The sequence below is a fragment of the Pan troglodytes genome, chromosome 16 (genome assembly GCF_028858775.2).
Source record: "Pan troglodytes isolate AG18354 chromosome 16, NHGRI_mPanTro3-v2.0_pri, whole genome shotgun sequence".
In the NCBI taxonomy this organism is placed as follows: domain Eukaryota; kingdom Metazoa; phylum Chordata; class Mammalia; order Primates; family Hominidae; genus Pan; species Pan troglodytes.
This window is the reverse complement of record NC_072414.2, coordinates 55,900,460-57,024,751: the sequence shown is the minus strand read 5'-3', so window position 1 is coordinate 57,024,751 and position 1,124,292 is coordinate 55,900,460. Positions and strand designations below refer to the sequence as shown.

The 1,124,292-nt window shown below is 44.9% G+C and overlaps 19 protein-coding genes, 5 long non-coding RNA genes, 3 other non-coding genes and 2 pseudogenes across 152 annotated transcripts; 18 read left to right on the top strand and 11 right to left on the bottom strand.

Annotated features, from left to right (window-relative positions):
* Window positions 1–7,974: 7,974 nt before the first annotated feature.
* MTFMT (mitochondrial methionyl-tRNA formyltransferase) lies at window positions 7,975–34,919 on the top strand. 2 transcript variants are annotated; one of them, XM_510478.8, is made up of 9 exons: window positions 7,975–8,227; window positions 10,587–10,796; window positions 13,863–13,985; window positions 16,039–16,141; window positions 17,390–17,465; window positions 21,137–21,228; window positions 31,232–31,310; window positions 32,484–32,566; window positions 34,170–34,919. In XM_510478.8, the coding sequence occupies exons 1-9, from the start codon at window positions 8,019–8,021 to the stop codon at window positions 34,362–34,364; spliced, it is 1,170 nt and encodes a 389-aa protein (XP_510478.4). In that variant the 5' UTR covers window positions 7,975–8,018; the 3' UTR covers window positions 34,365–34,919. The 2 variants fall into 2 exon arrangements, with proteins under 2 accessions (XP_510478.4, XP_009427622.4); XM_009429347.5 differs by having other exon boundaries at window positions 7,985–8,380.
* LOC747986 (transmembrane protein 126A-like) lies at window positions 10,951–11,573 on the bottom strand. Its single transcript, XM_054667003.1, has one exon. It carries the CDS (start codon window positions 11,539–11,541, stop codon window positions 10,951–10,953), a length of 591 nt encoding a protein of 196 aa, XP_054522978.1. The 5' UTR covers window positions 11,542–11,573.
* A 12,398-nt stretch (window positions 34,920–47,317) lies between the features above and the next one.
* Window positions 47,318–84,721, top strand: SPG21 (SPG21 abhydrolase domain containing, maspardin). 13 transcript variants are annotated; one of them, XR_010151745.1, is made up of 14 exons: window positions 47,480–47,730; window positions 48,121–48,225; window positions 53,796–53,882; window positions 56,355–56,516; window positions 60,821–60,901; window positions 62,607–62,752; window positions 67,132–67,240; window positions 67,992–68,099; window positions 71,876–72,016; window positions 73,601–73,806; window positions 74,660–74,764; window positions 76,380–77,905; window positions 80,023–80,193; window positions 81,357–84,721. XR_010151745.1 is itself a non-coding variant. In XM_009429346.4 (10 exons), exons 3-10 carry the CDS (start codon window positions 53,820–53,822, stop codon window positions 73,715–73,717), a joined length of 927 nt encoding a protein of 308 aa, XP_009427621.1. In that variant the 5' UTR covers window positions 47,453–47,730; window positions 48,121–48,225; window positions 53,796–53,819; the 3' UTR covers window positions 73,718–74,317. The 13 variants fall into 13 exon arrangements, 3 of the variants coding, with proteins under 3 accessions (XP_510477.3, XP_009427621.1, XP_003314760.1); XR_008539611.2 differs by having other exon boundaries at window positions 76,273–77,905; XR_010151740.1 differs by lacking the exon at window positions 48,121–48,225 and having other exon boundaries at window positions 47,450–47,730.
* ANKDD1A (ankyrin repeat and death domain containing 1A) lies at window positions 78,613–142,216 on the bottom strand. 20 transcript variants are annotated; one of them, XM_063795136.1, is made up of 16 exons: window positions 142,089–142,209; window positions 120,985–121,088; window positions 119,372–119,500; window positions 114,859–114,957; window positions 110,728–110,832; window positions 109,899–109,997; window positions 105,976–106,074; window positions 105,311–105,409; window positions 102,644–102,742; window positions 94,401–94,499; window positions 93,378–93,476; window positions 92,212–92,307; window positions 89,345–89,534; window positions 86,965–87,096; window positions 85,706–85,985; window positions 78,613–79,750 (listed from the first exon to the last, which is right to left on the bottom strand). In XM_063795136.1, exons 2-15 carry the CDS (start codon window positions 121,030–121,032, stop codon window positions 85,924–85,926), a joined length of 1,455 nt encoding a protein of 484 aa, XP_063651206.1. In that variant the 5' UTR covers window positions 121,033–121,088; window positions 142,089–142,209; the 3' UTR covers window positions 78,613–79,750; window positions 85,706–85,923. The 20 variants fall into 20 exon arrangements, with proteins under 20 accessions (XP_063651206.1, XP_063651203.1, XP_063651205.1 ...); XM_063795133.1 differs by lacking the exon at window positions 142,089–142,209 and adding an exon at window positions 124,945–125,042; XM_063795135.1 differs by lacking the exon at window positions 142,089–142,209 and adding an exon at window positions 124,945–125,042 and having other exon boundaries at window positions 119,402–119,500.
* Window positions 142,217–169,001: 26,785 nt separating this feature from the next.
* Window positions 169,002–195,129, bottom strand: PLEKHO2 (pleckstrin homology domain containing O2). Its single transcript, XM_016928365.4, has 6 exons — window positions 194,976–195,129; window positions 188,257–188,406; window positions 181,963–182,079; window positions 177,002–177,106; window positions 175,410–175,508; window positions 169,002–172,116 (listed from the first exon to the last, which is right to left on the bottom strand). Exons 1-6 carry the CDS (start codon window positions 194,985–194,987, stop codon window positions 171,127–171,129), a joined length of 1,473 nt encoding a protein of 490 aa, XP_016783854.1. The 5' UTR covers window positions 194,988–195,129; the 3' UTR covers window positions 169,002–171,126.
* Window positions 194,986–198,824, top strand: LOC134808491 (uncharacterized). The gene is made up of 5 exons (XM_063794426.1): window positions 194,986–195,144; window positions 195,413–195,820; window positions 197,019–197,168; window positions 197,326–197,431; window positions 197,888–198,824. Exons 1-3 carry the CDS (start codon window positions 194,986–194,988, stop codon window positions 197,160–197,162), a joined length of 711 nt encoding a protein of 236 aa, XP_063650496.1. The 3' UTR covers window positions 197,163–197,168; window positions 197,326–197,431; window positions 197,888–198,824.
* A 9,046-nt stretch (window positions 198,825–207,870) lies between these two features.
* Window positions 207,871–210,716, bottom strand: LOC134808545 (uncharacterized). The gene is made up of 2 exons (XR_010151748.1): window positions 210,622–210,716; window positions 207,871–208,166 (listed from the first exon to the last, which is right to left on the bottom strand). It is a non-coding gene; the product is annotated as an uncharacterized LOC134808545 (long non-coding RNA).
* PIF1 (PIF1 5'-to-3' DNA helicase) lies at window positions 209,404–221,393 on the top strand. 10 transcript variants are annotated; one of them, XM_063795131.1, is made up of 15 exons: window positions 209,404–209,432; window positions 210,698–210,811; window positions 211,323–211,399; window positions 212,636–213,212; window positions 214,381–214,513; window positions 214,600–214,725; window positions 215,465–215,618; window positions 215,704–215,818; window positions 215,897–216,003; window positions 217,001–217,140; window positions 217,764–217,870; window positions 218,646–218,733; window positions 218,899–219,044; window positions 220,260–220,451; window positions 220,668–221,393. In XM_063795131.1, exons 4-15 carry the CDS (start codon window positions 212,655–212,657, stop codon window positions 220,725–220,727), a joined length of 1,926 nt encoding a protein of 641 aa, XP_063651201.1. In that variant the 5' UTR covers window positions 209,404–209,432; window positions 210,698–210,811; window positions 211,323–211,399; window positions 212,636–212,654; the 3' UTR covers window positions 220,728–221,393. The 10 variants fall into 10 exon arrangements, 7 of the variants coding, with proteins under 7 accessions (XP_063651201.1, XP_009427606.2, XP_063651200.1 ...); XM_063795130.1 differs by lacking the exon at window positions 209,404–209,432 and adding an exon at window positions 209,570–210,042; XM_009429331.5 differs by lacking the exons at window positions 210,698–210,811; window positions 211,323–211,399 and having other exon boundaries at window positions 209,422–210,042.
* Window positions 221,394–259,966: 38,573 nt separating this feature from the next.
* On the top strand, window positions 259,967–296,248 carry RBPMS2 (RNA binding protein, mRNA processing factor 2). 3 transcript variants are annotated; one of them, XR_001709681.4, is made up of 9 exons: window positions 259,996–260,370; window positions 284,463–284,540; window positions 285,733–285,771; window positions 286,631–286,693; window positions 286,974–287,124; window positions 287,557–287,705; window positions 294,529–294,750; window positions 294,891–294,960; window positions 295,133–296,248. XR_001709681.4 is itself a non-coding variant. In XM_001174270.7 (8 exons), the coding sequence occupies exons 1-7, from the start codon at window positions 260,284–260,286 to the stop codon at window positions 294,951–294,953; spliced, it is 630 nt and encodes a 209-aa protein (XP_001174270.1). In that variant the 5' UTR covers window positions 259,967–260,283; the 3' UTR covers window positions 294,954–294,960; window positions 295,133–296,248. The 3 variants fall into 3 exon arrangements, 2 of the variants coding, with proteins under 2 accessions (XP_001174270.1, XP_016783167.1); XM_001174270.7 differs by lacking the exon at window positions 294,529–294,750 and having other exon boundaries at window positions 259,967–260,370; XM_016927678.4 differs by lacking the exons at window positions 259,996–260,370; window positions 294,529–294,750 and adding an exon at window positions 260,627–260,955.
* MIR1272 (microRNA mir-1272) lies at window positions 273,698–273,825 on the top strand. The gene has a single exon (NR_035623.1). It is a non-coding gene; the product is annotated as a microRNA mir-1272 (primary transcript).
* A 3,521-nt stretch (window positions 296,249–299,769) lies between the features above and the next one.
* Window positions 299,770–331,948, top strand: LOC134808544 (uncharacterized). 2 transcript variants are annotated; one of them, XR_010151735.1, is made up of 4 exons: window positions 299,770–299,861; window positions 304,148–304,216; window positions 304,739–304,768; window positions 331,862–331,948. It is a non-coding gene; the product is annotated as an uncharacterized LOC134808544 (long non-coding RNA). The 2 variants fall into 2 exon arrangements; XR_010151734.1 differs by lacking the exons at window positions 304,739–304,768; window positions 331,862–331,948 and adding an exon at window positions 304,549–304,637.
* A 1,341-nt stretch (window positions 331,949–333,289) lies between these two features.
* On the top strand, window positions 333,290–348,955 carry OAZ2 (ornithine decarboxylase antizyme 2). The gene is given in 5 exon segments (NM_001289918.1): window positions 333,290–333,476; window positions 344,943–345,100; window positions 345,982–346,157; window positions 347,361–347,446; window positions 347,696–348,955. Coding segments are annotated over 5 exon segments (570 nt in total). The 5' UTR covers window positions 333,290–333,456; the 3' UTR covers window positions 347,827–348,955.
* Window positions 348,956–350,460: 1,505 nt separating this feature from the next.
* On the bottom strand, window positions 350,461–574,450 carry ZNF609 (zinc finger protein 609). Of its 3 annotated transcripts, XM_063795114.1 has the most exons (11): window positions 574,020–574,193; window positions 572,905–573,045; window positions 535,012–535,885; window positions 413,404–413,629; window positions 366,104–366,191; window positions 360,280–362,620; window positions 358,052–358,418; window positions 356,173–356,348; window positions 355,665–355,881; window positions 355,138–355,216; window positions 351,262–354,833 (listed from the first exon to the last, which is right to left on the bottom strand). In XM_063795114.1, the coding sequence occupies exons 3-10, from the start codon at window positions 535,756–535,758 to the stop codon at window positions 355,143–355,145; spliced, it is 4,236 nt and encodes a 1,411-aa protein (XP_063651184.1). In that variant the 5' UTR covers window positions 535,759–535,885; window positions 572,905–573,045; window positions 574,020–574,193; the 3' UTR covers window positions 351,262–354,833; window positions 355,138–355,142. The 3 variants fall into 3 exon arrangements, with proteins under 3 accessions (XP_510473.4, XP_063651184.1, XP_054523640.1); XM_510473.8 differs by lacking the exons at window positions 572,905–573,045; window positions 574,020–574,193 and adding an exon at window positions 574,349–574,450 and having other exon boundaries at window positions 350,461–354,833; XM_054667665.2 differs by lacking the exons at window positions 572,905–573,045; window positions 574,020–574,193 and adding an exon at window positions 561,458–561,576.
* Window positions 365,163–365,269, bottom strand: LOC112205808 (U6 spliceosomal RNA). Its single transcript, XR_002939890.1, has one exon. It is a non-coding gene; the product is annotated as a U6 spliceosomal RNA (small nuclear RNA).
* On the top strand, window positions 401,782–407,014 carry LOC107968501 (uncharacterized). The gene is made up of 3 exons (XR_010151731.1): window positions 401,782–401,864; window positions 405,859–405,988; window positions 406,828–407,014. It is a non-coding gene; the product is annotated as an uncharacterized LOC107968501 (long non-coding RNA).
* Window positions 402,342–405,465, top strand: LOC134808573 (large ribosomal subunit protein eL21-like; annotated as a pseudogene).
* Window positions 442,579–443,023, bottom strand: LOC129137196 (small ribosomal subunit protein eS26-like; the record flags this gene model as incomplete). The annotated part of the gene is made up of 1 exon (XM_054667336.1): window positions 442,579–443,023. A coding segment is annotated over one exon (381 nt), but the record flags the coding sequence as incomplete, so codon positions are not given.
* LOC100615473 (glyceraldehyde-3-phosphate dehydrogenase-like) lies at window positions 505,479–506,496 on the top strand (annotated as a pseudogene).
* LOC129137231 (uncharacterized) lies at window positions 529,051–590,351 on the top strand. Its single transcript, XR_010151736.1, has 3 exons — window positions 529,051–529,118; window positions 584,305–584,350; window positions 590,265–590,351. It is a non-coding gene; the product is annotated as an uncharacterized LOC129137231 (long non-coding RNA).
* On the bottom strand, window positions 579,881–647,733 carry TRIP4 (thyroid hormone receptor interactor 4). Of its 4 annotated transcripts, none has more exons than XM_016927677.4 (13): window positions 647,542–647,733; window positions 641,315–641,484; window positions 639,894–640,027; window positions 637,619–637,831; window positions 634,634–634,712; window positions 628,993–629,122; window positions 625,620–625,835; window positions 621,239–621,365; window positions 616,746–616,933; window positions 611,330–611,454; window positions 609,854–609,945; window positions 590,043–590,145; window positions 579,881–580,186 (listed from the first exon to the last, which is right to left on the bottom strand). In XM_016927677.4, the coding sequence occupies exons 1-13, from the start codon at window positions 647,640–647,642 to the stop codon at window positions 580,119–580,121; spliced, it is 1,746 nt and encodes a 581-aa protein (XP_016783166.3). In that variant the 5' UTR covers window positions 647,643–647,733; the 3' UTR covers window positions 579,881–580,118. The 4 variants fall into 4 exon arrangements, with proteins under 4 accessions (XP_016783166.3, XP_024204740.2, XP_024204741.2 ...); XM_024348972.3 differs by having other exon boundaries at window positions 647,458–647,670; XM_024348973.3 differs by lacking the exons at window positions 637,619–637,831; window positions 639,894–640,027; window positions 641,315–641,484; window positions 647,542–647,733 and adding an exon at window positions 636,581–636,717.
* A 4,935-nt stretch (window positions 647,734–652,668) lies between these two features.
* PCLAF (PCNA clamp associated factor) lies at window positions 652,669–669,905 on the top strand. 2 transcript variants are annotated; one of them, XM_003952670.6, is made up of 3 exons: window positions 652,669–654,155; window positions 654,443–654,523; window positions 669,413–669,905. In XM_003952670.6, exons 1-3 carry the CDS (start codon window positions 654,110–654,112, stop codon window positions 669,481–669,483), a joined length of 198 nt encoding a protein of 65 aa, XP_003952719.1. In that variant the 5' UTR covers window positions 652,669–654,109; the 3' UTR covers window positions 669,484–669,905. The 2 variants fall into 2 exon arrangements, with proteins under 2 accessions (XP_003952719.1, XP_063651199.1); XM_063795129.1 differs by lacking the exon at window positions 669,413–669,905 and adding an exon at window positions 658,571–658,737.
* Window positions 658,596–865,404, top strand: CSNK1G1 (casein kinase 1 gamma 1). 50 transcript variants are annotated; one of them, XR_010151315.1, is made up of 15 exons: window positions 678,952–679,226; window positions 728,139–728,543; window positions 747,547–747,639; window positions 769,352–769,392; window positions 777,010–777,079; window positions 814,501–814,652; window positions 817,081–817,315; window positions 823,685–823,770; window positions 826,300–826,384; window positions 826,660–826,808; window positions 828,055–828,162; window positions 841,713–841,852; window positions 842,705–842,815; window positions 850,701–850,807; window positions 859,159–859,998. XR_010151315.1 is itself a non-coding variant. In XM_054666760.2 (15 exons), exons 2-15 carry the CDS (start codon window positions 728,363–728,365, stop codon window positions 859,211–859,213), a joined length of 1,497 nt encoding a protein of 498 aa, XP_054522735.1. In that variant the 5' UTR covers window positions 678,952–679,226; window positions 728,139–728,362; the 3' UTR covers window positions 859,214–859,354.
* On the bottom strand, window positions 692,564–692,702 carry LOC112205765 (small nucleolar RNA SNORA48). The gene has a single exon (XR_002939852.1). It is a non-coding gene; the product is annotated as a small nucleolar RNA SNORA48 (small nucleolar RNA).
* A 2,480-nt stretch (window positions 865,405–867,884) lies between the features above and the next one.
* PPIB (peptidylprolyl isomerase B) lies at window positions 867,885–875,333 on the top strand. The gene is made up of 5 exons (XM_009429324.4): window positions 867,885–868,305; window positions 869,003–869,116; window positions 870,960–871,053; window positions 874,247–874,431; window positions 875,011–875,333. The coding sequence occupies exons 1-5, from the start codon at window positions 868,171–868,173 to the stop codon at window positions 875,131–875,133; spliced, it is 651 nt and encodes a 216-aa protein (XP_009427599.1). The 5' UTR covers window positions 867,885–868,170; the 3' UTR covers window positions 875,134–875,333.
* SNX22 (sorting nexin 22) lies at window positions 873,675–879,476 on the bottom strand. 3 transcript variants are annotated; one of them, XM_001174192.8, is made up of 7 exons: window positions 879,305–879,470; window positions 878,829–878,912; window positions 878,407–878,511; window positions 877,810–877,904; window positions 877,465–877,497; window positions 877,147–877,214; window positions 873,675–876,762 (listed from the first exon to the last, which is right to left on the bottom strand). In XM_001174192.8, exons 1-7 carry the CDS (start codon window positions 879,377–879,379, stop codon window positions 876,641–876,643), a joined length of 582 nt encoding a protein of 193 aa, XP_001174192.1. In that variant the 5' UTR covers window positions 879,380–879,470; the 3' UTR covers window positions 873,675–876,640. The 3 variants fall into 3 exon arrangements, with proteins under 3 accessions (XP_001174192.1, XP_063651196.1, XP_009427598.1); XM_063795126.1 differs by lacking the exon at window positions 878,829–878,912 and having other exon boundaries at window positions 876,387–876,762; window positions 879,305–879,467; XM_009429323.5 differs by lacking the exons at window positions 873,675–876,762; window positions 878,829–878,912 and having other exon boundaries at window positions 876,859–877,214; window positions 879,305–879,476.
* Window positions 879,477–884,577: 5,101 nt separating this feature from the next.
* SNX1 (sorting nexin 1) lies at window positions 884,578–935,525 on the bottom strand. 4 transcript variants are annotated; one of them, XM_063795115.1, is made up of 16 exons: window positions 935,233–935,467; window positions 918,450–918,561; window positions 912,887–913,014; window positions 912,277–912,343; window positions 907,583–907,626; window positions 904,890–905,031; window positions 903,857–903,935; window positions 903,302–903,377; window positions 901,078–901,191; window positions 900,786–900,879; window positions 899,215–899,420; window positions 896,300–896,443; window positions 894,695–894,775; window positions 894,174–894,245; window positions 893,038–893,093; window positions 888,597–891,743 (listed from the first exon to the last, which is right to left on the bottom strand). In XM_063795115.1, the coding sequence occupies exons 1-16, from the start codon at window positions 935,389–935,391 to the stop codon at window positions 891,563–891,565; spliced, it is 1,755 nt and encodes a 584-aa protein (XP_063651185.1). In that variant the 5' UTR covers window positions 935,392–935,467; the 3' UTR covers window positions 888,597–891,562. The 4 variants fall into 4 exon arrangements, with proteins under 4 accessions (XP_009427597.1, XP_063651185.1, XP_510470.2 ...); XM_009429322.5 differs by lacking the exons at window positions 888,597–891,743; window positions 893,038–893,093 and adding an exon at window positions 884,578–885,582; XM_510470.9 differs by having other exon boundaries at window positions 891,325–893,093.
* Window positions 935,526–937,418: 1,893 nt separating this feature from the next.
* On the top strand, window positions 937,419–958,843 carry CIAO2A (cytosolic iron-sulfur assembly component 2A). Of its 7 annotated transcripts, none has more exons than XR_008539604.2 (6): window positions 937,419–937,772; window positions 942,561–942,725; window positions 950,242–950,291; window positions 955,865–955,910; window positions 956,050–956,191; window positions 958,377–958,843. XR_008539604.2 is itself a non-coding variant. In XM_054667662.2 (6 exons), the coding sequence occupies exons 1-6, from the start codon at window positions 937,770–937,772 to the stop codon at window positions 958,472–958,474; spliced, it is 456 nt and encodes a 151-aa protein (XP_054523637.1). In that variant the 5' UTR covers window positions 937,419–937,769; the 3' UTR covers window positions 958,475–958,843. The 7 variants fall into 7 exon arrangements, 6 of the variants coding, with proteins under 6 accessions (XP_054523637.1, XP_510469.2, XP_003314753.1 ...); XM_054667662.2 differs by lacking the exon at window positions 956,050–956,191 and adding an exon at window positions 942,059–942,152; XM_510469.7 differs by lacking the exon at window positions 956,050–956,191.
* Window positions 958,844–958,937: 94 nt separating this feature from the next.
* Window positions 958,938–978,975, top strand: LOC134808543 (uncharacterized). 2 transcript variants are annotated; one of them, XR_010151733.1, is made up of 8 exons: window positions 958,938–959,110; window positions 959,372–959,476; window positions 960,975–961,036; window positions 967,035–967,176; window positions 968,094–968,252; window positions 969,232–969,493; window positions 972,656–972,747; window positions 976,812–978,975. It is a non-coding gene; the product is annotated as an uncharacterized LOC134808543 (long non-coding RNA). The 2 variants fall into 2 exon arrangements; XR_010151732.1 differs by lacking the exon at window positions 960,975–961,036.
* Window positions 978,976–984,852: 5,877 nt separating this feature from the next.
* On the top strand, window positions 984,853–1,122,996 carry DAPK2 (death associated protein kinase 2). 15 transcript variants are annotated; one of them, XR_010151728.1, is made up of 13 exons: window positions 984,872–985,049; window positions 991,078–991,175; window positions 1,047,499–1,047,720; window positions 1,059,700–1,059,838; window positions 1,091,906–1,092,035; window positions 1,100,458–1,100,506; window positions 1,101,335–1,101,361; window positions 1,104,844–1,104,996; window positions 1,106,066–1,106,111; window positions 1,118,728–1,118,817; window positions 1,118,934–1,119,017; window positions 1,119,702–1,120,009; window positions 1,122,319–1,122,996. XR_010151728.1 is itself a non-coding variant. In XM_009429317.4 (13 exons), the coding sequence occupies exons 2-12, from the start codon at window positions 991,084–991,086 to the stop codon at window positions 1,118,980–1,118,982; spliced, it is 1,305 nt and encodes a 434-aa protein (XP_009427592.1). In that variant the 5' UTR covers window positions 984,872–985,049; window positions 991,078–991,083; the 3' UTR covers window positions 1,118,983–1,119,017; window positions 1,122,319–1,122,996. The 15 variants fall into 15 exon arrangements, 12 of the variants coding, with proteins under 12 accessions (XP_001157721.2, XP_009427592.1, XP_063651191.1 ...); XM_009429317.4 differs by lacking the exon at window positions 1,119,702–1,120,009 and adding an exon at window positions 1,107,565–1,107,872; XM_063795121.1 differs by lacking the exons at window positions 1,119,702–1,120,009; window positions 1,122,319–1,122,996 and adding exons at window positions 1,107,565–1,107,872; window positions 1,122,096–1,122,167.
* Window positions 1,122,997–1,124,292: the final 1,296 nt, after the last annotated feature.

Here is a 1,124,292-nt window from a genome sequence, read left to right as displayed (position 1 = left end):
TCTGCAGCCACCACCTTAATCCCTTTCATCTTATCGATAGCATTTGAGACTATCTATGTTGCTGACCCTTATTCATAATCCTTAATTATTTCTATGTCTTTGACCTCTTGCTCCTGGTTATAGTATAACCAAAAATTTTCTTCAGTCCCCTGCTAAACCAGAGTCCAAGAGTAGAATAAAATCAAAGTCTATCAGCCTTTCTTTTAGCTATAGGAGGTGCTTAAAGTTTAATCATTCTCAGACACAGCACTATGAATAGTTTCATTTTGCAGACATATTGTTCAACAATGTGTTTGAGGAATGTCAAACAACTTGGTAAGTAAGAATTGTGTGTTAATTTGTCTCAGTTTTGTCCCTCCCATTCACAGGCAAGTAAGCACTCTTTTTTTTTTTTTTTAATTTTTTTTTTTAAGACAGGATCTGACTCTGTTGCCTAGGCTGGAGTGGCATAATCATGGCTCATGGCAGCCTCAATCTCCTGGGCTCAAGTGATTCTCCCACCTCAGCCTCCCGAGTAACTAGGACCATAGGCGTGCACCACTACACTTGGCTAATTTTTAAAATTTTGTAGAGATAGGGTCTTGCCCAGGCTGCTGTCAAACTCCTGGCGTCCAGTTATCTTCTGTCTTGACCTCCCAAAGTGTTGGGATTATAGGTGTGAGCCACCATGCCTGGCTTGATTATTTGCAGGCATACTATAGTTAGAATAAGAAAACAAAAATTTAAGGAAATTTTTGTTTTGCTAAGCATAACCCATTTTACAACAAATTGCACTTTTTGGAGGCATCATCCTTAAATTTACCTGTATATTAATTTATCCATTTGGATTAAATTTTCCATTTAAGGTTTTCTGGCCAGGTGCGGTGGCTTATGCCTATAATCCCAGCACTTTGAGAAGCCAAGGCAGGTGGATCACCTGAGGTCAGGAGTTTGAGACCAGCCTGGCCAACATGGAGAAACCCTGTCTCTACTAAAAATACAAAAATTAGCCGGGCATGGTGGTGGGTGCCTGTAATCCTAGCTACCCAGGAGGCTGAGGTGGGAGAATTGCTTGCTTGAACACGGGAGGCGGAGGTTGCGGTGAGGCAAGATCGTGCCACTGCACTCCAGCCTGGATGACAGAGTTAAGACACTCCGTCTCAGAAAAAGAAAGATTTTCTACAGTCTTGACCTCCTAGACAGAACATTTAATACATCTTGGATTCTAAGGGGGTTTGGCAATGTGGGTAGGTATTCTGAGGCATTTAGTCTCTCATTTCTGAAAACTGGATGATCTAAAGTATACAATATTATTCATTTCATGAATTTTGAGGGGTCCTCTGAAATAATATAGCAACCAAGGTAAGACTCACAAAGCTAATAATCAGGGAGATTTAGGGTAGTTCCTTTAACTATGTGTGTTGAAAGTGCCTTTCAGTTTGAACATTTAAAGCCTGCTAAATTGAGAGTTAGAGATGGAACATAAAGGACTAAAGAGATGTTTTTCATATGCCTAGCAGAACATAGAACATAAAAAAAAAATACCGACAACATTTCAAAACACAATCTGAGTTTCATCATTGGTTTCATTCAGTTCTACATAATGAATTCTCCATAGGTGGATCCTGGGTCAGCAGTCCACATTTGCAGAATTATCTGCTTCTAGACAAAGGCACCCCGGCAATCCTGAGATGTAAGCGCTCTGGTACAATGTGCCAGGTATCCATGTGCAGCGGCAAAATCAGTTCACACAAAGAGGCCTGAACTCCTGAGTTTACTCCCTGCAGTATCAGTAGTTATGTGATGGTACACTGTCACTCACTGCTGGTGGGAATGTAAAACGGTGTAGCCACTTTGGAAAACAGCTTGTCACTTCTAAGAATTAAAACATAGAGGCCGGGCGCAGTGGCTCACGCCTGTAATCCCAGCACTTTGGGAGGCCAAGGCAGGCAGATCACGAGGTCAGGAGATCGAGACCATCCTAGCTAACACGGTGAAACCCCGTCTCTACTAAAAATAGAAAAAAATTAGCCGGGTGTGGTGGCGGGCACCTGTAGTCCCAGCTACTCGGGAGGCTGAGGCAGGAGAATGGCGTGAACCCAGGAGGCGGAGCTTGCAGTGAGCCGAGATCGCGCCACTGCACTCCGGCCTGGGTGACAGAGCAAGACTCAGTCTCAAAAAAATAAAAAATAAATAAATAAAAAATAAAACATAGAGTGGGACTCAGCAATTCCACTTTTAGGTATATACCCAAGAGAATTGGAAACATATTTCTTTTTTTTTTTTTGAGACAGAGTCTTACTTGGTTGCCCAGGCTGAAGTGCAGTGGCTTGATCTTGGCTCACTGCAACCTCTGCCTCCCGGGTGCAAGCAATTCTCCTGCCTCAGCCTCCTGAGTAGCTGGTACTACAGGCATGCGCCACCACTCCCGATTAATTTTTGTGTTTTTAGTAGAGATGGGGTTTCACCATGTAGGCCAGGCTGGTCTTGAACTCCTGACCTCAAGTGATCCGCCCGCCTCGGCCTCCCAAAGTTTTGGGATTACAGGTGTGAGCCACCGTGCCCAGCGGGTGGAAACATATTTCCACACAAAAGCTTGCACATGAATGTTCACAGTAGCATTATTCATCATAGCCAACAAGTGGGAACAATTCAAATGTTCAACTTGAGGCAAGATAGGTAGTCAAGGAAGTGACCATGTCCTCGGGATGCGGCAACCGTGGTGACCGTACAGTCAACACAATAAGCCCCAGCATTCGCACTGTAGTTGAGCTCATTCAAGCAAAGCTATCTACAGTAGGGAATTTCCCCTGTAAAGAGGATGTGCATTTTGGCTGGGCGCAGTGGTGCAGCCTGTAATCCCAGCATTTTGGGAGGCCAAAGCAGGAGGATTGCTTGAGCCCAGGAGCTCGAGACCAGCCTCGGCAACATGGCAAAACCCTGTCTCTACAAAAAAAAATTAGCTGGGCATGGTGGCGCGTGCCTATAGTTGGAAGGCTGAGGCGGGCGTATCACCTGAGCCTGGGAGATCGAGGCTGCAGTGAACTGAGATCACGTCCCGGCACTTTACCCTGGGTGACAGAGCAAGACTCTGTCTCAAAAAAAAAAAAAAAAAGTGCCTGGTACAGCCCCTTCAGCCCCTACCCCCAAGGCTGTAAATTTTATTTTGATATTTCTTCCAGAAGCCAAGATCTCTGACTTATATACAAGGGCCTTTAGGCCAAGTGTGAGGAGCAAGCAGAAAGCACCTGTTAATGATAAGACTGGTAGCTCTGGTTTAATTTATTACAGAGTCAGCTACATCAGATTGGAGGCAAGTAGGATTCCCACAGGAGAGCAGGATATAAGCAAATGAGCCTTTCTATAACTGTTACATAAGGACTGAGATGATCATTATCCCCCACAAAGGGATGTATTATAGACCTGAAGGTTTTGGCAAATCTCCAGGGAATGATAATCTGTATTGTAAAATGTAAAGAGGATACCACAAGCATCTCCAACCAACCAAATTATTACACTTCTAGGAAAAATTTTCTTAGAAGTGTATTTATTGATAGCCCTTACATACAAACAGAAATATGCTACCACCCCACACAGGATACATGATATATATTCACAATAACAATCTATACAAAACTTCCTTGGGGTAGCTTCAGCCTCTCTTTCCCATATTCTGAACCTGGTAAATAAAGGAAGCATGCTAGTGAGCAGCTGATTAGAAACTATGGAGCCAATCAATTGCATGCAATCGCTCTTCTTTGAGTCCCACGTGAGGGTAAAGGGTGAGGAAGCAAGGCTGTGGTGCTATCTAGTGGCTGTCTAGGAAGTAGCAAAGGCGGTTTTGTTTATAAAAGGATTTCTGTTTTATCACTCCATATGTGGAGCCTGATTTCAGAGAACAGCATCAAAAAGTGTTTTCGGATATAAACATAGGTGTCCAAGAACAAGAACTGGCCACAGCTGTAGCTATTTTACTAACTAGTCTTTCCTCCTGTTAACAACATACAGCTTTGTTAACACTGTCTAGCATTTTTGCTGGGGGTAAAGGGCTGGGAACTAAAGTTTTTAATATTTAATCTCTTTAAGTGTACTTTGAAATATTCTCTTGGTTTTCTAGGATGCCCCTCAGCAGCAATGAGGAAACGTCCATATTGTTAGGCTGCTTCTCCTACCTGTGGTATATCTGGCTTCTCTTCCTGGGGTTCCTGATACCCCTTAGATGTCCCTTAACCTCTCCAGTCTCTCTCCTTATCAAGGAGAGTCCTGTGGACCCACACTGCTGTGTGTGGCCTTTCATCCCCGGCCCTGATTTACAGAGAGGCTGGACAGGTTAGGGAGTGACATCTACTGGACCACACAGGGCAGTAACAACACAGAGGGCAGATTCTGTCAGAGGTACTGGAGCAAATGGACTATCCGTCACGCTCAGTGACGGGACAGGCTGGTGGGCAGCACCTCCTTGCGGGCATCTGATACAACCACAGGCAGGTGATGGCAGTATGTGGAGTGGCTCGCTAGGAACTGCATCTCAAAAGGCTTCACTGGACTGTGCCCCTGAGGTCAGTTCCTGCCCCTGGCACTGGGCTGACACCTATGTGTGGCAGTCCTTCCCCTGGTCAAATGTGGCTTTGCCTCCTAGGCCACAAGCAGGGGTTCTTGTGGACTTAGGCGTTGGCCACCTTACTAACTGGAGTTCTGTTCTGTGGTAGTTATCCTCACCCTGCAGAAATACCCATATAGTCATGGAGTGGGGTGAGATGACGGGAACAGGAAGTGGAAATGCTTGTTGCCTCTTCCCATTCCCAGATCAGCTCTCCCAGCCCCTAGTCATGGAGGCCACTCCTGCATTCCAGTTTTCTACTAAATGTTTCCATTTGCTTGTCTCATCACTTCAGTTTCAAAGCATTCAAGGGTGAAGTGTCATGTTGACCACCAAGTGGGTTATTTCCCTACGTCAATGACACTGCTATTGTCTTGTCACCCAGACTCAGAACCTGGAGTAATTTCATTGATTCAGCATCCGCACACACTCTATTCATCAAGAAAGATAAATTTCTGAAAACAGGAGCACCAACTGAATTAGCATTATCTGGGTTCCAATCCCCTTGTATGTGCTCTCTGGGTGTCTTAATTTATTATGTAAAACTCCTTGCCATTCGGGGCTGGAGTCCTCATCTTCTCTGTGTGCTTTATGATAGTTCCAGTGGTGGATTTATCTGGTCTTGAAAGTAGACACCCCTCGTCCTCTACAACATACTCTTAACTCACTACTAAGAGTTTCAGAAATATTTTCATTTTTACATCCTGGGAAAACCTCAGCCATTACAGTAACACCATGTTCCTTTAAAAAAAAAAAAGAAGTTTGCTGCAAATCAATTTTAAAAAGAAGTTTGTGTTTGTTAACTAGAAATTTAGATGCCAGTGATAGGAGGCAGATCTGTGGAGGAAAGAAAACGATTGGAATTAGCCCCTCAACCTGAGCAGTCGCTCTGTAGTCATCAAAGGACTCTGGGAATGGTGTAAAACAACCCTAGGGGGCAGGGCTATCTGGGAGAACTCGGGCTGCTGAAAATTAAAGGTAGCATAAAGCAGGCTCTCTAACTCAAGAGCTTAAAACCCACTAGGGAAGAAATGGCATAAACACAGGTACCAAGGTTTACACTTTAGGCAGCAGCCAAATTCTAAGGTGAAAACCAGTTGACTATTTGCATTGTATTTCTAGGTCATGTTGTATGGGAAAAGACCAGTCTTCGAATACTAGAATCACATTCTGCTCACCCTAAGAGAGGATACTGGAACAGAACTTGATCAAGGGAATAGAGGGTTTGGGGTCCCATCTCACTCTCCTTCTCATATGTGATCAGATAAGCAAAATTACTGGAATATCTTCCTCTTTGCTTCTCTTTTCTGTTCAAAACACATGTGAATTTCTCAATGTCTATGCATACATTAGACAACCTTCCTCAATAATACCAAACTACATGAGAAATGGGGGTCCCTACAGAGTATTAAGGGGGCACAAGGGCTAAGCACGGTGGCTCATGCCTGTAATCCCAGCACTTTGGGAGGCCAAGGCAGGCGGATCACCTGAGGTCAGGAGTTCGAGACCAGCCTGCCCAACACGGCAAAACCCCGTCTCTACTAAAAATACAAAAAATTAGCCAGACGTGGTGGCAGACGCCTGTAATCACAGCTACTCAGGAGGCTGAGGCAGCAGAATCGCTTGCACAAGGGAGGTGGAGGGTGCAGTGAGCCAAGATCACACCACTGCACTCCAGCCTGGGCGACAGAGTGAGACTCTGTCTCAAAAACAAAAACAAAAACAACAGCAACAACAAAAAAAAACAGGGGCACATGGAGAAAGACAAGAAATCTAAGGAGGCAAGAGCTTGAAGCTTCAGGGTGAATGTCTGAACTTCGTGTTGAAGAATGGATACCATTTAGAGATGAAGAGATGTGGGAAGGCAGTCTAGGAAGGAGAGCATGAGCAAAGGCACAGGAGCAGGGATGTGCAGAGCTCATAATTTAGGAAAAAGGACTGGTCCAGGGTCACTGGGTTTAAGACTGTGTGATGGGAAAAGGTGGTGAGACGGCAGGGCGCAGTGGCTCATGCCTGTAATCCCAGCACTTTGGGGGGCCAAGGCAGGCAGATCACCTGAGGTCAGGAGTTCAAGACCAGCCTGGTCAACATAGTGAATCCCATCTCTACTAAAAATACAAAAATTAGCTAGGCATAGTGGCGTATGTCCCAGCTACTTGGGAGACTGAGGCAGGAGAATCGCCTGAACCTGGGAAGCAGCGGTTGCAGTGAGCCAAGATCACCCGCCACTGCCCTCCAGCCTGAAAAACAGAGCGAGACTCCATCTCAAAAAAAAAAAAAAAAAAATGGTGGTGAGAATAAGATTAGAACAAAATTCGGTTTCAGTCTCTGCTCAGATCCTGTTTCATGGATGTCTGACTCCACTCAAGGAGGCTTTGGGGATACAGAATCTAAGCACTAACGATCCTCGGAGGTCTTCTGGGGATAAGGTTCCCTGTCCATTTCCCTAGGAATCACCTCTATGGTATCCTTCTGTGTGCAAAGGAACCCACAGGGGAGGAGTAAAGATGGAGCCTTCGATTCAAGAAGGTAACTGCAGGCAAGTAACTAAGGCTCAGTTTCCCCAGGTGCAAAATGTGGGTAATTGACTTGCCTAATACATAGGATCGCTGAGAAGGCCCAACGGCTAGGATCACAAGCCTTGGAATTACAAGAGTCCCACCTCTGCTCTGTCATTTACTAGCTGTGTGGACCTTATACACTGGTAAGTCCTTAATTTCACGGAGCTTCAGTTTCTCTTCAGTAACATATTTGTAATAGTATCTACCTCCTAAGGTTGATCTGATGATTAACCAGAATAATGAATATAAAATGCTTAGCAAAAACGTGGCACGTAGTGAAGTACTCAGCAAATATTGGTTATAATGGTTGAGGAAATGACATGCACTACATACATGAGGTTTCATTGTCTGAAAACATGTACGATTTGTTACCAAAAGACTTATCCTGGGCCGGCGCAGTGGCTCACGCCTGTAACCCCAGCACTTGGGGAGGCCAAGGCAGGAGGATTGCTTGAGACCTGGGCAACATAGTGAGATACTCCCTCTACAAAAAATCAGCCGAGCATGGTGATGTGTGCCTGTACCCCAGCTACTCCGGAGGCTGAGGTGGGAGGAATCCCTTGAGCCCAGGAGCAGTGAGGTTGCAGTAAGCAGAGATCGCGCCACAGCACTCCAGCCTGCGCGACAGAGCAAGACCCTTTCTGAAATAAATAAATAAATAAATTGATTTTAAAAAGAAAAGAAAGACTTATTCTGGAGGATTGGCTACATAGTGCAAATAAACAGAACAAAAATCTAGGGCCGCTGTAGCGGGCAAATTCGTTCACCAACTCCAACCAGACCCCGCCTCCAAGCAGGCAAGCCCCGCCCTCCCCAGGCTGCACCCTTGTCCCCGCCCCGATGCGCCTGCGCAGGGCGGGCCGCCGGCGGCCGAGGCGATGAGGGTGTTGGTGCGGCGCTGTTGGGGTCCTCCTCTGGCTCATGGCGCCAGGCGTGGGAGGCCGAGTCCCCAGTGGCGAGCACTGGCCCGACTCGGCTGGGAGGACTGCCGGGACTCCAGAGTCCGCGAGAAGCCTCCCTGGCGGGTGCTCTTCTTCGGCACGGACCAGTTCGCCCGCGAGGCGCTGCGGGCGCTGCACGCCGCCAGGTACCCGGGCCAGGGATCCGGGGACCCGGCCGCTGAAGGCCTCCAGGCCGCGCCCGGGCGGCCGGCCCCGAGGGTTTTGGACTTCTGGTTGCGGAAAGCATGGGCGGCAGAGCGGTGTGGGCCCAGATCTCGGCGTCTTCTGGCTCCCAGAAGGTGCGCCATTCCCGCCGGTCAGCCTTTGGGCGCCTAGTACCTGCGGTCTGCGCCCCTCACTCCCCGCCGCCTCTGTGGGTTCTTCAGGCGCCCCGCGACCCACGCTGTGCCGAGCTGGGGCTGGGCGCTCTGCCTGCATCCCCCGGGCCAGTCCCACGGCCTCCCTGCCCGTTTTGAGTGTGGGGAATCCGTGGCTCAGAGAGGTTATGCGATTGCCCAAGGTCATCAGCCGAGGTGGTTCGGACTAAAACCAGGTCCCACTTCAAACTTCCCTGCTTTGCAGTTCCTCCTGCCCCCCATCCTTCGGCACACCCGTGTCTCGCTCTTTTGCTCCCCCTGTGCTCCTTGTATACAAGACATAGTCCAAAAACGACCTGTTTTCAAAAGAATAAATTTATAAATCAGAACTGTTAGGTATACATTTAGTATTCATAATATTTAACAAGTTTTGTTTACTGGGAAAGAAAATTATTTGAAATCCAACCAGTCCTGAGAGTCCATGGTATGTGGTGGCAATACCGTATATACTTCTCTGCCTCTTTTTCCCAATTAATGTTTTTTATTTCCCCATTCTGTTTTTTTCTGACGCAGTCCTCCTTCCACTTTTTTTGGTCATCTCCATCTCCTTTTCCCTACAAATACTTCACAGCAGCCCCTCATGTATTGAATCCTTCGTCAATCCCCTGTGTGGTTTTCCTTCCTCCACACACCCCTCTGTGCACACACCCGGAAGGAAACCCCATGTTCCCTTTGCACACCCTCCATGGGCTGCTGTTGTCACATGCGTCTCTCACTGCATTTATACGTTTATACCAACACTTTTTTTGTTTGTTTCTGAGGCGAGGTCTCGCGCTGTCCCCCAGGCTGGAGTGCAGTGGCCGGCTCATAGCTCACTGCAGCCTCGACCTCAAAGATCAAGCAATCATCCCATCTCAGCTTCCAGAGTAGCTAGGACTACGGGCGTGCACCACCACGCCTGATTTTTAAATTTTTTGTAGAGGCGGGTTTTCACCATGTTGCCCAGGCTTATCTCAAACTCCTGGGATCAAGTGATCCTCTCACCTTGGCCTCCCAAAGTGCTGAGATTACAGGCCTGAGCCATCATTCCTGGCCTATCCTGATACTTCTGATGATGCTTCACTTGGCAGTCCATTACTCCTGTGCTTTCTTTATAGTGCCCCAGGACATACTCCTCATAACTCCTCAACGTGTACATACAATACCTGTTTAATAAATGTACCCCCCTGGGTACTAGAATGCTATGCAGCAGGTAGAAAGGATGAGGTAGTGCTACATGTACTGCCATGGAATGATACCCATGTTATGTATTTTTGTTTGTTTTTTAAAAAGTAGTGTTTGAATGGCATCATGGTTATGGTAAAAAAGTTCCATGGATTCAAAGGATATACAGTGAAAAGTTACTTCCTTCCACCTCTGTTTAGCAGTTCCCAGTTCCTTTATCCAGAGACAGCCACTGTTTTCAGTTCCTTCTAGAAATGTTCAGTAAATATACAAATATACGTATATTTAACCCATTTTTCAAAAAGACACATAATAGCATATATAGCATTGTTAAAAGGAAAAAAATGCAAAGCAGTATGTAATATCCCAGTTGTGTAAAGTATCCATACTGTATATGTTTCTGTATGCACAGGAAATCCCTAGAATGATACTGTTCAAACAGTAGCCACTAGCCACGTGTCACTCTTTACATTTTAAATAATTAAAATTAAATAAAAAATGAAAACTGAGGCTGGGCACGGTGTTCACGCCTGTAATCCCAGCACTTTGGGAGGTGGAGGCGGACGGATCACTTGAGGTCAGGAGTTGGAGACCAGCCTGGCCAACATGGGGAAACCCTGCCTCCACTAAAAAACACAAAAATTAGCTGGGTGTGGTGGTGCACGCCTGTAATCCCAGCTATTCGGGAGACTGAGGCAGGATAATCGCTTGAACCTAGGGGGCAGAGGTTGCAGTGAGCTGAGATCGCTCCACTGCACTCCAGCCTGGGTGACAGAGTGAGACTCCAGCTCAAAAAGAAAAAGAAAAAGAAAAAATGAAAACTCAGTCTCTCACACTAGTTTTAATCATTTAGCCCTAAATGCTTCATGAGTTTAATCATAAACATACTTAGCGATATGTGAAGTAGTTTTAGCTTTGAGTCATTGCCTTAACACTGTCACATTTTTCTTCCAATCTAATTTAGGGAAAACAAAGAAGAAGAGTTAATCGACAAACTGGAGGTGGTCACAATGCCTTCCCCATCACCAAAAGGACTGCCAGTGAAGCAATATGCTGTGCAGTCTCAGCTTCCCGTATATGAGTGGCCAGACGTGGGATCTGGAGAATATGATGTTGGAGTAGTGGCTTCGTTTGGCCGACTTTTGAATGAGTCTCTTATTCTTAAATTTCCCTAGTAAGTTTTATTTGTACGGAAATACAGTATAGAAACCTTGGTCTTTATAAATGGACCTTGTATATAAAATGTGATAATTTGAACTCTATGCTTTCTGTAATATTTTCTTTTTTTATTTTTACCATTTTATTTTTCTGTACATGTTTGCTTAAAGTCAATGAATTTCTCTGCCAGGTTCAGGTAACTGAAGGGCCTTTAGAAGTAGTTTATATTGTTTAAACCCAAGGAATGCTGCAAACACAGTCTGGAACACAATAGGAAATAACATCTTTCTAAAGACAGGCTTATAAATTTGAATCCAGTAACTTAAGATGTTCCCTTTCTCTGGTAACAGAGTTGATTCATACCAGGCTGCTAGGCCTCCAGTCACAGGTATAGACAAGAAAAGGGGGTATAGACCACCAAAAGCAAGACCAACCAATCCACTCTGTGTTATGGTACACTTTTCACAATTCAAATCACCTGTATTCGGAGGAAAATTTACAAAACTTTTGTAAGCTGTGTTTGTTGTAAGAAAAGGGATCACTGCCATTGGTAAGCCAGCAGCTGTAAGAGCCTGTGTCATGTTCAAGACGCATTGAAAAAGACCATTTGCTATGAGGCCACAGAGAGCATTAAATCCAACATATGCTGATCCCTCTTCAGGTAGATTCCTTTCTGCTTGTGGAAGCTGGTTAATTTTTCTGGTTATGATATCAAAGATTGTTAAGTTTTCCTTGATAGTATTAGATTTATGATTTTCCATCTTGAGCCTTATGCTCTTCTCCCAGCAGCTGGTTGGTGCCTCCCCAGGTCGTCTTCAGCCATGCCCGGGCTCACTGAAGCCTTTGCTCAACTCGCCTGGGCACAGCCATATTTGGCTGACACATGACTCGGCCTGATATTTTCTTTTCAAGTACTAAAGAACATTTTATTTGTGGCATGAGTTGTCAAAATGTATTTAACTCCTTATCACCCTCTATAGGCTTTCATCCACCTTCATTTAAATTCCATATATATGCTGACAACGCCCAAATTGGTCCCTCTAGCTCAGCTCTGTCCCCAAACTCTAGTCCCCTAATACCTACTGCCTCCACAGCTCTTCCTGGATGTCTGATAGCCACTTTACATTCAAGATACCCAAAGCATCTCCTAAAATCTTTATCTCAATAAATGGCTACTCCATCCTTCTAGCTGCTTGCACCAAAATCCTGGAGTCATGCTTGATTTCTTACATCCCATATCCAATCCATCAGTAAATCCTATTGGCTCTGCCTTCAAAATCTGTGTAGAATCTGTCTGTATCTCATCACTTCCGCTGCTGCCACTCTCGCCTACATTACTACAGAAGCCTCCTAACTGGTCCCTACTTCTGTCCTTGGCCCTCTCAGTCTTTTACCAATCCAGCAGCCAAAATGTATTTATTTATTTATTTATTTATTTATTTATTTATTTATTTATTTCTATTTTATTGTTTAATTTAGAGACAGAGTCTTGCTGTCACCCAGGCTGGAGTACAGTGTTGCTATCATAACTCACTGCAGCCCCAGACTCAAGGGATCTTCCTGCCTCAGCCTTCTGAGTAGCTGAGACTATAGGAATGTGCCAACACACCCAGCTAACTCTTTTTTTTTTTTTTTTAAGAGACAGGGATCTCGCTATGTGGCCCAACCTGGTACCAAACTCCTGGCTGCATGTGATCTTCCTGCCTTGGCCTCCCAAAGTTTTGGGATTACAGGCATGAGCCACTGTACCCTGCCTCAAAGTGATCCTTTTAAAACAAGTCAGATCATGTCACTCTGCTCAAAATCCTCTGGTAATTTTCTGTCTTACTCAATAAAAGTTAGGCCAGGCCTAACTGGCCTCCCAGCTGTGCCTTGAATTTGCCGAGCATTTACCTTCTTCAAGATCTTTGTACTTAATGTTCCCTCTGCCTGGAATGCTTTTCTCCCATATATATGCGTAGTTATTTCCTTCTTCATGTTCTTGTTCAAGTGTTTTCTTGTTGGTAAAGCTTTCTCTGATCACTACTAAAATTGTAATATGTCCCCCTCGTAGTCCTCTCTGCTTTATTTTCTCCATAGCCCTCAGCATCATCTGGCAAACCTTGTACATATTTTGTTTCTTCTTGCTTATCTCCCACTTTTTGTACATAAACTCTCTGAGGGCAGGATTTTTTTTTTTCTGTCTGGTTCACTGCTGCTTGTATGCCTAACACTTAGAACAGTGTCTGCACATGGAGTGCGCTCAGTGAATGTTTGTTGGATTGGGCTGAGGATCTCCTGAGCTTGGGAGGTTGAGGCTGCAGTGAGCCATCCAGCCTGGGCAACAGAGCGAGACCCTGTCTCAAAAAAAAATTAAAAAAAAAAAGAAAAAGCTTATTTTAGGCAGTCTGTATGTAAACCAAGTGAAGTGAGGATAGTTATGTGACTAAACTATAAAATTAGAATTGTTCATGAGATGCATAATAGGGTTTGAGTGGTTCTCTTATAGTCATAAATGCATTTTAAAATTTTATTTAAAAACTCCCAGACATCATGGGCTGTTGTAGATTTTGCGACGGAGTTTCGCTCTTGTTGCCCAGGCTGGAGTGCAATGGCGTGATCTCGGCTCACTGCACCTCTGCCTCCCAGGTTCAAGCGATTCTCCTGTCTCAGCCTTCCCAGTAGCTGGGATTACAGGCATGCGCCACCACACCTGGCTAATTTTGTCTTTTTAGTAGAGATGGGGTTTCTCCATGTTGGTCCGGCTGGTCTCAAACTCCCGATCTCAGGTGATCCGCCCGCCTCGGCCTCCCAAAGTGCTAGGATTACAGGCGTGAGCCACCACACCCAGACAGAACATCTTTAGAACAGCAAATAGTTGTCCTAGCTCTGTTTTTAATTAAATGTCATTGGTTTCTTATGGTAAGAGAGTGAATTTACATGTAACTTTTTTCCTTTCAGGTGATACGAGACTTAGATTTAACTGTCAGTTTTTCCAAATTTCTGGGAAAGTTTCCTAATGAAAAGTAGCATAATAGCTTAGGTAGTGGTAACGAGGTGGTAAAGCCCACTGACATACTAATTTCTACATTTTCTAACTCAGTGGCATATTGAATGTTCATCCCAGTTGCCTCCCGAGATGGCGTGGCCCAGCCCCTGTAATCCATACAGTGCTTCATGGAGACACAGTTACTGGAGTAACAATTATGCAAATTAGACCTAAAAGGTAGCACATATTTTCCTTTCTTGAGATTTTTGTGATTTTTAAATGTTGATGTCAGCCTGTTTGGGGGGCAGTGGATGAATGGGTGGTGCTCACTAATTTCTGTGACTCCGGAGTGCTTCTTTTGCTTTTATATCCTTTCTGTTTTCTCCTGGTTTCTAACATAAACCATATGTCTTTTGGTATTTATGCAGGGTCTCTTTAAAGTCCATATGTGAATTTTAATTTGTTAATTGAAATAGGTTATATTATTAGTACTCGGATTTCTATAAAATACATTGTATAAATGAGAGATGGATTTTTGTATGTTAATTGTTTTGAATCTTGGTTTTGCTGGCCTTGGTTTCTAAACTATGGCCAAAAAATTTTTGGAACCTGAAATAAGAATATATTGTATATCAATATGCAATATAATTGTCCTAAAACATTCATTTTTTCCTGTCATACCTATAGTTTAGAACAATTTAGAAACAATTTAGAACAATTTTTTAGAAACAATTATTTAGAATTACTTGAGGAGTTTATTCAGTCTCTGCCTGTTACCACCTAATTTCCCCTTAGAAAAGAATAATTCACAAGTTCACAAGAACAACGTGGTATCTGGGATTTGCTTTAACTTACTTCAGAAAACAAGAGAGGGAGTAGATGAGACAAGAGTGGCAAAACTTTGGTAGTTCTAAAATCTGAGCCAGGCATGGTGGCTCACGCCTGTAATCCTAAACTTTGGGAGGCCGAGGTGGGAGGATCACTTGAGTCTGGGAGTTCAAGACCAGCCTGGGCAACATATAAAAAATAAAAAAATTAGCCAGGTGTGGTGATACACACCTGTAGTCCCAGCTACTCAGGAGGCTGAGGTGAGAGGATCTCTTCAGCCTAGGAGGTTGAGGCTGCAGTGAGGCAAGATCGCACCACTGCATTCCAGCCTGGGCGACGGAGCAAGAACCTGTCTCAAAAAAAAAAAAAAAAAAAAATCTGAATGATGTGTATATGATGATTCATTAGACTGTTCACTCCGTTTTTGTGAATGTTTGCAATTTTTCACAATAAACATTTTACTAAAGCTCCTAGGTTAGAAATAGAATTAACAAAAACAAAAAGCAAAAAAAAAATTAAATAAAGCATATTTCTCGTGAAAACCTATGACCAGTGTTTACAGAGCTTGATGTAAAATGTCAGACTTGTGGGAATGCAAATATACTTGCATTTACTTTTTTTTTTTTTCTTGAGACGGGGTCTCACTCTATCACCGCGGCTGGAATGTAGTGGGGTGATCTCAGCTCACTGCAACCTCCGCTTCCCAGGTTCAAGCGATTCTCCTGCTGCAGCCTCCCGAATAGCTAGGACTACAGGCACACGCTACCATGCCCGGCTAATTTTTTGTATTTTTAGTAGAGATAGGGTTTCACCATGTTGGCCAGGATCTCTTGACCTCGTGATCCACCCACCTTGGCCTCCCAAAGTGCTGTGATTACAGGCATGAGCCACTACGCCTGGCCCTACTTATAATCACCCATGGTGATAATCTAGGCAAAACTCTTATCCTTTGAGGAAGGGACTATAGAAATAAATAATTATGAACTTCCTAACTGTACTTCCATGGAAAATAAATTCTTTGCCTTATGCTTTTCATATACAAATAGAGATTTTTTCATGCTATTACTAATGATATAATTTTTCTGTAATTGTAATTAAATTCCTGATATGCAACTGTATCGTTTCTCTGCTTTAGGAAAAAATAAATTTAGACTCTAAACACAGGCCATATTTTGTTCTCCCGTCTTTCAAACTGACATATCTTCCTTGCTAATGTCTAACAGCCAAATTAATAGCCAGTGATAAACTATCTTTATTTTTTTTAAGAGATAGGGGCTAGCTGTGTTGCCCAGGCTGGTCTCAAACTCCAGGGATCAAGCAATCCTGCTGCCTCAGCCTCCTGAGCAACTAGGACTATAGGCATGCAGACCACTGTACCCAGCTTGTATCTTTTTGTGTGTAGACAAACATTGATTCAGGAAATAGTAATCATTGTCATTATTTGCTTTTGATTTTTTGCTAGGTTTGATGTAGGCCCAATTCTCAAACAAGAAACTGTTCCTGTGCCACCCAAGAGCACTGCAAAGGAATTGGAAGCAGTGTTGTCAAGACTGGGTGCCAACATGGTATAATTCCCCAATATCCTACTGCTTTTTACTCATTTAGTGGGTTTCCTAAGTGGTTATAAAAAGAAGAACAATTTTGTGACTTCTAATTTTCTTAAAAACAAAAAAGAGTAGTTTCTATCTTTGGCTTCCTAAAAATTAGCCTGGCATTTGTGATCTCATGTAAATCTTTGAGAATTTACAAAGAGTAAGTACTGAATAAAGGCTTTCAAGTGAAACAGGTGATCTTACATGACCTACTACATGCCATAGTGAGGTCTTAGACTATTCTTCTCAATTTCACTCTCCTCACTCTGGTATGTATACCTTGCATCCCTGTCAGAATGAACTAACAGCAATTTTCTAAGCGACTCTTAGCTTTCCTTCCATTTCTTTGCCTGGCTTCAGTCATTTGCGCTAGAATTCTGCTGACCATTCTACCTATATATGATCTTTCTTTTTTCTGTGGCTTTGTATATATAATTCATTGAAACTGCATGAGTAGAGTCTGGGTAAATGTTTAATGACTAAACTTATGTTTTCCATATGAACGGGTTAATTTTATACAGAGGAATATTTTTTTCCCACCTGTATAGATGGTATTTCTATTCTAGGCACTTACCTCACAAATGATCTTATAATAGTGACTGCCGTTTATTGAACATTGGCTTGTGTTCTACAACTGTTCTAGATACTGTATGGACTTTTTCTTTTTACCCTCTCAACTTTGAGGTAGTTGTTGCTGTTGATTGTTTCACAGATGATGACATTGAAGGCCAGAGACAAGCTAAATAACTTTTCCACAATGAGACAGCTGGTAGGTGGTAGAACTAGGACTTGAACCCAGAGCTGGGTGACTCCATAGTACATTGTCCTGTGAGGTTTCACTGCCTTGGCCCCCATGGGGTGAGAGTGTGTATAGCCAAGCCCGGGCTATCCTGATGCCAAAGCTTCCACAGCATTCTCTAGAAGTGAATCAATGACCTGTACTCTACAGAAAGCAGAATCTCTACTGAGGTTTCCCCAAGTAGACACCTATCCTCACAGCTTAAGCCAATGTACTACCTTACCCTGCCACATAGATCTTTTAAAGTTATAGGTTCAGCCTTGAAGAGCCAATAGTAAAGAATTTTTTTTTAATTCGAAAAAAGAAAAAGAAAAAAAGTTATAGGTTATTTCATGGTGCTGAATTGTAATGTGTTTCTGCTTTTGTTCTTCCCTTCATTTTGAATATATCACACTCTTTTTTTTTTTTTTTTTTTTTTGTAGCTCATTTCAGTTTTGAAAAATTTGCCTGAAAGTCTGAGCAATGGAAGGCAGCAGCCAATGGAGGGGGCGACTTACGGTGAGTGAAGGCTGCAGAGACTCTCATCTTTCTAAAGGTTCTGCTTGTCACGATAGCATCTGAACATTCTGACTTCTTAGCTGTACTTTTCCCTTAATTTTGATTGAGTGCCCACTTTTGTGTGCTTTTCCAAAGAATGGTAGAAAGCATTCTTTCTCCCTCTTAGCATATAGCCTCATGAAGGATTGAGCATTTTTTTCCAACTTTTTGATTTTGAAAATATTAAATAGAAAGACTGGTATAATAAACACAAGTTTACCCCACAGTCAACAATTATTAATGTTTGTCCATATTTTCTTTCTCTTTATGTATTTATTACGTGTATTTTAAATTTTGCTTATTCATTTGGAAGTATGAATCATGATCTTTCATCTCTAAGTAGTTTAGTATGCCTTTCCTAAGAAAAATGAACAATTTCCTAATAGCATCCAATATTCAGTTCATATTTAAGTGTTCCTAATTGTCTAAAAATTTATTTTATAGTTGTTTTATTTTTCAAACTAGGATTTAATTGTAATTAGTTGTTATGTCTCTTTAGTCTCTAAAAAAATTCCTCTTTTTTTCCTCTCTCTATGTCATTGACTTTTTGAAGAGACCAGGCCAGTTATTTGATTTGTTTTCTTCCAGTGTTGTTTAACTTGTTCCCTATCTCTTATATTTCCTATAATTAGTTCTAAAGGTTTGGCTGGATTCAGGCTTAAAGTTTTTGGAAAGAGTGTGTTTCAGTGACATTTGTTTTCTTCTTTTTTGTTTTTTTTTAGTAGAGTTAGGAGTATAAACATTTGTTTCAGTTTGTTTTTAATTTTAGGGATTACTTTTTATTTTTCTTTATGATTAAATGTTATTTTTTGAATATGTAAAACATATAGCTGATTCAAAAGTTAATATACCTAGAGAAGTCTCACTTTTGTCCCCTACAGTCTTAAGGTACCACTTGAGTAAGCCAAGATATCAGACTGTACTAAAGCAAGTGAAGCTAAGTTTGATCACTTGGTTGAGATGGTGACCACCAGATCTTTCCAGTGTTAAGATGTGTTTTCCCTTTTGCAATTAGCAGGTAATCTGTGGGGTAATTAATACTCTGGCACTGTGCAGATATCCTGTTCCCTAACAACCTTTCACATGATGGTTTTAGTACAGATTGATATTCCTTGCCCAAATGAATTATTTCACTATGGATTACAAAATGGCAATTTTCTAATTCCTTTTACATTTAATAGCTGGTATTGTTCTGGAAAGAAGAGTTTTTCCTCATTAATTGGAGATGAATTTTAGTTCATCCTAAAATGGGGACATGGGCTTAATTCTTTCTCTTTAATTAGAATAAGAAGTTGATGCCATTAATTGCCTTCAATTTTGGTGTCAGATGCGTTCTTTTTAGTATCATTTGACATGTAGATTTTCATTGATTGTGTTTTACAGTCATAATTCTTTATATTTGCCCAGTGGGAGCCCCTTAAATTTGGCTCCTACATTCTGTTAACACTCTTCACTTCCCACTAGTTTGGAGTGCTTCCTTGCTTCCACCACAGTATGTCCCAGGCTCGCCTATGTGTCCTCTGGCTCACACTGAAATCAACCAGTGTGATTTCCAGGGAGCTTTTGTTCATTTTAGTGGGGTTGATAATTAGAGATCATCTGGTACAACAATGTATGGCAAGATAAGGTATCAGTGGACGAAACTAGAAGTTATATTTTTAAAAAATATTCAAGCTCATATTGTTTATGATTCAAATTTATCATTAAAGGGTTTTCCTTATATTTTCTCACACTATCTTTTATTAAATATTAACCTATTTATTTGCTATTCATAACATCATTTCAGCATTACAATACCAATATTACTACTAAGAGTAAAAATACTAAGTAAGATTTAAGATTTCTTTACAGTTTTCCTTTTTGATCCTTAGAATATATCCTAAGGATATACAGTCAGATTACTGCCTTCAAAACTTCCTGGTAATGATTATTTTTTCCATGTGGTTTTGTTACCTAGTTTCATACATAGTTAAGTTTCAGTTGTTTTTTTTATTTTAGGGATTGCTTTATTTTCTTTTATGATTAAATTTTATTTTTTGAATGCATAAAATATTTACATGGTTCAAAAGTTAAAACAGCTTAAAAAGGTACACTCATAGAAGTCCTACTTCCATCTCTATCTTATTTAACCCGTATTCCTCCCTCTATAGGTAACATTTTTATTAGTTTCTGATTTAGTCTTCCAGTGTTTCCTTTTGCCAAAATAAGCAAACACCTACATAGTGTTATTTTTTATTTTTCCTTCACAAAAGGTGGCATAAAATACATATTTTTCTATGCCTTTGTTTTTTCACTTAATAGTGTATCTTGGAGACTACTTCCTATTAGTAAGAAGAGATTTTCCTCCTTCTTTCTTTTTTTTTTTAAGATAGGGTCTCTGTTACCCAGGCTGAAGTGCAATAGTGTGATCATGGCTTACTGCAGTCTCAACCTCCCAGGCTCAAGCAGTCCTCCCACCTCAGCCTCCCAAGTAGCTGGGACTACATGTACATTCCACCATGCCTGGCTAATTTTTTAACTTGTTGTAGAGACAAGTTCTAACTATGTTGCTCAGGTTGGTCTTGAACTCCTAGACTCAAGCCGTCCTCCTGCCTTGGCCTCCCAAAGGCATGCCTGGCCTTCTTTTTGTTTTTTATGGTGGCATAGTTCTCAGCTATGTGAATATATCATAATTAACCCAACAGATGTCTTATTGATGGGCATTTGGGTTGTTTCCAATCTTTTGCTATTTCAAATAATAGTAAGATTAGGAAGATAACAGGCACATGGTTATTCAGAATAGTATAGTAAAACTACTTGGAGTAGTTTTAATGTACCTTATTCCTGTCAGTAATGTTGAAGATCTTTTCATATATTTAAGAACTATTTGCATTTCTTTTTTCTGGGTGGTAGTATATCTTTTGCCCATGTTCCTATCAACATTTTGGTCTTTTTCTTCTCAGTTTTTTGAGTACTTATATTTCATAATAGAGAAATTAGTCCTCTCTGACATAACTTGCAAATTCAGTATGTCATTTGTCTTTTGATTTAACTTATGGGATTTCTTTTTGTCTTTTTTTTTTTTTTTTTTAATTTATTTTGCCTAGGCATGGTAGCTCATGCATCTAATCCTAGCACTTTGGGAGGATGAGGCGGGTGGATCACTTAAGGTTAGGAGTTCGAGACCAGCCTGGCAAACATGGCAAAACCCTGTCTCTACTAAAAATACAAAAAATTAGCCAGGCATGGTAGTGCACGCTTGTAGTCCCAGCTACTCGGGAGGCTGAGGCACAAGAATCTCTTGAGCCTGGGAGGTGGAGGTTGCAGTGAGCTGAGATCACGCCACTGCACTCCAGCCTGGGTGACAGAGCAAGACCCTATCTCAAAAGAAAAAAAAAAGTTTGAATAGTCTCATTTCATAGTTAGAAGGGCATTTTCTACTCCCAGGATGTAAAGAAGTTCACCCACGTTTTATTTTAGTATTTATATGATTATTTATTTATTTTTTTACTTGATATATGGAAAATTTTGAACATATAGAAAAGTTGAGAGGTTAGAATGAATTCTCTGGTATCTCTTATTCAGTATCAATAGCTGTCAATTCATGGACACTGACCCTGATGTTCATTTTTGCTCTTGGTTTTATCTTGTAGCCCCTAAGATTTCTGCTGGTACCAGTTGTATAAAATGGGAGGAACAAACTTCAGAACAAATATTCAGACTTTACCGTGCCATTGGAAATATAGTAAGTTGGGAAGTCAGGTTGCAGTTCTACCTAGTTGGTTTTCTATGTGTGTAATTTGCTTTCTAAATATTTTTATTTAGGAATAATCCCAAATAAAAACATCCCAAATAAAAGGTTGATCTTAGGAACAAAACCTAGAAAACCTGAAATTTATTCTTAAAAATTCTTTAAGCTGTTTAAAGTGTTTATAGAGACCTTAGAATTCACAAAGCACTTTTAAATATATGTATATTGCAGTTTCACATAACCAAGTTTTACTATCCTACTTCATAGGTGAGGGGAAAGAAATGAGATGACTAACAGGAATGTCCAGTCACTAAATAATGAACTTAAATCTTCTCACTCCTAATCCTGTGCTTTTTCCAGTATGTCTTTCTGCCTTTAGCCAATTTTTTACAATCAAATTGTTAAATCATTGATTTCTACATATGGTACACCAAGTGTAGTAATATAACAGTTTGTTAAAATGTCTGAGTTAAATTCTCAGTTCATTGATAAATTTGTGGGGTTTTTTCCTTTCATTTCAATAGCTACTTGTGTTATTTGAACACTGAGCTTACCGTGTGTGTGTTTGTGTGTGTGTGTTGTTTTATTTTTTGAGACGGGGTCTAGCTCTGTCACCCAGGCCTGGAGTACAGTGGAGAAACCTTGGCTCACTGCAACCTCTGCCTCCCAGGCTCAAGTGAGCCTCCTGTGACAGCCCCTGAGTAGCTGCAACCACAGGCACACACCACCACACCTGGCTAATTTTTGTATTTTTTTGTAGAGACGAGGTTTTGCCATGTTGCCCAGGCTGGTCTTGAACTGCTGAGCTCAAGTGATCTGCTCTTCTCAGCCTCCCAAAGTTCTGGGATTACAGGCATGAGCCACTGTGCCTGGCCAAGTGTGTGATTTTTAATGGACCATCTCTGTTATTAATGTTGGGTAAAATGGGGAACCACCATTGGATATCTATAGCATGCTAAATTCTTCAGTAAGGAGGATCACAGACTCATGTTATAGTTATTATCATCCCACTTTAAAGTTGAAGAAATTGAGGCTTAAAGTAGATAATGAATTGTTATTAAGTGTTACTCGATGTCGTGTTGCTAGTTAATGAAAGTCAGAGTCAGGTTTTGAACGAGATCTATCTTACTTCAAATCCTATTATTTTCCTGCTGCCACAGAATGGCATCAGGAAACAAGGACCATAGGGCCAGACAGTGCTGGGTTCCATCTTGACTCTGCTACTTCCTAACTTCGTAGACTCAGGAAAGTTATTTAACCTCCGAGCTTTAGTTTGTTCATTGGAATATCAGGGCTGGTATAATGTATTTACAGCATCTTGTACAGTATCTGGCACAGAATAGGTACTCATTACATGATAGCTGCTATTATTCATTCATTCATTAAACAAAATATTTATTGAAGGCCTATTATGTGTCAAGCAGTGTACTAGGTACTATAGATACCGGTGTTGTGGGAGGACAGACAACAAGTAAGCAAAAAAAAAAAAAAAAATCAGGCCAGGCATGGTGGCTCACGCCTGTAATCCCAGCACTTTGGGAGGCTGAGGCAGATGCATCACCTGAGGTCAGGAGTTTGAGACCAGCCTGGCCAACATGGTGAAACCCTGTCTCTACTAAAAACACACAAAAAAATTAGCTGGGCGTCGTGGCATGCGCCTGTAATCCCAGCTACTAGAAAGGCTGAGGCAAGAAAATTGCTTGAACCTAGGAGACAGAGGTTGCAGTGAGCCAAGATCACACCACTGCACTCCAGCCTGGGCGACAGAGCAAGACTCTGTCTCAAAAGAAAAAAAAAAAAAAAAAAGACCGGGCACGGTGGCTCATGCCTGTTATCTCAGCACTTTGGGAGGCCAAGGCGGGCGGATCACCTGAGGTCAGGAGTTCGAGACCAGCCTGACCAACATGGAGAAACCCCGTCTCTACTAAAAATACAAAAAAATTAGCCAGACCTAGTGGCACATGCCTGTAATCCCAGCTACTTGGGAGGCTGAGGCAGGAGAATTGCTTGAACCCAGGAGGTGGAGGTTATGGTGAGCCGAGATTGCACATTGCACACCAGCCTGGGCAACAAGAGCGAAACTCCATCTCAAAAAAAAAAAAAAAAAAAAAAAATCAAATAGTGTGATAAATTCCTTGATGAAAATAAAAATAGGATCATGTGATAGAATAACTGGAGGTTATTTTAGATTGGTGATGGGGAAAGCCTCTTTCTGACACTTAAGCTGAAATCTGAAAGACAATAAGGAGCCAGCCATGCCTAGAACAGAGAAGAGCATTCCAGGCAGAGGAACAGCTAGTACAAAACCCAAGGTGGGCTAACCCAAAGAATCACAAGAAAAGGAAACTCCAGACTGATATCCCTGAATATAGATGCACAAGTCCTCCACAGAGTTAGCAAACTGAATCCAGCAACATATAAAAAAGGATTATACATGATGACTAAGTGGGATTGTTTTTTGGGTTTTGTTTTTTGTTTTTTGTTTTTTTTTTGAGATGGTGTCTCGCCCTGTCGCCTAGGCTGGAGCGCAACTGTGCAGTTTCAGCTCACTGCAACCTCCGCCTTCCGGGCTCTAGCAATTCTACCTCAGCCTCCTGAGTAGCTGGGATTACAGGCATGCAGCACCATGCTCAGCTCATTTTTTTGTATTTTTAGTAGAGATGGGGTTTCACCATGTTGGCCACGCAGGTCTCAAACTCCTGAACTTGAGTGATCCGCCCACCTCAGCCTCCCAACATGCTGGCATTACAGGTGTGAGCCATCACACCGTGCCCCAAGTGGGATTTATCCCAGGAATGCAAGGTTGGTTCAACATATGAAAATCAGTCAATGTAACATATCATATTAGTAGAATAAAGGACAAAAGCTACATCACTGTCTCAATAGATGCAGAAAAAGCATTTGACAAAATCCAACACATGTAAAAAAACCTCAATAAACTAGAAATAGAAGAGCATTTCCTCAACTTGATAAAGGACATCTATGAAGACCCTGTAACTAACATCATACTTAATGAAAGAAGCCAAGCGCAGTGGTGGACACTTGTAGTCCCAGGTATTTTGGAGGCTGAGCGGGAGGATTGCTTGAGGCCAGGAGTTCGAGACCAGCCTGGACAATATAGCCAGACTTTGTCTCTTAAAAAAAAAAAAAGAAGAAGAAGAAGAAAGAAAGAAAATAAAAGAAAGACAAAGCCTTTCCCTTAAGATCACAAAGAAGATAAAGATGTCTGCGCTCTCAAAGTTAAATGTCTTCTATTCAACTTTGTTCCGTTGGGGCAGTTAGACAAGAAAAAAGAAACAAAAGGCAACCAAACAAAAGGTTGGAAAGGAAGAAGTAAAGCTGTCTCTATTTGTGGATGATATGATCTTGCATATAGAAAATCATGAAGAAGTTCCAAAAAAAACTATTAGAGCTAATAAACAGTAAAGAAGACCCAAGTAAATGGAAAGACCCCAGTATTCATTGATTGGATAAACTTAGTATTGTTAAGATGTCTCTACTCCCCAAGTTGATGTACAGATTCAACACAATTCCTAAAAAAAAAATCCCAATTGGCTTCTTTGTACAAATTGACAAGCTGCTCCTAAAATGTATACAGAATTGCAAGGGGCCCAGAATAGCCGAAACTAACAAAATTGGAAGACTCATAGTTTTCAGTTTCAAAACTTGCTGTAAAACTACAGTTAACCAAGATAGTGTGGTACTGGCTATAGCTCATTAGAATCGAATTAAGGGTCTAGAAATAAGCCAGGCATGATGGCTTATGCCTGTATTCCCAGCACTTTGGGAGGCTGAGGCAGGTGGATCACTTGAGGTCAGGAGTTTGAGACCAGCCTGGCCAACATGGTGAAACCTCATCTCTACTAAAAATATTTACAAAAATTAGCCAGATATGGTGGTGCACGCTTGTAGTCCCAGCTACTCAGGAGGCTAAGGCACGAGAATCGCTTGAACCTGGGAGGTGGAGGTTGCAGTGACCTGAGATCACACCACTGCACTCCAGCCTGGGTGACAGAGTGAGACTCTGTCTCAAATTATTTTAAAAGTCTAGAAATAAACCCATACATTTATGGTCAATTGATTTTTTTTTCTAAAGGTAGTTCCCAAAAGATAGTTCTTTTTATTATTATTATTATTATTATACTTTAAGTTCTAGGGTACATGTGCACAACGTGCAGGTTTGTTACATATGTATACATGTGCCATGTTGGTGTGCTGTACCCATTAACTCATCATTTACATGAGGTATATCTCCTAATGCTATCCCTCTCCCCTCCCACCCACCTTTTTTTTTTTTTTTTTGACAAGAGTGCCAAGACAATCCAATGGAGAAAGAATAGTATTCTCAATAAATGGAGCTGGGATAACTGGATGTCCACAATCAAAAGAATGAATTTGGACCCTATGTCACATCATATGTAAAAGTTAAAGAAGCTAAATGAGTAGCTAAAACTAGAAAACTCTTAGAAGAAAATATAGGTGTAAATATTCATGACATTGAATTAGGCAGTGGTTTCTTAGATATGATGCCATGAAGCATAAGCAATCAGACTAAAAATAGAGAAATTGGACTTCATCAAAATTAAAAATAGTTGTGCTTCAAAGGACACTATCAACAAAGTAAAAAAGACAGGTAGGCCAGGCATGGTGGCTCATGCCTATAATCCCAGCACTTTGGGAGGCTGAGACAGGAGGACTGCTTGAACCCAAGAATTTGAGACCAGACTGGGCAATGTAGTGAGTCCCCATCATTACAAAAAGTAAAAAATTAGCTGGGCATCATGGTGCACACCTGTGGTCCTAGCTACTTGGGAGGCTGGAATGGGAGGATGCACTTGAGCCAGGGAGGTCGAGGCTGCAGTGAGCTGTGATTGCACTACTGTGTTTCATCCTGGGTGACAAAGTGAGACCCTGTCTCAAAAAAAAAAAAAAAAAAAAAAAAAAGACAACTTACAGAATGGGAGGGAATATTTGCAAATCATATAACTGATAAGGGCCTAATATCCAGAGTAAAGAATTCTTACAATGACTCAGCAGTAAAACGACAAATAACCCAATTAAAAATGGCCAAAAATTCTGAGTAAACATTTCTTTTTTGTTTGTTTTTGAGATGGAGTCTTGCTCTTGTTGCCCAGGCTGGAGTGCAATGGTGCGACCTTGGCTCATTGCAACCTCTGCCTCCTGGATTCAAGCGATTCTCCTGCCTCAGCCTCCCTAGTAGCTGGGATTATAGGCAAGCGCCACCACGCCCGGCTAATTTTTGTACTTTTAGTAGAGACGGGGTTTCACCATGTTGACCTGGCTGGTCTCGAACTCCTATCCTCAGGTGATCCACCTGCCTCAGCCTCCCTAAGTGCTGGGATTACAGGCATGAGCCACTGCCCTGGCCCTGAGTAGACATTTGTTTCAAGCAGATACATAATATGAATGGCCAGTAAGCACATAAAAGATCAGCAACTTCATCTGTCTTTAGGGATATGCAAATCAGAACCACAATGAGATACCACTTCACACCCATTAGGATGGCTATAATTCAAAAAACAGACAAAAACTAGTGTTGGCAAGGATGTGGAGAAATTTGGAAACTTCATACATTCATGGTACCATGTTTACCTCTTAAAAATGGTGCAACCTGTGTGGAAAACAGTTTGGCCGTTCCTCAAAAAGTGAAACACAGAAGTATCTTATGACCCAGCATTTCCTTTCCTAGGTTTATACTCAAGAGAATTGGAAACATTGTGCTCACACAAAAATGTGTACCCGAATCTTCATAGCAGCATTATTCAGAATAGCCAAAAAGTGAAAACAACCCAAATATCCAACTGATGGATGCGTTAAAAAAATGTGGTATATAGCCATACGGTGGAATATTATTAATACTCAGCCATAACCATAATCACATGCTTATGACATGGATGAACCTGAAAAATATGCTAAGTGAAAAAACCCTGTCACAACAGACTACATATGTTATTACTCCATTTATATGAAATGTCCAAAATAGGCAAATCCATAGGCTGGAGGAGAGAGGATAATGGGAATTTTCTGATAATGGATGTGCGTTTTTTCTGGGAGAGAGAGGTAATGAAAATGTTCTAAAAATTAGGCAAGAAAAAAACGAGTGACATTGGTTGAATGACCCTGAGTCTGCTAAAAACCACTGATTTGGAAGCTTCAAAAGGGTGAATTTTCTGGTACGTGAATTACATCTCAATAAAGCTGTCAAAAAACAAAACAAAACAAAAAAACAACTCAAGATGGAAAAGAGTTGGACATGTTTGAGGGACAGAAATGAGGCTGGTGTGGCTGGAGCATAGCTGGCAAGATGGAGAGTAGCTAAGGTGAGGGGAGAAGCAAGATTGAGTAGGATTGACATCAGAGGGCCACGGCAGGGGAGTAATGGGATTAGGTATGTACATTCTTAAAAGGTTGCCCTGGCTGCTGCTAGAGAGTGGAGTGGAGGTCAGTTAGGGAATTGGTTGGGTGTGGTGGCTCACACCTGTAATACCAGCACTTTGGGAGGCCAAGAAGAGCGACTCGCTTGAGCCCTGGAGTTCCAGACCAGTCTGGGCAACATGGTGAAACCCTGTCTCTACAAAATATACAAAAATTAGCTAGGTATTGTGGGATGCACCTGTAGTCCCAGCTACTCGGGAGGCTGAGGTAGGAGGATCACTTGACCCTGGGAGGTTGAGGCTGCAGTGAGCTGTGATTCCACCACTGCACTCCAGCCTGGATGACAGAGCAAGATCCTGTCTTTTAAAAAAAAAATTAAAAAAATAAAAAGAAGCTGCTGCAACTGTAGCCAGATGACAGATGATGGCAGTTTGGAACAATGATAATGGTGGATAAAAAGAAGTGGACATCCAGACTATGCTTGGAGATAGATAGAGTCAGTGGAATTTGCTGATGGAATCTGGGAAATTAGGGAAAGATAAATTAGAATCATTCATAGATTTTTGGCTTGAGAAACTGGGTGGATAGTGGAACCATTTAATTGAGATGAGGATGTCTGGGGAGGAACATTTGGGAAGAGAAATCAATAGTTTTGGCCATGTTAAGTTTGACATATATTAAGTTAGAAGACATTCATATGGAGATATCAAGTAGACAACTTCCTGAGATGCAATTTAGGCCAGTAGCTTGAAATCTCTTGGCACCTATAACTTACTACATGATGATTCTTACCCTCTGCAGTTTTATCTTCCCTGTACATGGAGAAAAACTTTGTGCTATGAAAGACTGAGCCAGAAGGTGGGGTTTGGTTCCTAGGGTTGCCCTTTACTAACGAGAGGAAGGCCCTTGTCTTTGAGCTTCTGCTTTTTTTACCTCTAAAGTGGGATTAATGACCATGTACACAACTGTCAAGATCAAAGGAAATGAACTAGGTGAATGTAAATTCATGCAAACAGACTATTTTGGCAGTAATGATGGCAGACACCAAAATGATTATATTCTTACCATCCCTTTCCTTTCTACAATGCTCTGATGATAAGGTGAGCTTTACCTCCTCAAGAACAAGACTATATTCTGAGTATGTACCTAGCATGTTTATTACTCTCAGTAAATAGAAATCTTTTTTAGTCAGTAAGCATGTTTCAAAAATATTTTGAGTTATTTAAAAGAAAAAAATTGCACATATGAAAATCGTTTCAGAACTTTTATTGAAGCAGGCGAAAGAAAAGTGAGCTAGCAAGTTATAGAAGAGGCTATGACATAGATACGGTTATGAACTTGTTCTTCAAATTCATTTACTTATTTGATTTAATGTTCAAATTATTACAACAACCTAACTCTTCTGAAAGTTAAATACCCTCTTTAAGGGGTGTCATAAAAAGAGCACTGCACTGAGAATCAGAAAACAGAAGATAAGATAAGATGGATTATCTAGTAAATAGTATTGGGATAACTGGCCAACCATTGGTGGGGGAAGCCCTCAAATCCTATCTTTTAAAATCATAGTAACTGCTATATTATAACAATGCATATGTAGTTAACAATACTGTATGGTATACTTACAATTTGTTAATCGAGTACATTTTTCTTATGTGTTTTTTACCATAATAAGAAAATCAAAATATAGATGGATCAAGAATTTAAATATAAAAAGTAAAATCACAAGGACTAGAAAAAAGCACAACTGAATAATTTGACAATATTTAATAATCTTAAAGTGTGGGGTAGTCCTTTTTAAGTATGATATGAACCACCAAAGTCATGAGAGAAAAGACTTAGAAATATAATTATGAAAATAAAAAACTTATGCATGGAAAAAATGGCTGTCCCCAAGATTAAAAGTCAACAAACTGAGGAAAATATTCACAACACATGTAAGAGTTAAAAGGCTAATTTCCTAAATATAGAAAATATTTTTGCAAATTAATGAGATAACCATCCCAGTTTTAAAAAATATAACCAAAGGGCATAAATAGGCAGGTTACAGATAAATAAATTAAAAGTGCACATAAATATATGGACAGCTTCTCAGCTTCGCTAATAATAAACAGCAAGAGATTATCATATTTTTTTCTCACTTATCCAGGCAGTTTAGCAATAAAATGTTGATGCTGTTTAACCCACGCATTCCACTTTAAAAACAAAAAACCCCAAAACTATTATCCAGAAATGTGTAAGTCCTCAAAGATATATCTACAAGGTTATTACCCTAGTTTATAGTGTTATAAATAGCAATAAATTGAAAATAACAAATATATATCATAAAGGTAGTTGCATAAATTACATATTCATAAAATGGGTTACTGTGCAGCAGATAGAGTGAAATTGATAAGTATGTACTGATGAAACATCAATGCTTTATGGTCACATAACAAAAGTCCTTGTAAAACAGTATTGATGCAGGACTTTTTGCTCCTTAACTCAGCTAAAATCTGGGTTCTTGTCTCACAACCAGGAAAAATGAGGCACGTGGACACATTGAAAGGTGAGGAGAGTGGAATTTATTAAAAGAAAGCTCCCAGCAAAAAAAGAAGGGGTCCTGCCAACAGGCTCCCACCTCACAGATTGAATACCAGGCCACCACACAGGAGCTGAAGAGGCCAGGCTCTTCCCCTGCCTAAGGCAGAAATTCCTGGTGGCTCCACCCCCATTCTTCCAGTGCTCATGCGGGGCCCTTAGTCTGAGCCACGCCACCTTGATTTATTTCCTTTACTGTGCATGTGTTAAGGGACAGAATTTTTCACCATGGACATGTTTAGGCAAGCCCACTGTGCATAATGACCTGGGTGGCATTTGGCTGTCTCCTGTCTCTATCACTGTGTTCTAGATTTTTATAATAATATTTGTAGAAAAAAATACAGGGAAATGCACATCAAACTTAACAGTCGTTACCTATAGGGATGGGAATAAATACAGAATATCACTTTCTAAAATTTTTTAACATAATTGATGTAATGCTTGCATTTTTTATAAGGATAATAAATTTTTAATTGGAAATATTAGTATATTAGATATAAACATTGATTTTAAAGTAACATTTAAGATCTTATAAATCGGCCGGGCGCGGTGGCTTACGCCTGTAATCCCAGCACTTTGGGAGGCTAAGGCGGACGGATCATGAGGTCAGGAGATAGAGACCATCTTGGCTAACATGGTGAAACCCCGTCTCTACTTAAAATACAAAAAATTAGCCGGGCATGGTTGCAGGCGCCTGTAGTCCCAGCTACTCGGGAGGCTGAGGCAGGAGAATGGCGTGAACCCGGGAGGCGGAGCTTGCCGTGAGCCAAGATCGCGCCACTGCACTCCAGCCTGGTGACACAACGAGACTCCGTCTCAAAAAAAAAAAAAAAAAAAAATCTTATAAATCCTGGAAACACTGATGTAGAGAGTCGTGTTTATGGTCTGTTCCATCAAACTTAGTGACTGAGTTCCCAATTCCTCTAATTGAAAGAAAAGTCCAGATTAACACAAAATAGTAGTTGAAAAGGGTTTGGGAGTTGAGTGTATTCCTTTATCATACCTTCTTTAATTTTACTTGCAGATTCCGTTGCAGACGCTCTGGATGGCGAATACCATTAAACTTCTGGATTTGGTAGAAGTTAACAGTTCAGTCCTTGCTGGTACTAACTTTTGAATAGCTAACATGGAAGATGTTTTCACTGTAGTGTATCTGGAAATACGTCTGTTTTATCATATGTCACAGTTACTAAAAATAAGAACTATTTTAGTTTGTTTCAGTTCAGTAATGATAATACTTTACATTCACTTATTGTCTTATTCTTTTCAACACTCATTCTCATATATTTTCTCATTTAATCATTACAAGAACTGGCCGGGCGCGGGTGGCTCACCCCTGTAATTCCAGCACTTTGGGAGGCCAAGGTGGGTGGATCACCTGAGGTCAGGAGTTCGAGACTAGCCTGACTGACATGGTGAAGCCCCGTCTCTACTAAATACAAAAATTTAGCTGGGCATGGTGGCACATGCCTGTAATCCCAGCTACTTTGGAGGCTGAGGCAGGAGAGTCGCTTGAACCTGGGAGGCAGAGGTTTCAGTGAGCCAAGATTGCGCCGCTGCACTCCAGCCTGGGCAACGAGTGAAACTCCATTTCAAAAAAAAAAACATTACAGGACCCTGGGGAGTAGGCAAAGCAGTGTTCCTATCCCATTTTAAGCTCTGTGATTTCCTGCCTTAAGGTTTTCAGAGAGTGCAGAATGACTCAATTAGTTTCATTCTGGTGAAAATTATAATGAAAATATCTGGGCAACTCAGTGAAAATCTAGGCCAGAGTGTATTCATACTTCATGCCACAAGTCCATTCTGAGGCCCATCAGCATCCTCCCAATATGGTGGACAGAAGGAATGTGAGCCACAGAGGAAGCTGGTTTAATTTAGAGGTAGTTGGAGTTCCCCAGGAACCTAGGAATTAGGATTTGTTTGGGCAGGGATGAAAGGGCCAGCCTAAATCCTAAACATCCTATGTATTTCCCCCTGTTGGCTAGTTATTTCACCAAAGCGCTAACACAAAACTTGTAGATTGAGCATTTTAGGTGGTCACTGGGTAAAGGAATTATAGCTTTGTATGTGCATGGGAAGCTTTCCTTTGGGTTTCTGATGTACAGAGAGCACTGTGGTTTCCTTGTAAGTTTTGGTTTACAAAGTCAACATCAGCAAATGTGTTCTCTCCGGTATCAGTACTGCCTCCCAAGATGTTTTTTGATTTTTAAGAAGTACTATGAAGTTGCATAATTGCTTTTCTCTCTTGTATATCTTTTCTTTTTTCCATTCTTCAGATCCAAAATTAACGGGACAGGCTCTTATTCCAGGATCAGTAATATACCACAAACAGTCACAAATACTGTTGGTTTATTGCAAGGTATGTTTTCCACTAGTTTCAAGTTATCATAGTTGTTTTACTGTGTTATAGTCTGTATCATTTATTATTTTTAGTTGGAACTTCACTTAACTGCCTGTCCATAGATTGGGTCAGGAGATCATTTAATTTTCTTAAGAAATAGTGAAGTCTCTAGCATAATTTTTGAAAGTGATGAAGTTTTGCCAAGGCATTATTATTAGTCAATCAAAGAAAGAAGATTCAGTAACTTGAGTGCTTTCTTAAAAGAACACGTGTATTTTCAGTAGCCCAATTTAATTAACAGCTCTTGTGCTTGGTAACATAAAAGATAGTCATATCAAAACATCTGGCTGAACTACTACAGGACACGTATCCTACTTGCTTTTACTGCTTAACAGTAGTAAAGAGGAGATTTCTGAACTATTTAAAATAACTTTGGAATCATTATTGTTTTATAAGATCATGGTGTGTTCTGAGAAGTGTTCTACATTCCTTCCATTTCCTAGGTATTTTGCATCATATGGTGTTCATGTGAGATATTTCATACTTAAGAATAGTGTTTAGCCGGGCAAGGTGGCTCACACATGTAATCCCAGCACTTTGGGAGGCTGAGGTGGGTGGATCACCTGAGGTCGGGAATTCGAGACCAGACTGACCAACATAGAGAAACCCCGTCTTTACTAACAGTACAAAAATTAGTCGAGCGTGGTGGCAGACGCCTGTAATCCCAGCTACTTGGGAGGCTTAGGCAGGAGAATCGCTTGAGCCCGGGAAGCGGAGGTTGTGGTGAGCCGAGATCGTGCCATCACACTCCAGCCTGGGCAACAAGAGCGAAACTCCATCTCAAAAAAAAAAAGAAAATGTTTAAAATGTGTGATAGATTGATCTGACCTACAGACTGTGAATACAAAACTCCATCAACCTCTCTTTGTCTCTCGCCAGCTTATTCTGGAACAGTGTTGGATGCATATGTCTCGCTGTCCTTTTCTGGGTCTATATATATGTATTTCCCTTTTTTTTTTTTTTTTTTTTTTTGAGATGGAGTTGCCCAGGCTGGAGTGTAGTGGTGTGATCTCAGCTCACTGCAACCTCCACCTCCTGGGTTCAAGCGATTCTCCTGCCTCCGTCTTCCAAGTAGCTGGGATTACAGGCACCCGCCACCACGCCTGGCTAATTTTTGTATTTTTGTAGGGACGGGGTTTCGCCATGTTGGTCAGGCTGGTCACGAATTCCTGACCTCAGGTGATCCACCCGCCTCGGCCTCCCAAAGTGCTGGGATTACAGGCGTGAGCCACCACGCCTGGCCTATATGTGTATTTCATGTTACATACCTTTTATTCTGCTCCCTTTGTATTTAAATATTTATACAGATCTATACATTTGTTATCGCTCCTTGGTAATAAGCTTTTAATTTCAGTGGCAAAAACCGCAATGACTTTTGCACCAACCTAATAGAGTCAAGGAATTCTACATGTTACTTAGTATAGTGCTGTTTGCAGCTAGGCATTTAGTAAAGGTTTGTTGGTTTGTTTGTTTCCATGATAAAAATTTTATAAACTAATATTTACCTGGCTTTTTAGTTTTGCCACCCCTGCCTATTCACTATTTGTATTTTGCCCTTTAGGATGGTTGGATTGGGGTTCGATCAGTGATGCTCAAGAAATCACTAACAGCTACTGACTTCTACAATGGATATTTGCACCCCTGGTACCAAAAAAATTCCCAAGCTCAACCAAGCCAATGCAGATTTCAGACTCTCAGACTTCCAACAAAGAAGAAGCAGAAAAAAACTGTTGCTATGCAACAATGCATTGAGTAGTTAGGAAGAAGATGGATAAAAACCTATTACATATTTGTAATTTATTAAAAACCTTATTTACAAGGAATTATCTGGACTTTTTTTTTTTTTTTTTTTTTTTTTTTTTTGAGACAGAGTCTCACTCTGTCACCCAGGCTGGAATCTAGTGGCACTATCTCAGCTCACTGCAACCTCCGCCTCCCAGGTTCAAGCAATTCTCCTGCCTCAGCCTCCTGAGTAGCTGGGATTACAGGCACCTGCCACCACACCCAGCTAATTTTTGTATTTTTAGTAGAGATGGGGTTTCACCATGTTGGTCAGGCTGGTCTCGAACTCCTGACCTTGTGATCTGCCCACCTCAGCCTCCCAAAGTGCTATGATTACAGGCGTAAGCCACCGTGCCTGGCGTGGAATTATCTGGACTTTCAAAGAAGATGGCATTGTTATAAGAAGAGAAGATTATTGTCGAAAAGATGGATTGCCTCACTTTCCACTTTTTATGTAACAGTAGTTAAAAAACAGCTTTTTTTTTACTTGAATTACAAAAAAGTTTAAATAAAACTTGTATTTATGATACGAAACTCAAGGAGATTATCTTTCCTTAAGAACAAGGGCAACCCTAACTGGTGTATGTATGTACCTACATACACACTGAGAAGAGGTTTTTTGTTTTTATTTTTATTTTTTTGAGACGGAGTCTTGTTCTGTGGCCCAGGCTGGAGCGCAGTGGCGTGATGTCAGCTCACTGCAAGCTTCACCTCCCAGGTTCACACCATTCTCCTGCCTCAGCCTCCCAAGTAGCTGGGACTACAGGCGTCCGCCACCATGCCTGGCTAATTTTTGTTTTTGTATTTTTAGTAGAGATGGGGTTTCACTGGGTTAGCCAGGATGGTCTTGATCTCCTGACCTCGTGATCCGCCCGCCTTGGCCTCCCAAAGTGCTGGGATTACAGGTGTGAGCCACCATGCCTGGCCGAGAAGAGGTTTTTTTAAAAACAGTGCATCTGTTTAATTTTTTAAAAATCAAGTCACCACTGACATTTTAGGAGTATTGAATCTGCATTTTTTATTTCCTATAAGTAGTAAATCCAGCTCTACATTTCACTACCAGCTAGATTTAACCAAGTAGTAAACATAGGTAATATTTAATAATCTCTGCCACATTGATCTGTACTATAAATTAACATTTTACATCCATATTTTATTTTTTTTTATTAATTTTTTTAGAGATGGAGTCTTGCTCTCTCACACAGTCTGGAGTCCAGTGGCGTGAAACACTGCTTACTGCATCTTCAACCTCCTGGGCTTAAGTGATCCTCCAGCCTCAGCCTCCCAAAGTAGGGCCACCACGCCTGGCTAATTTTCTTTTTTAGTTTTTAAAAAAAATTTTGTAGAGACAGGGGTCTCACTATGTTGCTTAGGCTAGTCTTGAACTCCTGGGCCCAAGCACTCCTCCTGCCTTGGCCTCTCAAAGTGCTGGGATTACAAGCATGAACCACTGCACCCGGCCCAGGTTTTCTTGAAGTAGGAACATGCTAACATTTTTCAACTTACTTGTGCAATAAAGGTTATTGAGCATCTGGTGTGTGCAAACTCATCTTCTCTGTCTCCAGGAGAGTCAAGCACTTCTGGAGGAGAAGGAGGCACAGTAGCCGCAGAATCCTCACATTGGCTTTTCCTGCCTAGATTCTGACAGTGAAAGTCTTTCTCTATTCATTAAGTCATTTGTTAATTCAACATTTATGGATAGGGTGATTTGGTCATCTAAGTTAGGACTTTTATGAGTGAAAGAAGCACTTATAATTACTCCAGGGCAACAGACATAAACCAGGACTCTCCCAGGCAAACTGGGTTGTGTGGTCATCTGATTTATTGAACACTTACTGTGTAAATAGAACTTCAAACTGGCTACCAGAGATTCAGAGATCAAATATTTGACATCTTCAACCTACCAGGGAGACAAATGTGTAAGCAAATATAAGAGTTATAAATGCCATAGTAGAGGCATAAGGGAAGCATTGTGTCCCTCACGGGTGTCAACGGAGGCTTCCCAGAGGAAGTCAATGGAATTAGCTTCCAAAGGATGAGTTTACTATGCAGACTAAGGCCTGGAAGGACATTCTAGCATGTGCAGAGGCACAGAGACTTAAAAGAACACTATAGGGGGTTTGGTAATGTTTAGGTGGGAGCATGATTGTTCTTTTATTATTCTTTAAACCATAAATTTGTCATACATTCCCTTGTATGTATGAGCTAGTTATAGAGCTGGCTGGGAAAAAGCTAACAATGGATTATGGAAGAGAAACAAATGGCATGTTGAAAACCGGGGGAAAGCCCAGCGTTTTGATGAAAAGAATTGATGCGTGGAATCTGGTGATAGAAATGAGACTGCGAAAGCAAGCTGAGGCCTGATCATGGAGGGCTTTGAAAACCATGAGAGTTAGGGCCTTTGTCTCATATGCAGTAGACTGTGAGTAGAGTGGCGTGATCAGAGTTAGATTTTGGAAATTTAACTTTGGTGGTGGTGTGGAAGATAGGTTGGGGGTAAAACCTGGGCAGGAAGATCTGTTGGAAGGTTAGAAATGTGATCTTCAGGGACATGGATGGAGCTGGAAGCCATTATCTTCAGCAAACTAATCCAGGGACAGAAAATCAAACACTGCATGTTCTTACTTATAAGTGGGTGCTGAACAATGAGAACACATGGACACATGGCGGGGGAACAGCACACAGGAGCCTGTTGGGGGTGGGGATGGGGATGGGGGGAGGGAGAGCATCAGGAAGAATAAGGGATGCTGGGCTTAGTACCTAGGTAATGGGATGATCTGTGCGGCAAACCACCACGGCACACATTTACCTGTGTAACAAACCTGCACATCCTACACATGTACCCTGAATTTAAAAGTTGAGGATAAAAGAGAAAAGGAATGTGAAGATCTGAGTTACATCAGTGGTTAGGATAAAGGGGAGATGATTGAAAAGATTTTTGTGGGTGAGGGAATTTGAGTTATTGGGTATTATATCCTTATGGAGAGTTTTGGCTCCACCACTGATGAGCTCTTTGATCTCTGACAAGTCAGTATCACTGAACTTTATTTCCTCAAGTGTGAAATTAGGCTGATGATGAAAACAAAACACTACCAAAATAGTTTTGAGAATGAACAAGAGACTGTGAAAGTGCCTTGTTTTTCCAATTGTATGTATTGAACACTTAATCCCCTCCAGGCACTCTGCTCATGTTAGGGAATTGGGAGAGAATGGAAATCAGTGTCTTCTAGGAGCTCATAAGTACGATTTCTGCAGGGGATCTAAGGAAGTGCCCACTCAGACACTGCCACCAGGACTGGGGAAACCTTACTGAGGGCACAGCTTCCAGTCAGAGTTGTGACCCAGGAAAGGCTGGATTCCTCTTGCAACACCTAAGGAATATTCTGCCCCTTCCATCCCCTCAAACAGGGTAACAACCTCAACAAGGGGAATCTTGAATAGTTGAAGGAATCGCAAAGGAGATCCCTTAAACCTTCACAATTGATGAAATCAATAATCTGTGTGTGTGAAGTTAGGCTCTTGGTTGCAAATAATAGACTTGAAACACTTTAAAGAAATGGGGATTTTAGGCCAGGCATGGTAGCTCACGTCTGTAATCCCAGCACTTTAGGAGGCCAAGGCAGGCAGATCACCTGAGGTCGGGAGTTCAAGACCAGCCTGACCAACATGGAGAAACCCCGTCTCTACTAAAAATACAAAATTAGCCAGGTGTGGTGGCGCATGCCTGTAGTCCCAGCTACTTGACAGGCTGAGGCAGAAGAATCACTTGAATCGGGAGGTGGAGGTTGTGGTGAGCCGAGATCGCACCATTGCACTCCAGCCTGGGCAACAGGAGCAAAACTCTGTCTCAAAAAAAAAAAAAAAAAAAAAAAAAGAAAGAAATGGGGATTTTATTGTAGGAATATGAGTAGGAAGGACTAGAAAGCCATTCGGAGCAAGTCAACTCGGAGGTTTCCTTTGGTTACCGTCACTCCCTGACCCCCGTTCCCCATAGTTTCTCTGATGACATGTGTGCTCTCTACTTAGCAGTTTTGATCTCTTACTACCTACTAGTTAATGGCCTCAGGTCTGCCACCCCACATTCTGGGTGGAGCCTGTCTGACTGTCTAGCCAATTACCATTGCCCTTGCCAGATAGAACCTTTTGTGCCAGACCATGTCTAGTCCTTAGCCAGACTGTGAATCAAGGCCCACCCCAGTCCAGTGATTCCACTCTGCAGAAAAAGCAGCATAAGGGGCTGTGAAATTGGACTGGCACAGTTGGTATACCTAGGACTGTATGAAATACCTTTCATACATCTGAAATCTTGAGGTAAGAGTGCAAAGCCCATCCTACAGTGTGCAGTTCCCCATCCAGGGAGCCTCAAGCTCATCCTGGAACTGGAGGATAAACACCAGGTATGGAAATGCCATCTTCAAGTTGGCAGCCTATTTCTTCAAGAAAGTAAATGATGCACATCCCAGACAGGCCTCAGGAAACCATGTGACCCACTCTTTTTTCAGGCCCCTGTAGAAACCACAATCCAGTGTGACCGAGTAGCGTTTCTCATCTGAACCAGAATCACCCGGAATAGATTGCTGGACTCTACTGCTGACATTGAATCAGAATCTCTGGATATGGGACTCTGCATTTTACCACACTTATCAAATAATTTTTCTGCCAGACCGGTAATAGTTTTAACTAGCATAAGAGATGCATGTTAATCTGAGCTACGTGTTGGCCCAGAGTCCAGAGTCCTCTCTGGAACACAGTCTACTTTATGCTTTAGTATTTGCAAATACGTTGCCTCCTTATGCAAGATGCTTCTATTTTGGTTCTTGTCATTGCTGAAAAACATATGCTTTGCATCAGACTCAAAAACAAATTTTCTTGCTAGTTACTAGTTGAGTGACTCAGGACAAGTTGCTGAAAGTTTAAAAACTGATTTCTCAGTTTAAAAACATGTGTAATACCTGCCTTGCAGAATAGGAATACATCTGGGAAGTGCCTGGCATATAGTAGACCCTCAATAAATGGTAGCTATTGTTGTCATCTGTGGTTAATCTTATGTCAATGACTGGGCCATCAGGTGCCCAGACATTTGGTCAAACATTATTCTGGGTGTGTTTGTGAAGCTCCTTCTGGATGAGATTAACATTTGAATCAGGCCAGGCATGGTGGCTCATGTCTATAATCCCAGCACTTTGGGAGGCCGAGGGAGGCAACTCACTTGAGTCTAGGAGTTCAAGACCAGCTTGGGCAACATGGCAAAACCCTGTCTCTACAAAAAATACAAAAGTTAGCTAAGCGTGGTGATGCATGCCTGTGGTCCCAGCTACTTGGGAGGCTAAGGTAGGAGGATTGTTTGAGCCCAGGAGGTCGAGGCTGCAGTGCACTGAGATTGTGCCACTGCATTCCAGCCTGAATGACAGAGTGAGACCCTGTCTTAAAAACAAAACAAAACAAAAAACCCCACACATTTGAATCAATGGATTCAGTAAAGCAGATGGCCCCCCTAATGTGGATGAGCCTCATCCGGTCAGTTGAAGGCCTGAATAGAACAAAAAGGCTGAGTAAGAAGGAATTCTTCCAGCCTGACTGCCTTTGAGCTGGGATATTGGTTTTTACCCTGCCTTTAGATTTGAACTGAAAATCAGTTCATCATAGGTCTCGAGCCTGCTGGCTTTTTGGCTGGAACTATACCATCAGCTCTCCTGGGTCTCCAGCTTGCCAACTACAGATTTTGGGATTTAAACTCCATAATCACATGAGCCAATTCCATATAATAAATTTCTATATATATATGTATACACCCGATGGTTCTGTTTCCCTGGAGAACGCTGACTGATACATCACCACAGTCAAATGCTACTATAATCCCTTCTTTGGGCCTACAACATTTTCTCCTCTGAATGGTAGCAACAGCTTGTGGAAGAAGATACCTTTATTTATTTTTATTTCTTATTGACACATAATAATTGTATATATTTATGGAGTACATTGTGGTGCTTTGACACATATAATAATGTGAGGGGATCAGATCAATGTAATTAGATATCCATCATCTCAAACATTTATCATTTCTTGTGTTGGAAACATTCAATATTCTCTCTTGTAGCCATTTGAAAATATACATTATTGTTAACTATGGTCATCCTACAGTGCTATGAAACACTAGAACTTGTTCCTCTTATCTAGCTGTAATTTTGCATCCTTTAATAAATCTCTCTCTATCCCTTCCTTTCGTCTACCCTTTCAGGTCTCTAATAACCTCTTTTCTGCTTTCTACTTCTATGAGATCAGCTTCATTTAAGGTTCCATATACGAATGAGAACACGCAGTGTTTAACTTTCTGTTCCTGGTTTATTTCACTTATTTGTCAAGCTCGCCAACAGCATATTTGGGGATTTAGCCTCCATAATCACATGAGCCAATTCCTTATAATAAATCTTTCTCTCTACACATACATCCTGATGGTTCTGTTTCTCTGGAGGACCCTGAGAAATATAATGTCCCACAGTTCCATTCATGTTGCCTTGAATGGCAGGATTTCATTCTTTTTATGGTTGAATAGTATTCCATTGTGTATATATACCTCATTTTCTTTATCCATTCTTCAGTTGTTAGACATCTAGGTTGATTCTATATCCTGGCTATTGAGGCTACTGCTGCAATAAACATGAGCGTGCAGATGTCTCTTCGATATATTGATTTCTCTTTCTTTGGATGACTGCCTGGTAGTGGGATTGCTGAATCATATGGTAGCTCTATTTGTAGTTTTTAGAGGAACTTTTATACTATTGGAAATGTCTTTAGACCAATAGCAGCAAAAGAATTTCCAAGTAGGGAAGGATCTATATAACTCAAAATTTCTTTTTAGAGATGATGAAACAGGGGCCTAGCAACAGCTAGGTAGTGACAATACTAGGATTAGAACCCGAAGACTACAGGAGATTTTGTTTTAAAGAAGGATTTTATTCTTCATTTGGTTTGGGGGACAAAAGAAACATTTCTGAGCATAAAATTGAGTTCTCGAGAATAGCTACCAAAAGGATGTTTGTTGCTTTATACTTTGTATTTAAGTCAGTTCAACCTATTTTCACCATTTTTCTTTATATTTATCAAACAATTTCAAGGTGAAAATATATGACTTTGAGGGGCAGGGTCTTAGAGTCAACGAACCTTGCATTAGCCTAGCCCTGCCACTGACTGTAAGCCTAGGCTGGTTACTGAGCCTCTCCATGTATTGCCTTATCCATGAAATTAAAATTGTACCTGCTTTGCAAAGATTGTCATGAGGAATAGAAATAATATACTTGGTTAGGCGTGGTAGCTCACACCTATAATCCCAGCACTTCGGGAGGTCTACGCGGGATGATCACTTGAGGTCAGGAGTTTGAGACTAGTCTGGCCAACATGGCAAAACTCTATCTCTACTAAAAATACAAAAATTACCTGGGCATGGTGGTGCACGCCTGTAATCCCAGCTACTCGGGAGGCTGAGGCAGGAGAATCGCTTGAAGCCGGGAGGCAGAGGTTGCAGCGAGCCGAGATCAAGCCACTGCACTCCACCCTGGGTGACAGAGTGAGACTCCATCTCAAAAAAAAAAAAAAAAAAAAGAACTCACCTAGCACAGTGTCTGAAGAAACACAGTAGGTTCTCAATATCACTATTATTAGCTAACATTTTTTGAGGGCTAGCCATGTGTGTAAGGACTTGACCTGGACTGTCTCATTTTATCTTTACAATAACCAAGTGAAGCAGATACTGTTATTGATCCTCATTTTTCCAGAATTTTAAATAGCTACTCAGCGGTGGAGCTGGAATGTATGCCCTGGTAACCTAGATTCCAATCAGTGTGCCTAACCAATCTATTGCCATGAGTCTATTTGCAAATATTTTTATCCTTGATTAGGGAATTTAATGTGTTTGGCTTTGGTGCTCAGAAAAAAAGAAATGGGAACGCATGCCAATTGAATGCCCATTATATGCAGGTACTATGCTAGACAATTTCAAAAATATTTTATTTTAGTTACTATTTCATCAGTCTTTTTTTTTTTTTTTTTTTTTTTTTTTTTTTTTTAGAGACAGGATCTCACTACATTGCCCAGGCTGGAGTGCAGTAGCTATTCATAGGCACAATGATCACACACATAGCCTCAAATTCCTGGGCTCAAGTATCCTCCTGCCTCAACTTCCCAAATAGCTGGGACTACAAGTATGCACCACCATGTCCAGCTAATCACTGTCTTTTTTTACCTCTAAGATTTATAAAGTTTTCTAAGACACCACAGATAGAAGCTATCTTTTGTAGTAAAGAAGTGCAGCTCTTGCTTTCCACTAATTTTTATTGCTGCTCTTCTACCAGAAGGTAGATTATCCATTGTTATTTATATTAATTATTTACATTGTTTACATTGTTGAAACATTGAGATGCTAGGTTGACAGATGATACAAAATATGTGGTACCTTTGCTTAGAAACTTTTATTCTAAAAAGTTAATGGACAAACATTAACTTTTCTGAGAGATTAAAATACTGCTTCCATTAAATAAGCATTTTTGTGTGTAGGCTTTTTTTTTGTTTGTTTCGTTTTGTTTTTGAGACGGAGTCTTGCTGTTTCGCCCAGGCTGGAGTGCAGTGGCACTATCTCGGCTCACTGCAATCTCTGCCTCCCGGGTTCACACCATTCTCCCGCCTTAGCCTCCTGAGTAGCTGGGACCACAAGCGCCCGCCACTACACCCGGCTAATTTTTTGTATTTTTAGGAGAGACGGGGTGTCACCGTGTTAGCCAGGATGGTCTCAATCTCCTGACCTCGTGATCCACCCACCTCGGCCTCCCAAAGTGCTGGGATTACAGGCATGAGCCACCGTGACTGGCCTGTTTTTTTTTTTTTTTTTTTTTAAGTTTGATTGGAAGCAAGGAGGAGGAATATTATCAGAGAAGGGCAGCTTTGAGGAAAGACTGCTGTAAAGATGTAAAGATCCTTTTTTTGTTGTTGTTGAGATGGAGTTTTGCTCTTTTTGCCCAGGATGGAGTGCAATGGTGCGATCTCGGCTCACCGCAATCTCTGCCTCCCGGGTTCAAGCGATTCTCCTGCCTCAGCCCCCTGAGTAGCTGGGATTACAGGCACATGCCACCACCCTGGCTAATTTTGTATTTTTAGTAGAGACAGCGTTTCTCCATGTTGGTCAGGCTGGTCTTGAACTCCCAACTTCAGGTGATCCACCTGCCTCAACCTCCCAAAGTGCTGGGATTACAGGCGTGAGCCACCACGCCCAGCTGTAAAGATTCTTTGACATATCTCTTATAAATTTATAAAATCTAAAATCTTAGAATTGGAAAGAACTTACAGATAATTTAGTTTAACCTTGGCCTCATTTTACAGAGAAGGAAACCAGACCTAGCAGAGGATATGTTTTGCTCAAAGATAAAACTCAGATTTCTGAACTCCTAGATGACAACTAATACATTATTAATTAAAAATAACTATATATAACTTCTGTTTGATAATGCCTTTAGGTAGTAACCTCTAAAATAGCCACATCAGCATTTTTCTAAGCCAGTTCCTGAATAGCCACTTTGTGTCTGATTCCTCCAATCCAGTGCAGTATACATTTTACATAGACTTGGTCTGGCAATGAGGAAACAGCATTCATTTTCAATCTTGGGTCTCAGCATAATTTGGTATGTAACACTGCAGTCAACTGTACCCTATAAAGCTTTAAGGGGATGGTATTCCAAGAATTAGTATTAGTCTGAAAAAGCAAGTGTTTTGTTTCTCTTTCACTTTTTTACACATCCATGGTTCCTGGGGGTAAAATAAATGTTTTCACTCTAATGGGTGCACTGGAGGGAGGCATTCTCAATGGAAGGAAGGCATATACAAAAGCCTAGAGGCTTCCTGAGACATCAGGAGGTGTTTGGGGCCCTTCAAGCAGTTGGTATGACTACAGCACTTTGGCCCCACAGAGATCTGAGTCAAGAGCCAGACCTGCTCTACTCTGCATACCTTGAACTTTAGCTTGAAGGCAGTGGGGAGGTATTGAAGGATTTATAGCAGAGGAATTACAGAAATATAGTTGCTTTTAATTATTATTAATATTATTATTATTTGAGACAGAGTCTCACTCTGTCACCCAGTCTGGAGTGCAGTGACATGATCTCAGCTTACTGCAACTGCCGCCTCCCAGGTGGGTTCAAGTGATTATCCTGCCTCAGCCTCCCCAGTAGCTGGGATTACAGGTGTGCACCACCACACCCGGCTAATTTTTGTATTTTTAGTAGAGATGGGGGTTTTGCCATGTTGGCCAGGCTGGTCTCGAACTCCTGACCTCAGGTGATCCACCCGCCTGGGCTTCCCTCAGTGCTGGGATTACAGGTATGAGCCACTATGCCTGGCTGTTTTTAATCATTTTGATCACACAGATAATATATGAATACATTTTAATATAAACTCAACTATTAAATCCAAAGTCAAAGTTCTTCACCACTCCCTCCATCCCCAGTTCCTCCTCCGAGGTAATCACTTAGCTGCTTGGTACATACCTCTCCAAACATTTTAAAAAGTGCATTCACAGCTGGGCGCAGTGGCTCACGCCTGTAATCCCAGCACTTTGGGAGGCCGAGGCGGGAGGATCACGAAGTCAAGAGATCGAGACCATCCTGGCCAACATGGTGAAACCCCGTCTCTACTAAAAATACAAAAATTAGCTGGGTGTGGTGGCAGGCACCTGTAGACCCAGCTACTCGGGAGGCTGAGGCAGAAGAATCGCTTGAATCCGGGAGGCGGAGGTTGCAATGAGCTGAGATGTGCCACTGCAATCCAGCCTGGCAACAGAGCAAGACTCCGTCTCAAAAAATAAAAAGTGCATTCACTTATGTATACACATGCATAGGGATATTTCTGGATCTGGGATTATTTTGTGTGTTTTCAAACAAATATTATCCTGTGAAAAGATAAATTAAGAGGGACAGAGCTCGGGTTTGGGTAATTCTGAGAGCCAGCTGGCCATCTGTTTACTTTGCTTGGTGTTCACAGCATATTTTGTGAACATTCCAGTTTTTCTGTGAGATTCTCACAGATGAATTGGTGCTGTGGGAACCATCTGGCAGACCCCAGCCACAACAGCTGCAAATCCTTACAGCCATGTCTACCAGGTCAGCCTGCACTGGGACCTGCCTGAATCAAAAGTTTGCTGCCTGCATTTGTGCATTACAATTTAGCTGGAATTCACAGATATTAAATGTTCTTTGTTGGGATTAGGAAAGGGACAATGTGCTTGCCATGTGTTATGGAACAACTGAGGACACAAACATGACCATGGGTTCCCTTTCTGAAAGAAGTAAAACTTTATTATTTTTGGATTGGTCTACATTGTAATTAAAGTTGATATGTAACAAAACATATCTACATAGTGATTTTTTTTATTGTCAGTTGTCAAAGTTTACTACCACACTAACAGAACAATGACTTTTAACATACGGGTATATCCATAGACTAGGTCTCATTAAAGCTGTTACTAAATGGGGTCTAGGGATGGGGTCTAAGGAATACAGTTTTAGGAACAAATGTGGAAATGGGGATATATTTATTTATTCCACTCATTAATTCATTCAATATAGTTTTTTGGTGGGAGCAGACGAGGTCTCTCGCTTTGTCACCTAGGGTGTGGTGCAGTGGCTTCGACATCTGGGCTTAACAGATTCTCCCATCTCAGCCTCCTGAGTAGCGGGGACTACAGGCGTGCGCCACCACGCCCGGCTAATTTTTGTATTTTTTTGTACAGACAGGGTCTCCCAGGTTGCCCAGGCTAGTCTCGAACTCCTGGGCTCAAGCGATCCGTCCACCTTGGCCTCCTAAAGTGCTGGGATTACAATCAATATACATTTAGTACCTATTATTTATGGGCTAATCATGTGCTAATGGACTGGTTGAATCACTCTATTCCCTTTGCTCTAGATTGAAGCTTCGAGACCACCTGGGAAAATAGACAACTAATGTAATGAATATCCATAACCAGTTTCAGAGACAACCAGTAGTTTGCAAGTTATTCCACCCATTAAACGATTCCAAATATTGGAGAAAAGGCCCCCAACTTAAAATACTCCACGGAAACGTGCTCTATACATCTATGTGGTGCTTACAATAAAAGATGAATTCCTGCGACTGAGTTGCAACCCCGAAAGAAGTGATTTAGAGAAAGAAAGAAAGAAAGAAAAAGGTAAGTATGACACCGTGCTTTTGGAAAATGCTTTTGGGATTTGTCCAAGTTCCAGAGTGGAACCCAAGGCTCCTGGGCCAGGGGACAGAAGTGATAACTAAGTAGGATGCAATTTAGTTGGAATCTTCCCTGACCTTAATCCCATAAACAGTTGCCTAGGTAAGGGCAAAGTCTACAGGCCCTAAAACAGGGTACAAGCTTTCCCTAAAACATATTAGAGAGAGGCCCTTTCAACAGGACCTTGTTGCAGGATCCCTAAAAAAAAATTCAAAACAAGGAGATTTACATGTTATTCACCTTATCATAATTTCAGAAATATTTTACTAATAAAAAAGGAGTCGTGACGTCTGGAACACCTTAAGACGTGACGTCTGCAACACCTTAAGAACAATGATAACAAATGTATTAATAGTCTCTCTGATTTTAAGGGAAAAGTGATGAAGGAACAGGAAGATGGGTGGGCGTATGTTCCCAGAAATCCCCAGAACGTCAAAAAGGAAGTGGAGGCTTTGAGTGGAGGACTACGGAGAGCGTCTACGGTTGTGCCAAAGGAAAAAAAATGTTCCTAAGAAAAGAGTATACAAAGTTGTGTTCATCAAAGCCTGGAACCCAAAGGTGTCCCTCCAAAGCTGTACACGACAGAGAAAACGCGAACTGAAAGAAGCAGGTCCCAAGGGGCCAGGCGCCTCCTCCACCTCCTCCTCCTCCTAGGTACGTAGGGCAGAACTAAGGCTGACCCAGACGTAACTCAGCCCTCTCCTCTCGCCAGCCGCAGCCAAGGATCCCACGGAGCCTCCCCACGCGCCCGTCGCCGTGGCGACCGCCGGGGCCACGCAGCACCGCCCCTTCCTCGCGACGTGGCCCCGCCCTCTGAGAACCCGGAAGCGGGAGTCTCGCGCCAGCTGAGCGGCGGTCGGGCGGGGGGAGCGCGGCGGCCCAAGCTCGCTCGGCCACGCGCCCCGCCCCTCAGAGGCCGGCCTCCCGCACGCCCCGCGCAGCCTGCTGTGCCCGTGGGTCCCGAGTGCTCCGCCGCCCGCCCCGACCCGGGCCCAGCCGCCTCCACGGCCCGCGCTCGTACTGGAGCGAAGAGCGGCCTCCTGAAGGAGGGGAAGGAACGTGGGGGCGGCCACGGCAGGTGAGGGTGGGCGAAGCCCTGGGAAGCGGCTGGGTGTGCGGTATGCGGGGTTGCAGGTGTGTGTGTGGCGCGTGGCTGCCTTGGTTGGTGTGACTTTGTGAGTGTGTTCTGAGTGGGCCGGTCCATGTGACCACGCACGTGATCACGTGCCCTTGTGAGTGTGTGTCTGGGGCCGAATCTGGGCTGTGGGGTGGTCGGTGTGCTTGTGACCCTGCCTTTGTGTGGCTGTCACCGGTGGGACTGGCGGGGAGCTGTGTGTGAGTCTCCAGCGGGAGGTGGGGGCGGCAGAGGGCTTAACCGGGGCATCCTCCTGTAAACCCATCCTGGGGCTACACGACTGCAGCCCAGGAACATTTCTTTCTTTCTTTCTTTCTTTTTTTTTTTTCTCAGCAAACTTTTAAGAACTCTGAGCAGAGGCCAGTAATTTTGGAGACAGGACCTCGGCCCGAAAGTGATAGATGTCTTTGTTGTTGCTGAGTGTGGGCCAGGTGTAAGGTTTGTAAACGGGGGATGAGGAACAGAGCGGGACCGGAGTGTCTCATTTTTCCTCTTCTCGTTTTCCTGGGGAGTTATAAGTTAGACATTTATGCTGCTTCCTTTGTCTCCACCTACACTGGTTCAGCTCCTTTTGGCACAAAGATTCAACAAATTAAGGAGTAACTTTTTTTTTTTTTTTTTTTTTTTTTTGAGACGGAGTCTCGCTCCGTCGCCCAGGCTGGAGTGCAGTGGCGCCATCCCAGCTCACTGCAAGCTCTGTCTGCTGGGTTTACGCCATTCTCCTGCCTCAGCCTCCCGAGTAGCTGGCACTACAGGCGCCCGCCACCACGCCCGGCTAATTTTTTTGTATTTTTAGTAGAGACGGGGTTTCACCGTGTTAGCCAGGATGGCCTCGATCTCCTGACCTCGTGATCCGCCCGCCTCGGCCTCCCAAAGGGCTGAGATTACAGGCGTGAGCCATCGCGACTGGCCACTGAGGAGTAACTTAATAGCTGTGTCCAAATTCCAAAAGCTTTTTTACCAAGAGCATGAGGAGAGATGTCACAGATGTCAGTTAGGGAGCTTTTCCTCCTGTAAGGTTTAGAGATAATGCAATGAAGGAAAGAGGGATAGATCTCCCCTGAAGAGATCTAAGAAAAGGATAGCTGTGTACTTCTGTGGTGAGGGATGGAGACGTGCATTAAAAAGCCAGTTGCATCTCCCAGAGACTCTCAGCTTCTAATATTTTGTTATGGCTAGTATTTATAAGCACGGATTGTCCATAATGCACATCAACTATAGATTGAAATAAAGTAGCAGAAACCTCTAATTATGCTGGTTATGTGACTTAAACATTGATAAAGGTGATTTTGTTGACTTTAAATTGGCAGGTTCTGTTGAAGCCATGAGGGATAGGGGCATAGTCACAACTGGCAGGTTTTTTTGTTTGTTTGTTTTTTGAGACAGAGTCTCACTCTGTCGCCCAGGCTGGAGTGCAGTGGTGTGATCTCAGCTCACTGCAACCTCCGCCACCCAGGTTCAAGCAATTCTCCTGCCTCAGCCTCCTAAGTAGCTGGGATTACAGGCGCCCATCACCGCGCCCAGCTGATTTGTTTTTGTTGTTGTTGTTTTGTTTGTTTTTTTGAGATGGAGTTTCGCTCTCGTTGCCCAGGCTGGAGTGCAATGGCGCGATCTTGGCTCACCGCAACCTCTGCCTCCCGGGTTCAAGTGATTCTTCTGCCTCAGCTTCCTGCGTAGCTGGGATTACAGGCATGTGCCACCACGCCTAGCTAATTTTGTATTTTTAGTAGAGACGGGGCTGCACCATGTTGGCCAGGCTGGTCTCGAACTCCTGACCTCAGGTGATCCACCTGCCTCAGCCTCCCAAAGTGCTGGGATTATAGGCGTGAGCCACTGCACCCAGCCACAACTGGCAGTTTTTATTGTCCAGCAGCACAAGGGCCAGAGAAGACAGGGAGTCCACAGCACACCCTGAAGAGGGCTTTCCTTAGGCAAGATTAAGGCTAATATTGTGGCTCTTTTCCCACCAGCATGAACAGGTGCTTTTGTTTTTGTGAAGAACAAAATCATGAGAGATCAAATCAGTTTTGAGCTCATGGTCCACATTCTTTCTTATTCAGTACTGACCAGTTTGGTCACAATCTCAGTTAACCTTTGCCATATACAGAATATTCCTCTTATGATTTGGAAAAGTATACCCCTTTGGTGGATGAAAGAGAGCTAGGAGAACAAACTTTCCTATTCATACCACTCACAGCTGTTTTCCCTTTGCAGCAGTGATCTTTTTTTCACTTAGACGTCAGTTGGTCAGATGCAACATTTGGTATCCATTTTACCTTTCATGTACTGCCAAACTAGCACAAGTGTTAAACTTACTTGTCTCTACAAAAATTTAGTCACAGCGGAGTGGAATCTCTCCATCTTGTAAGATTACTTTTAACACGTTGGCATCCTGAGGTGGTTGTTAATTATTCTGAAGACTGTTGGTAAGGAACATCTTTCTATTTGCTGCTATGGGAAAGAAGAGGATGACCGCGTGAATATGTGTGCCTGTGTATGTGTGTATTTGTATGGTGGTTTGGTTTGTGCATTGCAACTGATTTCAAAGCTATGAATGATTTATCCCACTTGGTGACTCTAGAAGCACACTTTCTGGCTTTAGTTAGCTAAGGTGTTTTATAAATCTATTGAGTAGATGTTATTTGCTAAACATGTTTTTTATTTTCCCTCCTTTAGAATAGATTGTTTCTAATAATGCAATACTAGGAAATGTCTCCATTAAGAAGTATTTAGATGATATAGGAGTATTTCAAGTCTGTCCAGGTAGAAAATATTCCAGAATTAAGTATATGTGCTAGTTGCTTTCAATTAAAAGTTACAATCAGCTTAGAGAAAGCCTATAGTTAAAATGGCTTAGTTTTTTTTTTTTGTTTTTTGTTTTTTTTGTTTTTTGTTTTGTTTTGTTTTGTTTTTGAGACAGACTCTCACTCTGTCACCCAGGCTGGAGTGCAGTCTTGGCTCACTGCAACCTCCGCCTCCTGGGTTCAAGCGATTCTCCTGCCTCGCCTCCCAAGTAGTTGGGATTACAGGCGGCCACTGCCATGCCTGGCTAATTTTTTTTGTATTTTTAGTAGAGATGGGGTTTCGCCATGTTGGTCAGGCTGGTCTTGAACTCCTCACCTCAGGTGATCCACCTGCCTCAGCCTCCCAAACTGCTGGGATTACAGGTGTGAGCCGCCGCGCCTGGCAAAATTTTTTAACATATTAATTTTTTTGTTTGTTTTTTTGAGATGGAGTCTCACTCTGTCGCCCAGGCTGGAGTGCAGTGGCACAATCTTGGCTCACCGCAACCTCTGCCTCCCGGGTTCAAGTGATTCTCCTGCCTCAGCCTCCTGAGTAGCTGGGACTACGGGCGTGCGCCACCACGCCAGGCTAATTTTTGTATTTTTAGTAGAGACAGGGTTTCACTACCTTGGCTAGGCTGGTCTTGAACTCCTCACCTCAGGTGATCCACCTGCCTCAGCCTCCCAAAATGCTGGGATTACAGGCGTGAGCCACTGTGCCTGGCCTTAACATATTAATATTTAAGATAAAATGGATATGCAAAGAATTTTCTTTATTTCAGTATATATATCTGTGCACACTAATTTTCAGTATAAGACTGGCTGATGATTTTCTTGGTACTTTAAAGCAACTTATGATTTTAACACACTTCTCTAAAATTACCATCTTAGCTTTGAGAAGAGAGACCATTATCCCAATGTCAAGGTTGTAAATCAAGTTTAGTGTTAGAATGTCTACATCTGCTGTCTCCTCGGGGTTCAGCTTAGTACGTCTCCAAGGTCACAGTTGAGTCTACTGAGGGCTCTGTGTTCCTGAGGGAGCAGATCTCGAGGGCCACCAAGGAAGAGTTCCATTGAGTTTAGAATCCCCTGTTCCTTGCCAGTCCAGAGAACTCCCTCTAAAACGACAGTTCAGAGTCAGCCCGGGAGTTAGGTCCTGGAGTCTCACCTCGTGTTATCCGTGCTAGGATCAAGGCTTGCTCTTGAGGTAGAGGAAGTGGTACAAAGCAAATATTTGAATCCTTCCTGGTGGAATTTCCTCACTTGGCAATAAGAATCTGCAACAGGGAACTATAATTTCAGTTTCCTGTTATGACATAGCACAGATGCCTGAGCAAAGAGGGGCAGCCTTTTAGTTGAGGATGTTCAGCTATTGCCAAAGCTCACAGATGCCAGGGTTAGAAGGATGGCCCCCTTCATTCTCCTTAGAATGTAGTTATTCGTTTAATCAACAGATAATGCCTGCTGTGTGCCAAGCACTGATCTAAGCTTTGGGGACACAGTGGTAACACAGTCATAGATGAGAAAACAAACTCCAAAAGGATCAAGACTTATCTAAGATCACAGAGCTATGAAAACCAGAAGTCACTAAGCTCACAACAAAAGACTACACATTTTTTCCTAAGGGCAAATGTTTCATTTTGTTGCTAGTTATAGTGCCTTCAAGTTTACATTATAGATCTTTCTGAGGACATTATGTAACTTTTAGTCACGTCCATATGAGTGGCAAATTTGCCTGTATTTTGTATTAAGAACTACATGTAGGCGGGGCACGGTGGCTCATGCCTGTAATCCCAGCACTTTGGGAGGCTGAGGCGGGTGGATCACGAGGTCAGGAGCTCAAGGCCAGCCTGGCCAAGATGGTGAAACCCCGTCTCTACTAAAAATACAAAAAATTAGCCGGGTGCAGTGGCAGGCGCCTGTAATCCCAGCTACTCGGGAGGCTGAGGCAGGAGAATCGCTTGAACTTGGAGGGTGGAGGTTGCAGTGAGCTGAGATCACGCCACTGCACTCCAGCCTGGGCGACAGAGTGAGACTCTGTCTCAAAAAAAAAAAAAAAAAAAAGGAACTACATGTGAATTTCTGGTTGTGTGCTATTACAGTTAGATTTATGGTGTATTGCGAATTTATCAGGAAGCAGGCTTAACTTAAACTTCTTTCTCTAGGCTGGGTGTGGTAGCTCACACCCGTAATCCCAGCACTTTGGGAGGCAAGATGGGAGGATTGCTTGAGCCCAGGAATTCGAGACCAGTGCGGGCAACATAGGGAGGCCCCCATCTCTACAAAACCAAAAAATTCACCTGACGTGGTGGTGTGTGCCCATTGTCTCAGCTACTTAGGAGGCTGAGGTTGGGATAATCGCTTGAGCCTCAGAGGTCAAGGCTGTGGTGAGCTGTGATTGTGCCACTGAACTGCAGCCTGGACAACAGAGCAAGACTGTCTCAAAAATTAAAAAAGTAAAAAAACATCAACTCCTTTCCCTAGCGTGGACTATCCCTATAATCAGAAGGAGCATCTTTATTAAAGGGATTCTTAAGGTAATGTCAAAAGATAACTGATGGTACTGCAGTTGAGAACTAAGACAGGAAGTATGGTGTCAGAAAAGGCTGTCTCACATCTGGTCCTAGCATTGCCATGTGATCTTGGGTAAGTCATTTAAATTTTCTAGACCAGATTCCTTTTCTGGAAGAACTAAGGGCGTTGGAATAATTTCTGTAAGAGCTCTTCTGGTGGCCGGGCATGGTGGCTCACGCCTGTAATCCCAACACTTTAGGAGGCTGAGGTGGGTGGATCACCTGAGGTCAGGAGTTCGAGACCAGCCTGGCCAACATGGTGAACCCCCATCCCTACTAAAAATACAAAAATTAGTTGGGCGTGGTGGCGAGCACCTGTAATCCCAGATACTCGGGAGGCTGAGGCAGGAGAATCACTTGAACTGCAGGAGGTAGAGGATGCAGTGAGCTGAGATCACACCACTGCACTCCAGCCTGGGCAACAAGACTGAGACTGTCTCAAAAAAAAAAAAAAAAAAAAGAGTGCTTCTGATTCTGTGATTGTAGTATTTCACCAAATTGTTTTCTGTAGTTTGACTATATACTGACAAAATAGCCAGTTTCCTTGGTTTTCTTCTTTAAAATATTGTTGGTATAGCTAGATGAGACTCTACATTTAGTTCTGATGTAAACATGAATTCTTGACGTGAAATATCACATGCTTTTATTTCAGGATTAACCTCCATTTCAGCTAATCATGGGAGAGATTAAAGTCTCTCCTGATTATAACTGGTTTAGAGGTACAGTTCCCCTTAAAAAGGTATGTATGGTTTTACTATACCTCTTATTTGCAAAATCTTGTATTGTTTTTGTGTGTGATTTAGATGTCATGTCTTAGTAGTGTTTGAGAGTAAAGGTTACTGCCGAGTATCATGACTGTGGGTTGCAGAGGATGAAGTTCACTCCTTCCCTGTCATGTACAGTCAACTTTTGAGACTCATTTTAGAGTGAAAGCAGGTGTAACTGTACTCATTTTTATTTATTTATTTATTTATATTTATTTTTGAGATGGAGTCTCGCCCTGCCATCCAGGCTGGAGTGCAGTGCACTGTGTGATCTTGGCTCACTGCAACCTCTGCTTCCCAGGTTCAAGAGATTCTCCTGCCTCAATCTGCCAAGTAGCTAGGATTACAGGCATGCGCTACCACACTCAGCTAATTTTTGTATTTTTAGTAGAGGCAGAGTTTCACCATGTTGGCCAGGCTGGTCTCGAACTCCTGACCACAAGTGATCCGCCCACCTTGGCCTCCCAAAGTGCTGGGATTACAGGCGTGAGCCACCGCACCCAGCCTGTACTCATTTTTTACAATTGCTTTTACATATACAAGCAAGCAGGTATGTATGTACTCTTCTGTATAGTTTAGTGGAAAGTTTACAGCAACTGTATAGTGAGTACAGTCAGATTATATTCCTGTTCCTCAGATTTAAGAATGGGGTCACATTATAGAGCTTCTGTTTGCAATGACATACTCATTCTGCCACAGTCATCTTCTAGAAGCTTTATTTTCCTGGGATGTTTGAAAACCCAAAACACTTATATTGCAGTTGAGTATTGACTCTGCTTCCCAAATTAATCCCAGATGTTTGGGGATCACACTAGACAAAGGCAGTTCAAGTCACTGAGTAGAGTAAAACCTTTGCTGATTCCCTTGCAGAAGTGTTAGAATCCAGTGATCTTAAGATCTTTTGCAGCTGTTTGTGATGGCTCATGCCTGTAATCCTAGCACTTTAAAGACCTAGGAGGATCATTTGAGGCCAGGAGTTTGAGACCAGCCTGGGCAACATAGCGAAACTCTGTCTCTATAAAAAAATGAAAAAATTAGCCAGGCATGGTGCTGTGCACCTGTAATCCCAGCACTTTGGAAGGCCGAGGCAGGAAGATTGCTTGAGCCTAGGAATTTGAGATCAGCCTGGGCAATATGATGAGACCCTTTCTCTACAAAAACTAGAAAAAATTAACTGGGCGTGTTGGTGCACGCCTGTAGTCCCAGACACTCAGGAGGCTGAGATGGGAGGATTGCTTAAGCCCAGGAAGTCAAGCTTGCAATAAGCTGTGATCGTGCCACTGCACTCCAGCCTGGGTGACAGAGCCAGACCTTGTCTCAAAAAAAAAAAAAAAAAAAAGAAAAGAAAAATGTGAGTGGCAAGATACACAGGACAAAAACATGAGCGTGAGATACATTATCACCATCTGTGACCTGTGGAAGTCCAAAGGGGAACTGTTAGGCCTCTCTGGACTTTGCCTTGCTCCATTTATCTGCTCCTAGTGATGCCAGTGACCCTGGTTAGTGTGCTGCCACCCACAGAGTGACACTGTGGAGTCCATAGCCCTGCTAGTGAGGAGCTCTCAGAAAAAAGAGCCTGGAGGCCTTGAGTTTTTTAATATGAAAGTAGAATAAATACTGATTTGCATTGTCAAATGTTTAAGCAGTTAATGTACTTTTCTAAATACCACCAAAAGTGAAAACAAAAATTAAACTAGGATGCCGTGAATAATAATAATAGCTAATATTTCTAGGACACTTAACATCTGCCAGACTCTGCTGAGCACTTGTCTTACCTCAGCTTGCCTTTTTTTTTTTAAGAGACAGGATCTCTCCCTCTGTTGCTCAGGCTGGAGTGTTGTTGTATTTTTATTTATTTATTTATGTATTTTAAAGAGACAGGATCCAGGCCCGGCGCAGTGGCTCACGCCTGTAATCCCAGCACTTTGGGAGGCCAAGGCAGGTGGATCATGAGCTCAGGAGTTCGAGACCAGCCTGACCAATATGGTGAAACCCCGTCTCTACTAAAAATACAAAAAATTAGCTGGGCATGAGGGTGCGTGCCTGTAATCCCAGCTACTTGGGAGGCTGAGGCAGGAGAATCGCTTGAACCTGGGAGGCAGAGGTTGTAGTGAACCAAGATCGTGCCACTGCACTCCAGCCTGGGCTACAGAGCGAGACTCTGTCTCAAAAAAAAAAAAAAAAAAGGGGGGGGAAGAAACAGAGAAGCAGCAGCCCTTTGGAAGATTATAAAGTAGTTCTAAGTAGTTCTGTGGAATACGTTAGCCCTGAGGAAAGAAAAGGAGACCAGAGGAGTTTGTCATGCATGCTAATCTGGTGTGAGCTCCAGGTTACCTTGTAACAAACAAGGCAGTAGTATTAAAATTGTCAGTGAAATGACAGTGTAAAATAACATAAAAAGCAAATTTATAAGGTTTTCCACTTTTTTCTTTTAACCTTCCCTCCAGATTATTGTGGATGATGATGACAGTAAGATATGGTCGCTCTATGACGCGGGCCCCCGAAGTATCAGGTGTCCTCTCATATTCCTGCCCCCTGTCAGTGGAACTGCAGATGTCTTTTTCCGGCAGATTTTGGCTCTGACTGGATGGGGTTACCGGGTTATCGCTGTAAGTATTACTGATTAAGTATTAAAATTCAGACCCATGTTTTGTGTGTGTGTGTTTTTTTTTTATGCTTCTGTCTCTCATCAGCTATAGTAATGGGCACAGTTTGTTTGTTTGTTTGTTGAGACGGATTCTCACTCTGTCGCCCGGGCTGGAGTGCAGTGGCGTGATCACTGCTCAGTGCAACCTCCGTCTCCCGGGTTCAAGCGATTCTCCTGCCTCAGCCTCCTGAGTAGCTGGGATTACAGGCACCCGCCACTACGCCCAGCTAATTTTTTGTATTTTTAGTAGAGACGGGATTTCGCCTTGTTGGCCAGGCTGGTCTCGAACTCCTGACCTCATGATTCATCCACCTCAGCCTCGCAAAGTGCTGAGATTACAGCCATGAGCCACTGCGCCCAGCCGGGCAGTTTTTTTAATTGAGGAAAGATACTGTTTGCTTATTTTAATATGTGAGATGAAGCCTTTTGAAGGAGGCTGGTGTGAGTCCACGGTCACACAGAGATTCAGAGGGAACAAACCTCTTTGGCAGCCTCTCCATGCCCAGCATTTATGTGCATTCTTTCCTGACGCCCTTCTCTCAACTCAGAGCGGTAGGAAGCGTTGTCCTTCTTTACAGATGAAGAAACTGAGGTCCGGCTCACACAGCCAGTAGTGGTGGAGGGAGGAACTGAGCTCCGTCTCCTGGCTCTGTTTCTGCTCCTCATTTTATCACAGCACTGCTTCCAGGGTTGCTGAGCATGGAATATTAGACAACAAAGGGATTTGCTAACATACAAGTGACTGAAAAGCTGGCTTTTCATGTAAATCTTTGATATTTGAGGTGAGATTCATTAATTAGCTCATATGTTAGCATTTGGTTAGGAAGTTTTTTTGTTCCTGATTGTTACTTTATAGCTGAGTTTGGTCTAAATCCAGTTTCCCACTGATCATTCTTGAGTCTTCTCTGGGAGAAAGGTGTGTGGGAAAGGCACTCTTCCTGGTGACTGATTTTTTTTTTTTTTTTTTTTTTTTTTGCATGCTTCCACATTGGTCAGGACATTGGTCTCCTAATTTTCCAGGAAGGAGAGAGTCTCTTTAGCTGGCAGTCGCCTGCAGTATTCACTTGTAAGTGGTACTCCCAGTGGGAGTACTGCTGTTAGTGTACGTTTTATTTACTGTTTAAAGGGATGAAAAGGCAGGTCACGTCTCTCCTTTTGGAAGGTAACTGAAAATTCTACTGAGGTTACCACCAACTGAGGCCACACAAAAGAAATCAGTTCCTCTTCCTCCTGAGAGCCTGTCTCTTACTTGAGAAAACAGTTATCATCACCACCTGCTGCTTTTCTCCTGGGTCTTTTCTTCTCTGGCTTAATTTCTCCAGCTTCTTTAACCATTCCTCACGTGACATGTTTGAGCCTCTGCAACATAATCCTCCTTTGTTCAGATTTTCAGTCATTCCTCTTCACAAACAGCATTCTAGAACAGGGTGGGAACTGCCCTCATCCCAGCCCTCTGCAGCCTGAGGCATGACACTACCATTTTTGGTGGCCCCTGTTGATCAGCCAGGGAGGGGGAAACCGAGCAACCCATAGGCGCCCGTCACACTCGGGAGTGCTGTCCAACAGTGTGTTTCTCGCTCCACAGTGGCAGGTCATGAGAGCCTTGGCTTCTGGCTGGATGTTTCTTCTTCACTCTCAAGGTTCTTGTTGTGCGCTTTCCCTGTTTCATTAGGAGGAGAGTTAATCAAGAAAAGGTCAACAGTGTCTTCAAAATTACTTTGTCATCAAGATGTGATCAGAATGTTCAGCTCCATGAGGTTTTAGAACTTATTTGATATTTGTTAGTATCTAGCAGTTAAAATGCACAGATCTTTTTAATTTAAATTTTTTTGTTGTTGTAATTGTAGATTCACATGCAGTGTAAAAAATAGTAAAGAGAAATATACCTTTTACACATTTCCCCAGTTTCTGCCGAACCTTTGCAAAACTGTAGTACAAAATCACAACCAGGATATTGATATTACTACAATGTACCAATCTCATTCAGGCTTCCCCAGTTCTGCTTGAACTCATTTGTTTGTATGTATTAAGTTGCATATAATTTTGTCACCTGTGTGGGCATGGATATTTATAAATTAAAGACTCCATGAAAGTATCATCCCCTTTCTTTTAGGCTATCATCTGACTCAAATTCTCAAACTTTCTGCTAGGTAGAATCAGTTCCCCATTCTTTCTTGGAATGGTGGAAGTCTTATCCACAAATAGAATTTTAATAATGAAAGTCATACATCAAATCTAAAATGATTCCATAATTCAGATGGCAGTATCCATTCCAGTGATTCGTCAATAACAAAATGAACCTAAGTGCTTAAACAGTAAGCCTGTTAGACGAGGTTTTTGGGGGGGTTTTTCTGTTTTTGTTTTTGTTTTTGTTTTTTGGAGATGGAGTCTCACTCTGTCACTCAGGCTAGAGTGCAGTAGTATGCTCTCGGCTCATGCAACCTCCACCTCTCAGGCTCAAGCAATTCTCATGCCTCAGCTTCCCCAGTAGCTGGGATTACAGGTTCCTGTCACCGTGCCTGGCTAATTTTTGTATTTTTTAGTAGAGATGGGGTTTCACCATGTTGTCCAGGCTGGTCTCGAACTCCTGACCTCAAGTGATTCACCCGCCTCGGCCTCCCAACGCGCTGGGATTGCAAGCGTGAGCCATGGCGCCCAGCCAGTTGGTTTTATATGTATACAAAAAAGGAATTCTTGGCCAGGTGCGGTGGCTCACGCCTGTAATCCCAGCACTTTGGGAGGCCGAGGCAGGCGGATCACAAGATCAGGAGATCGAGACCATCCTGGCTAACATGGTGAAACCCCGTCTCTACTAAAAATACAACAACAAAAAATTAGTCAGGTGTGGTGGCACATGCCTGTAGTCCCAGCTACTCAGGAGACTGAGGCAGGAGAATCACTTGAACCTGGGAGGTGGAGGTTGCAGTGAGCTGAGATCGCGCCACTGCACTCCAGCCTGGGCGAGAGAGCGAGACCCCAGTTCAAACAAAAAAAAAAGGAATTCTTAGGGGACAAACCTGAGTCCCTTAGAAATGAGTTTGTGACTTGTACTTCTTTTTCCTCATTATTGCCAGCATTAATAGATAGGCTACGTATAGTCAAGTACCATACTTCTTTTGTCACAAACAGAAGTACAGTAGCCTGGCATGGTGGCTCACACCCATAATCCCAGCACTTTGGGAAGCTGAGGCAGTTATATTGCTTGAGGCAGGCAAATCGCTTGAGCCCAGGAGTTCAAGACCAGCCTGGGCAACATGGCAAAACCCCATTTCTACAAAAAAGTATACATATAAAAATTAGCCAGGCATGGTGGTGCATGCCTGTGATTCCAGCTACTGGGGGGCTGAGGTGGGAGAATCGCTTGCACCCAAGAGGTTGTGGCTGCAGTGAGCTACGATCGTGCCAATGCACTCCAGCCTGGGTGAGAGAGAGTGAGACCCTATCAAAAAAACAAACAAGCTGGGTGGGGTGACTCACGCCTAAAATTCCAACACTTTGGGAGGCCAAGGCAGGTAGATCACTTGAGGTCAGGAGTTCGAGACTAGCCTGGCCAACATGGCAAAACTGTGTCTGTACTAAAAATACAAAAATCAGCTGGGTGTGGTGGTGGACATCTGTAATCTCAGCTACTCAGGAGGCTGAGGTAGGAGAATCGTTCAAACCCGGGAGGCGGAGGTGGCATGAGTCGAGATCGCGCCGCTGCACTCCAGCCTGGGCAACAGAGGAGACTCTGTCTCAAGAAACAAACAGACACCCCAAAGTGCAATAAATGAAATAGAGTAACTAAGTCATTTAAAAGAAGAGGAACAATTTTACTGAATACCCTCTTAAAGAAATGCTACCAAAAAGAGAGGGAGCTCTCCTTAGAACAAATTTTGTTTCCATCTCTCCTGAGCCATAATTCTGAATGAAATTAGATTTAAGAGAAAACGGTATTTCTTTACTGGAATGGGTTCTGCCGTATTCATCCTTGAACCCCAGACTTTTTCAGCTATTTAGAAAGGAAATTGATGGGAATTGAAATTGTTACTCACATAATATCATTAGAGTGTGCTTACTTTTTATACTCTTTTAATTTGGTCTGTTAGAAAAATGTGAATTAAGAAGTTTAGTAAAAAGTGAGAGCTTATTTTTACATATTTTGAATAAGGAGCAGCGCTTGAGCAAATGAGAAATGTCACTGTTTGAGTCCTAAGTTTTTCAAATACGTGAGTTGCATTTTTACTTTTATGATTTTTAAAAATAAAATTATCGTTATTATTTCAGTTGCAGTATCCAGTGTATTGGGACCATCTCGAGTTCTGTGATGGATTCAGAAAACTTTTAGACCATTTACAATTGGATAAAGTGAGTACCCTGAAACTAATTACATACATACAATTTTTTTTTATTTTTTGAGATGAAGTCTCACTCTGTCACTCAGGCTGGAGTGCAGTGGCGCGATCTCGGCTCACTGCAACCTCCGTCTCCCGGGTTCAAGTGATTCTCCTGCCTCAGTCTCCAAAATAGCTGGGATTACAGGCGTGTGCCACCATGCCCGGCTAGTTTTTGTATTTTTAGTAAAGATGGGGTTTCGCCAGGTTGGCCAGGCTGCTCTCAAACTCCTGACCTCAAGTGATCCGCCCGCCTCAGCCTCCCTAAGTGCTGAGATTACAGGCGTGAGCCACCGCGCCCAGCCCTCTTATTTTTTAATAATAGCTTTATTGCAACATAATTCATATGCCATATAATTTACCCTTTTAAGTGTACAGTTCCATGTTTTTCAGTATACTCCCAGGTATGTGCAACCATCACTGCAGTCAATGTTTTATAATTTTTTTAATGCCAAAAACCTCATATTCATTAGCAGTCGGTCCTCATCTTCCCCCCTACTAGCCCTGCAACCTAATTTATTTTTATCTCTATGGATTTGCCTATTCTAGATATTTTACATAAGTGGAATCGTATCATATGTGGTCTTTTTGACTGGCTTTTTTTACTTAGCATTGTGAGTTTAAGGTTCATTCATGTTGAAGCCGGAATCAATACTTCGTTTCTCTTTACAGCTAAATCATATTTTTATAAATATGCCATATCTTGTTTCACGATTCATCAGCTGATGCACATTTGGGTTGTTTTTACCCTTTGGATATCATGAATAATGCTGCCATGAACATTCATGTACAAGTTTTTGTGTCGACATATGTTTTCAGTTCTCTTAGGTATGTGTTTAGGGGTGGAATTACTGAATTACAGTTTTCTTAGACATAAACCACTAAGTGGTTTTGAGTTTTTTCTTATTTTTTTTTTGAGACAGGCTTTCACTTTGTTGCCCAGGCTGGAGTGTGGTGGTGCAATCATGGCTCACTGCAGCCTCAACCTTTTGGGCTCAAGCGATCCTCCCACCTCAGCCTCCCAAGTAGCTAGGACTCTAGGCACGTACCACCATGCCTGGCTAATTTTTGTATTTTTAGTATACAGGCCTTTTCCATATTTCCCTAGCTTGGTTTTTTTTTTTTTTTTTTTTTTTTTAAAGACGGAGTCTCGCTCTGTTGCCCAGGCTGGAGTGCAGTGGTGCGATCTTGGCTCACTGCAACCTCCGCCTGCCAGGTTCAAGCGATTCTGCTGCCTCAGCCTCCCGAGTAGCTGGGACTACAGGCACGCACCACCATGCCTGGCTAATTTTTTTGTATTTTTAGTAGAGACGGTTTCACCATGCTGGCCAGGCTGGTCTCGAACTCCTGACCTCGTGATCTGCCTGCCTCGGCCTCCCAAAGTGCTGGGATTACAGGTGTGAGCCACCGTGCCTGGACTGGTTTTGTTTTCTAATGCAATCTGTGAATGATATTTTTTTAAATTATATAACTTGGATGCCGAGTTGTATTATCTTGATGGACTGTATAAATTGCATTTAAATACAATATTTTCTTAATTTCTAGCTGCTGTAAATATTTTAGTCTATTGGCTAGTGATAACATATTCTGTGGTTAGTGATAACTGAAGCAACTTTTTAATACTCAGGTTCAAGATTGATCAGTATTTCAGAATCTGCCTTATATTTGTTTATAATTAGGTTCATCTTTTTGGCGCTTCTTTGGGAGGCTTTTTGGCCCAGAAATTTGCTGAATACACTCACAAATCTCCTAGAGTCCATTCCCTAATCCTCTGCAATTCCTTCAGTGACACCTCTATCTTCAACCAAACTTGGACTGCAAACAGGTAAGAACAAAATTACTTTTTTTGTTCAGTGAAATTTTGAAAATGTTGGCTTTTGAGTGTTTGGTACATTAGGAAGGGAAGGCTTATATCTACTTCTATATTCTGCAACTTCCTTGGCTTTTTTTTTGAGACAGAGTCTTGCTCTGTCACCCAGGCTGAAGTGCAGTGGTGCAATCACAGCTTACTGCAGCCTTTATTTCCCAGGCTCAAGCGATCCTCCTACCTCAGCCTCCCAAGTAGCTGGAACTACAGGCAGGCATGCATGGCACCACACCTGGTTAATTTCTGTATATTTTTATACAGATGAGGTTTTGCCATGTTGTCCCATGCTGGTCTATAACTCCCGGGCTCAAGCCATCTGCCCACCTTGGCCTCCCAAAGTTCTGGGATTACAGGCATGAGCCACTGTGCCCAGCTCTTTCTTGGCTTTTAAAATTAGAAACAATTACCTTTGCAAAAGGAAAGAATTGAATGAACTCTAAATTCAGCTTTTTTTATTACCTTAAATTTTTTAATTTTGTTTAATATTCATTAATATTCTTTTGCTGTTTCTGTTCAGTATTTCTATATAACTAATACCATGTTCTGTTTATCCCACTTATTATTTTGTGTAAACAGTTCCGTGTATTGACTGACATAGTTTTATTAGGCATTTGGCTTTTCCCAATTCTTCATCACATTCTACAGTAAATCTTTGTACAAATTACTGGGTTTTTTCCCTTTCCAATTTATTTCCTTGAGATATGTTCTCCAAATGGAAAGAATAGAGCATTTGGTCTGTCAACAGATGTTCTGCACATCATGACCCTTGATATTAGTCTGTTCTTCCAAAAGATAGAAATGGTGGAAATGAGGCTGGGTGCAGTGGCTCACACCTGTAATCCCAGCACTTTGGGAGGCCGAGGCGGCCGGATCACCTGAGGTCGGGAGTTCGAGACCAGCCTGACCAACATGGAGAAACCCCGTCTACTAAAAATACAAAATTAGCTGGGCAAGGTGGCACATGCCTATAATCCCAGCTACTCAGGAGGCTGAGGCAGGAGAATCACTTGAACCCAGGATGCGGAGGTTGTGGTGAGCCGAGATCACGCCATTGCACTCCAGCCTAGGCAACAGGAGCGAAACTCCATCTCAAAAAAAAAAAAAAAAACCAAAAACAAAATGGTGGAAATGCTTCGGGCGCAGCCAGTGGGGTACTTGTTTCCTAGGAGCCATCCTTTCACTGATTTTATCATTTTAAGTAATTGGTAGGTATCTATGATGCCATACAGCTGGCTTACTGTGCACTTCTTTCATTGCTAGCAAGGCGAGGCTCTAGCCTTAAAATAAAGCCCAGTGGCCAGGTGTGATGGCTCATGCCGTACTCCCAACACTTTGGGAGGCCAAGACAGGAGGATCACTTCAGGCCAAGAGTTTGAAACCAGCCTGAGCAACATAGTGAGACCCCATCTCTACAAATAACAATAATAATAAATTAGCCAGGTATCATGGTATGCACCTGCAGTCCTAGCTACTCAGGAGGCTGAGGCAGGAGGATCGCTTGAGCCTGAGTTCAAGGCTGCAGTGAGCCACAACTGTGCCTCTGTACTCCAGGCTGGGTGACAGAGCAAGACCCTACTTCAAAAAAAAAGCCCAGTGAGTAAACACATCTGTATGATCAGTGTTTTCAAATAATGTATAGAGAAATATCGTTTTCACATCTACTTAAAATTGCACTCTGATATTTTTTAGTTTTTTGTTTGTTTGTTTGTTTGTTTGTTTGTTTTTGAGACGGAGTCTCGCTCTGTCGCCCAGGCTGGAGTGCAGTGGCACGATCTCGGTTCACTGCAAGCTCCGCCTCCCAGGTTCACGCCATTCTCCTGCCTCAGCCTCCCGAATAGCTGGGACTACAGGCGCCCGCCACCACGCCTGGCTAATTTTTTATGTTTTTAGTAGAGACGGGGTTTCACCGTGTTCACCAGGATGGTCTCGATCTCCTGACCTCATGATCCGCCCGCCTCAGCCTCCCAAAGTGCTGGGATTACAGGCGTGAGCCACTGTGCCCGGCTATTTTTTAGTTTTTCTGATGTTATCTGAGTAATTACTCAGCGTTCATGCAACAATTTCTTGTATACATTAGCTACTTTACAAATCCTTCCCATCCAGATAATGCACTAAATAATGCTCATTATTTTTGGTGATTTTTATTGCTGTTCTAATTGTTAGAATGCCAAGACAGCCCCCATTCAGTTTGTGCTCTGGTACATCAGCTGCTTATTGTCAAATATCTGAGTGCTTACTGTGTGCCACACACTGAGGATCCAGGAGTGAGCAAAGTCAACAGGGTCCACCCCTTACAGAGCGTACTTAGACCTCATCACCTTCAAAAGATAAGAAAGTGATGGGGCTGGGAGAGAACTTAGAAAGTTAACTGGAAGGTGACCTAGTGGTCCTTTTGAGGGAAGCTCAAATTCCAGCAAGGCTGTCCCAATGGTAATAAGCATCAGAAGGTAGTTTGCACCTCATCTAAGTAATTTTCATCATAGGTTTACAGAAATTAGTGTTTACCCTCCATGATGGCTCTTAACAGTTGAAATTAATGGAATAAATATAAACTAAAGATCATATATAGAAATCCGTAAAGATCTGACCAGTCACAGTGGCTCACACCTGTAATCCCAGCACTTTGGGAGGCAGAGGTAAGAGCATTGCTTGAGTCCAGGAGTTCTAGACCAGCCTGGGCAACAGAGCAAGATCCTGTCTCTACAGAAAAAAAATTTTCTTTTTTGAGACGGGAGTCTCGCTCTGTTGCCCAGACTGAAGTGCAGTGGCACGATCTCACTGCAGCCTCTGCCCCCCAGGTTCAAGTGATTCTCCTGCCTCAGCCTCCCAAGGAGCTGGGATTACAGGCGCTGGCCACCGCCCCTGGCTAATTTTTGTATTTTTAGTAGAGACGGGGTTTCACCATCTTGGCCAGGCTAGTCTTGAACTCCTGACCTTGTGATCACCCACCTTGGCCTCCCAAAGTTCTGGATTACAGGCATGAGCCATTGCGCCTGGCTCAGTAAATTTTTTTTTTTTTGGAGACGGAGTCTGGCTCTGTCGCCCAGGCTGGAGTGCGGTGGCACGATCTTGGCTTACTGCAAGCTCCGTCTCCTGGGTTCACGCCATTCTCATGCCTCAGCCTTTCGAGTAGCTGGGACTACAGGCGCCCGCCACCAAGCCCGGCTAATTTTTAGTATTTTTAGTGGAGATGGGGTTTCACCGTGTTAGCCAGGATGGTCTCAATCTCCTGACCTCGTGATCTGCCCGCCTTGGCCTCCCAAAGTGCTGGGATTACAGGCATGAGCCACCATGCCTGGCCCCGGCTCCCCCAGCTCAGTAAATTTTTTAAAAATTAGTCAGGCCTGGTGGTACGAGCCCGTAGTCCCAGCTACTCGGGAGGCCAAGGTAGAAGGATCACTTGATAGGAGTTTGAGGCTACAGTGAGCTATGATCACAATACTGCACTTCAGCCTGGGCAACAGAGTGAGACCCTGTCTCTAAAAGTTTTTTTTAAATTTTTTTAATTAAAAAATAAAAAGAGGCCAGGAATGGCTCACGCCTGTGATCCCAGCACTGTGGGAGGCTGAGGTGGGTGGATCACTTGAGGCCAGGAGTTCACCACCAGCCTGGCCAACATTGCAAAAGCTCATCTTTACTAAAAATACAGAAGTTAGCCGGGCGTGGTGGCATGCGCCTGTAGTCCCAGCTACTCGAAAGGCTGAGGCATGAGAATTGCTTGAGCCCGGGAGGCAGAGGTTGCACCCAGCCGAGATCATGCCACTGCACTTCCAGCATGGGCAACTGACTGAGACTCTGTCTCAAAAAATAATAACAATAATAAATTTAAAAAACAAATCTATAAATATCAATTTGCCTTGAATTAGCCAAGTTGAATCTAATAGTAGCAAATTTGGGGAGGTGCAATAGCTTTCATATTGGTATTTTGAAATCTGTTTTGAAATATCAATCGATAAAAAGATAATATCAACCAGAAGGAAAGAATTCTTCTCTTAATGCTCAGTTTTCCAAAAGAAATAGTTTAATCCTTGGAAATAGGGCCAATTAGAGAAAAAAAAAAAATCTTGGACTCATCAGAATGTCTATCTCAGTAAAGGTATTTTGAAATATCTCTTATAATTATCCTAAATCCTCAAATAAAAGTTTAATTATATGAAGCCATAACTCTTTGGAAGCTTGGGAAAGTGTGTGTAAAAACTAGATGCTGAGCTCTTTGGAGGAGGGGATTAGGACTTTTTATTTCTAGATCCCAAGCTAATACAAAGCTTTAATGTTGAATGAATATTTGCCATGTGTAGTCTTGGAAGTTTAAATTATAAGGTCTTTGTGTTTTACAGCTTTTGGCTGATGCCTGCATTTATGCTCAAAAAAATAGTTCTTGGAAATTTTTCATCTGGCCCGGTGGACCCTATGATGGCTGATGCCATTGATTTCATGGTAGACAGGGTAAGGATCATGACATTGGGCTGGGGACACATTGTATTGGGAATTTTCACATCTACTTGGTTCCAGAAGATAGATCTGTCTCACAAGTATGTGTTAGAGGTATTTGCTAAGCAGATTAATACATCTGAGCAGATATTATTGCTGGTAAGGGCTTGCCTACGTTAGTGCTTCCCACCAGCTGTTCATCAAAATCACTTAGGGGAGCTTTCAAAAATACAGATTGTAAGGCCTCACAGCAGATCATCCATCTGGAATCCCTGGGCATGGGATCTGGGAATCTATTTTTACTTCACACTTTTCCTCTACCCACCAGGTAAATCTGATGAACCAGGTCTGTTGGCTTGCATTTAGGAACTGCTGGGCTAGATGACTTCTCAAATCTCTTTTAAGATCCCTTAAAGGTTTATCTTAAAAAAAAAAACAAAACAAAAACATGTATCTGTCACCTTTGAGCAGTAGGAATTGGCTTGCTGCCCATGGGCACCTGGCTGGAGTAGGCAGTGTAGGCTGAGGGCTGTAGAAGGCCGGGTTTCATTGGTTTGTACCCAGGTTTCCAGAATAGAAAAATGCCACAACCTCCTGAGAAGCCCAGTTCATGGTCTCTCACCTAAGCTGTGGTTCCTCACTGATGACTTTTCTGGCCCCACCACAGATGATACCACCTTTATAAGCACAAATGTTGCCTGTGGATTTAATGTAAATGTGAAAAACAAAGTTATTTCAAAAACTTTACCTGTGTTTCTTCCTGCAGCTAGAAAGTTTGGGTCAGAGTGAACTGGCTTCAAGACTTACCTTGAATTGTCAAAATTCTTATGTGGAACCTCATAAAATTCGGGACATACCTGTAACCATTATGGATGTAAGCTTCCTTTTAAGTAAAATAGCTGCTTTACTTTTTAAAATGTGTATGTCAAGATCTCCTATAAAACTGTTTGATAACTTTCAGTGTGCCTCTTCAAATGCTGCCTTGGCTTTTGTTTTTACCCTCCAGCTTTCTCAATTCCAAAATAATCTGTTTATTGCTTATCTTGGATTTCTTTCTGGCAGGAATAACACCATTGAAATCAAAATAGGCCGAGCACAGTGGCTTATGCCTGTAATCCCAGCGCTTTGGGAGGCTGAGGCAGGAGGATTGCTTGAGTCCAAGAGTTCAGGACCAGCCTGGGCAACATAGTGAGACCCTGTCTGTATTTATTAAAAAAGATAAAAATGAATCAAAATAAATTTAAACAAGGGAGTCTACCCATTTGATGTATTTTTGCTGTTCTCATCAATAGATATTGCACCATATATTGCACATATATGGGCAGCAAAGAGAAGGTGCTTCACAAGGGTAGAGAATCAAGAATTCCATAGTTTAATTACCACAAAAGCTTGCTTATTTTTTTATTGTGGTAAAATATACATTTAAAATATGCCATTTTAACCATTTTTAAGTGCATAGTTCAGTGGCATTAAGTATATTCACAGTTCTGCAACCATCACCATTTTCACAACATTTTCATCATTCCAAGAAGAAATTGCATACCCATTAAACAATAACTCCCGTTCCCTTTTTTCCCCCGGCCTCTGATAATCAACGGTTTTATTTTCTGTCTATAAAAATGTACCTATTCTAGAACCTCATATAAGTGGAATCATACAACATTTATCCTTTTGTGGGGCCATTTCACTTAGCATAATGTTTCACAAGACTTATCTTGAAATGTTATACATGTGTCAGAATGTCATTTCTTTCTTTCTTTTTTTTTTTTTTTTTTTTTTTTTTTTTTTTTTTGGAAACAGGGTCTCACTCTGTTCCCCAGGCTGGAGTGCAGTGGTGCAATCTCAGCTCACTGCAACCTCTGCCTCCCGGGCCCAAACAATCCTCCCTCCTCAGCCTCCTTAGTAGCTTGGACCACAGGCTCACACCACTACGTTCGGCTAATTTTTTGTAGAGATGGGGTTTCACCATGTTGCCCATGCTGGACTCAAACTCTGGGACTCAAGCTGTCTGCCTGCCTGGGCCTCCCAAAGTGCTATGACAGGCATGAGCCACCACGCCCAGCCTATTTCTTTTTAAAGCTGAATAATATCTACCAATAAAACCAATGTTGGTTTATACCACATTTTGTTTATCCATTCATCCGTCAGTGGTCACTTGGGTTGTGTTCAGCTTTTGGCAATTGTGAATAGTGCTTCTATGAACATTGGTGTAAAAGTATATGTTTGGGCAGGGCACAGTGGCTCACGCCTGCAATCCCAGCACTTTGGGAGGCTGACTCAGGAGGATTGCTTGAGCCCAGGAATTCGAGACCAGTCTGGGCAATACAGGAGACCCTGTCTCTACTACTAATAAAGAAAATTAGGCTGGGCGCAGTGGCTCACCCCTGTAATCCCAGCACTTTGGGAGGCCAAGGCGGGTGGATCACGAGGTCAAGAGATCGAGACCATCCTGGCCAACATGGTGAAACCCGTCTCTACTGAAATTACAAAAATTAGCCGGGCATGATGGCATGCACCTGTAGTCCCAGCTATTTGGGAGGCTGAGGCAGGAGAATTGCTTGAATCTGGGAGGTGGAGGTTGCAGTGAGCTGAGATCGCGCCACTGCATTCCAGCCTGCCAATAGAGTGAGACTTCGTCTCAAAAAAAAGAAAAGAAAAAAAAAAGGAAAATTAGCTGGACATGGTGCCACATCCCTGTGATCCCAGCTACTTGGGAGGTTGAGGTGGGAGGATCACCTGAGCCTGGGGTGAGCCATGATCATGCCACTGCGTTCCAGCCTGGGCAACAGAGTGAGACCCTGTCAAAAAATATATGTATATTTGTTTGAGTTCCTGCTTTTAATTCTTTTTTATTTATTTTTAAATTATTTTTTAAAAATAATTATTTGTTTTTTATTTTTATGGGTACATAGTAGATGTATCCTACTTTTAATTCTTTTGGACATATCGTTTGAGGTAGAATCGCACTTTTTGAAGTACCACCATACTGTCTTCCACAGTGGCTATACCATTTCATGTTCCCACCAACAATGCACAAAGGTTCCAGTTTCTCTATATCCTGGACACTTATTTCTGGTTTTTTGGTTGATACTTATCCTAATGGATATGAATTGGTATCTCACTATGGTTTCAATTTACTTAAAAAAATCATGATTATTTTGCCTTATAAATGGATTTGTTCCTAAATTCAAATAATACGGTTTTTGAGACAAAGTCTCACTCATTTGCCTAGGCTGGAGTGCAGTGGCGCGATCTCGGCTCACTGCAAGCTCCGCCTCCTGGCTTGACGCCATTCTCCTGCCTCAGCCTCCCAAGTAGCTGGGACTACAGGCACCCACCACCACGCCCAGCTAATTTTTTGTATTTTTAGTAGAGGCAGGGTTTCACCATGTTAGCCAGGATGGTCTCGATCTCCTGACCTCATGATCTGCCCGCCTCAGCCTCCCAAAGTGCTGGGATTACAGGTGTGAGCCACCGCACCTGGCCATAATATGGTATTTTAAATAATTGGTTTTTGTTGGGAAATTATCCATTATAAGCGTGTAAACAACTTCTTATCCTCTGCCATAATCGCTGCATTCTGACATTTGCCATAACATAGAACAAGCTTTTCAATGGTCCCCACAGGACATTTGCTCTGCCTGCCCTTCTTTCAAAGCTGTGCTCACTGCCTGGGTTCATGGTCACTGAAAACAGCCTATAAGTTTTAGTTGGAGATGCACTTAAACATACAGATTTGGTACGGTATATTTAGTATACAATTTTTTTTGCTTATTTTACTTTTTGAAAAATTTTGTTGCATGTAAAAACGTAAATGTGTATGGGTATTGAAGGATGTCTAGAATCATATGCTGCAAACTGGCTTCCCCAAGAAAGAATAGCTTGTACTCTACATTTTTTTGGAATTTTTTTCACTGAGCCTAAATGACTTAGTTTATTGCTTTAAATTAATGATAAAAGTAAAAAGTTCTTTTGGGGCTTCGTGATCTTTTTGAAACTTATTGACATTTGCAATGATTGTTCTCTATTAATATTCTGTTAATCTACTTAGCTGTATTTGAGGAAAAAGGAAATTCATGGTAGAATTTCCCCCGACCCCAGCCGGGCTTGGTGGCTCACGCCTGTAATCCCAGCACTTTGGGAGGCCAAGGTGGGCAGATCACCTGAGGTCAGGAGTTTGAGACCAGCCTGGCCAACATGGTGAAACCCCATCTCTACTAAAAATACAAAAATTAGCCAGGCGTGATGGCGCATGCCTGTAGTCCCAGGTACTTAGGAGGCTGAGGCAGGAGAATCACTTGAGCCCAGGAGGTAGAGATTGCAGTGAGCCGAGATCACACCACTGCACTCTACCTCAAAAAAAAAAAAAAAAAAAAAGAATTTCCCCCCACCAAAAGAATGCAGGAGATGCTGTGCAGCAAAATCTGTAGCTAATGTCTTCGGTTGGAGTTATAAGTCACCAGGGATCAGCAGTGGAGGTAGTTCAGGCTGCTGGGGGTTCAGGATTGTCTCTTCATATGAAAGGAATACTTAGGGTAACATTTCCATAATGTGAAAAGAACATATTAAAACACTAGTTGATTACAGCTTTCTGTATGTGTGTGTGTGTTTTACCTTTCCTATGGTGCTGAAGCTTTGTGTTTTTTAAAGGTGTTTGATCAGAGTGCGCTTTCAACTGAAGCTAAAGAAGAAATGTACAAGCTGTATCCTAATGCCCGAAGAGCTCATCTGAAAACAGGAGGCAATTTCCCATACCTGTGCAGAAGTGCAGAGGTCAATCTTTATGTACAGGTAAGGCCTAGCTTGAAACCCAGAGCACTCTGAGCCCAACATGTGTTTGCAACATAAAGCCTTCTTATAATGGACTAGTAAGAGAATCAGTGAACTACAGAATTCCTTGTAGAAATGAGGCATTGACTTGATAAAAGTGGTTTACATTTATAACTTGTAGGAGAATTTGAACAGGTATATTAGAGATCCCCCAGTGACTCTCTGGCCACCATCCCTTTTCTAAGGACAGCAGGCCTGCATTCACACACTGAGGTTACTATTGGTATGATGTGACCTTGCCCTCTGGACACAGTGAATTCCATCAGAGCAAGACACCAGACCTAAATGGGGTCAATCTGAGTCCTGTGAAGTGACTTCTTGATCTAATTTTAATGCATTAAAAGAAAACCCTACCGGGCGTAGTGGCTCATGCCTGTAATCTCAGCACTTTGCGAGGCTGAGGCAGGCAGATCACAAGGTCAGGAGGTCAAGACCAGCCTGGCCAATATGGTGAAACCCTGTCTCTACTAAAAATACAAAAAAATTAGCTGGACGTGGTGGTGCACACCTGTAGTCCCAGCTACTCGGGAGGCTGAGGCAGAAGAATCACTTGAATCCTGGAGGCAGAGGTTGCAGTGAGCCGAGGTCACGCCATTGCACTCCAGCCTGGGCAACAGAGCAAGACTCTGTCTCAAAAGAAAAGAAAAGAAAAGAAAGCCCTAACAAACACCATCCCTTCATACTCTAACTAAATGGATAATAGAATAACAGTGAGGGGTGAGTGCCCTGGCAGTTTGGCAAGATGAATCAAGAGCCTTAAAAAACCAGTCATATCCTGGCCAGGCGCGGTGGCTCACACCTGTAATCCCAAAAACCAGTCATATCCCTTGATACTGTCATCCCCTTATAGAAGACAGGATCCTAAACAGGAATACTTGATGCCCAGAGATATTCATCATAGCAGCACTAGTCACAGTAGCAGAAGATCGGAAGGACCTAACTCACAGCAGCAGAAGGGAAGGGTAAACATCTCATGAGCATGCACCATCTAAGATGTCTCAGGAGACTCTGCAGGGACTCAGGGAGACTGCTCAGGGAGTGAGGAACAAAGATCCCAAATGTAGTTTCAAAAAATTGTTTGACTTTTCTCTATTTAGTATGTCTTAGTCTGTAAATTTTAGAAGTATAAAACATTTGTCCACTTTGGTGATGTTTTCCTACCAAACTTTTTATAGAAGACAGTATACATTTTACTCTGTAATGCAGCCATTTAAAACAATGATTCTGGCAGGGTGCAGTGGCTCACACCTGTAATCTGGCACTTTGGGAGGCCGAGGCAGATGGATCACTTGAGGTCAGGAGTTCAAAACCAGCCTGGCCAACATGGTGAAACCCTGTCTCTACTAAAAATACAAAAATTAGCTGGGCGTGGTGGCGGGCACCTGTAATCCCGGCTACTCGGGAGGCTGAGGCAGGAGAATTGGGTGAACCCGGGAGGCGGAGGTTGGAGTGAACCAAGATAGTGCCACTGCACTCCAGCCTGGGCAACAAGAGTGACACTCCAGCTCAAAAAATAAATAAAATAATGATTCTGCATTTCAACAGATACATTTGCTGCAATTCCATGGAACCAAATACGCGGCCATTGACCCATCAATGGTCAGTGCCGAGGAGCTTGAGGTGCAGAAAGGCAGCCTTGGCATCAGCCAGGAGGAGCAGTAGTGTGTCTCTCGCTGTCAATGATGAGTTGACCCGGTGTGTTCTTGTATAGTCAGTGGCATCAGCACCCGTCAGCCGGCCTTTTCCTTCAGGTTCGTCAGGCTCACCGGTTCTCACTGTGTCTGGGAAGTAGGACTGATGGTCATCTTCATGACAGGCGGCATCTCCACTAAGCCTGTGTAACTGTTCCCTCTTTGGTTTTCTTAGCTTTTGAATTTGAAGAAGTACTTTCGAAGACTCCCATTTTAAGAACCGTGCAAATTTTGCTACCAAAAGTCTTCACCACTGTGTTCTTAAGTGAATGTTAATTTCTGAGGTTTGGGACTTTGTGGTGTTTTTTTTCTTCTTTTCTTTTCCATTCTTCTTTCTTTCTTTTTATGTTGTTTGCTGTAAATGCTGCACATCCAGATTGCATATCAGGACATTGGTTATTTTATGCTTTCTTGGATATAACCATGATCAGAGTGCCATGGCCACTACCCCACTGTTTGCTCTCCTGCAAATCAACTGCTTTTAATTTACACTTAAACAAATTGTTTTGAGTGTTAGCTACTGCCTTTCTAGATATTACAGTCATTTGGAATAAAAATTCAATTTCACTGAGTCGCTTTTGTGATTATTGTTGCTGCCCAACTGGGCTACACAAGCCTAGGACTTTCTGAGAAGTAGGTCATGGTTGCCAATTCTGTGTGAATTTGGGTAAGTTACTTAATCTCCCTGAAGTACAGTTTGCACATCATAAAATAACCCTAAGCTATCATTTATTGATCTGCTACTGTGTGCCAGGTACTTTTCTCATCTTCTTTCCCCTAAGTGAAAATGCTTAAACCCACATGAAGTAGAGAAAATGGCATAATGAATGATGTTCCCATCATCCAGCTTCAAAAATTATCAACTCTTAGACAGTCTTGTTCATCTTTTCTTTTTTTTTTTTTTTTGAGACAGAGTTTCGCTCTTGTTGCCCTGACGTGATCTCGGCTCACCGCAACCTCCGCCTCCCGGGTTCAAGTGATTCTTCTGCCTCAGCCTCCCAAGTAGCTGAGATTACAGGTATGCACCACCACGCCTGGCTAATTTTGTATTTTTAGTAGAGATGGGGTTTCTCCATGTTGGTCAGGCTGGTCTCGAGCTCCTGACCTCAGGTGATCCGCCCACATCAGCCTCCCAAAGTGCTGGGATTACAGGCATGAGCCACCATGCCCGGACTTGTTCATCTTTTAACCTACCCACGTTTCTTCCACACATGCTCCTCACTAAATTATTTTAAAGCCATTTCTGGTGCTGTGTCATTTCATCTGTAAATATTTCTATGTGTACCTTTAAGATACAGCCTTAATACCATTATCACACTTAAAAATTTACCAATAATTCCTTCACTGGATTGTCTAATAATCCAGTGAATGTTGTCACTCACAATTATTCCATAAATTTTTTTTTTATAGGTGACTTGTTCTAATCATATAAAGCCCACACTTTGTCTCTTAGATCTCTTTTGAACTGGAAGCTCCTCCTCCCTCTATTTTTTCTTGCCATATATTCAGTGAAGAAGCAGGTTCATTTGCCCTGTAGTTGCCCCACAGTCCAGATTTAGCTGACTGCAGCCTCATGGTGTCCTTCCACTTGTTTCTCTGTCCCTGGTATTTCCTGTAAACTGGTAGTTACATCAAGAGGCTTGATCAGGTCAAGCTCGATCTTTTTGGCAGGAACACTGCATAGATGGGGCTGTGTGTTTCTCTTGCGTCATCTCAGGAGGCATCCGTCTGGTTGTGTCTAAGTTATTATGATTGCTGGGTGTGTTCAGGCATCACCAGCCTGATCCAGTCCTGAGAAAGTCCCCTGCTGGCTTAGCTGCCACTGCTGACCATTGCACAGGTGCATCATTCCATGAGGGGTTGCAGGTCAGTGATAATATTAATTTTTATCATTCCTTCTGCATTTATTAACTGGAAATTACCAATTTAAAAAAACAAAAACTTGCCCTCATCAACTGCTTGGTTTCGCTGAGATACAATTTAGACAGAAAAATAAGCATCAGTGCTTCTTTCCCTTTATGTGCCAGGTTTCAGAATATTGGGTTGGCCATACCTTCTTAGACTTCATCCCCAGTACAGCCCTGATTATCCTGACTTTACAGGTGAGGACCTGGAGACTGGGTCAGGCAGTAAGGGGTGGAGCTGGGATGCCACCTTGAATCTGACCATCCCTAAAGCCAGTGATCTTTCCACAAAGGGGCCACATTGTCTTCTCTATCTGTGGCTTGACAACAGTCGTGAGTTATGGAAACACTTGGTAAACCATAAGGGCGAAGCTTGACATTTTAACTAGTAGCGTCTGAGGCTACTAGAGCCGGCTAACAACTTTAACTACTCCCCAGCTCTGCCCCCTGATGACTGCAAGTTGTCATTGCCAGCCCTGATCAATTTTGAGTACTGGCCTTGAATGCGTACTCAGGCCTATCTATTAGGCCAGCCTTCAACAGGCATCTCAGCCTTCAACAGGCAACCAGTCAAAAGCTATGCCCATGGCCCCACTGCCCAAACCTGCCCTTCCTCTTCTAGCCCCATTTTCTTAGGTCCTGGCATCACTGTTTCTTGGAATCCCCAGTTAGAAACTCAGCCATCTTGGACCCTCCACCCCCACTCACTCCTCCACCCCCATGTCTCAGGCTGAAGCGGATGCAGAGATGAAAATTTGGGCGCAAGATGTTTATTAAGGATCAACATCTGTGGCCTGGTGTGGTGGCTCACACCTGTAATCCCAGTACTTTGGGAGGCCAAGGGGAGTGGATCACCTGAGGTCAGGAGTTCAAGACCAGCCAGGCCAACATGGAGAAACCCAGTCTCTACTAAAAATACAAAAAAATTAGCCAGACCTGGCGGCACGTGCCTGTAATCCCAGCTACTCAGGAGGCTGAAGCAGGACAATCACTTGAACCAGAGAGGCAGAGGTTACAGTGAGCTGAGATGGTGTCACTGCACTCCAGCCTGAGCAACAGAGTGAGACTCAATCTCCAAAACAAAACAAACAACATCTGTGAAGGGAAGATGGATTGGGCAGAGAGCGAAATTGAACTGTGATGCAGGCCCGATCAAGTACCCACCAACTCAGTAGGGCACGCAGGAGCTTGAAGCACCCACTGGAATATTTTCATGGAGGACTAAAATGGCTGGGTCTCTATGCTCCCACGTAGCTCAGTTCCCAGAGGCAGCTGCCCTGGGGAGGGCAGGGTGTTGGGTGGGGCAGCTCTCTGCAGCTGAGGCAGACCCTGAAGGGCTGACAGCTGGAGGCCATCTGCCCAGCTCACTCCCGCAGCTGGATGGAAAGGCCTTCCTGGAAGAAGGGGGTCCGGGCAATGCATTTCCACATCTGCTACACCTATATCCCCTGACTCTCAGAGATCTAGCACCTTGCCTGCAAACTTGAGCCTTCCTCACTACAAGTTAAGCCTTGGCATCTTTTGCCCAGACTACTGCAGTCCTCACTGGCTCCACCAGCCATCTCCTCCCACCCCCACCCATCCTCTGTGTGGTCCACACACAGGTCTGATCTCGTCACTTGCCAGTGCACGAACACTAAGGGACCTCTGTTGTGGAAATCAGACTAGTTTCAGAAACTCTGAAGTGGGGCTGTAACCATTTAGTGAAGCTCTGCACACAGGAAGAGATGCGGGGAGCAACCTCCACTAAGAGCCAGGGACTCCACCTCACTTCTTAACCTGGGAGTTTTATGGGTTCATTTTGATACATGATGTGATCCAGGGCCTGCACCCGCTTCTAGAAGAAGTTATCTTGGGATCCACAGGAGAAAGACTTCGCACTTTTTAAGTATATAAACCTGCAGACTATATGTGAATAGTTTTAAGTACAGTATATATCTTAAAAAGGGGCCAGGCACAGTGGCTCACGCCTGCAATCCCAGCACTTTGGAAGGCCAACCCAGGCAGATCACGAGGTCAGGAGATCAAGACCATCCTGGCCAACATGGTGAAACCCCATCGCTACTAAAAATACTACAAAAAAAAATTAGCTGGGCATGGTGGCATGTGCCTGTAATCCCATCTACTTGGGAGGCTGAAGAGGAGAATCGCTTGAACCAGGGAGTCGGAGGCTGCAGTAAGCCGAGATCGCACCACTGCACTCCAGCCTGGCAACAGAGCAAGGCTCCGTCTCAAAGAAAAGGGAGGGAGTAACTGTAAGTAAATATCCATTGGAAAAGTGATTTAAATATACACTTTAGAAACAAGGAGAGTCACAATTAGCAAGGTAAAGTAGACTCTGAAAGGACAAGCAGATGTGCATTTCCAAAGGTGGAGTCTATTCTGTTCAGTTTCTACTTTATGAGACATCTAATTTTTGGTGATGGAGTAGGGAACAATTTCCAATGCATCTGCACCCCTCCCCCTCCTGCCCCTCAGGTCACAGCTCCCCCTCCTTCCAGCATCCTGTGCTCCAGCCACGCTACTCCCCAAGTGGGGGGGTCCCTCTCCACACCTCTGGGCTATTGCTCAGGCTGTGCTCTTGGCTTGGACTGCCCTTTCCCCACTTCTGTCTCCTCTGTGAGCTGTTTCCTCCCCTTCCTTTCTTCCTTCCCCCAGGAAGAAGTCCCATAGTTGTTTGTACCCATCCATTACAGCGTGGACTGCACCTTATTACAGTTATTGGTGTGCAAGCCGTTCTCCCCTACTAGACCCTAAGCTTGGGGAAGGGGAGGGAACTGTGGGCTCTCATCTCTGTACCCACTCCTGGCAGGCCACCTGGCACGAAATCCACTCAGGAAGTATTCACTGGTCGTGAGTCGAGCCATTGTGCTTACATAGCACCAATCTGTGACAGCTTGTCTGACCTGGAATTTCACCCTGTATTTCCCAAAGAAAGGAAATGAGTACTGGATTTGAGAGATATATTTCAACATTTCAATTTTATTGTATTTAAGAACTTTTTTGTCTCAGAAAAAAATTACAAAATTCATTTTATAAAATTCATCCAGAGAAATGATTTCAGTCCCATATGGTACAAAATACCTTTCCCAAGGAATAGATGATTTAATTTAAAGCCTCTGTTTTCTTTTCCTTTTATAACTTTACTTTTGTTTTTTTCACAGACTTTCTATTTTAGAACAGTTTTAGGTTTAGAGAAAAATTGAGCAGATAGCACAGAGAGCTCCCACGTACTCTTCACCACACAGAGTTTCCCCGATTATTAACATCTGGCATCAGTGTGGTACATTTGATACAACTGATGAACCACGTTACTATTAACTAAAGTCCATAGCTCACATTAGAGCTCACGCTTTGTGCTGTACATGCTGTAGGTTTTGACCAATGCCCAATGTCATGTACCCACCATCACAGTGTCATACGGAACCTTTCACTGCCCTCACATCCCCTGCGCTCCACCTCCTCATCCCTCCCTCCCTCTCACTGCCCTTGCAGCTCCTGGAAATCACTGATCTTTTTACTGTCTTTGTAGTTTTGCCTGTTCCAGAATGTCATGTCCTTTCAGTTTTCAGTAAGTAACACTCTCACACATTTCAAAAGTTAAAACAGTATAGAAAGGAACCACTGAGAACTCTTTCTCCCACCCGGTCCCAGCCCCACTGTTCCCCATTATCCTACTACCCCAGGGAAACCACCTGATTAGTTTCTTAGCCTTTGTCTAGCTTTTATTTATGCAAATATGTTTTCTAATTTCCTTTCTTTCTTACACAACAGCATACTATTAGTAATATACTATATGCACTGATCTGTATCGTGTTTTTTTTAATTATAATTATTCTTTTAATAAAATGCTTCACTTGAGAGCAGGGAAGCCACCTTACTTTTCCAAAAGTTACACAATACATGGTAGTACCAAAGAAATATCTGCTGAGAGAAATACTATTTTGGGAAGTAGTTAATAATTTTACAATATGCAATAGAAGCAGACACATGAACAACTACAATGTGGATACAAGTTTTGTCAAATAATCAGGAGAAAAAAGAATAAAAATTACAATGGCAAATGGCTGTCCAAATTTTCCAAGTCCAACTTCATAGTGCTGTGAAGAAAAGCATGAATATGAGACTCTGAATAAACATTTGTGCATCCATGAAATTGAATTATTTAGGTTTAAAGATAGAATTTTGGAAAACTGAAAATAATTTTTGTAATTTCAAGGTAAAATAATCTTTACTTTCAGAAAACACATTGTAACTGTGATAAGCCATAGCATTTATTCATGTGTATAAGATAAAAACACAGAAATTATTCTACTCTTATTAAGGTGGAAAAAGGAATAATTGTGAAATTAATTATGTTTCAATTTTCCAGCCTGGCCATCATGGCCAAATCCCATCTCTACTAAAAATACAAAAATTAGCCAGCTGTGATGGCATGCGCCTGTAATCCCAGCTACTCGGGAAGCTGAGGCACGAGAATCATTTGAACCCGGGAGGCGGAGGTTGCCGTGAGCTGAGATCTCGCCATTGTACTCCAGCCTGGGTGAGCGAGAGACTGTCTCAAAAACCAAAACAAAACAATTTTCACCCTTAGAGTAAGAGCATACATTTAGCTCGCAACATATATGTTAGGAAACAAAAGAATGCTGATTAAATATAACTTAGTGGTAGGTAAAGTTGTCTATTTTTTCCCTATCATATCTCATAATGTAATAGATCACAAATATGTTTTAGAATTTTTCTTAAGTTTTAAGAATCCAAAGATGGCTGGGCTCCGTGGCTCATGCCTGTAGTCCCAGCACTTTGGGAGGCTGAGGTGGATGGGTCACCTTAGGTCAGGAGTTCAAGACCAGCCTCACCAACAGGGTGAAACCTGTCTACTAAAAATACAAAAATTAGCCGGGCGTGATGGTGTGTGCTTGCAATCCCAGCTACTCCGGAGACTGAGGCAGGAGAATTGCTTGAACCCAAGAGACGGAGGTTGCAGTGAGCCAAGATCACACCACTGCATTCCAGACAGGACAACAAGCGTGAAACTCTCTTTTTTTGTTTGTTTTGAGATAGAGTCTTGCTCTGTCGCCCAGGCTGGAGTGCAGTGGCACAATCTCGGCTCACTGCAAGCTCCGTCTCCCGGGTTCATGCCATTCTCCTACCTCAGCCTCCCAAGTAGCTGGGACTACAGGTGCCCGCCACCATGCCTGGCTAATTTTTTGTATTTTTAGTAGAGACGGGGTTTCACCGTGTTAGCCAGGATGGTCTCGATCTCCTGACCTCGTGATCTGCCCGCCTTGGCCTCCCAAAGTGCTGGGATTACAGGCATGAGCCACTGTGCCCGGCCAAGCTAAACTGTTTCAAAAAAAAAAAAAAAAAGGAATCCAAAGAAAAAAATACATCACCTGCAAAAGGTGAAGAGAGAAAGGAAGCTTTTTCTCTAAAAATAGTGCAGCTATCCTCTGAACCAATTTCCTTCGGTTTAATGTACCTGTATCTTGGGGTTTTTTTCCACTTAATTTATCCTGGAGCTCTTTCCATAAGAACACTTAGAAAGCACTCTCATCCTTTTTTCACTGCTGAACAGAATTCCATTGTGTGGATGGAACATACTCTATTTCACCAGTCCCCTGTAGCCAGTCACTTGGTTTGTTTCTAATCTTTTGCTTTTTCAAAGTAATAACCTTGTATGTCTGTCATTTTGTATGCATACAGGTTTATATGTAGGAAAAATTCCTAGAAGTAGAATTGCTGGACCAATGGATAAAAGTATATTGTGGACAGACAATGCCAAGTTTCCTTTCAGAGACTGTGGCCCTGTGCACGCCATCAGGCATGTGTGACTACCAAAGCTCCTGTCAGCTGTTTTATTTTATCTCCTTTCCAGTCTCAGGATCAATGCAGAACTTTGAGGTAAGCTTTTCTAAAATGTAGGCTCCTAAACGCCACAGCCAGCTCTGCCACATGAAAGAGAGCTCAAATGAGACAGAAACAGCCTCTGGGCAGGATTTCTATCCTGCACAGATATATTTGCTACATTCTGGGAAACCGTGAAGCTTCCAGAGCCACAATTCCCCAGAAACACATTCCTCTGCTGGTACAGCCAAGCCCCACAACAGGCTGTGCTTGCCTGGCACCTCAAAGCCAAGCACCATGGATGCCACTTGCCACGGGTGCCTGCAATTTCAAATAATGAGAAATAAGAAATTTCAGCTTCTCAGTCCCTCTAGCCAGCATTTCAGGTGCATGACAGCCTCAGGTGGCAAGCAGCTACTCTGCCGGACAGGGCAGAAGATGGAACGCCCCATCCCTGGGGAAGATCACGAGGTCAGGAGATCAAGACCATCCTGGCTAACACAGTGAAACCCTGTCTCTACTGAAAATACAAAACATTAGCTGGGTGTGGTGGCGGGCACCTGTAGTCCCAGCTACTCCAGGAGGCTGAGGCAGGAGAATGGTGTGAACCTGGGAGGTGGAGGTTGCAGTGAGCTGAGATTGCGCCACTGCACTCCAGCCTGGCGACAGAGTAAGACTCTATATCAAAAAAGAAAAGAAGAAGAAGGAAAGAGGAGGAGAAGGAGAAGAACAAGGAGAAGAGAGAAGAAGAAGAGACAAGAAGAAAGAAGAAAGAAGGAGAAGAAGGAAAGAGAAGAAGGAAGAAGGGGAAGAAGAAGGAGAAGAAGAAGAACTAAGAAGAAGAAGGAAGAAGGAGGAGGAGGAGAAGAACAAGCAGAAGAAGGAGAGAGAAGAAGAAGAGACAAGAAAAGGAAGAAAGAAAGGAAGAAGGAGAAGGAAGAGGAAGAAAGAAGGAGAATAAGGAAGAAGGAAAAGAAGGAGAAGGAAGAAGAAGGAGAAGAAAGAAAGGAGAAGAATGAGAAGAAGAAAAGAAAAAGGAGAGGAGGAAGAAGAAGGAGAAGGAAGAAGAAAGAAGAACTAAGAAGAAGAAGAAAAAGAGGAAGAAGAAGGAAGGAGAAGAGGGAAGAAGAAGAACGAAGGGGGAAGGAAGAAGAAAAGGAGAAGGAAGAAGAAGAAAGAAGGAGAAGAAGAGAGAAGAAGATGAAGGAAGAAGAACTAAGAAGAAGGAAGAAGAAAAGGAGAGGAAGAAGAAGAAGGAAGGGGAAGAAGGAGAAGAAGACGAACGAAGAAGGGGGAAGGAAGAAGAAAGAAAAGGAGAAGAAAGAAGAAGAAAAAGACGGAAGAAGAAAGAAAGGAGAAGAAGGAGAAGAAGAGAGAAGAAGAAGGAAGAAGAAAAAGGAGAAGAAGGAAGGAGAAGAGGGAAGAAGAAGAAGGAGAAGAAGATGAATGAAGAAGGGGAAGGAAGGAGGAGGAGAAGAAGGAGAAGGAAGAAGAAAAGAAGAAGGAAAAGAAGAAAAAGACGAAGGAAGAAGAAAATGAAGGAGAGGAAGAAGAAGGAGAAGGAAGAAGAGAAAGAAGGAGAAGAAAAAGAAAAGGAGAAGAAAGAACTAAGAAGATGAAGGAGAAGAAGAAAGGAAAAGAAGAGGAGAAGAAAGAAGAAGAGGAGGAAGAAATAAAGAGGAAAGAAGAAAGAATAAGGAAAAAGAAAGAGGAGGAAGAAGAAGAAAAGAAAAAAGGAAGAAGAAAGGAAGAAAAGAGAGAAGAAGAAGAAGAAACAAGAAAGAAGAAAGGAAGAAAAAGAAGAAAGAAAAAGGAAAGAAGAAGGAGAAGAGGAAGAAGAAAAGAAAGGAAGAAAGAGGAAAGAAAAAGAAGAAGGAAAGAAGAAAGAAATAGAGGAAGAAGAAGTAGAGGAAGAAAAGGAGGAAAGAAGATAGAAAAAGGAGAAGAAAGAAGAATAAGGAAGAAGAAAGGAAGAACTTAGAGGAAGAAAGTAGAGAAGAAGAAAGAATAAGGAACAAGAAGAAAGGAAGAAAGAAGAAAAGAAGAGCAGAAGAAAAGAGGGAAGAGGAAGAAGAAGGAAAGAAGAAAAAGATGGAAGAAAGTAGAAAGGAAGAAGAAAGGAAAGAAGAAGAGGAAGAAAGAGGAAAGAAGGAAAGAAGAAAAAGAAAAGTAGAGGAAAAAGAGAAGAAAAGAAAATAAGAAAAGGAAAGAAGAGGAAGAAGAAGAAAGAGGAAGAAAAAGAAAGAAGAGGAAAGAAGATGGAGGAAAAGAAAAGGAGAAAGGAAGAAGAAAGTAGAAAGAGGAAGAAGAAAGAAGAAGGAAGAAGAAGAAGAACAAGAAGAAAGAGGAAGAAGATAGAAGAAAAGACAAGAAAAGAGTAGGAAGAAGAAGAAAGAAAAGGAAGAAGAAGAAAGAAAAAGAAGAAAAACTAATAAGGAAGAAGAAAGAGGAATTAAGAGGAAAGAAGAAAGAAGAATAAGGAAGAAGAAAAAGAAGAGAAGAAAGAAGAGGAAAGAAGAGGGAAGAAGAAGAAAGGAAGAAAGAAGACAAGAAAAGAAAAGGAAGAAGAAAGAAAAAAAGAAGAAACGAAGAATAAGGAAGAAGAAGAACTAAAGAGGAAAGAAGAAGATAGAAGAAAAAGAAGAAAGAAGAATAAGGAACAAGAAGAGGAAGAAGAGAGAGGAAGAAGAAAAGACAAGAAAACAGTAGGAAGAAGAAGAAAGAAAAAGAAGAAACGAATAAGGAAGAAGAAGAAAGGAATTAAGAAGAGGAAAGAAGAAAGAAGAATAAGGAAGAAAAGAAAGCAGAAGAGAAGAGGGAAGAAGAAAGAGGAAGAAAAGGAGAAGAGGAAAGAGAAGAAGAGGGAGAAGAAAGGAAAGAAGAAAGGAAGAAAGAAGTAGAGGAAGAAGAAAGAAGACAAGAAAAGAAGAAGAAAGAAGAAACAAGAATAAGGAAGAAGAAGAGGAACTAAAGAGGAAAGAAGAAGAAGATAGAAGAAGAAGAAAGAAGAATAAGGAACAAGAAGAAGAAGAAAGGAAGAAGAAAAGGAAGAAGAAAGAAGAGAAGAAAGAAGAAGAAGAGGGAAGAGGAAGAAGAAAAGAACGAAGAAGAAAGAAAAAGAAGGAGAGAGAAGAAAGAAGATGAAGGAAGAAGAAGGAGAGAAGAAGAGAAGGAAGAAGGAGAAGAAAGAACAAAAAAAAGGAGAAGGAAGAAGAAGGAGAGGAGGAAGGAGAAGGAAGAAGAAAAGAAAGGAGAAGGAGGAAGAAGAAGAAAGAAGAACTAAGAAGACGGAGAGGAAGAAGAAAAGAAGACGAAGGAGAGGAGGAAGGAGAAGGAAGGAGATGAGGAAGAAGGAGAAGAAGAAAGAACTAACAAGAACTAAGAAGGAGGAGAAGAGGAAGAAGAGTAAAGAAGAAGTAGAAAGAGGAAGAAAGAAAGAAGAAAAAAGGAAAGAAGATGAAAGAAGAAGGAAAGAAGAAAGAGGAAGAAGAAAGGAAGAACTAAGAAGAAAGAAGAGGGAACAAGAAGGGAAGAAGAAAAGAGAAGAAGAAGGAACAAGAAGAAAGAAGAAAGAGGAAGAAGAAAGAGGAAGGAAGAAGAAAGGAAGAAGAAAGAGGGAAGAAACAAGAAGAAGAAGAAAGGAAGAACTAAGGAGGAAAGAAGAAAAAGAAAAGATAGAAAAAGAAGAAGAGAAGAAAGAAGAATAAGGAACAAGAAGAAAGAGGAAGAAGAAAGAAGAGGAAGAAGAAAAAAGAATAAGGAAGAAAGAAAAAGGAAGAAAGAAGAAGAGCAGAAGAAAAGAAGAGGAAGAAGAAAAGAGGATGAAGAAAGAAAAAGATAGAAGGAGGAAAGAAAAAAGAAAAAGAAGGAAAGAAGAAGCGGAAGAAGAAAGAAAAAAGAAGAAAGAGGAAGAAAGAAGAAAAGAAAGTAAAGAAAGAAAGAAGAACTAAGAAGACGAAAGAAGAGAAGAAGGAAAGAAGATAGAAGAAAAGAAGAGAAGAAAGAATAAGAAGGAAGAAGAAATAAAAATGAAGAAAGGAAGAAGAAAAGAAAAGAAGAAGGGAAGAGGAAGAAGAAATAAGAGGGAAGAAGAAAAGAAGAAAGGAGGAAGAAGAAAGAGGAAGAAGAAAGAAGAAAAGAAGAAAGAAAAAAGAAAGAAAAAGAAGAAGAAATAAAGAAAGTGTGCCAAGAGCTCAAAAGGACCATACCTGTTGGACGGGATTACAGGCCCTTGGACCCATCCTCATGAAAAAGATCAGTGTACAAACATTTGCCTCCTGGGCTCTGCATGACTGTGCATTTCAGTAGAATCACCTGGAGGTCTGTTAACAGTGATTTTTTAAAAAGCCCTTAAATGATGGTCATCTTCTGTTCAGGTGGCTCCACACGCTGAGGTCCCACGTGCCTGAAGGTCTGGCCCCTCCGGTTACATGGCTGTGCACCTCCTGGGGGCACTCGGGGCTGCGTTTGCTTTCTTCCTGATATTTTCTGTTAAAAACAAGAATCTTACTTCCTCTGTTGCCTAAGCTCTGCCTCACAGGACTGGTTTTATGTTTCAATTGCATGCCACAGTTTGTGTTAAAAGATGTAACAACTATATTTAAGAACATTTTGGGGAAAGAAAGGTAGCGTCCCTAATCTCTCTACCCTGAAATGAGTCTTAGCTTTTCCACCTTGCCTATAGCAGCTATCGGGGGTGGGGGTCCTTTCCTTTTTTTCCCTCAATAATATGCTAGAAACATTTCCCTCAGCAATATACTAGAAATATGTCAGGAGTGGTTTTCTTTGTTGCCTCATAACTAATGGAGACTTCACAACTATCAGTGACTGCCTAGTGCCCCATTCTGTGGTTGCCCCATTATGTACCACGTCAGTGGGTATCACAGCGTTTAAGGCTTTTTCATCATGAGCTGATTTTGTTTTTAATGAGGGATTAGTACTAGAACCTTCTATCCTGCTTGTCTGATGATTCCACAGAACACTCTGAATCCCAAATCAGGCTTTTGAGATTGGCATACTCAAAAAAGTTGTGATGACCTCAGAAGGTTTATTTGACCAGATTTGACTGGTTCAACTCATATTAAGTCAGTTTTGGCTCCTATGTCTTAATGTTTGTGAAAAAAGAAGTCTGGAGGTGGTTCCAGGCTTATTCCAAAGCGGAAAAAAAAATGTCAAGGTATAGAGGGCTGGTAAGGAAGAGATTATGGACAGCATCACTGGCTCCGGGACTGTGAAGGTCACAGGGTTCAGTTTGGGCCAACACCCTCATTGCACAGATGGGGAAACCAGGGCCAGGAGGCACTGTAGTTTGCCCAAGGGAAAAGAGGGCAGGGCTAGGGGTAGGAATCTGGAAGGCCTAGAGCCAGCATCACAGCATTCTTGTCTGAGCAGCCCTTGGAGGGCCCTGCTGCATTCCAGTGGGGGCCACCCAGCTCCTGAGAAGAAGCCCAGCAGAGTACACTCTTACCAGCCAGGTCCCTCCTGCCAATGGCCACGAGGCCCTCGAACAGCGCTTTGCTGGGGTTCTCACCAGCCGTGGCCACGCCATGCAGCCAAATGAGCAGCATTCGGTGGCCGTGCTCCTGATAGCTCCTGGTGCCTGAGAACAGTGAGGGAGAAGAGAGAGAGGGAGAAGGAGCCAATGGGGCCACTTGACCAGAGCGCCTGTCTATGCCACCCTGCACCGCCTCCTGAACATGCCCAGGTGGGAAAGAGGCCAAAAGCCTCCAAGGCCCTTCTCCATGCTCCAGCCAAGCTCAGCCTGGAGATAGGTAAGGGGAGTGGAGGAGCAGCCTCTCAGATGGGGTGGGAAGGGTTTGTGTCTTGGTCTCTAGAACCTCCCCAGCCCCAGGCCTTCTCCTGAACACCCACTATGCACTCTATTGGTGTCACTCTGAATGGAGAAAGAATTGACATTCATCGTTGTGGTACCATGATGCACAAATTGTATACTTCACCTCTCTGGCTGCTCAAAATAATCTGTGTCTTGCATGATAGTGGTCCTAATTTACAGAGGAGAATACAGCTTAGTCAGAGATGGAGCTGGCCATGCTCTTTCCCCTGCACCAGTGGTTCTCAGACTCAGCTGCTCCTTGGAAACACCTAGGGCCCATGTCACCCCCAGAGATTCTCATGTACCTGGGACTGGGTGCAGCCTAGGCATTTAACGGTTTCAAAGTTTCCCAGGTGGTTCCAACATACAACCATGTTTGGAAAATAATTGCCCACACGGCATGGGGTTAACATGTTATTCAGCTGGCTGTGATTCAGCTGGCTCTCCAGTGCTGTGGAAACAGACAGATGCTGGGCCACGTCCATCAGGTCCAGGTCACTCCATTCGCCCCTCTGACCTTCCGTGCCCCTCTTGGGGCCCTCAGCAGGCATGTCCTCACGGTACTGCCCTTGGTGTGGTGGCACTTCCGCTTGACCCAGCAGTCTAAACACCATTTATTAACTATCTCTGCCCCCGCCACTGTAATGTACAAGTGCTTCTTTATCAAAGTTCTTATCCGTAGCAGCGTTTACTTTTGAACTCTGCTCTATCCCAAATTGATATGCAAATGTCAATTTGCATATTTTTGTGCCAGGAATCTTTTTTTTTTCCTTTGGGAGACAGAGTCTCACTCTGTCCCCCAGGCTGGAGTGTAGTGGTGGGATCTCGGCTCACTGCAAACTCTGTGTCCCGGGTTCAAGCGATTCTTAAACCTCAGCCTGTCGAGCAGCTGGGATTACAGGAGCCGACCATCACGCCCGGCTAATTTTTGTATTTTTAGTAGAGACGGGGGCTTCACCATGTTGGCCAGGCTGGTCTCAAACTCCTAACCTCAGGTGATCTGCCCACCTTGGCCTCCCAAAGTGCTGAGATTACAGGTGGGAGCCACTTATGCCTGATCCAGGTATCTCTTTATGTTAAATTTTATTTTGGCTTTATAAAAGGCTAAGTCTGCTTGGGTTACATCCCCTTTATTGTTTTCCCCCAGAATGTTCACTTTTATATCCCTGTTTATTCTTCCAGACAAATTGTAGAATACTTCAGTCAAGTTTCAAAAACCTATTTTGATTAAAATTAGATCAAAGTTTTAATCTAATTGGAGAAAAACTGATATTTATTTGATACTTTTTCTTGCCACAAATACAGAATGTCATTCCGTTTACACAAGTCGTCTTTTATAGTTGAACCATTATTGTTTTATTCATATGTGTCATCTATACTTGTCTTTTAGGTTTTCCAGATGAAACACACACACCATTGTAAATGGAATCTCTTTTAAAAGATTCTCTCTATATATTTTTTGCCCATTTAGCCGTGGTTCATAGGAGTTCTGTGGTGTTAGTATATTTTCTATATTTAGCCATTTCCTTGAATTATTTGATTAATTCTAAGATTTTTTTTAGTTGATTCCTCTGGACGTCCTATGTATATTAAGTATTCCATCTGAAATCAATAAGTCTCTCTCTTCCTTTACAATATTTACACTCCTTATTTCTATTTCCTTTTCACACCTTAGTACCAGGGCCAAAATTTCCATATAGATGTTGAATAATAGTGACAACAGCAGGCCCTCTTCTTTTTACCAAGAATGGTTTTAGTTTAGGTGTAAACAGTGGGTATCAGTTTGGGCTGATTGGTGAAGAATGTGAAATTCACAATCAATGGGGAGAGGCAGAGTGTGCACCCTGTGCAGAGGCCTGGAGGAGGGACAGAGCACCAGGTGTGTTGCACAGTGTGGGACCAGGCTGTGGGTTGCACAGGCCCTTTCACCAGAAGCACAGAAAACTGAACACATTTCAGGTGTCCCACCCCTCTGCCCAATGGTTGCTTAGGGCGAGGAGAGGCAAGGTGGTACCTGTCCACTGTTGCTCGATGGCATCGACATGCGCCTCCGTGAACTCCCAGGAATATGCCAGCTTCTTCCACTCACGGGGCTGCAGATACCTGGAGGCCAGCCGCCACAGCACAGAACGGAGCTGCTGTGTTTCCTGCCGATGGTCCTGCTTAAAGGACAAGCTCTTCCCAGAGGGATCACTGGGGTGGTCCTGTGGGGCAGATCCCAAAAGTGCAGAAGCTCTCCCTCATGATCCCAGACGGGCAGTGCCGAGCCAAGGCCCCTATGACCCTCCTACCACCTCTGCTGGGGTGCCTGGGAGCTGGAGTCAGCAAGGGCCAGGGGCTTAATGTCCTCTCTTCTGGTTTCTCACTCCATGCCTTGCCTTGACCTCTGGAACCCAAGTTGCTCCCACTGTTCTTCCACCCGGAATTCCTCTGCTCACCTTCCTGCCCCTCAACCTCATTATCATAGTCAAAAGACCACCCATGTGCTACTTCCAGGGAGCCTTTCCAGATTCCTCCGGTCACCTGCCTCTCTTTCCTGTGTTCTTATAGCATGGGTGTCAGCAGAAGTACTCCGAAGCTTTGGCCAAAACCAGGCAGGGCAAGAATCGGATTTGCTGAATCACAAGGGGTAGTAAAGGGTGGGATTACAAAATCCTTTCTAGCAAAGCAGGCAATGAAATTAGAGGTTACTAAAGAATTCTGTCATAGCATAAATGATGCCCACAGAAGCCTAAGGCCCTCTAAAGGGAATGGATGCAGAGTTCTGGTTGTTAAGTTCAGGGTGAAAAAAATCATCCTGGTGTCTGCAATTCCAAAGCTTATGTCATGGTCAACAGTCTCTGGCAATCACTGTGAGGTGAAGCTTGGTTCTCACCTGGGGTATTAAAAACTGGTCCCCTGGGGCAGTGTTTTCAGCCCCATCTGCACATTGAGACAATCTGGGAACTTTAAGAACCACTGATGTCTGGCCCCTACCTCAGAGATTCTACCTGAATTGGCCTAGGGGTCCAGGGGGGATTTGTGATTCTGACATGCAGCCACTGCCTTAGTGGTGAGGACCTGTAAAGCCTGAAGTGGCTTAGTACTCAGCACAGAGATGAATCGGCTAGTCCAACCCTCAGTATTAACATTTTGGGATTATATTTAGGAATAATCTGTTGTATGTAAAGGGGTTGTCATGTTTAAGGGAGTCTAGCATATCAGTGGGAGAACATCTTATGATTCCTACTGAAATTTATCTACCAATTGATTCTGAAACAGTGATTTTTATTTGAAAGGGATAAGAAGTTTACTAAGTTTGTAAACCACATTGGAATGTTTAAGATATTTGAGATTATTTATAGGTTTAAGTTAATGGTCTTATTAGGATAATTTAAGAATTTAAGAAGCATTTGAAGTGCTTAAAAAGAAAATCTGTTATATTAAGTTTATTTATTCAGTTTCAATGTTTAAGTTAGTTTAACTAAGTTTAAACTTGGGACCCAACATTACTCAAAAGACTTCCTTGAAACTGACAGGAAAAATTTACTAGTTGTATAAATAGAATAATAAGATTTATAAAATGAATTTTAAAGTTTAAGAAAAACTAGGTTTTTAAATTTGTAACTTAGCAGATTCAACACAGATGCCCCTCAACTTATGATGGGGTTATGTCTTGATAAAAATATCATAATTCGGCCAGGCATGGTGGTTCACACCTGTAATCCCAGCACTTTGGGAGGCTGAGGTGGGCGGATCACAAGGTGAGAAGATTGAGACCATCCTGGCCAACATAGTGAAACCCCATCTCTATTAAAAATACAAAAAATTAGCTGGGCATGGTGGCACACACCTGTAGTCCCAGCTACTTGGGAGGCTAAGACAGGAGAATCGCTTGAACCCAGTAGGCAGAGGTTGTGGCAAGCTGAGATCGCACCACTGCACTCCAGCCTGGGTGACAGAGTGAGACTCCGTCTCAAAAAAAAAAAAAGGTTCATATATATATATATATATATATATATATATATATATATATATAAAAGTTGAAAATGCATTTAATCCCTCTAACCTACACACCATCAATAGTTTAGCTTAGCCTACCTTACATGTGCTTAGTACACTTACATTACTTTATAGTGGAGCAAATCATCAAACACAAAGCCAGTTTTATAATAAAGTGCTGAATATCTCATGTCATTTAGTGAATACTATATTGAAGTGAAAAACAGCATGGCTGTACAGGTACTCAAAGTATGGTTTCAACTTAATGTGTATCACTTTTGTGCCATCATAAAGTAGAAAAATCATAAGCTGAACCATTGTAATCGGGGACCATCTGTATTAACTTTGAAAACTGAAGTAAATGCAAAATTATCTTCTGTATATAAAAACAAGCCCCAAGGACACCAAAAAACTCCCTACCTCCATTTGCTAACTGGAATAGCAAATATTCTGCCACTCTTCTGTCCCAAGTCCACAGGAGACACTACTAATGAATCGCAACACACTTACTTCTGGCTCAGAAAGTTGCCTGAGCATAGCATCCCAAGCAGCAGTTCAATCACCTGGAGATGGCGTAAGATGGAACCACCTGCCCTCTCTTTTTCACACGTCTGTATGCATTCATGCATGCATGCATTCATCAGCTGGAAGCTACAGCAGTGTCCAGCAGTATCTCCACGCTGGCATGGACCTCAGTCTGCCTTGTTTCAGCCTGTTTGGACACTTGCCCTTCACCAGATCCTCACAAACAACTGTGGCAATATACAAGGTGGTGATCATCACCCGCTTGGAGACCGAGGGACCCAGAATTGGTCAGGCCTAGGGTTCAAAGCCAGCTCCATCTGGAGCCAAAATCACTCCCTTTCCAATGAGGAAAGATCAAGCGTGAGGCCTCCGTACCTTCTCCCATCTGTAGAAACGATCAGCTTTTATGATCATGTCCACCAGGCTGACATGGTTGCTGCGGGCGGCCACTGCCAGGGCGGTTTTTCCCTGCTGCAATTAAGAGGCAAGAAGAGAAGCCAGAGTTTCTACAGGAGGGGTACACAAGGGTTTCTAGCACTGAGGACAAACCCTCCTGCCCACAGGAAGTGCTTTCCAGCAGTCTACGCTGAGAGCAGAAAGGTTTTCTGGTTTTCTGGGCATGACGGGGATATGGAAAAGTCACAAATAGAATAAAGCAATAGCAATACGTAATTCCAACGACCACCTCTTGTGTTTCTTTAGAAATTAGGAAGCTCTAGAGCTTATGAAACTCAGCCCTCATTAACTCTTCAACATCTCCTGTGAAATAGGGGTTCCCACCCACTTTTCAGATGAAGAAATCAGAGCCCAGAGATGGGGGCTTGGGTTTATCATGTCACTTTTGCCTTTTGCCCACCTCCCGTCAGGCCTCCTTTTCTCCAGGCCTCCCAGACAGTTACCTCCACAGACCTGCAGTGAGATGGGAAGCTCCCCTTCACATCTGGCCAGCTGCCATGGGGCCTAGCTCAAAGCAGGGGGCCCCCTCCTAGGTCCAGCTTCAGGATCTGATCCTGCCCCCCAGCTCTACCCCACACCATCCTAGGCTGGCCTCGCTGAGTCACATGTGCAGGTGCCCCTCCCCTCATACGCCTGTGACCTCCCAGCCTCATACCAAGTCTTTGGCTCTTCTGAGACCACTAGCACCTGTGGACGTAGCTGTCCTAATGAGCTGGGAAGCTTCCCCAAACCCTGTCCCACATATGGGGGTTGTTGGGCAGTACTGTGGTATTCGTCTACTTCCGAACCCTACCAGGTGACTCAGGAGGTCACAGTCTGATGGGGGCCATAAAGAAGAAAGCAATCATTTCACAGGCCTATACCAGAGGGGGGTGGGCCAAGGCTGAAGGACCTTAGTAGAGAGAGGGGAAGGTGGTGGAAGGTCAGGAAGGCTTCCTGGAGGAGGCTGCATTTGAGCTGGTATAGAAAGGATGACAGTCCTTGAACACCCTGAGAGGGAGGAGGGAGGGGGCATTCGTAGCAGGGTCTCTGGCAAAGGGGGAGCCATGAAAGCCTGAAGCGAGGTGGGTTGTAAGCAGAGGTACCTTATCTCTCAGGTTTAAGTCAACCCCAGCAATGAGGAGCATCTCTGCTATGTCCTGCCAGGCGTGCTCTGCAGCCAGGTGAAGGGGCGTCTGCTGCCTCTAGGGGAGAAGCCAAGGGAACAGGTAAGTGAAAAGCATGTAGGGGTGGCCCACTACCCTAAGTCAGCCCCCACAATGATCCTAGTATATTTCTTCTAGTCTTTTCTTTAATGCAGAATGTTTTCAGTTTGTTGGTTTTACATACATGAGATCATCTTATATGTACATTTTACATCTTATTTTTTTTACCCCAACATGACACTTTTTGTGTACTATAAACTCTGATAAACGCCATTTTTGATAACTCCATACTAGCCTATTTTTGTCTGTGCCATAATTTACCTAACCACTTCCCTATTATTAAATATTTAGGCCATTTTCAAATTGAAGACTGATAAATAATACTGCAGTAAATATCTCTGTGCATGAGCTTTTAATATGTTTCTCAAGGCTGAGTTCCCAGCAGTGCTCATACATATCATTTAAAGGTATATGACATATTCTGCCAAATTGCTTTCGGCTCCCAGTGGCTCTGTGAGCCATGCCCTTGCTGGTACTGAGAATTATATGGTTGGTGGGTAGATTGTGGGGACAGGATTTAAAAGGGCTTTACTGATCACAGCCTCAGGACTCAGAGGCCTCTTGTTACACAAGACTGCCTCAGTCACCCCTGCCCTGGGAATGTTCCCTAAGGAAAAAAAGCAATGAAAGGAAAAGGTTGAATGTAAAAAGATGTTCACTGCAATGTTATAGACCGTGGCCAAAACTTGGGAGCACCCAAAATGTTCAAAAGAGGGGAATGATGAACAAAATGATATTCCCTTCAGCAACTATTTAGATTACTTTCTAAAAGCTAAAAAAAAAAAAAAAAAAAAAAGCGATTCCTCAACTCTGGGCCATGCTAGGAGACCACAGCCAAGCCTGCCAGCCTGGGAGGGTTTCCAGAAGCTCCCTGGGGCCCGGAAGGTCTCTGTAGCCACTTACATTGTCCATGGCATTCACGTCACTGTCGGAGTTGATGAGGAGCCAGACCAAGGCAGGGAAGTTGTGCCTCACAGCGAGGTGCAGAGGAGAGGCACCCTGCTGTGGAAGGAGATACACGGATCAATCGACCAGTCCCTCCCAGGACTGCCCAGCTGCAGGCTGGTGCTGGGGACAGGAGGAGGGAAGAGTATAGTGCTTCTGGGTTTGGCCCTTTTAGCTTCTTGGATGACATGGGTGGCCTTAGGCAATTATGGTCCCAAAGCTTGAATTCCTGGAGCCCCAAACTGATCCTCTAGATGGGTGAGGGTCTGAAGACCCAAGGGTGAGACCCTGCTATGTCAGGAACTCACTATGTGACCTCGGGCAAGTCATTTCCCTTCTCTGCTACTCTTCATCTGGCAAGTGATGTTTGCCATGGTCCCTCCTAGCAACAATACCTTAAGATTCTCTGACATCTCATTTAATCCACACATCAACCTAGGAAGTATATAGGGATGGTGTTCTTATTAGTATCTTCATCTTACAAACAGAAACACTGAAGTTCAGAAAACTTAAGTGACTTACCCAAGGATACTTAGCTAATAGGAACTATGTCTTATTGGACTTTCTACTCCCACCACGTCCCCACCCCCAGTACCTAGGTACCTAGTACCTGACAACTATTTGTGTAGAAAATGAATGAATGAGAGAGCCAGCTGGGACCAGAAAAGATATCTCACTCCAAGTCCAACTCTCCTTCAACAGTGGAAGACACCATCCCCAATAGTCTCCTGTGGCTCCCTGAGTAAATGACAAAGAGGGGATACTCCCCCCTCTCTAGGTGATATAGTGACACACATACTGTGGAATAGTACAAGACCAATAAAATTGATACTAGAAACTAATACTTATAGTAGAAAACATCCTCATGTATTGAGCTATAAAAGGGTTACAGAACAGAATACACACACGCATACAACAAAAATGCCCATTATTGCCATTACTAGTTTAGGCCAGTGGGTATGGAGTGTTATCAATATTAGAAAAGAAGATTTGAACAAAAAATTATTTGTAGACATGTAATTGTATAGTTACACAGAGCTAGCACAGTTGCTCTGTCTTACCGTGTGATGCCTCCCATCATGTCACAACACAGCAGGAAGGCCCTTACAAGATGCTGGTACCATGCTCTAGGACTTCCCAGCCTCCAGAACAATGAGCTAAATAAATCCCCATTCTTTATAAGTCACCCAGTCTATGGTATTCAGTTATAGCAACACAAAACGGACTAGGACACCTCTCCCCCGCAAAAATCCTAGTAGAATAAAGTCATATAGAAGACAAAAATACTATTCAGTAGCATTCTTGTATTGAATGCTTACAAGAAATGAGATATAATTTTAAAAAAGATATTCTAGTCACAATGACAGCCAAAAAATATAAACTAACTATGAAGGATATAATTAGAAATGAATAAGACAAAAGTAAACCAAAGCTATATAATATCACTGAGGGATATAAAAGAAGACATAAAGAAATGGCAAGGCCAGGTGTGGTAGCTCACACCGGTAATCCCAGTACTTTGGGAGGCTAAGGTGGGAGGACCACTTGAGCCCAGGAGTTCGAGATCAGCCTGGACAACATAGTGGGACCCTGTCTCTACAAAAAATTTAAAACAAAATTAGCTGAGCATAGTGGTGCACACCTGTAGTTCCAGCTACCTGGGAGGCTGAGGCAGGAGGATTGCTTGAACCCAAGAGGACGAGGCTGCAGTGAGCCATGATCCTACCACTGCACTCCAACCTGGGCAACAGAGTGAGACCTTGTCTCTAAAAAATCTATCTATCTAGGCCAGGTGCAGTGGCTCATGCCTGTAATCCCAGCACTTTGGGAGGCCGAGGTGGGCGGATCACGAGGTCAGGAGATCGAGACCATCCTGGCTAACACGGTGAAACCCCATCTCTACTAAAAAAAAAATACAAAAAATTAGCCGGGCTTGGTGGCGGGTGCCTGTAGTCCCAGCTACTCGGGAGGCTGAGGCAGGAGAATGGCGTGAACCCGGAAGGCGGAGCTTGCAGTGAGCCAAGATCACACCACTGCACTCCAGCCTGGGCGACAGAGCAAGACTCTGTCTCAAAAAAAAAAATCTATCTATCTATCTATCTATCAATCAATCAATCAATCATCCTATCCCCACCATGGATGGTGGAGAGGATCCTCTTACCTAAAGCTCTCTCTCCCATCTGTTAAATATTTTTGTCACAATTTGTGAATTTTAACCATTCTGAAAAGTAGTATATCATGGTGATGTTAACTTACACTTCCCTAATAGCTAATGATGTTAAACATCTTTTCATGTGCTTATTTGCCATCTGTATATCCTCTTCAGTGAAATGTCTATTCATGTCTTTTGCCCATTTTTTTTTTTTTTTACTGTTGAGTTTTGAGAGCTCTTTATATACTCTAGACACTAGCCTTTATAAGATATGTGATTTGCAAATCTTTTCTCTTGGTCCATAGCTTGTTTTTTCATCCTCTTAACAGATCCTTTGCAGAGCAAAATTTTTTAATTTTGATGAGGTCCAATTAATCAAATTTTTGCTTCAATGGATCATGTTTTTGGTGTCAAGTCTAAGAACTCTTTGGCCTAACCCTAGATCCAAAAATTTTCCTCCTTATATTTTTTCTAAAAGCTTTATAGTTTTACACTTAAGTCTGTGATCCATTTTGAGTTAATTTTGTATAAGGTGTGAGGTTTTAGTTGAGGCTCATTTTTTTGCCTGTGGATGTACAGTTGCTTCAGTACCATTTGTTGAAAAGGCTATCAAACCTTCCTCCACTGAATTGCTTTTGCATCTTCAATAAAAATCAGCTGGGCATATTTTCATGGTCTTCCCACCCTTCTTTGTGAAGCATATTACACTGTTCTGCAGCTTTATATTTTTTTGCTTTTTTTTTTTAGAGCCAAGGTCTTGATCTGTCATGCAGGTTGGAGCGCAGTGTGTGATCATAGTTGACTGCAGCTTCAAACCCTTGGGCTCATATGATCTTCCTGCCTCAGCCTCTGAAGGAACAGGGACTACAGGCACGTGCCTCCAGCTCAGCTAATCTTAAAGTTTTTTTGTAGAGACAGTCTCGCTTTGTTGCCCAGGCTGGTCTTGAACTCCTAACCTCAAGCGCATCTCGACTTCTCAAAGTGCCGGAATTACAAGTGTGAGCCACCATTTCTGGCCTATTCTGCAGTTTTTAATAAACTTTTTCTGTCTTTTTTGTTTTCAGACAGGATCTTGTTCTGTCACCCAGGATGGAGTGCAGTGGCAAGATCATGGCTCACTGCAGCCTTGACCTCCTGGGGCCAAGCAATCCTTCTACTTCAGCCTCCCAAAGTGCTGGGATTACAGGTGCAAGCTACCATGCCTAGCCTAAACTTTTATTTTAGAATATATTTAGTTTTACGTGAAAGTTGCAAAGATAACAGAGTTCCCACATACCCCACATCCAGTTTCCTCTACTGTTAACATCTTAATTAGTATGATGTTTTTGTCATAATTAATGAGACAATGTCAATTGATTATTAGAACTTAAAATCCATACTCTATTCAGAGTCTTCACTTTCTTTTTTTTTTTTTTTTTTGAGACGGAGTCTCTCTCTGTTGCCCAGGCTGGCGTGCAGTGGCGCGATCTCGGCTCACTGCAACCTCCGCCTCCTGAGTTGAAGTGATTCTCCTACCTCAGCCTCCCAAATAGCTGGGATTACAGGCGCCCACCACCACACCCGGCTAATTTTTGAGTAAAGATGGGGTTTCACCATGTTGGCCAGGCTGGTCTTGAACTTCTGACCTCAAGTGATCCACTCACCTCAGCCTCCCAAAGTGCTGGGATTACAGGCGTGAGCCACTGCGCCTGGCCCTTAGTTTCTACCTAATATCCTTTCTGTTCCAGGATCCCATCCAGGATACCACATTATATTTAGTTGTCATGTCTCCGTATGCTCCTCTTGGCTGTGCTGGTTTCTCAGACTTTCATTGTTTTTGATGACCTTGACATTTTGAGAATTACTTGTCAAGTATTTCGTAGAATGTCTCTTAACCAGGATTTGTCTGCTGTTGTTCTCAGAATTAGACTGGGGTTAGGAGTTTGGGGGAGGATTACAGAGATAAAGTATCATTTTCATCACACCATTATCAAGGGTAAATACTGCCAACATGACTCATCACTGTTGATGTTGGCCTTGACCACCTGGCTGAGGTAGTGTTTGTCAGATTTCCCCAGAGTAAGGTTACTCTTTTCCCCTTCCCGTACTGCACTTTCTGGCAGGAAGTCACTATGCACAGCCTGTACTTAAGGTGTTGGGAGGTTCTGCATCACCTCCTTGAGAGCATGATATCTACATAAATTATTTGAAATTCTTCCGCATGGGATATTTGTTTATTCTCCTCCATTTACTTATTCAATCATTTATTTATATCAGTATGGACGCACAGTTTTTTTATACTTTGGATTACAATCCAATACTACTTTATTTTATTGCTTAAGTAGTTTCAGAGTTGACCATTGGGAGCTCTCTCCGGTGGCCCGTGTCCTTTTGACACAGCCTAATCATCGTTTTTTAATGGAGTGCTCCTTTACTTTCTGGCACTACAAGATGCTCCAGACTCACCCTATATATTAGTATTTCCTGCCCTAGTCCTAGACTTAGCCATTTTCCCAAAGAATCTTGGTTCCTTGTAGTAGAGAATTTGCACCTGCTTTGTTCACATAACTATATCTTTAAGGTCTTTCCATATAAGTACATTTTTTGAAAACTGTCCTCATTCTTATTTATTTATTTTTATTTTTATTTATTTTTTTGAGACGGAGTCTCACTGTCATCCAGGCTGGAGTACAGTGGCACAATCTCGGCTCACTGCAACCTCTGCTTCCTGAGTTCAAGCGATTCTTCTGCCTCAGCCTCCTGAGTAGCTGGGACTACAGGCGTGTGCCACCACACCTGGCTAATTTTTTGTACTTTTAGTAGAGACGGGGTTTCACTATGTTGGCCAGGCTGGTCTCAAACTCCTGACCTCATGATCCACCTGCCTCAGCCTCCCAAAGTGCTGGGATTACAGGCGTGAGCCACTGCGCCCGGCCATCCTCATTCTTTTTTATAGTTACATAGTATTCCATTGCATGCATGGGCCACAGTTTATTACATTGTCTCCTAGTTAAGCATGGGTTTCAATATTTTGCTATTACAAATGATATTGCAGCAAAAACCTTGTACATATTATCATTCCATACATGTGGAAGTATATCTGTCAAATAAATTCCTAGATTTGTTGAGTCAAAGGCACATGTATTTGTATGTTTTATACATATTGGTAAATTACCCTCTGAACAGATTGTACCAACTTCTACTCCTTCCAGTAACATATGAAGGTGCCTATTTCCCTACAGCTTTGTCAATCCACTTGGCAAAACTTTTGGATTTTTGCCAACCTAATGAGTGAAGAATTATATCTCCATGTAGTATTAATTTGCATTTCTCTTAAGAATCCTCTGTGTTTCCTTTTCTACCAAATGTCTCTTCATAACCTTTGGCCATTTTTCTCTTGTGTTGTTTGTTTTTTAACTTTGTAATGATTTGTGGGAATTGTTTTAAAATTTTTTTTAGAGATAAGGTCTCACTCTGTTACCCAGGCTGGAATGCAGTGGTGTGATCACAGCTCACTGCAGCCTCAACCTCCTCGGCTCAAGTGATCCTTCAACTTCAGCCCCCAGAGGATCTGGGACTATAGGCAGGTACCCACCACCATACCTGGCTGATTTTTAAATTTTTTGTGGATACGGGGATCTCACTATGCTGCCCAGGCTGGTCTCGAACTCCTGGACTCAAGCGATCCTCCCACCTCAGCCTTCCAAAGTGTTGGGATTACAGGTGTGAGCCACTGCACCTGGCAACACCTTCACTTTTTATGAATGTGTCTTTTGACACTGTTACTACCAGCAAGTTACTTTTGGTATTAAAAACAAAGCAAATACAACAAATAAAAGTGACACAATTAATTAAATAAATAGGCAGCAAAAACAGCTAAAATGAAAAGGAAAACAACATACTAAATGAGGGTAACAGGAAAACTTCTTAGTTTGACCACTGGGCTGGCATCAGGATTCTCGTGTCTTGATGGGCAGAAACAAGTAAGCATTCAGCCTGAATTCTTTCTAGCTGGAGATGATACTATTTACATGGGGGAAAATGGGAGGGCATTAAAAAAAACTCCTTGCTTTTCTAGGGCTTTGGAATCAAGGATGCCTTTCTTCTCTATATTCCAATGAATTGTGTAATGTTGTTTTTATAATAAGTTTAAATATAGTACTTGTTTTAGCTGTAAGAAATGACCCCTTTCTGATTTAAACCATAGATGTTTCCTTGTTTATGTAATGGAAATAATAATAATAGTACTTATAGGTAAGGAAACGGGCCCAAATAGGTCAAAGCAGCTTGCCCAGGGTTATTCAGTTTGTAGTACCAGCATACAAAGCCAGGCCTAACACCAAAGCCTCTTGTTTTTAAATTTTAATTATTTAATTCAGCTTGATAGTTATTGTCAACTTGCCTTCTAGAAAGATAGTTACCATTTGAAACTCCCACTACTTTTTTTTTTTCTTTTTGAGACAGTCTCACTCTGTTGCCCAGGCTGGAGTGCAGTGGAGCGATCTTGGCTCACTGCAACTTCTGCCTCCTGGGTTCAAGTGATTCTCGTGCCTCAGCCTCCCAAGTAGCTGGGATTACAGGGATACACCACCATGCCTGACTAATTTTCTTTTTTTTTTTTTGAGGCAGAGTCTTGCTCTGTCGCCCAGGCTGGAGTGCAGTGGTGCAATCTCAGCTCACTGCAAGCTCTGCCTCCCGGGTTCATGGCATTCTCCTGCCTCAGCCTCCTGAGTAGCTGGGACTACAGGCGCCTGACACAAAGCCCGGCTAATTTTTTGTATTTTTAGTAGAGATGGGGTTTCACCATGTTATCCAGGATAGTCTCGATCTCCTGACCTCGTGATCCGCCCGCCTCGGCCTCCCAAAGTGCTGGGATTCCAGGTGTGAGCCACTGTACCCGGCCACACCTGGCTAATTTTCTATATTTTTATAGAGATGGGGTTTTGCCATGTTGCCCAGGCTGGTCTCGAACTCCTAGCCTCAAGCAATCTGCTCACCTTGGCCTCCCAAAGTGCTGGGATTACAGGCTCACGCCACCATGCCCAACTCAATTTTTTTTTTTTTTTGAGACAGAGTCTCGCTCTTGCCCAGGCTGGAGTGCAGTGGTGTGATCATGGCTCACTGTGGCCTCAACTTCCTGGGCTCAAGCAGTCCTTTAGCCTCAGCCTCCCAAGTAGCTAGGACTACATGTGTACACCACCATGACCAGCCAGTTTTTCAAAAAAAATGCTGTAGAGATGGATCTCCCTGGGTTACCCAGGCTGGTCTTGAAGTCCTGAGATCAAGCAATACTCCAGCCTCGGCCTCCCATAGTGCTGAGATTACAGGTGTGAACCACTGCACTCCCAAAGTCTGTGTTTTAACCAAAAGATTATACGGTTCCTGTGTGTGGACCAAATGTATAACAGGAAAAAGATTAACAATTAAGTGGACAGATAGGCAACATAAAAGATTAATAGTAAAACCCAATGCCTAGGCTTGGCACAGTGACTCATGCCTGTAATCCCAGCACTTTGGGAGCCTGAGGCTGGCGAATCACTTGAGTCAGGGGTTCAAGACCAGCCTGGCCAACATGGTGAAACCCCCGTATTTTTCTACCAAAAATACAAAAAAAAAAAAAAAAATTAGCCGGGCGTGGTGGTGTGTGCCTCTAGTTCCAGCTATTCAGGAGGCTGAGGCAGGAGAATTGCTTGAACCTGGGAGGCAGAGGCTGCAGTGAGCCAAGATTGCACCACTGCACTCTAGCCTGGGCAACAGAGCAAGACTCTGTCTCAAAAAAAAAAAAAGAAAAGAAAAGAAAAGAAAAAGAAAAAAAAAAAAGCCCCAATGCATAAACGAGCAGAGAACAGGAGCTGATAATTCAGTTCAGAGAAATTGCAAGCAAGCTTGGTTTCTAATCCTATTACAGCTACAACAGTATTTCACTCTCCTAAGTGCTGCCGGCTCCCCTACTCCTGGTCCGCACCCCAACCCCAAGGATCCGATGTGCCTGTTTCTCCCTGCGCTTCATCAGTGTGCTCATGGAAGGCTTTGCAATGGAGACCCCCTTCAACACTCGCACCATACTTACATGATCAACCACGTTGGCGCAGCCTCCTGCGTGGATGAGGACCCGAGACACATCCTCCGAGCCACTGAGGGCTGCATAGTGAAGGCAGCTTAGGTTTTTCTAGAAGGAAACAGGCATCAATGCAATATCACAAGGACCCCTCCTACTGAGGTTTGCAAAGCTCTTCGAGATTCATTTTTCCATCTGAGTGTCACAACACCCCTGGGAGTATTATCCCCATTTAACTGAGGCTGGAAAAATCAATGACTTTCCCAGGCCTCATGACCAGTAAAAGGAACTCACTATGGTCTCAGTCTTTTCCTCACCTCCTATCACAAACTCAAGAATTCAGACCAAAGCCTGCCCAATTCTATGGCTGGTAAAGACATGCAGATGATAAGACTCTAAGGAGGTCAGTTTTTTTTTCCCCGAGACAGAGTCTCACTCTGTCACCCAAGCTGGAGTACAGTGGCACAATCTCGGCTCACTGCAACCTCCACCTCCCAGGTTGAAGTAATTCTCCTGCCTCAGCCTCCCGAGTAGCTGGGATTACAGGTGCCTGCCACTACGCCCAGCTAATTTTTGTATTTTTAGTAGAGACGGGGTTTCACCATGTTGGCCAGGCTGGTCTTGAACTCCTGATCTTGTGATCCACCCGTCTCGGCCTCCCAAAGTGCTGAGATTACAGGCGTGAGCCACCGCACCTGGCCAGGAGGTGGTTTTTAAAGAGGAAGACAAATAAGATTTGCCAATACAGAGCAAACTCCACCCAGCATGCACTGCCCAGCACAAGCTGGTCTTGGTGCCTCCAAACAGGATCCTGGCTGGGCTAGAATGGAGGCTTGATCTTGGTGGGCCTCAAAGGGCTCTCTTTCAGTCAGTGCCCAACCTGGCCCAGTGATCACCTTGCACAAGGCACACACCAGGCAGGCCCCACTAGGGTGACCCACCACTGTCTCAGTTTGCCCAGGATTGAGGAGTTCTTGAGATGTGGGACTTTCCATTTTAAAATCAGGACAGTATGGGGCAAACCAGGACTAGCTAGCCACCCTGCTAAAGTCCCAGCTGAGCGAGTACCTGGGGTGTGTGGGACTCAGTCCATCTCCCAGTGGGAAATGCAGTCACCGTGGGCTTGGCACCTCCTCCGAGACCCTGTGGCATGACATTCTGAGAGGGGTGGGAGTGTTGAAATGGAACGTGGCCTCTGCCAGAAACCACAAGCTGAGGTTGGAGCAAAAGGCCTGGCGTGATGAGCAGCTCCAGCTCCCCACCCAATGGCCACCCAGCTGGGTGCAACCTTCCCAGTCTTTTTTTTTTTTTTTTCTTGAGACAGGGTCTCACTCTGTCACCCAGGCTGGAGTACAGTGGTGCAATCATAGCTCACTGCAGCCTCAAACTCCCGGGCTCGAGCAATATTCCAGCTTTGGCCTCCCAAAGTGCTGTGTTACAGGCATGAGCCACCTTGCCCAGCCTACTTTTCTTTTCAAAGCCAGTCAAATTAAGCAGTGGGGAAATAAATATTTTTTAGCATAACATTTTAATTCTCTGTTTTTGAACTGCCTGTGTGTTTTTGCTATTATTATTTATATTGTATTATTTATTATTAATATTTTTGCTATACTATTGACATTTAGAACAAAGCAAGAATTCCAGAACCTGAAGCCATTCAACCAGCCAGAAAGGTTATTTGTCACTGATTCAAAAATAAAAAGCAAAGCAAAAACACCAACTCACTACCTAAAGAAAGGCCACAACCCCACTTTCCAGGTCATAGAGGAGAATTTTTACTGGCAGAATTGATGAGTACAACGGGGAGAGAGAGAAGAGGTTCATCCAGGGTCACACCTCAAGCCCCAGCTCTGTCAGGGGAAAAGCTTCATCAGTGGGTGGGAGCTCTGGAGTCAGGGGAAAAGGCTTTTGAGACTCAGCTTTGCCTCGTACTAGCTTGTGACCCTGAGAAAGTGCCCTCAAAGCTCCAGTTTTCTCATCTGCAAAATGGGTGGAATTTTTCTGAGGTAACAGTTATGAAGCGGCTTTGTGAACGATCAAGAGCTCAACAAATAGAAGACACTAATAGGGCCAGGTGCAATGGCTCCCGCCTATAATCCCAACACTTTGGAAGGCTGAGGCAGGCGGATCACTTGAGGTCAGGAGTTCAAGACCAGCGTGGCCAACATGGTGAAACCCTGTCTCTACCCAAAAAATACAAAAATGAGCCGGGGGTAGTGGCACACGCCTGTAGTCCCAGCCTCTTGGGAGGCTGAGTCAGGAAAACTGCTTGAACCCAGGAGGCGGAGGTTACAGTGAGCCAAGATCGCACCATTGCACTTCAACCTGGGCGACAGAGTAAGACCCATCTCAAAAAAAATAAAACAAAAAAAACACTAACAGGTATTGAGGTGTTGGGCCCTATTATGTCCTGGGCACTGTGTTAGGTATTTAATCCTCACAACAATGTAAAAAAGTAAATGTCACTGCACTTTATAGTTGGGAAACAAGGCTCAGAGAGGTTAAGTAACTTGCTCCAGGTCACAGGGCTCAGCAGTGGAGAAGCCAAGATCAGAACCTTGCCTGCTGCCTCGAAGCCTCTATTCACTCAGGGTTCAGGAATCCCTGTGGCCGTTACTGCCGACATGGCTATGGCTCAGCAGCCAAGAGCCGACCGCAGTCTTGGGAGGGCCTGGCTACCTGGGTGAGGGCATTCACGGTGCTCCCAGCCCTGAGGAGGAGCTGCACACAGTCAGGGTGGGATCCTCCAGCAGCCGAATGCAGGGCAGTCAGACCTTCCTGCAACACACAAGGAGAGCAATGAGGATGGTGGGGAGGCCCACCCCCAAGTGACCCCTAATCCCACGGTGAGAGGATGCCCCTTGTGCCTTGGCCCCAGGGCCCCTTGAGCTCTCCACTGCCCTGCCCCTGGGAACAATGAGCTTTCTGGTTTGTGATTCCATGAGCCCCACCCCTGAAGTCCTCACTTTATGGAGCACACACATGGCATAGTCACTCCTGGCTCCACATCTCTGCTCATGTTCTGCCCCGGTCAGGCTGTCTCAGCCCCTCCCCTCTATTTCCTTCTCCTCCAGCAAGCCCTGCCTCACCATCCTGTCCACGGTGACGTCTCCCTTCTTTGAACACACACTCTCTGTCTCACTTATTTGGTGATGCATCATGCCAAGTACTACCATTAAGCCTGGAGTTCAGTGCTGCTGCTTGTCTTTCCCTGGTGGGCTCTCAGTTCGAGATCATGCCCTCAGCCTCCTGGCTTTAGACTTCACCATGGACTGGTGGGGGTTCCTCGAAGGCAGAGAGCAAGCAAGGGTCACGCATCTCGCCATCCCCAGGAGGTGACTCACCGCATTCTGCTCCTCCAGGTCCAGCCCGATGTCCACAAGTCGCTGCAGCACAGCCATATGGCCCCGACCAGCAGCCAGATGAAGGGCCGTGTTCCCCTCCTGCAGGAAAAAGGGCTCCTGAGGGGCCAGCAGACCAGAGAGTCCCAGAATCACAGACCTGTGATGAGCTGCAGCCATGCACACTGGGTCAGTGCCACCCTGCTCCTGACAACTGGGCCAAAAACTATAACCAGGGGCAGATTCAAGGGCCAAGCCCTGGTCTTTCTTTCCTTATACTTCAAGGCAGGCACATTGCTTAAAAATTAAACAAATCCAATTCTACTTTCCACGTGCCCATCTGAAGCCGGTCCCTCCTCATGTCCCCCAGATCCATCTCCTCTCACGGCTCAAGGCCCCAGCAACTCTCCCCTGCGCTCAGGCTGTTCCAGGCAGCTGCTTGGCTCAGTCACCTGCCTCCCTCAAGTCTTTGTGTGAGACGTTAGTTTCTCATTGAGTAGCATGGCCTGCCCGGGCCACACTGAAACTACAAACCCCACCTCTGTCCTCCTGAGACTATTTTTGGGTCCTGCTTTTCCTTTCCCCACTGCATAGATCACCTGCTAACACACTCTGTCACTGGCTGAGTGCTTAGTATTTATTGTCTGACTCTTTTTTTTTTTTTTTTTAATTTTACTTTAAGTTCTGGGATACGTGTGCAGAATGTGCAGGTTTGTTACATCGGTAAACGTGTGCATTGGTGGTTTGCTGCACCCATCAACCTGTCACCTAGGTATTAAGCACTGCATGCATTAGCTATTTGCCCTGATGCTCTCCCTAACTTTGCCCCCCTTCAACAGGCCCTGGTGTGTGTTGTCCCCCTCCCTGTGTCCATGTGGTTCTCATTGTTCAGCTGCCACTTATGAAGGAGACCATGCAGTGTTTGGTTTTCTGTTCCTGTGTTAGTCTGCTGAGGATGATGGTTCCCGGCTTCATCCATGTCCCTGCAAAGGACATGATCTCATTCCTTTTTATGGCTGCATAGTATTCCATGGTGTGTATGTGCCACATTTTCTTTATCCAGTCTATCATTGATGGGCATTTGGGTTGGTTCCATGTGTCTGACCCTTCTTGCTGGAACATAAGCACCATGGGGGCATCTATTTTGTTCTCTGAAGTTTCCTTAAGTGCCTAGAATAGGGCCGGGGGTACATGGCCAACACTCAGTAGATATTTGTTCAATGAGTCAATAATGTAGGAGGGTCTTCAGGTGATCATGTGGAGAGCTTGACATGTGTCCCTGGAACTTGAGGGCCAGAGGACTGGTAGTTGCTTTGCACTTGGAAAGTCTAAAGGTGACAGTGACATAGCCAAGAGAAGCAGCTGCATGGGGCAGGGCAGAGGGCACAACGTACTTTGTATCAGAAGTGGCCCCTGCTGAGGTCAGCCTGCGTGGGGTTGTCCTTTAAAGGGATCTCCCTGCTGGGCATGGTACCTCACACCTGTAATCCCAGCACTTTGGGAGGCTGAGGTGGGCAGATAGCTTGAGCCCAGGAATTCCAGCCTGGGCAATATAGTGAGACTCCGTCTCTACAAAAGATACAAAAATTAGCCAGATGTGGTGGTGCGTGCCTGTAGTTCCAGATACTGGAGAGACTGAGGCAGGAGGATTGCTTGAGCATGGGAAGTTGAGGCTGCAATGAGCTGTGATTGCGCCACTACACTCCAGCCTGGGCAACAGAGTAAGATCTTGTCTCAAAAAAAAATTGAATTCAGCTAAAAATAATAAAATTCTAAAATAATTTTAAAAAGCCCTCAACAGCTTTGTTTTTCTCTCCTTGCCAGCTTCTCTGCAGCCTGTAGCCTGCAGGCTGGCTGCTGCGAGCCAGGACAAGCGGTGGGAAATGCAATCACAGCATGAAATCTCTGTGTTCAGAGACACGCAGGAAGCAGGTGAACCATGAAGGGCCAACACATGCCCCCAATTAGTAGGGTGTAGAGACCATGGCAGGGCTTTCTTCTTCCTTCTGGGTTATAAATATCCATGTCCTGCCATTTGAAGCTGCAAGTGGCACACATGGATGCCTGACAGGCGCTCGCACTTTCCTGGGCAGGGCAGGGGGCTCAGAGGCAGGACAGCTGGGCAGAAGGCAGCCTTGGCGTGGGCCCGGGGCCCTCTCCCCTCCACCCTGGGGATGTCCAGCATCTCTACTTCTGTGAGGCCTTGACAGCAACTTTGCCCTTCCAAGTGGAGTTGATAGCTCTCTCTGGGCTCTCAAAGCCTCCCTAGCATTCTAGAGTACACGTGGAGTGACCTGTGTTGTCATTGACTCTAAGAGGTCTATCCCCCTTATCAGGCATTGAAAAACTTACTGTTCCCCCCTCCCAGATGAAATTGAAAATGAAAACACTCCCATTCTGAAAACACAAAACTTAACAGGGGTATGCAATTTTAAAAGCTTCTTTGCAGAATTTCTGATTGCAAGATTCTGGAGAAGTTCATCAAAGCTGTATTTTATCTTTCACTGTTCTTGGTGCTCATGCTCTCCTGGGGCCCTGAGGTGTGATCATTTTGCCTCTTGGGTTTGCCAGTCCTGGCAGGCACTGCCCTCCCCGCTCTTTGCATGCCCAGTTCCTGGCCCAGTGCCTTGCACAGGGTAGGACCTGCTCAGCCCAAAAGGATGAGTGTGGATGGACTCAGTGCAGAACCCAAGGGGGTCCAACCCAGGAGGCAGCCTGGTAAGGGGAGAAAGACAGCTTTATGCATTAGGATGCTGCTTCCAAATCCAGCTCTACCTGTGTCTCACTGTGTGGCCCTGGCTAAGGCTTGTCCCTCTCTGGGCATCAGTTTCCACAGCTGTAAAATGAGAAGGCTGAATTCAGATGCCTTCCAGTTCCAAGACCCTGCAGTGCATTTGTGTGTGAGCTCTCTATCACTTCATTTTACACAGAACTCCCTCTATCCTGGCCAAGCACATTAACCAGAAGATTAATAACGGAGTTAATCTCTGTTGGAGGCATCATTTAGAATTTGCTGTAACAGGCCGGGCGCGATGGCTTACGCGTGTAATCCCAGCACTTTGGGAGGCTGAGGCGGGTGGATCACGAGGTCAGGAGATCAAGACCATCCTGGCTAACACGTGAAACCCCATCTCTACTAAAAATACAAAAAAAATTAGCTGGGTGTGGTGGCGGGCACCTATAGTCCCAGCTATTCGGGAGGCTGAGGCAGGAGAATGGTGTGAACCCAGGAGGCGGAGCTTGCAGTGAGCCAAGACAGCGCCACTGCACTCCAGCCTGGGCGACAGAGTGAGACTCCGTCTCAAAAAAAAAAAAAAAAAAAAGGGAATTTGCTGTAACATATTTTGCCTAATGATTCACAAGGGTCCGATGATAAGAGTCATTTGCAGGGTAGACCCTCCGGTCCCCGTCCCTTACCCCTTCTCAGATTGGTGAAATCCTGCTCACAAGCCCTGAATGATATGCTACCTCCTCCATGCTCCCAACCTATTCCTGCCATAACCATAGCAGAGCAGATGTGTGGCTACCACCCCCTAACACTTCCCCACATCTGTCAACAACAGACAACCCCAGTAGATCACAGCCCTGCTCAACCCACACCAGGCAGCACTACCAACCACCCAGATCTGCCACCCTGGCCAGCCACGTCGGATCAGAAATCCTTACTATGCCTGTGGCACTGAGTTCCTCGAGTAAGAAACAGTGTCTTGGGCATCTTTATGCCACCAACCTGTAGCACAGGGCTGGCCCATAGCACACGCTGGTGAAGGGCCTGCTGGATGAACACTAAGTACGCTCTCATCTTTGGGCCACACGGGCCTCCAGCACAATGGGAGTCAGACGTGGACACAGGTGAGAAGCCAGAGCCTGGAAGGTGGCAAGTTTTGCACCCTGGTCAGGATCCCAGAGCCTCACGGACACGGTACCTTGTCTTTGACACTGTGGTCACAGCCAGAGCCCACGAGGAAGTCCAGAGCATCCAGCTGCCCGTGCTCAGCTGCCCTGTGAAACGCCGTCCTCCCCAGCTGGCCAGGAGGAGAAGCGGTGTGAGCCTTCCTCACTCTGTCAGTGGGCATACCTGCCTCTGCCCACCTGGCCCCTGTTCCCCAACCACTCTGGCTTTGTAGTGGCCTCTCCTGCCCCAGACACTGTCCTGTCCCCTTGCCTCCCCACACCCTGCCTGGAAAGCCCAGACCCAACTTCCCAACAAGAGCCACTTGCTGGGGTCCCTCCCTGGCTGAAGTCCTGAGGTGGCTCCTTGCTGCCTAGTGAATAAACAGATTCTTGAGGATGGGGGTTGAGATCACCAGAGGGACCCCCAACCACCCATCAGACCTTCCCTCCTAAGATTCCAGTCCCTCAGAACTCACACTAGAGCCCTTTCCTGTCCCTAAAGCTCCCACAAGCCTCGCTCTTCCATTTGGTGCCCCCTCCAACCCCTGATTTCCAATCTTACCCACAAATCCAGCTTATTTACCAAATGCCACCTCCTCCAGGAAGCAGAAGCAATGGCTTGCTTTTCTAACCCACCTAGTCCTTGATCAAGACCTCTCTGTGGCAACTGACTGTGTTCTGCTTGTATTCTGCTCATTTGCGCCTCAACACCTCTTCCCAACCAGCGGCTCCCCAGGCCAGGTGCAATATGCCCACAGATCAAAGGATGCACCCAAGGAATGTGGTAAGCCCAGTGTGCAAGAGTGGCCCCAGGAGCCCCCCGCCCAATCGGAATGATGAGTAGCCCTGAGGCACTCTCACCTTGTCTACGTGGTCCAGGGCCACATCCTCCAGGTCCTCCATTATGAACGCCAGCACAGGCACATGGCCTTTTTGGGCTGCGCAGTGCAGTAAGGTCAGGCCATCCTGGAAACAAGTGCAGGAGGGTCCCTGCAGTCTGTGAAGGGATGCCCTTTTCACACACTGCCAGTCTCCCAAACAGCGAGTGTTTGGGACCCAGAACACAGCCTCCCCATGGATACAACACTGTAAATGATGAATGGACCCGAGGGATAACCCACTCTGCTGCCCACTTAGCCTTAGGGGGGCTGGCAGGAGTCGGGATGCCAAAATTCAAATCCCAGCTCCAGCACCCCTCAGCTCCGGAGTCTCGGGCCAGTTACCTCCACCTCTCTGAGCCTCCACTTTCACACAGGACAAACTAGCATCATAATCCCTGACCACTTCAGTGGGGACCTACAGGAAAGGTATTTTATCAACTGAAAATTAATTCAAACATGTACGGTGAGGTCGTGTAGCACTAGTAGCCTCCAGAACAGTTAAGAAGGTTCTAGGTATCTGCCTTCCTTGATACAGCTGCTAATGAAGAAGCAGGTGACCAAGTGACCAGTGTATGTCACTAGGAAGTGACCTCCTCACCTTCTAGGGCAGATTAAGAGCAGATGTGGTCTGCAGGGAGTAGAGGGAAGTGGCCTGGGTTGGGGGTGGACAGGAAGAAGGTCTCTGGGGCCTAGAAGCAAAAGGAAGGAGACTTGCAAATACTATGTTTATGCCCCAGAGCTTCTACTCCTGCCTTGTATTAAAGTCAGATTATTTGAAGTCCTGTTTGCAACCCATCAGTGGGTCATAAAAATCAGTACAACAGTGTTTTACATCTTGACAGTGGTCAAATCTCAGTGAATATAAATTTTCAATATGTGTATTTCTTTTTTTTTTTTTTTTTTGAGTCGGAGTCTCGCTCTGTCTCCCAGGCTACAGTGCAGTGGTGCGATCTCGGCTCACTGCAACTTCCACCTCCTGGGTTCAAGCAATTCTCCTGCCTCAACCTCCCGAGTAGCTGGGATTACAGGCAGCCACCACCACACCCGGCTAATTTTTTGTATTTTTAGTAGAGATGGGGTTTCCCCATGTTGCCTAGGCTGGTTTCGAACTCCCGAACTCAGGCAATCTGCCTGCCTCGGCCTCCCAAAGTGCTGGGATTACAGGCATGAACCACCACGCCCGGCCCAGTGTGTGTATTTCATGTTGGTATCATGGACCCCTTGATATGAAAGGATGAGAAGGACACTTCCCTCTTGTGTTCTTCCCAAATTCCATAGCCCTGGACGGATGATTTTCATGAGGAAAACATGAGACAAACCCAAATTAAGGACATTCCACAAAATACTTGGCTACTACTCTCCAAAACGGTTAAGGTCATGGAAAACAAGGAAGAACAAAGAAATCATCACAAGATTGGAAGAGACTAAGGAGACAAAATGACTAAAGCATTATAGAATATTAATGGAAAAACTGCTGAAATCTTATTATAGTCTATAGTTTAGTAAAACTGTAAATATCACCAATGCCTGGCAAGGTAGAGCTACATAAACAGCAGCGAAAGGAGAAAGCTTCAGGGCAGAAGCAGGACTGGGCCTGTGGCATCTATAGGTAAGATGAATCCCTTTGGGGAAGACCTTGAATAAGAGATTGAAAGGAAGAGTGGGGTCTATCATTTGCAAAGCTGGCTGCATCTATTCCTCCTGCCCTTGGAAGCACACCCCAGGGTGGTGCTACTCTTCTCACTGAGAATCTACACTGGTCCTGTGATGGGCTTTTGAATGCAATGGAGGTGATACCATGTGGCTTTCCAGCCTTGGCCTCTAGAGCCCTTGCCAATTCTGCTCTGGCTCTTTTGCTGTCCTGAGGCAGACACATAAGGAAGTCTAGGCTGAACTCCCTAAAGATCAGTGACCACCTGGAGAAACCAGCTGCACCATCCCAGACATTCCAACCCTTCCTGCAGAGGCTCCAGACATGTGAGTGAGACCCTCCAGGGCCAGCCAGCCCCCAGCCCACCCACCTGCTGACTGCAGCCTTGTAGGTGAGCCCAGGCAAGGCCACAGGAACTGCCCGCCAACCACAGAATGGTGGAAAATAATATATCATTACTTTCAGATTCATTACGTTCAAATTTTAGAGTGATTTGTTGCCAAAAACAGAAAACAAATATAGAGGGGATCTGCTTAACTAGAAGAGTCCATGACTCAGAACCTCACCCTCCATATACACCCAAGACCCCGCCTCCCTCATTCTAGAACATGGAGGCTCATTCACAACTCTGTTTATAGTATACCCCATCAAGACAGCACTGGATTCCCCAGGGCCACTGAGCCCTTCCAAGGCCAAGCCAGGCCAGGCTGGCAGGACCAGACAGCAGAACCCTGAGCTTGAACCTGGGTGTATTCACAGGGCGCCCTCCTGCTGGCCCCTCCCTCCCACACTCCAGTTCAGATCTTGTGACCCACCACATAGGGGCATGGTTCTCTGGGATGGATTTTCCAACCCAAATGCTTTCAGGCACTCCCACCACTGCCAACAGGATCCTAACAATGGCATGGGACAGACCTCTTATGTGCCACGACCCTTTTACATCTGGTGAAGCCTATAGACCCCTTCTCAGAATATTTACTTAAATGCAAAAAAAAATTATACAGGAAAAAAAACTAATCAAATACACAGGCTTACAATGGCGTATTAGTTTCCTATTGCTGCTATAACAGATTACTATAAGCTTCATGGCATAAAACAGCACAAATTTATTATTTTACAATACTAGAGGTCAGAACTCTAAATTGGGTTGGCAATGCTGTGTTTCTTCTGGAAGCTCTTGGGGAAAATCCATTTCCTGGCCTTTTCCAGCTTCTAGAAGCTGCCCGAATTCCTTGGCTAGTGGCTCACATCACTCCAGCCCTGCCTCCTTCATCACACCTCACACACATCACATCACACCCAACAAATTCCTATTGGTGTGTTAGGTTCTGGGGGTTCAGAGGTTCTAGGGATTAGGATATGGACATCTTTGGGGTGCCATTATTCTGCCTACCATAAAAGGAAACCAATTATATTGAAATTAACTTATCAAAATATTACAAACCAAGTTTTCAATCTAGTAACATATGTGTTTCCTTACTGACCCGTTAAACAACAAGATCTAGTGAAGGGTCTAATCACTGCCATAATTTCAATGTAATGATAAGTGTAAGAAGTATTTTAAGATAACTGCAAAAATTTTCATGTGATATGAAAATAGCTAAATTTTCTATTAGTGACAAAGTCACAAGTACTAATATCACCTACATTCATGATTGGAAAAAGTGCTAATTAGCCGGGAGTGGTGGCACGCGCCTATAGTCCCAGCTACTCTGGGGGCTGAGGCAAGAGAATTGCTTGAACCCAGTAGGCGGAGGTTGCAGTGAGCTGAGATCATGCCACTGCACTCCAGCCTGGGTGACACAGCAAGACTCCATCTCAAAAGAAAGAAAGAAAAAAATGCTAAATTTTCAAGAAGTTAGCCAAAATAAATATGCACTTTTTTCCAATCCAAGTTCATAGGTCCTCTGAATTTTCTCCAAGAACCCATGTGAGAACTCCTGGCTGAGGGATTTGGCCCAGAAATGTTTGCATTTTCCTATGGGCCACTGACACCCTAAATGGTGAGACACCAGTGGAGGGATTCCGGGCACTCTCACTTGCTGGGGCCCTGCTCCCTCAAATCCCAGTGCAGGCTGATAGAGAAACTCGCCCACCATACCACACTTGGTAAATGATGCTTTGCTCCTTTCACCCCACCGCACTGAGCACAAGGGGTGCAGGGCCTGGCAGGAGGGTGGAGGAGACCTCACCTCCTTCTCATTTAATTTTCCTAACTACCCTCTGAGGGAGTTACTTTGATTTCTCTCTTGTAAATAAGGAAGCCAGCCAGAGGGCTGGGAACTCTCCCAACTCACCGAATAGTAAAGGGAGGTGGGGGAGATCAGATGAAAGAGGGACAGGCAGAGGCAGGTGGGGGGCTGGAGGGGCAAGCAGGGGTGGGGGACAGAGGTCGGGGGAGACCTGTGCATCCAGGCCGGGGGAGCCAAGGGGACAGGGGTCTACCAGCTGAGGCCTTACCTTGCTCTCACAGTGGATCTTGGCCCCTGAGTTTACCAAGATCTGGAGGATTCGTAAGTGGCCGAACCAGGCAGACAGGAGAAGCGCGTTCATCCCAAACTAGGGGAGAGGACATAGAGGAGGTGAGAAGAATGTGGGAAGGCGTGGCTGTGCCAGCCAGGCCCCGTGCTTTATGACTAAACCATACAACCAGAAGGAACTATAAGTGCCACTTAATCCAGGGAGCTCCAAGCTTTAGGAGTTTAAAGACCAAGATTTTTTTTTTAAATAGAGGCTGATGTACTATTGCAAACTTTTGAAATTTATTTTTGCTAAATGAAACTTAAAAATAAAACAGCTGCCAGCCAGGCTTGGTGGCTCACGCCTGTAATCCCAGCACTTTGGGAGGCTGAGGCAGGAGGATCGATCACATGAGGTCAGGAGTTCAAGACCAGCCTGGCCAATATGGTGAAACCCCGTCTCTACTAAAAATAGAAAAATTAGCCGAGCGTGGTGGTGGGCACCTGTAATCCCAGCTACTTGGGAGGTTGAGGCAGGAGAATCGCTTGAACCCAGGAGACGGAGGTTGCAGTGAGGTGAGATCACGCCACTGCACTCCAGCCTGAGCGACAGAGTGAGACTTCGTCTCAAAACAAACAAACAAAAAAACCAGCTGCCATTTACTCTCATCACCATTTCATAAAGAAAGACCATTTTAAAAGAAAAAATTTGTAAGGAACCAATCTTAGAATATATACTTGACAAATAAAGCTTCGTAACTGGGCGTGGTGGTTCACACCTGTAATCCCAACACTCTGAGATGAGGATCACTTGAGCCCCGGGGGTTTGAAACCAGACTGGGCAAAATAGGGGGACCCCCATCTCTACAGACATTTTCGTAAAAATAAGCCAGGTGTGGAGGCACACTCCTGTGGTCCCAGCTACTCAGGAGGCTGAGGTGGGAGGATCACTTGAGCCCAGGAGGTAGAGGCTGCAATGAGCTGTGATCGCACCACTGCACTCCAGCCTTGGTGACAGAGCGAAACCCTGTCTCAAAAACAAACAAACAAAGACAAAAAAACAAATGTAGCTTCATGAAAAATACGTTGTCCCTGTTTTCTGATTTGCTATGACTGGTGAAGACCTTATCCTGGACTGGTGTTTAAGAATGGACTGTTTAAATCTCCCATAGAGGCTGGGAATGGTGGCTCATGCCTGTAATCTCAACACTTTGGGAGGGACCAAGGTGGGAGGATCGCTTGAGCCCAGGAGTTCAAGACCAGCCTGGGCAATATAATGAGACCTGTCTCTATAAAAAAATTAATTAGCTGGGCATGGTGGTACGTGCCTGTAGTCCCAGCTACTTGAGAGACTGAGATGAGAGGATCATTTGAACCCAGGAGGCAAAGCTTATGGTGAGCCAAAATTGCACCACTGCACTCCAGCCTGGGCAATGGAGTGAGAGCCTCTCTCAAAAATAAATAAATAAATATCCCATAGAATATCTTCAAGGCAGATAGCTTAAGTCTGCAGCACCACACCACCTCACGAGACATCCCTGCGCAGTCAAACACTGGCTTCTGTTAGAAATGCCTCCTCGAGCTCTATTGAAATCTGTACTCCTGCAATTTCCATCCCACCAACTCTCTGGAGCAACTGAAAATATGTCTATGCCTCCACTCAGGGCAGCCCCACACCTGTTTGCAGGGTGCTCTTCCTCCACATCTGCACCGTGCTCCAGGGTCCCCAGAGTCCCTTCACTGACCTCCACTGCAGTAGGGCTCTGCACTTCCCCCACCTCCCCGGAGTCTTTTCTTCTCTGTGAAGAGCAACCCCAGGCCTCCAAACTCAGCTCCGGGGATACATCAAGAGCCAGCCAGATCCTGGGAATGGTTTTTTGCAGTGCCTCCTTGGGTGCGGTGGCTCCACCAGGAGCCTTTGTGAGGGGTACCAAGAAAAGGGGTCTTAGCGGTTGGCACCAGAATTCCTCTTAGGGAGGGAACTGTGTTTGGGTAAAAGCCTTGACAAAGGGTTGAGGCAAAAGGTGAAACTCAGAGGGAACTCACTGATCAGCAGGCTCCCGAGCATCCAAAGAGAGTTGCACTGCTTTGCTTTAGAAACAGGCGGGAATTTGGAGGCAGGAGGGGGGTGGTGCAGACAAGGACAGCACTGGAGAGAGGAGGGAAGCAGAGGCTGGGGCCAAGGCAAGGAGAGGACCAAGGGCCTTTAAAGAACAGAATGTCAAAGAGGGGTTTTTAGGATTTTTACATTGTTTTCATGTATAATGTAGGTCTCCTCTATTTCCCAGTTTGGAAAACCACACCACAAGCCTTCTGTGAATGGAGTCCCTGGAAACCGGGGAGAGGTACCATGTTTGGGATGACACCAGGGTGGAGTCAAAGGACTATTTGCAAAATTTCAAGAGAATGCCAAAAGCTGACCAGAAGCTGGAAGCAAGAGCCAGCAGGGACCACAAGCACTTAAGTTCTTCCTCATGAAATCCTAGGGAAGGTGTTGGATCTCGCATAGAGCCTCAAATGAGGGTCTATCATCCAAGATGGGGACATATTTTTTAAATTAAAAATTATAAAACAAAACAAAAGAAACAAATGAGGGTCTACAGCTGGCCTTAACTAGAGCCAAAGAGGCCAGGAGACCCGGCACTGGTTCAGAGCTCAGCATCTGGTAGAGTATCAGCAACTGTGGGCTGGCTGCAGGAGGAAGGAGAAAGAACAAGCACGGGCAGAGTCCAGAGGAAGGAGTCCACAGACGCTTGGGAGTAAAAAGGGTGAAGGCTCAGGACTGAGGGAGGGAGAGCCATGGGAGCCAGAGCCTCCTGACAGTGGGGACCCCCGGGATACATCACAGTCCTATACCAGCTTTCCCCACATACATAGTTCCTAGGAACTGTCCAGGCCAGAGTCCTGTGGCATATCACTACAGACTTTCCTCCAACCACAGGATTTCCCTTCTCCAGTATCTCCCGAACCCCATTACTACAGCAGGCAAGCCCAGCAGGCTGTCTTATTTTTCAAAAGGTTACTTATTACCATTTGCAAAAGAAACAGAGAGGATTCTTTTTTTTTTTTTTTTTTGAGACAGAGTCTCGCTCTGTCACCCAGGTTGGAGTGCAGTGCCACAATCTTGGCTCATGGCAACCTCCGTCTCCCAGGTTCCAGCGATTCTCCTGCCTCAGCCTCCCCAGCAGTTGGGATCACAGGTGTGTGCCACCATACCCAGCTAATTTTTGTATTTTTAGTAGAGACGGGGTTTCGAAATGTTGGCCAGGCTGGTCTCGAACTCCTGACCTCAGGTGATCCTCCTGCCTTGGCCTCCCAAAGTGCTGGGATTACTGGTGTGAGCCACCGCACCCGGCCAACAAGGAGGGTTTCTAAAAGGGCCCCCTCTTACTGTTCTCCCTCGTAGCTTCTTTTCTCACTAAACCCCTGAAGGAAGAAATAACAGCACAGTGGTGATAGTGGGGGTCTCTGTGGGTATAAAGACTTGATGCAAGAGGCTCTAGTGTTTCACCAGGGAGCTCAGGCTAAGGATCCTAGACATTCTGCTCCTAAAGGCATCCTTAAATGAGGCCTAAGCAGGTACAGGGAGGAGACAGGATTGGGGAATGGGGGAGGTAAGGGTTGCTGCCTCACCTCAACCCCAACTAGTAATCAAGCCCCCACATAGTGAGGCCTGGGAGCAGAGAGAAGCCGGAACAAAGAAAATTGTTTTCATGGACAACTAAGTCGCTGCAGGGAAGTTTATGGTTTTATTTTTTATTTTAAAATTTTTATCTATTTATGTATTTAGACACCAGGTTATGAGACTGACTAATTTTTGTATTTTTTGGTAGAGACGGAGTTTCGCCGTGTCGTCCAGGCTCGTCCCAAACTCCTGGGATCAAGTGATCCACCCACTTGGCCTCCCAAAGTGCTGAGATTACAGGCGTGAGCCATCGCGCCCAGGCGCTTTTTTTTAATTTAAATGTAGACAAAGCCATAAGTATATCCCTTTCAAATGTCATTATTAGATTCAGCCTTTTTCCCAAACCTGTAGAGATAATTTTACAGACCCCGTTACTCATCAGTGCTCTCTCTCAGCAACACACTGCCTGCCAATTGGTTAACTAAGACTATTATTAGTCTTTATCCAAGACTTTGATTGAAGTGTTAGCCAGGGCAGAGCCCTGTGGCATATCATGAGAGACTTTCCTCCTAGTGCTTTTGCTAATCAGGCCTCTATCAATCCACCCAATTATCTGTTCTACAGCCCTCTCTCTGTTCGCATGGTATCATGAGGGACTGAAAAGGCTCTCTGAGGACTGAAAGACCCTTGAAAGTGGAGAGCTCTTCATTGCTGTACAGGAGGAAAACAGAATCAGTTCAGTGTCCCTGCGCCTGAAGCCTCTGACTCCCCGCCACTCTGCACCTGAATGTCTGCATATTAGCAGCAATCTCGGCAACTGGCTCATAGACCCAGAGAGATCTCCAGTGCCCCCCACCACCCTGAGACAGACAGACAGACAGACACGTACACACAGACGTGCCTCTGTGAGGGCCCCTACCGCATCCTCCTCGTCCACAGCAGCCTCGTGCTCCAGAAGCAGACGCACAGCCTGCTCGTGCCCTGCACCTGCAGCCCAGTGCAGGGCCACCCTGCCCACCTGCCCGGAGGGAGATGACACTTGTCAGGTGCTGCTGCCACCTGGCTGCCTGGACCACCTCCCACACCCTCCCCCAGGACAGCTGGTCTGCAGGCTGGAAGGGTCTTTGCTGGCTCTGGTCCCCAGCTAGCTGGGGACCCAGCCCCATTCTGCCACATGCTCCTCTCCTACATGGCAGCCAGAGCCAACATAGTAAAATGACTGGACCCATCTGTCCCCATCTAAAACTCTTCACAGTTTCTCATGGCTCTCAGGATAAACTCCTAACCTTGGGGATGATGAGGCGCTGCATGGTCTGGCACTGCCCACCACTGCTTCTCAGAAATGCCAAGCAGCTTCCCACCTGTAGGCCTTTTCCTGCTGTTCCCCCTGCTGGAAAGCCCCATGTGGCCAAGGATTATCCTCCAAGTCCCTGAGAGGCACTGGAGTGCCTGGGTTCTGTCCCCTTCCTTCTCTCAGAATGGGGCTGAAGGGACTTGACCCACCACCTCATTCTCAGACCACCTTGGCAGTTCATAACGTTATCCAAATAGGCCTGAGGGAAGCTGGCCTGTGGCCCCTGTGCCCACTTCTCCCCTCTGTAGTTCTCAGCTTATGAGGGGACAATGAAAGGAAGCACTAGTTTTCTCTGTGGTCTCAGGCAAGCCACATCCCCTCTCTGGAGCCCAGCTGCTCCTTCCTACCTCAGGGCTTCTGCCCATACTATTCCCTCTGCCTGAAATATTGTCCTTCACCTGGCTCCTCAAAAATGCCACTTCTGGCAGGGTGAGGTGGCCCATGCCTGTAATCCCAGCACTTCGGGAGGCTGAGGTGGGAGGACAGCTTGAGTCCAGGAGTTTGAGACCAGCCTGGGCAACATAGCAAGACCCCTATCTCTAGAAGAAATACAAAAATTAGCCTGGCATGGTGGCGCACGCCTGTAGTCTCAGCTACTCAGGAGGTTGAGATGGGAGGATCAACTGAGCCCAGGAAGGTCAAGGCTACAGTGAGCTGTGATTGCTCCACTGCACTCCAGCCTGGGTGATATGAGGTCCTGTCTCAAAAAAAAAAAAAAGAAAAAAAGCCGACGCTCCTGCACACGCTCTTACGACAACTTATCACAGAGGGAATGAATTGTTTGTGAGATGCTTTGTGTGATGTCTGTCCTCCTCTTTTGCCCATCTGCCAGCTTCTGGCTGCTTACCTTTGACCCTGGCCCTCCTGGCTCTAACCTCTCAGATGGGTCCCCGAAGTTAAGAGTTTGACCTCTGGAATTGCCCAAGCCTGGCTTGACATCCTGGTCCTGACCTTGGGTGGGGGCCCAACCACTCTAAGCCTCAGATTCCTCGAGACAATGTAGGCCATGAGGACAGAGCCTGAGCCTCCCTCCAAGTTTACACATGCAAATGCGCCTGCCTCTAGCTCAGATAAACTGTTCCCCCTGTGTACTGGCATTATCGTGACACTATCCCAGGTGCCCGGATTCAGAGAAGCTCATTACGCACGTGGTTTCTGGCCCTGGTGTTAACCCTCCTCCCAATCAGCTCCTGCATCCTGCCGACATTGTTCTGGCGGGCGGCCTCGTGGAGCTGCCTCTCCAGAGGAAGCACTGTGGGGAGAAAATGGGGTGCAGGATGAGGGGGAGGATCCCCCACACTGCAGACAGGAGAGATAAACAACCCATTTCCACTCCTGAACATTTCTGGGGCCGGGGTCTTTCAGCTAGGAACGGGGGCAGAGCGGCACAGCCCTCCTCCCTCTCAAGGTCAGGGTCCTCCCCAGACAGGCTGCTCTTCCTCATTAACTCACCCCACAGCCACGCAACCAGGACGTGGTGAAACCCTGAAGATGGAAGAGCAGGGTGAAGCCATTTGCAGCAGCCTAAATGTGTGCCCCATTATCCAAGTTTCATGTACCCTCCCAAGAGCTGCTCTCGGGGAAGGAAATGAAATTAACTCCCTCTGGAGTCAGTAACCATCTTTTCCACGGCTCAGTCTACACAGCCAGGATTTACTGAGCCACCTACTGCGTGCCAGCGCCGGGTGAGGCCAGAGGCATGTTCACCCCACTCCTGTACATTCCGTCTCCTTGTTCCTCCACCCCTTCTTCCAACCCCTCTGTTGCCCAGGCTGGAGTGCAGTGGCATGATCTTGTCTCACTGCAACCTCTGCCTCCCAGGTTCAAGCGATTCTCCCACCTCAGCCTCCTCAGTAGCTGGGATTACAAGTGTGTGTCACCACACCTGGTTAATTTTTGTATATTTGGTAGAGACAGGGTTTCACCAGGTTGGCCAGGCTGGTCCCCAACTCCTGACCTGAAGTGATCTGCCTGCCTCGGCCTCCCAAAGTGCTGGGATTACGGGCATGAGCCACAGCGCCCAGCCTCTTCCAATCACTCTTGCCCAAATCCTAACCAGCTTCCACCTGCCCACGCTGAGGCTACCCTGATTTTCCTTCTCTGTGGTCTCTCTTCTCTGTGCTCCTCTCACCCCCATCGCTGCAGCTTTAGCACAGAGTCTCAGATTAAAGGGAACCTCAGAGCTCCCCCTGCCAACCCCTGTCACGCACACCTGTGGGCTCAGGGTCAGACTGCAGGTTAGTCTCTGAGCCAGGAGGACACAGGTCCAGATGATCCCCACCGGAGCCCCATGCTGCCATCATCCTGACGGCTCTTGATTGTGAGGATGTCTAGTCTCCATGGCTAGACTCCAAGTATTTTGGAGGCCCTGGCCACACTTGACCCTTCCTGATCCACCCACAGCTCACAGCAGGCCCAAAGGTGGGCACAGGAGGAACCCACAAAACTCTGCTTTTGAGCCAGGCATGGTGGCTCATGCGTGCAATCCCAGCACTTTGGGAGGCCAAGGCAGGAGGATGGCTTGAAGCCAGGAGTTTGAGACCAGCCTGGGCTAAAAAGCAAAACCTCCATCTCTACAAAAAAGTTTTTTTAAAAATTAGCCAGGTGTGGTGGCACATGCCTGTAGTCCCGGCTACTCAAGAAGCTAAGGCAAGAGGCTTGCTTGAGCCCAGGAGTTTGAGGCTGCCAATGAGCTATAATTGCACCTCTGCACTCCAGCCTGGGCAACAGAGTGAGACCCTGTCTCTAAAAAGAAAACAAAAACAGGCTGGGTGCAGTGGCTAACACCTGTAATCCCAGCTCTTTGGGAGGCCGAGGTGGACGGATCACGAGGTCAGGAGATCAAGACCATCCTCGCCAACATGGTGAAACCCCGTCTCTACTAAAGATACAAAAATTAATTGGGCATGGTGGCACACACCTGTAGTCCCAGCTACTCGGAAGGCTGAGGCAGGAGAATTGCTTCAACCTGGGAGCTGGAGGTTGCAGTGAGCCGAGATCATGCCACTGCACTCCAGCCTAGTGACAGAGCGAGACTCCATCTCAAAAAAAAAAAAGAAAAGAAAACAGAAACAAAAAAATCTCTGCTTGTATGAGTGACACCAACAATCCCCAGACGAATAGATGCCTGTCCCCTCTCCCAAAGTGCTCACACATACTAGCACAGAGACAAATATTTGCTGGCCCTTTCCATAGTCACTGCAGGGCAAGTGACCCCATAGCCTGCATGTTTGGTCCAGTATGAATGTCTGAACCCAGCCCCTTTGTGTATCCAGGGACAGGTGACGAGTGTCTTGGTAGGGAAGGCTAAGATGCACTGAGGTGAGAGACAGGCCTGCCATGCAGTTTGTTTTTCTAGATAAATCCCACACAGTCTTCTCCAGATGAGAAAGAGGATCTTGAGCTTTCTGGGGCCTCATGGATACAACCTGTGGATCTCAGAGTTGCTACCCTGGGGGGCAATCACACAGTCCTGGGTTCAACTCTGGCTTAACCACTTCCTAGCTGTGTTAGGCAGTTTCCTCATCTGCAAAACAGGAGTGTGAGCTTCCCTACAAGGTTAATATCATGATTAGAAATGAGATATGAAAACCCCCTGGCACAGTGTCTGGCACATAATGACCACACCGCCGCCACCACCACCACCACCACCACCACCATCATCACTATTATTCCTCCAAGGCAAAGGGTCAAATTCTGGTAGCCAAAGAGAGCTGCCACTTCAGATGTGAGCTTACAGAGGCCTGGGTTCTAGTACCTTCCCTGCCACTTTCCAGCAGCAGGATCCTGGGCTAGTCACATCCCCCTTGTAGGTCTGTTTCTTCCATTGTAAAACTGGGGGAGGGTGAAGAAAGAGATCTGTATAGGTCCCTTCCTGTCTGGCACCCTCTATCTTATGTGCAGCTTAGGGGGATTGGCCTGGTTTGTATTGGCAAACAGCCAGGAGTTCCAATGGGAAGCCAGCAGACACTGCATAGGGCCAGGCCAGAGAAGGTTAAGTTAGAATGAAATCAAGTCCAGTCTCATCTCTTCCATCCACCTCCCACCCGGCACCCTCTTTCTGGCCACATCCAATACCCACTGAGCTACCTGAGCCTTTGCCCATGCTGGGTCCTCGTCCAGAATTCTCTGCCACACACCCCAATGCTCCATTGGTACACATTCTTCGCAGGCCCACTCAAGTGATCCTCCGCCCCAGGCAGAACCATGTACCTACCTAATCTTGATTGAGCATTCCCACCCCCAACACATCCCTCAGCTGAGTAGATGCAGTGTGCCAGCATTCTGGACACTATAGGTCTCAAAGGAATCCAGTGAGCTGCACTATGCGCATTTGAGGGAGAGCCCCGGGATTCAGCTGTCAGGATTCAGCCAGGGCTGCAGGATCAAGGACTCACAGTGCAGACACCGACACAATCTTTCTCTCCCCTCTCCCAGACGGTGCAGCCAAAGCTGCCCCAGGCCAGCTGATGCCCACACAGACGCTGCTGCCCGGCCTAGAGGCCCTGGCACTGGGCGCACTCCTTGAGGGAGGTTCGGAGGTGCCCTCATTCCACCTGTGGCCAGTCAGGCTCCTCTCCTCTGAGTGCGTGCCCCATCTGATGCGGTCTCCACTCGCTATCCAGCCCCAGCATTCCGGGTGAGCTGGGCCCTTCAGCACTTCTACCACTCAATGGCTGTGTGACCTTGAACAACTCATTTGAACACCCTGTGCCTCAGTTTCTCATCTGCGAAATGAAGATAACATAATGTCCTACCCATATGGCCGCAGAGAGGATCAAATGACGTGCCTCTCCTGGGTCAAGGCCTGGCACACAAAGTACAGCACGCAGTCAAGGATCGCTATTACCTTTATTATTTGTAGCTAACCTCTCAGCCGCTGCTCCCCGCTCACCTGGCGGGTGTGGTCCCCGAGTCCCAGACGCACTGGCAAGGTCCCCTCGGCCCAGTGCGCGGACCGGTAACCATTCTGCTCGGAGCCACACAGACGCCCAACACGGAGGTGGCCGTTCGGAGGGCGCCAACCTCACCCCTGGCACTCCCCAAACGGATGCGGGGGTCCTCTCGGCCTCGGCCCACCCCGCCCTCCCTCCTCCAGGCAGACTCACGGCCGTCGGTCTCCCACGCCAGCTCCTCCTGCATCCTGCCGCTCCGCAGCCCCTGCGCGCGCTGGTGCCCGGGCGCGAGGCGCGCGTCCGCCGGGGCGGGGCCCGGGGAGCCGAGAGGAGGGGGCGGTCGCTCCTCCAGACTCCACGCCCCGCCTGCTAGGAGCGCAGCTGCCCCGGCCACCCCAGTCCCGGACCAGGACGCAGGTCCCTCCTCCTGCTCTCTTAACCTGCCCACCCCTCCGCGCCCGAGGCCGGCGGGTCGGGGCCACGCCGAGTTCCGCAGGTGTCCCTAACCCAGTCTCCTCCCCGGGAGTTCGCCCAGCCTCCCCGGCCCTGGAGATAGATGCGCACAAGGCATCTGGCAGGCTCATCCTCCTCGCGCCTCTCGGGACTCGGGGAGGAGGGCTGAGCCTTGGGCCCGCCGCCTCAGGCGCAGAAAGTCAAACCCCAAAGATGTGAGCTGGCGTTTAAGGGACCACAACCTCAGCAGGTCTGCAAGCATATGAAGAGATGGTCGGATTTATCAGTGTTCAGAAAGATAACAATGAGATATCACTTACACCCATTAAGACTGGCAAAAATTAGAAAGCTGAATAAGCCAAATGTCAGCGGAGAATATGGAGCTGTCGAGCTGGCGTGAGTAGCCTGTGGCTGTCAATCTGGAAAACATTCTGGCAGTATTGAGGGAAATTACGGGAGAACCCTAAAATCCAGCTCCTTGATATAGATCTCTGAAATTCTCTGCAGGCCCATAAAGGGACATGTAGGAGGATGTTGGTTGCTGTGTTGCTGTGGTTGCTGGGAGTTGGAGACAATCTAAGCGCCCTTTCTTGTAAGAGCAGATGGATAAACTGTGCAGCACTCAAAGCAAGGGACCCGCTGTATTCGTGGCAATATGGATTTAAACACCTAGTGCTAGGCAGAAAAAGTAAATAACCAAACCAAATAAGACCTAGGAAACAATATCAATAAAAATATTACAAATGCATTTACATCAAACAACACAGACTTGCAAAGACACGTAGAAACAAAAAGATACACATTAAATACACCAGAATGGGTTGCACTTCAGACCCTTGGGGATGTCCATGTCCTTTTTGCCTTAAAGGCATTTACAGCTTCTTTGAATTTAGGGATAATGGGGTCTCAGGCATCTCTATCCCAAGGCAAGAAGCCAGCAAAGCCATGATAGGTGTAGTTACTACTTTGGGGATCAAAGGAGGAAGAGCATCTTTCAGTCATTAGTCCTTAGAATATAGTTCAAGAAGGCTTCCTGAAGAAGGAGGTATTTGGAATGGCCTTTGAAAAATAACATAATGATAACAGCTAACAATTAATGAGCCCTGAGCCAACCCCTCAAAATGGTCTTAAAATAACAATTCCAACATAATAATCAAAGATATGATTTTTTTTTTTTCTGAGACAGAGTCTCACTCTTTCGCCAGGGCTGGAGTACAGTGGTATGATCTCGGCTCACTGCAACCTCTGCCTCCCGGGTTCAAGCAGTTCTCCTGCCTCAGCCTCCCATGTAGCTAGGATTACAGGCACTCGCCCCCACACCTGGATAATTTTGTATTTTTAGTAGAGATGGGGTTTCACTATGTTGGTCAGGCTGGTGTTGAACTCCTGACCTCAGGTGATCCACCTACCTCGGCCTCCCAAAGTGTTGGGATTACAGGTGTGAGCCACTGTGCCGCACCCCCCCTTTTTGTTTTTGTTTTTTTTTTAAGACAGAGTCTCACTGTGTTGCCCAAGCTGGAGTGCAGTAGCGTAATCTCAGCTCACTGCAACCTCTGCCTCCCAGGTTCAAGCGATTCTCATGCCTAAACCTCCCAAGTAGCTGGGACTACAGGTGTGTGCCACCACACGCGGCTGATTTTTGTATTTTTAGTAGAGACGGGGGTTTCACCATGTTGGCCAGGCTGGCCTCGAACTCCTGACCTCAGGTGATCTACCCACCTAGGTCTCCCAAAGTGCTTGGCCACCACGCCTAGCCAAAGATATTATTCCTGAAAACAGTTTAAAAGTTTTTTGTAAAGCTTTTGTCACATGTACATCCCACTAGGGGCATAGTGTCACGTTACTGTTTTTTATGCCACCAACTCAACATGCATGGTTTATTTATTTTGTTTTGCTTTTGTTTTTTGATATTTTTAAATGTTAATTTTGCTTTACAATTATGTATTTACATGTTTCAAAGTTAAGTCTCTGAAGGTTGTCATAGTCAGCTGTGGTGATGGATGAAGAGGGCACCACTGGCTTCCAGCCTGCTGTCACTCTCCTTCACTCCACATCCAGCTTTTCTTCCCAGCTGCTGAGCCTGCTGACCAACAGTGGCCCCAGGCCATCACAGACTTGGCTGCAGACCCAGGGCATTAGTACCACCCATAGACCTCCCCAGGAGCTTTCCCTTGTGGTTCCATTTTAGCAGCTGGACATACTTGGTTTCTCAGATGACTGACTAAGGACTCCTCTGATCCCCAACTCCCCTTCTGGTCCTTCCGCAACTGTGTAAGGCAAATTACTATCACAGATACCTAATCCCAGGGGTCCCCAACCCCCAGGCTTCAGACTAGTACTGGTCCATGGCCTGTTAGGAACTGGGCCACACAGCAGGAGGTGAGCAGCAGGAGAGCGAGCATTACCACCTGAGCTCTGCATCCTGAAAGATCAGTGGTGGCATTAGATTCTCATAGAAGGGTGAACCCTATTGTGAACTGTGCATGTGAGGAATCTAGGTTGCACACTTCTTTTTTTTTTTTTTTGAGATGGAGTTTTGCTCTTGTTGCCCAGGCTGGAGTGCAATGGCTCACTGCAATCTCTGCCTCCCGGGTTCAAGCAATTCTCCTGCCTCAGCCTCCCATGTAGCTGGGATTATAGGTTTGTGCCACCATGCCCGGCTAATTTTGTATTTTTTTAGTAGAGATGGGGTTTCACCATGTTGGTAAGGCTGGTCTCAAACTCCTGACCTCAAGTGATCCACCCGCCTCGGCCTCCCAAAGTACTGGGATTACAGGCGTGAGCCACCATGCCCAACCTAGGTTGCACACTTCTTATGAGAATCTAACTAATGCCTGATCATCCGAGGGGGAACAATTTTATCCCAAAACCATCCCCCCACCACCCAAGTCCTGTAAAAAATTGTCTGCCAGAAAACTGGACCCTAGTGCCAAAAGGTTGGGGACCAGTACCCTAACCCATAACCTCAACATGATTCTGCTTCCTTCACTGCATCCTGACTGACAAAATAACATTTGTGTTGTTGATGCTTACCCTTATATTGTTTAATTTAATCATATATTCTCCCTTTACTGCAGTAGCATACTATATATCATCTTCTTACTTTGCCCTGCCTCTTAAAATTCACCCATTTAAGTGTATAATTCAATGGTTTTTAGTACAGTATCGTTCAGAGTTGTATAACTATCACCACTAAATATTTTCATCACCCCAGAAAAGAAAGCCCATATGCTTTAGCTATCACCCCCCCTTGCAGTTTACTCTCCCCAACCCTCCACACACAGCCCTAGGCAACTACAAATCTACTTTCTTTCTCCATAGATTTGCCCGTTCTGAACATTCTTCTGGCTTTATTCTGGGAACAATCTACTACAGAGATCTCTCCGCAGTAGTCTGTTGAGATCTTCCTGCATCCTTTGTATAGCCTCAGAGTCCTCCATTGGGTGGCTTATTCAACCACTCCCTGTTGATGGACATTGGACCTGTTTCCAGACTTTTATTATTACAATAGAGTTACAATGACCAACCTTATGCATGCATCAGTTGGTATTTTTACCAGTGCATCTATGGGATCTATTCTTATAAATGGGATTGCTTGGTCAAAGGGTAAATGCACATATAACTTTGCTAGCTATTGCCAAATTCTCCTCCATAAGGTCCAGAAATATTTTGCATTTCCATTACCAATGTATGAGGGTGCCTGTTTCCAAGGAGAACATTCTGTAAAACTTGGATTTTTCCCAATCTGATAAGTTAGAAATAGTAATTCATTATAATCTTAGTTTGCATTTCTATCATTACAAGAAAAGTTGGTTATCTGTTTCTGTGTTTAAGAGCCGTTTTCTTTTCTTTTTTTTTTCCTGAGAACAATCTGTTCTTATCCCACTCATTTTTTAAATGATTGTTGGCCTTTTGCTTAAGAGAAATTTTAAAACAGCTTTTTATTTCTTGTCTTATTAATGTTTGTTCATTACTAAAGAAATTTTAAAATACAAAGAAGGGGCTGGGCGCGGTGGCTCACGTCTGTAATCCCAGCACTTTGGGAGGCCGAGGTGGGCGGATCACGAGGTCAGGAGATCAAGACCTCAAGACCATCCTGGCTAACATGGTGAAACCCCATCTCTACTAAAAAATATATATATATATATAAAATTAGCCGGGTGTGGTGACGGGTGCCTGTAGTCCCAGCTACTCAGGAGGCTGAGGCAGGAGAATGGTGTGAACCCGGAAGGTGGAGCTTGCAGTGAGCTGAGATCGGGCCACTGCATTCCAGCCTGGGTGACAGAGTGAGACTCCGTCTCAAAAAAAACAACAACAAAAAAAAAGAAGGAACAAAATACAATCAATCTACCAGAAGACGCCACCATGAATCACTTGTTATATATTGCGCTAGCCCTTTTCTAACAAAAGAAAAAAATATACACACACACACACACAAGAGTGGTAAATATTTGCTGGTCTTGTACCAGCATTTGGGAGCCAGAATGGCACTGGTTTCCTCTCTGCTTAGAGCAATCAGCTGCTTGAGAGGAGGGAGGGAGTGGCAGAAGGTCCCAGCCAAGTGGGGTCAGGGGTACCCAGTGGGCAGCTCCTGGACAGGTGCTCCAAATAAGTGAGCAGTTTGATTGTGGGTAGGAGTGGCAGCCCCCTGCAGAACTGCTCACCCAGTGGGGGAAGGAGCAGCAGGAGCACAGGACTAAGAGACCTGAGCTCCAATCCAGATCTGCACTGCCCAGCTGTGGAACTGGACAAGTCCCTTCCCTCTCTCCATAAGGAAATAGGCCTGGGTGGTCTTTTAGGTCCCTGGCCCCTCAAGCATTGGATTGAGAGGTGATGAATAATCCATTAGAGGAAGAAAGCATTAACCAAAGGGAGGCAGGGCCAGGTTATTTTTCAGGTCCCTAGGTACCCTCTAAACCAGTGGTTTCCAATCTTTTTAGCATCATGGACTGGTTTTCTGGAAGACAATTTTTCCATGCGTTGGGGTGGGGCCATTGGAATGGTTTCAGGATGAGACTTCCACCTCAGATCATCAGGCATTAGATTCTCATAAGGAGTGCAGCAACCTATCGCATGTGGGGACAATAGGGTTCACGTTCCTATGAGAATCTAATGCCTCTGCTGATCTGACAAGAGGCAGAGCTCAGACGGTAATGCCTGCTGCTCACCTCCTGCTGTGCAGCCCCATTGCTAACAGGCCACAAACCCATACTGGTCCTGCCCGGGGGCTGGGGACACCTGCTATAAACTCACAGACCTCAGACTCCACCCACATCTCCCAGCACTTGTGTATCCATGTCTTTCTGAGTCCAGTCCTAGCTCTGCTGTGTGACCCCATGCAATCACTAAATCTCTCTGACCTTCAATTTATCTGTGGATGATCCTTTTTTAATAGGGCTATTTCAAAATGCCTAGGCCCAGGCACACAATGAGTGCCCTAGTGTGGTGGCGGTGATTATCCTCCAGCTCTCCACCTGCAACCTATACTACCCCATGTAATCATATTGACAACTCTGTGAGGCAAATGCTAGAATATGGAAGCTCCACTGTACGGAGGAGGCACCTGAGATTCAGAGAGGTTAATACTTCACTCAGGGACATACAACAAGCTGTGGAGAGTTCAGAATGGCCTCCAGGTGTGACTCGCTCCAAAGGAGAAACAGGTGATTCCCATGGCGTTGAACCACGTGCTGGGTCCCCAGCCAGGCCACAGCTGAAGGTGAGGTTGGAGGACATCCTTCAATCCAACCACCCGGCCAGTCCACTGGGACACCCCAATTCTAGGGGGTGACTTTCTTGCCAGGAAAGAAAGCAATTTGGCGGAAAGCCTCAGAAAACAGCGCAAACAGGCTGGGCGTGGTGGCTCACACCTGTAGTCCCAGCACTTTGGGAGGCTAAGGCAGGTGGCTAAGGCTTGAGCCCAGGAGTTCGAGACCGGCCTGGGCAAAATGGTGAGACCTACCCTTCCACCCCCCCCCACACACGCTCACTGTCTCTACAAAAAAAAATTTAAAGAAACAAAAGTAAAAATAGCGCAAGCATGTAACCTGACGCAGAGGATCCAGGTGAGAGGGACTCGGAGCGTATGGGCGTTCGGTTTCCCTGAGCCTGGCTTCTCGCGCTTAGCGTCCTCCTGGAACTCCGAGGGGAGTGGGCAGAGGCCTCTGGGCCTCGCTGCAGTTTCGGTTGTCGACACGCGGGGGAGCAAGAGCCGGCGAAGAGCAGCTGTAAATACCGTAATTCCCTCCCATCTGTCCCCACGAACGGCACGACAGTGATGGAGGCCAGAGGGGCGCGAGGAGGGAGAGGCTAGCGGTTACAGACTGTAGTGTAACCTGAGATGGGCTGGATCTACCTATGACAGAGGAGGCTCTGCGCAGAGAAGCAGAGTGCCCACATGCTGAGTCTCCCAACTGGCTCCTCCACGCTGGGCTTTCTGCTGTACCATTTTCTGAGGCTTTCCCCAAGATTGCCAGTGAGGGTACGTGAATGCCAGGCTAAAGACTTGGGCCATGGGGGCGGGGTGAGAGAGGAATAGACGCGGTGGTAAAGATGTAAGTAAATGTGGGGTTGAGTGGCAGTTTAATTCCCAGACATACTCGGGCCTTTCTAATGAGGGAAAAGATGCAATAACTTTCGCAAAGAAAGTAGGGAATTACTATGGATTCCCGTTAGAGGAATGCGCATCTTAAAAAGCTGCAGGAAGGGGGCAATATTTAACCCAAATGAACTTCTAAAGGTCCTTTTTTTTTTTTTTAGACGGAGTCTCACTCTGTCGCCCAGGCTGGAGTGCAGTGGCGCGATCTCGGCTCACTGCAAGCTCCGCCTCCCGGATTCACGCCATTCCCCTGCCTCAAGCTCCCGAGTAGCTGGGACTACAGGCGCCCGCCACCACGCCCGGCTAATTTCTTTTTGTATTTTCAGTAGAGACGGAGTTTCACCATGTTAGCCAGGATGGTCTCGATCTCCTGACCTCGTGATCCGCCCGCCTCGGCCTCCAAAAGTGCTGGGATTACAGGCGTGAGCCACTGCGCCCGGCCTTCTTTTTTTTTTTTTTTTTTTTTTTTTTTTTTTTTTTTAACTTTTGTTTTAGGTTCAGGGCTATATGTGCAGGTTTGTTACATAGGTAAACTTGTGTCATGGGGGTTTGTTGTACAGATTATTTCATCACCCAGGTACTAAGCCAAGTACCTGGTAGTGGTATTTCCTGATTCTCTCCCTCCTCCCATCCTCCACCCTCTAGTAGGCCCCAGTGTCTGTTGTTCCCTTCTTTGTGTCCATAAGTTATCATCATTTAGCTTCCACTTATAAGTGAGAACACGCGGTATTTGGTTTTCTGTTTCCGTGATTTTTTTAGGTTAACAGGCAGACGGGAGAGAGGTGTTTGCCTGGAGAAAGGATAAGATGACCTGGTGTTGTTGGGTTGAGGGGTGAGGCAGCTTCTGTGATCTGGGTCCCAGAGCAGGGACAGGGTGCAGCCTGTTGTGAAAGCCCAATGCACCGGATGTGTGCCCTCTCTAAGAAGGTAGCACAGCCATGTGCAGTGTCGTTGAGCATGCCCTCTGCCCAGGGCTCTGCCAGCCCAGCCAGTGAGGCTCAAGTTGGGGGACAGGAGGTTGGGGGTCAGGGAGAGATGCTTGGGAAGCGAGGAAAAGAGAAAAGGAAAAGGCACCTAAGAGCTGGGAGGCTGGAGTCAGGCAAGACCTTCATCCTCCAGACTTGTTTTCTCATCTGGAAGGTGGAGATAATAACACTACCTAAATGCAAAGGGCTATTGTGAGAATTCAATCAGTTGTTGTTCTAGAAAGTGCTCTGTAACCACTACAAAGACTAGGCATGAAACCTCCTCTGTAGAGGGCTCCCAGATTGCTCCAAACTCAAAATGCCCCTTTCCTGAGGGTTCCCAGAACCCATGGTCAAGCCTTCCGTGGTATCCCTGGCCTAGATGCAAGTAACTGTTTTGCAGCTGTCACCTTCTGCTCCAGCTCCCACTAAAGCACCCTCCCAACCCCAATCCCTGCCATACTATGAACTTTTTTTAAATTTATTTATTTTTGAGACAAGGTCTCACTGTGTCACCCAGGCTGGAATGCAATACAGTGTCAAGATCATGGCTTATCACAGCCTTATCTCCAGGGCTCAAGCGATCCTCCCACCTCAGGCTCCCAGGTAGCTGGGACCACAGGCATGTGCCAACACACATAGCTAATTTTTTTTTTTTTTTTTTTTTTTTTTTTTTGCAGAAATGAGGTTTCCCTATGTTGCCCAGGCTGGTCTTGAACTCCTGGGCTCAAACAATCCTCTCACCTCAGCCTCCCAAAGTGTTGGGGTTACAGACGTGAGTCACAGCACCTGGCCAACTGAACTTGTCAAGGCAGATGTGGTAGCTAATTCATCCCTGTACTCATTCAAAACTACAGCCTGATAAGACTTGGCAAAATGATACTAAAGTTTATCTTAAAACAACAACAACAATAAAAACAGACAGCAATGTTATGAAAACAAAGAGCAGTGGAGGGAAAGATGGGACCAGATACTGAAACAATTTGACAATGGCTATCAGAATTTTTTAAATGTACATACCTTTCATGCCAACAACTCCATTTCTAAGAATCTACACCATAGAAATAATTGCAGTAATTACATAAAGATGCAAGGATGTCTACTGCGATCTGTTCCATAACTATAGCAAACAATTGGAAACAACCCAAGGGCCCATCAATAGGGGATGACAAAATAAATTGTGATGCATGATTATAAAATCATACAATGCAATGCTGAGCAGCTGTTAAAAAGAAATTAGTGGGTCTGTATTTGCTGAGGTAGGAAGAATCTCTAAGAGACAGCAAGAGTCAGAACAGGAAGTACAATATGAGTCCATTTCTTTAAAAACATTCTCCTGCCACTATCATCACTTTTTTTTTTTTTTTTTTTTTTTTTTTTTTTTGAGATGGAGTTTTGCTCTTGTTGCCCAGGCTGGAGTGAAATGGCATGATCTCTGCTCGCTGTAAACTCCACCTCCTGGGTTCAAGCGATTCTCCTGCCTCAGCCTCCCAAGTACCTGGGATTATAGACATATGCCACCACACCCAGCTAATTTTGTATTTTTAGTAGAGACGGGGTTTCTCCACTTTGGTCAGGCTAGTCTCAAACTCCCAACCTCAAGTGATCCGCCTGCCTCGGCCTCCCAAAGTGCTGGGATAACAGGCGTGAGCCACCACACATGGCCTATGTTCACATCTTCATCAGTCAAATTTCCCTTCCTGTCCCCAGATGACAATCTGGCAGATACTATACTTTGCAATCATTTTAGGATATTAAAAGTCTGGTCCAACTCAATTTAAAATTCCAAGCCCTTCAATCTACAAAATACGGCCAGACGTGGTGGCTCACACCTGTAATCCCAGCACTTTGGGAGGCCAAGGTGGGTGGATCACAAGGTCAGGGGTTCGAGACCAGCCTGGCCAACATGGTGAAACCCCATCTCTACTAAAAACACAAAAATTAGCTGGGCGTGTTGGTGTGTGCCTGTAATCTCAGCTACTGGGGAGGCTGAGGCAGGAGAATGGCTTGAACCCAGGAAGAGGAGGTTGCAGTGAGCAGAGATCACGCCACTGCACTCCAGCCTGGGTGACAGAGCAAGACTCCATCTCAAAAAAAAAAAAAATCTTCAAAATACATATAGCACAGATATATATCATACTGTCATATTAACTTGTTTATTTTTCACCACAGCCCTCTGAAGTAGGTACCATGATTATCCTCCACATCTTACAGATGAGGAAATTGTGGTATAGACAGGTGACTTCCCCAAATTCACACAGACAGTAAATGGCAAAGCCAGGTTCTCTGCCCTTAACCACTGTGTTATATCACCCTAGGCTCACAGGACCTCAAATGGGACTTTTCCTTGTCTCAGAATTTCAGCTGGCGTACTGTATATCATTAGCTAGATATACTAGAATTCATTTAGCCATCACCCTAATGATAGACATAGAGATTATTTCCAGTCTTGTGCTATTATAAACAGTGCTGCAATGAACTTTGTGTGTATGTTTTTGTGCACCTGTACAACTATTTCAGTAGCTTAGATTCATAAAAGTGCAATTGCTGGATCAATGGGTAAATTTAAATTTGAATAGATGTTCCAGATATCTATTGCTATATAACTAACTATCTCAAAATTTAGTGCTCAAAAACAACCATTTTGGCCAGGTGTGGTGGTTCACGCCTGTAATCCCAGCACTTTGGGAGGCCGAGGCGGGCAGAACACGAGGTCAGAAGATCGAGACCATCCTGGCCAACAGGGTGAAACCCTTTCTCTACTAAAAATACAAAAATTAGCTGGGCATGGTGGTGTGCACCTGTAATCTCAGCTACTCGGGAGGCTGAGGCAGGAGAATCGCTTGAACCAGGGAGCTGGAGGTTGCAGTGAGCATAGATCATGCCACTGCACTCTAGCCTGGGCAACAGAGTGAGACTCGGTCTCAAAAAAAAAAAAAAATTTTATATTGTTCATGATTTTGTGGGTCAGGGATTTTGGGAAGGGCTCAGTCGGATGGTTCATCTGTGATTCTCTTCCAAGGTGGCTTCATCGCTCACATGACTGGGGCCTCAGTGCTCCTTGACTGCTCTTTAAACATGTGGTGTCATATCCTGTAGGGATTCCCCACATGGTTTGGGCTTTTTACAGCATGTGAACATTAGATAATGCAGGTCAGGTAACCAGGTAGTTGGCTTCCAAGAGGGAGGATATGGAACCTGCTGGACAATCTAAGGGATACACTTGCAACTGAGACAGTATCACTTGCTGTATTTTATTGACCAGGGAATTCACGGTCCAACCCAAATTCAAGAAAAGGGGACATAGACCCCACCTCTCCATGGAAGGCACATCAGAGAACTTGTGACCACTTTTACTCTACCATAATAGTTATTTCCAAATTGCCCTCCAAAATATTGGTCAATTTACATTCCCAGCAATGATGCACTAGATTGTCCTTCCCCACACCCTCACCAACACCATACATTGTAAAACACTTCAATTCATGCTGATCTAGCAGCTGAAAATGGTACTGTATTTCATTGTCATTCTTTCATGTATTTCTTTAATTATGGGTGAAGGTAAGTATCTTTTCATGTATTTGCTGTTCATTAAATTTTATTTTTTCTTGTGAATTGTCTGTCTATATATTTTACTCATTTTAAAATTTGGTTGGACTTTTTAATATTGATTTATAAAATGTATATATTAAAAAGAGTAGCCTTTTTTTTTTTTTTTTTTTTTTGAGCTAGGGTCTTGCTCTATTGGCAGGCTGGAGTGCAGTAGCATGATCTCAGCTCACTGCAACCTCTGCCTCCTGGGTTCAAGCAATTCCCCTGCCTCAGCCTCCTGAGTAGCTTTTATCTGATATTATGTTACAAATAGTTTTCCACAGTGTGTGGACTTTTGACTTTGTTTTTTGACAATTTTCTCAATTTAGGTTTTAAATTTTTACAGGTTCAAATTATCAACCTTTTACTTTAAGATTTCTGGATTTTGGCCAGGCACAGTGGCTCACGCCTGTAATCGCAGCACTTTGGGAGGCCAAGGCAGGTGGATCACAAGGTAAGGAGATTGAGACCATCCTGCCCAACATGGTGAAACCCCATCTCTACTAAAAATACAAAATTTAGCTGGGTATGGTGGTGTGTGCCTGTAATCCCAGCTACTGGGGAGGCTGAGGCACGAGAATCACTTAAACCCAGGAGGTGGAGGTTGCAGTGAGTGGAGATCGCGCCACTGCACTCCAGGCTGGCGACAGAGCGAGAATCTGGATTTTCTTTTTTTTTTTTTGAGATGGAGTCTCACTCTGTCGCCCAGGCTGGAGTGCAGTGGCACGATCTCCGCTCACTGCAAGCTCCGCCTCCTGGGTTCACGCCATTCTCCTGCCTCAGCCTCCTGAGTAGCTGGGACTACAGGCACCCGCCACCATGCCTGGCTAATTTTTTGTATTTTTAGTAGAGATGGGGTTTCACTGTGTTAGCCAGGATGGTCTCGATCTGCTGACCTCGTGATCCACCCACCTCAGCCTCCCAAAGTGCTGGGATTACAGGCGTGAGCCACTGTGCCCAGCCGAGACTCTGGATTTTATGTAGTGTGTTCCTGTTGTTTTTCAGAATTTTCCTGCTAGTCTCAAATGTTTATTTTTCCAGATTAATATTATTTTCCAAGGCACCCTCCTCAAATCCTATTGTTTTGATTTAAATCACTTTCAGTTTATAGCTCCATTTAAGAAAATGCACAACCTTACAACTGGAGTACAAGGCTGGGCCTTGCGTTGTTTTGAGTCTTCACTCCCATAGGACATCAAGTCTTAGTGAGGGGATGATGGTGCCATCTCAGGAAGTCCCCAGCATTCCTGGGCACCTTTGAGGGAAGGAACCCAAGAATGAACCAAGGACAGCCCTGGGGTCAGACAAGCCCCACAATGCCCTGTACCTAGGAATCCAAGGCCTTGTCAGGGAGGCTCAGAACACAGCCCCCAAGCCTACAACTCCTGGACTTTCCATTGCAGGGTGAGTCCAGAACTCCTTGAAGAAAACATTCCTTAGAGGCCCAGGAAAGGCACCAGATGTGCCTTCAAAGAGCTAATTCATGAGGTAGGAGATTTCACATAGTGGTGCCTTGTTGGAGAGACCGAGCAGAGTGATGCATTTGCCAAGGAAAATCCTACCGGTCTCAAAGTCACAGCTTTGGAGAGCGGCAGGGATCTGCTGTGGGAGCCACAGGAATGGGCGGCTGCTGTGGGCAGAGCCCTGCAGGCTCTCCTTCCTTCCCAGCTGGGGCTCTGCTGGCTTCTCTCCAATCCTGGAACCCCAGTCTGCAGCATCAACCCACTCCTTCCCCAGGCAGGGGCCCAGTTGGGCACCAAAGGCTTTCCCCAAAATGCCCAGAGAGATTGAGTAGGCATTTGTTTATTCAACAATTATTGTCAACAATGTGCCAGTCAGTGTTCTAGATACTTGGGGTACAACAAAAAATAACAGAGACTGAAATTCTTACCCTCCTGGAGCTAACAGACAATAAAAATAATCATAATATGTAAATATGTTAGAAGAAAAGTGCCATGGGGAAAAAACAGGGCAAGGTAAGAGGACTTGGGAGTTGGGGGTGGGGAGCAGTCACATTTCCCAAGAAAGCAACCGTGCTAGGGAACTTCCATTTGCCCTCCAGATCCCCAGAAAAGGCTGACCTGAAGGACTGCATCCTGGCTCTGGCTGGATTCAGCCAATGAGCCTCGCAGGAGAGCTGAGACAGGCGGGGGAGGTTTTTATCCCCCTGGCTCCCTCCTTGCAGGTCACAGCTCTGGTCAGGTGGCCCTCTCCCACAATTCTGTCCTTCCTTCCACCAGTCATGTCTTTCCCTCCTCCTCGCCCTTCTGCCAGGCCTGGGAGTAGCAAAGATGCCCCATGCTACTGAACCTGGGCACTGCACTCTCCCTTAGGGTTTCCTTACAGCCTGTCCACACCTTTGAAAATAGTCCTGAAATAATGCTAATTTGAATGCTGAGAAATACAGTGATATTTGAGCAGGCCGGAAGGCAGTAAGGTGGTATGCCATGCCGATGTCTAAGAAAAGAGTGTTCAGGGCACAGGGAACTGCCAGTACAAAGGCCTGGGGTGGGAGGCTGTGCCTGGGCTATTTGAAAAAAAGCAAGAAAGCCAGAGTGGCTGTTGCAGAGTGAGGAATGGGGAGAGGAGTAGGAAATAGTATCTAAGAGGTATGTTTTGGGAGGTGGGGGCTTGGCATTTGCTCTTGGTGAAGTTGGGGTGGATGACGGCGCACTGGAATGAACCCAGAAGTGATGTGATCTTTAACACTATCACTCTGGCTGCAGTGTTGAGAACAGACTCTGGGTCAAGGGTAGAAGCAGGGAGGCTGGTAAAGGGGAGGCTCAAAAGACAGTGGGAAAGGAACCAGAAGAGGCTTGTACTGTGGAGCCAACAGGGTTGACTGAGGACTTGGGGTGTAGGGGAGAAGAGCAAGGGTGGCTTCAAGGCTTCCCTGCATCTGCCCAGCCTGGCCCTCACATCCTGTCCCTCTGGGTGCTGTGTGTACACGTGTCCAGTCCTTGGGGCTGTGCACTGCAGGCCCATCTCGTCTGGCTGGCCTAGAGGTCTGCCAGCCTCTGCCAAGAGGAGTCCTTGACCAAATCACAGCTTTCTCTACCTGGGGCCATCTGCCTGAGGTCACTGGTAGAGGTGGGGAAGTGGATTCACTCCCTGGGGTGCAGGAAAGGGAGGCTACGCCTAATCCCCAGAGGCAGTCCAGTAAATCTCCCATATCAGTGAGATATTTTCTGGGGCACTCCCAGACATATGTCCTTCAGCCCAGATCCCGTGAGTCAGCCAGAACTGAATGTGACCAGCTTCCTCCTCCACCGCTCACTTGGCTGGCTTCCTTTCAGGCTCCAGCCTTCTGCAGGGGCAGCTGAGGCCATGAGTGAAGGGCCTGCTCATGGGTAGCCCACACCCCCTCCTCAGGGCCCTCAGCAGCCCTTGCCCCTTCTATTGGATGTGTTCTTTCAGAATCCCAGTTTGAAGGGCCTCCTCCCACGGCATCCTGTGTGGGGCTGGACTCTCACTGCTCCACAACCTGAATTCAGGCTTCTAGCTCCTTCCAGGACAGCTGGGCCTGGCCTCCACTGAGAACAGAGGAGTCTCCCCCACCTGACTCCATGCTGAGCTCTCCACTGGCCTGTCCTCTCGGGTCTGCTGGGGCCATCCAATACAGAGGGCTCGTTATAAGAGTGGGCTCTGGGGTACAAGTTCTGCCACTCCTTCACCTGCATGTGACCTTGGCCAGTCACCTATCTTCTTCAAGCCTCTTCTTCTGACACTGTGGTGTTCCTTACACATTGGAGGCCCTCATAAATGCTTTCTGAATAAGTCTGCCTGCAATATGCTTAACGCAGTGCCTGACCCAGAGAACATGCTCAGTAAAAGTCAACTATTTAAATCATCCCCATTTACAGATGAAGAAACCGAGACTCAGAAATGTAACTTGTCCAAGGCCTCAGGGCTGGGAAATGGTGGAGCCAGGTTCCCCTGTGCCCTGATCCATCAGTCCACCTCCCCTGCATGCTCCCAATTCTTCTCTGCCTCTGTGAAGCCAGCACAGATATGTCAGCCTCAGAGGGATGAATGGAGAAGCCAGAAACTTACACTCTGAGAACCCCTGAGGAGACAGGAGGTTCCTATCATCATGGGAGATACAAAGATGAATTAAAGTTTCAGCCGCTCAAAGGGCTGCCAGTCTGGAACTGGGAGCCACGGCGCCCGGAACAGAGTCTATCCCTACACAGAGGACCCAGCAAGCCTCAAGGGAGGGGCACCATCTGGGTTCCCAGTACACAATTGGCTCGTTGAATCACAAAGTTCACAAGAAATAGTGGCCACACAATCTGAATTTTAAAAGACAAGTCCAAGTTGCAAACATTTTCTCCTATTGTTATAATCGAGTACGAAGTGCCCCAAAGAATCCATTATTGTGGCACCTAAATGACCTCTCACAGCCAGGTGGATCACAAAAATCTATGTTATACCACACGTCCTAAGCTTGACTTGAGGAAAGAGGATCCCCATTATGCTAGACACACAGATGCCGGCTGCCCCCATCCTCAGCCTCATGGGTGTATGCACGTCCACACAGACTAATACCAGACAAGACAAAGGGTCACCCACTCTTGGGCTATTAGATGACATGGTGACTTGAGTTAGTGCCCCCTCCCCTTTCCAGCAGTGATCCTAACACCAGTGCTGGGCACTGTAAGGTCTGGAGGGGCCTTTGGTATCCCCAGAGAAAACAGACTGCCTTTGCATGCTTCTTGTCAGCATGAGAGGCAAGCCCTGGTCTAAGTGACACCGAGGTTGCAGCCAGGGTGTCTCTGACAGGGCTGCTGTCCTCAGATGTGAAGGCTTTGCTCCTCAGCCTCTTGCTACAGACCTCCCTCTCACATTGACTCCTGCCAGGACTTTTGGTTTCGGTTTCTGACAGCAGAAATAAGTTCTACCCTTTCCCTCTGTTGTCCTCCACACTTCCCCTCCTCCTACCCTACTTCCTTCACCCTTCTTCCTCCCACCCTAGTAGGAAATCCCCCCCCTGCCCCCACCCCCAGTCCCAGTCTGAGAGGGACAAAGAAGAAGAGAGGAATAGAGAAGGGACTGAGAAAGGGAGTTGCCAGAGACCTCACTGCATCTTCGGGGCTGGGTGATCACTCACAAATCTGCAAATTGTGCCCTGTACAACTCAAGAGGACACCAGTCCCCTCAAGTCACCAAAATTTGCATATTTATTAGCACACTTTTCAGACAGATGGCAGTAAAGTGTCTTGAGAAGGAACAGTCTGAAGCTCTGGAGTGGGGTTAAAGGGCTGAATGCCTTTTGGCTTTCATCTCCTAGAAGCCCCAAGGCACCCCCAGTCCTTGAGCTGTAACCCACTTATCCCTCTTTGCTCAACTTCCCAGCTGGGCTAGAACCCCAGTGAGACTCTGGCTCAAAAGAGGCTCGCCAATCTAGGTCCATTTGTGGGGCCCCAAGCAAGTCTCTTCCTTACTAGGACTCAGTTTCCCCATCTGTAATATGTAAAGAGAACAAAAGGATCTCTAAGCGGCCATCTATATTTAACAGCTGAGTCTGTGCAGAGGGTGCCTGGAGGCAGATGATTACAGTTGGGTTGCAGCCTCAGGGTCCCTATTTCTCTGAAGGAAGGAGGTTGTTGGTTGTTCCCTTGACTGAGAGCAGGGGTCAGAGAGGATTCTTTTGTTGAAGAATATCAAGAGGGGCTGTGTGACCTGGGGCGGCTCCTCTAACCTCTCTAAACCTGTTACCTCCCCTATGAAATAGAGGTGGTAATATTCACCTTGCAGGTGGCTGTGACGACTGAAGGGAGTACTGCATGCAAAAGTGCTGGCGTGGAGAAGGCGGCAGAAGAGGGCGGCGGCGGGGCACGGCAGCCACTGCCTGAGCTCAGGCTCCAGGGCAGGAAACCCACCTGACAGGCCACTCCTTCAGCTCGCCTCCCCCAGTGGGCTCCCTCCCCTCTCTCTGCAGGGCCACACCTCTGGGAGGATGCTCAGGGCTTGCACAGCGCTGAAGGAACCCCAAGGAGCCTACACCCCTTAGCCTGTCATGCCAGGCCCTCCCCTACCTACGCCCCGCGGCCACTCCCCACCCAGCCCCCCCCGACCTGCTCGACACCCCCAAACAAGCCATGCACACCTCCCTGCCTTTGCCCAGGCTGCATCCTTTCCGGGTCACATGCCCTTCCCTCTCCCCCTCCTCAAGACAGCTAAATCCTGCTCATTGTTTAGGCCCCAGCTCAAATGTCACCTTCTGAGAGAAACCTTTCCCTGCCCTTCCAGTAAAGAAAATACTCATTCTTCCTGTTGCCTCCCTCAGCCCCGCACTCAGTCCCGTCAGGAGTGCAGCTGGGCTCCAGTCCGCCACATCCCCTCGCGGAGCCCCCAGTGCCTTATCTAGAAAATGGAGGTAAATCGTCCCTACTTGGGGGGCAGGACGAGTTCAATAAAATGGGACACGTCGGGCGTCTAAACATAGCGTGGGGCCCACAGTAGACCCCGGCGAGTCCAACCAGTCAGCCTCGCACTGAGAGGGAAGCGCGCGCCAGGCCCGGTTTCCAGCCTCCTGTAAGTCCTCCCGGAAGACCAGTTCACAGCTCATTGGAAGATCAACCAGGATTGACAGGTTCCCAGCCCAATGGCTGGCCGAGTCCGAGAATGGCTCGGGAGCAGGTGGTCGGCCCCTTCCCCTCTCTGGGGCCTCTACCTGCGGAAGGCAGGGCGGGAGGCCTGGTTTCCACAAGCTGCCTGTGTCAGCCTGTGGGGCCGGCCGCCCCACTGATGACTCAGGTCTCCTCCCCACCCTTCCCCTTCAGGAAGAGGCCCTGTCATAATCGCAGTTGTACTACATAAAAATAGCTTCGTTTCACAGTGACATGAGCACAGCCCTTTCCACTGAGGGAAGAGGAAAGCAGTTTCCCCCTACGCGTTCCCCGGGTCCCTCTTCAAAAGCAGATCCTCGGGTGGGGGCTTCACACTTCTCAGCAATAGCTTCATCAGCGGCTTCCTCCCCGGCTTCGGCGCTGAAGGCTTTTTTTACCGCTTTGCGACCAGCTTCTCACCTTTTCTCATTTGGCCCTCACGTCAGAGACGGCAGGCAGCTGAGGTTGCTGTTCCCATTGTGCAGGTGTGGAAACCCAGGCCAGAAGAGGGGAGGTGACTGGCCTGAGGTCACACAGCAAGCTCGCGAGAGCCGAGTTGGGGGCCCTGACTCCTTCACCGAGTTCCTTACGCGCCTGCATAGGCCTCCTCCTAGGAAAGTACTGTGGCCACAGCCAGGGCACCAAGAAAAAGGAGAGGCGAGGAAGGCTGGACGGAACACAGATGTGAGGGGCAAGACATTCATGCAACAAACATTTGTCTGGCCGGGTGAGGTGGCTAACGGCTGTAATGCCAGCACTTTGGGAGACCAAGGCGGGCAGATCACCTGAGGTCAGGAGTTTGAGACCAGCCTGGCGAATATGGTGAAACCCCATCTCTACTAAAACTACAAAACAAATTAGCCAGGCGTCATGGCGCACGCCTGTAATCCCAGCTACTCGGGATTGGAACCCAATGACAAATTGGTGGTTTCCCTGTCAGTCAGGCCTGTTAGACTGAGAGCAGCCCCTCCAGGCCCAAGACTGATAAGTCTCAGCCATGAGGCCCAGCCTGGGGTGTGGGGGCCTTTGCTGCCCATTGAATCCCTGCAGTGCAGCCACTGAGGAGACCCCTGCCTGGTCTTGTGGTCTCTGCTCTTCCCCCTCAAATCCACCCTCTACTATCAAAATGTAGGGCAGGTCAGAGGGCACAAGCTGGAAGCCTATATATGGGTATCTTGTGGCACTAGAAAGAAAGGCACACTGTGTTCCCAGCTGGGTGCCTGAATGCATAGGAGTATGGGCAAGTGACTGTGTGTGTGCACATGGTTGTGTACAAACTTGGGGTGTGTGTGTCTTAGTCTGTTTTCTGTTATTTGTAACAGAGTACCTGAAACTGGGTAATTTATAAAGAAAAGGAATTCTTTCTTGCAGTGCTGGAGACTGAGAAGTCCAAGGTTGAAGGGCTGCACCTCGTGAGGTCCTTCTTGGTGGTGGGGACTCTGTGGAGTCCTGAGGCCCTGAAGGGCATCACATGGTGAGGGGGTTGAGCATGTTAGCTCAGATCTCTCTTCCTCTTATTATAAAGCCAACAGTCCAATTCCCGTGATAACCCATTAATCCATGAACCCATTAATCCATTAATCCATGAATGAATTAATCTATTCATGAGGGCAGAGTCCTCATGGCCCAATCACCTCTTGAAGATCCCACTTTTCACTACTGCCACATTGGGGATTAAGTTTCAACATGAGTTTCAGAGGGGACAGGTATTTAAACCTTAATTGTATGTCTGTGTTTGTGTGTGTGTTTGTGTGTGTGTGTGTGTGTGTGTGTGTGTGTGGCTGCTGTGGTTGTCAACTCAAAGTGAAAAAGCCCTCACTTCCTGTTAAGAATCAATTACAGCATTTTTTATAGAAGCTCTAGCTCTCCCTGTGGGGATCACAGGAGCCTGGGAGGAGAGGTGGGAAGGCAGAGCAGGAAGAATGTCTTCCTTGAGCAGTGCTGGGAGCAAGATCAGGACTGCACATCCAAGACTCCAAGTTCATGTCCCACTGTGCTGTCAAGTCACTGCATGACATAAACAAGTCACTATACCTCTCTGGTTCCCTTTCTGTAAAAGCAGGAGGGAAGGTGAGACCAAATGATCCCTAACCCTTTCTCCTTTTTGGAGACTCAGATTAGTATCCAGAGTGCACTCTCCAGAGGGAGACACCAGGCATGTCGTCCACTCCACATTGGTCTAGCCCTTCCCAGACCACTGTGGAAACACCTAGACCCTTTCCTGAGGTTGTCTGGGGGAGGGGACAGGGAAGGAGTTTCCAGTAGGGAAGGGCTTAGTGGCAGCCAGCCTCCCACTCTCATCAGCAACTTCTTCTCTTCCACCATCCCACACTGCCCTGCTCCCTCCCAGTTCCCACATCCTTGACCAGAGGAGAAACACAAATTAGTTGCTCAGTAGGAAAAGGCAGGAGCCCCTGCCCCTTCTACCCATCCCATCTGCAATGGGAGAGGGGAAGTGGGGAAGAGGGCTGGGTTCACAGTCAAAACTGGCCTCCTCATTTTACAGATGAGCAAACCCACACCTAGAGAGAGGCATTGAGTACCCACTCAAGGGCATACAGCAAGACAGTGGCAATGCCAGGATTGAACCCAGCGTCCTATAAGCCTTTCCATATCATCAGGCTGCCCCTCTGAGGAGGGTCTCTAACTAATTCCCACATCCACTGAGAACAGAACACAAGAGCAGGAACTGACTTTGCAGCAAGGGGACTTAGGCTGGACACCAGGAGGCACTTCCCCCTGGGCTTGGTCAACTCCAGGACAGGTAGCAAAGGAGTGCTCACCTCCTCCCAGCATGCCTTTAGAGTAAGATACCCTGAAATGCAATTGCTCCCTGTGGTTAGGAAGAAAGCTAGGGAGACCAGGCTTCCAGGCCAAGTTACTCTGCTGGGATGGAGGGAGGATCCAGGAGAAGGAAGAAAGCTACTATGGCCAGGGCCATCCTCAGTACTCACTCCCATTTCCCACCACAGCTGTGAGAGGATCCCATTTTACAGAAAAGAAAACTGAAGCCCAGAGAGGTAAATTACTTTCCCAAGGTAACACGGCTAGAAAGTAGTGAGACCTGTATGGTATAACCCCCAAAATCTTTGTTCTCTCCACTGAGTGGTTTCCCAAAACGTGGACCACAAGATGAATTTAAAACCTAGAGCCAGACTATGGTGGCCCATGCCTATAGTCCCAGCTACTTGGGAGGCTAAAGAAGAATTGCTGGAGCCCAAGAGATCAAGGCCAGCCTGAGGAACATAGAGAGACCCCTCTAAAAATTTTAAAAATTAGGCTGGGCACAGTGGCTCATGCCTGTAATCCCAGCACTTTGGGAGGCCAAGGCGGGCAGATCACCTGATGTCAGGAGTTCAAGACCAGCCTGGCCATCATAGTGAAACCCCGTCTCTACTAAAAATACAAAAATTAGCCGGGCATGGTGGCACACGCCTGTGATCCTAGCTACTCGGGAGGCTGAGACAGGAGAATCACTTGAACCCAGGAGGTGGAAGTTTCAGTGAGCCGAGATCGCGCCACTGCACTCCAGCCTGGGCGACAGAGTGAGACTCCATCTCAAAAAGAATAAATACATAAAATAAATAAATAAATAAATAACCACAAATTTTTAATTAAAAAAATACAGTCCACAAGGTGGGTTTAGGTGATATGTGGTTGAATTGGTTTTAAGATTATTACAGCCGGACATGGTGACTTACACCTGTAATCCCAACACTTTGGGGAAGCCAAGGCAGAAGGTTGCTTGAGGTCAGGACCCTGTCTCTACAAGAGTATCTTAAAAATTATCCAGGTGTGTTGGGGCATGCCTGTAGTTCCAGCTACTTGGGAGGCTGAGGTGAGAGGATTGCTTGAGCTCAGGAGTTCAAGGCTACAGTGAGCTATGATTACGCCACTGCACACCAGCCCGGGCAACAGTGAGATCCTGCCTCTAACATAAATAAATATATAAAATTTAAAAAATAAAATTATCATTACTTCAACAATATATTGATCCAAATATAAGTCAGGACAAAATTAATAAACTCATCAAATTCATGATTTCACAGAAATTATGCCCTGTGACTAGGCTAAGTTTTTTGTTTTTTATTTATATTATTTTTATTTTTTGAGACAGAGACTTGCTCTGTCACCCAAGCTGAAGTGCAGTGGCATAATCTTGGCTCACTGCAACCTCTGGGTTCAAGCAATTCTCCGGCCTCAACCTCCTAAGTAGCTGGAATTACAGGCGCCTGCCACCATGCCTGTCTAATTTTTGTATTTTTAGTAGAGCCGGTGTTTTGCCATGTTGGCCAGGCTGGTCTCGAACTCCTGACCTCAAGTGATCCACCTGCCTTGGCCTCCCAAAGTACTGAGATTACAGGCATGAGCCACCACACCTGGCCTGTTTGTTTTTTAATTTTTTTTTTTTTTTTTTTGAGACAGGGTCTTTTTCTGTTACCTAAGCTGGGGTGTAATGGTGCAATCACAGCTCACTGCAGCCTCAACTTCCCAAGCTCCAGTGATCCTCCTACTTCAGCCTCCCAAGTAGCTAGGACCACAGGCATGCACCACCACACCCAGTTAATTTTTGTATTTTTGGTAGAGACTGGGTTTTGCCATGTTGCCCAGGTTGGTCTCAAACTCCTGAGCTCAAGCAATCCACCCACCTCAGCCTCCCAAAGTTCTGGGATTACAGATGTCAACTACCATGTCTGGATGCGACTAGGCTAAGTTTTAAACGGAATTGATTTAAAGGAAAATATTAAATGGATAATAGTTTAAATAGCAAAAATCTGGAAAGTGATACATGAATGGCTGAAACTTTAGAAACAGTACTGGAGGACCCTTGGTCAGTGGCAGTAAATAGTGGCCTCTGGCCATGCTGGTTTGCAAACACAGGGTGATTCCTGAGGTGGCCCCTCCTATCTGGTCCCTCTAGGGCAGGGGTTCCCAAACCCCAGGCCACCTGGCAGGAGGTGAGTGTCCAGCTAGCGATCATTATCGCCTGAGCTCCACCTCCTCTCAGATCAGCAGCCGCATTAGATTCTGATAGGAGCAAGAATCCTATTGTGAACCGCACTTGTGAGGGATCTAGGTTGTGCGCTCCTTATGAGAATCGAATGCCTGATGAAACTGCCCCCCACCCCCTGACCCCCAGGTCCATGGAAAAAGTGTTTTCCATGAAACTGGTCCCTCGTGCCAAAAAGGTTGGGGACCACTGCTCTAGGGGTCATGCAGCTCTCGGCCCTGGTGTGTGGTGTGTGTGTGTGTGTGAAGGAGGAAAGGCAGGCCTCAGAAGTGTGAGCTGTAGCCCCTGGAGTCAGCTCTGAGGAGGTCTTGAAGCTCCCCACTTGGCCTTTGTGGGTGCCCTTCCTCTCTCAGTTTTAGCTCCTTGTTTTAGGTCCTGGTTCCTATTCTCCTCTGTCCAGCTCAGTTTCAGCCTTGCTCATTGTCTGAGGAGCCATCTGACCGGAGGGAGACTCTGGGGCTCCCTGAGGAGGCAGCTATACTCTGGGGCCCTCCCTCCTGGGCCTCCAGGCCTGGCCAAGGGGGCCAGTTCCATGCAGCTGAGCATCGGGCCTGGCAGCCTGTGAGCTTCTTGGGCCCAAGGGACTGAAAGAGGTCACAGAGCCAGGGCCCTTGCCAGCTGACCCTGCGGTCTGGGGTCAGCTCCAGAAGAGGAGGCCATCATGGAGGTCGAGTACACACACTCTAAGGCCTGACACAAAAGGGCCTGTGGGGCAGTGTGTTCCCTCTCAGGAGGAAGCCCTGTGGTGGGGGAAGGGTTTGGAGGGACTTCCATCTACCTGCAGCCCCCTTACTACACTAGCACTTGGGGCAGCTCAGCCCACCTTAATTACTCATGGCCCATTCACTCACTCAGTAGGATTTGGATCCTGAATAATCATGATCATATATATAGATAAACTTTTTTTTATTTTGAGGCAGGGTCTTGCTCTGTCATCCAGGCTGGGGTGCAGTTGGCACAATCTCTGGTCACTGTGGCCTCAACTTCCTGGGCTCAAGCAATCCTCCTACTTCAACCTCCGGAGTAGCTGGGACTATAGGCATGCACCACCACACCTGGCTAATTTTTTTTACTTTTTGCAGAGATGGGGTTGCCCAGGCCAGTTTCAAACTCCTGGGCTCAAGCAATCCTCCTGCCTCAGCCTCTCAAAGTGTTGGGATTACAGGCGTGAACCACCACACCTGGCCTAATAAACATTTTTGAGGTGTTTCTTCCCATACCTCTGGGCTGAGTGCTCTTCACAGAGGATTTTATTTAATCTTCACAACAGCACTGGGGGGTGTGTTCTGTTATTATCCCCACTTAACAGATGATAAAGTGAGTCTCAAAGAAGTGAACCATCTTGCTTAAGGCCAGATGTAGGACATGGGGGAGCTAGGATTCAACCCCAGAAGTGTTTGATTCTGAAACTGTGCTATTTCTCCCATCCACGTGAAGGGGAGTTCACCATTGGAAAAGAAAGTCAGTCCTTCGACCTAGACTTGATCCCCAATTTACATAGAAATAGTTATTTCTGGCCAGGCATGGTGGCTCATGCCTGTAATCCCAGCACTTTTGGAGGCGAGGCGGGTGGATCATGAGGTCAGGAGATTGAGACCATCCTGGCCAACATGGTGAAGCCAGATGTGGTGGTGCGTGCCTGTAGTCCCAGCTACTGGGGAGGCTGAGGCAGGGGAATCACTTGAACCCAGGAGGTGGAGGTTGCAGTGAGCTGAGATCATGCCACTGCACTCTAGCCTGGTGACAGAGCAAGACGCCATCTCAAAAAAAAAAAAATAGTTATTTCTATTTACATGGCTTAGCCTACTGCGAAAAGCTATCCTTGAAGGATTATCAGTCACCTATACCTGAGTGTGAGGGAGTTTTTGATCCTTGTGACCTTGTACCACAAATATTTTCTCATTTACCATCTCATTTAGTGCCTGCCAACTAAGAGCAGATATCATTGTCCCCATTTTACAGCTGGGGAGACTGAAACTCAAGGAGGTGTGGCGATGGGTTCTCAACCACACCTGTGGGCAGTCCCCTGGCCAGCATCCCAACCAACTCCGCTTTGGGTCAGCCACTCTGTCCTCAACACCAGCTTCTTTCTCACGGCCTTTCTCCCAGAGCACATCTCCATAGAAGGGAGGGGAGCCAGCAGGAGGACCCAAGGCCCCGGGAGAAGTGGCTGAAAGAGAGAAGAGAAGCTATATGGACATTCGCCTGGAGTCCTGATTTCTTTTTTTTTTTTTTTTTGAGACGGAGTCTTGCTCTGTCACCCAGGCTGGAGTGCAGTGGTGCGATCTCGGCTCACTGCAAGCTCCGCCTCCTGGGTTCATGCCATTCTCCTGCCTCAGCCTCCCCAGTAGCGGGGACTACAGGTGCCCGCCACCACAGCCGGCTAATTTTTTGTATTTTTTAGTAGAGATGGGATTTCACTGTGTTAGCCAGGATGGTCTTGATCTCCTGACCTCGTGATCCGCCTGCCTCGGCCTCCCAAAGTACTGGGATTACAGGCGTGAGCCACCGCGCCTGGCCTGGAGTCCTGATTTCAAACCATGAGTCCTTGTCGGGCTACCAGATCTGCACACAGGAATGTAAGGGCCGCCCTTCATAAGAACAAGATAGCTGTCTTGTGTCCTCTCCCCCAGCCCTCTACCGCCAGCCTTTTTTCTGGCCAAAAGGCCCTTGGCCAGAATAGTCCTTTAACTATTCTTCTTACGACATTGTCTAATTATGATGATTAGACATAAGTATGAAGAAAAACATGCATTTTTTTTTTGAGACAAAGTCTCACTCTTGTCCCCCAGGCTAGAGTGCAATGGCACAATCTCAGCTCACTGCAACCTCCGCCTCCAGGGTTCAAGCGATTCTCCTGTCTCAGCCTCCCCAGTAGCTGGGATTACAGGCACCTGCCACCATGCCTAGCTAATTTTTGTATTTTTAGTAGAGGCGGGGTTTCACCATGTTGGCCAGGCTGGTCTCAAACTCCTGACCTCGCGATCCACCCGCCTCGCCCTCCCAAAGTGCTGGGATTACAGTTGTGAGGCACCACGCCCGGCCAACATGCAACTTTTAAGTTAAACAATGTATATGCCTTTTCTGGGGGAAGATTTTTCAACTGAGGAGCTGTGGGTTGCTCACTGTCCAGGGATGTCACAGAGTTGAATTTTATGCAATTAAGTGAAATAATCAGATCAGCACTCAACTTTCTGATGTGACTGGAAAATTGTCTTTAAAAAATCAAAATCTTTTTTTTTTTTTTTTTTTTTTGAGACAGAGCCTTGCTCTGTCACACCCAGGCTGGAGTCCAGTGGTGCAATCTTGGCTCACTGCAACCTCCACCTCCCCTGTTCAAGCAATTCTCCTGCCTCAGCCTCCCGAGTAGCTGGGACTACAGGCGCGTGCACCACAATGCTCGGCTAATTTTTGTATTTTTAGTAGAAATGGGGTTTCACAATGTTGGCCAGGCTGGTCTCGAACTCCCGACCTCAGGTGATCCACCCGCCTCAGCCTCCCAAAGTGCTGGGATTACAGGCATGAGCCACTGTGCCCGGCTTTTTGTTTTTGTTATTTTTTTTGTTTTTGAGGCAGGGTCTCATGTCACCCAGCAGACTGGAGTGCAGTGGCACAATCATGGCCCACTGCAGCCTCAACCTCCTGGGCTCAAGGCAATCCTCTAACCCCAGTCCCCTGAGTAGCTGGGACTACAAGTGCATGCCACTATGCCTGGCTAATTTTTTATAATTTTTGGAGAGATGAGGTTTTGCCATGTTGCCCAGGCTGGTCTGAAACTCCTGGGCTAAAGTGATCCACCTGCTTTGGCCTCCCAATGTGCTGGGATTATAGGAGTGAGACACCGCACCCGGCCAAAATCCACATTTTTAAAATGTGGATATATCCTAAAATACTGCAGGGAAGACCTAGATCAGGGGTTCTTAACCTCTTTTGTGTGTGCCATGGCCTCCTTTGTCATCTGGTAAAAACTTGCAGACCCCTTCTCAGAATAATGTTCTGAAATGCACAAAATAAACTAGCAAAGGCTTACAAAGAAAACCAGTTGTATTAAAATGTAGTCATCAAACAATTAAAAATTTTTTTTCGACATAGTACTAGATAGTGCTTCCTAATTAATGCCTGAAGATCAAGAGCTAATAATAGGTCCAATAACTGCTGTAATTTTGAAATAGTGATGAGTATAAACCATATTTTGAAATATCTTCAAAAACCGTTATATGATTTGAAAATATTTGTAATTGCTAGTGACATCATCACAAGTCCTGCTAATACTGCTGTGGTTTGTTGCCTACATTCATCATTGAAGAGAATGCTAAAATTCAGGTAGAAATTAGTGAAAATAAAGATATATATTTTTTCTCTTCCAAATTTTTAGACTCCTTGAACTCTATCCTTTGATCTTTCGGGTTCCCTTAGATGCCAGATTAAGAACTCTTGTTCTAGTTCTATCTTATATTTTATAGCATGTATATGTAGTTATATCCAACAATTACAACAAATACCACAATCCAAATGTATCCAGATTTTGTGGTTTTCAAAATCTGATTAAATTTACCAATAAATAAAGTGCCTGGCAGGTAGTAGGTCTCGATAAAGGGGTGTCTCTGTGCCCAGGGCCTGGGACTCCTGCTGTAGTTACGCTGCTCATTCTTCTAGGGACGCCCACAGCCTGCTTGGCACTGGGCCAGGCCTTTCCCCACTGTTAGCAGCTTTTATGCCCTGATGCCACACTGCTACCACTTGGCAGGTGAGAAATCACATTAGGTTTGAGGATATTTTGACTGCCCCTCAACCCTGGGAGGAGGGTAGCTTCATAGCCCAGCCTTGAAGAGCCCCAGGCTCTTTCCCCTAGGGCCCCAAGCTGCCTGCATCCCGGGAATCCCCTGGAAGCCCTTTGCGCCTGCTTCCCCTCTTGACTCATCTGAGGTCGGATGAGGAGCAGTCATGAGCCGCGTGACAAGGTCAGTGCTGACAGGCTCACAAGATGCCCTGAGCGCCTCCCAGGAGAGCTGGCAGGTCCTCAGAGCAAACAGGGCAGACAGATCCTAGAGGAGAAGTCCACTCCAGCCCCTCAGGCTTCAGAACAGGGCCGGAACAGAATTCAGGTTCTGGCTCCCAGAGCTCATCCTCCACCTCTCCCTGCTTCCAGGCTACCCTTTCCCCTGCCCAGATCCTCGATTCCCTGGGGAGTCCTGCTCCCCTCTAGCCAAGCTCTGCCATCCACCTCTTTCTTCAGAGCCTTTCCACCTCATCATCTGCCTTCTTATCAAAATCTGCCTGTTTTGTGTCCCATCAGCATCTGCTCCCAAGGCAACTCCCAGTTATCAGGGGTACATGCAATGTGGAGTAGAAAGACCTGTATTCAAGTGTGGGCTCTGATTGGCTATGGAATTCCTCTGCCTCTCAGGGCCTCACTCAGTGTCCTCATCTATTCCATGGACACATTTAAATTGCTGCCCTAACTTTCATAGTTGTTATGAGGAGCAAACCCATTTTTCGCTGTGAAATCACTTTATAAACTGTAAAGCACTTTCATAGCTGTGATTTGGGACTCATGGCTGGCAAGTTGTTTGGCGTTTCACAATTATCAAGATCCCTCTGGGGAAATGATACAAAGGAATGGTTTTAGTGGTGGAGTTTCCAGCAGATAGGGAGATCCGTATAGCCAGAGGGCCCTGCCACATATTCCTACCTCCTCCCCTAAACCATGTCCCAAGATGTGGCCTTATAGGCAGTCTCGTCTTGAACATGCTGAGAGTTTGAAATGACCCCTCTGAACCTAACACAGGAAATTGACTGGGGAAGTGTTGGGGTTCATGAAGACTTGCTTCTGCTTTAGATGTGATTCACCCAGTTTGTCTTAGCCACAATTGTGGAGCCAGTCAAGAGAATGGTAGGAGGATGAAACATCTGTTTCTGAGGAAGAAAGAAAGCTAGGACAGGTAGATAGCCCACTGCAGGGGCAGAGCCTGTGGCTCACAGAGGGGCATTTTCGTTTTTTTTTTTTTTTTTTTTTTTTTTTTGAGATAGGGTCTCACTCTGTCACCTAGGCTGGAGTGCAGTGGCATGATCTCGGCTCACTGCAACCTCTGCCTCCTGGGTTCAAGCAATTCTCATGCCTCAGCCTCCTGAGTAGCTGGGATCACAGTCACGTGCCACCACGCCCAGCTCATTTTTTTTGTACTTTTAGTAGAGACGGGGTTTCATCATGTTGGCCAGGCTGTTCTCCAACTCCTGACCTCAAGTGATCCACTCATCTCGGCCTCCCAAAGTGCTGGGATTACAGGCGTGAGCCACCGCGCCTGGACATGGGAAGGCATTTTCAAACACTTGCTTGGCTTGGGAGCCTGGAGTGTGACCTGCCAGAATCCTGCAGGGTTTAGCACCAGAAGGCTTGGATTCCATACCCCGCTCTGCCACACCCAAACTGTGTGCCCATGGGAGGTCACTGGCTGTCTGTGGGCCTAGGTTTTCTGTCTGTTACAGCTCTGCAGTAATTCCCAACTCAACAGGGTCTTATGAGGATTCATGGGCTCACAAGACACAGAAATGCCTACATTTATGTTGGGGAGTAAAGTGCCCAGCTGTGGCACTGCCACCCAGCCCAGCACATATCTAGGTCTCCGGAGTGTCTGTCTCCCCACTGGGCTGACTCTTGCAGAAGAGAGTCACATGCTGAGACCTGTGGGTGTTCACTCTGCACAGTGGCTAAACGAAGGGAGGGAGGGCAGTGTACCCGCAATCATCATTCCAGAGCTCATGCTGTGTCAGGGCCAGATGCCTGGTAAGTTCCCTTTCTGCCTGTGAGGCTGTGATAGTGTGTCTATGTTTGTGATGTTTTCAGATATTTCACTGTGGGGGTCACAGAATATTCCAGCCCTGGCCAGCCGTTGCCCCAGTGTCTGGGAGTGTTTCGTCAGTGTCCTTTGCCCTTCTTTGGTGCCAGTCAGTTTGGTTCAAATCCCAGCTCTGAAATGCACTACCTATAACCTTGGGCAAGTCACTCAACCACTCTAGTTAGATATACGTTCAGCTTGACATGAACATGTCAAATTGTTTTCTAAAGTAGTTGTGCCAATTTTTACTCCCAAAAACTGAGCAAAAGAGAGCTCATGGTCCATATCCTTTGTCCCCTTTGTACTGTCAAAGTGTTTAACTTTTTTTTTTTTTTGAGACAGATTTTTGCTCTTCTCACCCAGGCTGGAGTGCAATGGCACGATCTCAGCCTACTGCAACCTCTCCCTCCCGGGTTCAAGCTATTCTCCTGCCTCAGCCTCCTGAGTAGCTGGGATTACAGGTGCACACCACCATGCCCGGCTAATTTTTGTATTTTTAGTAAAGACAGGGTTTCACCATGTTGGCCAGGCTGGTCTCAAACTCCTGACCTCAGGTGACCCACCTGCCTCGGCCTCCCAAAGTGCTGGGATTACAGGCGTGAGCCACTGCACCCATCCCAAAGTGTTTAACTTTTGCCAACCAATGGATGTAAAATGATATTCACTATGGGGCTTATCTGCATTTCTCTGAATGTTAAGGAAGTTAAACATGTCTTCATGTTTATTAGCCAGACATGTTTTCTCTTCAGTGAAATGCCTATTCATATCTTTTGTTAATTTTCCTATTATAATTTTTAGCTTTTTGTTAATTGATTTGTAAAGAGTTTGCTCTGTCACGTAGGCAGGAGTACAGTGGTGAGATCATAGCTCACTGTAGCCTTGAACTCTCAGACTCAAGTGATCCTCCTGCCTTACCTTTTCGAGTAGCTAGGACTGCAGGCTCAAACCACCACGCCTGGGTTTGGGGGCTTTTTTTTTTTTTTTTTTGACACAGGGACTCGCTCTGTCACCCAGGCTGGAGTACGATGGCACAATCATGGCTGAGTGCAGCCTCGACTTCCCGGGCTCAAGTGATCCTCCCTCAGCCTCCCGAGTAGCTGGAACCACAAGCATGTGCCATCACGCCCAGCTAATTTTTGTATTTCTTGTAGAGATGACGTTTTGCTGTGTTACCCAGGCTGGTCTTGAATTCCTGGCTTCAAATGATCCTCCCACTTTGGCCTCCCAAAGTTCTGGGATTACAGGTATAGGCCACTGTGCCTGGCCTAAAGGTTTTAACTTTAACTTTTTGAGTTATTGATCCATCTAGAGTTGATTTTTTGTGTATAGTGTGAGGTAAAGATTTCTTTTTTCTTTTTCGCACGGGTAACCAAATTTCTAACTCTATTTATTGAATAGTCTAGGGCCACTTTTTAAAAATTTTCTGGAGCCAATCTTAACTGGGTCTTGAGGGGACAGGAGGAGGGTCTAGCTGAAATTTGACTGACACAGAATTCCCTATTAGCCTGACCAAGGACTACCTGGGTCACATTCAATGAGTCTAGAGACAAAAGTAGTTCCCGCCTGCCTCCGAGCTCAGCACTATTTTTATGTATTTATTTGTTTATTTATTTATTTTTTGAGACGGAGTCTCGCTCTGTTGCCCAGGCTGGAGTGCAGTGGCACGATCTCGGCTCACTGCAAGCTCCGCCTCCCGGGTTCACGCCATTCTCCTGCCTCAGCCTCCCAAGTAGCTGGGACTACAGGTACCCACCACCACGCCCGGCTAATTTTTTGTATTTTTAGTAGAGATGGGGTTTCACCATGTTAGCCAGGATGGTCTTGATCTTCTGACCTCATGATCTGCCTGCCTCGGCCTCCCAAAGTGTTGGGATTACAGGCGTGAGCCACCGCGCCCGGCCTATTTATTTGTTTATTTGAGACGGAATTTCGCTCTTGTTGCCTAGGCTGGAATGCAATGGTGCAATCTTGGCTCACTATAACCTCTGCCTCCTGGGTTCAAGTGATTCTCCTGCCTCAGCCTCCCAAGTAGCTGGATTACAGGCGTAAGCCACCGCGCCTGGCCTATTTTATTAATAGATGTAACTTATGTGTATGGCAAATAATAATAATTCAGATAGTACTGAAAAGTATCCAATTGTTGGTTGGGCAAAGTCACTCACACCTGTAATCTCTGCACTTTGGGAGGCCAAGGTGGGTAGATCGCTTGAGCTCAAGAGTTTAAGACCAGCCTGGGCAACTTTTGTAGAGACTCCATCTCTACAAAAAATACAATAAATTAGATGGATGTGGTGGCATTTGCCTATTGTCCCAGCTACTCAGGAGGCTAAGGTGGGAGGATCGATTGAGCCTGGGAAGTGGAGGCTGCAGTGAGCAGTGATGGTGCACTGCACTCCAGCCTGGGCAACAGATACCTTTTCTCAAAGAAAAAAGAAAAGAAGAAAGAAAAGTATCCAATTAAAAATTAAATTATCCTACCTCCAGAACCACTACCCAGAAGTAACTATGTTAATAGTGAATGATTTTTATATCCATGTAGTGTAGGAAACTAAAAAAAAAAAAAAAAAAAAAGTGAATAATTTTTCACTGCTGTGAATCCTCTCCCTGACTGCAAATAACACACTCATGCTCTATTTTTTTATTTAGCATTTCTAGAGTAACTCTAGTTATTCTCTGCTGGAAAAGTTTGTTTCCTTTCATCTACCCCATCTCTCCTCCCCCCTCACCTTATTCCCAATACTAGATCTTTTAAAAAATAATGTTAGGCCAGGCACAGTGGCTCACGCCTATAATCCCAGCACTTTGGGAGGCCGAGGGTGGGTGGATCACCTGAGGCCAGGTGGATTACAGGCGTGAGCCACCGCGCCTGGCCTGACTATTTTATTAATAGATTTAACTTATGTGTATGGCAAATAATAATAATTCAAATAGTACTGAAAAGTATCCAATTGTTGGTTGGGCGAAGTTACTCACACCTGTAATCTCTGCACTTTGGGAGGCCAAGGTGGGTAGATCGCTGGTTCAAGACCAGCCTGGTCAACATGGCGAAACCCAGTCTCTACTAAAAACACAAAAATTAGCCGGGCGTGGTGACACGCACCTGTAATCCCAGCTACTTGGGAGCCTGAGGCAGGAGACTCGCTTGAACCCAGGAGGCGGAGGTTGCAGTGAGCCGAGACTGCGCCACTGCACTCCAGCCTGGGCAACAGAGTGAGACTCTGTCTCAAAAATAATGATAATAATAATGTTAAATGTTCTGCCAAATCCTGAAGCTGCTGCCACAGCTGTATTTCAGGAAGCCCAGCCTGTGAGGATGCCGTCCCCCCTCCGCAGGAAGACGTCAGACAGGACACTTTCCATCACCCTGCTTCCTGATTCCAGGCATCGATGCTGAGCTGGACAGAAGGAAAACAGCCTTTTGGTGTCTGAGACAACAGCACAAATGACAGGACTGGCCTTGTTTCCTGAATGGGAAGAGGGTGGGGAGAAGAATGCTGCAGTGACCCAAGCTTGTTGATGCCCTGCCACAGGCACCCCAGGTGGCCTTGGGCAAGTCCCTTCTCTTGCCTCTCCACCTGTAAAGTGTAGGTTACTGGGGTCCCTTCACCTTAGACTTTCTTTGGTCAGAGCTACAGAAAGAGGTGGCTGTAGGGAGGACTTTCTGAAAAAGAGTAAAAAGGCTCTCCTTGCTCAGGAAGCTGAGGTAGGAGAATCGCTTGAACCTGGGAGGCCGAGGTTGCAGTGAGCCAAGATCGCAACATTGTGCTCCAGCCTGGGCAACAAGAGCAAAACTCCATCTCAAAAAAAAAAAAAGAAAGAAAGAAAGGAAAAGGCTCTTCTGAGAGACAGAGTGATGATACAATGATAGTAACAGCCACTGCTTCCTGAGGGCCTCCCGTGGGTACTGGGTGGGCATCGTCCAGGTGCCACGCATGCGTGATCCTATTTAATCCTCCAAGCTCTCAGGTGGGCACAATTCTCCTCATTTAACTGATGAGGTAACTGAAGAGCAGAGGTTAGGCGACTTGTCAAAGCTCACAGAGCTGAAAGGTCTGTGCCACATATCCGGTCCCATCTGCCACCTAGTCTTGTTGAATATCTTGTATATTTCAAAATGCTGAAAAACTCCAGGGTCCCTCTGGCCCTCCAGAAACAAATTGGAAGATACTTCCTGAGTTCATGGAACCCTGCCTCCCAGATCCACTGTAGAGACTGACCTTGGCCCAAGCCTGAGGGGTGATTTTGAGACAAATTCCTCTCAAGGGGAACCTTTTCACAGAGAAAAGAAGAGGGCTGTTTAGTCTGAGGAGACTTTTGCTCACCCATAGCAGGCACCCCAAATGTTCAGAATGACTTGGGATCTATTCTTCTCCCCTGGCCTTCCCCAGAGACAGAGCTGTTTGCACTCTCCTCATCCCACTGACCAGCACACTCTCACCCACACCACACCCTGGGCACTCTGGGGACCCACAGGCCTCAGCCTCAGCATGGCCTGGCGCTGGCCACAGCTGGGGCAGGGCTGCTTCCCTTCAGACCCAAGGCCACAGGCTGGAAGGAAATGGAGGTGGGAGGGGCCCAGAAAAGCTGACTAGGCTGGAAGGCTGGTTGGGAGGGAGGAAGCACAGAAAGGCCAGCCCAGCAATTTGGGCAAAGCTGGCAAGGCTGCCTTGGCATCTCTGCGGATTCAAGGCCACAAGGGCCTCACCTTGGCCACCCAGCCCCGGCTTGTGGCCAGGAGGCTGAGGAGAAGTCCTGATTGGGTCACACTGTGAGGGACTGAATCAGAACTTGGCCCTGGCTACCAAGACTATTGGACTCTTTCCCCTACCTGCAGCTCAGGGGTGTGGCTAGTGGGCAAAGAAATGCATATATATATGTTTGTTTGTTTTGAGACAGAGTCTCGCTTTGTTGCCCAGGCTGGAATGCGTTGGCATGATCATAGCCCACTGTAACCTGGGACTTATGGGCTCAAGGGATCCTCTCACTTCAGTGTCCTGAGAAGCTAGAACTACAGGTGCATGCCACGGCACCTGGCTAATTATTTTGTAATATTTTGTAGTGACAGGGTCTTGCTACATTGCCCAGGCTGGTCTCAAACTCCTGGCCTCAGGTGCTCCTCCTGCCTCGGCCTCCTGAAGTGCTGGGATTACAGGCATGAGCCACGGAGCTCAGCCCGCCTCTATCTTAAGCCTCTTCCTTGAGGCTCCAACCTGGGTCTCTGCTTCAGAATTCAACATCAAGAAATGAATAAAACAAGGGCCCAGCCTGAGCAAAATAGTGAGACCCTATTCCTACAAAAAATAAAAATGGTTTTTAAAACAGAAATGAATAAAACAAAAAGACACAAACAAAACAAAGCCTCTTTGAGGACAAGAGCCCCACCAAGCTGGGACAAATCTGATAAAACCCCAGAGCCTAGGTCTGGGCTGCTGCTGAACTCTCCTGACATTATGGTCTGCCAGGGACAGGTGTCTTTGCACATCTACGGTGACTAGTCCACTCACTCTACACCCCGTCCTGGTTGCGGCAAAGAGACTATACATTGTCCACCTAAGTCAGGGTTTCTCAACCTCAGCACTACTGATATTTTGGATGAGGAGCCCCCAAGATGGTGTCGGGGAGGCTGTCTTGTGCATTGTAGGGTGTTCAACAGCATCTCTGGCCTCCACCCACTAAATGCCAGTAGCAATGTCCCCATTTGTGACAAACAAAAATATCTCCAGACATTGACAAATGTCCTCTGAAGGCAACATCATCCCCATTTGAAAAACACTGCTCTAGCTCCATTCCCTCCCTTCTTTTTTAGTAATAAGACTTTTGATTTTCAGCTGGCACACAGTCAACAGGAAAAAAAACACCAGGCAGCTAGCTGCAAGACCACCCTCGCAATGAGGCAGCAGTACAACTTCCAGAAAGTGTCTCTAAAGGGAAAGTGTGCATCCTATACCCCTTCTTGCTTCCCAAGGGTGAGAACACTTATGCGGGGGCTGCAGCTGTATCACCTCATGGGTCCAGAAATCAAAGTCAAGGGGTAAGATGGCAGAGCAGTAAGAGGGAAGGAGGCTGGGTCCCAGATGACCATGGAGTGCCATGATAGAGATGGCCTCTACCACCAGACTTAATTCATGCAAGATAAATGAATTTGTGTCACTGCTGTCTTGGCCTAACTCCCCCGGAGCTGAGGTTTAGCCTCTGATGAACTCTTCTGACACCATGGCCTCTTGTCAGTCACAGTCAAATCTAATCTTAAGTAACATACAAGATATAACTCAGCAGTGCTTGTGGCTTTAATTATCCACTGTCTGGATGCCCGTGACTGTCAATTTTTTGCCTCAGCTCAATTCTAGTAGTTCACCAGACCCCTCCACATGGCCACCATCCTCTCCCCATCCCGCCCTCCCCGGGGGCTTCCTATCTCAAAAAGGTACTCCCACTTCCTTAGAACTCTGTGAGTCATCTCTGAATTCCCTCTCTCCCATTCCATCTCTCCCACATTCACAATGCCCCAAAGTCCCCAGTTCTCCTCCACTCTACCCCTAATGCCACTGTTGCAGTTCAGGCCCTCACCACTCCTCCCCTGGTTCACTGTCACTACCTCCTAACTACCCTCCCTGCCTCCAGTCTCCACCCCACACCCCCACCTGCCGCCCCCCACCTCCTGAAACGACCCCCTCCCCAGACTCCCTTGGTCTCTAGGGCAAAGTCCAACCTTTCTGGGTGACCAGCATCCCCACTCCCCTCTCCCACCTCATCTCCCAGTCCCCCACCTCTTACTTATAGCCAATAGGAGACTACACAAAGAGCTGACCATGGCTCCAGTAACCCGGTAACCCACTGTGACTCTGTTCCCTGTCTCCAATGTCCTTCCCTGCCACCTCTGTTCTGTAAACTCTAACTCCTCCTTTGAGGCCCAGGCAAAAAAACCTCCTCCTTAGGTTTCGACTGATTCCCTCAGCAAACACAGCCCATTGATGTCTGCTCTTTGCGGTCACAGAATTTGCCTGTGGGTCTAACACAGAGCTTGTCCCATTGCATTTATGAGTTGGAGTGCCTGTCTCCCTGACTGGCAGTGAGCAACCTGAGGAAAGATCCCATTTTATTGTACTTGGAATCCACGGCACCTAATGTAATGTTGGCATGGAGTAGGTGCCCAATACACAATATGATTATCCATTTACTAAGTCCTTGCTATGTGGTGGGCCCTGAGCAAATGCTTTATCTAAATTATCTTATTTCATCCTCAAAATCGCCTTGCCAGGAGTGATTGTCTCCCCTAAGAGATGAGACTACAATTCCAAGAGGCTGAGCAGCCACTCCAGGTGCCACAGCTTATGCACAGCAGTGTCAGAGACAGATTCTCCATCTGCCACACCCATCTCTCCCTTGGGATCTTGCCTCCCCTGCTGCCAACTCCAGACATGGTCTTCAGGGAAACACTGACCCCCAGAACTAACCAGATCTGGGTGTAGAAAAAGCTCTTTATCCTGTTATTCAGTTAACTTGGGATTTCTTAAAAAGGAAGTTTTAATGGGAAACCAAGAGAAAGCCGCACACACACACACACACACACACACACACACACATTTTAACAAAACAAATGGGCAATACCAGGTCCCCTCTGAGCTTTTGTTTTTTTTTTTTTTTTGAGATGGCAGTGGCACGATCTCAGCTGACTGCAACCTCCGCCTCCCAGGTTTAAGCGATCCTCCCACTTCAGCCTGCATCACCATGCCCTGCTAATTTTTTTTTGTAGAGACAGGATTTTGCCATGTTGCTCAGGCTGGTCTCAAGCCTTGAAGATTGGCCTCAAGACATCTGCCCACCTCAGCCTCCCAAAGTGCTGGAATTACACATATGAGCCACCACCTCCCCTGGCCGCTCTGAGCTGTTATTTCCTCCTCTCTAAAACCAGCAGGTGAGACTAGACGTCTCAAAGATCCTTATCAGCCCCAATATCCTGTGATTCCATGGATGGAATAGTTTCTCAGACTGGACGGTGGGCTGACGAATTGTGTTGGGGAGGGCAGTCCCCTAGGGACACAGGCTTCATGGGGAGGAAGGCCAAAAGCAGACCAGCCCCACACACCCTGCTCTTTAGGACTCCACTTTAGAGGTCCAAAGGGAGAAAGGGGCCAGGCACGGTGGCTCACGCCTATAATCCCAGCACTTTGGGAGGCCGAGGCAGGTGGATCACCTGAGGTCCGGAATTCGAAACCAACGTGGCCAACACGGTGAAACCCCGTCTCTACTAAAAATACAAAATTAGCTGGTCGTGGTGGTGGGTGCCTGTAGTCCCAGCTACTCGGGAGGCTGAGGCAGGAGAATTGCTTGAACCCAGGAGGAGGAGGTTGCAGTGAGCCAAGATCGTGCCACTGCACTCCAGCCTGGCTCCAGCCTGGGCCACAGAGCAAGACCGGGTCTCAAATAAATAAATAAATAAATAAAAAGGGAGGCCAGGCGTGGTGGCTCACACCTGTAATCCCAGCACTTTGGGAGACCAAGGCAGGCAGATCACGAGGTCAGGAGATCTAGACCATCCTGGGGCGGGCGCCCGTAGTCCCAGCTACTCGGGAGGCTGAGGCAGAAGAATGGCATGAACCCGGGAGGTGGAGCTTGCAGTGAGCCAAGATTGTGCCACTGCACTCCAGCCTCGGTGACAGAGCGAGACTCCATCTCAAAAAAAAAAAAAAAAAAAGAGAGAAAGGGATGGCTGGCCTAATAGCCTTCTGGACCCTCTGATAATCCTCCCCAGGGTGTGTGAGTTTGAAGCCAGATAGGCCTACGGCTTGGAGTCCAGATCTGCAAGCTGCCTGCTGGATGTTGAAGGGTCCTGTCTCCTCCCTAGGCCTCAGTGTAGGCATCTTCCCTTCTGTGGGCCACCCCCTCTGGTCCCAAGCCCTGCCTGGCCCCTCCTCCCTTAAAATTATGACAACAGAGAGTGGAGGCTTGTGGGCAAGTTCCTGAGGAGGCTCAAACTCAGCTGTAACCCTTGGAGCCACCGTCATTTCCCCTCTCCCGCCTCCCCAGCTAGGAGGCTGAGAAGTTTCATCACAGCTGAGCTGTTGTCCTTATAAGGGAAAGTCCTCCGGAGCCTCTCCTTTGGGCCATAGCCAGCTGGTGGAGAACCTGCCCAGGCCTTGGGGTATCCTCCCAGTGCCAGGAAAGGTGGGGGTGCCCCAAGGACTCTGGGGTGAGCCTCCATCTGAAATCACAGACCCTCCAGACAAATAGCAGAAAGCAGTCAGTTGTGGCCCCAGGCCAAAACCCCAGGAGGGTCAAATCCCAGGTCCTGACACTAACTTTGGTCCCCTACCTAAGTTGCTTAAGCCTCAGTTTCTTAACCTGTAAAATGGAGTGAAATTACATCTTCCTTGTGAGGCCACTGTGGTGACTGTGAGAGGTTAACAGGCCTGGCAAACAGTAGGTGCTCTGTGAGGCCAGGCTGCTGGAGTTTATTAAGCATTTTCTTTTCTTTTTTTTTTTTTTTTTTTTGAGACAGAGTCTCGCTCTGTTGCCTCCTGAGTAGCTGAAGACTACAGGCGCCTGCCACCACGCCTGGCTAATTTTGTATTTTTAGTAGAGACGGAGTTTTGCCGTGTTGGCCAGGCTGGTCTCGAACTCCTGACCTCAGGTGATCCACCCACCTCAGCCTCCCAAAGTGCTGGGATTATAGGTGTGAGCCACTGCACCTGGCTACCCCTGGGGTTTGAATCCAGGTGTGTCTGCCTCCAAACCTGAAGTCATGTTTTCTCTACTTACATCCTGCTGTTTCCTCTAAGAATTTTGTTAAATTATGTCAACAGGGAGGAATTTCCATCATCACCTCTCCACCATCCATGTTCCATCACAGAGCCTCCTTGGTCACAGAAACCTCTGTGGAGTGAGTTTGTCTTTTCTGACAGCCCTTTTGTCTGGGACATGAGGGTAGGGGTGGGGAGGCAGGAAGACAAGACATGGAGAAGGGAACAAAACACAGTGACTCCCGAGACAGGATGCCGCCAGGGCCTACGCAGGGGTAGAGGAAGGGGCAATCTGGTTGCCCCTCCCCCTGTCCTGGGTCCTGTCTGATGATAGCCACCTTGTGATTTGTGAAACCCTCTACTGGGCTGGACACGGTGGCTCACACATGTAATCCCAAGCACTTTGGTAGGCCAAGGCGGGCAGATCACTCATGGTCAGAAGTTCGAGACCAGCCTGGCCAACATGGTGAAACTCCATCTCTACTAAAAATACAAACATTAGCCAGGCGTGGTAGTGCACGCCTGTAGTCCCAGCTCTCAGGAGGCTGAGGCAGGAGAATTGCTTGAACCCAGGAGGCGGAGGTTGCCATGAGCTGAGATCACGCCACTGCACTCCAGCCTGGATGACAGACCGAGACTCCGTCTTAATTAAAAAATATGTACATATCCTAGCCGGGCTCCATGGCTCACGCCTATAATCCCAGCACTTTGGGATGCCAGTGTGGGTGGATCACCTGAGATCAGTAGTTTGAGACCAACCTGGCCAACATAGTGAAACCCCGTCTCTACAAAAAATACAAAAATCAGCCAGGTGTGATGGCAGGCAACTGTAATCCCAGCTACTCGGGAGGCTGAGGCGGAAGAATCGCTTGAACCCAGGAGGCGGAGGTTGCAGTGAGCCAAGATCACACCACTGCACTCCAGCCTGGGCGACAGAGACTCAGTCTCAAAAAAAAAAAAAGGCCAGGTGCGGTGGCTCACGCCTGTAATCCCAGCACTTTGGGAGGCTGAGGCGGGCGGATCATGAGGACAGGAAATCGAGACCATCCTGGCTAACATGGTGAAACTCCGTCTCTACTAAAAAAAAAAAATTATATATATTAGCTGGGTGTGGTGGCAAGCGCCTATAGTCCCAGCTACTTGGGAGGCTGAGGCAGGAGAATGGCATGAACCCAGGAGGCGGAGGTTGCAGTGAGCCAAGATAGCGCCACTGCACTCCAGCCTGGGCGACAGAGCCAGACTCCATCTCAAAAAAAAAAAAATCCTGCACTGTAACAACCCACAGGACTTCAAGTCACTGAGATATGGCAGCCTGTGTTCAAAAGGAGGGCTACCCTTCTCTGCACAGGCCTCCAGCCCCAAGACCAGAGGGAAACGCACTTCTTCTTTTTTTTTTCTTGAGATGGAGTCTTGCTCTGTCGCCAGGCTGGAGTGCAGTGGCGTAATCTCGGCTCACTGCAACCTCCGCCTTCTGATTTCAAGCAATTCTCCTACCTCAGCCTCCCCAGTAGCTGGGACTACAGGCACATGCCACCATGCCCAGCTAATTTTTGTATTTTTAGTAGAGATGGGGTTTCACCGTGTTGGCCAGGATGGTCTCGATCTCTTGACCTTGTGCTCTGCCCACCTTGACCTCCCAAAGTGCTGGGATTACAGGCGTGAGCCACCGCGCCTGGCCAGAAAGGTGCTTCTTACCACATCCTTCCCCATGGCTGGCCAACACCATCCCAGCAGCCACTCCCTTCAAAGTGGCCTTACAGAGGGGACTCTGCCATCAAAAAGACTCCTCTATGATGAAGGGGCCTGGGAAGATGGAGTGATCCACCTGAGGTCCCTCAGCTTCTGCGGGCCACTCACTCGGTATAGCTGTCACGCGCCAGGGCAGTGGCATGGGAATTCAGGAGCGACATGAGGGTCACTGCCACAATTGATAGGCCCCGGTTCAGGTGTTTCCTGTTGTGTTGGCCCCGGGGTCTGTCCATGGTTCTCACAGAGGAGGAGGAAGGGAGCTGGGCTTTGGTGAGCACAGTCGTGCTTTCCCACATGGGGGATGGCGGGTGGGGGGAGGGTGTGGCTGTAATCCCCTTTTGTGGGTGAGGAAACTGAGGTCTCCTGAAACTGAGACACACCCAAGGTCCTTGGGTGAGATTTGGACCTTGGCAGCCTGGTTTGGAGCTGTCCACTGGCCTAAGGGCTTCCCAACAGTGTTCAGGGAAGCCCTGGAATTCTGCTGCATTTTGTTTGTGTCAGGAGGTCAGGAGCCAAAGATAGGACCCAGGCTCACCCTTAACAAGGACCAGGCTCTGAGGGTAAAATAATGGCTGGAATCATCATTTTAGAACCATTGTAGGAAACACCTGTTCAGCAAGAATCATCAATGGATACTAAATCTGGGGAAATTTGTGGTGAGGTGCAACATATTTAGATGATCTTGTCTCCCAGATTATTAGTAAGAGGAAAAATGCAAAAACATTAACAGTAGAAAAATCAGACACCTGGCCCCAGTAATCAAAATGAACATCACCCATGAGGGCCAGATGCAGGTAGTCCATCTCCAGAGTAATATCCTGAGAAGGACCCAATTGCCTGTGCAGTTTCCAGCTGAGAATCCATAACCTCAATTAACTATCACAACTAAGCAGGTGGAAACCTCAGACAAACCCCAAAAGAGGAATCAGAAAGGGGAGGACTGTATTCTTCAAAAATGTCAATGTCATCAGAGACAAAGCAAGGCTGGGGAAATGTTTCAGATTGAAGGAGATGAAAGAGTGATGACAGTTGTATGCCTGACCTGACCCCAACCAGACGAAACATATAATAAAGGATATTATTGGGTCAAATGACAAATAGGAATATGAGCAATAAACTATTGTTATCAGTGTTCAATGTACTGATAACTGTACTACAGTTACATAAGAGAATATACTTATTTTTAGGAAATACACAGTGAAGTATTAAATATTTAAGGATAAGAAGCCATGATAACCAACTATCCAGTGATTCAGAAAAAAGTTATGGGCCAGGCGCGGTGGCTCATGCCTGTGATCCTAGCACTTTGGGAGGGCAAGGCGGGCGGATCACAAGGTCAGGAGTTCGAGACCAGCCTGGCCAACACAGTGAAACCCTGTCTCTACTAAAAATACAAAAATTATCAGGGCGTGGCGGTGTGTGCCTGCAGTCCCAGCTACTCGGGAGGCTGAGGTAGGAGAACTGCTTGAACCTGGGAGGCAGAGGTTGTGGTGAGCTGAGATTGTGCCACACTGCACTCCAGCCTGGGCAACAAGAGCAAGACTCCATCTCAAAGAAAAAAAATTATATGTATATGTGAAAAAGAGAAAGTGCTCAAAAGAGAAAACAGGTCAATCTTGCTAGAGTAAATGGGTGTTCTTTGTACTGTTCTTTTTTTGAGACAGATTCTTGCTCCGTTGCCCAGGCTAGAGTGCAGAAGCATGATCTCAGCTCACTGCAACCTTCACCTCCCAGGTTCAAGCGATTCTCATGCTTCAGCCTCCGGAGTAGCTGGGACTACAGGCACGCGCCACCACGCCCGGCTGATTTTTGTATTTTTAGTAGAGATGGGATTTCACCAAGTTGGCCAGGCTGGTCTCGAACTCCTGACCTCAGGTGATCTGCCCACCTTGGCCTCCCAAAGTGCTGGGATTACAGACATGAGCTACCATACCATGGCCTTTGTACTATTCTTATTCCTGCAATTTTTCTCTAAGTTTAAAAGTATTTCCAAATGAAGTTTGGTTTTTGAAAAGTATTGTTCCTTGCGACACTTAGGCCCAGCCGTAGAAACACTGGGGGTGGGGGTATATATCAGAAAGGCCTGAGTTTAGCAAGAACAGAATGCTGCACAAGGTGGCTCATGCCTGTAATCCCCTTTGGGAGGCTGAGGTGGGAAGATGGCTTGAGGCCAGCAGTTCGAGACCAGCCTGAGCAACATAATAGTAGGACCACATCTCTAATAATAATAATAATAATAATAATAATAATAATAGGGTCCGGGCGTGGTGGCTCATGCCTGTAATCCCAGCACTTTGGGAGGCCGAGGTGGGTGGATCATGAGGTCAGCAGTTCGAGACCAGCCTGACCAACATGGTGAAACCCCGTCTCTACTAAAAATACAAAAAAAACGGGCTCCTGTAATCCCAGCGACTTGGGAGGCCGAGGCAGGAGACTCGCTTGAAACTGGAAGGCAGAGGTTGCAGTGGGCTGAGATTGAGCCACTGCACTCTAGCCTGGGTATTAAGAGCAAAACTCCATCTCAAAAAATAATAATAATAATAATAAGAAGCAATAATGGAGCCCAGGAGCAGGCAGTGTCCCAGCCCAGCTTATGGAATGGGGGCCCTAGTACCGAGTTTGGAGGACTGGTGATACCAATCACCAACTGCTGTCTTGGAGAAGGGCAGCCCTGGAGCTGGCACCCACAACAACAAACAGGCTTGAGGCACTGAAGTTCCATAAAAATGGATTTATTGCCTAACTTTAAGAAAGGCGCTTCATAAGCAGAAGACACAGAATGCCACCCTCCTCAAGGAGGCAAGCACGGAATGCCACCTTCCTCAAGCACGCAAGCTAGGGAGGCCCTGCACGTTCTCACTCCTCTCCCAGAAGCCAGCTTCCTGCCTAGGGCCCAGCCTGCTAAAGGATGGAAATTAATAGCATTTGGTCACTTGAGGTGGCCCCAGAGCTACTTGCCTACCCACCAGGCCCCAGCGAGAGTGGCTGGACCTAAACCTGTGACCTACATGCAGGGTCTCTGCACCCACAGACTCTGCCCTCAGTCCAGCTGCTGCAGTTAGCTACTTGACACAGGAGGGAACTGAGGCTCCAATTCCTGGCAGTAGGTGGCTTGGCTAAAGCCCCAGCCAGCCATGGCTGCTGGTGGGGGAAGGCTGTTCCTAAGGGAAGATGGCAGGGGATCACATGACTGGGCAACTGATGTCCTTCTTGCTCTTGTCCTGGGGCAGATGGAGGGAAAGCCAGACTGTGGCATGGGGGCCCAGTTTGCACAAGGAGGCTGATGGGGGCTCCCGAACCAGTGCATTGCTGCTCACCTCTGCTCCTGCCCCACGCAGCCCAGAGAAGACATCTGCCCCTCCTGATCCTTGACTACTACCTCAAGAACAAAGTGACAGTACAATAACGATAACGAAGGCATTGACCTGTGCAGCAGGCCTCAGTGGGGTTGGGGAACAGGGCAGAAAGGCCAGGGCATGTTGCTGTGACCCCCCCTTTCTCTCTTTCAGTAAACAAAAGTGCACATGCAGAAATCTGGGCAGGTCCTATCGGAAGCTGCTCTCACCCCAGAGGCCCCAGGGAGAGTGGCTGGACCTCGGGAGCCAGGGCCTCTGCACCTACAGGCTCTGCCCTCAGTCCAGCTGCTGCAGCACGATGGAGACTGGATGTGCCCCTAGAGTCAGGGACAATGTTGGGGAGAGGCTGGGAGAGGACCAGGGTGCAGGGATGGACCAGGAAAGGGAAAGAAGAAAATGTCTCTTCTCCTAGAAAGTTACAGGAGAGCAGCCCATCTGGGGCTTGAAGGCGGGGAAGTGGCTTCGGATTCCAACATACCCCTATCAGCATTTGAAGAAATGACTGGGATACTGGACCTGTTTTGGCTGAGAAGGAACCACAGAGATCCAGATAAATCCCCATCTGAGGAGGCACAGAAGTTGGTGGGGATTCTCTTCTGAAGGCTGACATGATCATTACAAGTAAGTTTTTCTAATGTGGACATCAGGGCCACTCTGGGATCCACCTCTTCAGAAATATACAAGGCTGGACACTATCCAGGGGCAGAGACTAGACTAGGGGACCCCTTAAATTCCTCTTCCACTCTTGAATCCTCCAGACCTAAGCCCTCCAATCATAGCTCACTGAGAGGAAGGGGCTGCAGAAAATGTCCTTGTTTTGCAAAAAAGGAAACAGGGCCAAAGAGAGAGAGGCCACACAGCTAATGTCCTCCTCACAAAGAGGCCTCTCATCTCCCTCAAGAGGCTCCAGCTGGGTCCTACGTTCCCCCCAACTGAGGGATGAACCTAGAGCCTGGACCCAAGGCCTCTGCAGCTACTCAGAATAGGTGGGAGGAGGGGCTGGCTTTGAGGCTGCCTTAGCCATGAGGCTCTTTGCCTAGGAATAGCTGGAGATGGGAGCTGCAGGGGGCTCAGCTGTGCTGTATTCAGAAGTCAGGAATGTAAACTACTGGGGATGGGGAACAGAGATGATGTCATTCCCAGAAACCCCAAGTGCCGCCCCCAAAGCCCTGGGGCAGTTTGGAACGACCACACAAACACATAGGTCCCAGCATGTGTGCTCCCAGCCCCAGCCCCAGCCCCAGCCCCAGCCCAGAGGCCAGGCCAGATAGCCAGGCAGTAGCCCTGGGTGGCACCTGGCACCACTGGCCAGAGCAGAGTAGGAAGGACGCCAGGAGTCTCTTCGGGTCATGGCCAAACCCTGACATGCCCAATGGCCCTCCTGCAGCCATTGCTGTAGAAGCAGAAGCACATTTCTCAGCAGGGCTGGGCCTTGATGGACTTGATGGATGGCCAGAAGGGATGGTGCCTCTGGCCCAGAAGGCCCTAGGGTGCACTTCTCCTGTAGAGGGTCACCAGCTCCTTCCGCTTCTCCCTTAGCCCAGGTGCTTCCTGGCTCAGCTCTCCCAAATCTCTCATTTCCTGCAGGACCTGGGTGGCCTGCCTCAGCTGCTCCACAGCCTGGCTGAGCAATGTTTCAGCGCTAACAGGGGCCGGCTCACTGCCCAGCACCTTGTTCAACAGTTTCTCCGTCTGTTCCGAGGCCACCTTCACCTCCAGCTGGGCCCGATATAGCCGTTCCCTGGGCTGCAAGGGATGCCGCGGGCCTTCCCCAAGCAAGTCCCCAAGGGAGGAGCAGCGGGGATGGAACTGAGGTGGCAGGTCCCAGGGGGGCAGTGCTGTGGATGTTGTTGCATCCTTTGGAGGAGTTCCTGGGGTGCCCTCAGCCTGAGAGGGCTTGGCAGGCTCAGGACTGTCATCCATGCCATTCACTGAGACCTGCACTGTGCCTGGAGCAGGTGGCCCAGAAGCCTGCATCTCACCCATGGAGGCTTTCAGTTTCTCTGATAAGATCTTGGGTGGGGGTGTAGGGGGCTTCCCACCCTCCCTGGGGGCAGCCTCAGAAGTCTCAGAACAGGGTGCCTGGGACGGTTCTGCACTCTCTGCAGCAGGGGCCTCCTGGGGGCTGGGGTTCTCCCAGCTCACCTTCAGTTTGTCAGGCAGGACGCTGTTGGGAGGCTGCTCAGAGCCACTGTCCTCCTCTGCTGGGGTCTCTGAGTCCTCTTGGCTCTCAGGGGAGACCTCAGAGCTTGCTGAGACAGGGGTTGGGGCTCTCTCCCCCACAGGGGTCTCCACCCTGTCACCAGGGCTGGTGGTCTCAGGTGCTAGGAAAGGCTTGGTAGGAGGCATGAGGGGCCGGGGTGTCTCCCGAGGTTGGGCTTCACTGACATGATTGCTGGGGGCAAACACTGGTGGCCCACTGTCCGGAACATCAAGATCCAGGCGCAGAAGACCGTCAGAAGCTGCGCTGGCCACCTGGTGGGGGGGGATGGTATATGGGTGTCATCTTGGCTGACTAGCCATTGGGTCAGGTGTGCCCACTGACACGAGTTCTTACCCTCTCCCATCCAGGTTGTCCAGGCCCCCAGCTCCCCAGCCTCCCTCTGTCCTGGCTTCTGTGGCTACTTAATTAGAAGCTAAAGTGATTTCTTGATGAATCTTCCTCTCCTTTCCCTCACCACCAAAGAATTCCCTGTTTTGGAATCACAGGCCAGGAAAGTCACAGCCAGGGTCCTCTTGGAGCCCCAGGCTGGTTTCTGGGATACTGGACCTGGACTGGACTATACTAGCCTGGGTGGCAGGGGACAGAGTTCCAGCCCTGCATCTAACCCCTACCTAGCTGTATGGCCTTCAGAGGTTCCCTTCTCTGCAACCCACCTACCCATCACCATACCCAGGGTCCCCACAACCAGTTGGTCAGTCAGAGACAGGACCAGGACTCAAACATACTTCTTCCAGTTCATCTCAAGCTCACTGACTTCTGCTTGCCCTTCCTGGAGACCTCTGTTCCGTCTGCCAGCTTCTCTCCAGCCTTTGCCTGTCCAGCTGCTCGGCAGCCTGTGCCCACTCTCCTCATGTCATCAGATGTGGTCCCAGACCACAGCTGACTGCCAGAGAACAGCTGCACCAGAAGGCAGCTACCCACCCCCACCAGGCTCCAGGGACCAATAGGGATATCCAGCAGTTCCACAGTCATGAGACCCTCCCAGAGAGCCTCAGAGGCCCCAGCAGGGCTGGGCAGGAGGCCTTTCCCAAGGTCCCTCAGATGGTGGGGGTCCTGGCTGGGATCCTTACTCTCCCCTGCCACCTTATTTTTCTTAAGAGATGGGGCTGGTTGGGTGCAGTAGCTCACGCCTGTAATCCCAGCACTTTGGGAGGCCGAGGCAGGCTGATCACCTGAGGTCGGGAGTTTGAGACCAGCCTGAGCAACGTGGAGAAACCCCGTCTCTACTAAAAATACAAAATTAGCCAGGTGTGGTGGCACATGCCTGTAATCCCAGCTACTCAGGAGGCTGAGGCAGGAGAATTGCTTGAACCCGGGAAGCGGAGGTTGCAGTGAGCCGAGATCATGCCATTGCACTCCAGCCTGGGCAACAAGAGCGAAGCTCCGTCTCAAAAAAAAAAAGGGGGTCTCGCACTGTCACCCAAGCTGAGTGCAGTGGCATGGTCACAGCTCACTGCAGCCTCCAGAGTAGCTGGGACCACAGGCATGTGCCACGATGCCCATCTCCCTTTGTTGCTCTCACTCCCTTTTATACATACACAGGACCTGGCTGACATCAGGCACTGGGGACCACCAGAAAGTCACCCCTAACACACCACACACACACACACACACACAGCGCCTCCCTGAACTCTTCTGTGCAGAGGGCCCCTCCCTCCAAGGCTGGCCCTCCCTACATCCGTCCCCGGCCCCCATCAGGCATTCCTTTTCTCTGTGGCCACCTCAGTGCTCCCTCTGCAGGATCCTATCCCTCAGCTGACAGACAGGCACAGGCTGCTGCAACTCAAAAACAAACCTCCCATGACCTTGGGTCCCTCCCTCCGGCAAACCCAGCCCTGCACCCCGGGACAGCCCTAAATCGACTCCTTTTAGAAAATATGCTGCAAGGCCAGGCGCGGTGGCTCACGCCTGTAATCCCAGCACTTTGGGAGGCCAAAGTGGGCAGATCACGAGGTCTGGAGTTCAAGACCAGCCTGGCCAAGATGGTGAAACCTCGTCTCTACTAAAAATACAAAAATTAGCCGGGGGTGGTGGAGGGTGCCTGTAATCCCAGCTACTCGAGAGGCTGAGGCAGAGAACTTCTTGAACCCGGAAGGCGGAGGTTGCAGTGAGATGAGATTGCACCCTGCACTCCAGCCTGGGCGACAGAGTGAGAATCTCAAAAAAAAAAAAAAAAAAAAGAGGTGGGGGGAGAGGGGAGGGATAGCATTAGGAGATATAACTAATGCTAAATGACGAGTTAATGGGTGCAGCACACCAGCATGGCACATGTATACATATGTAACTAACCTGCACATTGTGCACATGTACCCTAAAACTTAAAGTATAATAATAATAAAAAGAAAAGAAAGAAAAGAAAAAGAAAATATGTTGTAAATGCCTTGTCCTTGGTCCTGCCCTTGTGACTTGCGGCTGCCAACCTGGCTGATGCCCACCAGGTCTTGTGCCCATCTCTCTCCAGATGTGGCACTTGCCTCTGGCTTCCTCTTTCTTGGTTCCCTGCTAGCTGACCTCCCTCCAGTCCCTAAATGTAGCACTTGCTGAGGTTCTTTCCTGGCCTCCAAAATCCTCCCCTGCAGCATTAGCTCCACTGGTCTAAAAGAGTCTCCTCCCTTCCCCCCTCCCCATTGCCCATACCCTCTCCAAATTCCCTGTGCCCAGGGCCTCCATGCTCCCAGTCTCCAGGCTTGGGGAACCTCAGACAACCTTCCCTTGGTCCAATCCCCTGACTCAATCACAAGCCCAGGTGGCTCTTGCTTCCTAATATCCTCCCATCAACCCCTCCCTCTTCATCCCCTCCAGGGGCCTGGAAAGCCGCCTCCCCCACCTCCTTCCTGGCCCCTGCCTTTCCCTCTCTCAACCCAACCCATCCTACCCAGAGCCTCAAACTGACCTCTGAAACGCACTCTCCCTTCCTTGTCTCCAGCTTCTTCACCAAGGCCTCCACAATTTCCTCCCCACAACCCCCTTCTCAGACCCATCTCCCAGGCAAATGGAGCTGCTCCGCATACCTCAAACCTTCCCGCTGTGCCTCAGCTCACAGCACTCCCTCCACAGAGAATCCCCTGACTCCAAGTCCACCAAGTGAACCCCTCCCATCCTTCAAGGGTCAGCTAAAATGCCAGTGGCTCCTTGTGGTCCTTCCTGCCCTGACCTCCTAGAGCCTTCCTTCCTCCGCACAAAAATCAGACACAGCTTTGCATGGAGCAGTCTGTGGGATAGGCCTATTTTTCAGCTGGAAGACGAGCTCTGAGGGGCAGGGACTGGCCTCATGGGCTTCAGTTTCCCTCTGGCACCAACTCTGGCTAAGGACAGATTCAACATTTGTGTGTGGATTGAACAAATGGAAAAGGCTACAGGCTCAAGGACGTCCATACCCTGAGCACGTGTAACACAGGTGCCCCATCACTTCCTGTCTACTCCTCAGGAAGCCCCAGCTCCAGGTGTCCTCAGGAAAAATGTGGCCCCAAGCCTGGCTGCCGCCCAGAGGAGCTGAGGTCCTAGGCTCAACTAACCCCAACATCCACACTGGGTAAGGCCCTACCTCCTTCAGGTGGACTCTCGTTGGTGGCCGGCGTCGCTGGCCCCCTCGCACCCGGTCCCGTGTCACATGCTCCAGGGCGCAGCTCTTGTCCACCTTTACCTGGAGGGAGGGGGAACCAGATCAGCCCCTGCCAAGCCTTGGGGAGTGTGGGAAGTAGCCAGGGCGGACCTGGCTCAGAGGCAGGGTCAGTGCCCCACCGCTGCCCTCTCTGGGAATCTCCCTGCCCTGGCCTCTGCTTCTCTGACTCTGCAATGCCCCTGGGGTCTCTTGCAAAGTCTGAGGCTCTCCCTCTCTGCAGCTGCCATTTGCCTCAGTCTTCCTGCCCAAATATGGGCCATCGGCCCTTGCCCCTGAGTATATCACAAATATATAAGCAGCCCTGAGGTGGCTTTGGGGCTTAGCTAGGAGAGAAGGTTGAAAGCAGCCTATGCTCCCCTGGTACCTGGTTTCTGGAAAAGGTCCGCCCTGGCCTCTGCCACCCTCCCAGGACCCCTGGAGAGAGCCCAGGGAGAGAGCAGGGCCTCTGCCCCTTGAGTCTGGGAGCCTGGAGGGCAGCGTCTTCTCTTTGAGGGTAACAGAAGGGGTCAGGACTGGCTGGGAAGTCTCAGAGTAAGAGTCACATGGGAGGTCCAGACTCAGAACCCTGGAGCAGCCTGGCCCTATGATGGGGAGTGGGGGCTCAGGCCCACATGTGACTCCAGCTGTCTCTGTCCCTCTGTCCCTCTGTCCCTCAGTGGAGGAGCGGACTGCGGGCTGAGGCCCAGCCCATGGCTCCTATGGCCTCCCCCAATATCTATGATATGTCCCATCATCCCTCTCCCGTGGAATGGGGACACTTTTCCCCTAGGTAGTGAAGGGCTGAGCGTGACATGTAACACAGGACACGACATAGGAGCTATGGGCTGGGAGTCGGGGAACCTGGGTATTAAGAGGGGACTTGCTTGGGAAGATTTGCTCCTTGACATAATCCAAGGCATCACTGTAGGTGGCCCCCAGGTCCATTTTAGCCCAAATAACCAAAGATCCATGATGTCAAAGACAAATCTTCCTAGGAGATCCTGGCCCCATGGGATGCTCTGCCTGCCCCAAGCCAGACTGTGGCTACTGTTGCCACAGTCCCCAGTACAGCACAGGGGGCTGAGGTCTGCAGGGCTGAATGGTCATTGCAGACAGAGAGGGAGGCCCAGAGCTGAGAGCCAGCCTGCCCTGGACTTCATGGTCAAACTGAAAAGGGAGCTGTTGGCTCACTCTGCAGCACTCTCTGGCCTGGGCCCACCTGCTGCTTCCAGCTGAGGCCAGGCTTAGAAAGGATGCATGCTGCCACCAGTCTAGTTCCAGCCCACCACTTATCTGCTTTCCAGTTTAAGACAAGTTACTTAATTTCCTTAGGCCTCCATTTCATCTGTAAAACAAGGACAGCACCACCTACTATGAGGGGCTGTAGTGAGGACTATAGAAGGTAACAACAATGCCCCATAGCAGTGACATAATCAAGGGGTAGTCTGGGGTAAGGAGGGGCAGGGTCCTCTCCTAGATCACACGCAGTGGGAAAGGAGACACAGAGCTGTCCATGTCCACAGACTGCATCGCACCTCATCGAAAGCCTTGTTTTTGCCTCGGTTAATCCCTTCATTGAGGGCTTTGATCCAGGATTCCTTCTCCTCCCCGGTGGGTGCCTGGAATTTGATGTCGCTGACCTGTGGGCAAGATGGATGGAGTAGATGGCAGATGTTTAACAAAGCTCACATTTGGCATCTTAAGGAGGCTTCCTTACCTAGATCCCAAAGTCAAACCAAAATGACCCCACAGTAAGTATGACACTGGGGCTTTGGGCCAGGAAAGGGAAAGATCTCACAGAGAAGCCCTCCCCACTGCCCACCAGTATGCAGCTGGGTCTAGATTCGAATCAGCCTGGCCTTGTGGAAAGAGCCCGGATCTGGTCCAGCTCCATGGGACTCCCCCAGGCCAGCTGCCTGGGCTCTGGGCTTCCGTTTACTCTGAAAAGTAGGAATAGCCCCAGTCTACATTCAAACCCACCCCACACCACCCATGAGTCCTTTCCCAATTCAGGTAGGAGCTCTGAGCTCCTGTTAGAATCAGAGGGTGGCTCAGAGAACCCTGACCCTGCCAGGCCCAATGGCCAGACAGGAAATGAGAGGAAGGAGTGAGGTCATGGAAACTGAGGGGCTGCCTCACGCAGTGGACAAGGCAGTAGGGCCTCTGAGCAGGACAGTCCACCACTTACAGGTGTCTGACCTCAGGCCTCAGTTTCTTCAACTGTAAAAGAGAATACCACCAGAACCTGCCTCATGGAGCCATGAAGATCATTTTTAAAATGATGTATCCAATTTGTACACCCATGCTCATAGCATTGTTCACAACAGCCAAAAGGTGGAAGCAACCTCAGTGTCCACTGACAGACGAATGGATAAGCAAAATGTGGTCCATACGTACAATGGATTATCAGCCAGCCTTAAAAAGGAAGAAAAATCTGACACATGCTACAACAGGGATGAACCTTGAAAACATTGTGCTAAGTGAAATAAGCTGGACACAAAAAGACAAAAACTGCACAATTCCACCTATATGAGGTACCTAGAGTTGTCAAAATCATAGAGACAGAGAGGAGAGTGGTGGTTGCCAGGGGCTGGGGAGAGGGGCAATGGGGCATTATTATTTAATGGGCATAGAGTTTTAGTTTTACACGATGGAGAGTTATGTGATGGATGGTGGTGATAGCTGTACAACACCATGAATGTATTTAATGCCGCTGAATTGTGCAATTTCAAACTGGAAAAGATGGTAAATTTTTTTTGACCACAGTTTTTTATTTTTTAATTGAGGGAAAAAAGATATATCTAAAGTACTAAATCTGGAGCTAGGCAGAGTGAATACTCAGTAATAGGAATTAGCACCATTGCCTTCCCTCTGGACAAAACAGTTTGTTTCCTCGCCTGTAAGATGGGATAACACTGCCTACTACCAAGCAATTATGAGGAAATTAAACATGATTAAAAGCAGGGACTGGCACATAGTAGGTGCTCAGTAAATAGTTCTTGAATGAATGAGCCAAAAAATTAATGAACTGGCTCAAGTTTCCTTCCCTCACCGTTTTTGGACCACTGCCTACTCTCTGACCTCAAGATGCCCTAGTTCTTTGTTGGCGGTCGCCAGCTTGCCCATCCTCCAACCTGGTGTTAGATAGTACCTCCCCTCCCTCCACTCTCCAGTTATGTAACACCGAGGTCGGCCTGGCCCCCTCAGCATCCTCATTATATAATTTCCTCCTGGCTGCCACTGCCTCCTCCTCATGCAGGGCCCTGGGTCCCACCCCCACCATGCCAGGCACAGCCAAATGCTCATTTGCATGACCAGGGTAAATTTGATCCTGGAAGCAGATCTTCAGTTAAGTCCAAAACCCCAGGGCACCTTGGCAACTGCCTCAGCTCAGCCATCAGGGCTGCTGGGGGCTCAGAGACAGACCACACTGCATCTGGGGTCGCTAAGGCCACCCAACTCTGTGACGGGACCTGCTAGAAAGGGAGTCTGGGGCCAGCCCTTCTACCCAGCTGCTCCTCCTATTCACAGGCTAAAGAGCTGGTGTGACCCCTGCATGGTACAGGATTTAGCATCCAGGGAGCTTGAAAAGTGTACAGCTGAACTCAAGAGCCAATGGAACAAGAGGAGGCCAGAGAAGAGCAGGCCTAGAAGTCAGATTACCAAGTTCTACTCACTTCATTACTCTGGACCTCAAAGGGACAAGAACAGAACCACTGGACCCAGCCCAAACTGCAGCTCCTTCCCCACTGGCCCAGCCCACCTGAAGCAGGCTGCCTCGGCTCTCTTCTGCTCCCTTGTGAGAAGCAGAAATGGCCTCAGAGAAGACCTATTGTGCAAGCCAAAAGGCTCCCACAGGAGAAGGAAGACAAGGTTAAACAGGACCCAGCTCCACCCTCCTAAGGAACCCTGTATCTGGCTGAACGAGCCAGGCATTCCACAAGGATGACCACAATAGAAACAATTAGAATACCAAGAAGTTACCAGCCTGGGCAACATAGCGAGACCCCATCTCTACAAAAAATATGAAAATTAGCCAGGCATGACGGTACGTGCCTGCAGTCCCTGCTACTCAGAAGCTGAGGTGGGAGGATCACCTGAGCCTAGGAGGCAGAAGTTGCAGCAAGCTGAGATAATGCCACTACACTCCAGCCTGGGTGACAGAGTGAGATCCTGTCTCAAAAAATAAGAATACCAAGAAGCTGTGCCTCTCCCCAAAAACCATCCTGAAGGGCCACAGGCTGTACAGGTCCCTGCCCTGAGAACTTCCAAGAAGCCCCAGGGACACAGGCACTGCTAGGAGCTTAGATGCTAACAGGACTGGCCACAGACTAGGCCCACAAGGCCTGGGAAAAGGTTAAGGACAAAATGGCAGAGAGGAAAAAAGTGGGAGGGGAAGAGAGGAGGCAGGAAAGAGGAAAGGGCCAAGCTGGCTGAGACCAGCAGGGCAGCAAGGCCCAGCAGTGGCCACCCTGCTTCCTGGCAGCGTCTGCCTGTGACCTCATGGGCAGGGGTGTGGGGCTGGAGAAGCAGGGGGAGAGGGGCATGTAAGACATTGGAGTCTTTGTTTATTTGATTAGAGGGGAAAAAAGGCGGCCTCAGGACCAGACAGCCAGGGTCATGTGACCTCCTGGCCGGCTGGAGGCCTCACTGAGGACGGGGAACACCCAGGCTGCTGAGAAAGGAGGGTGAGAGGATGTGGGAATGTGGTGCCCTGGGCCAGGTCCACCAACTGACCTCTGGAGAGCCCCAATCTGTGTGAGCTCCTGGGGTGGGGAGGGTCAGGGACCCTTGAGCTGGAACCAGGATGCACTGTTTCATCCGCAGCACCCACCACTTGCTCCACAGCCCCATCTCCTGTTCTCAGAGCCAGCCTAAATTCTTGTCCTGTTCTCAGAGCCAGCCTAAATTCTTGCAGGGTTGGGGGCTGGTAGGGAGGGTGTTGGCTGAAGCAGCTGAGAACACAGCTGCACAAACAGGCTTCTCTGAAGGTGATGTCCCACCCTGAGCTGAGCCAAGCCCACCTAGTCTATCACCAGCTGATTCTCAGAGCTGGGGAAGAGATGGCCCACAGAACAGCACAGGCAGAGGCCAGAGAGGCTAGGTCCCCCTCCATCCCACATCCACATAGCACACTAAGACACACACCCAGACAGACACACGGCCAGGTGAGCACTCACCTGCATTAAAAAAAGATACACACACAAGGGCCAGACACACAGGTGGCAGATCTTCACACAGAACATACTTTGCATCTCATCTCTCTCAAACACACATCCACATATACAGCGCCCACTCAGGAAGGAAGTGGGTCTCCAGGACAGGGTAGGGGCTCCAGGCCTTGAAAAGATTAAAATGTGACTCTTTTTGTCCTCAAAGAGCCCTAAGCAGCAGATGTCAAGTGAAACCTGGGCCCAGTCCCATGAGCCCTCATAACACTATAATTATACCAGCCCCTACCCTGGGATACACTTCCAGCTCCCCAGTATCACAGCTCCACAGCCCCCTCCACTGCTATCTTGGTTGCTTCTGTGCCCCCACCCCCTGCACAGTAGGACAAAGGGTCAATGAGTAAAGCATTGTGGTCTTCAGGGTCTGCAGAGGACTGGGATCCTATCCCCTAAAGCTGGGGGAGAAACAGAATGGCCTCCAGCAGGCCCAGACCAGACTTGCTCCCCAACCCCCAGCCTCTGTGACTCAGCCCTATTCTGCGAGGCTCCACATGACATGCAGAGGACAAGGCAAGGAATGGCCCAGCCGCAGATGGGTGCAAGCTGGCGAGAGGTGCTGTGCATGCCAGTCTCAAATCTGAACTCGCTCCTGACATCTGTGAAGCTACACCATGTGTCAACACCCACCAGACTCCCCGCCAGAGAAATGTGGTGCAAACAGCAAACTTCATCTGTATACACAGCATGTCCCAGGGAAAGACTCTCTCAAGCCAGGGACCTTCCCCAGCTACAGCCAAGAAAGGGAAGTGCAAGGGGAGGAAAGCTGGGGGGCTGCAGGCCTCCTAGTCCTGAGTCCAGGGTGGGCCCACCCACAAAGGCCTGGGATGAAGGGAGGCCACACACTCCCCCTCTGCCCCAGGCTGCATCACGGTGTTGAGGCCTGGCAGGGTGGAGGCCTCAATCACAGCTCTACTGCCTCAGCCCTGGGCCTCCCCCAGGGTCTGGGGTACAGCCAAGTGCCCCACCTCCCAAAGGCTACTTTCCAACTACAGCCTGGGATGGAGGCCCTGGGCCTGCAAGAGGAAAAGGGGAGCAGAGGTCTCTCAACAGAGCCCTAAGTGCATCTCTTATCAACTAGGGGCTTGGAAGATTCCAAGACAAAACGAGCAAAGGTCTGACCTATGGTGGCTGCTAGGGCTGAGCCTCAGCCACACGCAACGGAAAACAGGCTTTTTCAAGGGGCCAGGCCTGCCTTAAACCTGCTTAGGCCTCCCAAGCCGACTCTGGGCTAGAGGGAGATGGGGCAGCAGCAGGCATCGCCCTACCTTGTTCCCTGGGGATCGCAGCAGGATAAAGCGGTGTTTCCGCTTGAGGAGGGCACGAAGGTCCTGGCACTTCTCATAGCTGCCCAGCTCCACAGTCTCCACACACTTCTGATCATCCTGGGGAGGGAGACAGAAGGGACATGAGCTGGTGACAGTCAGACCCACCACTACCCTCAACTACTCATGTCCCAGACCCTGATCCCACTCAGCGAGGACATCACTTGGTTAGAGGGAGGACCTCAGGCTGCCAATCAGTCACCAAGATGTGGTGTCCAGACCCTGGCAAGTGCATGCTGGCTGGAGGGATGCCCACAAGGCTCCCCATCCAGATGGGAGACGGGCACATAGCCCAGAGGCGCGTATGTGCCTAAGGCCAGAGGAGGAAACAGAGGGGAAGCTAGAGAGGATAAGAAAAGGCTGTCTGGGGTCCAGCCATGCCCAGAGGCCAGGCAGAGATCTGTGGAAGAGAAAGCCAGAAGAAGAATGCAGGATGCCACAAAATGGCAGGCAGGGAGTGGGATGGGGACGGGGGACAACAACGACTTTCCAGGAAGAGCCAGAGGGAAGTGTGAACAAGGCAAATTTGGGGCTACATGCCCTGCCTTCAGCACAGCCATCCTGAATTGTGCTCCTCACTCAGCATCACCCCCTGCGGAGCCCTGGCTTGGGAAAGCAGCACCTCATCCAAGGCTGCAGGCTACATACAAGCAAGAGGCAAGGGCTCCTTGAAGCGCATCCCATCCCCACCCCACCACTCGGAGTCCTCATCATTAGGAGGGCCAGCGGCCAGAACAGTGCCCACCCTCTTCCCGGCCATCTCTGGACACCAGCCAGACTGTCTTCCTGCCCACCACTCCTGACATTTGAGTGTTTTCTCCACAGGCTCCACCCATCAGGTGCCTGTCCAGCAAGCTGCCTGGGAAAAGCTCCTCCCTCAGTGGTGGTCAACTGGTCCTCTTCCAGGGAAGACCCAACTGGAACAACTTCCTGGGTGTGGCACTCTGTCATCCAGGAGAGTCCAGGGAAGCAGAAGCAGATCCTTTGGTGGGGGAGGGTACACCACCCTGGGACGGGCCAAAAAGTTAAGGAAACCCTTGCTGATGTTTAACAGAAGAAATCTGACACTTAGTGAGCACTTCTGCATCCCTGAGTCTCTGAACCTCACAATAACCCTGAAAGCCTGCAGCCCCATATCTGCCTCATTTTAGAAGGAAAGAATGAGGCCTGGAGGTGAAGGGATTTGCCCTAGGCACACAGACTCAAATATAAGGGGCAGGGCCCCAACTCAAACCACAGCCTCTGACTCCCAGGCCAGGGCCCTTTCCAGCACAGCACACTCCTTCCAGTCACAGGCAGTAGGTTGCTCTGCATGAGGGGTCCTCCAAGGTTGGGACCTAGGCCAGCAGCATTAGCACCACCTGAGAGCTTGTTAGAAATGCAAACTCCCGGCTGGGTGCGGTGGCTCACACCTGTAATCCCAGCACTTTGGGAGGCCGAGGCGGACAGATCACGAGTTCAGGAGATCGAGACCATCCTGGCCAACACAGTGAAACCCCATCTCTACTAAAAAAAATACAAAAAAAAATTAGCCGGGCAGTTAGCCGGGCGTGGTGGCGGGCACCTGTAGTCCCAGCTACTTGGGAGGCTGAGGCAGAAGAATGGCGTGAACCCAGGAGGCGGAGCTTGCAGTGAGCCAAGATCACTCCACTGCACTCCAGCCTGGGCAACAGAGCGAGACTCTGTCTCAAAAAAAAAAAAAAAAGAAAAAGAAAAAGAAATGCAAACTCCCAGGCCTCATCCCCACTCAATCATTACACCTAAGAGGGTGGGCCTGGCAATCTGCGTTCTAACTAGCCCCCAGGGATTTTGATGGATGGGAATTTTTTTTGTTTTTTGTTTTTTTGAGACAGAGTCTCACTCTGTCGCTCAGGCTGGAGTGCAGTGGCATGATATCGGCTCACTGCAACCTCTGCCTCCTGGGTTCCTGCGATTCTCCGGCCTCAGCCCCCCGAGTAGCTGGGATTACAGGTGCCTACCACCATGCCCGGCTAATTTTTGTAGAGACATGGTTTCACCATGTTGGCCAGGCTGGTCTCGAACTCTTGACCTCAAGTGATCCACCTGCCTCAGCCTCCCAAAGAGTTGGGATTACAAGCATGAGCCACCAAGCCTGGCCTGGATGCAAACAGTTAAGAACCACTGCTACCAGCCTGGCCAACATAATGAAACCCCGTCTCTACTAAAAATACAAAAATTAGCTGGGCATGGTGGCATGAGCCTGTGGTCCCAGCTACTCAAGAGGCTGAGGCAGGAGAATCGCTTGAACCCACGAGGCGGAGGCTGCAGAGAGCCGAGATAGCACCACTGCACTCCAGCCTGGGTGACAGAGGGCGACTCCTTCTCAAAAAAAAAAGAACCACTGCTCTACACCAGAGGTTCTTAGCCTTGGTGGCACCTGGGAGCTTTTAAAAACCCCAATGCCCAGGCGACATCCCAGACCAATTATACCACAATCTCTTGGGGTGCAAGGCCCAGACCTCAGGATATTTTAAAGCAGATGACTGTATATCTAATGTGGATAACTACTAATCGACTCTCTCGTCAGCCCCTCAGAGAAAGGGGAAGAGATGGCCAAGGTGGCCTTATCTCTCCCAACCAGGTTAAATCAAGTATCTTTTCTCATTTTTGCTTCCATCCATACATCCCTTTCCAATCTCTAGCCTCCAGTACCTTCCAGATTCCTCAACTAAACAGATGGACCAGAAAAATCCTCTTGCTCTGAGAAACTCCCCTGCCCCCAACCATGAACCCCTGAACTTGAGTGCTCTCCATCCCATCATTTACTGCCAGGGGGATGCAAACATCTACAAAACACCTGCAAGATGCAGACACCCTATGAGGTGCTAGGAGCCGAGTCCTGCCATGGGAAAACACAGTCCTGACTCCCTGCTTGGCCATCTTTCTCTACCCCATTCTCTGTGTATCTATCTGCTTATCCTTCTGTTCCCCCAACTGCACCCTACAAGCAGCAGCCCTCAAGCAGAACATATGTAGGACCAGTTTTCTGAGTGCCTTGTCCAGATTGAGAACTCAGGAAGTCTCCTCCTCCCCGGGAATCTGGAGCAGGGAAACTGCCCGGGGAAGAATCATTGCTTGAGAGAGAGCAGCTTACTTGCCCCGTGTCCACAGGCCTCCACTAACTGGACCGCCACTGGCCCGAATACACCCTCCTCTGCCTGGGAACAAAAAGTCCATCCACCTCTACCATTAAGCTCCCAACAGCTGTCTGTCCTGGGTCTCCTCTCCACCCCACCCCAAGACGCTGAATCATCCCAGCTCTTCTGCAGCTCAGAAAAACGGATAAACCAGCAGGCAATGGGTGAGGGAAGCATCTTTGGAATGTCAGCCTCTCTGACAGCAAAGAAACAGCCAAGAGCCATTCGCATTCGCCTAGTTCCTTACATCAGAAAGAGGAATTGAGCTAATAAGCATTTCTCAATTCCTACTCCAGGGCCAAGCTCCCCCACCCCTAAGTGCTAAGTTCCTGAAATTGCATTTACATTTTTAATAGCAATCTTTTTCAAACAAGGGAAAAAAAGCATGATTTAGATTTTTCATGTTTGGGAGATGTGAAATCCTTCCTGCTTCCCAGCTGTGGCCAGATGCAGAGAGGCAGTTTAGGACAAGTCTGACAGTACCTGACAGGCTGACAGCTGAAGCCTGTCACTTAAATCTCATGGCAGCTGGCACTGGAAGAAGCTGTGACAACCCCCTTTATTGGAAAAAAGGTCCCCCTGCTGCCTCATTCTCAACTGTGGCACATCCTATTTTGGTGGGAGCAGCAGTAGAGAACATCTGGGGGTGCTGTCTACGCACCCTCATTCCCTTGCCCTCTTCCCACTGCTTCTCTGACACCCAAACAAACTCCACGAGCCAGCAACTCAGGTAGGTCAGACAAGGTGTTTCTCCGAGGCAGCTCCTTTAAACACTTTGGATCCAGGTTGCCTAATCTTTCTTGTCCTGGGACAACTGTGAATTTGCCAAGATAGCCTGAGGCAGGCTGGGAGAGGTGGATGAGGAAGAGGCAGGCTCCCCCTTCTGCCCCCAGGCCAATTCTTCCCCAGGTATTTCATTTGTCAAAGGCATATATTGCTACCCTGTTTTCAGTGGATGGGCCCTCTGATAGCCTCAACCACAGCACACAAATAGCATCTACAAGGAAAAACCACTTTTCTTCCTCAAGTCTTCACCTACATCTTAATTGACTCTTAGTTAACACGCAAGCTTAGCATCCTTGGTTGTCCAAATCCCAAGCCTGCTGAAATCAGAAGGGGAACAAGCATCTGAAGTGGGAAGAAGTGAGGGCTATTCGAGGCACAAGGACAGCAGAAGTTGCAACCAGCAGCTTGATGTTAAAGGAGAAAGAAAAGATGAGAAGTACAGCCTCCTGCCAGTTCAAAACAGAGAGGCAATCTGCCTCTTTACCCCTGTGCATCTAGAGAACCCACTCTGCAGGTGGGTCTGACAGGTGATGACACTGAGCTACCAGGGAAAGATTTTATTTAGGCCAGAATCTTCTGTTGAAGAAAGCAGAGAATATTTAACATATTTTAGAGATTTTCTAACAAAAATAAGTTTTGGAGTTTACTTGCTGGCGTCTCTTGGTAGAAAGCACGCTGGACTTGCTTCTAGACCTAACTCCTCCATTCACTGGGAGATGCTGAACAGTCATCTTGTCACCCTGAGCCTCAGTATCCTCTTCTGTAAAAATCTAACATGATGACCACTCTCATGGGACTATTGCGATTTGTCATAGGGAGATATGTAAGAGCATATCTCCAAACAAGTACGAGTGCTACTTATTATTTTTTTGTTTTTTTGAGATGGAGTTTCACTCTTGTTGTCCAGGCTGGAGTGCAATGGCGTGATCTCGGCTCACTGCAACCTCCACCTCCCAGGTTCAAGTGATTCTCCTGCCTCAGCCTCCTGAGTAGCTGGCATTACGGACATGCACCACTACACCCGGCTAATTTTGTATTTTTAGTAGAGATGGGGTTTCTCCACGTTGGTCAGGCTGGTCTCGAACTCCTGACCTCAGGTGATCCGCCTGCCTCGGCCTCCCAAAGTGCTGAGATTATAGGTGTAAGCCACTACACCCGGCCTGCTAATTATTATTTCTACTACCACTGCTGAATGGAGCAGGCTTCAGTTTTCCATAACATTCACTCATATGGAACCTTGCCCAGGGACAGGAAAAGACTTGCACACTAGATGCACATACAGTTCAAAGAACTCTCGGCTGGGCACGCAGGCTCACGCCTGTAATCCCAGCACTTTGGGAGGCGGAGGTGGGTGGATCACCTGAGGTCAGGAGTTCGAGACCAGCCTGGCCAACAGGGTGAAACCCTGTATCTACTAAAAATACAAAATTAGCCGGGTGTGGTAGCTGACGCATGTGATCCCAGCTACTTGGGAGGCTGAGGCAGGAGAATTGCTTGAACCTGGGAGGCGGCAGTTGCAGTGAGCTGAGATCGTGCCATTGCACTCCAGCCTGGGCAACAAGAGCGAAACTCCATCTCAAAAAAAAAAAAAGAGGGCCAGGCGTGGTGGCTCACACCTATAATCCCAGCACTTTGGGAGGCCAAGGTGGGTGGATCACGAGGTCAAGAGATTGAGACTCTCCTGGCCAACATGGTGAAACCCCGTCTCTACTAAAATACAAAAAATTAGTTGGGCATGGTGGTGCGTGCCTGTAATCCCAGCTACTCCGGAGGCTGAGGCAGGAGAATTGCTTGAACCAGGACCCAGGAGATGGAGGTTGCAGTAAGCTGAGATCGCACCACTGCACTCCAGCCTGGGCTACAGAGCGAGACTCTTTCTCAAAAACAAAAAATAGCTGGGCATGGTGGCATGCATGCCTATAGTCCCAGCTACTCAGGAGGCTGAGACAGAGGAATTGCTTGAACCAGGCGGCGGAGGTTGCAGTGATCCGAGATCTCGCCACTGCACTCCAGCCTGGTGACAGAGCAAGACTCCATCACCAAAAAAAAAAAGAATTAAGTTTAAAAAAATAAGAAAAGAACTCTCATCTAGAAACCCTAGATTTGTCCTCGGAGGTATTATCCCCATATACAGAGACCCAAGAGAGGATTAGGTACTCGCTCAAGGTTGCACAGCATGGCAAAAGTAGAGCAGGTCTTCTGGCCCCAGACCCAGGGTCCTCCTACTAACTTGAATGCCCTCACTTTGCCCCTGTCCCAGAACCCCCAATCTCAGGGCCAAGCAGGTCCTCACCTCATTCTCATAGACCAGCAGCTGGGCCTGGCAGAGGAGCAGATATCGGTCTTTCCAGAAACCCAGGAGGCCCCCACTGCTCTTCTTGATCCAGCCAGCCTTGTCCACCATCTGTGCTCCCCGAGGCTTCTCACCGGCTTCCTTCACACCCTGTAACACAGCACCAGTTCATACCATGAGGGTTGCTACCATGGGGTCACAGGTCACAGGTTCATAGGTCACACAAGGGATGTGTCCCTAGGCTAAGTACCTAATGACATCATCCTATGTGAGCTTCCCCACAACCCCCAAGGCAGATATTCCTAACCCAGGATCAGAGCTAATAACAACAATAATAGCAGCAGCCACTTTACTCTGAGCCACTGTATAACATTTGATACACATAGTGTCATTTCACTCTTACAACTCCCCTCCAAGATGGTAGCCTCATTATCCACATGTCATAGCAAACTAAAGCTCAGAATGGAGGATGACTCGACAGAGTGGCAAACCACTGCTAGAGGACAGAGCCAGAATTCAAAGCAGGTCTCTCTGACCCCACGTTTTTCCCACTCCACCATTCTGCTTCCATGTGTTCATTCAATCAGTCAACAAATGTACTGAGTGCTTACAACATCACAGGAGAATAAAAGTAAGGCAGTCTCTGTCCTCAGAGCTCACAGTGCGGGAAAATACGAGCTGAACAAATAAATACCCAGGCATACTCATCAACCTGTGTGAAATGCTATACAGGAAACACACAAAGGGCAGCGAGAGGACAGTGGGGGACCCAATTCAGGTTGGGGTGGCCCAGGAAGGCCACCCAGAACAAAGATTGGAAGGACAGGCAGGCTGAGTGGCAATCTGCCTCTCTACCGCTATGCTTCTAGAGAACCCACTCTGCAGCCCCTTCCGCTTCCCACCCAAAGCAGGAGGCTCCTCTCCCCTCCTCCCCACTCCAGGCAAGGACCTTAGGGTGGCCACCACATCTGGTGAGGGTTCCAAGGACTCTGTCTTTGACCACAGGCTGGCACAGGAGTTAAATTCAAGCCCTTCTCTTGGATTTGGGTAGACACCCTGGAGCCTTGGGGCCAGCTACTGACATCTTGTGCCTCATTGATTGCCTGCTTGGGTGGCTGGGTGCCAGATACATGCCTACCAAATAAGGTTGGGGTCAGATCCACTTCTGGGTCCCCAGCACCCAGCCCTGTTCTTTTACACATAATGGGTGCTCAAGAAGTACGTGTGAAATGAAAATAAAAATACACACCCTTTGCTAACCACTTTGCTTCACTGATAGGTACCCAGAGTCGTGAGTGTGAAGTGGGGGGTGAAGGGGAGGGGATCAAGAATGTGTCAGAATCTAGAGGCTGCTAGAAGGAAATTAGCATGGACTAATTTTGACTACGTTATAATTTACATAAAATTCAAAAAAGGGGCCCCAGTTAAAAGAGGTGTGCCTCTCCCCAGGGATATCCTGTGGCCACAGCTGCCTTTGGAAGAACAAGCCCAGACAGATGTAAGCGTGGTGCACTGTCAGGAGCTGGGAAGACCTGGCTTCCCTGGTCTCTGTCATGGCAGGGGAACCCCAGCCTGGTTCTCACTGTGGGCCCCCACCCCCTTTTGAACTGCACATTCTAGTGGTGGGGAATCTGGGCTTAGAAGCTGCAGTCATGCAGACTGAAGCAAACCACTTAACCTCTCTGAGCCTCAGTTTCTTCATCTGTGAAATGCAGCTACTAACAGCAGAAGTTGTAAGGAATCCAACTCCACGAGGGCAGGATTTTTGTTTTGTTCACTCCTGTACCCTCAGTTCCTAGACAGTGACTGGCACATAGTAAGTGTTCAATAAACATTTGTTGCTGAGTAAAGACAAAGCATATAGAGCAGTTCCCAGGATGCCCTAAACCTAGTAAACGGCAGCTGTCATTATTGTTACTATTGTCACTGCCATCCTCTCTGGCTCTCAGGGACCCTCTCCCTGGGCCCAGTTCCCAAGTCAGGACAAGCCCTTTCTGGTCTATAGCTGCTGGCCTCAGATCTCTAGGAGCTCCAGGAATGTGGGGTCCCACCTTGGGGTCTCTCCCTAACTTGTAGATGGCAAGAGAAATGGGGAAGTGGGGTGGTCCAAATGATCTTCCCAGGGTCTTCTTCTACAGGCATGGTGGGTCATGCCTGTAATCCCAGCACTTTGGGCCGAGACGGGCAGATCATTTGAGGTCAGGAGTTTGAGATCAGCCTGGCCAACATGGGGAAACCCCAACTCTACTAAAAATACAAAAAATAGCCGGGCGGTGGTGACGCACGCCTGTAATCCCAGCTACTCAGGAGGCTGAGGCAGGAGAATCGCTTGAGCCAGGAAGGCGGAGGTTGTGGTGAGCCGAGATTGCACCACTGGACTCTTGTATGGTTAACAGGATGAGGCCCTGTCTCCGAAAAAAAAAAAAAGGTCTTCCCGGATATAGGAACAAGGAAGTAGAAGGCTGGCCGATTATGAGCCACCCTGTCCAGGAGAAGAGGGATTTCAGCACCCTTTGACAAGAAGGGAAAGGCTCTCCCATTCCATCATGCACTCAACTCCCATTCCCCACATCACCACTGACACCCCCAGGGCCCTAACACTACTTCAGCGAGCCCTGCAGGCTGTCATAGGCCCAGGGCTAGAAGGGAAGAACAGGGAAATGGGAAACCCCACCCCCACATTTCACACTGACAACCCTCCTACTGCAACGGCAACAGCAAGGACAGCACCACCAGCCCCTGCCAGGCCTTCCACCTGATGGGCAGACTCTTGGTTTCTCTTAAACAAGGCAGTGAGGTCTGTGGAGTGTGAAGCTGTTGCCCAGCCACCCACCTCTGAGCTCCAAGCTCGCCTCTTGCTTTCAGGGGACCCACCCACCACCCCAAGGGATCTCACACCCCTTTCTAAACTCTCTCCACTCATGACCTCTCCTGAAAACTTTCTACCCTCTGGAAGCTCCCTAGGGCCACAGCTGGAACTTGTGCCTAGATCACTGTCACTTCTGGGCTGATGTAGCCTAGAGAATACTGTGACTGGATTACCTACAGAAACAAGTCCAGGTCCTTGAAGAATGAATGGGACCAGGGCAGGACTAGGCGAAACAGCACTTTGGTATGGAGAAGGGGACAACTGAAGGGCTACAGATGGTGTGAACCACAGCCCAGCCACAGAAACAGCCACCCAGGGGAGGACTGGCTGGAGGCCAGAGTCCTAGTTGCCTCCACCCAGCCCCCTTCCCTGCCCCTCAGACCCCCTCCCTCCAGGGGGGCCTGGCTATGCCCCAGTAAGTTTTAATAAGGGGCCCCTCCCCTTGGCAGGGTTCACAGGGGAGGTTTTGTCCTGCTCAGCCCAGTTTCTCGGCCTCCTCTCCTCACTGAGCAGCTGACCGCTGTTCTTCCTGTTTTGCCCTCTCCCCTCCCATCCCTCCTCACCCAGGCCCTTTCCTGCCCACTGTGAGCAGCTCCTGAGGCACCCCTAGGCACCAGCCTGCCTCCCTTGGATCACTCATTAAAAAAAAAAAAAAAAAAAAAAGAAGCCAGGTCACCTCAACTCTGTACACAGAAGGGGACAGATGGAACCACAACACAGGTTACGAGAGACAGAGACTAGAAGAAACTTGGTTGGCACCTCACATCCCAGGAAGCTTATGACAACCTTTGCTCTTTGACAAAACCCAGTGATGTTCTGACCCAACTCTACTAAGAATCCACCGTGTCAGAGTCCTGTGCCAGGGCATTGAGAGAGAGGAAGCACAGGCTCTGCCCCAGGGCAACTTCCAGTCTGAGGTGGGTAACAGAGACCCTGTATAAGATAAGTCCCCTGTCTGGTGGGGAGCGGGTAATCTCCTGCTTGAGAGGCTCCAGCCTATTGGCAGAGACATAGCACTTAACCAGAGGGACGCACCGGTCCTAGCTCTCTGATGAGGTAAGGGCTTGGGGTTCGTTTGGGAGACCCCTGCAGAAGGTAGGGTTTGGGGAGGGCTCTGAGCAGGGGAAGAGACACACGCCTTGGTCCAGAGAAGGCAAGGCACGAAAGGTTATCAAAGCCCCTGCCCCCTCAACCCCTTTACTATAGAAAGAGAAAGTACAGCCCAGAAAGGGCAAGAGATTACTCCATGGGACAGAAACAGTACTGGGACAGGACACTGCCCTGCTTGTCTCTAGATGGTGAGGGCAAGTGGAGAGCCTAGAAGCCAGGGAAAGGCATGACTGCTGGCAGAGGACAGAGCCCCAGAGTACAGAAGGGAAAGCCTAGGTCCAGGATTTCCACCCTTACTCCAATGGCAGCAATAATACCCCCACTGATATTCGCAGTTTTCTCAGCTTTTGAATATACATCATCACATTGCTCGATCACCCACCCTTTTCCTTTTACAAAGGAGGAACCGAGGCCAGGAGCACACAGGTGGGCAGATGCCCAGTGCCCAGACCAGCATCTCCTCCCCAAGCCTCAGCCTGACAAGAGCTACCAGCCCGCCCGTTGCATAGAGGAGGTCACTGAGGCTGAGGGACCTTGGCCCAGGGTGGCCGGGCACAGGGAAGAAGCTGAAAGCTAGCAGGAGGGCTGAAAGCAGCCATGTGAAAGAGATGATGAAGATGGCCTGGGATCATGGGGCAGAGCATGTGGCTATGACCTAAGAGGTGTTTTAGAGAAACAAAGATGGGCACTGAGGCCTAGTGCAACAAGCGGAAGCTACTGGGAGAAGTGGGAGGAAAGCAGAGTTAGGGATGCCAAAGGGGAGTAGGGAAAGGAAGCCCCTGCTGTGGGGGTGAGGCTTGCAGGGGCTTGGGTAAAGTGGACAAGAACTTAGATGGCCCAGGTATTTAGAGAGCTTTGGGCATCTAGGAGTCAGAAAGTGGCAATATAGGCTGGGTGCAATAGCTCATGCCTGTAACCCCAACACTTTCGGAGGCCGAGGCAGGCAGATCACCTGAGGTCAGGACTTCGAGACCAGCCTGACCAACATGGAGAAATCCCATGTCTACTAAAAATACAAAATTAGCCAGGCGTGGTGGTGCATGCCTGTAATCCCAGCTATTCAGGAGGCTGAGGCAGGAGAATTGCTTGAACCCAGGAGGTGGCGGTTGCGGTGAGCCAATATCTTGCCACTGCACTCCAGCCTGGGCAACAAGAGCGAAACTCCGTCTCAAAAAAAAAAAAAAAAAAAGAAAAGAAAGTGACAATGTGAGAGATTCAGGACCAAGGGTGTACAGAGCTGAGCCGGGCCCAGGAGGTGTCCGGAGAACTTCCCTTAATTAGGGGCCAGAGCAGATCAGGAGATGGAGTAATCCTGACCCACATCCTCTGGGAGCAGGGGAGGAGCCCTGGCCAGAGAGCCCAGCCCTTGCAGCAGGGGCCTGGGGCAGGCAGATGGCAGCCCCACCTAACAGCCAGAAAGAAACCGCAGCAAATCACAGAGGCCTGACTTTGCCCCCTACCTTCACCCACTGAGAGAACGGGCCACTGTCAGGCCAGGAGTATGAGGAGGACAGGCACTATATTTTGTAGAAGAGGAAATGAAGGCTGAGAGGGGAAGTGACTTATCTACCATCCCACAGAAAGGCAGGGCCTGGCCTAGAGGGAGCCCTGACGGACCACTAGCTGCTCCTATCCATGGCCCTGGGAAAGTGGGAGGTGGGCACTGAAGGGACACAGGCAGTCCGGTCCACTCAGGGCTTCCCAGCTGGCCAGGGTTCCCCCAAGGCAGAGAACTTCATCTTTCCTCCCCATCCAAGGAGGCAAAGACATGCCCCTTCCCTTGGGCTGAGAGGGGCTGAAGCTGGGACCCCCTCAGGGGATAAGAAACAAATTCACCTTCCTCTAGACCCAACAGGCCCCTCATTTTAACTTAATCATTCCACAGGCATATATTAAGTGCTTGCTGCGTGCTGGACCCTCGGATAAAGCGGCTGCTGGCAGAACTGAGTTTGCAAGTAAAGGGCAGGGGCAGGGGCAAGACCCAATCCCAGGCCAAGAGTGTTCTGAGTGGTTAGAAGGAGGCTCCAGGGACACAGTTGGTCCAGCCCTCGGGTGGGGAAGGCAGGGACTAAGATCAGACCCTAGGTGGGCCGGACTCCCGATTCCTTCCCTACAGCTAGCTGCTCAGATGGATGTGGAGCGGGGAGAGAGTGGGGGAAGATACAGAGACTTATACAAGGGAGAAAAAAGCAACTTCTCCAATCCTCCTGCCACCAAAGCATGGTCACATCCTTGAGACAGGAACCCCCCCAACACACACACACACACACACACACACACACACACACAGAGTCAGGATCCGATCCTTGAGACAGGAACCCCCCAACACACACACACACACACACACAGTCAGGATCCGACACACACACACACACACACACACACACACAGAGTCAGGATCCGACCACGGTAATCGGGGTTCGAGCCCAGTCACCCAGGCCACTTTCAGCAAGTCATCAAACTCGCTGGAGTCTCAGTCTCCTGGTCAATCCAATGGGAACAGTAACAACCACGACGCCCCACAACTGGTGAGAAAGTCAGCGAGAATGAAGGAGGACGCGGTCTGCGAAGTCCCCGATATGGATCCAGCCCCTCGCCCCTGCCCCATTTGCCCAGGCTCTTCCTGAGGTGAGACTGGCGGGAGTGGGGCGGGCAGGAACGAGGGCCTGAGCCCAGGACCGCAATCCCCGTGAGGGGCTCGAGGACCCCAGCCCAACGCCCCGCCGGGCCCCGCCCTCACCTCCTCCTCCATGGCGAGTCCGCCGAGGTCCCGCCGCTCCGCCACTCGCTTCCAGCGCCGCGCGGGCTCTGCCACCGCGTCTACGCCGGCCAGGCGGCGACTCTCCGCGTTCTGTCCCGCCGGCTGCCGGGGGCCCAAGAAACTTCGGGGGGGCGGGGCCGGGGGCGGGGTGAGGCTTCCGGGGGCCGGGGCGGGGCCGGGGAGGGGGCGGTGGGGCCGGGGGCCCGGCCCAGGGCGGGAAATGGGTGGGGAGGGGCGGGGCCTGGGTTGGAGACTGGACGGAGGAGCCGGGCGGAGATGCAACTGGAGGAAGAGGGCGGAGAAGGTTTCCTGCATCGGCGGAGGGAGAGGGACTAGGAGGGGGCTGCGGCGGGGGAGGGGAGGGGGCTTCCGGCCCAGAGACTGAGGCGAGGGTGGCGGGAGCGGCGCGCGGGCAGGGCTGGGGTGGGGCGCACAGAGTGAGCGCTGGGGGCGCTGGCGGTGGAGCCTTTGAAGTCTTCCGAACCAGTGGGCTGGGGTTGCGAGACCGAGCCGAGCTGCCCTGGGCGGCCAGAGATGTGGGCATACAGAGGCTCCTCCTCTTTCCTCCCCGACGCCGGGCAGTGGGCGGTGGCCTGGTCTTCTCCCTGGAACCTCTGGGCGGGGCCGGGCCTGGAGCTTGGGTCTCTGTCCGGAGGGTGGTGTCACAGGAAGAGCTGGAGCTGAGAGTCGGGACTCCGGGGTCCCTTCAGGGGGCGGCCCGCCCCTGGCTCTCAGGGGTCTCCAAGCGCAGTGTTCTCCTGCTCTCCTTGGGCATCGCTCAATCCCTCCCGTATCTGAGGGTCGACCATCCCCCCGATCCCGCGGTGAGCTTGCAGCCCTGACAGCCTTACTGGAGAGTGGGAGTGTGGGGACCAGCAGAGAGTAATGATTTTAGTTATACCATACGCCCTCATTTTACACTGGAGAAACTGAGGCCCAGAGAGAGAAAGTAACTGGCTGCATCGCAGCCTGCAGCACCGCTCCCCTCTCACACACACACGCATACTCCCCCTTAGCTCTCCTGGTCAACCCCGTCCCATGCCAAGGAAGGGAAAATTAAGTGCATGTGAGATCAATGGTAACCTTCTTCGGCTCTGGCTGCCATAGCAGCGGCTGTGCCAGCGACCAAGCTCCCCTTTCACGGCCTTCTGCCAGCCCTCAGGCTCCCAGGCTACTTCTAGCCCTGTATGGAAAAGGGCAGCCTGGGGCTCCCAGGCCAAGGGGAAAGGAGATGCAGGTACACTTCTCCCTCATGCCTAGGCCTGGGATCCTTTATCTAAAGGAATGAAGAAAATTGAGGCTGATATTATAACACTGGTCAAGAAAAAGAAAGAATAGAAAAGAAAAGAAAGAGGAAGGAAGGAAGGAGAGAGAGAGGAAGGAGGGAGGGAAGGAAGGAAAAAAGGAAAGAGAAAAAGAAAAGAAAGAGAAAGGAAGGAAGGAAAAAAGGAAAGAGAAAAAGAAAAGAAAGGAAGGAAGGAAAGAAAGAAAAGAAAAAAGGAAGGAGAGAGGAAGGAAGGAGGGAGGGAAGGAAGGAAAGAAAAGAGAGCCGGGAGCGGTGGCTCACACCTGTAATCCCAGCACTTTGGGAGGCTGAGGCAGGCTGATCACCTGAGGTCGGGAGTTCAGACTAACCTGACCAACGTGGAGAAACCCCGTCTCTACTAAAAATACAAAATTAGCCAGGCGAGGTGGTGCATCCCTGTAATCCCAGCTACTTGAGAGGCTGAGGCAGGAGAATCGCTTGAACCCGAAAGGCGGAGGTTGCAGTGAGCTGAGATCACGCCATTGCACTCCAGTCTGGGCAACAGGAGTGAAACTCTGTCAAAAAAAAAAAGGGAGAGAGAGAGAAGGGAGGGAGGGAGGGACGCAAGGAGGGAAAAGAGAAAGAAAGAAAGGAAAGAAAAAGAGAGAAAGAAAGGAAGGAAAGATGAAGGAAAATTGAGGCTGAGGATCTGAGATAGTCTGTATATGTAGCAACCTCTTTCAGCCACCACATGGTTTTATTCCCTCAATCTGCAGAGCTGTGCAGCATTCTACTCCAATGATCAAGGACTCAGAAGATCTTGTATCTGGAAACTCATGCTCCACCTGCAGCAGACCAGAGACCCTGGGGAAATTCATTTTGTTACGCAGAAGCAGCCCTTTGTAGGGAGAGAGCAGTGAGGACAGGTTGGTTTGACATCCAAATAGTTCTGTCATTTTGAGGAATGAGCCATTGAGAACTACTCTGGCCTCAGTTTTCCCATCTAGCTCAAAAAACCCTCTGGTTTTGCCTCTATACTGTGTGCTTTCATTCAACACATATTTTATTTTCTTTGTCTGTCAGTCCCTACAATAGTGGCTGGGAGATAACGGCAGAGCTCAGGATCCCTGTCCTCTACTGGGGAGAAAGGCATGTAAGAAGATGAGAATGCCGAGTGTTAAATGAGAAGGTAAATGCACAGAGAAGGGGCACCAGAACCAGGACAAAGGGGTAGGACAGGCATTCTAGGGAGAGGGGACAGCGTGTAATCAATGGCATGGAGGCATGAACAGCACAGCATGTGTATGTAGGGCGGCCAGTCTGGAAAAGCAGACAGCTTTGTGCAGAGAGGGCCTTGTAGGTTGTGTGGAGGAGACCACATTTTAACCTCAGGGCAATGGGAAGTCATTGAAGGTTTGGGAGGTGTGGGGGTCTGTTTTGTGTGTGTACCATTTAATCATTCTGCAAAGTGTACTGAGTGCCCCTTAAGTGGGGGTGCTTTCTAAGGCATCATCCTACAATTATTCACTGAAAAGAATGTAAGGCCCCCTGTTATCTACTCACTATTCTAAACTCTCCCTATATCTCATTTAATCCTCACGAAAGTATCCATGAAATAGATACAATTGTTATCCTCATTGAACAGATCAGGAACCTGAGGCTTGAAGAAGTTAGATGACCTGGTTAAGGCCACTTGACTGGATTCAAACCCTGCCTGACTCCACATGACTCCTTTGGGCAGCATCGTGTGACCACACCACGTAAGATCTAGGTCCTGCCTTGGAGAGCTGATGAACCAAACTAGCAGGAAGGTAGAAAAGTCCTGATAAGGACACTTAAAAAAATAATAATATGGGTCTTGCTCCGTCACTCAGGTTGGAGTGCAGTGGTGCAATCACAGCTCAGTGCAGTCTCAACCTCCCAGGCTCAAGTAATCCTCCCACCTTGGCCTCCCAAAGTGCTGGGATTATAGACCTCAGACATGGTACCCAGCCCTGAGAAGGACTCTGATGAAAAAGTACATGGTGTGTGGTGAGAGTGGCTCCCAGAGGAGGGGTTGAGTTGTATTCCAGCAGGGTTAGTTGGATAGGGGCGGAGGGAAAGTTCAGGACAAGAGAACATCTCACAAAAGTGAGAACTTGTAGAATATCCTGACTTGTTAGGTGAATTGTAGGCAGTCTTTATGTGGTCATATGTGTTGGGGGCAGGATGGGGAAGGCGAATTCGGTCAGATGCCGCCAACGAGGCAGCAGGAGCCAGAGCACTAAAGGCCTTGAGTGCTGACCTAAGGGATTGAAATTCCTCCTGCAAGTAGCAGGGGGCTACTGAAGCTTGAAGTGAGGTATGACACAATCTCATTTTCATCTTACAAGCTCATTTTCATGACTGCAATATGGGCAAGAAAGACAGGGTAGTCCATTGAGTAGATTATTCCAGAAATCCAAGTTGGATGTAATGCAACTTGCTGAACCACTGAACCAGAGCAGTGGTTACGAAGATGTGGAGGATAGATTCAAGAGCTAGAAAAGAGATAGAGGGATCAGGACTTGGAGTGGTTTCTTTATTCATTGATTCATCCATTCAAAAAATACCTGTTGTGGCTGGGTGTGGTGGCTCACACCTATAATCCCAGCAATTTGGGAGGCCGAGGCAGGTGGATCACCTGAGGTCAGGAGTTCAAGACCAGCCTGGCCAAGATGGTGAAACCCCGTCTCTACTAAAAATACAAAAATTAGCCAGGCGTGGTGGCAGGCACCTGTAATCCCAGCTACTTGGGAGGCTGAGGCAGAGAACTGCTTGAACCCGGGAGGTGGAGGTTGCAATGAGCGGAGATTGCACCACTGCACTCCAGCCTGGGCGACAGAGTGAGATTCCGTCTAAAAAAAAAAAAAAATAGAAACTGGGGGAGCCCATTTTTAGATATGGTATGTGTGGTGGGGGAAGCCTTTCTGAAGAGTGGATATTTCAGCTGAGACCTAAATGATGACAAAAAAGACAGCCACACAAAGAGGTGGGGAGGAAGGGGGAGGGCATTTCCTGCAAAGGAAAGAGCAAGTGCAAAGACTCTGGCACAAGAAAGGGCTTTGGGTATTATGAAACATCAAGGAGGCCAGTGTGACAGAAGCTTAGTGAGCAAGGGAGAGCAGTAGGCTTGAGGTCACAGTGCACAGAAGGGGAATTGACTTCAGGCTATGGTAAGGACTGTGGGTTTTATTCTAAGATGAATAGTCTTAGGGAGGCATTGAGGGCTTTTAACTACACCAGCTGCAAAATCTGATTTATACGTCTTAAAAGACCCTACCTTCCAACCTGGGCAACTTAGTGAGCCTCTATCTCTACAAAAAAATTTTTAAATAAATTAGCCAGGCATGGTGCTGCACACCTTTTAGTCCCAGCTATTTATGAGGCTGAGGCAGGAGGATCGCTTAAGGCCAGGAGTTGGAGACTGCAGTGAGCTACAATTGCCAGCCTGAGTGACAGAGCAAGACCTTGTTAAAAAAAAAAAAAAAAAAAAAGAGGTCCAGCACTGTGACTCACACCTGTAATCCCAGCACTTTGGGAGGCCAAGGTGGATGGATCACCTGAGGTCGGGAGTTCGAGGCCAGCCTGACCAACATGGAGAAACCCCATCTCTACTAAAAATACAAAATTAGCCAGGTGTGGTGGCGCATGCTTGTAATCCCAGCTACTCGGGAGGCTGAGGCAGGAGAATTGCTTGAACCCAGGAGGAGGAGGTTGTGGTAAGCCAAGATTGCACCATTGCACTCCAGCCTGGGCAACAAGAGCAAAACTCCGTCTCAAAAAAAAAAAAAAAGAAAGAAAGAAAGAAAGAAAATAAAAAAGACAAGAAACATCGGGTTTCAATGGTGGGTTGGATGTGGCAGTTGAAGAAACAAATCAGGGATATGGCATGGGTTTTTTAATTGAGCCCAAAATGGTGGTGCCATTTACTGAGATGATAAAGAAAGGAGGAAAACAGGCGTATATGGTACTGGGGAAGGAGATTAAAACCTCTGTTTTGGAGAAAGTGAATCTGACATGCCTATTGGCATCCATGTGGAAATCTCAGGAAGACAAATGGGGATATTGTTTGGTGTTCTGGGAAGAAGGGCAGGCTGGAGATAGAATATTGGGAATCATCATGTAGTTGATAATTGAGTCACCAAAGAAGGAAGGAAAGAGGGAGGGAGGGAGAGATGGAGGGAAGGAAGGAAGGAAGGAAGGAAAGAGGGAGGGAGGGAGGGAAGGAAGAGAGAGAGGATCAGTGAGAGGTCTAATGAGGAAGAGGTGTTAGCAAAGGAGATTAACATGGAGCAGCCAGTAGACAGGAAGAAACGAGGGGAGTGTGAAGTCGTGGAAGTTAAGAGAGGATCAGCTGTATGAGAGGTTCAACAAAATGAGTGTCCGCTGCCCGGTGATGACAGTGCAAGGTGCCGTCCTGCTCTGGAAACTGGAAGACAGTAAAATAAATACCGTTTCCCGTTCAGCTCCTCTACAGACTGTCCTTGTAAGCTTCGGGCTGCGAAAGCGGGAGGGCAAAAAGCTTGGAGAGAAAGGATCCTAAGGTGGAAGGGACGGGGCCTTTTGAGTAGTATCACATGAGATAATGCCAAAAATGCATTTTATAACCCCCTCTGTGCTAATGTCATTGTAGCTATTATTAATGAGCCAGGGACTGAACTGAGACCTCTCAATGACAGCGAGCAGATAAGACGTGTGGAAGGATATTCCGAGAAGGAAATTTCAAAATGAAGAAAACCCTTTCCTCTTGAGATCTTGCCTCCAAACCAGGCTTTGGGTTGGGCGAGATCCGAGAGCAGCGTTGCACCTCAATCCAGACTGACCTCACGGCGGCAGCAGGGAGCAGAGTGCCAGGCGGATGCCCAGAACCGCCCGAAGCCGAAGGGGAGGAAGTACAGCCCCAGGAGGTAGGGCTCCCTCTGGCCTCGCCTCCCTACGCCGCGGGCCAATCAGGATGCAGCTGGTAGGCCCACGGCGCGTGGAGCGGGGAGGAGCGAAGACCCGAGGACCTTTAATCCACCACCAGGCAGTGTCTAGTTACACGTTCGATACCTTTCCCTTCAGGGACTTTGTTGCTCAGACAAAATCCTGTGTGGGGAGTACAACCACTTTGAAGAAAGATCTCGCAGTTTCATATGAAACTAAATATACAACTACTCTATGACCCAGAATTTCTCACCTAGGTATTTATTCAAAATAAATTAAAACATAAATCCAGGCCGGGCGCGGTGGCTCACGCCCGTAATCCTAGCACTTGGGGAGGCCGAGGTGGGTGGATCACTTGTAACGAGCTCGAGACCAGCCTGGGCGACATGGCGAAACCCCGTTTCTACTAAAAATACAAAAAATTAGCCGGGCGTGGTGGCAAGCGCCTGTAGTCCCAGCTACTCCGGAGGCTGAGGCACGAGAATGGCGTGAACCCGGGAGGCGAAGGTTGCAGTGGGCCGAGATCGCGCCACTGCACTCCAGCCTGGGCGACAGAGCAAGACTCCGTCTCAAATTAAAACATACATCCAGCCGGGCGCGGTGGCTCACGCCTGTAATTCCAACACTTTGGGAAGCAGAGGCGGGCGGATCACCTGAGGTAGGGAGTTCGAGGCCAGTCTGACCAAAACGGTGAAACCCCGTCTCTACTAAAAATACAAAAAATTAGCCGGGCGTGGTGGCACGTGCCTGTAGTCCCAGCTACTCGGGAGGCTGAAGCAGGTGAATCACTTGAACCTGGAAGGCAGAGGTTGCAGTGGGCCGAGATCACGCCACTGCACTCCAGCCTGGGCGAGAGAGCGAGACTCCGTCTCAAAAAAAAAAAAAAAGATGCTAGAACAAGCTAAACTAATCCATGGTTAAAAATAAAATCAGAACAGAGGTTGTCTAAGGACTGAGAGTGGGGATTGACTGAGAAGGGGCACAAAGGAAGTTTCTAGGTGATGATAATGTTCTTACAATTTCATGCAGTGGAGACTGTCCCCTATCTGTGCTATCCAATGTAATAGCCACTAACCACATGTGGCAATTGAGCACTGGATTTGAGTTTCACTTAGTTTTAATTGATTTAAGTTTAAATTAAAATAGCCACATGTGGCTAGTGGCCACTGTATTGGACAGCACAGTTGTAAATCCTGATAGGGGTTTGGGCTACACAGGTATATTAATTTGCAAAGGTCCTCTAATGATACTCCTAAGACTTATGTGTTTCACTGTATGTGAAGTTTACATTAAACATGTAAACATGGTCCAGCATGGTGGCTCAAGCCTATAATCCTAGCACTTTGGGAGGCCAAGGTGGGCGGTTTGGTTGAGCTCAGGAGTTTGAGACCAGCCTGGGCAGCATAGTGAGACCTTGTCTCTACAAAAAATACAAAAGTTAGCTGGGCATGGTGGTGTGTGCCTGTAATCCCAGCTACTTGGGAGGCTGAGGTGGGAGGTTGGCTTGAGCCCAGGAGGCAGAGGTTGCAGTGAGTGAAGATCTTGCCACTGCACTCCAGCCTGTGCAACAGAGCCAGACCCTGTCTCAAAAAAAAAAAAAAAAAAAAAAAAAAAAAAAAAGCTAGGCACAGTGACTAATGCCTGTAATCCCAGCACTTTGGGAGGCCGATGCGGGTGGATCGCAAGGTCAGGAGTTCGAAACCAGCCTGGCCAACATGGTGAAACCCCGTCTCTACTAAAAATACAAAAATTAGCTGGGCGTGGTGGCAGGCATTTGTAATCCCAGCTACTTGGGAGGCCAAGGCAGTAGATTGGTTTGAACCCAGGAGATGGAGGTTGCAGTGAGCCGAGATCGCGCCATTGCACTCCAGTCTGGATGACAGGACAAGACTCTGTCTCAAAAAAAAAAAAAAAAAAAAGTAAACATAGCCAGGCATGCACCTGTTGCCCCAGTGACTAGACAGGCTGAGCCCAGAGGGTCACTTGAGCCCAAGTATTTGAGTCCAGCCTGGCAGCAGAGTGAGACTCTGTCTCTAAAAAGATTTTTAAATGTAATTCATTATTATTTTTCTATGAGACAGAGTCTTGCTCTGTTGTCCAGGCTGGAGTGCAATGGTGTGATCACAGCTCACTGCAGCATTGACCTCCTGGGTTCAAGTCATCCTCTAGCCTCAGCCTCCCAAGTAGCTGGGACCATAGGCATGTGCAACCACGTCCAGCTTTTTTTTTTTTTTTTAATTTTTGTAGAGATGGGGGTCTCACCTGGATTCCCAGGCTGGTCAGTAACTCCTGGGCTCAAGGGCCTTGACCTGCCTTGACCTCCCAAAGTGCTGGGATTACTGGCATGAGCACAACACCTGGCCTTTTTACTTTTAGAAAAAAAAAAAAAAAAAAAAAGCTGAGCTTGGTGGCTCATGCCTGTAATCTCAGCACTTTGGGAGGTCGAGGCGGCCAGATCACCTGAGGTCAAGAGTTCAAGACCAGCCTAGCCAACAGGATGAAACACGGTCTCTGCTAAAAATACAAGGGTCAGGTGCAGTGGCTCACGCCTGTAATCCCAGCACTTTGGGAGGCTGAGGCGGGTGGATCACGAGATCAGGAGATGGAGACCATCCTGGCTAACATGGTGAAACCCCGTCTCTACTAAAAATACAAAAAATTAGCTGGGCATGGTGGCGGGCGCTTATAGTCCCAGCTACTCGGGAGGCTGAGGCAGGAGAATGGCATGAACCCGGGAGGTGGAGCTTGCAGTGAACCCAGATTGTGCCACTGCACTCCAGCTTGGGTGACAGAGCAAGACTCCGTCTCAAAAAAAAAAACAAGAGCAAAACTCTGTCTCAAACAAAAACAACAAAAAAAATTTTTTTTTTGAGATAAAGCCTGGTTCTGTCACCCAAGCTGGAGTGCAGTGGCCAGATCTCAGCTCACTGCATCCTCCGCCTCTGGGATTCAAGCGATTCTTCTGCCTCAGCCTCCCGAGTACCTGGGATTACAGGTACACGCCACCACGCCTGGCTAATTTTTGTATTTTTAGTACAGACAGGATTTCACCATATTGGCCAGGCTGGTCTCGAACTCCTGACCTCGTGATCCGCCGGCCTTGGCCTCCCAAAGTGCTGGGATTACAGGTGTGAGCCGCCGTGCAGGACACGAACAAAAAAATTTTTTTTAAAAGATAAACATGGGTGGGCGCAGTGGCTCACGCCTGTAATCCCAGCACTTTGGGAGGCCGAAACGGGTGGATCACTTGTAAGGAGCTCAAGACCACGGTGAAACCCCGTGTCTGTTAAAAATACAAAAAAATTAGCTGGGCGTGGTGGCGGGCGCCTGCAGTCCCAGCTACTCCGGAGGCTGAGGCAGGAGAATGGTGTGAACCCGGGAGGCGGAGCTTGCAGTGAGCTGAGATCGCACCACTGCACTCCAGCCTGGGAGACAGAGCGAGACTCCGTCTCAAAAAAAAAAAAAAGATAAACATAAACTCTGGTTAATGCTATGCGTGCTAAAGTGTTAGAAGTGAAATATACTCATCTCTGTAGCTTTGAAGTACATAACAAAGAGATGGGTAGATGTATGGATGTGATAAAACAAATACTGCAAAATATTGTAGATTGGTGATGAATGTATCAATGTTCACTGTACAATTCGTTCGCTCTTTCTGTATATGCTTGGATTTTTGTTTGTTTGCTTGCTTTTTTTTTTTTTTTTTTTTTTTTGAGACAGAGTCTCGCTCTGTCACCAGGCTGGAGGGCAGTGGTGTGATCTCAACTTACTGCAACCTTCACTTCCGGGGTTCAAGCGATTTTCCTGCCTCAGCCTCCCAGGTAGCTGGGACTACAGGTGTGCACCACCACGACCAGCTAATTTTTGTATTTTTAGTAGAGACGGGGTTTCACCATGTTGGCCAGGATGGTCTCCATCTCTTGACCTCATGATCTGCCCACCTCGGCCTCCCAAAGTGCTAGGATTACAGGCGTGAGCCACCGTGCCTGGCCTGGATATTTTCATAATAAAATGAGAGAACTAAAGTGTGAGAGGAAGTAGGAATGATGAGTTATTGCCTAATGGATGAAGTTTCATTTTTTTCTTCTCTTTGAGATGGGGTCTCGCTCCATCACCTAGGCTGGAGTGCAGTGGCGTGATCTCGGCTCACTGCAACATCCACCTCCCGGGTTCACGCCATTCTCCTGTCTCAGCCTCCTGAGTAGTTGGGACTACAGGTGCCCACCACCACGCCCGGCAAATTTTTGTATTTTTAGTAGAGATGGGGTTTCACTTTGTTGGTCAGGCTGGCCTCAAACTCCTGACCTCAGGTAATCCACCCGCCTTGGCCTCCCCAAGTGCTGGGATTATAGGCGTGAGCTACCACGCCTGAACTGGATGAAGTTTCTATGTGAAATAATGAAAACATTCAAAAATAAATTGTGGGGGAAAGTGAAAAAATAAATAAATAAATTGTGGCCAGGTGCGGTGGCTCATGCCTGTAATCCCAGCACTTGGGGAGGCCGAGGCAGGTGGACCGCCTGAGGTCGGGAGATCGAGACCAGCCTGGCCAGCATAGTGAAACCCCGTCTCTACTAAAAATACAAAAATTAGCCGGGCGTGGTGGCAGGCAGGTGTAGTCCCAGCTACTCGGGAATCTGAGGCAGGAGAATCGCTTGAACCCGGGAAGTGGGGGTTGCAGTGAGCCGAGATCGTGCCATTGTACTCTAGCCTGAGCAGCAGAGTGAGACTTTGTCTCAAAATAAATAAATTAATTAATTAATTAAATAAATTGTGGTGATGGTTATACATTTGGAATGCACTTAATGCCATGAATTATACACTTAAAAATAATTAAAACGATAAATGTCGTGTATATTTTTCCACAATTGTTTTTAAAAAGTTTGAAAGCCAAGGCCGGGCGCGGTGGCTCTCGCCTGTAATCCCAGCACTTTGGGAGGCAGAGGCGGGCAGATCACGAGGTCAGGAGATCGAGACCATCGTGGCTAACATGGTGAAACCCCGTCTCTACTAAAAATACAAAAAATTAGCTGGGCGTAGTGGCGGGCGCCTGTAGTCCCAGCTACTCGGGAGGCTGAGGCAGGAGAATGGCGTGAACCCGGGAGGCGGAGCTTGCAGTGAGCCGTGATTGCACCACTGCACTCCAGCCTGGGCGACAGAGCGAGACTCCGTCTCAAAAAAAGAAAAAAAAAAGTTTGAAAGCCAAAACAAAAAAAAAACATATTAAGAGAAAATCCGTTGGAACATTCTGGTGCCTTCCCTTGAAGCAGTTTGGGGTATTGCACACAGAATCAGGGTAAGGCATTTGGCTTCCCCTGTGAGTAAGTGCGCTAGGCCCATTGTAAGCAGAGGGCAGTGGAAAGAGAGAACACAGGCTTTGGAAACAGACCTGGGTTCATAATCCCAGCTCTTTCATTTTCTCTCTATGTGACTGTATTTGTTTCTTATTTCTATGGCTGCTATAACAAATTATCATACATTTAGTGGCTTAAAACAACAAAAATTTATCATCTTGTCATTCTGGAAGCCAGGAGTCTGAAATGTGTCCTACTGTGCTAAAATCAAAAGCTGTTTTCCTTCTGGAGACTCCAGGAGATAATCCATTTCCCTGCCCTTTCCAGCTTCTAGAGAGCTCCTGCCTTCCTTGGTTTAGTCTATGGCCCTTGCCTCCAACCTCAAAGCCAACAGTAACATCTTCACGTCTCTCTTTCTCTCTCTCTCAACTCTACTTCCTTTGTCATATCTTCTCTGACTCCTGTTTCCTTCTTTCCCCTGTGATTACATTGGGCCACTCATATAATCCAGAATAACATCTTCATCTCAAAAAACTTAATCATGACCGGGTGTGGTGGCTCACGCCTGTAATCCCAGCACTTTGGGAGGCCGAGGTGGGCGGATCACTTGAGGTAGGAGTACAAGACCAGCCTGACCAACATGGAGAAACCCTGTCTCTACTAAAAATACAAAATTAGCCAGGTGTGGTGGCACATGCCTGTAATCCCAGCTACTAGGGAGGCTGAGGCAGGAGAATTGCTTGAACCCGGGAGGTGGAGATTGTAGTGAGCTGAGATCATGCCATTGCATTCTAGCCTGGGCAAAAAGAGTGAAACTCCGCCTCAAAAAAAAAAAAACAAACAACAAAAAAAACTTAATCATATCTGCAAAGTCCCTTTTGCCAATGTAAGATAATATTCACAAATTCTGGGGATTTGAACATGGACATTTTGGGGAAGGGGGTCATTATTCTGCCTACCATAATGACCTTGAAAACTTTTCTCTCTCTCTTTTTTTTTTTTTTTTTTTTTTTTTGAGACAGAGTCTCGCTCTGTCGCCCAGGCTGGAGTGCAGTGGTGCGATCCTGGCTCACTGCAACCTCTGTCTCCTGGGTTCAAGCGATTCTCCTGCCTCAGCCTCCCGAGTAGCTGGGATTACAGGTGCCTGCAACCACACCCAGCTAATTTTTGTATTTTTAGTAAAGATGGGGTTTCACCACCTTGGCCAGGCTGGTCTTGAACTCCTGACCTCATGATCCACCTGCCTCAGCTTCCCAAAGTGGTGGGATTACAGACGTGAGCCACCACACCCAGCTGAAAATTTTTCTTAACCTACTCATTTACTCATACACAATGACGCATGCCACTGATATTCAATATATGTCAAGACAACACTGGAGAAGAAAAATATCTCTCAAGATTTCTTTCAAGCCAGGCATGGTGGCACACTCCTGTAATCCCAGCACTCTGGCAGGCTGAGGCTGGCAGATCTCTTGAGACCAGGAGTTCGAGACCAGCCTGGGCAACATGGCGAGACCCTAGTCTCTATAAAATATACAAAAATTTGCTAGGCGTGGTGGTAGTCATCTGTAGTTCCAACTACTTGGGAGGCTGAGATGGGAGGATCACTTGAGCAGGAAGGTCAAGGCGGCAGTGAGTTATGATTGTGCCACTGTACTCCAGCCTGGGTGGCAGAGTGACAACCTGTCTCAAAAAAAAAAAAAAAAAAAAAAAAAAGATTTCTAACAGGTTTATGGAGATATAATTCACATACCATACAATTTAAGCATTCAAAGCATTCGATTCAATGGTTTTCAGTATAGTCACGGGGTTGTGCAACTATCACCAATCAATTTTAGACTATTTTTATCTTTCTCCCATTTTGAGAAAACAGAGGCTTGAGACATTATGGAAACCTGCTTAGGGTAGCATCCACTGGAAAGGCATTGCAGTGGCTGTTACTAGCTGAGATTCCAGTCCAGGTTATACCTTTCATGAAGCTAGGCCAGTCACCTTGAGGCAGAAGAACAGGGTCTGGAGGCAGGGAACCTAAGGCTGTTTCACGCCGACTTCCTAGAACTAAATTAAAAGGAAAACCCGGCTGGGCACAGTGGCTCACACCTGTAATCCCATCACTTTGGGAGGCCGAGGCGGGCAGATCACGAGGTCAAGAGATTGAGACCATCCAGGCCAACATGGTGAAACCCCGTCTCTACTAAATATACAAAAATTAGCTGGGCATGGTGGCATGCACCTGTAGTCCTAGCTACTTGGGAGGCTAAGGCAGGAGAATCGCTTGAATGGGGGAGGCAGAGGTTGCAGTGAGCCAAGATAGCGCCTCTGCACTCCAGCCTGGCAACAAATAGAGACTCCACCTCAAAAAAATAAGAAGAAGAAGAAGAAAAAAAAAGAAAACCCTGGCCGGGCATGTTGGCTCACGCCTGTAATCTCAGCACTTTGGGAGGCCGAGGTAGGCGGATCACGAAGTCAGGAGTTCGAGACCAGCCTGGCCAATATGGTGAAACCCCATCTCTACCAAATATACAAAAATTAAATGGGCATGGTGGCACGCACCTGTAGTCCCAGCTACTTGGGAAGCTGAGGCAGAAGAATCGCTTGAACCCAGGAGGCAGAAGTTGCAGTGAGCCGAGATCCTGCCACTGCACTCCGGCCTGGGCAACAGAGCACAGAGCCAGACTCTGTCTCCCAAAAAAAAAAAAAAAAAAAAAAGGAAAACTCTAACTTCCACTCCTAAGTAAGGACAAGGACAAAAGGACCAAAGGCTACTCCCTTTGACGTTTCCCGCATGGCAGATGGGAGATTGGCAGATGGGAGATTGGCTGTCTGCAACAAATCATACGAGTGTGGGTCCAGTCTTCGTTTGCAACTTTGTAACTTCACTCCGGCCTCTGAATGGTTGCTGTCTGCAACCAATCAGACTGATTATCCCTACCACTTCAGTTACATGAAGTAAGCGTAAAGTTCCCAATGGGAAACTTCTAGGGGGTATTTGAACCCAAGAAAATTCTGTATCTCGGGTCCCCTCCCACACTGTGGAGTGTACTTTCGTTTTTGTTTTTTGTTGTTGTTGTTGTTTGTTTTGAGACAAGTTCTCGCTCTGTCGCTCAGGCTGGAGTGCAGCGGCACGATCCAGGCTCACTGCATCTTCTGCCTCCTGGATTCAAGTGATTCTCATGCCTCAGCCTCCCAAGCAGCTGGGATTACAGATGTCCACCACGACACCCGGAAATTTTTGTATTTTTAGTAGAGACAGGGTTTCACCATGTTGGTCAGGGTGGTCTGGAACTGCTGACCTCAAGTGATCCCCCCACCTCGGCCTCCCAAAGTGCTGGGATTACAGACGTGAGCCACCGCGCCTAGCCGTACTTTCGTTTTCAAAAAATTCCTGCTTTTGTTCTTTTGTTGCTTCATTGTTTCTTTGCTTTGATGGGCATTTTGTCCAATTCTTTGTTCAAAACGCCAAGAACCTGGACAACTTTCAGTCACCACCCTCTACCGCTAACAGACTGGGAGCAGTGTGGTATAGTAGCTAAACCCCATGGAGTGATTAAGCGAGCAGGTAATCTGGGTTCAATGTTTGGTTTTGCTCTCCATATCAGCTATGTGACCTTCAGTAAAATCTCTGGAAGCCTTGCTTTTTTCTCATTTGAAAAATAAGGTCCGGGCTCATGCCTGTAATCCTAGGACTTCGGGAGGCCACGGTGGGTGGATCGTTTGACCTCTGGAGTTCGAGACAAGCCTGGGAAACATGGTGACATCCCGTCTATACGAAAAAAAAATTATATATATATATATGTGTGTATATATATATGTGTGTATATATATGTGTGTGTGTATATATATGTGTGTGTGTGTGTGTGTGTGTGTATATATATATATATATAAATTAGCTGGGTGTGCATCTGTAGTTCCAGCTACCTGGGGGGCTGAGGCGGGAGGATCACCAGAGCCCAGGAGGCGGAGGTTGCAGTGAGCCACGATCGCGCCACGGCAGAGGTTGCAGTGAGCAGAGATTGCGCCACTGCACTCCACTACAGCCTGGGCGACAGAGTGAGCCCTAAGAAGGAAAAAGGAAAGGAAAGGGCAATTTAATCCATGGTACTTATCATTATCTGTAAAATGAGGTAGCCAGACTCACCTGTAAGATCCTTTCCAGCTATGTAATTCCAAGCTTCAATGAGATAATAAAGATGATTAAAAGTAAATTCTTTCAGCATCCTGTGCAAGAAGAGGGATAAAATTTCCCTGAAGACAGAGACTCTACTCGCTTCCGCTGTACCCTCTGGCACGTGGCACAGGTCTCAGAGTTTCTCACTCATGGGCCTCAGGTGAGTGAGAGAGCCAAAGCGTAAAGTCCCTTACAAAGGCAGAGAAGGATGTAGAGTTGGGGGCGGGGGAGGGATTGGGCAGGCCTTGGGGTGGTCTGCCCAGAACTGGACAACGGTACTGTGAGTGTAAACAGGGGTGTCAGAGTCCAAAGGCAGATCTTCCCCAAGGCTAAGCCCAGCCTCTGCGTGCGGGCTAGAGGGGAGAGGGAGTGTGCTGGAAGGATGGTTCTGAAAATAAATCTTCGGAGTCGCGTAGGGTTTTCAGACCCGACACCACGCGCCGCCGGGTGGCTGCCGCAGCGGCGGCCTCCTCCCACCACGCCCAGCCGTCCACTGGATTTGGTATGCTCGGCCACAACCATAAACCTCCTTCCTCTAGCAGGCAATTGGTACAGCCCAAGCTCCTGGAGTAGAGGCGCAAAGAAAGACACGCCCATTGTTACGCCCCTACCTCTGAGTGGCTGGAGAATTTAAAGATCCAGTCGGTGATTGGGTGATTTTCTGCCTCTAGCATTTGAAAAATTTCTAGTTTCGGAGCTTAGCCACAGGCCGGCTACGATCTGCTTGTTCATCTGAGTGTCGGCACAAGTGAGTGTCTGCCCGAACCCAGAGGTGGGGAGCAAAGAGCCTGATTTATCTAGGGGTTTCCGGCGGGAGGGTGCAGACAAATGGGTCAGCCTGAGGGAGCACGGCTTCTAGGGTCCCAGGGTCCCCCGCGATTTCCCTAGCCGAATATTTTCCACCTCGTCCCCACCTTGGTGGTGGGAAGCGCGAGGGCATGGGAATCACACTGACTTTGACTACTAGCCGCTGTGGCTTATGAAGGGCAAGTGAGTTTCCCTCTCTTAGCCTGTTTCCACGTCTGTACACGGGGAAGAGTGAGACCTGCCCGCTGCATATAAGCCAGTGAATGTACCTACAAGGCAGAAGTCGCTTATTACACGGCAGCCCTCTTTGCATCTCCCCACCGGCGATTCTCCTGCTTCCTGGGGAGAGGACTCTGAGGATTCATGTGCTCGCCCTGGGTCTCGGGGAAGGAGGATTCTTTCTGCGCAGGGACCCCTGTTCTAGTGAGGTCCTTGCAGGACACCTGAGGCTCCCTAATCCTCGGTGCCCATCCGCCGCTCTGGAAATTGTTATGTAGCACGGTGTGTGTGTATATGTGTGTGTGTGTGTGTGTGTGTGTGTGTATAGAAATTGTATATATAGTGTGTGTATATATATATATAGAAATTGGATATATAGAAATGTAAATTGTGTAGCAGGGTGCGTGTGTGTATATATATGTGTATATATATATACACACACACATATATATAATGTATGCATATGTATGTATTTATATGTATGTATTTTTTTTTTAATTAGAGGGTGTCGCTTTGTTGCCCAGGATGGCCTCGAGTTCCTGGGCTCAAGCGATCTTCCTTCTTCAGCCTCCCAAAGTGCTGGAATTACAAGCGCCCGCCACCACGCCCGGCTAATTTTTGTATTTTTAGTAGAGACGAGGTTTCACCATGTTGGCCAAGCTGGTCTCAGAACTCCTAACTTCAGGTGATCCGCCCACTTTAGCCTCCCAAAGTGCTGGGATTAAAGCGTGAGCCACTGCGCCCGGCCCAGGGCACATTCTAAGGGTGGATTTTTGGTTAGCCCAAAGCCCTTTCTCCGTCTTTGTGACCTCTTTGTGTTACCAGTGACAGTCCTCGTGATCCTGTGTAGCCTTGACCCTGCTCCCTGTCACGTCCTTTATAGCACCCATTACGTCCCCTATAGCACCCATTACGTCTCATGAATCCTCATGACCCCTGTGCTCCGGTGTCTTCGCAGACCAGCAGAGGCGGTGACGATGCTCTCGGGCATAGAGGCGGCGGCAGGGGAATACGAGGACTCGGAGCTGCGGTGCCGCGTGGCTGTGGAGGAGCTGAGCCCGGGCGGGCAGCCGCGAAGGCGCCAGGCCCTGCGCACCGCGGAGCTGAGCCTGGGTCGCAACGAGCGCCGCGAGTTGATGCTGCGGCTGCAAGCGCCAGGACCCGCGGGGCGGCCGCGCTGCTTCCCTCTGCGCGCCGCGCGCCTCTTCACGCGTTTCGCCGAGGCCGGGCGCAGCACCCTGCGGCTCCCCGCCCACGACACCCCGGGGGCCGGCGCAGTGCAGCTGCTGCTCTCGGACTGCCCCCCAGACCGCCTGCGCCGCTTCCTGCGCACATTGCGCCTCAAGCTGGCTGCGGCCCCGGGTCCCGGGCCGGCCTCCGCCCGAGCGCAGCTGCTGGGCCCGCGGCCCCGCGACTTCGTCACCATCAGCCCTGTGCAGCCCGAGGAGCGGCGGCTCAGGGCGGCCACCCGGGTTCCGGACACTACGCTGGTGAAGCGGCCTGTGGAGCCCCAGGCTGGGGCCGAGCCTAGCACAGTGAGGACGGGAAAGAAGGGACACCTTTAGGAGTAGATGTGCCATTCTTTAAGATGGCAGAGACCTAGAGACCCAAGTTTGAGGGGAAGCCGGTGTGGGTATTTGATACCCATCTGACATCTCAGTATGACAGGGGTGTGGGAATTGTGCCTGTGGTTGTTATAGTGTAATCCCTGAAATGGAGTAAATCAAAACAGGAAATGGGACCTGGCTACATTAAAAGAGAAAGCAGAGGCCGGGCATGGTGGCTCACGCCTGTAATCCCAGCACTTTGGGAGGCTAAAGTGGATCACCTGAGGTTAGGAGATCTGAGGCCAGCCTGGCCAACATGGTGAAACCTCGTATCTACTAAAAATACAAAAATTAGCCAGGCGCGGTGGCGGGCGCCTGTAATCCCAGCTACTTGGGAGGCTGAGGCAGGAGAATAGCTTGAACCCGGGAGGCAGAGGTTTCAGTGAGCCTAGATCGCGCCACTGCACTCCAGCCTGGGTGACAGAGCGCGACTCTTCCTCAAAAAAAAAAAAAAAAAGAGCAAGAGAGAAAGAAGAGAAGGAGGCTTGCAAAGGACTACAGAAAGAATGCTGGGAGAGGGTAATAGGCCCAGAGTAGAGGAGCTTATGGAGAAAATGAAGTGGTCATTCGTGTCCTGGGCAGCCAACAGTTGAAGCAGATGAGGGGAAAAAAGTCTGGTGGGTTTGACAATTTTTGTGGGCTGGGGCAGGTGAATCATAGCCCACCAGGGTTTGACACTAAGCTGGCAAGAGGACAGAGACAGGATAAGAAGGGGCCCTGGCTAGACAGGGTTTTGCTTGGGTATTTTGAGGTGAGAAACAGGTTTGTGATAGGAAGAGAAACTTAGGTGACAGGAAGGAAACTTTAGTGACAGGATGAGAAGGGTTAGGGAACCCAGGGGAAGGAGCTAAGGGAGGGTGTAGACCACACTGGTGTGGTCTGCCCAGGACTGGACAATGGGGGTCTTCAGGGCACAAGGAGAGATCGGGACCCCAAGAGTTGCTGGCAAGCTCTCCAGGCAAACCCAAGAGCTCCATGGAATGAAGGCAGTAGAGGACAAAGGGTTACCAGGCCCAGCATTGCACATGGGCCAAGAAGGGTGGGGGTAATGCCTAGCGGGTGGGAGGATGCTCTGAGATAGCTCTGTTCCCCCCAGGAAGCCCCAAGGTGGCCCCTGCCTGTGAAGAGGCTGAGCTTGCCCTCCACCAAGCCACAGCTTTCTGAGGAACAGGCTGCTGTGCTGAGGGCCGTCCTGAAAGGCCAGAGCATCTTCTTCACTGGGAGTGCAGGTAGTGGGGGCAGAGAGGAGGTAGGGGGACAGTGGTGGGGTGGGATAGAGGAACAGGGAGACCTGTCTAACTTTGCCCCTGTCCAGGAACAGGGAAGTCATATCTGCTAAAGCGAATCCTGGGCTCACTGCCCCCCACAGGCACTGTGGCCACTGCCAGCACTGGGGTGGCAGCCTGCCACATCGGGGGCACCACCCTCCATGCCTTTGCAGGTAAGTAGGAACCCCTAGAGCTTGAGCTAAGAGCAAGCCCAGCTTCTGGGAAGGGAGAGAGGGGAGGTCTGCATAAAGAGGGAGTTTTGGGGGCTGGGCGCCGTGGCTCACTCTTGTAATCCCAAAATTTTAGGAGGCCAAGGTGGGAGGATCGCTTGAGCCCAGGAGTTTGAGACCAGCCTGGCCAACACAGTAAACCCTGTCTCCACAAAATTTAAAAATTAGCGGCCGGGCGCGGTGGCTCACGCCTGTAATCCCAGCACTTTGGGAGGCCGAGGCGGGCAGATCACAAGGTCAGGAGATCAAGACTATCCTGGCTAACATGGTAAAACCCCGTCTCTACTAAAAATACAAAAAAATTAGCCAGGCATGGTGGCAAGCGCCTGTAGTCCCAGCTACTCTGGAGGCTGAGGCAGGAGAATAGTGTGAACCCAGGAGGCAGAGCTTGCAGTGAGCCGAGATCACGCCACTGCACTTGAGCCTGGGCGACACAGCGAGACTCCATCTCAAAACAAAACAAAACAAAATTAGCTGAGCATGGTGGTGTGTGCCTGTAGTCCCAGCTACTATGGAGGTTGAGGTGGGAGGATCGCTTGAGCCCATGAGGCCCAGGTTACAGTGAGCCAAGATTGTGCCACTGCACTTCAGCCTGGGTGACAGAAAGAGACCTCTCAAAAAAAAAAAAAAAAAAAAAGAGAGGCTTTGGGTATTAGCCCAGGCTGAATAGTGTCACTCACAGGCATCGGCTCAGGCCAGGCTCCTCTAGCCCAGTGTGTGGCCCTGGCCCAAAGGCCAGGCGTGCGGCAGGGCTGGCTGAACTGCCAGCGGTTGGTCATTGACGAGATCTCAATGGTGGAGGCAGACCTGTTTGACAAACTGGAGGCCGTGGCCAGGTCAGTATGTTCAGAGGGCAGCAGGTGAGAACTGGGACCTGGTGGTCTTCTGTGTGCCCCTAAAGCACCCCACGCTCCTCTCCAGAGCTGTCCGGCAGCAGAACAAGCCATTCGGAGGGATCCAGCTCATCATCTGTGGGGACTTTCTGCAGCTGCCACCTGTGACCAAGGGCTCCCAGCCCCCACGGTTCTGCTTCCAGGTATTACTCACCTCCTAGCTCTGCTCTCCTTGGGGGTCTGCTCTGCTCCTTGACCCACCCCCACCCTGCCCCCACCAGTCCAAGAGCTGGAAGAGGTGTGTGCCAGTGACCCTGGAGCTGACCAAGGTGTGGAGGCAGGCAGACCAGACCTTCATCTCTCTACTGCAGGCCGTGAGGCTAGGCAGGTGAGCTCTGCTGGTTGGGGAAGGGGCTATGGGATGAGGATCCAGGCATGGGCCACAGTGGAACACAGAGAGGGACCCACAGAAGGGGTAGAATTGTTACCCTCAGGAGCAAGCACTCCATGCAGGAAGAGGAGCCTTGGGCAGGACACTGGACAACTCAGGATGGATTGTAGTCAAGACCATCATGGCACCATAGGAGATGGTTGCTCTGTGAGTGCTGGGACCTAGCCTCCCTCAGGGTTGGGTCTCCATCACCTAGCACAAGGCCTGGCATAAAGTAGGTGTCAGGGGCTGGGCACGGTGGCTCACGCCTGTAATCCCAGCACTTTGGGAGGCTGAGGCAGGCGGATCACAAGATCAGGAGTTTGAGACCAGCCTGGCCAACCTGGTGAAACCCAGTCTCTACTAAAAATACAAAAATTAGCTGGGCGTGGTGGCACGCACCTGTAGTCCCAGCTACTTGGGAGGCTGAGGCAGGAGAATCGCTTAAACCAGGGAGGCGGAGGTTGCAGTGAGCCAAGATCATGCCACTGCACTGCAGCCTGGTGACAGAGCGAGACTCCGTCTCAAAAAACAAAAACAAAACAGAAACATAAGCTAGATTTTTCACCCAAGGTAGGAGGCAAGTGGATAGAAGATTGTACCCTGGAGGCCAATCTGGGTCCTGCAAATCTCCAGCCTGTGCTCACTCATCATAGCCAACTTCCTCAGGAGCATTATGGAGTGCGAGGGTGGCCAGCTCTGACCTGGGGCAGCACAGGGAAGGGTGCCCACATGTGATCAAAGCTCAGTACCCTGCCCCTGCTTATTCCCCATGTTTGGGGTCCAAGTTTGGAAGGGACAGGTTGGCCAGCTTGAGGGGGCAGCAACTCTTCCCTGGTGCCCTCTTCCAGTCCCAAGGCCTGACCCTTGGCCTGCGGCTTGAGCCATCCTGCCCATGTTCCCCACCTCCCCTGCTGCACAGGTGGGCTCTGCCCTGACAGTCCAGCCCCAACAGGTGTTCAGATGAGGTGACCCGCCAGCTCCAGGCCACAGCTTCCCACAAGGTGGGGCGAGATGGGATTGTGGCCACGAGGCTCTGCACCCACCAGGATGATGTGGCCCTCACCAACGAGAGGCGGCTTCAGGAGCTGCCAGGTGAGCAGGGAGCCTGGGCTGGGCAAGACCAGCTGGGAAGAGTTATAAGCAGATGTAGCCCCCAGGCAACCTGGGCCTCTGGGTCCTAGGCCCCCAACCTCTGAAGCCATAAAGGCCCTCATATTTGCAAATGCAACTGTGACTTTGAGAGGTGTGATGAACTAAATTCCACAGCCCCCCAGGCCTGCGCTGCCTCTACTCCCTACCCCCGTGCTCTGGTCTAATAGTTTTTTTTGGAGGCTGGGAGTGGTGGGTCACACCTGTAATTCCAGCACTTTAGGAAGCCGAGACAGGCAGATCACCTGAAGCCAGCAGTTCGAGACCAGCCTGCCCAACATGGCAAAACCCCATCTCTACTAAAAATAGAAAAAAATTAGCCAGATGTGGTAGTGGGCACCTGTAATCCCAGCTATTCGGGAGGCTGAGGAGAATCGCTTGAACCCGGGAGGCAGAGGTTGCAGTGAGCCGAGATCATGCCTTTGCACTCCAGTCTGGGCAACAGAGCGAAACTCCTTCTCAAAAAATAAAATTAAATTAAATTTAAATTTTAAAAAAGTCTTTTTTGGGATGCTGAGTCACAAGTCAGTGATTTGTGATCTGTTTGCTCAACTCTTTTTCTCCAGGTAAGGTACACAGATTTGAGGCTATGGACAGCAACCCTGAGCTGGCCAGTACCCTGGATGCCCAGTGTCCTGTTAGCCAGCTCCTTCAACTAAAGCTGGGGGCCCAGGTGAGTGGGAAGCAGGGCCTAGCCCCTGGGAGCTTGGGCTGTCCCGCATGGGCCTTGCTGATCCCTACCCCTCTGCCCAGGCCACTCTGCAGCCAGTGGGCCCAGCTTTGACCACACTGAAAACCTCCCTGCCTCCTGTTCCCACCCACCTTCCCATCTTAAGCTTTCTACTGTTTTTCTCTTCCTACACCAGGAGGTCCTCCAAGCAGTGTTGTTTTGGGCAAATTTCTTTCCCTTGCTGAAGCTCTGTCCCCTCATCCCTAAAAATGGGGAATGAAATACCTACCCCACACAGCTATCTTCTGTAGTATACTTTATAAACAGGAGACAGTCCTGATTCCTCCCTCAATGTTGGGGGTGGGCAGAAGATTTTCCTTAGGGCACCCAAGGGGAAAATGCAGGCACAGTGTATCTGAGAGGGGTGGCAGGACCTAGAGGCCATCCCTCAAGATCTGTGGTCCACAGATGTACCTATAACCAAGCCAATCATTTTCAAAGCCCTGTGATAGAGGTTGCCTTATTGATCCCTTACCACCTCCTTCTGGGGCAAATTGAGCAAATATTATTCCTCTTTATGGACATAAAGAAAAATTGGGACCGAGGAAGATAAGGCAACTTGCCCCAGGGGTCACAGGCAGCCAGTGGCAGAGCTAAGGATTGGGATTCAGTGTCCCCATGACAGCTTCCTGCCCTCAGCCTCTGAGAACAGCGATGGCGAAGCTAAGACCAGGCATGGGTAGGGGGTCTGCTGTCCATTCCTCTCTCTCCCTTGCAGGTGATGCTGGTGAAAAACTTATCGGTGTCTCGGGGCCTGGTGAATGGTGCCCGAGGGGTGGTAGTTGGGTTCGAGGCAGAAGGGAGAGGTAAGTGTTGGGAGGAGGTGGCAGTCCTGCTATGGGGCTTTGCAGCATGGCCCCGGGAATGGTGGGGGGAGAAAAAGACTAGGAAGGAAAGCTCCAAAGGCCCCTGCTCCTCACCTCAGAGCCCTGAAGCAGAGCTAAAGTTGGACTGCTCCATGCTCTCCTTAGGGCTACCCCAGGTGCGGTTCCTGTGTGGAGTCACTGAGGTCATCCACGCTGACCGCTGGACGGTGCAGGCCACCGGGGGCCAGCTCCTCAGTCGGCAGCAGCTGCCCCTCCAGCTGGCCTGGGCGATGTCCATCCACAAGAGCCAAGTGAGCACCGGTGTGGGGGGCAGGGACAGGGAGGGCAGAGGGAGGTCAGGCATGTTGCAGTCTATGTGTCTTTTTTTTATTTTTGAGACAGAGTCTTGCTCTGTCGCCCACGCTGGAGTGCAGTGGCGCGATCTTGGCTCACTGCAACCTCCACCTCCCAGGTTCAAGAGATTCTCCTGCCTCAGCCTCCTGAGTAGCTGGGACTACAGGCGCATGCCACCACGCCTGGCTAATTTTTGTATTTTTAGTAAAGATGAGGTTTCACTTTGTTGGCCAGGATGGCCTCAATCTCCTGACCTCGTGATCCACTCACCTCAGCCTCCCAAAGTGCTGGGATTACAGGTGTGAGCCACCGTGCCTGGCCTATGTGTCTTTTTTTATTTTATTTTATTTTATTTTATTTTATTTTATTTTATTTTATTTTATTTTATTTTATTTTTTGAGACAGAGTCTTGCTCTGTCGCCCAGGCTGGAGTGCAGTGATCTTGGCTCACTGCAAGCTCCGCCTCCCAGGTTCACACCATTCTCCTGCCTCAGCCTCCTGAGTAGCTGGGCTACAGGCGGCCGCCACCACGCCTGGCTAATTTTTTGTATTTTTAGTAGAGATGGGGTTTTGCCATGTTGGCCAGGCTGGTCTCGAACTCAGGTGATCTGCCCGCCTCGGCCTCCCAAAGTGCCGGGATTATAGGCGTGAGCCACCACACCCAGCCCAGAATAAACTTTTCTTTAGTGAATTTCCAAGTCCACCTCCTCTCCCTTTCCTGGATACATTCACTTCCCCTCTGCCATCTCCTGCCCCACCGTTTTCTAAGCCACCACTAGATACGTTAAATTGTATAAATTGTATACAACCACTGTATCAAGTATAAAGTATAGATATAATGAATAATCCTATTTTGCACAGAAAGAAACCAGGGCTCATGTGTCCCATGTCACATAGTTAGTGAGTGGCAGCCTGGATTCAGCTCCACGCCTGTCTGACCCAGAGCCTGAGTGCTTTCCTTTCACTCCATCCCTCAACTCTTACCTGGATCTGTCTCCTGGTCCCCCTCCTACTCAGACAGCCACCTGCTGTCATGCTCTCCCTCTGTCTAGAGACTCTCTGGACTGGACGAGGAGATCCAGGGGCAGTAGCAGGGCTGGTAAAGGGTCAGGCCTTTCGGGGCAAGGGACTTAAGGCTGAGCTGACTCCATCTCTGTCCCTGCATCCCCCAGGGCATGACCCTGGATTGTGTGGAGATTTCTCTGGGCCGTGTGTTTGCCAGTGGCCAGGCCTATGTGGCCCTTTCTCGGGCCCGCAGCCTGCAGGGCCTACGTGTGCTGGACTTTGACCCCATGGCGGTTCGCTGTGACCCCCGTGTGCTGCACTTCTATGCCACCCTGCGGCGGGGCAGGAGCCTCAGTCTGGTAAGAGGGAGTCATCCAGTGGTGGGCTGTGGCCATGGGCAGGGTGGGAGCTAGGACAGAGGGAGGGCTGGCCCAGTGGGACCTGGGGTGGGGGCAGAAAAGCCCTCTGCTGGCTCCTTTGGGGGTGAGGGCAAGAGGAAAGAGATGCTGGCCCCCAGGTTATGGTCCTGGGGAACAGCACAAACCCATGACTGGGCTTCTCTGGCTCTGATCCAGGAGTCCCCAGATGATGATGAGGCAGCCTCAGACCAGGAGAACATGGACCCAAACCTCTGAGCCTCACCCACAAAGAGAAGACAAAGGGTGGCCTGTGGCCTCCCCGTCCTCCTGCTCCCTAGTGGCCCAGGGCCCCAGGGAATAACTGGAGTAGGCAGGCAGTGTCCCCTTCTGTATTTTTTAGGGACTCTCAGCCTCCTGGCAGGGTTAAAGGGAGAGTACTTTAAACCCATATACCAGCTGTGCTTCAGTTTCTCTCACTTTGCCCTGGGTCAGCTGCTGTAGGGTCAGAAGTAACCCTTTCTGTGCCAGTTGAGAATGAGCCTGTGTGGTAGCTGATGTCAGAGGACAAAGCTCTCTGCAAGGGCTGGACACAGAGCTGCAGAGTCCTGAACATCCCTCCTTTCAGGCTGCAGAAGGGAGCGGCAATGAAGACAGGTGCTCCGGAAGCAGCATCAGGGCTCTTGGAGGGGACTGGTGGGGACTCAGGCTGGGTACAGCCTCCAAACAGAGAACGGAAATTAGGTGTGTCTCTACAGCTAGGCCCAGCCTAGCCCAGCCCAGAACAAACACCCTTCAGAGCCTAACCAAAGAACATAAGCTGCAAAATGTGCACCCATATTTTAAGCTGCTTTTTCAGGGGATAAATAGTGTTTGGGGACATTGAAATGGATGTTCTCAAGTTGTATTTATTTTGGACAAATAAACTAGAGAATTGTGTAAAAACTGTGCCTCCTGCCTCCTCTCTCTCCCCCTCTCACTTGTGCACGTGCACACACGTGTTTGTTTAGGCCACAGTGGCTGAGATCACACCCTTCTGTGAGGTGGTCTTAGTATCACTGGTCGTTTGAAAAGCTGAGTTATCTGATGTTGGTGACTAGCAATAAAATGACATTGTCACCGGGCATGATGGCTCACGCCTGTAATCCCAGAACTTTGGGAGGCCGAGGTGGGTGGATCACCTGAGATCGGGAGTTTGAGACCAGCCTGACTAACATGGAGAAACCCCATCTCTACTAAAAATACAAAATTAGCCAGGCATGGTGGTGCATGCCTGTAATCCCAGCTACTCAGGAGGCTGAGGCAGGAGAATCACTTGAACCCGGGAGGTGGGGAAGTGGAGGTTGCAGTGAGCTGAGATTGCGTCATTGCACTGCAGCCTAGGCAACAAGAGTGAAACTCTGTCTCAAAAAAAAAAAAAACAGGGCCGGGCGCGGTGGCTCACGCCTGTAATCCCAGCACTTTGGGAGGCCGAGGCGGGCGGATCACGAGGTCAGGAGATCGAGACCATCCTGGCTAACACGGTGAAACCCCGTCTCTACTAAAAATACAAAAAATTAGCCGGGCGTGGTAGCGGGCGCCTGTAGTCCCAGCTACTCGGGAGGCTGAGGCAGGAGAATGGCGTGAATCCGGGAGGCGGAGCTTGCAGTGAGCCAAGATCGCGCCACTGCACTCCAGCCTGGGCGACAGAGCGAGACTCCGTCTCAAAAAAAAAAAAAAAAAAAACAGAAATGACGTTGTCATTTGGTGAAGGTGAGTTACCATCACCCAATAGTCAGACATACTAGAGAATTCACGTGGTGGGAAACAAACAGGCCTGCTATATGTTGCTGCATTTGCTAGGAGCCTGGGTTGAAATTTCTCAGTTTGAGCCTTGATGGTCTCCCCAGCTTGAACCTGATCATCAACAAACTAACTTCAGTTTTTCAAAAAGCCTGATGGAAATTGCCCAGGGGTCCTCATAGGCTAGCTAAAACTAAGATTCTCTGCTTGTGAGTGAAAAGGTATCGATTCTGGGTGGTAAATATGGGTTATGATGGAGGCATGCATTGGCAGCTACAGGTGTCAGATTAATAAAAAAGGTGGCTGGGGCCGGGCGCAGTGGTTCACGCCTGTAATCCCCAGCACTTTGGGAGGCCAAGGCGGGCGGATCATGAAGTCAGGAGATGGAGACCATCCTGGCTAACACAGTGAAACCCCGTCTCTACTAAAAATACAAAAAAATTAGCTGGGCGTGGTGGTGGGTGCCCGTAGTCCCAGCTACTCTGGAAGCTGAGAATGGAGTGAACCTGGGAGGCGGAGCTTGCAGTGAGCTGAGACTGCGCCACTGCACTCCAGCCTGGGCGACAGAGAGAGACTCTCTCTCAAAAAAAAAAAAAAAAAAAAAAAAAAAGATGGCCAGATAAGGTGGCTCACACTTGTAATCCCAGCATATTGGGAGGCCAAGGCGGGTGGATTGCTTGAGCCCAGGAGTTCGAGACCAGCCTGGGCAACATGATGAAGCCCTTGTCTCTACCAAAAAACAAAAATTTGCCGGGCACAGTGGTGTAGTTCCAGGAGGAACTCTGGAGGCTTGAGGTCAGGTGTTCAAGACCAGCCTGGCCAATATGGTGAAACCCCATGTCTACAAAAATTAGCTGGGCATGGTGGTGCCACCCTCCCTGACCTTGAGGAGTCAATTTTTTTTTTTTTTTTTTGAGACAGAGTCTCGCTCTGTTGCCAGGATGGAGTGCTGGAGTGCAGTGGCACGATCTCAGCTCACTGCAACCTCTGCCTCCCTGGTTCAAGCGATTCTCCTGCCTCAGCCTCCCAAAGAGCTGGGATTACAGGCACATGCCACCAAGTCTAGCTAATTTTTGTATTTTTAGTAGAGACAGGGTTTCACCATGTTGGCCAGGATGGTCTTGATCTCCTGACCTTGTGATCCGCCCACCTTGGCCTCCCAACTGTGCCCGGCTGAGTCCATTGTTTTTCTGTGACACAATTTCTTTTCTCTCTTCCAAACAGAAGACACTCTTAGGAGCAGAAAACAAGCCCACCAGAGTGACACCTCCTTCCCCTACCCCACAACAAGTGGGCAACCATGGGGGTCTTTAAATGTGGTGCCATTTATATGTCAGATGTTCCCAATTTCCCCATGCAACACATCCCTTCTCCCAGGTCCAGCTGTGAGCAGGTCACACTGAGGCCCTGCCCTCAGGGCAGTTACAATCTGGTTGCACTTTGCTGCTTTCACTCTTTCCTTCTACTGAACATACGGTCTGGGGACCACCCAGTTCAGCCCAGATAGCACTATCTCATATTCTCTAACAGCTCTGCAACCTTCGGAGGTCTTGGATGGAAAGAGGAGAAACTGACTCAGGATAATTGAAGCAGGGAAGGAAGATAACAACAGGCTATCTCAAAGAACTGATATGAAGCCCAGAAAACTAGGCTTGGAAACAAATAGAAATCAGAAAGGCTAGAGCCACTGGCAGGAGTAGAGCTGGGAGCAGTCAGGCCAGGAAGACCTTTGCAGCCGCCACCAGACACTGAGCACAGCTGCCAGGGGCAGGAGCTCTGCACTCTGCTACCTCCTCCCCCGATTCAGTTCAGACCTAAAGGCGGGTATGGGGCTGGTTGACCTTGGTCTCCCATGCAAGTCCTGTGGCTACTGGCAAGAGGCCAAATGTTTCATCAAGTTGCAAGAGGGCCTAGTGATTCTGTCCAGGATGACTCTCTAATCACCCCCGAAGGCCGGGTTGTTGGGGATGTCTGAGGGTCCGGTGATGCAGTTATCTTCTGCATCCTCACCTGGGACTCCTCTCTCTGACCCCATCCTCCACACATGGCTGAGGCATCCCACTCACCCAGCCCCTTCCCCTTCCGCAGGGGCTGATCACAGCTTTTCCCGGTCTCATATGCATCTGTCCTGCTATATAAAATGTCTTTCTCGTGAGACTACCTGGGCACCGGAAAGTCCTCTCCTTAGCAATCCCTTCTCATGGTGAAGATGCTCTCTGGAAGGCCCCCAGAGGAAGACAAGTGAGTTCCACATGGTGGGGGAGCTCCAGACATTCCTGACCCGCATGCCAGATCACAATAGTGGATTATTTTATGAGGTGTGCAAGAAACCTCACGGTTCTCTATTTTCTTGACATCTAATTTAACTTAACTTTGAGCCTGTATCCCGAGGGGTGTAGGGAAACCCTATCTCAGTCAGACAGGAGGCTCCTCAATCCCCAGGGTCAAATGAGAGTGGGGCTTATAGGAGCCGCCCTCATCTTCAGGGCCCGCCCTGATCACCATCCATAGGCAGTAACTCAGCCTGGGCCCTGGGATGGGGTGGGAGGCTTTCTGAGACTCTCCAGTACCTCATGCCAGGCCCTCTGGGCCCCTGCCACCTCCCTGTGGTGCTCCCAGAGGACCCTCTGACCACTTGCCCCTCCCCAGTCTATGGAACCCTCCTTCTCTCTGCCTCTCCTTCCCCCCAGCATCATCCTCTCAAGGAACTTTACCTGTGAAGCAAAGGCCAGGAAAGACTGTGTCCTCAGATAGCTTCTGGATTTGAGGCAAAGAAGCACAGGGCGAGCCATATACGGTGGCTCGCACCTGTAATCCCGGCACTTTGGGAGGCTGAGGTGGGTGAATCACTTGAAATCAGGAGTTTGAGACCAGCCTGGACAACAAGGTGAAACCCATCTCTACCAAAAATACAAAAAATTAACCAGGCATGGTGGTGCGTGTCTGTGGTCCCAGGAGGCTGAAGTGGAAGGATCACTTGAGCCCAGGGGGCAGAGGTTGCAGTGAGCCAAGATATCATGTCACTGAAACTCAGGCTGGGTAACAGAGTGAGACTCCAGCTCAAAACAAAACAAAGCAAAAATACACACACACACACACACACACACACACACACACACACACACACCTAGCACATGGAAAGGGGCAGGCAGACAGCAAAGGAATGAACAAAGAAATAAGGAAGGTAGAGAGCTTACCCTTAGGACTTGCTACCTGCCCAAGAAAGCTGCCCTCATATAGCAGGGTGTGGGTGGAAAAACTCCAACTGCTTTTTCCTGTTCTCTCAACAGCAACAACAATTAACACAGAGAGAAGACTTCTGTGACCAAATGCAGGGACTTCTTCCCATCAACAAACAAGCAATTTTGTAGCGGACACCAGCTGGGTGTCCTCTAATTTAATTCTGAAGCTATCTACCTGGAGGCAGCCTCAGATCCCACAGGTTGAGGACTCAGTCCCCAAAACTGACAGCCCCTTCAGACAGTCACAAGTCTGGGCCTCTGGAACTTCTGACCGACTGGCTTCAAGTTGGGGTTCCCAAGACCCCTCTCTTTTGGTTTGATTAATTTTCTAAAGTGAGTTACAGAACTCAGGGAAACACATTTATCACTTTATTAGAAAAGGATACGTGGGGGAAGGGGTGTAGAACTTCCCTCTCTGGGAAAGCCTTCCTCCACTAATATCCACTTGCTCAGCTACCCAGAAGCTCTTAGAACCTCTGCTTTGGGGCCTTTTATGGAGAATTCATTATGTAAGCATGATTGATTAACCATTGGTCATCAATTTAACTTTCAGCTCCCTCCCCTCCCCTGAGGTCATAGGGTGGGGCTGAAAGTCCCAACCCTCTAATCCCGCCCTGGTCTTTCCGGTGACCAGCCCCATCCTGAAGCTGCCTAGGGGCTGCCGGCCATCAGGCAATCATCAGCATACAAAAAGACACTTATCACTTTGGAGATTCCAAGGATTTTAGGAGTTGTATGCCAGGAAATGGGGATGAAGACCAAATGTATATTTCACATTCTTACAGGCTGTGCCACTGCTGATGGGGGCAGGGGGCACCCCTTCATTTCTGTTTCCTTCCTAGTTGCGGGGATTTCGCACTCTCCTCTCCACTCTCCCACAGGAAGGCTGGAGTTGACTTTGCCAGGTGGACGAGTTGGAGAAAAGGTGTTTGGAGAGAGGAGCTACACAGTGCAAATGCACAGAGATGTGAACTATCCTTGATGGACCTATGGTCCACTTTAAAGGCTTTAATGCAAGAGAAGGTGGTATGTGGGGAGGCTGGCCTGGCCCTGAGGGGGCTGAGCCCAGAGTAGGGGGCTCAGCCCAGGGCGATCCAGTCCCCAGCTGGGAGGCAGGCAGGGGGCCAGGCAAGAGGGGCAGGGCGATGGCCCTCAGAAAGATAATCTTATGACCTGACTTGTCACAGTTCCTGCCACTTCTCAAAGACATTCACCCTTGGAGGGGGAGTCCCACTTCCTGCTGTCCCTCCACTTGCCTCTTGTGCCTTATGCTCCCTCCTCAGTGTCCCCTGGGATCTGCATCTGAGGGTAGTGAGCAATTTACAGCTCAGTCTCCCTGCTAGGATGAAGCGGATCCCTTGATCCCGAGAGACACAGCTGAGATGTCTTTGTGTCCTCACAACCCTCAGCAGGATGACTTTTGAAAGCAGATGCTTCATTAAATGTTTCATAAGTGAACAAAGGCTTGGACAGTGACCTGAGAGGTAAGGAATGTTTACTCCCATTCTGCAAAGGAGGTAGCTGAGGCCTGGAGAGGTTCTTAGTGGCAGAACTGGAACTAGAATAGAACCCTGAGCCCTGTGCGCTCCTTCACCCTGTCTTCAGTGGGGTGCCAACTAGGCCTGACCCCATCCTTTCTGACGTCCTGGTATATTTTTCCCATCCGCACTGGGCTAATGATCTTACTTAACCCCCAATCCCGGAGCAGCCGGGCCCTCCCGCTCCCCACGCACTGCAGACCACTAGGTGGCGCCAATTGGTCATTCAGTCCTTTCCCAGGGACCCGCAGAGCCTTTGTCTCCCAGTCTCTGGGCTTAGGTGGGGGGTGCATGGACACTTTAGGAGGTGGGGGCTGAGTTAGTGTAGAGCAGGGAAGTTTTAAATAATCTTCCATCAGATTATCTGCTTTGTGCTCATTAACCCTCCTGTTGGTTTGTTTTTGTTTTTGAGATAGGGTCTAGCTCTGTCACCCAGGTTGGAGTGCAGTGACGCAGTCAGAGCTTGCTGCAGCCTCGAACTCCTGAGCTCAAGCAATACTCCTGCCTCAGCCTCCCAAAGCATTGGGATTACAGGGGCGAGCCACCATGCCCGGCCTCATTAACCCTCTAGTTTGTTTTTCACAATAACCCTGGGAGGTTGGGACAATTGTCCCCATTTTATAAAGAGAGAAACCTAATTTCTTTTTCTTTTCTCTTTTTAGTTTTTTTGTTTTTTTTGAGACAGTCTTGCTCTGTCACCCAGGTTGCAGTGCAGTGGTGCGATCTCAGCACACTGCAACCTCTGCCTCATGGGTTCAAGCAATTCTCCTGCCTCAGCCTCCCGAGTAGCTGGGATTACAGCTGGCTAATTTTGTATTTTTAGTAGAGACGGGGTTTCTCCACGTTGGTCAGGTTGGTCTGGAACTCCCGACCTCAAGTGATCTGCCTGCCTTGTTCTCCCAAAGTGCTGGGATTACAGGCATGAACCACTGCGCACGGCTGAGAAACCTAACTTCTGAGAGGTTAGGTGACTTGGCTATGGCCACACTGCAAGCTGTATCTGGAACCCAAGTCCCAAATAAAGGGTCCTGGGATTTTTGCAAAGTCAGCAGAGAGCCCTGAAGCCAGATTCCTGTGTTTAAACACTGGCTCCATCAGTTCCCGACTGTGTGACTGTGGTTATTCTGCTTAAATCTGAGCTCTGGTTTCATTGTTGGTGAAATGGGGATAAAGCCGATCAAACATGGATGGAGTTAGGAAGACAGAAGAGCTGGAGTCAGGCCAGGGATGCAGCAAACCCTCAAGGTTAGCTCTTATTTATTTGTCTTGATTATTGTCACCTGAAGGGGCCATCCCCCGCCCCATTAACCCCCTCTTGAGCAGCCTCTGGGGAATAACAAAGAGCATTCACAGCAGCCCAGAGTAAATGAATGCCATCTTTCACAAAGCCTTCCTTCCTGTCTGGCCTTCTGGAGGACCTGGGCTGCGCCCACCCACCATGGGGAAGGGGAGGATGAAATCTCCCCACTCTGCCTCCCGCAACACACGTGAGGTCCGGGTCCTGGTCAGTTAGTGCACTTGGGCATAATCCCCCCTTCTGTCTTCTGCCCATCTTCTTATGAAAGCGACTTCGACAACTCTAAAGTGGAATTTTTTTTTTTTTTTTGAGACGGAATTTTGCTCTTGTTGCCCAGGCTGGAGTGCAATGGCATGATCTCGGCTCTCTGCAACCTCCCCCTCCCGGGTTCAAGCAGTTCTCCTGCCTCAGCCTCCTGAGTAGCTGGGGTTACAGGCATGCACCACCACGTCCAGCTAATTTTGTATTTTTAGTAGAGACGGGGTTTCTCCATGTCAGTCAGGCTGGTCTCGAACTCCCAGCCTCAGGTGATCCGCCCACCTCAGCCTCCCAAAGTGCTGGGATTACAGGTGTGAGCCACCGCGCCCAGTCTACAGTGGAATCTTTAGACCTAGTTTACAGAGGAAGTCAAGGCTCACAGAAGGTGGGTGGCCCTAGGTCATATGGCTGTAAATGGCAGATCCAGGTTGGGCATCCAGGTATCTGAGGCCTCACCTTGGTGTTCAGGGCCTTTGAAAAAAGGACTGAACATGGGATGCTTCCTTTCCCCCTAGCTCTGTCCCCAAAACTCCACAGGCCAGACTCCATTTCCTTAAGATTCCAAGAGCATCACCTGCTGGGACAGAAATGGCAGGGGGGTGCCCCTGAGTCCTTGGCCCTGGCAGGCCAAGATGGGAGGGGTGGGGCTTGAAAGGCTTAGAAGGTGACCTTGAATAGGGAATTGGAACCCTAAATTCCTGAGGAGGCCTGGGGCGGGGGCTGTGAATGAGACAGCCAGCCCATCTCCACTCCTCCCCCGCAGCTCCAGCTCCCGCCTTCAGCCTCAGCCTCCAGGCAGATGCCCGCCCCAGGGGTGCCCCCTCAATCCCCGCCCCCAGCGGGTGTTGGGTTCAGTAAGCAGAGCCCCAGCTCACCTGGGAAGGTGCAGAGTGAGGATGGCGTCCAGTTACAAGCTAGGGCTGGGAGGACAGGCAGGGGCAGCCCGGGGGCAGGGGCCAAAGGTCTGGAAACTGATGGTGGGGGCAGGTGTCAGGGGGAGGTCTCAAGACAGCCCCCCACTCTGCAGGCCCTATCCCCTTGCCTCCCAGAAAACCTCCACACTCCTGGCATCTGAAGAGCGGGGCATCTCCCCGCAGACTAGGCCTGTGCTTGGTAAACTGTGAAGGGCTCTGCACACTCCTGGGAGGTTGTTCTCTCTTTCAGCTCCACTCCTTTCTCCCTTCCACCCAGATGGCCTCCTCTCCCGCCCCTCTACTGGGACCTGGCACAGCACTCCATGCCTATTTAAGGCAAATCTCCTGATCTCCTTTTAAATAACATTCGCTCCTTGTTGTGGAGAAAGCAAGCAGGGCCTGAGCTCGGGAAAGGGGAGGAAACTCAAATATCCCATGGAGTGGGTCATGGGGGAGCATGGGTGGGGGAAGCAGGTATGTACTCCCCCTCCCAAAATGAGCCTTGAGAAGGTCCTTTCCCCCATCCCCCGAGTCCTGCTGGTCCCTCATTGCATAGGCCCTGGATTGGCTCGACCCCCTTCAGAGGGGCTGGGGCACTCCCAGAAGGCTAGGACAGGGCAGCTCTTGCAGGCGTTGGGGGAGGGGCATGGGGGGATATATGCTTTGGCTAAAGGAGGGGCATACCCAGGAAGACCGGCAAGGGCCATGGAGGGTCTGAGGTTGGATGGACATCTGACCTCACAGCCCACCCAGTGTGAATGATGCACCAAAACTGCTCTTTGTTAGAACCTGAGGCTCAGAGAGAGCAAAAAACTTGCCCAGGGTCACACAGCCTGAGTGGAAGGGTCTGAAATCCAAGCTGGCAGGCTCCAGATTTAACGCTTTCTCCCCTTCTCTGCCAGGTCTCCTTGTACCAGGGACTATGTGACACAAGCCTTCTAGGCCCTTTTCAGGCATCATTCAAAGCCCTGAGCACGCACCCTTCCTCCGCCTGCCTCCCTCTCTTCTGCCTCCTCTCCAGACCCACCAGAGCTGCCTTTCCCAGGTCTTCGGTCCCTGACTCAGACCTGCCCCACTCCTACTTCCTTCTCTCCCACTTCCCCTCTTCCTAGTCTTTCCCCCAGGTGGCTGCCTCCCTGGCCTCCCTTCTAAGCATCGCTAATCCCCCTGTGGTCCTCACATGACTGAGATGCCCTCTCCAGGGTTCAAAAAGATGGTCAGGGATCTTTTACAGATCATGTTGCCTCCTCGGGACCAGGCGCTTACTCCTCAGGCATGTGAGCCCCAGCAGGCCGGCCCCACCCCTGTCAGGCTGGACTGGGGGCTGGGGGACCAGAGGGAGGAAGAAGCCCTAGCCTCGCCTTCCTCTGCTCACTGAGAACTGAAAAAACCATAGTGGTCAGTTGGTCCAGTGGCCTCACATCACAGATGAGCAAACTGTGGCCCAGGGAATGGGAAGGAAGGCCCCAGGGTCCCCACAGTGAAATAGAAGCTGAGCTGGGTCTGACTGGAGCCCCTAATAACCTAAGGTGGGGGCTTCATCCTGGGAAAAGAGGGTCTATTATAGGAGGAAATGCAGCCACTGTCACTGCCCCAGTGTTAGCGTGCTTGTTGGATGGGGCGGGGGCCATGGTGCCTGGAGGTGGGAGTATGTGAGGGTGAATTTTGTGTTTAATGGGGGTGTACTTGATCTTCTCTGGGTCTTTCTAGCCTGGCTCTACCGTTAACCTCTTGTGTGTCATTGGGCAAGCCCCTTTCCCTCTTTGGGCCTCAATTTCCTCCTGTAAAATGAGTTGGAGAGATCTTTGAGATCCCTTCCAGCTCAGACCTCATGCATCTCCCATCAGCCCAGCCTCATCTGCCCACCTGTTTCCAGGCTCCTGCCCTGGCTAAGGTTGTCTCACAGCCTGCTGAGGCTCCCATGGCCTCTCTCAGAATGGTCTCTCTCAGCTGGGCGCAGCAGCTTATGCCTGTAATCCCAACACTTTTGGGAGTTCAAGTCCAGCCTGGACAACATGGTGAGACCTTGTCTCTACAAAAAATCAAAAAAAATTAGCTGAGTGTGGTGATGCATACCTGTAGTCCCAGCTACTCAGGAGGCTGAGGCAGGAGGATTGTTTGAGCCCAGGAGGTCAAGGCTGCTGTGAGCTGATAGTGCCACTGCACTCCAGTCTGAAGGACAGAGCAAGATCCTGTCTCAAAAAAAGAAAAGAAAAGGCCAGGCATGGTGGCTCACGCCTGTAATCCCAACGCTTTGGGAGACCAAGGCGGGTGGATCACAAGGTCAGGAGTTCAAGACCAGCCTGGCCAAGATGGTGAAACCCCATCTCTACTAAAAAAAATACAAAAATTAGCCGGGCGTGGTGGTGGGTGCTTGTAATCCCAGCTACTCCGGAGGCTGAGGCAGAGAATAGCTTGAACCTGAGAGGCGGAGGTTGCAGTGAGCCGAGATTGCGCCACTGCACTCCAGCCTGGGCGACAGGGCAAGACTGTCTCAAAAAAAAAAGAAAAGAAAAGAAAGGACTGGGCACAGTGGCTCACACCTGTAATCCCAGCACTTTGGGAGGTCAAGGCAGATGGATCACTTGAGGTCAGGAGTTCAAGACCAGCCTGGCCAACATGGTGAAACCCTGTCTCTACTGAAAATGCAAAAATTAGCTGGGCGTGGTGATGCGAGCCTGTAGTCCCAGCTACTTGGGAGGCTGAGGCAGGAGAATCACTTGAACCCAGGAGGTAGAGGTTGCAGTGAGCCAAGATTACACCACTGCACTCCAGTCTGGGTGACAGCGAGACTCCATCTCGAAAAAAAAAAAAAAAGAAAGAAAGAAAAGAAAAGAAAAATTAGCCCAGTGTGGTAGCACACACCTGTGGTCCCAGCTACTTGGGAGGCTGAGGTGGGAGGATTGCTTGAGCCTGGGAGTCAAGGCTTCAGTGAGCCAAGATTGTGCCACTGCACTCCAACCTGGGTTACAGAGCAAGCCTTGTCTCTAAATAAATAAATAAATAAAAGAATGGTCCCCCTTTCCTCATCACATGCATTCAGCACATCCCTCCTGCAGTCTTGGACCCTGGCTGAGTTTCCTCATCTGACACACAGCAATGACAATCCTCCCTTGAAGGGTCTGTGGTGTGAACACCCAGTGGGACACACCCGTGGGGCTTGGGAAATGCTGATGGCTTAACCAGCAGTCCCAGCTTTTCTGCACTGAACAGAAAGCCTACTCATCCCACCTCACTCTCCTTCATCCAAGTTGACCAGGTCCTCCAAGTTTGGTTCAAGTCTTCTTTTCCTCCAAAAAGGCCAGTTCAGTTCCCCTCTGTGAACTGGAGCTCCTACAGGGCTGGACTTCCACTTGCCTGCCTCCATCAGCAGCAACTACCATCCTGTGGGAATGCAGAGCTAGGGGCTCCAGGAGACCCAGCTACTAGGACATTTGATGAGGAAGTGGCTGGGTCTGTGGGCTCATTCCCACAGAACATGACTCCTCCTGCCCCAGAGCTGTTTTTGACACGGGATTATCTTTGACCTTCAGAAACATCCTTGCTGCCAACTCTAAAAAAGCTCAGAGGTGGCCAGTCGCGGTGGCTCATGCTTGTAATCCCAGCACTTTGGGAGGTCGAGGCAGGTGGATCACGAGGTCAAGAGATCAAGACCATCCCTGGCCAACATGGTGAAATCCCATCTCTACTAAAAATACAAAAAAATTAGCTGGGCATGGTGGCATGCACCTGTAGTCCCAGCTACCCAGGAGACTGAGGCGGGAGAACCACTTGAACCGGGGAGGCAGAGGTTGCACTGAGCCGAGATCACGCCACTGCACTCCAGTCTGGCGACAGAGCAAGATTCTGTCTCAAGGAAAAAAAAAAACAAACAAACCCAGAGTTGGGCTTCAGGGCATACACTTAGCTGGAGGTTTTAGACCCCATCTTACCCTGTTTCAGTGATTGACCAAATGAATGTTCAGGGCCAAATGACCTTCCCCAAAGGCACAGGAAGGAATAGCTAGCAGGAAATACAATTTGTTAGAAGATACCACTAAGGGAAGAGAAGCCAGAACCTACCAGTTTGGCATCTTCCTACTCTGGGGTCTGAACTGCATCAGCCACTTACTTCAAGCCTCAGTTTTCTCATCAGTAAAATGGGAATAATGATACCGATTTCATCCTACATGAGAATTAAATGATATATGCAAAGTGCTTTGCTTTGCATTTATCAGATGGATCCCCTGTTTCAATAAGAACTATAGCTACTATTTTTTGTTCCTTTTTTTTTTTTTTTGAGATGGAGTTTCACTCTTGTCGTCCAGGCTGGAGTAGAATGGCGCAATCTCAGCTCACTGCAACCTCTGCCTCTCGGGTTCAAGAGATTATTCTGCCTCAGCCTCCCGAGTAGCTGGGATTACAGATGCCTGCCACCGCACCCGGCTAATTTTTTTATTTTTAGTAGAGACGGGGTTTCATCATATTGATCAGGCTAGTCTCAAACTCCTGACCTCAAGTGATCCGCCTGCCTCAGCCTCGCAAAGTGCTGGGATTACAGGCGTGAGCCACCGTGCCCAGCCTCAGCCTAATTTTTTGTATTTTTAGTAGAGTCAGGGGTTTCACCATGTTGGCCAGGCTCGTCTCAAACTCCTGACCTCAGGTGATCCACCCACCTCGGCCTCCCAAAATGCTGGTATTACAGATGTGAGCCACTGCACCCGGCCCATTTTTTGTTCATTTATGAAGTGCCAGGCCTTGAGCTAAACACTTTGCATATATTATTATGAAGTTGACATAAATGAACAAAAAATTCATTGACAAGGTGGGAGGGGAGTGTGCGGAAGTGGAGAGGCACAAACGCAGTTTGCTTAGCCAGAGGTGGGCAGGCGGTGAATAGCTAGAGTAAAATCACAACGTCCCAAGTGTGGTGCTAAGCAGTCTACATACATTATTTCATTTATTTGTTTATTTTTATTTTATTTATTTATTTTGAAACTGAGTCTTGCTCTCTTGCCCAGGCTGAAGTGCAGTGGCATGATCTCGGCTCACTGCAACCTCTGCCTCCCATGTTCAAGTGATTCTTCTGCCTCAGCCTCCCCAGTAGCTGGGACTACAGGCATGCGGCACCACACCCAGCTCATTTTTGTATTTTTAGTAGAGATGGGGTTTTGCCATGTTGCTCAGGCTAGTATTGAACTCATGAGCTCTCAAGTGATCTGCCCACCTGGGCCTCCCAAAGTGCTGGGATTACAGGCATGAGCCACTGCACCCAGCCCATTATTTCATTTAAATCTCAGCTTCTTCCTCGTCAAAAGTAGTGGTTTTGAACAGAAGCTTCCCAAGTCCTTTCTAGTTTAGTGAGTACTTACAGAATGTTTTAAATCTACAAAGTATTTTTCACTTTATAGAGCCGACCACTATTTAGTTCTGTGTTCTAATAGTTGTCAGTGGCTGCACAAGTAGATGTGGAACTAGAACTAGGGAGGATGGCTAGGTTTTTCCCCAGAGCCCAGTGGCAGGAGGCTCTGAGCCCGGTGGGCAAGAGCTGAAGGCCCACAGGGGCCAGGGAGGGCATGCCCCTTGAAGGCAACGACGTCATGGAAGCTTGGCTCTGGCTTCCAGCCAGCATCCGGTTCTATCTGGTTGTGCTGGGGCCCAGAGGACTGGGTCTGGAACTCATCAGCCCCACCTGTCAGCCCTCCCCTGGCCGGCAAGCGGAGGCCTTTGGTTATCACTAAGGAGAGTGAGGCTGAGGGTGAGCTGAACATGGGCACAATCCAGAGGCCCAATATCCCATCCCTGCTGGGCAACTCAGGGGAGGGAGCTGTGTTCCTCAGCCAGGCACCCGCAATTTGACTGAGCTCTATTATGTGACAGGCACCATGAAGTATGCAAAGACCTCATTTATTCATTCAGTAAATATTTATTGAACACTTAACAGTGTGCCTGGCCCTGAGCTGGTTCCAGAGAATCACAAAAATTCCTGCCTGGCCAGGCGCGGTGGCTCACGCCTGTAATCCCAGCACTTTGGGAGGCCTAGATGGGAGGATCCCTTGAGCCCAAGAGTTTGAGCCCAGCCTGGACAACATAGTGAGATCCTATCTCTAAATTTTTTTTTTTTGAGACACAGTCTCACTCTGTTGCCAGGCTGGAGTGCAGTGGTGCTTAGTAGAGACAGGGTTTCACCATGTTGGCCAGGATAGCCTCGATCTCTTGACCTCATGATCCACCTGCCTCAGCCTCCCAAAGTGCTGGGATTACAAGCATGAAAAAAAAAATTTTAAGGTTAAAAAAGTAAAAAAAGGTCGGGTACGGTGGCTCACACCTGTAATCCCAGTACTTTGGGAAGCTGAGGCAGGTGGATCACGAGGTCAGGAGATTGAGACCATCCTTGCTAGCACAGTGAAACCCCATCACTACTAAAAATACAAAAAATTAGCCGGGCGTGGTGGCGGGCGCCTGTAGTCCCAGCTACTCTGGAGGCTGAGGCAGGAGAATGGCATGAACCCGGTAGGCGGAGTTTGCAGTGAGCAGAGATCGCCACTGCACTCCAGCCTGGGCGACACAGCGAGACTCCGTCTCAAAAAAAAAAAAAAAAAAAAGTAAAAAAAAAAGTCTGGCTCTATTCTAGTAGAAGAAGCTGTAAAGTAAAGCAGAAATGTGATGGGAAATTAAAAAGAGAGTGATTCACTTTACATAGAGTAGTCAGAGAAGGCCCCTTTGAGCTGAGGGAGGAAAGTAGAGCTAGAAAGACCATTCTAGACAAAGGAAAAATTGTGCAAAGACCCCAAGGCAGGAAAATTTGGAGTGTTTGGAGAGTTGTAAGACCAATGGAAGGTGGGCACACACTAAGCTCTTCCTCAATAAATGCTAGCTAAAGAAATTAACAAATGATTGTAAGGATTTCTGCTTCTAGACAAGATGATTTACATTCCCACCTAAAAACAACTAAAATACTCCCCAAAGTATGTGAAACATGGTTCTTAAGACATTGAAACCCATAAGATGAAAAATAGTGATTCCGGAGAGTCAGCAAACAAATGAGGAAAACCCTACAAATGCCCCACCTTGCTGCCTAAAGAAAATTTCCAGGGCCGGGCACCGTGACTCACACTTGTAATCCCAGCACTTTCAGAGGCCAAGGTGGAAGGATCATTTGAGACCAGCCTGGGCAGCATAGTGAGACCCTGTCTCTGCAAAAACAAATGTAAAACAGGCAGGCATGTGCCTGTTTTACAATGTAAATGTAAACAAATGTAAAACAGGTGGCAAGTGCCTGAAGTCCCAGCTATTTAGGAGGCTGAGGCAGGAAGATCACTTGAGCCCAGGAGGTCAAGGCTACAGTGAGCTATGATAATGCCACTGCACTCCAGCCTGGTAACAGAGCAAGGCCCTGTCTCCAAAACATTATATTAATAATATAATTTGGCCGGGCATGGTGGCTCACACCTGTGATCCCAGCACTTTGGGAGGCCAAGGCAGGCAAATCACCTTAGTTTAGGAGTTTGAGACCAGCCTGGCCAACATGGAGAAACCCCGTCTTTACTAAAAATACAAAAATTAGCCAGGTTTGGTGGCAGGCCCCTATAATCCCATCTACTTAGGAGGCTGAGGCAGGAGAATCGCTTGAACCTGGGAGGCAGAAGTTGCAGTGAGCTGAGACCCACGCCATTGCACTCCATCCAGGGCAACAAGAGCGGAACTCCGTCTCAAAAAAAAAAAATGTATATATAAAAAAAGAATCAGCCGGGCGCGGTGGCTCATGCCTGTAATCCCAGCACTTTGGGAGACCAAGGCAAGCAGATCACAGGGTCAGGAGTTCGAGACCAGCCGGGCCAATATGGTGAAACCCCATCTCTACTAAAAATACAAAAATTAGCTGGGCGTGGTGGTGTGTGCCTGTAGTCTCAGCTACTCAGGAGGCTGAGGCAGAAGAATTGCTTGAACTTGGGAGGCAGAGGTTGCTGTGAGCTGAGATTGCGCCACTGCACTCCAGCCTGGGCAACAGAGTGAGACTTCATCTGAAAACAAACAAACAAACAAACAAACAAAAACTCCATTGGATAGGAGAGTATTACAAGAAATTAAAAAGAAAAAATTTTAAATAAATAAAGAAAAGAAAAAAAATCCAGTACCTAACAAAGTAAATTTGGCAGTGTCTGACATCCAACAGAAATTAGCATGTATACAAAGAGACAGGAAAACATGACCCCTAAGAAAAATAAAAACCAATCAATTTAAATCTACTCAAGGTGAAGCATGGTAGCCCATGCCTGTAATCCAGCACTTTGGGACATGAGGTCAGGAGTTCGAGACCAGCTTGGCCAACATTATGAAATCCTATCTCTACTAAAAATACAAAAAATTTAGCAGAACATGGTGACCCACCTGTAATCTCAGCTACTAGGGAGTCTGAGGCAGGAGAATCTCTTGTACCTGGGAGGTGGAGGTTACAGTGAACTAAGATTGTGCCATTGCACTCCAGCCTGGGCAACAGAGCTAGACTCCATCTCAAAGAAAACTATAGACTAATATCTCTTATCAATATGGATGCAAAAATCCTCAGCAAAATACCAGGAAAGTGGCCAGGTTGAGTGGCTCACACCTGTAATCCCAGTGCTTTGGGAGGCTGAGGCTGGAGGATTGCTTGAGCCCAGGGGTTCAAGACCAGCCTGGGCAACAGATCTTGTGTCTAGAAAAAAAAATTTTTTTTTTAATTAGCTGGGCATGGTGGCCACACTTGTAGTCCCAGCTACTTGGGAGGCTGAGGCAGGAAGGATCGCTTGAGCCCAGGAGTTCAAAGCTGCAGTCAGCTATGATTGCACCACTGCACTTCAGCCTGAACAACAGAGTGAGACCCTATCTCAAACAACAACAAAACACTAGCAAACCAATTCCAGCAACATATACAAAAAATTATACCATGACCAAGTGGAATTTATTCCAGAAATGCATGGTTGGTTTAACATCCAAATATCAATCAATGTAATATATTTTACTAATAGAATAAAAAAACATGATTATCTCAAAAGACATAAAGAAAGCATTTGACAAAATACAAAACCCATTCATGATTTTAAAAAAAACACAAAAAATACTTGGTTGGGCTCGGTGGCTCACACCCGTAATCTCAGCACTTTGTGAGGCTGAGGCGGGTGGATCGCTTGAGCCCAGAAGTTTGAGACCAACCTCGGCAACAGAAAGGGACCCCATCTCTATTAAAAAAGAAAAGAGGGCAGGGCCTGGTGGCTCACACCTGTAATCCCAGCACTTTGGGAGGCCGAGGCAGGCAAATCACAAGGTCAGGAGTTTGAGACTAGCCTAGCCAATACGGTGAAACCCGCTTGCTGCTAAAAATATTAAACAATTGGCTGGGTGTGGTGGCACGCACCTGTAGTCCCAGCTACTCGGGAGGCTGACGCAGGAGAATCGCTTGAACCCAAGAGGTGGAGGTTGCATGAACCAAGATTTTGCCACTGCACTCCAGCGTGGGTGACAGAGTGAGACTTCATCTCAAAAAAAAAAAAAAAGGCCCAGTGCAGTGGCTCACACCTGTAATCCCAGCATTTTGGGAAGCCGAGGTATGTGGATTACGAGGTCAGGTGTTCAAGACTGGCCTGACCAAGATGGTGAAACCCCATCTCTACTAAAACGACAAAAATTAGCCAGGCTCAATGGCAAGCACCTGTAATCACAGCTACTCGGGAGGCTGAGGCAGGAGAATCGCTTGAACCCAGGCGGCAGAGGTTGCAGTGAATTGAGATTGCACCACTGCACTCCAGCCTGGATGACAGAGTGAGACTCCGTCTCAAAAGAAAAGAAAATAAAAGAAAAGAAGGGCCAGGTGTGGTGGCTTATGCCTGTCATCCCAGCACTTTGGGAGTCCAAGGTGGGTGGATCACCTGAGGTTGGGAGTTCAATAGAGCCTGACCAACATGGAGAAACCCTGTCTCTACTAAAAATACAAAAAAATTAGCCAGGCGTGGTGGCAGGCAGGCACCTATAATCCAGCTACTCAGGAGGCTGAGGCAGAAGAATCCCTTGAACTCAGAAGGCGGAGCTTGCAGTGAACCGAGATAGCACCTGGGCTACAAAGCAAGACTCCAGCCAAAAAAGTTAAAAAGGCCAGGCGCGGTGGCTCACGCCTGTAATCCCAGCACTTTGGGAGGCCGATGCGGGCTGATCACAAGGTCAGGAGATCGAGACCATCCTGGCTAACATGGTGAAACCCCATCTCTACTAAAAAAATACAAAAAAATTGGCCGGGCATGGTGGTGGGCGCCTGTAGTCCCAGCTACTTGGGAGGCTGAGGCAGAAGAATGGTGTGAACCCGGGAGGTGGAGCTTGCAGTGAGCTGAGATTGCGCCACTGCACTCCAGCCTGGGCGACAGAGGGAGACTCTGTCTCAAAAACAAAACATAACAAACAAACAAAGGCTGGGTGTGGTGGCTCAAGCCTGTAATCCCAGCACTTTGGGAGGCCGAGGTGGGCGGATCACCTGAGGTTAGGAGTTTGAGACCAGCCTGACCAACATGGAGAAACCCTGTCTCTACTAAAAATACAAAACTAGCCAGGCATGGCGGCACATGCCTGTAATCCTAGCTACTCAGAAGGCTGAGGCGGGAGTATCGCTTGAACCTGGGAGGTGGAGGTTGAGGTGAGCTGAGATTGCGCCATTGCACTCCAGATTGGGCAACAAGAGCAAAACTCCGTCTCAGAAAAAAACACAATTCCATTTACAATAGCATCAAAAAGGATAAAATACTTAGGAATAAATTTAGCAAGAGAAGTATAAAACTTATACTCTGAAAACAACATTAAAATAAATTTTAAAAGACTTAAATAAATAGAAAAAAATGCCATGTTAATGGATTCAGAGACTTTTTTTTTTTTAATGGAGTCTTGCTCTGTTGCCCAGGCTGCAGTACAGTGGTACAACCTTGGCTCGTTGCAACCTCCACTTCCCAGGTTCAAACGATTCTCCTGTTTCAGCTTCCCAAGCGGCTGGGAACACAGGTGCATGCCACCATGCCCGGCTAATGTTTGTATTTTTAGTAGAGACAAGGTTTCACCATGTTTACCAGGTCAGGCTGGTCTCGAACTCCTGACCTCAGGTGATCCACCTACCTTAGCCTTCCAAAATGCTGGGGTTACAGGCATGAGCCACGGTGCCAGGCCAGGATTCAGAGACTATTTGTTAGGATAGTAATAGTCCCCAAATTGATCTACAGATTCAGTGCAATCTCTTACACAGTCCTAGCTGACTTCCGTATAGAAATGGACAAGCTGCCGGGCGTGGTGGCTCATGCGTGTAATCCCAGCACTTTGGGAGGCCGAGGCAGTCGGATCATGAGGTCAGGAGATTGAGACCATCCTGGCTAATGTGGTGAAACCCTGTCTCTACTAAAAATACAAAAAATTAGCCGGCGTGGTGGCATGTGCCTGTAGTCCCAGCTACATGGGAGACTGAGGCAGGAGAATCACTTGAACCCAGGAGGCGGAGGTTGCAGTGAGCTGAGATTGTGCCACTGCACTCCAGCCTGGGCAACAGAGTGAGACTCTATCTCAATAAAGAAAAAAAAAAAAAGAAATGGACAAGCTAATATTGAAATTTATATGGAATTGCAAATGACCCAGGATAGCCAAAACAATATTGAAAGGGAAGAAAAACTTGGGCAACCTGCACTTCTGATTTCAAAACTTATTACAAAACAACTAATAGTAATCTAGTAATCAAGATAGTTTAATACTGGCATAAGGATAGACATATAACTCAATGTAATAAAATGGAGAATCTAGAAAAAAACTCATGTCAATTGATTTTCTTTTTTTTAATTTTTAATATTATTTTAATATTTATAATTTAATTAAGATGGGGTCTCACTTATGTTGTCCAGGCTGGTCTCCAACTCCTGGTCTCAAGTGGTCCTCCTCCCTTGGCGTCCCAAAGTGCTGGGATTACAAGTGTCAGCCATGTGCCAGCCAACTCAATTGATTTTCAATAATGGTGCTGAGGCCAGACGCGGTGGCTCATGGCTATAATCCCAGCACTTTAGGAGGCAGAGGTGGGCAGATCACTTGAAGTCAGGTGTTTGAGACCAGCCTGGCCAACATGGCAAAACCTTATCTCTACTAAAAATACAAAATTTTTAGCTGGGCATGGTGGTGCATGCCTGTAATCCCAGCTACTCAGGAGGCTGAGGCAGGAGAATTGCTTGAACTGGGAGTCAGAGGTTGCAGGGAGGCAAGATCATGGCACTGCACTCCAGCCTGGGTGACAGAGTGAGACTTTAAATTTATTAAAAATTTATTAAAAATAAATTTTTAAATAAAAAAATAATTAATTAACGGTATAAGTGCCCTATATACGTGTACCATTTATTATCTTGTGTAAGTCCCCTATATAGGTTTACCATTTATTATCTTCTATGCTGTTTTTTTGTTTTGTTTTGTTTTGTTTTTTTTGAGATGGAATCTTGCTCTGTCGCCCAGGCTGGACTGCAGTGGTGTAATCTCGGTTCACTGCAACCTCCACCTCCTGGGTTTGAGCGATTGTCCTGCCTCAGCCTCCCGAGTAGCTGGGACTACAGGCATACAGGCATGTGCCACCATGCCTGGCTAATTTTTGTATTTTTACTAGAGACGGGGTTTCACCATGTTGTCCAGGCTGGTCTTGAACTCCTGACCTCAGCTAATCTGCCTGCCTCGGCCTCCTAAAATGCTGGGATTATAGGCATGAGCCACAGTGCTGGGCCTGTATGCTGTATTTTATTTTATTTTTTATTTTTTGAGATAGAGTCTCGCTCTGTAGCCCAGGCTGCAGTGCAGTGGCACAATCTCGGCTCACTGCAACCTCCACCTCCTGGGTTTGAGCGATTCTCCTGCCTCAGCCTCCTGAGTAGCTGGGACTACAGGCATGCACCACCATACGCGGCTGATTTTTTGTATTTTTAGTAGAGACGGGGTTTCACCATGTTGTCCAGGCTGGTCTTGAACTCCTGACCTCAGGTGATCCGCCTGCCTTGGCCTCCCAAAATGCTGGGATTATAGGCCTGAGCCATAGTGCCAGGGCCTGTATGCTGTATTTTATTTTATTTGTTTTTTTTTTTTTTTTTTTTTTTTTTGAGATGGAGTCTCGCTCTGTCGCCCAGGCTGGAGTGCAGTGGCGTGATCTCAGCTCACTGCAACCTCCACCTTCCAAGTTCAAGCCATTCTTCTGCCTCAGCCTCCTGAGTAGCTGGGAGGCATGCACCACCACACCCAGCTAATTTTTTGTATTTTTAGTAGAGACGGTGTTTCACCATATTGGCCAGGCTGGTGTCAAACTCCTGACCTTGTGATCTGCCTGCCTCGGCCTCCTAAAGTGCTGGGATTACAGGCATGAGCCACCATGCCTGGCCCTGTATGCTGTATTTTTATGGTATTTTTTTCTATGTTTAGATACACAAATACTTACTATTGTGTTACAATTGCCTACAGTATATAGTAACATTTTTTGTAGGCTACAGTTTGTAGCCTAGAAGCAACAGGCTATTTCGTATAGCCTAGATGAGTAGTAGTGAGCTACACCATGTAGCTTTGTGTAAATACTCTCTGTGATGTTTGCACAACAAAATCGCCTAATGATGCATTTCTCAGAACACATCCCCATCATTAAGCAACACATGACTAACTATACTGTGGTCAGGGAGTGGACCACACACTATGAACCTGGCTGGTCATGCATCCTACAGACGGACAAGTGCTAGGAAAGTACTGAGTGGACAGGCCACAAGATGACCACCACACAGCAGGATGTCAGGGGATACTACAAAGATGCTGGCTGGAATTCAGGTCACCTGTCCTGTGCGGTACTCAAACTTGTGCTGCTTTTTTTTTTTTCGAGACAGGGTCTCACTGTTTCCCAGGCTGGAGTGCAGTGGCACGATCATGGCTCACTGCAGCCTCAAAGTCCTGGGCTCAAGCGATCCTCCTGCCTCAGCCTCCTGAGGAGCTGGGACTACAGGTGTGTGCCACCACACCTAGCTTTTTTTTTTTTTTTTTTTTCATTTTTTTTTTGTAGAGACAGGGGTTTCACTATACTGTCCAGGTTGTATTGAACCCCTGGGCTCAAGTGATCCAGCCTCCCAAAGCGCTGGGATTACAGGCATGAGACACCACACCTAGCCTTCTTGTGCCTCTTGATTGGGGCAGCAGGTGTATATAAGGCTGAGGTGAGCAGCAGTGGGAGATCAGTGGGAGAAGAAATCATCTCTAGGGGGGTAGTCTGGGAAGCCTTCATGGAAAAGATGCTTTTTGTATCTGGCCTGTGAGGAAAGTTATGTCCTGTATTTACGTGGCCTGTAAAGTTTACTAAATGGTTTTCATCCTGTCAACTTCTCTGTAATTAGCATAATGATACCCTCCTTTGCACTCGTGGGGAAACTGCGGAGTAGAGACACTACGTGACTTGACCACATTGATGTAGCTTGGCAGGGCAAGATGTGAACTCCAGTGTTTTGACTCTGGAGCCCTGACTTGTTTCCTGTCCAAGTCTACACCAAGAGGGGAAGGTTCATTCATGAGTGTTGAGCAGGATTGGAAGGGAAGGGAAGGAGCTTAGGTGGCATCTCTGGGCCCCTCTGCATTCCATGTCCCCCAGAAGATGCCCACTCTCTAGCCTGATTCCAGATACCTAGAGACCACCTGTGAGCTGTGCCACGGACCTCTCTTCTGACCTCCAGTCCTGCAGATCCATCAGCTGCCAGGATCTCAGACTCCAACTGTAAACTTACCAGAGTCCTGCAGAATGTCGAAGAAACCTCAGGACCCACCTCAACAACCCAAAGATAACAACATTAACGATAAAAATCATGATCGTGTATATGGGCCGGCCGCGGTGGCTCACGCCTGTAATCCCAGCACTTTGGGAGGCCAAGGTGGGAGGATCACCTGAGGTCAGGAGTTCGAGACCAGCCTGGCCAACATGGTGAAACCCCGTCTCTACAAAAATACAAAAATTAGCCAGGCATGATGATGGCTGCCTGTAGTCTCAGCTATTCGGGAGGTGGAGGGAGGAGAATCGCTTGAACCCAGGAGGCGGAGGTTGCAGTGAGCTGAGATTGCACCATTGCACTCCAGCCTGGGTGACAGAGCGAGACTCTGTCTCAAAAAAAAAAAAATCACGTATATGGCTGTTATCATACACAGTACTGAGGCCTCGAGTTTTGTGGAATACGTAGCACTGCATTTCCTCTTCACACAGGCTGTAAGGTGTAGATACTATTACATCCCCACTTTACAATTTGGGGAAACTGAGGCTCAGATGTCTACTTATTGTCCAGGTCACTTAGCAGTTTTGTTTGTTTGTTTGTTTGTTTTAAAGAGACAGAGTAGGCCGGGCGTGGTGGCTCACGCCTGTAATCCCAGCACTTTGGGAGGCCGAGGCAGGTGGATCACGAGGTCAAGAGATCGAGACCATCCTGGCTAACATGGTGAAACCCCGTCTCTACTACAAAAAATTAACTGGGCATGGTGGCGGGCACCTGTAGTCCCAGCTACTCGGGAGGCTGAGGCAGGAGAATGGTGTGAACCCGGGAGGTGGAGCTTGCAGTGAGCCGAGATCACGCCACTGCACTCCAGCCTGGGTGACAGAGCGAGACTCCATCTCAAAAAAAAAAAAAAAAAAAAAAGAGACAAAGTAGTTCTCTGTTGCCCAGGCTGGAGTGCAATGGCATGATCAAAGGTCACTGCAACCTCGAACTCCTTGGCTAAAGTGGTCCACCCGCCTCAGCCTCCCAAGTAGCTGGAAATAAAAGGGCATGCCACTACACCCAGCTAATTTTTTATTTTATTCTTCTGTAGAGACAAAGTCTCACTATGTTGTCCAGGCTGGTCTTGAACTCCTAGCCTCAAGTGATTCTCCTGCCTCAGCCTCCCAAACCGCTGGGGTTACAGGCATGAGCCACCATTCCCAGCTTCATAGCTGATAAATGGTAGCTCTAAGTCTGTCTGTCTGGTAACAAATGAACTATAATCATCCTGCAAAATTATTTCCCTTTCTCAACCTGCCTGTTTCTACCAGTGGCACCACTAAGCCCCCAGGCCTGAGACCCTGCCGTTTCCTCTGATTTCAGTGTCTCAGGACAAAAGCAACCCTGAGAGAGCTGGAGGGTGGCTGGCAGCTCAGTGCACACTGAGGGGGCAGGAGGAAAAGGGTACTTTTCTTGCTTCTTTTGCCTACCCCATGGATTTAATGTTGCTAACTCATAAATCGTAATCCCGACTTTTTTTTTTTGAGATGGAGTCTCTCTCTGTCGCCCAGGCTGGAATGCAGTAGCGCAATCTCGGCTCACTGCAAGCTCTGCCTCCCGGGTTCACGCCATTCTCCTGCCTCAGCCTCCCGAGTAGCTGGGACTACAGGTGCCCACCACCACGCCCAGCTAATTTTTTGTATTTTTAGTAGAGACGGGGTTTCACCGTGTTAGCCAGGATGGTCTCGATCTCCTGACCTCAAAATCCATCCGCCTTGGCCTCCCAAAGTGCTGGGATTACAGGCGTGAGCCACTGCGCCCGGCCAGGATGTTACCATTTATATGAAAAATCACACACGAGCCAGGCATGGTAGCTCACGCCTGTAATCCCAGCACTTTGGGAGGCCTAGGCAGGAGAATCACTGGAGCCCAGGAGTTCAAGACTAGCCTGGGCAATATAGGGAGACCCCATCTCTACAAATAACAAAAACAATTAGCCAGGTATGGTGGCACACACCTGTAGTCCCAGCTACTTGGGAGGCTGCGGCAAGAGGATTGATTGAACCTGGGAGATCAAGACTGCAGTGACTGGGCCATGGCACTCTAGTCTGGGCAACAGAGCAAGACCCTTTCTCAAAAAAAAAAAAATTAAAAATAAATAAATATGTCCGGGCACGGTGGCTCATACCTGTAATCCCAGCACTTTGGGAGGCCGAGGCAGGTGGATCACGAGGTCAGGAGATTGAGACTAACCTGGCTAACATGGTGAAACCTCGTTTCTACTAAAAAATACAAAAAATTAGCCGGGTGTGGTGGCAGGTGCCTGTAGTCCCAGCTACTAGGGAGGCTGAGGCAGGAGAATGGCGTGAACCCAGGAGGCGGAGCTTGCAGTGAGCCGAGATTGCGCCACTGCACTCCAGCCTGGGCGACGGAGTGAGAGTCCGTCTCAAAAAAAATAAAATAAATAAAATATAAATAAATAAATAACAATGTAAAATAAAGCGTACTATAAATTCAAAGGATTATTGTTAGATAAGCAATTAATAAATGTTTGGGCCAGGCACAATGGCTCATGGTTATAATCCCAGCACTTTGGGAGGCTGAGGCATGAGGACTGTTTGAGCCAGGAGTTTGAGACCAGCCTGGGCAACATAGAGAGACCTCATCTCTACTAAAATAAGAAATTAGCAGGTGTAGTGGTGTGTGCCTGTGGTCTCAGCTACTCAGGAGGTCGAGGCTGAAGCAGAAGGATTGCTTGAGCCTGGGAGGTCAGAGCCGCAGTGAGTTGTGATCATGCCACTGCATTCCAGCCTGGGCAACAAAAGAGACCCTATCTCAAAAAGAAAAAAAGAAAGAAAGAAAAAAAAGGTCAGCCACAGTGGCTCATGCCTGTAATCCCAACACTTTGGGAGGCAGAGGTGAATAGATCACTTGAGCCCAGGAGTTCAAGACCAGCCTGGGCAACATGGTGAGACCCTGTCTCTACAAAAAATACAAAAATGAGCCAGGCGTGGTGTTACACACCTGTAGTCCCAGCAACTCAGGAGGCTGAGGTGGAAGGATTGCTCGAGCAGGGGAGATCAAGTCTGCAGTGAGCTGAGCTCATACTACTGCACTCCAGCCTGGGGAACAGAGTGAGACCTTGTCCCAATAAATAAATAAATAAATAAAATAAAAAATAAAAAAAAAGTTTATCTTGATGATTCTTGGAAGAAAGCTGCATTTTATTTTGTTTTTTGCTTTTCTTAAAAAATAACAAAAATAAGGTCAGGCGTGGTGGCTCATGCCTGTAATCCCAGTACTTTGGGAGGCCGAGGCGGGCGGATCACCTGAGGTCGGGAGTTCAAGACCAGCCTGACCAACATAGAGAAACTCTGTCTCTACTAAAAATACAAAATTAGCCGGGTATGGTGGCACATGCCTGTAATCCCAGCTATTCGGGAGGCTGAGGCAGGAGAATCACTTGAACCCAGGAGGTGGAGGTTGCAGTGAGCCGAGATCATGCCATTGCACTCCAGCCTGGGCAACAAGAGCAAAGAAAGAAATAAAAATAAAAAACAAAATAAAATGCATATATAAAATATATCATATATAACATATATCATATATTATATATATAAATAATATATATTAAAATTATATATATATATTTAGCCATGGGTGTCTCACTATGTTAGGCCAGGCTGGTCTTGAACTCCAGGTTTCGAGCAATCCTCCTGCCTCGGCCTCCCAAAGTGCTGGGACTAAAGGCATGAGCCACTATGCCTAGCCTAAAACTGCATTTTAGACTCTAGACCTCAATTCAGACTTAACTCCTTTGTTACATTCTACTACCAGAAGTTGGGAGAGTCTTGGGTTCCAATTCCAATCCTGTCAGTTATAGCTGTACATCACAGTCCAGGTTACTTAACCTCTCTGCACTGGAAATATAAAATAAGGAAAAATCATTTCATGGAGCAGCCAGAAAAGATAAATGAGCTCAGGGATGAGATACGCCTAACTTTGTGCCCAGCACACAGCTGGCCTCAGCGGCCTTACATCATCAGGGTGCAGGGGCCATCATCCTCTTCTCTCCTGGGATCACCAATCTCTACAGCCTTTCCACATAAGCTGCTGGTTTCCTACATCTTCAAGGTACTCCTAGAGGCCTGGCCTACTGGGCAGAATCCCCTTTCCAAAATATTTCACCACCCCCATTGCCATACAGTTAAGAAGAGGGCTCAACCAGGGTTTGAGGTGACAGGAATCAGAGTCAGGTGCTAGGAATGGGTTGGCTGTCTGCCAAGGCTGCTCTAGGACAGGGAACATGGGTTTGCTCTATGGGACTGTAGAACCCAGGGCCGTTATATATAGAGGAGTTGGGTGGAGGCACAGAGAGAGAGATTTGGGTTTAACTAATTTTTTTTTTTTGAGACAGAGTCTTGCTCTGTCACCCAGGCTGGATTGTCACTGCAACCTCTGCCTCTTGGGTTCAAGTGAGCACGCTTGACTAATTTTTGCATTTTTTTTTTTTTTTTGAGATGGAGTTTCACTCTTGTTGCCTGCGCTGGAGTGCAATGGCGCAATCTCGGCTCACTGCAACCTCCGCCTCCTGCGTTCAAGTGATTCTCCTGCCTCAGCCTCCCGAGTAGCTGGGATTACAGGCATGTGCCAACATGCCTGGCTAATTTTGTATTTTTAGTAGAGATGGGGTTTCTCCATGTTGGTCAGGCTGGTATCGAACTCCCGACCTCAGGTGATCCGCCCGCCTCAGCCTCCCACAGTGCTGGGATTACAGGCGTGAGCTACCGTGCCCAGCCTAATTTTTTTATTTTTAGTAGAGATAGGGTTTCACCATGTTGGCCAGGCTGGTCTCAAACTCCTGACCTTGAGTGATCCATCGCCTTGGCCTCCCAAAGTGCTAGGATTACAGGTGTGAGCCACCACATCTGGCTGGTTTAACTGAATTGTGTGTGTATGTATATATATATAAACATACACACACACATATACATATATATACATACATATATACATACATATATACATACATATATACATATACACACACATACATATATATATATATATATATATATTTTTTTTTTTTTTTTTTTTTTTTTTGAGACGGAGTCTGGTTCTGTGCCCAGGCTGGAGTGCAATGGTGCGATCTCAGCTCACCACAACCTCCGCCTCCTGGGTTCAAGCGATTCTCCTGCCTCAGCCTCCCAAGGAGCTGGGACTACAGGAGCATGCCACCACGCCCAGCTAATTTTTGTATTTTTAGTAGAGACGCGGTTTCACCATTTTGGCCAGGATGGTTTCAATCTCTTCACCTCGTGATCTGCCTGCCTCGGCCTCCCAAAGTGCTGGGATTACAGGCATGAATGACTGCACCTGGCCTTTTTTTTTTGAGACAGAGTCTCGCTCTGTCATGCAGGCTGGAGTGCAGTAGTGCAATCTCGGTTCCCTGCAACCTCTGCCTCCTGGGTTCAAGTGATTCTTCTGCCTCAGCCTCCCAAGTAGCTGGGATTACAGGCGTGCACCACCACGCCTGGCCTGAATTATATATCTGAGAGGACATTATGCCAGGCACTATGTCAAGGACTTCCTATACATCATCTCATTTGATTGCACACAAACCTTATGAGATAGGTACTATCCCCATTTTACAGATAAAGAAACCAAGGCTCAGAGTCCCTCATCACTTGTCCAAAGCCATAGAAACAAATATAAAATGTATCAAAGTTTGAATCCAGGCCTATCTTAGTGCAAAACGTGGAAGCTTAAACATTGTGTTAAGAAGTCAGGCCAGGCACAGTGGCTCATGCCTGTAATCCCAGCACTTTGGGAGGCAGAGGCTGGCGAATCACGAGGTCAGGAGTTCGAGACCAGCCTGGCAATATGGTGAAACTCTGTCTCTACTAAAAGTACAAAAATTAGCCAGGCGTGGTGGCGCACGCCTATAGTCCCAGCTGCTAGGGAGGCTGAGGCAGAAGAATCACTTAAACCTAGGAGGCAGAAATTGCAGTGAGCCAAGATCACGCCACGGCACTCCAGCTTGGGTGACAGAGTGAGACTCTGTCTCAAAAAAAAAAAAAAAAAAGAGGAAGTCAAAGGCTGGCCGGGCACAGTGGCTCACACCTGTAATCCCAGCACTTTGGAAGGCTGAGGCGGGTGGATCACCTGAGCTCAGGAGTTCGACACCAACCTGGGGAACATGGTGAAACCCTGTCTCTACTAAAAATACAAAAAATTAGCTGGGCATGGTGGCATGTGCCTGTAGTCCCAACTACCTGGGAGGCTGAGGCAGGAGAATCGCTTGAACCAGGAGGTGGAGGTTGCAGCGAGCCAAGATCACACCACTGCACTCCAGCCTAGGCGATGGAGTGAGATTCCGGCTCAAAAAAAAAAAAAAAAAAAAGTAACCGGGTGCCATGACTCACGCCTGTAATCCTAGCACTATGGAAGGCCGAGGCTGGGAGATCACCTGAGGTCAGGAGTTGAGTACCAGCCTGGCCAACATGGTGAAACCTCGTCTCTACTAAAATACAAAAATTAGCCGGGCATGATGGTGGGTGCCTGTAATCCCAGCTACTTGGGAGGTTGAGAAAGGAGAATCGCTTGAGAATTGCTTGAACCTAGGAGACAGTGGTTGTAATGAGCCGAGATCATGCCACTGCACTCCAGCCTGGGCAGCTGGGCGAGACTCCGTCTCAAAAAGAAAAGAAGTCAAAGGCCAAGTATTGAATAAATGTTAATTATCACTAAATTGTTATCATTATCTGACAACAATACTACTTTAATGAGAGCTAGAGGTTTGGCAGTGGAATGAGCAATTTGGGGTGGGGGATATGAGTTGCTTCTCCTCCAGTTCAGGCAAAGGTTGGATTAGCTTCTGGTAGAGATTCAAGTGTTTAGCACAGACAGTTGGATTCGGGACCTAAGGTTCTAGTTGTGGGGGTACAAGGAGATTTCCAAGGCCTGTTCCCAGAGATTTGGATGTAGCTGTTTTTAGATGGGACCCAGAAATCTTCTTTTTTCCAGGGGAAAGGTTTTACTCTGTCACCCAGGCTGGAGGGCGATAATGCCATCATAGCCCACTGCAGCCTGGAACTCCCAGGCTTAGGTGATCCTCCTACCTCAGCCTTCTGAGTAGCTAGGACTACAGGTGCAAGTTACCAAGCTTGGCTAATTTTTTTGTATATTTTGTAGAGATGGGGTTTCACCATGTTGCCCAGGCTGGTCTCAAACTCCTGAACTCATGCGATCTGCCTGCCTCAGCCTCCCAAAGTGCTAGGATTACAGGTGTGAACTACCATGCCTGGCCCTGAAATCTGTCTTTTTCAAAAGGCAATTCTGGACTGCAGCCAAGTGTGGGCTCCATTGGCTTGGCTGACCTCTAGAGACCTTTTCTGTTGCACAGGCTGAAGTGCAGTGGTACTATCACAGCTCTCTATAGCCTCCACTTCCAGGACTCAAGCAATTCTTCTACCTCAGCCTCCTGAGTAGCTGAGACCACAGGCACACACCACCATGCCCAGCTAGTTTTTTGTTTTTGTTTTTTTGAGACGTTGTCTTGCTCTGTCGCCAGGCTGGAGTGCAGTGGTGCGATCTCAGCTCACTGCAACCTCTGCCTCCTGGTTCAAGCGATTCTCATGCCTCAGCTTCCCGAGTAGCTGGGATTACAGGCGCGCACCACCACACCCAGCTAATTTTTGTATTTTTAGTAGAGACGGGATTTCACCATGTTGGACAGGATAGTCTCGATCTCCTGACCTCATGATCCGCCTGCCTCAGCCTCCCAAAGTACTGGGATTACAGGTGTGAGTCTCTGTGCCTGGCCTAGTTGTTTTTTTTTTCTTTATAGAGATAGGGTTTTGCTAAGTTGCCCAGGTTGGTCTGGATCTTTTAGCCTCGAGGGATCCTCCTGCCTTAGCCTCCCTAAGTGCTAGGATTACAGGTGTGAGCCACCGTGCCTGGTCCTAAGCAGCTTCTGCATAGATTCTATGACCTGTGGTGCCCTAACACACCACTGGGAAGTATTCCTTTGGGTTAGGCATTGCCCTCTCCCCCTACTTCCTCCTTAAATTTCTAAGGCCTTAGAGAGGATGAGTGCACCCTTCCCCTCATGGGCAACAGACTCTTCTGGATGGTAAAAAAGGCAGTATAGGAGGGCATAGGCTCACACTGCCACCTTCAGTGGTGAGGATAGAGATAGCTCATCTTCCCTTCTCACCCTATCCCACCTCATTCCATGTGGAGCCCCTGTCCCTGAGACTGTCAGTTGCCCCACTGGACTCTAGTCAAGTGTAACAATTCCTACTTTAAGTCCCTTAGAAAAGTAGCCCGGTAGAGCCAGCCTCCCGGGCATGCTGGGCAATTCCGCAGTTGGTCGGGCCCAGAAGGCCCTCTCCCAGGCTCTGGGAGGACAGAGACTCAGGCAGGGAAGCAGGCCACAGAAGCTTTCAGTGACCTTTGGTTCCCTGGGAAGGACTCAAAACCAGTAAAAGTTTAGCAAGTGTCATTAAATTGTTGCCAGAACTTAAAATTCATTTTAAAAAATGCACATGCATGCACACACACACACACACACACACAGACTTTCTAGAGGATAAAAGATCATTTGGAGAGGTGTATATGAAAATCTATTTGATTAGGTTTGATTTTTTTTTTTTTTCTTAGAAGTAAAGCTTCTAAGCTATCTGCTTTTGAAATTAAACAGAAAGTATTAAGTGAACTCAGTACTTTGCTGTGTAACTTCAAGCTAGTTGATTTTGGCCGCTGAACCTCAGTTTCCCCATCAGCAAAGGCTGTGGTTTCATAGGAACTGGCAGTGAAGCAGGGCGTGGGCCCTGTGGTTTCATAGGCCCTGGTGCTGAGAGGGAGGTGTGAGTAGGGAGCTCAGGGTTCAGACAGAAACCTTTGGCCTGCCAGACATCTCTTTGGGGTTTCTCTTTGTTTTTTAATCCTGGGTCCTCTCCCCATTCAGGTTCCTGGCATCTCACTCTCCCTCCCATCTTCAAAGAGAGGAAAAGCAGCCATTGACATGTTAATGTAAAAATACTGTAGGGCATGGTGGCTCATGCCTGTAATCCCAGCACTTTGGGAGGTCGAGGCGGGCGGATCACAAGGTTAGGAGTTTGAGACCAACCTGACCAGCATGGTGAAACCCCGTCTCTACTAAAAATACAAAAATTAGCCGGGCATGGTGGCGAGTGCCTGTAATACCAGCTACTCTGGAGGCTGAGACAAGAGAACTGCTTGAACCCAGGAGGAGGAGGTTGCGGTGGGCCGAGCTCGCACCACTGCACTCCAGCCTGGGCAACAAAGCAAGACTCCATCTCAAAACAAAACAAAACAAAGCAAAACAAAAAAAACGCCATCAGAGATATTTCCTTGGTAACCCTAGCCTTTCAATCATTCAATATTCATTACTGAAACCCCTCTGCCAGGACCTGAGCTGAGCTTCCAAGATTTGATTCAAAGGTGAAGAGACGCTATCCCTGTCCTCAGATGGTCCCCTGCTAATTTTCAGCTATGTGGTGGGGACAGGAGAAATAACATCTTTGGGAGATGGTGTGCAGGGAGGAGACACCACCTCTCAGGAAGGCTGGATCTGAAGTGAAGTTCTTGTATTGTTCCTTTGCTGACTTTACAATCGCCCCTCCTGTTGTCTTGGGGCTTTGAGGACGTCAAAGAAGTTTCAGCATCAGGATCTCATTTAATTCTTACAGAAGCCTAGGAAACACTCATGAAAGCCTGAAAGGTGTCGCTAGTTCTCTAGTTTTACCTTGAGAAAACAAAGCCTTAGAGAGATTAAACTATCTGCCTATGGTCACACGGGTTGCCGTGGTGACCTGGACGTAGATCCAGGTCTTCTGGCACAGCTACTTTGGAAATACTGTTTGTCTTAGATTGGAACCTGGGATCCAGGTTCACAATGTGGCCCAGAGGAAGGCAAGGAGAGAAAGGGAGAGCTCAGGGATTTGGGGCTGAAATTAACCAGTTGCCTGGGCTTGGTGGCTCATGCCTGTCATCCCAGTACTTTGGGAGGCCATGGTGGGCGGATCACCTGCGGTCAGGAGTTTGAGACCAGCCTGGCCAACATGGTGAAACCCTGTCTCTACAAAAATACAAAAATTAACCAGGCATGATGATGGGTGCCTGTAGTCCCAGCTACTGGGAAGGCTGAGGTGGGAGAATCACTTGAACCTGGGAGGCAGAGGTTGCAGTGAGCCAAGATCGCACCATTGCACTCTAGCCTGGGTGACAGAGCGAGACTCCTTCTCAAAAAAAAGAAATTACCCAGTCTGTGACCTTGACCTGCAAACTAGCAGTGGACCCAGGGCAATAATCACAACCTCCAAGAGCTTACCATGAGCTCTTATCTTACTTAACACATTCTTGCAATTGTGTACTAGTATTCCCATTTTACAGATGAACTGACTGATACTAGCTGGCAACTTGCCCAAGGTTACAGAATCAGAATTCTATCACAGGGCTATTTCATGCTTTTCCCACCATCCATGCCATCTGCCAGTGGCTAGTGAAGGTCCCTTAATCCTATAACTAGGGATAGCAGGAACAATAGAAAGATTAACTGCTTGGGGCAGCAGCCTGTCCCCTTTCCCTCCAGAGACTTCTTGCACTTAAGTGGAGCTTAAACCTATAAACAATGGGCGGGCGTGGTGGCTCACACCTATAATCTCAGCACTTTGAGAGGCTAAGGCAGGCGGATCACTTGAGCTCAGGAGTTCAAGACCAGCCTGGCCAACATGGTAAAACCCCATCTCTACTAAAAATACAAAAATTAGCTGGGCATGGTGGCACGCACCTGTAATCCCAGCTACTCAGGAGGCTAAGACAGGAGAATTGATTGAACCCAGGAGATGGAGGTTGTGGTGAGCTGAGATCACACCATTGCATTCCAGCCTAGACAACAGAGTGAGACTCTGTCTCAAAATAAATAAACAAAAACCTATGAGCACCAAGAAAATATACCTCAGATGGCTGGGTGTGGTGGCTCATGCCTATAATCTCAGCACTTTGGGAGGCCAAGGTGGGTGGATCACTTGAGGCCAGGAGTTTGAGACCAGCCTGGGCAATGTGGCAAAACCCATCTCTACTAAAATACAAAAAGTATGGCCAGGCACGGTGGCTAACGCCTGTAATCTTAGCACTTTGGGAGGCTGAGGCAGGTGGATCACTTGAGGTTAGGAGTTCGAAACCAGCCTGGCCAACATGGTGAAACCCTACTAGGGAAAGTTAGCTGGGCCTGGTGGGGGGATCCTGTATTCCCACCTACTTGGGAGGCTGAGGTGGGAGAATCGCTTGAACCCAGGAGGTGAAGGTTGCAGTGAGCCAAGACTGTGCTACTACATTCCAGCCTGGGTGACAGGGCAAGACCCTGACTTCCCCCCAAAAAAATAAAGAAAAAGAAAATATAACTCAGACACATCTCAGCCTTTAAGCTTCAAGGTCATCCTCTCTACCTGCCTTTCTTCTTTTTCTTTTAAATAAAGAGGGGATCTTGCTATGTTGCCCCATCTAGACTTGAGTCTGGGCTCAATTAATCCTCCCAGCTCAGCCTCCCAAGTGGCAGGGACTATAGGCGCACACCACCAAGCCCAGCTTCTATCTGCCTTCTTATTGCCTAGGCTTTCCTGGTGGTGGGAAAGTTGGGGTCAGAATGGGGGCCTGCCCTGAAGTAGCCAGGCACATTCTCAGGAGTTGAGTTCCAGGGCAGTGTTTCCCAGGAGTGAGGCCATCTCTTTTCCCTACCCTAAGGACGAAATATTGAAGGATGATGTATGTACAGTACATCAAAGAGAAAGGGCCATTGGCTTCAGATAGCCCAGAAGCTCCAGGAATAGCCCAGTATTGGTTCAGCAAAGGTTTATTAAACACCTACTACTGAAAATGCCCACCATCATCTGCTCCTTGCTGGAGGCCAGGGGGCTGCAGAGGTTAAGGAGTTCTACTCACTCAGCAGGGTTTACAGCCACTCCTTGGAGTCAGAAAGCTTCCCATGTGGTAGGTGAGACTTCAAAACAAGGTATTCCCAGGCTCAACACGACACAGAGAAGGCACTCTGAGAGCACAGGGGAGGGAGAATGGGTACTGGGAAAGGTCTGGAAGCTGGGGGTGGAGAGTGAGGATGGGAGGATTCCAGACAAAAGGAATAGACATTCGAGAAGCTCAGAGGTGATATGGAGCATGGCAGTGGGGGAGGCCTGGGGCACTGAAGAGATTACTAGAGGCTACACTACTAGGTCATAGCTGGGGAGACAGAGCTCCTACCCTTCAGATGTATAAGTTCCTACCCTTCAGATGTCTGAAAGAGTGTACACCCCAAACTCCTCTCTCTAGCCTCTTTCACATCAGCTTCTGGTCAGCACCAATGGGTACGCCTGACTACTCATGAAGGTGCGGGCTGGGTGAGAGCTTTGTGTTTATATGATCTCCAAATCCATGTGACATTGGAGATTCTGCCATTTCAGGGGCCATAGGGGTGCACAGAGAGGGAAAAGACAGTTGTTGCCTCCAAAGTGCTTAAGGGCTGGTCACACATACAGGAAACTTTCTGAGGCATTAAGAATGCTCATATAAGAGGGCGGGCTCATGCCTGTAATCTCAGCACTTTGAGAGGCCAAGGTGAGCAGATTACTTGAGGCCAGGAGTTCAAGACCAGCCTGGCCAACACGGTGAAACCTTGTCCCTACTAAAAATACAAAAATTAGCCAGGTGTGACAGCGAGTGTGGTGGCAGGCACCTGTAATCCCAGCTACTCAGGAGGCTGAGGCACGAGAACTGCTCGAACCTGGGAGATGGAGGATGCACTGCACTCAAGCCTGGTGACATAGTGAGACTCCGTCTCAAAGAAAAAGAAAAAAAAAAGAATCCTCATATAAAGTTTGCCTATGAAGGCAAAAGAGAAAAAAAACTGGAAATAATACAAATATCTAACAAGAGACAGGTTAAATAAGTAATGGCAGTCTAATAAGGGTTAAGCATTTACTACAAATTATGAAGAACTTAAGAAGAAATACAGGCTGGGTGTGGTGGCTCACGCCTATAATACCAGCACTTTGGGAGGCCAAGGTGGGAGGATCACTTGAGCCCAGGAGTTCAAGACCAGCTTGGGACAACATAATGAGAGGCCAGTCTCTTAAAAAAAAAAAAAAAAATTAGCTGGGCGTGGTGTTGCACCTGTAATCACAGCTACCTGGGAGGCTGAGGCAGAAGGATCACTTGAGCCCAGGAGTTCGAGGCTGGAGTGAGCTGTGATTGTGCCACTGCACTCCAGCTTGGGTGACAGAGCAAGATCTTTTTTCTAAAAAAAGAAAAGAAGGCCGGGCGCGGTGGCTTACGCCTGTAATCTCAGCACTTTGGGAGGCCGATGGGGGCAGATTACAAGGTCAAGAGATCAAGATCATCCTCACCAACATGGGGAAACCGTCTCTACTAAAAATACAAAAGTTAGCTGGGCGTGGTGCTGCGTTCCTGTAGTCCCAGCTACTCAGGAGGCTGAGGCAGAATAGCTTGAAACTGGGAGGTGGAGGTTGCAGTGAGCCGAGATCGCATCACTGCACTCCAGTCTGGCAACAGAGCAAGACTGCATCTCAAAAAAGCCCCCAAAACAACAACAAAAAAAAAAAAATGAAAAAAGAAAAGAAATGTAGTGATGGGGGTCAGTTGTGGCCCCTGTGTCATTTGTCACCTTTTTGGGCCTTAGCTCTCCTCCCATCTATGGAGAAAACAGAGACCAGAATGGAGAAGAAGGGTGACCAGAATTACAAGATGAGAGGCTCTTCTTTGAAAAATTCAAATTAACCATATAAGGGCTGAGTTCAGAAATCTGGCCAGGCTCCTTCTCCTGGAAAAAGCATGGGAAAGGCAGGATCTTGAGGGAAGGGAAGATTTGGATTGATTAGGGGGAGTGGGGGAGGAAGGGGAAGAGGAAGAGTATTCCTGGGCCAAAGTTAGAGACAAACCGGATAGGAAGATCTATTCTAGGGGAGGGGATGGTGATCAAGCCCACAGCCAGACTGGACTGAGGCCTGTGGAGGATGGTAGGGGTATCTGAGGATTCCCAAGGTTGGTTCTATCGAGATGCCTGAGGCTGGAGGCATCTTAAAAACTCTGGGTAAAGGTCTGGCTCCTACAGGCAGCAGCTCCCCCTTCATAGGGCCTGAGCCAAGTGTTGGCAACAGGGCTGATGGGAAACCAGGGTGCTCTTGGCCTTGCCACCAGCAGAAAATGGTCCCCAGCCCACAGTAGGTGCTCAATAATTATTTACTAAAGGAATGAGTATATCATTGGAAAGACATTGCCCATCTCTAGGCCTCAATTTATCTGTGAGATGGCAGGTCAGGATGGAGATTATAATTTACTGGGAAGACTAAACCACAGCACAGTGATCCTGTGGTGCTAGTCCTACCTAATTCAGGAGGTCGACACACAGAGGTTCTGGGGGCTCAGGCACTTGTCCACGGTCTGGGATCCTAACCAGTCCGTGACTGCAAATCCAGCTTTTCTTTTTTCTTTTCTTTTCTTTCCTTTTTTTGAGACGGAGTTCCGCTCTTGTTGCCCTGGCTGGAGTGCAATGGCAAGATCTCGGGTCACCGCAACCTCCGCCCCGTCCAGGAGAAGGGGCACTGAGGAGGGACCCAGTTCTCCCGCGGCTCTGCCGGATTCAGGCTGCAGCGCTTCCAGCGCTCCCCGAGGTGGGTGCGGGTTTCTACTGTGGCAGCAGGGCCGGCCCCCATCGGCTGGGTTTTCAAATAGAAGAGAAAACCGACCCAGAGGCCGCGCCCTACTGACCTGCGCGGGGGTGCGGGGGGAGTCACGACGACCTCCCCCACCTCCCCCAGCCTCTAGGCTATTACATCCGTCCCCAGCCTTCGGGCTCAGAATAGGAGGCAGGGAAAGGTGTAAGGGGCACTGAGGTCGGGGGAGGAGCGAGAAGACCCGAAAGCCAGGCGTGTTGAGGACAAGGTGGGCAACAGAACCTTCTTGGTCATTCGAGGCAGCCCTCGCTAATGACCATTAGGGTCCCAACACTCGAATCCCCACCTAAGTCCTATTCAGATAGTGACTGGGAGTGGGAAGGGAGTTTGAGATCCTAAGTCCCACCCTCTGGGCTGGGAGCCTGAGGCCAGAGAGGGGAAGTGATTTCCTCAAGGTCACTCAGCAAAACAGCGCCCAGCCCGGGCCAAAGCTCAGGTGTCTCCCAACCCCCTCCCCCCGGCCATCACCCCCAGAACTCGGTCCCCCGGCTGAGGTCTGCGCGACTGGATTTAGGGGCAGAATGAGTGCGTCGGGCACCCCAAAACCCTAGATCAAGATACAAGGGGAGTCGACGGTCCGGAAACCTCGCTGCGGGTGCCCTAAGCGCGAGGCCGCCCGGGCAGGGCCGCCCAGGGACCGGGGCGCTGGGTGCGGGGCACGGGGCTCCACCTCCCGCGGGCTGGGGCGCGCAGCGCGCGGCCCCTTTAAGAAAGTTCGCCGGGCGAGTTCATCAAAGTTTAAAAACTTGCCGTGGAGAAGGGAGCGGGGGAAGAGGAGAGAGGGAGAGCGCTGACCCAGGCGAGAGAGAGGGGAAAGGCCCGGCCGGAGGCCGGCGCCCCGCGGCCGGGGCCGGGGCGAGCCCACGGTGGGCGGTGGGGATTGGCTGCGCGTTCCCCCGGAGACCGCGCGGCGGGCGGGGGAGGGGGCTGGCCGGGCCCCAGCTGAGGCCGGTTCCGGCCCCCGCCCCCCGCCGCCGCCCGGCGCCCGCCCCCTCCCCCGGCGCCCGCCCCCCGCCGCCGCCGCCGCCGCCGCCGCCGCCGCCGCGGGCGCACTCGCCGGTCGCAGTGAAAAGGCGGAGGCGGCGGCCGCTCCGGCTCCCATTGCCTCCCCCGCCGCACCCCCTCCCCACCTTCCGCACCCGCCAAACTTGATGTGACCCTGGCCCGACGCGGAGGCTGCCCCTCTCACTGCCCCGTGGGTCCCCCGCCACCCGCTCCGCACCCGCGAGCGCACCGCTCCCCGCGCCCCTTCCCACTTCCCGCGGGGCCGGCGCCGCGCTCGCCCTCGCGTTCCTTCCCGCCGCCCCCTCCCCCGCACCATGAGCAACCTGAAGCCGGACGGCGAGCACGGCGGCAGCACCGGCACCGGCTCCGGCGCGGGCTCCGGCGGCGCCCTGGAGGAGGAGGTGGGTCTGTGGCCCCGGGACTTGCCGGGTGAAGCGCACGCCAGGCGGGCGCGGGAGAGGGCGAGCGGGGCCTGCCGCGCCTCGCGGGGCCGGGGTGGCCATCGCTCCCGGCGCCTTCCCGCCGCTGCCCTCTCGCCCGGGTAGGAGCGGCCCGTGTCCGCGGGCGGGAGCGTGCGGCCTGGACTGCCCCGCCGGACAGGCATTGTCTCCCCGCCCTCTCGGGCTCGAGGCGGGCCGCGCGCGCCGGCCGCCGTCCGGGCGTCCCGCGGTGGGCGAGATGCGCCGCGTCCGTTCCACGCCTGCCGCCCGCGCGCCCCTTGCTCCCCACCCCGTAGCCGCTCGCCGCCCTCCTCCGAGGCGCACCTCCTGCCTGGCCAGGACCGCGCCTCGGCGGCACGGAGCGGAGCGGGATTAGCACGGCCCGAGGGCGGCACCCTCACTCCACTGCCTTTTCCGCCCTGACCCCCTCCCCGTGACCTTGGAGGCCTGGGCCGGCCGGCCGGCCGGCTCCTCGGTTCATGCGAGCTGTTGTCATGGGGGTGGGCGGGCTTTCTTCACAGCCCCAGAACCTGGGCTTTGGCAGAGGTGAGCCCACAATTTAATTAGTTTGGAAGATGACTAAAGACACTCAGTTCGTCCTTCTCCTCTTTCTGGGTTTGTCCTGGCAACCAAGCCAGGACCCCAAAGCTGGCCTGGGTGGGATCCTGCCAGGAGGGGCGAAATCATCTCGTCCACCGGCCATGTGCGAAAGGGAGGGAGTGTAAGGCGGCTCCGTGGAACCACCAGCAGCTGGGTGGTTAATGGATGGTAGGGAGGATGTGTGTGCGGGGTGGGGTGCTGGATAAAAGCCTCAAAGATATCAGTGAATAGGGACGAGGAGCTAGGCTGGCGGAGACAAGAACTGGAGTAGAAGGGGACAGGCTTCGCAGGGCCTCTGGCCTCTGCTGCGTCATTCTAGGGGTGAGAGACCCTTCCTGCCCCTGCCCTGGCATGTTCTCGCCCAGGAAACCAAGGGCTGGTTATCCACCTTGGGCGCCCTTCCCCTTGGCCTGGGGGAGAAACCGCAGAGCCCCTGGTGTGGACTGGTGTTGCCTCCTCCCCTTGTGCTGGGGGTTGGTGCAGAATGGCGCCGGTGGCCCTCGGCTGGGCTGGGCTCAGCGCCGCCAGCTCCCACTCGGCTATTCAGAGACCTTCAGCCAGCCCCAGTCGATGACAATCTAGGTTTGGATCTCCACTTTTTGGCGGAAGGGGAAGGGAAGAATATACAACTGTGACATCTGTCCACTAATGACTTGAGTGTGGTGGATTTGTTTGGGCTCCAGAGGCCTTGCCCTCCTTGTACCTTGATGCCAAAAGGCCCTTGGCTTTGGGGATCTTGCCCCCATCCTGACTCTACCTGGCTGTTAGAATCTCCCTTGACAGTTGGGGAGGGTGACAGGGTTGCTAGCCTACTTGGAGTCTCTGCTTGGCCCCCTGCTGTGGGCTGAAACTGGGGGAGAGCATGTCTCCTATAAAGCTGGATGGGGACCCAGAACCCCACTTCTGCTAAAGGGTCTACTTCAGTGGGGACTTCACACTGCCCAAGAGGCTGGTACTGGGCAAACTCTCAGACCCACTGCTGTTGGGTGAGAAGGGTGACCCATGTGGCCATTCTAAGTCTTGAAAAAAGCATTTGAGGTTTTAGCCACTCCTTTCTAAGTACCTTGTCTGGGAAAGAGGGCAGGATTCTCAAAAAGTGGAATCCCTACTATTCCTCCTTGGGAGTTGAGATGGCCTGCGGCCCTATGGTGGTTCCAAATCAGCGCACTTGGAAAAGGGCATGGTGGGCTCGCGTTTAGCAGAGGTCCAGAACGAAGGGTTCTGAGGGTCTCCTGGAGCCCAGTGTCTGTCTGGTCTGGTAAGGGAAAGGGTTATTCCCCAAGCCCTGGCCTAGTCTTCTGAATAGTGGGCCATGAGCCCCTGTGCTGGTGACTCCATCTTGGATTGGTGCTGTAGGCTGGAACTGGAATCCTCCCTGTAGTTTAGATGCTTCCTAAGCAGTCAGTTCTGCAGCCCCTAAGAGCAACCATCTGGAGAATCAGCGTTAGCAGTGGTTTACTCCCATGGTTGACACAGGTGGCTTCTTCCCAGTCAACTCTTGGAGACTAGCGAGAGCAAGCCCAGAAAACCAAGGAATGCTGCTGCACACCATAAGACCTCAATTCCTAAAGGCGCTGGGTCACTGGCGAAGGGAGTGTATTTTTCATGGTTCTGGGAGTTATCAGTGAGGTTGCTTGTCCTGAACTGCTTTGGATAGCCTTGACTCTGCCTGCTTGACTACCTTACCTATAGGCTTTATCCATGTCATACGCATTAAGTTTTCTTTCTGGACCCAGGGGTTAAGGATACAAATGAAAATTCTCAGCCTAGGAGGTCGGAAGGACTTGCCAGGAAGTGGTGGTAGGTGAAATGCAATGATAGATAAAATAAAGGCATATCAGCACATGGTACCATGGTGCTCCTGAGAGATTAGAGGTCAGCCTTCCCTGAGATGTGGGTGAGTAGGAGGAGCAAGGTTAGACCTGTGGGGGTGGAAAAGGCATTCCAAGAGGAGGGAGTCGCATATATAAGTGAGGAGGTAGATTTGTGTAACCACATGGCTTGTTTGGGTAACTACCTGGAGTTTGCTATATTGCAGCAATATCAGGCAGTGCAGCCATAATGAGAGTTTGGAATTAGGGCAGTAATGACTGTGGTATTACGGGAAAATTGGCATTTTTCTGCCACTTGGGAAGATGTGTTCAAAGCTTTGATACCCTTTGAAAGCTAAGGAGGGCAGTAAGGAATTAAGGGGAGGAGCTGAATGTCCCTCCCAATCTAGAGGTTCTGCTGTCCTGCAGGTAAGTCTTGACTGGAGCTGGGGACAACATGAGGTAATACAGTACATGAACCTGCCCGGGGCAGGCTGTATCAGTGCTGCCAAACTTCAGACCTAAACGTCCTGTCTTAGTGATTCTCAAGGGATAACTGGGTAATTACCATGTCTCTGAAGAGGGGTAAATGTGATTTCTATTTTGAAAGTGGAGACCTTGCTTTCATAATACAGTTGCTGTTGGCCTTCCATTTCTATGGGTTCCCTATCCATGAATCCAGTTGTAGATAAAAAATACAATAATAAAAAATAATACAAATAAATATAACAACTATTTACATAGCATTCACATTGTATTAGGTATTGTGAATAATCTAGAGATGAGTTAAAGTATCCAGAAAATGTGCGTAGGTTATTTTTTTATTTGTTTGAAGGGGAGTTTCACTCTTGTCACCCAGGCTGGAGTGCAGTGGCACGATCTCAGCTCACTGCAACCTCTGCCTCCCAGGTTCAAGCAATTCTCCTGCCTCAGCCTCCTGAGTAGCTGGGATTACAGGCGCCTGCCACCATACCTGGCTAATTTTTGTTTTTTAGTAGAGACAGGATTTCACCATGTTGGCCAGGCTGGTCTTGAACTCCTGTCCTCAGGAGACGTGCCCACCTCAGTCTCCCAAAGTGCTGGGATTACAGGCCTGAGCCACGGCGCCCAGCCTTGTTTTGTTTTTGAGACAGTCTCTGTTGCCCAGATTGGGGTGCAGTGGCACAATCTCGGCTCACTGCAACCTCCTCCCAGGTTCAAGTGATTCTCCTGCCTCAGCCTCCAGGATTGCAGGTGCACGCCACCATGCCTGGCTAATTTTTGTATTTTTAGTAGAGACGGGGTTTCACCATGTTGGCCAGGCTGGTCTTGAACTCCTGACCTCAAGTGGTCCACCCAGCTCGGCCTCCCAAAGTGCTGAGATTGCAGACGTGAGCCACCGCGCCCAGCCTGTGCATAGGTTATATACAAATTTTATATAAGAGACTTGAACATCTGGAGATGTTGATATCCAAGGGGGAATCCTGGAACCAATCCGCCTCAGATATCGAGGGACAACTAACGGTACGAGGTGATACTAAGTTATAGTAATTTTTAAAAACCACTTTTTTGAGGTATGATTGGCATATATAAAGCTGTATATTTAGTGTATACAACTTGAAGAGTTTGGAGATTGTTAAAGTAATTTTTAACTGGGGGGCACCCCTGGAAGGGGGAGAGTGGTATTTATACTATTGGGTTGAGGGAGGTTATAAGTTTCTTAAGAGTTAAAAAAGTTTTTCCAGCTTAATGGTAAGCTATAGAAAGGCAGGGGTTAATGGCAGCTAAGGGGGCTACAGTTTGACCTGAGGGGCTTTGCCCTTCCCTGCCCTCCCACCTCATCCCAGTGTGGCTGGGACAGGGCTGCTGCTTGCAGGCCTGGTATCCTAGAGCCCATCATGTGTCCTCAGAGGGGTGTCAGGAAGCAGCCAGAGCCCTGGGACCACTGGGTGGCTTGAGGTCAGCCCTCCCTGAGATGTGGGTGAACAGGTGCTTAGACTTGTGTGGATGGAACGGGGAGGGGGGTGTGGGAGGTGGGGGATAAGGCACTCTAGATGAGTGCGAGGTAATTCCTGGATCCAGTGTGCTATTTGGGCACCTCCCTTTTCTTTAACATCAATAGCATTTGAAAGCATCTGGGACATCTTGGTCTGCAGGCTTTTTTTGAATATGAGGGAAGGGAGGCTTCTCTGTTTCTGGGCACTCACCTAGAAGCCCTGCCAGGCATATAGCAGTAGGAGGTCAGGTTCTCCTCCTGACTGGGAGTTATTGTGGATGTGTCCCCTCTGCCTAAGTAATCTAAGGGAGAGGCTGTGCTAATAATAATGAACCTGTATGTTGTATTTATGCCAGGCATTGTTATATGTACTGCACCATTTTAACTCTTAATCTTTGTAAGAGCATTATGAAGTACTTACATTATTATCACCATTTCATAAATGAGGAAAGTGAGGCACAGAGAGGTTAAATAACTTTCATGTAGCTATTAAGTGGGGAGGTTGGGATTTGAACCCAGAGTTTGCTCTTAACCACACAGTATACTGCTATTGTGTTTTATATTAGGGTTTTTAGTGAGACTGGAAGGCAGGGGGAGAAAGGTATCTGCAATTTTCTTTTTTTTTTCTTTTTTTTGAGACGGAGTCTCGCCATGTCACCCAGGCTGGAATGCAGTGGTATGATCTTGGCTCACTGCAACCTCTGCCTCCCAGGTTCAAGCGATTATCCTGCCTCAGCCTCCCAAGTAGCTGGGATTACAGGCGTGCACCACTACGCCCAGCTAATTTTTATATTTCTAGTAGAGACGGGGTTTCACTATGTTGGTCAGGCTGGTCTCGAACTCTTGACCTCCTGATCCTCCTGCCTCGGCCTCCCAAAGTGCTGGGATTACAGGCGTGAGCCACTGCGCCCAGCCGGGTATCTGCAATTAAAGTTTCTAATGGCTGAGTTTTGGGTGATGCCAACCAGAAGCCCAGAGACTGACTCCGGACTAGTTTCCTTTGGGCTGGTGGCATCCCAAGATGGGTGATGGGAGCTGTCAGCCCCTGCCAGGAGGGGCCTTTTATCACAGATATGATTTAGAGTTGCCATTGCACGAAGATAGTAAACCAAGCCAGTTTTATTTTATTTTTATTTATTTATTTATTTTTGAGATGGAGTCTCGCTCTGTCGCCCAGGCTGAAGTGCAGTGGCGCGATCTCGGCTCACTGCAAGCTCCACCTCCTGGGTTCACGCCATTCTCCTGCCTCAGCCTCCAGAGTAGCTGGGACTACAGGCGCCCGCTGCCACGCCCGGCGAATTTTTTGTATTTTTTAGTAGAGATGGGGTTTCACCGTGTTAGCCAGGATGGATTTTATTTTTTAAATTCTTTTTTTTTTTTTGAGATGGAGTTTCGCTCTTGTTGCCCAGGCTGGAGTGCAATGGCGCGATCTCGGCTCACCGCAACCTCCACCTCCTGGGTTCAAGCAGTTCTTCTGCCTCAGCCTCCCAAGTAGGGGGATTATAGGCATGTGCTACCACGCCCAGCTAATTCTGTATTTTTAGTAGAGATGGGTTTCTCCATGTTGGGAGGCCTCGGCCTCCCAAAGTGCTGGGATTGCAGATGTGAGCCACTGCACCTGACCTAAATTCTTTTTTAAAAAATCTATATCCTTACACATCTTGCATATTTTTAAAATTCTTTTTTTTTTTTTTTTTTTTTTTTTTGAGACGAAGTCTTGCTCTGTCGCCCAGGCTGGAGTGCAGTGGCACGATCTCTGCTCACTGCAAGCTCCGCCTCCCGGGTTCACGCCATTCTCCTGCCTCAGCCTCCCAAGTAGCTGGGACTACAGGTGCCTGCCACCACGCCCGGCTAATTTTTTTGTATTTTTAGTAGAGACGGGGTTTCATCGTGTTAGCCAGGATGTTCTCAATCTCCTGACCTGGTGATCCGCCCACCTTGGCCTCCCAAAGTGCTGGGATTACAGACATGAGCCACGGCGCCCAGCCTTAAATTCCTTTTTTTTTTTTTATAGACGGGGTCTCTGTTGTTGCCCAGGCTGGAGTGCAGTGGCATGATCATAGCTCACAGCAGCCTCGATCTCCTGGGCTCAAATGATCTTCCCACCTCAGCCTCCCTAGTAGGTAGGACTACCAGCACCATGCCCAGCTAATTTTTTTTTTTTTTTTTCCCCGAGACAGAGTCTTGCTTTGTTGCCCAGGCTAGAGTGCAGTGGCGCAATCTTGGCTCACTGCAATCTCTGCCTCTTGGGTTCAAGTGATTCTTCTGCCTCATCCTCCCGAGTAGCTGGGGTTACAGGCACCTGCTACCACACCTGGCTAAGTTTTGTATTTTTAGTAGAGATGAGGTTTCACCATGTTGGCAGGCTGGTCTCGAACTCCTGACCTTAGGTGATCCGTCTGTCTTGGCCTCCTAAAGTGCTGGGTTATAGGTGTGAGTCACTGCACCTGGCCTCGGCTAATTTTTTGTAGAGACAGTGTCTGCTTTGCTGCCCAGGCTGCTCTCGAACTTGTGGCCTCAAACGATTGTCCTGCCTTGCCTCCCAAACTGCTGGGGTTACAGATGTGAGTTGCCACGCCCAAGCAGTTTTATTTTAAATTCTCTACAAATGGCACACTTACTTATTTCCTGTACCTGGGCGTGACTACTTTCACACACTCCTCCACTACCCATTGCTTTGGGCATTTTAACTAAAGAAACGATTCTTGCTCTAAAGAGCCATTTGGCTGATATTCTGGGGGGCATTCTTTTGTGTCTCCTTATCCCTTCCTTTTCCACATATGGGCAGTCTGTTTAGTCTGCCCCAGAGAGAACCAGTTTCTAAATCCCACTCAAGGAGGCCAGCCAGGCATGTTGGCTCATGCCTGTAATCCCCTGCATTTTGGGAGGCCAAGGCAGGAGGATCACTTGAGCCTGGGAGTTCAAGACCAGCCTGGGCAACATGATTAAACCCCGTCCTTACAAAAACAAAAAGGTAGCTGGGTGTGGTGGTGCATGCCTGTAGTCCCAGCTACTCAGGAGGCTGAGGTGGGAGAATGACTTAAACCTGGGAGGCAGGGGTTGCAGTGAGATCATGCCACACTGCACTCCAGCCTGGGTGACAGAGCGAGACCTTGTCTCAAAAGAAAAAAAAATCCCACTCAAGGCTGGGACATGCTGGCCTCCTCCTCCCCATGTCCAGGGTGGGACTGACAAGCACCGTAAGTAGAGGAAGCCATGGCTGGTGGGTGCTGAGCCTTTGCTTGGCTCTCATGCTCTGAACCCTTTTATCCTACGGGGCCTCAGGACAATCCTGCGAGCTGGAGGCAGGGTGAGTCCTGCCTGCCCTGAGTACTGAGCTCCTGGTCCAAGATTACCCAGAACTGAACTACAGTGCTGGGTTCTGGATCTGCTCTGGCATTGGTTATGGGCAGCAGCGACATCTGGTGTCACGTCACTTCTTCTGTCTTCCACCCATGGCTGCCCCAGAAGGATCCACACGCCTCTGGCAAACCATGAGGCAGTGGGGCAGAACCTGTCCCCTACACTTCAGAAATGATGCTGCCTAGCTGGGCATGTTGGCACACGCCTGTAGTCTCAGCCTGTCAGGAGGCTGAGGTAGGAGGATCGCTTGAGCCCGGGAAGTCGAGGCTGCAGTGAGCCAGTATCCCACCACTGCACTTGAGCCTGGGCGATAGAGTGAGAGCCCCTGTCTCAAAAAAAAAGAGAGAGGAAAAAAAAGTAAAAAACCGAAAAACTCGGTGGCTTATGCCTGTAATTCCAGCACTTTAGGAGACTGAAGTGGGTGGATCACTTGAGCCCAGGAGTTCAAGACCACCCTGGGCAATGTGGTGAAACCCCGTCTCTACTAAAAATACAAAAATTAGCTGGGTGTGGCCGTGAGCACCTGTAATCCCAGCTACTCAGGAGGCCGAGGCAGGAGAATTGCTTAAACTTGGGAGGCGGAGGCCACTTAATGAGACTTGGTCTCAAAAAACAAAAACAGGCCAGGCACAGTGGCTCAGGCCTGTAATCCCAGCACTTTGGGAGGCTGAGGCAGGTGGATCACAAGGTTAGGAGATCGAGACCATCCTGGCTAACACGGTGAAACCCAGTCTCTACTAAAAATACAAAAAAAAAAATTAGCCAGGTGTGGTGACAGGCACCTGTAGTCCCAGCTACTAGGGAGGTTGAGGCAGAAGAATGGCGTGAACCCGGGAGGCAGAGCTTGCAGTGAGCTGAGATTGCGCCATGCAGTCCAGCCTGGGATACAGAGCGAGACTCCGTCTAAAAAAAAAAAAGCCACCATTAAGTGAGAACTGTGGGCAGCCTATGAGGCTTCATATGCCAGAACCCGTCCACTACCTGTCCAGGCACTGGCATAGCCTCCTTGTATTCTGCTTCTTCCCATATTCCACCCTTTGATGGAGAGAGTACGGTTACTTCTGATACGTGCCAACACTAGACAGGTGACAGGATTGTTGGGCCCTCCCTTCCTGAAGAGTGCACTGGTGGCTGTATCAGCGTTGGAGGCCTCTGGAGTGCAGCAGGGCCTGGGTGTGGTGGGAGGGTTTGCCTAGGCGCATCTGCCTTGGCTGTCAGTCAACTCACGGCCAACTGAGCAGAGGCTCTTGACTGTCACAAGCTATCAAGGCCACCTCCAACCTCCAGGGAGGACGGGCAGAGCCTGACTTGGACCAGGCCATGGCAGAAGTCTGGAGTACTTCGCCCTTCTTTGTGGTTAACCAACCTCCCCCTCCTCAACTATCTTATGCTTTTAGTGCAGGTAGGGGCGGGGAGTTAGGAGAGGATACTGGCATAGGAGCTGAGACCATTTTTTTTTGTTGTTGTTGAGACAGTCTCGCTCTGTTGCCAGGCTGGAGTGCAGTGGCTCAGTCTTAGCTCACTGCAACCTCCACCTCCCAGGTTCAAGCAATTCTCCTGCCTCAGCCTCCTGAGTAGCTGGGATTACAGGTGCCTTCCACCATGCCCAGCTAATTTTTTACACTTGTTCTTAGCCAAAAGGCAGAGAAGCGATCTGGCTAATTTTTTGTATTTTTAGTAGAGATAGGGTTTCGCCATGTTGGCCAGGCTGGTCTCGAACTCCTGACCTCGTAATCCGCCCACCTCGGCCTCCCAGAGCGCTGTGATTACAGGTGTGAGCCACCGTGCCTGGCCCATTTTTGAAGAACTATTGATGAAAAGGCTCTGCACCTTCCAGTTTTTGCCCAGACTGGTCCCCCCCCGCCCTTTTTTTTATTCTGACACAGGATCTCGTTTTGTTGCCCAGGCTGGAGTGTAGTGGCATGATTACGGCTCACTGTAGCTTCGAGCTCCTGGGCTCAAGCAATCCCCCAGCTTCAGCCTCCTGAGTAGCTGAGACCACTGGTGCATGCCACCATGCCTGGCTAATTTTTTTTTTTTTTTTTTTGAGACGGAGTCTTGCTCTGTCGCCAGGCTGGAGTGCAGTGGCGTGATCTCATCTCACTACAGCCTCCACCTCCTGGGTTCAAGGGATTCTCCTGCCTCAGCCTCCCGAGTAGCTGGGACTACAGATGCACACCAACACGCCGGGCTAATTTTTGTTTTTTTGTTTTTTTGTTTTTTTTTTTTGAGACAGAGTCTCGCTCTGTCGCCTAGGCTGGAGTGCAGTGGCGCAATCTCGGCTCACTGCAACTTCCGCCTCATGGGTTCATGTCATTCTTCTGCTTCAGCCTCCTGAGTAGCTGGGACTACAGGGGTCCGCCACCACGCCCAGCTAATTTTTTTGTATTGTAATTTTTAGTAGAGACGGGGTTTCACCGTGTTAGCCAGGATGGTCTCGATCTCCTGACCTCGTGATCCTCCTGCCTTGGCCTCCCAAAGTGCTGGGATTACAGGCGCACGCCACCATGCCCAGCTAATTTTTTTGTATTTTTAGTAGAGACGGGGTTTCACCATGTTGGCCAGGCTGGTCCCGAACTCCTGACCTCGTGATCCGCCCGCCTCTGCCTCCCAAAGTGCTGGGATTACAGGCGTGAGCCACCGTGCCTGGCCAGTTCTTGTTCTTTTTTTTTTTTTTTTTTTGAGACGGAGTCTCACTCTGTTGTCACCCAGGCTAGAGTGCAGTGGCGCGGTCTCGGCTCATTGCCAGCTCCACCTCCCGGGTTCACACCATTCTCCTGCCTTGGCCTCCTGAGTAGCTGGGACTACAGACGCCCACCACCATGCCCGGCTAATTTTTTTTTACTTTTTTAGTAGAGACAGGGTTTCACCGTGTTAGCCAGGATGGTCTCGATCTCCTGACTGCGTGATCCGCCCGCCTCAGCCTCTCAAAGTGCTGGGATAACAGGCGTGAGCCACCATGCCCAGCTAATTTTTTTGTATTTTTAGTAGAGACGGGGTTTCACCATGTTGGCCAGGCTGGTCCCGAACTCCTGACCTCGTGATCCGCCCGCCTCTGCCTCCCAAAGTGCTGGGATTACAGGCGTGAGCCACCGTGCCTGGCCAGTTCTTGTTCTTTTTTTTTTTTTTTTTTTGAGACGGAGTCTCACTCTGTTGTCACCCAGGCTAGAGTGCAGTGGCGCGGTCTCGGCTCATTGCCAGCTCCACCTCCCGGGTTCACACCATTCTCCTGCCTTGGCCTCCTGAGTAGCTGGGACTACAGACGCCCACCACCATGCCCGGCTAATTTTTTTTTACTTTTTTAGTAGAGACAGGGTTTCACCGTGTTAGCCAGGATGGTCTCGATCTCCTGACTGCGTGATCCGCCCGCCTCAGCCTCTCAAAGTGCTGGGATAACAGGCGTGAGCCACCGTGCCCCGCCTCTTGTTCTTGATGTACAGTCATGGCCATATACATCCGGGCACAGCTTGGGATGGAGGGTCCTACTATGTTTGTGGCAGGGAGCTGCAAATCAGAATGCAGGTTGCAGAAGCAGCTTCTACCTCTGAACAGAAACCCCCTCCTGACAGGAGCATCATGTTAGGAAACATCTCTCCTGTCAGGTTTCATTCGCCTCCGTCAAGTAATGGGCTAGGTGTGGTGGGCTCGGGGCTGTGTGTTCATGCCAGCATAGCATCATGTGGTTTAAGGGTTGGAGGTATTGATTTAGGAGCTGGCAGTGAGGGGTGTAGGGGTCCTCTAGCCCAATGCCTTGAATCTAGTCCCTTCTGTAGGGTATTGTATGGCAGTGGTGGCAACTGCAACCCTTGCCAGGCACACAGGCAGGCAGTAGATCTGTGTTAGCTGGCCACACAGCACCAAGAAGGCTGCAGGAGGTGGGTGGGCCTGGGAGGCTTCCATGCCGGGGTGCCCAGTGAACTTTGCCCCTGAAAGCCAAGTCCTGGCCCCTGGCTCTGTCTGGATCCTGATGGAAGGCACACTTCAGCCAGCCTGCCCTGACACAGAGTTTGCAAGCACAGCTCATTCTCTGTTTGGTCTAGTTCCCTAAATGAGGTGTAGGTCAAGTGCACACAACAGGCTTTGACCAGGTGTGTTCCCACGACATTAAGGCTTCCCTTCCTGGGGCTGGAAGTGGCTTGGAGAATGAAGTCTGAAGCCTTCTTATACCTGCCCAGCCCTGTCCCTCCTTTCAGATAACTTTTCACCCTGGCTTAGTTCCCCCCAGTCTCTATTCCCCCCACCCCTACACACACACACCATTGGAAGTCTAGGACACATTGCACATTATGAGGAAGAGCCCCAAACTTTTCAGGCAACTTGGACTTAAGCCTCAGCTCTGCCACTGGCCAGCCAGGCACTTGATCCCTGGACTGACTTCTGCATCTGTAAAATGGGGACCCCATACCTGTTCTACCTGTTGCTCAAAGGACTATGAGCTTTGCATGCTGATGGTTTGTGTAAAGGAATGAAACTACAAGGTGCAGCCCAGGATGGGGCCTTATAGCCAGGCCCTGATAACATGGGATTTGGGGCAAGAGGGATAGCAGGGGCAGGCAGAACACCAGATCCCACCTGAACCTGGGACTTGTCCTTACTAGGTGAGGCTGTGGTGACACTGGTAAACTCTGGGGCCAAGTGTCCTCTAGATGGGGGCTTCTTGCAAGGGGATCTGGGCATCGTCCTTGCCTGGGTAGCTGAGCCACCCCAGAGCTCCTTGCAGGAAGCATGGGAAACATGTTGTGGAGTGTGTGGATCTAGGTTCACATCCACTGTCTGGCTGTGTGCTGCTTGCTGTCTTCCCCTGTGTCCTTATTCAGAGCCTTATAAGTCCTGGGTCTGCAGGCCATGTCGCCACATTCCATCCACCTCACGTCAAGTGGCCATACTCAGAGGGCCTTCTTTCCTATGGGAGGCGTAAGAGCAACCTGCTGGTGCCAAGCCTAAGCGCGGGGCCCAGGCAGGACCCAATCCCCCAAAACACTCCCACCCCCACCCCCTACCCACTACGGCGACCAAGACCACACCAAGGGTATGACTGCCCTGACGTTTCTGTTCGGCAGCCCTAACGTTGGCTCTGCAGAGACCCCCCTCAAGTTCCCAGGCCCAGGTTGGTCTAGGGCCCAGAGCTGGCTGGCCCCTGACTTCCATCTTGTCCCCTTCTCTTCTCTGTTCACACCACTTCTTTGCCACCTTGTGTGCAGAAGGAGTCACTGAAGCTCTGAGCAGATGGAGGATGGTGGCTGAGTCTTATCTGAGACTCAGTCGCATTCTACTGCCCTTTAAAACGCCTGGTGTCATAGAGTGTCAGTGTGTGACGGGACCTGAGGCGAGTCTACTCTCCTGTAGCTGAGGCTGACAAGCGAAGGCCACAAAGCCACCTGCTATGGCTGGTGACAGGGCTGGGGCTTCACCCTGGGCTTCCTGACGTTGTTTTGAGGTTCTTTGTCTTTTGTTTGGAATCTCGTCAGTGGGTATCTTCTGAGCTGGACCCTGAGTGCAGTGTCCTGGTTCTCAGTGGGGTCTCTTTCCCTTGGGGAAGCCAGATCAGATCTGGGTGCGATGATGATGGCAGCAAATTCTGAAAACGTGCTCAGTGTCTTTATAACAGGAAAGTCGTAAACTTAGAAATGTAGGCTGCAGCTCGTGTGCTCTGTGGTCTGGGCTGGTAGGGATGGCTGGGCCCTGCTCCAGCCACCCATCCCCAACCTCCCCATAGCTAGTGGGGCACAAGGCCACTCACACTCAGCTGTGGGGAGTTGACAGTCTGTCAGTCAGTCTCGTCGTTGGCCTGTAACCATGTAGGATTCACTGTGGCATCATCCAGTGGGACCACCCCCTACCCCCCTGCCACCGCCACCATCATACCTACCCCAACCTCTTGCAAGATACTGTGTCTGTCCTCTTTGTTCATAAGCTGAAGACCAGGCCAGGCGTGAGTCACTTTGGGATTGCAGGAGGATGGCTTGAGTCCAGGAATTCGAGATGAGCTTGGGCAACATGGTGAGACCCCACCTCTACACAAAATTAAAAAATTAGCCGGGGGTTGGGCACAGTGGCTCATGCTTGTAATCCCAGCACTTTGGGAGGCTGAGGCGGATGGATCACTTGAGGTCAGGAGTTTTTGAGACCAGCCTGGCCAACATGGTGGAACCCCATCTCTACTAAAAATACAAAAATTGTCGGGCATGGTGGTGGGTGCCTATAATCCCAGCTATTTGGGAGGCTGAGGCAGGAGAATCACTTGAACCCAGGAGGCGGAGGTGGAGGTTGCAGTGAGCCAAGATCATGCCATTGCATTGCAGCCTGGGCAACAGAGTGAGACTCCGTCTCAAAAAAAAAAAAAAAAAAAAAAAAAAAGGCTGGGCTTTGTGGTGTGCACCTGTGGTCCCAGTTACTCAGGAGATGGAGGCAAGAGGATCGCTTGAGTCCAGGAGGCTGCAGTGAGCCATGTTTGCGCCACTGCACTCCAGCCTGAGCAACAGAGCAAGACCCTGTCTCAAAAAAGCCGAAGGCCAGTTGTTCCTGGGTACCTTGGGCTGGCCCCACTGGGTCTGAGTGGGTTGGTGTGAGATCAAGGTCTGCAAAAGAGCATTGACTCGTGAGCTGGGCACTTGGGAACAGGCTGTTTCTGACATGCTCGGTAACTGCGAGCAACTCGCTCGACCCCTGGGCCCTGGTTTCCTCCTCTAAAAATAAGGTTTCTTCCAGCTCAGATGTTCTGTATTTGGGTTGCTACTGAGGGCTGGGAGTTGGGGAAGGATGTGGGAGGGGCTTATAAGAGGCTCGTTTTTCCCTTTTTGGATTTCTCTCCTCTTCTCACCCCCTTCCCAAAGTAGTGTTTTCCATCGGGATGACACCAGGAGAGCTCGCTCGAAGCAGTGGGTAGGGGACTGCTGAAGCACGTGCATTCGTTACTTGAACATTGTGAGTGGACAGTTGAAACAATTCTTCCTTTCTAGATTGAATTCTAACTTTTAGAGATGCTAAAGGGTTGCTGCAAAAGTCTTTTTTTTTTTTTTTTTAGGATATTTCTATTGCCTGCAGTGAGATTTTCCTGGGGTGTCTTTTCTCCAAGTCCCAATCCTGTGAGACAGGAATTTACAGAAGGCCAGAGTTGGCCTCTAGGGGTGACTGTTCCTGGTGGGTTGGTGGGTTGTCTGTGGGCAGGGAAGAGTGGGGAGTGGTTCCAGTGGTTTCTTGCCTCAGTATCCTTGGTGGAGAAGGGTCTGTTTGCTTTCTTTCTTTTTTTTTTCTCGAGATGGAGTTTCACTCTTTTTGCCCAAGCTGGAGTGCAGTGACGTGATCTCGGCTCAGTGCAGCCTCCGTCTCCTGGGTTCAAGCGATTTCTCCTGCCTCAGCCTCCCGAGTAGCTGGGATTACAGGCGTGCGCTACCATGCCTGGCTGATTTTTGTATTTTTAGTGGAAAGGGGATTTCACCATGTTAGCCAGGCTGGTCTAGAACTCCTGACCTCAGGTGATCCGGAGAAGGATCTGTTTTCTAGGTGGTGGTTCCTGGAGTCTGGGGTCCTTTCGTGGCTATTCTAAGGCCGGGATTTGTCCTCCAAACTTAAAGCTTAAGAGACTTTAATATCCCTGAGCCTACCACTGTTTTTGAAAGCAGTGTTTACCTTTTTCATCACTAATAAAAGCCAGCACTTATGGAACTTGTCCTCATGGTCACAGTATCTGAGAAGTTTAGAGTTGGATCCCTCAGCATTGGGCTTGTCCTTCCCCTTGCAGAGGGAGACACGCTTCTGGTGAGCGGCCAGGCCGCAGCCACTTCTGACCAAGTGTGGGGTCCCCATGGTCGTGGCTCCTGGCCGACCCCATGTCCCAGTCCTGCTCTTCATGGAGGCTTTGCTCAGCTGCTTTGGCCCCTCCTTCTCCCCCACGAGCCCATTCCCTATTCCTGCAGGACCTCCATGTGAGCTGGGCCCTGTGTGTGCCCTGGAAGGAGGGACCCTAAGCATCTGCTGTCCAGGGCACTGGCCTTTTGTGGCAGCAGCTTGAATGCCAGGTCTGCCCATGGCAGTGTCCAGGGCCAAGAGAGACGTCTACCTGAGCTGATAGACACAGGCCGAGTAGGCCTGGCGCAGTGGCTCACGCCTGTAATCCCAGAACTTTGGGAGGCCAAGGTGGGCAGATCACTTGAGGTCAGGAGTTCAAGACCATCCTGGCCAACATGGCGGAACCCCATCTCTACTAAAAATACAAAAATTAGCTGGGCATGGTGGTGCGCTACTGTAGTCATAGCTACTCCGGAGGCTGAGGCAGGAGAATCGCTTGAACACGGGAAGTAGAGGTTGCAGTGAGCTGAGATAGTGCCACTGCACTCCAGCCTAGGTGACAGCAAGACTCCATCTCAAAAAAATTAAAAAATAATTAAAAAAAGAAAAACAGGCCGAGTCCCTTTCCACGCAAGCCTGGATTTGTGCTGGTGTCTTGGGTGCTCCTGATACTTTGCTCCTGAAGGGTTGTTTAATTTGGTCTTTTCTGAAGATCCTGAAACAAATGTCAGTTTGTCTGAAGGAAGAACATCACCGACACGTAGATGGGAATGGGTTTGTCAGAGCCCCTTCTTCCTGCTTCTCTAAAAAATGACCCCTTAACCTCTAGGCTGGAGAGGGCTGTGGAGGAAGAACATTGGGATGTCAGCTTGCAGCTCACACCTTCCTGAAAGAGAGGGCTGGGTGACCTGGGCAGCCTGGGCAGGCTCCTCCGTCATGGTGGGATTAGACAGCATGGTCCAAAAGCTCCTCCTAGATCTATTCGTACTAGGAGGGTATTCCCCATTCCAGGGGCCTCCAGAAACAAGGCTGAGGATGGGGGGTCTACTTCCTGTGCCACCCACGTGCTGTGCTCCCCTTCCCCAGGACCCCAGGGCTGAGTTACGATGCTGGAGCTGGGAGTGAGACTGAGGGGCCTCCCGGGGAGGTGGGGAGAGGTCAAGAGGTGGCTCAGGATGGGTGAGGTGGCTCACACCTATAATTCCAGTGCTTTGGGAGGCTGGGGCAGGAAGATCACTTGAGCCCAAGAGTTCGAGACCAGCCCAGGCCACAGAGTGACGCCCCATCTCAAAAAATAAAAATAAAAGTTTAATTTTTAATTAAAAATAAAAATAGGTAGCTCCCAAGCACTCTAGGTCTAGCACTGGCTGGAGGGAGAGAGCTCAAGAACACACAGGCCCTTCTCCCCAGAGGAGTCAGGCTTATAAACAATTGGCAACAAAGACCTAGAGGACTCCAGGAAGTGCCAGTAAGTGATAGCCTGTGGGGTCCATGGACCCCTCTCCCACCCTCCCACTCCCTGTGACTCTAGAGGCAAGACTTGCCTCAGAAAAGAGCAGCTCTGGGTGCCTCCAAAGCTTTGCTGGGCAGAGGCAGTTGTGCCAAAAGTTGGTCAGTTCCCCTAGGTAGGCCTGGCACTGGCTGGGACCTCCAGCAGGGCTGGGTCTGCTCCTGTGGGGTCATGAGAGCCACACAGCCATGTCTGTGGTATTCTGTATGGGTACACAACCCTGGCCACGTTCCTTGCCTATATTGGTGCTTGCAGCAGGTTCCACCAGAAGGGTTGTTCCTCAACAAGTATCTTTGACTGAGTTCTCAGAATCATCCTCCATCCGTTCCCCCGGTCTCCCCCATACCTGCTCCATGTGACTACAGGTGTACCTTCCAGCTGTGCTGAGGACCTGACTGTGCTCCCAGCATTTCTGCTCTTACTTGCCGTAAGGGTGACTTTTTTGGAAGGGCTGTGGTTGCTCTTCACATTTTGGGACAGAAACCCTTGGGTTGCTGGATGCTTCTGCAGAAGGGATGAGAGTATGGAAAAGGGCCCAAGTGAATGTGTTTGGTGCCTTCCAGCAGCCTGAGATTGTGAGAACCACCCCTGTGCACTCTTTAAATGCTTTAAAACGTTTTGTGTATGTGCTGAATTCTTGTAATAAACCCATGGAATAGGCAGGACATGAGTTATTTGGTTGAACTTCCCTTGTCATCAACTAGTTGTCGGTGCCTGAATCCTTGTCTGCATCTAACCTTTTATTTTTTATTTTTGTTTTTTAGAGGTAGGGTCTTGCTCTGTTGCCCAGGCTGGAATTCAAGTGGTGCAATCATGACTCACTGCAGCCTTGAATTCCTGGGCTCAAGCGATGCTCCCACCTCAGCCTCCCGAGTTGCTCAGACTTCAGGTGCCTTCCACCACGCCTGGCTGATTTTTTGTGGGGGGGGATAGGGCCTTGCTATATTGCCCAGGTTGGAGCATCCAGCCTCTTCCTGAATGTTTCCCCTGTTACCCTGACGTAGGTACCACAGTGGTCCCCTGTACTGGCCTGAGACACAAGACTAGTTGGCTGGACCTTGGAGAAGTAACTGCATGTCTCTGTTCCTGCCGTTGCTGAAAGATCCTGGCTGTGCCATCAGCTTGCCTTGTTACCCTGTTCTTGGCTTCAGTTTCCCCATCTATAAAACGAAGGGGTTGAACTAGCTGATCTCTGTGGTGTCTTCTATTTCGGGCATTACCTCCTCTGGGGAAGAGAAAAACTAAAGAATCTAGTGACCACCTTAGGACATCTCACCCACATTACCAGCTTCAGTAGACAACCTTAATAAGTGGCTCATGGCACCTGATGAGGGAGATCCTTGTGCAGGTAAATGCAGGAGCCCTAAATGAAGCCAGCATTTTATTGCTCTCACAAGTAATGGGGAGAGTAAGGTGAGCTCTCAGTCTTGGAGGTAGATGGTGTTTGTGTTGTGAAGATGAAACTGAGGTCAGGCATGGTGGCTCATACCTGTAATCCCACCACTTTGGGGAGGCCAGGGCAGAAGGATTCTCTGAGCCCAGGAGTTCAAAACCAGCCCAGGCAACATAGTGAGACCTCATCGCTACAAAAATGGAAAAGCTAGCCAGGCATTGTGGTGCACACCTATAGTCCCAGATACTCTGGAGGCTGAGGCAGGAAGATCTCTTGAGCCTAAGAGTTTGATGCTGCAGTGAGCTATGATAGCGCCACTGCACTCTAGCCTGGGAGACAGACCGAGACTCCATTTCCAAAAAAAAAAAAAAAATGAGGCCGGGCATGGTGGCTCGCACTTATAATGCCAGTACTTTGGGAGGCCAAGGCGGGCGGATTACTTGAGGTCAGGAATTCCTGACCTCAAGGAACTCCTTGAGGTAAGGAGACCAGCCTGGCCAACATGGTGAAACCCTGTCTCTACTAAAAAAAAAAACAGCTGGGCGTGGTGGCAGACGCCTGTAATTCCAGCTACTTGGGAGGCTGAGGCAGGAGAATCATATGAACCCAGAGGACAGGGTTGCAGTGAGCAGAGTTTGTGCCACTGCACTCCAGCCTGGGCAACAGAGCGAGACTCCATCCAAAAAAAAAAAAAAAGAAATGAAAAATAAATAAAAATAAGAAACTGAGATTCGGAAAGATGAAGTGGCTTCCTCAGGCCAAGCATGAAGCTAGGAAGCAAGCTCCAGTGTAACTAAGGCCTGTTCTCTTTGCCTTTTTTTTTTTTTTTTCTGAGACAGGGTCTTGCTCTCCTGCCCAGGCCGGAGTGCAATGGTATGATCTCGGCTCACTGCAACCTCCACCTCCGGGGTTCAGGGGATTCTCGTGCCTCAGCCTGCCAAGTAGCTGGGACTACAGGTGTGCACCACCACACCCAGCTAACTTTGTATCTTTAGTAGAGACGGGGTTTCATCATGTTGGCCAGGCTGGTCTCCAGCTCCTGACCGCAAGTGATCCACCCTCCTTGGCCTCCCAAAGTGCTGGGATTACAGGTGTGAGCCACCATGCCTGGCCCTCTCTGCCATTTATGGTACGTTCTGCCATGCTGGATCACATCTGGTCTCTGGCTGTGAGTTTCTTCTCTGCAGGGACTGAGGTGTGTAGAGATGGGGGAGGTCTCCAGTGCTTAGACCTGACTCTAGGGACATTGGGAGATGGAAATGTTTTGAGGCTTGGTTCCTGTCTCTAGGGCTTTCTGTAGTCAAGGTGAGGGGTACCTCAGACTGCTGGGAACTATAAGGCGAGGGGTCCTAACGGCCACTGTGGGGCTTCAGAGGAAGGAAAGGGTAGTTGAGGACTCCGGAAAGACCTGAAGGCTGGATACCTTTAGTTAAGGAGTGAGGAAGGGGTGAGCCGAGGGGGCAGTGCAGGCAGCCTTGTGGACGCTTGTCAGGGCCCTGGAGTGGGTGGGCTGGGCGGGCTTGATGGAAGCAGGTGTTGGGCGGCTTTGGAACCTCTTGTTCCTCCCTACATGTGGCTGGTCAGCCTGCGGAGCCCACGCTTCCCCTGCTCCTGGTTTGCCAGTTTCCCCTTTTTCTGCCCTCCTCACTCTGGTGTGGCTGTCATCCTAAACAAGTGTCATACTGAGTGGATGGATGGCAGCACTTACCCACCCATGACACTGATGAGGCTGCCCTGTGCCGCTCCCCCTGCCCTCACAAACAGCAGAGTCAGGGTGCCTGGTCTCAGGAGCCCTGCTCCTCCGTGAACTCAGCTGTGTGCCGTTGACAAATCACCAAGGCTTTCTGGGTCTCAGTCTCCCTGTCTGTACAAGGGGCTGGGCTTTAAGATGTCATCTGCTGGGGTGGCTGGAATCTAGTAGGAACCAAGGCGGGTGTTTGGGGATCACACTTGCTGTGATTTAGCCTCCCGGACTGCTCCCCACAGAGCATCTGTGCTCAGGCAGACGGGCCCACCAGCTCATCTGTGACTGCCTTGAGCACCTGAGAGGTGGCCAGGGACAGGATGGGAGCTGTGGGGTAGCCTTTTGGACTCTGTAGAACCTGAAAGATGGAACCCTGAGGAAAAGGGTCATCGGGCCCAGAGGGAATCCTGGCTGGAAACGAGTCTTGAGCCAGGATAAGGAAACAGCCCCTACACTCACCCCACCCCACCCCAAGCGGAAACTCTGTGCTGAGAACTTGCTATTTAAGAGGCCTCTGGGGAGGTCTGGCCAGAAAGGAGCCATTTGAGGGAGGGTTTAAAATTAGCCCGGGTGAAATGTGTGGCCCCTGGGGAGAACTGAAGCAGAGGTTTCCGTGGGTCTGCTCTGGTCTAGGTCTTTGACCCAAATCATGTCCTGCTTTCCTGTGGAGGAAGGGGAGAAGAGAAGGGAGTGGTACTGATCTAGGTCCCTCCATCAGGACACTGGTGGCTGCACTCTTGGCCCATCCTTGGGGGGTGAGGTGTTGGAGGCAGACCCTGAGCTACCCAGAGGGCTTGGTGCTCAGGTCCTGTCGTCCTTTCCCAGCACCCAAAGCACCCATCACCTCTGCCAGGCTGGGCATGTAGTAGGAAGACTTGGGTTTTGGTTTTTTTTTTTGAGACGGAGTTTTGCTCTTGTTGCCCAGGCTGGAGTGCAGTGGTGTGATCTCAGCTCACTGCAACCTCTGCCTCCCAATTCAAGTGATTCTCCTACCTCAGCCTCCCTTGTAGCTGGGATTATAGGCATGTGCCACCACACCCAGCTAATTTGGTATTTTTTAGTAGAGACGGGGTTTCTCCATGTTGCTCAGGCTGGTCTTGAACTCCCAACCTCAAGTGATCCACCCACCTCGGCCTCCCAAAGTGCTGGGATTACAGGTGTAAGCCACCACGCCCAGCCTTTTTTTTCTTTTTTTCTGAGATGGAGTCTCACTCTGTTGCCCATGCTGGAGTGCAGTGGTGCGATCTTGGCTCACCACAACCTCTGCCTCCTGGGTTCTAGTGATTCTCTTGCCTCAGCCTCTGAAGTAGCTGGGACTGCAGGGATGGGCCACCACACCTGGCTAATTTTTTGTATTTTTAGTAGAGATGGGGTTTCACCACGTCGGCCAGGCTGGTCTCAAACTCTTGACCTCAAGTGATCCACCCGCCTCAGCCTTCCAAAGTGCTGGGGTTACAGGCATGAGCCACTGCACCTGGCCGAGTCCTGGGTTTTGAGTTCCAGGTCTGCTGCCTTTAAAGAACAAGCCATGTGACCTTGGACAAGTCACTTCTGCTTGGGGATTCACACGCACAACTCAAGGCCCTTACATCAAGGGGCAGAGAGGCCTGCTGGGCTCAGGTCAGGAGCTCGGTTTCACCCATCCTGGATCCTTGGCTGTCCAGACCCCCAGGTGCTGCCAACAACAAAGCAGGATTCGAGTGGTGTCTCCGTGGGACATGAGCTGCCAGGGCTGTGAGGTGTGAGGTGCCATCACCCCAACCCCGGGCACAGAGGCTGGTATAGTGGTGCCTCTACTGAGGGGAAGACGTGTCCCAAGGGAGAAGATGCGTCCCAAGTTGCCCGAGATTCTGCTAAATGGGCTTGGCAAAAGCTCATGTGAGGTTTGTCTTCACCATGGCTGAGAGTCAAAGTTTAAGAGACAAAGTTTGTCTTCACCGTGGCTGAGAGTCATTCTTGCGTGGGTGGGAGTGGTGACACCAGTAACCAGCAGCTATCCTGGCTGGTTTCCTTTGACATTCTTGGCTCTGTTGAGTTCTCTGGGTGCATTGGGTGTAGTTTTACCTAACATTGCTCCAGCTTCCTGAGACAAGCCACTGATAAAAGCCATCGTCTCAGAAAGGCTGTGGTCTGGGGTCAGCGGGCCATCACTAGAGAGTGGAGCAAGTTCTTTGGTACCTCTCAAGAAGGGGATGTGGCCCACTGTAGGGCCACTTAATGCTTTCAAGAATGGCCGCGTGATGGGGTGAGGCATGTGAACTTCTAAAATCTGCAGCGGTGAGTTCAGAAGACCTGTGCTTGGCTTCGCAGGAGGAGATGTGGCCCAGAGCAGGAGTCAAGCGTGTAGGGACGCTCTGCTTGTTCACATTTTTCATTATTCAGGAAGCCACGGTTTCAAAAAATGTTTTGAATGGATCTAAGCTATGGAAAGTCTCCCCTCCCCCATCACAAGTTTTGGCTGATCAGGGCTTGCTAGTTTAGCATCCGGTGCCAGCAGCGTTTAAATAGCAGCAGTGGCTACAGTCACAGGATGGACACCTAGTGTTTAGACCTGGCTTGTAACCATGTTGGGGGCAATGCTCAAAATTCACAGCATCAGCCGGGCACGATGGCTCAATCCTGTCGTCTCAGCACTTTGGGAGGCCGAGGTGGGCGGATCACTTGCGGTCAGGAGTTCGAGACCAGCGTGGCCAATGTGGTGAAACCCCATCTCTACTAAAAATGCAAAGAATTAGCTGGGCATGGTGGTGCATGCATGTAATCCCAGCTACATGGGAGGCTGAGGCGGGAGAATCGCTTGAACCGGGGAGGCAGAGGTTGCAGTGAGCCGAGATGGCGCCACTGCACTCCAGCCCGGGTGACAGCAAAACTCCATCTCAAAAAAAAAAAACTCACAGCATCAAATGCTTCACCTGAAGCTGGCAAGATCTTAGCGTGTTCTTCAAAACTCAGCATAATGGTTTTGACTGTTTACCCATTACCCTGTTCAGTCAACATTTAGTACCATCACCATGCTAAGAGCAGGCAGAGAGGCAGGAGTATAAGGTGTTTCTTGACATTGAAGGTCCCACATCTCGTGTAGGAGCAGGAGATGGATGAGAAAGTGCCGGGCCCTCTGTTGAAATCACTGCAGGGGATAGTGGGCATGGGACTCTGTTTCCTTTACATCTTTGCTCCTCCCCTCGACCAGACTGGAGGCTCTCTACCAGGAGGCCATGGGTATCATCTAGAAAACAGATACTTTTTTGTCTGAGGGGCCAGTGGTGCAATGGATTAAAAAAATAGATACATTTTTACATGGACATTTTTGGGGGGTCAGGCACTGCAGCTTTCTTCAGATTTTTAGAGGAGGCTTTGGTTTGAAAAGGCATACCGATTAGCATGGCGTGGTGGTGTACCCCAGTAATCCCAGCTACTCAGGAGGCTGAGGCAGGAGAATCTCTTGAACCCAGGAGGTGGAGGTTGCAGTGAGCTGAGATCACGCCACTGCAGTTTAGCCTGGGCAACAGAGTAAGACTCTGTCTCAAAAAAAAAAAAGAAAAAAAAAAAGGCATGCTGGGCTGGGTTTGTACCCTTATCAAACAGGGCTTTCTTTTTGCCTCTGTTCACCAGCAGACTCAGTCTGTGTGCAGAGGCATCCGGCAGACGCAGCACGATGCCTCTGGGATGTACCCAGAGAAAGGAAAGGGCTTTGAGAAATTCAGTGCTGTGAAACAATGTTAATTTGCCTTGGGTATCCAAGGAGGCCCAGGAAAGGCTGAATTCCTCTAAGCTCTAGAAGGATTCCAGTTGCCTGCCTGAAGGAAGCGCTGTTGTCATCCCTGTCCGTCTTGGGCAGCCTGGCCCTGATCACTGGTCTCTGTCTCCAGGTCCGGACACTGTTTGTCAGCGGCCTCCCTGTGGACATTAAACCCAGAGAACTCTACTTGCTCTTCCGGCCATTCAAGGTGAGTCAGGACCCAGCCACCCCCTGGGTAGAGCCTGGGACCCTGGAGAAGCAGCGGGAGTGAATCTCGGGTCGGGCAGGGCAGCAGGATGATGCAGGAAGGCGTGGCAGAAGCTGTGGGGGCAGGTCCAGCCCGTGTCCTGGTTCTGCGAATTCACATGCTGCCTTCTGAGCCTCTGTTTCCTCGCCAGTTAAATGGAGACAGTAAGAATCTTTTTTTTTTTTTTTTCCTCGAGACGAGTCTTGCTCGGCCGCCCAGGCTAGAGTGCAGTGGCTTGATCTCGGCTCACTGCAACCGCTGCCTCCTGGGTTCAAGCAATTCTCCTGCCTCAGCCTCCCAAGTAGCTAGGATTACAGGCATGCGCCATTATGCCCGGCTAATATTTGTGTTTTCAGTAGAGATGGGGTTTCACCATGTTGGTCAGGCTGGTCTTGAACTCCTGACCTCGTGATCCGCTCGCCCCGGCCTCCCAAAGTGCTGGGATTACAGGTGTGAGCCACGGCGCTTGTCCTTTTTGTTTGTTTTGTTTTGAGACAGAGTCTCACTCATTTGCCCAGGCTGGAGTGCAGTGGTGTGTGGCTCACTGCAACCTCTGCCTCCCGGGTTCAAGCGATTCTCCTGCCTCTGCCTCCCGAGTAGCTGGGACTACAGGCACCCTCCACCATGCCTGGCTAGTTTTTGTATTTTTAGTAGAGATGGGGTTTCACCATATTGGCCATGATGGTCTGGATCTCTTGACCTTGTGATCTGCCCGCCTCGGCCTCCCAAAGTGCTGGGATTACAGACGTGAGTCATGATGCCCAGCTAACAGTAAGAATCTTTAAATATATGTGGTTATATAAAGAATCTTTGAGATTCAGTGTAGCCTTTTCAGTTTGCAGATGAGAAAACTTAAAAGGTAAGGTCTGTGCTCTCGGGTTACTAGTTAGTGGAGCAAATGGGAATTTCTGCCTGAAGTGATGAGTGCTGCCGCGTGATGCCCACCCCATGTGCTAGACCGCGTGATTCAGAACGCAGGGTGGTGGACGTTTGGCAGTGGCGGAGGTCAGGGTGGGTTGATGTTGACAGGGAGAAGGGTGTGAGAATGACTCAGGGGAGCCCTGGGGAACGCGGGCGCTGATGAGGTGGCAGCGCTGGGCTAGCACAACATACGCTTCTGACCTTCCACGGTAACAGCCACCTCTCTCCGCAGGGGTATGAAGGGTCCCTGATCAAGCTCACTGCGAGACAGGTAATTTCTCTCCTAGGGTTTTCTTCCTCCCAGCCCAGACTGACTGCTGAGCTTCAAACAAGGGCCCGTTAACCTTTCCCTAATCTAGAGGCATCTGGCGGTACAGACTTGCTCCCTGTTGTCCTGTTTCTGACAGAGCAGCCTCTGTAGGTCCCACTGTCTCTTCACTGGCCATCTGAGCCCAGCCAGCTCCTGGTCCTCCCTGTCTGTTTCTTAGGAATCTGGGAGCCCCGCTGGCTGAGGACAGTAAAGCAGTTAGCTGAGCTCTAGCTTTTTTTTTTTTTTTTTTTTTTTTTGAGATGGAGTTTTGCTCTTGTTGCCCAGGCTGGAGTGCAATGGCATGATTGAGCTCTAGCTTTTAATACAAGGAGGCCAGGGCCCGCTAGCCTTTGGGGGCTATTTGGGGTCTAGACTGATCCTTGGGAAAATGAAGTTGGAGCAGTTTTCAACCTATTGCTCCTTGATAGAACCGGAGTCTTCCCATGCCCTTGATACATTGGTGTCCCCTTTCTTGCTGGGGAAAACACTGGGACTTACTTTTAGTTATCTGCATGCATTAAAAACAATACTTTTACTAAAAGGGCGACGTTTAATTCAGTGGAATTAAGCTCTGTTGGCATCATTTCCCACAGGATATTCCTGGGGAGGGAGACTTGACTTTTGGTGCATGTTAAACTGCTGTTCCAGTGAACAGGGAGGATGTGGGCTGGAGTTTTGGGGGGCTTTTTTTCCTTTTGTATTCTCATCAGCAGGGCAAATACTGTTTCCACATAGATGATACTTTTTTGTTGTTGTTATTTTGGAGGGAGAGGTGGAATGCTAGGAGAGATATAAGGGTGTTCTCTCTTTTTCCTACTAGCCTGTTGGTTTTGTGATCTTTGACAGCCGTGCAGGAGCAGAAGCGGCCAAGAATGCGCTGAACGTGAGTAGGTGAAGAACAGGTCTTCTCTGACTCACAGCCCTCTTAGGCAGTGGGTGTGCAGATGTATCTTATTTCCCAGCCATCCCTGGGCAGAGTCCTTGGCGACACTGTCTGTGCCAAAGGCCATTACTCAAGGCCTGAGCTGCCTTTCCTCTGCCTCAGCCACCGTGTGGGCAGGTCTTCGAGGCGAGCTTGTTTATGGGGCCCTTCTCTACTCTCTGCCATTAACACTCTGGGTCCCCCAGAGTAAGCCTTTCTCTTCTTTTCTCTACCCATGTAGGGTATTCGCTTTGATCCCGAAAATCCACAGACTCTGAGGCTAGAGTTTGCCAAAGCCAACACCAAGATGGCCAAGAGCAAGCTAATGGCAACTCCAAATCCCAGCAACGTGCACCCCGCCCTAGGAGCACACTTCATCGCACGGGACCCCTGTGAGTGGCACTCTGAGCTGGCAGGCCCTCATGGAGTTGCATTCGGGGCAGACTTGCAGGCTCTTGCAGAGGGAACTCCCTTTTCCAGGAGGCTTTTTGTGTCCACGGCCACCCATTTTTGAAACACCTGGTTTTCCTCCCTCCCCTGCAGCCTTCCTAGAATTTCTGAGCTGCCAGGGCTTCCAGCTTCCCTGAAACCTTCTTTAATTTCTCATTTGAGACGAGCTGAGGCCTGTCTGAAAGCAGGCAGGATGCACACCATGACAGGCCAATTTAATGTGGCTTCCTTGCCTGGTCTCGGGGTCCTCTGTGGTTGGGGGTGGTCTGGCCTCAGTGTGGGGCATGTGGCTCAACCATAGTGCTGGGTCCCCTTCTCTGTTTGGAAGGGGAGGCGAGTGTTCTGATGATGGAGGCCATTGTCTCCTGTTGTAGATGACCTGATGGGGGCTGCTCTGATCCCTGCATCCCCAGAGGCCTGGGCCCCCTACCCTTTGTACACCACAGAGCTGACCCCAGCCATCTCCCATGCTGCGTTCACCTACCCAGCTGCCACTGCCGCTGCTGCCGCCCTCCACGCTCAGGTAAGCCCTTTAAGGTTGGGGAGGGCGAAGAACAAGGGCTCTTAGCTGGCCAGACTTTGCATGTGCCTGGCCACTTGGCCGCTGCTGTCCCAGAGCTGCAGCAGAACTCTTGTCTTCCTTGATGGTTTGAAAGCCCAGACCCCAGGGACCTATTTGTCCTCCCCTTGGGTTTAGGATTTGACAGGGAGTGAGAAGATAACCCACGAGTTCCCATGGAGGATGCCAGGCAGCCCAGCTGCGGTTCCCCAGCCCTGAGCACCCCTGCCCAGGGACCGACTGTGTTCTCCCATGGTGATGGGACTATGATTCCAGTCCTAACCTGGGTATGGTCTCTGGAGTCGGACCATCTGCCTCTGCCCCTTCCTGTCCCTTTCATCAAGCTCTTACAGATTGCTGTGCCTCGATTTTTTTTTTTAGTCATCTGAAAAATGGGAATGATCAGATAATCTGCCTTAGGGTTGTTGTGAAAGTTAGATGTCAAGACGAAGTGACTACTGAGTGCTAGGATGTAACCTAGAGCGCCCTGAGTGTTGGCTCTCGCTTCCATGAAGGCTGGACGCTGTCCACTGTGAACCTGTGCCGGGCAGGAAACAGGGAGTGAATGCTTCTGGGGAGAGTCGGGGCTGTTAGAGCAGGGCCAGGAAGGCTCTGTGTGGGGTGCTGGGCTGGGTGCCCAATGGGCAGGCAGGGAGTCAGGCTTTCCCCTGGCCATGCAGGCGCTTCCTCTGGTCTGACTTGGCCACAAGTGCAGGTCACTGGAGCACTCTGCAGGGGAGGCCTCGTCCCACTGTGCGTGTGTCGGGGAGCAGTGGGGTGCCTCACAGTGGCAGTGACAAGTTGCAGCCAGGCAGCCACAGGAAGGGGCTGGGGGGCACTTTTGAGCCCACCTCAACCTTTGACCAGCCAGGTGATGAGCACTAATCCCCAGGGAGAGCTGCCCGGCCAGGGTGTGCTGTGCTGCTGCGAAGGAGAGAATTGAGGTTGCTGGGACCTGGCTGGGGAGCAGGAGGGGATGAGGAAGGAAAGCAGGAGAAGCCAGAAAGGAGGGTTCACAGGAGCCAGAGCTGAGGCGGGAGGAGTCGGGTGCTCTGCCCGAGAGCTGTGTGTACGTCCATTTTCAGGCTCTTCCAGGGACTCAGTGACACCTGGGTTTGTCCAGTTCCAAAGCGGAAAGTTCAGATTCAGGGGCTGCTACCCTAGCAAACTGTTTTCCCCAGCAGGGGAATGCTCCCTGGCTCCGCAACGTTCAATTGTACTGAGGGCAGAATTGTGGTTAACCCTGGCGCTCTTCCCCAGTTGAGCACCACAAATAGCTTGAAAATTGATCAGAGGATAAGGAAGGTGGTAAAGACCTTCCCCTGGAGGGAATTATTGGGTATTTACTGCAAACTGGGTTCTGTGGCTGGAATAGAGCGGGGAGCAGGGAAGCTCATCCTGTCTACCCTGACCTGGGCAGTGACTTGATGCTTCAGGTCAAGCGGATGTTTAACTGCAAGGCCCTGGGAGGCACTGGAAGGAATCACAGGCTCCCACCTCACTGGGCTTCTCACCTCTGATCCCAGCTTTGGCACCAATTGGCTACATGATCCTCACCTCTGTGTCCCCATCTGTAAAATGAGAGGGATAGACCAGATAAGGTGGAGAGGTTCTGCCCTATCCTCTGAATTGCTAGGCTGTGACAGAGGTTGGGAGCCAGGGACAATGAGTTTGTCAAATGAATCAGAGAGGGCACCTCTGCCCAGCCAGGTGGGGGTGGCACTGCTCTCTGGCCCTGAGCTCCACGCCACAGGGCTTCCTTCCTCCTGTTGGCTTCCTTCCCAGTTTTCTCCCACCCCATCCACACTCTGCAGCTGTCCAACTCTGGCCCAAATCCTGGTTCTCAACAGCTGTGGGACATTGGGCACGTTACCCACCGTCTCTGTGTTTCTGTAAAATGGTGATGATGATGCCTACTTGATAGGTGTGTTGTTCGCATGATGGCATGGAGTCGCGTGATGGCATGGAGGGAGTGCTGTGAAAGTGCAGATGGTTGTGATGTTATTTAATATCATTATTGTCTGGGTCCCCTTGGGTCCTCTCTGAGGCTGGAGGCCTCTTTGTGCCTGAGTTCCTGCCTTCTGGCCTTCCTTGGACGGGGACTGGGATAGAGGCCACCCACCCCAAAGGATAGTGGCGTTTTTGGGGAGGCAGGCTAATGGGAAGAGATTAGACCAGGGAGTCATTAGTTCTGTCCTTGCTACTCAAACTCTCTGGGCAGCCATTTCCTCAATAGTAAAACAGGTTGTTTTACTGTTTCCCGACTAAGAACATTTTATTTTTTTCCTTCCAACAGCCCCACTGCTTGCCCCCTGACAGTGCTGCCCCAGAGATAGGGTATAAAAGTGTCTAAATGAAGTATGGACACTGTTGATCTTAAGTGAATTGTTCTGAACCCAAAAGACCAATAGAAGGACTGAGTTTTTCTGTGCCTGGGGGCAAGGAGGTGACTTCAGGAGAAGGTAGCAGCTGAAGGACAAGGTGATGAGAACAAGTACCTCTGTTCTCTACCCTAGCTGCATGCCCTTTGCCAGTAGCCCAGCCTGAGCCCAGGCCTCCACAGCTACGTGGCTGCAGAGACCAGACCTGCAGGAGGGGTCCTGGAGGTTGTTTGGTCCTGCTCTGTCTTGGCATGAGGCTACCTTGCCTGGCCTTCTAACCCTCTTGATAGAATCTTCCCCTTAAAGAGGGTGAGGCACAAAAGCAACTGTGGATGGCAGGCCCAGTGGGGTTCAGCATAGAAAGATGGTGGCCTAAAAGCAAGGGTTCTCAGCGTCCTATTGCATCCCACGGTCCTCCCAGACTGGATTTCATTTTACGTTCCAACCTGAGGATATGCGGGTCTTCCATGGCTTTTTTCTCCCCCTTAAACTGGTTCACCCATTTACCAGTGACCTTAAGGTTACATAAACTCCCGTGCCTCTATTTTCTTATCTGTATCATGGAGATGATAATAGCATCTACTTCATAGGGTTTTTGTGAGGATTAAATGAACTTAGTATATGAAATCTACCTAGAACAGCATTGGGCACAGGGGAGGTGCTTCATGAGCAGGAGCTATTATTGTATTAGCATATCTGCATTTATGGAAAAAAACAGGCAGTTTTTGTTCTCTTCCCTTTGGCTTATCATCCAATCCCCAGAAAACCTGTACTTTTAATTCTTCAGTTCGGTAGGTAGTTTGGAGCAGGTGTATAAGTAAATCTATAGGTATGAATCTTAGAAAAACTGCAATACATATTTAATCTTTTAAAAACTTAAATATTAGGGCCAGGCGCAGTTGCTCACGCCTGTAATCCCAGTACTTTGGGAGGCCGAGGTGGGCAGATTACCTGAGGTCAGGAGGTCAAGACCAGCCTGGCTAACACGGTGAAACCCCGTCTCTACAAAAATACAAAAATTAGCTGGGCGTGGTGGCGGGCACCTGTAACTCCAGCTACTCAGGAGGCTGAGGCAGGAGCATCGCTTGAACCCAGGAGGCAGAGGTTGCAGTGAGCCAGGATCGTGCCACTGCACTCTAGCCTGGGTGACAGAGCGAGACTCTGTCTCAAAAAACAAACAAACAAACAAAACAAAACAAACCAAAAAAACTTAAATATTAGGACTTAAAATAAATAATAGTAAGTGTAGCTCTACATTTTGGATACCTGGCTAGTACACCATTGTACGAATGTGTCCAGCTCCCTGTAGATGGTAAATTGGTTTGTTTATACAGTTTTGCTTACTGATAGCTATACAACAATGGATATCCTTGTGTGTACTTCTCTGGGCACCTCTTCTGTTTTGTTTTCTTTCTTTCTTTCTTTTTTTTTTTTTTTTGAGACAGAGTTTCACTCTTGTTGCCCAGGCTGGAGTGCAATGGTGTGATCTTGGCTCACCGCAACCTCCACCTCCCAGGTTCAAGTGATTCTCCTGCCTCAGCCTCCCTAGTAGCTGGGATTACAGGCATGTGCCACCACGCCCAGCTGATTTTGTATTTTTAGTAGAGATGGGGTTTCTCCGTGTTGGTCAGGCTGGTCTCGAACTCTCGACCTCAGGTGATCCGTCCGCCTCGGCCTCCCAAAGTGCTGGGATTACAGGCATGAGCCACCGCGCCCAGCCATTGTTTTGTTTTCTTTATGATAAATTCCTAGAACTATGACATGGTGAAAGTGTAGACTTACCAGTCTGGGTTAAATATTGTTTTAATTTCGGATGAGTGAGGCTTCCATATCTTTGGTTGTTTATATCTTTTTTTTTCTTTCTCTTTTTTTAGTTATTTTTATTTTTTTGAGACAGAGTCTCACTCTGTTGCCCAGGCTAGAGTGCAGTGGCATGACCTTTGCTCTTTGCAACCTCTGCCTCCTGGGCTCAAGCACGATCCTCCTGCCTCAGCCTCCCAAATTGCTGGGATTACAGGTGTGTGCTACCACACCCAGCTAATTTTTGTATTTTTTTGCAGAGACGGGGTTTCGTAATGGTGGCCATGCTGGTCTCAAACTTCCGGGCTCAAGAGATCCGCCCACCTCTGCCTCCTAGAGTGCTGGGATTACAGGCGTGAGCTGTCACGCCTGGCCTTATATTTATTCTTATGTAGGTTCATCCCGTTGCTTGCTTTCTGGTGTATCTTCTCAACTGGTCAGTCCCAGGATCTGAGAGACGGCTGAGTTTGCATCCTCCGCTCTTTGTTTTGAAGCAGCCCTCTCGGAGCCTGGTCACTATAGCCTGTGGGGGGTACTCTCAGGAGCCCCCCCTCCCCCTGGGCACAACTGGAGGCCCTGAAAGGACACTGTGGGTGCCCTGTCTTGCTGGCCTGGCCCCCTGGGGGTCTCCTATAGCTGGAGCAGAAAGAAGAGCTCTAGGAAGGGATTGTGTGGCTTCTAGAGGACCCAGGCCACTGGCCTATGCCAGGCAACCGAAGGAAGTGGAAAAGCAGCCCTTCTAAATGCATTCTGTCTGCTTCAGTGGCACAGCTGTCCCAAGCCCAAATATGGGAGCTTTCCTCTACTTTCTCCCCAAGGAGTCCCTCAGGCTGGAGGGAAAGTCGCTGCTTGGGAAGCAGGAATCCCAGCACCTTGTAGCGAGAGTGTAGGGCAGGATCCAGCAGATATGCTGAGGGCGGCCTTAGGCAGTCATTCAAGGCCTTAGCTTCCCAGTGGTGAAAGAGGTTGGGTTGCAGGCCTCCTGAGCTCCTTCCATTCTGTCGTCCATGTTCTCCCCTTGTCCGGCCCTGCGGGACACCCAGCCCGTCCGGGACTTCCTTGCTGTGGGGCTGCGCCAGCTGGAGGCTACATGAAGGGCAGTGGTCAGGGCCCACTAAGGGGCTCCCTGAGCTGGTGCCAGCCGCCGGCTTCTCTGATAGCAGCATTGCTCGTTTCCTCGTGTGTCCCTCTCTTGTGGAATAAGTGCTAGTGTCCAGCCAGGTTTCTAACTTCCCGCTGAGCTCCTGGGATGTGGTGGCTGGAATTCTGCAGTGTACAAAACAGCACCTAGAATTTGGCGGGGATAGGAACGGGTTCTTAGGAAGCTTCCATCAGCCCCCAGATGGCCTGGCATGGCTTACCCAGGAAGCAGGAGTTCCCAGCAGCCAAGTGGGTAACTGGGTCTGCCTGCTCCAACCTCAAGGGAGCTGTCTGCAGGCCCAGCTTCTACTCCTTTCCTGCCACACGCTCATGTGCTGCCCCTTCCCTTCCTGAGGGGACTCCGGCTCCCCTCCCTGGATGCTCATCCCCCAACCGCAACTCAAGGTCCTGTGTTGTCCCGCTCCCCCCGCCACACCCCTTTCCCTGTCCTGGGTCAGGCTGGGACAGACATGCTTCACCGTGCATAACTGGGGCAGGCGGCCTTCCCTGCGGTCTTGGCAGTCAGCATACTTGCCTTCCAGATGACTGGCCCACAGGGAGGAGGGAACGTGTCATTTTCTTGACCAGTCTCTGGGAACCCAGCTTTGGGGCTACTGCTCTGTGGGGCCTTCTGGCAAGTGCCAGGGTTTAGGCAACTTCCAGGCACTGGTGAGGATGATCTCAGATAGCTGCCGCCCACCTGACATTATAGACCTCTAGACTTAGAGGCTTGTGATGGAGGGCATGGCACAGCAGGGGTGGGAAGGTCAAAACGGGAGTCTCAGCTGGGTCTCATCCATGGCTTCTCAGAAGAATCAGGACTGATGTTGGAGAGTCCTACCCCTTGGGGTCTACACGGACTTTGGGTTTTGTTTTGTTTTTTGTTTTTTGTTTTTGTTTTTGTTGGAGACGGAGTTTTGTTCTTGTTGCCCAGGCGGGAGTGCAATGGCGCGATCTCGGCTCACTGCAACCTCCGCCTCCCGGGTTCGAGCGATTCTCCTGCCTCAGCCTCCCGAGTAGCTGGGATTACAGGCATGCACCACTACGCCCGGCTAATTTGTATTTTTAGTAGAGATGGGGTTTCTCCATATTGGTCAGGCTGGTCTCGAACTCTGAACCTCAGGTGGTCCGCCCGCCTCGGCCTCCGAAAGTGCTGGGATTACAGGCGTGAGCCGCTGCACCCGGCCTTGTTTGGTTTTAATAGAGACATTATCTCCCTATGTTGCCCAGGCTGGTCTTGAACTCTTGAGCCCATGTGATCCTCCCACCTCAGCTTCCCAAAGTGTTGGGATTACAGGTGTGTGCCACTGCACCCGGCCTTACTGTATCTTTACATCCTGTCTTACCTGATCCTCACAACCACATATGACTTCGTCATTTCTGTCCTATAGCTAGATGAGGACACTGAGACCCAAAGAAGTCAAACAAAAATGTATGAGGCTCATTCTTTTCCTCCTCCTCCACAGAATTAGGAATTCCGTGCTGTGTCAGTAAAGGGGAAGGGCGGGTTGCTGGCACCACTGCCCCCAGCTGCCAGGGCTCCCGCCAGTATAGTGGCCCATTTGGATTGGGCTGATTGGGGTATGAGACGCCTGCGTGACTTTCCTTCGCTGGAACCTGTGTCCTGCAGAGGAGGCACATCAGGCAGTGCACTCCCACTTTCCGGATAGAGAAACTGATGCTTAAAGGTGAGTAACTGGCCCAAAATGTGCCAGCCAATCAGTGACAGAACCAGGACTCCAGCGGGGACACCGATGGCCATGGTTACCTGGCTTCCTGTTGAGGGAAGGGATGCACAGCTGGCTCCTGACGTTGGCTTCTCTTGCAGGTGCGCTGGTACCCTTCCTCTGACACCACCCAGCAAGGATGGAAGTACCGTCAGTTCTGTTAGTTTTTCAGTAAGTGTTGGCCCCAGAGGCCCAGGACAAGTGTCCTAGACTCCGGCTCCCTGAAGGGCCGTAGTTCCTCCCTCTGCCCCGGGTCTCAAGAGCTTAGCCGAGCCCAGAGCAGGCCTGGCTTTAGCTCTAGTCCCACGCCTCTGCTCACGGCCGCCTCTCTCCCTCCCTCCAGGTCTGGTCACCGGGGAGGTGGTTCTGGGAATCTGTGGTGGTGCCGGGACAGGCGCCCCGAGTTCCCACTGCCCCCGGGCGGCCTGCACAGAGCTGCTGCCCTCCAGAGACTGTGAATCCCAAGCCTGACTCAGTGGACTGCTTCCTGTTCCCCTCCCTCCTCTTCCTCACCTTGTTCTGCACCCTCAAGCCTTTCTCCCTCAATGCCTCCCAGGAGGATTTGGGGACTTTCTCCCTGGGGCGCCCAGATCCAGCTCGGAGGCCTCACTGGGACCTGGCAAGGCCTGACCTCCTGCCCAAACTTGCTTCTGTAGCTCCCCCTCGAGGAAGTGAGGTGTTTAATTTTGCATGTTTTCTGGCATGAATTAAGACACTTACACTTGTGTATATATGAGTGTACAGTTTGTTCTCACACTGTCACCATAGCGACAGGTCCTGGCTCCCAGTGGTTCATCCTGCCTGGCCCCTCTCTCCTCGCCCCGCCCCTGCACCCACCCCGCTTCAGGGAGGCCCAAGTTCCGTGGCCCCACACGCTTCCAGGCTCAGCTCCCACCTCCACCCAACAGATAGATGGGGTTTGCTTTTTCATTTCACATGGGGCTCCTCCGCTCCTGTCTTCTCGGATGGGCCAACAGTCGTAAGAAAGCCCTCTCTGCCCGTTCTGTTCACCTCTCCACAGCGCACCCCGCCCGCCGCTGCTCCTCATTCTTTCCAAACCTCGAAACCAACCAAAACGTGAGAAGTATTTTTGTACCCTGTGTAACAAAATATTTATGCATCATAAAGGATTTTTCATGTGCGTACCATTAATTATTAAAGCGACCTCGTTCGCCCTGTCAGATAAGTTTAATGTTTAGTTTGAGGCATGAAGAAGAAAAGGGTTTCCATTCTTCAGCAGTACGCCTTTGTGTCTGGCATTTGTTTAAGAAAATGAAATGAAGGAAACACTGTGCAATGTTTTTTGTTTTGAGCATATCAGTGCTTTACTGTCAGCCGCAGCTGTGACCGTCTGGCCATTTCAGACTTGGGAGATGAGGCGGCTGTTGTCATTGCTGATCCTGTGAGAATGTGAAACTGGATAATATATGAAATGCAAAATAAAACAAAATCAAACTGACTGCTCTCGGCCTTTGCTTCCCCCTTCCGTGGACGCAGACTGCCATTGGGAAGGCAGAGCCAGAGAGATGTGGAGTCGGGGGAAGGAAGTGAAGTGGGCCTGGCCCGCTGGCAGCTGGCTTGTGACTGTAAAGGTGGTGGGGGAGGACCTTGGAGCTCAGTTAGCCTCTCCTGCCTCCCTCGTTTGTAAGCTGGGGAAACAAAGTCCAGGGTAAGTGACTTGCCTAAGGGCCTGGCAGTTGTGGCTTTACTTCCTCAGTTTCCAGGCTGTCAGGGTAGGGAGAGACTCCCTACACCAAGAGCAGGCCCCTAGGTGGGACCTTCCTGGGGGAAGGCGGTGATATACTCGGCTTAACCATTTACGGCCTGTGGTCTTTTTGAGTCTTGCTCTAGTAAAAGAGGACTGAGGTTTGGGCTGTTGGGCTCTGCCAGGTGGTGTCTGTCCTTGGCGTGCCTCTTGTGAGGCTGTGCTGGAGGGAAGGCTAGGACCTAGAATCTTGCCCAGAAGGGGTTAACCTCATCCACCCTGTAGTCTATGGGCTGCAACTCTGATTCCTGGAGCAGGAGCAAATGGGTGTGAGGCTCAGGGAAGCTGTGCAGTGCCAAGAGCCCAGGCTGGCCTGGGCCAGGTGTCAGGATGCCCGTCATGGCCCTCAGTCTTACCTTTTGTGACTTGGGGTCTCGGGTTCCTTGTCTGTGAAGAGGTTGCTTGAAATCCTTTCAGACTCTTACTGGAGGGCTGGTGTGCTGAACTCAGGGTTTAACTGTTTGTTTTTTCATCCACTCCTGGGAGAGCTGCTCTGCACCGCACCGCACCTCAGACCCAAAGCTGTGCCTGGAAAGGGAGGACAGCAGAGGCCCCGGAACCCCCCTCCCAATAGGTGTTGCTCCAGCCTTGCTCTAAGCAAAACTAAAGTGGCTGTGGCTGGCTCTGGTCACTTCCTCACTTGCACCTCAGGTCACCGCTCCCCGCCTTACCCCGTCTCCTGAATCCCAGTCCTGCACAGGTCGGCTTGGGTCTAAGATGTCAGTGCTGGTGAATGCGTCAGCTGGCGACCCAGGTGCTGTGAGGGAGGAGGAGGAGGAGCCTGGCCAGGACCAGGCCCTGCAGGTAACCCTGGGTGTCTGTGGGCGAGTTACCTGGACTTCAGAGGGTGGCTGTGTTCGTGCCCAGAGGAGTCCGGGGTTACTCGTCTCCCGCGCTGTGCCCCTTGCCTCGCTGCAGTATCGGACCAGCTGGCAAGGCCACCCAGCCTTCAGCCCCTTCCTGTGCTGGTGGGGAAGCTGCTCTGTGTCCTGTGGCCCCCACCCAGGGCCAAGCCGAGGGCTGACCTACTTCATCTGTGTCAAGAACCAGTGGGTCTTCCTGAGGTCGTGAATTATTTAGCGAAGGTGTCTGGGCCTTTCTGAGAGGGGCTAAGAAAGCTGCTCTATAATTTAAAGCCCCTGCGCCTGCGGCTTCCCTGGGGGGCCTCCTTCACGCTTTAGCGAGCAGGGCCCAGGCCTGGGTCTGAGCGGAGGAGGAGCCGGGGAAGGAGGAGCCCTGCAGCCATTCCAGAGGGCACTCTCAGCTGGACTGGGGGCTTTTCTCAGTGTAGGGCCTCTGCAGAAAGGCCTTAGTGAGCAGTCATGTTTAGACTGAACTTGGGTTAAGGAGCCTTCAGTAGATCGGGGCTTCCTGGCTGGGGTCAGAAGCACCTGTGTCCTGATTCCCTGTCCTGCTCTCTTTCCAGAAAGCAGCTCGTTATCCCCAGAGGTGTTGAGTCTTGATCACAGTTGAAAGTGTTCCTTCCCTTCTGAAAGGGAGTTAGGCATCTGGGAACCACCAGCATTTTTTCCCCCACTTCTCCCACCCACAGATGAGTCTCACTGTCGCCCAGGCTGGAGTGCAGTGGCCTGATCTCGGCTCACTGCAACCTCTGCCTCCTGGGTTCAAGCCATGCTCCTGCCTCAGCCTTCCAAGTAGCTGGGATTACAGGCATGCACCACCACACTGGGCTAATTTTTGTATTTTTAGTAGAGATGGGGTTTCACCATGTTGGCTAGGCTGGTCTTGAACTCCTGGCCTCATGATCCGCCTGCCTTGGCCTCCCAAAGTGCTGGGATTACAGGCGTGAGCCACCATGCCCAGCCTCCACCAGGGTTCTTTTGGTGTGAGGTCCCTTCCCAGCAGCGATGAAATCCCCCCGTTGGCAGGAGAGGCTGTCTTCCCATGTAATCCCCTCCCTGCAAGCACACAAGTGAGGCCAGTACTAAACAGATGCTTGTGAGCCACTGGGAAACCCCTGATGCCCCCCTGCCCTGGCCAGAGCCAGCTCTCCTCACAACAGAGATGGTGCTTGTCACCCTGACTGAACCATCGTTGGATGCTGCTGCCTAGCCAGCATTTTTCTTTTTCTTTTTTCTTTTTTTTTTTTTGGAGACAGGGTGTCTCTGTCACCCACGCTGGAGTGCGGTGGTGTGATCATGGTTCACTGCAACCTCTGCCTTCTGGGCTCAGTTAAACCTCCCACCTTAGCCTCCAGAGTAGTAGCTGGGACCACAGGCACACACCACCATGCCTGGTTAATTTTTGTATTTTTTGTAGAGACCCAGGGGTTTCATCATGTTGGCCAGGCTGGTCTCGAACTCCTGGGCTCAAGTGATCCTCTTGCCTCGGCCTCCCAAAGTGTTGGGATTACAGGCATGAGCCACCATGCCCAGCCTTGGCCGGCGTTTTTAAGGGATGTGATTTATCTTGGAGCTTTCCCAGGCAGGTTCCTAGGTTCCAGGCTGTGTGGCCTGACATGATGCGTCCCTGGGGATCAGTACAAGGTAAGAGTGCAGGCCACATGGGGTCCAGAGTTCTGGGACAGGGGTGGGAGCAGGGGTTGGGGGGTGATCCAGGCCTCCCTCGTGCCCACCGTTCCGCCCCACCCTGCCCTGCCCACACATGCCCCGCAGAGCTCCATTTCCTGAGGTCTGGAATAAAGCCTTTGGATCTTGAGTTCTTTGTCAGAGGGCAAATATCCCTGAGAAACCAGGCTAAGTCCGTCAGAGGAGGGAAGTAGGGCAAGTGCCGGAAGGGGACTGAGAAAGGGAAAGGTGGAAAATGGGAGGGTAAAGCCTCCTGCAAAGGTATCAGGAGGAGGGAGCAGAGCCGCCCCACTCAAGCTGCAGGCCTGCCCTGCCTCACATCCTCTGTGCCAGCCTCCACCCAGGTGGCCCTGCAGGAGTGCAGGCCCCACCCCAACACCTTCTCTCAGGCAGAAGAGGGGCTCCAGGAGCAAGGGGAGCAAGGCTGAATGGGATCACTGCCCTGGCAACTTTCCAGGGCAGCCAGGAGAGGGGCATGTGCTCCTGGTCCATTCCATACCCCGTCCCCCACCTCCTTGACCATCATCCCCTAGTTCCCTGGCCTCTGGTTGGGGTGAGGGAGCGGGAGCCTCTGCAAGAGTTTGGAGGGAGGTCAGGTGCCCTTGGCCATTATCTTCATGACCTTCCAGCCATCCCCTTAAATCTGTTCTTTTGAGAGGCCCTTCAAATGACCCCAGGAAACCAGGATCAGACATTGGCATTGAGGATTGAGTCCAGCCAGCTCTCCCATTCACAGATGGAGAAGGTGAAGCACAGAGGTGAGTAGTTTGCCCTAAAGCAAGCCCTTTTTTGTTAGGGAGACAGTGACCAGTGCATGCTCCACTGGTGTCTCTGTCTTCCAGTCAGTCCAGCACCCCACAGGGCAGGCAGGCAGCAGACACCTCACCCCACAGGCTTGGAAGCCTCTCCCTGCAGTGCTAGAGCCGTGGTTACAGCTCAGGGCTGCTGGCTGCAGACCTCTTCTTGGCATGCCATACTTTCTTGTCTTCTGTCTTGATCTAAAAATATGACCCCATCTTTCCCTGGGACACTGGGTCTTACTCCCTGATTAAAGGACAAAGAGAAGCCCTCAGTGACCCATCTAGCCTCAGCCTAGCATTGTATAGTCTCTGGCCTTTAACCCAGTGATTAGGGTTGTTGGACGTGCAGGATTCATCTGGCTATCAGCTTATGCAAGAACCAAGATGGTGTATCTCCATTTCTGCCTGTAGTAGAGAATATGCAGCAGCTTAGTAGGAGGAGCCTAAGAGACAGGAATGGCTGTCTCATCCCAGAAAAGCCCGTGCCTTCCCTCGGAGTGTGTGTTTCTGTTTTTTTTTTTGAGACGGAGTCTTGCTCTGTCGCCCAGGCTGGAGTGCGGTGGCGCGATGTCTGCTCACTGCAAGCTCCGCCTTCCAGGTTCACACCATTCTCCTGCCTCAGCCTCCCAAGTAGCTGGGACTACAGGTGCCTGCCACCACGCCCGGCTAATTTTTTGTGTTTTTTAGTAGAGATGGGGTTTCACTGTGTTAGCCAGGATGGTCTCGATCTCCTGACCTCATGATCCGCCCACCTTGGCCCCCCAAAGTGCTGGGATTACAGGTGTGAGCCACCACGCCCGGCCAAGGAGTGTGTGTTTGTGACTCTGTTTCCTTCCCTCACAAGGTTATGAGCTTTAATGATGACACAATAACGTGCCTAACACATAGTAGGTACTCCCTAAATGTTTTCTATGCTTTTTTTTTTTCCTTTTTTTTTTTTTTTTTGAGACGGAGTCTCGCTCTGTCGCCCAGGCTGGAGTACAGTGGTGCAATCTTGGCTCACTGCAACCTCCACCTCCCAGGTTCAAGCGATTCTCCCTGCCTCAGCTTCCCAAGTAGCTGGGATTACAGGCGCCCACCACCACACCTGGCTACTTTTTATATTTTTAGTAGAGATGGGGTTCGCCATGTTTGCCAGGCTGGTCTCGAACTCCTGGACTCAAGTGATCTGCCTGCCTCAGCCTCCCAAAGTGCTGGGATTACAAGCGTGAACCACCACGCTTGGCCTGCGGTTATGTTAAAAAGATAATATTTCCTTCATCCTTAAGAAGCAGTGAAATTGAGTCGATTCCAATTGACGTACTCCTTGACTGTTTTTTCAATGGATCAGTAGTCATTGAAAGATTTTTAACCCCATGTTCTACCTGGGAGGGAGGTGAAAGAAGGACAGGGTGGGGCCCAGGAATCTAGGAGAACACACACAAAACCCTGGAGCTAGTAGTTTTTGGCACTGGATCTAACTGTAGCTTTTTTTTTTTTTTTTTTTTTTGAGACAGTCTCACTCTGTTCCCCAGGCTGGAGTGCAGGGCATCATCTCAGCTCACTGCAACCTCCACCTCAGCTGGGTGTGGTGGCACGTCTGTAGTCCCAGCTACTTGGGAGGCGGAGGTAGGAGAATCGCTTGAAACTGGGAGGCAGAGGTTGCAGTGAGCTTGAGTAGCTAGGATTATAGGTGTGTGCCACCATGCCTGGCTGATTTTTGTATTTTCAGTAGAGACAGGGTTTCGCCATCTTGGCTGGGCTAGTCTTGAACTCCTGACCTCAAGTGATCCACCTGCCTCAGCCTCCCAAAGTGCTGGGATTATAGGTGGACTTCTAACCTTTTTATCAAGCCATTTAGGGCTTCAGAGTTCTGACAGTAGTTGTATTCATACACTGCTTCAGAGTTTACAATACATACATTTGCTATCGCCCATGATTGCCATAAAAAGCCGGCTGACATACATAAGAAAGGTGTTGGCCAGGCGTGTTGGCTCACGCCTGTAATACCAGCCCTTTGGGAGGCCAAGGCGGGCTGATTGCTGGAGGTCAGGAGTTCGAGACCAGCCTGGCCAACATGGTGAAACCCTGTCTATACTAAAAATACAAAAATTAGCCAGGTGTGGTAGCATGTACCTGTAATCCCAGATACTAAGGAGGCTGAGGCAGGAGAATCACTTGAACCTGGGAGGCGGAGGTTGCAGTGAGCTGAGACCATGCCACTGCACTCCAACCTGGGCAACAGAGCAAGACTCAGTCTCAAAGAAAAAAAAAAAAGGAAAGTTTTACTTATCTTTTTTTTTCAGACAGAATCTCACCCTGCTGCCCAGGCTGGAGTGCAGTGACCCGATCTCAGCCCACTGTAACCTCAGCCTCCCAAGTAGCTGGGACTACAGGCGTGCACCACCACACCTGGCTAATTTTTGTATATTTTGTGGAGCTGGGGTTTCTCCATATTGCCCAAACTGGTCTTGAACTCCTGAGCTCAAGCAATCTGTCCTCCTCAACCTACCAAAATGCTGGGATTATAGGTGTGAGCCACCATGCCCGTCAATCATCTACTTTTACAGCTATGGAAACCAGAGTTAAAAAGGCTTCACCATGGCTAGGTGTGGTGGCTCACCCCTGTAATCCCAGCACTTAGGGAGGCCGAGGTGGACGGATCACCTGAGGTCAGAGTTCAAGACCAGCCTGGCCAACATGGTGAAACCCCATCTCTACTAAAAATACAAAAATTAGCCAGGTGTGGTGGCACATGTCTGTAGTCCCAGCTACTTGGGAGGCGGAGGCAGGAGAATCGCTTGAAACTGGGAGGCAGAGGTTGCAGTGAGCCGAGATCATGCCACTGCACTCCATCCTGGGTGAGAGTGAGACTCCATCTCAAAAATAAATAGATAAATAATAAAAACCATCACATAGTAGCCTGGTTAAGAAATAGGCCGAAAACGCCCGGGCGTGGTGGCTCACGCCTGTAATCCTAGCACTTTGGGAGGCCGAGGTGGGTGGATCATGAGGTCAGAAGTTCGAGACCAGCCTGGCCAAGATGGTGAAACCCCATCTCTACTAAAAAATACAAAAATTAGCCAGGCGCGGTGGTGGGCACCTATAATTCCAGCTACTCGGGAGGCTGAGGCAGGAGAATAGCTTGAACCCAGGAGGTGGAGTTTGCAGTGAGCGGAGATCATGCCACTGCACTCTAGCCTGGGCAACAGAGCAAGACTCCATCTCACAAGAAAAAAAAATGAAAAAGAAATAGGCTGAAAACAAAAATAAAAACCATCAAACAGAAAAACCCTCTAACCACTTGAATATGTGAGGGCAAATTGAGGTGAATTGAGTTTGTTCTCAATCACTTAACATTACCAAGTGGAATAAGAGAGAAGGAAAGAGCTAAGTCCATAGGCTGCTACAAGGTAGTCCTGCCCTGATCCTCGAAGCTGTCCTGGGAAGGCTGTTTGCGAAGGATCATCTCCATCCCATGGACAGGAAGTTCAAGTTCAGAAAGGTGCCAAGGTCATGTTTGATCATGATGAGCTGAGCCAGAGCCCTGAGCTCTGGTCTGCTGCCCTCAAGGGGGAAGGAGCACGCTGACTGACCTTTGCATCCTCTCTTGTCCAGTCATTCTTTCCAGCAAACATTTTTTGTGCCCCTGCCCTTTGCTGAGCCTGTGTTTGGTGCTGAGATGGAGGATAAGGCACAGTTTCTGTTCTCAGGTGATGCACAGCCTGGAGTGTGGGAGTCTGGGCTGTGGAGCTACTCAAGCAGGGAAAGCTGGGGGTTATTGGTTCTAAACTTCCGCTCCTCTCTTTCCCCGGAGGCTGGGCTGCTGCCCACCTTGCCCCACAGGTCCAGAGTACTGCTCTGGGTCCCATGGTATCGTGGTTCTGTGCTTGGCCTCGCAGAACTGCATGGGTGGTGTAAGAGCTGTGCACAGAGGAACATGCCTCATCTCCCACCTCAGGGTGACTACAGCTTCCAGAGCAGGATACCCTCAGGCTCTGTCCCCTGCTGAAGGTGGTCTCTTAGATTAGAGGCTTCTCAGATGGGCCTGTGTCTCTTTCCAGACCCAGGTTCTCATTACTGAAAGCAGGAGTGTGCTTCCTAAAAACTAATTTGTGTCTCCAGAAAGACATGGAGGGAAAGGGGCTGGGGGGAGGGGCGGGGGTGGGAGGAGCAAAAGCCACCTCCTTTTGGAGCAGTGGCCTCCTCCAGGGTTCTCCCCCAAGGCCACACTCCCAAGTATCCATTCATATGCGCTTCCCCAGGGCCTACGCACTGAAATCTCTCCTGTCTACGGCCGCCAGGTGAATCGTGCCAAGACGCCGCTTTCACAGGTTAGAAGAACTTCATTCCATGGTTCTCTACTGCATAGGGGCTGATGGCCAGTGTCACGCATTCAGGCCACACCCCCACCTGGCTTCTGGCCCCTTCTTCCCTGTGATTGGAGACATTTGCTAACCACTGTCAGCTCCCTTGTACTACAGAGCAGCTTTTTCCTCTCTACTAGAATGGGCATTGCCTTCCTCTTCAAGGTAATGGGAAACTGACCCCACCTGGGTCTCGTTCCGTGTCCTGATGTACCTGTAGACATGCTCTGTGGCCCCAGCAAGTCCCTTTCTCTCTCTGGCCCCTCCTTCTCCTATGCTCACCTTTATTTACATCTCAGGCCCCTTGTCTTGGCCCAGTGGTGACCAAGAAGAAAGTTCTGCTCACCTAAGACTTAGCACTAGGCAGGTGCCTCTGGCACAGCCTCCTTCCTTTGGGAGCTGGCGGGACTGTGTGATCCTGGGGCGCCCTCTCGTGGTTGAAGATGCTCACAAACCTCGTCTGAAATCTTTCCTGTCTACGGCCGCCAGGTGAATCGTGCCAAGACGCCACTTTCACAGGTTAGAAGAACTTCATTCCATGGTTCTCTACCGCATAGGGGCTGATGGCCAGTGTCACGCATTCAGGACACGCCCCCACCTTTTTCCTTTTTCCCTTTTGCTCTTCCAGATTAACCTTTGCCTGGGGTCATTTATTGTGGACTCTATGGGCGCCTCTGTTCCCAGAGGCAGAGTCAGGCAGTTAAGTCACTAACAAACACAAACACTCATGGAGCACCTCCTGCATTTGTGCATACTTGCATGCTAGTAGTCACTCTGCTGGCACTGGGGATACAAAAGTGAATATTGGGCCCAGAGAGATTTGATCCAATCACCTCGGTTCACAGATGGAGAAGCTTCAGCCTTCAGAAGCAGAGAGATGTGTGGCGCTCATTTGGTTATGCGGGCTTGACACAAAACTCAGGTGTCCCGACTATCATAGGACATCAAGTCAGCTTCCATCTCACTGATTAAACCCCTGGATGTCGGCCGGGTGCAGTGGCTCACGCCTGTAATCCCAGCACTGGGAGGCTGAGGTGGGCGGATCACGAGGTCAGGAGATCGAGACCATCCTGGCTAACACGGTGAAACCCCGTCTCTACTAAAAAAAATACAAAAAATTATCCGGGCGTGGTGGCGGGCGCCTGTAGTCCCAGCTACTTGGGAGGCTGAGGCAGAAGAATGGCGTGAACCCAGGAGGCGGAGCTTGCAGTGAGCCGAGATCGTGCCACTGCACTCCAGCCCTCCAGCCTGGGCAACAGAGTGAGACTCTGTCTCAAAAAATAAGAAAAGAAACCCCTGGATGTCATAGTAACAAAGTTGAGAACGCACTATTTATATTTTCAGGAATTACATTCCTAATTTCACTCATGTCTGGGAGATTTTGCCCATTGGAATGGGTAAAATCCAGGGGATAGACCCCCCTGGAAACTCAAATTTGGGCTGTTCTCTCTCAGTGCGCTTTACTCAGGGGTCACTCCGTCGTCAGCACTGTCAGGCACTGTCTCGTCTGCAAACCTTGCTGGTGCCTGCACATACTGGACGTTCTTTCAGGGCATAGGTCATGCCGTTGTCACTCACCAGCACAGTCCAGGGCCTTTGGTGATACCTAACACATGACTGGGAATGGCTACTTCACTTTTTTTTTTGAGACAGGGTCTTGCTCTGTCACCCAGGCTGGAGTGCAGCAGTGCAGTCAGCTCACTGCAGCCTCCATCCTGGACTCAGGTGATCCTCCTGCCTCAGTCTCCCAAGTAGCTGGGACTACAGGTGTGCACCACCATGCCTGGCTAATTTTTTTTTTCTTTTTTCTTGAGATGGAGTTTTGCTTTTGTTGCTCAGGCTTGAGTTCAATGGTGCAATCTAGGCTCAGTGCAACCTCCGCCTCTCGGGTTCAAGTGATTCTCCTGCCTCAGCCTCCCGAGTAGCTGGGATCACAGGTGCCTGCCATCATACCCGGCTGATTTTTGTATTTTTAGTAGAGATGGGGTTTCTCCATGTTGGTCAGGCTGGTCTCAAACTCCTATCTCAGGTGATCTGCCCACCTTGGCCTCCCAAAGTGCTGGGATTACAGGCTTGAGCCACCACACCCGGCCATGCCTGGCTAATATTTTTAAACATTTTTTGTAGAGACAGGGTCTCACTATGGTGCCCAGGCTTGTCTCAAACTCCTGGGCTCAAGTGATCTGCCTGCCTCGTCCTTCCACAGTGCTGGGATTACAGGCAGGCAGTGACTTTCCTGTCCCTGCAGGTCTTCAAGTATACGCTGATGATGCTTAGTGGTGGTACTCGGGAAGCAATTCAAGCACTAGATGCTTGGTGGACCCCCGTCCTGATATATATATATATAAAATATTATCTATAATCTATATAATATACATATATAATACATACATAGCTGGGATTACAGATGCATGCCACCATGCCCGGCTGATTTTTGTATTTTCAGTAGAGACGGGATTTTGCCATGTTGGCCAGGCTGGTCCCGAAATCCTGATCTCAGGTGATCCGCCCAACTCGGCTTCCCAAAGTGCTGGGATTACAGGCATGAACCACTGCGTTGGGCCCTGTCCTGATATTTTTTGACCCTGTTCTCCATCATGAAGTGCTGGACTTAGTCAAGAGTTGGAAACTCGCACGCTGCAGGAAGTGAGGAGACTGAGGGAGGCAGGCTGGGTGACTGGGTGACAGGAGAAGGGGGCAGTGGTTGCCCCTCAACCCCGGCCAGCTGCTGCTCAGCAAGGTGGGGACTCCATGTGGCTTCATGTTTTGATTTTTCAACAGAAACTGGACATTCAGATTTTAATGTGAAAAGTCCTGATTTTGGATGCTGACAACAAACCATATAAAGCCATTTCGTGCACTATACTATGGCCCATGTGCTTATTACTTTGCAACTTCAGGTCAAAGATTCCTAGTTTTCACTCTGTGCAGTAACTATAGGGACAAAAACTGCCAAGTGCACAGTTACGCCCAACCCATAGGTATGACCCCTTCCTCTCCCTCCTTTGTTTTCTTCTTCTTCTTCTTTTTTTTTTTTTTTTTGGAGACGGAGTCTCACTCTGTCACCCAGGCTGGAGGGCTGGAGTGCAGTGGCAGTGCAGTGGCAGGATCTCGGCTCACTGCAAGCTCCGTCTCCCGGGTTCACGCCATTCTCCTGCCTCAGCCTCCCGAGTAGCTGGGACTACAGGCGCCCGCCACCACGCCCGGCTAATTTTTTTGTATTTTTACTAGAGATGGGGTTTCACTGTGTTTAGCCAGGATGGTCTCGATTTCCTGACCTTGTGATCCCTTGGCCTCCCAAAGTGCTGGGATTACAGGCCGGAGCCACCGCGCTTGGCCATTTCCTTCTTTTTCTTCAGCCATCAAAGAGCCAGGCCCAAAGGCTGGGCTATCTGAGCATGTTGCCCTTACCCACATCCATCCCATCTCCCCTGAGGAAGAACCAGCGCTGGGCTTCCTTAGAACGCTGTATCTGCAATGCTCCCAGAGGCCACCAGAGGGCAGGGTGGAATGCCGAAAACTATCGGTTTGGGCTAGTGGACGGGCAGGGGTTGTGATCTCAGTCTGGCATCCAGGTTTGGAGGTTCAGGAAGGCAGCTAGGGTTGCTCCCTGAGGGTGCAGTGTGGCTCACCATTCCCAGACACACCTCCCAGTGGATGCCCATCACTTCATTTGTGGATCATAGGAGCAACTTTCTTTCTTTAAAAAAGAAAAACACCCAGGCTGGAGTGCAATGGTACTAGCCACCACCACCAGCTAATTAAAATAAAATTTTTGTAGAGATGGGGGTCTCACTGTGTTGCCCAGGCTGGTCCCAAACTCCTGGGTTCAAGCAATCTTCCTGCCCTCAGCCTTTGAAAGTACTGGATTACAGGCAGGAGCCACTGTGCCTGGCCCATAGGAGCAACTTTCTATCCGTACTTTCTGTCCTTAGCTGTTTTCCCCCAACACACACTGTCTCTCATGCCCCCCAACCACCCAGCAGTCACTGATATCAGGTTGGTCTGTCCCAGACCCACTCGCTACAGACCTTGTCAAGAGCCTTCAATAGGTCCTTGTTACATAAAGCTGGACCATCCAGTTTCTCAGAAGTGGAGCACTGAGATGCTGATCCCAGTTAGGTGAGTGGGAGTGAGCTGAAGAGGCTCTTAGTTCCTTCATCTCAGTGTAATTGTAAGGGTAGGCCTTGCTGTTCCAACTTCATACATGAGGAGATGAAGCACGCGGAGAAAAGTGTCTGCCATCAAACTGAACTCAAATACTTTCTGAGTGTCCGTGTTTGATGGTGTAGGGGATACAAAAAACCTGAAGATAGGGTTCCCATCCTCAAAGAGACTATATAGCCTGTTAGGAAAACATGATACTCATCTAAAAAGATAACCAGCTCCCAGCAGCTTTCAAGTAGATAGTACAATAGCAACAGTGGGAACGTCAGAGAGAGGTCCCCGGATGTAGGGGTCAGGGAAGGCTTCAAAAAGGAAGTAGTGGTCTTCAAACTAAGGCATTTGCACCCCAAGAGGTACAAAAAGAATTTTCACTCTTTTTATTTTTGTTTGTTTAATTTTTAAATTTTTATTTATTTACTTACTTTTTGAGATGGAGTCTTGCTCTGTAGCCCAGGCTAGAGTGCAGTGGTGCAATCTCAGCTCACTGCAACCTCTGCCTCCCAGGTTTAAGAGATTCTCCTCAGCCTCTCAAGTAGCTGGGATTACAGGCACACACCACCATGCCTGGCTAATTTTTTTATTTTTATTTTTATTTTATTTATTTGTTTTTTGAGGTGGAGTTTTTGCTCTGTCACCTGGGCTGGAGTGCAGTGGCATGATCTCGGCTCACTGCAAGCTCTGCCTCCCGGGTTCAAGCAATTCTCCTGCCTCAGCCTCCTGAGAAGCTGGGATTACAGGTGTGTGCTACCATGCCCGGCTAATTTTTGTATTTTTAGTAGAGACGGGGTTTCACCATGTTGGCCAGGCTGGTCTCGAACTCCTGACCTCAGGTGATCCACCTGCCTCAGCCTCCCAAAGTGCTGGGATTACAGGTGTGAGCCACTAGGCCAAAGCCAAATTTTTTAATTTTATTATTATTTTTTAAATTTTTTATTGAGACAGAATCTTGCCAGGGTGGAGTGTAGTGGCGTGACTTCAGCTCAGTGCAACCTCTGCTTCCTGGGTTTAAATAGTTCTTGTGCCTCAGCCTTCCCAGTAGCTGGGATTACAGGTGCACACCACCATGCCCAGCTAATTTTTTTTTTTGAGACGGAGTTTCACTCTTGTTGGCCAGACTGGAGTGCAGTGGCACGATCTCGGCTCACTGCAACCTCCACCTCCCGGGTTCAAGCAATTCGCTGCCTCAGGCCTCCCAAGTAGCTGAGATTACAGACATGTGCCACCACGCCCGGCTATTTTTGTATTTTTAGTAGAGACGGGGTTTCACCATGTTGGTCAGGCTGGTCTCAAACTCCTGACCTCAGGTGATCCACCCCCGTCGGCCTCCCAAAGTGCTGGGATAACAGGCATGAGCCACCTTGCCCAGCCTTAATTTTCGTATTTTTAGTAGAGACGGGATTTCACCGTGTTGACCAGACTGGTCTTGAACTCCGGGTCTCAAGTGATGCTCCCTCCTTGGCCTCCCAAAGTGTTGGGATTACAGGTGTGAGCCACTGTGCCTGGCTACAAAAAGAATTTTCTAAGGGCAGGTGGGGTTATGTTTAAGGGAATCAATTTCCAAAAAGTCTTTTTTTTTCTTTTTTTTTTTCAACAGAGTCTCACTCTGTCACCCAGGCTGGAGTACAGTGGCTTGATTTTGGTTCACTGCAGCCTTGACTTTCCCGGCTCAGGCACTTCTCCCACCTCAGCCTCCCAAGTAGCTGGGACTATAGGCACGTGCCACCACACCTGGCTAATTTTGTTCATTTTTTGCAGAGGCAGGGTCTCACTATGTTGCCCAGGCTGGTCTCAAACCCCTGCTTCAGCCTCCCAAGGTGCTGGGATTACAGGTGTGAGCCACTGTGCCCAGTGTCATCTTTAATAAGAACTGTTTATGACTGAGATTGCCTGTCCTCCCTTTGTTTTTACAGTTTCTTTTCCCTTACTTTACAAAAGAAATATGTAGGAAGCATGAGTGCTTCTCCTCTCTTTTTTCTGTTCTCTTCCCTCCGAGTGTTTTCCCACCTTTTAGAAGTTAGGCGTGGCCATGTGACTTGCTTTGGACAGTGAACTATGAGCAAAAGTGTCTCTTCTGGGTAGAAGCATTTAAGAGCCAGTATATGATTCTCCTTCTTACCTTCTCTCTGCCATGGTGACTGATGACATTTTAGCTGGTAGAGTCTAGATCTCTGAGTGATGATGGTATGGATCAGAACCTCAACCAGCTTGTGATGGACATTAGAGTGTTGGTGGGGAAGATGGGGAGGAACCTTTGTTGGCTTAAGCAACATAGACTTTGATGTTGGTTGTTATTATAGCATAATTTAGTGGATATGCTACAAAGGACATATATGTCTCACCCATCCTATATCTTTTTTTTTCTGAGATGGAGTCTTGCTCTGTCACCTGGGCTGGAGTGCAATTGCACGATCTCAGCTCACTGCAACCTCCGCCTCCCGGGTTCAAGTGATTCTCCTGCCTCAGCCTCCTGAGTAGCTGTGATTACAGGCATGTGCCACCACACCTGGCTAATTTTTGTATTTTTAGTAGAGAGGAGTTTTGACATGTTGGCCAGGCTGGTCTCGAGCTCCTGACCTCAGGTGATCTGCCCACCTCGGCCTCCCAAAGTGCTGGGATTACAGGCTTTTTTTTGTTTTTTTTTTGAGACAAGTTCTCACCCTGTTGCCCAGACTGGAGTGCAGTGGTGAGATCATGGCTCACTGAAGCCTCGACCTCTCAGGCTCAAATGATCCTCCCACCTCAGCTGCCTGAATAGATGGGATTACAGGCATGTGCCATCACATCTGCCTAATTTTTGTATTTTTATTTTTATTTACTTGTTTATTTTTTTGAGAGAGAGTCACCCTCTGTCACCCAGGCTGAAGTGCAGTGGCACGATCTCGGCTCACTGCAACCTCTGCCTCCTGGGTTCCAGTGATTTTCCCTCACTCTCCCAAGTAGCTGGGATTACAGGTGCACGCCACCATACCTGGTTAATTTTTTTTTTTTTTTTTTTTTTTTTGGAGATGGAATCTTGCTCTGCTGCCCAGGCTGGAGTGCAGTGGTTGGGATTATAGGTGCGCACCACCACACCTGGCTATTTTTTTTTTTTTTTTTTGAGACATAGTCTCGCTCTGTCACCCAGGCTGGAGTGCAGTGGCTCGATCTCAGCTCACTGCAACCTCCGCCTCCCGGGTTCAAGTGATTCTCCTGCCTCGGCCTCCTGAGTAGCTGGGACTACAGGCGCATGCCACCGTGCCCAGATAATTTTTGTGTTTTTAGTAGAGACGGGGTTTCACCATGTTGGTCAGGCTGTTCTGGAACTCCTGACCTTGTGATCTGCCCGCCTCGACCTCTCAAAGTGCTGGGATTACAGGCATGAGCCACCGTGCCTGGCCTAATTTTTTGTGTTTTTAGTAGAGACGGTGTTTTGCTATGTTGGCCAGGCTGGTCTTAGACCTCTTGCCTGAAGTGATCCTCCCGCCTCAGCCTCCCAAAGTGTGGGATTATAGGTGTGAGCCATCATGCCTGGCTAATTTTTGTATTTTTAGTAGAGACGGGGTTTTGCCATGTTACCCCGGTTGGTCTCAAAGTCCTGGGCTTAAGTGATCCACCTACCTCAGCCTCCCAAAGTGCTAGGATTATAGGCATGAGCCATCATGCCTGGCCCTTCATCCTAGATCTTAGGAGATCTAGTATGTTGTTGATCTGGTATTTGGTATGTTGGAGATATGGTATTTGGTATGTTGGGAGATCTGGTATTTGGTATGTTGGGAGAGCTGGTATTTGGTATGTTAGGTGATCTGGTATTTGGTATGTTGGAGATCTGGTATTTGGTATGTTGGTGATCTGGTATTTGGTATGTTGGTGATCTGGTATTTGGTATGTTGGGAGATCTGGTATTTGGTTTGTTGGTGATCTGGTATTTGGTTTGTTGGTTGATCTGATATTTGGTATGTTGGGAGATCTGGTATTTGGTATGCTAGGTGATCTGGTATTTAGTATGTTGGAGATCTGGTATTTGGTATGTTGGAGATCTGGTATTTGGTATGTTGGAGATCTGGTATTTGGTATGTTGGTGATCTGGTATTTGGTATGTTGATGATCTGGTATTTGGTATGTTGGGAGATCTGGTATTTGGTTTGTTGGTGATCTGGTATTTGGTTTGTTGGTTGATCTGATGTTTGGTATGTTGGGAGATCTGGTATTTGGTATATTGTCTTGATGTGTAAAAATCTCTGGGAATTCAAACAAAGAAACAATTTGAAATAGTGATTTCAGTATTGAGAAAGTGAATGACTCAAATGACTGTATTATAGATCCTTTCTACAAACTAAAGCTTTCCCAATATTTTGCTTTCGAATGGAAGGAGCTGAAACAAATTTTGTTGTCATCTGCTTGATGATTAGGTGGTATTGAGTGACTCTGCTAGAACTTCTTCCTTTCCCAGGTACTTATGTGAATAAGATACCTCAGCATTACCATGTATAAGATTGAAACGTTGAAATAAAATTGAGCCTAGCCAGGTGTGGCGGTATGTACCTGTAGTCCCAGCTACTCAGGAGACTGAGGCAGGAGGATCACTTGAGCCTAGAAGTTTGAGGCTGCAGTGAACTACGATCATGCCTGTGAATAGCTACTGCACTCCAGCCTGGGCAACATAGTCAGACTGTCTCAAAAAAAAAAAAAAAAAAAAAAAAAAGACAACAATAACAACGAAAACACAGCCTAAGCATAATGGCTCATACCTGTAATCCCAGCACTTTGAGAGGCCAAGGCTTGAGCCCAGGAGACCAGCCTGGGCAACAAAGTGAGTCCCTGTCTGTACAAAAAATTAGCTGAGCATGGTCATGCACACCTGTATTCCCATGTACATGGGAGGCTGAGGCAGGAGACTGCCTGAGCCCAAGAGGTGGAGGCAGCAGTGAACCACATTTGCACCACTGCACTCCAGCCTAGGCAACAGAGCAAGACTCTGTCTCAGAAAAACAACCAACCAGCCAACAAAAACATTGATGCTTATCACTGTCTCAATCTAGCATGAGAACATCTATCTCAATATAAGTTGTATTTCCTATACAATTTTATGTCTTATATTTAAGAATTCTTGGCCGGGTGCAGTTGCTCACGCCTGTAATCCTAGCTAGCACTTTGGGAGGCTGAGGTGGGTGGATCACCTGAGGTCAGGAGTTTGAGACTAGCCTGACCAACATGGAGAAACCCTGTCTCTACTAAAAATACAAAAATTAGCTGGGCGTGGTGGTGCCTGCCTATAATCCCAGCTACTCGGGAGGCTGAGGCAGGAGAATCGCTGGAACCTGGGAGGCAGAGCTTGCGGTGAGCTGATATCGCGCCACTGCACTCCAGTCTGGGCAACAAGAGTGAAACTCCATCTTGGGGGAAAAATAAAAATGCTGGGCGCGGTGGCTCACGCCTATAATCCCAGCACTTTGGGAGGCTGAGGTGGGTGGATCACCTGAGGTCAGGTGTTCAAGATCTGCCCGGCCAACATGGTGAAACCCTGTCTCTGCTCAAAATTCAAAAATTAGCTGGGCGTGGTGGCAGGCACCTATAATCCCAGCTACTGGGGAGGCTGAGGCAGGAGAATCGCTTGAACCCGGGAGGCAGAGATTGCTATAAGCTGAGATTGTGCCATTGCACTCCAGCCTGGGCTGGGCAACACAGCAAGACTGCATCTCAAAAAAAAAAAAAAAAAAAAAAAAGGATAAAGTACATATTATATTAGGAAAGCATTATGTGAGAGAAGTAAAAAGAAAATACAAGTTCAAGGAGAAAAAGGAGTGATGTAAAATTTCCTGTGCTAAAGAACAGCTTACTTTTTCTTTTTTTCTTTCTTTCTTTTTTTTTTTTTTTTGAGAGGGAGTCTCACTCTGTCGCCCAGGCTAGAGTGCAGTGGCACGATCTTGGCTCACTGCAACCTCCGACACCTGGGTTCAAGCGATTCTCTTGCCTCGGCCTCCCAAGCAGCTGGGATTACATGCACACGCCACCACGCCTGGCTATTTTTTGTATTTTTAGTAGAGACAGGGTTTCACCATGTTGGCCAGGCTGGTCTCAAACTCCTGACCTCAAGTGATCTGCCCGCCTCTGCCTCTCAAAGCGCTGGGATTACAGGCGTGAGCCACTGCACCTGGCCTCTTTTTCTTTCTTTTTTGAGACAGAGTCTCACTCTGTCACCCAGGCTGGAGTGCACTGGGGTGATCTCAACTCACTGCAACCTCTGCCTCCCAGGTTCAAGCAATTCTAATGCCTCAGCCTCCTGAGTTGTTGGGATTACAGGTACACATCACCATGCCCGGCTAATTTTTGTACTTTTAGTAGAGATGGGGTTTTGCTTTGTTGGCCAGGCTGGACTCAAACTCCTGGCCTCAAGCAATCTGCCCACCGCCTTGGCCTCCCAAAGTGCTGGGATTACAGGCGTGAGTCACTGTGTCCAGCTTCAATATTTCTAATACAAAAAAAAATTGCAAAGAAATCACATCCTTCGAAACTGTTTTTATATTTTTTTGTAGAGACAGGGTCTCAGTCTATCACTCAGGCTGGAATGCAGTGGTATGATCATTATTCACTGTAACCTTGAGCACCTGGCCTCAAGCAATCCTCCCACCATAGCCTCCCAAAGTGCTTGGATTACAGATATGTCCCACTGTGCCCAGCCTTTTGCAACTATTTAAACACGGTTAAAATTTTTTTTTAATCAAATTTTAAAATTTCCCTTTTTTTTTTTTGAGACAGAGTTTTGCTCTTGTCTCCCAAGTTGGAGTGCAATGGTGTGATCCCTACTCACTGCAACCTCCACCTCCTGGGTTCAAGCGATTCTTCGGCCTCACCCTCCCGAGTAGCTGGGATTACAGGCATCTGCCACCACGCCCGGCTAATTTTTGTATTTTTAGTAGAGACGGGGTTTCACCATGTTGTCCAGGCTGGTCTTGAACTCCTGACCTCAGGTGATCCACCCACCTCGGCCTCTCAAAGTGCTGGGATTACAGGCGTGAACCACCATGCCCAGCCTAAAAACTTCACTTTTAAAACAAGCTTTATTGAAGGGTTACATAATTTTTAAAAATGTTTAGGGTATGCATGAGCTAAATTATTGAAAGACTACAGTCTTGAGAGATGAGCTAGAGGTTGCTTGACAAAGGAGGAGGAGAAAGACGTTCTTTGTAGGAGAAAGAGAGGGTTCTGTGAGTGGACTTGTTCATGGAAGGGAGTAATCTGAGATAAACTGGAAATGTATCCATCCTGGGCAACAGAGAGATACCCTATCTCTACAAAAAATACAAAAAATAGCTGGGCATGGTGGCATGTACCTGTAGTCCCAGCTACTCAGGAGGCTAAGGCAGGGGTATCGCCTGAGCCCAGGAGGTGGAGGTTGCAGTGAGCTGAGATCACGCTATTGCACTCCAGCCTGGGCACTGGAGTGAGACCATGTCTTAAAAAAAAAAAAAAAAGGCCAGGCGTGGTGGCTCACGCCTGTAATCCCAGCACTTTGGGAGGCCGAGGCAGGTGGATCACGAGGTCAGGAGATCGAGACCATCCTGCCTAACACAGTGAAACCCTGTCTCTACTAAAAATACAAAAAAAAAAAAAAAAAATTAGCTGGGCATGGTGGCAGGTGCCTGTAGTCCCAGCTACTCAGGAGGCTGAGGCAGGAGAATGGTGTGAACCCGGGAGGCGGAGCTTGCAGCCTGGGTGACAAGAGCGAGACTCCATCTCAAAAAAAAAAAAAAAAAAAAAAAAAAAGCTGGAAATGTAAGTTGGGGTCAGACTCACAGGAACTAGGCTGAGGCATTTCTGTTTATTATTAATTTTAATTACGCAAGTTTTGCATGATTACAATCTCCTTGTAAAAAACTGAAGCTTTATGAATAGGCCTGGGACTGTCACTTCCATTTCTGGTCTCCAGAGGTGACCTTGGTTTTCAGTTGATGTAAGTTCATCTGGCACATGCTGCAGGTCTCTCTGTGACAGAATGTCCGAGCTAAGGAGTTTTAGCTTCTTTACGGGTCATTGGCAACCAGGGGCTGGGGTGGAGCTGAGAATTTCTACAGGACTTATTACTCCTTTGTGTTTTGCAACTGGGATTGCTCACTTAGATAATAAGAGTTGTGATTTGGGAGTGAGGGAAGGAGTTGGGGGTAATTTTGGCGCAAGGCCTGTGACACTGTATTGTCAGCAGCTGTCATTAAGCACTGTGCCACTGGAAGGTAGAAGGGAGGGTGCAGAAAAGCTGATGGGAGGACATGAAATCCCATCTTTATTTGCTTATAGATAGGCCTGGCTGGGGTAGAAATGTGCTCTCTACAAACAGGTGGCCCTCTTAGTTTCTTTCGTGTCCCCACTTTTTTTTTTTTTTTTTTTTTTTTTTAGTAGAGATGGGGTTTCTCCATGTTGCCCAGTTTGGTCTTGAACTCCTGGGCTCAAGCGATCCACCTGCCTCGGCCTCCCGAAGTGCTGGGATTACAGGCGTGAGCCACCACACCTGGCCATATCCCCACTTTTGAATGAGACGAGGGTACAGAAAACAGTGTAATAACCATTCAAGTGTGATGAGCAACAGCAACTGATACTCGGCCTCACTGCTGGAGACAATACAGAGTGGTGTGGACAGTGGCCAAATGGACAGCCCAAGGTCTTTCTAAAGGGTGGTCATTATTCAGCCCCATCAGCTGTGGTCCTGGGGCCATATGCATCAATGTTAGCCATATTGTCTGATTTTTCAAGAGACTGTAGAAATTGGGATTTTTTTTTTTTTTTTTTTTGAGACGGAGTTTCGCTCTGTCGCCCAGGCTGGAGTGCAGTGGTGTGATCTCAGCTCACGGCAACCTCCGACCCCCAGGTTCAAGCGATTCTCCTACCTCAGCCTCCCAAGCAGCTGGGTAGCTGGGACTGCAGGCATGGACCACCACACCTGGCTAATTCTTGTATTTTTAGTAGAGACGGGGTTTTGTCATGTTGGCCAGGCTGGTCTTGAACTCCTGACCTCAGGTGATCCACCTGCCTCGGCCTCCCAAAGTGCTGGGATTACAGGCCTGAGCCACCTCACCCAGCCTCGGCTCAAACATTTCTTAAATGCTGTGTTGGCCAAATAAGCCATGTGCCTGCAGGCTGCATTTGGCCTATGGGCTGTTAGTTTGTGTTCTCTGTTTCAGAGTTTCTTGTCTTTGTATGTCATCCCTGGCATGCCACTGGCTCTACGATCTACGTGGCTGTGGAGGATCCTGGCCTTCTTAGGTAGATGCTGTGAGAATGGCTGACTTCACTCCCCATGTCTAGTTTGCACCCATATTCTGATATCCAGTTAGTAATAGAGCTCTGCCAAGAAGCTGAGGGCTTAGCAGAAGGTTCCAGAAGCATCCCAGGGAAGTCAGTCAATCTAGATTCATTAGACGCCAAGACCCCTCCAGGGATTTGGTCCTGAGGCCTTCAGAGTCTTTCTCTCAGGCGTCAGGGTGGGTTCTTATGCCTCTCCCAGGACAGAGCCCAGTGGGAACACAGGCTGGTGACTGTTTCTCAAAGGGCTTTGTCCTGTGACTGAAGCCAAGCAAGGGAGTCAGACACATGAAAACACACACACACACACACACACACACACACACACACACACACACACCATCCCCCATACTTCCCAGACCTTTTCCCACGCAGTCCCAGGGCGGCCAGAAGGGCAACTGGTCGTGGGAATGAACCGCAGCCTCCTCCCCCACTGGCAGCTCCACCCCGCTCCATCTACTCCTGGCCGTGCTGTCCCACCCCCAACCCCCTTATTACTTCCAGAGAAGGAAGTAGCAGAACAATGTGGCACATCAGAGAATGGGCACAGAGCCCAGAGCCCCGTGCCCAGGATGGGTCCCCAGCAGGCCGTGGGCTCTGACCCCTGGCTGTCCCGCTCCTGCTCAGGCAGCTTCCCCAAGGTGGCTTCCTAGACCTTCTCTCCATCTCTGGAAGCTCAGCTGGCGGCCACTCTTCTGCCTTTCCGCGGTTGGCCTCTTCCCCGTTGTGCGGTAGCCAGCGTGTGACCTACTTCCTTCCGTCCTTCCTCACCCACACTCCCACACTCCATTTGGATAGAGCTCCCAGTCTGAGGGGCTGAAGCCAGGCTTTGATGGGGATTTTGGCCAGCGGGAGCAGGTGGGAAGAAAGGGTGATATTTTCTGAAGTTTTTCTCCAGAGGTCAGGCAAGGCAAGTTGTGAGAACAGAGATGGGGTTGGCTCAAGGGTGCCAGGGCCCCGAGGTCTCATTTTCGCTTCTGGATGGGGCTGTCTCTGCCTTGACAGACGAGTGGAAATGCTCACAGGCTAGAGGAACAGAAAAAAAAAATCACAAGTCATGCCCAGCTTCCTGGAGCTGGGAAGTTGGTGGGAACCATTACTTTTGTTTTTCCTGTTGGTCTAAAATAATGTTTTGCTTGGGACCGGAACCCTACGCCCCAGGCAGGACTACCCCTCACTCACTTCCAGCTCTAGTGCTTTCAACTGCTTCACCTTCCGCCAGGCGCTTCCTGCCCTGTGAGCCAAGGGGCAGGGCTCCTCACAAGTCTTTTGCTGCCTCTAGAAGCCAGTTCCTCCCTCCGCCCCCAACCATGATCCTGACTCAAGGGTTGGTAGTGGGATCCAAGCTAGACCTTATGAGGTGGCTCAAGTGACCACTTGGAAAAGTCTTTATCGCGGAAAAGAACCCTAAGAGTCTACTCCCAACCTCAAATGTTAGCTGAGAAACAGAGGTACAAAGAGCACATGTGCCTTGCCAGGATCAGCAGCCAGGAAAAGGGGGAGAACCAGGACTCGCAGGTTTTCTGACTCTTTGGTGATGTCCTTAAGGAACACCGTGCAATGTTGAAAGGCAGCTTTGGGAGGGAGCAGAAGAAAAATGCCAGGCTCTTGACATCCTGATCTTGCTTGGGTCTCAGAGAACCTTTATTTTTAATTTCCTTTTTCAGGGCTTTGGGCTCTATTTTCACCTTGAAAAAGTGGCGTTGAATTGTCTTTGTTCTCAGCAGAGAGCTGACACCTGTTCTCAGCGCCTCCTGCACTCGCGGGCTGAGCGGCCCGCTTCTGCACTGATGCTGCTGTCTTCTTGTGCTTCCGCCTTGTTTCAGATATGTAAGTTACATCTCTCCAACTCTGCTGTAAGCTTTCATGCTTTAAATTTCTTCACTGAATTTTGCCATACACAAAAGTATTCACTGAGCACCTCATGTGGCCCAGGCTCTTCACTTCTTACCCACCTGGAGCTTTCAGTCCAACACGAGTGTCACACAATGAACATGGAAGCAGCAGATGAATGCATTACAGATATGCCATGAGGGAATACACAGGGAACAGGGATGCTGCCAAGGGCTCTCTGAGGATGGGGAGCCAGCCCCGCCTCAGGAGGATCTGGGGAAGGGTGGTCCAGGTCAGGGAATAGTAAGAGGCTGGTCCTGTTTGAGGCCCTGAGAAGAAGCCAGGGTTGCTCCACCAAAGAGAGGAGCACAGGATGAGGCTGGAGGGGCAGGAGGGCTTAGATCCTCTAGGGCTTTTTTGTTTTGTTTTGTTTTTAGAGAGAGGGTCTCCCTCTGCTGCCCAGAGGTCTCACTCTGCTACAGTACAGTGGTCCAGTCATACATAGCTCAGTTGCAGCCTCAAATTCCCGGGCTTATGTGATCCTCCCACCTCAGCCTCCTGAGAGTAGCTGGGACTACAGGAGTGTGCCACCATGCCTGGCTAATTATTAACTTTTTTTGTAGAGATAGGCTCTCCCTATGTTGTCCAGTCTGGTCTCAAACTCCTGGGCTCAAATGATTCTCCCACTTCAGCCTCCTGAATAGCTAGGACTACATGTATGCACCACAACAGTTGGCCAGCTTTTTTTTTTTTTTTCCTTTCTTGAGACTGAGCCTCAGTCCGTTGCCCAGGCTGGAGTGCAGTGGCGCGATCGCAGCTCACTGCAACCTTCACCTCCTGGGTTCAAGAGAGTCTCCTGCCTCAGTCTCCCGAGTAGCTGGGACCACAGGTGTGCACCACCACGCCTGGCTAATGTTTGTATTTTTAGGAGAGGTGGAGGTCTCAAACTTCTGGCTTCAAGTGATCCGCCCACCTCAGCCTCCCAAAGTGCTGGGATTATAGGTGTGAGCCACTGCGGCTGGGCTAATTTTGTTTTTTGTAGAGACAAGTTCTCACTATGTTGCCCAGGCTAGTCTTGAACTCCTGGGCTCAAGTGATCCTCCTGCCTTGGCCTCCCAAAGTGTTAGGATTACAGAAGTAAGCTTCTGGGCTCAGCTCACATTTTTAAATACATTTTATTACATTTATATGTATGGTTTTTACCTACATGCCAACTTAGCACATCATATATATATATGTCTTGCTCTGTCACCGAGGCTGGAGTGCAGTGGTGTTGATCTCAGCTCACTGCAACCTCCATCTTCCAGGGTCAAGTGATTTTCCCACCTCAGCCTCTCAAGTAGCTGGGAATACAGGTACATGCCACCACGCCTGGCTAATTTTTGGTGGACTCAGGATTTCACCATGTTGGCCAGGCTGGTCTCAAACTCCTGGCCTCAAGTGATCCGCCCGCCTTGGCCTCCCAAAGTGCTGAGATTACAGGCGTGAGCCACCACGTCCCGCCAATAAAATGTTTAGTTAAAAAAACTGGCTGGGCGCGGTGGCTCACGCCTGTAATCCCAGCACTTTGGGAGGCTGAGGCGGGTGGATCACGAGGTCAAGAGATCGAAACCATCTTGGCTAACATGGTGAAATCCCGTCTCTACTAAAAATACAAAAAATTAGCTGGGCATGGTGGCGGGCACCTGTAGTCCCAGCTACTCAGGAGGCTGAGGCAGGAGAATGGCGTGAACCTGGGAGGCGGAGCTTGCAGTGAGCCGAGATCGCGCCACTGCACTCCAGCCGGGACGACAGAGTGAGACTCCATCTCAAAAAAAAAAAAAAAAAAAAAAAACTACAGGCCGGGTGCGGTGGCTCACGCCTGTAATCCAAGCACTTTGGGATGCTGAGGCGGGCGGATCATGAGGTCAGAAGATTGAGACCATCCTGGCTAATACAAAAAAATACAATATAATAAAAAAAATACAAAAAATTAGCTGAACATGGTGGCAGGCGCCTGTAGTCCCAGCTACTCGGGAGGCTGAGGCAGGAGAATGGCGTGAACCCAGGAGGTGGAACTTGCAGTGAGCCGAGATTGAGCCACTGTACTCCAGTCTGGGCGACAGAGACTCTGTCTCAAAAAAGCAAAAACAAAAATAAAACCTATATAGACTGGTCATCATGGTGAAACCCCATCTCCACTAAAAATACAAAAATTGGCAGGGCGCAGTGGCTCACGCCTGTAATCCCAGCATTTTGGGAGGCCGAGGCGGGCAGATCACCTGAGATCCAGAGTTCGAGACCAGCCTGGCCAACGTAGTAAAACCCTGTCTCTACTAAAAATACAAAAATTAGCCAGGAGTGATGGTGCATGCCTGTAATCACAGCTACTTGGGAGGGTGAGGCAGGATAATTGCTTGAACCTGGAGGGTGGAGGTTGCAGTGAGCCGAGATCACGCCATTGCACTCTAGCCTGGGCAACGGGCAAAACTGTCTCAAAAAAAAAAAAAAAAAAGTCGTTGGGCGTAGTGGCGTACACCTGTAATCCCAGCTACCCAGGAGGCTGAGGCACAAGAATTGCTTGAACCCGGGAGGCAGAGGTTGCAGTGAGCCGAGATGGTGCCACTGCACTCCAGCATGGGCAGCACAGCAAGACTCTATCTCAAAAAGAGAAAAAAAGGCTGGGCACGGTGGCTCACGCCTGTAATCCCAGCACTTTGGGAGGCCAAGGCAGGCGGATCACGAGGTCAGGAGATCAAGACCATCTCCACTAAAAATACAAAAAAATTAGCCGGGCATGGTGGCGGGTGCCTGTAGTCCCAGCTGCTCGGGAGGCTGAGGCAGGAGAATGGCATGAACCCGGTAGGCGGAGCTTGCAGTGAGCGGAGATTGCACCACTGCACTCCAGCCTGGGTGACAGAGTAAGACTCCGTCTCAAAAAAAAAAAAAAAAAGAAAAACGCTTTATTGAGGTAATTGTAGACTTACATGCAATAAGAAGTAATAGTGAGAGATCCCTTACACACTTTTCCCAGTTACCCCAGTGGTAGCATTCTACAAAACTATCGCACAGTATCATAACCAGGATATCGACATTGATAAAATCCACCAAACTTACTCAGATGTCCCCAGTTTTATTTGTACTAGTGTGTGAGTGTGTGTGTGTGTATGGGTGTGTAGTTCAATACAATTTCATCACACATGTAGGTTCGTATATCCTCCACTGCTGAACAGTTCCAATACCACAAAGATCCCTCAGGGTTGCCCTTTGATATCCACACCTGTTTCCCTCCTGACTCCTCCCAGACCCCATTCCAAACTCCTGGCAACCTTCATTTTGAAAATTTTGTTATCTCTCTTTTTTTTGGGGGGGGGTGGGGATGGAATTTCGCTTTTGTTGTCCAGGCTGGAAGCAATGGAGCAATCTCGGCTCACTGCAACCTACGCCTTCCGGGTTCAAGAGATTCTCCTGCCTCAGCCTTCCGAGTAACTGAGATTATAGGTGCCCACCACCACAGTGACTAATTTTTTTAAATTTTTGGTAGAGATGGGGTTTTGCCATATTGACCAGGCTGGTCTCAAACTCCTGGCCTCAGGTGATCTGCCCATCTCGGCCTCCCACAGTGCTAGGATTATAGACGTGAGCTACCATGCCCGGCCGAAAATTTTGTCATTTCAAAAACCGTTATATAAGGCTGGGTGCGGTGGCTCACACATGTAATCCCAGCACTTTGGAAGCCCGAGGCAGGTGAATCACCTGAGGCCAGGAGTTCAAGACCAGCCTGGCCAACATGGTGAAACCCCGTCTCTCCTAAAAATAAAAAAATTAGCCAGGCATGGTGGTACACACCTGTAATCACAGCTACTCAGGAGGCTGAGGCAGGAGAATTGCTTGAACCCAGGAGGTGAAGGCTGCAGTGGACGAGATTGTGCCACTGCACTCCAACGTGGGTGACAGAACGAGACCCTGTCTCAAAAAACAAAAAAACCAGGCTGGGCGTGGTGACTCCCGCCTGTAATCCCAGCACTTTGGGAGGCTGAGGTGGGTGGATCACGAGGTCAGGAGATCGAGACCATCCTGGCTAACACAGTGAAACCCAGTCTCTATTAAAAATACAAAAAATTAGTCAGGCGTGGTAACGGGCACCTGTAGTCCCAGCTACTTGGGAGGGAGGCTGAGGCAGGAGAATGGCATGAACCCAGGAGGCAGAGCTTGCAGTGAGCTGAGATTGCGCCACTGCACTCCAGCATGGGCTACAGCGCGAGACTGTGTCTCAAAAAAAGAAAACGAAAAAACAAGCTGTTATATAAATAGAATCATACAGTATGTAACCTTTTTAAAATCAGGGCCAGGCTCGTTGGCTCATGTCTGTAATCCCAGCACTTTGGGAGGATGCGGCAGGAGGATTGCTTGATTCCAGGAGTTTCAGACCAGCCTGGGCAACATAGTGAGATACCATCTCTACAAAAAATAAAAAAATTAGCCTGATGTGGTGCACACTTACAGTCCCAGCTACTTGGGAGGCTGAGGTGGGAGGATCACTTGAGATTGGAAGTTAGAGGTGAGGCTGCAGTGAACTGTGATCATGCCACTGCATGCCAGTCTGGGCCACAGAGTGAGACCCTGTCTCAAAACAACAACAAATAACCAGCATAATTCCTTGGAGACTCATCCAAGTTGCTGTGTGTTGATAGTTCATTCCTGTTTGTTGCTGAGCAATATTCCATGGTGTGGATGCACCATGGTTTCTTTAACCATTCACCTACTGAAGGATACCTGAGCTAATTTTAAGTTTTTGCTATTATTATGGATAAAGCTGCTGTGAACATATGTGTACCGGTTTTTGTGTGAACATAAGTCTTCATTTCTCTGGGATAAATGCCCAGGCGTGCAATTTCTGGGTCATGTGGTAGCTGCATGTTTAGTTTTTTAAGAAAATGCCAAACTGTTTTCCAGAGTGACTGTGTTACTTTTTTTTTTTTTTTTTTTTGAGACAGAGTCTCTCTCTGTCGCCCAGGCTGGGATGCAGTGGAGCAATCTTGGCTCACTGCAACCTCCACCTCCTGGGTTCAAGTGAGTCTCTTGCCTCAGCCTCCTGAGTAGCTGGGACTACAGGTGTGTGCCACCATGCCTGGCTAATTATTGTATTTTTAGTAGAGGCGGGGTTTCACTATATTGGTCAGGCTGGTCTTGAACTCCTGATCTTGTGATCTGCCCGCCTCGGCCTCCCAAAGTGCTGGGATTACAGGTGTGAGCCACTGCACCCGGCCTGTGTTACTATTTTTTAAAGACTAGAGAGCATGTTTGTGTGCTGAAGGGGAAGATTTAGATTTTAGGAACTAGGTCCTTGAAGATGGGAGAGAGGAAGTTCCATAGGTTTTGCCATGGGATTGGCTAGTTTTTATTGGCTAGTTTTTTGTTTTTTTTTTTTTATAGACAGGGTCATCCAGGCTGGAGTGCAGTGGCATGATCACAGCTCACTGTAGCCTCGACCTCCTGGGCCCAAGCTATCCTCCTACCTCAGCCTCCCAAGTAGCTGGGACTACAGGGGTGTATCAGCACGCCTGGCTAATTTTTTACATTTTTTTGTAGAGATGGGGGTCTCTCTACATTGCCCAGGCTGGTCTCAAACTCCTGGGCTCAAGCAATCTGCCTGCCTTGGCCTCCCAAACTCCTGGGATTATAGGTGTGAGCCACCGTGCCTGGCCAGGATTGGCTGGTCTTTAGCAAAGGGACATCCACTTCTCAGAGACTAGGAGGAGACAGATGTAAGTAGGCGGAGATGCAGATGGGTTTGTAGGCTGTGGTAGGAATGACAGGGTATTTCCTATTGCTTCTATTTCCTTAGTAACATGGTGGCTAGGTCATCAGCTAAGATGAGAGGGGTAGAGGTTTTGCAGAGAGAGCCTAGGGAAAAAATTCTTCTTGAGAGTGGAAAAGCAAACTTAATGGGGAAATGTAGTAGGAATTACCCGGCAGTATTGACAGTCCGTTTGAGGTTAGGATCATGAACATGAGTGAAGATAACCTGCCTGGTATTGTGATTTTGCTGTAGCGAAAGCACTGGGAAAGCAAATGGTTGAATTTATGTGGAGTAGGGCTTTGCCAGGCAAGCACAATGGGAGGAGACAGAGGGAAGGAGTAGTTATAGTGATGGATGATAGACAAGCTAGAAAAGGCTGGGCGTGGTGGCTCATGCCTGTAATCTCAGCACTTTGGGAGGCCAAGGCGGGCAGATCATTTGAGCCCAGGAATTCAAGACCAGCCTGGGCAATATGGCGAAACCCCATCTCCACCAAAAATACAAAAATTAGCTGGGTATGGTGGCGTGTGCCTGTAGTCCCAGCTACTTGGGAGGCTGAGGCAGGAGAATCCAGGAGGCAGAGGTTGCAGTGAGCCGAGATGGCGCCACTGGACTCCAGACTAGGTGACAGAGCAAGACCCTGTCTTAAAAAAAAAAAAAAAAAAAGCCGGGCATGGTGACTCGCGCCTGTAATCCCAGCACTTTGGGAGGCCGAGGCGGGTGGATCACAAGGTCAGGAGTTCAAGACCAGCCTGGCCAAGATGGTGAAATCCTGTCTTTACTAAAAATACAAAAATTAGCCAGGTGTTGTGGTGAGTGCTTGTGATCCCAGCTACTCGGGAGGCTGAGTCAGAGAACTGCTTGAATCTGGGAGGCGGAGGTTGCAGTGAGCGGAGATCACACCACTGCACTCCAGCCTGGGCAACAGAGCAAGACTGTCTCAAAAAAAAAAAAAAAAGAAAAAAAAAAAGAAGCTGGAAAAGAAGGGATCTGGGAGCTGAGATTGCACAATTGTACTCCATCCTGGGCGACAGAGTGCAAAAAAAAAAAAAGACCGGGCACGGTGGCTCACGCCTGTAATCCCAGCACTTTGGGAGGCCGAGGTGGGTGGATCACAAAGTCAAGAGATCAAGACCATCCTGGCTAACACGGTGAAACCCTGTCTCTACTAAAAATACAAAAAATTAGCCGGGCATGGTGGCGGGCGCCTGTAGTCCTAGCTACACGGGAGGCTGAGGCAGGAGAATGGCATGAACCCAGGAGGCAGAGCTTGCAGTGAGCCGAGATCACGCCACTGCACTCCAGCCTGGGTGACAGAGTGAGACTCCGTCTCAAAAAAAAAAAAAAAAAAAAAAAGAAAAAGAAAAAGAAGAGATGTGAGTCAAAATTAGGACTACTGTTATATTATTAAAAAGATAAAAGATGGTCAGGCATGGTGGCTCACGCCTGTTATCTCAGCACTTTGGGAGGCTGAGGTGGGTGGATCACTTGAGGTCAGGAGTTCAAGACCAGCCTGGCCAACATGGAGAAACCCTGTCTCTACTAAAAATACAAAAACTAGATGGGTGTGGTGGTGGGTGCCTGTAATCCCAGCTACTTGGGATGCTGAGGCAGGAGAATCACTTGAGCCCAGGAGGTGGAGCTTGCAGTGAGCTGCAATCACGTCACTGCACTCCAGCCTGGACAACAGAGTGAAACTCCATCTCAAAGAAAAAACAAAAAGACAAAAGACAAGTGTTGGTCTGGATGCAGAGAAAAGGGAACGCTTGCACCCTGTTGGTGGGAATGTGAATTAGTATAGCCTTTATGGAAAACAGTATGGCGGTTCCTCAAAACATTAAGAATAGTCTGGGCATGGAGGCTCATGCCTGTAATCCCAGCACTTTGGGAGGCCAAGGCAGGCAAATCACGAGGTCAGGAGTTTGAGGCCAGCTTGGCCAACATGGTGAAACCCTGTCTCTACTAAAAATACAAAAAATTAGCTGGGCGTGGTGGCGTGTGCCTGTAATCTCAGCTACTCCGGAGGCTGAGATAGGAGAATCGCTTGAACCTGGGAGGCGGAGGTTGCAGTGAGCTGAGATCGCTCCGCTGCACTCCAGCCTGGGTGAGAGAGTGAGACTCCATCTCAAAAAATAAAAAACATTAAGAATAGAACTACTTTATGATCCAGGAATCCCACTACTGGGTATATATCCAAAGGACCTGAAATTAGCATGTCAAAGAGATTTGTATTCCCATGTTCATTGCAGCATTATTCACAACAGCCAACACATGGAAACAACCACAGTGCCCAACAACACACGAATGAATAAAGAAAAATGTACATATAGACAACGGGGTACTATTCAGCCTTAAAAAAAGAAGGAAACTGTATCATTTGCGACAACATGGATGAACCTGGGAGATGTTATGTTATGTGAAATAAACCAGGCACAAAACAAGAAATACTGCATGATTTCACTTACATGTAGAGTGTGAAAAAAATCAAGCTTAGACCAAGAATGGTGGCTCAGACCTGTAATCCCATTCATTGCTTTGGGAGGCTGAGACAGGAGGATCCCTTGAGACCAGGAGTTTGAGACCAGCCTGGGCAACACAGGGAAACCCTGTCTCTGGAGAAAAGAGTAAAAAACAATTAGCTAGGCATGGTGGCATGTGCCTGTGGTCCTAGCTACTCGGTAGGCTGAGGCAGGAGGATCCTTTCGGGCCAGGAATTTGAGGCTCCAGTGAGCTATGCTGGTTCCACTGCACTCCAGCCTAGGCAAAAGAATGAGACCCTGTGTCAAAAAAACAAAAGAAAAAGTCAAACTCATAGAAATAGAGAGTAAAATGATGGTCACCAGAGCCCGGGGGCTGGTAGAGGAATTGGAAAAGTGTTAGTCAAAGGACACAAATTTTCAGTTAGACAAGAGGAGTAAGTTCAAGAGATCTATGTTACATCATGATGGCTAGAGTTAACAACATAGTGTATATTTGCAAAAAAATGATAAGGATGTAAGATAATAAATATGTTAAAAAGCTTGATTTGGCCGGGTGCAGTGGCTCATGCCTGTAATCCCAGCACTTTGGGAGACTGAGGTGTGTGGATCACTTGAGGTCAGGAGTTCGAGACCAGCCTGGCCAACATGGCAAAACCCCGTCTCTACTAAAAATACAAAAATTAGCCAGGCTTGGTGGCGCAAGCCTGTAATCCCAGCTATTCAGGAGGCTGAGGTAGGAGAATCGCTTGAACCCAGGAGGTGGAAGTTGCAGTGAGCCAAGATCGTGCCACTGCACTCTACCCTGGGTGACAGAGCGAGACTCCGTCTCAAAAAAAAAAAAAAAAAATTTAATCATTGATTAACTCTTCTACAATGTATACATATATGAAAACATGATGTACACCATAAATGTATACAATCTTTGTTAAAATTTTAAAAATATGCATAAAGAAATAATGATTTTTGTGGGAACTATTTTAACATAATTTCACACTTATGGTTCTCGAGTACTTTTCTAATAAACTACTATCTCTCTTTGCCAAGAGAAACAGAAAAAAACAGTATCATTAGCTGGCAGTGGACTCAAATAGGAGAGTTTCAGTTATTCCAAATTTCTGTGGCTTACCATATAATTCAGTCCTATGTAAAAATCTGCAATTGGTAACAGTGACTACTGAGTTTGGACCCAAGTATTTGCACTAAAGCTTTGACACATTAGATAGGTTCCTTTCGTTTTCTTTTTTCTTTTTTTCTGAGACGGAGTCTCACTCTGTTGCCCAGGTTGGAGTGCAGTGGCGTGATCTCAGCTCACTGCAAGTTCCGCCTCCCAGGTTCACGCCATTCTCCTGCCTCAGCCTCCCGAGTAGCTGGGACTACAAGTGCCCTCCACCACGCCCGGCTAATTTTTTGTATTTTTAGTAGAGACGGGGTTTCACCATGTTAGCCAGGATGGCCTCGATCTCCTGACCTCATGATCCGCCCGCCTCGGCCTCCCAAAGTGCTGGGATTACAGGCGTGAGCCACAACACCTGGCCTCTTTTGTTTTTTAAGTTGAGGCAGGGTCTTAGTCTGTCACCCAGGCTGGAATGCAGTGGTGCAGTCACAGCTCACTGTAGCCTTGACCTCCCAGGCTGAAGCGATCCTCCTGCTGCAGCCTCCCGAGTAGTTGGAACCACAGGTGTGTGTCCCCACGCTGGCTTTTTAAAAAAATTTTTATAGGGTCTCCTCATTACCCATAGCTAATCTTAAACTCCTGGGCTCAAGTGATCCTCCCACTTCGGCCTCTCAAAGTGTTGAGATTATAGGAATGAGCTGCCATGCTCAGTCATAGACAGGTTACTTTCTCATCTCTCTTAACAAGTTTCTTCCTCTTAAAAAAAAACAAACAAATAAAAAACTTAGGGCTAATGAATAGTGAGGAATTAGTGAGGTCAAGCGTTAAGCTCCTGATACAGGTCAAAGACTTGTTGAAAGGTTTAAGGCAAAGGTTATGGTTGGAGAGTCAATATTTTGGACGTGAAATGATTTTTGGTGAAAACAAAGTTGAGGGTGTGTTAGCAGCTACAGTGGAGTGCTGAAAATCTTACCGGAGATGAGAAAGTCAAGGAAGTGAGAGGAGCGTGGCTGAGAGGCCATCACGTGGACCTTGAGCTCACCAAATATGACAAAATTTGGGGCGGAGAGGCAGCAAGCCATGAGCCAAATAAGGGGCATCAACCAGGAGGCTGGCTAATGACATTAACCAAGACAGTATATCTAGAGGGTGAAGCCCCAATGGAACAGGGATTTTGTGGGAGGGAGGGGAGGCTAAACACTGGTCTAGAAATGGCATTGGGGTGGAGAGGAATACACTTACCCACTTCTGACACTGAGGCACGTGAGAATGAGAAAAAGAATTCACCTAATAGAGCTGCGGAGAAGCAGCGGTTAGTGGATAGCCAAGTTTCAGATAAAGCAAGGATGCTGAGAAAAGGCTGAGGATGTGGAAGAGTTTGCTGATCACACGTTGCAGAAGGCACAGTGGGAGGGTATGGTTAGGAGCAGGAAGCAGAGTCTGATAGATTGCCAGTGTGAGGGCAATGGATGAGAAGGGACTTGAACCTGTGGTGGTGACTGGGGTAGACAGGGATAGAGGGGTGATGGGATATAGTGCTGTTGTAGAAGTTTCTGTGATGATAGACATGTTCCATATGTATACTGTGTAATACTGTGGCTGCTAGCCACATGTGGCTATTAAGCATATGAAATGTGGCTAGTGGGCCGGGCGCGGTGGCTCATGCCTGTAATCCCAGCACTTTGGGAGGCCGAGGCAGGTGGATCACCTGAGGTCAGGAGTTCGAGACTGGCCTGGCCAACATGGTGAAACCCCGTCTCTACTTAAACTATAAAAATTAGCCGGGTGTGGTGGTGGGCGCCTGTAATCCCAGCTACTCGGGAGGCTGAGACAGAAGAATTGCTTGAACCTGGGAGGCAGAGGTTGCAGTGAGCTGAGATCATCCCACTGCACTCCAGCTTAGGTGACAGAATGAGACTCGGTTTCAAAAAAAGAAAAAGAAATGTGGCTAGTGGGACTGAGGAATTGAACTTTTAACTTTATTTCATGTTAATTAATTTAGATTTGAAGACCTCAGTTTTTGTGAATTTTTCACTTGCTGACCAGGTGGCTATCAGGGTGGCCGCTCCTTTAAACAGAAAGCTGTCCAGAGAGCTTCTGACTCTTCCACCATGCAGATCCAGAGAAAGCACAGGATCAGGCAACTTGGGATCCAAATTCTAACTATACCACTTAATCGCTTTGAATTAAAGCTAGCATGTTAACATGTCTGGTATAGACAGACCCTCAATAAATATTGGATGACAGAATAAATCTCCCTGAGGTTTAATTCTCTTCATCCTTAAAACGAGGGTGGAGAGCTGTTCTAAAATTTAGTACTTTACCCATGATGCTCAATAAATGGTCGCTATTATTGACATAGTGAGTTCTCAATATTTGTTGATTCATGGGTCAAAAACTGTCCTTCAGGTCAAAGGGTTACTTGTCCAGGAATGGGCTGGCAGAAGTGAGACATTCCAGCTCCCTCTGAGGGTCCAGGAGGATTGCCCAGGTCTCTGGGACTATGCGATGGGGTAGATCAGGGCTGGGTTTAAATGTCCAATTTTGCTAAGTACTAATGTAAGAACATACCTGACTTGAACCTGGAGGAGTAGGTAGGGATAGCTGAGGGACAAAGTGGAGGATCTTAAAGTGAACCAGAGTATGAGACCAGCCTTGCCTGAATATCTAGTGATAATCCGGGCAGTTTCGGTATCATTCACCACTTTAATTTGTGTTGAAAAAGCCTTAGCTTGGCAGCTCCAGCCTTCCTTCTGTGCCTCCATCCCCATCATCCAAAACCCAAAAGCATGCTGTTTGTGAAGCAGAGTAACCATATCCTGAGATGACTCCAATGTGAGATGTTTGTGAACTGAAAGTCATAGTGACCGCCGATCTGGAGTGTCACCCTTTCTCTGAATTATCACTCTTTCTGCAAAGCTGTCCCTAATTCCCTAAATTACTTTCTCTGTGGCATTCCTCAGATTGAGCACTTACTTACCTGGTATTGTGATGACCTGTGTCTCTCCCCTTGACCGGATTGTGACATCCAAGGCAGGAACCTTGCCTGGTTGATTATGGCGTATTCTTGGACTCTAGCACATGCCTGGATCATACAGTAAGTAGCTATTCAATAATTATTTGTTGGCCGGGTGCGGTGGCTCATGTCTGTAATCCCAGTACTTTGGGAGGCCGAGGCAGGTGGATCACCTGAAGTCAGGAGTTCAAGACCAGCTTGGGCAACATGGTGAAACCTCGTCTCTACTAAAAATACAAAAATTAGCCGGGCATGGTGGTACATGTCTGTAATCCCAGCTACTCAGGAGGCTGAGGCAGGAGAATCGCTTGAACCCAGGAGGTGGAGGTTGCAGTGAGCTGAGATTGTGCCACTGCACTCCAGCCTGGGCCACAGAGAGAGACTCCATCTCAAAAATAAATAAATAAATAAAATAATTATTTGTTGAATAACTGAATGGATGTAATCTGAGGTGACAGAGTGACCCACTGTGATCTGAGATAATGTGAGCTCTCTTGATTGCAATCTGGGTTGACTGTGAACAGAGTCGGGGCTTTTGATGATTGTGTTGAAGTGTCTGTGATTGTAACCTACAAGGACTGTGATCTGAGGGGTCTGCGCACCGGTGACTGTGGCCTTCAGGCACTAATCTGTCATAAGGACCAGTAGGGATAATGAATGGAGGTGACTGAACTAGTAACCTTGCATGATCGATTGAAGTAACTTGCACTGATTGTGATCTGAAGTGACCGTGAACAAGTTAGTGACGACGCTTTCCACGACTGTCTTGTTGTAACTGCTCATGATCTACAGAGTTCTGGCTTCAGATGACCTAAGCCAGTGCTTGGAGCAGCCTTGACGATTGACATGAGATGTGCGCGAGATGCTGAGATTGTTGATCTACCCTGACAGCTGAGGTTATTGATCTGCATTATGAGCTGAGATAACAGATCTGTGGGCCTGGACTCAGACTAGGAATGGTGCTAATATGTGTGTAGTTCTCTTAGATTTCTGATTTTGTTTTAATATCCTCCCAAATGGCACAGCCCTGTTCGGCCCCACGCCAACAAGGAATAGGGATGAGGACCAGGTTGAGTCAATCCTCACAGAAAACTACCGGAAACACAACGCATCTTCTGGGCCGCGCTGCCGCAGCTGCGGGCAGACCCACCGCCTTGGCCATGGCCTCCCGCACAGCCTGCCCTTCGTTCGGACCCCCTAGCCCTACCCCCACGATCGGTCCGTGGTGCGCCTGCGCGGAGGCGGGGCGGTGCTTTGCCCTTTGTTGTGGGCCCCAGTTTCCCAGGACACCGCGCGGCGCTGGGGTGGGGCTATGCAGATGAGGCACTCGGGGGCGGGGCGGCGGCGGTGGCGGCGGTGGCGGCCGGGGAGGGTCAGTTGGAGGCAGGCGCTCGCTGAGGCAGAAGGAGGCGCTCGGCCCGCGGCCTGACAGGGACTTAGCCCGCAGAGATCGACCCCGCGCGCGTGACCCCACACCCACCCACTCATCCACCTATCCACTCCCTGCGCCGCCTCCTCCCACCCTGAGCAGAGCCGCCGAGGATGATAAACACCCAGGACAGGTAACGGCCCGGCCCAGGCTCCCCGCCCCCATCCTCCCTCATCTGCTCCAGAGGGCCTCTCACGTACCCCTAGCCGGCCCCCGCCCCCCGCAGCGGGGCCATCCGCCCCCAGCCAGGTCCGTTCACCACTTCAGCCACCCTAGTCCGGTCCTCAGCCCTGCAACTGGGCCGCCTTCTGTCCTTTAGCCCCCTCTTCAGCCGGGCCCATCCCCCTCATCCGGGCCTTCTCCTCCCCTAAAGCCCCCAAAAGCCGGAACCCAACCTTCCAAGCAAGTCCCCTTTTTTCCCTCAGCCCCACCGAATTGTGCCCCATTCCCCAAACTGGGCTTTCCCCGGCATCCAGATTCCCCAAATTGTTTCCTGTCTTCCTCAAATCTTTCTTACTCCCCTTATAAGTCACTTCACCCTTCCCTTTGAATTCCCTCCCTGATGAAAACTGCACCCCCCACCCAGACTCTTCTCATATCACTGCCCCCCTTAAAGTCAACCTCCATCCTTCAGTTCTCAGTTACCCCCCCTCATCACCCTCCCCCCATTCTCTTCAGGCCTAGCAGTCCTTACACGGATGTCCAGCCTCTTCCTCCTGGTCCCATACTTCAGCTTCATCTTTCCCCCACCTTCCCCCCTCCACACCCCTCTCCCAGTTAGGCCCCATTTTCCCAGTCTCCCAGCGCCATTCCTTTTATTTATCAAACACCAGGTTTGATTCTTGTGCTCCATCCTGTTGCCCCAATGGTATACCCCCAACACTCTTGGAAACATTCTTACCCTCTAAACATCTTTTCTCAGCTGGAACTCATCCTTCTCCTTCCCCTCTTAACTGAATCCCGTCTTTGGATCATTAGATCACAGGACCCAGCCATCTCGCTTCCAGTGAACCTTCCCCCTGTACCTCCAGTGCCTTCAAACCAAGCTCTATATTCTGGACACTAGATCTTTGCAATTTCCTCCCTCAAAACCCGACCCTAGTCTTCCCCCATTAATTAGAGAAAGGCTGCACATCTTTCTCAGACCGAGCACCCTGGTTTTCCAAACTTGCATGGTATATCCTTCCCCCTGCAGATAGTTGCTCAATTTTCCTTTCTCTACATGCCTCTCTTTCTCCAAGACAACCCTTCTCACCTATCTCTCCCTCAAATTTTAATATATCCCATATTTCTGCCTCTGTTCTCTGAAACTGTTCCACAATTTCCTAATTCCCCGGAATTTTTAATCCTAGTTGTTCCTTATACATCAGAATGGCTTTCGTTTACAATTTGGACCTAATTCTCTTCCTCATTTTTTCCCCAAACTTGTTGCTGTCCTGTCCAAACCATGTCTGAAGCTCATTAGTTCCCCACACCAGACCTTTTGTCCCCAGATTTGGCCTTATGGCCTCTGCCTCTCACTTGGGCCTCATTATTTTGCAAGCAGATCCATTCCCTGTAAATCTTCCTTAAATTGGGCCATGTTCTATTCAGAATTAGACTAGTTCCTCTCAAATGCATTGCCTTCTTTATTGCTTTTCTTTGCATAGAGCCCTCTAACTGCCACTCAGGATTCCTCTCAAACTTGGGCACTCTTCTTACTGAAATAGTCTCTCAACTTTCCTTTCCCACTTGTTAACAGCACCAGCCTTAAATATTCCAACTGGGTTTTCAGCTTTTCTTGTATTTCAATGTTTCTTACCCTGGCTTCACATTTGAGAAATCAGTCACTTGGGCCTTACCTTCAAAGATTGGTCTCATTGGCCTAGAGTGTCCTGATTATTAGCATATAGTTTTAAAGCTCCCCAGGTAATTCTTTATAATGCAAAGCTGGGGTTAAAAACCACAGCTTCCTTCCTGCAGCTTTTCCCATCCTATTCCTGTAGTGGGTGTCAGCCCTTTTCTACTGACAAAGGCCTAATTTTCTTTGAGGAATTTTTTTTTTTTTTTTTTTTTTTTGAGACAGGGTCTCACTCTGTGGCGCAGGCTGGAGTGCAGTGGTGCGATCTGGGCTCACTGCAACCTCTGCCTCCTGGGCTCAATTTCTTCAGGGATTTCTTAGTCTTTCTCTCTCAGGTGCTGTCCAGAAGTACCCAAGATACAATACCTGCAACAGCTTCTGAAGTTCCTGTCTGTACTCAGTTCTCAGCCATTGGCCATTTTCTTCCCCCAAGTCTCAGACTCTTAACTGGTGCCCTCCCCCTCATTTCTTCTTTGCATGCAGGAAGAAAATTCACTCGCCGTTTGATAATTTGTTATGGTCTTATTTGACCTGTTATCCCTGCCTCCCATGTTCTCTTTACCCTACAACCCATCAGCTGTTAGAGTTTCCTTTTCCAAGACTCTCCATGTCCATCCCCTCTGCATTCCCCCCTTTCACTCCATCTTCTGTAACCCAGCCCCTCGGGAGCCGAGGAGGTGGAGGCGGATATAGACACGGAGAGTGCTGGATGCAAAGGTGTTACTTGTGGCAAAGGCGCCGTGTGTGCCGAGGATAGATGGCAGGTATGAGAGAGGGCAGGATGAAGCACAGGGGTGGAGGGGAGCAGAGAGACCTACAACAAAACCCACTCAAGGGGTATGTGAGATAGACTTTTTTTTCTGTTCTTTTTGTGTGTCTGTAGTGGGGGTTGGAAAGTGGGGTGGTCTCAGCAGTCATTCTCTGGAGTCCTCTGGACTGAGCTGGTCGAAATGCCTAGTCTTTTGTAGGCTGAGCCCTGAGAGTTGAGCAACTTGGAACCAACATGTAAGTCTTCACCAACTGTGAGGTTGAAAGACCTGAGTTCTGGCTGAGCCAGTGTGCTTACATGTGAAAAGAAGAGGGGGTTGGGTTAACTTGACTCGAAAATTCTTTCCAGCTTCCTAAGTGGCAAAACAGGCTTGCTTGTCTCCAGGGCCCTTGCCTAGCGTGTTGGTAATTTGAGGGGCCTGGCTGTATGAGAGGCAGGTGGAGAGAGGAGCCAACTGGCCTGCCAGGGCCTGGGTAGGAGCTAGGCCTTGGATCAGGCTCCTCCACTTGGCCTGGGGGTGGGGTGTTGTGTGCAGGGTGTCTGGTTTCTTTGAGTGATGGCAATGCCATTTCCATAGCATGTTTCCTAGATTCCTTGGGCCTGCCCCTAACTTTCTAAAAGGAATCCTGGTAGAGTCCTAACTAGGGATTCTGATAAGAGCCGGATGTTCTTCCCAGTCAGTGTTCTCGAGTGTTTCATATCCATAGAGTGGGGAGCTGGCTGGGAATTTAGTTCCCATTGGGTGGGGGATGGGATTTTCAGCTTCCCTGGCTCCAGTGAAAAACTCAGGAGGTGGAGGCTTGGTTTCCTGGAAGAAATAGTTGCAGAGGAGCTGGCACTATGTTTTGAAAACAAGGCTCTTCCTTTCCAGTGTTATTCTGATTGGTACTTCCAAAATGTCAGAATTCCTGATGGTGGGGGAGGGAAGAAGATACAAGTACGAGCACCTTTATTATCCTTTTTGAACATGAGGTTTAAATCCAAGGAAATCAAGCTTCCTGGCCTTTTTCTCCCTGGATTTGCGGGGGCAGGGAGACAGTATCTGTCCAGGGCTTGCTTTGTACCTGTGACAGTACAGTATGTAGAGAAGCACTAGCCCTGGCTTGATAGTGATATTATTATCAATCTGTGCTGATGGGCTTTGAGGAGAAACATTTGGTTCTGCAGGTGGTTTTTTGGGGGAAGGGGGCAGGGCATAAGAACATATCAGAACTATCAGCATCTTCACTGAGTGGTTTCCTGGGTAATGGAATTTCTGTCTCTTCCTAAAGGGTCTGGTTTCAGTTATTCCTTATTTATTGACAATATGGCTTGTTGGGCATGGGGTGGTAGGGAGAGCCAGTTTTCCAGTGATGTGCCTTCAAGGTCACTCTATGGTAGGAGGGTTGGGGGAGAGGAGAGAGGGGAGAGAGAGAGGAGAGAGTCAAAGAGGAGAGAGAGAGAGAGACAGACAGACACAGACTCTCCTAGTATAGTCAGGAATCCCCCCAAATCAGAGCTATGCTTCAGAAAGCAGTGTGGGCTAATAATAGCAATTCCTCACTCTGCCAAGAAATCCAAATTTAGCCTCAGAGCTGCTCAAAAATATAAAAAAGGGGACTGAGGAGTGGGATAGAGGGATGTTACAAATGTGCATTTCTAGAAAAACAAAATGAGTAATTCATCCCTTTTTGAAAGAGTATGCAGTGTTGATTCAAGTTGGTGCCATGATTTAGAAGGTTATGAAGCCAAAGTTACAGACCAGGCCAGGCATGGTGGCTCACACCTGTAATCCCAGCACTTTGGGAGGCTGAGACGATTCCTTGAGCCCAGGAGTTCAAGACCAGCCTGGGCAACATAGTGAGATGCCCCATCTCTTAAAAAAAAAAAAAAAAAAAAAGTTATAGACAAGAAAGGGACAAGTAGGCAGGCAAGAATTTTGTCACTTAAAGTGAACAAAACAGGTAGTGTCCGGTTAGCAGCAGTAGTGTAAAATGCTTTGTATAAGATAAACCTTAAGAAAATTTCTTAGTCCTTTGATATTATATAAACAATGATGTAATTCTGTCCTGGGAAGAGGCTGGCACTGTGTGATGACCTTACTCTGCAAACTAGATTGAGGTACTTAATATGTAAAAGTAAAGTCTTATATTAAAGCTTGATTACCTAGCTATCCACTCACCTCTGGTAGCATATGTGATTGTGCGTTCCTTTGGCATATGTACCAATATCAGCTGTGTGATAAGCAAACCTCAAAGGCACAGATATTCTAGCTACCACTATAACTGTGTTTCTTGTGGAGAATCAACCAAAACCCAATTTTGCTTTCAGCCTGTGATTCAGAGTGGTGATGTCATTTTCTTTATAATTGTGCTTAGCAAGAAGATTCCCTGTGGAACACAGAATAGCCCTAGTGAAATGACTTTTGCCTGGCATCTGCCCAGGGGCCCTTTCTCAGATGGAAGGGGCATCGGCAGCTGGAAATCAGCCTCTACAGCCACACTAGACTGGAGGTGGTCATCACCCTCTCACCTTTCTTACTTTCTATTCTGCTAAGTGATGGCACATCTTTTTGTGTAGGGATTAGTCATCAAAGACATTCCTAGTCTCAGAGTAAAAGCTACCTGTATGAGGGAAGTGAGGGCACCTTTGGGTGTTCTATGAGGCAGGGCCTGAGACAAGAATGGGTCAGAAGAGGTTGAGAGGGGGAAATGAATGTAGAACTGTGTTGGGAATGTGGTTTTCATGTCTTCAATTGATACCAAAAGGTAGCTAATACCAAGGCCATCTGACTTTCTCTGACAGGTAATAGAAACCAGAGAGAAAGGGTGCAGAATTGAATGAGCGAAGGAGGCTACTGATTCAAGTGAAACATGATCAGAAGTATATTAAGGAGAATTTGAATTCAAGTTATTTTTTAGATGTAGCTAAGTGGAAGTTACTCACAGAATTACTTTTATATGGAATCTCTTCTCTGTGTACTCTGTACTCTTTTGGTAGCCATCTGTGGGGGATTGGTTTCAGGACCTTCCCCTTACCAAAATCCAAGGGTCCATTATATAAAATAGTGTAGTATTTACATATAACCTACATATATCTTCCCATATACTTTAAATTATCTCTAGATTACTTATAATACATAACACAATGTAAATGCTATGTAAATAGTTTTAGTGCTCTTTTTATTTGTACTTTTTTTTATTGTGCTCTTATTTATTTTTTTCCTGAGTATTTTTGATCCATGGTTGGTCAAATCCACGAATGTGGAACCTGTGGATATAGAGGACCAACTGTATGTAAATCAAAACTGACTAAAGACAGCTGGAAGTGATTTTTTTTTTTTTTTTTTTTGAGGCAGAGTCTCGCTCTTTTGCCAGGCTGGAGTGCAGTGGTGCAGTCTTGGCTCACTGCAACCTCTGCCTCCTGTGTTCAAGCGATTCTGCTGCCTCAGCCTCCCGAGTAGCTGGGACTACGGGCGTGCACCACCACGCCCAGCTAATTTTTGTATTTTTAGTAGAGACGGGGTTTCACCATGTTGGCCAGGATGGTCTTGATCTCCTGACTTTGTGATCTGCCTGCCTCTGCCTTCCAAAGTGCTGGGATTACAGGCGTGAGCCACTGCGCCCGGCTGGAAGTGATTCTTTAACAGAAGATCCTTTACTTTTATCAAGAGACTTAAGGTTAATTCTAAATAGTAAGTACGCTAGAGATTTAGAAATAGCATTTGAATTATAAAAATTTTATTTACCATCATCATTGCCCAGCTGTACATCTGCTGCATACGCTGCCTGTCTGTAGTCAATGTGTGAAATTGTAACCTGCTAAGGGCATTTCAGACAACAGTTTCACAGACACTTTAAATTAGAGGCAGCAGGATGTGATATGTTAGTCGCACTCATATGTATTCTGAGGAGTGTTTCCAAGGGCATGTCCTATCACTGAGAAAATAAAAGGCACTAACAGATTGGCTCTAATCTTCCATCTCTCTTCCGAATTGCCTTGTATGCTGGATACCTGACACCTTAGTTTCTGGCATGGGATATATGTATTTTTTTCTCTTCCAAAGCAGGACCAGCCCAGCTGGATGTTTGGGTTCAGTCTGATACATTTGATTTTCCTTAATCAGCCTGATCTTTTCAGCCTCTGAAAAGGACTGAGATTCTTTTTTTTTTTTTTTTTTTTTTTTTGAGACAGTCTCGCTCTGTCACCCAGGCTGGAGTGCAGTGCAGTGGCACGATCTCAGCTCACTGCAACCTCTGCCTCCCTGGTTCAAGCAATTCTCCTACCTCAGCCTCCCAAAGTGCTGGGATTACAGGGATGAGCCACCATGCCCAGCCTGTTTCTTAAATCATCCTTTAGGTGGTTGAGATTAAACAATGCCTGCCCTCAAGTGGTGTGACCAGGAGGTGAGGAAGGATTGGAAAAAGCTGGGGATAGGAGCCAGTTAGAAACAAGACTAAACTGAATATGAAACCCAACCTGGTTTGGATCTTATGATAGGAAGACTTGTGTTTAGAAGTCACTGTCTGTTGTGCTTAAATTCTTCCAGGATTCATTATTCCTAATGAGCTTGGTGGCGTAGCTTCAATACCATTTGAACACTAAAGCCATTATTAGAAGAGAAGGCCATTACTGGGTAATTTCATGCCCCTTAATGTCTTTAACCACCACATACGTACCCATCCCCCTTCCTTTCTCACTTCAGAAATGACAGGTTTTTTGGAAGAGAAGCAATTTGCCATTCACAGCAAGTAACTAATAACAGATGCTTTATGTGGACAATGAAGATAATTATTGTGATCTACTGTCTACTAAGCTTATTGCAAACCCCAGCTGTTTCTTTTAGGGAACTGGAACTAGTTCCCAGAGTGGGGGCTTGAAACACCCCTCCACCCCCACTCACACACACACTTGCTTATCTGCGCAGATTTATGGGGGAGGAGCAGAGCCTCCAGGATCCTTGTATGTGAGAATGGGGAAGTAAATGACATGTTACCATGGCGTAGATATCTTGCGTTTATTTGAAGAGGAGAGAGATCAGGAAACCAGAAATATCACAAGCCCCACTGCTAAATATGACTAGCTTAAAGAAAGAAATATCACAAGCTCATAGATTAGTGCTGGACACAGGGCAGGCAGGCTCCAGGGATTACTTCTAGGAAGACAAAGGGTATTATGGTCTAAAAAAAATATCCTCACTTTATTCTTGTCTTTTCAGTGAGTTGGCCCATTGCTTCTGCTGTTTGCAAGTAAAAATTAGCTAAGAATCAAGATGGTAGTTGGGATGCAGGGCAGAGGTTGAATGCAGCTCGCTCATCTAAAGACCATTTGAGGAATAATTCCTTTGGAAGTAGGAGCCTGGCACCAGAATTCTAGAATTGCAAGGGCCTTGGTGATTGATAGGGTTATTTTGTGAACCTAATTAATTCTCTGTATACAAGATGATAATCTGTCTATCCCAGAGGGGTTTGCCCCATCTTTGGGTAGCTCCACTGACCAATAGAAGTAAACCAGCTTTCTCCCGTGGTCCAGCCCTCCTTATGCCCCTGCAGGAACCTCAGCACAGAGAAGTGGTCATTGGGGAATGAGAATGGAATCATATGATTTGGTGCATGTGTGTGCATTTGCTTGGGGAAACTCCCCTCACCAAACTCTTGTCTTATTTTTTCTAGTCTGGACACTGTTATTCTGCCCCTTAACACATTGGAAGGGGGAATCACAATAGCTCATTGTCCCCAGCAGAAAATAACTCCTGTCCTTGAAAACAGTAGCATAGTCCTCTGTTAAGCCCTTTCTGTTTTTTTGTTTGTTTTTGTTTTTTTGAGACAGAGTTTTGCTCTTGTTGCTCCGGCTGGAGTGCAGTGGCGTGGTCTTGGCTCACTGCAACCTCCACCTCCCAGGTTCAAGCGATTCTCCTGCTTTGGCCTCCTTAGTAGTTGGGACTACAGGCACGCTCCACCACACCCGGCTAATTTTTGTGTTTTCAGTAGAGATGGGGTTTCACCATGTTGGCCAAGCTGGTCTCAAACTCCTGACCTCAGGTGATCCATCCACTTTGGCCTCCCAAACTGCTGGGATTACAGGCGTGAGCCACCACGCCTGGCCGTTTTTGTTTTGAGCTGAAGTTTCGCTCTGTCATCCAGGCTGGAGTGCAGTGGCACAATCTTGGCTCACTGCAGCCTCCACCTCCCAGGTTCAAGTGATTCTCCTGCATCAGCCTCCTGAGTAGGTGGGTCTACAGGTGCACACCACCACACCCGGCTAATTTTTTTGTATTTTTAGTAGAGATGGGGTTTCACCATATTGGCCAGGCTGCTCTCAAACTCCTGACCTCAAGTGATCCACCCGCCTCTGTCTCCAAAGTGTTGGGATTACAGGCATGAGCCACTGCGCCCAGTTCAGCCTTTTCTGTTAACAGCTGTTGATGAGGCCGAGAGTGGAGGAGGTGAGGATGACCTGAGGTTTTCCAGAGGAGGGAAGAGGTGGATATGTGGTTACACCCCTAGATTTTTTTTTTTTTTTTTTTTGGGTGGAGGAATCTGGCTCTGTCACCCAGGCTAGAGTGTAGTGGCACAATCTCGGCTAACTGCAGCCTCCACCTCCTGGGTTCAAGAAATTCTTCTGCCTCAGCCTTTTGAGTACCTGGCATTACAGGCACCTGCCACCACGCCCGGCTAATTTTTGTACTTTTAGTAGAGGTGGGGTTTCGCCATGTGGGCCAGGCTGGTCTTGAACTCCTGAGCTCAAGTGATCCTCCCTCCTCGGCCTCCCAAAGTGCACCCCTAGATACTGATGCTGCTCCTCACCCATGGACACTTCCCTGGGAAATCCATTTCTCAAAGAAATTTCCAAGTATACTTGTAGGCCCCCAGTTGAAATCTTTGAGAGAACAGACCCTAGGAGCTGAGCAGTGACGGGGTTGGACTTCCATTTTCAGCTGGAGTGCAGATACAGTTCTGCTAATAGGACTGCCCCTTTGGTTATTGTACCATTGCCATGTTAGGTGTGAGTTCAGTTTTGTTGCTCTTCATTTAGAAGAATCCAAAATTGGCATGCCATGCTATATAAAGCAAAGGACAGTGTGAAGAATAGTTACCTCACACCGTTTTACAATGGCTTTCAGGGAAAAAAAAGCCCTGACTTACAGCATTTGGGGACTTTCACAGTGTAAATACTCCTCCTTTGGCCAATTCAAGCTACCAACATGACATCATTAAACACATATTTGGCAAGAGATGTGCACGATTGTGTGAGCTGGCCCCAGCACACCACTGCAATACCCGCTAAATGTATCCAGTGCATTCCAGCTGCTCTGAGGCTGATGTGTGGTGGCTGGGGAACAGGCCTGTTGCTGAGTCGTGGTGTGTACACACACACACAATTTACCTCCTTCTCTGTTTCACTTGCCCTTGGCCTAGGGAATGAACTACATCTCAGTCTAAGGAACCACTAAATTGGATTCAAAGACAGTTGAGCAGATCTACAGCCCTGTTGGGTCCATCCGAAAATCAAGGTGGCCAGTAAGGTGACAGCTCTTTTAGGAGCCTTTTACCTGCTATAATCTGTCTGATTATTGGATTCTTTACTCAGGTCATAGCACGTATCCTCCTCTCCCAGCACATAGCCTGCACCCAGCACATCTGAGTGTGTGTTCTGACCACATCACTATTATGTGACCTCCCACGCTCAGGTCATGAAAGGATCAGCAAAGAAGAGCAAGAAGGCCCAGCATTTGGTGGCATACCAGGGGCAAATCAGACATCACAGTATTTTATGTACTATTGTGTACCTCTGCTCTGGGAGCCAAATCCCTGGATTTAGTTTTATTCTTAACCATTGAGGGATTTGGTTAAATGATTTCTCACTCCAGCTGGGTGTGGTGGCTCATGCCTGTAATCCCAGCACTTTGGGAGGCTGAGGCCAGCGGATCACTGGAGGTCAGGAGTTCCAGACCAGCCTGACCAACATGGTGAAACCCTGTCTCTACTAAAAAATACAAAATTAGCCAGGCGTGGTGGCGCATGCCTGTAATCCCAGCTACTTGGGAGGCTGAGGCAGGAGAATCACTTGAACCTGGGAGGCAGAGGTTGCAGTGAGCCAGGTGCGTGCCACTGCACTCCAGCCTGGGAAACGAGTGAAACTCTGTCTCAAAAAAAAAAAAAAAAAAAAGTTTCTCACCCCAGTTCCTTTGCTCAGAAGGGGGATGGGGCCATCACTGGGGAAGTAGCCTTGAGAGTTCCTCAGGAACAGGGTACTCAGACCACATGACTTCCCCTCTCTAGCCTGTAACTGTGGGCCTTTTTGATTCTGCCACATAGGTGGTTGAGGCACCATAGGGAAATGAAAAGAGACTGGTACAGGGCTTGAGGCTTGGCAGGTAAGCCAGGACCTGGTGATTTCCAAGGTCTGCCCAGTGCCACAGTGATTTGTTAGAAGATTGCTAGGTGCTCCTCCGGTCAGATAAACCCAGCTGGAGTCCCTTGGCCCTCCTGAGACTTCCTCCCCATGACTCTGCAACACGGTGGGTTCCCCTTAAGACAGCAGCGTAGTTCTGGAAGCTGAAGCCCACAGGACTGGGGCAGCTGGGAGCCTTCATAAGCCTTCCCTTGTTAGAGAGAGCCAGGATGGGGTGGGGGTGGGATTTGAGTTATATCTTTACATCTTGGCCGGGCGCGGTGGCTCACGCCTATAGTCCTAGCACTTCGGGAGGCTGAGGTGGGTGGATCACAAGGTCGGGAGTTCGAGACCAGCCTGGCCAACATGGTGAAACCCTATCTCTACTAAAAATAGAAAAATTAGCTGGGCATGGTGGCGTGCACCTGTAATCCCAGCTGCTCGGGAGGCTGAGACAGGAGAATCGCTTGAGCTTGGGAGGTGGAGGTTGCAGTGAGCCGAGATCGTGCCATTGCACTCCAGCCTGGGCGACAGAGCGAGACTCCGCCTCAAAAAAAAAAAAAAAAAAAATCGTCAAGTCTTGGTGTTTACTGTCTCACCCTCTCTGTCTCTTGCAGTAGTATTTTGCCTTTGAGTAACTGTCCCCAGCTCCAGTGCTGCAGGCACATTGTTCCAGGGCCTCTGTGGTGCTCCTGATGCCCCTCACCCACTGTCGAAGATCCCCGGTGGGCGAGGGGGCGGCAGGGATCCTTCTCTCTCAGCTCTGATATATAAGGTAAGGAGGACCCTGGGATGGAAGGCTGGGGTTGGAGCCTTCTCAGACTCCACTGTGCTGCTGCTCAAGGGGAATAATCACTTTCTTAGTCTTCTGGCTCTTAGCCTAGGCCAGTGGGGGACTGTGAAGGACTCTCAGCTGAGGCTGTTGCATGGCTTATTGGGAATACTAGAGGAGAGAGATCAGCACCATTTGTTGCCTTTTAATCTGCTGTAATTGAGGCCCAGAAGTTAGTTTAGCTTCTCACTAAGACTGGGATGGAAGGTTAGCAAGGCAGCTGAATTCTGGGCTTTTGAGATTGTGCCCAAGGGAGATAACACGGACCCTGCAGTCCACTTGGAATCAGACTTTGGCTGACTGGGGCTCCAGCCAAACCCTCACACATACCCTCATTTGTTTTTGATATTTCCCTTTCTGACAGGGAAGGAAAAGAACATGGTGTTGAGGGAAAGCGTGGGCTTTCGAGTCAGGGAGACCTGGGTTTGAATCTCATCTCTGCCATTCACTGTCCTTGGAGCCTTGGGTCAGTTGCTTCATTATTCTCAGACTTAAAGTGGAGTTGTTAATTACCATCTCAAGTGCTTGTCATGATGATAAAGGTAATATATGGGACAGCACTTTGTACTTGGCACCTAGTGGACAATTTAGGTAAATATTTCCCTTTCTGTTTTGCTAGCTTTTACCACCATCAACTGGTCTTAATGCCTGGTGAGTGACAGCTCCTTTTAGCCATCATGAAGCTCTGCGTTTTCAGCATGGCCTCTATCCCACGCTACCCTGACACTGGCCTAAGGGGACTCCCAGCATCGCCTAGATTAGGGAGTGGATGATATGGCCGGAAGCAGTAGTGACCTGGTCCTCTGCCCTGCTTTCCTTCCCAGGACGAGAAGCTCACTGTGACCCAGGACCTCCCTGTGAATGATGGAAAACCTCACATCGTCCACTTCCAGTATGAGGTCACCGAGGTGAAGGTCTCTTCTTGGGATGCAGTCCTGTCCAGCCAGAGCCTGTTTGTAGAAATCCCAGATGGATTATTAGCTGATGGGAGCAAAGAAGGGTAAAGAGCCAAATGCTGGGGAGGGAAAGGAGGTCCCATTCCAGAGAAGAGTATATGTTTACTGTGGGTAACAGAATTGTAGGGGAGTCTGTGCCTTCTCCCTTAGCTCTAGACTCCCCAAGCAGATACCGTTTTGTAACAGGTTATTTTTAGCCAGTAAGACAGGCCTGCTCTAGGTTATAATTAAAGCAGATTGTTATCACATTAACCAAATGCCTGCCGGTTAATCGCCCCATGGTTCACTCTGACACTAAATCCCCCTGTAGCTACACAGTACTGTAGTTTAAAAGGCCAGGAAGCAAAGAGAAGTACTTAGGCCCATCACCACCTTCCTAGACCTCCCTCCCATTCACACCCCACCCAGGAAGCTCAGAGGTAAGTGGGATTTCATTGGATTGGGCAAAGACCCTCCAAGCAGCCAAGATGGGTAAGAAATGTCCTGAGGACAGAGTTCCTGAGTGGTCCCAGCCTCTTGAGAAAATCCTTTTAGGCAGTGTTAGAGCCCAGAGTGTCCCTCTCAGTGGCAGGTGATCATGTCAAACTTGGCAATCTGTGGGACACCTGAAGAACTGGGTTTTCTTTCTAGGCCCCAGACTCTGTCTCGTGGACAGCATTAGTTAAGATGGGTAGTGTTACTTTCAGATCTCCTATTGCAGGAAGAGAAAAGTTAGTAACATTTTTCTCAGGTGCTGTGGCTTTTTTTTTTTTTTTTCCAGAATTCAAGGCTCTTGGGGTCTTGACATAGGAATCTTCCTCCTGGAACTTCTGAATTTTTTTTTTTTTTGAGATGGAGGCTCACTCTGTCGCCCAGGCTGGAGTGGAGTGGTGCGATCTCGGCTCACTGCAAGCTCCGTCTCCCAGGTTCATGCCATTCTCCTGCCTCAGCCTCCCGAGTAGCTGGGACTACAGGCGCCCACCACCACGCCCGGCTAGTTTTTTGTATTTTTAGTAGAGATGGGGTTTCACCGTGTTAGCCAGGATGGTCTTGATCTCCTGACCTCGTGATCCACCTGCCTCGGCCTCCCAAAGTGCTGGGATTACAGGTGTGAGCCACTGTGCCCAGCCCGGAGCTTCTGTATTTATATTGCTGGTTGTAGGCCTCAGAAAAGCCTTTGGGTTGGTAGGGGTGGGGGTGGGGTGTGAATGGGAGGGAGGTCTAGGAAGGTGGTGATGGGCCTAAGTACTTCTCTTTGCTTCCTGCAGATTGTTAGCACTGCTAGAGTTTGCTGAAGAGAAGATGAAAGTGAACTATGTCTTCATCTGCTTCAGGAAGGGTCGAGAAGACAGAGGTGAGGAGTCAGAGTGGCCTGAGCCTTACAGCCCAGACAGTGGGGCCTGGGGGAGAGAAGGGAGCACCTCCAGGATGAGGTGGGACTCTTGAATTTGCCTTTCAAACCCTGAGAAATCATGGCAGGAGGGCAAGTGCCTGAAGGGCTCGTAAAAGCCTAGTGCTTATTTGTTCCATCTTTGTTTGGGGTTTTGATTTCAGCCTACCATTGTGTTTCTCATCAGACTTTTTTACACTCTGTCTTCTGCAGCTCCACTCCTGAAGACCTTCAGCTTCTTGGGCTTTGAGATTGTACGTCCAGGCCATCCCTGTGTCCCCTCTCGGCCAGATGTGATGTTCATGGTTTATCCCCTGGACCAGAACTTGTCCGATGAGGACTAATAGTCATAGAGGATGCTTTACCCAAGAGCCACAGTGGGGGAAGAGGGGAAGTTAGGCAGCCCTGGGACAGACGAGAGGGCTCCTCGCTGTCTAGGGAAGGACACTGAGGGGCTCAGGGTGAGGGTTGCCTATTGTGTTCTCGGAGTTGACTCGTTGAAATTGTTTTCCATAAAGAACAGTATAAACATATTATTCACATGTAATCACCAATAGTAAATGAAGATGTTTATGAACTGGCATTAGAAGCTTTCTAAACTGCGCTGTGTGATGTGTTCTATCTAGCCTAGGGGAGGACATTGCCTAGAGGGGGAGGGACTGTCTGGGTTCAGGGGCATGGCCTGGAGGGCTGGTGGGCAGCACTGTCAGGCTCAGGTTTCTCTGCTGTTGGCTTTCTGTTTTGGTTATTAAGACTTGTGTATTTTCTTTCTTTGCTTCCTGTCACCCCAGGGGCTCCTGAGTATAGGCTTTTCAGTCCCTGGGCAGTGTCCTTGAGTTGTTTTTTGACACTCTTACCTGGGCTTCTCTGTGTGCATTTGCGTCTGGCCTGGAGTAAGCAGGTCCGACCCCTCCTTCTTTACAGCTTAGTGTTATTCTGGCATTTGGTTAAGCTGGCTTAATCTGTTTAATGTTATCAGTACATTTTAAATAGGGGCATTGAAATTTACTCCCACCACCAGGGCTTTTTTGGGGGATGCCTGGGCCTTTAAAACACTAGCCAAACTCTAATTAATTCTCAAATCACTGCCAGGAGTTCTTGCTCCTGGCTGCAGGCCCAGGCCCCAAGGTCTCCTTCTTGGGGTCACAAAGAGCAGTAAGGAAGAGGAATATACAGCAACTCAGGGCCTGGGAATTGTGGGGCAATCCGTTCTTAGGGACTGGATACTTCTGGCTGGCTGAGTATAGTACTAGCTGCCTCCCCACCAGGTTCCGAGTAGTGTCTGAGACTCTGCTCTGCAGGGCCTAGGGTAGCGCTGGGAGTGTAGAAGTGGCCTGCCCTTAACTGTTTTCACTAAACAGCATTTTCTAAGGGGCGAGCAAGGGGGAGAGAGCTAGATTGGGTGAGGGGGACGGGGATGTCAGGGAGGCAAGTGTGTTGTGTTACTGTGTCAATAAACTGATTTAAAGTTGTGGTTGGTCTATTCTTTATTTCTGAACTAGGACCAACTCCCTACCAAACTGTTTTGACTCCAGAGCCTAATAAATAGAGGTGTGGTGCGTGCTCCTTGGGAAAAAAGCTGCAGTGTAGGAGGGCAGATAAACTGGCCAAGGTCTCTGGGGCCATATTACACTGTGAAATGCGGGGTTGCTAGGAGTCTGAGACTCACTGCCAGAGCCCCCTGGAGAGAGATGTGTACATATCAGCTTCATCTAGGAGAGGCTATACCCAAGATCCAATCTGCTCTTAGCTCTTCCTTTTCTGTAAAAGGCTGGGGAGGTTGGGTCCTGATACTGGGTTTTGGCTTTTGCATGGAGCTCCTGACAGTCCCATTCCTGAGGTCTTTGAAGGATGCAGCACACACCTTCCCTGTTCTAGTTTTCCCCTTTTGGAGCTCAGTGTCCTAAGGTGTGGCTTCCAGTCCCCCACACCACAGCCTGATGAATAAGCTCTCAGTGGCACCAAGGGGCTGGAATCCTCTTCACCACAGTTTTTTTAATTTCTCAAGGATTTACTGGCACTTTTTTTCTTTTGCTTCTGTTTTGCCAATTGAAGGGCATGTTCTTCCACCTACATTTTTGCAGCTGTCTACTGTTGAGCTGTGGCTCTCACATTGCTCTTTATGGAGCCTGCTTGTGTTTTCACTGTGGGCCAAGTCATTAATCTTGGACTCTAACTTGTATTCATTAAAAGTAGTGAGCTCGAATCCCAAGTTTTTTTGTTTTTGTTTTTGTTTTTTTCATGGAATCTCGCTCTGTCGCCCAGGCTGGAGTGCAGTGGTGTAATCTCAGCTCACTGCAACCTCCGCCTCCTGGGTTCAGGTGATTATCCTGTCTCAGCCTCCTGAGTAGCTGGGATTACAGATGCCCACCATCACACCCAACTAATTTTTTGTATTTTTAGTAGAGACAGGGTTTTGCCATGTTGCCCGGGCTGGTCTCGAACTCCTGGCCTCAAGTGATTCCCACGCTTCGGCCTCGCAAAGTGCTGGGATTACAGGCGTGAGCCACCGTGCCTGGCAAATGTTATTAGAGCAAGTCTGGGACTAGAGACATTCCGTTGAAATCAGGTGTCCCCCACTGGGCAGGTAATTCCTAGAGGCAGCTGGCAGTTTAGGATGCAGATATTAAACAAACACAAGGAATCGACAAGACAGATGAAAAAGAACCAAGACAAAACTCAGTCCCTTACTTTTTCCCAAGAAACCTGCTTGAGATTCTGCTGCCACCTATTGGTGATTCCTCTTCAATACGGCTAGAGTCACAAAGGCTAAATTGGAAACCCAGTCAAGATTTCCCTCTTCAAAAAAAAATCACCCAGTCAAGATTTCCCTTTTCAAAAAAAACTTTTGCTATTGAAGACCACTGACAGGAAAGAAATATGGTACCCAAAAGGCTGCACTACAGTTTAAAAAGCAACTTAGAAGGTAGAATATTTTGGGGGTGGGGGTGGAGTGTGAAAGGCAAACTAAGTCTAAATTTAAGAACAGGGACATTAAAAACTTTATTCAATAAATACAACAAATAATTTAAAAATATACTTCAATTCCAAAGCCAATTAAGAAGAGGAAGTAGAGAGAAAGGGAAAAAAGTGGGGATGAGGAAGGTAGAGGAAAAGAGAAAGCGGCCAAACAATGGTTTGGTTGGGCTGTGTTTCAGAGTATACCACCCTTTAAAATTCTGATCAAATACTCTTGACCCATAAACCCTTAGCCCTTGTTCTGATGGGGTAGCCACAGGAGTCCACCAGCTGGGAATCATCCACTGAGCTCTGGATCAGAGCATTCTAGAGGCTGGAATGTGGGGGGAGTTTTAGGGGTAGTTTTCCGGTCATTCCTAAAACCATCCGTCCTAACTCCCAGGCAGGTTTAAATAGTGCAAACTCTTAGGCAGAGAGCTCCCAGCTGCATAGTTTCACAGGTGAGTGTCCCAAGCCAGGGCCTCCAGGAAACAGGTCCCAGAGTACCCAGGGGTCCAAAGCCACTTCGGTGAATGGAAATCTAAAGGTGAAGAGAGGGGAGGCCAGGGCACAGAGTAAAGCTCCTGGGCTAAGCCAGTGGCCAAGCCAGAAAACAATGCTGGGCAGAAAAGGGTTACAAGGCAGGTAGTCTGGACACTGGATTCAACAGCTTGCCATCAGCCAGGGAAAGTGAAGCTGAGGATGCATATGGAGCAGGGCCAGGAAGATCAGGAGAGCTGAGGGAGAACAGGAAAATTGGGAGGAAGGAAGAGGCAGCTCAGCAGCAAACTCCAGGAGAAATAACCAGCAGCCCTCACAGATTTGTGATTGTCTCTTAAAAAGATTTATTTTCTCTTCTTGCCCGAATGTACAAAGGCAAAAAGAGTACAGTTTGTATATATATATATTTATATATATATATAAAAAAACAAGGAACTTGGTAATGTACACTTTACAGAAGGGAAGAATCAGGAAGACTGAAATTAAATTCAACAGAGCAACGCCAATGGAACAAAATCTATGAACAGCAACACTGCCCCTCCAGCCCGGGCCTCCAGCTCGCCCCAACCTGCTCCCAATGGGAGGGCTGAGCACCAAGGCAAGCGGGTGGGCTGGGGCAGGAGGGGCTGGGGACAGGGCCTGGGAGGGGCTTGATCCCAGGAGGGGGGCCCATGGTAGGAGATCACTGGAAAGCTTCCTGGGATGCCCAAGTAATTAAACAACAAAGGCCCAGAATTATGGGGCCAACTAGCTGCCCAGTTGCATCTTGGGGGCATCAGAGTAGACAAGGGGATGGTGAGAGGGTATACGGGATAAGTGACATGGGTGGCCTCAAAGCCTGTATAAAATAATTCTCTAGCCCTCTGCAGTCTTAACTCGCAACTCTAAGTCCTGCCATGGCCCCTTAAACGTGGAAAAAAGAGACTCAAGAAATCACCATTTCATTTCATAGGGTGCCCTCTTACCCTTCTAAGCGTGTGGTTCTTTGACCTTGTGATGTGTGGAGAGAGTTGGGTAAGAGAAGGAAATTTCATACATGTACATGTACAAGGCAGGAAAAGGGGATGAAGGGAACTGCCATACCTTAAAATGAGGAAGTAGTTGATGTGGATCCTAAAGAGCAGCTCTCCAAGCCTTGCCTGATCTATCTGGGGATGAGGCCCCCTCCCTCTTTAGCTTCTCCTCTATGGGAAGCCCAGTGAGCAATGTCTGTGAGGGCCTGGGCAGGGGTGGCTCATAAACAGGCTTGGTCTGGTGGTCTTGGCCCTTGGTAGCAAATTTTTCCAGCCTTTGTTTGTAGGGTGGGATAGGATGGGGACCCCTGCTGAGCATCTCATCCCTCTGACTAGGTCATGGATGCCACAGGTAGCTCCCACCTGTGTTTCTCCTCCCCATGTAGAGGGGGGCAGCAAATCTTTCACTCAGCACTTGTCAAGAATCTCCACAGCTGCTGCTTCATGTTATTTCAGAGGGAAGACTAGGCCCGGCAGGCATCAGGATCTGCCATGGTGGCTTTCACCTGCTCTTCTGAGCAGCTCCTACTCTTCAGGGGAGACTTGGATATGAGGATCAAAGAGCCAAATGTTTAAGAAGAAAAATTAAAAAGGAAAAGAAAAACCTGTTCTCTTCTGGAGAACCCAAGGCTGCCCAGCTAATACAGAAGTTCATCCTCTGTGTTACAGAATGAGTGGAAAGGGCAGGAATGCAGGGCCATGCCTGCCCAATGCAAAAGAAAATTACTCCTAACGGTTTCTTTACAATATATACAGAGTATGCTGCAGGCCAGTGCCACAGATACAAAACACACAACAATATTTAAAAACAAACAGGAACAGAGAGGGAACCTTGGCTCCACCTCACAGGAGCCCCAGGAGGGCATAATCAGGCTGAAATTCAGTCACCCTCTTGGTTGGGGTGACTCAGGTAGGGTGGGATGACGGTGTCTGCACTAGCTACTTCCACGGAGGAAAGGGAGGTCACTGCTCAGAGCACTGCCCATGAGGGCAGCAGAAGGCAGAGGGAATGATGGGTATGAGGGAGGCTGTTTTGGGGCCCTGCCAAGAGGTCTAAAACAATGGTTTTTGGGGAGGACTCAGAACCCAACTTGAACAAAAACGAGGAGGCAGAAACCTAGGGGAAAGGCCTGTAGATCAGAGGGGATCCTCTTGAGCAGATGGTGACCCTAAGCCTCTCGTGTGTAGGGTTCCAGGGTCCTTGGAAATCAACTACTACTGGGCATTGTGCTTACTGTCCCCTATTTCCCATTTTCCAAACTGAGTCGGAGCCAAGTTCCTGCTCCTAGTCACTTTTGGCACTCTGGTCACACACTCCCTTTTCCAGCCTACACTGGTGTCTATCAGTCTTTATCTCTCTCTCTCAATCCAGAGGGTCATGGAAAGATAGGAGGGGAGAAAAGAGGGATGATACCTCAAAAGCCAAGTAAGCTAAAGCTCCCCACACCTTGGGGAAGACATGACCCCAATAAAGCTACCAAATCATCCTCACTTTCCCAGTACAAAGAGTATAAAGCTTCCATTGGGAGACTGCATTTCTAAGGAGAGCAGAGAAATGTTGGCTGCCTCAAAGCACAGCTCCACTGAGTACATTCTGAGACTCGAATAAGTAATGGCTTGGATGTGTTATTCCAGGGTCTAAGGAACAAATAACCTCCCATGGCCAGTGGCCCCTCAAACAAAATATGTGTTACCAAGAAACACAGCTTATATTGGCCCACATGGAGGTTATAGACTGAGCTATATAAAATCATGTACTTGTAGACAGAGGAATTGGGCTATATATATCTGTGGCCTCAAATGAGGAAGATATCAGATGGCTAGATGACAGGACATCTCCAAGAACTGCTGGGTGCTCCCAGGGGCTGCCTTCTGGGCCTTGCCCTAAGGTGACCTGGCAGACTCCAAGGTTCCCCAAGCTGGGGGGAATACTAGTTTATCTGCCTGAGGCTTAAGAGCCAAGCAGTGGAAAAGAAGAGGCAAGACCAGTGTGGGGATCCCCCTGGGAAAGGCACCAAGGGGTTAGGAGGGAAGGGAAAAGGGCAAGGAGTTGGGGAATAAGAAGCAGCAGGACTTAGTGGGGACGCAGGTTCTACTTCACAGACGTCATTCATGCTCCAGCACCAGCTTGCTCCCAGTGTCCCTGGGGAGCCCTGTGCTGGTGTTGGAACCCCTGCCCCCTGCCTCACAGGCAGCTCAAGGCCATGTTGGGGCAGATGCCTTGGTCTTCCTTTCCAGGCTAGGTTGTGAGCGTTTATATGTGCTCATGTAAATGGGGAGAAGTCTCCACATTTGAAGACCTTGTTTTCACAATTATGTAGAAAACAACCCCCAATTTCTTTCCTGAGATTCTAGTTCCTCCACATGCTGCCAATTCCCAGGGTGCAAAGCACTAGGGAGATGCAGAATCTGGTGATGGTGGTAATGATGGTGAGGGGTATGGCTGCTGTGCTGTCTTCAGACCTTACCCAGTGCTTGGGGGTGGGGGTCCCTCCCTGGTGGGCGGGGGGTCTGGTACTGCTCCAGCAGCAGACCAAGGGCTTGGGGAACAGAGCGGTGGCTTCTCTGGGCTGAGGCCATGTTCCCCTGGTTGCTTCCCGTGCCTTCATCTCCACAGAGGCCACAACAGTCATGACTGTGGCTGAGAGAATAAATATTTTTGCTAAGTACCAGCTCTCCAGCTCCTGAGGAAGAGGTAGGGTCAGGTAGTCCGGAGGTCTGGTGGAGGTGAGATAGCCAAGGGTCTGCCTTCAGTCATGGTGGAAACGGCAAACAGGATGATCAACACCATTTAACTGATGTCTAAACGGCACCTTCAGCACCTCCTTGGGTAAGCCAGTCCGGGCCCGTGAAGCTGACTTTATCCGGGCACTTGGTGTCTGCAAGGGAAACATGGACAGATAACCAGGCACTCAGCCTGTTGGTAAAACAACCACAAGGTGGCACTCCAAGAAAATGAATTGTAGGAGTGGCCAGTACTGGTCCCTAGGGGACACTGTGTTCCACAGGTCCTCTCAGATGCACATGGCTTCATGGGAGACTCTTGTACAAGAAGCTTGGCCAGGGTTCCATGGATTCCAGACTGCTGACCCCTCATAGCTATTCCTCACCTAGGGATTCTGTGATCCAGGTAGCAACTATCCCGGCTTTATGTGTTGCCCCAAATTAATAAAAGTGACTTACCATTCTCACCTCCTGGGGGGTGGGTAGAGTGAGGGAGTTGAGCCTTGTTGGCTGGCAACAATGGCTGTAGAAGAAAGCCCTGAATAAGCAGGAGAACATGTTAGTGTAGCACTCACAGAAACCTTCCATTAATCTTTTTCCCTGAGTTTTGGGGTGCTGACAGAAAAAAAAATCTGACACTCAGCCAGATATATTTGCTGGAGATAGATAATAAGGCTCTATTTCTCAGCTGATTGTTTCTCTTTGCCTTTGGGGAACACCTGTTCCATATTCTTCTGACTACCAAGGCCAGTATTCTGGAGGAATTTAAGAGTCCCCAAACTCCAAGGGAGGAATAAATATCATATGCTTTAATGACTGCAGGAGGTTAGGACTGTGCACAGATTAGAAGCTCAAAAAAAAAAAAAATTAAAAAAGGATTCTTATGAGGCAGGTAGGAGGGTCCTAGCTGTGGACATTACTACTGGGATGAAGATAAACAAAACAAAACAAGACAAAACAACAGGTGGTAGGGAAAACAGGCTTACCTGCTGCATAGGGTAAGTTGTACTGTGCTGGGAGCAACGAGTACCCCAAGTGGTGGTGGTGGTGGTGTGTGGACATCAGGCGCTGGGAAGGAGAGGTGCGGGGCCGGTCAACACTCCGTTCACCCCCACTTGCTCCCCCGACGCTGCTACAGCTGCCACCACCCCCAACCACCCCACAGCCTCCTCGATCTCTCTCCTGAGAAGTTTTATCACTTATCTGGAAAGGAAACCAGAGACACAAAAGCACTATAGTGAGACACATATGCATACAACCACACACACACACACACACACACACACACACACGAGTGAGATGCCCAGGGTGCCACCTTATGACCCCTAAAAGTGCAAGATACCTAAGAATAAAGAAGATGCCCTGGGGGCTGCCAGTGTCAAGTCAGCCAAGCTGCACTGTGGTCAGGACCTGAACTTGCCCACCTTCTCCCAGACCCTGGATCTGGCCTTACTAGTCTTTGGGTAACAGCCAGCATCACTGTACTTTTCTTACCGTGGGAGACTTGCTCTTGTAGTGACTGGCATGCTGCTGCAAGATGTCCAGGGCTTTGGACTCTGAGCTGGATTTACAAGTCACACTGGGGCTGGCTCGTGCCTTGTCAGCATCTTCACCACCTGAGACCTTGCTGCCATATGGGGAAAAAGAGTAGCTGGAAGGCAGGTAGGAACCTGTGGAAGGAGAAATCAAACAGTCAAAGAGATGGGAGAGGTAGAGGAAACTCTGCTTTAGTGAGCTTGATTGGGTGGGCATCAGCTTTCCTAGGCACAGGCTGAGGTATTTTCTAACATAGTGTCTTTGGCTGAGACTGTTGGCTTGACCTTTCTTTACTGAGCTCTACAGGAAAAATTAGTTAAGGGATATTAGGAACATGGCCCTGTTTCCTGCTTCCAACTTCCATAGATCTGATACTGTTCTTTGAACTGGTCTCAGATTCATCTTGGAGAAGTGATATGATAAAGTGGAAAGATCACACTTATCTGGAGTCAGAGCCTTGGGCTCAAAACCTTACTCTGAGACTTACTAGCTTGGTAACCTTGAGCAAATAAATAACTGTTTTGAGCTTCAGTTTCTTCATCATCAAAAACGAAGATATCAATACTTATTACTTAAGGTGATAGGGAGGATTAAAAAAGATAATGTCTATAAATCTCAGAGGACAGCGCCTGGCTCAGGGCGAGCACTCAACAAATGCAACTATGATTTTTATATTGACGGGTGTGAGTGACAGGGATAAAGGAACACCTCAAGGGTAAGAAATTTCCTATTTCTGTTTGAAAAGCTTATTTCTATTTAGAGTGTGCTTTATAATAATGTCACCAGAATGTTGAGACTATTTAGGCTGCTGTAGGAAGCTGGAGGCGCTAAGGAGTGAGGCTAAAGCAGTGCCCTTCCACCCCAGAAGCACCCCACATGGTTCTTTGGGCAACAAAACGAGTAGAGTTAAATAAGAGCATTTTCTTCTAACAAGTTAAAAAACATTTAAGGCCAGGAGCGCTGGCTCATGCCTGTATCTCAGCACTTTGGGAGGCCAAGGCGGCCGGATCACCTGAGGTCGGGAGTTCAAGACCAGCCTGACCAACACGGAAGAACACCGTCTCTACTAAAAATACAAAATTAGCCAGGAGTGGTGGCACATGCCTGTAATCCTAGCTACTTGGGAAGCTGAGGCAGGAGAATTGTTTGAACCCGGGAGGTGGAGGCTGTGGTGAGCCGAGATCACGCCACTGCACTCTAGCCTGCACAACAAGAGTGAAATTCCGTCTCAAAAAACAAACAAACAAAAAACATTTAAACACTATAAAGAGCTTGTCTTTTCCAAGCTGAATCTAGCAGGACCTCCCCCCAGTCTGACTTCAGATGGCTGTTCTTACTTGACAGGTGAAGATGATCTGGCAACTGAATCCATGCATTGTTATGGTTTGCATTTTATTTGTTCTTTGTGTCTCTCCACTATGATTAAGCTGTAAGCTCCGGGAGTGGAAGGAACTCAATGGCTCTACTTCTTTTGTACCTCCCACAGTGCCTAGCACACTGCAAAATGTGGAGTATATGGTTTACAAATTCCAGCTGAGGGGAGACAGCAGTGACAGAGAAGGAGTTTTACCTTTAGTTAGCAATGAAAACTGACTACAGAGACAATCCTTGAGCTGGAGCAAGGGAGAGAGAGGTAGTCACACAGACTATCATTATGGGTCATTCAAGGAACTATGGGTTATGGTGGCCACCTCACAGAATGACTCAGTGAAAAAAGGTCTGTCATCTAAGCGAGCCTCAATATGCCTTGGGGCTGAGCAAGAAAACTCTGGATGTGAAATCTGTGCTTCATTCCCCCTTCCAGTGAATGGAATAGCGCTGGCACTTGGTGCTGTACCTGGGTAGTTCTGCATCATCACAGCAGGCATGCTCCGGTAGCTGGGGTGGTTGGGGTCGTAGGACTGACTGTAGGAATAGCCGTGCATGTAGGGGATGTAGGACTGGTGCTGGGTAAGTGGGGAGGACACAGGCACATGGACACTTGGCCGGGGCTCCTTGCTCCCAAGGCGAGACTCCTCTGACGTGGGCAGCTTGCAGTCACTACTTGTGCTTTCCTTCCCATCTTCCTTGGGGACAGAGTCCTTACTCCGACTCCTTTCCTCCTTCAATTTGCGGTCCCGCTCCTCCTTCCACCGCTCATCCTCTGACTTGATGTCTGAGTACTTGGCAGGATAAACATATGTCCACATCCGGGGCTCTGCCTCCTACAACAATCACAGAACAACGACTGGGTGTTGTACAGATAAGACAGATATATTTCAAGCCCAAGGTCCCAGTAGAACCACCAGAGCAGATAATTAGTACTAGACACCTGGGGCAGAGTAGGATTTTGGCCTCTACTGATCTTGTTTATAATCCAACTCTGCTCCCTTTTGGTTAAAAAGCCCCCGCCCCCACCTCTGCACCCACCCACAGGGAACAAGATGGGGCAGGGGGAGAAAAGGAAAATCCATCCATGCATCAGTGGATGTTTTCTAGGTGAGAACAAGCATTCTGGGAAAACGACTGAAATAGGAGAGGCTGCCCCTTCCAAGATGTTTAGATTGTTTCACTTTTTCAGAGCACGCTCAGGGGCTGGAAAGCTTATAAGTGACACTCAGATCAGATGAGGGAGGGAAGCATAACTATTATACCAAGAGGGAAGGGAAGACATTCTAAGTCTCATGAGCAGAGCAAGATATGAGATTCCAAGTTCCTAGTTCTAACTCAACCTATAAAATCCTTGTTAAAGAAACTCAGTAACTGAGTATACTTTGGACCTACTCTAAAAAATAGAGAGACCATCAATAACTCATTTCATAGGAACCAAACAGTGGAGGAAACACGGACAAGGAATCGAGATACCTGGGTTCTAATCCTGGCTCTGCTAGTGAGGTCTCAAGTAACCCCAGACAAATTAAGCTAACTTGTCTGGGCCTTTCCTGTCAAATGGAAAAAACACCTGCTATGGATATAAAAGTGCTTTTTAAAAAACATTAATATGAATCCCTGTGCTTTGGGAGGCTGAGGCGCGAGGATTGCTTGAGGCCAGGAGTTCAAGACCAGCCTGGGCAACATAGTGAGACCCCTCTCTACAAAAAATTAAAACATCATCTGGGTGTGGTGGCATGCATCTGTAGTCCTGGTTAATTGGGAGGCTGAGGCAGGAGGACTGCTTGAGCCTAGGAGTTGGAAATTGCAGTGAGCTATGACTGCATCATTGCATTCCAGCCTGGGCAACACAGAGGGACTCTGGTCTCTATAAAAACATAAAAATAAAAAAAATTACGACTGGGCGCAGTGGCTCACGCCTTAATCCAGGTACTTTGGGAGGCCGAGGTGGGTGGATCACAAGGTCAGGAGATCAAGACCATCCTGGCTAACATGGTGAAACCCCGTCTCTACTAAAAATACAAAAAATTAGCCAGGTGTGGTGGCACGCACCTGTAATCCCAGCTACTAGGGAGGCTGAGGCAGGAGAATCGTGTGAACCTGGGAGGCAGAGGTTGCAGTGAGCTGAGATTGCGCCAGTGCATTCCAGCCTGGGTGACAGTGCCAGACTCCATCTCAAAAAAAAAATAAATAAATAAAATAAAATAAAATAAAAATTGGCTGGGTGCAGTGGCTCATGCCTGTAATCCCAGCACTTTGGGAGGCTGAGGCAGGTGGATTACTTGAGGTCAGGAGTTCCAGACCAGCCTGACCAAGATGGTGAAGCCCCATCTCTACTAAAAATACAAAAAAAATTAGCTGGGCATGGTGGCGTGTGCCTGTAATCTCAGCTACTCGGGAGGCTGAGGCAGGAGAATTGCTTGAACCTGGGAGGCGGAGGTTGTAGTGAGCCAAGATTGCACCACTGCACTCTAGCCTGGGCAACAGAGTGAGACTCCATCTCAAAAAAATAATAATACTAAAATAAAATAAAAAACATTAAAATAGTTTACAAAGGTAAAGAATCCTTAAAATTATACATCTCTCCTGCTAATCTCAATTCCGTTGAACCCCTATATAAGGACAGCCCTTATTTGTGAGGAAGATAGACGATTACCATACGGTATTTCCACTTCCTCCCAGGGCAACAGTTACCTGTCGGTACCAGAGTATTGGATCCATCTCTGCCTGTCGACCACACTCAGCGCCTGTCTTGGCCTCAGAGGCCTCCTTGCTTAGGTGGCTGGCATCACTCAGCTTCACTTTAAGGCCTTCAGGGGCCTGGCCCGGGAGTTTTGAAGAGTCATCTAACTTGGGAATGATGACTGATTTGGCTGGGTCAGCCCCTGGCTCCTTGGCCTTGCCAGGTCCTGATTTCACCAGGTCTGTCAGGCTGGGGGCCTTGGTGAGAGTTGGTGGAATTGACGGCTTTTGCTTCCACTCTTCCTTGAGTGCTGCCTCCCGCTCCTTCAGGCCCATCTCTGCCTTCTTGTCCACTCCCCGCTGCTGCTGCTCTAAGCTCTGGCGTTTCTGCTGTTCTTCGTACTGCTGCCGGTAAGCCGTGTTAGTGCTCAGAAGGTGGGTGTGGTAACTCTGGTCGCTGTAGCCATAGGGGGGTACATAGGCATACTGGTTGTAGTACAGGGACTGCATGTACATATTGGGACGCTGCTGGATGACCGAGGGCTGCTGACTGGAACTGCTCAGCTCGGGCTTCTTTTCTTCACAGATATCGTTCTTCACTTTCCCTTCTATGCTCTCAGGTTCCTCATCCCTTTTTGTCTTCAGGGCCTGGCTCTCCACTCCTGCCTGGCTGCTGGGGTTCAGAGCCCCAGGGCTGGACTGTGCATAACTTGGAGAATAGTAACTCTCAAAGCCTTGGTAATATGGTGAGTCTTTGCTCTGAGGCTGAGGGGGAAAAAGAGTTTTCTTAGCCCCTTCTTTAACCAACTGTTCAGCGTCCTTTGATTTGACACTGTCTACCTTGCCCTCCCCATCCTCCCCAGCATCAGAGATGTCAGAGTATGCAGGGCTGTTGGTTTTGACTGAGCTGGCTTCAGCTCCATTCTGGGTCACCACATGTAAGGGAGTCAGGGGCTGAGTAGGGGTAGTGTTTTCAAGGCGGCTACTGCCTCCAATGGAAGGGCTGGGGGCATTGTCCGTGAAACTGTAGATCTTGTCGGCTTCAGCCTTGATGCTAGCCAGTCGGCTTTGGTGGGGGTCTGATGAGCCATTTAGGAGCCCTTCCATTTTCATCCCATCTCCTGAAGATTCCCTAAATGGGCTTTTGCCTTCTTCTGCTCGACATACCTTCCCAGGGGTCAGAGGACTTTCAAGTTCCTTTGAAGATTCCTTCTTTTTTTTGTCTTTCTTTTTCTTGTCCTTGGCTGGAGTCAAGGCAGGGTTGACTGTGAAAGGTTCTCCCATAACAGTGGGCTTGGGCTGAATGGGCTTGAGTTGGGGACTGTTGGGCATGGCTTGTGCCACTGTGGCGGTCAAGCCTGAGGAAGAGCCTGGGCTCGCTGCTGTGAAGGTGGCTGTCTGGAAGGTGTAGATTTGCTGTGGGGGGATGGCAGGGGCAATGGGACGGGCTGACTTTAGGCTCTTGGAAGGAATCTTTTCAGGTTTTAAACTAGAGGGTTTTTTACATTTTTCTTTTTCCATACACTTCCTTTCTAAAGAATCAAAGGCATCATTGCTTGTTTCATCCATCACTGAGGGTCCATCATCAGAGCCATCATTGGATAAGGCCCCAAGGTCTGTGTCCCCTTCCCCACTCAACTTTTTCTTACAGAGGCCTTTTGTGCTGAATTTGCTTGAAGGAGAAGGGCTATGGGGCTCTACAAGTCGAACTTTGGGGGTAGCTGAGCGGGCAGGGGACAAGGAACCTTTTTGTGAGACAGATGCACCGTTGCAGCTCCCAAGATCTGCATGGAGAATAGGTTCCTCTCCGTACTCACTGTCCCCATCCGCTTCCGGCTTGCTGTCATCATCTGTATGGGCATGAGCTTGGTGGTACTTAAGTCCATTGATGTGCTTGTACTTCTTGTTGCAGTTTGGGTGGGGACAGTCAATCAGGACGGGGGAGGGACAGTTTCTGTCCAGAACAGTGGGTTCTACCTTTGTCCCAGGAAGGGGGCCAGTGGCTGAGCCCATGGAATTAGTACGGACACGCTTGCTCCCTTTGGAGTCCTCTGAGCTAGAATTCAGCTCCATGTCTGAAAGGGGTTTGTTTTTCCGCTTATTAGCTGAGGAAGGGCTGGCCTTGACATCCTCAGAAGTGCTGCTGGCAGGTGGGCGATGCTCTGAAGAATTCTGGCTGCCCCGACGGCCTTTGCTATTGGCTCCTGCCCGGGTTTTGCTGCTGCTACTGGTCCCTTTGCTGTCAGAGGCTGTGGCTGTCTCATTGACAGGTGTATTACTGTTGGGACGCATGCGTTTGCCTCTACCCCGGCCATTGCGCATTTCCAGGTCACTGGTCGGGGAGTCACAGAACCTTGGCAAAGGATAAACACAACAGAATATTATTAAGAAGAGAAAACATCTTCAAAGCAGTTTAGCTGTAGCCTCCAGAACTGTCCAGATGGTGACTATCATTTTCAATGAATATGATTTGTTAAAAGAAATTCTGATTGTGAATTGCACTAAATGGTGAACTCCTGGGATACACGTTAGCTGCAAATTATTCCCAAACATTTACCTCTAAAACCATGCAGAATCTGTTCCGTAAGATAGTCAAGTCAACATTTCCTATATACAGCCATAGTCATGGTTTCAGAAAAGATGTTAGAGATCATACAGGAAATTGAGGCCAGGCATGCTAAATGACTTGTCCAAGGTAACATCACTGATTAATGGCAACATACAAGACTCTAGCTCTACTTTTAGCCCAATGCCTTTTTCTTACATACCTCACTATGAAGATATAGAAAGGTAGAACAAAGCACCTATCCATTTAAGAGTTCCCTAAACATCAGATATAACCAAGAGTACATGAGTTCTTTGAATGTCTGGAGATCTGCACCTAGGGGTCACTCCTCATAGGCCCTAAAGTAGCTTTTCATGGAGCTTAAAACACTGCCTAGAATTAAACCTTTAGCTAAGATTGGTTCCCTTGTAAATCTAAAGATGGTTTTGACTCTCTTGTTCCAGGGGGCAGCTGGAGTAGGTTGTTTCTAAGACAGTGGGAACCATAGCTATTGCAGAAAAGAGGCAAATTTTGTCAAATATTTCCTTTGGGTTCCCAGAACAGTTCTACTGTAAAGCTACTTACTGCTTCCCTGTTATCAACCTACTCACTCAGCTCCTATCTCTCTGGATTCTTGCATGCCCAAAGCAGAAATAAGTCCTTCCAATAGGTTTCTCAGAAATGCAAAGGGAGGGCATAAAGAACTTTACTAACTTGTTTTAGCTCATATGCTTCTGATTCTTTTTTTTTTTTTTTTTTGAGGTGGAGTCTTGCTCTGTCACCAGGCTGGAGCGCAGTGGCACAATCTCGGCTCACTGTAACCTCCAACTCCCTAGTTCAAGTGGTTCTCCTGCCTCAGGCTCCCGAGTAGCTGGGGTTACAGGCATGAGCCACCACGCCCAGCTAATTTTTGTATTTTTAGTAGAGACGGGGTTTCACTGTGTTGGCCAGGATGGTCTCGATCTCCCGACCTTGTGATCCACCCGCCTCGGCCTCCCAAAGTGCTGGGATTACAGGTGTGAGCCACTGCGCCTGGCCTGCTTCTGATTCTTATCAGGGCAACTATTATGGTCTGAATATCGTCTTTTTTTTTTTTTTTTTGAGATGGAGTGTTGCTCTGTCGCCCAGGCTGGAGTGCAGCGGAGTGATCTCAGCTCACTGAAACCTCCAACTCCCTGGTTCAAGTGGTTCTCCTGCCTCAGGCTCCCGAGTAGCTGGGGTTACAGGCATGAGCCACCATGCCCAGCTAATTTTTGTATTTTTAGTAGAGACAGGGTTTCACCATGTTGACCAGGCTGGTCTCGAACTCCTGACCTCAGGTGATCCACCCGCCTCAGCCTCCCAAAGTGCTGGGATTACAGGCGTTAGCCACCGCACCCAGCCTGAATATAGTCTTATAAAAGTCTAAGCCTTGGGCTGGGTGCGGTGGCTCATGCCTGTAATCCCAGCTCTTTGGGAGGCCGAGGCGGGAGGATCACGAGGTCAGGAGATCGAGACCATCCTGGCTAAAATGGTGAAACCCTGTCTCTACTAAAAATACAAAAAATTAGCCGGGCGCGGTGGCGGGCGCCTGTAGTCCCAGCTACTCGGGAGGCTGAGGCAGGAGAATGGTGTGAACCCGGGAGGTGGAGCTTGCAGTGAGCCAAGACTGTGCCACTGCACTCCAGCCTGGGCGACAGAGCGAGACTCCATCTCAAAAAAAAAAAAAAAAAATTCTAAGCCTCTAGAAACCTGGCCCAGCATCTCTGAAAATTAAGAGGCATAAATAGCCCTCGGTAGACAATAATCACATCTGAGAATAAGAAAGTGGTATGGAATCAAGAACTTTAAAATACTTTTCCTTGGGACATTTCTGCCCATCTTTGTTTCATGGGAACAATGGGCAGATGAAGGTTTAAGATACTTTTCCTAAAAGAACTGTTCAGATAATAACTACCATTTTCAATGAATATGATCCAACAAAGAAACTTGTGACTGCATGGGAATTGCATTAATTGGTAAGCTCCTAGGATGCTACCTGTATGTTAGTTGCAAGTTACCCTCAACGCCTGGATTTCCCAAACCCTGACGAACTGAGTACTAATATTAGGAAAAAGCTATAAGGGGCCATTGATTGAAATATCCATCTAAAGGTCAAATTGCAACATGAAAAGGTCCTTGTGAAACCCGTATGTTCTAGTAGAGTTTATAAAACTAAAAGTGTTCTTGAGTTCAAATTTCTGAGAAATAGCTATCATCAATGAATGTTTGCTCACCCATGGTTAGATGTTATAGCTTTGGTCTCAAGGTGACTTTAATAATTCCAGTCAAAGTGCATCCCCTCAACACTTCACTTTTTTTTCCTAATTTTAAAAATATAAAACACTTAACGAATCTGCATGTCACCCTTGTGCAGGGGCCATGCTAATCTTCTCTGTATTGGTCCAATTTTAGTATATGTACCACTGAAGTGAGCACCCCCTGAACACTTTATTTTTTTTTAATTAATTTTTTTTTTTTTTTTTTTTTTGAGACGGAGTCTTGCTCTGTCCCCCAGGCTGGAGTGCAGTGGCGCGATCTCGGCTCCCTGCAAGCTCCGCCTCCCGGGTTCACGCCATTCTCCTGCCTCAGCCTCCCGAGTAGCTGGGACTACAAACGCTCGCCACCACGCCCGGCTAATTTTTTTGTATTTTTAGTAGAGATGGGGTTTCACTGTGTTAGCCAGGATGGTCTCGATCTCCTGACCTCATGATCCACCCGCCTTGGCCTCCCAAAGTGCTAGGATTACAGGCGTGAGCCACCGTACCCGGCCCCCCGAACACTTTAATACACAATTCATCTTCTTTTTTTTTTTTTTTTTTTTTTTGAGATGGAGTTTCACGTTTTGTTGCCCAGGCTGGAGTGCAATGGTGTGATCTTGGCTCACCACAACCTCTGCCTCCTGGGTTCAAGCGATTCTCCTGCCTCACCCTCTCGAGCAGCTGGGATTACAGGCATGCACCACCATGCCCGGCTAATTTTTTATTTTTAGTAGACACGGGGTTTCTCCATGTTGGTCAGGCTAGTCTGGAACTCCTGACCTCAGGTGATCCGCCTGCCTCAGCCTCCCAAAGTGCTGGGATTACAGGCGTGAGCCACCGCGCCTGGCCATTCAGTCTTCTTGAATGTCAGATAAATACAGTGCTTTCCCTGGTATCTACACCATCATGTCCTTTAAAAGCTGGATGTACAACTCTAGCAGGATAAAAGTATAAGGGATCACCAATTAGTGTGGTTCAGAATAATATAACCTAAATAGCTGTAAGTGCTTACCTTGGGGGTGCCCAATCATGTCGTGTGCAGTCAAGGAGTGTACCTACATATGTCTTGTTCCTCCACGTTACATTTACCACCAACATCCCTGGAAAATAAGAGCACATAGATATAGACAAGACACACCCCATTTGCCACTGAGAATAGTATTCTTTTGATCAGCACTCAGACTTCTATAAGAGGGTTTAGGAGGTACTCTGGGTACCAATGGGACAAATAGGATTGGGCCAGAATAGTTTCATAGGAATTGCCTACAATGCTACTGAGGTCCCTTAGGATGGGTAACAGTTGTAAAGACTTCATGGTTTTGTCAAGACACATTTTATTTTTATTTTTGGAGATGGGGTTTTGCTCTGTTGCCCAGGCTGGAGTACAGCCTCAAGCGATCGTCCCACCTCAGTCTCCCAAGTAGCTGGGATCACAAGAGCATGTCACCACACCTGGATAATTAAAAAAAATTTTTTTTGGCCGGGAGTGGTGGCTCACACCTGTAATCCCAGTACTTTGGGAGACTAAGGCAGGCAGATCACTTGCAGCCAGGAGCTCAAGATCAGCCTGACCAACATGGGGAAAACCTGTCTCTAATAAAATTACAAAAATTAGCTGGGCATAGTGGTGCATGCCTGTAATCCCAGCTACTCAAGAGAGTGAGGCAGGAGAATCACTTGAACCCAGGAGGTGGAGTTTGCAGTGAGCCAAGATTGCGCCACTGCACTCCAGCATGGGTGACAGAGTGAGACTCCGTCTCAAAAAAAAAATAAAAAATAAAAAAATAAAGCTTTTGACTAGGTAATGTAGCCTTACTCCAAAATTCAAAAGGTAATCCCCATGCCCCGACCAAAAAAAAAATCCCCAACAAACCCTAATATAAAATGAAGTGTCCCTTCCATAACTGTTCTTCAGTCTTCCAGTTCCCCTACGTGGAAACATCCAAAAGTCTTCCACAGATATTTTATATGTATATATGCAAATATCTTCATATATTCTTCCTTAAATGATAGCAATATACACACAGTGTTCTGCACACTGCTTTTTTCATGTACCCAAATATTTTGGATCATTCCGTATGTGTAGACAGAGAGCTACTTCATTCTTTTCAATGGCAGCATTTGAACGGACATTTAGGTTGTTTCAATCTTCTGCTATTACAAATAAACTGCAATGAATAATCTTGTACAAATGCTTCATTTTACCTACACAAATATGTCTGTAAGATGAATTCCTGTAAGTAAAACCATTAATCACAGTGCACTTGTATTTGGAGTTCTCACAAATACGGCCAAACCACCTCCAAACTGCCTCAAAGAGGACGTACTCATTCATATACCCATTTATAGTAGCCCATGAATACCTCTTGCCCTTTTCCTTTGGCAACATGATGTTCTCATTTTGTTCTTTGCCAATCTGATAAAAGAAAAATTATGTTTTATATAGGGTTTTTTTTGGGCACTTTAATTCCTTTTTTTTTTTTTTTTTTGAGACGGAGTTTCGCTCTTGTTGCCCAGGCTGGAGTACAATGGTGTGATCTCCACTCACTGCAACCTCCGCCTCCTGGGTTCAAGCAATTCTCCGCCTCAGCCTCCCAAGTAGCTAGGATTATAGGCATGCACCACCACCCCCAGCTAATTTTGTATTTTTAGTAGAGACAGAGTTTCTCCATGTTGGTCAGGCTGGTCTCAATCTCCCGACCTCATGTGATCCGCCTGCCTCAACCTCCCAAAGTGCTGGGATTACAGGCATGAGCCACCGCACCTGGCTGGCATTTTAATTCTTTTAGAGACAATGTCTTGTTATGTTGCCCAGATTGGGCTCAAACTCGGGCTCAAGCTATCCTCTTGTCAAGACCATTTTGCCCAGGCTGGTCTTGAACTCCTGAGTTCAAGCAATCCATCTGCCTTGGCTTTCCAAAGTGCTGGGATTATAGGTGTGAGCCACCACACTTGGCTCCATTCAGTCTTTTACCATTAAATATAATATTCAGTTTTAGCGCCATGTCTGGGATATTAGAGACAAAAAGAAAACCCAGGGAACTCATCACCATGTTGTTTCTAAGGTCTTGTGACCCATGGCTGGTCTGCCTTCTTTCTTCCATGTTTCAGTCTTGCTGTATTTGTTTTATAAATAATTTCCAGAGTTTTTAGTTGTATTTAGGGGAGGAATAGGGAAAAATCTGACTACTCCATCTTCTCTGAAGTGGAAGTCCTGGTTTTTATTGGTTATCTTTCTTAACATTAGATTTCTATCATTAACATTTTGGTTTGCAGCCTCATATTGAGTGGAATGTCTTTGTTATTACTTTTTCCCCTTTCTCTGTCTCATCACTTTGCAAATTTCTTTCTTCTGGTCCCCTAGGGACTCAGTACAACAGGTCTTCAAATGGCCTATGCCACAGTGAAATTTAGGATATCACACTTCTATTCTAATAATGAATCAGGAGGCAGCTTGACACAGTCCTTCCTAACTCCTTAAAGCTTCCCTCCTCCATTCAACAATTAACTTATTTTAAGCCTCCTTTCATAAGGCTGGTTGGGGGTTAGCATCTCACTCTCCTGGCCTCACATTCTTGTCTATGAGCATTTTTAGTATCTATTTACTCCTCTGAAATCACCTCTCACGACTACTCTTTGTTCCCAGATCTGGAAGTCAGCCAGTCCACAGATTCAGCCCCACTTAGTGACTTGCATCTCTGTTTCTTTTTCTTTTTTCTTTTTTTTTGAGACAGAGTTTCACTCTTGTTGCCCAGGCTGAAGTGCAATGGCCTGATCTCAGCTCACTGCAACCTCCACCTCCTGGGTTCAAGTGATTCTCCTGCCTCAGCCTCCTGAGTAGCTGGGATTACGGCAGGTGCCACCATGCCCAGGCTAATTTTGTATTTTTTTTAAGTAGAGACAGGGTTTCACCATGTTGGTCAGGCCGGTCTCGAACTCCCGATCTCAGGTGATCTGCCCACCTCAGACTCCCAAAGTGTTGGGATTACAGGTGTTAGCCACCACACCCAGCTCCAAGGCACATTTTCTATGGAATATATCAAGACAATAAATCTGGGGGATCTGGAATTAGCTTTTGTTTGTCTACGGCCACCCACTAATAAAATACTTTTTGATTTGGCACTTCTAGGACGTATCTCTAGTAACTCACTTATATTCATTTATTCTTTGACATACAATGTTGTCTAAAAATCACTGGACATGGAGTTAGAAAACCTCAGTGCAAATCCTGGCTTTGTTATAGTGTAACCTTGAACAAGTCACTTGGCTTCTACAAATCTCAGGGTTTTTTTGTTTGTTTTGTTTTTTTGAGACAGAGTCTCGCTCTGTCGCCCAGGCTGAAGTGCAGTGGCACGAATCTCGGCTCACTACAAGCTCCGTCTCCCAGGTTCACGCCATTTTCCTGCCTCAGCCCCCCCGAGTAGCTGGGACTAGAGGCGCACATCACCACACCCGGCTAATTTTTGTTGTATTTTTTAGTAGAGACGGGGTTTACCATGTTAGCCAGGATGGTCTCGATCTCCTGATCTCATGATCCGCCCGCCTCGGCCTCCCCAAAGTGCTGGGATTACAGGCATGAGCCACCGCGCCTGGCCCAAATCTTAGATTTTTAAAAATATAGGATTAAGCCGGGTGCGGTGGCTCATGCCTGTAATCCCAGCACTTTGGGATGCCAAGGCGAGTGATCACTTGAGGTCAAGGGTCCAAGACCAGCCAGCCTGGCCAAGATGGTGAAACCCCATCTCTACTAAAAATACAAAAATTAGCTGGGCGTGGTGGTGGGTGCCTGTAGTCCCAGCTACTCAGGAGGCTGTGGCAAGAGAACTGCTTGAACCCAGGAGGTGTTCAAGGAGGTGTTGCAGTGAGCTGAGATTGTGCTACTGCACTCCAGCCTCGGCGACAGAGCAAGGCTTCATCTCAAAAAATAAATAAATACAATAAAGTAAAAAAGAAAAATAAAACTATTATGTGCTAGATGTTTTCATATTATCTTATTGAATATTTACAGCCTTAAATCACTTTTATTTTTATTTAATTATTTTTATTTTAGACAGAGTCTCACTCTGTTGTCCAAGCTAGAGTGCAGTGGTGCAATCTTGGCTCACTGCAACCTCCGCCTCCCAGGTTCAAGCAATTCTTGTGCCTCAGCCTCCCAAGTAGCTGGGATTACAGGCGTGTGCAACCATGCATGGCTGATTTTTGTGTTTTTAGTAAAGACAGGGTTATACCATGTTGGCCAGGCTGGTTTTGAACTCCTGGCCCCAAGCGATCCACCCAACTTGGCCTCCCAAAGTGCTGAGATTACAGTAGTCACTAGGCCAATCACTTTTATTTTTATTTGTGTGTGTGTGTGTGTTTTTTTTTGAGACGAAGTCTTGCTCTGTTGCCCAGGGTGGAGTGCAGTGGCGCAATCTCTACTCACTGCAACCTCCGCCTCCTGGGTTCAAGCGATTCTCCTGCCTCAGCCTCCTGAGTAGCTGGCATTTGTTTATTTATTTTTTAATTTAATTTTTAATTTTTATTTTTATTTTTGAGATGGAGTTTTGCTCTTGTTGCCTAGACTGGAGTGCAATGGCGTGATCTTGGGTCATCGCAACCTCCGCCTCCCAGGTTCAAGCAATTCTCCTGCCTCAGCCTCCCGAGTAGCTGGGATTACAGGCATGTACCACCACGCCCAGCTAATTTTATATTTTTAGTAGATACGGGGTTTCTCCAAGTTGAGGCTGGTCTCAAACTCCTGACCTCAGGTGATCTGCCTGCCTCGGCCTTCCAAAGTGCTGGGATTACAGGCATGCGCCACTGGGCCCGGCCTATTTGTTTACTTTTTATAATTTTTTCTGTTTGTTTAAAAATAGAGACAGAGTCTCACTATGTTGCCCAGGCTGGTTTCAAACTCCTGGTCTCAAGTGATCCTCCTGCCTTGGTTTCCTAAAGAGCTGGGATTACAGGCATGAGCCACGGCACCTGGTCTTAAATCACTTTTTGAGGAAGGCAGGCCATAAGTGGGTGCCAAAAATCCTGTCATATAAGGATCGTTAAGGCTACTTTGCAAAGGAGGAAATGATACACCAGAAAGGATAAATCATTTACTCAAGGGTTCACTATTAGTGGTCAGATCTTTCAGACTCTAAGGCCTGACACAGCTATCTCTAATGGATTCTGATTGTTTTCACACAATTTTCTTAGAATATCCTGTTACCTTCACCTTAGATAAAAGACACATACACATACAGGATTGCAGGGGGTCATCCAGAGGGGAAAAGCATAGGAATCCTATCCCTTTGCAGTGCCCTGGCATCTTAAGGGAAATGGCATATCTCCTAAAGAAGTAATTAGGCTAAATTCTCTCTAGCTATTAGCAAAGTGATTTCAAGTGGATGTCTCCCCCAAAAGATGGCCTGCTCTGATTACTGCATAATCAATTTAATAGGAACAGAGTCCATTTATAGAGAAGGTAAGACTTAGAGATAGGCATCTCATTTATAAGGGCAGATGAGCACAGCTGTACACAGAGAGCAGGCACACAACTAGAAGATGAATGTCATTACTATTCTTGAAACAGCTGGGTGGGAACACATATTTATAAATCTGGCTTCTTCCTTTGGTATAATCTGCAAACTTTAGCAATAATGAATGAGCCGAAGAGAAGACAGGTCAAACAAGGTGCTGGAAATGGGAGAAGGGAAGAGAAAAAATTATGATATGGAAAGACAAAATGGAGGCTTGTTTAAATGTCAAAGGAAACACACATTGATGAGGTTTAATAGTCTTCCTGCAAGGTTCCGAGTTGAGACAGCTGGAGAACAGGACGACAGGAAAGAAAAGCAGCAAATAACACTTAACAGACCAAGTTTCTCTATTAGGGGCTAGCTTTAGGGAAGCAAGTAGGCTGAAGAGAAAGAAAAACTGGTCTTCATCTTGGAAAACTTACTATTTTTCCTAAGTGTTCACAAAATAAGGAAAGGCTCAGCATGTTTGAGGATAATACTGCTAAAAAACAGCAGTAATAAATAGTGCTCCGTGTTTCTCTAGAATCTTACTTTCAGATTTACCAAGTCTTATGGACATAATCTAATTACCCATTATTAAGTTTTAGAGTACTCACTATTCTCCCTTCTTCAAGGTGATAAATATTGGAGCAGAGTAAAGGGAAAATGATGACATGTATGAGGCACTAGTCAGGTTCCCCTGGTTATTATTATTATTATTTTTGAGACAGAGACTCACTGTGTCACCCAGGCTGGAGTGCAGTGGTGCAATCTCGGCTCACTCCAGCCTCTGCCTCCCAGGCTCAAGCAATACTCCTGCCTCAGCCTCCCAAGCAGCTGGGATTACAGGTGTGCACCACCACACCTCGTTAATTTTTGTATTATTAGTAGAGATACTGTTTCACCATGTTGGTCAGGCTGGTCTCGAAGTCCTGCCTCAGGTGATCCACCTGCCTCGGGCTCCCAAAGTGCTGGGATTACAGGCATGAGCCACCACCACTGGCCAGGTTCCCACAGTTCTTAGGAGTGAAATGCTGAGACAAACTCAATCCCAAAGCAGCACTGCTTTGTTTCAGATAATAATTCAAAACCTCAAAACATTTGTGTAGTCAAGGCTGATCCAAGTATAATAGTGGAAAGAGAGAGAGAGATTTTTTTTCTAGGCCCCTCATTTTTACTATTTCCATTAGTACATACTTTCTCTCAGGGATCTGGTACCTTCATGCTCAGCTCCTTCATGCTCAGACCAATTCCCTTCTTAAAACGCTTCCTTCACTTGGCTTCCAGACACCATACTCTCCTGGTTCTCCTCCTATCTCTCTGGTCATTCCTCAGCATCTTTTGCTGATACTTCATGTGTAGCTGATGACTCAAACTTCTATCCCTAGCCCCAACCTCTGCCCTAAACTCCAGATTCATGTATCTAATCACAAACTTGACATTTCCATTGGACGTCTAAATGGAGATCTCAAACTTAACGTGTTCCAAACTGAGCTCCTGATACCCATCCTCTCCTTAACAACCCTCTCCTCCAAGAACAACAAAAACAACTTGCTCTGAATTCTCCCTATCTGAGGTAATGGCATGTGTACATCCTTCTAGGTGTTCAGGTCAAAACCCTTAGAGTTTTACTTGGTTCCTCTCCTACTATGCATGTCCCCACACCTGACCATCAGCAAATCTTTTTGGCTCAACCTTCAAAATATATCCAGATTTTGATCATTTCTCATTACCTCCACTTCTACTGCTCCAAGCACTCCTTAAATTATTGCAATAGCTTCCTAACTTGCTTCCATCTTTATCACTTTCTGACCTGCTCTCAACACAGAGACCAGAGAGATCCTGTTAAATAAAACCTCTCATATCCTATCATTTCTCTGTATAAAACCTTTTAGCTTTTGAACTCGTACATACAGGTATAGGTAATACATACATCTGTATGTATCACCTATTCCCAAAAAAACACATAAAAATAGTTATTAGTTAGCCAGGCATGGTGGCTCATGCCTGTAATCTCAGCAATTTGGGAGGCCGAGGCAGGTGGATCATCTTAGGTCCGGAGTTCAAGACCAGCCTGGTCAACATGGTGAAACCCCATCTTTACTAAAAATACAAAAATTAGCCGGGCAGTAGTGGCGCGTGCCTGTAATCCCAGCTCCTGAGGAGGCTGAGGCAAGAGAATCGCGTGAGCCTGGGAGGCAGAAGTTGTGGTGAGCCGAGATCGCGCCACTGCACTCCCGTCTGGGCAACAGAAAGAGACCCTGTCTCAAGAAAAAAAAAATTATTACTTTTAGTAGAAATATCTCAATGTTTTAAAAATGCTTCATGGCCAAGCATGGTGGCTCATGCCTGTAATCTCAGCATTTTGGGAGGCCAAGGTGGGAGGATTGCTTGAGCACAGGAATTCGAAACTAGCCTGGGCAATGTAGTGAGACCCTGTCTCTAAAAAATTCTTTAAATTATCTGGGCTTGTTGGCATGTGCCTGTAGTGCCAACTACTATGCAGGCTGATGTGGGGGGATCACTTGAGCCCGGGAGATCTAGGCTGTAATGAGTTGAGATGTTGCCCCTGCACTCCAGCCTAATTCACAGAGGAAAAAAAAAAGATGGGGCCTAATTCTCATCCCCTGGAGTGTGAGCTGCCTTTAGCAACTTGCAGAAGTGATGGTGCATGACTTTTGAGACAAGGTGATAAAAGGTATTATTGGGGATTCCTCCTTGCTTTCTCTCTGGGATTTCTTCCCTTAGGGATGACAGCAGCCATTTTGTGAGAACACTTAAGCAGCCCTATGGAGAAGTCCACGAGGCCAGCAACTGAGGCCCTCTGCCAATAGTCATGTAGTGAAGCAACTTGGAAGAGGATCCTCCAGCCCCAGTCAACAACTGACTACAACCTCATGAGAGACCCTGAGTCAGACCACCCAGTTAAGCTACTCCTGAATTCCTGAGCCACAGAAACTCTGTGAGATAATATTTATTGTTTTAGACAACTATGTTTTAGGTTAATTTGTTACATAACAGATAACCTGGAATGTCTATTCTAGGTAGACAAATAATTCATTCCTACCTTGAACGAATATTTATTGAGCATCTATTATTTGCCAAGCATTCTGTGAAGTATTGAAGTTACAAAAACAGTGAAGAAATGCTGAGGTCCACTCCTGGGTTGGCAGCAAATGTTTATTAAGAGCCAACTTTATGGAATGTGCTGGACTAAGTACTAGAGAATAAGGATAAATAAGGCCAGATGCTTGCCCTCAGCATAAGAGACAACAAAAGAGAAAGGGGAAGAGATGAAGTGTACCTGAATATTCCAGTAGCATTGAGTTTCCAAATGGAAACATCAGCATTTGCCTATATGCTGCTTTTAAATCTTATTTTAATCCCAATTTTCAATCCTGATTGATGTTGACAACTATACCCTAACTGGATACAAATACACCCTAACTAACCAGGGTAAAGTACAGATTAGCACACATACCTGCTTTCATTCATTCTATTATTCCACAAATGAGCACCTACTCTGGGCCAGACACTGTTCTAAAGTACTGGGACATGGTAACACACAAAACTGACCAAGTCTCTGCTCTCACATTCAGATAAGAGGAGAAAGACAATAAATAAGGGAACATGTAAGCATATGTCAGATAGTGATACGCGGCCAGTCGTGGTGGCTCACACCTGTAATCCCAGCTTGGGAGGCCAAGGCGGGAGGACTGCTTGAGCCCAGGAGTTCGAGACCAGCCTGGCCAACATGGTGAAACCCTGTCTCTACAAAAAATACCAAAATTAGCCAGACATGGTGGCACACGCCTGTAGTCCCAGCTACTTGGGAGACTGAGGCAGGAGAATCACTTGAGCCCAGGAGGTGGATGTTGCAGCAGTGAGTCCACATCACGCCACTGCACTCCAGCCTGGGTGACGGGAGTGAAACCCGGTCTCAACAAACAAACAAACAAACAAACAAACAAACAACAAAAACCCAGAGAGTGATAAGCTATGGAGAAAAACAAAGCAGAAGACGATGTGAGGGATGGTGATGCTGCTATTTTATAAAGGGCAATTTTAAAAAGCCTGCTCAAGAAGATGACATTCAAGCAGAGAAACCTGTAAGAGGTGAGACAGCGAGCTCTGTGGAAATTAGAAGACATTTTAGGCAGCGGAAAAAGCAAGTACAAAGGCCCTGTGGTGGGAATGCACATGGCACGTTCGGAAGAGCAAAGATGATAGTGTGGCTGTAGTGGAATAAATGAGGGGAAGAGTGAGAACACATGAGGTCAGAGAGACAGCATATTAGTGACAACGGTGGACCAGATCACACAGACTGGGGATTGGCAGGCTTTTAAAGTAAGGGACAGATAGTAAATATTTAAAGCTTTGCAGGCCACACAGTCTCCGTCATAACTTCTCAACTCTTAGAGTAGAAAAAGAGCCCCAGACAATATGTAAACAAATAGGCATAGTTGTGTTTCAATAAAACTGTATTATAAAAACCAGAAGTGGGACTGGATTTGGTAACCGAACCCTTACTTGCTAATCCCTGTCATAGACCGTCTGCACCTTGAGGAACAGATTATGAGGCCAGAGGGGAACTGTATTTATGTTCAGGCTCTGGCCTCAGAATGAACTCTCACTGAAACAAAGATATAAATGAGAGCCAGATAAAAAAGAAATACTTTTACTAATATTAGGCATTCAAAGGTTGTTTATTGGACTGAAAAAAATGAAAAAAGCAGCTTGTCTAAGGCCCAAAATAATTATTTCATTATTTCTATAGAAAATGTTTTGAGGCCAGGTGTGGCAGCTCATGCCAGTAATCCCAGCATTTTGGGAGGCTGAGGTGGGCAGATCACCTGAGGTCAGGAGTTCAAGACCAGCCTGGCCAACATGGCGAAACCCCGTCTCTACTAAAAATACAAAAATTAGCTGGGCATGGTGGCGTGCACCTGTAATCCCAGCTACTCGGGAGGCTGAGGCAGGAGAATCGCTTGAGCCCAGGAGGCAGAGGTTGCAGTGAGCCGAGATCATGCCACTGCACTCCAGCCTGGGCAACAAAGCAAGACTCAGTCTCAAAAAAAAAAAAAAAAAAGAAAGAAAGAAAAATGTTTTGCGTTCCAAAAAAATGTTTTGAAAATTAACTTTGGACCACAAACCATTCATAAGTTGGGGACTTCCCATATACAGAGCGTATTTTAAAATTTTCTTGATGACTCAGGGTCATTATTCTAGACACAATTATTCTGTGGTGTGGTAAAGAGATGTCCCTTTAAAGGTTCCTGAGATATTAGGGGTTAATGGCCCTCTTTAATTGAGACCAAACTACTCTGCTGAGTTTCTGTGTTTTGCTTCTCGGTCTCCTCTTTGGCTGTCAGCAGTTGCTTTTTCTCGTCATTAATATGTCTGCCTTCTGCAGTAGTCTTTCCCTTATCACCAACCTCTCTATTACATCCAACTTCCTTCTTCCAATCTACTTTAGGCTAGGAAATCAGGGAGTAAATACTAACGTAGCTCTATCATCCACTAATTACATGATTCTCTTAAGGGTCTGTTATTTGGAACTCAAAGTCCATGGGGAAAAATTCTATAGCTACTAACCAAAGGAATCAGTCTGAGAAACTATTTTTGGTAACTCCCTACGACCATAGTTTGCCAGCGAGTTTTGAATGCAGTGTGTGAGTGTGTGTGGTAAATGTCCAATAAAAAACTTTTAAAAAACTAAAAACACGTTTTATACCTCTTTTGAACATGTTATTTCTAACAACAATGGGTAATGAGGATCTCAGTTCAGGTGCCAAGAATTCCCAGAAATGGCTACAAATGAAACATAGATCTTTAAGGCTCTCCTAGAGAGAGAAACGAAAAAGCACAACTTTGGGAGGCTGAGGTGAGCAGATCACTTGAGGCCAGTTGGACACTAGCCTGGCCAACATGGTGAAAGCCCGTCTCTACTAAAAATATGAAAATAGTTATTTTCCATTAAAAATACTATTTATATTACCATGTAACAGGTTCATTATTATGAATAATACACACTTTGAGTTTCTAAATTTTAATTCCTAAATGGTAGATATCAATAGATATAATCTATAAAAACAAAAGTTCTTTGAGGTCCTCAATACCTTTTTTTTTTTTGAGACAGGATCTTTGTCATCCAGGCTGGAGTGTAGTGGTATGATTACGGCTCACTGAAGCCTCAACCTCTAAAGCTCAAGTGATCCTCCTCTCTCAGTTTTCTAAGTAGCTAGGACCACAGGTGTGCACCACCACACCCAACATATACGCTATTGTCAGATTAATCTACCTCAACATATATTATACATAATATGTATATTATATATAATGTGTGTGTGTGTGTGTGTGTGTATCTTTCAAAGTGCTGGGATTATAAGTGTGAGCCATGGTATGTGGCCCTTCAATAATTTTTAAGTTAGGCTGGACGCGGTGGCTCACACCTGTAATCCCAGCACTTTGGGAGGCTGAGGAGGGTGGATCACCTGAGATCAGGAGTTCAAGACCAATCTGATCAACATGGGGAAACCCCATATCTATTAAAAATACAAAATTAGCTGGGCGTGGTGGTGCATGCCTGTAATCCCAGCTACTCGGGAGGCTGAGACAGGAGAATTGCTTGAACCTGGGAGGCGGAGGTTGCAGTGAGCCGAGATCGTGCCATTGCACTCCAGCCTGGGAAACAGAGCAAGACTCCGTCTCAAAAAAAAAAAAGTAATAATTTTTAAGGTAAATGAAAAGGGGTCCTGAGACCAAAAAGTATAAGAACTGCTACACATAAGGCATAAAAGCCAGGCATTGTTTTCCTTCTGCCTCTTTATAGAGAAGTTAACTAAGCTGCTGCTATCTTCATGCTGGGAGACAGAAAGCTGGGGATCAGCCAGTTCTACCAGTGCAGTCAGTTTTGCCTTTCAGGGATTTGCTTGCCCAGTTTGAATTCTTGAAAGTTGTGAGAATTCTGGATCCTGAGGAGAGGCAAGTGATGATCTGTAAAGGAAGCAGGAAACTTTGGGCATAGCCAGGAGGGATCAAGGGCTAAAAAAAAAGAAGTAAATAGAGTTGACTTTCTGGCATTGGGACAAGAGTCAGCCACCAAGACCTGCCCATTCTGCCTTTGAAATCTCTGAATAATGTCTTCCTCTCCACATCCCCACAACCACTAGAGTCTAAGTCCTCATTAACTTACCTGTAGACTATCCCAATAGTCTTTGAATTGTGCTCCCTAACTCCACCCTTTATCTCTGTCAATCCAGGTGGTAAACTATTGTCAGATTCATCTACCTCAAACGCTGCTGTTCTTTTTTTGAGACGGAGTCTCCCTCTGTCACCAGGCTGGGGTGCAGTAGCGCGATCTCAGCTCACTGCAACCTCCGCCTACGGGGTTCAAATGATTCTCCTGCCTCAGCCTCCCGAGTAGCTGGGACTACATGCACGCACCACCATGCCCAGCTAATTTTTGTATTTTCAGTAGAGACGGGGTTTCACCATGTTGGCTAGGATGGTCTCAATCTCTTGACCTCATGATCCATCTGCCCTGGCCTCCCAAAGTGCTGGGATTACAGGTGTGAGCCACCATGCACGGCCTCAAACACTGCTTTTATGCAACTAATCAGCAAATACATAATACCTATTATTTTTTATAATTTTTTTTTTTTTTTGAGACGCAGTCTTGCTCTGTCACTCAGGCTGCAGTGCAGTGGTGCGATCTTGGCTCACTGCAACCCTCCACCTCCTGGGTTCAAGTGATTCTCCTGGCTCAGCCTCCCAAGTAGCTGGGACTACAGGCATGCATCACCACGCCCGGCTAATTTTTTGTATTTTTAGTAGAGACGGGTTTCGCCGTGTTGGCCAGGCTGGTCTTGAGCTCCTGGCCTTAAGTGATCTGTCTGCCTCAGCCTCCCAAAGTGCTGGGATTACAGGCGTGAGCCACTGTGCCTGGCCCATACTACTTACCATACTCCGTCATTGTGCCAAGTGCTACTGAAGATTCAAAACAGAATAGAGATATGGCTACTGAATGGAAAGTTGTGTTCTAATCTTAGAGGTGGGGGGCAGGGTGGTGTTGGAGAATGGATATATTCAAAACCACTAGTTGGGATGCTGGATCTAAAGAAAGAGGAAGGGAGGAAGGGAGAGAGGGGAGGGGAGGAGAAAGAGGGAGAGAGGGAGGAGGGACGGAGGAAAAAAGAAAAGAAAAGAGGGAGGAAGGGAGGAAGAAAAGAAGGAAGGAGAAAGAAAGAAAAAAGGAGAAAACCCATTAGTTAAAAACCCAAAACCATATGCTGCACTACAAACTGTGGTAAAGCCATGGACTGTTAGGTCAGAGAAAGAATAGGGAGAATTTTATAATCCTAAATGGATTTGGGATAAGCATGACACACATGAAGAAGAGTGAGACCAAACCACAAGTGAAGAACTGAGGCATGTGTAAGAGAGTAGGAAGGAGATATGGAAAAAGCTGATCTAATACTTGATGCTAAATAAATATTTGTTAATTGTTACTGATTGGTGGGCTAATATATTAAAATAAGTTATAGAAAATAAGATAGCTAGGCATGGTGGCTCACGCCTGTAATCCCGCACTTTGGAAGGCTGAGGCAGGCTGATCACTTGAGGTCAGGAGTTCGAGACCAGCCTGGGCAACATGGTAAAACCCCATATCTACTAAAAATACAAAAATTGGCTGGGTGTGATGGTGGGTGCTTGCAATCCCAGCTACTTGGGAGACTGAGGCAAGAGAATTGCCTGAACACGGGAGGCGGAGGTTGCAGTGGGCCAAGATCGCGCCATTGCACTCCAGCCTGGGTGACAGAGTGAGACTCAGTCTCAAAAAAGGAAAAAAAGAAAATAAGGTAAAAACTTTTGACTGAGTGCTGAGTTGCTTAATTCATCCTTCGCCAAAAGCTGCTACTTATCCATGCTGTTTTCTAAATCTGGTAAAGTTGTTGTTTTCAGCTTCCCCTTGTTAGTTAATTACTTATTCCATTTTACACAATTTCCATGCCCCTGCCCCCTACAGACATTCTTTATGTTTAATGTACACATTTTTGTTTGTATATGTTCTTTTTATTTACTTTTCTTGAGACAGAGTTTCTCTCGTTGCCCAGGCTGGAGTGCAATGGCGTGATCTCAGCTCACTGCAACCCCGTCCCCTGGGTTCAAACAATTCTCCTGCCTTAGCCTCCCATGTAGCTGGGATTACAGGCACCTGCCACTATGCCCAGCTAATTTTTTTTGTATTTTTAGTAGAGATGAGGTTTCACCATGTTGGCCAGGCTGGTCTCCAACTCCTGACCTTAGGTGATCCACCCGCCTTGGCCTCCCAAAGTGCTGGGATTACAGGCGTGAGCCACCACGCCCAGCCTGTATATGTTCTTATAAATGTATATTATATATATTATTGTTTTGTTTTCATATATTTTATTTTGCTTATTTAGTATTATGTTATAGATATCATTCTGATTTTTTGCGGGGGATGGAGTTTTGCTCTTGTTGTCCTGGCTGGAGTGCAATGGCACGATCTTGGCTCACCACAACCTCCGCCTCCCAGGTTCAAGCGATTCTCCTGCCTCCCGAGTAGCTGGGATTACAGGCATGTGCCACCATGCCGGCTAATTTTGTATTTTTAGCAGACACGGGGTTTCCCCATGCTGGTCAGGCTGGTCTCGAACTCCCGACCTCAGTGATCCAACAGGCGTGAGCCACCATGCCTGGACTATTCTCTTTTTTTTCCCCTCAACTTGGTGCTATAATTTTTTTTTTTCTATTCTGTTTTTTTTCCCCTCAACTTGGTGCTATACTTTTTTTTTTTTGAGATGGAGTCTCGTTCTGTCACCCAGGCTGGACCACAGTGGCACAATCTCGGTTCACTGCAAGCTCTGCCTCCCGGGTTCATGGCATTCTCCTGCCTCAACCTCCCGAGTAGCTGGGATTACAGGCGCCCATCACCACGCTCAGCTAACCGTTTGTATTTTTAGTAGAGACAGGGTTTCACCGTGTTAGCCAGGATGGTCTCGATCTCCTGACCTCGTGATCCACCTGCCTCGGCCTCCCAAAGTGCTGGGATTATAGGCGTGAGCCACCGTGCCCGGCCCACTTGGCGCTATGCTTTTAAGAATCTTCCATATTGCTATATTGTATCTAGCCTATAAGGTTGTAATACCTATACCTATCACTTAATAATCAATCTTTAATGACTTCCTATCAGTAGTAAGGGGCTATGGAGATACATATTATAGAAATAGAAGACATGATCTCAATCTGTTCTCACACACTTTACAATCCAGTTGAGATAAACACACGCAGAAATAACATGCTATCAGGCAGTAGATGAGAACAGAGTACTTTGGGAGGAAGAGATGGAAGGATTGCTTGAGGCCAGGAGGTCAAGACCAGCCTGGTCAACATTACAAGAGTCCCATCTCTATAAAAAAGAAAATATATATATAAAATAAATAAAGAAGAGAGTAAAGTTTGGTTGAATGGCCAAGTGAACGATATCTTACCATATCATGACATGTATAATAAAAAAGGATAGGAAGAATGTGATATATAGATTTAATTGAACTGATGGCGGGGCATGATGGTTCGTGCCTGTAATCCCAGCACTTTGGGAGGCTGAGGCGGGTGAATCACCTGAAGTCAGGAGTTTGAGACTAGCCTGGTCAACATGGAGAAACCCCATCTCCACTAAAAATACAAAAATTAGCCGGGCATGGTGACGCACTGTAATCCCAGCTACTCAGGAGGCTGAAGCAGGAGAATCGCTTGAACCCAGGAGGCAGAGGTTGCAGTGAGCCCAGATCACACCACCGCACTCCAGCCTGGGCGGCAGAGTGAGACTCTGTCTCTAAATAAATAGATAAATAAACTGATATAGTGAACTTGTAAAATACCATTTTAAACCTTTCTAGACTTTCCTCTAGATGGTGCTGGAGTAACATATTGTCTTTTATAACTCAAATTTCCTTCAACCTTTAAGAGTAAGGGGTAATTTATGATTCCTAGCAAGTTGGTGACTTTGCTACCAATTTTTTATAGCTCTTTGGCTCCCAGTCTAGGAGAGTGTGATATCTTGGACACTACTAAGAAATTAAAATAACAGATAACGCAAACTCTAGTAGTTTCTCATTCAATCTGCAAGGAGCTACTATTCAAAGCTATATTCTTCTTGTGTGTTTGTTTAGGGGTTGGGGGAGTGGGGTTGAATAAACATGTCATTGCTTCCAGGAAGTTTATTTTTTATTTATTTATTTTTTTTGGAGACGGAGTCTAGCTCTGTCGTCCAGGGTGGAGTGCAGTGGCACGATCTCAGCTCACTGCAACCTCTGCCTCCCAGGTTCAAGCTTTTCTCCTGCCTCAGCCTCCCAAGTAGCTGGGACTACAGGCGCACGCCGTCACACCCAGCTAATTTTTTGTATTTTTAGTAGAGATGGGGTTTCACCGTGTTGCCCAGGCTGTTCTCAAACTCCTGAACTCAGGCAATCCGCCCACCTCGACCTCCCAAAGTGCTAGGATTACAGGCGTGAGCCACTGCGCCTGGCGCTTCCAGGAAGTTTATAATCTAGAACGAGGGGGACAAAACTCTAATGTAAAACAGAAGACATTATCACCAGCAAGGCTTACCTCTAACAATCCAAAAGATCACAAAGATGCATAGGGTACTGAATATCCTAATCTGTCTAAGGAAATAAAGGGTTCTTTAAAGACCAGTAAAAAGTCTCCAGAGATGGTTTTAAAATAAAATTACTGTTGAACATATTTTATAGTAGCTATCTTCAGCTCTGTCATATCAGGCATCTGGAGCCAGATGGAAGCCCTGGTTTCCAAATAGGGCACAGAGCTGGATGCCCTGTCTAGGAAGAGCCACAGTACACATTCTGTACAGACTTGGAGTATCTTTTTATTTATTTATTTTTTAAGGTTAGTTAAGTGAAGCAATGGGATTAGAGATGGAACAAAGAAATCTGTAATTGGTTGTGATCAACTAGTTGTAAACAGCACTGCACTCAGACCAGCCCCAGACTTGCAGTATCTTAGGTAATATGGCATAATGATAGAAAAATCTAAATTGAACTAGGTGCGGTAGCTCGCACTTGTAGTCCCAACTACTTAGGGAGGCTGAAGCAGGAGGACTGCTTGAGTCCAGGAGTTGAAGATCAGCCTGGAAAACGCAGTGAGACTCCATCTCTAAAATTTTTAAAAAATAAGCCAAGTGTTGGCCAGGCATAGCGATTCACACTTGTAGTCCCAGCACTGTGAGAGGCCAAGGTGGGAGGATTGTTTGAGCCTAGGAGTTTGAGATCAGCCTAGGTAACATGGCAAAACCCCCATACCTACAAAAAATATAAAAATTAGTCACGTGTGGTGGTATGTGCCTGTAGTCCCAGCTACTTGGAAGGCTGAGGTGGGGAGAATGGCTGAGCCTGGGAGGTCGAGGCTGCAGTGAGCTGTGATCATACCACTGCACTCCAGCCTGGGTGACAGAGTAAGACCCTGTCTCAAAAAAAAAAAAAAAAAAAAAAAAAAAAAAAATTAGCCAGGCATGGTGGTGTGTGCCTGTAGTCCCGGCTAAAAAAATATATATAAAATAAAAATAAGGCTGGGCATGGTGGCTCATGCCTGCAAGCTGAGCATTTTGGGAGGCCGAGGTGGGCAGATCACTTGAGGCCAGAAGTTGGAGACCAGCCTGGCCAACATAGTGAAATCCCATCTCCACCAAAAATACAAAAATTAGTCAGGTGTGTTGGCTCGCCTGTAATCCCAGCTACTCAGGAGGCTGAGGCATGAGAATAGGCAGAGGTTGCAGTGAGCTGCGATTGCACCACTGCACTCCAGCTTGGGTGACAGAGAGAGACTTGGTCTCTAAGTAAATAAATAAATAAAAGAAAAATGTAAACTGGGCTCTCAGGTTTCATGTCTTAAGTTTTTTTTTTTTTAATTTCTGAACAACAAATTTTAGTACACAGAGTTGGGTGTGGTGGTGACAACACTGGTTAATGAGATAGTGAGAGAGGTAATACATAACACGTGAATAGAAACAAAACAGCTCTACTTCCTTCCCAAGAGGGGAGCAATCTACATAAAACTACAGTGTTCGGGTCTGGAGAACACCTGTGAGAAATCTCTAACCAGGCCTGCTCCCTCAGCTGTAGCTGCCTGAGTGGCTTACAAACGTCTAGGTCACCTCATGTCTTTGCTGTGTCAATAATGCTTTCTCCTTGTATAGTCCTCCTGACAGCTCCTGTCACAGTGTTTGCCCTCTGATACCTGTGATGAACTGGCTGGGGAACCCCCACACTGAACAGGAGCTGAGCAATGGCTCACTGCTCCTATCTAATCCCTCATAATAGCAGGCATCTACTGCAGTTACCTGGTTTCCTAGTTTAAAATAATCAAACTGAACAAGAGTTGCTGTGGTCTGCTCAGCTACCTTTTACCTAGAGTCACCTTTTTAGGAAAAGGTGAAAATGAGCTGAGCTCTATAATTTAGCCAAAAGTGATCTCTTTCAGTTCACAATTATATGGCATCTGCTGACTGTATCATTAGTAGGGCTCTTATGCTGTTTTGTGGTATTATTTGCATATATTTATTTGAAGATATTTCGGTTATAAAACTTCCTAAAAATGAGCTCCCATATACAAAGCAAATATGAAGAAACCACCCCACAAATCTTAGGAAGCAAAGCTGCCTACTTGGGACATGATAAAAATGCAGTAAGGTATAATTTCTTTTCATTCCAGTCCATTTGAAAGTAAATAGGACCAGGCTTACATAAAGTTAAGATGTTCATGTGTATATATGTTTATAGATAGTTTGAGATGGGTCTGTAAATCAACTTATTCCCTCCTCACAAAGTTGCCTCAAAACTATTACTAAAAAAATCCTTCCTATTTCCATTAGTTTGCTTATAAATCCAGACTTTTTCTAGACTGCCAAATTGGCTCTGCCGGGCCAGTAACAAACATTTTTATAATTTTATATTACTTTTAAATAAATGACAAAGGATCCCCCCCCCACCCATCAACACAAATCTTACACACTAAATAAATATTCCATTTCACAATCGCATTAGCTATTCTAGTCTTAGGTGAAGATGTACACTCTGCAAGGTTTTTCTCAAAGTTCTACAGACTCTTTTGAATATTCTGTGCAAATGGATGGTCTGGTCTCTCCCTCTAGCTACCCCCAACTCCCCAGCTTCTTACTTTCAGGAGGTTGAGATGCTAAAGACACAGTTATTGGATCTAAGTAGAGGACCTCTTTCCCTTTAACATATTTCTGACTCACTGGCTGCCCTGCTAAAGTATAGGTACTGTTTTGTGTACAGATTTTCCATACCTTCTTCTAATGTTGATCTAACTTTTATCCTCTCTTAAGCCCCAAGACTTCCACATACAAATTTTTTGTTGTCTGTCATGACTGAACTTATTTGATTGAGAAATTAATGATTTACTTTACCTATTTTTTTTACACTTTTTTTTTTTTTTGGAGATGGAGCCTGACTCTGTTGCCCAGGCTGGAATGCAGTGGTGAGATCTTGGCTCACTGCAACCTCCACCTCCTGGGTTCAAGCAATTCTCCTGCCTCAGCCTCCCGAGTAGCTGGGACTACAGGTGCATGCTGCCATGCCTGGCTTATTTTTTTTTTTCTTTTGTATTTTAGTAGAGACAGGGGGTTTCACTGTGTTGCCCAGGCTGGTCCCGAACTACTGAGCTCAGGAAATCCACCGGCCTCGGCCTCCCAAAGTGCTAGGATTACAGGCATGGGCTACACTTTTTTTTTTTTTTTTGAGATGGGTTCTCACCATGTTGCCTAGGCTGGACTTGAACTTTTGGACTCAAGTGATCCTCCTGCCTCACCTTCCCAAGTAGTTGGGACTTACTGGCACATGCCACGATATACCTGGCTCTTTACCTAATTTCTTATGTGATGTGTCAAAGTGTGTCCCTATGACTGCTATATTATTCTATTCCTAGATAAATGTTCTGATTTTTAAAGTATTAAAGTATTTTAAAAATATTAAAAATTATACTTTGAAACTATAACTGTAGTTGCCTCAAGGTAGCAGAACTAGGTGGGCTAGGGACAGGGAAAGAAGACTTACTTTTTACTGCCTATCCTTTTCATCTCTTTTGAATGTTGTGCCACTTCATGTATTCATGTACAAAATAAAAAGCAACCCCTCCCCCGCAAAAATGATGCTTTATTAGAAGAGATAACATCTGTCTATACATTTTTCTTTTCTCTCCCTAAATACTTAGCAGGTACTCAGTAAGTACTGAACAGAATAAATAACCCTAATACTGGTTTAACCCATCAGGCAGGGTTTGGAGTGGCACCAGATCTCATCTCTGGCTGATGAGCTGACAGAAGAATAGGAACTCCTCAGCTACTTACTTACCTTTCCTTCCAAAGATAAGAATCTCAGTTACTTTCTGATTCTCAACTCAGTGTGATTCCCCAAATTTCCAGCAGCATGGGTGTGTGCATGTGTGTGTGAGAGAGAGTGTGAGTGTGTGTGTGTGTATGTGTGAGACAGAGTTCTGATTTAAATCAGATATATGATTTGTGTGTGTTGGGGGGTGGAGAAGGAGCGTTAGTAAGCCTAACTGACAACATCCTATACAGTGATAATGAGTTTATGGCATTAAAATACAATGTAAAGATTTAGAATTTTTTAAAAAACCACCAATATGACTAAATTGAGTCCTATCTTTCTGAAGCTTCATTTAATTTATAACAATTCTATTTTTTTTCTCAAAATTCATCTGGAGATAAGAGTCACTATAGATATTTGACTTCATTGGGCTTACATTTAAAAGTAATTGTCAGAATTTGCCCAACCAAAGCTGGAGTCATTTCAAATTCTTTCTCTTATGTATGTCTTGCTCCCAGACAAAATTTGCTGTATACTTTGCAGTAAGTATCCATCTTCCTTTTCCACCTATGAAATGAACAATTAGAAGCATCCTAGACCTTAATTGTTACTACACACTGAATCTGGCCACTAAAGTAAGATTCAGACTCCAATATAATCCCACTAAAATTGTGGAAGAAGTTTCCCAAGTCCTAATGATACAGAAAGGATGCTTAGTCCCAGATACAATGGGTTAGATATTTGGTTGCTTTCCCTAATTTTTTTTTTTTTTGGTATGTGGTGGTGGTCAGACAGTATTTCCAATAATGCATACAACGTACTGTGCTTTAACATCTTCTATATATTATCTCATATTTAATTCTCTCACCAACCTCCAACGTATAATCATTCCCATTTTACAGACGAGGAACTGGAAACTCAGAGCAATCTGTTCCAATGTTATATAGCTAAATAAGATGCAAAAGCTAGGATCTGAATCCCAATCAATATGACTCTCAACTAAAGCCTGTATGGTTTGTTTTGTTTGAGGTTAAGTCTCACTCTGTCGCCCAGGCTGGAGTGCGGTGGCATGATCATAACTCACTGCAACCTCAAACTTCTGGCCTCAAGAAGTCCTCCCACCTCAGCCTCCCAAATAGCTGGGACTACAGGTGTATGACACCATGCCTGGCTAATTTTTATTTTTAAGTTTTCAGTAGAGACAAGGTTTTGCTATGTTGCCCAGTCTGGTCTCAAACTTATGGGCTCAAGTGATCCTCCTGTCTGGCCTCCCAAAGTATTGAGATTACAGATGTAAACCATACTGCATGGCCTTATACGTATTTTTAACTACGCTGCCTCACAAGATAAGATTACACTTTCTTGGTTCTCAGGAGCTCGTATTTTCGGTGTAAAACACTAAATGGTTTATGCACTGCACTTGAGAATAAAACTGTGGACTAAAGCAAAAGACATCAACACCTGTAGGTTTATTTTGGGCTGAGAAGCAGGTTATTGATTTTACGTTTGACCTGTTTCTACCAGAAAAGAAACAGATGCAGCAATAAAGCTACATACTGGTGGCAAAGTGAAAGACACATAGAACAGGTGGAAGAAGCAAAAAGAAAATGTCCAAGTAGGCAAAATGCAGCAAGAGGATAAAAAGAGAAAAGGGAGTTGGGACAAAAACCGAAAAGTCCAAAGTTGCAAGGTTATTATTATGAAACACATAATGTGTCTCCTTGGTATGTGAGGTACTTTATTGATGATGTAAAAAATGAAGCTCAGCTCTTGAAGAGCTGGAAAATTTAAGAAGTATCTTTTTTTAAACCATATAAAAGATATAATGACTAAGTCCATTATGATACATCCTTAACATGGAATACTCTGTAGTTATTTAAAATGTTATAGAAGGTCATTTAATGTTATGGAAATATGTTACAGGAATATATTTCTCTAAACAAAGAAGATTACGAAATATATAGAGAAGGGTCTCAATTTGTTACAAATGTAAAATAAAAGAAGCAACAAAAATATATGTATAATATAAAAATTCAAACATTGGTTATCTCTGGGTAATTTATTCTTTTCCTCTTGGTGAATTTTGACTTTGTCTCCTAAATTTTCAACAATAAAAATTGTTACTTTTTCCTTTTGAACCATCACAATATCTAAAACTTTTTCATCACCTGAAATAGAAACTTTGTAGCCATTAAGCAATAATTCTCCATTCCCTATGCTCCCCACGGCCCTTAATATTCTTTCTGTCTATATAAATGTATCCATTCTAGATACCTAAGTGGAAAAAATACAATATTTGTCCTTTCGTGACTGGCTTATTTCACTTAACATGTATTTTCAAGGTTCATCCACATTGTAGAATCAGAACTTCATTTTTTTTTTTTTTGGAGACAGGGTCTCACTCTGTCCCCCAGGCTGGATGGCAGTGGTGTGATCACAGCTCAAGCAATCCACCTGCCTCAGCCTCCTGAGTAGCTGGGAGTACTAAGTAAGCCTAACTGACAACATCCTATACAGTGATAATGAGTTTATCACTGCACGTGTTACCATACCAGGTTGATTTTTTTTTTTTTTTTTTTTGAGACAGAGTCTCCCTCTGTCATCCAGGCTGAAATGCCATGGCATGATCTCGGCTCACTGCAACCTCTGCCGCCCAGGTTCAAGCGATTCTCCTGCCTCAGCCTCCCGAGTAGCTGGTACTACAGGCATGCGCCACCATGCCCAGCTAATTTTTTGTATTTTTAGTAGAGATGGGGTTTCACCATGTTGGCCAGGCTGGTCTCGAACTCCTGACCTCAAGTGATCTGCCTGTCTTGGCCTCCCAAAGTGCTAGGATTACAGGCGTGAGCCACCGTGCCCAGTTTTTTTTTTGGTTTTTTTTTTTTTTTTTGAGATGGAGTCTTGTTTCCATTGTGCAGGCTGGAGTGCAGTGGCACGATCTTGGCTCACTGCAACCTCTACCTCCCAGGTTCAAGCGATTCTCCTTCCTCAGCCTCCCATGTAGCTAGGGTTACAGGTGTGTGCCACCAAGCCTGGCTAATTTTTTTTGTATTTTTAGTAGAGATGGGGTTTTGCCATGTTGGCTAGGCTGGTCTCGAACTCCTGACCTCTGCTGATCCACCCACCTTGGCCTCCCAAAGTGCTAGGATTACAGGCATAAGCCACCATGCCTGGCCGCCATTTTGTATTTTTTTCTAGAGATGCAGTCTTGCTATGTTGCCCAGGCTGGTCTTGAATTCCTGGGCTCAAGTGATCCTCCCATCTCAGCCTTCCAAAGTGCTGGGATTAGAGGCATGAGTCACTGTACCAGCTTTCATTTCTTTTTGTTTGCTGAATAATATTCCATTGTACGGCTATACCACATTGTTTATCCATTCATCTGTTGATGGACACTTGGGTTATTTCTACCTTCTGAATATTGTGAATAATACTGTCATATATTCACATACAAGTTTTTGTGTGAACATCTGTTTTCCATTCTTTTAAGTATATACCTAGGAGTAGAATTGCTGGATCATATGTTAATTCTGTTTAGCTTTTTGAGGATCCACCAAACTGTTTTCCACAATGGCTTGTACCCATTTTATGTTCCAACCAACAATTCTCAAGGGTTCCAATTTCTCCACATCCTCTTGAACACTTTTTATTTTCCACATTTTTGATAACAACCATCCTAGTAGGTATGAAGTGGTAATTCATCATGGTTTTTATGTTCATTTCTCTTATAATTAATGATTCTGAGCATCTTTTCATGTGATTATTGGTCATTTAGATATCTTCTTTGGCAAAATGTCTATTCAAGTCTTATGCCCATTTTTGAATTAGGTTGTTTGGGTTTTTCATTGTTGATCTGTAGGAGTTCTTTATTCTAGATATTAATCACTTATCAGATACACGATTTGCAAATATTTTCTCTCATTCTACCTTTATTCTCTTGGTAGTATCCTTTGATAAACAAAAGTTATTAATTTTGATGAAATCCAATTTATCTAATTTTTCTTTTGCTGGCTTGTGCTTTTGGTGTCATAGCTAAAAAATCAGGCATTACTTTTGAAATCATAAAATAATTTCAAAAATTAAAAAAAAAAATCAGAGGAAAAAACAGTTGCTAGTTGTGGGGCAGGAAATGTAGGACGCTGAGTGCAATGGCTCATGCCTGTAATCCCAGCATTTTGGGAGGCTGTGGTAGGCAGATCACTTGAGCCCAGGAGTTCAACACCAGCCTAAGTAACATGGTGAGACCCCATCTCTACAAAAAATAGAAAAATTAGCTGAGCATGGTGGCACACGCCTGTAGTCTCAGCTACTTAGAGGGTTGAGGTAGGAGGATATCTCGAGCTCAGGAGATGGAGGTGGCCGTGAGCCAAGACTGCACCACTGTACTCCAGCCTGGGTAATAGAGCAAGACCCTGAAGAAAGAAAGACAGACAGACAGACAGACAGAAAGAAAGAAAGAAAGAAAGAAAGAAAGAAAGAAAGAAAGAAAGAAAGGAAAGAAAGGAAAGAAAGAAAAGAAAAGAAAGAAAGGAAGGAAGGAAGGAAGGAAGGAAGAAAGAAAAGAAAGAAAAAAGAAAAGAAAGAGAGAGAGAAAATTTAGGAGAAGATATAGCTCATTATCTCTGAAATTATGCTTTGAATTCAAAGCACAGTGAGGGTAGCTAACAAAGTCTGTTTTAAGCATTCATACTCCTCTTCTTATTATAATGTGACTTAGTAGATGATTGCCTGGTCCAAAGACATGTATAATAAAAACAAAGCTACCCATTGGATCAAGAGCTCATCCATCAATTTTGCCCACCATCTATGGATGGCATTGCAGGTCACTTGGATAGTATCCACTTTGGACTTACATGCAAGACTTAGCAACAGTCCTTGGGCACCATACCATTTTATAAGTTTTCTGCAATTTACAGTTGAACCCTCAGACTCACATATCAAGGCAGAAGCTCTGGTAAAGGTATACTTAGGTATGTAACACTGGATCCATCATCTGTTATATTTTAAAGACCTCTGATTCTTTTTATTATTTTTCTTTTTGTTTTTTATTGACACAGGGTCTCGCTCTTGTCGCCTAGACTGGAGTGCAGTGATGTGATCATAGCTCACTGTAACCTCACACTCCTTGGCTCAAGTGATCCTCCCTCCTCAGCTTCCTGAGTAGCAAGGACTAGAGGCACACACCACCATGCCCAGCTAATTTTTAAATTTTTTTTTGTAGAGATGAGGTCTTGCTATATGTTGCCCAGGCTGGTCTTGAATTTGGCTTAAAGCAGTCTTCCCACGTAGGCCTCCCAAAGTACTGGGATTATAGGTGTGAGCCATTGGCCTTGGCCTTCTTTTTCTTTATTCTTTTCCTCTTTTAAAAAAAATTTGTCTTGGACAAGATGTTGTTGTTTAAAATAAATAAATAATACAAATAAAAAGCTTGTCCCCACATATATTTTGAGACAGGGTCTTGCTCTGTTGCCCAGGTTAGAGTATACCGGCAAGATCATGGCTCACTGTAGCCATGACCTCCTGGGCTCAAGTGATCCTCCCACCTCAGTTTCCTGAGTAGCTGGGATTACAGGTACATACTACCATGTCCAGCTAATTAAAAAAAAAAAATTTTTTTTTTGATAGAGAAGGGGTCTTGCTATGTTGCCCAGGTTGGTCTAAAACTCCTGGGTTCAAGTGATCCTCTTGTCTCAGCCTCCCAAAGTGCAGGGATTACAGGCATGAGCCACCACACCTGGCCTACTTTGTTACCTTGTTCCCTTGACAGTTGTATTTCCTTAGCTTGGTCAGAAAAATAGTAAGTGTTAAGCCTAATGTCCAGTGCTAGTATGAATAGTTAACAATAAATATTAATAATTGTTGCTGACACACTTTACACTGGTGCCAAATTGTTGTTCAATTTGGTCCTATTCTCTAGAAGTTGAATATGCCTTCAGTTATGGTCTTCTCTTTGCTTTCCTAGTAAAGTCCTCTTTACTCTCTCTAGACCTCTTATAATGGCCAAAGGTCCTTTTAACCACTACTAAATGATCAAAAACCTGTTAATGGTGTCTATGTAGTTCCTATTTTTATTTCTAAAGGAGAATGACAGACATATTTGTTTACTGATGTTCGGAGTAAGGGCAAGGAGGAAGATGCAGCTACAACCAATACCTCAACTCCCAGTCAGTACTAGTAGTTTTCTAAAGTTTTCCCACTCCAGTTTTCTAGTTCTCTTTAGAGGTTGAGGTGGAGAAACAGATCGTATGAAAGTAAATAAATTATAGTTTCTGGCCAGGTGTGGTGGCTCACGCCTGCAGCAAGGAATGTTGCAGGAAATTGCTAGGACTGAGAGCTGAGGGAGAGTTGCAAGAGGATGCCTGTGAGGAAGGCTGGTATGGAACTCTACATGCTACTACCTCTGCAGAAGCCTCAGATGGGAGAATGTAGAAATTGTTTCCTTCCCACAGCTGATCTCTGGTATGTTACTGTCTAATAATTAACTTTGACATGTGATTAGAGAGTATGTGCATTTATGAGCACTATTTCCTCCAGGATGAAAGTTCAAACCAGAGATGTAGAGAAAGGGTGAATATATTCAGAAACTTCCAAGAGTGAGTTGCCTCCAGAAATGAAGAAACTAGAAAGAATTAGAACCATCTGTGGTTACGTACTAGCTAAGATTTTCTTCTTAAATTGGTGCATAGTTGTTATCTGAAAACCATTTAAAAAAATTTTAGATTTACAGAAAATGAAAACCATTATAATAATAATTATTTTTTGAGACAGGGTCTTGCTCTGTCATCCAGGCTAGAGTGCAGTGGCACAGTCAGGGCTCACTGCAGCCTCGATCTCCCGGATTCGAGAGATCCTCCTGCTTCAGCCTCCTAAGTAGCTGGGACTACGGGAGTGTGCCACTTGCCTGGCTAATTTTTTTGATTTTGGGTAGAGAAGAGGTCTCATAGTGTTGCAGAGGCTGGTCTCGAACTCCTGGGCTCAAGTAATCCTCCCACCTTGGCCTCCCAAATTGCTAGGATGACAAGTCTGAGTCACTGTGTCTGGTCAAACTTTTTTTTTTTTTTTTTTAAACTGTCATACTGGCTGGGCGTGGTGGCTCACACCTGTAATCTCAGCACTTTGGGAGACCAAGGCAGGAGGATCACTTGAGGACAGGAGCTTGAAACCAGTCTGGTCAACACAGCGAGACCTAGTCTCTACAAAAGAAAAAAAAAGTTAGCCAGACATGGTGGTACACACCTGTGGTTCCAGCTACTTGAGAAGTTGAGGTGAGAGGGTTGCTTGAGCCCAGGAGTTGGAGGCCGCAGTGAGCCATGATTGCACCACTGCACTCCAACCTGGGTGACAGAACGAGACTCTGTTTCAAAAAAATAAAAACAAAAACAAACCAAAAACCTGTATTTTAGCTCCAAATTTGTTGCTGCAATGCAAATTATTAGAGAGAATGCTTTTGCCATGCTATAAATACTCATGCCCTACCAAATTTCATGTAGGCAGAACCTCCAATCAGATTAACAGCAACATCTCTAGGTTTTTATCCTACTTATCCTGGCAAACCATTCATCCTCAATTCATGGATCTGACTGTAAGGAAGGGTCAAATTACGTACGAGTCTTCCAAAACCAGAAACCTAAAGGCAGAAATGTGGTTACTGTTCCTTTAGAGAGGATACTTCCAAAGAGAATCTATACACTATCCAGGAGTTCTTTATTAATATTCTAAGTATAAATATCTCAGATGATCCAATAAGCAATTTGGGATAGTCTGTAAAAATGTTCAAAGCCTCTGGAGACCCTTAAAAAAATACTGACACCTGGCTCCCACCCACAGTTATTCTGATCCAATTTAATTGGGTGAGATCTGGGGACTGGGATTTTAAAAACTCCCACTCCCAAACTCTAATGTACAGCAAAATGTGGAAACTACTGCTAAAGAAAATGATGTCTTCAAATTTGTCCACCTTCAAGTCTGGGTTGGAGAGAAAGCAAAAATCTTAAACCCTTAATTCTGAGATCTTCTGGGACTCGAGGAGCCAAAGAAAGCACAAGTGTAGGCCAGGCGCGGTGGCTCACTCCTGTAATCCCAGCACTTTGGGAGGCCGAGGTGGGCGGATCACCTGAGGTCAGGAGTTTGAGACCAGCCTCAACATGGAGAAACCCCATCTCTACTAAAAATACAAAATTAGCCGGGCGTGGTGGTGCATGCCTGTAATCCCAGCTACTCGGGAGACTGAAGCAGGAGAATTGCTTGAACCTGGGAGGCAGAGGTTGTGGTGAGCCGAGATCATGCCATTGCACTCCAGCCTGGGCAGCAAGAGCGAAACTCCGTCTCAAAAAAAAAAAAAAAAAAGAAAAAAGAAAGCACAAGTGTAACTAACACCCATCATCCTGGAACCATTTTCACATGACCATAGTATTTTCTCTCAACAGAATTTCAGGCAAAAGTATTATAGAGAGCCAGCTGAAACCATTATTAAGCAAGTGCCAATTTGAAGAGCATTCAGATCTGGTACTGCTAAAACTATAGGCAGGAAAAGGACTAGTACAGGATAGAGAAGGCCAAAGTGGAATAACCAGTAAATGTAAACCACTTCACACCCACACTGTGGGGATGGGGTGTGCAAATGGGAGAAATGGGAAAGATGGGAGAAATGCAAAAAATCTGACACAGTTCCTCCTCCCATCTATACATTCTTACACTAGGGAAACTTTGCATAAGTGCAACAAAGGCTGTTTCACCACACCCTTAAATCGTATATCCTTCCTTTCCTCTTGCTGAGGTAACCATATCCTGCAGCCATGGCTGGAGAAGGTGGCTCAGCAAAGGTCATCATGCCTTTGGCTATACAGCTGGAGTCCTCTGAAAACCACTAGGAATAAGAAAGATGGTATCATCTCAATGGAACAGCTTTGAAAAAATACTTGCCTGGGGTTGAGAAGGAATCCCACTGTCCACAGCTTTACTGCTTTATGACCTAGCAGAAGGAACTAGGATAAGAATATGACTAGGCTTGGCTTATGTGAGGCACTTTTCCTTTTGGCCTTCTTCAGCCAGGGGCTAGTATGCTGCCAACTGCTGAAACCTATTTTTCTTTCTGGTAACCTCTACTTGACTGTTTCAGAGTTTGTTAACAGAGTAGAGCTGAACCACCCTTTCACTCTCAGTAAAAAAAAAAAAGAAAGCACAAGTGTATTTACCCAAGTAAGGGTAAATAGTAATGCAGAGAAAGGAACTCAAGTCTTGACGCAGTGGCTCACGCCTATAATCCCAGCATGTTGGGAGGCCAAGATGGGAGGCTGCTTGAGCCCAGGAGTTCAAGACCAGCCAGGGCAACAAAGTGAGATTTCAGCTCTACAAAAAGTAAAATAAAATAAGTAGATTTAAAAAAAGAGAGAGGAGGCCAGGCACGGTGGCTCATGAGGTCAGGAGATCAACGCCATCCTGGCCAACATGGTGAAACACTGTCTCTACTAAAAAAAATACAACAATTAGCTGGGTGTGGTGGCGGGCACCTGTAGTCCCAGCTACTCAGGAGGCTGAGACAAGAGAATCGCTTGAACCCAGGAGGCGGAGGTTGCAGTGAGCTGAGATTGCGCCACTGCACTCCAGCCTGGGCGACAGAAAAAGACTCAAACAAAACAAAACAAAGCAAAAAAAGAGGAACTCAACCCAGTAACAGTTGGGGTCAGAGGGTGGATGATCTGCTCAGACTGACTTTGGGAAGCAATGTCTCTCATTATTATGCACATTTCTAGAAAATCTTCTCTCTCCAACTTGTGACAATAATTATTCTGAAATTTTCATTTGCCCCTTTTATGAATTGAACTGTGTCCCTGTCCCACCCTTCCCCTGCCAAAAAAAGGTATATTGAAGTTCTAACCCCTAGTACCTCAGCATATGACCTTATTTGGAAATAGGGTCTTTACAGAGGCAATCAAGTTATCAAGATAAGGTCATTAGGGTCTGCCCTAATCCAGTGACTGGTGTCCTTATAAAATGGAGCAATTTGGACACAGATATGCACAGAGGGAAGACAGCCATGTGACTGGGATGATGCAGCTACAAGCCAAGGAACACTGTGGATTGCCAGCAAAGAGCAGAAGAAAAGAAGGATTCTTCCCTAGAGCTGCAGGAGACAGATGGTCCTGCCAACACCTTGATCTCAGATGCCTGGCCTCAGGAACTGTGAAATAATAACTTTCTGTTGTTTTAAGCCACTCAGTTTCTGGTACATTGTCACAGCAGCCCAGGAAATTAATACAGCCCCAAAGGCAGACGTGGTGTTGATTAAATCAGTCAGATTTTACCTTAACTAGCCTCATTGAATTGCTGCTAGACTGCAGTCTAAGTCAGTGGTTCTCAAACAGGGTTGGTGGAGAACAGTGGTGATGGCAGCAAACCATAATTTCTTGGGGAGCATTTTTTACAATAGGCAAGTCCAAGCTCCATCTTATTTATTTTATTTTTTAAATAAAGACGGGTCTCACTATGTTGCCCAGGCTGGTTTCAAACTCCTGGGCTCAAATGATCCTTCCGCCTTGGCCTCCTAAAGTGCTGAGATTACAGGTGTGAGCCACTGCACCTGGTTCCAAGCTCCATCTTGAACCTGCTGATTCAGAATAGGAGCAGGAGATAGCTAACTTTTTAATTTAATTTAATTTAATTTATTTGAGACAGGGCCTCACTCTGTCACCTAGGCTGGAATGCAGTGGTGCAATCACAGCTCACTGCAGCCTCAGCCTTCCTGGACTCAGGTGATCCTCCCACCTCAGCCTTCCAAGTAGCTGAGACCACAGGCACTTGCAACCAAGCCTGGCTAATTTTCTACTTTTTGTAGAGATGGAGTTTCGCCATGTTGTCCAGGCTGGTCTTGAACTCCCGGGCTCAAGAAATCTGTCCACTTCAGCCTCCCAAAGTGCTGGGATTACAGGTGTGAGCCATGGTGCCTGGCCAGCTAACATATATTTTAAACAAGATCCCCAAATGATATCAGTGACTTGCTCTGATCCCCCCTCCCCCCAATTCTCCCTCAGTAACTGCTGAGTTTACTAGCTTAAGTAAAAGGATAAAACTTTGGGTCTTCTCCAAATTGATCTGTAGATCCTAATCAAAATTTCAGTACTTTTTTTTCTGTAAAAATTCACAAAGATGATCCTAAAATTTACATGGAAATGCAAAAGGCCAAGTAAAGCCAAGGCAATCTTGAAGAAGTACAACAAAACTGGAAGACTTATACTACTAGATAACAAGATTTACAAAGCTGTAGTTATCAAGACAATGTAGTATTGACACAAGAATAGGTAAATGTATAAATGGAACAGAAGAGAACCCATAAATAAACCCACACAGGTTAACTGGTTTACGACAAATGTGACACTGCTGTGCAATGGGGGAAAGGATGGTCTTTTTGATAAGGTGCTGGGCCAATTAGATATCCATATAAAAAAATAAGAATCTTGACTTCCAACTTACATCCTAAACAAAAATAAATTCCAGATAGATTGTGGATGTAAATACATATATATATGTATTTTTATATATATATTATATATATATATATATATAAAAAAAAGGTTCTCAGAAAAAACATAGAAGAATATATTATCTTGGGATGGGCAAAACTTTGTTAAACGGGCACAGAAAGCACTAACAATAAAAGAAAAACAAAAAATTTAAAAAAGATAAAATAGACTACATAAAAATGAAGACAAAGACACCATTAACAGAAAAGTTAAGACACAGAAGATATTTATATTACATAAATCTCACAAAGGACTAATAACCAGAATATGCGAAGAATTCATACAAATCAATAAGAAAAAGACATACAACCCAATCCAAAAATGGGCAAAAGACTTGAACAGACACTTCGTAAAAGAGATTTCCAAATGGCCAATGAACACATGAAAAAATGCTCAATTTCATTACTCCCCAGGGAAATGCAAATTAATACCACAATGAGATACCACTACACACCACCAGAATGGCTAAAATGAAAAAGACAAATAAGGTCAAGTGTTGGCTAGAACACAGAGCAATCAGGATTCTAATACATTGGAAGTAGGAATGTAAATTGGTTTACACATTTCGGGAAACTTGTGATGTCTATTCAAGTTGATCATACACATACCTTATGATTCAATAATTCCATTTCTAAGTATAGATAGATAGGAATATGTATATATAGTCCCAAATAGACATGTACAAGAATTTTCACAGCAGCACTTTTTATAACAGCCTCAAACTGCAAATAACCCAAATGCCATCAACAACTGAATAAGTAGCAGTATACTCACACAATGGAATACTATAATGAAAATAAACAAAGTTTAACAACATGTAACAATATGGATGAATCTCACTGGCACAATGTTGAACAGCTCAACATAAAAAAGCTCATACTGTAATGATTCTATTTACGTGAAGTTCAAAATGGGTAACACTAATCTATGATATTAACAATGAGATTGGTTACCTGGGGTGGGGAGAAGGGCTAGCTATTAGAAGGGAGGCATGAAAGACATTTTGGGGTTCTGGCAATACTGTGTTTCCTCATCTAGGTGCTGGTACCACATGGTGTGTTCACTTCGAAAATGCAGACTTGCACACGTAGAATTTGCGTACATGTTTATATTATTTTCAGTAAGACTTATTAATATAAAACAAAAACAAAACCTTTGGGTTTGTGACTCCTGTAGACAAGTGGCTGGGAAGATAACAAAGGGTAACAGATTAGGCTATGCCAGGATCAGCCAAGATGCAGGCCAGTTCTATACTTCAGGCAGCTTGCCCAATCTCTAGGGCAGAAGACTAGTCTAGTATCTAAGGCAACAGCACATGGCAGAAAAGGGGAGGGTTCCGCTTTCTTCATCTACTCTTTCTCCATACTTCATTCCAGGAGATTTTCTGTATAATTCTAAGGAGTAAGCTGAAAGCTAAAAAGCAAAAGCGAGCTTCATAAATGAGAATATGCACAATATTTCAAGTATATTGAATGATCTAGAAAATTTTCAAAAGGTAGGGATAATCAGAGTCAAATAAGGAGAATGCAGGTTGTTCACCAAATTAGTTCAGGGTTAAAAGTTTCATTTGATTATGAGTTCAATGGGGGTAGAAAATTATTTGACAGCAGTCTTTTGGGCTGCTTTTAGATACCCTAAGGAGAAAACAGAGTACAACTTCGGGGAGGGGTGACTGCTCAATTTCTCACCATAGCCTTTTTGTCATATAGCTTGTTGCTATGGAGAAGGCCGTGAAGGCAGCAACTAAAGGAAATAAAGGATCTGGCAGGAGTAAGCACAGGGATAGTAGATTAAACAAAAATTTCTTGAGCAATTAGTGAGTAGCAGGGCCTATAAATGACATACTTTTCTTGTTTTTCCTAACCCCTACCCCTTTGAAAGTACATGGGCTTGGTTTACCACTATAGTTTAATTGAAATACAGAGAAGCCTGAATGGGCCTAACAAAGCTTAAGCCTGGCAGACAAAACACAAGGCCACTTAGCAATGCTGCCTAATGCCAGGAGGAATCAGCTACCTACCCACCCTATCCTGGTGAAATTATCTCCAGCTGCCTAAATTATAAAGTTGATGCCCTGTGATTTCTTTGTTCTGTAAAGCCTGAGGGAGATGGAATAATGAGGTATCAGAAGAGGTGGAGAACGGCCCCTTGTTTCATAGAGTAGTCAGAGAGAGAGACAGCGAGTAAAAGAGAGAAATGGAGTTAGTTCTCACCGTTATCATTAAGAGGCAGCAGCAGCCTCAGTAGCAATAGCTTGGGAGCAAAGCTCTGCTTGAACTAGTCTGAAACTACTGCCGTGGGAGAAAATGCTAGTTGCCAACTTTGTTAATAGCTTCTGCCTATCATTGTTACAGCAGCTTTATCAAATAGGGCAGGGCCAGGACCTGTTTTTAGCAGTGTAAGCACTAAGACCAGAGGGCTCAACATCTTCCAGCAGATTTCATCACAACCAATGACTAACAAAGACAAGTCCCTCTTCTGTTCCACATAAATGATTACAGCGTTGTAAATATCAGAGCTAGAAGGACCATAGAGATCATGTAGTCCAACCTCCTCATTTTACAAATAAGGAAATTAAGGCCCAGATAGTCAAACGACCTTATTAACAGAGCAAGAAAACACCAAGGCTCTCAAATAGGACTTTTTCTCCTTTGAATCACACTTCAAAGCTAAGTTAGTTAGGGCTAGTGATTAATCCCAGGCAATACCAGTAAGATATTTATTGCCTAGGTATCACTCACCTGAATTCCTAAGTATCAGGATGATTTTGATAACAAAATAGGTCTGGGTTTTGTTACTGAAATATAAAAAGAATCTCATTTGCAAACAACCTCACCTATCTGGCAAGCTCACAGCCTAGTCACCTTATATATACTGCCTGACTGTGCTTTGCTTGGGGGAGGGAGGAGGTGGGTGAGCATGCACAAAGGGAGACTCTCTTTCTCCCCTGGAGATTAGTCTATTTTGCCATTTGCAAAATGAAACTCAAAAAAGCCGGTGACTGAAATTTTTCCCAAGGTCTTCAGGATTTAAATGTATGACAGTGGACATATAACACAATCCACAAAGGTATATAAACACGTCACTGCCCTAAAGTATCCTCTGGGAGTAAGCTGCTAGGTGGGAATGTGTTGGCTGTTGTTTTTGGTGGGGGAGGGGTGGGAGAAAGTAGGTACTGATTTCCCTAATGTTTCCTTTGTGTGGCTGCTGTTGCCATGTGGTGGTCTGTTGCTATGAAGATTTGTGGTGTCAGACAATGGCTGCTAGGCTCTTTATGACTGTGCTATTGGTAGAGCTATTTCTTCGGGATTCAAGCTAGTATGCAACTGGCTAAACAGTGGAGAAAGCTTGGTTGTTACTGTGCCCCATCTCTCCTCTAGGTGAGTACTGCCTGGGGCAAGACTGAAGGTGAAGGGGCATTAATTATAGCATATGAGAAAGAAAAACCAATAGCTGAATGCCACCTTACTTTTCTAGTGCAAATATCTAAAATTAGATATTTCACAGTTCACACACATACTTTTCTACATCAAAATCACACAGGAAAAACCAAGGGTAACTACCAAGGTTACCATTTCCATGAAAGAAGATTAATGGAGAGCCCCTTCCCTTTAGTGAAAAGGATAAAGGCCCACAGCTGGGACCTGCAATCAGATGAGGATGAAGAATAGCTGGGGCAGGTTCTCAGCGGAGCTACCACAGGCAGACTAACTTCCTGCTAAGCAAAACCATAGCCTATTACTCTGATAATGAGAAAACTGCAGCCCACAGACCAAAGCAAAGGGCTCAACCACAGAGTTTGAAGTAGGGCCGAATGTTCTCCTGGGTAACAGGGGCCAGAGTACACAGAAGTCACCATGGGTCTGTTTAGATGTCAGCTACTTACCCACCCTCTTCATACTCCCACACAATTACTCTTCTTTCCATCTCAGAGTATATACACACAGACACACACACACACATATATATATGCATGTCTGTGTATATATATTTTAAAGGTCTAGCCCCTGTGCTGTCAATACCATAAGCCACTAGTTAACATATGGCTATTTAAATTTAAATTAAATAAAATTAAACATTCAGACCCTTGGCCAGGCACGGTGGCTATATGAGGCATGAGATTGGTAAACTTTTTTTTTTTTAATAATTTTTTTTTTTCCTGAGATGGAGTCTCACTCTGTTGCCCAGGCTGGAGTGCAGTGGCACTATCTCGGCTCACTGCAACCTCTACCTCCCGGGTTCAAGCGATTCTCCTGCCTCAGACTCCCGAGTAGCTGGGATTACAGGCGCCCACCACCATGCCCGGCTAAACTTTTTCAACAAAAGACCAGATAACAAATATTTTGGGCCTTGCAGGCCACATGGTCTCTGTTACAGCTTCTCAACTCTGCCACTGTAGGGCAAATGTGAACAAAATACATTAAATGAGAATGACTGTCTTCCAATAAAACTTTATTTATGGGTCCAGGCCCAGTGCCTTACGCCTGTAATCCCAGCATCTTGGGAGGCCGAGGTAGGAGGATTGCTTGAGCCCAGGAGTTGAAGACGAGCCTGAGCAACACAGTGAGATCTCACTTCCGTAAGAAAATATTATAGGCCAGGTGTAGTGGTTCACGCCTATAGTCCTAGCACTTTGGCAGGCTGAAGTGGGTGGATCACTTGAGCCCAGGAGCTTGAGACCAGCCTGGGCAATATGGCAATACCTTGTCACCACAAAAAATACAAAATTAGCCAGATGGGGTGGCACATGCCTGTAGTCTCAGCTACTTGGGAGGTTGAGGTGGGAGGATTACTTGAGCCTGGGAGGTGGAGGCTGCAGGGAGCTGTGATCACGCCACTGCACTCCAGCCTGGGCAACAGAGTGAGACCCTGTGTCAAAAAACAAAACAAAACAAAACGTGTCACTTCTAATAGGTTACAGAAAAAAAAAAACAAAACAATACTTTATTTATGGACCAGGTGTGATGGCTCACACTTGTAATCGCAGAACTTTGTGAGGCTGAGGCAGGACGATTGCTAGAGCCTAGGAGTTTGAAACCAGCCTGTAAAACATAGTGAGACCCCATCTCTACAAAAAAAAAATTAAAACAAAAAAAATTAGTTGGGCATGGTGGTGTGTGCCTGTAGTCCCAGCTACTTGGGAGGCTGAACTGGGAGGATCACTTGAGCCTGCAGTGAGCCATGATCACACCACTGCACTCCAGCCTGGGAAACAAACCAAGACTCTATCTGAAAAAAACAAAACAAAAACAACAACAGCCAGGCATGGTGGCTCACGTCTGTAATCCCAGCACTTTGGGAGGCCAAGGCAGGCAGACCTGAGGTCAGGAGTTCCAGACTAGCCTGGCCAACATAGCGAAACCACAACTCTACTAAAAATACAAAAAAAATCAGCCAGGCGTGTGATTCCAGCTACTTGGGAGGCTGAGGCAGGAGAATCACTTGAACCCAGGAGGTGGAGGTTGCAGTGAGCCAAGATTGCACCACGGCACCCTAGCCTGGGTGACAGAGTAAGACTCTCTCTCAAAAAATAAAAATAAAAAATAAAATAAAAACAACAAACAAACAAAAAAACCCTTTATTTATAGACACTGAAATTTGAATTCCAAGTAATTTTCATGCCTCACAAATATTGTTGGATTTTGCATTTTTTCAGCTATTAAAAAATATAGGCTGGGTGTGGTTGCTCATGCCTGTAATACCAGCACTTTGGGAGGTGAGGCGGGAGGATTGCTTGAACCCAGGAATTCAAGATCAGCCTGTGCAATGTAGTAAGACACTGTCTCTACCAAAAAAAAATTTTAACTACCCAGGCATGGTGGCATGCTCTGGTGGTCCTACTTACTTGGGAGGCTGAGGTGGGAGGATCACTTGAGCCTGGTAGGCTGAGGCTGCAGTGAGCCATGATCGTGCCACTGTATGTGAGCCAGTGATCTTGCCACTGCACTCCCGTCTTGAAAGAGCAAGACCCTGTCTCAAAAAATATATATATATACACACACGCCATTCTTAGCTCATAAGCCATACAAAAGCAGGCAATGTGCTACTGTAAGACAACTACAACATAAATAATGGAGAGCCTTTCGGCCAGAACTGCCATCTTCCAGTAATTGGACAAATACAAAGGTTAAGAAGAGAGGCACCCAATATATGTTCTCTAGGCCTTTTAGAAAATATAGAGTTGTGGCCGGGTGTGGTGGCTCACGCCTGTAATCCCAGCACTTTGGGAGGCTAAGGCAGGGGGATCACCTGAAGTCGGGAATTTGAGACTAGCCTGACCAACATGGAGAAACCCCGTCTCTACTAAAAAAAAAAATACAAAATTAGCTGGGTATGGTGGCGCATGCCTGTAATCCCAGATACTCCGGAGGCTGAGGCAGGAGAATCGCTTGAACCCAGGAGGCGGAGGTTGTGGTGAGCCGAGATTGCGCCATTGCACTCCAGCCTGGGCAACAAGAGCGAAACTCCATCTAAAAAAAAAGAAAGAAAAGAAAATATGAAGTTGTTTCTTTGGCCATGTATATGCGAATCTATAAGAAAGGTGATATTGTAGACATCAGGGGAATGGGTACTGTTCAAAAAGGAATGCCCCACAAGTGTTACCACGGCTAAACTGGAAGAGTCTACAGTGTCCCCCAGCACGCTGTTGGCATTGTTGTAAACAAACAAGGGCAAGATTCTTGCCAAGAGAATTAATGTGTGTATTCAGCACATTAAGCACTCTAAAAGCCAAGATAGCTTCCTGAAACATGTGAAGGAAAAATGATCAGAAAAAGAAAGAAGCCAAAGAGAAAGGCATCTGGGTTCACCTGAAGCAGCAGCCTCTACCCAGAGAAGCACACTTTGTGAGAACCAATGGGAAGGAGCCTGAAATGCTGGAACCTCTTCCCTACAAATTCACAGCATAACGGGTGTTAAAAAAATAAATGACCTCAGGACTGTAAAAATGTTTCTCTTCATTGAGTAGAAGTGTGGTGTCCTCTCCCCTAAAAAAATATTTAAAGCAAATTTTAATTGTGTCCTAATTCATTATGTAATGTCTTTACTACTCAAATTTAATGTATTTCTTGCTGAAAGATGTGAAGTAGCTTATTGTGCAACAAGTTACTCAATTGGTTAGAAAACAGCCAAATATTATTTATCAAATATCTGTATTGGTTTGAAGACAGTGCCTCTAAATCATCATGGAAGAAATAAAATAATTTACAAAACAAACAAACAAAAAAGAAAACAAAAGAATGGAGAGTAAGGCCTGGTGCAGTGGCTCATGCCTGTAATCCTAGCACTTTGGGAGGCTGAGGCAGGCAGATCATTTGAGGCCAGGAGTCTGAGATAAGCCTGGCTAACATGGTGAAATTCCATTTCTTCTCGGAGGTTGCAGTGAGCCAAGATCACACCACTACGCTCCAGCCTGGGTGAGACAGTGAAACTCCATCTCAAAAAGAAAAAAGAATGGAGAGTCAAGGGACTTATATGGTAGTAAGATTTCTACATTCCACTTGAGGTACTAATTTTAAGTAAACTGTGAAAAGTTAAATATATATATTGTAATTCCTAGAGAAACCACTAAAAAATTATACAGAGATGAAGAGTGAAGAATCAAGAGATGACTAGGGAGGTTTGAGCCTAGAAAATTAGGAGGATGGTACTGGGCATGGTGGCTCATGCCTGTAGTCCCAGCATTTTGGGAGGCCGAGGCGGGTGGATCACCTGAGGTCAGGAGTTCGAGACCAGCCTGGCCAACATGGTGAAAACCCATCTCTACTAAAAATACAAAAATTAGCTGGGTGTGGTGGTGGGCGCCTGTAATCCCAGCTACTTAGGAGGCTGAGGCAGAAGAATCGCTTGAACCCCGTAGGTGGAGGCCATTGTACCCTGGGCAACAGAGCGAGACTTTGTCTCAAAAAAAAAAAAAAAGAAAAGAAAATTAGGAGGATGGTAATGTAGGTGTAATGAAGAGAAATAGAGAAGGAAAGAGAAGGAAATTTTTGGTAAAAAATGATGAATACTCCTTTTTAGACATTCGAATTTAATAAATCAGTTTCTGTTGATGTTCATCAGTGAAACTGTATTAGGCAAAAGGTCAAGTGTGGAGATAAAGTTCTCGGTATTGTTCACACAAGGTAGACAGCTAAAGATATGAATATATAGGAGAGTACTTACAATAGAAAGCTGCTAAAGTAATAGCTTTTGGAAGTTACGATGTATGAAGGCTACGCAAAGCAGAAGAGTGGCAGATTCTACTAATTTCTTCCCTTTTCCCTTAGTAAGAGCCCCTATTTTGTGCGGGGAAGTAATGTATCCAGCTAAAAGGCTAAATTTCTTTGCCTTCCTTGCACACAGGGTAGCCAACAAGATGTAAGCAGAAGTCTTATGGTGTGGCTTCTGGGAAACCTCTCCAAAGGTAACAGACTAAGATGGGAGGCAGGTGCTTTTTCTCTTCTACCTTCCTTTTCTTTCAAGACTGGAAAGTAAATATGATGGCTGGAGCTACAGAAGCAATTTTACAATAAAGAAGTAACTTTAAGGAGCCTGAAACAGTGATTCCATTGCGATGTCATCATACCAGCCCTAGACTACTTACCTACCTACCTCCAAATTCTCTTATATTAAATCATTATTATAGTTTCATTTCTTCTCCAAGCAGCTAAATGCCATTCCTAACTCAATGTTTCCTCAACTTTCCCCACTATGACACACACAATAAATGAAAAAATACATTGTGGGTAAGGCTGTTTGCCTATGGGAAAGGGAGCAGGGCACCAGCTGCTACAGACCCTATCTAGAGGCTGATAGGACTGAATTGACCGATATTTCAGCATCCTGAATCTCAACAGGAATTTCTGATTAAATGAATACAAGAAGGAAGAGAGACTGGCACAAAATAGAGAGAATAACCAGTTATAAAGAGAAATGAGATTTATGACCAAGGCAAGAGAGGAGAGTTTCAAGAATAAAGAAATAAGAGAGCTAATAGAAGTCTAGGAAGGACTGAGAGAAGACCTCTGGAAAACTGGTATGAGAAATATTTCAGTCAAATGGCGGTAGAAGAAATCTGATGACAGGATGTTATTACAATAGTGAGCAGGGGCCAGGCATGGTGGCTCACGCCTGTAATCCCAGCACTTTGGAAGGCCGAGGCGGGGGGATCACCTGAGGTCGGGAGTTCGAGACCAGCCTGACCGAAATGGAAAAACCCCATCTCTACTGAAAATACAAAATTAGCCAGGTGTGGTGGCACACGCCTATAATCCCAGCTACTTGGGAGGCTGAGGCAGGAGAATCGCTTGAACCCGGGAGGTGGAGGTTGCAGTGAGCTGAGATCACGCCATTGCACTCCAGCCTGGGCAAGAAGAGAGAAACTCTGTCTCAAAAAAGTCTCTGCTCCTCCTGTTCTACAGACAGCCGCATATTCTCTCACATCCTGGCTCATTGCAACCTCTGCCTCCTGGGTTCATGGGATTCTCCTGCCTCAGATGGGATTACAGGCATGTATCACCACACCTGGCTAATTTTTGTAGTAGAGACGGGGTTTCACCATGTTGGCCAGGCTGGTCTCAAACTCCTGGCCTCAAGTGATCCACCTGCTTCAGCTTCCCAAAGTGTTGGGATTACAGGTGTGAGCCACCGTGCCCGTCCACTTGTTCATTTTTAAGTTGCCATAGTCAACCAGTGTTGGATCCATGCTGATTACATGTTTCTTTTCTTTTTTTGAGATGGGGTCTCACTCCGTCACCCAGCCTGGAATGCAGTGGCACAATCATAGCTCACTGTTGCCTCGAACTCCTGGGTTCAAGTGATCCTCCTGCCTTAGCCTCCTGAGTAGCTGGGACTACAGGCACAAGCCACTGTGCCTGGCCCTGATTCCATGGTTTAAGGCATAGATTTAAAAAAATTGTTTTTTTTAGAGATAGGGTCTTGCTATGTTGCCCAGGCTAGTCTCAAACTCCTGGGCTCAAGTGATCCATCTGCATCAGCCTCCCAAAGTGCTGGGATTACAGGCATGAGCCACCACACCTGGCCTGCATAGATTTTTATAACTTAAGAGCTGATAGGCTGGGCATGGTGGTTCATGCCTGTAATCCCAGCACTTTGGGAGGCTGAGGTGGGATGGTCACTTGAGGCCTGGAGTTTGAGACCAGTCTGGGCAACATAGCAAGACTCTGTCTCTATAAAAAATTAGCTGAGTACGGCGGCACATGCCTGTAGTCTCAGCTACTCAGGAGGCCAAGGTAGGAGGATCACTTTAGCTCAAGAGTTTGAGGCTGCAGTGAGAGATGTTGTTGCTATACTCCAGGCTGGGTGACACAGCTTGACCCTGTCTCAAAAAAAAAAAAAAAAAGAAAGAAAGAAAGAAAAAAAGAACTAAAAAGAACTGACAGGTCCTAATTGGTCACCTAGTTCAACTTAAGAGATGAGGTAACTAAGGCCCAGAAAATTAAGGGATTTTTCCAAGGTCATAATGATAGTGGCAGAGATATAGAAGTCTCCAGAGTTTTACTCCAGTGCTCCTTCTACTATACCATAAATTCTTCCATAAAGCACATTTGCCAAAGTAAACTACATCACTGGTATTGGCCTTTGGGTTAGTGCTACTGTCCAAAAAGGAGAACCTATAGCATCTCCTAGAACTCTTACCTAATGTCAGCCTTGCCATTCTTTAAAATACCACACAAGCCAGTAAGCAATTTTGTGTCCCTAAAAGTACATAGTCTGCTTTAAGGCTTCTTATACATTTTTTCAGGATCCTAGATTAGAACCCAGAATAGACTTGGTAATTTTTTTTTTTTTTTTTTTTTTTTTTTTTGAGACGGAGTCTCACTCTCTGTCGCCCAGGCTGGAGTGTAGTGGCACACTCTTGGCTCACTGCAACCTCCACCTCCTGGGTTCAAGTGATTCCCCTGCCTCAGCCTCCCAAGTAGCTGGGATTACAGGCTAATTTTTGCATTTTTAGTAGAGACGGGGTTTTGCCATGTTGGCCAGGCTGGTCTCAAACTCCTGACCTCAAGTGTACCTCCCGCCTCGGACGTACTCAGTATTTTGATTTGAAGTGAGGTGAGATAAAGCAAAAGCCAGTGGAACTAGCCCTTACATAGTGCTGAGAATGTCTCAAAAACAAACAGACAAAAAAATTCTAGGTTACACTTGGGTCTTCTTAACAGTCCCATGGTTGAATCTAGTCAAGTAGGATCTTTGCAGTGCTTACTGAATTATCAACAGCCTAAAAAGAAATGGAATCTGCAGGAATTTTAAAATGCATCCAAGGTTTAAAGGGAGTGATAGGGAGAGAAGAGGAAAGAAAGAAGTAACACTGTAGGACAAGTAGGCAAAGAAACTAGGAATAATTGAGGCCATGACTCCTACACCTGTTCTCAGCAAGGTGGCTCAGTTCTACAGGGACCTCAGTGTCCTCCATTCCCCTCAGAGGCCAAGCATTCACAGCTTCTCTCTGAGCTGTAAGGACTTTTCTGTTTGAAGACAGTGTAGTTTGCTGGACAAAGAGACAGACAGAAGTACAAAATGTCGAGAGGCAGAAAAAAAAACCTAGAAGTCTGGAAGAATTTTTTAAAAAGTATCTGTATGTAGTTCTTATGATTAACTTGAGGACTGACTCGGTATCCTGGATCTTACAGATCTTCAGAGAATGATCTTTGCAGGAAATCTCTGTTACCTGAAGATGAAAAGGAATGTGAACCAACTCTGATCCCAATTCAGACCTTCGCCAACTGACAGTTCAGGTGAAGGCCCTCTGGGGTGACCAGAAAGCAAAGAAAAGATTAGTATATTATTGCTGAACAGTTCTCTTTCCCTTGGGATCAAAGAAAAAATAAAGAAGAGACCTAAGCCTTGAAATACAGTAAGTGGGAGAAAACCTGGTATTAAAAGTAGGATTAAAAATCTTACAGATTTAGACAACGAGACTGATCTCAAACCTGGTGAAAGCAGTATTTATTCTGAGTTTCAGAGAAGATTTAGAATTTTGGAAAGTACTTCGACACCATTCCTAAGTTCAAACAATATTTTAATATCCTCTCTCTCTCTCTCTCTCTATATATATATATATATATTTTTTTTTTTCTTGAGATGGAGTCTGGCTCTGTCACCCAGGCTGGAGTGCAGTGGTGCAATCTTGGCTCACTTCAAGGCCCGCCTCCTGGGTTCACGCCATTCTCCTGCCTCAGCCTCCCGAGTAGCTGGGACTACAGGCGCCCACCACTACGCCCGGCTAATTTTTGTATTTTTAGTAGAGACAGGGTTTCACCATGTTAGCCAGGATGGTCTCGATCTCCTGACCTTGTGATCCGCCCGCCTTGGCCTCCTAAAGTGCTGGGATTACAGGCTTGAGCCACCGCACCCGGCTCCTCTAGATATATATTAAGATCGATCCAGAAATGACAATGACATAGATGCAAGCATTCCTTCATTCAAACAAATATATTTTTCTTTTTTTTGAGACAGCCTTGCTCTGTTGCCTGGGCCAGAGTGCAATGGTGCGATCTCGGCTCACTGCAACCTCCACCTCCGGGGTTCAAGTGATTATCCTGCCTCAGCCTCCCAAGTAGCTGGGATTACAGGTACACGCCACCATACCCAGCTTTTTTTTTTATATTTTTAGTAGAGATAGGGTTTCACTATGTGGGCCAGGCTGGTCTTGAACTCCTGACCTCAGGTGATAAACCACGCCTGGCCTCAAACAAGTATTTTTGACAGTCTACTACTATAGGTGTCAGTTGCCACCTATGTTAAGTACCTTGGATACAATGATGAGCAAAACAGACTGCCTGATCTCAGAACTTCTAACACAGTAGAAGAGATACACATTAATAGAAAAATCATAAAAATGATAAACAAAGTTGCAAACTGTGATGTGTGCTATGAAATAAAGTATAGAGTACCTTAAGAGTACAAACTGGGCTGGGTGTGGTAGCTCACACCTGTAATCTCAGCACTTTGGGAGGTTGAGGCAGGTGGATCACAAGGTCAGGAGTTCAAGACCAGCCTGGCCAGCACGGTGAAACCCCGTCTCTACTAAAAATACAAAAATGGACCAGGCGTGGTGGTATGTGCCTGTAGTCCCCACTACTCAGGAGGCTGAGAGAGAAGAATCGCTTGAACCTGGGAGGCAGAGGTTGCAGTGAGCCAAGATCGCACCACTGTACTCCAGCCTGGGTGACAGGGTGAGACTCCATCTCAAAAAAAAAAAAAAAAAGTGTACGTAACAGGGGAACTTGGTAATAATAGGCTGCCTGTGACAACCTGACAGAGAGTCTTTCAGAGCAAATGATTTACAAAAAATAAAAAAAAATTATGTGTTAATTTTGCCCTGGCAGGAAGGGATCCTCAGATAAAAAGGTATTCATTGTCCTCAGGAGAGTGAAAGCATTAGCCTCACTCTCTCAAAGTTTTTGTTAGGTTCGCATAAAAAAAGCATCTTGTTCTTGGAAAAGAGTCACCATCATAAAGGCAAGCAGAACAAACAGGCAGGAAATCGATTTATTCTATCTTCAAAATACTGAGGCAAGAGGCCTTGAAGGTTGCTTGGTGGCACAGAGATATGGTCCGGATATGTCTGTCATTCCAACAGACTCTGTGACTGTTCAGACATTTGTCCATAAGCAGATGACATTTTAAAAATCAGATAGCCACTTTGTGATTTTCAGATTGTATATTGTATACACATATCCAGAGTCAACCTCTAGAGTTAAACTCTCTCTCTACCTTCTCTGCATCAGCTTCTACCACTCAGGCACACAATAAAACCTCATTAGCGACGTTATTCTGAAAGCTGAAGATGTATTACATTCCTAATGATGACACAGACAAGAATACAGAGTTCTTAACCTGTAACACATCAGCACCTATTGCACGGTAAACTTTAAATAAATACTGAATGACAACAAAATATTCAGGGGAACAGATTTTATTAGAATGACCAGAATAAAATGCCTGAATTTCTAGGGGCAGACTGACAAAATAGCTCTGTGATAATCAGAGATGATTAGCTGTGCTCCTCTGGGCCTCTAAACTCCTCAGAGTGAGGACAGTTTGAAAGTCTGTTTACTGATGCAGAGACATGATGGGACTGAGGCCCAGACTCTCTAACCACATATACTCTGACAAGGATTTGGATTCTTCATAAAAAGAATATGCAAAAATCAAATTGCCACCAGATGTTACCAAAAGATCTGAAATACCCCATTAAGTCTCTTTACACTTCCTTCCATTTTTTCAGGTTCATAAATTTTCAAAACAGAATAGATTCCGTTCTCAGGGGCAAGTGGAACATGCAAGAAGTCTGGATGCCTTGGGCAACAGCAACCTACAGTGAGCCAACTGCTTAGTGGATGCCTGAAAACAAGACCATCTAAACATTTCCTATAAAATCTGTACCAAGTGACAGATACACGAAGCGGTGTGGGTGGCTGGGCAATGAGGCAATCAGTGGGAAGAGTGAACTGGCTGTACCTATAGGTGTTAAAAAAGGCAAGAGCTGCATATGCAATGAGCCAACATTAAGTGAATTTAAGAGTGACTATTCTCCATCCTCTTGACTCCCTCAGCTGCCCTTTTATTAATTTTTCTCTTCAGGCCTGACCTCAAATTTAATTTATAATCTAACTCTCCCATATAAAATATGGAGAGTACAGATACAGTTTGAATTACCTGGCCAACACCTATCACATGACTGCATATCATAAGTACCAGGATCAACACTGTTGAATACTATGAAGGGAAAAATCTCTAGAAGCTGGGAAATTTTGCTAAGTCTGCTAAAATCCTCTGTGTGGGTATCTCCCGCAGACTGTGGACACTTGAGACTCTAATAACCACTTGGCAATATTTACAACAATAAGTCCCTGGTGGCTCCCCTGCAGAAGCAGGTTGAGAAATGAGGGGAAAGCCACATATCACACTTACCATCTTCTGTTTCCTGCCACACAATGCCTTCAAGGTTGACGCTAGTTCCCGGTTCACAGGGGCCCAAGCACTCAGGCTCTGTGGCTAGAGCCACATCACATGTGTTGACCCCAACTGATCGGGTACGAACCATGATCTGCTCACAAGGAGATGAGATGTCATTGTTGACCACTGGCACCAAAAGGTGTATTGGCAGCACTGCTGGTGTGGAAACAGGGGACTCCATCTGTGGAGGGAAGAAAAAGTAGTAGCTGAGTTGCCGGGAGAACATTTAGAGGAAATACCTTTTCTGTATTTAATCTAGTCCTATATCTATTCCTGCCAGAGTGCAGACGGCTATAAATAAGACTTTGGTTCTTCCTTTCAAGTTCTGGCTTATGATACCACTACAAATCTAGTGGTTTAGATGAGAACATCCTGTGCTAAGAGAAACTCTTATTAATGAGCGTATAATGATCTTCTTAATGATCTTCCTCATAAACTGCACTTGGCTAAAATGTTTTTTAAGAAGTTCTATTTTTTCCTCATCTCATTAAAAAGTCTCTAATGAAAGAGAATCAGGGCCAGATTTCAATAGTAACAGAGCACACAGACTGATGAGAAAGACAAGGCCCAGCATCTGAGGTATGTTTTGCTACCACCACTATGCTTCCTACCAATCTATCATTCAGCAAACAGTACATTAGTCTGGCATAAAATCCATGAATTTGGGTGGGGATAAAGAGACGAAGAAATAGCCAAATCCTAGGAATGCCATGATTCCTAATGATCCTAGGTGCTTTAATACATCTTTGGCTAGAAGGAATAAAGTTATAGCAGGGCTAGGATTAACCTGGTGGGAATTTCTAACCCTTAGAAACTGTAACCGTGGTTGTTTAATGAGAATGGCATCTTGGAATATAATTCTAACATCAAATTTATCTATAAGAAACAGGAGGTGCTGTTGCCACCCAGAAGCCAATCAACAGCAGTCTGAAGATGTTGTTGATTATGTACACATAGATAGAAATAGTCAAACATGGCTAGGCACGGTGGCTCACACTTGTAATCCCAGCACTTTGGGAGGCCGAGGTGGGCAGATCACCTGAGGTCAGGAGTTCGAGACCAGCCTGACTAACATGGTGAAACCCCATCTCTACTAAAAATACAAAAATTAGCCAGGCGTAGTGGTGGGCGCCTGTAATCCCAGCTATCCAGGAGGCTGAGGCAGCAGAATCGCTTGAACCTGGGAGGCAGAGGTTGCAGTGAGCCGAGATCGTCTCAAAAAAAAAAAAGAAAGAAAGAAGCAATTTGCTTCCAAAACCAGAAACTAGAACCTCTCACAAGAATGTAATTAGTTAGGTTCCAAGAAGAATGCAACACATCTAGAGACAACATAAAAGTTGTGATGGGTCAGGTGCAATGGCTCATGCCTGTAGTCCTAATGTTTTGGGAGGCCTATGGAGGAAGATCACGTGTAGCCAAGAGTTCAAGACTACCCTGGGTAACATAGCAAGACCCCACCTCTATAAAAAACAAAAATAAAAAAGGTATATGTGTGTGGTGGCATATGCCTGTATTCTCAGCTACTCCAGAAGCGGAGGTGGGAGGACCACTTGAGCCCAGGAGGTTGAGGCTACAATGAGCTATGATTGCACCACTGTACTCCAGTCTGGGTGACAGAGTGAAATGCTATCTCAAAAAAAAAAAAAAGAATGAAATGAAGTGGGCGGTGATCCTTTAACTCTTTAAATCCCAGAATTTATGAGGCTGACAAAGTCTATTATGCTCGAGTGATTGATGCCCCAATCCTGAATGAGCATAACGTCTTGCATATGCAAAGACACTCAATGCACACACTGGCTTATTTCCTCCGAAGATTAAGTATGATACTAATCAGCAGACCTAGAAAATGAGAGTCAAAGATTGGGACTTTCCCAATCCTTGGGACTCTTCCCTTTGTGAGGACTTCTTAGTCTAGGTCCTTTAATAGACTTCTTAGTCTAGTCCTTTAATAGAGACATTCAGAGAAGATCATACATGTATCCGTAAGCCAAGCTTCTAAATAGCTCTGCAACAAAACTCTGATTCTGGAATAATTTACTACATGACTATCACTCTATCTATAATCCATTTCCCTCCCACAACACACACAGAGACAAACACCTTCCTGGCCTTGAAAACTAGCCTATAGGCTGAGGTCTGGGTTCCGGATCCATTCTCCACAGTTGGCTCTGACTTCTTGGCTTAGAAAGTCATCACTATTTGTAGATCATCATTGTGAGTCCACAGAATGTTCATACACTGATTCTGATTAATTCTGGTCCCTGAAGAGCTGCCAAAACATCCTTATCTGCTTGTCTCACACACACACCCCTTGTACTTCCCCAACTCCACCTTTTTCATGAAATGAAATGGAAGTGGAAGCCTGTATAATGAATCATCTACATTTATGATAAATGCCAAAAGGCATATTTGCTCTCTTGAAAACTGGGCATTTATAATTTAATTTCCCAACCTTCTTGGGAAGTGGTAGATCCTGGAAAGATCTTTAAAATTTCCATGCACAGAAGTGAAGGTAAAAAACAACACAGAAAAAGTAAACTGGAGCCTCCCTACTCACTCCTCTGCAGTGCTGGAACAAACTCTTGAGAGTCACTAGAGAGGGAAAGTTAGAGACAGAATATACAGATCATCTTTACTCTTGGCCTCACCTCTGTTTATCTATTCTTTCTCTTGGGGAAGAACTGTGACAGAAGCAGTTTCACAGCCTATATGTGTACTTCTTTTGCTTAGGGTTTGTTCTCTTTTCTATACTTTCTTCTACTCACAAGAGAAATTCCTGCAAGGTCCTACTGGACACAGACATTGGCCTAAACCTTCCAGGTCACCCCTGTGAACTTTCTGATTGCCTTGCTTGCACATGTCCTATTGCCAACCTGTTCCACAGCTCAGGCAGCAACCCTAGGCACAGAAGGAAGTTTACCCCAGGGAGACACCTATACACTCTTTCTCTCAGCCACTGAGGACAGCTTTTTTCTGGAAGTAGTTTAATTTCCTGCTAGGTTATTCAGTGCTCCTGGCAGGCTAGGAGAAACATATGCTAATACATTCTAGATAAAGTGAAGTCCCCAATTTTGCACCAAGAAATCCAGAAAACAACACCTAAAATGTAGGTTGGAAACATCACTGTTGCATTCAAGCAGTCTGCCAAATTATACCCTGCTATACAATAAGTGAAGAGAAGAAACTTCAACTGAACTGATCACTAAGAATAACAGAACAGACTCATACACATGAGGAACTCATTAACAAGTATGCATCAAACTACCCTTACTGATTAGAGTTACTAGGCAGAGTTTGGCATCTCTGTTGTATGAAGATGACTTTATTTAATTACTTAGTTAATTAAAAGACATGTTCAGGGATGGGGAGAAGTGACGAAATCCACCTATGGGTTTGAACTATTCATTTTCTGTTTACTTTGCAACAGAAATCTAAGGAGAGATCACAGAGCAGCACAATAGTATTTAATTACAGCTCCAGCTCTGTTAATTACCATTTGGTCACATCTATAATCTAACATTAAGCCATAGTGCATAATAAGCTCTGTGATATTCATCTAATAACCTATGTGGCTTTACAGGATTTCATATTCTATTATTCACTGAAACAAAGATAGCTTCATTTATCACTTTCCAGGAGAAGATAACAATCAGAAAAAGGGGGCTGGGTGCAATGGCTCAAGCCTGTAGTCCCAGCACTTTGGGAGGCCAAGGCAGGAGGAGTGCTTGAGTCCAGGAGTTTGAGACCAGCCAGGGCAACATTGTGAGACCCTGTCTTTACAAAAAATTAAAAACAAAAACAAAAACAAAAACAACTAGCTGGGTGTGTTGGCACACACCTGCAGTCCTAGCTACTTGGGATGCTGAGGTAGGAGTGACACGGGTGTGCTGGGTAGAGAACGTGGTCCCTTTAAATGATACAGAAGGGGGTAAGGGAAGTGCTGGGTAGAGGAGGGCATGGTCCCTGGCTAGGGCTCCATCAGGGGCCTGTGTCCACGGACCTAGGTAGATAGGCATTTTTGTTTTCCCGCCCAAATGTTGGATTTCCCAAGACCACCCTGGCCTGCCACAGCCCCTCCCTGTGCCTACAAAAACTCCCCAGACCCTAGCAGGCAGACACACAAGCGGCTGGACTTCTAGAGGAACACATTGGCAGAAGAAGACACAGCGGCTGGACCTCGAGAGGGCGTTGAGAGGAGCATGCCGGCAGAAGAGCACACGTGGCGGAAGAGCACATGACAAATGCCAGCAGGCCGTAGAATGAAGCAGAGTTTGGCCGGGGCATTTGGAGAAGAGCCTGGGCTGCTGAGTAGCTGAACTCCAGGGGAAAACCATCTCCCTTCTGGCTCCCCAATCTGCTGAGCATTACTTCCACTCAATAAAACCTTACACTCATTCTCCAAGCCCACATGTGATCCAATTCTTCCAGTACACCAAGACAAGAACCTTGGGATACAGAAAGCCCTCTGTTCTTGTGATAAGGCAGGGGTCTAATTGAGCTAACACAAGCCGCCTAAGGACAGCTAAACTAAAAGAGCACCCTGGAACACACACCCACTGGGGCTTCAGATGTAAGCATTCACCCCTAGACACTGCCGGGGTTGGAGCCCCACAGCCTGCCCCTCTGTATGCTACCCTACAGGTCTGAGCAGCAGGGCAGTGAAGAAGTGAGCCACACTCCCATTGCACGCCCTGTGAGGGGGACAAGGGAACTTTTCCCATTTCAGGAGGAAAGTTTTGTCCCGGGGGTGAAGGCTGCAGTGAGCTGTGATCGTGCCACTGTACTCTAGCCTGTGCAACAGAGCAAGACCCTGTCTCAAAAAAGGAGAAAAAAAAATCAGAAAAGGACTCATTTTGCCATCTTTCTCATATACCTAAAATATAAGAGCAGGGACTGTCAGGAGATTGGGGCCAAGAGGGAAAATAAGGTATAGGAATATTAAAAAGTTAAGGTCATTAGATGCCTTAATAACTACACCAACAAAAGTTAAGCTAATTCTCAGTCTTTGAAATGCTAAGAAGTGCCATCATGGCTCCTAGGGCTTAGCTTACTAGGGAGGTAAACAACAAAACAAAAGCTTGAAAAGAGACTTATAGAGAATTTAAAGAGGAGATCTCTGGAGTTTCCCAACACTTTATGTCCTTTATCTTTTAATACTTTTTGTTTGTTTGTTTGTTTTTTGAGACGGAGTTTCACTCTTGTTGCCCAGGCTGGAGTGCAATGGCGTGATCTCAGCTCACTACAACCTCTGCCTCCCAGATTCAGGCGATTCTCCTACCTCAGCCTCCCAAGTAGCTGGGATTACAGGCTCCCACCACCATGCCTGGCTAATTTTTCTATTTTTAGTAGAGACTGGGTTTTGTCATGTTGGCCAGGCTGGTCTCAAACTCCTGACCTCAGGTGATCCAACCGCCACAGCATCCCAAAGTGCTGGGATTACAGACGTGCCTGGCGATAATTCTCTTTTCTTTGAGACAGGGTCTCGCTCTGTCGTCCAGGCTGGAGTGCAGGGGGTGATCATGGTTCACTGCAGCCTCAACCTCTCTGGCTCAAGCAATCCTCCCACCTCAGCCTCCCAAGCAGCTGGGACTACACGTGCACCACCATGCTAGGCTAATTTTTTTTTTTTTTTAAATTTTTTGGCCGGGAATGGTGGCTGATGCCTGTGATCCTAGCACTTTGGGAGGCTGAAACGGGAGGACTGTTTGAGTCCAGGAGTTTGAGACTAGCCTGGGCAATACAGTGAAATTTTGTCTCCAAAAAAAACAAAAACAAAAACTTTGTAGAGACAAAGTCTCCCTACGTTGCCCATCCTAAAATGATACTTCTCAATTTACCTTTATACAGCAGTTTAAGGCCGGACGCAGTGGCTCACGCCTGTAATCCCAGCACTTTGGGAGGCTGAGGCAGGTGGATCACCTGAGGCCAGGAGTTCAAGACCAGCCTGGCCAACATGGTGAAACCCCATCTCTACTAAAAATAAAAAATTAGCTGGGCATGGTGGTGTGCACCTGTAATCCCAGCTACTTGGGAGACTGAGGCATGAGAATCACCTGAACCCGGGAGGTGGAGGTTGCAGTGAGCTGAGATTGCACAATTGTACTCCATCCTGGGCAACAGAGTGCAAAAAAAAAAAAAACATGGTGGCTCACACCTGTAATCCCAGCACTTTGGGAGGCTGAGGCGGGTGGATCACAAGGTCAGGAGATCGAGACCATCCTGGCTAACACGGTGAAACCCCGTCTCTACTAGAAATACAAAAAATTAGCCGGGTGTGGTGGCGGGCGCCTGTAGTCCCAGCTACTCGGGAGGCTGAGGCGGGAGAATGGCGTGAACCTGGGAGGTGGAGCTTGCAGTGAGCCGAGATCACGCCACTGCACTCCAGCCTGGGCGACAGAGTGAGACTCCATCTCAAAAAAAAAAAAAAAAGATATCAGTTTAATAACATATATAAGGATCTGAATGTTGGTAGGCAGATGACACAGAAATGGGGACTTGAGAGAATAGAGAAAGACCAGAGTCATTCATCTCCCCACAAAGAGTAATTATAACTATATACCTACTTCAACTGCCTCTCACAGATGAGGGGCACTGATGGACAAAAATCTTCATGGCTGCAACATAACTTTACAGGTAGAAAATACACTGAAGGCCAAATGTGATGGTTTATACCTGTAATCCCAGCACTCTGGGAGGCCAAGGCGGGAGGATTGCTTGAGCTGAGGAGTTCTAGACCAGCCTGGGCAACATGGCAAAAGCCTATATTTACAAAAAATAAAAATGAGCTGGGCATGGTGGCACATCCCTATAGTCCCAGCTACTTGGGAGACTGAGGCAGGAGGATGAGGCAGCAGCTATGACTGCACCACTGCGCTTCAGCCTGAGCACCAAAATGAGAGACCCTATCTGAAAAAAAAAGAAATTCATTGAAGAGATATTTGAGATAGACCTTGCCTTTTCCCCTTCACAATGAGTCTTGTATCTTCACCTTCACAGACAAAAACGCAAGAAGGAAGTTAGTTCTACTGATAACAGCAGTAGTTCTAAGAAACTTTGTTTTATCCAAAAATAAAAAGGTAGTTGGGGATGTTGGTACATGAATGTTCAGATTTATTCAGAATTATCAGATAAGATTGTGTAGAAAGTAAGATGTCACTAGCTGGGCACAGTGGCTCATGCCTATAATCCCAGCACTTTAAGAGGCCGAGGCAGGTGGATCACCTGATGTCACGAGTTCAAGACCAGCCTGACCAACACGGCAAAACCCCGTCTCTACTATAAGTACAAAAATTAGCCAGGCATGGTGGTGCATGCCCATAATCCCAGCTACTCAGGAGGCTGAGGCAGGAGAATCGCTTGAACCCAGGAGGCAGAAGTTGTAGTGAGCCGAGATAGTGCTATTGCACTACAGCCTGGGCAACAAGAGTGAATCTCCATCTCAAAAAAAAAAAAAAGGATGTCATCAAATACACTAAACATTATGTTGATAAGACGTTATCAAGACAGAGGCAGTAGCTCACACCTGTAATCCCAGCACTTTGGGAGGCCAAGGACAGAGGTTCACTTGAGCTCAGGAGTTTCTGACCAGCCTGGGCAACATAGAGAGATCTTGTCTCTACAAAAAATTCAAAAACTAGCCAGGCATGGTGGTGTGTACCTGTAGTCCTAGCTGCTCAGGAGTCTGAGATGAAAGAACTGCTTGAGAGGATGGGAGGATTGCAACCAGAAGGTTGAGGCTGCAGTGAGCCAAGGTAGTACCACTGCACTCTAGCCTGGGCAATAGAATGAGATACTGTCTTAAAACAAAACAAAACAAAACAAAACAGGCCAGGCCAGGCCTGGTGGCTCACGCCTGTAATCCCAGCACTTTGGGAGGCCAAGGCAGGCAGATCACGAGGTCAGGAGTTTGAGACGAGCCTGGCCAACAGGGTGAAACCCCGTCACTACTGAAAATACAAAAATTAGCCGGGTGTGGTGGCGGGTGCCTGCAATCCCAGCTACTCAGGAGGCTGAGGCAGGAGAATCCCTTGAACCCGGGAGGCAGAGGTTGCAGTGAGTCGAGAATGTGCCCCTGCACTCCAACCTGGGTGACAGAACAAGACTCTGCCTTAAAAAAAAAAAAAAAAAAAAAAAGCGAGATGTTATCTTTACCAATAATCCAAAAAGTGCTTCAAGATTTTACAGTGACTCAACATCAGTAATGTTAATAGTAATATAGGTATACAGGGCAGAGGGATTAAAATGAATACTCACTGATTCATGGATAAACATATAAATAATCCACCAAGGTATTATATAAAACTTAATTTGCTCACCAAATTCTTATTGTGGGTTATTTAAAAGAATGGCAAATAAAACCCCATTTATCTATTTATTAAGTTATTTATTTTTGTCTCTTGAAATACAGAAAAGGCCAGGCGCGGTGGCTCACGCCTGTAATGCCAGCACTTTGGGAGGCCGAGGCAGGCCATCACGAGGTCAGGAGATCGAGACCATCCTGGCTAACACGGTGAAACCCCATCTCTACTAAAAAAAAAAAAAAAAAAAAAAAAAAATAGCCGGGCATTGTGGCAGTCGCCTGTATTCCCAGCTAGTCAGAGGCTGAGGCAGGGAAATGGCGTGAACCTGGGAGGCGGAGCTTGCAGTGAGCCAAGATCGCGCCACTGCACTCCAGCCTGGGCGACAGAGCAAGACTCCGTCTCAAAAAAAAAAAAAAGAAATACAGAAAAAAGGCTGGGCACATGGCTCACACCTGTAATCCCAGCACTTTGGGAGTCCGAGGTGGGCAGATCACTTGAGGCCAGGAGTTCGAGAGTAGCCCGGCCAACATGGTGAAACCCCGTCTCTACTAAAAATACAAAAAAAATTAGTCAGGCGTGGTGGTGGGTGCCTTTAATGCCAGCTACTTGGGAGGCACAAGAATCGCTTGAACCTGGGAGGCAGAGGTTGCAGTGAGCTGAGATTGCACCATTGCACTCCAGCCTGGGTGATAGAGCAAGACTGTCTCAAAACAAAAATCAGAAAAAAAAAATCTTCAATTATTTGAACCACTTTCTGTTGACTGGAATTTTAAGACAAAATTCCATTCAATAAACAAGTTTAGGCCAGGCGGAGTGGCTCACGCCTGTAATCCCAGCACTTTGGGAGGCCAAGGTGGGAGGATCACGAGGTCAGGAGTCAGACCAGCCTGGCCAACATGGTGAAACCTTGTCTCTACTAAAAATACAAAAAATTAGCCGGGCATGGTGGCACATCCCTGTAGTCCCAGCTACTCGGGAGGCTGAGGCAGGAGAATCCCTTGAACCCGGCAGGCGGCGGTTGCAGTGAGCTGAGATCACACCACTGCACTCCAGCCTGTGCGACAGTGCAAGACTCCATCTCAAAAAATAAATAAATAAGTTTAAACAAGGATGATTTTTGCTTATTCTGAAAAATCAGCAATTCCTTGTCATGAGAGGCTAGCAGGTAGACATCATGGGATAATTAAGGATGGAAGGAGAAATCTGAATGCCTCCTTTCCACAAAGCTCTTGTCAGAATGCAACAGAATACCCTGAGTAAATCCCAAAACAACACAACATTTAACTATAAGTGGAGGAAATTCGGGTCCTTTTCTTTCTTCTTCTTCTTCATTTTTTTTCTGAGACAGGGTCTCACTGTCTTCCAGGCTCATGTGATTATGGCTCACTGCAGCCTTGACCTCTCAGGCTCAAGCAATCCTCCCACCTCAGCCTCTCAAGTAGCTGGGACTACAGGTGCACGCCACCATGACTGGCTAACTGTTGTATTTTTTGTAGAGACAAGGTTTTGCCATGTTTCCCAGGCTGGTCTTGAAGTCGTGGGCTCAAGCAATCCACCACCTCAGCCTCCCAAAGTGCTGGGATTACAGGTGTGAGCCACCATGCCTGGCCTCAGGTCCTTTTCTTTTCTGTGTTTTAGACAGAGTCTCACTCTGTTGCCCAGGCTGGAGTGCAGTGGCGTGATCTCGGCTCACTGCAACCTCCACTTCCTGGGTTCAAGTGATTCTCCTGCCTCAGCCTCCTGGGTAGCTGGGATTACAGACGCATGCCACCACACCTGGCTAATTTTTGTATTTTTAGTAGAGACAGAGTTTCACCATGTTGGCCAGGCTGGTCTCAAACTCCTGACCTCAAGTGAACCACTAGCCTTGGCCTCCCAAAATACTGGGATTACAGGCATGAGCCACCACGCCCGGCAGGTCCTTTTCAAACAGTAACTACACTTGGGCCTTGCCTCTCCCCTGCCTTTGGAAAAGTAAATAAATAAATAAATACACAAAAATAAATTTTTTTAAAAAAAAGAGGCTCCTGGACTGCTGAGCTTCCAGATTTCACTTAGGCTGCCCTGAAAAAGAATTTGATTATAAATCTGGTTAATTTCCAAAATATCTTATAGCAGGAGGCAAGGAGGAAAAAGATAAAAAGACAGAGTAGCTGGCAACATAACCAGTCTTCAAACAGTTCTAAGAAGCTATATATAGGCCGGGCACAGTGGCTCACGCCTGTAATCCCAGCACTTTGGGAGGCTGAGGTGGGTGGATCACAAGGTCAGGAGATCAAGACCATCCTGGCTAACTCAGTGAAACCCCATCTCCACTAAAAATACAAAAAAAATTAACCGGGCGTGGTGGCGGGCACCTGTAGTCCCAGCTACTCGGGAGGCTGAGGCAGGAGAATGGCGTGAACCTGGGAGGCGGAGCTTGCAGTGAGCGGAGGTCGCGCCACTGCACTCCAGCCTGGGGGACAGAGGGGAATTCCGTCTCAAAAAAAAAAAAAAAAAAAGAAGCTATATATTCTATTATTCACAGAAGACTTAATGTAGTACTTAATTTTAACCAATCAGTACCTACTCAAGGTCAGCAGTGAAGGCTGTTCTATTGTGCACTAGAAAATGCAAGTACAGGCTGGGCACCGTGGCTCATGCCTGTAATCCCAGCACTTTGGGAGGCTGAGGTGGGCGGATCATGAGGTGAGGAGTTCAAGACCAGCCTGGCCAAAATAGTGAAACCCCATCTCTACAAAAAATACAAAAAAAAATTAGCCGGGCATGGTGGCGGGAGCCTGTAATCTCAGCTACTCGGGAGGCTGAGGCAGAGAATTGCTTGAACCCGGGAGGCAGAGGTTGCAGTGAGCCAAGATTGCGCCACTGCACTCCAGCCTGGGCAACAAAGCAAAAGACTCCACCTCAAAAAAAAAAAAAAGAAAATTCAAGTACAGTGAACATTAAATTTTGTTTCTCTTTCTCTTTTGATTTTTGTTTGTTTTTGCTTTTGAACATATAATTTGAAGACTACAGACTTGCAGTCTACAGTCTGTTCTCCTGCAGTGATCCCTATACATTCTTGGGCTCAGACCCTAAATCCTTTTCTGCTAAAGAGGAGACAGCAGATCAAACAATCCTGATATTCAAGACTGTCTAGAAATTCCCAGTGTGTGGGAAACAGATAAATTATGCTTGAAATTTAACAAAGGAAAAAATCTCATAAGCAAAATCAGTGTGCAACACAAATCACATGGCAGTGTCCATTACTGTGGTAAAGGTTTTTGCTGAATGAAGCATCTCCATTGCTCTTCCCTAAGTCTTCTCACTCTACAATCTCCTGCCTGCTTGAAATTCACATTTTCCTTCAGCAAAGCTTATTAACTTTGCAGCTGATGAGTGATGATAGAGACCCAAGTACTTCCTCTGAAGCTGACTGTATGTTTACCATAGAAGGCTGATAATCCCTCCTATTCCTGTATGGTTACAAGGTAAGCATTAGGATTTGCTTCCTAAGAATAAAGAACTTCTGTAACTACTTCCTTTCCTGAATACACTTCTTTTACCTCCTTTCACATATGCATTTCCTAAAAAGTCAAGACTTAAGTGTGTCATCTTTACTCCACTCTTTTACCTTTAAGAATATAAAAACAAGTAAGCAAACAAAATGCAAAATTAAAAAACCCCACAAATCAAATAAAGTAAACACAACAGAAAGCTAAAGCCTTTTTCTGAAATCTTAATAATCACAGATGTCAGAAGTCTTAAACAGCGATTCCTAGGCCGGCCCACAGAAGTCTATTTAACCTATAATGTGGCTGGACCAAACTGTACTAAAGAACTAATGAATCATTATTCATACTGTCAGTCCTGTGAGAAAACATGAGAATTCTAAATTGAGACATCACAAATCACATTTTGCTCTGCTGTGGCTTAGGAAGGAGGAATGGGATGATTCTCCCTGCTATAAGCCAGCTGTTCTAAAACTTTCTGGTCATGGAAATTCTTTAAAAAAATTATTATTTTAGAAACAGGGTCTTGCTCTTTCACCCAGGCTGGACTACAGTGGCGCAATCATTGCTCACTATGGCCTTGAACTCCTGGACTCAACGATCCCCCGGCCTCAGTCTCCTGAGTAGCTGGGACTACAGGCACACACCACTGCACTTGGCTATTTGTTGTTGTTGTTGTTAACTTTTAAGTTCAGGGGTACACATGCAGGTTTGTTATACAGGTAAACTGTCACTGGGGTTTGTTGTACAGATTATTTCATCACCCAGGTATTAAGCTTAGTAAATATTAGTTATTTTTCCTAATCCTCTCTTTCCTCCCACCCTCTACTCTTTTTTACTCCACTCTGTTTGAGTAGGCCCATGTCTGTTTGTTCCCCTCTAAGTGTCCATGTGTTCTCATCATTTAGCTCTCACTAATAAGTGAGAACAAGTGGTATTTGGTTTTCTGTTTCTGCGTTGGTTTGCTCAATTTTTAATTTTTAAATTTGTAAAGATGGGGGTCTCCCTATGTTGCCTAAGCTGCTCTCGAACTCCTGGGCTCAAGAGATCCTTGTGCCTTGGCCTCCCAAAGTGCTAGGATTACAGGTGTGCCACTTCACCTTGCAGGAAATTCTTAAAAACTGAGAACCTTATTATTATTATTATTTTTTGAGATAGCATCTCATGCTGTCACCCAGGCTGGAGTGCAGTGGCTTGATCTCTGACTCCTGGGTGCAAGCAATTCTCATGCCTCAGCCTCCCGAGCAGCTGGGACTACAGGTGCATGCCACCACACTGGACTAATTTTTGCATTTTTAGTAGAGACGAGGTTTTACCGTGTTAGCCAGGCTGGTCTTGAACTCCTAACCTCAAGTGATCCACCCGCCTTGGCCTCCCAAAGTGCTGGGATTACAGGTGTGAGCCACCACACCTGGCCTTATTTTTTTCATTTACTTAACATATTTTCCCCCTCTTATACCTAGTCCCATAAAAAAAAAAAAATGAGAACCTTAAAGAGCTTTGGTTTAGGTAGGCTATATCCCTTGATATTTAACATATTAGAAATTAAAATGAGGCCATGCACCGTGGCTCACACCTGTAATCCCAGCACTTTGGGAGCCCAAGGCGGGTGGATCACCTGAGGTCAGGAGTTCAAGACCAGCCTGGACAACATGATGAAACCCCGTCTCTATAAAAAAATACGGCCGGGCGCGGTGGCTCATGCCTGTAATCCCAGCACTTTGAGAGGCCGAGGAGGGTGGATCACGAGGTCAGGAGATCGAGACCATCCTGGCTAACACGGTGAAACCCCATCTCTACTAAAAAACAAACAAACAAACAAACAAACAAAAACAAAAATTAGCCTCTTAGATATTCGAGAGGCTGAGGCATGACAATTGCTTGAACCCGGGAAGCAGAGGTTGCAGTGAGCCAAGACTGCACCACTGCACTCCAGCCTGGGCGACAGAGTGATAAGAAAGAAAGTAAAAGAAAGGACAAGAAAGACAGACAGAAAGAAAGAAAGAAAGAAAGAGAGAGAGAGAAAAAAAAAGAAAGAAAGAAAGAGAAAGAAAGAAAAATTAAAACTAAAACATGCAAGTAACAGGGCTGGGTGTGGTAGCTCACGCCTATCATCTCAGCACTTTGGGAGCCTGAGGTGGGTAGAATGCTTTAGCCCAGGATTTCCAGATCTGCAGGGGCAACATAGGAAGACCCCATCTTTAAAAATAAAAAAAATTAGCTGGGCATGGTTGCACATGCCTGTTGTCCCAGCTACTTAGGAGGCTGAGGTGGGAGGATCGCTTGGGCCCAGGAGGTTGAGGCTGCAGTAAGCCATGATCATGCCACTGCATTCCAGCTTGGGGGACAAAGTGAGATGCTGTATCAAAAAAATACACACACACACACACACACACACACACACACACGCATGCATGCATACACACATATAACAATTTTGAAATAAAATTAGAGACAAAGAGAACAGATTGGCAGCTGCCAGGGATTAGGGGTGGGCAGGGGAAGGTGGAAGAAAGGTAAATGTAGTTGTAAATAGTCAACACAAGAGATCTTTTTGGTGATGTGGTGATGTAACTGTTCTGTATCTTGACTGGGTGGTGGATACATGAACTTATACATGGGACAAAACTGTATGGAACTACACACACCCAGAAAAACACACAAATGAGTACGAGTAAATGGGGGAAATCTGAACACAATAGGTGAATGCATCAATATTACCATCCCAGTTGCAATATTGTGCTAGAGTTCTGCAAGATATTATCATTGGGGAAACCTAGGAAAAGGGTACATGGTACATGAGAGTACTGTATTACAAATACAATTATATTAAAACAAAAAGATTTTTAAAAAGTTAAGAACCCCAAAGAACTTTTATTTATGTGGGATAAATTGACTGATGTTTACCAGACTAGAATTAAAATAAGAAATAATTTGGCTGGGCATGGTGGCTCAGGCTTGTAATCCTAGCACTTTGGGAGGCCAAGGCGGGCGGATTGCCTGAGGTCAGGAGTTCGAGACTAGCCTGACCAACATGGCGAACCCATCTCTTCTAAAAATACAAAAATTAGCCGGGCATGTTGGCGCATGCCTGTAATCCCAGCTACTCAGGAAGCTGAGGCAGGAGAATTGCTTGAATCCAGGAGGCGGGGGTTGCAGTGAACCGAGATCCCGCCACCCTACTCTAGCCCAGGCAACAGAGTGAGACTCTGTCTCAAAAAAAAAAAAAAAAAAAAAAAAAAAAGAAAGAAAGAAAGAAGAAAACATTTAAGGCCAGGTGCAGTAGATGACGCCTGTAATCCCAGCACTTTGGGGGGCCAAGGAGGGTGGATCACCTAAGTTCAGGAGTTCAAGACCAGCCTGGCCAACATGGTGAGACCCCGTCAGTACTAAAAATACAAAAATTAGCCAGGTGTGGTGGCAGATGCCTGTAATTCCAGCTACTCGGGAGGCTGAAGCAACAGAATCACTTGAACCTGGGAGGCGGAGGTTGCAGTGAGCCAAGATCGCGCCACTGCACCCCAGGCTGGGCAACACAGTGAGATTCTGTCTCCAAAAAAAAAAAAAAAAAAAGTATGCCTTAAGTTAGTTAAAATAACATAAAAAAACCTGTTAAATATTAACATATATTATTTTCAATGTCTGGTTTAATAGAAGACAGCTGGATTCTCCATTCAATCTGTTGGTGAAATGTTTTGGTTGAAGTATACAAAGAAAATCAGCCTTACATAGAATATATATGGTACAGATATATGTATATGTGTGTGTTGTTTTACAGATAATGTATATAATGTTTGTATTTAATAGCCTTTTCAGATAACTGTGGATATTATTCCTTGATATGACACCAATAAATTCAGTAAATGATAGTTCTATTATTTATTTTTTTTTTACTTTATTTATTTATTTTTTACTGTATTTATTTATTTTTTTTATGGAGTTTCACTCTTATTGCCCAGGCTGAAGTGCAGTGGCGTGATCTCAGCTTACTGCAACCTCCGCCTCCCGAGTTCAAGCGATTCTCCTGCCTCAGCCTCCCAAGTAGCTGGGATTACAGGCATGTGCCACCACGCCTGGCTAATTTTGTATTTCTAATAGAGACGGGGTTTCTCCATGTTGATCAGGCTGGTCTCAAACTCCCAACCTCAGGGTGATCCGCCAGCCTCGGCCTCCCAAAGTGCTGGGATTACAGGCATGAGCCACCACGCCCAGCCCATGCCTGGCTAATTTTTGTATTTGGAGACAGGGTTTCACCATGTTGGCCAGACTGATCTCGAACTCCTGACCTCAGGTGATCCTCCTGCCTCGGCCTCCCAAAGTGCTGGTATTACTGATGTAACCGTTTTGAACTATAAATGCTGATCTTGGCAGAAGTGGTAGCTCATGCCTATAATCCCAGCTCTTTGGTAGGCCAAGGTGGGAGGACTGCTTGAACTCAGGAATTTGAGGCTAGCCTGGGGAACACAGTGAGATCCTGTTTCTATAAAAAGTTTTTCTGTTTTTTTTTTTTTTTGAGATGGAGTCTTGCTCTGTTGCCCAGGCTGGAGTGCAGTGGCATGGTCTCGGCTCACTGCAACCTCTGCCTCCTGGTTCAAGCGATTCTTGTGCCTCAGCCTCCCAAGTAGCTGGGATTACAGCCGCCTGCTACTATGCCCAGCTAAATTTCTGTATTTTTAGTAGAGACGGGGTTTCACCATGTTGGCCAAAATGATCTTGAACTCCTGTGCTTGCCTCAGCCTCCCAAAGTGCTGAGATTACAGGCATGAGCCACCGCGCCCGGCCTACAGAAAGTTTTAACATTAGCCAGGCATGGTGGCGGGTCCTTGCAGACCCGTAAGGCTGAGGCAGGAGGACTGCTTGAGCCCAGGAGGTTGAGGCTGCAGTGAGCCATGACTGTGCCACTGCACTCCAGCCTGGGTGACAGAGTGAGACTCTATCCCCAAAATAAATATATAAATAAATACATTTAAAATGCTAATCCTGCTAAAAGACAGACTGGTTGAAATCTCAGCTCTAAGGCCAGGCGCGGTGGCTCACACCTGTAATCCCAGCACTTTGGGAGGCCGAGGCGGGTGGATCACGAGGTCAGGAGATCGAGACCATCCTGGCTAACACAGTGAAACCCTGTCTCTACTAAAAATACAAAAAAAAAAAAAAAAAAAAAAAATTAGCCGGGCGTGGTGGCAGGCGCCTGTAATCCCAGCTATCCAGGAGACTGAGGCAGGAGAATCGCTTGAACCTGGGAGGCGGAGGTTGCAGTGAGCTGAGATCGCGCCACTGCACTCAAGCCTGGGCGACAGAGCGAGACTCCATCTCAAAAAAAAAAAAAAAAAGAAAAAGAAAAAAAAAATCTCAGCTCTATTACTTAACAGCTGGTTGACCACTAATAACATTATGCAATCTTTCTGAGCCTCAGTTTCCTCTTCTGCAAAATAAAACCATCAAAGTTACCTATATTTCATAAGGTCATTGTAATGATTAACTGAATGTAAAGTGTTCAGTGTACAGTGCCTAGCTATATACAGTAAAAGTTCAAAAAATATTAGACAATAATAATGGTAATGGTAGTATCTTATTAACTTAACTCCACCTTTCTAGTGTCTTGCAACATTGTTAATCTCTATTCAGATTTCCAGGCTTGAGATAACCACCTGTAGTGGTTCATGGAGATACAGTTATGGCTTTTTATCATGCTTTCCCTCCCTTCCTCTAGCAGGGGAATCTCTATTACCTTTGGGAAATACATTCCTTCACCTCACTGCAGTATAGGAGTGGGCAGATCTACCAAAACTACATGAAATAGGTTATATACAGGTTATACTGTTTCTTTCTTCCTTTGGTACCTTAAGCTAGAAGGACTAATAAAATCTGAAGCTGCGAGAGGCCATTTTGCCAGACTCACAAAGAAAACTTCCCTAAGAATAAAGCCAAATTAGGCCGGGCACGGTGGCTTATGCCTGTAATCCCAGCACTTTGGTAGGCTGAGGTGGGCGGATCACGAGGTCAGGAGATCAAGACCATCCTGGCTAACACAGTGAAACCCTGTCTCTACTGAAAATACAAAAAATTAGCCGGGCGTGGTGGCGGGCACCTGGAATCCCAGCTACTCAGGAGGCTGAGGCAGGAGAATGGCGTGAAGGTGGGAGGTGGAGTTTGCAGTGAGCCAAGATCATGCCACTGCACTCCAGCCTGGGCGATAGAGCGAGACTCCATCTCAAAAAATAAATAAATAAATAAATAAATAAATAAATAAATAAATAAATAAATAAAATTAAATAAAGCCAAATTAGGGGAAAGCAGAATGGAGGTAAGCAAAGACAGAATCCTGATGGGATTACTTGAAACCCTGCCTAAACTAATAAACTCCATTCCTGGGAATCTATAAATTCTTTGTTTGCTTAAACTAGCTTGAGCCAGATTTCTATCATAACTGAAAAAGTCCTGACCACTACATTAGCCACAAATTTATACGCGTACATTTTATTTAGTCACTGATGTTATAATACAAATGCTGAACAAGAATGGACCAAAGGCAAGAGTCCTGTGGTATACCACCTCTATCCTAGCTGACAAACATCTAGTCATCTATAATCTTTAAATATAGCTCTTCAGTCAGCCATAAAATCACCCAACTGTATCACCATCCAGTCCACATTTCATCAACATGTCATCAAGAATATCATAAAAGGCTTTTTCAAATACCTTGAAGAAATCAAGGCACTCTAATCTACCCACCTAACAACTCTACTGGGGGGAAAAGGGGAGACAGAGGAAGTAGTTTAGCAAGCCTTGCTTTAGAACTTAATTTGGTTCCTAGTAAGCATTCTTTTTCTGGATTCCTTTCAGCGACATTAAATACTTACTATGGTGTAACCATTATACTATACTAAGTGAGAAATATAATATGATCCCTGTCCCAAGGTTGGGTGAGGTAAACAAATGTGAACAAGTAATTAAAGTAATGTCATAAAGAATGCAAAAGAGCTAAGTATAAAAGGAGCAGAATCATTTGTGTCTACCTGGGGGAGAGGCAGGTGACATTTCAGCCTAATCTTTTTTTTTTTTTTGAGATGGAGTCTCACTCTGTCTCCCAGGCTGGACTGTAGTGGTGTGATCTCGGCTTACTGCAACCTTTACCTCCCGGGTTCAAGCAATTCTCTGTCTCAGCCACCCGAGTAGCTGGGATTACAGGTGCCCGCCAGCATGCCTGGCTATTTTTTTTTATTTTTAGTAAAGATGGGTTTCACCATCTTGGCCAGGCTGGTCTCAAACTCCTGACCTCATGATCCACCTGCCTCGGCCTCCCAAAGTGCTGGGATTACAGGCGTGAGCCACCACGCTCCGCCTCAGCTAAATCTTAAGGGATAAATTCAACAGAGGAACAAGAAAAGAGTTGATTATTTTAGTCAGGTGCAATAGAGGCCACAATAGTTTGGCATAAAGGGGTTGGAGGGAGTGGTGGGAGATTACTTGTCATGATAAAGAAAGGCACTGTGGGCCAGGTGCAGTGGCTCACGCCTGTAATCCCAGTACTTTGGGAGGCCGAAGCAGGCAGATCACCTGAGGTCAGGAGTTTGAGACTAGCCTGGGCGACATGGAGAAACCCCATCTCTACTAAAAATATAAAAATTAGCCAGGTGTGGTGGTGGGAGCCTGTAATCCCAGCTACTTCTGGGGGCTGAGGCAGAAGAATTGCTTGAACCTGGGAGGCGGAGGTTGCAGTGAGCCAAGATCATGCCACTGCACTCCAGCCTGGGTGACAAGAGCAAGACTCTATCTCAAAAAAAAAAAAAAAAAAAAAAATAGGACTCAGTGACTGACTCAAGTCAAGGAGGTAAGAAAAATCTGGGCTGACTTCAAGATTTCTGACGCCATTATCTCAGGAGATGCAAGAACACAACAGTAGCAACAGCAACAATGGCAAATTATTGGTGGAATAAAAGCGAGAAAGCAAGTTCAACTTTAGGTATGAGTTTTAAATAGGCAGCTGGATGCAAAGGATGGGAACTCAGAAGAAAAGTCAGGGCAGTGCCAGGAACGGCAGCTCACGCCTGTAATCCCAGCACTTTGGGAGACCAAGGTGGGCAGATCACAAGGTCAGGAGATCGAGACCATCCTGGCTAACACAGTGAAACCCCGTCTCTACTAAAAATACAAAAAAAAAAAAAAAAAAAAATTAGCCCAGAGTGGTGGCAGGCACCTGTAGTCCCAGCTACTCGGGAGGCTGAGTCAGGAGAATGGCGTGAACCCAGGAGGCAGAGCTTGCAGTGAGCCGAGATCACGCCACTGCACTCCAGCCTGGGCAACAGAGCAAGACTCCGTCTCAAAAAAAAAAAAAAGAGAGAAAAAAGAAAAGTCAGGGCAGTAGTTAATAGAAGTCATGAGTCATGAGCTTGCTGGGTAAGACAGCCTGAAGAGACTGGAGAGAAAAAAGAAGGCAATCTGAGAGAACCCAAGGAACATCAACATTTAAATGAGTAAATCCAGGAAGAAAAGACCACAAAGAAGTCTGAAAATAATCATCATCATAACGATAAAAGCAAACTTTAATTTATTGCTTACTGTGTGTGTCCCAGCACTTTTCAAAGCATTTTATGTGCATTTCACTTATTCCTTAAAACTACCCTCTGGGGTAATTACTACTAGTAACCTGCTTTTAAAGATGAATTATCAAGGCTAGAGGGGCTAGATAACTAACCTAGCCAAGGTTACTACTAAGTGATGACACTGGGATTCAGGCTCAGACAATTTGGTGCCAGAACCCATACAGTACTAAAGAATTAAGAACCAAAACTGAACACTGTCATAAGAAGTCAAGGGGAAATGAAGTTTAAAGAAGAAAATGGGCTAGTGTTAAATAAACTTAGCAAGAAGTTCTAGTTGCAGAAAAAAGTAGGGCCCAAAAGCTAAACTGTACTGGGTAAAGGAAAGCATGATGAGGTGAAGGGAAGATAATTAGAATTTACTGTATGCCTACTGTGTGCCAGGAGTTCTACATGTTATCTTATTAAATCTCATAACACTCCTTTGAAGTAACTGATAGCTTTTTTGATAGAAAATAAACAGAGCTGCAGGAAGGTTAACTGACTTGCCTGCAATTACCAAGTTATTAAGTGACAGGGTCAGGATTTGAACCAATGTATGTCTGACTTTTAAGCTTATTCTCTTTTCCACTATACTATGCTACTGCAAAGAAGCTTAGAAGGCCAAGGAAGGAGAGAACAAGTAGTTCACAAGTGATATGTTTATATCCTGTTCTAGGATTTTGCTGAAGATCACTGTTAAGCACCATGTATGGTCTGCAATTTTGAAAATTTGAACGTTTGCCTATCTGTAGTCTTCTGGTATGCTCCCATTTAGCAGAATACTCTAGACAATAGGATCACTGTGTGAAAATTCTTCTCAAATATGATTAATTTGGACTTAAATGTTTGAGCTCAATAAAACTCAAGGTGCTATGTCAGACAGAAAAGAGGGTACTTATTATTTAGTAGTCCTCTGCTTAAGCACATTCATCTTTTGTAAAAAGGACAATGAAAGGTTGTTCAATAATTTTATTTATTTTTAGATCTTGATTTGCACATTAATTTTGGTAAATCCTTAGGTATGAGTCTTAGTTCTACCCTCATTAGCTCTATTACCTTCTTCAAGTGATTTAAACTTTCCACATGAGTGTGTCATCATCTGTAAGATGGGGATTTAACTATCTTACATGGCTGTTGGGAATAGAAGAGATGAGACCCGTAGACCACTTAGCACACTGTCCACTTCAGTTCATGCTCAGTAAATGCGGTAACAATTTATTTGTCTCCTTCCTCAGCCTCATCGTCCATCACTGCTCTCCTCCCACTTTATGCTCTAGGTTTCATGGGAAGAAAGGGCTTTATTGTAAAATAATACTATTTTACATAAAAAATTAATGGCAATGTTCAACTAGAGTGGTGGCATCAGGAACAAGAGGGCCAAATCACAGGACTTGGCAACCTGTTGGGTAAGGAAGAGGCATAACACAGAGGACTCAGAGATTTGCAGTGTGGGGAACAAATGGGAGAAGATGATGGCTGAACTGCATAAGTTGCATCATAAAATGGCTCTGATTTTTCAGTACAAATATACTCTGAAGCAGAACTGAAATCATAAAGCAGTCAAGCCTTGATAAACTAAATTTCGCTTTACAACAACTCCCTAGAGAAAACCTCTTCTAAAACAGACCAGCAAAACCCAAAATACCAAATAACAAAGACTATATAAATTTAGAATTTTGTAGAACATACTTAACATATAGAGCTTATAAAAATTAAGAGAGGCCATTAATTTTTCTTTTTTTTCTTTCTTTCTCTTCCTTTCTTCCTTCCTCCCTCCCTCCCTCCCTCTTCTCCCGCCCCCACCCCCGCCATCCCTGCTTTCTTTCTTTCTTTCAGAGATGGGATCTTGCTCTGTTACCCAAGCTGGGGTACAGTGGCACAATCTTGGCTCACTGCAAACTCTGCCTCCCGGGTTTAAGTGATTCTTGTGCCTCAGCCTTCGAGGAGCTGGGACTACAGGCGTGCTGCCACCACACCTGGCTAATTTTTCTGTTTTTTTTTTTTCTTTTTTTTTTGAGACACAGCCTCGCACTGTCGCCCAGGCTGGAGTGCAGTGGCGCATTCTCTGCTCACTGCAACCTCCGACTCCAGGGTTCATGCCATTCTCCTGCCTCAGCCTCCTGAGTAGCTGGGACTACAGGTGCCCGCCACCATGCTCAGCTAATTTTTTGTATTTTTAGTAGAGACAGGGTTTCACCGTGTTAGCCAGGATGGTCTCGATCTCCTGACCTCGTGATCCGCCAGCCTTGGCCTCCCAAAGTGCTGGGATTATAGGCGTGAGCCACCGCACCTGGCTAATTTTTCTATTTTTTAGAGATGGGGTTTCGCTGTGTTGGCCAGGCTCGTCTTGAACTCCTGGACTTATCTGCCCACCTTGGCCTCCCAAACTGTTGGGACCACAGGCATGAGCCACCGTGCCTGGCCACGAAGTTTCATTTTAGATTAGATTAATTGGCAAACAAATAATCATAACAGAAGTGAACAAAGGACTGCAAGTATCCTGCCCAGGGAATAACTGCCAGAGGGAATAGGGATGACTCAATGCTGGAGTGGACCTAAAGAATAAGTAGTAGTTTCCCAAGAAAAGAAGAAAGCATATTCCAGGTAGAAGGAACAGCCTCTTCAAAGGCACACAGGCATGAACAAACACAATGTATTTAAAGAACAACAAGCTGCTTGGTTTGGTTAAAGAGTACAGGGAGAGTTAAATTGGGACTTAACCTTGCAGGTATTAAGAAGCCACTGAGGAATGAAAGAAAGGGTATGATGTTATTGTATTTGTATATCCAAAGGTAAAATTAATAGAAGGAGGGGAGTAAACTAGAGAGATTGAAAAGGAGGGCTCCTAGGAATAAAAACATAAGTAAGAATGATCAGAAGTAGGGGGATAAAGGGAAGAACCCAAGAGACATTCAGGACCTTTAAGCAATTTGACTTTGCAAGGCATCAGACATGTAGGTAATCAGTAAAGGAATTAGGTATGATTAGAATTTCTGATTAAGATGGCTGAGAGATGATGTATTGCACAAATATTTACTGAGCAACTAATACAGGCACCAGTCTAGGCACTGAGAATACAGCTATGAACAAACAGACAAACATCTCAGTCTTTGGAGCTTAAATCTGAGTGAATGACAGTCCATCACTGAAAGAAAAAGAAAAAAAACAGGTTTGGTTTTGGTTTGGAGGGAGGGTGCAGAGATTAATGCAATTAGGTGTTTTTAAAATTTTTTACTTTTTTGTTTGATATCTTCTCAAAAACCAAAAAAAAAAAAAACAAAAAAAAACCACCACAAAATAACTTTTTTTTTTTACTTTGCTCAGTTGCCAGCACTACAGGAAAGAGAAGCCTGGAAGTACATTATGGGAAAAGAAGTAGATAGGTCTTCAGTGTAAAATCTGAAGGGGTCATGTGAGTATTTTTAAGGATTCAATAATATACATAAACACAAATAAAAACACAGTATATTTCCCATCTATTTGGCAAAGATGAGAGAGTTGAACATATCCCAGTTGGTAAGAGTATGTAAAAACAATAGGGACTTTTATGCAGTATTGGTTGGTGCCCTCTCTAGAGGGCAGTTTGGCAATATGTATCAAAATATAAAATGCACATGTTCTTTTGTCCCAAAATTCAATTTCTAGAATTTGTATCAAGAAGATAACAGGATATATATATATATACACAAAGATGTATGATGGACAGTTTTCTTCAATGTTGTTTTTAATAGCCAAACCAAAAAATAACCACAAAACCAGAAACAATCTACAGGTCCATCATAGCATAGATCCCTATCTACATCAATAACATATCTACAACATATTTTTTAGTGAATTAAAGGAAAAAGTATGATGCAGCATGTACTATATTGGCCCATTAATGTTAAATTTAACTCTATTTTTTGTTTGAGAAGTGTTAGAAAATTAAAAAATTAAAGATAAATAAAAATAAATTGATCTATACATAAGTATATACAACTCATAAAATGCGTAGATCAGCAGATAGAGGCTGGATGTGGTGTCTCATGCCTGTAGTCCCAGCACTTTTGGAGGTTGAAGCAGGTGGATCACTTGAGGCCAGGAGTCTGAGACCAGCATGGACAACATGGTGAAAACCCGTCTCTATCAAAAATACAAAAAATTAGCCAGGCGTGGTGGTGCATACCTGTAATCCCAGGTACTTGGGTGGCTGAGGCACAAGAATCGCTTGAACCCGGGAGGCAGAGTTTGCAGTGAGCTGAGACCGTGCCACTGCACTCCAGCCTGGGTGACAGAACGAGACTGTCTCAAAACAAAACAAAGCAGATAGAATTAGAGGTTTAGATCTGGAAGGATGTTCTAGCCATCATGTCTATAGTAATATTCTAGATGATTTTTACTTTCTCTTATGTTTTTTGGCATTTAATTTTTCATTACATTGATAATTTATTTTTCTAGTTTAAAATGCTCTTTTTATTTTGAAAGAAAAGGAAGGAATATTTATATACATAGTGAAGGCTTACTATAAGGGTAGGGTAGGTAAGGGAAGAGATTGAGAATAGTGTGACATATAAGTAGATGGGGGAGGCAGAAGGGTAGTAAGGACATTAAGTCAGAAGATCCACTGCACAGGTCACTGGGTGGTCCTGTGAGCTGGGGATGGGGCAGTATCTCTGTGACCTTCCTAGAGCAGATAGATATTCATAACCTAAAGATAGCCTGTATTCATTTGATTCTGGTTGTCTAGAACCAAGCAGCATCTTCCACATTTATACAAATATGCAAGATCTTTGTTGAGAAATAAACAACAATATCAAACCCCTCTCTGTGGCAACCAGAATCCTATCTGGAACAGGGCCAGAAAAAGCCATGTTTTCAGCACTTCAGAGAAAACTGCCGCTGCTGCTTATCAAATTAAAATGCAAAGCAGATCACTCCAGTGTCATTGGGAACTGTCAGAAAGGGATTATGGTTCCCACCCCAAGGATGCAGGTCAGCTAAACAATACCCATCTTCCTGTGCTGAGAAGGAGGGAGAAGGAGGAGAAAGATTAGGTCTGTTTCCAAATAGCAGTCCCTCCTGCTTGTTACCGTGGTAACCTCCTTTCCCTGAGCTGCTCTCATTTGTCTCTCTCTGCCTGACCTTCATGTTGCTTTGACAGTAACTGAGGAGGAAAAGGTGCCCGTCTGCCAGCTAAGCACTCAAGCTGAGGGCACTGAGCAAGAAAAAGAGGCACTCAAAGTCCCTCTCATTCTAGACTCTAAACTGTGACCTTAGAGTGATTAGAGTCCTGAAAGAGGTTTCTGGTGGCCCTTGTCATTCCATCCTTCCTCCCCTGTGCTCAGGGCCATCTCATTTCTTGGATATACCCTTTAAGTGTCAGGAATCTGGTCAGAGTCAAGTGGGTAGGTGAGAAGTCACAGAGAAGAGAAAAAACAAGGCACAACAAGCTGAAGAACAGAGATAATAAAATATTAATTCAAAACTGCCTAAGACAACTATCAGCATAGTAGTTAAGTACAGCTTTTAGTTTCCCTTTCTCTTCAGGATTTGTGCCATATTTTCAGTCAGTAGAGGTGTAAGGGCAATTAAGGTACTTGGGGCAGGGTTGGTGAAAGGGTACAAATAGTGCTTTTTAATGTTTTTCAAGCCTAGGATAACAGAACCCAACCATTTAACAAATAATTATTGAGTACTTCTTATGTATGGCTCCTATGCTATACACACTGAGTATAGGTGGTAAACGAAAGGGACTGGTAAGTAAATACAAATTAGATATAAATTAGAAACTGCTATTAGGAGACAAATAGGTCATGTGATAAGAGAACAATGAGAAGGGAGCTACCTTGGGTAATCAGAGATGGCATCTCTAAGGCTGGATTTAAACTGAGGCCCAAAAGATGAGAAGGAGCCATCCATGTGAAGAGCCAAGGGATAAGCACTATAGGCAGAGGGAACAGCATATGCAAACTCCTAAGGCAAGAAAGAGCTTGGCATAGAGCACGGTAGCTCACGCCTGTAATCTCAGCACTTTGGGAGGCTGAGTTGGCCAGATCACAAGGTCAGGAGTTTGAGACTAGCCTGGCCAATATGGTGAAACCCCATCTCTGCTAAAAATACAAAAAAATTAGCCGGGCATGGTGGTGCATGCCTGTAATCCCAGCTACTCCGGAGACTGAGTCAGGAGAAGTGCTTGAACCTGAGAGGCAGAGGGTGCAGTGAGCTGAGATCGCGCCGCTGCACTTTAGCCTGGGGCAACAGAGCGAGTCTCCATCTCCAAAAGAAAAAAAGAAAGAGCTTGGCATATATTTATATATTTGAGGTCCATATTTCATTTCATATTACTAGACACACCATGGAAAAACAAGTCTGCTGATTCTAGAAGCTCAAGAGGCTGAGGGAATGGGCAACATTAAAACAGCTAGCCAAATGTTATCCAGTGATTTCACAAATAATTTATTTATTAAGCTACCAATCATGAAGATACTATGATCTATGGACAGCCCACTTATCCAAAGTCTGAGAAAAATAAGAGCTATGATGGTGGGGTCAGTTTTCTGTCAATAGCAGTCGCTGTCATTCCAAATGACACTTACTATGAGAGCAGGGCTGATTTCCATTACTTAAATGGCATCCTCAAACCCATTTAAGACTTTACCCCAAACCTCCTTAAAGTGATTTACACATTGGAGTAATTATCTTACAAAGGAGGTGGGAAGGGGCCAGGTTTTAGTCCCAGTTTTTTACCATTTATCTGTATAACCTTAAGTAAGTCACTTCACTTCTCCAAACTTCAAGACATGAGGTAGTTGGATGTTATGACCCCTAAGGATATTGTATTAGGGCTCGTTCACCTAGAAATGATAGAAAAACCACTGCCAACCTGACTTAAAAAGAGAATTTAGTGGCTCTCGTGTAACTGAAAAAGTCTATATCACACATGGCTTGATGTACGGGCTCAAATGATGTCTTAGGGCCCAATTTCAAACCCTCCCTCTCTTGGTGTTTTCTCTGGCACAGCTGCATTGTCAGCCAGGATCTCCTCCTAGGTGGCAAGGTGGCTGTAGCACTTCAACTTTTTTTTTTTTTTTTGAGACGGAATCTTCCTCTGTCGCCCAGGCTGGAGTGCAGTGGCATGATCTCAGCTTACTGCAACCTCTGCCTCCTGGGTTCAAGTGATTCTCCTGCCTCAGCCTCCCAAGTAGCTGGCATTTCAGATGCCCACCACCACACCCGGCTAATTTTTGGTATTTTTAGTAGAGACGGGGTTTCACCATGTTGGCCAGGCTGGTCTCAAACTCCTGACCTCAGGTGATCCACCTGTCTTAGCCTCCCAAAGTACTGAGATTACAGGCACGAGCCACCGCGCCCGGCCCAAATTTTATAAACTCACAGCTCCAAACCCAGTAGAAAGAGACACATTCTTTTCTAATCACACTAACAAAAATCCTTATGTTCATTCTGATTGGACCAGCTTCTGGAGTTTAAAATCAATGGCCCTCAAAATCTTTACATTTTGTGACCAGGTGCAGTGGCTCATGCCTGTAATCCCAGCACTTTGGGAGGCTGAGGCAGGCAGACTGCTTGAGCTCAGGAGTTAGAGACCAGGCTGGGCAACATGGTGAAACCCGGTCTTTACCAACAATACAAAAAAAAAAAAATTAGCCAGATGTGGTGTCAAGAGCCTGTAGTCCCAGCTACTGAGGTGGCTGAGGTGAGAGGATCACCTGAGCTCAGGAGGTGGAGGTTGCAGTGAGCTGAGATCACACCACTGCACTCCAGCCTGGGTGACAGAGTGAGACCCCGTGTCCAAAAAAAAAAAAAAAATTTAAGCATTCTCCAAGTCTTCGCCTTTTCTGGTTTTAATTTAAAACAAACAAACAAACAAAAAAAACAAAACAAAACATAGTGCATATGTAGTTTTTGTCTGCCCAGAATCCCTCTTTTCTGCAGAAAACTGCCTTACTCCCACTCCATGTGTTCCTAGTAAGATAACAATCACAGTGCCCTTTCAGCTACCTGGCTCTGGGAGTGGGTTCAGTATCAACCTATTCTTTCAGTTCTTATAAAGTAAACTGCTGATGGAATATTTCTTTAGTCTTTCAAGAGGGCAGAGCCATGCTTCTTCCTTAATATGTGTGTTCATGATATAAAACCCTTCAAACCTCTCCTAATCTTAAAAGTATTAAATGTTTACATCTTCCTCAAACATAATACTTGATTGACAGTCAAGGAGTTCCAACACAAAACTATTAACATGGCGAGACAGCAAACACCAACCCTTCTTATCCACTCAATTATACTATGAAATGAGTTATGGTTGAATCATCAGAATGTTCTGGAATGGCTGGGTACAGTGGCTTACACCTGTAATCCCAGCACTGTAGGCGGGTGGATCACTTGAGTCTAGGAGTTTGAGACCAGCCTGGGCAACATGGTGAAACCCTGTACCTACAAAAAATATATAAAACATTAGCCAGGTATGGTGGCACGCACCAGTAGTCCCAGCTACTGGGGAAGCTGAGGTGGGAGGATTACGTGAGTCTGGGAGGCGGAGGTTGCAGTGAGCTGTGATTGCACCACTGCACTCCAGCCTGGGCGAGAGAACAAGACCCTGTCTCAAAAACAAACAAGAGAACATTCTGGATGACTTATTTCTCCTAGAACAACTAGATTTTTCAGACTATGAAAGGTTATCAGAATTTCACTGCATCGTGAACATTTTTGTGTCAATTAGCTATAACTTAAAACATTATTTTTATTTATTTATTTAAGTACAATTTCCATTTTATTTTTCTCCAGAGAATAGCCTGTCTTCAGTCTTTAAGAACTCAGCTCCTTACATGGGCTTTGGTGGGGGACGTGGGGCAGCACCCGCAGGTCTAAATCGGGGTGGGGGTGTTCGGTCCTTGCGGGCTTCACGAGATCGATTCCTGACTACTTTGCTGTGAATTGCACAACTCACACAGTAATGCAGCTTCACATACAGCTTGGGAAGCACATAGGCATCGAAGACACTCGCTTCAGAAATGTCCCTGACTGCTGCGGCCTCCACTATGTTTCGAATGACGAATTTCTTAATGGCCTTGTCCTTGGGCACGCATCGGGCACAGTTAGTGCAGCGAATAGGCTGCATGTGGCCGTGGCCCTTTTTGGCACGACCATTGTTCCTTCTTTTGTCATCTTGGAGGCACGGACCGGAGAGAGCAAAAACATTATTTTTATTTTATTTATTTATGTAATTTTTTGAGACAAGAGTCTTGCTCTGTTGCCCAGGCTGGGGTGCAGTGGCACGATCCCAGGTCACTGCAACTTTTGCCTCCTAGATTCAAGCAATTCTCCTGCCTCAGCCTCCCAAGCAGCTGGTATTTCAGATGCCGGGCTAATTTTTTTTTTTTTTTTTTTTTAAAGTAGAAATGGGGTTTCATCATGTTGGCCAGTCTGGTCTTGAACTCCTGACCACAGGTGATCTGCCTGCTTTGGCCTCCCAGAATGCTGGGATTGCGGGCCTCGTGAACCACCATGCCTGGCCAACTTAAAACATAATTTTAAATGCTTGAACAGAATTATTACCATTATTATTTTTTTGAGACAGAGTCTCACTCTGTCATGCAGGCTGGGGTGTAGTGGCGAGATCCCAGCTCACTGCAGCCTCCACCTTCTGGGTTGAAGCAATTCTTGTGCCTTAGCCTCTCAAGTAGCTGGGATTACAGGCACCTGCCACCAGAGCTGGCTAAATTTTCGTATTTTTAGTAGAGATGGGGTTTCACCAAGTTGGCCAGACTGGTCTCAAATTCCTGGCCCCAAGTGATCCAACTGCCTTGGCCTCCCAAAGTGCTGGGATTATAGGCGTGAGCCACCATGCCCAGCTGCATAGAATTATTTTGAACAAACCAACCACGATTCATTTAACCAATTAACTATAGATGGATATTTAGGTTGTCCTAATTTTCACTTATATAAACAAGGCTGAGAGAAATATCTTTTTTTTTTTTTTTTCTTTGAGGCAGGGTCTTCCCTCTGCTGACAGGCTGGAGTGCAGTGATGTGATCATGGCTCACTACAGCCTTGACCCCCAGAGCTCCAGTGATCCAGTGATCTATCTCAGTCTGCCAAGTAGCTGAGACCACAGGCACATTCCACCAGCTGATTAAAAAAAGGCCAGGTGTGGTGGCTGACACTCGCAATCCCAGCACTTTGGGAGGCCAAGGCGTGCGGATCACCTGAGGTCAGTTTGAGACCAGCCTGGCCAACATGGTGAAACCCCATCTCTACTGAAAATACAAAAATTAGCTGGGCGTGGTGGTGTGTGCTGGTCGTCCCAGCTACTTGGGAGGCCAAGGCAAGAGAATCACTTGAACCCGGTGCACGGTAGGTCGAGATCGTGCCACTGCACTCCAGCCTAGGGACAGACCAAGACTCTGTCTCAAAAAAAAAAAAAATTATTTTTAGTAGAGATAGGACCTCACCATGTTGCCTAGGCTGTTCTCAATCTCATGGGCTCAAGCCATCTACCCACCTCAGCCTCCCAAAGTGCTGGGATTATAGGCATGAGCCACCATGCCTGGCTGAGAGAAATATCTTTGCACCTGTTTCACTAGTTTCATAGGGTGAAGTCCTACATATAAGCAAGTAAAAAGGGTATGCACATTTTGAGGCTTTTTTAAAAACATTTTTTATAGAGACAGGGTCTCGCTTTGTTGAGGAGGCTGTTTTTGTTTGTTTGTTTGTTTTTTGAGATACAGTCTGTCTCTGTCGCCCAGGCTGGAGTGCAGTGGTGCGATCTTGGCTCACTGCAACCTCTGTCTCCTGGGTTCAAGCGATTCTCCTGCCTCAGCCTCCTGAGTAGCTGGGACTACAGGTGCGTGCCACCACACTCAGCTAATTTTTGTATTTTTAGTAGATACGGGGTTTCACCATGTTGGCCAGGATGGTCTCGATCTCTTGACCTCATGATCCGCCAGCCTTGGTCTCCCAAAATGCTGGGATTGCAGGCGTGAGCCACTGCACCTGGCCTCGGAGGCTGGTCTTGAACTCCTGGCCTCAAGCAATCCTCCCACCTCAGCCTCCCAAAGTGCTGGGATTACATGCATAAACGAGCATGCCCGGTCTTTAAGGCTTTTTGATACATACTACTCAACCAACTTCCAGGCTTTCTGGAACTTAAAGAAAACTCTATGGTATTGCCTACATTTCCAGGGTAGTTTATTTACTCTTCTCAGGACCTTTTTAAGGTATTATCAGAAATGTACAAAGTTTTCTACTTTTGAACCTATTTGTCTTTATCTTCAAGGGATAACATTTTGCGTTTGTTTTTAATGCCAACAAACACAAAATGGTTATGGTTAGTATAACCATTACCTTGTAAACTGACATTGAAAGCTACTGCTCTTATCTTAAGGAGGTCTATATTGATTTCTGGATTCCTTTCCTGGGTTACATGACTACTCTAAACCCAGATACATATATATATACACATATATATATATATGTGTGTATATATATACACATATATATATGTGTATATATATATATATGCATGTATATGTGTGTGTGTGTTATGTGTATGTAAAATAAATATATATTTTCTATAAATGAAGGCCAGGTGGCTCAGGTGGGCAATTCCAGCACTTTGGGAGGCCAAGGTGGATGGATCATCTGAGGCTGGGAGTTCAAGACCAGCCTGGCTAACATGGCAAAACCCCAACTCTACTAACACAAAAATTAGCTGGGTGTGGTGGCACACACCTTTAATCCCAGCTACTCAGGAAGCTGAGGCAGTAGAATCACTTGAAACCAGGAAGCAGAGGTTGCAGTGAGCTGATATCGTGCCACTGCACTCTAGCCTGGGTAACAGAGCAAGAACCCCTCTCTCAAAATAAACAAAGAGCAAAAGAGAGAGAGAGATCAATTTATCCCATATGCTCTCTCCCCTACTAATATGTATGACCTTATATTTATTCATAGATAATATTAAAATAGTTCCGACCCAAAAACTTCAATACTGAGCACAATTTAAATCCTTCTTAAACCAGGACAATAAAAGGCTAGATTTCCTAGTATACAGGTTGGGAGTTCAGATTTCTAATCAGCAAGTAGTTGGCAGCCAGGAAAGATTTAAGTTCATAAATGAGGACCATGTGCAGTGTGTTTTTTTCTTACCTTCTCCATCCAGCCCAAATTCAGCTCTTCAACTTTCTAGCAAACTTGAATAATGTTTTAGCTTTAATCACAACAAGTATGATCAACCATACCACATCTAATTTTTTACCAGTATCCATTAGTCTCAATTTTCACTATCGCTTATCTGTGAATACTATCAAGAGCTTTCCAAAAGCATCGAGTTTTTCCTGCCAAATCTCTATAATCTCTTTAACTGTCTGGGTCTGTTTACAGTATGTAAAAATTTTTAGCCATTTAATTTATAATTTTAATCTTACAGAAAGAAAAATCTCACAAAAAAGTATATTCCTGAGAAGCTCCATAGATGTGGACTACTTTAGGAAGAAGTAAAGGAGGGCCTTGGTTAAGAACAGATGAGATAAGGAAAGAAAGACTATTCAAATAGAAGTAAAGGGGATGAAGATAAATAGGAGATAATGATTACGACAAACGGACTTTGAAGATAGCTATCTTGGCTTTAAATAGAGCCTCCACTACTGGCTGTGCAACTTTAGGCAAGTTATTTAACTTCTTTAAGCCACAATTTTCTTGTTAGTAAAATAAAAATTATGCTAGTGTGTATTGCATAGAGCTACTGCAATAATTAAAGGAAATATATAAGAAGCATTTGGTGTTGCTGCCTGGAACATAGTCTGATAAAATGCTGCTGCTGCTGCTGCTGAAGTTTCTGTTGTTATTAAATGTGCCCTAGGGATCCTCCAAAAAGGGCTTCATCCACTGACCTTTATCTCAGAACTATGATTAGCCTGATATCAGTAGCTCTTTTCAGGCTAAGAACAGGTCAGAAGTTGGCTACTAAACCATCAATTAAAAAAATCAGTTGAGTTCTTCTCCTTTTTTAGCTTCTCAAGACCACCCTTATTTCAGGTTGGAACATGTCCACACAAGGCAGGGACATCCTCCACAATTCCTGTACCAGTCTACACTGGGCTCCATCAGAAGAGCTAAAATGGAACTAGCTAGTGTTCATTTGAGCAACCCAGGACCAAATTCAGGAGATAACGTCCCCAGATAACATTCTGATGTGTAAACCATCTCCCCTATTTGGGTAGCTGAGACATTTTCTTGGTTGCACTATTAAGACTGAGGGCCACAGACAGGCATGGTGGCTCATGCCTATAATCCCACCACTTTGGAAGGCTGAGGCAGGTGGATAACCCGAACCCGAGGTCAGGAGTTCGAGACCAGCCTGACCAATATGGTAAAACCTCATCTCTATTAAAAATACAAAATTAGCCAGACGTAGTGACACATGCCTGTAATCCCAGCTACTTGGGAAGCTGAGGCAGGAGAATTGCTTGAACCCTGGAGGCAGAGTTTGCCATTTGCCATTGCATTCCAGCCTGGGCAACAAGGGCGAAACTCCATCTCAAAAAAAAAAAAAAAAAAAAAAAAAGACTACAGGCCAGGCATGGTGGTTCATGCCTGTAATTCCAGCACTATGGGAGGCTGAGGTGGGAGGACCACCTGAGCCCAGGAGTTTGAGACCAGCGTGGGCAACAAAGTGAGATACCATCTCCACAAATAACAAACAAAAAACAAGAAAACAAGATTGAGAAAGAGGTTGCCATAATCTCTAGTAGTCTCTACAGTCTTCCTCTTCCCCTTCTTTTTTTTTTTTTTAGACAGAGTCTCGCTCTGTTACGCAGGCTGGAGTGCAGTAGGGCAATCTTGGCTCACTGCAAGCTCTGCCTCCTGGGTTCACGCCATTCTCCCGCCTCAGCCTCCAAGTAGCTGGGACTACAGGTGCCCGCCACCACGCCCGGCTAATTTTTTTTTTTTTTTTTTGTATTTTTAGTAGAGACGGGGGTTTCACCGTGGTCTCAATCTTCTGACCTCGTGATCCGCCCGCCTCGGCCTCCCAAAGTGCTGGGATTACAGGCGTGAGCCACCGCGCCCAGCCTTCCCCTTCTTTTTAAGGTCTCACTCCACTGCCCAGGCTGGAGTGTAGTGGTTTGATCGCAGCAGCTCACTGCAGTCTCAACTTCCCGGGCTTAAGAGATCCTCCTACTGGCTGGGCACAGTGGCTCATGCCTGTAATCCCAGCACTTTGGAAGGCTGTGCCTGTAATCCCAGCACTTTGGGAGGCTGAGGCGGGCAGATCACCTGAGGTCGGGAGTTCAAGACCAGCCTGACCAACATGGAAAAACCCCTGCTGGCCAGGCTCATTTCAAACTCCTGGCCTCAAGTGATTCACAGTGCCTGGCCTGATAACTTCTTTAGAGACTCTGCTATCCACATTCATTTTCAGAAAAATTAACCTGGAGACACCACATCCATAGACAATCAGGAGTAATTTTCCTTTGTAACACTTATCTCAGGCAAAAGAGCTATTTTTATAGTGTTTCCCTACCAGAATAAACTGGAAGTTTCATGAAGGAGGGTATTCCCTCTTTCACATCTCCTAAAGGTCTCCTTCAACACTCTATACCAGGGGTTAGTGCAGTGCCTGACCACAGGAAGTACTCCATAAATATTTTTTGAGTATAATCAATGAACACTTTTGAAAATCTAATTAGGTTAACTTTTACTAGTCTCGCCACAAATGCAAGAAAATACACAAATACACCACAATTTTCCAGAAACTTGATGTTTCATCCCTTTTTATTATGCCCTTTGAACCACTGTCCCAGAACTTAATAGTTACTTCAGGATTTAGGAAAAAAAATGTACTGAAGCCCTACTACTAATAGGTACTGTGCTGCTAGGTACTACAGATATGACACGGTCAGGTACAGTTTCATCTAAACAATAACCATTCCTTTTATAAAGGAAGATGGAAAGACAGGATTTTTTCCTCGACCTCTTTCGACACTGAGATGTACAAAGACAAGGCTGAGATTTCAACAACTGGTGGGTGGCAAGATCCACTTTAGAGAACAATGAGCTGCTATTTTCTTCAGATACTCTAAATAGATAAACTAATTATTTTAGTTTTCGCCATCCTTGTGAGTTAAATTATGTCATTTCCTGTTCTGTAGAGTAGCCTCTCCTAAAATATTGATTAAACAGCAAAGCATTTTCCTTCTGGATCCTCTTCTAGAAAGCAACAGGCAGAGATAACAACTTATAGGAAGAAAAGCTACAAAGAAAAGAAATTATTATCTTAAAGAAAAACATCACTATTCTGGAGATAAAAGACAAGAGCCACAGGTTGCCACATTACAGCTGTCTCTCTGTATGAAACATATGGGAAAGGTTAAAACTAGAGACAACTAATTAAAAAGCATATATGATGGGTCTAATAAATTTGAGAAGTATTTCGTTTCACTGAACTCAAGATTTTTGCTGTCTTTAACTCTGTTCCAATACTGTAATAATCATCATTCTACCGAGTATTCCTATAAAGCAGTGGTCCCCAACCTTTTTGGCACCAGGGCCCAGTTTCCTGGAAGACAATTTTTCCACAGACAGAGGGGGGTTGGTGGGAGGGGGGATGGTTCAGGGCTATAACTGTTCCACCTCAGATCATCAGGCATTCGTTAGATTCACATAAGGAACGCATGACTTAGGTCCCTCTCATGTGCAGTTCACAATAGGGTTCCCGCTCCTATGAGAATCTAATGCTGATCTGACAGGAGGCAGAGCTCAGGTGCTAATACTTTCTCAGCCACTGCTCACCTCCTGCTGTGCGACCAGGTTCCTAACAGGCCATGGACCAGTACCAGTCTGCAGCTATCAAGGCCACAGTAGAAAATGTTGCTGATACTCATTATCAGCTCAAGTTATTCTTTTTTTTTTTTTTTTTTTTTTTTGAGACAGAGTTTCACTCTTGTTGCCCAGGCTAGAGTGCAATGGCGCGATCTCGGCTCACCGCAACCTCTGCCTCCCGGGTTCAAGCAATTCTCCTGCCTCAGCCTCCCGAGTAGCTGGGACTACAGGCGCATGCCACCACGCCCAGCTAATTTTTTGTATTTTTAGTAGAGACAGGGTTTCTCCATGTTGGTTAGGCTGGTCTTGGAACTCCTGACCTCAGGTGATCCGCCCTCCTCAGCCTCCCAAAGTGCTGGGATTACAGGCGTGAGCCACCGCACCCGGCCGGCAAGATCCCATTTCTACAAAAATAACAATTAGCCAGGTATGGTGTCACATGTCTGTGGTCCCTGCTACTCGGGAGGCTGAGGTGGGAAGATCACCTAAGCTTGGAAAGTGGAGGTGGCAATGAGCCATGATCATGCCACCGCACTCCAGTCTGAACGACAGAGGAAGACTCTGTCTCAAAAAACAAAACCAAACAAAAAAAAAGTAAAAAATATATTTCAGAATCCTTTAGAATCAGTCTCCTTCTGTGAGTCACTGTTTATGGGACAAGAATTTTATTACGCAGAATGCTGAAGTAATAAAGTCATGCTTGAATCTGAGTTTGGATGGCATGAGGGCAAAAGTAAATGAGCATTAACTAAGGTTACTGAGTGCTCAATTAGGTGTCAACTAGCTAGCTACACTGAAAATTAGTCTAGAGATTAAGAGATGAAACTAATTTGTTACTATATTCAAAAGAAATACATAGGGACCTTTTCCAAAAAATGGATATCTTAACCCAGTAAAAACCATTAACAATTTACTATAGAATTTTAAAGAAACAAAGCAGAAATATACCTCAGATTCAAGTTATTAGCTAAAGACAACAGCAACAAATACATATGTCCAAGGCTACCCTCAGCATAAGACCATTGTGAATTAGAGAAGCTACCTTCCTCGGGGTTAAACAAGTTTAAGGCACAGTGAATCAAGCTCAGGTTGGATTTTTTTTTTCCCCAGAGTCTCGCTCTGTCACCCAGGCTGGAGTGCAGTGACACGATCTTGGCTCGCTGCAACCTCCACCTCCCAGGTTCAAGTGATTCTTGTGCCTCAGCCTCCCGAGTAGCTGGAATTACAGGCGTGCATCACCACGCCTGACTAATTTTTGTATTTTTAGTAGAGACAAGTTTTCGCCATGTTGGCCAGGATGGTCTCAAACTCCTGACCTCAAGTGATCCTCCCGCCTTGGCCTCCCAAAGTGCTGGGATTATAGGCATGAGCCACCACACCCGGCCCAGGATGGATTTTAACCCATCATTTCAAATACCTTAAGCAGGGCCCCCTCTTTTTTTTTTTTTTTTTCCTTAGAGAGTCTAGTTCCTTATTATTTTTTTTATTTTTAAAAATAGCAGGCAGGCGTGGTGGCTCATGCCTGTAATCCCAGCACTTTGGGAGGCTGAGACGGGTGGATCACGAGGTCAAGAGATCGAGACCATCCTGGCCAACATGGTGAAACCCCATCTCTACTAAAAATACAAAAATTAGCTGGGTGTGGTGGCATGCACCCATAGTCCCAGCTACTCGGGAGGCTGAGGCAGGAGAATCACTTGAACTTGGGAGGCAGAGGTTGCAGTGAGCCGAGCTTGCACCATTGCACTCCAGCCTGGACAAGAGTGAAACTCCGTCTCAAAAAAAGAAATAAAAATAAACATAAAGATGGGGCTGGGTGCAGTGGCTGACCAGGCGTGGTGGCTCATTCCTGTAATCCCAGCACTTTGAGAGGCTGGGTGGGTGGATTACTTGAGGTCACGAGTTCGAGACCAGCCTGGCTAACATGGCAAAACTCTGTCTCTACTAAAAATACAAAAATGAGCCAGGGATGGTGGCGCATAACTGTAATTCCAGCTTCTTGGGAGGCTGAGGTGGCAGTGAGTAGAGATCACGCCACTGGACTCCAGTCTGTCAGCCAGGTGACAGAGCAAGACTCTGTCTCAAAAAATAAATAAATAAATAAAAATAAGTAAATAAATAAATAAATTAAAATACAGACTGGGTTTCGCCATGTTGCCCAGGCTGGTGTCAAACTCCTAGACTCAAACAATCCACCTGCCTCGGTCTCCCAAAGTGCCGAGTCAGAGATCCTAGTTCTGATCAGCAGGGAACCCTCTTAAAAGGCACACCCTGTACAACTGAGGGTTAGTTGCTCTACTTATACATTCCCCTCCTTTCTTTTTTAAAACCTCAATAAAATGAAACCAAATAAAAATAGGCATAAATCCTTGAGGACAAAGAGCAAGAGAGAAGAGAATAGCAGACAAGAGATGTGAAAACCATTTTGGGAACTGGAAAGCAGATGGATAAACGTTAACCAAGAGACCAAAAAAAGATGAAACCTAAGCTTATAAAATTGGTAGAGGTGGAAGTGAAGAAACTGTTAGCAAACATTCAAAACCCAGGAAAAGATCAGCAATTTGTGGCATCAGGTACTCTGAAAAGAGCGTAGGGTTCAAAACAGGAAGATCGCTCAAAGTCCTAAAAGATACAATCAGAGCTCTAGATCATCTCCACTACCCAAGGCAGCCTCCTCCCACCTCCCCTACGTTCACGATTCTAGCAAAAGTCTGAACATTTACTCAGAGTATGTTGGACAGGCTGGGTACTCACCCGCACCATGCACAACTAAGAACAGAGATGAAATGAAACACTCACAGCAACAGTCAAACACAAACCCCTTTTTGCTCCTCTGGGCTATGAGAAAGCAGGCAAAAGATGGGTTGATTCCTCTAAGGGAAAAATGACTTGCCTAAGACAAAAGACCTACAGATGCTGGAAGGTGGATGATCCCTCATCAATGGTCAATCAACTCCTTCCTATAGTAAGGGCCACCAAATGACAAGCCCCACCAATGAAAACAGAGCTTCTAAAACAGGACTATCATATCTCACTTTTATTTTTATTTTTAAATTTAATTTAATTTTTATTTTTTTTTTTTTGAGATGGACTCTTGCTCTGTCACCCAGGCAGGAGTGCAGTGGCGCAATCTTGGCTCACTGCAAGCTCTGCCTCCTGGGTTCACGCCATTCTCCTGCCTCCTGGCCAAGATGATGAAACCCTGTCTCTACTAAAAATACAAAAATTAGCTGGGTGTGGTGGCGGGTGCCTGTAATCCCAGCTACTCTGGAGGCTGACACAGAGAATTACTTGAACCCGGGAGGCAGAGGTTGCAGTGAGTCGAGATCGCACCACTGCACTCAAGCCTGGGCAACAAAGCAAGACTCTTGTCTTGGCTGGGCGTGGTGGCTCATGCCTGTAATCCCAGCACTTTGGAAGGCCGAGGCAGGTGAGTCACAAGGTCAGGAGATCGAGACTATCCTGGCTAACACGGTGAAACCCCGTCTCTACTAAAAATACAAAAAATTAGCCGGGCGTGATGGCGGGCGCCTGTAGTCCCAGCTACTCGGGAGGCTGAGGCAGGAGAATGGCATGAACCTGGGAGGCGGAGGTTGCAGTGACCCGAGATTACGCCACTGCACTCCAGCCTGGGTGACAAAGCAAGACTCTGTCTCAAAAAAAAAAAAAAAAAGACTCTGTCTCAAAAAAAAAAAAAAGAAAAAAGAAAGAAAGAAAGAAAGAGTGAATGGATAGGGAAATGTAGGATTGCTTAAGGCTAATGATTGTGAACTTAATGTGAGAACAGGCAGAACAGTTTTTTCAGCCACATGTAGACACACAGATACAGGCATGAAGTAAGCAAAAAGTTGGACTGAGTTTTTGTCGGTGAGAAATTTAACAATGTAGCGAAGAAAGTAATTATAATGAATACAAGTTCAGTAGGGAAGTACTTGAAAAAGAGTGTAATGCTCAGTACAAACAGTGGTGATTCACAGTGTCAAAGGATTGACGGAGCAGAGATTCCAGAGGAAGGGTGTTGTGAAAGTAGAAATGAGTGATGGAAGAATAGCATGCTTGATACTGAAATAACAGAGGAGATGTAGCTCTAATTGACTAGATCTAGGGCAGGAGTCAGTAAACTCTGTAAAGGGTTAGACAATAAATACCTTAGGCTTTGAGAGTCAATGGTGTCTGTTGCAATTACTCAACTTGGCTGTTGTAGTATGAAAGAGGCTATAGACGATACATAAATGAAGGAGTAAGGCTATATTTAAACAAACTTTATTTACAAAAACAGCTTGGTCCTGGTGCACTGGTCTAGAGTACGACTATGGGAGTAGTAGCTGAGACAGGATAGAGGTCAAAAATCTTTGGGAGAGACATGGATAAGGAACTAAGAAATAAAGATGTTGGAAAGATAATTAATATGGACATAGAATTTACCAAGAATTAAGCCAGGAATAGTGTTGGAGAGGGTGACTCTGAGCCAGGAACTAAAAAAGCCTTTAAAGAATGAGGGAGGACACTGGCAAAATTGGCAGAGTAAAGGATCTTTGAAAATTATCTTCTCCATAAAACAAAAATTGTCAAAATCAAGTTTTTCAGAATTCTGGAAATTAACACCAAAGGCTTACAACAATCTAAGAGCATTTATTCAAGCAAAATGCCTGAATATCAGTAAGAAACATTGAGCTTTGTTAGCACCTTAACTTGCCCTACTCCCATCTCCTGCTCTGAAAAATCAAAAGCCTGCAATCACAGTGAAAAAGCAGCAGCTTGACAATCACTAGATGGGGCAGAACAGGGTTGGCGTGCCTGTGAAGCTTCATTCCCAGGGAATTATCATTATTTGACCTTTCTGGTGGTTCCCTGGAAGGCCCCACTTGCAAGGTTATCTATATCTGACCAGACTCAGAGCTTACCCAGCATAAAAAGCCTTTTCCCTGGGAGGTAGGAGTATTTGTGAAAAATATAGGGAAGTGCTTAACTTTGTGGCTGCCTGACCAAAAAAACTTAAAAGGAAAAGCTGGGGAAGGACATGTTCACAGGGCTTTCCTGGAAATCTAGAAAGCCGTATGTTTTCTAGATTGTCTGAGAGTAGAAGAAAATCTTTAAAAAAAGCAAGCCACATGTATGCACAAGGACGTATACATGCCCAGGGCTGAGGCCATGCTCAGTAAAGTACTGAGAAGGCCCTAAACTCTCACCTCCGGTTGACCTTGAAGCTCTGCACAAGCAGAATGTGAAGGCTAGGCCAGGATGGTGACATGCATATAGTCCCAGCTACTCAGGAGGAGGAAGCAGGAAGACAGCTTGAGGCTAGGAGTTCAAGGTCACAGTGTGCTATGAGTGTAACTGTGAATAGCCACTGAACCAGCCTGGGCAATATGGTGAGACCCCCATCTCTAAAAAAATTTAAAAATAAAATTGTCTGGGCAACAGAGCGAGACTGTCTCAAAAAAAAAAAAAAAAAAAAAAAAAAGAAGACATTGAAGACTAGAAAACAGAGTTGTCAACTCCTGAGTATTTAATTCTATATCCAGCAAAACTATCCATTAAAAAACAAGGAAAAATTAAGATATTCCCAGATAAAAAAGAACTGAGAGGCTGGGCGTGGTGGCTCATGCCTGTCATCCTAGCACTTTGGGAGGCCACGGTGGGAGGATCACTTCAGGTAACGAGTTCGAGACCAGCCTGGCCAACAAGGTGGAACCCCATCTCTACAAAAATCAGCTAGGCATGGTGGCGTATGCCTGTAGTCCCAGCTACTCGGGAGGCTGAGGCAGGAGAATCACTTCAACCCAGGAGGTAGAGGTTGCAGACTGCACCACTACACTCCAGCCTAGGCGACAGAATGCGACTCTGTCTCAAAAAAAAAAAAAAAAAAAAGAAAGGAAAAGAAAAGAAAAGAACTGAGAGAGTTCATTGCTAGTAGACCTGCCCTACAAGAAATACTAAAGGGAATCTTTAAGTGAAATGACAGGGCACTAGGCAATAACTTGAATCCACACAAAGAAAGAATGTTAGTAAAGCTAACTCCCCCATAGCTGTATTAAATTACAGCAGCAATAAGAAACTATTACTATAAACTGAGTGGCTTAAAACAATGCAAATTTATTATCATACAGTTCTGGAGTTCAAAAGTCTAAAATGGTTCTCTCTGAACTAAAATTAAGATGTCATCAGGGCTGCATTTCGTTGTGGAGGCTCTAGGAGATAATCCATTTTTCTTGCTTTTTCTAGGCTTTAGGAGGCTGTCTAAATTCCTTGGCTCATCCCCTCCCTCCATCTTCAAACTAAGTAGTATACCATCTTTAAATCTCTCTCTGACTCTGACTCTCTTGCCCTCTTCTTCCCTTACAAGAACCCTTGTGATTACATTGGAACCATTGGATAATCTAAGCTAATCCCCCCACCTCAAAATCCTTAATTTAATCACATCTATAAAATCTCTTTTGCCAGGTAAGGTAACATATTCACAGGTTCCAGGGAATAAGAAATAGATTTTTTTTGGAGGAGGCAGTATTCTGCCTACCTGCCATAGTAGGTAAATACAAAAGACTGTATAAATGTATTTTTTATTTATAACTTTTTTCTCATATCTGACTTAAAAGACAACTGCATAAAGCAATATTTATAATATGTGTTGATGGGTATACGTCATTTGTATGACAATAATAGCACAAAGGACAAAGAAGGGAACAGAGCTATACAAAAACACAAGTTTTTGTTTGTTTGTTTGTTTGTTTTCCTGTGTCGCCCAGGCTGGAGTGCAGTAGCAAGATCACAGCTCACTGCGACCTCTGCCTCCTGGGCTTAAGTGATTCTCCTGCCTCACCCTCCCAAGTAGCTGGGACTACAGGCACCTACCACCACACCTAATTTTTTTTGTACTTTTAGTAGAGACAGGGTTTCACCATGTTGGCCAGGCTAGTATCGAACCCCTGACTTCAAATGATCCACCTGCCTAGGCCTCCCGCACCTGGGATTTCAGGTGTGAGCCAGTAGGTCTGGCTACTTTTTTTTTTTTTTTTTTTGAGACAGGGTCTTGCTCTATCACCCAGACTGTAGAGCAGTGGAACAATCACAACTGACTGCAGCTTGACCTCCTGGGCTCAACTCATCCTCCCACCTCAGCCTCCCAAGTAGCTGAGACTATAGGCATGCATGTACCATCACTTCTTTGCATGTACCATCACTTCTTTTTGTTTTCTCTGTTCTAGCTAATACTTAAATTTTTTGTAGAGATGGGTCTCCCCACACTATACACAATAGAACATATCTATTTAACACAAAAGAGGGCTGTGATGGAGGGAAAGAGGAACAAAAAAGACATAAAAAAATAGCAAAATGTAGATGCAAATCTTTTTTCTTTTATAATTTTTAATGAAAAATTTTTAAATTTTTAAAAAATCCAGATCCTGCACAATTTTGTTGTTTTTTCTGAGACAAGTTCTCTCTCTGTCACCCAGGCTGGAATATAGTGGCCCTATCAAAGCTCACTGCAGCCTCAACCTCTTGGGCTCAAGCAATCCACCCACCAATCAGCCTCTAGAGTAGCCAGGACTACACACACATGCCACCATACCCATATAGTTTTTGTACTTTTTTGTACAGATGGGATTTCGCCATGTTGCTGAGGCTGGTCTTAAACTCCTGAGCTCACGCAATCCATGCGCCTTGGCCTCCCAAAGTGCTAGAATTACAGGCCTGAGCCACCATGTCTGGTCATAATTTTTTGTTTGTTTGTTTTTTGAGACAGAGTCTTGTTCGTCGCCCAGGCTAGAGTGCAATGGCACGATCTCAGCTACTGCAACCTCCACCTCCTGGGTTCAAGCTATTCTCCTGCCTCGGCCTCCTGAGTAGCTGGGACTACAGGTGCACGCCACCACACATGGCTAATTTTTGTATTTTTAGTAGAGACGGGGATTCACCATGTTGGTCAGGCTGATCTCGAACTCCTGGCCTTGTGATCCGCCCACCTCAGCCTCCCAAGGTGCTGGGATTACAGTCGTGAGCAACTGTGCCCGGCTCATAAACCTTATTAAATAATTAATTTTCCTGTAAATGAATCATTCCAAGTAAAGAATGAGAGGGAGCAACTCCAAAATCTATAAGATAACTAAAATAGACTAATGACAAGACTTAGGACTGCAGTGAAGCAAGATCATTCAGTAATGTTCACAACCGTTTTTGATATAAAAAAAAAAACCTTGGCTGGGCGCAGTGAGCTGAGATCATGCCATTGCACTCCAGGCTGGGCGACAGTGCGAGACTGTCTCAAAAAAAATAAAAAAATAAAATAAATAAATCTTAAACTTTTATTTAGTAAAAATCTATCAATCTTTTCCTTTATGTTTTTTTCCCTATGCAGTCACACTTACAAAGTCATTCATATCCTAACAAGCAGATAAAAAATATTTATCTATATTTTATTTTTTCTGTTTTCTTGCAGGTAAGGGGGGTGGGTTTCACTATGTTGCCCAGGCTAGTCTTGAACTCCTGGCCTCAAGCAATCCTCCCACCTTGACCTCCTAAAGTGTTGGGTTACAGGCATGAGCCACTGCACTAAGCCTGCTTTCTTTTTTTGAGACGGAGTTTCGCTCTTGTTGCCCAGGCTGGAGTGCAGTGGTGCGATCTCTGCTCACTGCAACCTCTGACTCCTGGGTTCAAGCGATTCTCCTGCCTCAGCCTCCCAAGTAGCGGGGATTACAGGCATGTGTCCCCATACCCGACCTTGTTTTCTTTATATATATACACATATATATGTATATATTTATATGTATATATACACACATATATGTATATATTTATATGTATATATATACACATATATATGTATATATTTATATGTATATATACACATATATATGTATATATTTATATGTATATATACACATATATATGTATATATTTATATGTATATATATACACATATATATGTATATATTTATATGTATATATACACATATATGTATATATTTATATGTATATATATACACATATGTATACATATATATGTGTATATATATACATATATATGTATATATTTATATGTGTATATATATATGATTCTTAAAATGGGCCTTCAGTTGATTCTTTTTTTTTTTTTTTTTTTTTTGAGATGGAGTCTCGCTCTGTCTCCCAGGCTGGAGTGCAGTAGCATGATCTCAGCTCACTGCAACCTCCACCTCCCAGGCTGGTCTCGAACTCCTGACCTCGAGTGATCCATCCGCTTCAGTCTCCCAAAGTGCTGGGATTACAGGCTTGAGCCACCACGCCTGGCTCCATCCACTATTTTGAGGATTCCTTTAACCTTTCTTGTTTATTGAATTTCATCTTTCCTCTATCACATCTTCCTTTTCGTAGAAACATCCAGTAGCTTTCTAGAATAGGGCATGGAAGTTAGATTTTTTAAAGATATTGCAAGTTTATTTTAGCCCCCATTCTGGGATATAATTTATAGCAGTGACGTGTGTTGACTTTTTTGTTTTTTTTTTCTAGAACAAAAATCTGATAAAAAATTCTGAATTGACATCATAACTAAGAAGCACATGACTAGAGAAATCTGTATCAGAATTTATAATATATTTAAGCTAGCCTAAAGTCAGTATTAATGTTTAAAGAAAGCCTCATGAAACTGGCAGCAAGTAGACACTGAATAAAAGATTATTATTAATAACAACAACCACATTTATACCTGTAAGTTATAATATAAACTAAGTAGATAAATTTGACCTAAAAGAAGGCAAACCAGGGGTTTTGGTTTCTCAAGGTGCCTAATCCTGATTAGCCCCCATTTTTATTAATTTTTCAAGTATATCAAGTAATTATTATTATTATTATTATTATTATTTGAGACTGAGTCTCGCTCTGTCGCCCAGGCTGGAGTGCAGCAGCGCGATCTCGGCTCACTGCAAGCTCCGCCTCCCAGGTTCGTGCCATTCTCCTGCCTCAGCCCCCCAAGTAGCTGGGACTACAGGTGCCCGCCACCGTGCCTGGCTAATTTTTTGTATTTTTAGTAGAGACGGGGTTTCACTGCGTTAGCCAGGATGGTCTTGATTTCCTGACCCCGTGATCCACCTGCCTCGGCCTCCCAAAGTGCTGGGATTACAGGCGTGAGCCACCTCGCCCGGCCAAGTATATCAAGTAATTATTTATATTTTCTCAGATAAAACCAGCTTGCTTGGTTAGAATGTAGATTAAGTTCCAAATTTTGGCAAAATTCAAGTGGCTATCTTTAAGTTTACCTTGCTTAAATTTCATAACCTTTTTGTAAATATACAAATACTACCTGGGATCCCATTAATTTATATAATTAATAGTACACAAAACCAAAACCATGAATAAGAAAAGAGAATTCGGTATTAAGAGAAAATAAATACGTTGACCTCCCTAAGAAAACAGAAGTTCCTCCATGGTTGTTATTCCCATCCTGTGTCCAAAAGATTATTATTGCCAGAAATTCTGTATGTGCAAAAAAATCCTACTGATTATAGATAACCTCTGGTTTTCCCCTCTTCTTCCTTTTTTTTTGAAATGGAGTTCTTGTTGCCCAGGCTGGAGTGCAATGGTGCGATCTAGGCTCACTGCAACCTCCGCCTCCCAGGTTCAAGTGATTTTCCTGCCTCAGCCTCCTGAGTAGCTGGGAATACAGGCATGTGCCACCACACCCAGATAATTTTGTATTTTTAGTAGAGACGGGGTTTCTCCATGTTGGTTAGGCTGGTCTTGAACTCCAGACGTCAGGTGATCCACCCGCCTCAGCCATATCCATATTCTTGTCTTCCACAGAAACCCCTGGATTTGGTTTTGACTCTTTCACACTTTGAGGCTGTTTCCTTCTTGTTCTTAGTTAAAAATAAAGCACTTTCCACATCACCAACAAAAGCAATTCAGCAGGATTCATTTCTATATACTGTGCTGCCACATACAAGCCCCATTAATGAACAGCATAAGGGACTAGGGCATGGCTTGGTAAAATGAATAGTGTGTCAGGAGGAGTCCAACTCTGCAAGCTGCTGCTTTTAGAAAAATGCATTTAACTACAGCCACAGGTCCCTCCCTCCTCTTGCTTCAAAATCAGATGTTCACCCATCCCTAGCAGTAAGATAAAGACCTTAGAAAGAGAGTTCTGACAGCAAACCACAGAGGCTGCAGACACATCTCGTTTTAATTCCATCAGCAACTGCTAAGCAATTAATGAAATAGAGAGGAGGGAGGGGGCATCAGGGCAAAGAGAAAAGGGACTTGAGCAATCATGTGGAAATACTTCATCCTCATCCCAATGAGAGCAGGTTATCTGGGGCAGCTGTACAAAGCTTCAAATCCTTGAATTTGAACTCCCAGGCCACTTCCCAAGCAGCAATAAAGATATATAGTCCAGATTTTATCTTGCTTACAGTTTTATATCTCTCATATACTTGCCTGTAGCCACCAACAAAGGGAAGAAAGAGTGAAAGACAACAGATCAAGTGAGTGATTCAGCTATTAAGTCCCTTGGGCAGATTCTATGCTTTGCATAATATGGACTATGAGGATCAGGAGATACTAAATACTAACAGCAGTGATTCATCAGAAGCATGTATGTACTAGGCCTAGGGCATGGTGGGACAGGAACTCCATCAATAAACCCCTGCAGGTTCCTTCTTTACCAAGCTGTATCCTTAACCTATCACAGAAAAGGCAATACAACAAAAAACTACTGACAAAAACTTCTCAGAGAGAAAGTAAATTCTCAAATGGGGTGTGGGTGCCAAAAAAAAAAAAAAATCCAGCATGAAAGAGAAATAAAAGCTCAAAAAAGGCTAATGTAGTGCCACAATTCCAGCTGTTAGCCCCTCAGTGAACAGGGGCCCCTAAATCATAACATGAGAGAAGGCTGGTAGTTTTTTAGCAGGAGCAAGAGGGGGGTGTGGTGAGAGCAGGAATTGATGAAAAATGTGATGGTCTCTACTAATTCATACAGCAAGTTCCTAAACAGAATCATGTTCAAGTGGCCTCATTTTCCGCTTCATTCACCACTCAATCACAAGGACCTGAGGTCCTGGGTTTTCTGCAATAACCCTGATTAAAAACTCCATCCTACTGTGTTTGGATTTGGGGTTGCAAGAAAAAAAATGAATATTTTACATATAGTTCATTCCAAACTCCCTTGCACAGAGTTTGAAAGAACATGGTAAACCCACATATGCAGGCAAAGTAAAATGCCAAATAGACAAGGGTGAAATAGGCAGGAGATGGATCCCTGAAGTCAAGGTCCAAAAGTATTGAAAGTTGGCCTGCTAGCCAGGCACAGCGGCTGACGCCTGTAATCCCAGCACTTTGGGAGGCCGAGGTGGGCGGATCACGAGGTCAGGAGATCAAGACCATCCTCAACAAGGTGAAACCCCATCTCTACTAAAAATACACACACAAAAAAAAATTAAATTAGCCAGACATGGTGGCGGGTGTCTGTAGTCCCAGCTACTCGGGAGGCTGAGGCAGGAGAATGGTGTGAACCCGGCAGGCGGAGCTTGCAGTGAGCCAAGATTGCGCCACTGCACTCCAGCCTGGGCTACAGAGCAAGACTCCGTCTCAAAAAAAAAGAAAGTTGGACCACTAACTCTACTGCAGAATTACTTGCACTGCTTTTTGAAAATACAGATTATGATTTAATGAAAAGTATTCCATGGGACTTGTCAGTTGACTGCTATTTAGAAAAAAAAAAAAAAAGATCAAACTCCTTAGAAGTCTTACTTGACCTGGTTTCTGCTTACTTTCTCATCTCATAATCACTCTTCTTCACTCTAAACTATTCCATCATTCTACAAATATTTATTCATGTCTGCTACACATTGGCACTGTTCTAGGTACTATGAATGCATCCTAGGACTGCCATGTAATGGTTGCTCAATTATGTCTCGTATAATTGGCTGAGGAGGCAAGAGGAGGCCAAAATCTAGGTCCAGCTTTTCTAGCCGAACTACATGTCCCGCGTGGAGCCACAACCTTTTGGAAAGGAGACTTTCTTTTCTTTTCTTTTTTTCCTCAAGACGGAGTTTTGCTCTTGTTGTCCAGGCTGGAGTGCAATGGCACCATCTTGGCTCACCACAACTTCCGCCTCCCGGTTTCAAGCAATTCTCCTGCCTCAGCTTCCTGAGTAGCTGGGATTACAGGTATGCAGGCATGTGCCACCATGCCCGGCTAATTTTGTATTTTTAGTGGAGATGGTGGTTTCTCCATGTTGGTCAGGCTGGTCTCAAACTCCCGACCTCAGGTGATCTGCCTGCCTTGGCCTCCCAAAGTGCTAGGGTTACAGGTGTGAGCCACCGTGCCTGGCATTCTTTTCTAATTTACTGGAAAAAGTCCCATGGGCTAAGGGAGGACCTGGCAATAACAATGAACAAATCAGACAAACATCCCTGTCCTCAGGAAGCTTATATCCCATTGTGGGAGAGACAACCAAAATAAATTATATACTATGTGGGACAATAATAAGTGTTATGGAGAAAATAAAACAGGGATCAATCTCCCTGGCTCAAGTGATCCTCCCATCTCAGCCTCCCAAGTACCTGGGACTACAGGCACATGCCACCATGCCCAGCGAATTTATTTTTTGTAAAGAATGAGGTCTCACAATGGGGCCCAGGCTGGTCTTGAACTTTCAGACTCAAACAATCTGCCTACTTCGGCTTCCCAAAGTGTTGGAATTAGTCATCAGCTACCACACCTGGCCAGTTTTAAATACAGTATTCAGGGAAGAACTCACTCAGAAGGTGACATTTTTGTTTACAGAACCATGTCAAACCCATTTCCCCTCAGGCCTTTGCACTTGCTGTACTTTGCCTAAAGTTCCTCTTTCTCTTTCTCAACTTTTGCATACCTAGCTTTTTATCTTTCAGTATCAGCCTAAATGTCACTTCCTTAAGGGCAACTTTCCAGCAACACTAAGTAGAATAGCTATCTATATCCCTAGGCAGTCCTAACCAAACAAAGACTCAAGGCCGGGCTCACACCTGTAATACCAGCACTTTGTGAGATCACTTGAGGTCAGGAGTTTGAGACCAGCCTGACCAACATGGCGAAACCTTGTCTCTACTAAAAAAATACAAAAATTATCCAGGCGTGGTGGTGGGCACCTGTAACCCCACCTACTTGGGAGGCTGAGGCAGGAGAACTGCTTGAACCCAGCAGGCAGACGCTGCAGTGAGTGAAGATCTCACCACTGCCCTCCAGCCTGGGCGATCCTGGGTGACAGAGTGAGACTGACTGAAAAAAAAGACTCAACTACATAAAACCAGAGAGTTTGAATCCTGTTCTACTATTTCCTGGCTTAACCTCTGGCATCCAGTTTACCCATATGTAAAATGGATAATAATAGTACTTAACTTATACGGTTGCTGTGAAGAATAATTACAATTACCACCCAAAAGGATAACAATAAAAATTAAAAAATAAAAATATATTATATAAAAATATAAAAGTACAATAAAAATAGCAGCTACTGTTTATATAACTTTTTACCATGCACCAGGCATTATTCTATGTATTCTACATTTATTAACCCATTTAATCTATTCATATAATACATTTAAAGTGTCAGCACTATATTTAGCAAACAGTAAATAAATGTTTGCTCTCTTTCTTATTATCACCATGATCAGTGGCAGTATTATTAGCTCTTCTTATGAGGTGCCTAAGCCCTCTGTGTTTCTGCTCTGCTGAGGGATCTATACCCAAAAGTTTCCTATTTTCCCCTCTAGAATTCCTATTTTCCCCTCTTGGATAAACACCCTACAGAAGGAATTTGTTATCAACCTTAGCACTTACTCTGTGCAAGTCATCTCTTACGTCTAGCATCAGCATGGACTTTTAAAAAGAAAAAGACATGACTGTCCATATAGATCATATGCTTTATTTATGTATTTAGAGACAGAGTCTCGCTCTGTTGCCCAGGCTGGAGTGCAGTGGCATGATCCCGGCTCACTGCAACTTCTGCCTCCCAGGTTCAAGTGATTCTCCTGCCTCAGCCTCCCGAGTAGCTGGAACTACAGGTGCGTGCCACCACACCTGGCTAATTTTTGTATTTTTAGTAGAGACGGGGTTTTGCTATGTTGGCCAGGCTCGTCTCGAACTCCTGACCTCAGGTGATCCACCTGCCTCGGCTTCCCAAAGTGCTGGGATAACAGGCGTGAGCCACTGCGCCTGGCCAAAACTAAGCTAATTTTACTAATCCCAAAAAACGTAACATGAAAATAATAGGAGTGAACTCATCGTGATAATATTAGTATCTCGAGTTTCTAGAATTAAACACAATGCTCCTTTTGAATCTCTCACTAAAGACAAACTAGAATCCATATACTTGACCATAATCATCAAAATATAATTAGAAGGCTTAAAGAAACAAAGAAGTCCAGAACCTTGGTTCCACTTTCCAGACTCATCTACTAATATACATGAACAATTGATGATGCTACTCTTCCTTAAGAATCTTGATTGATTAGAACATGGCTTCTAAGCAAGGCCACCAGGAACTGTTTTCCTGGTATCTATTGCTTTGAGAAACATATTTATGCTTAACCATCTCAAATGCCTTTTATAAAAGTATTTAAATGATAAAGATGAGAAGAGAAAAAGATATAATGAGAGGTAGTATGGTTATAACTGTGGAAGATATAAGTCAGATTACCTGGATTTTAATCCTGGCTCCACAAACCACCAACCAGGCCGTGTTTCTTAGCTTGCTAAAACTCACTATGCTCATGTATAAAGTGGGAATAAGAGAGCTCTCGGCCAGTCAGGCACAGTGGCTCACGCCTGTAATCTCAACACTTTGGGAAGTTAAGGCAGGGGGATCACTTGAGCACAGGAGTTTGAGACAAGCCTGGGCAATATAGCGAGACCCCTATCTCTATTTTAAAAAGTAAGAAAGAAAGAGTTCCTATCTCATAGAGATATTGTAAGATGCGAGCTAGGCAATTCCGTTCTTGGCACACAGTGCAAGAGCAATAAATTAAAGCTTAAAAAAATACACCAGAAAGAAAAAGAAAAGTCAAGAACATTCTGTGGGCATTTATTGCATTTGCTTTTTAACTCAGAAAAGACACTACAGAAAAAAACTTAACTAGCTGTCTAACACTGCTTCCATCTTGGCTCTCAATGATACACACAAAAGGATGGTTTATCAATGCATCTGTTTCTCCAGCATAAACCCAAAGGTTGAACAACAAATTTCTGTTCAGAAGGAGAAGTGCTAAGACAAGATGATAAAACTATTGATTCTTTTTCACAAGGAGACTCACTGTGAGAGCAAAAGGGAGCCCTCTAACCCCAGTCTGGGGAGGGGGCTACTGAATTGGCACACTTTTTACATATTCAGAAGTATCTTCTACCTGCTTGGATTTTCTAAGCACAACAAAGGCTTTGGCTTTTAGCATTTAAGAGAAAATATACTCCTTGGGGAAAGAGCATGAGGGAACTGATAGGAAATTGTCCCCAGGAGGTTTTCCTAAACTATCTCAAACATAATGTAGAATTACTGTTACCACTTTATTAATTCAACAAATATTTATTAGGCATCCTCTATGTGTCAGGCATTTTTCTACAGTTCCTGAGAATAAGGGAAACCAAACAGATGAGGTTCTAGCTCTCCTGGTACTCTTATATAATAGAGGAGAAAGTAAGCCCATAACAAACAAGAAACTATCTAAGAGGAATAAATGCCACAATGAAAATCAAACACCATGATATGATATGGACTATCCAGGAAGTTATTTTAGATTAGATGGTCAGAAGAAGCTTCAATGAGAAGATGATATTTTAACTGAAACCTGAATGACTAGCAAGGGCCCGTTTGTATCCCAGAGGGGTATCAGAGGGAGTGGAAAAAGAAGGTAGTAAAAAGCCACATATATAGATAGAGCAAGCTTCATATGTTTGAGAAAAAGAAAGAAGGCCAGTGTGGCTAGAGTACAGAGGTAGTAAGAGTGGTTAAGATAATATCTGCAAGGTAAACAAACCACATCATGCTAAAGCCCCAGAGAGGTTTAGGACTTAGTTAAAAATCACACAAATTGTTCTCAGCAAAGCTAGAATTTAACTCCATAGAAGTCTAACCCTAAGTCCATGGCCTTTCTAGAACACCACAGTTAACATATCTTATTCATCATTATGAATGGGAACCTAGCTCAGTGTTTTACACATTGTAGATGTTCAGTAAATGTTCAGTGAAAGAAAAGGAAAAAGCCTAAATACCTAAGCATACCACTTTTCATCTCTGTTCTGGTCAGAAAAATGTCAAGTACCTATCCAAACACTGAATACTCTTACTGAAGATTAATAGGACCTACAGTTGTGATTCTTAATCATGGATGCACACCAGAATCACCTGGGAAACTTTAAGAACTACTGACACATGGAAATCATCAGAATATCAGAAATTCTGATATATGTGGTCTGGGATGTAGGGGGATTGGGATTTTCAAGAGCTCCTCAAGTTATTCTAATGTCCAGCCCAAGTTGAGAACCACTGCTCTAGAGGTTCCCAAATATAAAACCATATGAAAAAGCCATCTCACCAATTGCTGCTGGGCATGAGGTACATGACAAAGTGACAAGGAACAATAAGGTTTTCGGGGGTGTAGGGTTACTGGAGTGAGGAGAAACAAATTTAAAAGTGGCTAAATAACTTGCTACACATGGATAAAAGATGACAGTAGGAAGTACTGTGTAGTATAATAATGGTATTACAGTTATATAAGCAAATGTCCTCATGTTTTTGGAGAGTCATGATAAAGTATTTGGGAGAGAAATGTCATAATGTTTAAAACCTCCAAATTGTTCAGCAAAACAAATACAATCACATATATAGATAAAGCAAATATGACAAAACTTTGACAATTATTGAATCTAGGTGGTGGGTGATCATTTTACTTAACTTTTCTGTATGTTTAAAATTATTCATAATAAAATGTTGGGAGGGAGAAAATATCTCAGCCGGGTACGGTGGCTAATGCCTGTAATCCCAGCACTTCGGGAGGCTGAGGTGGGCAGATCACGATGTCAGGAGATCGAGACCATCCTGGCTAATACGCTGAAATCCCGTCTCTACTAAAAATACAAAAAATTAGTCGGGTGTGGTGGCACGTGTCTGTAGTCCCAGCTACTCAGGAGGCTGAGGCAGGAGAATCGCTTGAACCCGGGAGGCAGAGGTCGCAGTGAGCCGAGATCGTGCCACTGCACTTCAGCCTGGGTGACCGAGCAAGATCCTGTCTCAAAATAAATAAATAAATAAAAAATAAATGTTGGGAGGGGGAAAATATCTTGCCACAATATACAGATAATTAATCCATCATATTTGGAAAGCTGTCTTGGTAATTTATTTCTTTTTCTTTAAACTTTATTTCTTCCACAAGAAAACATCTGCAAGTAAATGGTAATTTTTTTGATGGAATGTTTTTTGTTTTTTTTTTTTGAGACAGAGTCTTGCTCTGTCGCCAGGCTAGAGTGCAGTGGTGTGATCTCGGCTCAACTGTAACCTCCACCTCCCGGGTTCAAACGATTCTCCTGCCTCAGCCTCCAGAGTAGCTGAGACTACAGGTGCGCGCCACCACGTCCAGCTAATTTTTGTATTTTTAGTAGAGACGGGTTTCACCATGTTGGCCAGATGGTCTCGATCTCTTGACCTCATGATCCACACGCCTCAGCCTCCCAAAGTGCTGGGATTACAGAAGTGAGTCATGGCGCCCAGCTGGAATGCAAGGCTTTTTAAAGGAGGTGGCAGTTCACACTATCCCCACTGAAAGAATATAAAATAAAAGCCTGCTTTTAAAGTATTTAAAGTCTGTTTATAAATATTTTCTCTCAACTCTAATTAGCCAGTTCCTTTTTAGCTATTTCCTTATAACTGCCTAATAGGCGAAACTCATATACTCTACAGAGTTTCTGATGCTTCACTCTTTCCAGGAGTCAGATTTCCCAATGCTTATCACAAAGGTTTCTGTCCTGTCAGCAGCTTAAGGTTGCCTGCCATCAAATAGTCCTCACCTCTGAGTGACACTAAGAGGTACCACCCATGACCTGGAAGAGAATGGTGGCCTCCAGTAGAACTGAGTTACATTCTCCTAGGACGTAATATAATCTCTCTCCACTAGCTCTCAAAAGCAGCTCAGAAGTAGTGATCTGTAACAAGGGTCACCCAAGGTAAAACTGGGAAGTAGTTAACACTGTCTCTACCACGCCCTCCACAAGCAGCAGAAGACACTCCAACTCTAAACCTTTCCCTATCTCTTCTATATCTGTTTCCTTTACTACACTTAATTTTAAGCTGTGAATCAATTAAATAAATGAATCCTAACTAGTGTTTAGCTAACTGGCCTTTTAAGAAATGGCTAGAATGTCTAGCTCTTGGCAGTCTCATCAAATCACATCATGGCCACCTATTCTGATACAATTACACTTACACATATTTTGAAGTACCTACCTACACAGAGTCTCCTTTAAAGTTCATATAAAATGAAGTCAATTTTTCTTACAGTTTAAATGTCAGTCACTGACTGGTCATGCTTGCTTCTTTCTCCATGGCTTCTCAGGAGGCTCATGCATACATTCATTCATTCATTTTAGAGACAAGGTCTCGATCTGTGGCCCCAGCTGGAGTGTAGTCACATGATCATGGCTCACTACAGTCTTAAACTCGTGGGCTCAAGCAATCCTCCTGCCTCAGCCTCCCAAGACACTGGGATTTCAGGTGTGAGCCACCTTGCCTGGCTAGAAGATGCATCTAAAATAAAATACCTCAATTGGGCCAGGCATGGTGGCTCAAGCCTGTAATCCCAACACTTTGGGAGGTTGAGGCGGGAGAACTGCTTGAGCCCAGGAGTTTGAGACCAGCCTGGCCCACACAGTGAGACCTTGTTTCTACAAAAAATAAACAAAATTAGCCGGGCATGGTGGTGCACACCTTTAGTTCCAGCTACTCAAGAGGTTGATGTGGAAGGGTTGCTTGAGCCCAGGAGGTTGAGGCTCCAGTGAGCCATTACTGTATCACTGCACTCCAGCCTGGGTGACAGAACGAGACTCTATCTCAAAAAAATAAAATAAAATAAAATAAAATAAAGTACTTCAATTAAAGAATGCTTTTAAATGAATGTATAGGTCAGTGTAAAGTAAGTACTCACGGTCCTCCTTAGTTTAGTCAAAACTATGGTGAATTTTAAGGAACACAAAAATGAATCTTAGCTCAATATTAAAGATGCTTATTCTAGTAATCTTCCTAACTCCCTTATCTTAAAGAGATGATCAGAATCACCATAACAATCACTTTGAATGCTTTTGCCAAATCTGATTGTCAGTGTTCCATTCTGCTCTCAATATTTCTAAAACTAAAGGCAATAAATTCATTTACAAAAATGCTTACATAACTTGGTAGACATTCTAGCCAGTAGATGTAAACAGTAAAGATGGAGCACTTTTGTAAATTATCAATAGTACTTAGTTTATCCTAGTAAAGGGACAAGCACTTAAAGACAAGCAAAACAAAATTAAGAACTATTAATGGATAAAAGATGTTAGTGGCTGGGTGTGGTGGCTCATGCCTATAATCCCAGCACTTTGGGAGGTCAAGGTGGGTGGATCACCTGAGGTTAGGTGTTCAAGACCAGCCTGGCCAACATGGTGAAACTCCGTCTTTACTAAAAATAGTAATAATAATAATAATAATAATAATAATACAAAAATTAGCCAGGCATGGTGGCACCTGCCTGTAGTCCCAGCTACTCGAGAGGCTGAGGCAGGAGAATTGCTTGAACCCAGGAGGCAGAGGTTGCAGTGAACAGAGATCACGCCACTGCACTCCAGCCTGGGTGACAGACCGAGAATCAAGACTCCGTCTCAAAAAAAAAAAAAAAAAAAGAAAACCCCGTCTTTACTAAAAATACAAAAAAATTAGCCAGGCGTGGTGGCGGGCACCTGTAGTCCCAGCTACTAGGGAGGCTGAGACAGGAGAATGGCGTGAACCCGGGAGGCGGAGCTTGCAGTGAGCGGAGATCGCATCACTGCACTCCAGCCTGGGCGACAGAGCGAGACTCCGTCTCTAAAAAGAAAAAAAAAAAAAACAGTTAGTGAGCAATGTGTATAACAATGTATCAGTGACATTACTATCATTCACTGTAATCTAGTGGATGAAGGGAGGTGGTTAAATTTGACATGCTCTTATACGTATCTGGTTTAATAAAACCCAGACCATAGACTGAAGCCACACTGAAATAGGTTATACTTCTCTTCACCTAATTTTCCAGAGGAACATACAGATTCTGGTTTCCCTTGTGAATATGACAAAAAAAAAAACCCCACAAAAAACAAAAACAACACAACAAACACATGGATGGATATCTTTATGCCTGAAAACAAAACAAACTGCTTTTTACTTCAAGTGTTGTATAAAGTCAAAACAAACCTTACTCTTTGCTCTCAACTTCTAAATGTTACCCTAACACCCCTGCCACCTTAAATAAGACCCAGCAGTGATCTAACACCCACTATACTTACAGCTCATCTTATGATTATCTTGTACTAATGTGGATTACATAACAAGCAGCTTCTCTGGCCACAACAGCTCTCCCTTCTGAGCCATTCAGGCAATTACAGTAGTCCCCCCTACCCTTAACCTTGGAGGATACATTCCAAGACCCCCGGTGGGTACCTGAAACCACGAATAGTACCTAACCTTACATAAACTGTTTTTTTGATCTGATAACCAACACAGCTACAAAGTGCCTAACTTTGTAGCAGCCAGCGCATACAACATGCATATACTAGATAAAGGCTAACAGTTTACATCCTGGGTGGGACAGGGTGGGATGGTGCAAGATTTCATCATGCTACTCAGAATGAGGCACAATTTAAAATTTAGGCCGGGTGTGGTGGCTCCTATCTGCAGTCCCAGCTACTCGGGAGGCTAAGGCAGGAGAATCGCTTGAACCCAGGAGGTGGAGGCTGCAGTGAGCAGAGATCGTGTCGCTGCGCTCCAGCCTGGGTGACAGAGCGAGACTCCGTCTCAAAAAATAAATAAATAGGCCGGGCGCGGCGACTCACGCCTGTAATCCCACCACTTTGGGAGGGATTACATATACATTATATATATGGGTTTTTTTGTTTTGTTTTGTTTTGTTTTGTTTTGAGACAGAGTTTCGCTCTCGTTGCCCAGGCTGGAACAATGGCGCAATCTTGGCTCACCGCAACCTCTGCCTCCTAGGTTCAAGCTATTCTCCTGCCTCAGCCTCCTGAGTAGCTGGGATTACAGGCATGCGCCACCATGCCCGGCTAAATTTTGTTTTTCATAGAGACAGGGTTTCTCCATGTTGGTCAGGCTGGCCTCGAACTCCCGACCTTCAGGTAATCCACCCACCTTGGCCTCCCCAAGTGCCAGGATTACAGGCGTGAGCTACTGCGCCCTGCTAATCTTTTAAATTTTCAATTATTTTCAATTTTTTTTTTTTTTTTTTTTTGAGGCAGGGTTTTGTTCCGTCACCCAGGCTGGAGTGCAGTGATGCGATCATGGCTCACTGCAGCCTCGATTTGCTGGGTTCCATCAATCCTCCCACCTCAGCCTCCCGAGGAGCTGGGACTACAGGCATATGCCACCACACCTGGCTAATTTCTGTATATTTTGTAGAGATGGGATTTTACCATGTTCCCCAGGCTTGTCTTGAACTCTTAGGCTCACGTGATCCTCCTACCTTGGCCTCCCAAAGTGCTGGGATTACAGGTGTGAGCCACCATGCCCAGACTAAAATTTTTTAGTTTTTATTTTTTGAGACAGGGTCTTGCTCCATTGCCCAGGCTGGAGTGCAGTGGCATGATCATGGCTCACTGCAGCCTTGACCGCCAGGCTCAAGTGATCTTTCCACTTCAGCCTCCCAAGTAGCTGGAACTACAGGTGTGCACCACCAAGCCTGGAGGTTATCCTCCCTCCATACGTTAGACAATTGGACTTCAGAAGTAAACTCACCTCTTAGTTGACATAAGTGCCCTCCCCCTCTCCTAGACACACACACACACACACACTCACGCTTACCCTCTTTTCCTCTTAAGAAGCTGCTGCTAGAAAATAAAAAGAAGTTGCTGCTAATATTAAAATTTTTACTGAGATTTGATTGTTTAGGGATGAATGTATGAGTTATTTATTTATTTTTTTTTTTTGGCTGGCTTCTTCTTTAAACTCGGGCTATAGTTTAATTATGACAATCATGAAATTATTGCAAATAAACAAAGAATGTAAAACTCCCTTCCTATTTGTCTAGCACTACTAAACTTGAGAAGTGTAATATAATTATATAGACTGATCTCAGCCAGGAACTCTAAGCACTTGTGTGGCTGTGATATAGAAGGATTACTAATAAATTGAGCCCAGTGTGGGTGTCACATTAGTGCCTTCATCACATTAAATGATATAGGCAACCAGGCATAGTGGTAGGATGACCAGCTTTGAAGTCACATAGATTTAGGAGATAAATCAACTTCTGCTTCTTTCTAGTTGTGTGATCTTGGGGGCATAAATGTTTCTAGGCCAAAGTTTCTTCAAATGCCAAGGCTATTGTGAGATTATCAAGATAAATTGTTGCCTAGCATAGTCTACTTTGAAGGCACCCAAAATAAATGATAACTATTCTTACTAATTACAGTGAATTTAAGTGAACAGAACTTTGACAATCATTTTAGGGCCAACATTTATCAATGTTCTTGGCACTATGCCAAACTGAGAAATAGGCTTGTACTTAAGAGAACGAAAAGTGGACCCTGGAGAATGTAAAGATTGAACTGAAATTATTAGGTTTTATACTAGCATCTACTAGTTTTGAAGTTTGGAGATTTATAAAACTCAAAAAGATGATTTGGATGTCAGGCAGTACATTATGATGTCAGGTGGTACATTATAAAACATATCAAAATTTTCACAGGCATTAGGAGGTCTACCCTTATCTCACTGAAACTTAAACACAAACTCCAGTTCTCAAGGTAGCTTAACAAAACATCATGTACTAAGCCCTCTTTGAAAAATAATTGAATGACTTCCATACTCACAATACCCAAACACAACAATGTTCAGTTCCTGGTGTTCAGGAGTGGAAACATAGCATTAACACTTGCCAGGATAGGTTTTTGGCCATACTGTCTTGGTATGCACAAGTTTCTTTCTAGAGACTAGATCTGAAAAAAAGTCAGGAATGAAAATTATTATGAGACTGCCCAGGCATGGTGGCTCACACCTGTAATCCCAGCACTTTAGGAGGCTGAGGCAAGAGGATTGCCTGTGCCCAGGAGTTCGTGGCTAGCCTGGGCCAACACAGGCAGACCCCATCTAAATCATTAAAAAAAAAAAAAAAGAAAAAGAAAAATATTATGAGAGAATAATTCATTTTACATTATAAAAAGGGAGTTAGCATACAGAAACATTAGGTCTTAAGTAATCAAATCTTAAGTAGCATTACTATTTTTTAAAATTAAGATCCTATTTTGGTTTGCTATATTAAAACTGATACAACAAGAAGGCTGGGCAATGGAGACTCAAGTAATCAGTAGAGAGCCAAGAACCTGCCCTCACAAAGATTTCTCTAGAAGAGAAAAACTGACAAACAAGATGACAATATCAGAAAGTAGTAAGTGCTGCTATAAAAATAAAACAAAACAAAGTAATAGGTTAGATAACAAGTCACTGAGGGTACCACGTTAGATAAAGGAGTATGGAAGAGCTGATAACTGAATAAGCTGAGTACTGGGGAGGAACAACCAGGATGAGGGACCAGGAAGTATAAAAACTCTGAAGTAAGAGCAGATATAAAGCCTATGTGGGTGGTATATGAATGGGAATAATGGTAAGATCAGTTTAAGTAGGCAGTTGCAGTCAGATACGTAGAAATTTGGGGCCTTGGTAACAGAATTTAGATTTTATCCTAATTTGGCAAGTCATTTGAGGATTTTTAAGCAGAAGAATTAATGACATTGAGACTATGCTCAAAAATCTAAAGATGCTGTTTTTCTCACTGAAGTTCACAGGTTCGTATAAAGCCAACAAATTTTTCAAAGTTCATGAAAAATGTATGGAGGAAATTTAGCACTTAAATTAAAATATACATTCTATGGACTTCAGCCAACTTTGACCTGTTTCTCTACTCCTTGTTCCCATAATCTAGTCAGTTAAGAAATCCTGCCAATTTCTTCTTCATAATTATCATCTATTTACTCCTCTTGCCAAGCATCCCACTTCAAAATCTTTTCCATCTCTGTTCTTTTCCTCTTCTCCTCCACACACATGCTCATGTGCGTGAATGCACACAGATGGGCACAAAATTTGAGACAATCTTGTTGGGAAGAGCGGTCCCCAAGTTTTCTCTTAGCATCTAAATAATGAGTATGAAAGAATATTTCGATTTCAGGAATACAAAATAAGGAATTCCCTGGGTAAGAGATGACTATGAACAATAAATAAACACTATCTAGATGGAATAACATCTAGTAGAAAACCAAAGGATCTTCTGCGGGGGAAAAGAAAACAAATTTAAAAACCAGAGAGACGCTGGGTGTGGTGGCTCACACCTGTAGTCCCAGCACTTTGGGAGGCTGAGGCGGGCAGATCACGAGGTCAAGAGATCAAGACCATCCAGGCCAACATGGTGAAACCCCATCTCTACTAAAAATACAAAAAAATTAGCCAGGTGTGGTGGCATGCACCTGTAGTCCCAGCTACTCGGGAGGCTGAGGCAGGAGAATCACTTGAACCTGGGAGGTGGAGTTTTCAGTGAGCTGAGATTGTGCCACTGCACTCTAGCATGGTGACAGAGCGAGACTCAGCCTCAAAAAAAAAACCAGAGAGACAAGAGGAAGGGTGGTAAGTATGTAATTACTCTAGATACTGGACAGAGGTATAACAACTCATCTGATTAAGATGTAGCTACAAAAGCTCCTATTTTACTCTCTTCTCTGTTTATCATTTTAACTTCTATTTAACTCAGTTTATTGTCTTATACTATTATTGCTATGGATACTATTATTTATCTTGCTTACATCACAAAGTGGGTGAATAGAAAAGGAAGGTAGAATATTAAACGAGATATCTGTGAAGGCACATAGTAAACTAGAAAGGGCTAAACAAATTCATTTATTCAATAAATACTTATTGAGCGACCACTCAGTGCTAGACACAAAACAGACATGTTCTATGTTCTCATGGAGTTTATCGGTGGTAGGGGATCTTATTAAAGTTATTAATATAATTATTCATTATATGCCCATCTTTCCTGCTGGATACTGAGGTTCTCTAGAAGGCTATGTCATTATTTCATTCCTCTTGACAATGATCACAGAACCTGGTACACAGAAGGTGATAAATACATGTTAGAATTGGGAATACCTCACGCAAAGGCTTTTCTAGTGTTCAGCTACAGGGCCGCTTCTCAGATTCCAACTTGGCTACCAATGGTCTCCTTGCTACACACCCCAGGGGCTCAGCCAATCTTCCTTTCCCCTTGGTTGCTGCCATCAGGCACTTTTTATCTTTGAGGATTTCCATCACCTCCACACCTGCCTGATTAACCAAGAGGTGAGCTTTTGGCCCTTTCTGTTTTTATCTTCAGGACTTGAGTCTCACTACTATCACCTCTTGATTCTATCTTAAAGCCAAGAGATCCTTTCTTTCTAAATAGAAGTTGCAATTAAGGCAGAACAACAAGCACCTCCTTGGTCTAAAATTTTTAAAATTTACATTTATGAGGCCACACATTAAAATAGTTCACAAGGTTAGAGTTCAGCCTGGGAATTATGTATCCTCTCTGGAAATTTACTCACATTCCAGCCAAAGCCACAGAAGAGAATTTAACTGCAAATGCATGATATCTCTCAGACACTAAAAAGTGCAATGCTCTATTTCAGACTGGGAGATAGAGTGAAACAGTGAGAAAAATCATAACTTCTTGGGTCAAGGTCCAGATGAAAGGCCTGCTGACTCAAAGGAAATGGCAACTAAAAAAAAAAAAAAAGGAAATATTTTAGAGTTTCAAAGCTATACAAAAGAAGCTGCAAAATAAAATTCTTTGAAATAAAGCTCAATAGTTAAATTCCAATACCAAGATTTCCTCATACTTTAGTCTATTTTAGTTTTCTGTTTGAACTGTATGTGTGTGCTAGACAACAAATATTTATTGAGTAGTTACTATTTGCCAATCAAGAAGGATGTGATGATGTGATGGAAGCAGAAAAAGAACTTGTGGCAATGAAACAATTAGGCTATGACAATACAACATGGCAAGGGAGGCACAGGAATCTGTGGCAACACAAAGAGGAATATGTAACTCAGCTTTGGGCAGAAAAGACTTCCCAGAAGGAAGATATAAACTCTAAGCTAAGATCAGAAAAATAAATATGAGCCAGACAACAGTAACAATACTTATATAGTACTTATTAAGTGCCAAGCATTATTTTAAGAGTATTCCATATATTTACCTAATAACTCTCCCAACCACCCTATGAAGCTGAAACTATTATTCACATTGTATAGATGAGGAAATTGAGGCTTTGAGAGATAAAGTAAACTGCCACAGTTACATGGTAAGCAGAACCAGGATTGGAACCCAGGTAGGAGGTGGGGGTAGGGGTGGCAAGAGATGGCAAGGGAAGGGGAAATCAAAGGGTGACAGGTAGAGAAATGTATGTATTACAATTTGGAGAACAAAAAAGGTACAGCAATAATGGAGAGTTAAGTATGGTGAGCTTCTTGGGAGAGGTTAAGAATGAAAATTTATGAGAAACTATATTAAGCTGGGGCTACTTACACCTTGAATTACAGTAGTAAATAACAAACCAAAAAGCAATAGTCTATGTATGATATACACCAATAGACTATAAAGTGATTTCCTGGTATCTCCTCCTTTAAGAAAATCTTTCGGCTGGGCGCGGTGGCTCACGCCTGTAATCCCAGCACTTTGGGAGGCCAAGGCGGGCGGATCACGAGGTCAGGAGATGAGACCACAGTAAAACCCCGTCTCTACTGAAAATACAAAAAATTAGCCGGGTGCGGTGGTGGGCGCCTGTAGTCCCAGCTACTCGGGAGGCTGAGGCAGGAGAACGGCGTGAACCTGGGAGGCGCAGCTTGCACTGGGCCGAGATCGCGCCACTGCACTCCAGCCTGGGCGACAGAGCGAGACTCCGTCCCAAAAAAAACAAGAAAATCTTTCTATATACCACTAACAGTATTCAGCTTCCTAAAAAATTCCTAAAATTCAATTTCATGACACTACCCTGATCAAAAAGTCTTTAATAGCTCTTCACTGATTATAAGATTCACGCCAAATTTATGAGACTTCATAAAATGAGCTCCATCTCTCTTTCCACCAATCCCCACCACTAATTTCAGCCCTCAATAGAATTATTCATTGCCCTGGGAATTTTTATTCATTGCTGAATAAAAATTTGGACTAAATATTTCAGTTTCACACTCTGTATCATACTTCAGCCTACACACAATATATTTATTACACCTGCACAGTTTCACAATTTTTAGTGGGTGCAGAAGAAGGAGTAGAAGAGTAAATTTGTGCAAACTGAACCAGTTCCTGATTATTTTTCAATGTTCTTTGAAATCACTGCACGTACAAAAAATCTGACCATCTACTATTAGAAGGTATGTAAAGAATTACACATTTTTTTGGTATCAGAAGTTGTCAAAAAAAAAAAAAGAAGAATAAGAAAAAAGAATTACATTTCAGGTTTGCTCAGTGGCAGATATTTTAGCATTCTGAATAATATGTGACATACCAAATCCCATAATTTCAAACTAATAGTCTGTGCTATCTCCAAAACCAAGAATCTCATTCTTACCAAAAATGTCAGAAAGAAGAACTAAATTTAATATTAACTTGTTATTACTAAATGAGCTTACATTTTGGATATAATTATCCTGGTTCCTCTTTACGGTTTTTAATCTTTAATGTTGAAAAATTCATTGTATGACTTATTTATTATAAATGGCATTAAATCCTTTTAAAAAGCAGATAGGATATAAATAATATTTTGAAATTCCCTCAAATACTGATAACTAAGTATACACTAAATCTAGTAACTATAAAAAACTCATTAAACCTAGGTAATGCTGTAACTGTATTACAGAGGCTAAAAATCGGAAGGTAAACACTGTATATAACAACCAAGAACTGGTCAACATGGTGTTAACAGATTACAAACAGACTAAATACACTGGCATTATGTCAAAGACTAGTAAAGCAGTGCTAAGTATTTAGTGGCTAGGAGGGAAGGGCAATAATTTCTGTTAAATTTTTAATTAGGGTTGGGAAACTGATCACTTATTTAACCTTTCATTTGGTTTCTTCATCTACAAAATGCAAATAGATAATATCTGATTGTCATGAGGGTTAAATAAACTAATATATATATATGAAGCATTTAGAATAATGGCTGGCATTTAAAATAAGTGCTGACCAGGAGCAGTGGTTCATGCCTGTAATCCTAGCACTTGGGGAAGCTGAGGCGGGAAGATCACTTGAGACCAGGAGTTCGAGACCAGCCTGGGCAACATTGCCAGGCTCCAGTCTCTATAAAAAAATTTTAAAATTACCCAAGAGTGGTGGCTCACGCCTGTAATCCCAGCACTTTGGGAGACCAAGGCAAGAGGACTGTTTGAGCCCAGGAGTTTGAGACCAGCCTGAGCAACATAGCAAGACATTTTCTCTACAAATAATAATAAAAAAAAATTGGCCAGGTGTGGTGGTGTGTGCCTGTGGTCCCAGCTACTTGGGAGGCTAAGAAAGGAGGATTACTTGAGCCTGGGAAGCTGAAGCTGCAGTGAGCTGTGATCATGCCACTGTACTCAGCCTGGGCAACAGAGGGAGACCCTGTCTCCAACTAAAAAAAAAAAAAAAAAAAAGGTAGTTATTGCATTATTGCTACATGTAGGATTATGGGTGATTTCTGTTTTCTATACTTCACTGAATCTTCAGGGTTTTTTTTTTTTTTTTTTTTTTTTTGAGACAGAGTCTTGCTCTGTCACCCAGGCTGGAATGCAGTGGCCCAATCTCGGCTCACTGCAACTTCTGCCTCCTGGGTTCAAGCAATGCAATTCTCCTGCCTCAGCCACCCAAGTAGCTGGGATTACAGGCACACACCACCATGCCCGGCTAATTTTTGTATTCTTAGCAGAGACAGGGTTTCATCATGTTGGCCAGGCTGGTCTCGAACACTTGACCTTGTGATCTGCCCGCCTTGGCCTCCCAAAGTGCTGGGATTACAGGCGTAAAGCACTGCATCTGGCTTTTTTTTTTTTTTTTTTGAGACAGAATTTCGCTTAACAGCCTCCCAAGTAACTGGGATTACAACAGGTGTACAACACCATGCCCGGCTAATTTTTGTATTTTTAGTAGAGACAAGGTTTCACCACGCTGCCCAGGCTGGCCTCAAACTCCTGGCCTCAAGTGATCCACACGCCTTGGCCTCCAAAGTGCTGGGATTACAGGCATGCGCCACTGCACCCAGCCCAATTTATTCATTTTTGAGACAGGGTGTTGCTCTTTCACCAAGGCGGGAGTGCAGTGGCGTGATCTCGGCTCACTACAGCCTCAACCTCCTGGGCTCAAGCGATCCTCCCATCTCAGCCTCTGGAGTAGCTGGGACTACAGGCATGTGTCACCACAGCTGGCTAATTTTGTTTTATTTTTTGTAGAGATGAGGTATCACTAGGTTGCCTAGGCCGGTCTTGAACTCCTGGGCTCAAACGATCCTCCCACCTTGGTCTCCCAGGGTGGAAAATTCTTTTTTCTTTTTGAGATGGTGTCTTGTTCTGTTGCTCAGGTTGGAGTGCAATGGCGTGATCTTGGCTCACCGTAACCTCCGCCTCCCAGGTTCAAGTGATTCTCCTGCCTCAGCCTCCCAAGTAGCTGGAATTACAGGCGCACATCACTGTGTCAGCTAATTTTTGTATTTTTAGTGGAGATGGGGTTTCAGCATGTTGGCCAGGCTGGTCTTGAACTCCTGACCTCAGGTGATACACTCATCTCGGCCTCCCAAAGTGCTGGGATTACAGGTGTGAGCCACCACACCTGGCCGGAAAATTCTTTAAAGATTAGCAAATCAAATCCAAGAATATATAAAAAGGTTAATAAATCATGATCAAGTGAGGTTTATACCAGGAATGTAAATTTGTTTGAACACCTGAAATTTAATCAATGTAATTCACCATAGTAAGAGACTAGATTTTTTTTTGAGGCAAGGTCTTGATCTGTTGCCCAGTCTGGAATGCAGTGGCACTATCATGGTTCACTGTAGCCTGGACCTCCTGGGCTCAACTGATCTCCCCTCAGCCTCCAGAGTAGCTGGGACTACAGGTGCGTGCCTGTAGTCTAACTGCCCGGCTAATTTTTGTGGTTTTGTTTTGTTTTGTTTGTAGAGATGGGGTTTTGTCATGTTGTCCAGGCTGGTCTTGAACTCCTGGGCTCAAGCAATCTGCCTGCCTTGGCCTCCCAAGTACTGGGATTAGAGGTGTGAGCCACTGTGCTAGGCCAAGAGACTAAAATTTTTAAAAGTATATGTATTTATCTGGATAACCCAGAAAGAGCATTTGGCAAAATCTAACATCCATTCCTGATAAAACACTCAACACGCTGGGAATAGAAGAGGACTTTCTCAATCTGAAAAAGAAAATCTATGAAAAAACTACAGCTAACGTCATATTTAATGGTAAAAACGGAATGCTTTCCCCTTAAAATCAGGAACAAGGTAAGGATGTCTACTCTTAGCACTTCTATGGAGCATAGTAATAGAGGTTCTATTGAGTTCAATAAAGGCAAGAAAAATAAATAAAAGGCATCTAAATGGAAAGGAAGTTAAACTTTCCTAATCTGAAAATGACATGATTGTCTAGCTAGCAAATTCTATGGAATCTTAAAAGAAGCTACTAAGAACTGATATATCAGTTTAGCATGGTTGCAGCATATAAGATCACTTTATGAAAATAAATTTTATAGTCCAGGCGTGGTGGCTCATGCCTGTAATCTCAGCACTTTGGGAGGCTGAGGCTGGTGGATCACGAGGTCAGGAGATCGAGACCTTCCTGGCCAACATGATGAAACCCTGTCTCTACTAAAAATACAAAAAATTAGCCAGGCATGGTGTCGGGTGCCTGTAGTCCCAGCTACTCGGGAGGCTGAGGCAGGAGAATGGCGTGAACCCGGAAGGCGGAGCTTGCAGTGAGCCAAGATTGCGCCACTGCACTCCAGCCTGGGCAACAGAGCGAGACTCTGTCTCAAAAGATAAAATAAAATAAAATAAAAATAAAAATAAAAATAAAAAATAAAAATAAAAAATAAATTAAAATTAAAAAATTATTATGTAAACATTCAGAAACTGAATTTTAAAAATACCATTTACAATAGCCTCAAAACATAAAATAGTAACGTATGAAATACTTAAAAATGTGTAAAATATACACACTGAAAACAAAATATTGTGAAGAGAACTTAAAGACCTAAAATGAAAGAGAGATAACCTGTGTTCATAGATTGGAGGGCAATATTGTTAAGATGGCAATTCTCTCCATATTTATTGATAGATTCAATGCAATTCCAATTAAAGTCCCACCAGGCTTTTTTTTTTTTAAAGGCATGGACAAGCTGAATCTAAAATGTTTATGACAAATAATCTATAACAGCCAAATAACTTTGAAAGAACAAAGTTGAAAGATTTAAATCATATGACTTCAACATTTATTATAAAGTTATAGTAATCAAGACATGTAGTAATGCCAACTAAGATAGACAAATCAGAGAGTCCAGAAATAGAACCACACATCTATGATAAATGGTCAACTGATTTTTCATAAGGTGAAAATGCAGCTCAGGAGAAAAAGAATAGTTTTTTAAACAGTGCTGGACCACTGGATACCCATAAACAAAACCAAAAATTTTAAAAACTCATTTTGGCTGAGTGCAATGCCTTATGCCCTGTAATCCCAGCACTCTGGGGAGGCAGAGGTGGGAGGACTGCTTGAGGCCAGGAGTTTGAGACCTGCCTGGTCAACATAGTGAAACCCCATCTCTACAAAAGAAAAAAATTAGTCAGGCACGGTTGCATGTGCCTGTAGTCCCAGCTACTTGGGAGCCTGAGGCCAACAATCACTTAAGCCCAGGAGTTTGGGGCTGCAGTGAGCTATGATCCCATCACTGCACTCCAGCCTGAGCCACACAGCAAGACCTTGTTTCAAAAAAACAACAATGGCTGGGAGCAGTGGCTCAAGCATGTAATTCCAGCATTTTGGGAGGCCGAAGCAGGTGGATTGCTTGAGGTCAGGAGTTCCAGACCACTCTGACAACATAGCAAAATCCCGTCCCTACTAAAAACAGAAAAATTAGCCAGGCGTTGTGGTGCGTGCCTGTAGGAGGCTGAGGCAGCGGAACTGCTTGAACCTGAGAAGCGGAGGTTGCAGTGAGCCAAGATCGCGTCACTGCACTCCAGTCTGGGCAACAGAGCAAGACTCTGTCTCAAAAACAAAAAACCAAAACAACAACAAAACCATTTTAATCCATACCTTGCAACATATATAAAAATTAACTAAAGTTGGATGATAGATCTAAATATATAACCTGCAACTACAAAACTTCAGGAATAAAATAGAATACCTTTGTAACCTTAGGTTAGACAAAGATTTTAGATATGAAAAGCATGACCCATTAACGAAAGCAATGATAAACTAAACTTCAAAATTAAGAACTTATGTTCTCTTATCACTGATAATGAAAAGACAAGCCACAGACTGGAAGAAAATATTTGCTAATCACATCTGATAAAGGACTTACATGCACAACGTATCAAGAACTCTCAAAACACAATAATAAGAAAACAAACAACTCAATTTAAAATAAGAAAAAACTTTTTTTTTTTTTTTTTTTTTTGAGACAGAGTCTTACTCTGTCACCCAGGCTGGAGTGCAGTGGTGCGACCTCGGCTCACTGCAACCTCTGCCTCCTGGTTCAAGCGATTCTCCTGCCTCAGCCTCCTGAGTAGCTGGAAATACAAGTACCTGCCACCACGCCTGGCTAATTTTTGTATTTTTAGTAGAGACGTTTGGTAGTTGCCACAAAACGTGCGATATAAGAAGGTAAGCTTAATCAATAAATGTGTAAGTTCTCACTGTCCCATTGATCAGCTGTTCTCTTGTCTTTCTCTCTCTCCATGGTCATCCCTTCCCTGAGACATCTACTTTTCTCTCTTTTTTTTTTTTTTTGAGACAGAGTTTCACTCTTGTTGCCCAGGCTGGAGTGCAATGGCGCGATCTCGGCTCACCATAACCTCCGCTTCCCAGGTTCAAGCAATTCTCCTGCCTCAGCCTCCCGAGTAGCTGGGATTACAGGCATGCACTACCACGCCCAGCTAATTTTGTATTTTTAGTAGAGACGGGGTGTCTCCATGTTGAGGCTGGTCTCGAACTCCTGACCTCAGGTTATCCGCCTGCCTCGGCCTCCCAAAGTGCTGGGATTACAGGCGTGAGCCACCGCGCCAAGCAAGACATCTACTTTTCTAAATCCTTTATGCTAACTCTTTGAATTAAGGTATAAGTACCCTTGGAGGTAAAAACAATGGGTCAGAAATGAAAAGGAGTCATAAGATAAAAGCTGGACCCTTACCTTATACCATAACAAAAATTAATTCAAAATGAACCAGCTGGGCAGAGTACATGCCTATAGTCCCAGATATTCAGGAGTCTGAGGTGGGAGTACTGCTTGAGCCTAGGAGTTGTGAGTCCAGCCTGGGCAACATAGTGAGACTTCATCTCAAAACAAACAAAAAAAAGGGACCATCCTAAATGTAGAAGCTAAAATTATAAAACTCTTAGAGAAAAACATACAGGAAAAGCTTCCTGACATTGGATTGACAGTGATTTCTTGACTAAGACACCAAAAAGTACAGGTAACAAATGTTAAAATAGATAAACCGGACTTCATCAAAACTGAAAACTTATGCATGAGAAGAATAAAAAGACAACCTACAGAATGGGAGAAAATATTTGCAAATTATGTTTCTTTTTTTTTTTTTTCCCAAGACAGAGTCTCACTGTGTCACCCAGGCTGGAGTGCAGTGGCACGATCATCAGCTCACTGCAATTTCCACTGCCTGGGTTCAAGCGATTCTCCTGTCTCGGCCTCTCAAGTAGCTGGGATTACAGGCATGTGCCACCACACCCAGCTAATTTTTGTATTTTTAGTAGAGACAGGGTTTCGTCATGTTGGTCAGGCTGGTGACCTCAGGTGATCTGCCCACCTTGGCCTCCCAAAGTGCTGGGATTACAGGCCTGAGTCACTGTGGCTGGTCATCTATTCCTCTTTTTTTTTTTTTTAATTATTTATTTTTAAAAACAGGGTCTTGCTATGTTGCCCAGGCTGGTTTTAAACTCCTGGCATCAAGCAATCTTCCTGCCTTGGCTTCCCAGAGTGCTGGGATTAGAGGCATGAGCCACCATACCTGGCCTGCAAATCATACATCTAATAAGAGATTAATATCCAAAATATATAAAGAACTCCCACAATTTAACAACAACAACAACAACAACAACAACAACAACAACAAACCCCAATTCAAACCTGGGCAAAACACTTGAATAGATATTTCTACAAAGAAGATACACAGCTGGGCACAGTAGCTCATGCCTGTAATCCCAGCACTTTGGGAGGCTGAGGTGGGTGGATCACTTGAGCCAAGGATTTCAAGACCAACCTAGACAACACTGTGAGACCCCATTTCTACAAAAAAACAGAAAAAAATTAGCTGGGTGTGGTGGTGCATGCCTGTAGCCCTAGCTACTTGGGAGGCTGAGGTGAGAGGATCCATTGAGGGAAGTAGAGGCTGCAGTGAGCTGTGATGGCACTCCAGCCTGGGCAATATAGCAAGGCCCTTGTCTCTTAAAAAAAAATGAAGAAAAGAAAAAAATTAGTTGGCATGGTGACAGATACCTGTAGTTTCAACTACTTGGGCGACTAATGTAGGAGGATCACTTGGGTACAGGAGACTGAAGCTGCAATGAGCTGTGATTGCACCACTGCTCTCCAACCTGGATGACAGAGTGAGATCCCATCTCAAAAATAAATTAAATTAAGCCAAAAAATGAAAAATAAAAAACATGGACCAAAAATCAATGGTTAAGATGGTAAATTTTATGTTATTTGTGTTTTCTTTCTTTCTCCCTGTCTCCCTCTCTCTCTCACTCACACACACACACGAGTACAGACTCTGAAGCCAGATTACCTGGCTTTGAATTTTGGCTCTGCCAATGTAACCTTGGGAAAATAACCTAATTGCTCTATGTCTCAGTTTCCTCAGCTGTAGATGGGGATGATATTAATAGTACCTACATCATTAACTGTGAGGATTAAATTAGTAAATATACATACACTTCTTACAACAGTCTTGGCACGGTGGCTCATGCCTGTAATCCCAGCACTTTGGGAGGCCTTGGTGGGTGGATCAGCCTAGCTGATGAAACATGGTGAAACCCTGATTCTACTAAAAATACAAAAAAAGATTAGCCGGGCGAGGTGGTGTGCACCTGTAATCCCAGCTACTCTGGAGGCTGAGGCAGGAGAATTGCTTGAACCCGGGAGGCGGAGGTTGTGGTAAGCCAAGATTGCGCCATTGCACTCCAGCTTGGGCTACAAGAGCTAAACTCCGTCTCAAAAAAACCAAACCAAACCAAAACCAAAACAAACAAACAAAAACAGTCTTGAAACACAGTGGGTACTATTTTATTTTTAAGTACTTATTAATATTAGATTCACCATTTTGAAAATAAAATTTAATGTGGAATTTAGACCTACAGGCAAAACTGAATTTCTCCTATGCAAAACGGAATAAAAAAAATTCATGTGCCTAAATTTCAGGGTTTTCAGGTGAACTCTTGACATGAAGCCTTTATATCCATATACCCATCTTTGCACCAGCATTACCACTACATGAACAGAAGAAAGATTTCTGTATCATCTTTTTTAAAAGATTTCATTTATAATTTTGAATATTTCATCTCAAGTAGGTTGTTTTGACATATATGCAGAACAAATAACTCTCTAAGAATTTCTCTTCAAGGGCTGTAAGCAGTTTATTATTCTTTCTTTCTTTTTTTTTAAAGACAGGATCTTGTTCTGTTGCCCAGGCTAAAGTGCAGTGACAAGATCACAGCTCACTGCAGCCTCAACCTCCTGAGCTCAAGTCCTACTTTAGCCTCCCAAGTAGCTGGGAATATAGGCACATACTACTATGCCCAAGTAATTTTTGTTTTTGTTTGTCTTTTGTAGAGATGGGTTTTGCCATGTTGTCCAGGCTGGTCTTGAACTTCTAGGCTCCAGCAATCTGCCTACCAGAGGCTCCCAAAGTGTTAGGATTACAGACATGAGCCACCTAGCCCAGCCTAAGCAGTTCTATTAACTGAGCACATTCACTAGAGTCTACTGATTCATCGACTTGTAAAGAAAAGCATTTGATTTAATAGCCATCTGGTGTAGTGTTGTTTCTTTGGCATCTCACATTTTGTTAGAGTGTACACGAGTAAAAGTATTCAAAAGTGGCACCTTTTTTATTTCCTTTGCTTTACTGTTCTCAAACATAATATTGACCATTCCTAAGTGAGATGGTAAAATGAGAAATTATGCAACTTGGTAAGGCTAGGATCTTTGTTTCCTACTTTATGTTTGTAACTGTTGAAAAAATTCAAATATTTTTCTATGAAAATTAGATCTTTTGTGGTTGAGGGATCGCAGCGTAGCTTGCTTGGAACCATTTCTTCTAAAAAATTCCTTGCAAATTAGACAATTCGGTTGGAGAAAAGAATCACTGGGGAATACATATGTAAACTTGAGATAATCCTCATCAAAGGGTCATCATTGAATAATTAATTATGAATTAGTGCTTTTTCCTGCTATTTGGTTTATGATGACTTTTCAGTGTTAATCAAAAAGTAATCTACAAGGGTATTAAAATCAATATATTTCTCTACACCCCCGTCCTCCTGCTTTGCCTCATTTTTCTCCAGAGCCCTTCTCACCACTAATAAAAAATCAGTATTTTCATGCTTAATATTTATTATGTATTCCCCCCACTAGAATGTAATTTAAACAGGGAGTTTTTTTGTTTGTTTATTTGTTTTACTGTTTTGTTCACTGATGTATCCCAAGCACTAAAACAGTGCCTGGTACACTGGTGGGGACTCACTAACAAAATACCTGTCCAAAAAAAAAAAAAAGTGGTAAGTGGCTTTACAAATGGCTAGAGGTAATTCCATCATCCTCCTGAGTAACCTGGTTTTAGGAAGTACTTCTTATGAGCCAGAGCCAGATTTTATCATTCTTTAGAGCACAGGGCCTACTTTCCAATTTTTCAAAAGCCCAGAGGGCAAAGCAGCCTTGTTTCCCATCTGCCATGTCAATTCTACATAGAATTATTATTGCAACTGTATTCATCCACTTTATATTCATGGTTTACTTCAATTATGTCATCCTAACATGCATGCAGAGACCTACGAAGATAAGCCTCTCAAATACCCAGAAAACCAAAAAATCCAAACATCTAGATCATGTGGATCTTATTCTCACTGTCTAAATTTGAGTAAGTCCAATATTAACACCATGACTATCTCCAAAAAGCCTAGGAAATCTAAAATAAAACAACTGCTAGAAATAAGGGCTAATTGACATTGATATAAGGTCATACACAGAAATCAACTGCATTTCTATACACTAGCAGCAAACAAATGAAAAATGAAATTTTAAAAATTACCATTTGCATCAAGAAACATGAAAAACTGGGCCAGGTGCGGTGGCTCATGCCTGTAATCCTAGCACTTTGGGAGGCCGAGGTGGGTGGATCACGAGGTCAGGAGATCCAGACCATCCTGGCCAGCACAGTGAAACCCCATCTCTACTAAAAATACAAAAATTTAGCCAGGTGTGGTGGCGTGCGCCTGTGGTCCCAGCTACTCGGGAAGCTGAGGCAGGAGAATGATGTGAACCTGGGAGGCAGAGCTTGCAGTGAGCCGGGATCACGCCACTGCACTCCAGCCTGGGCGACAGGGCGAGACTCTGTCTCAAAAAAAAAAAAAAAAGAAAGAAAGAAACATGAAAAACTGGCTGGGTTGTGGTGGCTCATGCCTGTAATCCCAGCACTTTGAGAGACATAGGCAGGTGGATTGCTTGAGTCTAGGAGCTCAAGAACAGCTTAGGCAATGTAGGAAGACCCCCTCACTACAAAAAAATTAAAAAATTAGCTGGGCATAGTGGCATGCACCTGTTGTCCCAGCTACTCAGGAGGCTAAAGTAGGAAGATTGCTTGAGCCTGGGAGGTTGGGGCTGTGGTGAGCCCTGATCGCACCACCGCACTCCAACCTGTGCAATCAGGGCTCACCACTGGTCGCCACTGGTCACCACTGGTGACAGAACAAGGCACCATCTCCAAAAAAAAAAAAAGAAAGAAACATGGAACATTAAAATCTTAGCCAGGCATGGTGGTGCATGCCTGTAGTCCCAGCTACTTGGGAGGCTGAAGTGGGAGGCTCACTTGAGCCTGGGAGGTCAAGGCTGCAGTGAGCAGTGATCATGCCACTGCACTCCTATGTGGGCAACACAGTGAGGCCCTGTCTCAAAGCAAAAAAGAAAAATTAAAATCACAATGAGAGATGTACTCCTTCACAGTGACTAAGATGTATAGCCACTTGAAAAGAAAACAACAGACAGTATCAAGTATTGACAAGGATTTGCAGCAACTAGAACTCTCATACATAGCTGGTAAGAGTATAAAATGGTGTAACCACTTAGGAAAACATTTTGCCACTTTCTCATAAAGTTAAATATATACTTACCATGTGAACCAGTAATTTCATGTTTATGTATTTATCTAAGAAAAATAAAACCCTCTATCCACAAAAAACTTTGTGTACATGAATGTTCACACCTTTATTTATAATAGCCAGAAGTTGGAAATGATCCAACTGGTAAGCAGGTAAGCAAATGTGGTTTATCTATACAATGAAATAGTACTCAGCAATAAAAAGAAAAAAACTGCTGATAAATGCAACAACATAGACAACTTCCAAGGAGATTATATTTAGTGAAAGAAGCTGGACACAAAAAAGTACTCACTGTATGATTTCTCTTATACATATTCTAGAACAGGCAAAACTAATGCTGGAAGTAAGATTAGTGGTTGATTGCAATGGGGGCAGGGAGAGAAAACTGTAAAGGGACACAAAGGAACTTGGGGAAATTAAAACGTTCTACATCTTGGTTTTGGGGGTGGTTAAACAGATGCATCCATTTCACAAAAGTCATCAATCTGTACACTCATAATCAGTGATTTTTATTATACAGATATATGCTTTGATGAATGGATTATTAAAAATCCTGGCGAAGTGTGTTGGCTAATGCCCGTAATCCCAGCACTTTGAGTGGTTGAGGCAGGTGAATTCCTTGAGCTCAGGAGTTCAAGTCCAGCCTGGGCAACACGGTGAAACCCCATCTCTACAAAAAGCACAAACATTAGCCGGGCATGGTAGCGTGAGCCTATAGTTCCAGCTACTCGGGAGGGTGAGGTGGGAGATTGGCTTGAGCCCAGGAGACGAAGGTTGCAATGAGCCAAGATCACGCCACTGCACTCCAAGCTTGGGTTACAGAGCTAGACCCTGTCTCAAAGGAAAAAAAAAAATCCTGTATACCACATACTCTTCTCATCACGCCAACCCCATTCCCCACCTTTTAACAAGTAGATCTGGTTGCAAAAGAAAGGTCTAAATGTACAGACAGGAGAGACACAACGGCTTCAAGAAAGAAGTGGGGTACTAGTCTCATTTAATCTTGCTAAATAGCAAGTCTTAATCTCTTTTACCTGCTTAACAGAATGGCAGAAATGACAGGTACACAGTTTTCTCATAATAGGGAAACCATTGCTTTCTGGAATTGTCCAGCATCTATGGGCCATCTTGAAACATGCAGCACAACACCTACCTACAACTTGATGGTCTGACAGCAGAGGAGAAAGCACTGACTTGGAATCCAGAGACTGAAAACCAAATGCCCTTTAACAATCAATGTACCTGCCCTGTATTCCTGGCTCATGGCTTTCATGCTAGATTGGTAAAAAGGGGTTCGCTTGCTGACAGCTTAGAGGAGTTAAGAGAAGGGATTAGTCCTGGTTTTCCTGTTGAAAGAACTCTGGACAGTCTGACAGTCACTGCTGGCTTTGGAAAGGCATTTCAGATAAGGCTGTAGGAGAAACCAGGTCTTCATCATCAGCTAAAATGAATGCTGCCTGTTGTTTCAACATAAAGGAAGGAGAACCAGCCTAGCAACTAACCTCAACATCATTTGTCTGGTTGACACTGTGAGCCAAAAAATTATTTTAATCACATTCTGCATAAATCTGCTTAGCAAAAACTTTCAAACCTATAAAGCACATCAAATTATATTACAGCCCTGAAGTCCTTTCAAATTATTTTATTTTGCTGGGCTTTGGTTTTAATGATTATTACTTAAATGCGTCCAGTGCTCAAGTTGAGAACTTTTCTTAGGACAGAGTCTCACTCTGTCACCCAGGCTGAGGGCAGTGGCATGATCTCAGCTCACTGCAACCTCCGCCTCCCAAGTTCAAGCGTTTCTCCTGCCTCAGCCTCCTGAGTAGCAGGGATTACAGATGCATGCCACCACGCCCGGCTAATTTTTGTATTTTTTAATAGAGATGGGGTTTCACCATGTAGGCCAGGCTGGTCTCAAACTCCTGACCTCAGGTGATCCGCCGTCCTTGGCCTCCAAAGTGCTGGGATTATAGCTGTAAGCTATCATGCCTGGCCTCAAAGTTGAAAAATTTTCTGCTGTATGGATTTTTTTTCTTTTTAACATAAATGAGAGTCAGTCAAGGAGCACTTATGGAACAGCTACTACCAGGGGTTGCGCTAAGTAACGTGTAGCCTAAGGCAAAGACAACACAAGACTTGCCTTCAAAAAGATCTTCCAATCTAGGTGGAAAAGAATTCGATCATATTGTATGGTGTGATAAATACTATGACACAAACATATATGAGGTTCTGGGAAACAAAAACTCAGAGTAAAACTTTGATTGCTTCTTAAAATAGAGCTAGTTTTTGATTTAAAAAGGCAGAGAGGCTGAGCGTGGTGGCTTACGCCTGTAATCCTAGCACTTTGGGAGGCTGAGGTGGGTGGATCACTCAGGATCCTGATCCTGAGGTCAGGAGTTCAAGACCAGCCTGGCCAACACAGTGAAACCCCGTCTCTACTAACAATACAAAAACTAGCCGGGCATGGTGGCAGGCACCTGTAATCCCAGCTACTCAGGAGGCTGAAGCAGGAGAAACGTTTGAACCCAGAGGTGGAGGTTGCAGTGAGCCGAGATCACGCCACTGCACTTCAGCCTGGGCAACAGAGGGAGGCTCCGTTTAAAAAAAAAAAAAAAAGCAAAAAACAAACAAAAAGGCAGGGAAAGGTGTTCTAAGCAGAGAAAAAAGTATATATACACAAAGGTACAATTATATGAAACAACAGAAAGTATGAACCCCCATGGCATGTCTAGGGAACTGCCATACTTTGGTATGGCTGAAATAAAGAAGGAATGGTAGATGAAATTAGAAAAAACAACAACAACAACAACAACAAAAAACAGACTGGGATGGAATTCTGAAGAGCTGTGTGTCTTAAAATTAAGAGACTGGAATTTTTAAATTTATTTTTAAATTTTTTAAATTTTACTTTAAGTTCTGGGATACATGTGCAGAACGTGCAGGTTTGTTACATAGGTATACATGTCCCACGGTGGTTTGCTGCACCTATCAACCCGTCATCTAGGTTTTAAGCCTCAGATGGATTAGGTATTTGTCCTAATGCTCTCCCTCCCCTTGCCCCCCACCCGCCGACAGGCCCCAGTGTGTGATGTTCCCCTCCCTGTGTCCATGTGTTCTCACTGGAACTGGAATTTAATCTACAATGTTATATGAATTTAATCCAGAATGTTTAGAAAGATCACCTGGCAGCAATGTAGAGAATGGACTGGAGAGATGCTAGACCAGAAGCCAGGGGACCAACCTGGAATGATGCAGGTAAAAAGTGTTAAGGTCCAACTAAGGCAGAGAAAGTGGGGATGGAGAGAAGGAGGGTAGATACTGTTAAAAAGAAGAATCATCCACAGGACATGTGACTTCTGAATAAGTGAAAAGGAGAGTCTAAGATGATTCTCTGTTTCAGCCTCAGCATTTGAGTGGTTGGTGCATTAAGCATCAGCAAGATACGGAATATCACTAGACAATCAAGTTTAGATTGAACAATGAAAACTTTGGATGCACTGATTAAAATATAATGAATGTAAAATATAAAAATATAGTGTAGTGCACAGAAATTTGAAAGGTGACAATATTTAAATCCTATTTCAGTGTTACAGAGCTGAAGTTCCATTTGTTGATGAGAGAAAATAACACAGAGAAATCTTAAGTCAGGAAGGAAGTTCTAGAAAAAATTGGCCTTGGAAGAGATGACCATTTCTGCCTTTCTCCCTCACATTAACTACTTGAAAAATAATCCAAATAGATTCAGGCAAAATTACGTCTATAGTTTTGCCCAAGAGGCCCATAAATATTGTATGCAAAGTTCAAAGTTTGAGAAAAAGTGGTTTTAGGCCATTTTCTAAGCTTCCTTACTCTCACACAGCATAAAAAATATCTACTGGGGAGTAGGTTTTAGGTTCAACTTTCTCAGAAATACGTACTCTGTGTGTGTGTGTGTGTGTGTGTGTGTGTGTGTGTGTGTGTGTGTGTGAGATGGGGGTCTCCCTATGTTGCCCAGACTGGTCTCAAACTCCTGGCATCAAGTGATCCTCCTGCTTCAGCCTCCCTGAATAGCTGGAATTACAGGTCTATACTACCATGCCCAACTCAACCTAATTTTTAAAGGGAAGAAACAGATCCACTGAAGAGAAAGGGAAGGAAGAGAAAGGAAAAAATGGACTCGTTAAGTTTCAGTTAAGTAAATAGTAGAAGCCAAAAGGGAAGGGCAAAAGAAGAAATTCTACTTTTTTGTTTGTTTGTTTGTTTGTTTTTGAGTTGGAGTCTCGCTCTGTCGCCCAGGCTGGTGTGCAGTGGCACGATCTCGGCTCACTGCAAGCTCTGCCTCCCGGGTTCATGCCATTCTCCTGCCTCAGCCTCCTGAGTAGCTGGGACTACAGGCGCCCGCCACGAGGCCCGGCTAATTTTTTGTATTTTTAGTAGAGACGGGGTTTCACTGTGTTAGCCAGGATGGTCTCGATCTCCTGACCTCGTGATCTGCCCGCCCTGGCCTCCCAAAGTGTTGGGATTACAGGCATGAGCCACGGCACCCGGCGGAATTCTACTTGAATAACAATCTCTTTTCTCTAGAATCAGTTATAGTCCCACTGTAATTCACTAGCAAGTGTACCACTCTGCCAATTATTCTCTTTTCAGAAAAATGCAATTTTTTTTTTTTTTTTTTTTTTTTTGAGACGGAGTCTCGCTCTGTCGCCCAGGCTGGAGTGCAGTGGCGCGATCTCGGTTCACTGCAAGCTCCGCCTCCCGGGTTCACGCCATTCTCCTGCCTCAGCCTCCCGAGTAGCTGGGACTACAGGCGCCCGCCACCGCGCCCGGCTAATTTTTTGTATTTTTAGTAGAGACAGGGTTTCACCATGTTGGCCAGAATGGTCTCGATCTCTTGACCTCGTGATCCGCCCACCTCAGCCTTCCAAAGTGCTGGGATTACAGACGTGAGCCACCGCGCCCAGCCAGACACAAAAGTTTTTTTAATCTACATTTTAAAAACCTATCTGTGGCCGGACACGGTATCTCACACCTGTAATCCCAGCACTTTGGCAGGCCGAGGCGTGCGGATCACGAGGTAAAGGGTTCAAGACCACGCTGGCCAACATGGTGAAACCCCATCTCTACTAAAAAATACAAAAATTAGCTGGGCACAGTGGCACGCACCTGTAGTCCCAGCTACTTGGGAGGCTAAAGCAGGAGAATCACTTGAACCCAGGAGGCGGAGGTTGCAATGAGTCAAGATTGCACCACTGCAATCCAGCCGAGGTGACAGAGTGAGACTCCGTATCAAACAAAAACAAAAATAAAAAACAAAACACACAAAAAACCTATCTGTATCAAAAGATTCATGACCTAATCTGGATTACTAAACACAAAGCCATCAGCAACTTCGAAAAAGAAAAGTAGTTAGTGTTGGTGTTTCATTGCTTTAAACTTGAGTTTCCTCTTTTGACCAGCCTCCCCACATCTCTCTCCCTATTTGCCTTCAAATAGCAAACTCCTGCCTACTCCTTTCTCTCCAAGAATATGCTGTGGGGAAGAAAAGATGAAGATGCGGGAAGATGGGAGAAAAGAATCCTAACATAAGATATAGAAGATACACAACGGGCTAACATCATAATCCAGCTAGTAATAAAACTCTTGGCCAGGTAAGCTGGTTCACACCTGTAATCCCACCACTTTGGGAGGTGTGTGGCAAGAGGATCACGTGAGCCCAAGAGTGCGAGACCAGCCTGGGCAAGATGGTGGGACCCTATCTCTACAAAAATAAGGAAAAAAGGCTGGGCGCAGTGGCTCAGGCCCGTAATCCCAGCACTTTGGGAGGCCAGGGCGGGCTGATCATCTGGGGTCAGGAGTTTGAGACCAGCCTGTCCAACATGGCAAAACCCTGTCACTACTAAAAATATAAAAATTAGGCAGGCAGGCTGGGCGTAGTGGCTCAGGCCTGTAATCCCAGCACTTTGGGAGACTGAGGCACATGGTCAGGAGTTCGAGACCAGCCTGGACAACATAGTGAAACACTGTCTCTACTAAAAATACAAAAATTAGCTGGGAATGGTGGCAGGCGCCTGTAATCCCAGCTACTCCGAAGGCTGAGGCAGGAGAATCGCTTGAACCAGGGAGTCGGAGGTTGCAGTGAGCTGAGATTGTGCCACTGCACTCCAGCCTGGGTAACAGAGTGAGACTCTGTCTCAAAAATAAAAAAATTGGCCAGGCGCAGTGGCTCACGCCTGTAATCCCAGCACTTGGGGAGACCAAGGCAGGTGGATCACGCAGTCAGGAGATCGAGACCATCCTGGCTAACATGGTGAAACCCCGTCTCTACTAAAAATACAAAAAATTTGCCGGGCGTGGTGGCGGGTGCCTGTGGTCCCAGCTACTTGGGAGGCTGAGGCAGGAGAATGGGGTGAACCTGGGAGGTGGAGCTTGCAGTGAGCCGAGATCGCGCCACTGCACTCCAGCCTGGGCAACAGAGTGAGACTCCATCTCAAAACAAAATAAAAAATAAATAAATAAATAAATAAATAAATAAATAAGGCATGGTGGCGGGCGCCTGCAGTCTCAGCTACTTGGGAGGTTGAGGCAGGAGAATCACTTGAACCTGGGAGGCTGAGGTTGCAGTGAGCCAAGATCGCGCCACTGCACTCCAGCCTGGGTGACAGAACAAGACTCCATCTCAAAAGAAAAATGTACAAAAACCAGTCAGGCATGGTGGTGCATGCATGTAGCCCCAGCTACTCAGGAGGCTGAAGCGGGACGATTGCGTGAGCCCAGGAATTCCAGGCTGCAGTGAACTATGATCACACCACTGCACTCTAGCCTGGGTTTTGTTTTATCTCTATAAAAAATAAAACCAGTCCAGCACAGTGGCTCACGTCTGTAATCCCAGCACTTTGGGAGGTCGAGGCAGTGGATCACTTGAGGTCGGGAGTTTAAGACCAGCCTGACTAACATGGAGAAACCCCGTCTCTACTAAAAATACAAAATTAGCCAGGCGTGATTGTGCATGCCTGTAATCCCAGCTACTCAGGAGGCTGAGGCAAGAGAATCGCTTGAACCCAGGAGGCGGAGGTTGCGGTGAGCCAAGATCGCCCCATTGCACCCCAGCCTGTGCAACAAGAGCGAAACTCTCTCTCAAAAAAATAAAAATAAATAATAAATAAAACCAAACAAAAATCCACACTTTACAGATAAAACTTTTAAAAACTAAACTCTCTGGCTTCTGCCTATGGACAAATTTACTAATACATTCTATGATGAGCCAAATTTACAAATAAACTGTATAATAAACCAGTCTATAAACTAAAGCAAAAGCCTCAAACATTTTAGTGAAGAAGAATTATTTTACATTTCTCAAAAGCTTAAAATGCCAGGATGGTTAACAGTTTGTGACATCAAGTGTCTTAGTAACTGACTTTTTGATCTAGCATTAGACCTCAATATACTATTTGAACATCTTATCACTAGAAATATTTTTGAGGGAAATCTAACCCATCTAAAAAATTTTTTCACCTCCTAATGCAACAAAGGAAAGAGATTAACCTAACTAGAACATCCTAGGATATACATTTTCTTTCTTTCTTTTTTTTTTTTTTTTTTTGAGATGGAGTTTTGCTCTTGTTGCCCAGGCTGGAGTGCAATGGCGCGATCTCGGCTCACCGCAACCTCCGCCTCCCAGGTTCAAGCAATTCTCCCACCTCAGCCTCCTGAGTAGCTGGGATTACAGGCATGCGCCACCACGCCTGGCTAATTTTTTTTTGTATTTTTAGTAGAGACGGGGCTGGTCTCCAACTCCTGGCCTCAGGTGATCCGCCCACCTCAGCCTCCTTTGCAAAGTGCTGGGATTACAAGCGAGAGCCACCGCGCCCGGCCCTAGGATATACATTTTCAATGAAGAAGATAGTGCCCCTAAGGGGGCAAAACAATCATATTACAGTTTGTGTTCTGCCAAAGGGCCACAGTATATAAACACTTCTTCTTTCTATGTAAATTTTTGCATCCAGTTTTTCTATAAACCTGTTCCACATGCTCCAGCCATTAATTTCCCCTTTATTTATATCACTTGTCTGTGTTAGATAAGCTATCACATTTCTGTGTAATACAGTTCTAGTATTTCTTTTTTTCTTTTTTCTTTTTTTTGATGGAGTCTCACTCTGCTCTTTTTTTTTCTTTTTCTTTTTTTTTTTTTTGAGACAGAGTTTCACTCTTGTTGCCCAGGCTGGAGTGCAATGGCACGATCCCCGGCTCACCGCAAGCTCCGCCTCCTGGGTTCAAGCCATTCTCCTGGCTCAGCCTCCCGAGTAGCTGGGATTACAGGCATGTGCCACCACACCCGGCTAATTTTGTATGTATTTTTAGTAGAGATGGGGTTTCTCCATGTTGGTTAGGGTGGTCTCGAACTCCCAACCTCAGGTGATCCACCCGCTTCGGCCTCCCAAAGTGCTGGGATTACAGGTGTGAACCACCGCACCCGGCGAGTCTCACTCTGTTACCCAGGCTGGAGTGCAGTGGCACGATCTCGACTCACTGTAATCTCTGCCTCCCAGGTTCAAGTGATTCTCCTGCCTCAGCCTCCCGAGTAGCTGGGATTACAACTGCCCACCACCACACCTGGCTAATTTTTGTATTTTTAGTAGAGACGGGGTTTCGCCATGTTGGCCAGGCTGGTCTCAAACTCCTGACCTCAGGTGATCCGCCCACCATGGCCTCCCAAAGTGCTGGGATTACAGGCGGGAGCCACCGTGCCCGGCCTTTTTTTTTTTCTTTTTTGAGACAGGGTCTCTCTCTGTCGCCCAGGCTGGAGTGCAGTGGCACAATTCTGGCTCACTGCAGCCTCAACCTTCCAGGCTCAAGCAGTCCTTGCACCTCAGCCCCCAGAGTAGCTGGGACTGAGTAAATGGGACAGGCCTGCATGCCACCTTGCCTGCCAGCTAATTTTTTTTTTGGGGGGGTGGAATTTTAGTAGAGACGAGGTCTTGCTAGGTTGCCCAGGCTGATCTCGAACTCCTTAGCTCTAGTGATCCTCCTGCCTCGGCCTCCCAAAGTGCTGGGATTACAGACATGTGCCACTGAGCCCGGCCAGTTCTAGTATTTCATTAAGTCCCATCTCCCTGGTAAGATGGTGCACTTCTTTAATATGTATTGTGGTTTTTACTCTCAAAATTGAGAAACTATATAACTCAAGGTCCCTAGTTGCATACAGAAACGAACCCTAGTTGATTCAAGCAAAAGATGAAAGGTTAGTAGTGGGTGACTCACTGAATTCCCAGGAAGTCTGGAGAATCAGGCTCAGAAAACAAGCAAGAACAGGAAGAGGCTATACAGTCATAAACCACTTCTAAAATCATGCCATAGGCTGGGCACAGGGGCTCATGCCTGTAATCCCAACACTTTGGGAGGCTGAGATGAGAGGGTCACTGCAGGCCAGGAGTTCAACACCAGCCTCAGCAACATAGCAAGACCCTGTCTCCACAAACAAATAAAAAATTAGCCAGGTGTAGTGGCATGTGCCTGTAGTACTAGCTACTCATGAGGCTGAGGCGGGAGGACAGCTTGAGCCGAGGAGTTCAAAGCTGCAATGGCACTCTGTGCCACAGAGTGAGACCCTGTCTCTAAAAAATATATATTTAAAAAACATCACTCAGTTAGAAAATGGTGAGTCTTTATTCCAGTGGCCAAAGAAAAAAATTAATGAAAATAATAAAAATGAAAAAAAAGAAAGTGGGCAAAAGACATCCAGATGATTCACTGAAGAGAATACACAGGTGATAAACAAGCACATGAAAATAACTTGAACGCTGTTATCATTATAGAAATGCAAATTAAAACCACATTGAGGTACCATTACATACCTGCCAAGATAGCTAAAATAAAAAATAGAGATAACAGTAAATATTGGCAAGGATGCAAAGAAACTAGATTTCTCACACATTTGCTGGTGGTAATGTAAAATGGTATAGTCACTCTGAAAACCAGTTTCTTAAAAAACTAAACACAATTACCATATGACCCAGCAACTGCACTCTTGGGCATTTGTCCCAGAGAAATGAAAACTTACGTTCACACACACACAAAAAAACTGTATATAAATGTGCATAGCCATTTTTTTTCATAATAGTCCCAAACTAGAAACAGCCCAGCTCACCTCCAACACGTATATGGTAAAACAAACTGTGGTATATCTATACCATGGAATACTACTGTTCAGCAACAAAAAGGAATAAACTATTGATACACACAACAACCTGGATGAATCTCCAGAAAATTATGCTGATTGAAAAAGCCAATCCCAGAAGGTTACATATGGTACAATTCAATTTATATAACATTTTTGTCCAGGCTCATGACTGTAATCCCAGTGCTATGAGAGGTAGAGGCAGGATAATCATTTGAGGCCAGGAGTTCCAGACCAGCCCCGGCAACATAGCAAGACCTCATATCTACAAAAAATTTAAAAAATTAATCAGGGGTGGTGGCATGCGCCTAGCTACTTGGGAGGTTGAGGCAGGAGGATAGTTTGAGGCTAGGAGTTCAAGGTTACTGTAAACTATGATCACATCACTGCACTCAAGCCTGGGTGACAGAGACCCTGTTTCACTTTACATATTTATATAAATAACAGTTTTTGTTTTTGTTTTTTTTGGAGACGGAGTTTCACTCTGTCGCCCGAGCTGAAGTGCAGAGTACAATGGCATGATCTTGGCTCACTGCAACCTCTGCCTCCCAGGTTCAAGCAATTCTCCTGACTTAGCCTCCTGAGTAGCTGGGATTACAGGCGCATGCCACCATGCCCGCCTAATTTTTGTATTTTTAGTGGAGATAGGGTTTCACCACGTTGGGCAGGCTGGTCTCAATCTCATGACCTCAAGTGATCCACCCACCTTGGCCTCCCAAAGTGCTGGGATTACAGGTGTGAGCCACTGCACCAGGCCTAAATAACAGTTTTTATATAACAAAATTTTTGAAATGGAGAACAGGTTAGTGGTTACAAGAGATTAGGGATGGAGGTGGGAATATACTGTGTTCACATGTGCAGGGAAAGTGGGTATGGTATAAAAAAGTTAACACGGCCAGGCGCGGTGGCTCACGCCTATGATCCCAGCACTTTGGGAGGCCAAGGTGGGCGGATCACCTAAGGTCAGGAGTTCGAGGCCAGCCTGGCCAACACGGTGAAACCCCATCTTTACTAAAAATACAAAAAGTAGCCAGGCATGGTGGCGCGTGCCTACAATCCCAGCTACTTGGGAAGCTGAGGCAGGAGAATTGCTTGAACCCGGGAGGCGGAGGTTGCAGCAGTGGGCCCAGATCACACCATTGCACTCCAGCCTGGGCGACAGAGCGAGACTCTATCTTAAAAAAAAAAAAAAAATGCTGGGTGTGGTGGCTCACACCTGTAATACCACCACTTTGGGAGGCCGAGGTGGGTGGATCACCTGAGGTCGGGAGTTCAAGACCAGCCTGACCAACATGGAGAAACCCCGTCTCTACTAAAAATATAAAATTAGCCGGGTGTGGCAGTGCATGCCTGTAATCCCAGCTACTCCGGAGGCTGAGGGAGGATAATCGCTTCAACCTGGGAGGCGGAGGTTGCGGTGAGCTGAGGTTGTGCCATTGCACTCCAGCCTGGGCAACAAGAGTGAAACTCCATCTCAAAAAAAAAAAAAAGGTTAATAACAGTGATTGCTGTGTTGATGGAACTGTTCAAAATCTTGACAGTGATGTGGAAAGAGAAACCTACACGTGATATAAAATTGTATGGAAATAACCACACATACGCAGACATGAACAAGCAAAACAAGGCAAATCTGAGTAAGATTGATGGACTGTATCAATGCCCATTACCTGGCTGTTACACTAGTTTTGGAAAATGCTGCTATTGGAGGAAATTGGGTAAAATGTACAAGGGATCTCTCTGTATTATTTTATGAAACTACATGTGATTCTAGTTATCTCAATAAAACTGTCAATTGAAAGCAAACAAGAAAAACGGGAAACAAGAAAATAGTTGCAATAAATAGAGTAGACAAAAACCACACTGAAACAATAAAGAATTTTAAAAGACTTAAACCCACAAGGAGGGGGATGAACTAGAGAGGAGACAACAATATTTTGGAACGTGGAAAGCAAATGAAGGAATGATAACTGACTAAGCAAACCTAAGAACGCTATATTGAATAATAAGCATGCAATAGAAAAAACTTTGAACTATACCAATCAACACTACAGAATCTTCCCCTAAAAGCTCAGTAACTGGCAGTACCAGATGATGTGAAACCAATGATTTAGGATGAATAACACTGATTGAAAACTATATAAGAAGCAATTATGGCTGGGCACAGTGGCTCATGCCTGTAATCCCAGTACTTTGGGAGGGCTGAGACGGGCAGATGGCTTGAGCCCATGAGTTTGAGACCAGCCTGGACAACATGATGGAACCCCATCTCTACTAAAAATACAAACATTAGCCAGGCGTGGTGGCAAACACTTGTGGCCCCAGCTACTCAGGAGGCTGAGGCAGGAAGATCGCTTAAACGTGGGAGGTAGAGGTTGCAGTCAGCCAAGATTGCGCCACTGCACTCCAGCCTTGGTGACAGAGCAGACTCTGTCTCAAAAAAACAAAGCAGCAATTATTTATTTAATTCCTTGTCTCACTCACATACCACCCCCGACCCAAAAAAACTAGAGAGGCTAGTTTCTCAAATAGAGAAAGCTCAAATAGAGGATCTCTGGACCAGGGTGCTCCAGGAATAGTGGAGGACATGAGTACCGTACCTAAAATAAGGAGATTAAATGTGGATTTAAACATACTGAATGCTAAAAGGCTGAAGCCCCAGTCCTCTTTTTCACCTAGCTCAAAGAAATCTTTACTCTCCAGGAGGATTGGAAGGGGCTTGTTATTTTTCTAAGAAATCTGGTAAGCCTATAAGGAAACACCTAGCAATCTTGACATCTGGGGTTTCCCAACTTAACAGTCATCTCGCTGTGAAGCTCACCATAAAGATGTCCGGCAAATGCACTCACAGCTTCAAATATAACTTTCAGCGCTCCATCTTAGAGATGTTTAAAACGTGAGCAGACGACCAAGTACTACCAGATATCTGAGGAATGCCTCTAAGAAAAAAGACAGAGAACAAAACCAGCATTTCATAAATCAGTCAACTGAGGCTCACATCAGCTAAAAATGAGATTAGTATTTACCATACTGCACATTTCATTCATATGTTTAATAAATATTTATTGGGCCAGGTACTATTATAGGTGCTTGAGAAACAAAGATTCACAAAGCAAAACAAAAGAAAACAAAATCTCTGCCTTGGTAGAGTTTACATTCTAGCAGATAGATAATAAACAATAAGCAAAATAAAGTATACACATAGTAAATTAAAAAGATTAGTGCTTCGAGAAAAAATAATGGGATAGGATAAAAGGAGGGTACAGAGGTGGTTGCAAATTTCAAAGAGGTTGACATTTGAGTGAAGACTTGAGAGAGATGAGGGAGTTGGCCATGCTACGTACTTCTCTGTGATAAAAGAATTCTAGTAGCCAGAACCTTCGATGTAAGAGACCTAAGGCAAGAGGAGCTGCATTTCAAGGAACAGCAGAATCCAGTAGGGCTGGAGGGGCATGATAGTAGGGAGAAATAGGAGATAAGGCCATAGAGGTATGGCAGAGAGAAGCACAGATCATGTGGATCACTGACTTTTTCTCTGAATGAAATTAAGAGCCAATGGAGGGTTCTGAGCAAAGAAGTGATAATGAATGGACAAGTTCCAAAGAATCATTTTGGCTGCTGTGCTAAGAACAGACTATATGGAAGCAAGGGACATAAGTTAGAAAGAGAGAGAATGGAATTTCTCAGAATGTTAGAGTTGACAAGGGTGTTGGAAGTAATTTTTTTTCCCAAGTCTTTCATTTTAGAGATGAGGAAACTGAGGCCCACAACATTGCGTTTTCCAAGGTCATGTGTTAAAGTCTGAAATAAGGCTGGGCACAATGGCTCAAATTTCTAATCCCAGCACTTTGGGAGGCTGAGGTGGGAGGTTCTTGAGCTCAGGAGTTCAAGACCCGCCTGGGCAACATAGGGAGACCCCGTCTCTACAAAAAATAGAAAAAATTAGCTGGGCATGGTGGCTCACATTTGTAGTCCCAGCTACTTGGTAGGCTGAGGTGGAAGGATCACTTGAACCCAGAAGGCGGAAGTTGCAGTGAGCCATGATTGTCGCCACTGCACTGCAGCCTGGGTGACAGAGCGAGACTGTCCCAAATAATAATAATAATAATAATAATAATGTCTGGAATAATCCACTTTGCATTTGTGTAGCCTTTTCAGTGTTTTTAGGTTTATCATCTCATCTTGTATTCAGCAATCCTCTGGGCAGTTCATAGGGCAGCTGATAACTGACATTAATTTGGCCAAAATAGCTGGCCAAAATTAGGGACCAGGTCTAGAATATCCTCTCAGTACTCAATATAAAGCTATTAACTACATAGGGAGTGAATCTGCCATCATGCCCATAATATCACAAAGTGCTAAATAACCAAAGTAATTCAAGTAATGGAAATGACTCATTTCTGCTGATCTAATTCCATGGTCCCACAGGAGAGCTATAGGTATTAAATGCAGTACATGTATGTTAAGTGGAATGATATACATTACAAATTAGGAAAAAGAGTAATTCTGAGGCAAATACGAAAAAGTGATTTTGTTACACATGATATTGTGAGCTCAGGTCTCTTTCCCGTCTTCTTTCTTTCCTACCCAAGTCTCATCCTGCAAGGTCTTTCTCAGATTTGAAAGCAGCTGATAAACAACTAATTTCCTTAAGATGGCTGTTGATAATAGCTCAAAGTATTACTTCTCTCTAGGGGTATGTATACTTTAATAGAAAACTCAAAACCTTCAATTCCAAAGGAACTGCAGTCAAGTTAGCAGGGAATATTATACTGAAGACCTCTTGGCAGTTACTCAAATCCCATTAAATAAATTCAAACTCAACAACTGTTTATTGTTATCTACCATACTGTCAGTCACAAAGATAAGACATCGTTCTTGCCCTTAAGATGCTGAGAATGGAAGAAGACCACACAGAAAATACTAGCTTTTGTTTATTGAATCCCTACTAATATTAAGCATTGAGCTAACTACTTTCCATGGGCAATAAGTATCAAGTATTATACTTAGCACAGTGATTAGCAAATAATGTATGTTCAATATATTGTAGCCGTGATAGTATAATTATAACCTTTGTAATTGCATTTAATCTTCACTTCTGCTCTATAAAGTAGTTATCAGTGTTACTTTACAGATAAAAGGAAACTGAGGCCCAGAGGCTAGGTAATATGCTCAAAGTCACACAGCTATTAGGAGCTAGGATTCAGGCCCAGCATGGTGGCTCATGCCTGTAATCCCAGCACTTTGAGAGGCAAGCGGATCACTTGAGGTCAGGAGTTTGAGACCAGCCTGGCCAACATGATGAAACCCCATCTCTACCAAAAAATACAAAAATTAGCCAGGCGTGGTGGCATGGGCCTGTAGTCCCAGCTAGTCGGGAGGCTGAGATGGGAGAATCACTTGACCCTGGCAGGCAGAGGTTGCAGTGAGCCGAGATCACACCACTGCACTCCAGACAGGGTGACAGAGTGTAAAAAAAAACCAAGGCCAGGTGCAGTGGCTCACGCCTTGTAATCCCAGCACTTTGGGAGGCCGAGGTGGGTGGATCACCTGAGGTCAGCAGTTCAAGACCAGCCTGACCAACATGGAAAAACCCCGTCTCTACTAAAAATACAAAATTAGCCAGGCGTGGTGACGCATGCCTGTAATCCCAGCTACGCAGGAGGCTGAGGCAGGAGAATCACTCAAACCCAGGAGACAGAGGTTGTGGTGAGCCGAGGTTGCACCATTGCACTCCAGCCTGGGTAACAAGAGTGAAACTCCGTCTCAAAAAAGTCTCTGCTCCTCCTGTTCGACAGACAGCCACATATTCTCTCGCATTGGCAGCCGCATCCCTGAGACACCATGGGTAAGGTGAAGGTCAGAGTCAACAGATTTGGTCGTACTGGGTGCCTGGTGCACCATGACTGCTTTTAACTCTGGTAAAGTGGATATTGTTGCCATCAATGACCCCTTCATTGACCTCAACTACATGGTCTACATGTTCCTGTATGATTCTACACATGGCAAATTCCATGGCACCGTCAAGGCTGAGAACGGGACGCTTGTCATCAATGGAAATCCCATCACCCATTTTCCAGGACCAAAATCCCTCCAAAATCAAATGGGGTGATGCTGGCGCTGAGTACGTCGTAGAGTTCACTGGTGTCTTCACCACCATGGAGAAGGCTGGGGCTCACTTGCAGGGGGGAGCCAAAAGGGTCAACATCTCTGTCCCCTCTGTTGACGCCCCCATGTTTGTGATGGGCGTGAACCATGAGAAGTATGACAACAGCCTCAAGATCGTCAACAATGCCTCCTGCATCACCAACTGCTTAGCGCCCCAGCCAAGGTCATCCATGACAACTTTGGTATTATAGAAGGATTCATGACCACAGTTCACACCATCACTGCCACCCAGACTATAAATGGCCCCTCCGGGAAACTGTCGCGTGACGGCTGCAGGGCTCTCCAGGACATCATCCCTGTCTCTACTGGCGCTGCCAAGCCTGTGGGTAAGGTCATCCCTGAGCTGAACGGGAAGCTCACTGGCATGGCCTTCCATGTCCCCACTGCCAATGTGTCAGTGGCGGACCTGACCTGTCGTCTGGAAAAACCTGCCAATATGATGACATCAAGAAGGTGGTGAAGTAGGCATCGGAGGGCCCCCTCAAGAGCATCCTGGGCTACAATGAGCACCAGGTGGTCTCCTTCGACTTCAACAGCGACACCCACTCTTCTACCTTCGATGCTGGGGCAGCCATTGTCCTCAAGGACCACTCTGTCAAGCTAATTTCTGGTATGACAATGAATTTGGCTACAGCAACAGGGTGGTGCACCTCATGGCCCACAATGCCTCCAAGGAGTAAGACCCCTGGACCACCAGCCCAGCGACAGCATGAGAGGAAGAGAGAAGCCCTTACTGCTGGGGAGTCCCTGCCATAATCAGTCCCCCACCAAGCTGAATCTCCCCTCCTCACAGTTTCCATGCAGACCCCTTGGAGAGGGAGGGGCCTAGGGTGCCCCACCTTGTCATGTACCATCAATAAAGTGCCCTGTGCTCAGCCAAAAAAACAAAAAACAAACAAACAAACAAGAAATTAAACAATAAAAAAACCCACAAAAAATTAAAAAAATAATAATAATAATAAAATTTTTTAAAACCCCCACCAATAAAAAAGAGCCAGGATTCTGGATTAAGAGGTCAGGAGTTCGAGACCAGCCTGGCTAATATGGTGAAACCCCATCTCTACTAAAAAATTCAAAAATTAGCTGGGCGTGGTGGCACGCACCTGTAGTCCCACCTACTCAGGAGGCTGAGGCAGCAGAATCGCTTGAACCCAGGAGGCGGAGGTTGCAGTGAGCCGAGATCGCGTCACTGCACTCCAGCCTGGGCAACAGAGCGAGACTCCAACTCAAAAAAAAAAAAAAGGAGCCAGGATTCAAACTCAAGCCTGCATAATTCTATGATTTGTGCTATTAACCCCTATATAATATTCAATATTTCTATAAAATTAATAGGTGTTTAACTTCATTTGGAAGTCTGAGCAACTGGCTAACAAGTATATGCTGTAAAGAGAAAGTGATATTTAAGTTGGATCCTGAATGACAAGTGGGAAAGAAAGGGGGTAAGAGTAGAGTTTGGTCCAGGTTAAAAATGATGAGGGTCTGAACAAAGGAAGTGGCAACAAGTATAAAGAGGGGAAGTTACAAGAGATAAGCAGGAGATAGTCTCTTAAAGAACCTTTGTGATGTACCAGATGTGAGCAGTGAGGGAAAGGTATCAAAGATGACTCACAAGTTTCTAGTTTGGGTGACTGGGCAGAAGTATTCCCAGTACTAACACTGAGAAAGTACTGGAGAAAGGAATGGAGAGAGGTGGACTTTAGGGACAAATTATGATTTTTCTTTGAACTTTGTGAATTTGAAGTACATTTGGGACAACTAAGCAAGGAAATCTGTTAGGCAACTGGAAATCATGGTCAAATTTAGTAAAGATGTCAGGGCAGGGAATGGATATTTGGGAGTCACTGCTATAACTACAGTACTTTGAAATAATAATTGTGTAAGAGACTGACACATAGGTAGCACTCATGCCATCTTATGTGTAAGGCTGGTCTTAACACTGAGAATATACTGAACTCTGAAAATAAGCAGGGCCGTAACATGTCCCCACAAATCAAATATGCCCATCACCTCCATCTTTACAGAAGAAAAAAAAAAAAAGATGTTGGAAATGGAGTGTAGCTGATATCTGACGACAACGACTCAGCCGTTAGTCTTTTAACCCTGCATCCTCAAAATACCTGGCAAACTAGATGATCAATAAATATGTGATGAACAGAAAGCATGAATGAAGGAAGCCCAAAGAATTAAACAGAATTTCCAATGTTATTCAGCTTAAGTAGGGGAATGGACACTAGAAGCTAGGTGCTCTCAATCTTGTGTGCTTTACATTCCAGAGGTTTCTCCAGCCTCCTTCCTCACCTGTTCCTCAAGAATTATCTTGTTCTGAAAAATATCAACATAATTTAAAATCTCTAACTACAGTATAAATGTTCCCTTCAAAGTCTCATATTGGGCTGGGTACGGTGCTTTATGCCCGTAATCCCAGCACTTTGGGATTGCCGAGGTGGGAAGATCATTTGAGCCCAAGAGTTTGAGACTAGACTGGGCAGCCTGGGCAACATAGTGAAACTCTGTGTCTACAAAAAACAACAACAAAAATAGCCACATGTGGTGGCATGTGTCTGTAGTCCCAGCTACTTGCAAGGCTGAGGCAGGAGGATTGCTTGAGCCTGGGAGGTCAAGGATGCAGTGGGCTGTGATTATGTCATTGCAGTAAGCTGTGATTGTGCCACTGCACTCCAGCCTTGGTGACAGGGCAAGACCCCATCTCTAAGAAAAAAAAAATTCCATATTGATAAAAGTCATCTATAAAAAAGTCCACAGTTAATTAACATCATATTTAATAATTAAGACTGAAAGTTACTCCCTAAAATCAGTGAAGAAGTTAAGGATGTCTGTTCTTGCCACTTCTATTCAACATTGTACTGGAGGTTATAGCTAGAAAAATTAGACAAGAAATAAAGAAAAAAGACATCGAGATTGTAAGTAAGAAGTAAAAGGATCTCAATTTGCAGATAACATGATCTCATATATAGAAAATCCTAAGGAATGCACAAAAATCATATCAGAGCCAACAAACGAATTCCACAAGGTGGTGAGATACAAGATCAGTACATATAAAACAATAGTATTTCTGTACTCTAGCAATGAATAATCCAAATATGAAATCAAGAAAACAATTCCATTTAAAATAACATCTAAAAGAATAAAATCCTCAGGAATAAATTTAACAAAAGAAGTGCAAGATTTTGGTGTACAACCCCTAAATTTGACTGGCTTAAAAAAAAAAAAAAAAAAGGAAAGAAAAAACAGGGCTGAGCGTGGTAGCTCATGCTTGTAATCCCGGCACTTTGGAAGGCCTAGGCAGGCAGATCACTCGAGGCCAGGAGTTGGAAACCAGCCTGGCCAACATGGTAAAACCCGAGCTCTACTAAAAATACAAAAAATTAGCTGGGCTTAGTGGCGTGCACCTGTAGTCCCAGTTATTCGGGAGGCTGAAACAGGAGAATCGCTTGAAACTGGTGGGTGGAGGTTGCAGTGATCCAAGCCAAGACTGTGCCACTGTACCCCTGCCTGGTGGACAGAGTGAGACTCTGTCTCAAAAAAAAAAAAGAAAAAGGGCAAGATTTGTACACTGAAACCACAAAACATCATTGATGGAAATTAAAGAAGTTATAAATAAATGGAAAGACATCTCATGTTCATGGATTGGAAGATTTTTTATTGTTAAGATTGCAGAACTCTCCAAACTGACTGACAGATTCAATACAATCTCCATCAAAATCCTAGCCTGCTTCTTGCAGAAATTGACAAGCTGATCCTAAAATTTGTATGGAAATGCAAAGGACTCAGAATAGCCAAAACGATCTCAAAAAGAAGAATAAAGTTGAAAGACTCACAATTCTCAACACTTACTACAAAGATGAGTAATCAAGATTGTAATACTGCCATAAGGATAGATATGTTCATCAACGGAACATAACTGAGAGTCTAGATAAAAACCCATACATTTATGGTCAATTAATTTTCAACAAGGGTGTCAAGAAAATCCAATGTGGGGTAAGAATAGTCTTTTCAACAATTGGTGCTAGGAAAACCGCATATCTACATGTAAAAGAATAAAGCTGGATCCCTACTTCACACCATATAGAAAAATTAACTCAAAATGGATCAAATACCTAAATGTAAGAGCTATAACCATAAAAATCTTAGAAAACACTAGTATCCAGAATATATTCTTACAAAGAACCTAATTAAAATATTGACAAAGAATCAGATATCTTCAAAGAAGATATACAAGCACATAAGCACATGAAAAGATGCTCTGAATCATTAGTCATTAAAGAAATCCAAGTCAAAACCACAAGATACCACTTTACACCCACCAGGATGGCTATTATTAAACAAATGAACAATAACAAGTATTGTTGAAAGTGTGGGGAAATTGGAATCCTTGTACACTGCTAGCGGGAATGTAAAATGGCACAGCCATTTACATTCTGGCAAACAGTTTGCCAGCTCCAAACAAAGTTAAACAAAGAGTTACCACATAATCCAGCAATTCTATCCCTAGGTATATAATAAAAAAAACTGAAGACATATGTCCATACAAAAACTTGTATATGAATGTTCATAGCAGCATTATCCATTAACAGTCAAAATAAGGAAAAAACCCAAATATCCATCACCTGATGAAATGGATAAACAAATGTGGTATATCTATATAATGGAATATTATTCAACCATAAAAAGGAATGGAGTACTGATACATGCTACAATAGATTATGCTAAGTGAAAGGAGTCAGACACAAAAGGCCCCCCCCCCTTTTTTTTTTTTTTGAGATGGAGTCTTGCTCTGTCGCCCAGGCTGGAGTGCAATGATGCAATCTTGCCTCATTGCAACCTCCACCTCCCGGGTTCAAGCAATTCTCCTGCCTCAGCCTCCCAAGTAGCTGGGACTACAGGCATGTGCCACCACGCCCAGCTAATTTTTGTATTTTTAGTAGAGACAGGGTTTCACCATGTTGGTCAGGCTGGTATCGAACTCCTGACCTTGTGATCTGCCTGCCTTGGCCTCCCAAAGTGCTGGGATTACAGGCATGAGCCACTGCGCCCGGCCAAAGGCCACAGATTGTATGATTCCATTTACATGAAATTTCTAGAGAGACAGAAGTAGACTGCCTGGGGCTAAGTAAAATGAAGAATTAGGGTGACTGCTGATGGGTACAGGGTTTCTTTTTGAGGAGATGAAAATATTCTGGAATTAGTGATGTGATGGGTACACAGTTTGTGAATATAGTATAAACCACTGAATTGTATACTGAAAAAAAAAAAAACCATGAATTATTTCTCAATTTTTTAAAAAAACTGTATGAGGAAAAAAAAAAAAACCCGTATAACCTGTCTAGCTAACCTCTTCCAAAAAATTTTCCAGTTATCAGTTGTTAAATGGTTTCTGGAAACATTACTCTTTTTTAAATAATAACCAGGAAAAGGCAGGAACATTAAAGCCATTTGATAAACATGCAAAAAGCTGAAATTCTACCCAGAGCTTAGGCCATCAGCCATCATTTCTCAATCTTCCATTCACATGAAATTTAAGTTTATAACATAGAAGATTTTTTCTTTTTTTTTTTTTTTGAGATGGAGTCTTGCTCTGTTGCCCAGGCTGGAGTGCAGTGGCGTGATCTCTGCTCACTTCAATCTCTGCCTCCCAGGTTCAAGCGATCCTCCCACCTCAGCTTCCCAAGTAGCTGGGATTACAAGTGTGCATCACCACACCTGGCTAATTTTTGTATTTTTAGAGACAGGGTTTCACGATGTTGGCCAGGCTGGTGTCGAACTCCTGATCCTCCTGCCTCAGCCTCCCGAAGTGCTGGGATTACAGATTTGAGCCACTGTGCCCGGCCTATAATATAGCAGATTTTCAAAGATTTTCCTAGATTTCCTGAAATTCTTATGTCAGGCTCTTGGTAAAAGCCTACTATTAGGCAGTCAATCCTGGTCTGATTTCTTCAAACCAAAATGCTGACAACAGTTCCAAAGAGTAGTCTCAGAGCTGCTAGCATAATTACTTTAATTGGAAGCTGTTTCTCTCCAGTTATGCAAGGGAGTCCATATTACATGAAAATAAAATCTATAATAATTCATCATAGTATAGGATGTATACTTTTGGAGAATATAAATTAAAATATACCCTGCTAACATCTCTCCCCATTTCTGTCCTGTCAAAAGATCATTAAGGGTATGGTATGTTAAGGAAGATCTCTTTTGGAAATGCTTATACCTGATATTATAAATGTCAAAGAGTACTCTTAGACAATAGGCTGCAAGTACTGTATTCCTGCCTCATTTTAACATTTAAAAGGAACAATAAATAAATCCAAAATACTTTTCTCTATTGCACCAAAATTTCTTTTTTTTTTTTTAACCACAATGTATTAAAAGTTAAATCTAAACATGTATGTAAACATCGAATAGACAAAAGGTCTAGACTGGTCAACATAGAAATCCATATAGAAAATTACACAGAAAAAAGATGGGTTTCTTTTTGTGCAACTTCCTTAACTAAAATGCTACTCCAGCAAGGAAAAGAAAACATGAAAGACAGCCCTTTTCTTTTTATACAACTAGAAATCTCATAAGCTTATGTCTTGAGCAAGCTCATCAACGAAAGCAAATTATGTTAACTGACATCACAGACACCTCTTTCCAAAGAGAAGAAAGCAGGTCAACATTAAGTCTTTAAAAATTGCAAAACTACTCTCTCCCTACATACTCACCACCATCAGTTTAAAAAAAACAAACACCCAGACTTCTGAAGACAATCACAAATGAAGATAAAAAGTTGGTTTGAGATAAGTTATAAAAAGCTAAACAAAGAAGATGAGTTTCATACTCCAGGGTGAGATCACATCAATTGTAATAAAATCTAGCCAAGCAGGGCCAAACCAGTTCAGATCTCTAATGGGAAAATTAAAGATGCTTAAAGGGACAGGGTTGAGATTCATGAGGTATAGATCATGCCCAAGCCAGTTCTGAACCAATAATCTCAGCCAGTTCCACAACATTAAAGAAATTCTTCTCTTAAGAATCTGGTAGAATGAAGTACAATTTTTATGTTCTTCCTTTTACTTTTCTGAATTTTCCAAATTCTTTACAATAAAGCACTTATAGATTTCAATGCCAGAATGCTGAAACCTCGTTAGTAGAAAATAATCTCAAAGAAACATAAAACCGAGTGGACAGGTTGCTGTAAACTCACAAGGTCAAGGCATTCTCACTTGCCAAGTAGAGAGTTTGCCCTGGGGGCATTAGAGATAACAATGCTTGTGCTTTGCCCAATCTTCTCTCTGACATAATAGGCTTTTGTCTCGAGTCACCAGATGCCTCAGCATTAGTTAGCCAAGTGCTAGGGCCCCAGAGCCTAGATAACACAGCTGGAGCTTGGTACTCCTATACAGGGATTAAGAAACAATCTCCAGCCCACAACTCTATTAAGCAAACTTTGACAGCTGCCAGGGCCAGTAAAGAATAATGAAGGGACAGGGATCCAGTGGCACAGCTGCACCTCTTTCCCACACCAATATTCCTCTTCCCTTTTTCCTCAGAAGGCTCACTCTGCTGCCAACTCCAGGTCTTACTGGTCTCCTTAGCCACTATGGCTGTCCATTTTAAAAAACCACACTGGCAATGATGGGCTTTTAGTAAAACTCAAACACTTCAAAATAAATTGAAGGTTCCCTGCTTAGGGTATTTTCATAAAGGTTATGAGCCTTGATTCTACCTAAATTCCTCCTGACTGTCGTCTTGGCAGCAGAATATTAATAGGCCGTCCTAAGAGAGTTATAAAACAATCAGTATCCAATCATTTCCTGTACCTTGAAATGTTAACACTAAGGGAAGGACAGGGAGGAAAAAATAAAACAAGGAAAGGAAAAAAAATCCTCCTCTCAGGGAAATGCCTACACCCCAGAGACCAGGTCCAAGCTCCCTCCCTACTCCATATCCAGCCACACAAAAGCCAAAGCCAAGAACAATCCTCCACTTACAGAGGCTTCCACAAATTTCTCTCCTCAGCCAACTCTGGAGCCAGGATGAGAGACTTTGTTGGCACATGCCAGCTCTTGTTTATGAGCTGGTTACCACCTCAAAGGCTGCTTGGCCCAAGGTCTGCCTTCCCTTTACAGGATCTTTCAAACTTCAAAATGGGATCTTTTCTTGGACTCCTCTTAAGACATGGACGTGGGTTACTTAACCTATTGCTTCCAGCTTGAGTGCTATCCAAGGATTTCTCTGGGGACTACATTCTCAGGGAGTAGTCAACATTATCTAATATGGAAGGACTTTCTACCCACCTGTACAAAGTAAAGAAGAACGGCAAGATTTTATATTAAAAGTAAAAGCGAACACTTTCAGAAATAACTTCAGTGGCCATCAGGTAAAGGTAACAGCTGAAGTGACGAAAATCAGGTGAGCCTCTCCTTTGCTGTCAGTGTAGCAGAGAAGGTGGGAAGAAAGATAATAAAATAATCTCTTCGGTTGATAATTTAATTCTGTCCCGTACTCAGAGCTTATTTCTGAAATCTTGTAATAGAAATTTCCCTAGGTTGAATTCCATATCCTAACAGCTAGGAATTGAAGAGACATTTGGAAGTCAGTTTCTCGGTTACTTTTTGTTGTCTTCCCATTCTATTGTGAACCCTTTTCTCCCTTAATTTCACCTCACCTTTTAGAGATTTGGGGAGAATACCAGAACGTGTGGGAAAAAAAATATTAGCCAAAAATTTAAGAAAACGAGAATAAAAAAACAAAAAGAAAAATAGAGATTTGGGGATAATAAAAACTGAGACACAGGTTAGGGAGCCTGGCTCTCTAACTGCCTTTGGTTTTCTACTTTCTACGGAAACAACATTCACAACAGAAAACTACATATATCATATATGTACAACTCTGCATTTTCATAAACTGAACACACAGTTATGTAAATAGCATCCACAACAATATTTTAGCAAATACTGCTCAAATAAAAACTTTGCCCTCCAGGGGATATTTGGCAGTGTCTGGGGACATTTTTGGTTGTCTTACCTTGGAGCGAATATGGTAAAGGTATGGATGCTGTGAAACATCCTACAATAAACTGGACCACCCCAACAACAAAGAATTACCCTAGCCCCAAATACCAATAGTGTTGTTGTTGAAAAATCCTGGTTATAGCAACCCAGAAACCTTCCTGTACTGCTTCTCCAGAAAGGACTTTTACCACAAAAATGCAAGACTCCTTATGCTCTGGTAGAAAAGCTGCTGTAACATACTGCCATGAGGAGGTGGTACAGAGCATAAATGATCACAGATGAAACTACTCATCTGCCTGGAAAGACAAGAGAGGCTGCAAGGAGAAAGGAAAATAGAACAAACATTTGTTGCTCACCTGTAACTATTATACTATAACCTCCATATACTGTGCATTTACAGTGTACTTTTAGATCTTTTAAATTAAAACCATATAAAATCTAAGGAAAATGAGATACGGAGAGGTAATTTGCAGAAGATCCTATATATATTAAATGGCAGTCAGTGCTGGGATTCAAACATAGGCCTGATTACAATATCTATGCTTTCACTTTAATACTATTAGAAGTTGAGAGTTTAAATAACTGAAAATTAGGTCAAAAAAGGAAAACTAAAAAAGTTGAGAGTGATGATGCCAGGCAGGGAAAATATGGCAAACGGTTAAAATAAAAAGCAAAGATCACTCTTCCATTGTTCATAAGTGGCAGGAGAAACGAACTTTTCCTCAAAGTGTGCCTCAATCCAATAAAACCAATTCTAACTACAGAACCAAGCAAGTTCTATAACCTCTTTCAGTGGATTTTAAAATGTTTGTATAGACATATGTTCCCAGCTGTGGGTTTTGTATTCTCTCTAGGACACAAGGAAGCAGTTCCCAATATGCCATCTAAGGTAGCTACCTTCTTGGTGTTCCTCAGTGACCCATACTGAGCCCCTTTCATTCAATACAGACACATTCTTCCTGGGTAAGTGCACTCACTTCTATGGCATCAATTACCATTTATGTGTTCACATTAATAAACTCTTAAATCTTTGGATTTCCAGTTCTCTCTCACACATCCAGTCCTCAAGAGACATTTCTACTTGGTTGTTCATTCATTCAACTCCCTCTTCCAAATTAACTACCATTTATCCTTCAGATATTTACTCAAACTTCTTCACGGATATTTTCCCTGACCCGCCCCCGCCCCCCGCCCTGCACCCACCAAGAATGGTTCAGTTCCTAATTATAGGCTCTCAGCATCCTATAACTTTCACTTTTATAATTTTAATAGTGTAAAATGATAGATGTGCATATGATTGTTTGATTCCATTCTATCTCCCCTACTAAACCGTATGCCCTAGAAAGAGCAGGACCAAATCTATTTTGCTTACATTATCCCCAGCACAGGCAGTGCAAGCACCTCAAAACATGTCCCAAGTTAAACTCATTATCATTCCCTGCAAACTTGCCCCTTTTCAGTGTTCCCTCCTATGAGTAAGTGGTTCCATGAACAACTTGGTTCATGCCCAAAATCTGGACATGACTCTCGACTTCTTCTTCAATCTCTTCCCAACATGGTATCAATTACCAAGATGCTATCAATTGAACTTCTATTCTCTCAAATCTACCCACTTTGCTCCTTTCCTATTAATACTATTCTGGTCCAGCTGTCTTGCTAACTATGCTAACAGCTTCCTAAATGCCTCCAATCTTGCTCTCCAATCCACTCTGCAGATGACATCAAGAGTAATTCTTCAAAAACTCAAAAATCAATCACTGTAATCCACTAAAAAGTCTAACAATAGTTTTCTGCAGATGTTAGGATGAAATCCAAATCCTTTAACAAGGCTTTTAAGGCCTTCTACTATCTGACCCCATAGCACTCCAGCCTCATCTTACCATTCTATTCCTCCTCCTCCAGTCATAGTGAACTTCTTCCAGTTCTTCTCATGCCTCAAGATTAGTCTTACCACTTAGCCTTTGATTATGCTATTCTCTCACCTGGCACAAGCCTTTTGCCCTCTCTCCCATCACCTGTCTAATTCCTGCTTATCCCTTTGGGTCTCTGTTTAACTATCAGAGAGGTTAGAGATCTCCGTCACCTCTTTTGAGCAGAGATCTTCCTTGATCCTACACTATACTCTGGCCACCACTGTGCACCCACAATACCCTATGTTATCATTACTCATCAAAGTTTGTTATAATAAGCAATTTATCTGTCTCCCACATTAGAATATAAACTCCAGGAACCCAGCATGATGGCTCACGCTTGTAATCCCAGCACTTTGGGAGGCCATGGCGGGTGGATCACTTGAGCCCAGGGGTTCAACGTGGTGAGCCTGGGCAACATAGTGAAACCCTGTCTCGACAAAAAATCCAAAATTGGTCAGGTGTGGTGGCACGCACCTGTAGTCCTAGATACTTGGGAGGCTGAGTTGGGAGGATCACTTGAGCCCAGGAGGCAGAGGTTATAGTGGGCCAAGATTGTGCCACTGTACTCCAGCCTGGGTGACAGAGTGTCTAAAAATAATAATAATAATATATATGTATAATTTTTATTTATATATCATATATATACACACACTCCACAGAGCAGAGACCACATCCATTTAACTTTTATTTTTTTTAGATGGGATCTTGCTATGTTGTCCCAGCTGGACTTGAACTCCTGGGCTCACAGGAACTTCCCACCTCAGCCTTCCAAGTAGCTGGGACTACAGGTGTGAGCCACCATGCCTGGCTTCAACTCTTTATCCTAAGTGCCAGCACACTGTATAGCACATGGTAGTTATTTAATAATTATTTGTTGGATGAACTGAATGAGTATCCATAAATTTGAACTGCTTGACTAGGATAGCCCTCCAACCTGTAAGTCCAGAAAAACATTAATTTTGTTATAAAGCATCCCATATAGGATCTGTTGAATCACAGGGAATTTTGTTTTGTTTTGTTTGAGACAGAATCCCCCTCTGTCACCTAGGCTGGAATGCAGTGGCATGATCTCGGCTCACTGCAGCCTCCACTTCCCGGGTTCAAGTGATTCTCCTGCCTCAGCCTCCTGAGAAGCTGGGATTACAGGCATGCACCACTACACCCAGCTAATTTTTGTATTTTTTAGTAGACATGGAGTTTCACCATGTTGACCAGGCTGGTCTTGAACTCCTGACCTCAGGTGATCCACGTGCTTCGGCCTCCCAAAGTGCTGGGTTTACAGGAGTGAGCCAGCGTACCCAGTCCAGAGGTAATTTTAAAATCAGCTAATGCTATATTTTTAAAGCAAGAAGCTTAAAACTCGCAATTAAATAAGGAAGAGCCAGACAAACATTATCAAGTAAAAAGTTTCCAGAGTAGGGGTTAAGGAGAGAAGAAATTGATATAGTATAAGGGACTGCTGGAACCTGGTGAAAATTTTTAAAATCAGAATCATCCTGAGAGTTGATAAGCTAAGATTGGACTTATTGTTCGGTAGCCTGATTAATTCTGGAAATGGTTCTGAAAGATACAGAAACACATAAGAAGGATAAATGCAATTATAAGGAACCATCCCTAAGATAAGATCAATACAAGATTTAAAAATATATATATTCTTAATAAATGCCCAGTATATAGTGGCACCACAATAAAATCTAAGTTTTCTTTAAAAGTATTATTTGGGTGGGCATGGTGGCTCACACCTGTAATCCAACGCTTTGGAGGATTGAGGCAGGAGGATCATTTGAGCTTAAGAGTTTGAGACCAGCCTGGGCGACATGGTGAAACCCCATCTCTACCAAAAATACAAAAATTAGCCGGGTGTGGGTGGTGGCGCATGCCTGTCATCCCAACTACTTGGGAGGCTGTGGCAGGAGAATCTCTTGAACTCAGGAGGCGGAGAGCTTGCAGTGAAACGAGATCGTGCCATTGCACTCCAGCCTGGGCAACAGAGCAAGACTCTGTCTCAAAACAAAGCAAAAACAAACAAAAAAACCCCACCTCTATGAGGTTTCTGCTTAACTCAGCAAGACTGAATAAACGAAAAACAAATACAAATAAATTTTAAAAATTAAAAAATATACTCCAGGGGGGCAGGGGAATGGAAGAGATTGAAGTAGGATTGGCCCGGCCCTTTTCTGCTTCAGGTTATTAGATATAAAACAGGAAGGAGGGTGAAATATGACTAAGGAATAAGAACAATAAGAGATCTGAAAATTTTAGTCAAATATGAAAAAGTCATTGGGGTTTTATTTTCCAACTATCTTCCCTGACTTTTCTCTGACCTGAATGCCACTTCAGGTTGATAATTTACTACCAACTACAGACAGCCCTACCTAACTTGGTTTCTAAACAAGTCGATCTTTTCTTCTGTGACATGAGGACATTCACCTGCTTAGTTCTTTTTTTTTTTTTTTTTTTGAGACGGAGTTTCGCCCTTGCTGCCCAAGCTGGAGTGCAATGGCGCGATCTCAGCTCACTGCAACCCCCGCCTCCCAGGTTCGAGCAATTCTCCTACCTCGGCCTCCCGAGTAGCTGGGATTACAGGCGTATGCCACCACGACCGGCTAATGTTTTGTATTTTTAGTAGAAATGGGGTTTCACCATGTTACCTAGGCTGGTCTCGAACTCCTGACCTCAGGTTATTCGCCTGCCTCGGCCTCCCAAAGTGCTGGGATTACAGATGTGAGCCACCGCGCCCGGCCTTACCTGCTTAGTTCTAAGGAGGTGATTAGATGGTTCAGAGGGGACATTATTTTAAGCCTTTAAGTCTCCTCTATCCTACCCCTCCCCCCTTTAAAAAGAAGATCCATTTCACAAAGGCTGAGGGGCAAATACCAAGAGTTTCCCAAATCAATAAGCTTAAATTTCCATTTCTGGGAGCTTTGCCCTGGCCAAACTGCTTCCCAGGGAGAGGCATATTGTGCTTTTCTTTTTCCCGAGTGATACTATATTGGCCTACACCCAGAGTCATTTTTACTCAGCTTTTCAACATGAAAACTTGTTTGGCCAGTCCTCCAGGGCAATTGCAATGCCTTGTCCAAGAGATGCCACCAGTCCATGCCTAAAAGCACCAAGCCTTCGAATAAGGTATACTATTCACAGCAGTGTCATCTCTAGGCAGTAACAGCAATTTTGAACTATGGGTAAAACACCTCACTGTCAAAGGTAGTACAGTAGTTTTCAAGATACATACAATGCTGTACCCAGACTATAATGAATGTCCCAGGTAGAACATATGAAAACGACTGCTTTTTCCTGGTTATTTTTATTTGAGAAGGAAGGAAGAGCCCTTCCTAAATCTGCATAACTAAATATAATCCCATTTGCTTAAGACAAGACCAACAACAAATGTAAAATGTTATTTCAGAAATAACAACAACAACAAAAAATTAAAGCAGGATTAAAAAATTTTTAAAAAAAGGGTGGGCGCAGTGGCTCACACCTCTAATCCCAGCACTTTGGGAGGCTGAGGCGGAAGGATCACTTGAGACTAGGAGTTTGGGGCCAGCCTCAAGTGTGGGTGAAACCCATCTCTACAAAAAATACAAAAAGTAGCCAGGTGTGGTGGTGCACACTTGTAATTCCAGCTACTGGGGTGGCTAAGGCAGGAGAATTGCTTGAATCGGGGAGGCAGAGGTTGCAGTGAATCCAGATCACGCCACTGCACTCTAGCCTGGAATGACAGAGTGAGACTCCGTCTCAAAAAAAAAAAAAAAAAAAAAGCATAGTTTAGATAGAATCTAAAGGTGAAAGTGAGAAGAGGCTAGAAGGTGAAAGGTATACCTCAAAGGACCTACCAAAGGCACTGGGCCTAAGAAAGCGAAACTAGGCTCAGAAATATTTATGTTGGTAAGAGGAGAACAGCTCTGCTACATGATAGTTCTTGTTCAATTCAACGATAAGATCTGAGGTTACCATACAGAAATAAAGGGAAGGAATTTGTGGACACTGTGAAGAACATGAAGGTTGGAACTGAAATGTAAATATTACAATAATCATTACATTAAGCTGTATTCATTCCATGGACCCAAAGTTTCCACTACATAGAGAATCTGGATCCTAAGATTTGCTCTATTGTCATAAAATACCTTTGTATACTAAATGGATAATATTTAACATTATAAAATCAACTGTATGTAACTGGCAAAAAAAGAAAGAAAGGAACAAAAACCAATTTGAATGGTTTGGGCCTTACAGCTGTTCTGCTTATTGAGTATATGCTCTGGAGGAAGCCAGAGATAGGAGATTTGAACTGGTGGTTTTTTTTTTTTTTGAGGGTCTTGCTCTGCTGCCCAGGCTGGAGTGCAGTGGCATGATCATGGTTCACTGCAGCCTCGACCTCCCAGGCTCAAGTGATCCTTCCGCCTCAGCCTCCCAAGTAGCTGGGACCACAGGCATGTATCACCACACCCAGCTAATTTTTTAGTTTTTTGTACAGACAGGCCCTCCCTATGTTGCTCAGGCTGGTCTTGAACTTCTAAGCTCAAGCAGTCCTCCCACCTTGGCCTCCTGAAGTGCTGGGATTACAGGTGTAAGCCACCTTGCCCAGCCAGCTGGCTGTTCCTTAATCTGGTTTCCACTCCCATGTGCCTCTCATAATATAAGCATTTTACTAGGCTTAGGGTGATTCTAGTATTTACAAATACATATTTTTCATTAATATAGTCCAGCTCTCACACAAGTCAGCTCTTATGTGGGGACCTCAGCTGAAGAAATAATGGCTTGTCTCAATGCTAAAGAAAAAACTGATTGTGTTGAATTCATGGAGCCAGTATGTCAATCTTCAAGAAATCATCCTAAGAAATTCTGTAGGTAACTTCTGACTGAGTGCCTCACACTTTGACTTTAGAACCTAACCCTTTTAAGAGATGGGAAAGGACAGGAGAGATACTAGAAGCAAACAAAAATGAAAGAATTTCTCAGTCTCCTTCTGAAATTGTAATAAGCAATCAGCTTGTTTGATTTCAAATCCCTACATTCTCAATCCAAGCACATATGTACAAGCAAAATGAAAAATGCCTTATGGCATATTTTATCTAAAACAGACACTCTACCAGATGTTTAGGAATCTGCATAGTGATGAAATTAAGATCTAGTCTAATATGGTGTATATAAATGTGTAGTCACTTTGTATGATGAGTTTTTCCCCACATTTGCCAATTTTTTCTCCTCCTACTCACAGTGGTATATGAATTTGAGATACTCCAAAACCTAAAAAAAGATCCATCTAAAGTACAGATTAATATAACTTCTGAGAAGATAGACAGGTAATGCATGTACCAGTACTAAAAACCACACTTAAAATTTTAAATTTTTATATTAAATTATTTATTATTAAAATTTTATTATGAGAATTTAAGGTTACGTAATTATTATTTTGGCTAAAATTTGACATACCACAATGTTTTCTAGTATGAGTTTGCTTGCTTATTACCTGGATGAGGAAATAATCTGCACGCCAAACCCATGTGACACACAATTTACCCATCTAACAAACCTGCAACATGTATCCCTAAACCTAAAAGTTTTTTTTAAAAAAGTATGAGTTTGCTGCACAATTAGGTATGTGTTCATCTTTGATAACAATTAGCATTCTAATTACTCTTCTTCAGGCATAAGACTTAAAATCTCAGCAAGGAAATACTTTATACCCCAAAACATTAATGCTCTTTTTGATTTCAAATAAATTGTATTTATTTAAAAAAAAATCAACAACAAAGAACTATGATATAAGGGGCTTGTTCTATTTCTGTGACGCGATATTTCCTCTTCCTAAAACAGCATGTTTACTTTGAATGCATCCAGAAGCAGACTCAGGAATAAGGTCTTTTTTGTATTGCTACATTATTTTATTTTCGAATGTCATGAATTTCCAGAAAATTAGGAACACCTATTATCCAATATAAGCACAGAAATACATTCACAAACCAATGAGAAAAGAGACTGGTTTTGGATTAGCCATAAATTTTGATTATCCAAATCTGTCTTCTGCCCCTTTCTAATCTACATAGAAAAAAAAGCTCAAATAGCCTATATGTGGCAAATATATCTACTCATAAGAATTTTGCTTAAATTTGCCTTAAAAATTCTGGAACAATAATTTAAAACTGAATTAGTAACACAAATATGGATGCTCTACCTTAAAGGCTGTCAGAAATTCAATAATTAATTCTCCTAATTAAGGTGATAATGAGAAATCAGGTTCATTATAGTTGAATTCCGAAATGCCTGACCCCAACATAAGCATCCTGTACACTGAGCAATGAAAAAGGAGAGTCCTTTTCACATGATAGTGATTTTTAACCAAGAAGAACATTACAAGCACCTGTTGAACTTAAAAAAAAAAAAGTAGGCAGGGTGCGGTGGCTCATGCCTGTAATCCCAGCACTTTGGGAGGCTGAGGCGGTTGGATCACGAGGTCAGGAGATCAAGACCATCCTGGCCAACATGGTGAAATCCCGTCTCTACTAAAAATACAAAAATTAGCTGGGCGTGGTGGAGTGTACCTGTAATCCCAGCTACTCGGGAGGCTGAGGCAGGAGAATCACTTGAACCCAGGAGGCAGAGGTTGCAGTGAGCCTAGATCGCGCCACTGCACTCCAGCCTGGGCGACAGAGCGAGACTCAGTCTCAAAAAAAAAAAAAAAAAAAAAAAAAAAAAATTACATGCTTGGAGTCTCCAGCCACAAAGATTTTATCCAGTAGGACACTTATACTTTGTAAAACCTCCAGAAGTGACTCTGATACGTACCCTAAGCTGTCTCACGACCAAGAAACTCTGCAACCTGAATGTTAATTTCTATAACATTCAGATGTTATAGGATACATTCAGTATGCTGATTTGGTTGGTCTAAGTATGACGACTATGTATACCTCCTTTTTTTTTTTTTTTTTTTTTTGAGACAAAGTTTCACTCTTGTTGCCCAGGCTGGAGTGCAGTGGCGTGTTCTCAGCTCACTGCAACCTCCTCCTTCCAGGTTCAAGCAATTCTCCTGCCTCAACCTCCCAAGTAGCTGGGATTACAGGCACACTCCACCATGCCACCATGCCTGGCTAAGTTTTTGTATTTTTAGTAGTGATGGAGTTTCACCATGTTGGCCAGGCTGGTTTCAAACTCCTGACCTCAGATGATCCACCCGCCTCGGCCTTCCAAAGTGCTGGGATTACAGGTGTGAGCCACCGAGCCTGGCCTCTATACCTCCTTTCTACAACACTCTGTTGTCTTTCACTAAGGTTTGATTCAGTGCAGAACTAAGTACCTGACTTCTGAAGAAACAAAAAAGAAAAAAAAAGCAACACATAAGCCAGGAAATATCAACTCTGAGCTGGGTGAGTTAGGTACCAGTTTATAAAAACTTTTTACAATGAAGGAACCAAAAAAAAAAAAAAATCAATGCTATGTGGAAACTTGTAAAATAAAACAATAAAAGATAAATATAAAAATAAAAAAGAACTCATTACCAAATGAAAACAGAGCCCAAGAAAGGATTTAATGCCCAGGTCTGGCTCATCAAAACATAATCTAGTATTTGCCACTAGGGCTGTAACCCAGCAGTCTTAAATTTAAAAAGCAATTAAGAGTATTTCACAGGTGCACAGTCAAATTGTCACATCCCAATGGACAACAAACATTTTAGGGTAAAACCTGACCACCTCAAAACATCTAAAAACTGTCTTTTTTATTTCCTCACAAAAAAGTAGTAGCCTCCTTTTAAGCACAAGACATACATTCAAAAACCCCCAGTAGATGTCTGAAATGGCAGATATTATCAAACCCTACATATACTAGGTTTTTTCCTCTACGTACGTACCTATGATAAAGTTTAATTTACAAATTAGACACAGTAAGAGCAGGTGTGAGCAGTAAGACACAGGTTGTGAGCATGGTGACTCACACCTGTAATCCCAGCACTTTGGGAGGCTGAGGCAGGGGGAATCACTTGAGCCCAGGAGTTTCAGACCAGCCTGGACAACCAACAAGATCCCAACTGTATAAAAAAAATTAAAAATTAGCCCGATGTGGTGATATATGCCTGCAGTCCCTGCTACTCGGGAGGCTGAGGCAGGAAGACCACTTGAGGCCAGGAGTTTGAGGCTGCACTGAGCTGTGATCATACTACTGCACTGCAGCCTAGACAACAGAGGGAGACCCTGTCTGTTTAAAAAAAAAAAAAATTATAACAATGTGTTGTGATGAAAGTTATGTGAATATGGTGTCTTTTTCTTTCTCTCTATCAAAATATTGTACTGTACTCACCCTCTTTGTGATGATGTGAGATGATAAAATGCCTATGGGATGAGATGAAATGGGGTGAATAATGTAGTGTTTAAAACTTAGTGATTTATTTATCTCTGGAATTTTCCATTTAATATTTTCACATCTTGGTTGTCTGAGGGTAACTGAAATCACAGAGAGCAAAAACAAGGATAAGGTTGGGGGGACTACAGTACTTCAATCCTCATTCTTCTCTTGACTGTTCTGGCTACCTCTGCTAATCCCTTCAAAATACTAGTCTGTACCTTACAAGGATTAGCAGAGAGAGGAAAGAAACTTCCTGTATGAAAACAATCATGTTATCTTCATTTCAATTCTTAGGAAAATAATTCAGAAGAAGCTGGTTATATACCAAAGAAACTGACCTTAATGGAGAATAAACAAAAGCCATGGTTCTCAACCTGAGATCAGCCCTCTGCCAAAAGAAGTCCAACAAACACTTCCAAACTGACCAATCAAACAACAAAACCCCAAACTTCAATGCCTCCAAATGCTCTGAATCAATCTCTCCCTGAAGCCTTCTTGGAAATCAGTAGGAGCTGGAATATTAGCTATCATAAATTCATTGTTTTCCAAAGCCTTCAGGGGATTAATTCTTCAAAGTCTCTAAGGATATCCTTTCTCCTTAATTTCACAATGACCTTGCACCTCAAAGCTAAGAACAGTAACATCAGCAACAGCTAACATTTGTTGGTTACTTACTGTAATGCTAGGCACTGTGCTGAATGCTTAACATCTTTTCATCTCATTTAATCCTCACAATAACCCTATGAGGTCAGTACTATTATTTACTTCCTCCATTCAGATGAGAAAAGTGGGTCTTTTTTGAATATCTTTTCTGCTCTTCTGCTCTGAAAGTCCTAAGCCCTTAGATATTCATTTCAATTTTAGGTTCCTATCAGTTTGTTCACAGAGTTAAAGATATATAAGGATATTTTTAAAAGAAAAAAATCATACCTACTGCCCAGTGTTACATTTTAAAGTTTTTGGTAATTTCAATTTCACTATTAAGAGGGAAGGGTGCTCTACAATAGTAGATATCAAACTTTAGTGTGTATCACAATCAACAGGACAGCTAATGTTAAAACGCAAATTGTTGGGTCTCAGCTGGGCACAGGGGCTTACACCTGTAATCCCAATACTTTGGGAGGCCAAGGCAGGAGGATCGCTTGAAGTTAGGAGTTCAAGACTAGCCTGAACAACATAGTAAGACCCCGTCTCTAAAAAAATTTAAAAATTAGTTGGGTGTGATGGCACACACCTGTAGTCCTAGCTACAGGGGAGGTAGGAAGTGAGGTAGGAGAATCACTTGAGCATGGGAGGTTGAGGCTGCAGTGAGCCTTGATTGTGCCACTGTATTCCAGCCTGGACAACAAAGTGAGACCCTGTCTCAAAAAAAAAAAAAAAAAAAAAAAAAAAAAAAATTTGCTGGGTCTCAAGCCTAGAGTTTCTAACTTTAGGGCCTGGGAGGAGGTCTGAGATCCAAATTTTTATCAAATTCTCAGATGCTGCTGATACAGGGCCCACTAATTTATATGAAGGGAAAAGGAAGTAATCCCCTCTCACCTTAGCTATCACCTTATGTGAAGACACTTCTCTACAGAGTACTTTCAACAAGACAGACACTTAGGGTTTAAAACACCTCCAGGGTCTGACAGCTTCAAGATTTATTTTTTTTCTCCCCACTTCACAAAGGCTTCAATGGCACCACTAACATGAAGGCACATGAAATCCAGAAAAAGGAAAATAAAGGACAGAATATTTATAAACTTTGCTAAGAACTTCTTACTGCTCACGTTTTACTTCAGCCTGAAGTCCTTCCTTTGGGCCTCCTTGAGCAACAGATGCCAAAAGAAAAGTAGACTGCTTTGTAATACCAACCCCCAAAACAAGGATGGGCTCTTAAAATATAATAGAACTTTGCCCTGTGAACAGAAAATCTCAAAATGCTCCAAATTCCTCCTTAGTTCACCTTAGCTATCACAAAGGTCTCTCTTTTATCACACTATCCTTCATCTCAAAAGAGCTATTGCTCTTACCCAGGACTGACCCAAAGTCTACACTTTCTTAGGCAGCTTAAATATTGACTATGTCAATGTCATCTAGGATGAATGACTTTAGGGAATAGGATTTGTTAAAAATGTCTCCTCGGTCAGCCAGGAAAGGTTATTCTGTGGGTGCTCTGAACCATGACTAAACTGTACCGAGAGAAATATATTTTAAAATATTAATATGGTCTGGCACCTTCCTGATGCTAATGGTTCCAGGCCCACCCCAATGGCACAACTGGGAAATTAAGTGAAGAGAAAAGCCATCTTCCCTCTGCTCTCTATTTCAAATGGTCCTCCTCCACAGCTTTGCCACGCACAGACTCATTCTATACATATACACAGAGATAGAACATGCTCATACACACAAATAACTCTCCACAGGAACTGAAAATCAAAGCCTAACCCCATGGTTTTTAAGTGAGCAAGTCCAATTTCCTTCTTTGTAGCTCTTGACACATGCTGGCTGGGAGCCGTCTGGATTTTTTCTGCCTTGTTCCTGCACCAGAAGGCTCTGCACTGCAGGTCAGGGGATGATAAGGAAATGAACAGTGTAATTTCCAGGGCCTCTGAACACAGCCCTGTCAGCAGCTCTGGAGGCGGGTTACTCAAGCATGGCTTGAAGAGTGAAAACCACAGAGAGAGGGCTCAGACAGCCAGCAGTGGCAGGATCTCAGCTGTGTATGTTACTGCCACCTCCAGCCTGAAAGCCCAAGCCCTGCTGCCTCCCTGGATGAGCTCTGCTGGTAAAAGCTCTTATACCCAAATGGCAAAAATACAAGTTCACACTGGGGGAGGAAGATTAAGGGCTAAGACTTAGATTTTTTCCATGCAGTCTTGTGTAGAAACAAAAACACTTAGCACTACTCCAGTGTCCGTGAGATTGCATATTCCGGCAAAACCACAGTAACATCTATCCAACATACCCAACCCCATGCCAGGGATATGGCCAGAAAAGAAGCTCGATTCATATGAAGTCTGAAATTCAACCGGCCACTTCAATACGCCCTAAGCTAATTTTTGGTCTTCCCCCCACCTCCAACTATAATTATCAGGGGCTTTAGAACACATCACCACCATGAAAATTTCCCAGCCTAGATTTGGAACTTCTTCAGACCATAGTGCTAAAAGTCTTAGCTAACATGTATATCTATTCATACTGGGATTCCTGTAAAGTGGAATGTTGTTGTATTTCAGTGCATTATTGCCTAGGACAGACTAAGACCAATTTCCACTCAAACTGTATTTTTCTTTTTTCTAATATTTATTGAATGCTTCCTAAGTGCCAGGCACTAAGTGTTTTATATGAATTAGCTAACTTAATCTAAAGACAAACTTTTTTTTTTGTCTTGAGACAGAGTTTTGCTCTTGTTGCCCAGGCTGGAGTGCAACAGCGCAATCTCAGCTCACTGCAACCTCTGCCTCCCGGGTTCAAGTGATTCTCCTGCCTCAGCCTCCTGAGTAGCTGGGACTACAAGCATGCACCACCACGCCCGGCTAATTTTGTATTTTTAGTAGAGACAGGGTTTCTCCATGTTGGTCAGGCTGGTCTCGAACTCCCGACCTCAGGTGATCCACCTGCCTTGGCCTCCCAAAGTGCTGGGATTATAGGCGTGAGCCACCGCGCCCGGCCTAAAGACAAACTTAAAGGCTGGGTGTGACGGCTCATGCCTGTAATCCCAGCACTTTGGGATGCCAAGGCGGGTGGATCACTTGAGCCCAGGAGCTCGACACCAGCCTGGCCAACACAACGAAACCCTGTCTCTACTAAAAATACAAAAATTAGCCAGGCATGGTGGTGCATGCCTGTAATCCCAGCTACTCTGGAGGTTAAGGCAGAGGTTGCAATGAGCAGAGACTGCACCACTGCACTCCAGCCTGGGCGGCAGAGTGAGACTCCCTCTCATAAATAAATAAATAAATACGAACTTATATAGGTGCTATTTCTCTCATTTTGCAGATAAGAAAACTGAGGAAGAACAATTAAGAAACTTGGTCAAGATCACTCAGTAAATAAGTGCAAAGGTAGGAAACAAAGCCAGGTAGTCTGGCTCCAGAGTTCACACTTTTTAAAAAATTTATTATTATTATTTTTTTGAGACGGAGTCTCACTCTGTTGCCCAGGCTGGAGTGCACTAGTGCGATCACAGCTCACTACTGCAGCCTCAACCTCCCAGGCTCAAGCCAGGAGGCCTGGCTAGAGTTTACGCTTTTAGCCACTAAATTATACATAAGAGTTGATGTGAAATTCAAGTTTAGAAGGCTGGTGTTTTAAATGAGAAGTGGCCCCGAATACTTACCTTGAAAGGAAAATTCACAAAGGTTCTCAAACTTTGATGTATATAGCAATTATCTGGAGAGACTTCTGGAAGTACAGATTTCTGGGCCCTTACCCCAAAAACTTATTCGGCATATCTAGGGTAGGGTCCAAGAATGTGCATTTTTGATACTCTGGTGATGTACATGGTTTTATGGGACACACTTTTAGGAACTCTGCTGTAGATGGTAAACTGTAAGCTCCTCAAAAAGCAGAGACCATCTCTGTTTTATTTACCAGTGTATACCCAATACCAAGTAGAAAACCTAGTATCTAAAATGCATTCAATTAATGTACTGACTGAATGAAAAGTGATAACAATTAGCCAACAGTATATCTTCTCTACAAAATACTTAGTAATATCCACAATACATTTGAAGGTCTGCCTATTAGTGATGTGTCCAAGGAAGAAGCACTAGAACAGGGTTTTTTTCTTACCTGCAATTGCCAAGTAAAGAAAGAACTATTCCTCAATTATTACAATGAAAGTTTGGCTGGATGAAATATTCCAGAACACACACACATATATCATAAGTAGTCAAGCTCAAAGTAGCAGTTTTAAAGTAACTTTCCTTCTTTATAAATAACAGGATAGGTTCAGTGCCAGCTGTAATGGTTATTCTTTGCAAACATCATTCATTACCTTACCTAAAATCCTAAACCCAAAGATCCTTTGTTTATTGAGTGTCTACAAAGTTAAAGTCACTGTGAAAAACAAGTGAAAGCAGTTTTGGGGTAAAAGCAATTTTGGAGTATGTAAGCATTTCCATCTAATGTTTCAAGGTAGTCTTTACATTGAAAAAATGGCTCGGTGTGGTGGCACACACTTGTAGTCCCAGCTACTTGCGAGGCCAAGGCAGAAGTGCATAAGTGAGGCCAAGGCAGAAGTGCATAAGTGAGGCCAAGGCAGAAGTGCATAAGCCCAGGAGTTCAAGATCAGCATTGGCAACATAGCGAGACCCTGCCTTAAAAATAAGCAAATAGGCTGGGTGTGGTGGCTCATGCCTGTAATCTCAGCACTCTGGGAGGCCGAAGCAGGTGGATCACTTGAAGTCAGGAATTTGAGACCAGCCTGGCCAACATGGTGAACCCCTATCCTTACTAAAATTAAAAAAAAAACAAAAAACTAGCCAGGCATGGTGGTATGCACTTGTAATCCCAGCTACTCGGGGAGCTAAGGCAGGAGAATCGCTTGAATCAGAGGCAGAGGCTGCAATGAGCCGAGATCGTGCCACTGCACTCCAGCCTGGGTGACAGAGTGAGTCTCCATCTCGAAAATAATAATACTAAGAAAATAACAAATAAAGTGGGAAAATTGAGAATCCTTCCTGACAGTTAAAGATTTGTTAAGAATCCCAGAGTAACAACATGCCATAAGAATTTGGTGTCTACAAATCTGGCTTTGCCAGTGACTACCTGTGAGATGCTGAGCAAGTCACAGGACTTCACTGGTCTTAGTTTCTGCTATAAAATGAGGAAATTGGACAAGATAATCTTTCTCTGGGACTGCCTTGAATTACAACACCTAGAAGGAAAACAGAGTTTCTGAATGAAAAAATAAATTAAGCTTGTAGTTACAGAATGCAACTCTGTCCCACATAAATATCAACTTCTTTTTAATGTTTTCCATGAAGGAAAATCTTGAGGGCATTTGGTTTCAGGAAGCAAAGCTGACTGCTCTGCCATCAATAGCTGAGAAATAACAGCTAGTGGAAGAAGGCGTTAAGAAAGCCTTGGATCAGAAGGAATAAAAGAGACCTGACCTTGGTTAGGCAATGAGGGACTACAATACAAGAGAACTGAGCTAGAAGGCACAAATTAGGGCAGGAATACAAAACCAACGGCAAAGGAAGATGCTCTTAAGAACACAGGATATGATAGCATGCATGATCAGAAGTTGAAAGAGCAAAGAGCACACTTTATGGTTTTCTTTGTATCCTAAACTAATGGGGGAAGTGGTAAATATATGCAGCATTCTGAAAGCAGCAGAAGCTGACATTCAAACACGGGAAAAGCAAAGTGCAGTGTTCCTACCTTGCAAGATCAAAAGCAGCAGCTAAAGACATGTGAGGGGGAGCTTCTGGTTAGAAACTTCTAGATCCTTTCTTTAACTACTAGAGCCTACTTGGCTATTTTATATGATTTGGGGGAAAAGAAGGAGTCTCACCTTAAACTCCTGGTCATAAGCCCTGACAAAGTCAGCACAGATAGATCATTGCCATCTGTGGTTTGTAAATTCCTTTTTTCTTGCCTGTCAGAGTGGCGACGTAAGCACTAAGCTCAGGACACTCAGACAGGCGCCTGCCCTCCTCCCTACCTCCCCTTCCATCCCTAACTTAACAATCCATCAATCAAACTAAAGGCAAGGGAACAGGCAAGAGCCGGAAGGCTCTGTCTTGTTTATTCCTCAACATTCCCTCCCCCATCTCTTCAGCTGGCAGGAAGTATGAGGCAGAAGTGTTCAATAACAATTCAGAGCAGCAGCAGTTGCTAAGAGCCATCTCTGGTCTCTCCTAGAACTCTGGGAAACAGCACAGAGCTCACTCTGTCAGAGGAAGGTATGGTCGAGCAAAAGTGGGATCCCATGAAGGGAAATCCACATCCTTGTCTGACAGAAAATTTCCCAGGCCATAGCCTGAGATATCTACCTTCACAAAGAAGAACATGAGATAGATAATTTCTCTCTTTCTCTCTTTTTTTTTTTTTTGAGACAAGGTCTGGCTCTATTGCCTAGGCTGGAGTCCAGTGGTGCCGTCTCAGCTCAATGCAACCTCCACCTCGCAGGCTCAAGCTATCCTTCCACCTCAGCCTCCCCAGTAGCTGGGATTACGGGTGCACACCACCAATGCCCGGCTAATTTTTATAGTTTTTGTAGAGACAGGGTTTCACCATGTTGCCTAGGCTGGTCTCAAACTCCTGAGCTTAAGCAATCTGCCCACCTAGGCCTCCCAAAGTGCTGGGATTACAGGCATGAGTCACCAGGCCCAGCCAGTAATTTCAATATTCAAATCTTCCTCATTGGCTAGTAGTCAACACTGCTACTCTGCACCACAGACTTCAGTCAAGAAACTTCCCAAATTTTATGAGTTCTTCCTCTTCATGACAGTTCCCAGTTGAGAGGATGCAATTCTTAGATTATATCAAAACATCTGTTTTGCTATTTTGGTTCTGTTGGTTATCCCTACATAGAAACGTCCCAAACCACAGGCAAGCCCATTTCTCAGAGAGAAAATTTTAAAGAAGTTTTCAAAGACTTTGCTTATAAATTATAGTACTAATCATCAAATACTCACTGAGCACCTATTATGCCCCAAACCGGAGATTGTTGTTTCTCAAAAACCGCTCCTCTGCATGGTTCCTAACTTCCTTTCCTTTAACTTGCCTCTTCTGCTCCTCCCAGTCCAGAAATGTTCTCTCCCTGCACAGCATGTTTTAATCTCCTAGCAACTTCCAAACATTTATTTAAATAATTATTTATTTCAATAGCCAAAGGTAATATGGAAAGGCACCCCCAGGACCAGACTGTCCAAAAGGGTTGAGGGAACAGGAGAAGGAATTGAGAAAGCAGGTTCTTGCTTATGGTTACATGAAACTGTATAGCAAATTTTCTGCTTCTAAAAGTAATTGCCAGCAATTTTCTCTATCTTTCAAAAACTGAAGCACAGTCTCTTTCCCTTTTCTTTCTCATTCTGCTGCCCCATTCTCACAGTCTCCCTGGGAGGCAAAGCTTATATGGCAAAGCAACATTATTAAGGGACAAAACTCCCTGGCACCAAGATGTATTCTTAGCTGAACATACTGCATCTTTCAGCCCAATTATAATCTGAAGGGCAGCCACCCAATCAGTCCCTGCACCTCTATGTGAGAAAATGGGTTCCATTTGCTTCTCTGTTAGAGACAATCATGGACATTTACACTTAAATCCAACATAAAGCTAAGCAATATTAATCCTTTCATCCACAGACTACCACTGGGCTTAGAAGGTTGCAACATAAGTACTCTAAAATTTAGATAGGAGAATGAAGGTCATCCTCAGAAGTACTTTTTAGCACAGGAAGAATAATGATTATGAATATGGATATATGGCAAGAGTTTCTTGAAGCCAGATGTAGGGAACAGTCTAATGGGCCTGGAACAGAAGCAACAACTGCTAGTACTCCTAAGCCTCTTTAAAACAGTATTATCCATCTGTACCCGAGAGAAAATAGCAAATCACAGCCAGCACAGGATGAGCCAAGCTAGTAACCAGCTGGAACCTGACTCTGCTGAAGTGGACTATAGCATCTGCCACCTAAACACAGGCAGCCTCTCTGGCAGCTGCCACTGGTAAAAGGGAATGAGCCACTGTATTATTAGTGGAAGAAACTCACAGACCTGCTACTGGAGAAGCCCAGATGTTGCTAAGAGCTACAGATGTGCCAGAGGCAAAGACCAAAATACCGACAGCAAAGAAAGCATGGGCTACCACTGGAATACAGGCACTAAGAGGGCACCACCACCCAAACATACACATCCAGCCTTTATTTATTAACACTTACATATGGAAATAGGTATTCCCTGCTGCAGCTGATCTAATTACAGAGAAATCAATTTATACTGCATCTGCTGGGATCAGCTGAAAGCACAGAGCAGAAAATCAAGAGCCAATGAACAGCTCACCACAAGGCCACTGTTTTGCAGGAATAAGCTGCTGAAGTTTAATGCTGCCTGAGCTGACCCTAGACTCACACCCATTCTCCTCCAGCCCTGCAAGTTCCATTTCCTAAAGCATGAACTAAGATCATCTTCCCAGAGGAGGGACTCAGTTCTAACCCCTCCTGGGGCTGCAGGCACCTGTCCTTCCAAGTCAAGCAGAAGGCAAGGTATCATTACACTGTTGGCAGCTATTAAACCACGAGGAGACTTTGATTCCTAATAGTTGTGGGAGATACCTGGCATGAAGCTACACCTCTAATGGCCAATCTCTTCCTAGGCCAAACTGTCATAACCACAACAATAACTCATAAGATCTAAGTACCTCAAAGTACAATGAGTACCTCTTGCCCCCAAAATGTGCCCCTTTGCTCTTTGGTAGCTGGCAATAGAACACTTCGTAGATATGCCATGAAATTTAGCCCTTTGTTCTGCCAGAGACCCAACAGCACCATTTATCCCATCAAGAACATCAAGAACCGTACTCAATCTACATTATCACCAAAGGCGTATTGTTTATCAACTATTATGAGTCTGATGATGAAATGCCAGTCAAGCTGGGAAACAAATAAAGGTCTGATGCCAATCTCTACCAACAAGTGTCTGAGGTGGGCAAAGACAAGGTGGGAAGGTCTCAACTCAGACTACAGAAAGTTCATTCTACAAAGTAGCTGCCCCCAACAACAAATATCCTGTTCCAAAATGTCCAGGCCTGCTGTAAATGAGTCTGTAGGGGAATCCTCTAATTTGGAAGAAAACCACATTATCATTACCAGCTGCTCTGACCTTGTAATTGGTCATTACCCACACACTAATGAGCCTCCCACAGAGTACACATAGTATTTGGCAGTTAGTCCAGGGCAGTTCTGACTGGCAGTCAGTGGGCAGCCATATCTGGCCACCTCTTACCTTTTCAGACTTGACTTTCTTTAGCGGGCGACACTCATTCTCCCCTTCCTCTGGCTCCGGTTTAGTTCCCAAAGGATTGAGCGCTGCCCCAGGCTCAATAGCTATACTCCCAAGTGGCTCCACAGCTCCTGTATCCACCCCTGCACTTCCATCATACTGACCACCCCGTCCTCCCAAGGGAACTGGCTGGAGGACCCCAGGATCCTTTTCTGAACAAGTCCCCACTCCTTCGCTTCTCTCCTTCTTGCTCTTAGATGAGCTGTTCTCCTTCTCCTTTTTGGAACCGGCTACACTGCGGGATGCCTTAGCCGCCTTCTCTGAGCCCTTGGGAGCAATAGCAGCAACCAGGCCTCCAGCATTGGCACCATCTCCTGAGCGCCCCTGCACCTCTTTCTTGCTAGCTGCCCCCTCACTTGGAGTGAACAGGGAAGTCCCTGGAGTGGGTTTGCTAGTGTCTTTGCCACTCTTATTCCTTTTGGATTTTGATTTGCCTTCCTTCCCTTGAGGACCTGGCACTGGGGTCACAAACTTGATGTTGTCTGGTAGTGTGGCCACAGCATTGGGAGCCGGTATCCCCACCTCCTTTGAGCCTGACATTTCCAGTTTCTGCTGGTCCTTTTCCAGATCGGCGTCCAGGTCAATGATGAGATTCCCTACTCCAATGTCCCATTCATCCCCACTGTCGTATGTCTCAACCGGGTTTGCATCCACTCCTTTCCCTCCGGAGGCTCCACTGCTCAAGGACATCTTAGAGTCAACGTCCCACCTCAAGATTCAAGGCTCTTCCTTGCCCCCAGCTTTCCTATTTTCAGCTTCAGCTATGTTCTCAGACCTGCCACATTGGTCAGTACATGCCCAGTGGACAACATCATTGCTGGAAAAAGAAAATTTAAAAAGCTGTTAAAAGAAACAATACAGGCAAGAGACGCCTGAAATAAACTCCCACACAAAAACAGACCCTTCCTATGGGGCTATCATATCACAACAGACATGACAAACAGGTTCAACTGTATTTCTAACCAAGTTACATTGGACCTAAGGAAAAATCAATTCCCACTCCATCTCCCTAGGGGAAAGTACAGTATTTCCAATTGCCCAGAGATTCCATGGTAAGTCTTAACTAGGAGTCCTCTAGAGTTAATTTCCCACTCCTAAGAGACCTATTTCTACTACCACTGTCAGCTGGCAACCCTTCCTCAATCAATACAGGTCCTGGCATAACACAGATGCAAGCTCTAGCACAACTTTACTTATACCCCCATTTCTCCTTGCTTTTTCTTACATTATCAGAGACGCAGAACATGATCTAGCAAAAGCTTTAAAAACTCTCTAACAGGGTCTATCTCTAGTACAAATAGTATAGATTCCTCCTACTATTGGGAAGGAAAAGTCTTATGGTTAAGAATGAAAGAGAAAAACAAGCAGAACTGGGGAAAATGCAACTTCAGGACAGGGGGCTAAGACTTGAACTAGAGGAGACAATCTCAGAGGGGACTCAACCAATCAGCTTAAGTTCAGAGAAGCTGAAACAGCCTTCTAAAACTCCAGGTTTCAAATTATTATCTCAATAGCAGGATTCAAAGTGGCCTTTCCCACTTCCCACTAAAATAGGAAGACACACAAATAAAGAAAAATGTTTACTCTATGAAAAACTGGACACTACTAAAAATCCTAACACCAGGATGTAGAATAACTCTTCACTTTCTCATGTAATACTGATGGCACTGTATTGACAAACACCAGGCCTCACACCATAGGAAACAGAGATTGGCTACAAAAGGGGGTGGTGGTGATGGGGTATTAAAAGTGCAATTTATGGCCAGGTGCAGTGGCTCACATATGTAATCCCAGCACTTTGGGAGGCAGAGGCAGGCTAATCACCTGAGGTCAGGAGTTCAAGATCAGCCTGGCCAATGTGGTGAAACCCCGTCTCTACTAAAAATACAAAAATCAGCCGGATGTGGTGTCAGGCACCTGTAATCCCAGCTACTCGGGAGGCTGAGGCAGAAGAATCACTTGAACCTGGGAGGCAGAAGTTGTAGTGAGCTGAAATCACACCACTGCACTCCAGCCTGGGTGACAGAGTAAGACTCTGTCTCCACTATCTCCTGACTAACAAGACTTGAGGAGTGTGCCATCTAGAAAACCTGGCAGTCAACATATACCATCCAGTATTATTTTATGATAAAGCCAAAGAGTTCTGTTCTTGCTTAATTCCTCTGTCCACCATCTTTCTCTATCCATTAAAAAAAAAAATTTTTTTTTTTTAAGTCAGAGCCTTGTTCTGTTGCCCAGGCTCAAGTGCAGGGGCGTGATCTCGGCTCACTGCAACCTCTGCCTCCCGGGTTCAAGCAATTCTCCCACCTCAGCCTCCCGAGAGGCTGGGATTACAGGCGTGCACCACAATGACTGACTAACTTGTATTCTTAGTAGAGACGGGGTTTCACCATGTTGGCCAGGCTGGTCTCAACCTCCTGGACCTCATGTGATCTGCCTGCCTCGACCTCCCAAAGTGTTGGGATTACAGGTATGAGCCACCGTGTCCAGCCAAAAAGTAATTTTTATAAGATAATTGAGTAGAAAGAACAAGCCAGTAGTGTCACAGTGAATTCTGCAAAGTGGATCTCTAACTTTGTAGAGATCTGTAAATGCCACAGATAGGACACAGACAAGACAAATTGTGCTTTTTTACCTATTCCCTCAGAGCAATGTCAAAGAACTAGGGTGTAAGGGGCAAGAAAAGATGTCACAGTAGAAGAGCAAAGGAGGGGAGCCAGGTGAATGCCTGCTAGCAACAGGAATTTAAGAGGGAGAGGTGTGCACATTTATCTGCCATTTAGCTGTAGATGTGGGAAGAAAATATATCCATTACCCAAGTGGAGATCTTAGTGTTAACAGCAACCAACCACTATTTATTAGTAAATGCCAAGTCTACATAGATCCTACTTTATAAGAGATGAGCAAAAAGTGGGGGTGGATGATATGATGTACAAACTATGAAAAAAGTTACTCACAAGGTAAAGGAAACATAATCTCTTATGAAATGATAACTCTAGGCCAGGCATGGTGGCTCATGCCTGTAATCCCAGCACTTTGGGAGGCCAAGGCGGGAGAATCACTTGAGCCCAGGAGTTTGAGACCAGTCTGGGCAACATGGCAAAACCCTGTCTCTATAAAAAATACAAAAATTAGCCGGGTATGATGGTAATGCTTGTAGCCCCCGCTACTCAGGGAGCTGAAAGGTGGGAGGATGGCTTGAGCCTGGGAGGTCGAGACTGCAGTGACCTGAGATTGTGCCACTTCACTCCAGCCTGGGTGACAGAGCGAGACGCTGTCTCAAAAAAAAAAAAAGAAAGAAAAAAAGAAATGATACTCTGAAAATGATCTAGGATTCTGAAGAAATTAGTAAGCTGTTTGGAATTCTCAACACTACACAAGAAGACTTGGCCTCCATGAAATAGCATAGTAGATACCTATTCATTTGTTAGAAAATCTTTTATTTATTGCCTTCAACGTGCCAGGCACTAAACTAGGTGCTGAAAATACAGCAGCAAGTAAGACAGTGAGTAAGGCAATGGAACATGGTACTGAAAATAATTTTTCTATTATGAGGGGCAGAGGGCATCTCTAGGAAAGGAGATGCCAACTGAATTTCCATGATAGAGAATTATTAAAGCACAGTTCTTCCCCAAATCATAATTTTTTAGTTCTCTAATCTTTGCAATTGTGGCTAGGCTTAGAGTGTAACCTACATTAATCTAAGGGTTACTCACTATCCCCAGTATGTAATTTAACCATTAAAACAACCCCACCTTGTTTTATCCCTAGAAAAACAATAAAACGTTCCTTAGTTTCAAAAGACCTTCCTCTAGAAAATAGAATGGTAACGGAAGAGAGACTCTGGAGGAGTAAGGAAAGCGTATGAAACAGAAAAATGTTAGTGCTCACTGAGAGCTTCTGACAGTTCTCAGTCTACTGTACTGCCTGCCCTGCTGCAGGATGCATGATAAACAAAGTATGCCAGTAAGGAAGAGAGCATTAAAAAGATAACAGAGGCCAGGCACAGGCTCATGCCTGTAATCCCAGCACTTTGGGAGGCAGAGGCAGGAGGATCACTTGAGGTCAGGAGTTCAAGACCAGCCTGGCCAACATGGTGAAACCTCATCTCTACTAATAATACAAAAATTAGCTGGGTGTGGTGGCATGTGCCTGTAATCCCACTTACTTGGGAGGCTGAGGCATGAGAATCACTTGAATCTGGGAAGCAGAAGTTGCAGTGAGCCAAGATCACGCCACTGCACTCCAGTCTGGGTGACAGAATGAAATTGTGTCTCAAAAAAAAAAAAAAAAGATAACAGGTTAAAATGAAAATGTGTAACTTAGTTGAAAGGACAAAAGGATTTAACACTAAAAAAAAAAGATACAAGGAAACAAAAAATGCAGTATCAATTAAAATTCATAAAGAAAGCAGGGCACAGTGGCTCAGGCCTATAATCCCAGCACTTCTGGGCCTCCACCTGGAGGCCCAGGTGGGTGGATCGCTTGAGGGTCAGGAGTTTGAGATCAGCCTAGCCAGCATGACAAAACCCTTTCTCTACTAAAAATACAAAAATACAAAAATTAACCGGGTGTGACAGTACATCTTATAATCTCAGCTACTTGGGAGGCTGAGGCAGGAGAATTGCTTGAACCTGGGAGGCAGAGGTTGCAGTGAGCCAAGATTGTGCCACTATACTCTAGACTGGGCGACAGAGCGAGATGCCATCTGAAAAAAATCAACCAGCAAACAAAAAAAACTACCTGAAATACTAAAATCAGTTCAATGTAGCATAAATTTAAATAATTCCTATAAATACAAATATCAACTGCACTTTGCAAGCTGAAAACTCAATTCAGATATTAACAATTATCCCTGAATAATATGTGAGGGAAAACCAGTACTTTGATAATGTACCTCAAAAAGCCTTAACAATAAGGAAAGACGAACCGTAAGTTATAAAGCTGATATTTTTTCAAATTCCTCTTGTTCCAATTCCATATGCCATGGCAAATTGTTTTGTTTTTTGGGATTTTTTCTAGTAAGCAAGTGATACTGCCATTACACTTTTTAAAAATTGTACTTTTTCTGAAACGGTAGCTGGAGGCGAAAAGAACATCTGATGATCTATGCTCATTTCCAGATTCCACATCTTAAGTGTGATATTAATAAACTGAAAGGATGTACTACAGAGCACAGTATGGTACAAGACTGGGAAGCCATTTCTTAAGAGGAAAGACCTTAGAAACTGGGATTCTTTAGTCTGGAAAGGAGAACACTGAAGGAAGACAGGCTGTTAGCTTCAAATATATGATGGTGCCAGGCAAGGTGGCTCATGCCTGTTCTCCCAGCACTTTGGGAGGCCTAGACGGGTGGATTACCTGAGGTCAGAGTTTAAGACCAGCCTGGCCAACATGATGAAACCCCGTCTGTACTAAAAATACAAAAAATTAGCCAGGCATGGTAGCGGGAGCCTGTAATCCCAGCTACTTGGGAGGCTGAGGTAGGATAATGGCTGGGAGGCAGTGAGCTGAGATTGCACCATTGCACTCCAGCATAGGTGACAGAGTAAGACTCTGTCTCAAAAAGAAAAAACAAAAACATATATATATATATATGTATATGATGTGTGCAGTGTGGAAGAAAGTAACTCTGTGACTCTGAGGGTAGAAAGAGAGTCAGTGAGTAGAAGTTACAGAAAGACAGATATTTGACTCAGGAAAAAATTTAATATCCTGATTCCCAACAATGACCCACAATGTTTAATGTCTATTTTACTGAAAGTATTTAAGCAGAAAAAGCATAATCACTTGTGAAGCAAATACATAAAAGATTCTCCTGTGTGTGGTAGGGTTAGTCTAGACATGCCTAAGGCCTTTTTCAAATTTATAATTCTATTAATATACCCATCAAAAAGTGCTTTCCCTACTAGAAAGCTACTCCAAAATTTCTGAATGACCAGGATGCAAAGAAAACATATCCCAAGGACTGATCTTTGGTGGTCCTGATGTTCTTTTAGAAAGTCCCTATATTCCTATTTTTGAGAGTGAAAAGTTTTCGTAAGTACTACTTTTCAACCAGGTGACTTTTCAGAAATCTAGGTTTCCAAACCCAGCAAGCTTCATAGTAACTTTGGTGGTACATTTCCAAAGATACACTGTAAAATTGCCAAGGATTCTTCAATCAGCCTGGCTGCAGCAGCCAAACCACTTCCCATCTGCTCCCTACAGCATCCCTGGCTTTATGCAGCTAATAATCAACTCTTTGACAGGTCATTGCAGAGATGTTTAACCCCAAGAGTTGGGGTAACCAACATGCTAGTGGGAAACGAAAAGCACTGACCTCTTGCTTTCATGGCAGAGAAAGTGCGGAATCAGGAGAACCAATATCTTACAGAGACCACAAGGCATTTAACAACTTGCACAAGTTTCTGTGATTATTTTCCTTTCTTTTCTCTCCTTCTGCCTAAGTGTACTCCACTTCCTTCTTTAGGACTGCAACTCAACAGCCTCTGGAATCACTTGTCCACCATGAGTTGTCAGTACTATCTGTGTTTTGTTCCTACACCTGATCATTAAGAAATTCCTTGCTACATGGATATGTTTAAGGGACCAAGATAGGTCATGACAATCACTTTCCATACCCTGTATTTACCCAAAGCACTCCTGCTTAAAAAACATATCATAACAACATCCATCTCTTTGACTCCCAGCCCACAGGCTTGTACATTGTAAATCATACATTTCAGGTCATTAATTGCAATTTTAAGGACTTATGTCAGAGACCATACAACTCTTCTACCTCAGGAATGAACAAGGCCTCTCCTTCGACAAGGGTAAGAATGAAAAAGAGTTTTCATGTGAGGTTTCTGTCCCAGCTCAGAGGGCAAAAACAGCAACTGGACCCCACTCATATCCAAACATAACAAGAAACACTACATTTCTCTTTCACCCCAGAGAGATCTCTGTATCCATCCAAGAAGGCTTCAAAGAGCCAATTCCTTTAATTGGTAACTACCCACAGATAATCCAGTATAAGCAGTAAATTGTCTAATACTGTTCTACTGTAAATTTATCTGTCCTCTCTTTTTCTTATGGATTTTGGATCAATCCTCTTATAGGCTTTGGCCTGAGCATGTGACAGTTATATATGAATTATAATCTGCTTGAGACCACACGGGTCACACACAAAATATGGATATTAGGGCTGTCTAGCTAGGTATTCCCCTCCAAAAGCTGCATGCCAAAGAAAAAATGCTATACTCAATTCGAGGAGGGCAGCATGGTGTAGTAAAAAGAACAATGAACTCTGAGTCAGGAGATGTGATTTCTGGACTCAAATTTCCATTGACACTAGCTAAGCTGCTTCATTAAGTATTTTCTCATTATAAGATGGAGGAAGAGTCTATCACATTCTAAGCATATCAGGAGGATATAAATCTGAAAAATGTAAGACAAGTCAAAGCTGGGTACAGCACGTCACGACTGTAATCCCAGCACTTTGGGAGGCCGAGGTGAGAGGATCACTTGAGCCCAGGAGTTCTAGACCAGCCTGGGCAACACAGCGAGACTCCATCTCTATTTATTTAAAAAATAAAAATAAAAAGAAGACAACTCGAAAATATATGACCCAACTACTCTTATAAGGTTCTAGTGTCTGAACTTAGGGAGAACTGTTTCATGGTTCTACCTTTCACAAGGCATCTAAAGTATTAAGAAAAATAAAGGAAAATGTTAAAAAAAATTTTTTTTACAAATTAAATTACAGGTTGTACCAATACCCATTTGAGTTCTATGAAAGGAAATGGCAATCTTTTCTTCTTCCATGAACTCAGTGATTAGGGTTTTCCTTTTAGGCTATGCCTACCTTCACATGTGGCTTTTTTTTCCCTTCTTTTCTTTGAGACAGAGTCTCACTCTGTCACCCAGGCTGGAGTGCAGTGGCGTGATCTCGGCTCACTGCAACCTCCACCTCCTGGCTTCAAGCAATTCTCCTGCCTCAGCCTCCCAAGTAGCTGGGATTACAGGCATGTGCCACCACTCCTGGCTAATTTTTTGTACTTTTAGTAGAGATGGGGTTTCGCCATGTTGGCCATGCTGGTCTCGAACTCCTGATCTCAGGTGATCTGCCTGTGTTGGCCTTCTAAAGTGCTAGGATTACAGGCATGAGCCACCACGCCTGGCTAGATGTGGCCCCTAAAGCCATATACTGTAGCGACTGACAGACTCCATCTTGCTTCAGAAATCCCTCAGGGACAAGGTACCAATCTCAAGACTCATGGTTTTATTTATTTATTTTTGAGACGGAATCTTGCTCTGTCGCCCAGGCTAGAGTGCAACGGCACAATCTCAGCTCACTGCAACCTCCACCTCCTGGGTTCAAGCGATTCTTCTGCCTCAGCCTCCCGAGTAGCTGGGATTGGAGGGGCGCCACCATACTCGGCTAATTTTTTTATTTTTGAGAGGGACGGGGTTTCACCACGTTGGCCAAGCTGGCCTCAAACTCCTGACCTAGTGATCTGCCCACCTCAGCCTCCCAAAGTGCTGGGATTACAGGCGTGAGCCACCACACCCGGCAAAACTCATGGTTTTAACATCTGTACTACCTCTTTTGCCAGTTGTTCTAACCCACAAGGTTGTTGATCCCACTGACAATATAAACTGTCTTTGAATATAAACTGTGTGAGGTTTACAGGATTTGATGTCTCAGGGAACTGTCAATAAACTAATGGGATACAACAAAGTTGCTGAGAAGGTAACCGTATTATACCATCTTCCCTGAATTCTAGATGTTGCCCTGAAATCAATTCATACTTAGCCAGCTTCAGTATGGTTACTACAACATGTAAACCATCCTCAGTGACTCTCAGCTTACCCAACTATAAAAACAGGCATCTCCCTCTCCACCTGCCACACTTCATGGGAGCTTGCTAATCAAATGAATTTCCACCTAGGGCTCTAATGAGAAACAATCACCTTCCCTTTGGGCCTCTCCCTTAATTTATTACATTAATTACTGTAACAAAGGAACTGTGTCATTTCCTCAAGTACCATAGCTTTCAGCTTATATCTCCAATGGAGATTAGATAAAGAACAGATTAAAACAGCCAATTTGAGAAGACAGATCCAATTCAACAGGGCTTATCTGACCATGTGTCACCTAAGGACAGGAGAGCAAAACAGCAGCATCTCTTAGTCCCTGAGTCTTTATATGCTGCAACTCATCAATAGTTTTATAGTCCTCAAAGGCTGCTATTCTCCAACAAAGATTACAAGGCTTGACCTGTTTCATTTCACATAAGCAACTGACTCTTCCATCAGCACATAGCAATTCAACTGGGCTCAAGTTTAGATCCTTGTTGTTTGTCACTACTGCTCTGTGCCAGCATGTATCTCACAATAGGCTAAATGGTATCCTGAATATGTAAATAATTCAGTCCTGACCCTTTAGAGATTCATTTGGTGAAAGTGATCCACATAGAAAACCCTTACTAAATCCTGTGTATAGCTAGGCCAAAAAGCAGAGGCAGATTATCTGAGGTAAACAATTAAAAAAAACTACTAGCTGGGGGCCGGGCACGGTGGCTCATGCCTGTAATCCCAGCACTTTGGGAGGCCAAGGTGGATGGATCACCTGAGGTCGGGAGTTCGAGACCAGCCTGACCAACATGGAGAAACCCTGTCTCTACTAAAAATACAAAAACTAGCCAGGTGTGGTGACGCATGCCTGTAATCCCAGCTACTAGGGAGGCTGAGGCTGGAGAATCACTTGAACCCGGGAGGTGGAGGTTGCAGTGAGCCGAGACAGTGCCATTGCACTCCAGCCTGGGCAACGGGAGCAAAACTCCGTCTCGAAGAAAAAAAAAAAAAAAACTACTGGCCGGGTGCAGTGGCTTATGCCTTTGTACTCCCAGTACTTTGGGAGACTGAGGCGGGAGGATTACTCGAGCCCAGGAGTTTGAGACCAGCCTGGGCAACATAATGGGACCCTGTCTCTACAAAAATAAAAATAAAAAATTAGCCAGATATGGTGGCAAATGCCTGTAGTCTCAATTACTTGGTAGGCTGAGATGGGATTATCTGCTGAGCCCAAGAGGTTGAGGCTGCAGTGAGCTGTGATCATGCCACTGCACTCCCGCCTGGGTGACAGAGTGAGGTGCTGTCTCAAACAAGTAAATAAAAATTTAAAAATAAGCTCTGCCATGCCTCTTCCCCTCATAATTGGATGGCTATGTAGCTCTTTAGAAGTTCTTAGCCCCAGAGATAAACTTTTTGTGCTAAGGAGGTGGTGATGTCAAATTGTTAGAAAAAAAGTGGCTGGGCATGGTGACTCATGCCTGTAATCCCAGCACTTTGGGAGGCCGAGGCGGGCAGATCACCTGAGGTCAGGAGTTCAAGACCAGCCAAGCCAACATGGGGAAACTGTCTTTACTAAAAATACAAAAATTAGCCATGCATGGTGGCGGGTGCCTGTAATCCCAGCTACATGGGAGGCTGAGGCAGGAGAATCGCTTGAATCCAGGAGGCAGAAGTTGCAGTGAGCTGAGATCACGCCACTGCACTCCAGCCTGGGTGACAGAGCAAGACTCCGTCTAAAAAAAAAAAAAAAAAAAAGTGAATAATGGAGATGGTAGCATTCAAAACATCTAAAAAACTAGGCTTGTGCCAGGCACAGTGGCTCATGCCTGTAATTCCAGCACTTTGGGAGGCCGAGGCGGGTGGATCACGAGGTCAGGAGTTCAAGACCAGCCTGGCCAAGATGGTAAAACCCTGTCTCTACTAAAAAAAAATTAGCCGGGCGCGGTGGCAGGTGCCTGTAATCCCAGCTACTCAGGAGGCTGAGGCAGGAGAATTGCTTGAACTTGGAGGGCGGAGGTTGCAGTGAGCCGAGATCGCGCCACTGCACTCCATCCTGGGCGAGAGAGTGAGACTCCGTCTCAAAAGAAAAACAAAAAAACAAAAAAAAACAAATCTAGGCTTGCACACAGAACTGTTGTGTAAAATCATTAATTTTCCTTTTTTTTTATTTTGAGACAGGGTCTCACTCTGCCACCCAGGTGGGAATACAGTGGTGCAAACAAACACAAGCTCACTGCAGTCTTGACCTCCTGGGTTCAAGGGATCCTCCTCCTGCTTCAGTCTCCCATGTAGCTGGGACCACAGGCATGCACCACCACCATACCCGGCTAATTGTTTCTTTCTTTCTTTTTTTTTTTTTTTTTGTAGAAACAAAGTCTCTCTTTGTCACCCAGACTGGTCTCAAACTCGTGCGTTCAAGAGATCCTCTCACCTTGGCCTCCCAAAGTGCTGGAATTACATCACGCCTAGTTCTTCATCTCTAAACATGGACAAATTCATAGTCTCAGGGAAAGGAAAAAACATTTAGCATTTTTCAGAACAGACAAGGAATTGCCTTCATTTTTTATATTCTAGACCTTATCTCTCCCTTCCCAGATCTATTCTACAAGAAGCCCTAGAGTAAATCTGAGGGGACAAAGAAAACTTCTCTTATCAAAAAATATAAATAATGTTAGACTAGCCATAAAAAAGGGTGGGATTCACATAAATATCCTTAAAGATACCTAACACTACCTCTCCAGCCATGAGGTATGGCCACAACTGCCACCATTTTGCTTCAAGGATGTCACATTTGTTTCCTGCACTACACTGCAAGCACCCACCCTGAGGGCAGAGGCTGTCTCTCTTGTGCTCACCATTGAAGAACCAGTGTTTGGTTTACAGTCCACCTTCATTAAGCATTTTGGTCAACAAATGAGTGAATGAACACTGTTTTCCTCAATGAGCAGAATCATATCAATGCCCCGCTGGCATTTCTCCTCTCCATTCTTACTTCACCTTGATTTGTCACTAGTTATAAACTCTCTCAATTAGCAGTCAGCTGTCAAATCTACTAGATCAGAGTGTGGATTCCTTTCTCCAGAAAAAAGAATTCAGATTCATTAAGAATCTAAGGGAAAGGTTAGAAAACAAAGCAGCTTCCATATTTCTTAAAATTCCTAACCATTTCTGCGTATTAGCTTAGCCTTGCAACAGTCTCATTCATGCATAGTTGCTTCCCAAAAAAGGACTAGTCCACAAACTCCTGAGAGCCCCCAGGTATATATTTAAATGTATAATAAATGTAAAAGTTCTATCAGACTTAAACCATCCAAGTGTCACACTTAAAACACCTATGAATCGGCTGGGCGCGGTGGTTCACGCCTGTAATCCCAGCACTTTGGGAGGCCAAGGTGGGCGGATCACAAGGTCAGGAGTTCAAGACCAGCCTGGCCAATATGGTGAAACCCCATCTCTACTAAAAATACAAAAAAATTTAGCTGGGCGTGGTGGCGCTCGCTTGTAGTTCCAGCTACTCAGGAGGCTGAGGCAGAAGAATCACTTAAACCCAGGAGGCGGAGGTTGCAGTGAGCCGAGATTGTGCCACCGCACTCCAGCCGGGGCGACAGAGCAAGACTCCGTCTCAAAAAAAAAAAAAAAAAAAAAAAAAAAAAAAAATTAAAACAAAAAACAAACAACAACAAAAAAACACCTGTGAATCAAAGGTGAAAAAAGCAGTCATGAAAAGTGGTCATGCTTGGGGAGAGGGATACCAACTGGGAAGAAACACGAGGGAATCTTGCAGGGTGCTGGAAATAAATGTTCTATATCTTGAACTGGATAGTGGTTACATAGCTGTATACACATGGAAAAACTGAGTTGTGCACAAGATTCGTGCACTTACTGTACTTTACTACATACATATTATACTTTTTAAAAAAGTAAAATAAATACCTATGAACAAGAGAATTGTCTTGCTATAACATAGTCCTGATCCTAAAGTAGTATTATATGTAAAGGGAATCATGCCATTAATCACCACAGATTAGGCTATTTAGAGAGATAACAGGATGGGAGGGATGGAGGGAGACAGTAAGAAACTAACTTACAGATTACTTGATGTTTGACTATGAGATTTATAGATCTGTTGGAGAGTCTGAAAAAAATTAATCAGAAATAGGGATATAACAACAAATCAAAAAAAATTAAGTAATGATATTAAATCCTGGGGTGAAAAAGTTGCACCAAAAATGTAATAGTAGTATATCAAATGGCTCAATAATAAACATTATTTACTCAGCACAATAAATAAAGAATATCGACCTAACCAAAAATTGTGACATAACTATATTGGGATGATTCGATAAGAAGAGAAGGGCAGTAAGAGAACACATTATTATTTAGAAAAATGGGAGTAAAGGCCAGGCGTAGTGGCTCACACCTGTAATGCCAGCACTTGGGAGGCCAAGGCGGACAGATTACTTCAGGTCAGCTTGGCCAAATGGCAAAACCTGCCTCTACTAAAAATACAAAAAATTAGCATCGCATGGTGACACATGCCTATAGTCCCAGCTACTCAGGAGGCTGAGGCATGAGAATCACTTGAACCCGGGAAGTAGAGGCTACATTGACCTGAGATCATGCCACTGCACTCTGGCCTGGGTGACAGAGCAAGACTGTGTCTTGAAAAAAAAAGCTGCCCCACTATTTGACTTTTAATACAAAGTTCATAGGAAACCAAAAATAATTTATCTATTATTTGGATAGACAAAACAATTTTTTTTTTTTTTTTTTTTTGGAGACAGAGTCTCACTCTGTCACCTGGGCTGGAGTGCAGTGGCACGATCTCAGCTCACTGAAACCTCCACCTCCCGGGTTCAAGTGATTCTCCTACCTCAGTCTCCTGAATAGCCGGGACTACAGGCGCACGTCGCCACACTCGGCTAATTTTTGTATTTTTAGTAGAGACGAGGTTTCCCTATGTTGGGTAGGCTTGTCTCGAACTCCTGACCTCAGGTGATCCGCCTGCCTTGGCCTTCCAAAGTGCTGGGATTACAGGTGTGAGACAACGTGCCTGGCCGATAAAATAAACTTTAAATAATTTTAGGAAAAGTCAAGGATATACTTCCTCAAATACTCCTGTATTCCCTTAACAGGTTATTATATAATGTACCAATCCAATAATTTATCAAATCTTATTGTGGGAAATGGGAGAAGGGGACAGTAGAAAGGATGTGGGTGTGGCTATAAAAGGACAACATGAGGGACATTTGTGGTGATGGAGCTGTCTGTATCTTGACTGTGGTGGTGAAAATAGTATGACTCTACATGTGATTAAGTCTGCACAGAACTGAAAACACATATATACAAAAGTGATTATGAGTAAAATGGGGAGGTCTGAACAAGATAGATGGCTTATATCAATGTCAAAATTATGATATTGTACTTTAGCAAGATGTTACCACTGGAGGAAACTAGGTAAAGGGTACAAAGGATCCCTCTGCATTATTATTGCTATTTTTTGAGACAGGCTTGCTGTTTTGCCAGGCTAGAGTACAGTAGCGCTATCATGGCCCACTACAGTTTCCACCTCCTGGGCTCAAGCAATCCTCTCAGCTTCCAGAATAGCTGGGACTACAGAGGTGCATGACCATGCCCAGTGAATTAAAAAAAAAAAATTTTGTAGACAGGGTCTCACTATGTTGCCCAGGCTGGTCTTGAACTTTTGGGCTTAAGTGATCCTCCCACCTCAACCTCCCAAAGTGTCGGGGTTATAGGCATGAGCCACTGCACCCAACCCCACTGCATTATTCTTACAACTGCGTAAGACTCTATAAATATCTCAAAATAAAAAGTGTAATTTAAAAAACATGCAAACACTTTATCTTCCATTTTTAAATTTCTACCGCCGTTAAACACATTTTATTTATTTACTATTTATAAGAGTAGCCCAATCATTAAGCTAAAATCACTTCTAACCTGAGTGTTCCATATCTAATACAGGATCCTAAGAACTGGTGATCAAGTCTATATGTTCTTTTCATCACTTGACATTATATTCCCTTTGTCTTTAAAAGCTGAATTTTTTTTTCTTTGCATGTATTCATTAAAGCCTTCACCTTCTTTGGTCATCAGCTTTGATAAATACTTCTTCAGGGTCAACAGAATACACAGTATCACAAATATAAACAAACCTTGGTTTTACACAGATGGAAGTTTATTTTTATCTTTGTTTATTTGGTACTGATTCTCTTCCTAATGATGCCCAGCATTTCCGTGGCAGTACACTAAGTTAATTTTTCGAGGAATATCTTACCAAGATTCCTAGTTTCTTTCACTTTTTTTTTGAGACGGAGTCTCGCTGTCGCCCAGGCTGGAGTGCAGTGGCGCAATCTCGGCTCACTGCAACCTCCGCCTCCCGGGTTCAAGCGGTTCTCCTGCCTCAGCCTCCTGAATAGCTGGGACTACAGGCAAGCGCCACCATGCCCAGCTAATTTTTGTATTTTTAGTAGAGATGGGGTTTCACCATGTTGGCCAGGATGGTCTCGATCTCATGACCTCATGATCCGCCCGCCTCGGCCTCCCAAAGTGCTGGGATTACAGGCATAAGCCACCGCATCCAGCTTTTTTTTTTTTTTTTTTTGAGACAGAGTCTCACCCTGTTGCCCAGGCTGGAGTGCAATGGCGCAATCTTGGCTCACTGCAACCTCCACCTCCCAGGTTCAAACGATTCTCCTGCCTCAGCCTCCCGAACAGCTGAGATTACAGGCACGCGCCACCACGCCCAGCTAATTTTTGTATTTTTAGTAGAGACCGGGTTTCACCATGTTGGCCAGGCTGGCCCGGAACTCCTGACCTCGTGATCTGCCCACCTCTGCCTCCCAAAGTGCTGGGATTACAGGCGTGAGCCACTGTGCCCGGCCAAGATTCTTAATTTCTACTGGGGGCTGCAATTGTTAGCTAAAAATTACACATCCTAAGAAAGTAGTTTAGACTTTCTCCCTCTTTTTAAATGCAATTCTTATCCACACTGAAGCTCATTTACTTTTCACCTCAGTCAAGATATTCCTGAAGCATAATCTCAACAATTTGGGGACCTAACTACCTGGAAGAGTTTAATGTCATAGGAAAATCTCAATATTTCACTTATGTGAAACATTTATTAAAATGTCAAATAAGATGAATGTCACTAAACTCTTCCACATAGAACTTATCATCAAGATGGTCTTTGGAGGCAATGTCACCAGGACAAAAAAAAAAAAAAGGAAAGAAACTGAAACAGCACCCTCTGATCAAACTTGTTAATATTTGATTAACAAGGAAGCAGCACAGTGCAATGGGGGAAAAAAAACACAAAACCAAGTAAGCAGGCAGAAAAACTCAATTCTACTATTTACTCTCCCTAGATGTGTAATAACACTGGGAAGTCACTACAGCTATTTGGGCCTCAGTTATTTCATCTGTGAGAAGCTGAAATAGCCAGGTGTGATGATGTGTGCTTACAGTCCTGGCTATTCTGGAGGTTGAGGCAAGAGGATGATTTTTGAGCCCAGGAGTTCAAGGCCAGCTCAGATAATTAATACACCTTATATAGTAGAGTGTAATGCTGTCAGTAGACACTGAAACAGTGCTGGGCATGGTAGCTCACACCTGTAATCTCAGCACTTTGGGAGGCCAAGGTGGGAGGGTCATCTGAGCTCAGGAGTTCAAGACCAGCCTGGGCAACATAGCCAGACCTCATCTCTACTAAAATAAGAAATGTAGCAAGGCGTGGTGGTATGCATCTGTAGTCCCAGCTACTCAGAAGGTTGAGACAGGATGATAACTGGAGCCCAGGAGGTCGATGAAGCAGTGAGCCATGATTCTGCCACTACACTCCAGCCTGGCTGACAGGGTAAGAACTTGCCTCAAAAAAAAAGAGGCCAGGCGTGGTGGCTCACGCCTGTAATCCCAGCACTTTGGGAGGCTGAGGCGGGCAGATCACCTAAGGCTGGGAGTTCGAGACCAGCCTGACCAACATGGAGAACCCCGTCTCCACTAAAAATACAAAATTAGCTGAGCGTGGTGGCACATGCCTGTAATTCCAGCAACTCAGGAGGCTGAGGCAGGAGAATCGCTTGAACCCGGAAGGTGGAGGTTGCAGGGAGCTGAGATAGCACCATTGCACTCCAGCCTGGGTGATAAGAGTGAAACTCCATCTCAGGGGGAAAAAAAAAAAGAAAAAAAAAATTGAAACAGCACACTGTAATCAAATTCGTTAATATTCCTCCAGCAATATGAATATTTACTTTACATAAAAAGACTATAAATAGCCTTTTATTAGTTGAAGTCAGATTTGTGCATATCTTTTCAAAAATCTTTCAGTTTTCAGAGCTTTTGGAGGTTTTTAGAACCGAAGAAAAGGGACTGTAGACCTAGGGAAGTATTTACCATCAGAAAATCAGTTTGCTAATTCACAACAAAACAATTTTCTGCCACTCCATGACTAAAGTTTTCAAGCAGTCTTTGGTCTGACCTTCCTTAACATAAGTCTTTTCAAACTAAACAATGTCTACTGGTAACAACTGTGTTCACATAAAAGTATTAATGATTTGTCATATGTAATTTTTCCTTATGTAAACTAACCCATTGCCTTGACGCCAACAAATTATATGACTGGCACCAAATCATCTCAATCTTTAATCTACATTTTCCAGCTTTCTAATATGGTGTAGTTTTTAGTCCCTTCACTCTGAACCCTTCTTATGGACAGAACCACATCTGAAATCTACACCAGTTCCTTAGTATAGTAACCATGCCACTTACAATTTAAGGTACTATACTTTCACTAAGCATTCCACAGGCTAACTCTGAATTATTCCTAAATTCTTGGGTAGATAAATTTGAGCTCATCAAGTTTACTGATTTAATCAAGAAAAGCCTAGGCAGCCAGAAAAAAAAAAAAAACATATAGGAAATATTAAATAAATGTTAACATTTCTGGGATAATTCCTGGGACTTCTAGATATTTTTCTGTACTTTCTAGAGGATTTATTCACGTTCTAATCAGAAAAAAACTTTTAAAAAAAGTTAAGCATCTATCATCATTTGTACTAGAAACTTTAATCTGGTTGGAAAGAAATAGTGGAAATTCTCTAATGTTTTCATTCTTAAATGGATCTTTCACACCATGATTAAGTAGTCTTACCAATTCTCTAGCTGACCTTTTCATTATAACATATCTTTTTTAAAAACAAAAACAAGGCTGGGCACGGTGGCTGACACCTGTTATCCCAGCCTTGGGAGGCCAAGGCAGGCGGATCACAAAGTCAGGAGTTCGAGACCAGCCTGATCAACATGGTGAAACCCCATCTCTGCTAAAAATATAAAAATTAGCCAGGTGTGGTGGCGTGTGACTATAATCCCAGCTACTCAGGAGGCTGAGGCAGGAGAATCACTTGAACCCGGGAGGTGGAGGTTGAAGTGAGCCGAGATCGTGCCACTGTACTCCAGCCTAGGCGACAGAGCAAGACTTCATCTCAAAAACAAACAAATAAACAAAAAACACAAAATCTCTTACCTAATCATTTCTACAAAGAGGCTTATTGAATTCATCTTTTATTCACCTAATTTCTAGGTTGTTCCTAATCAGTCTGTGGGCTTCTCTGGCCTTGACTGAAAACGTTTCCAATATTTTAGAAATGCCTTCTTCTTAGAAAGATGCCTTTCTTCACGGTGGCTCATGCCTGTAATCCCAGCACTTTGGGAGGCCGAGGCAGGTGGATCACCTGAGGTCGGGAGTTCGAGACCAGCCTGACCAACATGGAGAAACCCCGTCTCTACTAAAAATACAGAATTAGCTAGGCGTGGTGTCACATGCCTGTAATCCTAGCTACTAGGGAGGCTGAGGCAGAAGAATTGCTTGAACCTGGGAGGCAGAGGTTGCGGTGAGCCAAGATCGCGCCATTGCACTCCAGCCCGGGCAACAAGAGTGAAACTCCGTCTCAAAAAAAAAAAAAAAAAAGAAAAAAGAAAGATGCCTTTCTTCTCTCCACAGCCTCTAAGCCTATGCCAAATAACCATCTGTTTTGTATGGTCGTTTTGATCTCTTGCATTCTTTTAACATGTATTTCAAATATGATGATTTTTAAGTCTTTAAATTTCCAGTAGGTTTCTCTTTAAAATCTTCCTTTCCACTCACCCTAATATATACATGATCACAGCTCAATTTCCTAAAAATGAATCCTCGCATGACAGATTTTGTTCTCCTTTCTGAAGAATGCTGAACTTAATCATGGTATAATTATTATGAAATAATGCCTGACCTACAGAAACCTGAATCAATTCTTATTTGTTCCTCCGGGTAAAATTCAGGTTATTTATTTGCTTTGTATGTTCTAAAACTGCCAATTGTCGGGAGTAGCCTATCTTAGTCAAAACCACATTTGCTCTCAATGAAGAATTTAATCAATCTATGTATAAATAAACCTTCTATTACTATCTGACCTAATTTTGCAGCTTCTCCAATTCCTTTAACATTTCAAGTTCAGTCACATTATTCTGATTAGGACTGACATTTTTATTTAAGCAAGGATTTAAACCTTTCAAACTTCCATGCTACTCCCCTGGTTATAGGGAAAAAATTAACATTACTATTGCTTGTTATTCCTTATAATAATCACTTGCTGCCTCTATCATTCCTATGAGGTATATAGCCCAGAGCAGTACTACACCTGAACAGTTAGTCTCCTTCCATCAAGCATATGAGATGAGAATTAAATTATTGGTAACACTTTTTTTTTTTTTTTTTTTTGAGATGGAGTCTCACTCTTGTTGTGCAGGCTTGAGTGCAGTGGTGCAATCTCGGCTCACTGCAACTTCCGCCTCCTGGGTTCAACCTATTCTCCCGCCTTAGCCTCCCAAGTAGCTGAGATTACAGGCACCCGCCACTACGCCCAGCTAATTTTTGTATTTTAGTAGAGACGGGGTTTCACCATGTTGGTCAGGCTGGTCTCGAACTCCTGACCTCAGGTGATCCACCCGCCTCAGCCTCCCAAAGTGCTGGGATTACAGGCGTGAGCCCCTGCGCCCAGCACACCTTTTTTTTGGAGATGGAGTCTTGCTCTGTTGCCCAGGCTGGAGTGCAGTGGCACGATATCGGCTCACTATAACCTCTGCCTCCCAGGTTCAAGCGATTCTCCTGCCTCAGACCCCCCGAGGAGCTGGGATTACAGGCGCCTGCCACCATGCCAGGCTAATTTTTTGTATTTTTAGTAGAGACGGGGTTTTGCCACGTTCGCCAGGCTGGTTTCGAGCTTCTGACTTCAGGGTGATCTGCCCGCCTCAGCCTCCCAAAGTGTTAGGATTAAAGGCGTGAGCCACTGCTCCTGGCCAATAACACTTTCATTTTTAATTTTTTTTAAATTTGAGACAGAGTCTCAGTCTGTCGCCCAGGCTGGAGTACAGTGGTGCAATCTTGGCTCACTACAACCTCTGCCTCCCGGGTTCAAGCCATTCTCCTGCCTCAGCCTCCTGAGTAGCTGGGATTACAGGTGTGCACCACCATGCCCAGCTAATGTTTGTATTTTTAGTAGAGACGGGGTTTCACCACATTGGCTAGGCTAGTCTCGAACTCCTGACCTCAAGTGATCCACCCACCTCGGCTTCTCAAAGCGCTGGGATTACAGGCGTGAACCACCACACCCAGCCCTGGTAACTTTTAAATAAATCAAATGCTTAAGATCACACAGGTACGGGCCAGGCACGGTGGCTCATGCCGGTAATCCCAGCACTTTGGGAGGTCGAGATGGGCGGATCACAAGGTCAGGAGATAGAGACCATCCTGGCTAACACAGTGAAACCCCATCTCCACTAAAAATACAAAAAATTAGCCAGGCGTGGTGGTGGGCACCTGTAGTCCCAGCTACTTGGCAGGCTGAGGCAGGAGAATGGTGTGAATCCGGGAGGCAGAGCTTGCAGTGAGCCGAGATTGCGCCACTGCACTCCAGCCTGGGCAACAGGGCGAGACTCTGTCTCCAAAAAAAAAAAAAAAAAAAAAAAATCACACAGGTACAATATATAGGTTTTGTTATTGGCAGAAAATGTCATTTCACCATTATGTCACCTACCCAAATGTGACCTTGTTATAACTGAATTTCTTTCTTATGGAAAGGCTCCATAAGAAAAATAATATTGCCAGATACTTCCTTGCACTTCCCACTGTGTCAGATAGTGTTATGAAACTCATCTGAAATCCACATTGCCTAGATTTCTAGCTCTGCAACTGGAAGGGCCTACTAACACAAACCACAGAAACATTATTAAGTAAACAGCAGCAAACAAGCTATGTTCAAGTTCTCTTACTAATAAAAGCAATACAGTTTGGTCAGTTAAACTGATATCCTTTCAACCACTAAAGAAAACAACAACATACACTTGGATTAACAGCTGCTGGCTTTAAAATTCACAATATCAGTAATATGTTAGGTACTACTTAAGCATAGGTAGGGAGAATGTATGACTTCAAGTCTGATATACAGCAAACCCTCCCAGAGAAAGGTAATATAAAATCTGCCCAGAAGACCACCCAATATTAGAACTCTGTCTGCTTAAGAGTAATAGATTTTTCCTTAGTATGGATCTGAGTTCACCACAAAATTCATTTATTCTGGCCATGTGGTGGCTCATACTTGTAATCCCAGTGTTTTGGGAGTCTGGGAAGTGGGGGATCACTTGAGGTCAGGAGTTTGAGTCCAGCCTGGCCAACATGGTGAAACCCTGTCTCTACTAAAAACTAAAAATACAAAAATTAGCCGGGCTTGGTGGCAGGCACCTGTAATCCCAGCTACTTGGAAGGCTGAGGCAGGAGACTCACTTGAACCCAGGAGGCAGGGGTTGCAGTGAGCCGAGATCGCAACAATGCACCACACCCTGGGCAACAGAGTGAGACACCGTCTCAAAAAAAAAAGTTCATTTATTCTGCCAGGTGCAGTGCCATGTGCCTGTAGTCCCAGCTACCTGGGAGGCTGAAGTAGGAAGACAGCTCAAGCCTGTGAGTTTGAGGCCATGGCACACTTATGATCACACCTGTGAATAGCCACTGTCCTCCAACCTGGGCAACACAGCAAGACCCCACCTCTTTAAACAGACACACACACACACACACACACACACACACACACACACACACCTTTATTCTAAAATTAAATATGAAAAAGACCACATTTTTACAAAATGGCAAATAGGTCTTCTTGTGTACTGAAACTACACAAGCTGGTGGTATAAATAACCAAAAACAGAGTAAATGGGTCCCAATATATCCTCAGCTACATCAAATGGCATATAGTGTAACAGGCTGAGAGCTTGATGTCCACAAGCTGAATCCAATATAACATGTGGACAGAAATAAGATATTCATCCAGGCACAGTGGCTCATGCCTATAATCCCAGCACTTTGGGAGGCTGAGGTGGGTGGATCACCTGATGTCAGGAGTTCCAAGACCAGCCTGGCCAACATGGTAAAACCCCGTTTCTACCAAAAACATAACAATTAGCTGGGCGCGGTGGCGCATGCCTGTAATCCCAGCTACTCGGGAGGCTGAGGTGGGAGACTTGCTTGAACCTGGGAGTTAGAGGTTGCAGTGAGCTGAGATCGCGCCACTGCACTCCAGCCTGGGTGACAGAGCGAGACTCTGTTTCAAAAAAAAGAAAAAAAAAAAAGGAAATAAGACATTCCATTCCATTGCTTGCATATTAGGTATAAATTTTAGCTTCTAGCCAATTACCTAAATAGCTGTCTGGCCTAAGGGACTTCTGTTTCCTATCAGCTTCATGAAAGGAGAAAAGGGAAAGGGTAACAAGAAAAATAATGAAGTAGAAGCGTTAGAAAAGGGTAAGTAAAGCAGGCCAGGCGTGGTGGCTCACGCCTGTAATCTCAGCACTTTGGGAGGCTGAGGCCGGCGGATCACGAGGTCAGGAGATCGAGACCATCCTGGCTAACACGGTGAAACCCCATCTCTACTAAAAATACAAAAAATTAGCTGGGTGTGGGGGCAGGCGCCTGTAGTCCCAGCTACTTGGAAGGCTGAGGCAGGAGAATGGCCTGAACCGGGGAGGCAGAGCTTGCAGTGAGCCAAGATCACGCCACTGCACTCCAGCCTAGGCAACAGAGCAAGACACCATCTCAAAAAAAAAAAGAAAGAAAGAGAAGAGTAAGCAAGGGAATAAATAAATAAATTTACAATGCACAATTCAAACAAGAGAGCATCTAGACATAAGAAAACTTCATCTTTAGGCTGCTGAAATTAGGTACTGAGACTTCCAAAACACAGCTAATGTGCTGAGAGGAAGTCAAAGCACCAAAAACCTGAAAATTCACGCTTTAGGCCAGGCGCATAGCACACACTCTTTGAAAGCTTATTTTTAAAGAGCTACCTGAAATAAAGCTGCTGAGGCCTCGCTAAGAAGAGAGAAGGTTATGATACTGGGCTTCTCCCTTTGAGGAAGGAAAAAAGTCAGAGGCCTACCTCACCCATCACTCCAGGCAACCAAGGCTCAGTCAGCAGAGGGGTAAATCCCACCCCTCAGGGAACTGGGTTAGAAGGCCTCTAGTTCCACTCCTGCTGTCTTCCAGACAAGACTGACTGCAATTTTCACCCCAGTTAACTTCCGGTGATGCCAGCAAGAGCAGCAGCCAGGAGAAAAGAACATAAGGAGTAGCTATTTCTCCTCAGTGTCAGCTGGACTCTGGAACAACTGTAGACATTGCCTTTCTCTCTGCTGGGCAGAAGAGAATCCACTAATCTCGGGGAAGTGCCTAACAACCCAGTAACACAACATTTCTCAAAGATCTCTACTTTAACCATCTTATTTAGGGTTGCAACCCCTCCCACCTCTCCTACCTAACCCTCTTTTCCACTCCCAATTCTCCTTATCCTGCTGTACTTTTCCCCATATCATATATTACCTTTCTAATTTTATATATTATTATGTTTATTTCTATCTCCTATTCAAAGATAATATCCATGAGGTTGATTTTTTTTTTTTGGTCTATTTTGTTCATTGATAGATCTTAAACAACTAGAACAGGGCATCCAATAAATATTTATGGAATGAAGTGAGAAAGAAAAACTAAAAAGACCTCCCAGAAGTCAACCACACCCAGATGGCCCAACAATGCCTATATTGCCCTAGCAGAACCAATTTGGTTCCTGTGACTAAATTTATCTCACCTCAACCTGCCATGCATCACCACTAGACCCTTGCTGCAAGTTTTCTATCAGCTCGGATGTATGGAACCACAGTACAGTTATATGCAGTAAAGGCAACAAATGCTTGTCCTTGAATCTGAACAATTTCTCAAGGCTTTCACCATCTGCCTTTTTCCTAGTTTATTCAATTTGGGATAAAATGTGTTGAATGGAAGTTACGTTACTTTTGCATAAAAAGAAGTCAAAAAAATCACAATTTCTTTTTTCAAGAATCAAGTTCTAATTCAATTCATCAAGCATTAATTAAGCATAAAGTTATATTCAAAGAAGCACTGGGCTAAGAGTTTACGGAACAGAGGAGACACAGGTATCTCACGAGCTTAAAATGAGGGATGAAGAAAATATATTCACAAATAATTACAGTTAAAGACAACATGCGGGCTGGGCGCGGTGGCTCATGCCTGTAATCCAAGCACTTTCGGAGGCCGAGGCAGGTGGATCACGAGGTCAGGAGTTCGAGACCAGCCTGGCCAAGATGGTGAAACTCAACCCCGTCTCTACTAAAATACAAAAATTAGCCAGGCGCGGTGGCGGGCAACTGTAATCCCAATTACTCGGGAGGCTGAGGCAGAAGAATCGCTTGAACCTGGGAGGTGGAGGTTGCAGTGAGCCAAGATCGCTGCACTCTAGCCTGGGTGACAGAGTAAGACTCCGTCTCAAAAAAAAAAAAAAAAAAAAAAAGACAACATGTGATAAAGTACTACAACAGAGATCCCAGCAAAAAGTTAGAGATAAAGAGGAAGATGAAATCAATTCTGGAGATAGGTGGATAGGAAGAAGTGGGATAAGAAAGGCTTCAGGAAGGAAATTTTTTTGCTAAGTTGAAGGAATGGTTAGATTTGGGAGTTAAGTGTCCTGGGAGCAAGGTAGTGCATTCCAACAGAACAGAAGAGAAAAAAAAACCCTAAGATATGGAGACTGAAAAATGCAGGGTAACTTAGAGGAATAGCTGTAAAAAAAAAAAAAAAAAAAGGATAAACTGGGTATGCTAGCGCAGGCCAGTAATCTCAGCTATTTGGGAGGCTGAGGTAGGAGGTCACTTGAGCCCAGGAGTTTGAGGCCAGCCAGGGAAACATAGCAAGAGCCCGTATCTTAAAAACAAACAACAAAAAAGATATGGATAAAATGAAAAATATGAAATAAGGTTGAGGAAGGCCAGGTTTGGTCAAATCATAAAGAACCTTGAATATTGACCTATGTAGGCAATGGGAACCATCAAAGATTTTATAGAAAGAAGCAAAATGATCAAAATTGTAATTTTAAAGGTCTATGCTGGCTTTATTTGCACACACTCTTCTAGAACAAAATTCTTATCTTTCAGAGCACTTTAGTTCATAATCATAAATTCATTAATTGTCTCTCCCACTAGACTACAAGTCCAAACAGGACAAGACCATGTGTGGCCTGGCATATAAGTGCCCAGTAAATATTACCTAAATGAGTAAATAAAAATTATAATACAGCAGTTGTATGTAGTATGCAATACAGAAAAAGGCAATAACCATGAGGTTATTGCAATAATATATAGAAGATGAAGACCTGAACTAGGTCAGATTAAAAAGTGAGGCCAGGCTCACACCTGTAATCCCAGCACTTTGGGAGGCTGAGGCAGGCGGATCACCTGAGGTCGGGAGTTCGAGACCAGCATGAACAACATGGAGAAACCCCGTCGCTACTAAAAATACAAAATTAGCCAGGCATGGTGGCGTACGCCTGTAATCCCAGCTACTCGGGAGGCTGAGGCAGGAGAATTGCTTGAACCTGGGAGGCAGAGGTTGCAGTGAGCCGAGATTGTGCCATTGCACTCCAGCCTGGGCAACAAGAGCAAAACTCAGTCTCAAAAAAAAAAAAAAAAAGTGAGGCTAGGCCAGGTGTGGTGGCTCACGCCTGTAATCCCAGCACTTTGGGAGGCCGAGGCGGGAGGATCACCTGAGGTCAGGAGTTCAAGACCAGCCTGGCCAAGATGGTGAAACCCCGTCTCTACTAAAAATATAAAAATTGGCCAGGCACGGTAGCTCACGCCTGTAATCTCCGCACTTTGGGAGGCCGAGGCGGGTGGATCACAAGGTCAGGAGTTCAAGACCAGCCTGGCCAAGATGGTGAAACCCCATCTCTACTAAAAATACAAAAATTAGCCGAGCGCAGTTGCAGGCGCCTGTAATCACAGCTACTCGGGAGGCTGAGGCAGGAGAATTGCTTGAACCTGGGCGGCAGAGGTTGCAGTGAGCCGAGATCACGCCACTGCACTGAGATGGGGTGTGGGCGACAGACTGAGACTCCATCTCAAAAAAATACAAAAATTAGCTGGGCGTAGTGAAACGCACCTGTAATCGCAGCTCCTTGGGAGGCTGAGACAGGAGAATCGCTTGAACCCACGAGGTGGAGGTTGCAGTGAGCCGATATCGCACCATTGCACTCCAGTCTGGGTGACAGAGCAAGACTCTGTCTCAAAAAAAAGAAAAAGGCTAATCAGTGAGGCTAAATGTCAGGCTATCCAATTAGTGAATGCTTAGATACGTAATTTGGTGAATGATTCAGATGAGGTGGTGAGGACGAAAAAAAGAACCAAATATGAGGCCAGGCGCGGTGGCTCATGCCTGTAATCCCAGCACTTTGGGAGGCCGAGGTAGGCAGATCACGAGGTCAGCAGTTCGAGACCAGCCTGGCCAACATGGTGAAATCCTGTCTCTACTAAAAATACAAAAATTAGCCGGGCATGGTGGTGGGCATCTGTAATCCCAGCTACTTGGGAGGCTGAGGCAGGAGAATTGCTTGAACCCAGGAGGCAGAGGTTGCAGTGAGCCGAGACCACACCACTGGACTCCAGCCTGGGCGACAGAGCAAGACTCTGTCTCCAAAAAAAAAAGAACCAAATATGAGTCAAAAGTTTTAAGCCAAAGCAACTGGAAGAACAGCAATGCTTCAAGGAGAAAAGCATAGGCGGGTTTCAAATTATGAACGGGAAGTACATCTGAAAGCATATGCCAAGTAGAAACAAATTTCTTCCCTTCCTTATATACCCTTCAGATATATATGTCATAAGCTTTACAATTCCATGTCTTTTCTTATAGTTTCATTTTTGATACCATTCTTTAGAACTCTGCTCTAGAAGCATCTGTTCCAAAACAGATAAATGCTGAGCTTTACACCAAATTTCAGAATTTGTAGCTGAAATTTACAAGGTATATTCTTGGTCTTTATTTTTTTTATTATTTTTGAGACAGGGTCTCACTGCTGCCCAGGCTGGAGTAAAGTGGCATGATCACAGTTCACGGCAGCCTCAACCTCCCAAGCTCAAGTGATCCACTTCCCATGTAGCTGGAACTACAGGAGTGTGCCACCATGGCAGGTTTTCAAATTTTTTGTAGAGATGGGGTCTATGTTGTCCAGGTTGGCCTTGAACTCCTGGGCTCACGTGATCCTCCAGCCTCGGCCTCCCAAAGCGTTGGGATTACAAGGAAGAGCCACTGCACCCGTCTTATATTCATGAACATTCACTTCTACTCATATGAATGAAAATTCATCTCAGCCAGACACAAAGTGCCCACCTAGGAATGTTGCTAGGTATGCTGCTGATAATATCCCAAGACCACACTAGCTGTACTTTGTACACAGGATAGAGCAGACACTGCTGTCTTTCTCCACAAATACTGAACTACAGTCTAAGAAACTATAGGTACCAGCATGAAATGTGGTACCAGCATGCAATGTGGACTAACTGCCTCATCTGGATTTCATGCTGTGGTATGATAGCCAAAGGTTTCGTGGTACCCACTTTGGCTACTTTGCAATCCAACCCCCATGCTGCACTTCACACTTTTTTCAAACCATCTATAAAAACTACTTATAGGCCGGGTGTGGTGGCTCACGGCTGTAATCCCAGCACTTTGGGGGGCCGAGGCGGGTGGATCACCTGAGGTTGGGAGTTTGAGACCAAGCCTGACCAACATGGGGAAACCCCATCTCTACTAAAAAATACAAAAATTAGCCGGGCGTGGTGGCAGACACCTATAATACCAGCTACTCGGGAGGCTGAGGCAGGAGAATCACTTGAACCCAGGAGGCTGAGGATGCAGTTAGCCGAGATTGTGCCATTGCACTCCTGCCTGGGTGACAGAGCAAGACTCCATCTCAAACAAACAAAACAAAAACAAAAACAAACAAAAAACTACTTATATTGGCCGGGTACGGTGGCTCATGCCTGTAAGCCCAGCACTTTGGGAGGCCGAGGTTGGCGGATCACCTAAGTTTGGGAGTTTGAGACCAGCCAGACCAACATGGAGAAACCCCATCTCCACTAAAAATAAAAAATTAGCCAGGCGTGGTGCCGCATGCCTGTAATGCCACCTATTCAGGAGGCTGAGGCAGGAGAATCGCCTGAAACCGGGAGGCAGAAGTTGCGGTGAGCCAAGACTGTGCCACTGCACTCCAGCCTGGGCAACAAAGAGAAACTCCATCTTGGGGGGACAAAAAAAACAAAAAACAAACAAACTACTTATATTTCTAATATAAATCATTCTAAAATCTCACATTCAAGTGGAACACTTCCCCAAATAACCTCTAGATGAACTAAAAATTAGTAATGTGCTATAGATGGCTGGGAATAAAGCAAGGCACTCTCAGGACTTTTTAATGATCCAAAACAACAAGTTTTGCCTACCAAACTTTTCTACTCCAGACGAATTTTTTTTTTTTTTTTTTTTTTTTAAAGACACAATTTTGCTCTGTCACCCAGGCTAGAGTACAGGGGGGCAATCTCAGCTCACTGCAACCTCTGCCTCCCAGGTTCAAATGATTCTAATGCCTCAGCCTCCTGAGTAGCTGGGATTACAGGCATATGCCACCACGCCTAGCTTATTTTTTTGTATTTTTAGTAGAGACGGGCTTTCACCATGTTCACCAGGCTGGTCTCTTCCTGGCCTCAACTGATCCGCCAGCCTTGGCCTCTCAAAGTGCTGGGATTACAGGTGTGAGCCACCGTGCCTGGACCAACAGATGTTCTAAGTACAAATCTGAAAACAGTGAACATTATTTCCAATGTTCAAAGGTAGATTAAACCTATGATTTTGCTATGTTAACAACAACAAAAGACTAAAAGACCAGCATCCTCTTACTATTCAATAAGTATTAATAGCTGCTACTCGAAGTCCCATATCAAATAATTAACTGAAAAATGCTGATAAAAATCCTAATATGGGGAATTAACAACTTCGTTGTGTAATTTTATTTCCTTAAAACTGCTTGAAAGAGGCCGGGTGCAGTGGCTCACGCCTGTAATCCCAACACTTTGGGAGGCCAAGGCGGGTGGATCATGAGGTCAGGAGTTCGAGACCAGCCTGAACAACATGGTGAAACCCCATCTCTACTAAAAATACAAAAATTAGCCAGGCGTGGTGGCACACGCCTGTAATCCCAGCTACTCAGGAGGCTGAGGCAGGAGAATCGCCTGAACTCTGGAGGCGGAGGTTGCAGTGAACCAAGATCGCGCCAACGCACTCCAGCCTGGGCAACAGAGCGACTTCATCTCAAAAAAAAAAAAAAAAAAAACTGCTTGAAAGCAAATACTTCCTAACATTACTCTCAATCTGAAAGTTCCTGAAACACTTACCAACCAGCTTTTCATTTCTCGTCTCTTTTAGGAGGTTATTTCAGAGATACCCCCTTGTTCGTCATACTTCAGCAAATGTCATCAACGTGCATTTTCAGCATTAAAAATAACGTAATTGGCTGGGTGCAGTGGCTCAAACCTGTAATCCCACCACTTTGGGAGGCTGAAGCAGGAGGATGGCTTGAGCCTAGGAGCTCAAGACTAGCCTGAGCAACATGGCAAACCATCATCTCTACAAAAAAAATTACAAAAATTAACCAAGCATGGTGGCACACTTTTGTAGTCCCAGCTATTTGGAAGGCTGAGGTGAACCCACTAGGTCAAGGCTGGGTAAGACCCTGTAAAAAATAAATAAATAACAACATAATTTTATTTTCCGAACAAAACACTGTGGGCAACTCAACTTGTACTCAGTCCCAAGAAGTTAATTCAAAGTGGAATTTCCTCTGACTAGTCAAAAGTGGAAAAATATCCAACTAACCTCCATAATCAGTCCAATTTAGCTCCCAGATTTCAGATATAATAGATTATTAGATCCTTGACTGAATTTACAAAGTTACTTCTTATTGATAGATGGCAAATCCTTCCAGGTACAACTTCCTTCTCACAAGCTAAGGTTCCTTTTCTGCAGCTTTCTCAACTCCTGACCTCAAGCTGATCCACCCGCCTCGGCCTCCCAAAGTGCTAGGATTACAGGCGTGAGCCACCACGCCAGGCCAGCCTTTTTTGCAGCTTTCTGATTTCCACTCCTATGTTTTAAGCACACTAGAAAAAGATATATGTGGCAAGTTGGTGAGCCTGCAGAATGAGGCTACAAAACCCTCCAAAAAAAGATGGCCTAATAAAAAGTACAGCTTTCCAAACAAATCAAAGAGTATGAGAGTCAAGCCCCAGGGAACTGAAATTGCACTCATTAGCCCTTCTGAATACCGGCTATATTTTTGACCAGCAATAAAAAAAAAAAGATGCTCACTTATGTCAAATATTTTTGTCCTGTTCTTCCACCATAATCTTTTTTTTTTTTTTTTTTTTTTGGAAATAGGGTCTTGCTCTGTGCGAGTGAAGGCTGAAGTGCAGTGGTGAGATCACAGCTCACTGCAGCCTCGACCTCCTGGGCTCAAGCGATCCTCCCATCTCTGCTTCCTGAAGAGCTGGGACCACAGTGCACACCACCTGGCTAATTATTTACGTATTTATTGAAATGGAATTTATCTCTTGTTGCCCAGGCTGGAGTGCAATGGCTTGATCTCGGCTCACTGCAACTTCTACCTCCCAAGTTTAAGCGATTCTCCTGCCTCAGCCTCCCAAGTAGCTGGGATTACAGGCATGTGCCACCACACCCGGCTAATTTTGTATTTTTAGTAGAGACAAGGTTTCACCATGTTGGCCAGGCTGAATTGTTTTTTTTTTTTTTTTTTTTTTAAGATATGAGGCCCCTCTGTTGCCCAGGCTGGTCTCCAACTCCTGGGCTCAAGTGATCCTCCTGCCTCAGCCTCCCAAAGTGCTAGGACTACAAGTGTCAACCTGACTCTCAATCTTGGTATCATGATATTCTACAGCTAAATGGAACCGCAGTGTTCATCCTGTCTAATGTGTTCATTTCACAGATGAGGCACATGAAAACAGGGGCATGACTTGCACAAGGATAAACAGCTAATTAGAGGCATAGTAATGATCAGAATCTGGGTTTTATGACTCTCGATTCTATGATTTTTTCCCCTCTATTCTTTGAAAAGCTATACTAGCCAGGCATTGTGGCTCATGTCTGTAGTCCCAGCACTTTGGGAAACCATGGAAGGAGGACTGCTTGATTCCAGGAATTTGAGACCAGCCTGGGCAACCAGACTGGAGTGCAGTGGCACACAACATAGTGAGACTCCATCTCTACAAAAACAATTTAAAAATTGGGCTGGTCACAGTGGCTCACGCCTATAATCCCAGCACTTTGGGAGGCCAAGGTGGGAGGATGGCTTGAGCCCAGGAGTTCAATACAAGCCTGGGCAATGCAGCGAAACAAAAAAACACACAAAAAAATTAGCCAGGTGTGGTGGCATTGAGGCTGGAATGAGCTGTGATTGCACCATTGCACTCCAGCCTAGGCAACAGAGTGAGACCCTGTCTTAAGGAAGGAGAAGCAGAAGGAGGAGGAGAGAGGAGAAAATGAAGGAAGGAAGGAAGGAAAAGAAAAGAAAAGAAAGGAAAGGAAAGGAGAGGAGGAAGGAAGGAAGGAAAGAGAGGAAGGAGAGGAAGGGGAGGGAGGGAGGAAAAAAAAATTAGCTGGGTGTGGTGGCACCTGCCTGTACTTCCAACTGCTTGGGAGGCTGAGGTGGGAGAATTGCTTGAGCTCAGGAGGTTGAGCCTGCAGTGAGCTGTGATCGTGATTGTGTCACTATGCTCCAGCCTGGTGACAGAGCAAGGCCCTGCCTCAAAAAAGAAAGAAAAAAAAAAAACATACTAGTAAAGAAAACATAACACTCTTAGACACTATCTTAACTGTAACAAAGACACAGAAAAATAAAATTTCATCCACATAAAGAGAAGTGTTAGAACAGAAGAAGCAACATTTGTTCATATAGTACAGGGGTTACTTAAGGCACATATTTTCTTTTTTCTTTTTGACAGAGCCTTGCTCTGTTGCCAGGCTGGAATGCAGTGGCACGATCTCCGCTCACTGCAACCTCCGTCTCTCAGATTCAAGCAATCATCCTTCCTCAGCCTCCCGAGTAGCTGGGACTACAGACGTGCGCCACCATGCCCAGCTAATTTTTGTATTTTTAGTAGAGACAGGATTTCACCATGTTGGCCAGGATGGTCTCGATCTCTTGACCTCATGATCCGCCCGTCTCGGCCTCCCAAAGTGCTTAGATTAGAGGCGTAAGCCACCACACAGGGCCAAGGCACATATTTTCTAAAGTATTTTATTAATTACCACCTGCTAGAATTTATGTCCTGTGTTTTCATCAAATGTACCTCCTTAAAAGCAGGCCACAGTGACACTTGTGGCAAAGGTCAGAAAAGTGATACTTCTGGCATAGATAACTGATGGTACAAAAGGAATCCACAAAGGTGATGCCCACAATCAAGAAGAAAGGACTGAAGAAGGGGTAGAGATATTGCTGGGAGGAAGTATTCCTGAAAAATGGAATTAAAAAAGAAAAAAACCCCAAAGAAGTTGGCCAGACACTAATGACCAGAGAACACAATAAAAAGAAGGCAGTTTCAGAGCTTGTCTGGCATCAGACAGCTCTCACCTGCAAAAGAAAGAAGGAAAAATTTCTCACAGAGACAAGAGAAAAATCCTAGGTTTGCCCCTGAGTGATGGACTAGATATGACCTGACAGGTATTTGCCATCTCTTATTTCTGGGACTCTGATCCAAGAACAAACAGCAAGAGAACCATGAAAAATTAGCCCTGTTGGATCTGGAGTTCTGCCTTGACAAGATATAAAGCTCATTCATAGATCTGACTGTGCTCATGAGACTGCAGTTCAACTCCTGCTGCTAGAGCAAGGGGAGGGGGGAAGAAAGAAAGGGGTGAGAGAGAAGGAGGTGGAGGATCTGGGTTGTGACTATAATAGCTACAGTAATTAGAGTGTTTCCAAGCTGCTAGAGAAGTCTTCAGGGTAGGGAAGTGGGATAAGAGATGGGGGTGGGGGAAAGGTAAAAGGAAGCAAACTACTGAGAGTGCTAGGAAAGCATAAGTGGTTTGTGAACAGTTTTAATAAAACAAACATAAAAAACTGCCATAGCTTCGTATGAGGAAATCAAGAACTTGACATTCTTTCCTAGAAGTGAATACTAAACAATTAACTGCTGTCGCTAGGCTTCCACTTAAAGCTAGCTTAGGTTTAGGTAGATCACTGCAAATGTCCCCATCTACGCAGTGCTCCATAGGCCCTGACCTGAGTCATAGTCTGGCCTCATTTTCCCTCAAAGAGCCTTCACTCCACTTGGGCTGTGGGAAAGAGATTTCTGAACTTTAAAACAGTTCATATGGCTCATTTCTCTTCAATCATCCGTTAATTAGTACCCTGTGAATTCCATTAGGTCGTGTGTGTAAGAGAAGGGGCACACAACCTGTTGGCCTAATATACAAAATGAATGGAAGGCACTAAAAAGGTCAGAAAATAAACACAAAGTTACTTGCTTACAAGTTTTAGGCTCTATGGCATTCCTATTATAGTGGCACAAACATATGAAAGAGAAAATCATATTAACAGAAGATGATAATCTATTAAAAAATCTGAATTTTCAGAAAACCTCAAATAGTCTTTTCCCAAGTTACAGGAAATGCTATACCCCCCGCTAACTTTTTTCTTTTTTTCTTTTTTTCTTTTTTTTTTTTTTTTGAGACAGGGTTTCATTCTTGTTGACCAGGCTGGAGTGCGATGGCGCAATCTCAGCTCACTGCAACCTCCACCTCCCAGGTTCAAGCGATTCTCCTGCCTCAGCCTCCCGAGTAGCTGGAATTACAGGAGTGCACCACCAAGCCTGGCTAATTTTTGTATTATTAGTAGAGATGGAGTTTCACCATGTCAGCCAGGCTGGTCTCAAACTCCTGACCTCAGGTGATCTGCCCGCCTCAGCCTCCTGAAGTGCTGGGATTACAGGCATGAGCCACTGCGCCCGGCCTATATCCGTTTTTAAGATAAATATTTAGTGGTGATGTTCCTTAACATCATTTCTTCTGGTGATGACTTGGTTCTAACAAGTGATGTTAATGTCAATGTCAGGGAAAAGAGTTACAAAGGTGCTGGGAGAAACTAAAAATTGTAAAAAACAACTGGCAGGGCATGATGGCTCACACCTGTAATCCCAGCACTTTGGGAGGCCGAGGTGGGTGGATCACCTGAGGTCAGGAGCTCTACAGCAGCCTGGCCAACATAATGAAACCCCGTCTCTACTAAAAATACTAAAATTAGCTGGGCATGGTGGTGGGCGCCTGTAGACCCAGCCATTCAGGAGGCTGACGCAAGCAATTGCTTGAACCTGGGAGGCAGAGGTTGCAGTGAGCCGAGATCGCACCATTACACTCCAGCCTGGGCCACATGAGCGAAACTCCGTCTCAAAAAAAACAAACAAACAAACAAACAACCGAAGAGATGCAAACTTCATGTGGGGAAATATATTCATAATATAAAAACACATGCAAATGTCTTGAGTAAGGCATGTCAGGTAGACTTCCACAAAAAGTCAATTACATCATTTGCATAAAACCTATTAGGTATCCACCCAGTAGGCTAAATCTTTTTCACCATACTGAAAGCAAGAAATTTTCTCCTTCCCATTTCCCTTTAATAAACAAGTACTAGAAACACTGAATTACCACTATTTCCCTCCCATGCACAAAGCATAAAGCCAGAACTCCCATAAATACAATAGAGCCGTGTAGGGCCATGTCTAGGGCATGCTACTGAGTGATCTAAAAAACCACAGTTACAGAAGAATCTCTTTCTCTATTCTATTACCATCTTACTAACAAATCAACAAGCATTAAGAAATGTGAAACAAAGTGCAATTTCACACATACAAACTGAATCTAAACCACGGAAGACCAAGTATTTTCTTGTCACTGTGGCATGTGATTCTTCAACCACCTGCTCAGTAATCCCTCTTCAGCTACACAGCTGCTGCCAATTCCACATGCCCAGCTAGGCAGGTGCTTTGGTGAATTACCTGTTCCCTAGCGAAAAGAGTCCTTCACTGACACTTAGTGGACCCAGAACCTGCCAATCAACATCACCTATCTTCATTTTGTCTGTCACAGACAACTTTTATAACAGAGGTATCATGAAGGCATATTTAATACATTACGATATTTTGCATTTTGTGGGGTTTTTGTTTGTTTTCTTTAAAGGAAACTAATTTTGAAAAATCAAGTAGAAGAGAGAATTAAGAGACTGAAAAGAAAACTTCCCACACAATATAAGGCTGCCTCATCTCAGGCTAATCCCATCTGCCTGGCAGTATTCCCATCCATGACCAGTTTTCCATGAGGGAAATAACAATTGCTTAGCTACCTTCAGAGTAGGAGAAAAGGGCAGTACAAGTACTAAGGTACCTGGAAAAGAAGTAACTACAAAGAGGAAGCAGAGTGGGAACTTCTGGAGAACACATATCATTGCTATACTTAGCCTCCATGGCTAAGCTCAGGCAATAGTGTTCTGAGTCAAATAAATAAAATAAATAAGGAGTGGCACTTCCACTTGACAGAGCAATCAGTAAACCCCTCAACAAATTATTGTGTTCCAGTCATTTAGTTGCTATATGCTAATTGCAACATAATTGCTACCAGGAGCCAAAATTATGCTTCCATATCCTCACAAAATAAGCACTAATCTGTCCAACTTTCTAGACCTCTATCACAAGGAAATTTTTTTCTACCAAGAAGCTGGGACGGGTAGTTGGGGGGGAATCCAAAGCACTCTTTGAATGATGGTCACAATCAGAAGACTCACATGAGATTCCTTGTGGCAAGGGCCCAACTCTGAAGCCACTAAATCTAATCAGGACAAATTTAATCTGAGGCTTCTGCCTTCACTGTCACCTGACAGCATTCAGAAATAAATGCCAAGAGCCCAAGAGCAAAAAGCTTTGGACTCAGTTTAGCTGAGGCTTCACTCAAATATTCCTAGGACACAGAGTTGGAAATAGTCTAAAGACAGACAACACCTCCAGTAAGGCCTGAAGACAGTTCTGTTATCAAAAAATATATAAAGGTCAGAACAACCTGTTCCCTCCTATCAAAGGCCCAACACCTCAGTGGCAGGCCATCATTTAAAGAAACTCACTGAAATAAAAGGATAAGGGAGGCACCATAGACAGACTAATTGCCTCAGAAAGACCTTTACCAAAACCAAAGGCTAAAGTTCTTATTCAACACTATCCTATGGGAAATGATTGGCTATTGTGTACACAGCACATTATATACAATTCCCCACTCACAATGAGTTTTACTTCTAATCTCTTTTTAAAGAAAAGTTGTATTTAATGTCCTAAATGGAAACCTCTTTTCCAGGCCCAAAATTTTTTTTTTTTTTTTTTTTTAAAGACAAGGTCCTGCTCTATCACCCAGGCTGGAGTACAGCGGTGCAATCACAGCTCACTGCAGCCTCAACCTCCTGGGCTCAACGAGATCTTTCTACCTCAGCCTCCCAAGTAGCTGGGACCACAGGCGTATGCCACTACACCCAGCTAATATTTTTTATATTTTTTGTTGAGATGGGGTTTTGCCATGTTGCCCAAGCTGGTCTCGAACTCCTGAACTCAAGCGATCTTCCCACCTCAGCCTCCTGAGTAGCTGGGACCACTGGCATGTGCCACTATGCCCAGCTAGCTGTATTTTTTTTAATTTTTGTAGAGATGGGTTCTCACTATGTTGCCCAGGCCACTCTCAAACTCCTAGGCTCAAGTGATCCTCCTGCCTCAGCCTCCCAAAGTGCTGGGATTACAGGTGTGAGCACCATGCCTGGTCCCAAATAATTTTTTACACAACTAATAGTACATAAATATTATTTGAGCACTTTTATCAGATAGTACAATAGGATTCCTTCTAGTTTGTTCTCATCCTTCTCTCACTAATAATCCCTAAGACCCATATATTTTTTCAAAAATGTTTATTTCTTTGGCAAATTTCTTAATACAGAGGCAGATATAGACTTTTGCACAATGAGCAACTCATGTCCTTTCATTAGAGTTAAAATAAATATTGAAAGGTTTGTTCCCACAGCCCTTGCCCAGATAGGCAAATTCTGTGGCTTTTTTGTTGTGCTATTATTATTGACCAGGAAGCCACCATTAAAAAGGTACTTGGTTCTTGACTTTTTTATTTTTTATTTTTAAAGAAACAGGGTCTTGCTTTGTTGCCCAGGCTGGTCTTAAACTCCTGGGCTCCAGCCATCCTCTGGCTTCATTCTCCCAAAGTGCCAAGATTACAAGCATGAGCCACCACACCTGGGCTTGACTCCCCATCTTAACCCTGCACAGGTTTTTAGTGGTATTCGGAAACAAACAAAAATCACTGCATGAGTGTTCCATTCATATAAAAGAATTAAATATGATGATTCAACTAAGAGTAGAACCTTCCCTTGAAGTCTTCTTCCTTAAGGGTCTGAAACAAACATCGTAGTTGAGTCTACCAGACACTATTCCTTCACAACTTACTACAGGCTAGCCAAAGAGGCAGGCACAACATGGCTGGCATCCCTTATTCTTCTGAAAAATGTGTGCCAATGAGCTCTGCATTGTTCCTCACTCAAAAAGAAGAGCCTTTCTCTCTGGCCTCCTCCAATGGCAAGCCCCAGTCTGGAAAAGGAAGAAAATGGCACTGAGGAGCCTGGGAGATGGAGCATATCCAAAGCTCTCAGACAAGACTTGAACCTATGACCTTCACTGTGTACACAATAGGCGGGTGAGAGGGACCGGTTTATCTCTGCTGCAGCAGTTCTCAGCCCTGGGGTAGCGCTCCCGATAAAATGACACGACTATTGTGTGTGGCAGCAGAACAGTCATCTCCTCACAACAGCCTAAACCAGCACTCCCTCCCCCAAGACAAAGCAGCAGGGGTGAAATTAACTCAAGGCTGCAGAGCAAAGCCTAATACAGAAAAGGGAGGCCTGTAGGGGCTTGGGGACTCTCCTCAACCCCTTAGGCTCTGGACACATGGCTGGAAACAGACAGGCTTTCTTCCCCATCTTTCCCACTCTCATTTAGGTAGGGAGCTGTTTCTTAGAGAATTTAATCTTCCGTGATTTGTTCAGAAATATTCCCCCTGAAGGGCTCTGATCTCTCCACCCTGTGTGAGCCTAATTCCTAGAAGCTGAAATGACTGTTTGCTGCTGCCTGTTTCACAAACACACATTAATTGGTCAGATGTGTCTCCTCCTCCTCAACCCCAGAGGGAGGAAGGAGAATCTGAGCAAAGCACAGAGATGATCCAACCGTAATTACACATAAAGGGAAAAGAGGGCAGCATGGGTTTTCCAAACAGGATAGGGTCACAAACCCTCCCGGGGGTACAAGGATAGCAGTTGAGGTCCAGGCCCAGGGATCCCTCCATCTTGAAGAAAAGGACAGGAGTAAATGTGACCTGAAGACTGTTAGGGGCACACACCCACAACCTACTTACTGCAGGATCCCAGCCACCTTGCTCCCCACTCCTAGGTCACGCACACGTCCTGCTTCCGACCCTATGCTCTGAACAACCCCCACCGCCCCCGCCCCCCCTCCCCCGCCAACTCCCTGACTGGCCCCAGTCGCCCCGAGCGCCCTCAACATACCCAGACTCGCCTCAGAAACTCTCTGGCCTGCTCCCATAACCTAGCCAGACCCTAATCCCCTCCCGGGCACCCCTACCCTCAGCCTGAACCGGCCGTGGCCACGCTTTGAACTTCACCCCGCGCCCCTCGACGCCCCCTCCCCCACCCACGCAACGACCCCCCCTACACACCTTCCCCTCGCTCCGCCCCAGCCCCCCCAACCCCCACTTCCTCCGTCAGGCAGCGCCGCCGCCCCCGGCCCCCATCAGATCCCCTCAGCCCCGCGCCCCATCGGTGCCGCCGCCTCTTTCCTCCCCCAGTCCCGGCTCCACACAAAGCTCCGGACTCACCGCGCGGCCGGTCCCGGGAGCCGCCACCTCCGCCCGCCCGGGGCCCCGGGCCGTAGAGCCGCCGCTGCTACGGGGCCCAGGCCGCCATCCGTTCCCGCGGCCCCTCCCCCCCACCCCACCCCGGCTCCGGCTCCGGCTCCGGCTCTCTGCCACCTCCCCGCGCCTCTCCGCCCCGCCCGGCCGGTGCCGCTGTGTCCGGGGCCGCGGGTCCCTCAGCCGCCGCCACCGCCGCCGCCGCCGCGATCCGGGACAACCAGAGTCACCCGGAAGACGCGGACACTGGACTACCAGGCCCTCGGATCCGGATTCCGCGCTTGTGTGGAGTCTGGAGCCGGTGAGCGCAGGGGAAACCCGGAACCTGGATGAAGGAGCGAAATCCTGGGTCTCGGAATGCGCGCTCACCCGGAGCCCAGATTAGGGAGTCTTAGCTCAGGGAATGCTGGAAAACCCGGCGTGCCGGTTAGAACCAAGATAAACTCAAAGAAACCTGGATTAGAGAGCTCGAACCTAACGCTATCCCCTCGTGGGCAGTAGAACTCTGGCTGGATCAGACTTCCTCATAGAGAGGTCTCTGGGGGGAGTATTGCACCTTATAACACAGAAGACACCTCTTCTGTAGTTGTCCTTCAACCACAGAGAGGAAAGGGCCGTAGGGGATCTGAACATGGGCATCCACAAAGAACAGAAGAGCAATCACAGCTCCTGATGGTTTCATCCATTTTACCCCTTAGTTCAGCAAAGTACCAACCTCCTAATTTTTTATCCTTTGTTCTCCAGCTTTTTCTTTTAGGATTACCACTTGCTTTTCTCCCCAAAGCACCCATTTCTAATCCCTCTATATATCCCTTTTCCCCTCACCATCCTATATCACTAAATCTTGTTGCCTTTTATTATCTAAAAGTCTTATTCTGTCCTTCTCCAACCCACCATTCTAAGGATTGTAGCTTTTATTTTTCCTTATCTGCTATTCATCTCTGATTGCCCAGCATACTATCTAGTGCACAGTAGGCATTCAGTCCATGTTTAAGTGAGCCCTCCCACCCAGCTTTCACTTGTGAAACATCTATTCATGACGGCCTCCTAAGACTTCCATCTCATTCCATAGCAAACAAATTTACCTTAATTCTCAAGGCCTCCCACATCCTAGCCCCTATTATGTCCTTCCTGTGTCCTTGACCATTTTATTTTGCTTTGCATTTATCTTACCTTTTTTCCCTTATCCTGGGGCATCCTTCAACAGTGCCACTCAAGATAGCATGTGACTTGGAGATAAAGTGAGGTCATAAAAAGGTGGGGGGAGGGGTTGATAGCTAAAGATAAAAAGTAAACCTTTCTGGTCTAGGAAAAATAATCTCTCTTTGGTCCACCAATAGTCATGTTGTTAGACAGTACAGGGGCAGAACTGATCCCAGGTGACAGCGAACTTCCAATGTATACTAGACAAAGTTACAAGTGAGGATTCAGCTACTTAGCAGGTGGAGACAGAGAAGGGTTTAGTGTTTTAGACTTAGGCATGATTTAATTAAGGATTAAACATTCCAGTAGTCATCTCCCACTGAAGGAGCATGACTCTGCCATTGGAGAGAACTAGACTGCAAAAATAGGGAACAAAGGAAGGTAAACATTCCTGCAGTGAACTCCAAGTTTCAGCCAGAGAAAGTTCTCAAGCCTCGAAGAACCACTAAAAATGTTCAAGTGATCAGATGTCCTACATAGTAAACAAACCTTAAGTTTTGATTTACTGTTCCTCTAGACCAAGGGTTGGCAAACTGCATCTCACAGGTCAAATCAGGCTCACCACCTGTTTTAACATGTCCCATGAGCTAGAATGATTTTTACATTTTTAAGCAGTTAAATAATCAAAAGACTATTTCATGATGTGAAAATGATATGAAATTCAAATTTCAGGCCAGGTGCGGTGGCTCATGCCTGTAATCTCAGCACTTTGGGAGGCTGAGGCGGGCGGATCACGTGAGGTCGGGAATTTGAGACCAGGCTGACCAACATGGAGAAACCCCGTAAAAATACAAAAGTAGCCGGGCGTGGTGGTACATGCCTGTAATCCCAGCTACTTGAGAGGCTGAGGCAGGAGAATCGCTTGAACCCGGTAGGCAGAGGTTGCAATGAGCTGAAATCTTGCCACTGCACTCCAGCCTGGGCAACAAGAATGAAACTGTCTTAAAAAACAAACAAAAAAATAGTTTTATTGGCTCTAGCCAAGCTCATTCATTTACATTATCATCTATAGATGCATTTTTACTACAACAGCAGAGTTGAACAGTTGAAACAAGGACTGCATGGCCTGTGTAAAGCCTAAAATATTTGCTATCTGACCCTTTACAGAAAGTTTGCCAACCCCTGCTCCAGACAAGCACTATCCAACAGAACTTTTTGCAGCGATGGAAATGTTCTATACCTGTGCTGTCCAATGCAGAAGTCGCTAGCCACATGTAGCTATTTGAGCACTTGAAATATGGTCAACAGTGACTGAATAACTGAATCCTTAATTTCATATAATTGAAATTTTCATAACCACAAGTGGCTAGTGGCTACCATAATAGACAGTACAGCTCTAGACTCTTAAATCCTCTGTACTGATTTTTTTTTTCTCCTTATGCCACTATCTCACTCCCTTCCTGTGACATTCCTCTGTGGATTCTCAGGAACTCCCCACCACCCCACTGTTCCACAGTCCCACTCACTATATACACATCCATTTTTCTGACCTCAAGCTAGGGTACACTTACTAGGTTGTCTCTCTGGACTTTCTATTGTCACAAATGAAGTCTGAAAATGGATCAGGTTATCAGTTGTCACCCTATGAATTAAGCCACATTATGTACATACACATAAATGGACATTTACACAAGTTCATTTGTGTCAGAGGATGGCACTGAGGCTGTATTCTTTCTTCTCTGCATGAGAGAAGTAGAAAAGCCCTCCACATGCTGGATGCCTTGTTGCTGCTGGTGCCTGTGGTATGGATCACCTCTCTCCGAACACATTCACAGAAGCTCAGAGCAGCAGATGTATGCTTGGCTACTTGAATCTCTAGGAAAAAAAATTCCTTCATCATTGGATTTTCTGTCCCTCCCCAGGCCTAACAAACTGAAGTTCACTGATTTCTTTAGTTTAATAGATGCTTGCTGTTTACTCGTCTTTTTGAGCTGACTTTTTGAGAATAACTCCCATGCTGTCTTGATCTTGGCTAGGTGCATTTTAAAAATTTACTAAATTAAATGAAATCCACATAAATGGGCTTTGAAGTCTAAATTTTTCACACTTACTTCCTAGGAAAAAATGAATTTATGTAAACTTCTGACTTAAAAGAGGGGATACCTAGTTTTCTTTTTCCAGATTAGCTATAGCAAGAAACAAACAAAAACCCTTACTCTATTCCAAACATCTAACTGCAAAGCCAAGGCTTCCTACATTTGATCTTAGCCAAAAGGCCGAGAAGCAATAAAGCCAAGGCTTCCTAAACCCCGTCAGAGAAAGTCTCCAGTTTCATATATCCCCCTACTCTGACTTTATATAAATGAGACTGAGTCCTGCCTGGAAAAACAAAAACAAAAACAAAAACAAAAAAGCTGAAACCTTTAGGCACTATACAAATTGACAGCAATTGAACCCAACTATTCAAAAGGGGGTACAGATATTTAGACTGCAACAAAAAACCAGCTCAGAAATGTGAAACTTCCTTTAGGCCACACTGTCCCAGAGTTACACAGTCAGAGCAAAGTGTTGTAAAGTCCTAAAAGGCTATTCCTGGGCAAGTTTGCACTCAGGCTGCTAAGAATTTCCACTAGGCTTTAAATTGTGCTATTCATCACTGAGCAACTGAAGGCCATCTACCCCCAAGTTTCTCCCACACTTCCTCCCTGGTGTCTCCACAAATAAAAGAGAGACCTTATACCACCACCACCATATGAACTAAAGACAGACTTTCACAGTCTAACCATGAAAAGGAGAAGTTTCCATGTTATTCTGCCATTTACTAATGAGGCTCCAGTTGCATATTTTGGATGCTGAGGTGGGTTCTTGTAAACTTGTAAAGTTCTTGTAAACTGTCTTATCTCAGCACACAAAATGGTTGCATAACCTGATCTGTCACAGCTCCTGATGTTTTTCTTTCGGCATGCACACAGTCTATCCAGGAGAAAAAAATCAATCCAGACACCTCTATGCTCAGGCTGTTGTTCAAATAAACTTTTTTCCTCCCTCCCTAGGCTCTTCACCTCCTGCCTTCTAATTTTATTTTGGTATTAAGAGAGCCAGACAACTCCAGCATAGAATTCAAGGTGCTACTGCTTAGTAAACTATTAGCTGCATAGTGAACCCAGTATGGCTTCATTAATAGTAGGGTCTGCAGGAAGCCAGAAAGAGACTCCCCCGACATGCCCCCTGCCAAAGAAGTGGACATTAGCAGTCCTTTCCCCTTTCTCCAGAGGTTGAACAGAAAAAGAGAATACTACATGTTTGCATCGCCGCAACAAGAATCGGGTGGGTTTTCCCTGGGAATCCAGAGTGATCAGGCCCTGCAAAACCAATGCCTAGAGCTATGCAACAAGCAGGGTTCACAGTTGAGTGAACATCAATGCATAATGAGTGGAGGCATTTCAATGCAAATAAACGCTGAATATGAAGGATTAAAGAAAGGGGAAATTAATCTTTTTCATAACACAGGGCACATTTTTTTTCTCTCCCTTGCTCTCTCTTTTTTAAGAAATGCACACAACTGCTGGAGGGAGTCCAACTTCCCCAGTGTGGTGGTGGTGTTTTATAAAAAGCAGAACATACACATTTAAGACCATGAATTTCCTCAGGATGCCAGCAACTGAGATTCTGACAGCTCTTCAGAACAGCCTCAGAAAGTGTTTCACTAAGGACGGCCAGACTGACAAAAATCTCATTTCAAACCAACCTCTTCTTTTTCCAAAGCGCATAGCTTTCTGGGATGTGAATGGTTTAAAAGGTTTGAGTTCAGCATTTGGTGGGTATTTGGATGCATTTACTAAGGCGATTTTATTTTTTAGTTTGTTTCTAATTGCCCCATCCAAGTGATGCTTTTGCAATACCAACAAAATAAATAGGGCACCTTCATGGTGCTTTAGCAGGTGGCTCCATCTCCTCCCAGTCTGAACCATCCATATCCTGGCTTCTCAAACCCAAGAAGTGGAAGCACTTCTTCAGGTTATTCCTTCCAAAAAAAAAATTTGCCAGTGAGGGTTACTCGGCTTTTCACATTTCATTCAGACTGTTTAAGAGACATTGGATTGGAGCAGAAAACTTGTTACAAACCTTTTTGTCCCATCACAGGTTTGTATTAAGCACAGGATTCCTCAAACATCCTATTACTCTATCAGATTATCCCTTTGATAAGAAACTTTAAAATCTGAGAGGAACCCTCAAAAAAAATCATTAACCTAGGTTAAAAACTTTCTAACTACAAATACAAGTCTCAGAAAGGAAAAGAATTTCCAACTTGGTCCAATCTCTTTTGATACTATTCTAAGAAAAATGTCAAAAGACTTAGAATTTTTAAACAGGTTTTTATAAATAATGTGTTCAAAGATTTTGACCCATTACATAAAGTAGGAATCCCACTCCTTAAGAAAAATATACAGATTTTGGTAAGAGTTTAAGTTCTGAGATATTCAAGCCTGACGCCAAGCCTTTAGGTTTCTACTACTTCAATTCCAAAGGACCAGTAGATAGCAATTTTAGTACACAAAACTCCACTATGCTGTATAGTTCCTTTTCTCCTGGGTCAGACAGCTTTATTCTGCTTCATTAACCCCTTCTTTGCTCCTTGATGGATCTTGGAATCCAATTTCCCTGTAAGGGAGAAAAATAAGTCTCATTATTTATTTTTGTATTTGCAATGCAAATCTTTTGCAGCCTCCCAGGTCTTCTGGTTACTGTGTTCCTGTCACATTCAATTATCTTACTTCAGGACTCAGACACTTCCAAACTTCAGAGTTTCATTCTGTAAGAATAAGGAAGCAATGGGAACACTGTACAAGGATACACAAATGCATACAATGAGTATTTGTCCTAAGAATCTAAGAAGTTAATTATTTCTAATTTTGTAGCTACTAGAAAAGAAATAATCACATTTTTAAGGGGTTTGATGCTACGGCAAATTTTTAAGAATATACACATGCAATAAAGGCAGGCATTTCACAGTGGGAAATCCATTCCTGTGACCTGTTAACTGGCTGAGCATAATGCATGAACCTTCACAGTGAGAAAAGCAGTTCAACACCCCTTTGCTGCCTCAGACTTAATAGGGGGAGTGACCTGCAACAGTGGAATAGAATCCACATGAATGCTTTACTGACAAAGGGCCCCTATCACCAGCTAAGAAGGTTAAAGGTCATAGGCTATATGACTCTCTAAGTGTTAAACTTAGAAAACAAGCAACCTTCCCATCCCAGGTGACCCTAATGAAAGGTATATTACTGATGTGGTCTCTGACCTCTTCTCAGATCTACCAGGATAGAGTTTGGCTCAGTGGTAGCAGCCTTAGGAACCATCCATCTCATTAGGAGAATCTTAAGAGAATTCCTGTCTGTCTGGCCTGAGAACAGTTTGGCAGTTTGCTTTCTCCCACAAAAAGTCTCACCTAAGTCAATAGTGATGCTTATGCTGAAAATAGAAACATAATTCAGTTCAGTCTCAGCACTAAAAAAAAAAAAGAAAACAAACAAAAAAAAAAACAAGGAGTCTTCCCCTTCAAAGGCAGCTGAGTATACCACAGGCCCATGCCCATAATCACTGCCTCTCAATATGTTGTCATTTTCATTTGTTGCAGCAATTGGGCATAACAGAAAGAGCACTGGACTAAAAATCAGAAGACCCAGGTTCTAGTCCACCCTTCTCTGGTATTAACTAGCTGTATGACCTAGGCGAGTCATTCAATTTCTCTGGATTTCAGTATTTTCACTTGTCCAATTAAGTTAAGAATACATGTACTGACCATGGCACAGTAAGATTGTGAGAAAAATTAGCCTCAGCCTAACAAGTTTCTCTGTTTACTTAAATCTCCTCTTGCCCAACATTAGTCTGTCTGTATATCTCTCTTTGTTTATCTCTCTCTCTCTTTTCTTTTAGGCTACACCTGCTTCTAGAAGAACATTATGTCCTTTTCTAGGCTTCCTCAGAAACCATCACTAAGTGATACCCTGAATATCATTTAACAATAATCACAATGCTGTTGATTTTAATTAGGGCTTTAGAGCATAGGGCATTCCCAGGGATTTAGGAGTTCTTTTATCCCTTATGCTGCCTGGCTGAAAACCTGAACATGTGCCAGCCATCTGGCAAAGAGCCCTGTTACAAGGCAAGTCAGCCTTTGTATCCCTAACACTACCATAGTGACTGCCAAATGGTAGACGCTCAATAAATACTCTCACCAAATGAATTAAACAAAGGTAGACATTACAAATTTCAAAACCTTTATATTATAGACAGTACTAAGTAACCACAAATAGCAGATATCAGATAAATGTAAGAGTACAGATTGTAAAGGTGGTGGTACCCAGAGGTGAGTCCCATTCAGCTTTTTAGGACAAGCTAGGACAGAATTTAGAATTCCATCTAGGACTCCAGACATCCAATTGTCTGTATTGCATAAGTTGAAAGACTTTATTTATTAAGACAGAGTCTCTGTCGCCCAGGCTGGAGTGCAATGGCATAATCTCGGCTCACTGCAACCCCCACCACCCAGGTTCAAGCAATTCTGCCTTAGCCTCCCATGTAGCTGGGACTACAGGTGTGTGCCATCATGCCCAGCTAATTTTTTTATTTTTTGGTAGAGATAGGGTTTCACCATGTTGGCCAAGTTGGTCTTGAACTCCTGACCTCAAGCAATCCCCCACCCCACCTCAGCCTCCCAAAGTGCTGGGATTACAGGCGTGAGCCACCACACCTGGCTGAAAAACTCAGTTTTAATCCTAAGACTTCCTAGCTGTATAACCTTGAGTATGTTACCTAGTCACTCTTGTCCTCAATTTTTATCAACTCTAAGAGGAAACTGGACTATACAATACTGAAGGTTCCTTCCAACTCTATGATATTGTGCCCTAGAAATGAAATGTAAATTGGAATAATTTGTTCCTGAGACAATCTGATACAGTGAAAAGAACAGGAAACCTTGCGCCAGAAAGATTTGAGTAAAACAACTTCCATAAACCTGTAAAATGAAAGGAGGAAAAAGCCCTTACTAACACACAGAGTTATTAAGAAGATTATAGCTAACATGAAGTGCTTTCTATAGACCAGTCACTGAGCTACGTGTATTACACGTACACTGAGTCCTTTAATCAAATAACGACAGGTTCAGTATTCCTTATCTAAAATGCTTGGGACCAGAAGTGTTTTAAATTTCAGATTTTTTTGGATTTTGGAATATTTGCATTATATATATTTACTGGTTAAGTATCCCAAATCCAGAAATCCAAAATCCCAAATGCTCCAATGAGCATATCCTTTGAGCATCATGTTGAAGCTCAAAAAGGTTTAGATTTTGCATTTCAGATTTTCAGATTTGTGGCAGGGCGTGGTGGCTCATGCCTGCAATCCCAGTACTTTGGGAGGCCAAGGCAGGCAGATCGCTTGAGCCCAGAAGTTCCAGACCAGTCTGGCCAACATGGTGAAATACTGTCTCTAACAAAAAAACGAAACCCCCCCTCAACCCCCAGAAAAATTTGCCGGGTATGGTGGTGCAAGCCTGGAGTCCCAGCTACTCGGGAGGCTGAGACAGGAGGATGGCATGAGCCCAGGAGGTGGAGGTTGCAGTGAGCCAAGATCTCATGCCATTGCACTCCAGCATGGGCAACAGAGTGAGACCTGTCTAAAAAAAAAATTTTTTTTTTTTTTTTTGGGGCCGGGCACAGTGGCTCACTCCTGTAATCCCTGCACTTTGGGAGGCCGAGACAGGCAGATCACCTAAGGTCAGAAGTTCAAGACCAGCCTGGTCAAAATGGTGAAACCCCGTCTCTACTAAAAATACAAAAATTAGTTGGGCGTGGTGGAGGGTGTCTGTAATCCCAGCTACTCAAGAGGCTGAGGCAGGAGAATCAGTTGAACCCAGGAGTCGGAGGTTCCAGTGAGCCAAGATCGCACCATTGCACTCCAGCCTGGGCAACAAGAGTAAAACTCAAAAAAAAAAAATTAATAAAAATAAAAGCAATAAAAAATTAGCCGGGTATGGTGGTGCAGGCCTATAGTCCCAGCTACTTGGGAGGCTGAGGTGGGACAATTGCTTGAGCCAGGGAGGCAGAGGTTGCAGTGAGCCGAGTTCACACCACTACACTTCAGCCTGGGTGACAGAGTGAGACCCACTCCCAAAAAAAAAAAAAAAAGATCAGATTTGGGATGCTCAGCCTATAACTGAAATAATATATATTAAAGTGTTTCAGGCCAGGTGTGGCTCATGCCTGTAATCCCAGCACTTTGGGAGGCCAAAGCAAGCAAATCACTTGAGGTCAGGAGTTCAAGACCAGCCTGACCAACATGGCGAAACCCCGTCTCTACTAAAAATACAAAAATTAGTTGGGTGTGATGGCGCTCGCCTGTAATCCCAGCTACTCGGGAGGCTGAGGCAGGAGAATTGCTTGAACCCAGGAGGCAGACGTTGCAGTGAGCTGAGATCTCACCAGTGCATGCCAGCCTGGGCAACAGAGCAAGACCCCATCTCAAAAAAAAAAGTGGGGGGCTTCATAAATTCAAAGTCTCCTGAAGAAGTAAGGGTGGTTATATTATTTACGCTGAGGCTTGGGAGTTAGGTTTCTTAGTTATGGTTTCAATTTCACCTTTCATTTACCATATAACCCCAGGCAAGTCTTTTAATTATTATTTATTTCAGATTCTTCATAAGAAAAAAAGACATATCATTTTCTTCACATTCTTAAAGCTTTACTGAATGAGAACATTCCTATTTTACGTTTCAGGAAACTCCAGTATGATTATGAAAGCCCTCAAGTGAGACCAGCTCAGGTAAGATGAACCCATCAGAATAAAACACTCAATTGTAGGCAGACTAATCTCTGGCTTCAATGATGATGTCTAAAATGGAAAGCTAATAGGAGAAACAAGATACAAGAGGAACAAGGATTTCCAGGATATTCCCAGGAATTCAGACGTTCTTTCATCCCCAGGCTGCCTAAAAAAAATCAGACATTTGCCAACAATCTGTGAACTCCTTACAATCATGGACATTTTGTATCCTTAACGTCTAACAGAATGATTGCCAATAGAGGCAACTCTTGGGCCAGCTGTGGGCAATGATGGTAAGGGACTGGGGCTTCTTGTGGAAAGCAGCAGTCATCATGACTGTCCTTAGATTGCAGGAACTCTAAGCTCTGAGTTCTAGTTCACCCTGGGCTTCTTTTTTCTTTTTTTCCCTTTTTTTTTTTTTTTTTTTTTTTTTTTTTTTGAGACAGAGTCTCACACTCTCGCCCAGGCTGGAGTGCAGTGGCGCCATCTCGACTCACTGCAAGCTCCGCCTCCCGGGTTCACGCCATTCTCCTGCCTCAGCCTCCCGAGTAGCTGGGACTACAGGCACCTGCCACCACGTCTGGCTAATGTTTTGTATTTTTAGTAGAGACGGGGTTTCACCGTGTTAGCCAGGATGGTCTCCATCTCCTGACCTTGTGATCTGCCTCGGCCTCCCAAAGTGCTGGGATTACAGGCGTGAGCCACTGCGCCCAGCCCACCCTGGGCTTCTAAGATCAGGATCTGGATAGTGAACCATAGTGACATACAATACATCCTCTTCATGGTAGGGTGTAACACTTAGTTTCTGTATTTCCCCAATATTTTTACATTTAGTACCTAATCGTTTCAGTGTTAAACCACATCCTCAATCATAGTGCCTAAAAGAAAATCAAATGCATGTGCAGCAGATGGGCAAGAAGTTAAAAGGGAAAAAATATTTGTCATCAATTGATATAACTCTCATAGGAATTTTCACATGGTTTGCAAAAGATATAAGGTGCATGAGTTTATAGAGCATGTTGCTAAATTTAAAAAATTTCCTTTATCTGAGTATTCAACCTATATAAAGCAGACACAGAGCCAGGTGATACCCTATTGTATATTGCTCTTTTCTGAATTATCTCAATTTCAGGAGACACAATTACCTTAAGGTCAAGCAAACTCAAATTTACACTTCCAAAAACAAACAAATCAAAGTATACACCTTTAATTTAAGGCATTTATACATCCATATATATATATATATATATATGATACAACACATAAATGGGTCATATTCTGAAAGTTTATTTGCAAGTCTGAAGTTTGGAACCTGAAGCCGGGCATCATAGTAGTGTATATCTACATAGTAGTTCCAGCTACTTGGGAGGCTCAGGCAGGAAGATCTCTTGAGCCCAGAGTTCAAGGCCAGTCTAGGCAACACAGTGAGACCCCTGTCTCAAAAATAAAAGTTTGGAATTTCGAATATATTTATCATAGAACTAATCTGTAAAGGGTGGCTAGGTTCCTAAGCCATCCCACAAAAAAAAAAAAAAAAAAAAAAAAAAAACATTTAAGCCACAGTGTTAAAAGTAAAGCAGACTATTAATTAATTTTTTTTTTTTAGAGACAGGGTCTCGCTGTGTCACCCAGGCTGGAGTGCAGTATTGCAATCATAGCCCATTGCAGCCTTGAACTCCTGGGCTCAAGCAATATTTCTGCCTCAGCCTCCCAAGTAGCTGGCACTATAGGCACACGCCACCACACTGGAATAATTTTTTTATTTTTTTGTAGAGACAGGGTCTCGCTATGTTACTCAGGCTGGTCTCAAACTCCTGGCTTCAAGTGATCCTCCTGCCTCAGATTCCTAAAGTGCTGGGATTATAGACATGAGCCACTGTGCCTGACCAAGTATTAATATTATTGCTATTAAACTTAATCACTTCATGTAATAATATATCTAGGGGAAAGTGTGATAACCATTCCAAATTAAGAGGCAGGTATGTATTTTCCCCAATGTAACTGGGATTAAAGACTTTTCCAGCTTAAACTACTGGAGGCATCCCCTAGGACTTAAGGCAAGAGAGTTCTGGCAGAGTAGAAGGTTTTTAGAGAGGCCAAGGTGGATGGATCACCTGAGCTCAGGAGTTCAAGACCAGCCTGGGCAACATGGCAAGACCCCGTTTCTAGCAAAAATACAAAAAATTAGCCAAGCATGGAGGCGCGTGCCTGTGGTCCCAGCTACTTAGGAGGCTGAGGTGGGAGGATCACTTGAGCCTGGGAGATGGAAGTTGCAGTGAATTGAGATTGTGCCACTGCACTCCAACCTGGATAACAGAGTGAGACCCCATCTCAAAATAAAATTTTCACTACCTATTGTTTCTGTGCAATTTTTAACCTTGTCTAGTCTACCATTAACTAACAGAAACAATACGAAAAAGATAGGAAGTTATTAAAGGTTTCTCCTAAGAATGTCACTCCCCTCACCATCATGAAACCTTATGGAGAAAAATGAAGGCCCTATAGGTCCTGAAGGTGTAGAGAAAGTACTAAAGTAAAACATTTCAGAGAAATAGCTAAACTCTACACAGAACATTTTCTCACAGGACTTTAGGCAGCAGATGAAAACCAAGCCAGGGGAAGAAGCTACGAAAAGGGAAGTAGGACTAAAGATCAATTAACAGTGGGTTTGAGAGAGAGGATTTACCACCGTTTCCTCCTACCACCAGTGTTGCCACCAGTACCTAGAGGAAGGTGAGAATGAAATGGAGGAGGAAGGGGTAGACTGCTAGAACCAAAACAGAGGGAGGGTAAAAGGAGATCTAAATCCTAAACAGGGCCAGGTGTGGTGGCTCACACCTGTAATCCTAACACTTTAGGAGGCCAAGGCAGGAGGATCACTTGAGACCAGACTGGGCAACATAGTGAGACCTCATCTCTACCAAAAATTTAAAAATTATCTGGGTGTGGTGGCACATACCTGTAGTCCCAGCTACTTTGGGGGCTGAGGTGGGAGGATTACTTTATCCCAGGAGGTGGAGGCTGCAATGAGCCATAATTGCACAACTGCATTCCAGGCTGGGTGACAGGCCAAGGCCCTATCTCAAAAATAAATAAATCCTTAATAGTGGAGAAAAGAAAGGATTTCCAGGGCTACTGGGCCACCAACTGGAGTACCATCTGAAGTAAATAATTTGTGTCAGTTAAGGGCAACTTGGTTCAGATCTTTGAATGTGTAGGAATCTTAGGATCTTATCAATCAAGATGTTGCCTGAATTTTGCAGTAAATATACATTAATATAAATTCCTACTCCAAGCATTTCATTTTGTGATTGAAAGCAGTGTTACTTAAAGTACAGCCAGCTGGCCAACAGCATCAGTATCACCTGAGAGCAGGATTGAGGAACCTGTGTTTTAACAGCTTGCTAGGTGATTTTTAGTTACATTATAGTTTGAGAAGTACTTCTCTAGGGCATAGATTTATAAAATGGCTAGTTGGTCCCCAAGGCATTGGATGAGGGAGAGTTTCGCACCAGTGAGGACAATGCATGCCCTAGAATCATGCAATTCACACAATGGGAAAGCAATGACAAAGAGGCACAAAATGGTAACTGACATGAGCAAATGGGAGAGTTGCTGATGTTGCTTTTCCAAGGATGTTAGGCAGGGAGGACACCACTACTATATGTGTGTTTTTTTTGTTTGTTTTTGTTTTTGTTTTGTTTTGTTTTGAGACGGAGTCTCGCTCTGTTGCCCAGGCTGGAGTGCAGTGGTGCAATCTTGACTCACTGTAAGCTCCGCCTCCCAGGTTCACGCCATTCTCCTGCCTCAGCCTCCCGAGTAGCTGGGACTACAGGTGCCCGCTACCATGCCTGGCTAATTTTTTGTATTTTTAGTAGAGATGGGGTTTCACTGTGTTAGCCAGGATGGTCTCGATCTCCTGACCTTGTGATCCACCTGCCTCGGCCTCCCAAAGTGTTGGGATTACAGGCGTGAGCCACCACGCCCGGCCCACTATATGCATTTTGAGACTGCTTTGAAATACAAGAGGCTGCTCTAGGACAGAGGAAGAAAAGATGGGTCCCAGCTAGACCCTGTCTCAATCAATTAACTAATAAAATTTTTTAAAATGAGGCCAGGTGCAGTGGCTCACGCCTGTAATCCCAGCATTTGGGAGGCCGAGGCAGGCGGATCACAAGGTCAGGAGTTCGAGACCAGCCTGGCCAATGTGGTGAAACCCCATCTCTACTAAAATACAAAAATTAGCCGGGAGTGGTGGCGGACGCCTGTAGTCCCAGCTACTCGGGAGGCTGAGGCAGGAGAATCGCTTGAACCCAGGAGGTGGAGGTTGTAGTGAGCCGAGATTGGGCCACTGCACTCCAGCCTCGGAGACAGAGCGAGACTCTGTCTCAAAAAAAAAAAAATGTTAAAAAGGAATGAAAAGCAAGAGAGCCAAGGCTGTACTCTGGGAACCAATAATGAAGAGAAATGTGGGAAGTGGTGTCTCTAAAATAGATGTTCAATAATAAATACTTAAAATGTTAAGTCTTTTTTTTGAGATGGAGTTTCGCTCTTGTTGCCTAGGCTGGAGTGCAGTGGCGTGATCTCGGCTCACTGCAACCTCTGCCTCCCGAGTTCAAGCGATACTTCTGCCTCAGCCTCCCGAGTAGCTGGGATTACAGGTGCCCACCACCATGCCCTGCTAATTTTTTGTATTTTTAGTAGAGACGGGGTTTTACCATGTTGGCCAGGCTGGTCTAGAACTCCTGACCTCAGATGATCCACCCGTCTCAGCCTCCCAAAGTGCTGGGATTATAGGCATGAGCCACCACGCCCAGCCCTTATTCTTGAGTTGAATACTGAACAATGAATAAATGGATAAATGACAATGTTGCCACTGCACTGCCTTACTACTTCCTTTAATGAGCAGTACAGTGGGGCAAAACACTCTTTTGGCTGACAAATAGCATTTTAATGTAATAGGATCTGAAATTGAAGTTTAGAGCGACTTACTATGCCGATAATTGTGGATCAAGGTATACTTTGGAAAGGCTTTACTGTAGTTAACCTAACATAAAGTTATTGATAAGTATAATTATATTAAGCCTCCAACACTAGGGACCCACAGAACACAATAAATTTTTTTTTTTTTTTTTTGAGACTCAGTGTCGCTCTGTTACCAGGCTGGAGTGTAATGGCACAATCTCAGCTCACTGTAACCTCCGCCTCCCAGGTTCAAGCGATTCTCCTGCCTCAGCCTTCCAAGCAGCTGAGACTACAGGCGCTACAGGCACTACAGGCGCTACAGGCGCACACCACCACACCCAGCTAATTTTTTTTTTTTTTTTTTGTAATCTTAGTAGAGACGGGGGGGGGTTTCACCATGTTGGCCAGGATGGTCTCGATCTCTTGACCTTGTGATCCGCCTGCCTCGGCCTCCCAAAGTGCTGGGATTATAGGCATGAGCCACCGTGCCCGGCCAAAAGGGAAGATTTTATAAAAATCTAGACAAATGAGATGCAAGACAAAAAAAAAGAAAAGAAAAGAAAATTAGACCATCAAAGATTATGACTTACAGGCTGATCCAAAGGTAGTGGGTTACCTCAACTGATTGTTCACAGTCAGTTATAGATTGAACTCCTTGTTCTACTTTTTTCCCCATTCCTTACTACTGCACTTGACTAGTCTTAAAGAAAAAAAAATCATGACTTACAGATTTTTGGATTTCCTTTAATAGGAAACTTCACAACCATTTCCTGAGGATTTTTGCAGATGAAAACATATGGAGAATCAGATTCTTGACTGATGTCTGGAAACTGTGAAATATAAAAATAAAAAGTTCAGGCTAGTTGGGACAAGCTTTGAATTTAAGGAGAACAGAAGATGTCCCAGATTTCACCTCAACATTCTGATGATAGTACTTTCCATTTCACAGGTAAAGAGGATTATGCTCAACAAGCAAGAACAAACCTTCACCTTTCTACAATCCTTAGTACAGCATTATACAGTCTATTGCCTGCCATCTCTGATTTCCTATAGTGGGAACAACTTCATTTAAAAAAAAAAAAAAAGGATACCTGAAATCCTCCCAGAAGAATCAGAACTGACTGCTCTTTTATCACAAACAGCCAAGAGTCAGGAGATTCAGAGATCTCCTTGGGGAACATCAGGTACCCCCTAGGTTCAACTCAAGTGAAGCACTGGAAGACTTAAGAAAAATAAAACATCTGTGGAAATTCTGCCAGAAACAGTACACATAGCCCTTCTCTAGCTAAAGGGAAGGAAGATGATTCATTCTGAAAGGTATGAACATGCAAAAGCTGTTTTGCTGGATGCTTTCCAGATCTACTTCGGGTGAAAAGGTAACTGGTTAGAGCAATTCTGAAAATTATTTAGAAACCTCCTTTGGATCTCTTATCATAAAAACAAATCTGTGTGAATAGTTAGGACTTTTACTTTTTTTGTAAAAACAGACACAGAACCTAGAGTAAGACTATGCTGGCTACACAATCACAATTTAAGAACAATTGGGGGTTAGCAATGGCTGAGCTGGAATTTCATTATTTCCTATCTTACTATGTCTTATGTTTAGCACATTCAACAAATATGACTCATAGGCTTCTGGGTCAGACTTCATTACCAGAGAAGACTTTCTCCTAGTAACTACCATAAAAAGTATGAAATTACCTGTATTTTCCACCCTTATTTGACTGCTAAGATAAGCCTTCTAAAGTCTAAGCCACTAAAAGTTTCATTTTAAAAAGTAAGGAAATTCAAATTTCTCTGTAACTAGAAGCATGAATAGTTAAACTTCTTTATTGACCACTCTTGTCCTACATGATAAGTGATGCTGTGGAGAAAACAGAAGGGATTTTTAGTAGCATCTGGCCCTGCCCATACACCATGGCTTTCAGTGTGGAAGAGGTGGGACATGTACTTTGTTTTTGTTTTGTTTTTTTTTAAAGATGGGGTCTCTCTATGTTGCCCAGGCTGATCTCAAACTCCTGGACCCAAATGATTCTCCTGCCTCAACCTCCCAAAGTTCTGGGATTATAGGAGAGAGTCACCGCACCCAGCCAATAAAACAAACTTAATATTAACTATCAGCCACAATCATATTAATAGGCAGGGTCAAATGTTCACGGTAGAAAAGTAAGGCTACAGATACAAAGGTAAACCCTCTTCTTTCTTATCCCTTTTATCTTCAGAAGCCAAAGAAAAACAGGGCCCAGCTGTTATTGCTGGGTATTAGAAGGAAATAAGCTCTGCACAAGATCCATGCTGAGGTGCTTTGGCACAAATAAAACCAGAGGCTGCCATCAAGATCTCCAAACCTAATTCTACAGAGACCAGAGCAGCAGCATTCATAATTACTATCTCTTTAATTTTCCTATTTTTCCTTCCCTGTGGCTTAGAGACCATTGAGGCAAAGGACAATCAACAGCTCTGCTTTTCCAACACCATAAACCATTTCAGCCAATCTCTCCTCTTTCTTCCATATCAATAGTTTTTGCCTCTCTACTGGATCAATCCTATTAACACACAAACATTCTGTAATGTCTGACATGAAACAAAATCTCTTATCCAGATCCCACATCCTCCTCCAGCTACTACTCATTTCTCAGATTCCCATTACAACAAAATTCATCAAAAGATTATCTGTACTCCCTGCCTTTAATTCCTCTCCTACTTTTTTCTTGAATTCACTATAAGTAGGCTTTCACTCTCATCATTCCATCAAAATCATTCTTGTAAAGGTCACTGTTGACTTCCATGTTGCTAAATCAAACGGTCAATTCACAGTTCTCATCTTTTTTTTTTTTTTTTTTGAGATGGAGTCTTACCCTGTTACCCAGGCTGGAGTGCAATGGTGTGATCTCGGCTCACTCCAACCTCTGCCTCCTGGGTTCAAGCGATTCTCCTGCCTGCCTCAGCCTCCCGAGTAGCTGGGATTACAGGCGTCCAAAACCATGCCCAGCTAATTTTGTATTTTTAGTAGAAACAGGGTTTCACCATGTTAGCCAGGCTGGTCTTGAACTCCTGACCTCAGGTAATCCACCTGCCTCAGCCTCCCAAAGTGCTGGGATTACAGGCGTGAGCCACCGTGCCTGGCTCAGTTCTCATCTTAATTGATCTATCTGTAGTAGAACTTGATCTATCTGTAGTAGAACTTGATAGAATCCTTTTTTTTTTTTTTATCTTCACTCTTGCCATCCAAAGATAGAATTCTTTTCCCTGGCTAGGTGCGGTGGCTCACACTTCTAATCCCAGCACTTTGGGAGGCCCAGGCAGGAGGATTGCTTGAGCCCAGGAGTTTGGGATCAGCCTGGGCAACATAGCAAGACCCCATCTCTACAAAAAATAAAACATTAAAAAAATTAGCCAAGCATAGTGGCACACACTCTAGCGTGGGCAACAGAGTGAGACCCTGTCTCAAAGAAAAGCCAAAGTATATCCAATATCTCACCATTTCTTAAGATTTCAATGGCTACTTCCCTGGTCCAAGCCATCATAATGTCTCCCTGGGCTTCTGCAATAACCTCTTAAGTGGTCCATTTCTGCCCTTAACTTCCCTCTTGGTCTATTCTCAACACAGCTGCCAGAACTAATTTTTTTTTTTTTTTTGTATCAGATCACACCATTCTTCTGCTTAAAACTCTCCAACGGGTTTTCATCTCAATCAGAATAAAAGTCTAAGTCCTTGCTTACCATGACCTACAAGTCCATAGACAATCTGGCCCCCCATTTCCTCTCTGATACCTTCTCTTACTTCTCTCCTTCACTTTCACTCCACTCTTGCCACACTGGCTTCCTTGTTGTTCCTGCCTCAGGTTTTTTGCACTTGCCTTTTCCTTCTTCCTGGAATGCTTTTCACCCTAGATATTTCCATGGCTTCTTCCCTCTCTTCCTTCAGAACTTTGTTGAAGTGTCAACTTTTAGTGAATATTCTTGATAACCCTATTTAAAATCAGAGCACCAAATTCCCCACAAACTTGGCACTCTTAAACTACCTCTCCAGCCTTATTTTTTATTTATATATATATATTTTTTGAGACGGAGTCTCGCTCTGTTGCCCAGGCTGGAGTGCAGTGGGGCAATCTTGGCTCACTGCAAGCTCCATCTCCCGGGTTCACACCATTCTCCTGCCTCAGCCTCCCGAGTGGCTGGGACTACAAGTGCCCAGCACTATGCCCGGCTAATTTTTTGTATTTTTAGTAGAGACGGGGTTTCACCGTGTTAGCCAGGATGGTCTCAATCTCCTGACCTCATGATCCACCTGCCTTGGCCTTCCAAAGTGCTGGGATTACAGGCGTGAGCCACCACGCCCGGCCCTCTCCAGCCTTATTTTACCATCGTCTGATACAATATAATTTACTTATTTAGAACTTTTACTTGGTCTCGACTCACTAGGATGAAAGCTCCATGAGGACGGGGATTTTTGTTTTGTTTACTCATCAGCATCTAGGACCATGCCTAGTTCACAGCAGGCAATCAATAAATACTTGTTGAATAAAAACGCAATGAATTGGCCGGGCGCAGTGGCTCACACCTGTAATCCCAGCACTTTGGGAGGCCAAAGCGGGCGGACCACGAGGTCAGGAGATTGAGACCATCCTGGCTAAAACTGTGAAACCCCGTCTCTACTAAAAATACAAAAAAATTAGCCAGGCGTGGTGGCGGGCACCAGTAGTCCCAGCTACGCCGGAGGCTGAGGCAGGAGAATGGCGTGAACCCGGGAGGCGGAGCTTGCAGTGAGCCGAGATCGCACCACTGCACTCCATCCAGACTGGGTGACAGAGCGAGACTCGGTCTCAAAAATAAAAAAAAATAAAAAAAATGAATTTACCAACTTGTGCATTAACGTTATTTTATTCATGGTGAATACACATATGCTGGGAATTGTACACTCTTAGAACTATAACTCTAAGTAAAAGTAGATATTACTCTTAATGTGTTATCCCTAAGCTTGTGTCTTGGCAAGTGGTCAGTATGGCTCTATGTTTAAGAAAAACCACCCTAATGTGTATTAACAGAGTAAGTAAATGTTAAATAGTGGGAAAAACTGGAAAAATGGTGGACAAATTAAATAACAATAGGTTCCTTGGACCCATCATGCCTCACAATAAAGACAAACATAAAAATCAACTTTCCCAGATGAATCTCAAATTAAAGTTCCAGGTGAATATCCCTTTTCCTACTACTAGCACTGAACTTCAAGGAGCTTACAAGAAACAGAGGTGAAAAGCAAAGTGGCCTACAAGGAATAAAGTAAAGCCTATGCATTGGAAGAAGAGATTATTTTTCATTATCAAATGCATTAAAACGAAGTTAGCTTGGCAGAGCCTCAGTACCTCCAAAAAAAAAAAAAGACAACCATAATCCCCATAACCAGGGCCTGGACACTAAAGACCACATTACATACTAACAAGCCACTATATACTTACATTGTATCCTCACAAGTAAGGGATATCTTGTCTGAAAGTCAGAAAACTAAAATGCAGATTACCCAGAGAAAGAATAAGAGAAGGGAGGTGAAGAATGTGAATAAGCTCTGGATGTCACATTTTATTTTATATTTATTATTAATTAATTATTATTTTGAGATAGGGTCTCACTCTGTTGCCCAGGCTAGAGTGCACTGGTGTGAGCACAGCTCACTGCAGCCTGGACCTTCAGGGCTCAAGTGATGCTCCTAAATCAGCCTCCCAAGTAGCTGGAACTACAGATGCGCACCTCCACACCCAGCTAATTTTTTTTTTTTTTTAAGACAAGGTTTCACTCTGTCACCCAGGCCGGAGTGCAGTGGTGTGTTCGTAGCTCACTACAGCCTTGACCTGGAGGGCTCAAGCCACTCAGGAGGTACTGGAGACTACAGGTGCACACCACCAGACCTGTCTAATTTTATTTTTTTTTAGAGGACTAAATAAATATGTATATATATATATAAATTTCTTTTGCCATTTTCATAAGAGAAAAAATTGGTTAGCAGTTTTTGTCAACCACCACTGATTCAGTGGAAAATGGGCATTTTCACCAAATCTTCAAGCCTCCCCTTCATTCTTATTCATTCTTGTACTGAAATGATCAATAACTCCTAAACTATGTCACTCTTCACAACAAATTCCCAGATGATCTGTAAATCTTATATCTGTCTCCAGATATAAGATTTATACGTTAGCCAGGCATGGTGGCTCATGCCTGTAATCCTAGCACTTTGGGAGGCCGAGACAGGTGGATTGCTTGAGGCCAGGAGTTCAAAACCAGCCTGGCCAACATGGTGAAACCCCGTTTCTACTAAAAATACAAAAAATTAGCCGGCATGATGGCAGGCACCTGTAATCCCAGCCACTCGGGAGGCTGAGGCAAGAGGATCACCTGAACCTGGGAGGTGGAGGTTGCAGTGAGCCAAGATTACGCCATTGCACTCCAGCCTGGGCAACAAGAGTGAAACTCCATCTCAAAAAAAAAAAAAAAAAAAAAAAGATTTATAAGTTGTTAGTTGAAGAACTAATAACTAAAGCAACAATAATAGGGAATTCATTAACAAAGAACATATATTTGGTGTAGGCATTCTTGGTCTGAATTTTGAGGAACTAGATAGAACATGAAATCAGGGTCTGAAATCTCGTTAGCTGAAAACCAACTCCAAGAAGACTGAGGTGATAATATGCAGAAAGAGAGAAGGAAATGAGTCTGATAAAGAGGTGCAAGAACAGATCCAAGGAAGCATATCCCGCAAGCAACTGTGCTCTGTGATAAACAGTTCTCATTTATATTTTCCTTCAAAGCAATTCAAGGTGTCACAGGATAACTACCACCCCAGGCCCCACTCTACTGGAAGATAAACGTTTTCTTACTTCAGGGTGACCTACTGATCATAATACTTTGACCAGATGACGACTGAATATTTGACTAGGGTTGAATAAAGATCATACCACTTGGCCCAAAGTGGGATAGTTGAACTCCCATATACCAGTAACCCAATTCAAGTCACATGCCTAGTATCTAAGATAGGGGCTTCCAGCTCAATGCTACAGAGACAATCCATATATGTACCAGGTGAAAGAAATAAGTGATAAGACACACACAAACTTACAGATCTTATAGCCATTTGTGGAAGACAATCTGGTTGAAGCAGCTACAACCAGGTCTCATTTTATCGACAGTAACATTTCCACTGTGGTTTTCTGTGCCCTGTGGAATCATATGCTAGAACCTCCACATAAAAGAACTCAAACAAGTATATTTTCTCTAAAATTAACCTCATAACTTTTCTGGCCTGATTCTTCAAGGCCTAACTGGGAATCACCCACTCATGACAATTATTTTTGGTCTTCATTTTAATATAATAGGCTTCCACTCCAACTTAAACTAGTGAAAACCAGAAGAAAGTTGCTTTTAATTAAAGACAATTTTGGGAGGCCGAGGCAAGTGCATCACCTGAGGTTGGGAGTTCGAGACCAGCCTGACCAACATGGAGAAACCCTGTCTCTACTAAAAATACAAAATTAGCCAGATGTGATGGTGCATGCCTGTAATCCCAGCTACTTGGGAGGCTGAGGCAGGAGAATCGTTTGAACCTGGGAGGCAGAGGTTGCAGTGAGCTGAGATCGTGCCATTGCACTCCAGCCTAGGCAACAAGAGCGAAACTCAAAATAAATAAATGAATGAATGAATGACAGTACATGGTAAGGTCTTCAACCAACAAAGTCCACTCTGAGACTATTACCTCAGAATGCTGAAGACTTCTCTTGAGTTAAGGGCTGTGCCAATTTTAGATTTTATTTTCCCAATGGCTAGTCTGACTCAACTGAAAACTTCTGAGGCAGTGCTCTGAGAGATCTTTGACTTCACTTAACATATCAAGGTAAGGTCATTGTCAAGCAATCTGGTGTTATTAATGTCAACAATACTCCTTTATCAAATAACATATCTTTTAGAACAAAAAAGAAACCCAAGTTGATCCTAGACTTCTCTCACCCTTCATATCCAGTAAAATTACTAAGTCCTACAAACTTTACCTCCTAAACATTCCAATCATCAGATCCTTTCTCTTCAACTCAACTGACACAGCATTGCTGCAGATCTTCATCATAACTCAACTGGACAACCATAATTTCCTAAATCATCTCTGTTTTCAGGCTTGCCCCATCCAGTACATCCTTCCTACAGCTGCCAGGACAATCCTAAAACATGACTTTGGCTGGGTGTGGTGGCTCAGGCCGGTAATCCCAGCACTTAGGGAACCCCAGGCAGGTGAATCACCTGAGGACAGTAGTTCCAGACCAGCCTGGCCAACATGGCAAAACCCGTCTCTACTGAAAATACAAAAAATTAGCTAAACGTGGTGGCGTGCGCCTGTAATACCAGCTACTCAGGAGGCTGAGGCAGGAGAATCGCTTGAACCTGGGAGGTGGAGGTTGCAGTGAGCCGAGATCGCACCAGTGCACCCTAGCCTGCACGACAGAGTGAGACTCTGTCTCAAAAAAACAAAAACAAAGTAACATGACTTTATATGAGTATCTTTAGAACACAGTTCAAATCCTTTCATATGGCATTTTTTTCTTTTTTGTTTTTTGAGATGGAGTCTCACCCTGTTGCCCAGGTTGGAGTGCAATGGTGCAATCTCAGCTCACGGCAACTCTGCCTCCCAGGTTCAAGAGATTCTCCTGCCTCAGCCTCCTGAGTAGCTGGGATTATAGGTATGCGCCTGGCTAATTTTTTTTTTTAATCTTTAGTAGACACAGGGTTTCACCATGTTGGCCAGGCTACTCTTGAACTCCCAACCTCGTGATCCACCCACCTCAGCCTCCCAAAGTGCTGGGATTACAGGTGTGAGCCACCACACCCGGCCAAGATTTTTCATATATCTACCATTGTCTCCCTCTCTATTTATTGTCATGACCACTTACTGTGCACCTACTACATGGCAGGCTCTATGTTAGCACACTGATATAAAGGTGAATAAGACATAGACGGTCACCTAGGCCAGGCCTGGAGGCTCATGCCTGTAATCCCAGCACTCTGGGAGGCTGAGGCAGGCAGATCATGAGGTCAGGAGATGGAGACCATCCTGGCCAACACGGTGCAACCCCGTCTCTACTAAAAATACAAAAATTAGCTGGGTGTGGTGGCACACAACCTGCAGCCGAGATCACGCCACTGCACTCCAGCCAGGCAACAGAGTGAGACTCCTTATTAAAAAAAAAAAAAAAAAAAAAAAAAAGGCATAGATGGTCACCTAAAGAACTACATGTCAATATTAAAAAAAAAAAAAAAAGCAGTAATAGAAGTATGAACACAGTAGGAACCCAAAGAAGGAAATTAATCCTGTTAGGGAGGAAATGGGCTGGGGTTAGGGAAGACTTCAGAGAGTAACATCTGAGATTTTTTTTTTGTTGATGGAGTCTTGCTCTGTTGCCCAGGCTAGAGTGCAGTAGCGCGATCTCAGCTCACTGCAACCTCCGCCTCCTTGGTTCAAGTGATTCTCTGCCTCAGCCTCCTGAGTAGCTGGGATTACAGGCGCCCGCCACCATGCCCAGCTAATTTTTATATTCTTAGTAGAGACAGGGTTTCACCATGCTGCCCAGGCTGGTCTTGAACTCCTGACCTCGTGATCTGCCCGCCTCAGCTTCCCAAAGTGTTGGAATTACAGGCGTAAGCCAATGTGCCTGGCTGACTTTTTTTTCTTTTGAGACGGAGTGTCGTTCTGTTGCCCAGGCTGGAGTGCAATAGTACAATCTCAGCTCATTGCAACCTCCGCCTCCTGGATTCAAGGGATTCTCCTGCCTCAGCCTCCTGAGTAGCTGGGAACACAGGCATATGTCACCACACCCGGTTAATTTTTGTATTTTTAGTAGAGACGGGGTTTCATCATGTTGGTCAGGCTGGTCTCGAACTCCTGACCTCAGGTGATCCAAATGCGTCGGCCTCCCAAAATGCTGGGATTACAGGCGTGAGCCACCCCGCCCAGCCTGAGATGTTTTAAAGGATGAGCAGGAGCTGTCCTAGTGGACAAGGGCATGGTGACATGATGTAGAATGGTTTATTGAAGAAAATATAAATTTTACTTTGTTCAGGTTTGTTGTTTTTTTTTTCAATCTACCATTATGGTATTCCAGGAAGCATTGCTTCTGCAGGACTTGTCTTTTTTTTTTTTTTTTTTTTTTTTTAAGAAGCTTCCTTTACACTCCCCCTCCCATCCCACTTCCAGCCATGCAAAGTTAACAGTTGGGTCCCTTCCTTAGTGTATTCCACTACTCATGTGATAATTATTATGGTTGGGTTTTCTTGTCTCAGTTTCATCTAGTATACTTAAAGATCTAGAGGGGATGGAATAATGTTGTTAAAACTCTGGATCCTTAGTATTTAACACAGTGCCTGGCACATGACAGATAGTTAATAAATACTTAATGAATGCATGATTATATAATATTCTAAGCAATAATAATATATATATATATTTTTTGAGACAGAGTCTCACTCTGTCGCCCAGGTTGGAATGCAGTGGCGCGATCTCGGCTCACTGCAACCTCCGCCACCCAGGTTCCAGGGATTCTCCTGCCTCACCCTTCTGAGTAGCTGGGATTACAGGCACGTGCCACCACGCCCGGCAGATTTTTTTTGTATTTTTTTAGCAGAGATGGGGTTTCATCACATTGACCAGGCTGGTCTTGAACTCCTGACCTCGTGATCTGCCCGCCATGGCCTCCCAAAGTGCTGGGATTACAGGCGTGAGCCACTGCACCCGGCATCTTTTTTTTTTTTTTTTTTTTTTTGAGATGGGGTCTCACTCTGTCACTCAGGCTGGAGTGCACTGATGCAATCTGCTCACTGCAACCTTTGCCTCCCCGGCTCAAGGGATCCTCCCACCTCGGCCTCCTTAGTAGTTGGGTTTACAGGTGCATGCCACCATGCCCAGCTAATTTTTGTATTTTTTGTAGAGACGGGGTTTCACCAGGTTGCCCAGGCTCGTCTCGAACTCCTGGGCTCAAGTGACCTGCCCACCTGAGCCACCCAAAGTGCTGGGATTACAGGCGTGAGCCACCATGCCTGGCCAATAATATCTTAAATTAGAAGATAAGTTGCCACTTGGTTTACATGGTAGACTAGATGACAAACCAAGAAGTCTTGAACAGATTCCAAGTAGATAGCGACACTACAGCATATTCTTTCTAGATCAAATAGACCACTTTCTCTAAGCCTTGGTTTACTTAAAGGTAAAATGAAGGCATCATATCAAGTAATTGATTCTACCTACATAAAGCCCCTTGCATCATTGTTCCTGTCTTGCCTCATTTCACTGGCATTATCCTAGAACATATTTTTCAAACATCTCTATCCTGGACTACAACTGTCTTCTCACTGGTCTTCCCATCTTCAGAATATCTCCACTCCATCTTCCATATTTCTGCCAAATTAGTTTTCCCTCAAGCAAGCCTCAGATCATGTTAATGCCTCAAAAAAACTTCAAAACACTCTTTCCCATCCCACAACTGATATGTCTATCATTTGATAGATTTGAATGCCTATCATTCAAAACTATCTATCATCTGACCAAACCTACCTTTTCATTTTTTTTTTTTTTCTTGAGATGGAGTTTCACTCTTGTTGCCCAGGCTGGAGTGCAATGGCACAATCTCGACTCACTGCAGCCTCTGCCTCCTGGGTTGAAGTGATTCTCCTGCCTCAGCCTCCTGAGTAGCTGGGATTACAGGCATGCGCCACCACGCCCAGCTAATTTTATATTTCTAGTAGAGACGGGGTTTTTCCATGTTGGTCTGGCTGGTCTCGAACTCCTAACCTCAGGTGATCCACCTGCCTCGGCCTTCCAACGTGCTGGGATTACAGGTGTGAGCCACTGTGCCCAGCCCTTTTTAATTTTTTTTTTATTGGGCAGTCCCAGAAGCAGATTAGGTTCAGAGGGACTCCCCATTTCATTTTTTGTTTGCTGCTTATTCCTCTATACCAGGGGTATTCAATCTTTTGGCTTCTCTGGGCCATGCTGGAAGAATTGTCCTGGGCCACACATAAAATACACTAACGATAACTGATGAGCTTTAAAAAAAAAATCACACACAAAAAATCTCATAATGTTTTAAGAAAGTTTACAAATTTGTGTTTGGTCTCATTCAAAGCCATCCTGGACCACATGCATCCCACGGGCCACAGCTTGGACAAGCTTGCTCTATACTCACACTCTTCTTTCAATGAACTGGTTTGCCATTATTCTCCATAGAGGCCGATAACTTCACCTCTGTGCCTTTGCTCCCATTACTCCTCATCCTTGTAATATGCTTTTCTACCATCTCAGTAGAAACACTTGAACAGCAAAATCATAACTCTACCATTAACTGACATTACATAAGTAATTTTTTATTTATTTTTTGAGATGGAGTCTCGCACTGTTGCCTGGGCTGGAGTGCAATGGTGCGATCTCAGCTGACTGCAGCCTCTGCCTCCTGGGTTCATGTGATTCTCCTACCTCAGCCTCCCAAGTGGCTGGGATTACAGGTGCACATCACCACGCCTGGCTAATTTTTTTTGTATTTTTAGTAGAGATGAGGTTTCATTATGTTGACCAGGCTGGTCTCGAACTCCTCACCCTGGACATTACACAAGTTATTTGAACTCTCTTGACACTTTAGGGATGATATTTCGTCCCTAAAGGAGGGGAAATGACACCCTGCTTGGAATTATTGTAAGGATTGGAAAATAGCATGATGAATGTGGCACATAATAACTGATCAAAAAGTGATAGATTTCATTACTATCCTTCAAAGCTAATTCAAAACCATCTTTTTAAATAAAGTCTTTTGGGATCCTTCCCAGCTAGAAGCAAGCTTTCCCTCCTTTATTTTTCTCAGAGACAGTCTTTACTTATTTTAAGACAGTTAGGTTCACTTTTTATTTTATATTTGGTTTATATACATATCTATCTAGAAGTCTTTCAAACATCTGAGGACAGAATCCACAGTTGATTCATCCTTTTGTTTCTCTTAGTGTTTAGAACAGTGCCTGATTTATAATAGGCTCTCAAGTGTTTATTATTTATTTATTTATTTTTATTTTTGAGATGGAGTCTTGCTCTGTTGCCCAGGCTGGAGTACAGTGGCGCAATTTTGGCTCACTACAACCTCCACCTCCCGGGTTCAAGAGATTCTCCTGCCTCAGCCTCCCGAGTAGCTGGGATTACAGGCGCATGCCACGACGCCCAGCTAATTTTTTGTATTTTTAGTAGAGAAGGGGTTTCACCGTGTTAGCCAGGATAGTCTTGATCTCCTGACCTTGTGATCCGCCCATCTTGGCCTCCCAAGCTGCTGGGATTAAAGGTGTGAGTCACCACGCCCGGCTGTATTTATTTATTTATTTTTCAGACAGAGTCTTGCTCTGTCACCCAGGCTGGAGTGCAGTGGCGCAATCTCGGCTCACCGTAACCTCTGCCTCCCAGGATCAAATGATTCTCCTGCCTCAGTGACCCAAGTAGCTGGGATTACAGGGGTGCGCCACCATGCCCAGCTAATTTTTGTATTTTTAGTAGAGATGGGGTTTCACCAAGCTGGTCAAGCTGGTCTCAAGAGCCTGACCTTGAGTGATCCGCCTGCATCGGTCTCCCAAAGCGGTGGGATTACAGGCGTAAGCCACTGTGCCTGGCTCAAGTATTTATTAATGAATAAATATATATGAAAATCTTAAGAATTTCATGTTTATTTTCAGATGAAAACCAAAACACTAAATACATGGAAAAGAGGTAATATTCCCCATCTCTCTTCAGGATAAGTACAACAGAAAACAATGCTCAGCCAGGCATGGTGGCTCATGCCTGTAATCCCAGCACTTTGGGAGGCCGAGGCAGGCGGATCACGAGGTCAAGAGTTCAAGACTAGCCTGGCCAACATGGTGAAACCCTGTCTCTACTAAAAATACAAAAATTAGCCGGGCATGGTGGTGCGTACCTGCAATCCCAGCTACTCAGGAGGCTGAGGCAGGAGAATCGCTCGAACCTAGGAGGCAGAGGTTGCAGTGAGCCAAGATCACTCCACTGCACTCCACCACCCTGGATGACAGAGTACGACTCCGTCTCAAAAAAAAAAAAAAAGAAAAAAAGAAAACACAATGCTCTTTGGATAAAATATATATATATTATATATATATAATATATATATAATATATAATATATAATTTTTATATAATATATATAATATATAATATATATTTTATATATATTATATATAATATATATTATATATATGGTTGTTTCTGAAACCATTTAAGTGGGTACTTAATACCCAGACTGCAAATAACCCTAAAGACAGTCTGTTTTGATCTAGAAACTCCAGTCAATGTTCCAGTTTTGTTTTTTTTTTTTAATTTGAGATGGAGTCTCACGCTGTTGCCCAGGCTGGAGTGCAGTGGTGCAATCTCTGCTCACTGCAACCTCTGCCTCCCGGGTTCAAGTGATTCTCCTGCCTCAGCCTCCCAAGTAGCTGGGATTACAGGCACCCACTACCACACCCAGCTAATTTTTTTTTGTATTTTTAGTAGAGACAGGGTTTCACCATGTTGGCCAGGCTGGTCTTGAACTCCTGACCTCATGATCCACCAGCCTCCGCCTCCCAAAGTGCCGGGATTACAGGCGTGAGCCACCGTGCCCAGCCTGTCAATGTTCCAGTCTTCAAGAGAATTCCAAAACTACATTCCCTATATCTCACTCAAGTGAGCTGTGATTTTAATGAATTGTCCAGGGTTAAGCTAGTTGTTAGTAACATAACAATTTTTCTTCTTGTTGAGTCTCAGATAACAGCCCTCATCGTGAGGGCTGTTATCGGAATATTTTGAGGTCTATATATTGGCAGATTTTCTCAGTACAACAGACAGGACATTTTCACATATTTTAAAAGAGAATTTGTGGACTGCATTTTGAATTCCAGTGCCTGGTTTGAATACTGACTATTAAATCCTTCATTTTCTAATTTCTCACCTCTCAGACTCACAGACAATTCATTGGTGATAGAAGCTGATGATTTCCACAAATGAAGTGATACTTGGAATCTTCCTGAAGATCTATGTTGCTTGGATACTCTTTTTTTTTTAATTTTTAAAAATTGCTTACTTTTCTTCCAGCAAATTCTCCTAGATCCTGAAGATACTTTTCTAGAAAAAGGAACAACTAATATTCTCTTCCCTATTGGAAGACTACAAGTCTACTGCCGTCAATTATTGGAAACAGGCACCCAGCAGTATAACTGCTTCAGCATAATTCCTTGAAGATAGGGTCTTGGCTATTGTAAAAGCTGTAAGATCAAATAGACTAAAGGGTCAGTAAGCTGGCAGGAAAGGAATGGATTCAGTTCAGAAGAAATAGAATAATCAATGACCTTGGAGATTTCAGACAAATCAGATTTTCTATTGAAGGCAGGGATATAAATAGCACAAACACAACACAGACACGTAGAAACAAAAGCCACCAACTCAACTTTTTGTTTGAAAACTTGTTAGGTCTAGAGAACTGTTCAAACCACAGCTGCTAATGGTTATGGATTTGGCAATCAAAATGTCTTTGTTAAAAAAAAAAGTTTTAACTGCCTTACTATTGAGGTTACAAACCACAGCCTTGATGCATTGTTGCAGTCAACATCCTCCCTGCTGTTTTTGAGAGCTTACATCTGCTGCTGGCAGATAAAATGCTGGCAAACGGCATGGGCTCCTTCCAGGGGAATCACAGGAGAAGCTTTAACGAGATGGCTCTCATCTACCTTTTTACCCTGAGTTGAACCCATAGCCTTTTCTATATCACTTCTACCTTCTCTAGGCTGATCCTCTGCCATTACTCAGGAGGGTTGAGGATCTAGAGGAATTTTTTCTGGCACAAATTAGTCATGTTGGCCATACTAATCTTAGAAGATAAAAAGGAAGACTAGTTCATGGCTCAGGAGAAAGCACATATTTTTAAAAGCCATTTAACAGTGTAGTGCACTTGATTTTAAAACAACCACTAACAAAACCTTTTCGATTTTCTTTTTTTAAGAGGACTAAATGATCACACTATGCCAAAAATAGTGAGGGTTTAGTGTATTTTAACTTATCAAAGAAAGGCCAAGAATGTGAGGTCAGAAGTAAATTACTGAATTTTGGGGGGAAAAGTAAAAGGAACAGCATGTAAAGGCAAAATGTGGTCCAAGTCACACAGGAAGTTAGTTTCAGTTGAAGTAAAAATTACTAGATCCACATTAGTTTTCAAAGAAAATGCAATTCAACTGGGTGATAAATGAATATGGAGATACTGAAGGAAGACACAGGTCACAGTTAGGAAACTACTTCCTAGATGGTTCTCTCTCAGTGAGTTGACCTATGAGAATACAGAAAAATCAAGCATACTTAGACTAACACTCCTAAACTGTAAATACCATGATACCAGTTCTGTAGTATGTAAATAGGTAGTGCATGTGCGGGTGGGGGATTAATTTATGCTCAAAGTTTTGAGAACACTGCATGTTATATCCACCTCACAGAGAGTCATAATCCACACTAGCATATTAAGGGCTCTGAGATGTTCTACAGTAAACAGATCTGTTTAATCCAAAGATATTTCCCAAATTTGTGTTTCAGAGAACACCTATGCCATGGAATAGTTTGGTAAATGCTAGTCAAGAGCCATTATTCCTAAACTCTCAACTCATTCATTCAGAAAACAAGAATGAGGCTGGTATAACAGATTAGACAACTACATTTCTTTTTTTATTTTTATTTTATTTTTTTTGAGACAGAATTTTGCTCTTATCACTCAGGCTGGAGTGCAGTGGCACAATCTCGGCTCACTGCAACCTCTGCCTCCCAGGTTCAAGCAATTCTCCTGCCTCAGCCTCCCCAGAAGCTGAGATTACAGGCTCCTGCCACCACGCCTGGCTAATTTTTGTAGTTTTTTAGTAGAGACGGGGTTTCACCATGTTGGCCAGGCTGGTCTCGAACTCCTAGCCTCAAGTGATCCACACGCCTCGGCCTCCCAAAGTGCTGGGATTATAGGCATGAGCCACCACGCCCAACCCAAAAGCTACAACTTTTAAAATTGATAAACTCTTTACTCAATAAATAAGATAAAAATAGGGCTAACATCAATTCTAAATAAATTCATATGCTACCCTTAAACACAAAAAAGAAACAGTGGAGGCCAGGCACAGTGGCTCACACCTGTAATCCCAGCACTTTGGGAGGTCAATGCGGGTGGATCACCTGATGTCAGGAGTTCGAGACCAGCCTGACCAACATGGTGAAACCCTGCTTCTACTAAAAATACAAAAAAAAATGGCCAGGTGTGGTGGTATGTGCCTGTAATCCCAGCTACTCAGGAGGGTGAGGCAAGAGAATCGCTTGATCCTGAGAGGCAGAGGTTGCAGTGAGCCAAGATTGCACCACTGCATTCCAGCCTGGGCAACAGAGTGAGACTCCGTCTCAAAAAAAAGAAAAAAGAAACAGTGGGAAAAAGTTACAGAAAAGCCAACCATAGGGAAAATGGGTATGGGATTCCCATGTCTGATGAAGCCTAGTGGCTTCTGTTATATTTTAATGTTATATATCAGAGACATTCATAAAGAGAGTTGCCAGCACCTCTAGCTGGAAACATATGGGAGGATTCCTGCACTTCTACATGCTGTTCAAAGCAACCTCAGGAAATGAGATACAATATAAGTTAAAGGAGAAGTATCATGAAAAAGAGGTATCCTTCGGAAATCAACAAGACTTGTTTTAATTAGATTTCTAATTCCTGTAACCTTCATAGTATTCCATAGATCAGGATTATAGTTTCCTACCCTTCTCTACACAAATTTGTGGCACAAAGAAGATTGGCTATCTAGAGATTGAAATCATTTGACCTTGTATCAGGTGGTAGTTTGCTTGATCAATAGATGAGAAAATAAAGCAAGGCCGCTTGCCAAAAACCATCATCCACATTGCCAGATGCTCCTGGGTTCTCTTTTAGAACGCAAATACATATCCCAGGAAGAAAACATAATGCAGTATGTTATACTAAGCTGTTAACGACTGTGAATCTCTAAAACTGTAAAGCCTACACCAGTGTAAGGTATTTTTATAATATTACTTCTAGACTGGGGGAAAAAAAGGAGGGGGGAGGAAGAAAGTAGACATTGAAAAAAATGGGCAAAAGGCTCAGAGGGATAGTGCAGGCACAAGAGTGTGGGGGATAGCCTCCATGTGTCTATGGTTTTGCCTAGATCTGGATCAGATACTAAGGGAAGAACAAAACGCGGGGGATAGCCTCCATGTGTCTATGGTTTTGCCTAGATCTGGATCAGATACTAAGGGAAGAACAAAACGCAAGAACTCAAAATTCACACCAAAATGCATGCATTGTACTCACACACATAATCAGAGGAGGCAGAGGAGGTAACTCACAAGGAAATGAAAGACATAAATCTAGAGGGATAACAAGTGTTAGTTAAAATCAGTCAGTAGGCTGGCCACAGTGGCTCACACCTATAATCAAAGCACTTCGGGAAGCTGAGGCAGGTGGATCACTTGAGGCCAGGAGTTCAAGACCAGCTTCGCCAACATGGTGAAACCTTGTCTCTACTAAAAATACAAAAATTAGCTGGGCATGGTGGTGTGTGCCTGTAGTCCCAGCTACTGGGAGGCTGAGGTGGGAGGATCACTTAAGCCCAGGAGGCAGAGGTTGCAGTGAGCCAAGATTGGCACTCCAGCCTGGACGACAGAGTGAGACCCAGTTTCCAAAAAAAATAAATAAAGAGTAAAGAATAGAGAGGGTAAAATGGCTGGGAACAGTAAAGGAAAACAGTAGACAGTAATAACAGTAATGAAAGGTAAGTAAGTCTGAAAAAGAGAATTTGCTGGGAAAAATGAAACTGAAGCTCTTTTTCTTCAGCACACTGGTGGAAGCCCTATTATCTAAAGCAACTGTTCAAAGAACAGGAAAACCATACTGATAGGTAAGACTGTTTGTGCTTCAAGGATGGACTTTTCCTGTTTTGGATTTCTGCTAGTTCTGTGTCTAAACATAAAGGTCCTACATTTCAGGAATTTTCTAATTAAGTTAAAGTCTTTCGGCTCCCTCTGCTGCTCAAAAATGTACTTTAGTTACATCAGTTCAATCTTTTTTTTCTCTTTTTTTTGAGACAGAGTCTTGCTCTGTTGCCCAGGCTGGAGCGCAGTGGCATGATCTCGGCTTACTGCAACCTCCGCCTTCTGGGTTCAGGAAATTCTCCTGCCTCAGCCTCCCGAATAGTTGGGACTACAAGCGCGTGCCATCACACCCAGCAATTTTTTTTGTATTTTTATAGAGATGGGGTTTGACCGTGTTAGCCAGGATAGTCTTGATCTCCTGACCTCATGATCTGCCCGCCTTGGCCTCCCAAAGCACTGGGATTACAGGCGTGAGCCACCATGCCCATCTTTTTTTTTTTTTTTTTTTTTTTGAGACAGAGTCTCACTCTGTCGCCCAGGCTGGAGTGCAGTGGCACGATCTCAGCTCACTGCAACCTCTGCCTCCTAGGTTCAAGCAATTCTCCTGCCTCAGCCTCCTGAGTAGCTGGGATTACAGGCATGCGCCACCATACCAGGCTAATTTTTGTATTTTTAGTAGAAGCGGGGTTTCACCATGTTGGCCAGGTTAGTCTCAAACTCCTGACTTTAAGTGATCCACCCGCTTTGGCTTCCCAAAGTGCTGGGACTGCAGGTGTAAGCCACTGCGCCCGACCTGTCAGTTCAATCTTTAGTGATAAAAATTAAAATATATAAATGCATACATATGTACATTCATACATATGTACATTCATACATAAATACACATACCTCCTCCCAAATATGGCACAGTCCTGGCAATCAGAGTCAAATACATTTGCCTATCATGAGTTCAATAGCCTGGACCAAAAGCTCCAGAATTAGCAATAACAGATCCTAGTATTCCCACCCCCCCATCAAAATAATTCAAGGGATAATCAAGGGTTTCTTCAAAAGAAGCAAGGTTTTGGTAAGGGATGAAGACCCTATATACTTGTTAGCTGCATTGTGGCAATAGCTTTTTTTTTTTCCCCCAGAAGGAATCTCACTCGGTTGCCCAGGCTGGAGTGCAGTGGCAGGACCTCAGCTCACTGCAACCTCCATCTCCCGGGTTCAAGCTATTCTCCTGCCTCAGCCTTTGGAGCAGCTGGGACTACAGGCACGTGCCACCACGCCCGGCTAATTTTTTGTATTTTTAGTAGAGATGGGGTTTCACTGTGTTAGCCAGGATGGTCTTGATCTCCTGACCTTGTGATCCACCTGCCTTGGCCTCCCAAAGTGTTGGGATTACAGGCCTGAGCCACCAGCGCCCGGCCTGGAAACAGCTTTTTATACAGATATTTATATGCACCAGGCTGGGTGTGGTGGCTTACGCCTATAATCCCAGCACTTTTAAGAGGCCCAGCACTCCTGAGGCCAGGAGTTCAAGACCAGCCTGGCCAACATGGCGAAACCCTGTCTCTAAAAAAAAAAAAAGTATTCTTTACTCACCTGCTCCTTAAATTGCTTCTGGGACAAGCAGTCAATTAGGTCCACACAGCCCAGAAGACAACCTGACGGATAGTCATTAGGAAATTCCACATCTGAATCAGGAATAACAAAAATATTGAATAAATTTCCTTCTTTGTGATCTTGGAACTCAGGAATCTGTTTTCAATTCTGAACAAACATTAATAACTTTTTCCATTATCTATTTGTAGACATAAGGAAAACAGTGAAATTTACTTGGCACAACTGTTTGCATTTTAGCAAAAAAATCTAGTGAGTGGCTCGCTTAGTCCACTATCCACATGTTAAGCTAGAAAATTTTTCCTTTGCCCTCATACCATCAAAGTTCAAGGACCCCACAAATTCATCCTAATACAAATCGATTCTACTATACGCCATTGGATCAGATTGGAGTTTGGCAGTGATGAGTTTTGGAAGCAAAGTAAGGCAGTTACAGGTGACAAGAAAAAAAAAGCATCAAAATGTGGTTAAAACCATAAGAATGAATGTCTTTAAAACAAGCCAGTCTGTATCAATAGGAATAGAAGTGTGCTTTTAGGCCGGGCTCAGTAGCTCACACCTATAACCCCAGCACTTTTGGAGGCCAAGGCAGGCAGATCACTTGAGGTCAGGAGTTCAAGACCAGCCTGGCCAACATGGTGAAACCCTGTCTCTACTAAAAATACAAAAAATTAGCTGGGTGTGGTGGCATGCGCCTGTGGTCCCAGCTACTCGGAAGGCTGAGGCAGGAGAATCACTTGAACCTGGTAGGCGGAGGTTGCAGTGAGGAGAAATGGCGCCACTGCACTCCAGTCTGGTTACAGAACGAGACTCTGTCTCAAAAAAAAATAAAAAAGAAAAGTGCTTTTAAGGAAGCATGAACTTTTTATTCCTAGTGATTCTTTAAGCCTTGTTTCTTAAAAACCTTTAAAGATGGTTGTGTAGTTGTCCTTTTATTCTACCCTCAAAACAACTGTATGAGCTGGATAACACAAAGGAAAAACAGGATGCCCAAAGGTCAGAAGTCTTTTTAAGGATCCAAAGTTAGTATTCTTGGGGTGATTCCCAAAATACGTTGCTTAAGTCAATCAACTTTGATTTGTACAAATCCAATAGTAGGTGTCTATTTAGGCCACTCTCAATGAAAATTCCTATTTGTGGTTGTTCTTCCCAATGTAAGGATCTCAGAGTTTACACTAGTCATTTTACCTTTAGAGTAAAGAAGATGATTTTCTCAGATAAAAAAATTAAGACTAGTTGATTTCTTGTGTTGGAAATTGATATTTTTATTTGCACTGTTTTGACAGATTAATGCTTTGAACGCTGTCAATGATTTACCACTAAACAAACAAACATATACAAAGATTAAAAGTCTCTTTTAACAAAGAAAAAGCCAAAGAAAGAAGGAAGTGAAAGAAGATGAACGTCAATGACTTCTCTCCATAAAGTAAAATTGAAAGGAGAATATGCGGCTGTTACCTTTCCCACGAAGAAGACGATATGTAGCCTGGAGTTCTGAGACTTCTTGAGGGGAGGGTTTTTTAGCTGTGGCTGCTATCCAAAGTCGTCCTCTGTGGGGGGTGTACCAGGATCTGCCCTCCACCCTTAAACAAATAGAAATTTAGTGGGAAGGATATAAATTCTAGTTTCCTGGAATATCCCATAATATATAACAAATCCTATAGCAAATTATCCAGTTGAACCAAGAGGTCTATAGATGATGCCTTCCCAAGAGCAGTATCTTTTGTCAAAAACACTTTTCTCTCACAATACCTTTCACTTGAGGATGAACTCTGTCCACTAATTTCTCCTCCATCAGAATAGCGACAAGTCATCTCTCTCAACTCTTGACTGCTTTTCACCTGATCCCTACAACTCAGATTTGGAGCCCTGACCAGTCTTGGTGCTTCTACAATACAAATCCTATATTTTCAAGGCATATAAATCATATTAGAGATATGGAAATCCTTGCCCTTGAGTCAAAGGCTAACCTTTCCCTAGAAGATCAGTTGATTTGTTCTCCAACCTGACAGAAAAATCCTCATCTACACATAACTCCCAAGAATGTTACTTTTTATTTATTATTTAAAATAATTTAAGTAAATAAAAACGCTTATCTTTACTCTTCAATTAGAACCACACCCATTTGCTTTTTTTTTTTTTTTTTTTTGAGACGGAGTCTCACTCTGTTGCCAGACTGGACAGCAGTGGCGCGACCTTGGCTCACTGCAACCTCCGCCTCCTGGGTTCAAGCGATTCTCCTGCCTCAGCCTCTTGAGTAGCTGGGACTACACGCACGTGTCACCACACCCAGCTAATTTTTGTATTTTTAGTAAAGATGGGGTTTCACCATGTTAGGATGGTCTCGATCTCTTGACCTTGTGATCTGCCCACCTCGGCCTCCCAAAGTGCTGGGATTACAGGCATGAGCCACTGTGCCCGGCTCCATTTGCATTTTTAAATTGTATTTGGGGTTTTCTTTGGGGATTATTAAACAACTTGTGGACTAGTTTGAAAAAACCTGTAAAGAGAATAACAGAATGTATTCAGGAGAATTTAATTGCTACTTTCCAAGGGTTACAAAAAGATGTTTCTCTTTCCCCTCCCACCAAATTAAATAAAGTACCTTGATAATATATCCCTCTTATCCCATTCTTATAATGGAAAATGGGGTCATGAATTTTTCATATCCTTGGTTTCCCAATATAGATAAATTGGAAGAGTGCCAGGCACACAGTAGGTGCAAGATATGGGGAATGAACCAATGTATATCTTCCCTCTAGGCCAAATAACCTGAAGAATTACTGGGAAAATGGTCCCACAAATGTGGCAAAACCACCTACTTTATTTCTGTGGGATTAAAATAAAGTGACTGTGTACTAGATGCTGCTCATTCTTTCGCTTCTGTGAGAAAATTTGAATAAGAGATCCAAATAGGATGAGAGAAATGTAAACACTCTGATTCCCTTAGCAGAAGACAAGTTGTTTAGTTTTCTACTTTGGAAAAGCAAGACACCTAAATTGCAGAAAACTCAATGAGAAGAACAGACATCTGAGGGTTTGATCATCCTGGAGCAGAAGCGGATTCCCATGCACTTGTTCTAACGGCGTTTACAGACATGAACTATGAAACAATTAGGAGCCAAAGCAAGGAAACCTGACCTTCAAGAGGGGAGAAAAGGTGTAGTGCACCTTAACACAATAGAGAAATGGCAGCTAATAGTGAAACTACCAAAGTAGAAATGATTATGCCTAAATGCTGATAATCATTTGCTTTTAAGTAAAGTAGAGAAATGTCTGAAGCCTGAACAGTAGAGGGGAAAGAGCACTCTGAAAACCAGAAGTCTAGTTCCATCTCTGTCATCACCTAGCTTCATATTTCAGGGCAATCCATTTTACCTTTGCCTGCTTCAGTATCCTCATTTGTCAAAGACTATAATAATACTGGCCTAATCTACAGTCACATCTTGCTTAACAATGGGGATATGTCCTGAGAAATGTGTCTTTAGGCAATTTCATTGGCTGAACTTACACAAACCTAGATAGTATAACCTACTACACACCTAGGCTATGGTATAGCCTCTTGCTCTTTTTTTTTTTTTTTGAGACTGAGTCTCACTCTATCACCCAGGCAATCTCGGCTCACTCCAGCCTCTGTCTCCTGGGTTCAGGCAATTATCCTGCCTCAGCCTCCCGAGTAGCTAGAATTATAGGCATGCACCACCATGCTCCGCTAATTTTTGTTATTTTTAGTAGAGATGGGGTTTCGCCATGTTGGCTAGGATGGTCTTTAACTCCTGAACTCAGGTGATCTACCCACCTTGGCCTCCCAAAGTGCTGGGATTATAGGCGTGAGCCACCGTGCCCGGCAGCCTCTTATTCTTAAGTTACAAACTGGTACAGCATGTTACTGTACAGAATACTGTAGGCAGCTGGAGCACAGTGGTTAACTATTTGCGTATGTAAATACATCTAGACATAGAAAAGGTACAGTAAAGGCTGAGCATGGTGGCTCATGTCTGTAATCCCAGCACTTTGGGAAGTGGAGGCGGGTGGATCACTTGAGGTCAGGAGTTTGAGACCAGCCTGGCCAACAGGGCAAAACCTCATCTCTTCTAAAAATACAAAAATTAGCCGAGCATGGTGGTGCACGTCTGTAATCCCAGCTACTCGAGAGGCTGAGGCTGGAGAATGCTTGAACCTGGAAGGTGGAGGTTGCAGCAAGCCGAGATCATGCCACTGCACTCCAGCCTGGGCAACAGAGCGAGATCCTGTCTTAAAAAAAAAATGAAAGAAAGAAAGAAAATAAAAGGTAGTGTAAAAATATAGTATTATAATTTTTTTTTTTTCAGATGGAGTCTCACTCTGTCGCCCAGGCTGGAGTGCAATGATGCAATCTTGGCTCACTGCAACCTCCACCTCCCGGGTTCAAGAAATTCTCCTGCCTCAGCCTCTTGAGTAGCTGGGATTACAGGCACACACCACCACGCCTGGCTAATTTTTATATTTTTAGTAGAAATGGGGTTTCACCATGACCTTGTGATCCGCCCACCTCGGCCTCCTAAAGTGCTGGGATTACAGGCATGAGCCACCGTGACCGGCCGGTATTCTAATCTTATGGGACCACTGTTGTACATGTGTTCCATTGCTGATTGAAAAGTCGTTATGCAGCACATGCGTGTATTTCATAGAGCTACTGCCTTGAAAACTAAAATTCTATTTAAATACAAGGTATTTTTACTGTTATGAGTTGGGACATTGCCAAGCATATAAAATTCTAATAGAAAAAAATAAGAAATGGCCTGGCACGGTGGCTCACGCCTGTAATCCCAGCACTTTGAGAGGCCGAGGCGGGCAGATCACAAGATCAGGAGATCGAGACCATCCTGACTAACACGGTGAAACACCATCTCTACTAAAAACACGCACACACACAAATTAGCTGGGCATGGTGGCGGGCGCCCGTAGTCCCAGCTACTCAGGAGGCTGAGGCAGGAGAATGGTGTGAACCTGGGAGGCGGAGCTTGCAGTGAGCTGAGATCACGCCACTGCACTCCAGCTAGGGCGACAGAGTGAGACTTCATTTCAAAAAAAAAAAAGAAATAAGAAGCAAAAGACATATGTTGTAATGATAAGTGAAAGAAGAAAAACACAAACATATATATCATGCTCTCACCATTTAACAATTTACACAAGAAAAATAGAAACAGCCGGGCGCATTGGCTCACACCTGTAATCTCAGCACTTTGGGAGGCTGAGGTGGTCAGATCACCTGAGTTCGGGAGTTTGAGACCAGCCTGATCAACATGGAGAAACCTCGTCTCTACTAAAAATACAAAATTAGCCAGGCGTGGTGGCACATGCGTGTGATCCCAGCTACTCAGGAGGCTGAGGCAGGAGAATGGCTTGAACCCGGGAGGTAGAGGTTGCAGTGAGCTGATATCGCACCATTGCACTCCAGCCTGGGAAACAAGAGCAAAACTTCGTCTCAAAAAAAAGAAAAAAAAAAGAAAGAAGCCAGGCACAGTGGCTCACACCTATAATCCCAGCAGTTTGGGAGGCCAAGGTGGGCGAATCACGATGTTAGGAGTTCAAGACCAGCCTGGCCAACATGGTGAAACCTCATCTCTACTAAAAATACAAAAATTAACCAGGTGTGGTGGCGGGCGCCTGTGATCCCAGCTACTCGGGAGGCTGAGGCTGCAGAATTGCTTGAACCTGGGAGGCAGAGTTTGCAGTGAGCCGAGATCAGGCCACTGCACTCTAGCCTGGGTGACAGAGCAAGACTCTGTCTCAAAAAAAAGAAAGATAGAAACACTCCAAAATGCTAATAACAGCGGTTTCTTGGTGTGGGATTATAGGTAATCTTTCTTTTTCTAGCTACTTTTCTGTGCTTTACAGTTTTCCATTTACATGGATAATAAAAGCCAAGAAAAACACTATTTTTAAAAACTGAATTAAGAAACAAACACACCGGGCGCGGTGGTTCACGTCTGTAATCCCAGCACTTTGGGAGGCCGAGGCGGGCGGATCACGAGGTCAGGAGATCGAGACCAGCCTGGCTAACACGGTGAAACCCCGTCTCTACTAAAAATACAAAAAATTAACCAGGTGTGGTGGCGGGTGCCTGTAGTCCCAGCTACCTGGGAGGCTGAGGCAGGAGAGTGGCATGAACCTGGGAGGCGGAGGTTGCAGTGAGCCGAGACCGCGCCACTGCACTCCAGCCTGGCAACAGAGCGAGACTCGGTCTTTAAAAAAAAAGAAAAGAAAAGAAAAAAACACAAGACACCACGGAATAGTAAGCTATTAAATATTATTATCAGTAACAGGTGTAACTCAGCTGTATAATACCTCTACTTATCTCAATTTCCCCTACTTTTGTAGAAAAGGATTTTGTAATAAAATAGTTTCTCAATATTATTAGCCAGATTAATAGTTAGATATATGGACAGGAAAATAAAATCAGTTATGCTGGTATCTTAATAAGTAAATAGGCATCAAAACTATGTTTCAAATAGGATCAAATTATTAAGGTTGCTTAGTAGTATATTCCAAAGCAAAGCCAAGAGAAGATTTTTCAATAGATTTCCTTCCAAAGATGAAAAAATTAGTCTTCTTTGTTATGACTTTGTTTCTTAGCCTTTTTATGCTCAGTTTGTTTAAGCTATTCAGTACAAAAACTACTACTATATTTGTCAATTTAAATGTTTTGAAATTAATTTTAAAGTATACTGCTACCAAGTCAGTAACATGAATATGTTGTTCAAAGTTCTATTTATTGAAGAGTATTATAAATCATCACTAGATTGAGGAAAACTAATTCCAATTCATATTTCTAAATTAAATTTATGTCACTCTAAGATCTTCCACTGCCCAGATTCATTTTTATTCTTACCTTTTAATCCCTCTGACAAGCAGAGAAGCCCAGGGCTGATGTACAGAGAGGCACCAGCCACCATCAAAACCTTCCTGAAATTCTTGATCCTGGATTCGCAACTGGTGCTGAAATGAGTTGAACTCTAGTCCAAATCCTGAAGAACGGAAAGCCTTCTTCTGTGAGGCTGCACCTGTGTGGTCAACCCACTATACAGAAAAACAAACATACAGTTCTGTCTTATAAGGCAAGAATCTGGGGTAGGTAGACAAAATGATGCGAATGCTAATAATGAGGAAATCATATTGGGAACATTTTTCTTAGAAAAATATAACCCAGGCCGGGCATCGTGGCTCACGCCTGTAATCCCAGCACTTTGAGAGGCCAAGGCGGGTGGATCACTTGAGGTCAGGAGTTCTAGGCCAGTCTGGCTAACATGGTGAAACCCCATCTCTACTAAAACTACAAAAATTAGCCGGGCGTGGTGGCAGGTGCCTATAATCCCAGCTACTCAGGAGGCAGAGGCAGGAGAATCATTTGAACCCAGGAGGTAGAGGTTGCAATGAGCCAAGATTGTGCCACTGCACTCCAGCCTGGGCAAGAGAGACTCTGTCTCAAAACAACAACAACAACAACAAATGAAAAATAATCCCATCTTTGTCTGCAATAAGGCCAAAAGGGTAGAGATAGTATACATTCAGTAGAAGTCTCAGGTATGATAACAAGGCCCATCTTAAAGAATAATTAGAACGTTGAAATCTCCATACAATGCTTACTAATTCCAGCAACAGCACAAATATCAGACCAAAAGAGCTATAATTATTTCCAATTTATACTTAATGATCCATACTTGGTTCTGGATAATTTTTCAATAGAATTCTGTGAGCTAAATGAAAGTTCAACATTTTGGTCCACAATTCTGCATGTGCTTAGGGGCAGTGTCACATGCTGGCACCATGACAAAGCCAAACAGATGTTGTCAGGTCAGAGGCAGCAGTTCTGACTACTGGATGCATGAAATATTCTCTTACCCTGAAATGAAGAACTTGTCTCCTGAAAGAGAGGGTGGAGGACTACTAAAACAGGGCTCCCATCATATAAAAAGAATAGAGAATTATAAGTTACAGGTAATTATAGGAGAGTGAAGAGTCTTGGCAACAGTTCAGACAGAGAATGGCAAAGGTTAATGTTTCTTCCAGAGCAACGATACCATGTGCTCCAAAATTAAAATTTAAAAATAAAGGCAATTAGCATGATGATATTTGGGGTTATCTTTTTTAAAAAATTAATAATTTATAAAGCTGAACACAGTGAAGCATGCCTGTAGCTTCACTAGCTACTCAGGAGGTGAGGCAGGAGGATCACTTGAGCCCATAAGTTCAAGGCCAGCCTGGGCAACATGGTGAGGTCCTGTGTCTTTAAAAATAATAATAAGGGCCAGGCATGATGGCCGATGTCTGTAATCCCAGCACTTAAGGAGGCCAAGGCAGGAGGATCGCTTGAGCCCAGAAGTTTAAGACCAACCTGGGCAACAAGGCGAAACTCCTTCTCTACAAAAAAATATACAAATTAGTAAGGTATGATGGCACGTGGCTACTGTAGTCTGAGCCACTTGAGAAGCTGAGATGGGAGGATCTCTCGAGCCTGGGAGGTGGAGGCTGCAGTGAGCTGTGATCATACCACTGCACTCTAGCCTGGATGACAGAACAATATCCTGTCTCAAAAATAAATAAAAATGAACATAAAATAACTTATAGGAAAAAACTTCTAGTAGTAGTCGAAACCCTAGGCATTTAACCCCTAAAGATTTCAGTTTTTCAAACTGGAAAAGGATGAAGTTGGACTAAATAAATTTCTAAGGATCTTTCTGCCATACAATTTTATGATTCTTGTCAATTGTGGCATATCTTAAAAATACACATTTTTACAAATTAAATACACATTTATTGAGTACTAACTGTGAAAAGCACATTAACTAGGGAGACATAAAATATGAAAAAGATACGGTTCTTGCTTGCAAGGAACTTAAAGCCTAGTGGAAGACAGACACATAAATAACTATTCAAAACATAAGGCAGAATTGACTACATACTAAAGAGGAGATAGAAGTTTTTACAGAGGACCAAAGAGGAAAAAGAATTGATCCATTATAGGGTAAATAAATAATTTCTTTAAAAAAAATTTTTTTTGAGACACTGTCTTGCTCTGTTGCCCAGGCTGGTCTTGACCTCCTGGCTTCAAGTGATCCTCCTTCCTCAGCCTCCCAAAATGCTAGGATTACAGACGTGAGCCACCACACCTGGCTGGAAATAAATAATTTCATAAAATGTTGGTATGTGAACAATCTTGAGGCCCAAATTATTTTTTCTATTTCTACTACAGCTGTTCCCTCTAATTACACAGCCACTTTCCTAAATTAATTCCTCATTATCTTTTGATAATACTATTAAAGAATCTGCCAGCAGGTCTCTTCATCTACATTTTTAGTCTTTATGATGATAATTATTTTTTTTTAGAGATGGGGTCTCACTGTGTCATCTAGGCTGGAGCGTGGTGGCTTAATCATAGCTCACTGCAGCCTCCAACTCCTGGTCTCAAGTGATCCTCCCACCTCAGCTTCCCAAGTATCTGGGACTATAGATGTGTATCACTACATCTCAGGCCCGGCTCCCACTTTTGGTCTTTAAATAACTCTCTACTGCTCCACTAGTGCTTTAATACTAATTTGGGCTGGCATCATCTTTCCATGGTGCTATTGCAATGACTACCTTGGCAATTTCTCAGCTTCTAATCTTACTTACTCTTCCCTCTAATCCATTCTCTACGTAGGCATGGAAGCCATGCCAATCTTCTGTTAAAATTCTTCCAGAACCCTTCTTTGCCTACTTTAGGGCAAAACCTAAACTCATTAGCATAAGACAAAAAATCTTTCATGATCAGATGTTGCTTACTGTACTGGGTTGAGTAGTATCCCCCCAAAATCAATGTCCACCTTCATGGAATCTGTGAATACAACCTTATTTGGAAATAATCTTTACAGGTGTAATCAGTTTAAGATGAGGTTATATTAGATTATAGTAGGCCCTAAATCCAATGACTTGTATCCTTGTAAGAGGAGAGAGCACACAGTGACAGAGACACACATGGGGAAGAAGTCCATGTGAAGACAGAGGCAGAGATTAGAGTGATGAGCTACAAGGCAAAAGACACCTAGAGCCACCAGAAGCTTAAAGAGGTAAGGAAGCATTCTCCTGTAAAGCCTTCAGAGGGAATGTAGTCTTTCCAACACCTTGATTTCGGGCTTTTAGCCTCCAGGTATGGGAGAATAAATTTCTGTTGTTTTAGGTCACCTAATTTGTGGTACTTTGTTACAGCAGCCCTAGGAAACTAATACACTTATCAGTCCATAACAATAGTTAATTACTTGTGATTCCCCAAACCTGCAATGCTCTCACGCTGCTGAGCCTTTGTATGTGTTGTACCTTCTGCCTGGAAATTCCCTCTCCAGATTTGTGTGCTTGGAAATTCCTATATCTATATCCCATGTTTTTGTGTACACATGCCTTTGTTCCTACAATTCATTCTGCCTGGAATTTTTTTCTCCACCATTCCCAAACATATATTTTTCAAAAATATTTGCTTTTTTTTTTTTTGAGACAGGGTCTCACTCTGTCGCCCAGGCTGGAGTGCAGTGGCATGATCATAGCTCACTGCAACCTCTGCCTCCTGGGCTCAGGTGATTCTCCCGACTCAGCCTCCTAAGTAGCTGGGACTACAGGCACCACGCCATCATGCCCAGCTAATTTTTGTATTTTTAGTAGAGACGGGGTTTCGCCATGTTGCTCAGGCTGGTCTAGAACTCCCAGGCTCAAGCAATCTGCCCACCTCAGCCTCCCAAAGTGCGCCCGGTGAATATTTACTTTTAATGAATGCCAGCTTCCCTATAAAACCCATTGATAGCTGGGCACTTTGGGAGGTTGAGGCAGGTAGATCACGAGGTCAGGAGATCTAGACCATCCTGGCTAACACGGTGAAACCCTGTCTCTATTAAAAAATACAAAAAATTCGCTGGGCATGGTGGCGGGCACCTGTAGTCCCAGCTACTCAGGAGGCTGAGGCAGGAGAAGAGCTTGAACCTGGGAGGCGGAGGTTGCAGTGACCCGAGATCATGCCACTGCACTCCAGCCTGGGCAACAGAGTGAGACTCCATCTCAAAAAAAAAAAAAAAAAAAAAAAAAAAGAGAAAGAGCATTAACAAAAGAACCATGGAATTTCTGTCTAAATTTCTATAGTACTTAACAAAACCCTTTCTTGGGAAATACTTGGAAGATAAAACAAGTCAATTTGTCAGAAGTACTGCAATAAAAATGGAAAAAGTGTGGGCCAGAGAATAAGGTTGGCAGGTGTGTTGAGAGAGCTGATTGGTATCTAAAGTCTATGAAATAGACATACTTAAAAGAAGGCAAAATTGGGGCCAAATTTCTTATTAACAGTTAGAGCAAAGGTCCACTAACCTGGGGAGGGGACTGGTACATGTTGGGATTTACCAGAACTCCCAAAGGCTCTTCAGAAGATCTATCCAATTTGGTCAGTGGCTGGTTCAAGGTTCCATTGGCAATGGCCTGTATTGTCTCATCTAGTCTGTGATAATAAACCAAAAGGATGCAACAATTGGTAATGTTCTATGCTCAGAATGCTTACCACCAACATAAAATGCTTTAATAGTAATAAAATTTGGAATATAAAGAGGAGTCTATGGATGACCTTCCCTACTCCCCACTCCAACTTCCTTCTCACACCAAAAACCCTAAGGAATATGAGTTAATGAATATTGCAGAATGGCCAGGCACAGTGGCTCACTCCTGTAATTCCAGCACTTTGGGAGGCCAAGGAGGGCGGATCACAAGGTCAAGGGATCGAGACCATCCTGGCCAACATGGTGAAACCCCATCTCTACTAAAAATACAAAAATTAGCTGAGCATGGTGGCACACGCCTGTAGTCCCAGCTACTCGGGAGGCTGAGGCAGGAGAATCACTTGAAACTGCGGAGGAGGTTGCAATGAGCCGAGATCGTGCCACTGCACTCCAGCCTGGGCAATAGAGTGAGACTCTGTCTCAAAAAATTTTAAAAAAATAAAAATAAATAAAATAAAAGTTCCAGAATACCAAGAAAATACATAGGGCATGCTACAGTCATTCACCTGCTCAACAAGATCATTAAACATGCCAAGACCAGAAAAGCTGCCTAGAGGCCAGGAATGGTGGCTCATGCCTGTAATTCCAACACTATCATAGGCCAAAGAGGGCGGATCACTTGAGGCCAGGAGTTTGAGACCAGCTTGGGCAACATAGAGAGACCCTGGTTCTACAAAAAATAAATTAGCTGGGCATGGTGGCTCACACCTGTAGTTCTAGCTACTTGGGAGGATGAGATGGGAGGATCACTTGAGCCCAGGAGTTCAAGGTGCCACTGCCCTCTAGCTTGGGCAATAGTCAATAAGGCCCTGTCACAAAAAGAAAAAAAAAAGTTGCCTAGGAATACCCTGACCCACAGAAGAGTATTCTACGGCAGCTCATCTTCTCAATACAACCTATACAGTTATTCCTCTGCCTACTCAGCAGTCCTTTCTCCACTCCTTCTTGCTAGTCTGCATTCTATCTTTGCTTGAAGGCTCAGAAGTTATAAAGAGGTACCCTACTGGCCCAGCACAAAAATGCTTAATCCTTTCTCTAAGGTCCTATAGTACCCACTATCTAAACAATCATTGGATACATCCCCTTTTATCCCATGCCTATGATGTTGGCATTGGATATCTGGCTCTAAACCTATAAAAGAATGTGATGATTTTCATTTAAAGATTGTGGAAACCTACTGGTTAGTTAGTAAGAGATCATAAGCCCTGAAGGAACCCTATCTTAATTCATTCTATAGCTCTACAGTACTTGCTACTCTATTCAATACTCCTGTTGGATGCTTGACAAAACGTTTGTGGATAACAATAATTGTGAGGCACAACATAATGAAAAGCTTCAACTAACAGGAAAGACTAAACTTGACCTTCAATTCAATTCAATATATGTTTGTTAGGAATATCTCATATATAAGGCAGCTTAAAAGGTGGGGAAGACATTGTTCCTGCCTTCAAGAGGCCTTTTTTTTTTTTTTAAAGAGGCTTTCAATCCAAGTGGCAGATTTAAGAAAGCCGTATAGATGATGAATCACACATGAGGGGATGTAATAATTACTATGAAACAGGCACAATCCATTTAGTGGTTATTATTCCATCATCCAACATGTTGTGTCATGTAGGTTCAAGGGAGAGGTAGGTATGTGAAATGCAAAGATTGGGGGAGGAATTTCCAAACCAAGGAAAAATCAGAAACAAAGGCCTGAAGCTTTTAAAAAGTATAAGAATTTGTATGATGAGGTAAGTCTAAAATAGCGTGGGGAGAGTGAGGTCTGAAAGAGAGGAATAAATTTGACACAGTATAATGATAAGTATATCCAGAACTCTAGAATCTCTATGAAAGAAATAGTAAAAAAGCAAATGAATACATTTTTAGAACACTCAAACTTACTAACATACAACTGAAGCAAAGGAATGTGAATAAAAATTAGAATGAAATACTATTTTTCATGTCTGAGAATGGCAAATTTTTAAAAAAATCTTTGACAAGGGAAAAGGAAATTGTTATCTTGATATGTGGTGTGTAGCTGATAAGTCAAAAGTATGCACAATTTAGTGCCGGGCACGGTGGCTCACGCCTGTAATCCCAGCACTTTGGGAGGCCGAGGCGGGTGGATCACGAGGTCAGGAGATTGAGACCATCCTGGCTAACACGGTGAAACCCTGTCTCTACTAAAACTACAAAAAAAATTAGCCAGGCGTGGTGGCGGGCGTCGGTAGTCCCAGCTACTTGGGAGGCTGAGTCAGGAGAATGGCGTGAATCTGGGAGGCGGAGCTTGCAGTGAGCCAAGATCGCGCCACTGCACTCCAGCCTGGGCAACAGAGCGAGACTTCGTCTCAAAAAAAAAAAAAGTATGCACAATTTAAATATTCTCTTCTAAAAAGTTGTAACTTTTTTGTTTATGTATTTATGTTAATAGACTTTTTTTTTTTAAGGTGGGGTCTCGATATGTTGCCCAGGCTGGTCTTGAACTCCTGGCCTCAAGTGATCCTCCCACCTTGGCCTCCCAAAGTGCTGAAATTACAGGTGTGAGCCACCGCACCCAGCCTTAGGCTTTATTTTTTAGAGCAGTTTTAGGTTCAGAGCAAAATTGAGAGGAATATACAGAGGTTATCCACATTCCCTGAGACCTCCCAAATACATAGCCTCCCCCATTATTAGCATCCCTCACCAGAGTGGTACATTTGTTACAACTGATCAACCTACATTGACACATCATTATCACCCAAAAGCCATAGTTTACATTAGCGTTCACTCCTGGTATTGTACAATTTATGGGTTTGGACAAATTTATAATGACATGTATTTACCATTATAACTACATACAGAGTAGTTTCACTGCTTTAAAAATCTTCTCTGTGCTCCTTCTATTTATTCCTCCCTCTCTTCTAATCCCTGGAACTACTGAATAGTTAAAATCATACAGTATGTAGGCTGCATCATTTTAATACTCCCATTCACAGTAACAGAATATCCCCATTTTCCTATACCCACACAATATGCAATATTATCTTTTAAAAAAAATTTAAGCCAAATTTGATGAGCCAAAGAAAATTGATATATTGTTTTAAAATCTGTATTTCCTGATTGCTAGTTAAACATCTTTTCAAATGTTACTGGCTATTTGTACTTCCCCACTTGTAAATTGTTTTTAGTTTTTGTCCATTTTTCTGCTGGAGTTTTTGGTTGTTTTCTTTTAATTTGCAAGAGTTCTTACTTATATAGTATGGATATTGTTCCTTTGACTGTTAAAACCACTTAAAATATTTTCTTCCAACTTGGTACTGTCTTTTTTATTTAAAATATCTTATATCTTCATGACTTCAGGATTTTGTATCTTGCTTAGGAAGAGCTTTATCACACCAAGACTATAATTATATTCTCCTATAATTCTGTATTTCTTTCTGATCCCTTTATATTGTTTATATTTAACTCTTTAGTGAAACTTATTACAGCATCATAGAATGGTCTGAGATAAAGACATTACCTAGATTTTTTTCTAAACAGGCAATTATCCCAAAATAACATATTTAATTATTTCTTTAGCAATTAAAAATGTTAGCTTTATTGATTACTAAACTCACATACATATATACACACACCCGTGCACACATACAAACACAATGTAAACATACCAATCTCTTTCTGGATTCTGTTTCATTGATCTATTTCTGTGCCCATACTATATCTCATTGTTTTAAAAACTTTTTTTTGCTGAGCATGGTGACTCATGCCTATAATCCCAGCACTTTCAGAGGCTGAGGTAGGCGGATCACTTGAGGTCAGTAGTTTGAGACCAGCCTGGCCAACATGGTGAAAACCTGTCTCTACTAAAAATACAAAAATTAGCTGGGCATGGTGGTGGGCACCTGTAATCCCAGCTACTCAAGGGGCTGAGGCAGGAGAATGGCTTGAACCTGGGAGGCAGAGGTTGCAGTGAGCCAAGATCAGGCCACTGCACTCCAGCCTGGGCAACAAAGCGGGACTCCATCTCAAGAAAAAAAAAAAAAAAACCCACAAAAATCAGTAATTATCTGGTAGGAGTGTTCATTTAAACATTTTTTCTTAGCTATTCTTAACATGTTTTCTGTTCCAAATAAACACATTTTTTAAATCAACAAAAATAAAAGATCCACTAGAAAGGGAAAATCCTTTATGGTCAACCTATTCCTTCTTTGAGATCCTTTCTAGTGCTGCCCACTTACCTGCTATGATACTCTGCTAGTGAATTTTCTTCTTCCAGGATCTTCCTTCCTGCAAAGTCAATGGTGACCTTCTTAGAAAGTCGAGAGGCGTGTCGAAGTTCTCTCAGCTCCTCCTCTCGCTTCTGCAAGGTTTCCCGCTCAAGTTTGGACAACCATTGGTTAGAATCACTGGCAAAGTAATCTGACTCATCATCAATGACTTGGGTCCTTCGAATACTGAGAAAAAGGGAACACATGGTAATTAGGTCATCTGTTGACAAATAAGGACCGATTATTGGAAAACAGTTTCAAGGTAACTTAATATCTCAAATATGTTCCAAAATCAGGTCAAGCTCTGCATATGTTTTATCTCCAGTGTAGGCTCAGCTCCTAGAACTTATCTCAACCTCAGGCAAGAAAAGACACAGCACCATAATACACTTTCCTTCTACCTTTCATATTAGTCCAGCCTCTACCTTCTGAAAGCTGGGCTTCAGCCTGGTTTTGCTGCATCTGAGTTCAAGTTTGACAGCTTACTAAGTATCCTAGTCCCTCTGTAACTGGGATCCAGCCTATTCTTGCTAGGCTTATTTGCTTACTGGAGTTCTATGCTGAAGTCTCAGTTCTGTAGCTTAACTATTTACCTTTTTTTTTTTTTTGAGACAGAGTCTCGTTCTGTCACTCAGGCTGGAGTGCAGTGGTGTGACTGCCTCCTCAGTTCAAGCAGTTCTCTGCCTCAGCCACCTGAGTAGCTGGGATTATAGGGGCAACACCATGCCTGGCTAATTTTTGTATTTTTAGTAGGGATGGGGTTTCACCATCTTGGCTTGGCTGGTCTTGAACTCCTGACCTCGTGATCCACCCACCTTGGCCTCCCAAAGTGCTAGGATTACAGGTGTGAGCCACTGTGCCTGGCCAACTATTTACTCTTAAGACATTCTATTACCCTACTACTATATGTCATTACCTATACCCCACTTTGCAGGCTCTCACTAATGCACTGGGGCCAAGTTCCAAAATATGACAATTAGGCCTATCTCTAAGATCATACTGACAGAGAAACTAAAACCTGGAAGGAATCTTGATGGTCTAACTCTCTAATTCTACATATAATAAACCTGGGGCTCATAGAAGTTGAGTGATTACTCCAATGTCATAAATCCAGTTAAGATTAAGTTTCCCCATAATTACAAATAGTGACATAAATAGACATAAGGGAAATACTGAAGTTAGATTCATATATTGGCTTCAAATTTTCACACTCAGCTAGAATTATAAAAAAATTTTGTCAGCCGGGCACGGTGGCTCACACCTGTAATCCCAACACTTTGGGAGGCTGAGGCGGACAGATCACAAGGTCAGGAGATCGAGACCATCCTGGCTAACACGGTGAAACCCCGTCTCTACTAAAAATACAAAAAAATTAGCTGGGCGTGGTGGCGGGTGCCTGTAGTCCCAGCTACTCAGGAGGCTGAGGCGGGAGAATGGCGTGAGTCCGGGAGGCGGAGCTTGCAGTAAGCCGAGATGGCGCCACTGCACTGCAGCCCAGGCGACACAGCAAGACTCCATCTCAAAAAAAAAAAAAAAAATTTGTCTTCTTAGGCCAGGCACGGTGGCTCACACCTGTAATTCCAGCACTTTGGGAGGCCGAGCCTGGCAGATCAAAAAAAAAAAAACAAAAATAAAGCAGACTTAGAGTAGAAACTTTTTTAACAGTACTCTGGAGGAATTTTTTTGTTTTTTTTGAGACAATCTCGCTGTGACACCCAGGCTGGAGTGCACTGGATTAATCTCGCCTCACTGTAACCTCCACCTCCCAGTCTCAATCAATACTCCCACCTCAGCCTCCCAAGTAGCTGGGATTACAGGCATGTAACATTACTCCTGGCTAATGTCTGTATTTTTTGTACAGACAGGGTTTTGCTACGCTGCCCAGGCTGCTCTCAAACTTACAGGCTCAAGCAATCCGTCTGCCTTGGCCTCCCAAAGTGCTAGGATTACAGGCGTGAGCCACTGTGCCTGGTGGAAATTGGTCTTATACAAAAACCTAGATAATGAAACTGGTATCCATGAATACACCAGCAAAACAGCAACAATAGGGAGAGACCCTTTTCCACTTTCTGTTTATCAAAAAGTAAGTGCACTCTATTTCTATTTCTATTATTGTAATTTTTTTTTTTTTTTTTTGAGACAGAGTCTCACTCTGTTGCCCAGGCTGGAGTGCAGTGGCACAATCTTGGCTCACTGCAAGCTCCGCCTCCTGGGTTCATGCCATTCTCCTGCCTCAGCCTCCCGAGTACCTGGGACTACAGGCACCTGCCACCACGCTTGGCTAATTTTTTTGTATTTTTAGTGAGATGGGGTTTCACTGTGTTAGCCAGGATGGTCTGGATCTCCTGATCTCGTGATCCACCTGCCTCGGCCTCCCCAAGTGCCGGGATTACAGGTGTGAGCCACCGTGCCCGGCTTCCATTTCTATTTCTAATAATACGTTTTACTGAGTAGGGTGAAATGTGATACTGAAAGGATGAAGAGTGAATATGAGTTATACACCTTGTGATGGGTTTATTTAAGGAATAGTTTTCTAAATCTTATCTCATGTATTCATAGCAAATGGTTTGGAAGTAGCAGGAATGTCCCATCAAAAGATTACAATGTCAGCAACAGACTCTCAGGTTACAAGAGATTCAGGGTCTCTCTGAGACCCTCAGAGTCATTTGAGAAGGGAGCATATAAATCCTATCCAAACATTTTTTACCACTAACTGGTTTTCAACAAATATTTTTTTCAAAAGAAAAAAAAAATGTAAGTAAGGAGGAAGTCAAAAACAGAATTATCATAAATCTATCTCCTAAAGAGAAGTCAATGGGCTAAACAATAATAATGCAGTAGTATAAAGCTAATTTAGTTGTATTTTAATATACTGATTATTGAATCAAAAAACAAATTTAGTCAAAGTAAAGGAGAAGGGTAAATCATGCCTTCCTATGATAGGGCATAACCTGTGTTCTCCCAGAGGCAATTCCTTACAGATTCTCCAGAGCCCAGCCTAACAGTTTGCAAATAACAGGTACTCTAATACAGGTGACTGAATGAATGGCTACAAGTAAAACAAGTGGTGAATTCTGTCAACTCACGTAACTGTCCAGGGGATATACTAACATTTGCCAGGAATCAAAAAATGCTACAGGACAGGATTCTTTTCGTGGGAGCCTATATTATTCAAACGTGGATTAAAAAACAAGATGTAGGCCTCCTATGTAGAGCATCCGGCTCTTCTTTTACTATAAACTCTTTCACACTCCACTTTGAGAAGGTATCAAGTACCAAAATAACGGCCAGAATCTGTGGATTAGTTTATTTCTTAGCATTTGTTATTCTAACCCTTTCATACCTAGTTCTGTCAAACTCTAACAGTTTGTCTTTATGCTTGATAGCCTTCTCCAGACCGGACTTAATTCGCAATTCTTGATGAGGAAGAAGGTCCTTGGTAGAGATGTCCACCTTTCCAGAATTCTCCACTCCTGAAATTCAATAAGGAAGTCAAATGGTGTCAGCCTCTAAATACAAATTAGTTGTACCAGTGTGCAACAAAGAACAAAACATCAGAAGATCTGGTTCTGGCCTGATGGCCTGGAGCCTTCATTTCAACAGAAAACAAGTACACAGTCCAGGCCTTACCTGTACAGCAGTAAGCAGTGCTTGACACATGACAGGTTTTCAATAAATGGCAGGGATCTTTTCTTCCTTTATAAAAATTTGGTTCACTAAGGGCACCAAAGTATTTAAGAATGTGACATAAAAATGCCTTCTCAGTGAAAAATACATTTGCTCAATATTACCTTTAAATATACGTTTTTTCAAGACAGGATCTAATGCTGTTGCCCAGTCTGGAGTGCAGTAGTGTGATCATAGCTCACTGCAGTCTCAAACTCTTAGGCTCAGGCGATCCTTCCACCTCAGCCTCCTGAATAGCTGAGACAACAGGCACATGCCATTGTGTCTGAATTTTTAAATTCTTGTAGAGAGGCAGGTCTCACTATGTTGCTCAGGCTGGTCTCAAAGTCCTGGCTTCAAGCAATCCTCCCAACTCAGCACCTCAAAGTACTGGGATTCCAGACATGATCCACTATGCCAGCCTAAATATACGTTTATATTATCAAAACTAAACACTAAATAATGGAAGAAAAAAGAAAATTTCACAAAAGGGGCAGAAAAAATGAACAGTTTCAGTTTAATGAGAACCTGCTAAATGCTGAGTCACTTAGTATACATGTTATTTAATTTTCGCAATAACCCTGTAAGACAGTTTGTATTATCTTTATTTTACAGATAAAGTAACTGAAGTTCAGAGATGACTATAAATTTACTGAGTTCACACAGTTAGAAATTAGACCAGTGGCCGGGCGCAGTGGCTCACGCCTGTAATCCCAGCACTTTGGGAGGCTGAGGCGGGCGGATCATGAGGCCAGGAGATCGAGACCATCCTGGCTAACACGGTGAAACCCTGTTTCCACTAAAAATACAAAAAATTAGCCAGGCGTGGTGGCAGGCACCTGTAGTCCCAGCTACTTGGGAGGCTGAGGCAGGAGAATGGCGTGAACCTGGGACGCTGAGCTTACAGTGAGCCGAGACCATGCCACTGCACTCCAGCTTGGGCGACAGAGCAAGACTCCATCTCAAAAAAAAAAAAAAAGAAAAGAAAAAGAAATTAGACCATAGAAACAAAATCTGAGCTCGAGTATAACTCTAAAGCCAACATTGATTCCATGGTTGTGTTTTCTTCTTTGACAGCATATTGTAAATTTATATATCCCAGAAAAGAGAGCCATAGATTATGATACAACCAAGATCCAAAATGGGTTAGGTGGCTGGGTGCAGTGGCTCACTCTTGTAATTGCAGCACTTTGGGAGGCTGAGGTGGGAGGATCACTTGAGCCTAGGAGTTCAAGACTAGCCTGGGCAACATGGTGAGATCCCATCTGTACAAACAATTTAAAAATTAGCCAGACACGGTGGTACAAGCCTGTAGATCCAGCTACTTGGGAGGCTGAGGCAGGAGAATTGCTGCAGTAAAATGTGTTCATACCAATGTACTCCAGCCTGACAGAGACCGTCTAAAAACAAACAAACAAACAAGGAAAGTACGTACAATCAGAACTATTTTTTCTCAGAATGATTACCTTAAAATCTAATTGAAAAAAACATAGAGGCATGTGCAACCTCATTAATAATAAAATTACAGGCCAGGCGCGGTGGTTCATGCCTGTAATCCCAGCATTTTGGGAGGCCAAGGTGGGTGGATCACCTGAGGTCAGGAGGCCTGGCCAACATGGCAAAACCCTGTCTCTACTAAAAATGCAAAAATTAGCTGGGTGTGGTGGCAGGCGCCTGCAATTCCAGCTACTTGGGAGGCTGAGGCAGGAGAATTGCTTGAACCTGAGAGGCAAATGTAGCAGTGAGCCAAGATCACGCCACTGCACTCCAGCCTAGGTGACAGAGACTCTGTCTCAAAACAAATAAATAAAAAAAAATAAAAATAAAAAATAATAAAATTACAGGCTTTTACAACTAAAACAAATTTGAAATGTCAAAACTCAAGAGTGAACAGGATTCTGGGTACAATGCTAATATTGCTATAGATTAATATGATTTTTTTTTTTTTGAGATGGAGTTTCACTCTCGTTGCCCAGGCTGGAGTGCAATGGTGCAATCTCGGCTCACTGCAACCTCCGCCTCCGGGGTTCAAGCAATTCCCAGCCTCAGTCTCCTGAGTAGCTGGGATTACAGGCATGTGCCACCATGCACGGCTAATTTTGTATTTTTGGTAGAGACGGGGTTTCTCCACATTGGTCAGGCTGGTCTCAAACTCCCAACCTCAGGTGATCCGCCCGTCTCAGCCTCTCAAAGTGCTAGGATTACAGGCATGAGCCACCGTGCCCGGCTATTTATATATTTTGACAAAATAATCTGGCAAATACATCTCAAGTGTCAAAAAAAGACACATTATTTGACATAGTAACATTATTCTTAGCAATTTATCACAAGGAAGTAAATCAAAAGCTATGTTAATAAAGGTGACAATTTGTGATATTATTTAAAATTTGGAAACAAATATCCAGTAATTAGGAAATAATCATACTATAATAAACCAAGTTAAAAGACTATTTTTAGCTACTAAAAACGTTATGAATATATAACAAGATGGCAGCTAATTATGAATTAGTTGGAAAATGGAAAAACAAATGTTTTTACACAGATTACTACATTATAATCCCAACCAATCTGTCGATATAAAACAAAAACTACTATGAACCAAGGTAGGAACAAAATGAAATATTTGCGTAAGTAGTGAGTAATGAGTATATTGTTTTTCTTTTTAATAATGTCCTTAACTGCTGGGCGCGGTGGCTCATGCCTGTAATTCCAGCACTTTGGGAGGCCGAGGCGGGTGGAACACGAGGTCAAGAGATCAAGACCACCATGGCCAACCAACATGGTGAAACCCCATCTCTACTAAAAATACAAAATTTAACTGGGCGTAGTGGTGCACGCCTGTAGTCCCAGCTACGTGGCAGGCTGAGGCAGGAGAATCGCTTGAACCCAGGAGGCGGAGGTTGCAGTCAGCCAAGATTGCGCCACTGCACTCCAGCCCGGGTGACAGAGCGAGACTCCGTCTAAAAAAAATTAAAAATAGGGGTGCGGTGGCTTGCGCCTGTAATCCCAGCACTTTGGGAGGCCAAGGCAGGTGGATCACAAGGTCAGGAGATCGAGATCATCTTGGCTAACACGGTGAAACACCGTCTATACTAAAAAAATACAAAAAAATTAGCCGGGCATGGTGGCGGGCGTCGCCAGTCTCAACTACTCAGGAGGCTGAGGCAGGAGAATGGCATGAACCTGGGAGATGGAGCTTGCAGCGAGCCGAGATCACGCCACCACACTCCAGCCTGGGTGACAGAGCGAGACTCCATCTCAAAACTAACTAACTAACTAAATAATAAATAAATAAAAATAATGTCCTTAACTGACCAAGTGCGGTGGCTCACGCCTGTAATCTCAGTACTTTGGGAGGTTGAGGTGGGCAGATCACCTGAGGTCAGGAGTTCGAGACCAGCCTAGTCAACATGGGAGAACCCCATCTCTACTAAAAATACAAAAAAATTAGCTGGACAAGGTGGCATGCGCTTGTAATCCCAGCTACTTGAGAGGCTGAAGCAGGAGAATCACTTGAACCCAAGTGGCGGAGGTTGCAGTGAGCTGAGATCGCGCCATTGCACTCCAGCCTGGGCAACAAGAGCAAAACTCCGTCTCAGAAAAAAAAAAAAAATGTTGGCCGGGCGCGGTGGCTCACACCTTAATCCCAGCACTTTGGGAGGCTGAGGTGGGTGGAACACCTGAGGTCGGGAGCTCAAGACCAGCCTGACCAACATGGAGAAACCCTGTCTCTACTAAAAATACAAAATTAGTCAGGGTGGTGACGCATGCTTGTAATCCCACCTACTGGGGAGGCTGAGGCAGAAGAATCGCTTGAACCTGGGAGGCGAAGGCTGCGGTGAGCCGAGATCACACCATTGCACTCCAGCCTGGGCAAAAAGAGTGAAACTCCGTCTCAAAAAAAAAAAAATGTACTTAACCATTTTTGTCAGGTGTGTTTCAAGCATAAAAGGCATACAAAATAATTAGAAAATAAGTAGAGTTCCTATATAACCTTCACATAGCTTCCTTTAATGTTACCATCTTATCTTACAAAACCATAGTACAATTATCAAAACTAAGAAATTAATATTGGTATAACACTATAGACAGACTATTTGGATTTTAACATTTTTTTCCCATTAATGTCATTTTTCTATTCTAGGATCTAATACTGGATCTATGCTGCAATTAGTCGTCATATATATCCTTAATCTACTCCGATCTGTGACGTTTCTTCAATCTTTTCTTGTCTTTCATGACATTGTAAATCTCTTGTTCTTAAACTTTCAACCAACAATTTCAGTATCCATTGGTGGATCATGCTTGTGGCAATTACTACTGTAGTGTTCTAATTGTGATTTTCTAGTATTTTCATTTCTTGTACTTTATTAACTGGAATTCTTTTATAAGAAGAGTTGTCCTTTCTCCATTTTATTAACTTATTCAGTTATTTATACAAGTATGGTCACATGGATATTAATTTTATTTAGATTATAATGTAATACTATTATTTATTTTGCTGTTCAATGTTATGTAGTCTTAATAATTTTTCTAAAAAATAGATGCTTATAGAATGAGTGAATAGGCCAGGCACAGTGGGTCACATCTGTAATCCCAGTGCTCTGGGAGGCCGAGGCAGGCAGATCACTTGAGGTCATGAGTTCAAGACCAGCCTGGCCAACATGGCAAAACCCCACCCCTACTAAAAAAATGTAAATATTGGCTGGGCGTGGTGGCTTATGCCTGTAATCTCAGCACTTTGGGAGGCCAAGGTGGGCGGATCACGAGGTCAGGAGATCAAGACCATCCTGGCTAACATGGTGAAACCCCATCTCTACTAAAAAATACAAAAAATTAGCCAGGCATGGTGGCATGTGCCTGTAGTCCCAGCTACTTGGCAGGCTGAGGCAGGAGAATTGCTTGAACCCAGAAGGCAGAGGTTGTAGTGAGCCGAGATCAGCGCCACTACACTCCAGCCTGGGTGACAGAGTGAGACTCCATCTCAAAAAAAAAAAAAAAAAGTAAATATTAGCTACGCGTGGTGGCACACGCCTGCAATCCCAGCTACTAGGGAGTTTGAGGCAGGAGAATCACTTGAACCCAGGAGGCGGAGGTTGCAGTAAGCCGAGATCGCGTCACTGCTCTCCAGCCTGGGTGATAAGAGTGAGACTCCACATCAAAACAAAACAAAACAAAACAAAACAAAACCTCCCAAAAAAACTGAGAATGAGTGAATAAACTGCATCTTGCACTCCAGGATACAGAAAAGAGAAACAACCACAGACGCAACAAGGTATCCATCATCCCAGTGATCCAATTACAAGACTGCTGTCTACCTGACATGAGTTTCTTTAGCAGTTTCTGGCTCTTGTTTGAGTCACGCTGTAAAATATCTTGTTCCTCATGAGTACACACCTGTAAAATAGTAAGAGTAAGACATGTGATCCAATAGTTAAATTATATTGTTTTCTTGATATATCTAAAAGTAACCTGAAATTACACATTAGATGATGATAAAATAATGAGACTATTGGTGTTTTTTAATCCAAACACACCAAAATATAAAAATGCAAATGAGTTTTCTCCAGATCTCTTTCCATTTCTTTTTTATGACCCAAACAAAAAACTTATATCACTGCACATGTCCCTGAATGACTTAGTGGTTTAGAAAAAAAAAAAAAAAAGGCTGGGCACAGTGCCTCATGACTGTAATCCCAGCACTTTGGGAGGCTGAGGTGGGCAGATTGCTTGAGTGCAGGAATTCGAGACCAGCCTGGGCAACATGGCCAAACCCCATTTCAACAAAAAAATTCAAAAATTAGCCTGGCGTGGTGGTGTGTGCCTGTAGTCGCAGCTACTTAGGAGCTGGGACTTCTTTGTAGATATGGGGTTTTGCCATGTTGCCCAGGCTGGTCCTGAACTCCTGGGCTCAAGCAGTCTTCCCTCCTCAGCCTCCGAAAGCAATGGGATTATAGGCATCAGTCACCATACCTGGCTTCTGATTCTTTCTAATAAGACATCTTCTTATAATTAACTTCTCTTGTCAGATTTGGGCTTCATGATTAGAACTGGGTTGCTTTTTATGGTAAAGTCACGTATGTTTTATCTAGTATTCTCAACAGTGAGAAATATTTATCCTTTGAGAGTACATTATTTTTTCTTTTTTTCTTTTTTTTTTTTTTGAGTCAGGGTGTGGCTTTGTCACCCAGACTGGAGTGCGGTGGCACCATCTCTGCTCACTGCAACCTCCACCTCCCGGGCTCAAGTCATCCTCCCAACTCAGCCTTCCAGAGTGCTGGGATTACAGACATAAGCCAGCATGCCTGACCTGAGACTCTGTCTAAAAAACAAACAAGGGCCAGGCGCAGTGGCTCATGCCTGTAATCCCAGCACTTTGGGAGGCCGAGGCAGGTAGATCACCTGAGGTCAGGAGTTCAATTGAGCGTGGTCAATATAGAGAAACCCTGTCTCTACTAAAAATACAAAAATTAGCTGGGCGTGGTAGTGGGCACCTGTAATCCCAGCTACTCAAGAGGCTAAGGCAGGAGAATCACTTGAACCTGAACCCAGGAGGCGGAAGTTGCAGTGAGCCACTGCACTCCAGGCTGGGCAAGAGAGTGAGACTCCATCTCAAAAAACAAACAAACAAACAAACTTCAAGGCCAATCTGCTTTACATTACTTCAAGGGACCTAGGAGAAAACACTATACAATACTTCCTAGCAGTTGCCTCAATGACACACAGAGTTCCTGCCAGCAGCTATAAGAGCTTGCTCTAAAGAGAAAGCTCCATATGGGAGGAGATTTACTGCCATTTAATGGACATTTTTATTGGTAGACACTACATTTTTCAGGTCATCCATTGTCTATCAGCTTATTCTGAGCATATGAAAAAATTAAGGGTCCCACCAGGCACGGTGGCTCACACCTGTAATCCCAGCACTTTGGGAGGCTGAGATGGGTGGATCACCTGAGGTCAGGAGTTCTGAGACCAGCTTGACCAATATGGTGAAACCCTGTCTCTACTAAAATTACAAAAAATTAGCTGGGTGTGGTGGTGTGCCCCTGTTGTCCCAGCTACTAGGGAGGCTGAGACAGGAGAATTGCTTGAACCCAGGAGGCAGAGGTTGCAGTGAGCCGAGATTGCGCCACTGCTCTCCAGCATGGGCGACAGAGTGAGACTCCGTCTCAAAAAAAAAAAAAAAAAAAAAGGAAAAAAGAAAAAATTAAGGGCCCCATCAGAAAAGAGGAGAAAATGAAGTAATATAAAACGGATGCCTTTACCAACACCAAATGTCATTGCTTCTGACAGCCAGCTCAACTTGGTAAAATTAGCTTTCTAGATAGCTCATTAAGGGTTTTTGTGAGTCATTATCACTACATTCTTGAGGTCATTCTCTCAGACAAAGCAGAGCTATGACAAGGTGGAATCCTGGAAATAGAAGCTATAATGATCTGAGGATTCTGTCACAGTGGCTCCTAGCCCTTGGATCTCTCAACAGTGTATGTTCTCAAACCCTTCTCATTAATGGCCTCAGTACTAGGATATAACCTGGGGTTCTTTCTTCTGAGACAAGGACTCGCTGTCTCACTGCAGCCTGGACATCCTGGGATCAAGTGAAGCTCCCATTTCAGCCCCTCATGTAAATGCTACCACAGGTGTGTACCACCATACCCAGCCCAGCTAATTAAAAACCTTTTTTTTTTTTTTTTTTTGTAGAGACAGGGTCTTCCTACATTGCCCAGGCTGGTCTCAAACTCCTGGGCTCAGGTGATCCTCCCACCTCAGCCTCCCAAAACCCACCTTGGCTTCCCAAAGTGTTGGGACTACAGGCGTGTGCCCCTGTGCCTGGCCTAACCTTGGGTTTCTAACTAATCATATCCCTGACACTAGAGTTCACTGGATATTTTAGGGAAGAAATTTACTAAGAAAAAGAGAAGGCCAGGCATGGTGGCTGACGCCTGTAATCCCAGAACTTTGAGAGGCCGAGGCGGGCGGATCACAAGGTCAGGAGATCGAGACTGTCCTGGCTAACACTGTAAAATCCCGTCTCTAATAAAAATACAAAAAAATTAGCTGGGCGTGGTGGCGGGCACCTGTAGTTCCAGCTGCTCAGGAGGCTGAGGCAGGAGAATGGCATGAACCCGGGAGGCGGAGCCTGCAGCGAGCCAAGATCGTGCCACTGCACTCCAGCCTGGGCGACAAAGTGAGACTCCGTCTCAACCAAAAAAAAACAAAAAAAGAGAAATTACTTGAGATCTGACTGGCTCTGCGTATTAACACAAAGCACAGTAAAATAAAATAGAAAAGAAATAATTTACCAGAGTGCCACAGAATAAGCAAGGGCCTGAGCCTTCTTGTTCACAGACAATGCGCCCACAGATCAGACAGTTATTGATGAGCTTGTGCTTCTGGCCCAGGCAATCACAAGGGTGGCGACCAGGGAGCAGGACTGCAAGCCTGTCCTGTCCCTCTCTTGTGTATAAATTGACAAACTTTGTCTTCTTCTTTACGGAGTTGCTGTTCTCTTGTGCCTATCGTACAAAGACATCAAAATAACACCAAATAATTAATGACAATGTAAAAAGTCAAGGGAGAAAATGCTCAGTTCTGTTCAGTAACAACTTATATACTATCCAAGAACCAAGAAAGAAGGCAGTGAAAGGAAGAAATACAAATTAGTTATAATCAAGGTTCTGAGGAAAGGTTATACTCTAGAAAAACTAGCTGATAATTACCTTGTCTTTTCTGCTAGTAGCTTTCAGCCCATTACTATGGCTAGTGGAAGGTAAATGTAGCAGTTAAATCTGTTTATATGACATCTTTAAGCACAGCTAAATTGGAGATCATAAGAAACAAGAATGCCTCTAAAAGCAGATGATATTCATAGATTTGGAAATATGGGCCATCAATAAAATAAGAAAAATAAATATAAAGTTGACTTAATCAGAAACCAGTAAGAAAAGGACAGATAATACAATAGAAAAACAGAAGGTAGAGGTTGCAGTTAGTTGAGTTGACGCCACTGGGCAACAGAGCGGGATCCTATCTCAAAAAAAAAAAAAGGGCAAAAAAAACCTAATAAGAACTTCACAACAAAAGATATCCTAATGACTAACAGGCATATGAAAAAGTGCTCAATTTCATTAGTCATCAAAAGAATGCAAAAACGAAAACAAAATGCAATACCACTAAATACCAACCAGAATGGCTAAACTGAAAAAGAGAAAATATGAAGTGTTAGCAAAGATACAAAAGAATTAGACCTCTCATACACTGCTGGCAGGACTACAAACTCATATCAACTGAAGTTGAACATATGCATGTTCTATGACACAGCAATTCAACTCCTAGATATATACTAAACAGAAATGTGTAAATATGTTAACCAAAAATACATACAAGAATGTTCACTGTTGCATTGGAATTGGAAACTATCCAAATAATAGAATGGATAAATTGTGATGTATTCACTTAATACAATTCTGTGTAGCAATGAGAATGAGAAAGTATAGCTGCCCAGAGTAGAGATGAATCTCATAAATTGAAAGAAGCTAGACACTGGCTGGGCACAGTTGCTCACGCCTGTAATCCCAGCACTTTGAGAAGCCAAGGCAGGCAGATCGCTTGAGGTCAGGAGTTCAAGACCAGCCTGGCCAACATGGTGAAACCCCATCTCTACTGAAAATACAAAAATCAGCTGGGTGTGGTAGCATGTGTGCCTGTAATCACAGCTACTTGGGAGACTGAGGCAGGAGAATCGTTTGAACCAGGGAGGCAGAGGTTGCAGTGGGCCAAGATTGCGCCACTGCACTCCAGCCTGGGTGACAGAGCAAGACTCCGTCTCAAAAAAAAAAAAAAAAGCAGCTAGATACAAGAGTACACACTATTTAGCTCCATTAATTTAAAGTTCAAAAACAGGGCCGGGCACGGTGGCTCACGCCTGTAATCCTAGCACTTTGGGAGGCCAAGGTGGGTGGACTGCCTGAGCTCAGGAGTTCAAGACCAGCTTGGGCAACTTGGTGAAACCCCATCTCTACTAAAATACGAAAAATTAGCTGGGCGTGGCAGTGTGTGCATGCAGTCCCAGCTACTCGGGAGGCTGAGGCAGGAGAATCGCTTGAACCCAGGAGGCAGAGGTTGTGGTGAGCTGAGATTACACCACTGCATTCCAGCCTGGGCGACAGAGCGAGACTCTGTCTCAAAAAAAAAAAAAGAAAATTAGCTGGGTATGGTGGCGCATGCCTGTAGTCCCAGCTATTCGGGAGACTGATGCAGGAGAATCGCTTGAACCCAGGAAGCGGAGGTTGCAATGAGCAGAGATCGCACCACTGCACTCCAGACCGGAAACAGAGCAAGACTCTGTCTTGGGGGAAAAAAAAAAAAAAGCAAAGATGTCTTTATAATACTAATCAGGTTGCCAAACAAAAAATCTACCATATAGAAAGGAGTATATGTAACTTTTTCTACCTAAAATTCATGCATTTGTTGAAAAATTGCCATTCTAGACCAATTTGTACACTTTGCTCTCTGAAATGTATTAGTCACTTCCTCTTCTCCAATAGTCAGAAAAAGCTTCAATCTATAAGCACTCACCTTGGCCAAATCAAAAGGTGTTTTAACCTCTGCAGTCGTGTCAGGTTCAGTAAATGCAGGAACTTCCTGTCTGTTTCTCCCTTTCTTCCTACCCCGCTTTAGATGGTCGCCTGATTTCTGCCCATCTAAAATTTCTTTAAAGATAGAAAAAAAAAAAATACACACACACACAGATTGATAAGAGGATTCCTGGTGAACTAATATAGCTAATAAACTAAGGTGATGCTTAATATTTAGAGTCAAGATATCGTCAGGAAGATTTTTAATTATCTTTTCCTGTCAAACCAGAATTAAATTTAAATCATCATTTCCAAGAGTGCAGTCAATGAAAAAGAAGTCAAACAAGTGGCTGGGACTAAGAAGTTAAATTAAAATCTGATATTCTAAAATCAGGCTTAGTGGCTCACATGCATAATCCCAGCACTTTGAGAGGCCGAGACAGGTGGATCGTTTGAACCAAGGAGTTTGAGAGCACCCTGGACAACAGAGTGAGACCCTATCTCTAGAAAAAAATACAAAAATTAGCCAGGTGTGGTAACACACGCCTGTAGTCCCAGCTACTCAGGAGGCTGAGGTGGGAGAATCATCTGAGCCCAGGAAGCAGAGGCTGTAGTGAGCTGGGATCAAGCCACATCACTCCAGCCTGGGCAATGAAAGTGAGACCACGTCTCAAAATAAACAAAATTCTGATATTGTAGATTGCATAATAACTTAGATTATTTAGTTTGGTGCTTATCTTTTGTACTATTTAAGCAGTTATCTCTAAATGCTATTCATACTATAGTCAATCAACACTTTACTTACATCCAGATATGCACATGACTGAAAAATGTTTCTTTATGTATAAATTTTTCAAATTATTCTGAAGCCACATTTGTGTCTGTAAACACACATTTTTTTTGTGATATTTTCCTTTTTTTTTTTTTTTTGAGATGGAGTCTCGCTCTGTCGCCCAGGCTGGAGTGCAGTGGTGCTATCTCAGCTCACTGCAAGCTCCACCTCCCAGGTTCACGCCATTCTCCTGCCTCAGCCTCCTGAGTAGCTGGGACTACAGGCGCCTGCCACCATGCCTGGCTAACTTTTTGTATTTTTAGTAGAGATGGGGTTTCACCGTGTTAGCCACGATGGTCTCGATCTCCTGACCACGTGATCCGCCCGCCTCAGCCTCCCAAAGTGCTGGGATTACAGGCGTGAGCCACCACGCCCGGCTTTTTTGTGATATTTTCTAAGTTGAAAAAGAACTAGAGCAATATTCATTACGGATTGAGTAGAACCGAACTAAAAATATGTATACATATGATTCTGTTTAAGTTAGCTGTGAAGAAACACAAGATGGCAAAAAAATAATAATAATAAAAAATAATTCTTTAAGCCTGCCCACTTACCAATATTTCAACATTTGCATAATTACATTAACTTACCATCTTTTTTGAAGCACTGCTGCAAAGGATCAGAAATCAACTCCTGATCATTCTTTTGCCATTTGGTTATAAGTTCTTCTATGAATTGACCTTTTTTGCCTTCATTTCCCTGGAGGAGATCAGTAACATATTCTCGTATCTCTTCAGCACTCTCAATTGACAAAACGTACCTCAGGAGGCAAAGATATAAGTTGTTGAAACAAGACTAACTTACACTGTTTCTCAGTAATCTTAACAGAGATCTAGGTAGTAAAAACCATTCATTAATCTATTAGAGTGTTTACTTTGAGCCAAGTACTATGCTAGGTGCTAGAAATACGATATGATCCTAAATGGTATGAATGTATACATACATACACTTATGTGTAGGAAAAAAACAATGTTATACACCAAAACGATTACTAGTGAGTGATGGAATTAAAGGTAGTTTTATTTTTATTTTCTTTTTTCCTACAATAAATACGTTTTTAAAATGTATTACATTATAATATATATGGGAAAAAAGAGAAAGAAACAGTGCTTATTTCTGGGTTGTAGTATTATGGTAATTTTAGTTTACTTTTTTATCCTTTTCTGATTTTTTTAGTTTTCTACAGTGAACATCTTATCATTACAAGAGAAAGAAGTGATAAAAATTACTTATAAATTAACACATAAGCGGCCGGGCGCGGTGGCTCACGCCTGTAATCCCAGCACTTTGGGAGGCCGAGGCGGGCGGATCACCAGGTCAGGAGATCGAGACCATCCTGGCTAACACGGTGAAACCCTGTCTCTACTAAAAAAAAAAAAAAAAAAAAAAAAAAAAAAATTAGGCGGGCATGGTAGCAGGCGCCTGTAGTCCCAGCTACTCGGGAGGCTGAGGCAGGAGAATGGTGTGAACCCGGGAGACAGAGCTTGCAGTGAGCTGAGATCACGCCACTGCACTCCAGCCTGGGCAAGCGAGACTTCCTCTCAAAAAAAAAAAAAAAAAATTAACATACAAGACACTGAAAACAGCATAGAAACTGTAATTCAGACACAATGATATGGAATGCAAGAAAAATTATTACCATAGTGCTATATCCTTTAACTTTTTAAAAATTATGAAATTGTCCTATGATTGGTATCGTATGTACTGCATTCTTTTCACAGTGTAATGGTGGAATTGCAGAATTATGCTCTAGAGGTAAACAAATTTGTGCCTTTGGGCCTCACTAAGAGAATATTCTGACTGGGTTCGGGAGCCCATGCCTGTAATCCCAACAATTTGGGAGGCTGAAGCTGGAGGATCACTTGGGCCCAGGAGTTTGAGACCAGCCTGGGCAACATAGGGAGACCTTGTCTCTAGAAGAAAAATTAAAATTAGCCAGGCATGGAGGCATGTTCCTGTAGTCCTAGCTACTTGGGAGGCTGAGGTGGAAGGATCCTTTGAGTCTCAGAGGTGGAGGCTGCAGAGCCATGATTGCACCACTACATTCCAGCCTGAGCAACAGAATGAGACTCTGTCTCAAACAAGCAAAAACGGTGGGGCATGATGGCTCCCAGCACTTTGGGAGGCTGAGGCGGGTGGATCACCTGAGGTCAGGAGTTAGAGACCAGCTTGGCCAACATGGTGAAACCCTGTCTCTACTAAAAATACACACACACATACACACACCCCCCAAAAACAGGCATCTTCTAATTACTATGGATTAGAAAAGACAATGGTTTTTCAGGACTTACACATTTTAATCATCTTGATCCCCAAACTTACCAGTCCCCACCAAAAGATTAACTGCTATCAAAGACTTGAAAAACTGTAAGGAATCCCAAGGGATCATTTAACCCTGGAGGGTTTTTTTGTTTTTTGAGACAGAGTTTCACTTAGTCTCCCAGGCTGGAGTGCAGTGGTGCGATCTCAGCTCACTGCAAACTCCATCTCCCAGGTTCAAGCGATTCTCCTACCTCAGCCTCCTGAGTAGCTGGGATTACAGGCGTGCACAACCACACCCGACTAATTTTTGTTTTGTTTTGTTTTGTTTTTGCTTTTTTTTAGTAGAGACGGGGTTTCACTATGTTGGCCAGGCTGGTCTTGAAGTCCTGACCTCAAGTGATTTGCCCGCCTTGGCCTTCCAAAGTGCTGGAATTAAGGCTGAGCCGCTGCACCTGGCTTTTTTTTTTTTTTTTTTTTTTTGAGACAGAGTCTCACTCTGTCACCCAGGTTGGAGTGCAGTGGTGCTATCTTGGCTCACTGCAACCTCTGGCTCCTAGGTTCAAGAAATTCTCCTGCCTCAGCCTCCTGAGTAGCTGGGATTGCAGGCGTGCACCATTGTGCCCAGCTAATTTTTTGAATTTTTAGTAGAGACAAGGTTTTGCCATGTTGGGCAGGCTGGTCTTGAACTCCTGACCTCAAGTGATCAACCCGCCTCAGCCTCCCAAAGTGCTGGGATTACAGGTTGAGCCACTGCACCTGGCCAACCCTGGCGTATTTTTCAAACAACCAGGGAAGAGAGTTTCAGAACCATTTGAATAAATGTCATTTTAACTACTTAACAAGGTATAATAAAGAACAACATTCATCCAAATATGTTATATACCAAATCTTATCAAAATAATATGAACTCATCCAGATTGTGGACCAAAGTTTATTTTGTTAACTCTGTGGATAGCTATTTATGTCTTATAAATGTATCACTAATTAGAAAGTTAAGGCCGGGTGCAGTGGCTCATGCCTGTAATCCCAGCACTTTGGGAGGCTGAGGCGGGCAGATCACGAGGTCAGGAGACCAAGACCATCCTGGCCAACCTGGTGGAATCCCGTCTCCACTAAAAATACAAAAATTAGCTGGGCATGGTGTCACGAGCCTGTAGTCCAAGCTACTGGGGAGGCTGAGGCAGGAGAATTGCTTGAACCTGGGAGGTGGAGGTTGCAGTGAGCCGAGATCCTGCCACTGCACTCCAGCCTGGGCGACAGAGTGAGACTCCGTCTCAAAAAAGAAAAAAAAAAAAAGTTAATAGCTCTGTGCTATTTCAAAAATTCAGTCCACTCATAAAATTGTTCAAGTTAGTACATTACTGTAGTACATACACCTGGGTAATTCTCAATTAAATGCCAGGCAAGGCACAGCAAATGCTTTCATCATGGCATAATAGCCTGTTGTGGAATACTAGTGAATACCTAACAAATGCTTCAAATAGTATCTTAGCGTAATACACGCCAACAGGCACTGACCTCCTTCCCAGGCGGAATATAATTTTTTTTTTTTTTTTGCGACGGAGTCTCGCTCTGTTGCCCAGGCTGGAGTGCAGTGGTGAGATATCGGCTCACTGCAACCTCTGCCTCCTGGGTTCAAGCGATTCTCCTGCCTCAGCCTCCCGAGTAGCTGGGATTACAGGTGCCCGTCACCATACCTGGCTATTTTTTTTTGTATTTTTAGTAGAGACGGGGTTTCACCATGTTGGCCAGGCTGGTCTTGAACTCCTGACCTCAGGTGGTCCGCCTGCCTTGGCCTCCTAAAGTGCTAGGATTACAGGCGTGAGCCACCACGCCTGGCCTGAGAACGCATTTTCTTGATACTGTGTAATCCAAACAAAATACAACTGGATTCTAGACTGAGAAGACTATACCTATCATTCTTACCCTATTTCAAATTGTTGATTTATCAAAAATAGCCTCAATCTTTCTTTTTTCCTTTTTTTTTTTTTGAGACGAGGTCTCACTCTGTCACCCAGGATAGAGTGCAGTGGTGCGGTATCGGCTCACTGCAACCTCTGCCCCTCAGTTCAAGGGATTCTCCTGCCTCAGCCTTCCGAGTAACTGAGATGACCTGCACGCTCCACCACACCCGACTAAGTTTTGTATTTTTAGTAGAGTGGGGGTTTCGCCATGTTGGCCAGGCTGGTCTGAAATTCCTGACCTCAAATGATCCATCTGCCTCGGCCTCCCAAAGTGCTTAGATTACACACATGAACCACTGCGCCTGACCACCTCAATCTTTTTTTTAATACTGTATTTAATATAATACACATATTTAATATATTTAATATAATATTTGATATATTTAATATTTAATATATTTAATATATTTGATATATTTAATATTTAATATATTTAATATATTTGATATATTTAATATTTAATATATTTAATATATTTGATATATTTAATATTTAATATATTTAATATATTTGATATATTACACATATTTACAATAAATATGTGAAAATTGGGCCAGGCGTGGTGGCTCATGCCTGTAATCCCAGCACTTTGGGAGGCTGAGGCGGTTGGATCATCTGAGGTCAGGAGTTCGAGACCACCCTGGTCAACATGGTGAAACCCCATCTCTAGTAAGAATACAAAAATTAGCCAGGCATGGTGGTGCGCGCCTGTAATCCCAGCTGCTTGGGCTGAGGAAAGAGAATCGCTTGAACGTGGGAGGCGGAGGTTGCAGCGAGCTGAGATCGCACCACTGCACTCCAGCCTGGGCAACAGAATCTGTCTCAAAAAAAAAAAAAAAAAAAAGTGAAAATTTTGAACTTATATTCATAAAAAACACTTTTCTGTTTTATATATTGCAAAGTTTCATTATTTCATTTGATAGCATTCCACTGCTTTAAAAAATGTTTGAAAACTACTAAATACTTAATCTGACTGCGTTCAAGCAAGGGTAAAGCCAAACCATCAGATTTCGCTGTTTTGTTTTGTTGTCTATTCTAGTGTTAAAAAAAATCCTTTATCTTGTTGTTTACTTTTTTTATTTCTGTAGAGACAGGGTCTCACTATGTTGCCCAGGGTGGTCTCCAACTCCCAGTCTCAAGCAATCCTCCCACCTCTATCTCCCAAAGTGCTGGGAATAAGGGCTTGAGCCATCTCCTAGGGCCTCAAAAAAATCCATTAAAATAACCTACTTGAACTGTCTCCTTGCCAAAAGTCTATTTTCTCCGAAACTCAGAAACTCATCTTACTTCCTACAAAAGCCCTAGAACAGCAATTTAGGTTTCAACATCAGTGACCAAGGAATCAAATGAAGGAACACTTTCAGTTCTTCAATCAAGTCCCATTTTTGTAGTTTTCTCCCCTGCCTGAACACTTTGGACCGCCACCTCTGTCTATTCCTTAGTTCTCGGGTGAAAGTTATCCTTTCCAATAAACCTTCCGAGTTTTTCAAATCTTAATGAGGATCCTTTATTTTGTGCTCCAACAAGCCCCTTCATTTCCCCAACCTCAGCACTCATCAACGAAGGGGAACCCAACTGTCTTGTCTTTGTTACCCCAGCACCTGGCGTGTAACAGCAGCGCAACAAATGTTCTTCAATCAGTTGAAAGTAGATATTAAGTCATGTACACCATCTCCATTTCATAGGAGTCATAAAGCATGATAAGCTCTACTAATGATTCATCTTATAAATGAAGAAACCAGGGTACAGAGAGAAAAATTAAGTTGTCCTGGGTTCTAAAACAGGTAAACGACAACAGAATATAGAACCTGAGACTCCAGAGTCAGAAGCTATTTGTACTCTACCACGCTGCTTCCACTTAAATTCTAGGTCCTATTGACACAGCTGACCCTGTTGGCTCTACTGACACAACTCAGACCGGGCCGACTAAAACGTTCAGAGTATATCTGGGTGCGGTGGCTCATGCCTGTAATCCCAGCACTTTGGGAGGTCGAGGCGGGCGGATCACTTGAGATCAGGAGCTGGAGACTAGCCTGGCCAACATGGTGAAACACCGACTCTACTAAAAATTTTAAAAAATTAGCCGGGTGTGGTGGTGCGTGCCTGTAATCCCAGCTACTTGGGAGGCTGAGGCAGGTGAATCACCTGAACCTGGAAGGCGGAGGTTGCAGTGAGCCAAGATCGCGCCACCGCACTCCAGCCTGGGCGACAGAGACTCCGTCTCAATAATAACAATAATAATAATGATAAATAAATAAAAGAGTAAGGGGTTCAAAGTTAGGAAATACAGTTTGACCTGCCCCTTCTCTCTAGAAAGGAAACTGGCTCCTGGGACAGCCTTGCAGTTCTAATTATTACAGATTGGGCGTCTTCCCAGGAAAAAAGCCCGACCGGCAGACTGTGGAGCCGGACACCCTACTCCAGAAAGTAAACTACAAAGGTGGAGGCCAAAATTCGACGCCTACAGACTACAGACTGCAGCCCCTTTATCACATTTCTCTCTTAACTTTTCAGTCCTCCCCGCTTCCCGGTTCGCTCAGGCAGTGCACATCCCAGAGCTCCTTCCCCGCTTGGACCCGAACTGTTCTCACTGAATGATCTCCTCGCTGACATCCAGGCCGAAAGTCTTCCGCAACTGCTGGGTGCACCAGTGCACCAGCGGCTCCCCGGACACCGCCCCAGCCACCGCCATCTTCCCCAGCCGGAACCAGCTGAGCTGCAAAAGCCCCACGTCCTGCACCGGACTAGTTCCCTTCGCAACACCAACCTCGCTCACGCGGGTTCCGCCAGCTTGCACCGCCCCGCAAGGTCGCACCGCCTCCAGTGCAGATCCCGCCCATCTGTGCGCCTCCTGCTTCTTCCTGCTTTGTTGTCTACTTCCTTGTGCCCTCCGGAGTCGAGCTCTGTCAGTGCGTGATTCTTGCCAATCGCTAAACGTAGGACTCGAGGAAGGCCATTGGCAATTCTGCTGAGAAGACAGTGCAAGTGCCTATAAAAACGACAGTTTAGGGGGAAAACAAACCAATACCCGGAAAGCTGAGAGGCCAGCTTTTTAATCGTCATGGTTTTATGTAAAATAAAACAGCACGTGGAAGGTATTGTAAGCGCTGTAAGTTTTTGCTCTGGTGGTGGTTTTAATTTTTTTAATTAATTAATTAATTTTGAGACGGAGTCTCGCACTGTCGCCCAGGCTTGAGTGCAGTGTCATGATCTCGGCTCACTGCAAGCTCCGCCTCCCGGGTTCATGCCATTCTCCTGCCTCAGCCTCCCGAGTAGCTGGGACTACAGGCACCCGCCACCACGCCCGGCTAATTTTTTTTTGTATTTTTAGTAGCCACGCGGTTTCACGTGTTAGCCGGGATGGAGTGTTTATTTTTAATACCCCCTGTAGTCGACTACTAGATTCACACCGCTAAAACTTCTATTTTATTTTTTGAGCCATGTATTTTCCAGGAGAGCCAAGACAACTCAGCAAGCTCGAGGGTAAAAAACAGTAAAACAGGAGTTAGAATTTGGCTTTGAGGACTTTCCACATGAGTTCTCAACCAAAAATGACAGTATTTAAGGGCTGTCTGCAATTCCCTACCCCGCTAAGACAATGGGCTGGGGAAAATTTAGCCAAACTTTTCTGGAGATCATAATGTCTTCCCATTCATTTCTGGCTTTTTGTTGCATTTGCAGGTTAAAAGTTCTTCATTTCTACTAGCCTGTTTAGACTAAGTGGTCACATTAAATTGGCAGCTGTTTTACCTTTTTGCTAGTGTTTTCATTGGCATAAATATTATAATTAAAATCATGAGTGTATTGGCCGGGCGCAGTGTCTCATGCCTGTAATCCCAGCACTTTGGGAGGCCGAGGCGGGAGGATCACCCGAGCGCACACGGAGACACACACATAAACACACACACACACACACACACACTGGGCGTGGTGGCTCATGCCTGTAATGCCAGCACTTTGGGAATCAGAGGCAAGAGGATCACTTGAGCCCAGGAGTTCCGGACCAGTCTGGGCAGCATAAGGAGAATCCTCATCTCTACAAAAATGAAAAAAATTAGCCTGGCATGGTGGCACATGCCTGTAGTCTCAGCTACTTGAAAGGCTGAGGTGGGAGGCTCACTTGGGCCTGGCAGGTCAAGCTTGGAGTGAGCCCTGATTGCACTACTGCACTCCAGCCTGGGCAACACAGCAAGGCCTTTTTACAAAAACAAAACAAAACCTCATAAGTGTATTGATTTACATTCCATTTAGATTGTCGTAGTTATCATTAATTTGGAAAGCATATGATTTTCCAGGTTTTTTTTTTTTAAGAAAAAGACAAAATACTCTGTGAATGTTTATTAATTGTGGGTACAAGTTTTGTTTCTTTGTAAAACTCCACTACATTTAATAATAATTGTAAGGTATCAAAGTCATTTACCTGTTTATTTATTCAGTCCCTGTGTTAGGGTTCTCCAGAGACAGAACCAATAGGATAGATAACAGATAGATATAGATACAGATCTATGAGGAGATTTATTAGGGAATTGGCTCAGGAAATTATGGAGACTGAAAAGACCCATGACAGGCCATCTGCAAGCACGAGACCCTGGAATGCTGGTAGCTGGCTCAGTCCAAGTTGTGAAATCTTCAAGTCTCAAGGTGGAGGGCCTGGAGTTCTGATGTCTGGGAGCAGAAGTCTGAGAAGAGTGTCTCAGCTCCAGAAGGAAGAAATATTTTTTCTCACCTTTTTTGTTCTGGGTCCTTGGTCAATTGGATGGTGCCCACTCACATTGAGAGCAGATCTGCCCCACTCAGTCCACTGACTCACATGCCAGTCTCCTTTGGAAATACCCTCAAAGGCACCCAGAAGCAATGCTTTACAAGTTATCTAGGTATTTCTTTTTCTTTTTCTTTCTTTGAGATGGAGTTTCCTCTTGTTGCCCAGGCTGGAGTGCAATAGTGCAATCTTGGCTCACTACAACCTCCGCCTCCCAGGTTCAAGCGATTTTCCTGCCTTAGCTTCCCGAGTAGCTGGGATTACAGGCATGTCTCACCATGCCCGGCTAATTTTGTATTTGTAGTAGAGATGGGGTTTCTCCAGGTTGGTCAGGCTGGTCTCAAACTCCCGACTTTAGGTGATCCTCCCGCCTCGGCCTCCCAAAGTGCTGGGATTACAGGCCCTCTAGGTATTTCTTAATCTGGTCAAGTTGACACCTAAAATTAACCGTAACAGTCTCCATAACTAAAACATTAAGTGCTTGAAGGCAGAGACTATGACTTAAGTTTTTTTCGTATAATATAATTTAGTATGTCATACATGTTATGATAAGTACGTCCTCCAGAATAACATAGGTGGCTGGGTACCGTAGCCCACACCTGTAATCTCAGCATTTTGGGAGGCTGAGGTGGGAGGATTGGTTGAACTCGGAAATTCGAGACCAGTCTGGGCAATGTCGGGAGACCCTGTCTCTACAAAAAAACCTAAAAATTAGCTAGGTGTGGTGGCAAGCTCTTGTGTTCCCAGCTACTTGGAAGAGGATCACCTGAGCTCAGGAGGCGAGGCTGCAGTAAACTGTGATCACACCACTGCACTCTAGCCTGCGTGACAGAGTGAGACCCTGTCTCAAAAAAAGAAAAAGGCATTCTTTTCTCATAAGTCATATGTTAATTATGATGTAATTATAATGCAATTTATTATTACTATCATTTGTTAAATTACATTTCTGCCTGAGCAATGCAAGCACACCCATTTAGCAAGACTTAAAGATCTCTTTTTTCTTTTCTTTTCTTTTCTTTTTTTTTTTTTTAGACATTCTTGCTCCATCACCCAGGCTGGAGTGCAATGGCATGATCTGGGCTCACTGCAACCTCCACCTCCCAGGTTCCAGCGATTCTCCTGCCTCAGCCTCCCAAGTAGCTGGTATTACAGGCACCAGCCATCATGCCTGGCTAGTTTTTGTATTTTTGTAGAGATGGGGTTTCACCATTTTGGCCAGGCTGGTCTCGAGCTCCTGACCTCAGTTGATCTACCTGCCTCTGCCTCCCAAATTGCTGGGATTATAAGCATGAGCCACTGCGCCGGCCAAGATTTTCTTCGGTATAAATGTAGGCAGGCCAGTTGCAGTGGCTCACACCTGTAATCCCAGCACTTTGGGAGGCCGAGGCAGGCAGATCACCTGAGGTCAGGAGTTCAAGACCAGCCTGGCCAGCATGGTAAAACCCTGTCTCTACTGAAAATACAAAAGTTAGCTGGATGTGGTGGCACATAACTGTAATCCCAGCTACATGGGTGGCTGAGGCATGAGAATTGCTTGAACCGGGAGACAGAGGTTGCATTGAGCTGAGATCGTGCCACTGCATTCCAGCCTGGATGACAGAGTGAGACTCTGTCTCAAAATTAATAAATAAAATAAATAAATTTAGGCAGAAATTGTATTGATACATACTGTAACTTTTCTTAATGCCCTAGGCCTTTGAAATTTTCAGGTTCACTCCACACCACTCTCTGTGTTTTATTTCATTATAAAAATTGTGTTTAATTGCTTCTGCAAAGCAAACATTTCAGTGAAGAACTTTTACTGGGCATCAGCACTTTTTTTTTTTTCTCTAACATGCATTCTTCATTATCATCGTTGGTCTTAAAATGACAAACATGCAAACAAAAACAAACACATGACTATAGTAATATGTAGACTGCCCCGGGTGGAAATATATATTTGATACTCTTTCTAGCAACTTGCTTGGCAGGTGGGCAAGGAGAAAAGACTATCTTATTCTTTCTGCAGGAATCTGGAATATAAGTTCAAATTAAGTAATTCAGACCTATGTAGAAGCCACTTAAACTGGAAAGGAAATAATAGCACTTAAGAACCACTGTGCTGGCCGGGTGTGGTGGCTTACACTTGTAATCCCAGCACTTTGGGAGGCTGAGGCAGGCAGATCACTTGAGGTCAGGAGTTTGAGACCAGCCTGGCCAACATGGTGAAACCCTGTCTCTACTGAAAATACAAAAATTAGCCGAGTGTTTTGGCACGTGTCTGTAATCCCAGCTACATGGGAGGCTGAGGCAGGAGAATTGCTTGAACCCGGGAGGCGGAGATTGCAGTGAGCCGAGAACACGCCACTGCATTCCAACCTGGGCGAAGAAGTGAGACTCCGTCTCAAAAAAACAAAAACAAAAACAAAAAAAAAAACACTGTGCAATGAGATGGGCCATGAGGACAAAAAACAAAGGAATGCCTTGGGTCTTGTGGATTTTTCCGGTTGATTTGGCTGTAACCTTAGATACCAAGGTTAAGACAAAACTACAGGAATTGCCAATACATTTTCTATTATTGTGTTAATTTAACCTGTTGCCTAGATTCCTTAAATCTGTGTTACAGAGTGCAGTTGTTGATTCTGTTAAAGTACTGAGTAGCCTAATTTTAAGTTCAAGCAATTCATTGGAGAGAATTAATGCTGTGTTTACACTTCTAGGGTAGCCTTTCAAGTGAGCATTTAACAGAATACATCCCAAAGCAAGTTCATCTGATCCTGTTTTTTGTTGTTGTTTTTAGAGACGGAGTCTCGCCCTGTCGCCCAGGCTGGAGTGCAGTAGCGTGATCTCGGCTCACTGCAACCTCCGCCTCCCGGGTTCAAGGAATTCTCCTGCCTCAGCCTCCAGAGTAGCTGGGACTACAGGCACACGCCGCCACTCCCGGCTAATTTTTTATTTTTTATTTTTATTTTTATTTTAGTAGAGACTGGGTTTCACCATGTTGCCCAGGCTGGTCTCGAACTCCTGAGCTCAGGCAATCTGCCCGCCTCGGCCTCCCAAAGTGCTAGGATTACAGGTGTGAGCCACCACGCCTGACCGATTCTGTTTTATGTATGGTGTTTAGAGAGTGAAAATCACTCCCCAGGGGTGTTGTGAGTAATTAGAAGGTAAGCATAAAGATAGAAAAAAATTATGACCCTTTATCCTAGAGTTATGCTCACTGTGTGACAGCGATGTGGTCTTACCACATTTGGCAGGGTCTTTTTGTTTCGTTTCGTTTCGTTTCGTTTCATTTCATTTCCTTGCCTTGCCTTGCCTTTCTTTTCTTTTTTCTTTTCTTTCTTTTCTTTTCTTTCTTTCTTTCTTTTTTTTTTCTGAGACAGGATCTCGCTCTGTTGCCCAGGCTGGAGTGCATGGTGTGATTATGGCTCACTGCAACCTCTCCCTCCTAGGCACAAGCAATCTCCAGTCTCCTGAACTCAAGCCATCCTCCCACCTCAGCCTCCCGAGTAGTTGGGATTACAGGAACATGCCACTGCACCCGGCTAATTTTTGTATATTTTTTGTAGAGACGGGTTTCACCATGTTGGTCAGGCTGGTCTCGAACTCCTGGGGTCAAGCGATCTGCCCGCCTCGGCCTCTCAAAGTGTTGGGATTACAGCCATGAGTCCCCGCTCCTGGCAGATTTGGCAGATTATTTAGGAGCTCTGACACCATTCAGTTCTCAAGAAGACGTTTTATTAGTTTCTTTTTATGTGTGTATGTATATACAATCCCCCTAGTTTTTGTTTAGTCTCACATCATCCTAAAGACATTAAAAAAAACCCTTGTAAACAAGTTGTATTAGCTTCCTTTTCCCCATTCCATAGAATTGTTTTAGTATGGATGCTGTACAAAGAATTCATGCCTGGGGGACTAAAGGAAAGTTCTCAAGTTCTTTTAATTTTGATTTGCATCAAAAAGTCTGCTTAATTTCAGGTTTCACCTCCAGGAGTCAATCATTATGGACTTAAAGCTATAGTAACTTTTGAAGATCGTTTGTAATTCGCTGTCTTTGCTAGGTTTTCTTTTCTAAGCAGGCTCATTTCTGTAGTTCAGAAACTTAGCACCCACTAGTCGGGTACCCCTGGAGAGTCCTGGTACCCTCCCACCTCGGGCGCCTACGAATCCTAGGCCTTTGCGTGTTGATGGACTGATTCGCGCTGCAAGAAGCCTCTCCGCTGTCACCACTGGGCATTGGCAATTGGTTCAGGGGGAACGGCGCGGAACCAATGGGAGCGGTGGCTCGGGAGAGACCTTGGAGCGCGCGGGAAAGAGACCAATATAAACTGTGGCGGGATAGTTTTCGGGTCCTTGTCCAGTGAAACACCCTCGGCTGGGAAGTCAGTTCGTTCTCTCCTCTCCTCTCTTCTTGTTTGAACATGGTGCGGACTAAAGCAGACAGTGTTCCAGGCACTTACAGAAAAGGTGAGGCGATCGAGTGTGGTACTGGAGGGCGGGGGGGTCCTCCCGGCAGCCTGGCCGCGGGCGACAGACGCCAGAGGTCCCCCTGGGCCCTGTGCGCCAAACTCATCTAGCTAGCCAGGGAGTAGCCGCCCGGCCCCTTTACCTAGAAGAGGAAGTCGCAGGGGCAGGGTAAGGTTATCCTGCTGTTCTGGATCGCCAGGCTCTCCTCTCCAAGCTGCTGGGGTCCAGGACTCGGTGTCGGAACCCTCCTGCCCCTTCTGAACACCCTCTTTTGCCTCTCTTCACAGTGGTGGCTGCTCGAGCCCCCAGGAAGGTGCTTGGTTCTTCCACCTCTGCCACTAATTCGACATCAGTTTCGTCGAGGAAAGGTAAGAAGAGCCCTCCTAAAGTTAGGGGATCAGTCCTGGCACCTGCAAGCCCCTGGCTTGCCATGAATTTCTTTTTCTTGAGGTACTCACGCCCGAATTTCTTCCTTGCCCTGTGATACAATAAGAGAGGCTGGGCCTTTTGGCCGGCTAGGGTAGAGGTTGGGGGGAGGTCTCATGGAAGGGAATTTCAAGCCTTGGAGTTAAGGACCGACACAGCTTATCTTCAAGCCTATTTTTCTTTTCTTTTCTTTTTTTAGACAGGGCCTCTCTTTGTCGCTCAGGTTGGAGTGCAGTGGTGCAATCACTGGTCACTACATCCTCCACTTATGGGGCTTAAGCAATCCTCCCACCTCAGCCTCCAAAGTAGCTGGGGCTACAGGTACATGCCACCACGCCAGGCTTTTTTTTCTATTTTTTGTAGAGATGGGGGTCTCACTATGTTGCCTAAGCTGGTCTCAAACTCCTGGGCTCAAACAATCCTCCTACTGGGATTACAGGCATGAGCCACCACAGCCAGCCTATCAATTTTTGTTTTTTGGTTTAGTATTTTCCTTTTTCTTTCTCTTTCTTTTTTTGAGACAGAGTCTTGCACTGTTGCCCAGGCTGCAGTGCAATGGTGTGATCTTGGTTCACTGCAACCTCCGCCTCTCGGGTTCACACGATTCTCCTGCCTCTGCCTCCTGAGTAGCTGGGATTACAGGTGCACACCACCACACCCAGCTAATTTTTTTGTATTTTTAGTAGAGATGGGGTTTCACTATGTTGGCCAGACTGATCTCAAACTCCTGACCTCATGATCCGCCTGCCTCAGCTTCCCAAAGTGATGGGAACACAGACGTGACCCACCACGCCCAGCTATTATTTTTCTTAATAATAACAGAGGCTATTTAAATATTGTTAGAGGCTATTTAAAAGCCCCCTTATTAGATTAAGGGTTTGAACAATCGTTAACAGTGCTGAGTGCTCATTGCAATGTCTACTAAACTTTAATAAAAATGTTTTTGTTTTTGTTTGCTTGTTTTTCCTTTCTTCCTTACTCTTTTTTGTTTGTTTGTTGGTTTGTTTGTTTGAGTATGATGTCTGTGGGTTTTCTCCAACTTTGCAGCTCCTAATACTGTCTTTGGGAGAGTAGGAGTGAAACCCGGCAAGGGAAATAGCTTCACGCTGCTCCTTCTGTGCATGGAGTAGATGAGAAAATGCCCTGCCATCTGGTGCCTCATTCCTTTCAGTAGGAAATTTGGCAGACAGGGAGATTAACGCTACAAGATTTAATTAAGAACATAAAGGTGAACACTGTTTAGGACTTCATGGGTTTTTAAGTCAATTCAAATTTCTCCCTATTTGAAACATTTCATTAGAAAACATTTACTATTTCTATCTCTTCAGATAAAAGGAAATAGAAGTTGATGAATTTTTTTAGAGTAACTTATACCCTGTACCACTAGACTAAGTTTCTTTTTCTTTTCTTTTTTCTTTTTTTTTTTTTGAGACAGGTTCTCACTCTGTTGCCCAGGCTTGAGTGCAGTGGTGCAATCACAGCTTACTGCAGATTTGACCCCAGGGTTCAAATGATCCTCCCACTTCAGGCTCTTCCCAAGTAGCTGGGACTGTAGGCACATGCCACCACACGCCCGCCTAATTTTTGTGTTTTTTGTAGAGATGGGGTTTCATCACATTGCCCAGGCTGGTCTCGAACTCCTGGGCTGAAGCAATCCTCCCGCCTCAGCCTACCAAAGTGCTGGGATTACAGACGTGAGCCACCATGCCTGGCCTGATGAAATTTCATTAGAGCCGCATCTCATCGTCTGGTCCACTGTTGAATCACCAGAGCCAACTAAATAGGCCCTTACTGAATATATGTTGACTAAATGCATCCTTTAAGGCATTTTAAAAATCTCTAATTTTAATCTGAATAATTGGATGTATGAAATGGGTAATATCCTTATTTTAAAGATAAGGAAATTTAATCTCTGGTTATATAATTGATAAAGGTCACACAACTAAATCAGTGGAGTTGGGTTTGAACCTGTTGCTGCTATATATATATATATATATTTTTTTCTGAGACAGAGTCTCGCTCTGTCACCCAGGCTGGAGTGCAGTGGCATGAACTCGGCTCACTGCAACCTCCGCCTCCCGGGTTCAAGCAATTCTTCTGCCTCAGCCTCCTAAGTAGCTGGGATTACAGGCATGCGCCACCATGCCTGGCTAAATTTTGTATCTTTAGTGGAGACAGGGTTTCACCATGTTGGCCAGGCTGTTCTCGAATGCCTGACCTCATGATCCAACTGCCTCGGCCTCACAAAGTGCTGGGATTACAGGCGTGAGCCACTGCGCCCAGCTGCTGCTGTATGTTTTCTAGTAGTAAAAGCATTCCTGTAAGGTTCCTTTGGGAAAATTGTGAACCAAAAGATCACTATCTTTTACATGCCATTCCTTCTTTTGGAGGCGAAGGCGGGACAGTTGCCTCAGCCAGCAGTTTGAGACCAGCCTGGACAACGTGGCAAAACCCCATTGCTATTTTTATAAATGTAAATAAATAAATACAAACAATATAACTTCAGAGTCTATATGGAAACAACTTTTGTAAGCATTCTTTAACAACTAGAGTTGTTAAAGCAAATGTTTTAGCTTAAAGCAAAAGATTTGCAGTAACTGAATAATTTGTTCCTGGTCATTACTTTATAAAAAGGCAAGAATTTTCCCTCAATTTCTCCTTATATTACTGTTGAAAAATAACCAGGAATTGGCCGGGCAGGGTGGCTCACACTTGTAATCCCAGCACTTTGGGAGGCCACGGCGGGCGGATCACGAGGTCAGGAGATCGAGACCATCCTAGCATGGTGAAACCCTGTCTCTACTAAAAGTACAAAAAATTAGCCAGGTGTGGTGGCGGGCGCCTGTAGTCCCAACTGCTAGGGAGGCTGAGGCAGGAGAATGGCATGAACCCGGGAGGCGGAGCTTGCAGTGAGCCAAGATCGTGCCACTGCACTGCAGCCTGGGTGACAGAGTGAGACTCTGTCTCCCCCCGAAAAAAACAAAAACAAAACAAAAATTAGCTGGGCGTGGTGGCGGGCGCCTGTAATCCCTGCTACTCGGGAGGCTGAGGCAGGAGAATCACTTGAATCCGGGAGGCAGAGGTTACAGTAAGCCAAGATTGCGCCACTGCACTCCAGTCTGGGTGACAGAGCTAGACTCTGAAAAAAAAAAAAAAAACCACCAGGAATTGGACTTCTCTTATGAACTGAAAAGGAGCCAGGTGCTTTGAAAAATGGAATCTACTTTTGTGGAGACTTTCACATTGCCTCTTATATGTGCTTTAACTAAATGACCTTAGTAAGTAAAATGTTGGCATTTTATACTACATGGTCCTATCTTAACGTTAGGAAAAAGTGTGTCAAACTTCAGTATGTCAGTACATACAAGAATATATATATATATATATATATATATATATATATATATATATATTTTTTTTTTTTGAGACAGAGTCTCGCTCTGTTGCCAGACTGGAGTGTGCAGTGGTGGCGCAATCTTGGCTCACTGCAACCTCCGACTCGCTGGTTCAAGTGATTCTCCTGCCTCAGCCTCCCAAGTAGCTGGGAATACAGGCACGTGCCGCCACACCCAGCTAATTTTTGTATTTTTAGTAGAGACGGGGGTTTCACCATGTTGTCCAGGTTGGTCTCGAACTCCTGACCTTGTGATCCACCCTCCTCAGCCTCCCAAAGTGCTGGGATTACAGGCGTGAGCCACTGCACCCGGCAAGAGTATTTGAATAGCTCTGCTTGTGGACAAAATATAAAAATATTTTTCAGTTGTAAAAATTCTGTTACTACTGTTATTGCTAAGATAACCATCACACTGAGTTTATTGGTGGAATACAGCTTTATTGTGTCACATTTTCTAATTCTTTAAGTTGTATATCTTAAATAAGGATTATTTAATACCTTTGAGAATTTGATGTTAAAGAAAGAATTAAGTTGTTTAAGGAATAGAGATTGTATTATTAGCACTTATCTAGTTCCATCTGTTTATATTTTACAGCTGAAAATAAATATGCAGGAGGGAATCCCGTTTGCGTGCGCCCAACTCCCAAGTGGCAAAAAGGAATTGGAGAATTCTTTAGGTTGTCCCCTAAAGATTCTGAAAAAGAGAATCAGATTCCTGAAGAGGCAGGAAGCAGTGGCTTAGGAAAAGCAAAGAGAAAGTAAGTTTTTATATTCTGGAATATAAAGAAAATATTTATCTCACGCCTGTAATCCCAGCACTTTGGGAGGCCGAGGTGGGAGGATCACTTGAGGCCAGGAGTTCAAAACCAGCCTGTCCAACATGGTGGAACCCTGTCTCTACTAAAAATACAAAATTAGCTGGGCGTGCTGGTGCACACCTGTTGTCCTAGCTATTTGGGAGGCTCAAACAAAAGAATTGCCTGGTGCAGCAAACCACCATGCACACATATACCTATATAACAAACTTGCATGTACTGCACATGTGTCTCATTTTCACGCCACTGCACTCCACTCTGGGGGACAGAGTGAGACTCCGTCTCAAATAAAAAATTAATTAATTAATTAATAAAGAAAATATCTTGAAAATAAAGGACAAATAGGATATTGAGTCAAGTTTCTCTTCAAGCTCATAAGAAAATGCAAAAAAAGTTTTTAAAAACTTCTTCTAATTTCTTATTATAACTCACTCCCAAATTTCTTTTCTTTTTTTTTTCCTGAGACGGAGTCTTGCTCTGTTGCCGAGGCTAGAGGGCAGTGGCGCTATCTCAGCTCACTGCAACCTCCGCCTCCCAGGTTCAAGCAATTTTCCTGCCTCAGCCTCCCAAGTAGCTGGGATTACAGGCACACACCACCATGCCCAGCTAATTTTTGTATTTTTAGTAGATACAGGGTTTTGCCTTGTTGGCCAGGCTGGTCTTGAACTCTTGACTTTGTGATCTACCCACCTTAGCCTCCCAAAGTACTGGGATTACGGGCGTGAGCCACTGCATCCAGCCAGCAAATTTCAAACATTAGTAAAAAGCATTCTTTTTACTCTTCCCAATCTCTCAAAGAGGATCAGTTCCCATTCACATAAGTGCTATGTCATTAACCATGAACTTAGTGTATTGAGTCTTTAATTCTTACTGTCTTTTTCCTTTAGGCTTTTCTTACAAGGCAATTTCCTTGTTGGCTTATATAACTTGAATTCCATTAATCCTGTCCCTTAAAAAACTACCAGTTCAACTTCCACAAGAAATATATAACCAGGCTGTGTGCGGTGGCTCATGCCTGTAATCCTAGCACTTTGGGAGGCTACAGTGGGCAGATCGCTTGAGCTCAGGAGTTCCAGACCAGCCTGGGCAACATGGTGAAACCCCTTCTCTACCAAAAGGGTGGCGGCGCCGCCTATAATCCCAGCCACTAGGGAGGCTGAGGTGGGAGAATTGCTTGACCCTGGGAGATGAAGGTTGCAGTGAGCCGAGATCCCGCCACTGTACTCCAGCATGGGTGGCAGAGTGAGGACCTGTCTCAAAAATAGGCCGGGCACAGTGGCTCACCTCTGTAATCCCAGCACTTTGAGAGTCCAAGGCAGGCAGATCACAAGATCAAGAGATCGAGACCATCCTGCAACATGGTGAAACCCCGTCTCTACTAAAAATACAAAAAATTAGCTGGGCGTGGTGGCAGGTGCCTGTAATCTCAGCTACTCGGGAGGCTGAAGCAGGAGAATTGCTTGAACCTGAAAGGTGTTGGTTGCAGTGAGCTGAGATCGCACCACTGCACTCCAGCCTGGGGGACAGAGCGAGACTCCATCTCAAAAAAAATCAAGTAAAATAAAAATAAAAATATGACCAATATGGAAAAGTTGGAAAATATAGAAATCCCCATCACCTAGAACCAACTAGGACTAATACCATGGTGTATTGTCTTTACAACTTCTCTGTAAGTACGTAAGAATAGTGAAAAACAAAAAGTAGGGATAAAACTACACACACCAAACTTGGTGTGCAACCTTTAAAAAAAAGTTTCCGAGTTTCATCTGTTATATTTCATGAATATCTCATTCCTTTTTTCCTTTTTTTCTTTCTTTCTTCCTTTTTTTTTTTTTTTTTGATATGGGGGTCTCACTCTGTCACCCAGGCTGTAATGCAGTGGCCCAATCTTCGCTCACTTCAACCTCTGCCTCCTGGGTTCGATTGATTCTCCCACCTCAGCCTTCCAAGTAGCTGGAATTACAGGCATGTGCCATGGAGTTCAGCTAATTTTTTGTGTTTTTGGTAGAGATGAGGTTTCGCCACGTTGCCTAGGCAGGTCTCGAACTCCGGAGCTCAAATAATCCACTTGCCTTGGCCTCCCACTGTGCTGGGATTACAGGCATAAGCTGCCACACCTGGCCAGTGTGCAAACTTTTTTTTTTTTTTTTTTTTTTTTTTGAGACGGAGTTTCGCTCTGTTGCCCAGGCTGGAGTGCAGTGGTGCAATCTCGGCTCACTGCAACCTCCACCTCCCGGGTTCACACCAGTCTCCTCTCTCACCCTCCCAAGTAGCTGGGACTACAGGCACCCGCCACCACGCCCGGCTAATTTTGTTGTATTTTTAGTAGAGATGGGATTTCACCATGTTAGCCAGGATTGTCTCAATCTGACCTCATGATCTGCCCGCCTCGGCCTCCCAAAGTGCTGGGATTACAGGCGAGTGCAACCACACCCGGCCACAAACTTTTTAAGAAGTTAATTAAACCATACCTTTTACATTTTTAATGACAGGAAAATGCTCACAATAATTGTTAACCCAAAATTCTGGATACAAAAGTACAATCTTTACTGTGTAAATACATGTATATGTACTATATGAAAATATACCAAATATCAATAATACTTATCTCTGGGTAAAAACCTCTTCTCATACTCTGTGCTAACAACTTTTAACAAAAAATTTGCATCACTTTTAAGAATCAAGAAAAATTTCTGAAGGTCATATGGGACAGAAAAAAAAACCAAGGGAAAAATCATGCCACTTGGGAAAAAAAGATTCGAAACCTGCCTTTTTATAGATTTGTAATTAATAAGGTCCAGGCTTTCTAAGCAACTTAAATGTTTTGTTTCGAAACAAAGTACTTGCCTGGATGTAGGAGGAAAGGGAGTGATGTCACTGCCATTATGATGCCCCTTGAATATAAGACCCTACTTGCTATCTCCCCTGCACCAGCCAGGAGCCACCCATCCTCCAGCACACTGAGCAGCAAGCTGGACACACGGCACACTGATCCAAATGGGTAAGGGGATGGTGGCGATGCTCATTCTGGGTCTGCTACTTCTGGCGCTGCTCCTACCGGTGCAGGTTTCTTCATTTGTTCCTTTAACCAGTATGCCGGAAGCTACTGCAGCCGAAACCACAAAGCCCTCCAACAGTGCCCTACAGCCTACAGCCGGTCTCCTTGTGGTCTTGCTTGCCCTTCTACATCTCTACCATTAAGAGGCAGGTCAAGAAACAGCTACAGTTCTCCAACCCATACACTAAAACCGAATCCAAATGGTGCCTAGAAGTTCAATGTGGCAAGGAAAAAAACCAGGTCTTCATCAAATCTACTAATTTCACTCCTTATTAACAGAGAAACGCTTGAGAGTCTCAAACTGGACTGGTTTAAAGAGCATCTGAAGGATTTGACTAGATGATAAATGCCAATATTAAATCTGTTGGAGTTTCATGTTTAAGACGGAGGAGAAAGAGAACATCAAAAATTACTTAGCAAGCTATGGAATGGAGATTCAGTTTTCGTTTTAGTTTGTTAAATCTACAAGGCTGTAAAATGATTAGGTAATAGAAAAAGCTTCCATGATTCTATTTATTATATATGTGCATTGGAAGAAACTACCAGATGTTACTATAAATATTCTATGTATTGTTTCAGCCATCCTAATTTAATGCTGATATGCTCTAGATTTACATTGCTAAGTTTTCACTCTTCTCTTGGGCACTTAACTCTGTTTCTTTTGTTTGTTTGTTTTGAGAAGGAGTCTCACTCTGTTGCCCAGGCTGGTGTGCAGTGGTGCTATCTTGGCTCGCTGCAACCTTCGCCTCCTGGGTTCAAGCGATTTTTGTGCCTTTCTTGAGTAACTGGGATTACAGGCACGTGCCACCACATCCAGCTAATTTTTGTATTTTTAGTAGAGATGGGATTTCACCATGTTGGCCAGGATGGTCTTGATCTCCTGACCTCGTGATCCGCCCGCCTCGGCCTCCCAAAGTGCTGGGATTACAGGCATGAGCCACTGCGCCTGGCCAAGGGCACTTAACTCTTTAGGGCTTTGGATTTGATTTGCCATTGCATTTGACTTTCTTTTTTTTTTTGAGATGGAGTGTCGCTCTGTCGCCCAGGCTGGGGTGCAGTGGCGCTATCTCGGCTCACTGCAAGCTCCGCCTCCCGGGTTCATGCCATTCTCCCGCCTCAGCCCCCCCAGCAGCTGGGACTACAGGCGCATGCCGCCACGCCCGGCTAATTTTTTGTATTTTTAGTAGAGACGGGGTTTCACCGTGTTAGCCAGGATGGTCTTGATCTCCTGACCTTGTGATCCACCCGCCTCGGCCTCCCAAAGTGCTGGGATTACAGGCGTGAGCCATTGCACCCAGCCCTGCATTTTACTTTCTATGTGGTAATTGAAGTGTGCCAGAGCAATGATAGACTGGAATTTACTCCAAATCCAAGCATGACTAATTCTTGCATATACACTTAAAAGTGAAATAGTAGGCATTTCCTATCACCCATTCCAATTCAACAAAAATGCCAGATTTAGTTACCATACTTAACTGGATTCCAAAAATTAGAAGTGCATTGACTTCAAGTAATTTTAAAATAGTGCCTTTTTATCTTTGTATATGTCAAATAATTTTCACAACTTAAAAACTGATTTTTTTGTGTGCAGGAGGTGGGTTAAAAGTTGATCTCCTTTGAAGGCGTATTTGATTAATCTTGAAATTAAGAGGTGACTTTGTACATGTTGAATAATTTTTACAACTTAAAAATTGACCATTTTTTGTGCAGGAGGTGGGTTAAAAAAGTTGATCTGGGCTAGGTGCGGTGGCTAATGCCTGTAATCCCAGCACTTTGGGAGGCCAAGGTGGGCGGATCACTAGAGGCCAGGAGTTCAAAACCATCCTGGCGAACATGGTGAAACTCGGTCTCTACTAAAAATACAAAAATTAGCTGGGTGTGGTGGCGCACACCTGTAATGCCAGCTACTCAGGAGGCTGAGGCAGGAGAATCACTTGAACCCAGGAGGTGGAGTGAGCCAAGATTGTGCCACTGCACTCCAGCCTGGGTGACAGAGCGAGACTCTGTCTCAAAAAAAATTGATCTGTTTTGAAGTCATATTTGATTAATCTTGAAATTAAGCAGTGGGCTGGGCACGGCGGCTCATGCCTGTAATCCCAGTACTTTGGGAGGCCTAGGTGGGCGGATCACCTGAGGTCAGGAGTTTGAGACTAACCTGGCCAAAATGGTGAAACCCCATCTGTACTAAAAATACAAATATTAACTGGGCGTGGTGGTGAGTGCCTGTAATCCCAGCTACTCAGGTGGCTGAAGCAGGACAAGCACTTGAACTCAGGAGGCAGAGGTTGCAGTGAGCCGAGATCACGCTACTGCACTCTAGCCTAGCCTGGGCAACAGAGTGAGACTTCGTCTCAAAAATAAAAAGCCAAGTGCAGTGGCTCACGCCTGTAATCCCAGCACTTTGGGAGGCCGAGGTGGGCGGATCATGAGGTCAGGAGATCAAGACCATCCTGGCTAACACAGTGAAACCCTGTCTCTACTAAAAATACAAAAAATTAGCCGGGCATGGTGGCAGGCACCTGGAGTCCCAGCTACTCGGGAGGCTGAGGCAGGAGAATAGCGTGAACTCGAGAGGCGGAGCTTGCAGTGAGCCGAGATTGCGCTACTGCACTCCAGCCTGGGCGACAGCGCGAGACTCCGTCTCAAAAAAAAAAAAAAAAAAAAGAACATGAAATAGCAAAATAACAAATCTGGTTCTGTATTTGCAAAGTGAAGACCAGAAATTTGTCTGCATTAAATTCACAATGCTTTTGTGCTCTTTCTGTAAATACTTAAAAAAAAAAACAAACAACAACAAAAAAACAACAACAACTTTATGAGTCTGAGTAGCTACATTTGGGACACTTTCTATAATTAGTCAATATTTTTAGATAGAGCCTGGGCGTAAGCATAAGTGGACTTGATTCTGGTAAGCAAAACTTTTACAACTGCCTTGATGTATAGAAGCCTTTTTAGAAATAGACACTCCAGCCTGGGTGCGGTGGCTTGTGCCTGTAATCCCAACATTTTGAAAGTCCAAGGCAGGTGGATCACCCAAGGTCAGGAGTTCGAGACCAGCCTGGCCAACACGGCGAAACCCCCGTCTCTACTAAAAATACAAAAATTAGCTGGGCTTGGTGGCAGGTGCCCATAATCCCTGCTACTCCAGGGGCTGAGGCAGGAGAGTCACTTGAACTCGGGAGGCGGAGGTTGCAGTGAGCCGAGATCATGCCATTGCACTCCAGCCTGGGCAACAGAGCGATAATCCATCTGAAAAAAAAAAAAAAGAAATACGTACTCCATGAGGCCAGGCATGCCCAGGATTTTGGGAGACTGAAGGGGGAGGATTGCTTGAGCCCAGGAGTTTGAGACCAGCTTGGGCAACATAATGAGACCATGTCTCTACAAAAAAAAAAAAAAAAAATTAGGTGGGCATGGTGTCGCACACCTGTAGTCCTGACTACTCTGGAGGTTAAGGTGGGAGTCGCTTGAGCCCAGGCATTCGAGGCTGCAGTGAGTTATGATTGTGCCACTGAACTCCAGCCTGGGTGACAGAGCCAGATTGTGTTTCTATTAAAAAAAAAAAAAGGACACTCCATGAAATCTTTGGTTCACATGGTCACACACTGATGCTTAGTTGTTCCTGTATCCCATATGGCCATAGTAGCTTTAATAAGTCTTAAGGCAATATTTGCCATCTTTAGAAACCTGCATGGGAACAAGCAGATCCAACAGATCTTGACCTATGGTATGTGTGACTGAACAGTTCCTTTTGCTTCTTATTTGTACATTCTATATCTGTTACATCTGTTTTGGATTGTACATTGTGTTTGGAATGGATTTTCATTGAACACAAACTAGATAAAAATAGATGGCTGAAAGAGTAATTAAAACAAAGTATTTGACATATGAAAGCATATAAAATATTAAGAATTATTCATTACAAAAATTAGCCAGGTATGGTGGCACATGCATGTGATCTCAGCTACTGGGGAGGCTGAGATAGAAGAATCACTTGAACCTGGGAGGCAGAGGTTGCAGTGAGCCGAGATCACTGCACTCCAGCCTGGGCAACAAAGTGAGACTCCATCTCAAAAAAAAAGAAATTATTCAGTGCTGTTCATAAGCTCATTTAGTAAATAGTAATTGAGTGTCTATGATCCATGTTGTGAGATTAGCAGCAATTAAATCTTAGGCTTTGTTGTTATATCACTATCATGATTTCTGGTTTCCATAAAAATCAACCAAAGGGATACCCTTTTTTTTTTAGAGACAGGATTTTTTTTTTTTTTTTAAAGAGACAGGATTTTGCTCTGTTACTCAGGCTGGAGTGCAGTGGTGAGATCATAGCTCGCTGTAGCCTTGACCTCTTGTACTCAAGCAATTTTCCCACTTCAGCCCCCTAAGTAGCTGGGACTATAGATGCATGCCATTGCTCCTGGCTAATTTTAAATTTTTAGTAGAGACCAGGCCTTGCTATGTTGCCTAGGCTGGTCTTGAACTCCTGGGCTCAAGCAATCCTAACACCTCAGCTTCCCAAAGTGTTGGGATTACGGGCCTCAGCCATGATGCCTGGCCCCAGAGGGATACATTTTGGATAAAGCTTTTTAATAGGCTTGCTTTCCTGATCCAATAAATTTCTTCTAGTTCTCTGTCATTGTCTGGCACCATTCTTCCTCGTTCTTTTTTCCAATAGGAACAAGCTGATAGTCAAGACTAGCTTTAGAATATATTTCAGACTTCTTGAATTACCTGTGACTTACATCAAGGAAATAAAATATTTGGCAATATAGCCAAATGTGACTATAACACTGATCATCACAGGAATAAAACCTATATTATAGCCTTCCCACCATATGAAAAGAGATCATACATATATTCTCATAAAGAACTTTAATCCATGGTATTATAAAATCTGTGACATAAACCTAGGTAATAGAGGTTTATATTATTTCTTTAGGTCCTGTTCTTAGATTTGCCATTGTTTAGGAGGATTGTAATTACCCCTTTATTGAAATAATAAATGAGTTTATTAGAAGGATTTATGATATAAACTCTCTATGGAATATAGTTATTCCCATGGCCTTATTTTTCTCCCAAAGGTAGGGTAAACTCCCAGCAGTTGCGTGGGGGAAGAGTTAGAATCAAGGAAGACTATCTACTTAAACCTTTAACAGAGTTATGATGCCTAAAGTAAATCAGGCGCTTGCACAAAGGAAGTCTGGGTTATGATAATGTTCATTTGTTAATTTGATTTAATTTCCAGGAAAATACAATGAAGATATCTTTGTTATCTAATACTGAGTTAATGATAATCTTACTTTGTTTTTGTTTTTTTTTTGAGACAGAGTTTTTGCTCTTGTTGCCCAGGCTGGAGTCCACCTCCTGGGTTCAAGCGATTCTCCTGCCTCAGCCTCCTGAGTAGCTGGGATTACAGGCACGCGTCACCATGCCCAGCTAATTTTTTTTGTATTTTTAGTAGAGACAGGGTTTCATTATGTTGGCTAGACTGGTCTCGAACTCCTGACCTCAGATGATCCACCTGCCTTGGCCTCCCAAAGTGCTGGGATTACAGGCGTGAGCCACCGCGCCGGGCCAACGATAATCTTATACCAAATCTGAGTGCCTTCATTTTCACTTCCTTCTTTCACTACCTGGTTCTGCCCATCAAGGATTGCTGGATCTAATTTGAAAACCAAGAATTTTAGAGTAGATCTTACAAATCTTTGTCAGCTCTAATAAACCAAAAAAAAAAAAGTAGTTTTTGATTAAGTTTTGAATTGACTTTTCCTCCATAAAAAGTGTAATGAGGCTGGGCACGGTGGCTCATGCCTGTAATCCCAGTACTTTGAGAGGCCAAGGCAGGCGGATTATGAAGTTAAGAGATCAAGACCATCCTTGCCAACATGGTGAAACCCTGTCTCTACTAAAAATACAAAAAAATTAGGTGGGCATGGTGGTGTATGCCTGTAATCCCAGCTACTCGGGAGGCTAAGGCAGGAGAATCGCTTGAACCCGGGAGGCAGAGGTTGCAGTGAGCTGAGATCACACCACTGCACTCCAGCCTGGTGACAGAGCGAGACCCCATCTCAAAAAAAAATCTATAATGGGTACAAAATGACTTTGTTTTTTGTTTTTTTTTTGGGGTTTTTTTGAGACAGAGTTTTGCTCTTGTTGCCCAGGCTGGAGTGCAATGATTCAGTTTTGGCTCACGGCAACCTCTGCCTCCTAGGTTCAAGCAATTCTCCTGGCTGAGCCTCCCAAGTAGCTGGGATTACAGGCACCTGCTACCATGCCCGGCTAATTTTTGTATTTTTAGTAGAGATGTGTTTCACCATGTTGGCCAGGCTGGTCTCGAACTTCTGACCTCAGGTGATCCACCCGCCTCGGCCTCCCGAAGTGCTGAGATTAGAGGCATGAGCCACAGGGCCCTCCCTGACTTTGGGATAATGTAAATTATTTTTCAAAAGCTACAACTATTCTATGCTAACAATTTTGGGGTTTTTCTTTTTTCTTCTTCTTTTTTTGTTTTATTGACACAGAGACCTGCTCTGTTTCCCAGGCTGGAGTGCAGTGGCACAATCAATCATGGCTGACTGCAACCTTGAAGTGATCCTCCTGCCTCAGGCCTCCTGAGTCGCTGAAACTATAGGGATGTGCCACCACGACCAACTAATTTTTTTTTTTTTTTTTAGACAGGCTTTCTGTCCCCCAGGCTGGAGTGCAATGGCACAGTCTCAGCTCACTTCAACCTCCACCCACCATGCTCAAGCGATTCTCCTGCCTTAGCCTCCCAAGTAGCTGGGGTTACAGGCACACACCACCACTGCCCGGCTATTTTTGTATTTTTAGTAGAGATGGGTTTTCACCATGTTGGCTAGGCTGGTCTCGAATTCCTGACCTCAAATGTTCCACCCACCTTGGCCTCCCAAAGTGCTGGGATTACAGGCGTGATCCACTGACCCCGGCCTGATTTTTTATTTTTTGTAGAGATGGGGTGTCACTAAGTTGCCCAGGTTGGTCTCAAACTCTTGGGCTCAAGCAATCCTCCTGCCTCATCCTCCCAAAGTGCTGGGATTATGAGTGTAAGTCACTGTGTCCGGCAAATCTGGGGTTTTTCCTAATTAGTTAATGTAATCACATGATTCAAAAGAGTATATATAGTCAAAGGACAACTTGCTATATGTTTTCTCTGCTAAAGTGGATTGGTTAATTTTTTTACTTTTTGTTACCACAAAGTTCTTGCTGAAGGATTATATTGTTTATCAATCCATTTAATAACTTGTTGAAATAATATGCTATATAAATAGACTCTTTTTTTAATAAAAATGACAACGTAGTCTAAAGGAGAAACACTGATTCTGCAAATTAACAGGCAAATAAATTGTTAAAAATTTTGTTGCATTAATACTTGAAATTTGTAGGTGTTTGTTAATTAATGAAGTTTAATTTTCTTTCATTTCTAGTCATTAGACCAGATCTACTGCACTGTTAATTAATGTTCCTGATTTATATAGGTTTGTAACTATTTTTTTCAAACAGTTGATACTTGGATGGCTATTGATGTTCTCTCTTCTTTTCACAGAGCATGTCCTTTGCAACCTGATCACACAAATGATGAAAAAGAATAGAACTTTCTCATTCATCTTTGAATAACGTCTCCTTGTTTACCCTGGTATTCTAGAATGTACATTTACATAAATGTGTTTGTTCCAATTAGCTTTGTTGAACAGGCATTTAATTAAAAAATTTAGGTTTAAATTTAGATGTTCAAAAGTAGTTGTGAAATTTGAGAATTTGTAAGACTAATTATGGTAACTTAGCTTAGTATTCAATATAATGCGTTGTTTGGTTTCTTTTACCAAATTAAGTGTCTAGTTCTTGCTAAAATCAAGTCATTGCATTGTGTTCTAATTACAAGTATGTTGTATTTGAGATTTGCTTAGATTGTTGTACTGCTGCCATTTTTATTGGTGTTTGATTATTGGAATGGTGCCATATTGTCACTCCTTCTACTTGCTTTAAAAAGCAGAGTTAGATTTTTGCACATTAAAAAATTCAGTATTAATTAAACATTACTTATTCTACCCTTTTTTTGGCAAGGAGGACAAATACGCAATGTTGGAAAACCTTGGATGGATATCTTCTCTTTAAAAAAATGTAAAGATAATTTGGTCTTGAGGGTTTAAACCGTTGATAATGCCTCTACAACAACAATAAGAAAAAAGATAAAATACTAGGATAGAATCATGGTGGGCACAGTGGCTTCTCAGGAGGCTGAGGAGGGAGGTTTGCTTGAGTCCAGGAGTTGGAGACCAGCCCAGGCAACATAGCGAAACCCTATCTCTAAAAAAATTTTTAAAAAGGCTGAGTGCAGTGGCTCACACCTGTAATCCCAGCACTTTGGAAGGCCAAGGCAGGTGGATCACCTGAGATAGGAGTTCAAGACCAGCCTGGCCAGCATGGTGAAACTGTCACTACTAAAAATGAAAAAATGAGCCAGGCATGGTGGCACATGCCTGTAATCCCAGCTACTCAGGAGGCTGAGGCAGGAGAATCGCTTGAACCTGGGAGGTGGAGGTTGCAGTGAGCCGAGATTGTGCCACTGCACTCCAGCCTGAACAACAGAGTGAGACAATGTCTTAAAAAAAAAAAAAGAAAGAAAAGAAAAAAATATATATTTATATATGAACAATAATAAAAAATTAGCCTGGCATGGTGGCATGCACAGTGGAACCAGATCCCATCTCTTAAAAGAAATTTTCCTAGGATTTGCATTTGATTCACTATCATAAAATATAAGTTTAAAGTTGGAAGTCAATATAACATGAAAGGCAAATCATGCCATAAACCCATAGGCATGGCAAAACTCCTAAGAGCTACTATGACATTTTTCAACATAACCAGAGGTATAATTGAAGAAGTGAGTATAATATTCCTCATCACCCTTTTTGCAGCAGCCTGTTATCAAAAGTAATCATATTTTAGTAGGCATATTTTTCTGAAATACGTTTGTAATAAATGCATACTTATTTTTACAATACACTATCCATTTGTGTGCTTCCTAAAATTATGTCCTATTTTATTCTTTCCAAATACAAATCAGAGCATTGACCTGATTTTAACACCTTCCAAACTGTTTGAGTCCGAATGATTGTAGATTATATTTTTTGCTTTGTCTTTTAGAGGTGGATATTATTAAACAGTATGTTATTGAATTGGGAGCTGAGTTTCTAAAATCCCAAGTACTTATTTGATAATTAGGTTTATTTTTAAGAAGTGGTTTAAACAAAATATCTTAAAGTCAAGTTTTAATGGGTCTGACACTTCATTTGCTATTTTTCTTTTCTTTTCTTTTTTAGATGGAGTCTCGCTCTGTCACCCAGGCCAGAGTGCAGTGGCTTGACCTTGGCTCACAACAACTTCTGCCTCCCAGGTTCAAGCGATTCTCCTAACTCAGACTCCGGAGTAGCTGAGACTACAGGTGCTCGCCACCACGCCCGGCTAATTTTTTACATTTTTAGTAGAGGCAGGGTTTCACCATGTTGACCAGGTTGGTCTCCAACTCCCAACTCCTGACCTCAGGTGATCCGCCTGACTGGGCCTCCCAAAGTGCTGGGAATTTTTTTTTTTTTTTTTTTTTTTTTGAGACAGTCTCACTCTGTTGCCCAGGCTGGAGTGCAGTGGCGCAATCTTGGCTCACTGCAAGCTCCACCTCCCGGGTTCACACCATTCTCCTGCCTCAGCCTCCCTAGTAGCTGGGACTACAGGTGCCTGCCACCATGCCCTGCTAATTGTTTTTGTATTTTTAGTAGAGATGGGGTTTCACCCTGTTAGCTAGGATGGTCTTGATCTCCTGACCTTGTGATCTGCCCGCCTCGGCCTCCCAAAATGCTGGGATTACAGGTGTGAGTCACTGCAGCCGGCCAAGATTCAAATTTTTTAGAAACAATTACATGCCTACATTCAACTTCAGTCTGGGAGCAGTGGCTCACGCCTATAATCCCAGCACTTTGGGAGGCCGAGGCAGGTGAATCACATGAGGTCAGGAGTTCGAGACCAGCCTGGCCAACATGGTGAAACCCTGACTCTACTAAAAGTGCAAAAAAAGACTGGGCATGGTGGCTCACGCCTGTAATCCTAGCACTTTGGGAGGCCAAGGCGGGCAGATCACCTGAGGTCAGGGGTTCAAGACCAGTCTGGTCAACATGACGAAACCCCATCTCTACTAAAAATACAAAAATTAGCCAGGTGTGATGGCGGGCACCTATAATCCCAGCTACTTGGGAGGCTGAGGCAGGAGAATCACTTGAACCCGGGAGGCAGAGGTTGCAGTGAGCCCAGATCACGCCACTGCACTCCAGGCTGGGTGACAGAGTGAGACTCTATCTCAAAAAATAAATAAATAAAATAAATAAATAATAAAAATGCAAAAATTAGCCGGGCAGGGTGGTACATGCCTGTAGTCCCAATTACTCAGGAGGCTGAGGCAGGAGAATTACTTGAACCTGGGAGGTGGAGGTTGTAGTGAGCCGAGATCATGCCACTGCACTCCAGCCTGGGCCACAGAGTGGGACTCCGTCTCAAAAAAAAAAATTTTTGCAAGTATATATTTGATGATGTCTCACTTTCATTAGGCAAATTTATACATAATGTTTCCTTTTCGAAGCATTTTCAAAATGTAGCATGGCCACTTAGCTTTTCTAAACAGAAGGGAAGTATAGACCCCTTCTTTTCATTGAAACTGAATTAAAAAGTAAAATCTACCCATTAAGAAGATAGTTAAACTAAGATTGATTGATTGATTGATTTTGAGGCAGTGTCTTACTCTATTGCCCAGGCCAGAGTGCAGTGGTGTGATCTCAGCTCACTGCAGCCTCAACCTCCCTTGCTCAAGTGATCCTCCTGCCTCAGCCTCCTGAGTAGCTGGGACTAAGGCATGCGCCACCACACTCAGCTAATTTTAAATTCTTTTTTAGATATGCGGTTTTGCTCTGTCACAAGCTGGTCTTGAACCCCTGGGCTCAAGCGATCCTCCCGCCTCAACCTCCGAAACTGCTGGGGTTAAAGGTGTGAGCCACCATGCCCAGTCAAAACCAAGGTTTTAATTTTGTACCCTTCTTCACAAAGTTAGTCTGCTTTTTTTTTTTTTGAGATGGAGTTTCGTTCTTTTTGCCCAGGCTGGAGTGCAATGGTGCGATCTTGGCTCGCCGCAACCTCTGCCTCCCAGGTTCAAGTGATCCTTCTGCCTCAGCCTCCTGAGTAGCTGGGATTACAGGCATGTGCCACCATGCCAGGCTAATTTTGTATTTTTAGTAGAGATGAGGTTTTTTCATGTTGGTCAGGCTGGTCTCGAACTCCTGACCTCAGGTGATCCACCCACCTCAGCCTCCCAAAGTGTTGGGATTATAGGCATGAGCCACTGCTCACAGCTTTTTTTTTTCTTTTGATGCATTATTCAAATTATTAATGCTAGTGTTACTCCTGACCAGATAATGATTAAAACTACTCTGGAATTTTTGAATGCTAGAGCATTGTGAGCATCATATGTATTTTGTGTTTCCATAGTTTTACAAAGGAAGAGCAAATACTCAAGAGAAAATTATAAAGAGAGCTCAAAGACTTATTTAAAAGATGTCAAATGCTTATTATTTTTCCCCCTCATCTCTCCCATGAGATTCTAAAAAAAGTAGAATTTTGCCTGCGTGCAGTGACTCACACCTGTACTCCCAGCACTTTTGGAGGCTGAGGCGGGAGGATCGCTTGAACTCAGGAGTTTGAGACCAGCCTGGGCAACATAGACCTCATCTCTACAAATAATCAAAAAATTAACTGGGCATGGTGGCTCACATCTGTGGTCCCGGCTACTTTGTAGGCTGAGGTGGTAGAATTGCTTGAGTCCAGGTGGTTGAGGCTGCAGTGAGTCATGATAACATCACTGCACTCTAACCTGCTCAACAAAGGGAGACCCCGTCTCAACAGACAAAAACATGGAATATAAAGCCTAAACTAAATGCACTTTTCTCATGTGTACACTGCTTACAAATTCTACTGTACTTAGAATCTTCAAGCTAACTCACTTTCAGAAAAAAAATGTTCAACTGAGCCTTGGTTCAACCATCATTGTTATAATGGTTTCTTTTACCTTTGAGAATAGCATATGAAAGTGGGAGAGAGATTACAGGTATGAGCCACTGTGCCCGGCCACAACCTTCAATTATTTAGATAATTGTTATATCTTTAGCCTTCCTAAGGCTGTTATGTCTTCAAGCTTTCTAAGCATTAACATTTGATGGTTTATGTTATATGTATCCTAAGTGACTTTCTCTGAGTCCCTTGTGTAAGGGACTATGTCTTTTATATTGTATATTGCTTAGGCACATAAATGATAAGTTTGGCTAAATTTCTTCTTATTGACTCCACACATTCATTAATTGTTAGACTGTAGTTTTGGTATTTTATTTTATTTTATTTTTTATTTTTTGAGACAGAGTCTGGCTCTGTCACCCAGGCTGGAGTTCAGTGGTGTGATCTCGGCTCACTGCAACCTCCACCTCCCAGGTTCTCCTGCCTCAGCCTCCCAAGTAGCTGGGATTACAGGCACCCACCACCACACCTGGCTAATTTTTTGTATTTTTTTTTTTTTTTTTTTTTTTTTTTTTTTTAGTAGGGACAGGCTGGTCTGAAACTCCTGACCTCAAGTGATCCACCCACCTTGGCCTCCCAAAGTGTTGGGATTACAGGCATGAGCCACTCTGCCTGGCCTAGTTCTGGTATTTTATGTTTGAAGATGCCAATGTAACTCTAACAATATTTAAATATTAATTCCTGTAGTAGTATCTAAATATTAATAATTGAGTTACAGCATATTGGGTTTCCCCAATATACATTAGATATGTTAAGTTTTTAAATGATTACCAAGGGCAATAAAAAAAATGAAGACAGCTCAAGAGAGTGGGAGAAAAGTTTGGAAGTCCCATATTGATCTGTAGGATGAAGGTACTGTACTGACTTAATGAGGGCTATTTGAGATCTGGCCCAGATCTGAGAGCACTGCCTTATAGTTCATATTAAGAATATGGATTCATGGGCTGGGCGCGGTGGCTCACACTTGTAATCCCAGCACTTTGGGAGTCTGAGGCGGGCGGATCACGAGGTCAGGAGATCGAGACCATCTTGGCTAACACGGTGAAACCCCATCTCTACTAAAAAAGAAAAAATTAGCCGGGCGTAGTGGTGGGCACCTGTAGTCCCAGCTACTCGGGAGGCTGAGGCAGGAGAATGGCGTGAACCCAGGAGGCGGAGCTTGCAGTGAGCCCACATCGCGCCACTGCACTCCAGCCTGGGCGACAGAGCGAGACTCCGTCTCAAAAAAAAAAAAAAAAAGAATATGGATTCATGGCCGGGTGTGGTAGTTCACACCTGTAATCCCAGCACTTTGGGAGGCTGAGGCCTCCAAGAGTTCAAGACCAGCCTGGGCAACAGAATGAGACCCCCTTCTCTACAAAAAATACAAAAATTAGCCAGGTGTGGTGGTTCACAGCTATAATCCCGGCACTTTGGGAGGCTGAGGCAAGCGGATTGCTTAAGCTCAGGAGTTCAAGACCAGCCTGGGCAACATAGTGAGATCCCATCTCTACAGAAAATACAAAAATTAGCTGGGTGTGGTCACACACTGCATGCCTGTAGTGCCAGCTATTTGGGAGGCTGAGGTAAAAGGATCGCTTGAGCCTACGAGGTGAAGGCTGCAGTGAGCCAAGATTGTGCCTGCACTCCAGCCTGGGTGACAGAGTGAGACCCTGTCTAAAAAGAAAAAAAAAAAAAGAGAGAGACTATGGATTCCCCACAAAAATTACAAAAGTGTAGTTAAACTCACATACCTAATTTTAGGTGGGGTTTGTACTATCTATCTTTAGAGATCTCAAAGCAATGAGTATGTTGAAAATAATAGAATAGAGGACATGTGATGAATTAGGAGTCAAGCCAGTTATTCATACACCTATACAAAAGTGCCTGGAGTTTTTAAAAAAGCTGTAGGAAGAGAGGATGTAAACAAATGCTGCTTATAAATCATTTTTCTTCAGGCAGTGGGTAAAATGAGTGATGCATAGGAATTTGCATTTCTACATTGGCTTACGCTATCACATTTAATCATAACTATTGATTTTCTTAATAAAACATTTCTTTCTATAGAACACATTTATTATTTACCATAATCATGTTTTAATTTTTTGAAACATCCTAGTCTATCATAGTTTTAGATATATTGTTGTTCATTGAGCTCATTTTATTTACTATTTCAAAGTTTTTTGATATTTAAACCTGGTTGGCAATTGAAATACCAAGCTCTGTTTTGTCAGGGTAACATGTTTACCACTTGTCACTTTCAGCCAGGTTTTTTTTTTTTTTTCTTGGAGACGGAGTCTTGCTCTGTCTCAGGCTGGAGTGCAATGGCACGATCTTGGCTCACTGCACCCTCAGCCGCCTGGGTTCAAGCGATTCTCCTGCCTCAGCCTCCCGAGTAGCTGGGATTACAGGCATCTGCCACCATGCCCGGCTAATTTTTTTTTTTTTTTTTCTTTTGTATTTTTGGTAAAGATGGGGTTTCTCCATGTTGGCCAGGCTGGTCTCAAACTTCTGACCTCAGATGACCCACCCTCCTTGGCCTCCCAAAGTGCTGGGGTTACATGTGTGAGCCACTGCATCCCGCCCAGGTTTTTAAAGGAACAATTAGTGGATGAGCTGAAATTCCATTTGAATTGTGCATGTGTATATACTCCCACATGTATTCATGTCAATGGCAGAGGTGGAGATGTATTAAACATCCTATTGACCCATTTGAGTTTGAAGTGACTTCCTAAAGGTTTTGCTGAAGTGATTGCCTATGGTGAATCAATTTAACCCTGTCTCATGCATACAGGAAACCAATAGACGTGGTGTTTCGTTTAAGTGACCAAAGCTCATTTCCTCTCTGCCCCAGTTAAGGTGGATAACAGTTCAATTTTGGTGTCTATAAAGAGGTTATCATGACCAATAAAATTAGAGCCTGCCATGGCAAGTATATTCACTGCCATGGAATAGAAAACAAATTTAGGAGCTACTGTTAAGCATTCTGCTTGTAAGAAGACCTATTTAAGATAGGAAAACCAAATGAAGATTTTTACTCATTTTTCTCTGAATGCCCAACTGCATTTCTCTGAATATTTACCTGCCATAACGATATGGGTTCTTTTCCTTTTTTTTTTTTTTTTTTCTTTTTTCTGAAACGGAGTCTCGCTCTGTTGCCCAGGCTGGAGTGCAATGGCGCAATCTCGGCTCACTGCAACGTCTGCCTTCTGGGTTCAAATGATTCTCATGCCTCAGCCTCCCGAGTAGGTGGGATCACAGGTGCCCACCACCACGCCCAGCTAATTTTTGTATTTTTAATAGAGACAGGGTTTCACCAGTTTGGCCAGGCTGGTCTCGAACTCCTTACCTCAGGTGATCCTCAGGCCTCGGCCTCCCAAGTGCTGAGATTACAGGCGTGAGCCACCGCACCCAGCCCCCAGATACGGAGTTGTTTTTTTCGAGTATTACTTTGTTGACTTTTACCCCAACCATTCATTTTCCCAATATTTTCAAACTCCAAATCACCCAGACACAATAAATGAGGTCTCTTTTCTTATCCATAGTGTCGGTATGAAAGTTTATTTTGAAGGTTTTTTTTTTTTTTTTTTTTTTTTTAGACGGAGTCTAGCTCTGTCTCCATGCTGGAGGGCAGTGGCGCGGTCTCGGCTCACTGCAACCTCCGCCTCCCGGGTTCCCGCGATTCTCCTGCCTCAGCCTCCCGAGTAGCTGGGACTACAGGCACACGCCACCACGCCCGGCTAATTTTTGTTTGTTTGTTTATTTATTTATTATTATTTTTGAGACGGAGTCTCGCTCTGTCGCCAGGCTGGAGTGCCATTGGAGTGCAATGGCACGATCTCGACTCACTGCAATCTCCGCCTCCCGGGTTCAAGCAATTCCCCTGCGTCAGCCTCCCGTGTAACTGGGACTACAGGCACGTGCCACCACCCCCAGCCAATTTTTTGTATTTTAGTAGAGACGGGGTTTCACCATGTTGGCCAGGATGGTCTCCATCTCCTGACCTCGTGATCTGCCCGCCTCGGCCTCCCAAAGTGCTTACAGGAGGACTACAGGCGTGAGCCACCGCGCCCGGCCAATTTTTGTATTTTTAGTAGAGACGGAGTTTCACCATGTTGGCCAGGATGGTCTCCATCTCCTGACCTCGTGATCCGCCAGCCTCGGCTTCCCAAAGTGTTGGGATTACAGGTGTGAGCCACCGCACCCGGCATATTTTGAGTTTTGAGTGGAGGATTAGACAGTCTTCTTCCTTCCCAAATTTGATTATGGGCTCCCTTTAGCCTTTTTCTTTGTTTTCTGTCTTTTTTCCACCACCACCCCGCCCCCGAGGCGCAGTCTCAAGAGGTCCTGAGAACATGTGCCCTGCTCTCTGTTTTAAGGATTAAAATAACTGTCGAGTTACATTGAATCTTTTTTGCCTATTCCATTTGGCTAGGTTAATTCCAGACCTTACACAAACATGTGCAGCTCTTACAAAATATAGGTGAAGACAACATTTTTCTAACCATTCGGCTTCATGGGCTGTCACAGGAGAACTAAGTGCATGAAAAACCTTTCACAACATTGAAAGAAATTTTAAAAATCTGGTTGAAACACAATTAAAAATCCACAAGAGGGAGATGCTTGCTAAACCGTCAGAAAATAATTCCCTCGAGGGACCTGAGAGAGGAGCCTGGAGCCTTAGGAACAGCCACTGGGTCAGCCACGGGATTAAGGGTGGGAGGGAGCAGGAGTATATAGAGACGGGGGGCTTGGGGAGGAGTACAGTTGAAGGGAAAAGCGGGATGGGTTTCGTGCCTCTGGCAGCGAAGCGTGTACTTGGTCTAAGATCTTGAGCAGAAGGTAAGAGCGTGTTGCCAAAGCAGAGCTCGGTGCTCCCGATATATCTTCTGGTAGTCCCAGAAGAAATGGGGGTGGGTTGCTTTGAAGGCACTTCCGCTTAGCAACCCCACGCGGTTGCTAAGGAGGGGGCAGCCATGGGGATAACCCGGAAGTGATGGTGTCAGTTTAACGCTGCCTGCCCAAAGTTTGTCCTATTAGGCCCGCCAGGGTACTCTGCGACTCCGGGACGAGGGCGGGGCCGCGCTAGTGGTTCCGGTTCGGCTCCAGCCGCCCCTCGGCTCCTCGCCTTCCCCCTCCCGTCCGCCTTCTCCCCTCCCTCCCGCTCCTGGGAAAGAGAGAAACCACCGCTGCGGGTGGGTAGAGAAGCACTTGGCGCCTCGGGGAGGGGACCGCGCCCGCCTCATTTGCGCCTTGCAGCACTGCTGGACCAGGTATCTGCCCGGCTTCGTCGGGGTTCTGTAGGCTGAAGTCTGAGGGGGTGTGTGTGTGTCTGAGGGGGTTGGTGGGGGGCCCTTTCCTGGGTGTGGGTGGGGGACGCCGGGATCCCGGGTGGGGCGCAGGCTGGCGTTTGTGTCTGTGGAGGGTTGCGGGGGCGGAATGGAGGGGCTGAGGGACACAGCGGGTGGAGAGTTTCGGTTAGCGGGGTAGAGGTAGGCGGAGGAGGCGCCCCTTCCGAGAAACTGACTCTAGCCGGGGTGGACCGGGAGTTTGCCACCTGGAGGACTTACTCTGAAAGGGGGAGCATCCCCCGGGAGCCAAAAGGAGGGCACAGATCTCGTCAGGGTGACTGGGGCAATCCCGTGCTTCCATTGCCCTCTTTCCCTACCCACCCCGCTGGGACAGAGCTGGACTTCGAAGGTTGTGGGGGTTCTGAGTCGACTGGGCACCGCGGGGAGCCGCCCTTGGCGGAGCTTAGGGCACAAGAGTGGGTAATGAGACTTTCCTCTACCCAACTTCCGTACGCTTCCCCCACTTCTTCCTTTACTGTTTCCTCGCCCCCACGTCCTACAGGAGCAATGTCCCCCAAGTGGGCAGGCATCACAATGTAAAAGAGAGTGGAACTGGGTTTGTTGCCCCTAAATGATACTTAAGATGTTTGGAAAGTGCCTGAATGACATACTCAACCAAGTCTCCCAGCTCGATATTAATTCCGGTATAAATTACCTTAGAAAAGTGGAATTCTGAAAAGCATTTAACAATAGGCTAGTCCAGGTGTAGTCTTGTGTAGTAGTTGTACGTGTTTATTTAAAAAGAATGGACTGGGGAAACCATATAGATGTATCACAGGTCTAGGCAAGACATGTTGAGGCAAGGCTTTTCCAGCCTCTTTCTTACCTGCCAGTAAACCTGCCCTAATTTAAATGAAGTAGAAAGATCCTCTTCATTTTTGTTTCAATCAGTGACTGAATACTAGGTGCTGTGTAGTGATGTCTCAGAATAGATATGTGAATTTTCAGAGAGAGAATGAATGTTCTGCTGTTGAGCCTGTGTCTTAATCTTTTAAGGAGATAATTGCGGTCAAGTGGAAGTATTGACTTTCAGGCAGATAAATCTTGGGTTGAACCTAGACTATGCCAGTTGCTAGTTACTGACCTTGGGCAAGTCATGGAACCTACCAGAGCTTTTGTTTCTTCATAAGTAGTATGAGTTAAAATTCTTACCTGTATTATAAGTAACATCCCATTTTAAACGGAACCACCTTTGAATTAGAAGATAAATTATTACCATTAATCATACACAGTCAAGGCAGCCCAGTTTTGTGAAACGAGGTTTGAGATAGGAAGGCAACCGGATAATATTGAAAAAAAAAAATGTATACAATAGGACTTTCAGTGTCTTCTCGAAATTGATCGTAGGTAGCATGAAATTCAGTTATCAGTAGTTTCTTAAAATTCAAAATAATAAAGTAGAATATGGCCCATTTATTGAAATGAGCAAAATATATTTTATAGATTTTTCTCAGCTACACCATATTGGTGTTTATAGTATGGATTAACACGAAATACATGAAAAAGTAATGTATGTAAATCTTAACATCACATGTCTCTTTAAAGAGAATTAAAATTGGGGTGTAAAATAGGAGGTACTTGTTTTTTGTTTGTTTGTTTGTTTGTTTGAGACAGAGTCTTGCTCTATCACCCAGGCTGGAGTGCAGTGGCACGATCTCGGCTCAGTGCAACCTCTACCTCCAGGATTCAAGCGATTCTCCTGCCTCAGCCTCCTGAGTAGCTGGGATCACAGGCGCCTGCCACTACACCCAGCTAATTTTTTGTATTTTTAGTAGAGAGAGGGTTTTACCATGTTGGTCAGGTTGGTCTTGAACTCCTGACCTTGTAATCCATCCGCCTTGGTCTCCCAAAGTGCTGGGATTACAGGTGTGAGCCACCGTGCCCGGCCTACTTGTAATTTTAAGATAAAAATCAGCAGCATCAGCAGCACCTCTCATCTCAGTTAGATTTATGCTACTAGAAAAACTTATATAATATTCAGAAAACAAAATCGAATACATTTCTGCCTTTAAATCATTCCTTATTATGATATAGAAATAAATCCAAGAAACATGAAGTCTGTTTTTTATTTATTTTTAGTGACAAGGTCTTTCTCTGTCACTTAGGCCAGAATGAATGCACTGGGGCAATTATACTCACTGCGGCCTCAAACTCCTGGGTTCAAGCAAACCTCCTGCGTCGCCCTCCCAAAGTGTTGAGATTACAGGTGTGAGCCACCTCACCCAGCCCATGAAGTCTTTTTCTTTCTTTTTTTTTTTTTTTTGAAATGGAGTCTCACTCTGTCACCCAGGCTGGAGTGTGGTGGCATGATCTCGGCTCACTGAAACCTCCACCTCCCAGGTTCAAGCGATTCTCCTGCCTCAGCCTCCTGAGTAGCTGGGATTACAGGCACATGCCACCACATCCAGCTAATTTTTTTGTATTTTTAGTAGAGACGAAGTGTCATCGTGTTAGCCAGGATGGTGTCTATCTCCTGACCTCGTGATCCACCTGCCTCAGCCTCCCAAAGTGCTGGGATTACAGGCATGAGCCACCGTGCCTGGCTGAAGTCTTCATGCTCATTTGTTTTGTGGATTTAAAATAATATAGTTATGTGTCACCTATTATATGTCAGATTTTCAGCTAACGTAGTTTGCTTTTTGAGGTGACTTATAGTTAGTTATTTTCAAATGTAATTTATACTCAGAGGACAAAAATCAAATAACTTCCTGTAATAATAGATGTTTGTGAGAATATAAAGTTTGCAATTCAGTTTGACCTTTTTTGAGAAGTTCATAAGTTTTGTGTAAATTTGTGAGAAATTTTCTTTTTTTTTTTTTAAAGACAGATTCTTGCTCTGTCACCTAGGCTGGAGTGCAGCAGCACAATCTCTGCTCATTGCAACCTCCGCCTGCTAAGTTCAAGGAGTTCTCGCACCTCAGCTTCCTGAGTAGCTGGAACTACAGGCGTGTGCCACCATGTCCAGCTAATTTTTGTGTTTTTAGTAGAGAAGGGGTTTTGCCATGTTGGCCAGGCAGGTCTCGAACTCCTGACCTCAAGTGATCCGCCAGCTTTGGCCTCCCAAAGTGCTGGGATTACAGGCATGAGCCAACACACCCAGCCCTGAGAAATTTTCAAATATATTTCTTCCCCATGTCTCTTTGTTTTATAAAGAGTTGAAATTAGGCCCGGCATGGTGGCTCATGCCTGTAATCCCAGCACCTTGGGAGGCCAAGGTGGGCGGATCACCTGAGGTCAGGAGTTTGAGACCAGCCTGAGCAACATGGAGAAACCCCATCTCTACTAAAAATACAACATTAATCAGGCATGATGGAGCATGCCTGTAATCCCAGCTACTCGGGAGGCTGAAGCAAGAGAATCGCTTGAACCCGGGAGGCGGAGGTTGCAGTGAGCCGAGATTGTGCCATTCACTCCAGCCTGGGCAAGAGCAAAACTCCATCTCAAAAAAAAAAAAAAAAAAAAAAGAAGAATTGAAATTATGTTTTGTGATAGTTACAGAGTTTTGGTAAGGTTATTCAGCTTTCTAAATGGCTCTTCTGAGAGTGTAAGGTCTGTATATATCTAAGCTTTCTGCTATGTTTTCTTTTATCTTTTTATTTTTATTTTTGAGGTGGAGTCTTGCTCTGTCACCCATGCTGGAGTGCAGCGGCACTATCTTGGCTCACTGCAACCTCCGCCTCCCGGGTTCAAGCAATTCTACTGCCTCAGCCTCCTGAGTAAGCTGGAACTATAGGCATGCGCCACCATGCTGGCTAATTTTTGTATTTTTAGTAGAAACGGTGTTGGCCATGTTGGCCAGGCGGCTCTCTAACTCGTGACCTCAGGTGATCCACCCACCTTGGCCTCCCAAGGTGCTGGGATTACAGGTGTGAACTGCCCTGCCCGGCTTGCTGTGTTTTCTCGTATCATTTTTTATCATCCTTTAAATATTAAAGTTGAGATCATATGCTTTGGTAAAGCTCTCAGAAGCTCCCACTTTTTCCCCTGTCTTCTTCTCAAACTATAATACTGTATTAATATTTTTTAAAATCTTTTTTGTTTTTGAGACGGAGTCTCTGTTACCCAGGCTGGAGTGCCCAGGCTCAGCTTACTGCAGCCTCTGCCCCTCAGGTTCAAGCGCCCCTCCTGCCTCAGTCTCCCGATTAGCTGGGATTACAGGTGTGCGCCAGCATACCCGGCTAATTTTTGTATTTTTAGTGGACATGGGGTTTTGCCATGTTGGCCACGCTGGTCTCGAACTCCTGGCCTCAAGTGATTGGCCCGCCTCAGCCTCTCAAAGTGCTGGGACTACAGGCGTGAGCCACCGTGCCTGGCCCGATAATCTATTAATTTTGATATAAGAGATAGTATACTAGCTGCTAGAGTAAAAAATTCTATCTTAATTGTGTGCAATGAATAGAGACGGTTAGAGATTTCTCAATCACCACTTCCTCTCAAAGTCTGTGGCCGTTCCAAGGATCTTTGCAGTTGTCAGTTATGGAATTTGCTTGTCAGGAAATCTAAAAATGACTAAACCTTTGTTTAATATCTATCTCTTGGATGACCTCAGAAAGTTTTAGGAAAGATTGGGAAGGTTTATATATGTACCGTATACTAGAATTAGATAATGAACACAATACAGCTAAATTTATTGGCGCTATGCAATCAGGAGTGAGTTACTGTGAAAATGTTATTAAAAAGTCCAGGTGGTGCTTTCTTTTTACTCAAACCAAATGAGTATTCTTCCAGAGCTCATTTTTATTTTAAAGCATATTTCTTTTATGGAGCTGTGATTTAGTCTCTAATAAGGATAAATAATCATTATATAAAAAAAGGCTGGTGTCATAGATTTTAGTACTACATATTGATAGAAACTGCTTCAGTGGTTTTAGATAAGTGTATTTTCCGGAAATAACTTTTGAATTTGTGGAATGATAGTTTTTCTCTTTTTAACAGCTAACTTGTCTCTACTCATTTCTGCCCAATATAGAAGCTCTGAGAAGCTGGGAGGAAAAAAAAAAAAGAAAAAGAATGGATTTACTTCAGAATTACCATTATAAGTTGTGGAGATTACTTATTTGGAGAGCAAAATTGGATTTTGACATTATTGGGATTGTGTTCAAGATGGACTCAGGAAAAAAAATTTAGATGCCATCTGTTCCAGATTCCTTCTCTCCCAACCCCTTTTATGTTTTATGGCTTTGAGTTCATCAGATTATTTTGTAAAAATAAAAATCCTCAGTAGATGTAGGTTATATAATATCAGCTCTATCAGTGAACATGTAACCAAAGATCTTGCATTTTTATATTGAGTTATACAGGATGATGACAGATACTGTTTAAAGTTAATTGTTATTTCAAACTATATGAATGGTAACTTCATGCATCTTTTAATTCTCACTGTTCACTTGATAAACCAATTTTTTTTTTTTTTGGAGACAGAGTCTTGCTCTGTTGCCCAGGCTGGAGTGCAGTGGCGTGATCTTGGCTCACTGCAAGCTCCATCTCCCGGGTTCACGCCATTCTCCTGCCTCAGCCTCTGGAGTAGTTGGGACTACAGGTGCCTGCCACCACACCCGGCTAATTTTTTTTCTTTTTGTATTTTTAGTAGAGACGGTGTTTCACCACGTTAGCCAGGATGGTCTCGATCTCCTGACCTTGTGATCCGCCCGCCTCGGCCTCCCAAAGTGCTGGGATTACAGGTGTGAGCCACCGTGCCCAGCCGATAAAACCATTTTTATAAGTAGTATTTAACATAGTCCACTTGTTGATGGAAGCTTAAAAAATTGATAAAAAGATATTTTAGATTAAATCTTTATTCACTTGATGTCTTAAAACCAGAAAAGAAGCTTCTTCTGAGGATTTTTAACTTAAAACAAGCTTACTTAAATTTACTCTTTCAGTAGTGGATTTTATCTTACCCTCTGTGCCAGTTGCTTAGTTTTCATCTAAATGTGTGCACATAGTTGACACTTTTCATTTGGGATTTTTTTAATTTTTAATTTTTTTTTTTTTTTAATTTTTGGAGACGAGGGTCTCAGTGTGTTGCTCAGGCTGGTCTTGAACTCCTGAGCTCAAGTGATCCTTCCACCTCAGCCTCCTGAGTAGCTGGGATTACAGGTGCTAACCACCATGCTAGGTTCATTTTGGATCTTAATAAATTCTGACGGCAGGCTTTTGGGTTACTAAACTGTAAAAGACCAAACTTGCTGAGGTTATAACCTTAACTTAGCGGACCAGAAAGACTCAGTCATCTCAGAGAAATTGAAATAGCACTAGTGTGGTATCCCAGAAATGGCCTAAAGAGAGAGCCATCTGGATAGAAGAGAAGCCATGCTTTGTCTGCAGCAGGAATGTTCTGATGAGATAGAAAGACAGATGGACTGTCCCCACACTAATGTAGTCTGTCCCTCACCCAGAAGCTCCAAGTGGGCAGTGTAGTTATAGTGGGGGTTGGGGTGCTAGGGATGGGAATTATTCTTTAATAATTTCTCACCCATCACATTGGAGGTGTGGGTATACTGGGTAGAGGGATATTCTCTTAGTTTTTGCCTTGTCCAGAGATGTCGGGTGAACAGGTAGCCATTGCCCTTGCCACGAAAAGGGAGAAGCCTGGGTGCCGAGTTTGATGTCTCCATCAAAATGCTACATAAATTTGCCAGGGAACAATAGCATTGGATTTCTGCTGCTTATACATTCTAACTCCTTAGCCTATAAAAAGGGGTATTTACGACTTCCTGAATGAAAGTTATACATTTTCTTCTGTCTTGATACTTTTTTTTTTTTTTTTTTTTGAGGTGGAGTTTCGCTCTCGTTGCCCAGGCTGGAGTACAGTGGCGTGATCTCGGCTCACTGCAACCTCCACATTCCGGGTTCAGGCAATTCTCTTGCCTCAGACTCCTGAGTAGCTGGAATTACAGGTGCCCGCTACCATGTCCAGCTAATTTTTTGTATTTTTAGTAGAGATGGGGTTTCACCACGTTGGCCAGGCTGGTCTCGAACTCCTGACCTCAGGTGATCTGCCCTCCTCGGCCTCCCAAAGTGCTGGGATTACAGGTGTGAGCCACCGCGCCTTGCCAATATGTTTTAAAATACACTTTAATTTCTCTGTTGGCCATAATGAATGATGTGAAATTTTTTTCTTTTCTTCCTTTTTTTGGTGTTTGAGTATCCATGATAATCACCAGATCTCATTTTAGCTTTAGGATAAATTGCTAACCACAGCCGTGATCAAGCCGCTTCCCAGCTGGAGTTCTTTTCCATTTCCTAGAGGTCACTCTCTGATGTGGGTGCTGGTGAGCAGAGAGAAATGACTAATGCCAGGAAAAGGCAAGGGGATTAAAATCTCTTAATTTTGTTTGCACTTTGCTAGAATTTCTGTAGTCTACAGTGGCAATATTTACTCTTTGAGATTGTGTATGCCCTATTGTGTTTTTTTCATTAATTTTTTTTTGAATACTTTTAGATTTCTGGAATAAGAGAGCAGATAGTACATAGAGTTCAGTGTGCTTCTCTCCTCCATCCCCCAGTTTCCCCTATTATTAACATCTTGCATTAGTGTGGTACATGTGTTACAATTAATGAAATAATATTGATACATTATTGTTAACTATAGCATCTGGTTTACACTAAGGTTCACTCTGCATTGTACATTCTGTGGGTTTTGACAAATGCATAATGACACGTATCCACCATTACAGTTTCCTACACATAGTTTCACCATCCTAAAAATCCTGTGTGCTTTACATCCCTCCTCTCCTGCCTGAATTACTGGTAGACACTGACCATTTTACTGTCTCTATAGTATTGCCTTTTCCAAAATGTCATATAGTTAGAATCATATAACATAGAGTTTTTTAAGACTGTTTTTTTTTTCACTTAGCAATATGCGTTGAATGTTCTTCGTGTCTTTTTTTTTTTTTTGACACAGAGTTGTGCTCTGTCGCCAGGCTGGAGTGCAGTGGCGGGATATCAGCTCACTGAAACCTCCGCCTCCTGGGTTCAAGCGATTCCCCTGCCTCAGCCTCCCGAATAACTGGGATTACAGGCACATGCCACCACTCCTGGCTAATTTTTTGTATTTTAGTAGAGACCGGGTTTCACCATGTTGGCCAAGATGGTCTCGATCTCCTGACCTCGTGATCTGCTCGCCTCAGCCTCCCAAAGTGCTGGGATTACAGGCAGGAGCCACTGTGCCTGGCCTCTTCATGTTTTTTTGTGGCTTCATAGCTCATTTCTTTTTATTGCAGGACAATTTTTCTTTTCTCTTTTCTTTTCTTTACATTTTCCTTCCTTCCTTCCTTCCTTCCTTCCTTCCTTCCTTCCTTCCTTCCTTCCTTCCTTCCTTCCTTCCTTCTTTCCTTGTTTCTTTCTTTTTTTTTTTTTAAGACGGAGTGTTGCTATGTTGACCAGGCTGGCCTTGAATTCCTGGGCTCAAGCGATCCTCCTGCTTCAGCCTCCCGAGTAGCTTGAACTACAGGTGCAAGCCAGCATACCCAGTTGGTATTGCTGAATAATTTTCTATTGTATAGATGTGCCACAATTTGTTGATCCCTTCACCATTTGAAGGACATCTTTGTTGCTTCTAGTTTTTGATAATGATGAATAAAGCTGGTATAAACATACATGTGTAGGTTTTTCTATCATTAAAAGTTTTCAGCTCTTTTGAGTAAATACCCAGGAGTGTGATTGCTGGATCTTATGATAAGACTATTTAATTTGGTAAGAAATTGTCAAACTGTTTCCCAAAGTGGCTATACCATTTTGCATTCCTATGAGTAATGAATAATAAGAGTTCCCGTTGTTTCACATCCTCACTAGCATTTGGTATTGTCTTTTTTTTTTGTATTTTACTCGTTATCTAATAGATATGTAGTAGTATCTTGTTTTAATTTGCAGTTCTCTATGATGTTGGGCATCTTTTCGTATGTTTGACATTTCTATACCTTTTTGGATGAGGTATCTGTTCAGGTCTTTTGCCCATTTTAAAATAAGGTTGTTTGCTTCTTGTTGAGTTTTAAGTGGTCATTGTGTATTTTGGATACAAATCCTTTATCAGATATATTTTTTGCAAATATTTTTTCCAGTCTATGGCTTGTCTTTTTATTCTCTTAATAGTGCCTTTCGTAGTGCAAAAGTTTTTAATAAGGTCCAAGTTAACATCTTCTCTTTCATTGATAATGCTTTTAGTGTTATATCTGAAAACTCATTTCCAGCCAGGTGTGGTGGCTCACACCTGTAATCTCAGCACTTTGGGGGGCCAAGGCAGGCAGATCACCTGAGGTCAGGGGTTCGAGACCAGCATGGCCAACGTGGTGAAACCTCATTTCTACTAAAAATACAAAAATTAGCCGGGTGTGGTGGTGTGCGTCTGTAATCCCAGCTACTCAGGAGGCTGAGGCAGGAGAATCACTTGAACATGGGAGGCGGAATTTGCAGTGAGCTGAGATCGCACCATTGTACTCCAGTCTGGGCAACAAGAGCAAACCTATGTCTCAAAATAAATAAATAAATAAATAAATAAATAAATAAAAACTCGTTTCCAAACCCAAGGTCACTTACATTTTCTCCTATTTGTCTTCAAGAATTTTTTTATAGTTTTGTAGTTTACATTTAGTTATAAGGTTTATTTTAAGTTAGTTTTTTTTTTGGAAAGGTGTAAGGAATATGTGTATATGCATGCACATGGGTGACCAATTGTTTTTTTTAAATTTTATTTTTTAATTAAAAAAAATAAACAGAGATGAGGTCTCACTATATTGCCCAGTCTGGTCTTGAATTCCTGATCTGCCCACCTTTGCCTCCAAAAGTGCTGGGATTGTAAGTGTGAGCCACTGCATCCAGTCGTGACCAATTGGTTTATACAAATTTTTTCTGCCGGGTGCAGTGGCTCACACCTGTAATTCCAGCACTTTGGGAGGCTGAGGTGGGCAGATCACGAGGTCAGAAGATCAAGACCATCCTGGCCAACAAGGTGAAACCCCGTTTCTACTAAAAATATAAAAATTAGCTGGGTGTGGTGGCGCATGCCTGTAGTCCTAGCTATTTGGGAGGCTGAGACAGGAGAATCGCTTAACCAGGGAGTAGGAGGTTGCAGTGAGCCGAGATTGTGCCACTGCACTCCAGCCTAGCGACAGAGTGAGACTCCATCTCAAAAAAAAATAAGTTTTTTTTTTATTCTACAAGCGTTAATAAGGATGTTCTTAAAGAAACCAAATGAAATAATTTGTGGGAGTTATTTTTAAATGAGAGCTTCCTAACGTTCTCGAATGTAATTAGAAGCATTGTTCAGAGTGTGGTTTTCCCTTTCAAGAAGATTGATTTTAGGTTATTAGGTCTTAATTGACAAGTGCTTAATTATTTCACACATGTATTAGAGTATTAGGAAGTATGAGCTAAATGTGGCACAGTCATGTGATGTTTCAGGTTGTAAAGGGGCTTGATAGGAAATTTAAATGCACAATTTTTCAACTGTCACTAAGGACAAGAGCCTTTGTCACTTGGGTTTTATTGTTGCGAAGGGTTTCAACTATACAGATTTTGATCACCCTCTCTAGTGTTTGCTGCTGCTTATTACACTTGTTGAAGACTATCTAGAAGCTTGAGCTGGCAAAAACTGAGTAGGAAGCGCTTCCATGGGTACTGCTGTACTTTCCTGAATATTTTCAATTCTGTCTCAGGCTGAGAATCTTGATTCTAAAAGTAATAGAATGCTGTCCTGAGACATTTTATTCTCATGTAGCCTGAGTACTAATTGTTAGCTAGAATCCTCTTTGACTTGGCTTTATAACTGTCCTGTCCTGTACTTCTAGAACAGCTTCTATTTTCTAAAACATTTTAACCTTAATTGGTATAATGACATCTAAATATTCTGGTCATCTAGGGTATGATGCAAGAATTGTTTAATAACTCTGTTTGGTGAGTTTTGTTTGTTTTTTCACCTAGTTAAATAAGTCAACTAGGAACTGTCTGTGTGAAAGCACTTAGATTCTCCAGAGATACATTATCTCCAAATCAATCAATATGAAAGCTCACTTTGTCTTTAATGGGATCCATCTGGTTAATGCTGTGTTTCTTGAGTTTCATAGATTATGAAATCATAAAGCTAAAAGAAAATATGGAGATGGTCTAGTTAGACCCTTTCATTTTACAGCTGAGACTACTTAAGTGCAGAGAGGCTAAGTGACTTGCTCAAGATTGTACAGCTAATTAATGAGTCACACTGGAATTCAGTGTAGTCTTATTTCTGATATAACTGTGCTAATTTTTTCATTGCAGTTAGTGAAGAAATTATGGATTTATAAGAAGTAAATTTTCCAGGAGGTTTAAGTGGACTTAAATTAAGTATTTCTTATAATTGAAATGTGTATATTTCTTTCAGGTGCCAGGTGTCACTGGATTTTTATGAGCAAATTTGTTATGTTTCACGTTCCAGATGGAAATCAGCCAATTTAAAAATAGTGGTGAAGTTATTATAGCCTATATTTAATGAGCACACATTTGGCTGCATTAAAATGAATCTTAATGTATTTTTTGCACAGCGGAGATAATCTGTTAATATTTAATGCCATAAAGCAACAATGGAATTCTGCTTTCATGTGGTGTATTTATAAAACTAGAGTAGAGTGTTATGTAAAAACTAAAAGTACAGATTAATTTAATATGCATCTGGTGAATTCAGGGCTTGAAGGATGCACATCTGTTGAGAAAACAAATCATAGAACTATTCAGAGTTTCAGCATCTTTAAATATGTGCGCTTTGATTCTGTTTTAACTGTTTTGAAACAGTCTTTAATGGATTTAGAAAAGGCCATTTGCTCTAAGGAAGCAACTGTGAAGCCACTTACAATGCTATTATTCATTTTATTATTTTTTAAAGCATTTTTATACATTACTATTTTTCTTTCCAATTTATTTATTGGGGAAGGAAGGGGCTAAATGACTCATGATAACAAAATGAGTTTGTTGCAGAACCATGTTTAAAAAGAAAGGAATGTAATTTGCTGAATTCAATAGATTAGAAATATTTTAAGGCTTTGTCAAAATAATACGCCAAAAAATATTTTAAGGCTCTGAATTCTAATTTGAACTCACAATCAGTGAAGAAATAATCAGTTTCTACTGTGTATTCATCACCATACTAGAGCTGCGGTAATATAGAAGTTGAAGATATAGTCTATATCTTCAACTTCTATATTACCGCAGCTCTAGTATGGTGATATAGATTATATCTTCAATTTCAAGTTGAAAGAAACAAGACTTAAAATGAAAGGTAGAGAATAACACAGATATGTAATGAAGCAAAAACTTGATCTAATCTGTCAACATTACAGTAATTTAGAGGGGAGAAAATCCAGTGAGTATTCACAATTCTGACAGGAAGGAGATTAAAGTTAAAGTAGTGGATCTCAACTCTGACTGCTCCTTAGAATCACTTGGGAAAACTTAATCAAAAATCAGATGAATCAGAATCTTGGGTGAGGTGCATCTGCGGTTTTTAAAAGCTTTCCCAGATGTTTATAATGTGCAGGCAGTGTTAAGAATCACAGGCTTAAAGGCTGGGTTTGATTTGGAAAAGCAAGAAAGTGTGCTAGGCCAGCACAGGGTGGGAGAATTGGCCACAGTCTGTGAAAAGATTAATCCAGTCAAAGCAGTGTGTGCTAGGTGGGGAGGAAGGAGAAATAAGCCTACAGAGGCAGAATGGGGTCTATTTTAGAAGAGGGGTGTGTGTGTGTGTGTGTGTGTGTGTGTGTGTGTGTGTGTGTGTGTGTTGGAGTTTTGCTCTTGTTGCCCTGGCTGGAGTGCAATGGCACGATCTCAGCTCGCTGCAACCTCTGCCTCCTGGGTTCAAGCGATTCTCCTGCCTTGGCCTCCCGAATAGCTGGGATTACAGGCATGCGCCACCACACCCCGCTAATTTTGTATTTTTAATAGAGGTAGGGTTTCCCCATGTTGGTCAGGCTGGTCAAGATAGAATAGTACTTTTCAAAATGTGGTTTCTTGACCAGCAGCAGCAGCAGCAGCGTCTCCTGGAAATTTATTATAAATGCAGATTTTAAGGCCCTGCTCCCATACCTACTGAAGTGGAAACTCTAGACTGGGGTCCAGCAATCTGTATTTTAACAAGCATGCCAGATGATTCTGATGTACACTCAAAGTTTGGGAACTGCTGTTAAGAGAGGATAATGAAAGTTAGGCAGAGGAAATTAGATTTGATGTGCTCAAAAGCAGGGATCCATAGAAGATTTTTAATTTTTATTTTTTAATCATTTACTTATTTTCCATGTATCCAAGGCACGAACCAGCCATGGGCACAGACCAAGAGCCAAGCTGGGATAAACAAGGGTTGCTTTATCCCTGGATGACATGAGATGGACATCACCACATTAAAGGTTCTTAAGCTAGAGGGTAACAGGAATTATCTGTATGTTCAAGGTAAATCTGATGGTGATCTGCACAATACTTTGGATTACTAAAAGATATGAATGAAGTGGGCTGGTTGAGGAAATGCAGACATAATCTAGTGGATGTAATCTAGCAGCAGTAAAGGCTTGTTCTAGGGAAGTATTAGTGAGAAAACATAATACTAATAATAGTGATGGCAATTTATTGAGAGTTTACATAACAAGTGGCATGTTAAATGCATTTTATTCTCACAGCAAGCCACTGAAGTGTGGCTATTCCAGTTTTACAGATCAGCAAATGAGGCAGAGAAAGGAAGGTTACTTCTGAAGTTCACACTGCTGGTATGTGGTGGAGCCAGGATGTCAAGCTCAAGAATCTCTGCCTCTAAAGCCTCTTGAAGAAACAGCTAATAATATCTGGAGAGCCACGAGAAAAAGGAAAATACTTGAGTCTGAAAAGTTTTAATCCTACTTGACAGAGTGCAAGGGGATGTCACTGTCGGAAGGGAAATAGTGCATACAGTGGGTAACAAGGGAAGTCATTTAGCCAGTTGGGAACAAACCATCTTGTAAAAGTGACCATGAGGAATAACCGACGGAAATTTTTGTATAGTGCTTTTTCAGTATAAAGTTCGAAGTAACTTTCAATAGTTGAGTTTATAGGTTTTGTTTGTTCTTGCTCATGCTGACTAAATTAGAAGAGTCACCTCATCCCGCTTTTAAAAAGGGTCTTTTAGATTTTAGAGTAGATAGTCTGTGAGTAAGTCATGCCCAAGAAGCTTACTGTAATACCACTTTTCCCTCTCTAAGCATCTTAGTCTTAAGACAGTTTAAGCTGAGTGTGGTGGCTTATGGAGGATCACTTGAGGCCAGGAGTTCAAGATCAGCTTGGGCAACATAGCAAGACACTCTGTCTCTATAAAAAATAAAAAAAAATTAGCTGGGTGTCATGGCACGAGCTGGTAGTCTCAGCTACTCAAGAGACTGAGGCAAGAGGATTGCTTGAGCCCAGGAGTTTGAGGCTGCAGTGAGATCTGATCATGCCACTACACTCCAGCCTGAGTGACAGGGCAAGATGTCTTTGAAACCAACCAACCAACCAACAGAAGAAATAAATGACAGTTTAATAAATATTTCAGGCCGGGCACTGTGGCTCACGCCTGTATTCCCAGCACTTTGGGAGGCCAAGGCGGGTGGATCATGAGGTCAGGAGATTGAGACCATCCTGGCCAATGTAGTGAAACCCTGGCTCTACTAAAAAGATAAAAATTAGCTGGACGTGGTGGTGTTTTTGAGACAGTGCCTCACTCTATTGCCCAGGTTGGAGTGCCGTGGTGTGATCATGGCTCACTGCAGTACCAACTACCCAGGCTTTAAGTGATCCTCCCACCTCAGCCTCCTAAGTAGCTGAGACCACAGGCACACACCACCATGCCTGGCTAATTTTTAAAAAACTATCTGTAGAGACAGGATTTTGCCATATTGCCCAGTCTGGTCTTGAGCTCCTGGGCTCAAGTGATCCTCTGGCCTCGGCCCCCCAAAGTGCTGGGATTACAGGCATGAGCCAACATACATGACCTTAAAGTGGTTTCACAGAAGTTCTACCTAGCAACTTCATTAGCCCTTTGCTGCAAGGTAATTAGGCTGCCCAGAATAAAATTGGACTTTACTGAGGGAGTGGTGATTCTGGGAAAGCCACCTGCAGTCTCTACCACATCATATAACAATAAAAGGTTTAGTTTACCAGGAAGATACTAGAATTCTGTTATTTATACCAGATAATACAGGTTCAACATACATAAACCTACATAACAACTACAAGGAGAAATTTATAAATTCACCATTATATTAGAATAGATGTTTTTGACATTAAAACAATACTTCCTGCCAGCAGAGATGTGCTAAAGAAAAAAAAAATCATTAAAATAACACAACAAGACAGAGCTATTGGGTGAATATAGAACATTGTACTCAAGTTTTAAAGAATTAGTTTCATACAGTTACTACTATTTGCAGATATAGTTACTTTGTGGAATCCAAAATTTCTGTAATGCGAGAGGTAACAACCTTCAAAGTAGCCCTGAAAATCTCAACAAATTCAAAGAATATGTATTCTATAGACCAAACCTTCGATGACAGTGCAAACTAAATTAGGACTCAGTTTTTTTAAAAGATGACCTTTAAAAATGTTTGGAAATTTAAAAGAACACATCTAAATAACTCTTGAGGTTACAAAAGAAATAATGATAGAGGTTTACCAATGCATAACACTGAATGTTAATTAAAAAAACAACATCAGAATTGATGGATGCAATTTAGTGGTTCTTGGGCATAGCATATAGTCAAGTTTCATAAATACTCTGTGAGAGTTTGAAAAGACCATTCTCTAGTTGAGGGCAGTGGTATTAATAGAGGAAAAGAGCCTCAGAAATTGAGAACTGTCAGTCACTCCTCTTGATTTAATATTCGCATTTAAGGCCTTGTGCAATTTGTCCTCTGACAGTTGTCAGTGGGCACTACTGCTCCTCCTGTTTCTTTTGCTTTAATCTTAATTACATAATTAAAGTTCTCTTATTAGACACTAGTGATTCTAAAATGTTAGCATGTATTGGAATTTTCTGGAGGGTTTGTTAAAACACAGATTGCTGGCTGGGCTCATGTCTGTAATCCCAGCACTTTGGGAGGCCGAGGCGGGTGGATCACCTGAGGTCAGGAGTTTGAGACCAGCCTGGCCAACATGGCGAATCCCTGTCTCTACTAAAAATACAGAAATTAGCCGGGCGTGGTGGTGGGTGCCTGTAATCCCAGCTACTTGGGAGGCTGAGGCAGGAGAATCGCTTGAACCTGGGAGGCAGAGGTTGCAGTGAGCGGAGATTGTGCCACTGCACTCCCCCTTGGGCGAGAGAGTGAGACTCTACCTCAAAACAACAACAACAACAATAACAACAAAAAACAAAAAAACACAGATTGCTGGTCCTCACCCCCTGAATTTCTGATTCAGCTCATCTGGGGTAGGGCCCCCAAATTTCCATTTTCAGCAGATTTGCAGATGATGTTCATGCTGGTGACCTAGGGACAATGCTTTGAGAATCACTGTACTAGAGATTACATTCACTTGACTGTATCCCTTGTAACTGCTAATTCTTTTCCTGTAGTGCCTTTTGTCTCCTCCTTAACTTTTTCCCTTCAGAATCCTGCACTTTAGCTCTCCCCTTTTCTTGGAAGTACTTTTTTTTTGAGATGGAGTTTCGCTCTTGTTGCCCAGGCTGTAGTGCAGTGGCGTGATCTTGGCTCACTGCTACCTCCACCTCCTGGGTTCAAGCCATTCTTCTGCCTCAGCCTCTCAAGTAGCTGTGATTACAGGCATGCAGCACCATCCTTGGCTAATTTTGTATTTTTAGTAGAGACGGGGTTTCACCATGTTGGTCAGGCTGGTCTCGAACTCCCAACTTCAGGTGATCCACCAGCTTCCACCTCCCAAAGTGCTGGGATTACAGGTGTAAGCCACCGCGCCCAGCCAGAAGTGTTTTTTTTTGTTTTTGTTTTTGTTTTTTGAGACCGAGTTTCACTCTTGTTGCCCAGGCTGGAGTGCAGTGGCACGATCTCAGCTCACCACAACCTGCACCTCCTAGGTTCAAGCGATTCTCCTGCCTCAGCTTCCTGCGTAGCTGGGATTATAGGCATGTACCACCACACCCAGCTAATTTTGTATTTTTAGTGGTGATGGGAGTTTCTCTGTGTTGGTCAGGCTAGTCTCGAACTCCTGACCTCAGGTGATCTGCCTGTCTTGGCCTCCCAATGTGCTGGGATTACAGGTGTGAGCCACCGCGCCCGGCTCAAGTGTTTTTAACCATCAAGTTGTTAGATGTCCCATGCCTATGCTTACTTAGAAAATGGTTCTTGCACATCTGTAGAAGTCCTAATCTTGCTATCATACTAAATATCACTTCACATCCATTAAGATAGCTATTAAAATACACACACAGAAAGTAAAAAAGTAGTGAGGATGTGGAGAAATTGGAACTCTGTTTATTGCTGGTGGGAATATAAAATGCCACAGCCATTGTGGAAAACAGCTTGGCAGTTTCTCGAAAGGTTACACATAGGACTACCATATAGACCCGGCAGTCCTCTCTTAGGCATATATCTAAAAGAATCAAAAACAGGGTTTGAAACAGATGTTTGTACAGTACCTTTATAACAGCATTCATAATAGCCAACCAAGCGCCTGTTGACAGATGAGTGGATAAACAATATGTAGTATATAAATACAAAGGAAGGAAATTCTGACACATAGCTATGACGTGGGTAAACTTTGAAAACATGCTTAGTATAATAAGTCAGACACAGGACAAATATTGCATGATTTCACTTATGAGCTACCTAGGATAGACAAATTCAAAGACAAAGTAGAATAGAGGTTATCAGGGGCTGATGGGGCAGAGAAAAGCAGAGCTGTTGTTTAATGGGTACAGAATTAATGTTGAGGATAATGAGAATATTTTGGGTATAGATACTGGAGACTGTTACACAATATTGTGAGTGTGTTTTCATGCCACTGAATTGTACATTTACAAAAGGTTAAATTATAAATATTATGTTATATATATTTTATCACAGTAAAAAACAAAGCCAGGTGGGTTCACATCTGTAATCCCAGAGCTTTGGGAAGCTGAGGTGGGAGGATTACTTGAGGCTAAGAGTTTGAGACCGGCCTAGGCAACATAATGAGACCCATTCTACAAAAAATAAAATAGGCATGGTGGTACCTGTAGTCCTAGCTGTTCGGGAGGCTGAAGTGGTAGAATAGCTTGAACCCAGGAGTTCGAGGCTGCAGTGAGCTATCATGGTACGACTGCATTTCAGCCTGGGTGGCAGAGCAAGATTCTGTCTCTTAAAACAGACAAAAATGTGAGTATATTACTGGAAAAACTTATTAGAAGTCTTTTTTGGTGATGAAGTTTCACTCTCATTTTTTTGTCATATGTTTCTATGAGTTCTGCTTGCTTTTGTTTTTTTGTTTTGTTTTGTTTGAGACGGAGTCTCGCTCTGTTGCCCAGGCTGGCATACAGTGGCAAGATCTCAGCTCACAGCAACCTCCACCTCCCAGGTTCAAGTGATTCTCCTGCCTCAGCCTCCTGAGTAGCTGGGATTACAGGTGCCTGCCACTGCGCCTGGCTAATTTTTGTATTTTTAGTAGAGATGGGGTTTCACCATGTTGGCCAGGCCGGTCTTGAACTCCTGACCTCAGGTGATTTACCCGTCTTGGCCTCCTGAATTGCTGGGATTACAGGTGTGAGCCACTGCGCCCGGCCGAGTTCTGCTTTTTTCAAAATAACAAGCATGTGTTTCTGAATCAGAAAAAAGTAAATAATATGTTAAAAAGACATATGTGAATATTTATAAAATATGTTTATGTGAAGGATTTTCTGTAATGTAAATCTCACTAGTTAAAATTTTTATATTACTTGAGTAGATGATTTTTCCATAGAATCGTGACTAAAACTGAGTTTTCCATGAACTATTACTAACCTGTAAACTTCCTCTCTAATGAAAGTTATATTTTCCTTGGTTATAGATGCTTTCTAGTTTGTTATATCTATGTCAGTTATTTTGAATCTCTTACATTTTCAGATCAAAAATTAATTATTGTTGTTATTTTTTTGTTTGAGATGGAGTCTTTCTAAGTTGCCCAGGCTGGTCATGAACTCCTGGGCTCAAAGTGATCCTCCCACCTCAGTCTCTTGAGTAGCCGGGATTATAGGCACATACCACAGGACCTGCCAAAATTATTATTTAAATTTATCAATTAAGCATGTTCAGTGACATAGGTAAGTATTGAGTGCAGGTAGCATTTATGCTGACTTCGGTAGAATTCCTGGGCTTTAAAACAAATAAGAAAGGAAGAAAGGAAGTATGTAGAGTGTGGCTTATACACTTTGAGGACATTGTGGTTTTGCTTTGTAATTTTCTTGTGAATAGAATAAGGAGTGAAATGAGAGAGATCGAATCTAGTTAATCAAGATAATTTGTCAAGTAAATTTCAGTTATTTGAATACAGTTAATTCAATTTTACATTTGTTTACTCTGTTTTGGGCATAGTGCTTTGAACGGTTTAGGTACGTAAGTCAGAGAGCAGTCCTTAGTCGCATAGAGTTCCATAGAATAGTTTGGTAGGCAGATAGGTAAAAAATAGCCACATAAATCGATAGATGGATATATGAATTAAGATGAATATTATTCATTCATGCTCCATACATTTATTGAGCAACTGTTATACTATGTGTTAGGCCTAGTGTAGGTACTGGGGGTATAGTGACAAACAGGAAATATTTGTGCTTGCATTGAAAAAGATTACTGGGATATTGCAGGTAAATTTTACTTTCTCCTTGTTCTTAGGTTTTTGAAATGAAATGACTAGGACAATACAGGAACAACAGCAAGAATTTGTTGACTTTCATCCTTAGAGAACTCAAGTGAGGGTGTAGCTTGTATGACAGTCTAGTATTTTCTTGATCAACAGAAAAGGTTGAAATTCTAATTGTTTCCATCAACATTAGAATGATTCTTTACTACTAAGCTTGTGATAGGGTTTTTAAAAAATAATAATTGTTAAAGTTGGTTATTAAAGCTTAAAATTCAAATCATCAATCACAAAGTAAATATTCGTGAAAGAAATATACTGATTCTTTAGGAGGTAGATAGTGATGAGGCAGTTAATGGAAAAATCAAGTCAATAATTTCTTGGGACAATCATCAAGGCTGCCTTTTTGTGTTTCTATAGGCAGTCATGGTAACTGACTTTGTTACCAAAGTGCAGTTATCAAAGCCCTTATTTTTTTAAGAAAAAGTATAACAATTGAAAGAAAAATGAGGATCAGGACCTTTGTGGTACTTTATTTTTATGCCAGTAAGAAGTGTCTGTGGCTCCTCAATACTGGCTTCATCTTGATTGTTTTATTATTTATTTTCCTTGAGTAGGGAAGGAAAGCCGTCTTCTCAGATAAGGTTATGTTTTTATTGTTTTAGCCTAGCTTTGCTTAAAAAAATTTTTAGTGAGGTAGACAAAACTCTTTATCAGGTATTGAAATATGTTTTTCCTAAAAGCATGTATTAGGCTACCCTTCTCACACAGGATGTGTTCTGAAATGACAGGTAGATTTGCAGCAGATTATCATTTTCTTTGTAGATTATGTGAACTGAGCAGTACTTGCAAAATAAGTCAATAATCTGAATCTTTGTAGTAACTCTTCTGGAGTTATTAGGGAAACCAAAAATGGAAATAATATTGTGGTCTCTAAGCTTACTCTAAATTAGGTAGTTATAGAAGTACACTTTTTGGTGAAGGTAAGTTTAACTGCTGTCATCTGTTAGATAAAACAGGGGTCCTGAAGCTCTGGGCCACAGACCAGTAGTGGTCCATGGCCCGTTAGGAACCGTGCTGCACAGCAGGAGGTGAGTGGCAGGTGAGTGGCAGGTGAGTGCGTGAAGCTTCATCTGTATTTAAAGCCACTCCCCATCACTTGCATTACTGCCTGAGCGCCACCTCCTGTCAGATCAATGGCAGCATTAGATTCTCATAGAAGCGTGAACCCTGTTGTGAACTGCACGTGAGAGGGATGTAGTTTATGCGCTCCTTATGAGAATCTAATGCCTGATGATTGGCCAGAGTCTCCCATCACTTGCAGAAAGGACCATCCAGTTGCAGGAAAACAAGCTCAGGGCTCCCACTGATTCTACATTATGGTGAGTTGAATAATTATTTCATTGCATAGTACAATGTAATAATAATGGAAATTAAGTGCATAATAAATGTAGTGTGCTTGAATCATCCCTAAACCATTCCCCCCTCCCCTCCACCCCCAGTCTGTGGAAAAATTGTCTTCTGTAAAACTGGTCCTTGTGCCAAAAAGGTTGAGGACTGCTGAGATAAAAGATTTTAGGCTGGGCACGGTGGCTCACTCCTGTAATCCCAGCACTTTGGCAGGCCGAGGCAGGCATATCACTTAAGGTCAGGAGTTCAAGACCAGCCTGGCCAACATGGTGAAACACCATCTCTACTGAAATACAAAAAAATTAGCTGGGTGTGGTGGTCAGTGCATGCCTGTAATGAATGATTCATGTGGTAATGAGAAGACTGTATATCTTGCAGTTCTTGGGTAGAATGTTCAGTAAATATCTGTTAGGTCCATTTGTTCTCAAGTGCAGTTTAAATCCAGTGTTTCTTTGTTGACTTTGTGTCTCTAAGATCTATCTAGTGCTCGAAGATCTATCTATCTAGGGCTATCAGTGGAGTGTTGAAGTCCCCCATTATTATTGTGTTGCTGTCTCTGTCTTTTCTTAGGTCTAGTAGTAATTGTTCTATGAATCTAGATGCTCCAGAATTAGGTACATATATGTTTAAGATTGTAAAATCTTGTTAAATTGATCCTTTTATCATTGTATAATGACTTTGTCTTTTTAAACTGTTGTTTCTTTAAAGTCTGTTTTATCTGATGTAAGAACAGCTATTACTTCTTGCTTTTGGTTTCCGTTTGCATGTAGGAATCCTTAGGTGTTAGGTGAGCCTCTTGAAGACAGCAAATACTTGGTTTCCAATTTTTTATCCATTTTGCCAATTTGTACCTTTTAAGTGGCACATTTAAGACCATTTACATTCAGCATTAATACTGAGATGTGAGGTACTGCTTTAGTCATCATGTTGATTGTTACCTAGACACTTTGTTGTCCTCATTATGTTATTTTATAGACCTTGTGAGTTTTGTGCTTTCAGGAGCTTCTGTTCTGGTACATATTGACCTTTTGTTTCTTTCTTTCTTTTCTTTTCTTTTTTTTTTTTTTTTTTTTTTGAGATGGTGTCTCACTATGTTGCCCAGGCTGGTCTTGAACTCCTGGATTCAAGTAATCCTCCCACCTCAGCCTCCCAAAGTGCTGGGATTACAGGCATGAGCCACTGTGCCCAGCCATTGTTTCAAGATTTAGACCTCCTTTTAGCATTTCTTTTTTTTTTTTTTTTTTTTTTTTTTGAGATGGAGTCTCACTCTTGTTGCTCAGTCTGGAGTGCAATGGCGCAATCTGGGCTGACTGCAGCCTTGGCCTCCTGGGTTCAAGTGATTCACCTGTCTCAGCCTCCCGAGTAGCTGGCATTACAGGTGCCCGCCACCATACCTGGCTAAGTTTTGTATTTTTAGTAGAGACAGGATTTCACCATGTTGGCTAGGCTGGTCTTGAACTCCTAACCTCAGGTGATCCATCTACCTTGACCTCCCAAAGTGCTGGGATTACAGGCATGGGCCACTGCTCCCAGCTAGTCAGGGAAATTTTCTTCAATTGTTCCCTCAAATCAGTTTTCCAAACTTTCTGGTTTTTCTTTTCCCTCAGGAACACCAGTGATTCTTAGGTTTGAACATTTAACATAATCTCATTTATCTTGTGGGCTTTGTTCATTTCTAAAAATTCTTTTAAAAAATTTTATGTAACTTTAAACATAAAAGTAAGATATTTTGCTTATATGAGCAAGAAAAATTTTAAATTATTTTTCAACTACTTTTTTTTTTTGATACAGAGTTTCGCTCTGTCACCCAGGCTGGAGTGCAATGGCGTGATCTCAGCTCACTGCAACCTCCACATCCCAGGTTCAAGCGATTCTCCTGCTTCGGCCTCCTGAGTGGCTGGGATTAAAGGTGCCTGCCACCATGCCCGGCTAATTGTTGTATTTTTAGTAGAGACGGAGTTTCACCATGTTGGCAAGGCTGATCTCGAACTCCTGACCTCAGATGATCTGCGCACCTCGGCCTCTCAAAGTGCTGGGATTACAGATGTGAACCACCACGCCTGGCCTAAACTACTTTTTTAAATGTTAAAAATATTTTCTTGGGCCAGGCATGGTGGCTCACACTTATAATTCCAGCACTTTGGGAGGCTGAGGTAGGTGGATCACTTGAGGCCAAGAGTTCGAGACTGGCCTGAGCAACATGGCAAAACCCTGTCTCTACTAAAAATACAAAAATCAGCTGGGCATCATGGCACACACCTGTAGTCCTAGCCACTTAGGAAGCTGAGGCACAAGAATCACTTGAAACCTGGGAAGTCGAGGTTGCAATGAGCCAAGATTGTGCCACTTTGCTCTAGCCTGGGTGACAGAGCAAGACTCTGTTTCCAAAAAAGCTATTTCTTTTTGTAGTTCATGGCTTAAAACACTACAAAACTGAAAGCTGAGATGCAAAGGTTTTTATTCACATTTAATGAGGTAAAGTGTGATGTAATATAAGATATGACATGATGTGGGTAGCACCACTGGAATCAGGGCAGATATGAGTTTGAACTAACTCTCTGTCTCTCTGTCCGTCTCTGTCTCTGCCATTTCTTAGCTGTGTAGTATTAGGCCAATTACTTATCCTCTCTAATCTTTTCTTTTATGTAAAGTGATAATAATCATACCTCTTTCATAGGATAGTCATTAAGATAGTCCAGGTGAAGTGTCTTGCATAGTGCCTGGTATGCAGTAGGCACTTAAAAGATGCTTGTCTTATTACTGTAAAAATTTAGAGATGTGATTTAAGGCCTAAAGTTATAATAGTTAAAGGTAGTTATAATTATGGAGCTTTTAAAACCTTTATTTAAAGTAGTTGTGAATCTACTTCTCTGCTATTTGAGTAAATTTGTTATAGAAATGATTATATAATTTTTTGTGATTCTGGGGCTATAAGAGTTTCTCTTGGTATGAAGTAAGTAAGCCATTATAATATGAGAATAAGGCAGTACTAACAGCTATCAGGATATGTGCATTGTCTTTTAGGCAAGCTCACCACCTGTATACCTTCTCCAATTAATAGAATTTGGAGTTGTTTTTACTGAAAATAATGAAAGATGAGTCTGAAAGCTGAGCATATACATTTGTAGAATTCAAATGGATGCCTGCTATGCTGCTTATGAGTGAGATAATGTAACTGTAGCTATATCTCAGTGAAGGTAAAATATCACTAACAACCACTTGAAATTGTGTTGCTCCATTCTCCTTAAAATATACTTTTATTACTGTGTAGCTGTAGGGGATGATTATAGGAAAAAGTGTCCACTACCCAGATGTCACAAATACTGAAAACAACAAAAGAATTCTTTATTAAATCCTGTATTAATCAAGTTCTCATGATTCAGATGCTTTTTACGTGTTCAGTAGTTACCCTGCTAACACATATTACAGAGTATCAGACTGTATGGTAATAATTTCACTGTACAATACAAGCTAATTTAGTAGGATTCTATTGATGTATTCAAAACTTGAATATTTTACATGAAAATGTACTTATTCCCTAAAAGAATAAATTTTCTTATAATACCATGTGCATTTGTTGCACAGTCAGCAGTGACTCTTAAGAACCATTAAAGAAATTTCATGGAGTTCCTTTATAATTAGGCAACAAGAATATGTGGTCCTAGGGTGTATTAGTCAGGGTTCTCTAGAAGGACAGAACTAATAGAATATATGTATATATGAAGGGGAGTTCATTAAGCCGAATTGACTCACACAGTCACAAGGTGAAGACTCACCATAGGCCATCTGCAAACTGAGGAGCAGGGAAGCCAGTCTGAGTCCCAAAACCTCAAAAGTAGGGAAGCAGACAGTGCAGCCTCCAGTCTGTGGCCGAAGGCCTGAGAGCCTCTGGCAAACCACTGGTGTAAGTCCAAGAGACCAAAAGCTGAAGAACTTGGAGTCAGATGTTCTTCGAGGGTAGGAAGCATCCAGCATGGGAGATAGGTGAAAACTGGAAGACTCAGCAAGGCTGCTCTTTCTGTCTTCTTCTGCCTGCTTTATTCTAGCCATTTTGGCAGCTGATTAGATGGTACCACCCAGATTAAGGGTGGGTCTGCCTCTCCCAGGCCACTGACTCAAATGTTAATCTTCTTTGGCAATACCCTCACTGAAACACCCAGGAACATTACTTTGCATCCTTCAGTCCAATCAAGTTGACACTCAGTATTAACCATCGCACAGGACAATCATATGCTTCGGTATTTATAGGTTTGAGTAATCAGTGTAGTGTTTATAAATACGTAGTAGTGTAAGTCAGGGGCTTTTGAGTCAGGATGTCAAGTATCTACCTGACAAAAGTGTCAAAGCCTCTACTGCTTTCTAGTTTTGTTACGCATCTTACTTGGTTTCCTCATCTGTGAAGTGAGAATTATAGTAACAGTATTACTATCCATAAGGTAGTGGAAGGATTTAATGAATTAATATATTTAAATCATTTAAAGTATACCTGGTGCATAAAGGCCCAATAAGGTTTAGATGGTGTAGTTGTTACTGTTCTACAATGTGACAGATGTCTTAAAGCAAACTATTTTTATAGAACAGTAAAATCAGCTGGGAAAAGAGAGGCTTTGTTTTAAGAACACTAGTATTCCTTTTGCATTTCCACATAGCTATAGAGTGAGAAGATAAGGGGATAATGGCATTTTGAAGGAAGGAGGGGAGTAAATATAACTTTAAAGATTTTAATTGGATGGGTGAAATTGTTTATATGTTTTAAGTATAGTCAGTAATTGGCCAGGCACGGTGGTTCATACCTGTAATCCCAGCACTTTGGGAGGCTGAGGCGGGTGGATCACCTGAGGTCAGGAGTTTGAGACCAGCCTGACCAACATGGAGAAACCCCATGTCTACTAAAAATACAAAATTAGCTGGGCGTGGTGGCACATGCCTGTAATCGCAGCTACTAGGGAGGCTGAGGCAGGAGAATCGCTTGTACCCAGGAGGCGGAGGTTGCAGTGAGCTGAGATTGCGCCATTGCACTCCAGTCTGGGCAACAAAAGTGAAACTCTGTCTCAAAAAAAAAAAAAAAAAAGTATAGTCAGTAATTAAATAATTTTTTGAGACTGGACAAAAGTTAAATAAAAGTAAGCTAGTAATTATATTCAATGTCATAGCAGATTTTAAACCACAGCTTTTCAGGTTGCCAGTAAATACCACACAAAAGCAAGAGGAGGCTGGTTGTGCTAGCTTACGCTTGTAATCCTAGCACTTTGCGAGGCCAAGGCAGGAGGATCACTTGAGGCCAGGAGTTCGAGACCAGCCTGGGCAACATACTAAGACTCCATTTTTTAAAAAGAAAAAAGGAAAAATTAGCCCAGCATAGTGGCGTGAGCCTGTAGTCCTAGGTACTCAGGGGGCTGAGACATGAGGATTGCTTGAGCCCAGGAGTTTGAAGCTACAGTGAGATGATTGTGCCACTGCACTCCAGCCTGGGCAACAGAGCGAGGAAAAAAAAAAAAACAACCCAAAAACAAAACGAGGAATTTTTGTAAAAGTGCAGTGCATTTTACAATGTTATGATTAAAGTGAACTCTATCTTAAATTTTATAATAACTGACTTTATTTTACTTACTTATTTATTTTTTGAGATAGGATCTCCTCTGTCACCCAGGCTGGAATGTAGTGCCACAGTCTCCTGCTCACTCCAGGCTCTGCCTCCTGGACTTAAGTGATCCTCCCACTTCAGCCTCCTGAGTAGCTGGGACTATAGATGCGCACTACCATGTCTGGCTAATTTTTGTATTGTTTAATTAATTTATTTTTTTGCTAGAGACAGGGTTTCACCATGTTGCCCAGGCTGGTCTTGAACTACTGGGCTCAAGGGATCAACCCATCTTGGCCTCCCAAAGTGCTGGGATTACAGGCATGAGCCACCATTGCCTGGCCTGTACTAAATGAGATTAAAAACTTGCTTTGGGCCAGACATGGCGGCTCATGCTGGTAATACCAGCACTTTGGGAAGTCAAGGCGGGAGGATTGCTTGAGCCCAGGAGTTCGAGACCAGCCTGGGCAATGTAGTAAGACCTTGGGCAATGTAGTAAGACCTTGTCTGTATTTAAAAAAAAAAAAAAAGAGAGAAAAGAAAACTTGTTTTGCATGCATGTACCAATTGAGAGTATAGTATGTGCTTCAAAGGAAAAAGGTTTAACTGTTGAACAGCTTTAGGAGAAATAACCAAATTGCTTTGTGGGTATTTCATGCACAAAACTAGGAAAGAGAAATGAATATGGGAGGATTCAAGTTACAATAAGACTTTATGCTCCATGAGAGGAAGATATTACATATTACAGAATATTGATTTCAGAAGGCAAAAGATATTTACTACTTAGAGTAATTTAGTTAAGAAAAAAGAAAAAATACAGTAAAATGTTAGATAAGATCCAATTAGAGCCTACCAGGCACTCTTGTGAGGTTTGTTACTGCCTTCTGTGGTTTATCAGTAGCTTAGCGGGAACTATAGAAAAATAATTCAGGCTTTATGTCCCAAATCATAACTCTAACTCCCTCCATTCTTTTCCACTTTCAGTAGGTGGAGGAAAGTCTTGCTCAGGGAAAATTTAACAATATGGTCATTTCATAATTAGAAAACTTTATTAATACTGGTGTTAGGTGTTTGACCAGACACTTTTAAATTTACCGTGTTCATGGCTTCCTTGAGTACAATATCAGAAGCAGCTGTCTTCATATTAGCCAATAGCCCATAGATCTTTAGTAATTTTGTGCATGATATATTATGGCCATTTCTCTTTATATTATAAAACTGTCATAGAAATGCTTTAATTAGGCTGGGTGCGATGGCTCGTGCCTGTAATCCCAGCCCTTTGGGAGGTTGAAGCAGGAGGATCGCTTGAATCCAAGAGTTTGAAACCAGCCTGGGGAAACATAGCACAACCTAATCTCTTCCCCCACCAAAAAATAGAAAAATTAGCTGGGCATGGTGGTATGTGCCTGTGGTCCCATCTGCGGGGAAAGCTGAGGTGGGAGGATTGCTTGAGCCCAGGAGGTTGAAGCTCCAGTGAGCCATGATTGCACTGCTGCACTCCAGCCTGGGCAACAGAGCAAGTCCCTATCTCCAAAAAAAAAAAAAAAAAGAAAAAAAGAAAAAAAATGCTTTTTTTTATTTCAGTGGGTAATAAGTTGTTATTTTGTGTGATGCTCATTTCCTTAAATAATACATTAAATTGTTATTTTTTGCATTTGAAATTAAAAATGGGAATTTTTCTCTTGAATAAGAAACAGAAATGAATTAAACTTATTACCAATAGTAATCATACTATTCTGAATTTCTCTATAGAGAGCATTATAAATATCTCATACTTTTGCTTTTATATTACGAATTTGTATTGTAGGGTGAACAAGATATTTTTTAATCTTAAACAGGATATTTTCCTTTGTGTTTTGTGAATTCCCACCCTTGTTTTTGGCAATGTAGATCACTTACGCTAAAGATTTAAAAAGCCATATTTCACTTTAAGAACTTGAGACCAGAGGTTACAAACTGGTGGTGTGGACAGTGTTTAAAAATTTTTAAAAATTAATTGCGAACATATAAAAACTGGGAGATTTTATTAAAATTTCAGTGTTAAGCAACTTCTGAAAACTCAGAGCTGGCAACATTGCATGGGACCCGTATTCTTTTTTTTCTTTTTTTTCTTTTTTTTTTTTTTTTGTGATGGAGCCTTGTTCTGTCACCCAGGCTGGAGTACATTGACACGATCTCAGCTCACTGCAACCTCCACCTCCTGGGCTCAAGTGATTCTCCCGCCTCAGCCTCCCAAGTAGCTGGGATTACAGGCACTTGCCACCACGCCTGGCTAATTTTTGTATTTTTGGTAGAGACAGAATTTCCCCATGTTGGCCAGGCTGGTCTTGAACTCCTGACCTCAAGTGATCCGCCTGTCTCAGCCTCCCAAAGTGCTGGGATTACAGGCGTGAGCCACTGTGCCCGGCCCCATATTTTTATATGGCAAAATTCAACAGGAGCAGAAATAGCTGTACCTGTTAGGTGGGACACCCACTATTCACTTTGCCACTCTACACCTTCCCAGTAAAGAATCAATATCTGGTACTTCTGAGCGTTGTAACCTCTTCATTAATGCATTTGTTTTTTTGACGTGTGCCTGTTTCGGTGGAATTATCTAGAGAATAAGAAAAAGGGCCTGGTGCAGTGGCTCACTCCTGTAATCCCAGCACTTAGGGAGGCCAAGCATGTGGATCGCTTGAGCCCAACCTGAGAAACATGGTGAGACTCTGTCTCTACAAAAACTAAACAAAAATTAGCCAGATGTCATGGTGCTCACTTGTTGTACCAGCTACTCAGGAGGCTGAGGTGGGAGGATTGCTTGAGCCCAGAAGGTTGAGGCATCACTGCACTCTAACCTGGGTAGCAGAGTGAGACCCTGTCTCAAAAAAAAAAAAAAAAAAAAAGCCTTGGTCTACTTAGGCAGTCATTTATTTTATACAAGCAGTATTTTTCTTTTATGCTTTATTCAAAATAAAGGTGTTACATTTTATGTCTGTAACACGAATACAGGGGGTGAAGCATGATAGCGGATTGCCTGAGCTCAGGAGTTTAAGACCAGCCTGGGCAACACGGTGAAACCTCGTCTCTACTAAAACACACACACACAAAATTAGCCGGGCATGGCGGCATGTGCCTGTAATTCCAACTACTCAGGAGGCTAAGGCAGGAGGATTGCTTGAACCTGGGAGGCAGAGGTTGCAGTGAGCGAGATCGTGCCACTGCACTCCAGCCTGGGCAACAGAGGGAGACTCCATCTCAAAACAAAACAAAACAAATTCAACGAACTGAAATAAGCTTATAATAATTTAAAATTCAGGCAAGTATTGCTTCCATAAAGCAATCACCTCAAGAAAGCACTTATTCTAAAAGTGCTACTCAAAGCATTTTTGGAAAAAAAAAAGGTATATTTCCTTTGAATAGTCTCAGGATGCCTGATATCCTTTGAGAGTAGATGCATTTTAATAATAGTAATACATGTAATTTGACAAGAAAATCAAATGGGACAAATTTTATTAAGTAATGAGAAACCAGCTCAAAGTCTAACGTGTGAGACTCTGGATGATACCAGGTTTTATCCAGCATCACAGTAAATTTGAACCTCATTAGAAACATTTGTCCAAAGTAAATAGTTCTCTGGAAAAGATGATATTATAAATGTAAGTTTAGGTCAGGCGCAGTAGCTCACGCCGTTAATTCCAGCACTTTGGGAGGCTGAGGCAGGCGGATCACTTTGAGCCCAGGAGTTGGAGACCAGCCTGGGCAACATGGCAAAACATTGTCTCTAAAAAAAAGTACAAAATTTAGCCAGGTGTAGTGGTGTGTGCCTGTAGTTCCAGGTACTCAGGAGACTGAGCAAGAGATCACTTGAGCCTGGGAAGTAGAGGTTGCAGTGAGCCAAGATCATGTTGGCCAGGCACGGTGGCTCATGCCTGTAATCCCAGCACTTTGGGAGGCCGAGATGGGCAGATCACCTGAGGTCAGGAATTCAAGACCAGCCCGGCCAACATGGTGAAACCTCGTCTCTACTAAAAATACAAAAATTAGCCAGGCTCGTTAGCATGTGCCTGTAATCCCAGCTACTTGGGAGGCTGAGGCAGGAGAATTGCTTGAACTTGGGAGGCGGAGGTTGCAGTGAGCTGGGATTGCACCACTGCATTCCAGCCTGGGTGACAGGGCGAAACTTTGTCTCAAAAAAAAAAAAAAAAGATCATGCCACCACACTCCAGTCTGGGCAACAGAGTGAGAGCCTGTCTTTAAAAAAAGAAAGAAAGACATAAAGAAATACAAGTTGATACTCAGCAACCCTTCAAACTTACCTCCCTCCCAAAATAATATGATATAATGAATTAACCAAAAAACAATAATACCAAAGCATCACTAGCAAAGAAAACTTCAGAGTGATGAAAACCAGGTAACTGCCCTAATCTCATGCCACAAATTTCTAGAAATGTCTTTCAGAAACAGTATTATTTAGACCAGATGGAAAGAAAATCATTTGCAGCTATTTTTTTTGAGCATACACTGTTGTTAGAACCACATAAAGTTTAGAAACCCCTACTGATACGTCACGGGAAGAAGAAAGTTAGTTGGGTATATAATTCAGTTGTGTCTTGAGGCCACAACTACAAAGCCATTAAAAAAATATATATATATGATTAATTTATTTGTAAAAATTTTTATATAAATATATATGTCCCTCCTCTTTGATAAAAGCTGTTAATATCACAGTTGGCTTACTTCTACCTGGAAGAACTCCCCACCTAAGTTGGATAAGGTTTAGAAGTGAAGTCATTAGGTGAGAAAATTGGCAGCAGTCTCGAAATCCTTTTCCCAGCTATGTAGCAGTTGCTTAAGCCCCTAGCTTCCTTTCCATCTTTGTCAGGTGAAATGAGTGAATCAATTAGAGAAACTGGTATTATTTACCAGGTAAACTCAAGAAAAATCAATTGCACTAATTGTAGGCTAAAGATAGACCACGTTTGAAATCTCCCAGTTGAAAAATTATTTTAAAAACAGACATGAGGCTGAATGTGGTGGCTCACGCCTATAATCCCAGCACTTCGGGAGACTAAAGTGTAAGGATTGTTTGAAGCCAGGAGTTTGAGACCAGCCTGGGGAACATAGTGAGACCACGTTTCTGCAAAAGAATTTAAAAATTAGGTGGGTGATGGTATGCCCCTGTAGTCCCAGCCATCCTGGGCCATCCTGGCCAACACAACGAAACCCTGTTGAAAACAAATAAGTAAAAACAGATGAAATGTAATTCACCACATTAAAAAAAAAAGAGAAACCTTATCACTTTGATGGATACAAAAAAAATATTTGATAATATTCACTAATAGTTCATAATAGGAAAACCTTCACAATAGGATTTAAAAGGAACTTAATCTGATAAAGACTCTACAAAAATTCTATAGAAAACTTTAGGCCGGGCACAGTGGCTCACGCCTATAATCCCAGCACTTTGGGAGGCCGAGGCTGGCGGATCACCTGAGGTCAGGAGTTTGAGACCAGCCTGGCCAACATGGTGAAACACTGTCTCTACTAAAAATAGAAAAATTAGCCGGGCGTAGTGGCGCACACCTGTAATCCCAGCTACATAGGAGGCTGAAGCAGGAAAATTGCTTGAACCTGGGAGGCGGAGGTTGCAGTGAGCCTAGATTATGCCACTGCACTCCAGCGTGGGCGACAGAGCGAGACTCCATCTCAAAAAAAAAAGTTCCATGTCTCTAAAGGCTGTGACATGATAATACCAGCAATAATACGAATTATGATGTAGCAGGACAAGCCGGAGACAAAACCCCTCAGACACCAAAGGGCTTTATTCGGCCGGGAGCATCAGCAGACTTAGGTCTCAAAAAACCAAGCTCTCCAAGTGAGCAATTCCTGTCCCTTTTAAGGGCTTACAACTGTAAGGGGGTCCACGTAAGAGGGTCATGATCGATTGAGCAAGCAGGGGGTACGTGACTGGGGGCTGTATGCATGGGTATTCAGAATGGAACAGAACAGGACAGAGATTTTCATGATGCTTTTCCATACAATGTCTGGAATCTATAGATAACACAAGCAGTTAAGTCAGGGCTTGATTTTTAACTACCAGGCCCAGGGCTCAGAGCTGGGCTGTCTGCCTGTGAATTTCATTTCTGCCTTTTAGTTTTTACTTCTTTTTTCTTTGGAGGCAGAAATTGGGCATAAGACAACATGAGGGGTGGTCTCCTCCCTTTATGATAGACAAGCTGTATTAACTTTTTTTCTTTTCTTTTCTTTCTTTCTTTTTTTTTTTTTTTTTTTTTGAGACAGAGTCTTGCTCTCTCGTCCAGGCTGGAGAACAGTGGCATGATTTCAGCTTACTGCACCCTCCACCTCCTGAGTTCCATTGATTCTCCTGCCTTAGCCTCCCAAGTAGCTGGGACTACAGGCGTGTGCCACCATGCCCGGCTAATTTTTGTAGTTTTAATAGAGACAGGTTTTGCCCTGTTTTCCAAGCTTGTCCTGAACTCCTGGCCTCAAGTGATGAGCTCGCCTTGGCCTCCCAAAGTGTTGGGATTACAGGCGTGAGCCACCGAGCCCAACCTGCATTAACTTTTTCTGTTTGTTTGTTTGTTTGTTTTAAAAAGCAAAACTGAGTGCCAGTGGCTTATGTTTTTAATCCCAGTGCTTTGAGAGGCTGGGGTTGGAGGATTGCTAAAGGCCAGGAGTTCAAGGCCGCCATGAGCTCTGATCATGCTGCTGCACTCCGGCGTAGCTGACAGAGCGAGACCCTATCTCTTAAAACAAACAAGCAACAACAACAACAAAACCCAAATGTGTGCTTTAAATAGATAAATTGTATAGTAGGTGAATTATATCTTAATAAAGCTGTTTTTAAAAAACACAGATTTGACCCATGGAGAAATTTTGCCCCAGAAAGGGGGCATAAATATAGTATTCAAGTGAGGAAGAGCATTCAGTGTGTTAGAAGAAATTTTAAGTCTCTCGAGGGAGGAATAATTAGCTCCTTTGAAAAAAATCTGTGGACATGTTAAAATCACTGCACAGATTTTTTTAAAAAAATTGTTTCAGGAGGACAGTTGTGAGGCCAGTGCACTTTTGGCTCAATGGGAATGAATGGGTAAGTGAGTGGGCAAGCAGGATCATTTGGTTGGTGTGGCAGAAGGGAGGAGGGCTCAGGCTTTTTGGACTCCTTTGGCTGTGTTTGACAGTGTGACCTAGTCAGTGAACATAATTCTGTGAGGCTCAGCGTCCTCTTTGAAAAGGAATAATTGCCTTTACTAAGGCAAGTAATTCCAGTTTGACTCCACTGAATAGGTCACACAGCACCTAGAGTCAATCGTTTAGAAAATGTAAATGCTTTTTGTAAAGCTAAATCCCTTTAAGCATAAATATCAGTACCATTCTTAAATGTCTTCTTATTGGACTATCAGTGACCTATAAAATCCTGAACAATGGACTCCTGCTACCTCTTTACTTTGCTCGTTGTAATCCCCGGCGTTGCAGGTCTTCTTTCACCAAAAGCCTTTCTTAATAGGCTGCTGCTTTTCCCTTTCTGGAAACTGTGTTCCCTAGCTCTTGACAAGGTTGGCTCCATCTCTTCCTTGAGGACACTGTTTAAATGTGGCTTCTAATTTATGTTTTCACAACAGTGTACAAGGATTCCCTCTTCTTCTCATCCGCACCAATACTTGTTATCTTTGGTCTTTTTTGTAATTGCCATCTGACAGAGTAAGAATGTAAGTTAGTATTCCTGTTATGGAAAACTGTATGGAGGTTTGTCAAAAAACTAAAAATAGAATTACTACATGATCCAGCAATACCACTTCTGGGTATTTATCCAAAAGATTTGAAATCAGTTTGTTGAAGAGATGTCTGCTTTCTTATGTTCATTGCAGCATTATTCACAATAGCCAAGTTAGGGAATCAACCTAAGTGTTCAACACATGAATGAATAAAGAAAATGTACACACACACGCACACACACATATATACATATTCAGCCTTAAAGAAGGAATTATGTCATTTGTGGCAACTTGGATGGAATTGGAGAATATTTTATTATGCTAAGTAAAATAAGCCAGGTACAGAAAAACAAACACCGCGTGTTCTCACTTATGTGTGGAATCTAAAACAATTGAACCCATAGAAGCAGAGAATAGAATGGGGGTTACAGAGCCTGGAGGGTTGAGAAAGTGGTGAGACCATGGTTAAAGGGAACAAAATCTCAGCTGAGGGATATTTTTTTTTTTTTTTAATTCTGTGGTACAGTGTGGTGAAGATAGTTTTTGTACATTTTAAAATTGCTGAGAGAATAAATTTCAAATATTCTTACCACAAAAATGTTAAGTATTTAAGGTAATGGATATGTTAACTAGCTTGATTTAATTATTATATATTATATTCATAAATTATAACATTACTTTGTACCCCTTACATTTATATAATTATAAATTGTCAACATACAATTTTTAAACTTTTAAAAAATAAATGTGTCTTCTAATAAAAGGCTTCCCACCCCTCTATCTAAAACTCTTCCATGCTGTGCATGGTGACACATGCCTGTAATCCCGGTTTCTCAGGAGGCTGAGGTGGGAGAATCTCTTGAACCCATGTGTTCAAGGCTGCATTGCACTGTGATTTCACCTGTGAACAGGCATTACACTCCAGCCTGGGCTACATAGCAAGAACACATCTCTAAATATGAATAAAATAAAACTTTCCTCTTTGATTTCACCATAATCCTTAGTTTAGCAGATCTTTGATATGTAGCATCGTCCCAATTTGTGTTTTTTTAATTCATGTGTTTGTGAGGCCCTCTCTACACTAGAAGTTCTGTGAGCAGAGGAGCTGTATATGTCAAGTTCACTGTTATATCCTCAGTGGAATAACCCAGTTTTAGGCACATAGGAGGCACTCACTGAATAGTTATTTATTAATTTTTTTTTTTTTTTTTGCCATATACCTACAACCTTCTAACTTTTATTTTTAAGATTAAAAAAAAAGTTCTTGGTTTTTGGGGTTTTTTTTCTTTTTCTCCCAGCAGGAGATTTTTTTCTTACTTTTAAAAAATTATTATTATACTTTAAGTTCTGGGGTACCTGTGCAGAACATGCAGTTTTGTTACATAGGTATACACGTGCCATGGTAGTTTCCTGCACCCATCAACCCGTCACCTACATTAGGTATTTCTCCTAATGCTATCCCTACCCTAGCCCCACACCCCCCAACAGGCCCCAGTGTGTGATGTTCCCCTCCCTGTGTCCATGTGTTCTCATTGTTCAACTCCCACTTATGAATGAGAACATGCGGTGTTTGATTTTCTGTTCTTGTGTTAGTTTGCTGAGAATGATGGTTTCCAACTTCATCCATGTCCCTGCAAAGGACATGAACCCATCTTTTTTTATGGCTGCATAGTATTCCATGGTGTATATATGCCACATTTTCTTTATGCAGTCTATCATTGATGGACATTGGGGTTGGTTCCAAGTCTTTGCTATTGTGAATAGTGCCACAATAAACATACGTGTGCATGTGTCTTCATAGTAGAATGATTTATAACCCTTTGGGTATATACCCAGTAATGGGATTGCTGGGTCAAATGGTATTTCTAGTTCTAGATCCTTGAGGAATTGCCACACTGTCTTCCACAATGGTTGAACTAATGTACACTCCCACCAACAGTGTAAAAGCATTCCTATTTCTCCACATCCTCTCCAGCATCTGTTTCCTGACTTTTTAATGATCACCATTCTAACTGGTGTGAGATGGTATCTCATTGTGGTTTTGATTTGCATTTCTCTAATGACAGTGATGATGAGCATTTTTTCATGTTTGTTGGCTGCATAAATGTCTTCTTTTGAGAAGTGTCTGTTTATATACTTTGCCCACTTTTTGATGGGGTTGTTTGTTTTTTTCTTGTAAATTTGTTTAAGTTCTTTGTAGATTCTGGATATTAGCCCTTTGTCAGATGGATAGATTGCAAAAATTTTCTCCCATTCTGTAGGTTGCCTGTTCACTCTGATGATAGTTTCTTTTGCTGTGCAGCAGCTGTTTAGTTTAATTAGATCCCATTTGTCAATTTTGGCTTTTGTTGCCATTGCTTTTGGCGTTTTAGACATGAAGTCTTTGCCCATGCCTATGTCCTGAATGGTATTGCCTGGGTTTTTATCTAGGATTTTTATGGCTTTAGGTCTTACGTTTAAGTCTTTAATCCATCTTGAGTTAATTTTTGTATAAGGTGTAAGAAAGGGGTCCTGTTTCAGTTTTCTGCATGTGGCTAGCCAGTTTTCCCAACACCATTTATTAAATAGGGAATCCTTTCCCCATTTCTGGTTATTGTCAGGTTTGTCAAAGATCAGATGGTTGTAGATGTGTGGTGTTATTTCTGAGGCCACTGTTCTGTTCCATTGGTCTATATATCTGTTTTGGTCCCAGTACCATGCTGTTTTGGTAACTGTCGCCTTGTAGTATAGTTTCAAGTCAGGTAGCATGATGCCTCCAGCTTTGTTCTTTTTGCTTAGGATTGTCTTGGCTATGCGGTCTCTTTTTTTGGTTCCATATGAAGTTTAAAGTAGTTTTTTCCAATTCTGTGAAGGAAGTCAATGGTAGCTTGATGGGGATAGCATTGAATCCATAAATTACTTTGGGCAGTATGGCTATTTTCGCGATATTGATTCTTCCTCTCCATGAGCATGGAATGTTTTTCCATTTGTTTGTGTCCTCTCTTATTTCCTTGAGCAGTGGTTTGTAGTTCTCCTTGAAGAGGTCCTTCACATCCCTTATAAGTTGTATTCCTAGGTATTTTATTCTCTTAGTAGCAGTTGTAAATGGGAGTTTACTCATGATTTGGCTCTGTTGTTATTGGTATATTGCAGTGCTTGTGATCTTTGCACATTGACTTTGTATCCTGAGACTTTGCTGAAGTTGCTTATCAGCTTAAGGAGATTTTGAGGCATGGTCTCACTCTGTCGCCCAGGCTGGAGTGCAGTGGTGTGATGTCAGCTCACTGCAAGCACCACCTCCCAGGTTCAAGCAATTCCCGTGCCTCAGCCACCCAAGTAGCTGGGATTACATGCATGCACCACTGCACCTGACTAATTTTATAGGCGTGAGCTACCAAACCCCATGGCTTTTTTTTTTTTTTTTTTTTTTTTACTTTTTTTAAAAAAGACTGGCTCTCTCACTATGTTGTCCAGGCTGGAATGTAGTAGCTATTCACAGGCGTGGTCATCATGCACGTCAGCCTCGAATTCGTGGGCTCAAGTGAGCCTCTCACCACAGCCTCCTAAGTATCTGGGAATATATGTGTGTGACACCACACCTGGCTTCACAAAATATTTGTTGATTGAACTAGGAACACTTTGAATAAATGTAGTGGTTTGTATTTTTCCTTTTTGACACCTGGAAATTATCCAAACTCCTTCTGTAATTGCTATTATTCTTTAAGATTCATTTATGTAGAAGTAGTATTTTAAAATGCGTGTGTAGGCTGGGCATGGTGGCTCATGCCTGTAATCCCAGCTCTTTGGGAGGCTGAGGCAGGCGGATCACCTGAGGACAGGAGTTCGCGACTAACCTGGCCAACACAGTGAAACCCTGTCTGTACTAAAAATACCAAAATTAGCTGGGCATGGTGGTGCATGCCTGTAATCCCAGGTACTTGGGAGGCTGAGGCAGGAGAATCCCGGGAGGTGGAGGTTGCAGTGAGCTGAGATCATGCCACTACACTCCAGCCTGGGTGACAGAGCGAGACTGTCTCAAAAAAATAAAAATAAAATAAAATGCATATGTATATATGTTTTTCTTTTTTCCTTTTTTTTTTTTTTGAGATGGAGTCTAGCTCTCTTGCCAGGCTGGAGTGCAGTGGTGCGATCTCTGCTCACTGCAACTTCCGCCTCCAGGGCTCAAGCGATTATCCTGCCTCGGCTTCCCGAGTAGCTGGGATTACAGGCACACGCCACCACACCCAGCTAATTTTTGTATTTTTAGTAGAGACGGGGTTTCACCATATTGGCCAGGATGGTCTCGATCTCCTGACCTTGTGATCTGCCTGCCTCGGCCTCCCAAAGTGCTGGGATTACAGGTGTGAGCCGCTGTGCCCGGCCTCTTTTCCTTTTTTTTGAGACAGAGTGTTTCTCTTGTCACCCAGGTAGTAGCACAATCATAGCTCACTGCAACCTCAAACTCCTAGGCTCAAGGGATCCTTTCACCTCAGCCTCCCAAGTAGCTGGGACTATAGGTACACACCACCATGCCCAGCTAATTTTTTTTTTTTTTTTTTATAGAGACACGGTCTCACCACATCACCCAGGTTGGTCTTGAACTCCTGGGCTCAAGCAGTCCTTCTGTCTTGGCCTTCCAAAGTGCTGGGATTATAGGTATGAGCCACCGTGCCCAGGCTAAACTTTTTTTTTTTTTAAACAGTTATTTAAATCTTCTTTTCTTGCAGTACAAGATACAGTACATTTCACATATGTCCCTTTTCCTGTTGGAAAAGGTGAATCAGGTGGAGGGAAGTAAATTGATATTGAGGCTGAGAATAAAATTGCAGATTTCTAGCCTTGATTTTCTACCTCTCACCTACTTTGTGCCTATGTAAATAGGCTGTTTCTTCATGGCCAGGAAAAAATGAAATAGCTGACTATTGACAATCCAGAAAGCACCCAGATAAGAATACTTAGAGTTGGATTTAAAACAAAACCTACCCACCCCTTTTTTGGGGAGAGACAGGGTCTCTCTGTCTCCCAGGCTGGAGGGTAGTGGTGTGATCACAGCTCACTACAGTCTTGACCTCCTGGGCTCAAGTGATCTTCCTGCTTCCGCCATCCAAGTAGCTGAGACTACAGGCATGTGCCACCCTGCTAATTTAAAAAAAAAAAGTCTGTTTGTAGAGATGGGGTCTCAGTATGTTGACCAAGCTGGTATTGAATTCTTCGGCTCAAGCGATCCCCTTGTCTTGACCTCCCAAAGTTCTAGGATTATAGGCATGAGCCACCACACCAGGCCAAAATCAGTTTATTGGCCATAAGTTTTCATCTTTTGATGTTCTCTCACGCCATTTAAAATGGGTGAAAATTTGGGTTATAGTTTTCTAATGACTGTTGCTTTTTCACAATGATAACACATGGCAGATAATTAGGGCAGGATATACCTTAAATGTCTGTTTCCCAAAACAAGCAATTACAATGCCCTTCTTATGTACTCCTTTTAGCACCTCACCATAGCACTAATCACAGTGCATTGTAGTTGCTTGTTTACTTGTGTAGTAGCTCTAGTAGCTCGGTGAAGGTTGTCACATTCACCATTTTATTTGCAGGGTACTTGTGACAGGTACTATAGTCATGGTACTTTTGATTATCTTTTTCTTTCTACTCAGAATGGTGGCAAGAATTATGATATCTGGAGTTTGGATTTTTTTAGCCTTGTGAGATCTGTTCATTGGTTGAAAACCAAGATTGAGAAATCATTTATTTGTGTGTGTGTGTGTGTGTGTGTGTGTGTGTGTGTGTGTGTGTGTTTTATTCACTAAGTATTTGAGAACTTACCATGCTAGGCCCTGCAAATAAAATGGTGAATGTGACAACAGTTTTTACCTTCACAGAGCTAATACGTGAGTAGACAAGCAATTACAGTGCACTGTGATTACTGCTATGGTGAGTTACTAAAAGGACTACATAAGAGGGGCACTGTAATTGCTTGTTTTGGGAAATAGACATTTAAGGTGAAAACTAAATATGAGCATAAGTTAACATAATGAAGAGCAGAGATAAAGGAGGACCCAGGTCCGGGGCCCTTTGGAAGCCTTGAAGTAAGTTTGATATTCATTAACATAAAATATAAGGGAACAGTTAAACAGAAATTAAGCGGAAGAGGTAAGCAAGTGCCAGATCTGGAATGACCTCAAGCCATGTAAGGATTTTTTTTTTTTTTTTGAGACAGAGTCTCACTCTGTCGCCCAGGCTGGAGTGCAGTGGCGTGATCTTGGCTCACTGCAAGCTCCGCCTCCCGGGTTCACGCCATTCTCCTGCCTCAGCTTCCCGAGTAGCTGGGACTACAGACGCCTGTCACCACGACCGGCTAATTTTTTTGTATTTTTAGTAGAGATGGGGTTTCACCGTGTTAGCCAGGATGGTCTCGATCTTCTGACCTCGTGATCCACCCGCCTCGGCCTCCCAAAGTGCTGGGATTACAGACGTGAGCCACCGCGCCTGGCCAGGATTTTGTTTTATCCTAAAGGAAGTCGGAAGACTGGAAGAGTCTGCTAGAGAGTTGAGGGTCCTCAGAGGTTGATGAAATCATAGAATGAGTACAATGAGAGTAAATGAGTGAGAGAGCTGGAAGGCAAATAAAATCAAAGTGCCACTGTATTTTGCTTTGGCTCCCTTACTTTAATAATGAACAGCTGTTCTAAAAATGTGTACATAACTAGTGGGGCTGGGCATGGTAGCTCATTCCTGTAATCCCAACACTGTGGGAGGCCAAGGCTGGAGGATCTCTTGAACCCAGGAGTTTGAGACCAACCTGGGCAATATAGTGAGACCTCGTCTCTACAAAAAAATATAATAAACAAAAATGTACAACAGGTAGAACAGACGAATTTATGAAATTGAGATTAGTTGTTTTCACTGAAAAAAGTAAGGGATCTGAAGGTGTAAACCCAAAGACAAATTTTATTTATAATTTACTTTTTAGTTGTAGGATCCAGTCATTTCCAGAGATCAACGTTATAAGGAAATAAGATAAAAATAAGTATTATAGATTAAGTGGACAGTGTTTTCTGTGCCTTTTTGGCAAGTAGAAGACAAAGAACATTTTTTTCCCTGACCACATAAGAGTAAGTTGCTGACAGGCAGGGCGCGGTGGCTCACGCCTGTAATCCCAGCACTTTGGGAGGCTGAGACGGGTGGATCATGAAGTCAGGAGATTGAGACCATCCTGGCTAACATGGTGAAACCCCGTCTCTACTAAAAATACAAAAAATTAGCCAGGCGTAGTGGTGGGCACCTGTAGTCCCAGCTACTCAGGAGGCTGAGGCAGGAGAATGGCGTGAACCCGGGAGACGGAGCTTGCAGTGAGCCGAGATTGCACCACTGCACTCCAGCCTGGGTGACAGAGCGAGACTCCGTCTCAAACAAAAACAAAAACAAAAGCAAGTAAGTTGCTGACAAGATGTTTCATAAGTCCCCGTACTTTAGTGTACTACTAAAATGTAGTCTGAAGGTTAGATATACTGTGGTGTGTATGTATATATATATGTACATGAAATACAGTAGTGTATACTAAATAGAGACAGGGTTTCGCCACGTTGTCCAGGCTGGTCTTGAACTCCTGGCCTCAAGTGATCCACCTGCCTCAGCCTCCCAAAGTGCTGGGACTACAGGCATGAGCCACCACGCCTGGCCAATATTTTGTAGTTTTGGGCATAGATTTTTGTACAGGTTTTGTAATATAGCTTCCTAAGTTTCTTGTTGCTTTTTTTAGATAGAATTATTACTTTAATTAACAGGCTTTATTTTTAGATTTTTTTGGTACAGTTTTAGGTTTACAGAGAAATGGAGTGGAGAGTACAGAGTTCCCCTATATCCCCTAACACTCCTCCACCCCCGTTTTCCCCTATTATTAATGTCTTGCATTACTATGCTACATTTGTAGTAGTTAACGAACCAATATTGACATGTTATTAACTAAAGTCGGTAGTTTACATTAGATAGAATGTATTAAACTATTTGTGTTATACATTCTATGGATTTGGACAAATGTATAATGACATGCATCTACCATTATGGTATCATACAGAATAGTTTTCCTGCTCTAAAAATCCCCTGGGCTCCACCTGTTCACCCGCCCCCCTCCCCACCCACAATATCTGGCAACCATTGATCTTTTTACCATCTCCATAGTTAGGATTTTTCTAGAATGTCATGAATTTGGAATGTAGTATTTAGCTTTTTCAAATGGATTTCTTTCACTTAGCAATATGCATTTTAGGTTCTTCTATGTCTTTTTGTAGCTTTCAATAATTCATTTCCTTTTATTGCTGAATGATATTCCATTGCAAGGCTATACCACAAATTTGTTTATTCATTCACCTATTGAAGGAAATCTTAGTGTTTTCATTTTTTGACAACTACAAATGAAGCTGCTGTAAACGTTTAGGTGGTGGTTTTTGTGTGGACTTAAGTTTTCATTTCATTTGGGTCAATACCAAGAAATGTGCTGGGTCATAGGTAAGAGTATGTTTAGTTACATAAGAAACTGCCAAACTTTCTTCCAAAATAGCCGTACCATTTTGCATTCTCACCAGCAGTGAATGAGAGTTCCTATTGCTCCATATCTTCCTTAGCATTTGATGTTGTCAGTGTTTTGGATTTTCACTATTCTAATAAGTGTATAGTGGTATCATTGTTTTAATTTGCAATTCCCTTCTGACATATGGTATTGAGTATATTTTCATATATGTATTTGCCATCCGTATATCTTCTTTGAAGAGACGTCTGATTCAAATATTTTGCTCATATTTTAACTGTGTTGTTTTCTGATTGTTGAGTTTTAAGAGTGTTGTATATTTTAGATAACAGGCCTCTAACAAGTTAAGTGTTTTGTAAATATTTTCTCCTAATCAGTGGCTTATCTTTTCATTCTCTTAGCAGTGCCTTCCCCAGAGCAGAAGTTTTTAGTTTTAGTGAAGTTAAACTTAACAATTTCTTCTTTCATTGATCATGCTTTTGTTGGTATATCTAAGAAGACATTGTCAAACCCGAAGTCATTTAGATTTTTTCCTATGGCATATTGTAGGAGTTTTATCATTTTGTGTTTTACATTTAGGTTGTGATCTATTTTGATTTTATTTTTGCGAGAGATGTAAGGTCTGTATCTAGATTATTTTTCTTTATTTGCAAGTATATGTCTAATTGTTCCAGCACCATTTGTTAAAAAGACTGTCCTTTCTCCATTGAATTGCCTTTGCTCCTTTGTCAAAGATTGGTATGAATATATTTGTGTGAATCTATTTCTGGGCTTTCCATTCTGTTCCATTGATTTATTTGTGTATTTTTTTTTTTTTTTTTGCAATATCACACTGTCTTGAGTACTGTAGCTTTATAGTAAGTTTTTTTTGTTGTTGTTTTGTTTTTTTTTTTTTTTGGAGACAGGGTCATACTGAAGTGGTGCAGTGGCACTATCATAGCGCACTGCAACCTTGAACTCCTGGGCTCAAACAATCCTCCCAGTTCTGCCTCCTGAGTAGCTGGTTCCATAGGTGTATACCACCTTGCCCGGCCAATTTTTATTTTTATTTTGTAGAGTCAGGATCTCGTTTCATTGCCCAGGCTGTTCTTGAACTCCTGGGCTCAAGTGATTCTCCCCACTGTGGCCTCCCAACGCACTGGGATTACAGATGTGAGTCACTGCACCTGGCCTTTTGTTTTGTTTTGTTTTAGCTTAAATGCATTTCAAGCCTTGTATTGGTACTCAAATTGTCCTACAGTGTCTTTTAATTTGTCCTATAGTTACTGATAGTTTTATAAACACACATTCATGTGTGCACTGGAGCACACAGATATCATTTTTGCTTAATGTTTGCTAAATACTTATTCTGGGTATGATACTGCTCTTGAAATTTACCCTGTGTTTTAAACATCAGGTTAGGCTTTTATCTCATTCTTTGAAAAGCTTACAATTGGAATGACAGATGTTGGTACAAAAACCAGTGGCAACCCAACAGAAGGGGAAATTTGTTGGGGTATTTCTTAGAAGAATTTTTATCGTTGACCAACATAATTTAAAAAAAAAAGACTTATAAGGAGAAAGATTTTTGGTTTTGCCCTATTATTTCTGTTTTGGACAGTAGGATGGGAAGTGATGCCTGGAGCCGAAACTTGTGACCAAGAAACAGCAAGCATGAGGACCAAAAGCAATGTGTGGTGGATGAAGAAGTAGTAGATCAGAAAGAGCCTGGTTTGCTTTTGAGTTTCTCATACACTTACCATATGATCCAGCAGTCCTATACCTATAAACAATTTCATCATAAGTTGTGTAAGAAGAGAGATTTAGAAGCCTGACAATCTCTCTTTTGATTATTAACAAAAACCCAGGGTGTTTTGACTTTGAAATTTAAATATTTATGTACCTCACTTTTGATAAAGCCAATATATGGGAATCTGAAATATACAAACAGTAAACTAGTGAAACTTATTTTGATGCTTTTATAATATGACTTAATTTTCTTTTAGACTTCATGTAACCTCCCATATACTGTTTTACATGAATTTAAGTAGAGAGTTCAAATGATAAGCCAAAGAGTTTGTAATTGAGCAGTTTATAATTGAGCAGTTGTAATTGAGAGTGATAAAGAAACAGGATTTTAAAAAACTTAGTAACTTTAATTTCTTAAATGAGAGATGCCACATAAAGTAGCATTGAATATTATTCATCTTTCGTTTTCTTTTTTTTTTTTTTTTGAGGTGGAGTTTCGCTCTCGTTGCCCAGGCTGGAGTTCAATGGCGTGATCTCAGCCCACTGCCCCCTCCGCCTCCCAGGTTCAAGCGATTCTCCTGCCTCAGCCACCCAAGTAGCTGGGATTACAGGCGCCTACCACCATAATTTTTTTTGTATTTTTAGTAGAGACAGGGTATCACCATGTTGGCCAGGCTGGTTTTGAACTCCTGACCTCAGGTGATCTGCCCACCTCGGCCTCCCAAAGTACTGGGATTATAGGCATGAGCCACTGCTCCTGGCCTCATCTTTCATAATTATAGATTGAACAATGCTTATGTCCCATGCATAGATTAGAAAATTGACACAGCACCTTTAGTGTCAGTTTTTGTCATGGTTGTGGGAAGTAAAGTGATTGTTCTGTTCTACAAGTAGGTGTTATGAACATTTTTCCCCAGCTGAGTGAGATTTTTGGCCTTTTTTTTTTTTTTTTTTGGACAGGGCCTTGCTCTCACCCGTACTGGAGTGCAGTGGCACGATCATGGCTCACTGCGTCCTTGAACCTCCCAGGCTCAAGCAATTCTCCAACTTCAGCCTCCCCAAGTCACTGGGACCACAGGTGTGCGCCACCATGCCCAGCTATTTTTTTTTTTTTTTCTTGAGACGGGGTTTTGCTCTTGTCGCCCAGGCTGGAGTGCAATGGCATGATCTCGGCTCACTGCAACCTGTCTCCTGGGTTCAAGCAATTCTCCTGCCTCAGCCTCCCAAGTAGCTGGGATTACAGGCGTGCACAACCACGCCTGGCTAATTTTTTTGTTTTTAATAGAGATGGGGTTTCGTCATATTGGCCAGGCTGGTCTTGAACTCCTGACCTCAGGTGATCCACCCGCCTTGGCCTCCCAAAGTGCCAGGATTATAGGCATGAGCCACTGTGCCCGGCCCTAATTTTTAAATTTTTTGTAGACATGGGGTCTCCGTATGTTGCCCAGGCTCATTTCAAACTTCTAGGCTCAAGTAGTCCTTCTACCTTGGCCTCCCAAAGTGCTGGGATTACATGGATGAGCCACCATGCCCAGCCAATTTTTGGCTTTCTATAGGGTTTTTTTTTTTAATTTAATTTTTAATATTTTTAAATTTAATTTTTAATTTTTTTTTGTTTTTTTTTTAGAGACAGGGTCTTTCTGTGTTGCCCAGGCTAGAGTTCAGTGGCTATTTACTGGCATGATAATAGCACATTCCAGCCTTGAACTCATGGGCTTGAGCAGTACTCCCATCTCAGCCTCCCAAGTAACTGGAGACTATAGGCACATACCATTGCACCTGGCTTCTATGGGTTTTTAACCTGACGAATAACTGTGTGTTCTTCTAATACATACACGTAAGTAAACATGGATAATGAGGGCTATGTGTGATTATTCCATCTAATGTTATACTAGTCTAAGTGCAATGGAAGAAATTAATGCAAAGTATTATAAAAATAACATCCATCTGTTGGAAAAAACAGAGTGAGCAAAAATGAAAAATATGAAGAGAAATAGGCAATGTAATATAGTTTCCAAATCTTATAAATGAGGCTATTGTAGTGATAATTTTTGAAAATGTGTGAGTTCATTGAATACTTATAAATTGACTGAATTGGGCCAAGACACATTCTGCCTCTGTCCTCATATTAACTTATAGTGGAAGGAAGTAGAGTTGACAGTCTCACGTATAGACATACTCCCAACAATTATGATATTTTTTTCTCTTTCTTTCTAATATCATTTGAGGGATTTAGGCAAAAGACAAGGATAACCGGGATAGTGGATATACTTGAAAATAGGAGAAACAATGAGGAAATATGAATTCTTAATGTTGTTCATGTAGGAAGTTCAGTAGTTGCTGACCTCCTTTGATCGCTTTGATTTTTTTTCCTTTACAGAATATACATTATAAATGTAAATCTATTGTAAAGCAAAGAAAACAAAAATGAAAAGCAGTTTATTTAAACTATAATAAAGCAATCAGAGGTCAGGCATGGTGGCTCACGCCTGTAATCCCAGCACTTTGGGAGGCTGAGGTGGTTGGATCACCTGAGGTCAGGAGTTCGAGACCAGCCTGGCCAACATGGTGAAACCCCGTCTCTACTAAAAATACAAAAAATTAGCTGGGTGTGGTAGCAGGCACCTGTAATTCCAGCTACTTGGGAGGCTGAGGCAGGAGAATCGCGTCAACCTGGGAGGCAGAGGTTGCAGCTAACCGAGATCTCGCCATTGCACTCCAGCCTAGGCAACAAGAGCGAAATTCCATCTCAAAAATAAATAAATAAATAAATAAAGCAAACAGATTGTATTATTGGATTATGTGCCCACTTGTACAGTCAGCTGACAGCTTTTTACCTGTTACTTTAGTAGGGAATTACAGGTCCTCAGGAAGTTTAGAGTATAGGCGTCTTCGCTCTGTCGTATAATTGGTGATAATAACCAAACATTTGACATTTGTTCTAATTCTCTTAAGTTTTCTTTCTTTCTTTCTTTCTTTTTTTGAGACGGAGTCTCACTCTGTCACTCAGGTGGGAGTGCAGTAGCACGAGCTCAGCTCACTGCCACCTCCACCTCCTAGGTTCAAGCTATTCTCCTGCCTCAGCCTCCCGAGTAGCTGGGATTACAGGTGCCTGCCACCACGTCCAGCTAATTTTTATATTTTTAGTAGAGACAGGGTTTTGCCATGTTGGCCAGGTGGTCTCAAACTCTTGACCTCAGGTGATCTGCCTGCCTTGGCCTCCCAAAGTGCTGGGATTACAGGCGTGAGCCACCACACCTGGCCTTCTTTTCCCTTAAGTTTTAAGGAAAACATTTATGAAAGTGAAATATAAGTGTGTGTTTAGTATGTGATTGGTGATAGCAGTATTTTTTTTTGTTAAGAATACTCACATGGATAATCAAATATAGCATCAAAATTATCTCATTGCAAACATTTGTGTTGGGCTCAGTCCTGAATTTGGACACTGCAGAATTCTGGTAGAGATGAATGTTACGCTTAAGATTTTTTTTTTTTTTTTTGCTTTATTTTCACTTTGGGGTTCTGCAAAGGATCTCTTTTTGGCACTCTGTCATTGCATACTCAGCATACAGCAAAAACCACCAAAAGTTTAGCTTTTCAGAACTTTAGGACTACTTAATACCAATAGAGTTTTGGAAGTTCCTTCATAGAGGTTGTCTGTGTTGATTGGTAACTGAAGATTACATAATTCTTGCTAGTGCTTGGTAAATGCTTGGATAGGGGAATGGGGGAGTGAATAGTCTAATTTCTTATAAGTTTTGGCGAAATTAAAAGGAAGAGCTTAAAATTAAATCATCCTCAGCTTCTTTAACTTTATTTTAGCACTGCTATGTATTTCTGTTAGCCAGTGATGAAAAAAACAACAATTGTCTTCCTTTTTGGTCATAGATACATTACTAGAAGATAGCATTCTATATTAAAGGCTTGTGTGTTTCCTTAGCTTCTATGGTTTGCAGCCTACTGAGCTTATGATACTATGTGAATAACTAATCCAGATGGTTAAACTATTGGAGGATAGAAAACCAAAACCCATTTCAGAAGCTGCATTTTGCTCACCTTTGGATAGGATTCATTCTAATTGGTAGTGACTTTCTGAATTTGTTTCAAAATTTAATTTTTAACTACATGTTTTCTTGATTTTTACGTAGGTTACAAGATGTTCACCTAAGATTGAAACCTAGTGACTACATTTCCTACGGGAACAAATAAATGGTTTTTCATCTCCCGGAGATACATTACAAACAAATATGGTGCTAAAAGAACTCCTTACCTTTCTCTGACTACAATTTATTTGGACATACTTTTGTATTGAAGAGAGGTATACATACTGAAGCTACTTGCTGTACTATAGGAGACTCTGTCCTGTAGGATCATGGACCATCCTAGTAGGGAAAAGGATGAAAGACAACGGACAACTAAACCCATGGCACAAAGGAGTGCACACTGCTCTCGACCATCTGGCTCCTCATCATCCTCTGGGGTTCTTATGGTGGGACCCAACTTCAGGGTTGGCAAGAAGATAGGGTGTGGGAACTTCGGAGAGCTCAGATTAGGTAAGCACTTGGTTATGTCAGTGACTTCTACTAACAACAATACCTATGATAAGCTTTGGTGTGTTTCAAGACAAGCCGTTTATAGTTTTACAAGAAATTTTTCTTAAGGAGAACCTGTTGTTAAGAAATAATTTGTGAAGGGGCACTATGGTCATTATCAATTATTTGTTACCCAAGGCTCATCTCTCTTTATGTGTGTGCGATGGGCTTTTAAGTTTTCTACCAGTTCTGAGATTTTCTGATGAACATAGAGTTGCATACAGATATCAGTAAAATGCAGACTCTGATTTAGGATGTCTGAGGTGGAGCCCCAAATTCTGCATATTTTTACAAATTCCAGGTGATGCAGATGCTGTTGGTCTTTTAAGAAGGGCATAAGGCCTTGGTTTAATTCAGACTCTGCCCCTGAAAAGAAAAGAGTAAATCCTTACTCAGTAATACCCAGGCTTAGTCTTCAAGGATATACAGTACATCCTGTTTGGAGAAATTTTCCAAAAGACAATTTGTTTGCGTTTCTTCCTGGAGTTTCCAGCATTAGAATTAAGTTAGAACTCCAAGGAGAAGTTAGGCAATTTTATTTCCCAACTAAGGCAATGGATTTTCTATTTCAATTATGAATTTATGGGTGAGATGGAAAATAATGACAAAATTAATATGTCTAAAAATGTGAGATTGGGAAGAAGGTACATTGGGTATTTATATATATATATATATATATATATATATATATATATATATATATATATAATTTTTTTTTTTTGAGATGGAGTCTTACTCTGTCACCCAGGCTGGAGTGCAGTGGCGCGATCTCGGCTCACTGCAAGCTCTGCCTCCCGGGTTCATGCCATTCTCCTGCCTCAGCCTCCCAAGTAGCTGGGACTACAGGCATCCGCCACCACGCCCGGCTAATTTTGTTTTTGTATTTTTAGTAGAGACAGGGTTTCACCATGTTAGCCAGGATGGTCTTGATCCTCTGACTTCGTGATCCGCCCGCCTCGGCCTCCCAAAGTGCTGGGATTACAGGCGTGAGCCACCGCGCCCGGCCATTTATATACTTTTTAATGGCTCTTCCTTGATGAGTGGGATAGAGAAAATAAAAGGCCGTATAAATATATGAAGTTGGAAATTAGCCTGGAGAATGTGGAAAGGTCATCTTTTAGGCTAAAGTGTTTTCTTTTCCTTCATAGCTCTTGAGACTGTGGATTAATATGAAGACTCATTGTAAGAAACTTTGGCCCTTTGGGGGGAATGGTGGGAGGGTGGGAACATAATGTAATTATGTTTGTTACCTCTGCTACTTCTTTTTCTTTTTGAGATGGAGTGTTGCTCTGTCACCCAGGCTGGAGTGCAGTGGTGCGATCTCAGCTCACTGCAACCTCCTCTTCCCAGGTTCAAGTGATTCTTGTGCCTCATCCTCCAGAGTAGCTGGGACTTACAGGCATGTGCCACCATGCCCAGCTTATTTTTTTTTTTTTTTTTGTATTTTTGTGGAGACGGGCTCTTGCCATATTGGCCAGGCTGGTCTTGACCTCCTGGCCTCAAGTGATCCACCCGCCTCAGCCTCCCAAAGTGCTGGGATTACAGGCTGAGCCACTGCGCCTGACCACCTCTGCTACTTGTGATGGTCCTGCATAGAGAACATGGACAAAATCTTATCTCTGATCCCCCATAGAGAGCCTTGGAGAAACATCACTATACTAGCCAGAGACCATTTGAATTTAAGAATGATGAGAATGGATTTATTTTTACTGTTAGAAGGCTGACAACCTGGAAATTCAGGACTTAATTAGGATAATGAAAGGATCTTTATATTTAGAATTGTGTTCGGGTTACCAAAGCCAGCAGATGCTACTTACAATACGAGTTAAGATGTGTAATTACTGCTTTACTTTCTAGCAATCACAGAGTTGCTTTAACGAATAGTTCTGTGAATATTTCTTTATGTCATAAATTGACTGTAACATCACAGTACTACTTGGATGGATTAAATAATTATGACATAAACATCCACAAAATGATTGCTAAGAGGCAGTTTCTAATGTATCTAAATCTTTGAATTCTCAAAACATCAGACAATTGTTTCATTTCTGTGAAAGTGAAGAAAAACCTTGGTGAATTAAAAGTGGAAATCTGTTTAATCACTGAAGTCTAGATTTGTATTATAAGTTTACGTGGGAAGGGAAAAATTCATTCAGTTAAAAGCATACATTTATAGCCCATATATATTTTCAGAGTAGTATTGTGTTTTGTTTCCTCTTTGAATCTGAGATAATTTTGATGTTTCTCATTTGGACTTGCCTGTAGTCAGAAGAACTTGTCTTTCTTTTCCTGTGCTTTTACTCTTCTCTGCTTATCAAGTTTTCATTAGCCCTGGGACCATACTGTTGTGGCCTTGTATCTAGAAAAGATACTTTCAGAATTATTTGGCATCTTCCTGACAATAGAGTGGGCTGCATACCCCATTCCGTCATTTTCTTGTTCTAATATTAGCGAGGAGAAGATTGTAAACTACAAAATTCCAAAGTCAAGGCAGGTGCAGTCAGCCTACATCATGGCTACCACCTACAAAGCTCTGCTTCTCTAAACTAATTTCCTTTCCTAGACACACAGTCTGTCAAACAGCCAAGTGCATTTCTTCTTATTCTTTTTTTTTTTTTTTTGGAGAGACAGGGTCTTGCTCTGTTACCTGCCCTGGAGTGCAGTGGCATGATCATAGCTCACGCAGCCTCCAACTCCTGGGCTCAAGCGATCCTCCTACTTCAGCCTCCTTAATAGCTAGTGCATAAGAACACGCCCAGCTAATTTTTTTATTTTTAAATGTTTTGTAGAGATGATGTTTTGCAGGCTGGTCTTGAACTCCTGGCCTCAAGCGATTCTCCTGCCTTGGCCTTCCAAAGTGTTGGGATTACAGATGTGAGCCGCCACACCTGACCAACCGTGTGCATTTCTGCTTCAGAGCCTTTACACTTGCAATTCCTTCTGCTTGCAGAATTATTTCCCTAAAATTTTGCATAGTGGGTTGTTTCTCATCCTTTAGGCCTCAGCTTATGTCTTACCTTCTCAGAGAAACATTCTATCACTTGTTCCTCATTCTCATTTAAAATAGCACGTTTCTTCTCTAGCACATCCTGTCTCGTCAAACTGCTTTATTTTATTCATTGCATTCATCACTATCTGAAATGACCATATGTATGTTTCCCTATTAATTGCCTCTCCTTACTTGAATATAAGCCCTTTAAAGGGCAGGGATTCTTTCTGTATTGTTTACTGTTATTTATGAGATGGAAGGATAAAAAGCTGATGAATAGGAAGAGGGGGGAAAATAAAGCGTACTTTCTTTGGGCTCCAGGTTTATGTGGGGGTGGTGGTAGATAGTAGACCTATCGGTTCCAAACAGCAAAAAAAAAAAAAAAAAAAAAAAAGTAACGATAGTGCATTTTGGTTCTCTGCAAATGTTTCCACCCCATTATACAGTTTTCTTTTTTTTTTTTTTAGATGAAGTTTTGCTCTTTTTGCCCAGGCTAGAGTGCAGTGGCGCAATCTCGGCTCACTGCAACCTCTGCCTCCCGGGTTCAAGTGATTCTCCTGTCTCAGCCTCCCAAGTAGCTGGGATTACAGGCGTGTGCCTCCATGCCCGGCTAATTTTTTATTTTTAGTTGAGGCAGGGTTTCACCATGTTGGCCAGGCTGGTCTTGAACTCCTGACCTCAGGTGATCTGCCCACGTCAGCCTCCCAAAGTGCTAGGATTACAGGCGTGAGCCACTGCACCCAGCCTTCATCATACATTTAACAACTATTTCTTGAATATTTACTGATACTAGACTCTGGGAAGGATAGAAATAAGAAGATATAGTTTTTGTCTCTACAAATACCACAGTCTAGTGGTAGACAGAGAAAAACAAATTGCAATACAAAGTGATAATATAGCAGATTGGGGGCTGGGTGTAGTGGCTTATGCCTGTAATCCCAGCACTTTGGGAGGCCAAGGCAGGCAGATGACTTGAGCTTAGGATTTCAATACCAACATGAGCAACGTGGCAAAACCTCGTCTCTACAAAAAATACAAAAATTAGCTGGGTGTGGTGGTATGCACCTGTAGTCCTAGCTACTTGGGAGGCTGAGATGGGAGGATGGCTTGAGCCTGGGAGCCTGATGCTACCATGAGCCAAGATCACATCACTGCACTCCAGCCTGGGCGACAGAGTGAGACCGTGTCTCAAACAAACAAAAAACCAGATTGTATAGAAACTACATTGGCAGAGAAGGTTAATAAAGGCTTCAAAGAGGAGGTATGATTTGATGATAGGACAGGATTTCTGCTGGTAGACATAAGGAAGAAGAGCTTGTGCAGGATACACAATCACTAGATACTGTGCAAGTGCCCAGCATATCACAGCAGCATTTAGTTATACATGACTGGGTCATAGGATGTGAAGTGAAAGAAAAGTAATAGAATGAAGCTTTTAGGTAAGTTGGGACGAAATTGTGAAGTGTTTGCATATATTAAAGCATTTGGACTTTATCCTGTAGGCAATGGGGTCGAATCATCAGGAGTTTTACAACAGAGTGACATAATCTAGTTTATATTCCAGAAAGAGAATTCGGGTTATATTGTAAGATTAGATCAAATAGGAAAGAAGTTGACATCTTGTAGATTTTGCTCTAATTGTAATACTTATCATGTTGTACTTTATTCTTCCATTTCTCTCTCCCAAGATAGGTGTAAGGGTATTATTACTTTGCTTTTTAGTCCTCATATTCTAATTCCTTTCACTGTGTGTGGTATGTAATGGGTACTCAAGAAAGGCTGAATTGTCCAGGTCAGAAGTAGCAGGGCCTTTGGTCTTAGCTCTGAAAATGGAAGTGAGATGGAGAGAGGACAGGGTAAATTAGAAATTTTAGACATAGACTTTAGGCAGGATTTAGTCACTAATTATTTGATGGGAAGAAGTCAAAGATGACTAAATGTGCCAGCTTGAAGAGACCTTATAAATGAGGAAGATGTAAACCCATTTATGCCGGAAGCTGCAAATTTTTTTGTGAAAAATCAGACCTTGGTGATGACCTCGAGCAGTGTATATAAATAACTCCCACCAGCCTAGCATTCCAATAATGGAACACTAGGCATAAATGAGTTAATTGAGATAGTAAATATAGGACTAGGGAGAGTGGTTGGGAAGGCAGGTAAGATAGAGTTTGTGAATATTTGAGGACTGGGTGACACATATGCAGAAATGCATATCTGAGACTTAGAAAGTTAGGCTTGAGATAGGGATTAAGAAATCACACCAGACTAGAGATGGGGTTTCACCATGTTAGCCAGGATGGTCTTGATCTCCTGACCTTGTGATCCACCCACCTCGGCCTCCCAAAGTGCTAGGATTATAGGCATGAGCCACCGCGCCTGGCCACCCCCCAACCCTCTTTTTTTTTTTTTTTTTTTTTGAGACGAAGTTTCACTCTTGTTGTCCAGGCTGGAGTGCAATGGCACGATCTTGGCTCACTGCAACCTCCGTCTCCTGGGTTCAAGCGATTCTCCTGCCTCAGTCTCCCAAGTAGCTGGGATTACAGGCACCTGCCACAACGCCCAGCTAATTTTTTGTATTTTTTGTAGAGACGGGGTTTCACCATGTTGGCCAGGCTGGTCTTGAACTCCTGACCTCAGGTGATCTGCCTGCCTTGGCCTCCCAAAGTGCTGGGATTACAGGCATGAGCCACCACTCCTGGCCCTTCCCTATCTTTTTAAAATGAGCCATGTGTATTTTGTAATCAGCAAAAAGTAGTAATCAAAGCAAAACAATTTCATTAAAGCAAATTTTTTTAAAAAGAAAATACACTTATTGCTTAAAATTTTTTTTAATTCTACTTTAGAGGTGTCTGTGGAGATAACCACTAATGATGGTTTAATTTTCTACAGCTCAAAAATGTGTATTAGGACATATTTTAGAAATGCAATCAAATTGTGCTCTAAGCTTCCTCTTATGGCTGGGCGTGGTGCCTCATGCCTGTAATCCCAGCCCTTTGAGAGGCCGAGGTGGGCGGATCACCTGAGATCAGGAGTTTGAGACCAACCTGGCCAACGTGGTGAAACCCCATCTCTACTAAAAATACAAAGAATTAGCCGGGCTTGGTGACGGACGCCTGTAATCCCAGCTACTCGGGAGGCTGAGACAGGAGAACCAGTTGAACCTGGGAGATGGAGGTTGCAGTGAGCTGAGACTGCACCACTGCACTCCAGCCTGGGAGACAGAGTGAGACTCCGTCTCAAAAAAAAAAGCCTCTTTTTATTCCTTAATAGAGCATGAACATCTTGTTTCAACTTAAATATATCTCATCAATTTTAAATATTTCTATGGTATTCAATTTAGCCATTATCAATATACACAAAAATTATTTTGTATTTTAATACTATAATTAATACAGTACTCCTGCAGTCCCCAACTTTTTTGGCACCAGGGACCCATTTCATGGAAGACAATTTTTCCATGTACCAGGGGTGGAGGATGGTTTCACGATGAAACTGTTCCACCCTAGATCATCAAGTATTAGATGTAGGCTAGATCCCTCACATGCACAGTAATAGGGTTTGCACTCCTGTGAGAATCTAATGCTGCCACTGATCTTTCAGGTGGCACTCAGGTGGTAATGCTTGCTTACCCACTGCTCACCTCCTGCCATGCAGCCTGGTTCCTAACAGGGCCACAGACTGGCACTGGTCTACTCGATCTCCTTGTATTTAAAGTTGGTTTAATTTCTTAGACTACATCCTGGAAGCGTACTTTTTGTGTCAAAGGATATGTACGTTTGCAATTTTGTTACACATTGTCAGTTTGCCCTCCAAAAAGATGTTTCAGTTTGTATGTGTGTCCTTGTGCTTATTTCCTCCAGTGCTTCAGAAATCTTAAACAATATCAAGAATCTTTTCATCTATGACAGTCTGATAGGGGAAAATGGTATTACTTAAATGTGTATGTGTTCATAGGTGAAGTTAAACATACTTACACATATTTGCTTATTTTTTTAAAGAGTATTTCTATGTGGCCTTTGCTCATTTTCATTGGAAAGATTATTTCTGTGGAGTCTTTTGTGTACTGCCTCAATGAAAGGAGAATTATGAAGATTTAAGACAGAAGGGAAAATTGATGGATAGTGATTGTGTAGGTAGGAGGACATGATGGGATGAAAACAGATTTTATAGATTGATACTAACTGAAAATCATGGGGAATCTTGTGAGAACTTTCTCATTTTTAAAGTTTTGAGCCTTCTGCTGAATCAGGCCTGGAAAGAATCGTGTAAACATTAAAATAAAATTATTTTCCTCTAGAGTTAAGAAAATATACATCCTCAATGTACAAATAATTGCTGATGTTTTTCTTAGTTGCAAGAATAAGTAGATAGATGATATTTATTTATTTATTTATTTATTTATTTATTTATTTATGAGATGGAGTCTCGCTCTATCACCAGGCTGGAGTGCAGTGGCGCGATATTGGCTCACTGCAACCTCTGCCTCCCAGGTTCAAGCAGTTCTCCTGCCTCAGCCTCCTGAGTAGCTGGGATTACAGGTGCCCGCCACCATGCCCGGCTAATTATTTTTTGTATTTTTTTAATAGAGACAGGGTTTCACCAAGTTGGCCAGGATGGTCTCTATCTCCTAAGCTAGTGATCCAGCCACCTCGGCCTCCCAAAGTGCTAGGATTACAGGCATGGGCCACTGCACCCGGCTGGTGATATTTCTTTCACATCCACATAGGGGTGCACGTATGTTTATGGGAGACCTGTTAGACTAGAGAGACAGGCATATGATTTTAATAATATTCACATTATCCTTTTGAAGTAGGATAGAGTGAGAGGATGTTTTTACTTGCATACAACAAAATGGAGGCACAACAAATTAACCTTTTTGATCTTTTCCATCTTTGGTGTCTGATGAAATATGCAAAAATGCATTAACACAGGATACTTCTGACAAAGGTAAATAAATTGGCTAAGGGTAGCAGCTTGTTCTGTGACACTCCTGCATGGTTTCTAAAGTAAGACACTTATTTCTGTGATTGATGTAGGATTTATATGACAGCCTCTGCATATTGTTCTTTCCTTGTCTGAATTACTGAACTGTCACTTGTGAACTTAAATTGGAACTTTTTTTTTTTTTTTTTTGTGACGGAGTCTCGCTCTGTCGCCCAGGCTGGAGTGCAGTGGCTCGATCTTGGCTGACTGCAAGCTCCGCCTCCCAGGTTCACACCATTCCCCTGCCTAAGCCTCCCGACTAGCTGGGACTACAGGCGCCTGCCACCACGCCCGACTAATTTTTTTTTTTAATATGTCGATTTTTAGTAGAGACGAGGTTTCACCATGTTAGCCAGGATGGTCTCGATCTCCTGACCTTGTGATCCACCCGCCTCGGCCTCCCAAAGTGCTGGGATTACAGGCGTGAGCCACTGCGCCCTGCTTTTACTGGAACTTTTAACTTCTGCTACTAGCTTTTCTTTTTTTGGCAGTTGTAATTATTAACAATTCACAGATGAATACTATCTAAAGCAGTTCATTTCATATTATATCCCACAGTCTTAGATCCATTATTTTCCACTCCAAGTCAATGAGAAAAGAAAAGTGAGCAGGCAGAACTCTCCATGTTATCTGTTTTATACATTTTATACATTTGAGTTTTCAATAAGATTTTGTTTGAAAGGTATGATTCTGCTGCTTTAAACATTTTTGAAAATCATCTGAGAGAATGCAGGCTTAAGATGAAACATAATTTTATTTTATTTTATTTTTGAGATGGAGTTTCACTCTTGTTGCCCAGGCTGGAGTGCAATGGCATGATCTTAGCTCACCGCAACCTCCACCTCCTGGGTTCAAGCAATTCTCCTGCCTCAGGCTTCTGAGTAGCTGGGATTACAGGTGCCCACCACCACACCCAGCTAATTTTTTGTATTTTTAGTAAAGATGGGGTTTCACCATGTTGGCCAGGCTGGTCTCGAACTCCTGACTTCAAGTGATCTGCCCACTTCGGCCTCCCAAAGTGCTGGGATTACAGGCGTGAGCCACTGCACCCAGACCAAAATGTAACATAATTTAAAGGTATTTCTTCTCTAGTTCAAAATGAAGCCATTTTAAAATCAAATTTTTGCTTTTAAGTTAATAGTTTCTTAGAAAATCATGGTATTTTAAACAAATGAAAGTGTATCAGCCAAACACCTAATTAACCAGAAACACTGATATATATTTGTAACCTTGTTAAAGTTTTCTTATAAATTTACAAATTTTTAGGTTCTGTGGATGGAACAAACTAAAACAAGTTTTAGAAGTCATGTCATTCTTCTGCTTAAGTGATTAAAAATAGGAGTCTTGGCTGGGCATGGTGGCTCACGCCTGTAATCTCAGCACTTTGGGAGGCCAGAGCAGACAGATCATCTGAGGTCAGGAGTTGGAGACCAGCCTGGCCAACGTGGTGAAACCCCGTCTCTACTAAAAATACAAAAATTAGCCAGGCATGGTTGTGGGCGCCTGTAATCCCAGCTACTCGGGAGGCTGAGGTGAGCTGAGATCGTGCCATTGCACTCTAGTCTGGGTGACAAGAACGAGACTCTGTCTCAAAAAAAATAAATAAAATTAAATTAAATTAAATTATAACTTTAGATAAAATGCATTCTAATTTTTTTGTTGTTGTTATGTGGATATATTCCCTAATGGTGAAGTCTGGGTTTTTTTGTGTAACTATCACCTGAATAATATGCATTGTATCCATTAAATAATTTCTCATTTCTCACCTCTTTCCCACCCTTTTAAGTCTTCAGTGTCTATTATTCCACACTCTGTGTCCATGTGTACACATTATTTAGCTCCCACTTAATAAGTGAAAGCATGCATTTTTTGATTTTCTGTTTCTGAGTTGTTTCACTTAAGTTAATGGCCTGCAGTTCCATCCATGTTGCTGCAAAAAACGTGAAATTTTATTATTTTTTTAAGGGCGGAATAGTAGTTCATTGCCTGTCTGCCTGTGTGTGTGTGTGTGTGTGTGTGTGTGTAAAATGTGTGTGTATGTGTGTGTGTGTGTGTATATATATATACATATATATATACACATATATATATACATATATATATACACATATATATATACATATATATATATATAAAATCATCCATGAGGGACACTTGTTTCCATATTTTTGGTGATAAACATAACATATGCAGGTGTCTTTTTGATGTAATGATTTCTTTTCCTTTGGGTAGGTACCCATTAGTGAGATTGCAGGATCAAATGGTGGTTTTAGTTTTTTGGGTAACTTCCATACTGTTTTTCATAAAGGGTGCACTCATTTACATTCCCGCCAACAGTGTATAAGTGTTCTCTCTTCTCTGCACCCATGCCAACATCTTTTATTTTTTGACTTTTTAATAATAGCCATTCTTAGGAGTGTAAAAGGCTTATTGGAAAAACCAACCAAACAAAAAATAATAATAATAGCCATTCTGACAGGTATAAAATTATATCTTATTGTGGTTTTAATTTGCATCTCTCTGCTGATTAGTTCTTTTGAGCGTTTTTTCATATGCTTCTTGGTCATTTGTATGTCATTCAAATGTCATTCAAATGAAGTCATTTGTATGTCTTCATTTGAAAAATGTTCATGTCCTTTGCTCACTTTTAGATGAGGTTATACGGTTTTTTGTTATTGTTTAAGTTCCTTGTAAATTCTTACAATTAGTATTGTAAATACTATAATATCCTTGTAATTGGATATTAGTTTCCTGTTAGATGCAGTTTGCAAATATTTTCTCCCATTCAGCAGGTTGTCTGTTCACTCTCTTATTTCTTTTGCTGTGCAGATGCTTTTTAGTTTAATTAAGTCCCATTTGTCTATTTTGTTTTGGTTGTGCATTTTAATTTTCTTGGAAGAATATCAAATGTATATGAGATTCTTGTTTGTAGTAGTATCGTAGTTTAAATTTCTTTTGGAATTACACCTTAGTTTAACTTAAGCACAATTTGTTAAGGTTAAGCAGTTTTAGCAGATCTTGGAGAAGAATTATTTCTGTCAATAGCATAATCCATCAAAATAAAGTAGAAGTGAAGAGTTCTAACCACATTAGGTGACACACAGTCTGCATTGCATTAATATGGTAATTTTAGAAGTGTCACAGATACAATACTTGCAAGATTATGCATTGACATCTTGAATGGTTAACCAGAAGAATGTAACGGTAAAATTTCCAGGCTTGCCAAACAATTCCGGATTTTTTTTTTTTTTTGATACAGAGTCTCACTTGTTCGCCCAGGCTGGAGTGCAGTGTTGCAATCTCGGCTCGCTGCAGCCTTCATCTCCTGGGTTCAAGTGATTCTCGTGCCTTGCCTCAGCCTCTGGAGTGGCTGGGGTTACAGGCGTGCACCACCACGGCCGGCTAATTTTTGTATTTTTAGTGGAGATGGGGTTTCGCCATGTTGGTCAGGCTGGTCTCAAACTCCTGAGCTCAGGTGATCTGCCCACCTTGGCTTCCCAAAGTCCTGGGATTACAGGCATGAGCCACCGTGTCTGGCCACAATTTTTGAGGAGGACTATGAAAGTAGGATGGTTATGGGCAACAGAAGTTTATAGAAAGATGTGTTTATGAGGGTGATTCAGAAGCGGTATTTACATGATGTCATCATGCATCCTAAGGAAAAAACTGTCTGAACTTATGGCCTACTTTTCCAGAAGAAGGCAAAGCTTTTGTCAAAGAAAGTGGAGCTTACTGCCAGCTGTTGTGGGCTTTCAAAGAGCAGGTGATGCTGGATTGATTCAATTTTTTTTTTCTATGTTGGGGTTACTAGGACAAGAGGAAATATATATATATACACATGCACACAAACACACACACACACACATATATATATAACTTTATAAAGTATCATATGTAATATTTTTTATAATTTATCTTTAATTGCAATAACTAGGTTACATAGATTCTAAAGTTCTGAATCCTATAGGCAAGTGGTTCAATTATTTTATCCATGTCGTCTAGATACCTCCTTATTTCTAAATATTATTTCTTAATTTTTTCAATATTAGATATTGTTATTGATTGTCTCACAGATGCCATCCCTAATGACGTACATACCTTGCCCATATTCTCCCAATATACTTATGTCATATTTTTTGGTTCAATAATTTTTTTACATTTACAGCTTTATGGCTGTGGAAGTATTGTTTACAACCAATCTATGAGAGCACTGTTACTGTATTTCCTTTTTAGTATGACTCCATCATTCCTTCCCTCAGAATTAAAAATTGCTGATACTTGATTTTAAAAAAAAATTCTTAGTTATCGATATACCTTTCATTAATTTTTTTCCCTCAAGTCCAACAATTAAAAAATTTGTCATGATATTAGGTAATTCTGTGTTTAGATTCCTTTTCTGCTGGATAGCTTAGTTTTGCTAAGTCATTTACCATTTGTTTATTCAGTTCTCATCTTCCAAAATGTTGACATCTCTAGTCTACTGTTTCCTCACCTGTTCTCTTTGTCCTTTCTTGTTTCCTTTGTCCTTTCAGTGGGGTTTTGGAAATAGAGCTAAATGTCTCAATTTTTTTCTGCCATGTTAAACTAGATGTCTATGTTATACATTTTTATTTCAGCAAGGCATTTATTTGATATACTTTTGTGTATTCTGGTAACATATATAGAAATGTGCGGTGACTGAAAAGATAATTAAGTAGATTTGTCATTCCTTTAACCATCTTCATAAAAGAGAATGAGTTAATGGATCATTGCCTTCATTGATGCTAAACAGTAGAATTCTGTATTTTGGTCCTATCCACTTCAACAGTGAATTGGATCAAACCTTTGAAGAACATACTGATGAAAGCTGTACACAACACAATGCTTTGGGTGGGGCAGCTAATATGTATTGCTGGTTAACAGAATCAAGATTCAGCATTATATTAAATAAGCAAAGAGTTGAACAAAAGTCCTGACCATGGTTCACAAACCAGTTCTACTGTACAATTTTGGATTTGACAACTAGATTAGCAACAATTAATATGAAAAAGATGACTGTAAGTTTAGAATGAGACAAGAATGGTCCCAGGCTTCCCAAAAGTTTATGGTAACTTTGAGTAACTTAATATGTGAAGTCCAGATCAACAAAAGTAGTTAAGTTTTAGACTTATAAGGAACTTTAGCGTTGTCTAGTTCAACTGTCATCGTTTTAAAGATGAGAGAAATTAAAAATTAAGTGACTTGGTCTAGGGAGAACAACCAGCTTGTCACAGAATTGGAGCTACAGCCCAGATCCAAGACATCACAAGTAGCTATTTCTATTATATGCCATGTAGTCTTACCAGTTACTGGTTAAATGTATAGTTGAAATACCACAAGCCAGAAAAAAATAGTTACAAAAGACATCAGAATAAATGTCTAATTATAATACAAAGATGATAGTCATTAGCATTTAATATAATTACATGTTACCAGAAAAAGAAATATAAATAAAGTATAAAATGATAACTAATGATCTTTTAAGTGACACTGTCTAGTTTTTATGGTGGATCATCCCCAACATTAATCGTCAGAGATTTTCCAGGGGGTGAGGAGGAAAAACATTGGTAAATTAATTATTGTGAAGTTTAATATTATACTATTGCAAAGTAAATTTAGAGCAGAATCAAAGTGGAGGATGTTATAAACACTATGCCTCTTTCAAATAAAAGGCTAGGGGTAGATTTCCATAATTACCTAGCCATTTATTCATTTAACAAATTGTATTGAGCATCTGGTTTTTTGGCAGGCATTTAGCTAGGCCCTGGGGGTACAAAGATCATAAATAAGACATGGACCCTGCTTTTGCCAAGATCATTATTTGGGGATTCATACTTAGAAATTAGTAACTATACTGCAATGCAGTAAGTAAAATAATAGAAAAAATATATAAATAATTAGCTTATATATATTTATAATTCTAAGTGTTTTTTGATTAAAGGACTATTCCAGGTAGTTTGGGTTAATGTTTGTACTGTGAAACTAGAAGTTAACATGTTAACAATATGAGTTAACAATATATTGTTAACAATATAGTTAACAATATATTGTTAACAATATTGTTAACAATAACATGTTAACAATATCAGCAGAGTGGGGTCCTTTTTGAGGGTTGTAATGCTACTTTTTATACTTGTTAGTCTTCTAATATAGCTTAGAAAGAGTGATATCTCTGCTGGAATTGGCAAATGGCAGAAAACCTGCACAAATAAGACACTCTGAGTTGAACCTTTAAGGCTCGAGTTGGGCAGTAAGGAGAAAGGGCTGGGGTCCGGGGGTGAGAACGTGAAAGAACATTCTCAAAAGAGGAAGCCGCACCATACAAAAGGCATGGAGGTGTGAAACACAAGAAAATGTAAAGAACCTCAGCACTACTGGAAAGCATGGGTGACTAAGATCCACAGGGGTCGTTCAGTGGAATTGGTATTAGGAAGTGAGGCCGGAGATGTGAGCAAAGCGTGTTCTTGATCATGATAGAGATTTTGGACTTTATTGTGTAGGCCATGAAAAAAGGAGGAATTACAAGTCATCGTTTTTTTTTTTTTTTTTTTTTCCCTTCTTGGAGAAGATAAATTAACTAGAGTGATCTCACTCCCCTTTCCTCCAAAATGTAGTTTTTCTGTGCTTTTAGAAAACATGGAGCAATCTGTTTTTATCCAGAGGTGTTCATATCTAAAGAATAGTAGGATTTTTTTCCAGTTTATCAGGGCAAAAAGCTGAAACAGTAAATGCTTTGTGATTTAAGTAATTCTAAATGTTTTTTGATTAAAGGACTATTCCACGTAGTTTGGATTAATGTTTGTTTGTACTGTGAAACTAGAAGTTAACATGTTAACAGTATCTCAGCAGAGTAGGGTCCTTTTTGAGGGTTGTAATGCTACTTTTTATACTTGTTAGTCTTCTTTATTTTATAAAGTACTTCAGCAAATAGATTTACCTAAATGATAAACAGTTTTTTTGGATTTGAACATCTAGACTATAGACAGGTTTAGGATAATTCTAATTTATGGAGCTTTTTTGTTTTGTTGGTTTGGGCAATTTTTTTTGGTAGGCAGTATTGCAATGTCATCACAAAAATTAGAACAAAGACTTTGTTCAGGTATGTGTGTACCTTGATATAAATGTTCGATATACTTTGGGATTTGGCTTTTTTATTAACTACATTGCTATGTGGTTTTCATGATTATAATTTTAATGGCTACATTCTATTTCTTCAAGTGGAGTACTAGAACTGTTAACCATAAAATTGGGCTTCCAGTTAAATCTAGATTTTATTATAATAATAACACAATAAACATTTTCATGAAAATAGAGGTTATTATAAGAAATATATCTTCCTCTGTAGCTTCTGGATAAATTTTATTTTGTATAGATTGCACAGAAAATTTATACATTGATGATACAACTATATTTTTCAATAGTTTTATTCTACTCTAAAATATTTGTATTGAGGAGTCAAGGCTAAATGTGGAATTTTTCACAAAATTTGTATACAGTATAAGTTAACAGTAATATGAATTAGAATTATAAATTATATTTGCTGAAATTTTTAGCTGTGTCTTAGTAAAACTTTCATATGATATCACTTGTGTTAATAAGCTCCAGCTGTCTGGAACAAGGCTGAGGACTAGGAAACAAATCAAAATAATAATAAAAATTAAAAATATCTTAGCCAAAATAGTTCCCTAGTAGACATTTAAGAGATACTAATATTATTCTCATTAAAAGACATAATACGTTTCTGGGGATAGATCATGAGAGAAGAGGTCTGAATCAATATTACACAAAAGTATATATATTTAAATCAAAAATTAAAAAAATTAAAAATTTCACTTACATTAGCATCAAGAATAAAATACTTAGGAATAAATTTAATAAAATGAGTACAAAATTTATACTCTGAAAACTATAAAGTATTGTCATAGGGAATTTAAGATCTAACTACATGGTAAGACATTCCACATTCGTGGATCTCAAGATTTAATATTGTTAAGATGGCAGCACTCCCCAAGTTGAAGTAGATTCAACACAGTCCTTATCAGAATCTCAGCTGGCTTCTTTGTGGAAACTGAAAGCTGATTCTAAAATTCATACGGAATTTCAAGAAACCCAGAAGAGCCAAAACAATCTTGAAAAAAGAAGAACAAAGTTGGATGACTCATACTTTGGATTTCAAAATTTACTACAAAGCAGACAGTGTGGTGTTCCCATCAGGATAGACATATAGACTGGTAAAATAGATTTGACAGCTACCCATGAATCTCTAGTCAATTGCACTTGACAGGTGTGTCAAGACCATACAATGGGGAAACAATAATTATTTTGACAAGTGGTATTGGGACAACTGGATAGCCACAGTCAAAAGATTCAAGTTGGACCCTTACCTCATACCATAAATAAAAAATTAACCCAAAGTAGATCAAAGGACTAAATGTAAGAGTCAAAACTATAAAAGTCTTAAAAAAAACAAACATAAGGATGAATCTTATTGCCCTCATATTTGCCAGTGGATTCTTAGTTATGATACCAAAAGCATAAACCGTAGAAGAAAAAAACAGATAAATTGGATTTCATAAAAATTTAAAACTTTTGTGTGACAAAGAACACCATCAAGAAAGTTAAAAGTTGGCTAGGTGCAGTGGCTCATGGCTGTAATCCCAGCACTTTGGGAAGCAGAGGTGGGTGGATCACTTGAGGTCAGGAGTTTGAGACCAGCCTGGCCAACATGGTGAAACCCCGTCTCTACTAAAATACAAAAATTAGCTGGGTGCGTTGGTGCGCTTCTGTAATCCCAGCTACTCAGGAGGCTGAGGGCAGAGGTGTGTGGATCACTTGAGGTCAGGAGTTTGAGACCAGCCTGGCCAACATGGTGAAACCCCGTCTCTACTAAAATACAAAAATTAGCTGGGTGTGTTGGTGCGCTTCTGTAATCCCAGCTACTCAGGAGGCTGAGGCAGGAGAATTGCATGAACCCGGGAGGCAGAGGTTGCAGTGAGCCAAGATCACACCACTGCAATCCAGCCTGGGTGACAGAGTGAGGCTCCGTCTCAAAAAGAAAAAAAAAAAAAGAAACTTAAAAGTCAGTCTACATAATGGGAGAAAAATATTTGGAAATTATGTATCTAACAATGGGCTAGTATTCAGAATATATAGAAGACTCTTACAACTCATTCATAAAAAGACAACCCAATTTAAGAATAGGCAAAGGATTTTTTTTTAATGGTCACTTTAGATACACTTTTTGTTTGTTTTTCCATAGGTTATTGGGGTACAGATGGTGTTTGGTTACATGAGTAAGTTCTTTAATGGTGATTTCTGAGATTTTGGTGCACCCATCACCTGAGCAGTGTACACTGCACCCTATCTGTAGTCTTTTATCCCTTGTCCCCCTCCCACCCTTCTGCCCAAAGTCCATTGTATCATTCTTACTATAGGCCAAAGATTTGAATAGACTTTTCTCCAGAAACAATGTAAGGATGACTAGTAAGCATATGACTTGATGCTCAACATTATTAGCCATTGGGGAAATGCATATCAAAACCACAGTTACCATTTCATACCCTCTAGGGTGACTAGAATCAGATAACAATTGTTGGCTAGGGAGGAAGTGTAGAAATCTGAGTCTTTATACACTGCTCTTGGGAATGTAAAATGCTATAACCACTTTGGAAAACAGTCTGACAATTTCTCAAAAAGTGGCAGCACCCCAAATGTTTATCACCTGATGTAATAGGTCAACAAAATGTGGTATTATTAGCCCATAAAAATGAATAAAGATACATACTACTATAACATAGATGAATCTTGAAAACAGGTTAAATGAACAGAGCCAGTAACAAAAAGACCATTGATTTTGTGATTCCATTTCATATGAAAAATTCATGGGAGACTGAGAGGCGGGCGGATCTCTTGAGGTCAGGAGTTTGAGACCAGCTTGGTCAACATGGTGAAACCCTGTCTCTACAAAAAGATATAAAAATTAACCAGGCATGGTGGCACATGCCTGTAATCCCAGCTACTTGGGTGGCTGAGGCACTAATTGCTTGAACCCGGGAGGCCGAGGTTGCAGTGAGCTGAGATCGTACCACTGTACTCCAGCCTGGGCAACCAACTGAGACCCTGTCTCAAAAAAATAAAAAATAAAAAATTAGGTCAGGCAATTGTGTAGAGATAGAAAGTAGAGGCTGGGCATGATGGTTCATGCCTGTAATCCCAGCACTTTGGGAGGCCAAGGCAGGAGGATCACTTGAAGCCAGGCATTTGAGACCAACCTGGACAACATAGCAAGACCGCATCTCCACAAAAAATGTTAAAAAAAAAAATTAGCCAGGCTTGATGGTGCATGCCTGTAATCCCAGTTACTTGGGAGGCTAAAGTGAGAGGATTGCTTGAGCTCAGGAGGTTGAGGCTGCGCTGAGCCTAGATTGAGCCACTACACTCCAGGCTGGGCAACAGAATAGACACTGTGTTTAAAAAAAAAAAAAAAAACTCCATAAAATTATAAAATTTGCCATCTCAATCATTTTTAAGTGTACAATTCAGTAGTGTTTAGTATAGTTGTATTATTGTGAAATACATCTCTAGAACTTTTTCTTTTCTTTTTTTTTTTTCTCGGCACAGTCTCGGCTCACTGCAACTTCTGCCTCTCAGGTTCAAGTAATTCTCCTGCCTCAGCCTCCTGAGTAGCAGAGATTACAGGCGCTCGCCACCACGCCCAGCTAATTTTTGTATTTTTTAAATAGAGACGGGGTTTTGCCATGTAGGCCAGACTGGCCTTGAACTCCTGACCTCAGGTGATCCAACTGCCTTGGCTTCCCAAAGTCCTGGGATTGCAGGCTTGAGCCACCGCCCCCAGCCTAGAACTTTTTCATCTTGTGAATTGGAAACTCTATGCTCATTAAACAACTCCTACTTTCCCCTCTTCCCAAGTAACTACCACTCTACTTTCTCTTTTTATTTTTTTTATTTTTATAGAGATGGAGTCTCACTATGTTGCTCAGACTGGTCTGGAACTCCTGGCCTTAAGTGATCTTCCTGCCTCGCCCTTCCAAAGTTTTGGGATTCCAGGTGTGAGCTGCTGCACCCAGCCCCTACTTTCTGTCTGTATGAATTTGACTACTTCAGATATTTGATAAAAGTGGAATCATACAGTAGTTGTCTTTTTGTGGCAAGTTTATTTTACTTAGTATAACGTTCTCAAGGATAATAGTATGTATCAGAATTTCCTTCCTTTGGCCCGGCATGGTGGCGTATGCCTGTAATCCTAGCACTTTGGGATGCCGAGGCGGGCGGATCATGAGGTCAGGAGATCGAGACCATCCTAGCTAACACGGTAAAACCACGTCTCAACTAAAAATACAAAAAATTAGCCGGGCGTGGTGGCGGGTGCCTGTAGTCCCAGCTACTTGGGAGGCTGAGGCAGGATAATGGCGTGAACGCAGGAGGCGGAGCTTACAGTGAGCCAAGATCGTGCCACTGCACTCCAGCCTGGGCAACAGAGTGAGACTCTGTCTCAAAAAAAAGAAAAAAGAATTTCCTTCCTTTTTCAAGTTGAATAATCCATTGTATGTATATATCATATTTTGTTTAGCCATTCACTCATCAATGGACATTTGGGTTGCTTCTATCTTTGGGCTATTGTAAATGGAACTAAGTTGGCTGTTTCTGAATGCTTAGCATAAGACACCAACAGAATAGAGTTTTGATTTGGAGGGAGAAGCAGCAGTTCTGAAGATAAAATATGAGAAAAGGGGCCAGGCTCAGTGGCTCACGCCTGTAATCCTTAACACTTTGGGAGGCCGAGCCGGGCAGATCATGAGGTCACGAAATTGAGACCATCCTGGCTAACACAGTGAAATCCTGTCTCTACTAAAAATACAAAAAATTAGCCGGGCTATTTTTATAGAACCGCTTGAACCCAGGAAGCTAAGGTTGCAGTGAGCCAAGATTGCGCCACTGCACTCCAGCCTGGGCAGCAGAGCAAGACTGTCTCAAAACAAAACAAAACAATACAAACAACAAAAAAAAAGGTAAGTCTGAGTGGAATGACTACCTATTTTGCCCTGGTTGTCCTGGGTGGTCAGTGACGATTGTTATATCAGCTCAACTCACAGCTTCCAAAGACTTCTTGAGAAGGGCTGTCTTTTTTCAACATGCTGCTTGGTGAAATGCAAAGTGAATTTGATAAGCTTATTACCCTTATTCAGAAAGAAAGGGCTTGAACAAGCTGAAACCTTTATGTGTGTGTGTGCGCGCGTATATACGTGTACTTCTTTTTAATTAACAGTATGGTCCTCTAATGTAGGAGAACTTATGCTTTCTTATTTATCATTTTAGTAAAACTAGGTCATGTCCTCATCCAGTGTATGAATATACCACATTTTGTTTATGCATTTTGTTTATGGGTATTTTATTTGTTTCTGTTTTGTTGTGTTTTTTTTGAGATGGAGTCTCGCTCTGTTGCCCAGGCTTGAGTGCAGTGGTGCGATCTCGGCATACCACAACCTCCGCCTCCTGGGTTCAAGGGATTCTCCTGCCTCAGCCTCCCGAGTAGCTGGGACTACAGGTGCGTGCCACCATGCCTGGCTAATTTTTGTATTTTTAGTAGAGACAGGATTTCACTATGTTGGCCAGGCTTGTCTTGAACTCCTGACCTCGTGATCCACCCACCTCGGCCTCCCAAAGTCCTGGGATTACAGGCGTGAGCCACTGTGCCTGGCCTGTTTGTTTCTGTGTATGAATACTCTATGATCCAGAAATTCCACTCTGGGTATTCACTTAAGAAAATGCATATATATGTGCACCAAGAAACATATTTAATAATATTCATAGCAGCATTATTCCTAATGGCCCAAACTGAAAACAGCCCAAATGTCCATCAACAGTAGGACAGATAAATAAATTGTGATATATTCATACAATGGAATACCATCTAGTAATGAAAAAGTATGAACTACTAATGCATGCAAGAAAGTGCATGAATCTCACAGACGTAATCAAGGAAAAGAATGCAGATACATGAGAATGCTTATTAGATAATTCCATCCATATGATGTCAAAAATAAGCAAATGTGATTTCCTACAATAGCAGTCAAAACAGATTACCTTTGGTTGTGATAAGTAGGAGTTAGTCATTGAGAGGAGGTACCAGAAAACCTACTGGTATGCTGAAAATGTTCTCTTTCCAAATGGTAGTTACATGGGTGTATGTATGGATATATAAAAATTCACTGAGCTCTACAGTTAACGTTTGTGTGCTTTACTGCATGTAAGTTATACCTCAGTAAAAAAGAAAAAGTAGGTGTAAACAAAATTACAAAAAAAAAGGTAGATCATTTGTGCAAGAGGATTGAAATTTGTTTTTTGATGTTAACAGTGTATGTCAGTGATCTTCATACCACTTAGGTGGAGCTGCTTCATAATCACTGGATCTAAACAAAGCTGAAAATTATGTGCCAGACTCTTTAGGAAATTGTCCAAATAATTAACAGTAAAGCAAGACTTAAAAAAAAGTGAAACACATAGGTTAACGTTGCTCCTTTTTACATAAATGCTTTCATAAAGATTAAAAATTTTTAGATGTGGGGTGTAGTTGCATCAGTGGGATCTATGAAGTTCTCATTATACTCTGGCTTCTCCTATATGTACATTAGTTGAGTACCTAATTTTACATAAAAATCTACTTTTATGGCTGGGCACGGTGGCTCATGCCTGTAATCCCAGCACTTGGGAGGCCAAGGCGGGCAGATCACGAGGTCAGGAGTTCGACACCAGCTTGGCCAACATGGTGAAACCCTGTCTCTACTAAAAATACAAAAATTAGCCAGGTGTGGTGGCCTGTGCCTGTAGTCCTGACTACTTGGAAGGCTAAGGCAGGCGAATCGCTTGAACCCAGGAGACGGAGCTTGCAGTGAGCTGAAATTGTGCCACTGCACTCCAGCCTGGGTGACAGAATGAGACTCTGTGTCCAAAAAAAAAAAAATATATATATATATATATATATACACACACACACACACACACACACACACACACACACACACACACACACGCATATATACTTTTACCCCTGGACTGGGTGTGGTGACTCACGCCTACAATCCCGGCACTTTGGGAGGCCGAGGCGGGTGGATTACCTGAGGTCAGTAGTTTGAGACAAGCCTGGCCAACATGGCAAAACCCTGTCTCTACTAAAAATACAAAAATTAGCCAAGAGTGGTGGTGGGCACGTGTAATCCCAGCTACTCGGGAGGCCGAGGTGGGAGAATTGCTTGAAACCGGGGGGGCGGAGGTTGCAGTGAGCTGTGATTGCACCACTGCACTCCAGCCTGGGCAACAGAGTGAGACTCCATCTCAAAAAATATATATATTTTAATAGATAATAAAATAATATTAATATATTATTCAAATATATCAATATTAATATATTATTAAATATATCAATATTAATATATTTATTATATTAAATTTTATTATTTTAATATTAATAACAATATTAAAACTTGTAGCAGGGGTAAAAGTGTGTGTATATGTATTATTTTATGTATGTACGTATGAATGAATGAATGACAGGGTCTCACTCTGTTGCCCAGGCTGGAGTGCAGTGGTGCAATCACAGGTCACTGTAACCTTGAACTCCTGGACTCAAAGGATCCTCCCATCTCAGCCTCCCAAGTAGCTAGGGCTGAAGGGTGCACCACAATGCCTGGCTAATTATTTAATTTTTTTGTGGAGGCAGAGTCTCACTTTGTTGCCTAGGCTGATCTCAAACCTCTGGCCTCAAGTGATTCTCTCACCTTGACCTCCCAAAGTTTTTGGATTACAGGTTTGTGCCACAGCACCCAGCCTACAACTTTATTAATAACATCTATATTTCCTCTCAAAACTTGCATCACTGTCTAGAATAGAGGTCTATATTCTTATTGGCAGAAAAATATATTTGACTATTTTGTCTAATGATCAAGTTCAAGTCACTGACGTTGCATGGTTCTAGTTCTTCCGGAATTGATTGCTTTACCTTGAACTCTGTTCATGATTGTTTTTTCACTTTCAACTATTTTCTTTTTCTTTTTTCTTTTTTTTTTTTTTGAGATGGAGTCTCGCTCTGTCACCCAGGCTGGAGTGCAGTGGTGCGATCTTGGCTCACTGCAAGCTCTGCCTCCTGGGTTCACACCATTCTCCTGCCTCAGCCTCTCAAGTAGCTGGGACTACAGGTGCCCGCCACTATCCCCAGCTAATTTTTTTGTATTTTTTATTAGAGACGGGGTTTCACTGTGTTAGCCAGGATGGTCTCGATCTCCTGACCTCGTGATCCACCCGCCTCGGCCTCCCAAAGTGCTGGGATTACAGGCGTGAGCCACTGTGCCCGGCCTCAACTCTTTTATTTTTCAAAGGACTGTTGGACCTTTTTTTTCCTACCTGAGTGGCTGAAATATCTCATTGGTACGTCACTCTTTTTCATTTTCATGGGTTCCCATTTGATCTTTTAATTTTCCACATTCATATTCTAGAGGTCTTCAAATAATAAATGATCCGTCTGTTCTGAAAAAGTACTTCAATTCTGTTTCAGACCCATAATGAAATATTTACTGATAAAATGATGCAACATCTGAGATTTGTTTCAAAATAATAAAGTTACTGAAATTGGGTAGGTTACATGGGGGAAAATCATATGCCTTTGAAGTTATGCATAAAAATTTTAAAAATACAAAAATACTTTGGTATTTCTCTGCTGCAGAAAATCATACTTTCTAGAATGATTCACTCCAGTTTTTCTGCCCACCACTATAATATAGAACATTTTACAAATTTTCTTTGTAAAGCATAGGCCCTTGAAAGTACATAGACACTTTCCGAAAAATGGAGTATGAGTCCTGCTTTGATGCTATTTATAAATGACTTTCAACTTCTCCCTTTCTTTTGGCCCTTGCTGCCTTTTACCTCACTCCACGTAGCCTCACTTTAGACTTTCAGGTGTTAGAAGCACTCTCATTTTTCTTACTAACAGATTAATCAGAATATCATGTGTAATACCTTAGGAAAGTTATATAGAAATTAGTCCAGCCACTGACCAGCTTTTCATTGCAAAATGAAATAATTGAAATTGCTTTTTAGAAGATTTTTATTGATGGCTCTTATTATTCTTTGATCATAACTCACACTAAAAAAAATTGTGATTTAATATACACATAGTTAATATCTGTGTATATGAAGTTTCATGAAATAATATTTTATCCTTACTGAGTATAATGTACTCTGATACTTTTTATTTTATATATTTTTTCTTTAAAAAATTTGGTCAAGACATTCTTTAAAATCAATATTTGAATGTATTTACTTTATATCCCACTAATGGATCATGTTCTACACTTTAGAAAACATTTGAGCATTGTCTGTCTTGTTAATAATAAACATGCTGTATATACCATCCCAGTGATATTAAGCTTTAATAAGTTTTTCTTTTATTATAATGTACTTATTGTTATTGATAGGTAAGCCCTTTAAAAAACTTGACACAAGAAAAAATTATTCTTGCCTTAACTACTAATCATTTGGGAAATGTTTCTGCATAGTATACTAATATTTTAATACTATTAAGTTAGTAAAAGTGAAAACATTATCTGCTTTTTTTCTTTAGAGTTGTATTGCTATCGTTATCTTCTTACCCCTAATCATACTGCTCACTTAAAGAGATGCTCTTTGGGCCGGGCACGATGGCTCATGCCTCCCAGCACTTTGGGAGGCCCAGACGGGAGGCTCACCTGAGGTCAGGAGTTTGAGACCAGCCTGGCAACAAGGTGAAACCCATCTCTACTAAAATACAAAAGTTGGTTGGGTGTGGTGGCATGCACCTGTAATCCCAGTTACTCGGGAGGCAGAGGCAGGAGAATTGCTTGAACCTGGGAGGCAGAGTTTCAGTGAGCCAAGATCACGCCACTGCACTCCAGCCTGGGCAACATAGCAAGACTGTGTCTCCACAAAAAGAAGAGATGCTTTTTGGGTGGAGGTGGCAATAGGCCAACCTGTCCTCTTTGCCCTAAATAGACATGGTAATCATCTGAGTTATATAAAAGTAGTTACTTGTTTTAACTACTAATTGCCTCAAGTTCATTTGGCTGGATTTTTTACAAATTCTAGGTAGTAATTTATACATGTACTGTTTTCACTGAAGGGCAAGAAAATGTGACAGCTGGAGCTCTAACTAAACAGACTGTATGTTCCTTTATCAGTATGGCTCTGAGAACTGAGAACTCCTAGTTCTTTGAAATAATGCAGTATCTGATGAAGCTTACGGTGAATGTTGTCTCTGTAGGTGACTTACAGAAACAGGAAGTCTTCATGCAGAGGGTTTTATGGACAGCATCACATCCAGGAGTGCTGCTTTGAAAGGGCTGAGTTTAAATATAAAGCTCCAAAAACTACTGTGTAATGCAGTTCCTTTTCTATTAAGAATAAAGGAACCAATAGCCAGGAAGTGAGCTTGGGAAGCGTTGTGGATTTTGTGCAACAGATACTAAAAGCTTTCAGTGCTTGGGATTGTGCCAGCTCATCAATGGTACTTTTCTGTCCATTAAATGGCTTTCCTTCCTCATAGTTATTGGTATGCTTTTATTTTTATTTTTTTAGCTGAAGCAGTTATTTATTTTAAATGGGCAGGGTTTTAACATAATCTTTGTAATTAAATTCATCTGGAGCAAAATCTTTGAGTACTGTGTATTATTTAGGATAGTGGCTGAGTGATTGTCTAAATTTCTGAAACATGGCTGCATTTTGTGTTGACCTGTAAAATTTTAATGATGCATTTGTGCCCTTGCAAAGAAATTCATTTGAGGCAATGCTTAGCTCAGGAGAATTATCAAGTCACCTCCAGTGCCTCTTAAGAAAAAGGATAATAAAAGGGTAACATGTATTTGATTCTTTTGGTGCCCTTAGAGAAATTAAGTAAACGCAAGCTAGCATTTTGTGATGTATCAGCCACTATGTTGGGTGTTACATAGGCTTGTCTCACTTATTATACTTCTGTGATTATACTCTTTTATATACATGTGAAAATAGAAGCTAAGAAGCATTTTATAATTTGTCTATCACTTTTAGGTTTAGTGAGAATTTGGAGGAATGCATCATAGTAGCGTGGAATGATATTGTTTACTCTCCTAACTAAGTCTGTTCTCCGCTAATTAAGAGCATCATTTAGACCAAGCTTGTTCAACCTGTGGCCTGTGGGCCACGTGTGGCCCAGGACAGCTGTGAATGCAGCCCAACACAAAATTGCAAACTCCCTTAAAACATTATGTGATTTTTTTTTTTTTTTTTTTTTTTTTTTTTTTTAGCTCATCAGCTTTTGTTAGTGTTCATGTATTTTATGTGTGGCCCAAGACAATTCTTCCAGTGTGGCCCAGAGAAGCCAAAAGGTTGGACACCCCTCATTTAGACCCTTCCGTTTTCCTTATCCCTCACATTACATGTAATCCAAACGTTGTTAGGTTTTCCTTCAAAATACCTTGCATGAAGATCCTATTCTAGTCCTCTCAGGAATTATTACCTCTTCTCTGCTATAATAATAGAAGTAATAAAAATTAGACTTATCTAGCACCTTGCAGTTCACAAAATATTTACACATATTCTATCATCTTCATAAAGCTCTGTGAAATAGTTATTCTTTATATGTTCTGTTATAAAAACATTTTATTCATCTTCTTTCTAATTACCTCATTCACTTCTGTTTTATACATTGGGGCCAGATTAATATTTTTTATTTTGTTTATAACTGACACATAATAATTGTACATGCTTATGGGGTAGAGTGTGATGTTTCAATACATCTGTACATTATATAATAAAATAAGGGTAGTTAGCATGTTCATAGCCTTCAATCTTTATCCTTCCTTTGTGATAATAACTTTCAAGATTCTCTTGTCTAGCTATCTTGAAATATACAGTGCGGTAAGTCCTCACTTAACTTCATCAATAGGTTCTTGGACACTGTGATTTTAAGTGAAACCATGTATAAAGAAACTAATTTTACAGTGGGGTAATTGATAAAAACAAGAGTTAAGGCCAGGCACAGTGGCTCATGCCTGTAATTTCAGCACTTTGGGAAGCCAAGGTGGGTGGATCTCTTGAGCCCAGGAGTTTGAGACCAGCCTGGGCAACATGGCAAAACCCTGTCTCTACAAAAATTAGCTGGATGTGGTGGTGCATTCCAAGATTTCTTGAGCCTAGGAGACTGAGACTGCAGTGAGCTGTGATTGCACCGCTGCACTCCAGCATGGGCGATGGAGCAAGACCCCATTCCAAAACACCACCAGACCTGCCTTACAAGAGATCTTGAAAGGAGCAATAAATATAGAAAGGAAAGACTACTACCAGCTAATACAAAAACATACTTAAATATACAGACTAGTGAAACTATAAAGTAACCTCACAAACAAGCCAGCATAATAACCAGCTAACAACACATTGTCAGGATCAAATCCATACCTATCAATACTAGCCTTGAATGTAAACAGGCTAAATACCCCCATTTAAAAGTCACAGAGTGGGGCCGGGCGTGGTGTCTCACACCTGTAATCCCAGCACTTTGGGAGGCCGAGGTGGGCGGATCACAAGGTCAGGAGATTGAGACCATCCTGGCTAACACGGTGAAACCCCGTCTCTACTAAAAAATACAAAAAAATTAGCCGAGCATAGTGGCAGACGCCTGTAATCCCAGCTACTGAGGAGGCTGAGGCAGGAGAATGGCGTGAACCCAGGAGGCAGAGCTTGCAGTGAGCCGAGATTGTGCCACTGCACTCCAGCCTGGGCAACAGAGCAAGACTCCATCTCAAAAGAAAAAAAAAAAAAAGTCACAGAGTGGCAAGCTGGATAAAAAGGAAGACCCAATAGTATGTTGTCTTCAAGAGACCCATGTCATGTAATGATATCCGTAGGCTCAAAATAAAAGGATGGAGGAAAATCTACCAAGCAAATGGAAAATAGAAAAAGGCAGGGATTGCAGTTCTAATTTCAGACAAAACAGACTTTAAACCAACAAAAATCAAAAAAGATAGAAGGACATTACATAGTGGTAAAAGGTTCAATTCAATAAGAAGACCTAACTATCCTAAGTATATATGCACCCGACACAGGAGCACCCAGATTCGTAAAGCAAGTTTTTAGATACCTACAAAGAGACGTAGACTCCCACACAATAATAGCAGCACTCCACTGACAGTATCAAACAGATGATTGAGGCAGAAAATTAACAAAGGTATTCAGGACCTGAACTCAACATTGCACCAAATGGATCTTACAGACCTCTACAGAGCTCTGCACTTCAAAACAACAGAATATACATTCTTCTCATCACCACATGGCATATACTCTAAAATCAACCACATATTTGGACATAAAACAATTCTCAGCAAATTCAAAAGAACCAAAATCATATCAAACACATTCTTGCACCACAGTACAATTAAAATGAAGGCCAAGGCTGGGCACTGTGGCTAACACCTGTAATCCCAGCACTTTGGGAGGCCAAGGTGGGCTGATTGCTTGAGCTCGGGAGTTCAAGACCAGCCTGGGCAACATGGCGAGACCCTGTCTCTACTAAAAATACCAGAAAAAAATAGGTGTGGTGATGTGCACCTGTGGTCTCAGCTACTTGAGAGGCTGAGGTGGAGGATTGCTTGCGTCTTGGGGAGGCGGAGGTTGCAGTGAGCCGAGATGGGGCCATTGTACTCCAGCTTGGGTGACAGAGTGAGACCCTGTCTCAAAATAAATAAATAAATTGGCCGAGTTCAGTGGCTCACACCTGTAATCCCAGCACTTTGGCAGGCTGAGACAGATGGATCACTTGAGTTCAGGAGTTCAAGACCAGCCTGGCCAACATGGTGAAACCCTGTCTCTACTAAAAATACAAAAATTAGCTAGGTGTGGTGGTGCATGCCTGTAGTCCCAGCTACTCTGCTCAGGAGACTGAGTCAGGAGAATCACTTGAACGCAGGAGGCAGAGGTTGCAGTGAGCTGAGATCGCGCTGCTACACTCCAACCTGGGAGACAGAGCGAGACTCTGTCTCAAAAATAAATAAATAAATAAAATACATACATACATAGTAAAATAAAATAGAAGTCAAGACTAAGAAAATCACTCAAAACCATGCAGTTACATGGAAATTAAACAACCTACTCCTGAATGACTTTTGGGTAAATAATGAAATAAAGACAGAAATCAAGAAGTCCTTTGAAATTAATGAGAACGAAGATACAACATACCAGAGTCTCTGGGACACAGCTCAGGTAGTGTTTTTTTTTTTTTGAGACGGAGTCTCGCTCTGTCACCCAGGCTGGAGTGCAGTGGCGCTATCTCTGCTCACTGCAAGCTCCGCCTCCCGGGTTCACGCCATTCTCCTGCCTTAGCCTCCAGAGTAGCTGGGACTACAGGCGCCTGCCACCACGCCCGGCTAATTTTTTTGTATTTTTAGTAGAGACGGGGTTTCACTGTGTTGGCCAGGATGGTCTCGATCTCCTGACCTCGTGATCCGCCCATCTCGGCCTCCCAAAGTGCTGAGATTACAGGCGTGAGCCACTGCGCCCGGCCACAGCTCAGATAGTGTTAACAGGGAAATTCATAGCACTAAATGTCCACATCAAAAAGTTAGAAAGATCTCAAATTAACAACCTAGTATCACAATGAAAATAATTAGAGAAACAAGAACAATTCAACCCCACAGCTAGCAGAGAAGACAAAAAATAACCAAAATCAGAGATGAACCAAAGGAAATTAAGACATGAAAAACCATTCAAAAGATCAACAAATCTAGAAGTTGGTTTCTTGAAAAAAAAAAATTGATAAATAGGCCACTAGCTAGACTAATAAAGAATAAAAGAGAGAAGATCCAAGTAAACACAATTAGAAATTATGAAGGGGATGTTACCACTGACCCCACAGAAATACAAACAGCCATCAGAGGCCAGGTGTGGTGGCTCATGCCTATAATCCCAGCACTTAGGGAGGCCAAGGTGGGTGGATCACTTGAGGGTCAGGAGTTCAAGACCAGCCTGGCCAGTATGGCGAAACCCTGTCTCTACTAAAAATACAAAAAAAATTAGGTCTGGTGGCGTGCACCTGTAATTTCAGCTGCTGGGGAGGCTGAGGTGGGAGAATCACTTGAGCCTGGGAGGTGGAGGTTGCAGTGAGCTGAGATTGCACCCCTGCACTCCAACGTGGGTGGCAGAGTGAGACTACATGTCAAAAATAAAAATAAAAATAGCCATCAGAGGCCGGGCATGGTGGCTCACGCCTGTAATCCCAGCACTTTGGGAGGCTGAGGTGGGCGGATCACCTGAGGTCAGGAGTTCAAGACCAGTCTGGCCAACATGGCAAAACCCTGTCTCTGCTAAAAATACAAAAATTAGCTGGACGTGGTGGTATGCACCTGTAATCCCACCTACTCGGGAGGCTGAGGCAGGAGAATCGCTTGAACCTGGGAGGCAGAGTTGTAGTGAGCTGAGATCGCACCACTGCACTCCAGCCTGGGCCACAGAGCAAGACTCCGTCTCAAAAAAAAAAAAATAGCCATCAGAAACTGCTACAAACACCTCTGTGCACACAAGCCAGAAAACCTAGAAGGGATACATAAATTCCTGGACACATACACTTGCCCAAGACTGAAGGAAGAAATTGATTTCCTGAACACACCAAGAATGAGCTCCAAAGTCCAATCAGTAATAAATAGGCTACCAACCAAAAACCCAGGACCAGATGGATTCACAGCCTAATTCTACTGGATATGTAAAGAAGAACTGGTGCCATTTCTACTGAAACTGTTTCAAAAAGTTGAGGAGGAGTGACCTATGGCATACTTCTGATCACAAAAACATCACCAAACTTCTAGATAAAGGCCCAAAACACTTGTAATGTTAAACATTGAAATAAATGTGGGCTATACATACATTTAAGACAGATTAATAAAAACAAGATAATTACCCTTTTTTTTGGTGAATCAGTGAGTGATGGCAGCACAATGGTAGTGGGTAAAATCAAGGAATAAATGTTTGCAAAGCAAAAATGGTAAGGAGAATATCCTACTACTGTGCAGTGCAAAAACAAATATAGCAGGCTCCTTGAGCACTTTTGTACTGCATTGTTGATTGTCTTGCATATGTATGATTACCATAGACTAGAATTTTAATTTTACAATAATTTGTATTCATGCATTTTCCCAACCCACTTATCCCAGTTCAGGGTCTCAGGTTGCCAGACCCTATCCCAGCAGTTTAGGGCACAAGGTGGGAATCAACCCTGGAGGAATGTCATTCCCTGGCGGGATGCTGACACACACACCCACATTCACTCATCCTGGGACAATTTAAACACCCCAGTTAGCTCAAAAACAATTGAAATAAAAAGAATAAAAAATGAAATCCTGTATGTTCCCTAAAAAACAAACAAAACACCCCAGTTAACCTAAGGTACACATCTTTGGGATGTGGGAAGAAACTGGAGTACCCAGAAGAAACCCACACAGACATGAGGAGAACATGCAAACTCTACACAGATGGTAGTTCTGGCTGGGAATTGATTTTTTTTCTCATCAGTGTTGTAACATGAAATGATGTTATTTAAGGTCCTTTTGTTAGCTATAGTCATTCTACTACTTAATAGAACACTAGAACTTATTCTTAAAATCTCACTGTAACTTTGTACCCATTGACAAACCTTTCCTTATTCCTCTTCCTTCTCCCTCCCTAGCCTCTGATAACCACCATTCTGTTCTCTCCTATGAGATCAGCTTTCCTAGATTCCACATATAAGTGAGATGATGCAGGATTTGTGTTTCTGTGCCTGGCTTATTTCACTTAACATGTTCTCCATGTTTATCTCTTTGCCACAAATGACAGCACTTCCTTTTTATAGCTGAATAGTATTCTATTGTATATATGTACATTTTCTTTTCATCTATTGATGTACACTTAGGTTGATTTCATATCTTGGCTATTGTGAATATGCTGCAGTAAACATGGGAGTGCAGATATCTTTTGGCATACTGGTTTCCTCCCCTCCCCTCCCCAATTTTATTTAAAAAATAAAATTTATTTTATTTTATTTTTTTGTAGAGATGGGTTTTGCCATGTTGCTCAGGCTGGTCTTGAACTCCTGGGCTCAAGTGATCCTCTCACCTTGGCTTCCCAAAGTGTTGGAACTACAGGCATGAGCCACCATGTCTGGCTGACATACTGGTTTCAATTCCTTTGAATATATACCCAGTAGTGGAATTGTTGGGTCATATGGTAGTTTTGTTTTTAATTTTTTGAGAACTCTTCATATTGTTTTCCATAATGGCTGTACTAATCTACATTCCTACCAAGAGAGTATAAAAATTTCCCTCTCTTCACATTCTTGCCAGCATTTGTTTTTTTGATAATTGCCATTTTAACTGGAGTGAGGTGGTTTCTCATTGTGGTTTTGACTTGATTTCCCTGATGATTTGTAATGTTGAACATTTTGTCATGTATCTGCTAGCCATTTGAATGTCTTCTTTTGAGAAATGTCCATTTTGGTTTTTTGCCCATTTTTAAATTGGATTATTTGGGGTTTTTTGTTAGTGAGTTGTTCAAGTTCCTTATATGGTCTGGATATTAACCCTTTGTCAGATGAATAATTTGCAAATATTTTTTCCCTCTAGGTTGTCTCTTCACTCTGTTGAGAAACTTTTAAATTTGATATAATCCCATTTGCCTGTTTTCACTTTTGTTGCCAGTGCTGTTTTTCTTTTTCTTTTCTTTTCTTTTCTTTTTTTTTTTTTTTTTTTTTGAGATAAGGTCTCGCTTTGTCTCCCAGGCTGGAGTGCAGTGGCACAGTCTTGGCTCACTTCAACCTCCTCCTCCTGGGTTCAAGTGATTCTCCTGCCTCAGCCTCCCAAGTAACTGGGATTACAGGCGTGCACCACCACGCCCAGCTAAATTTTTGTATTTTTAGTAGAGATGGGGTTTCGCCATGTTGGCCAGGCTGGTCTTGAACTCCTGTCCTCAAGTGATCCACCCACCTCGGCCTCCCAAATGCTAGGATGAGAGGCATGAGCCTGCTTTGCTTTTGAGGTCCCATCCAAAACATCTTTGCCTAGAGAATGTCATGAAGCATTTCCCTTGTGTTTTATTCTAGTAGTTTTATAGTTTTGGGTCTTACATTTAAGTCTTTAATTCATTTTGAGTTGATTTTTGCATAAGGTGAGAGATAAGGGTCTACTTTCTTCCTTCTATGTGTGAATATCCAGTTTTCCTAGCACCATTTATTGAAGAGACTGTTTTCCCCAGTGTATATTCTTGGCACCTTTGTCAAAAATCAGTTACCTGTAAATGTGGAGATCTATTTCTGAGTTCTCTATTCTGTTTCACTTGTGTGTTTTTATGCCAGTGCCATGCTGCTTTGGTTACTATAGTTTTCTAGGAGATTTTTGCATTGGGTAGAGTGATTCTTTTGGCTTTGTTCTTTTTGCCCAAGATTATTTTGGCTATTTGGAATCTTTTGTGGTTCCATATGAATTTTAGGATTTTTTTTTCTCTTTCTGTGTTGAATGTCATTGGTATTTTGATAGAGATTGCATTGAATCTTGTAGATCACTTTGGGTGGAATGGACATTGTAACAATATTCTTCCGATTTTTTATTTTTATTTTTTTTAAGAGACAAGGTCAGGGGCTGGGTGTGGTGGCTTGTGCCTGTAATCCCAGCACTTTGGGAGGCCAAGGAGGGTGGATCACGAGGTCAGTGGATCATGAGGTCAGGAGATCTAGATCATCCTGGCCAATATGGTGAAACCCTGTCTCTACTAAAAATTCAAAAATTAGCCAGGTGTGGTCCTCATGCCTATAGTCCCAGCTACTCAGGAGGCTGAGGCAGGAGAATTGCTTGAACCCGGCAGGCAGAGTTTGCATTGAGCCAAGATCGTGTCGCTGCACTGCAGCCTGGCGACAGAGCGAGACTCTGTCTCCAAAAAAAAAAAAAAGAGACAAGGTCTTGTTTTGTCACCTCGGCTGGAGTGTAGTGACATGATCTCAAAGATCCTAGACTCAAACATTCTTCCCATCTCAGTCTACCTACTAGCTAGGATTATAGGCACTTACCCCTACACCTGGCTAATTAAAAAATTTTTTTTGCAGATGCAGTGTCTCATATGTTGCTTAGCTGCTCTCAAACTCCTGACCTGAAATGATCCTCCTGCCTTGGCCTCCTCCTAAAGTGCTGGCAGTAATAGGCATAAGCCACTGTGACTGGCTAATTTTCTTCCAATGGATATATTTCATTTTTGGTGTGTGTGTTCTTCAGTTTCTTTTGTTGGCATTTTATAGTTTCCCTTGTAGAGATCATTCACCCCTTTGGTTGAATTTATTCCTAGGTTTTTTTTTTTTTTTTAAAGCTATTGTAAATGGGATTGCCTTCTGTATTAGTCTGTTCTCATGCCAGTAATAAAGACATACCCAAGACTGGCTAATTTATAAAGGAAAGAGGTTTAATTGATTCATAGTTCCACATAGCTGGGAGGCCTCACAATCATGGCAGAAAGCAAAGGAGGAGCAAAGTCACATCTTACATGGCAGCAGGCAAAGAGAGCATGTGCAAGGGAACTCCCCTTTATAAAACCATCAGATCTTGTGAGACTTATTCACTATCATGAGAACAGCATGTGAAAAACCCACCCCATGATTCAGTTACCTCCCTCTGGGTCTCTCCCACTATACATGGGACTTATGGGAGCTATGATTCAAGATGAGATTTGGGTGGGGACACAGCCAAACCATATTTCCTCCCACACACTGTGTGCTCCGATTATATTCTCAATTTCTTTTTCCACTGGTTTGTTTTTGGCATTAGAAATGCTACTAATTTTTGTATGTTAATTTTGTATCCTGTAACTTTACTGAATTCATTTATTCTAATAGTTTTTTGGTGGAGTCTTTGGGATTTTCTATATATATGATTATGTGGTCTGCAAACAGGAACAGTTTGATTTCCTCCTTTCCTATTTGGATGCCCTTTCTTTTGCCTCATTGGCCTGGATAGGGCTTTGAATACTATGTTGTATAAAATTGGTGAAAGTGGGCATCCTTGTCTTGTTCTAGTCTTTTGAGGAAAAGCTTTTAATTTTCCCCATTCAGTCTGATATTAGCTGTGAGTTTGTCATATATGGCCTTTATTATGTTGAAATGTGTTCCTTTTATGCCTAATTTATTGAGAGTTTTTATCATGAAGGGATGTTGAATTTTATCAAATGTCTTTTCTGTGTCTGTTGAGATGATCATATGGTTTTTGTCTTTCATTCTGTTCATGTGACGTGTCACGTGTATTGATATGCATATATTCAAGCATCCTTAACATCCCCGGGATACATCCCATGTGATCATGGTGAATCATCTTTTAGTGTGTTGTTGGATTTAGTTTGTTAGTATTTTGTTGACGATTTGTGCCTCTGTTTTCATCAGGGATATTGGCCTGTAGTTTTATTTTGTTTTATCCTGGCCTGGTTTTGGTATCAGCGTAATGCTGGACTCAGAATAAGTTTAGAAGTATTCCCCTCCTCTTTGGTTTTTTGAAATAGTTTGAAAAGAATTTATATTTTTTCTTTCAATGTTGGATAGAATTCAGCAGTGAAGCCATCAGGTCCTGGGCTTTTTCTTTGTTGGGGGAGTCTTTATCATTGCTTCCATCTTATTACTTGTTATTCTCTTCAGGTTTTCTATTTCTTCTGACTCGATCTTGGTAGGTTGTATGTATGTTTCCAGGAACTATTCCATTTCTTCAGATTTTTAAACATTTGTTCTCATATAGTTGTCAGATTAATATTGTAAAAATACAACTTTCACCATTTGCTTTTCCCCTTCGTTCACAGCAAACCGAAGAATGAAGTTAAAACTCCTATATTTGCATTTAGGATTATCTATAATCTTATTCTAAACTAGCCTTTCTTTTTTATCACCCAAGAACTTTCTCACAAGAACTTTCTACATATATCAAGTCAAGTTGTTCACTTTAGCATCTCTTACCTACTGAATGTCAGATACTATGTTTGTTTCTAGGGATAAAAAGATGAATTAAACGTTACTGTCCTCTGGAAATTTACTGCCGAGTGGAAGTAAAAAATATATGCATAAATAATTATAGGTAGAAGTTTATGAAATTGGGTGCTGGCTTAGTCTTAAGACTAGAAAGTATATTTAGAAAAGGGCTTTTTTTTTTTTTTTTTTTTTTTTTTTTGGTAAACAAAAAGGCATAAAACCACAAGGAACCAAAAAAATGGAAGAGAAAGTGAAAACAGACTGAGAAATGTTAACAAAATTTTGGAAGCTGAAACACAGATGGTTAGGTGGTAACTGACTTAGCACTCCAGACAAGGCTGAGTGCCTGAAGGGGCAGGCCGGTTAATGCTATAAAATATACCAGATAGGCTTAGGAATTGGAGACACTAGGAACTTCACAAAGGTGGGATGCAGAAGGGGCTAAAAATGGAAAATTTAGTTGAAAGTCAACTGCACTGTGAAAAGCGGCTGCCCAGCTAAATGCAGGAAAAATTAAAAAAAGGTTGCACACTGAGCCCGGGAGCGGTGGCTCACACCTGTAATCCCAGCACTTTGGGAGGCCAAGGCAGGCGGATCATGAAGTCAAGAGATCGAGCCCATCCTGGCCAACATGGCGAAACCCCGTCTCTACTAAAGATACAAAAACTAGTTGGTCATGTTGGCGCGCACCTGTAATCCTAGCCGCTCTAGAGGCTGAGGCAGGAGAATCGCTTGAACCATGGAGGCAGAGGTTGCAATGAGCTGAGATCGTGCCACTGCACTCCAGCATGGGCAACAGAGCGAGACTCTGTCTCAAAAAAAAGAAAAAAGAAAAAGGTTGCACACTGAATGATGAGACTCCTCAAGACTTCTTGTGGAAGAAACAAATATGTAAGTGCCCAGGATTTCTTTGAACTCTTGCTTTTTTTTTTTTTTTTTTTTTGATCTTGTTGCCCAGGCTGGAGTGCAGTCGTGTGATCTCCGCTCACTGCAACCTCTGCCTCCTGGGTGCAAGCTATTCTCCTGTCTCAGCCTCCCAATTAGGTGAAATTACAGGCATGCACCACCACACCTGGCTAATTTTGTATTTTTAGTAGAGACGGGGGTTTCTCCATGTTGGTCAGGCTGGTCTCGAATTCCTGACCTCAGGTGATCTGCCCACCTTGGTCTCCCAAAGTGCTGGGATTACAGGCATCAGCGATTGCTCCTGACTGCATCTTTTTCTTCAAAAGAAATCTATGCACAATTTCTATAATATAGTAGGTTTGTTTTTATATAAAAAAAAAGACTTTATCCAAATCTTCAAATGAAAATTAGGATCCAAGAAAAGTGTATCTTACTTGTCCTGTAGCTTAGTGCACAAAGGCCTTGGCACACTTCCAAGTACCCACAGGTACATACCTCAGAGTGGGGACCTGGCATTGGATATTATTCATAACCTGTCCTTAGCTTAGTGGATGTTTATGGCTTTTCTTCTGTTTCTTCCCACACACTATGTGCTCCGATTATATGGGTCTACCCACAGTATATCACATCCTGTGCATTTTCTATCATTTATCCATATCATTGTTCAAATTAGTATTTTTTAAAAATAGAAAATGCCTTTTATTCTCTCCTCTGTTCATCCTTCAGGACTCACTTCAAGTGCTGCTTGTGCCCAAATTCACTACCCTCCGTATCCAAGCTCTTCTACGGACTCGTTTGTATTTCTGTTTTAACACTCACTATATCATGTGATTTATTTGACACACTTTTGAGCCACCACATACAAGACCTTGTGTGAGGAGCTAGAATACAGTCTATGAAGGGTGAGAACTGAGGTTGCTCATCTTAGATGTCTGGTATCTGTGTAGATGGGCATTAAATATTCACATGCTTTTCCCTACTTCTGTTCTCTTATTTTTCTAGTTAATCTTGTACTACCTCACAATGCTCATGCAAAATCACAGATCTTATCAGGTCATAAAACCTTTCATTTTAAACTTTAAGATAGCATTGATGTTCTGCAATTATACAGGAAGTAGGAACAGGGAAAAATGGTATTAATGGCTTTTTTTTTTTTTTGAGACGGAGTCTTGCTCTGTTGCCCAGGCTGGAGTGCAATGGTGCGATCTCGGCTCACTGCAACCTCTGCCTCCCAGGTCAAGCGATTCTCTTGCCTCAGCCTCCTGAGTAGCTGGGATTACAGGTGCACACTACCACGCCTGCCTAATTTTTGTATTTTTAGTAGAGACAGGGTTTCACCATGTTGGTCAGACTGGTCTCCAACTCCTGACCTCTTGAGCCACCTGCCTCGCCCTCCCCAAGTGCTGGGATTACAGGTGTGAGCTGTAATTAAGTTCTTAGGGTTAAGCCTGTGCTAAAATCAGTTGGTTTTGTTTTGTTTTTTGTTGTTGTTGTTTTTGAGACAGAGTTTTGTTCCTCTCTCCCATGCTGGAGTGCAATGGCATGATCTCGGCTCACCGCAACCTCTGCCTCCCAGGTTCAAGTGATTCTGTTGCCTCAGTCTGCTGAGTAGCTGGGATTACAGGTGCCCACCACTACCCCCAACTAATTTTTGTATTTTTAGTAGAGACAGAGTTTCACCATGTTGGCCAGGCTGTTCTCGAACTCCTGACCTCAGGTGATCCACCCACCTCAGCCTCCCAAAGTGCTGGGATTACAGGCATGAGCCACTGCACCTGGCCCTAAAACTAGTTTTAAGTCACAGTAACAATGCTCATTTCATTTCAGGAAGAGCTGTCCTGAAAAATCTTTGCGCAGAGTCACATCTGGTGTGCAAGAAGTCCTGGGCCAAATTAAAGTTTTAATCGGCCTGGGAATTGGCTGTTTGTTACTGCCTCATCTGTTCCTCTCTTACTTATTACTATCCTTTTTATAATTTCATGAAATATATTTTAAAATGGCTTTGGTGGGAACATTAATCAGAAACATAAAGTAACCTTTAGAAGGTTAATGCAAACACTATATATATGAGAGAAATGCCTATTTTCGACTTGTGCTCCCCTAAAAAAGAAGTTATTCATCTTATGGTTTCTTAGGTGTTTGACCTAAGAAACCAACCTGTTAGTCTTCTTTTTATCTTACTTGCAGACAAAAATTATTCCTAAATTAGTGTACTCTTTGACACGTAAAGGTACTCGCAATCTGATGGCAGTATGAAAAGTTTAATGATGTAGTTATATTGCAGAGGGCCTTCTGTTGTCTAGAGGTTTGTAAATGAGAATTTGTATTGTAAGCAGCTTTTTGTGTTTGTTTTTTTATTTATGAGATGGAGTCTCACTCTGTTGCCCAGGCTGGAGTACAGTGGTGTAATCTTGGCTTACTGTAGCCTACACCTCCTGGGTTCAAGCGATTTTCCCACCTCAGCCTCCCAAGTAGCTGAGATTACAAGCATTCACCACCACCCCCGGCTAATTTTTGTATTTTTAGTAGAGACAGGGTTTCACCATGTTGGCCAGGCTGGTCTTGAACTCCTGACCTCAAGTGATCCACCTGCCTCAGCCTCCCAAAGTGTTGGGATTACACCACACCCAGCTTGTTTTTTTATTTATAAAAACAATGCATTATATAAAAATCAGAAAATACTAAAATAGTAAAACTATTTTATATTCCTTTTATATTCTTTTTCACGCACATATATTCCGCTATGTATTACAGAAATATAACATTTACTGGTATATTTTAAAAATAGTTATGCTGTACATACAGTACCAATAACTTTTAATCAGTTGAGATTTTGAGTGTTTTATATGTGCTGAACATGGTCTTAAGCACCGTAGGGTATTGAGAAAACTTAAAATCCCTATCCTCAAGATATTTACACTCTAGCTGGATAAGAAGGCAAACGTGTAAGAAGAGATGCGAAGTTCAGTGCAGTGGCTGAACTACATGATATGTACTAAGCACTCAGGAGGAATTAAAGTTAAGGCTTCCAAGGATTAGTGAGGATGGGGAGGTGAGAGGAGCTGAGTATCCAGCATATATTACAGGTTCACTAAGTGAATGTTGTTGCTCTGGCCCTCATCATCATTCCAAGTTCTTAGTCTAAACGTCTGGGAATATTGATTACATTTGTAGAAATAGGAAAGTTTAAAGGAAAAACCGTTATTGCAGGAAGAACTTTGAGATGTGTAAGTGTTGTCTAGCTGAAGATCTGTTTCCTGTAAATAAAGATATAAGTCTGTTGTTCTGGTAAACAGTCAAAACAGCTTTGAGAATCATCTCCTTACAAGCAGTAGATGAATTCTCCAAAAGTAGGTTTGGGCAATAATTGGTTTTATTCACACTGTCCTTTATGCCATCCAAAGTTGACACGAAATACCATGACAAAATATATAGAATTCTGTTTGCCAGTTAGTTAGAAGAATGAAGGTTTGTGTTTATTGTGCCAAGAGCTAAAATCTCTTTGAAATTCTGGCATTTCTTCTTGAATTGCCTTGTGGCTTAATAGTTGGGAAATATTAATATGCATGTGTGTGTGTGTGTGTGTGTGTGTGTGTGTAAGAGAGATTTGTTTTCTCTTTTAGGAAAATTCTCAGGTATAGCTTAAATTTCTAAATTTTCAAGCTGTTCTAGCCTTGCTAGATCTCATTATCTCTGTAGCTTTTTGCTTATAAATCAAGTTTCATTTATGTGAACAGCATTGGGAATATAACCTTTCTCATGACCCTGTAAGCTAATATTTTGCTTTGCTTTTCCCAGAATAAATGTCACTAAAACATATACATTCTGCTTTCCTCTTAGGTAAAAATCTCTACACCAATGAATATGTAGCAATCAAACTGGTGAGTAGAATCTGTTTGTGGTAATTAATGTTTTGGTGCTCCCATTGCTTATATCTTTTTATAGGAAATAGTTTTAAGCATTCATTCGCAAAACTGCTAATGGTTTGGGGTTTTTTTTGTATATGATCCCACATTTTTCTTCAATTATAATGTTAACAGTGATGAATCACTGTATACTATATAACACTATATAGTTAAATGATACTAACTTTAGTGTTAGCAATGATGACTCAAAAATTAGTTGATTAAAAAAAGCTGGAAGAACTAGTAATTCTGTGAACTCAATCTTTCACAGAAGTATCTTAAAAAGATAAAATCATTCAAAAATTTTACTGTTTTTTTCTCTAACTTAACTGATTTATTTTTTGTACTTAGAAGAAAATCATAACTGATCATCTAATCATGGCCTTAAAAATCTGTCAAGCATGGAAAACATACCATATGGTCATATTAGAAGCAAAGAAGTCAATTGGTATATTAGTACTAACCTTGTGAATAACTAAACTAGTCATAGAAAATGATATCCTATTAAAAAAAGTAATAATTTTATTATTTTTGAGGACTAATAATTTTAAAAGACAGAATTCTTTATCTTATATTTAAGGTTGATAACAAAACCATTTTTTCATGTGAAATGTTTCATATGACTAGTTTCACTGAAACTCTGTGTTTGTCCTCATAGTAAGTGTCCCAGGATTTACAGGTAGCTTTGTTTTATTAGTTGGAAGCCAGAGGAGTTAATGGTTGAAGGAAATTGAAGGAAATCTATGCTATTCTTTTCTTTTCTTTTTCTTTTTCTTTTTTTTTTTTTTTTTTTTTTTGGAGACAGGGTCTCACAGTGTTGCCCAGGCTGGAGTGCAGTGATGTGATCTTGGCTCACTGCAACCTCCGCCTCCTGGGCTCAAGCAATCTTCCCACTTCAGTCTGCCTCCTAAGTAGCTGGGACTACAGACTACATGCCACCACACCTGGCTAATTTTGTATTTTTTGTAGAGATGGGATTTCATCATGTTGCCCAGCTCGGCCTCCCAAAGTGCTGGGATTACAGGCGTGAGCCACCACGCCTGGCATTGTTATTTTCTAATGAATTGCACTTACCACATCCACACTTGTTCTGTGATTGGTTGTTCTTCTCATCCAGCTTGCTTGTGGAGGAGTTAGGGTTGTCTTGTGAGGAACTGACAGTTACCAGATTTGTTTCCCTACAAAGGGGTGGGCGGACAGGGAGCAGGGCTTAGAGCAGCAGGTACCTTCTAGGAAACCAAGTATTTTTGTATTTTGACTTGGAACTCTTGTTGGGTAGATGGGAGCAGGAAGAGAGGTAATACATGTAACAATGCAGGTCAAATATCCTCTTAGATTGAATATTAGAGGATTAACCGAACAGACACAGTGGCTCATGCCTGTAATCCAAGCACTTTAGGAAGCCAAGGCAGGCAGATCGCTTGAGCCCAGAAGTTCAAGACCAGCCTGGGCAACAAGGCAAAACCCTGTCTCTACAAAAAATACAAAAAATTAGTCAGGTATGCTGGCACACACCTATAGTCCCCACTACTTTGGAGGCTGATGTGGAAGAAGTCACCTGAGCCCAGGAAGTCGAGACTGCAGTGAGCTGAGATTGCTTGCACCTCTGCACTCAGCCTGGGTGACAGAGTGATACCCTGTCTCAAAAAAATAATATTAACCATATTTTTTAATTTATAGGAATTTGGTTATTCTTAAAAGTGTTCTCTAGTACACCTGCTTTTTTTACTTTTTCTGTTTTATTATTCTGATAAGTTGGAATAATCTTTGATTATTTGGGACTTCTAAGAGAACAAAGTAAAACACTTTAAAAATTTGCTACATTACTACATATTTGTTAGGCTTTCTGTTAGGGACAGTTCTTTCATCTTGATTTCTTCTGCCAGGTTATACCAATCAACCTGTATAGATAAGCTTACATAACATATTGTTGACTTGATTGATCGTTACATTTCATTTCCTTTTTAAAAACTTTTATTCTGCTTTGTATGGCCACTATTTAAAGCTAAAAATGGAACTCTTACAATCTAGTATGGTGTGACTCAGTACCGCATTTCTCTTTCAAATAAGTCTCAAAGCCATTTTAGAGGATAACAATTTTGTCTACAGGCTTTCATTCTTGCTTTTGGGCTTCTGTTCTCCAAAGGAAGATATGAAGGCAGTAATTGAGCTCTTTGGATTGTAATGGTCAATTTGCCTTAAGCACTACACTCCTATAAGGTAGCTGTCTGCTGTTTGTTTAGGATTTTAGGCAGGCATATATTTTCCAGAATATGGTAAATATTCTGGCAAATGCACAGCCCTCTATGGAAATGTAATCAGCATCTGGCACAGAAATGCAAGGAAGCTCTGCTGCTGCTGTTTCTGTTGTACTTTGTTTGGATCTTCATTGTGGACTCTTTTTTCTTAGATTTCTTAGATTTCTAAAAACCTTTAAAAAAAATCGTACACAAAGTAAACAAAATAGTGTAATGAGCCCCTCCTTTATCCATCACCCACATTTCTAGGGTTCTTTTTAACAGAGGTTTTCTAACAGTTGGGTTTAAAAAAAAATCTCCTGTGCTGCTAATATGGCTGCCTTCTGTAGTCTGTAGACTGAGTTTTGCAATGCCTTCTACTTATAGTGCTTCCAGAAAAGCACCTTGAAGCCCAGTTGGCTGAGCAGGCTATGGCCATGTGCTAAGGAGTTGGCTGAAGTGTGTAATTCTCTCAGTCTTCATAATAAGACCCTCATGTCTGAATATATGTGATGTGTATGCCTTTCAACCCTTGAACTCTATGGAGTTTTGCATTTTTAATTTACTAGCTTGGCTACCCAACGTCAGATTGAATATTTTCTATTATGCTTTCCAGCATGAAGATTGAGAGTATAATATTTGAGGAAGGATGTGTGGTTTTTAAAATTCATTGCCTCTGTGGTTTGTCAGAATCCAAAAGCGATTTCTCTGGAAAGAATAGTCCCTTTTCTAGTGTTTTGATCAACTTCTAGTTCCATGTTGATTTGTCATCACTGTTTCTGTTTGGTTCCTTGTGAATTCTTAGTTATTTTGCTAATGGAAAAATTCTATACCTGGCTGCTTTGATAGTGATTCAGTGGAATATCTGCAACCAAATGGAGACACAAGAGTGATATGATACCTCTCTATCTGAAGAGATAAATAAGAAAGGGACTCTACAGTATAATTAGTCTTATGTACTTTTCTTTTTACTGAAAGTCTTGAGACACTTGAAGTCCAACTCTAATGATTGCTGATTTTATACTCAAACAAGGATATGAGTTCTTTCTTCATAGCGCTTCCTACAGATACAAACATTCCAGTCTGGCCTGAATTGATTTAGAGAAAATCTTCCTAGAAGCAGAGGGATAGACTAGACAACTTCGGAGAAACTTCTGAATTCTTTGATTAATGGATTCTATATCTTAAGAAAAATGCAGAAAACTTCAAGTGGATTCAGGAAAGAGCCTTCAAAGATGATCAAAGAATTAAAAACTAGGACCAATGAGGAAAGGTGAAAGGAATTTGAAATTACTTTGCCTAAGAAAAGAAAGTCTAGGAAAGCCTGAGAAAAGAAAGTTTTGTTATTTGAAGAGAGCTACTTAATAGTATTTGTGGTTATTGAGGAGCTTTTTTATTTTTTTGCTGAGGACTTAAGAAAAATAGGCTTAAGTTTCAGTAGTGAGATTTGAGTATAATATAAAAGTGTTCCAAACCATGAAACTTGTTCAACATCAGCATGAATTGTCGAGGGAAGTTATGGAATCTCCTTCCTTGGAGTCTATCTTAAACATAAGACAAATAGGCTGGGTGCGGTGGCTCATGCCTGTAATCTCAGGACTTTGGGAGGCCGAGGTGGGTGGATTACGAGGTCAGGAGTTTGCGACCAGCCTGGCCAATATGGTAAAACCTCGTCTCTACTAAAAATACAAAAATTAGCCGAGTGTGGTGGTGTGCATCTGTAGTCCCAGCTACTTGGGAGGCTGAGGCAGAAGAATTGCTTGAACCCGGGAGATGGAGGTTGCAGTGAGCTGAGATTGTGCCATTGCACTCCAGCCTGGGTGACAGAGTAAGATTCCATCTCAAAAGAAAAAAGAAAAAAAGGACAAATAACTACTCATTGGGGGAAAGGACAGTCTTTTCAACAAATGATGCCAGAAAAACTGGATACCCACATAACAGTGAAGTTGGATTCTTACTTTACATTGTATTCAACAATTAATTCAGAGTGGATCAAAGACCTAAATGTAAGATTGAAACTATAATATTTTACTAGAATACACATGGGAAAAGCTTCATGACATTGGATTTGGCAGTGATTTCTTGGATATGACACCAAAATCACAGACAACAAAAGAAAAAAACTAGCTAAGTTGGACTTCAGCAAAATTTAAAACTTTTGCACACTGTCAACAGAATTCTAAAAAGGGCAACCCATGGAAAGGAATAGGAGAAAATAATATTATCTAATAAGAGATGATATCCAGAATTTACCATTATAACAATTTTTTAAAGTTCAGTGGCATTGGCCAGGTGCAGTGGCTCACACCTGTAATCCCAGCACTTTGGGAGGCCAAAGCAGGTGGATCACCTGAGGTCAGGGGTTTGATACCAGCCTGACCAACATGCAGAAACCCCATCTCTACTAAAAATACAAAAATTAGCCAGGTGTGGTGGTGCATACCTGTAATCCCAGCTACTTGGGAGGCTGAGGCAGGAAAATCGCTGAACCCAGGAGGTGGAGGTCGTGGTGAGCCAATATCGTGCCATTGCACTCCAGCCTGGGCAACAAGAGTGAAACTCCGTCTCAAAAAAAAAAAAAAAAAAAAAGTTCAATGGCATTAAGTACATTTACATTGGTGTACAACCATCACCACCATCCATCTCCAGAACTTTTTCATCTTCCCTAACTGAAATTTTGTATCTGTTAAACACTAACTCCTCATTCTCCCCTCCCACCAACCCCTTGGCAACCACCATTCTGTCTGTCTCTATGAATTTGACTACACTAGATACTTAATTTTTTTTATTGTTTGTTTTTTTGGAGACGGAGTCTTGCTCTGTCGCCCAGGCTGGAGTGCAGTGGTGCGATCTAGGCTTGCTGCAGTATCCACCTGCCGGGTTCAAGCAATTCTCCTGCCTCAGCCTCCTGAGTAGCTGGGACTACAGGCGCACGCTGACACTCCTGGCTCATTTTTTGTATTTTAGTAGAGACGGGGTTTCACCGTGTTGCCCAGGCTGGTCTCGAACTCCTGAGCTCAGGCAATCCACCCGCCTCAGCCTCCCAAAGTGCTAGGATTACAGGCGTGAGCCACCGCGCCTGGCTACTAGGTACTTAATATTAAGTAGACTCATTCAATATTTGTCCGTTGTAACTGGCTTATTTCACTGAGCATAATGTCCTCAAGGTTTGCCCGTGTTGTAGCATGTGTCAGAATTTCCTTTTTAAGGTTGAATAATACTTCACCCTATGTATATACCCAATTTTGTTTATCCATTCATCCAATTATGCACACTTACGTCGCTTCCACCTTTTAGTTATTGTGCATAATAATGCTATAAACATGGATGTACAAATAAATCTGAGTTCCTGCTTTCACTTCTTTGGAGCATCTATCCAGAAATAGAATTGTAAATCATAATGATTCTGTGTTTAATTTTTTGAAAAATTGCCATGCCATTTTCCAGAGCGGTCGCACCATTTTGCATTCCCATCAGCAGTGCACAAGGGTTCCAGTTTCTCCACATCCTCATCAACACTTGTTATTTTTCTGTTTTTGATAATAGCCATCCTAATGGGTGTGCAGATGTTGAGCTTTATTTTATTTATTGATTGATTGAGACAAGGTCTGACTCTGTCGCCCAGGCTGGAGTACAGTGGCACAATCACAGCTCCCTGCAGTCTTGATCTCTGGGACTCAAGCAATCCTCCCACCTCATCCTCCTGAGTAGCTGGGACTACAGGAGCGTGCCTCCCTGCCAGGCTAATTTTTTAATTTTTGGTAGAGACAAGGTCTCCCTATGTTGCCCAGGCTGGTCTCGAACTCCTGGGCTCAAACAGTTCTGCCGTCTCAGCCTCCCAAAGTGCTGGGATTACAGGCATGAGCCACCATGCCCATCCTATTTTATTTATTTATTTGTAAAGATGAGGTTTTGCTGTGTTGCCCAGGCTGGTCTTAAACTCCTGGTCTCCAGTGATCCTCCTGCCTCAGCCTCTGAAAGTGCTGGGTTGGCAGACATGAGCCACCATGTCAGCTACTGTTGAGGTTTTAAAGAGAGATTATAATGTGTTTAGGGTAATGTTTGGTTTTCTTGTTAGCCAGTTGCCCAGTACACTGTCAGTTTAGAATAATCAGCCAGCCAGTTGCTCAATTGGTATAGAGCAAAGTATGGTTGTTTGGCTGCTTTATCTCTGAGGTTTTTAGAAAACTCCATTTTTGGAAACTTGAACACCACATTGATGGAAGTTACATATTTTAATTGCATTTACAATATTTAATTCTCAATAGTTTAAAAAGAAATATACATAAGGATGTTCCTAAAAGCATTGTTCATAATATTGGAAAATGAAAACAGTTCACGTGTCCAAAAATTATGGGGAGGGTGTGTATACATACATACATAAATACATATCCACATACAGGGCAATACTCAAACCATTAAAAATAATATAAGCCAGGTGCAGTGGCTTATGCCTATAATCCCACAGCACTTTGGGTGGCTGAAGTGGGAGTGAGCCCAGGAATTTGGGACCAGCCTAGGCAGCATAGTAAGATCCTATCTCTACAAAAAATTAAAAATTAGCTGTGAGTGGTGGCACACACTTGTGGTCCCAGCCACTCGGGAGGCTAAGATAGGAGGATGACTTGAGCCTGGGAGGTTTCGACTGCAGTGTGCAAGACCCTGTCTTAAAAAAAAAAAAGAAATTATACACGTTTATTTACCGCCATGGGAATATGTTATTACATTGTTGAATTCAATAGCACATTAATGAACAGCAAATATATTATAATCTCATTTATATAAAATTAAGTTCATTAGTCTATATTATATATATTAATACATACATAGATAAATAAATACTTTGAAAGACATTCACTAAAATGTTAATAGTGCCTCTCTTTAAAGTGACAGGATCACAGATGATTTTTACTTTCTTCCTAATTTTTGTATATTTGAATTTTCTTCTGAGCATGCATTATTTTTCTAAAAATAATAAAACCATGAACCACCCAAAATTCTGAACAAAACAAGCAGGAAATACATTCTGGTATTTTTTTATTTAAAGGTTTGGCATCAAGTTTCCTGGCAGAATACATTCCAGGAGAATATTTCATTGCAAGAAAGATATCCTTGAATGATAGCTCATGCAAAGTCTATTTTTATTTAACTATCCATGGAAGGACTTGTATGTAATTCACCTTCATCTTCTCTTAGCTATACTGTCCAAGACCAATTGTGGTTAGAAGAGGCTCTTATATATGGATATTATCTCTAAAACATTGGGTGATCTTAGCCCTCGTTTACTCCAAAAATTTAAGAATGGAAAAATCCCATTTGTTTAAATCTGATCACAGTTTTTCTTTTTGGATTTCAGGAACCAATAAAATCACGTGCTCCACAGCTTCATTTAGAGTACAGATTTTATAAACAGCTTGGCAGTGCAGGTAAGTCAAGTCTTTTCTCTCCACTTACTTAGTATGTATCTTAGCTGGAAGCCCTAAAATATACAAATTTTTTTGTCTGGTTTACCCTTTTTACCAAACCATCTATCTCCCCTGCTTGCCGGATAGGTAAATAAACATAGTCAACCACAAAGCTACTTGCGCTCTGGTTCCTGGAGTTGAGTTGACAGGGGAACTGTGTTGCTATGACTATGCCCACAGACCAACCTGCAGATGCCTTCCACTTGTCAAATACTCATAGTGTGAAGGATTTGCTTTTCAGCAGTTCATTCTCTTTTCTTTACTTATACCAAAAGAAAGGAGGAAATGTTGGTAATTTGCAAAATATACTTTACCACACTGAGATGGTTTATCTGTTTTGAAGACATACTAAAATATACATTCTGAAATACTACAGCACTGTCATTTTATCCATTGTCCTCATTAATTTGCAAGAGCTATCCATATGATTGTGATAACCTATGACCTTCGGCAATTTTTAAAAATTAAGTTAATCACTTTAAAAAATGTTTGTTTTTACCTAAAAGCTCTAATTTCTCAAATATCTTACTGGCTTCCAGAAAAATGTTTTGCTAATGTTTACCTGTAGGGACAAGTCTCTCAGAAGATGAAATCTTTCAGAGCTATTTTCACTATTTGACATTAGTAGAATTTCCTCTGCTTTATGCCCCCTTCACTGTGACAGGTTTTATGTGAATGACTAAAGCTCGGTTTCTATTTTTTTTTTTTCTTTCTTTCTTTCTTGTTTTGGAGACAGGGTCTCACTCCCATCACCCAGACTGGAGTGCGGTGGCACGATCACGGCTCACTGCAGCCTGGACCTTCTAGGCTCAAGCAGTTCTCCTGCCTCAGCCTCCTGAGTAGCTGGTACTGTAGGCATGCACCACCACACCAGGCTAATTTTCTGTATTTTTAGTAGAGATGGGGTTTTGCCATGTTGCCCAGGCTGGTCTTGAACTCCTGGGCTCGAGTGATCCTCCTGCCTTCAGCCTCCCAAAATGCTGGGATTACAGGCATGAGCCATCATACTGTTGGTTTCTATTTCAAGTAACCCTATGAAGGTACTACTGAAGGAATTTGAGTTCTGCATCCTAAAATATTTAGAATTATATGAGTCATTGTGTGTTATTCAAGTTTTATTATACCCTGACTATAGCAATAATCAGCTATAGTCATAACCCAGGGAGCCCACAATGGACTTGTCTTTCATTGAACTTAATATGAATTCTTGCTCACAGTAGCCTCTCAGTATATATTTGTTAATTGATTGGAGTGTTTTTGGCATAAGATATAAGACTGGCAACTGAGTTCACAGGGTGTATACATAACTTGAGGCTTATCTTCCCAGATGCCCCAGGACTACATTTTAATTGTTGTTCCTCTTACATTCCTGGTTTTATAATGTTGTTAAGTTATTCTAGGTTTCATAAGTTTTAGGGAAAAGACTGTCACAGCCCATTTATGATAAGCATGTTTGTATATGTCTCATAAATCTAAGGGTCAGGTAAAAACATGCTTAATCCAGTCCAGCTTAGAAGTTTAAGTGGGGAAGTGGACAGGCCAGTTTTCAGGATTTCCTCTGTAAGCCCTTTCAAATAGATCCACCAAATCAGACCAATCTTCCCTTTTCAATATAGAGCCAAAAAAAATCTAATGTATTTGTTAGGTAGGAATAACATCTGTGCTGCTGGGTTGGTACTCTTCCCAAATACAGAAAATTGCAAGCTCTTGAAGTTTCAGCATTCTCTGTGCACTGAAAACGAGGAGTAAACAGGGAGGGCATTAGAGGAAAGGTGACTATACAAATTGCTTTTCACTTAAGCAGCAAGGAAAAACTGGAATCTCTGAGACTGGTACATCCATCATTGTCATGAGTGGGAATAGGAGGGCTCTGTTGTACTGGTTAGGCCAACTGTTGACTCATAGTCAGGTAGGCTGGCCATCGTTGGTCTGTCTCCCAGTACCTTTTCTAACAAACATGTAAAGGTCACAAAGCCTTCTAGGTCTTATATGCAGTTCAGTGGTGACTACTGGCCTCTTTTCTGCTTCTTGAGATCACCCACTACTTCTAAAATAGCTGCAGTGGGCATCATCTTAATACCCTTGCCTGCAACTAACAAGGTAGCTGCAGACTTTTCCAAGTTAGGAAGTGCTTTAGTTTTCTGTTTCAAATCCCCTTGCTACCCCTACCCGCTAGTGTAAGAATTGCTTTTAGGATTTTCTTATAGTCATCTAAATCGGCTTGACTACTTAGTTCTAATCATAGAGTTCACCACTCTTCAGGCTAATTTAACGTGGGAAAGTCCAGTGTATTTGAAGTTCTTCATATTAGGCCCAAGTTTGCCATTTATTTATATATTTATTATTTTTAAAATTTAGATGGAGTCTTGCTATGTCACCAGGCTGGAGTGCAGTGGCACTATCTCGGCTCACTGCAACTTCCGCTTCCCGGGTTCACGCCATTCTCCTCCTCAGCCTCCCGAGTAGCTGGGACTACAGGCGCCCGCCACCATGCCCAGCTAGTTTTTTTTGTAATTTTAGTAGAGACGGGGTTTCACCATGTTAGCCAGGATGGTCTCAATCTCCTGACCTCGTGATCCGCCTGCCTCGGCCTCCCAAAGTGCTGGGATTACAGGTGTGAGCCACCACGCCTGGCCAATTTTTTGTTTTGTTTTTAGTAGAGATGGGGTTTCACCATGTTGGCCAGGATGGTCTTGAGCTCCTGACCTCGTGATCTGCCCGCCTCGCCCTCTCTGAGTGCTGGGATTACAGACGTGAGCCGCCGTGCCTGGCCATGTTTTTTATTTTATTTTTTCCAGAGTCCAGATGAAGAAGAACATTGGGATATTTTTAAAATCCTGATTATATTATCCTATTGATGATTAGGCATTGACTATTTTTTTATTGTAATTGCATATTGGTCCCACTCTCCCCACTCCCTGCCATAAGATTATAAGCTCCTTGAAAACAAGCCTTGTGTCTTCTTTACCCTTGTATCTCAAGCGTATCTTAAGGCCTGGTGTGATGTCATTCTGTCACATAGCAGTCAGTAAGTAGTTCAGTGGCAGAAAGAAGTTAGAAAGATTTAATAAACTTGCCTTTTTAGATTTTTACCAATGTTATTAATAAAAATATTCCTTGTGAGGGTTAAAAAAAGGAAATTTATTTTGAAAGAAGATCAATTGACAAGAAAATAGACAAGATTTCACCATGTGTCCTTGTAAATGTGAGCATGAACACCAGAGCTTGTTTTTAACTTAGAGGCACAGCATTCCTCCCCCTATTTTTTCAGAGTAAGTTCTCAGCTGCAAGTATGACTCATTGGTAGTTAATATTTGAGCAGCCAGTGCACATATGCCACTCTTTTCATTACCAAGGTGATGTTGCAGCATTGTAAATAAACAACCTTTTGTGCCAAAGCCACACAAAGACCACAGTAACATAATTAGTGTTTTTACTCACTAGTGTTTTGTCTGTCATTGTTCATTACTGTCCAGTGAATTATAAAATATTTGGATTTCCTGACAACGAATACTTAAACAAAAAGCCCATTGTGACTTAGGTTTGTTCAGTGAATTAATCATTGCTTATAAAATAAATGTATGAAATTATTTGGGAAAAATGATTGATTATGAATTTAAAGAATACCTATTGCTGTGATATCCAGAGCTTGAGACATTAAATTCCTAAAATAGGAACTTTTTGTTGTCCTGGGACTATGACCATTTTCTTCAGTACCCAACTCTTAATCATTACCTTGGCCTTTTGGACCCCAGTTTCACATTGATGACCTGATCTAGAAATTCATACCAATTCTCTAATTATGTAGAGATAGAACAAAAATGACAGCACTGGGTAATTGTGAATGTGGTTCTGGTTGGAGGTCTTCCACATTGTCTCTGCTTTTCCTTGTGTGATCTCTAACTCTTTCTCTTCCATTCCACTTTGTTTTCTACTGAGTGGTCACACTTTTCAAGCTTTGTTTCTTGATTACAGTTTTACCACCAAGATTTTCAAGACTTAATGCTTAAGAATTGATATCTCCAAGATAATCAGGGAAGAAAGTAAAGGGGACCATGAGAACCTTGAAACTGAGAATAAGCATTTTATTTTCCTGTTAGCTATCATTTTTTCATTTCTTATAGAAACCAAATTGTAAAATCTTATAACTATTTTTCTTATTTTCTTCAATCATCAATGTTATGTTAATTGTATTATGGTCACCATAGGCAAGTTTTAATTTCTTTTCTTTTTATGGGAATGATTTTAGGTTTCAGTATTTCCTTAGGGTCTTTTACTTAGGAAGATACATACATTATCAATTAAAAAATTTTCCAATCCATAAATCTTTTTTCCAGCATAGCTCTCAGTTTTGCTTGTATTCTAGCACACAGGAACAAGATTTGGTGGATGAGAGGTTTGGGGCAGAGATATGAAAGAGTCTGTGGCCGAAACAGATCCGTATTAGGAAGAGTGGCAGTATGAGAATGACTCCATAGCTGACCACATGACAACAGCGTGGTATATGTTCGTTAATTGACTAGAAGATGAATAAGCCAGAACCAAGCATGCAGCTGAAGTGGGAGGAAAAAGGGAGGGAGGGGATGAGTCAGCAAGGACCAGAGCAAATGAAAGAGGATTGAGGGTTTAGAGGGTAGGTAAACAGCAGGATAATAGGATTCTTTGCAGTAAGTGACAGGAAAATGGAGGTCTCTGACATAACCTGAAATTTCTAAGTCTAGGCTGTCATATCCTGGCTTCCCAGCAGCTATTGTAATCTAGTGACTCTTCTGATTTGGCTCTCTTATAAAGGAGAAGCTAATCCTCAAATTAAAAAATGACAAGATTCCTCCCCCCCCTCCCCTTTTTTTTTTAAAGAGACGGACTCTTGCTCTGATTCTGAGGCTAGAGTGTAGTGGTGCAATCGTAGCTTGCTGCAGCCTCAAATTCTTTGGCTCTAGTGATCCTCCCGCCTCAGCCTCCCAAGTAGCTGGGACTACAGGTGCAATGCACCATAGCTGGCTAATATTTTTAGTTTTTTGTAGGGACGGAGTCTCACTATGTTGACCAGGCTGGTCTTGAACTCTTGGCCCCAGGTGATCCTCTCACCTTGGCTGCCCAAAGTGCTGGGATCACAGGCATGAACCACTGTGTCCAGCCTTAACAAGAACCCAATTGAAACTTCACAAATGCAGTAGTCAAAACAAAATCTCATTGGGCAGAGAAAGCCACTTAACTTGTTAAATACCTAGTAGGCGGTTCATTTTTAAAATTGATACATAATATACCTATTTATGGGATATATGTGATATTTTGATACATGCATATCTATGTGTAATTATCAAGTCAGGGTGGTTAAGCTACTCATTACCTCAAACATTTACCATTTCTTTGTGTTGGGAACATTTCAAATCTACTCTTCTGGCTATTTTGAAATATACAATAAATTATTGTTAACTATAGTCACTCTGCTGTGCTATCAACACTAGAATTTATTGCTTCTAACTGTATGTTTGTACCCATTAACCAAGCTCTCTTCATCCTCCCCACACCCAACCATTCCCAGCCTCTGGTAACCATCATTCTATATGAGATCAACTTTTTAAGTTTTCACATGAGCAAGAACATGTGATATTTGTCTTTCCCTGCCTACCTTATTTCAGTTATTATAAAGGCCTCCAGTTCCATCTGTGTTGCTGCAAATGACAGAATTTCATTCTTTTTTTGTGTGTGTGTCTTTTCTTTTTTTCCTTTTTGTGGAGAACCGGGGTCTCGCTATACTGCCCAGTCAGGTCTCAAACTCCTGGGCTCAAACTATCCTCCCACCTCGCCTCTCTGAGAGCTGGGATTACAGGTGTGAATTTCATTCTTTTTTATGGGTGAATAGTATTTCCTTGTGTGTATATGTACCACATTTTTTTTATCCTTTATCTGTTAATGGACACTTAGGTTAATTGCATATCTTTGCTATTATGAATAGAGCTGTAATAAACATGGACGTACACACGTTTTTGATAAACTGATTTTGATAATGGCTGTGAAGATCATTTGCCTATTTTTAAATCAGATTCTTATTTTTACTATTTTTTGCTATTGAGTTGTTTGAATTGCATATATATCCTGGCTATTAATTAATCCCTTATTAGATACATGGTTTGCATATATTATATTTTCTCTTATTCTACTGGTTGTCTCTTCACTCAGTTGTTTCCTTTGCTGTGCAGGAGCTTCTTAGCTTGATGAAATTCCATTTGTTTATTTTTGCTTCTGTTGCCTGTGTTTTTGAGGTCTTACCTGAAAGATTTTGCCCAGACCAATCTCATAGCATTTCCCCAATGTTTTATTCTAGTAGTTTCATAGTTTCAGGTCTTACATCTAAGTCTTTAATCCATTTTGATTTGATTTTTTTTTTGTATAGTTAGAGATAGGGGTCTAGTTTCATTTTTCTAAACAGACCATCCTTTCCCTACTGAATGTTCTTGGCACCTTTGTTGAAAATTAGCTGGTTCCAAATATGTGGGTTTATTTCTGGGTTCTCTCCTCTCTTCCCTTGGTCTCTTTGTCCGTTTATGCCAGTAACATGCTGTTTGGTTACTGTAGCTTTGTAGTATATTTTGACATCAGGTGGTGCGTGATTAGTGGGTGATGCCTCCAGCTGTGTTCTTTTTTTTTCCCCGCCTTGATACAGGGTCTTACTCTGTTACCCAGGCTGTAGTGCAGTGGTGTGATCACGGCTCACTACAGCCTCAGCCTCCCTCACCAAGCCCTGCTAATTTTTTGTAGAGGCAGGGTTTTGCCATGTTACACAGGCAGGCATCAAACTCCTGGACTCCAGTGATCCACCTGCCTCAGCCTCCCAAAGTGCTGGGATTACAGGTGTGAGCCATTATGCCTGGTCTTGCTTTGTTCTTTTTGCTCAGGATTGCTTTGGCTATTCAGAGTCTTCTGTGATTTCATAAGAATTTTAGGATTGTTTTTTCTATTTCTGTGAAGAATGTCTTTGGTATTTTGATATGGATTGTGTTGAAGCTATAGATTGCTTTTGGTATTATTAATATTTTTACAATATTCTTCCAATCTATGAACAAGGGATGTCTCCCCCCGGCCCACACTCTTTTTTTTTTTTTTTTTAATTTTTCAGTTTCCTTCACCAGTGTTTTACAGTTTCCCTTGTAGAGCTCTTTCATATCCTTGGTTGAATTTATTCCTAGGTATTTTTTTTGTAGCTATTGTAAATGGAATTACTTTCTTGATTTTTTTCCACTAGTTTGTTATTGGGATGTAGAGATGCTACTAATTTATTTATTTCTTATTTTATTTTTATTTTTTGAGACAGAGTCTCACTCTGTCGCCCAGGCTGGAGTGCAGTGGCGTGATCTCGGCTCACTGCAACCTCTGCCTCCCAGGTTCAAGCAATTCTCCTGCCTCAGCCTCCCAAGTAGCTGGGATTACAGGTGCCCACCACCACACCCAGCTAGTTTTTGTATTTTTAGTAGAGACGGGGTTTCACCATGTTGGCCAGGCTGTTCTCGAAGTCCTGACCTCAGGTGATCCACCTGCCTAGGCCTCCCAAAGTGCTGGGATTGCAGGTGTGAGCCACCATGCCCGGCCTATTTATTTATTTTTTTGAAACAGGTTCTCACTCAGTCACCCAGGCTGGAGTGCAGTGGTGTGATCTCGGCTCACTGCAACCTCCACTTCTCAGGCTCAAGTGATCCTCCTGCCTCAGCCTCCTGAGTAGATGGGACTACAGGCACATGGCTAGTAATTTTTGCATGTTGCTTTTGTATCTTGCAACTTGACTACATTTTTAAATTCATTTTGAGAATTTTTTTGGTGGCAGTTTTAGGATTTTCCACATATACAATCATGTCACTTGCATATAGGGACAATTCGACTTCCTCCTTTTCAATTTGGATGCCCTTTATGTCTTTTTCTTGCCTGTTTGCTCTGGATAGTACTTCTAGTACTATGTTGAATTAGAGTGGTGAGAGAGGGCATCCTGTCTTGTTCCAATTTTTTGAGGAGAAATTCAGCTTTTCCCTGTTTAAAATGATGTTAGCTGTATTTGTCCTATATGACCTTTGTTACATTGAGGTATGTTCCTTCTGTACCTAGTTTGTTGAGGGTTTTTTTTGTTTTGTTTTTCTTTGAGATGGAGTCTCGCTCTGTCTCCCAAGCTAGAGTGCAGTGGCGCAATCTTGGCTCACTGCAACCTCTGCCTCCCTGGTTCAAGCGATTCTCCTGCCTCAGCCTTCCGAGTAGCTGGGATTACAGGTTCACGCCACCACACCTAGCTAATTTTTGTATTTTTAGTAGAGACAGGGTATCACCATGTTGGCCAGGATAGTCTCGATCTCTTGACCTCATGATCCGCCCTCCTTAAAGCCTCCCAAAGTGCTTGGATTACAGGCGAGAGCCACCGCGCCCAGCCGAGGATTTTTTTTTAATCATGAAAGGATGTTGAATTCTATCAAATGCCTTTTCTGTGTCTATTGAGATGATCATATGGTTTTGTCCATTCTATTCATGAGATATATCTCATATATTAATTTATGTATGTTGAATCATTCTTGCATCCCTGGAATAAATCCCATTTGATCATGGTGAATTATCTTTTTTATACATTGTTGGATTTGGTTTGCTAGTATTTTGTTAAGAATTTTTGCATCTATGTTCATGAGGAATATTGCTATGTAGTTTTCTTTTGTTGTTGTGTCCTGGTCTGGTTTTGGCATCAGGGTAATCCTGGACTCAGAATGAGTTTGGAAGAATTTTCTCCTCTTCACTTTTCTAATGTTTTAGAAGAATTTGTATTAGTTCTTGATATAAATCTGGTAGAATTCAGTAGTGAAGCCGTATTAGGCCATTCTTGCATTGCTATGAGGAAATACCTGAGACTGTATAAATTATAAAGAAAAGAGGTTTAATTGGCTCATGGTTCTGCAGGCTGCACAGGAAGTGTGGCACCAGGCATCTGCTTAGCTTCTGATGAGGCTTCAGAAAGCTTACAGTCATAGCAGAAGGCAAAGTGGGGACTGGTACATCACAATACAAAAGTAGGAACAAGAGTGACAGGGAGTCGGGGGAAAGTGGGGGAAAAAATGACCAGATCTAATGAGAAGTCACTTATCATGAAGACAGCACCGCCATGATTCAAACATCTCCCACCAAGCCCCACCTCCAGCATTGGAGATTACAATTCCACATGAAATTTGAGCAGGGACAAATATTTGAACTATATCAGAAGCCATCAGGTTCTGGCCTTTCCTTTGATGGAATAAGTTACTGCTTCAGTCTTATCACTCATAATTAGTTCAGGTTGTGTTTTTCATGGTTCAGTTTTGGTTGGTGGTATATGTCCAGGAATTTATCCATTTCCATTAGATTTTTCAGTTTGTTAGCATATAGTTGTTCATAGTAGTTCTAATGATTCTTTGTATTTCTGTGGTATCAGTTGTAATGTCTCCTTTTTCGTTTCTGATTTTATTTATTTGAGTCTTCTCATTTTTTTCTTGGTTAGTCTAGCTAATGGTTTGTTGGTTTTGTCTATCTTTTTTTTTAAAAAAACAACTTTTTGTTTCATTGATCTTTTGCAACTTTTGGTCTTAATTTTGTTGATTTCTGCTCTTTATTATTTCTCTCCTTCTACTGAATTTAGACTTGTTTTTTTTTTCTTTTCTAGTTTCTTGATATGCATCATTAGGTTGTTTATTTGAAATCTCTACTTTTTTGATGTGTTTATTGCTGTACACCATCTTGATTTCTTTATTGACACTATAGTTATTCAGGAGCATGTTGTTGAATTTCCATGTATTTATACAGTTTCTAAAGTTCCTCTTGTTATTGATCTCTGGTTTTATTTCCTTATGGTCAGAAAAGATATTTGTTATACCATTTATTTTAAATTTTTTGAAATTTGTTTTGAGGCCTAACACGTGGCCTGTCCTGGATAATATTCCATATGCTGATGAAAAGTATATACTCTGAAGCTGTTGGATGAAACGTTTTGTAAATGTCTGTTAGGTCTATTTGGTCTAAAGTGATGTTTAAATCCAATGGGATGTTGAAGCCCCCAACAATTATCGTACTGGAATCTATCTTTCCCATTAGATCCAATAATATTTTATCTTTCTGAGTGCTCTGACGTTGAGCACACATATATTTACAATTGGTTATATCCTATTGCTGGATTGTTCTCTTTAACATTGTATAATTACCTTCTTTGTCGCTTTTTACAGCTTTGACTTAAGATCTTTTGATATATCTACTCCTCCTTGCTTTTGGTTTCCATTTGTGTAGAATATCTTTTTCCATCCCTTCATTTTTAGTCTGTATATATCTTTATAGGTGAAGTGAGTTTCTTGTAGGCAGTATATAGTTGGGTCATCGTTTTTTATCTGTTCATCCAGTCTGCATCTTGTAAGTGGGAGAATATAATCGGTTTATATTCAAGGCTATTTTTCACAGGTGAGGAATTACTCCTCTCATTTTGTTAATCTTTTTCTGGTTGCTTTATATATTCTTTGTTCCTCTCTTACTGTTAATCATTGCAACTTGGTGGTTTTCTGTAGTGATACGGTTTGATTCTTTTTCTTTTTCTCTTTCTGCTTTGTGTATCTGCTTTATCAGTGAGTTTTATAGATTTACATATTTTTATGATGGTAATTATCATCTTTTGACCTTCAGATGCAGGATTCTCTTGAGCATTTCTTGTAAGTCCAGTCTAGTGGTGACAGATTCCTTCAGTTTTTGCTTGTCTGGGAAAGACTTTATTGCTGTCTCATTTCTGAAGGATAGCTTTGCTATATGTAGTATTTTTGGCTGAGAGTTTTTTTTTTCTTTCCATTACTTTGCACATATCATTTCATTCTCTCCTGGCCTGTAAGGTTTCCACTGAGAAATCTGCTGTTACTCCCTTATAATTTTCTTGACTCTTTTTTCTTGCTGTTTTTATTTATTTATTTATTTATTTATTTATTTTTTTTTTTTTTCCTTTTTTATTGATCATTCTTGGGTGTTTCTCGCAGAGGGGGATTTGGCAGGGTCACAGGACAATAGTGGAGGGAAGGTCAGCAGATAAACAAGTGAACAAAGTTCTCTGGTTTTCCTAGGCAGAGGACCCTGCGGCCTTCCGCAGTGTTTGTGTCCCTGGGTACTTGAGATTAGGGAGTGGTGATGACTCTTAACGAACATGCTGCCTTCAAGCATCTGTTTAACAAAGCACATCTTGCACCGCCCTTAATCCATTCAACCCTGAGTGGATACAGCACATGTTTCAGAGAGCACAGGGTTGGGGGTAAGGTCACAGATCAACAGGATCCCAAGGCAGAAGAATTTTTCTTAGTACAGAACAAAATGAAAAGTCTCCCATGTCTACCTCTTTCTACACAGACACAGCAACCATCCGATTTCTCAATCTTTTCCCCACCTTTCCCCCCTTTCTATTCCACAAAACCGCCATTGTCTTCATGGCCCGTTCTCAATGAGCTGTTGAGTACACCTCCCAGATGGGGTGGTGGCCGGGCAGAGGAGCTCCTCACTTCCCAGTAGGGGCGGCCGGGCAGAAGCGCCCCTCACCTCCTGGACGGGGCGGCTGGCCGGGCGGGGGGCTGACCCCCCCCCACCTCCCTCCCGGACGGGGCGGCTGGCCGGGCAGGGGGCTGACCCCCCACCTCCCTCCCGGACAGGGCGGCTGGCCGGGCAGAGGGGCTCCTCACTTCCCAGTAGGGGCGGCCGGGCAGAGGCGCCCCTCACTTCCCCGACGGGGCGGCTGGCCCGGCGGGGGGCTGACCCCCCCCACCTCCCTCCCGGAGGGGGCGGCTGGCCGGGCAGAGGGGCTCCTCGCTTCCCGGTAGGGGCGGCCGGGCAGAGGCGCCCCTCACCTCCTGGACAGGGCGGCTGGCCGAGCGGGGGGCTGATCCCCCCACCTCCCTCCCGGACGGGGCGGCTGGCCGGGCGGGGGGCTGACCCCCCCAACCTCCCTCCCGGACGGGGCGGCTGGCCGGGCGGGGGGCTGACCCCCCCACCTCCCTCCCGGACGGGGCGGCTGGCCGGGCGGGGGGCTGACCCCCCCACCTCCCTCCCGGACGGGGCGGCTGGCCGGGCAGAGGGGCTCCTCACTTCCCAGAAGGGGCGGCCGGGCAGAGGCGCCCCTCACCTCCCGGATGGGGCGGCTGGCCAGGCGGGGGGCTAACCCCCCCACCTCCCTCCCGGACGGGGAGGCTGGCCGGGCCGGGGGCTGACCCCCCCACCTCCCTCCCAGACAGAGCGGCTGGCCGGGCAGAGGGGCTCCTCACTTCCCAGTAGGGGCGGCCAGGCAGAGGCGCCCCCCCACCTCCTGGACAGGGTGGCTGGCCGGGCAGGGGGCTGATCCCCCCACCTCCCTCCCGGACGGGGCGGCTGGCCAGGCGGGGGGCTGATCCCCCCACCTCCCTCCCAGACGGGGCGGCTGGCCGGGCGGGGGGCTGACCCCCCCACCTCCCTCCCGAATGGGGCGGCTGGCCAGGCGGGGGGCTGACCCCCCCACCTCCCTCCCGGACGAGGCGGCTGGCCGGGCAGAGGGGCTCCTCACTTCCCGGTAGGGGCGGCCGGGCAGAGGCGCCCCTCACCTCCCGGACGGGGCGGCTGGCCGGGCGGGGGGCTGACCCCCCCACCTCCCTCCCGGACGAGGAGGGAGGACGCTCCTCACTTCTCAGACAGGGTGGCTGCCGGGCGGAGGGGCTCCTCACTTCTCAGACGGGGCGGTTGCCAGGCAGAGGGTCTCCTCACTTCTCAGACAGGGCGGCCGGGCAGAGACACTCCTCACATCCCCGACGGGGCGGCAGGGCAGAGGTGCTCCCCACATCTCAGATGATGGGCGGCCGGGCAGAGACGCTCCTCACTTCCCAGATGTGATGGCGGCCGGGAAGAGGCGCTCCTCACTTCCTAGATGGGATGGCGGCCGGGCAGAGACGCTCCTCACTTTCCAGACTGGGCAGCCAGGCAGAGGGGCTCCTCACATCCCAGACGATGGGCAGTCAGGCGGAGACGCTCCTCACTTCCCAGACGGGGTGGCTGCCAGGCAGAGGCTGCAATCTCGGCACTTAGGGAGGCCAAGGCAGGCGGCTGGGAGGTGGTTGTAGCTAGCCGAGATCACGCCACTGCACTCCAGCCTGGGCGCCATTGAGCACTGAGTTAATGAGACTCCGTCTGCAATCCCGGCACCTCGGGAGGCCAAGGCTGGCGGATCACTCGCGGTTAGGAGCTGGAGACCAGCCCAGCCGACACATCGAAACCCCGTCTCCACCAAAAAAATACGAAAACCAGTCAGGCGTGGCGGCGCACGCCTGCAATCGCAGGCACTCGGCAGGCTGAGGCAGGAGAATCGGGCAGGGAGGTTGCAGTGAGCTGAGATGGCAGCAGTACCGTCCAGCTTCGGCTCGGCATCAGAGGGAGACCGTGGAAAGAGGGGAGAGGGGAGAGGGGAGAGGGGGGAGGGGGGAGGGGAGAGGGTCTTGCTGTTTTTAGAGTACTCTCTTTGTGTTTGACTTTTCACAATTTAGGACTGTAATATAAAGTGGACCTTTTTGGGTTAAATATATTTGGGAACCTTTGAGCTCCCTGGACCTGGATGTTCATATCTCTCCTTAGACATGAAAAATTTTCAGTTGTTATTTCATTAAATAGGTTTTCTATGCCTTTTTTCATCTCTTCTTCTAGAAATCATATAATATGCATGTTTGTTCACTTAATGGTGTCCCATAAGTCTTGTAAGCTTTCTTCACTCTTTTTCATTATTTTTGTTTTGTTTTGTTTAGTTTGTTGAGACGGAGTCTTACTCTGTCACCCAGGCTGGGGTGCAGTGGCACCATCTCAGCTCACTGCAGTCTCTGCCTCCGGGGTTCCAGCTATTCTCCTGCCTCAGCCTCCCGCGTAGCTGGGATTACAGGCATGCACCACTATGCCTGGCTAATTTTTGTATGTTTAGTAGAGACAAGGTTTTACCATGTTAGCCAGGCTGGTCTTGAACTCCTGACCTCAAGTGATCCACCCGCCTCAGCCTCCCAGAGTGCTAGGATTACAGGCATGAAACATTGCTCCCGCCTTATTTTGTTTTGTTCTGTTAGCTGAGTAGTTTCAAATGACCTCTCATCAAGCTCAGAGACTTTCTTCTGCTTACGTCTGCTGTTGAATTTCTGTTGTACTTTTTATTTAATTCATTGAATTCTTCATCTGTGGGAAATCTGTTTGGTTCTTTTTTATATCTATTTCTTAGTTGAATTTCTAGTTTATATCATGAATTATTTGTCTGGTTTTGTTGACTTGTCTGTATTTTCTGGTATCTCATTAAGTTTCCTTAAGATTATTATTTTAGGTCAGGCATGGGTGACTTACACCTGTAATCCCATCACTTTTGGAGGCCAAGGCAAGTGGATCGATGGAGCTCAGGAGTTTGAGATCAGCCTAGGGAACATAGCAAGACCCCATCTCTATGAAAAAGACAAAAAAAATTAGCCAGGTGTGGTGGTACGCACCTATAGTCCCAGCTACTTGTGGGGCTGAGGCAGGAGGATTGCTTGAGCCCAGGAAGTTGAGGTTGCAGTGAGCCATGTTTGTGTCACTGCACTCCAGCCTGAGTGACAGAGTGAGATCCTGTCTCAAAACAAAAACAAAAACAAAGAAAAAAACATACAACAACAACAACAACAAAAGATCATTATTTGGAGTTCCTTTTCCAGCAGTTTTAAAATTTCTTTTCATTGGGGTCTATTACTAAAGAGTTATGCTTCTTTGGTGGTGTCATATTTTCTTGCTTTTTCATGTTTCTGTACCACTGTGTTGATGTTTGTGCATCTAATGGAACTGTTGACTCTCTTAAACTTTCTAGAGTGGCTTTGATAGACAAAGACTTTCACCTGCAGTTGGGTCTTAGTGTGCCAGTTGGGAAGAGTGTGATGAATCTGTGTGCAGGTAGGTTTAGTGATACAGCCTCTGTGCAACTTCTTTGGCTACATTAAACATCAGGAATAAATGTGGATGCCTTAGTGGCCTAGGGTATAGAGTTTTTTGGTAGTGATGGCAGAAGGTTGTTAATATCCTTGTTGGAAAAGACTTTTGGGTCCTCCTGTTCTCATTTTCCCCACAATGGGGAGACTCTTGGTATCTGACATAGCCTACAAGCAGCCGTGAGACTAGGATCCTAGGCTCAGGGTCTTGAGGTACCTTTAGCAGCCCAGATCCAGGGGGTTGGGTTCCAGCTGTGAATCTCTATCCCTGGGGGGCATGGCACAGCCCTGGCCCAACTCCAGGGAAAAAATGGGTGCTCTGGAGGTTTGAATTCAGAATACACGCCATAGTTGTAATTCAGGAGCCCAAGTCAGTAGGGCTCAGTCTAATAGGCACTTTATGTGGTTATTTCTTTTTTTCCCATTTTTGAGCACAGGAACTTTAGTAACTTACCTAAAGTCACACAGTAAGCAAACCTGCACTAGGAATGTGGGGTTTTTTTCATATATATATATATTTGAAATATATATATATTTCAAATATATATATATATTTGAAATATATATATATTTCAAATATATATATATATTTGAAATATATATATATTTCAAATATATATATATATTTGAAATATATATATATATATTTTTATATATATATATATATTTTTTAAGGGACAGGGTCTTGCTCTGTCACCCAGGCTGGAGTGTGGTGGCATGATCATAGCTTACTGCAGCCTCAAACTCCTGGGCTCAAGAGATCCTCTCACTTCAGCCTCCCAAGTAGAGTAGCTGGGAATACAGGTGCACACTACCATGCCTGGCTAATTTTTTATTTTTTGTAGAGATGGGATCTTGCTTTGTTGCCCAGGCTGCATGTTTTTGTACAGATTTTTTTTATGTGCGTATATACCTATAAACCCAGCAGATTCCTAGAGCCATCCACACATTATCCCTTACCTAATTTTAAAACAGTGGCAGAAGACAGTCATAAAAGCTTTTAACTGGGGCAAAGATTGGAAATTTCCCCCAGTGAAAGAGCAAGATTTCCTGTTTCACATGATGCCCCCTAATTTTGTGACTCAGAAGGCTGCCTTCGTTACTTCCAAAACCTTTTATGGCCTTGAGTTTTTAGGTTTTGAAATTTTTTTCCCACAGTAAATCAATCATTGATGTTGAATGCATGTGCCATGTATACAACTGAGAAGCTTAGTGCTCCTGTATTCAAACTGTTTCACCCACTGAAACCTTTGTGGTGTGAATAAAGTAAGTGTTAATAGAGGTTATCAGGCTTTGCAATTTCGAAGTCGCTTGGAGGGAATGGTTTTATATGCCCTCATAACAGATAAGCAGTGCTGGTTGGTACCACAAAAGAGCTTTGAATCTAGGCAACTGTAAATTAACAGGAGCATGGTTCTGTTTCAATAGAGCAATTAACTATAGATCTGAAGAAGTCATAAGAAAGTATAATATTGATAAGACCCTTTTATAATGTTGTGAACATCCTTAGGAGTACATTATAAATAAGCTGAGCAACACAGGAAACAGAATACAAGAATTCAAGAATACAAACTTCTGAAGATATACTAGAAAAAATGGGAATTTTACTTAAAGAGGACTCTTTTAACACAGGTAGTTGTGAACAAAGAACATGCCTGAACTTAGTTGTCCTCTAGGAGTGCTTAGGGAACTTACAAGAAACCTTTTGATCTTCATTTGGGTAGAAAATTTACATAACCTGGGAAGAAAGGATGAAATAGTGAACCTGGTAAAAGAAAGTAAAATTTGGATCTTTTCTTGCCATGTATAAATTTTTCAGAGGTCTCTCTGCCAGAGGTATTACATATACTCCTAAATTCAGGGAAAAGTTATTTTGTCTTCCTGTTTCATTTGTACAAATTTTGAGGATACATGTGCAATTTTGTTATATACATAGATTGCACAGTGGTCACGTCAGGGTTTTTAGGGTATTCATCACCCAAATAACATACATTGTGTACCTACCAACCAATTTCTCATCTTCCTTCCCCCTCCCACTCCCTCACCATTCCAAATTTCCATTCTCTATAATTCCACTCTCAACATTCATGTAAACCTATTTTTTAGCACTTACGAATGATATCATACAGTATTTGTCTTTCTGTGCCTGGTTTGTTTTAACTTAGGTTCCATCCTTGTTGCTGCAAATGACAGGATCTCACACTTTTTGTGGCTAAATATTACTCTATTATGTATGTATACCACATTTTCTTTATTGATTCATCCATTGATGGACACTTAGGTTAATTCCATATCTTTGCTGTTGTGCATAGTCCTGTGAAAAATACATGAGTACAGGTATCTTTTTGATATATTGATTTCTTTTCCTTTGAGTAGATACCCAGTACTGGGATTGCTAGATCCAATAGTAGTTCTATTTTTAGTTCTTTGGGAAATCTCCATATTGTCTTCCATAGAGACTGTACTAATTTACATTCCCACCAACAGTGTAAAAGAGTTCCCTTTCTCTGCATCCTTGCTAACATCTGTTATTTTCTTAATTTAATAGTAGCCGTTCTGACTGCAGTAAGATGATATGCCATTGTGGTTTTGATTTGCATTTCTTTAATGAGTACTAATGTTGAACATTTTTTAATAACCTCTTGGCCATGTGTGTCTTCTTTTGAAAAATGTCTATTAATGTTCTTTTCCCACTTTTAAATTGGATTATTTGCGGTGGGTTTTGTTGTTTGAGTTCCTTGTATATTCTGGTTATTAGTCCCCTGTCAGATGAATAGTTGCAGTTATTTTCTCCCATTCAACAGGTTATCTCCTCTCCCTGTTGATTATTTCTTTTGCTGTGCAAAAGTATGAATGGATAGCCTTGCAATTACATTTTGAGGACTGAAGATTTAGACATTGTCATCTCCAATTCTAGATAGTGTGAATAAGTGGAGATAGCCATGAATTGAAGTGAGAAAAAGTTTAGCTCAACTTTTCCTCACTATTTTCTTTTCTTTTCTTTTCTTTCTTTTTTTTTTTTTTTTGAGATGGAGTCTCACTCTGTCGCCCAGGCTGGGGTGTGGTGGCACAATCTCAGCTCACTGCCATCTCTGCCTCCCAGGTTCAAGCGATTCTCCTGCCTCAGCCTCCCGAGCAGTTGGGATTACAGGCATGTGCCACCACACCCAGCTAATTTTGTTGACGTTACATATTTCCAGGACCATGTTAGCTGTTTACCTAACAGTTTTCTACCTGTTATGTTCCCTATGGATAGAGTCTGTACCTTACTTATCTTTTTTCTCTTTCTTCCCTTAACCGTCTAGTGTAGTATCTTGTACATAGTGAGTATTTAAGAAATGTTTGAAATACAGAAAATAAATATATACAATACAAATGAGTTCAGTGTTTGAATCTTTCTCAGTCACCTCGGAGTTGCACAATCGTTGCCAAATATGTTCTCATTAACACAGTCCTTAAGTTACTATCCACTCAGGAGTTTAACTTCTACCTTGCGGGGAAGATAATCCAGAACCCCCTTTCCTTTACCCAAAAACTTTTTGTGGGTTTTTAGACTTTTAGACTCTTTCTGCTTCTGCTATATTTATACAGAACAGATTTAAGCTACATATATTTTGTTGATTTATAAAGCCCAATGAGGTTTTTTTCATTTTCAGTGTCTTTGGAAATACTGAGGCATCACTCTGGTTTGCCATGATTTCTCAGACACCCACTTTGGGGCTGAAATTTCATTTTACTAATACATGTGTTAAATTGCCATCAAACATTTTGTCATCTCATGTTTGGGTGCTTTTCCAGTTATCTATTGTGTGAAACAAGCCAATAAAAAATGTTGGTTTAAGAGGAGGTAGAGCAGCTATATATGTTCTTAGTCAACACTGTTTTGATTGCAAATAACAGCATCTATTTAAATTAGCTTAAACTCAAAAGGAAGATTTACTGGAAGACCAGCAGGATATGTCATGAAACCAAGATAGGAAATATACAGGCCTATCTAGGGATTAGAACAAAACACTTGGATAATTCCTAGGAACCAAGACAACTACTCTTGGTCCCTGGCTTTCTTTTCAGCTCTTCTTGTCTCTGACACTTTTTTTGACCCTCCTCCTGCCTAGGGCTGTAAAATCTCTTGCCTCAGCTTGTGTCTACCAATATCATTTTGTCTACATTACCAGCCTTCTCTGCTTCTTGTATTTTGTGGGAAAAGGCCTCCTGCATAGCCCTTCTCCTCAGTTTAAGCCCTAGCAGAGATTGAGTAGAGCCCTTATGTCACAACTGCACATTCCTAAGAAGAAGATTGGCTGACCCATCTTGGGTCAGCTTTTCAATCCTGGTCCAGGTAGCTTACTTGTGGGTACAGAACCACATGGGCCCACCACTCAAGAGAGAGCAGATTCTCTAAGAATGAGGTTTAAGAGCTGGGAGAAAAAAAATGACAATATAACAAGGAAATGGAGAGCTTACAGACCATGCTTTTCTTTCTCTTCTAGTAACACTTGCTAAATAGCAAGCCATTTTGCCTTGAGACATTTTAACATCTTGAGATTGTCAAAGTAGGGAGTAGAAACTGAGAGCTAGTGTGTGGTCCTGGCATAGGGCAGTGAGTACTCCCAGAAACAGAACTACACCTTTCACAATGTATTGTACTCACCACCTCTTGTGGGAAAATAATCATTTTGGAGAAAAACCTGCTTTGAGCCTCTGTTAAGTGAGGCAGCTCATCTCATACTTTGAGGGGGTCTGGAATGATGAGTTGAGGTTTAAAGCAACATCTGCCTAACTTTTACGCTCTCAGGATCTGCTCCTGTGTGAGTGGCCTATTTGAAATAAGTAAATATTAGGGCAACAGCAACCTAATTTTATTTTATATTTTATTTTTTATAATATTTTATATTTATTTTAACAGCCTCATGTTAAAAACAAAAAGTTGCAATCCCGTTCACTGGGTAAAGGGTGAGGGGGCTGTTTGAAAATATCTGAGCAGCACTAATGTCACAGTTGTTCCTCTTAGGGAGCAGAACTTAAATATAAAAGTGTGCCTGATTTGGTGAGTTAGTAGCAAGAACCTGATCAGTATATGAAAACCAGCTCTATCTTATGGAACAAATGTCAGATGAGGAAAAGTGTGGTGTGGTCATCTTTTCATTTGAGAGAGGAAGCGGGAGGGAGAGAGAGATTTCAAATCTACCTGCATTGTCAGGAAACATTTTAGAAGGATATTTAAATGTTTCCATTAAGTCCAGTGTGTGGCAAATGCTTAATTTTGTGAAGAAAAAAATAGGAAGAGTTGTTTCATTTATTGGACTTGGAGAGGTATAATTCACATACTCAGTACTAATAATTTCTAGTCTTAAATGGAGCTTAAATAGTGATACTATGAATTTCCATCTCTTCTTCCAAGGGCGAAATATCAGGACCTCAGCCTTTAGCTATACTAGTTTGCCAAAAACAAAAACAAAATCCTGATATTTCTGAGGCCCGACTTCTGGACCAGGACGAATTTTCCAGTTGTGTGTCCTTTGTAATTTCCATAAAGTTTTAGGACATTTCTGATACTGTGGCTAACAATGTACCCTACTGCGTGATGAAATATAAGCAAGAGATATTCATATATAATGCTGTAAGAGACTTGCTTATCTTTTAGGGCCAGACCTCCTGTGGTTCTTCCCTGCCTCTTTAAATTCTCAAATAGCTCTAAATCACCTGAGCCACATAGAGTAATTGCCTTTAATTACATTTATAAAATTTTAGAGAATTTTGCACTGGGGAAAGGAAAATGTAAAAAAAAGAGAGAGAGAGAGAGAGAATCTGTCTTTTTCCCTCCTGCAAAAGAAAAACATTTCTATTTTACACATTTTGGACCAGTAATTTCCTTAATTGCAAATAGACTGTTGTGAGTTTATTATAAAAATTGGCCTTCATACATCCCACAGTAACACAAAGTACTGACACCTTTTCAGCGCATCATTTTGCAAAGTGCAGAACTGCTTGAGGTTATTTGCTCAGTGTGAAGGTAGAATTTGCTACTTAGATTTTGTTTTCTTTTAAAGGGCTTCATGAAAAATAGAAGGTAAGGTTCTAGAAATACACCCATGTAACTTACATATAAGTGAACTGGACTGAAGAGTTGTGATTAGTTATAGGAAATCAATATAGGGCTTATGCAGGCAGAGGTTTCAAAAAGGTGGATCACCAAAACCTGTCAGTGGGAGCTTGCTTGGAAATAGACACAGACCCTGAAGGTTCTGGTGCTATTTTCTCCCTTTAATTCTATGTCATATTTTGACCTGTTTTTGGTCTTTACTCGTATTTCTCTTACTGTATACCTGTATGTTTCTCTTCCATCCGTATTCTCACAGCCATTTTTCTGGTATTGAGTAGAGCTTTTAGTGGCTGCCCTTAGAGAATGCTTGTTTAAGGAGGTCAAAGACAAGGGAAGTCTCAGTCTAAAATAAGGACTAGAAGTAAGCTCAGTGACCCTCAAAGGACTGACCACAGCCCTTAGTCACTCTTCTTCCTAGCTCATAGTATGTCAAGGTTAATCATTTAGAAGGGAGGTAACATTTAGCATTCCCAAAGCTGTGGAGTACTATGGAATGAAGAAGGTGAGTCATTGAAGAGAATTATTCCTATGATTATGAGAAGGCAGAATTATGTATCTACTGTATTATATTAAAACTTAACTAGTTCCTTTCCAGTATCTGTCAGTGTCATTGGTAAGAAAACATTTCCTTAAGTTCCAGTAACAAACTATTTAAAGATAGATAACTCCTTGTGCCTACTATCATAATAGTAATCTAGCTGCTAGCTAAGCCCTTTTATATTTGAGAATATAAGTTATTTGTAAGTGTGCTTGGAACAAAAACCAATAAAAAGATCAATTTTTAACATTTGTGACAATTATATTGTCATTTTCTTTCTACAAAAGTAATTTATATTCCATCCATTAAAAGAAGAGTTTGTCAGATCTGCACGATTCTGCATTCTTGTGCTTTCAGCAGTCTAACACACTTTTAACATTTTTCTGCATTTTCTTTTCTTTATACTTCATATTGCCTTAAAGCCAGCCTGTAGGTAATCTCTTCTACATTAGTGATAATGCAAGGAGATGAAGTTTTCACTAACAAAACACTACACATCACTGTGTTTATAGCTACCACTATGCTGGGTAATTTGAGGGCCAAAGAATTATAAATAAGATGATCTCTGCCCTTCAGAACACTAGAGTGTCATTGGAAGGAAAATGTAATATTTACTGAGCTTACAGTATGTTCATGGTAGGACAGTGAGGTTAATGGTAGGACAATAATGGTAAGTAACTGTAACACAAGCTAAAACAGTAGAATGTTATATATATTTTTAAAATGCATATAAAATGAGGAAGTTCTGAAAGAAAAAAATGGTTTCTAATTTTGAGAAAGAGAAAAGGTTTTATAGAGAGTGGCATGTATGGGGCTGAGCTTTAAAAAACGACTGATTTATTTGAACATATAAAAATGGAAGAGTAAGGAAAGCTTTCCAAGTACAAAAAATAAACCAAGTCCCAGAGGCTGCTATGTCTCTGTTCATGCATTTATTAAAGAGATATTCTTGAGCATCCCACTTGGGTTAAGTACTATTCTAAGCTAAGTCTTAGGGATACAGTAGTGAACAAGATAGGCACAGCACCTAATATATATATGTATGTGTGTGTGTGTGTATATATATATATATCCTAATATATATATACATATACATATATGAGCAAGACCTCATCTCCAAATATATATATATGTTTATATAAATATAAAATATAAAATATAAATATATATATAATATATATATATTTGGAGATGAGGTTTTGCTTTATCACCTAGGCTGAAGTGCAGTGGTGTCATCACAGCTCACTGCAGCCTCAACCTCCTGGGCTCAAGAGATTCTCCTACCCCAGCTTCCTGAGTAGCTGGGACCACAGGCATACATCACACACTCAACTAATTTTTTTATTTTTTGTAAACACGGGGTCTCCCTATGTTGCCCAGGCTAGTCTCGAACTTTTGGCCTCAAGCAATCCTCCTGCCTCAGCCTCCCAAAGTGCTGAGATTACAGGTGTGAGCCACCATGCCCAGGCTTAATTAATGTTCTAAAAGGAATATAACCTGCGATTTTATTTTATTTTATTATTTATTTATTTTTTTTTTTTGAGACGGATTCTCGCTCTGTCACCCAGGCTGGAGTGCAGTGGCACGATCTCGGCTCACTGCAAGCTCTGCCTCCTGGGTTCATGCCATTCTCCTGCCTCAGCCTCCTGAGTAGTTGGGACTACAGGCACCCACCACCACGCCTGGCTAATTTTTTTGTATTTTTTAGTAGAGACGGGGTTTCACCGTGTTAGCCAGGATGGTCTCAATCTTCTGACCTCGTGATCCACCCACCTTGGCCTCCCAAAGTGGTGGGATTACAGGCGTGAGCCACTGCACCCGGCTGCCATTTTATTTTTAAATACCCCCACAGACCTGAGTACTCAAGTAATGGGGACTGTTGTGCTAAATGTTGAAAATAGGCCCAGGCCTAGAGTCAGAATAGGGACCAAAGAAGATTTAGAACTCTGGCAGTTTGGGAAGGATGAGGTGGGAGAACTGCTCGAGCCCAGGACTTCAAGACCAACCTGGGCAACCTAGTGGGACCCTGTCTCAACAAAAAATTAAAAATTAGCCAGGCGTGGTGTCACACGTCTGTAAGTCCCAGCCACTCGGGAGGCTGAGTTGGGAATATTGCTTGAGCCTGGGAAGTCAAGGCTGCAGTGAGCCATTGTTTGTGCCACTGCACTATAGCCTGGGTGATAGAGTGAGACCCTGACTTAAAAAAAAAAAACCAAAACTGGCAATGTGGCACTATATACTAAAATATTAACTATGCAAGCATTTGACTCAGCATTTCCTGTTTAAGGAATTAACATTCAAGATATGTTTACCGGGCAGGGCATGGTGGCTCACGCCTATAATCCCAGCACTTTGGGAGGCCCAGCACGTCAGGTGATCTGCCTGGCCAACATGGTAAAACCCTGTCTCTACTAAAAATATAAAAATTAGCCAGGCACGGTGGCGCATGCTTGTAATCCCAGCTACTCCAGAGGCTGAGACAGGAGAATCCCTTGAACCTGGGAGGTGGAAGTTACAGTGAGCCGAGGTCGCGCCACTGCCCTCCAGCCTGGGCGACAGAGTGAGATTCTGTCTTAAAAAAATAAATAAATAAATAAAAATTTACAAACATGCCCAAAAATATAGGCTTAAGGATTTTTTTTTTTTGTAGTATTGCATGCCTATTTGTCTAGATGCTTTTATTTGCCAAGAGTAGAATCCCAGTTCAAGCTCACTTGAGAGAGGGAGAGGAGAATTTCTTGGCTCACAGAACTAAGAAGTCAAAAGCATTCTCACTTCAAGCCATCCAGATACAGGACTAATAATGTCCTTGGTCCATAGGTATGTGATACATTTGCCTCTCTTTTTTTCTCACCTCTTCTTTCTCTGCATTAGCTTCATTCTCAAATAGGCTTTCTCCATGTGGTGGTCCCTGGCAACTCCAGGCTGAGCTGCTTTCAGTTTAGCGATCAGGGAGAGAGAGAGAGAGAGAGAGAGAGAGAAAGAGAGAGAATACTCCTCCTTCTCTTTAGTTCCACAAAAGTCCTAGAGTTGACTCTTGTTACATGAGAGACATGGCACCCATTCCTGAGCCAGTTTTCCCAGGCAGGCAGATAGAGTATTCTGAGTAATTGGGCTTGTGGCATCCTCGGGATGTCAATGGGAGATGGGTTGCCCCCACTTTAACCACATGAAGTAACACTGGGGAAATGGTACTTTCCACTGTAAGAATAAGGTGGTGTTATCAGAAGGAACAAAAGGATGCAGACCAGGCAAAAGCAATAGGTGTTCACTATAATATATATTTCTAATTAACACATGGAAACAGCATGAATGCCCATCAGTAGGGGGAAAGTTAAACAGATATGATACATGGTGGAATACTATTATACTACTATTAATATGTAGCTATTAAAATGAATAAGGTAGGTCTATATGTTGATAAGAAAAAATATCCACTCTGTAGTATTTTTCTTTTTCTTTCTTTTTTTTTTTTGAGACAGAGTCTCACTCTGTCGCCCAGGCTGGTGTACAGCGGTGTGATCTCAGCTCACTGCCAACTGCTGCCTCTGAAGCTCAAGTGATCCTCTTGTCTCAGCCTCCCAAGTAGCTGGGACCACAAACACACACCACCACACCTGGCTAATTTTTTGTAGTTGTGGTAGAGACAGGGGTTTCACCATGTTGCCCAGGCTGGTGTTGAACTTCTGAGCACAAGCAATCCACCTGCCTTGGCCTCCCAGAGTGTTCGGATTATGGGCGTGAGCCACCATGTCTGGCCCATGCTATAGTATTAAATTAAAAATGAAGTTGCAGTACACTATTCTTAATCATGTGCCTTTGTGGTTGTGAATACTTTTTCTTTTTCTTTTCTTTTTTTGAGACGGAGTCTTGCTGTGTTGTCAGGCTGGAGTACAGTGGCATGATCTTGGCTCACTGCAACCTCCACCTCCGGGGTTCAAGTGATTCCCCTGCCTCAGCCTCCCCAGTAGCTGGGAATACAGGCGTGCGCCACCACGCCCAGCTAATTCTTTGTATTTTAGTGAGACGGGGTTTCACCAGGATGGTCTGGAGCTCCTGACCTCGTGATCCACCTGCCTCGGCCTCTCAAAGTGCTGGGATTACAGGCGTGAGCCACCGTGCCCGGGTGTGAATACCTTTTCTTTATATGCTTTTTACTGCTTTTGGTTTGCTGGTATGTTTGGTTGTCTAAAAATGGGTAATATAGATATCCATGCTATATCTGTCTATTTATCACTTTTATAATTTAAAAAAGTAATGCCCCAGGTGGTTCCTGTTCGAGACCAGGGACTGGAATTGACAAGGCTTGAGAACCACAGAGAGGTGGACAGGAAAGGTGAAAAGATAGTGTTTGTGGAGCTGATTTTAAAATAATGGGGGAGAGGGCAAGAAAATTTCTTAAAAATTAAAAATAAGGGAAGCCAAAAGGGTGAGTAGGACAAATCAAGCTGCCTGTGGAGCATAGTGGGGGATTTATGTACTGGAAAGGTGATAAAGAATTGGTGGAAAAAAAAAAAGTTAACCAAAAGGGCAGGACATAGGGTTTGGAAGAGTTGGGTTGGGGAGCATGGAGAATAATTTTGGCAACAACACAGATGAAAAAGAACATTAAGCGTAAGAGAATGTAGGCAGCTTAGTGTAGAGAAGAGAACAGTGAATCTGGAATTGAGAGATTTGGTTGTATTATTTGGGAACCTAGGAGATTTCACACAATATTTCTCAGGGTTTTTATTTCATCTGTAAAATGGGGTCTTTAGTACTTCCCCTGTTTTTCCTTACAGGATGACCATGAGATTCAAGTGTGGTAGGAAAAGACTACTTAGGTGAAGAAAAGACCGTGTATTTCCAAGTTAAATGGGACCAAAATAAAGAATTTGTTTACAAATTGAGAGGGAGAAGATAAGGGTAGGAAGAAGTTACTGGACTTCCTTTCATATTAGATGATTTAGATGTCTCTTTTTTTGGTCATTTAATCTGTTTGGATGGGCAGGTGCTGTTTTGAGAGAGGAGAAGACATTTGTTTGTGTGTAGTTTTCAGTGCTGTTAACTGAAATAAGTAATTCTGCATAGTTGTTTACCTACATATGGGAACAGCAAGATAAACTGTAGATACCATTTACAATCATCATGGAAGATTTAAAATACACAGAAGTCAATGTAGAAATATTGCAACTCTGAATTTACTTGGAGTATTCATACTTGTGGCTTGCCCAGCAGAACTGTCTTTTAAAAGTATTCCCATGAAATGTAAGCAAGAACTCAGAAAAATCAATTGTGTTAGTATTCCGTGCACATTTTAAATCCACTGAATTTGCTTTGCTCTGTATGTATTGTGTGTATTTCAGCATTTTGAGGAAAGCATTAGGCATTCCAAATGGAAAACTCAAGTGCCATCGCACTGAGTTGTAGTTATTAATTTACTTAGTACTTATTTTAACCATATCTACCATATGCTTGGACCAGTGCTAGGTGCTGACATACAAAAAATTAACACACAGTAGTTGCTGCCTTCAAATAGCCTTCTGTTAGTAGGGAAGACAGACACATGGATAAAGAAAGTGTAATGGGACCGGGGCACGATTGTCAGGAAGGGGATCACTGTACTTTGGGTAACCTCATTTTTTCCTTTTCATTCCTTCTAGCTGCTTGCTAGAACCTTCTTGACTTTTTAGTTGTTAATTGTTCAGGTGGATTTTAAGAAGAATCAGGTGTCTTTTCTTAGGTTTTGAGGCAGATTTTGAAATTCAGTAGATATTCCATCTTTTTATCTTAAATCACAGGAACTACAGTACTAAGGAAGGTGGAAAAATGTCAAATACTGGATTTTTTAATCTCATGAATTTACCATCTGAGTAAAGTTAGTCTGTTAGTAACTGAGCTGAGCTGAGTTAGTCTCCTTTTTTTTTTTTTTGGTTTGTTTGTTTGTTTGTTTGTTTGTTTGTTTTGAGATGGAATCTTGCTCTATCACCAGGCTGGAGTACAGTGTTGCGATCTTGGCTCACTGCAGCCTCCACCTCTTGGGTTCAAGCGATTCCCCTGCCTCAGCCTCCCTAGTCTGGGACTACAGGCATGCACCACCACGCCCAGCTAATTTTTTGTATTTTAGTAGAGACGGGGTTTCTCCATGTTGACCAAGATGGTCTTGATCTCCTGACCTCGTGATCCATACACCTTGGCCTCCCAAAGTGCTGGGATTACAGGCGTGAGCCACCACACCCAGCCGAGTTAGTCTTTTTGGAAAGGGAAAGGACTTTACTCCTCTGCCCCTACCCACCTCCAATACACAACACACTTTTACCTGTTTTTATTTTGGGCCAGGCACAGTGGCTTACGTGCCCAGCCCTTTGGGTGGCCAAGGTGTTACCAGATGGAAAGTCTTGACTGTGAGTTGTCCAAGTTCTTGGTGCCTTGAGCAAAGAATTGAACAAAACGCACAAAGCAATGGAAGACGAAGGCATAGATTTGTTGAAGTGAAAGTACACTCCACAGAGTGGGAGCGGGCTTGAGCAGGTGGCTCAAGAGCCCTGATTGTAATGTTCCTTGGGGTTTTTATTGAATTAAAAGAATATGGTAAGCCGGGAGCAGTGTCTCATGCCTGTAATCCCAGCACTTTGGGAGGCCGAGGCAGGTGGATCACCTGAGGTCAGGAGTTCAAGATCAGCCTGGCCAACATAGCGAAACCCCGACTCTACTAAAAATATAAAAATCAGCTGGATGTGGTGACAGGCACCCGTAATCCCAGTTACTTGGGAGGCTGAGGCAGGAGAATCACTTGAACTTGGGAGGCAGAGGTTGCAGTGAGCCGAGATCACGCCATTGCACTCCAGCCTGGGCGACACAAGTGAAACTCTGTCTCAACAACAACAACAAAAGATCATGGTAACACATCTAAGTACCTTTAGGGGCTTCTGATAGGTTATGCCCTATGGAAATGAAGGATTCTGCCCTAGACCAATCAGAGGCAGGATTCTGTCCAGGACCAGTCAGAATCAAGATTCTGCCCAGGACCAATCAGAGGCATCTCACCTATGGCATATATGCAGATGAAGGTCCCAGAATGGACCAAAACCAGACATTCCCATTCCTGACATAGGGGAGGGGAGGTTCGGAGAGGGATGGGCCTTTGGCCTGTTATGACTTGGTTGTGGACAGGTGGGGTTTTCCTCTTAGTCCAATTCCAAGAAGGCAGCCATAGGTTGGCCTTAGGTTTACTGTTTCCAGACCCTATTCTGCCTCAGAGGCAGGTGGACCACTTGAGGCCAGGAGTTTGAGACCAGCCTGGCTAACATGGTGAAACCCCAGCTCTACTAAAAATGCAAAAATTAGCCAGGCATGGTGGTGCATGCCTGTAATCCCAGCCACTCGGGTGGCTTAGGCAAGATAATCGCTTGAACCCAGGAGGTAGAGGTTGCAGTGACCCAAAATTGCACCACTGTACTCCAGCCTGGGCAACAGAGCAAGACTCTGTCTCCAAAAAAAAAAAAAAGAAAAAGAAAAGTGTATTTTGGATTCTATCTACTATAGAAGAAATCTGTCCTCTGTCCTGTCTTGGGCTTTCTTTTCTGACTCCTTTTGGATAAATAAAATGTTAAGCCTGCTTTAAGGCTCAAGGCATTCATAATTATGTGTATGTAATAGAGACACTGTTAAAGCTCAATGTCTGTGGCTCAGAAATGTGAAATTATTCCTCTTCTTTTGCCTTTCCTCACTGCCTCTTCCCCCACCATACAAATTTGAGCTCGTGTTAGCAGCCTATGTTTGGCAGTATTCCAGTTCCCAGGAGGCCTTTAAACAAGATGATTGTAAAACATTTTTCATTATAGGACAGACAAAGTAATCCTGTTTTCTTAATTCTGGGCCTAGCTGTTTTTGTTATTAAACCAGCATTTTGAGTAAATTCATATGTTTAACTGGTTCATGTTGCAAAGAGACATTTTTCAGAGTCAGAGACATGAGAGGGATTGTTTGTTCTTTTTTAAAAAAGATATACTACGTATTATCTCATATCTTTGTAATAATGCATTGTTTTATGGGTTTATTCTCAGAGTTTTAAAGGCTATGCTTCCATTTTTCCCTTTCGTTACTTACAATGGAATAACATCTCATTTATCTGCCTATTTCTGATTTCTTGCTAAGGGTACATGTTTAATATTATTTTCTTTAATGATAATTGCCCATGTATTATAATAATAATTGCCTGATCCCTCAGAAACATTACAGAGCATTTAGTAGTTGTGCTAGAAACTATTACTATTGATGGGGCTGAGAAGAGAATTAATTTAATTTGGGAGAAAAATTATTCTATTTTCTTTAAACATTAAAAAATAAACTATATAAACAAAGCAAAAGAATGGGCTTGCCAAGGTTGTTGTCCTTCATAGTTAGGTAATTTAGTTTTTAAAAAAGAATGAAAGACTAATTATTAGGCAATAATAGGATCAAATTACCAAAACCTTTGAGGTGGTTCTATTTCAGTTCTCAACCTGATGTGCATTTTAAAATATCTCTACTTAGAGTAGTTACGGTTCATAATGTGTTGTAGATTGTTTTTAGATAACAGCTTGGATGATAAAAGAAGCCATTTTCCTTGAATTGGTGTATTTGACTCAAGTTAAACTTCATACAGACTGAAAATTAGCTCTAGTGTTCTACATTCATTGCCTATTCTGTGCAGCTTGATGTATGTGTGAGCCATATGTCCGGCAGGGTTTATAACATCATGTTATTGATGATGGAAAGGCTGTTTCATAGTACTAAGAAAAATATACAAGATAACTTATGTACTGTATTTGTAACCTTGCAGTTTGGTTTATAAGAGATTTAACCTGTAGTTAAAGGAAATATAATGAAATCTATTGGAAATCCTTCAGAAAAGGAAAATTCAGTAGTCACTTCTTTAGTTTCCAGGTTTCTATGCAGTTTACCAATTTAGGAGGGGGAGACCTCATTAGCACATTATTTCCAGAGCAGATGAGAGATTATAAAACTATTAATACCTTAGTTTCCAATATACCATTGATCAAAGAATCCAGCACATATCTTCCTTGCCTGAGTCTCCCACTTCCTTTCCATTCCCTCATAATTATTTATAGAAAGTACCTGTTTACCGCATGTGTACCTTATGTTGCACTTAAGGATCTGCCCTTCTCCCCAGTCTCATTAAAGGATTTCATAGCAGAATGTTGATTAATTTAAAATTTCTTAAGCAGTGGATTAGAGATGGCTCTGCAAAAGAAGAATGAAATATACAGGATTTTTTTTTCATTTAAATGCAGCCCAGCTGATAAGCCGTTACTGTGTGGTAATCTCTGACCAAAGAGACAGACTTTCTTAGTGTGCCTGTGTTTGTGTCTTTTACCACCAGCACAGACCACTTTATGGGCACTCCTGCGAAAAACCAGGCTCAGAGTAGAACTTGCATGGGGAGCTTTCTGTACAGATAGTTCTAATAAATTACAGCTACATCTCCCAAAGAAACTTTTATGCTCAAAGGTATATTTTCTGTAAGAAAATAACTAAGAAACTTTAAACAGAGAAATCTTTTTAACTTGCCTTAAAATTCTTTCCTTCAAAAGGTATTGAGTCCAGTTGTTTTGATCTGAAATAACTTCTGAAAGAGACCTGTCACTGTATTCTGAATCCTTATGATATATTAATCATAAAACAAAGCAAAACCCTTTATTTCTACTCTCTAGATATAGTGTTTTTCAGCTGAGGTTACACATCAGAATCACTTGTGGAGCAATGTTTGCTTCCACTCCTAGAAATTCTGACTCAGTAGGTAGGAGGTGAAGTCACTGCATCTCATTTTGGGTTTTTTTTTTTTTAAGTTTTAAAGATATTTCTGATAGATACACTTCCAGTTGAGTTTCACTACCAGCTTATATTTGAATTGGTGCCACACGTTATTTCATAAAATATGGAGGTGAGTTTCATTCATAGTTCTGTGGCTTTACAAAGAGGAACCCAGAAGGTAGCTAGAAGGAAATCCTGGCCATAAGAATTTGGATTTTGAAAGGAACCAGTCTAAACCCCCTCCTCTTTTTTTTTTTTTTTTTTTTTGTTGTTTCTTTATTTCTTCTAAGGAGAAAAAAACGGGATACATGTGCAGAATGTGCAGGTTTGTTATGTAGGTACACGTGTGCCATGGTGGTGTGCTGCACCTATTGACCCGTCTTCTAAGTTCCCTCCCCCCACCCCCCCATCCACCAACAGGCCCTGGTGTGTGTTGTTCCCCTCTCTGTGTCCATGTGTTCTCAATGTTCAACTCCCACTTATGAGTGAGAACATGTGGTGTTTGGTTTTCTGTTCCTGTGTTAGTTTGCTGAGGATGATGGCTTCCAGCTTCATTCATGTCCCTGCAAAGGACATGATCTTGTTCCTTTTTATGGCTGCATAGTATTCCATGGTGTGTATGTACCATATTTTCTTTATCCAGTCTATCATTGATGGGCATTTGGGTTGGTTCCATGTCTTTGCTATTGTAAATAGTGCTGCAGTAAACATACATGTGCATGTGTCTTTATAGTAGAATGATTTATATTCCTTTGGGTATATACTCAGTAATGGGATTGCTGGGTCAAGTGGTATTTCTGGTTCTATATCCTTAAGGAATCACCATACTGTCTTCCACAATGGTTGAACTAATTTACATTCCTACCAACAGTGTAAAAGTGTTCCTATTTCTCCATAGCCTCGCCAGCATCTGTTGTTTCCTGACTTTTTAATAATCACCATTCTGACTGGCGTGAGATGGTATCTCATTGTGTAAACCCCCTCCTCTTTACAGATGAATAAGCTAACCCAGAGAGGCTAAGGAATGTGCCAGAGTTAAAAGCAGAAGCAAATACTAGATCTAAGACTCTGACTTGAGCTTTTTCTACACTGGTATCTCGGACCTTGACCCTCTCCTAGAAATGCTTCAAAACCACTCAGTGGTCTAGAAGTTGCTTTGAGCATCCCAAAGCCTGCCAGTGTGTTGTGAGGTCTCAGGGTACTTAATAAAACCAATAATGCAGCGAGCAGGAACTCCTAATTCTTCCAAGTTCCTAGGTAGGAGTAATGGGTGACATTATAGTTAGAAATTGTAGATATTACTCAAAATCCTTTTGTGACTTCATTGTAAACATGGAAACTTCTGGCAAAAGGTAATCTAGATTTGATACTAAGGATTATTAAGAACAAGATCAGTTGTCTCATTTAAACTGAACCTTAAGTATTGGCAACAAATGTAGGAAATTATGCCAATATTATATTTCTAAGCAAGCCTGACTTTTAGCTTGTACTTTAGAAAGAGGATATTATGCCCAGATTTGCAATTTAACCAACGAATGGAGTAATATGTTTATTAATTAGGATTAGAGTTGGCTGCTTTTTAAAAATCCAAATACAAGTAGCTCAGTCAAGGTGGAGATTGATTTTTCTTTTTGATAAAAAAAGTCCAGAGAGAAGAAAAGTCCAACATTAGCATGGTTACTCCACAGCCATCAGGGACTTAGGTTCTGTTTTTTGCTCCATCTATTCTTGGCACTACTTTACATCGTCAAGATGTCTGGTGATTCTAGATGGCTTCTGGACCTTTCATTCTAGCCATCTCTCTTGAAAGAATTTTTTTAGAATTATACACTCAGTGGCCAGGCACGGAGGCTCATGCCTGTAATCCCAGCACTTTGGGAGGCCAAGGCAGGCAGATCACTTGAGGCCAGGAGTTTGAGACCAGCCTGGCCAACATGGTGAAATCTCATCTCTACCAAAAACTAAAAAAAAAAAAAAAAATTAGCCATAGTCTGTAGTCCCAGCTACTCAGGAGGCTGAGGCAAGACTAAAACTAAAAACAAAATTAGCTGAGTCTGTAGTCCCAGCTACTCAGGAGGCTGAGGCAAGAGAAAAGCTTGAACCCAGGAGGTGGAGGTTGCACTGATCTAAGATCATGCAACTGCACTCCAGCCTGGGCAGCAGAGCAAGACTCTGAATAAAAAAAAAAAAAAAGAGTTATACACTCATTTCTGCTTCCATCTCATTGGTGTTTCCTAATTGTCAAGGGAGACTGGAGTTATAACTGGGCAAGTTGCTATTTGCAACAATTAGAAGTTCTGGGCCAGGCATGGTGGCTCATGCCTATAATACCAGCACTTTGGGAGGCTGAGTTGGGTGGATCACTTGAGGTCAGGAGTTCAAGACCAGCCTGACCAGCAAGATGAAACTTCGTCTTTACTAAAAATACAAAAATTATCCAGGCATGGTGGCAGGTGCCTGTAATCTCAGCTACTCAGGAGGCTGAGGCAGGACAATGGCTTGAACCCAAGAGGCAGAGGTTGCAGTGAGCTGAGACCATGCCACTGCATTCCGGCCTGAGCAACAGAGCAAGACTCTGTCTCAAAAAAAAAAAAAAAAAAGTTATGTTATTTTAAAAGAAGGGGAGGCTGGGCGTGGTGGCTCACACCTGTAATGCCAGCACTTTGAGAGGCCAAGGCAGGCAGATCACGAGGTCAGGAGATCGAGACTATCCTGGCCAACATGGCAAAATCCCATCTCTACTAAAAATTTAAAAATTAGCTGGGTGTGGTGGTACGTGCCTGTAATACCAGCTACTTGGGAGGCCGAGGCACGAGAATCGCTTGAACTCAGGAGGTGGAGGTTGCATTGAGCTGAGATCGTGCCACTGCACTCCAGCCTGGCAACAGAGCGAGACTCTGTCTCAAAAAAAAAAAAAAAAAAGAAAAGAAAAAAAGAAGGGAAGAGGCATCCCTGTAATCTCAGCACTTGGGAGGTCAAAGCAGGAGGATCAGTTGAGCCCAGAAATTCAAGACCAGCCTGGACAACATAGTGGGAGCTCATCTCTGGAAAAAATTTAAGAAACTAGCCCGATGTGGTGTCATGTGCCTGTGCTCCCAGCTGTTTGGGAGGCTGAGGCAGGAGGATTGCTTGGTCCCAGGAGGTCAAGGCTACAGTGAGCCATGGTCATACCACTGCCCTCCAGCCTGGGTGACACAGTGAGACACTGTCTCAAAAGAAAAAAGGAGAGGGAGAATGGATATTGGGCATGCAAACAACAGGCGCTGCCACAACCTGCTTTGAAGAATATAATATTTATATTAGGAAAATAACATTTTAGTGGCATTAAATCCTTATATAGGACATAAATTTAAAAGATCCCCAAACTGCATTTACCATGTGTCTGATTAATAAAAGCAGTAAATCTCTAGGACAGAGTGTTCTGCTTTGGATGTCTCAGCAGGAGTCATTGGAAACAACTAGTTGGGTTTTATATATTTTTAAAAAGCTGAAAAATGACTTCTTCAAAACAACCGGGAAAAAAAGACTCTTTGGGGCCTGGTGTGGTGGCTCACGCCTGTAATCCCAGCACTTCGGGAGGCTGAGGCGGGTGGATCACCTGAGGTCAGGAGTTTGAGGCCAGCCTGGCCAACATGGGGGAACGCTGTCTCTACTAAAAATACAAAAATTAGCTGGGCGTGGTGGTGTGCACCTGTAATCCCAGCTACTCCGGAGGCTGAGGCAGGAGAATGGCTTGAACTCGGGAGGCGGAGGTTGCAGTGAGTCGAGATGGCGCCAGTGCACTCCAGCCTGGGCTACAGAGTGAAACTCCATGTCAAAAAAAAAAAAAAAAAAAAAAACCACTTCAAATTAAATCCTTTTCTCTTTTGGAGATAGGGAGAATCAAGACAACCACAAAAACAATTGAACAGATATTTATTGAACTAGCAGGAGTAACATATGTTAGAGGATACAAGCTAGGAATAAACATATTTAAAGAAAATGTTCAAGTTGTTTAGGATTTAGGCCGGGCATGGTAGCTCACGCCTGTAATCCCAGCATTTTGGGAGGCTGAGGTGGATGGATCACTTGAAGTCGGGAGTTCGAGAGCAGCCTGGCCAACATGGCAAAACCCTGTCTCTCCAAAAAATGCAAAAAAAAATTGGTGGACACCATGCCTGTAATCTCAGCTACTTGGGAGGCTGAGGCGCAAGAATTGCTTGAACGCAGGAGGCGGAGGTTACAGTGGGCCAAGATTGCGCCACTATACTCCAGCCTGGGTGACAGAATGAGACTCTGTCTCAAAAAAAAAAAAAGTTGTTTAGGATTTAATGAATCAAGATAGACTAATACAATATATGAAATAGTTATTAATTCCAAATATGTGAGACCTACCCTCGAGAGAAGTATGTGTTAGATATACATCTGTCTATATCCCACCCATAGAAATAAAAAGGGAATGGGGCTGGACACAGTAGCTCATGCCTGTAATCCCAGCACTTTGGGAGGCCAAGGAGGGAGGATTGCTTGAGCTTGGGAGTTGTTCAGGACCAGCCTGAGTAACATAGTGAGACCCCATCTCTATAAAAAAATCAAAAACTTAGTCTGGTGTGGTAGAGCGAGCCTATAGTCCCAGCTGCTACTTGGGAGGCTGAGCTGGGAAGATCGCGTTAGTCCGGGAGGCAGAGATTGCGAGCCGAGATCTTACCACTGCACTCCAGCCTGGGTAACACTGAGACCTTGTCTCAAGTTAAAACACTTAGAGGCAGAAGCAAACAATAATCTACAACATATGCAACTGTAGACCACTATACACATAAATATATAAGATGGGAATGTTTCTGCTCTGTGAAACCAGATAATTTTTTAAGTGTTCTATAATCTTTTTTTTTTTTTTTTTGAGATGGAGTCTCGCTCTGTCACCCAGGCTGGAGTGCAGTGGCGCCATCTCAGTTCACTGCAGCCTCTGCCTCCTGAGTTCAAACGATTCTCCTGCCTCAGCCTCCTGAGTAGCTGGGACTATAGGTGCATGCCACCATGCCCAGCTAATTTTTGTATTTTCAGTAGAGACGGTTTCACCATGTTGGCCAGGCTGGTCTCAAACTCTTGACCTTGTGATCCACTCACCTCAGCCTCCCAAAGTGCTGGACTTACAGGCATGAGCCACTGCGCCTGGCGTCTGTAATCCTATTTAATATCTACTATTCTCATGGTACCAGTTATATATTTAGTGAATGCCTCATATTTACAATGCACTTTATAAAGGAAATTCATTCACAATTTGCCACTTAGGTGAGAAAGTCTGGATTTTGGCTTCTTAATAGTTATGAATTTCAAATCTGGGGAAAACCCAGCCTTGTGTGTTTCCCCCTTTTCCTTTCATCAGTACTTATCAGCAACCAAACACTAAGTGTCTGTTGACTTTTCTCCAGCTGATAAAAAACAAAAAACTATAGAGACTCCCTGTGAAAAGAGGGCCAGTTGTGCTGGCCTGGGGCCAGGCTGCACTCTCTGTGACCTTGCCTCTTCAGTCTGAGTTGTCCATAGGGCAACAGTTCCAAATAGCCCATGTGGCTATGGCAGTAAGCATAGAGAGTGCTCATGAACCAGCTAATGTAACAAGTTATGTTAGCCTGGCCTTTGAGCTCAGTGAGCCATCCTTTGAGCCTTTTATGATACTGCACTTTCAGGCATCCTTTTGGGAAGATCCAATGGATCAGGGACCATTCTCTATCTTATAGCAGTCGAAATGTTTTTGGCACTGTGGTATTAAATAACTACTCATTTGAACGTATTGTGCAATGACTTAGCCTTTCCCATCATTATTAGTTCCCATTGAAGCTGTTGTGCTCAGTTTGAGTTTCCAGTAGGGACTATGAAAGAAAATGGAAATCTCACAAATTGTACTTTAAAAAATATTTTATTCAGTGCTAATACTGTTATCTCATATTTTGGCTTTTGTGTCTCCCACTGTATACCCCCATTTCCCCTCTGCTTTCAGGTGAAGGTCTCCCACAGGTGTATTACTTTGGACCATGTGGGAAATATAATGCCATGGTGCTGGAGCTCCTTGGCCCTAGCTTGGAGGACTTGTTTGACCTCTGTGACCGAACATTTACTTTGAAGACGGTGTTAATGATAGCCATCCAGTTGGTAAGTTGGAATTGCTCTTCTAGAAGAGAATAAGCTGGTTCCTCAGCCACATCCTTGTGGGCCTTTTGGTGATTTACTAGCCGTAGCAACACATCAAGAATTAGTACTCAGGCTTGATGGCATTCTGGGAAGCTGGCTGGGGCAAAAAGGGTAAATTCAGAGAAGTCACACTACATCTGCAATTTGCTCTATTTTAAGACTTTGCACCTTGGAGCAATGCTCTGCCCTTAACTGAAGAGGAAGTATATAATTTAGATTAGGGAGAAAGAGGTCGATTAGATGGAGTTGTAAAAATGTGAATAATTTATTTGATTTTGTTTTGTTTTGTTTTTCATTTTTGAGACAGGGTCTCTGTCGCCCAGGCTAGAGTACAGTAGCATGATCATAGCTCACTGCAACCTCAAACTCCTAGGCTCAAGCGATTCTCCTGCCTCAGCCTCTCCAGCAGCTAGGACTGCAGGTGCCATGCCAGCTCATTAAAAAAAAAAAAAGGTTTGAAGACAGACTCCCACTGTGTTGCCCAGGCTTGTCTAAACTGGTCTCAAGCAGTCCTCCCACCTCGGCCTCCCAATGTGCTAGGATTACAGGCATGAACCACTGCACCCAGCCTATTTATGTGTTTTAAATATAGCTGTAAGTTTTTGTCATGTCCTCTCTCTCCCTTCACTGTTGCAACCAAGAAAAGATTGATGTTATAACCCATTGCACTAACACTCAGATTCAAAATTGTGTGACTAGGAATTTGCTGTAGTTCTCAGGCCTCCAGTTCTCTCAGAGACAAATTTCAGCTGAAGAGGCAGCTCTTGTAGCTCCTACCAAATTATACACAAATACCAGTTTAAGAAGCAGTTCCAACAGTTCCTTTGAGAAGTTTGTCACAAGCCCTTTGGGGAAGGATGCAAATATATCTTCATTTGTTTGAAATGGTAATGGTCTCTCCCACTGTCCTATAAAAATTTGGAAATGTTAGATAATTGACTTTGACTTTTGAGCCCCAAATTCAAATATCTGAGCTTCTCTTTCTCTACTAAAAGTTAGTAGAAAAGGGCTGGGAATGGTGGCTCACGCCTGTAATCCCAGCACTTTGGGAGGCCAAGGTGGGCGGATCATGAGGTCAGGAGATCGAGACCATCCTGGCTAACGCAGTGAAACCCCATCTCTACTAAAAATACAAAAAATTAGCTGGGCGTGGTGGCAAGCGCCTTTAGTCCCAGCTACTCAGGAGGCTGAGGCAGGAGAATGGCGTGAACACAGGAGGTGGAGCTTGCAGTGAGCCGAGATCGTGCCACTGCACTCCAGCCTGGGCGACAGAGCAAGACTCCATCTCAAAAAAAAAAAAAAAAAAAAGTTAGTAGAAAAGCTTAGTAGATAGAAATACTTAATAAAATTTGAAATACTTTTATGATTATTATTTTTGGTTATATTTAACTTAACATAAAAACTATAGCCCTGGCCAGTCATGGTGGCTCATGTCTATAATCCCAGCACTTTGTGAGGCTGAGGTGGGAGGGTCACTTGAGGCCAGGAGTTTGAGACCAGCCTAGGCAACATAGACCCCATCTCTACAAAAATAATCTGAAAATAAATTTAAAACAACAACAATGAACTGTCTCAGCCAGGCATGGTGGCTCATGCCTGTAATCCTAGCATTTTGGGAGGCCGAGGAGGACGGATCACCCAAGGTCAGGAGTTTGAGACCAGTGTGGCCAACATGGTGAAACCATGTCTCTACTAAAAATACAAAAATTAGCCAGGCATGGTGGCATGTGCATGTAATCCCAGCTACCCGGGAGGCTGAGGCACGAGAATTGCTAGAACCCAGGAGGCTGAGGCTGCACTCCACCCTGGGTGACAGAGCAAGACTCCGTCTCAAAAATAATAATAATAATAATGAACTGTTTCCCTGTCTCTGCTGCTAATTAGCTATGTGATGTCAGGCCAGTATTAAGTTCTCTGGGCCTCACAACATCGAAAACTGGGTTGGGTAGTCTTGTCCAAATAAGGATAGGAAGATGTGGGCAGAAGGTGAATGTAGCAGTGGCATTTGTCTCAAAGGTCACCAACAGTTTGATATCTTACCTGGGAATACTTCTTTTGTCTCAAATGCTTAATTTTCTGAAGTAGCATATAAACAACTGATTTCATTTGTCATTTGCAAATTGTGACATTATGAGGTAAAATTGAGCTATCATTTTAGCAGACCTGTACTATCCCACTTTTTCTTCCTAGTCTTGATATTTGTTGTGTACATATTTATAGCAAAATATTTTTTTGTTTACAAGTCAGTGAAGTGACTCTGGGCGGTGAAAGGAGATGAATTTTACTGTTATTTCAATAATTAAAACCTTGGTCTGGTTAAAGAAACTGTTTTGATGTATTTTCCTGATATACTTCTTTAGAGTATTTCTATCATTTGTTTCTCTTTCAGCTTTCTCGAATGGAATACGTGCACTCAAAGAACCTCATTTACCGAGATGTCAAGCCAGAGAACTTCCTGATTGGTCGACAAGGCAATAAGAAAGAGCATGTTATACACATTATAGACTTTGGACTGGCCAAGGAATACATTGACCCCGAAACCAAAAAACACATACCTTATAGGGAACACAAAAGTTTAACTGGAACTGCAAGATATATGTCTATCAACACGCATCTTGGCAAAGGTGTGTTTTTTTCTGTTCCATGAAAGGGGCGAGTCATTAGAACAGTTTATTATTTCTGTAACATTATATCCCCATTGTGCATTACAACTTGTGGTTTTTATTGTTTCACAAGGTTGAGTGATTTTTATACATGAGAAGTTGAGATGGTAAGTTAATGACTTTTCAAAGAATCCTATAGACTATGCATAGGTTCTTAATTCTTTACACTGTTTCCAAATGTTTAGTTTCTGAGCAGTGTGAGTACTTGAATTATTGTAAAAAGAGGATAGCATTTTAATGAGTTTAGTAATGAATTTGGTATTTACTTATGTATGACCCCATATATGATAGTCCTGAAGAGGACATCAGGCTGGGTCAGCGGTGGGGAAGAGTGCCTCACTAAAAATGGAGTAGACTTCTGTTCACTGCACATAGTTCTGCACAGAAGTCTTCAAGGAAGAGCTTCTGTCTTATTCAGTGAAAATATACTTGGTTTACCATTAGTCTTGCAATTTACTCAGGATAAACAACCTGCACAAATATTGTTAAATGCTCTAATCAAGGCAGAAGACCTTACCTGTGAGGAACTAGCCCAAGGGGGAGAGTATTTGTCAGAGTAGCCTAAGGAACAGTGGGGAGACCAAGCAGGCAGAGCCCTAGGCTTATCCACTTCAAAAAAGCCTCCCTTTTTTATGTTTCATATATTGGGCTTCCATGGAATATTCTATTTGAAGAAAAGACTCCTAGGTGATTGAAAAAAACATGTTTGAAAATCAACATTCTAGAGAGTAGACAAGCAGAATATTCTCAGATTCCATACTCCTAGGCAGAAATAATTATAAAATATTCTTAAATATTAATGAACTATTGCACACTAAGATGTATTTTATTTTATTTTTTTTTTTGAGATGTAGTCTCGCTCTGTCACCCAGGCTAGAGTTCAGTGGCACGATTTCGGCTCACTGCAACCTCTGCCTCCCGGGTTCAAGCAATTCTCCTGCCTCAGCCTCCCGAGTAGCTGGGATTACAGGCATGCATCACCACACCTGGCTAATTTTTGTCTTTTTAATAGAGGCGGGATTTCACCATGTTGGCCAGGCTGGTCTTGAACTCCTGGCCTTAAGTGATCTGCCTGCCTCGGCCTCCCAAAGTGCTGGGATTACAGGTGTGAGCCACCGTGCCCAGCATATTTATTTTGTTTTTAGAGACAGAATCTCACTCTCACTCAGGCAGCAGTGTGATCATAGCTCACTATAACCTCAGTCACCTGAGCTGGAGAGATCTTTCTCAGCCTCAGTAGCTAGGGTTACAGGTGCATGCCATCATGCCCAGCTAACTTCTAAATTTTTTTATAGAGATAGAGTCTCACTGTGTTCCCCAGGCGGGTCTCAAACTCCTGGTTTCAAGAGATCCTGTTGCCTCAGCCTCCCAACGCACTGGGATTATAGATGTGAGCCACCATGCCTGGCCTGCACATTAATAAGTATTTTAAAGACTAATGTAATATCTACTAAGTTCCCTCATTGAGTAAACTACACAGGTTATTCACCTGAGGAATTCAAGTGATAGTGAAGAGTAAAAAATGGCATTACAAAGTAGTATGATACAATTCGATTTGAAATTATGATGTTGTCAAGATTTTTTCAGTAACCACATGGAAATCCTCACTTAAGTAAATGTAATACTTTAAAATTAGACTAGAGGTCCTCTGGTACTTACTATCAGCGTTACTTTGGACAAGTTACTTAATCTCACTGAAACTCCTCTGTAAAATGAGGGTAATGCTTCACAGGGATATTTTGAGGGTTGAATGGATAATATATGTGAAAGCACCATGTCTGACATAGGTCTCTTGCAAAGTGCTCAGCATCCCCTTCTTCCTTCACAATGACAAGTAATTTTCCATTTTACAAGGAAACAAAAACTGTGTCTTAAATAATAAACTTAAGATTATGTGGTTTAACTGACAAACTCTAGAAGTTGTTTTAATGCCCACTTCCTGGGCTCAGCCATTCGTGTACTAATTTTATTGTTCTTAAGAGGAAAGACAAGAACAGACAAGGGCTGGGTGTTCATGTTATGTTTGTATAAGATACAGAGTAGTGGTTAAGAAAAAGGATGCAAATCCTGGCGCTCTTTCTTAATAGCTATGTAATTTTGATCCAATAACCTTCTTCCCTCAGCCTCGGTTATCTCATGTATAAAATGGGTATGATAATTATGCCTGTAATATATGGTTCTATGAGATAATGTATGTAAAATGTTTAGCATAATGCCTGATAATAGTAATATCAGTCCATATTGTAATTATCCCGATTATTATTTATTCAACAAAATCTGTTTTAAGCATCTACTGTGCATCAGTCTGTTTCATCTCTTGGTGTACTGCCATTCCTGCCGGGACTTTTGAGTTTACCCCCAGACTTGGCTTACTGAGTACCAGAGTTTTTCAGGTCAGATCTAACCTGTCATCATATTTTGTGCTCTCTGCATTACAGAGAATACATACAGAAAGTTGTCACTGCTTTTTAAACTCTTTCCCATGCCTCAAACGATAGAAGTTTTTGTAGGAACGCTAATGCTATTGGTTTTTAAATGTGTTGCATTTTTTTGTGTTGCAAAGAAGAAGAAATGACTGAGATGTGTATTTTCAAATGGCTTTGAGAAAATCACTTCTTAATTTTACAGAGGAGGAGGACAAGAGAAGAAGCCTCCTAAACCTTGCATTAGTTGCCACATCAGAGTAGCCACACTTACTTAGTCCATTTTGTGTTGCTATAAAGGAATACCTGAGGCTGGGTCATTTTATAAAGAAAAGACCTTTAAATTTGGCTCAGGGTTCTGCAGGCTGTACAAGAAGCATGGCGCTGGCATCTGCATCTGGTGAGGGCCTCAGGGGCCTCATGCTGCTTCCACTCATGGTGTAAGGGGAAGGGGAGCAGCTAGCATGTGCAGATCACATGGGAAGGGGGGTGCTAGGCTCTTCTCACCAACCTGCTTTCTTGGGAACTCATCCCTAAGGGAGGTCATTAATCAGTTAATGAGGGATATACCCCCATGACCCAAACACCTTCCATTTGGCCCAGCTTCGAACATTGGGATCAAATTTCAACGTGAGGTTTGTGTGTGTTGGGGGGTCCAGGGGAAGGACAGAAATCCAGACCATAGTAGCCACCTTCCCACTGATTAAGCTTTTACTGAGAAGCCCAATTTATATTATTTAATGGTTGAAATTAGGGTGAGAACACTGGGTTACCTTGCTCCCTGCCTTCAACAAATATATCTAACCTAAAATCAGGGATGTTATGCATGTAAACCAAGCACATCTTTCTGATTGGATGAAAGCACACCTTTCAACCAATCAGAAGAATTGAAGAATTTTGTGTCCTGCTGGTCTCACTGGTATTGGAAACCTTTCTTCTTTGAAAATGAAAATATTCTGCATGAAAAAATGAGGGCATGTAGAAATAATGAATTGGACAAGTGTGGAGTGTTCAAAGTCATATGAAAATAAAGCATGCTCTGGTTTTCACTCTTATTTTTTTCCTGAAAGGCCCTAAAGGCTTAAGTTATCAGATTATTTTAGGATTTTAGAGCTGGAAATGACTTTTCAAATTCTCCCCAGATTGAACACTTTATTTTCAGATGAGGAAACTGAGACCCAAAGTAGGTGACTTGACCATGCTTAATTTCATTGGATTAAATTAGTGTCTACTGAGTAGCCTCCTCAGACTCATTGGACCAGGTCTGTTCCGATGTATGGGATGGCGGACAGTAGGTTTGTAATTACTAGAAAGGATAAACCAAGATCTAGATACCTAAATCGTTGAGCTGATTTAGGTACCCTTATTTTGGGTACCTTATTTAGGTGTACCCTTCCTGATTTAGGAACCCTTATTTTTCCTATTGTCCCATATTCTATAGTTCTTTTTCATAGTTCTCAGGATTTGAAAAGTTACTTTATTACTTATTCCAGTGAGTTTTAAAAATATATTAATCTCATAATTTATTTTGCTGTGAAATCTTTTTTCTGTAGGCCTGATCAATATTGAAAATGTGGAGAGTTTCGCCCTCTAGTGCTCAACTGTTTAAAATTCAAACATTTGTCCAGTGAATTTTTAATAACCAAGGGGCTTCTTGTTACAGGAAGTGGATATAAAAATGGAGAGGCAATGAGTAGGTGTGATACAGTATGAGAAACTGCAGAGTCGTTTCTCTATCTGCCCTGCTTTGTGGGAGGCCTCCACTCAACTCTCCTTGTTCTTTTCTCTTTTTCATTTGTGCATCCTTAGGTTGTGTCAACAAACTGTTTTTGTATAACTGCTTTTTTTTTCAATTATGAATATTTTATTGCAAACTTCAGACAAGCCATGTAGACAAAGGATTCTGATGGTCATGCTGTTTTCATTCTTTTTAAGATTGTTTCAATTGATGTATACCAACTCAGTTTTATGTTATTTATCTCTGTCAGGGTACCTCTCCTTCCCATTAGTAACCATCTTTTTACAACCTCCATCAAATCATTATTTAAAAAGTTGCCTTTTCTTTCTTCATCTACCCTGTAGACTACTATTCTTTTTCATGCAAATTCCCTATAATTTAAGGCAATAGTTAAACATGTTGCACTTCTGTATTTTGAGTTAGCTGAGTGGCTTTCTCTGGCTCTCTTGGGTTTTACTTTCTGTACAAAGAAAGCACAATCAAGTTGAAGGTAGCCTCTTAGTCTTGCTTCTGTAGTTTATTCAGATAAAGCCCTAAACTTGATTCTGAAAAATAAACACATAAAATGTCTGAGATGGGCCAGGTGTGGTGGCTCACACCTGTAGTGCCAGCACTTTGGGAGGCCAAGGCTGGTTGATTGCTTGATTGGCCCAGGAGTTCAAGACCAGCCTGGGAAACATGGCAAAACCCAGTAACTATAAAAAATACAAAAAGTAGCCAGGGATGGTGGTGCATGCCTGTAGTCCCAGCTAGTGAGGAAGCTGAGGTGGGAGGATCACTTGAGCCCAGGAGGGCGAGGCTGCAGTGTCCAAGAACATGCTACTGTACTCTAGCCTAGGCAACAGAGCGAGACCTTGTCTCAAAAAAAAAAAAAAAAAAGAAAGAAATCTGAGACTAAACCATAATTGGCAAATTCAAAATGAATGCATGGACTGGGTGCAATGGCTCACATGGGTAATCCCAGCAGTTTGGGAGGCTGATATGTTAGGTTTGCTTGAGGCCAGGAGTTTGAGACCAGCTTGAGCAACATAGCGAGATCCCATCTTCACAAAAAATAAAAATAAATAAATTAGCCGAGTGTGGTTCCACACACTTATATTCCTAGCTACTCAGCTGAGGCAGAAGGGTGCCTTGGGCTCAGGAATTTGAGGCTGCAGTGAGCCATGATCACAACACTGCACTCAAGCCTAGGAAACAGCAAGGACTCTGTCTGTAAAAAAGAATAAAGAAACGAAGGTGTGTACTACTTAGATTCTAACAATCAAAGAATGTGTAGGATGTTTTCTGAGATGAAGTTGCAGTTTTTTGTTAACTATTTTGCAGTTCTTTGTCATCTTCACCTTCCCAATTAAAAAGAGAGAAAAACCCAGCAACTTGTTTTAGATACGCTTCCGGAATGCAGGGACTTTGATTTTTTGTTTTATTTTGTTTTGGGATGAGGTCTCATTATGTTGCCCAGGCTTATCTCGAACTCCTGGGCCGAAGCGATCCTCTCACTTCAGCCTCTTAAGTAGCTGGCACTACAGACGTGTGTAGCCTTACCCATCTAATTTTGAGGAGACCTTAGTAATAAATTTTAAAATGTTTTTGAGGTTATAGGACATGGTACAAATTGAATGGGAGCCAAGAGAGTATGTACTGATGTTCATTGATATGAAACTTAATTTTAAGTGTTAATTTTTATGATGAATAAAAAGCACTTGGCATGTTTGCTAGGCATTTTGCAGCTTGTATCTTTGCAGGCCTAGCCAGAATGGACTGTTTTAACAGTTTGGGTTGCTTAATCTGCTGCTCACTCTCTGGTGGTAACTAAAGGGTAATTGTAGCCCATATACTGGAAATAGCATTTCATTAAAATTTTATCACTTTCAGGAAGGTGACAGCATTGAGTGAGGGGTGGAAATTCACTGTTTAGTGATTTGGGCTTGGTTTTAATTCAGAATTTGCTCTTTTCTCTTGATATTTACTTACCATCAACAGATCTAGGCAAAGGAAGTACACATCGGTTTAGGGTTTTGATCTAAAATACTATCCTTGGTTTAAATATACAAGTAATTAGTAAGCAGAGCCTTTCCAGAGCCGAAGGGTTTCTGAAGGGATTACTTGGTTTTGAACCTCTTTCTGCTTTAATAACTGCAAACATAATGTGTGATCTGTCTTCCCTTTTAGAGCAAAGCCGGAGAGATGATTTGGAAGCCCTAGGCCATATGTTCATGTATTTCCTTCGAGGCAGCCTCCCCTGGCAAGGACTCAAGGTATCCTTGAAAGTGTTCAGTGGAAGGCTTTGTTTCAATGCTCAGTTGTTAATGAAGGAGCCTCTGGCTTCATGTTTTTAAGAAATGTGTAGGGGGCTGGCCAGATGCGGTGGCTCATGCCTGTAATCCCAGCACTTTGGGAGGCTGAGGTGGGAGGATTGCTTGAGTCCAGGAGTTTGAGATCAGCAACATAGTGAGACCCCATCTCTATTTAAACATAAACAAATAAATATTTTTTTAAAACAACACACAAAAAGGATTATTGGCTAATTGGCTCTGGAGATAAGAAACAGGGACTAATTACATTAGTCTACATTATAAATGCTCTCCTGGGCTTTGGAAACTGTTTTGTTCACATTTGTCTTCTGTTTCTTAATTTTTCCTTGTTCTTGGATTTTCCATGATCTTTTCCCTCATTTCCTCCCAGGCTTGACAGTGCTGCTTTTCTCTCTGTGTTGGTATTCCTCCTCCACTACCATTATGTAGCAGGAGGAGTGTTCCCAGTATGTAAGGGAATTTCTGGAACAAATTGTTGACAACAGCTGCTACACATTTTACCAGAAAGGCCAGCAGGGTGTACTCCTCAGGAAAACTTGGAAAATATTTGTTTATCCTATGTAGGCTAAGAACTCACCTGAACTAAAATGAAAATCCAGGTTTAACATTGCTGTTCAAGTGTATTATTGAATAAATGCCTATTCAGACAATATCTATTCATTGCAAAATGTGTAGAGTTTAAATAGCCTTCCTTAGGTAGGTGTCAGTACAGTGGTTACATGTCAGTTTACTATTATAATTATGAGCATTATCATTACTCTGTGCCTTTGGCTGTTTGGCTAGGAAATGGTGAGCTTCTAACCCATTGTAAGTCCCATTAGTATCTTTTTTTTTTTTTTTTTGGAGACAGAGTTTCGCTCTGTTTCCCAGGCTGGGCTCGCTGCAACCTCCACCTCCCAGGTTCCAGCGGTTCTCCTACCTCAGCCTCTTGAGTAGCTGGGATTACAGGTGCATGCCACCACACCCAGCTAATTTTTTGGTTTTTGTTTTGAGACGGACTCTCGCTTTGTTGCCCAGGCTGGAGTGCAGTGGTGCAATCTCGGCTCACTGCAACCTCCGCCTCCTGGGTTCAAGCAATTCTCCTGCCTCAGCCTCCTGAGTAGCTGGGACTACAGGCACACGCCACCACACCCGGCTAATTTTTGTATTTTTAGTAGAGATGGGGTTTCACCATATTGGCCAAGCTGGTCTCAAACTCCTGACCTTGTGATCTGCCTGCCTCGGCCTCCCAAAGTGCTGGGATTACAGGCGTGAGCCACTGCACCCAGCCAATTTTTTGTATTTTTAGTAGAGACGGGGTTTCACCATGTTGGTCAGGCTGGTCTCGAGCTCCTGACCTCAAGTGATCACCCATCTAGGCCTCCCAGAGTGCTAGGATTACAGGCATGAGCCATCGCGCCTGGCCCAAGACATATTTTTTGGTTGTAATTTATTTCAACATATTAATATGGAAAGAAACTTAATCAGTAGTTTGGGGTACTCCTACACCCCCTCTTCCAGAAAGGCAGGATGGTTCATTTTGCTGTAGGCTTTCTAGACTATTGTCCTAAAACGTAAGACTTCCACCCATTCCCTTTTAGATTTTATTTCTTCACTCTTAAATTCCTCTCCTGTCATATACATCTTCTCATTGATTTTTATAGCTTTCAAATAGAGTTTCATGTCAAACTTGGTCATCATACAGCCAAACAATGCATTAGTGTATTATTAATTGCTTGAAACTCTCTCGTCCGTAAATCATTTTAGTGGTAGTTGTAGATCTAAAATTTCTCCTACTTACTTCAGAACACTATTGCTTAAGTCTGAGTGCAGCAAGCTAGGTAAAGCCTGACAAGAATTCCCTAGGAGCCCACTGTTGATCCAGGGTTCGGAAGCCCTCTGGCTATAGCTCTGAGCATACCAGACTTGGGCTGCTTTTGAGTTACTGACATACACCAAACCTGTTAGCCATGGCTGTACCATAGACAACTTTTTTCCCTCTGGAAGCACATTGTTGAAAGACATTTTTCAGTTATTGTTTTTTTTCTGTTCAAAGTCTCAATATATGTGTAGTAGAATTACTTATCTGTTTCCCCCACCTGAATTAGCAGTACTTTTAGAGCTGATCTAAGAGAGAATGCTGAATCATATTGAATTATGGTGGCCATGGGATATTACTAAGCTTCTGCAATTTTGAAAATATTGCCACATAATATTGTTATTTTCTTATCCTAGCCACTCATCCATTATATTTGATGGTGTTTATCTGAGACAACTAAATATTTTCACAAGTAAAATTTTCCAGAACACAGCAGATGTTTGTATATATCTAAATATATAATTTCTACTACATTTCTTATTTGTTAGTGTTAGAAAAAAAATCAAGACCAACAAATACTGCGAATTTGAGTGAAACATTGTGTCCAAAAACATATTGAATCTCCCATGTTTAGGCCCTCTTTTAAAGTAACTTTCTCTCTTTACTCTCTACAGGCTGACACATTAAAAGAGAGATATCAAAAAATTGGTGACACCAAAAGGAATACTCCCATTGAAGCTCTCTGTGAGAACTTTCCAGGTGGGATGCTAAAAAGACATTCCAGTGTGACTGAGCTTTGAAACTAGGTAGAGTCCATGACTGGGTATCTCTAGATAGGGGTGCTGTTTAGGTAATTAACATTTCCTTTTGTGATACAGACCAAAGTAGGTTTTATCGCTTTTATTTTGTCAGTAAAGAAAACATCAGTGTCAAATTGTCTGTATAAATAACCCCTTTGTGGCCCAATGCTTCCCCACAACTGCTATGGAAAGCATTCAGCTAATGAGCAGGGCCTTTCATCTCTTTCCTAACAGAGGAGATGGCAACCTACCTTCGATATGTCAGGCGACTGGACTTCTTTGAAAAACCTGATTATGAGTATTTACGGACCCTCTTCACAGACCTCTTTGAAAAGAAAGGCTACACCTTTGACTATGCCTATGATTGGGTTGGGAGACCTATTGTAAGTATCCTTTTTTTTTTTTTTTTTTTTTTTTACCTCATTACCTCCTTTCTCCAACCAGCACTGCCTCATGCCTTTACTTGCCAGTCTTTCTGCTTGAATCTTTGGTAAAAATATTCCTTTGATCGTAGACTGTATATTTACTAGCCTTGTCTGCGTGTTGCCATAGGTTGCTCTTACTAGTTTAGAAGTAGGAAGTATTTTTTCCTAGTAATATAGGAAGATAATAACTTGTGTGTCCTAAGATAACAGAATTTAAGCCCAGTTTTTAGGAGAAGTTTCATTTGAATGATTCAGAAGTTTGTTTGTTTGTTTGTTTGTTTGTTTTCCCAGGCTGGAGTGCAATGGCGCCAATCTCGGCTCACTGCAACCTCCGCCTCCTGAGTTCAAGCGATTCTCCTGCCTCAGCCTCCCAAGTAGCTGGGATTGTAGGCACACACCACCACGCCCGGCTAATTTTTATATTTTTAGCAGAGACGGGGTTTTGCCGTGTTGGCCAGGCTGATCTCAAACTCCTGACTTGAAGTGATCTGCCCTCCTTGGCCTCCGAAAGTGCTGGGATTACAGGCGTGAGCCACCACACCTGGCCCCATGATTCAGAAGTTGATGCCACATACGCTGTTAATGTACTTGACCTTTGTAGCAGTGGAACCCAGCATCATAGGAAGCTTTTAAATTTGTTGTTCTGGTCAGGGGTTCACAGGGCCAAACAGATATCAGTGGAGGAATTTTTTTTTTTTTACGGAGTTTCACTCTTGTTGCCCAGGCTGGAGTGCAATGGTGTGAACTCAGCTCACCGCAACCTCCGCCTCCCAGGTTCAAGCGATTCTCCTGCCTCAGCATCCCGAGTAGCTGGGATCACAGGCACGCGCTGCCACACCTGACTAATTTTGTATTTTTAGTAGAGATGGGATTTCTCCATGTTGCTCAGTCTGGTCTTGAACTCCTGACCTCAGGTGATCCACTCACCTCGGCCTCCCAAAGTGCTGAGATTACAGGCACGAGCCACCGCGCCCGGCCCTGGTTTTTTATTTTCGAAGGTAAGCTACTCTCCAATGAACTATTAAGGACCAGGCTGCCTCCCTTTTGCAGATGAGCAAACTGAGAAGACAAGACAACTTGAAAGTGCTCTTGGTAGCTGAAAATAATTACTACTACTCTATTAGAATTAGAATCATTCTGTCCTTTGCATATGCATCAAGTTGGACCTGTTTCCCCCATTTGACTTTTTGTTTCATTTTTCTAGCCTACTCCAGTAGGGTCAGTTCACGTAGATTCTGGTGCATCTGCAATAACTCGAGAAAGCCACACACATAGGGATCGGCCATCACAACAGCAGCCTCTTCGAAATCAGGTATGTGTTGATCCTCCATTCTTTCAGACACTACACTTCTTCATGGCTAATATTAAAACCCAAATTCTTCAGCTTCTCCGCTTTAGTGTATGTACTGAAAATAAAGATCAAATGCTTGCCATTTCTTACAGGTGTGGTATGACTTTCAAGCAACCCTCAGGGCATGTATAGTTGCACTGAGATGTGTCCAGGTGCCTTATATGAAGCATCCAGTCTAAAGAGTCAGCCTGGCCAAGTGCAGTGGCTCATGCCTGTAATCCAAGCACTTTGGGAGGCCAAGGCAGGTAGATCACTTGAGCCAGGAGTTCAAGACCAGCCTGGGCAAGATGGTGAAACCCTGTCTCTACATAAAATACAAAAAATTAGTTGGGCATGGTGGCATGTGCCTATAGTCCCAGCTACTTTGGAGGCTGAGGTGGGAGAATCACCTGAGCCCGGGAAGTCAAGGCAGCAGTGAGCCAAGATTGCTTCCGCATTTGCACTCCAGCCTGAGTGACAGACTGAGACCCTGTCTTAAAAAAAAAAAAGTGTGTGGGCCTGTCAGAGTCTGTTGGCTGTGGGGGGAACTAGCTATAAGTTAGGATCAGAGGCATCTACCACAGGACCAAAAGACCTGTTGGAGGCTACTCTGGGCACAGTGCCTGTGGAGTAGCCCTACTCGCCAAGGAGCAGTTTAAAAAAAAAAAAGACCTGTCGTACAGACAGGATGTACCAGGTAGCCCACTTTGGGTCTCATCTGTAGTCTGGTCTAGAGCTCTTGCCAGTTCTGGTTTTTCCTTGCTGGTTAAGAAGGGTAGGTACTTTGGACTTCCAACTGACTTGGGCATGAAATGGAACCTCCACACCACCCCTTGTTCTTCTACCCGGGCAAATTATAGAGCTGGTCAAGATTTGAGATGGACCTGCAGTGAAGACTCAGCTTAGGCGATGTCATCTGTCCTTCATTGTTCGTTGTTTGGAAAACTAGTGGTCTCAGTGAGGGACATCTCTCAGCCTAAAGACAGATAAGGCAAACACACACCAAAAAATCAACAAATTTGACATTTTTAAAAAGGGCTTATGTATTTGGGAAGTAAATATGACATAGGATTTTTATCTTTATATTAAATATATTGCTAAGAGAAAAACAGAGACCACAGTAGGTAAATAAGCAAAGCATAATAAACAGATTACATATTTTTAAAATAATTATCACATATCAAATTAGCTTATTTCCTCTCCTTATGATCTCACTTTCTTGTATTAACATTTTTACAAGAAAATACAAAAACATTTATTTCATAGATGCACATGTGCAAGTATATAGGTTAAGAATAGTATATAAAAAACACACACACACATATGTCCAATGGAGTACACCCACAAATATATTTTCTCACCAGTAAGTATATACTCTTGGCAAAATATGTGGTTTGGTGGGTAAGAAAAAAGTATGTAAAAGGAGGAAAGCCATTTACTAGAGAGTACATATAAACGAGAAAATAGGTGGGCAAAAAAGAAAGGGTTTAGCAAACTCTGGGCACTAATTGGGTCCATAGTCACATCCTTTAATTAAAGTCGTTGTTTAAGATTTGTAATTTGACTGACTTCTGGTTTGACAACAAAAGACTGTTGACTTCTGCAGTTCTCTCCCATCCCTCCCTTTTTAAAAGCTAATAGCTAGTGCAGGTGAGGGCACAGTTAAACTGACATATTACTGTTGATTTTATGAATTGTACAAATTCTCTAGAAAGCAATTTCTTTTTTCTTTTCTTTTTCTTTCTTTCTTTCTTTTTTTTTTTTTTTTTTTTTGAGACAGTGTCTTGCTCTGTCACCCAGGCTAGAGTGCAGTGGTGCAATCTCAGATTACCTCAACCTCTGTCTCCCAGATTCAGGCAATTCTCCTGTCTCAGCCTCCCGAGTAGCTGGGATTACAGGCACATACCACCATACCTGGCTAATTTTGTATTTTTATTAGAGATGGGGTTTCGCCATGTTGGCCAGGCTGGTCTCGAACTCCTGACTTCAGGTCATCCACCTGCCTCGGCCTCCCAAAGTACTGGGATTACAGGCGTGAGCCACTGTGCCTGGCTAGAAAGCAATTTGATCAAGTTATTTTCTTCTCTGATGAAATACCTTACTTCTTGAAATCAATCAATAAAACCACTCAAAGTATAGGTTATGTGCATAAAACTGTTGCATTGTCATTGGTAGCAGAGATATAGAAATGATCTGCCTATCCACCTATAAAGGCATGGTTATAAATCTACTTCACATCCTTTATTGAATAAACTGGGTTATAGTAAAGTGAGCTGGACGGGATGGGGAAATAAGCAGAATCAATGGAAGGAGATCAAAATTATTAACAGAAATAGGGTTGGAAGTGTAGTAATATATTCTAAAATATTTTAAATGAAGTTTTATTACTCTATAATGCGGCCAGGCGCAGTGGCTCACGCCTGTAATCCCAGCACTTTGGGAGGCCGAGGCGGGTCGATCACCTGAGGTCAGCAGTTCGAGACCAGCCTGGCCAACATGGTGAAACCCTGTTTCTACTAAAAATATAAAAATTAGCTGGGTGTGGTGGCACATGCCTCAAATCCCGGCTACTCAGGAGGCTGAGGCAGGAGAGTCACTTGAACCTGGGAGGTGGAGGTTGCAGTGAGACGAGATGGTACCATTACACCCCAGCCTGGGCACCACTGCACTCCAGCCTGGGCAACAAGAGAGAAACTCCATCTCAAAAAACAAAAATGCATTTAAGTAGAAAATGTATGTAAAGAAAAAATAGATAAGTAGTGTCATATCACAGTCAACATATATCCTTGTGTCTCTTTTTTTTTTGGAGACAGAGTTTAGCTCTTTTCACCAAGGCTGGAGCATGATCTTGGCTCACTGCAACCTCCGCCTCCTGAGTTCAAGCGATTCTTCTGCCTCAGCTTCCTGAGAAGCTGGGATTACAGGTGCCTGCCACCACACCAGGCTAATTTTTGTATTTTTAGTGGAGATGGGGTTTCACCATGTTGGCCAGGCTAGTCTGGAACTCCTAACCTTAGGTGATCCACCTGCCTCAGCCTCACAAAGTGCTGCAATTACAGGCATGAACCACCATGCCCGGCACCTTGTGCCTATTTTTTAGAATATTTTTTATTTTTTAAAATTCTTTTTTACCTCCATTCTCTTAGAATGTGATAGAATTTTTTTTAAATTTTTATTTATTTATTTATTTTGAGATGGAGTCTTGCGCTGTCGCCCAGGGTGGTGTGCAGTGGCGCGATCTCGCGTCACTGCAACCTCCACCTCCCGGGTTCGAGCAATTCTCCTGCCTCAGCCTCCCGAGTAGCTGGGACTACAGGCGCACGCCACCACACCTGCCTAATGTTTTGTATTTTAGTAGAGACGGGGTTTCACTGTCTCCCAGGCTGGTTGTGAACTCCTGAGCTCAGGCAATCCGCCCGCCTCGGCCTCCCAAAATGCTGGGATTACAGGCATGAGCCACCGCGCCCGTCCTAGACTACCTTAAAATATGTGTTTCCTTTACTTTCCTGCTTCAGTGAATTTATAACCAATGCTGTGGTTTTGCATGGATTTTTAAAGTATGAGGAAAAGAGATGATTGAAAACTTCGGTTGTCAGGGTAAAAACTGAGTAGTGAATTTCAATGTACTTTTAAATGAAAAGTCTCTGACCACAGTATATAATTATTTAGGAAAATCTCATCTGTATTTAACTACTATGCTTATTTTTGAAAAGTTGAATCTTGAATATCTCTCTTTGATATATTTTTTTTTCTCTTTTTCTTTTCTTTTTCTTTTTTTTTTTTTTTTTTGAGAAAAGATTTCACTGTGTTGCCCAGGCTGGAGCACAGTGGCACAATCACAGCTCACTGCAGCCTCAACTTCCTGGGCTAAAGTGATCCTTCCACCTTAGCCTCCTGAGTAGCTGGGACTACAGGCACACGCCACCACGCCCAGCTAATTTTTTTTTTTTTTCGTATTTTCTGTAGAGACAGTTTCACTGTGTTTCTCAGGCTGTTCTCAAATTCCTGGGTTCAAGCAATCTGCCCACCTCTGCCTCCCAAAATGCTGGGAGCCACTATGCCTGGCCCTATTTTTTTAATTTTAGAGTTTTTAGTATCCTGTGGCTGCTAAGAGATTGGAATTCCTTCACGTTGATGTAAATGTTATAACGCCTTCCCACCAGGATTCTGAATCCTTGCTGGGTAAAATTCTTTCTGCACTATGCACTCTGGGTAATGGATTTCTAGTGTCTGTTCAACCTTTGGTCTATGTTAATATTACATTTCTTCTATCTTTAGGATTGTTTTCTTATGCTCTTTTTTTTTTTTTTTAAGAAAATTTGCAGCCAAATCTCTCTCTTATTACTCTAAGAATTGAAAACAAGATGATTTTCTAGACTAATTCCTTTCAAGTTTTGAAATTAGCAAAAGAAAAATACAGTTTCTCCTTGAGCGAGATTGACAGGTATTGACTTTAGAACAGCTAACCTTTCATCAGCAACTTTGACTCAGTAAATCTGAGCTGAGGACCTGCTATGTGAAACTGTATCCTGTGGGCCAGGGAAGGTGGCTCACACGTGTAATCCCAGCACTTTGGAAGGCTGAGGCGGGTGGATAACTTGAGGCCAGGAGTTCGAGACCAGCCTGGCCAACATGGTGAAACCCCATCTCTACTAAAAATACAAAAATTAGCTGGGTGTGGTGGTGGGCGCCTGTAATCTCAGTTACTTGGGAGGCTGAGGCAGGAGAATTGCTTGAACCTGGGAGGCGGAGGTTGTGCAGTGAGCCAGTGCACATGAGACTGTGCCACTGCACTCCAGCCGGGGCAGCAGAGACTTTGTTTCAAAAAAAAAAAAAAAAAAAAAAAAAGTATATCCTGTGGATACCAAGTAGGGAGTCCTTGTCCTCAAAGAGCTGACAAGTAGATAAGCCAAATGGACAGATAACTATAACACAAGGCAGAACAGATAAGCATCCCAAGTTGCAAATTATTATCATCTGGGTTTGGAAGAAGAAATTTCATCTAGTCTGAGCAAGACAAATAATTTGATGAGAGAAGCTGCATTTGACATGCTTTTAGCAGAATTAAATGAGATGGAAGAGGCATTCCAAGCAGAAGAATATATGATCAACAACAAATGTTTTATCTAGTTCAGTTTTCTAAAATATATGATGCGAGTAAAGGAGTCCTAGGAGACAAGGTTAGGAAAGTAGGTTGAAACCATTTGGTGAAGCTCCTGGAATGCTGGGCTGGCGAGTTGGTGCTTATTTTAAGTAGGAATAGGGACTAAAGATTTTTAAGCAAAGGAGTGATATGATTAAAACTCTGCTTTTGAAATCTTTTGGCACAGAATGTGGTACTAGTCTGGCAGCAAACATGGAAATCATTAAGCAGGCAGTGAATTCCCTTGAGATGTAGAGGGAGCCTAGATGGGTTATAGTAGGGCAAATGAAACAGAATTGAACAATGCTACAGTGATATAATCTACCAGAATTGGCAGCCCACATGAATGTCAGGATTAAGGGAGAAGGAAGAGTCAAAGCTGTTGCAGAGATCTTGAGCCTGGATAATTAGGAGGCATGTGGTACTATTACTAGAGATGGCAAAGTTGGGGGAGGAACTTGTTTGGAATTTGAATTTAGGCATCTTGAGTTTGAAATACTAGCAATGTATTCCACCTGAAGAGGTCTAGCAGGCAGAGGATGGTTCTCCAGAGACAACTAGAGAGATATTTGGGAGTCAAGGCATAGAGATAACATTGATGATAATGCCTAAAGAGTCTCCTTATTCTGGGAAATCTGAGCCTAGGGCTCAACAAACTGTTTAGTCTCATACTTACAGTAGAAGGAGAAAGAAGAGCTCAGACCTTGGTTTTATCTTATCCCAAAACTTTGGCCATAGGACATTTAACCTATTTAGGGTGTCAGCATTCTCAAATTGGAGCCTTGTAAGAGCAGAGGTTTTTGTTGTTTTGTTCACTGCTTTAATTAACCCTAACACCCAAACCAATGTTTAGAATAGTGGGCACTTGATGCATACTTGTTTGAATGAATGAGTGAATAAATGAATCTGCCAAATGAAGGGTGCAGATGTAAATAGATATTTGTTTATAGCATAGATTTTTATTTAACCTTTATTGAAAAATAAATTTTAAGCTTTTCTTCCTACTCGTTTTTGTTTCCACAAAGAGCCATTTTGCCTCTGTTTGGCAGCTAGAGTAGGGCTGGATTGTCTGCTCAAGGGGAGGGGTGTTTAAAAAAAAAACCACACACACAGAGCAGTCTTTTGCAGCAAAGAAAGTTCAGGTGATTGCTGGGCATGGTGGCTCCCGCCTGTAATCTCAACACTTTGGGAGGCTGAGGCGGGCGGATCACCTGAGGTCGAGAGTTCAAGACCAGCCTGACCAACATGGAGAAACCCCATCTCTACTAAAAAATACAAAATTAGCCGGGCATGGTGGTGCCCGCCTGTAATCCCAGCTACTTGGGAGGCTAAGGCAGGAGAATCACTTGAACCTGGGAGGCAGAGTTTGTGGTGAGCCGAGATCGTGCCATTGCACTCCAGCCTGGGGGACAAAAGTGAAACCCGTCTCAAAAAAAAAAAAAAAAGTTCAGGTGATCTTATTAGTTCTTTTCCATCACAACAAGAATCCTATTTTCCTTGTATTCTGGGAAAATTTTGCTTTGCTCGTTTAGATTTTAGGTATATTGAATTGAGTACTGTTTGGTTTATCTATATACAATAATAAATCCCAAATATGGTTCCTAAAGGACTGCATTTAAACTCACATATATTGGATCTGCCTTTTAAAACTATCTTTATTCCAAGCACTTTTTTTTTTTTTAATAGAGATGGGATCTCGCTCCATCTCTCAGGATAGAGTGTAGTGGCGTGATCATAGCTCACAGCAACCTTGACCTCCTGGGCTCAAGCAATCCTCCCACCCCAGCCTCCCAAACAGCTGGGACTGTGGGCGTGAGCCACCACACCTGACTAATGTTTATTTATTTTTTGTAGAGACAGGGCCTCCTGGTCTCAAACTCCTGGGCTCAAGTGATCCTTCTGCCTCAGCCTCCCAAGTAACGGGGATTACAAGTGTGAGCTACCATGCCTGGCCAAGCACAATTTTTTTGAACATAAATTTTACCTAACTAGAGAACTATAATTAAACTATGAATTTGGATAGAATATAAATGTTCCTAAAAGCTAGATCCATTCAGAAAGATCCCAGTTGAGTTAGTCTTTCCATCATTTTATACTTCGTGTTTGTCCTTTCCCAGTACCAAAAGTTGTAAATCTTGCCATGGGTCTGATTCCTCTCTAAAGAACTGCGTATTACAATCCGGCAGAAAGGGGATGAAAACCTTAATAGTTCTGCCTGCTTGCTTCTACCTGGCAAAACTTCCTTTGCATTATCTGATCAAATTCAATCAGGAAGTAAGTCCTGCCGGTATCCACAGATCTGATATTAGAGTACAACATATTGTACTGTCATAGGTTTTATTCAGTGTGCTTGTTCAACACAGTAAATGTAGACTGTTGCATTGACTATTATGTGCATGCAGCAGCACTCTTCCTGCCCTTTCAGTACTTTAAATCCAAGCTTGTGACAATCCTTACGTAAATGCTACATAAACATTACACCGCAATGGTTCAGGAGTTATGATAGCGTCTCCTTTTTCTCTGGCTGACCTCTTTTATTATGGTGGGTTTTGTTGTGGGTATGTGAAAAAGAAGGGCTACTTAGCCTAGCAGGTTAGAGGAACAGATCCCATTTTGACATTGGAGAGAGTCATATTGACTATTAAAAGCTTTTAAATGGTAACAGACATGGTATCCTACCCCAAAATGTCACTTACTCTTTTTTGTGTTTTTGTATGTGTAGCATAGGTGTTTTGTTTTGTTTTGTTTTCATTCGCCATGTGAAAAGAGATGTGTAGCATATGTTTAAGGGAAAGAATTTATTCTTTGTAATTTTGTACTAGGTGGACTGTTCCCTTGCAAATTCTCCAATTTGACTAGGAAAATATGAATCAAAGATCAGTAAAGGTAATCTCTCATCCTTCCAAAAGAACCATATTTAAACTAACTCAATACCTTATAATACACGGAAAAATAAACGCAGAATTTAAAAGAGTCAAATCATGTGAGGTCTGAAGAAGATACGCCTCCAGTAAAAGAGTGTTTTGGATTTGTTTGTATCTAGACTGTAAGGGAATACATTTAAAGGACATAAAGCCTTAGAAAAATATATTGTGGCTGGCTGGGGTCGGTGGCTCACACCTGCACTTTGGGAAGCTAAGGCGGTGGATCATCTGAGGCCAGGAGTTCAAAACCGGCCTGACCAACATGGTGAAACCCTGTCTCTACTAAAAATACAAAATTAGCTGGGCATGGTGGCTCATGCCTGTAATCCCAGCTACTTGGGAGGCTGAGGTAGGAGAATCGCTTGACCCAGGAGTCAGAGTTTGCAGTGAGCCAAGATCGCACCACTGTACTCCAGCCTGGGCAATAAGAGCAAAACTCTGTCTCAAAAAAAAAGAAAAGAAAAGAAAAGAGAAAAAGAAAAATATATTGTGGCTTTGTGCTGTTATGCTTACTGACTACAGCTTGTTATGAGCATAATTTTTCTAAAGGAAACATTAGGCCACATTGCTAAATAGGCAAGGTAGTCAGTTATCTTCATAAAATGAATACCTTAAAAAAAAAGCTGATATAGTTATCTGTTTCTGTCTTTTTACAGAGTACTGTTTAGTTCTGACCGAGGCTCAGGGTTTGCTAGTTGAAGGGGCTAAGTTTGCGCAGAGATAATCTGCCTCCTTCTGACCTGCGTGCAGTTTCCTAACATGCTGCCTGCCATCCAGTAGGAGCACAGACAGAGATTGCACACTCTTCCTGGCCACAGGATGGCCACAGCTCCACATAGAGCTCAGTGCAGGAGACGTCTGCCCCTCCTCATTTCTGGGACCTTTACTCTGAGAGGAGCTTTGAAACAAGCAAGTGCAAAACTGAAAATAGATTCCTTAGTGTCTTCTGTTCTATCACCTAGTCACTGCGGCTCACCTCTTCTCTTAATTCTGTATTCCATATTAAAGGTTTTTTTCTTTCTGTATGTGTTAAGTGTTTTGTATTTCAGCAGACACCTGTGTTCTAACCCAGCTCCTTGTAGGAGGAAACTTGGTGATTCTGAAGTAATCCTATCTAGATAAACCAACATTTCCTAGGGAGGTATCTTACACCATTGTAAGGATAGGGCAGAGTTTGAATAGAGAATTGCAGACTTCTAGGGTGGTTTCCGTGATTTTTCTAAAAGCGTCACAGAATTGATACTCTCGTCTCTGGATAGTGTTGAGCCTGGGAATAATCCCCTTTTCAGGTTGTTGTCAGTGATTTTTAAACTTCCCTCATATTTGATAAGGTTTATAGAATACAGGATATCTCTGCACAAATGACAGATTACATGGCATAACCCCTGTCTGGCATGGGAAAACTGGCTATGTTTCATGAGCTTAATAGAAGGAAGTTTTTAGTTTTGTTCAAGTATATACTTTTTTTTTTTTTGAGACAGAGTCTCACTCTGTTGCCCAGGCTGGAGTGCAGTGGCACGATCTCGGCTCATGCAACCTCCGCCTCCCAGGTTCAAGCAATTCTCCTGCCTCAGCCTCCCGAGTAGCTGGGACTACAGGTGCGCACCACCATGCCTGGCTAATTTTTTTTGTATTTTTAGCAGAGACGGGGTTTCACCGTGTTGGCCAGGATGGTCTCAATCTTCTGACCTTGTGATCCACCCACCTCGGCCTCCTAAAGTGCTGGGATTACAGGCGTGAGCCACCACAGCTGGCTCCTGTTCCATTCTTTTCTTCTTCCGTCTTACCCCCACCATATCATAAAAGAAAAAAAAGAAATTTTAATATTGGAAGTGTGATAAAACCAGAATGTAATCCAGTATATTCTCTTTGCTAACCTTTTGGTGCTATTCAGTCTCATTCTTGTTAGTTTATAGTTGAAGACAGTTAATGAGGCTGAGAAGACTTACATGAGAGGCCAAAATGTTTCTTTATAAATGGCAGCTTTTAAGGTATTTTTTGAGCCATAAAGTGAAGTAGATAAAGTTGTTTGTATATGTAATCAAAAATAATTTTTTAAAATGAGTTTTTTATGAAGAATAGGATTTGGTGATTTTTTTTTTTTTTTAGGCAGATCTCACTCTGTCACTCAGGGTGGAGTGTGGTGGCACAATCTCAGCTCACTGCAACCTCTGCCTCCTGGGTTCTCAGCCTCCCAAGTAGCTGGGACTATAGGCATATGCCACCACTCCCGGCTAATTTTTGCATTTTTAGTAGAGACAGGGTCTCACCACGTTGGCGAGGCTGGTCTTGAATTCCTGACCTTAGGTGATCCGCCCCCCTCAGCCTCCCAAAGTGCTGGGATTATGGCACTTTGTTAGTGTCACTCTTACATTAATCCCTGCCAAATGAATGCTGGGAGAGATTTTTTTCCCCTGCCATAGGGCATAGGTGGGGGTTTTCACTTTTTCAACAGTCTTCTATGTTTTCTCAAGTATTTTTGTTACCTTTACCTTTCATTTATGCTATGCTGGATTGCTGCTTTCTTGTTTCAAGATTTACCTACTACATAGTAAACCAATCATTTCCATGAAGGTGATGCAATCACGACTGAAAATTTTAAAAGCGTTCCCCCAAGAAGTTACCACTACTTGAGATTCCTGCTCCTGCTTTGGGGGACTTACACACTCCATGTGGACCTCTGCTTTTCAAGTAATGCAGAGAAATTGACTTTGCTGAATGACTTTTCTACTCATGCACCTCTTGAGTGACATTTAATTAGATGTGTATGCATGAGTGATCTTTAAGAATGAAGGATTTACATGCTGATCTCTTCCACTAGTTTGCTTAATCTAACTAGCTACTGTGCTGATGAGGCCTAATCATAACTCCTGTGTACACAGTATTGCCTAGAATACCTTTCTTGGAGAGTTACACTAGCAGACTGCTGTAGTTGTCAACTTTCTTTGGTTTCATCTATTTCCTAGGCATTCTGTTGCTTTCTAAAACTGCAAATGGCCCTTTCTACTATGTTATCCTCTAGATACCGGTCCAAGCTCTTAAATTCCAGAAAACAGTAGCCCTAGAGTTTAACATCTTACCGAAAACTTGTTTCCAAAGTAATAAACCCGCAACCCCTAGTTTCACATCTGTACTTAGTTTTGATGTTTTCAACAGATACAGAAGGCATTGGCGGGCAGTAGTATGGTATAGTGTGTTTTTCCTTCATCATAGTGGAAGCATTTATGAAGCAATCTAGAGTGTTAACATTAGTTTTCTATTTATCTTTAAAAGATAAATAGCATATTGCTTTGAGAATGGAGATGGAATGTGATTTTTAGGCCTTTGAAAAATGTCTTGGTATTTTCATTTAAACAAAAATCTTAAATCTTTCAACAAATTATTTATTGAACTAGAATGAATATAAAGAACCACATAGCCCTGTGAATCAGACAATAGCATAAAACCAGAGTTCTTATGTGTAGTCAGTAAAAATGGAAATAATTGTTGATCAGCTGTCCAGGGTTTTCTTAACTTTAAAAGCCCATGAGTATACATGAACATACATTTCCAGCCATTTTCTATTTTATCTGCCTCAAAAACAAATGCAGGCTGGGTGCCGTGGCTCACACCTATAATCTTAGCACTTTGGGAGGCCGAGGCGGGCAGATCATGAGGTCAGGAAATCGAGACCATCCTGGCTAACACGGGGAAACCCCGTCTCTACTAAAAATATAAAAAAATTAGCAACCTGGTGGCGCGCGTCCGTAGTCCCAGCTACTCGGGAGGCTGAGGCAGGAGAATGATGTGAACTCGGGAGGCGGAGCTTGCAGTGAGCCGAGATCGTGCCACTGCACTCCAGCCTGAGTGACAGAGCAAGACTCCATCTCAAAAACACAAAACAAAACAAAAAAACAAATGCAAAAACAGAGAGCATTCATGAGATGTAATTGCGTTTAGTATGTATTGTAGAACTCAACACTAAATGGCTTATCATTGTCTGGATTTTTTTAAGCACTTAAGTTTTTAGAAACCTGACAGTACTGTATAATAGTTTAAGAGCTTAAATATTATATTTAAATATTACAAAAAATAAAAAGTTCTAGAGAACTGAAAAAGTCTATCACTGATAGGTTTAGTTATAGATATTACTTCTAATATTACAAGAATAGGTTTATTCTTAGATCTCCAGCAGTCAGAATAAATGAGACTAAGTGCTCTGAGGATATAGACAATGTCAGTAAGTTTATAAAATATGGCCGGCACGGTGGCTCACGCCTGTAATTCCAGCACTTTGGGAGGCCGAGGTGGGTGGATCACCTGAGGTCGGGAGTTCAAGACCAGCCTGACCAACCTGGAGAAACCCTGTCTCTACTAAAAATACAAAATTAGCCAGGCATGGTGGCACATGCCTGTAATCCCAGCTACTTGGGAGGCTGAGGCAGGAGAATCGCTTTAACCTGGGAGGCGGAGGTTGTGGTGAGCGGAGATCGCGCCATTGCACTTTAGCCTGGGCAACAAGAGTGAAACTCTGTCTCAACCAAAAAAATAAAAATAAGTTTATGATTATGTTGTACACCAGTCTTATTTTGGAAAATGAAACATTTGAACCTCTTTTGGCAGAAATAATTGTAGTAGGGGAATATTTTGGGTAGCTTTGATTCTCTCTAACATAACTAGCAGCATAAAATCAAACCCCTCATTTATAAGGTAATAGAGCAAGTCCATACAGCTGCCTTCTCATAGAATATGTTTATTCTCTGAGGAAGAGCAGAGAAAATATGAACAGGATCCTTTATAGTACTCTTGTCCATATGACTTCATATTCCATTAATAAAAAGGAGTAAATTGGCCAGGTGTGGTGGCTCACGCCTGTAATCCCAGCACTTTGGGAGGCTGAGGCAGGCGGATCACGAGGTCAGGAGGTCGAGACCATCCTGGCTAACATGGTGAAACCCCGTCTCTACTGAAAATACAAAAAAATTAGCCGGGCATGGTGCTGCGCGCCTGTAGTCCCAACTACTCAGGAGGCTGAGGCAGAAGAGTGGCGTGAACCTGGGAGGCGGAGGTTGCAGTGAGCCAAGAATGCGCCACTGCACTCCAGCCTGGGCGACAGAGCGAGACTCCGTCTCAAAAAAAAAAAAAAAAAAAGTAAATTGTAGCTGGTGTACAAAGCTCTGATTTTTACGAGAAATGCCTTTTTCGTGATTTACGGGTGAGCTTTAAGCAACTCTTGTCAATGAGATACTGAAATATGGGGAGTGAATATAGACCCTCAAACCATTACTTCCTTGCCCTTCGTTTTTTATAGAATACAACTTTTATAGCTGTGAACATTTGTAAGATTTATAGTCCTTTCTGGTTTTCATGCAGAGCAGCAATATCACATCCTAACCCCTGCAGCTGTTTATATCAGCAGCAATTAAAATTTGATTTACTAATCCCTCATTGCTGCCTCTCCAACTACTCATTTTTCATTTTTGTAGAGCCTTAGGACTGTTACAGCTGAGCATTATGATGTTAACAACTCAGCCATCTGGCACAGGGGAAGAGGCACCTAAACAGATTCTTCTGGACAAAAGTCACATATGAGCAAGATCAGAATAGTAGCAGATCTAAAAAGCAGGTAAAGAAGGAGAGCCTGAATGATACTAAGGTGAAAGCAGAATCCAAAGAGGTTTTTAGTTGAAGGTCGACCCTCCTTTTGCTTTCCAGAAGAAAATAATTCATAGTATCATATTAATAAGTAAACTTTTTCTAATTCTAGTCTAGACGCTGTTAGCTAGAAGAACCAGGCAAACGTTGTAGCTATTTTTTTTTTGTTATTATTATTTTTTCGAGATGGAGTCTTGCTCTGTCGCGCAGGCTGGAGTGCAGTGGCGCGATCTTGGCTCACTGCAACCTCCACCTCCCGGGTTTAAGCAATTCTCCTGCTTCAGCCTCCCGAGTAGCTGGGATCACAGGTGTGCGCCACCATGCCCAGCTCATTTTTGTAATTTTAGTAGAGACAGGCTTTCACCATGTTGGTCAGGCTGGTCTCGAACTCCAGACCTCGTGATCCGCCCACCTTGGCCTCCCAAAGTGCTGAGATTATAGGCATATGCCACCACTCCCAACAATCTTAACATTCTGAGTTTGATCTGCTTAGTGGCTACTGAAATTTTACCTCTATGGAAACTAAAAGATGATCCCAGCTTTGACTGTGTGTTTTTTCTCCCTCCCTCCTCTTTTGGTCGTTATTGGTTTTCTGGTTCTGGGTAAGGAGGGTGTGATATAGATTCATGTATTGACTCATTAAGGCTAAAATGAATGTAGACAAGCTTACTTTTCCTCACTGCTTTCCAGTGGTTGTTAGTTTAAAATCCAAAACCAAAAGAAAAACCTACAGGGACACGAATGTACTTGATTTTGTTATTGCTTGCTGTTGCTTCACCTTTCCTTCCATATCTTGCTCTCATGCTTTCTAATGCCTAAGCAGAATGCATCATCAGAGCGCCGAGGAGAGTGGGAAATTCAGCCCAGCCGGCAGACCAATACCTCATACCTAACGTCTCACTTGGCTGCAGACCGCCATGGGGGATCAGTGCAGGTATTTACTGCCTTTATTGCCTTTTCCTGGCCTTTCCAGCTTGGCTGGTGGAATGTTGGCTTGCTTCTGAACCTTCGGCAGCTTTAGAAAGGAAGCTTACAGGAAGGGCTAATTGAGTATCTCTGTAGATTTTCTGTCTAGGTGGACTTGGGTAAGAGTCGCTTGTTAAAATGATTACTTCCTGTTGTCATTGACTAAGAAACATCTATATGATTTCTGATACTGATTTCTGGTTAACCTAGTCCTACCACCTTGATGCATTCATGATAAACCATAAAAATAACATCAAGGTAGGATTGTGTTAGTGTCAAGTCTGTGAATTGTAAAGACCTGAAACTTAGAGGTATTTTTTGAATAGAGGACTAAAGGACTGCATATGTTGCTCATTCCATGATATGTGCCTTAACGCATAAGCTGAGAATGTTAATTTGTATAAGTCATCTGTTTCTGAGTGGGTACCCAGGAAGTTGGGCTGTTTCCTTTTTTCTCCCTGGAATCAATGTGATCTTAAGAAAATTATTTCTGATTTCATTTGGGCTTTTCTGAATCTCTTTTTTCTGTTTAGTACTAGAACATCTGGTATCTCTTAACTTGTCTTACATGTGAATGTTTTTAATAATCTTAGCCTCAATATTGTTCTCATACTGGTAAGTGACACCATCAGTTGGGACACACAGTGAACTCAGAGCTGTCAAACATAAATTCTTATAAAGGTGCAGACAGGTTTGTACATGTAGAAATGCATCTTGGTAGCCTTGATCATCTAGGATATGCTGTTACAAGGAGTGATTCATGGAAAGATCTTAATCACAGCTTGAAAGACAGTTTTGGCCCTATAGAAAACCACATAGGATCATATAGGTTAAAATGATGGATTGAGGCTGGGCGTGGTAGCTCCTGTAATCACAGCACTTTGGGAGGCCAAAGCAGGTGGATCACTTGAAGTCAGGAGTTCAAGACTAGCCTGGCCAACATGGTGAAACCCCATCTGTACTATAAATACAAAAAAAAAAATTAGCCAGGCCCGGTGGCGCATACCTGTAATCCTAGCTACTCAGGAGGCTGAGGTGGGAGGATTGCCTGAATCTGGGAGGCAGAAGTTGCAGTGAGCCGAGATCATGCCACTGCATACTCTAGCCTGGGTGACAGAATGAGGCTCCATCCCCCCCCCCCAAAAAAAACCATGATGGATTGGACAAGACTGAGCAACAAAGGGAGAGCTCATCTCTACAGAAAGTTAAAAAATTAGCTAGGATGGCCAGGCGTGGTGGCTCACACCTATAATCCCAGCACTTTGGGAGCCCAAGGTGGGCAGATCACAAGGTCAAGTGATTGAGGCCATCCTGGCCAACATGGTGAAACCCCGTCTCTACTAAAAATACAAAAATTAGCTGGGCATGGTGGCGCATGCCTATAGTTCCAGCTACTCAGGAGGCTGAGGCAGGAGAACGCTTGAACCTGGGAGGCAGAGGTTGCAGTGAGCCGAGATCACACCATTGCACTCCAGCCTGGGTGATGGACTGAGACTCCGTCTCAAAAAAAAAGAAAAAAAAATCATTGCTCTTAGGAGCCAGGCACAGTGGCTTACACCGATAATTCCAGCATTTTGAGAAGCCTAGGCAGGAGGATCACTTGAGGCCAGGAGTTCTTGACCATCCTGGCAATATAGCAAGATATTGTCTCTACACAAAACAGAAAAATTGGCTAGGTGTGGTGCTATGTGCCTATAGTCCTGGCTGCCAGGAAGGCTTAGGCGGGAGGATCTCTTGAGCCCAGGAGTTTGAGGCTGCAGTGAGCCATGATCGTACCACTGCATTTCAGCCTGGGTGACAGAGCAAGACCCTGTCTCTTTAAAACAAAACAAAACAAAACAAAAAACTCTCAATTTTATTTCTCAGGCACACTTTCTTATGAAGCCACATGAGGATGTGTGTTATCAGAATTAGTAGAACAAGAGAGTAGCAGCCGTGTGCAATAGCTCATGCCTGTAATCCCAGCACTTTGGGAGGCCGAGGTGGGCAGATCACAAGGTCAGGAGTTCAAGACCAGCCTGGCCACTATGGTGAAACTCTGTCTCTACTAAAAAAGAATTTTAAAAAATTAGCTGGGCGTGGTGGTGGGTACCTGTAGTCCCAGCTACTTGGGAGGCTGAGGCAGGAGAATCACTTAAACTCGGGAGGCAGAAGTTGCAGCGAGCTGAGATTGCGCCCCTGCACTCCAGCCTGGGTGACACAACGAGACTCTATTTCAAAAATAATAAAAAGAAAGGAATATCTGGGATCCAGGAAACCAGAGATCCAGCACAGGAAAGAAACAAAGGGAATCCCTAATATAATAATAAAGTTAGGAGATCCTGGGATCTGTACACCAATAGAAGAGAGCAGCTTGTTCAAAACAAAGCTGCAAGAGCAGCTCTTTGGTATTTTCCTTTTTAACATTATGGTTTATCCTTGTCTTTTTATAATTACAAAATAAGCATATTTCTTTATTTTATTTATTTATTTTTTTTTCCAAGATGGAGTCTTGCTCTGTCATCCAGGCTGGAGTGCAGTAGCGCGATCTTGGCTCACTGCAACTGCTGTTTCCCGGGTTCAAGCGATTCTCCTGTCAGCCTCTAGAGCAGCTGGGATTACAGGCACGTGCCACCACACCCAGCTAATTTTTGGATATTTAGTAGAGATGGGTTTTTGCCATGTCGTCCAGGCTGGTCTCAAACTCCTGACCTCAAGTGATCCACCTGCCTTGGCCTCGCAAAGTCCTGGGATTACAGATGTGAGCCACCGTGCCTGGCCTCGTAAAGTGTCCTTTAGAAATGGATCCAACTGAGGTGTCTTTGGCAGCTCTTTTGAAACATGCAACTTCCTCTACTCCCTATAAACTAAGTTTTACCAGCTTCCTTGGCACTTAGATAGAGGACAGGCAGTTACACCATTTACCTAATACTATGTTCAGCTCTGCTGCTCCTCATTACTTTGGCCTCTTTGGGCTGACACTGTTTTTAGCATACCTTTTGCAAACCAGATTAACAATACTTTCCTAACACAACAGATGTCCACATATTTCTGAGTTGTCTCACTTGCCAGAGGTAATGTAGTAAAATCATGTTTGGCCTAACCTGGGTGACTTGCAGACACCATGACCCTGGGAGGGAGTGCAGAATGCTAAGACAAGAAAAGTTTGCTCTGATAAGGCAGGTGAAGGCTCCTGTTCCAACATATTTAATGGGCAGACCCCCATGGTTCTCATCCTTCCAGTATTTCCACAGATCTTTTATGTGTGGAAGGCCTAAATGCAAGAAGATAATATATTTTCCCTTTCAAAAAGATTCCTCTAAAGTTGTCTGAATTAAAATGTTTAGGGAGCTTTTAGAAATGTTCAGGACCAAGTAAGGACATAAGACTTAGAATGACACATGAGTTAAAGTACTGTTTCCTTTGGTACACAGCTCTGATTTCTCCTCACAGTGACATTTTGAGAAATGAAACTAATAACCCAAATTATTGAGACTCCTAAAAGGGATATTACCAGGTCTGAACGTCAAAACAGTCCTTCATCTTAGTCTTTCTCATGAGTAATGCTTTAAGATATTAATTGGTCTTGTTTGGTATAGCTAGAGTAATGAGCGATTAATTTTAATAGTGATTAAAGCAAAATAAATGTCTATTTGAAGTATGCAAATCTTTTTTTTTTTTTTTTTTGAGACAGAGTTTCGCATTGTTGTCCAGGCTGGGGTGCAGTGGCATGATCTTGGCTCACTACAACCTCCGCCTCCCAGGTTCAAGCAATTCTTGTGCCTCAGCCTCCTGAGTAGCTGGGATTACAGGCGCCCGCCACCACGCCCAGCTGATTTTTTGTATTTTAGTAGAGACGGGGTTTCACCATGTTGTCCAGGCTGGTCTCGAACTGCTGAGCTCAGGCAATCCACCTGTCTCAGCCTCCCAAAGTGCTAGGATTACAGGCACGAGCCACCGTGCCTGGCCGCAAATAAAGCTGTTTATAATGAAGCTTATTTTTTATTATCTTTTATAATGACATTATACTAAAAATTTATTTATTTATTTATTTATTTTTTGAGACGAAGTCTCGCTCTGTCACCCAGGCTGGAGTGCAGTGGCATGATCTCTGCTCACTGCAAGCTACGCCTCCCAGATTCACACCATTCTCCTGCCTCAGCCTCCCGAGTAGCTGGGACTACAGACGTGTGCCACCATGCCCGGCTAATTTTTTGTATTTTTAGTAGAGACGGAGTTTCACCGTGTTAGTCAGGATGGTCTTAATCTCCTGACCTCGTGATCCGCCCGCCTCGGCCTCCCAAAATGCTGGGATTACAGGCGTGAGCCACTGCACCCAGCCATAAAGTTATACTAAAAATTTAATAGAAAAAAAATACCAGCCAGATCACTTGGGGTCAGGAGTTCAAGACCAGCCTGGCCAATATGGTGAAACCCCATCTCTACTAAAAAATACAAAAATTAGCCAGATGTGGTGGTGCATACCTGTAGTCCCAGCTACTCGGGAGGCTGAGGCAGGAGAATTGCTTGAACTCGGGAGGTAGAGGTTGCAGTGAGCCAAGATCACGCCACTGCACTGCAGCCTGGGCAACAGAGCGAGATTCCATCTCCAAAAAAAAAAAAAGAAAAACATAAAGATAATATTGTTTAAAATGTCAGTAATTTGTTATTCATAAGATTCTTTTTAATTCTTTAAAATTTATTTTCTAAACATCATTGTATTTAATTCCCTTCATATTTATGAAGTTGATAGGATCATGGTCATTTGCCTTGTCTTATGGAATTAGAAAATAGGCTCACAGAGGATGTTAATGGTAGAACAAGGCCTAGAATCCAACTCTTCCATCACTTACACAGTGTTTGTTCCACTGCCTGCAGTTCAGTAGTTTGACAAACCAGACCTCCAACCTGAAATAATTAAACGGATGCTGTGAAGGCCCAGATGTGTAGCCTTTAAGTCTTAGGTATGTTTTTGGTACAATTAAGTTTAAAAGTAGAGAATGGAGGCTCTGTTTATGTCTCATTCATTTGAGACCACATGCTCATTGATACAGACAAGATGTCTAGTCTGTAAAATGGGGATAAAAGGACAGTGCTTATGGCCCAAATGGCAATTTGTAGCGAGGAGAATTTAGGAAGTATAAGCCACGTGAAACGCTGTGAGCAGGCCCCATGACCCAGAGTCACCAGGTAATTCTCAGTGGTGATGCTTACTAATGTTTCATTCGTGTGAGTAGAAGCCAAGACATTTTATTTAACATCTTGTCTAGTTCCTGAATTGTCCACTAGAAACTTACTATGTTTCCTGTAACCTTTGTGCTCACAGAATGAGTTTACCAGTATTATCACTGGTATGCAGCCAGAATATGTCCACAAGAAGCAAACGAAGCACTGAGGAAATTAACAGGATAGCATTAGAGTGAGGAGCTGTGATTTTCCAATCCATATACCCTCTTTCCTCAACTTTTTGGTTTTGCTGGTTTTTCTTCAACTTTTTGTATTGAAAATTTCAACTCTACAGAGAAATCGGGAGGGAAATGCAATAAACTCTTGTATATCTTTAACCTTGCTGAACGAATTATTAAGATTTTGCCATATTTGCTTTAAATCTATGAGTGAAAGTGTGTGTGTGTGTTTGCTTGCTAAACCATATGAAAGTAAGTTGCAGACATCATTATATCTTATCCCAAAGTACTTCAGCCTGTATCTTCTAAGAACGAAGACATTCTAAGAAAGTTAATTTCATAATATCTAATATATAGTTCATGTCACATTCCACCTAATTCCAGTTGTCCCCAGAATTAATATTGTAGTGTCCAGGATTTAATCAAGGTTCATGCCTCACATTAACCAATGCAATATGCCTCATCAGTCTTTTACAATGTCTTAGTCTCTTTTAATCCGTTTTAATCTTTAAGTCTCCCTGTGTTTAAACAAATAAAAGTCTTTTATAAAGATTCAGCTGGAGGCCGGGCACAGTGGCTCGTGCCTGTAATCCCAGCACTTCGGGAAGCCAAGGCGGGTGGACAACCTGAGGTCGGGAGTTCGAGACTAGCCTGGCCAACATGGTGAAACCCCATCTCTACTAAAAACAAAACAAAAGAAACAAACAGCCAGGTGTGGTGGCACATACCTGTAATCTCAGCTACTCAGGAGACTGAGGCAGGAGAACCGCTTGAACCTGGGAGGTAGAGGTTGCAGTGAGCCAAGATCATGCCACTGCACTCCAGCCTGGGCAACAGAGCAAGACTCTCTCTCTCAAAAAAAAAAAAAAAAGGGTTACTAATGAGAACAATAATTATTTCTTGTTTAGAAATAATAGCGGATATAGCTTGCTAGTAAGTAGTATTCACCCTATCTGTCCCAAAGGCTACGTGTACTATATATTTCCTCCCACCCTCCTCTTTATGACTATTCAGGAAATTTTTGTGGATTAACTGCTGGTGAGGACCCCTGAGCTAGAGGCAGATAAGAATAAACAGTTACGGAGAGAGAATAACAGTAAGATGACCACTTTTTGAGCTGTTACCATGTCTCATGCCACTGGGCTAAGCACTTTCTGTGGGTTGTCTGCACAGTAAACACCATTAGGTAAGCAGCATTGTTCTCCCATTTTAGAGATTAGGAAGCTTAGGCATAGACTGAGGATCTTGCCCAAAGACCCACAGCAAATAACTGGTGGAGCTGGGGTTCAAACTTAGGGCTGATTAGGGCAATTTCTACACTATGCTGCTTCCCTTATTTATGCTAGGTATTATACTAGATAGTCTCATACATTTTCTTGTATAATTCTCTCATCAACCTATAAGAAACAATCTCAAATAGATGGAAGTACTTATCCAAGGGCATATGATATCCAAATTGTTTATCCTATTTTGTGTTCTCTCCCATGTTTCAGCCAAGGTCTTTAACAAGCAGAGTGTTTTGTCCAGCAGTGAGGCCCCTTTTCCCACTTCCCAGCACCCACATAAACAGGAATAATGTGCTGGAAATGAAACCAGGTGGCAGAAGCAGCTACACATGCAAGAGAAGCCTGATTGGGTCCACATTAACCAGATGACAGGAGTGAGAGCCTTCACTTACATTTCGGGGACCATCAGTGAGAAGTGGGATGGCAGTGAACCTGAAATAAAGATCGTTGAAATAAGACTGGCTTTCCAAGGGAGAGTGTTTTTTTACCATCTTCCCTCTTGTCGGAGAGGATACGACAATCTTGTTATTTGTAACTTCGAACCAGTGCTCAAAGCCATGAGGAAATTTCTGAAGGAAAGTGTGATTATTTATAGTTTCTGGTACCCACTGTTGACTTCCTTTTTAGAACTTTTTCTTTCAACATCAGCACTAAGTCTATATCATTATAGCATAATAAACTGAGAGAACTAGACTTCACCTATCACATTCAAGGGAGCCAAGTGATTTTACCTTTAGAAGTCAGCCATGCAGTTATTTTTAACTTAACAAAGTAATGTGTGTGTTTTTGCAATATGAAAGAATCTGTGTTTAGAACAAATTTTCCTCATGGAAATTCACAGATATTAACTCTAAACCTTGGTTAAGTCATTTGTTAGTGTTTCCATCTGTAAAAAGACCTATTTCATAAGATTTTTGTAAGGATTAGATTTACACACACAATGTAGCAGAGTGTCAGACACGGAGTAGGCACTCAGTATGTAAGTTATTATCATCATTATATGATTACATCATTGATATTAGTGTTCTCGCATGATATGGGCCTGGGAACCTTCCCTAAACTGATCCCTTAACCCAGGAAAACAAACATTCCAGACACTGCCTGTTTAGCGACCCTGTCTGGCGCTGGCAAGAGATTTCTGTTGCCATGGTGCCTGTCACACACTTCTGTCTTTCTGTTTCAGGTGGTTAGCTCAACCAATGGAGAGCTGAATGTTGATGATCCCACGGGAGCCCACTCCAATGCACCAATCACAGCTCATGCCGAGGTGGAGGTAGTGGAGGAAGCTAAGTACGTACATCTTTCAAGGGGTCTCTTAAGTCATGGGTTGAAAAATCTTTTCTGTCTCTTCCTCTCTGTGTGCTGCTCGTCTCAGACTGGATTTCTCATGCTTGTAACCACAGCTTTCTTCCTTAACTGTTTTAATTTTTGCATGGTACCTTAAGGCTGCTACTGCCCTTCTTTAGCTGTGATTTCGGGGAAGACAGTCACATTTTTCTAGTTCACATGAAAAAGACATAGTGAACCGAAAGAATCATGTTATCAGGGCTACAGCGGATAGTAGCCATGAGCTTCTTGGGGCTGTGGAGCTTCTTGCTCTATATGGGATATAGAGAAAAATCTGCTGTTAAACCATGGGCCATGCTGAATAGCATTCGATTTCTGATTGTGGGCTAGCAACTGGATGTACAATCATGGAACAAGGAGTTCAGGGCCATTTTGTTCACTCTCAAATGATTCTGGCTTCAGAGAGACTAAGTCAGGCAAGAAAAATATTATAGTCTGCATCTGTGAATGAGAGTGTGGGAAAAGAATGGAAGTCATACTCATCTCAGGAGGGTAAGGAGGTTGCCCCACACCCTTTTCTGCTTCTCTTGCATGTGTATGTCTTGCCCCACCCATACCACCAGCCCCTTGGTGCGCTGCATGGTCTGTGTTTAAACTCTTAAAATTTGGGGTGGAAGGTGAGATAACTGCCAATTCTGCTGCAAAAGCAGCATTTCTACCACTTTTTTCCCCATCCCAAATTTAGATCCAGATTTAGACTTCAAGAAGATACCAGGTAGGGAGAGATAGAGACACCATGAGTCAGTAACTGCTGCTATCCCTGATATGGAGGACCTTTCTTGTGAGCCCTTTGAGAACCTTCAGGATATCCCAGGGTCTTGTTTTCTGAAGCAGACAACGTATTTATAGTGATATTGTACCTAAGTAGTCTCATGAGCCCCCAGGTAGCTTAATACAAGCCAGAACACTCTTATACCTCTAAATGTAAGTTAATGAGATGCCACTGAGACCTGCATTCTTCCACCTTCCAGATGTACTTTGTATTGTTGTCTTTCCTGCCTATTCTCCTGGTCTCCTGCCCATCTTTTTTATTTATTTATTTTTTGAGACAGGGTCTCTCTCTGTTGCCAAAGCTGGAGTGCAGTGGCACGATCATGGCTAACTGCAGCCTCTATTCCCCAAGCTCAAGTGATCCTCCTGCCTCAGTCTCCCAAAGTCATGAAATTACAGGCATGAACCACCGTGCCCAGCCCTGCCAGTCTATTTGATGAACTCATTTTACCTTCAAGAAGTCCTTTCTAGCCAGGTGTGGTGGTTCATGCCTGTAATCTTAGCACTTTGGGAGGCTGAGGCAGGAGGATCACTTGAGTCTAGGGGTTTGAGACCAGCCTGGGCAACTTAATGAGACCCCAACTCTATAAAAAAATTAAAAATTAGCTGGGCATGGTGGTATGCACCTGTAGTCCTAGGTACTTGGAAGGTTCAGGCTGCAGTGAGCTATGGTCATGTCACTGTACTCCAATCTGGGGGACAGGTGCGACCCTGTCACACACACACACACAAAAGTTTTTGGCCAGGTGCAGTGGCTCACACGTGTAATCCCAGCACTTTGGGAAGCTGAGGCAGGAGGATCACAAGGTCAAGAGATTGAGACCATCCTGGCCAACATGGTGAAACCCCGTCTCTACTAAAAATATAAAAATTAGCTGGGTGTGGTGGCATGCGTCTGTAGTCCCAGCTACTCAGGAGGCTGAGGCAGGAGAATCGCTTGAACCCAGGAGGCAGGGGTTGTGGTGAGTCGAGATTGTGCCACCGCACTCCATCCTGGCGACAGAGCGAGACTCCATCTCAAAAAAAAAAAAAAAAAAGAAAATTTTTGCTTGGAAAACCAGGGCTTGAGGATTCCTACCCAATACATCAAAAGTAAATGAGGATGACTTGACTGTCTTTTGTTGAGCCCCTGCTAACTGTAGGCAGCTTCAGAGCTCTTCTCCCAGCTTGTGTAAGGCACTGATATATAAGGGGGTGAGGGTTATGCTGGTTATGCCAGGAAAAGGCCATTTTAATAAGGAAACATGCTCCTATTCTCAGGGACTTTGGAGATATTAATGGTACTCACAGTTTTTCGATTTCCATACAAAATTACATTATCTTAAATAAACAATATGTTACTCCCACCCTCTGGGCTCTCAACTGGCTGCACTTTGGAGTCATTTGGGGCATGGTAGAAAATACAAATGTCTGAGTCTGGCCTCAGGCATTCTGATTTAATTTATTGAAATGTGGCCTGAGCATCAGGAATTTTAAAAGTTCAGGTCATTCTAACATGTAGCCAATGTTGAGAACCACTGTACCAAGCGTGGTCTGATCCAAACATTGTCAGAGCTTGAAGGATGGCCGTACCTGTTCCCAGCTCCCACCCCATTCTCAATTCACCTTTGTGGCTATTACTTTGAAGGCTAGAAGTTTAGCTTTGGATTTAATAGTATACTTTGAATGCAGTAATCAAATGGGCTTTAGTTTTATGTTATGCCCTATACAGGTTTATCTTTTGAACCCATTCATCTCATCTCATTTTGGTAAATGTGTATACTAATTGTGTATGTGAGTGTGGTATTTGTGTTCTGTGTGTAAGATATGGGCTCATTCACACAGAGATTTCAATCTGGTATATTCTGTATTGGTATAATCTAACCTCTAGAATGTAAGGAGAGTTTAAAGTCTTGTCATTTAGCAAAAAGGACAAATGTGCCTCTTTGCCACCAGCTTCAGGTTTGGACCTTCTAAAAGATGTAGAAAGCATAGGGGAGAAATTATATTTGACCAGATGTCATCCCGAAGCTCATGGCTTAGGGCATTTAGTGATTTCATGGGCTATCAATCCATCTTGCCCAGAGAACTGTCAGGGCCCAGCCATGTGTTATTTTTCTTGGCCTTTGTGTGTGGGGGCAAGGAAAGGGTAGCCCTGTGTCCACCTGGTTGATCATTTTCATGGGAAGAAGTCACAGCTAGAGAAGCACTAGGTGTTCCAAACAGCCCCTCATTGCACGCAGCTGTGATGCCATTTGTTCATGCAGCCTGCTTGTGGGGGAGAAGGGGATGATGCTTATATTGAGACACACCTCAGTACTGGGGAGACCATGTGAAACCTTCACTTTCAGGCTTTTGATTTTGGGTTCCTCACCCAGCTTGTTTAGTGTAAAGGTGGAAAGAAATAACAGGGTCTTAGGTTTTGTTCTGTGTACAAAACGAACATGTGAATTCCCTTTTTCTCTAGCTCCAGGACATATGTCCTTGTTTATGGTTTAAAGGGTGGTGAGGGCAGGCAGCTTTTTGGTTGATTTTTGTTACAGTAAGAATACAGGAATTTTTGGTTATCCAGACTTTAGCTATAATTTAACAAATGTGAACCTCATTTCTCCTGAGCATTAACAGGAGTAGAATTTAGGTCCTTCTCTGGTAGTTATACCTTAATACAGAGCAGTGACCCTCCTCCCTCTGATTCATCTTCTAATAAGATAAAGTAAGTGTCGCTTAAACCTTTTCTCCCTCTCTAGAGGAAGAGCTAACTGCTAGCTGCTTTGATCAGGCATGTTGGACTTGCACAAAGGCTAGGGACTTTCTTTTTCCCTCAGAATATTTGAGAGGCTAGCTTAATATTGCACAGTAAGACTTCATATGGGAACCAAAATGGTTCACCCTTGGTGCTTGATTGAGTTCTTACAGGCAGGGTCATTTGCTCTTTCCCCTGCTGCCTTCCTAGAAGTTGCCCAGGAAAGCCCACCCTGGAGCTCCCACCAACTCTTTCTGTTTTGCCTTACCCCTGAGATCCAGCTCCCACCTTGATGCTTCTGTCAGGCTCCTGTCCGAACCCTCCACTTTAACGTGGGGACCAAGTGGCCTGGGCCTACTCACCCTACCTTGACAGAAGAAGAAACTAAACACAGACACATACTGCATGTTTGCATGGCTCACAGGGAGTCGCTTCCATTTCACCTCTGTGGACTAATATCTCTCTCTTTCTCTCTCTTCCTTTCTGTGTTTTTCTCTTTATATACTCTGTAGCTGCCTGAAAATGCTCAACCTGTGGTGAGTCCCTCTCTCCAGTCCATTGCCAGGGGAGTGGACCAGACTAGGCTGGGACTGGCAAAGCCAAACAAAATGCCTTAGGAACATTAAATAGCTTCCATAGGACTCCTTGTGCCATAACCACCCTGACTGGGGATCTAGATCCATAAGGTGGGGATGGGGCAGGCCTGTACCCAGGAATTAATCTATTCCTTCTTTCAAACCCACCTTATCGCTGTCTCCTCCTGCCATAACAGTATCCCGCAGTATCCAAAATTATCTATTTTTAGCTGAGTAAATTTTCTCCCAAATTAATACAACCAGATATGGAGAGGGACAGAGGTAAAAGGGCAAGATTACTGTATCAGTTTTTATGTAGCAGTTGTGTTTACTCACAGCCGCAAGGATAGTGAGTTGTTGCTGGATAATCTCACATTCTGCAATGTGGTCTCTAACCTGGAAATTGGCTGCTTTAGGAAAATCTGACTTTTTGATTCAGCTGGCTCTTCCCTCTGTAGAGTAGCAATCTCAAAAAAGGGGGAGCTCCTTCAGGGAGAGGTGGATGTTTTGTTGTTGTTGTTCTGAGAGTTGTTTTGTTTTTGTTTATTGTCTTTTTCTTTATTCCTATGTGAGAGTTTAGTAGGCCAAGGACTGACTCAGCTAATTGATGTATTGGAGCCTGTCTTTTCCACTCCTGGAAAAGGTTCCTGGAATGTATTTTTAGGAATAACATGGAGTTTATGGAAGGAGAAGCCCTCAAGAATCCATGTGTGGTGAGGAACATTCTTGCTACAAGACATAGCCCCTTCCCCTGCTCTCTTGCCTGTGACCTTCCAGGTACTCCTGAACTTGTTGGTCTGTTGCAGTCTGGAATTTTAACTCTCCCACATTGTCCGCACGCATAAAGTCATGCTCTATATGGAGGTAACAGCCTGCTAGTTTCATGACTGCCATGTTTCTATTTGTCTTCAGTGACTGGGTTGGGCACTGGTTTCTGAACCCTAACTATCTAAGCCAGATTGCCTACAGGGGCTTCCTCAGGGACAGGAATGTATTAAAGAAAACAACTGGGTTTTGTGGAGGTCAGATTTATAGTCTTAGGGGATCAAAGAATACCTTTGGCTATTTGTTTTGCAAACATGTGTCTGTGTAATCTGACATTGTGGTGGTCTATTTTTTCCTGTGAGGTGTCAGTCACATGATCCTTACTGCAGATACTTGAGGGCCTGCTATATGCTTATCCAACCCTGTGCTTGGAACTCTAGTGGGGTGTGGGGGTGGGGGGTTACAAAATTTGCCCCCAAGAGCTTGGGTACCATCTAGCTGAAGAGATCAGACATACACATGAAAGGATAAGGAGTTCTGCAGGACATTGAGATTATTGCCCTTGAGAGGCTGAGGGGCCAGGAGGTCACCATGGACAGGATGGTCAAAGAAGTCCTTGTAAACACTGTAGGATTTGAGTTAAGTATTAGAAGAAAGGAAGAATGTACACATATGGCAGAGAAAAGGAACATAGCAAGGGAATAGCTGAAGAGAGAGGGCCAGGACATAGTAAGAATGCCATATGGAAAAGGTAGTGGGTCAGAGGCCTGGGGTAAGAGCACTAGATGGCTTGAGAGTAGGGAGATTTGGATCGATTTTGACTCCAGCATGTTGAGAACTTCTTGTCATCTAAACAGTCAAAGAATCAACTGAAAGGAAACCTAAGCCATGAGGGGTCCACCACCTGCCTTCATTCTCTTCTGAGAGGAACACATCTGAAAGTCAATCAGTGGACTTGGTCTAGAGTCTGACCCAGTTTAATAGATCCTGTTGCTAGTAGTCACCACAGACACCAAAGAGTTGAAGAACAGATTGTGGGGCCTGCTTTCTTGTAGGTAGAATCATTAAAAGCCTTTGCCACTGCTGAAGCTTTAACTACAATAACTAGCAAAGATAAATCCAGGGCTCTAAATTTGAAATATTCCAACTCCTTTGAACCATAGCTCACACTCCCTTTTAGTTAGGTGGGTTCAGCATTGCACATCCAGTTATGATATGCTTGTAAGCAGGCATTAATTCTTATGGCTTGCCTTGGAGGAGGTAAAAGAGAAGTCATTGTACAGTTTGAAATGGACCTAAACAGTATTGTAAACTTTTTTTATTGCTTTCTTAAAAACACAAAATCATCATCTTAGCATCCTCCAAAAAGATTAAGAATAGAAGTTGACTTAAAAGTTAGTAATACCTCTGAAAATCATGATTCAGAAGAAAAGAGGTAAGTCTATTGAAATAGAGATTTAATTTGCCTCTTTTATTATTAATTTCAGGACATTCAACTTGGAAAATGTCCATTTCTAAAGCATTATGTATAGAAAAACACTATTTGGGCCAGGCATAGTGGCTTACACCTGTAATCCCAGCACTTTGGGAGGCCGAGGCAGGTGGATCATTGGAGGTCAGGAGTTCCAGACCAGCCCGGCCAACATGGTGAAACCCCGTCTCTACTAAAAATACAAAAATTAGCCGGGTGTGCTGGTGGGCACCAGCTACTCAGGAGGCTGAGGCAGGAGAATCACTTGAGCCCTGTAGGTGGAGGTTGCAGTGAGCAGAGATGGCGCCATTGCACTCCAGCCTGAGCGACAGAGTGAGACTCAGTCTCAAAAAAAAAAAAAGAAAAGAAAGAAAAACACCAAAAAACACCATTTGTTCTTGAATTCTTATCCAGGGTTTCCACTGAGGATTATTTTTAACAAACAAAAATGTTGGTCACTTTTATTTAAAAGAATTTAGTTTCCAAATACATATGACACTTTGCTTAGTGATTATATTTGCACCCATTAATAGTACCTCACAAATGTCATTGATACTTTCAGAGAAAATCTTTCCAAAGACCCTCTTAAGAAAGTCCTATTTCTAAAATTTTCATGTTTGATTCATTCAGATATGATTAAAGCCCATCATGGTCTGTGTAAATGTTTCTGCATTCTTAGAAACTTTCTCCAGTTTTTTATAACTAGTCCATTGGATGTAGGAATACCAAAGAGTCTGACTAAAAAGAGAGGGAATCTTGGCTACAATGGAATACCTAGGGGTATGGGAAGTAAGTAATAGTCTTTATTTCCATATGAATATTGCTGGCTTTACACCTGCAATAATTAGGCAAGAGACTCAAAGATAGTTTTTTCAGAAAAGTTTTCTTTCAAGGATCTAGCAAGTCTGAGCTATGCTTCCAACTTTACTGCCCTCCATCATCCGGCATCTTTGACTCATCCACCACCTTCTGTCCCTTTCATTCTCATTCCCCATGTGTCAGCTCCCCAGAAAGGACATATCTTGTGCACCTTGCCACAGCACTCACCACCTGCTTCTGGACTGCCTGAGCAAGAGTGATACTTCCTGTTCTAAAGACAGGAGTGAGGAGGGGGGATACTCAGACTTAGGGATGTGCCAGAACTGTGGCTAGTCCCCAGGAAGCAGAACTTGGAGGACTCATAAAGGAGCCAATCCCACCTCCATCCTAAACAAGGCCAGTTCATAAACCCCATCTGGCACAGCAGCAGTCTCAGGAAGCTAAATTGGGGAGTGCCCTGTATCTCACTCCCTAAATTGGGGAGTGAGAGCATCCTGATGGTCAGCTCTTGGGCTGTGACAGTGGTCCCCTCCAAATGAAAAGGGGAGCTGTACTGATGTCAGGAGATGTGGCTCACCGTCATTATTAGAGTCAGGGCCTCTCCTGCCTACTTCGGTGGGTGAGGACAGAGAGGGGGATGGAGAGAATCCTTAATCCTTCATTGGTAACATCCTGAGATCCTCCTAGAGTTCCAGACATCATACTTATCATGGGATTTGTTTGCCTTATTTTAGCCTCCCTGCCCTCTGGCCAGTGAGTTGCATTAAATAATTGTGCCCTCAGTATCAAGGAGTAGACAATGTAGACTATTTTTATGCAGCCCTGAGGACCCCCAGTCATGACTCTTGATAAGGTGAGGCATCTGGGTTGGGTGCTAAACTATGAGCCTTCTTCACCCTCCTTCCAGTAATGCCTATTTCAGCCCTGCCTAGCCTGCACCATCTTGATAATTAGGTAGGATGACTGCAGATTGAAATCAAGCAGCTATTTCCTTTGGCTTTTCTGGCAGACACTGCCCACTGCCTCCAGTGCGTGCACTGTAGATGGTGGGTGGTCCCTATGGGTGGGTGCTAGGGGGAAAATTCCACCCCTGCAGTAAGCAGAAGCAGGCAGAAGTCTGCTGGAAGCTGCAGGCCTCCCGCACTGACTTGCAATGTTCCTTGTGCTCCAGGTGCTGCTGTTTCTTTAAGAGGAAAAGGAAGAAGACTGCTCAGCGCCACAAGTGACCAGTGCCTCCCAGGAGTCCTCAGGCCCTGGGGACTCTGACTCAATTGTACCTGCAGCTCCTGCCATTTCTCATTGGAAGGGACTCCTCTTTGGGGGAGGGTGGATATCCAAACCAAAAAGAAGAAAACAGATGCCCCCAGAAGGGGCCAGTGCGGGCAGCCAGGGCCTAGTGGGTCATTGGCCATCTCCTCCTGCCTAAGGCTCTGAGCAGGTCCCAGAGCTGCTGTTCCTCCACTGCTTGCCCATAGGGCTGCCTGGTTGACTCTCCTTCCCATTGTTTACAGTGAAGGTGTCATTCACAAAAACTCAAGGACTACTATTCTCCTTCTTCCCCTTAGTTTACTCCTGGTTTTTACCCCACCCTCAACCCTCTCCAGCATAAAACCTAGTGAGCTAAAGGCTTTGTCTGCAGAAGGAGATCAAGAGGCTGGGAGTAAGGCCAAGAAGGTAGGAGGAAAATGGCAGACCTGGGCTGGAGAAGAACCTTCTCCGTATCCCAGGTGTGCCTGGCAGTATGGTTTCCTCTTCCTCTGTGCCTGTGCAGCATTCATCCCAGCTGGCCTTGGGGTTCAGGTTCCTTCTTCCCTCCCTCCTATGAAGTTACACTGTAGGACACAAGCTGTGAGCAATCTGCAGTCTACTGTCCCTGTGTGTTGGCGTTCTTAGCTTTTTTGACAAACTCTTTTCTCCAGGTAGTAGGACAATGAAAATTGTTCTAAGCAAAGGAAAGAAAACTGACTTTGTTGCACTTTTAGTTTTTTTTAAAAAAACAAAAACAAAAACATGGCAGATGCATATTGTGTCTGATTATATTGGGGGTTTTACTTTTACCTGTTTTGAGGGGGATGGGGCCGGCCAAGCCATTCAGAGAGAACATGGGTCCAGAGGACATTCTCAGTGGAAAGAGTTTGATCTGCAGCACCCAGAAGAGAAGCCAAACTCAGTGTCATTCTGAGTGAACACTCAGGTTGGCAAGAAAACATACTTGAATTTTCATTCATCTTCTCAGCAGCTGAAGAATGTCCCTACCAGAGCATCTTGACCTAATCAGCTTACAGTTTGAAAACCTAGCTCTCCAGAACATGAGATGAGCCAGCCGAGCCAGACTGTGACCAGGAAACAGCTCATCCCAGAGAAGGAGATGCTTAACAAAAAAAAAAAATTGAAATTGTTTCCTATGCTGCCGGGGACTTCCAACTAGATAGCCATGTGACGTCCTGGTGACTTGGGGGAAAAATTAGTGATGAAACAGCCACCACCATATTGCCATTAGTGGAAAAAAAGAGGACAGTGAACCTGCCTTCCACCTGCCAGAGGGACCTCAGGGTGTGGCATTATAGGGCCAGGAAAAGAAAATCGGTGTATCCTATCTGCCCCAATAGCTGAGCTGTAGCATTTGGGCTGGCCTGCCTTATCAGAAACCAAGCTTATGAAGATCTTCTCCCAGCAGGTCCATAGCAGTAGGCTTAGGATGCAGTATATGGGGCCGCATTTAAAAGGAGGGAAAGATTGTTTGGTGCTGGAACATTCCAGGGAAAAGGAGACTGGAATGAAAGGTCTGAAATTATCTTCTCAATTGGACTCCTTCCAGAAAGGTGGCCGTGCCTCTAAGCATGTTTTTCCCAGTATGCCCTAGGCCTCCCCCCATGGTGTTTTCATATGAGGTACTACTGTGAAGGATCTTGGTTCCTCATTCACTGTTTGACAAGTCTTTCATGTGTGGAGTTACTCTTCTCATGCCCAATTTTCATTTGAGTTTAGTGGCTTAACCAAACAATGACTCCTCATTCCAGCGGTGACAGAAGAGAAAGGGTCATTTACATCAGGAAAGAGGTCTTGTATCTGGGAGTAGAGAGCTAACCATGGAGCACAGTGGCTGGTGGGTGACTTAGTCTGATGGTTTGTGGACCATAGAAGTCTTCACCTCTGGTTTGAGGTGCAGGGCTGTCTTTTGGACTGGAGGGTGTGGGGATATTTTCTGATAGTTGCCATTTCTTGAAAAATTCCCTTGATGTACCTTACACAGAGCAGAAATAACATTAACATGGATCAGAGGTACTGGGCTTCATCTGTTCCATTGGACCTTGGCTAGGGAATATCATTTCACTGGCATCAAACCTGCTTAGCTTATGAAAAGATGGTAATATGTCATTTCTATAAATGTTTCTATATATGAAACATAGAGTGGCAGGGAGATACAATATCACACCCCTTCCCCACAAGGACTGTGAATATTGGGATTTATGTCCTTGCCATTACCTAGTGGTTACAGCCCTATCACTAAAATTTACATAGTTTCTCAGTTGGGATTTGGGCATTGCTATCTTACTGTATAGAAAGTTTAACTTTTCCTCACCCCTGTATAGAAAATGCCTTCCCTCTCAAGAGAGGGCAGAGGGGGGCCAGGTGCAGTGGCTCACGCCTGTAATCCCAGCAGTTTGGGAGGCCAAGGCAAGTGGATCATGTGAGGTCAAGAGTTCGAGACCAGCCTGGCCAACATGGTGAAACCCCGTCTCTACAAAAAATACAAAAATTAGCTGGGCGTGGTGGCATGCTCCCGTAGTCCCAGCTACTCGGGAGGCTGAGGCAGGAGAATCACTTGAGCCTGGGAGGCAGAAGTTGCAGTGAGCCGAGATCGCACCACTGCACTCCAGCCTGGGCAACAGAGTGAGACTCTGTCTAAAAAGAAAAAAAAAAAGGGCAGAGGGAAATGGTGGGAATGCCTGGAGCATCCTGGCACTCTATACTCTACTGAGTGCCTCACTTCAGCCCCTCACCCTGCTTCCACACAGAAACACACAAAAGCAAAGGCACTGACCAGCTTGGCTGCAGGGCAAGCTGCCTTGCAGCTGGATTTGCGACTTTTTTTTTGTCTTAAAATTTTTACTGGATCAGTTGTAGGGGACCGTACTTCCTAAGACACTGTTCTCACCTTCCAACCTCACAAATCTCTTACTAGATATCTGGTTTTCATAACAAAGGTAAAGAATCCCAGGTCCCTTTAGCATGCAGAGTAATGGTGATCCCTCCAGGGCCATTGGCGCTTCAAAGTGGTCCCAGACCTGGGAGATTCTGGTGGGATCTTCCTTAAAAATAAGCAAAAAACCTGAGTACCCTAGATGCAATTGGCCATTTGTTTCAGCCCCATCAGCAAATCAGGGCTCCCTCCTCAACCCTACTGCTACAGTTCCTTAGCTGTATGCCTCAGCCAGATCCTTGGGGTTAGGGCATGCACTCGCTGACTGTCCCCACCCATCCACTTGCTCTGTAGTTTCTGAGCTTTCTCCATTTCACAAGTATGGTGCCTAACGATCTTTTTCTTTAGGATTGATGCAATTGTTTTTCCTGAAAGCTAACTCAGCATCTATTCATAAAAACCCTTAATAGTATACATTAGGAGTTTTCCCAAGCTCTACAGTCCCTCAGACATTGCATCCTAAACAGATTTGAGGCACACAGGCCAAGACTCCACCAAGGCATAAATGGTACCCCCTACTCCCTTTTGACCAGGGTATCACTTGTGTCTTTGCAGTAAGAGTTGGTCAAGTTGCTCTACGCACCTTGGTGCTTTCCAGAGATCTCACTCCAGACTGCCCCCAAGGGTGGATAGAGTATCCTGACAGCCAGTGTGCACTCATGACTGCCTTAATTAACATTCTTCTGCTATTATGGAGCCTGTCCAGCAGTAAACAGGGTCTTGGAAGGTACAAGATTAGCTTCCAGTTAAAATCCCATTTTATATTGGAATGCATGAGCTACAGATGACAGCAGAGATCCTGAGGTTTCTAGACATGTTGATTGTCTCTTTTTTCTAAATGAACTCCAAGTACTTAGAAAACAGTCCCTGTCCATCAGCCAGAAAAGGTGACCATCACCCCTAAAGTAATTTCCAAACTTAGTTCAGTGGGAAGATATGCTGGTAGTGCATATTCAGTGTTGATTTTCAGTGCTAGTAACCACTTTTAATGCCAGAAATATGTAACAATGATAATGTAACGTCAAAGTGGTTACTAAAGATTATAGCCTTAACTTTTCTATGTAAAAGATAAAATCCATTCCTCCTCCCAGTGAGCAAGCATGGCTTGCATTTCTCAAAAATGAGAACTTCCATGGCAGCCAAGAAAACGTCTTCTCAGAGGAACTTTCGTTTGATGCATCTCCCAAGCCCACATGCCTCCTGTGTCCCAGCCACCTCTTCCATTTCACATTTAAACCAGCTCTCCATTCCCATTGAGTTGCCCTAACAACATTGTCTCCAGTGTCAGAACCATATTAAGGTTCGTTTCTCAGATTGGGAGCCTGCAACACCATACAGCCAACATTGCCTTTGCCACGCCACTGCCACCATTGCCCTATGGTGGGCAGATGAATTCCAGAAACCCTCAGGGAGCCAGGATAATTAGGCAACCCATCTGAATTGGCCACGTAAGTGACAGGCACTTATCTCTCGGGTTCTTGCTTTTGCAGACTCCAGGGAAGTCCTGTCTAGAGGTCGATGGCAGAGGCTCCTAGTCTTTCCCATGAGGGGTTGATAGGAATCAAATTGGGATTCCTTTGGCTTTGGGTTTTGTTTTTTTGTTGTTGTTTTTGGTTTTCAGTTTGTTTTTTGGTGTATGGGGGGTGATTTTGTTTCTGAATAAGAAAAAGAAGAGGCAACCATGGCCCTTACGTGGGTTTATAAAGTTTTGAGCAATGTTTTAGCCACAAGTAAGGAATCTTGAAAGTCTTTTATCCAGCAAGCAGTCTTAAAAATGTTTTTCCTAACTCCTTTTGCAAGTGACTAAGTACAAAAAAATAGTTTTCTCATTGTATTCAAAATAGTGAGTAGGTTCCCTGGATAATACACAGTGGTAGTTGACATATTTTCTCAAAACACAACCAGAAAACCCACTTCCAGTATTTGTAAATCACCTTTCAAGGGAAAAAGTGAACACGTATTCCTTGTATTTCTAGTTTGATTACCAAACCTGATGTTACAAAGAAACCTCCGTTCTGTATACAGAATTTCTTTTATTTTTCTTCTTTTACTCCTCACAATCACTTTCCCAGTGCCATCACCATCTATAAGGTCTCAGAGCAGAGGATTATTCATGGTAATAAGTGGGGGTGTGGTGCAGCCATTCCAGTAACACCCACAAGAGGACAGCTGTTCTGAATGTCCCCACCCACCCCTCTTTCAGTACAGGTGAGACATTTTCAGTTCATGAGCTCCAGACCAAATCCCAGGCCAGCCCTTGCACCAAAAGCCTTTTTTAGAAGGCTTATCAGTCTATTAGGAATGTCTCAGGAAAGATGAGCCATTTCTTTGGGGAGAAATATATTTACAGATGGAAGTGTGTGATTGCGTGTCTGTGTGTGTGTGTGGTGTGTGTGCGCATGTGAGTGCGTGTGTTCATCTGTGTGCATTTCACTTCCATAAAGACCCAGCCCAAGCTGCTGGGAACCATGTGTTCCTGAGTATTCTCAGAGGTAAACAAGTGACAAGTGAGCTTCTGAAATTAGTGTCTCAGCAAGCTGGCTTTAGGAATGAGCCCCATTTTATCAAGCAGAGAAAAAAAATAACAGCAGAAAAGATAAAGATAAACCAAAAATATATACCCCCCAATGGAAAATAATGTTGATTCAGCAATTCCCATAGGATGTATTACATGCTCTAATTTATTATATTATTATTTATCTGTCTTTGATCTTTGCCCATTGTACTCTTAAAAAGATGTTGGGATGTTGATTGCGATTTTTAAACAACTAGCTAATGTATAAATCAGCAGTGGAAATCAGTTTTAATGTGTGGATGTGTCTGATTATTGTTAAATGCCTCTTTTTTTACTTTTTTTTTTTTTAGATGTATAATGTTTCATAAACCCTGGCACTGGTCACAAAGCTCAGCTGTGAAAATGAAATTTGTAGTATTTTTAGACATGAATGTCAATTTCAAGTGTATTTGAAATGGTTCCTCCAGGAGAGATATTTGTGCACCATTAGGAAAATCTTCTCTGCAGAGGAAGTAGCCTTCTTTGGAGAAAATGGAAAATGGGTTCTGATATGTGATCTCAGAGTAGCCCATTTCCTAGGGCACCATGGAAAACACAAATGTGATCTTTAAGTATACCTCTTCCCCAGTTTGGGGAGGAAATGACTCAGTTTGCACCCTTTTTGTATGTAAAATAAAATGTCTTACCTTTCTTGGCTACTTCTGCTTGTTTGGTTGGTTGATTGGTTTGTCTGTTTTTAATCTCCCTCGGCTCATTTGTAATTAACAATCTAGCTAGGACTAACTTTGATGCGATTCAAGACTCCTGTGAACAAAAATAAATGCCTGATAATTTGGCATTCTTGTTTCATTCCTTGGATTAAATATTGTCTTCTCCTGTGAGTCACTTCAAAAATAAATATTGCTGTCTCTCTTCGAGTGCTGAAGAAGAAAATTATTTTTTAATTAAAAAAATAAATATTGGCCAGGCGCAGTGGCTCTCACCTGTAATCCCAGCAACTCCAGGAGGCCAAGGCGGGTGGATCATTTGAGGTCAGGAGTTCGAGGCCAGCCTGGCCAACATGGTGAAACCCTGTCTCTACTAAAAATACAAAATTAGTTGGGCGTGGTGGTGCACACCTGTAATCCCAGCTACTCAGGAGGCTGAGGCAGGCCAATTGCTTGAATCCAGGAGGTGGAGTTTGCAATGAGCCAAGATCGCACCACTGTACTCCAGCATGGACGTCAGAGCAAGACTCCGTCTCAAATAAATAAATATTCCTGGAAGAATTTGGACATTATCACTCATACGTTAGTTCCTGGGTCCCTGTTGTTCTCAGGTGGTAGAACACAGGAAATCAGGATCTGCTCTGTGGAACAACTTTAGTAGCTTTATAATTCTCCTCTACAAATGCGGAATATGTGTCCAGACAGAAGATGGAACTATGATGAGCAATGTAAAACCATACTGCATATGTAGCCAACAGAACAACTGTCAATCTGGGCATGATTGACTCCTTCCAGTTTGTTACTACTCTTTAATTACTTTTTCACAGGCAGGTAGCAGCGGAAGAATCATGAGAGAAAAGTTTCACATTGAGAGCATTTTATCCATCAACCTGATTTCTTTTGAAAGTGGGAGTGGGAGAAAGGCTGCTGTGATGCCATTTTAGCCTTAGCTCCTCATGCGCAGGAGGCTACTTGGGTTTTTTGCGTGTTTCTTTGTTTTTGAGACAGGGTGGAGTGCAGTTTCACGATCACAGTACACTGCAGCCTTGACCTTCTGGGCTCAGGTGATTCCCCCACCTCAGCCTCTGGGGTAGCTGTGACTACAGATGCGCACCACCACGCCCTGCTAATTTTTGTATTTTTTGTAGAGACAGGTTTCACCATGTTGCCCAGGCTCAAACTCCTGGACTCAAGTCATCTGCCTGCCACAGCCTCTCAAAGTGCTGGGATTACAGGTATGAGCTACTGTGCCCAGCTGGAGGCTACTTTGAAAACATGATTTAGTAAACATTTTTCTCTGGCTGTGGCAGCCTGAGACCAGTGAGTGAAGAAAGAGGCTTAACAAAATAGGAGAAAAAAAAAAAAAAAAAAAAAAAGGATGAGAGATGGATCTGGAAGATCATCTTTGTCAGTATAACAATGTTTAAAACTTCCTCCTGATTGGGGTTGTCTGAATTGAGGTGCAAGGATGGGAAATAAGAGAACTGTCTTGAAGCTCTACAACCTGTGTAAGGCCGCTGTAATGAACAACAAAGTTAATGCCAGTGGCCTTGCATAACTTCAGTCTCAGGTCAGCGCCTTATGAAGACTACATTGCATAATTTATGTAAATGGAGCCCTGCCTATAATCTGTGCTGTGACGACCTGGAATTTCTACGAAGTTAATCGTTGAAAATTAGTTTTAAAGACGTTTTAACGCCATAGGTCCAAATTTTGGAAGTTTGTGTTTTGGTTTGTTTTGGTGTGTAAGACTCCCAGTACCAAAGTATCTATGTTGTAGAGTGGGACAACACTAAGTGTGTGAAGACCGAAAATAGCCCTGTGGGGACATCTAGTAACTATTCCTGACCTCTGGAAAAAGGCATTGTATCCTCAGGCCGTGGCATAAATTATTTCTCATGTCAGTGCGGATGTGAAGCTATCCCAACCAGGACTTGTTGGGCACTCAGTACTGCAGCGCTGTGAGGGAGCTGTGGACAGAGTAAATGCAACACAGTCCCTTCCGCAGGAAAAAAAAAAAAAATGTAGTCTATTGGGGGAAAAGGTAAAGGAAGTTAAGAACAGCGTATACAATAAGATGTCCATTGATATACACAACAGTAAGCACAGCAAGATTACAGAAGGGAGAGAAAAATGGGTAGTAACTTGACGGCCTCAGTAAAAAAGGAAGTGGGTTGTGCAGCAAGTTTTGCAAGACAAGTGGAGGAGCCGTACAAGGCCACGCTCGGTAAGGATAAATGTCCCTGAAGTGTTTGGAAGCCACAACGTTTAGAGCCAATTTGGCGGTGACGAACACTTGACTGGCCCAAAACAGTGACAAGCGTCCCGTGCCCCTGTCCAGGCCCACGTATTTGCTAACCTCAAGCGCCAGCTACCGCAGGCCAGTGGAACAGCGCTCCGGGCGGGGCGGGCCGCGGAGCATGCCGGGGCTTGTGGTCTTCTCGGAGCCCGGGCCCGTGCTCTGCGAGGCCGCCTTCCGCCGGTGGCCTTCCTGTGGGCGGGAGAGGGCGGCCGGGAGCCCAATGAGGGAGCAATAACGTGGCAACCACCCACGAGCCCGCGTCGGTGCCCGCCCCGCAGGGGGACCTACTATCCGGCGCCGAGCCGGAGGGGGGAAACGGCGCCCGTCGCCCGCCCGGAGCCCGCGAGCAGCCCCAGTCCCCCCCACCCGCGCGTGGCGGCGCCGGCTCCCTAGCCACCGCGGCCCCACCCTCTTCCGGCCTCAGCTGTCCGGGCCGCTTTCGCCTCCGCCTGTGGATGCTGCGCCTCTCCGAACGCAACATGAAGGTGCTCCTTGCCGCCGCCCTCATCGCGGGGTCCGTCTTCTTCCTGCTGCTGCCGGGACCTTCTGTGGCCGATGAGAAGAAGAAGGGGCCCAAAGTCACCGTCAAGGTCCGGTGGAGTCCGCGGCATTTACGGTGCCGGAGCTCGGGCCCGGGCGGCCTTGGCTTGGCCTTGGCTCAGCCCCTCCTCCCTCGGCTTCTGTCTGTGGCCTCGTGGCGTCTGGGCCGTCCTGCCCATTCAGTCCAGAGAACGACCCGGACCCACCCCGACACCCCCAGCCCCTGCCCTGACCCAGGGAGTTAGTTAGATCCCCGGATACCCATCTGGGGCCGACACTGGCAGTCTCAGAGCAGCCTTCTTGCAAACACCCCTCAGTGCTGGGGAGATGGTGAAAGATCACGCCTGCCGGATTCCGAATCCTTTCTCTCCTTAAGCCAAATTTTAGCCACTTCCAATTACAAAGCACAGTATGTATACTTCAAACTTAAGTGGTGAACTTAGGCTCCGCTCCTTATGGGTTTTCTAATGTTAATTTTTAGAATCTGGGTCCATTAGCTGTTTAGAGCAAATATTGTTATCCTGTAGTCCAAGGAGGGTATAGATAAGCATGTTTTCCAAGAAAAGGGTCTGGAGCTTTCATTAGATTCTCATAGGATTTTTACCGTCATCAAAATCAGATTCAGAACCACTTCTCTAAAAATATGGCTCTATTCTCTCTCCCATCCTCAGGTTAGCTTCTTGTACCTTCCCTCCCCTAGCAACGCCCCTTTAAAGAAGCTAAGTTGGAAATGGTCTCTTTCCTCAGGTGTATTTTGACCTACGAATTGGAGATGAAGATGTAGGCCGGGTGATCTTTGGTCTCTTCGGAAAGACTGTTCCAAAAACAGTGGATAATTTTGTGGCCTTAGCTACAGGAGAGGTAAGTGGCTGGAGCAGGGGTAGTCAACTCACATGAAGTGAAATTGGCACTGGGGATGGCAGCAAACTGACCTGCAGAGTTCAGCCGATCTGTAGCGTGGACCTCACTGAGCACCGACTGCCTGTTGCCCTGGGAACACAGTATTGCCCTTTCTTAAGAGTAAGGGGGCCCTGACCAGGCACAGTGGCTCACACTTAAAATCCCAGCACTTTTGGAGGCCAAAGTAGGAGGATTGCTTGAGCCCAGGAGTTCAAGGCCAACCTGAGCAACATAGCAAGACCCTGTCTCTACCCCCGCAAATTTTTTTTTTTTTTGAGACAGAGTTTCACTCTTGTCGCCTGGGCTGGAGTGCAGTGGTGCGGCCTCAGCTCACTGCAACCTCCGCCTCCCGGGTTTAAGTGATTCTCCTGCCTCAGCCTCCCGAGTAGCTGGGATTACAGGCATGCGCCACCACGCTTGGCTAATTTTGTATTTTTAGTAGTGACAGGGTTTCACCATGTTGGCCAGGCTGAACTCGAACTCCTGACCTCAGGTGATCCGCCTGCCTTGGCCTCCCAAAGTGCTGGGATTAGAGGTGTGAGCCACTGTGCCCGGCCAAAAAAAATTTTTTTTAATTAGCTGGGTGTGACGGGGTGCACCTGTGGTCCCAGCTACAGCTACTCAGGAGGCTGAAGTGAAATGGAGGTTGCAGTGAGCCATGTTAACGCCACTGCACTCCAGCCTGAGCAATAGAGTGAGACCCTGTCTCAAAAAAAAAAAAAAATTAATTAAAAATAAAAGGCCGGGCGCAGTAACTCATGCCTGTAATCCCAGCACTTTGGGAGGCTGAGGCGGGTAGATCACCTGAGGTCAGGAGTTCGAGACCAGCCTGGCCAACATGGCGAAATCCCGTCTCTACTAAAAATACAAAAAATTAGCCAGGTGTGGTGGTAGGCGCCTGTAATTCCAGCTACTTGGGAGGCTGAGGCAGGAGAATTTGTTGAACCCAGGAGGTGGAGGTTGCAGTGAGCCGAGATTGCCCCACTGCACTCTAGCCTGGGCAACAAGAGGGAAACTCCATCTCAAAAATAAAAATAAAAAATAAAAAAACAGGCCGGGCATGGTGGCTCACACCTGTAATCCCAGCACTTTGGGAGGCGGAGGAGGGCAGATCACGTGAGTTCAGGAGTTCGAGAGCAGCCTGGGCACCATGGTGAAACCCCATCTCTACTAAAAATACAGAAATCAGCTGGGCATTGTGGTGGCACATGCCTGTAATCCCAGCTACTCAGGAGACTGAGGCTGGAGAATCGCTTGAACCTGGGAGGTGGAGGCTGCAGTGAGCGGAGATTGTGCCATTGCACTCCAGCCTGGGTGACAAGAGAGAAACTCTGTCTCAAAAAAATAATAATAAAATTTAAAAAATGAGATAAAAAAGAGTAAGGGGTCCAGAGCTTCCTGGGGAGACTTCACCTAGGGTGAGGGCAGTGGGTTTTAAGGAAACAACAGTGCCCTATTTCAGTTTATATTAACTTTCCATTGAGCCAGCAGGTGACCTTTCTTCTCAGTTTTCTTGTATCTGTTCTTATGATTGGAAGAAATGAGGGGAAAAGCATTATGTGATGTAGAATTGTATAAAGCTTGGGAATTGTATGGAGGCAGAGGGATTTCCACATCTGTGTGTACCATGCCTGTCCTGTGGCGCCTGCCCGCTCACTTAGTAGCACACTGAACAGTGAAAGTGGTCAGCAGTGGTGTCTCTTCTGCAAGCAGGAGTTGTGGACTTGTTCCTGTGGGGCCTATTTAATGTAATGTCTTCCTGCTGCCCCATACCACCTCCTTACCTTCTCTTCCCTTTTTCTAGAAAGGATTTGGCTACAAAAACAGCAAATTCCATCGTGTAATCAAGGACTTCATGATCCAGGGCGGAGACTTCACCAGGGGAGATGGCACAGGAGGTAACCACAGGTCCTCTGGGCCAAGGAGTATGTCAGTGTAGCCTCCACAGTGGGAGGGTCAGGTTCTGCTGGGGAGACAAGGCCTCTTTCTTCCCCAGCTCTAGAGGCAGGCCTACTTATTACTTAACTACTTTGAGACCAGCGGCACCGTTCTTTGAAGAGGGAACCCAGTACAAAGGAGAGAGAATAATGGGGTGGACCTGATGGTAGATCTAAGAGAATCTCTCCCAGGTGACCGTCCTGCTGATCCAGGCCTATAACCTGGTGACCTTTCCTGATACCTCTTCAGAATGGGGACTGGGGAGAGAGGCGTGTGGAAGCAAAGTGAAGACATGTGGGTACGCGATTCTTGGTCAGATGCCCAAAGCCTGTCCAGGCTACCCTGGAAGCCCCAGCAAGAGTGAGAGGGCCAGGCGTGGTGACTCTGTGATCCCAGCACTTTGGAAGGCCAAGGTGGCTGGATCACTTGAGGCCAGGAGTTCAAGACCAGCCTGGCCAACATGTTGAAACCCCATCTCTACTAAAAATACAAAAGATTAGCCGGGCGTGGTGGCATGCGCCTATAATCCCAGTTACTCGGGAGGCTGAGGCAGGAGAATTGCTTGAACCTGGGAGGCGGAGGTTGCAGTGAGCCGAAATCACGCCACTGCACTCCAGCCTGGGCGACAGAGCGAGACTCCATCTCAAAAAAATAAAAAGAAGAGTGGGAGCAGTTACTTTCCTTGACAGTCTTTCACCAGAGACCACTCTGTGAGGGCCGACCCTCACCTTGGCATTAACTTGCACACATAGGACAGAAAGACCCCCGGACGCCTGCATGAGTCTCACTGAGCTCAGGTACAGCCTGCTGCTCCCTTAGAACACAGCTCACTCCTCGATGAGTGTCTATGGGGCTCTGTGGTGGGGGTTGAGGATGTGAAGACCCATGGGGCAGTGGCTCCCTTTTACTTCCAACAACTGAAAATGTACAAGTGAGCCATGATGCAGCGTTTAGGACTCAGGCTCACAAAGGAGACCAAAGAACTGTATTTGTGCAGTCAGACGCAGTTGGGCTCGATCCAGTGTCTGCCACCTTCTTGTTTTGTGACCTCAGGCAGGTGAGTCCTTGGAGCTTCGGTTTCCTGTTCTGTACAGTGAGGGTGGAGAGAGTTGTGGGGCCATGAGGATTGGGCTAGATCTGGAGTGTGAAGTGCCTGGCATGCAGTGAGTGCTTAGTAAGTCAGCCATTGTTGAAGTGCTGACAAGCAGAGGGATCCCCTCAGGCCAGGGAACGGGGAATGACCTTGCGGATGTGAGGAAAGATTTCAGTGGGGTCCTCAATGAGGAGAATTTGAATGGGCAGAAAAGAGGCAGGGTTAGGGCATGAGCCTGGTGCTGTTCTGTGGCAGGAGCTTGGCCAAAGGTGGGGTGAGGACATCTGTACCCGGAGTGCAGAGAGGTGGGTGATGTCCTGCAGCCTGGGCTTCGGCCTGCAGGGAGTCAGGGCCACAGAGCTGAGTAAGAGGATGACCCCTCGCTTGGGGTGCCAGGGGAGTCATGTGGTGGCAGATCCAGGATGTGGAGGCTAGGGCAGGCAGGCTGCTGGGGGCATTGGTGCCGCTGACCCTGGGCAGGGAGATTTGGACCTGATCCTGAGGTGGCTGAGAGCAGAGATTCGAGAGCAGACCACCTTGGTCTGAACTCTAGCCCCGCTGTTGCTCTGCTGGGGCTCCTTTTATTCTCTGTGCCTCAGTTTCTTCATCTTTGAAGTGGAGTTAGCTCCTCCTCATAGGGTGGATTGTTAAATATGTAAGATGCTTGGAACAGTCTCTGGCTCACACTATGAGCACCCTAAGCACTCGCCTACTGCAGCGGTGGTGGCGGGAATGGAAAGAAAGAGTAAGTACATGGGGAGTGGGTAGGGACAACCTGAGCCACGTGCAGAGGAAAAGGGGTCAAAAGAATAACTGAGGTCTGGAGAGAAAGATGACAAGGTATGTTGAGTTTAAATAGAAATGTCCATTTGAGTTTGGAACCCCTGTATCTTGAGAGAGTGGCTGGAGCTAAGGATGGAGATTTGGGGGTTTTCTGGATAACAACTATAATCAAAATCCCACAGTTGGCTCAAATGGGGGAGGCTTTTAGCCAGCACTCCAGCCAGGACTCACTGCACATGTGGCAGAGTCCAGTCTCCCCAGCGTGGGGGTGAGAGGTGGAGCACAGGCAGAAGCACCCTGTCCCCACCAGCCAGAGTCTGGTCATTCTTGGTTTTCAGTCATCCTACCGGCTGCCCAATCAGAAACATCTTCCTGGTTGGCATCGGTCTAGGACAGTTTCCCAGCTCAGTTCCATTCTGTGGAACCACAGGATGAAGGTAGGTGCAGTGAGAAGGAAAAAAGAGTTTTGCATGCAAATATGTTTGAAAGGTGTTAGATAAAACAAAATTAAAATGACCCCATTTTTGGCTGAGTTTCTTGGGGCCTAATGCACAGTGTCAGTCTCCAAGGGGTGATAGGGAAAAAGAAGGGTTTCGGTGTTCCTCGTGGAAGCAGCTTTGGAACTAGGATCTCTGAAACGGCATAGAGATCACTCCGGATTGTCCTTACCATATCCCCAAGCCCCACGTGGACAGACGCGTCACACACACTCACAGCTGTCTTTTATTCCTGTTCATTCCTTGTTAAGAGGCTTTGACTCTCCGGAATCCAAGGGGCAGCCCCTCTTTTCTGCCCCTCCCCACCCATCTCTGGCTGCTTTCTCCTCTGCAGCTATGCCTGTGTCTTTTGTGCTCATAGGAAAACAGGCTGGTCAGCCACAGCAGTCCTCCTTTTCTGGAGAGTTCCGACCCTGTTGACTCCCCTGCATCCTGCACGGCACTTCCCTCCACCAAAGTCCCTCCGTGGCAGGCCTGGGCTATAGCTAAGGGGAGCTGATAACATGCGCCTTATTTAAAAGCCACAAAACTATCTTCTTGAAGTAATCCTTCTGTGAGCTGTTCACCACATCAGCCTGGCCTGATGCCCCACTTGGCCTCAGTCAGCATGGCTTGGCTCTGAGGCCAGAAGATAGGAAGGACGCAGCTTTTATGTCCTTGTAGTCCACTCCAGCCTAGCCTGGCACAGAGGACAGGTTAAGCCCCCTCAGTCCTGGCCCCGAATGTCTGCTTGGTTTGGCGCAATCCAGCGCCCCTGACCTGCTCTGTCTTTTTTCCCAGGAAAGAGCATCTACGGTGAGCGCTTCCCCGATGAGAACTTCAAACTGAAGCACTACGGGCCTGGCTGGGTGAGCATGGCCAACGCAGGCAAAGACACCAACGGCTCCCAGTTCTTCATCACGACAGTCAAGACAGCCTGGCTAGATGGCAAGCATGTGGTGTTTGGCAAAGTTCTAGAGGGCATGGTGAGTTGTGGAAGCAAGGGCTACTACTGGGCAATCCTCACCGGGGATTCAACACAGACCTCAGGGCAGGAGCTCCATGTGTCCATCCCTTTCCCAAAAGGACCCAACCCACAGATGCAGCCCAGTGCTCCTGTCCAGAATAAACCCTGTACCTCCATGCCTCCAAGGTTCTAAATTCTTCCAGCCCCCTCAGAGCCCAGCCAGGAAGGCTGCACAACTGCCAGAGCCTCCCTCCCCTCATTCACTCAGTGACGTGCTGGTCCCACCCCTGAGGTATACAGAGTGCAGCTGAACGCAGTGTCCCTGAGAAGCCACATGCCCTGGTCACCCTCTTCCTCCTCCTCACCCTTGGCCCAACCTGGGTCTTACTTCAAAGGAACAAAATTCCTGTACCCCCTCGTCAAATCTGCATTCTCCCTGCTCTGGCCAGGAGTCTGTTAGAATTTTGGTGCCTCCAGTTTTGTGTGCTGTTGATCACTTGTGGGTCTTAGCCCTCCTGAGCCATACGCTGGGGCCTTTCTCCTGAGCGGTGGACCTCCTGATCCACCATGCCCTCCTACTTCCACCTTTCTTTTCCAGGAGGTGGTGCGGAAGGTGGAGAGCACCAAGACAGACAGCCGGGATAAACCCCTGAAGGATGTGATCATCGCAGACTGCGGCAAGATCGAGGTGGAGAAGCCCTTTGCCATCGCCAAGGAGTAGGGCACAGGGACGTCTTTCTTTGAGTGACCGTCTGTGCAGGCCCTGTAGTCCGCCACAGGGCTCTGAGCTGCACTGGCCCCGGTGCTGGCATCTGGTGGAGCGGACCCACTCCCCTCACATTCCACAGGCCCATGGACTCAGTTTTGTAACAAACTCCTACCAACACTGACCAATAAAAAAAAAAGTGGGTTTTTTTTTTTTAATATATAATGTGTGGGCCTGGTTCTTGAGCCTGCAGCACCTCCCCTAGGCCTACATCCCAACATGCCTGCAACTCTCCTGTGGCAACGGGTGCCTGCCCCTTCCCTGGGATCCTGCCTGAAATTTTGACCCAGGAGCTACCCAGGAAAAGTCAGGCAGGAGCTTTTGCCCCCTGCTTCTAAACTTTGCCAGCTACTGGGCCTCCACATTTGCCACCACCCTCCAGTCTATGTTAAGGGATGTATCTGTACTTTTTCATAGCCTACCTCTAAATTGATTTTTTTTTTTTTTTTTTTTTTGGTAGAGACAGGTCTACAGGTCTCACTATGTTGCGCTGGCTGGTCTCAAACTTCCAGACTCAAGCATCCTCCTGCCTTGGCCTCCTAAAGTATTGGGATTACAGGCATGAGCCTCTGCACCCAGCTGACTTCTTCCTTTATTATTTATTTATTTTGAGACAGAGTTTCACTCTTGTTGCCCAGGCTGGAGTGCAGTGGCGCGATCTCGGCTCACCACAACTTCCGCCTCCTGGCTTCAAGAGATTCTCCTGCCTTGGGCCGAGCACGGTGGCTCACGCCCGTAATCCCAGCACTTTGGGAAGCCGAGGTGGGTGGATCACCTGACGTCAGGAGTACAAGACCAGCCTGGCCAACGTGGTGAAACCCGTCTCTATTAAAAATACAAAAATTAGCCGGGCATGGTGGCGGATGCCTGTAATCCCAGCTACTCGAGAGGCTGAGGCAGGAGAATTGCTTGAACCCGGGAAGCGGGGGTTGCCGTGAGCCGAGATCGTGCCATTGCATTCCAGCCTGGGCAACAAGAGTGAAACTCCGTCTCAAAAAAAAAAAAAAAAAAAAAGAGATTCTCCTACCTCAGCTTCCCGAGTAGCTGGGATTACAGGCATGCACCACCACAATGCCCGGCTAATTTTGTATTTTTAGTAGAGACGGGGTTTCTCCATGGTGGTCAGGCTGGTCTCGAACTCCTGACCTCAGGTGATCCACCCACCTTGGCCTCCCAAAGTGCTGGGATTACAGGCATGAGCCACCGCGCCTGGCTGACTTCCTCTTTTATTACTTATCTTCTTGACCCTGCCTTGGCTGTTGGGCTCTAAGAGCATGCAGATTCTACCACCTCCAGCTACCAATGCGAGCCAAGTTCTGAGCCTTGAGTGGGAATGTGGCACAACTGGGCACTGGGTAATTAAGTCCTGGTTCCAGGCCAAAGGAGGACCCAGCCTTATATGGAGTTCATAGGACAGAGGCACATGACTTTCTTAGGAGGCAGCCAAAGGCCTCTGGACTGATCAGGGCATCGGTGGCAGAGGAGCAGGGTGACAGGCCGCCTTTGGCTGGGCTTTATCTGGGCTGATGCTGAAGCTGTAGAGGCCCTGGAGCACACCATTCACCACCACGTTGGGCAGCGACTCTGTGGGATAGAATTAAACAGGTCTGGCCTCAGACCTGCAGCTCCTTGAGCTCCTGCTCATGGGCTCAGCCCCCACTTGGGAGTAGGAGCCCCTGCCAAGGCAGCAGACAGCAGCTGTCCACCCCAAATGAAGCCTCCGCATTCCCAGGTCACATTCTTTTCACATCAGCTTGGTAAAGAAGTCAGGCTGCTGAAGAAATGGAGACCAGGGAAGCCAAACTTGTTTTCCTTGTGTCTACAAAGCAGGCTCCAGGGGACAGGAGCAGGAGGTAGTGGCTCCAGAGGTGGGCAGCAGGAAGGAGATGCTGCCTGAGGGTCCCAGGAGCCGAGAAATGCAAAGCCCACAACCCAGCCCTGTAGCCCCATATCTAGGCACCTCCTCACCTGGGGAGGGGTTGCAAACATAGGGATCCACATGGAAGCTCAGGACAGGCCGCTGGTGCTGCTGGGAGCTGGGAGGAAAGAGGGTCATGAACCATGGGTGCGGGAGGCAGGGCAGAATCCCACAGAGGGGTGGAGACGGGGTTGCCATCACCAGGGACCCATGAAGGAAAATGGGAGTGGGAAATGGGCTCAGGAGGCACCAAAGGGAAAACAGACTTCAGGGCCCAGGCCAGACAGGCCCAGGCTGCAGGCCTGCCTCCTAGCATATGGCCACTAGGGGGCAGCAGGGGCCAGGCGCGGGCTAGGGCTTTGACTTGCCTGCTGTCGCCAGGCAGGAACTCCCTCACGGTGCTGAAGAGAAGAGAAACACTGTAAGCTGCCTGGGGATGCCCGGGGAGCGTGAGGAAGGGGTGGAGACACCAGAACCCAGAACTGCACCTCCCAGGGGACCACTGCTTCTATTTGTAACAAGCCCCAGTTCCGGAGGTGGCGGGGGTAACCAAGTCTGTCCAAAAAAAAGCCCCTCCACCCAGGTCAAGAGAGCTGGTGAGGGCGGTCATGCTGGATCCTGGCAGATGTGAAAAGAAAGGGCTTGCCCTCCAACACCTTTCCTCACCTGCTCACTGCTGACAGCCCCTGGCCCCCGCCATCGGCCCCCCTTACCCCCAGTTGCTAGCCTTGGGGTCTGTGGGGAAGTGCCGAAGTCTCAGGAATTCCAGTAACTCCTTGGGCACCTCCTGGTTCAGGTACAGGATGCCCTGGAGAGGACAGAGGAGACCTGCAATCAGACCCAGCTACTAATTTGCATAGCGCAGTGCCAGTGAAAATGCAGGGCTCTTTGTTCCAAAAAAAGAATTTCACGACAATGACAGCAGAGCATTGAACCAGGCTCAGGGCCCTTCTGGGCGCTGGGCGCTGTGTGCACAGGTTGTACCCCATGACGCGGCATAGCTTTGCTGTTGGGGGAAGGACCCTCACCCTACAGGCCATCAGGAGGGCAGCACAGGACCTCACCATGGAGGGGACAGGACCTAGGTTTCATGGAGCTGGGACTACCTGTGTCCGTTACCTCTTTCAGTCCTTTCAACAAGCCAGAGGGGGGTGTTTGGACCTATATTAGACTCAGAAAATTGATGCTTGAGGTGGTGAATAACATCCCCAAGTTGTGGGTTCCCTCCCTGCCATGCCCCCACACCTCTCTGTCTGGGCCACACTCCTGGCACAGCAGGCCGGGGGGCAACCAACTGTGCTCTCGCATACCTGGATGTAAGCCTCCAAGCCCTGCCGGCGCTGTTCCAACCCTCTGGTCCTCCAGTTGGGCAGGCGTTTCGAGGGGAAGTCGGGCACTTTGTACAGCTTCTTGATCTACTGGAGGTTTACCGCGTGCGATCACAGCATCCCGACTGAGCCCTCAAGCCCTCTTCGCCCGAGCCAGAAGCCCTCCCGCGCCCCCGCCTTCGGGCTCTACTGGGACAGACCCTGGTGAGTGGTGGACCGGCCGAGGGCGAGGAAGGCCCCAACCCACCCACAGAGGCCCGGGGGCTGACCGGCTGCGCAGGGACTGAGGCAGTAATGGGGGTGGCGGAGGCTGGGGCTGGAGCTCGCCCGCCCGCCTCACAGGGCCTGGGCGGGGACTGGACAGAGGCTGGGCCGGGGCCGGTGGGAGGTCGGCGCCGCCTCACCCGCTTGTGCAGCGCGTGGAACTCGCTGTAGCGCCTCGGCACCGTGTGTCTGCGCCCGCTGCACAGCACCTCCACTCGGAACACCTGGCGGCGCGGGCGGGCAGCGGGTCTGCGCGTGAGGCCCCGCGGGAGGACGCCGCAGCACCTGCGCCTGGCGACGTGCCCACCCTCCCGCTCTCAAAGGCACAAAGCGGCCTTGCGGCGCCGCGGCTGCCCGGGGACTCTCCGCTCCCGCACACCTGGGAGAACGGGCTGGCGGACCTGCCCCTCGGAGCCCTGGGGTCCCTCAAGAGCTCGAACCACGGTCCGCGAGGCTGGCAAATCCAAGCGGCCCCCAAACCCTCGACAAGGTTTCCCCCGACGGTCCAGCCCGCAGCGCTCGTTCACCCAGGCCCGGGCCCCGGGTCCCCACTGAGCGCAGCGCGGGGAAATCCTGCGGGTCCCGGCGCCCCTCCCCATCCAGGGGCCGCGCTCACCATGTGGCTTTTCTCCGGGCTCTGCCTGGGCCCCTCGGCCTCGGGCCCCACCGACGGGATGTGAACTTCCAGCATCCGCGCCCCGGCCCCAGCTGCTCCGCGCGCTCGGCTCGGAGCCCTAACTCTCCCGGAGCGGACTGAGGACCCCGGCGCGGCCGGCTCCACCCCCTCGGTCCGCAGGCCCCACCCCAAGCCCCGCCCCCAGGCGACCCCGCCCCGGGCGTTCCCTTGCGCCGAGGGTCCTGAGCCTAGAAGATTAGGCGGGACCTGGACGCCGCCCCCCAAGTCTAGTGCGCCCACAGCGCGGGGCAGTGGAGTCAACCGTTTGTCAAACATTGACGGAGCACTCACTGATGCCAGGAACTGGCGAGCGAAAATGTCACCCATCCTGAGTTAAGCGCCTACCAAGGACGGCCTGTGGCTCCAGGCGCGGACGGAGGCGGGGCCCGGGCCTCAGCGCCGGTCCTGGGGCCAACCAGGGACCTGTCTTGGGTTCCTCAGTCCCTTCCCGAGCCTTTCCCTCCTTTCAGCCTGGTCCCTGAAATTGTGATCTGGATTCCCCGGCTGAGGCCACACCTGAGCAAGGCTTGGACCCAATCCAGCTCTGATGCCCCTTTCCCCAGCATCCACAGCCCCCCCCATTCATTCATTGTTTTCATCCATCCATTCACTCATATCTTCCAACCCTAAGGGGCTCCAGGCTGTTTGTGGGGAAGAGGCAGTTTAGGGACCTAGACTCCGATTTGGACGTCAGACTGCCTGGATTTCAGGAGCTCCGTAGACCTTTGCTCATCTGCAAAATAGGGATAACGTGGCTCCTTCAGGCAAGTGTATAAAGTGAGATGATTTGGCCGGGCGCGGTGGCTCACGCCTGTAATCCCAGCACTTTGGGAGGCCGAGGTAGGCGGATCACCTGAGGTCAGGAGTTCGAGACCAGCCTGACCAACATGGTGAAACCCCGTACCTACTAAAAATACAAAAATCAACCAGGTGTGGTGGCACATGCCTGTAATCCCAGCTACTCAGGAGGCTGAGGCGGGAGAATCTCTTGAACCTGAGAGGCGGAGGTTGCAGTGAGCCGAGATCAAACCATTGCACTCCAGACTGGGCAACAGCAAGACTCTGTCTAAAAAAAAAAAAAAAAAGTGAGATGATTCATGTTAGGCCCTTAACAGAAGCATTGAGCAGCAGCTTGACTGTGGGCTTCTCCTGGATGACTAGGATAAGTGGGCACAGGGCAGTGGATGGGAAGAGAGACTTTGGGGGGTGGCACCGGGTTGCTCTTGTCCACCCCTCCGGGCAGGTTCTTCCTGGATATGTGGCAGGATTTTGATCCAGAACTCTCTCAGGCCATGTGCTGGAAAGGACCTCTGCTCCCACCTCTCAGCCCTGCACCCTTCAGCTGTCGGAGAGCTGCTATCAGCAGCACCATGGCAGGTCCTCTACTCCACTGACTTCCCCCACAAAGGCCCCGTGACATGCAGAGAGGCGAGGCCCTGCCTTCCAAAGCTCATACGTAGTGGGAGGTCTTGGGGTGGGCAGGAGGAAGCAGAGTGCCTGTCTTCGGGGCTGGGGTTGAGGGGACTCACCCCTCCCCTGCTTCTGCAGAGACGCCTCTGAGCTGGAGCAAAAAACCTCCATCCCCAGCCCTGCCCCCAGAGAAGGGCTGAGATGACGACCCCAAAATGGGGCAAACAGGTCTCACCAATATCATGTCCCACATTCTCTTTTTCCAAATTGCATCACACAAGGACCACAGAATCAGGAAGCTGAAACTTCCCAGATTCTAGTGGGGTCCCCTAGAAGAAAAGCAGCCCAGAGTGAGGAGAAGTGCTGTGCTTTCATTTCCTCCCTACGGCCCCATCATTCAGGGACCCAGCTTTCCCTGGCCTACAGGGCCTCCCCAACTCCCACTGTCCAGGGAGGCCTCTCCTGGGATCCTCAGACTTCTTGGTCCTCATCCTAATGACTGTCTGCCCCTCTGTCTGTGAGTCTCCATTTTTTCCTGCCTTCATCCCCAATAGAACGTCCATTCTCTACCCTGCAGCACAAACTGTTATCAAGGCATGTGCTTAAAACCTTCCAATGTTTCCCACTGCACTTAGAATAAAACCCACTCTCTCTATGCAATCCACAAAGCTGTAAACAACCCAGCCCAGCCTCCATCTTCCACCTCATTTCCTCTCCTCTCCCCATCATGCACCAGGATCTTCCAACCTGACAAGCTCTTTCCTGCCTCAGGGCCTTTGCATTAGGCTGTTTGCTCCACCTGGGGTCACCCTTCCTTGACTCTTCAAGGATTGAGCTCATCCTCCAATTCTTAGCCTAAAACTCAACTCAAAAAGGTTTTTTGTTTGTTTGTTTTTGTTTGTTTTTTTTTTGAGACAGGGCCTCACTCCAGTCACCCAGGCTGGAGTGCAGTGACGCAACCACAGGGCTCACTGCAGCTTAGGTGATTTTCCCACCTCAGCCTCCTGAGTAACTGGGACTACAGGTGCGCACCACCACACCCAGCTAATTTTTGTATTTTTTGTAGAGACGGAGTTTGGCCATGTTGGCCAGGCTGGTCTCGAACTCCTGGGCTAAAGCTATGCACCCACCTTGACCTCCCAAAGTGCTGGGATAACAGGCCTGAGCCACCTCACCCAGCTGAGGCTTCCTTCTTGACCACCCTATCATATGACCTTTTCTATGCACATATTACAGTCTGCAATTATTGTTTGGTTACTGTGTGTCTCAAAAACATTTGGGTTGAAAGACTATATGGATAATATTTGTGATTGAAAGACTATATGAATGAATGGGCAGTGGGGGTATGCTGAGAAAAAACTAGGGAGGGGAAGGAGCAGCGTCTGCTGAAGGGTTAAAGGCTGCCTGCATGGTGGGACAACAAGAATCTTCTTCCTACCTCCAGAATTAAACACACTTCTCCTCTCTTCTCTCTTGGCAGATCATTGTCTACTTTATCCATTTACTTAATTTTCAGGTGTTCCAGGAAGCCTCAGATCAGTGGATTTTCATCACCAGGTGTGGAAAGAGATTCCATGCAACTGACTTGTCAAACATGTGATAGTGAACCTGCAGCTCCTAATTGCACAGTGTTCCACCGCACAAGAGTGCAGGTACCAAAGAAGAAAAACGAGATCCTTGACACAGAGGCATTTAAGATGTCTTTGGGGAGATAAAACAGGTATGGAGAATATTTTCTAATTTTTTAAAATCAATTATGTATTAATTTATTGAGAGAGGGTCTCACTCGTTTGCTGAGACTGGAGTGCAGTGGCACAATCATGGCTCACTACAGCCTTGACATGCCAGGCTCAAGCGCTCAGCCTCCCAAGTAGCTGAGACTACAGGTATGCATTATTAAGCCCGGCTAATTTTTGTTTTGTTTTGTTTCATAGAGACAGGGTCTCACTATGCTGCCCAAGCTGGTCTCCAACTCCTGGGCTCAACTGATCCTCCTGCCTCGGCCTCCCAAAGTGCTGGGATTATAGGTGTGAGCCACAGTGCCTGGCCAAGTATTTTCCTATAAAGAGGAATGCATGACACGATGTAAATACCATAGCAGTTATTACAATCAAAGAAAGTTTGCTTTCTGTACGCCTTCAGTGCTGGCCAGCTCAGCATATGAACACCACGTTCCAGACTCTATATGATGGGTGTGCAGACCTCAAAGTAACTTGTTTTTAGAATGAGCTGTTTTATGATACAAGCTTTTGTCTTTTCTCCACCACGATCTAGCACATGGATTGTATTTCAATACTAGATTATAGTAGTTCTCAGACTTTAGCAATCATCACCACCACCTGTAGGGCTGTGAAATCTCAGATTTGAGTGCCCTGGCCCTGGATTTTCTTTTTTTTTTGAGACGGAGTCTGGCTCTGTCGCCCAGGCTGGAGTGCAGTGGCGTGATCTCGGCTCACTGCAAGCTCCGCCTCCCGGGTTCACGCCATTCTCCTGCCTCAGCCTCCCGAGTAGCTGGGACTACAGGTGCCCTCCACCACGCCCGGCTAATTTTTTGTATTTTTAGTAGAGACGGGGTTTCACCGTGTTAGCCAGGATGGTCTCGATCTCCTGACCTCGTGATCCGCCCGCCTTGGCCTCCCAAAGTGCTGGGATTACAGGCATGAGCCACCATGCCCGGCCGCCCTGGCCCTGGATTTTCTAATTGCTGGGCTGGGGTGGAGCCTGAAGCGGTCATCTTCAACAGGCTCCCTGGTGGTCCTGAAGCTCCTGGTTGGAGATCACACTAAGCAAGCACCGGTCTCCTGATTACCGCAGCAGCCCCGCCGGGGGCCTGGCTCCACTCGCTCCTCTATGCAGGCATAGAGCCGGCAGTTTGCCACTTGGAAATAGAACCAAGGAGCAGAGGGCAGGAAGGGCTGGGGAGTGAAGATGTACCCCGACTCGCCCCATTCCTGCGCACGGGTAGGCTGGCCCACAGACCCTGCCTTAGCTCAGGCCCTGGCTTCCACTGCAGTCACACAAAGCCCCCTTTCACCGGCAAGGCTTCTGCTGCGCCACAAAGGCTGCTCAGGAGGTTTGGTTAACCTCGTTAAGAAAACAAACAGCCCCTGGGCCACGAGCTTGTGGGCGCCACGGGGCACAGAGGCTGGATTCTTTTCTGGGCCCGGGCTGGGCGGGCGGGCGGCAGCGGAGGGGTGGACTGGCCAGGAGGGGCCCAGCCACTGGGGGCTGTCTGAGCCATGGTGAACCTTGCCTGCTCCACCCTAGCCCAGCTCTGGTCACCGGTATCACCTTGGACAACCCCCCTGAGGCTCAGGGTCCTTATCTGTCCTTATCTCAGGGTCCTCACACAACAGAGAGTGGTGTGTGAATTAAATGACAGCAGCTTCCACAGTGTTTGGCATGGGGCCCAGCACACAGCAGAGAGATGTTAGCTATTATTGACTGAATTATGTGAATTTGCCGTTTTCGTAGGCAAAAAACGGCAAGGTCTTACCAATGACATGGTTCATCCTGATGGATACTGACTCATTGACAACAAAAGCAGATTCTATTTCTTCCGTACCCTGAGACTGCAAGGTTAGCTTTAAAAAAATTAACAATTTCAACTACTAACACTGCAATAAGGATTTTTCTGATTTCCTCCATATTGTGCAACCAAAAATAGTAAAGAAATAAATTGGAAGCAGAGGTTGATATAAATCACCAACTATGCTGTTCATCAAAACAGCCTCCTACTGTTTACAGAGTTCCTACTGATTACCTTGTTAATAAGTACAATTTATAAACTGAAATAATAAATATAACATTTAAAAACATCATTTTTATGTTTATTAGATTTTGGTGTAACGTGTCTTTTAAAAAGAGTGCTACTAAAAAGCGTTGTTACTGAGTTGGTCCAAACTCTTCACTTCTGTCAACGGGGGGAAGCGAGGCGTGAGGGAGTGGTGGGTACTGGAAGCAGCTGTTAGAACGCACCTCTGACAAGCATGTCCTGCCCAAGTCCTTAGAGCAAAAATTGGTCCAGGACAGGCAGGCCCCAGACCCGGGGCTCCAGCCAGCAATGTCACTTCTAGGAGTCTCCTGTCCCCTGCCCAGATAGGACAGCGGCAGCTCAGCTGCTTCAGACAACACGACTCAGGTCTGGCACAGGGAGAGCTGGCAGAGGCCACCCCACCACTTTGACGGCACAGCTCTCCAGGCTGCGTGTGGTGATACAGCAACTCCCAGTGCCTTTCAGAGCCATGTCAGCCAATCAACCAAGTGGCCTCTCTGGTGTGCCAAGCACTGGGGTTCAAGAAACAAAGACACACTTGGGTCCCTCAAGTAACAGGGGTTCATTGTGAAGAGAGCTAAGGGACCAAGAACTGGGGACAACAGGCAGAAGCCAGGATGGGCAGGAGCTCCAGGCCTCGAGGTCTGGAAGGGAGGCGGCCCTGCCTCATATGCTAGCTGTCCCCAGGGTGCTGGCGGTGGCTTCTCAGCAAGTGGAGTTTTTCATGTCTGCCATTAAGGTCCCCAGCTACTCACCAAAGATGCTTCTGTCTTCCAGCCTCTGCTACTACTCCACTGGGCAACCCCTGCCCATCTGGGGAAAGAATGTCTTGCAGGGGTCAGAGAAGCTCCAATGCTTACCAGGTCAGGTGGGTATCCAAATGGGACTTGTCCTTAACAGGCCTACTGTGTGGATGCCTTCAGGTCTTCAAGAAAACAACTTAGGGCCGGGTGTGGTGGCTCACGCCTGTAATCCCAGCACTTTGGGAGGCCGAGGCGGACGGATCATGTGAGGTTGGGAGTTCGAGACCAGCCTGCCAAAATAGAGAAACCCTGTCTCTACTAAAAATACAAAATTTGCCGGGCATGGTGGCACGTGCTTGTAATCTCAGCTACTTGGGAGGCTGAGTCAGGAGAATCGCTTGAACCCGGGAGGCGCAGGATGCGGTGAGCTGAGATGGCACCATTGCACTCCAGCCTGGGCAATAAGAGCGAAACTCCACCTCAAAAAACAAACAAACAACAACAACAAAAAAACAAAACTTAGTGGGTTGATTTCCAGGTTCCTCTTGTCTGTCCCCGTCTAGATGTCTACAGTGTGTGGGATAGGGTGTGGCAGAGAGGCCATGCTAAGAGCTTGAGTTCATCTTAGCTATGGGGTGTGACCTGGGCCAGCTGCTTCAGCTCCCTGAACCTGTCCTTAGTGTGGGTCATGAGTGCACCCTGCAGGGTGACAGTGCTGGATGTGAGCTATTTCAGGGCCCAGAGGCAGTTCTTACTATAGTTAATAATTAGGCCCACGAGTGGGAAGGGGCGGTCATGGGCAGTCTGTCCCCTGCTGCGGAACATGCTCCTGGCCGCAGGAGCCTCGTTTATTTTTCTTGAGAGGCTGCCAGTGAAACCTGCGTGTTGGGCCCCTGTGGCTATCGCCACTGCAGCTCATAATGGAAGAGGAAGCAGCGAGCTCTGAAGCCCCGAAGGGGCAGTCATTTGGAAAGAGTCACATCTCTTTATGGAAAGGTCCTGTCTCGGATTGGACAGGGTTTTTGTTTCTTTTCTGGACCCAGACAAAGAGCATCCTGTGGAGGGCGAGCAGCTGGCTTCCTCTGAGCAGCCTTGGGTGGGTGAAGTTTTCTGCCCCGAGGTCTGGTCATCAGAGCCAGAGGAGCATTTCCACAACAGACAAGGGCCAAAGGGGTGAAAGGCCTGTCTGGGCAAGACTTGTGGGGCCTGCAGGCTTCCCCAGCACACTGAGCACCAGTCTTACCAACCACGGTGAGGCCTATTAAACCTCAAATTAGGCCAGATTTCCGGATCTCTTGAAAAATCCCCAGATCTGGCCTCAGTGACCCACAGGCTTGTATGGCAATGATCTTGAGCCGAGGAGCAGCCATTGCCCCGGAGGCTCCTGTGCAGGTGGTGGAGGACACCAGGAGCAGAGACAGTGCAGCCCAGGACCCCAGGGAGTCCAGAGCTCAGGAGGCTACAGAGACCGCCTCAGAGCTGACACCACACAGGAGAGGAAGACCAGAGGCTGAAGAGGACGACAGACGCAGGGCCCAACTCCAGTCCGGGGTAGGGCAGAGGGCGGATCAGGGGAAGCTGCCCAAAGAACAGATATGTGATGCGGGCCTCAAAGGATGCACTGGATTGTTTTCCCATAATGAAAATAGCTTTATTTTATTTTTCTTATTTTAACGATAATACATACAAATTTTAAGCAATACAAAATGGTATTAAAAATTAAAGGTAATGCAAACTTCCATCTCTAGAGGTGACCATAGTTATTAACAATTCAATCAACATCCTTCCCATATATAAAGTTTTATATAAATGTGAATATCATGCAATTCTATAACCTGCTTTTTTCACTCAAAAATATGAGTTTTCATTGTCAGTGAATATAGCTATATATCATCTTCAATGGCTGTAAAATATTCAACGGTGTAACTGTACCATAATTCATTTAATCCCCTCCTGATGGACATTTCAATTGGCTTCAGTTTTTGCAACTGTAAACAGTGCTATGACGGGCATTTCTGGTTAGTCATCTTCAAGGATTTGGTTTCTAGAAGTGCCTATGAGGATCCTCAGTGAATGTTCTGACACACAGGCAAATGCTTCACATCTCCTTACACTTATATTCCCATCTAGGGCATTGGAAAATGCCTGCTTCAGACAGGTGTAATTCTGAGACTGAAGATGGGGAAGGGAGAAAGGGTGCTTAAGGTACCAAGCCCAGCATTAACCCAGCCTCCTCGGGCCACACAGAAGTGAGAAGTAGCACATTTGCAATCAGTTTCCATGAGGTGTCGGCTCTGTTGGGAAGGACTGGGAGATAGAGAGGGAAAGGTGAGCTGGGTCCTTTCACAGACAGTGTGAACGCCAGGTGGCAGAGCCTGCAACTGGGGAACAATCATTCAACAGTTATCTATTTGACACCTGTTTTGAGCCTGAACCTTTGTTGGGGCCCATGGAGTTATAAAGGCGTAAGACCCCAGAGTTTAGCATTTGGTGGAGACTGTAAATCACCCAACTTTATCACAAGATGCAGTTATCGGCAGGTGACACATGCACCAGAAGACAGGCTTCAGGTGTTCTTGTCCATTTATCTCAGATCAGGCATGACCCTGTCCAAACATGGAGCAGAGAATCTTAGCCAGTGTCTCCAAAGACAGAGTGTACATCCAGGCATGTGCGCACTGTAGCACAGATGTGTCCTCCTATGTTTGGAGCCAGGGATCCCCATTATCTTCTCCCGCCCTCCCCTTCCCCCTAGGCTGCCAAGTACTGGTGGGGAAAATCCCACCACCTTGGGGCTTGATGTCCTTGAAGTCTATGGGCTTCCCGTGGGCCCTGAGTGTGCTCGGCAAAGGACACGCCCTCCATCACCACACACTCTCCAGCCACATCTTGGCCCCATCCTGAGATTTCCAGGAGTTCCTCCCCTTTTTTAAAACTTGAGTTGCTTCAAAGACTTTTTTTTTTTTTTTTTTAGGGTTCCCAGCTACAGGAGCATTCAGAATGAAAATCTTCTGGGAAGAGTTAACAGTTGCTGGTATTTCTGTGCAGGCGACAATTCTTATTCCCGTTTCTCTCATTTATTTTGTCACTGAGTACTGACACTGAATACTGGGATCACACCAGCTCGAAGTCCAGTCCTCATCTTCAGCACTCCGGAGCCCAAACGCTGAACTAGCCAAGGGGAAAGCAGGTTCCATACCTTTTATCTAAAAAAACTTGGCTTCAATAGGTAAATATGACATTCCTATCTCAGAAAATTTTAATTATCAAGCATGAAACTTCCCCTCTTTGGCCTCCCCTCCACCTACAGATTCTTTCCTGTGGCCTCAGCAGTGAGGCACCCTCTGAACACAGGTCCCCTTCCTGTGCTCGGGACCCCATTTTCTTCCAAACATGGCTCTGATAGTCATTCTCTTTCTCTTCTCTGAATTTTATTAACATGCTTAAGTTTGTCCCACCTTTAAATAAAACAAAGCCTCCTTTAACTCTATCTCCCCTACTTAAAGCAACTGGCCTCCCTTCCCATCCAGAGCTGCTTTTTTTTTGAGACAAGATCTTGCTCTGTCACCTAGGCTGGAGTGCAGTGGCGCAACTGTAGCTCACTGCAACCTCAACCTCCTGGGCTCAGGTGATGTTCCCGCGTAGCTGGGGCTACAGGCATGCACCACCACACACCCAGCTAGTTGTTTTTATTTTTGTAGGGACAGGGTCTCACTATATTCCCCAGGCTGGTCTCAAATTCTTGGGCTCAAGTGATCCTCCCACCTCGGCCTCCCAGAATGCTAGGAATACAGGCATAAGCCACTGTGCCTGGCCCAGAGCCGCTTCTTAAAACACCTTCAGCACTCACTGCCCCCACCACTGCTTCCCCTCCCATCTGCCCCAAACCTATTGCCTCATGTGTTACAAAGGGCTTCATTGTCTGCCCAGTGTCTGGGCCAGAAGCTTGCGGGGCATCCTAGCTACCTCCCTCTCCCCTCAGGCCTCTCATCAAATCAAGGACCGATCTCAGTGGTTCCGAAACTCTCCTGAGCTCTGGCCCCACCATACCTGCCCTTTTCAGCTCTCCTGAGGGTAGGGATGAGCCTGGCTGCTCTTCCTGCCTCCAGTCTCACGCCTTCTGGTGTGTCCAGATCACGAAGCGACAATGGTAATGTGGAAAGTGCCTCCCAGGTCCTATCAGACACCCATGTGATGTGGCTCCTGCTCGTTTTTCTCCATGGGCCTCACTGACTTTACCCCACACCAAGCCACTTGACATTTCCCTAGATGCGCCTACCTCACCCTGCCAGACAGACAGGGAGGCAGAAGCAACAAACACTTTTACACCTTTTAGACTCAGTTCAAGCATCAGGTTCTCCACAAAGTCCTCCCTCCTGGGTCCCCAGCTGGAATACCACCTTCTTCCTTTGTGCTCCTGTTATTCCTAGTAGAGGCTTCTGGCTCAGTACCCCTAACCCACTACTGGCCTACTTGATTTCCACACGTGCAAGCTCTTTACAAAAATGCACAAGCCCTAAAGACAACTGGCCCCGCCAGCCTCAGGATACAGGAAGCAGAGGAGGAAGTTCTGAAACCAGAGGAGACATCATTCCAAGGAAATAAGAAAAACAGACTTATGTCAGAATGATCATTAGATGGAACTTAACAAAGCAACCTGAAATCTTTGTCTCTCTGGAGGAAAGAGTTAACAACATGGAAAAGGGGGCAGACTGGAATAAACCTACAGGGCTGGTCTCAAAGCATCAGTGTGAATTCATGATTTTGAGTATCTATTTATGTCAGGTATCTCTAACCTATCTTGTTTCTATAAATCAATCTATCTATCTATCTATCTATCTATCTATCTATCTATCTATCTATCTATATCTTTGCACTGTATGGTGAGAGCCTAGAGGCAATGACATTCCAGTAACAAGAAGCACATTTGGCACCCAGATCTTGGTTTCTAAATAACATTCTCTGGCTGGGTATGGTGGCTCACACCTGTAATCCCAGCACTTTGGGAGGTTGAGGTGGGCAGATTACCTGAGGTCAGGAGTTCGAGACCAGCCTCACCAACATGGTAAAACCCCCATTTCTACCAAAAATGCAAAAATTAGCTGGGTGTGGGGGCTGGCACCTGTAATCCCAGCTACTTGGAAGGCTGAGGCAGGAGAATTGCTTGAACCTGGTAGGTGGAGGTTGCAGTGAGCTGAGATTGTGCCATTGCAATCCAGCCTGGGCGACAAGAGCGAGACTCTGTCTCAAAAATAGTAATAATAATCAAATCAAATAAAAATAAATAAATACCATTCTCCATTATAAGGAACCAAGACTCCCTGGAGAAATGGCTGATTCCAGGGCTAGGGCAGGGAACATTCAAGATGAGCCTGGAACATCTTGTTATGCCAGAAGGTAAGAAAGTACTCAAAACATGATGGGAGCAAGCTACAAACACACAAGAGGCTGCTATAAATCTGGGACAATTTGAGAATCAAGATAAAATCAAAGCAATGGCTTGCAACTCTGAGTAAAATAGGAATCCCTGCATCCATATTGATAAACAAGTGAATAAATAAATGGTGATAAAGGATGTTTTTCTTTGTATGTAGAATGTCAACCAATAAATGTAGAAGGCATTATGGAGTTAGGAAATCATGTTGGTCAATCATGACAGAAATAACTGGGACAAGACTAATCAACTGATACTATGTAACTAGTGAATGAGGAACAAAATACTTATACAGTCTCAAAGTATCTCCCCACAAATTACTTGTAAATTACAAAGGGGAAATCGTAAATTTAAAATGAAATCTGGCAGACACCAACCTAAGCGGTGAACAGAGTTAACAACATTAATGGGACCAACTGACATTATATGCTGATTACGACGCACTGACGACACACTGCTTCTGCGATATTCCCACCCAGAATGCAAAACCCTCACCTAGTCATGCGGAACCATCACACAAATCCAAACTGAGGAACATTCGACAAAATAGCCTGTATTCTTCAAAAATGTCATGGTAATGAAAGACAAAAGAAAGTTGAGGAATCTGCAGTATTGAGAGACACACGTTTACAAATGTAACACGATCCTGCACAAGGTAAAAGAATGGCTACAACGGACATTATTGGGATAAATGGCAAAATTTAAATATGAATCATGGGTTAGATAACAGTATTAAATCACTGTTAAACTTCCTGATTTTGATAATAATCCTTAAAAAAATACTGAATAATGCTTAAAGTAATTCTCTTCTTCTCTTAGAAGAGAATGTCCTGTTCTTAGGGAAATGCATACTGTTTTGGGCATAATGGGGTATCTGTGCAAATTATTCTCAAATGATTAAGAAAATGCAACATGAAATATAGATAAGGCAAATGGGATAAAATGTAAACATTCAGTAAATCTGGATAAAAGATACATAGGAGTTCTTTGTGATATTCCTGCAACTTTTCTGTAAATCTGAAATTGTATTCAAAATTTTAAAGTTACCAATAAAACAAAACAAACAACCCCTGACCAAGAATCCAACAACAAGGGATGAATCAAAATTATGGTACAGTCACCCTATGGATGCCTTCAAATTACACAGCTTTACAAATCAACTTTGTGAAGATATATAACAATATAGTAAAATGCTTATAACATGTACAATGTTGAATGACAAAAGCAGGATACAAAATACTTTATGTGTATATTATTACAACTATGTAAAAGCAAGCATATAATAAAGACTGGAAGGATAAAACCAAAGTTGATGATAAGGATACTGAGGGGTAGGGAGAGTGACTTTTTCCAAAAACTTCACCTGTTAAAAAGAAATACTTGCACCACTGGCCCTTCCCCTGGTGCTGCATCTGTGTACAGGGAATCAGAATGTTTACTGTGTTTTCTTGTCTCAGGTTGCCTCGCCCCAAACCTTAGCCCCCCACCAAAGAGAACTGATACAGCAGGACCTGGGGCCCCAGTGGCAGGAGCGTCTTTGGGATGGAGGGGCTGGAGGTGGCAAGGCTCCCATAGTGGCAGTCAGCAGCTCGAGCTCACAAAGGAGCTTCAAAGCCCACTCTGACCAGTATAGCTTGAGCAGCTGTGGACACAGCAAAGGGGGAAGCCCATCCTTGACTGACGAGACTCTGGCCTCCCCTGGCTAGACCGGCAGAGATCTGTGTGAACACCCTTTGGCTGTGTGTGCAACTCCTGGGGGCTCTTGCTGGCAGGCTACCTCCTGGACACAGACAGTAGAGCTTCTTTGAACCTCCTAAGGTTCAGGAGCTCTTGGATCACCCTATCTAGAGGCAGAGGGCATGGCTTTCATGTCTATGGAGATAAAGCATCAAGTCATTATCAGACCTTCACACCTTCACACTGTCTACTGAGGATGTGTTTTGATGGGTGACAAAAATAGGTTTAGTTATATATAAGACTTGCCATCAGAGGGCAAGACTCAGAGAACCCTGAGCAGCTTAGGGAAGCAGGAAGAATAAAAGAGAAAGGCTCTTGCTTAATGATAGGGACACCAAAAAAAAAAAAAAGAGAGAAAGTCTCTGCCTCCTTTGCAGGAGAATAGGTTTTAATAGATTTTGCTCCTCTTATTTTAAGAGATGTTTTTAAAACTCCTTCCCTAAAGAAGTGGGAATACGAAACAGATTGAGACCCTCAGACCAGGTAGCTGAGGTAGGCAGAGAGAAAGAAACCCCATTTCCAGAGGGAAGCAGCAGCAAAAAACTTGTGAATGGTAGAGAAAAACTTACTATACCTGGGCAACTTCTTGGTTAGGAGTATTCCAGACCTGATTCCCAACTGCTCCCCAGCCTAAGCAAAAACCACCAACATTCTGAGTCATGTGACCTGATTTTAAAATATTTTATTACATAACCTTTTCATGGCACCATCAGGAGTAACAGAAAACGTTATTCCCAGTTCCTAAACCACATCCTGAAAAATATACATTTGTATTTATATATTTATATCAATACTCCACCCCATCCCATAATTCCACCACCTATTGTAGGTCTTTTGCTTAAAGCAGGAAACTATTCTCTTAGGTAAGAAAATATATATGGAAGCTAAATGAAATAACGGTTAGAGTAACTGGGGACAGTTGGTCGTGGGGACAGGGAGGAAGGGGTTAAGTCCAGCCTAGGCAGGATGCATCACTAGGGGTCCATCAAGGTGGAGGAGGACAGTGTATAAAAAGGCAGCGTCACACAGGTGGGCTCTGGGGTCCTTGGTCCATTAGGAGATGGCCTTTGCCTCAGGAAGGAAGGCTTCCCAGTACTTTGCCAGCTGCAAAGAAGTGGGGACATTAAGCAAGTGCCCCCACCTAGTGGCAGAGCCTAAGCCAGCCTGGGAGGAATCAAGCACAGTACCCTGGCGCTCCCCAAGCGCTGCACAGGCCACATGACCTTCACACCTTCCTCTCGACAGGGAAGGCAGCAGTTACTGAGCCCCAAGTGCAAGGGCAGTCTCTGAAGACAGTCTTGGCTCCACCCCAGAGGGAGCACCCCTGTGGCGGCCACAGCTTTGCCTGGCTCAGTTAGTTCCTCACAGTGGGGCCACTATTTCACATACCGATGAGGCCTCAGCCTCAGGAGGGCCAGGTGGTACCATGGGGTGGCTCCTCGAAGGGTAAGCAGTTACAGGGAGATGGGGTTTGTCCTCAAAAACTAACTCACCTCAGAATGAGGGCAGCAGACCTGGGCCCTCCTGCTTGGTAAAAGACCCTGTTGGATGCTCCATGTCAGAGCAGCAGGACCTATTTTCAATGATGGACTATAGGAGGGCCCAGCCCCTCAGAAGCAGGGCCTGCACATCTTGTTGCAGAAGCCCCGAGGAGGCAGCTGGCCTTTGGAGCAGGCAGTAGAGGATGAAGGTCACACACAACTTACATACCTGCTGCTGTGAGTAAAGGAGTGTCTCAAGGTACTTGATCACGTGGTTCTTGAAGTCCTTGGATTTCTCTTTCTAGGAGACAAGATTCTACACTGACCATCCAGTTTTTGCTTTCCCTTTCGATGGGATGGTGGTGTTTATTGCTGACCAAGGCCAAACACAGCCTCAGAAAGTAGAGGCAGCAGGTGGAACAGCTGTAATTTCCAGCCAAAGAGGGTCTGCCAAGGCCTTGAAAGGCTTTGTTGGAGGGCAGGAGATGGGAAGTGGAGGAGAAACGACAGGGGACCGAGGGTATATGGCAGCTGCAAGATTTGTGTTTAACTGCTGTGGTCCAGCCACAAGTGTAAGATTGCCACTGTTCCTAGGATCAAGCACACACCCCCCAAAGAAGGCCACGCCTGCTCACGAGAACTGCCAAGTTACTGGCACCTCTCTCTTTACCCAACAGAGTTGGACAACACCAAGAGTACTCCTAAAACAAGCACTGCATGCTAAGTGAGAAGTAGGATTTTCTATCTCACCTCAAACCGTATCACTTCTTTTCGGACCACTGTTGAAATCCTCTCGAAGTCCCTTTCATATTGAGTCACCCGAGACTCCCACTGGGAAGAAACAGGAAAGAAAGGATCACCTCATATTATGGCACCATTATTAAGCCTTCACATTTGGACAGCGATTTTACATATGAGGGCTCAATTGATCATTATGTCTGTCTGTCCCTGTGGGTAAGATGAGGTGTCACAGAGGATTCCACATGTAAGTCAGAGTCCAGCAGAAGGCTACTTTAGGGGCTGACTGGAAAAGAGATGCCTGTGTTTCAGGCATCTGGGACCAAGTGTGGTCCTTCAAGAAGGCTCTGACATGCCAGCAGCCTCCAGTTTAGGTACTCACCAGCAGGGCTGAAAGGCCTGGAAAACTTAATGTAGTTCTCACGAGAAGGCATATCTGAATCAGCTAGGTAGCTTTTCAAAGACCCAGCCAGGACCCCTCCTGCCAAGATTTTTTTTTTGAGATGGAGTCTCGCTCTGTCATCCAGGCTGGAGTACAGTGGTGCGATCTTGGCTCACTGCAACCTCTGCCTCTCAGGTTCAAGCGGTTCTCGTGCCTCAGCCTCCTGAGTAGCTAAGACTACAGGCGTGTGCCATCACGTCTAATTTTTTTTTTTTTTTTTTTTTTGAGACAGAGTCTTGCTCTGTTGCCAGGCTGGAGTGCAGTGGCGTGATCTCAGCTCACTGCAACCTTCGCCTCCCAGGTTCAAGCGATTCTCCTGCCTCAGCCTCCTGAGTATCTGAAACTATAGGTGGGTGCTACCATGCCCAGCTAATTTTTGTATTTTTTTTAGTAGAGACGGGGTTTCACCATGTTGGCCAAGATGGTCTCAATCTCTTGACCTCGTGATCCACTCACCTTGGCCTCCCAAAGTGCTGGGATTACAGGCGTGAGCCACTGTGCCCAGCCCTGGCTAATTTTTTGTATTTTTAGTACAGATGGGGTTTTACCATGTTGGCCAGGCTGGTCTAAAACTCCTGACCTCGGCCGGGCGCGGTGGCTCACGCCTGTAATCCCAGCACTTTGGGAGGCCGAGGCAGGTGGATCACAAGGTCAGGAGATCGAGACCATCTTGGCTACTAACACGGTAGTACAAAAAATTAGCCAGGTGTGGTGGCAGGAGCCTGTAGTCCCAGCTACTTGGGAGGCTGAGGCAGGAGAATGGCGTGAACCCAGGAGGCAGAGCTTGCAGTGAGCTGAGATCGCGCCACTGCACTCCAGCCTGGTGACAGAGCGAGACTCCATCTAAAACAAAAACAAAAACAAACAAAAAAAACCTCTGACCTCAAGTGATCCGCCCACCTTGGCCTCCCAAAGTGCTAGGATTACAGGCGTGAGCCACCATGCCGGGCCAGAGATTCTGATTTGACAAGTCTGGGTAGAGTAGAAAAAGAACAGGGGGACTAGGCCTCAGGAAGGCCTGGAGTCATTCTCAGAGGCTTCCTCAGCAGCCACGGCCCTTTAGACTCAATCAGTGCTCTTCCCCCTGTGGGGTTCCAAACCTCTGGGTGGGATGGGCCCTGGGTTCATTTGGAACCAGCAGAACACCCCTGGCTGGGCTGCCTTAGTGGACTCACCTCGAGGATCTCGTCCTTGGCCTGCTGCAGCTTATCAGGCTTGTTGGCCCACAGCAGCCGAGCCTCGGCCTCCCGCTTCTTCTGCAGTGTGGCTTGGGCATCCTGCCAGCGCTGCCATGTCTTCATGCGCTGGTCGAAGGCAGCCTGTGGGGGTGGGGTTGAGGAGGAGCACAACCAGCTCTTCAAGAGCTCTGCTGGCTCTGCCTCGAGGCAGGCTCTCCCAGCAGCTGCACCAGGGACGGACTGAGCAAGGGCAGGTTCTGCAGCCACATGTTAGTGCCCTGCTGGGAAGTTTAATGTCTAGGAGCAAAGCTTGGGTAAGACTCCTCTCCAAGCTTCCAGAAGGCCAGTGCCATGCTGCTTCATGCTACTCCCAGGGCTGGATGGCAGGGAGCCAGTAGGTGGCCTCATGCCAGTGACCAATACTATGGCTTACAAAAGTGCCTACCTCAGATCAGTCAGTTCATAAGGCTACATACTTTCCCTGAGTGCCTGCCATGTGCCAGGAGCTAAGAATACAGTGGATGAAACTCATGGTCCCATTTTCATGGAACTTGTCATCTAATGGAAAAGGCCAACATTACATTTACAATTACAAATAGATACAAGTATGCAGACTACTGGGAAAGCAGCAGGGTACTATAACATGAAACCAGAGGCCTAGCTTAGCCTGGGAAATATGTCAGGGAAGTCCACCCTAAGGACCCAGCCTTTAAACTGACACCCAAATAATGCACAAGGTTAGCTTAACAAATCTTTAAATCAACACCTAAAACCACCATAGGGCCACATTGCTTTTTCCCAACCACACACTCACCTGCTCTAGGCTACCAAGGCCTCCAAGAAGCTCCCCAAAATCTATTTGCTAGTTTTCCTTGTTTCCAGTTCCTTGACCACAATCAGCATTTCCAGGGAAGGAAGCTGCTGGCCTGACTAACCACGCCCACCCGGACTTGCTTAATAGGCCCCAAGCAGCAGCCTGGATCAAGGATCTGTGCCTGGGGCCAGCCGCCCAGCCGGGTTCCAGCGGCTCCCTCACTGCCCTGCAAAAGTTCCCCGAATATTTTCTTTTTAGACGGAGTTTCACTCTTATCACTCAGGCTGGAGTGCAATGGCGCGATCTTGGCTCACTGCACTGCAACCTCCACCTCCTGGTTTCAAGCGATTCTCCTGCCTCAGCCTCCTGAGTAGCTGGGAATATAGGCACACACCACCACGCCCAGATAATTTTTGTATTTTTAGTAGAGATGGGGTTTCGCCACGCTGGCCAGGCTGGTCTCGAACTCCTGACCTCAGGTGATCCATCTGCCTCAGCCTCCCAAAGTGCTGGGATTACAGGCGTGAGCCACCACGCCCCAACCTTCCCTGCATATTGTCTATGCCTCCTTAGCACAGGCTTTTGCCAAAACTTGAACCTTAGGGAATGCAATGCCACCAAATTCACCTGCCCCAGGATTGTCACTGCTGCTCCCCTGCAGCATCTTAACACCTCAATGTCAAAAGATTAGGTAAAGGGCAACCTCTTATCTGAGTTAGTTAGACTCAAGCCCAACCCACTGGCCTAACAGTGGTCCGGCTCCATGCTCGGGGAAGAGCAGAAAAGAAACCTTTGCTCTTCTCTCCAATCCCACCACCAGGCTCATAAGCATGAGGTAGGCAGATGAAGGGTCTCTGAGAAAAGACCATTCGCAATTATGTGCCATGAGGCACACTTCCCCAGCCCCAGCCCATGTAGCTCTAAGCAAGGCCCTCACCCCTGTGGTACAAGCTCACTCTGCCTGGGGGCCATATCCAAGAACTGTGCTCTCCAGAGACCCCAAACAATGCTCCTCATAGAAAGCTTCCCCCAGAGGGTGCCCTTCCTGCAGCTGGCTCTCCAGTCTAAGTAGCCTGCCCAGTTCTAAGAATTACATAGCAGGTAGACTCATCACTCTGGAGTTAGCAGCAAACCAAATAGCAATGGGAGAGGACAATGAGCAACCTCCCAGGCTCTATGAGGCATCTCCACCACGGGGTAAGTGACAGCCTGGGAGCAGCTCAGCTCCTGACACAACGCACAAGCTCCCTAATGGGAGATATGTTGGGGACGGGGAACGAGCGGGGGGCACTGTTCTAACTCTGAGGCTCACACATCCTGATCCCAAGCGAAATCAAGGACAGACTTAGGCCCTTAGAGTGTAGGTGCCAGGCTTCCTCTTGGTTCTTTCCTCTGTCTTAGGGAGGCCATGCGACAGCTAATACTACTGTCAAAATTCCTTAACCTTAATCACTAGGAGTGCTCACGGGGAAACCACACTGCTTGATCACCAGGAGAAAGAGTGAGGTGCTTGACGAGGGGCAGGCTGGAATGTTACCAGTGTGGGGTGGCACAGCACAGGAAGGCTCTGGTGACAAGCTCTCTCAGTCCCCTGGCCGCACTCCTCCATGCAATGCCAAGCCAGTTCCATGTAGTTACCTGACTGCCCATACTGGAAGGACAAGTGGAAGTCAGCAAGAGCTCTTAACCAGGGCAAAGCCACCAGTTACTGTTAAGGAGGCAAAGACCAAAGGACTGAGGAAGTCACTGCTCCAGGGGACCAAAAGAGTAGGTCTGTAAGCAACCTTGCTTCAAGAAAGGACCACAGAAGACACTGTCTGGCCTCAACAATAAAGGGCAACCTATTCGGAAATTCAAGAGTGGTCTTTTCTCCAAATGCCATCTAGGAATCTTGGCTGTGGGGCTCAAAATGATTCAGTGATAACTAGCTAACAGGTGAATAGATTGCTTGGTTTACAGGATACCTTTCCTCTTAAAAGTAGAAAAAGTGACACCTATTTACAAGCTATAATGGGATGAAACTGTCTTGGGAAGGGGACCAGCAAAGGAAAAACAAATCAAATCAAGGGAAGGAGGAGAAAAGGAAACAGAAGCTTACGCGGACTATGGCCAGGAGGCGAATGTAGTCACTCAGGAGCTCAGCAAGGAGGAAGAAGTCATTGTTGGCCTGTTCCTGGTGGAGCTGCTCAATTTTTTCTTCCACCTCAGCCAGCTGGGAGAGTGCCCGTGACAATGCCGTGTTGTCCTCAGAGCTCCCAAGCATGGCTAGACTCTTTGCAAACTGGGCTGTGTTCAGCGCTAGCTCTGGAAGGAGGAAAAGACAGCAGAGGCCTCTCTGATCTCACAAGGAAAAGGGACAAATCAGCTGACACTGCATGGCATGTCTTAGCAATGCCGCCCACTGCATATCTGGGAACTGAGGGCTCTGCAACCCAGTCACTTACACCACAGTTAACTGTATTCAGAGAGTAAAGAGAATGTGGCCTGGTCACAGGAGCAGGAGGGAGAGGCACCAGCTGTCCTGAGTTTCACTGGGTTAGGCCTACCTGAAGGAAGCAGCTCCAATATCCCTGGAGAACCAAAGCCCAGTTGTTAAATAACAAACAGGCCAAAGAAACTATTCTTATATTTATGTTAAAGCTCATGAGTGGTAGCCTGTCTGTACAAGAGAGAAGAGTGAATATATGTGCACATCGTATAGTCTTGCACGTTCTAGAGTAGGGCAAACTTTGTGTAAAGGAGTGCAGTGGCGCCATCTCAGCTCACTGTAACCTCCGCCTCCCGGGTTCAAGCAATTCTCTGCCTCAGCCTCCCAAGCAGATGGGATTACAGATGCCCACCACCACACCTGGCTAATTTTTTCTATTTTTAGTAGAGACAAGGTTTCACCATCTTGGCCAGGCTGGCCTTGAACTCCTGACCTCGTGACCCACCTGCCTCGGCCTCCCAAATTGCTGGGATTACAGGCGTGAGCCACCGCGACCGGCTAATAATAAATTTTTTAGACTTTGAAGGCTACACATAGTCTGCTACAGATTCTTTTCTCCCCTCATTCATTACTTTAAAAATGTAAAAACCTAAATTTGTAGCTCATGGCAATAGGAACCAGGGTCAGATTTGGCCCATGGGCCAGATTATACTTTGCCAACCCTTACTTACCCTGGCCTCATGCTATGGGTCTTCTGTCTGTTTCAATTTCTAATTATCAGCATGTTTAAGGCAAAGAGGGAAAAGATTCAAACTGGGAAAATTTCACAAGCTCTTAAGCAAATTTCACTAAAGAAAGATGCAGAAGGATTAGGAGACAGGTGGTTTCCTTGCATTTACGCATTGCTGGTTTGACCATGTAGCTCAAGCATGTATGACATCATTTTGGATGTAAGCCATCAACTCAAAATCAACAGAAGCCCATATCCCAGGTCATGCTGTATCTGGGATGGCTTCCCTGCACCCCTCCCAGGTAGAAAGTACAATGCCCACAGTGGTTGAATCATGTTTTCTGCCAGGAGACGCAGGGCATACCTTTTTTTTATCAGAACATCAAGGACCAGGTGGGCTGAGAATTTCAACTTGGATGGCTGAGAGGATTGGAACAGCATGCCCTCGCATCTCCAGTTCACTAGAGACAACAATTTCCCCTAGCTCCAAGTGCATTTCAGAGCTTGTTACCTTTCCTATGGTTGACTAGAGTCTCTACAACAGCATGCAGTTTCCGTAAGCGCTGCTCCTCACACTCTACCTCCTGGAGCTTCTCCTCAAACCACTGAAACACAAAAGCCCAGAACTTTAATGAGATTACTTTTATGGGTGCAGTACAGTCTTTCTTTAGCAGTTGTTTCTCAAAAAGGGACTGAAAAATCTTATAAAAAAGTTTCTAATCTCAGAAATTTCAGGACTCCTTAGGGGTTCTGACCCATAAGCCTGAGGTGTAGGTGGAGGTAAGAGGCACAGGGCTACTCACAATGTCTGATTCATTCATCTTGATGGTCATTTTGCTGACGGCATCTGTGGCTTTGTTGAACATCTTGAGGAGACCAGCACCACTCAATGTCTGGGTACCCACGGCACGTGGCAGCTACAAGACCAAGAAGGCAGGGATGGCAAGTTATCTGCTGCCCCTATTTTAGGTTCAGAAGAATTAGTATCCATCAGATGGCATGCCAAAACTTGCCAGACAAATTATTTGAACTGTAAATTGTTTTCAAAGGCAGTCTGAGGAATCCACAACTAACATGTCCATACAGAAAAATCAAAGAACCATGTTAAAAAGAATCAGCAACATTTTCAGCTTTTGATATTTTATACAGAAAAAAAGTAGACTGGGGTGTTACGTGGCCAGGTGACCTCAAATTGAGATTGTCTGCCTACCCAGGCATGAACTGCTTAAGTACCAAGCATACTCTTGTTAAAAGTCAAAAGTTCCCTTGGATTAGCACACTTTGTACAAAACCAGACTTAAAAGTCTTAAGACACTGAAATCGTGCTGTGTTCGAATTTTCTTCAGTGAACAAATATCCAAGGACAAGAAAATTATTGATTCAGATCAAGGCTACTTTCAGGGATAACCTAGTAGTCAAGCATGCCAAATATTTAGGAACAATCTGATTGCTGTTCAGTCTCCCCAGTACTCTCCTAGGGCATGGAAAGGACGCTGAAAAATCTACAGCATATACAGCATACTATGCTAAAAAGTCAGATTTTAGTGTTCAGGACTCTATGGCAGTAGTTCTTTTTTTTTTTTTTTGAGACGGAGTCTTGCTCTTGTCGCCCAGGCTGGAGTGCAGTGGCACGATCTCAGCTCACGGCAACCTCTGCCTCCAGGGTTCAAGTGATTATCCTGCCTCAGCCTCCCAAGTAGCTGGGATTATAGGTGCCCGCCACCACGACCAGCTAATTTTTGTATTTTTAGTAGAGACAGGATTTTGCCATGTTGGCCAGGCTGGTCTCGAACTCCTGACCTCAGGTGATCCTCCTGCCTCAGCCTCCCAAAGTGCTGGAATTACAGCCAAGAGCCACCGCGCCTGGCGTGGCAGTAGTTCTAAACTTGGGGCCACTTTACTTCCTAGGGGACATTTGGCAATGTCTGGAGATGATTGTGGTTGTTATAACTGGGGAGGGGGTGCTACCTGGATCTAGTGGGTAGGTACCAGGAATGCTGCTAAAACCCCCTACAATGCATAGGACAACCCCTACAACAAAGAACTATCTGACCCAAAGTGCCCACAGTGCTGCTACAGACATACCCTGCTTAGGGGTATGGAGTAAAGACGAGAGGGTGAAAAGGAAGAAGGGATTTAAGAATATCCACAAGAAAAGACTAAAAGATTTGAAGCATTTGACAGGGAATTTTTAATGAAAACATTTCATTTTAGAGGAGAAAACCCCCTCATTTATTTAGTATCATTTTCTTCACTGGAGTAACACATACTACATACAAATGAAAGAAAAATTTAAAAATAAAAATTAAAGCAAAATGATAGCCCTACCCAGTCACTTACTTCCTTCTAGTTTGCTTTCCTGTGAGATAAAACATTTCACTCCAGTGTTTCTTTTGATCCTTAATGACTTACATGTTTCTACAGCTGTATTTATATGCTATTTCATGTTGCAAATTTTGTAATTCTTTTAACATACGTGTCCATGTACTAACATTTCTGTATACTTTGTTTATGATGAGAATCAAGTATTTGGTTATATTGATATATTTTACTTAATTCTTCCACTGTTAGCAATTGGGCTGTTTTCAGTTTTTGACAATCATGACTAGCCTACGCATAGCCTGTGAAAGAGACTGTCTACTTCAATCAACACTTTTCCTACATGGTAGTTCTGTGGTTTGTGGTAACTGTTAACCAGTGACCCGCCTGGCATAAAATATACATTCAATCTGAGCCAAGAAGTAACCTACAACATGCCAAGGACCTGCCAAATAGATCACTGTGTTGATCCAGTAAGACAATACTAGGCTGCTATTTGACCCTTACAACCAACTGCTTTTGACTTCGGGCAGAGCTTCTTTTATTTCAAAGGCTGAAAAATACTTGTCACTCTCAGGGGTTCACACAAAACTAGGATACAGTCTAGTACTAGGCATGTTAAGTGCTCACATATTTTTGGAATGAACTAGTTTCATTTCACTAGGGGCAGATATAAATTATGAAATTCAGTTTGCACTGAATACTAACCTCTTCTTTTTCCAAGAACTCTCTGACGTCAGGGTCCTGTAACATGGTAGGATGATTTACAATCCTCTGAAGGTACCTAAAAGGTAAGCAGTTATCATCTGGTTAGTTGAGCTGGCCTCAGAAGGTTCTGGGCGTCACACAGTGCTGGCAGTGATACCATGTCTTTTGTACTTTTTGTACTTAAAGTACCCTAAGATAAGGTACTTAAGTAGGTCTCTCCTTGTAAGCATATTCAAGTTCACATTCCTGACTTTTCCAAAAAGGGAGAGAAAAATAACTGGTCAGAAAGAAACCTCAGAGCCATTCATATTTGATTGATTGTCTAAGAATATGACTGCCTGCTCACTCAGGATGGGGAAAGAACAGAAGATGGTCTATTCTCAAGGTGGGAAAATAAGCGACTCAGGAAAAGTTAAAGAGATAATATGGAGGTGTGCAACTTCAATTTATTCACGTTTCATCTCTAACTCAATGGACTGTCTCGTCATTTAGACTCACTTTTCAGCTTTTCATTTGTCCTCACATTATTCAGGAAAATGGCTGCATGGCACTTACCTTTCTAAAGCGGCCCTCCGTTTTTCAAGAAATTCTGCAGAAGAAGAATCTTCCTTCCCAACTTTCACTTTTGTCATCCCTAGAATGGAATTTAAAAAGCAAAATAACCATAAATCATCATGAAGAGGATAAATCTTTTTTTTTTTTTAAGTGTCAACAGGAGGAAAGGCAGTGAGGCTAGCACACAGCCTAAGGCCACTTCTATGTTATATGCAGGGATGAACAAAAGGTTCTTTACATGAGAGCCACTTTTGAAAACTAGTCTCTAAGTGCTGAAGGTTCTAAACTCTAGGACTTGCAGAGTAAACATTTTCTTAAAAAGGCGGCCATGGAACCCTGAGTACAAACATCAACTGATGTTAATGAAGAGGCTCCTGGCCGGGCGCAGTGGCACACACCTGTAATCCCAGCACTTTGGGAGGCCAAGGCGGGCGGACCACGAGGTCAAGAGATCAAGACCATCCTGGCCAACGTGGTAAAACCCTGTTTCTACTAAAAATACAAAAATTAGCTGGGCATGGTGGCGGGCACCTGTAGTCCCAGCTAAGCGGGAGGCTGAGGCAGGAGAATCTCTTGAACCCGGAAGGCGGAGGTTTCAGTGAGCTGAGATCGCGCCACTGCACTCCAACCTGGTGACAGAGCGAGACTCCACCTCAAAAACAAACAAACAAACAAAAACCAAAAAACCAAACAAACAAACAAACAAAATGAAGAGGTTTCTTCCTCTGACCCCTAATCCAATGTAGTCTATTTCAATCTGGAGGCAACCGCAATCATGTAAGACTCCTGAAGACCAATAGAAAACAAACGAACATCTCTGGAGGCTAAACCCAGAGCTCCTACTGCACCCAAGGAGAACATGCCAAAATATGCTATTTTTCTCTAGACCTCCAGTGTAGGAAAACACTGGAAATGTCTCTTTTCTAACCACAAGACTGTTAATAGAAGTAGTCTCATATACTAAACGGTAAGTGAATTTTGGAGAGAATGCAAAGGAAAACAATCCAAGTGGAATGAAAGACCACAGGCTTACCTATGAGGCTCTTCTCCGGGGGTGGAGGGACAATGAAGCCATTCTGAGAGTGCTTCTCGGAAAGCTTCTCATAAAGACCCAGAAAGTCACTAAATCTTCTTTTTACTGCAAACTGTTTGCTTCTGAACAATGGTAAGCTTGTCTTGGGGACAGGAAAAAACACAAGGCAATTTCATTCCAAATAGGGGATGGTATCTTGAAAGTCATCCTATTGACATTAAAGAAACCCATTTCCCAGATCCCTGCCCTTCAGTCACCTGGCAAATAACTTTCTCCAAGGCAGAGAGTCTTAAACTTTTTAAAACTATAGTTCCCCTTTGGCAGTCTGGGAGCCTAAGGAGCTCTTCTCAGAATGATTTTAAATGCAAAAAATATATAGGATTATAAAGGCAATCAATTAAATTCAAATACATCTGAAGCCATGGTGACCTTTGAGAAAAAAAAATTCAAATACAGTTTCATTCCCAGGTTAAGAACTCCTGTTCTAAAGAAAGAAATGTTCAGTTCTAGTTTAAAGCTAGAATTCTATAGTAACCAGTAACCCATTCATCTTTTATTGACTTTTTTTTTTGGAGACAGGATCTCACTTTGTTGCCCAGGCTGGAGTGCATTGGTGCGATCACACCTTACTGCAGCCTCAAACTCCTGGGCTTAAGCGATCCTCCCACCTCAGCCTCCCAAGTAGCTAGGAATACAGGCACACGCTACCATGCCCAGCTCATTCTTCACTGCTTTTTTTTTTTTTTTTTTTTTTGAGATGGAGTCTCACTCTGTCACCCAGGCTGGAGTGCAGTGGTGCAATCTTGGCTCACTGCAACCTCCACCTCCCAGGTTCAAGCAATTCTCTTGTCTCAGCCTCCTGAGTGGCTAGGATTACAGGCTCCTGCCACCAGGCCCAGCTAATTTTTATAGTTTTTTAGTAGAGATGGGGTTTCACCATGTTGGCCGGGCTGCTCTCGAACTCCTGACCTCAGGTGATCCACCTGCCTCAGCCTCCCAAAGTGCTGGGATTACAGGCGTGAGCCACTGCGCCAAGCCTCATTGACTTATTTAAGGGTATTAGCTGCTGGAATTACAGCAGCCAAACTAGAGACAGACAAAAAGTGCTTCTAAGAAGGGGAAGCAGGTGATGAGCAGGGTGGGAATTGGATGAAATGTCTAAGCTGTAGACAGTAACCTCTAAAGTATCATAATCTAGAGCTCACAGGACGCAGGCCAACAAGTAGTAGAGAGACAATACAAAGCAGATTTCTACCAAAAAAGTTAGGGCTACATCACAATGAGAGTTCACTTTAAACTCACCAGATAGGCAAAATTTAAGGAGGTTGGCCTCACCAATTGCTGGCAAGGAAGTGAATCAATGGGAACTTTTATACACTGCTGATGGGGTACAAATTGGTACAAAGACTTTAAAAAACAGTTTGTATTCCTTGTGTGCAATATTTGTAGTACCTATGACCCACGGGAATTACTTCTGGTTACATACTCTAGAGAAATCCTTCTACGTGTGTACTAGAGATGTGCAAGAAAGTTCCCAGTTACAAAAACCAGAAACATGTTGACAGCAGAAAATGTTCACAACAGGAAAACATAAATATTTTGTGGTATATGAACTAACTACAGCCATGACCATCAAGGATGGGTGAGAGAAACAATGCTAAATAAAGCAAGCACAATTATCAGCATGATACTATTTTTTTTTTTTTTTTTTTTTTGAGACAGAGTCTCCCTCTGTCGCCCAGGCTGGAGTGCAGTGGCGCAATCTCGGCTCACTGCAAGCTCCGCCTCCCAGGTTCACGCCATTCTCCTGCCTCAGCCTCCCCAGCAGCTGGGGCTACAGGTGCCTGCCACCATGCCCGGCTAATTTTTTTGTATTTTTAGTAGAGACAGGGTTTCCCTGTGTTAGCCAGGATGGTCTCGATCTCCTGACCTTGTGATCTGCCCATCTCAGCCTCCCAAAGTGCTGGAATTACAGGCGTGAGCCACCGCGACCGGCCCCCATGATACTATTTTTATGAAACTCAAAACAAAGCAAAACAGTCATATATATATATATATATATATATATATATATATATATATGTATATATATGTAAAGATTTCTTATAAAGGAAATGAGAGACAACTCAGGAGAAAGGACACCTCTAAGGTATGAGGCAGGGGATATGATGGAAAAACACACAGGTGGATCCAATGATACTCAACTTTAAGACTAGTGGTAAGTTTAGGGCTTCATTTATTATGCTTCCTAACTTGTATACAACATTGTATACATTTTGTAGGCATTAATATTATATACAAAAGAAGAGCAGACTAGAGGGGCAAAAGGTTAAGTATTAAAAAAAGCTCTCTGAAACCTCAGAAGCATTGAAGATTTTAAAAGATGGTTTAGGGCAATCTGTGAATCTAGCTCCAAACCACATGGTTCTCTAAGAGGGATGGGGCTGTATCAGATATACCACGACTTAATAGAATCACACTGAAATGTTAGCTTTCTGGAAGAGTATTAAAAAGACTCAGTCTGGAGTATCCAGATGAGATTACCAAGGGGATGCAGGCTTGCTCCATCTTGAGTAAACATGAAGATGTTGGCAAAGAAACAAAGGAGATACCCAGAAATAATCTGAATGATGACCTTGGTATAAGCACCAAAGTCTATGAAGATGGTCATCAGCAAGGTCACCTGGACTCACCTGTGTTGTAACTTTGTAGGCTACATATGCATTCATACCATCCCCTGTGAGAGAACAAGAAAGCAGAAGATTATCTTGTAAACCAAAGCAGTGCCAATCCAGCTAACATTTGACCAGGAATCATAAAAGCCATAGGAACCCTGGATAAGAAGGGATGCTTGTTTCATCTCCAAGCTTTATATGCAATCTTAGAATCCAGTTCCTACTTTGCCTCAGGGCCTCTGTGGCACATAGCAAGCCCCCATGGATGCTGGCTGAGCCCCAGTTTGAGTTACACAAGAGAGTCAGCCCTCTGTTCCAAAGCCAGGCCAGGCTCCATTTATACCCTCCACAAAGCAGCACTGGATACTGACAATCCATCAGTTGTTACCATGCCAATATTTGGGCTGGTTACACACATCTGTCCAAAACCAAACAATTCTCTTGCTGTATAAAGCAGGAGGAGAAGGAAGCAACTGATATAAAAGGAAACAAGTAGTTCTACCCTAGGCTAGCTCTGGGCTCGATTTGCTCTTTCAGAAATATCGTCACAACCCCCTCCATTGGTGCCGGGGGGGACACTGACCTCTCTGATCTAGCATGTTCACCAAGAGCAAAGGGTCTGGCAGGAAGACACTTTGGCTGCCTAATGTCACACAAATCTCCCTTTCCTGGAGCAATTATTTTTATGAAGAAGTCTTTGACTGTTAAATAATTTGGGATTCAAGCTATTGTTTTTCTCTGTGGTGATGTCCTGACCTAGACCACTTAAGGAGATAAAGATGCCATTGATATCCTGAGCACTGAAAAGACATATTCTGGAATCCAAACAGACACAGCTCCAGTGCTGGACTATGGTGTTTGGGGTTGGTTTTGTTCCCTGCCTCCCCCACCCTTGATTCCTTCCCACATCAAACAGGAAAACCTAGGTCAACAGTTACCAGCTGCTTAAGCCCCTGAACTGGTTCTGGGTGAGGGGTGAGGGGCCAAGGGAAGGAAGAGCAGGCAGTACTGGATCAGCAGCTTCCCACATTACAACTTGGTTTCAGTAAGATGGCTGGAAATGCCTGCTTTTTGAAAAATTTACCAAGAATTTGAAGATTACACAGGAATACAGGGCTTGTCTGCTGTACTTCCCCAGCCCCTACCAAAAGGGTGTATATAAAACAGAAACCATAAGCTAAACTTTAGAAATTATTTTATACTGATTACCAACTTTAGTTCTCTTCTAAACCACCTTATTAACATTACCCAATACTACTAAGGATGTTTACTACTGATAAAAGAAAAAAAAAAGAAATCTAAGTTTATTTTATAGAAGTAATGTTCAAAATTTCATTCACAGCAGAATAGTTATGGTCAAATGTCCAAGAAGTCAATCCCATAATTTAGTGCCTGCAGTTAAGAAAGTCTAAATGCAAACACAGAGAAAACAGAAAAGCAGGATCTTCAGATATTTTGTTTCTCAGCTGCTTTTACTTAGGCAATGTACATGAAAAGAGACATACTGCATGTACATAGAGAGCACACAGATCTGCAAATAAGCTAGTAATACAAGGTTTTAAATTTACGTAAATTTCCAGAATAATTTCAGAGTTGAAGATAACATATGCAAATTACCAAGGCTCTAAAAAGCATATCCTGGTAAAAGTTGAATTCTAAATTATTTAGACGTGTGCAGGAACAAGAAGCACATGTTGAATAAACAGCCCACACAAACAGAATGTGTTGTTATAAAGATCAGGCCTTGAATATGAAAATATTTTAATTAGCTGGTTTCTTGGCATCAACATGACTAAGAATCTAGACTACAGTGCAAGGAGATGAAAACTTATCACCAAGAGTGATTTGTGTTTAAATGCATCTGATCCATGGGCTGTTTAAATTACTCTCTGTAATGGGATAAATTGTGTCCCCTTCAAAATAGGTACGTTTTACGTTCTAACTCCCAGTTCCTCAGAATGTGATCTTACAGGGTCTTTACCGATGTAACTGAGTTAAAATGAAGACATTAGGGTGGGCCCTACTCCACTCAGGTTGGTGTCCTTATTTGTTAAAGAGGGAATGTGCACACAGAGATAGACATGCATAGAGGGAAGGCAATGTGGAGACGCTTAGGAAGGATGCCACATGACAGCAAAGGCAGAGACTGAAGTGACGCATCGACAAGCTGAGGAAGGCCTGAGACTGCCAGAAGCTGGGAGAGAGGCATGAACAGTCCTTCCCTAGCACCTTCACAGGGAGAATGGCCTGCCGACACCAGGATTTGAGATTTCTGGCCTCCAAAACTGTGAGAAATTTCTGTTGTTTTAACCAGTTTGTAGTACTTTGCTACAGCAGCCTTAGGAAACCAGTATGTTCCCTCTCCTGGTTCAGACATCATGACTTATTAAATTTTAAGAGAATAAGTGCCATTCATTCATCTTATTCCACCAAGGATTTAAAGCGGTGAATAACTAGCTTAAAATTAATGTGTTTATAGACTATCCATAAATATTAGAGAAGCAAGAGAGAATCTAGACATATAATCCAAAGTCCTGGTCCAGGATCTATCATGGGCCACACTGTGCCCTAACAGGAAAGCTACTTCCCTTTTGGTCCTCAATTTCCTTTTCTGTTAGATGACAGAACTGTGTAAGACGCTCAAAAACATCCTACCAGTCTAACAGTCTGGGAAAAGTAAAACTCAACAGTTCAAATTTAAAAAAAATTTTTTTTCTTTTTGAGACAGGATCTCACTCTGTTACCCAAGGTGGAGTGCAGTAGTATTACCTCAGCTCACTGCAGCCTTGACCTTCCAGGCTCAAATGATCCTCCCACCTCAGCCTCCCAAGTACGTGGGACTACAGGCATGTACCGCCATGCCTCTGTAATTTTTTATTTTTTTGTAGAGACAGGGCTAATTTTTTACTTTTTGTAGAGTCATGGTCTTGCCATGTTGGGCAGGCTGGTCCTGAACTCCTGGGTTCAAGTGATCCTCCTGCCTTGGCCTTCCAAACTGCTGGGATTACACATGTAAGCCACTGCACCTGGCCTAAAATCAATAGTTTAATGACCACCATTTTGGCCGGAGACCAGGTTAGGCAACATGGTGAAACCCTGTCTCTACAAAAAATATAAAAAAATTAGCCAGGCATGGTGATGCACATCTGTAGTCCCAGCTACTCAGGAGGCTGAGGTGGAAGGATCACCTGAGCCTGGGGAGGTCGAGGCTGCAGTGAGCTGTGATCATACCACTGCACTCCAGCCTGGGTGACAGAGTGAGACCCCGTCTCAAAAAAAAAAAAAAAAAAAAAAAAAAAAGACAACCATTTTGGCATAAAGTCTCACAAGTTCCTGTCCCTAGTACCAAATAGACCAAGAGTTGAGAATTACATTTGTCCTCTCAACTGTATAAACACCACTCCTGTTTAGGAAGACAGGTTCTGTATAGCCTCTTCCGTAAGGGACTATAGCTAGAACAAGGAAAGATGAGGCCTATTGTTCTCCACTCAGGGATAACTCTTGCAAGCTTGGTAGAGGGGAAAGCCATCCTAAAAATCCAAGTCCAGACAAAGTTAAGTGTTATGCTTTTTGAAGATCTAACTTCAATTTTGAGTACAATTCAACTTGGATCCCACAGATAGACTTCCCCACCTCATAAGGTTATCAAAAGTATGTGTATAAATGAGAGTTTCAAACTTTTTGAGGGAAAAAATAAGTTCAGTGTCCCTCAATTTTAGAACATGTATTTTTTAGGGTGCTTACATTGGATTTACCATCTCAAAAGACAGTAAAATGGTCTTATCAACTCTGAAGGAGAAGATAATGTTTTTTTTGTGTGTGTGTGTGTGTTTTTTTTTTTTTAAGACACAGTCTTGCTCTGTCACCCAGGATGGAGGGCAGTGGCATGATCTCAGCTCACTGCAGCCTCCACCTCCCGGGTTCAAGCGATTCTTTGGCCTCAGCCTCCTGAGTAGGTGCGATTATATGCGCACACCACCATGCCTGGTCAATTTTTGCATTTTTAGTATAGATGGGGTTTCACCATGTTGGCCTGGCTGAACTCCTGATCTCAAGTGATCTGCCTGCCTTGGCCTCCCAAAGTGCTGGGATTACAGGTATGAGCCACCATGGCTGGCCTGTTGGGGTTTTTAAAAAGAGACTCTAGCTGGGTGCGGTGGCTCATGCCTGTAATCTCGGTGCTTTAAGAGGCTAAGGCAGGAGGATCACTTGAGGTCAGGAGTTTGAGACCAGCCTGGGCAACATAGCAAGACCCCATCTCTTAAAAAAAAAATTAGTCGGCATGGTAGCACGTGCCTGCAGTCCCAGCTACTTGGGCGGCTGGGGTGGCTCAGGCGGGAGGACTGCTTGAGTCCAGGAGCTGGAGATGATAGTGAGCTATGATAGTGCTACTGTGCTCCATTCTGGGTGACAAAATGAGGCCTTGTCTCTAAAAAACAAAAAACCAAAAGAATAAAAATAAAAAGGGATTCTAGTAGTATTTGATGACTCTGATTTTTCTTCCTGAAGCCAAGAAAAGACTGACTAACGCATTGAGTAACTGCAGTCTCTGGCCTTAGAAACATAGCAAGGGGTCTACTTTTACAGAAAAGATACTAATGAAGTACTTCACATTGGCTAGTTCAACTCTGGGGGTAGCCATCCTGAAATTAGCTACCTATGCTTTCCACAGCCACATCCTAACATCACAAGGAGTCCTAAGAACCACTTACCTATCTTCTCAGGATCAGTTATACCGACTGTCAAATCAAATTGATCCTCCTGTTCCTCTTCCTCTAGCTTTTTCAAGAAAAGACAAATCATGAGAGTTGATATGAAAAAAAAAGCTATCAATTTTACCCTGTAATAACCTTATACCAATCTAATAAAATCAAGATGTATCCTTCAGTGTTCAGCTTTTGTCCATTCCCAACAATCCCAATGTACCAACTCTCAAAATTTTAAATTAGGAGCCAGCTTACAAGTCTTTGTTACATGTATCCCCTTAAAATCTTATTTTGATGACAATGAATAACTGCCAGATTTAGAAAGACTTGCCTCTTGCAGGCTAGGAAGGGAGTGAGGAGAAACTATACTCCTGAATGTGGAAGCTTCGCACACTAAGTATCTTTAGTAACCATTGAAAGCCTTTGTGCTCTCTGGGCAACAGATACTCTGCTCAAGAAAGACTCCTGTATTGGATTCTGGCTGTCCATTAACCATAAAGATCTCCTTCAAGAGTAACAAATATTTTCTCAAGGTTCATACTCAACTACACTTCAGACTGGCCGTACACAGTCCTAAATATCTAAAAGCGATAAGACCAAGAGCACAGATTCTCACCTCCTCATAGGTTGGCTGGGGCTTCGAAGAATTTGTGGCTTCCTGAGGAGGAAGAGAAATGAGTGTTTTGGCTGGCACCTTCTTCTGATTATTTTGTGTGCTGTCCAAGGATAGCTCCACTGTGGCATCTAAAATGAAGTTGATATTTTAAAATGAAGGTCAGTAATGAGTCTTTGAAGGCTAAACTTGTATAGGCTAAGAACTTACAAGAACAATAGCAAGCACTCTCAATACATAGAGGCTCTTAGACTGAGAGTCATAAAATGTTTACAAGGAGAAAAGGGGAGGAAGGTAAGGGAAGTGTTCTGCTAGCACAGGCTTAGTAGAACAACCTCTCCTTCTTTCCAAATACAACCACTTGGCTACCCTCTCCTACCTAGAATTTATACAAGAACCAAGGATAAGCAAAAAGACAACACAGCCAAAATAAGTTTATCAATTTTATTTATTTTTTAGACAGAGTGTCACTCTGTCACCCAGGTTGGAGTGCAGTGGCATGATCTGGGCTCACTGCAACCTCCACCTCGCAGGTTCAAGTGATTCTCCTGCCTCAGCCTCCTGAATAGGTGGTACTACAGGTGCATACCACCACAGCCAGCTAATTTAGTCTGTCAATTTTAATCTTCGGAGTATTCCTTCAGAACATTATATGAGCCCCATTTATTCTTGTTATAATTGTTTGTAAAAGGCTGGGCGTGGCGGCTCATGCCTGTAATCCTAGCACTTTGGGAGGCCAAGGTGGGAGGACTGCCTGAGCTCAGGAGTTTAAAACCACCCTGGGCAACATGGTGAAACCCCGTCTCTACTAAAAATACAAAAAAACGGTAGCCAGGTGTGGTGGCCTGAGCCTGTAGTCCTAGCTACTGGCAGGTTGAGGCAGGAGAATTGTTTGAACCGGGGAGGCAGAGGTTGCAGTGAGCCAAGATCGCGCCACTGCACTTCAGCCTGGGCAACAGAGGGAGACTCTGTCTCCAAAAAAGAAAAAAAATTGTTTGTAAAAGAAGTTCAGATATTTGCTTTACACACCAATATGATAGAAGAGGCAGGCATACTGACAGGAAAAAAATGACGTCAAAGCAAGTGTCAGGAAAACTATAAGCTAGAAAAAAATGGAGCCAAGACACAAGCACAGTAACATTTGGGAAAGGGCACTTTTCCACACCTGATGACAGCACTGTTATTTTGTCATGGTTTAAGAATTTTTCCTAATGGTTTAGATCTCCTTGTAAAGGTTAAATTATACTTACTATATGCTATCCAATTTGCGAAAAAAGACATGTAATATCTGAAAATCTTTCTACTCAAAACAGTTTAAAAAACAGTGCTTAAGGGCTGCCTTTGTCTATCTGGGGAGTACTCAGTTGAACAGAACGACTCATTCCCTCAGTGTTCCAGAGAAGGGACTTTAAAAATAGCATTATGTACCATTTCTAGGCATTAAAATTTTTTATGCAAATAAAAAGAATGCACTTTCAACTTGGAGCAATGGAACTAGATGCTCTAAGCCTAAACAGTCCAAACTTTTTTTCTTTTTTAGTAACAGAAAACATAAATGTCAATTTGGGTTTGGTCTGATCAGTAAGTATTCTATCTTAATCTTAGGAAATACAAAGAATGATGCGGCTTCTTTTTCATTTGGGGCTAAACGAAACCAGAGATGATGGTTTATGCATATATGCCTATAGCATAATCAAGTCCCAGATCAGTATTCTAATCACTAAATGTGAATCAAGTCTGCAAACAGGGGTGCCACACTGTTAGAAATGAAATCTGATCCCTATCAGGAAAGCGAGAAAGGTGGTAACATAATCTGACTCTGGGGTGGGAGTATAAAACAAACAAGCAAAAAAGTACAGTTGACCCTTGAACAACACAGGTTTGAACTGCACGGGTCCATTTATACATGAATTTTCCTCTGCCTCTGCCACCTAGAGGCAGCAAGACCAACCCCTCCTCTGCCTTAGCCTACTTACTCAATGTGAGGATGCAAGAATGAAAACCTTTATGATGAACCACTTCCATTTAATGAAAGGTAAATACATTTCCCTTCCTATGATTTTCTTAATAACTTTCTTTTCTCTAGCTTACTTTATTGTAAGAATACAGTATATAATACATGTAACATACAAAAGACATGTTAATTGATTATCTTATCGGTAAGGCTTCCAGTCAACAGTAGGCTATTAGTAGGCTATCAGAAAAGTTTTGGGGAAGTTATAAACAAATTTTTGACTGCGCCTGCATTGTTCGAGGACTAACTATACATATAATGAACATGTTAGCATATTAGGAGTCTCTGAAACAAGCAACCAGTTGAAGTATGTGTAGGATATTCACATCATGCAGGTCCCACACAAATAATTCAGTTAACAAACATGTTTGGAAATGAAACAGGAAGTATCACTCATCTAAAATATTTGGCCCTTTAGAAAGCTACTAAAAACCTTTTGCCAGCTTGGGCAACATGACAAAAGCCTGTCTCTACAAAAAATAAAACCAAACAAACATGCGAATATTAACAGGCATGGTGGTGCCCACCTGTGGTCCTAGCTACTCAGAAGGTTGAGTGGGAAGATCACTTGAGCCTGGGAGGTTGGGGCTGCAGTGAGCCATGACCACACCACTGCACTCCAGCCTGGGCAACAGAGTGAGACCCTGTCTCAAAAAAAAAAAAAAAAAAAAGCCTTTTGAAGAGCTGTGCATCTTCTACTGAAATTCATGTGACAAAGATGCCAAAACTTATATTAAAACATGCTTTTCTCTTTGAACTCCTGTTAAGAGTACTGGAAAAGCATTCAGGCTCCATGAGAGACTCTGATCATCACTAGATTTATTATTTAAAAATGATATCAGAACGTTTAAGTTTCCACAGTCAAATACCTAAAACAACTGAGAAGCTACTGAAGTCCTAAACTAAGTGTCTCATTGTAGACTTTCCATTCTAGAGATATCTTATGTTCCTTTCTTAGAAGTGAGGCAGGTATTGGCTACTTAAAAAACTAGTAGGGGAATGAAGTAAATTAGAATCCTCACTATGAACAAATATGACCCTAATAAAGATCTACATGTTCATGTGTATAAAACCCAATCACTGGGTAACTATTACACTAAACTGTCAGGTCAGGTCTTCTTATAACGAAAGATCATATAAATGTTAAGGTCCCAAAGATAGAAAATTCACTTTCTTTTCAATCTGCCATATAACCAAAGACAATTCATTATTTGCCTTCATATCACTTCTCCTCCAGAAATTTATTTTTATTTTTTAATAGAGACGAGGTTTTGCTACGTTGCCCAGGCTGGTCTTAAATCCTGGGCTCAAGGAATCTTCCCACCTTGGCCTCCCAAAGTGCTGGAATTACAGGCCTGAGCCACCGTGCCTGGCCTCCTCCAGAAATTTTATCCAAAAAATAATCAGTATCAGAATAAATACTGTATATTTAAATTTCAGGGATGAAGGGAAGTGGAAAATCTCAATTTTTCTATTCTTTCTTCTAATCTCTTCTTTCCTTGTATGTCTTTTAAATTTCCTACCAAGGTTCTAACATAAGAGTCGTCCCAAGATCTTACCCTCCACCCTTGTCTTTCTCCCTCCTCACCATTCACTCTTTGAGGATCTCGTTCACATGAAAGTTTCAACTACCACCTCTAGAAAGACGATTCCCATATGTCCAGCTCTTGTCTTTCCTCAGGTAGGAAAGAAAAGTTCAAGTCACCTCCTGGGTATTTCCCTTTGCATTTCAAATTTAAAGTATCTAAAACCAAAGCTTACTTTTTTCCCAAAGCCAGTTTCTTCTTTAGAATGGGGTTCTATAATGATACCATTTTCTTCTCAACCCTTGGACTTGAAACCTTTTGACTTTGTCTTCAATCCCCACTTTTTTTTGATATCCATTACATTCAATCACTAAAATCAGATTTTGTTAATTTCCCTTTTGAAAAGTTTTCACCTTTCCTTTCCTGCTTTTATTACCTTATGTTCAGTCTTTGCTATTTCATTCTTGAACTAGTTTGTGATTACCTTCTAAAAATTATCTTGTCTCTGCCCACTGCAACTAATTTAATATAATTCCAATTCCACTAGGTCAGTCTTCCTAAAACATTACTTTGCCCATACCACATTCCTTACACAAAGCTGCCAATGGCTTTTAATTGGCATTAAGATGAAAATCCAGACTCGAATTATTAATGTCTAAGGTCCTCCCAAATCCGTTTCCAAATTACATTTCCAGCCTTATCTTCCATGACTTCTCCAAGAATGTCCTGCTGTGGTCCACCAACTTTACTGACTGCCGCTCAAACATACCTTATACTTCCTGCCCAACCATGGGGCCCCTTTTTCCTTTTCTCCTGCATAAATCCTGCTTCTTCCAAGATCACTTTCTTTCTTTCTCTCTCTCTCTTTCTTTCTTTCTTTCTTTATTTTGAGATGGAGTCTTACTCTGTCACCCAGGCTGCAGTGGAGTAGCACAATCTCAGCTCACTGCAACTTCCACCTCCAGGGTTTAAGCAATTCTCCTGCCTCAGCCTCCTGAGTAGCTGGGAGCACAGGTGTGCGCCATGGAATCCAGCTAATTTTTTATATTTTTAGTAGAGATGGGGTTTCACTACGTTGGCCAGGCTGGTCTCAAACTCCTGACCTCAAGTGATCCACCCACCTTGGCCACTCAAAGTGCTGGGATTACGGGTGTGAGCCACTGTGCCTGGCCCAAGATCACTTTAGACAGGGTTTTTTCAACAATAGCACTACTGACATTTTAGGCTAAACAATTCCTTGTTGTGAGGGCCTGTCCTGTGTACAGAGTGTTTAGCAGCATCCATGGCCTCTACCCACTAGATAACAGTAGTACTACCAGCTGTGACAACCAAAAATGTCTCCAACCATTTCCAAATGTCTTCTGGGGGGCAAAAGCACCCCCTCTGTTGAGAACAGTGCAGCACCCCTCAACAAAGAATTATCCAGCCCAAAATGTTAATAGTGCTAAGGTTGAGAAACTGTCCTATACTAGCGTTTTTCAAACTGGAGGTTACAGCTTGTTGATGGATTGTGAAATCAATTCAACGTGTTGCAAAGAGCACTGAAAAAGGAAACAATAGAAAGTTTCAGGCTGTATTAGAAGTAGTAAGGGCAAGTCATTTAATAAAACTTTTGTTTCTGTTTTGTACCAGTATGCACATTTTTGGATTATGACACCAAATGCAATTCTTACTCCTAGTCTTGGTCACACAAGGCTACAGGCACTGCTTTAGTCACTGGTCTCACACTCCTCTGAGCTCCTGTGACTTAGTATTTCTATCATTCCTCCAACTGCATTTCTGTTATTGTTTAACAGTTTAACTCACCTTCTTAAGCAATTGTGTATTTATATCTTACTCCCTAAATCTGAAAGAATCTTGATGGCAGGGCCTGTATTTCATGTACTTTGGAATTCCTCCACAAAAGTACTTTACATAAAGTTACGTTCCCAATACTTTTTTTTTTTTTTTTGGTTTTGACTTTAACTCAGCAACTTAACAAAGCCATTTAGGAGGTTCCTAGAGTAACTTTTGAGTCCAAACTTGCCTGCAAAGAGATCCTGTGGCTCTTGGTCTTGTTCTTCATGGATCCCATTTTCTTTGGAGCCATTGTTGATGGGAAGAAGGGATGTAGTTATCTTTGGAGACTGATGTTTACTCTGAAAACAAAGAGGTACTCTGAATAAAACATTACCATGAAAAACAAACCCAACTTGCCTAGAAAGCAACTTTTAATGCCTCCCTCAGTTGCCACCAGTCAGCCAGTTCAATAAGCAGCAAATCGTTATTAGTAAAATAAGTGCTGCCCAAGTCATGACAGAGCAAAAATAAGTCCATACATTTTAGGGTTAATTTCTAACAGCATAACCTCGCTCAAATGCCCTACCCCAAAGCACATGATACCAACATGGGTATGTGTACACACAGATAATTTTCAAAAGAACATGTCCAAATGTATTTCTCTTTCTCAGTTGATGACCTTTATTCTTTCAAATGCTGACTGTGCACATTCTAGTGACCAGGATACTACACTGGAGTCCAGAACTCAAGCTCTGACCCATGCTTACTTTGTAGCCTGAGCTAAACTGTTAACTGAAGCCCAGTTGTGTGGATATTACTGACCCATCTGACACGCAAAGGAAGGTATAACACTACGTTCTAATGCTGTTAAAAGTAAAATTTATCTTTTCATCCTTAACTCACACAAATACAATTTTCAATAACACACTGTGTCAAGTTAGGAGAATAAAAACTAATCATGCTTAGCCTAGTGAGCACATGGTGAAAATAAGTCAGTCCATAGCCTTTATTCAAAGCTCAGTGATCAGCGGCAAACAAGGGTGGGGTGGGTCCCCAGACCGGTACCAGAGTGAACAAAGCTGGATTGTGCAGAACATGAACTGAAAGTTGAGAATCTGGCTTCAAAAGCCGTGGTATGGTACTGCAGTGTTTTGAAGTCAGACCCTAAGGGCAAATCAGTTAAAAGACCTGGCTTAAGGAACCTTTTATGACACACTTCCTTAACAAATCTGAGGGAATTTGTTCCTTGGAGACAGACCTTTTCTGACCCAACAGAACAAAGTGAAATGACAATCTATTTGGGTACTCTAAATTTGCAAATAGCTTCATCTAAATATTGGGGACAGATTTCAGAAAAGAAACTGTTAGCAGGTCTGAAGGTAGTGAGTTATCTCAATTGACTGTTCACAGTCAGTTACAGATCGAAACCCTTGTTTGATATTTCCCCACTTCTCACTACTGCACTTGACTAGTCTTAAACAATTTTTTTTGAAGAAAAAAGAACAAGAAAAGAAACATACCAATATTTAGACTTATATGAGCAAACAATCCTTCTACTGGAACTATTCCCTGCTAATGAAGTTTCATGAACACTTAGTTGTATAAGCTTAAATGTTATTCCAAGTCTATTAGAGATAGTGGTCCTGTCCTCTAGCTGCTTTAACAATCTTAAAAACAAAACTAAAAAATCACTGCAGAAAGACAGAAACAGGATAAATACAAAAGCAGCATTTCCCTTTTGCTTCACACATCACCAATAACCAACCACCTTCTTCCACAACTACTTCCTTCCTACACTCTTGTACAGTACATAGATCTCATGTGAAGCCACCTGATTTCATTCACTTCCTACTGACACCAGTCATCTCCAAATGGAGATCTATGAGAGATTAAAATCCAGTATACATTAAGGATGCATGTATACAAATGTAATTTACTAGTAGCTCACGGGGGAGATTAAAACAACAGAAAAGGCATAGGTTAGAATTTAGCCATTTAAAAAATGCCTAGAAGGACCCATTCCTGTGATATAAAGATGAATAAAGCCAGCTTTCCATTTCTGATCCACCACTTAACTTGGAAGGTTAATGACTAAGAATATTTTCTGGAGCAGTGTTAGAATAGTAGTCTATCTTTCCCTCAAGAGACAGACACACACAAATGGGATACTGCAGTGAAAACTAGAGTACTCATACCTCTCTTCCTCCACCTAACTTTTTTCAAAAGCCCAAACTGTGGCCACGTGTGGTGGCTCACACCTATAATCCCACCACTTTGGGAGGCCAAGGTGGGAGGATTGCTTAAGCCCAGGAGTTGGAGACCAGCCTCAGCAACACAGTGAGGCCCTGTCTCTAGAAAAAAAATTTTTTAAAAAGTAGCCTGGCCTGATGGTGTGCACCTGTAGCCCCAGCTACTCTGGAGGCTGAGGTGGGAGGATCACTTGAGCCCAGGAGGTCGAGGTTGCAGTGAGCCATGATCACACCACTACACTCCAGCCTGGGTGACAGAGCAAAACCCTGTCTCAAAAACAAAACAAACCCAAACTGTGATTAAAACAGACATGTTCCCTTAGTAAGCTAGATAACAACTACTTGTGAGAACAGAAAACTGCTCTCAGATATCCTCTGGGACTCCAACCCAAAAATCACACATGGCTGAGTTCTAAGAGAGCTGAAGATAGACATGACCATACTTACTATCCTAATCTTTTTTCTGTAGTTCTCTTACAAAATTAATCTTCTACCTATGTAAAACTCTGTATCCTGTTTTTTCCCCTCTACTACCTGAGCATTTTCTCATGTCATTAAAAAGCGTACAAAAATCCCACTTTTAGTTACTGAACTCTCCATTATGGATATATGACATAATCATTCCCCTAATGCTGGACAGTTTCCAGGTTCCACCAAATACTACTGTGAGACCCATCCTATATATAAATCCACATCTGATTATTTTCTTGGGATAGATTCTTAAGTAGAATTGTGGTATCAAAGGCTCTGCTAAGCTCCCTTCCAGAAAGACCAACAATTTACACTCCCCCAGAAGTGTGTAAGAGTGCAGCATCCACAGCAACACTAAGCATTCTTTTAAAAAATCTTTGCGCTGGGTGCAGTTGCTCACATCTGTAATCCCAGCACTTTGGGAGACAGAGGTGGGCAGACAACCTTTGGGAGGCAGAGGTGCCTACATAACCTGAGGTCAGGAGTTTGAGACCAGCCTGGCCAACATGGTGAAACCCTGTCTCTACTAAAAATACAAAAATTAGCCGGGTGTGTTGGTGGGTACCTGTAATCCCAGCTACTTGGGAGGGTGAGGCAGGAAGAATTGCTTGAACCCAGGAGGCAGAGGTTGCAGTGAGCTATCGAGCCACTGCACTCCAGCCTGGACGACAGAACGAGACTCTGTCTCAAAAAAAAAAAAAAAAAAAAAAAATCTTCGCTAGGTTGAGTAGTGAAAATTTCTTTTCACTCATTTGCTGGTCATTTGAATCTGTGACTTGTCTTTATGTTCTTCACCTATTTTTCTATGCTAAGTTGGCATTACTTAGGTGTGCATTTTTCTTTTTCTTTTTTTTTCTTTAATTGTGCAGTGGCGTGGTCTTGGCTCACTGCAACCTCTGTTACCCGGGTTTAAGCAATCTCGTGCCTCAGCCTCCCAAGTAGCTGGGACTACAGGTGCGTGCCACCACACCCAACTAACTTTTTTGCATTTTTAGTAGAGACGGGGTTTCACCATGTCGGCCAGGCTGGTCTGAAACTCCTAACCTCAAGCAATCTGCCCACCATGGCCTCCCAAAGTGCTGGGATTACAGACATGAGCCACTGCGCCTACCCTAGGTCTGCATTTTTCTTACACATAAGTATGCTAACCCTTTCTCTCGCATATTGTACAGTACCCCTCCCCAACTTTCTCTCTTTTGGTTTTTTTTTTTTTTGAGATGGAATCTCACTCTGTCACCTAGCCTGGAATGCAATGACGCGATCTCGGCTCACTGCAACCTCTACCTCTGAGGTTCAAGCAATTCTCCTTCCTCAGCCTCCTGAGTAGCTGGGATTATGGGTGCCCACCACCACGCCTGGCTCATTTTTGTATTATTAGTGGAGACAGCGTTTCATCATGTTGGCCAGGCTGGTCTCGAACTCCTGACCTGAGGTGATCTGTCCACCTCAGCCTCCCAAAGTGCTGGGATTACAGGTGTGAGCCACTGTGCCCAACTCTTTTGATATTTTATTTTTGTCCTTATCAAATTTATTTCCAGCACTGGAAAAATTAAGTTTTTTAAGGCTGAAGAATACCTTGCACACAGTTGGCCTCTGAGGTATAATAACATTATCAAGTTTTACTTAAAATCAGATTTTTAAAAAAACTGAGCAGAACCACTTTTAAAGAAGAAATGGACTCACGTTCATGGTATCGTATATTCACATGGTGCAGTTAAAAGAAAACAAGTCTTCCATGAGATTTGAGTCCGTAATAATAGCACGTTATCAAAATACAAAGCCACCTGGACATTATAACACACTTCATATGCTATGTCTAAGATTAAGGCTGATTTTTATTAGTATTATTAAAGTATAGAAAGCTAATTTTAAATCAACAGTTAAAATTTTATAAAGAATTTACTGTGGGGGAAGGGGAAACACACTGATTACATTCAATGGCAAAACCACTACTAAAAATAAGCATTGCTTTATAACCTTTTTTTTTTTTTGAGACAGAGTCTCATTCTGTCACCCAGGCTGGAGTGCAGTGGCACAGTCTTGGCTCACTGCAAGCTCCGCCTCCCAGGTTCATGCCATTCTCCTGCCTCAGCCTCCCAAGTAGCTGGGACTACAGGCGCCCACCACTACGCCTGGCTAATTTTTTGTATTTTTAGTAGAGACAGGGTTTCACTGTGTTAGCCAGGATGGTCTTGATCTCCTGACCTCCTGATCTACCCATCTCGGCTTCCCAAAGTGCTGGGATTACAGGCGTGAGCCACTGTGCCCGGCCAATAACCCATATTTTTAAAAAACTCCTTAGCAGTCAGTAAGTCACATAACTATTCACCTATGTGAAAGGGGCTAAATTTCTAGGCAAGAAACTATTCTCTGTGATGAAAATACTGTTTGTGACACAGTAAATAATGCCAAAGAATCGCCCTTGCTTTTTTTTTTTCTTTTCGCAGCTAAAATCCTAGCTGGGATATCCAACACTTGCTTACTCCCTTTGGCTGTTAATTCTAGCCAGTGGTTCTACTGATCGGCCTGTTTAAGAGTTCAACTGTTTCTGTTTATAATTAAAAGAGCATACAGACAGACCAATACTAATTTGCAGAGAGGTACTAGAAAGGTGTGCCAGAAAGAGAGAGCATTTTTGTTAAGAGCAGGTATTTCTCCACAATTACCAGCCTCAAGCCATTCCAGGCCACTAGCACAATTTTCTTAGCTCAGAGAAGGACAGACATGGGCTTGCTGCCCCTCAGAGCTGACGAAGCCATTCACTACTTTAAGCACTGCTGTGATTCTAGGCAACTTCCCTTTAGGTTGTCCAGTTGTGATTCTTCCTCATGTTGCTTAACTGCTCTTTGCTCCACACAGAACCCTTACATTACAGTCAAAGGATCTCAAAAACGTAGGTACTGTTAAAACTTAACTGTATTTAGAGGTCAAATCCAAATTAAATGGTAAGGTAACATGGCTCTTGGAGGATGAGATAACTCATTTTTTGAGGGAAAATTAGTATATTTCATAGTAAGGCAAGATAGAGCTAAGGAGTTGTGTGATCACACTAATGTAACAGGACAAGGACAATTAGGAGTAAATCTATCCCAGGAGCTATACCCAGATCATAAACGGGCCTCCATGGAGTCTTTAAAAATTACCCTGGAAGAACTTAGCATGAAATACTGTTGGTTTTGCCACCTTTACTTCTAGGGAGAAATGAGTGAGGTGGGACAGCCTATTAGTTTTTATTGCTGCTGCAACAAATCATCACAAATTTAACAGTTTAAACAATGCAAATTATCTTACAGTTCTGAAAAAGTCCAATGGGTTTTGCTGGGCTAAAATCAAGGTGTCAGTAGGGCTGTGTTCCTTTCTGGAGGTTCTAGGAAAGAATCTGTTTCCTTGCCCTTTCTGGCTTCTAGGGTTTTTTGCCTCACGGCCCACTTCTTCCATCTTCAAAGCCAGTAACATTTCATCTCTTTGCGTCTCTTCCATATCGTCTTTCATAGCCTGTCTTACATTTTTAAGGTTCCTTGTGATCACACTGTCCCACCCAGATAATCCAGGATAACTTCCATATCTTAAGGACAGCTGATTAGCAACCTTAATTCCATCTTCAACCTTAACTCCCCCTTGCCACATAACCTAACTGGTTGCAGGATTAAGATGTGGACTTCTTTGGGAAAAGGAAGGGGGGCATTATTCAGCCTACAGCAGACAGTGACTCCTCTCCCACCATATTTCAAAACTGGCACAGATGCACTAAAAGTATTTGTGCTTGGGAGAATGGACATTCAATGTCCACTGGATTTCAGAATAGGGTGTACCTAACTCTACAAACTAGAGTTTAACTCCATAGCTTAAGGAGTTAAACTAGGGGTTCTTATCTTGCGGTCCATTAGCCACATACTTCAGGGGGTAATCTATGAACTTGGATGGGAATAAAATTATTATAATTTCATTTTCATTAACCTTGAACTGAAATTTGGCATATACATTAATCATAAAGATAAGCAACAAACCATAATAGAATTACCTGAGATTGTAACTGATATTAGATATTTTTATATGAGATTATGGTTTTTATAGACCTCAAAGTCTCATTTATGCTCATCTCTAAGTATGTTATTAATGTAAAATCATTTTAATTTATTAAAACTGAATTTCAATATAATTGGTTTCCTTCATATTTTAATGTATTTTATTTTATACATTTAAAAACATTATTCTGAGGATGTGTCCACAGGCTTTACAGGGCCTGCCAATTGGCCCACAGCACAAAAAAGGTAAAGAACTTCTGAGATACAGAGTAGAGGGACTAATGAAAATGGAAAAGGGAGAGCTGGAAGGATGGGGAAAATAGCATGAAGCTGACCACTGAGCTAGTTAAGGAAAATCATGTGCAAGGCCGTTAGAGACCTCATGAGACCCCAAATTTAGCCTCAGACATTCTACTGAATTCTCTGGTTTAATTTCCCAACTAAACTTTTTGGGTCTCAACCTAACAAAACTTAGAAAGGGCCCAGAAAACCGCAGAAGAATCACAGTATTAATGGGTGGATTACCTTCTAAATTGAAAAAGCAAACCCAGTTCAAATCTGCTCTGAAAGCAGAATGAAGCTCCAGCTGTCCACGTGACGAAGCAAAAGAATAAGCCAGAAAAAGTTGAGCAACAGCTTTTCCTGGAGATGAGATACTTACGGCTACTTGCTCTAGTAACTATCAACTACTCATGATTTATTTATGTCAAAAGTTACTTGAGTGCTGAGAAGCTTGAAGATCAAGGAAGAGATATCAGATTTTTTTTTTCTTTTCTCCAGTCCAAACTAATGAACTACAAATGGCCAAGTTGTCAGAGTGGCCTTACCACCTAAGTAAACAATGGGTTGGCAACCCTTACAGAAACCAGAAGTCTGACGGCAACCTTTATTGTTTCTCTCATAAGCCCCTAATTTTTTTTTTTTTTTTTGAGACAGAGTCTCGCTGTATCCCCCAGGCTGGAGTGCAGTGGTGCAACCTCCACTTCGCGGGTTCAAGTGATTCTCATGCCTCAGCCTCCTGAGTAGCTGGGATTACAGGCACGCACCACCACGCCTGGCTAATTTTTGTATTTTTAGTAGAGACAGGGTTTCACCATGTTAGCCAGGCTGGTCTCGAACTCCTGACCTCAGGTGATCCACCCACCTCAGCCTCCCAAAGTGCTGGGATTACAGGCGTGAGCCACCGTGCCCGGCCCCAAACCCTACTTTTAAATAAATTTTAAGTCAGGTTATTATTAGCCATCTTTTTTTTTTTTTTAAGATCAAGTCTTGCTCTGTCACCCAGGCTGGAGTGCAGTGGCACAATCTCAGCTCACTGCAACCTCTGCCTCCCGGGTTCAAGTGATTCTCTTGTCTCAGCGTCCCAAGTAGCTGGGATTACAGACATGCATTGTCACACCCAGCTAATTTTTGTATTTTTAGTAGAGATGGGGTTTCACTATGTTGGCCAGGCTGGTCTTGAACTCCCGACCTCAGGTGATCTACCTGCCTTGGCCTCCCAAAGTGCTGGGATCACAGACATGAGCCACAGTGCCCGGCCTATTAGCCATCTTTAAAAGTCTTCTTCCTGGGCTGGGTGCAGTGGTTCACGCCTGTAATCCCAGCACTTTGGGAGGCTGGGGAGGGTGGATCACAAGGTCAGGAGATTGAGACCATCCTGGCTAACACGGTGAAACCCCGTCTCTACTAAAAATACAAAAAAAATTAGCCGGGCGTGGTGGCGGGCGCCTGTAGTCCCAGCTACTCGGGAGGCTGAGGCAGGAGAATGGCATGAACCTGGGAGGCAGAGCTTGCAGTGAGCCAAAATCGCGCCACTGCACTCCAGCTGGGGCGACACAGCGAGACTCTGTCCCAAAAAAAAAAAAAAAAAACCTTTACTCCAAAACTGGTGCTCTATAATTACTTTTATTAGCTTTTCCTCCATAATTCTGAAAGCTAAGTTAATTGCTAGTACAATACAATGATCAAGAAATTAATGAGTTGGCCGGGCGCGGTGGCTCACGCCTGTAATCCCAGCACTTTGGGAGGCCGAGGCGGGCGGATCACGAGGTCAGGAGATCGAGACCATCCTGGCTAACATGGTGAAACCCCGTCTCTACTAAAAATACAAAAAATTAGCCGGGCGTGGTAGCGGGCGCCTGTAGTCCCAGCTACTCGGGAGGCTGAGGCAGGAGAATGGCTCCCGGGAGGCGGAGCTTGCAGTGAGCCGAGATCGCGCCACTGCACTCCAGCCTGGGTGACAGAGCGAGACTCCGTCTCAAAAAAAAAAAAAAAAAAAAAAAAGAAATTAATGAGTTTATGTATTTCAGGGAAATCTAAACTTACGAGAAGTAAAACTTTACTATTTGAGCTGAGCACTAAAATGAGTCTTTGCATATAACTATCACTTTTTTCAAGAATATATTTACCATAAGGTAGAATTTCAACTTCTGATCATTTGACCAGATGTGACCACTTGATGTATGTTAACTCCAAAAACAAGTGTTTGAGGCAATATCCCTGTAGAAAACACTACACACTAGAATTTTTACCAATATTAGCTACAAATGACTAAACTAGTAACTAAACAAACTAAGTGATACACCTTTGTTTAAAGATACTGTTACAAAAATTCACTTTCAGAAGTCTGATTAAGATCAGAGAAGGGCTAATATCAAGAAACTTAATGAGGATGTGTTATATCTTTGGGAACAACCACCATGCATGTTTCACAGAACAGAGAATTAAAGTATTAGCCAGATTAACCATCATTTTTCTTATGGCTTTTTAATAAAACTACCAAACTCTATAAACAGAGAAATAAACTGTTTATAGTTAACAATCTTTCCATAAAGCATAAACAAAAATACCAAGAGCTGAACAGTTTTATAGGTACCACCAATTTTTAAGAAACAGATCATTCCAACAGTATAAACATTCTTGAAAGAATAGAAAAAGAAAGTACCATATAATCTTAATTCCCCAAACCATACAATTTTCATGAGAAAGAAACTACAGGTTTATCTTATGAACGTAGATGTAAAAGAATATATAATAGCAATCCAAACCCAGCAATATATAAAAAAAGACAATACATTATTAAAAATACAAAAAACAACAAATGCTGGCAAGGATATGGAGAAAGGGGAACACTCATACACTGTGGGTGGGAATGTGAAGTAGCACAGCCATTATGGAAAACAGTATGGAGATTACTAAAAGAACTAAAAATATAACTACCATAGCATCCAGCAACCCCACTACTAGGTATGTATCCAAAAGAAAGCAAATTTATCAAAGCATATATATTTCTTATGCATGCCCATGTTTATTCCAGCACACTATTCACAACAGTCAAGATATGGAATCAACCTAAGTGTCCATGAACGGATGAATGGATAAAGAATATGTGGTATAGGCCAGGCATGGTGGCTCACACCTGTAATCCCAACACTTTGGGAGGCCAAGGAGGGCACATCACTTGAGCCCAGGAGTTTGAGACCAGCCTGGGCAACGTGGCAAAACCCCGTCTCTACTAAAAATACAAAAATTAGCTGGGCATGGTGGCATGCACCTGTAGCCCCAGCTACTTGGGAGGCTATGATGGGAGGATCACTGGAGCACAGGAGGTCAAGGGAAGTGGGCCATGATTGCACCACTGCACTCCAGCCTGGGAGACAGAGCAAGACCCTGTGTCAAAAAAAAAAAAAAAAAAAAAAAAAAAAAAAGAAGGCGTGGTATATATACAAAATGGACTATTATTCAGGCATAAAAAAGAATGAACTCCAGTTATTTAGAGCAACATGGATGGAACTGGAGGTCATTACGTTAAGTGAAAGAAGTCAGGCACAGAAAGACAAATGTCAAGTGTTCTCACTCATCTGTGGGAGCCAAAAACATGGATCTCATGGAGGTAGAGGGTACAATGGTGATTCCCAGAAGCTGAGAAGGGAAGGCAGGGCAGGATGAGGAGAAGTTGGTTAATGGGTACAAAAATACAATTAGAAGGAATAAGTTCTAGTATTTGACAGCAGGAAGATTACAGTTAGCAATAATTTATCATATATTCCAAAAGAGCTAGAAGAATTCTAATGTTCTCAACAAAAAGATAAATGTTTGAGGTGATGAATATCCCAAATTCCTTGATTTGGTCATCACACTTTGTATACAGATATCAAAATACCATGTGTATCCTAAAAATATGTACAACTATATCAATAAAAAATACAAAAAAGACAATATACAATAACCATGTTGAGTCCACTCCAGTAAAGCAGCTCACCATATAACAGATTTAAGACAGAAACCCCATGACCAAGGGATGTCAAAAAATAATAAAATTCAATAGATATTTAAAAATTTTTATCAAAACAGCAATAGAAGGAAACTTTTTAAAAAACTTGGTATCTACAAAAAATCTTTAACAAGCATTATTCTTTAATTTTTTTTCTTTTTATGTTTAGTTGACAATTGTACATGTTTATGGGATTCTGAGTGATATTTCAATATATGCATACAATGTGCAATGATCAAATCAGGATAATTAGTATATCCAGTATCTCAAACATTTATCATTTCTTTGTGCTGTAAACATTCAAAATCCTCTCTTTCAGAAAGCTTTTTGAAAATATACAATAAATATAGTTAACCACATTCACTCTACAGGGCTGCAGAATAAGAGAGCTCAGTCCTCCTATCTAGCTGTAATTTGGTATCAGTTACCAGAAGTTGGTTAGGATTCAAAATTAAACAGGTTTTAAAAAGCTGAGGTGGGACCATAAAATGGTGCAACTACCATGGAAAGCAGCATGGAGGTTCTTCAAACAATTGAAAATAGAACTACCACAAGATCCAGGAGTCCTACTTCTGGATATATATCCAAAAGAATTAAAAGCAGGATTTTGAGATGTTTGCACACTCATGTTGACATCAGCACTATTTACAATTGCCAAGAGGAGAAAGCAAACCCAAATGTCCACTGGCAGATAAATAAAATGTGCTATATACATTCAATGCAATATTATTCAGCCTTAAAAAAGAAGAAAATCTTGTCACATGTTATAACATGGATGAACCTTGAGGACACTGTGCTAAGTAAAATAAGCCAGTCACAAAACAAATACTGTTTGACTCCAACTTATATGAGGTATCAAAAATAGACAAATTGACAGAAACAAAGTTAGAATGGTGATTGATTACCAGGGACTGTGGAAGCTGTTTAATAAGTACAGAGTTTCAGATTTGCAAAATGAGGAAGTTTTGGATCTCTGTTTCACAACAATGTGAATATACTTAGTGCTACTAAACTATACACTTAAAAATGATTAAGATGGTAAATTTTGTCATGTGAATTTTACCCCAGTTTTTTCAAAAAGATTGTTTCTGGGCCAAGCGTGGTGACTCACGCATATAATTCTAGCACTTTGGGAGGCCAAGGTGGGAGGATCACTTGAGCCCAGTAGTTAAGAGACCAGTCTGGGCAACATAGGGAGACCCCCATCTCTACAAAAAAATAAATAAATGAAAAATTAGCTGGGCATGGTGGCACATGCTACTCAGGAGGCTGAGGTGAGAGGATCACTTAGCTCAAGAGGTAGAGGCTGCAGTGAGCCATGATGGTGCCACTGCCCTCTAGCCTGGGAGACAGACAGAAACCTTGTATTTATTTATCAACAAACAAATAAGCTTTTGCCTCCTCTCGCAAGATGTTATAGTGATCACAGATTTAGGAGTAGTTTCTGAAAAGACCATGTCCTTTCCTGCCTAAATGTTAATACATAACTTATATAACTCTCTAAACTATTTGTAGTTTTAAAGCAATGACTTCAAATTTATTTCAGTAATTTTTTTGAGTCTCTTTTTTTTTTTTTTTTGAGATGGAGTTTTGCTCTGTTACCCAGGCTGGTGGGCCCTGGCACGATCTCAGCTCACTGCAACCTCCAACTCCCAGGTTCAAGCCAAGTGATTCTCTTGCCTCAGCCTCCCCAGCAGCTGGGATTACAGGTGCGTGCCACCACGCCCGGCTAATTTTTGTGTTTTTAGTAGAAATAGGGTTTCACCATGTTGGCCAGGCTGGTCTAGAACTCCTGACCTTGTGATCCGCCTGCCTCGGCCTGTCAAAATGCTGGGATTACAAGCATGAGCCACTGCGCCTTGCCAAGTCTCTCCCATTTAAGTAACTGGTTTACAGATTCTGAGATGCATGTGTAAGCCTGCTCTTTCAAGTATAAATTAAACCACATTTTAATTACTGAACTAACAAAGCCTCTTGGGCTGTAAAAGAGAGCAGATGGGATGATTAACAGCAGCAGTTGTATCAATGCCCAGGAAATTACGGGCATACCATAAATTAGTTTTAACTTTATATGCCTCAACTTCAAAATTCTTCAATGCTCCTCTCTGTCTCCAACATGAAACAAAATAAAAGATGAAGATTAACTTAAATTAGCAAAGTGCTATTGAGGTCGGTCGGGCATGGTGGCTCATGCCTGTAATCCCAGCACTTTGGGATACCAAGGCAGCCAGATCCCTTGAGGTCAGGAGTTCCTGACCAGCCTGGCCAACATGGTAAAACCCCATCTCTACTAAAAATACAAAAATTGGCCAGGCATGATAGTACGTGCCTGTAATCCCAGCTACTCAGGAGGTTGAGGCAGGAGAATCGCTTGAACCCAGGAGGCAGGGGCTGCAGTGAGCTGAGATTGTGCCACTGCACTCCAGCCTGAACAAAAAGAGTGAGACTATGTCTCAAACAAATGAAGTCATTAAGTGTCTATTTGATGGCTTTTAGCTAATCAAATAAATATCACTAGTTTTGTTGTTGTTTTGAGATGGGGTTTCACTTTTTCGCCCAGGCTAGAGTTCAGTGGTGCAATCTCGGCTCACTACAGCCTCAAGCTCCTGGGCTCAAGTGATCCTCCCACCTCAGCTTCACAAGTATGCGGGACTACAGGCTTATGCCACCATGCCAGGCTAATAATAGTTTTGACTTTGATCAACTGTATTACCCATTTTTAATGTTAACTTTTCTAATCCATTATTAGATTTTATGGGTTTTTTTAGAGTAATTCCAGTTTACAAAATGCTCACCAACAAATACAGCTCATGCCCTCAAAAAGTAAGCACTCTTTAAATGTTTATTATGGAGGGAACTCTTCTAAGCACTTTACAGGCATTTTAATTTAATCTTCACAATAGTGGTGGAGGTAAATACTAGTATTATTCACTTTTTACACGTGAGGAAACTGTAGAGAGTAATTAAGTACCATGTCCAGGGATAAGCTAGCCAGCCATAGAGCCTAGATTTAAATCAGACTTCAAAGCCCACACTCTTAATTACTTAATTCTTCAATGTTGTTCTTTAAAATACCACAAGTGCTGCAATCCTCTATCTTCTTTGGCTCACAACTAAAGCATTTATTGGATTATAATTTGTTCTTTATGGCTGTTTAACAAGACAGTTAAACTAGCGAGCTATCTTGGGGTCTTGGCATCCTGAAGATTAACATCAGGATGGGCAGCTTGAAAAATGGCTTATAGGTGGCATTTTAGTTTCCGTAGCAACTCAATTTTCCTAGATCATATCTAAATAAAAATAATTATGCTTTCTGCAGTAGAACAAGGTCATTCTGACCTCCTCAACTCTCTTTTAGCTGGAAATTAGGCAAAGGATTTTTACAGTCTTACAAAAAAGAGGTATGGATAACTCCATAAAGTATGGTAAGATGAATCAAACTGAAGCCTCCTACATTTCTTTTTTAAATTTCTACTTTTTTTTTTTTTTTTTTTGAGAGAGAGTCTTGCTCTGTCACCTAGGCTGGAGCACAGTGGCACAATCTCGGCTCACTGCAACCCCTGCCTCCTGGGTTCAAGTGATTCTTGTGCCTCAGCCTCCCTAGCTGGGATTACAGGCACGTGCCACCATGCCCGGATAATTTTTGTATTTTTAGTAGAGATGGGGTTTTGCCATGTTGGCCAGCCTGGTCTCGATTCCTGGCCTCAAGTGATCCTCTTGCCTTGGCCTCCCAAAGTGCTGGGATTACAGGCGTGAGCCATGGCACTCGGCCACTGCTTCAGGTTAACTCTAGAAAATAACTCCTCACTCTTCCAGGTTCCTTTTTGGAAAATAAATCAACATTTGCCTATGTGACCAATCACTTTCAGTGTCAGAGTTTCTGTTTTCATATTCTCAGTCTGCACATCATTCCAGCAGTTACCAACAGTAGCTGTCTTCCATGACTTATAGAAGAATTACTAAAGGAACAGACTAAATATTTATTTAAAATAACATACAGAAGGACTAAATTAGCGGCAAGATTTATTATTTCTCAGGCATGCACCTGCAATCCCAGCTACTTAGGAGGAAGGGAGGATCCATTGAGCCCAGAAGTTCAAGACAAGCCTGGGCAACACAGGGAGACTATGTCTCTAAAAACAAACAAAAATTGTTTCCTGTTTTATGACAGTCACAAAGACTTATTATTTCTCAGAATAAGAGACTTCATTTGACAGTTTTAGTTGTTATGTTAGAATTATCAAGCACCTTATGAGCTGAGATTATGGACTCAATTTCTGAATACAGGACAGGGAAAATCTGACACAAATGAGGAAAGCCTCAAACTTTTTCAGACCACATGTTGCATAAAGAATTTATAGCTGTTTTATTTAGTTGGTTACACATTGAGTAGCTACTGTGAAGAGAAGCATTACGCCAAATAGATAAATTCACAGACCCAGCATTGAATTTTACAGCCTGGAACAACCTATACCAAGTGGTATGAGTAAATATTCTCATAAAACAGCCCAAAACATCTCTACTGGTTCCATAACTGATTACTGATTTCCACATTACAAAGATTAGTTTTTTCTAATACCTAACTCTTATTAGAGACCCGGATATTTATTACTGAGGCAGGAGAATAGGGTCTGGAGGCAGGGAACTTAAGGGCAATTCATGCTGAATCAAGGAAAAACACCAAGGTTTGGGGGCAGGGAATCTGAGGTCAACTTACGTTAACTTTCTAAAAGAGAAAACACCAAGGTCTGGGGGCAAGGAATCTAAGGCCAATTCGTGCTGACTTCCCAAAGCTGAATTCCCAAAGGGAACCCCCTGGGTTTGGGGGCAGGGAACCTAAGGCCAATTAAGGCCAACTTCCTAAAGCTAAATCAAAAGGAAAAAACCCATCTGCCCACGCCCGAGTGGCAAAGGATCAAAGGCTACTATCCCTGCAACCCTCCCCATCCACCACGTCTCACATGGAAAGGGAGAGTGCCTTAGACTGGCCGCAGGCCAAGCAGGGACCATCCGTTCATCTGCACAGGACGCCAATTCACCTCGGCCTTTTATTAGCCACAGACCAAATCCTTCATCCAGATAAGGGGTAACCCATAGGAACCATAAAAGGAGCACTTAAAAGCCAGAAAACTTTGTAAGTGGGCTCTTGAGCCCCTTGCTCCGGCCCACTCACACCCTGTGGGGTGCTTTCTCGCTTTAATAAATTCCTGCTTTCGCTGCTTCGTTTGTGTTTCATTCCTTTATTTTGTGCGTTTTGTCCAATTATTTGTTCAAAATGCCAAGAACCTCGACAACTTACACTCAAGGGCCTCCTACCGGTAACATTACGGGAAACACCATTTCCTCATCACATTTCAGATTTGCTCCCAGTGAGGTACTTGGGCACTTGAACACATCCCTTTAAAAAGGAGAAAGCTTTCTATCTATGTAGTGATTTATCTGGCAGTGCCTTCTCTCCACCAGCCTCTGGCCTGATTTTCCTAGAGATCAGAAGAATCAACATAACTTTTGTAAACTAAGATCCAGAAAGGGCCTTTGGTTATTATCGGTAAATGCTGGGCTAAAGAAAGAACTGGTGGGCGGGTCACCACCCCAGGCTAGTCCACATAACGCTATTAGAAGCAGTAAGACGGGGGAAAGGTCTGCATCCCATTCGCTTATTCTGTCCTACTGAATCTGCCTTGGCAGGACACGACCTGCAAAATAACCCCGTGGATCCGTGGAGTGTCACCACACTGCAGGGTCAAAGGACGGCGTCGGCGGTTCTCGGCTATTAGGGAGCTAGCCGACGAAGGCACCACAACCCTCATTCTTTACTCTTCCCGCCTGGGGGCCGGGAAGCCAAGCTCTACCGCTTCGAGCACATCCAGGGTCCCCGGGGCCCGGACTGCTGACACCGAGGCAAGGTCTCACTCACCGGGCCCACTCTGCCCAACCTCCCCGATTCTCGCTTAGCCTCTCTTCCCTTTCGGGGTGCCCTCCCGCCTGCTACCCCGAGGGGTGCAAACTCACGACCACCGCGGCGCCGGTGAAAATGTCCTCCCCCTCGGTGTCGCTGTCCCCAGCCTCGGGTTCTGATCCCCCGGCCGCCCCCTCGGACTCCGGCTCCAGGCCGGGGAAGGGCGGAGGCAGTCTCTCCGAAGCGCTGCAGCCACCACCACCCGACGCCATCTTCCTCCACCCGCGGCGGAAGCCGCAACAACAACTTTATCGAGAGATAGCGCCGTGAGCAAAGCGATCCAACGGTGCGAGGAGTGGGAGGGCCGCAAGGGACCCCGTGGGATCCGAGGGGCGGAGACGTAGGGGCGGGGCTTAGGCGCTGGGGGCGGGGCGGCACCCGGCCAGCTGAGGCTGCCCAGCAAATCCGAGGCCTGGTTCGCGGTGCTGAGATATTAACGAGTGGGGCCAAAGGGGCAGAAAAGTAGGAGTTGGGGGCTGCTGAGGTTCCTAGGGCCCTTTGTGCTCTGGATAGCTTTATCCAACAGGCTTCTAAGAGTTCGTCTGAATGAAGGAGTGTCACTAAAATGTTTGAAAACCTCTACATGCCATCTACTCATGCCAAGCACAATGCCCTCACAGAGAGTCAATAAATATTTCGATTGAGGTATCTGAACAAGACTAGAAGAAAGCTTCACCACTTATTTCTTGAGCAACATTCAGTTAATTCATTAAGAAATACAGATACTGAGCATCTACTGTATGCCTGGCACCTTGCTGTGAGTTTCAGATACAGAAATCAGGTATTTAATAGACAGTTCGACATGTTCAATGCTATGGTGTCCTGTGGGAGCACAGGGAAAGAGATAATCAATTCTGCTTGGAGAAGTCGGGAGGCCTCACAGATGAAGTGAGACCTCAGTGTCCTAGATTTGGCTGGAAAAATGTTAGGATTATCCTCTCAATTGCTGTGGAGTAAGTGGAGTGGAATAGACGGCAGGGAAATTATTGAACCCTGACCAAAATTTCCTTGGGACCTAAGCAATTCATTGTCTGGTGATCCTAAGGCCTACATTAACTAGACAAACAAGACTGGAGTTTAAAGATAAATGGGCATGTTAGCATGGGACAATTCTGCAAGATAATCCTATCTTCTCAATAGAAATGGCATTTGTCACCAACTTTGACAAGAGGTTTAGTTAGTTTGGTTGTAACTGCAAATTCAGGGATGGACTCCCTCACAGGTCATGTGAGCTGTTTGAAGGCAGGGGCAGCGTTTTATCTTTGTATCTTCCATGCCTATGGATCACCTATGGCAAATTAGTACCTATAAATTTGATCGGAGGGATGGATGGATAAAATAAAATCGATTTTGTTACTGGCATCCATCACACCCACGAACACCAGAGGGCTTAAGATACACTTTTTTTTTTCTTTTTTGAGGGAAGTCTCGCTCTTCTCCCCCAGGCTTGAGTGCAATGGCTCGATCTTGGTTCACTGCAACCTCTGCCTCCTGGGTTCAAACGATTCTCCTGCCTCTGCCTCCCAAGTAGCTGGGATTAAGGCCCCTGCCACCACGCCCAGCTAATTTTTGTATTTTTTAGTAGAGACGGGGTTTGCCCATGTTGGCCAGGCTGGTCTCGAACTCCTGACATCAGGTGATCCGCCCGCCTCGGCCTCCCAAAGTGCTGGGATTATAGGCGTGAGCCATCGCGCCCGGCCAAGATACACTTTTAAGGATGGCGATCTCCATTATGTTACCACTGTACACATTAGACACGGGAAAACTTATGTTCTAAGTTGTCTTTGGAGGCCATTAGCAGAAATATTCGTTCAAAGGTGGGAAGCTGTGCTGGACTGAGTCCCTTAGGAGACGAGAAAGCCAAAAAGCCCTCCCCATGCCATGCCTGACTACCTCACTGGCTTCCCATGACATCCCTTTTCACAGCAACTGAAACCTACTTCCTGTCCGATCAGGAAGTAAGAAAGACGTTGGCTGTCAGCGGATCCCGCGGAGAAATAACTGTAAAGAGTCTCCGTGCTGGAAACCTCCTCCAGCACTAGAACTCAAGATCTCCTTTCCCCTACCCCTTCAGGATTCATCTTTAACTTATCACGGATACTGAGTGAGTCAGTCGCGGTTAACAGACCGTTACATCCACTTCTACCAGGCGGACACTACAAGTCCCAGAATACAATTCGCTGCCTTCCGAAGAAAATAGCTCACGCATCCCAGCATGCAATGTGCTGACGAGCCGCGAAGATTGTTTTTGTCCCGCCGAAATCGAGCAAAGCACGCTGGAACTTGTAGTCCTTGAGGCCCCTTCCCTAGGTCCTTCGAGCTACTCCGTCTGGCCCCGCCTATTCTCTGCTCTCCTGAACCTTTAGGCTTGTCTCGGCCCATTTGAAGACCAGGAAGTTGATCAATCCCGAGGCTGCTGAGAGACGGTGGCGCGATTGGGACAGTCGCCAGGGATGGCTGAGCGTGAAGATGCAGCGGGTGTCCGGGCTGCTCTCCTGGACGCTGAGCAGAGTCCTGTGGCTCTCCGGCCTCTCTGAGCCGGGAGCTGCCCGGCAGCCCCGGATCATGGAAGAGAAAGCGCTAGAGGTTTATGGTAATTAATTTTACCCAGCGCAGCATTTGGCGTTATAGGTGCAGGCCGGAGCTGAGGGGTGCGGGGATGATGGCCTCACCTGAGGGCTGGGAGGGGAGACCTTTTTTTGTTTGTTTGTTTGTTTGTTTTTGGCCAGATCTTGTCCGGGGCGTAGCAGGCGCTTTTTTCGGGGTCCTAAGTCACGTGGGGGGTGTGGGTCTTTCTGGGAACTGGGCTCTTCGTAAACCTGGGGCAAGCCGAACCCAGAGGTCTTAAAAGCTTCATTCTCCACGTGTGGCCTACGTCTTAGTAACCATTCCAAGACTTGTGGGGAGACCACAAGTCTAGGGTGCCTGGTTAGGAAGCAAAGCTGGCCTGATTGCACTACTAGAGCCTCCTTCTCTAGCTCCTGGACACGCACTCTTGCTACCGCTGAGGGCGCTTTTGGGTGACAGTCGAGTTGGGGACTGGCCCAAGGTCACAGCCACTCTATCCAGCAAAGTCAGTAAGCAGAGGTCCCCGAAAGAAGAGAACGAGATTGGCTTCTTGTAGCGAGGCCTTGTGTACACACACATAACGCACACACACACATACACACTCTTCCATGTTGCATATTAAATATTTTGTTTAACCCTTGGGGCCATGTTTATTGTACAAATGAGGAAACAAAGGTTAAAGAACTACCTGGAGGTCACACTGCCAGTAAGGAACAGAGCCAAAAAGCAAAGGCTGTGTCTACTGGTTCTAACCGTAATGCACTTTCCACCACTTCACAATTGCCTTACAACTTTTTGTTTGTTTGTTTTTTTAATTATGTTGTATTGTTTTTGAAAACCGAAAAGACTGGATATAATATTGAGAGATCTAACCATAGAATACAAATATAATTCAAGTAAGGATTATAGGCCAGTAGAAGGAAGCCAGGGTTAGGAAATACTCTGGGAGCTAATCTGGTTGACCTCTCTTACTAGAGGCAGGACTTACCTAATCAGCCTCCAGGCAGATGATAATTGTGAGTGAAATGATCTCCACAAAGCAGACCACATCCCTGTCCTGCCAGATCTCTGTCCACATAATCTAGGGATGGTAGGGCACTGGAGATACAACTTTGGAAGAGAGTGACTCTAGTCTTCAAACTGATATTGAAGGAAACCCATATATGCAAAAATAGAGTATGTAATAGAAGGCTGTAGACTGAATAAGAGATACAGAAATTCAGAGAAAGGGAGATACTAGTCTCTGACTGAGGGGATCTAGAAAGACTTTGAAATAAAGAGAAGGAGCCACTTGAGTTGGGCCTCAAAGAATAATTAGGATCTAGATATGTAGAGGGTCAGAGGGCATACTAAGAGGAAACTTAAAAGCATGGAGGTAAGAAGATAGGAAATGACAGATAGATGGGGCTATAGGATAGGGTTTGTGGTTAAAGGTGGAGATGTGGTTGAACATTGTTCTAGGTAGTGGGATGCAGTTGGATACTGAAGGTTTTAAATATAAATGAAGAATTTTAATAGTGCAGAGCTGTGGAAGAATGTTAGTGTGGGGAGTAATATGAGGAGAACTTTCTTTTAAATTTTTTTTTTTTTTTTTTTTTTTGAGACAGGGTCTCACTCTGGTAATCAGGCTGGAGTGCAGTGGTGCAATCACTGCTCACTGCAGCCTCCACCTCCAGGGCTCAAGCCATCCTCCCACCTCAGCCTCCTGACTGACTGGGACCATAGGCATGCACCACCATGCCCAGCTAATTTTTGTATTTTTTTGTAGAAATGAGGTTTTGCTATGTTACCCAGGCTGGTCTTGGACTCCTGAGCTCAAGTGATTTGCCTGTCTCGGCCTCCCAAAGGCTGGGATTACAGGCATGAGCCACCACACCCGGCCCTTCTTTCTTTTTAAAGAAGTAAAGCCAAACCTCTCAAATCTAGAAACTAGAAAACTAGAGAAATTTAATAAGGATGATATTTAATTTCAGGGTTTAGTGGCATATAAAGAATAAATACAATTAAATGAGCCTTATGGGGAGAAAGCCTAGTATGAGAGGCAGAAAATTCCTTTTCAGAAAACTCTGTTTCCCTAAGTCCCATGATAACACAGCTCTGTGAAAGAGAAGCTTTGTCGACTTTCTTGCCTATGTTTTCCAATTCTGCTTCTTTCTTTCTTTTTTTTTTTTTTTTTTTGAGACAGAGTCTCTTCTGTCACCCAGGCTAGAGTGCAGTGACACAATTTTGGCCCACTGCAGCCTCAGCCTCCTGGGTTCAAGTGATTCTCCTACCTCAGCCTCCTGAGTAGCTGTGATTACAGGCACATGCCACCACACCCGGCTCATTTTTATATTTTTAGTAGAGACGGGTTTTTGCCATGTTGGCCAGGCTGGTCTTGAACTCCTGAACTCAGGTGGGTGATCCACTTGCCTCAGCCTCCCAAAGTGCTGGGATTACAGGCATGAGCCATCATGTTTGGCAAAATTCTGTTTCTAATCAAGTGACAAGCCCAGGAGCAAATTAAAGAGAAAATAGAATTTGTTCTTGTTTTTCCCAGTTGCATTTCTGATTACATATAATTTTGTGTGATAAATAATAAAACAAAACTTCAGATTTGAGAACCTCAAGCACATTCTATGTAAAATTCTGCTCCTTTCCTTTCTACCTCACCATTTCTCCTTATTGTTCTCCTTTCCTTCATCTCTTTCTCCAGCCTCAGAGTAAGAAAGAAATCTTGTCTTCTCCAAGGCCAACCGAGACTTCTAAATATTTGATCCCACTCCCTTCTGCTTATTTTACCAGTCTCCCCTCCTCCCAACTTATATTTTCAATTTCTCTTCTCAAAGTTGCCCTTATCCTTGTCATTGTTCTAGCTTCCTTATAAAGTCATTGTCCTTTTCCTGTCCCTCCGTTCCCAGCTAAGGCCCTAGGAAGACATTTTCAGTTCCTACTTGCTTCCCCTTTTGCAAGCTGGCTTCAGCCCACCCCCTCTCTACTGAAACTGCTTTCTTACAGCTGGCTGGGGTGACAAATGAAAGACCTGTTTTAGCTCTCATGAGCCTGAATTTTTCTGCAGCATTTAATGTTATTAACCATCCCTCTCTTCCCTCTAGTTCTTTTTGCTTTTGTTTCTCATTCTGATCCCTAAGTTAGGTGCTTCGCATGGATCTGTTGGGTCTCTTTTTTCTTTATACCACTGATTCTCATACTTGGTTGTACCTAAGAACAACCCGAGAAATTTTTAAAACTCAAAGGCCAGCAAACCAATTAAATCAGAGTCTCTGGAATTGGGGCCCAGGCATCAGGTTTTTTTGTTTGTTTGTTTTTGTTTTTGAGACGGAGTTTTTGCTCTGTTGCCCAGGTTGGAATGCAATGGCGGGATCTCGGCTCACTGCAACCTCTGCCTTCTGGTTTCAAGTGATTCTCCTGCCTCAGTCTCCTAAGTAGCTGGGATTACAGGCGCCCGGCACCACGCCTGGGTAATTTTTGTATTTTTAGTAGAGACGAGGTTTTACCATGTTCACCAGGCTGGTCTCGAACTCTTGACCTCAGGCGATCCACCCGCCTCAGCCTCCCAAAGTGCTAGGATTATAGGCCTGAACCACTGCGCCCGGCCTTGTTGTTTGTTTTGAAACATTCTTGGTAATTCCAATGTTCAGCCAAGGTTCTACTTATTCTTTGTGAATCCTGTGGGTTTGACAACCGCTCTAGCTTTGATGCTGTTTTAAACCCTATGCTACAGTTTACCACTTGCTAGAAAACTCCATTGGATAACCCCTTAAGGACCTCAAAATCATTCTGTGTGAAATTGAACTCATTTGCTCTATGCCCCACCCAAATTTCTTCCTCGTTCTGTTTCTTTTAGTTCTGCCAGTGTTGTCCTAGATACTATTTTAGGCCTGGTGTTTTTAGCTGGTATCATTGGTTCTGCTTTTTAGTCTGAGTCTAGCAGCTGATGATGAGTTACCAGCTGACAGCACAGCGTTGTCCATGTCACTTGTCTCAAACCTCTTGAGGACTTGCTATTGCCGGTAGCTGGCTGTAAAAGACACTTGATGGTCAGACCCAAATCTCATACTCTAAAACACCTTTCACTTATGCCTGCTTCCAGGCAAACTAGGGTTCTTCTTCTTTACTTTACTTTCCTTCACTTTTTTTTTTTTTTTTTTGAGACAGGGTCTCGCTTTGTTGCCCAGCCTAGAGTGCGGTGACACGATCTCCGCTCTCACCGCAACCTCTGCCTCCTGGGCTCAAGCGATCCTCCTGAGTGGCTGGGACCACAGGCCTGCACCACTACACCCGGCTAATTTTTGTGTGTATTTTTTGTAGAGACGGGGGTCTCATTATGTTGCTGAGGCTGGTCTCGAACTTCTGAGCTCAAGTGATCCTCCCGCCTTTGCCTCTCAAAGTGGTTGGTTTACAGGTATGAGCCACCTTGCCCAGCTACTTTCCTTCACTTTAAATGTCAAATATTGAAATGTTACCTATTTTTCAAGGCTTGATTCAGATTCCGCTCCTATAAAGCCTGATAACCACATTCTTTCAAGCTGAAAGTTATTTCTTCCTCTTGAGCTTCCATGACACTGTTTCCATTCTTATTATATTTTCTCTGCAATGTCCGATTAGAGAAACTGGATGTGGTCTTATAATCCAAGAAAACAGTTTTCTCAAGAGGAAACCAGTAGTGAAAATTTCTGTCAGAAACCTGGGAGTTGCTGTAGTATTTGCTTAAATGTAAGAGAAGTCAGTGCTTAAATTAGGCCTGGCAAAATCATCTTTATTTAGAATAGTCATGTTTTAATAGAATATCTTATCTCTGATGATTCTTTAGATTTGATTAGAACTATCCGGGACCCAGAAAAGCCCAATACTTTAGAAGAACTGGAAGTGGTCTCGGAAAGTTGTGTGGAAGTTCAGGAGATAAATGAAGAAGAATATCTGGTTATTATCAGGTTCACGCCAACAGTACCTCATTGCTCTTTGGCGACTCTTATTGGTAAGTTTTTCTGTACATACATGTATATTTATATAAATTCTAAGTTATTCTTGCTGATATTGACCCATAATAACAATTTACATCATTGTTGAAAAACCATACAGTGTATGTATTACACTTTATGGTTTACAGAGTATGTTCGTGTATTCATCTTCTGTAGTCCTCACAATTAGCTTGTTGAGTTAAAATATTATTATCTTCATTTTGCAGATGAGGAACCTGAAGCTCAGAGGGTTTAAGTGACTTGCACAGAATCAGGTAGCCAGGAAATGGTGAAACTAAGGCTCATACCCAGGTCTCCTGACTCCAAATCTGCTTCTCCTTTAGTTATGTCAGGCTGCCCCTCCCAGGTATATATGCCCACAATTAATGGAAAGTGCATGTGGGCCAGTGCTTTTCCTCAGTTCTGGAGGTTGGAGTGGGTGGTGTCAGACTAGCATTGCTTCCATCACCATCTCCTTTCAGTGACTCTTCTGGCTTCTACATAGTATGGGTAGAAGTCCTGGTAGGAGGTTGGATTCCCAGTATTTTGGATTTGTTAGCAGGTACAATAAATGTCTTTGAACATATGCTTTGTTATAAAGGGATTTTATTTCAAACCAAATGTTCATGAGTAGGGGATTGATTAAATAATCATTGATGGTGAATATAAACAGTGGAATACTATGCAGCTATAAAAAAGAATGAAGAAGCTCTGCATGTACTGATATGGAGAGATCTCTATGACATACTGTTAAGAAATAAAAGCAAGTATCATTTTGCTATCACTTGTGTAAAAAAAGCAAAAACATACATTTGTATTTGATTGCATATGCCTGAATAATATTAATACATAAATGAATAGCTATAAGGGTGTTAGCGGGTAATAGTGGTGGTGGGAGCTGGGCAGATGGGGGAAAGGGTGGGAGGGAGACTTTATAGCTTTTTATGTTTTTACATTTTCAAACCATGGGACTATCTCACCTATTAAAAAGCAACAAGTTTATAAAAAAGATTGAAAAGGTCGCTATTTCGTTATTATTTCCACTATTGTGATTTCTGTCTTTTCTCACTGGTTGATCTGGGTTCCCTCTACTAGTGGTTTCCACCATATAGGCCACATCTTGAGGGACTGGAGGTCTGTGAATCCATAGGTATTATTGTGGTTATTAAAATCCCATTGGTGACCGGGTGTGGTGGCTCACACCTGTAATCCCAGCACTTTGGGAGGCCAAGGTGGGTAGATCACTTGAGGTCAGGAGCTTGAGACCAGCCTGACCAACATGGTGAAACCCCATCTCCACTAAAAAAAATACAAAATTAGGCTGGGCGCGGTGGCTTACGCCTGTAATCCCAGCACTTTGGGTGGCCGAGGCGGGCAGATCACGAGGTCAGGAGATGGAGACCATCCTGGGTAACATGGTGAAACCCTGTCTCTACTAAAACTACAAAAAATTAGCCAGGCATGGTGACGGGTGCCTGTAGTCCCAGCTACTCAGGAGGCTGAGGCAGGAGAATGGCGTGAACCCGGGAAGCGGAGTTTGCAGTGAGCCGAGATTGCACCACTGCACTCCAGCCTGGGCATCAGAGCGAGACTCTATCTCCCAAAAAAAAAAAAAAAAAAGCAAAATTAGCCAGGCATGGTGGCACACACCTGTAATCCCAGCTACGTGAGAGGCTGAGGCAGGAGAATTACTTGAACCTGGGAGGCAGAGGTTGCAGTGAGCTGAGATCATGCCATTGCACACCAACCTGGGCAACAAGAGCAAAAACTTCATCTCAAAAAAAAAAATTCCCATTGGCATGGTGGCTCACACCTGTAATCCCAGCACTTTGGGAGGCCAAGGCAGTGGATCACTTGAGGTCAGAAGTTCAAGACCAGCCTGGCCAACATGGTGAAACCCCATCTCTACTAAAAATACAAAAATTAGCTGGGCATGGTGGCACGCACCTGTAATCCCGGCTACTTGGGAGGCTGAGGCAGGAGAATCGCTTGAACATGGGAGGTGGAGGTTGCAGTGAGCTGAGATTGCGCCACTGCACTCCAGCCTAAGCAACAGAGTAAGACTCTGTCTCAAAAAAAAAAAAATCCCATTGCTAGAAAAAGCATTACTGAATGTTGAATGCATGGTTATTTTTGGTCATTGGACAATTTGTGAACGAACAGATACTGAAAGTACTGCTGTGGGTGTTGTGGAGGGGGTGTCTTAAAATATTTTGACATATAAGAGTTCTTAAATGGAGAGTTCAAGAACCTATAGCAAATTTATTTATTTATTTATTTTTTGAGCTGGAGTTTAACTCTTGTCACCCAGGCTGGAGCGCAATGGTGCAATCTTGGCTTACTGCAACCTCCGCCTGCCGGGTTCAAGCGATTCTCTTGCCTCAGCCTCCCAAGTAGCTGCAATTACAGGCGCCCGCCACCAAGCCTAGCTAATTTTTTTTGTATTTTTAGTAGAGATGGGGTTTCACTACGTTGGCCAGGCTGGTCTTGAACTTCCAATATCAGGTGATCTGCCCACCTCGGCCTCCCAAAGTGCTGGGATTACAGGTGTGAGCCACCACTCCCAGCCAGCAAATTCATTTTTAAAATTAACATTTATTTAAATTATATAAGTAACATGTTTATTGGCAGTAATTTTGATACCCCACAAAAACATAAAGAAAAAACCCAGCTATTATGAAAGAATGTCACTGGGTGCAGTGGCTCACTCTTGTAATCCCCAGCACTTTGGGAGGCTGAGGCGGGCAGATCACGAGGTCAGGAGTTTGAGACCAGCCTGGCCAACATAGTGAAACCCTGTCTCTACCAAAAATGCAAAAAATTAGCTAGGCGTGGTGGCGGGCGCCTGTAATCTCAGCTACGTGGGAGGCTGAGGCAGGAGAATCGCTTGAACCCGGGAGGCGGAGGTTGCAGTGAGCGAAGGTCACGCCACTGCACTCCAGCCCAGGCTACAGTGCAAGACTCCGTCTCAAAAAAAAAAAAAGAATATATGCTCTGGGCTAAAATTCCAGGTCTATTGGCTGTACCGTATTCTGGGCTTGGGCAAGTTACTTAACCTTTCCAAGACCCAGTTTCCTTATCTGTAAAATAGGAATATTAAGGATATCTATAGAGTCGTAAGAGTTAAGTAATAGCATGAAATACATGAATTATTTTTCTCATTAAATATTTCTTTTTTTAAATTTTTTTTGTTGTTGAGACAGGGTCTCACTCTGTCACCCAGGCTGGAATGCAATGACACGATCTCGGCTCACTGCAGGCAGCCTCCACCTCCCGGGCTCAAGTGATCCTCCCACCTCAGTCTCCTGAAAAGTTAGAACTTCAGGCAGGTGCCACTATGCCTGGCTAGTTTTGCCATGTTGCCCAGGCTGGTCTCAAATTCCTGGGTTCAAGCAATACACATGCCTCAGCCTCCCCAAGTGCTGGGATTACAGGCATGAGCCACCATACCTGGCCATCATTAAATATTCTTTAATTATATAGTTATAGGTTACATGCTAATCATATTGATACATCAGAAGTTTTGTAACCATTTGGACTACTTCTAGCCTTTTGCAATTGTAAATAATACTGTGATGAGCAACTTTATTTTATTTTATTTTTTGAGACAGAGTCTCACTTTATTGGCCAGGCTGGAGTGTAGTGGCGCAATCTTGGCTCACTGGAGCTTCCACCTCCCAGGTTCAAGTGATTCTCCGCCTCAGCCTCCCGAGTAGCTAGGATTACAGGCGTCCTCCACCAAGCCCAGCTAATTTTTGTATTTTTAGTAGAGACGGGGTTTCACCATGTTGGCCAGGCTGGTCTCGAACTTGTGACCTCAAGTGATCTGCCCTCTTTGGCCTACCAAAGTGCTGGGATTACAGGTGTGAGCCACCGCGCCTGACCGAACAACTTTATATATAAATATTTTTATTTATTTATTTTTTGAGACAGAGTTTCACTCTTGTTGCCCAGGCTGGAGTGCAATGGCATGATCTTGGTTCACCACAACCTCCACCTCCCAGGTTCAAGCGATTCTCCTGCCTCAGCCTCCCAAGCAGCTGGGATTACAGACATGCACCACCACACCTGGCTAATTTTGTATTTTTAATAGAGATGTGGTTTCTCTATGTTGGTCAGGCTGGTCTCTAACTCCCAACCTCAGGTGATCCGCCTGCCTTGGCCTCCCAAAGTGCTGGAATTACAGGGGTGAGCCTCCGTGCCTGGCCTTATATATGTATTTTTATATATCTCATTATTGCGTCAGGATAAATTCCTATACGTGGAATAATTGGGTTAGATTATGTAAGTATTTTGAAGCCTCATGGTATATATTGGTAAATCCCTATTTGGAAGTTTATACTGTTTGACGCAGGAATTAAGGAACTAATTTTATAGAAGAAAATATTCACCAGACGTGGTGGCCCACACCTGTAATTGTAACACTTTGGGAGGCTGAGGCGAGAGGATCACTGGAGCCTAGGAGTTTGAAACTAGCAATCTCTTAAAAAAGAAAAAAAACATGAAAAGCTTGAATAAGTTCAAATTGCATCGTGATTGCAGTTATAGAAAAATGTGTACGTGGACAAATATCAGGAGAGTGCATGAAATAAAAACTGTTCTGTAAGGGTGCTAACATTAGATTATAGTTGATATTTCAGATCTGTACACTTCCTCTATAAAGTTTTGTCTTAGCCCTTTTGTTATGTATTTCAGCTAAGACCATTGGCTTTTTATTTTTTATTTTTATTTATTTATTTTTTTTTTGAGACAGAGTCTTGCTCTGTTGCCCAGGTTGGAAAGCAGTGGTGCTGTCTTGGCTTACTGCAACCTCTGCCTCCTGGGTTCAAGCGATTCTCATGCCTCGGCCTCCAAGTAGCTGGGATTATAGGCGCGTGCCACCATGCCCAACTAATTTTTTGTATTTTCAATAGAGATGGGGTTTCTTCATGTTACCCAGGCTAGTCTCAAACTCCTGGCCTCAAGTGATCCGCCCATCTCGGCCTCCCAAAGTGCTGGGATTACAGGTGTGAGCTGCCACGCCCGGCCTATTGGCTTTTTAGAGAATTGTATAATAGTGTATCTTAGTAGTTTTGTTCAGTCAACACAGCTGGAAAACTTGAGAGAGGCCTTCGTCTGTCTGATGTGTTAACAGATATTCCTCCCGAGCAGGTAGTCCTAGCCTGGAAAGGTGCCTGAGTAAGAGTATCACCTACTCAGTGTTACCTTGGTAAGTGATTGACAAGGAAGACTCCAAGGGAACAAGAGGATAAGGCAGGGAAACAAGTTGATAATCATTTGTGGTGACTTATTCCAGATAAGAACGGCTGAAGGCAGCTGCGGTCCAATGGGAAGGGTCTTAGGGTTTGGAGGTCAGAAGGTGTAGGTTTGGGTTCTACCTCTGCCACTTGTTAGCTAAGTAATGTTAAATCACTTACCTTGGTTTCTTGGCTGTAAAATGAAAATTATAAAATAGTATAAAATAGTAATATCTTATACTATTATTTTTTACTATTTATAGTAATTATTTTTATACTATTATTGTAAACTTATGTGTCAGGTACTGTTTTAAACACATTGCATAACAGGTTATTCCTCATAGCAACCGTATATATTGTGATATTATATATATTTTTAATGTTTTATTATTATTATTATTATTATTATTACTTTTAGAGATGGGGTCTTGCTATGTTGCCCAGGCTGGTCTTGAACTCCTGGGCTCAAGCAATCCTCCCGCCTTGGCTTCCCAAAGTGCTGGGATTACAGGCATGAGCCACCTTGCCCAGCTGATACTATAATACCTGTTTTGCAGATAAGGAAACTGAAGTTCAGAGAGGTTAAGTAACTTATGCAGGATCACAGCGAGTATGTAGTGAAGCTACTTTTGAAACCCAAAGTATCTCAGTTATGCTGTACTACCTCTCTTGAGGATAATGATGCTCAAAAAAGTGCTTTGCGAATTGTAAAACACCTACCAATAGTGACTAAAATACATGAGGATATTCAGACAGTACACAGATAACAAATTAAGGAGACAATGGTGGGGCCAGGGGAAGAGGAACTCTCCCAGATATGCTTTAAGGCAGATCCTCTGAAGAGAGACCCTCTTAAGGAAATGATATATTTTCTTTAGAATTCTCTAATATTTATTATAGAACTACTGTGTTCAAGGCTCTATAAGGTCGGGCGCGGTGGCTCATGCCTATAATACCAGCACTTTGGGAGGCCGAGGCGGGCAGATCACTTGAGGTCAGAAGTTCAAGACCAGCCTGGCCAACATGATGAAACCTTGTCTCTACTAAAAATACAAAAATTAGTGGGTGTGGTAGCGTGCTTCTTTAGTCCCAGCTACTCAGGAGGCTGAGACAGGAGAATCTCTTGAACCCAGGAGGTGGAGGTTGCAGTGAGCTGAGATCTCGCCACTGCACTCCAGCCTGGGCGACAGAGCAAGACTCTGTCTCAAAAAAATAAGTAAATAAAGACCCTGTGGCAGGCACCACCTCATTATATCTCATCTAATCCTTTTCCCTGTTTTGGGATTTTTCAAAAAATTCTCTTAGAAAACCAAATGGTACTTAGAAAACCAAAACCAAGTTATTACCTCCCTAAAAGATAGGTAGTCTAACAATTATATCTTGCTGTATTGCTGTATGGTTTGAGGTTTTGTTGATGTGTCTTAGCATGGGATGATAAACTGAACTTCAGTGGAACTTGTTTTAAAGAAGTTACTGTATTTGTACCTTGCAGGCATAAAGGATTACAAATTTGAGAGGTTTTATGTGGCCCTTTAAAAATGGCTTTGACTTGTTTTATTTTTTTGCGTGTCCTGGCCTGTTGTGGGGCATTTTAAAAAGTTAATTGAATTGGCCGCGTGGGGTGGCTCATGCCTGTAATCCCAGCACTTTGGAAGGCTAAGGCAGGCGGATCACTTGAGGTAAAGAGTTTGAGACCAGCCTGGCCAACATGGTGAAACCCCATCTGTACCAAAAATATATAAAAATCAACTGGGTGTGGTGGTGTGCGCCTGTAATCCCAGCTACTTGGGAGGCTGAGGCAGGAGAATTGCTTGAACCGAGAGGCGGAGGTTGCAGTGAGCCGAGATCATGCCACTGCACTCCAGCCTGGGCGACAGTTCAAGACTCCGTCTCAAAAAAAAAAAAAAAAAAAAGCTTAATGAGTTAATTAACTTTTGCTGGAAGGCCAACTGATGTAGTAAAAATGGCCTGGGCTTTCCAGTGGTCAGAGGTTCCAATCCCAATTCTGCCACTATTGTAACTCAGTGACCTTGAGGAAGTTACGTTGTGACTTTGGTTTAATAATTTGTAGAAGGGGATTAGTAATAGCTTATTGGATTATCCTAAGGAATATGTAAGATTATATATTAAATTTCCTAGCGTGGTACCAGCCTCAAAGGAGCTCTGCTCTGGATTGAGCCAAAGCTGTTTTCAGCAACTGTGTTGTATGGGGGCACATAAACGCAGTTGTATGCTTTTTCAAGAACCAATAAGAAGCAATAAAGAGGTAATTGGAGGTGTGATTTTCCCTCCACAGGGCTGTGCTTAAGAGTAAAACTTCAGCGATGTTTACCATTTAAACATAAGGTAAGAAAGATGTATTTTTTTGTTGTTGTTGTTGTTGTTGTAAAACAGCTTTGTTGAGATATAATTCACATACCACACAATTCAGGTATTTAAAGTGTACCAATTCAGTGGTTTTTGCTTGTCTGTTACTCAGTTGATGGACATTTAGGTTGTTTCTACTTTTTGTCTATTATGAGTAATGCTGCTATGAACATTCATGTATAAGTTTTTGTGTAGGCATATATTTTCATTTCTTTTCCACCTGTGAGTGGAATCGCCTGGTCCTATGGTAACTCTGTGTTTAACATTTTGAAGAATTGTTTGTTTTCCACAGTGGCTGCACCATTCTGCGTTCCCACTTCTCCACATCCTTGCTAACATTTATTATTATCTTTGATTACAGGCATTCTAGTGGGTGTGAAGTGATGGTTTTTTGTTTTTGTTTTTTGAATCAGAGTCTCACTGTCACCCAGGCTGGAGTTCAGTGGCGCCATCTCAGCTTACTGCAACCTCTGCCTCTCAGGTTCAAGCAATTCTCCTGCCTCAGCCTCCCGAGTAGCTGGGACTACAGGTGCCCACCACCACGCCCAGCTAATTTTTTGTATTTTTAGTAGAGACGGGGTTTCACCATATTGGCCAGGCTGGTCTTGAACTGACCTCATGATCCACCCACCTCGGCCTCTCAAAGTGCTGGGATTACAGGCATGAGCCACTGTGCCTGGCCTTGTTTTTGTTTTTGAGACAAAGTCTTGCCCTGTCGCCAGGCTGGAGTGCAGTGGTGCAATCTCGGCTCACTGCAACCTCCGCCTCCAGGGTTCAAGCGATTCTCGTGCTTCAGCCTCCCAGGCAGCTTGGATTATAGGCATGTACCACCATTCCCGGCTAATTTTTTTTTTTTTTTTAGTAGAGACAGGGTTTCACCATGTTGGCCAGGCTGGTCTTGAACTCTTGGCCTCAAGTGATCCACTGCCTCGGCCTCCCAAAGTGCTGGGATTATAGGCATGAGCCACTGCACCCTGCTGTCATGGTGGTTGTGATTTTTATTTCTCTGATGGCTAATAATGTTGAGAACCTTTTCATGTGGTTTTTGGCCATTTGTATATCTTTGGAGAGCTGTCTATTCAGATCCTTTGCCCATTTTAAAATAAGGATGTCTTTTTATTATTGAATTATAAGAGTTCTTTATATAGTCTAAATACAAGTCCCTTATCAGATATGATTGGCAAATATGTTCTCCCATTCTGTGTGTTGCCTTTTCACTTTCTTGATGGTGTCCTTTACAGTACAAAAGTTTTAAATTTTCATAAAGTCTAATTTGTTTTTAATTTTTTAACTTGTGCTTTTGGTGTGATAATCTGAGGAAGATGTTTTTAACCCTACTATTGACCAAGAATATGGATATCACAGTTAATTTATAGTAATTGGTTATAGCTCGTGAATGATTCGGCCTTGTCTCTTACTGCCTCTTGTAATTGCTGGGCAATATGCCTTCTCTACCTGGCTGCTACCTAGCCTTTACACAGAGTACCCTGTCTACTTGGAGTTCCCTTCCTCCCATCTCATATGTTCAAATCCTACACATCTTTTTTGTTTGCTGTTGAGACAGGGTCTTGCTCTGTCTCCCAGGCTGGAGTGCAGTGGTGTGATCACTGCTTACTGCAGCCTCTATCTCCGAGGCTCAGCCTCCCAAGTAGCTAGGACTACAGGCGTGCACCACCATGCCTGGCTAATTTTTTCTTAATTTTTGGTAGAGATGAGGTCTCTCTTTGTTGCCCAAGCTAGTCTCAAACTCCTGGGCTCAAGTGATCATCTTGCCTTGGCCTCCCAAAGTGTTGGGATTATAGGCATGAACCACTGGGCCTGGCCAAATCCTACCCACGTTTTAAGGCCCAGTGAAATACTATTTTATTTTCCATGATGTCAGTCCTGATTTCTTTCTTCTTTTTAAGATGAATTTTTATTTATCTTTTAAATTTTTTTTTTTTTTTGTATTCACCTTTCCATACTACTAGTCCTGATTTCTGTAACTAAAGCTATTTCTTTTTTTGAATTGCCGTGGCTCTTTCTTTTTGTTTTTTTTAAAGACAGGGTCTCACCCTGTTGCCCAAGCTGGAATATAGTGGTATGATTACAGCTCACTGAACCTTTGATCTCCCAGGCTCAAGTGAGCCTCCCTCCTTACCCTCCCAAGTAGCTGGAACCACAGGTATATGCCACCATGCCCAGCTAATTTTATTTTTTGTAGTGACAGAGTCTCACTATGTTGCCCAAGCTGTTCTTGAACTCTTGGGCTCAAGCAGTCCTCCCGCCTTGGTTTCCCAAAGTGTTTTGGATTACAGGCGTGAGCCACTGCACCCAGCCCCGTGGCTCTTTCTTTGTCTTCTGATGTAGAGAGTGTCCTTTTCTAACTTGTGTTCTGTTTGTTTTTCATCTTCCCTCCTGGACTGTCAACGTCTCTCTCTCTCTCTCTTTTTTTTTTTTTTTTGTTTGCGATGGAATCTCGCTCTGTCACCCAGGCTGGAGGGCAGTGGTGCGATCTCGGCTCAGTGCAGCCTCTGACTCCTGGGTTCAAGCGATTATCCTGCCTCAGCCTCCCAAATAGCTGGGATTACAGGCGCATACCACCACACCCAGCTAAATTTTTGTATTTTTAGTAGAGACAGGGTTTTGCCATGTTGGCCAGTTTGGTCTTGAACTCCTGACTTCAGGTAATACACCCGCCTTAGCCTCCCAAAGTGCTGGGATCACAGGCATGAGCCACCACGCCTGACCAGCTGTCAGCTTCTTGAAGTCAAGATTCATATATGATACATCTCTGTGTTCCTGCTATGATCTTATACATATTTGGAGCTCAATAAATATGTCTTAAATTGAGTAAATTAATAAATTATTATACTAGTGGTTTATGATGCCCTGTAAATTTTATTTTTCATTTTTAACTGTTTTAATTACAATGTTTAACTTTTTATTTGAAATGAAAATAATGAAAGAAAAGAAATAAAATAGTGAAGAATAGTACAAAGAAATTCCATATATCCTTCACCCAGATTCAGATTCACTAATTGTTAACATTTTGCCACATTTGGTTTATCATTAATTTCTCTCTGTATATGTACACACACACACACACACACGTACACATATTTTCTGGAAATGTTTGAGTGCATTTGTAATGCCCCCTTACTCTAAATACTATAGGATGTATTTCCTGAAAACAAGGACATTCTCTTACATTACCACAGTATAAATTTCTAAACCAGGACATTGATACAGTACTGTCATCTCATCTACAGCACGTATTCCAATGGGTAACATCCTTCATGGCGGTCCCTCCTCCTGGCTCTGCTCCTCTCCCCCATCATACATTGCATTAGTTGCCATGTCTCTTTAGTCTCATTTAATTTGGAGTAGTTCCTTAGCCTTTATTTCATGATCTTGATATTTTTGAAGAATGTAAACCAGATATCTTATAGATTGTCCCTCAAATTGAGTTTTCTGATGTTTCCTGGTTAGATTCAGTTTGTGCATTTTTGGCAAGAATACTGAATAAATGTGTTCTCATTGCATCACATCAGAGGCCTATAAATTCAGTTTGTCCCATTATTGGTAACAGCTCCCCTCATCAATTGGTTACCCTGAAGTATAGTTCATATAGGAATAGCTGCATAAATGCTGCCTTTTCCCCTTTATCACTTTTAGAATAATGAGTCCTGTGTAATTTTAAACTGAAGTAAGTCAGTATAGAGTGATTCTATACCTGTTGCTTTGAGGTCTAGAATAAGAGTGTTTTGCTACTAGGAGAAAGGTGTTTTGTTTTGTTTTGTTTTTTTGAGACGGAGTCTTGCTCTGTCACCCAGGCTGGAGTGCAGTGGCGCAGTCTCAACTCACTGTAACCTCCGCCTCCCGGGTTCAAGGGATTCTCCTGCCTCAGCCTCCTGAGTAGCTGGTAATACACGCCCGGCTAATTTTTTGTATTTTTAGTAGAGTTGGGGTTTTACTGTGTTAGCCAGGATGGTCTCGATCTCCTGACCTTGTGATCCGCCTGCCTCGGCCTCCCAAATTGCTGGGATTACAGGCATGAGCCACCACGCCCGGCTTGTTTTGTTTTTTAAAAGAGATTGGGGCCAGGTGCAATGGCTCACGCCTATAATCTCTGTACTTTGGGAGGCCTAGATGGGCAGATCACTTAACCTCAGGAATTCAAGACCAGCTTGGGCAATATGGCCACACCCTGTCTCTACAAAAAAATAGAGACGAGGGAGGAGAGGGGTGGGAGTGTGGGAGCTGAGGTGGGAGGATCACCTGAGCCCAGGAAGTCGAGGCTGTAGTGAGACATGATCGCGCCACTGCACTCCAGCCTAGGCGACAGAGTAAGACCTGTCTCAAAAAAAAAAAAAAAAAAAAAAGATTGGACTAGATGACCTTTAAGGTAGGTCCCTTTTAACTATAATAAGTTATGATTTTTCTCACTCATGAGAAATGTTTATCTCAGTAGTAAATAAGTAAATAAAAATTAGTTCATATGTTCCAGTGTTCTCTGGAAAGTAGACGTCTTTATTACAGCATACTCTCTTTACCACAGGATTTGCAATAATTTTGTAGGTTGTCTTAAAAGCTCTGGGTCTTGGAGGGTAGCTCATGTCTATAGGTGCAGCAGGGCCGGGAGGGATAGCTTAAGCAGTATTATACTTGAGAATAAATTTAGCATGATAATAATGAATGAGAAAAGAAGGATGCTGAAAACTATATTGTGATCCCATTTTTGTAAAACAAGCAATGTGAAGAAACTTCCAACCCTGATATGTGGGGGTGTGTGTGTGTAAAATCTGTGTAAGATTATGTGGGTAAAGAGAAGAATATGGAAGAAACCACACTAGATTGTTATTGTAGATTTCCTGAGTCAGTGGCAGGGCAGGAGGAAGTTTAGATACTGAGTCGGGAAGAAGTAGAGTGCAGAAAAGAGATATTCTTAAGTAAAACCACACATATGAGATCTCATTTGTGTAAAATGATATTTTTGTGTATTCATAAAAAAATTAATGGAAATACCACCTGCAGGCCTTTTCCAGGTGAACAAAATAAAAAATCCTACTCATTTCAGTCCTTTTTTTTTTTAGAGAAGGATGTGGGGGATTTGTCCCTATGTCTCTGATGTTAGAAACAGGATTTGGGGGGCGCTGGGCGCAGTGGCTCACGCCTGTAATCCCAACACTTTGGGAAGCCGAGGCGGATCACCTGAGGTCAGGAGTTTGAGACCAGTCTGGCCAACATGGCGAAACCCCATCTCTACTAAAAAAAAAATAATTATACAAAAATTAGCTGGGTGTGGTGGCGTGTGCCTGTAATTCCAGCTATTGGGAGGCTGAGGTAGGAGAATTGCTTGAACCCAGGAGGCGGAGATTGCAGTGAGCCGAGATCATGCCACTGCACTCCAGCCTGGGCAACAGGGTGAGACTCCATCTCAAAAAAAAAAAAAAAGAAACAGGATTTGGGCACTCATCCCTAGATGTTTGAATTTACTGTACATTCCACTTCACTCTCTTATCTTAGGATGCGTTAATGTTTTTTCTGTTACTTTTTTTCCCACTTTCCAGTTGGAAATCTACATTTCTGAAGGAACCCACTCAACAGAAGAAGACAGTAAGTGAATGTTGAAACATAATTGAAAAACAACTTCAGATAGTATTTTATCTTGGATACTGGATTCTTCCGCCAGCCAAGAATATACTGGGTTACTTTCAAAAAAGTGCACAATTGGTTATTGGCTCTTCCTTCCTAGGTGAGGAAACCTAGGCATTTCAAAGAAGTAATTTTTGCAGTGGACTCCGAGTGCACTAGAGCCCACGGATGTTGACTGGTTTAGGCCAGTGGCTACACATCTGTAAAGAATATCCAGTGCTAGGGACCTTGACTTATGAGCTGTAAGTAGGCTTCTTTTCTTTGGTGACAGGATAGAGAGCTGTGTACTTGAAATTGAAGGTCTAGCAAGTAGAGCTTTAGTGAATCTTGGGGTAGGTGCTGTCTCTCTGGGTTAGTATATTAGAATGGGAGTGGGGAACCTTTTTTATATAGAGGCCCTCTGGCCTACAGAGAGAAATCAATCAGTAGCTACTTAAAAATAGCAGAAGTGGGGTTTGGGAAAAGCAAAAAACAAAATGTTCTGTATGATCCCTGTGTTACATTAAAAACATAATTTTAATGTTTTTAATCTACAAATGATAGAGTGCAAATAATGAGAAATACATTTAAAAGGCATGTTGTACTTAAGTTTCATCACTAAGTAAATTGAGAAGGTGGGAAAAAATAGCAGAGGAATGGAAGAAAGAGATAATAGAGGAAGAGCAACAGTGAGATAGATACCAAGAAGACTCAGAAAGGCATACACAGGGCTGGAGAGAGACACACAAAATCTCCTACGTAAAAGAGAGCTATAGAGAGGGAAGCCTGCTGCTTCCAGAGGAACAGCCTATCCAGGAAACTTTTTAGGTACTGTCATGAAAACTGTTAAAAACCATGCCCTATTTATAGTTCTAGACATGTAGATTATTATACTCTTTGTGGGCTGAATTTCTTTAAACCCCACGAGCTGAGGGCTTCTACCTGTAATTTAGAAAAATAAGAGTTTAGGTACCCTAAATCCACTCAGGTTATCGTTTTGAAATTCCTTGAATGATAGGATTTTACAGCAGCAATAGTATTAAGTCTTATGATTCTTGTTTTTCATTTAGTAAGAATTTATTAAGTGCCTTCTATGTGTGGGTACAGTTCAGCCTTTGAGATACATTCCTGCCTTTGTGGAGCCTACATTGTAGTAGGAAGAAACTAAATTGAAAATATTTTCACAGGAATATGTGTATGTTTGTGTGTCTTCTACATGAGACATTTTAGCAGCAGCCCAGAAAACTCAATCCACATTAAGAATATAGTCGTCTCTCTTTTGAACTCTTCTATTAAGAATGCTGTTAGCTAATTACAGAAAACATAATGGGCCAATACCTTTATTATATGAAGATCCATTCAAACTAATTTTAAAAAAAGATCTAGTAGATTAATAGAAAGAGACATGAACAGGAAATTCATGCAAGAAGAACTAATATATGCACATGGAAAATGTTCTATTTTCCTATTAGTCAAGGAAATGCAAATTATAACAATAATATTGAGCCGTTTTCCATCTCCTGTTTTATGTACGTATATATGTGTATTTGTTTTTATTAAATAATACCAGCTATTGCCCGGGCATGGTGGTTCACACCTGTAACCCTAGCACTTTGGGAGGCCAAGGCGAGAGAATGCCTTGAGGGAAGGAGTTTGAGGCCAGGATTTCAAGACTAGCCTGGGCAACATGGTGAGACCCTGTCTCTACAAAAATATTTGAAAATTAGCCAGATGTGGTGGTTCATGCCTGTGGGAGGCTGAGGTAGGAGGATCTCTTGAGCCCAGGAGTTGGAGGTTACAGTGAGCTATGATTGCACCACTGCACTCCAGCCTGGATGACAGAGCAGGACCCTGTCTCAAAGAATAATAATAACAATGATAATAATACCAGGTATTGTTGCCAAACTGATAGCTCATGTATTGGTGTTGACAATATAAACTGGTGAGTAATTTTGGGAAGTAAATCAATGATATGAATCACACCATAAAAATATTCATACTCTTAAAAATAATCCCATTTTTGAGAATATTTCCAAAAAGAAGGCTATATGTTTAAAGGTATTCATTGTAGCATAGTCTTCATAATTACTTTAGAACACTTAAGACTTTTACCATGTTAAATAACCCTGTAGTTTAAAATATAGGCTTATGGGGGAAAAAATAGCAATTTTCAAAATTATATTTACTCTGAATGTAACTGTATAAAAATATGTGTATGGACAAGGACTGGAAAGAAAAAAATAGATGTGGTAAGTAGTAGAATTCTAGTAGATATTTTTCTCTTAAGTCTGCCTTCTAGATGGGAAATTACATTATGAGTAATTAGCCAAAAACAGGTTTAAGTTCTCAAGGAGTTAAAGTTTTTGTTTCAGCAGGCTAATAAAAATACTGTCTGGTGCTGTATATTGACACAGTTCTTCTGCTAACTTTTGTCTGTGTATTTTTCAGTCAATAAGCAGATAAATGACAAAGAGCGAGTGGCAGCTGCAATGGAAAACCCCAACTTACGGGAAATTGTGGAACAGTGTGTCCTTGAACCTGACTGATAGCTGTTTTAAGAGCCACTGGCCTGTAATTGTTTGATATATTTGTTTAAACTCTTTGTATAATGTCAGAGACTCATGTTTAATACATAGGTGATTTGTACCTCAGAGCATTTTTTAAAGGATTCTTTCCAAGCGAGATTTAATTATAAGGTAGTACCTAATTTGTTCAATGTATAACATTCTCAGGATTTGTAACACTTAAATGATCAGACAGAATAATATTTTCTAGTTATTATGTGTAAGATGAGTTGCTATTTTTCTGATGCTCATTCTGATACAACTACTTTTCGTGTCAAATATCTACTGTGCCCAAATATACTCAATTTAAATCATTACTCTGTAAAATAAATAAGCAGATGATTCTTATAATGACTCACTGTTTTTATTGAATTGTAAATTCCAGTGTAAATGTCAACTCCTAAAAGATATCTTCAAAGCTTTATTTTTGCTGATTATTTTGTAGAATCAGAGATCTGAGAACCAAAAGGAACCCTTAAGATTGGGCCTACCTTCCTTCCAAGGAGAGTCCTGGACCCTTTCATAGATAAGGAACAAATGTGGAGAAGGCTAGATGACATACACAATTTTGAAGATCAAGAAGTCCACCAAAGAAGTTTTGATTAAACCAACCTAAATGTATGGTCCGCACTTTATCTGTCCTTCATTTGGTTTGTTTTAGGGGTTAATGGTCATGTGAAGTATAGTAGCCTCCAACATGGCCCCCATGATCCTCACTTCCTGGTATTCATGCCCTTGTATAGTTAACTTCCATATTGAATTGGAGCTGATGGGTGTGGCTAATAAAGAATGGCAGAGTGACAATGGGTGACTTCTGAGGCTAGATCATAAAAGGTATTGCTGTTTTCACCTTAGGCTCTTGGATTGCTTATTCTATAGGAATCCAGCTGCTATGTCACGAGAACTCAAGCCACCCTGTGGAGAATTCCACAAGGAGTGCAGCTGAGGCCTCCCAACAACAACCAGCACCAATTTGCAAACCATGTGAGTGAACTCCTGATCCAGAACTGCCTAGCTCCCAAAGTCTGGACCCAGGCACTGTCTTGGGTGCCAAGGACACAAAGATACATCAGCCATTGTCTGTCCTCCTGGAGTTCATACTTATTAGCCTGGACCTTCAGCTTCTCTCTGCTCCAGGCAGTGAGTGATTCGGGCTCAGTTTTATCTAGTGCCTGAGCTCGTCCTGGCCAAGTAGAAACAGAAGCCGGGCAGCAGGTCCAAAGACAAAACCATGCCTTAGGGACTGTCTGGTGAGGACACTACTGACATGCAACTCCAAGTGGATCATTGCTACAGGAGTCACCTGAACTGCTGGCCCTGCTGCTCCTGGAAGCTAGATGTGACTTCTATTGTCTCCGCTACTGCCAGAGTGATTTCTCATTTTTGTGTGACTCACTCCAGCTTCCTAGTCCTAGCTGAGATCTCTAGTCGGCTGATCTCAAGTCACATGTCCATGTCCTGGCTGCCAAGAAGGCAGGAGAAAAGAAAATCTGACCTTTGGTGTGGGGAGGTGGACTCTGTCCCCCCAGCAAGACTCACATGGTGGGAATTCTATAGTAGAGTGAGAGGGGTCAAAAAACTAACATCTACTGCATTAATTATATTAGAAAATGAATTTAAACTTTATTAATCATAATGGTATCTACATAGAAGTGAAAAATAGAGGTACATATATAGTCAGAAGTAGTGTTATCTAGTCCATGTTTGGCAAGGGTTAGGAAACGTTTTTGGAAAAGGGCCACATAGGCAATATTTTAGGCTTTTCAAGCCATATGCTCTGTTGTAACTATTCAACTCTGCCCTTGTAGCACAAAAGCAGCTGATAGTCTGTAAACAAATAAGCATGATTGCACTCCAAGAAAACTTTATGGACACAAATTTGAATTTCATATAATTTTCATGTGTCATGAATTACTATTTTCCTTTTTAATTTTTTCAACCGTTTAAAAATATAAAAACCATCTTAGCTTGTGGGTTGTACAAAATTCCAGCATTGGGCTGGATTTGGCCTGTGTGCCATTAGCAAACTCCTGATTTACAAGAATGATTATCCTTTCTGAAAAGTCAGACCAATTGGAAAATCAGATAAAAGATGTGGAATGGGCCCTCTCCCTAGGGGGAAAAAGGCACTCACATGAAACTGCATGTGACTCCAGGACATTCACAGACTTGCTAAGGAGCCAGTGGACCCCGGGTTAATAACTCTGCTTTACAAGTAATGCTAGCTGAGCATTGGGCTTCCCCCTCCTTTAATAACCCCCCAGAGCCCTGAGGGTTCACAACTTTGGGAGTATAGGGGCAGAAGGTGTGATACCTTTCCTCACCCATCATAAAGGTCATGGCCAACACCCCCGTGACAAAAGACAGGGTAACAAGAGAAAAGCATAACAAATGTGGTCAATCCAAGTTTTATGTGACACAGCAGGCTTCAGATAGGAAGAATCCAAAGACCCAGGGAAAACTGTCTTATTTTTCTGCTTAGGTTTGATGAAGAGTGGACAATTGTGTAGAAATGTGATTGGACAAAAAGAGTGCGATCTAATGGTAATGGACTAAGTGGGGAATCCCAGCAAGGACTATCTCTTCAGATTCTTCATGGCCTTTCTGTGTAGCATTCCTTCCTCCTGGGTACGGGGCAGTCTTATGACCTACTGTTAGATAAGGCAGGTCAGAGAATTTCTTTATGGCCAGCTCATGCACAGAAAGGCGGGGGAAAGTTAGAGTAATATTTCTAGGTTTTGTGGTTTGCTTTTTGTTGTTGTTACTGTTTTTGTTTTTGAGATGGTCTTGCTCTGTTGCCCAGGCTGGAGTGCAGTGGCACAATCATGGCTCACTGCAGCCTCAACCTCTCAGGCTCAAGTGATCCTCCCACCCCAACTTCCCAAGTAGCTGGGACCACAGGTGCATACCACCATGCACAGCTAAATTTTTTTGGGTATTTTTTTGTAGAGATGGGACTTTGCCATGTTTCCCAGACTGGTATGGCTTGCTTTGAAAAGAGGTTCTGGTTTCTATTTCCTCCCTTGGGGAAGAGAGATTCTGTTTTCTATGACTCCCTTTGGAGGAGGAAGGGGCAGGAGACAGCAGGGCAGGATATGGTCAGAGAGAGTCTTTGCTTTTGAGGCTGCTTCTGAGGCTTTCTATTCTCCTTTAATTCACAGCACACCAAGGAGCCATATTTTGGGTTATTGCTTTCTGAGCCCCAGTAGGAGCCACTACCTTCTTGTTTTTGCTTTTGAGACAGGGTCGCTCTCTGTCGCCCCTGCTGGAGTGAAAAGGCACCATCAGGGCTCACTGCAGCCTCAAACTACTGGGCTCAAGCAATTGTCCCACCTCAGCCTCCCAAGAAGCTGGGACTACAGATGAGAGCTACCACGCTCAACTAATTATTTATCCACTGCTTTCTTAGACCGTTACAAATAAGAAGCTTATGGCCGGGGGTGGTGGCTTAGGTTGGGTGCAGCGGCTCACGCCTGTAATCCAAACACTCTGGGAGCCGAGGCGGGTGGATCACGAGGTCAGGAGTTCAAGACCAGCCTGGCCAAGATGGTGAAACCCCATCTCTACTAAAAATACAAAAATTAGCTGGACATGGTGTCACGTGCCTGTAATCCCAGCTACTCGGGAGGCTGAGGCAGAGAATTGCTTAAACCTGGGGGGCGGAGGTTGCAGTGAGCCAAGATTGCGCCACTGCACTCCAGCCTTGGCAACAGAGTGAGATGCTGTCTCAAAAAATAAAGAAAAAAATAAAAGAAAGGAAGAAAAAAAGGAAAAAAAAAAGCAGCTTTCCCAGCTCCACCATGAAGCAACTGCTACCAAAACTGCAGATGTGTCCAGCAGGACACAATTGACTGTAGTTAGTGGGGGCCAGTTTACTAGGAAGGGGTAGGATTGCTGTAAAAGTCTCATTGCACTCATATCCCAGGTGGTTTTCTGCATGTGTTAATACCATGGTAGAAAACAAGCCAGTGAACTGTCGGGGTTCAAACTCATTACTGATGCACCACTACTGTTAATACTCTTTTTTTTTTTTTTTTTTCTGGGACATGGTCTCACTCTGTCACTGGGGCTGGAGTGCAGTGACACGATCATGGCTCTATCTCCCAGTCTCAAGCTATCCACCCGCCCCAGCCTCCCGGGTAGCTGGGACTACAGATGCACGCCACCAAAGCTAGCTAATTTTTAAATTTCTTGTAGAGATGAGGTCTCACTATATTGCCTAGGGGGTCTCAAACTCCTGGGCTCAAGCGATCCTCCCACTTTGGTCTCCCAAAGTGCTGGGATTAAAGGCATGAGTCGCTGTGCTCAGCCACATTATTTCTGATATCTTTTTGTATATATGAAATACAAGTAAAGATTTTTCCAAAAAACTTCATTGGATTTAGCCTGAACTGGTGGTTGTCCATGACTCAGGTTAGACTGCCTATAGGGCATGAGCGAACCCAGTTCTGATATGGACTTATTTGGGGCAGATGTACTGGATGTGGAGAGGATGTTGCTGTATGGGCTGTCAGGTTCTCTCCAAGTGCTGTTAGCACCACGCAGACCCTGGATCCTCTTCACAAAGGATGTGGTCAAGAGCACAGACACTGGTGCCAAACTGCCATCTTGTTCTAATCCAATACTCAGTTACTTAGTAGCTGTGTGACTTTGGGCAAGTTACCTAGCTTCTCTGTATTTTAGTTCCCTCATTTGTAAAATGGGGATGATAAAATTACCTATTTCATGGGGCCCTTATGAGGACTAAAAAAGGGAATGCTTGTAAAGTGCTGAGCACAACGCCTGGAACCTAGTAAATGCTTTATTAGGGTTTGTTAAAAATAGAGAAGGCCAGGTGCAGTGACTTACGCCTGTAATCCCAACATTTGGGAGGCCAAGGTGGGCGGATGGCTAGAGCTCAAGAGTTTGAGACCAGCCTAGGCGACATAGCGGGACCCTGTCTGTACAAAAAATCAAAAAATTAGCAGGGCATGGTGGTGCACACCTGTAGTTCCAGCTACTTGGGGGGCTGAGATGGAAGGATCGCTTGAGGCCAGGATATTGAGGCTGCAGTGAACCCTGATTGCGCCACTGCACTCCCTCCTGGGTGGCAGAGCGAGACCCCCATCTTCCGGGGTAGGGGAGAATAGAGGAAAGGGCTGCTTAGTGCTAACTTGGAGAGTTTTTCCTCTGGGGTGGGTGCGATTATCTGGGAGAACACCAGATGGCAGCAAAGCATTATTTCTTAGTGACAGAGCATACCCACTTTGCATCAGCTGCCCTGAGTTTTCCCAAAGGCCCTGAGGGCACACTCACTCCCCCTCTAACCCGGCTGCACTAAGTGGTACCAGACCACCATGGACTTATTGCAGCCTGTGCCTTTGTTCTGACTGGAGTGATTATCACTGAAGACTTTTTTTTTTTTTTGAGAGGGAGTCTTGCTCTGTCACCCAGGCTGGAGTGCAGTGATGTGATCTCAGCTCACTGCAACCTTCACCTCCCAGGTTCAACTGATTCTCCTGCCTCAGCCTCCTGAGTAGCTGGGATCACAGGTTCATGCCACCACGTCCGGCTAATTTTTTGTATTTTTAGCAGAGACGGGGTTTCACTGTGTTAGGCAGGATGGCCTCCATCTCCTGACCTAGTGATCTGCCTGCCTCGGCCTCTCAAAGTGCTGGGATTACAGGTGTGAGCCTCGGCGCATGGCCCATCACTGAAGACTTTCTTAGATATGGAACCCTTTGCCAAAGATTATGAATGATTTTGAGGCTTTGATACATATTGTTGAATTGGCCTCTGGAGAAATTGTACCAATTGATACCCAACCAAGAGTGGGGTAGGTGTTCCTGTTCTACAGTAATATTGGGTATTATTATTTTAAAAAATATTTGCCCAAGGTGGAGGATTTTGAAAAGGTTTTTCATTAGCATCTATTTGTAAGGTTAAACATGTAGAATTTTTTTTTTTTTTAGATAAGAGTCTTTCTCTGTCATCCAGGCTGTAGTGCCGTGGTGCTTTCATACTCACTGCAGCCTCAAACTCCTAGGCTCAAGCAATCCTCCAGTCTTAGCCTCCCGAAGCGCTGGGATAACAGGTGTGAGCCACTGTGCCTGGCCTCTACTGGAATGTTCATGTTTTAAAAAGCTAATTATACAATACAAATATTAGCATTTTCTGTCACATATACTGCAAATATATTTCCTATTTTCTTGTTGTGTAAACATGTTTGACCCTATGTCATGAATCATATGATGATCACAGCATCATTTTTTATCATGAAAAATGTGCAACTTAATGACTAACAACATGTTAGTCATCTGCAGTTTTTTGTTTGTTTAAGATACCAGGATCTCGCTCTGTTGCCCAGGCTGGGGTGCAGTGGCAAGATAATAGCTCACTGCAGCCTCTAACTCTTGGGCTCAAGCAATCCTCCTGTCTCAGCCTCCTGAATAGCTGGGACTACAGGTGCAAGCCACCACACCCAGCTAATTTTTGTGTGTTTGTTTTTTGTAGAGATCAGGTCTTGCTATGTTGCCCAGGCTGGTCTTGAACTCCTGGGCTCAAGTGGTTCTCCCATTTCAGCCTCCCAAGTAGCTGAGATTTTTATATTTTTATTCATTTCTTTCTTTTTTTTTTTGAGACGGAGTCTTGCTCTGTCGCCCAGGCTGGAGTGCAGTGGTGCAATCTCCACTAACTGCAACATCCGCCTCCTGGGTTCAAGCGATTCTCCTGCTTCAGCCTCCCAAGTAGGTGGGATGACAGCTGCGTGCCACCATGCCTGGCTTTTATTTTTGAATGAGTAATACCACAGGTGGTTCAACATCAAAAAGCATTCAAAGGTATACAGTGAAAAGACTCCTTCCCGATTTAGTTCACATCCTTTTCCAGTAGGTTTCATGATTAATCGCTCTTGTAGCTTCAGAGTTTTTTATGCCTGTAAACAGCAGAACAAACACATATGCTCCTTTTTTGCTTACATTTTAGCATATGTTGTGCTAGAGTGCAGTGGCACAATCACCAGGCTCAAGCAATTCCCCCACCTCAGCCTCCCAAGTAGCTGGGACTACAGGCATGGGCCACCATGCCTGGCTAATTTTTAAATTTTTTGTAGAGGCAGGGTTTTGCTGTGTTGTCCAGACTCTTGAACTTCTGGCCTCAAGCAATCCTCCTGCCTTGGCCTCCCAAAGTGTTGGGATTACTGGTATGAGCTACCATGCCTATCCAGTTTGTCCTTTTTTACTTTTTCTCTTTTTTAATTGCCATAAATATATTTTTATGGGATTTAATTTGTCATTCCTTAATTTTATGTATCCTGGACTTTTTTGGTCATAATTAGAAAGGTCTTTCCCTCTCCTAGGGGAATATTTTTCCTATCCTTCCCTTTAATACTTTTATGATTTTATTTTTAAACATTTCAATCTTTGAGTCATTTGGAATTTACACTGGCATAAGTACTCAGTATAATTTACTAAATACTCAGTATAAACACTCAGTACAGACTACTGAGAATTTATACTGGTATAAATGCTGAACCAACTCAGTTTTGTATCCAGATGACTAGTTATTGTCTTGACATCCCTTATTGAATAGTTTATCTTATCCATGACCATTATTTTCAAACCCTACGTTATGAATCATATGATGATCACAGCATCATTTTTTATCATGAAAAATGTGCAACTTAATGACTAACAACATGTAAGGCATTAAATAATTGATACTACACTTATTTAATGGAATCTTGATGTTTTCAAAGACTCTTTAATTACATGGGAAATTCTCAAGACAAAATTAAGACAGAAAGGCAAGATACAAAATAATATATGCCAAGTGATCCCAATTGAAAACAAGAGTGTATTTATGTATAAAAATAGAAGAAATATCAACATTTTAAGAGTATTTTATTTCTGTCTTTTAAAAAGTTTATCTGCAATGAATGTTTCCTTTTGATAAGTTGATAACCCCTAATAAATATTATTTAAAACACCAAAAAAGACTCATGTACGCAGGGCACAGTGGCTCACGTCTGTAATCCCAGCACTTTGGGAGGGCAAGGTGGGAGGATCGATTAAGGCTAGGAGTTTGAGACCAGCCTGGGCAACATAGCAAGACCCTGTCTCTACAAAAATAAATTAAAATAGTTGAGCATAGTGGCATGTGCCTGCCATCCTAGGTACTAGGGAAGCTAAGGCAGAGGGTCACTTGAACTCAGGAGGTCGAGGCTGCAGTGTGCTGTGATTGCACCACTGTACTCCCACCTTGGTGACACAGCAAGACCTTGTCTTTAAAACAAAACCAAAACACCTCTTGTGGTATATGTGTCTTTTATAAAATCATTTTTAAAAATATATTTTTAAGGTGGGAAATACAATGTATTTTCTCTCTTGGGAAAGTTTCCCTTGACTTTATCCAAACTCTTGGGGGCTGGAGCTGTAGCCCACTGCTCACATTCTTGGCTATTTCTAATGTGTTTTCTATTTCATGTCTCCTCAGGTGTCTCCTACAGCTACTGGTGTGTTTTTTGCATATTGGCCTTCCAACATTTCTTGTTGAATTATTTCAGGCTCACCTTGGTCATAATGAGTGGATCTGGCTTTACCCAGGGCTTCAGCCTTTAGCATTTCACATGAGGAATATCCACTGAGCTGGGGGTCAAGAGGCCTGACCTTTAATCTTGGCTCTGCCCCAGGCAAGTGTGAACTTGGGTAAGTCACTCTTGCTCTGGTGGGCCTCCTTCTGTCTTCTATAAAGTTAATGTGTTAGGTGATCTCTAAAGTTCCTTCTGGTTTTGCATGTCTAACTATAGAAGCCACAGTGAATGTTGGCTTTCTAGGGGTTCTGAGGATCCTTTAGCATCATTAACAACAAACGAGATTAATACTGAGTTTGGTCTACAGTTGCTAATCCACTGATTCATGCAGAATTAAAAATGATCATGACCTTTTACCAAAACTTATTAGCTTAATAAATCTCTGTGTGTGTGAGTGTGTGTGTGTGTGTGTGTGTGTGTTTGCTTTTTTTTTTTTTCCTGCAACCTCCACCTCCTGGGTTCAAGCAATTCTCCTGCCTCAGACTCCCGAGTAGCTGGGATTACAGGTGCCCGCCACCATGCCCAGCTAATTTTTTGTGTTTTTAGTAGAGATGGGGTTTCACCATGTTGGCTAGCCTGGTCTCAAATTCCTGACCTCGTGATTCGCCTGCCTGGGCCTCCCAAAGTGCTGGAATTATAGGCATGAGCCACCGCTACCTACCTGCTTTTTGTTTTTTAAGGAGTGTTATGGTTCCTAGGCTTTTTTTTGTTGTTGTTCTGATTAAGCAAATTTAGCTAAACTGGGTCCTGTCAACTGAGTTTTCTTGTAGCTGGATGCCTCAGGCTGTCACAACTGTGGGTGTTTCTTGTTTTGGTTTTTGTTTTTTTTTTTTTTGGCTACATTAAGCTGAGTCTATTCAGATGAGACAGAATGTAAAGTGAGTATGTGTGCAAGATTGCCTTGCAAGGTGAAACTTACCAAGTTGCAGAGCCTTGTGAGACCTACATTTCTCCCACTGAAAAACGTGGCTACCATCAGGGACAGTGAGGGCTAATTTTGTGTTAATCTAATTCTCCAACTTCATTTTACAGGTAAGAACACTGAGGCCAGGAAATGTTGAGTGACGTGTCCATACTCACATAGCATGGAAGAATCAGAGGCCATGGGGTCAGGACCTATGGGCTTAGGATATACCGGAAGAGGCCTGATTTCCAGTCGAGCATTTGCCAAAAATCAGCAGCGTGATTTGGGCAAGTCATTTTCCCTATTGATTAAAGTGAATTAACAGAACACAATGCAAAATTTTCTAGGTTCCTTATCTATTTTGTGGATTGAAAATAGGGTCCAGGTAGATTGACAGACATAGAACTTCCTGGTGAAATAAATGGGACGTAGCTGGACACAATAATCAAGATATGATTTTACTCATTTTGCCATTTTCATCATTTTCTGAAGGATATTTACAGTTTAATGTGTCTTCACATTAGCAATGTTTGATGCTCTTGGCAATTATTTTCCTCTTAGCAAGATTTTGCAAAAGAATACATTACCCTTTACTAAGTGCTGTTGTTGAACAGAAATGAAGCCGAGGAAATCTGCATGAGCTCTAAGGACCTCAGCACTCACTAATAGGTCTAAAAACTTAATGAGCATTAATGGGCATTAAATGCAATGCTTATTCATTTTTTTTCTGGAATGAAGAGACCCCCATGGATATAAGCTTACCATCCTCAGAACAGCTTCTGTTGTAGATATTTTGTTTTATTAATTAACCTAGTTTTCTTTAATCATAGAAGTAATATAGAAATATAGCAAAACCAAAAAAGTTCAAAAAATATAAGATGAAAACTAGAAGTACCCCTTTTGGCTCAACCCAGTGATACTCACTACTGTGATCTGAATGTTTATGTACCCTCCAAATTCATATGTTGAAATCCTAACCCCCAAAGTGATGGTATTAGGAGGTGGGAACTTATTAATGAGTATTAGGAGGTGGGTGTTGATTAGGTCATGAGAGCAGAGCACACCCCCACTTCCCACCCCCTGCTTTCTTTTTTCTTTTTGAGACAGGGTCTCACTCTGCCTCCTAGGCCAGAGTGCAGTAGCGCAATCATAGCTCACTGAAACCACGCACTCCGGGGCTCAAGCAATCCTCCAGCCTCAGCCTCTCAAGCAGCTAGGACTATGGGTGCACACCACTATGCTCATCTAATTTTAATTTTTTGGTAGAGAGGGTCTCGCTATGTTGCCCAGGCTGGTCTCAAACTTCTGCCTCAAGCAATCCTCCAGTGTCCGGAATTGGTGGGTTCTTGGTCTCACTGACTTCAAGAATTAAGCCATGGACCCTCGCAGTGAGTGTTACAGTTCTTAAAAGCGGCGTGTCCAGAGTTTGTTCTTTCTGATGTTTGGATGTTCAGATGTGTTCGGAGTTTCTTCCTTCTGGCGGGTTCGTGGTCTCACTGGCTCAGGGGTGAAGCTGCAGACCTTCCTGGTAAGTGTTACACCTCATAAAGGCAGTGTGGACCCAAAAAGGGAGCAGCAGCAAGATTTATTGCAAAGAGCAAAACAACAAAGCTTCCAGTGTGGAACAGGACCCGAAGGGCTTGCCACTGCTGGCTGGGGCAGCCTGCTTTTATTCTCTTATCTGGCCCCACCCACATCCTGCTGATTGGTCCATTTTACAGAGAGCCGAGTGGTCTGTTTTGACGGGGTGCTGATTGGTGCGTTTACAATCCCTGAGCTAGACACAAAGGTTCTCCACCTCCCCACTAGATTAGCTAGATAGAGAGTGTAGACACAAAGGTTCTCCAAGTCCCCACCAGAGTAGCTAGATACAGAGTGTTGATTGGTGCATTCACAAACCCTGAGCTAGACACAGGGTGCTGATTGGTGTGTTTACAAACCTTGAGCTAGATACAGAGTGCCGATTGGTGTATTTACAATCCCTTCGCTAGACATAAAGGTTCTCCAAGTCTCCACCAGAGTAGCTAGATAGAGTGTCCATTGGTGCGTTTACAATCCCTTAGCTAGACATAAAGGTTCTCTAAGTCCCCACCAGACTCAGGAGCCCAGCTGGCTTCATCCAGTGGATCCCCCACCAGGGCCGCAGGTGGAGCTGCCTGCCAGTCACGCGCCCTGCGCCCGCACTCCTCAGCCCTTGGGTGGTTGATGGGACTGGGCCCTGTGGAGCAGGGGGTGGTGCTTGTCAGGGAGGCTCCCGCCGCACAGGAGCCCACCGAGGGAAGGGGGGAGGCTCAGGCATGGCGGGCTGCAGGTCCCGAGCCCTGCCCCGCGGGGAGGCAGCTAAGGCCCGGCGAGAAATCAAGCTCAGCGCTGGTGGACCGTCACTGCTGGGGGACCCAGCACACCCTCTGCAGCGGCTGGCCCGGGTGTTAAGCCCCTCATTGCCTGGGGCCAGCAGGGCCGGCCAGCGGCTCTCAGTGCGGGGCCCGCCGAGCCCACACCCACCCGGAACTCGTGCTGGCCCGCAAGTACGGCCCGCAAGTACCGCCCGCAGCCCCGGTTCCCACCCGCAGCCCCGGTTCCCACCCGGGCCTCTCCCTCCACACCTCCTCGCAAGCTAAGGGAGCCGGCTCTGGCCTCAGCCAGCCCAGGAAGGGGCTCCCACAGTGCAGCAGCGGGCTGAAGGGCTCCTCAAGTGCCGCCAAAGTGGGAACCCGGGCAGAGGAGGTGCCGAGAGCGAGCGAGGGCTGTGAGGGCTGCTAGCACGCTGTCACCTCTCACTCCCACCTCAGCCTCCCAAAGCGCTGGGATGACAGACATGAGCCACTGTGCCTGTCCCAGAGCCCTTTTAAAAGATTAGTGCCCTTATAAAAGAGGCCGGGGACAGCTGCCTTGCCCCTACCATCATGTGAAGACACAATGAGAAGGCTCCATCTATGAGCCAGAGAGTTGGCCCTCACCAGACCAATTTGCCAGTGCCTTGAACTTGGACTTCCCAGCCTCCAGAACTGTAAGAAATACATTTCTGTTGTTTATAAACTACTCAGTTTATGGTATTTTGTTATAGCAGTCCAAATAGACTAAGACATCCCTAGAGACAACCACTTTCAAAAATTTTTAGTTTTGCTGTTTCTGCTACTTAGTAAAATTTTTTTTTTTTTTTTTTTTTTTTTGGCAATGCAGTCTTGCTCTGTGGCCCAGGCTGGAGTGCAGTGGTGCAATCTTGGCTCACTGCAGCCTCTACCTCCCGGGTTCCAGCGATTCTCCTGCCTCATCCTCCTGGGTAGCTGGGATTATAGGTACATGCCACCACTCCTGGCTAATTTTTGTATTTTTAGTAGAGATAGGGTTTCACCATGTTGGCCAGGCTGGTCTTGAACTCCTGACCTCAGGTGATCTGCCTGCCTTCACCTCCCAGAGTGCTGGGAGTACAGGTGTGAGCCACCATGCCCAGCCTACTGTAGTAAATTTTATGTTATATTTTCCCCCACTTTTTTTTTTTAATTTTTAGTAGCGATGAGATCTCACTATGTTGCCCGGGCTGATCTCAAACTCCTGGCTTCAAGCAGTCCTCCTCCCTCAGCCTCCCAAAGTGCTGGGATTACAGACATGAGCCACCACACCTGGCCTTTTCTTTTGTTTAGAGAAAAAGCATATAAATTTTATTAACATGTACATGGGGGTGACCACAGAGTGATTACCCCTATGTTCCCCAACTTTTGATTTAAAAAAATTTCAAACTGGCCAGGCATGGTAGCTCACGCCTGTAATCTCAGCACTTTGGGAGGCTGAGGAGGGTGGATCATGAGGTCAGGAGTTCAAGAACAGCCTGGCCAAGATGGTGAAACTCCATCTCTACTAAAAATACAAAAATTAGCCAGGCGTGGTGGCAGGCGCCTGTAATCCCAGCTACTCAGGAGGCTGAGGCAGAGAATTGCTTGAACCCAGCAGGCAGAGGTTGCAGTGAGCCAAGATTGCACCATTGCACTCCAGCCTGGGTGACAGAGCGGGACTCTGTCTCAACAACAACAACCACCACAACAACAAAAATTCAAACTTACAGGGAAGTTGCAAAAATTTACCTAGATTCACTTATCAACTGTTAACCATTTGCCATATTTGGCTTTCTCTCACTGTACATATATACAAATTTTCTTTTTTGCTGAATCATTTGAGGAACAGATGTAGACATAGAGCCATTTTTCCTCAGATATGCATGCTCCAAGAATTAAGGATATTTGGCTAGGAGTGGTGGCTCATGCCTGTAAGCCCAGCACTTTGGGAGGCCAAGGCAGGTGGATTGCTTGAGGCCAGGAGTTTGAGACCAGCCTGGCCAATATGGCGAAACCCCATCTCTACTAAAAATAAAAACATTAGCCAGGCATGGTGGAAGGTGCCTGTAATCCCAGTCACTAGGAAGGCTGAGGCACGAGAATCGCTTGAACCTTGGAGGTGGAGGTTGTAGTGAGCCGAGATCATGCCACTGTATTCCAGCCTGGGTGACAGAGTGAGACTCTGTCTCAAAAAAAAAAGAATTAAGGACATTCTCCCCTATAACCACAATATACTTCTCCCACTTAGAAAATGTTATCACCGACATGATTATCTAATAAAATGTCCATATTCAGATTTCCATAATTGTCCAATAATGTCTCTTTCAACATTATTGAAATAATTTGTTTCAATCCAGGATCCAATCACTCATCACAAGTGACACTGAATTTGTTATGCCTCTTCAGCCATATTTTTCTTTCATGACACGGATATTTTTGAAGGATACAGGTCAGTTGTTTTTTAGAATATCCCTCAATCTGGACTTGTCTGATTGTGTCCTTGTGATTAGATTCAGAGTCTACATTTTTGGCAGAACTACGGAGATCATGTGATATCTTGGTCCTGCACACCGGTAGACACATGGTGTCAGTTTGTCTTATTATAATTGATGCTAAGTTAATTTGGTCATTTCCTTAAGGATGTATATGTCAGATTCCTCCCAAATTACTCACAAATGAGTAATTTGTGAGGTGATACCTAGAGACCAGATGAGTACCCTGTTCCCCAACAATCGTTCACTCAGTGTTTTTGTTGTTTTGTTGTTTATTGAGACAGAGTCTTACTCTGTCACCCAGGCTGGAGTGCAGTGGTGTGATCTTGGCTCACTGCAACCTCTACCTCTTGGGTTCAAGCGATTCTCCTGCCTCAGCCTCCCAAGTAGCTGGGATTACAGGCACCTGCCACCACGCCTGGCTAAATTTTTATATTTTTAGTAGAGACAGGGTTTCACCATGTTGACCAGGCTGGTCTTGAACTCCTGACCTCAGGTAATCCACCCACCTCGGCTCTCAAAGTGCTGGGATTACTGGCACGAGCCACCGTGCCTGGCCTCAGTGGTTTTATTATCCAGTGATGCTCCTTGCCTGAATCACTTATTACTATGTGCTGCTTAAGTGGTGATTTTTAAAATTCCATTACTTCTTCTATACTTATTGGTTGGCATGTTTCTTGAAAATATCATTTTCCTTTCCTTCCCTCTCCTTTAAAAAATTTAAACATTTTTTATTTTAGTATTTATTTTTATTTTTTATAGAGACAGCGTCTTGCTTTGTCACCCAGGTTGGCGTGCAGTGGTGTGATCATAGCTCATTGCAATCTTGAAATTGTGGGCTCAAGTGATCCTCCTGACTCAATCTCCCACGTAGCTGAGACTACAAGCATGCACTACCATTCCCAACTAAGTTTTTCTATTTTTTAGAGACAGAGTCTTGCTATGTTGCCCAGGCAAGGCTCAAACTGCTGGCCTCAAGCAATTCTCCTGCCTTGGCCTCCCAAAGTGCTGGCATTACAGATGTAAGCCACTGCATTTGGCCAAACATTTTTATTTTTAAATAGATTGGAACACATAGATTCTTTTTTTTTTTTTTTTTTTTTTGAGAGATGGAGTGTCACTCTTGTTGCCCAGGCTGGAGTGCAACGGTGCAATTTCAGCTCACTGCAACCTCCGCCTCCCAGGTTCAAGCAATTCTCCTGCCTCAGCCTCCTGAGTAGCTGGGATTACAGGTGTCCAGTACCATGCCTGGCTAATTTTTTGTATTTTTAGTAGAGATGGGGTTTCACCAGGTTGGCCAGATTGGTCTTGAACTCCTGACTTCAGGTAATTCACCCACCTCAGACTCCCAAAGTGCTGGAATTACAGGCATGAGCCACCACGCCCGGCTGGAAGACATAGATTCTTTTAAAATTATCTGATGTGTTCTAATCTGGTCCTGTCATTATTTATTTCAATACTGAAATAATTCCTAATCTGGCCAGTGAGAGCCCTCTCAAGTTGGCTTCCTTGTCCTCTTGGCATGTTACTGTCATTTTTGAGCACTTTCTTACTTTGTGGCACAAGATGCTCTAGGTTACTTTGTACTCTTCCTGCTCCAGCCCTGGTATCAGCCATTTCCCTTAGGAAACTTCCGTTATAATTTAGATTTATTTATTTATTTTTGAGAAGGAGTCTCACTCTGTCGCCCAGGCTGGAGTGCAGTGGTGTGATCTCGGCTCACTCTGACCTCCACCTCCTGGGCTGAAGTTATCCTCCCAGCTCAGCCTCCCGAGTAGCTGGAGCTACAGGCACACCACCACACCCGGCTACCATTAATAATTTAAAATAACATAAGCTGGAGCAAATTCCCTTCCTTCTATTGCTTTTTCCCTTTCCACTTCCCAAATTTGCTATACAATTTTTTCATTGTCAAGATTAATAACATGACGTTTTGATGTGTGCCTATAAACTAGTCAATCCTTTATGCTCATAGGTTGATTCTAAAATATTAAAAACCAATAAATGACTCATTTTATGATTTTATATATACAGTATAATATTCCCTCTAGAACCAAATACACGTTGGGTCTCAAATTTTTGTAGATATGCATCTCCTTCAGGGCCTGTTGAAGATTCACATTTCTCAGCCCCAGAAGTTCTGAATCAATTTTAAGGGGCCCAGTGATTCTAGTACATTCTGAAGAGATGTTATTGGGTATATAAAGAAAGAAGGAAATGTAATTTCATGCTATTAAACTTTGGCAACTTGTCTAAGAGTCCTCCAAATGTCAGCCCCTGTTTTCTTTCCAGCTGTATTTTCTTGAGTCTTATTTGGCCCAAACTATTTCTTATATCCCATATCACCCTCTTTCTGTGATTCTTCTTTTTTTCTGAATATACGTTCCTTCTTTCTTGGATTCTTTAAACTTCTTTTTACACTTTCTAGAGTAATTTTTTTATATCTGTTTTGTATGTTAAAATTTCTGAGCCATTTTATAAAAATTGCTTCATTTTGCTGTCATACTTAGAAGACAGTTTGGCTTGACTAAAGTCTGTTGTTCTGATATGTATTCTTGAGGCAAGATGCCTTTCCCTGTTTTTCATTTTTATTTTTATTTATTTTCACTAGAGATGAGGTCTCACTATGTTGCCAAGGCTGGTCTTGAACTCCTGGGATCAAGCGACTTCTCCCCTCTTAATTCTTGTTTTTTTCTACATTCTTGGAATTCTGAAATTTCAACATGATGTGCCTTGGTATAGACATTTTTTAACCCTTCTAAACCCTACTTGGCACTTGGTCCTTTAATCTGAAGATTTTTATTTTTATTTTTTTATTTTTTTAGCTAAAGACAATTTTCTCTTGGTATATTTTTTGCTATTTCTTTCAATATTCTCTCTTCTGTCCTAGTATTCATTTTAAACAAATACTGGACTTCCTATATATATTCTCCATGCTTTAAAATTTTTCTCAGTATTTTTCATCTTTTTGTTATGTTCTGGTAGACTTCTTTTCTTTAATTTTTGATTTTTAAAAATTAATTAATTATTTAATTATTTTGAGATAGGGTCTTGCTCTGTTGCCCAGGCTGGAGTGCAGTAGCGCAATCATGCCTCACTGCAGTTTTGACCTCCCAGGCTCAAGCAATCCTCCTGCCTCAACTTCCTGAGTAGCTGGGACTACAGGCATATGCCACCTTGCCCAACTAATTTGTTTTTTAAATCTTTATGAAAGACAGGGTCTCAATTTGTTTCCTAGGCTGGTCTTGCACTCTTAGGCTCAAGCAATGCTCCCACCTTAGATTCCCAAAGTGCTGGGATTACAGGCATGAGCCATTGCACCTGGCCTGAGACTTCTTTATTTTCCAGTTTACAAACTGCGTAAGTGGGTTGGGAATGGATTGGGCATGTTAGACTAGCTTTCTTGTTGGGGACTGGGTGGGGAGCATACAGGTTGGGGACAAACTGCCAAAAAAGTAGAGCTTTACTCTGAGTAAAGTGCCCTCTGGTGTATCTCCCTTCTAGATGAAGCTGTCTTTGTTTTTTCCCCCTCTGTCCCTCATGGAGGACCAGAGTTACCTCTGTTTTGCTTTTCCCTGTGGCTCTTACAGCCGCCCTATTTGTTTCCCTAGTCAAGTTGTTCTCCTCTTCATGGAGTTATTCTCATTCAGCTTTTCCCCAAATCCAAAGCTGTATCCTCTAGCCACTGTTAGGTGGAAACAAGGGAGAGGAGCCTACTGACCCTGCTGTGCCTAGTATGGCAATTCATGCACTATTCTGATGGTCACCACCCAGTCCTGGACTTCTGCTCTTCCTAATGTTTAATGCAGAGTTTGGAGCTTCAGCGTATGCTGTCATTGGGGCTCTAAGTCAGACTGCCTGGGTTTAAATCCTGTCTCTGTTATATGTTAACTACCTGAGTCTCACTAGATTTCATCTATAAAGTGGGGATTATAATGCAGTGATTTGTGTACAGTAAATGCTGAATTATTATTAGTGACTATGAAGATTATTAACTCTGCTATCTTTTTTTTTTTTTGAGATGGAGTCTTGCTCTATTGCCCAGGATGAAGTCCAGTAGCACAATTTTGGCTCACTGCAACCTCCGCCTCCCAGGTTCAAGTGATTCTCCTGCCTCAGCCTCCAGAGTAGCTGGGATTACAGGCATGCACCACCATGCTTGGCTAATTTTTTTTGTATTTTTAGTAGAGACTGGGTTTTTCCATGTTGGCCAGGCTGGTCTCGAACTCCTGACCTCAGGTGATCTGCCTGCCTCTACCTCCCAAAGGGCTGGGATTACAGGTGTGAGCCACTGCGCCCGGCTCAACTCTGATATCTTGAGTTGTGATTTTTATCTGCTTTTAAAAAAATCAATCTGATCCTACCCATTTTTTATCTTTTTCTTTTATTTTTTATCCAAGTAATATATTTATATTGTTTTAAAGAGCAAAAACTTTATAAGTCTTGTAACTAAGAACCATTATTCCCTGCCCATCTTGTTCCACACTTGAGCCCCAAGACCACCAGTTTCAACACTGAAAACTCTTTCTTTTATTTCCAAGAAACATTATTATAAAACTGCTTCATGACTTTTCAATTTCATGTAGCTATTGACTTCCCATTATGAAAGACGAGGACTTAATTATTTTTTTTTGAGACAGACTCTCACTCTGTCACCCAAGCTGGAGTGTGGTGGCATGATCTCGGCTCACTGCAGACTCTGTCTCCGCCTCCTGGGTTCAAACGATTCTTCTGCCTCAGCCTTCTGAGTAGCTGGGACTACACGCGCACCATGCCCGGCTAACTTTTGTATTTTTAGTAGAGATGGGGTTTCACCATATTGGCCAGGCTGATCTCGAGCTCCTGACCTCGTGATCTGCCCACCTTGGCCTCCCAAAGTGCTGGGATTACAAGGCGTGAGCCACCGCGCCTGGCCACTTAATTCTTATACTTTTCCCCAACCCCATCCTTCTCTCTATTGAGACAAGACAAAAATCTATTGTTCACATGATGATGACATGTAAATATTATTCACTGCTCAAAGCTGAGCCATAGTGTATTATGATGACATTTCCTTACTTATACACCTTTTTGTTTTTTTCTAGAAATAATAATCACTTTATTTATTCATTTAATTTTTCTATGTACTTACAATAAATTCATCCCCAAACTTTCCTCTCAAAGAGTGCCACTCAGTAGGTGAAAACAGATTGCTTGATGTATGAGGTTCACTTTTTTCTTGGAGACATTGCCCCTGGAGCCTGCTGTGCCCCTGGGCTGTCGGGTCTGATTGCTCTCTAGGCCTGCTGTGCACCAGGCTTCCCTTCCCCGGGAGTCTGGGAATTCTGTCCACCTTTCTCCTGTGTTGGAAGCTCTATGATGAGGTGGATTACTCTGGGTGTGAAAGAAGATGTATGGCTCCCGGCCCTTCAGCATTGAGCACATTCTTGTGTCTCCCAGTATCATTCAGGTTCTTGCCAACTCAGCACAAAAGGTGTGCTGGAGGGTGAGAGGGACACAGCATCAATGAAGCTGGAGCAGCAGGAACCAAAGGGGCTCCAGAGGCTGGAAAAATCATCTGTCCAGGAGGCCTCGCCTGCTGCTGACCCCACTGTGAACATCTTGGCATTACTTATTTGGGATTCAAAGTGCTGGGCAGAAATATCTGATTGGCCATGCCTAAGTCTTATGGACACGAGGAAGGAAGATTTCCTCCCTTCAACTCTTTTTTTTAGAGACAGGGTGTTGCCGCTGTGTCACCCAGGCTGGAGTGCAGTGGAGCAATCTTAGCTCACTGCAGCCTCGACCTCCCAGGTTTAAGCGATCGCGCTGCCTCAGCATGCCACCAGGCCTGGATAATTTTTGTATTTTCTTTTATAGAGACGGGGTTTTGCTCTGTTGCCCAGACTGGTCTTGACATCCTACGTGCAAGCAGTCTGCCTGTCTTGGCCTCCCAAAGTGCCTCCATGCCTGGCCTCCCTTCAACTTTGGTGGTGAGGGATGGTGCATTATATCCACTTACACAGCCACCATAGTTATTTCCATAGATAGGAAGCAGGGATTGGAAATTGGGCAGCAAAACTAAATGTAAATATCCATCATGCTCTTTGATTGAATCTGTTTCCCCATCTATATAATTTTAAAAAATTCATATTGGTCTCAAAAATGCATTCAGCTTGAGGATTAAATGAGATAATTAGAAAACAGCACAGTGCCTTGGCTCATGATAAATTCTCTACAAATTTTGATTTGATCTGGGTGGAAGGATGAAAATATTTTATGTAGTTGGAGTGATGGAAACCAAGGCTAAGAGGCCAAAAAAATCTCATGAAAGAGAAGGGCTGAGGGAGCCTGGAGTCCTTTATCTTGGAGAACAGATCTGGAGGGGGCAGAGCAGGGCCTAGTCCTGTTTGGGGCAGAGGCCACTGTAGATGGTTGAACTTAGCCTCCTGTGTCTTTGTTTTCCTGGATGCAGCTGTTCATAACTGGGTCAGGACCTGGGCTCAGCTGAAATGGAGTCACCATGCAGGTCAGGGAGGGCAGAGCAGGGCCCCAGGCAGAGCAGGGCCCCAAGTGGGAGGACCAGCCCACACAGAGGTCAGAGCTCAGGCGGGGGTGTGGAAGGAGCTGCTGTCCTACCCATCCTTCCTGCATGGATCCACCAAAGGTCCCTGATGACTCCGACTACATCCCTGGCACAGAGTGGGGAGGGTGATAGGGGTCACTCAGGGGACCCATTAGCAAACACAGAAAGGTGAAATCATATCTTCAGCTCAGCAGATATGGCTGTGAATTCTTAACTAATGAGATCTAGGAAGAGGTCCTTTCCTCTGAGGAGTCTCCCTGCCCCCTGCCCACCCTCCAGGCACTCAGGGTCCACCCCTTCCATGTCTGGGCTCCTTCTGGGATCTGCCTAGCCCCTGATCTGGCCTCAGAACACAGGATTCCAGGCATTTTGTTCCCAGGGTATTTCCTCTGCTTGGCTCTGAGTTCCTGCGGGCAGGGCCAGTGCCTCATTTCTTTCAGGGCCCAGCCCAGAGTCTGGCCCAATGGGCACCGAGAAAGGATTGAAGAATGAATGAAGTTGGAATTGAGCTGAACCTTGGATAGATAAAGGAGAAAAGAAGAAAGCATTTCAGAGACAGAGGCAGGAACAACATGGCTGGAAAGATAGGGCACACGTGACCGACTGTCCTGAGGGATAGAAGGATCTGGTTTGGGAGGGAGGTTGACATTTGTGCCAGTTCTCTCTCTCTCCCTCTTTATCTCTGTCTCTCTCAAACCTTTCCTATGGTCCTGAGCCAGTGCTCTCTCAAACATCTGCCACAGTGTTTGTGAGTCTGGTCCTCACATCAGCCCTGAGAAAAAGATGTAATTATTCCCATTTTATTGATGAGATAACAGAGGCTCAGAAAGTGGATGAGCAGGAATACAAATAGGCCTGTCTGATTCCCGAGCCTAAAGAAGAAGGTGGTTGGATATTGTAGCCCTAAAGGTGGGTATAGTTTGAGGGGTCCTGGCCACACAATGTGTCACCAGCCTCTGTCCTGAATAGAAGGCAATGGCATATGCATGGGTCATGATCCCATAGTGTAGGCCCTGTGCTGGCTCAGGTGGAAATAGGGGCCGTGAATGACAAGTGGTTTCATACCTGCAGCCCTTTACATGCACAGCTGCTCACACCCCATGTGCCCTGCCTCCCTTGCCCCACTGTGGACTTTTCTGTTCCTCCCGGTGATCCCTACTCTTCTTTCAAGTTTGAATCAAGCTTTCCTTTTCTCTGGAGGCTCCTTCTGGAGTAGATCTGACCTTTTATGGCATTGGGTCTTTGTTTGCCCCTACTCCAGCACATAACCCCAGGAGGTACTATTGAATGTTTGCGGAGTAAATGAGTGTGTACACATGTCCAGGAAATCCCTATCCCCCAGGTTCTCTAGAGAGAGGCAAGGCCTCCCATTCCCCAGCTCCTTCCTCTCTTCTCTCCTCCCCTTCCCTGCCCCATCCCTGTGGTGCTGAGTCCAGCAAGGCTACAGGCTGAAGCAGCTGCCTCTGGCTGCAAGAACCAGTGGGCCCGGGGGTGGGGGGGGGTAGCAGGAAAGGTTGCCAAACCAAGCCTGCTCCACACCTCCCATCTAGGAGGGCAGATGGCACAGGGCAGAGTGGGCATGGCTGGGAAGGGCTGAGAAGCCAGGCCACCAGGTCAGTTTGGGAAGAAGCAGCTTCCTGCCGGCCTTCCACCCAGTAGGCAAGCCCTCTGGGGAGGAATCACCTGTGCACTCCCTTGGCCGAGAGCCTGAGAGTCAGGACTTGACCCGTTGTCAAGAAGACTGCATTTCAGACTGCATTTGGCAATTCTCTGGGCCAGGCTAGGGGTGGGATGGGGCGCAGAGATGAATAAGATCCACTTCCTCCCCAGGGGAGCTTACTGCCAGACATTTAGGGAATAATAATAACAGTTAATAATCATTGCGGACTTTACCAAGTGCCAGACATTGATCGAATTGAAAAGTAACTGCATGCTCACAACAACCCAAGAGATAAATGCTACTATAAGCTCCATTTGACCTATGGGGATAATGAGGCACAGAGAGATCAAATAGCCTGCCCCAGACCACAGGGCACGTAAGTTGCATGCTGGGATGCCTGAGTGTGGGCCCAGGCAGTCTGGCATCAGAGTCTCTGCATTTAGCCGTCACACTACACATGCTGTAAGCCAACCCAGGTGCCATCTGCCATGGCCAACATGCAGCATCTTAATCCCCACCTTGCCCCCTTGTCAGGAGGTTTTTAGGCTCTGTAAACTTGCCAGGCACCAAAGTATGCTTTAGGATATCACCATGACTAGTGCCCTTTGCTGCCTGCCATGGTTACATCTTTATCTATGGGCTTGTATTCTCATCCCTGGGAAGCACAGCTCCTGTGACTCTACCATCTCACAGTCCCTTGGAATGTCTTTTACAAAGCAGGTACTCAGATGTGTTTGTCATTGAGGGGGTTGAGAATTTCCCTAGGTCTCTGTGACATGAACAGACTGGGTCTCAACCTGTGCACTGGGAATCACCTGGGGAGTTTAACAAAAACTGATACCCAGAACCCATCCTCAGAGGTTCTGATGTAATTGATGTAGGGTGCAGTCTGAGCATGGGGGATTTTAAGCACCCCATGTTATTCTCAGTTATTCTGATGTACTGCCTGGACTGAAAAGTTCCAGATTAACACTGTTTTAGAAATCTTGGAAGTTTCAGTTGAGGGAAGGCAGCAGAGGGAATAGCTTCAGAGACCAGTAGGCAAGATTCATGTCACAGCTCAGCCACTTACAAATTGGATGAGTTTGAGCAAATCAAATTTCCCAAGCCTCAGTTACATCATCTGTAAAAGAGGATAATGACATCCCCCTAGAAGTGAAGCACTTGAAGTAAGATTATTGAGCATCTACTAAGTGCCAGGTGCTTGGGTGCTCTTAGGGGACAATAGAAAACAAGACAGCTATGGCCCCTTGTGATATTTACCTTCCTTAATTCAGTTTAAGAAATGTTTACTGGGTTTGGGATATCAAGCACTGTATGGGTTCAAAGATGGACAAGAAATTGTACTTGCCCTTGAGAAAAGGAGAAGTAGACACTAATTAAAATAGAGGAAGGAAGATGACAAGAGAGGTACCAACCAAGAGTGGTGAGGTTCAAAGGAGAGAGGTATTTAGAGGGCAGACCAGGGAAGTTTCTGTGGAAGACATGATACTTTAGAAGGCTCTTAGAGGATAGATAAGATTTTGTAGAATGGGATGAAGGGTAGTGGAAACGAACAAAAGCATGGAGGCAGGAACAGCCAATAATCCAACCTGGCAAAAGAGCTGGATGTGCATGCAGAGGAGGGAAGGGAATGTGCATACACAGCAGGAAAATAAGGGTTGGGGCCTTAAATGCTAGGGTGAGGCATTTACACTCGATTTGGTCAGCCATGGGAACCTTGCAGGGACTGGAACTGAGTTGGATAATTCTTAGCTCTTAATACCTGGACTGCCTCTGGCTTCATTCTGGAATTTGTGTCTTCATTGCCACTGTCCTTGGGGCCTCCCCTTTTCTGCTGATGGCCACCTTGGTCCTGTGTTCAGTGCCCTGTCACTGCCCTCAGGTGAGGGTCTGATGAACTCACCCAACCTTAAGCATAAGATGCATCTCCAGATGGTACCTTCCTAGATAGTTGCATTCTGGCAGGTACAGTGGAAGGGGCACCAGACTGAATCTGGAGGAGGCCTGGTTCTAATCCTAGCTCTGCCTCTCACCAGCTATGTGTTGTTGGGCAAGTCACCTCCCTTCTCCGAGCCTCAGTTTCCTCATCTGAAAAGTGGCCAGGGTCAATTGACAATGACCCTTCCAGCTGCAATGGACTCTGACTAACTTGTCAATTGCTAAACTCAAGAATGTCTCTTTTGACTCATGCAAGGGGCTGCTGCTGCTGACAATGAGGTATTAAGCATGAGGCTCAAGGGAAAGAGATGGAGAGGCCACATGTAGGTGATCAGCAGGGTCAGCTGAACCCAGCCTTGGATTCATCACAGCCCAGGTACTGGGTATGAGAATGGAGAAACCTCCAGATGATTTCAGCCCCCAGCTATTCAGGTGTTCCCAGTTGAAATCCCAGACACTGCAGAGCAGAAATAAGCCATACACACTGTGCTGTCTGAACTTCTGTCCCTCAGAATGCATGAACATAGCGAAACTGTTGTCCTGTGCCACCAAGGCTGGTAATGGTTTGTCACCAGTGATAGGTAAATGGAAATGGAGGAAGAGGTGTTTAGGGATAGTTTGGTGGGAGACTTCTCATGTTGGTGAAACTTCACCAGTGGGTGTCATTCCCTTAGGTCCACTGACATCAGAAACCACCTCTAGTCTTGGATATTACTCTATATATCATGCTGCTCTTAGGAGAGGAGGCTCGCTGGCTGCGCTGTTCTGAATTATTGTGAAGTTTATAAACAAGGAACTCTTTGCCGAGGATGTCCTGGACCCGGAGGCACTGCTCAGCTGGGGGCGGGGTCCATCTGTATTTGTCCCAATGTCCAAAAGGCTGAAGGGTGTGTGTGTGCTCACACTGGTAGAGGTCCTCTAGGTGCATCTTACACACTCCATCTCATCTCAGCCCCACCATAGCTTCATTAGGAGCTACCGGAAGGAGCGTTTCTCCCACTTTACTGATGAAGAAAGAGCCATGCCCAAGAACACACATGCGGAGTGGCAGGGCAGGGCTTTGAACCTGGTGGTAGGACTCTGAATCTAAGGCCCTTTTGAGGAGCCCCATGGGTGACTTAGGGATGGAAATTCCAGGGGTTGGAGGGGTCCTCATTTGCTTCCTCTAAACAGCCTCTTGTTTTGAAATAAGACAAATGAACTTGGCTTAAGTTCTGTTTTCCCTTCCTTCCTCCCTTCACCCCCTCACTCTCATTCCTTTTTTCCTCAGGGATTTTTTGGCAGAGGGCAGAGAGAGGAACCCATTCCCAAGTCCTCTATTAGAGAAGGCGTGATGGTGAGATGGGGGCTTCACTCAGCAACCGTGCCAGGACAAAGGGCAAACGAGGGCAGGCCGCTCTCAGGCTGGGTCGGGGGCAGTGAGGAGCAGAGCGGCCCTTCTCATCGCAGCCCCCACCTTGCTGTACGCTGTGGGCTTGAGGTTTCCAGGAGAGTCTGCGGTGTAGGGAGCGCTCTGGCTGGGAGGGAGGAGACGGCCTATTCCTCAGTGGGGCTTCCTCGCTCACGGTGTGTATGGTGGGGAGAGGAGCACACAAGTACCATTTTCTGAGGACTGTGCCAGACCATGTCATACGTATAAGCTCATTCAAATCGATTTCCAGATAAGGCCGGGGGTGGGTAGCCGACTTGCCCAAGGCCACGCAGCATGTGCGCGGTAGAGCCGGTAGGGACGCGCAGAGGGTCTTGCTACCGACTCTCCCCGCTCTCCCGGGAGTCTGGGAGCCCTGAGGTGTCCCCTACCCGGCCGGGAAGCTGGGCTCTCGCCCCGGTACTGTCCGGAGGGGGCTCCAGCAGGGGGCGCCCCGGGCCCCGTCCCGGGCAGCCGGGCGCGCCTCCAGCCGGCGCCTGGGACGGGGCTGGCCGCTCCTCCCCCTCGGCTCCTCGGCTGCTCGGCGGGCGGGCGCCGGGCGCTCTGGGAGGAGAAGACTGCAGGGCCGAGCCCAGCGCACCCCGCCGCGTCCCCCGTTCCCGCCGTGCCCGCCGCTCCCACCGCGCCTGCCGCGGCCGCGACCGCGGCAGCTCAGCCTCCCGCCGTGAGTAGTACCCGTCTGCGGGCTCGACGGGCGGGACGGGGCGCGCGTCCTGACGGCAGCAGCGCCCGGGTCTGGGGCTGGCGGGGCGAAGAGATCCGGGGCACTCGCTCGCAGATCCCGGGCCCGCCGCCCCAATGCCTGACGCCGTGGCCCGGGGCATTGTGGCCGGCACCCGAGCGCGGGAGCTGCCCGCTGCTGCCCTGGGGCGCCCTCCGGAGCCTGGCACTTTGACCTGGGAGACAGGGTAGAGGCGGCGGGCAGAGCCAAGCACCCAGCAGGGAGATGGGAGACGGACGTCCATCGAGTTAGGCCCCCTGGAACGGGCAGAGCACGCCCGGCTCCCGGCCAAGTCTTCTCAGCTTGGGCTGACTCTCTCACCTCTTGCTCCCGCCTGGCACAAGGATGTGATGCGAGGAGGGTGCTCAGATGTCTGAGCTTCCTCTGGGGCTGAATGAAGCTGGGGTCCCCGCCATCAGGCGCCCCGGCCTGGGGTAGAGCTAGGGTGGGCGTGGGGGCGGCCAGCAGGTGTGCTGCAGGTTGGGGTGGAACGGCTTGGAAGGGCGTTGCCAACAGTTGACTAGGACTCTGGGCTAGGCATTTTGGAGGTCCCAAGGCTTGCATAGGTCTGGCTAACCCTCACCGTAACTCTGCACGGTGGAAATTGGTATTCTTACTTTACAAAAGAGAAAACAAGGTCCAGAGAGGTGAGCCTCGTTGAGGCCGTGCAGGTAATGGTAAGGCAGTTGTGCACACTGGAGGAGAGGGCACCATAGCTGGCTGCCTCGGGGGCAAGCGGGCAGGGGCAGGGACAGCGCCTGACATCTTGTATCCTGGAATCCTGTGGAGGGCAGCCGCTCTGGTTTCTGACACTGCGATTCCCAACTGCCTCTGTGGAAGATATTCCTGGGAGAGTCCTGTTGACCTAAGAGGCCCTGGTGCCTTGGCCTCTTCACAGCAAACTTCACAGCCCTGTCCTTCCCCAAACCGCTCATCTCCCAAGATGTTTTTTGAGCACCCTCAAGTGGCACCATTGATGATTCAGCACCTTCAGAGGAGACTTGGGCAGAGGGGTCAGGGGTGTGTGGATGTGGCTGGAGGTCTGCTCCTCTGGGGTAAGTTCCTGGCTGGCAGGAATGAGACCCGCACTGACCCTGCCCACCTCCTTGAGGCCTCCCGATTTGTTAGCTGTGGGGTGAACAAGCAGGCTTCCCAAGGGAGCTGGATCTTTGCCAGAGAGACCAAGTTTTTCTTGTGTCAACTCAGGCAGGTGGCTGACCTTCTGTGGGCCCCAGCTTCCTCATTGGAGACTGTGATGGGTCAAAGCCTGGAATGTAGAGAGGAGCTCTGTAATGCCGGAGCCCCATCCCTTCTGTTGGCAGCCTCTCCAGAGCCTGAGTGTGATGATTCCTAATGGGGGTGTGTGTAATGAGACAGTCGTGTGTGTTTTGCCCAACCATTGCCTGCCCTCTTGCTGTGGTCCTGTTTCACTCACTTGCACTTGGTAAGGTGGGATGAGGAACTGAGAGAGTTCACTTTGCAGAGTGAGCTGGGCCAGTGGTGGAGAGGGCTTCTTGAGTGTTGAGAGTTTCCTATGAGGTGATCTTCCAGCCCTAGACACCTCCTCCTAGCTTGTCCCTCAGGAGGCCACTGACTTTGCCAACCCTGGTGACATCTTGGAGGAGTTGGGGTGGCTATCAACAGAAGAAGCCCTGGGAAGAGGAGCGGGATGGGTCACCTGTATGATGCTCAGTGAGTCCCTTCCCCTTTCTGGATCTCAGCTTCCTCTTGTAAAAACAAGTGGGTTAGACCAGACAGCAGTGGTTTTCAAACTTCTGTTTCACAGTGAATTCTTACCCAGAACGCCAACATACAGTATGGATAACATGGAACTGCTCTGGCTTCCCCTTCTCACCCTGGTGATCCTGAAGCAGTTCTAAAAATCCCTAAATAGATGATGTATGGGGTTCTAGGAAATCTGTGGTAGCCCCCTGAAGTGTTGCCTGGTATTAGAGTTGTAGGCAGGAATTTGAATTCCAAGGACTCCATCAGGAGAAACATGGGCATTAAGGTGGGTATCATCCTGGGAGCATCTGGAGCTGATGGCCTGTGCTTCTGGCCAAAAGTTGTAACTGTGTCCCTCCCCTCTGACATGTGATTTCAGCTTTTCGAGGCTGGAAAGGTCCTTGTGCCTCTGGCTCCTTATCTGGGTCCTAGCTGGTGACTATAATTCCACTTCAGTTTCACCCCTTTAGTTTGTTTCTAAACTGGTAAAATGCAAATTCGCCTTAGGAGAGGTGTTAGGAAAGTGCTTGAAGTGGCTATCAGTTGTTTTACCTGATGAGCATCTGAGCAGCGGCCTTGAGAAAGGAGGCTGGGGAACTAGGTTAAAATCAGCCAACACTTATATAGTGCCTACTGTGTACTAGCCTACGACAAGGGGACAGAGGTAGGAATGTCACAATTCTTGCCCTTATGGGGCTCCAAGTCACAAAGAGGAGGGAAGGAATTCACGTTATCCAGGGACCGTTTAAAACATTACACGTGGGTTATCTCATTTGTCTCACATTAGTCTCATTTTAAAAAATTATGTAAAATTTTGATCACATACAAAATCATCCCATATATCCATCTAACTACCACCCAGATCAGGAAACAACATTGCTGGCACTCTGAAGCCTCCGAAGCTCCCCTTCCAACTATCCCCTGAGTGAGGGGATAGCCACTCTGCTGACGTCTAGCACCATGCATTAATTTTACCTAAATGGGATCACACAGTATGCAGTCTTTTGTGTCTGTCTACTTCCATTCAACATTATGTTTCTGAGATTCGTCCATGTTGTTGCAGGTAGCAGTAGTTTGTTAATTCTTATTCCTGTATAATGATTCCATTGTATGGGTATATAGTACCTCAATTTGTTTATCCAGTCTTCTATTGATAACCATTTGGTTGTTTCCAATTTTTAGGTATTACTAATAGTATTGCAGTGACCATTCTAACGTGGATCATTTGGGAAAACATCTGCATGCATTTCTCTTAGATATGTCCAAAGAAATTGCCGAACAGTTTTCCAAAGTGGTGGTCCCAGTGTATACCCCTCCCAGCAGTGTTTGAGAGCTCTAGTTGCCGCACATACTCACCAACACTAGACATTGTCTTACGTTCATTTTCCATGGAAGGAATGTGAAACTCAAAAGTTATCCTGTGCTCAGCTAAGCACAATGTGCCAGTAAGTGACAGAGCTGGGATTTAAACCCAGGTCTGTATGATGACTATGGAATCAATTCTCTCCCTCTGGGTTAGACATAAACATAAGCCAGAATATGATCAACTTGAACCCTAAAAATGTATGAAGAGCACTCTGGGAGAACTTGAAGAGGTGGAGAATTGTCATCTGCTTTTGGGAGGGCAAGGATCATGGAGGCACACAGAGACGGTAGCATTTGGCTAGGTCTTGTGGGAAGTGGGTAGTTATGCCCACTCTCCAGAGCTTTCCAGCTGGGCCTCCCCTGGCAAGGGCCCCACTTCAGCCGAGATATAGCAGGGATGAAAGTTTTAGGGGAATGGGAAAGGTCAACTTTGGCTGGAATATAGGATATATAAGGGAGGGGGCAAAGGCTGGAAAGATGAGCGAAAGCCTAACTGGTGGGCCTAGTTTGTCCCTAAGGGGCTCACCCCTAACCCTGGCCACCCAGGATATAGAGCCCAAGGCAGAGGCTCACCATTTTGCTGGGAACTGGGGCTTCTTTGAATCCTGCTCTCAGCAAATGGAGCTGGCCTCTCACCAAATGGGAAATCTTAGCTGTTCCTGGGACCACTCTCAGGGTTTCTGCCAACAGAATTTTTTTGGAGTTTCCTGCTTGCTCCTAGCTGTGTGAAATTGGTAACCCCACCCTGCAGGACCTGACCCAAATTGTTTATTTGGAAGGAATTTTTTTTTTTTTTTCAGTGAAAAGAAGATGGTAGATAGCACTCCCTTTACTCCCTGGGCCAGTCTCGGGAGATTTGCCAGGATGTTGGGGATGAGGGGCGTCGAGCTTCTGATTATGGTCAAGCTAAACTTGCTAGAGGGCTCCCTGACATGGGTTAAATCACAGTAATAATCATCTTTCTTATTTGTACAGTAGTTTATATCCTTATCCCCGCATGGATGTGTGAAGTATGTGATATAGATAGTATCACTCTGTTTACAGGTGAGGGGATGAGTCCCAGAGAGGGTACCCACCTGCTGTGGGTCACAGGGCTAATATACACTCACGCTAGTCTGGAACTGGGGCTCCTGGAGCCTACTCTTTTCACTATTTCATGCTTGCTCCAGCCCTGGCCAAGCATGGAGGATGCATGAGGGAGCCTGGACACCCACAGGCAGGTGACCACGAGAGTAAGCCCTGGGAACCAGGCCAGCTCTGCCTGAGGGTCTTCAGGCTCTATGTGCCTTGGTGGAAGGGAGAGAGGCAGGCGGCATCTTGGTCATGAAGCTCTGGTTTGCAGGGGGCTAAAGTGGTGGAAAGAGGGTGAAATGTATACACCTGCTGAGAGTTAGGACAGCTCCAGCCACTTGGCATTGATGAGATGTGCCCTTATGTAATGGTGCCTCCACCCACCCTGGTGAAAATAGTCTTTTGGGGTTCGTGGAGCCCTTATGTGGTTGGGATCTGATTGGCAGTCAGCAGAAAAGCTGCCAGTGCTAACCAAAATGAGCTCCGACAGGCCTTTGCTAAAGACCCTTGGAAGACACATCCACAGGCAGCTGGTTTTATTCTTGTGATTTGCAGACTGTGCCCTGCGCCCTGCTCGTGGGGTGTTGTCCAGAGTGGCACATGGCTGTCCCAGGAATGGGTAAGCCTCTTGGGGCAGAGGGATCCCAGGAGAGGATGCAGACAGTCTTTTCTGGTGGAGTGGTAAGTGCTCCCCATGGCTCAGAGTTGGCCTATGGCTTTCAGTGAGATGCCTGGGGCAGGCAGAGTTGGCTCAATTTTACAGATGAGGACACTGAGGCCCTTCTAACAAGAAAGGAGATCACAGGGCTAGTAGTAGGCAAAGCTGGAACTAGCACCTCAGGCTACTGACTCCTGGTGCCTGTTGGAATTTGCCTCACTCCTCCTGTCCATCTTTCCTTTGGGGGTGATGAGTGAGAGAGTTTACAGATTAGTTTGGACATGCAGTTGGGTGGTACAACACCTGAGGGAGCTGAGGTCATGATAATCCCTTACCTTTTAACAGCATTTTCTAGTTTACAAAATAATTTCATGACTTGAAGTTGATTTTACAGTATTAGCCCCATTTTACAAATGAAGAAGCTTAAGTCTCTGGCAGCTTAGGTGGCTTACCCAAACAAGACTGGGGCTTGTACCTAGGACTTCTGACTTTAAAGCTAGTGCTTTTTTTTTTTTTTTTTTTTCTGTTGCCCAGGCTGGAGTGCAGTGGTGCGATCTTGGCTCACTGCAGCTTCTGCCTCCCGGGTTCAAGTGATTCTTGTGCCTCAGCCTCCTCCCGAATAGCTGGGATTACAGGTGCGTGCCACCATACCCGGCTAATTTTTGTATTTTTGGTAGAGATGGAGTTTCACCATGTTGGCCAGGCTGGTCTCGAACTCCTGACCTCAAGTGATCCACCCACCTCGGCCTCCCAAAGTGCTGGGATTACAGTTGTGAGCACTGTGCCTGGCCATTTTTTTTTAAAACTGTACAACAGCTGCCTCTTTTTGCAGTAGTTTTGAATTTAATGAAAACAAATAGCTGAAGTTCACGATGGATGTTTCTCTGAACTTCTTCAGACAGATCAGAAGACCTGAGGAGCTCTCCTTTCCTGTCTCCTTAACAACTTTGAATTCGTATAAATCAAATAAGAACCATACATCATCAGCTGCAGTTGAGAAAAGGCTTGAGCAGGGCAGTTCTTGAAGAACGAAGGCTGTGGATTATTACTAAATTATTAGCTCCCTTGCAGCCAATTACGTTTAGGCCTTAGACTCTTAGGCTTGTGCTAATTTGGATGGCTGTCCTAACCATGGGTTTCTTCCCATTTCAGGGTTGTATGTTCCAGGCCTCAATGAGGAGTCCAAACATGGAGCCATTCAAGCAGCAGAAGGTGGAAGACTTTTATGACATCGGAGAGGAGCTGGGGAGGTAGGAGACTGTGAGAGGTGGGGGGATGCCGAGGGAGCCAAAGTCATGCTTCTTATGGCACAGTTGTCAGTTGGTGTTGGAAGGCAGGGCCACAGGACCAGTGGGAAGCTTTAAAAATGAGCCTGAGGATTATTCACCTGCCTGGGTGACTTTGCACATAGTCATTGCTCTGGAAATAATGACTTGCCAGTAAAAGGGACGAGAATTGTTGAGTTCTGTGTTTTCAGCATAATCTAGCTGGCAGGGACAACCTTTATGATTCTTGTTTGATCTGCTACTTTTTTCATAAAGCTCCCCCAGGCTCTGGATGGAGACCTGACTTGTTGGTTTTCTTCTGAGTCTCACTTGGGATTCTCCATGGTTCCCAGGGTTTTGTTTTAAGCTCAGAACTTGAATGGGAGGTGAGGTAATCCTCCTGAGAATGGATTTATGTTGAGTAACCAGCCACACGAGCCCCATCATGAAGTTTTCCTGGGATCTTTGTTACTGGTGCGTTTTCAGGTTTGCTGAGCCCAGAACACAGCCAGGGTGAAAATCAGATCTGAAAGTACTATCGTAACGATTTGGATAGAAATTAAGATTTTCTGAAGCTCTTTTCTTGCCTTCCATTTCTACCAGCTGCTAATATTTAGGTGGTAGTGTAGTGATTACAAAACACCAGTCCTGAAGTTTGAGTCTCACAACAATGCATGAAATAGGCATTATTTTTACTCTCCTTTTCCAGATGAGGAAACTATGGTCCAGCGTTTGGGCAAGTTGCCCAAAGTTGCTGAGCCAGTGAGTGACATAGCCAAGGTTCTGACCAGTCCATTTTGCACCTGCACACCTGTTATGCCCTCTCCCATGAGCTTGGCACTTGTACACTCACACATGCTCATCAGAGCACCTAGCCTCACCCCTTCACACACAGCGCAGCATGAAAATATGGGAATTTAGAGTGTGTAGACCCAGAAAATCTGAGACAGGTCTTAGTTAATTTAGAAAATTTATTTTGTCAAGGTTGAGGACGCACGCCCATGACAGACTCAGGAGGTCCTGACGACCTGTGCCCAAGGTTGTCACAGCACAGTTTGGTTTTATACGTTCTAGGGAGACATGAGACATCAATCAAATATGCAAGATGAACATTGGTTTGGTCTGGAAGGGCGGGACAACTCCAACTCTAAGCAAAGATGGGAAGGCTCTAATGGGGAGGGGGCTTCCAGGTCATAGGTAGATAAGAGACAGATGGTTGCATTCTTTTGAGTTTCTAATTAGCCTTTCTAAAGGAGGCAATCAGATATGCATTTATCTCAGTGAGCAGAGGGGTGACTTTGAATAGAATGGGAGGCAGGTTTGCTCTAAGCAGTTCCCAGCTTGACTTTTCCCTTTAGCTTAGGGATGTGGAGGCCCCAAGATTTATTTTCCTTTCACAAGTGTCTACTGTATCCAACAGGCAAAACAGGAGTTTTTTTCCCTTTATAGAACTCTTATGTCAGGACTAATTGTCTTACTTTTTTTTTTTTTTAAACTTTCAAAGATAAAACAGAGCTTCAAAGCCAGAAGAGCTTCACTCCAAAGAGAATGAAAGGCAGCAGGTGCTTCAAGATCAGGGAGTTAGTCCTGGCTGGCTGGATGGTGGGTGGGGGAGCAAATAACTGCAGAGACCCCAGAGGGGGATGACTTTTCCCAGTCTTGGGCCTGGTGAAGGGGTAGGAAGAGGACATAGGACCAGAGGCTGGGGTTGGTCAGCTGGAGCCTGCCTCTGAATGGGAAGCCAGGTTCTCTGTGCCTCAGGTTCTTCTCCTGCCCTTGGTGGCACCAGCAGAAAGATGCCATTCTCAGCAACAAACCATGGACAGCCCTGCCAGTGGTGCTTGATTCAGTGCCCTCACTTGGCCATGTCCTGCATGCAGGGGTCTGTGCTGAGTACTGTGGGTACAAAGACGAGCAAGATGAGACAGTCTCTGCCCTCCTGGAGCTCCACCCTGGCAGTTACACACATGCTAACAAGGGCATTCTTGGATTGGACTAGAGTCTGGGTGGGCAGAGAAACTGAGAAGTTGTAGGGAGTGGGACTCTGAAGAAGGAAGTAGAAGCAGTTTCCTAGGGATTGCGTTTATAATTCCTTCTTAGTCTTGTCTCTCCCTGACTCCATATATCAAGGACATGTGCTATTAGACCCAGAAGAGACCTCATGTTTCCTGGTCCTCCACTTGCAACAGGGTGTGGAGATCCCATGCAGCTCATAGCCTGGGGTGTCTTGGGGTGATTCTCACCTCCCCTACTCTTCTAAAGTGCTAATGGGGCAAAAGGTGAGTAAGCAGCAGGGGAGGCCCAGGGACTGGGGGCCAGGGGCCTTTGGCGTGGTCAGATGTCCTAGGATTTGTGGTCTAGGTCAGATGACCTAGAAGGCCTTTAGAGGTCCTCTCTTCCAGGCCTCTCACTTGACAGTTGAGGAAATGGAGGATCAGAGAGGGGAAGGGTCTTGCCTGGGGCCACAGAACAGGCTAGAACTAGAGCTGCCTTTGAATGACCACTCAGCTTCTGAAGGGACAGTCCTATTCTTCTCTCCTGCCCTCCTGTTCTTCATTTAACGTATTCTTGAGGACCTACTGTGTGCCACGCACCGTCCAAGCAGTGGAAAACAAAACAGACACAGTCCTGTCCTCTGGCAGTTTATGCTCCCCAGGCTGGTGGAGAAAGGCACTAGACAAGTGGACGTTAAAGGATAAATCACCATAAGGTGTGTTAAGGGCTAAGAAATGAGAGAAAAGGATGCCCTGCAAGGGAATGATGGGGCATGGGGATGTAATTCCATCTGAGTGGTTAGAGAAGATTGCTCTGAGGAAGTGACTGTTCATTTGAGAACTGAAGGGTAAATGCAAAAGCAAAGTCAGCAGCATGGATGAGCCCTGAAGTGGGGAAGTGCCTGGGGCCTGGGGAGCCGGCAGGAGGCCAGTGTGGCCTTGGAAAGCGGGCCAGGGGCAAGCAGCGTTACATGAGGCTGGGGGCATGGGTGGGGACCAGATCCAGGTGATGAATTCCCTGCCAACACAGAATGGTGGAGAGGTTTGGCCTTTGGGGTCACATGGGTTGGGGTTTGGGTTCCTGTCCTAGCTGTGCAACATTAGACAACCTGCCCTCTCTGAGCCTCAGCTTTTTTACCTGTAAGACAGAAATAGTACCATTACCTAGCTCATGGTTGTGGGGATGAAATGAGATGCTGAGTCAGGAATCCCTCTCAGAGCTGGGCATGGGGTAAGTGTTCATGATCAAGAGCTTCTGGCCTTCAACAGTGAACAGATCGAGCCTTTGGAGTAGTTTTGGGGTGTCAAGGCCCTACCTTCTGCCTCTGCAGCCTTCTAGGAGGAAGGCATGGGACTGCAGGAAGAAGAGCAGGGGGATCATCCTGATGTCTGGAGAGCTCAATATAAACCTCTTTACTTGGCTGTCAGTGAGCGCCCTAGTGTAGACTCAGGGCCCTCTCATTGATTTTAGCTCTTCATTAAGTCTTAACTATGCAAAAATGAAAATGAACAACAGTTTGTTACATGTAACAATGGATGAAGCTCAGACATGTAATGTTGAGCAAAGGAAGGCAGACTCAGAAGGGTCTGTACTGCTTTATTCCATTTACAAAAGTTCAAAACGGCAAAAGGAATCAGTGGTGCCAGAAATCTGAATGGTGGTTATCCTTTGGGGACTAGTGACTGGAAGGGGGCACAAAAGGGATTTCTGGGGTCCTGTATTCTGTTTCTTGATCTGGGTGTCTGTTTCACAGATGTGTTCATTTTATGAGTATTTATATGAAGACATGCATGCATATGGGCATTTTCCTGTTTATTAGACCTTAACTAAAATAGTGTGTATATATATACACACACACATACACACACACACACACACACACATATATATATATATATATATATTTTGAGATGGAGTTTCACTCTGTCGCCAGGTTGGAGTGCAGTGGTGAGATCTCGGCTCACTGCAACCTCGGTCTCCCGGGTTCAAGCTATTCTCCTGCCTCAGCCTCCTGAGTAGCTGGGACTACAGGTGCGTGCTACCACGCCTGGCTAATTTTTGTATTTTTAGTAGATATGGGGTTTCACCATGCTGGCCAGGATGGTCTCGATTTCTTGATCTTGTGATCCTCCCCCACAAAAATAAATAACCTTTAACTCTACTTCTTGCCCTGGCCTGGTCCACATGTTTCTGATTCCTTTAGAGGCTTTGTCTATCCTTATCCTATGAGTAAGAGCATCTCTGTAGGAAAAGCTTTGGATGGAAACAGGATACCCTGGCTGGAGCATCCTGCACTCTGCTGGGACTCTCCCTGGCCCTGCATATTTTGCCTGATTTCTAGCTTCCAGCGCTGAGTGCAGGCAGTTGGCTGTGCTCACACTTTTGGCACCAGCCTGCTTGGGATGCTGGAGGTTGTCTGCTGTTTCTAGGAGTGTTTGGAGAAATATTGGCTTGCAGAAATGTTTGGCATCTCCCAGCCTTGGTAGCAATCAGTAGAGCAGAGCAGGGAAATATCAGAGCAGGGCTCATAAAGAGAAACTCATCCAACTCTTCATTTTGTAGATGAGGCTAAGCCAGAGAGGAGAAGAGGTGAACTGGTGATAGAACCAGGGTGGGGTCTGGTGGTCTGACTCCTAGCCCAGGACTCTGGCTACCGCATCATAAGGACCCACAAAACACAAAGTCATTACTTCCTTTAATCGGAATGCTTCTGAGAAGTGGGAGAGAATATAAGGGAAGGAAGTCTTTTCTGTTTGTACTCGAGGGTAGTGTAGCATGGTCAAAGTTAGGAGGATGAGCCTTTGGGAAGGAGTGATGTTTCCCAGGAGGAGGGTGCTAGTACGTAGGCCCAGTGATGGTTTTGTGAACTTCCGCATAGACAACTACTGCGTGCACAATGTTATAAAGTAATTTAACGTAAGCAGCATATAATGAAGAGTGATTCCTTGTTTCCTATCCTTTGATTACTGTCTTTTACTTAGACGATTTTTTTTTTTTTTTTTTTTTGAGATGAAGCCTCATTCTGTCGCCCAGGCCGGAGTGCAGTCGCATGATCTCAGCTCACTGCAACCTCTGCCTCCCGGGTTCAAGCGATTCTCCTGCCTCAGCCTCCCGAGTAGCTGGGATTACAGGCACATGCCACCATGCCTGGCTAATTTTTGTACTTTTAGTAGAGATGGGGTTTCACCATGTTGGCCAGGTTCATCTCAAACTCCTGACCTTAGGTGATCTGCCTGCCTCGGCCTCCCGAAGTGCTGAGATTACAGGAGTGAGCCATCACACCTGGCCAGATTTTCTTTACTTATATTATATTAACATAAAATCATAAGATGTTTCTGTTGAGCTGGATTTCAACAAAAATTTAATCCAAATCTACCATTTTATAGATGAGGAAAGTGAGGCCCAGAGAGGGGAGGTGATTTGTTTAAGGTCATAAACAAGCATTGGAGGAAGTGGAACTCAAAGGCAGAAACTTCTCGACTACTGTGCTGGTTTAAACAAACAAACAAACAGATAAGAACTTATTTAAATCTACATCCAACCTTTATCCATAGCCCCCACTTCTCTTAAGGATCTTACCTTACCATTACTCCACATATCACCTCTGCCCTGAAGAAGACAGCAACCATATAATTGCTACCACTTAGAGGAGGCTCATGTATGCAAGACACCCTGCCAGACACCCAACCTGCAGTCTCCTTGCCTGGGGATGAGAGACTTCGGCGGGGGAAGGAGCCTCTGCACTAAACCCTCAGCCTGCCTGAATGTGGACAAAGATTCCCTGGGGCAGCCATGTTGATGTGGGCAGGGGGTAGCCAGACTGGAGTCTCCCAATGGGATCATCTGTGGTTAGGATCAGCCACCACACATTCAGCTTAGCCAGGACAACTTCTTTGGGGAAAGAAACAACATCCTCTAGGAAATGTGTGAAGTTTAAATTTACCCAGGCTGGGTTCAATAGCCCAGTCTAGCCACACTGGGCACTATAGAAAACAACAAACATAGGTGTTCGATTTACTCATCTCAGCCCTTGGCAAAAGAGCTCCTAAGACTAACCCTGAAGCAAGGGGGCTTTTATGATCCTTTTAAATTAAAAAGATGTTTGTTTATTATAGAAGTTATTCAAGGTGAATGTCATAAAGTTATGAAGAGTATAAAGTAAAAAGTAGAACTCCCTCTGCCCTCTCGCTGAGTCTCACACCCCACAGGTAGACTTTGATGGTCATTTTCTCTCCTTTTTTTTTTTTTTTGAGACAGAGTCTCACTCTGTCGCCCAGGCTGGAGTGCAGTGGCGCCATCTCGGCTCACTGCAAGCTCTGCCTCCCGGGTTCACGGTTCACGTCATTCTTCTGCCTCAGCCTCCAGAGTAGCTAGGACTATAAGCACCCGCCACCACACCCACCTAATTTTTTGTATTTTTAGTAGAGACAGGGTTTCACCGTGTTAGCCAGGATGGTCTCGATCTCCTGACCTCGTGATCCACCCGCCTCGGCCTCCCAAAGTGTTGGGATTACAGGCGTGAGCCACCACGCCCAGCGATGGTCATTTTCTTCTGTCACCATTCAGAACCTTTTTAAGTTAAGCAAGTGTGTGTGTGGACAGAGGGGACCACATGACCGTAACAGTCAACAACTTGCTTTTCTCACTTAACGAAATCTGTTGAGTATCTTTTTGTAGCAGTGCAGGTAGATCTGTGAGACTTATTTTGGATGAATGGTTTTTTAAATTAATAAATTTAAGGCCGGGTGCCGTGGATCACGCCTGTAATCCCAGCACTTTCAGAGGCCGAGGCGGGTGGATCACCAGGTCAGGAGTTAACCCAGCAGCTATTTTTTTTTTCCTTCCTTCCTTCCTTCCTTCCTTTCCCCTTCCCCCTCCCCCTCCCCCTCCCCAGGGGTCTCTCTGTTACTCAGGCTGGAGTGCAGTGGTTCAATCATGGCTCATTGCAGCCTCGACCTCCTGGGCTCAAGCAATCGTCCCACCTCAGCCTTCCAAGTAGCTGGAACCACAGGCATGTGCCACCATGCCCAGCTAATTTATTTATTTACTTATTTATTTTTGAGATGGAGTCTCGCTCTATCACCCAGGCTGGAGTGCAGTGGTGCCATCTTGGCTCACTGCAATCTCCACCTCCTGGGTTCAAGCAATTCTCGTGCCTCAGCCTCCCAAGTAGCTGGGATTACAGGTGTGCACGACCATGCCCGGCTACTTTTTTTATTTTTAGTAGAGATGGGGTTTCACTATGTTGGCCAGGCTGGTCTTGAACTCCTGACCTCAGGTGATCCGCCCACCTCAGCCTTCCAAAGTGCTGGGATTACAGTCATGAACCACCACGCCCACCTAATTTTAAAATTTTTTGTAGGGACAGGATTTCGCCATGTTACCCAGGCTGGTCTTGAACTCCTGGGTTCAAGCAATCCTCCTGTTTTGGCCTCCCAAAGTGCTGGGATTATAGGTGTAAGCCACCACGCCTGGCTATTTTTATTTCTGAATCTTGCCTACTAATCTTTGCAGGGGTATTTTTCATACCCACAGACTTCCTGCCCTTTGCAACTACTGTGGGACACGTACTTGCATGTAGTTCACATTCCCCCAAGTGCTAAGCAGGGGCAGGTTGGAGAGGCTGGGGCGAGCAGCACTAATGGCCGTATGAGATGAGGCTTATCTGGCACTTGTTTATCAACTCTTTGAAAGCAGGTTCAGAGCTGTTCTCCTATTTGGAATATCACTGCAGCACTGAGACAGAGGCCAGAGGCCCACAAAACGTGTATGACTTATCTTTGCTCTTGCTGTTTCCTCACTCTTGGAAAAATTATGCTTTTTCTTCAAGGTCCAGATCAAACACAGTGACTCTGACAAAACCTGCCATGCCCCGCCCCATCCACCCCACTCCCTTCTGTCAGATTTAATTACCTCTTATTCTGGACCACGTCTCTGATCATACCTCATGTTACACATAGGGTTTTCCCGGTCGTCCTCCCTGCTGGACTGAAGGTTTCCAGGCTGGGCTCCTGTGTACATCAGCTTTTATCTGTCCGTCTCCTCTGCTGTAGTGTCCAGCCCAGGCCTTTTATACTTGATAAGTGCTTAACACCTACAGATACTCATAAGTTAACTGCAGAGCATCTGGGATCTGCCTTGAGTTAAATTTAAACCTAAGGCAGAAAACCTCAGCCAAGCAAGCTCACAGCCCCCATAAGCCCTGGAATTCATGAATGTCCAGGATTCCCCAAACACAAAGTGGGAAACAAAACACAAAAATTACTTCCATTTACCGGACATACATTATTGCGTTTAATTCTCATAACACCCTGTGAAGCAGTTGTTCCCATTTTATAGATGAAAAAACTCAGTCTCGAAAATTTTAGGTAACTGGTTCAAGAAATACAAACCTACCTAATCAAGGAGATGCCAAGTGGGAAATTCTACTCTGTGTGACACAGAAAATCTCAAAGAATGTTGGAAATAAAAGCCAGAAACTTCCTCTGGGCAAAGCCCTCTTCACTACCCTGGCCTGGGATTTTTGTGCCTCTCTGATCATACACATGCTTGCTTGTATTTCCTGCTGCTGGGAAAGTGAAAACAATTGACATATGTTAAGAATCTACTGTTGGGGCAGGCATGGTGGCTGACGCTTGTAATCCCAACACTTTGGGAGGACGAGGTGGGAGGATTGCTTGAGCCCAGGAGTTTGAGACCAGTCAGGGCAACATATGTGAAACTCTGTCTCTACAAAACATGAAGAATTAGCCAAGTGTGGTGGCACACGCCTGTAGTCCCAGCTACTTGGGAGGATGAGATGGGAGGATTGCTTGAGCATGGGAAGTTGAAGCTGCAGTGAGCTGTGACTGCACCACTACACTCCTGCCTGGGCGACAGAGCAAGACCCTGTCTCAAAAAAAAAAAAAAAGAAAAAGAAAAAAAAGAAAATCTGCCCTCCTGTGAGTATCTGTGCTGAGTACTTCCTGCCCTTTCAGAACAATTGGACTTGGATCACATTCCCATTTCCCAGGTGAGGACAGTGAGGCTCAGAGAAGTTAAATAAAGTATTCGTGGTCACACACTTTAAACAAGGCAGTCAGGATTCCATCCTAGCTCTGTCAGATTACAAAGCTCATACTGTTTCTATTATACTATGCAAATTCCGTGTGTGTGTGTGTGTGTGTGTGTGTGTGTGTGTGTGTGTGTGTGTATTTTGAGACAGGGTCTTGCTCTGTTGCCCAGGCTGGAATGCAGTGGCACAACCACAGCTCACTGCAGCTTCAAGCTCCCTGGCTCCAGCATCCTCCCGCCTCAGCTTCCTGAGTAGCTAGGGCTATAGGCATGTGCCCTAGACTTTGATAATTTTAAAATTTTTTGTAGAGACGGGTGTCTTACTGTATTGCCCAGGCTGATCTTGACCTCCTGGCCTCAAGCAATCTTCTCGCCTCAGCCTAATTCTATAATTTAATAAAAATCAATCCAGGAGATTCTCAGAGGTCATCTATTCTAGTAAAGGCCCAGGGCTCAGGGTGCTTGAGGGCGAGTAGGGGTGGGGGATCAAAGAGTTTGTCAGGAAAAGGGGCTGGAAGGGGAGGAAGGGAGACAGGGCAGATATATCCATTCTCTGCATAGGGCAGCAGTGAGGACCGTACCAGGCCACCAAATTCCCTTGGTGGGATTCCATCCTGCAGCCTTGATGAGGTTCTTAAACCCATGACACTTGTAGCCACAGGCCTATGGCCCAGTTCAGGGTTGGAGAGTGGCCACAAACAGGAGAGGCAGGTGAGGGGAGCCAGCAGCCCCGTCAACATCTACGTGCAAGGGTATCATATTTACATCATCTTTGATCTTGTCAACACCACAACAGACTTTGGTTTTTGGTTTTTGTTTTTTGAGATGGATTTTTGCTTTGTTGCCCAGGCTGGAGTGCAGTGGCGTCATCTCGACTCACTGCAACCTCTGCCTCCTGGGTTCGAGCGATTCTCCTGCCTCAGCCTCCCCAGTAGCTGGGGCTATAGGCACCCGCCACTCACAGCTAATATTTGTATTTTTAATAGAGACCGGGTTCCACCATGTTGGCCAGGCTGGTTTCCAACTCCTGACCTCATGTGATCTGCCCTCCTCGGCCTCCCAAAGTGCTGGGATTGCAGGCGTGAGCCATTACGTGCGGCCATACAGCAGACTTTAGAGAGAGGGGTGTCAGAGAGGGGCTCCCTACACCAGTCCTCCTGAGAGGGGTAGGGAACTGTGAGCTGGCCGGATGCAAAACGGTATAGTACAGTGGTCTCTTGTTACTCAGGCTGTACACTGAGAGCAAAATGAACTTGGTTAAAAGCAAGGAAGCCTCCTCCACCACAGCAGCACCCTAGACAAGCTGGTGGTTTCTAAAAGGTTAGTGGGTGTGTGTGGATGTGTGTGTGTGAAGGAGCTTATGAGTATGTGTGTGTCTGTACTGTATGTAGGTCACTATCACAGTTAACAATAAATATTCTTGGGCACCCACTGTGTGTTGGGGAGGAGACTTAGGGCTTACACCTTGCCCCAGAAGAGCTAAGGCTCAGATGGGGCACAGGAGTACTCTCCTCCTTAGCAAATGAAATGAGATGTACTAGACTATGTGCTAATAGTGGGACCTAAAAACACGTGCCAGGAGATCAGAGGAGGAAGCTATCACCCTGGGTGCGGCAGGGTCTAATCCAGGAGACAGGCCGGTAACTACCTCAAGGGTGAGGGCTCTGCCACGACCAAGGAGCAGAGGCCCAGGCTTGGGCAAGAGGGCATGTGGAGAGGGTGAAGGGATGGGGCTGCCAGGAGGACTGATGACTACAAGGGGCCCTGGGTGGCAGAGGCTGTGGATGAGAGAGGGAGGCACTTTCATCACCCATTGTTAGGAAAACAAAGCACAAAGCCACTCAGACAAAGTGGCCGCATTGCACACGCTTGAGTTAGAAGCTCAGCACACAGTGCAAATCGCTTGCCCTAAGGGTAGGTCTCATTGAGCTCTGTCTGCATTATGGAAACTGTAAGAGCTGGGGGTGGGGGGCAGTACTTATGTGGGGGAAATGGAAACCACCATGGGCCTGTATCTTCTGGATATCCTTGCTTTTCTACTTATTTATTGCCAGTGTGTACATTTTGTGTTGGATTGTTGTTTTTTGACTCCATGTTGTTTTTAAATATGTACCTTTCCACGTATCCAGAGTTCATATACTTAAAAATATTTTTGTTTTGAAATAATTTGAAATGTGATAAAAAAAGTTGTAAGAATAACAAAAGTCCCATATACCCTTGACCTATGTATACCAGTTTATAACATTTTGTCATTTCTCTCTCTCTCTTTCCCCTTCTCTACCTGCCTCCTTTCCTCCTTCCTTCTTTTCGTCTGTGGGTTATCTGTCTGTCTGTCTGTCTGTCTGTCTACCTGCCTACCTACCTGCCTACCTACCTACCTACCTACCTACGTATCCATCCATCCTAGTTTCTGAACCATTTGAGAATAGGTTGCAGACATTATGCCTCTTCACCCCTTAATACTTCACTATGGATTTCCTAGTGAAGTATTAAGTACATGGACGTTCTCTTTCATAACTGCTATACAGTTACAAATTCAGGACATTTAATACCAATATAATATTTTTACCTAAGCTATCACTCTTGCTCTAATTTTGTCAATTTTCTTATTAGTGTTCTTTATAGCAGTTTTTCTCCCTACAGTGAAAGACACAGGGCAGGATCATGTGTTGCATCTTGTGGTTATATCTCTCCAGTCTCCTTTAACTGGGAACAGTCTTTCTTTGACTTTCATGACACTAACATTTTTGAAGATTACTGGACAATTAAAAAATAAATAGGATCGGGTGCAGTGGTTCATGCCTGTAATCCCAGCACTTTGGGAGGCTAAGGCAGGCAGATCACTTGAGGTCAGGAGTTCGAGACAAGTATGGCCAACATGGCGAAACCCCATCTCTACTAAAAATACAAAAATTAGCCAGGTGTGGTGGCGCACACCTGTAGTCCCAGCTACCTGGGAGGCTGAGGCCAGAGAATCACTTGAACCGCGGAGGTGGAGGTTGCAGTGAGCTGAGATAGCGCCACTGCGCTCCAGCCTGGGCAACACAGTGAGACTCCATCTCAAAAAATATAAATAAATAGATAGATAGATAGATAGATAGATAGATAGATAGATACAGTTTATGTACTTCTGTTAACTTCATAATATTCTATCCAGGCATGCCCAATTTAGGTAACTTTCCCCTTTTGTTTCTCACTGCTAAAAATATTGGTGTTTCGGTGAACATATTTGTTTAATTTCCTCTCTGCATTATTTTGGTTGGGTGTATTCCCAGAGGTTGCATACCAGGTCAAAGGTTATGACTGATTTGCTTAATGGTTTAAACTGGAAATAGTGAATCACTTTACAGTGTCATCAGCATGTACTTATTTCCTTGTGGCTTTGCCAATACTCTTTTATTGTTTTTGTGTATTTTTGGTAGTTTATGAATTTTGTAAAGATACATTAACATTTTCACTGTGGGGAAATTTAAAGTAGTTCAAGTTTTCTGTACTTTCCCCTTAATTTCAAACCTTATTCTCTCCTGCACTTTACTTTTCTTCATGGTGTTTGCATTTCATTTTTATCTTTTCTTTTCTTTTTTTGAGACAGGGACTTGCTCTGTCACCCAGGCTGGAGGGCAGTGGCGTGATCATGGCTCAGTGCAGCTTCCGACCTCCTTGGGTTCAGGCGATCCTCCCACCTCAACCTCGAGCTGGGACTATGTGCCACCATACCTGGCTAATTTTGGGGGGTTTTTTGTTTTGTTTTTTTGTTTTGAGACAGAGTCTCACTCTGTTGCCCAGTCTGGAGTGCAGTGGCATGATCTCAGCTCACTGCAACCTCCACCTCCCAGGTTCAAATGACTCTCCTGTCTCAGCCTCCCGAGTAGCTGAGATTACAGGCACACACCACCACGCCTGGTTAGTTTTTTTGTATTTTTAGTAGAGACAGGGTTTCACCATGTTGGCCAGGCTGGTCTCAAATTCCTGACCTCAGATGACCCACCTGCCTTGGCCTCCCAGAGTGCTGGGATTATAGGCATGAGCCACACCGCACCTGGCCTCATGTTTTATATTTTTTATAGAGACAGGGTTTTGTCATGTTGCCCAGGCTGGTCTTGAACTCCTAGGCTCAAGTGATCTGCCTGCCTTGGTCTCCCAAAGTGCTGAGATTACAGGCGGTGAGCCACTATGTAAGTCATCATTATATTTTCATGGATATTTTGAAGTTCCAATAGCAACACAAGGTAGGTAAGGCCAACATAATAGTTCCCATTTTGTAAGTGATGTAGAGTCAGAGATTCTACCCGACCCAGGCCAGTTGGGACTAAATGCAGAGCTCTTCCCTATAGACTGATGGTTTCACTTTCCTTCTCTGAGAAATAGAGTATACATGTCCTTAAGGGACCTGGAATTCCTGCCAAGGGGTCTGCTCCTTTGTCTCTGCTTTTAGAAGCTGGCTCACAGGATTTTCTCAGGAAGTTTTCTGAGAGCGTACCATTTGGTGAAGCAGGTACTTGGGATGGGGAGTGCTTTTGAGAGGGCAAAAGGGAGAGCTTCTGTCCTCCACCTTGCTGGGGAAACCAAAGTGAGGCTTAAGAGGTACCCTATCAGGCTGGGTGCTGTGGCTCACTCCTGTAATCCCAGCACTTTGGGAGGTGGAGGTGGGTAGATAGCTTGAGCCCAGGAGTTTGAGACCAGCCTAGCCAACATGGCGAAACCCTGACTCTACGAAAAATACAAAAATTAGCCTGGTGTGGTGTCATGCGCCTGTAGTCCTAGCTACCTGGGGGGCTGAGGTGGGAGGATTGCTTGAGCCCGGAAGGCAGATGTTGTAGTGAAAAGAGTTCATGACACTGCACTCCAGCCTGGGCAACAGAATGAGAGACTGTCTTAAAAAAATTAATTAATTAAAAAAAAAGAGGTACCCTATCACCTCAGCTGTAGCAAAGCACCCCAGGGCTCTGGTAGGGCAGGTGGGAGGTCATGTGAGACCCCGGCAGCTTCCAGGGCCTTCCACAGAGGGGATGGCTCAACCGCCAGCCTCTCTTCTCAAGATTGCCCCTCACCCTCAGTCAGCTGTCCACAGGGTCTAGAACCAGGAACTTTCACCTGCAAGGGCTCCTACATTGTCGAGTGTGGGGCACAGAAAACTATAGCCCTACAGCCAAAATCTGGCCTGCGACCTGTGTGTGAGTGGCCCTGGAGCTAAGATTGGCTTTTACAGAGGAATGTTTCCAATCAATTTGATGATAGAGAATGCTAACTTTAGACCCCAATTAAGCAAAATGTTATCCATCCCCCGCAATGTCCATATTTCCATTCTTTTCATTGAAACAGCTGTATCATAAAAACAAAATAAAACTCAATTATTATTATATTTTGAATTTCATTAATTAATTAATTATTTAAAAACTTTAAAACTTGTGGAAATTCGATTTTCTCCTTTGTTATATAGGTGCCTACATAATATCCTACATTTTGCTTCTTGACTTGCAATACTTCAAATATTTACCATCTGGTCCTTTGTAGAAAAGGTGGGCTACTCCTGATCTACTCCAGTAGGGTTTACCATCGAAGCAGCAAAACTGTAAAAGTAATTTATGATGGAATTGGGGTGAAGATGAAAGTGAAGGTGCAGTGTTGGGAAAGGAGGATGCAGCGGTGAGCAGAGGCCACCTGCCCCTTGCCCTGACATCCTTCCAGGGACTCAGAGCCCTGGGAAGCCCAGAAGCACTGTCCACCTAGGTCAATCCTGCCCTCTTTGGAGTGTGGCTGGGGTAGGAAGAAGGGAAGGGCAGTCTGGATGTTGGGGATCGAGTGTCTCCTCGATACCTGGCCCTGCACTAAGCTCTGAAGTCTGTTACCTGGCTTCATCCTCTTGCAGTCCTATGAGATTATAGGTATTTTTCCCTTTTTACAGATGAGGAAGCTGAATCTTAGAGATTGAACTAACTTACCTTGGTAAGTGTCTGAGCTGGGATTTAAACCTATGACTTCTGAATCCTGGTCCAGTGCTCTCTTTGAAGTACCAAGTTGCCTAGAATTTTCTTTCTGTCTGTGACCCTGGGATCCCCTCCAGAGAACAGGGAAGGTGGTTGTTAATAGTGTCTGGGTCTCTTGGTGGTTTACTGGGGAGCCTGCTGAGAGTCCAGTTGTCCTGTGTCTAATCCATTTCCAGGGCTGGCACTGCCTCCCTGCTCACCTCCACCTCCTTGCTGGCAGCTTCTAACCCTGAGGCCTTAGGACCCTGATCTTGAATCCTGAAACACTGGCCCCTGGTGGCCTGGCCACAGGGCTTGAAGGGTGATGAAATATCCTTCCCTCATTGGGGTGAGGCTTATTTAGCACCCTGGGGGCAGGGCCCACTAGTTGAACTTGACTGCTCAGGGCTGTGGTGTGGCTCTAGTTGGTGAAGCATTCCTCCCTGTCTATGTTTTGCAGGCTAAGAGACAAGATGGACTGGGCAGAGGGGAGAAGGGCAGTGGAGAGACCCAGGCAGAAGGATAGGCTCAGGGCGGGACAGCCTGGCAGTGACTGTTCTGGGCACTGGAATCACCAGGTCCAAGTCTGATCCTGGCTCTGCCACTGTGAGCTCCTTGGTGCTTTGCACTCATAGGCTCTGTTTCTTCATCGTAAGATGGTTGCTATCTCATGGGGTTGTTGAAATACCACATGTGGAATCTGAGTCTCTACTTTTCCAGCTTTCTGGGGTCTCTGTCCTTTAATGTCCGAATAAGAATGAGCATTCCATTCCAGGCAACAGGAAGTCCTGTTCCCCAACCCAGGCTTTCTGAGCCTCCCCAGGGCATGCTCACATCTTCCTCCATGCCCTAGGCCCTTGCAACTCGAGGATCACTTTCCTCCTTCGAGACAAGGCTGCACCTCCTCTGTGACCTTGGAGTCTCAGGCAAGGACCCTGGCCCATTTCTGAGTCCCTCCCTTGCCACTGAGACTGGTTGAAGGATGAATTGATTTTCACCTAAGGCTTGGGGTTGATGAGAGGAATTGCTGCACAGAGAAGGAAATGGCTTAAAGTTGGGTAACAAAACCTCTGCTTCTTTGACTTCTGACCTCTGCCATGATACCAGGGTCTTCCAGGACCCCAGCCTAGGCCCCAAATCTGCTACCATTCTTTTTACTTACCGCACAAGGTAGACTCCCCTTTTCTTTCAGATAGGCAGTTAAACTCCTTGTTGCAGCACCTCCCTGATTGGACCCCAGGCCTCTCTTTTGCAGAACCAAAGGTCCTTTAAAGTTTTTCTTAAACAAAAAGCCATCTCTGACCCCCGCACGATGCAGTCTTCTGCCTCCTGTAGCAGATGGTAACGGCTTTGAGCAGCTTTTTAAAATAGCACCTTTTCCATTCCTGCCACAGATGTAAGGGACATAGCATGGCACGTGGGAAGTGTCCAGCAAATGGCCGCAGATAGCAACATCATTTCCTTAAAGGCCCAGTGGTCATCAGTTGTTTTGAAGAGTTCACAGGGAGGAGTTGCAGTGAGGCCCTGGCATCGGTATTTTTTATATGCCCCAGTTTGAGCAGAATGTACAACTGGATCCACCATCAGTTCTTCAAAATGGTACTTGAGACACATCAGAGGCTCTCAGAGCTGTTAGTTTATTCCTTTCCTCCCTTGATTGAGTGAGTTGGTTTATTATCCTCTGTCCCAGCTCTGTTAATTCTCTCTCTTTGCCTTTGTTCATGTTAGACTCCTGCTGGGATCTGCCCTTCCCCCACCGTGTGTGTGTACCACACCCAACAGTGACTCCACAAGCCAATTCCTTTATGGCTTTTAGGTTTACTTCCCACTAATAGGTGTATCCTTTCAGTGGCCACCTTTTCCTTAGAGTCCTATGCTCATCTAGGTCTCACCCATGCATTGAGCCCTACTCAAGTTCTGCTTCCTTCCAGAAGCCTGCCCTGACTACTGCAGGCAGGGTTGGGCGAGCCTGTTCTGTGTTCCCACAGCATGTTGTGGATATCCCTGCTGTCACTCTTTGCCTTAGAGTCAGCTTCCACCCTCCTCCACATCGCCCCTTGACAAAGAGAAGAGACTCTGTAAACCCTTGCTGAATGAAGGATGAGTAAGTTAAGATGGCAGCAACTAAAAGAGAAGGTAAAGAGATGGTGAGGATTGTATACTGGTACCTACAGTGAGTCTCCTAGCACTTTTGCCAGAAAATTTCTGGCAGAGATACCCTAAGGGGGTTTGGAAAGAGTCATTTCTCATCATGCTATCTTAGAATTTAGACTGGAAGGGCCCCAAGATATCATCTGTCTAACCCCCTTTGAGGGACTGTGAGCTCTTTTAGGGCTTGAGCTGGAATACACACACACAAGTATTCTTCACTTGGTCTCACTCTGTCACCCAGGCTGGAGTGCAGTGATGTGATCTTGGCTCACTGCAACCTCTGCCTCCTGGGCTCAAGAGATCTTCCCCCTTCAGCCTCCTGAGTAGCTGGAACTATAGATGCACATGACCACACCCAGCTAATTTTTTGTTATTTTTTTGTAGAGACGGCATCTCACCATATTGCCTAGGCTGGTCTTAACCTTCCGGGCTCGAGTGTTCACCCGCCTCAGTCTCCCAAAGTGCTGAGATTACAGGTTTGAGCCACCATGCCCATGGGGTTGTGAACTCTTTAGGATCATTTAAACATTTTAAGTGGTCAGTTCTTTACGGAAGTAGTCACCATGCACAAGGGAACTTGTCTATTGGGTGAAGTGAAGAATACTTGTATGTATCCTAGCTCAAGCCTTAATTCCGGCTAATGCTTTCTTTAGGAAGCTCTTCTCAGAAAAAAGTCTAGGAAACCTTTGCCTAATGCTTTGAAGAAAATGACTGTTAACAGAGAAAATAACCTAAACTATTTAAATGTTAATAATTGCAGGTGCTCTTTTAGTAATAACAGTGTTGTACATTTCCTTTTGTCTCTGTGAGATCACCCAATAGCCACTACCTGTAGCATTGCCAAGATTAGCTCCCTTGTTGATACTAACCAGCATTTGGATGGTTACCCTAGGAAAATTGTACTCTATGCCTGTGGTTTGTGTTTCTAATATGCTTCCCTTCCCTTTTTGTTACCCTACTTTCCTCTTTGCAAGGTAAGTGCTTCCAGACCAACGTCTAGGCCATCTCCACCCTATCCAGTATCTGATACAGAGTCAGGAAAGTGGCTGGCAGATTAAACTGAATGATGTGACCAACTTAGTCTCATTGCTTTGCCCACTCTGCTGTCCAAACTTATCTCCCAATACTTCCAAGCTTTCTCCTCTCTAGCTGCTTAGTCCAAGCCTTTTTATAAGATGTTCTTTTCCTCCTTCCTGTCTCTTCTTGTCTTCCACTTAACTAATTATACTTAGCTCTCAAGTCCAGTGAAAATACTTCCTCTCCCTCTGGGGCCTTCCCATGGGTTCTTCCTTCCAGCCCCATCTATCCCTCCAGCTTTGAGCATCCATAGCCCTTAGTATCTGTGCCTCTTACACAATTACTCCAAAGTAGAAGGTTCTCTGGGGATTCATTCTGTATTTCAAGCCAGATTGTGAGCCCATTGAAGACGGGGCCACATTTTATCCTTCTTTGTGTCCCTTCCACCTCTAGCATATGGCTGGATCCACAGTAGGCACTCAACGAGCACAGGGGCTGGTAAAGCCGTCAGCTGTGCTTAGCCAGCTTTGAGGCCCCAAGGGCGCTGAGCTTGTGTTTACAAGCCCAGGAGAAGGTAGAAATTCAGCAGCAACAATTTCATCAAGGCCCTGTTCACATGAGCTTCTTTGTTTTCTTGTCTGGAGGGGGTGGGGCAGGGGAACAGACCAAGTGTGCAGAGCTGCTTGACATCCCAGCAACTGTACAGAATGCTCACTCGCGCTCCCTTTCATGTGCCAGAGTCGTCCCACATCGCAGTATCATCCTGTGCTGACGTGAGCCTGGGGGCCGCTGTCCTGTTCCTCCCGAAAGTGACTGAGACTGAACCCCACTGAAGTGCCTACTTCCAGGAGAAGATGCCAGGGCTTCCCCTTGTGGGTAGGGTCTGATCTCTACTGAGGGGAAAGATGAAGGGAAATTCTGTTGCCATAGATGTTCTAGATCAGGGTTGTGGCTTTCTTTAAGGCTAATGATAAGAGGGGTAGAAAGACTCATCTGTGGCATCTGGCCCATCACCACGGACTTGGAGTAAAGAACTTGCTTCGTATCCCACTTTGGCTACCAATACGTTAATGCACCTGGGCAAGGCACTTTCTGTCTCTGGGTCACAAGGCATTTTGGTGGCAGAAGTGAGACCTGAATGTGGGTCTTTGCACTCCAGGTCCTTTGCCCTTTCCATTACTCCATAGAAACACTTTAGGCATTTGGTATCACACCAAGTTACCTATCCTTTCCCTTTTGATTTATTCCTTCTAGTACCTGAGGTGCTTTTGGGAACAGGGACTTTCTTTAGAGGCCTGCTGTCAAGGGGCTACCCTGACGTCATTCCATGATTCTCCTACATTTCCTTTCTATAAATATTTTTCTTTAAGCCTAGATTTCTTTTCGCTATCAAATGGGTGTGTCTCTTTTGTCAACTATACATCCTTCCCAGAGGAGATGGGCAAAGTAGTGCTGCTTTGGTGAAGCAAGCGATACCTTTCCATAGCTGGTGCTTAACTTAAAAATATGTGATATGAATGAATAAATGACAGCAAGAGGCAAGAGAATTGATGATGCCATGGTATCACCTTAATCATTACTGCAAGAGAACATGCCACTTTTGGGGAAGACCCCTGTGAAATTGACCATTTCAGAGCAAGTGCCCAGTTTCCAGTCCTGATGAAATGGGTTCTATCCCCCACTGCCTTCTCAGCGGTTTCTTCATGTGGATGCATTCAACAAGGTAGTGCAATAAGAGTGTGCTGGTGTGGGAGAGAAAGGGGTCCTGGCTTTGGCTCTGGAGCTGCCTGTGCTTAGGCAAGTCCTCAGTTTCCTTTCCCCCATCTCTAGCATATAAGTGCCTTCTGGCACTTAGCGTCCTGCAACTTCATGATTATGTGAAGTGTTCTTACTGGGCCATGGGCTGTCTACTCAGCTGGGGCAGGAATAACTCATCTAGAGCCATGGCTTATGGCACAGTAAAGCCTGCGGGTGCCACTGAGACTGCTTCTGCTGAGATTAGACACAGTGGTTTGGCACCAAGTCTGTGACCAGTGCCTGTTTTTAGCAACATGGCTAGTAAATATTGACTCTGTGGCATGAAAATGGAAAGCAGAGATGACTATGTCAACTCACTCAGAGGATAGAAGTTCACCAACCTCTGATAAGATGTAGTTATACAACGCATAGGTGTGTCACTAATAAATAAGTTGTTTGGGGGCAGGGAGAATGGAAAACAAGACAAGGAAGCATTCCATGGGCAATTAACAGCTGCTTTCCTGTCTGCACTGTCTGGCTGGCTTATTCATTTGTTCGCTTTAAAATGAATGGATACTTACATACACACTGGCATGTAGGAAGAAAAGGCTAGAAAGAAATACACCGAAGCATTCACTGTGGCATTCTCTAGAAACAGTGAAATTGCCACAGATTTGTACTTTCATATACTTTTTCTGTTTTCCTCATGGTCTACAATGAGCACATATTACTTTTATAATCTGAAAAGGACAATGTATTAGACATAAGATAATTCTTTCTGAAGAGTCTGAAGGAACTTTCAGAATCATGCAAGTACCTTAGACCTTTGTGTTTTGCCTACTGGACACTGGGTAGTACCGTAGTTATCAAAAGAGAAAAGTCCATGTAAGAGAAGCTACTCTTCCGAATAAATCCTGATCTAAGTGTGTTCACTGATTTATATCCATAAAAGCAGATGTGGTGGGAAAATATTGCAATCATATAAGATTTCAGAATTTTTTTCTGTGTAAACAGACACTTAACTGCTTTGAGTGCATTCTGTACTTCACAGCAGCTAGCTCCGCTTGGCCCAGAGGTGGGCAGGTCTGAGACAGGGCACTCTGGTAAATGGTTGCATGTGACCTGAAGGTGGGAGCAATCAGTTCTGGAGGATTGACTAGACTTCAGGATTTCGAATGCTGGGGTGGAGATGGGGGTGAGAATGGCGTTATAATAGTAATTACCACTGGTTAAGCACCAACCATACACCAGGCACCATCCACATATTGTTATAACCTTACAAAGCCTTATTGGACAGGCATTAGCCACCTTTTAGGGAGGAGGAAACCAAGGCCAGGAGAAGTCACTTCTCTAAATCCTCAGAGGCAGTCAGCAGCAGGCCCTGGACTCAAACCTGGCCTCAAAGCATTTGCTCTTTCTACCATGCTAGGGTGTCTCTCAGAGGGTTCAGAGTTTTGCAACAGAGAACAGAAACTGCTAAAGGGAGCCTGAGCTAACAAATAAGGTGCATGCGTCTCCATCCAGGACTGAGGACCTTTGGAGTAAGAGGCAGCCCCAGGTGTAAAAGCTGGGCGAGTAGCTACTGGTAGGATCCTGGCCTTGTTAGCCCTGAATCCAGGACTGGGTGTGTCTGCCTTCCTCAGCCTGGTGCAACCTAGAGGGGCCAGGTGGCCTGGGTTGTGGGACCCAGAGAACCATGGGACAGGTGGCCATTTCCAGTCTGGGAGGGACTTTCATCTGCTGGCTGCCTATGTGATGGGGGAGGCCATTTGTTGCGGGGCAGGGAGTTGGAGTGTGGGGTTGTGGCATCCAGGCCTGTGGGTGAAGAGGAGTTGGTCTCTCACCTTCTTCGTACCTGGTTGATTAAAACAACCAGTAAAAGAGTCTTAAGGCTGTTTAGCTTTTTCGCTGGGTTAGTAGAGCTAATTTCTGAGTCTGAGGCAGCAGTTGCTTCCTTGGGCTCACAGGTCCTGTCCTCACAGCCCTTGGGACTGGCCAAGTGCTGATTTCTTCCACCTCCACTGGAGATCTGTCTACCTGCAAACCGTCATTTGAGAATGCTTGTCTGCCCGCCTCACCAGGGAACCAGGGGCCTGCTCTCTGAGAATGAATGCCTCAGAGTTGGGTTTCATCAAAGTTGGATTTCACTTAATTTCTTAAGAGAAAGGATGTATGTTTTGGGGGAGAGGCCAAATTGTGGTGTGTGGTGTTTTTAAAAAATGACTTTTTTGGCCCAGGCAGCTGAGTTGATTGAAGCCCAGCAGTACCCATTATAGAAATGGCTCATCTTGTGGTTCTCTAGAGTCGTGGCTTGAATATTTTTGGTCTCCTGGCAAAGGCATATAGGATTTTGCAATTTTATGGAGCAGGTTTCAAAGTTACAGGAATTGCAAGGAGCGGTGGTGTTTGTCCTCTCCTCCTTCTCCGGGAGTCTGTATTCCTCTGAGGCTCAGGCCAGTGTGGCTGCTTTTCAACACAATGGGAATCATTGTAATAATCACCTGAATTTGTACAGAACTGTACAGTTGACAAAGCACATTGCCATGCATTGTCTGTTTCAATGCTCATGGCTACATTTCTAGTTAGGCAGGGATAATTGACTGTTTTTTACAAAAGAGAAAACCGAGGCTTGGAGATGTTAAGTGGCCTGGAGACACAGCTAGGAAGAGGCAGCATCAGAGTTGAGTCAAGGCTTTCTGACTCCAGACCAGGGAAAGCAGGGAGGTTTGCACCTGTTAAGGTGCGGACCTGCCCGTGTCCTGGAATGCGGCTCTCTAGGCACAGGGAGATGCAAGCACCCTGAGACCTGACTGTGACTGTCCTAGGCCCAGCAGAGCCACCTCGGTGGAGGGTTGGACAGCCTTTGAGGTGCAGGTGGGGCTTCGTGTGGTGCTTTGCTCTCTTCCTATGCCTTCCTTGGCTGTTGTCTATTTGGTCTTTACAACTGCCCTGTGAGGCAGCAGGGTAGGTAGACACTATTAGCTGCATTTTATAGATGAGGGAACTGATGTTTCAAGAGGTTAGGTGACTCACTCAACATCATGTATTCATTAGTCACAAAACAAATATGTATTAGGTGCCTACTGAAGGTACCTAGGGGACTGAGGTCACAGCCAGTGTCTGGAGAAGAAGAGACTTGAAGGCAAGTAAGAAAAGGGAACACAGTAGGTCCCTAGAACTCCCTGCTGAGTGAGAGCCCCCAAGGACAGCCCCCACATTGTGGATCTCTTTGTATCCACAACAGCAATGAGAACAAGTTGGGCTTAGGCCAGTGTTCTAGAAAAACTTTGTTATGATGTAAATAATGGTGATGAAAATTCCTGCCATTTATTGTGCTCCTGTTGTATGCAGGCCATATGCTGGGCATTTTACATGTCCTTCCTTCCTTCCTTCCTTCCTTCCTTCCTTCCTTCCTTCCTTCCTTCCCCTTCCCCTTCCCTTCTTTCTTTCCTCCTTTCTTTCTTCTCTGCCACCCAGACTAGAACTCAGTAGCATAGTCATGGCTCATTGTGGCCTTGACCTCCTGGGCTCAAGCGATCTTCCCGCTTCAGCCTCTGAAGCGGCTAGGACTACAAGCATGAGCAAACATGCCCGGCTAATTTATAAATATTTTGTAGAGACAGGGTCTTGCTACTTGCCTAGGCTGGTCTTGAACTCCTGGCCTGAATCAATCCTCCTACTTCAGCCTTCCAAAGTGTTTGGATTAGAGGCTTGAGACATTGCACCCAGCCTATGCTATTTCTAACTGTCACAATAACCTTGCAAGGCAGCGATTATTTACCCCACTTTACAGATGAGAACACTGAGGCTCACTGAGGTCAAATCACTCATATCCCAAGTCACCCTGGGATTAAAATCCATGTCTCTTTGGCTCCAAAGCCAGAACAATTTCCACTGAACTACACTGCCTCTTTGTGATAATGGACTCTAAGAAACTTGCTGGAGAAGGATAGTGCCAGTTACTTTGGGAAACTCATGGATAAGGGGGGTCAGGTGTGGAAGGTGCTGGAGAGGTGGACAGGACCATGGCTGTGGGCAGAGAATCTGTAAGAGGCCGTGTGTCCTGCTGGTGGCGGCAGTACCTGAGAGAGAGGAGGACTTTCCTGCTTATGGCCATGCTGACCTGCAGTCCCCTGGAGCCAGCCCTCCCTGCGCTGCGTGGGCCCTGAAGAGCAGAGGCTGCTTTGTCCTCTCGGATGCTTTCCTGAAGAACCCAAGCCTTCCTCCCTATGCCCCCTTTCCCTGCTGTGTTAGTTTGCTGGGGCCTCCATAACAAATGGCCACAAACTGGGTGGCTTCAAACAACATAAATTTATTCTCTCCCAGTTGTAGAGGTCGGAAGTCCAAAATCAAGGTGTCAGCAGGGTTGATTCCTTGGGGAGGCTCTGAGACAGAATCAGTTCCATACCTGTCTCCTAGCGTCTGGTGGCTGCTGGTGATCCTTTGTGTTCTTGGCTTGTAGACACATCACTCCAATCTCTGCCTCCATCTTCATGTTGCTTTCTCCCTGTGTGTCTCTGTGAGTTCTCTTCTGTCTAATCTCTGCCTGCCTCACTCTTATGGCATCTGTCATTGGATTTGGGGCCCACTCAGGTAATCCAGAATGATCTCATCATAAGATCCTTAAATTAATTACATCTGCAAAGGCCCTTTTTCCAAATGAGGTCATGGTCACATGTGCCAGGGGTTAGAATATGGAAATATATTTTAGGGAGCCACTATTCAACCCACTATGACTGCCCACCCCTGTTTCTTCTTGGAGTTGCATGAGAACTTTGGGGGTCAATCCACTCACTGCATGCTGGGCACTGAGCTGACAGCAGCTGCCTCTGCTCTGCCTATAGCAGTGCCCTAAGTGTTGTGGTCAAGTGGTCTCGACTCCTTTAGACCTTTAGGCAATGGGAAGACCTTACATAAAAGAGCTCACAGAGCTCTGGGATTAGCTACTTTTGAACGTCAGAGTGGTAATTCCCACCTCGAACATGCTGTCGTTGTCCTGTGTGGCATAAGCAAGAGAGAGGCTGTCCTTGGCATGGCAGGGCCCTGTGGGTCAGCCAGGCTGTTTGTTCTCCTGCCAGACTGCAGCTGGCACAGATTCCTGACCACACGGTACCCTTTCCTGCTGCCTTACATTTACTTAACACTGCAGAATCTGTTCTTCTCTCCTCTTCTGTCCAGATCTCCCTCCCCATCATTCCCTGCCCACCTCCTCTTAGCATTCTTCCTTACTGCATGCCTCTTGGCTATCAACGCATCTGGTACTTGATCTGTCCTCCCTCCTTCAACAATATCAGAATTTTTTTTTTTTTTTTTTTTTGAGATGGAGTCTCGCTCTTTCACCCAGGCTGGAGTGAAGTGGCACGATTTCAGCTCACTGCAACCTCCACCTCCCAGGTTCAAGTGATTCTCCTGTCTCAGCCTCCAAAATAGCTGGGATTATAGGTGCCCGCCACCATGCCCAGCTAATTTTTGTATTTTTAGTAGAGACAGGGTTTCACTATGTTGACCAGGCTGGTCTCGAACTCCTGACCTCAGGTGATCCACCTGCCTTGGCCTCTCAAAGTGTTAGGATTACAGGCGTGAGCCACCAAGCCCAGCCAGGTCTTATTTTTGTGTAATAATATTAACTCTTCTGAGGGATCAGGCCTTGTTTTTCCAGTTAGATGTAAGCCCCCCTGCAGTACCATGCAGTCTTTGGTAAACACCTGTCAGTGCCTCCTTGGCTGCTCAACTGGCATAGGAAAGTGTTTGGTCTTGTCTCCTCTCTGTTCCTAAATCATTGGGTGATTTTGAACAAGTGACCTACTCCCAGGGTTTTCATTTCTTCCTGTGGAAAGCCAGAATGTTGGACTATCGGATACTATCAAAGGTCCTTTTCAGGCAGAACACTGTGTGATTGTCCCAACAGCTCTCAGGTCTCTGAAGGCTCATGTCTGATAAGGCCAGGGCCTGGACCAACATAAATGTTCTCCTTGTGGCCAAGGTAGGGTCAGAGATCCCATTCCCTGATCCTGGTCCCAGCAGTGCTGCCTCCACAGGTAGTATTCCTAAAAACCCAAACTGCAGGATGGACCATGCTTTTCCCTGTAAAGCATTCTCTGTGATAACCCCATTTCCCAAGGATCAGGTTCTCCGTGGGTAGGTGAAGTCCATCTGGGAGCCTAGTTAGAGGAAAACCAAGTAATAAACACTTGACCTGTGTTGGTGCAACCTCAGCAAGGCCTCTGGCAGCCTAGCCTCCTGGCCAGAACCCTGGCTAGAAGGTGTTTCTTTCTGGCACAGCTGCCAGCCACACCCAGAGAAGGTTGGGGCCTCTCCCATTTTCTAAGTGAAATGACTAATTAGTCCTGAAGCAGGAGATTTCTATCTGCTCATAATGGCATCATGATTTATTCATGTGAGGCTGGACCACTTACAGGGACTGGGCCCATGTTTCCTCTGGCTTTGATGTGATATGCAGCCAACTGTAGTTTTCCAGAATGAATAATTTCTCAAATCCAGCTTGCTTTCTCAGTCACCGCTGCCAGGAAACCTATAACTCTGTTCACTTAATAGCACCCTCCTTCCCAGGTCTGCAATCATTTTAGAAGGAATGCATTCTTATCTGGGGCTCAGTTCCTTCTCTGGCAATGTGAGGGTTAGGCTAGATGGTATCTCAGGGCCTTTCTAGCCCTTAGGTTTTTCTACTTTTAAAATTCTTGCCGCTTCTCCTCATGTTTTCTTAAGGTATTTGCTTCCATAGGACTGAATGCAAGGTAATCAGAGACATAGCTGTTGAAAGCTTCTCTCCTGGTTTCACTTTTCTGCCCAATTACTAAGTCTTAAAGGCACGTAGTGTAGTTTAAGCTGTTAGTTCCTGGCCTCTTAAGACTGCCCACATTCACTTAATGTCTTGTGGCTTGCAGCCTCCCAGCTTAAAATCTCAGTAATGAAGAACAAGATCTTAACCCTTGTATAAAGATAATGGCAGGTTACCCCATTTCCATAATCCCATGCAGAACAAGGGAGTTAGACTGGTCTCATTTTACAGAACAACCAAAATGTTATTGTGACTGCTTTGTGCACATGCACCGTGAAATGAGTCGGCTCTTTAATGATTTGGTTGCCACCTTATGGGTTGTCTGGGGGTCTGGGGTGGCAGGGGTCTCAGGCCTCCTTTCAGGGACTAGGCTAGTAGGGACTGACATAGTTTTGCTTCTGTGAATTCTTTCTTGTCTGTTTGACATTATGATCATATCGAAGATACAATTTATATCCCATTTCCCTATTTATGTTGTAGTGTAAACATTTTACAGTCATTCCCTATATAAATATATTCATTGGCTATGCAGTGCCCCAGATAGAATGCTTAACATGATCATGTTTAACTTGTATAGTTAAGAAAGAAAATCAGTTAATAACAAAATCAAATAGTGCATTTAAAAGTTCCCTCCCACCATCCTCCTGAACCTCTCTAGTCCTATTCCTCATAAGTGATCATTAAGTTTCTTGCATATCCTTCCAGAAATTGTCAATGCATATATGAACATACATATGCATAGTCTATATTTTCAAAAAGGTAGAACAGACTATATACACAGATGGGATCAGAATGTTGTTCTGTAACTTTGTATTTTAATCTTGTGTATTTTCCCAGATCAGGTATGTGTATCTTTTTAAAAGCTGCATAGACCACCTGTTATGGATGGACCATAATTAATTTAAGCAGTACCGTCTTGATAGACATTTAGGTTGTTGCTGAAATGCGCATCTTTTTACATACATCTGCATACCTCATTTACTCATCTGCTGTCTGCCAAGTATGGTTCTAGGCACTAAGGATTTAACTGTAAACAAGACAAACTCTTGTGTCACCCTTGTACTGGTAAAATTGTCAGATAAATTCTGGAAAATGGAATTGTTAGTGCATCGATTTATCACATTTCTTGAATGCATGTGGCATATAAGCCACATAGACTATTTTACTGAATGTTTGATAAATCAGTGGATGTTCTCCCATCCCGCAGTATGGTCACCTCTTTCCAGCCTCTCAGTGGTTAATGGGTCATGTATTGAGGCTTCAGGAAGGTTGCTGCAGCAGTGAGGGGTAGTGACAGTCAGTAATGTATGTTTGCCAGGACTTTTAAGATTCCTTATGGTACAGCTTTGCAGTGTGTTCTTGCAACTGTGTGAGGAAATCAGAGTGGCTGGTCTGCACTTTACAGAAGGAACTGACACACAGAGAGATCAAGGCTGGGGGGCTGGAAGAGACTCATTACTTTCCATGAAGGTGGCTGGTGGCCAAGCTGGGCTGAGGGCCCAAGAAGAGGGGTTTTGCTTCCTGGGACTTCTTTAAGTGGTCCTTGGAATTTCTCCCACTTAGAGTAAAGCATGTGCAAACTGGAGGAGCAGTTTTATTTTTTCACTTACTATATGGAGACAAAGTTCTCAAGGACTTGCATTTCATGAATTCAGTTAGAGCTGCATTGTCCAATGTGGTAGTCACCAACAACATCTGACTGCTTAAATTTAAATGTAATTAAAAATAAGTAAAACTACAAATTAGTTTCTCAGTTGTACTATCCACATTTCGAGTGTTCAGTAGCCACACGTGGCTAGCAGCTACCACATTAGACAGCACAGATATAGAACATTTTCATTATCCAAGCATCAACCTAGAGTGTATAAGGCTGTAGCGTTGTTTTTCTCCTAAACACTTCCACAAACACTTGAGTGTTTTGAGTCTAGGCTCACTGCAGCTTCCGCCTCCTGGGTTTAAGCGATTCTCCTGCCTCAGCCTCCTGAGTAGCTTGGATTACAGGTGCCCGCCACCATGCCCGGCTAATTTTTGTATTTTTAGTTAGAGATGGGGTTTCATCATGTTGGCCAGGCTGGTCTTGAACTCCTGACCTCCAGTGATCCACCCACCTCGGCCTCCTAAAATGCTGGGATTACAGGTGTGAGCCACTGTGCCCAGCTTGAGATCATCTTTACTTTCTAACTTTTAGGGAAAAGAGGCTCACAGGCAAGAGGTGACTTGGTGCCAGAAGTCACGTAGTTGGGGGTGCAAAGCCACAAGCACAGCCAATCCTCCACCTGTGTTTTTTCCACTCCAACCTGAGCTGTTGATCCTGATCCTTTGCATATGGCTTTATCTGTTCCATTGTCCTGCCTTTATGCTAATCTGGAGGGTTCAGATTGGGTGCCTACCATGAGTGGGGCCCTCTGCCAAGTAGCTCTGGGTCCGTGTTGTTGCTGTGTCCCCAGACAGGAGACCACAGAATGAGTCAGCCACCTCCACATGGGGTTGCTGGTGCCCTGCAGATTCTGCCCCAAGACTGAAGGCTTCCCTGTGAACCCTCTTGTGATGCGGTCAGGACATGCATCAACAGTTTATAAACAAGATTACAGGAAGCTCGGCTGCTGTTCTACACACAAACCCACCCCACCCACTGACATGCAGAGCTGGGACAGGTGCTGAAGAATGAGTCCATGGGAAGCTTGTCTTCATGAATGGGATAAAACCCAAGCTGGTAGCAGACTGACCCATTGTTTTCCGAAGTGGGGATGGGTAGACAAATGAGAGACCAAAACTGCAGTAGGGGCTCAGAACAATTAAAGTGCCAACTCTGAAAATCAAGACATTAAGGCAGGCGCGTGGGGACTTTGCCTGAAGTGGTCAGCTGGGATTTGGGAGTGATGAGAAATAACTGGTTTGAGGCTGAGAGACAAATGTAGGGATCATCATCACATTGAAAAAGCCAAGAATGCGGATCCCCATGCCTATACCTATGCTGATAACTTCTTGCTCCTGAAAACTGTAGTTGGGAAAGTTGGCAGAGGACACTAAGCCGTCAATACTGATGTTATATTATTACTATTATTATTGGGAGTAGTAGTAAACAGAAAGACATAAGTTAAAAATGATATTCATAGGCCGTCTTTAGAGATAGAAGAAACTGAACCTTCGGGCATACCAGGATATTCCTGTTGCGTGAGAACTCGTGGTTCTCAAACTTTGGTGGGCATTAGAATCCTCAGAGGGCTTATCAAACCACAGATGCTGGGCCCCACCCCCAGAGTTCCTGACTCTGTGGGTCTGAGCTTAGGGCCTGATAATTTGCATTTCTGACAGGTTCCCAGATGATCCTGATCTTACTGGTCTGGGGTCACACTTTGAGAAACACTGGTTTATACCATCAGGTGCTACAGAGAACTCAGTTTGTTTCAGTGGCATAGGTTTACAATTCTAAGGCCCTTTGACAAACCCTCTTACCCACAGCCCAACTGTGCTGGCTGCCTAGAACAAGCCTTTGTGCCACTGGAAACTGCTTTTGTCGTTACTCATCATGACTGTGTTTCAGATTTTTAGTGCTAACCACCTCGAAGTCTTGAGCTGCTGTAAGGTGCCTCTCTTACAGTGGGTGTGGTGGGTCACACAGATGAAGTGTAAGATATTGCCCTGCCCTTAACAGATTAACCTAATTTAGGGGCGGGGGGAAAGGCAAACACAGTAAAGAAATGAGCATAAAGAGACAATTAAGTGTACTGAACTTTAGGAGCTGACATATTCCAAGGTGAGGATTCCTGGGGGGTGGCATGGTCAGGGAAGACTTCCAGGAGGAGCTGGAACTTGAACTTAAAACAGGAGTAGCATTTGGGTAGGCAGACGACCTCCTAGTTTAGGCAAATAGGGCTAGCAGAAGCCCAGAGGTGGAAATGAGTGTGTTGGGGTGTGTCTGCTGGGAAGCAGAGTACATTTGGGCAAGTAGAATGAGGCTAGGTGGTGAAAGACCCCTGGGGCCTGGCCAAGGAGCTCAGGCTTGATGGGAAGGAGAAAATAATCTTGAGCAGAGAACATGATGATGTCTGCATTGTAGGACAATATACTGGGGAATGTGGGGTGTGGATTGGGAGTGTGGGTGGAGGGCTGAAGACAGGAACACTGATCAGGAAGCTGTACTAAGTGTTGGTCTGTAAAAGTCTAGCTCAAGAGGATGGCAGGTAATGAAGAGATACTAGCCCAAGTCCATTCAGAAAACATGCACTGCAGATCTACTGTGTATCCACTGTAGTTGGTGCTGAGGGGTACAAGCCTGGACAATTACAGTCTACTAAGGGAGAATAATATATACAGAATTTCAGTAAAATGGGCTGAATCCCATGATGGAGGTATGCACAGGAGGTGAAAATAGAGGAGGGCCTCATGTCCAGGACACCTTGAGGGAAGGATCAGCTGTGACAATAAATTCTGGCCAACTTTCCTATGCCTCCTTTAAACAAAGAGGTCTTATGTTTGCAGACTGAAAAGGGGATCCTACCCTTTCCTCCCCTGTCATCTGTAAGGCCCTTGGTGATGCTGCAGCTCTGTGGCCTGTCCCTCAAGTACACCCTTGATTGGATGACAGCAGTGCACTGCTCTGTTGGTTAGGGATGTCTATGCAGGTGTTTCTTCTCATTTTCTTACTTTTAAAACACAGGAAATTTTAAAAGGAAAAGTTTCACTCAACTATTTGTTATCCTCATGCACTTTTGCATCTGTGTTCTCTAATACAAAAATTGAATCAAACCATACATATCATTTGTGCATGTTCACTTATTATTTTATAAACATGTCCCTTATGATGTTCATACTTGCTATTTTAATGTTTATATAATTGTCTATTGCATCCAGAACATCTGATTGCCAAAGCTGTTCCTTAGTGGAGAATGCTTAGCTTGTTTCCAGCTTTTTCTTGTCTATGAAACTATGTTCTTTCATTTGAAGTCTCTCTAGAGGCCAAATTCCCAGAATACAATGCACCTGGACTCAGATAATCTGACTTTAAGTTCTAGATCTGTGGCAAATTGGCTCTGTGACTGTAACTCTGTGAGTCTCAACTTCCTGATCTCTATAATGGGGATAGCACTGACTGTGCAGGGTGTTGAGATACTGTCTGAGGCCAATATATGAAAAGTGCTTCATAAAGAACCTGCATATAGGGTAGAGTTGATATCACCTGGTGAAAGCATGTGAGTATTTTTATGGTTCTTTTTTAAAAAAACAGAGATATAATTTATATACAATTCACCCATTTATAGTGTACTAAAGCCATTAGTACATTCGCATATAGTGTATTAAAGCCATTAAATGGCTTTAATGTATTCAGAGTTGTGTGACCATCATCATCATCAATTTTAGAACATTTCATTACCAAAAAACCCCCTTACCCATTAGCAGTCACTCTCTGCTTCTCCCAAACCCACTAGCCCTAGGCAACCACTAATCTTCCTTCTGTCTGTGGATTTGCCTGTTCTAGACATTTTGTAAAAGTGCAATCATACAACATGCGGTCCTTTGTGACTGGCTTCTTTCACTTAGCATAGTATTTTCAAGGTCCATCCATGATATAGCATGGATCAGTACTTTTTTCCTTTTAATTGCCAAATAATATCCAGTTGTATGGCTACACCACCTTTTGTTCATCTATTCACTAGATGATGAACATTTGGACTGTATCGTCTTGACATTTAGTGCTAAATGGCACACAGCAAACATAGTTGTATGCTCCAAGCTATTTGATGTGCCAAAAAAGTCAGACTCTCAGTCCCTTATGCAGAATTTTATAGTTAAACAAACTGCAGGCATCAGGTAACTGTTAGGAGAAGCATCATAGAGCTATCCAAGGGGATTTTGGGAAACTCCTGTGCAGAGTAAGCCTGTCCCCCTCCAGGAGGGGACCTGTGCCTGCCTTCCCAGCATTGACTTTCTCTGAGGCTGGGAGATCAGGAGGCAGGAGAGTTTCCTACTGGCTCTTGGAGGATGGAGAGCTCTGGCTGGAACTAAGATGAAATGTGAGCAGGGGACAGATTGCCATGATAGGGGAGAGGAAGGAAGACTGGGGGGAACTGGAAACTGAGTGGGGGCCAGAAAACAGGCTGAGGGGACCCTGTACCTTCAGGTCATTTTGAGAAGAGTGAGAAAGGGTTGTGTGAAAGGGAATGAGAAAGGTTGGCTGGGCATGGTGGTGCGTGCCTGTAATCCCAGCTACTCGAGAGGCTGAGGTGGGAGGATCACTGGAGACCAGGAATTCAGGACCAGCCAGGATGACATAGTGAGACCCCGTCTCTAAAAAAAAAAAATTTTTTTTTCAATTAGCTAGGAGAGGTTGGCACACATTTGTAGTCCTAGCTACTTGGGAGGCTGAGGTGGAAAGATCACTTGTAAAGTGAAAAAGCACAGTAAAGTGAGGGTGGGCCCACCACTGCCTTTAGATCCTCTCCCCTGCAGCCCGTGCAGGTTTTTCCGAGTTAAGGTTTGAGCCTCCCTGCATTTCAGTGACTTCCTGGAGTCGGGCTCCCTATGGGTGGGAGGGAAGAATAATGTCTACTTCCTTCTTGGCTACCTGCTAGATTGATGTAATCTGTACTTGGCCTCACCTCCTCCAGCTGCCAGGCCTTCCCCTGGCAGGCACCAAGGATGAGTTGTCTGACACATGAGGCAGGGTGAGAAGGGAAGAGAATGGGGCCACCTGACAGGTGACCTGTCTGGTCCTGCATCTGTCACTGCCCGGGAGAATAGGTGATGTGGGCAAGTTCCTTTCCTTTGCTAGGCCTCAGTTTCCCCATTTATAAAGTGAGGTGACGGTGAGAAATTCCTTTTATTTCCATGGTTCCATGAGGTTTGCCAAGTTTTATTGTATACTGGGGGATCTCTGACGTCTTTCTTGGTTGTTTCTGCTCTGCTTTGGTGAAGTGGGAATGGAGTTGGGGGAGTTTCTTGCTTCTCTTGAGCGTCTAATATAGGTGACGATGTTGTACGTCCTTAGCTGGTGGTTGCCAAGGGCTGACATATACTGTATAGACCGGGACATGATATAAGGAGAAAAAAGTCGTTTTTGCTCCCTGGCTGGTCAGTCTGGGGGCTTATGGCCTCTGATGGTAAGGGCTGACATTCTGCCTCCTGACTGTTTTTTGGTAAATTGGCAAAAGCTACATGTGTCAGAACTCAGGTGGCTACACATCTTGGTGGCAGGTGCTGCTTTGGTGGCAGAAGGATCAGGTTGGTCTGGGAAAGCTGGATGGACCAGTGTGGTGAGCGGAGACCACTCAGTGTGGGTTGGTCCTGACACCCTCTCAGGAGTGATGGGATGCCAGGAGATGCCATAGGGAGAACCATTCTGAGCTGGCTGGGTTTGTACGTGTTGCAGAGGGTTTTCTGTGGGTTTTTTTTTTTTTTTGAGACAGGGTCTGGCTGTGTCACCCAGGCTGGATTGCAATAATCCGATCATAGCTCACTGCAGCAGCCTTAAACTTCTGGGCTCAAGTGATCTTTCTACCTCAGCCTCCCAAGTAGCTAGGACTACAAATGTGTGCCAACATGCCTAGCTAATTAAAAAAAAAATTTTTTTTTTTAGAGACAGGATCTCACTATGTTGCCCTGGCTGGTCCTGAACTCCTGGTCTCCAGTGATCCTCCCACCTCAGCCTCTTGGGTAGCTGGGATTACAGGCACGCACCACCATGCCCAGCCATGTTGCAGAGTTTTACGTGGTTTGAATCTGGTTCTTCTCCCAGACCTAGTCTTTGTGTTTACTTCTTCTCCTTTGTGGGCAAGACAGTTTTTTGTTTTCCTCCCCTGCCCACCCCTACCTTGGCTATCTGTTTCCCAGTATTTGCTGTTGGCCTTAGGCATGAGGGACTCTGGGCAGATTGGTACAAGCCCATTCCTATGTTGGGAGGGCACATGGCTGTCTTCCCACCCTCTGAGTTGTTTCAGACATTCCCTTTCCACATCTTCTCCAGCACCTGCACATCTTTCCGGAACTGCACATGATATTCTTGGGCTGGCATCTATGACTTAGGTCAAGGAAAGGTAAGTTTCTGCTCTTGTATCTAGTATCTGTGGTGGCTGAACTTACCAAACCCTTGATCAAACACACAACCTCACACACAGAGCCTGAAAGTGAATCAAAGGGTTTGAAATTACTGCTCTTTGGGAAAATCTCGGTAGGATGACTTGCCCTGAGCTAACTGGATACCCCTCCTGAGAAGAGCCTCTTGGCTTCCCTGAGACCACAGGACAGAGCACCACTCAAGGATGGGTATTGGATTCACTCAGAAGACATGTCTTTGTCTTGTCAAACCCACAATCTTGCACCCTGAAGTGCAGGCCTGAGGCCAGAGCACAACAGCAGGTGGATCAGTTAAGCTTTGGGCTCAGTTTCCCTGTTTGGGAAGTGGGGTCTCTCGGCTAGTCACCTTTCATCCTTACTTAAGTGCTAGGAGGATTAGGTAAGAGAGTGTTTTGAAAGCTCATGAAAACCTTCATCTCAAAGGAACTCTGGGAGTAGAAGGAATTAACGTTTCAAAGGAAAGATAAGTCATCACTGATTTGGCACTGAAGCCAAGAGTGTAAGGTCAGAGAACAACCTGTGGCTGCTGAAAGGGAGGGTGTGGCTCTCAGAGTTACAGGATCATTGGGTTGTGTCCTTGGATGACTCAGGAGCGGTGCTGCACGTGCTTAGTGCTTTTGTATGTGTGCCCTGGAGCCTGTGCGAAAGCCCGCTGCCAAACCAAGGGGCCCACTGTGGAATTATTGTTATGCAAGCTGAGGGGAAAGACCCCACCAAACCAGCCAGCAGTTTCCATTGAGGCCTAGCAGAGACCCCTACCTCCACCCTTGAAGAGGGGCAGTAATGTTCTTGAAAGTCTCTATCCCACTAAGGTGCTCAAAGTCCTCAGAACACTTGTCTAAACTAAGCTGCCCCATCCAGGCAAAGGTATCAGCATGAGGCAAGCCATAGATTATGATGAGGATTTTTTTAAAAAGTGAGGGTCCCCCTGTTGAATTAATGGATCCAGGCATTGATCATCAGAAGCTGGTAATATCACAAAGAGAGATAGCCAACGTTAGGCGCCTCCTGATGGGAACACACAGCACCACCAATGAAGGAGTCTTGCAAGAAACTCAAACCTGAATCTGATCAAGCCTCTAGATCCAGCTACTCATTTACAGGAAATACAGGGGGCAGAGGAACATGTAAACAATACTATCAGGAAGTGGCCAATAAAATCCAGACAGTGAGAAATGGTATAGGTCAAAAGACCTGGTATTTTTGACAAATGAAGTATAAGAAAAAGAGAAAAATGGAGGGATGGAGGGAAGCTGTGGGAAGGGAGAGAGCGAGAGAGAGAGAGAGAGAAGAACCTAAAGATTAGAAGAGGCTTAAGAGACATATCATTTGCAATATGTGACCTTCCTTGGGTTTTGATTTGATGGAACAAACTGTAAAAAAAAGTTAAGGCACATGGGGGAAATATGAACACCAAATGGATATTGATGACATTAAAGAATTATTGTTAATTTTAAAAGGTGTGATAGGCCAGGTGCCATGGCCCATGCCTGTAATTCCAGCACTTTGGGAGGCTGAGACAGGCAGACACTTGAGGTCAGGAGTTTGAGACCAGCCTGACCAACATGGTGAAACCCCGTCTCTACTAAAAATACAAAAAATAGCCAGGTGTGATGGCACACACCAGTAATCCCAGCTACTCGGGAGGCTAAGGCAAGAGAATCACTTGAACCTGGGAGACAGAGGTTGCAGTGAGCTGAGATTGCGCCACTGCACTCCAGCCTGCGTGACAGAGCAAGACTCTGTCAGAAAGAAAAGAAAAGAAAAGAAAAGAAGGAAGGAAAAGAAAGAAAAGAAACTTAAGACCCAAGAGAGGATGACTGATTTGCTCTTGATCACTCAGCTGATTAAACCCAGGTAATGCCACCATGGGTCAGCAAAGAAGTAGGCGAATCCTGGTGATGCCGGAAGCATTGGATGCCCTGTAAGGACATGATTTTGCAGTCTGCAAAGTGTGTCTAGGTCTCTGCCAGAGCAATGCACTGCCTATGATAGAGTGCTATTGCTAAACCTTCCCACTAATGCAGATTAATTTCACACCCTTTGCAAGTGTTGCTATTCCAAGTTTTTCTTCACTCAGCCACTGAAAAGGGACAGAATCTAGAGATGTGCTCTGGACCAAAGTCCAGCCTTCAGAGTTAGAAGAGAAGAGCCAGTAGGGGGTTGTCTGTCCATTCTATCCTCAAGGGGTCTCCCCTGAGATCAGTTCTTCCCCACCTTATCTTGTGGCCTCATTGCATCCACCCACCCTCCTCAGCCTCCAAGCCTAGGTTCCATTCCTGCTAATTCCTGCTTTGGGTAAATTAATAAAAGAGTCAGTCTTAACACTACCCCACCACCTCTGGTCCCATGACACACACACACACACTGGTCCCATGACACACACACACACACACACACACACACACACACAGTGTCTCAGTCTTTCTCCTCCTCCCTCTGCTGCTGGTTTCATTAATTAGGCGATTCTCTGTTTAAAAGACCCAAGACTCTAAGGAATGATACTTTACAGATGAGATATCAGTGAGTTTATTGGGTGACTTGGGGGCACAAAGGCCCCCTGAACTCTTACCAAATAGCTGCCTACTGTATCTGTGTGTGAGATTGATGGGAGTTCATACTATCATCCCTTGCATGTGTGTGGCCTTTTGCAGTTTACAAAGCATATTCACTTGCATTGCTATGTGAGCCTCATAGAAGACTGACATAGGTAGATATTAGCCTCATTTTACAGAAGAGGAAACTGGAGCTGGGAGAGTTTAGTATGTGTTCTGCCAAGTCCTCCAGTTGGTCATCTATCCATCCATCCATTAATTATGAAATATTTTTTACTATTATGTACAAATTATGTTGATAGATGCTATGGAAGACACAGGGACAATAGGAGAAACTGTTAAAACCTTTCAAAATGTGTTCATCTTCAAAACATATTTTATTGAAGGACATATATTGTTTATTGCTAGAGCATGTAGAGCTCATTTGTGTTTCCAATAAGAAGACTTACATAAAAAAAGGAATTTCTGATGAACTCTGTTAATAAAAATGTTTTAAAGTAGTCCATCCTTTCCTCTTAACACTATGGTTGATCTGCGTTGAGCTGGGACGTTTCCACCAGATGGGGATCAGAGGTGCCACCTTGGAGGTTGACTGTGCCACTCTCCCCAGGGCCCTGAGCTTGGCTGTTCTGTAGTAGGAGTTGGCAATACCTGTCCCCATGAGCCTCCCAAGGATTTGAGAGTGTAAAATGAGAGGATTCATGTGAAACTACTTTGCAAATCATGAAGTTGCTCTTCAAGGGCTACTTTTATTCACAGAAGGAGTCACTCAACAGATATTTATTAATTTGTGTTTGCTCATAATACTGCCTTTACCAAGGTAGGAAAGCAAATTTTCAGCAAAGAGGGTCAGAACCAAAGGAAATGTGGCATGAATATTGGGGTGCCTAGGATTCTGTTATGCAGTGGATTGGGGCCTTGCCATAATATTTTCTAAAACAGCACTTCTCAAACTTTAATGTGTATGTGGATCACCTGGGAGTCATGTTAACACACAGATTCTGATTCAGTAGTGCTGAGATGAGATCTAAGATTCCACTTTTCTGACAAGCTTCCAGGTGGAGTCAATGCCGCTGGTACAACATTTAGGAGCAATGTTCTTAAGGGCGCAATTGAGAGGAAAGGAGGGGAAGTACAGCCCGGGGCTCCTAGAGTGGGGAGGGGGGCACACTGCTGACCTATTTGTGCCATAAGGGGAGATTTCCAGAAAGGTCTTCTTGGGAGCTCTGATCACTGCTTAGTAGCCCCACTTCCTTCCCATCCTCCTCAAGTGGGAAGAGGCTGTTGTCTTCTTAGGCTGTGTATTTGCTCTGAATTTTGGAGAGAGAAAATGTATATTGTGAGTGCTTGAGCCCCATCTCGGGGTAGGAGGAGGAAGGAAGGAGATTACACCATCACATACGGTAACTGTTCTTTGTCGGGCCAAGCTGCTTGGGGAAGCATGGCTGTACCATGATCTAGAGACAGCAGATTGAGCCAGTGCCTGCCTTCAGCATCTGATGGCGCAGCACAGCAGAATCCAGTGCAGACTAGATTTTTTTTTTTTTGGCAGGTAGTGGAGGTGATTAAAGAGTGTTGACTCTGGCCGGGTGCGGTGGCTCATGCCTGCACTTGCAGCACTTTGGGAGGCTGAGGCAGGATCACCTGAGGTCAGGAGTTCTAGACCAGCCTGGCCAACATGGTGAAACCCTGTCTCTACTAAAAATACAAAAATTAGCTGGGCGTGGTGGCACGCACCTGTAATCCCACCTACTTGGGAGGCTGAGGCAGGAGAATCGCTTGAACCTGGGAGGCAGAAGTTGCAGCAAGCCAAGATCACACCATTGCACTCCAGCCTTGGTGACAAGAGCGAGACTCCGTCTCAAAAAAAAAAAAGTGTTGACTCAAGTGTTTTGAAGAAGAGAAGGATTGGGGAGTAAGCAGTCAGAGGGTGCCCCCACCACCTTCATTTTACACTCATCAGACACTTTTTGTCATCACCTATTCCCAGCTTGCCAGGCTCTGAGTGCCCTCATGTGGCTCTCCAGCACCCCAAAGACCTCTACTGTGCAGCCATCTTGATCTGCCTTCCCCCTAATTACCACGGTTCTCCCCACCCCCAGCATCATGCCTTCTTCCATTACATTGAAATTTCATTTTTTTCCCCCTGCATACCTGAATTCTGCCAACAAGTTAGGAAAGCAGTCTAATTCAGTCGTGTTAAGGAATACATGGCTACTGATCCAACCAGCTATTAGTTGCATTTTTGTGAGTCATGACACACGAGGGTTCCTCCCTAGTTCTCTCCTCCCATTCAGAGCCTATACTTTAGGGAAAACCAGAGGCTTTGTAGAGGTCTCTTTTGCTGTAGATGGTGACACCTCAGGAGTCTGGGTGTGGGGACAAAGTCCAGGTATGCTTGGTGCACGTATTTGTTCAGGGAGAAAGGTTTCTTCTGCCCCATAGCAAGCAGGCCCCAGTAAAAGCGGGATGCTGTGATATAAGGGGGAGTTTGCTGTAGTGGGGTGGTTTTTACACAAAGTCCTGTGGAGCAGACCTAGGGGCCATGTGTGTGTGTGTGTGTGTGTGTGTTGTAGTAGTAGTAGTAGTAGTCAGGCAAGTGCTTTGTATCATCCCCCTTTCATCCAAAGCAAAGATGCTTTGATCTATTCTGTACATTAAACATCTATGTAAGGCTTATTTGAAAACGTTCTTGATTGGGTGTGGTGGCTCATGCCTGTAATGCTAGTACCTTGGGAGTTTGAGCCCCAGGAGTTTGAGCCCAGGAGTTCGAGACCAGCCTGGGCAACATGGCGAAACCCCATCTCTACAGAAAATATAAAAATTAGCCAGGCATAGTGGTTGCATGACTGTGGTTTTACCTACTCAGGAGGCTGAGGTAGGAGGATAGCTTCAGCCGAGGAGTTTGAGGCTGCAGTGAACTGTAATTGCACCTCTGCACTCCAGCTGGGGCAACAGAGTGAGACCCTGTCTCAAAAAAAATAAAAAACTAAAAGCAGGGAAAAAAGCATTCTTAAATACAAGAAGACTTAAAAATGGTGCCTCTGGCAAGCAGAGCTAGGGTGGGAGAGGAATGGGGCAGAGGACTCTTGTTTGCATTATAAGGCTTTCTATGCAATCTCATTTTTACTTAGCCATGTTTGTGTATATTATTCTGCTAAAACGTTTTAAAATAATGAAAAGGAAAAGACCCCTACTGATGGAGCAAGTTTGGAAATCCTAGCAGTTGTGGAAAGTCACAGGAATAGAAGTAAGAGACCTGGGGTCCTGGGCTGTGTGACTGTGAACTGCTTTGTGACCTTGGGCAAGCTGCTGTGAGTGTTTCCTTAGTTATGAGATGGGAGGGGAGATGATCTTCCTCTCCCCTGTGGTTTGACCCTGCAGTTCCACGAGAAGCAACTGTTGGCAGCTGTGGGGGCAGAACTGTCCTCCCAGTCCCCACGTGCCCTGGAAAGGCTCGGGTCTGATGCCTGGCCCATGGATAGTCCTGACCCCCAGCCCCAGCTTGGTCAGATCATTCCTGGGCTGGAGAGGAAGAGAGATTTTGACCAAATTAGTTTGCTTCTTACTGGCCTCTGGGATCCATGGGAAAACTCCTCTCAGAACAGAGATTGACTGCTGAAGAGTGAATGGGCGAGTTTCCAGCACAGCGTCCGTGCCGTGCTCCCAAGCTGAGTTTAGTTTGTGTCAAAGCGCCTACTGTGTACTTTGTGGGGGATTGGGAGGTAGAAAATTTCACAAACCAGCCCTGCCCTCCAAGAGCACAGGAGAGTCAATATATAGAATATTTCCTTTAGGAAAGAGAAGATTTGCAAGGAAGCTGCCTTCTTCCAATATTTGGTGGTTCTTCCGTGGATGGGCACTGCATCTTGTTCATCTTTGTGTTCCCGGTGCTTGCTCTCAAGACTCATTATTCAACTAATCCTCATCAAGCACAAACGCACAACAGTGAACAAGCAGTACTGTCCCTTCCTTTCAGGAGACCACAGCCCATGGTGAGATTCCGGGAAGGAGACAGAACAGTGCAGGGCAGGACTAGCTGCAAGGGGGAGGATGCCAAGCTGTGCACACGGAAAGCACCTACTGTTACGGCCATGGCAACCTCAGCTGCTCCTGCCTGGGCTTCCTGGCGATTCCCCTGGGTCTCCCCCGGGCATAGGTCCACCCTGCAGAGACCCAGGGAGCCAGAGAGCCTGGCATATGTGGGGACCCTTCTCTGTGTATAGAGGAGGCTTGCCAGCCAGGCCCAGCCTCTGGCAGGAGAGACCCTGCAGAGTCCCCAGCCTGGAGGAACAGTGTGGTGGCAGGCAGCCTGAGGGAGACAGTCCATCCTTTGGCTCTCCTGGGCCCTAATATATTGAGACACAACCTGGCTTCTCCCTCTGTCCCAGAGGGAAAGCCTGGACCTGCCGCCTCTCAAGGCAGGAATGTGCTTGTGTGGCCAGCCCACATCCATGTGGGAGCCCATGACTGCTCTGTGGGCCTGTTTCCCTGAGGACGGAGGTGATTTTCTGGGGTACTGAGGGGCAGGGAAGGGCAGCCTGCACCCATGGGTAAGAATGTCTGCTCTGACCCATGACACTCACTGTCTGACTGCTTCATCCTTCATCAATCAGAAACCACTTCCTAAGCACCAAGGATATGTCAGGCTCTGTGCTGTGTTCTCCCAATTCTCAAATTCCTTTTTCTTAACTGACTGTGAGATAAGTGTATTACTTTCATTTCACAGGTGGGAAAACTGAAGCCCAGAGTGCCAAGGATAAAATCCTATTTGTTGGTGTTTACCATGTGCTGGATGCCATTGTGGGCACTTGTGTGGATCAGCGCATGAAATCATCATAGCTTATGAGGCGGTTTTCATTCCTGTCTCACTGATGATGAAACTCACCCAGGGTCTCACAGCCACCTTGTAACGGAACTGGACTGGAGTTATCCTGGAGTCCTTTCCAGAGACCCCCGTGCCCTCATGGCACTGCTGGTTAACCTCTGCCCCTCTTTGACTCCAGTGTGGGCCATGTGGGTGAGGACAAGGGCAATTAGAGGCAGTTAGTGTGGGAGACTTGATGGGTGGGTTTTCTAGAGGAAAGAGACCATTTTAGAGGCTAGGGTCCATTTTAAACTGCAGCAAAGGCCGGGCATGGTGGCTCACACCTGTAATCCCAGCACTTTGGAAAGCCAAGGTGGGCAGATCACCTGAAGTCAGGAGTTCGAGACCAGCCTGGCCAACATTGTGAGACCGCGTGTCTACTAAAAATACAAAAATTAGTTAGGCATGGTGGCGGGCACATGTAGTCCCAGCTACTTGGGAGGCTGAGGCAGCAGGAGAATTGCTTGAACCCGGGAGGTGGAGGTTGCAGTGAGCCAAGATCGTGCCACTGCACTCCAGCCTGGGTGACAGAGCGAGAATCTGTCTCAGAAATAAAATAAAATAAATTGCAGCTGGGGTAGACAAAGGACAAATAAATCATGTTGGATTTGACACATACCTATCCTGCGCCCTGACAATTAGGCTTGAAGGAAACCTGTCAGGCAGTGCCAAAGCCTGTAATGGCTTAGAGCAGAGTTGGAGGAGTGGGGCAGGAGTGGCAACCCTGAAGGCACCTGGGAGTTGCTAATTGGGGGTGGTGATGACAGAGGAGATGGCACAGTTGCACTCTGAGCCACTTGCCTGACAGAGGCTCTGGTGTCTGCTGGGGAGTAGGGCTGGATGGGAGAGGTGTAGAGGAAGATGTGCTTCTAAAAAGACTTGGACCTGTTCCTTCTGTCCCCACCCAGCCCTCCAGGCTTGTGGGCAGAGAGGCTGGGTGTGGACCTAAAGCCAAATCTTTTGAGGGTGGGGATGAGGGAATAGGCCACCTGCAAGCTTGGGGGCAGACGGGGATGGGGTGGCACCATTTCATTCCTGTGATAAATGCTTTTTGCTCTACAATGAACTTGGCCATTAGGATCGGCTGTACATGATTGCTTGAGTAGTCCTCCCTTGGGCAAAGCCTTTCACACTTTGGGACTCCCTTTAGCCGTCTGTGAAATGGGCTAAGCTCCGTTTTGGAAGGCGTGCTCTGCTGCCCACTGTATTTCTCCATGCTCGTGTCCTGGAGTGAACGCTGCAGTGATGGCAGCACAGAACCACTTGTGATTCCTCTTGCTCATGCATGTTAAGAATTTGAGGCAACCTATGATGAGAGGCACATAGATAGAAAGCAAACATAAAAGTGGAAGATCAAAAGCCAGATGCCCTCCAGAAGAGTATGATTTAGCAAATGTGTGATAAGGCCCGGGTGTCTCATTTATTTTTATTTATTTTTAATATTTTTGTGTTTAGAGCCAGGGTCTTGCTCTGTTGTCAGGCTGGAGTGCAGTGGCACCATCATAGCTCACTGCAGTCTCTTGTTCCTAAGCTGAAATGATCCTCCCACCTCAGCCTGCTGAGTAGCTGGGACTACAGGCACATGCCACCATGCCCAGCTAATTAAAACAATTTTGGGGGGCAGGGTAGAGATGGGATCTCACTGTGTTGCCCTGGTTGGTCTTCAACTCCTGGCCTCAAGTGATCCTCCTGTCTCAGCCTCACAAAGTGCTGGCATTATAGGTGTGAGCCACTGCATCTGGCTGTGCCTAAATTTTTAACCAGCTCCCCAAATGATTCTGATATGCCCCCAAGTTTGAGAATCCATGGTGCAAAGGAAGAAGGAGGAAATACACCCAACATCTAGGTCATCATAGTTGTTGTCATTTGGTACCAAGATAACAAAAAGGAAATAAGATAGATGACATCATTTTCATGATCTGAAATGAGGTAGACAAACATCTTTCTGGTAATTTCTGAAAGAAAGCCAACATGTGAGTCCTACTGTAAAGGACGCTACACACATGCTGAATAATTTGGGGTCAGGAGAGATGCTTTGCCTCTCTAAAGGGGTCTTGTGCTGGTTGCCTCACAGCTGTGGCCCACCCTGGGGGCACCAGGCACACTCTGCAGCAGGACCTGCTCACCCTCCAATGCCATGCCTTCCTTTAGTCAGCTAACAGGAGGGACATTGCCCGGAGCAAGAGTGCAGTGACTTTGAGGAAAGGACCAGGTCAGGGGGACAAGGGATGGCAGTGGGTCCCCTGGGTCGTGCAGTAAGTTTGAAGGTATACCCTGCATGGAGTGACCAACAATGTGACCAGCAATGGCAAGAGTCACTGAGGCACAGAATTGCTCCCTTCAGAGTAGCCCTAAGACACAGCAGTTGGGTGATTGAAGTAACAGGCAGGCGAAGTGAAGGGAAAAAACTTGTTAACACCTTCTGATGCTGAGAAAGACCTATAGCTTCTTTAGACAATAAACCCATAACCACTCTGGCCTATAAGAAAATCAGTTAGGGAAAATCTTTTCAACATATTTGACAAAAGGCTAAATATCACAAATACATAAAGAGCTTTTACAAGTAATAAGAAAAAGGAATAGCCGGGTGTGGTGGTGGGTGCCTATAGTCCTAGCCACTTGGGAGGCTGAGGCTGCAATGAGCTATGATTGTGCCACTGTATTCCAGCCTGGGTTACAGAGTGAGACCCTGTCTCAAAAAGAAAACAACAACAACAACAACAACCAGGGATGTATGCAGAGATTTATACATGTGTGTATTTATAACAGTATCATAATATTAAAAATTGAAAATGATATAAATGTCCAAAATTGAGAATTTGCTTTAAAAACCATGGTTTACCTGTATAATATGATATTATACAGCCATTTAAAATTAGATATTAAAATAATTTTTAATTATATGAGGAGATGTTAATGATCTATTGTTAAGGGGAGAATTTTTAAAAAGCAGGCTTCAAAATAGTATCTACAGTACCATCTCACTTACATTAAAAAATGAAAAAAACAGGCCAGGCACAGTGGCTCACGCCTGTAATCCTAGCACTTTGGGAGGCTGAGGTGGGCGGATCACCTGAGATCAGGAGTTCGAAACCAGCCTGGCCAATGTGGTGAAACCTGGTCTCTACTAAAAATACAAAAATTAGCCAGGCATGGTGGCGGATGCCTGTAATCCCAGCTGCTCAGGAGGCTGAGGCGGGAGAATCGCTTGAACCCGGGAGGCGGAGGTTGCAGTGAGCCAAGATGGAGCCATTGCACTCCAGCCTGGGCGACAGAGGGAGACTACGTCTCAAAAAAAAAAAAAAAAAAAAAGTAAAAAAGATTTCAGTATGTGCTGAAAAACATCTGAGGGGCAGACACCAAGATGACAATGATGGTTATCTCAGAAAGGTGGGACTAAGGAACACTTTTTAGCTTCCTTTTTGTGCGTTTCCTTCCTTCCTTCCTTTTCTTTTAACGTTCTTCTTTTTCTAATCAAAAACAATCAAGAATGTTTTATTTGTAAGTGAGTCTGCCAATGAAGGGTTCCTGCTGCACTGGGGGCCAGCCAAGGATGACAAGGCCCTTTATCACACTTCCCGGTTCTTCAGCTTAGATCATCATTTCTACAAACACTGGCTGAATACCTGTTTTGTGCCGGGTGCTGAGGTGGGCCCTGTGAGAGTTATGAAGATAACACCTCTTACTCTCCAGGCTCTTACAGGCTGGCTGATAGTTGAGTGCCAAGATGAATGCCCAGGTCATTTCTTATAGAAATACTTTTGTGGTGTTTGGAGAGTTCAGCATTTTCCTGGCCATGAAGATAGTCCCTGAGATCTGCTCTCCTTGCCTGAAGCCCTGGTCCTCCTTTGTCTTTGAAAATTTAGTTGGCTGACACGTGACAGATCAATGTCAGTAGCCTGGACCCATGGCTGGGCCCTGTGCGGTAGGAAACCCAGAAACCACCGTGTATGTCTGTGGAATGTTTCATATGTATCAATATGAAACATATGATACCTGTGATACAGTATGTCACACACTGACCTGCATCAGAGACTCTAACAGGGATTGGGATGAGGACCTGAAAGAGATATCTTGGTCCAATCCTTCATTTTTGGATGAGAAAACTGAGGCCCCAGGGGAAAAGGAAGCTTGGAAGTTGGTGGTAGAGCCAGGACCCCTAACCCTGTACTTTGCCCATGATATGTAGTCTTCCCCATTCACAGCCCTGCATGTCTGGGAGAGGCAAGCAATCTTGGGCATTTTCAAGTCATGGTGAAGAAATAAACATGGGATTAAAAATTCACAAACATTTTGAGAAACAGAGACCATCTATCCTAGATGGCTAAGAGCTGACTATATCAGTGAAAAACAAGATTCTTACATCAAGAATCTCTCAGGCCTTAAGATCCTGGTGGACAGAAAAAAAATGGGCAAGAAATAACTGGTTATGATTTGTACACCATCCATATTCACATACACAGACACACATAGCCCTCTGCAGAGCCACCTGTTTAATGTGAATCTTGGGAAAGTAAAAAGACCTTTCTATCTCCAGGTCATCTTACCACTTGCCCCATGTGTGCCTAAACTTGCCACTATTAAAGCCCCTTCTTGTCACAAATAGTGTTAAACTGTGAAGGTGTTTCTTTGGAGGGAGGTCAGGATAACCCTTAGGGATCCTTTGTCACCTTACATGAGTTATGGGAAGGATCACAGGGGGTTGTGGGCCAGGAAGAGGTGGAAAGTTCACAGGAGGCGGGCTGGATGCAGGAGAGGGGAGGGCAAGTGGGGAGGGAGGTATTCTAGAACATGAATGGTTCACTTTACCATTTTATGAGGGGTAATCCTGTACCCCCACAGTAATAGGAGAGCCTCAAACCATCCTGGATTTTCCCATCTTCTTTCTGCAGTCTTTTTCCTGCGTGGCAGCACAAGCTTGTTTTTAAGGTATTATCCTTTGGTTCTGTCTCCTGGGCTTTGCCCAGGCTATGGGCCTGGCTGGCATTTCTAGGAGGGAGCAAACTGACCTGCTCTGTTGAAGTTCTTTTGTTAAACATACATCTGACTGTCAGGAACTCAGATGGTGGGAAGGGTGCCTGACCCAACTGAGCACGACTGGTCCCTTGACTGCTTGTTCTCTCCTTCCCTGTGCTCCCACAAGGAGGAAAGGAAAGGGCAGGTTCAGCTTCCTGATGTATTTCCTTGAGAAAGTGGCCACAACCTGATAGGGAGGGAGTGAAGGTGAGAGGTTATTTGGGGCCTCCACAGAATGAAGCGTTTGTGTATCACTCCCTGCCTCTCCAGCTGTTGCAGATAGTTCTTTCATGCCCAGGCTATATTTCCTTTTCATCTGCGTTTGTCTAATCTCTGCAATAGACTATATAAGCCTTTCAAGTTGTGAGGTGTGTCTTGTTTACAGCACTTAGGACAATGATCAGTAAATGAAAGACAGATGGATAGGTGAGTGGACAGTTAGGAGGATGCATGGGTGGATGGTTGGGTGCGTACATGGGCAGGTGGGTGGGTGGTGGGTGGTACCTTCCAAGCCCAGCATTTCCTCAGTAACCTACATCATGTTTGGTGTCTAGAATCTAGACTCTAGACTAAGGGGAATATCAGAGGATACTGAGCTATATTTTCAGTGAAAATCTTTCTTTACGTAGCCAAGTCAAACTTTAATTGAGCCTAACTTATTTCAGGTCCTAGACTTGCAGGCTTGAGCTCATTTGACAACAGCATCAAAAATGTACTTAAGTTAAAAAATAGTTGTCATACTTTAGCCCAACTTGGTCCTGCTAAGTGATTCCTTCCTTTTTGTGCTTTAGTTTTTCTGACTCCCTGTCCCCCGCAACAACAACAACAAAATGTCTAGAGGAAGGAAGTTAGTCTGTAGGACCTGGGAATGAAACAAGCCAGCCTCTAAAAGCAGCTGCTGCAGGCCCATACAGAGCAGCCACCTGTGACTTTGTGGACAGGGGCCATTTATAGGTCAGGAGTCAGTTCCCTGGAGACTCTGGCTCCTGGTACTTAGCCTACATGTGCTCCTCACCGCTGACCCTGAGTTCGGCTTGGTTGGAGTGACTTCCTAAAAGACTAGATAATAATACTGAGAAGCATCTGCATGTTCTGTTTTTCATTTTCATTTATGATTTGAAACTTCTTTGGGATCATCTAGAGCATGCTATGCTTCCATGCTATAGAGCAGTACTTCTCAAACTGTGTTCCCTGGAGCTTTTGGGGTTCCCTGAAACCCCTTTAGGCCTCATGGGTGGGGGCGGTCAGTGGGTGGGCTCTGGATGCCTCTCCAAAAGAAGCACAGCTTTTCATCTGTTTTACATATTGGACTTCGGTGAAAGATTTGAGAGAGGGTTCCACACCTCAAATTTCAAAGCCATCATCAAGGAACTAGAAAGACAGTAGCAACAAGGTCAGGGAGGGGAAACAGGCTCGTGAAACGAGGGGCCTGGGTCATTAGCTGGGAGAAGAGTCATATTGGGCAGCCCTGTGCCCTCTTCTGTTTGCAGGTTCTTGGCTGGCATTTCTGTTGTTCCAGACTCTCCACCTGCTGCTGACTTTGCTGCTGCTCCCTGCGTGTTTCTCACTCCTGTCATGCCCATCTAGTTCCCAGCGCACTGCCCACCTGGCTTTGGTATACTTTTCCTCCTTACCCTTGTCTCTCTGGCCTAAAACCCTGACCTGTTTCCTGCTCTGACCTCAGATAACGTTATATTTCTTCACTCTGTTTTGGTTTCCTGAATATCTGGTCCCTTGCTTGCTCTGACCTTGGGGAATGTGTCCCCAAGTGTTTTCTGCCTCTTGTTCATGGGATTTGGAGTGGCCTGGCTGGAAGATGGATGTGTTGGGAAAGGGTGGGAAATAAGGACAGGGTCAGCCACAGAGGCTCCACAGTGGAGCCTGGCCAGGCAGAGGAGTAGGGAGGGGGCTCAGTGACACCATCCCCAGGCAGGCTGTGGCTGTGGGATGTGGGGGTGGGTCCTCCGGGATCAGGCTGACCTGGTTCTTGTGGACTACAGCTTTGAGCTGCTCCTGCCTTTGAGACACATTGGCTGAAGGTCCTCGGCTGGAAGTTCCTAAGCATTATCCCTGCCCTATGGCCCTGAAACCTCACAGGGTAATTCCAGAGGAATCACGGCTCATTGTTCTCCAGAGTGGAAAGAGGAACTGCGGTGTCTGCGGTGGGGAAGCAGGAGGAGGAAGCCAGTCTCCACGACCCTCTGCTTTGGAACACTTCCCATTTGGTACCTCTCACCTCTGGTGGCATCTTGTCCCTTGGCTGGGGCCCTGCGTTCTATGCAGCTCTGCCTCATTTCCACCTTGATAGACTGGCGACTTAGGGGTACATCACTCAATCTGTGGACACCTTAGAGTCGACTAAGAGAGGGAATGAGGTAGACCCACTCAATCCATGGACCTTTCTTTTTCTTTTTTTTTTTCGAGATGGAGTCTTGCTCTGTCACCCAGGCTGGAGTGCAGCAGTGCGATCTCAGCTCACTGCAACCTCCACCTCCCAGGTTCAAACAATTATTGTGCTTCACCCTTCGAGTAGCTGGGACTACAGGTGTGCACCACCATGCCCAGCTAATTTTTGTATTTTTAGGAGAGATGGGGTTTTGTCCTGTTGGCCCAGGCTGGTCTCAAACTCCTGACCTCAGGTGATCCTCCCGCCTCCCAGAGTGCTGGGATTACAACAACCACACCCAGCCCATAGACCTTTCAAAGCCTTTAGCAGCTTGGCCCTGGTAGTTGACAGAACAAGTCTGGCTGGCTGTGGCTTACCACAGAGGGTGAGGGTGGGTGGCAGTGCCAGTGGTCTACCTTGATGCAGGCCGTAAGGGGTATATTGCCTTTTGAGAATTTAAAACCAATAATAGGCCCGATGCAGTGGCTCATGTCTGTAATCCCAGCACTTTGGGAGGCCGAGGCGGGCAGATCACTGGAGACCAGGAGTTCAAGACCAGCCTGGCCAACGTGGTGAAACCTCATCTTTACTAAAAATACAAAAATTAGCCAGGTATAATGGTGCGCACCTGTAATCCCAGCTACTTGGGAGATGAGGCAGGAGAATTGCTTGAATTCAGGAGGTGGAGGTTGCAGTGAGCTGAGATTGCACCACTGCACTCCAGCCTGGGCAACAGAGCAAGACTATGTATGTGTGTGTGTATGTATGTGTGTGTGTATGTATGTATGTGTGTGTATGTGTGTATGTATGTATGTATGTATAAATAAACAAACCAATAATAAAATCGAGTAAAAATCAGTCTGCTTTTTACTATCACCACATGCCAGCAATTCGAAACAATGTCGAATACTGTTCTCTTCTGGGATGGGCCCCTCTCCTCACTACTTGGTACACACTACTGGTCAATTACCTCGAGAGCCTCATTGTAGCCGGAGTCAGTGACGTGGATCTGTGTCCTAGCCCTGTTCCCTGGCCCAACTGCCAGTCACTTTACTTCTCTAAGCCCAGTTTTCTCTCTCTTTTTTTTTATTGGCTTTTTTTTAGAGACAGAGTCTTGCTTGTCGCCCAGGCTGAAGTGCAGTGGTATGAAGTGCAGTGGTATGATCATAGCTCACTGTAGCCTCAAACTCCTGGGCTGAAAACCAACCTCCCACCTCAGCATCCTGAGTAGCTGGGACTGCAGGTTGTGCCACCCTGCCTGGCCTTTTTTTTTTTTTTTGGAGACAAAGTCTCACCCTGTCACCCAGGCTGCAGTGCAGCAGTGCAGTGGCATGATCTCGGCTCACTGGCACCTCAGCCTCCCAAGTAGCTGGGATTACAGGCTTGCACCACCATGCCTGGCTAATTTTTGTATTTTTAGTAGAGACAGGGTTTCACCATATTGGCTAGGCTGGTCTCATACTCCAGGCCTCAAGTGATCCCCCCGCCTCAGCCTCCCAAAGCACTGGGATGACAGGTGTGAGCCACCATACCTCTCCAGTTTTCTTATCTGTGAAATGGAACTAAAAATGATACTTGCAAATATTGAAAAAGAGAATGAATATGAAATTAGCTCATTAAGAAAAAAGCTGGCCGGGCACGGTGTCTCATGCCTGTAATCCCAGCACTTTGGGAGGCTGAGGCAGGCAGATCACTTGAGGTCAGGAGTTCAAGACCAGCCTGGCCAACATGGTGAAATCCCATCTCTACTAAAAATAGAAAAAAATTAGCCAGCCATGGTCGCGGGTGCCTGTAATCCAAGCTACTCAGGAGGCTGAGGCAGGAGAATCACTTAAACCCAGGAGGTGGAGCTTGCAGTGAGCCGAGATTGCGCCACTGTACTCCATCCTGGGCAACAGAGCGAGACTCCATCTCAAAAAAAAAAAAAAAAGGAAAAGCTGGATGTAAATGTTGTAATGTTCACATTGCTATACAAAATCGATCCCGTGGTGTGACATTTGGTTCATGCCCTGTTTATTTACCCTTGACAGTGAAGACTTTGGGGGGTGGGGATTAAGCCAGGCTCCTCCATGAACCTTAAGAGCTGAGGTTGGGGACATTTCTGAGCACTGAGAAGCTGTTCTAGGTATACCCCTTTTCATGTGAGTCCTGGGCAGACAACTAGAGAGCCCTTATGAGGTGGCACCTGGGGGCCTGACAAGTTTGGAAATGAGGCCCATCTGCCAGTGACACTGATCTTGACACAGCCCACTTGTCCTCCCAGGTGCTGAGTGAGTGAGGAGCTGAGTCCTCTGCCTGGGAAGAGGGGTGTGTTCCTGACAGAATTGCAGGAGAGTGTGCTGGCAGAAGCGGGGTGTTTTCTGTATCTTGAGGATTTACTGTCCCTCACGAAACCATCCTACGTGACTTTTGCAAGCCAGTCTCAGGCACAGAGTTCCCACCCACCCACACCTCATGCTCTTCTGCAAGGCTGGATGGTAAAGTCCTATCTCAGACATTACCTCATGATTTCCCAAACAACCCTGGGAAGTGGGCAGGGCAGGTATTATCGTCCCCATGTGACAAAGAAGGAAACTGAGGCCTGGGGAGTTGAACAGGCTGCCCAGGGTCCTGGCTCGTTAGTGGTAGGGCTCTGACTAGACTCCCAGTCTCCTGACACCAGCCCAGAGTTAGGAATTTGGAGAGTGAAGAGAAAGGGCTTCATTCCTGTTTAGAGTTGTCCCAGGCTCTTTGGAGCTTTCTGACAGGAAGCTTTCTAAGATGAGACCTGGGGTGGCAGATGGAGAAACATGAACTGAAAAGGCAGCTCCCTGTCAAGCCCATGAAACTTTGATAGCAGATTAGGACGAGGAATCGGGTCTCCTACCAGCCCCGTGCTGCAGTAGACCATGCATAGGTATTGATTGTTGCTATGGGGGGCAGAGATACTGGAATATGTGTGCTTTGCATATGTATACCAGATTCCAGTATTCCCATCATTTTTGATTTAGTGTTAGCAATGACCTTCATTAGAGGTTGAATTGCTCCCTTCTGCTCCCTCCCTGGATGACATTCTGGGTGGCTCTGTCCTAAAGTAGACAGGCCCTCGCCTCCCACCCATCATCCCTGTAGCCTAGCTGGCGACTTCTGCACTGTGGGACCTCAACTTCTGGCTGCAGAGCCTTCTGTGTGCAGAAAAAGGCCTGTTGCTGTCACCTGCCCTTGGGTTGGCTGGGCCCTCTGATGGGCACACTAGAGCCACCTCAGGTTCTCCTTTTGTGCATCTGCTGAGTACAGTGGCCAGGGAGTGCCTGACTGCAAATTTTCACTCCTGTTATCCTTCGAAAGCTGGAGTAATCTTCTGCCTTGATTTGCATATTCATAACACAGCAGTTAGACTGGTGAACCCCTCAAGCAAAAATCATGCTGATGGGAGAGACAACCCCTCCCCTCTGATTCCCTTTCTTTACTCCTTTCCTGAAATGATCAGATCAGAGAACTATGGGGAAGTGTAATACTGAAAATGAGGAACTAGTATGAGTAACAGTGGTATAGTTTCTTCATTTGTGAAATGGAGATAATCAGAAAGCTGTTGTAAGTCAGTGGTTCTCAGCCCTGGCTGCATGTCAGTTACCCAGCGGGCTTTTAAATAGCCCCATCTTCAGGCCCAAACCCAGGAGATCAGAATCTCTCAGGGTGACACTTAAACACTAGGAGTTTTAAAATTCCCCAGGCAATATCAATGTGTGGCCTGGGTTGAGAACCACTGCTCTAGGATTTAAAGAGTTGGCTACTTGCTTGGAATAGAGCTATTTTCACATCTGGCTGTGCGTGGGAATCATTGGGGGGGTAGGGTGGTGCTTTTAAAATTAAACTGAAGCTGGGTGGTGTGGCACGCACCTGTGGTCCCAGCTACTCGGGAGGCTGAGGTTGGGAGGATTGCTTGAGCCCAGGAGTTTGAGGCTGCAGTGAGTTATCATCACACCACTGCCCTCCAGCCAGGGCAGCAGAGCCAGACCCCATCTCTAAAAATAAATAAAATTAAACCAATTCCTTGGTTTCACATTCCAGACCATTTGAATCAGTGACTTATGTCTCTGGATGTCTCTTGCTCAGCCTTCACATGAACCACTTTTGAGTACCACGGGCCAACATTACAAATATTTCCAGTCTTCACAATTCTCTAGCAGGGAACCCTGATTCCCATTTGACAGATGAGCAAATCTGTGTTCAGAGCAGCTGAAAGCATAAGTCTCTGAGGCCAGGCCTGTCTGATCTTGAAGCCTGGGGGCTGGGTCTGGTGGAGGGTGTTCTCTAGTCTTCTGGAAACAGCCCAAGGAGTGGGGGACACCAGCCAGCGGCCTTGGCTCCCTCTGAGGCTCCCCTCTACAGGTTGAGCAGAGGGCTGTGCCTGAGTGAAGACAGGTGAGACGAGTGGTGGTGTGTGGTATTTGGCGCCATCGTAGTCACCCACTCTCAAAATACCTCCGTTTGGGGAGGGAAAGATGCCTGTGCAGTGGGCCTGCCCCGGTCACCACTCATTGCCACAGCTGTCTCGCAAAGAGAAAACTCAGGCAGGAAAAGCAAACACTCATTTGCTTTTTGAGAGTTTGAGGAACTTTTCAGGCATGTGATATAGAAAAAAAATGCCACTGTTTCCCTCATAAGAGGAAGGGGAAACAACGTCAATGTGGCCTGAAATGTTTAGCTCTAGTTTACAAAAGCTCTTCTGCCCTTTCACAAGTCCTAAGGCTGTCAACACAGTGCAGGGCTGGGAGCTGGGGGATTTGGATGCCAAGCCAAGCCCTGCGCCACTACCTATGTGCTCTGTAAACCTAAGTGTATCCCTTACCACCCTTAAGCTTTGCTTTCCCCACAGGTCAAATAGGAACTCAGGGCTTCTGTGACAAGGTCACAGGGACTCTGAAATGCCAGGCCCTGCCAGCGGCTGCTTGAGGTGTCGGAGAGGAGAGGCGTGTGGCTGCCTTGACACTGAGACTCAGAGCCACCCGGGCCTGGAAGCTCGGTCAAGTGTTTGTTGGCACCTACCAAGGCACCCGCTGTCCTTGAGGCCCAGAGTGGCTCCAAGAGACCATATGTGTTAGAGTTCACACTGAATGTGTTCACTCTGGCTCTGGGAGGCCTGGCTCTACTCCACCTGCGTCAGCCCTTAGTGTGTGGACAGCTCAGAGCCAATATTTGGAACTGAAATAGCTAAAAATTTAGAGTCAGTGGACGATGTAAGATAAATTTGGCTTCTCAAAGCCTTCTCTGCCCAGTCCAGCCCCCAGGGTCTTCTCTTTCCCTAGAGCTCCATCTATACCTGTTGTCTGTGCCTTTGGTCCCTGCCCCGTAGTGCCTAGCACAGATCCTGGCACAGACTGGATGCCCAGACAGTGTTGATTGAATGGAGATTAAGGCAATGGAGAGATGCATGAGTTTGTGTTTGGGAACGTCTCTGAAGTGGCTGCCATAGAATGCTATCTAAGTGTTGGCCTATCTATCTGTTGCTTGCTGAACTTGACTTTGTTGTTGTTATTGCCACTCCGGGTATTTTGAAGACTGTCTCACTGAGGATGATGCTAATGATGGAGTGGTTCAGATGCAGTGCTATTTTGCTATTTTCTGCATTTGGGGCAAATATCCCAGGCATTTCCCTGTATGTAGCTTTTAACCCAGAGCCACTAAGAATGTACCTCTTAAGTCTGGAGTCTGCTGGCCCCTTATTGAGCCATTAAGCTGAACCAGAAAACTTTCTGAGTTACTCAAGCAGTGGGTATTTTGGGTGGCAAGAAAACATGGGGCAATGATGGCAAATGGCAGTAAGGGGACGGGAGGACCCCCGGGAAAGATGGTCACTGGGAAGTCTCTGAGGACTTAGATCTGCTCCTGCTGGTCACTGAACTGAGGTGCAGAAGCAGGTGGTTGGTGCCCTTCCCTGTGGGGAGGGCCCCTGGAGCACTCAGGGAAGCTGGCTCAGGGCTGCCTGCCACTCTGCCATGGACTCCATTTCATGGTTGCTGTCTCTGTCCCTGGAGTAAAGGGTTTCTGAGCCCAGCCCTGGGTACTAGTGCCTGAAGGGGACTAATAATGGTCTAGACTGCTCTAACTATCTCAGAGGCTTTGTGGACAGCCGGTTGGGTATCTGACTTTGAGGCTTGGCTTTGCCATTAACTCTGCGATGACCTCAGGCGAGTCACATGACCTATCCTTATGCCTCAGTTTCCTAATTGTACAACTCTCTGTTTATACCAAGTCCTCTGACTGTGATGCTCCCCCACTATGATGATTAACCTTGTTAGGCTGCCTCCTCTCCAAACTCTACCCAAACCTGGATCCCCACCAGCCCAGTCTGCTTATGGACATTGTGATTTCATCTGGTGGGTCCTAGACTTGGGTTCTAGCTGAGACTTTGCAATGACAAGGCTATGTCATCCTGATCAATAACCTTTCTGGGCCTCAGTGCTCACCTCTGTACACTGGGACTAAGAATACTAACATTCATTCCTCATAGAAGGAATGGACAGAAGGGAAGCCCAGTCCCTGCCCCATCTCATCCACAGGTTGTCATCAGGTGGGGATGCAGACTGGTGGCATGATTTGTCCTGTCCTGGCAGAATCACTCTGAATTTGTGTGACCTGGTAGCTGACAGTGGGGTCATTTCCCCAATGACCACAGTGATGACCTAATCTTGTGGGTCTGTGTCCCCACAGTGGCCAGTTTGCCATCGTGAAGAAGTGCCGGGAGAAGAGCACGGGGCTTGAGTATGCAGCCAAGTTCATCAAGAAGCGGCAGAGCCGGGCGAGCCGGCGCGGTGTGAGCCGGGAGGAGATCGAGCGGGAGGTGAGCATCCTGCGGCAGGTGCTGCACCACAATGTCATCACGCTGCACGACGTCTACGAGAACCGCACCGACGTGGTGCTCATCCTTGAGCTGTGAGTGGGGTCCCCAGGACCCACAGGGTTGGGGGGCAGCAGGGGCAGGCAGGGCAGTGGAAACTCCAGCCACAGGCCCCAGGGGGCAGCAGCAACCAGGCCTAAGCTCAGCCCAGAGGAGGTGAAGTCAGTGGTGGGCAGATCCCCTCTGTCTCAGTTACCCCCTTCCTCCTTACCCGCTTCCTCCTCCTGAAACTGAGCCAAAGGAGGGGCAAGCTTGCTGAATAGCCGGGGCAGAGGGCAATGGCCTAAGTCTGGCTTTCACTGGATCCTGGAGATCAAAGGGAAGAAATGACTGCACTGGGGTCTTTTCCTGGCTGGAGAAGCATGTGGGAGGGTGAGTGGGACAGAGGGTGGGGTGGGGCCAGGGGAGGCTGTCAGGGAGGGCTGTGTACTCTGAGGAGGGGAAGTACAAACATCTCTGGGCTCTGCGAAGCCCTTCTCCAGCCCTTTCCTGGGGAAAGTCCACTGCATTTGTGCTGTGATTGACACCTTTATTGTTATAATAATAGCTATTATTTAGAGAGTCCTACTGTAAGCCAAGAATTTGCTAGGCGCTTTGTATCTGTCGTCTTGTTCAATCTTTAAAGACTGTGATGAGGGAAATGTCTTACTAGTGCAGACAGGTTATTTTGTATTCATTGTGCAAGCCAAGTACTTCTGTACCTTATTTAATCCTCATAACAACGCTGTCACACAGACACTCTTATTATCCCCATTTTACAGACAAGAACACTGAGAGGCCAGGACACTTACAGGAGCCTATAGCCAGGAAGTGGCAGGACCAGGACTTGAGTCCACACGGCCTGTACAGACAGCTATGAGTGTGAGGTGGGTTGGCCTTACGCTGGCTTAGCAGAGGAAGACCTCACGGTTCATGATGGAATTTGGATAGAGGACCTCAAGACTCTAGGGTTTGGCTGGCCATGCTGGGATCCTCCTGGGCAGGTGGGGCTCTGATATACAATAGAGTTTGAGTTGGGTTGTGGACAAGTTACAGTGGCTGTGTCCAGTCAAGCAGCAAGACCTATATAAAGAATGTTCTGGCCTGGTGCAGTGGCTCACGCCTGTAATCCTAGCACTTTGGGAGGCCAAGGCGGGCAGATCACAAGGTCGGAGTTTGAGACCAGCCTGGCTAACATGGTGAAACCCCACCTGTACTGAAAATACAAAAATTAGCCGGGTGTGGTGGCAGGTGTCTGTAATCCCAGCTACTCGGGAGGCTGAAGCAGGAGAATTGCTTGAACCCAGGAGGCGGAGGTTGCAGTAAGCCGAGATTGCATCACTGCACTCCAGCCTGGGTGACAGCAAGACTCCATCTCGGGAAAAAAAAAAAAAAAAAAAGAATATTCTGAGGCTCATAAGCATGTATACACCTGCCTGGTAGCAGGAGTGATAGAATCTCTCAGGAATCCCTGATTTTGTGCCCTTGGGCAAGTCACCTCAATTCCCTGAGCTTTAGTTCTCATCTGTAAAGCAGGCAGCCATCCTTAACCTGCCTACAGACTCGGTGGACCACCTGACATTTGAGATCATTCTAATTTGAGAACTATGCTCTGGTATTGGCAGGATATAGATTTAAGTAGCAGATGGACATTTGCATACTCTTGCATTTGATTCTTAAATTATCCATCTCAGTGTTTAAATGTATAGAATTGTCTGTGCTCTTCCCTTCGCTAGCTCCCAGTGTCCTCCATGTTTCTCCCATGGGCCTCCCAGCTGGTTGGACTACTGGATGCCTGCCCTGCATGACCCAGAGAGAAGCTGAGGGTCAGCAGTCAGCATCCTGATTCCCAGCAGAGAGTGACAAGCGCACCTTGCTGGAAAGGCCGAGCCACTTCTTAAAAAGTTTATTATGGGGAGGAAAAAAAAAAAAACTAAGCAGGAATGGAAAAGAAATTACATTTATAATCCTACAACCCAAACACAGCTATTTATGTTTTTCTGTGGTTCCTCTCAATCTTTATCTATTTGTATACAATCATTGTACTTGTATAATTTCCTGCTCTACTTTTTTCCCCAATTAACATAATTCTAAAAATTGGCTTTTCTCTTTTAACTGACTATATGTTTCACTGAATTGCATACCAGTATTTCCCTTGTCTTAGTCCATTTTCTATTGCTTATAATAGAATATCTGAAACTGGTTAATTTATAAGGAAAAGGTATTTATTTCTTACAGTTATGGAGGCTGAGGAGTCCAAGGTTGAGGGGCCACATTTGATTAAGACCTTCTTGCTAATGGGGACTCTCTACAGAGTCCCCCAAGGCAGCCCAGTGCATCACACGGTGAGGGGGCAGAGTGGGATATCCTCAGATCTCACTTCTTATATAGCTACCAGTCCCACCCATGTAACCTGTTAATCCACTAATGCATGAATGGATTAATCCATTCATAAGGACAGAGCCCTCATAACTCAATCACCTCTTTTTTTTTTTTTTTTTGAGATGGAGTCTCACTCTGTCGTCTAGGCTAGAGTGCAATGACGCGATCCTGGCTCACTACAATCTCCACCTCCTGGGTTCAAGCTATTCTCCTGCCTCAGCCTCCCAAGTAGCTGGAATTACAGGCACCCACCACCACACCCAGCTAATTTTTGTATTTTTAGTAGAGATGGGGTTTCTCCATGTTGGCCAGGCTGGTCTCGAACTCCTGACCTTAGATGATCCACCTGCCTTGGCCTCCCAAAGTGTTGGGATTACAGGCATGAGCCATTGCACCCCGACCCAATCACGTCTTAAAGGTCCCACTGCCTAATATGGCCGCATTGGGGATTAAATTTCAATGCGAGTTTGTAGGGCACAAATAGTCAAACCGTAGCATCCTTATTGTTGGACACATGCTTTTTATTTCCTAGCTTTTAACCATTACAAATTTTACTGATAAAACAACTTTCTTCTCATGATTTTCCCCTTTTCTTTTTAATTAATTCTTCCAGCAAAGTCCTGAGGATTTAGCTAACATCCCCAGGAATGGGATGACTAAGCCAAAGGCTGACATTTTTGGGATTCAATATCCTCACTTTTCAAAGATGGTGCTGGTTAACCATTACTACCACAACGTAGGAGTGTTGCTGTGTGCCTGCAGCCCTGCCAGCCCTGGGTCATTTGTTTTGAAACATGTTTCATTATTTATTGAACTTTATAGCTATAAATTGATACTTTCTTACTATAATTGGCATGCCTTTAATTGCTGGGGAAATTGCCTGCTTCTTCCTGTTTGTAGAACCCTAGGAGTCGGTGGCGGGGATGTGGCAGGTAAATGCTCTTGAGATGTCTGTGTTTTTCCCAACAGGGCTCATGGTCAGCCAGTTATGTGCCAGCTTCTTGTGAGCTCAGGTGCACCATCCGTAACATCAGTTGTCACGCTGGTGCTCCCATGACTTGCTTGGGCCTCTGTGCTTATTAAGTTCTGTCCCGTTTCTGTCTCCCCCTTCACTTCCAAGCTGTCTCATTGTTCTCAGGGTGCCTGTCTATGGACTGCTAAGAATTTATGAGATTGGAGAAGATCCAAGCGTTCGAAGACTGTCCCTAACCCATGTATGGCCAGGTTCTGAGAGGGAGGACCTCCCTGGAGAGGAGTTCCTGGGCTTTTGTTTTTGTTTGTTTGTTTGTTTTTTGAGATGGAGTCTTGCTCTGTCACCCAGGCTGGAGTGCAGTGGCGTGATCTCGGCTCACTGCAATCTCCACCTCCCGGGTTCCAGTGATCCTGTGCCTTAGCCTTCTGTGTAGCTGGGACTACCGGTATGTGCCCACATGCCTGGCTAATTTTTTTTGTATTTTTAGTAGAGGTGGGGTTTCACTCTGTTGGCCAGACTGGTCTTGAACTCCTGGCCTCCAGTGATCCACTCGCCTTGGCCTCCCAAAGTGCTGGGATTACAGGCATGAGCCACCGCACCCAGCCTCATGGGCTTTTGTTGCTTAGACTTAGTGACTCCTGTTAGGCTGGTCAGAAGTCTTGGCCTCGTGGTCCTCACTGTGCCCTAATAGGTTAGTGGGTTTGCCCAGTAAGTGTTAGTATCCACCTACTCAGTTGAAAGCTGCCCAGTTGCAGGTTTTATGAATGAGTCTACCCTGATCCCACTGCCCCTCTCAGCAACTGTTGTCTGGTGCAGGGCTTCCTCCTGCTTTCTGCTCAAGTGGCCAGCACTAGGAGGACATGCCTGGCTCTGATCTAAATCCCTTTCAGTTGTTATTATCCCATCTGTGACCTCCCTAGAAGCAGCTGCCTCTGGTCATGACTCTTGAAGGCAGGACTGGGAAGGATTTAATTGTCCATATAAGTTGACTTCTGTATGGGGTATAGAATATATTCAAAATCTCAGCAGCTTAACTCATGTCACATGTGGAACTAGCCCTGAAAAATGTAAGTCTCCCTGTGAAGGTTGGGCTGGCCTCCCATCACAGGCCCCTGACTGCTCTGGGGCCTCCTTGATTCCAAGCCTGTGGAAAGCGATACCGTGGTGGTTGCATACCAGAGAACTGCCTGGCAGAGTGCTCCAGGGTGGCAGTGATGCTTCCCAGGTTCCTGAATTGAGCCCAGCTTCCTGGGCCCAGCAGCTCTGGCAGCATTTTTCCCCTATCGCTGCCTGTGCAGGTCATTCATGTATTCATTTCCAGAAGAGTCTGAAAAGCATTTCCAGCAGGCATGCCACCCTGCAGGGAGGAAGGAGGCAAAGGTCAGATTTGCAGGAAGGGGATGATCCTGGGAACACTAGGAGAAGAGATGAGGCCAGGTCGTTAGGCTTTGTTTTTCATCTTAAAGCTAAAGAGATGTGGGATGTAAGAGGAAAGAAACTTGGAAGGAGATGGGGGGTGGCTCCAGGGCAGAGGTCTTAGAGGGTAAAGAAATGACACTCAGGCTCCTTGATTAGGCTTTGAAAAGAGGTGACTGAGCATTAATGTGAGTGTCCCAGCCTGGGTATCCAGGGCCTAGACAGTGGCAGGTCATCAGCCTCCCACCTTTCTGAGTTTCTGGGGGAGATTCTAGGAGGCACAGTGGCTGTTCCCTTCTTCATCCCAAGGAGACCATGTCTCACCAGGTCTCCTGCCCAGATCTCACCTTCAAACAGATGACTGATTACTGCACCCCAAAGTCCTCCCTCAACCCGAGCCTTCGTGTCAGTGGCTTTTGGGAATGCTAAGCTAAGAAGCTTTTACACTGATGCAGCATTTTATTTAAAGTAGGAATTGCAGGGTTATTATTTATTTAGATATTTGCCCGAGGTCACAGGCCCACACAACCTGGCAGGGGCTGGCAGACTAAGGGTGGAGCTGGGTTCTGTGTGTTTCAGAGGGGGCACTGCAGATGTGAAAATTTGCAGAGAGCTCTGGACAGATCTTTCACAAATACCAAGGCTTCACTGTCTATATGATACAGAATATTCTACATCATGTTGTTATTTTTAATGTTTTATTTCTTTCTTTCTTCTTTTATTCACCAAACTTCTGATTGAATGTCTTTCTTGCGCTAGGTGCTGTGGAAGCAAAAATAATCTAGCTGGGGAGAGAGAAAGATAGATAGTGAAGCCCACTGTGAGGAGAGTGTGGATGCAGCAGAGTAGGGATATCAGAGGACTGCCCAGTGCCTGGGGCTGCTTTGAGCCTTTCCATTTTGCATCAGCACCTCAGGCTTTGTAATGTGGAAGGGTTGTGGTGAGAGGGACACATGGTGAACTGGGGCTGAGAAAATCTGGGTCTAAATCCTGGTCCTGCCACTTACTAGCTGTGTGATCTTGGGCAAGTCACTTGCTCTCCTGAGACCTCAGTTTTCTCATCTGAGAATGAGGATGCCCTCCGGGTGGATATCAAGCTCAAGTGAGGAAATGTTTGGGAAAGCACATTGCACCGGTGGCAAACTTCAAATAAACTCTAAATCAAGCCCCCTTCCACCACTGCCACCCCTGATGATGACACCATGTACGGTGTTTATGTCAAGGACTTTATCAAGAATCTCATAGAGATTCCTCTCACTCCCACCCTCATATCCAAAGCTGGTAATGAAAGCATTATTTTTTTCACTTCTGTTTCACAAGAAGAAAAGTTGAGCCCTAGAACTCTCACATGTCCCACCCCAAGGTGAAGGTTGTATCTTTGCTGCTGAAGGATTGGAGCTATCATCTTGGCCCTTTGACCCCAGCCTGCAGAGCAGACCCAGGGTTACTCCAGCAGCTGGGAGGGTGCTCCAGCTTCCAGCACCTGCCCAAGGTGGGGGCAAGGGTCAGAGTGGGGCAAAGGACGGCCTCACCCATGAGACACTGACAAAATAGTGCACCAGCCTGGTCCCCAACACCAAGGCAGCCACCTTAGGCTACACCCTACTCAACCCTGAGCAGAGGGGCGCTGCAGCTATGGCAGATGGTACATATGCTCAAATGTGCCATCTTATCTCAGTCTCTCTTCACCCTTTCACCTTCCCCCTTCCCCCTTCTCTTTTTTTGCCTCTTTTTTGATGCCATTGATATGTTGGAAAACTAGGCCACTTGTCCTGTTTCACAGTCTGGATTAGACTTGTTCCTTCCTCATGGTGTTCTTTAACTCATTCCTCTGTTCCCTGTATTTCCTGTAACTAGTAGTTAGATCTAGAGGAGATACCCTGCCTATTGGCGCTGTCCAATAGAAATGTAATGTGAACCACATACATAATTTTAAATTTCCTAGTTGCCACACTGACTAAACAAAAAGAAATAGGTGAATTGATTTTAATAATATTTTTATTTAAAATTATTAATGAGATATTTTACATTCTATTTTTCAAACTAAGTCTTCAAAATCCAGTGTGAATTTTATACTTACAGCACATCTCAACCTGTTTTTTTGTTTGTTTGTTTGTTTTTGAGACCGGATCTCACTCTGTTGCCCAGGGTGCAATGGCACAATCACGGCTCACTACAGCCTCGACCTCAGGTGATCCTCTCAACCTCCTAAGTAGCTGGAACTACAGGTGCACATCACCATGCCCAGCTAAGTTTTGTATTTTTTGTAGAGACAGTGTCTCACTATGTTGCCCAGGCTGGTCTTGAACTTCTGGGCTCAAGTGATCTGCCTGCCTCAGCCTCCCAAAGTGCTGAGATTACAGGTGTGAGCCACTGTGCCCAGCCCACATTTCAATTCTTACGCAAAGCAATGCAACGGTTAAAGTGAAATGCAATTCTACTGAAACAATAAAGTTGTATTTAATGGAAAATATTTTATACCACTTCAGTTTTTAAATTAGAATTAATTAAATTTAAATAAAAGTTAAAATTCAATTCCTCTATTACACTAGCCACATTGCAAGTGCTCAGTAACCACATGTGACTAGTGGCTACTCTATTGGACAGCACATATCTAGAACATTTTCATCATTGCAGAAAGTTCTGTTGGTAGTGCTGAACAAGAGGCTTAAGCGGATTTAGGTTCCATTTTGTAAGTCACAGCATATCATAGGTGTTGCTGTGTACTTTCTATGTCACTATTTTATGTCCGGTTGTTCTACTTTTCATGATGCTAAGATTATTGAGTGGGTCCAGGTGTGCTTCTGGAAATGTTTAAAGAAAGGAGAAAAGAAGATTTTGATGTTCTTTATTTAGGATGGACTAGGGGACAGGGAATGATCCCCAAAGTTGGGTCGGAGCCATTTTAGCCATATAAGAATCATCTGGAGCCGAGCGCAATGGCTCACACCTGTAATCCCAACACTTTGGGAGGCTGAGGTGGACGGATTGCTTGAGGTCAGGAGTCCCAGCTTGGCCAATATGGTGAAACCCCATTTCTACTAAAAATACAAAAATTAGCTGGGCGTAGCGGCATGTGCCTGTAACCTCAGCTACTCAGGAGGCTGAGGCATGAGAATCAGTTGAACCTGGGAGGCGGAGGTTGCAGTGAGCTGAGATCGCATCACTGCACTCCAGCCTGGGCAACAGAATGAGACTCTGTCTCAAAAAAAAAAAAAAAAGAAAAGAAAAGAATCATCTGCAATACTCAGTATGCTGTAGTGGTTGAGAGCTGTTCTGCTTGGGTTTGAATCCTGACTCTATTTACTAGCTATGGGACTGTGGGCAAGTTGCTTAACCTCTCTGAGCCTTTGTTTCTTTAAGTGTGAAATAGAAAAATGTTAGTCCTTAGATCATAGGATATTGTGATGATTAAATGAGATAATGTGCATAAGGCATGTAACATAGAGTATGTGTTCAAAGAATATTAATTACTATTATTATGTTGTTATAGTAAAAATACAGGTTTTAAGGCCTCACTGCTGGAGAATCTAATTTGTTAAAGTCTATGGTGGGATCTGGAAATCTGCATTTTAAAACAAGTTCTCCAAGTGATCCCAAGGTCCTGGATCCCTTGGCCTAGAACCCTTCCTGAGATCTTTCCCTTTGGGCCCATGGCTTTATTTCAGCCCCAGTGGAGCACATGCTGGCTGGATACCCCAGCTTCTGTCAGAGGATTGTAAACCAAAAATTAAATTCTAAGCCCCCCCAACCAACTGAATAGACCCCTCTCTCAGCCAAGGAGATTCCAAAGTAAACCTGAAAAACTTTCAGGCCATGGTGGGAAGAGGGGTTGGACATGCCTCATTATACTCTCTGCCCATTTAAATTCAGGCACAAGTGACCAGCATTAATATGAAAACAGTGAACTTAAGCCTAACAAAACAGACTCTTTGCAGCAATAAGATAATAAATTCCAACCTGACTCTACTATAACATCACACGACAAATAGCAGGCCCTGAAAGAAATAGAAGTATTTTACCCTAATAAATCTTTTGACATATTTTGAAATGGCCCTGCAAAGCTGACTCTTGTGGGAAAAATCTATATTCTGTGGAGAATCTCTGTTCCTTTCCATGTCTTTTTCTGATCCTGAAGAGATTAGCTGAGAGTCTAGCACCTTTTAAGAATGTGAATAGTAAACATTTGCCATCTATTGCCTCCAAGGGCAGCCACCTGTGAGACTTCATCTACATAATAAAAACCTTGGTCTCCATTACCCTTGTCTTAACTCAGACACTCTTTTCTATTGATTCCAGGTCTTTCAATAATAACCAATTGCCAATCAGAAAATCCACCTGTGACCTAGAAGCCCTCCCAACCCCCTATCCTCACCTTCAAGTTGTTCCACTTTTCCAGATGGAACCAATGTACACCTTACATTTATTGATTCTGCCTGTAACTTCTGTCCCCCTAAAATGTATAAAATCAAGCTGTTACCCAACTACCTTGGGCACATGTTCTGAGGACCTTCTGGGACTGTGTCATGGGTCTTGAGCACTCATATTTGGCTCAGAATAAACATCTTTAAATATTTTACAGAGTTTGACTCTTTTTGTTGACAGGATAAATAAGCCCAAGTAGGGTTGCCAGATTTAGCAAGTAAAAACGTATTTTATCTGGCAATTCTAAATCTCAGGGGAGATTTTTTTTGCTCTGTCACATCAACTATAGGAAGCAAGAATGTAGAGTGTGAAAAAGTAGTATCAAACATCAAAAACAGTATTCTAGAGTCTTTAAAAATGAATATAATTAATGGGGTCTTATGCTTAAGTTAGGGGCCATACTTAGATTCTCTTGAGCCCCATAAAGGGGACATCTTTTATAAAATTGAAGAAAGGGGGCTTTGGGGCTGTCTTGCTCAATCTGCTTCTTTTGTAGGTAATGAAACCAGGGCCTGCCTGGAGAAGGGAAATGAGTTGTCCAAGGTCAGTGGCAAGGCTGGAATGGAACCTAGGTCTTTAGTTTCTGGCACAGCATTTGTTCCTCTTTGTCATCTGTCTTAGTCCATTCAGACTCTGGCATTCTGTCTCTGCCTCCCACCCCAATTAATGTCCTTCTCAAATGTAAAATACATTCCTTCCATTCCAATAGTTCCAAAACTCTTAATTAATTCCAGCGTCAACTCCAAAGTTTAAAGTCCAAAGTCTCATCTAAATATCTATATCAGATGTGGGTGAGACTCAAGGTATGATTCATTCTGAGGCAAGTTGCTCTCCAGCTGTGAACCAATGACATCAAACATGTCGTGTTACAAAATATGATGGTGGGACAGGCAGAGGATACACATTCCCATTCTAAAAGGAAGAATGGGAAAGAATAAAGGAGTGACAGGTTCTGAGCCAGTACAAAACATTGAGAATAATCTTTGGCTCATTGCTCTGCCCTCCAGGCCCATGGGGGTGGAATGGAGGTCTTGCCCCTGCAGCTTTGAGCAACCCTGCCCATAAGGCTTTGCTCTCCAAACATTGGCCCCCACACCAAAGGCAGTTCTCTGCCCAGGGGCCCACCAGCTCTCTAAGGCATCTTGTGAAATCCAGGTGAAGGCAGCCACACACCCACCAGCTTTGCTTGGCACAGAGCTTGCCACACTGTTGCCCTCCAGGAGCCACACCTGGTATGTCTGAGGAGTATGGCAACAGAGTTTGGAGAGCAAAGCCCACAATGTGAGGCAGTACTGGGCAGTGGAGGCCCCTCCTTTGATATCATTCTGCCCTCTAAGCTATGGCACTATGAATCTGTGATGGGAGGGACACCCCTCTTTTCACCCCCGCGATCTCTGAAATGACTTCAAGGTTATTCTTCCATTGTCTTGGACAATAGGTCCTGGCTTCTGTTTAGATGGCTGACTAATCCCCTTATTGTCTTGATGAATAGCACCTGGCTTCCCTGAAGAGCCATATTAATCTTTTTATCAAATGGTTGCTTGGTCATACCTTTGTTCTTTCCCAAACAGGTTTTCTTATGTTTTCCAGTAGGAGGAGGCTGAGAATTTTGCATACTTTTAAGCTTTCTTCCCTTTGAGTAACAATTTTGTCTTTAAACCATTTCTTTTCATATTTTACTTTAAGTAGTCAAGAGGAACCAGGACACTCTTCCAACACTTTGCTTAGAAATCTCCTCAGCCAAATATTCCATTTTTATTGCTTACAAGTTCTGCCTCCTATAAAACACTAGGGCACCCACACAATTCAGCTACGTTCTCTGCTACTTTATAACAAGGATGCCCTTTCCTCCATTGACCAGACCAGTAACATGTTCCTCATATCCATCTGAGACATTATCAGAATGGCCTTTCCATCTGTATTTCTACAAATATTTTGTTGATGGCCACTTAGGTATTCTCTAAGAAGATTGAGAATCTCCTCTCTTTGTGATCCCTCACCAGAACCACCCTTATAGTCCATTCATTCATGGCAATGTAGGCTTTTTCTAGTTGGCACCCCAAACCTCTTCCAGCCTCTACTTGTTAGCTGATTCCAAAGCAGCTTCCACATTTTTAGGTATCTGTTACAGTAGCACTCCACACTTGGTACCAATTTCCTCTCTCAGTTCATTCAGGCTGCTATATAACAAAATAAGCATAAACTGGGTGACTGACAAACAACATAAATTTATTTCTCACAGTCCTGGAGTCTGGGAAGTCTAAGATCAAGATGAAGGTTCACTTCCTCATAGATGGCTGTCTTTTGACTGTAACTTCACATAGTGCAAGGGGAAAGTGAGCCCTCTGGGGTCTCTTTTATAAGGGCACTAATCTCATTTATGAGGGCTCTAACTTCATGACTTAATTACTTCCTAAAGGCCCTATCTCCTAATACCATCACCTTGGGGGTTAGAATTTCAACATATGAACTTGGAGGAACGCAAACATTCAGGCTAAATAATCTGCTTGTTTTTGTCCCCTGCCATCTCAGGCATATGGAGGGGAGAGGGCAACCTCCAAGGTGACTGGGACCAGGGCCTAGAGTGGGAGCAGAGGCTCTTCTGACAACACCTCCAGGGTGATTCCTGCCCTTGTGATCCAAAAGAAAGAACAAAGCAAATAGGAGCAAAGTCAGTCCCTGGCACTGGACAGACAAAGCCCCAGAAATAAGCAAGGGGGATTCTGCCATACAAGGTCCCTGGGGGGTCAGAATGAGGGCTTGCACCCATCAGCCCAGCCTCATGACATGCAGAGCTGACTGGGCCTGGGCCTCCCCTCCCCCTGCTGGTGTTTTACAGAGTGTCTGGAGGAGAGCTCTTCGATTTCCTGGCCCAGAAGGAGTCACTGAGTGAGGAGGAGGCCACCAGCTTCATTAAGCAGATCCTGGATGGGGTGAACTACCTTCACACAAAGAAAATTGCTCACTTTGATCTCAAGGTCAGTAAGGGGAGAAAGGGAAAAGAATCAAGTTTAGGAAGAAGAGGCTTAGTCCCTCCTGGTGTCTTTCCCAGGATGGGCCCAGTGCCTACCAGCCCTTCTTTCTCATCTTACAGTGAAAAACCCTGAGCTCATGGGAAAGAGATGATGCCACGGAAATGTCCACCTTCTCAGTTTCATTTTTCATAACAGGTTTTCTGCACACTGGAGCTGACTGCAAGAAGCTGCTTAAATCAGACTTCAGGCACCTTATTTATTTCAGGGAGCAGGAGGGAACACTTTCTAAATAAGTAGACCAGTGACAGGAAACTTGAAACCAAACACCTTTCACAAGACTGAACTTTTCAGTAACAAAAAACTAGAAATGTCTGGAGGATTGCTGAAGTTGGCTGGCTTGCCAGACCCATTCATAGTGCAGCATCCATCATCCCTTGACCAGAGCTTGTAAATCCTGGAGCCCAGGGACCACTGGCTGCCCTCCCCCACTCACAACCCCTACTGTGCTCCAAACTGTGGCCATAAAACTGCTTGTAGGGGCCACTGATCATTTATGGTGACTGGTATTCACGACTGAGAGAGTTCACTGTGACTACATAGGACTTCATAAAGCAAGAATGTGGTCAAAGTAGAAGGATCAGTTCCCTTAGTAACTGAGCTCAGTTGCATAGACTGATGAGCCTATACAGATACTTAATGTGTAAAGGTCCTCTAACTTTGATCAATTCTATGACCTGTTTGCTGGGGAGACCCCTTCATTTTTCTATCCAGAAATCCCTGTGGTCTTTCAAGCATGGTGCTGGGTGCTTGGGTATTGCTGCAGATACAAAATTCACTGAGGCCCTGTCTGAGATTACTTCATCTTTTCCAGGAACCTTAGTGTAGGAGATAGAAAAACCAGGAACTCTAAGTACTATGCTAGAAGGAAGCCCAGGGTGGGTGGGGAGGCTAAAGGAGGGGACATCTAAGTCCAACCGGGGTATCAGAGAGGGCTCCCTGGAAGAAGTGCTATTTAGTTGAGTTCTGAAGGACTGGTAGGAAATAGAAGAAGGGAAGGGCCTTATAAGGAAGAAAGGCCAGCAGAATACATGGTCACAAAACAGCACAATGCATTCAGGGAAGTACAGGCATGGGAAGTGTGTGCTGAGTGGCTGGGGAAGAAGCCAGGAACAGTGCAGGAAGCAGACACAAGGGTCTGGGAGCTAAGCCAAGGAGCTTGCACTTTACCCTGAGACATAAGGGTTCAGCTGAGCAGAGAAGTGAGGTGAGCACGTACTTGTTTCAGAGTGATCCCTCTGGCTGGGAGGATGGATAGGCTGGAGACAGCCTAGAGGCTGGGGCTCAGCTAGGAGGCTAAAGCGATAATCTAGGTAAGATGTGAGGAGAGGACAGAGTCAAGATCTTTTGCAGAGGTCAATCTGAGGATTGATTAGGTGCCTAATTAGAGATAGAGATGAAGGAGGGGACAGGGTTCTGGATGACACCCAAGTTCTGGCTTGTGCCCCTGGCCCAGAGAGGGTCTGGCATGTCCATTATCTCACAGTGGCTATGCCAGTGGCTCAGTTCCCATATGAGTCCCTACCCCAGCTCTTACTCTACTCTGCCTGATAGGGTGACCTTCTATGAGTCCCCTTAGCATGGTCCCCCTTCCTTATGCTCACTGTCACATTTTTTTTTTTTTTTAATAGAGATAGTCTCGCTCTGTCACCCAACTGGAGCACAGTGGTGTGATCACAGCTCACTGCAGCCTCGACTTCCTGGGCTCAATCTATCCACTTGCCTTAGCCTCCTGAATAGCTGGGACTAAAGGCATGTGCCACCATACCTGGCTAATTTTTGTATTTTTTGTAGAGGCGGGGTCTTGCCATGTTTGCCCAGGCTGGTCTTGAGCTCCTGGGCTCAAGTGGTCCACCCGCCTCAGCCTCTCAAAAGTGTTGGGATTACAGGCATGAGCCACTGCATCTGGCCATGATTGTCACAGTTTGTTTTTGGTGTTTCTTTTTGCGGGGGACAGGGTCTCACTCTGTCACCCAGGCTGGAGTGCAGTGGCGTGATCTCAGCTCACTGCAGACTTGACCTCTCAGGCTCAGGTGATCCTCCCACCTCAGCCTCCCAAGTAGCTGGGACTACAGAAACATGCCACCATGGCCAGCTAATTTTTGTATTTTTTTGTGTAAATGGATTTTCGCCATTTTGCCCAGGCTGGTCTGCAACTCCTAGGCTCAAGCAATCTGCCCACTTCAGCCTCCCAAAGTGTTGGGACTACAGGCATGAGCCACTGCTCCTGGCTGTCACGGTATTTTTTAATACTTCCAACAGAAGTCTTCCAGAGCTTTACTGAGGCGTCACAGGGTAAAAGTGGGGGCCACCAAGGATGGTGAGGCCTGGGCAGGCCTTTGGACCTCAAGGTAGTAACAGCAGGAAATGGTCTGCCTTGATTGCACCTGTGTGACTTCCTGGTACTGCTATGGACAATTAACTTGTTGTTTTATTGTGTCTTTGCTGGCTCCAGGAGAGCTGCTTCAAAATGGGCTCCTTTGTCTTTTCTTGAATGGGTCTGGTAGGAGGAGTGGCTGGAGCCCAACAGGCACCAATGACTGCAGCAGGTTCGTGATGTTTGGCTTGCCTTTATGGCAGCTCGCTGTGGTGGGGAGAGCACTGGCTTGGAGTTAGCCAGGCTGGGTTACCATGTACCATGATACACCTGAACCTCAGCTTTTCAGCTTCAATGCAAATAATACCTACCTGGCAGAGCTGTACGGGTTAGAGAGAAGCATTAAGTGCCAAATATGGAATAGGTGCTCGGTAATAGTAGCTGTTATTGTTATTCCCCTTCTCAGAATAGAGGAAAAGGAAATAGAACTTTTGTTACAGTGTTGTGGGCCCCATAGACTAGGAAAACAAACCCTGTGAGTACAGTTCTGTTAATAAATTGTCCAGCAGAGAGCTGAGTTGGTTGCTAGGTAGAACTGCTGGCAAGGGCTGGTGAGGCTCCGGGGCTAACCTGGACATTTTCCATTACCTGGAAACAGTCTGGGTTTTCTCTGGATGCATGTGAGGTGAGGATGCTGCCAGTCCCCACCATGGCCAGGTATCCTTAGAGTTGTGAGGACCTGAGCTTTCTGATTCTTCCACCCGTGGGTCCCTTGGCCTAGGCCCACCTGGGCAACTTCAGGAAGTGATGAGTAGCTGGAACTCAGAAGGATTACCTCATGATTGGGTACATGTTTCCTGAAGCCAGAATGTGGATATGCATGCCTCCTGGCTGGAACATTCTGTCTCCTGGAGGGGATCATGCAATTAAGATCCAGCTGGTAGCTTAGAGGAGGCTTCTTGGTTCTGTGTTGTTTCCCACCATATAAAATCCACATTTTTCTTCCTGATTTTCATTCTCCATGATGGATTTTCACTTTCCTCTCCTGCTTATATTCTGTTAACTCCTTCCCAAACTCAGGGTCCTTACTGCCCCAGGAACACAGCCAGCATGTTGTCTCCACACCCTTACCCATAACCTGTTCTCTATGCACACCTTCCAGCTTGAAGGGGCAGGTAATAGAAGAGGGTTCACTCTCTTGCCTACCTTTGGAATGTGAACAACCTCTCTTCAGGCTGGTATTTAATCAGCTTCTCCTATGTTCAGCCATTGTGCAATGGACAGTCAGGCTCTGTCCCTGCTCACCACATGCTCCTAGCCTGGTTGCAGGGAGCAGACAAATGGATATTTTTTTTTTCTTTTTGAGACAGAGTCTCGCTCTGTTGCCCAGGTTGGAGTGCAGTAGCACAATCTCGGCTCCCTGCAGCCTCTGCCTCCTGGGTTCAAGTGATTCTCCTGCCTCAGCCTCCTTAGTAGCTGGGATTACAAGCGCTTGCCACCACGCCCAGCTAATTTTTGTATTTTTAGTAGAGACAGGGTTTCCCCATGTTGGCCAGGCTGGTCTTGAACTGCTGACCTCAGGTGATCCCCACCACCCACCTTGGTCTCCCAAAGTGCTGGGATCATAGGCATGAGCCACCATACCCAGTCCAAATGGACAAATTAATATGAGATAAGCAGTATTGGTAAAAACAGGAGACAGAGCAAGATGACCGAATAGAAGCCTTCACTGATCACCCTCCCTGCAAGAACACCAAATTGAACAACTATCCATACACAAAAAAAGCACCTTTGTAAGAACCAAAAACCAGGTGAGAGGTCACAGAACCTGGTTTTATTTATTGTTTTATTTTATTTTATTTATTTATCTTTTTGAGACTGAATCTTGCACTGTTGCCCAGGCTGGAGTGCAGTGGTGCAATCTCAGCTCACTGCAAACTCCACCTACCAGGTTCACACCATTCTCCTGCCTCAGCCTCCTGAGTAGCTGGGACTACAGGCACCCACCACTATGCCCGGCTAATTTTTTTGTATTTTTAGTAGAGACGGGGTTTCGCCATGTTAGCCAGGATGGTCTCTATCTCCTGACTCGTGATCCGCCCACCTCGGCCTCCCAAAGTGCTGGGATTACAGGTGTGAGCCACTGCGCCCGGCCCACAGTACCTGGTTTTAATTTCATATCACAGAAAAAGGCACTGAAGAGGGTAGGAAAGACAGTCTTGAATCACCTATACCACCCCTTCCCCATCTTCTGGCAGCAGCCATGTTGCATGGAGAAAGAACCTGTGCACTTGGGGGAGGGAGAGTGCAGCAATTGTGGGACTTTGCATTGAAACTCAGTGCTGCCCTGTCACAGCAGAAAGCAATACCAGGCAGAACCCCGCTGGAACCCATGGAAGGAGCATTTAGACTAGCCCTAGACAGAGGAGAATTGCTCATCCTAGTGGTCAGAACCTGAGTCCCAGCAAGCCTCACCACTGCAGACTAAAGTGCTCTGGGTTTCTAAGTAAACTTGAAAGGAAGTCTAGGCCACAAGGACTGCAATTCCTGGACAAGTCCTGGTCCTGTGCTGTGCTTGGAGCCAGAGGACTTGGAGGGTACACCTAGTGAGACATCAGTTGGGATGGCCAAGGAAGTGCTTGTACCAAACCTCCCTCAGCCCCTGGCAGCACAGCTTGCAACTCCAGGAGAGAATCCTTCCCTCCACTTGAGGAGAAAAGAGGGAAGAGTGAAGAGGACTTCATCTTGCAATTTGGATACCAGCTCAGCCACAGTAAGATAGGGCACAAGGCACAGTCTTGAGGCCCCCATTCCAGACCCTAGATCTCAGACAACATTTCTAGACACTCTCTGGGCCAGAAAGGAATCCACTGCCTTGAAGGGAAGGACCCAGTCCTGGCAGGATTCATCACCTGCTGACTACAGAGGCCCTGGGCCCTGAATAGTCAGCAGAGACATCCAGTGTATCACTCAGAGACATGCACTCAGAGACATGCTGGCTTCAGGTGTGACCCAGCACATTCCCAGCTGTGGTGGCTATGGAAAGAGGAAAGGGAATGATAAAGGGGACTTTGTCCTGCAACATAGGTACTAGCTTGACCACAGTGGGGTAGAGAACCAAGTGGGCTCTTCGGGTTTCCAATTTCAGGCCTTGGCTCTTGGACAGCATTTCTGGACCTACCCTGGGCCAAAGGGGAGCCCACTGCCCTGAAGGGAGAGTCCCAGGCCTGGCAGCATTCACCACAAGCTGACTGAAGAGTCTTGGGGCCTTGAATGTGCACTGGCAGTAGTCAGGGAGTACTTGCCATAGGCCTGGGGCAGTGGGGGCCATGAGGGGAGATGCCTCCGCTTGTGGAAAGGGGAGGGAAGAGTGGGAAGGACTTTGTCTTCTGGCTTAGATACCAGCTGGGCCACATTAGAATAGAGCACCAGGTAGATTCCCAAGGTTTCCAACTCCAGGCCCTGGCTCCCAGATGGCATCTCTGGACCACCCAAGAGGGGGAAGCTCACCACCCTGAGGGAAGGACACAAGCCTGGCTGGCTTTGCCACCTGCCTATCGTAGAGCCCTAGGGCCTTGAGCAAACATAGCCAGTAGCCAGGCAGCTGTTATAAGCCTTGGGCAAGACCCAGGGCCATGCTGGCTTCAGGTCTGACCCAGCACAATCCCAGTGGTGATGGCCACAGGAGTGCTTGTGTTACCCCTCCCCTAGCCCCAGGCAGGTCAGTACAGAGAGAGACTTCATTTATTTGGAAGAAAGTAAGGGAAGAGAACAAGAGTCTCTGCCTCCTAAACCAGATAATTTTTCTGGATCTTATCCTCCTAAACCAGATAATTTTTCTGGATCTTATCCAAAACTACCAAGGCAGTACCTTTACAAGTCTGCAAGAACCACAGCATTACTGGGCTTGGGGTGTCCTCTAATACAGATTTGGCTGGAGTGACCAAAAACTTAGATTACAACACTCAAGTCCTTTCAAATATCTGGAAAGCCTTCCCAAATAGATGGGTACAAACAAACTAAGACTGAAGACTAGAATAAATACCTAACTCTTCAATGGCCAGACATCAATAAATGTCCACAAGCATCAAAACCATCCAGGAAATCATGACTTCACCAAATGAACTAAATAAGGCACCAGGGACCAATCCTGGAGAGACAGAGACATGTGACCTTTCAGACAGAGAATTCAGAATAGCTGTTTTGAGGAAACTCAGTGAAAATCAAGATAACACAGAGAAGGAATTCAGAATTATATCAGATAAATTTAACAAAGAGATTGAAATAATTAAAAAGAATCAAACAAATTCTGGAAGTGAAAAATGCAATTGATGTACTGAAGAATGTGTCAGAGTCTGTTAGCAGCAGAATTGATCAAGCAGAAGAAAGAATTAGTGAGCTTGAAGACAGACTATTTGAAAATACACAGAGGAGACAAAAGAAAAAAAAAAGAACGAAGCATTCCTATAAGATCTAGAAAATAGCCTCAAAAAGGCAAATTTAAGAGTTATTGGCCCCAATGAGGAGGTAGAGAGATAGAGGTAGAAAGTTTATTCAAAGGGATAATAACAGAACTTCCCAAAGCTAGAGAAAGGTATCAATATTCAAGTACAGGAAGGTTATAGAACACAAAGCAGGTTAAACCCAAATAATAATCAAAATCCCCAAAATTAAAGACATTTAATAATCAAACTCTCAAAAGTCAAGAGTAAAGAAAGGATCCTAAAAGCAAGAGAAAAGAAACAACATACGATGAAACTCCAATATGTCTGGCAGCAGACTTTGTAGTGGAAACCTTATAGGCCAGGAGAGGGTGGCATGACATATTTAAAGTGCTGAGGAAAAACCTTTATTCTAGAATAGTATATCCAGCAAAAATATCCTTCAAACATAAAGGAGAAATAAAGACTTTCCCAGACAAAGAAAATCTGAGGATGTCATCAATACCAGACCTGTCCTAGAAGAAATGCTAAAGGGAATTCTTCAATCTAAAGGAAAAGGACATTAATGAGCAATAAGAAACCATCTGAAGGTGTAGAACTTACTGGTAATATTAAGTACACAGAAAAACACAGAATATCATAACACTGTAATTGTGTGTAAACTACTTGTATCTTGAGTAGAAAGACTAAATGATGAACTGATAAAAAATAACTACAATGTTTCAAGACAGACAGTATAATAAGATATAAATAGAAACAAAAAGTTAAAAAGTGAGGGGAGAAAGTTAAAGTGTAGAGTTTTTATTAGTTTTCTCTTTGCTTGTTAGCTTGTTCATGCAATCAGCATTGTTGTCATTAGTTTAAAATAATGAATTATATGACAGTGTTTGCAAGCCTCATGGTAACCTCAAATCAAAAAACCTACAGCAGAGATATAAAGAAATAAAAAGCAAGAAATTAAAACTTACCACCAGAGAAAATTACCTTCACTAAAAGGAAGACCACAAAACAACCAGAAATAAAAAAGCAAAGTGGCAGGAGTAAGTCCTTACTTATCAGTAATAACATTGAATGTAAATGGACTAAATTCTCCAATCAAAAGACATAGATTGGCTGAATGGATCAAAAAACAAAAAACAGTTAAGAGGTTCCAAGATGGCCGAATAGGAACAGCTCCAGTCTGTAGCTCCCAGCGTGAGTGACGCAGAAGATGGGTGATTTCTGCATTTCCAACTGAGGTACCGGGTTCCTCTCACTGGGGCTTGTCAGAAAGTGGGTGCAGCCCATGGAGCAGGGTGGGGCATCGCCTCACTCGGGAAGCACAAGGGGTCGGAGAATTCCCTTTCCTAGCAAAGGGAAGCCGTGACAGATGGTACCTGGAAAATCGGGACACTCCCACCCTAATACGGCGCTTTTCCAATGGCCTTAGCAAACGGCACACCAGGAGATTATATCCCGTGCCTGGCTCAGAGGGTCCCATGCCCACAGAGCCTTGCTCACTGCTAGCACAGCAGTCTGAGTTTGAATTGCAAGGTGGGAGCGAGGCTGGGGGAGGGGCATCTGCCATTGCTGAGGCTTGAGTAGGTAAACAAAGTGGCCGGGAAGTTCAAAGTGGGTGCAGCCCACTGCAGCTCAAGGAGGCCTGCCTGCCTCTGTAGACTCCACCTCTGGGGGCACAGCATAGCTGAACAAAAGGCAGCAGAAACTTCTGCAGACTTAAACGTCCTTGTCTGACAGCTTTAAAGAGAGTAGTGGTTCTCCCAGCATGGAGTTTGAGATCTGAGAACGGACAGACTGCCTCCTCAAGTGGGTCCCTGACCCCCGAGTAGCCTAACTGGGAGACACCTCCCAGTAGGGGCTGACTGACACCTCATACAGCCAGGTGCCCCTCTGAGACAAAGCTTCCAGAAGAGGGATCAGGCAGCAACATCTACCGTTCTGCAATATTTGCTGTTCTGCAGCCTCCACTGGTGATACCCAGTAAAACAGGGTCTGGAGTGGACCTCCAGCAAACTCCAACAGACTTGCAGCTGAAGGTCCTGATTGTTAGAAGGAAAACTAACAAACAGAAAGAACATCCACACCAAAACCCCATTTGTACGTCACCATCATCAAAGACCAAAGGTACATAAAACCACAAAGATGGGGAGAAATCAGAGCAGAAAAGCTGAAAATTCTAGAAATCAGAGGGCCTCTTCTCCTCCAAAGGAACGCAGCTGCTCGCCAGCAATGGAACAAAGCTGGACGGAGAATGACTTTGACAAGTTGAGAGAAGAAGGCTTCAGACGATCGGTAATAACAAACTTCTCTGAGCTAAAGGAGGATGTTCGAACCCATCGCAAATAAGCTAAAAACCTTGAAAAAAGATTAGACGAATGGCTGACTAGAATAAACAGTGTAGAGAAGTCCTTAAATGACCTGATGGAGCTGAAAACCCTGGCACGAGAACTATGTGATGCATACACAAGCTTCAGTAGCTGATTTGATCAAGTGGAAGAAAGGGTATCAGTGATTGAAGATCAAATGAATGAAATGAAGTGAGAAGAGAAGTTTAGAGGAAAAAGAGTAAAAAGAAACAAAAAAAGCCTCCAAGAAATATAGACTATGTGAAAAGACCAAATCTACGTTTGATTAGTGTACCTGAAAGTGATGGGGAGAGTGGAACCAGGTTGGAAAACACTCTTCAGGATATTATCCAGTAGAACTTCCCCAACCTAGTGAGACAGGCCAACATTCAAATTCAGGAAATACAGAGAAGGCCACAAAGATACTCCTCAAGAAGAGCAAATCCAAGACACATAATTTTCAGATTCACCAAAGCTGAAATAAAGGAAAAAAATGTTAATGGCAGCCAGAGAGAAAGGTCGGGTTACCCACAAAGGGAAGCCCATCAGACTAACAGCAGATCTCTCGGCAGAAACTCTACAAGCCAGAAGAGAGTGGGGGCCAATATTCAACATTCTTAAAGAAAAGAATTTTCAACCCAGAATCTCACATCTAGCAAACTAAGCTTCATAAGTGAAGGAGAAATAAAATCCTTTGCAGACAAACAAATGCTGAGAGATGTTGTCACCACCAGGCCTGCCTTACAAGAGCTCCTGAAGGAAGCACTAAATATGGAAAGGAACAACTGGTACCAGCCACTGCAAAAACATGCCAAATTGTAAAGACCATCGGTGCTAGGAAGAAACTGCATCAACTAACGAGCAAAATAGCCAGCTAACATCATAATGACAGGATCAAATTCACACATAACAATATTAACCTTAAATGTAAATGGACTAAATGCTCCAATTAAAAGACACAGACTGGCAAATTGGATAGAGTCAAGACCCATCAGTGTGCTGTATTCAGGAGATCCATCTCACGTACAGAGACACACAGGTTCAAAACAAAGGGATGGAGGAAGATCTACCAAGCAAATGGAAAACAGAAAAAAGCAAGGGTTGCAATCCTAGTCTCTGATAAAATAACTTTAAACCAACAAAGATCAAAAGAGACAAAGAAGGCCATTACATAATGGTAAAGGGATCAATTCAACAAGAAGTGCTAACGATCCTAAATATATATGCACCCAATACAGGAGCACCCAGATTCATAAAGCAAGTCCTGAGAGACCTACAAAGAGACTTAGATTCCCACACAATAATAATGGCAGAATTTAACACCCCACTGTCAACATTAGACAGATGAACAAGACAGAAAGTTAACAAGGATATCCAGGAATTGAACTCAGCTCTGCACCAATCAGACCTAATAGACATCTACAGAACTCTCCACCCCAAATCAACAGAATGTACATTCTTCCCAGCACCACATCACACTTATTCCAAAATTGACCACATAGTTTGAAGTAAAGCACTCCTCAGCCAATGTAAAAGAACAGATATTATAACAAACTGTCTCTCAGACCACAGTGCAATCAAACTATAACTCGGGATTAAGAAACTCACTCAAAACCACTCAACTACATGGAAACTGAACAACTTGCTCCTGAATGACTACTGGGTACATAACGAAATGAAGACAGAAATAAAGATGTTCTTTTAGACCAATGAGAACAAAGACACAACATACCAGAATCTCTGGGACACATTTAAAGCAGTGTGTGAGGGAAATTTATAGCACTAAATTCCCACAAGAGAAAGCAGGAAAGATCTAAAATTGACACCCTAACATTACAATTAAAAGAACTAGAGAAGCAAGAGCAAACACATTCAAAAGCTAGCAGAAGGCAATAAATAACTAAGATCAGAGCAGAACTGAAGGAGATAGAGACACAAAAAACCCTTCAAAAAATCAATCCAGGAGCTGGTTTTTTGAAAAGATCAACAAAATTGATAGACTGCTATCAAGGCTAATAAGAAAAGAGAGAAGAATCAAATAGATGCAATAAAAAATGATAAAGGGGATATCACCACCAATCCCACAGAAATACAAACTACCATCAGAGAATACTATAAACACCTCTACGCAAATAAACTAGAGCATCTAGAAGAAATGGATAAATTCCTGGACACATACACCCTCCCAAGACTAAACCAGGAAGAAGTTGAATCCCTGAATAGACCAATAAAAGGCTGTGAAATTGAGGCAATAATAGCCTACCAACCAAAAAATGTCCAGGACCAGACGGATTCACAGCCGAATTCTACCAGAGGTACAAAGAGGAGCTGGTACCATTTCTTCTGAAACTATTCCAATCAATAGAAAAAGAGGGAATCCTCCCTAATTCATTTTATGAGGCCAACATCATCCTGATACCAAAGCCTGGCAGAGACACAACAAAAAAGAGAATTTTAGACCAATATCCCCGATGAACATCGATGCAAAACTCCTCAATAAAAAACTGGCAAACGGAATCCAGCGGCACGTCACAAAGCTTATCCACCACAATCAAGTTGGCTTCATCCCTGGGATGCAAGGCTGGTTCAACATACGCAAATCAATAAACGTAATCCATCATATAAACAGAACCAAAGACGAAAACCACATGATTATCTCAATAGATGCAGAAAAGGCCCTCAACAAAATTCAACAGCCCTTCATGCTAAAAACTCTCAATAAACTAGGTATTGATGGGACGTGTCTCAAAATAATAAGAGCTATTTATGACAAATCCACAGTCAATATCATAATGAATGGGCAAAAACTGGAAGCATTCCCTTTGAAAACTGGCACAAGACAGGAATGCCCTCTCTCACCACTCCTATTCAACATAGTGTTGGAAGTTCTGGCCAGGGCAGTCAGGCAAGAGAAAGAAATAAAGGGTATTCAATTAGGAAAAGAGGAAGTCAAATTGTCCCTGTTTGCAGATGATATGATTGTATATTTAGAAAACCCCATCATCTCAGCCCAAAATCTCCTTAAGCTGATAAGCAACTTCAGCAAAGTCTCAGGATACAAAATCAATGTGCAAAAATCGCAAGCATTCTTGTACACAAATAATAGACAAACAGAGAACCAAATCACAAGTGAACTCCCATTCACAATTGCTTCAAAGAGAATAAAATGCCTAGGAATCCAACTTACAAGGGATGTGAAGGACCTCTTCAAGGAGAACTACAAACCACTGCTCAATGAAATAAAAGAGGACACAAACAAATGGAAGAACATTCCATGCTCATGGGTAGGAAGAATCAATATTGTGAAAATGGCCATAATGCCCAAGGTAATGTATAGATTCAATGCCATCCCCATCAAGCTACCAATGACTTTCTTCACAGAATTGGAAAAAACTACTTTAAAGTTCATATGGAACCAAAAAGACCCCGCATTGTCAAGACAATCCTAAGCCAAAAGAACAAAGCTGGAGGCATCATGCTACCTGACTTCAAACTATACTACAAGGCTACAGTAACCAAAACAACATGGTACTGGTACCAAAACAGACATATAGACCAATGGAACAGAATAGAGCCCTCGGAAATAATACCACACATCTACAACCATCTGATCTTTGACAAACCTGACAAAAACAAGAAATGGGGAAAGGATTCCCTATTTAATAAATGGTGCTGGGAAATCTGGCTAGCTATATGTAGAAAGCTGAAACTGGATCCCTTCCTTACACCTTATTCAAAAATGAATTCAAGATGGATTAAAGACTTAAATGTTAGACCTAAAACCATAAAAACCCTAGAAGAAAACCTAGGCAATACCATTCAGGCCATACGCATGGGCAAAGACTTCATGACTAAAACACCGAAAGCAATGGCAACAAAAGCCAAAATTGACAAATGGGAGCTAATTAAATTAAAGAGCTTCTGCACAGCAAAAGAAACTACCATTAGAGTGAACAGGCAACCTGCAGAATGGGAGAAAATTTTTACAATCTACCCATGTGACAAAGGGCTAATATCCAGAATCTACAAAGAACTTAAACAAATTTACAAGAAAAAAAAAACAACTCCATCAAAAAGTGCACAAAGGATATGAACAGACACTTCTCAGAAGAAGACATTTATGCAGCCAACAGACATGAAAAAATGCTCATCATCACTGGCCATCAGAGAAATGCAAATCAAAACCACAATGAGATACCATCTCACACCAGTTAGAATGGCAATCATTAAAAAGTCAGGAAACAACAGGTTCTGAAGAGGATGTGGAGAAACAGGAATGCTTTTACACCATTGGTGGGACTGTAAACTGGTTCAACCATCGTGGAAGACAGTGTGGCGATTCCTCAAGGATCTAGAACTAGAAATACCATTTGACCCAGCCATACCATTACTGGGTATATACCCAAAGGATTATAAATCATGCTTCTATAAAGACACAGGCACACATATGTTTATTGCGGCACTATTCACAACAGCAAAGACTTGGAACCAACCCAAATGTCCATCCATGATAGAATGGATTAAGAAAATGTGGCACATATACACCGTGGAATACTATGCAGCCATAAAAAATGATGAGTTCATGTCCTTTGTAGGGACATGGATGAAGCTAGAAACCATCATTCTGAGCAAACTATCGCAAGGACAGAAAACCAAACACCGCATGTTCTCACTCATAGGTGGGAAATGAACAATGAGAACACTTGGACACAGGGTGGGGAACATCACACACCGGGGCCTGTCATGGGGTGGGGGGAGGGGGGAGGGATAGCATTAGGAGATACACCTAATGTAAATGACGAGTTAACGGGTGCAGCACACCAACATGGCACATGTATACATATGTAATAAACCTGCACATTGTGCCCACGTACCCTAGAACTTAATGTATAATAAAAAAAAAAAAAATAGACCCAATGATATGTTGCCTACAAGAAATGCATTTCACCTACAAAGGCACATGTAGACTAAAAATAAAGGGATGAAAAAAGATTTTCCAGGCCAATGGAAACTAAAAAAGAGCAGGAGTAGCTATATTTACATCAGACAAAATAGATTTCAGGATAAAAACTTTAGAGAGACAAAGCCATTATATAATGATAAAAGGGTCAGTTAAGCAAGAAGATATAACAGTTGTAAATATATATGCATCCAACATTGGAGGACCCTGCTTTCAGCATTGGACAGATCATCCAGACAGAAAATCAACAAAGAAACATAGGACTTAATATGCATTATAGACCAAATGGACCTAATAGATATTTACAGAATGTTTCATCTAATGGTTGCAGAATACACATTCTGCTCAGCACATGGATCATTCTCAAGGATGGACTATATGTTAGGCCACAATACAAGTCTTTAAAAAATTTTTGGCCAGATGCGGTGGCTCACGCCTGTAATCCCAGCACTTTGGGAGGCCGAGGCAGGTGGATCACGAAGTCAGGAGATTGAGACCGTTCTGGCTAACATGGTGAAACCCCATCTCTACTAAAAATACAAAAAAATTAGCCAAGCGTGGTGGTGGGTGCCTGTAGTCCCAGCTACTTGGGAGGCTGAGGCAGGAGAATGGTGTGAACCCAGGAGGCAGAGCTTGCAGTGAGCCGAGATTGCGCCACTGCACTCCAGCCTGGGCGACGGAGCGCGACTCCATCTAAAAAAAAAAATTTTTTTTAATTGAAATCATATCAAGTATCTTCTCTGACCACAATGGAAAAAAACTGAAAAATAATAACAAGAGGAATTTTGGAAACTATACAAACACATGGGAATTAAATAATATGCTTCTGAATGACCAGTGGGCTATTGAAGAAATTAAGAAGGAAATTGAAAAATTTCTTGAAAAAAATGATAATGGGAATACAACATACCAAAACCTATGGGATATATTGAAAGCAGTATTAAGAGGGCTTTTGCAAACCAAACCCAAAATTAGTAGAAGAAAAGAAATAATAAAGATCAGAACAGAGATAAATAAAAGTGAAATGAAGAAAACAATACAAAAGATCAGTGAAACAAAAAGTTGGTTTTTTGAAAAGGTAAAATCAACAAACTTTTAACCAGACCTACTAAGAGGAAAAAAGACCCAAATAAATAAAATCAGAGATGAAAAAGGAGACATTACAACTGATACTGCAGAAACTCAAAGGATCATTAGTGGCTACTGTGAGCAACTATATGATTTCCAATAGGCTGGACAACCTAGAAGAAATGGATACATTTCTAGACAGGTACAACCTACCAGGATTGAACCATGAAGAAATCCAAAACCTGCACACCAATAACAAGTAAGAAGATCAAAGCTGTAATATGAAGTTTCCTGGCAAAGAAATCCTGGGGCCCTATGGCTTTACTGCTAAATTCTATCAAACATTTAAATAAGAACTAATGCCAGACCAGGTGCTGTGGCTCATGCCTATAATCCCAGCACTTTGGGAGGCTGAGGTGGGGAGAGCACTTGAGCTCAGGAGTTCAAGACCAACCTGGGCAACATGGAGAAGCCCTGTCTCTACTGAAAATACAAAAATTAGCTGGGTGTGGTGGTGCATGCCTGTAGTCCCAGTTAGTTGGGAGGCTGAGATGGGAGGATCACCTAAGCCCTGGAGGCAGAGGCCACGTGAGCCATGATCACCCCATTTCACTCCAGCCTCGGTGACAGAGTGAGACCCTGTCTCAAACAATGACAACAACAACAAAGAACTAATACCAGTCCTACTCCAACTATGCTGAAAAATGGAGGGGGGAATACCTCCAAACTCGTTCTAAGAGGCCAGTATTATCCTTATACCAAAACCAGACAAAAACATATCAAAGAAAACTATGGACCATATCCTTGATGAACATTGATGCATTATACAAACAGAGTTAAGGAAAAAAACATAATCATTTCAATTGAAGCTGAAAAAGCATTTGATAGAATTCAACATCCCCACATGATAAATATCTCAACACAATAAAAGGCATATATAACAGACCCACTGCTAGTATCATACTGAGTGGGTAAAACCTGAAAGCCTTTCCTCTAAAATCTGTAACACAACAAGCATGCCCACTTTCACCACTGTTATTCAACATAGTACTGGAAGTCCTAGCTAGAGCAATCAGACAAGAGAAGGAAATAAAGGGCGTCCAAATTGGACAGGAAGAGGTAAAATTATCCTTGTTTGCAGATATAATCTCATATTTGGAAAAACCTGAAGACTCCACCAAAAAATTGTTAGAACTGATAAACAAATTCAGTAAAGTTGCAGGATACCAAATCAACATGTAAACAACAGTAGTATTTCTATATGCCAACAGCGAACTATCTGAAAAAGAAATCAAGAAAGTAATCTCACTTACAATAGCTAAAAAGAAACCTAGGATTAACTTAACCAAATAACAAAATATGTGAAAGATCTCTATAATGAAAACTATAAAACATTGATGAGAGAAATTGAAGAGGACACACAAAAAAATGGAAAGATATTCTATGTTCATGGATTGGAAGAATTAATATTGTTAAAATGTCCATACTACCTAAAGCAACCTATAGATTCAATGCAATCCCTATAAAAATACCAATGACATTCTTAACTGAAATAGAAAAAACAAAACCTAAAATGTATATGGAACCACAAAAGACACAGAATAGCCAAAACTATCCTGAGAAAAAAGAACAGAAGTGGAGGAATCACATTATCTGACTTCAAATTATATGACAAAGCTATATAGTAACCAAAACAGCATCGTACTGGTATAAAAACAGACACATAGACCAAAGAAACAGAGTAGAGAACTCAGAAACAAATACATACATCTACAGTGAACTCATTTTCGACAAAGGTGCCAACAACATAACTGGGGAAAGGACAGTCTCTTCAATAAATGGTATTGGGAAAACTACATATCCACATGCAGAAGAATAAAACTAGACCCCTGTTTCTTACCATATAGAAAAATTCAAAATGGATTAAAGACTTAAATCTAAGACTTCAAACTATGAAACTACTAAAAGAAAACATTGGAGAAACTTTCCAAGACATTGGATTGGGCAAAGATTTCTTGAGTAATACCCCACAAGCACAGGTAACCAAGAAACGTAGACAAATGGGATCACATCAAGTTAAAAAGCTTCTGCACAGCAAAGAAAACAATCAACAAAGTAGAGACAACCCACAGAATGGGAGAAAATATTTACAAACAACCCATGTGACAAGGGATTAATAACCAGAATATGTAAGGAGCTCAAACAAGTCTGTAGGAAAAAAATCTAATAATCTGATTTAAAAATGGGCAAAATCGGCATCACAGGAAAGGTTAAAAAAATGGGCAAAAGATCTGAATAGACATTTCTAAAAAGAAGACATACAAATGGCAAACAGGTGTATGAAAAGGTGCTCAACACCACTGATCATCAGAGAAATGCAAATCAAAACTCCAGTGAGACATCATCTCACCCCAGTTAAAATGGCTTTTATCCAAAAGACAGTCAGTAACATACTGGTAGCAATGCTGAGAAAGGGGAACCCTCGTACACTGTTGGTGGGAATGTAAGTTAATACAACCACTATGGAGAACATTTGGAGGTTCCTCAAAAAACTAAAAATAGAACTAACATAACGATCCAGCAATCCCACTGCTAGATATATACCCACAAGAAAGAAAATTAGTATATTGGAGAAATATCTGCACTTGTGTGTTTATTGCAGCACTGTTCACAATTGCCAAGAATTGGAAGCCACCAAAGTGTCCCTCAGCAGACAAATGGATAAAGAAAATGTGGTAAATATACACAAATAAGTACTATTCAGCCATAAAAAGAATGAGATCCTGTCATATGCAACAACTTGGATGGAACTGAAGGTCATTATGTTAAGTGAAATAAGCCAGGTACAGAAAGACAAACTTTGTATGTTCTCATTTATGCACGCTAAAAATTAAAACAGTTGAACTCATGAGAGATTGAGAGTAGAAAAATGGTTGCCAGAACTTGGATGGAGCTGGAGACTATTATCCTAAGTGAAGAAACTCAGGAATGGAAAGCAAACATTGTATGTTCTCACTCATAAGTGGAAGCTAAGCTATGAGGATGCAAAGGCACAGGAATGATACAATGGACTTTGGGGACTCGGGGGAAGGGTGGGAGGGGGGTGAGGTATAAAAGACTGCAAATTGCGTTCATTGTGTACTACTCAGGTGATGGGAACACCAAAATCTCACAAATTACCACTAAATAACTTATGTAACCAAACACCACCTGTTCCCCCAAAGCCCATGGAAATAAAATTTCTGGTTGCCAGAGCCTCAGAAGGGTAGAGGGGCCAGGCCAGGGGTGGGGGGAAGGGAGACTGGTTAATGGGTACAAATATGTAGTTAGATAAATGAAGATGATCTAGTATTTGATAGCACAATAGAGTATAGCCAACAATAAGTTATTGTACATTTAAAAATTACTAAAAGAGCATAATTGCATTGTTTGTAACACAAAGGGTAAATGCTTGAGATGATGGATACCCTGTTCATCCTGATATGATTATTATGCATTGTATGCCTGTATCAAAATATCTCACATACCCCATAAATATATACACCTACTATGTACCCACAAAAATTAAAAAAAAATTAAAAAAAAACAGATCATGGCATGCTCTTGCCCAAAAATCTGTGATGAGTCCTTGTTAGCCATAGGATGAATGAACCCACTCTTAGCATGACATTCTCGGGCCTTTCTTGTACTGCCTTAGCCCTATTTCTGGCCTCATCCACTGTTCCTCTCTCCAAAACCTAGCCCCGGGCAACAAGATACAGATACATACCCTGGCCTCTCTTCTCCTCTGTTTGTGCTATTCTCATCCCAGATGCTGCTGCTCTTCCTTTTTTCTGCTCATGGATTTCCTGCTTATCACTCAGGGCCCAACAGAACTGCCATTTCCTCCGGAACACTTTCACCATCCTTGCCACCTCTGAAAAGCGTAACTAAGAACTAATCTGCCTTTCTGCTTCCGTTGTTCTTTGTACAAACTTTTTTTTCTTTTCTTGAGATGGAATCTCGCTCTGTCTCCCAGGCTGGAGTGCAGTGGCAGGATCTCAGTTCACTGCAACCTCTGCCTCCCAGGTTCAAACGATTCTCCTCCCTCAGCCTCCTGAGTAGCTGGGATTACAGGCATCTGTCACCACGCCCGGCTAATGTTTGTATTTTTAGTAGAGATGGGTTTTCACCATGTTGGCCAGGCTGGTCTCGAACTCCTGACCTCAAGTGATCTGCCCGCCTCAGCCTCCCAAAGTACTGAGATTATAGGCATGAGCCAGCACGCCTGGCCCTATGTACAAACTTCTGCTGAGCATTGATCACAATGAGTCACTTTCTGCTACCTAGTGCCCAACACATGCTGAGTTCCTCAGTGTCGAACAAATGAGTGAATGGGTGAATGAATGAGTGAATGCGTTAGTGAAAACCAGGCACACACACGGATGGCCAAGGCCCTTTCATGTTTTACCTGGAAAATACAGAAGAGATTGCAGATGGATTTCAATTTACTGATATGAACATTTGTTGAAGGTCTACTGTATGCCAGGGGGTAGAGTGACAAACATCAATGTGCTATGGTACCAGCCTTCCAGGAGCCCATCATCTACTAGGAGCTGGCCATAGTGAGACTCGATGGGGATGCCATCGGAAATAAAAGGTAACCAATTATCACCAACAAACGCTCGCTGCCAAGGAGTGCGCTGTCTCTGCAGAGTGGAGATCATCCTGGTGTGTGTTGTACATCCACCACAGAAAGCCCACTGATGTGGGTAGGTGGAGGTGATGTGCATAGACGATGTCACCTATCTTGACATAGATGGAAGGGACACTGGGGCTGACTGCCCTTTGGTACCTGGTAGCACTAGATGTACCTTCCACGGGATGGATCACCAGGAAACAGGGCTCAGTATCACCCAGGAACCTCACCCCCTTGCATGATTCCAACACAAAGGCCTTGTAGAGGGCATTTTTATGTGGTTTTGTGTTTGTTTTGGATTTGGGAGCTTCCCCTCTGAGTAATGGTATGTCCTTCCTCCACCCCCAATCTGCACCCAAGCCTGATCCAACTTGAGAACTCAGAAATGGAAGGTGAAGTTTTCAGGTCTGATGGTATTTTATGCCAAAATAACAAGTCATGAGAATTGATGAAAATTCTATGCAGGCCAGGAATCCAGAACCCTGGGGAGGGGGGAATTGCCTTATATAAACAGTGTTAAGAGGTATGAATCCTTGAGTAAGATATTCCAAAAAATCCAAATTCCTCTATGCCCTGAGTCATTCTGTGAGCTGTCCTTTAAGAATGTGTGATGAAGTCTGCTGGCCAAGCTGTCATGAGGATGTTAATACTTCAAATGTGTGTGGAACTTTCTAGAACATGGTGTGTTTACATGTCTGTTTTCTCATTTGATCCTCACTGAAGTACAGGATCTTGTCACTTTTTTACATATAGGCAATGGAGATTCAGAGAGGTTAAGTAACTTGCCCAAGATTACACAGTATTAAGTGACAGGGCTGAGACTTGAACTTAGCCAGTGAGGAAACACTAAACAAAGCTGGGGGTCACCAAGTTTTATTTTACCAGATTCTAACATTACAGATTTCTTACTTCCTTAGGTTATGCCTTTTACACACAGTTAATCCAAAAAAAAAAAAACCAAAAAAACAGTGTTTTTTTCTAATAGTTGTTTTTTTCTTTCTAATAGTTGTTTTCTCTTTCTGGCTGGGCACTGTGGCTCATGGCTGTAATCCCAGCACTTTGGGAGGCTGAGGCAGGAGGATTGCTTGAGCCCAGGAGTTTGAGACCAGCCTGGGCAACAGAGTGAGTCTCTACAAAGAAAAAAAATGTTTTTTAATTAGCCAGATGTGGTGGTACATGCCTGTAGTCCCAGCTATTCAAGAGGCTGAGATGGGAGGATCACTTGAGCCCAGGAAGTTGAGGCTGCAATGAGCTGTGATTGCACCACCACACTCCAGCTTGGTTGATAGAGTGAGACCATGTATCAAAAAAAAAATTGTTTTCTCTTTCTAATAAGTTATCCCTCATACTTAAAAATTTAATTTGTATTTTATTAATTGCTATAGAATGTGCATACATTTGAAAGTAGAACTTAGGCCTGGAGCTATTTCCATACTAAAACCTGAAGGCATGGAGTGGAGGTAAGACTTGGTAGAAACCGAACTGGCAAGATCTGTTAGGATGAGACTGTAAAGGCTCAGGGCCAGACCAAAGAGTTTCTATCAGCAGTCACAGCATGGAAGTATTTTTCCCTCAAAACTTTTTATTGGGAAAAAAATTTCAGAACATTTGAAGAAATTGGGAGAATACAATAGACATCATTAAACCCTCTCCTTACATTCAACATTCAGCCATATTTGCTTTACCATATTAACATTCCCATTTTGCAAGTGAGGGACCCAAGGCTCAAAGAGATGAGTGACTTGCCAAGATCACAGAGCTTGGATGGGTAGAAGTGGAATCGAACTCCTATCTACCTAAGGATGGGGCCCTCTGTAGCACTGGTTTTCTAAACACTGGACCCCAACTGATTTTGACTTCCTTGCAGGCTTGCTTTGAAGTCATGCATCTTGGAGCCAACTCCTGGTGAGTTGGATTTAGTTGGTTTGGGAATTCCGATAGGCAATTAGCACAGATGGGGGGCCCCTAAAGCACAGCTAGGTGCTTTAGAATGCCTGAATCCAGGCCCAGGCTCCTCACTGGTTAGATGGGAGCAACATCCATCCCAGACTCACCCGTTGGCTTTGAGGGTCTGATAAAGGGAAGGGAAGGGAGAGCCCAAGGCAAATGCTGGTGGTGTGTGGCACAGACCATAAAGCCAGTGTGCTGCTTAGCCCAGGACTGAAAGCCAGTGGTCCTGGAATGGCCTTGAAAGTGAATTTTTATTTCTCTCCCTCTATCCCATGTGAGTATAGAGACAGAGCAGGTAGCGGTTTTCTTTCCTGCTTTACCCAGTAGGGCAACAGGAGGTCAGAGCCACACAGTGGCCTACCCCAGAGGAGGAAGCAGTCATGGGTGAGTAGCCAGAGGCTGTGGTTTGACAAATCCAAGTGCAACTGAGTTCAGGCCCTTTCCTAAGCCACAACTGTGGGTTTTCTGGGAAAAACATGGAGCTGCACAGCAAACTGATGAGGCACCAGAGCTAGGTTGGAAATGGCAAACCAGCACGCAAGGGTGATCTCAGAAGGCATGCCGGCATCAGCTAGAGGAGGGGAGGCCATGTGGGAGAGTGGAAAGCACACAGGATTTGGGGTCAGCCTGTGCTTGGATCTCCGCTCCATTACCTATTAGCTGAGGCAGTGTGGGCAAACGATCTCTTGTGCCTTGGTTTCTTCATCTGTAAAACTGGGGTCAGTTTTACAGGGGTCAGAAGCGAGACAGCACTTGCTTCACAGGGTGAGGACAAAATGAGACACATGTGACTTCTTTGTAAACTGTGACAAAATGAGACACATGTGACTCCTTTGTAAACTGTGAAGTGCTACAAGTTTTGTTCTACACGGACCTCTAGGTTGGGTGTGTGGAGGAACGCAGGAGGAGTGTGAGAAGCAGGCCCTGCCTTCAGCCAGTGTGCAGTCTAGCAGTGATATGGTTTGGATCTGTGTCCCCACCCAAATCTCGTGTTGAATTGTGATCCTCAGTGTTGGAGATCGGGCCTGTTGGGAGGTGACTGGATCTTGGGGGCGGATTTTCCCCTTAGTGCCTTGGTGCTGTTCTCATGATAGTGAGTTCTCACAAGATCAGGTTGTTTAAAAGTGTGAGGCACCTCTCCTCTTTCTCCTTCTTGCTCCTTCTCTGGCCAGGTGAGATGTGCCTGCTTTCCCTTCACCTTCTGCCATGAGTGTAAGCTTCTTGAGGCCTCTCCAGAAGCAAAAGCTGTTATGCTTCCTGTACAGCCTATGGAACCATGAACCAGTTAAATCTTTTTTTTTTTTTTGAGATGGAGTCTCACTCCATCATGCAGGCTGGAGTGCAGTGGTGTGATCTCCGCTCACTGCAACCTCTGCCTCCCAGGTTCAAGCGATTCTCCTACCTCAGCCTCTGAAGTAGCTGGGATTACAGGTGTGTGCCATCACACCCAGCTAATTTTTTTGCATTTTTTCTTAGAGATGGGGTTTCGCTATGTTGGCCATGCTGGTCTCGAACTCCCGACCTCAGGTGCTTTGCCCACCTCGGCCTCCCAAAGTACTGGGATTATAGGCGTGAGCCACTGCGCCCATCAGGTATTTCATTACAGCAATTCGAGAATGGACTAATACAAGTGGGGAAGGCAAGACTCGCTCACAGAGCTCTTGGTGGTGGTTGGTGCTATGGATCAAGCTTGTTGCATGAATGGAGATGGGAGAAGGAAGAAGAGCTGGGCTGCATATCCAAATGATGCTTCTGGAGGAAAGAAGGTTTGGGCAGGGCCTGGAAATGTGGTTAGGAGTTCAATAGGCAGATGATAAAGATTCTCATTCTCGGAGGGAGAGACATCATCAAGGAAATAGTCACAGAGATTATGATAACACCTATAGGCCACTTTATATGCCTTGTTTGATCCTCCTAGTAACCCTCTTGAGATAGGTTTTATGATTGTTATTCCTAATTTATAGGTGAGAAACCTATGCTGAGAGAGGTTCAATAACTTGCCCAGTGTCAGGCTGCTGATAAATGGCAGAGCTGGGATCCGAACCCAGATTCCAAGGCGTGCATGCTTAGCCATTATCTATATTCTCCAAAAGCAGGATGTGTGAGAGATGCATATGTGACTGCATTGGCCCATTTCTTTATTTGTCCAGTAAACAATAACTGGGCCCTGCTATAATGCCAGCCGCCCTTGGGTGCTGGGGATGGAAATGAAAGGCAAGGCCCTTGTCCTTCCTCATGGGGCTTTAGTATAGTGGGGACAGGACATGTAAGGAAGGAATTGTAGTGCAGCTGATTCTCTGCCAGAGTTGTGTGCAAGCTGGGGACAACTAGCTGTGTGTTGGAGGGGAGGGAGATCATAGAAGAAGTTCCAGTGTGTGTGGGAACTGGGTGGGGAGGGGGAGAAGGAGCTTGTCAGGAAGGCTGTTCCAGCAGAGTGAACTGCAGGATGGGATGGGGTGATGAAGAGGTAGCAGAGAGGTAGCAGAGGGAAAGCGGGCAGGGAGTAGGAGGTGGGGCAGCAGGGCCTTGAATGCCACACAGAGGCACATATTGGGCATGGGCCACAATGAAGACTTGTGGGGAGGGGCTGGCTGTGGTCCCATCGACAGTGTGTGAGGACAGGGAGCTGAGCACCCTCAAAACCTGTCCACAGAGGCCTAGCATGGAGCGGCCTTCCTTTCTCAGGTTGCCCAGCACTGCCTGAATAATCTGGGGCTGTGCTTGACATGGCCAGTGAAGATTGGTAGGCAGCTTCCTTGTCCCCACAGCACAGCCCTGGCTGGGCCTCTGCTTTGCTGAGCAGAGCAGCCTCACTCAGCAGCAGGCAGGCCACACGGGCATCTGGAGAGGGCACTGGGCTGGAGGTCCTTGCTCAGTGACCTTGGTAGTTTCTTGATGTCTCTGGGCTGCTCTGACATGAAGGGACTAAATGATCTCTGAGGTCCCTTGCAGCCCCAACATTGTGAGCTCCCAGGGATGACTGTTCATGCTGCATCCCAGAAAAGAATGAGCAAACATAGCCGCTGTTGTCTGAAATCTCACTGGGTGCTGCTCCTTACATAAACCATCTCTCTCAATCACAGAACAACCCCGTGGCTCAGTAGGTTTTGCCCCCATTTTATAGATGGGAAACTGAGCCTCTAAGAGCTCCAGTGTCTGTCCAGTTTTCATACTGTGAACAGCAGAGCTGGGATTTGAACCCAGACTTGCCTTTGTCTTTTGTACTTTACGACATAGCCCCCCAAGGGTGTCTTCATCCTGCTCAGACTTCAGGACACGCTGTGCTGGGCCCACAGGCCATGGGTGCCCCACTGGACACCTGGTCGGCACCACAGCAGGCACCTCTGGCCAGATCCCCCAGGACACAAAGGAGCACGTTGGCCTCTCCCATGGGTGCCTCCCTGGCGGGATGAGCTGGGTGGGTTTGTTTTGACAAGGGTATTTCTGCCTCCTGGTGGCAGGCAGGCCCTGGGCTGGGCAGTGGCGGCACCTGTGGGAATGTGACCCCTCCCTCCAGCCGTGCTTTGGAGGTGATGTCAGGTATGTGGGTGAAGTATTTGGTTGAAGTAAATAAAGCTGGAGGAGAATGACAGGATTGGGGAGTATGGATAGGATCGGACTGCCCCAGAGGGCACTCTGGCTTGGACCCAGCAGTGTGTGGTTGCAGCAGCCTGTTCTTCCTTCCTGACCTGGGGCCAGGAGACCTGCGTCTTTACACGTCCTGCCTTAGAGCCTAAAGCAGTAGGAATTTTCACAGCCAGCTTGGGAGGTTGTGCCATCTCGAAACTGCAGAGCCTAGAGCTTGAAGGGGCTTTGGATGCCATCCACTGCCTGACTTACAGCTGGGGGGCTGAGGCCCAGAGAAAGGACGTGGCCTGCTTAAGCTCACATGGCCTTGGGTGGTGGAGCTGGACCTGCAGTTTTCCAATCTGCAGGCCTGGGCTCTTTTGCACCACCCTGCTGTATTTGGGGAGGGAGGAAGCAGAGAAGCTTAGACCAAATTCCTGGGGAACTGCCACTCTGCTGACCCTTAGCTTCCTTTTGGACCCTCCCTTAGTCCCGTTCCTTCCTGCTCCATCCGCATCACAGCCCTATAGGAGGAATGCACTCTGGAGCCCCTAGTGGTGGTGCGGGGCCTGGCAGAAAAGGAGGAGCCTCTGGCCCTGGATTCTTTCAATTCATTTCCTCAAATATTAATGGAACATGCAGGATGCAAGACGCCACAGGGGATACCAGGAATCCTAAAACCAATTTGAATTTTCTCAGGGAAAAGGCTGCAACCCAGGAAAGTGTCATCACCTGTGAGAGACAGCCTACAGCTTAGGACTGCCAGCAGGCCAGCGTCATCAACACGGAGGGGTTAGAGCACAGGGTTGGGGGAAGCTCAGGGAGAAGTAAGGGAGTTAGCTGGGTGGTCAGGGTGGCTCATGTCTGTAATCCCAACTACTCAGGAGGCTGAGCGGGGAGGATCACTTGAGCTCAGGAGTTTAAATCCAGTCTGGGCAACATCTCATCTCTTTTTTTAAAAAAAGATTCTCTCTAAGTAAGGGAGTAAGGGGAGGCAGGGTTGAGGGGGAAGAGGCTCTGAAAATGAAGAGGAGTAGGATAGGCATTCCAAGCCAGAGCAAAGGATGGAGTTGAGATGTCATTGTGGACTGGTAGTGCCCACCCTGCGGGGATATAGAGCAGGTACAGGCAAGGGATGGGTGGTGAGGCTGGAAAGAGAGCATGGGGCAGTCAGTGCCTTGACTACCTCAAATATCAGGCGGGGCATTTGGACTTTCTCCGGTGGCCAGTGGGACCACTGAAGATATTTAACCAGATTCTCCCCAACACATGTTGGGGAGAAAGGGATTAGACTGCCAGGGAAGCCCCCACCCCACTGCTCCCCAATGATTGTGACATTACAAGCTGTTGCACCTTGGCAAATCATTTAGCCCTGTGTGAGCCCCGTTTTCTTATCTGTGAAATGGAGTTTATAACAGTACCTATCACTCAGCGTGGCTGCAAGTATCACATAGAACACTAGCATCAAATTCGGCTTAGTAAACATGCTGTAAATGTTAGTCCCTACCCTCTGTCCTGGCTGTCATCAGGCTAATAGTGGAGCTTGGGACAGCAAGAAGGAAGCCTATCTGAAAGCAGGTAGAGCTTCAGGTTTAGGGGCCCAAATCCCCTGGCCAGCCTATAGGTACCTTGGTGGCCTAGGAAGGAAGCAGAAACATGGCTGGCTAGCAGGGAGCCATGGCCTCTGTTTACTCCCAATCAGGGCAGGTCTGAGTCTATGGGTATGTCTGGTCCAAATGGCCCAATAAGTGAGTGGTGAAGGTAGGGACGAGAACCTGGGTCCTGACCACCCAACAGAGCATTCCTACTGCCCCACGGCCACCTTCCAGCCTGAAACCCCCAGGCTTCATCCCTTTATCCAGACCCAGCTTGGGTGTTCGCCCTGCCAGGACCTCCGTTTTCTCATCTGACTTGAGGACCTCCTGCTCAGGAGCTCCTGAGGCCAGGGATGGGTTCTGGGGCTACTCACTTGCATGGAAGCATCACCAGAAGAAAAGGCACCCTGGGGTAGGACGCAGGTGCCAGAGGAGGAAAACAGCTGTGTCTGAGCCAGGCACGAGGTTGCCCCAGGTTGCCAGGCCAGAGTGGCATTGCTGCTTCTCTCTGGGATAGATTTTTTTTTTTTTTTTTTTGAGACAGAATCCCTCTCTGTCACCCAGACTGGAGTACAGTGGTACGATCTCAGCTCACTGCAGCCTCTGCTTCCCGGGTTCAAGCAATTCTCCTGCCTCAGCCTCCTGAGTAGTGGCAACTACAGGCGTGTGCCACCACGCCCAGCTAATTTTTGTATTTTTTTTAGTAGAGTCGGGGTTTCACCATGTTGACCAGGCTGGTCTTGAACTCCTGACCTCAAGTGATTCACCTACTTCAGCCTCCCAAAGTGCTGGGAATACAGGCATGAGCCACTGCTCCCGGCCTCCTGGGCTAGATTAATAAGACCCCTGAGAAGCAAGGAAGGGGAATCATTTAGTCTAGCGGTTAGGAGCACAAACTTTGGGGCCTGAGAGATAAAGGTTAAAATTCCTAATGAGGGATAATACAAACTAATGTTATAGTCTCGGTTTCTTTTCTTTTTTCTTTTTGACAGGGTCTCACTCTGTTGCCAAGTCTGGAGTATAGTGGCACAATCATAACTTATTGCAGCCTCAACCTCCTGGGCTCAGGTGATCCTCCCACCTCAGCCTCCTGAGTAGCTGGGACTACAAGTGTGTGCCACCATGCTGGGCTAATTTTTAAAAATTTTTTTTGTAGAGACAGGGTTTCTCCAAGTTGCCCTGGCTGGTCTTGAACTCCTGGGCTTAAGCAATCCTCCTGCCTCTGCCACCCAAAGTTCTGGGGTTACAGGCATGAGCCACCACACCTGGCTAGTCTTGGTTTCTTCTTTTTTTTTTTTTTTTTTGCAAAAGGAATGATAACACCCACCATGTGAGGTAGTTGAGAGTTCAATGAAGTGTAAAGTATGTCGCATGTTTGCTTAGCACTGGGTCCTGTATATTGCAGGGGCTTAATCAGTGGCACCTGTCTTCATTTGGGGCACATATATTGAGCAGCTGCTGGATATCAGGCTGTATCCCAACCTCTGGGGAGATGACAGGAACAAAACCCTTGGGCAACCCAGTAGAGGGAGACAAGCAGACAAGCTCATCAGAGTAAGAAGCACTGTGTTCGGGTATTACAGGGTACTTTGGGAACTGGGGAGGGTGGTAGGCAGGGAGAGAGCAGAGAAGGCCTTCTGGAGGAGGTACTACCTTTGCTGAAATGTGAATAGGAACTAGCCAGGTTTGGGGTTGGGGTAGTGCAGGGAGAGTGTTCCAGGCAGGAGAGAAGTCACCTGCTGTGTGTTAGGTGCTTGGGGTGGGGCTGAGGACAGATGAGACTCGGGCGGGGGAAACATGGCCCTGCCCTGAGGTTCTTTTTTTTGTTTGTTTTTTTATTTTTGTTTTTTTTGTTGTTGTTTTTTTGAGATGGAGTCTCACTTTGTCGCCCAGGCTGGAGTGTAGCAGTGTATTCTCGGCTCACTGCAGCCTCCACCTCCCGGGTTCAAGTGATTCTCCCATCTCAGCCCCCTGAGTAGCTAGGATTATAGGTGCATGCCACCACGCCCAGCTAATTTTTATATTTGTAGTAGAGATGGGGTTTCACCATGTTGGCCAGGCTGGTCTCGAACTCCTGACCTCAGGTGATACCCACCCCCCGCCTTGGCCTCCCAAAGTGCTAGGATTACATGTGTGAGCCACTGTGCCCGGCCTGCCCTGAGGTTCTTATAGACCAGTGAAGAAACCATCTCTCCTGGACTGTGTGCCACAGAGGTGAGCCTGTGTGAGGAAGGAGACTCCCATCTTATTTCAGCCTCAATTCTTCCCCTCCACCACCTCATCCCTGCTGCTCCATAGTCCTGGGGATCACCAGGTCTGGTGTTTCCACCTCTGCCCACTGTGGCTCCCACCCCCATTCAGCGTGTGGTGTGAGATGGTGTCCTGGGCTCTCAGCTATGGTGGTCGGGAGGGCTGGGCCATGGCCCTTCAGCCCCAGGGAGATGTCTCACGGTCTTTTCCCTGGAGGAGAGGAGAAGTTCCTAAGAGGGTGAAACTGCCTGCCTGGGAGGTAGTTGGCAGTTGGGAGGTTGCAGCTGACTGCATGGGGTGCCAGGACACTTGGGTCCATGGGCAGCCCCCAGTGGGCTGGTCAGGGGTGCTGGAGTGGGGCTACTTTCCTGGATCCTCTCCAGGTCATAAGCTGACTTCACCCACCCTCATGCTCCTTTCTGTACAGCCTTAGGGAAATTTGCGGTGCCTTGGGGAAAGACTTGGAAACATTTTCAAAACAGTGTTGAGAGTAATCTCCAGAGGGGAAGAAGAATAAAAAAGCAAAAAAATGCAAAAGGAAATGTGTTATTTATTTTTTTAAAAAAAAGGAAAAAAAGCCGGGGAAGGCCTCAGTCAGCTCCCTTGAGTGGAAGTTTCCAGCTGGAAGGTCACAGAGACCATAGGCAGCCAGGGGGACCTGGGAGAAGGCATCTGTCCAGATTCACTATCAGTTCAGCTAACAGCTAGGGTCACCCTCAGCATGCCAGCTGCTGTGCTCTGCATTGCAGGGGCAAAGATGCAAAGATCTGAGTCCTCCTTCCGGCTGAGGACAGCTCTGGTAGGGGAGCTATGATAAAAACAGCAAAGGGCCGCTGGATGAGAAAGCATGCCAAATGTCATCACAGAAAGGTTCAAATAAGCCTGATGGGGCCTGGAGGGGGGTGGGGCTCACTCCTGGGGGTGGTGGAGGGTGCTCAGGGTTGCTGAGGAAAGTCTGCAAGAACACAGTGGGTTGAGTTAGACTTTGAAGCCCAGCTAGGATTTCAATGGACAGAGACTGAACAGAAGGCTTTCCAGGCAGAGCAGATGGTGTGAACAAAGGTGCAAGCTGTGGAAACCCTTCAGTGCTTTAAGAAACAGGGATGTTTGATTTTCTTAAATATTTATTTATTTAATAGCTTTATGGAGATATAATTCACATACTATATAATTTATTCACTTAATGTGTACCATTTACAAAGTTATATAACCAACACCACCATAGTTTATAGAAAATAGAAAAGAAACCTTGTACTCCCCATCTCTCCATTCCCCCAGTCCTAGGGGACTACTAATCTACTTTCTGTCTCTGTGGATTTGCCTATGCTGGGTATTTTGTATCAATGGAATATTTTTTGTCTTTTATGACTGGTTCTTTCCCTTAGCATAAATGTTTTCAAGGTTCCTTGCTGCTGTAGCAGGTATCAGTACTTCATTCCTTTTTATATTTCATTTTATTTATTTATTTATTTATTTATTTATTTATTTATTGAGACGGAGACTCACTCTGTTGCCCAGGCTGGAGTGCAGTGGCACGATCTTGGTTCACTGCAACCTCCACCTCCTGGGTTCAAGTGATTCTCCTGCCTCAGCCTCCCGAGCAGCTGGGACTACAGGCGTGCGCCACCACACCCACCTAACTTTTGTATTTTTAGTAGAGACAGGGGTTTTTCCATGTTGGCCGGGCTGGTCTCAAACTCCTGACCTCAAGTAATCCACCCACCTCGACCTCCCAAAGTGCTGGGATTACAGGCATGAGCCACCGTGCCCAGCAGTACTTCATTCCTTTTTATTTTTTTCTTTGGCTTCATTCCTTTTTATGGCCAAATCGAATTCACATGTGGATACTAGATGTGCTATGGGTGTTCACATCTTGTTTATCCATTCATTCACTGTTTCCCCTTCAGGGCTATTGGGAATATGCTGCTGTGAACATTTGTATACATATTTTGTGTGGATGTGTGTTTTCAGGACATTTCCTTTAGAGTGGAGTGAAGGAAAGTTGTGTGGAGTGGGAGAAAGTGGGTGAGGCAGAGGGGACCGTAGTCTGAGTGGTTGGGTGGGAGTGAGAAGGGAGAGCTCAGGATTCCATTGCAGCCTCACTGGGAGTCTGGGGTGTGCGAGGGCCAGGCCCATGGGTGTGTGAGGGGCTGTCCCCTACCCTGCACCCACCTGCATTGTTGTGTCAGACCTGGCAGCTGCTTGCTGGGCTGGAAATAGCCTGAGCAGCTGGTATTTTCCCTGGAAATCGGGTGCATTTTTCCTGTGTCCTGCTGAGGACCAAAATTAGTTAAACGCAGAGAGAAGTGTGGGCTACACAGTGAGTCTAGAGGAGGGGAATATTGTCAACAGGAAGTTGGCTGGCCAGGGGAAAGAGGCGGTCAGGAAGACCAAGGTCAGTAAGCCAAGTATAAACAGAGGCTAAGCTGGGATGTCCCTGTCCCTTTCACACTCACACAGCAGTGCTGGGTTTGTTTACAGGAAATGCTGCAAGTATCTCATTGACCCCATTTGACAGATAGGAAAACAGAGGCACTGCATTAAAGGGATCTGCCACTCAGAGACAGAATGGAGATGAAGGCTGGAGTCTTCAGTTCTGCTGTGAGCAGAAGGTTTGGTAAAACCCAGGCCTTGCCCTCAATGCTTTGCCTGTCTTTGGGTTCACAGAGAAGACTGAGGACCAAAAACAAGGAAGAGTTTATGCTGTTTCAGTCTCCTAAAAAGAACACCAAGTCCCACCCCAAACCCCAAAGCCAAAACACGAACCAACCAGCCTTTAATTACCGTCTTTTTTTTTCTTTTCTTCCTTCCTTTTTTTTTTTTCTACTTTTTGTTGTCCAGCCAGAAAACATTATGTTGTTAGACAAGAATATTCCCATTCCACACATCAAGCTGATTGACTTTGGTCTGGCTCACGAGATAGAAGATGGAGTTGAATTTAAGAATATTTTTGGGACGCCGGAATTTGTTGGTGAGTTGTAGGCCTGTTTCTCTCTCAGCTAAGAATCTGGCATCAAAGGTAGGGATCCTGGGAAGAAACCTGTGTGTGGGGCTATGGCCTCTGAGCAAAGAGATGATGCATTGGGACATCTCTAGAAACCTAATGGGTGGGGAAGGAAATGTCTTATTGGGCCTGGGGGTGAGGGCCCAGGTGTAGGCTTTGAGTGCTCAGTGAGGCAAGGGCTGAGTGGGGCCCAGTGGCTCTCAGTGGGGCTACAGCCTGTAAGGTTAAACCCTTGCAGCGCTGGCCCCACCTCGTGCTCTTAGATGAGTTTATTCTTGTGAAGATTTAAAATTACCTCGCCCTCTTGAATTCCCATAAACTCAACCTTCTCTGAACTAGCTTTTGATTTCCTGAAAAGGAAAAAGGAAATCATCTGCCAAATACCACATCCACCCACTCGCCTCTCCTCTATGCCTGGCTTTATTCATGCATGGGGGTGCCCAGCTCCAGTGGGGCCCTGGCTGCTTTCTCTTCCCTCTGTTTCTGTCACCCTTGGCCCAGGCCCCTGCCCATTCTGTACCCCAGAAGCCTCCTTATAGGGCTTGGGCTGGAGATTGGGGTCATGAAGAAATAGCCTGTAGAGGGGGAAGGAATGAGCGCTGAGAACCACCATCTGTTTATCTGCTTTGGGAGTTGGAGTGGTCTTGGAGATAGGGAGGGCATGATGTCCTCAAAATCTGGGTGCTAAAACTTCTGACCACAGTCAAATAAAAAAGAAAGAATGTGTCAGACCAACCACCTGGTGGATTTTCAGGCTCTGCAGCCACTGTAGAATGCTGCTCAGAGACCCCACAGATCCCAGGGCAGGAAGCCCTTGCTGTGTGCCAGGCACTATGTCTCATGCTCTACAAACATTGTCTTAATTATCCCCAAATGGCTTCATGAAGCAGAGTTAATTATTTTCTCCAACAGGTGCCTTGTTCAAGGCAACCCAACCAGTAGGCAGTGGAGCTGAGATTCAAATACAGATACAGCCAACAGCAAAGCCTGTGCTCTTCCCATTATGCCAGGTTGTCTCTCTAAGAAAACCCTGCCCTCAAAGAGCTTACAATTTAGTTGTAGAAACAAGGCATCAAACCATCAAAAAAGAGTGCCAGAAGGATCTTTTTAGATTTTCTGGTCCAGTTTAACAAATGTGGAGATGGCAGGCTGGGGGATTTTAGTGAAGGTAAACTCAGGTTATTTGTCACCTACTGTATGACAGATATTAGGTGATGTATGGGGGACACAGCGATGTTAAGGAGCCGTACTCAGAATGACACACCCAAGGTCACAAGTTGGTGGCAGAGCCAACTTAAACCTGGGGCACAGACATCTAGACTTGAGCTTTGTCTGAAAGAGCAGTTGCTACCCACCATTCACATATGTGGTAAAAATGCATGTCTATTTAGTTTATTATAATTGTTAAATAACAATGAACAACTAGAAACTGAGAGCAATAAGGAAGAGGTGTCACAAGACAGGATGTGATTAAGTGTAAAGCAAGTAAAATAGATGTTCTGAAAAGACTGTTCATATGAGATACCCACTCTGGCAAAGTCAATGGGATCAGTCATGGCCTTGAGTGAGTGAGAGGAAAAGGGCTGGTGTTGGAGTGGGAGAGGTCTCTGAAGAGGGGTGGGGAGGGAGCCAGAGGAGAGGAGGAACACCTCCCAGGTTCACTGATACCCTAGCAGGGAAGTAAGGCCAGAGTAAGGCATTTATCAGGGACAAGTCACTGTCCACTCCAAATGGAGCTGAGAGTTCACACTAGACTGTTAGTGTGAGTGGGTTATTGATGGATGAGGCTATACAATGGAGAGTTTTGCCCAGTGGTATGCTGATAAATATCCAATAACCAGGTCTCAGAAAAAATTCCCTAATTTATAGCATTGGCCAATTTCAAGGTACTGGCATGTTGTCACTCAATACAGAGTTGGAAAGACATATACCTCATTGGCTTTTGTGAGCCAGTATGGTTTTGTTTGCACTGGTTTTGTTTTACCTTAAAATATATAAGATGACTTCTCCAACCCCTTGGTTAAATTGTGATGACTTTCTTTCCCAAGACCCCTGAGAAACAGGTTATAACCATTTTCCCCTGCTCCCACCATTCCTTTGATATTCTAACCTGAGACCCAGGGTTAAAAAATTAGTGTCAGCTTTTAGTACTAGGGTGGATTAGGTGTTCTGAAAAGCCCTCCTCCTACAAAATTGGATTTTTTTTTTTTTTTTTTGAGACAGGGTCTCGCTCTGTCACCCAGGCTGGAGTGCAGTGATGCAATCATACCTCACTGCAGATTCAATGTCCTGGGCTCAAGTAATCCTCCCACCTCAGCCTCCTGAGTAGCTTGGTCTACAGGCATGCATCATTATGCCTGGCAATTTTTTTAAAATTTTTTTGAGGTGGGGTCTCACTATATTGCCCAGGCTGATCTCAAACTCCCAGATTCAAGTGATCCTCCCACCTCAGCCTCCCAAAGTGCTGGGTGACAGGTGTGAACCACCATGCCCGGCTTACAAAACTGGATTCTTGAGAAAAATTTTCTTTTTCATGAAATTCTGGTCTCAGAGGAAATAAGATAAATCTTTATTTTTATTTATTTATTGAGACAGAGTCTCACTCTGTCACCCGTGGAGTGCAGTGGTGTGATCTCAGCTCACTGCAACCTCCGCCTCCTGGGTTCAAGTGATTCTTGTGCCTCAGCCTCCCTAGTAGCTGGGATTACAGGCACCCACCACCACGCCTGGCTAATTTTTGTATTTTTAGTAGAGACAGGGTTTCACCATGTTGGCCAGGCAGGTCTCGAACTCCTGACCTCAAGTGATCCCCCTGTCTTGGCCTCCCAAAGTGCTGGGATTACCGACGTGAGCCAGCGAGCCACCGCTCCTGGCCAGAGAAATCTTTAAACGTAGTAACTCCTTCAGCACCACCTGTCCCACCCGCAAAAGCTGATGAGTTGAACCTAGAGCTAGAGCAGTGAGCAGCAAGAAAATTCAACAGAAGGGACTCCACTAGAGGCAAGTGCACTTGTCGCCACTTCAGTTAGAGACTAGCAAAATTTAGATGTTCAAGGACATAAGATACTGAAATTATCAGATGTTGACTGTAACATCTGATGGATGGAATATATACACCAGTGGAATATAAATATTAAAGTACATTTTATATACATAGAAATAAAAGGTAGACTCACAAGAATGAGCAAGCAACAAGAGGTGTCAAAAATGACCAGATGAATTTTAAAAAGAACTGGATAATATAACTTTAAAGAATTTAATTGTTGAAATGTAAAACTCTGTGAATGGGTTAAACAGCAGATTGTATACAGCTAAGGAGAGAGTTGAAGAATTGAAAGAGCTGAAACAAATTAGCTAGAGCACCATAGAGTGACAAAGACATAGAAATATGAAAGAGAGGATGAGCAAAAGAGGATAAAAAGAAAACTTATCATAGATCTCTTTGGAATTCTAAAAGGAGGAAATAGATACAAAAAAAAAAAAAAAAAAAAAAGGAGAAGCACTATTTGAAGAGAATGGCTGAGAATTTTCAGAACTGCATCCATGCATCCACAGACACAGAAAGGACGATATATACCAGGCAGAAAAAAAACAAAAATCTTACCTAGACACATTATAGTGAAACTGAAGGGTACCAAGACAAAGCAGTCAGGGAAGACAAATACCTGCAAAAGAACAATAATTAGATCTACAGCATATTTCTCAAAACAACAATGGAAGCCAGTATCCAGTGGAATATTATCTTCAAAGAGCTGAGGAAAAATAAAAAGTAAACCCATAATTGTGTGCCCAGAAAAAATATATCTCAAGAATGAGGCCGGGCATGGTGGCTCATGCCTGTAATCCCAGGACTTTGGGAGGCCGAGGTGGGTGGATCACTTGAGGTCAGGAGCTCGAGACCAGCCTGATCAACATGGTGAAACCCTGTCTCTACTAAAAATACAAAAATTAGCCAGACATGGTGGCCCATGCTTGTAATCCCAGCAACTTGGGAGGCTAAGGCAGGAGGATCACTTCAACCCAGGAGGCAGAGGTTGTCGTGAACTGAGATCTCGCCATTGCACTCTAGCCTAGACGACAGAGTGAGACCGTGTATCAGGAAAAAAAAAAAAAAAAAAAAAAAGAAGGCAAAGATTTAAGAAAAACAAAAAAGAACAATTAAAAAAAAACCCCAAAACATTGATATAGAGTTTACCACCAATACACCATCATTAGCAGAACTTCTAAAAGATGTACTTCTGAATTAAAGAAATGAACTCTGAAGGGAGGCCTCAAAGCAAGAAGTAATAGAAGCAAAGAAATCAGTAAATATTAAGCAAATATAAACATTTTTCTGCCTAAAATTGTGATGATGGCTGGGCGTAGTGGCTCACGCCTGTAATCCCAGCATTTTTGGGAGGCCAAGACGGTTAGATCACTTGAGGCCAGGAGTTTGAGACCAACCTGGGCAACATGGTGAAACCACACCTCTACTAAAAATACAAAAAATTAGCCAGGCATTGTGGCTCACACTTATAGTCCCAGTTACACTGGAAGCTGAGGCAGGAGAATTGCTTGAACCTGGGAGGCGGAGGTTGCACAGAGCTGAGATAACACCACTGTACTCCAGCCTGGGCAACAGTGAGAGTCTGTCTCAAAACACAAAACAAAACAATAGGCTGGGTGCCATGGCTCACACCTGTAATCTCAGCACTTTGGGAGGCCAAGGAGGGCGGATCACCTGAGGTCAGGAGTTCAAGACCAGCCTGGCCAACGTGGTGAAACCCCATCTCTACTAAAAATACAAAAATTAGCTGGGTGTGGTGGTGGGTGCCTGTAATCCCGGCTACTCGGGAGGCTGAGGCAGGAGAATCGCTTGAACCCAGGAGGCAGAGGTTGCAGTGAGCCAAGATGGCACCATTGCACTCCAGCCTGGGTGACGAGCAAGACTCAGTCTCAAAAAAAAAAAAAAAAAAAAAAAAAAAAACCAGGATAAAACTAGAACATGAAGAAAATGTTAGATGCAGCAGTGTTTAAAATTAATGTTCTGAGGTTTTTAGGTTGTTCGAGGAGCATCAAAATGTTGATTTATATTAGAATTTGTTAGATATCCACAGTTATGTCTCAAAGATAGCTGTTAAAAAAAAGAAGTTGGGGAAAAACAATAAAACCAAAAGTCTTCATTTTTTAAAGAAGGCAAGAAAGGAAAAGAAAAGCACAGGAAAAAAAAGACAAATACATGTTGATGACAGAAATAAAAGTGTATGTATCTCAGATCAATGGCATGAGAAAGTGAGTTCTGCTTCTCAATCTATGATGAAAGCTTTAAAAAAAAAATTCAGCTGGAAGTGGTGGCTCATGCCTGTAATCCCAGCACTTTGGGAGGCTGAGAGGCGTGGATCACCTGAGGTCAGGAGTTTGAGACCAGCCTGGCCAACATGGTGAAGCCCCGTCTCTACTAAAAATATAAAATTAGCTTGTTGTGGTGGTGTGCACCTGTAATCCCAGCTACTTGGGAGGCTGAGGCAGGAGAATCACTTGAACCCAGGAGGTGGATGTTGCGATGAGCCGAGATCGCATCATTGCACTCCAGCCTGGGCAAAAAGAGTGAAACTCTGTCTCAAAAAAATAAAAATAAAAACAAATAAATTATTAGAAAAATGACCACAGTTTGGATGTCACAACAGTGTCACATTGCTATCAGAGTCTCTAAATGCATAGTCCAAATTTCTGTGCCTATCTTGTTGGACCAGTGACAGTCTGTGGACTATTCGTCTGCAGACCACACTTTGAATTATCACTGACCTAAAGAAAGTCTTTCATGTGCACATTAGGAAACACATGCAAAAAAAAAGTTCATAGCAATGTCGTTTCAATAATTGTTTAAAATGGGAGCCATTTAAATGAACTCTGAGAGGAGAATGACTAAAAAATGATACACATTCACACGATGGATTACCGTATAGCAGTGAAAATGTAAAAAGCATGGATGAACAATCAATGAACACTAGAAGCATAAATGTTCAGTGAAAAAATAAAGTGACTATAAATCACATGCAGTATGACAGCATTTTTATAAAGCTAAAACAGCAGCAAAACCAGGAGCGTAGTTCCCTGAGTCTTAAAGTAGCAGGATGCAAGAGGACAGGAGGGCAGACACAGGCTGTGGATGCAATGGTTTTGATATTGTTTTAGATAAACTCACTTTCCCACTCTCCACCTTTTCCATTCGCAGTTGAATGGGCTCAGTCCTTCCTCCTTCTCAAGCTACTGTCCTCTCTTTTGCCTCCATGATCTCCAAGCTTTTAAAAAGTGTCATCTAAAAAATAAATAAATAAATAAAATAAAGCATCATCTATACTCTTACCTCTACTTCTTTGTAGCTTCTTTTTTTTTTTTTTTGAGACGGAGTTTTGTTCTTGTTGCCCAGGCTGGAGTGCGATGGCACAATTTCGGCTCAACTGCAACCTCCATCTCCTGGGTTCAAGCAGTTCTCCTGCCTCAGCCTCCTGAGTAGCTGGGATTACAGGCATGTGCTACCACGCCCGGCTAATTTTGTACTTTTAGTTGAGACAGGGTTTCTCCATGTTGGTCAGGCTGGTCTCAAACTCCCAACCTCAGGTGATCTGCCCACCTTGGCCTCCCAAAGTGCTGGGATTACAGGCGTGAGCCACTGTGCCCAGCCTTTTTTTTTTTTTTTTAATAGGGTCTCACTCTGTCACCCAGGCTGGAGTGCAGTGGCATGATCTCAGCTCACTGCAACCTCTACCTCCCAGGTTCAAGCAATTCTCATGCCTCAGCCTCCCAAGTAGCTGGGGTTAAAAGCACCCGCCACCATACCCAGCTAATTTTTTTTTTATTTTTAGTAGAGATGGGATTTCGCTATGTTGGCCAAGCTGGTCTCGAACTCTTGACATCAAGTGATCCACCTACCTCGGCCTCCCAAAGTGCTGGGATTACAGGTGTGAGCCACCACGCCCATCCTGTACCTTCTTGACACTCTGGGCACTGCGGGGCTGTGAAATTCAACACTCACTTTCCAGGGATTATCTGCTTGATCTCTGGGGAGCATTTGGTCTTCTTCTCTCCTTGGCAGAGCCATCTCTCCTAGTCTCTGCACCCTCTCCTGGTCATCACATCGTTGGCTCAGCTCCTGCTCCTTCCTGTACATGGCTGGCTCCAAACGTGATGGCTCTGGACCACTCCCCTGGAGCCTGCCCCTGGACATCTTCCCCTGGCTGCCCCTCAGGCACCTCAAGCTCATTGTCTCAGGGACCCCCAGGAATGTCCTCCTGCTCATCAGGTGGGAGGTACCCTCTTTCAGACCAGACTCAGGAAAATGGAGTTCTTCTCTGCCTTCTTCTTCATCACTTTCCAGCACTGACATGACTGGTCTTTACCAGAGAGTTCTAAAGCAGGCCGCATAGCCGAGGCCCCATTTCTCCTTCCTGTACCTTCCTCTCCCTGCCCTTCTCTTCCTTTTTCAGGTGTTCTGTGTACTTTTCCTCTTCCTATCAAGGCCTGTTTGTAAAAGGTTTCTACCAGGATAACAGACAACTCTTTTCTTAGTCCTTTTGGGCTGCTTTAATGAAATACCTTAAAGTGGGTCATTTATAAACAACAGAAATTTATTGCTTACAGTTTTGAAGGATAGGAAGTCCAAGGTCAAGGTGCCAGCAAATTTGGACTCTGGTGAGAGCTCACCCTGTTTCATAGATGGTGCCTTCTTGCTAAGTTGTCAAATGACCAAAGGGGCAAACAAGTTCTCTCAGGCCTCTTTTTCTATTTCTTTCTCTTTTTTTTAAGATGGGTCTCACTCTATCCCCCAGGCTGGAGTGTAGTGGTGCAATGATGGCTCACTGCAGCGTCAACCTTCCCAGGCTCAAGCAATCCTCCCACCTCAGCCTCTTCCCAAGTACCTGGGACTGCAGACATGTGCCATCATGCCCAGCTAATTTTTAAAAATGTTTTGTGGAGATGGGTCTCACTGTGCTGCCCAGGCTGGTCTCCAACTCCTGGGCTCCAGCAGTCCTCCTGCCTCAGCCTCCCAAAGTGCTGGGATTATAGGTGTGAACCACCACAGCCAGCCCTCGGGCCTCTTTATAAGGGTACTAGTCCCACTTGTGAGGTTTCCATTCTCATGACCTAATCACCTCCTAAAGACTCTACCTCTTAATACTATTGCATTGGGGATTTGCTTTCAATATATGAATTTGGGGACGCACAAACATTTGGGCCATGGCAACTCCTTTCCTCAGAATCTTAGATGCAGATCACCTTTATCTGCTGCTCTAATTTTCCTGGAGATTCAGAATGGAGACATTTGGCACCAAATTCCCTAAAATTCCCTACAACCATCTCTCCTCTCATTTTCACACTCATGTTGACTATTTAATATGACTTCTTTCAGCTCCAGAAATTGTGAACTACGAGCCCCTGGGTCTGGAGGCTGACATGTGGTAAGTTGGATAGGCCACTCAGGTGACCTAGCGATCCTTCCAAGGGTGGAAGGCCTCAGATCCTGCTCCAGGTGACATCCGCTTAACCATGAAAGCCCCTTACTCCACACTCACTGTTCAGAGCCTCTGGCTGCTCCCCCGATGTGTTAGACCTGTGGCCAGGGCAGCTGGAGGTCTCTAGGCCTGGACCTGAGGCCAGTTAGCTCCTGGCCAGGTCAGAGCTTTGTCAGGAATGGAGGAGCAAGAAGAGAGGTAAGAGGGAGGCGCAGACTCACCCGTGGGCCTGCCCCAGCTGGATTAAATATAATAGTAACAGTAGCTCACTCAGTCAGCCAACCAAGTCATCACTGAAAGTCCATGAGTTCTGGGCACTGTGCTGGGCCTGTGGATACTGCAGGGATTAGTTCTCTGCACAGATGGGACTCGTTTCATTTGGACGCTGCTTTACAGTTGGCCAAGCACCTTTGTTACCTGGTTTTCTAAAATCCTGCCAACAGTCCTGTGAGGTAGTTATCATTATCCTCATTTTATAAGGGGGGAAGGGCTCCGAGGTGGTAAGGGACTTACCTAAATCACACAGCCTGCAAGTGCAGGAGTCTGATCTTGAACTTGGGTCTTCGGACTCAGGGTTCAGAGCTCGATGACTCCAAACACACCCTGGGCTGCTGCTGAAGAGCAGGATGGAGAGGGGTGTGGAGCATGAGACGGCATCCAGGGTCTGCTGTGGAGGAGGCAAGTGACCTCTTCCCCTTAGATCCATGAGGGTGTCTCTTGCTGGTCGGGGATGGGACCCAGGTGGCCCTGACTTGACTGTTCTTTATTTTGCAGGAGCATAGGCGTCATCACCTACATCCTGTGAGTATCCCTGATCCAGGGGCTCTGGCTCAGCTTAGATCTGGGGGAACCAGAAGGAATGAGAGAGGGGCAGGCTGATAGACTGACATTTACTAAGCACCCACCATAATCCAGATGTGTTAAGTCCACACAGCAAGCCTGAGGCTAAGTGCTGTAGGTCCATTTCATCCATCTGACCCTGGCATTGAGGTTGAATAGGCATCCAGGGGAGCAGCCTCAGGCTCTCCACTCTGCACAACCTGTGTCTGCATTCCTCCTGTGGAATGCCAGGGCTCCCCTGCTCACCCTTCCCCAGACTGAGGCATACTGGAGAATGTCACTTTTCACTCAGAACTCTTTTTTTTTTTTTTTTTTTTTTTTTTGAGACAGAGTCTTGCTCTGTCACCCAGTCTGGAGTGCAGTGGCGTGATCTTGGCTCACTGCAACCTCCACCTCCCAGGTTCAAGCAATTCTCCTGCCTCAGCCTCCCGAGTAACCGGGATTACAGGCACCCACCACCACGCCTGGCTAATTTTGTATTTTTAGTAGAGACAGGGTTTCACCATGTTGGCCAGACTGGTCTTGAATTCCTAACCTCATGATCCACCCACCTCAGCCTCCCAAAGTGCTGGGATTACAGGTGTGAGCCACTGTGCCCAGCCCTTCACTCAGAACTCTTGGGACAGCCCTGTGAAGCTACTTATGCCCTCCCCAATCTTGCCTCTTCTTTCTTTCCCCTTTTCCCCAGATCCCCTTTTCTTCCTCTCACTGTCTCTCTCCTCCTTTCTTCTTCCTCTTTGCCTGTCCCTGAAGTACTCAGTTGCTTAGACAGAGATTTCCTGCATAGCTCCAGTGTGTAGTGAATTACCTCTGGAGCTGGAGTCCCATGATACTATCACTTTCCATCTCTGTGGCCTTGGGTAGGGACTTAACCTCTGGGCTTGTTTTTCTCATGAGAAAAATAGGAATCACAAACTTCCTGCCATGGGTGTGTTGTGAAAGCTAAATAAGTCAACATGCGCAAGTCTCCTAGCCCTGACTCTGGCACATGAACAGTGGGCTAGTGAGTATTCATTCCATCAGCCCTTCCCAACCATTTTGCCTTCATGGCACACGTGGAAAATGCTATTTTTATAGCACACTGGAGTAAGAGTCAACCAGATGGGGCAGGGGGCACCAGTGCTCAGCACCTGAGGGGATTATTCTCTGAATGATCCCTATGAGCCAGGTCCCTGATTCTCCCAGCAGCACTTGGACTAGGAGCCCTGTGTGATGTGGTGGATCCCCCTGAGCTGCAGCTGAAGATCTCAACCCTGGCTGCACAGCAGAGCTTTTAATACCCACCATGGCCCAGGCCCTACCCCAGATCTATTATATCACAATTGCTAGGGGTAGGGCCTTAGTATCTGTATCTTTTAAAACTCTAGCTGAATTTGATGCAAAGAGAAGGCTGAGAACCATGGATCTATAGTTTCAGATCAGAGCCAGAACAGTCTGATGTTGGCTCTTGAAACTTTGATTTCTTCAGGACTCTGATTTGAACTATGAAGGGATCCCATGTAATCCCAGCATTTTGGAAGGCTGAGGTGGGCAGATGCTTAAGTCCAGGAGTTCGAGACCAGCCTGGGCAACATGACAAAACCCCATCTCTACAAAAAACAAAACAAAAAACTAGCTAGGTGTGGTGGCACACATCTATAGTCCCAGCTACTTGGGAGGCTGAGGCAGGAGGATCGCTGGAGGATTGCTTGAGCCCAGAAGTTGCAGTGAGCTGTAGTAGCACCACTGCACTCCGTCCTGGGCAACAGAGCAAGACCCTGTCTCAAAAAAAAAAAAAAAAAAAAAAAAAAAAAGGAATCCCAGTGTCTACTGAGCACATAGTCTTCTTGTGGCTCATTTGAATTTAACAGCTTTGTTGAGGTCTGCTCCATGGCAGGCACTGTACCAGGCACCAGGATACTGACATGAAGGAGGGTCTTCCCTGCTTGCTGGGGCTCCCTGTCTGTGGGAGACACACCATACACCTAACTCACACTCAGTGGAACCAAGGTTAGGCTGGAGGAATGAACATGCCTCTTTGAGACACAGATGGGGAGCCACTGGTTTGCTGGACTGCTGAAGGTTTATTGAGAGAGAAATAGAGACAGCACAGGATTGATGGATCAATTTGAACTGGGATTTAGGGAATGAAGTTAATTCTGTGGGTGGGGGAGGGAAGGGCTGTGCTGGCTGAAGAAATGGCGTGAGAAAAGGAACGGTAGACCTTAAGTGTGGCTGAAATGTACCAAGCATGGGGTAAGGACCAACTCTTGATGCCTTGCTCAAGAGTTTAGATGTGATCCTGTAGAAGATGGGAAGTCATAGAGGGCTTTTGTGTTCTCACAATGACAATAATAATGGCCGTTAATTCCAGAGCCCTTAGTGTGGGCCAGGATTGCATGAAGGCTTTTGTATGCATGTATTCTTCACAGCAATCACATGAGGTGGGAATTTTATTTTCTTCATTTTGCAGATGAGGAAACTACACAAGGGGTTCTAGCTTCACACAACTAATGAGTGGCTGAGCTGGGATTCAAACCCAGGATTGCAACATCAAAATTTGTACAGTGCACCTTGCTGCCACCATGCTAAGAAAGTGGCTGTGGAAATGGGGATGACTTTCAAGAGATATTTAGTAAATGGAACCAACAAGGAAGCTTTTGGCCAGTCAGATGTGGCAAGGGAATAGAAAGAAGAGTCCAAGGTGACTCCTGTGCTTCTAGCTTGGGTACATTTGTGAAGTAATGTCATTCATCAAGGGAGTGCTTGGAATGGGTTTGGACACAATGAGTTTGGGACAATGGCACATCTGATCCAGACACTGCTGGATCATGCCTCTACCAAGGCATCCCATGAACAACTGAAATCTGAGTCAGGAGATAGTAGATGTAGGAGTCATTATTTGTATGACATCCTTGACAAACCCTGTTGGGGAACCACACAGACCCTTCTTGTCCCTAATGGCCCATCTATTTCCAAACTTTGTGGGCTCTGCTCAAGTTGCTCCTGTAACCCAGAAGGCCTTTCCGTCTCCTTCTCTGACTGCTGACAACCTCTTTATTTTTCAAGACACAAACGATGCAAATATCTGTGCCACCATGAAGCTGCACTGGGCCTCCCTCTTTCCTGTGCTCCCCTATCCTTTGGCTGGCCTTCCATTATATTCTGCTTTGTCCTGCTGGGGATCACAAAGAGACATGTCTCTGTGTTTCTCTCCCCTCCGCTTTTGAGTCCCTTGAAGACACAATTTCTCTCTGTCGGGTGCTTAGGAGGAGCTCCGTGAACATGTATTGAATTGGACTCAGCTGAACGGGCTGCTGGTTGGCTGCCCAGAGGGGCCAGGCTGTGTTGCTGGGAGCCTTCCAGCTCCCTGCAGCAGTCATGGGGCAGGGTTCCCCGAGTCCATCATCCCCATTTCCACCTACTTTCCCTTAGTTGTTTGATTCCCTCTGTGTCGTACTCAGCTTAAGTGGAGCATCCCCTTTCCTGGGAGACACGAAGCAGGAAACACTGGCAAATATCACAGCAGTGAGTTACGACTTTGATGAGGAATTCTTCAGCCAGACGAGCGAGCTGGCCAAGGACTTCATTCGGAAGCTTCTGGTTAAAGAGACCCGGTAAGAGGACAGAGAAGCCACTGGTTTCTCAGGTACTGATACCTTCCTGTCGCCTCTGTCAAAGACCTGTCAGTATGTCCCCACTTTGACATAGCTGTCATCTGCACTATTGTGGTCTAATCTGGGCAGGTGCTGGAAAGTGTGGCCTAGCCAAGACGTGGCATTCATCTTGTTTGCTCAAGTCTTTCTGCTTTCTTCTCCTGTTGAAATGTAAATAATGTGTGTGTGTGTGTGTGTGTGTGTGTGTGCGTGCGCTACAAGTCAGCCTGGGTTTCTTTAGGGCTCATTACCTTGTGCAGTCTGTCCCAAAGGCACCTGGAATTCAGATTTGAAAAGTTGAAGTGGCAGGGTTTTCAAGCCAGTTCAGGTTGGGAGTAGGAGCTGGTAGGCTCAGAGAGGTCAGTACAGTGGGATGGTGGAAGACATGCTAACCCTATCCCTTCTCCAGGGGCCAGGGTGAGTCCCGTGGCTGTGGGGTCAAAGAAGGAAATAGGCAGGGAATTACAGGGTGCTGGGTACCCAGAGCATGCTCTGGATGGGGCAGGAAGAAAGGTCCACAGACTAGAACACCATGTCCTCTCCATCCCACAGACTTCAGAGAGGGCCAGAATGGGGTTGTCTGGAGTGCAAGGGCCCTGATTTTCCCGTCTAAGAACAGTGCTAGGGAGAGTTGCTTACCTGGGTACAGAGCAGCTAAAGGCAGAGAACGGATCCAGGAGGCAAACAGAAAAACAGACCAGGGATTTAGCAATGGAGAGTTGGCTTTTGGAAGATTCTGGAAGCTCATTGGAGCATTTATGACTTTTCTTAGGCCTTTCAGCTTTGGGACTAATAGTATGGGTGTAGGTAACAAGGCCACTGTATTGAGGGGTCTGCCTGGACTGCTTCCTTCCCCTGGAGTGCAGGATTTGCAGCCAGTTCCCATCCATCTCTGCATTCTCCATTCCACTGGTTTGACGGCAGTGGCCAAATAATGCCAAAATATAGGTCTAAAAAGAGTGAGAACGGAGATGGTTGCTCCCAACTTCTGTCCTCATGGATCATCACTGTTTCCCAATCCTCATTGCAGGAAACGGCTCACAATCCAAGAGGCTCTCAGACACCCCTGGATCACGGTAAGGGCACAGCCATGAGTTCCAATGGGCAAAGGGTCCCTGCTCTGTCGCCAGGGTTGGCCTGGGCAGCCAGATGCAGGGGGCCCATGGAGAGGCCTTTGCTTTAAACACTGACCCTAGGCACAGATGAAAGCTAGCCAGGGGCCCCAGAGGGCCTGGGCTTATTCGAATAGGTTTATTTGCTTGCTATTTTAAGTTTGTGTGTCTCAAATTCAGGTAACTTATGAAATGAAACCCTCACAAACCACAGTTGAAACCCTTTTTCTTTGGGGCCAACTTACACGGTGTTCTTTGTTGAAGGGTATGTCACTGCCACTTCTCCAAGTGGAAATCAGGACTCCCCAGGTGTAGAAAGATAGATGACAATTGAAAACCCCCACTTTGTGACCAGGCCTCCTTCCTTCTGATTTTTGGGGCTCTAAGTCAAGGATGACACTTAAATCAGCCACCCACCTCCTCAGGCCCTGAGGAATGGGGCCTGAGACAGAGGCCTGGTGGGGAAGAGAGACAGCCACTGTTAGGGCAATTCTGTTCCCTCTGGGGAGAGTCAGGGCAAAAAAATGAATCCCTGCCTAACTCGCCTTGCAGTCAGGCTTCCTGCTGGCTTTCCAGAGGCTCTTGCGGTCTGGTGTAGTGAAGAGCACTTTGAGAGGGTGAGACTCAGCAGGATTCAGGCCCTAATTCTGCTGACTGACCAGCTATGCACACCCAGGGACATCACCAGACTTCCCATTCACCTTAACTGTTATGTGAGAAGGCCAGCAAGGATGAAATGACCATAAGAAAGGTGGAGATAAGAAAGGGTGAGGCAGGCCAGGTGCAGTGGCTCATGCCTGTAATCCCAGCACTTTGGGAGGCCGAGGCAGCAGAAGGATGACTTGAGCCCAGGAGTTCAAGACCAACTTGAGCAACATGCTGAGACCCCATCTCTCTAAAAAATAGTAATCAATCAATCAATACAAAGAGAAGGTGAGGCCTGTGGAAGACAGAACAGGGAGGGCTAGAGTCGTCTGGGAGGAGGTCAGCTTCATCTGCTCAGCTTCATCAGCTCATTGAAGGATGGGGAAGGCCCAAGGAGCCCTGAAGGAGAGATGCTCCTCAGCCCCGCTGTGTGAGCCCTGGCCTTGCGCGCTCCAGCCCTGCACAGATGCCTGCTGAGTCCTGGCTGCAGCCTGCTTGTCTGCGTGAGCACCCCTTAAATGCTATGTGTGTGGAGCTCTCTCTAATGGCTGTGGACCCTTCTGCCCTGAATGAGCATGCAGACAGCACCCCCACACTCCTTGACCTCACTTATGGTCTAAGGGGGTGCTCATCCCACCCTGGTTCTCCCCATGGCCTGACGCATGCAGTGAACGCCAGAGGCCGCTTGTGTGCCTTCTGCCTACCCCTTGGACTGCCCTCTGGGGCGGGCGGCAAATTAACACTCTGATTCTTCTGTCTGAACACCCACCAGTCAAAAGGAGAAGGCAGAGCCCCTGAACAGCGGAAGACAGAGCCCACCCAGCTGAAGACCAAGCACCTGAGAGAGTACACTCTCAAATGCCACTCAAGCATGCCTCCCAACAACTCCTATGTCAACTTCGAGCGTTTTGCCTGTGTGGTGGAAGACGTGGCTCGGGTGGACCTGGGATGCCGTGCCCTGGTGGAGGCCCACGATACCATCCAGGACGATGTGGAGGCCCTGGTCTCCATCTTCAATGAGAAGGAAGCTTGGTACCGAGAGGAGAATGAGAGCGCCCGGCACGACCTGTCCCAGCTCAGGTATGAGTTCCGCAAGGTGGAGTCATTGAAGAAGCTGCTGCGAGAAGACATCCAGGCCACGGGATGTAGCCTCGGAAGCATGGCCAGGAAACTGGACCATCTGCAAGCCCAGTTTGAGATTCTGAGGCAGGAGCTCTCCGCAGACCTGCAGTGGATTCAGGAGCTGGTGGGCAGCTTCCAGCTGGAGAGTGGGAGCTCCGAGGGCCTGGGCTCCGCATTCTACCAGGATACCAGTGAATCCCTGTCAGAGCTGCTCAGCAGATCATGCACTGAGGAAGTTCTGGCCGGCTGGAAGCTCTAGTCGCCAGAATCCAGTCAGTGATGCATCCCAAGAGGTTTGCAGAAGCATGTTCTCATCCACCCTGCTGCGGCATCCAGCTAGAATTATCCTGCAGGGGTGTGTGTCTGTAGTATAGCCTTCCACCCCCTCCACAGAATCCAGAATTGCTGAGGTGCCAGTTAATTCTTCATTCTGCACCTCCCCTCACCAATCTGGTTTTCTGGGAGGGCGCTGGCAGGGCAGCCAAGCTGTTAAAACAATTAGAGAGTGAGTACCCCTCAGGGTCCCCTTCTCCAGAGGGAGGATGGCTGGCCCTGGGGAAATGCTTGAGAATTGATTTGTGATGAAGGATTTGTTCATATCTCACTTTCTGCCTACATACCTTATGGACTGTAGATCTTGGGTAATATTTGAGTTAATTAGGAATAACTAAGTCAGCATGGTGCTTTCCTGCTACAGAAGCAGGGATTTACAATGCATAGAGAAAATAATATTGCCTTTCGTTTGCATTGATTTTTCACTTACCAAGCACTCATGTCTGACAAATGACCTCACTTGGTCCTTAAAAGAACTCAGTGAGATAGGAAGGTGGGTGGCATTATTATTATTATTATTTACATGTAACTGATGAGAAAATTGACTCAGAGAGGGAAAATCATATAGTCAATCAATACAGATGAAACAGAAACCCAGGATGCCCATCTCTAAGATGAGGTATATGGGAGAAAGTAGTAAGGCTTTGCTGTAAATATCTACCTTAATATTAAAGTCCAGGTCCCAGAGGTAAAGTAAGCAACTTCATGTATTCTGCCAGGTGTAGGTGGAATGCATACACCTGCAGATGATTGTCCCAGGAGCTCTGTCCCAGAAGGCAAAGTCATTGTCCCTACGCATCCCTGTCTCTGTCTGAAGACCAGCCTGCAAGCAGGAGAGAAGGAAAGAAGGAGTCTTCCCATTCTCCACCCTTTCTCCTCTTCTGGCTAACGGCCCCAACTCTGTGTCGAGAATAAAGGCCAGAAGGTCCTCAACAGGAGGTTCCTTTTCTTATGTACCTAGGCCATTGGACCTTGAAGGCCTAAGAAGTTCCATGAGGGTTTTTGAAAAGGGCAAACATAAAGATGGGGAAGCGCAAGGTCACATGGTCGTTTCATGACCCAAAGCTTTGAGCACCCCTCCCCAAGGATTATAAGATCTCATCTCCCTTTCTCTGGGGGAGGGGACAGTCAACCAACTCATGTCAACAGAGCATGGCATATGATCCTAGTGCTGAGCTAGAAGCTTGTGGGTAGGGGCATAACTTGTATAGTTCAAAGTGTCTTCATGGCCTCACAAAACATCCCTATCTTAGAGGCAGACTAAACGATATTCCCAATTTAGAGCTGAGGAAACAGGGAGAGGATGGGATTTTCCCAAGGTCACATCATTATGGCCAAAGTAGAGACCTTCTAATGACAAGTCTGTTGCTCTTTCTGCTTCCCCTGGCTGCGCCAGGCTCCAGAAGTTTACTCCCTGCTTGTAGGGGCAGCTCACACCTGGATTCATCCATCCATTTACAAATTATACTTAGGCACCAACCAAATTCCAGATGCCCGGCTTGACTCTGGGGATACAATGTTGAGTAAAAATAGGCCTGATTCCTGCCTCACGGAGTGCTCAGTCCAGCGAAGGATTTGAACATTGATCAAGAATCACAGAGAGATAGAGCTGCAGCTTGTGTTCATGCTAGGAGAGAAGCACATAGCACTGCAGGGGCCTGCCGTCAGGGTCTGACAGCATCGGGGGAAGCGTCCTGAAGCAGTGACACTGGAACGGAGGTCAGCTAAGCCAACCAGGGAGAGAGAAGTTTCCCAACAGAGCCATCATACCAGAGCTCTGTGATGAGAGGCGGTGTGGAAGGTTGAGAATGTGAGGACTGAAAGCTGGAGGGGAGAGAATAGGAATACAGTGCGGAAATGACCGGAGAACAGGCAGGAGCAGCAGGGCTTTGGCCATGTGGAAGAGCTCTGCCCTTATCCCGAAAGTCATGAGAAGCCAGCGGGTTCCAGGTGCTGGTTAGGGAATGCCCCATGAGCAGCTCAGACAGGAAGTGGTTTAGGACAAGACAGGAAAGCTTCATCTCATGAAACCATTTCTTCAGAATCCTGTCTCCTTTTCTATATGCGTGAAGGATCATTTCAAATATCATATACAATATTTGTAACAGAAACTTTCTTCATCAGCTATGAGAAACCATGGTGATAAGATGCATCATCATTTTATGGACCACTAAGAAAAAAAGCCCAAGATGGGGAGTCTAATAGGAAACTCTCTCTACCCCCACCACATAAAGCTGTGATGCCCTCAATGAGAGGGTAAATGAGAAATAGAGCCACCATGCAGAAAGGGGGAGCAAGGAAACCCATGCATCTCAACCTTGACACTAAATGGGGGTGAAAAATCCTTCCCTGAGAACAGGAGTCCCAAGCCGGTGGTACTCATGCAGGTTTGCTTTCTGAATTTGCACAATCAGCGTGATCCAAAAGAACCTCAAGCAGAGAGTGTAATGTCCAACAGTCTGAGGCTGGGTGGCCCTGGATGGCTGGCAAAAACAGGACTATCCTCTCCCGGAGCACCTGCCTTTGTCTGGGCCAACAGTAAGAATATGATACCATCATCTGGGAGATGCCTCCTGACTTCAGAGATCCAAAAATGTATATCTTGGAACGAATGAAAGATGGCAAAAGCTCCATTTCCTACATCTTACCCCAGAGAATTGGTTCAAATGACCTGTCTACAGTCTCTCCAAGGTCTTACCTGCCCTGTCACGGGAAGTTGTATACTTGTTTGGTGCTGAGACACTGCAAATATTAAATGTCCCTTTGGCCATGTTAACAGACCTTGACCTTCACACAGCCAGGTTTCTAAGGAGAGGAAGCCACTGATGGGGCAACACAGGGCAAGCTTTTTAGTGAAGGTCAAAATAGAATGCAGGCCCAGTGTGGTGGCTCATGCCTGTAATCCCAGCACTTTGGGAGGCTGAGGTGGGTGGATCACTTGAGGTCAGGAGTGTGAGACCAGCCTGGCCAACATGGAGAAATCCTGTCTCTACTAAAGATATAAAAATTAGCTGGGCATGGTGGTGGGTGCCTGTAGTCCCAGCTATTCAGGACACTCGGGAGGCTGAGGCAGGAGAATCGCTTGAACCTAGAAGGCGGAGGTTGCAGTGAGCCAAGATCACGCCATTGCACTCCAGCCTGGGTGACAGAGTGAGACTCTGTCTCAAAAAAATAAAAAATAGAATACAGTAAAAGAGTAAAATGTTGGCAATGATTTGAATGGGGGAAATTGGGAAAAGGGAGGGAGAAGTGGTTATTTTAGAATCATGATCAGCTATACACAGTGCTGAGAGTCACCCATTTAGTTGGCCGTCAGCTGGACTCCGAACTCTAAGTGGTTTTCCTTACAGCAGTGACATCGTCCTCTCTATGCTCATGTCCAGTCACTGTAACTGTTTCTCACTTAGACGTGTCGTAAACAGAACTTTTTCTGTACAAAGAGCTTCTAAAGACAAATGAAAGAGAGTTGAGAAATGCCCCCAAGTCTTTTGGGGAAAGCAGAGGAGACCATGACCTTCCTCTGTGTCCTGGCCAGCTGAAGTCCCGTCCTTCCATGGCATTGGAACCTGATGCTGGGGGAGCCCGGGGGCCTGTGGGATGCAGCCACAGGACCTGCTTATCTCTGCTCCCCACACGCCCTCAGCTGACTTTTTACAACAGTGTGCAGGGCTAACAATGGCGGGAAGGGCTGTGAGAACGGACTGTTTCGCTGGTGCCTAGAGGAAGGAAGGCTTGTGGGTGCTGCTCTGTGGGCAGGCCCCTCTGCCATTGAGGATTTTTAATTCATCAAATTGCAATTTTTTGGGGGCGGGGGCTGCACAGAGTCTCACTCTGCCGCCCAGGCTGGAGTGCAATGGCATGATCTCGGCTCACTCCAACCTCTGCCTCCCAGGTTCAAGCAATTCTCCTGCCTCAGTCTCCTGAGTAGCTGGGACTATAGGTACGCAGCACCATGCCCGGCTAATTTTTGTATTTTTAGTAGAGATGGGGGTTTCACCACATTGGTCAGGTTGGTCTCGAACTCCTGACCTCAGGTGATCCACCCACCTCGGCCTTCCAAAGTGCTGGAATTACAGGCGTGAGCCACTCCACCCAGCCCAGACTGCAAATTAAAGGTCGGCTTCTGTGCTCTGTTCAAACACCATCCTGGGCTGTTTGGGAGGGGAAAATGAGTGTATGACATCGCCCTGAATAACAATTCTCAAGGAAGCTGGCAAGCTGGCCCTTGGGGAAGGCAGCTGCCTGTCCCTGCTGTGAGGCAGGTGCTCACAGCCTAGCATTGCCTGACTGTGTGTCAGAAGGTGGGGTGATGGTTTGGTAATCGATGATTCTGCAGCTGTGGGAGCCTGGCAGTGAAGGGATGGAGCAGAGGAATAATGGCAGAAAGAGCCGGAGTCTCCCCCATGGGCCCCCTCCCCTCCCTTGCAGGTGATCATGAAGATGGTGGCTTCCTACCTCACTCCATCACGCAGCACAGGTGGCCCGGCCCTTGCTGGAGGTGGCTGTGTGCCCAGCTGTCACCCCTACTGTCAATCTTCTGTAAATGTCTGTGGGACTGGATGCCTTTTTTCCTTGGTCTGTGAAATTCCTGACCCCGCAGTGGGCATGTTCATGTTGCAAAAGGGTCCAGTGCCATTGAACAAACACTGATTGTGCTCTGGCTCAGGGGGAGGTGACAGACAAGGACAAGACAACCTCAAATAAAAGATTCAGTGTCTGGGGCAGATGGGGACCCAGCCAACTAGATTGGAAAAGCTATGGTGGGTGATAAAATAGAGCTTCCTCATCTCCTAGAAATCAAAGGAGAGAGGAATTCTGATTGAGAAAGGGTAAGAGGGTGGCAGAGAACAGAGGCCTTCCCAGGGACGCTGTCCCCACCAGTGACCACCCTCCTCCACTCCCAAGCTGTGTCCCTTGAGGAAGGCATGAGTAAAATCTGGAAGGGGGGGTGGGGCTGAGCCAAGATTGGGGTTAGGAACTTGGAACAGTTGAATGGAGATTAAAGAGAGGGAGATTACACAGATTTAAAAGAGTGTTTTAAACTTTTTGTTATGGTCCCCTCAGCAGGAAAATTGCCAAAACTTGCACAGAAGTATAAGGAATGGGATAGTGGATTCCAGGACTTATGACCCTGTTCCAGCAGGAATCAAGTCATGCGGGTCCTCTTTCATTCATCTCTCCCATTACTTTTCTTCTGGGGTATTTTAAAGCAAACTTCAGACTTATTTAACTCATAAATTCTCCAGCATAAATCTCTGCTAAGGATTTTCTTCTTCTTTTTTTCTTTCTTTTTTTTTTTTTGAGACAGAGTTTCACTCTTGTTGCCCAGGCTGGAGTGCAATGGCACGGTCTTGGCTCACTGCAACCTCCATCTCCCAGGTTCAAGCAATTCTTCTGCCTCAGCCTCCCGAGTAGCTGAGATTACAGGCACCCACCACCACACCCAACTAGTTTTTGTATTTTTAGTAGAGATGGGGTTTCACCATGTTGGCCAGGCTAGTCTTGAACTCCTGACCTCAGGTGATCTGCCTGCCTTGGCCTCCCGAAGTGCTGGGATTACAAGCATGAGCCAACGCACCCAGCCAGGACTTTCTTTTTAATACAACCCCATGCCATTATCACACTTGACAAAATCAGCGATAATTCCTTCATCTCATCTGGATTCCCATTCCATACTCACATGTCCCCACCACTCCCAACAGTGTCCCATTACAGGTGGTTTGTTCAAATCAGGATCCAAACAGTCCACATGTGGCATTTGGTTGCTACGTCTCTCAAGTCTCTTGGGTTTTATAACAGTACAAAAGGAAGAATCTTTGAAGCTTTTCCTGGGGACAAAAAATTGCTCAGAAAACTGATGGTCCCATAGAAGAATAAAAAACAGAGCGTATCCATGTCAAGACCTAACTCAGAAATGTGAGACCAGGCCAAGCAAGGAAAGGAACGTTTCTGCCTCCTTCCACTGGCTTGTTCACTGTAGGGGACAGCCTTCAGGCTCACAGCCTTTCTGCAGCTGTCCCTCCCACTTAGGAGGAGGCAGAGCCTCAAGCCTCCCACAAGCCCCATGTGCTCCTTTCCTGGGAAAACAGGTGGGTGAAGGCAGCAGAGCCCAGGCTTCAGCCATCAAAACATCCAGCGAAGGGGAGGGGTGGAGGGGTGCCACCTATAAAACTCCATTGAGGGAAGGGCAGCGGGGAGGGGTCCTGGGCAGGAGAGAAGTGGGTGTGAGAGTGCCCTGGCTTTCACTGGAGTAAGGGGCTGGAGAGATGGCACAGATGGGGGTTGGAGGTGCAATCTGCTTGCAGTTCCTAAAGGAGGCCTAGTATCTAGAGAAAATCGTTGTGTGGGGGGTGGAGTTGGGGGAGTCGCCTCTTCAGTAAAGCCAGGATTCCTTTTTCATGCCTTAGCAGCAGCTGCTGCTTCCTGCCCCTGCCTGTGGATGTTGGTACTGACCTGGCACACCCCACTGGACTTTTTCAAAGGCATTTGCAGCTGCATAAACAAAACTTGACTACCCCACAGTTTTCTGTCTTCTTGCTTCCCTTTTGGACATTTTTCCAAGACACCAAACACACTCCTAGGAGCCTGGTCAGAATCACCCAGGGCTCCCTGGTATCACAGATGGACCAGAAGGCCAGAAGGCGGGCATTTTCTGTTTGCAGGGAGGGGCGGGTCAGGAGAAGGCAGGACACAGTTCCATCTCCCCCTCACACCCCCAGTCGAATCAAAAGTGTTTGTGCCACATTCCCTCTGGGAACAATTTTGCTGCAGAATTTTCACCTCTGCTGCAGAATTTACATCTTTCCAGGCTGAGATGTCAGCATCAGCGTTTGGTGGGGCTCTTAACAACCAGGAAGGCCCATTGATTAGGAAAGGCCAGCCTGACAGAATGATAGCCCCGTGCCGCCTCCTCAGGGTTGGTGTTGTGTGTAGCTATAAACAGGGCCCTCAAAGGAATTGCATCACCTCCCATTAATAGCCTCTGGGAATGATCTCACCTGACATTTTAGCTGGGCCCCTCTGCTTAGTGGCTGGCCCTGCTGGGCCAGGAGGAGGGTGGGATTCTCATTAACGAGATTCCCCACACCTGCAAGTTGACCTTCCAGCCATGGGCTTAGCTCTTCCTCCCCTGGGTGAGGGTGCCAATCAGTAAGTGGGCAAAAAGAAATCTCTTCTCCCCTAGAGTCTACTAATCCCATCTGAGCAAACTCTCCTTGTGAGGTGCAGGTGCCCCTGTGAGGGTTAGGCTCAAAGGTCATTCATGCCCAGGGGAATTGCAGACATCAGTGAAGTTAGACTTAGAAATGGTTGATGGGTTGGGGAGGGCGCTAAGCACCTTGGAAAGGAGATTCTAGGAGCTTGGAGGTGCAAGGGAGAGAGGACTAACAAAAAGCAAGCAGTCAGCCCTCCCTACCTGCAAGTTCCACATCCTCAGATTCAGTCAACCACAGATCAAAATACGCAAAAAGTAAAAATAAAAATAACATTACAATAATAAATGCAAATAATACAGTGTGACAACTATTTACATAGCATTTATATCATATTTGCTATTATAAGTAATCTAGAGATGATTTAAAGCATTAGGGGAGGGTATGTGTAGGTTATATGCAAATACCACACCATTTTATAATAAGGGACTTGAGCATCCATGGATTTTGGTATCTGCAGCAGTCCTAGAACCAACCCTCCAAGGATACTGAGGAGTGAATGTGAATAAATACAGAATAGAATATTGGGTAGCACCACGTGTAATGAAGATTTAGTGCCCCGGCATAGTGAATCATGGGGGAAGTTGGGTTGCTACTTTATATAGGGTGGTCAAGGAAGGCTTCCCTTAGGGAGATAACATTTGAGCAAAGACTTGAACAAGGTGAAAAAGTGAGTATAGGAGAGAGCAAGGGCAAAGACCTGGAGACTTTGGATTCACAGACCAGCAAGTGGACCTGTGCAATGGGAGCCAAATGGACAGGAAGTAGAGAGGTAGAAAAGCAGGGTGGAGGCTACAGGCCTTGAGGGTCTCCATGAGCTCATGGGGATGTATAGAGGGCACAGGGAAGCCACTGCACAGGGCACAGGGAAGCCCTTGGAGAAGGGAAAAGGCAAGGTCTTCAGCACAGATTGGTCACTCTCCATCCACTTTTGTGCCTCCCTTCCAGGGGGGGACTAGACCCAGGGCTGGGCTTGCAGGTGCACAGAGTGGGTGACAGACAGTTAAAGACAGGATCTAGAGGGCTGGACATGGCCTGGTGGTTCCTCCGGCAGCCTTGTCCTTTTCTCTTCCCATTCCTTGTCTTTCTCCTTCCCCTCCTCTCTTTTCTTCTGTACTCTTTGGCCCAAAAGCACTGTGCTTCAGTTTTGGAGGGTGAATAGCCCCTGGTTTTCTCATCTCCCATCCACTTCCAGGTTGCATGCACTCCCCCTCCAGCTTTGGGTCACCCCACCCCCCTGCCCCGGAGCTATACATCCTACTGACTCCTGGGCAGAGCCATGGGGAGCCTTTGTGCCCTGACACCCTTTCAAGGTGGTGTGACTGGGCTGACCAGGTGACCTGGGCCCCTCATCAGTGGGAGTGAGTAGGTCCCAGGTCCTGGGATTTCATTCCAACTTGTCTCTCCAACAGCTCAGGGAAATGACTTAACCATACAACTATTAAGCACTCACTGTTGTAGGTCCCGGGTTGGGAGGAGAGTAGGGCAGGGCATTGACATAGACAGGAAGAAAGTCTGTGCCCTCCAGTCATTTTCCAGGAGTGGGGTGATTCCTCTGCAAGGCTGGTTCTGAGAGGTGCTGGACTTCATAAAGGAGCACACATGTGCCTTGTTCATGTCAGGAAGGGAGACATGATTTTCTGGAATTTGTCTTGGAGGAGATCATGTCTGAATTGGGCTTTGAAATACTTGAAGGCCTTCCAGGGGGATGGGCAGCAGGGGCTGCCATGGGGTGGACCTCCTGCCAGAGGCTGCCAGCTCCAGAGCAGCGTGGCCAGCAGTGTGCACTGGCTTTCTTCCGGTCCCTGATGCCATGATGAAAAATCAAACGTGGAGGTGTGCTCCGAGCATGGTTAGGAGACAAGACCCACGCTTGGGAATCAATAGGCTCCCTCGCTTAGCATTCACCAGGTGAATGAGGCATTGCGGCAGGAAGGCTGTCAGAGCAGAGAGAAAACCAGAGCTGCCCGGGACCTTTGGAATCATTCTAGGCAGTTCATTTTCTTGAGGTCATGGGGGCCTTTGAGAATCGATAAAAGCTATTGACTCTCCTCCAAAGAAATGCATGTCTGTACATACACACTAAATTTTAAAAATTGAGTTATAATTTATATATCATAAAATTCACCATTTTAAAATGTACAATTCAGTGGTTTTTAGTATACTCACAAGGTTGTGTAACCATTATCACTATCTAATTCCAGAACATTTACATTACCCCAGGAAGAAATGTCATACCCTTTAGTAGCCATTCCCTGTTTTCCCCTTTCCCTAGCCCCTGGCAGCTACCCATCTGCTTTGTTTCTACGGATATGTCTGTTCTGGACATTTTATATAAATTGAATCATACAGCAGGTAGCCTTTTGTGTCTGGCTTTTTTCATTTAACGTAATGTTTTTAAGGTTCATCCGTGTTGTAAAATGTATTGGACTCAATTTTTTATGAATAGTATTTCTGACTAATATTCCTTTGTATGGATATATAGGCACATTTCGTTCACAGAACCCCTGAAACCTATCTCTTGATTTCAGAAAACCTTATTTTACAAAAGGGGGGTGTTGAAGAGGGAATGGAGAACGCAGGAAAGCTCACAATAACTTATTACTATTTATTGAGTGGTGCTGGGCTAAGCACTTTATATATGCATGATCATATAATCCTTAACAACCCTGTGACATGATATTATTATCCCCATATTACAGATGGGGAAACTGAGGCTCAGAGAAGCCATCCCAAGCTTCTTGGAGAAGTCAAAATTTAAGCTGAGCTCTGACTGCCAGGCTGTGAAAAGCAACTGCACATCCTGTTGCCTCTTGACTTTCATCAAAGCCCTTATTTCCTTCCATTTATTTTTTAATGGAGTATGAATTCCCCGTCTACCAACAAGGCATTTGTTTTGCCAAGCCCAGAATCACCCCAGTGCCCAGAGGGCATCCCAGACTGCTGTAAAATGACCCTCTCCCCAAAGTGATGTGTGATTGGAGGGCCTGCCTCCTGCTATTCCCCTTCAGGAGCTGCTGAGCCTCCAGCCAAGGCTGCGTGTGTGTCAGGCTGTGGTAATAATAGCTGAGAGGCAACTCCTGAACAGCTGAGACATGTGTAGCTGTTGCCCTGACTGTGATGCTCCCATGGTGTGCCCCGCCTGGCGGGGAGATGCCAGGGTCAAGCCAAGGGCGGTGGGCATGCGGTGGGTGGGGGGTTCTGTGGCGAGGAGGGTGGCTGCTGTCTGAAGCCCAGCATCAGCTGCCATGCTCTGCTTTGTCTCTCAGCCGGTGGACAACCAGCAAGCCATGGTGCGCAGGGAGTCTGTGGTCAATCTGGAGAACTTCAGGAAGCAGTATGTCCGCAGGCGGTGGAAGGTGTGTCCAGGGTTGGGGCGGCGGGGGACAGGGCGGGGGCTAGGGCGGGGTTTCTGGCTCTCCAGGGTCTCCATGCACATTCTCACCTGGGGATTCCTTTCCTCTGCCTCCCTCAGCTTTCCTTCAGCATCGTGTCCCTGTGCAACCACCTCACCCGCTCGCTGATGAAGAAGGTGCACCTGAGGCCGGATGAGGACCTGGTGGGTAAATGCATGCCCTCTTCTTGGGCAGAATTCTGGGGTAGCCTGGAGCTCAGGGATGGGTAAGTTCCCTTTCCCCTCACAAGGCAGGTGGGTGTTCACTGTTTCCAGCCAGTTCTGCTGGCCCAGTCCTCCTCTTCCCTGAAGGCTGAAGTGTGATCTTCAGAGGAGTGTGTTCTGGGGACTTCTGGGTGGTGCCGGGAGGGGAGCACTGATGCGGCAGCATGAACTCCTGGAGGATCTCCCATCCTTTCCTGGTGGGCCTTCAGAGGGACCGCTGCTGCCGGCTGACCACAGACAACCCAAAATGTGTTTCTGACAACCCAAAAGCTGCTTTAGAATGGGAGCTTTACATTCTTTTTTCCATATTTCTATTTCTGCTTTGTTTCAGATTACCATCATCATAATATTTAGACAACATCTTATATTTGATTACTTTATTGCCATTTTGTATACATTTAAAGGGAGTAGCTTATAACAGAATATACTGGTGAAGAGGGTGCCCTCTGCAGTCAGACTACCAGGATTCAAATCTGCCACTTACTGTGTGACCTTGAGGAAATTACTTAACCTCTCTGTGCTGATAGTTCATCATTTGTAAAATAGGGTTAATAATAGTTCCTAAAGATTAAATAATGACATATTCTTCTTCTTCTTCTTCTTCTTTTTTTTTTGTTTGTTTAGACAGAGTTTCACTCTTATTGCTTAGGTTGGAGTGCAGTGGCGCCATCTCGACTCACCGCAACCTCTGCCTCCTGGCTTCAAGCGATTCTCCTGCGTCAGCCTCCTGAGTAGCTGGGATTACAGTCATGCGCCACCACACCCAGCTAATTTTGTATTTTTAGTAGAGATGGGGTTTCTCCATGTTGGTCAGGCTGGTCTCGAACTCCCGACTTCAGGTGATCTGCCCGCCTCGGCCTCCCAAAATGCTGGGATTACAGGCATAAGCCACCATGCCAAGCCAATAATGACATATTCTTAAAGCCTGGCATGTAAGTGCTCAGTAAGCGTTAGCAATTGTTGTTGTTTAAAACCCTCCTGTAGGCTGGCAGTAGTGGTTCGTGCCTATAGTCCCAGCACTTTGGGTGGCTGAGGCGGGAGGTTCATTTAAGGCCAGGAGTTAAAGACCAGCCCAGGCAACAACAGTGAGACCCTGACTCTACAAAACAAAAACAAACAAACAAACAAAAAAATTAGCCAGGTATGGTGACATGCACCTATAGTCCTAGCTACTCAGGGAGCTGAGGTGGGAGGATCACTCGAGCCCAGGAGTTAAAGGTTACAGTGAATTATGATCACACTACTGCATTGCAGCCTGGGCGACAGAGCATGACCCTAACTCTAAAGAAAATTAAATTTCAAAATGAAAAAAGTAAAATCCTCCTGTAGACTTTAAAATGCAGTTGGTAGGGATTCCCTGGACAGCCCCTCCCCCCGCTTATGGAGCGTGCTGTAGGGTGTTCAGGAGTGTCTGGGATGGCACAGGTCAGGACAGAAGGGGACGCCCTGCTCAGGGAGCGACTGGGAGGTGGGTGCCTAAGAGGGCTGAGCAGCCTCATGATGCACGGCTAGACCTAGGATAGCCCTGCTGTCCCCACTCCCTCCACACAGCCTGGGGTCTTCTCTCTTTAGCATGATCTCTTGCCAGCACTTGAGGATTTATGGCCCAGAGGCCCCAAACAACTGTGTGGCTTTGGCCAAGCCCTGTGCCGGCTCTGGCTGCTTTCCTCGTCTCCTATACAGGGCACTGGACCGCTCTCCCGCTGAGAATCCCTGATAATGACAAGCAGACTTTACCCAGCTTATTTTTTTACTGTTTGGCTCTGACTCAAGCTAAAAAGTTGCTATTCAGCAGAGCTTGAGTTATTTTTATTGTTATAGCCGGGCTTGGTCTAGGATGTATTTGGCTAAAGTTGATCTTGACCTTGGATTTCCAGCTGGCTCAGGCTGGAGGAAGGGGAAAAGGCCCTGGGAGGATGAGTGGCAGATGGTGGGCATGCCTCGCAGGCTGAGCCGCTGGCCCTGCTTCCCTGACAGATACAATCTGTGGGGAGAGAAGACCAGAGTAATTGAGAAGAATGTCAATTCTTTTTTTTTGAGACAGAGTCTCACTGTGTCTCCCAGGCTGCAGTGCAGTGGCACCATCTCAGCTCGCTGCAACCTCTGCCTCCCGGGTTCAAGCGATTCTCCTGCCTTAGCCTCCTGACTAGCTGGGATTACAGGCCTGCACCACCATGCCTGGCTAATTTTTGTATTTTTAGTGGTGATGGGATTTTGCCATGTTGGCTGGACTGGTCTCGAATCCCTGACCTCAGGTGATCCACCCGCCTCGGCCTCCCAAAGTGCTGGGATTACAGGCATGAGCCACCGCGCCCAGCCAAAAAGAATGTCAGTTTCTTTCCAAACTTTTGTTCTTGTACAAATATTCTTAAATAGTACTCTTTTTACTCAAATAGCAAGCACCATCAGCTCAAAGGTTCATCCTAGAAGTGGAAAAAGGTTGGGTCCCAGATATCTGTTATGCAGTTTTCCCAAAGGGACTTTCCTTAAAAAAAAAAAAAAAAAAAAGAGTAATGATAGGTCCTTTTGTTTAGGAAGCACTGGAATTGAACATTGGACAACAGATATTTTAGGAATGAAGTCACTGTGGATTAGTACTTCTTTTAATAATTTTATAATTACATTATATCATCATGACTTGGATGAAAAGACATTATGGCCTCGGGGTGGCTGCCTCAGCTCTGGTTTGCCATGTAGGAACTGACAGACAGTACTTTATACTCATTTCCTGTTTTATAAAAATGGAGCTCAGAAGTCATTTCCCTGGAAACACTGGTCGGCAAGGCGGCTGAAGGTGCAGCCCATCAAAGAAGAAGGGGCATGGGATGGTGGCTGTCGAGCATGGGGAGTACCTTGTGGCTCACACCCATCCTCCAGTCTCTCTAGGCCGAGCTCAGGAGACCCAGCAGCCACAGACCACCTAGCCAAGTGGCCTTGATTATATGGCAGCCACAAGGGGAACTAGATGTGATTTTCTTTATTATAATTTGGCCTCTCCTGATGTCTGGTTTCCCTTAGATGCCCTGCTGCTTTCCTTCCTCCAAGCAGTTGGTCTGGCTTCGTTTCAGATCCCTCCCATCCCCCAGCCCCTGGATGGATCAGCAGGCTTGCTTTCACCACCCACCTCCCTGGCTTGTAGTCCCTTGGTCCAGGTGAATCAACCCAGGTTGCCCAGCACAGCCCCATTCCTGGCGTCTCATGATCCTCCTGCCCTGGACCTCTTTCTCTTTTTTTTCTCCAGAGGAACTGTGAGAGTGACACTGAGGAGGACATCGCCAGGAGGAAAGCCCTCCACCCACGGAGGAGGAGCAGCACCTCCTAACTGGCCTGACCTGCAGTGGCCGCCAGGGAGGTCTGGGCCCAGCGGGACTCCCTTCTGTGCAGACTCTTGGACCCAGCTCAGCACCAGCACCCGGGCGTCCTGAGCACTTTGCAAGAGAGATGGGCCCAAGGAATCCAGAAGAGCTTGCAGGCGAGCCAGGAGACCCTGGGAGCTGTGGCTGTCTTCTGTGGAGGAGGCTCCAGCATTCCCAAAGCTCTTAATTCTCCATAAAATGGGCTTTCCTCTGTCTGCCATCCTCAGAGTCTGGTGTGGGAGTGTGGACTTAGGAAAACAATATAAAGGACATCCTCATCATCACGGGGTGAAGGTCAGACTCAGGCAGCCTTCCTCACAGGCTGAGGGGTTTCAGAACCAGCCTGGCCAAAAATTGCACCAGAGAGACAGAGTCCTCCCCATTGGGAACAGGGTGATTGAGGAAAGTGAACCTTGGGTGTGAGGGACCAATCCTGTGACCTCCCAGAACCACGGAAGCCAGGACGTCAGGCTGACCAACACCTCAGACCTTCTGAAGCAGCCCATTGCTGGTCCGCCATGTTGTAATTTTGCTCATTTTTATTAAACTTCTGGTTTACCTGATGCTTGGCTTCTTTTAGGGCTACCCCCATCTGATTTCCTTTAGCCCGTGTGCCTGTAACTCTGGGGGGGCACCCAGTGGGGTGCTGAGTGGGCAGAATCTCAGAAGGTCCTCCTGAACCATCCGCGCAGGTCTGCAGTGGGCCTGCCTCCTCCTTGCTTCCCTAACAGGAAGGTGTCCAGTTCAAGAGAACCCACCCAGAGACTGGGAGTGGTGGCTCACACCTATAATCCCTGCGCTTTGGCAGTCCAAGGCAGGGGAATTGCTTGAGCTCAGGAGTCGGGGACCAGCCTGGGCAACATGGCAAAACGCAGTCTCTACAAAAAATACAAAAAATTAGCCAGGTGTAGGGGTAGGCACCTGGCATCCCAGCTACTCCAGGGACTGAGGCGACAGCATTGCTTAAGCCCAGAAGGTCGAGGCTGCAGTGAGCTGAGATCACGCCACTGCACTCCAGTCTGGGTGACAGAGAGAGACCATATCCAAAAAAAAAAAAAAGTTGCCAGAGACGAGTATGCCCATGCTCCCTCTACCTCACTGCCACCACTCCTGCTGTTAGGAGCTGAGTGTGTCTCCCTAAAATTTCTATGTTGAAGTCTTAACCCTCGGTACCACAGAATATCACTGTATTTGGAGATGGGGTCTTTAGAAAGGCACTTAAATTAAAATGAGCTCACTGATGTGGGCCCCGATGCAATATAATTGGTGTCCTTATAAGAAGGGAAGGTTAGGACACGCAGGAAAGACCACGTGAAGGCCCAGGAGTGGGAGGGGGAATAGCCATCGACAAACTAAGGGGGCCTCAGAGGAAACCAACCCTGCTGACACCTCAATCTTAGACTCTGGCCTCAAAAATTGTAAGAAAATAAACTTCTGTCTTTTAAGCCACCCAGTCTGTGGTACTTTTTTAATGGCGGCCCTAGCAAAATACACACCTGCCAACTACAGCCAAGATGGGGGCAGGAGAATTCCTAACGATGTGGGCGGAGAAGGGCGAAGAAGGATCCATGGCGAGAAGGGAGAGGAAAAAGAGACGGATGACCTGGCCCCTCCGGTGGAAATGGCAAGGGAAGCTCACTCAATGGCATCGAAATGTGGGCCTTGTTTTTCAGGCCAAAAGAACAGTGTTGCTGAGCAGCACTCAAGAGACGACCCATGGAAGTCAGAAATAAAGTCAGGGCGAGGCCAGGAGATTGGGAAAGTACATGAGAAGAGGCTGAAAGAGAAGTTTTGGAAGGTGAGGAAACTGAGCTGAGGAAGTGAGCCAGGAAGGAGAGAGGGGGGAAAACTATTATTAA

Bases quoted from the DNA above. Each gene is read 5' to 3' on its own strand.
- MTFMT (XM_009429347.5), top strand. From the start codon at position 8,019: ATGAGGGTGTTGGTGCGGCGCTGTTGGGGTCCTCCTCTGGCTCATGGC. The intron at 8,381-10,586 runs GTGCGCCATTCC...AATCTAATTTAG, and splicing joins CGTCTTCTGGCTCCCAGAAG to GGAAAACAAAGAAGAAGAGT. The intron at 32,567-34,169 runs GTATGTTTTCCA...TTTGCCCTTTAG, and splicing joins TACTGTTGGTTTATTGCAAG to GATGGTTGGATTGGGGTTCG.
- LOC747986 (XM_054667003.1), bottom strand. From the start codon at position 11,541: ATGGAAAATCATAAATCTAATACTATCAAGGAAAACTTAACAATCTTT.
- SPG21 (XM_510477.6), top strand. From the start codon at position 53,820: ATGGGAGAGATTAAAGTCTCTCCTGATTATAACTGGTTTAGAGGTACA. The intron at 60,902-62,606 runs GTGAGTACCCTG...GTTTATAATTAG, and splicing joins ACCATTTACAATTGGATAAA to GTTCATCTTTTTGGCGCTTC. The intron at 62,753-67,131 runs GTAAGAACAAAA...TGTGTTTTACAG, and splicing joins CAAACTTGGACTGCAAACAG to CTTTTGGCTGATGCCTGCAT.
- ANKDD1A (XM_009429333.5), bottom strand. From the start codon at position 124,978: ATGCAGGAGGAGCTGGCGTGGGAGACCGACGGCC. The intron at 106,075-109,898 runs GTACCGTGTCCG...TTTTTCCTGCAG, and splicing joins ACCACAGTGTCAAAGACAAG to GAGGGGAACACGGCCCTTCA. The intron at 102,743-105,310 runs GTAGCCAGGCCC...GTTTCCTTCTAG, and splicing joins CCGTGAATGCCCTCACCCAG to AAAAACCTAAGCTGCCTTCA.
- LOC134808491 (XM_063794426.1), top strand. From the start codon at position 194,986: ATGGCGAGTCCGCCGAGGTCCCGCCGCTCCGCCACTCGCTTCCAGCGC. The intron at 195,145-195,412 runs GTGAGGCTTCCG...GCGCGCGGGCAG, and splicing joins GGGGCGGGGCCGGGGGCGGG to GGCTGGGGTGGGGCGCACAG. The intron at 195,821-197,018 runs GTGAGCTTGCAG...CTCAATCTGCAG, and splicing joins ACCATCCCCCCGATCCCGCG to AGCTGTGCAGCATTCTACTC.
- PLEKHO2 (XM_016928365.4), bottom strand. The intron at 182,080-188,256 runs GTGAGGACCTGC...CTCCCTCCCCAG, and splicing joins TGCTGGTCTATGAGAATGAG to GATGATCAGAAGTGTGTGGA. The intron at 175,509-177,001 runs GTGCGATGCAGT...CCCTCCCTCCAG, and splicing joins AAAACAAGGCTTTCGATGAG to GTAAAGGTGGACAAGAGCTG.
- PIF1 (XM_054667667.2), top strand. The intron at 217,871-218,645 runs GTGAGTGGGAAG...TCTCCCTTGCAG, and splicing joins AACTAAAGCTGGGGGCCCAG to GTGATGCTGGTGAAAAACTT. The intron at 219,045-220,259 runs GTGAGCACCGGT...TGCATCCCCCAG, and splicing joins TGTCCATCCACAAGAGCCAA to GGCATGACCCTGGATTGTGT.
- RBPMS2 (XM_001174270.7), top strand. From the start codon at position 260,284: ATGAGCAACCTGAAGCCGGACGGCGAGCACGGCGGCAGCACCGGCACC. The intron at 260,371-284,462 runs GTGGGTCTGTGG...CTCTGTCTCCAG, and splicing joins GCGGCGCCCTGGAGGAGGAG to GTCCGGACACTGTTTGTCAG. The intron at 285,772-286,630 runs GTAATTTCTCTC...TTTTCCTACTAG, and splicing joins TCAAGCTCACTGCGAGACAG to CCTGTTGGTTTTGTGATCTT.
- ZNF609 (XM_510473.8), bottom strand. From the start codon at position 535,758: ATGTCCTTGAGCAGTGGAGCCTCCGGAGGGAAAGGAGTGGATGCAAAC. The intron at 366,192-413,403 runs GTAAGTGTGATA...CTTATTTTCCAG, and splicing joins GTGGCAGGAAACAGAAGATG to GGATGTTGGTGGTAAATGTA. The intron at 358,419-360,279 runs GTAACTGTTGCC...TGATTGTTGTAG, and splicing joins CAATACTCTGGTACCGACAG to GAGGCAGAGCCCCGGATGTG.
- TRIP4 (XM_016927677.4), bottom strand. From the start codon at position 647,642: ATGGCGGTGGCTGGGGCGGTGTCCGGGGAGCCGCTGGTGCACTGGTGC. The intron at 637,832-639,893 runs GTGAGTGCTTAT...TTTGTACGATAG, and splicing joins CACCTTTTGATTTGGCCAAG to GCACAAGAGAACAGCAACTC. The intron at 580,187-590,042 runs GTAAGTCATGAT...TCTCCCTTACAG, and splicing joins TAAAGGAAATCCAAAAATCT to GGAAATTGGATTCCAAGATC.
- PCLAF (XM_063795129.1), top strand. From the start codon at position 654,110: ATGGTGCGGACTAAAGCAGACAGTGTTCCAGGCACTTACAGAAAAG. The intron at 654,156-654,442 runs GTGAGGCGATCG...CTCTCTTCACAG, and splicing joins TCCAGGCACTTACAGAAAAG to TGGTGGCTGCTCGAGCCCCC. The intron at 654,524-658,570 runs GTAAGAAGAGCC...TATATTTTACAG, and splicing joins ATCAGTTTCGTCGAGGAAAG to CTGAAAATAAATATGCAGGA.
- CSNK1G1 (XM_054666757.2), top strand. From the start codon at position 728,363: ATGGACCATCCTAGTAGGGAAAAGGATGAAAGACAACGGACAACTAAA. The intron at 823,771-826,299 runs GTATCCTTGAAA...TACTCTCTACAG, and splicing joins TCCCCTGGCAAGGACTCAAG to GCTGACACATTAAAAGAGAG. The intron at 842,816-850,700 runs GTATTTACTGCC...TTTCTGTTTCAG, and splicing joins GCCATGGGGGATCAGTGCAG to GTGGTTAGCTCAACCAATGG.
- PPIB (XM_009429324.4), top strand. From the start codon at position 868,171: ATGCTGCGCCTCTCCGAACGCAACATGAAGGTGCTCCTTGCCGCCGCC. The intron at 868,306-869,002 runs GTCCGGTGGAGT...CTCTTTCCTCAG, and splicing joins GGCCCAAAGTCACCGTCAAG to GTGTATTTTGACCTACGAAT. The intron at 874,432-875,010 runs GTGAGTTGTGGA...TTTCTTTTCCAG, and splicing joins GCAAAGTTCTAGAGGGCATG to GAGGTGGTGCGGAAGGTGGA.
- SNX22 (XM_001174192.8), bottom strand. From the start codon at position 879,379: ATGCTGGAAGTTCACATCCCGTCGGTGGGGCCCGAGGCCGAGGGGCCC. The intron at 878,512-878,828 runs GTGAGGCGGCGC...AACCTCCAGTAG, and splicing joins TCCACGCGCTGCACAAGCGG to ATCAAGAAGCTGTACAAAGT. The intron at 877,215-877,464 runs GCAAGTCAAAGC...CTTTCCTCCCAG, and splicing joins TTCCTGCCTGGCGACAGCAG to CTCCCAGCAGCACCAGCGGC.
- SNX1 (XM_063795115.1), bottom strand. From the start codon at position 935,391: ATGGCGTCGGGTGGTGGTGGCTGCAGCGCTTCGGAGAGACTGCCTCCG. The intron at 912,344-912,886 runs GTGAGAATCTGT...TTCTTGAAAAAG, and splicing joins CCCAGCCAACCTATGAGGAG to CTAGAGGAAGAGGAACAGGA. The intron at 900,880-901,077 runs GTGAGTAGCCCT...TTTGTGTTTCAG, and splicing joins AGATGAATGAATCAGACATT to TGGTTTGAGGAGAAGCTCCA.
- CIAO2A (XM_510469.7), top strand. From the start codon at position 937,649: ATGCAGCGGGTGTCCGGGCTGCTCTCCTGGACGCTGAGCAGAGTCCTG. The intron at 950,292-955,864 runs GTAAGAAAGATG...CCCACTTTCCAG, and splicing joins GTTTACCATTTAAACATAAG to TTGGAAATCTACATTTCTGA. The intron at 955,911-958,376 runs GTAAGTGAATGT...TGTATTTTTCAG, and splicing joins CCACTCAACAGAAGAAGACA to TCAATAAGCAGATAAATGAC.
- DAPK2 (XM_003314704.5), top strand. From the start codon at position 991,084: ATGTTCCAGGCCTCAATGAGGAGTCCAAACATGGAGCCATTCAAGCAG. The intron at 1,059,839-1,091,905 runs GTCAGTAAGGGG...TTTGTTGTCCAG, and splicing joins TTGCTCACTTTGATCTCAAG to CCAGAAAACATTATGTTGTT. The intron at 1,092,036-1,100,457 runs GTGAGTTGTAGG...GACTTCTTTCAG, and splicing joins TGGGACGCCGGAATTTGTTG to CTCCAGAAATTGTGAACTAC.